At 41.7% G+C, this 922,125-nt stretch overlaps 33 protein-coding genes, 5 long non-coding RNA genes and 1 other non-coding gene across 89 annotated transcripts; 24 read left to right on the forward strand and 15 right to left on the reverse strand.

The window, feature by feature from the left end:
* The first annotated feature begins 910 nt into the window (after positions 1–910).
* Positions 911–27,736, forward strand: LOC143352493 (uncharacterized). The gene is made up of 2 exons (XM_076785019.1): positions 911–1,779; positions 21,053–27,736. Exons 1-2 carry the CDS (start codon positions 1,351–1,353, stop codon positions 21,377–21,379), a joined length of 756 nt encoding a protein of 251 aa, XP_076641134.1. The 5' UTR covers positions 911–1,350; the 3' UTR covers positions 21,380–27,736.
* A 1,295-nt stretch (positions 27,737–29,031) lies between these two features.
* Sel (canopy family protein seele) lies at positions 29,032–30,618 on the reverse strand. 2 transcript variants are annotated; one of them, XM_076785021.1, is made up of 5 exons: positions 30,255–30,618; positions 30,069–30,159; positions 29,873–29,981; positions 29,582–29,788; positions 29,032–29,506 (listed from the first exon to the last, which is right to left on the reverse strand). In XM_076785021.1, the coding sequence occupies exons 2-5, from the start codon at positions 30,074–30,076 to the stop codon at positions 29,324–29,326; spliced, it is 507 nt and encodes a 168-aa protein (XP_076641136.1). In that variant the 5' UTR covers positions 30,077–30,159; positions 30,255–30,618; the 3' UTR covers positions 29,032–29,323. The 2 variants fall into 2 exon arrangements, with proteins under 2 accessions (XP_076641136.1, XP_076641135.1); XM_076785020.1 differs by having other exon boundaries at positions 29,873–29,988; positions 30,255–30,614.
* Positions 30,619–32,758: 2,140 nt separating this feature from the next.
* On the forward strand, positions 32,759–36,748 carry LOC143352492 (uncharacterized). The gene is made up of 9 exons (XM_076785018.1): positions 32,759–32,940; positions 33,962–34,081; positions 34,201–34,318; positions 34,478–34,724; positions 35,649–35,747; positions 35,889–35,979; positions 36,078–36,223; positions 36,303–36,435; positions 36,515–36,748. Exons 1-9 carry the CDS (start codon positions 32,800–32,802, stop codon positions 36,563–36,565), a joined length of 1,146 nt encoding a protein of 381 aa, XP_076641133.1. The 5' UTR covers positions 32,759–32,799; the 3' UTR covers positions 36,566–36,748.
* Positions 36,749–49,981: 13,233 nt separating this feature from the next.
* On the forward strand, positions 49,982–55,802 carry Strip (striatin interacting protein). The gene is made up of 11 exons (XM_076785022.1): positions 49,982–50,340; positions 50,426–50,545; positions 51,037–51,320; positions 51,398–51,887; positions 52,246–52,405; positions 52,469–52,623; positions 52,701–52,945; positions 53,291–53,518; positions 53,596–53,767; positions 53,844–54,048; positions 54,352–55,802. Exons 1-11 carry the CDS (start codon positions 50,338–50,340, stop codon positions 54,615–54,617), a joined length of 2,328 nt encoding a protein of 775 aa, XP_076641137.1. The 5' UTR covers positions 49,982–50,337; the 3' UTR covers positions 54,618–55,802.
* On the reverse strand, positions 54,888–66,770 carry Zw (glucose-6-phosphate 1-dehydrogenase Zw). Of its 2 annotated transcripts, none has more exons than XM_076785023.1 (7): positions 66,609–66,770; positions 59,650–59,774; positions 58,693–59,060; positions 57,538–58,136; positions 56,755–56,960; positions 56,393–56,553; positions 54,888–56,305 (listed from the first exon to the last, which is right to left on the reverse strand). In XM_076785023.1, exons 1-7 carry the CDS (start codon positions 66,622–66,624, stop codon positions 56,212–56,214), a joined length of 1,569 nt encoding a protein of 522 aa, XP_076641138.1. In that variant the 5' UTR covers positions 66,625–66,770; the 3' UTR covers positions 54,888–56,211. The 2 variants fall into 2 exon arrangements, with proteins under 2 accessions (XP_076641138.1, XP_076641139.1); XM_076785024.1 differs by lacking the exon at positions 66,609–66,770 and adding an exon at positions 61,668–62,106.
* Positions 66,771–67,036: 266 nt separating this feature from the next.
* LOC143352499 (small ribosomal subunit protein mS37) lies at positions 67,037–68,084 on the forward strand. 2 transcript variants are annotated; one of them, XM_076785026.1, is made up of 3 exons: positions 67,037–67,386; positions 67,461–67,596; positions 67,796–68,084. In XM_076785026.1, exons 2-3 carry the CDS (start codon positions 67,464–67,466, stop codon positions 68,026–68,028), a joined length of 366 nt encoding a protein of 121 aa, XP_076641141.1. In that variant the 5' UTR covers positions 67,037–67,386; positions 67,461–67,463; the 3' UTR covers positions 68,029–68,084. The 2 variants fall into 2 exon arrangements, with proteins under 2 accessions (XP_076641141.1, XP_076641142.1); XM_076785027.1 differs by having other exon boundaries at positions 67,037–67,316.
* On the reverse strand, positions 68,079–70,648 carry LOC143352498 (uncharacterized). The gene is made up of 7 exons (XM_076785025.1): positions 69,860–70,648; positions 69,601–69,787; positions 69,412–69,540; positions 68,958–69,143; positions 68,613–68,880; positions 68,355–68,544; positions 68,079–68,278 (listed from the first exon to the last, which is right to left on the reverse strand). Exons 1-7 carry the CDS (start codon positions 69,957–69,959, stop codon positions 68,205–68,207), a joined length of 1,134 nt encoding a protein of 377 aa, XP_076641140.1. The 5' UTR covers positions 69,960–70,648; the 3' UTR covers positions 68,079–68,204.
* Positions 70,649–73,032: 2,384 nt separating this feature from the next.
* LOC143352500 (uncharacterized) lies at positions 73,033–75,930 on the reverse strand. Its single transcript, XM_076785028.1, has 2 exons — positions 75,184–75,930; positions 73,033–73,185 (listed from the first exon to the last, which is right to left on the reverse strand). The coding sequence occupies exons 1-2, from the start codon at positions 75,482–75,484 to the stop codon at positions 73,085–73,087; spliced, it is 402 nt and encodes a 133-aa protein (XP_076641143.1). The 5' UTR covers positions 75,485–75,930; the 3' UTR covers positions 73,033–73,084.
* A 17,963-nt stretch (positions 75,931–93,893) lies between these two features.
* LOC143352501 (dual specificity tyrosine-phosphorylation-regulated kinase 2) lies at positions 93,894–144,951 on the reverse strand. The gene is made up of 2 exons (XM_076785029.1): positions 143,731–144,951; positions 93,894–95,123 (listed from the first exon to the last, which is right to left on the reverse strand). The coding sequence occupies exons 1-2, from the start codon at positions 144,940–144,942 to the stop codon at positions 94,029–94,031; spliced, it is 2,307 nt and encodes a 768-aa protein (XP_076641144.1). The 5' UTR covers positions 144,943–144,951; the 3' UTR covers positions 93,894–94,028.
* Positions 144,952–149,916: 4,965 nt separating this feature from the next.
* Positions 149,917–152,897, forward strand: LOC143352505 (microtubule-associated protein 1 light chain 3 alpha). The gene is made up of 4 exons (XM_076785034.1): positions 149,917–150,083; positions 150,438–150,600; positions 150,709–150,896; positions 151,238–152,897. Exons 1-3 carry the CDS (start codon positions 150,041–150,043, stop codon positions 150,869–150,871), a joined length of 369 nt encoding a protein of 122 aa, XP_076641149.1. The 5' UTR covers positions 149,917–150,040; the 3' UTR covers positions 150,872–150,896; positions 151,238–152,897.
* On the reverse strand, positions 152,071–154,877 carry LOC143352506 (uncharacterized). 4 transcript variants are annotated; one of them, XR_013081946.1, is made up of 3 exons: positions 154,238–154,877; positions 153,940–154,123; positions 152,071–153,011 (listed from the first exon to the last, which is right to left on the reverse strand). It is a non-coding gene; the product is annotated as an uncharacterized LOC143352506 (long non-coding RNA). The 4 variants fall into 4 exon arrangements; XR_013081944.1 differs by having other exon boundaries at positions 152,071–153,667; XR_013081942.1 differs by adding an exon at positions 153,419–153,667 and having other exon boundaries at positions 153,940–154,877.
* Positions 154,878–156,118: 1,241 nt separating this feature from the next.
* Positions 156,119–162,525, forward strand: LOC143352502 (orphan steroid hormone receptor 2-like). Its single transcript, XM_076785030.1, is given in 10 exon segments — positions 156,119–156,985; positions 156,987–157,013; positions 157,715–157,855; positions 157,959–158,066; positions 158,159–158,314; positions 158,387–158,651; positions 158,742–158,989; positions 159,061–159,257; positions 159,339–159,616; positions 160,330–162,525. Coding segments are annotated over 10 exon segments (1,872 nt in total). The 5' UTR covers positions 156,119–156,793; the 3' UTR covers positions 160,590–162,525.
* Positions 162,526–163,876: 1,351 nt separating this feature from the next.
* LOC143352504 (MAP kinase-activated protein kinase 2-like) lies at positions 163,877–179,500 on the forward strand. Of its 2 annotated transcripts, XM_076785032.1 has the most exons (10): positions 163,877–164,471; positions 165,005–165,264; positions 167,142–167,436; positions 175,175–175,314; positions 175,394–175,458; positions 175,730–175,837; positions 175,912–176,010; positions 176,251–176,326; positions 176,406–176,616; positions 176,927–179,500. In XM_076785032.1, the coding sequence occupies exons 2-10, from the start codon at positions 165,230–165,232 to the stop codon at positions 177,164–177,166; spliced, it is 1,269 nt and encodes a 422-aa protein (XP_076641147.1). In that variant the 5' UTR covers positions 163,877–164,471; positions 165,005–165,229; the 3' UTR covers positions 177,167–179,500. The 2 variants fall into 2 exon arrangements, with proteins under 2 accessions (XP_076641147.1, XP_076641148.1); XM_076785033.1 differs by lacking the exons at positions 163,877–164,471; positions 165,005–165,264 and adding an exon at positions 166,737–167,025.
* A 724-nt stretch (positions 179,501–180,224) lies between these two features.
* Positions 180,225–183,138, reverse strand: Edc3 (enhancer of mRNA-decapping protein 3). Its single transcript, XM_076785031.1, has 6 exons — positions 182,744–183,138; positions 182,384–182,550; positions 182,022–182,278; positions 181,755–181,903; positions 181,208–181,468; positions 180,225–181,126 (listed from the first exon to the last, which is right to left on the reverse strand). The coding sequence occupies exons 2-6, from the start codon at positions 182,539–182,541 to the stop codon at positions 180,530–180,532; spliced, it is 1,422 nt and encodes a 473-aa protein (XP_076641146.1). The 5' UTR covers positions 182,542–182,550; positions 182,744–183,138; the 3' UTR covers positions 180,225–180,529.
* Positions 183,139–184,555: 1,417 nt separating this feature from the next.
* On the reverse strand, positions 184,556–305,548 carry LOC143352507 (neurotrimin). Of its 2 annotated transcripts, none has more exons than XM_076785036.1 (10): positions 305,292–305,548; positions 192,451–192,648; positions 191,742–192,085; positions 190,820–190,964; positions 190,431–190,706; positions 188,474–188,580; positions 188,164–188,353; positions 187,138–187,164; positions 186,933–187,050; positions 184,556–186,536 (listed from the first exon to the last, which is right to left on the reverse strand). In XM_076785036.1, the coding sequence occupies exons 1-9, from the start codon at positions 305,341–305,343 to the stop codon at positions 186,959–186,961; spliced, it is 1,431 nt and encodes a 476-aa protein (XP_076641151.1). In that variant the 5' UTR covers positions 305,344–305,548; the 3' UTR covers positions 184,556–186,536; positions 186,933–186,958. The 2 variants fall into 2 exon arrangements, with proteins under 2 accessions (XP_076641151.1, XP_076641150.1); XM_076785035.1 differs by having other exon boundaries at positions 186,933–187,053.
* A 4,011-nt stretch (positions 305,549–309,559) lies between these two features.
* Positions 309,560–311,290, forward strand: LOC143352243 (uncharacterized). Its single transcript, XM_076784573.1, has 4 exons — positions 309,560–309,808; positions 310,460–310,629; positions 310,693–310,830; positions 310,908–311,290. The coding sequence occupies exons 1-4, from the start codon at positions 309,721–309,723 to the stop codon at positions 311,169–311,171; spliced, it is 660 nt and encodes a 219-aa protein (XP_076640688.1). The 5' UTR covers positions 309,560–309,720; the 3' UTR covers positions 311,172–311,290.
* A 910-nt stretch (positions 311,291–312,200) lies between these two features.
* Znt49b (solute carrier family 30 member 9) lies at positions 312,201–316,047 on the forward strand. Of its 3 annotated transcripts, none has more exons than XM_076785038.1 (11): positions 312,201–312,623; positions 312,796–313,302; positions 313,401–313,587; positions 313,654–313,736; positions 313,960–314,086; positions 314,158–314,296; positions 314,456–314,779; positions 315,010–315,222; positions 315,294–315,428; positions 315,648–315,761; positions 315,826–316,047. In XM_076785038.1, exons 2-11 carry the CDS (start codon positions 312,852–312,854, stop codon positions 315,868–315,870), a joined length of 1,818 nt encoding a protein of 605 aa, XP_076641153.1. In that variant the 5' UTR covers positions 312,201–312,623; positions 312,796–312,851; the 3' UTR covers positions 315,871–316,047. The 3 variants fall into 3 exon arrangements, with proteins under 3 accessions (XP_076641153.1, XP_076641152.1, XP_076641154.1); XM_076785037.1 differs by having other exon boundaries at positions 312,202–312,742; XM_076785039.1 differs by having other exon boundaries at positions 312,203–312,742; positions 312,796–313,275.
* A 122-nt stretch (positions 316,048–316,169) lies between these two features.
* LOC143352509 (uncharacterized) lies at positions 316,170–319,456 on the forward strand. Its single transcript, XM_076785040.1, has 5 exons — positions 316,170–316,946; positions 317,739–318,055; positions 318,120–318,238; positions 318,466–318,646; positions 318,703–319,456. The coding sequence occupies exons 1-5, from the start codon at positions 316,493–316,495 to the stop codon at positions 318,883–318,885; spliced, it is 1,254 nt and encodes a 417-aa protein (XP_076641155.1). The 5' UTR covers positions 316,170–316,492; the 3' UTR covers positions 318,886–319,456.
* A 295-nt stretch (positions 319,457–319,751) lies between these two features.
* LOC143352510 (CD151 antigen) lies at positions 319,752–510,774 on the reverse strand. 3 transcript variants are annotated; one of them, XM_076785043.1, is made up of 7 exons: positions 510,371–510,774; positions 451,228–451,320; positions 392,674–392,854; positions 350,520–350,711; positions 327,175–327,348; positions 323,615–323,776; positions 319,752–322,649 (listed from the first exon to the last, which is right to left on the reverse strand). In XM_076785043.1, the coding sequence occupies exons 3-7, from the start codon at positions 392,791–392,793 to the stop codon at positions 322,503–322,505; spliced, it is 795 nt and encodes a 264-aa protein (XP_076641158.1). In that variant the 5' UTR covers positions 392,794–392,854; positions 451,228–451,320; positions 510,371–510,774; the 3' UTR covers positions 319,752–322,502. The 3 variants fall into 3 exon arrangements, with proteins under 3 accessions (XP_076641158.1, XP_076641157.1, XP_076641156.1); XM_076785042.1 differs by lacking the exons at positions 451,228–451,320; positions 510,371–510,774 and adding an exon at positions 409,998–410,016; XM_076785041.1 differs by lacking the exons at positions 451,228–451,320; positions 510,371–510,774 and adding an exon at positions 408,241–408,400.
* A 2,847-nt stretch (positions 510,775–513,621) lies between these two features.
* Positions 513,622–566,762, reverse strand: Wupa (troponin wings up A). 18 transcript variants are annotated; one of them, XM_076785047.1, is made up of 14 exons: positions 566,617–566,760; positions 561,670–561,706; positions 553,590–553,607; positions 552,747–552,875; positions 551,468–551,591; positions 545,568–545,668; positions 532,931–532,974; positions 531,656–531,797; positions 527,502–527,519; positions 526,155–526,193; positions 520,985–521,171; positions 517,080–517,223; positions 516,065–516,151; positions 513,626–514,603 (listed from the first exon to the last, which is right to left on the reverse strand). In XM_076785047.1, the coding sequence occupies exons 2-14, from the start codon at positions 561,682–561,684 to the stop codon at positions 514,590–514,592; spliced, it is 1,062 nt and encodes a 353-aa protein (XP_076641162.1). In that variant the 5' UTR covers positions 561,685–561,706; positions 566,617–566,760; the 3' UTR covers positions 513,626–514,589. The 18 variants fall into 18 exon arrangements, with proteins under 18 accessions (XP_076641168.1, XP_076641167.1, XP_076641162.1 ...); XM_076785046.1 differs by lacking the exon at positions 545,568–545,668 and adding an exon at positions 541,978–542,078 and having other exon boundaries at positions 513,628–514,603; positions 566,617–566,759; XM_076785045.1 differs by lacking the exon at positions 545,568–545,668 and adding an exon at positions 542,874–542,974 and having other exon boundaries at positions 513,628–514,603; positions 566,617–566,759.
* LOC143353008 (uncharacterized) lies at positions 518,105–518,666 on the reverse strand. Its single transcript, XM_076786102.1, has 2 exons — positions 518,615–518,666; positions 518,105–518,562 (listed from the first exon to the last, which is right to left on the reverse strand). The coding sequence occupies exons 1-2, from the start codon at positions 518,664–518,666 to the stop codon at positions 518,219–518,221; spliced, it is 396 nt and encodes a 131-aa protein (XP_076642217.1). The 3' UTR covers positions 518,105–518,218.
* On the forward strand, positions 532,981–541,509 carry LOC143352512 (uncharacterized). The gene is made up of 2 exons (XR_013081952.1): positions 532,981–539,002; positions 539,043–541,509. It is a non-coding gene; the product is annotated as an uncharacterized LOC143352512 (long non-coding RNA).
* A 35,019-nt stretch (positions 566,763–601,781) lies between the features above and the next one.
* LOC143352514 (soma ferritin-like) lies at positions 601,782–605,611 on the forward strand. 2 transcript variants are annotated; one of them, XM_076785064.1, is made up of 3 exons: positions 601,782–602,038; positions 602,842–603,066; positions 604,328–605,611. In XM_076785064.1, exons 1-3 carry the CDS (start codon positions 601,940–601,942, stop codon positions 604,511–604,513), a joined length of 510 nt encoding a protein of 169 aa, XP_076641179.1. In that variant the 5' UTR covers positions 601,782–601,939; the 3' UTR covers positions 604,514–605,611. The 2 variants fall into 2 exon arrangements, with proteins under 2 accessions (XP_076641179.1, XP_076641180.1); XM_076785065.1 differs by lacking the exon at positions 601,782–602,038 and adding an exon at positions 602,129–602,468.
* Positions 604,138–604,209, forward strand: Trnaa-cgc (transfer RNA alanine (anticodon CGC)). Its single transcript has one exon. It is a non-coding gene; the product is annotated as a tRNA-Ala (tRNA).
* A 98-nt stretch (positions 605,612–605,709) lies between the features above and the next one.
* LOC143352513 (soma ferritin-like) lies at positions 605,710–607,288 on the forward strand. Its single transcript, XM_076785063.1, has 3 exons — positions 605,710–606,300; positions 606,523–606,714; positions 606,883–607,288. The coding sequence occupies exons 1-3, from the start codon at positions 606,187–606,189 to the stop codon at positions 607,153–607,155; spliced, it is 579 nt and encodes a 192-aa protein (XP_076641178.1). The 5' UTR covers positions 605,710–606,186; the 3' UTR covers positions 607,156–607,288.
* An 852-nt stretch (positions 607,289–608,140) lies between these two features.
* Positions 608,141–609,042, forward strand: LOC143352517 (uncharacterized). The gene is made up of 2 exons (XM_076785070.1): positions 608,141–608,674; positions 608,744–609,042. The coding sequence occupies exons 1-2, from the start codon at positions 608,445–608,447 to the stop codon at positions 608,976–608,978; spliced, it is 465 nt and encodes a 154-aa protein (XP_076641185.1). The 5' UTR covers positions 608,141–608,444; the 3' UTR covers positions 608,979–609,042.
* On the reverse strand, positions 609,034–618,352 carry LOC143352515 (uncharacterized). Of its 4 annotated transcripts, none has more exons than XM_076785067.1 (7): positions 617,728–618,351; positions 613,334–616,881; positions 611,724–612,793; positions 610,674–610,952; positions 609,957–610,589; positions 609,691–609,828; positions 609,034–609,512 (listed from the first exon to the last, which is right to left on the reverse strand). In XM_076785067.1, the coding sequence occupies exons 1-6, from the start codon at positions 617,954–617,956 to the stop codon at positions 609,726–609,728; spliced, it is 5,862 nt and encodes a 1,953-aa protein (XP_076641182.1). In that variant the 5' UTR covers positions 617,957–618,351; the 3' UTR covers positions 609,034–609,512; positions 609,691–609,725. The 4 variants fall into 4 exon arrangements, with proteins under 4 accessions (XP_076641182.1, XP_076641183.1, XP_076641184.1 ...); XM_076785068.1 differs by having other exon boundaries at positions 609,686–609,828; XM_076785069.1 differs by having other exon boundaries at positions 609,034–609,828; positions 613,334–616,860; positions 617,728–618,352.
* A 495-nt stretch (positions 618,353–618,847) lies between these two features.
* On the forward strand, positions 618,848–624,979 carry LOC143352534 (protein YIPF1). Its single transcript, XM_076785118.1, has 4 exons — positions 618,848–619,167; positions 619,302–619,684; positions 619,756–619,936; positions 620,313–624,979. The coding sequence occupies exons 1-4, from the start codon at positions 618,966–618,968 to the stop codon at positions 620,456–620,458; spliced, it is 912 nt and encodes a 303-aa protein (XP_076641233.1). The 5' UTR covers positions 618,848–618,965; the 3' UTR covers positions 620,459–624,979.
* A 2,242-nt stretch (positions 624,980–627,221) lies between these two features.
* Positions 627,222–704,178, reverse strand: Hipk (Homeodomain interacting protein kinase). Of its 13 annotated transcripts, none has more exons than XR_013081955.1 (19): positions 704,039–704,178; positions 662,166–662,519; positions 655,356–655,706; positions 654,461–654,553; positions 653,574–653,792; positions 653,097–653,469; positions 652,565–652,782; positions 651,604–651,927; positions 650,778–650,957; positions 650,539–650,685; positions 649,520–649,684; positions 649,025–649,443; positions 648,572–648,661; positions 647,844–648,140; positions 647,128–647,293; positions 646,261–646,484; positions 644,384–644,704; positions 636,530–642,393; positions 627,222–635,384 (listed from the first exon to the last, which is right to left on the reverse strand). XR_013081955.1 is itself a non-coding variant. In XM_076785092.1 (19 exons), exons 3-19 carry the CDS (start codon positions 662,514–662,516, stop codon positions 642,195–642,197), a joined length of 4,137 nt encoding a protein of 1,378 aa, XP_076641207.1. In that variant the 5' UTR covers positions 662,517–662,519; positions 662,946–663,331; positions 704,039–704,175; the 3' UTR covers positions 627,222–642,194. The 13 variants fall into 13 exon arrangements, 11 of the variants coding, with proteins under 11 accessions (XP_076641207.1, XP_076641215.1, XP_076641208.1 ...); XM_076785092.1 differs by adding an exon at positions 662,946–663,331 and having other exon boundaries at positions 627,222–642,393; positions 704,039–704,175; XR_013081956.1 differs by lacking the exon at positions 627,222–635,384 and adding an exon at positions 644,248–644,352 and having other exon boundaries at positions 642,248–642,363; positions 644,417–644,704.
* An 835-nt stretch (positions 704,179–705,013) lies between these two features.
* On the forward strand, positions 705,014–710,027 carry LOC143352550 (uncharacterized). Its single transcript, XR_013081959.1, has 3 exons — positions 705,014–705,131; positions 708,749–709,248; positions 709,499–710,027. It is a non-coding gene; the product is annotated as an uncharacterized LOC143352550 (long non-coding RNA).
* A 24,237-nt stretch (positions 710,028–734,264) lies between these two features.
* LOC143352244 (uncharacterized) lies at positions 734,265–743,229 on the forward strand. Its single transcript, XM_076784574.1, has 14 exons — positions 734,265–734,672; positions 734,743–734,888; positions 736,155–736,353; positions 736,431–736,604; positions 737,116–737,237; positions 737,847–738,069; positions 738,484–738,657; positions 739,336–739,475; positions 739,546–739,774; positions 740,756–740,944; positions 741,157–741,398; positions 741,481–741,673; positions 742,243–742,416; positions 742,932–743,229. The coding sequence occupies exons 1-14, from the start codon at positions 734,624–734,626 to the stop codon at positions 743,045–743,047; spliced, it is 2,370 nt and encodes a 789-aa protein (XP_076640689.1). The 5' UTR covers positions 734,265–734,623; the 3' UTR covers positions 743,048–743,229.
* A 675-nt stretch (positions 743,230–743,904) lies between these two features.
* Positions 743,905–752,220, forward strand: LOC143353010 (uncharacterized). Its single transcript, XM_076786103.1, has 14 exons — positions 743,905–743,987; positions 744,152–744,339; positions 745,709–745,928; positions 746,288–746,467; positions 746,808–746,938; positions 747,064–747,298; positions 747,369–747,542; positions 747,629–747,774; positions 748,668–748,872; positions 749,094–749,285; positions 749,591–749,757; positions 750,358–750,598; positions 751,159–751,329; positions 751,426–752,220. The coding sequence occupies exons 1-14, from the start codon at positions 743,927–743,929 to the stop codon at positions 751,563–751,565; spliced, it is 2,451 nt and encodes an 816-aa protein (XP_076642218.1). The 5' UTR covers positions 743,905–743,926; the 3' UTR covers positions 751,566–752,220.
* Positions 752,221–772,799: 20,579 nt separating this feature from the next.
* LOC143352245 (uncharacterized) lies at positions 772,800–779,316 on the forward strand. Its single transcript, XM_076784575.1, has 2 exons — positions 772,800–773,408; positions 778,523–779,316. Exons 1-2 carry the CDS (start codon positions 773,126–773,128, stop codon positions 778,660–778,662), a joined length of 423 nt encoding a protein of 140 aa, XP_076640690.1. The 5' UTR covers positions 772,800–773,125; the 3' UTR covers positions 778,663–779,316.
* A 9,974-nt stretch (positions 779,317–789,290) lies between these two features.
* LOC143352544 (uncharacterized) lies at positions 789,291–806,362 on the forward strand. Of its 4 annotated transcripts, none has more exons than XM_076785141.1 (3): positions 789,291–789,348; positions 804,666–804,849; positions 805,701–806,362. In XM_076785141.1, exons 1-3 carry the CDS (start codon positions 789,329–789,331, stop codon positions 805,926–805,928), a joined length of 432 nt encoding a protein of 143 aa, XP_076641256.1. In that variant the 5' UTR covers positions 789,291–789,328; the 3' UTR covers positions 805,929–806,362. The 4 variants fall into 4 exon arrangements, with proteins under 4 accessions (XP_076641256.1, XP_076641253.1, XP_076641257.1 ...); XM_076785138.1 differs by lacking the exon at positions 789,291–789,348 and adding an exon at positions 800,822–801,069; XM_076785142.1 differs by lacking the exon at positions 789,291–789,348 and adding an exon at positions 801,087–801,391.
* Positions 806,363–810,258: 3,896 nt separating this feature from the next.
* Positions 810,259–823,855, forward strand: Dap (cyclin-dependent kinase inhibitor dacapo). Its single transcript, XM_076785071.1, has 2 exons — positions 810,259–812,220; positions 819,382–823,855. Exons 1-2 carry the CDS (start codon positions 811,656–811,658, stop codon positions 819,480–819,482), a joined length of 666 nt encoding a protein of 221 aa, XP_076641186.1. The 5' UTR covers positions 810,259–811,655; the 3' UTR covers positions 819,483–823,855.
* A 42,602-nt stretch (positions 823,856–866,457) lies between these two features.
* LOC143352528 (uncharacterized) lies at positions 866,458–873,762 on the forward strand. Its single transcript, XM_076785106.1, has 4 exons — positions 866,458–866,718; positions 870,393–870,637; positions 871,351–871,781; positions 872,898–873,762. Exons 2-4 carry the CDS (start codon positions 870,396–870,398, stop codon positions 873,443–873,445), a joined length of 1,221 nt encoding a protein of 406 aa, XP_076641221.1. The 5' UTR covers positions 866,458–866,718; positions 870,393–870,395; the 3' UTR covers positions 873,446–873,762.
* On the forward strand, positions 866,871–867,509 carry LOC143352546 (uncharacterized). Its single transcript, XR_013081958.1, has 2 exons — positions 866,871–867,106; positions 867,297–867,509. It is a non-coding gene; the product is annotated as an uncharacterized LOC143352546 (long non-coding RNA).
* Positions 867,700–881,517, reverse strand: Pvf1 (PDGF- and VEGF-related factor 1). 3 transcript variants are annotated; one of them, XM_076785117.1, is made up of 6 exons: positions 880,992–881,517; positions 874,157–874,256; positions 869,794–870,011; positions 869,603–869,713; positions 868,760–868,944; positions 867,700–868,049 (listed from the first exon to the last, which is right to left on the reverse strand). In XM_076785117.1, the coding sequence occupies exons 1-6, from the start codon at positions 881,121–881,123 to the stop codon at positions 867,890–867,892; spliced, it is 906 nt and encodes a 301-aa protein (XP_076641232.1). In that variant the 5' UTR covers positions 881,124–881,517; the 3' UTR covers positions 867,700–867,889. The 3 variants fall into 3 exon arrangements, with proteins under 3 accessions (XP_076641232.1, XP_076641231.1, XP_076641230.1); XM_076785116.1 differs by having other exon boundaries at positions 869,794–870,020; XM_076785115.1 differs by having other exon boundaries at positions 869,794–870,032.
* Positions 881,518–885,154: 3,637 nt separating this feature from the next.
* Positions 885,155–886,562, reverse strand: LOC143352519 (uncharacterized). The gene is made up of 2 exons (XR_013081953.1): positions 886,146–886,562; positions 885,155–885,412 (listed from the first exon to the last, which is right to left on the reverse strand). It is a non-coding gene; the product is annotated as an uncharacterized LOC143352519 (long non-coding RNA).
* Positions 886,563–922,125: the final 35,563 nt, after the last annotated feature.

A 922,125-nucleotide genomic window follows, 5' to 3' on the forward strand; every position in this document is an offset into this window, starting at 1 on the left:
TGTGACGCATTTCGTCTCTCTCGTGTATACTCCGGTGCTGTCAGAGAGGGGATAACTTTTCCCCTCAATTCGTGCTCCCTCCCCTCATCTGACGGACACTGCTCCTTCGTTTAGCTTCCCGGTTTCCTCGATAACGAAAGTTGGAAGGGGATAAATGATCCTGTAATAAAAACAGTCTTCCCAATTTCAATACAATTGCAGCTCGTAAAAGTTCGGACTTTTCGCATTTTATTTTCAAGGGCCTAAAATAATATTTAATCATTTCAGGGCGAATGTTGTTACATCGACCTCACGTATATAGCTGTAAACAAATAATTTAACTATGTTTAACCTTGTTGATGTTTATGTCGATTCGTCATGAAAAGACGTTAACTTTTTGTTCAATGATTCATATACTCGTTGAAAAATAATCGAGCACGCAGACGCGCGCCTCCGAAATTAACTACGACTTTCCAAACATTAATTGGGTGCACTTTGATCCAAGGTTACGAACGTCCCATCCAAATTCTAGTTTTTCAGCAGGCCTGTTTATATTGAGTCTAAAAAGGAGATTAATGTCGATCTCAAAGAAGAATATTATTCGACTGGTTATCAAAGAAGAATAGGATCGAAAAGTATGATCAAGAAAATTGGTATGTAAATCGTCAGAAGGGTTCGTTGTGCAAGGGTTATACGACAAAATCATTCTCGGAGTAAGATATAGAATAATTTTTAAATATATGATACACTTTGACACGCGGTCCAGGTGATCGGTCCAGGGACGTATCGCTGTCGAGATCGGCAGTCGCACCTGTGCACCAGCATTGTTCCGTGCGGTCATTCAACAGGCGGCGTTCCCTGTCCTTCGATTGGTGCACGTGACTCGATCGCTGTTGCACGCGTGAACCAGCCTTTACGTTTTATCCGATTCCCCCCGTAGTGTGGCAACGATTGCCGACGCTGCGTGCCGCCAGTCGGTTCGAATAATCGCCTCGTGGCAGGTGTAGACGAGAATCGGCGAGCAGGAGAGTCGTCTAGTCAGAGCCAGGCCGTCGCACGAGGACTGACGAGCCGCGTCAGGTCGCGTTTAGTTCATCAGTCACTAAACAAAAATAGAAAACAGTGCCGCGATAGGACAAGGCAACAGGACGCGAGACAACGTGCGTGCCACAGCTTTCTGGCCACAGTGTGTTATATCTCGTTCGTTCCCTCGCTTTTTTTTCCCCGCCGCTGAATTCTATCGCGTGTCAGGCCCGAGACTATCTCGTCTGCTTCGGTCACAGGTTTCCGTTCGGTTTCGTTCCGTCGGTTTCGATACGGGGCGGCTTGACAATCGGCCACGAGGGTCCGACGCGAACACGCACCGCAGGCATGTCCTCCCTGAAGGGTGACAAGGCGCCTTGCGCACGTCTCTGCCATATCTTGAAATGGGAGGACTTCGACGGTTACGGGTTCAATCTGCACGCGGAGAAAGGGAAGAACGGTCAGTTCATCGGCAAGGTGGACGACGGCTCACCGAGCCAGGCCGCTGGCCTGCGACAGGGCGACCGGATCGTCGAGGTTAATGAGATCAACATCGCGAACGAGACCCACAAACAGGTGGTCGAGCGCGTCAGGGCGTTCCCCACCGAGACCAAGCTCCTAGTCGTCGACCAGGAGGCCGACGAATATTTCAGGGCCAACAACATCGTTATCAAGGGCACCATGGCGAACGTCAAGGTGATCAAGACCCCCGAGAAGAATCCCAACAGTGTCGAGCAGGAGGATGAACTCAACGGCAGCAGCGCTTCCACCGACGAGGTATGCATACGCGCGACATCGTCGATCAAAATAATTGAAAGCGATTACGGTAGTTCGGATCCTTTGAATGGTCGACAGCCGTGGCCCGCCTGTTCCTTTGATTCGCGATTCCAGTCGACGACCGATCGCCGAGACCGGTCGATCGCGACTGCAGCCACTGCTATTGCTTAGGCTTCGTTCAGATCAACTATTTGATTATGTTGGAGAAATTTATTTTTATATGTTGAAGGCACTGTGTCATATTATAAGATCAAAATCTCACAGATACGTAATCGTTGAGATAATTTATTAGTCTAGTTATCTGCATGCTAGTTGAATAAGGATTTTTTTCTTTGCGTTGTTTGGATTTCAATCGATCGAGTCGAAGCTTCGATCTGTAAATAATCGAGAGCGTGGTCCACCTGTTGATTCGAGTCGATTGATCGCCGAGAGCGACCGATCGCGATTACTGTCATTGCTTAGGATTGATTCCCATGAACTAGGGTAAGGGACCCAATTACTGTGCCTATATTAATTATACTTCTTTTTAAAAGAATGAATATTAAAAAGAGTTATATAACATATATATTAACCGATTTTCATAAAAATAATTTAATATATTCTCTTTGTAAATAATCGAGAACGTGGTCTACCTGTTGATTCGAGTCGATTGATCGCCGAGAGCGATCGATCGCGATTACTGTCATTGCTTAGGATTGATTCCCATGAACTAGGGTAAGGGACCCAATGACTGTGCCTATATTAATTATACTTCTTTTTAAAAGAATGAATATTAAAAAAGAGATATATAACATATATATTAACCGATTTTCATGAAAATAATTTAATATATTCTCTTTGTAAATACTCATTATGCTTTAAAAAGAAGTGTAATTACTATAGGCACAGTAATTGGTATCCCCCATAGTAATTGGGTCTCTTATCTTATTCGATAAATAATTAGCGAGATAATGTATTGGTTTAATTAGCTAGATGTTAGTTGAGTAGAATGATGATTTTTCTTTTGATTGGTTGGAGTGTAATCGATCGAGTTGGAGCTTCGATCTGTGAATGATCGAGCGCGCGGTCCACCTGTTGGCTCGCTGATCGATTCACCTCGAGAGCGATGAATCGCAGCTAGAGCTCTTGCTATTCATGGGATCTACATATGAGTATCTTGAGTACACGAGTATTCGGAGATTCGTTCAATTTAAATCTGAACATCTGTATCTGAGTATCTACTCGATCAAGTTAACACTAGAGCTAGTAAATGAGTCAGAAATTCTGAATGATTCATTTCTTAATCTCATCTGATGTCGTGTCGAACCAGACTCTACATTGGTTTTTGCACCAATGATTTACAACTTGTATTATTCATTTTAATTATTCATATTCATCTATAATGCCACAATTACACGTGGGAACGATCTTAGTATTTCTCAACTATTCTAAATAGGTTAGCAAGGTTACCTGTGTGAACATAGTTGAATTTCATTCTGCAAATAAAAGTGGTATTGGTTACCGGGGTATCCTATGCAGTCTAGACGCACGATTTCAGTGCAATATTTAGGAATTAATTTCAACAAAACCGTCGAGCCACTTGCATCGAAATTTTGCACGTATATTTATACATGTGTCAAGCATCAGCAAACATTTTTACAAGAAATTTTATTCAACCGTGTAGGAGTTATTAATAAATTAATTAACCATATCACGAACAAGCTATCCAATCGTTTAATCCGTTTTGAACGTACCTATCATCGGACGTGCCAAATCGCAACACAGCTAATTTGTTTAAATGGCAGAAATTGAAAGGCCAGTTTCCGGAAATTGCGTTCATTTTTTAATGATGTTGAATAAACATGAATTAACCACGATAAAATAGCCCGGTAGTGGTCTTGATTGACGTACGTGCTACCGGGATTAAATATTTACTAAACATCTGGCTCCGATAGCCTCTTCTCCTTTAAACATAGTAACGTTATCAACATACACAGCGTGGGCCATATATTATATATTATATTTGAACTTTAATGCTTCGTGTATTTTTTGAAACACCTGTAATGACTGCGTATATGTTATTTCTAAGAAATAGATACCCTGATGTATACGCATACCAGGATTACGGTTTTTATTTATTCCAAGAAATGCTACTGTTTATAAATATTTTGTTTCAACCTATGGTTTTTTTGTCGCACATCTACTTACGTACACTGTAATTATATGCAGCAAAGTCGAAATGCTTGCGACGTAAACAATATCTTTCCAGTATCTCGTGAACTCTGTGAATAGTTAGACGTCGTACAATATTACAGTAATGAGCAAGGGAAAAAATATCACGCCGGAACAACGGCAATTAGTGCAGCAGTTGTTAGAAATAAAGGCTTATGTAGTAAATATTAAAATTTCATAACTGTAAATATCAAAAAGCTGTAAAAATACAATTATGTTACTATGTACATAAATACGTGACCGTGGATAACTAGACCTCCGAACAAAAAATCTGTATAACTATTTATTTATACGACATAAGCCAATAGCATTTTCTGCTTTAGTTACATATACCTTATACATTATAAATAATGTAATTCATTTTTATATAAGTGTACAATGTTCAAGTGCAGATGTAATAAAGTTTCATGTTGTTCAGTGTACTTAAGTATATGTCCGCCACTGTAAGCACACCGACCATTCTAATTATTTCCGACCACGGTGTAGCACGTATTCGAGTAGCTTCAATCCATAACTCGTTTTTACTACGATATAAAACTAAGAACCTGTACAGACGTGTATTGTTTTCTCTTACTCGGTATCTTTAGATCGTGAGTCAGACCGCTGAGAGCCGATTACTTCGACACGTTGAGATTTCTTTTTAATTAACGAGTTATTACCTTGGATTTGTGGTGTGTATGCTTGTATTATGCATCAAAGGAGTATTTGCATTGCCAGTTTTTTTGGATATAACTCCCAGTAAAGGAGTAACACATTGATGTAACTAAAAACAAGTTTTAACGCGTCATTGTGTACAGAAACGGAAAAACATTGAAATTTCATTTACTGGAGGCCTATTAACCATCGGACTTCTGCGAGTTCTGGGCCTATGCCGGGGCCATTTCTGACCCACGCCGATATTTCACTAGTTTTCTTTCGATATAAGGCGACGGCTCGGGGCGGGATAAAGAAGAAGAAGAAGAGGGGATAGCGATTTTCTTATTACGATTTTCTTATTATTAATATTGGTATAATTACGGGTCACGAATGACAGCATATTGAATCGTTGTTCTAAAAGGAAGCTTAAAAATCATATTTTATAGAATAATCCTAAGAAAAACTATTAGATTACATTACTGGGGGAGAGTTGTAGGTTCACCATTGAAATTACTATTATCGTTGAAGGAATTATAAAAAAATCCCTAGACTTTCAAAAATTAGGGAATAATCGCCGGTACATAGCCTGTTGCTGGTTTGTATGGTATTTGCATAATACATGTGACTTTTGGGTTTATACAAATAGTTTTTTAACCGAAATAATCGTCGGTAGATAATGTGTTAAAATTTGCATGTTGCTAATTTGTATAGCAATTGCGCACACGTGACTTTTGGGTCTATACTTTTCTAACCCGGTTTACGTATGAACGCATGTACGTTTAAAAATATAGAGTGTCGTTTCGTCGACTATTACGCAACAATAAACAACTTAACGCGCTTCGAACTGCATGATATTAATGCAACAAAGCAAATCAGAGTACTTTTCCGTGTAGAGTGCGAATAACCATTACCACGAGCTCATCAATAAGCTGTAAACCAGCATAAAACTCGGCGCGTGCACGATCCGTAATAAGAAAGCAATTGTTGATGCGTATTGTGCCCGGAGCGTAACAAGGTGTACTCGGATTGCGTAAACGCATTTCGCGCGTAATCTTCGCGAGCATGATTCGCCGTATCCTTGTAACGTCGTAAACGATCGCCGGGGAAAAGTAGCCTCACACACCGGTGTTTTTACGTATTTAGCGATAAGCGTGTAAAGCGTTCGCAACCGACCCTGCGGTTTTGTCTTCGAACATCTGTGTTTACGCGGGTTGCCAGCCCAACAACGAAGCGAGCTGGTGGATTTAAAAAAAGAAAAAAAGAAACGAGGTTGAAACACCATACGGCAAGAAGAATGTCTCTTCGCGTACACCATTGTCCCCCGTTTTCAATTAACCGCGCGTGAATTTATGGTTCGCCGGCCGAGTTTAAAGCTATTCGGGTCGGGCCGCCATTTCCATAAAAAGCTGCACTGTGATAGAAATGGAAAGGAATCATTTGTTGACTAAAATGGTGCCGCGCCTTTTTCATGCACTTAAATGGCGGCTTTGGGGAACCAGGAAAAATTTGAAATCACATTTGCCGTGCTGAATGTGTTTGTATTTTAATCGTCGCGCGTGTTTCAGGATGGAATCTAAATTTTGGATATTTAATTTTATGCAAAATTCTTAACAAAATTTAATTTTCGAATTTTGTTCCTTCTCTATTCGTGTTGTAAGCGTTGGACTATGGAAAATGTAGTTGTACAGACCCAAGTACGTTACATTAAAAAATAAATGGACTGGGATTTTTATGCAAAATAAAAATTGTCTGCATTAAATGCAAGATACAGGAGCTACATGGACATTTATTGCTCCTTTAAAAATAATTTTAGTGTGTATTAATTCCAAGGTGCAGAGGTGTAGAGTTGAAAACAATCCAACAGTATTTTTAATTTCTTTAAACACCGTCCTGCGTTGAGTCTATTCATTTTTGTCATGAAGGCATAAAATTCGCGCTCTGCAAATTATACAAGCAAAGGGTGAAGTTAGTCTTGTTCCTATCTGACCCAGTATAAACTGTAGACTTGTAAATAAAATAGAATTTGTTCATATAAAATGTAGAGCATTATCCCAGAATATTTTGTGCAACTATTTACTTCCTACTGTGCAACTATTTACTTAGTGTAAAATGCTAATAAACCAATTAAAATTGTTAAAAATTTAAGTGCAACCATACTTTCATTCTCACTTTCTCTTGCTCGTACAATATGTTCAAATATATCGGGTAATTGTTAAAAATTCAAGTGCAGCACGAGGAAGTGGACTTGATTTCACTTCCTGTTGCTCGTTCACTATGGATATGATGGAAATTTGTAAGTTCTGCAGTCGAAGCAGCTTCGCAGAAGCAAGAAGCTAAAAGAATTCGAAAGTTGGTCAATCAGCATAGTTCGCAAAAAGATCGTCCGAGGCAAATCGAATCGGCAAAAGGGGTTAGCCGTACAAACATGTAGAAACGAAGAGTTTAGAGGGTTTTTTTTTCTGGTTCGTTCCGGCGAGAAGGCTCCGTGGAATTGCGTGACACGCGGCGTTCGAGTAGCGCCGCAAAAACGAGGAGAAAAATGTTCGTTAGCCCCCCTCGAGAAAGCTCATTTGTCGAGCGACGGTTCTTGTTCGATGACTCGCGCGAAACACGAACCGCCGACAGCCGTGAGAATGCTATCTCGAACCGGAGGATCCTGTTCGGTCCGAAGCCGAGCGAATTCTGTCGGAAACGAATTCGCATAAGCACGCGTCAACTTGCAGAAACAACGACCATTTTACGAGCGATCGCAATCGGTCTCCGACTAAACGCCAATCAATGTCGTTTTACTGGTCTCAAAATAGCGACTAGGCTCTTTACAACTTCCTGCACTTCTTCTTTCGTGAAAAAATAGTCTTTTTCTTTCAAAGAGCAGGCTCGCTATTAAAATACGAAGTAGAATGGATCTAAAAGTTACTTGCGCTTTATGTGGTTGGACCTCGTTTCAATCAATTTTCAAAAATGTTAAAAATTTTAAAAGTCAATTTTTAACGTCAAATCTATATGATGGATTGATGTAAATATTTTTTCAATGGTTTTTAGAGACGTTTCAATCGCATTTTCACGGGGGAATAAATGTCTTCAGTGTTTCGCTCGCTATATCATGCATAAATATTTTAGGGAAAAGGGAACGACGTATGTATCGCGTGAAAGTAGAAGGTCCTAGCTTAAAAATGAGATTATTATTGCACGAATCGAATGGTTACAAATTGCGTTCAGCTTCGCAGAAAAATGCAGAAACTTTTGGAACAGAGAGTGGAACTTTTTGCTACATAAAAACTGCAACGATAATTATATCTGCTGCCTCATTCCGGCGAGTCACCGATAACTCGCGCCGACTGATATCATTATCGCAGCTTCCCTGATTGCTCGAGCAGCGAGGAACTTTCATCTTTTCTCCGATTGTTAGAAGAACAACGATCACGATAAATTCGGCATCGTACGAGCCCGTGCATACAGCGGGTTTCGAAACAACCGGCGAAGAAATCGGCCGCGAGAAAATAGCATTTTCGATTGGGAGAAGATACCAGCAATCAGGCGCCATTAAGTTTCCCTTATGTTCGGTACATTTACTCTTAGAAACTGTTGCTTTCTTAACTTTTGAATATGCACACTCCACTAATTATTGGGTGCGCTAACAAGTAGACTGCGGATTTTATGCATTTCTGAAATGAACAGTCTTAAAACAGTGTTTAAGATCCAAAGAAGTTTCGAACGCAGATGCATTGTTCCCAAGCTGTGAAAATTATCAAGTAGTTTCTACGAAGAAGTTTCTCGGCGACTGCTGTTGCTTTCGATTAATGGAGAAAATTGTTATTTTGCACGAAGATCCGCAGAAACGTCCGAAGCTTCCAAGTCGTGAAAATTATTAACCCTTGTGCCAACAACTAAAATTTTTTTTTTAAATATTCGATGCCGTTGCACTTTGTGATTTCAATGCATTCACCTCAAATATAAATTGATCTGTGATCATCCAAAAACATAAAAATCTATAATAATTTTGTTATTTGTCAACCAAAATATTAAAGAAGTTTTTCAGCAAAACTGGAAACGTGGGTAATGCAACAACAGTTTTATTTTGCATAAAGAACCGCGAAAACGCCCAAGGCTTCCAAGTTATGGAAATTATTAAGTAGTTACATATTTTTAAGTAGTTCCTACGATACGAGTTTCCCCGTGACTCCTATTGCTTTCGATTAATGCAGGAAGTTTTTATTTTGCATAACGATCCGCGGAAACGATGGACGAGACCGACTAATAACGCATATTGTTAAGATACCGCGAGCACTTATATCGTTTAAAAAGAAGGACGGTGAGTTACGTTTGTATATATGTGCAAACGATTATGATGTGTAAAACGTGATCGCGTTTATTGCGATATTTTTGCTGCATTCTTACTATAAGGTCTGCGTACAACGTCGCAGATTGAAATTCGATCTCTTATCGAGCGTTCGCATGTTATACGTTCGGCCGCGTCACGGATCAAGGGGAATCACGGTTCTGGTGACCTCGAACGTTGCCATGAGAGCTGTTAGGCTCCTGTACATGATATTTGCAATATCATTTTATCCTACTGAAATTTTACGGATTTCCAAGCATTCGGACTCCGCTAAACTTCTGTCCACAAAATCTTGTGAAACAATTACAGTTAGAATTATTAACCCTCGGACTCCTGCGCGTTCTAGGCCTATGCCGGAGTCATTTCTGACCCACTCCGATATTTCACTACAGTTTTCTTCCGATATAAGACGATGCCACGGCACCGACTTTCGTCGTATTTCGGACGAAGAAGAGGAAGTGATTTTCTTATTTCGAAATAAAAAGCGTCGTCTTATATCGGAATAAAATTGTATATATGGACGCATTAACCCTGCATTACTCACATATGAGAAATCTGATCCCAGTAAACTAATTCCTAGTAATCTGATTACTCTTGCTACTTGGAAATTAATTGCTTAACCTTTTGCACTCGAGTGGTGACTCTGAAGCACCACTAGAAATTGTTGTGGCATTATTTGAAAAAAATTACAAAAAATATTACAAAATATTTGTTACATTACAAAATTTGTATTTAATGGATTACTAAACATTTAAATATTATATGCGGAAATCGGATCAGTTTCGTACGAATAAAATGAAAATATTCCAAGACGGAAGAAAAATTTAGTTTTAGAATGAAAATAGCGCCGAGTGCAAAGGGTTAATCCATACATAGTCCAGAATGTCCCACAAAAATTTCCAGGGTTTGAAAAATTAATTTTTGAAGTTACTCAACACTAGGTTTACGGTTTACCCAAAAGTGACTATTTTACATTACTGTATAAGCATAACGAGAACGTGTCTAGCCAAATTTTTAGCCATTTTTTAAACATTAAGCCTAGTAAACAAAGCGCTTATGTTACCTTATGGAAATGACAAGGCTGTATTTATTTCGATTTTGTGCAATCTTGGGCAAAGATATTTGTTGATTTGAAGCGTCTACATAATTTTGATAATTGTAAAATAGACAATATGAAACCGGCTATTTAACCATCGGTGGTAGGTTTAGTGTTAATAATACATACCGAAAGAAACAAATTTGTTGAATAATTCCTCGTGGAGGCATCTTTGCAATCCCAATAATCGTGAATTAAAAATATTAGAACGCGTCCCGTAAACCTAGTGTTAATCCGGACGATGGTTAGATAGGCAAATGTTTTTTTTTATCTCTACCAGAATATTGCTCGGATGTTCTCGGAACGATATGCCCAAGGTTATTAGAGTAATTAGAAAAGTCATTTTCCTGTGTCGGTGTTGCGGTGAGATTAGCGTAGCTCGAACGATGACTCACTTCGCCTCGAACGGTAAAATACGTACAGACAAAGGTGACGCGACAGGTCGTTTTCGGTCTTTCTGCGAAATTCAGCCTGAGGAAATCGCGAATCTTGGGACATTTTGTAAGCACGTCGGCGCGGCTTATGCGAAAAGAAAGCATTAAACGCTTAACGGTGCCATAAATTGGACGCTGGTCGCGACTGTTTAACGACGGCGACACACGGGGGATCGTTTATTCATTAATTATAATGAGGTATTTATCGCGCATCAAGTATTCGAACGAACGTGCTGCGAAAGATGGGGGGAAGGAGCGTAAAATTGATGCAAGATAAAAACCACTGGATACATTGACACGCGAATTAACTCGTCGTTCGATCAAATTTTATGTGACGTGAATTTCAAGCACTGTCTGCATTAAACGTAACTTGCAGCCTCTAAGCAACTGGTGCCACTCATGAAACTGCAAATTTTTTTCTGTAACGTAGCTGAATTAAGCCAGGAGCAACATTCATAAACTATTAACATGGTTAATAACACTAGAAGAATTTTTCTTTTCTACGATACGAGTAGATACATATGGTGGTTTCGTCTTAGGTGATTTCTAAAATTAGACTACTCTCCTATAGATATGCTCCTAATTGCTTAAATGCAGCGAAAAGATTCTGCAAACATTCTGCAACCATTCTGCAAACATTCTGCAAACCTTGTGCTACCGTTCTGCAAAAAAATATATTTGAACATCTACGGAAGAGTATTCGATAGTCCCTCAAGATTGCAAGATTTCGAAATAAATTTGATTACTGAAACTGCAATTCTAGCCGTGAATCAATAAATAGCCTTCGGCAATACAATCGTATAGTTTCTTTCATGATTGTTATTTGAAAGGAGACTTTTCAGATGCGTCTGATGCGAGGATCGTGAAGGCTCAGGGCCGATCCCATTCGTTGAAGCATCGCCAGATAAAGAAAATGTTTTGCGATCGGTTATCAGGTGAAACTGCGTTCTCGTTCGCCTGTGTATCACCGAGAAGCGTTCTTGGATGTAACAATTACAGCGTTAATCACCGGAAGTTCCTCCTTTGTAGAACGGCGCGTCACTGGCCTTAATTCAAAGGATTGTAGGGAATTACACGACTAGGTGAAATAACGACTGCGACTAACTCTTCACCGGTGCGCATTTCTTACAGGTGTTTGCTGAATTTAACGTGCGAGGCGTCATTGTGCTTTTATCTTATCGGTTGCTCTAGTTCCTATACTTGGCAAGATCGATTTCTTTCTCAACCATCCACGGTTTAGAAACCACTCACAACGGAAATCTACAGCGAGTCGACAATAGTTCCAAACACCCCTTATAAACAAAATAGAATTTCTCAAATTCGGTCAAACATCTCTGACAAAATTGGTGCATTCATGATATTATTAACACTAAACCTACCGACACTTCTTGCACACCTATTCCTACCGTGCGTGGTCAAAATGGCCGGTCCTTAAAAAAAGTAATTGTTAATATAATTAAACGTGGATAATAGTGAATTTGTTGCTGAATGAATTAGTATATATTATCTCGTGCGGTCAAATTGACCGGCCGCGGTCGGTTAGACAAGATACATATATTTCTTGGAAAAAAATGAAACGAGAAATAAATACTGAAAAATACGTTGTATACAAACTTTAAGAAAAGTGATAATGTCGTATGTACAAAATTGTACGCGCAAAAGTTTGAAAAGGTCAATTTGACCGGCCGCGGTAGGAATAGTGTTAAAAAAATTACTGTTATATTCAGAAGAGCCTACAGAATAATCCCGCATAAAAATCATTCATCTATCTATTCTAATTAGACCAGAAAAAATTCTTAAAGTCAAAGATTCCGCTGTATTCAGTCTTTTAAAGGCGTCTTGCTCTCTTTGAACATTGTTTAAAAACTTGTCAATGTTCATAATGTTCACAAAAACTACACTGTCGTATTCAGCAGAATCTACAGAATCGTCCTAGATAAAAATCATTCACACATCTACCACAGTTAGGTCAGAAAAAATTCATAAACTCAAAAATGTCGCTTTCCGTTTAAGGGCGTTTCGCTCTTCTTGAAACACTGTTTAAACACCTACAAACTTTCGTAACGTTATACAAAAAAAAAAAAAAAAGAAAAAAATACTGTCGCATGCAGAAGAGTCTACAGAACAATCCCACGTAAAAATCATTCCCACATCCATTATGCTCGACTCGGCAAAAATTCTGAAAGTCAGGACTTCAACCACTCCTTTGGGAATAAAGGAGCAAAACGACATCCGCGTTCGCGAATTCAACGAGTTGAAAAATCCGAAATTATCGACTCGCAAAATCGCTGTTAGAGGATGCCGAATCGGTTCCCACGAGGGTCGAACGATCGATCGACAATCCAGAGCTCTGCCCATCACGTTATCTCGAGTTTATCGAAAGACGCGGCGTCAGGCGGCGGCCTCCGTCCGATCCGATTCGCCGGATTTCCGGTGATTTGAACCCGCGTAAAGTTACGTAAATTTTCGCGTTGTTCCGCGCTACGTGATCGAAGACGCCTCGCGAGCTTTTGCACGGCAATCGCGTCGCAGTTACGTGCATTCGCACGTGTGTATATATGTGTGTACGTATGTGTATCGTAGATTGCGTGTGCATTGGGGTGGAAACGCACACACGATCTCCTATCGAGGAATCGCGAACGCTCTTTTTCGTTCCTCGTTACGTGCTCGCACTTATCACAATCGGACTTCTTTTCTTTTTGTTTTTTTCTTCTTCTTCTTTTTTTCCAGGATACGTTTGTTTTTCTCTTTAACTCTAGCTCGCCTGTTCCGTGTTCACGTTCTCGCAACAAACTGTTCATTTACGTTCGCAATTCACATAGCTCGCGCACCTCCGTATTATACCAACTTGCGTTTCTCGCTCATCGTATTTCGATTTAACGGCTGGTAATTCATTCGGCAAACGTATCTTAATGCCTCATCTCGATGCTTTCGTTACGTGATTATGGCTAGGGAAGAATAGCTTCTCTATGTGAAATCTAGATGCTGGTCGTTGGTGTATATTAACAAATGAATTGTTGTTCGTGGCTGATGATCGATTTTCATTGGATTATTGCGGACAGAGTGCGGGGTTCTGTGCAGTAGAAGGTTTGGAAGGAAACATTACTGCAAGCTGTAAAATATCTATACTTTTGAATAATGTGTTTGTTTAAAGAGAAGTGCATCTATTCTTTGAAGAAAAAATTCCCAGAGATCACGGTCATGTTCAGCATTGCTTAAGTCAGTGTGTTCGATAGAAGTAGCTGTTACTCAGGAATTCTTGAACATTTTACGACGAAACAAATGACTACAAACTGTACAATATATATACTTTTAAATAACGTACTTCCTTAAAAAGAAGTCCATCATTTTTTAAGGAAAAAATTTCTAAAGATCACGTCTTTATTCATCATTGCGTTCGAAGGAAGTACGCTGTTACTCGGCAATTCTTTAACATTTTACAACCGAAAGATTACTACAAGCTGTACGATATATGTAGTTTCAAACAATGTGCTTGGTTTAAAACGATGTACATCGATTTTTCAGTCAAGAATGTCTAAAGATCACGCGTATTCATTCATCATTGCGTTCGAAAGAGATTGCAATCACTCAGGAGTTCTTTAACATTTTACAACCGAAAAGTGACTGCAAACATTATAATATATGTACTTTTAAATGACGTGTTTGTTGCAAAAAAAGAGTCCATCCATTTTGTCAGGAAATATTCCTAAAGATTTTATTCATCATTGCTTAAGTCACTGTGTTCCAAAGAATTGGCTGTCAGTTAGGAATTCTGTAACATTTTACAACAACAAAATTATTACTAGTCGCACAATGTGTTTACTTTTAAACAACGTACTTGTTTAAAAAAAAAGTCCACCAATATTTTCAGTGAAAAATATTACGTTCCTAAAGGATCGTCCTGTTATGTTTACCAAACTGTAATGAGCGATTGCTTAACATTTCACAAGAACAAAAATTACTGCAAGGTGTGGAATATACGTGCTCTTAAATAACCTACTTGTTTTCCAGAAATATCCATTGATCGCTTCAGGAAAAAATTCCCAAGGATCACGTTTTTTATTCATCACTACTAAGAATCATTTACAAACTTCTTCCTCGTGTACCTAATGAAAGACATTAATTTTCTCTTTAATAGTTTCATAATGTACGATCACTTTTACCGGGCATACTTTATCAGGACGGTGGATCCGTCGATCGAGAGCGCGGCAGAATGAACGCATCAGGTCGATCGATTGCCCAATCGTTGATTAAGCAAATTGATACGAGAGGCCGGGTCGGTCGGAAAGAGAGGAAAAAAAAATTGTGCATATCCGTGGCGTGCAGTCGATCGCGCGTACGGCAAAATAATTAATCGGTTCTCCACAACAGGATAGTCAATTTCCTGCCACCGTTTTCCATTGCGCAATCTATCAACTGCGCGCGCTCGCGCACGCGCACGCGGTGCGCGTTGCATGCGCTCGACACCCGCAAGAAAACGAGAGGGAAAACCAGAACGGACAAACGATCCTTCGAGATTCTTTCTCCCCCCGAGATCGTTCAGAAGTTGAGTAATGTCGTTTTTCAATAAGCCTAATCGCGTCTCGAGAATGCAGGTGGTAAACTACGTCATCCGCGACTTTTATCCTTACTGCTTGCGGTCCATTATCGTTTGGTCGATTAATAGCTGGCCATAATCTTTCTGCCTTCTGTGTTTCAACTCGAATACGGAAGCTGGAGTCATGGGAAAAATGTTTGCTCGACGAACTGTTGCCTTTTTGGAGTTGATAGTGAGCGATCCAGTATGACTCTGGTTCGAACTGTTTCATAGAAGTGAATGGTTTAGAATGGTATCGGCATTGATGTTCGTTTACGGTGGAATTGGTCTGTTTGTATGGTTGATTGCTCTGTTTGTACATTCTTTGTACACTTATGGTATGAGCAGATGTTAGGAGCATAAGGAATATTGATACAGATGGTAAATTATATTATTAAACAATAATCGGCCACTTTGGAAACTAGAGAATTCGCTATTAATTCCGTCGATCTTGAACATCGTTTTATCAATCTTTTCAGAACGTTTTAAAACCACCAAGCTCGAGTTAATTGTGCCAATCCACTGACGGAAAAGGAGCTATTAAATCTGCTTTATATGGAACCCATTAAAAACGCTCCATAATTTATTCGATCCTTGATTTCTATACCCAACTTTGTGTTTGCCATGTAACAATTTTTTAAAAATTGCAATTTCTTGGGATTGTAAAAAAGATAGTAACATAGTAAAGGAATCCAATTGCTGTGGGCGGTACCAATTACTGTACCAATTAATTAATTATACTTATTTTTAAAGCGTAATAAATATTAAAAAAGAGTTATTAAATTTTTTTCATTAAAATCAGTCAATATATATGTTACATGTCTCTTTTTTAATATTCATTATGCTTTAAAAATAAGTATAATTAATATAGGCACAGTAACTGGTAACCCCACAGTAATTGTTACATTTGTGCTTACATTGAAAATTTTATCTGAGCCCATAATATTAAAAATCTGAAGCACCCGACGACGTCATGCACCTGTCGTATTCGTCTGACGTGGAACGATTGCATACCTTTTGAAAATTGCAGAGCTCGAAAGCGTTATTTAAATAGATAAACTTTATCATTGATGGTTAATTACGTGTTACAATTTTTCAATGCCTGTGACGTAGGACGCTCGTGTTTTCATTCAATATAACAGAGAAACTGTTATTATAAACTAAATGTAATCTAATTTAATTTTTTTTTTACATTATTAATTGTAATTTAGTAATATCGCTTACATTATTAAATATTTAATAAATTGCCAAACATTTCAGTATTGCGTGAGTAAATTGCGTCAATTTCATGCACACAAAATGAAGGAATCATGTAGAATGGAAATGTTTGGTTTTCGAGTTAACATCGTGTCCGAGGGCAAAGTGTTAATATAACGTGAGGCCGTTCTTTGAAGAACTTGTGCGGCCGACATCTTGAATGGCGCCTACCAAAAAGCGCCATAACTTGTTCTGTCGCGGAAAACGTCTAACGTCGGCTTCGTTTCAGCGTCAACCCGTGTCGCGTTCGACTTATCGGTAGGTTAAACGATGCCACACGGCGAATCCGGTAAAATTCCGCACCGGGCAACCTCGAAAATCCGTTATCCGCTCTTATTCCGATTTCCGTGACTCGGGCCGCCGTGCCGAAGCGATTTTTCGAAGAAAGCGTGCCAAAAAAAAAAAAAAAGAAACGAGCCGCGTCCGCGTCTGAATACGTACACGGATAACGGGGATTCCGCTCTCGGGAAAAAGAATCGGTGCATCCCGGTCCCCCGGAATAATTAACCCGTTAACCGACTGATTTTACGAGCATAAACAATCGAGGAGGCGAAACTCGAGACCTATAAAATTAACGTAATCGGGACTCGTACCGAGTGCGACACAATCCATGCCAATAAATGCCATATGCGAATGTCGTCGAAATTCGCAACAGTATTACAACGCAAATCCTTTGTTCGAGGTCTCCACTATATTCGATTTGTTCAAAGTTGATAGTACTGCGCTAAACTGCTAGCAGCGTGTGCAAGATTTTGAATTCAGCTATTACTTTTCCGAGTTGCCGCTGCAATTTTATCTCTTCCGAGATTAGGATGCACCGGCACGCGTTCGCTCGCGGTGAAACGCGTACGTGCAGCCGGTGCATCGCTTGGAAAATAATCAAATCGCAGGGTACTGCCAGTCGGACGGTGCTGCAACGCTGTGACACAGATTCTGGAAATTTTATAGAGAGGCCGTGGATCGTCCCGATGCGTAAACACCGTCTTCTTTGCGTACAACTATCGTTCCTCGCGACGATACGGCGTTATTACACGCGGGACAAATTTCTCGGAACGCGGAGAGGAAAGTCGGATAGCTGATTCCACTGGTATTTGAGCAACACCGTAGTTGTATGGTCGTCGAATGCGTCCTAAGTTGCTCAAGAAAAATTAAACAACACATTCTGTAAAAAAGACATCTCCGATAACCGTTTATTCAAAATCAATATTAAATGTGCAAATAAAACGTTCGGTAAACCGTGCGCAGTATTATGCTTAAATTATCATAATTTCATAAAAAAAAAAGATCGAACAGCAATAAACTCAGGCTCATTTCGCTGCCCCACCATTCATCTTCTCCTTGTCCGCATGATCTAATCAGTGCGAGACCAAAAGCATCGCGCATGCCACATTTCTCTCAGAAATGCTGTGAATTCAATCGTCTCTGAAGTGTTTAAAAAATTTTCTTCGGGACTGAATTCGCCACAGACTTGATGATCGAAGCTTCCTCCTCGCAACGAGACCTTAAAACTTGAGGTACGATTTTTTTCGGCCGTTTTATGGAACAAAACTGGGGGACAAGTTCTGAGCACGCTGCGGCTTGCATTACCGCGAAGACGGTGGTACAGTTTCCATTCAAAGTTGAATAACTCGACCAGAAAAAATCGCACCTCAAGTTTTAAAATATCGTTGTAAAGGGGAAACTTCAATCTTCAAATCTGTGAAGGATTCAGTTTTCAAAAAAATTTTTCAAAGATTTCACAGACGATTCAATCTCGAGGTTTTCACGAGGTTTGAAACGCGAGTGCGAACCACGTCCTCGTGTTCGTTTTCAAAATTACGTCAACGCGAATGTTTCTGTCAGTTACTCTTTGTTCCCGGTAAACGAGACTCGTACATTCTGATTGATTTGTTTGGAAATAAGGAATCGGTTTTTCCAATTCCGGAGGCGATATCGGTACGAGAAGGACAGAACCCCCCCCCCCTCGACTAACATTATTTTCGAAGAGATTTAAACGGTCTGCCGGCACGAAACCGGTTTTACCTCTGTAGCTCGGCTTTATTCGTTGGAATTCTTTTAAGTAGGTACCGTTCGGAATATTGCATCAGGGCCCAAGGTCGTTTATGAGTTTCTTCGACGGATTCGTGTTTAACTATTCATCCGTGAGCTACGTTCGCGTTTATTTCTGTGTCGTGGGCATTTAAATTGCGTCTCTCCTGTTTCACCTGCTAATGCGGTTCTCGCGCCTTTTCCCTTTTCTTCGGATCGAATATTCAACGTTTTTCCCTCGAGAGACTTTGCGTTCCGATTAATCGACTGTAAAGTTAACGGTTCCACGGGAATCGTTCGAACACGTTCTGTACAAGAAAAAGAACAAGTTATTTCAGACCAATTTTAATGCAAACGCGCAGCTTAAACCCATTTGTTTCAAACTCGAACGATATTGAAACCGAAATGTCTGTTGAATTAATAATTGTTAGTTCGTGAGAGGTTTTGCTCTTTTCTGTAGAGGCAATTCGCAATTTAATTTGGAAACCCATGAAAAGTTCATTCACTGGAACTCTTACTGAAACAAGAAGAAAAAGAACACAGTTCCAATTCTTATCTTGCACAAAGGTCTAATAACGATGGTTAAACTTCACCATGGCAACCCAGAAATTTTTAACGTTTTTTTATATAATCCTACAGATCTCGACGAGGGAATGCCAAAAATCGAAGTTTTAATGCGAGGAATTCGCTGGTTCAAAAGTGACGCGTGTTTATTTGATCCTTGATCATGTTACTCCAGCGACGGTACGCTCTCGTGTCACGCTCTTCAAAACTACTCCACTCGAGGTAGACCTTAACAGGAAAAATGCAATCGAGAAAAACAAGTTAAATTCGACCGTGAACCACTTGGTCGATATCTCGCCAATTCGATTGCGCTTATCAGAAGCATAACAGCCGAGGAACAACGCGACACGTACCGTCCGCTAACTGCCTCGCTTTTACTTTCTATCTGCACCGGCATTAAGGCGAAATGTTCAGCGTTGCGCAACGAGAAATTTGTTTCGCTGGTCAAATAACGCGAGGTCGATCGATCAGCGTTACCGGGAATGTCGGAGGATAATCGCGTTTCGCGGTACCGAGTTGTCAGTGATAAGCGCGTGCAACGTTGTCGTAGCGACAACGTGGTAGGTACCAGGCTCAGCCTAGGAATCGTCTAAGAATTCTTATTTTCCTTCAACAGGATCGATTCTATCGGCTGAAGCGCATGTTTGGAGAAAAAAAAAAGTAGCGCGCAGCAACGCGATCAACCTTGATACGTGACGCGGGTTTCTTATAGGTCACTCGCGTCGTGTCCCTTTCTAGAGAGACAACTGTCTTCGTTCGGCAATTGCGTTAGGTGTCGGCGAAACTGGAATTCCTGCAATCTTCCAGTCGTCATCGTTTAGAACATGTCCAGTCGTCATTAAAAATGACGGATTTCAACAAATTTCCTATTTTAACTTCTCTGTTCAAGTACAGTGTCTACTCGATATATGCCCAAATCATGGGTCCGGCCAAGGACGCGTATCGGCTGGCTGATACTATTCTTTGATACACTGCCGAACGTAGAAAAGTGTAAACATAATACGAGTCGGGTGTATCGGTGTGAGACCACTACTAATCCAATAACAAAACTTCTTCATTTTTCATTGTTTTTTGAGTTTGATCAACATATCCTTCGCATTTTTCGAATGAAAATGATACCAAGTATAATTCCGATGATATTTTGGAATTGTGAATATCCTTGTTTGCTTCTCGGGTTGTAAAGAAAATTCGTGTACGTTTGATATCGCGACATAAATCCCGCGGATCAAGAGCATCGGGCGGTATGTTTGAAGTGATCAAACTGTTCATAGTAATCTATTTTTACAACGTTTGATACCGGGGTGTCCCTTATCCTTCATCGTTTTGACCGAGCTTGATCGAATCAAGATACGGGCTAAAATTTTCTAATTATCACAGTCGACAACTCACAGTTAACAACGCCCATAATAAACGTTCTGAAATAACTTATAAACATGTCGTTCTAATGAAAACTACAGAGTTGAAGCTTATTATCGGTGTTCGCTTCACTGTTTCATATTCAAGCTCACCATGGTCTAATAAAGCTCCATTGGCACAAAGATTGGAATAACAGAAGTTTATGTCGACTTCCAATTAAAAGGGAGTCGTTTGTGTGGGGTGATCGCTTCTGGAGCTTTCTTAGATACATACTGTACAACAGAGCTGTTCAGCGTCTGCCCGTACGGGCGGCATACAAAACGACGGGCACGAAGCCACGCCCCTGTGGGCGAGGCTTCGTGTATATGTCACACGCATTGCCACAGCTACGTGAGCAGCTGCGGCTGTGCTACCGCCCAATCCCCACTACGCTAAATCACTTGCCCGTGACTTGCCCAAGACTTGTTTCCCTGCTCTAATTTCCCCTTCTACCGCGCTATTCCCAAAGTTTCCGACGCGTTTTGTCACTGTCGCGCATACTCCGATACTGGCAGTGGGAGGGTAACTTTTTCCCCTTAATCCGTGCTCCCTCCCCTCATCTGGCGACACTGAGCTGTGCCAGTGTGCCCACGGGCATCGGCGGGCGCCCTTGCTCGCTAATAGGCATGTTGGAAAGCTGTGCTGTACAAGCCCCAGTAAACACGAGGGTTCGAACAGCGGGGTCACATTAGTTTAAAGATGAAAATAGTAAATGTTTATGTTGGCTTGTGTTTCAGAGCGTGCAGAACGTGCAGAAGTCGAACGACACGTCGCAGCACAGCGAGAGCAGCACGGTGTCAGCAGGTGCGACGAGAACGACGAGCGAGACCGAGAACGAGCCGTCAAGAGAAAATGGAAACGGGATCAGGAACGATTCGACGACAATGGGTCACGTGCACGGGACCGGGAACGGTAGCGTCGGTGGCAACGAGCCACGGCAGGGTCTCAATCTCAAGATGAGCGCCAAGGAACTCAGAGCTCAACTCGCGGCACGCAAGAAGTACGACCCGAAGAAGGAATCGATCGGGTTTAAGGACAAGTTCGACATTGTCCAAAAGTTATAACGGATCGCGCGTTATCCTTTACGGCAATCCTGTCGGCTATGGTTCCCGGTGCTCTGTGGGATCGCTCGATACCGGTAGCAGAAACTGTTCCATGTCTTTGAAGTATCTATGAGGAGCAAGCTGGTCTTGAGCTGCTTCCGGAAACGGTTCTTCGCGAAACAGAATTTTGTACGATGGAATCGTCATCCTAGGCTCTATGCTCTAGGTGCTAGGCTGTAGGCTCCAAGTTTCGAAAGTTACTAGACCCTGAGCATTTTTGCGAGATCACCGTTTGCGACACCCTATGTCCTAGACTTGGGCTTCAAAAACTTGAATCTAGGTTTCTTTATGAAACTTTCAACGCTCTCAAAATTCCACGATCCAAGCTCTAGCCTCTATGTCCTAGGTTCTAAGGTGCTAGCTTCTACGTCCCAGGTGCTAGAGACACCTGACGTTCCAACAACTCTAGATCCTAGGTCCTAGACTCTAACTTGAAAATTCTATGCCCTCGGTCCTAGTCTCTATATTCTGCGTCCTGGACCCTAAACATCTTCGCGAGACCTCCAGCGTTTGTGACACCTTACGTTCTAGGTTTCAATCTCAAAATTTGAAATCGTTAAGAAACTTCCAGCGTTCCGGGAATTCTACGATCCAGGTACTAGACTGCTGACGTTCCAGCAAATCTAGATCCTACGTTCTGGACTGTAACTTGACCGAGACCCTGTGTCCTACATCCTAGAGCCTAACTGAGGCCTCATGTCCTACATCCTAGCCAGCAAGTCTTAAATCCTAGCGTCTAAATCTTCATCGTAAACCTTCTAACAGGACATTGTAGATCCTCAATCCTAAACACTTAGTTTTAGGTCCAAGACTTAAGTCCTAATATCTCTGTTCAGAGGTTCTAGTAAATTCCAAATCCTCGATCCTAGCGTGTCATTTCTAGGTGGTAGACCGCAGGACTAGTATTTGCGTTTCTTTGCGAAACTCTGAGCGTTCCAGAAATTCCCCAGCTCTACGATGTGTCCCTCGATCCATACGGATCGCAGGCGAATTCTTTCGCGCGAACTATGCGCGACAGGCTGCAAGTTCTCGAACACGTTTCACAGTTGATCGAACGCTGGAAGTTTCTCGTTCCACTGGGTCTCGCAGCCTACGAGAACGGAGGTGTGCAAGACAGCCAAGGACGATCGCGACGAGCGACGCGGGAGAAAGTGTAACGTTGCCATACGACGCGACGCGACGCGCAAAGCGTCATCGCTAATTTCTGTTATCTCTTATCGAATTCAGGACGCGCGCCGACAGTTAATGCCCGAATGTGGTCGCACCCAAATTGTGAACGACCGAGCGAAATCCTTGTGCTGAAATACTATGATCGGGAACAGCAAGGTAGCATTGGGGGCTGAGAAGGTGACATTCAACTGTGACCATTTGCGACTCTGTGGGACAAGATTTTGGAGATGTACAGAATTGGAGTACAGTCAATCTTTTGTGTATTATGAATTCTATATATTCTTCTTTTGGCTACATTTCGTCTCTCAATTGTCATTTGACCGTGGATTTGTTTGACAAATTTTCTGCATCGATTGCAACCGACTGGAACGAAATAAAAATTTATTTCTGCTTTTTTTTTAATCATTTTAGTAAGCCGATGATAATATGTAATACTTGCACTGTTTAACCATGTGCATTCGAAGCCGTTTTAACTCCAAAACTAAAACAGCTTTTGACCTGGAATATTTATATTGAAAATGATTTACTTTCTTTCACGCATATGTAGTTTATTGCTAGACTGCGGGTCTTTATGCGGAATCAAAATTTTGTGAACCGGTTGTAAGTAACACGAGCCGAGTAAACAAGTTCTTTCCTTCTTCAATAAATTTTAAATTGCGTCTAGTCATTTTTTTGTCACAAATGCAAAAGATCTGCAGTCTAGTTACAACATTAAACGCATTGTATTCTCTTAAAAAGAAAGGAATATTGTTACAATTTTAAATAACTGTACATTTAAATATCGTTACAATTTGAAGTAACCGTGCAGAATATATTTGATGTTCTTCGCGCGAAATGTAAAATCGTGATCGTCACACTTGCCTAAGTTCAATAGCGAACGTGTTGATAAATCTGAAAAATTCTCATTCAGCACGAACGTTTCCAACACGCTGTTTTTGGCGTTCTCGCTGAACAAACATGTCTATATTTTTTTTAGAAAGGCCTACTGAAAAAGAATAAAATGATATCGAAAAGTGAATGTCACACATCTAGAAACATTAAATTTGTTTCTTCTAAACTGAAAGGGGTTAATACGATAAAAATTGGCCACGTTACAGAAGGGTTGACAGTACCATTCACTTCCTTATCTTGTCTATAGCTTCGAAAGCGTGGAAGATGGTGGAGCGAACCGATTTCTTCCGGTCCCCCCGTAACGTCTCGCTCAACTTCTCCGCTCCCAATGGGAGAGACCGGTGGTGGTTCTGGCAGTATGCGAGTTTACCAAGATCCAAACGAATTATGTAATTGAAGGAATGTAAGAGAGCACAGCGTGGCAGGAACTCGGCGACACAATACTGGGAAGAGCAGCGCGAGGTTTCCACGTTAAGTCTCCTAGCCGCGCGGAGTCAGTCGCAGGACTCGCAGAAAACGTTCGGGTACTGTCTCAACGCTGCTGCGGCATTGCTAAATATTACGACAACCTGTTGTGCAACGTTCAATTATCGTCGTCGTGATCCTTTTGCGTCGTGTGTTTCGCGGCTCGCGCGAATACCTGACGACCGGTCGCGTTACGTTTCCGTCCCTCTTCTTTTTGCTTCTTTTCTTTTTCGGGAAAGAAACGCGTTCACTCTGGCCCAGCGCATTCCATCTCGCGATAATTTCTTCCTCGGTTATGGTTGTCTTGGGGGAAAATCGTAGCGAGCAAGTTTAGAGTCTCGGTCACTGGTTAAGAAGATTATACTGTTGAGAATAAAACAAGTATCGCGACAGAAGATTGAGGATTTTATTCATTTTATTAAAAATTGGTGGATAAAATTAGTAGAACAAATATCTACGAAATTACAGATTAATAGACCGTGGATATGTCTTAAAATTCTAAATTTCATGGCTTATTTTATAATAACCAAGACGAGGCACGAGTTCAATATGTCAACTAGAACATTTCTTACGATAAGCGTCGGGTATAGATGTCATTAATGCTTGTTACTATACATAACTCCTTGTATTTTAAAAATGTATGCATCCACAATTTTTAGTTACAATAGATTGCTCGCTTCTTCGTGATAGATACTTGTAAACAGCATGAACAATCAATATTGTCCTTTTGTTTCACCCTTTGCACTCGGGTGGTGACTCTGAAGCGCCACTAAAAATTGTTATGGCATTATTAAAAAATATTACAAAATCTTACAAAATTTGTATTTAAAAAATTGCTACACATTTAAATATTGTGTATGGAAATCGGATCAGTTTCGTATGAATAAATTGAAAATATTCTGAGATGGAAGAAAAATTTGGTTTTAGAATTACAACAGCGCCGAGTGCAAAGGGTTAATTGTTGAGAGTGAAAATTAATTTCTTCTCAGTTCTGGCTTCCGGATTTACCATTTTTGCTGTATTAATTGTTGAAAGTAACTCCGGTGCTTCTGAGTAATTGACGCAGTTTTTATTTTTCAAGGAGGTTTGCAGTCTAGACATCGCACAGAGACGCAGCTGACTAATCGGCTCTAATTAATGAATATTAACCTGGTAGTCAGCTGGATAGTCGGCTACATCTCGACATAAACCTGTTCGCTGTGGTTTTAACCTAACGAGGCGAATGTCCTAACGCCGCGCTAACTAATTAACACCCTTCGACCATTGTATCAGTACCTAGGTACCTATTTTCAATTTGTCTTTAAAATTTGCTATACGTTTCTTTCGACGAATAACAAAATTGTTACCATAATTATAATTCAGTCGATAAGCTCCGGCATGAAATTATGCGCTGAACGATTATTTAGAATTAACAAAAATACTGGCACGACGAATATCAAAGTTCCAAGTTGCGCGACGCTAAGGAGGGTTGACGATTTTTCGACGTATCGCTGTATTCCGAGAGTCGAACACAGACTTTTCACATTTTCGGGTAAGTAATAGTTATTTACAAGGTACAATTAACGACTGTCGACGTCTGCAATACGTCGAAGGCTCGTCACAAATCGTCGACGACGCTCTGCAAACCGTAGAACGTATCGAACACACGCGGAAACGCATCACGATGTCGCTGGTTCGTCATTACTATCATAACACGTTCCGTCGGAGACGAGTGACTCGTCGATCTTTCCAGCGGTATTTCGAGATTAGTATTGCGTCACCGATCGCTGGTGTTCGCGAATCTATTCCGGTCACGTGTTTGATGCATTGGTCGCGTGCGCCAGATACATATTCGATTGAAAGGGGGCGACTCTTGCGCCATGCTGAAAACAAGGCTGTACTTCTTTTTTTTTTTTTTATAGAAATCGACCGCCGTATTTTTTCGAAACTTTTTTGCTATATTACCACACGTCTCAGGAAGCGAAGAGACTTTTTATTTCTACAAAAATGTAGCATTCGTAGAAATGCGTAGAAGTAAGTCGTAGTCGTGCGCCATGCTGAAAACACGGCTACCTTTAAGAATTTTATTCAGATCAACGAACCGCCGTATAATTTTATAACTTTTTGGCTATATCGCTACACGCCTTACGAAACAGAGAGTATTTTTTATTTCTAAGAAACGCGGAGTTTGTAGAAATCTGCACTAATTTTTCAGCACGATGCACTCGCGCGCTGTGCGAAGAATACGGCCGTCTTTAGGAATTTTTTTTCAGAAGAACCAACCGCCGTATTTCCTTTTTCTTTTAACTTTCTGAGCATATTACTACATACTTGGGAAGCAGGGAGTATTTTTTATTTCTCAAAAATGTTGGTATTCGTGAAAGTGTGTGGAAATTTTTCAGCACGGTGCACTCGCGTGACGCGCACCAATCAAACCGATTGTACCTCTGTTGATGCTTTAAAATTTCTCATTGCGGGAGGCATGTTCCCGCTATCAACGATTTATCTTTAGAAGTTTGAATTTTTCCTCGCCGGCACACGAGCCGCCCTTCTCGACGCGATCGATGAGTCTCGCTCGCGCGGCGTTTTTCCCGCGAACGAGTACGTAACGCGAATATCGATATGCGATTCCTGGAAACTTCGGCATAGTTACGTACCCGGAGCCATCCCACGGTTAAAACACGATTTCTTCGTATCGCCGGAGCCGCGTTTTATATACGGCTCGTCTATTGTCCGGGATAATTAGGATCGATACGATCGTCAGCCTCTTTCGTAACTCGAACACACGCTGTTTTCCATTTCAAATACGACAAAGATGGTTGTTTTGCGCGAACCGGCTGTTCCGTCCAAATTCTGACGTAACCGAAATTCTATAGGCCGCCCGGATGATTTTTTTTCTGCGAGGCTTTCGCGACCGTAAATCATCAGGAAATCATGCTCGCGTGGCGACGTTATCTGCCGGCGGCCAAATTGTAAACAACAGAGCCGCAGATAAAGCGAGTTTTGTTTTCTTTTTTTTTTTTTTAGTAGAGCTACCAGTATCGAGAGACGATCACGAGTGTCGAGCGAAAACGATCGAGCGCGAACGAAACTCTGCTCCCAAACCGATCTGTAAATTCTTTGATATTCCTTTTCCTTCTTTGTTCTCATCGAAATAGTTGTTGCGAGGAGGTTTGCTGCATAAAACGGTACCCGCTTCTGTAAATATTAGATCCTCGTGCGTCAAGGTCGGTGTTGCGATCGGAAGAGACGATCGAAACTGTGCAAAAATCTACGTACATCTGCCACGTTGATCGAATTGTTAGTTAAAATTTGGCAGATTCCGGAAAACCAACATTACCTTTTGTATTGATTTACCGAAAAATGTGAAGAAATGAAAAACACAAATCATGAAATTGATCGTAATGTCCAGAGAAGGCATATTAAAATTTCCGTAATTATTTATTTTCCGAATTTTATATGTTTTAAGACATCCAAGGCATCTGTCTTATTTTTAATATTCGAAATTTAGCAGATGTACGTGTGCTTGTCAATTACAATACAAGCTCTAGGAAAAAAGGGTCTCGAAAGTTTGAAGTTTCTCGCAAAAAGTTGTGCACCGGTTCCTTGAAATGTATATAAACATCCTGCGTGAGAGATCCAAGTTACACACGTTGTTACGATTATCGCACACATGTCGAATGTTAACTTGTAAGCGTTTAACTTTAAGCATTACGTTTGAAGACGGCGCGCTGCGTTGTTCATCAAATTACGTTTAATCGCGTACATCTGTGTATAAATATCGTTGTACGTAAACACGTCTTTTTGTCCTTATTTTTTGTTGCTTCTACTTCTACTTCTTCTTCTTCGTCCATAATAATCGATCCTCCATCCTGTTTGATTGATCAACACGAGTCCCGTAGCTCGTGTTTCTGCAGCTTACATTTATTTCCTCGTACGTAGGTAGTTATTTGTACCTATTTAATACATGCTTGCTGAAAGATCAAAGTAAGTACATAGCGAGATCGATAACAATGTTATGTTAAATTCAGATTCGTTCATTTTGAAGAACAGATAGGGCGAGGGACCCTAATATTTTGAAAAATAGTGATAGGTATTCCTCCAGAAATTTGAGATACGTCATGCTATTAGTGAAAAAATGATCAAACTGGTATTCGAACTGTACCGACAGAGAAGTCAATTTTTCAATTTTTGTACATGATTTCCAATTTTTCTGTGATCCTAAATAGATCTATCAAAAAAGTGTAAACCTCTAGCTTCAATTTAAGCTCTCAGGAGTTAATAAACATCCCCGAGAAAGCATTTCAAAATCGATTCAAAGTAACCATAAATCTAGACACGTAGAACCACGCCGACGTATGGGATTTTGTGTCATCTAAAATACTGACTTTGCCACAACACGATGACATTGTTGTTAATATTACTTAAAGATTGGGAACCAATTACAGCATCATTTTCTCGTGGACCACAGATATATGAAAATACACGGATATAAGATTGTTTCCATTCTATTCCTAGATCACCTCCTTTCATTCCAAGAACCCCTAACATTTAAAATCGTGCAACATGAAATTCCATACAGCAATTATTCTACTCCTAATCATCTTCCTTATGTAGATATGTGTACTTTATGGGCGATGATGGCGCCGCTTTGGTGAATGTTCAAAGCTCCACAAGGACCTCGGGGGTTCGTACAGCGTCAAACCATCTCTGTATGGGGTTCAGAGTCGTTATCTTCATCATTTATCATAGGTGTATGGTCTAACGTTCGCGTGGATCTAGTTGCAAGATTTATCGTTCGTCAGAGTAGAGGGCGTAAGAAATCTAGTTATTGTTAACAATGTCGGTATTTCAGATCGTGAGACACCTAATCCCTAATTGGGTGATTGGTCTTCTATACTTTGTGACGAGGCTAAAGTTGATGTACGATATGGTCCAGACTAAAGACGAACGAATATATTTCCTCTCTGACATTAATAATAAATTGATTTTCACTTATTATTAATAATGACAATAATATGTATGTATTTAAGATTCATATTATAACAACATGGTGTTAAGGTACGGTATGGTGAAAAAGGTACAATTCGCAATAAGGAAAACTCACCTAAGCAAAAATTTACGGATTTTTATTGATTCAAACTGGAATTGACAACGATTCAAAATCTAGATTACGAAATAATTAAATTAATTTAGACTGTAGAAAACGTAGAACAGATCCAAGTTAAAACGAATGTACAGTATTATATATTATATGTGGTATTATGTAAACATAATTTCATGCTTTTGCAATTACTTCCCCTTAAAATAAATTAAAACAGTAAAAAAAAAAAACAAAAATTCATTGCCTTTTGAATATCAAAAATATATTGACACAAGTGTGTCTATTGTTCATGTCTCTTATAATTCATCATGTTCTTGATCCAAATCATTCTCCTCAGATTCTTCATCACCTTCATGAGCAAAGTCTGCTGGATCACACAACTTTGCAATGTTTGTGCACAGTTGATATTTGGTATCGTCTGCCTTGTGAACGAACAGTGAGATAATAGCATCTTCAAACTCTTCAACTATACTTTCACACTGCAAATGCGAAAATTAAGTTTATTGTTATATTCGCAAGGATAGTAAAAATTGTGATAGGATGGGAATATTTACATTATACTTCAGGCTTTTGTTTAAATCACCGTCCTGTATGATATCAACTTTTGCCACCTCAGGATTCATACCACCAGCTGGGCCCATGAGATTCAAAATTGTCAACTCCCCATTCGACTTATAAGTCGCTCTCACATAGTCTGACATCTTCTCACAAATATTATCAAGCACATCATGTATTTGTATTTCGGATTGAGCAAGAAATACCTTTAAACATAACAGCAAAATGTATCAAAAGATTCAATTCAAACGTTGTCTATAAACTGGAAAATTAAAGGTATTAATTGCTACCTTCTTAGTAACAATATTTCCATCTGCATCTAGCCTGTAATTACCTACATCAATTTCTATGGTAGGATCAATTTTTGCTAATTCTGCTTCAATTTCTTTTATGGTAGATCTGCAAACTGCACATTATTAATATTAATTTATTACATTCATTAATCTATGTGCAAATTAATTTTACATTTGCACAAAGCGATTTTACCTAAACATTTTAAATATTTATTATCGATGTCTGTACTGATAACAACAGTAAACCCAAATATAATTGAGCATAGCACAATTAATCCGTTCATCTATAACGAAAATATATGTTAACGCAGAACATTGAAAGATGTAATGAATTACGAAGATAAAAATAAACAGTTCAATAGAATAAATGCATACTTACATTGTATTCTGTGAAGAAGGATGAGGAATATTTATTTGATTCACAAAGTATCGGTATTCTTATCAAATGTCTATAGAAATTGTCTTACAACCGGACACGTGTATGATGCGCATACGCGATGCATACATATATATATACGTCACGAAGATGCCAATTACAAATAAATTGCTTATCAGATATAAGATATAAATACTAGAGTACCAACATAAAGATATATAAAAACTTCTGTGTATAAATGTATTACCAGAGAGGATAGGAGAGTGCTCACGCCCGGGTTTTCGGCGTTCCCGATATAGTGCTGACATCTGCTCAGCCTTAGCATGGCACAGAACCGGTCAGTCTTTCCTGGAACAGAACCGGTCAGTCTTTTAGCATGACACAGAACCGTGTCGTCTTTCTTGGAACAGAACCGGTCCGTCTTTTAGCATAGAACTGAACGCACATTATTTTTTTAACCAGGATTAGAACGTACAGCTTAATTGTTTTATATGAAATATGTAACTAACATGTAAATCTTGTGTACAAAATCTCTAATTAATATAAATTAAGAATAATATTAATTGTAATGATACGTATTTTATTTTTTTCCAAGTTTGTAGTTGCAAACTCTAGTTGTAAAAAATGGAAAATCCGGAAAAATTCGAACAAATACAGATCTCATATCGAAGTTTAAAAGCGACCAACCTGAATATTAATTTAATAATGAGCTGTTGTCATCAACACTATCTTAAATTTTTTCATATATTTAGCTACTGTTATTATTAATTAAAAAAATTTTTCTTTCATGAATAAATATTTTTTCCACCTCAACACCATAGGATTTTGACTAGATGACTTTAAAAACATATTAGTTTACTCTTTATTTCACCGTTCTATTAATTTTTTATGGGCTGCATTGCAGCTCTGTTTAACACTCTTTTACAACTCAATACCATAGTACTATCCATATTTAAAGGAGAACAATTTTTTGCGACGATCATTGAAAAAACAATATATGTTACGTCGACCAGGCGGTGTGTCAGTGTGCCGCCACGCCAGTTCCCATAGCCTCCCTGACAAACGAAAGGCTGCCGAATATTGCTAACCATTTCTCGATCATGCAAAAAGTAGGACTTTTGAGGAACATAGCACCCTAGATTTAACTTTTATCTAGCGCTTTTGACTACGGAAAAGTCCCATTTCTGTATTATTGGGAAGTGGTTTGCGGAATCCCGGACCCTTGCGATATATTCTGATGAAACACTCAATGATCCACTTTTTCGGGGGCTGGGGGGCGCTCTCATTTGTTTGATACGTAAGCATACAACGTGATCGGCGTGGCATCGAGATTCTATATGTTCCCGCTAGGGTGCTATTCCCCTACGAACTCCATACGAGCTCTAAATTTCTCGATATTTACAATAATGTGTCACTCGACAGGCAGCATGCTGCTGAATATTGCAAATTATGGCTAAAAAACGCAAAAGTAGGACTTCTGAGGGACATTGCACCTTAGATTTAACTTTTATCTAGCCATTTTGACTACAGAACAGTCCTATCTTTGCATTATTAACAAATGAGAGCTGGCCACCCGTGCTCTTGCAAATCTCGTGTACGTGTGCGGAACTAGGGAGGGAGAGGACCCACACAATCTCTGAGCCGTACCGCCCCCCTAGTTCCTATTTTATAAACCACGCCTCCTTTTGTACGTTTAAGGAAATTCTTGTTCTGTTTTCTTGGTTTGTTTGTTGGTTTTGTAAATGTTATTTTTTTTGGCTGAATAAACGCCTTGTTACAAAAAAAAGAGTGGTCAGTATCCCCGCCTGTCACGCGGGAGACCGGGGCTCGATTCCCCGTCGGGGAGAAATTATTTTTTATTTCTTTTTTTATTATACTTTATATCATTAACATTAATTTCATTCATATGCCCAACCACTTCTGAAATTTTTCTTTCATATCAATATGATTTTTAATGAAGTATTATATAGCAGAACAATAAAGGAATGCGCAAAAGCAATAACAATAATTTTACTTTTTCACTTTGTATTTACCAATTTGTGCAATCAATGCTTATAGCAAATTGAATTTGTGCCTGCAATAATTACTTCAAAGCGACAGTAAGTGTCTTCTTCGAGACAATTTGCAAGAAAAGGAAATAGATTTCCTCAAGATAATTCACAAGAGAAGGAAATAGGCAATTGTGCGATGTACAGTTTGAAATAAATTATGTACACAAAAATAATACTCACATACTCATGGTCAGTTCTCACGAAAGGATGTCACAGCTGAAAGGATCTGCACACTTAAAAGTAAAAGTGAAGAAGTCAGTTTTGCTGGTTGTTTTTTAATAGGAAAGAAAAAGAGACAGGAAGCCCTTAATGAAGAATTCCATTAATTTTTGATGCTACCTCAATAGGGGTACTGATATCAATCGATACTGGTCGGAAGTACGTAATTTGCACTACTTTGTAGCAAAAGTGGGACCGCGTGAAAGATTTATGCGACCGAGGTGTAGTCGCATGTTATCACAAACTTTCCGTGCAGACATTTTTCAACATTCAACGAGATGGAGGAGTTTCGGAAGAATTTCAGTCTTTACTCTTCTCTGTTGTGCTTTACTGCGCTCTGGCCTTACGACGAATCTCGGCTAGGAAAGATTCAAAGAGTCACGCTTTCTGTGCTTTATCTCTGCCTTTTAGCGATACAGGTAATCAAGATTTGATTATTATTAGATTTGTGCCGTGTTTAGGCTCGTTTTAACCAACAAATAATTTTTAATCCAATGGAGATATTCCCACAAATTAATTATGAAGTATAGGAATTTATGTCGAATGCGACACGAAAATGACAATACCTCGTCTGTGTTACTACAGTTTTCTAGTATCATACAAAAAAAAAAACAATTAAAAAATGCTATCGGAAACCAACTTTATAGAATACTTGACCTCTCACTCTTACCGATAAGTCACGTTTTGTCGGTTTTTTTTTTTAAGATTTCCGTATTCCTTCTTCAACCTGAGCGCCGTTAAAATGTTAAAACGTTAAAATGTTCAAAAATTCCTGCGGGAACACATTCCATAATAAATTCACAGTATTACGTTAAATCTTTGGATTTTTTACCTTTCTTTATTTCAATATGATTCGTTCCTTGGTCTTTGAAATAAATAATTCCTGAAGTTGTAAAAATACAAAATCAATATACGTTTCTTCTCGTTTTTAAGAATTTGCTATGTTTTTGGAATAAAATATTTTTCATAATGTGAAAGAGTAAATTCCACAGCCATTAGCTCGATACGGTTGTTGATTTACAATGTTTTGTAAAGCGATCGGTGTTATTTTATATGAATAAAATATTTTAAATTGAGATTGGTTTCAACAATGTTATAAACAAGCCCCAAAATTAATCAGTTATCGGTAACGAGGGAATCTACCTAAATGAAACAATCTCACCTTAAATTGAAGGGTTTCTAAAATACCAGCGTTGCTAAAAAACAGTAGTTTTCTAGCGCCAACTGTCCAAATAAAGCGGCCAGTTAGCGAACTTTTTAAGACTGCAACATAGAAAGTAAGTTACCAGCTGGATTTTACAGTGTTGTCGGTCTTACCGATACAATGTTGCCATTTTCAGCTTTCCTATGTTAGATAGCACCGTCTCCCTCCGTTTCATGTAAAATTAGTGTCTACTAATATCCTGGTTATTTGTTTAAAACAAATGAAATATTGTTTAGATATCGACGATAAAATGGGTAGAAAAATCACTGTACAATGTGCTAATGATGTTATCGTTCACTTGCCCACTGTTACTGTATTTTCTACGGTACGTTGGTTTTGCGGCCAACCGTTCAGTAGTAAGTTAGAAAATATGTTACTATGGTTTCGTAATGTCAATGCAATTATTATATCCGTTAAACGAACACAACTTGTGTTATCTTAACGTCTCCTTATATGTCTTCCTATATGTCTCTAGACGAGAACTGCATTCGATAAATTTTCAAACGATTATAGCGCGACGACAGATCCTGTCGAATTGGATATATACACAAGGCAAATAACAGTGGCGAGACGCGTGATTTTAGCATTTGTAGGTAATGATACTCAACATATTTTTATAAACTTTGATATGTTTGACAATGACTATTCTTGCTTTGTTCTCAAGAATACGTCTATCGCAGAGACCAATTGATGAAACCGTGTTCGAAATTTTTGCGAGAACTATGCCAAAACGACACCGTTCTGAATTCCAGGCCTGTCATTTGTACTAATAGCGTACACATTCCTGGTACTATTGGTTCCCACAATAATACGCTCTAATACTCAACTGCAATATCTACACATATTCGGATTCTTCTACCCTGAGAAGAGCCGGCAAACTGATTGTGTTTGCATATTTTTCCTATCGGTTAACATGATGGGTCTCCTATCGTTAGCAAGTACGGAATCGGCAGTCGCTGTGCATTCTGCCTATCTGTGTGGACTGCTTGAAATAGCCAGGTATCTTAGAACTGTTTCTCCAAACTTATGTTTATTATCTTATTTTCGCTTGTACTATACGGACCTCATAGGAATAATTAATTTGCTTAAGCGTGTATGTGTCATTTATGAATTTGTATGCGTACACAACTCTGCAAACCATGATAACCATGATAAGCTTCTTATAGCCTTCTTATAAGCTTCTAAGAACCTTAAAATTTTAAGGATTTTAAAGGTGGATTTTATCCAGACACATATAAGGGTCCCCCCAAGCCTTGAGGTTTAATATGAAGAGGAACTGTTCGTTTATCTGGGCTTTGGTATCGGTGATTTCTCACTGGATAGCCCCATCAAGGACGTTTTTTGCTTCGGGGTATGAATATTGTCATACCTTGCTGTTATGTGATCGCAGAACCCCATCTTCTTCATGTTGGGAGGCGCAATCACAGCTGGAAGCTCAAGAGAAATAACCCCCGACCGAATCATAACTGCCTAGACTGATGGACATACTTGAACTAATATGCTCCCTTGGGGAAAAGGAAGGCACATTTAGAGGGAAAGTCCATAGAGGTCTTTCTAGGTCCTAGGTGGTCAAATAAAGTGGTTGGTGGGTGGTCAATAAAGGTACCTCTAGAGCTGGGTGGGGTAGAGCTGAGTGGTGGATAGGTGGTCCATAGGTGCCCCTCTAGGTTCTAGGGCGGGTCTACAGAGGTCGACCTGGGTCATGTAAGTCCTCCAGGTCCTAAGGAAGTCTATGAAGTTCTGTTTAGGTCTTCGGATAGTTTCTTTCTATGCCCCCATAGCTATAGCCATAGTTGCAGCGTTCCTTTCTTTCTTAGTGGCTGATGGAGCACAGACTTTGTTGCCAAACACCGAGTTATACCAAGATCATGTGGTCCGTGTACCGTGTTGTATGAGGGTTGAGTGTATTTTAATTATTTTCAGTTACCGAATGGGGATAGCAATCGACAATATGGTACAGTCAACTACATCACAGCTAATACAAGTAGGATCAGTTGTGGAACTACACGAACGAGCTTTTACGTTGGTATCTTTGTTCAGATATTGCGACAACATTGCTGTTTATTTCATTGTATTTTCTGTTACAACTTTTATGTCTTTTCCATCTTGCAATTATCGATGGTCGGTGCTAACAACTGATACGTTGCAAATTCGTTAATATAGCACGCTCAGATATATCCTGGACAACACGGTAAAATCGTATTTAATAGCGATTCTCGCAGTTGTTATTTCGTTCGCTGTGAACTTGTACCGTGTAAGCATCACAGAAAGCGTTCGTGAATTAATTGGTTATAAAGCACTTTTGTTAAACAAAACGTAATGAAACAATTTCTATTTGTATATTATGCGAAGCTTCTTCTGGCATTCAAGAACATGGAAGACTTCTCGAATCTTTTCTTCACTGTCAACCACGTAATATTACACTTTGTGATCATGTATTTGAACAATTTAAATGGGCAGAGAGTGATAGACACTAGCAACTACATTTTCAATACAATGTGAGTCTGAACGATTAAACGATATTTCATTTTTAATATGGGAAAAAAGTAATGAAAAATCACTGTTCTATAAAAACAGATGCAATTCGTCATGGTACTGTATTCCGTTACGATCACAGAAAATATTATTATTCATGTTAATGAGAAGCGTGAAAGAAATACGCTGTGATATGGGTGGTTTGTACGATTTGGGTTACGAGGGTTTCTCGATGGTAATTAACAGCATCCAGTTAACAGAATAACAATATTCAGATCAGGTCAGAAACAAATCTATGACCTTTCTTTTTGCAGATGATGAGCACATCTTTCTCATATTTTACTGTTATGTCGTCGATGCAGTGAAAACGAAACGTTGATCAACAGTAGTGGCTTTACTCGAGCAAGATTTTATGTTACCGACTTGTAGTTGATCAAACTTTTGCAAAAATCAATTCCGCTGCAGGACTATGAAAATGATCTTTGATCACTAGATTGCAAATTTTTATGCAAATTAAAAATTATCTGCCTCTGTTGCGAGGAACAGGAGTCACTTTGTATTATTATTTTAAAAGGTCATATATGTATCCCCACTTTTTAATTCTTTTAATCTTTGCACTGTTTAAAGCTTTAGCTACTCAGTTTTGTTATAATTGCATAAAATACGCAGTCTCCTGATGCAAAATGCATTTCTCACATTTATTGCATGCACCGCTGTCACATTTCGCTAAGAGGATGGAAAGTCTATCCGTATATACGCATGTTAAACGACACCAAACGTCTACTTGGTTGTACTCGTTTAACGCTAAACACTTAGTGGCTTGCCTCGCGGTTAGTTAAAATACTTCGAATTGTTTCTGCTTTCGCGCGTACCGCCGCTTTATTTGCATAGATTGTATGGACGTAAATAATGTGGTTATAGACACGCCGATTTTATCTCGATTTCGTGGGAGAACTCGCACCCGAAATCTCTGGTCAACTCGGAAAATAGTCGACGACTATTAATCTTCCATTAATTAAACACCTGTTTGAAACCTGGTTGCACAAGCCGAGACAATGATCGCTGGCTAACAGATGCTCGAGGATAGTGTCTCTTGAAGTGAAGCGAGATCGTGGGAGATCAATTGCAAAATTAGTTCTATCGTTCTGGAGAATTTCCAAACCTTCTCAAATCTTTGCTCGTCTGACAATTACATTTGTACCCTCTCTCCTTCTGATTTTAGACTCTGAAACAAATTTCTGGGCAAGATTTCAACAGACACTGTCAGTCTCATCTTACAACGTTCGTTTACCTGAACGGTTTACCTTTTTCGATCGAATAGGAGATCGAAGCGACACTCTGCAGTGTTTCTACGAGAAAAGTCAAAATTATGTTTAATAATTAAGAGGATTCATCAAGGTACAATTTCCTCGGGATCGTGCTAGCCTCTGCAACAAATAGCTTTACCGTGTCTATACTCGACAGAAATAAGAATCTGCAGAACCAGTGTAGCACGAGTGCCAAGAATGGACCCCTTGCGAGGCAGGTATACTCTCATGGAACGAGACACAACGAATCCGTGCAATTAGCATGTCCAGAGGAGCAGCACTTATGCCAATTTTTTCAACTAGAACTTGTGCCTAGATGTGCTCAGGTCCGAGATCTTTATTAAATTTCAAAACCACAAATTGCAAAATACAGCGATTCAAAATCAAATTTGATTCGACACGCTTCCTGATAAACCGTTACCTCTTCATCTTCTCCAAGTTTGCACATGTTCGGGTCATTGATGAGGAGACTGCGGATTTTTATGCGAAATCAAAATTTGTCTGCATCTTTGCAAAATCCAGGCGCCACATAGACGTATATTTTTCTATTCTTAATCAGTTTAATCAATTGAAAATAATGTATGAGTATTTTCGAATTCTTTAATCCTTTGCACTCGAAGCTACTTTAACTCCAAAACGAAACATTTCTTCCGACCTAGGATATTTCCCTTCTGTATTTCTTTTTTTCATGTTATACATACGAAAATGGCGCAATTTACTCGTACAATACTGAAGTATTTAGTAATTTATTAAATAGAAACAAATTTAATAGCATAACAAATATTTTGAATAATTATACAGCAATTTTTAGTGGCGCCTCACAGTCGCCATTCGAGTGCTAAGGGTTAAGATGATTTATTTCCTTATATGCATACGACGTTCAGCAGTGTCACTGAACGTTTTTACTGTTTTGGATTCGATCGACTCGCCCTAAACGCATAAAGATCCGCAGTCTACTAACAAGTCCTCGCGATCATGATTTTTTTAGACATCTTTCTTTCTCTCTCCCTCTGTTTTCTTCGCCGTTACGCCCCCAAAGGTGGTAGCAGAGGTGGGACACGTGAATCACGTGGGAACACCCAGGCTGCTTCTCTGCAAAGAAAACGAGGAGACTCTTAGGGCGATTGTATTACCTTTGAGGAGGTGTCTATGTCGGGAATGATGGACGGGTACTAAAGTGTATACTGTTCGAAGTTCGAATAGTCTTTATTTCGAAGAGGGATGCTACAACCCGCGTGGTCTTCGTGTCCGCTCTCCACGAATTCTCTTACAGAACTAACTTACAAACTAACCGTTCGCTCGCTGATGCATTCTCGCGAAAATCTCTCTTTCTTCATTCTCACGGCCCGCTTTCACTCTTAACTAAACTAAAGACACTCACCCTACGCGACACTCGACCCAGTCATCTACACTACTTTGTCTTAAAAAACAGTTAATCATTGCATAATGAGGAAATAACAAATAGTTCTACAAAACACAATAATACCGAAATTACATTGGAATTATTTTATTTAATGATGATTGCACCCGTGGTTATGAGTAAAAATTCCAACCCAATCGATTGTTTTGTTTATTATATTTTATTAATAAAGTCGTTCTTACTAATAAATTCGTAATGAAGTGAAAAGATACAGATTATACAGGGTCTCCCATTCAACTGGAACAGAGGAAAATGTTAAAAAATTGAATGGCATCAGACGGTGCATAATACGCAACTAATTTTATGCACTTTTGTGAATCGGTGCATCAGAAAAATGCAACTGCACCTTTTTTTTTTAATGGAAACCTACATTTTTGACTGCACCAATCGATGCAGTTTGTTGTGCTCTACATAAATGTACGAACATACTTATGCCCTAAACTTACTCGTTAAGAAGTTATCGAAGCTAAAAGTTCACTGAATTATTTCGGTCTCGGCGAGTGTTCCGGAGTACCAATATCGGTACGTTATCCTAACGTTAACGTGAGGCGCATTAGCATCTTGCGCCGATGACCCGTGCCGTGACATTGACACTGGAGAGTGTCATAAATTAGCCCTCCCACGACACTGTTCCGCCGAAGACGAAAGAACTTTCCTGCAACCTCGGTGCAAAACACAGTCATTCTCTAATATCTAGGCATGTGCGGGCAGCCCGATGTTCGGGTTCGAATCGATAATATCACTAAAATATCCTTCCGAAGTTACATACGCCTAGAAGGTATGAGTATAAGGTAAATTATGACAATTTTTTGAGGAGGGCTGTAACTTCCTGAGGATATTTTAGTGATAGTGTAAAGCAAATATAATTCAAATTATAGCATGTTTGGTGTCATTTATAGCGGGAGAATGCCACCAATGCGTTGAAGGAACTTTCATGAAAACATTGCATCAGGATTGTCTCACCGATATACCTGACCCCGCACAATGTCACACCCTTCAGCGGTCTAGCTTCTGGGCCTTTCGACAGGTAGACACTTGAGGGTGTCATAAACTAGCCCTCTCAATATAACACCGCATAAAAGAGTTAAGGGGCACAGAATATCTGTAGGATTAGGATATTTGTTACGTTGATCGAGAACGGACGAGCTGCAACCCGTTCTCTTGGCCTACTGTTACGACGTCGCTGCAGGGGAAGGTAAGGGTAGTTTCAGGAGAGGGAGAGAGAGAGAGAGAGAGAGAGACCACAACGATTTTTTTATTTTCACTGTTGCATTTATTCACATGCAGAAACTAGTACAATGGCAAATGTATTTAATGTGGGAAAAGCGTGCTTTTATTACAATGTGTGTGTGTTTGTTTGTTTGTTGCGTGTGTGTATATGACGCAATATACCTAATCAACTTGGTAATAACGGTACTTCATTCATAACTTATAACGTAACTCTTAATATACTTGGATTTTTTTTATAATTACAGTAGGCATATTTGGCAAACATGTGCATAATCTTTATTTGTATTAAATTAAATTAAATTAAATTAAATATTTCTGAAATTCGAAGTTTCTTACAAATCCTTACGAAATTACATACGCCTAGAAGGTATGAAAATAAGATAAATTTTAACAATTTTTTGAGAAGTATTATAACTTCGTAAGGATATTTTACGTTGATCGAGAACAGGGAAGGTGAAGGAAAGTAAACTGGACACGTTGCAAAGATTCAATTTTCATATATATATAAATTTTATTTTTTAGTACATTCTTCTAATAAATACAGGTAACTCTCCCACAACACTTTATCTTATAACACGGTTTTGCTACCTGTACGTAACCCCCCTTTTTTGTACTGGCTCTACCGTGTTATAGGAGGGTGACCTGTATATTTTAAAAATTTTTATTACTTTATTTTCGCCGCCTCCTCGCCTGTTGCCACCCTGCCTGTTGCCTCCCCGCCAGTTACCATGCGACCGACTGTAAAACTTGTTTCTCTGCTGCCGCAACAGTTTCTTCTGTAACATATGAGAAGTGAATGAATAAAATAGAGCCTACAAATGATAGACATTTAGTGATTTAGTAAAATCATATTCGGAAACTCACCATCTCATGTTCTGTATATAGTCTTCCGTCGGGCCTCATTCCTTCGCTCCGGTCGGGGCTTGTTTCTGGAGGCTATATTTGGTATAATAGGAATAATAGATTTTAGTAGGAATGATTAAAAATGTACTAATGTACCGGGATCATCCCATGCGAAATCAAACACTTTTTGGAGGAATGTTCCGAATGTTGTTCAAATTTGAATATGTTGTAGTCTAACAATTTTTAAGATGTCAAGAAATCCTTTGAGATTCCTTCGTAAGTCACTGAAGACTACAATATATTCAAATTTGAACAAAATCCGAAACATTCTTTCAAAAAGTGTCCGATTGCGATGGAATGAACCGAAATGTCAAGTTGAATGTATCTGGAATGTTTACTCACCGGTCCCAGGCGCTGCCAGATTTCACGTTTTTGTGGCGTCATTTCCATCCTGGCTGCCTCCAACGCCGCTTTGGCTTTTGCCAAAGCCTCTCGGGCTTCGATGACGGCCGCCTTCGCCGCCTTCGCCGCCGTCGCTGCCGCCTCGCGCTGTACATCGACCGATTTTTCCATTTCGTTTAAAATCTGTACAAAACAATACATAGTTATCATTTTACAAAACAATCTCGCCTAATGTACTATTTTTGTATATATACATTAATACTTACGTTCACTGGGTTTTCTCGTCTTGGACTGTCGAGCAGCGTTGTAAGAGTCGTACTATGGAAATCGTACCCGAATACCGACGCTTATATAGGAAATGCAAAGGTAGGGGTGGAGAGGGTTCATAAGCGGGCGCGGGCAGGTACTGCTGGTGACCTGGTGCTGTAGAGTGCTAGACAAAATGATAGGGCGTTTCATATATTTGTTTATTTCATGCAACATAATAGGGTATGTATACATTTTATTTACCCTACATATTTCATGTCCTACAAAATATGTATATAAAATTGCAAGTTTGTATCTTGTACATGAAAGAAATTAGAGAAAATAATATAGGCATGTATAGGTTTTAGCCGGACAAAATTATAGAACATTATCAAACACATAAAATAAAAGAACAAGATTCGGTCGATTTCGGTTTTACCTAAGTTTTTTCTTAACCCATTCATGAAACAAATGTTTTAGCTGAATGCAAAAATTTACACGTGTACTTCTAGTCACTGCTGATACACTACTATCAGAGCACATAATAATCGAAAATATTACACGAGTCCTATCATTTTGGCCGAGTAAGGTCAGCCTATGTTTTAACATCTCTTTCTTCAGCTTCTTTTTGTGTACAAGATGCAAACTTTCAATTCTATATGGACACTGGTGGATGTATCTAATATATAGGGTGTGTAAAATGTACATACATGTTATTGTGTTATTTGAAATGTACAAATACATCGATCGTCCTATCATTGTTTAACACTGTATGCTTTATCGGTTTACTCGAAGGCTAGGCCCTTGAAGATGCACGAGCTTGCCAACTGCGTGCAAATCATAATGCACTTTTCGGGGTTCACATTGAACACGAGATGTAGTCTTATCACTACAACATATTAGTAAATACAATATTACGAAATGTTAAATCTGTTTCTTTTATTTCTGCCCTTCTATGATCCTGAAGACAATAGTATACTAAATGGCAGAACTTGTCTCAATGTCCGTTTTCATATGACGTAAACAAATATGTTTATTTCTAGAAAAATATTAAAAATACAAAAAATTGAAGTACGCTATCATATTGCTAGTAAAATATACTACAACTATCTCTTCTTCAGTTTCTTTCTAACGTTTCAAGTGTCAAGATTCTAATGTGTCAAGATCAAAGAACTTTTGATAGAAATGAGATAGAGCGATGATTTTTCTTTTAAATTAAAGTTGTAATATTGCAGAATAAAAAATTTGTCAGTATTTTTGGAAGCAAGTCCGTAAAGAGGACACTTAGGGCTGTGTCCTCATTTTTTTTTCAAATACCTAAAAAGGTCCTTGCTATGAAAACATTGCATTTGTGTGGAACAATTGTAAAATAAATGGTAAAAAACGTTTTGTCCAAATGACAACATTTGTAGGAGGTACTGTTATGTTCTCACTATAAGCATCTACAAAGTCATTTTCATCGGTTTGTTAGTTCGAGTCTTATAATGTGATATAAAAAGGGTGAAACGTTTTTTGGACTTCTGCAAAATCAACAATTTTTAAGATATCGAAAAATCTTTGTAGATTCGTTCGTGCTAAAGACTACATGTTCAAATTTGAACAAAATCCGAAACATTACTACAAGAAGTGTCCGATATCGCATGGAATGGCTTGATGTTCGCCCGCACGGCCGTCTATTTGGCCAAACAGACGTCAAAGTAGCAGGAGGTAACACCTAAAATTTATATACTTGTTTGAATAAATATCTAAACATTCAGTTAAAAAAGAAATCACGCCAGGCATATGCAGACATTATTTTAAAACGTTTCTCAATGCTTACGCCCTTCAGCTTTTGAATAGTTTTTTCGGGTTTTTCCCGTTTCGTTGCAAAGGTCATATTGCCTTCAGAGGATTAGGAAGAAGAAAGTAACGACGAGAAGGCCATTATTGGCTCGTCCAATTCAGAATTTCAGACAAAACATGGTCCGTTCTTTAGAATTTTTAGTTTTCGGCGATAATAGCAAATGATGGTATACATCATAAACCCCGAATTCCCGAAGGGCTCCGCGCAGCGAGGCCAGCGCGACGCACAGCTGGTGCATGGCCAGTTCAGCCGCTCAAGACTGTTACAACGTTATAAAATAGTGTCAAGGACATAGTATTATATATCGTTGAAACCAGCTGCAACATTATAATATCAAAAATATAATTTAATATTGAAAAAATGAAAGTAACCTTGATTTAAAAAAAAACGAGTTTTTTTTCCAAATTTTATGGAAGTTGGTACATGCGTGAGTACTGTTGAACTTTTGTTTGAAATATTTGTACATTACATTAACGGAAACATTAACATCGTTACATTAACGGAAATTGCTATTGCAAGGGCCATTCAGTGGAGCTTGTGACAATATTCGAAGAACCACTAGCAACCGATGCTAAATCATGATACCATTCTTCCGATAACGTAAACTAAATATTCCAGCAATACCAACATTCATTCTCCTTCCATCACTTAGAAGTACCCACATCATTCACAACTCAGTTATTTTGTGATCACATCAGTCATATGATATACGGTCGAGTCGTTATTGGTGAATAACAAATAAATCGACTTTATTCATTAATGTTTATTCGTATTTAGTATTATTCGTCATTCCTCGGGCCTCAATTGCTTGTACTACGTGGCAACCCCCACACCTGCAAGCCATTTGCAGGTCTATCGGCACTGGGACTGAGCAGTTCCGTCGCCCATGTGCTGTACATAAAGGTTTACAACAGACCGTTGCCATTGAGTTGGAAGTCGGGACATCGCATACTTTTCAAATTTGCAGTGATAAAGTAATTCTTGCCCATGAGTTTCTCGATTCGACAAAACGTTAATCCGAGAGATCTAAAAAAGAGCACGTTCCAGTCCCGGAACATTAGCAGTTCATTACTTTATTGCAAACATTATACAGGGTGTTCGCGATAATTTGTACCAGCGACTTTCTCGTAAAAGGTTAACATTAGAAAAAAACTGAAGAGGAGATAATTGTAGTATATTTTACTAGCAATATGATAGCGTACTTCAATTTTTTGTATTTTTAATATTTTTCTAGAAATAAAAGGGAGGGGCAACATGTTTGTTCACGTCATATGAAAACGGACATTGAGACAAGTTCTGCCATTTAGTATACTATTGTCTTCAGGATCATACAAGGGCAGAAATAAAAGAAACAGATTTAACATTTCGTAATATTGTATTCACTAATATGTTGTAGTGATAAGACTACATCTCGTGTTCAATGTGAACCCCGAAAAGTGCATTACGGTTTGCACGCAGTTGGCAAGCTCGTGCATCTTCAAGGGCCTAGCCTTCGAGTAAACTGATAACGCATACAGTGTTAAAAAATGATAGGACGATCGATGTATTGGTACATTTTAAATAACACAATAACATGTATGTACATTTTACACACCCTATATATTAGATACATCCACCAAAGTGTCCATATAGAATTGAAAGTTTGCATCTTCTACACAAAAAGAAGCTGAAGAAAGAAATGTTAAAACATAGGCTGACCTTACTCGGACAAAATGATAGGACTCGTGTAATATTTTCGATTATTATGTGCTCTGGTAGTAGTGTATCAGCAGTGACTAGAAGTACACGTGTAAATTTTTGCATTCAGCTAAAACATTTGTTTCATGAATGGGTTAAGAAAAAACTTAGGTAAAACCGAAATCGACCGAATCTTGTTCTTTTATTTTATGTTTGATAATGTTCTATAATTTTGTCCGGCTAAAACCTATACATGCCTATATTATTTTCTCTAATTTCTTTCATGTACAAGATACAAACTTGCAATTTTATATACATATTTTGTAGGACATAAAATATGTAGGGTAAATAAAATGTATACATACCCTATTATGTTGCATGAAATAAACAAATATATGAAACGCCCTATCATTTTGTCTAGCACTCTACACCACCAGGTCACCAGCAGTACCTGCTCGCGCCCGTTTATGAACCCTCTCCACCCCTACCTTTGCATTTCCTATATAAGCGTCGGTATTCGGGTACGATTTCCATAGTACGACTCTTACAACGCTGCTCGACAGTCCAAGACGAGAAAACCCAGTGAACGTAAGTATTAATGTATATATACAAAAATACTACATTAGGCGAGATTGTTTTGTAAAATGATAACTATGTATTGTTTTGTATAGATTTTAAACGAAATGGAACAATCGGTCGATGTACAGCGCGAGGCGGCAGCAATGGCAGCGACGGCGGCGAAGGCGGACGTCATCGAGGCCCGAGAGGCTTTGGCAAAACCCAAAGCGGCGTTGGAGGCAGCCGGGATGGAAATGACGCCACAAACACGTGAAAGCTGTCAGGGCCTGGGACCGGTGAGTAAACATTCCAGATGCATTCAACTTGACATTTCGGTTCATTCCATCGCAGTCGGACACTTTTTGAAAGAATGTTTCGGATTTTGTTCAAATTTTAATATATTGTAGTCTTCAGTGACCTACGAAGGAATCTCAAAGGATTTTTTGATATCTTAAAAATTGTTAGACTACAACATATTCAAATTTGAACAACATCCGGAACATTCCTCCAAAAAGTGTTTGATTTCGCGTGGGATGATCCCGGTACATTAGTACATTTTTAATCATTCTTACTAAAATCTATTATTCCCATTATACCAAATATAGCATCCAGAAAGAAGCCCCGACCGGAGCGAAGGAATGAGGCCCGACGGAAGACTATATACAGAACATGAGATGGTGAGTTTCCGAATATGATTTTACTAAATCACTAAATGTCTATCATTTGTGGGCTCTATTTTATTAATTCACTTCTCATATGTTACAGAAGAAACTGTTGCGGCAGCAGAAAAACAAATTTTACAGTCGGTCGCAAGGTTACAGGCGGGGTGGCAACTGGCGGGGAGGCAACAGGTGGGGAGGCAACAGGCGGGGTGGCTACTGGCGAGGAGACGGCGAAAATAAAATAATAAAAATTTATAAAATGTATTTATCAGAAGAATGCACTAAAAAATAAAATTTATATATATATGAAAATTGAATCTTTGCAATGTGTCCATTTTACTTTCCTTCACCTTTCCCTGTTCTCGATCAACGTAAAATATCCTTACGAAGTTATAATACTTCTCAAAAAATTGTTAAAATTTATCTTATTTTCATACCTTCTAGGCGTATGTAATTTCGTAAGGATTTGTAAGAAACTTCGAATTTCAGAAATATTTAATTTAATTTAATTTAATTTAATACAAATAAAGATTATGCACATGTTTGCCAAATATGCCTACTGTAATTATAAAAAAAAATCCAAGTATATTAAGAGTTACGTTATAAGTTATGAATGAAGTACCGTTAATACCAAGTTGGTTAGATATATTGCGTCACATACACACAACAAACAAACACGCACACAATGTAAAAGAAACACGCTTTTCCCACATTAAATATATTTGCCATTGTACTAGTTTCTGCATGTGAATAAATGCAATAGTGAAAATCAAAAAATCGTTGTGGTCTCTCTCTCTCTCTCTCTCTCTCTCTCTCTCTCTTCTGAAACTACCCTTACCTTTCCCTGCAGCGACGTCGTAACAGTAGGCCAAGGGAACGGGTTGCCGCTCGTCCGTTCTCGATCAACGTAACAAATATCCTAATCCTACAGACATTCTATGCCCCTTAACTCTTTTATGCGGTGTTATATTGAGAGGGCTAGTTTATGACACCCTCAAGTGTCTACCTGTCGAAAGGCCCAGAAGCTAGACCGCTGAAGGGTGTGACATTGTGCGGGGTCAGGTATATCGGTGAGACAATCCTGATGCAATGTTTTCATGAAACATTCCCGCTATAAATGACACCAAACATGCTATAATTTAAATTATATTTACTTTACAATATCACTAAAATATTCTCACGAAGTTGCAGCACTCCTAAAAAAATTGTCATAATTTACCTTATTCTCATACCTTCTAGGCGTATGTAACTTCGTAAGGATATTTTAATGATATTATCGATACATATGCAAATTCATTCGGAACAAATGCGTCAGAATTCCAGAAATATTTAATTTAATTTAATTTAATACAAAATTTAATACAAATAAAGATTATGCACATGTTTGCCAAATATACCTACCGTAATTATAAAAAAAAAACCAAGTATATCAAAAATTACGTTATAAGTTATGAATGAAGTACCGTTGTTACCATTATGTATTTCATGAAAACGCAGAAACTCTCGGGCCGCCCGATGTGTCATCAAGTATCGCGCACCCGAATCGAGCCCGCCCGACTTTCTGCGAGCCGATCGGGCTGCCCGCACATGCCTAGATATTAGAGAATGACTGTGTTTTGCACCGAGGTTGCAGGAAAGTTCTTTCGTCTTCGGCGGGACAGTGTCGTGGGAGGGCTAATTTATGACACTCTCCAGTGTCAATGTCACGGCGCGGGCCATCGGCGCAAGTTGCTAATTCGTAACAGGTTGCTTTCGAACCATTAAAGATATTGAAATCAAATTTTTACTGAAAATATTTAGAATATATTCATTTTTATGTAAAGGTGAAAATTAGAGTAAAATCAATTAATAAATATAGTTTGTCAAACTATTTGTTACATTTCGTAAACAATAATTTTTAGCGATTTTTGAGGGATTCAGCATGTTAGGTTGATCTTTTTATCTAGTGCGAACCATTACTGAAAATTCACATCGCTGTATTATGGAGAAATGGGTTGCGGAATTCTAGACCCTTCCAACCCTCGTCGGTACACGTACACGCCGACCAGGCAGTGGGTAGTGTGCCGCCATGTCAGTTCCCATAGCCTCCCTGACAAGCATGCTGCCGAATATTGCTAACCATTTCTTGATAACGCCAAAGTAGGACTTCTGAGGAACATAGCACCCTAGATTTAACTTTTATCTAGCTCTTTTGACTATGGAAAAGTCCTGTCTCTTCATTATTGGGAAATGATTTGCGAGATCCGGGACCCTTGCGAAATGGTATTACCTACAAATGTGTAGCTGACTGATGAATACGAGATGAAGCTATCGTCGTATTCTATTATGAATCAGAAAGGGAATTCGATTGACGTTGCAACACAAGAGGTGTGTGACGAGAAACCTAGATTTTACCGTGTTGTCAGCTTTTAAAAGGGCAATGTTGCCGCATAATATTCATACAAACACCGTCGATGCTCGCATGCAAAGCGTTTGTAATGGTTCGAGCGGTTTCTTTTCTTCCTTGCGGATCTGTCGAAATTTGGAGGCTTATTGCTTCTTAATTTAAAATATGGAATTTTCAATTTTAAATAATTTTATTAAACGATCATTTGAATATTCGTTGATTTGTTTAAAAATCTTCTTAATTTTTTAAACTTTCTATACGAATATAACAGAAATATACAGGGTGAATTCGATAAAGCAGGATACCTAAATATCTCCGTTACTTTTCGTTGTACAAAAAAACTTCGTAGGACAAAGTTACACTGTTTGAAGGGCCACATATAACGGTGTAAGGGAAAAAAATTTCAAGAAGAAGAATCGAGCACGAATGAAAGTTTAAACTTTTAGATTTTTCAATACACTGTTCTGTTCTGTTCCATGCTAGATAGAAGCTGCTCGGTTCTGTTCTCTGCTAGAAGCTGCCACCGACGAGATATATATATCTCGTCGGTGAAGCTGCTCGGTTCTGTTTCATGCTAGAAGCTGCTCGGTTCTGTGCCATGCTAAAAACGGCGATGTCACGAAAGTGGGAATGCCGAAACCCCGAGCGTGAGCACTCTCCTATCCTCTCTGATGTTACTTGACAACGCCGGTGAAGTTTGACTGGTCGAACCGCGTCACACTGGATCTAGTTCTCGAATTCACCGTTCTCAAAGCGTAGAGGACGCCAATATCACTGGCATTTTACGGTGACGGTACTACAGATTCCTATAGACACCAAGTTCCATAAGGTATCAGGTCTATTCCTACACCTCGTTTGTGGTACTACCTCTTATCATATCCCCACCAGAGAGGAAATGAGACGGAAAAACGACTATAATAAAAGCCGATCGATCCACGAGCGACATTTTAATGATTGAATCTGTTTGATAGGGTGTCGATTGATAAATTACGCTAGGGCAGAATCGCCAGATCAAGACTTGTCTCCCATTCTACTCAATTCTACTCTTCCCCTTCTACGACGCTATTTCCCTACGCTTCCGCCACGGCCCGGTCACGTGACGCATTTCGTCTCTGTCATGCATGGTCACAATATCACGTGACTAATCCGGTACTGGCATAGAGATGGTAACTTTTTCCCCTCAATTCGAGTCAATTCCCCTGATCTGGCGACTCTGCGCTAGGGATCATAGGGATGCAGTGTGCAAAACGTTTCTGATCATTTTTAGAAAATGTTATGTTACGTTAACGATGGGTATGGGAAGCACGATCTTCCCCTATTAGTTATGTATTCTTGTGTTTATACCAGTGATGCGAATAAATGTTCTGCGAAGTAAGCGAAGAGTATCTGGCAGACGTAAGGAGCGACAATTATAGCGAACATCAAACCGTCTCTAACCTGTTTTAGCAGCTGCACGTATCAACGTTTACTGCTTGAATTGTTAGAATTTATTTATCACAGAGTATAATTGTCGACTACGACTCGTATCCTTTCTTATGCAACGTTCAATTTGACATTTGCAAAATGGTGTGTATTTTATTTGTATTTATTTGTACACTGCTTTTGTATTGTATAAAGTTAACGTTAAATCATTGTACATTTTGTTATTTAGGAAACACCGAAATCAAATGAAGATTTGGACTTTGTTTACGATGATGCTGATACGCATGCTAACGAAATTGCTGAGCTGTACAGCTACACGGAACAATATGATTTACCTGTTAATCTTACGGTAAGTATAAAACAAGTACTAGGTACACACGATTGATACAATAGCATAATTTTGTAGTCGAAATTTAATAAATTCACCTATTATCAATTTGACGGGATGCCGTGTCACCCGTTGTTAAGATGTTAACACATTCAGTACGTTGCTCTGTTCGCCCAACGTGTTGAAAAAACTTAGTACACAATGCATACTCTTGCACTTTGAAATGCGATTCTTTTGTCATAAGATACTACAAGGCTTCGTTACTTTGGCAACGTAATAAACAGACCAAATTATTTTTAATTCATCAAGTCTTGTAACCCAGCCTTAATGTTCTTTTTGCTATATACGAGACATCTCATGACCCATACGCAATTTGTTAATTGTATTCTCATACAGCCAATAGCCAAAAGCCTTATTAGTGAGAATTATATAATTCTGGGCCGTGAAAACCTCAAATCTCTATTAATTGTGTGTTCCCGAAATCTATTAAGCACAAGCATGTTTGTCTTCAGGCTTTCGAAGAGCAAATGGAGTTTTATAAATTACGTCCATGGTGGCAGAAACTGACAGAAATGGAACAGAAATCAGTGATTTCGAAATTATTAAATCAGCTGGAGGTCTCCAATAAAGACTTGAGAATGAAAGCTGCGAGGTGTATCTTATATTTAGCTCAAGGTTGCTGGGCTGAGGTTCAGTCCGATAAAGAGCAGCAAGACTGGACTAGAACGAATGTAATGTTGTTATACGAAGCTGGAGTTTTTCCAGCATTTGTTGAGCTTCTTAATATTGAAATTGAGTAAGTTTCTCTATTCATGCAGTCAATTTCTAATTAAACTGAACAACATTTCTATACACACATTTTTTGGGATTTAGGAACAGTACAACAGTTACTTCAGCAATGAGAAAGATAACTGTTAGTCTTGACGATTCTATCAATTTAAGGGTGATCTTATCTGTTTTATACATTATAACCGAAGTGATGAGAGAGGAAATGAAGAACTTAGAACACAGTATTTATAAAAATCATGTTGAGTCTTTTAAAGAAGATCTAATAAACCCGTATGGCGAAGAACTACTTGTAGTTAAGCTTCTTGGTATGGTAACATGCTTTTGCAGTGGATCAGCGCCACATTTTGCAATGAAAAAGATACTTCTACTCTTGTGGAAGTTAATCTTAGTGTCTCTTGGTGGTATCGATACATTGAGGAAATTGAAGAAACAATATCGCGAGGAAGCTGGTCTCGATACACACCAAGAAGACACTATAGAAGTTGCTAAGACCATGAGAGCCAGCTCGCCTCCAATTAATGCTGGAGATTTGATTGAGACACAAAATCAGAAGACGCAAACTAAATACCGACGAGTATGTTCTTCTACGTATTTAAGTATTAGAGGTGCGCAAGAATCCGAGAATGGTACTCGATGGTCGGGACGGGTCGAGACGAGACGGGTTCTTGAAAAGTTGGGGATTCCTAAGAATATTTGAGAGCCCTAATATGTTCAGGAATCAATAAGGAATCAATTGTCGAGTACCCGAATATGCTCGCGAATTCAGAATATCCTCGAGAATCCCAAAAATTCTCGGGAATCTTGATATACTTAAGAACCCGTTCCGATCCCGAATAAAATTCCCGACTCAACATTTTCGGGTTTTCACGCGCCTCTACTAATTATGCATAGGAATCGTACAAATATTAAAATAATTCTGTAACTTATTTTAGCAATGTTTGATAAAACAAAGGTCACTAGATGAACCATTGTCAGGAATGGTGTTCGAATTTTCAGAAATGAGAAATCCTGGATGGAATGAGCCTTACTTCGAAGATCAAAATAATCAACCGGAAGTAAGGCCTAGCACACCACCAGTTGCTAAAGGGAAAGGTAAAACCTATACATTATAATTGAATGTTAACATATATCAATTTGCATAATTCATTCTCGTAGGTTTACCTTGGACACCAAAAGTCAGACAAAAGGATATCGACCAATTCCTTGAAGTATCTAGAGTAAAATTTGTTGGTTACAAAGTACAAGGAGACAGAGAAAGTTTAGCTGGTCTGCCACAACCCATACACGAAGGTATTAACACGCTAAAACGAGTAAGTTGAACAACCATGGGTTTTGTATTTACGATTAAAGGGTTGGTTGGGTGCAACATAAGTTACTATACTTTTAGCATATGTATACATCTTTAGCCGAAGTCCAGATTAAAAAAGAAGAAGAAATAGCTAGGAATCCAATGAGCACGCCAGAGCCTCCGATTCGTCAAACGCCAGCAGAAATGTTATATCAAGCTATATTGCCGAATCTTCCACAGTATATGATCGCGTTGTTGAAAATTTTACTCGCGGCTGCGCCCACCAGTAAAGCTAAGACGGATAGTACAAATATCATGGCTGATGTTTTGCCAGGACAAATGCCGTAAGAATACAAATTTCAATCGGTAGTTACTAGAGGTCTGCGAAAACCCGAAAGTATCGGATACACGATAGTCGAGACGGGTCGGGTTCTCCAAAATTTCAGGACGCTCGAATATATCGGGATTCCCGAGAACATTCAAATAATCTCGAATATTATTCCCGAGGATAATACCGAATGATAGGGAATATTGTCGGGAATTTCTATATATTCGAGAATCCGTCCTTATCATACAAAAAATTCTTGGCCCGTTCCGACCCGACACTTCGGGTTTTTGCACACCTCTAGTAGTTAACAAACTTGTTTCCATCGTGAACATCTTAATTTTTATACGGTTGATTGTTTCAGTATGACGGTTATTCAATCAATGTCACTTGGCATCGACGTGAACAGGCACAAGGAAATCATTGTTAAAGCAGTCTCTGCAATTCTGTTACTCCTATTAAAACATTTCAAACTGAACCACATATACCAGTTCGAATTTATGTCGCAGCACTTAGTGTTTGCTAACTGCATACCGCTTGTTTTGAAGTTTTTAAATCAGAACATTGTAGCTTACATCGAAGCTAAGAACGTGTACGTGTTCGTCTATGACTTGAAGCGTTTCGTTTAATTAATTGGAATTATTTTTACAAATTTTTGTTCGTCTACAGTATTCCAATTTTGGACTTCCCCATGTGCGTCATTGGCGACCAACCAGAGTTAACTATAGAGAGCCTCGAGATCGAGAACAGTCAGACGTATTCTTGGCGAAATGTTTTCTCCAGTATTAATTTATTACGTATTCTTAACAAATTAACAAAATGGAAGCATAGTAGAATTATGGTAAACACTGCGCTCGCTTCGAATACTTGTCTTGCTTGTCCACAGATTTCTTAACTTTTATTTTTTTTTTTATTAGATGCTGGTCGTCTTCAAATCTGCTCCTATATTAAAGCGTACATTGAAAGTGAAGCATGCAATAATGCAGTTGTATGTGTTAAAATTATTGAAAATGCAAACGAAATACTTGGGACGCCAGTGGCGGAAAACAAACATGAAAACGATCAGTGTAATTTATGCGAAAGTGAGACATCGCTTGAACGACGATTGGGCTTACGGCAATGGTAAGATATTAGTAGATTGCGGATCTTTATGCAAAATAAAAATTGCTTGCGTCAACTGCAAGGCACAAGAACCAAATAGGACTTTCTTTTTCTCTTTAATAGTTTTAATAAGAAGTATGCAATGTATGAATAGTCTTAAATTCTTTTAATTTTGAACCTGTTTGAAACGTCTCCCTCACATTTTTGTCATAAATGCATAAAATCCGCAGTCTGAATATTATTTTGAAAGTTGTATAAAATTTCGACGCGTAAGTAAACATTACATCCATGTATAATCTGTCGAAAATTTCTATTACATTTTAGATTTAGAAGCACGACCTTGGGACTTCCAAGGAGAAGAGTGTGAACTGCGTACATGCGTTGATCAGTTCAACAATCGGCGGTACTCTAACGCTCCCAAGAACAAAGACATGGAACCCGTTGACACGTCCGTCATGTCGGTACTCGGTGCGAAAGTTGAACTGAGCGAGGAGTTCAAGCAACATTGTGAATTATGGTTACAGAAGGAAGTATTCGAGAAGAACATTGATTGGGACCAATTACTGGATCCCGAATCGTGTGAACTTTAAATTTTTAATAAGTGTAACACATTGAAAAAAAAATCGTATTGTCATTGAAAAAACAGGTCTGGATGCTGTTTCGAAGTTTTTACAAATTACGCGCTACATTGTGAAGTGTTGAGAAAATGAAACGAACATTGCCATATCGATACAACAGAAACTGAATTTACATTTGGTTCGTGTACATTTGAACTTGTGAATGGTCCTAATCGAACGGAGTTCAATAATAAAAAAAAAAAAGAAAAAGAAACAAATTAGTGAACACGAAAGAAACGACTATTTTTTTATTTAATTTTATTTATTACGTTTTTTTACGTTTGTTCTGTGTGTAATTTAATTTTGTGCAATGGTCATTGCTGGTAGCAATACTTTACGATTACATAGTTATAAGTGAACATATATAATCGTCTCTTATGTATTTATAATGAACTAGAATAAATTTGTTCAGATATACACTCATATATAAATGTACCATTCACACTAATCACACTTTTATCGACTAAGTTTCTGTAAATTAATTTTTAATAATGTAACAAAGTATTCCGCGAATTGTGTATCGATCCATACTTCCTGTATTTTGTATGATTTTTATATATACTCGATTTTTCCATTGTTATAGGATTCTTATAGGATTATATATATATATATTTATAAATAAATATATATATACGTATATACGTAAATATATATGTATATATATACGATTATAAACTTTACAATATTTACAAAAGAACAAGAAAGGGTATGAATTTTAACGCATACAGTATATTAATCCAATTGGGGCTGCGTTTTTTAAAGAAAGACTTTGTTAACTTTATATATCAAAGATTTTGTTGGTCCATCGTTAAATGTGGCAATAACATGTGCCTGACGTATATCTTTGTGTTTAGTTAGTCTCTTAATGCGGGGAAAAGAGAAAGAAAGAGAGAGCTGAATCAAAGGAGCAGTCTTTGGCAAATTTATAAATTCGAAGATCCAAGAAGAACAAGAAATTATATCAACCGTGTAAAATAATAGAACGTATAACTTGTAGACTGAACAATTCAACTTTCTCTTATTAATTTATTGTAGTGTAGTGTTAAATGGTTTCGGCGAGATGTACTAATTACAATTGTAATATCGTATAATATTTTCTATGAGATTGGCATCGTATTTAAATTGTCGTCAAAATTCAATAAAATTATGGTTTACGTATGAGTTGTAATCCCTTAAATTGTTCATTAGATTGTCATAAGTTACATTCTTCGTATAAAAGTGTATAAAAGATTTTATAACAATTAGTATAAACTACTTCACGATTATACAAAGTTACAAATCGAACGATCATATTTTATTTGAAGGCACTTACATTTCTCATCTGTTGTTTGAAATGCATACTTTTCCCATTTTACGCTTAAAAGCTGTTTCGACAGGTAAAATGATTCGATCCATGAATAAATTAGTTCTATAAATTAATTATATATATGAATATAAAATTCCGGGTAAGTACCGCGTATCTATTGGTATAAAAATATTGAATGCTATGATCACAGATAATGAATTGAAGTACAGATTTCTGAGGTTTGTGATATTGATAATATTCGATATATTAAATGTTTTCCAATCATTCTGGTTTTACCCATTTGTAGGAACCATAGTAAGCGAAGTTATTCTGTTTCGCGATTTCATCGGCTTCCTTGGGCCCACGGGAACCATATCTGAAATAAAAATTATACAGTATAAACCAACATCCGAATCCACTCTAAATTTCAATGGACACGATCCCGAAGTCTATCAAAGCTTACTTGTAAGGTATGGGTTTAATGTGCTCCTTTTCTATTTGATGAAGCAGCGGCGTGAAAATTCTCCACGCTTCCGAGAGCTCATCGCTGCGCACAAAGTGCATTTGCGATCCACAAAATACGTCTAATATTAATCGTTCGTATGCGTCAGGAAGCTTCAAATTCTAAAGACAAAATATATTACCACATTTTAAATTGAATATAAGCCAATTTTCTTCTCAATTATATAAGGTCAAAGCAAAAGTTCCTGCTCGATTTCGTATTAAAATACAACAAGGTATCGGACACGAACTTTTGTACTGACCTGATATTACAATAACAAATATTTTCTAATAATTTTACTAAGAATGACCACATGAACGCACCTTGTACCTATTACCATAAGTGAGGTCTAACTCGGTTTCCTCCATATCGAACGTAATACCGGGAGATTTAGTCATCATCTTAATGTACAAAGCCTCGCCAGGTTGTACTCTTATCACTAATTCATTCCTTTTCGCCTTTCCATCGAATATATCGCCGGGTACGTCATGGTACTGTATTCTAACTTCCGCCTTCCGTTCATTTAGCGCTGGTGAATAATAAATAATCTACTGAATTATTAAGTACATCGCAAGACACTGTGGAACACCAGTGAAGAAATTCAATCTTGTGTCCATCAACTTAACACTAGGTTTTCAGGACTAATTATTACATTCTAATATTTGTAATTTACGATTATCGAGATTGTAAAGATGCATCCATGAGGAATTATTTAACGAATTTATTTCTTTGAGTATATATTACTAAAAAAACGGCTAATAATTTGGATAGACACAGTCTCGCTAGTTCTATAACATAATAAAAAAATACTAATTTTTAATGCTCTGTATACCTAGTGTTAAACATTTACCCAAAATAATAATGTCATTCATACTGAACAAGTGAAGGTATAGGTGTTAGAATTACGATTGTAAGCCATAACTAATCTTGGAAATAACTAGTTACAGTCAGAAAGTATGACTTGCATGTTTTTCAATGTCGAGTTCGTTCACATAAACAGATTTTTAAAAACCTCATTTGCTTAAAGTGTTAGACACAATATTGGAAGTTGTTTTATACAAAGTGCGCTTTGTACAAACGTGCAATATTTGAATGATGCTATTTACCTTTCCCACATCTGAGGATGAAAGGCACACCGTCCCACCGTTCGTTATTAATTTTCAATATAGCAGTAGCAAACGTAGGTGTGTTAGAACCAGGTGGTACAGTGGGATCGTCCAAGTATCCTAACTGCGCTTCAGAATCTTCCGACTCAGGATCTCCGATATATTGACCTAACACTACGTTCTCCAGTTCTAAAGGTTTCATAGACTTCAAAACTTTAACCTTCTCATTTCGAATATCATCCGGATGACAAGACGCAGGCTTCTCCATCGCAACTAACGACAAGATTTGCAACAAATGGTTCTGCATCACGTCTCTGATGATCCCGAACTCGTCGAAGTAGCCACCCCTGCCTTGGGTACCGAACGGCTCTTTGAACGTGATTTGTATTGAAGCTACGTTATCTCTGTTCCAGGTGGGGCTGAATATTCTGTTGCCGAACCTGATGGTCATCAAGTTCTGCACCATCTCCTTGCCCAGGTAATGATCGATACGATAGATCTGTTCCTCCTTGAACAAGGAGGCCAGGTGATCGGATAGGCGCTGAGACGTGATCGCATCTCTGCCAAATGGTTTCTCTATGATCACCCTGGTCCAGCCCCTGCAATGCGAAAGATGTCAACGTTAGCATTACAGTTCACTCGCTCAGTTGTAATAATTATACTGCGGATTTTATGCATTTACGACGAAAACGACTTGGTGCAATTTAGAACATTTTCCGAATTTTTTCCAAATTGTTTACTGCAACATCGATTTTTAAAAACTCCCAGAAACTTAACATTGATTATTAATGTGTATTCTGTTTCAGATTTTTCAGATTAGGCAGACATGTTTAAGAAAATTGAAGCTCTTCAAATATTCGAAGAAATGCATATAAAATGCACATCAGAAAGTTGTAAAAAACAATTTTTAGTATTTTCTCCGTAAAACCTTTTCTTTTACGCCATATAGTAAACTAATTGTTCTAACAATTCAAATCCAAGTATGGTGCAATAATAAAAAAAAATTATCGTCTTTTGCTAGTTGTTATTAAGTTTTGACCTTTCTCTATTTCTTTGGACAGTAAAGGTCATCAAGGCCTGGTTTAATCATCATCGAGAAGAAAGCTGTACTCTTTGCTTCGTTCATGAACATCTAAATACCAATAGTGCACTCACTTGTCGCCCATGCAGACATTCTTGATGTGCACAGTGACGCTCTCGAATACACTAGGTGGCAGGGCCAGATAGAACAATCGGTGAGCATTCTGGTAGCCCTGCTCGTGTTTCTTCAGCTCGTTATTCAACACTTCGAACGGTTCCTGCGAGTCGTATGCGCCGCAGACATAGTGATTCAATCTCCAAAACTCGTCGTACTTCTCCTTCTCCTCTGGCTTCACCTTCATGAAGGGATGGCACTTCAAACGTAACTGAGTGACGGTCATGTTGGTTCTCGCGTAGCCTAAGAACGTTGTTGTCTTCGGTAGAAGATTGTCCCTGAACAACCACCATAGTGTTGGGTAGATCTTCTTCCTGGCCAGGTCACCCTGCAATCATGATACAAGCTGTTAATCAAATGTATTTATTTGGAGGACGCGGTGAACTATGGGGAAAAAATTGTCAAATGTTTTAAATTATGCTTGCATTATGCGAATCCTTGAGTTCTCGTTATTTTTATAAAGTAATGTGAAATAGTCGCTTTCAATGCTCCGTAAACCTAGTGTTAACAGACATCTTAATGAATCTACTTCAAGAGAAGTTGCTGGATTAGGTTGCTCAAGATAAAAACAATTTATTAATCCATTTGTGCCATTAGTGTGGGTTAAAAAACACAACTGGACCTTTAAAAGACTGTTAGGCAACTGGCAGCAGGTAGAGTATTAATACGAAGACATAATAGTTATCAATATGCTTGACGAAGTCGAAGGTCATTTCAAAGACAGAATGTTATAAATCATTCACATTGTCGCATTGACTACAAATCTATAAAAATAGGAATATACAACGTTCCTCGTTATTCAGACAGTGTAGAGACAATCTTTTTTTAACAATGTTTTTATCATATTTTTTATCTTATCACAACCTATCGCGAAAAACGTATCATCAGGACGAGCGATTACGCAAATGAATACTTACAGAAGCACCAAGCGTAACGAAAACATGAGGATACAGTCCATCGAAGTGGATACCCTCGAGGTGATCCATTTCGTCCGATTTCAGGGACTGCCTGATGAATCGCAGGCTTTCCTCCGTTGATGTTTCTGTAACAAAACATTTTTTTTTTTAATGAAAATTATGTTAATTGTAATCGCATTCAAGAAGAAGCCTACTGATCATATCGTGTGGATAATATATTTTGGAGTAATCCTTCTTCCATGCACGTTAACGTTAACTTTAATTTTAGAGAAATTTCAAGCTTAAATTAATATTAAAAGAATTATCTATTTTAAAAAGTTCCTCCAGTAAAGAAATTAATGTAAATTAAAATTAACTATGTTAATGCGACTGAAGCCATGACGCAAACAGGAAACGTGTAATCATTTATGCAAAAACACCGAAACACATTATTTTCTGACCAAATCGCATCTGTGCATTGCTGGCCGTTTCTACTTATGGCAGTAATAATCGCCAGACTACTGGTGGTGGAAAGTTTCACCAAGTTTTTCTTGTATTAAGAACCTAATGGAATTCTCTATTCAATAAATAATATTTTTGTTCGTTTCTCTAGTCTAGTAATCATTATACGCAGGCGTTTCGTAACGAAGTTCAAAGTTCTCGTAGGTGAGAATAATTAAGAGTTCGATGGCAATAAAAGAAAGTTGTCTCCGAGTTGTCTGAAAGGTCGTTCCAAGGTCATTTTTTCCCGACATTTTAAGCTCTGTTTGTCACAACGTCTGGTTGTAGCTGGTATCAAGACGAGGTCAAGGACCTGTGACACAATGACTTTAAAATGACTTTGACCATTAAAATATCTCACAATCTTTAAATCCAACGTAAACATTAGCATACGAAACTCTGATTTAGTCTTCGAGCTGCAAACGAGAATATTTTATCATTTAGAAAAAATGTGGGAGACACAAATTGTATTTCCACGGTCTCTCCGCTGAAAAAAGGAACTTCAGAAAAATAATTTAAACAATCGTTTGTGCGTTCAAAAAAATTACACCTGCATAAATTATAGATCAATTTTCATACATTAGACTGAAACGAAAATAAAATGCTAACGAGTATGACTTGTACTTTTTGAAAACTAAGTATTCATTACGGAATACATGGAACCATTTTAGAAATGAATTTCGAACTGCAAATTGTTGCAAGTAATAGATTGTTTTACGTATTTCGCATTGTTCTCCGACGAAAGCAGCAAAAAAAAGTGATCGACCCGTTTCGACGGTCATACAACTCGGTCGAAGGTAATTAACTACTCGAATAGCCTTGATACAGTGAGAATTAATGTATACAAGATCGCGCGAGCGCGTGTACGTGCATTTCGCGGATCACGTGTAGGTAACGCACGTGGTGCTTCGTATTCGAACCAACAATTACTTCCATAAATCTTACGTAACTGATCACATCATGCCAACGACACTCTTCACACGACACTGTACAAACACAAGAATCTGCCTCCGGAAAAAAATATGTTAAAAACGTGCCACGCTAAGAACGGTCGTCCAAAAAATACATCACAGAAAATTTCGACATAAATCTCTAGCAGAACGGCTACCAAATAAACAAATTCTATATACACAGGACACACTTGGAGAAACACGGGCCGTTACGGTCGCACTATCCAGTCAATTTTTTATTGAACAACAAAAGAAAAACGTTTTTTCGTTAAAAAAAATCTAAACGGTGATAAATTAACGATAAAATTGCTGAGCTTTAGAAATCGAACGATCAATTTTTAACACCCACGACACGGACCTTAAGTAATTAGTTGATCTAGTCTGGTGATTTCTGGCATAAAAGATTTTCGAGATTTCAAAGATTGCGAGTTGCAGTGTTTGAAGACACTTTTTGAAAAAAAAAGAAGAAGCGTTTCCTACGGCCGCGGGTGTGATCTGTAGCGCAAGTTTCCAGGGGATTTATTAGCAGTGATAAGGATTAATCTCTATCTGAAAAACGATAGTTATCGGGAACACCGGACAACTTACTCAACATGATTACGAGGGGGGCACCGTCGTGGCCTGGATCGAAAGTGAATCTCGAGAACCGTCAGCGTTTTCCGGAAACGAGTTCGCGCCGTAAGTCCACTCGATGTCCGAGAACCGATCGCTCCAACTATTCGACACGGACTGATCGTCGCATTCACTGGCAAGTCGGTGTTGACCATCTTCAGAAAGACATACGAGTTCCGTAGTACATGAGCGCTGAAACGCTCAGGTGTACGTACACTGTGAGCCGAGGAACGTAAACGCGGCTCTAGATATAATCCGTAATCGCTCCTTGCTCATCTTCTGTGTACAGGACACGATAATGACGCCTACTTCTATTTCTAGCACTGGAAGATTGATTTTTTACTTCACTGTTAATGTGTTGGTAGATTCGTGACGATGTTCGATTATTTGTTTTTGAGACACTGCGATTTGTAATCATTTCTTGCTTATTTTCTGTATACAAGGCATCACAATTATGCTTGTCCTTTGTTTCCATCGCTGAAAGATTGATTTTTTTATTTTACTATTAATGTGTGTGTGTGTGTGTGTGTTTAGATTCTTGATGATGTCTGATGATTTATTTTTGAGACACCGCGATTTGTAATAGTCCCTTGTCTGTACACAGGATAATGATAACAATAATTATTAGACCGCGGGCTTTTATATTGTCCCATAAAAAAAAAGAAAAAAAAAATTCCATTTCAATTGCAAGAGATGGAAGCTAAATGAGAATGTATTTCTCCCTTCAATCATTTTAACAAGTCGTAAATAATGTAACAACATTTTGAAATTCTTGAAATGCATTCACAGTTTTGTTTATCATCCATTTTTGCCATAAATGCATAAAATCCGCGGTCTAATGGTTATCCATTTCTAGCACTAAAAAATTGATTCTTTACTCGATTGTGATCGTGTTACTGGATTCTTAACGATATTTGGTTATTTATTTCCGAAATTACGATTCCCGCATAGTTTAATACTAGGTTTACGGGACCCGACAAAATGACGGGTTCTAATATTTTTAATTTACAGTTATTGAGATGGTGAAGATCCATCTACGTGGAATTACTCAACAAATTTATTTCTTTGGGTATATATTATTTTAAAAATGGCTAAAAACTTGAATAGACACATTCTTTTTATTTTTATAAAGTAATGTAAAATACTCACTTTTAGTGCTCCGTAAACCCAGTGTTAATGTACCTACTAAATAGGTTGCTCTAGCTAGCACTGAATTCAAGAACTTGTTAACTACTATTTATGTAGTACAAATGGCGAGGTCATATTAGAATAAATAATTGTCGACTTGTTATCGTTGTAACGTACAATAGCTTTGTCTTTCTTTCATGGTAAATTTGGAGTACCGTGCAGATAAACATTATCGTGCCGAAGTTAAAATTCTTTGACATTCAAAACTGCTCGTGTACAAAGTTGCTCGTTGTTCATTGTTGTACAAGTGTTGCATGAACGGCAAGTTAATTTTGTCGTCTCCATTGCGGAAGACGTTGATAGTGTTTCCGATTAAACGCAAACACGATAAATACAACGAGGGGCAACGATATTCGAACATTCCACCTTATACATAAACGATGAGAAGCGAAATCAAGGTTCGTTGCTGTATATTTCTTCCGTATATAATGATATGCTTCATTAAGTTTAATGAGGTTTTTGTTCCCGTTTTATACTAATACAGAGTTTTATACTTATAAAGTCGCAATATCGCAAACATATTCTTGTTTATCTGTTACTACATAAATTGCCAACAAACCTGTGAATGGACTGTGAATTTTATTCATCTGTAACAAAACACTTTTATGCTATGTTTGACTCGTTAAAATTATAAATCTTATTTTGAATCCATATGAAAATTGTTAAGCTTAAATAAAATGTATACGCAATTCTTGTTTATTTAATTCTATACAAATTGATAATTTATCAAATTGAAAGTTATAGACAATTTTTATTTTGTATACAAATCCGCAATTTATTTTTAGAAAGAAACTGTTAAGCGTAAATAGAATTTATGCGCTATTCTCAGCCTAATCGAACACCTCTTGATTGTGTACAGTTGCGGAAAATGGCGTAAAATGATGTAACAATAAAGGGACGGGTCACTCGATGATTTTTAATTAAGTAAACGAAGTCTTACTTTTTACAATAACTGTGCAGCAGGAAATATGCAGATATTCATTTTAGATCCCGGCGCGCTGCGTCCGCATAATTTCAACCTGTGTTTTGAATCGCTATGACGTCCTTTGGTTACGAGGACGAGAACTTGTCCCGAACTGAATCGTTATTAGCCTAGCGTGCGTAATTTTTATGTCATACGGCCATTTAGCACTGCAGAGTAGCAGGCGCATGGTAGGAGCACAAATGTATCGTAATCTCGATAGTCAAGGACATCCTGATGCGAAAAATAATTGGCAAAAACCGACCTTAACGAACCTCCATTAGCTAGCTCGCCAATATTTTCTTGAAACTCATTCTGTGTCTCACAATGATGACAATTGTGGCAAGATGCAGGCTGATAGTTTATGATAAATAAGAAAAAAGTCCTGATAATATTCAATCTTTGGAAATAACATGACCACATTATTATTCCTCTGATATTTTCACTGACTTGTATTTGATCTACTAATTTTTGGTATAAAATAATATAAGTACCCAATTAGTATAGGGATACAAATTATTGTGCCTATATTAATTATACTTATTTTTAAAGCATAATGTATTATCTCTTTTTTAATATTCATTACTAAATAAAATTAATTAATAAATTAATTAATATAGGCACAGCAATTGGTACCCCTCACAGTAACTGGGCCCCTCACCCTATTTCGTTGCGTTAATAAACAAAACGTTTTGTTCACTACGTTCCGATACATTGTGAATTGTTGAAAAATGCTGACGATGCCAAAAGGAATGTATTCTGTATGCAACTTCCGCATATCTATTATTTTTCTAAATCCTAAATATATATTACAACAGTAATGACATAATATCATAAATCGAATGACTTGTAGAAATCTCGGTCTATTATTTAGCAATAATGTAACATTAATCTACTGATAGTGAGCGTAAACTGATCCTAAGTACCATTAAACGATTAAATACGTCTGAAAAATTATGTTAACTTTCCGATAACGCTTTCGAAACACGATGTTATCGATAACTGTTTGCATTTAATTGAGCAATATCGATGTATACTATTGTATACCGTAATGAATTCAGAAAAAAACGTGGACGGAGTTCTATTCAGAAAGAAACGTCATTTAAATGCATGCACTTGACCTTTAGCGCCACTGTTAAATGCATACAATCAACCGCGAAAATATTTAATCAAGCCGCAGGAAAGATAAACGTTATTCCTTTTTAAATCGCGTAGTTGTCTCATTTTAGGGAGCGTGTGTTTCCTTCGAAACACGAGACCTAAATGTACAACGTGACCGAAAATCCGCTAGACCATAGCTGTTCAGCGTCTGCCCGCACGGGCAGCGATTTTCTTGCCCTGGGCATGCACAGAACCGCGGGCACGAAGCTCGTCCCAGCGGGTAAGACTGCATGTATTTGTCACACGCATTGTAACAGCTATGGCTGTGCTACGGCTTACCCCCACTCCCCTAAGTCACTTGTCCCTAGTTTTGCCCGCAGCTGTGCCCACGGGCATCAGCGGGAGCCCTTGCCCAATAATAGGCATGTTGAGCAGTTCTGCACTAGATTATTTCAAAGTGGAATAATCCTTTCATTTTTTTAAAATTCCCATTTACTTTTTCATAAACAAATTCAAATTTCAAAGACCATTCAAAATGGTTTAGCGTGACTTGGGCCACCCTGTAAATTAAATATAATTTTTTTGGTATTCACTTCTTCAACGCTAGAACGTTTTTATAATTTCAGTAATTGCGACAGAAAAATTAGCCAGTCGTTTCGATTGGTTTGGTAGTTCTAACATAAAATTGTGTCTATTAGCGAAACGAGCACGATAAAATTATAGGCGCTACTATATTTAATCAATTGTTAGTGGAATATTTTTGTGACAGCGATAACATTTGGCTCGCAGTGTGTGCGTGATGTGTACGAATTTTGAGAACCGTACGATTACAAGTATTGCGTTGACTGATAATACTTTTTCTCGCTGACTTATCAACAGCATCACGCGATACATCCGAGTCACGTTATTCGTTCGTAAAGTCGAGCTTCTGCATGGTTGTGAGTACTATACGCACAATCATTGCTCCTCCCTATCTGAAGTTACAGACTGTTTATCTGTAACTCGAAGACTGCTTCTTTCTTAACGACGATTTTTATTTATAAATAAATAACGTCGCGAACTCGATAAATCGCGATTCTTTCACTTTAAAAAAAAATGCTCGGCTTTTTATCAGCAAACTTGTAAAAAGCGAATGTTTACAGGTTGCTCATTGTGTGCAAGAAACTTTCAGGACCGTGTTATGGCTGGGGCCTACTTTTCAAAGTGACTTGCAGCACTTGTATAATCGCTCGTGGCGTTCATAGCATTGAGTAACAAAAAGTGCATAAATGAAAGGAATGCAAAAGTTTCACAGAAAAATCGGTCAACTATTTTTGTCACGAAAGTAGACCGAAATCTTGAACAGAAAACAATACACTGTTCTGTGAGAATGTATATGTAATTTGGAAATCTGAGATGACAAGATTATCTGATATGTCACACGATAAAAAAGTCTCGAGACAAGTATCGATGTTATCTGTTGGCATTTTTTATCGAACGGAAGAAAAATTCATCGTACGATTTTATCATTTAAATATCAACTGCGTGACAAGTTCACTAGTAATCACTGTAGAAAATATTATAAACACTGTAGAACAAAAGAATCTGGAATGTTACGTCACAGAATCATTTGAAGTCCGTTAAGATTGTAGTTTCGAATGTAATTGTTAAGAAAATGTTATACTTACTCCTAACTCTGTCCATCGTGGATTTATTCGAACAGGAGAGATATATAGAACTTTCAATTGGCGGTGTCGTAGACTCGTCTTGGTAACAACTAAATAGGTGTCTGTGGAGGTCACAAGCTGGACGTAACAGTTATGTAGTCTTTTAAACTACCGTCAAACAAAAATATTATAGATCGCTTCCTCTTATATGAATTGAGGTTAAGCATAAAAAACCATAGTGGTGCCATACGCGTGACACCGATCGACTGGCATTTTGAAAACCAAAGCAAAAAAGCCGATTCATTTCTTCGAGGTCTTCACGTCCCCTCCATTTTAATCAATCGTTCCCTTCTCATTCGGACTTTTACTTGTTCCACGAATTACATCTACGAATCTGCAATATGCATCGCAATTTATTTTCATTAATCATCATATATTTTAAAAGATTCAAATAAAAAATTTTGCAACGTGTACATATGTAAACTATAAATTTAAATATACAATAACATTGATACTACGATGAAATAATATTTTTAATTTCTCTGAAATAATATAAATAATATTCTATGAATATTCCGTACATATTGTCGTTTATAGGCAGAAATGATACCGACAAAATACGCTAACTACATACGTATACGCTAACTACGATGAACTAATAGTAGCGCGTAGCGCCACCTATCGTGGAACATTTCATAGCATAAACATTGGAAATAGTTTAAAACAAGCGTAAGAGTATATAATTTGTTTACACTAGCTTATATATTTCACGGTGCATTGTACCATCATTTTAATAATTGTATGTACTTTATTTTCAAACTTTTATGTTGTTTAACCTCAAATATCGATTTCTTGACTGTGCTTTTTTCGTAGAAAATGAGACCAACGATTCCAGCATTTGGTAAAAAGCACGCAAGAGCAGCACAAAATGAGAAGAAAGTGCCATTCAAACAATTGCTTCCTCTTTCGTTGAACAATCACGTTAGGGGAACAGCAAAATCATCGAAAGGTATACTCACCAAGTATTTTATGGATTTCTGTATATAGATTATTTTCAGTTCATTAAGATCATTAAAGAAACCAAGAAATTTTAAACTGTCTTCTGCTTCTTGCAATTGATCCAAACAGTTTTTTTGCATAAAGATCCGCAGTCTATTCACCCATGTATAGTATTTAAAACATAATCTAACATTGTCTACACGTTTCAGAGAACAACTGTATGTACGAACTGTCTTTGCTATTTGCTTGTATGGGTGAAACTAGTTTCGATAATACAGCATGCAAAAAAGAGTTCAATGAATTTAATACATGCATAAAAAAGTTCGAGGCACACAGGAAACATCAAAAGGAGCTGCAACAGATAGGGATTCCTACGCCCGACACTGTGACGTTCACAGACTCACAGCTGACTTATCTTTTGCATAAATACCCAACTAAATAAGTCATTGTGAAGATTGTGTTATAAAAATACATGTAAATATATTTAATATAATAGTATTACAGTCGTTGTTTTTTAATTATACTCCTGCATTTTTATCTCTTAGTTGTATATGTTAATAAATTAAGTACATTTAAGTATATTGTAAAGCACAATATAAAACAATAGGAAGTACCTTATCAAGAACCTTCCACTTTACTCTGCTTATTTGTTTGAGATTGCATACGTTTTATGGCCAATCGAGTGGAGTACCCTGCACACACAAATGAATAAAATTAGTTTGAACTTATTTCTTGAGCCACAAACTGATTGGAATTGAATGTACATACGAATCGAATGATTAGTTTTACAAATTGATGTAACTTCTTGAATAGTACTCAATTGATGCTCAATACGTTTTAATGCTTTATAGTTCTCTATTTGCTCATCCTTGTAATGGTAGTATGTACAAAATAATGTAATTGTACATAAAGCGAGAGCCATCTTTCTGTACATCCATGTTGTACTCACCAAACTCTCCTGGATTAAACAATTACAATTTTACTTGTTCTCTGAGCACAAATTAATAACTAACATATTTATATTACCTTGCTGTCTTCATCAGAAAACATAGTGTTACCATAATACTGAACTAACATGCGTTCTATTATAACATTCACACTTAAAATTGTGAAGAGTGTTACTCTAGCATCCACTGTCCTCTTAGAAGAACTGAACAGTGCACATAGGATGCAGCTAACTGTGTAATACATAATAGACTGAAACCATGAAACTTCACCAATGATCCAATTTTGAAAAGTGCGTAAGTATGAGAATATTTCAAACAATAATTCCTTCTGATCTTTTGCTGTTTCCCTGTAATTGAGAGACAGTAAATCTAACATAAGAATCTCTGTAGAAACAAAATTTATTAGAGCTCACATCTTACGTACTTAAAATCTTTTACCATATTGTTAACACTTTCAGATGAAGATTTCAATACAGTACCGAGCTCTTTCCCATGGTCTAAAAGTCTATTTTGCATTTTTAAACTTTCCTTTTGACTTTCAAGCATAGCTCCTTGCACTTCCGAGGCTTCTAATAATTGATCCTTCATTCGCGTAGAAACTTGGTACAACCTGTACAGTTACATCCGATACAAATTATTTGAAAATACAGCTTTAGTCATTCATAAGTAGACAGAGGATATTTATGCAAACTAAAAGTTTTCACCTGATTTACAACAAACTGGAGTGTAGTAGAATTGCATGTTCTTTCTTAATAGGTTTAGTAAATTGAAAATAATATAACAGTGTTTTTAAATTCTTCTCTTTTTATTGTTTCAAATTACAGCTACTTATTCTTGTTATAAATGCATAAAATTCACTGTTTATTCATAAAACTTACTGTTTAATGGTATTATCGGTCTCAGCCTGCCAAGCTTCATAGTTTAAGTAAAAGCACATATGAGTGGTATGTATATAAAATTCATTATATGCATTGAATGCTCTGTCTGACATATCATTGATGCAATTCCTGTAAAATAAATAGTGCAATTAATATATTTGAACATAACAATTATTAATATATGTTTACCGTCTTTCAGCTTCTAAATTACTAAGATCACAACTATATGTTGTATGTCCTGAATCTTCCAAAAAACAGTTCATCAATTTCAAAGCAAGAATAGAGTGCTCTTCATCATTCAAGTTATTACAATTATTTTTCATTGCTGTGACAGCATTATGCCAGCATGTTCCATGTTTTGACATCGAAGATTTTGCTGAAAGAAATTTAATATATCAGTACACAGTAAAAATGTTAAAAATACTAACGCATTTCGATGAGTACTTACTTTGTATTATCTGGTATTGTTTTTCTCCGAGCTGTTTTAATACTCCACTTCCATCGAATGCGAGCGAATAAAATATCGGGAGAAATATTAGACGGTTCATTATACATTCAACAATGACTATAAGTTCGAAATGAACACATCTTTTGATCGTTTTACACTGTTAGTTTGAAATCGGTCGTTACAGTGTTCGTTTGGTAACTAAAATTGTTCAGGTGCTTGTTTGGTGAGATTTGCAAAGAATAAATAAATATGTGGCGTCATCACGCTCCACCCACGAACTCGTGCTTCTAAAAATATTAAAATAACTTATTGTCTTCCTTGGTATATTCAAATTTAAATTTGTAATTTACAAGCGAAGGACAAATGAATTCGATGCGCGCGTCGATTCATTATCGAGAAAGATGCCTTATGGCGGATTCTCAATCGCGTTCGTGGAAACTTTGTAATTTTATGGAGAAGAATGTTCATAATAACGTTCATAAAATGTAAAAATCGTCATATGTCAATGTATAAATGTTAAACAAGTGATTCCTGAATGATTCGTTCGACTAAAAATGTTTTTTCGATGCACAAATAAAATCTTCTCGTTTGAGCATAGACTACACAGTAGAATCGAATTGGTTCAGCTTCGCGCGCGCCATCTGGCGGGCCATTTAAAAATGACTTTCAACGAAGAAATAGATATCATTGTTGAACGGCGTTGTTAATTGTTTCAAAAAATTGAATTACAATACTATTGAAGTGTGACATTGTTGTACACTCTTTAAGAGCATATTTCACAGATTTTGGCATTACCTAACTCGACCATTGAAAATGTTTTTCCAAGAGAAAATATAAAATAATATACTGAAATAAAATAATTGTAATAAAATTGAGAATTAATTCGCAACTGGTATATTATTTGGAAATTACGGAACATTTTATTTTATTAATTTTTCTCGAATAAAGATATGTAATGGTGGGCTCAGAGACATTAAACAATAAGTGAATGTTTAAACCGGAAGTCGACGTGGACCAAGCCGGTCCCGAAGAAATAACAGAAACCAGCTGGGATAATTTTAGCGGGCAGTTTATAATGGCTGTTTATTTGATCAGAACGATGATTCCCCAGAAATGAACAACGCCGGCCGGTATTTTGTACGTGGCTCCCGCGGGGGTTGTAAAAAGACAACGTGTGCTGCTGGAGAGTCACTGGCAATCGGCCAGCCACTTTTGCCATTGAATTCGGACGGAGCGAAAATAAGTGGCTGAGGCAAGGAACAGTGACACAGGTTCGATCTCCTCGTTCCCGTCTTGAAGACCGGTTTATCCTTCGACGAACATCGAAACAGTTCACGGGATCATTGTTCGAACTCCCAGAGAAAAAAGTCTGCAGCGTTAACACGGGTTCCTCATGATCAGCCTCCGAGACAACTCTATCTTCCCTAGATTCACGTTATCAAACTGATAATCGAACTCAGATAGACATCAATCCTTCAGGGACGAGGATTTTTTAAAATATTCGAAACATTCTCCCCAGAAGGTTAAATCCTACATCAAAGTCGGTTCTAGGAACAAATAAAAATGTACACTGATCAATAGTTACCCTATAGTTACTATAATAGTTAACCCTCCACGGCGCACATATATTTGCATCTTGCGTAGGCATATCGGATCGTTTATGCCTAGGGCTAATTTTTTCTACTGTTTTCGGCTTTCAAAAAATCTGAAAAAATTTCCTACCGTAATACTGTTATCAATAAAAAAATAAAATTTTACGGATTAAATTCGGAAAAATGAGGGTCTTCTCTCTGTTCCCTTTGAAAGCATTCAAAAGTGAAATTTTCGCATAAACATAAGCGACCAAGTGTGCCTACCGGGAGTTGAATGATTTATTTGCAATTTTTAAGATTAACTACGCGGACGAAATGTTGACAATATGATAATATTCGTTCTGAAAGAGTTAATCAGGAAAATTTTTGAATTCCCAATCGAGGGGATGCGCTAGCTAAGTAAACTTTCTCGGGGATCTTCCCTGCAATCATCTGGTGCCATAGTCCTCGGTAGCTCCACGCCATCGATACGTCTTTTTTCTCATTAAGAGACCCCCTGGAGATCCTTATTCAAGGATCACTTGACCCAAATACTCTTAGTGCTCGGCGCTAGTAGCATCGACACTTTTATCTCCTTATCCCCGTGGTATTTGGTTTTATAGTCTTTATCAGCCCTATCGGGTCGTCTGGGTCGCTGGAAGGTGTGCGATGATGATGTATCTTTGCTAGACCAATGTACCATAGTCCTTTTATAATCAAAACTATAGGAAATTGCCTGGAGATCTTTAACCGAGGATCATTTAATTCGAATTCACGTGTGGAATTCGTGTGTGTTCTAAATCTCTTAGGCGTACAGTAGATATACGCGAAGAAGTTCTAATCACTGCGACCGTGAAAGAAATCTTAGGGGTTAAGCTACGTCCACACGGAAGCAACAACGAGCAACTTCCGCAACTTTTTGCAACCAGAGGCAACAGAATATCGCTCGATGTTGTTTCGGTGTGGTCGAAGCTTTAGCCGTTCGCGGCGAGCCAGCCACTCGGATCAATTGCCTATTACACGGCACGGAATTCGGGAACAACATCCTCGGACACCCTGTACTATTCACGTGGGGCGCATATACGGTGTATCGGAACAGAGGGGGTGATGATCAATCGATCACCGGCACACTGGCGATTTGCCGAAGTGCACGGGAGCGAATCATCCACGCCTAGGCAGCTTGACGTCAGCCTCGCAAACCGCCGCGGCGGGATTAAAAATAAATGCGACCCGGAAAACCAGTGAATGCCGGATAATTGCAATCCGATCTATTCCAGAGTTTCCCGTTCCCACTCGAGGCCGCGCGGGCCTGGGGAGATCGGCATTGTCGCGGCCGCAAAATTGAAACGCTCTGCTATCCGACTCTGCACCCCATCCTCGTGACCAACGCTATTTTCGATAGAACTTTCACAGCCCCCTATTTTGCTTTGTTAGATCACTAGGCAGTGGACCAGGAAAATTTGGTTCGTTTTTAGCTGGATTCCAATTAATACACGTTGCGAGCTTAAAGAATCAATCTGAGCTTTGAAACAATTAAACTTTACCAGTTAGACGCTGCCGCATCAACACCTCAGATCGCAAAGTGAAGAAGAGAATGGTTCTAAAAGAGCCAGATCGTCGTATGCTAGGTTCTGCATGATCTCTAAGCCACTTTTTAGTTAACTTTCAATGCATCGTTCATTCTGAGACTTAGTATAACCGACCTGTGACCGTTACGCCCTTGCTGATCAGCCGCTACTTCCGCTTGCTTAGGTCCTAAGGAGAAGAAGAAAAACTTAAATTGTATATGCTGGCAACTTACCACATTTGATCATTGAACTCGCGAAATGGTGTTTATTACGAAATTGTGTGGCTGCTATTTGAAACAGTAAGAAGATTACAAATGTTTTGGAACGTCAATATATATTAGGACCTTGAATAAGTTCTCGCTGTTTCTTCAAAAATGACAGTAGCAGTACCCCGTTCGTGGAATTTCGAATGGTAACACACATGCAAGGCAGTAGTGTATCTAACCTTAAATTTCAGTGTATGGTAGTTCACTTTAGTGTAAACAAAGTAATTTTTTCTTAGTTCTGAAAATATCTACTTTTGTGCCAAATAAAGTGTATTTGCGGGGAATTTTATTGCACTACTTTATTCAAAAGAAATCTGCAGCTGAAGCACATAGAATTCTTGTTGAGACTTATGGGGACAATGCTTTGTCGGATACGACATGCAGAGACTGGTTTCGACGCTTCAAAAATAATGCTTTTGAACTTTAGGATAAAGAACGTTCTGGCGCACCGAAAAAATTTGAAGACGAAAAGTTGGAGGAATTACTCGATCAAGACCGATGTCAGACGCTAGCAGAACTTGGAAAAACATTACAAGTAGATGAGTCAACTGTTTCATAGCGTTTAAAAGTTTTAGGAATGATCCAGAAGCAAGGACATTGGGTAAAAGCTTTTATTTTGTAAAAGAAACAGCGAGAACTTATTCAAGGTCCTAATATAATTTTCGGTCTCTCGCAGTTAGTAAAGAAAGGTTCTATTTTCACAGTGACGAGGTTGGAGCACCATTGAAAATTCGCAACATTGTCGTCGCAGGGATGAAGACACGGGGGGCGATAAGTTGCGACACACTTGTCGCGCGCACGAGAATCGATGTCGTGCCATTTCGGGTGTCAATGATTAACAACTCGTTTACCAACGAACTGCGTTGTTGTCGGCGCGAAGAGTAACCGGAGACGGACGCCGTTACCATGATTAATTAACCCTCGAATCTCGAGCGCTCTCGCGAAGAATCGGATCGCGCCGGCAACCCGATAGCCACGCTGGGTCATTAAATTACATTGGGTGCTCATCGATGACGAAGGTCGGGAATGATGAATCAACTACCGGGGGGCTTGCTATCTGCGGGCTTTCAATACGGCACACCATGAGCGTTCTCGCGAGCATAAATTCTGCCGAGCGGGCTCGGAACTGAGACACACCTGGCTGAGATATACACGGCTTATAGCTGCGCTAATGAGATATGCAAATTGTTCCGCCGAAGATAGACAACCGCGCGCAATAATTAAAACTCCTTTACACGAGATTCTTTCTCGTCCGGCGCCGTAAAATTATTTAACATTTAACGAGGCTTCGAGCGAATACGCGAACGTTTATGCTGACGATTATTTTCTGACCCGGGTGATCGTTCACATCGGGGCGCACGATTCTTTTATTTTTTTGCGAACACTGTGAAACGATCACCTTCGAAGATGTATTTCGCTTTTTCAGTGCTATAATGAATCATTGTTGTTTGAACGATGCGTAATTTGTTGGTTTAAAGCGCGAAACAAAAGTAGGTGTAGTCTTGTGCTACAATCTTTTACAAAACAGGAAAATGTGGATCTAGACGAAACGATAGTGATTATAATTAGACTGCGGATTTTATGCATTTATATGATAGCAAGAATGGACGAGTGAGAAGCAAAACTGTAAACACATTAAATGAATTAAAGGATGTTGTTACGTTATTTTGAAAAAATGTTATTTTGCATAAAAATCCGCAGTCCAGTTATAATGGCTAGAGTAAAAATATTCTTTTATATATCAACCTGGATTGATTCCACGGTGCATAATTAAAGTACCATTTGGTGCAGTTAAATTAATTTGGAAACAGCTAAACTGATTCAGAGAATTATCAGAGAGTCGATCAATATTTCTGCGGTGCAGCCACCACCGGAAGGTGAAATAACGAACTTAACCAATCGATAGATAACAAATGTACCTGGTTTCTCGATTGGATGATGCGTGTCTGCGTGGAGCGGCCCGCGTTCATTATTGTCCGATACGATAATCATTATCCAATCGTTTGCATTCGCAGGGGAGCAAACTGGATAGTAAAGCTCATTCATTCGTCTTGGCTTCGCCAGACATCTTGTCGGGAAGGAACCGGAAGTGGGTGGGAACCTGAACATTGATGAATTGCGGGATGATGCTCGGCTCCGTTGGATCCTTCGTTGATTTACACCTCGATCAATCCGACGGAAGACGTTTCGAACGCATAATCCATTGACGAACAAGATCATTGTTCGTCTCTGTGACAGCGGACCATTGTCTCGCTTCCGTTTCCGCGCGGACCATTCTGCTGAATTTTTGGCGGAAGAATCGTCGCGGATCGATGGACGATTTCCGCGATATGTAGTTGCGTTAGCTGGTACAGATTTTGAAATGGAAATTCCTGTTTCGCGAACGACGTACGGAGTCGATTTAATGTTTTGGCAAGAAGCCCGCGTTCTCTCTCTCTCTCTCTCTCTCTCTCTCTCTCTCGCCAGATGTCACGGTACACTTCTTTTTTTTATTCGTTCAAGAGCACTTCATAAAACCCCTCCAATTCATTCCCGTCGATCCTCTTTCACCAGGAATAAACGAGACGATAAATTCGCAGCGGGGCGCGCGGAAAGAGACCGCTTTTTTTCTCGTAAGACTCGAGAACGACATGCTCGCCTTTTTTTCGTGGGGAGCGATCGAATTATTAGAGAAAGGAATTTTTTAACCGTTTGGTGGATCATGTTGTTCTCATAGTGTTGCTAAAATGTGTAATTTGCAGGCAGCTGCGACAACTCGTACAAAAATCGTGAGAGTTCAGTGTAGCTAGACACTGCATTTGAAGATCGATCGTTTCAATAGGAATTGCTCAATGTGGCTAGACTAGAAAAATTGGTTCGCCTATTGGAATATGTAGGATGCCGGAAAATTACGAAAACTCAGCCAGTTCGCTTTTTCAAAACGTTCCCCCGAGTCCCGGGGGATCAATTCATTTTTTTTTGTTTTGTTCCTTTTAATATATATATATATATATATACAAATTGAGGTACACAATCGAATACAGACGCTCATAAGTATATACGTGTATAGTCCGAGGAATTGTAATACAATTTATGCGTGTGAATGGATGATAGGATAAAATATCGTGACGCATGAAAGACAATTATTCTCTCCCCTTCTCTCCCACGAATATCGCGGTGCGCAACACGCGTAAACGCATCTACGCGAACAAACATTCACTCACGCACACAAACGCACACACACGCGCGCGCTCGCGCACACACACACACACGCGCGCTTTATTACAGTGGTGTAGGTCGAACAAAGACGACTCGCGAGGATTTACGATTCGCGGGACCTTCTTGCAAGATTCGCGGAAAACCCGCCAGGGAAAAAGATGAAAAAAAAAAGAGCACCGTAGTCGCCGATTCTTAATCGCATACACGTGACTTTGGTACTTCTATCTCGAACTGAACAGTAACGATCTGACTATGAAACGAAGTGTAGTCTCCTCTTATTGCACCTCTTTCCGGAGCGTGAACCCTCGGGTGACCGTGTTCCAGGCTTTCAAAAGTTCGTCGAGAGAGAAGGAAACGAACTGCAACGTCCGGAAAAACTTGATTTCTTCCTATCCGGCCATGGAAAGAAACCTGCTCGCCTACAATTTCAACCCTCGCGCCGGATTATGCTCGCGAAACAATCATGACCGCGCGGCCCTTTTACTTTGCTCTTGGTTCGGCTCTGAAATGTTTCAAGTCCGTGAGCACGTACAAAATAACCGACTTGCCTCGGTAATTTTGTGCAGTTTAAAAGTACTTTTGTTTTTTATTTCTTTTCATTTGAAAACAAAGTCCCATTGCGCGAAGAAAGAGCTGCTGTACAGCGTGACGCTGGAACTCGTATTGCTTCGATATAATTAAATGTTGTACCGTATTGTATTTTTATCTTGTGTACTTTTGTTTTGGAAACAGAATGTTGTAAGATAATGATCTTTTAGCCTCCTAGACTGGAACGCTCCCTTAAGGGGGAAGTCTAGCTTATCGACTTCAGAAATTGCAAATTATTATCTTATTGTAAAGAATATATGATATATAAGAACACACATATTTTAGCGCAGAGAAAATGTTTTAAAATAATTTTCTAACCTCCCAGACTTAGCGCTCCTTTAAGGGGGGAATTGACCAACTTCCAAAAATTACTAATTTCTATCCTATTGTAAAGAATATATGATATATAAGAATACACATACTTCAGCGCAAAGAAAATGTTTTTAAAAATAATTTTCTAACCTTCCAGACTTTAGCGCTCCTTTAAGGGGGGAATTGACCAACTTCCAAAAATTGCTAATTTCTATCCTATTGTAAAGAATATATGATATATAAGAATACACATATTTTAGCGCAAAGAAAATGTTTTAAAATAATTTTCTAACCTTCCAGACTTTAGCGCTCCTTTAAGGGGGGAATTCACCAACTTCCAAAAAGTGCAAATTTCTATCTTATTGTAAAGAGTACACATATTTTATTGCAAAGAAGATGTTTTAAAATAATTTTCCGGTCTCCTAGACTGGAGCGTTCCCTTAAGGGAGGAAATGCAATTCACCGACTGCAGAAAAGTGGTTTTTCTTGATTGAATTCTCATATGGTCTTCGGAAGTACAAGAATGAAGTTTCTCGACGGTGACCAGTAAATTAAATTTTTAGATCGATGATCGGAGAAGCAGAGGAGAGAGAAAACGAGAGAGAGAGAGAGAGAGAGAGAGAGAGAGAGAGAGAGAGAGAGAGAGAGAGAAGAATCGATTCATCGGAATGGCGAGATCGGTAGGGGGGAAGGTCACGGAACGGGGCGGCCGTGTTCAACGAACTTGGAGCCACCGCGCCACGCCGATCTGTTCAATAAATCTTCGTCCCTGGAGATTAATTGCGAACTCTTTAATTACCGTACAAACGGTTGAGAGTCACACACCTATCATGGGAACCTATACAGTTGGTCGCAAAACTCTACGTGCCACCGTCCGACTTTTGAAATTGACTTATAGACTCGCAATTTCAAGAGGGTACAGCAATATTCAGATTTTTATGTGCACTTTTCATATGAACAATAATTTATTGTTGTTTCGAACAAAATCTAAAGCTGGAGCAACCACCGTTTTAAATTTTAAAGAGATCTGTTTCGAAACTATAAGACATTTTGAATGAACGTTCAAATTGCTTCAAATTTTATTCGAAGATGTAGAATGCCATTGTTTCTCGGCAGAAATATGAAAATAAAATTGTTTTGCATGCGACTTACACAATTTCCGTCTACATTCTCGAAGCTTTGAATACGCAGGTTACTCACCGCAACGCATTTTCATTTTAAACAAATTGCGTTTCCTGAAACTACGCACACCGTCTGCAACATCTACCGTTATTGCTCCATAACTTCAACAATTTCCGACATTTTGCCACGTACTTATTTTTTTCTTTTGTTAAATTACTCGCGAATGTACACACAATTAACTGTAAAAGCTATTAGTATGTCCACCAAACCGTATCGAAGTAATTCGACTCGGAACGAACCACTTTAGCTACCCAATACCGCCGTACCCGCACGAGTGCTAATTTACAAGAAGGTAAATTAGAGAAGATTTTAATACCAGTATCAAATAGGTTCGCGAGCATGTTCGTTAATGCTAGTTTTAGCCAGCAAGAGGCTTGCATTACCGAAACCATGCAGATGGCTAAGATTACCATAATAGGTAAAGAGATCGAGTTTGCGGAAGACGTCCATTGGTGTCCTTTGAGCCAAATTGAAGCGAAATCGAAGTCTGGCATCAGAGAATCCTGATAGAAGATAGACCACGCACGCAGAGTGGCTCTAAGTAACTGTTTACGGAGGCTGTGAGGTCATTGTAACGTTGTCAGATTTCCATTGCTTCACAACCTTCGTTGGCAATGATTAAACTCGTAGGATTCGTAGTTCCACTGAATTGCAATCGCTACAGATTGACCCGCGGCAAATCAACGCCCATTGAAGCCTCCATAACCAATGTGGCTGTCCAGAATCATTTATCGATTGGGCTTCTTTGATACAGGTGTGAAGTGGAAATGCTGGAAATTTAGATCTCGATCGATTGGCAACGCGAGTTGTCCTCGAGATGGAGAATGTCTTGCATTTTAACTTGGTACACATGGTTCTCTTTTTATAAATCAAACAAGGAACTTTTTACGAAAACGTCTTAACCGAAAATAAACGGAAAGTGCTTTAAAAACTGCATAAAAGTCGGTAAAAATTATTCGTGTAAAAGGAGAACCAAATGTACATGTTTATTGAATCAGACTGTGGATCTTTTATCGGTTCTTTGTGTTTTTGTTAAGTTTCTCTCACTCTGTCTTTCTCTTTCTTTCTCCCTTCTTTCTTTTATCTCGTTCTGACTCTTGAATTTCAGCAAATACCAAAGAGTCAATTCGTACGAGGATATTACTGAATAAATTTTTACGATTGTAAACATTTTGTTCCTTTATGCACAATCCTGAGTATGCTAAAATGAAATGAGGTGAGAACGAATGCTGACATAGTTCAGTGGTAATAAAAGTATCCGCACATCATAACCGCTTAACTAGATCAGACACATTAAGAACGAGTCTTAGAAATCATTTTACAAATCGTTTATTAACTTACTTCATACTTAAACGATAGGTGTTCGTCCGCCCAAACCGCAGCTCCATGCACACGCAACGGTTACTTTCATATTTTTCATGGTGGTACTCTGTACAAATGTACACACGGTGGTGTTCCTACATTAATAATCCACATTGTTATTGTAAACTTATAGCGTAACCTAGTCCTAATTTATCAATTTATTTTTCCGAGATTTTCATCGATCGCGCGCGACACGGAGCGAATCGATTAAACGAAGTTCAAGGGGAGTATCAAGTATAGAAATTAATTTATATCGAGAAGAAAAATTACGAACGCAATTCGAACGTAAAGCGTATTCGCGAATTATGTTAATAATTATCCGAGACATCTGTTCGATGATTACGTTGATTAAAAAACCACGAGATTTGCGGGCATGGTCGATACTTTTGTGACCTACTGCGAATGTTTGCGAACCGGGGATAAAGTCGGTCGGGAATTAATATTAACATCTGGAATTGCTGGCGGTATTAGACCTCCCGGTTTTCCCGGGAAACTTTTCCGCGAATATACACGCCGCGCCGGGAAGCCCGGAGCAATTAACGAATGGAAACAAAATGGCGGAGGCCTCTTGAACCGCGGCAACTTCCAACAGCATCGATATACATACAAACCCGAAGAGAGAGCACCTCTCCAGTTGGGAAACTTTCGAAATGTAACTGAATTCAAGGATCGAGAAACACACAGGCTGTGAAAACGTGATCAATTTCCAGTGGTTCTTTTTTCAATGGTCTAAAAATTTATTATTTACCACAAGGAACAATGGCGTCGTGTCTCCGACCGCGTATTCGAAGCTGAAGTAAAATTAAAGTCTACAAAGACGCGTCTCTCTCTCTCTCTCTCTCTCTCTCTCTCTCGTTCACATACGATATGCGGTATTAAAACTTGTATGTTTGTGTGTGTGATGCAATGCACGCCGCATATACATTATATTTTTCTGTATGTACACAATGATGCGCTCGACACTAAAAAAGAAAACGTTTATATATGCATGTATATATAAACGTACCGCGACGCAAAACGTAATATATATATATATATATATATTTTTTATATATATATACCGGGATCGGGTTTCTATCAGTCGCTATTCACCGAGCGAGAAATTTCTCAAATAAAATCAAGGATGCTCAACAAAGAAGGAGAAAAGAATCAAAAGCGGGACTAGATGTACGAGATTACAAGTCCATAAGCTGCCGGACACTTTAAGTTTAATGAACGTAGAAAGTAGTCTTGGTACCCGTCGATTACTTCCGTTCCGAATTCTCCTCGAAAGAAGCTTACGGTCTTTTTCGTTATATCTCAGTGGATCAACGCTTTGGGGACGGATCGTTCGTTTTGAGACGGTATGCATCAACGGATTTGATAGATCGAGAATGGTAATAATAATGTCAAATATGATCACATATTGCGGTCAGACGATTAAAAGCAACACCGCGTGGTCGATCAACGTTGATTTGTAACCCTTTCATTGTGAAAAACGTACATATGCATTTTAGTTTTGTTACTTTTATTGATTCGTACAAGAGACGTGCGAGTACGTTTAAAAAATTGCAATCGGTGCATTACATTTCCAGTTCTGTTCAATTCGAATAACTTAAGTTTGTTGTTGGTCTTCATCCATTCCTCGTTTCAAACAATTTTTACGTATTACTGAATATAAGTAGTAATGTGACTTTTTTTCATATTCTTCGAAGATGCAGTACAAGACTGCATAATCACTAGTGTTCTATGTACTTTTTTCCCCTTCATTTTCTACACGAAGAATATGGATTGTATAGAAAACTCTAATCAAATGCTATCGGAGATAGCAATTTGTAGAAAATTTTGGCTATCGACGTAAATATTAAGCAGTAAAAGTAAGGAACAGGTGAGATGACTAACGCAATTTTTAACTTCATTGCAGCCATAATTTTGTTATTTCGCTCAGGACGCTCGGGGCACTGAAAGGGTCAAAGTCCAATTTGAAATTGAAATGAAAATTAGAAATTTCTTTATTCCCAGCCACAATTCGAGCCTTCAAAAAGCCGTCCCCAAAATGTTAAAGAAATCGTCGGCGCGGAAAGCAAGGGAAAACGAACTGTTTCGCGAGCGTAAGAGCAGACGGTTGAGCATGAACATCATCATCATCATCATCATCATCGTCATCGTCATCATCCTCGGAGCAGCGAAGTGTCTAGTAACTTATGAACGGCAGTGTTAATTTCGACTAACCCTGTGTGGAAGCGATCTCTGTCCGTTTTCCGATCGATCGTTCGCACGAAAAGTCACGATCACGGTTTCGCGATCACGTGAACGACGCTTCCTCTATCCGTTTCGTTGCGAGTCGAGCGTCGTTTCCGGTGTCTTGTCGTTCTCCTACGCAGTTGCCATCGCCGGAGACAATCTGAACACGACAAAACACCGAACATCCGTGGATACATTGTTAGAAACTTTTATCGCGATTGAACGAGCCTCTCTCCCCCCCCCCTCTCTCTCTTTCTCATCTTCTCCATCTCTCCTTCAGTGTGAGAATTATTTAGGTACATTACTTGGCGATTCCTTACGACTTCGCTGATTCTGGCGAGCTTGAAACGAGTGATTTTGTTACCTTGATCAACTGTACAGAATAAATAATAGAGAAAATTCTAAGCTGCTCTTGATTTACTTTGTTTAGTGTCGCCAATTATCAAGGAAATTAATTTTAAACGGGGAAAGTTAAACATCAACCAAGTGTTGCGGTAATAGAATGCAGATGAATATTAGATGAAGGATTTTTTGATGAAGGAACTTTAATTAGTTTTCTAGTCGCCATTTTGGACTTGTTGCCCAACATCGACTCCGACTACGCATCTCAAAAGAGTACAAGACAAATTCAGGTCAAATTAAAAATTAAAATGTAAATGATCATTTTCGAGGAAAGAACCCATAAATCAAATACGATGCATAGTTGATGGAACGAACAGCACGTTTATCAACATTCAGGTCCGAAATCTAACATCTGACATTGCACTTTAAATGTGCTTTTCTGCACAACTAATGACTTTCTTTGATCGAAATTGATCGATGCTGCCTACGGTTTCAAGCTGATGAATAGACTGCCGATCTTTATGAAAAATAAAAATGTTCCAAGTCAATCGTAAGAAACAGAAGATAATATATTTGCTCTTTTAATCATTTTAGTAAGCGGCGAATAATATTACAGCATCACTCGATTCTTGTAATGTCTTTGCAGTTTTATATTTGAACAACCTACTTTTCACATAAATGCAAAAAAATCAGCCTAAAAATCAATCTACTGATCACAATCTATCCGATGTCGATCTAACGCGGAAAATCGATTTGATGGATTACCGGGGCGTTATTAAACTAGTCCCGATTTTCGTCGCCATAACAGCGTCCTAGATTCTATCACAGAACATGTCGTATATGCATTTTCGTGGAGTGTGTCGTCGGGAATCGGTGGCGACACACGTTTATTTTTAATAGGAGGCTATGATGTTAGCCGAAGTCCTTTTAGAAAATTTAATGGGTCCGAGAACGCCTATAAATATGTGCAAAGCCATCGAACCAGTCTCGATCGCGAGGGTAAAACGTGTTTCGACGTGTGCCCTGCTAAAGGGGGTAGAAGAAACGGTAAATACGGTGATCGAGTATGCTTACGACGGCCAACGGAAACCGAAAATACGACACTTCCTCCCTACGAGCTCGCCCTGCTCCGGAGGAAAACGAACGGGTCACCGAAATCTGGCTTCGGACTTCATAATTGTCCAGACGCCATAGTTGTTTAGACTTTGTACTTGTTCAGACTTCGTAGTTGCTCAGACTTCAGTGCTTGCTTTAGAAAGATTTTTAACGGGCCTAAAATGTCGGTATTATGGAAAATGTATACGAACTATTTCAAGTTGAGAAGTCAAGGGGATCTTTATGCGGAATAAAAATGTTCTACCTGAATTGCAACAAATTCGAGTGTAATAGAAATACATTTTCTTGCTTAATACGTTTAGTAGGTTGAAAATAATATAACAGTATTTTTAAATTCCCCTAATGTTTTTATTGTGTTCAATTACACCTATTCATTTTAATCATAAATGCATAAAATCTGCTGCCTACCCGTTACAACGATTTAAAGCGAAATTTCTTAAGTATCACAAAGGCACTGTTTTCTTTTAAGATGAAATAAAACTTTGTCCCTTTACTATCGATATTTAAACGAAGAAGTTCTGAGGTAAAAATGTCCAAATTTCCCGAACAATGTAGGTTTGCAGACAAATAATGACGAGGTATGTGCCCCCGAAAAAATTCCGCGAACGAGTGTTTTGTTTAACGAAGGATGTCCTGTACGAGTCTGTGGTTCTTTACAAGCTCGCGAGCAGTCCCAGCTAATGTCGTATATGTCGGAAGAAGACAAAAGAGCGAAAGTGAAACGGACCAAGCAAGAGCGAAGAAGAGAGCGAAGAGCGCGAAGACGAAGAGGAGAGAAGGAAAAGCGTGGCGCGTACTTTCCTTTGTGTTTTTTTTTTTTTTAATTTTTATTTTCTCGCACCGGAAGAAAGAGGAATCTTTCGGGCAACGGATTCCAGACAATCGGAACACACACACCCTCGTTCGCCTTAAGTTTATAGCCTCGAACCTTGAGAACCGTCCGCGCTTACAATATTCTGCTTGGTGTGTTACGCATTTATAAAGTCTAAAGCTATCGCTTAAACATTAGGTTTTTTTTTCATTTTGTTGTTGTCGTCGGGACGCGTTGCGTGAGTGCGATAACAAGCACTGGTTAGATTGAAAAGAAAGAGGAAGAAGAAGTAGTCGTAATTAAATCGTGTAAGGATAATAATCGTAATAAAAGGGGAGTAAGGGACAATAATGGTGATGATAATAATAATAATTAATTGTAATAATAAGTAATCGTAATAGTCGTAATAGTAAAAAGGAAAAACAAACAAAAAAAAAAGAGGAGAATATTCGTAGATCGCTTAGTCACGTAATTAAGGGATCGTAATTCGGAGAACGAACGATCCTGTATTAATTAATTTCTTTTTGCGCAATCTTCTTCGAGATCAGTCGACGATATACACACACAAAGTGGAGTTTTGAGCCGAAGTTGCACGAACAACGAACGTGTCGTTTGTACATACACGTTGATCACAGTAATAAAGCGGTGTGTGTGTGTGTGTATGTGTGTGTGTGTTTGTTTGTTTGTTTGTGTGTGTCATGAGTGCGGACTCGTTTGTGCTCGTATGTGTGAATGTATGTTCATGTATACGAATGTGTGTTGTATGTGTGTCGGTGTGAGTGATCGATAAATTAAGCGAACGAAAGTAAACTAGAGCGATATTTGTTAATAATAATACCGGAGAGCTGCGTGAACAACGTTCGCGCGCGTTGCGTGCGATTTTAGCGGGGATCCTTTTTGCAGTTGCGAAACTGAACTTTCGATTAGTGTGACACGAGGCGCAGGATGTTGAAGAAAGGGACCAAACCTTGCCGTCGTACTCGGTTTTGATGTTTCTGAACGCAAATGCTCTTTGTTTTTCTAAATTCTTTAGATATTTCCTGAATCTGCAGAATTCCTTTTCGGGAATTGTTGCAGAAGAGATTCTACGAATCTATAATCTACTTCATCTATTTTATAGTTTAACAATGTATTAAAAATATTGTTTCATTCATGATTCCATGTCTTTTGCGCTTCGTCGACATCAGACTCATCTATCTACCGGTTGCAACTCAAAAATTGATTAGAAAAGACTATTAAAAGTCGAAGAAGAGAAATGCAAATTTTTACAGTATTTGTATAGAAGAAATAGACGAACTTCCATTCCATAAACATTTTTTTCGTAATCTCCGATTAATAAATAAATGACTTGAATAGAGGACGAATGAGCTTCCTCTTCATGATCTAAAAAACCTTATTAAAAAGCTGTCAACTTTTATACTATAATTTTACAAAATAGACGTACATTCATTCCATACATTGAAAACTAGATTCGCATGCTCCCAATTCTTACTCTCTGGTTTTTAAAAGACTATCAAAGCCGATAAAATAAAAATCAGAAATTCTACAGCATCCGTATATAAAAAAAAACGGATGAATTTCTACTCGAGGAGCACACAAGCGAACGAATCGACCGTACTAAAAATCATTCCTATTTACACCAAAAATTTCGTGATCGGCAAGCAGAGTAGAATGCCTTTATAAGATCTGGTCCCTTATTTTGGAAGAATCTCGTGTCGGCACCGCACGATTGTTGAAATTTCGCCGGGGGGACTAGGTTCGTAAATAATACATGCTTGGTCGCCCGGCACCGTCTAGAAAATGAGAGCCGAAACATCTCGATACATCTCGATGTATCTTTGATCGTAAAAATCTAGAGGAGAGGGATCCGCGAGAGATCTCGTTTTTTTTTTTTTTTTTTAGATCGAAACGGCAAAAATGTGGAAACCGATTCATTTTCTGGAGACGCACGGGCGGCCGGGAGCGATCACAAAGTCAAAATAAAAAGAGACAAAACGGACGAATAAAAGAAGAGAAGAAGGGGAGGTGGGGAACAGAAGAAGGAATCGTGAAAGACGGTCGTGCATGTGTCGTGCAACGTTTCACGAGACCGTTGTTCTTTTTCTCCTCGTTTCCTATAAACGCATCTCTCATCTGGCTTTATCTCTCTTCGCCACGCGGTTACAATCTCCCGGCTCCATCGCTTTCTTTCATTTCTTCGAAGTTTTCACCGTTTACATCGTGATATAATTATTATACGCACTTCATATTTATAATATATATTTATATATTCATCTATACCCGTCGGCGCCGGAGCCCCGACGTACGCCTAAGTTCCATATCACAAGATATTTCTGTTCAGTATCACGATTTTTTCATATTTGTGTGTTTTTTTTGTGTTTTGTTCACATTGTTTCATAACAAATCCCGCTTGTTTCCCCTCTCCTTTTTTTCCGGTTTCTCTTCCTTGGACCGTGCCTGTCGTGGTTAGAACCTCGTTAAGCGGTTTTAATCAGTCTCTCGTTAGGATAGACGCGCGATCAATTCAGTCGTGAAATTATTTCGCGTTCAGCGGCTACTACTTGCCTTTACGTTCGATAAAGTTGCAAGGAGCGGGCTGCGGCGTTTCCGACCGTCGAATCGGAGAAGCCGCGGTGGCACTCTCGCGAAGACACGCCCCCGGACCGCTGCGATTGCTCGAGCGTCGTCCCCCACTACTTTCCGCGACCAGTCTACTGGTTGGCTGCCCCGCTACGAGCTCGGTCGCATGGTCCAGTGGTTCCCAACGTTGCTGGTCAAGGTAAGACATTATAATTTGAAAAGTGGCGCAGTTATGGGACTGGTGCTCATTGTACTCAAATTTTTAGGGCGTTACTTTCGATCCTTTCTGTACGAAGAGCGCACTGTCCGTGTCTCAACGGAGAACACATGTACGTTCTTGCAGATTTACAGAGTCGCTTAACTGTTCCACGTATATTTGTAAACGAGTCATTTAAAAATTGTTTGGTATCAAGCTGGACGTACAATGTAATAGAGTACTTTGATGATTTCTTTATTTTATTGAGACATGGAGGTGACTGAGATTCATGTTTTGCGTGTAACCAAGTAGGCAAGCACTGTACAAATATGTCCGAGTACAAAAGATCCCTCTATTGTCAGTAACAAGCGCGAAGCTTCCTTTGTTGAAGAGTATCTTTACAATCCCTCGTTTTCGACTCCGTGTAGCTCAATAACTTTTTCCTCAGCGTTCAGAACGCCATCATCTCGCGAATTGAATTGAAATTAGATCACATCAATTGCTCGACTGTCGAGGTCCTTGACAGTCTGGGAACCACTGACGACGACGGTACAAATATTACGTAGACGACCCCTGCGAGGCAAAATTCTACGACTTCGTTTTGTCCTGCTCAACAAGTACCGCAAAGTGAATATTCATGAAGCTTCGTGTACAAACCGCGAGACCTTAGCGAGAGTGCCACCGCGATTCGTTCTCCAGCTTTTCGACCTATCGTCGCTGTGCATAAACATGCTTTCTGTAGGCAATGTCTAGACGCCAACGAAATCGCGGTTTCAAGTCCTAAATAGTGGACGTAAAAATTCTGTCAGCAGCGTGTGTCGAATCCTTTTGTTCGGCGTAACAACTTTTAACTGAGTCGAGCCTCGAACAATGTGTAAGCGATTAACGGACAGGCAACGATTCCAGAAAGCAGAAACGCGATCCTCCCCCGTTACAAGCTCGCCGGCGGTCCCGATTGAGGAGCGTGTAACCAGGGAGAAGAAGGATCAAGCCGATCATTCGCATCATTCAACACGGTTTTCGTTCCAACTCTCATCTCGGTCGTTGTTCACACCCACATGACTCGTTCTCGACGCGAAAACGCACTCTCTCTCTTTCTCTCTCTCGTTCTCTCACTTTGCACGCCGCTCATTCGCTCGGTTCTAACTAAAATTAGCGTGAATTCGTTTGTGCCAGGGTCGCCCGCGACAATTTGCCTCGAATCGCACACGCTGATACTCGCTCGCTCGCGGTTTCGTTTTTTTCTTTTTTTTTTTTCGAAAATCATCCTTGTCGGACACACTCGCGCGTGTCTCGAGCCGCGAAGCGAATTTTCTCATTGTCAGTCGTTCTCGGCGGGACGCGTTCCGGCTAAATGCGATCTACCCTAAAGGGAACACAAAATGCTGAGTAAATGTCATCTTCGAGCTCGTTCGTCGCGAAAAACTTCCTCCTCCCTATCGCCAGGCCGATTCTTCACCAAAGAGTCCATTATATTGCGGGATGGGGCAGTTAAATCGATTTTAGAAGCGTTCCCTCCTTAACGTCTCGCTGGGGGGTCCAATCCAATTGTAACACGACCAAAAGTGTTTCAGTCACGAGACTACGTTGGCCAATAGGAAATAGCGTCTATTACTCCGTAGCGTCTCGATGCGCGACGCTAACGAGGGAATGCTGTGCCTTTGTACACGAGTGTACAAAAAATTAAGTTCACACTATAAATCTCGTAGGATGGGCAGTCAAATTGATTATTCGGATAAAGCGCTCCCCCCTTAACGTCTCGCTGGATTCCATCACCACTGTAACATGACCGATAGCATTTCCGTCACGAGACACGTTGGCCAATCGGAAATAGCGTCTATTTCTCCATAGCGTTTCGACGCGCGACGCTAACGAGGAAATGCTGTATCTTCGTACACGAGTGCACGAAAAATTAATTTCATACCGTGGACCTCGCAAGGTACGCAGTTTAATCGATTCTTCGGATAAAACATTTCCTCCTTAACGTCTTGCTGAGAGATTCTCTCGTTTCGCTGAACCTCATCGTCAACGCAATGCGATCAATAGTGTTTCTCGAGTGACGAGCCACCAGACAATAAGACACAGTTTTGCCTCCGCGACACTAAGGGAGGAACGCCTTACGATCGTGTAAATTACATTATTTTTATTGGGCGAACTAAAGGCGTAATACTAACGTTCAATTAATGCTGCGAAATGCTGCGTGAATCTGCACAACGATGTAACGTTGTTCGAAACCTGTCCAGATTAAATTATGCTCTAATTATGCTTCGATGCTTGTGCATCATTTTTGTTCACCCTTAGCTAGCACAGCTGAGCCGTCTCTTTGAGACGAAGGCTTCTAGCGACAATGTCAAACGAGTCCTTCACAGGCCAGATTAATTAACCACTTTTCTATCTGCCTTGATTAACACGTTGATTGTCGGATCAGAAAATCGAAACGCAGCGAATTTCGGATTTATGTCAACGACACGGGCCTTGCCAGCTCGAATGTATTCGCGACAGAAATGGGTTTATAAAGTTTAATAAAAGCATATTGTCATCCATGTGGCATTCAACGTGTTACTTTAAAAATAAATTTTTATTTTACAAATTAATGTGCACCGTTTCTTTAATTTTCTGTATTCTTTCTTTCGCGGAGATAATCGATTTGGCAAATGGGGGACTCGAACGACTCTGCCATTGTAAAATTTTATCGACGGCAAATGTAGCGATGTTATTAATTACTCCGCAAGTTCCACGGGGTCACGGAGTCCCCGTGCCACGAACCGAGGGTTAAGCGAACACAGAATAAAGAGTGTAACCTATTTTTTTATCTGTGAGCACCCTTTAGAGATCCAGGTGCTCGGATGTAAAAGTGTAACTATAAAGCCCCCGGGTGTCGGGGATTTGTAACAAGTTTTTTTTTTTTTATTAACCTGCAAAGCACAGCCGACAGTATTGTTGAAAGGTAAAAGTGTTCGTTCAGTGTTCCTATTCAGCCATTTGTGAGAACGCTCTAAGAAAGTCCTAGGAAGCGAATGCGTCAGCGATTGCATCGGATCTATAAAATAGAATGCACCGGTACGCGTCATCGATTTTGAATCGATCACGGTGGGTGCCGGTGACCTCGAGAGCGCCTCCTTAGGACAATGAACAGGCCGAAGGTATGCTAATAGAAAAAGACTGCGGATTTGATGAGTTTATGATCGAAATGACTACCTGGAATACTGAACTATAAAGACGTTACAAAAAAATTGGGGACATACTTACAAACTGTGCCGATTTATTAAAATTTTCAAAAGGAGAAGTCTCTTACAGTTTGCGTAGATTTTATTTTGCACAAGGATCCGCAGATTTTTAATCGATTTCGAATCAGCCAGCTGTTTGTACGTTTCTTTTTTTTTTTTTTTTTTTTGGTGTAAATGTAAAGTGTGTAAAAGGTTTCCGCGCCTCGAAAGCTTGATAAATTGGTAAAACTGTGGTTTATCAAACGGTAAACGAGCTCCTCGTCAATTCCAACTTCTGTAAATTGGTCCATAAAAATCTGTGTTCGCACAAAATTTTCGGGATTATACTGAAATCATCATAAACGTGGATCTGTTCAACAGTGGCCAACCAGACTGTGGATTCAATGCGTTTATGATAAAATTGAAAGCAGTAGAGAAAGCTTAAAAGAATTTAAAAATATCACCGCATCGTCTTTACACGTGCTAAAATTATTAAGAGAAAAAGACAAATTTTTACATTGCATAAAAATCCGTAGTCCATGACCAAACTACTGGCTAAAAAAGACCATTTCCACTAACAGAAAAAGAGCATTGTTAGTTGTTCCTTTTCGCCAGCATTTTATTTCGAAGCAGATTCAACTGATCTCAAACACAGTGGTAAAAACGACTTTTCTACCGATTAGAAAGTCAATGAAAAATGCAATACGACAGGAAACTTATTCGTTCCGCTTTCTTTAAAATCCATCGTCGAAGAAAATGCAGAAGGACGTTTTCAAAAATATTGTTACGCTTCGAAAGAACGAAGCACTCGTCAGGAATATTGCAAGACCAAGGACAGGTTGCATATTCAATAAAATATGCGCAGTCTCGAGGAAGGCGATCATCGAAAATTATTTCACATGCGAGCGCGCCTAATATACATATATATTATCTGAACTATACCTTTCCCAAGCGAGTAGGTTAATTAAAGTGTAGCTTGATCGAGTATTTGAGAGAGTATTCGCTGTAAATGTTCAGAGTCATACTGATAAAATAAAAATACTAATATCGAACACACGAGATCTCCGATCTCTCGATCATATCGTTTAAAATCGCGATTCTTCTCGCGATTGAATATCATTGCGAAATGCGAATCGTTCTAACTGCCCCATCGTCGAATCGAACCGGCCGAACGCAACGTGGAGAGATCGAGAATACTAATTAAAAAAAAAAAAGAGGAAAGAAAAAAAAACGGGAGGCAAAACGAAACATAAAGAAAAAGAAAACAGAAGGCAGTGATAAAAATGCAGGAGAGTCGTCGAGTATTTACAGTGAGTCGATCGTCTCGTCGATCGGAACTTAATGCTATGTTTAAAAATCAAAAGGACGAGAGAGAAGGCAGTCGAAAGTTAAACGGAAAGGATAGAAGATTTCACTCCAGGGAAGAAGGACAATTATAATTACGGTCAGAAAAAAAAGGGAACTGGGTTTCAGAGGGTCGGGGGCGGGGTTAAGTATCTGAGCGTGTCTTTATCGATCCTAAGAGTCCAGACGCGTATAATCTGTCCGTATAAATTACTAATTACGCATAGCGTATACCACTTAACTAGATACGAGTTCAATTCGTTCGAAATTCCTGTACAATTGCGGGCGGACCCGATTCGCAAGTCTGTTCACAATTCCTGAAGGCCCACCGAGTGGAGCACGTCATCCTCGTACGACGATTAGGGTGTGTTCACGGTGAAGCTGCGACAGAAGCTGCAAGAACAGCGACGGAGGTCGTTGACCGGTTATTCCGTCGTCAGCGTTGATCTTGCAAATATAAAATCGTAGAATGTGTTTCTATAGTTCGTTCTGATTGCAGCTCCAGCGTGAACGTAGCCTAACAAAATTAAAAACGGAGATAAAAACAGCAAGAGTCCGACTGATTAGACTCGAATCATAATCTCGCTGGTTCGAGGGCTCGTGACACGCGTCTCCGCGAGATTTCTAGTTCGCAGGCTTCTTCGTCGGCTCGAAACGGAGAAGAAGGTGTTTTCCTCTGAACCCTCCCGGTGCTGTACACTAACGAGAACGACCGCGGTAGAGTGACTGCAGTCTGTCTGACGATCTGCGGAAGACTCTACCGATCACGCGCTGAACATTTTAGCGCCGATCAGTTTTGCGCTAGCAGTAAACGCGTTACTACGGTAGTGCTCGGTTAAATATACAATAGTCAAGCCGATTCCCACAATTCGCTTGCCAGTGAGGCAAAGCTACCTCAGTCGTGGCGAATGAATACAGTGCAAAAAGTGGAGCCAGAATAGATGTCCGTTTCGTGAGAATAGAACCGCTGGCTCCCCCCGAAACTGATGCGAATTTAACCGGACACTACTGTACAATTTCGTGAACGCGTTACAATTCACGGTAAACTATGCGTGCAATCATAGTGCGCACCTGTAACAATCATCGTACGTGTAAACTCGTCGCCCAGCACCGGAAGCGTTAAGACGACCGAAAGCGAAGATAGCCGGTCCCTCGATTCGCAGCGAAGTTGATGTTGTTTGATCGGTAGCTAACGATGGCCTGCGAAGGCCTAAGATCCAGCGGCATGGTTCGATTACGTAGAAGACTCCTGGAAGCGACGCTGAGCTTCTCGTGTACTCAGGTGCGATTGCAAAAGGAGGATCGGTCCATCGACATCGCGCGAATCTTTGGTTCCCGGCTACTTCCGGTACGATCACCTTCTGATTACCAGCACTATCCCCAAAATCGCGAGTCCCGGCTGATGGACAGACGCTGACGGACTCGGTACACCTTGCCAAATCTTGGAGCAACTTCCTTCTTGGTTCTTTGCTTCTCGTGGCTCTGGTTGTACTGTACTCGATCCGACGAGGCGAGTCAATGTAGCACCAGCGCGACTGCTTTGCTAGCTGCTTGTAACCTCAACACTGTCGCATCCGAGTGGCTGGCGCATTTATTTACCTTCGCTGACTCGACTAGTTGGATAAAGTATAGGTACAAATGACAGATAGCCCTTCTTGGCTCTGTTCGAACCTAGGCACACATGATAGCCCATCGGCTGTATCACAGGCGGAGTCTAGAACTCTGGAGGACTGAGCGAAATCGAGTGTAGAGTTCACAGTGGACAAGTCTATAGACTGTGTGCACGCATGTGTCTCCAACATTGGGAAGATAATTCCACTCGGACAAATCTATAAACTGTAATCAGAGTGTCTGGAACCTCCCAATGAAGCTAGCCGCAACGTTTGCGCAACATTTTGAAAATAATTCCACCAGAACACGGCTGTTAAGCCTGAGAACCGTTAGTCTATAGACTTCATTGAGTTAGCATCTAGCGCATTTTGTCATCCAATCGGCGACTTCGCTGGGCCTCTGACGAGAACGTGGATTAAGCTAGCGTCTGTCCTAAATCAGCCGGAACTTTCAAAGTTGGGAACGGTGGGTTCAGTTCGAACGATGACGAGCATCGAGGGCGAGGTGTCGCGGCTAAGTGGCGCAGCGCAGGTCGGCCTTCTCGGGCGTTGGCGAGGCGACTCGGAACCTGGGGAAGCGTACCGGGGAGCTAGATGCGACGCAGCGTCGGCTAGCTGGCGAGACAGAGGGCCGTCTTTGCCTGGAACGACTGGTCAGTTCGTTCAGCAGCCGTTTAGCGACGCATCGCGTCGATCACAGTACTATCCTCGAGCCATGACTATCGTGGGAGGACCCGTGGGATCCGTGGGATCCATGGGATCCATGGGACCCGTGAGATCCACGGGATCCGTTATTGTGCTGTTGCCCCTGCAACTGATGACCGTGCGGCGTCGGTTGCTGTTGCTGCTGCTGCTGTTGCTGTTGCTCACCACTAGTACTACTGCTGCTACCGTCACCAGCACCGCCACTACTACCACCAGTACAAAGAACACCACCGCTGATACTGCCGCCAGCCACGGAGATCAGCATCGGGTGGCTGCTGCTGCTAGGCTGGAGATTCCTGACGACAATAGGCTCCTGCGGCTGAGCGCAGTACTTACGCTGCAGCGCCGAGTAGATGGTGTTCACCGTCTGGAACATGTCGTTCAGCTGCTTCATCTTGTTCGTGTTCTCGATGTTGTTGCTCTGCAGCGTGTTCGTCTTGCTGGAGGATCGGCTGCCGGATGCAGAGATCCTCAAACCGGTGGTTGAAGGTGGTGGTGCAGCTGCCGCTGGAACGGCTGGTAACGCGTTGTCGTTGCTGCTCGCTGTCTTCTCGGGTAGCTTTGGCAGTCTGCGACGAAGCCAGCCGTGCTTCAACGCCTTGCTAGGTGTCATACGTTGCTCGGGGTCCCATTCTAAACATCGATGAATGAAGTCCAGGAAGTATGGATCATCGCAGTCAAGGATTCGACGCAGATCCCTCGATCCCGGAGGCCCGCGACGTTTACCCTTGCGAGAGTACCCACCGCCTAACACGAATGTACCATCCAGCATCATCGTGCCCGTGCAGTAGCGTGGGTAGCCTTTTGAACTGATGAACTGTCGGGAACGTTTTGCGGATTCCAGTAGTCGCGGCGGAGGCATGCCCAGGAGTTCGATTATGCAGGCCAGTTGATCCGCTTCGTCCTCGCCTGGTAGTAAAGGGAATCCCGTGACCAGTTCAGCGATTATGCAGCCGAGACTCCACATGTCGATTGGCATGCCATACTTCGCGCCTAGGATCACCTCCGGAGCTCGGTAGAAGCGGCTTTGGATGTACGTGTACACGCGCTGATTCTCGTAGCAGCTGGACCCGAAGTCTATCACCTGGAACAGAAGAAACAGAACATCATTACACATATTCCGAGAACTATTCAATTGAATGAGTTACGAATAATATAATCGAGCTCGTAAGTTCTTCCGATGTTTGTACTGCGTCGTGTTCCACTACAGGTGGGAGAAAATTTATAGGGTGGCTCCCCGAGACAATACAAGACGAAAATGAAGAATAAAAAAATTGCCATTTCGCCTTTATTTTTTAATTATTGCTAATTAAAAATCCGCATAAAATGCGACAACCCGATCAACAGAAGTGTACGTTCATAATTTCTGACGGTATGTGTAGTTGCGGTCAATTACAAAAGCTCAAACTTTTCGAATCTTGTGTTGTATTTCAAAGATTGTAAATTATCTATTTAAACCATAATTACACCTTGTAATATTGTAATACGAACTTGTAAAATTGTAATACCACATTGTAATGTGAAATAGACCCATTTAAGGGTCTAAAGAGCTTCAATAAAAAAGAAAGTACTTCATAGAGGAGCGCAACAGTCACGTATCAAGTGACAGATACTCCGTGTGTCTCACAAGAAGTCACCTGGCAGGAATTCGGGTGCAAACCGTCCGATTGGTTCATTCCACACGCATTTTCGGTTCTAGCCGAATTATTGGCTAACGCATGTGACGTCAAAGCCTAACCGTTGGGTGCATGCGAGAACCCCTTTTGATACGTGACTGGCACGCGCCTTTATGACGTAAGCAATGTACGCCCCTGTTGGTCGGGTTGCCGCATTTTAGGCGGATTTTTAATTGATAATAACTAACAAATGAAGCCGAAATCGCAAATTTATTATTCCTCATTTTCGTCTTATATTGTTTTGGAGAACCACCCCTTAAATTTTCTTCCATCTGTGGTCGAACACGAAAATGCACGTGGATATGTTTTCTCTGGGAAAGGTTCACTCTTATTTTATTAATAGGAACTTGCAGCTGAGAGACGGCATAGTTTCAACAGTTCCCCCGGGATTCTAAGTGATCGGTGATATTGACGGTATATTATTTGCTCCGGTTGGATACGCGAAATCTCGGATACACAACCGTCCGAAGTGTATCATGACTAACGTACGTGGTCTGCATGAAACGAGACCGGTGTATCCTTTACGGCGCATTTGGCAACGGAACGTGACAAAATAATACACTTTCCCAGAAAACCCGCTGCCGATAAACGGTCCCAGATGTGACGCAGGGATCGATCAGGTAGTCGCCAAATTCTTGGAAACTTCTATCGAATTGTTATCGTTGACACGTCCATACGAGTCAAAACAAAACTGTGGAAACAATCGCGTGTGTCTGCCTTGTACAGAACAGGAAACATGTTCATTGTAATAACTCATCCGTTTAGCTCGAACACGAACTCAAAGTATATTATCACCAGACTGCGGATTTTTATGCAAAATAAAAATCGTCTGCATTAGTTGCAAGGCACAGAACCTTCGGCGACATTTATTTCTTTTCTTAATGATTTCGGACAGTTAAAAATAGTACAAGACTATTTTTAAGTCCTTTGAAATGTCTTTACTGTTTTGCAAGCTCCTCTACTCATTTAATTATCGTACTCGATTATCATTTGGTTAAGATTCTTGAACTGTGATACAGTCTTTTAGTGGTTTATAGAGAACTGCAATGAGAAGGAATAAACTTTTGTTTCTGAAACGTAGAACATAAATTAGTTTTATTCTACTTTTTAGAATTTATTCACTGTAGTTGATTGAACAAAAAGCTCGTGAAAAGCATGTAACATGTGATGCTTTAGCGCTGCTTCAAATGACAAGATTGAGTTTACTGAGGTTCTCAGCAATTTTTGTAAGCTAGAATCATGAGATTCGTTCGTTTGAACAATTTTAAGATAAAAATCCGAAGCCTGTCATTTAGGTGTTAGGCTAGTTCGCTATTAAAACCGAGTGAGCCTTCCATCGTAATTCATCGTCCGAAGAAAACCGTCACCGAGCTCGTCGAACAACGACCAGATGAAAAGCTTGTAATGAAAATTAGCTGCAAGCCTCGATCATTTCCCTCGAGAGACACGTAAGTTATTAACACGCTGACACAAGAGCTGAGACAGAGGATCGGCTAAGCCGCGGATAATTTTGTGCGATCGTCTCCACATTTTCTACCGGCCTACTTTAATATTTCTGGTAACATCGAGTGGCTCACGTGTGGCCAACAGAAACGCCACCTTGGAATTTATCCAGGATTATAGTGGTTCGCCTAGTTATTGGCAAACGGGCGTCTAGACGGAGTTCAATAAGCTATAATATTATCAGGGATCCACTAGCTTCTAGCAACCTCTACTTCATTTATCATGTATCATTCATTAAATTACATTTTGCGAGAATTCTCACATGCTTATTCGATATTCATCACGTTAGAGCGACTCACTTTCAATTTCTTATGAAAATGACACGAGTCCGTTATACTCGATTACGATGAATTTATTTAATAATTCTCCGCAAGAATATCCCCACAATTTCAGCATATGTAGAATAAAATATCTAAAATGAGTTGTCTTGACCTGGTTAGTCTTACTAGCATTAATGGTAATAAAAAGATAAAAAAAACTATGTCTTCTTTTCCTTAATTTCGTTAAAAAATTGCAAGAGTACATCGACGGTACCCAATGCGACTTTTATTGCAACACGTACACTACTGAATGAATATATTCAACAATTTTCCACAAGTATATCCTCGCAATTTCAGTAGCAATGGAATAAAAGATCTGAAACGGGTCGTTCTGAGCCCTTTGATCTTTCCGGAGTTAATCGTGACGGAAGGGGTTAATTATTGCAACACGCGCGCAAGTGGATGAATGTATTTAATAACGTTCCGCGAGAGTGTCATCACAATTTCAGTAGATACTGGTGAAACGAAGAATTTGAAATGACTGGTTTCGACCTGTTCGGTCTTTCCGGGGTTAATGATGATAGAAAGCGGCGTTGAAGTCGGTTAATTACGGTTGCCTTCATCAAGAGAGACAAGGGGTGGCAGCACGGGCGTTGACAGAGGTTTTTGCGAGCCACCCGATGGAAGGCAAACACGCGATGGATCGATTCTGAGGGGCGTCGCAGCGGAAGTCATCCGAAGGGCGGATTTTTCGACGGAAGTAGCCCAGCGTGGGGCGCGTCCTGGTTCTCCAGGCTAGGAAATACCGGCGCGGCGGTCTCGTCGAATCTGGGTCTGCTGTCTCGTTCAATGATCGTACGTCGGAGAGCTCTTACCGTGAAATTGCTTTATGTAACAATGTAAACATGCCCGGAGCATCCGGCTCCATACGACCCGGCACCCGAGCCAACTATATTCCTAATTTGTCGAACCGTGGCGCTATGAATTACCGGCCGGATGGAGTTATTTCTTTAATAAATCGGCTGCCCTGGCCACGCTATCTCCCCGCATTCATGCTAAATCCAACTAACACTAAAAATCCCCGTTTCGTATTAATTTATACATTTCATTCGAAATACACGAATCTCGTATTTATTCAGACTTTACTTCAGAGAAATGACACAAATATGTCTGAAATAAAATCTGAACAAATACACTCTTGTCTCACTTTTGTTCAGTAAAATCTTTTTTGTAATTGAAAGATTTCGTTGACATTAACTCTTTAAGTATTTATTTCCGGAGGTACGTTCCGTTCCAGCCAGCAGAGTTTTGTAAGGACAGTTTCTCATACCAGTAAATAAAATTTGTTGGAAATTAAACTGGTATTAATTGCAAGCCACGGGAGCTACATAGACATTTATTCCTCTTCTGAATCTGAGTTGAAAACAATTCTGCGTTATTCCAAAAATTCTTTAAATGTTTTGACCATTTTGATCTACAGTGATTTCCCTATATACGTCGCCAAGGTCTGGATTAATCTTCGCTACCGAAATTAGGGTCGGACGCCAAGGGCTGTAAACATAACACGGCTTCGGTAAGTCTCCTGGACGATGCACGACGCTGGCAACACCCGTGTTGTTGTGACATACAGTGACTCCCACTAATATTCGGACGCTCTTAAAAATCGCATAACCTTATCAATAGTGGACTACACTACCTGAATTTTTTTCGAGAAGTTAGAACAATTGATTCGCTACATAACGTGGAAAAATGTTTGATTAAAATTGCAAATGGTTGAAATTGCAGAGAAAGTACTAAAAGTTGTATTTTGCAACTTTTCAATGCGGGCTTGTATAAAAAATTTAAAAAGTACGTCTTGTACATCTGTATCAACTATACATATTCCGAATGTTTCATCTAAATCAGTCATCGTTGCAATGAGCTACAAACGCTTAACGATGATAGCTTAAGGGTGAAAATCGCAGAATTTTGGTCTTGTCAGGGAATATCGCCCTTAAGTCTTCATTTTGAAACATCTGTAGCTCATTGCAACGTTGACCGATTTTGATGAAATTCTCAGAATATGTATAATTCATACAAATCTACAAATCGTACTTTCTAAATTTTCAATATACGTCCACATCGATAAGTTGCAAAATACAACTTTTAGTATTTTCTCTGCAATTTCGACCAATTGTAATTTTCGTAAAAACTTTCTTTCACTTTACGTAGCAAACCACTTGTGCTAACTTCTTTTAAAAAATCCAAGTCGTATGATCCAATAATAACAAAGTTATACGATTTTCAAAAGCGTCCGAATATTAGTGGGAGTCACTGTATATCAAAGATTCACTGTATTCAGTTTGAAAAAAGCTGCACTGATTTTAACAGTAAATTTCAATAAAAGATCGACATATTTAGCTAAGTAAGATCACAGGTAATATTACTGCGTTTCGTTGCGAACATTTTCAGATGAAAAACGTGTCGATATTACGCTTTGAATTTTTGACACTTTCCCGTTGGACGAAACATTTTGCCACTGTGCGCCGGGTCCGTAGAAATTCGCGAATAATTGCGAGAGCACGCGAGGCACGGCGTTTCGTTTCACGCGAAAGGGGTCAGGAACCATCCGAGGCTTGCTTTATCACGCCACGGTGCGAAATAAGACACGAGGGCATGGGGCAGAGGTGTACAGAAGAGGAGAAAAAATGTTTATCCGCGGTTTCGCTTTCGTTCCGGAACGGCGGCGTTGGAGCGCCGCGATAAAAAGAAGCTCATTCCCTTAATTGGAACGGCTGTTTAGCTTCCGAGGTAACAGGTGGTGCCTGTGCGCGCTACTTATTCACCGAGACCCCGAGAAGATCAGTCTCGTTCGAGACTTTTCCCGAGGCTGTTTCCCTCGTTGCTCCCGGCGACAATGCGACGACAAGCCTGGAATCGCGATGAAACGGCCCGAGGCTCTTTTCGACGGATAGCAAGTTTCCGCCGGGTTCGATGGACCATTTGCGACGGCTCCTTTTGTGCCGAGTTGCCTAATGCCGGACCCGTTTCCACGAAAAATCATAACTCTCGAATGAGACCGCTTTTATCGGAGTTCGATGCTCCGTTCCAATGCAAGATATGTGTTTCGAAAGTGAATGAACCACTTACAGATTTTTAGATATACAGGGTGTAGCCGCACTAGGGTGGACCTTAGTTGCTCTTGTGCAAAATTTTTTTTTAATTCATTTGATGCGACCCTTGCAATCTGTTCTACTCGGTAAAAAACTAATTCCCTCCAAATTTCAAGTCGATCGGACAAAGGGAAGACGTGTCGCAACGAGTTTGTTTATGCAAAAAATTTTAATTTTGCGAAAAATGAAAAAGTACACATTTTTTCAATCCCACTGGTCATTAAACACTATTTTAATGTAATATTCTTATTATATCAAAGCAAAAATTAAATTGTTTAATGAATTTGTTTAAGCAAAATTTTTAATATTTATTTTTTAAATATAAAATTTGATCTCACATTAATATAAGGAAAAGTGGAAAAAGACAGTTAAATACTTATAATTGATTATTTTGTTTATAGGCCTAATTATAATAAGAGTATAAATAATTTTTAAAAATCTGTACTTAATGTTGTTTTATCAATTTTTGGGTATTTTTCCCTATAATCGGTTACAATTTGTAATATGAATTGTTTTTCTTCTTCGTTTTTGCATAACGTTAAATTATAATCTTTCATTAATTTTACTGCTCTTTCTGCAACGTCATTCACAACTTCTAATTTTGTTATAATACCTATCGCTTCGATATAATTATTATTAGTTTCCCATAGTGCTGGATCAATTAAAAGAAAATCTGAATTTATATTGAACCGTTTGAAAAAATTATTTGATTCAGATGATACGAAATGTTGTATTTCCAAATTCGCAAGATTTTTAATTTCTATAGTCGTTGTCATGTATCTCTTATAATTATTATTATTGTTTACATTTTGTAGTGCTTGCACCATCGATCTTTTTGTTTCTACTGAAACTTTTTTATCAAAAAACGATAGCGCCGCATTCTCCGGTGACAAGTACCATAAATGGTTCACAATTTTTTTTAATGCCACATCGCTTATTTCTTCGTTAACATTTTTGTAATGAATTATATTTTTGATGAATTCTAGATCTACACGTGGCGCCATAGCAGCTATTGGGGTCAAAATCCACGGCTCAATATAAATGTTAATTAGAAATACACATGTATCTCTAATGCTACTATACTCTTCCTGGTTGAGAGGAAATTCGTTTCGAAAAATAAATATTTTTAAAGTGTATATTATTTTAGCCATCCACCTCGCATGGTGAAATGCGCCAGGCATTTTGAATGAAATGCCACCCAAAGGAGTCCCCCCAAGAAAAATTATTGCTAATTCTAAAAGTTCTTTGTAGTCATCTCTTGGGTGACTCATTTTTGTGTAATTTTTAAAAATTTCGATTTTTTTTTGTATATCATTAATATGTTTCAGAACGTAATCGTCGTGCGTTCCCGGGATGTAATTATTTTTATTAATTTCAGGCCAACTATTTTGAAATTTTTTAAAAAGTTGAATATTCGGGCCTGTTGGCGACCGTTTGGCGCGCTCATAGCTCTACTCCGTAATGTAATAAACCAAAATATTGACAATATTGTTGAAACTTTCAAGCAAAATTTCTTATTATACAACCAAAAGATGATATTTTTATGTTATAACAGTAACTCTTATCATTAAAACATAAAATTTGAGTTGCATGTAAAATTAAAGGGAAATTACTGAAATTTTCAAACTTCAAACCGATTGCGACACCCTTTCCTGTAGTCCAATTGAGTTCTTCTTCTGCAGAACTTATTTTTTTTGGATCTGGAACAGATCTAGGGGGTCGCATAAAAAAAATCAGATGGTCGAAAAATAAGGTCCACCCTAAGCCGCACGAATGCCTCCACCTTGATAAACAATGCAAAATTGTCCTCTACAATTTATTTCCGTCTGCAATACTAACAGGGTTATAACTACTCTTCGGATCTTTACACAAGATAAAAATGTTAATATATTCAAAAGTTTGAAAATAATATAAAAGTATGTTTGACCCTCTGTAGGCAACCAAGATCGTTTATGTCCGGAGCGAAATTTCACTTTTGAATTTATTTTTTCCTATTAATGTTCTGGACATTTTTTTACATTTTATGACAGCCTAAAATAGTAAAAGAAAATTGGTCTTGAACATAAACTATCCAGTGTGCGGTGTCGACAAAAATAAGGTTGCAGGCGGAGGGTTAAACGCTTCTAATATTTTTACCGTTTTATATTACATCAACTCATTGTTTTCATAAACGCATAAAATCCGCAGAGTTTAGTTACAACCCAACAACCCTTTATAACTAGACATTTGTACTGCAATCACCTCGCATACGAAACAACGAAATGCATGTCGATTCCTCTTTCGCGTTGTAATTCAAGATTCGCCACACTAAATCTACATGAAAAAACGAGTCAGGAACATACGATGAACTTTTTCCGTGGAACGCTTCGTTTGCGAGATAATCGAATTGAAAAAACGTTCGTGCTCCGAGTGCCACGTTCTCTCCTAACTCAGCGTTAGCCACCTTCAGGATCGTTTATCTCGAAAACGACGTGGCCCAGGAAAAACTTTCATTCTATATTTTCGACTCAGTTTTTCATGTAGAATCCATTTCCGGTCGTCCCACCGACGCCTCGCGTACAAATCTACGTTAAACGGCCGTTTCTATTCGAGCACCGTCGCGTCGACGACGCGGAATTATACGTTTCTCATCGATTCCTCACTGTTCTCCAATGGCGGAATGATTCGGTCGAACGACCGGCGGATTATCCGTCGGATATCGAGCCCGGCAACAGAATTGTTTTCAATATTTTATCGGAGAAAAACAAACGAAGAGCGCGACCGTGTGTCTCTATCGTTCCGGCGGATTGTTTGAACTGCCGTTCGAGAACTCGGATACTTTTTAACGGTGCGAAAAAAACGAGGAAAAGGAGAATCGTTGATGAAACACGCCGCACCCCGATTTAATTTTGCGAACGTTCGAGTGAGAGAGAGAGAGAGAGAGAGAGAGAGAGAGAGAGAGAGAGAGAGAGAGAGAGAGACCTGTGATGACAAACCGGAACACTCGAACGTTCATCGCGGGAATTTGATCGTTCTCTTTGTGCATGTCTTATCAAAGAGACGGCTGCACGGATTTGTGGTTTCTCTTTGGTCGATTTGAGTTTACCTGTTGACACGATAGCTCGACGAAAAAACAAACCTCTCTATGTACGGGATAGTTTCATATTGTTTTTAACACTAAACCTACCGACACTTCTTGTATACCTGTTCCTACCGTGCGATTACGATTCGCTACAGAAAACAGCAAAGCTTTTTTTATAATGATTTAAACAAACCCCCTCGAAATATTCATAAATTACTAAATTTAAATAATTTTGATTTATACTATTCCTTTACCTTATAATTTCCGCTGTTATTAAATTTTCCTCCATTCAAATTTTTATAATTTAATTGAACCCTCTAAATTTTCATAGACTACTAAATTCCTTTTTAATAATTTTCCTGCACATTTATAACTTTTACAATTATAATTGTGGGTTTGTCCTACAACAACGAGTGAGACGCGTGGTAAGAAATTTGTGTCAAAAACAATAAGCACGAGTCTGACCCGTGGTACATACCTCGTACGGACCAAACGGAAACAACACGACCGTGACTCGTGGTACTTCATTCGGGACTAAACGTAAATAACATGAGTCAGACCCGTGGTTCAGTTCTTGTTGATATTTTCTTCTTACTTTCAATATGTACAATTTTATTGCGATGTAAGACGACGCTTTTTATTTCGAAATAAGAAAATCGCTATCCCCTCTTCTTATTCTTCTTCATTCGAGATACGACGAAAGCCGGTCCCGAGCCATCGCCTTATATCGAAAGAAAATTGTAGTGAAGTATCGGCGTGGGTCAGAAATGACTCCGGTATAGGCTTAGAACTCGCAGGAGTCCGTGAGTTAATATCTTCAATTTTGTGAGAGAATCGTCGAATCATTTGAACAATTGTGCCCATAATTGTGAAAGTGGTCTAAGTCAAAATTAAAAAAAAAATGAGGTTATCAGTTATTTCACACCACATTATTTTAAATTAAATTTATTCAATGTAATTTTTACGATATCGTCAAAAATTAACCGTTAGATAGTGGTTGTAATTTCAACATTATATGGAATTCATTTAGTGTTAATTATGAAAGTGGTCTAAGTCAAAAATTTAAAGAAATTATACAAGCATAACTTGAAAATGGCGCGTGACCCTCTGTGACGCGTTTCTGAACTACATAATAAGCCGATAAATGACAATCAAATAACAACAGAAACGACAATTCATTCCGGTTTATCTGACGATATAATTCAGTTGGGCTCTTCGGAACTAATTATTATGTCAAAATAATTATGTCAACAGATATGTTCAGGCCAAAATCGTAATATTAAAGTAGCATTGACATGGATGAAAATTGCTCAGTCATCAAATAATAATATTGAACCGGTAGACCACAAATTTTTGGTATCGGGTCATTCCTTTCTACCGAATGACCGTGATTTTGGGTTGATAGAAATGAAAATAAAAAAAGCAAATTACTTATACAACCCTGAGCATTATTATGAGTTGATAGAAAAGTGTAGAAGAAGAAATACATTTTCGATAAAACGAATGTCGCAGCCGGATTTTATTTCAACGAAATCACTAGAAGAGTCAATAACAAGAAGAGTAAAAAATACCGCGAGCGAATCTGTCTCTTGGCTGCAAATTCAATGGATGAGATTCTTGAAAAATGAACCTTATAAAATGTTCTATAAAACTTCTTTAGATGATTCTAAATTCCACGTTTTGGATCTTTCACCTAAAAGAGGAAGACCAAAAATATACGGAAATATTAAATTACTTCCATTATACACCACCACTAGACCAGTAACGGAAGAAAAACATAAAGATATTATGTGTTTACTACCATACATCCCTCCAGTTTTTCAGGAACATTTTAAGAATCTTAAAAACTCTAAATGATAAAAATGATTTCTTTTTAAAAATAATTAATAAATGTTCATGAATTATTTCATTAAAGTTGTTGTTTCAAATAAAACTCATAGTTCTTTATTGCTTTAAGTCATTTATGGGACATTCAGTTAATTTTGAAAACGGTCCAAGTCAGTTCAAACTCTACAAACAACATTTTCGTATGAAATTCACACAAAATTTCCATCAATCAAGACTGATAAAATTATAAATTAAAATGTCGAATAATGTAAAAATATTTTTTAATTTATTCAAATGCAATTCATTGAATATCTCGAAACAAGAAATAGATGACTCAGACCACTTTCATAATTATGGGCACAATTGATTTTCTGGTCGACAACGTAACCGTTCGCAGCGTTCCCGCATTCGAGTGTTTTAGGAAGAAACGAAGTGGTTGTAGTTCACAAGAGGGATTTATGGCGATTTTCTGTGAATGCCGACGATCGAGTTGCAATTTCCCCGATGCTCGGTTTCAGGTCGCACACATTGTGCACAAGCGTTCAAAGTGCGCCGAGGCACGGCTGCCTTTGACATATCCGTAATCACCGGCGTGCACGGTAACGCGACCACGTCGTCGTCTGGCGAACGATTTTTTATTCGATCGATCGAATTAGAGGCCTCCGACGAACCTTGACCTTTGTCGAAAATCTATTTTATTGCGAACACCGTCGTAACAACGGACTTTGATTGCCGCGCGCCCTACATCTAGCACACGACCTCCTATCGGTAACTGTGTACCACTTTGGTAACTACTAACAAGTTCACAGTTTGCAAATGTTTGTTTGCGGCCCGCGAGTCCCTCTGTTCTTGATCGATCTGCTAAGCGAATGCATAGAATGCGAATACAATGAAGTTCGTTCCATTCGAAACGGGAATTTCCATCGCTTTGCATTGCAAACATTTTCCGAGTTTGTCCATCACACTGTTTGCAGCGGTTTCCAAAATTTTTGGTGGTTCTCCCAGCTTTTCTTACTTCCAGCAAAATTATTTTAAAACCGGAACCTCATTCAGTATCAACTTCTTTACATTGTAAACGCAAGTTGTTTGGAGCATTTTCAAGTGAATCTCTTTTCATTGGTCCTTTCATTTCACCATTGCCTCAAGATTAGTTTAATCACTGAAACTTGAGAATATGTTTCAGCTTTTACGAAAAATTTTAATTTCAATTGCAAGTGGTAGCACCAAGTGTCATTTCTTCGCGACTAGTATGTAGGCTAATCGTTGACAGACTTTGCAGACAGAACTGAAAGAAAATTGACGACGGAGTCAATGAACGAGGCGAGGAATAAATAATGAAAATTTAAAATGTACGAGTAAGTTAATTTTGCAAAACTTTTGTTTTACTGGCAAATTACTGATGAACAGTGCTTCGTTATTCACGCAACAACTTCGAATGTTTCGCATTCAGAAACTGTACATAGTCAAGCTAATATCAACTGTTGACAGCGCGACCTAATTGGAATGCACAACGATGATAACACGAGAAATCAATTTACCACGACACGCACCACCGAAGAGTATCTTTCAAGCAAATTATGTGTCGCGCTATGTCACTCCGGTGAGCGATTCCGTCAAAATCAAAATTGATCGGAGTACATTACTGGAATAATTAATGAACATCGATTATATTCGAGTTACTATGCCGCGGAATATTTTATCGGGACCGTGTTCTATCCACCGTTGGAAGATCGATTTCAGTTAGAGGAATTATTACAGTTCCTGGTACAGAAAACTCAACGACCATGGACCTAAATAGGAGCGTCGATAGTGCCCTAAAAATAGACAAATCGGGACAAACAGATCATAATACAGATTCATGAATGAGCTGTGCGCACGTGGGAGACGTGTGGGCGATTTTGCGCACGTGGGTATACAGAAATCATGCTCGATCGAAAAGCGATCGAAAGGAAAATGATTTCTGAGAGTTTTTTCTCGAAAGTTGCAAAACTTGATTCAGAAAATGCTTCCCTATTCGGAATGAAGTAGAAGTTTTGCACAGTCAATTTTACAAAATCGTGCTCAGTCACGCAGCATAAAGAAATTATTTTTGACATTTTTCTTCTCGAAAGTTGCAAAACTACATTCAGAAAACGCTTCCGTATTCGGAATGGAGTAGAAGTTTTGCACAGTCAATTTTACAAAATCGTGCTCAGTCACGCAGCATAAAGAAATTATTTTTGACATTTTTCTTCTCGAAAGTTGCAAAACTTGATTCAGAAAACGCTTCCGTATTCGGAATGGAGTAGAAATTTTGTACAGTCAATGTTACAAAATCATGCTCACTCGCAAGGCACAGAAAGAATTATTTTTGGGGAACTTTTCCGTCGAAAATTGCGAGACTTAATTTAAGAAAACTATTTCAGCATTCAGGACAGAGTAGGCGATTTTGAGAAACGTGGGTTGTAAGGATACATGCTGGGTCAGGAGGCTGAATAAAAATGTTCGTTGGCAATTTCTTTCTCGAAAATTCTAAGGGCTGATTCAAAAAACGTATTCGCATTCAGAATGGAGTATTTTAGAGCATGACCTCTTAATACCTATCATCCCTGAGCGTTAGGGAAGACTCAAGACATCTAGGTCGCGACATACTTTGTCTGTGAGTATTAAGGGAGTGAAGCGGTATAGAAACTTCAAAAATAAATTTTTTTTATCATTCATTCCGAAAGTCTCGTTCTTTGTGAAGATTTTGGAACAAGTTTTATGCAGATATTCGCATAGTTACGGAAATTGCAAGGATAAACGTAACTGAGTGCACTTAGGGTGCATTTATTTAACATTGATTATATTAAGTGCTTGATATACAAATGCCTACATTTAATATATAAGGATTTTTTCAAGATTTTCATACGATAGGAAAAATTGCTTTAGCGGTCTGCCATTTTGTTATCTTCAGAGATATTAATTTTATCTTCAGTTATTATACTAGCCAAAGGCTCCTGGTATTTTTAAATGTTTTTGTTTTTTTTTTTCCTGATTAGACGCATGATTCATTGTCAAAGCAAGATCGTCACTTTTACAATAGCACACACTTTGACAAGAAATATACCGGAAACGAATGGCTAGGTTTGGCTGAAAAATTTTGTCAACACTCTCCAATATCTGCATATTAACCCCAATTAACAATGAATCGAATACTGGCTTGGTTCTTCTGAAAAAAATTCCCAAAGAGATCCAGTTTTCCGTTCGTCACTGTGACTTAGAACGCTGTAACAAAGATAGTTCGCGTTCGTACAACCTAAAATACCGTTTTCGAGGCATAAGCCTCTTAGTACGCCGGTGTCAGTTCACGTTAGACAAAGGCAAAATCCCGCGAGTCAACGGATGGAGACAGGAACTTGCGAGAGAATTGGATTTGGGGAAACCCTTGGCAAACCGACCTCGGTGCGTGTGCGTCATTAGTTTCGCGGCGTTTGTTTCGGTCTAGCAACTAAGCCCGGTGATATTATAATAGTGTATCACCGGGAACGAGGAACGCCGACTATGTAGCGGAGCCCGACGATCCAGTTTATTGTTGAATCCCGCGTCCCCAGGGGACCATAACCGCAGGGAACGGAGAATGAGTCACCGGCGGGGACTGCAGGAAAAGCCGAAGTGCCGGCTACCTCGCGTTGCGTTTCTACTCTCTGCTGCTTTTGAGTTATTGATCGATTAGCAACCCCTGTGTGTGTCTGCTGGCTGCCTGTCGGCCTGAATGTGCCTTTTTTATCTCGCTTGCCACCTTGACTGTCTAACGCGGCCGATCGCTGTTGCTGACCGCACGGGCCTTCATTAAGCAAACAGCGGCGAGGTAAACAATTTGTTCTGTTACGACGTCGACTTCTTCTCCGATGTCATAGAACCTTCGTCATAGGATTTTCTTCGCAGCTGTGACGGGTCAAATTCCTTTATCGTTGACAGTAAACCTACCACCATCAGTCAAACGACCAGTTCCAAATTTCTCATTTTATTACCACTTTGGTTAGCACTTTGACTGCCATGTCACCCATACAGTGACTCCCATAAATATTCGGACACTAGGTATAACTAACTTTATGATTTAATAATTCGTTTGTTGATAAAGCAATCGCCCTGGAAATTGTTTCTAGCAATGAAACATTTATTAAGGATGATAAACATATATACTTTATTTGAAAAATATACATACGTTTCATAATATATATTATTAAACGAAATAATGGACCATTTGTGGCTCGCAAAAATATTCGGACACGTATTATATTTCTCTGGTAATCGCCTTCCGGGGACGCGATATCCCAAGAACGGGAAAACGTTTGTTTATAAACAGAATCTCGTGGACCATTAGATGTCCATGCCAGCCCACTACTGTCAGTAGTAAACGTGAATTCGTTCAAAATGGGTCGCAAAGGAAAGAATACGAGTTTGAGAATACGACAGCTTGTAATTTTTCATCGAGAAAAAGGAAAAACCTATCGCGAAATTAGTGCAATGCTTCGCATAAATAAGAGTACTGCTGCAGATATCTGTCGACGATTTTATATTGAGAATCGCATTGATTCTATTCCGCAAACTGGAATACCAAGTCTCTTATGTACGAGGGAGAAAAGCAAAATTATTCGGAAAGTGAAAAAAAATTCGCGCTTAAGTGCTCCAAAACTAGTTAGTGAGCTATTAGGAGAAAGCTCAAAAATTTTTCAGCCGAAACAGTTCGGAGAGTGCCGAGGCAAGCTGGTTACAATGGAAGAGTAGCTAGAAAGAAACCATTTATCAACGAAAAGAATAGGAATAAACGAAAAACCTTTGCAAGAGAGCTAATTTCTAAGGATGAGACATGGTGGAAGGATGTCATATTTGCTGATGAAAGCAAATTCAATCTGTACAATTCCGACGGAAGAACTATGGTGTGGCCGAAAGCGAATAAAGAGTTTAATTTTGAAAATACAAGAGGTACAGTGAAACACGGCGGAGGCAGCGTAATGGTCTGGGGTTGCATTTCGTCATATGGAGTCGGTAACCTAGTGTTTATTGACGGTATCATGGACAAAAATCATTATTTTAATATACTCAAAAATAATTTAATTCAAAGTGCTGAAAAAATGGGGCTTAATAATACTTTTAAGTTTTACCAAGGACAACGACCCCAAGCACAAGTCACGTATTGTGCAAGAATTTTGATTATACCGCTGCCCCAAAATTCTTCATTCGCCGCCCCAATCACTGGACCTTAATCCTATCGAGAATTTATGGGATGAATTGGATAGAAAAATTCGAAAAACCCCAATTACGTCGATAGCTGAATTAAAACAAAGACTTGCAACTGAGTGGTCGAATATAACTGTTGAATATTTTTAAAAAATTACAAACAATATGCCAAACAGGTTAAGACATGTTCTTAAACAAAATGGTTATGCCACGAAGTATTAAACAAATTTTGTAATGCTAAATTACATTATCTAAATTGAAAAATTAATATTGTCCGAATATTTTTGTGAGCCAAAAATGGTACATTATTTCTTTTACTAATTTTTATTATGGAATTTATGTATATTTTTCAAATAAATTATTTATGTTTATCAACATTAATAGATCTTTTATTGCTAGAAACAATTCCCGGGACGTTTGCTTTATTAACAAAGGAATTATCAAGTCGTAAAGTTAGTTATAGCTAGTGTCCGAATATTTTTGGGAGTCACTGTATATGGGTGACGGAATTATCTGTCCCGGTTTTAAAATGAATTTTTACGTTAATATATTCATCATACCAAATTTGATTAGGATCTGTAAAATGCAATAACGCTGGAAGACTACTCGATAGCATACATTGAATTTTTTTCAATTTTTATATCATTAAATAACTTACTTTGATTATATGGAATTTTTGAGGTTTCTAGTTTGGCAGTCAAAGTGTTAAATAAATATATTTCCTAGTGCACATATAATATGTAATTCAATCTTCTCATTTTTATAAGACAACATATAGAGCAAAGGACCCAATTACTGTGGCGGTACCAATTACTGTGCCTGTATTAATTTTACTAATTTTTAAAGCATACTCTTTTTTAATATTCATGATACTTTAAAAGTAAGTAGAATTAATATAGGCACAGTAATTGGCACCCCCACAGTAATCGGGTCCCGCGAACTATCAATTACTTATCAGGCTCGGTAGATTTGGCGTTAATAACAATGTTTTTCTATCGGATTTCGTTTAAACAGAAATTTAAAAAATTGCATTCTTCATTTATTCTTGATTTCGTCTTCAGTTGTGCTAGGTCTCTGGGTGTTGAATTGATCTAACCGCTGGCTTCCTGTACATATCCCCGCGTGTACAGAATTAACATGGAAGGTAAAATACGTTCTTTTTTCGTTTGTTTGTCTCGCCGGAAGAGATCGCGACCCACGATTAATTGCCCCGCAATTCAAATACCTCGTCGGTAAACCGAGCGCGCATTGTTGAAGCAAACGAGTATGTATAGGCCGGCAGGTTGGTCACAGGCGACGGCAGCAAGTTATACATTGTCAAGGTCGGGCATTACATCGGACCGGAAATACTTGGGCTGCCTGGCGGTCGGTTCATCTTCGGGAGACAATTGAACGCAACTTATATGGTACACCGAATCGAGCATCGGAGCACAGCGTGGAATTTTAAATTTTCCCGGCTCATTATATTCATATTAGACGCTGAAGGATTATGGGATGCGATTCTGCCGCGTGGAACGGTATAATCGTCAGTGGCAGAAAATACGGTAACACTGTACAAAATAGATCAATACATAGAAAACACTCTACAGAATAAATCAATACACGGAACACTGTATAAAATAAATCAATACATGAAACACTGTGTAAAATGAAATTCAACGACAGTTTTGACTAGAAGATTGGTAGACTGCGGATTTTTATGCAAAATAAAAATTGTCCACAGGAGCCGAACAGAAATTTCATACCAACACAGACATTTTGGATTTCAAACGAACATAGACATTTTTAAATTCTCTTCATCCGTCCTCCGCGCTTGCTCATTAAATGCATAAAATTCGCGGCCGATTCATTAACTTAATTTGACCCGGGTCGCGTCTTATAAGAATTTCGAATCGGAAAAAACCCGCCCAATTAAGTCGAATAAAATTGCCCTCGTTCCGCCGAAAGCAAATATATGAAAAATCATAATTGCCCAGATTTATGGTCGGTTCGAATAGGATTCCGCATGCGTAAACCCGTTTCCGGCTGTGTATTGTGTTTAAAAATTCCCCGGATCCTGTTACGGGTAAGCGCGATCCCCGACACAATGGAACTGTTTGATATTCCATTGAAGTTTTTACGGTATAATTGTTTCGGAGATTTTCATATTTCCGCGGTCCGCTCAATGCACATATGCAACGTGCAACGTGCACGTGCGTATCGAGAAATCAATTGCGACGAGGGGAGGGGAATTGTGTAGAACATTGTGAATCGGACGTGTTCACTAGAGAGGGGAGAGATAGAGAGGGAGAGAGAAGAGCCGGAGGAAAAATAGTGTGTAAACTTTCGACGGAAACAATCTGTGTATCGCACAATATCCGGCCGACCAGCGTCAACAGTAACTCTGTTACGGCTCGTTAAATATTGATGCCTCAATTTTACGTTCGCACCGCGTACGCGTAGCTTCTCTCGTTTCAAGTCGGAGAAGATACATTTCGAAAACAGGAGCAGGTTGAGGCCGATTCCGCGTTTACTTTCTGTGTCCTCCTTCGCTTCCGCAGTCTTCCGACTAAATCCGTGGAGAGGATCTTTCGTTGAATCCATCTCTATTTTTAATACTAAACGCACCGACCGCTGGGAGTACATATGTCACCTTCTATAAGTGACAAGATTAATACAGCTGTCGGTTTCAATTAGGCTGTGCGTTCGTAATATTGCTGAAAGGAGGGGCACAGCTAGGTTAACAAATTCATCGAAACGGGGCCGTTTGGCCGGGTTAAATGTTACAGAATTGACGTGACTTCACCGGAATAAAAATACGAGTGGAACACGGCGGGATTTAATTTATCTAGATTTTCATAGAATAATTATGTGATCAAACTTAAGCCGAAAATATAAGAGAATAGGAAAGGGTGCAGTAAATATGGTAATAATAGAGTATGACAAAGGAGAAATGAGAGGGGAGGGGGATGAATGAACCGAGCGTGTGAATAAAATAGTTTTGTAAACATAGGAAATTGTAAACACGTGCAAAATGCTGCAAGGCTGAATGAAGCAATATACCATACTACAGTAATTTCTCTATATATTGGAATTATCCCCACTACATCGAGAATTCACTGTATATCATTAAATATTTTCTTCCAATTCTGAAGCCTCTACTTTTTGTCTACCACTTTCGAACCTGATTTAAAAAATTTTCGAAACAAATGCATCCGACGCAATTCACCCGCGTCAAGCTGACAATGAATTTAGTTAATTAAATTTCAGCAGCGATTCAACGCAATTCAAGGAACCGTGAACATAAAAGTATCGACTGCTTAGACGACAGACGTTAATTAATGACAATAAGCTCGATGGAAGAGGAACAATTTTTTTTTTGCTCGTCGCATAGACAGCAAATAAATGGAGAAACCTGAATCATCCCCATAGTTGCGGTCGGCAGAGTACGCTCGAACAATGATCCACTCAAAAACACGAGTATACGGGAGGGGTGAGAGAGGGTGAGAGAGGGTGAGAAAGAGAGAAAGAGAGAGAGAGAGAGAAGAGGGCAACCGCGAACGAGAGAGAAACGAACCGAGCCGATTGAAAAGCGTCTGCGTTGCGGGTTACAAACAAGCCTCGAGTATCAATTATGTTCGGTGCCTTCTACGGTTAAGCAGTTAACGTTATTTACGAGCCGTCCAATGATCAGGATAATTAACGGCTCGCCGAGCATTAGAACACGCTCCGAGTGGAATTATTAAATCGCGGAAATGTAAATCCGATGACACCGCTGCGTAAATAACGGTTGACTCGGATAAATGCATGGCTTACCGGGCCGTGATCGCATGTTAAATGTTTTAAACAAATGGTTCGACGTTTCATTAATTATCGTAACATCGCGGAGAGGAGCTTGTACACTGGAACCTCTGCCATAGGAACTAACAGGAAAATACGGCCGTTCAGGTGAATAGCGGGATCTTCGTGCAAAATAAAAAATGTCTACCTCAACATTGTAACAAGCTAGGGTAGAACATAAATTCGTTTCCTTTCTTAACAGAATACAGTAGAGAATAAGAATACAAGAGAATAAAAATATCTAGAGAAAGTCAAGATACCGTTGTGTTGTTTTCGACTCGTTAAAATTCTTTAAAAAAGAAATAACAATTTTTATTTTGCATACACATCCGCAGTCTGATGATATTCAATAAAAATGTTCTCTTTTCCATTCATCTACGAGTCCTACATTTGTCCTGTGTGTCACATACAATTTTTTATTTTTTATTTCTAGACACTGTAAAATATTCCATCTTGTTCACAATCAAGTAAAATATTGATTAAATTAGCAAGAAATATTACCAGTGATGTGTCCATTATCATCCCAGAAACATAGGATAAGGTACCCAATGACTGCGGGGGTGCCAATTACTGTACCTGTATTAATTATATTTATTTGTAAAGCATAATGACTATTAAAAAAGAGATACTAATTTTTTTTCATTAAAATCAGTTACATATTTTATATATCTCTTTTTTAATATTCATTGTGCTTTAAGAATAACTATAATTAGTATAGACACAGTAATTGGCATCACAACGGTCATTGGGTCCCTTACGTTCTGAATTTATACAAAAATTAATTTAAAATTTTATTCAAACGATACGTTAAATTATTTCAATAAAAAGCAATTTTTAATATACCACGTTTTTAAGACGGATTAAAAGGAAAAATAATTCCCCTCTTGGGTCAGATTATACTAGGCTGGTCAGACGCTCAGGGTCTATAAACGCTAGATACAAAAACAGGGTAACCGAATTCTGCCGAGTGGTTGGGTGCACAAATTATGCCGACAGAATTTGTTTACCCTGTTTTTGTATCTAGCGTTTATACTAGTACACCCGTCCCTCAAATATCCGTTCGACGTGGATTTGATGTACGCGAATAAAAATCGTGTAAATTGAATCTGTCCGTATAAAAGGAAAAATATTGGAAATACAAGCTAGTAAAAGTTTCAGAAATACATGTGTACATATTTATATTCAAGTCCCTCGAGACGGCACAGCCGAATTCCTGTCACAGAACTTCTTGTGAGGCACGCAGAGTATGTATACACACATCTGACCGCGTAAAATAAGATCACGTAAAACAAATACTCGCATAAAAAAGTGCCCCGTAAATTGAGGGACCCTAGAGAGGAATTATTTTTTACTTTTTAGTCCCTCTTAAAAACGTGGTATATTAAAAATTTCTTTTTATTTAAATAATTACTTTCTGCTTTTCAGTCTTGTGTGTGTTGTCATCCAGTTCTGAGCAATGTTTGAAGTTTCAAGTCACTAGCTCGTCGGGAAGTTCACTTTAAAAACAATTGCAAAATTTGTACCGAACCGAGAAACAGACTCCTCCAGACTCCAGATTTCAGATACTCTTAGAATACGTTTCCTGATAGGACAAGAATTACAAAACAAAAGCCTCAAGCCTACAATCTCTGTACCTCAAAATGCAACAACCAGAGTGCATCCAGAGTGATGCGATACAGAAAATGAAACAGGAAACACTGTGAACAGGTTCAAAACACGTTCCCCGCTACGGGATCGTCAAACCTGGTCCAAACAAGAGTCGCTTTCGCCCCTATTTTTCAAACAAGCGATAACAGGGACAATACAACAGTTGCATTACGACATGCAACAGTATACAGTACCGATAACGGAGCCTTCAACTTAGCTACTCCGATTTCAGTCTTTCCGCGAGAAGATAAAAACATTTTCTCTCTCCCCGTCTCTTCAGCATATCCATGCCCACGATAAACGTGCACCTAACCACTTATCTATGTGAACCAGTATACACAATATCGTTCGCGAGTTACGCAATGATTCCGGTGACCCGTTGGATAGACAAGAAGCCAAGGGAAAGAAGAGAAGAGATGGGGGGGGGGGAGAAAGCCCTCTCTCCTCTGTGTGAGGCAGACTTACGGTGGGGTCATTCCACGACAAATCGATCACTCGCTACGGTCGACGACCTGAGATCTCATTGAGATCGAACCTGTGTCTCGAGCGAAATTAGGGGTGCTTTTAACTCTGAACAACTAGACGATTTACTACAGTTGTTCCCGTTAACGCGTCCGCCGTCCGGATTTGTCTCGTTGCTCTCCTTCATTGTTCAAATGCAATGTGTCTCTTCTTTATGAATAAGAATCTTTATGCACAAAATAAAAATTGTTTCTGTCGATTTGCAATTCTCAGGAACCAATCAGGAACTTAATACTCTCTCCAATAGTCCTAACATGTTGCGAGTTGTGTCTCCATGTTCACAAATTCCTTTAATCTTTATAATGGTTGAAGGTACACCCATTTTTGTCATGAATGCATGCCTTATATCGCGAGAAAACTCTGACGAAATATCGGCGTGGGTCAGTAATGACTCGCAGGAGGCCGAGGGTTAAATAAATAAGCTACTTGGTTTAAAGCAATAATAAATAATTAAATGTTGAGACAGTGGACGTTGCGTATCCGTGACGGTAGTGATGGAATTTTTATTTCACTATTATTGCAATTATACAGCTGCATTCATAAGAAATGATTTCCTCGCTCGAGCTCGTATTGTAGTAAAAAATATGCAATGTTTAAATAGACAATCTTATCAATTTTATAGGACAACGCATACCAGCCACTGTGAATGCTCGGTAGGTGTAGTATTAAAAGAGAATAACTTTTTTGAAATTTGACCGAACGATTCGAGTTTTTGTGAGAAGTTAGGTTAGTTTTCTAAACGATGCACAGAAGTTCGAAATCGCCAAAACGGCGAAAATAGGAAGGAGTATTCCAATTCAGTTCAAAATTGATTCTCTGAGGTTTTTCGTGTCGCTGATTATGAATCTGATGTAAAAATTACAAAAAACAAAACGGCGGATGGATATGTGAAAAAATTATTTGATTTCCATAATTATTTGGTAATAGAATGTTTTCGGTAACACTGATTACGAATCTGAACTTAACATTTCAAAAAACAAAACGATTTCAATTTTGAATGAATTCTCTTCAAATGTTCAAGTTAAAATTTTGTTAATAAAATGATTCACCGAAATTTGATTAAATGTTTCGTAAAGTTAACGTTTTGTAGTCTACATGCAATAGCGGTTATACATGGAAATTCTTTCGTTAAATTAAAACTAAGGGATGCTATTATAATTAACAAAATGAATATTAAAATAATGAATAAAAAGTTATATCAAATGAAAGACGAGGAATAGAAACATATGTTGAAACTAATAATGAGCTTATTAATAGTTGCAGAATGAAATTAGCTGAGCGTCGGTTGCGTAAGACGAGGACCTCGGAGAACAACGAAACAAGGATAAAATCAAGCTTGAATAGTATAAATCGAGTACGCGTAACAATTTGAATGACAGAAGTGTTACGGCTCGTTCTTACATCGAGATCCTCGGACTCCAAACGAGACAAGGGTGCTCGTTCGATGTACGGCTTTCTGAATGAGCACGATGTAATGACAAAGAGAATCTAGTTGCCAGGAGTTAGTATCAATGGCTTCGAACACTTTAACGCGGTATCAGCCCCGTGAGTCACAAGACACGAGACATGTAGGACACACGGGGCGTTCTGTCGCGCACGTGTAAGAACCCGATGCCGACGACTACGAGTGCATAAGATACGATACAACCTCCCGTGAACCACCAACGATGTACCCAGACCCAGAGGAGAGAACAAGGAAACAGATCACTCTCCGGACACATAGAATATGTTATAGCATGTCCCAGATCCGTGAGATGCCGATAGAAACGGTCGCAGATAGATAGAGCACGATACAGGCTGTCGCGAAACCATAGGATATCGACGCGAATCACACTAAACCCACAGAATACGATAAGTAGACTCCGGATTTTCATGCAGTACAAAAATTGGCTGCGCCGATCGTAAGATCACGAGCCAAATAAAATTTTCACTCCTCCTTTAATCATTTCGGCGGGATCAAACTAAATGCATAGACATTCTTTCAATCCTTTTCCGACTTAAAATTTTATACATTTATCACAAAAATGAGTGGATATGGTAAAAATACCAGTATATTATTTTCAACCTATTAAACGTATTAAGAAAGAGGATTTTCTATTTCACTCCAGTTTGTTGCAGCGACGGAAAAATTTTATTTTGCACAAAGATCCGCCCCCTGCTTATAATAAATGCGGAAAACGCGCAGTGTAACAATAAAGAAATTTTAGCCACCATGGTTCCGAAGAAAACCCTATGGTGAAGGTTCAAGACATCAGAAGATACATTTTTATTAACTTCCAATTTGTTCGTTGCATAAAATAAAATGGCTGCAGTCTGTACAACCACAAGAAACCAAGCTTCGTGGACAACAAGAGATATTTGAACGATAAGCTAAGCATTATGGAACGTCACCAAACCGTCCAGCCTCTCTGTACTCCGACAAGAAACCGATCTCCTTGGACAACCATATGTTTTTAAGGAAGCACTCAGCTTCCCGGGAATTTAAATAAACGAACCTCGCTGGGAAAGTTTGTTTTTATCCCGACGCTTGTATATCGTACACCGAGAGACTCAATACTAGACCAGGGTCGTTAACACCGACGCGCACACATACACGTTTCCGGAATAAAGTCGCGGAAACATCAGTGGACAAATACTTGTGAGCCGTAGTGTACCTCGTGCACGAGCCGAACGAAGCCTTCTTCAGTTGAAAGTGCTCCACTCGACGATGATATAGAACCTGATCGTGCGTCGAGTGGTAAACTCGCGTGACTACCGGATATACGTGCCTATAGAGGGGTGGATGGTGGGGGAGGGGGGGGGGGGTTGAATTACTCCGGGAGTGTAATTGAAAATTAATTGGGGCTGTGTTCTCCGCGAGACAGAAAATAAGAAATACTAGACGAAGGGGCTTGGGCGAGTCTCGCCGGAGGACGAGCACCACGACAATGAGGACAATTCCATCGACCGGGGGCTAATTCCACCCCCTTGTTCACCACCGGATCGTAAATTGTACAGGGTGGTTTGTACTGGGCCACGGAATCGCTGAAAGCTGGGCTAAATTCATACCTGCATCGATTATAAATGTTGTTAATGCGTTGACTACCGAATAATCGTCCCCGCGAAATCGAACAAATTCAATGGAATTCGGTCTTATCGCTAGACTGTGGATCTTTGTGCAAATTGAAAATTGTCCGAGTCAATTGTAGGGAACAGAAAATAAGTTAAAATTTATTCGGTCTTTCGATCACTCTGATAAACCAAAAATAACGTGATAACTAGACTACGAATATTTTATGCAACATAAAAAGTTTCCGAGACGATTGTAGGGAACAGAATACAAATCAAAATGTATTTCTTCCTTTGATCGTTTGAATTCGTCGAAAATAACGCGATAACTGGGTTGCGGGTTTTTGTGCAAAATAAAAATTGCACGAATTTCAGAAGCTTGCAGAAGCTACGTAGACATAAATTTCTTTCGCTAGTGATTGTAATAAGCTTGAAATAATGCAACAGTATTTTTAAATTCAGCTTCGCGTTTGTACAACTCATTTATGTTACGAACACATCGAATCCGCAGTCTATCACAGTGATTACATGTGCATACTTCCCGAGCTATTTCATTAGACGATTGCAAAAGTTCGTGCTCGATTTGAAAATAGAGCTTACCATCGTTTTCTACAATTCAACGTTTTACAAGCTAGTGGATTGCTTTTTCGCAAAAACGACATGATTTTGTGGGAATGGCCCATTGTGCGAAGTTCGGAACGGTCCCGAGCTTGTCCCCGTTCGGTCATGGAAACGCGGATTGGATTCGCAGCTTCCGGTGATGAATTTTTAAATTAATCGCGACTTCTCCGAATCGAGTTAAAGAAGTAGGCCGTGCCCCCGGGACCAGCAATTTTGCGCCGCGGAGCTTCCGTAATTCCGCAAATATGAGATACCATCTCCAAGGACGAGCAACTGGTTTGGAAAAACCATGAACGAAATACACGTGAACTTTGTAGGAAGCGCAAAAAATTCGCGCGGCAGTCCCCGTGTTAAGAAGGATGGTCGAAAAATAAATCGATCGGTCAGCAATACGGAAATCGACTAGATTACAGTGCAAGGTGAAAGCTTCCTCATCGAGTAGCCAACAATTGTCATTAACAACTTGAAGCGAGGAGGGATCGCAGAAAATTCGCACGGTATTCGCGCGGTGATAAAGCTTGAAATTTCATTTTTCTCTGCAAATGTTCTTGGTTGGGAGCGTTGCGAGACAATCGGATTCGCAGGTTCCATGCTCCGGTGATCTCGGAACACGAAGTTAGCGGAACACGGTCGATCGCTGAATGAATCCGAGCCTGTTCATTGTTTCGATACGTTAATCGAGCATACGACGTTCGGACTCTGGGACGTTACCGCAGACCAGCCCGTGGCACTTCCGCGACACGGAGACCGGACCGGTTTTCCATGCTGGATACGAATTGCTCGATCGTCTTTTTGCTGGTTCTCCGTGCACCATAGCGCAGCAACTGAAGCCTATATACATACAGTGGCTCACGAAAGTTTTCGAACGCTTACGTTTACAAATTTTAACGAATAAAATAAGATGTACTAAACTAATCTGTGTAGAACAATTTGGTATCTGTAGTAAGGGGGAAGTCTCAGGATTATGTCAGTAAAATTTGAAAAGGATTCAACAACGTAGGCAGAAGTTATGATACATTTATTAGAAACACGCATATTAAGTGACTCATAAAAGTATTCGAACGCTACATATGTTATTACATTATTTAATGTTAATATTTTGTTGGACCACCGTTAGCAGTAACGATGTGTCTCAATCGACGTTCCATACTATAAACCAATGATTTTGTAAAAGTACACTCAATGGAATTCCATACTTCTATGATTTTTTGTTTCGATACCTCCTTTGAAGTTATTTGATGTTTATTTAATCTTTTTCCGATTTCAGCTCATAAATTTTCAATTGGATTTATGTCTGGACTTTGCGGTGGAGTAGCTAACATGTGTGGTGTGTTATATATGATCCATTCTTTCACAATTCCTGCAGTATGCTTGGGATTGTTATCTTGTTGGAAGTGGAAGTCTTCCAATAATCCTAATTTACGGGCACAGTGAAATTGTACGCAGAAATTTGCAAAGGTCAATTCGACCGGCCGTGGTACGTTTAATGTTAAACAGCACGGGAAAAAATTCGCTTTCCGGACCATGAAATGTCACGGTCGCTTTTCGTGTATTGAGTCTCTGCTGCTTCTCGTTCGCAGACCTCATTTTTTCCGCTGCAATTTTGTTATCTGTTCGCGGTTCTCTTCGTTCAAAAGTTTCGCGTTTGAGATGGCAAAGGGATCATTTTCCGCGACTGTGCTTCGTTGCCCGTCCAATTTTGACTTGAAAAGTGTGTAGTCGGTCTCAAATAGTCCCATTTTCGGTAAAAATCGACGCGAAAAAGCATCCTAGAACCTCGCGTAGAATGCATACAGAACCGAAAAATGATGACGATATAGTCGACGAGGTAGCAGAATAAATCGAATTCGAAATTTCGGTTCTCTGCAACAGTTGCTCGCAACAATGATTCCTCAAGAGCCAAAATCGCTGTTATAACAGCTACCAATCCGTCCTTACACTCCCGTAACGACCGCAGTTGTAAAAATGACCGTAAAACCCGATATACCACGTGCGACGCGTTTACGTGACTACTTTATGTTCTGATTTAAGTGCCGCGGAAGTGTTATCGTTCGTGTAACAGCACTTCAAGTGGGCGCAGCTCAATTAGTCTCGGAACAATGAAGAGAGTAGAGGGTTCATTCAACGTTTCAGACGCTAAATAACAATACAGAGAAAGAGAATAAGGAACGGAACGAGACCGTGCAGATGCGCGGCGTTGCTCGTTCGTCGAATCCCGCGAGTCACACATCTCATTTCCGGAACGTCTCGAAGGCTTTCGAATTGTGTTCCAGCGCAGGACAATTATCCGATAGGGCTCCTTTTGGAGCCGCGAGCCGGCGAATCAATTTTTAGTGGAGATAAAAGGGGTTCCGTGTGCGCGATAATGCGGTTTGGGGGATTTTTTCTTTATTAAATGCACCGGCTGAGTCACGGCTACGGTGCAACCAGTGTCTCTCGTTGCTTTCCGTCGGATAAAGAGAACGACGCCGAAGGAAAACCGGTGAATCGATCGCCTGACGCATACGCTCTGCTATCGTGCATCCACACTTATCGAGCAAAGCTTAGAAGCGAAAGTTTGTTGTTCGAGTTTCCACTGTGTACACATCGCTGCTCAACTGTTTTGCGCACTCTGATTTTGATTTCCTTTCCCAGGAAATCGAGACACTACACTTGCCACTTTAACAGGCTATTGATTATTTCGTCGTTTTCGAAAGTCGGTGGTCCATGGTCAATTTCAATCGTCAATTCGATATTATTATATTTCAACAGAAAATAAATGCGTTGAAATTGTTGCCATAGATTCTGAATTACGGTCAAGCGCATACTCCTTCGCTGCTAGAACACGGTACGGAATATTGTTAATAAAGTTCATACTAGATTGCTTCACTTGTGCCACTACAATGTTTAATTTACATTCACATACTGTTCCGTTTCTATGACGTATCGAAAACAGAACGTGCAACTTTTTTAGAAAATTCTTTATCTGCCGCAAGAACTTTCACGACGACCATAGTTATTTCCAGGCAGCTGAAGAACTGTTTTTCTTTTGTTTTGTTAACTATGAAAATAGCAAAACATGCTGCAGCATCGTTCTACTCGAAACGGTAGCTTAATTGAAGAGATAGCGCGTCCTCCGATAACAGCGGACGCGTTCAAAGAGGTCCGACATTGCGGGAGCATCGTTCTTCCATAATTACAGTGATTTGCTCGCTATGTAAATAAGTAAAAGCAGGAAGCGGAGCTAGTTAAACCACTCAGCTGTTTCTTCCTATCCGTAATCAAACTCGAAGAGTGATTCAACCCGGGTAATCCACGGAAAGCGGGAGAACAAAAGAATCGTAAAACGCTGAAGGGAATAACATTTTCGAAACGGATTAAAGCCGCGAGACAAACGGACAGAACAAACTGTCTGTCTGTTGAACGGACAATGGAGATGCGCATCGCAAACACGGATATTCCGAAATCGTACCTGAATCCCCGTTATCTAAGACAAAAGGACGAGGAACACGCGAAATCCTAAAAACACAGATCCTGGGCGGAGGAAGCGGTCGCACATTTGTTTAGGTATAGATTCATAAAGAAAAACCGTACAAAAGCTTGGGCTTGTTTTGAAGCGTGAAGCCCCTACTTTCGCATGCCGTCACTCATTTTTTCCTGAAAAATGTTTCCGCGACGAAGCGAATGGAAAACTGTCGAATTCGCTTCGAGAAACCGATGAGAAATTTTGTCTCGAAAATGGTGCACCTTTGAACGTCTCTAGAAAAATAGCAAAATTTTTCCCGCAATCAAAACCACCACAGATTTGAAGATTGAAGCTTCCTCTTTGAAATGATATATTGAAAATTGTCGTACGATTTTTTCCAGCCGTTTTATAGGAAGAAAATCAAGGGATAAGCCCGGTGAAGCACTCTACTTACTTAGCTGCTTTAAATTATGGCAAGGTTAGCACATTTTCCATTTGAAGCTTAATGAAGTTACCGAGGAAAGAATCGCGGAATTGGCTAAGGAATCGGTAGTTCAAATTAGAATTAAGTGGTCCGTACAGGAGCGGAGTTAGTCGGGCACAAGCGGATTCACTAATTACTCGGAGCGAGCCGCTAAATTATTTTCTCCTGTTTCCAGCGGGACAGCTTGCGCTCGGAACCGGGCTCGATAATCGGAAAGTTTTAATCGTCCACTATGCGAAGAGAACTGTGGGCGGATTTCTAAGAGAAGGTGGAACGACCACGAGCCAGTTACATGCCGCGATACTGCGTTCACGCTTTCGCCCATTTTTCCATTAACGACGTGAGTAAATATCGAGGTTGCTTCCGCAGCGGTTCGTCACTCGAACAGAACCGTACCGACGAGGTTCCTATGAATTACTATAGGTCGCTGACCATCGAAACTGTCGACCTTTGTGCTCTTATGTAGAAATCGTTGGAGTTTACGACAGCGTGCATATTAAATCAATTTATTAGGCGGTACAACTAATACCGGCGAAACCAAATTGAGTAACGAAAATACTGTACTACATAACAAGTAACTATGTAACAAAAATATAACGAAAACCACCGTGTATGTTAAGGAAGACCTGTAGTGTTACTAATGATATAACTTGTAGAAAAGAAATATGTACAGTGTCGCTGATGATACTAATTGACCATAAATTGTTAGACGCAATCTGTCTATCCAAGCTTGGCTACCCCTTTCGAAACCGTTATCAAAAAATGCGTCAGACAAAAGCCGAACGGTTTGTAGAAGCAGATAATTTCATGGAATTTATCTTTATCGTTGCTAAAATAGAATGATGCAATTAATGTTCATTGCGGAGGCGGTGAGAAGCCGCTGATTCACGAAACGGGCAATAAAGCTCGGAAAAATGGACTGGTTCGGGCGTCGTTATCGAAAGAATCCGATGAACGTAATTGATAGTGGCCGAGTGTGGTAATTAGAATGGCACCCAGCGAAGACGTTGTTGCGAGCCATTCTATTAACTTTCTTCCGCTATTTTTACCTGTCGGAGTCCACTGACCTGTACACACAACCGTGGTTTTCCCGCGTGTATGCGTGCGTGTGCGTGTGCGTATATAAGACTGCATACTGTAACAAACCGTAAAACCAGGTACCGGTTATCGTCATTACGGTACTCATTAAGCGTTCAATAGGAGAACCTATGGAACGGACGAAACATTAAAATTCATTCTCCGCGAATTAAAATGATAATACGCTGTTCGCGTGGTCTGGCGATACATTTATTTTTTCTTTCTTTCTTTCTACGCTTGTTCAATCCCGACGGTTGCTGTTAATTATAGTTCGCGATCCGAACGATGATTTTTCCTCGTCGATGAGAGACCAAAAGATGCGCTTGGGCGTGGGGGGGGGGGGGGGGGGGGTATATATATGCAAAGCCCGATCATGATGTAACGATTGAATTCTAAAACGACCGTAATAATGCTTGTATTGTTATGAAAGCGAGTCCTCGGATAGTACAGGGTTTTAAATTGTTCTCTGACAAATTATTGTCTTGCAGGTTTTTTTATCTGTTGAAATCAAGTGCTCTCGATTTGCAATATGTTTACAGGAATTGCCCCAGTTGCTCGTATACTATGAATTCTGCAAGGAACTACATCATTTAGAACAATGAAAATTTCTTCACTGGATGTAGTTTGAAGATTTCATAGTTGCTCTAAACCTGCACTCTGTACAAATATTCTAACATAAAACCACGAGTTTTGTAAAAATCTGTAGCTTCATAGTTGAGAACAAAGGAAACGTTTCTTATATTGTGCTTTAAATATTGAATGCCAACATACCACCATCAAATTATCATATAAATCATCGAAACGTACCCGACATCACAAATGTGGCAACAATCTGTAATACTCTAATTGAGAATAAAGAAAATACATCTCCCATTGTACTTTAAATACTGAAACCCTCTATAAACCTAGCAAATCATCATTCCATGTGCAAAAATACCTCAGATAGAAATCTGATGCTATAAATTTTGAAGCATCCTGTAACTTTCTACCTTGGAATAAAGAAAATACATCTCCCATTGTACTTCAAATATTGAAATCCTCCATAAACCTAGCGAATCATCATTCCATGTGCAAAAATACCTCAGATAGAAATGTGATGCTATAAATTTTGAAGCACCCTGTAACTTTCTACCTTGGAATAAAGAAAATACTTCTCCCATTGTACTTCAAATATTGAAACCCTCTATAAACCTAGCAAATCATCATTCCATTTGCAAAAATACCTCAGATAGAAATCTGATGCTATAAATTTTGAAGCATCCTGTAACTTTCTACCGTGGAATAAAGAAAATACATCTCCCATTGTACTTTAAATACTGAAACCCTCTATAAACCTAGCAAATCATCATTCCATGTGCAAAAATACCTCAGATAGAAATCTGATGCTATAAATTTTGAAGCATCCTGTAGCTTTCTACCATGGAATAAAGAAAATACTTCTGCCATTGTATTTTAAATATTGAAACCCTCTATAAACCTAGCAAATCATCACTCCATTTGCAAAAATACCTCAGATAGAAATCTGATGCTATAAATTTTGAAGCATCCTGTAACTTTCTACCGTGGAATAAAGAAAATACATCTCCCATTGTACTTTAAATATTGAAACCCTCTATAAACCTACCAAATCATCATTCCATTTACAAGAATATCTCAGACAGAAACCTAGTGCCACAAATTTTGAAGCGCCCTGTAGCTTTCTGCCTTGGAATAAAGAAAATACATCTCCCATTGTACTTTAACTATTGAAACCCTCTATAAACCTAGCAAATCATCATTCCATTTGCAAAAATACCTCAAATAGAAATCAGATGCCATAAATTTTGAAGCACCCTGTAACTTTCTACCGTGGAATAAAGAAAATACATCTCCCATTGTACTTTAAATACTGAAACCCTCTATAAACCTAGCAAATCATCATTCCATGTGCAAAAATACCTCAGATAGAAATCTGATGCTATAAATTTTGAAGCATCCTGTAACTTTCTACCTTGGAATAAAGAAAATACATCTCCCATTGTACTTCCAATATTGAAACCCTCTATAAACCTAGCAAATCATCATTCCATTTGCAAGAATATCTCGGACAGAAACCTGGTGCCACAAATTTTGAAGCGCCCTGTAGCTTTCTGCCTTGGAACAAAGAAAATATTTCTCCCACAGCACTTTGAATATTGAAACCCACGATCCTACCACCAAATAATTGATTAACAAAAATACCCTGCCGTGCCCAACAGCACATATTTTGCAACAACCCGTAGCACCATAACACCGAATAAGGTGCGCGCAGGAGCGAAGAATAGAATTGCAACTGGTACTCGGACGCGGTTGCAACGGCGGAGTCTGGTGACGTGAATTTCCGATAAACTAGAAATCGCGGATTAAAGTGTTGGGTATCGACGCACTGCCCTATTAATAGCCTAACAGAGACGAACCTCTTCGTTCACTATTTTTACGACCAAGCTCTGCCTCTCTAGTCTCTCTAGCGTCTCTCTCCCTCCTCTCTCTCTCTCTTTCTCTCTTCACTCGGCTATTCCCTCGTTCCCCGCGCCACCTCGCCAATTACATTTAGGCCGTGTCTCGTTTAAGTATATTTATCCTGTTTTCCGCATAATTACCGACGCGTCGACTATTTAGAACGCATCCGAGTAAAATGTCCCCGTGAACGTAGCCGCACGGAAATAAATAGAGCCGTTAGCAGATTTTCTACTGCTGTTTCTACTTCTCCTCTTTCTTTTTCTTCTTCCTATTCTTCTTCTTTTTCTCCTCCTTCGAGCCGGAGCAACTCCTCCTTGCATGCTTGCAATTGCACACCGATCGAACCGCTCGCTTCCAATACGTTTTATCTGCGGTTACGTAAGACCAAACTGAAATTCCACGTGTACAGGGTGATCCGTTCTCAGCCTTTCCACTTATCCACACCCTGTAGATTCTGCAGGATTTCATAGTTCGCAGGATATTTTGCTGATTCGTACCATTAACGCTATGTTTACGGGACGCGGCAAAATGGCGCGTCCTAATATTTTTAATTGACGATCATCGAGATTGGGAAGATGCACTCCTGAGAATTAACCAACAAATTTATTACTTTTGGTATATGTTATTTAAAAAATGGCTAAAAATTTGGAACATTCGCGATATTTTTATTATGTAAAATAGTCGCCTTTAGTGCTCCGCAAACCTAGTATTCAGAACACTGCAAGTGTTTTTCTTTCTCAAAATACTCGGTGGTTCAATCTGCATGCTGGTTCAACCACATCGTACTGGTATGTCTCATTTGGTTTAGTAAATTCAGTGTAATAGCTACAATACATCAGATCCCAAGCAAAATACATAATTTTCGTGAATTTATTACGGAGAAGCTGAATGATATACAGCTAAGCGTTGGCCAAAAATCGATATCCCATTAAAATCGTACTTAATCGCATGAATAATCTTGCACGCTTTCAAAATTTCTCACTAAATCAATTGTCTTTATGTAGGATAAGCACAGCATGCAAACAAAAATGTGTCTGCAATACTGAATCGTTTCGGGAAAAATAACAAAAAGTTATGTGGCTTTACGTCATTTAGTGTTCCTGTATTAAATTCATAAATATTATGTATCTTTTGTATGACTCGATAAGAGGAAGAAACAATTCTTCAAACAAAGGCCAACACAATTAACTCCCAATTTCTCAGTTTCCACCGCTATCTCAATTGGAAGGATAGAAACATCGGGAAAAATTGGTATTTTCCGGAACAAAATAAACTGCCGAACTTTCCGAAACTTGGCGAGGTTACTTTCGAATCACCCAGTACAAGGAACGCCTACCCCCATCGTTTCTCTTTGTTCGTTGCTCACGGTCGGTCCTCGTTCCTTTCTTATTTCGTTTCGAAAGTTTTCCTTTGCCCGGGGATTTACCCATTCAGCGGGCAAGTTTGCCATGACAGACAATGCCCAGTGAAATAAAGGGTCGAGGAAGAGGCTGTTTTAAGAGTCCGCAGGTAGGCACTCGAGAAGAAGCGATTTTCGAACTTTCGGAAACACGAACGCGGACCGTATACCCGGACAATACCCGAAGAAGGTATACACCCTCTGACTTATTTCCTCGACCGAGGAATCCTGCCCGGACGGTTATTGCCACTTAATTTGTGTGACGAGGACAACCCAGGAAACCCGCAAGCTTCGAACTTCTTCTTCGGTTTGCTCTCGAGTGGACAATAAGCCCGCAAGTTTTTAGATTAGAGTCATTTCAAGGAATATTCTCTCTCTCTCTCTTTCTCTCCGCATAATATTTCATTTGCCTTCCTTTTAATTTCGAACCGAACGAGAGAAACTGATATCCGGAAACTAATTTCTGACTTTAGCCTGCAGTCTCTCGCAGCCTTAATGAAGAAAATTATTTTCATGGAATTTCTGTGGAGTTATTGATAGCGTTGAGTGAGAATTTTTTAGGAAAAAATGTGAAACTTTAGTATGAGATTCTCGGTGCAACGCCTGGAAAACGTTGCAGAAATTTACGAGCTTTATCCAGAATTAAAAAGTAAATCAGTTTTTTAATTATCATAGACCTACGGCAGCAATGGTTGCCTCCACGAAGGCAAATCGCAGGATCACAGAATTTGCATAAATTCTACTGAACAATGAGAGAATTTGGACTGGAAAAAAAATTCATTTTGTACTTCAAGATTTGCTCTTTAAATCCCCAAAAGATTCAGCATCGTATTGTTAATAGTCGGTCGCTTCTCGAGAGCCGGGAATGGTTAAATGTTTTTGACCTCCGTGATCAAAAATGACTGGTTTCGTAGAAGGGGTGTTTACCGGAACTGTCCGACTATTTTCGAATATAGAATAAACCAGGGGGGAACGGTGACACTGGTTTAGAATAGACCGATATATCGGAAGAAGGGAAAGCCCGTCGTAGAAACGAAATCGAAAATAGACGTTGGGGAGCGAACGGTTAGCTTATATTTAGGCTGGGAAGCGAAGATGTACAATGTGGGTGTAATAGTTAAAGAGAGGTGAGCCTTTAAAAGACGGGGCTGAGGAAGAAAACTCGTGCCTGGAGCAAATTAAAATATTCTTGAGAAATAAACGCAAGCAATCCTAGAATTATAAAAAAATTGCAGCAACCCTCAGGTAACACAGTTCTTCAATTTTAAAATTTTTAAAATTCCCTTTTCAACGATTCTAACAAGAAAATTTCTATTCCTTCGTGGAATACAATGATCAAATTTTTATGAATTTACGTGAACCCGTGAGGCTAATTTAACGTCATTTCCGACAAACACCGATATTTCGCTACTATAGTTTTATTCCGATATAAGACGACGGCTCGGGACCGGCTTTCAACGTATTTCGGATGAGGGTACCTACGCGGTTTGACCGCGACGGGTCACGAATGACTCCGGCATAGCATACGGAGTGTTGAGGAGATCTAATTTAAATAATCTCGGGAAATAATTAGCCATTCGAGGATTGTCTGCATTTAAGATAGAAGCGTGGACAAATCGTATACATTTTGGCGGAATTTATAAACCACTTTGCGACCCCCGGAGAAACGAAAAAAGGAAAGAAAGTTGTAACGACGGGTGCACGAAAAGTTTTGTTTCTGATATACAGCCACTTGGAGTTATCACAAATTACTGTTGGTGGCCTAGAAGTTTGCATAGATAGCGAACCTCCACTTTGGGAACTGTTCATACATTTTCGACCGAAAAGAAAGTTGGAAAATTCTAGAAATGGAAACCCTGTTCCCCTTTTATCCTTTCCTTTACTGTAGATTTTCATGAAATGGGTGACATTTGTAAGCACAGTTTATGCTCGCGTTGAACTAATTTCTAAGTGAATTTTATTGGCCTTTCCGGTTTTTGTTTTTTTTTTAACACGATTTTCCTCATAGATTTCCCTTTTTGATAGCAACGAAACGCGACCACGGCGTCGTCCTCACTTTATTTTTACCAGCGACGCATCCGACGATTACAGGCAGTATATTATTGAACTACAGATAAGTAGGCGCTCAAGGAATGATCGCTTTGACCTCATTACGAGTTATCGTTCCGCGGGTGCCTGCATCCGTTAACACGCGAAAGAAGTCCGCTCGCGACGAGGTAACTCTGATAATTTCTCTAACCAAACACAGCTCGAACTAACTAATCATTTTGATCAGTTCTATCAACTTATTAAAATTATTAACCCTTAGCACTCGAATGGCGACTGTAAGGCACCACTAAAAATTGCTGTGTCATTATTCAAAATATTGTTTACATTATTAAATTTGTTTGTATTCATTAAATTACTAAACATTTCAGTATTGTACAAGTACATTGCACCATTTTCGTATGTATAACATGAAAAAAAAAATATGTAGGAGGAAAATATTCTAGGTCGGAAGAAATGTTTCGTTTTGGAGTCAAAATAGCTTCGAGTGCAAAGGGTTAGAAGAAGAAATAAATTTTTATTTGGCCCCAACAACTTCTAAATGATGCAGAAAGTTTTCATTTTGCATTAAGATTCGCTGTCTAATCATAACAATAATTTTTGTAACCCTTGTCCTATCCGCTAACTCCCGATTGCTCGGGCCACAATACACAAGGTCGGTAGGTCACGCACGAGTCATTTACCTGTTTAGCCGTGTGCTCGAATTTGCGCAAAATGTATGCGTTTTATGACATGAATATTTCAGCGCAATAAAGGAAGTAAATATCGAGAACAATTGAACCACAGGTCTGACTCCTGTTGTTAACGACACGAATGAAATACCACGATGCAGGCTCGTGTTGCTTACGGTTGGTCCGAACGAGGTACCACGGCTCACGCTCGTGCTTACTGTTTTTGGATTTATTTCTTACCACGAGTCTCACTCATTGTTGTAGGACCAGGGGTTAATAAAATTTGCGGTAATTATTTAGAAAGTACCACTCATCTCCGATTTTGATGAAGTTCACATATGTTATAGATTTTGTCATTTCGAACAACTTTTCTCTTTTCCAATATAGGAGGGTCGCTTTCAGTCTTTCAGTATTGCATAACATATTTAAATTTCACCTAAAATCGGAGATGAGTGGTACTTTCTAAATAATTACCAAAATTTGCTTTACGTAATAGATTGAAGCGAAAATTGATTTTCAAGATTAGTGAAAAAGAAGGTCGGTGATGTGTGACCGACGTGGCACTCAATGTGTTAACGCAAATAAATTCAATATATTTGCAACTTTTTTTCACCGGTTTGTTTTGCATAGTAATTTCTGAACACCGTCGAGTGATTTCCGGTTTATGTTAGACCGCGGCTCGTTATTCGCCGCCGCGAAAAATTGAGTCATCGGGACGTGTGCACGCAACCCCATCGTCGTGGCACTTCTTCGAGAGGTTGGTGCATTCAGGAATCGATTCGTGAGATAGTGTGCACGCACACGGACACGTTGCAGGCGCGCATCAATCTCGCGGTATCCGTCGAGCGACTACGAGTAATAGGTACTTACGCCTCGTATCGAATTCATAAACTCTCGGGAGTCGATTTAATAATGTTACGATTAATTGGCCGTCTCTCCCTTCGTCTATCGTTCTCCCTTTCTCTCTTCTCCAGGCACAAATTCCCTCGGCTTTTAATCTAATCGCGAGTACCGTTTCAATTATCCGGGGAGCACGACGATGCTTCCGATTACGCTTCTTTCGATTCTGTTTTATAGAACGACAAACAAACCCGGTCTTTTCTTTGCCAAACCACCGTGCGAGTTATACAGGACGATTCGAAAATAGTGCTTGTGCGTCTAAGTCCCTAATTTAGATAGTGGTAATTTGGTTGATAGCCTAACGCTGTAACTATTTATTATCACTGGACTGCGGATTTGAAAGAGACAGTTTAAAAAAATTTAAGAGCTTGAGCGCACTAATCCGTGCTTATTGAAACTAGGATGAGGTTTGTAAAATTTTAATGTGGAGGAGAGGCAGACAATTAAATTTGTTCCTTTGGCCTCGATTTTTGACAGCGAATATCCGTGGCAAGATGCGACGAGATTAAAAGAAAATGAAGAAACAAGATTAGACATGTTCGCTATCACCATTTGTTTCGCTGTCTACCTTCGTTGTGAAAATGTTTTATAAAATGCGACGTATCCTCATTACGAAATATTAAAACAATTTAACTGGTGAGAGTCGTGGACATAAGCACGTTCCGTACCAGCGTCACGTATGCATGGAGACCACGATTTTGTATTTTGCACAAAGAAAATGAAATTAATTTTACACACGTTTTTATTTAAAATTTCAACGCATGGAGAACTTAATTTGCCCTTGACAATTTTTATTTTTATATTTTACAAGAGGATACGTTAATGGATGGAAAAACTGTGAAAGGCTACTGTCGAAACAAAGCTTGGTAGCATGTTAAATAGCAAATTGTATAAAACCAATTCGAATTCTATTCTTTCTTCTATTGTTTTTATATTTAAATAAATTTCGAGCTTGTGAATGTTACTTGCGTCTACCGGCAGTAGCGAACGTGTTATAAATTGTAGCGTGCAAATAATTCGCAAGCGTCGACGCCGGTATACACTCTCGAGCCTTCGCGAGTGCAAGTATCGAGGTCCCTACTGTAATTTACGATCCCGTTTACAATGAGCACGAGATTTGAAGGAAAGTCGAGGAGCAGAGCTGTTTTTCGTGCATTGAATCCGGAACGGATCCGCGTAGCAACAAGAGTCAGACGTGAAATATTTATTTCTCAATGGATATAACGGTAGTCGGAGTGACGCCAGAGCAGAGATCCATCTGGGTGATTACCGAACCAGTAATAATGGATACCCTGTGCCCCCCCCCCCCCCCATCGATCGGTAAGAGATGGCAGTAGCAGAGGAGGCTGTTCTCTCTCGCCACCTTCTCGGAAAACCTTAGGATGGAACGAACTGAACTCACCTCGCCCAGCAACGGCAACTTCCTGCGCTTTTATCGAATCGAAACGAACCGCGCGGAAAGCTCCGAGCTCGATCTTGTTATACCGTGCCGAGTTATGCGAACTGGAAACCTGCATCGCTGCTGTACCGGCCGATCCACCTTCGGTGGGCTCTTTACTTTCCCCTTCCGTCCCTAGTTCGTTTTACTATATCTCGGTTTAAGTTTCTTCGATGCAGAAATGAATCATTTGTACTATCTCCTATTTGGCTACATGCTGTTTGAAATAATCGTACGTTAGTTTATTCGAACAGCGAAATAATTTCGCTAAAAATTGTTTCATTATTTGAATTTCAAATTCCCCAGCCGGCATCAAATTGACGTAACGGTTAAATGTCCAAAACGTTAGGCGTTCCGTTTGACAGTGCGAGTATCGCAGGCTGTTTATGCGAATATTCATCGATACCTCTGCGGAAGGAGTATCGCACGGAGGACGCAGACCACTTTTCACGTAATTGCGTTCACCGTTTGTATTCCATTGTTGTCGACCGCGCGGTGACTTATTGCCTCGTTTCTCTTTTCGCGCGAACGGGTCCGAAACCCCGGCGAAGAACGAAGGAAGAGAGCGAGAGAAAGAGAGATTTAGAGAGAGAGAGAGAGAGAGAGAGAGAGAGAGAGAGAGAGAGAGAGAGAGAGAAGTGAGGGGGTTCTTCTCTCGCCCTTTTCATGGAGTTTCCCCGGGCGATCGACCGCGGGACGGGACGCGTTGCACCACTCGTAAATTACAAGATACGAACGCACGGAGGAAACATATCTAACGAGGAAATACTGCGTCGACGCACGGCTCGTCTCGCAGGAAGCACGAGTTTACGGCGATTTGCTCGAAGAGGTTGCCTGCGCGACCTACTCGCGGTGAAACATGCGTGTTCTTTCGCTCGGAAGGTGTTCCCAGAGGCTTCTCGTTCGGCTCGTAACTCAAAATAAAGTCGGTCCGTAAATATCGTTTCTCGTCCTGCTTGAGATAAATAAAAATACGGTTTATCGATGGAGGGAAACGACTAGACGATCGCCTGGCGCGTGACGATACACGGATTAAGTTTTCAGAGAACGTTCCGAAGATCGTCGGGATCTGAATCGCGGATATTAAAATTTTTGGAAAACCGTGCATCTTTTTTCGAGTCGTTTCATTCGAAATAAATAAAGAAACAATTTCTTGACGGTGAAAAATTTCGATACGAAAGATAGAAAGTTTTGAGTTGAAAACAAGAGGGTATATTGCCACGAGGAAGGCTATTGCTGAGATATTGGATTATAACATAAATCAATTATTAGGAGGGAAAACAATTTTTTTTTGCATTAAGAACCGCAGTCTAGTCATGACATTTTGTGTGGATGTTGGCTTGATCGTATACAGAACATCCAAAAGTTGCTGAAAATTGGGTGTCCTTTTTTCAGTGGACTCAAAAATTTGGAATTCCTTTGTTAGAGTCCGGAATTTATTTTCTTCTGCCGCTAAACTCTTGACATTAAATTCTTGAAGGCTATCTGCAATTTCTAATTGTAACTGTTTTTCCAGTGGTAGTTCCTCATTCTGAGAATCTGAAAGTTTTTCACTATTTTTATAAGAATAATTGTTACATTTTCCAAAAAGTCTGCTTAGAATTTGTTTTTGCCATTTTATACATATCTGCCTTGGATGTTAAATACAAAAAAATGTATCTTCTGAATCTTTTTGCAGAGATTCTAGATTATGCAGATATTTTATAAGGGATACAACAATCTTGTCCCTTCTTTTAGATATTTCTTCTTTAATAAGAAGAAACTCATTACTCAAGTCAGTATTCAGTTTTTCTAAAGTTTTAAATAAGAATTTAAGAGAATTTAAGAATTTATATGTTATAAAATAAATGAGATTCATAAGGATTTTCCTAGATTTAAATTTCTCGAGAAATACTGAAATTTCTCGAGAAATGAGAAATAATCAATTATAAAATTTCTCGAGAAATTCTCGAGAAGGAACCCCTCAAGCTCTTCCCGTACTTTAACGAGTCCGACTCGTGGCGAAGATTTTGGCCGAAACGTAAACATCACGAGTCTGACTCGTGGAATGATTTACAAATTACTATATCGCAGGTATTTATATTTCGGCTAGTATTGCAACTGTTTTCGAGCATCATTCTGGTCTGTTTACCGCGCGTTGACCCCAACTGCTTGGGCCCGGATTTCCTCGAGCTAAATGGCACGGGAAGAGGTTACAACTCCCAGTCAATTTTACTATAATTTTAACTCTATACCTACCAACAATTCTTGTATACCTATTCCTACCGTGCGTGGTCAAAATGACCGGTCCTTAAAAAGAGTAATTGTTAATATAATTAAACGTAGATATTAGTCAATTTGTTGTTGAATGAATTAGTAGAGGAACAACTTCCATAAAATGACGATAACAAATACAAAATACAAATTTATTCGATACAAATTTATTTTTATACAATTGCAATTATATAAAAAATACTGCGATGCTCTCTCCCCGATTTACAAAATTGTACTGTCATCTACCTTTGCGATTTGGATGTATTTGCCATGAAACATTATTATCAACCAGGCACGTGCGTAATTTGATAGCGTCTCATTCGATAAGGAGGCTCATTTATTTTGAGTTGGCCATGCCACATTGAGAATAGCCTTTCGTTTATACTGATTGTTTAGGTTTAGAAGAGTAAATACCATATTATGTCGTGCGGTCAAATTGACCGGCCGCAATAGGTAGGACAAGATACATATATTTCTTGGAAAAAAAATTAAACGAGAAATAAATACTCAAAAACACATTGTATGCATACTTTAACACGTTCACGGACGTGAATGTTATAGCATTAATTTTCATAGTGATGCAAAATGACATGAATGCTGTAGCATTCAAATTTTAAAGCCAATTTTTATTCATTTAATTTTATACAACCTTAAGTTTTTGTAACTAATATACATTTCAAAGTAATGACCAACTGTCGGTACTAATGACAGTTAACTTATTATTATTGTTTATATCCAATCAGATTTCGGGTAGTACAACTAGTTTCAAGAAAAATTGCCTGTCTATTTTTGCGGCTCACTGAAATTTTTACTGTTCTTGAACGTGTTAAGAAAAGTCGTAAAGATAAATAGCGATGTGATTATGTTGTATGTACGAATTTGTACGCAATAGTTTGAAAAGGTCAATTTGACCGGCGGTGGTAGGTTTAGGGTTAATCCTGCATAAAATTGATGAAATTTCTTTCAGGTTCGAGATACGAAAATAAAAATATGAATTGCTAAATAAGGAAACGTAATTTCTGCGCGAAATCCCAGGAAACGCGATGGCGAATTCAACGGTGTTCGTTTCTTGAAAGACGTCGATTCGAATTGCTCGGGTGAAATGAAATTTCTTTTTTCCTCGTCGCCCGGAGGAAACGTATTGAACGGTGCCAACACGGTTTTCTCCCGACGAATATTCCGCGCCTCGCGGAAATTTAAACTTATTTTTGCGCGCGCGATTCACGCATCGTTGATTTCGATATGCCGTGCTCGATCGCCTCGCAATTCGCAATACCATCCATCCACGACCTTATTCGAAGTATCCGATAATGCCTGAAGCCCGATCCGCACACGGTCCAAGAAGTATCCGTGCGATTGATGAATATTATTACCGGCACGTAATGAACCTCGACTCGATCCGGAAAGCGTGATTTTCGCTATAGTGCTGCTCTGCGAGCATGGTGCTCTTCCCTCCCACGATTATTTCGCCAATTTGATCTCGATAATAATGCCAGGGCGAAACTCGAAACAAAAGTAACCGGGAAGCAAAAATTGATTTGATGATTTCGTCAACTCGCTCGAAGGGAACTAATTGCAAAGTGATGCGATATTTAATTTGCGAATCGAGAAGTTCGCGTTCAGAGAGCTTGCTGATTTCAAACTGTTAAATTTGGATGTTTAGTATAATCAAAAAGTGAGTTGAAATGTAATACTAAATGTAAGCAACCGTGGAAATTTAAATTCAGAGACTCTTCCGATTTCAAACGGTTAAATTTAGATTTTTCGTATAATGAAAAGTTGATTCGTGAATTTGTTGACGCGTTGAAGGGAATTAATTGAAAATTGGTTTTCAATGAAATTAACGAATCGGGGAAGTTCAAGTTTAACCAATTTGCTGATTGTAAACTGATAAATTCCGGTTTTATGGTATATCAAAAAATTAATTTGAATTCGTTGATGCATCAAAAAGAAGTTAATTGAAAAGTGGTATGTACTGATTGCAATTTGCGAATCGTGGAGATTGAAGTTCAGAGAGTTCGCAGAATTTCAAACTATTAAGTTAGGTTTCATCGTGCAACGAAAAATTGATACGTGGAATCGTTATTGAATTTATTGAAACATCAAAAAAGAGTTAATTAAAAAACGATAGGTTGAGTGTGGGTAACTGCGAATTTTCTGCGAGCCTACGGTTTAATTTCAGAAAATTTGCGGATTTTAATCTGTTGAATTTATTCGTGGAATCGTCGATTATTGCAGCATCAAGAATAGATTAAAATGTTTGGGAAATATTTTTCTGTACTTTGTCCGATTCTTTCCTACAAATTCAATTTTAAGCGTGCATGTTCGGTTCATTCTCGGCTACCATACGTATTCAAAAGAAAAATGGGCGTTCTAATTTATATGCATTGCAATTTTCACGCGACCCCGTATTTCCTCTTCCACGAGAGTAAAGTTTCATTTCATTTATAAAGATCGATCGTGGTGTTACGTTAATCTGTCACTAATTCTGAAATCTGTATGTGTCAACGTTGTAACCTGAATAATGAAATTAATGCTGTTTTAATCCACATTTTCCATAAAGGGTAGTTTATCCCTGCCAGTGACACTGTTCGTTAATCCTCTGCGCTGCTTGAAATGCGACTAACAGCCGTAAAATTTAATTCATCGAACGAATATAAATTCTGCGATTCAACAAAACTTGATAAATTCAAAGATGTGTGTGTGTGTGTAAAATTAACCCTTTGTGAACGAGAATTATTTTATATGTTCATATTTTCCATGAATGGAACGTATCTATTTTCTGTACGAAACAGAAATACTGTGCTAAATGTAAGAATTGAATGAGGAAAAGAATTTAATGAAAATTTGTTTGGTATTCTAATAACTAGACTGCGGATCTTTATGTAAAATAGAAACCGTACGCATCAATTGCAAGACATAGGAACCAAATAGGAATTTACAATACAGTTCTACAAAATAACCTCTTAATTGTTGGAAATTACGCACACCCATTTCTGAATAAATGCATAAAATTCACGCTCTATTGTTCACCCACTGTACGTTTCGCGACTTAAATTCGATCACGTTTGACATTAAATTTTGCAAAAAAGCCTAACCGTTGCCTCGCGTGCGACAGTCAACGGTCATACTAATTTCCATATTTCAGCAAGAAAAATTCCATGAAAAATAAAAAGTCTGTTCTCAGGACAAACTGACCTCGAGTGCATAAGGGTTGGTTGCTCGGGCGGATCTTTCCGAAACAAACGGCTAGACGCAATCCCTGCACGTCTGAGTAGACCGCGTCCATCGGCTCGTTAATAATTCGGTCCAATTATAGCGGACATTAGGGCTACCGGCCGGTGCAGTCTATAATGCGCTCGGCTCTGGCAAGGTCGCGCTGAAAAGCGGCTTTTGCTCGAAAGTTCGCGATATTGCGTGCGAATCCTATAGGCCGGTCGAAGAGATAATGCAGCTCTGGCTGGACAGCGCATCGTCCGCGCCGAGTTTATAGCAGAGGACAAGGACACTTGGTCAGCGCGATTGCATTTGTCAATACGCTAATCTCCGCGCATTGTTGTGGTTCCGCGGCTATGCGCCGCGCGCACGCTCCTGTGCACCATAAACATACTGGGTGCAGCGAAAATTGCGCAGCGAGATACACGTGCTCAATACTGCGTAAAAAGAGGTCCGAGTTTAAGTCAACATTTTCTTAGAAATTTATCTTTTGTGCTAGCAACATATAAACCCCTTGTTCTAGGATCTTTTTTCGTGGCTAGGATGATTAGAACCTCTTTATTTTAAGAATTTAATAATTTAATAATTAAATACGATGGAGTGCGGTGTATCTCTATGAAAATTAAACATTGTTTGCATCAATTACAAGACTTCTTGTAGGTAAAGCGTTGCAAAAACATCATGTTTCAGTGTTTCACAAATATACGCGCAATTAGCAGATGAAATTACCAGAATACAAAACGTACTTTTCGAACGTATTTGTTTCGATAAAAAAAAACAATCTCTAGTAACAAACATTAGCATTTTCTTCACAATTGTGCCCAAACTGCAATTTCTTCGAAATGTTTTTCAATTGTCATCTAATGCGTTAATCCTTCTGATTTGTAAGTAAATAAAAAACCCTTCTAATTTCTCGATACCGTACGATAATAATACCATACTTATGCGATTTGCTCCGATATTAAAACCGTTATTCTGTTTCAAACCATGTCCAAACATTAACACGAATCACCGTGTCCACTCGCGTTCGCAAAATCCCATTTCGCAGCATATAATTTGCATTCAACGGAGAGCTCGATGCCGAAATAGCAATGATCGCAGCAAAACTGCTGGTCCGCGAAGCGAGTATAATCCACAAGTGTTTAACAATCGTCCGTCACGCGACAATCATACTCTTTATCCCAGGAGCATGGTGCATCCGCGTCTCGCAAGTTTGTTTTTTCTTTTTCGCATACGACGAAATTCGTGCGACACAACCGGCGTGCAAATCAAGACGCTACGTTTGTAATTATAAAAAAAAAAAAAACGCGAGCAAGAAATGAGTGGAGGACTGGTTCGACACCGTGTATAAGCGAACTCGAGACGTGTCCCGCATACAGATATATGCCTGTGCGCCGTGTTATGTATTAAAGCGTATCGCGAGCACGCGAGCCAGCTTGTCGCGCTTATTCTGTTTATGGTTTGCGATATTCGGGCTAACGACGAGTTTGTTGTCCGCCACCAAGTTCCCAGTTAATCACCGCTAAAATCCCGCTAAAAAAAAAACCGCCAAACGTATTGGATATTGCCACGAGACGCTCGTTTCAGGCGCTAATTCGGCCCCGAAAATATGACCCTTTATGGGACTTGCGAATGCGAGACCTGCACGGTAGTTCCGGAGAAGGACGTCGCACCATGGACATGATAGAAGTGCAGCAAGATTGATTTATTCGGAGGATTAGTATCTATGCGTTTATGAAAAAAATTATTAGATCAAATGCAAAATAGTAAAGCCTTTTAAAGAATTTCAATATACTGCTGCATCGCTTTCAACAATATAAAATCGTTGAGAAAAGAAATAAATGCCTACATAGCTCTCGTGTGTTGCAATTAATAAAGATGATTTTCATCCTGTATAAAAATACGCAGAATTATGGACGTATGAGTATTCAAATAAATGTAGATGAACAATGAACACGAATTTTTAAAATCTTTCAAAATCAACGATAAAAGAGTGATTCTTTTGGGAACGTTTCAATGCTGTGCTACTGTAGACCGTCGAGATTTCAGTTTCAGTTTTGGTCCATCGCAAACAATAGAAGTTCGTCGCAGCGAGAGCCCTAGTCTGTCGAAACGGGGTAGACGTTCTAGGGGGTGAAACAGTAGAATAGGGCAGGTATAGCGTTCCCTCTCTCTCTATTGACCGTTTCCACTGTTACCCCACCCAGTCTCTCACGCTGTCCCACCCTGAAACCATCTACTTTGCTTTGTTAGATAATACTTTCTCCCCTCGTGGGAGAGATCTACCGATTTTCCGCCCCTGGTTCCTCTCTTCTTCGCAGTCTATAGCAACGTCTGCCTCGGCCATCGACTGAGCTCATACGGTATCTTGTTTGGTATCGTGTCTCGTGTCACGGGACAGCTACTTCACAGACCCAGAAAAAGCAACTCCCTTGCGGGGAACATCGAACTTTGATATGGGGTTACTGACAGGGGCCCTAATTTCTCTTATGTAGTACGAAACCCCAATTTCGGTTTTAACCAGCTTTGGTATAGCGATAGTGCAAGGGTTCGTGTGGAATGTTAGCCGTGGTTTCTCGGTAGTTTGCAAGATGTAACCACAACTAAACAATTCACACGTAATCGACCTGTATGCTATCCACCATGCGAGATCTCATCGAACTCCAAGTGACTGTGTCAGAAAATCAAGTACAGTGATCCCAAATCAATCGAGACCAGAGAAGGTCAAAAACATGTAACAAAGCGATTTTCGAGATACGTTCTCTGCGACGCACTCAAGGGTCGATCGAGTGTCTGTCGAGTGAAAATCGATGATGTAAAATATACATAGTCCCAAGGACTTATCACTGTACACTAGTAACTTTGAGCGACCTTGCGCGATTCAACCGGTGAAAGAAAATGCGACATTCTTTCGGAGAAAAAGAAGAATAATTCATAAGAGTCTTTGTAAAGAAATAGTTTTCCCCAGTCTGACGTCTTCCGAACTATTTCTAACGACGGATTACTCATGGAAACTAGGAAGTGTATCGCAACCAGCTACGCGTAATCTTTGCAGATTGTTCGAGACGAATATTTTTTTGTCCACGGCGCACGTGCAGGAACGTCGCGATTATTTTTCACCCGAAGAAGATACTTTCGATGAATCTCGCAGATTAGATAGACAATTCGTGTCTCCGAGATAGCGCGCGTTAATCATTGATCGACGGTGCACTTTTCTGTTCTGCGCGATACTATTATCTCTTCAGAAAATATTTGCTCTCTTTCGGGAATGCGGAATTTTTTTTAAAAGAGATTTTAAAGATTTTTTAAAGATTCTGATCTTAAGTAATGTTAGCAATAATTGTTTGAGGACCATGATTTAATTTGTTCACCTAAAATAGTGCACCGGGCTAAATAAAAATTGTTGAATAAAATGTAGAATGGATACCAGTGGCGTATTTATACTTTCGCCGCCTAGGGGCTACCTCTACACCTTAGCTCTCCTCAAAGGGCCAACTCCCTTCTCGCTCGCTCCCTTTTACACTTTCTCCCCATAGGTTTATCAATAGCACAAAGCACAAAATCATTAGTACTACCCTAATTTTGTTCAACCTATTTTTCAGATATGGGGGAGTTAGGTACTTGCATTCTGCACTCCCCCAACCTCGTAGGGTTTAAATGATTTCTTGTAATTTCATACAACGTCCTCCAAGCACGTTATTTTTATTTTTAAATTGGTCAACCATTTTCATTTATTTGTTTTTATTGTTGTGACTTTGGTATTTTCCCAAACATTTTCCGCCCCCTTAAATCAGCCACTGAAGGATACTCAGATACCGAGTGACCAATTAAAGACGTACAAAGTATCATTAATTCGTTCGTAACGAAAGCCAAGAACACGTTTGCGCTCGAGCCACAAGCTCGCGGTGCAACCTCAAAAAATGATTTTCCAAGAAAAGCGACTCACCTTGATGCCGCTACGTCCTTGCTGCTTCAACAGCACGTTCTCGGGCTTCATGTCGCAGTGTATAATCTTATTCTTGTAGAGAGCATCAAGACACTGCAGCAACGAGTGCGCGAACCTCCTGACGAGCTGCATGCTGAACCCCTGGAACTTGTTCTTCTTGATCAGCTCGTACAAGTTAATGCTGAGCAGCTCGAAGGTGATGCACATGTGCGAGCGGAAGGTGAACGAATCGAACATGTGTATAACATTCATGGTATCGTCCTTGTCCTGTTCCCTTAGCTTTCTCAGTATCCTGATCTCCTCTTGCGCCTGTCGATGGAACCTTTTCTCGTTCCTGACCATCTTGAGGGCGACGTGCTCGTGCATCTTATGATCGTAGGCTTTGACCACTTGTCCGAAGGATCCTCTACCGATGCCTCTGAGCACCTCGTACCTGTATGCCACGTGATCGTGAGCCACGTGGATGTAGGAACCTTGATCGTTATCATAGTCGCAATTATTCGGCCAGCCCATGATGCCTGGCCTCTTCTTAGCGTTGGCACCGATGAAGTAGATCTCCGGGTACTTGTAAATCTCCTGGTACTCGTACTCGGTGAGTTTGTCTTTGTAAATCTTCATGACCAGGTCCGGGGTGACGGTGATCGTCTTGGGCTTGAACGGAACCCCGTCGAGCGAGCTCGCGTCCGCTCTGCCATTCTTCACCATGGCAGTGCTGGACTGTCCGTTCGGTTGCTGGTGAGAATTGTGGCTGGAGTTGTGGCTCGAGTTGTGACTGGAATTGTGACTCGAGTTGTGACTGGAGTTGTGGCTCGCGTGGGAGCTCAGGCTCAGGTTCAGGCTGTCCGAGTTGTTCCCGGTCAGGCTGAGCAGGCTGTTGTTCGCGCTGGAGCTCAGGCTCGGCAGGTGGGTGCCGACCATGTGAGCCGCGCGGGCCAGCTGACTCGGCGACGACTCGCAAGCCGGCTGCTGCTTCAGGGACAACGTGCTCGCCTTCAACGGCGGCAGATGATTATTCTCGCTCGACGATATGTACGTCTGCGTCGAGATCGCGCTCGCCGGCACGAACGGGTTCGGCCTTGACAGCGGCATCTCGCTACCGCTTACCGATACCACCGACAACACGTCCACCGACACCAGCGCCGATGGCGAACGACGCTCCGATGTTCGGTCAGGCTGAGCCAGAACTAGAACGATCATACTACACAACCACATGTGCCTACGTGATCACGCCGCTGGTGCATCGCTGACGATGACGGTACACCACTCGACCAACTGCACATCCGAACACCTGACCGCCAAGACCAACAAGCTCACGCTGTTCCAAGGACGATCCGGGCGAGCACCGTGCCGGCGAACACCTGAGCCTCCACATTGGTCTCCCTCCGACAGCCGATTCGAATGTCCACCAGGCTAAGGATTATCCTCGAGACTTCCTCTTGATGTTCGCCCCCGTGTCTAGGACCGGGCTGCGCTCATGGTAGTCGCTCGATGACTGGTTAGATAGATCCCCAGTTAGGCAAAATGTTACTCGAAGTTTATCTTCGATTTGCGACACCTCCCAAGGACCGACAATCTTCAAGACCACCTCTAGATATTCGCCACTGTATCTAGGATCTGGCTGCGCTCATAGTAGCCACTCAATGACTCCCCAAAAGATCCCCCGGTTAGATCAGTCCGAATGTTACCCTTTAAGTTTATCTTCGATTTGAACCGCGCGCGATATCTCCCGAGCTAAAGACTGACAATCCTCAAGACCACCTCTAGATTTCCGTGTCTAGGATCTTATCCTAATCACTCGATGGCTGGCTAGATAGATCCTTCAGTCAGAGATCGGTCCGAATGATATATTCTTCGAACGTGTTTGAACCCGCAGCGTTGTTTTCTTAATACCCTACAGTGTATTGTCGATTCGTTAAAAAAAAAAAACAAAAAAGAAACATCAGTTTGTTGACGTTAGTCGTTCTTGCGTGCCCAGCTTGTCGTCTGGAATAAATGAATGAATACGTTCAGTCTCGTATCCCGTCCGCGAAGAAATGTAAAAAAGCTGTCGAAATAGTGTTTCGAGGTTGGCCGGAAACCGCTTCGATCGGTGCGCGGCGGTGTCGACACGCGCCCGCGGTTCGAAAGATGATGATCGATCGTCTAAAAATATGTTTCCCGGCGAGAATAAACGAAAGAGAGGGCGGCGAGCCGCCTCTTTTGCTCCGGGTTGTAAATGCAAAAGCGGACTAGAGAGAAGCTGCAACCCAACGACGCGATTCTCCGAGAAGTAAAGCACTATAGAGGCGCAGGGCAGAGACCCGTTTTCCGGCTGTGGGCTTTTTTTCGATATGCTTTCGTGTCGTCGCACGAGAAGCAACTCCCCTCCAAGTAGCTCTGCTGCCGCACACACACACACACACACACACACATACACACAGCCTAGGGTAGAGAAAAACAAAAGGAACTATGAACCCTTCGGTCTCTCTCTCTATTTTTCTCTTGCTGTGACGTCACTTCCCGACTACGACGCTCAGCTGTCTCTGAACGTGTGCCTGATCTCGGGTGGAATTATTTATCCGACTCGCATCAATCCCCTTCGCCGTTGCTTGACCCTTTGTCCCTCGTTACCATCGGCCAGTGTCTCCACCTTCTTTACCGCATGGAAACGACGAGCTGCTCCTTTTACCTTTGTGCGAGCCTTCGAACGTCTAATTCTGTAATCTATCGCGCACGAGGGCAAACGCATCGTGCGTGCGTGAAAACCGTCCGCCTCTCCTGAACCGGGAGGTTATTGGCACCGGGCCGGCCGAGTTTCGACACCTCGCTCCTCCATCCGGACACCCTCAAGACATGTACATATATCACGATCGTCGGGACGACTCTTTCAATCTCTGGCCGCTCTGTCACCGGATCGCGAAACTCGAATCACGTCCGGTCTCCTACCCTCGGTCGTCATCCGATATCGTTGGGGCTCCTAGACGAATAATTAGCGAAGCTTACTCTCGCCGAAATGGGTGTTTACAGGCTGCGTTTGCTCGTCCGGTTGAAACACTGCCGCCCTGAATGGTACGCGAACTTGTCTCGAATTGAATCACCCTCGTACAAAATCGAGCCACCGTGTCGCTGGATCAGGTCGTGGACCCCGCACCCATGAAAATCGAAGCAAACACGAAGAACGTGGCCGCACCTTGATAACTGTTTACAAGCGAACGACTATTCGTTTAATCGAGCTACGGTCGCCGAGTGCTTCCGGTGGTTCTTGTTCTCGAGCGCGGATAAATGCAAAAATGGGTGGACGATTCAGGAACGAGACGGGTTTGCTCGTTTTTTTTTTTATCATAGAAACAAAGCGCGAGACGAAGTTCCTCGCTTCTGGCACACTGACTGGTTGGCTGGCTAGCTGGCTGACTTCTTTCTCCCTTCTCACTCTCTCTCTTTCTCTCTCTCTCTCTCTCTCTCGCTCGCTCGCTCGCTCGTTCGCTCGATCTCCCTCCTTCGTCGGATCCGCTGTGCCTCTCCCTCTGTCGCGGTAGTCCGAGTCTTCTATCTCTCTCGCGACGCCATTATGTTTATTCTTTTTGTACCCCCGTTAAACGTTTGGTCAGGACGGTTTAGAAGGGGTAGACGACCAGGCGAACGGATGAACGGCCAGACTGGCAGGCCGATGCACGGTATTGCTCTTCTCCTCTTATGTTTCGCGTTTGCGAAAACCGACGCGGCACTGGCGAAATCCTCGACACGGATATCTTCGCGGTTAGGCAACGTACCACGACGCTTCCGGTGGTGAGGAGCCCTCCGCAATTTCTCCGGACCCCGTCGAACGACTCGTTCCGTTGCTACACGGTTTTGCCTTCTATGATTATAGATTTCGCGTACAGGTGTTTTTGTTGCTACCTCCCCCTTCTTCCTGGCGGTGTGCGTGCGCGCGTATGTGTGTGTGTATGTCTTAGCGTGCGTGCATCTAACCGAGCTGCACACGTTCGAACCCGATTAGCGGCGGGTACGCTTCTCTCGCGATTCCGTTCGACAACATCGATCTCGATCCTGATTTCCCGGCGCACGTTTCCCACACTCAGAAATATTATTCACCACTCACCGACTCATCGAACCACTCAAGGCACGAGCACTACTTCTCTATTCATCAAGAAAACGCCTGCTGCGACACCCACGCGTGCACTCTCACGTACACGGACGGTTGTGCTTGCCGCACGCACAGATGTCCGCACGTATTCCTGTCTCGATGCAAAGGGGAGGTCATAGATTGTGACTTTGCCTAGATCGTTGCGTCATCGTTACGTTTTAGTTCTCCGATCTCCCGTTAAACAGAACTCTCGTTCTCTAATCTGGCTTTAACCCTTTATAAAGCAAGCGATAATGTTATTCAATTGTTTCTACCGAAGCTACTTTCTCCGTGAACTGTAGAATCGAAAGCATATTCTGACAGTAACAGCAGGTTGAGTCCTGTTCATCTTCTTCGTCTGATTCCTCTCTGTGTATTGTATGGTCCAGGGCAAAGCCTCGCTGTCAAAGAGACAATGAAAGAAGCACTGACCATAGAGCAATCACCATACGGGGTTCCGTATCACTGAAATACCGACCTCGCGAAAATTTTGCAGCTTCCTTGCGCCCTCTATCTAAATAAAATAGTCAACTAGTGGACTGCCATCTTAGACCATATATACTTATAAACCCGGCACAGATAATTTTCCTTGAACAAAAGATAAAGGAATACGTGACGTCACAGGTTCTAAAGATGTATATATAAGCAGGTATAAGCTATGATCATTAACCCACGGACCATAAGGACAGGTCAACGCTTGCCTTGGGCGGGGGGGGGGGGTCAGCGGGGGCGTCCTGTACACAGTACACGGAAAGAATGCAGGATAATTTGAAAGAATTTTACATTTTATTTGATTCTGAAGATTAACAACTTTGCATGTAAACCGATCACATTTACAACATTTTAAGGTAGTTTAAGGTAATTTACATATGCCTCGCTTCTGGTTAGTTATTATATATACAATCGTAACTAGAAGAGAATATAAATTTCAGCGAACTAGCGTAGCGTCGGCGTCAGTCTGCCATGTCAGCCATTTTGGAATTATCTTGTGACATCATATAGTCCCGTTATCTTTTCTTCACTGGCTTCACAGTTTTCCTATACACGTACTATACCTATGCCAGGTCTATAAGTATATATGGTCTAAGAGTGTATGAGACAAAGCACATCTACATATAATTAAGATAATAAATTACAATTATTCTAGCATACGGTTGTATCATATAGCTAATAAAAAAGCAAGCCATAATAGGATAAAAACTAAACTATGTCACAAAAACTATTTTATTCTATAACCAGCAATTAATAGGAATAAGTATTTATTTTATTATATGTATTATTACCCGTAAATGAATATTATTATTTTTTTATATTGTATGTATTACATTATATAAAATATATGTATTATATTCTACATATATATATATGTAGTATATATACTGTTCTTACTATTCTTTTTTTTTTTTAAATAAAATGAGTTGTGAGAAAATGTATACAGATTTCATATTATGAACATCTACATTAAAATTTAACTTTTTCCAAATTATAATTGACAAAATGAGCTAGCACTATTTGAAATAATAAGAGTAAAGTAAAAATGAACGAGTGATAAAATATTTATACAGAATGAGATACGGCGACAACTTCCTTTTCACCTCTTTAGCTTGGCAGTACTGTGACTTCTCAACAGACTATAGCACTTTGCCAAAACAGTCATCTGGTAAATGATATAATTTTGAGACAGGGCATGTTATCTGAAACCGAGTTTATAAGTATATATGTTCTAAGCTACCATAACACTGCAGCATAGAAAGTTTTTTCCTAAAAAGAATAAAAGGATCGTACATAAATTTGACGTTTGTAGCTACACAGGCACAGTGTTGCCAAGCTATTAGACTCATCTCCTCGAATCTCGGATGCAAACTCCATCTTTCAAGCGTCAAAATGAACATCAAAACAATGGAATGAATGAAACATGTAAATAAAAATAGTAAATTATACGTAGACACTGGAAGAAATTAACAGAACAGAAATGAAAACAAAATTTATGTCCTTTCATTCGCATGCATTATTTTTTCCCGTATAGCGTTCGAATGCAACAGCTGCAGCTCCAAGAGGGCAGCACCTAGCGTAAGCCTAACCTATGTTTGAAACAGTCAGAGACTGGGACTGGCGTTATTTTGACCCTTCAGTCCGTCAGGAATACTTTCGTAAACGTACAGCTGATATCGTGAGTAATACGACGTAGTAACCAATAGTGAAACCAAGATGAGTTTAACACAGAAATCGTTTAAAGAGAAACGTTCTTTTGGTAAGAAAATTTATTTCATTAAACGTATTTATTTCGCGAAATTCGATAAAAGCTAGACGAAGTGTAAACGAAGCATTTCTTGGTGACGTTTTCACTGCACAGTATACTTTTGATTTATTGACATGTCGATTGATATGATTTGATAATGCGTTCAGAAAAACACTATTTCGTACGAGTTAATAATTTTCATTAGCACGAATAAGTTATATAATAAGTTTAAGTATATTACTTTCATTATTGTTATTATGAACGATCAGCTGTTTACATTTTTTGATGGTTTGTATATACATATTTGTGTATATATATATGTACATGTTCGTACATATTAATGTGTGTAACTGTTTTATACTTTAGCACAACGGGTGGCCGATTTAAAATTGATTAGAGAACGACATATGAATAAGGTACCTATTATTGTTGAACGATATAAGGGAGAAAAACTATTGCCTGTGCTGGACAAGTATAAATTCTTGGTGCCAGATTATTTGACAGTAGCTGAACTTATTAAAATTATTAGGTATGCTTTAATATAAATTCTGTTAAAACATAGAACAATAAACTGCTATTGAACAAGGAACTGCTATTGATTAATTGTATTTGTTTGTTTGCTGATTGCAATTAATAGACTTAGGCTACAGCTTCATCCAACACAAGCATTTTTTCTATTAGTAAACCAAAGAAGCATGGCCAGTGGTAGTATGACGTTGGCTCAACTGTATCAAAAAGAGAAAGATGAGGATGGCTTTCTTTATATAATCTTTGCCAGTCAAGACGTGTTTGGGCAATAAAATTCACTGGTATAGTGCAACAACTGTAAGTCTCCAAGCAATGGAACTTTATCGTTTCTAGGTAAAACCTAGAGGCATGCGAGAACGCTAAAATGGCGGATCGGGACTTGCCAAGAGTTTTATTTGGGAAATAGATGGGTTTTCGAAAATTTTGGGATTCTCGAGAATATTAGGGACTCCTGAGCATACTTGAGTTTTCGAATGTATCGGGATTTACGAGAATATTGGGGATTACAGAACATATTCAAGAATCCCAAAAATTCTTAGAAATCTCGAAATTTTCGAGAACCCAACTGGTCTCAACTATCGGATACCCGACATTGGATTTTCTCACACCTCTAGTGAAAACGAATCTTTTTTTTTCAGGATATACACTGCGTGCTAAATATTTTTAAGAGACCTTTAGAAAGGATTTTAGATCTTCTATTACTTATATCCGCCTTCAACCGAATACGCAGAATCTTTGTGATCAACCCGCAGTACCTGCTGAAATAATTGGCAAAACAATCACAATCAATGCTTTTGTGTGAAATTGTCAAGGTGTTTTGGGCTTTCGGCATACGCGTCATTCATATTTTATATGTTACACTGTAAGGTTAATTTAATTTCTTATCGATGGCAACAATTATTATTTTTTTAAAATGACAAACTTGAACACAATGTTCAACATATCTAGCAAAACTGTGTTTAATGGGTAAAAAACCGTTTATTTGTTCATTGCAATACAAGTGTTATCAATGTGATCAATTTTACACATTGCAAATGCGATTTTAAAAATATTATTATATAAGTAGTAGTCAGTTATACTCAGCAAATTATACATTATTCCTACAAGGCAGTGGGAAGTCCAATAATTTCCATATCTTCACTACAGGTATATGATTTATGCGAAAGAAATTGCAATAGGTTTACTTGCTACTAATTAATGGAGTAAATAGTTAAAAGTTTTTAACGGATACGATGGAATTTACGACGACGAGAGAGAACATTTTTTCCGTTATTCAGAGCGATATCGGCGGACGTAAAAGAACTTTTACAATGAAGTCTGTTATTGCCCCTAGACACCGAAGCATTAAAGAAAGTGTTCAATGTGTATTACTACACAATATGTAACATGTATTGGTATGTGATAATGTTATTAGATTTCAAACGATTTTATTAATTATACTTATCGGTACCATGAATTTTCCGTTCATCCATACTTATTTTTAAATAGGATGAACAATTATGCACTTAATATTACTAGTAGCATCTTCTGCTATTTGATACTTATTGCTAGAAAATTTATGAAAACTGTTATTTTTCACTTTCATCCTGAATTTGGACATGTTACAAGCGCACTTGTCTCTCATTTTCATAGAAGTAAATTAAGAAAACAAAAGTACCTGGCATTATGATTAATAATGGATACAATTTACGATTATACCAGTAAGACAATTCTACAAGACTTGAAATCCAATAGTAGAAAGTAACTCGGAGCTTGACTAATTTTCGTTAATCACATTTATTGTTTTTCATTATAAATAAATTATAGCATTTCTGCTACGTGAATGGTAATGAACAAACATTAAAAAATTATATCAACCATAGTAGTGTTATGTTTAGCTACCACTCGAATCTAATGGTACTTGAACATTTTGGAGGAATGTTGGCATATTTTTTCAGTTTAAATGGTACACTACCATTCATCTCAACTTATGACATTATTTAAGACTTCGTTCAAGCACACGAAAATTTATAGATAAATGACAACAAAAAGAAACAGGGCTTTCTGCGAACATTACTACATACCTGTAAAGATACAATAGTGATATAATAATAACAATAAGTAAATGTATATTTGAATAGTGACACAAAATACGATACTAGTATATTATATATATACCTACCATATTAGTTATATAAAAATATTAGTTACATATAAATATTGGCAATATAATATGCTTTCTTAATTCTTGTACAATGAATTAGTGTATTCCATGCATTACACAAGAAATTATTTGCAATAAAGACTCTTTTGCAATACATACTTACATTGCTTTCCCACTTAATTTCTTGCAATTGCTGTCATATCACAATAAAATGGTCGAAAAAGAAGCGCTGTTGAGCAGCGAATTCAAAACTGCTATTTTGAAACATGCTAAAAAAGAAGTTTGTGTTTTTAAAAATAAATCGTTCATTTTCAAAAGATAAATCCTTCTTCGTTTTATTTGAATTTGATCTTACTATAAAATCGACGAAACACGAATTAAAGTGCGTTTTTATTTAAATGAAGTATTTATATTTGTAGTATTTGTATTTGTTAATGCTCTTATAGTCATATACAGTGGGAGTAAAAAGTATTCCTACCATTTGGAAACAAGTAACTTGTTTTTTGAATTGGATCAAACGTGTTGAGTTTTTTTGAGATGTTAGAAGGATTAGTTTGCTAACGTTTAAATAATTTTTTTAGAAAATTGCTATTGCCCCGAACAGTCGGGCTAGAATTTTTCTTCCACGCGTTCGCGAAGGGTTGAACAAGACCTGACCCCAGAGTTACAGGTTTACGATCCTACCGATGCTTTTATCTTGAAAACTATCAAGAAACCGGGGCTGAAATTTCGCACGCATCATCACGAACTTGTGTGCTATCAGTGTACCAACGCATGTACTCTAATCATGCAGTCTAATCATAAACTTGCGATTCGAACGAGATTTAAAATAAAGTGATGGCCGCACAACTTCCGCTTCCATCATGGCAGCACTTCCGGCAGTCAGTTCTCAAGTTTGCCGAGAACCTGGCGCGACGTACAAATTCTGAAGTAGAAATTCGAAATCGTCAATCTTTATGCAGCTGCAAATCGATGCCAGTGGATGCAATGTCGGGTGGGTATAAAGGTGAGCGGTAGGGTTAGATACGGGGGGAAAGAGGCAGAGAAAAGGTAAAGGTTAGAAGAGGTTATGAACTCTAACCCACGGATAGTTGACGAAGCCTAGTTGTTTGGTACGAACTGTCCAAATGACGTGTAGTCGGGCCAGACGTCGTTATTAATTGTAAAGGTAAGTTTGCCTAACCATTACTTGTTTACCTTTGTTTAGTTCTCTCGTAACCCTTCCACCGATAACGATACACCAAGTCTCGGACGATGGCTCGCCCACGTCGTACCAATTTATATATATACATCTTACTATGTTACAATACACTAATTGCTCGTGCATTCCACGTTTCCGAATCATCGGTAAATGAACGATCCGATTTTATTAATTGCGTTTCTGCGATCATGTTATTTTGACATTACCATTGTGCAACATTGCTTTCCGTCGATAATCAAGTCACTTTGTTGCAGACTTTTATTTCGTTTCTTTACAGGTAAATCTTCTATTTACCTCGGGTGTTTTGTTTGATATAATTAGAATTTATTATTGAATGTTTTCGGGAGTATTCTGGTCTTATGGTCGCGCAAAACATGGAATATTTTGTAATGTACGAAAGAATCGCTATTCCTTATCTTTGCAAACAAAAGCGGTGACGTCATTGCAACTTCTTGAAAACTAAGACGTATAAAATATAAAATGAAGTAAGTACAATCAGCGCAGAAAAATAAAAGAAAGAACGATGCACAATTAGTAATGCAGTTTAACGCGGCGAGTAGGATTACAACGTTAAATCTGTGTCGATGCGGTGATCGAGTAGGTAGGAGGTAACCTTCGGACCCACAAGCGACCTTTACCTGCGAAGTCCGGTCGTATAGAAATAATTACTCTCAAGTGACTATTCTTCTTCGCTGAAGCCGTTCCAAGAAGTCTCTAGGTGACTCGGAATGACCACTCAAAAGGTTATACGGCTATGTAGTATTTTTAAAAGCCAGTCATTTTAGCCGACGAAAATAAGCAATTATCTCCGACATAAATGTTAAAAAGAAACGAAGCCCCAGTCGCTTAAAATTAACAAATATTCTGAAAATCGTCGTTCAATTTTTACAAACAATTTCCAATTGTATAAAAGATTTTACACTTACATTTTACATTTAACGAAATTAAATTCTGTTCTTCTGTTAACAATATCGATATATTCAAGCACAGTAGAATCCCACATAACGCGATGAAAAAATATTGTTTAAAAAGTCTGTATACTTATGTTGTGTGGCAATAAATGTACAGTCTTTCCCAACACTTTTTTGTATATTTGTTGTGCATGTATTGTCACACAAAATACAGACATGCAGTCATTTTAAATAGTTCTTGAATTACGTTGTACGGGAGACTATCGTAGATACAAATTTTAATTTTTTTTCGTAAGAAGTTATTAGAGAAGTTCTAATAACAAAGTTCTAATTATTAAAGAAAATTGTCCGGGATAATTTAATTTTAACGAGCAGCCTTGGCGACCGATTCTGAAACGCTCAGTTCCAAGTTCTAGCAGTATAAATTTTCTTTTTTTCCCTGAAACGTTATTAGAGACAAAGAAATTCGAATCGTGGAAGAAAATTGTCCGGGTTCATTTAATTTGAACAAGCAGCATTAGCGACCGATGCCACGGGTAGCGTTCCGAGGAGTTTTACCTGTTGCTAGAACCGCTAACAAGCGCGTCGAGGCAAAAGGATTTGAGCGAGCGTGACGTCGCTGTGCGAGGTGCGCCTAAAAGCGCGTATCTACATTTTTGCAATGAACAGTTCGTGTTTGACCTATTCTCGATCGACGCGGCGACCTCGAGGCTCAACCGATAAGTCATCAGGCGGGCGTGTATTACGTGACATAACCTGTAACGCTCGTCGAGAGGCCACACTATGCGGTCTTCCACGGCGAATGCTCCCGCTCAGGTAGAAAAGCAGGCAAGCGGGGCGAGAATGCACCTGGCTAGTGTGTCTTGGCGGTACACAAGAGAGTGACCTGCCAACCTGCCAGTACTGCGAACGGTCTGGCTGCGTTCACCTGCGCAAGGTTGCCTTTAAACTTCGACGTGGTGTTTTCGTGTACGACCGCGCTTCGGGACGGCCCCAGTCGAAAGAGATATCTCGTACGGTCGTAAAACCGTCCTATACACCTCCAGAAATTACGCCCGTTAGTTTTTGACTCGGGGAAGAAAAAATTAGAATACATTCGTTTCCTTGTGATCGCGAATAGATAGATTTCCCCGCGTATTACCGCGTGGCTGGCTACGTTATATTTTCAGAACTGTGCGTGACCTGTGAGAGCGCCACCGCCGACACACGCAAATGCGGTGATACAGGTCGACCCAACAGGTAGTGTATTGTGCGTACCCGTCCTCGAACTTTAACGTAAGGAGACTCGGTCGCGTGTTTTTGCTAAGGTCGATAAAAACAAAACCGTTTGTTCGAATATGTTTAACGACGCGAGGATCGGCTGGCCGACGAATTCGTCGGAAAATCCCGAACTTGACGCGACGGACTCGGGTTGACCTTTCTCGTTAACGTAACCGTATTTTGAATTTTCTCGTTCAGGAATTCCTCTTACGGCCGCACGAAATTCCACGCGAATGATCCCCAGCGCGACGAGACACGGTAATATTTAACGGTGACACGTGTCTAAACGGGTCAATGGCTCGAGTTTGAAAAAAAAAGAGGACCGTGGAAAGAACAGGTGTTAAGTTACTGTCGTGAGATTCTTGCGAGCGAGCGAAAAAAAAAATGACGTTGAATCTCAAGCGTGACACTTCCGCGTGGATCAGATACGTCTGGCCAGTATCGATCATGCTACGAATATAGAAGATAAAGCCGGGAATATTCATACTGAACGTTTCGTGAACATAGAAGCGAAGTCGGAAGTCGAATAAGAAGAAATTCGTGTGTACCGATATAATATGTACCGCTCTGTCTGTTCGAAAGCGGACATGCTTCCCGAGTTGAAAGTTTATCGTCGTGATTAGAAAGGGTGAAAGAGAACGTTCCCTGTAATACGATGTAACGAGCGCGAGGTCTAAGAATGCGAACTATTTCAGTACAACGGTACAGGCACCGTTTTCTCGTGTTACTGCACTGCGACAGTGCGGTGACGAAGTCGGATCACGAGTGTATGGAAATGGACCATTCGCTCTATGACAGCCACCACAGAGTAGCGTGGCCGTGGTATCGGCATGCGCCTAACCACGTAGCAACCTACGAATCGAACGTCTCGGGGTCCATCTCTTTCACTTCTTAAAATGGTAGGGGGGAAAAGGGTTACGACGGGTAGGGGCGCCCGGCAAATGCTCCAGTTTTCATTTTTACACCGGCCCCCGATGCTTAGGCCTAAACGATACACTCTGTTTGCCTAGACGCCGACTGTACGCGATCACGACTTAACCGATTACAACGCGATGCCCCGCTATCCGAATGTTAGGTAACCCCTCGGTAAAAATCCTTCACCACGACCGACCCAAGAGAATTGTTTAACCTCTTTGTCCCCTAAACAGCAGAATGGTTTCCGACTCATTGTATGTCTACATTTACATTAACGTATAGGATAGAATTTGATTTTAATTTAAAAGAAACGAATAGCGTTCGTGTTTAATAGATTCCGGTTTGAACGTTCGTCATCAGACTGACTCGGCGTTAGGGGTTAATAAATATTTAGTGGATTGCGCTTGCAAGATAATTTCCGATAGTAACGTATACGTAGAGGAATGTTTTAGAGATAAATTTTTCCTCGTTGAATTTTCTTCTAATGTTACTTACGGAGTTTTATCGGCACACTTGTCCGCGTCTTTGCGTCATTAGCCGACAGGAGGACACTGATTGTTTAGGTAGAGTACGTAACTCGTGGAACCGTGGCGTCAGCGTAGAAATATTTTTTTTTTTTCGAGGTGTGGGTAATTTCAAGAGTCTTAAGAAATGGCAATGGCATGGCAATTGGTTTGTTTTTCAGAGAGACATGGACAGGGATCGTAGGGAACAGCGCGATCACGATAATTTAAATGAGAACGAGACAGACCGAAAAGTAGGAATGGATTTTCGTAACTTGCCCCATCACCGTGGCGTGGATCATGCGGCTGACGCTGATGCGGAGGTGTTTTCCAGCTTCAATATCTTTTATTTAGAAAAATACAGAAATGATTGTTCTTTTATATAAAAGATTGAATGGAATATTTTAACTTTTTATTTTATTGCAGCGGGAGATGGACGTTGATCAAAACGATCGCGTTGAGAATCTTCACGATGATAAGATAGACCAAAATATTGGGAGGAATTTTCATAATTTAGCCCACCATCCCGCCATGGTACGTTTTAAATATTTTGTTTAATTAGGAATAGAATTTTACAATTTTTTTTAACGATTAGTAGTTTCTAAATTATCTATTGTATTTTTTAGAGGGATGTGGAGAGGGATCAGAACAATCACGTGGACAACGTGCACGACGAGAAGGTGGATCACAAAATTGGGAGAGATTTTCGTAATTTAGGACCTCATGCAGGAATGGTTCATCTGCACTCTGGAATTGAGCATTTAAATAATGTTGACGTAGAGGTAAGACCTTTACTTATCCATTCTCATTTACTTTTCTTGCATTTCTTAACCTTTCGCTTCCTACTTTTTCAGGTAAAACTAGCAAGAGATGTCCGTGGCTCGTTAGGCCTGGGATTGTCACTAGAATTATGTGTAGTTTGTGGCGATAGAGCTAGTGGAAGACATTACGGAGCAATAAGTTGCGAAGGTTGCAAGGGTTTCTTTAAGCGTAGTATTCGAAAGCAGCTGGGTTATCAATGCAGAGGTAGCAAGAGTTGCGAAGTTACCAAGCACCATAGAAATCGGTGTCAGTATTGTAGACTGCAGAAATGCCTCGCCATGGGCATGAGAAGTGACTGTGAGTCTTTCATGTTTCTCAGGAATTTCCGTCAGTAATCGATAAAATAAAGAGAAGAGAAAATGAATTTTTAAGATAAATTCTTTACAGCCGTTCAACACGAGAGGAAGCCAGTATTGGGGGAGTCCGCGGGAACAAAAGTAGGAAATCGGAGTCCCAGAGTTAAACCAGAGCCACAACAACCGGTATCCGAAGCACCTCCAACCTGGGAACAACCGGAAAGTCCTAGTATGGAAGACCAAAGTAGCGATAGCGATCTTAGCGATGCTTTAACGTTAGCGAGAGAACGTTTACTTATCTCGCATGCTTTGGATAGCATGGCGAAACTCATCGGAGACGTGAGTTTCATTCTTTTACGTAAACCGCATTGATATTTTACACGTTGTTGCACGAATGTATGATTTTTCAGAGTGTTAATGGTTCGAGTGAACCCGAAGAGGAATGGACAGGACAATTAATATCCGAAAGGCATACGCTTTTCGAGTTAAGAGCACCTAGTCCAGCGCCTGCATATTTATCAATACATTATATTTGCGAGAGTGCGGCGAGATTACTTTTCTTGTCTGTTCATTGGGCAAGAGGAATTCCTGCATTTCAAGCATTACCGTGAGTAATCGGACAATGCGCGTGTCCCAAGCGAAACCACTAGATTTGAATGTTAAACTCAACGATAATGTACATTTGTAGATCTGAAGTTCAAACAACGTTGGTACGCAGTTCCTGGGGGCAGCTCTTCACGTTAGGCCTTGCACAATGCGCGTACACTCTTTCACTTCCTAGTATTCTAACATCAATAATCAATCATTTACAAGCTAGCATCACGCAGGAAAAAATCACCGCTAGCAAAGTGAAGTCCGTTACCGAACATATATGCAGACTGCAAGAATGTGTTAGCTCGCTTCATAAATTACAAGTGGATTCTGTTGAATATGCATACCTTAAGGCGTTAACTCTATTTAGTGCTGGTAAGTGAAAGAAAGACGATGGTTGACTGATTCAGGAGAATACCCTGTAACCCAAAAATGTACTTCCTTGAAAGGGAATTGTGATCAGAGATGGGATCAAGTTCAATATGTATTCATGCATGCAAATCAATTTCAATAATCAAGTTTCGTTTCACGGACTCCGATTGCTACTCAAAAACAAAAAAGTTTCAATGAGCATACTTACTATGTAGTCATTTTATACAAGCTGGTTTTGAACTATAGAATGAGTACCTGCAGGTTCGAATCTAATTGGCTAGAGTTGAGCATACCTGAAAGTACCGCTTACGTTTCTGAAAATATGTACAAAATCTCGTCTGGGTTTGAGTCTACTTGAAGTATTGTTTTCCTTCTTTGAAGTACAGTGATTTCTCTATATATGTCGACAATGCCTGTAGGCTTGTCGCCTCGCGGGGTATACCCCGTGAGGGGCCGCGAAGCTCGAGAGGTCTCGGACGCTGAGGAGTGTAAACATAACACGATCGGGTATGCATATAGTGTTGTTGACATGTATCGAGAATTCACTGTACTGATACTGAAACATTCGAAACTGTCCAGCTAGATTCCCACCTGCTTGTAATATTGTAGTTGATCCCATCTCTAATTGTGATTCCTGAGGTCAATTGAAGTAACTTTTTGGGGTACCCTGTAGACAGGGTAATACTATATGAAGAAATAACTGTTTACTTTTCCAGATAATATCTTAGCCGGCGTTTGGCGCAAGAAGGTCGAAGTTTTACAAGAAGCTGCCTGGACGGAATTGCAACAACGCGTGGGATCTGACCGGTTACCTCGCCTTCTTCTAAGGCTTGCGCCACTGCGCTCGATAAACCCTAGGGTTTTGGAGGACTTGTTTTTCGCCGGTCTAATCGGTAGAGTAAGCGTAGCTAGTGTAGTGCCTTATATTCTTACGATGCACGATTACAAAACTGAACCGGAGAGTCACATGGGGTGACAATTACTATCTGTGCAATGTAAGTCGTGACCTAACAAAGTGATATATACGTTAGTGCTGAATGCCTTAAATATTTTTATACGCTGAGGAACAGAGAAAGAGAAACTGGACACGAAGCGACGTTGACATTTATTTTTTTTTTCGTGAAAAGAACTGCACGCCTCATTTCAGAGAAAGGTGTCGAAACTCAGGGTAGTATTTTAACTTGTTAATCAGATATAACGTCTAGTTTACGATATTCTGATGTTTGAACATTTTCTTTTCTTTTTTTTTATTTATTGTAAATTCACTGCCTGATGTACAAAACTTTCCACGCTGCACAAAGACCTTTTATCGGCGAAAACATGTTGCTATTGATAAGGTAAATATTTGTTATTGAAAGCGACTTAATATCATTGCCCCTGCTATATATTTATACTCCATTTAAATTGTAGCAGTATTATAAATAATAGGAGTAAAGTAACGATTAAGTTTAGCACGGTAATATGAAAACAAAACATTATTTTGTTTGAAATGTCGTGAGAAAATACACTTATCTCGGGAAAGTTTTGTATTGGCATATAGTTGAAAACGAATAGATGGGGCAATATGACTGTACTTGTAATTTATTAAAAAAGTGTAAAAGAGTTGCCTTTAACTGAATTAGTAACTTTGGTCTAATTAAAGTTTCTTATGCGAAACGTATAATTATTTTTTTTTTTAAATTATTAAAAAGATTGAGTCTTTTTCTTTGCCGATTTCCGAGATTATCAAACAAATTAAACAGTAAAAAAGAAATCAAATTGTTTGTAGATTGGAATTTTTCGAAAGAATCAAAACGTTAGTAATATGATTTCTTTGTGAATACTGAACGCTACATTTCCGTCCGCCAAGAGAAATAACAAAATATACTTTATTTTTTATTACATTATGTAAAAATTAGAATCGTTATTTCGAGGAAAGAGAAAAAGATAACAAGTATATAAGTATTAGTACAAAAGAATCGCATATTTCTTCAATTTTGTTAAAAGTGAAGTGAAATATGCACGTGTTTTACTTATTTTTCTTAGAACATGATCATAACGCTGAATATGTTTCTAGACTGTGTTTTCGTTATGTATTAAGGGAGAATGACATGCATTGTTATGCGTTTCGTTTAAAAAAAATAAATAAAATGTGCAATAATAAAACAAAATTCGTGCAAAATTGAATGCAGAAAATAGCCTTATTTTAATAAAAGAAAAACGATTATGGTCCAACGCTATCAACTGAATCGTGATACAACACGGATTATATTTATTACGCAATCAAGTATTATTTACTTCCTCCTAAAAGGACAATAAAGGTATATTTTTATGGAACCAGGAATACTTATCGAGTTATGAAACAAACAAATAATTATTGTATATGCGTTTACTTCAATCAATGTACATTTTATATCGTATTGTTAACAACAATTGTATACATTTAATTATTATTCAATGAAGATAGCTAGAGATGAAGAAGTAGTGAAGGATAGGATTAGTATTTGTAGGATAAGAAACAATAATCTTATGTATTTAATATTATTAATAATGTTTAGAGCATTGATATTTTTGCAAGATACGTTGAGCAGAGTCGTTAAATATTGTTAAACTATTCAGAATTGTTAATGTTCATAGAAACTGTTCAGCTGGTTATCATCCATATCTTGATAATTCATAAGCTTGTACTATACTTCTAGCAATGTTCTATATCTAGTTAAATTTAAGCATCCTTTTTAATTCGATAATCCAAAGATTAAACAACAATACACTTTTTTTACAGATACCCATTGTAAATTATACTTATTAACTAAATTCTGATTTAATTCATAGGGAATACAACTAGCACGTAACAATTGTATTTTCAGTTATGAGTAAGAGACAATTGTTTTCTTAAAAAAAAAAAAACAGCACCGCGGTGCACGATAATTTTCTTGCATCTTCATACGTGATATTTACTTTACTACATTTGTACTTCACAACAAAGAGACCTTTATTAAACATTACGGTATACAATGTTCCACACAACAAATGAAGAAAATTACCTATGCGAAAGTTGGTAAATTGAATGTGATACAATAATTTTTGTGTGTGAAATACTTAACGGACAATACAATTAGGACAGATTCGACCTGTTTAGGAAAGAGAACTGTATGTAAATATAAGACCTGTGCCTGTATGAAAAACAGAGAGAGAGAGAGGGAGAGAGGAATATTTATATGAAATATATAGTAGTTTTGTAATTATGTAAGTTGAACAAAATGCAAGAGACCTGAAGTTTGTTGCACCTTCGGTTTTATTATATCATCGAGTTCTGTATATACGTACATGTTAATTGTGCTATAACTTGAAATAACGCATAAATTGAAACTAAGAAAAAAAAATCAATAAATAACGATTAGTTCGTAAAATCGTTTCCGATTTTCTCCGATGATCATTGGATTATGAGGAATTAACTAAAAGTTTTATGAAACGCAATTATATAGGAGGACGTTACACGAGCCATGCTAAAATTATATTGCAATCATTTTATTTAATGACGATTCAACCCCAAATGACAAATACTGACATAGAGCAAATGTGCCTTATTTCTGCCCCTATCTACTTGTCAGCCTTTCTGAAAATAAATTGCATAAAAATAAGAGATATCTACTAACAAACACCTACACGTTTGAATGAGAACAATGGTTAGCCTATTTAGAAAAAGTCTATTAATAATAACAATGCTTAAGGTGGCTGACTGCTGGCCTTTACAATAAACCTACCAAGTACTAAAAGTAACTCACATATATCGTTACATAAAAATGATAAAATTAAATTTATTTAGAGCTTCACAATTTTAACCATCTGTCTGCAACCTTATTTTTATCGACGCTGTCTCCATACTGGGTCGTTTATGTTCACGATTAATTTTTTTACTTTTCTGAGTTTGAAAAAAAAAAATGTAAACAAGCTCTGGAATACGTATTGAAGTCCGTATTTTACAATCGCTGGAACGTACAATATTTGAAGCATTAAATAGGAAAAAATAAATATTGAAAAGAAAGAAATTTAAGAGTGAAATTTCGCTCCGGACATAAATGACCCAGGTTGCAGACGGACGATTAATTGTAAAATGAAGTATGTAAAATGGATGATTCGACCAGTAATGGTAGGTCTACTGGGACAATAACCCTGCACTACTTTAGCATCGAGCGTTTCAAATCGACGCGGAAAGTGGAATAGAGGGGGTTACGAAGGAACCCAAAAGCTGGCTGGATAGAGTCGTCCCTGTGCAGTGAGTCACATCCTAAGATTGCTTGTAGAGGCGCTTTGCCGCCATAGCCGTTTTGCCCACTAGTGTTTGTGAATTGGTTTTTCGTATGAAAGTCCGAGTCGATGAGTGGACTCGAGTTTCAGTTGTGGTCGGTCGAATGCACGGAAAGTATGGGCATGGGAAAGATCGCGACACGTTGAATTACGCTAACGTTCTGCTCCTTTCGGCGAGAAAATTTATTTCTCCCGACACAGCGCCACCGAATATTTTAATACTTGTGTAAAACCGGCTATTCCACGGACAGGTAGACAGGTATTCTTGTTCGGCCGTTTCCAAGTTGAGTGACACACCTCACGGGAGCCTTATCTACCTTTATTCTCTTTCGAGCAGCACAAATAAAAACCGAATTACCCGACGAACGTCTCTTGGACATTAATTCTAACACCTTCGCACACACCTACGTATTGTGAGCCAGTGTTACATCGTGATAGTCGTAGGAAAAGAATTATTCAGTGTCCCCGTGATAGTGTGAAGCGTAATGTTGTAACAGTGGTGTTCACATACAAATTATGCGTTATCATTTCGTGGCGGGAAATCGGTTTTGAAGAAGCGAAACGTCGCCAGGTATGTTGAACCACCACCGAAAACCACAGCTCACACTTGATCATGCTAGAACTTATTATTCCATTTTTTCTTCCTTTCTTGGGCAATTTCAGTGTGCATGCGTGAGTGTGTCTGGTATACTATTTTATTCGCATAGGTATCATGTGCAATCGCTATTTTTAATGAAATCGTCGAAGCCAGTCGTTCAAATCCACGGTACAGTATAGATGGCGAATTTGGCGGTGCGTGCGAGTCTGTGCGAATTAGATCACCCGACAGAAATCCCTTTGTGTTTTGTTTCCTACATTTTTGCATTTATGTTGGCGATTGTAGCGTCTGTAGCAGTGTACAAGCTTGCGTAACAACAATGCGATTCATCTCATGGGATGCGTTGGGAGATATGTTCATCCGTAAAACCCGCTTCACATTTTATTCAAAGAAACTCGCTTTTTCGTTGCACGCTTCTTTTTTTTTTGTTTTTTCGTCGAACACAAAAATCCATCTTTTCATTGCAAAAAAAAAAACGAATGAGTTAGTTTGTGTTTTATCTTCAGTTTTCAGCTGGCCTTCCTCCGTGATTATACCTCCGGATTTTCAGTTCTGATTAGGAAAAAAAACGTTTTCTTAATTTATTCGAGGACGCGGAGCTGGCTGTGTTCTGCCGCCTCCGAGAATTCTTTGGAGTCTCTCGGCATTACTCGGAAGGCGATGCTTTTTCTCCTCCCGACAACGGGATCCGATTAGAGACACACTTTCGCAAACCTTAAAAAGCTACGCAAATGCCGAAATCGGCGCGCAAGTGGACATTCTGGAGGTCTCTGTCACATTTATTTTTATTTTTCTCGCATCCATCTCCCGCGGCGTTGATACGATAACGATAAAAGAAAAAAAACCCCGCTAATTAGGGATTCGAGTTGTATTTCGAGACCGCGCGTAACGATAAGCCCCCTTCAGCACTTGTACCGATCATAACAGACGCACCTACTCAATATGTACGAATACAATTCGCGACGGAATGATAACAATTAATTTCTCGCATCTTCTAATTTTCTTTTTCTTTTTAATTTTCCGATCGATCGTATCTAACGCCTTTTCAAATCATTTTTACACACCCACTGGCGAGCTGCCGCGATTGGCAAATCCTATTGACAATTTCAAAATGCGCCAATCGCGTGCGTCGAACTATGTTGCTACGGGTTCACTGCAATCGATTGCGAGTGGTTGTGTAACGTACAGCAACATGGCCATACATGTATGTACAGGATTTCCCAAAAATGTTGTGCTTCCTTGAAAGGGGAGATTCCAGGGATCATTTGAGGTAACTTTTTCCTTTGCAAAAATGTTTTCCGTGGCTTTGTTAAGGAGTTAGCAACGAAATACACAGACCAATCAAAGCGCGGCTACAGCGGACGGTTTTCGGCTTACAATTAGTCAATGCCATTGTCACGTTCAGCGGGATTAATCACCGTCCGCCATAGCCGCGTTCTGATTGGTCCGTGTTTTTCGTTGATACTCCATAACAAAGCCACGGAGAACATTTTCGCAAAGGGAAAAGTTACTTCAAACGACTTCAGGAATCACCCCTTTCGAGGAAGTATATACAACACTACTTTATATCGTCAAACTGAAGCATTTTATAAATATGAAAAATTTATAATCAGAATTTCCGATAAATTGTCGGAACAGAAAAATTAAGATTAGGGTCAGTAGTCAGCCTTTCTGAAAATAAATTGCTTAAAAATAAATATCTACTAACAAATTATTATACTTTCGAATGAGCATAATGGTCAGCCTATTCCTCACTTCTAATGTACAGCTTTTTAAAAACATAGAAAATAGTGTATTAATAATAACAACGCTTAACACTAGGTTTACGGGACCTGTCAGAATGGGAGAATTGTAATATTTTTAATTTACGATTATTTAGATTGTAAAGAAGCAAAGTAATGTAAAATAGCCACTTTTGGTGCTCTGTAAACTTGGTGTTGAGTTAGGCGGCTGACTACCGGAACGGTAACCCTACGACGACGTTTACACAGACTAACGTTACACAATCGTTATCAGTTTTGTACATTTAAAAAATTGTGTACACAACAACAAGTTTACCTTCGTTCAGGCTTATTCATTGAATTTCCAATGACGTCAGATTCGATTGGAAAGCAGAGGATCGTTTCGATAACAACATCGATGACAAATTTATTATTACACCGGAGAAAGATTATATAAAAAAAAAAAAAAAAAACTAGACGTACAACGCGTCGATGTCCGGTATAATATTATGAAAGGAGATTCGCGTAAACGCGCGAGTAACGCTCGGGTTCCAGTAACTGCAAAGATAAAGTTGAACGTCGTTGTTCTCGCGTACACGAGCGATAATTTCGTTCGCCGATGATTTCGTTTTTACCTGTATATGTGTTCCGTGTGTCACTTGTGTACCGTGTTCAGAACTGTCGACACGGTTTATACTATCGTTCTAAGGTTCCTCCTTATCTACTGACGCCAGTCGAGTCTCCGTCGTGTGTAACGTTTCCGAGTTATCCATGAAGTGGCTCAGTTTGCTCGATATATTTCTGCTGTTCGTACCTACCACACGAAAACAAAAATTTCATTTCCGGGTGATCGACGAGAACGAAACGACGGGGGGGACCCGGGGATCGGCGAGGATGATTAACGGTCGAATTACCATTTTAGAAAGTGCAAGAGGTCGGCCGGCGAGGGGACCGAGGTGAACAAAAAGGGAAAGCGGAAACGGACAGCGGAAACCGAGATCCAGCCACCGGCGGCGAACAAACCGAAGGAGCCACCGGTCCTCGAGATCAAACGAAAAACCATGGAACACACGCTGACAAAATGCGACGCCAGGGTACCGAAAGTCACGCCGATCACCGACGACTACGAGATCAGCAATCACGTGCTCGGGCTCGGGATCAACGGGAAAGTCGTTCAATGTTATGACAAGAACACCAGGGAAAAGTATGCGCTCAAGGTGAGACATATAATCACTCGAAATCGAAAAAGCGCCTTTTGTTTCTGCGTGCCTGGTAATTAGACGAGATCCCTCGGGCGGGAAAGTGTATAATGAGTTTACCAGTCCGCCGCCAATGCCAATTTCTTGAAAATGCGGAAAAGTCTATCGCACGCTTGTGTTTGTACTAGCTTGGAAATGAACAATACAGTAGTTAGGAGAGTAATGAGTGAGCCTGTATAGAGACAGGGTAAGAGGAAGAGATAGGGTAATTCTAGACAGCTTGACAGGTACTGTCGTGCACTTGTGTTTGTACTGATTTAAGTAGTTCGGAAATACCTTGGAACAAAGCAGTAGTTAAGAGAACAATACGTGAGGCCATGGCTAGTCTATACATAGTCCAGTATAATTCTAAACAGATTAGAGACAAGGAAACTTGGGTGCTAGCTCTACCTAATCTCCTCTAAGGAGGTTCATCCGCTAAATTCAGAACACAATCGTCTACGAGATTGTTTACAGTAATACATTAATACAGTGCTGGATATATAATCACACAGGGTGTCCCAATAATGTTGTACTTCCTTGAAAGGGGTGATTCCTCAGATCATTTGGCATGACTTTTTCGTTAATAACTCACCAACTAATAAAGGAAAACGTTACTTCAAATGACCTCAGGAATTATCCCTTTCAAGGTAGTACAACATTTTTGGGACACCCCGTGTAATACATACAGGTTGTTAGCCCTACCTAACCTCCTCCGGGCAGCTTCGTCTACTAGATTGTAATAGTACAATCGTTTTTAATAGTACAGTTTATATAGTTGTCTACGATATTATCCATATTAATACATTAATATAGTTTGTGGCTCGGTAAAAGTTTCTGTACGGTACAGAACCGTTTATGAATTTTACCGAATCTGCACTTGTTTTCAACTGCAGACTGCCAAAGCGGTCTGTAAACATTGACGCACTTCGTGCCTGGGATTACCATTCTGTTTTTTTTATCGTGTTGCAACCTCGTGAAGGTTAATTAAAATTTCACGCACGATCAACGAAGCAGTGTTCGAACCCGCACGGCTACAAAGAGCCGAGCACGAAACGCGTGTTCCGGAAATCGTCGGACATTTTTATTGTCGGAAGCGCGTTTCTGGCCTCCGATAAACGGAACGGCGCAATTTTACGAGGGCGCTTTTTTCTCTAAAGCTCTTATCGAGACACCGAAAAGAAATGTATTCGTGCGAGCTCTTTTGTGTAACATGACACGCTCGACCTTGGCTATTTTTGGATACTCGAGGTAGTATCATCTCGGGGTCTGATATCCGGGCGTGTGAAGCCATGCATTTGCGATTCACGTTTTCGGGGATCAGTGATCCCTCATAGTGCGTGGATCGATAGCGAAGTACGATCATCGACTAACGATGTCCAAGCGAGACCAGACCGCGAGTCATCCTCTATTTATACTCGATGATTTCCCGTTCGACGATTCCGACCATGCGGTGTATCGGCTCAGCGAGCTCTCGCGCCTTTTTATTTTTACTGCATCTTCTTGGAAAAATCGCGGGGCCCGTGGATTTGCGGTTTCTCGCGAGTGATTTGTTTCTCTTGGCCGTGGTAGGTTTGCGCGCGAAATTTCAAATTGGACAGAACCGCTGTCAATGCTAACCATCCACTCCGAGGTCAATGTTAGGTCACTATACGACTCGAAGTAGCGAAAGTATCTGCTGGACATTGTTTATGCTTTGACTGCCAGTCAACCTCAGAAATTTCGTGAAATCAAAATAATTGAGAAATAAAAATGGTAAAGTCAAAGCTCTTCCTACCGGAAGCGTAATAGGCTTTTTAATGACTAGACTGCGAACCTTACGCATTGGTGGGAAGATTACATGAATTGGTGTCAATACATTATTTTCAATTTATTAACATTATTGAAGAAAGAGTTTTTGTTTTTGTTAAGCATTTGAAGTGTCATACAAGGCTTATTTCTGCCATACTTATTTCTACTATAGAAATTTTAACATGACTTCTGCTTCTTGCAATTGATGCAGTACAGTAAAATGATAATTTTATCGCTTGCTCGACGCGCTCGTGTGTTCTTCAGCAAATTAAAATTAGGCCATTTATGAACACATGCGCGTACACACAGCTCGCGATTTTTGTACAGGTTACAGGTACAAGACGGTTGCTATAGTTCAGAGCTGCTCAATATACCTATTAGCGGGAAAGGGCGCCCGCCGATGCCCGTGGGCACAGTTACGGGCAAAGCTATGGACACGTGACTTAGCGGAGTGGGGGTAGGTCGTAGCAGACGTAGCTGGCCACGTGGCTGTGACGATGCGTGTGACAAATACGTGCAGCGTTGCCCGCAGGGGCGTGGCTTCGTGCTCGCTGTTCTGTGTACGCCCAAGGCAAGAAAATCGCTGCCCGTACGGGCAGACGCTGAACAGCTCTGTTATAGCCAGTCGTTTACCCCACGCGAATCACCTTATGTTCGCAGCATTTGACCGATGACTGATTACCGAATCGTCCAGCAAACACTATGCCTGCCAAGAAAGCATTTACAAATCATTTTCCATTCGAACAAAACCGATTTGCCTCTGTCGTTGTCGCCAGCAAAAAACATATGTGACCGGAAATTTCGTTTGTTTACGTAACCCCTCGAAAGCACAACGACGCAGATAAACTATAACCGTTCATGACACGCGCGAACCGAAAGATACACAGTTGTGTAACCCTGTATATGCAGTTGCGTGGACAATATTTTGCGACGTGTCACGGTTTGCTCGGCTGAATTTCGCCAATGTAACATTCTGGACTGGCATGATCGATCGGTTCGGTGCATAATCTGCGAAGCTCGTGCAACTTGTCAATCCAATAACGTTTTATGTCTCTCTCGTGCTCGGGGAAGTAATTTAAATACATGCGTGCTCCGTAGCGGTGACGCGCGGTTGTATCTGACTGAGTGTACGAGAATAACTGATAAACTTCAACGAAAATATGTCGTTATTTATATAGAAATGATGATCTCATGTTTGCCGACGTTGACACCGTTGATACATTCGACGGTATCGATTTATTCCATAACCAATAGAAATATCGTTCTGGTTGCGTCTACGGTCAGCCGTCGAAGCAATTAATATTAAAACTATCGCGAACTTTATCACTCATTTTTGTTTTCCACGCGATGTTAACACGTTCCTCAAATACGGCTCCGAAGGTGCAGATTACTGTAGATTATTCAGGTAGCATTATATCAGCTTTAGATATCGGAAGACAAACGATTCAATCGCGTGAAGTTAACGCTAACCGGTTTCACATTTTTTATTTTATAATCATTGAAATTGCAAAGTTGGTTACGTTAGAAATTATTCAATAAATTGCTTCAGTCAAGCACCTACTGTTACAAAAATCTGAATAAATCCAATCGTGTGGTTTTGATAAAATACCCCACAGGGTAAGGGACCCAAATACTGTGGGGTACCAATTACTGTGCCCTATATTAATTGTATTTATCTTCAAAGCATCATGAATATTCAAAAAGCCACACTGATTTTCAGCTTAAACTGATTTTAATTATGCTTTGAAAATAGGTATAATTAATATAGGCCGAGTAATTGGTACCCACGCAGTAATTGGGTCCCTTACCGTATCAGCCACACGTGCTCGGTACAGTCAGCGTTTTGATTCTTCGCGATCGTTTATTGCTTACCAGTGAATTGTACTTATATGTGAAATACTCATTGCGTGACGTCATAATTAATCACTAGAGTCTCTTATCTAGGTTAGATAACGAGCGAAATAAGGTTACGTAATCAAATTTCGTACGAGAAATATTATTTCTTTATTCTTTATTTCTTTATTCTTTATTCCTTTATTCTTTGTTCCTTTGTTATTATACAAAGGGGTTCGCGTGTTACGAAAGCGGGAGCCTTATGGGATAAACGCGTTTGTTTTAGACGAACGTGGGATTGTTAGACGATAATACTAGGGTTACGTAAATTAAACTTTTAAGGGTAATCCGTTCGACCAAACGGATCGAATTATTGGATTCGAGCCCACGTCGGTTTACGAAACGATTTCAATTCTCTCGCTCGACCGTGAAGAGATCCGACAGAGCAAGGACAATAAATCTGTTGTATGGACGAGATAATTGGAAACTTTTTCGCTCCGACCTTGCCAGGCTACGTAGTACGTGGCAGCGATTCGCTGCCTTCTTAATGCGATTTATCCCTTTTTATAATCAGTTTTTGTTTAATACTCGTCACAGAGACGAAAAAATTCGTCCTTGGTATTTAAAAGTGTAAAAAGGTGAATCGAGAAACATATTCGTAGTTGTAACGCATTTATAATGAAGTAAACAACAGTAAACACGTGACAAGAAATAAATGTATCATCCTGTTCATGAAAAACAAATTCAATTTTTAATCATTCATTGCCAAAAATGGCAATTATTTAGTATGGAGATATGTTTAATTTCGATTATTTCTCTTGTTTACGAACTAATCGAACCTTAAATTCTGTAAATAATATTAATGAATCTTTAAACAATAAAAATATAAATTTAAAAAATGGAGAACAGATAAAACGATTGTGTTAGATAGAAACATTTTCTTGTAATTTATCTCAATTTCACAGCTAGTGCATTTCGTCTGCTTTTATCAGTTATACTCATCACTTGAAAATAATTAAGCACACAATTGCTCGATTTTAAAGTTAAATAAAACCGTCAGATGGTTAAAGAAAATTAAGTTGATGCATTTGGCGTACATGAACTAAATCTGTTCAATTCTATTGCACCTTCGAGTGTTATAACAACGAGATGCTAGACAAATAGTACGACGGCCTCGCTGATTCAAGCAGAATGGCCCTAAGCATAGTCCAAGAGAAAGTTATTGAATCATATTCCCGTGCACCTAACATAGTCAGAAAAAAATCAATATCTGCAGACGTCATGGTACACTTATGCAGCCTGGTTTCACCATTATGAATTCATGATTGATTACTAACAGTCTGCCAGATGAACCGGTGTGTCACTTTGCGCTGTTTTACGGCTCTCTGTTTCTCTTGGCAGTCACGTTCTCGGAATTGCTTCAGTTTTTTACTCTGGGCACTTTTTAGAAACAATCCTCGCGGTTGCAGCGAGAAATGAAATATTAGAGTATTTAACAAAGAACAAAAAATACGTCTACGTAGGGTAAGGGACTCAATAACTGTGGGGGTAGCAATTAATGTGCCTATACTAATTGTACTTATTTTTAAAGCATAATCAATATTAAAAAAGAGATATTCATTATGCTTTAAAAATAAGTATACTTAATATAGGTACAACAATTGATACCCCTATGGTAATTGGGTCCCTTACCCTATTTGTAATATTTATAATATTTATGAAAAAAATAAAAGTTTTCGCCATTCGCTAAAATCCATAAAATGTCAACTGTTCAAAAAATCCAAACTGCAACAATCAATAAAAGATGATAGATTACAGTATCTACGATATTTCCACAGATTTACAACAATTACTATTCACATCTATACAAATGACAAATGCTAAACGAAGAAAAACTGAAAAAGTGCAAATTTACCATTCGCCATAATTCGTAAAACGGCGAGTTTTCAAAGAATCCGACAGAGCTCCTGGAAATAGGAAATTGAGACTGGAATCTTCCACTTGAAACGAGCAGAGCAGCTATACATTCACGGCAGCGACGAGGAAAGGAAATACTAAATAATGTAACATGCATTTTTGCATGCATTTACGTCATATTCGGATCGTACGTGACGCGCGCACAGAATTTTCCCGATAGATTTCGACAGCGTCAAACGAGAAATGTATTAATTTAATCGCAGATCCTGTCGATCGTGATTCCACGTGCACGTTTGTCTGATTGTTCTAGTAGCGGGTATATGTCAATCGGCGGAACGCTAATCTCATTATCACGGAATAATACGAGACCAGTGCTCACAGCGCGTGACTAATGTATTTTCATTTGAGAGCAAAGGCGGCAGACCATTGTTGGAAATTACGCACATTCAAGATCGTTAACGATTAGGGACTATCGAGGACTATTAAGAGATATTGAATTGCTAAAAAACCGTCTATCAAGCGATTTTCCCGCGTATTTGAAACGCAATTGATAATAATTACGTAGAGATTAAATTTTTCAGTTCGGGTATTCCGTGAAACGAATTCGAAGCAGAACTGGTTTCTACTTTCTTTTCCGTTGGTTTCCAGGCTTTAATTGTATTTGAATATTTTTAGAAGGCGTGTATACCTGGTGCTCTAAAAATATGAACTGCGAGGCACATATTTCTTTTCTCCTCGACAGTACCGTATTATCGGAAGAATTTCTTACTTTACAAATGCAAGATAAGAATGCAACTATTTTCTCAATGCGGTAACTTGAAGAGATTTACTGCGTGGCAATAGTAGTTTTGAGATGTTAGATAATGTCTGCACGCTTTGCCAATTCCTTAAGCTCAATGTAATACATGGAAAATATATACTTGTAAATTTAGTCTATATCGTTGTGATATATACCACAAATAGGGAGAAGAATATCTTTTGTTGTTAGACACAATTTTGGCTAGCCACACTAGCACTCAGCCAAGTTCAACATTAAATCAATTTAATATGAAATCATACGTTTAAAATAACAAACGGATAATATATTTTAATTCTGTCCGAGTCTAATAAATTGCATCTCTAATTCTAAACGTTCATGCGTCGATGCCTTTGTTTAACCTTTCGATAGAGGTGCCCGAGTCTATTTTGACCCAGAGTATCAGAATCGTCGGAATTTATTATTATTATTTTACTATTATTCATTAATTATTTAGGACCGTTATTTAATGAATAACTAAATGAATAATGAAATTAAATGAATAACTGTTACATTAAGTACAACAGAAGTACTAATGTGTCTACCTTCAAAAATACGTTTAACTTTGATAAACAAAGTTGTGGATGGTCTTAGGCACGGTCAATTGTATATTTGTAAAATAGGTCCGTCATCCAAGGGTTAATCTTAATCAGATCAGTATTACTGTCTACGACTCGGTATCGTGAACAGGTCGAACATATCGATCGTATATCCTATTACCTTCACCGAAGAATATCAAGTGGCGAGGTAATATAATGCAATAAGCCCCATCGATTTGACAGCATCGATACGTCAGCTGTTTTTTTTTGTCATTCACCAGCAATTTTACAAGCGATGTAGAAATTCACTTGCGCTGTTCGAGCAATTTTTCTCAATAATTGATACAGAACATTCTTTTTTTTCAATGAATCTACAAATTATGCAACGTCGTGACATTTGCAAGTCATACAATCATCGCTACTCATGTTTATTCTACATAACTTCGTTTGTTCAAGGATCGACGTTCCGTAAAAATAGTTGTATAAATGATAGCGCTAATGCATGACGCGGAAAATCTGCAGTGGGAATATTTGCACGAATTTAGTGGATGTTGGACAAAAAATAAAAATTGTATTCTCATCGCATACTTTGCTTTGTACTTCTACAACGACTAAAATTTGAACACTTCTTTCTAACTCTGTATTGAAATCAACAATTATACATGTGCCATAGTTCCTCTTAGAATATCATATTATAAAAGATCAAGTACAGCATGTAACTTTGTATTTAAATCTGTAAAGATACATATGTATAAGTTCCTTTTGGAACATGATAGTTAAAAAATTAAATACACCATGTTTTGCGTTGCATTTATTTCACTAATGAAATTTTTATTTGCAGGTGTTGTACGATTGTTTAAAAGCAAGGAGAGAAGTTGAACTGCATTGGAGAGCATCGAATTGCAGACACATAGTCCAAGTGAAAGATGTATATGAAAACACGTACAGTGGAAATAAATGTTTATTAGTTGTTATGGAATGGTAAGTTTCCAGTTACGTAAACATGTCTTAAAATTTTACTAGGATATTAATATTGACTAATTCTAAATAAAATCATCAGCATGGAAGGAGGAGAGTTGTTTGAGAGGATACAAGACAGGCAAGATGGTGCATTCACAGAAAGAGGTAAGAGAAATAAATTATACAGTATTTTAATATTTGAAGAGCTCAGGGCAACAAACGGTTAGCTCGATTTAGACATGACTGCCCACTTTAGAGTTTTTAATCGTTTGGGGCAACAAACAGTTACAATCGTCTCATGATATGACCGTTTGTTGCACCAAACTGTCGAAAAAATTTGTTCTTTTATAGTCACGTCGAAATCGAGCTGACCGTTTGTTGCTCTGAGCTCCTCATTTATACACCTCTTGAATTATTTTGTGTAATTAATTTGCAGAAGCTGCGCAAATAATGTATGAAATCTGTGTTGCTGTGAAGCACCTGCATGACATGAACATTGCTCATAGGGATCTTAAACCAGAAAATCTTCTGTATTCCAGGCCAGGTATGTTACTTCTGCAAAAATCTTTAACCATATTGTCATGAATTTATTTACACAAAATGTACTTCATTTCTCAGATAATACCGGTACGTTGAAACTCACAGACTTTGGGTTTGCGAAGGAAACACATTCGAAAGATACCTTGCAAACTCCGTGTTATACACCATATTATGTAGGTAAGTAACAATAAAAGTTTCATATTTATTATCGCAAAGCATTCTTATCATTAGACTGTGGTTCTTTATGCAGAATAAAAATTTCTTACCTGAATTTCAACAAACTGGATCGTAATAGAAATTTATTTTCTTTCTTATCGAAGGTTAAAAATAATATAACAGTGTGTTTAAATTCTTCTAATGGTTTTACTGTTTTAAATTACACCTACTCGTTTTAAACATGATTTTTTCTGTTTTAAGCTCCTGAGGTTCTGGGACCAGAAAAGTATGATAAAAGCTGTGATATTTGGTCACTTGGTGTTATTATGTACATATTGTAAGTAACTCTATCATTAAACAGTCGACAAACTTACAGAAAATAATTTTCAACAAATCATTATTCTTTCCTGTTTCAGATTGTGTGGATTCCCACCCTTTTATAGTAATCACGGTTTAGCAATTTCGCCAGGAATGAAAAAGAGAATTCGGTTAGGCCAATACGACTTCCCAGCTCCTGAATGGTCTCACGTGAGCACGGAAGCACAGGACCTTATTAAGGGAATGTTGTGCACAGATCCTGCAAGAAGACTGCAGATCGGTGAAGTTATGCGAAACAAATGGATCTCTGTAAGAATTTTATCCTATTTATACAGGACACTCTGTGTTGCGCCCTGAAACACAGGGTGTCCTTGGAAAATGGAACTTTTGACTGAAACTACACCCTGAAACAATACTAACGCACACTGTGTCATAGACGCTCAGCTATAGGCAAAATTCACTGTACCGATAGTTTTTCCGCGAATATCTCGGAAACTAAACGAGACCGTCGCTAATGTGCAAAAGGAAAAACTTGTTCAAAATATCGATTTCCGGAGGGTGGATAGTTCTTTGAGTTCACAGGTCTAAGTAATGTTAATACAATGCGTTTCTTTTGCAGAAACACACAGAGGTGCCACCCACTCCTCTGCACACTGGCAGAGTACTCAGAGAAGGCGAGGAACTCTGGCCAGAGGTTCAAGAGGAGATGACACGGTCCTTAGCGACGATGCGCGTGGACTACGACACAGCTAATTTAAAACAATTGGATCACACAAACAATGCGTTATTGAATAAGCGTAGGAGAGCAAAACAGTCGAACGCCGTACCACCGACTGCCAATCCTACGCCCGCTTCCTAGGGTGACGCTGTGAGAGCTAGGAGATGCTGGCGTATTTTTTTACGTAGATGTTTAAGATATAGTCTAATTACAGAGAGAATTGTTTTTTGACAATTATGTTGCACGAAAGACGAGAGACTACGGAACTGGACTCTATTCAAATAACAGATATACGCGTACAGGTAAAACTGCATTCAAACTTGAACGCCTAGGAAAAAGAGCCTCGAAGATGATGGTGAACTATGATTTTGAATTTTAATTACGCTAATTATTGGGTCAATTCGCGGATCACTTAAGTAGAAGATGATATAGAACAACGGAGCAGATGAGAGATTAATAGTAATTTTATAACTGTGGTACGAAGATTGTTTAAACATTGACTCAATAAATTTGAATTCTAAAGTCACTATTTGTCATGATGTTCGCATGTAGAAAATAGTGATGGGTTCATAGATGTAAAGAGTACTTCACAACGTTTTAGTTATGGTGCATTTTTTACGTTTTCAGTAAAAATATTTCTTTAATGGAATGGAGCAGCTAGTAACAAATTAATCGATATAACCTAATTATGAAAAATGTTTGTTAAAATCCATGCCTACTAGAAATATACCGACAATAAAAGATATATTGTCCGACATACGTGAGATATACTGATGTACGAAATAAAATGCAAAAGGTTACAGTTCTATGGCCTATACAAGTTAGACTTCGTGATGAAAGTCTATTACCTGAAATGAATGAACACCTAACTTAGCAGCTATAATAAATTCATTGCTACGTGTTTACTTAAAACGTTTCCTAACAATATGTCTGTTTAGTATTTTTAAATTATTGTAACTCTTTTATTTATCGTAATTATATCGTAATCGAATCACAGAAATGCAGTTTAATTGCAACATAATACGAATGTCGTTGTAAATTATGTTTTGACTGAGGCTGACTGTTCAATTTAAGTATCCTTAAAATTGTGAAACCATTCTGCTTACGGATATATATTGCTCTAATTAGTTTCGGAACATTAAAAGAATACAACAATGCGTTAAACAACTTTTTAGAATAAATGGTAACTTATAATTAAATTTAAATATATAGGCATGTAAAGTTTATCAAATAAATGTAGCTATTATATTTTTTTAGGTATATCATTAAATAGAGATGAAATTATTTTACGTCGGTAAAATTAATACGAGGCCTTAACAAATCTGAGGTCAATTTTTAGATTAGCCTAATTTCAACTATAATAATTAAGGTACTCTTAATATATATATGCAAATTTTAGATCAGTCAAGGGGTGATCAAATCTCATGGACGTGTTAGTGTTCTTTTTTTTTTAGATACGACTGATGCTTTGAAAATTGTAAATATCATACGATTTAATAATTTTTAATAGTATTACTATTTACTAGTATTACTACTTTAATAATATTACTAGCAGTCCTATAAATTTGATAAGTATTCATCAAAATGTTTCATGATTGAAAATGGATTTGGCGCGCTGACAAACGGCAAGAGAATAAATACGACTGATTCTTGAATTGTTTCCATAGTTTTATGTTAATTAATTAAGGTCTCCTTGTAGCTATGAATTTCTGTAATACTTTATTAATACGGTTCTCGCGAATTAAATAGAATAACATACAAGTGTGGAAACAATTTTTCCCAAGCAAGGTATCATGCGATGATTGTTCAGCTCTCATACTTTACTAAAATCAAAACAACTATTAACTATTAAGTATATATAAAAAAATTATAGCAAATGAAAACAACCATGAAGCACATTTTCGCATCAAAATAATATATATATATATATATATATATATATATATATATGTATGTAGTTTTCTCGTATAGTATAAAAGATCGTTACATTGTCTTCATTATATTGAGATTGTTGTCATTATATATACTTGATGATATTGTGATAGTACAATTTTCATAGATTGAACTGATTGTATATTAGATGAAAATTATATTTAACGTCAATTCGAGCTGAACTAGAGAGTGCTAAAATATTTTTGTAATGAATTTAAGTCTGTTGGTCTGCATTGCATTTATGAAACTTGACAATAAATATACATGGTGACGTTAATTAACAAAGACATATCAGTTTATTATTTTAATGCAAATTCGTAATGTTACTTGATTAAAATAGTATCATTTCAGGGTCAGAAAATCATAACAGGAATTTTGTATGTATGGTTATGTAAAAACAATAAACATATAACATCGTTAGCATTACAATATTTCAGTTACATTTTTTCTATATATTTTCTTCTTACATTAGGATCATAAAAATTTAAATAATTATCATTTCAATCGATCTACCCACGCTTCTTTGTGTACGTAATTAAAATATAGCTATTCTTCTTTAAACATGATCTGTTGCTAGTTCATTCAATTGTTAAGAACTTTTGAAAAATTACGTTACGGTTATGTGTAAAATCTATCACTATGTGTCAAAATTACTTTCTCAAGAATATAAATATGTATTTACACATAAATTATAAATAACTTACTTAGGCTAGCTACAATTAAAATAAATGCTGTACAAATGTTTTTTTTTCATAACCATCTGTTTTAGTTCCATCATCATAGTCAAAACAATATTTCTTGAAAGTGTAATACACAATTGGGCACAAAATATAATAAAACATAACTAACTTTAAAGTCATTTTGAATACTAGTAAAAGCAGTTCTCCGAACGTAATTTCCAATCACAAACAAGAGGATAAAACACAATAAACAACCACGTTCTATTTTGTGCCCCGAATAATTCCATGGATTTTCATTTCATGCGGTTTCTGATGGTAATCAATCAAATTAACAGAGAATTTAAATCCTAGATCACTTTAGCTAATTTAAAACTAAGTATTTGACAAACTTTGTTATGTCAGTATCACATGATAAGTTCAGAAAATATAACATATTTCTTTAAGATAGGTTCTTAAAATCTAAAGTAACTTAATGTTTGTTTCCATTGTTAATGGTTGATGTCTTTCATTCAGCTACATTCAGCAAAAAAATATATGCGTATTGTAATGGCAAACAACACTCATACCTATTCAGATGGATCAAATCGCTGAATTTATTGCGTCTATTAAATCCTTTTCTTCTTGTAAATTCATTGTTTGTCTGCTCTGTTTACCGTATGCTTACACCATTAAAAATTATATATGACTTTACACATTAAGTTACAACGGTCTATACACAAACTATATTTCAACTTCATAACATTAAATGCGACGTTATCATTTCTCGTTATATAAATAAATTTGGACAATTCGCTTGCAAAAGTAAATATTATTTGATATCTGCAAGGCTTAAAATTAAAGTTACAGTAAATTAAAATATTGTATTAGAGGAATTGTCTTTAATATAAATTTGCTAAGAAGAATTATTCGAATGCAACGGAATGACAAATTTCGGTCCAAAAGGCGACTTGTACGTTATACCGACATCCGCGTATACTTTGTTCGGTAGCGCGAGATTACATAAGTATAATCTGCCATTATCAACACTATGAGACAACGGTAATCCACCGAGCAAACTGAATTTACTGAGGATGCCCGGTGTACCTGTGGCCGGTGGTTCAATGGCTAAAATAGGTGCTCTGTTGCCGTTCGCCCATTTCGCTATGGGTGTGATCGTCTTTGGGGAATTTTCATCGCAAAGCGACACGAGTATCAGGTCTACTACCCACGGTAAATACTTAACTTTAGATTCCACCTTATTTCCAGTCAGTTTGTATAAAGATAATTCTTGCAAAAGGGAGAAATCTTCGGAATTCTCTACGAATACTATTGTTTTAACACCGTGACTAGATAACTGTCTAGCACAATTGACACCGACAGCACCGGAACGATGAGGTCCGCATAGAGCGACGACTGTTGGCCATTGATGTGCGTTGTATGGATTAAGTCGATGGCTACCTCCCAGCAATTGCAAAATAATTTCTGCACCGGCACGGCCAAGAAGCTCCACCTGATCGACAACAATTCATTGATACCCAATAAACCAAATATTCCTTATCATCGTAATTATTAAATACTCTCTGATGCATACTCTACGTTCCCAACTGATTCCAAAACGATCTGCCGCCCCCATTAATTGGCGATGAAGATTCAGCGTTATGCTGGGAATTATCAAGCCATTATCGGTTACATATTCTTTCTCATCAGGACTCGGTACCGTTATTTGTCTGAAAACTATCGGTTCAGAAACAATAACGTTTTCGTCGTGTCTATATCTCCCAGAGGTACCACGATTATTTTCGGATTGCCTGACAATATCAGGTTTCAAGGAATTTATTTCTTGCCACACAGCCTGTTAAGAAAAGGTAAAACTTTTTACATTGCTTTGATAAAATCTCATGTGATTCCTATACAGGGTGTCCCACTAACTCACAAGATGATATCCCCGTTATTTTTTATGCTACGGGAAATGTCGAAAGCACAAATTATTTGATTTAAGTGGACTCATATTATAGTGGGAACCATTTTTTCGAAATTTCATGGTCAGAAATGTTTTTTGTATGTAACTATATTGTTGGAGATGTCACCTTGTAACAGAAAATGGAAAAATCCTGCATTTTGTATGTCTATGAACAAACCTCTTTATTAAATAGTGCTAAATTCTTCTCAAAATCAAAATCTTGACTCAATGATTGGTCTATTGGTGTACCAAATGTATGTTCATCTCGTTCTAATGCTCTTTGTCTATGACTCAGTCTTTTCTGTATTGGTTTACTAGCAGAATCGGCTAAAAAAAAATATAAACCCACCTCATTGAGTGTTGTTTCTACACATTCTTGTATTTAGGAAAGAAGAACAATACTATCATTTGCCAATGATTCTGCGCTTGTTACTATTTTATTTACCTAATGAAACCTTTCCGTTTGTAGTTCCAGCTTGCTCTGTGGAGCAATGAGCATTGGTGTCAGGTTTTTTAAAATTGGATTGTGTTTGAGATGATGTAGACTGAGTACATGACGGCACGCTTTCGGAAACTGATCTTCCAGCTCTCTTAGCAATAGGTCTCTTCACTGTCACCTTATTCTGTGCTTGATTATTATCGTTCGAACTAGATCCTGTCTCATTGATAGATATAATTTCTACGTTTAAAATATCCTTTGTACTGAAAAAATTAAATCAATGAGCATCCTTATTCTCTAAATTAGTTGAATTGCAAATGCTGTTCCAAATAATATTTCCATTCAAAATCGCAGGGTAAATATGTTACCTTAAAACAACTACAGATGAAGAATGGGGCACTCCATTACGAAAAGCTTTTGAAAGTGTGACATAGTCTTTATTCAAATCGACTATCTGTCCTTGGTACGTTCCAATTTCCTCAGTACATTTCACAGAGACTGTGCAGCCCACAAATTGTTCTGACATCTTGATTGCCTATTTGTAAATGCGAAATTCATCAATAAAAAGTGTTCATTTATCGTCAACGTTTACTTACGATAGAATTGTTATTGCATATGGGAGATATTTATATCAACGATCTTTTGGTTTTATCAGTAAATCCGTCGGAAATTTTAAACTATCCGTTACAGAAAATCGGTGCTTATTGGAAAATGGGAAACATACGTACCTAGTGCGAGTAATACGTAAACACAGCGAATTTTTAAAAACGATTGTTCTTCTCGGTGTTATTACAACGGATTTGAAGCGTCGTTGTTATTTCGAAGTCAGAATGCAAAAATAAGTGTAACAATACATTCGTTAATGTGTAATAATGGGCATAAAATTTTCATGCATTTTCATCCCTACTCTAACCATGCACGGTGTATAAAGGACTACACAACACGCCAAACGGAAAACTGGTATAACTTCATACCATTGGCGAATTGGTACAATCGATTTCTCCCTAACAAAAAATACTAAAGCTGTTTGAATGTCCATTACAAAATCGTTAATACATTCCAAGGAATCGCATATATCATACTAAATAAATATCTAATTTGCATACAAATTTAAATTTTCCATTTCTTTGTCAATTTCTTGTCCAGTACCTTTGATGTATCTTTCAGCTACCAAAAATTTAATTGTTAAGGGAATCTTAAATAGTTTGTACAACTTACTAATAACACATTTTAACGATTTTGATATGGTTATTTATAAATTGTAAGACTTATGGTATAGATAACCCGCACACTTGAATCAACATTTGAATAGAGTAATTTCGTCCTGAATGTTGGAATTAATATATATATTCTGCATTTCATATATGATGTTCTGTGTGAAATTAGAACTTGAAATTTGCGAGTAGCAATTTCTAAGCCTACTAAAATTTTCAATAATACAATATAAACTACAAAGAATGATTACTGAACAATACATCGATAAAGTATGCACGAGTTCTTATGTCCTGAAATAAAATAGTCTAGAAAAATGTGTGAGCTAATCAAAATGTTGAAAGAACTGTAATAATTGTACAATTAATTTGCTCGTTTCTCTTTCAGAGTAAGGGGTCACTTACACGACCCCTTCTCTAGGAATAAACATAGTGGGGACAGAGAGGAAATGAGAGTGCTCATGCCCAGGATTTTAGTGCCCCGGTATAGTGCTGCCCCCTAGTCTAATTTTTTGCCTGGACCAGAACCTGCATATACAAGATACTCGATTCTCACTAATATTCCCGATTCATGAGTTATGTCACCGACGAGATATCTCGTCGGTGGTTATGTTCTGTGTGCTGTGATCTACCTTACCAGTTGCGCCGACGAGGTATCTCGTCGGTGGCTCGGTTCTGTTCCCTGCTATAAGCTGCTCGGTTCTGTTCCCTGCTAGAAGCTGCTTGGTTCTGTTTGCTAAAAACGGCGATGTCATGAAAATGGAAACGCTGAAACCCCGTGCGTGAGCACTTCATGTCTTCTCTGCTTGCGTAGAAATGTCTTATAGTCAGGAGCTGACAACAAATCCTAAAAGCATTCACCTTTTTATTTAAATACAAAATTCATATATTTTTAAATCAGGTAATTTTTCAAAACGTATACTGTATTTGTATGGAATAGTCAGACAAATATTGGAAAAATGGAAGCAGTATCTATTTCAAAACGAAGGGTTCAACTTGAACATTTCGTTGATCAAAAGTAAACGTTGTTATTTTATCGAATTTTTATTCGAAATTTAATTTTTGATATTTACTATCAACTATCTACAATCTACTGTTTCTGATGTCTTCTACTGCCTTTAATTTTATTCTTGACAAGACATATATACATATGAAACAAGACATATATACATATAAGGAGAACAATAAATATAAACAACAATTTCTTGCTGAAACGTTTATTTTATATCGAATCAAATGAAACGCTTAACAAACGTTGATTTCTTAAATTAACAAGCTGTAATTAAAAAACATGAAGTCACGGGGTTGATTTAGTAAGATCGCAAACGATTGTGTTAAATATATTTATTTCAACGATTTATAACTTTTACGATTAATATACGCTTCGTTAGCATCGTATGCACTTTACATTAGATTGCATTATTATACGCGGCCATATACATCTTCTTCCTATAGATCTGCAAGGATTCAAGATTCCTGTACACATTACCAGTTTATTTTTTAAACTCTCTGACGGCATTTCGACGTTTGAGCGACTATCGTTCTCCCTCGACGTGTAATTTGCAATCCGGTGCAAAGTAAATACTTCGTTTAATATACACATCAATGAAAACTTCTCTTCTTTGCAATTCTTTCGGAGCCTGCCGGTCAGCGACAATGGCGTTTTCCAAACGGGGGAAAATGGTGGGAAGAGTTACGCAACCGATCTAGTCTCAAATGAATAAATGCAACGAGCGCACTATACAAAACAAATGGTATTGCGTGCGTGTTGTGTGTGTGTCGGACACCGAAGTAAGCGTGACTGAAAATTTCTATAAATAACGTTCACGCAACTCGCATTGTTTCGCGTCGAACGAATTGTTTATCTTTTTGTACAACTGATGGTATAATTCTATTGCCTATAACGATCATCATAACTCATTAGAACGACGTGTATCAGTACTAAAGCTAGCAAGCTATTTTGGAAAACGATACATCACACCCTCTCACACACTCGCGACAGACATTCACATATCCGTGCACCGCATCTTCGCTAAACACAAATGAAAGTATGACGAGATGTTTAAATTGAAAGCACATACCAGAGGAAGAAGACAGAGGTAGCCAACGTCCACTGTCAATAAAATAGTCTATTCAAGAACGCTTAATCGAATTTCGAATATTTTTAAAATAAGGAATCTTATTTTTAGGAAACAGATGAACTGTTGAAAAAATAAAACAGTGTAACAGGATTCCTCAGTGATTTTGGCCAGCTGATTTCCTCCTCGCTATCGTTAATATTTGTTGCAGCAGCTTATGTACATATGTGCTTTCAATTTAACTCGCAACAGTGTACTTTAGTATCATAATTTCTTTGCTATTACACATTAGGTACCTACGTGTTCACTCGATCATACTGGACAATATACATTCAGTGCCGTTTCCTTTCTTTCCACGTTTCGTACAGGTCCCGTACAAAATGGAGAGAATAAAACCAACGAGCATGGCACTAAGCAACAGCATAGAACACGGATTTAGTAATCTTAAGCATACAAAAATAAATTATAATAATAATCGTGTATCTCTGAACTTATACATGTACAGTGAATACTATATTATTTATACGTATGTATATATATATATATATATATATATATATATATATATATATACACATACATATACATATATATATATATATATATATATATATACACATACATATACATATATATATATATATGTATATATATAAATATATATATAGATATATAAATATATATTTTAAAGTACACTATCCCTTATAGTTACTCCCGGTTTAGGGCACAATTCAAATGCTCTTCGTCGCTTTTCTTTCGTTTCTTTTTTGTTTTTTTTTAATACATAATAGAACACCTAGGAGAGTTTATCTCGTACGCTCTGCGTTCGCATTTTCACCCTAAGAAAAAAGAAAAGAATGCCCGCCAACTGCGTTCAAAATTCCGAGATATGTTGTGTTATTTTACGTCTGTCGTTAGACCTTTTTGTTAGAGATATGTGATATGGTATTAAAGTGGAGAGAGACGGTACTCGTGTTTGTTGTTCGAGGAACACGTGATACCGCGAGTTCTACTGTTTTGTACCATTTGTTAGACCAACGAACAACAGGCAAGAATACTGACTTTTTTCATTTTACGAATCTATTGACTGTTACTCGTTTAAGACGCGCCTAACTAATCGATCGTTTAAAAAATATAATACACTAGTGACATTCGGATCTCCTAGACATTCTTCCTTCTCTAAAAACCCACCATTGCATCTGCTGGTGTTCGCTTTGGCTGCAGCAAATTACCTGGGAACCAAAAGTTAACGTATGAGATCTATTGTTGCAGATTAAACGAGGTATATTATGTGGTAGTTCTTGTAGTCGTACTAATCGCGCCATAAATTCATGAAAATCAACAAGTCCATCTGTCAGGATTGAATATATAATTACTAGACAGCGGATCTTTATGTAAAATAAAATTTTTCTACATTATTTACAAGGAACCGAATAAAAATTTATTTCTTCCTTGAATAATTTTAATAACTCAATGATAATATATCGATACTCTTAAATTCCCCTTATCTTTCTACTGTTTCTTGTGTCATCTACTAATTTCTGTCATAAATACATAAAATCCATAGTCTAATAGTTACTGAACTGCCACAATAGGATATTTAAGATGTATGAAATCAAGATACTTACCTACATAGTTTAAGAAATTCAGTAAATTACAGACTTGAAAAGGCACAGGACGAGACGACTAGGAATAATGTTGCCAAGGCTAACGTGGGTTGAGATGCAGCACTATTTGGGCTTTCAACTGCTAATAGAATCAATCAATTTATCATTGATTTTATCATCTTACTGGTTCACTTAATAAATTGGTTACTTCGTGTTCGATACTTACCATTTTCTGCTTCCTCGATTACGTACTCTGTAAAGCAACAGAAAAAAACACGTAATTAATCAAACAGTCCTATTCAATGTATTATACTATTTTGTGTAATGTGTTAACACATCATCTACCCGTGATTATTTCGTAATTTTTGGAAGGCTAAGGATTTTTTAATAGATCCTTCGACAGCAATAGCAATTCCAATCGTAAAACAAGAACTCACCTTCAATATCGTAATCTAATAATTTCGTTTTGGATTATTATACTGGGTGTTCGACTACAGGTGGGAGAAAATTTGAAGGGTGGTTCTGCATGAGAATATAAGACGAAAATGGAGAATGAAAAAATTGTAATTTCGGCTCCATTTTTGAACTGTTATCAATCAAGAACCCGCCTAAAATGCGGCAACCTGACCAACAGAGGTGTACGTTGCTTACATCATAAAGGCGCGCGACAGTCGCGTATCATATCGAGGTTCTCGCTCGCAACCAGTGGTTAGGTTTTGACGTCACACACTTTAGCCAATAATTCGGCTAATACCGAAAATGCGTGCGAATCGGACGGTTTACACGCCGAATTCATGCCAGGTAACTTCTTGCGTGGCACACGGAATATCAGTCACTGATACGTGACTGTTGCGCGCCTCTATAACGTGCGCAACACACACCTCTGTCGGCCGGGTTGCCGCATTTTAGGCGGATTTTTAATTGTTAGTAACTAAAAAATGAAGCCGAAATCACAATTTTTTTACTCTTCAATTTCGTCTCACATTCTCATGGAGAACCACCTCTTAAATTTTCTCCCACCTGTAGTCGAACACCCTGTATAAGAGATCATTTTTAAGCTCCCTTTTAGTAGAACACGATTATTGAAAATCCTATTAATAGGTTCCCGATAGATAAACTGTTAATATCACAAGATCTTCTCTATCTAGATGTACGCTTATCTATATTTTTTGGTTCTATAAAAAGATAACGGTACATCTAGAATCAACGGTACACTAAATGGTACACTAACTATCTAGGATGTAACTTTTACCTCCCGTAAACGTGTACGGCTTCGAGGGTTGTGACCATCCGAACTCATTTCTAGCTACGAGAATCGCTTCGTACGATTCCGGCTGAAGTCCTTCGATCTCGTGTTTGACTGTGAACTGTGTGCCTTGGCCGTTCGTCACCGTCGGTTTCACAACAATCCATTCGTGTGTCCCTTTGCGACGGTACTCCAACTGCAAACAAAATTCGCCGTTCGTTACCACCAAAAAATATTTGATTTCCTTAAAAGCTCTATTTCACGATAGAATGCATTTTGATATCTCGTTTTGCACAATAAGAACTTCTTTGTTTACCTTATATTCGGTGATGGGCGAGTAGCTCTGCACCTTCCATTTCAGGATCAAACCTTTGTCAGTCCTGGTCACCTCACCGCCAAATATTGAAGCTTGTGATGGAGCACCTGAAGAGCAACAGTCTCAAGTTGAGGAAGATTATTAACAGAAGAAAAACTAGTTCGAAAGAACTAGTTTCGGACGCCATGCAATTTCTGTTTGGACACATTTTTCCATGTAACAAACAATTGACTAGCAACTCAAGGTGGTAGAGATAGGACACTCGTCTTGTACGCCTTCCTTCAGCGTTTGGATTCGATTTAATTTACAACACTGGACCAAGTTTCGAATGATTGCGGATTTTGTGCATTTACAATAAGACTGAGTAGACGAAATTTAAAACGGTGAAAGAATTGAAAGAATGTAAGAATGTCGATGTGTTATTTTTAGCTTGTTAAAATGACCAAAGCAAGAATGACAATTTTATTTGGCTCCCGTTTCTTACAAATGATGCAGGCAACTTTTACTATGCACAAAGATCCGCGAGTTATCCAAGATTAATAATGTACAATCAACACAAATACGAACTTCCAACTTTTTACTGAATCCACTGGATCCTGGCCCACACTTGTGTGCTAGTTTAACTTAGGCCTCACTTTTCCACCACGAGAATCCCTACCAGACATCCTCAAAAATACTAACAAGGAGACCGCAAACCCTTCTCGTCACAGATTTAGTTGAGATTTTGCAGAGTTATAGATTTAGTTCTCCTGGTTACGGAAATACCCCATTATAGGGGCAGACACTCAATAGTTTTCGAGATATTTGTAATTAAAGTTTCGACATGATCGTAAAAATACCAATTTAGTTCACAAAGTTACCAAGCAGCGGTGTGGCGTAGGTCGCCTTGACCCAGATTCGAATCCCTTCGTTGGTAACTTTATTTTTTTTTAATATTTCACACGTAAAAATGCATTTTGGATGCTAAATACATTTTAAATTATTTTTATTGACTAAAGGGCTAATTGAAAGTAACACTCATTATTTTACAGAAGAACTACTAGATCTATCACTATATACATAACAGACAATTATAAATTCTAAATAACAAGAAAAAAGAAAATATAAAAAATCATATTAAAACAATATACAAAAACCAATAAATAGTAATCAAAACCGTCGATGTAGCTTTCCATCTCGCTTCCTGGAGTTTGTATAATATCAATCGTACCTGAAAGCAAAGGAAGTATGATATAAAAATCTACGTTGCACAGAATAAATATACAAATCAAATACAATACTTACAATTTTTGTTATGTGCAACAATGGTACCTATCGTAAAAGCATGGAAAACATAATGTACGAAAACATTTTGCACATTGAATCAATGCGCTTTCATTGCATTAACATATTACTTTCACGTATTTCTGTTGCAAAGCAAAGTTGGTTTACATTTTCGAAAACTTCTCGTTCCGTAGATAATCCTGCAGCGAACCATGCATATCGTAGCGTAGGTTTAAAAATTGGTGCACATAGTTGAAAGTGTGTTAGGGAATGTAATTTTATAGCGTCTTCTCTGCTTGCGATTGCTTTTCCTTTTTCCAGCAAATAACTACAATTTTGTATCCTATTCTAAATTTAGAAGTGTATGACAAATTGTTATTTAGCATCCAAAATACATTTTTACGTGTAAAATATTAAAAAAAAAAAATATGTTACCAACGAAGGAAGTCGAACCTGGACCTACGGCGTACAAAGTTCAGCTCGCTACCGCTACACCACACCTTGGCAATGTTGTGAACTAAATTGGCATTTTCACAGTTATATATCGAAACTTTAATTACAAATATCTCGAAAACTATTGAGCGTCTACTAATCTATAACTCTGCAAAATCTCAATTAAATCCGTGACGACAAGGGTTTGCGGTCTCCTTATAAGACATACACAATAGATATCCGTTAGCTAAAAGATACTTACCGGTAAGGACAAAGATCTTCTCGGTTTTTCCAAGTTCATTCACCGCGACACACGTATATTTCCCAAGGTCCTCCTGTTCAGTGTGCAGAATTTTCAGAATATGATGATTCTTCTCCGTCTTCATCTCGATCTTCCCAGCCTGCGGTCGGACCTCCTTCTGATCCTTGTACCAATGCACCCTGGGCGCCGGATGCGCGTGGATCACACACGTTAGTTCTGACTCGACCTCGAGTCCAGTGTGCACCGTCTCCTTTTTCGCCTCTATTTCAGGAGCGTCTACGAAAACAAATATCAGCCATCAGGTCCGATTCCGCGCCGTTTGCGGTACGGTTTAAATATAGAGACGGTGGACCACCGCAATTCTGGAGCAAGTTTTTCGGTATGCTTACAATTCACGATGACCGTGATCAGTCCCACTGGCGGGTGCGCAGAGCCGTCCTCTGCCAAACAATGATAGACGCCGTTGCTATGCTTGCTAACGTTCCTCAGGGTCAGTTGGTTGCTGGGGTAACCATCGTTCGGGATCCTAATCGACTGTAACGAGCCAGTAAATTCAATTACCATTTTCAGGATTTTCGTAGGCAAGATGTATCTCAATCTACCTCTACAATGACTAGACCACGGATCTTTATGCGAATGAAAAGTGTTCAACCTCAGTTGCAACGGACTGGAATAAAATAAAAATTGATTTCTCTGCTTAATGGGACTCGTAGGTCGAAACTAATGTAAGAGTATTGAAATATTCGTCGAACATTTTTCCTGTTTTATGTATCTTCTAAATGCATAAAATCCGCAGTCCAGTAACTTAACCCTTAGCACTCGAATGGCGACCGTAAGGCGCCACTAAAAATTGCTGTATCATTATTCAAAATATTTTTTACATTATTAAATTTGTATGCATCTAATAAATTACTCAACATTTCAGTACTGTACGAATAAATTGCACCGTTTTCGTATGTGTAGCATGAAAAAATATATATAGAAGGGAAATATTCTAGGTCGGAAGAAATGTCTGCATTAAACGCAAGACACAGAAGCTAGATACAGATTTAATTATTTTGTCAATAATTTAAAAGAGCATGGAAGTATTCCGGCAAGATTTGTAGATTCTTCAAGTGTTTTTACAGTTTTGTATTGAATCTGACAATTTTTGTCATAAAATCCGCAGTCTAGAATACCATTAATTCTTCCTTAATCCTTCTAGTGCTCGGCTGGTTCGTTGAAGTTGAATCGTTTTTCCTCGTCGAATTCTAAAAGCAACTTTTGCAACGGTAGAGGAGTGTATCGTAACTGGAGGGAACTTACTCTTACCTTGTGGTACCATTTGATTTCAGGAGAAGGTTGTATAGAAGTGTCGCAGCCAAGGGTGATGGTCTCGCCGGCGTTCGCGCGAACAGTCTTCGCAGGGTAGACGCGGACCTTGTTGTTGTCAACCACAACCTTGTTGTCGTCAACCACAACCTTGTGCTTGATGGTGATGGGCGGTTCTTGGAGAATAGTGCACTCGTAATCATCGGACGCGTCGTTCACCGTAACGTTGTGGATCACCAGCGTGTTGTTCGGCAGCCGAACAATTCTCATGCTGTCCTTTGTCATCGGCGTCGAGTCGTAGTACAGGTTCTCGTCGTTTCGTTTCCACGTTACTGCCACGTTCTCTGCAAAAATTGCGTTCGTTCCCACGTTTAGAATCCTGCCAGCCTGTCTATGGGCCCAAAAATGTCTCTAACAGACCGTCAATTTTACTCGGAGACTCGTCGTCCATCTTCTCAGGAGAAATTACTTCAAGTATTTACATAGGAAATGAAAATGGTTACAAGAATCTTCAACGTGAAATCAACAGGTAAGTACCTGTTCCGGTAGGTAAAGTAAAAAAGAGTGTGGAATAAAAATTAAAAAAAGTAATAATAAGAAATGAAGAAATAACACCGTAAAGGTACGAATGCAGAGGCGCATTTTCGAAATTGCAAGATACGGTGCCGGAGAAGAAGATGCGAGTCGAATTGTCAGTGGTATGACTCACCTGTGTTTTTGACGGTACAAGGCAGCCAAATCGTGCTCCCATTGGTCGTGTGTATCACCTTTGCTGTGGAGACGATTTGAGGCGGTTCCTCGCTGGTTCCAGAATCGTCGTTGTCGTCAACGGTGTCATCGTATTCGGATGGTGGATCGTCATCGGGGTAGTCCTCGCCCTCGGCGCTCTTCGCCGGTTTGCACAGAGCTGGAACAAAAGAACAGTCGGGTTTAATTAGCGACCGTTCTCGCAAGGAAACACAGAGACAGCCGCTGCCGCCGCCGCCTTGGCGGTCGCGTTCCATTACACCGTTGTAACGTTCACTTTTAGCGAAACTCTGCGAATTCACGGCCCCTCGTTGCGGAACTGTGACTCTCGACTTATTTGCATAGGACACCGCGACACTCGAAGAATTTCAAAGGAAATTCGATTAATCGCGAGCTCTAACCCGCTTACAGTCCACCGTCCCCGGTACCAAGCTTTTGTTCTCCCTCTTTGTACCACGCGCAGTATCGAAGTCGATCTTCTTGCTATGCCCTTTAACATTAAAAGTGACCAGCGTTGCTTTAGAAAAATGACTAGGCTTAACTCACTCGACAAGTTCGCTGCCACCGTCACAGACACGGCAGTGTCTCCGTAATAATTGTCGCGTCGTCGCGACAGTTCTAGTAGAGGTGCTACATTCTTTGTCGTGTGCCGAACGCCGAGAAGGACAACGATTGAAAAAGAAACAGGGACCGAGGTTCGACGCTTCGACTTTCTGCTTCTCTTTAATCGCTTATTACACAAGTAATTATGATCGCAACTATATCGTGTTCGGTGTAATTTTAACACGTTCACTGCCGTGTCACCCATATGTGGGTGACGGAATTATTTGTCCGGGTTTCAAAATGAATTTTTGCGTTAATATATTCATTGTACCAAAGTTAACCCTTAGCACTCGAATGGCGACCGTAAGGCGGCACTAAAAATTGCTGTATCATTATTCAAAATATTTTTTACATTATTAAATTTGTTTGTATTTAAAAAATTACTAAACATTTGAGTACTGTACGAATAAATTGCACCATTTTCGTATGTATAGCATGAAAAAATATATATAGAAGGGAAATATTCTAGGTCGGAAGAAATGTTTCGTTTTCGAGTTAAAATGGCTTCGAGTGCAAAGGGTCAATTAGGATCTGTAAAATGCAAGAAAGTTGGGGAACTACTCAATATGATACGTTTAATTTTTTTTTCAATTTTTATGTCATTAAATAACTTACTTTGATTTTATGGAATTTTTGAGGTTTCTAGTCAAAGTGTTAAACGAGACGAATACGATGGTGAAATGGTTGCCGTTTGACTGGTTTCGTCGGTGACCCCCGAGTGGTGGGGATAAAATTTTGACGGAGATAATACTGTATGTGACCGTCACAATGTCGCAGTTCACTTGAAAATGGTCGAATCCGCTATACACGCTTTGTCGTTTAACAAGAGAAATAAACAAGAAGGTCGGTGTCACGCATCGAGCCATTTACCTGTTCAGTATACATACTCCCGATATCGCGAGCCACGAGCGTGACTCGTGTTGTTTACGTTTGGTCCGAAGGAGGTACCTCGGGTCTTGCTCGTGCTTGTTCTTTTTGGTCGAAATTTCTTACCACGAGTCTCACTCGTTGTTGTAGGACAAGGGGTTAAAGTTGTTTAAAGGTTAGCATTGCAATGCGTGTTTGAATGAAAAGATTTATTTAATTATTTCCCACGGAAAGATCCGAGTAAATTCAAGAATTGTAATCTGTACGATTTAATCATTTTGATTCGTTACAGTCTGGCATAGTATTAACTGGGAACAGTTTTGCTACTTCCGTTACTCAGAATCGCAAGTGTCCTTTATGTAACAACTGTGATACAGGTTGAGATTATTGTTCTTTAAATAGCTTTTAATAGCGACGGAGTGACCATTGTTGCGGTATCTAGATAAAAAAAGTATTGGGTAACGGGCGAATGCTGGGTAACTATTTTTCGTCGCACTTGAGAATTCTAATTATAAAATGCTATATCTTCGTCAAGTATGAACGCTGTTGCTCAAGGATATCAGAATGCTTCCCGATCTCGTGAGAATAAGTATTATTCATAATTAGATCGTTCGCTGGTTTCTAATGTATACGATTGTAATTAATATTGACGGTTTTATAATTAAATTCAGTTTACACAGTACTGGGAATATTGATTTCATCGCTCGAATATTATCAGTTGCATCTCTGCTGCTGCGAGTGTTAGGGGAATAGAGAATGAATTGGCATCATCGTGTATCAAATGTTCGGTGCATATTAATTGCAGACCCAACAAAATTTCGTTATTATATGTAACCAGTAATATTGAAATTATCCACGCGAAATCGAGTGATGCGATAAATGTGAACTAGTTGTTAAAATTATTGTACATAAGAAAATTTAAAAAAAATTGAAAACTCTAGAATTGATTAACCCTCATTATATGGTGCCCATTGTATCGAGTCTTTTCATCTAAGCACAAAGCATTAAAACATAGCAAACGTTTACATACGGACTGCTAAAGCTTTACTATATTTTTTTTATTTTACAATATCAAATACTTCACGATATGGAACCTCGCAGTAAACATTTTGTAAAGCAGCCTTCCACCATTTTACACGTCATCTTCGTCTCCTATGAATATATTAATGTTCCCCTCGAACAATGTAAACGCAAATCGCCTGTTTACTCCGATTAAATTGGACCAAACACAATTAACAATATACTTAAACTAGCCTCGCCCGGTTGGCAACCAGCTTGTATCTCCGAGCATCCTTCGACGTTCAATCCAGAATGTAATCTCATCGCTCGGCAAACGTTATCGACCTGAGACAAAGGATTGCGGGGGCGTGGTGTGGCTCAAAGCAAGGAGTAATTTAGTCCGCCTTCAAATTCGCCGGGACCTTATCAAAAGACCATTTTGAATCTGAAAATCCTTTCGGTATTGAATCGGGGACAGCGTCGCATTGCAGTAATTGTATTCATACGAATTGTAGACATTTTAATATCTCTTTACAATATTTATTCATATAGGATGCCAGGTAAACCGTAGGAGAGACGCCGAATCGCTTCAATTGTGTTTTATTTTCATGTTCCTTGGGTGCCTATGAAATCAAAATACGCACACACTGCAAAAAATCGCGTGTAATTTTTTCGTCCGTTATAGACTAATATTATCTACGACCGTGAAAGAAACACAATAAAGCGAGCATCAAATTTTATCAATGGCAATTCGCGTTGAATAGACGTTCATTCGAAGTGGCATAATCTACTGAATTTACTCTGATAAATATGCGTTCCGTCGCACATTCATAATAGAAACAACAACAACTATACGGTGATGGATCCAATTACCGTGCCTATATTAATTATACTTATTCTTGAAGCACAATGAATATTAAAAAAGAGACGTATAACATATACAGAATGTCCCAAAAGTATTTTACTTCCTTGAAAGGGGTGACTCCCGAGGTCATTCGAACTAACTTTTTCCTTTGCGAAAATATTCTCAGCTATTCACATCTTTGATTATATTTCAGTGGTTCCATGTCTACCAATCTCGAAGCATTCTAAGACAAGTACAAATATTTATTTGCCATTGCAGCCACAGTCTATATTCGTTGGTCTTGTAAAGATTCGAGAAGGGTCGAACCTGCTCCGCGCAAAATACTAGAATTTAGCAACCAACCGTTTCGGGAGTCCCGCATAAAAATTCGCATGCTCCGGAAGGTGTGCGAGGGGCCGTTCTTCTACTGGCGGGTTCGAAGTGGGTCAGATCGCGTGCTTTTGGCCGGCGAGGGCGTCCATAACGAAATCAGAAAAGTCGGGAATAAGGGAGGTTGTCCGGGGCCCGGCCGGTGACAAGTGGTTTGCCCGATCCATATTTTTCGCTAATAAGGGCGCGGTTTCTAGTTAAAGTCGAACGAACGAGAAGCCGTTGGACACACGAGAGTAAGAGAGAGAAAGAGAGAGAGAGACAGAGAGAGACAGAGAGAGGTCGACGTGCCTGAAAATGGGGTAAACTGGGTGTAGACACGCAGCCGAGGGTGTGGACCTCTTATTTCGTTCGTTCTACCGTTTCGTTACCCCACCCCGTGTCGTGTTCATTGTTCGGCGAACGGTACACCTTCTAGCACCGGACAGGCTCGAACGCACGTTGGAGAAGCATTGTTGGAAACGCGGCTATGGCGGTATTATTAGAAAACGATGTGCTTGCGCACGTTGCTGTGCTGCCCTGAAATTAAGCGCATGCCGTGCACTAGAAATCTAATTCCGACCGTCCAATGGCCCCTCCCCCGTCGTCGTCGTCGCTAGTAAATTGTGGATTTAGAAGGAAGGAATTCTAGCCGATGGTGCTCGTCGACGAAGAGATACGCGGTCATTCACGGGGTTTGAATCTCCTATGGAGAATCCAATCCGAGAAGAGGGAGGATGATCGAGAATTAGCAAGTAATCGCTAACAGATTGCGAATTTTATGGGAAAAATAGGTAGGAGCATTTTTGGAGGTGTAGAAAGGATTTCAAAGCAGCGATGTAATTATATTTTTAGCTTTTTGAAATGATTAATAGATCTCTCAAGAAAATCAAAATTGTGTCTACCTCGATTGCAACGAATTGAGGTAAAATTGAAATTTCTTTCCTTTTTTTGGTGGTTCCGCACGTGGCTAGATTTTGTCGAAATATCGTGCACATCGTTTTCACACGTATCGAGACGTAGGGTCATCGGCCCTCGGACGAGGGTCTTCGACGAATCTCGGACCCTCCGTTCATGAAGCGTACTACACATCCGCGATTATGGCAGCCGCGAGCAGAGTCACGTAAGGATAACGTGGCAGGTATGACGTGTACCATTCGTGACAGAATCGCGAGCGTGAATCGGGTCCTTTTTTTGGCGATGCCGGGGAGTCAGCGAGATGACATCACCGCCCGTAACGCGCGTGTGCCTAATGCAAAACGGTTTTGCGGTTTTTCAGGCACGTCCGTTATTCTTTCGTGTGTAGGCTAGCGGCACCGGCTGAATCCCAATGCAATGGTGGCCTAGCCTTCTCCGCTTGTAAAGGACGGACGATCCTCTCTTTCCTCTTTTCCTTCCTCCTCCCATTTCGCAAGACCTCCCTGATGAAGCTGCGGCCAGTTCTTGCGTCGTACCTTTATTGCATTTACTCGGATACCTGGTTTATGATGCATCGCGCATTGCCGAGCGTCTTCCCATTCACCTTGGACGCCTGTGCCGAGGATGTATAGATCGGATGTACGCGGCTTTCAGACGTCCCACCTTTTGTCCGGCGAAATGGGACTGCGGCCCCGCGAAAAATCCGCGGATTTAATGCGCTCGTAACTTCAGAAGCCCTCTTCTCGGAAGCAGGGGTCGCTTGGAAAATTCAGTCAAAGCCGCGAATACTTCGCTGACTAGGTGATTCGTTTTCTTTTTAAACTCTTTAGACTCTTTCCTCCCTTCCCGTGCCATTTAGCTCGACGAAATCCGGGCTCGAACGGTAGGGCTGAACGTGCGGTAAACGGACCAGAGTGATGCTCGAAAACAGTTGCAATACTAGCCGAAATGTAAATACCTGTGACATAGTGTCATTTGTAAATCATTCCGGAAGTCTGACTCGTGATGTTTACGTTTGGGCCAAAATCTTCATCACAAGACTCGTTGAAGTACGGGAAGGGGTTAAACGAGTTCATTTTGTTTTACAATTTTGGAGTTACAATGCTACAGAGAAGGAAAAGGAACAGACTTTTCGGAAATTTTGCACTCGAAGCTATTTTAACTCGAAAACGAAACATTTCTTCCGACCTGGAATATTTCCGTTCTATATATTTTTGTCATGTTATACATACGAAAATGGTGCCATTTACTCGTGCAAGACTGAAATGTTTAGTAATTTATTAAATGCAAACGAATTTAATAATGTAAAAAATATATTGAATTTTTAGTGGTGCCTCACACTCACCATTCGAGTGCTAAGGGTTAAGTTTGAAAAAAGAATGGATATAAACACAGGTCTTAACGTTAGGCTCCACTATAAACATATCAACGTTTAGGGGTAGATTGTGATCCATTTTACGCAGAGATTTCATAAAGAGTCTTTGCTCAACACGATTTAAAATTTCGATGATGATGTATTTTTGCGGACGTTTCCTTCACCCTATCGCTCTAATAATGTTGGTGCCGATGTGACCCATCATCGGGATTGCCAATACCGTTGAGTGGAATTTGTGTGTGTTAGGATTTGATATTTTTCCTGTGTGATTCGTATAAACAAAATTCAATCTAAAATTCCAATTAAACAGGTCTTGGCACCAGACGTTCACCTAACCAGATCAGCTGGTAACGAATGTGTTAATTTCACTTGGAAGCAGGTCTCCTAATTGTTACTGCAATTGTGAATACTTTTGGGTGATCACGCGTCTTTCTTCTTAACCTCTACGAAAAATGTACAATCAATGAAATTCTGAAAACTATTAAAAACTAATAAAATTCTCTTCATTTTTAATAACTCATTAAACTCATTACGCGTTCATAAGAACTCGTTAAACATGTTTTCCTCAACAAGTTGTGGAACGATTGCACCGAGATATTGAACATCTTCGAGTTCGTGTCGATGTCAGATACAATACTACGTTGGACATGTTATGAATTGTCGTTCCAGAAAAGTGAATATGACCTTCGATTTTTTCTCGAAAAAATTATATTTTCAAAGTGTATTCGTGAATCCATCAAATTGAAACACAATTATCGGGACATTAGAGACCTCGTAGGCGAAGGAGTGGCTCGCACCGCCGTCGATTCGCCTAATTAAAATCGATATTCGAAATCAATTTAAAGCCGCGGCGATAACAGCGGTAATCCCGGGAGGCATTACGTTCAATTTCCGCGGTGAACGTCGGGAAACCGGCGTCCCAGGGAAACTTAATTTCAATTGGACACGCGAGCCCGCGACAGAAGAAGGACGCCGAGCGTGTCCATGGGGTGAGAGTAAATTGAACAATGGGACATCGTGGCGTCTTTTCTAGGTCGTCGCCAGGGGAGTCCACCGCCGACACCCTTGGACAGGGGTTGCAAGCTAAGTAGAAACAGAACTACCGACACGTGGTGGCCAGCCATTAACCCAGATTCATAGGTCATTCTCGGTTTAATCGTACCTCCTAGTTCGACACGCTGCTAAATGCGCTTTCGAGCTAAAATACTTTCGCTCCTATTGAATGCCTCAACAATATTCTGATCACAGCGATGCTGCGAGAAGTGTAACCATTATTTTTTCTATACAACTCCTTTGTGGTTAATTATTTCTTTGCGCAATAAAACTGGGGAAATGCAAATTTTCTAAGTTGAGCGAGGTTTAATTTGTAAAAATTTGGGGGCGTATCAGAGTCACTGGATCAGTTCATAAAATTGGGGTTATACAAATTTTCTAAGCTCAGTGAGGGTTAACTTGTACAAATTTGGAGGTGTATCAGTGGATCAGTTCATAAAATTGGGATAACAAAAATTTTCTGAGCAGAGTCAGGGTTGATTTATAAAAATTTAGGGGTGTGTAGGAGTCAGTGGATCAATTCGTAAAAGTGGGATAACAAAAATTTTCTGAGCAGAGTGAGGGTTAATTTGTTCAAATTTGGGAGTGTATCAGAGTCAGTGGATCAGTTCATAAAGTTGGGATAACAAAAATTTTCTGAGCAGAGTGAGGGTTGATTTATAAAAATTTAAGGGTGTGTAGGAGTCAGTGGATCAGTTCATAAAAGTGGGATAACAAAAATTTTCTGAGCAGAGTGAGGGTTAATTTGTTCAAATTTGGGGGTGTATCAGAGTCACTGGATCAGTTCATAAAATTGGGATAACAAAAGTTTTCTGAGCAGAGTCAGGGTTGATTTATAAAAATTTAGGGGTGTGTAGGAGTCAGTGGATCAGTTCACAAAAGTGGGATAACAAACATTTTCTGAGCAGAGTGAGGGTTAATTTGTTCAAATTTGGGGGTGTATCAGACTCGCTGGATCAGTTCATAAAATTGGGATAACAAAAGTTTTCTGAGCAGAGTCAGGGTTGATTTATACAAATTTAGGGGTGTGTAGGAGTCAGTGGATCAGTTCACAAAACTGGGATAACAAACATTTTCTGAGCAGAGTGAGGGTTAATTTGTTCAAATTTGGGGGTGTATCAGAGTCACTGGATCAGTTCATAAAATTGGGGTTATACAAATTTTCTAAGCTCAGTGAGGGTTAACTTGTAAAAATTTGGAGGTGTATCAGTGGATCAGTTCATCAAATTGGGATAACAAAAATTTTCTGAGCAGAGTCAGGGTTGATTTATAAAAATTTAGGGGTGTGTAGGAGTCAGTGGATCAGTTCGTAAAAGTGGGATAACAAAAATTTTCTGAGCAGAGTGAGGGTTAATTTGTTCAAATTTGGGAGTGTATCAGAGTCAGTGGATCAGTTCATAAAGTTGGGATAACAAAAATTTTCTGAGCAGAGTGAGGGTTGATTTATAAAAATTTAGGGGTGTGTAGGAGTCAGTGGATCAGTTTACAAAAGTGGGATAACAAACATTTTCTGAGCAGAGTGAGGGTTAATTTGTTCAAATTTGGGGGTGTATCAGAGTCACTGGATCAGTTCATAAAATTGGGATAACAAAAATTTTCTGAGCAGAGTCAGGGTTGATTTATAAAAATTTAGGGGTGTGTAGGAGTCAGTGGATCAGTTCATAAAAGTGGGATAACAAACATTTTCTGAGCAGAGTGAGGGTTAATTTGTTCAAATTTTGGGGTGTATCAGAGTCACTGGATCAGTTCATAAAATTGGGATAACAAAAATTTTCTGAGCAGAGTCAGGGTTGATTTATAAAAATTTAGGGGTGTGTAGGAGTCAGTGGATCAGTTCACAAAACTGGGATAACAAACATTTTCTGAGCAGAGTGAGGGTTAATTTGTTCAAATTTGGGTGTATCAGAGTCACTGGATCAGTTCATAAAATTGGGGTAATACAAATTTTCTAAGCTCAGTGAGGGTTAACTTGTAAAAATTTGGAAGCGTATGGGAGTCATAATCAGTTCATAAAATTAGAGTGTAATCATTTTCTGAGCAGAGTAAGGATTAATTTTTAAAAATTTGTGGGTGGGTATCCGAGTCGATCAGTTCATAAAATTGGGGTAATAAAAATTAACTGAGCAGAGTGAGGGTTAATTTGTAAAAATTTAGGGGTGTATAGGAGTCAGTGGGTCAGTCAGCAGGACTTAGCACGCCACGCTATAAAGGGATCACGACATCCCAGCACTGTATGCTTACGTGACCGGCCGTGGTTATGATGAAGACGAGTATTTACCCGGGAGTACGGTTTCGCGGCCGGTTATACTGCGCAACCCCTATACATCAAACAGGGAGATTGTAAATTAGCCGGGAGATCAGGTGGAGGCGATCTATGTGTATGCGGCTATATGAAATGTCAGGGTGCCTCTAAAGGGTGCAATTACCTTGGGGATGCAGACAGCGGAGCGATTTATACTGCGGGCAAATACGATTTTATTCTCCCGTCATCAGCTTCAAGGAGCAATTTATGCGTCCTTTACAAGCGAACTGCGGATGTTCATGAATTTACATTAATTACGGACGGGAACGGCTCAATAGAATCTGAAGCGCTGTTTGATTCAATGTCGTCTTCGCCTCTGTGTCCGCAGGCATCAATTATTTGTTTCGGGCAAGAAGTATTTTATTTTGTGTAGGTATCTTTGGTCCAGTCATGAGGGATTATTCTAAAGATTATGTTTATGAATTTACACTAATCAGAAACAACAAAGGTTTAATAGAACGTAAAGATTTCAGTGTTGACATTTTTCTCTTGTACCGATCACGTTTACGAATGAAATAAACCAAAAAACTATTTAAATAAAAAGAAATTTTTAATATACCATGTTTCTAAGACGGACTAAAAAGTAAAAAATAATTTCCCTCTAGGGTCAGATTATACTAGGCAGGTAAGACGCTGAGGGTCTATAAACGCTAGATGCAAAAACAGTCTGTCGACAGAATTTGTTTACCCTGTTTTTGTATCTAGTATCTAGTATTTTTTACTTTGTTCCGAACAGACAAACAGACAGACAAGAAAGCGAGCTAATAAAAACGTGGTAAGAAAAAGATGATGATTTCATTCAAATCTCAGTCAAAGCACACTTCATCCTCCAAGATTGTTAAACACGCAAAGATTAAGCATTATTACCGAGGAACACGAGGTACAGAGATAAAAGCCTAACAATAGAAGATACATGCTTCATCCAGTTACGCATCAATCGGAAGATAACTCGAGATAAGAGTAAATTTGTCTCTTGTTCGCAATTCGCGCGTAATTAATGTAGCGGAACAAAATGATCGAACGCTGCAGCAAACGCAAGATGATCGACACGATCTAACAAGATATCGTTGGAACTCACAGTGCAATGTAACCTTTCGTTCCAAGATCGCAATCGATACCGCATATCGATGAGGAACAAGCAATTAAGATTTATCGACGCAACCAACATTCCCGGCGTTTTATAAAGTGTCGAGTTACAAGAGAGAACCGATGGTATAGCCGTTGCGATTTCTCTCGGGGACTTGGTGAGCATAGTTACTGCTCGGGTTCTAAGAATTTTCATTGGGACCGGCCACAGGCTACCACCGTTTACCTACGATGCTATCTTCTGGGTAATCCCATAGTGGTATGAATCATTGACGGAAAAAAATGCCAGGTGCACCTGAACATGGACCTTTCTGACGACTTCATGGCAGTTGTGGATGTAATCATTTATATTTGTACCTATCAATATTTATTTTACGCACAGTGCTCCTCCCGGACGAGCGGGAAAAACGAAGGGAAAACGATTTGCTGAAGTTTGACAATGTTTGAGCTGTTATAACCTCGTAAAAAAGAATCGTACAAAAATGAATCTGGACTCATTTTAAAGATTGAAGCATCTACTTTCGCAATGCGTTATTCATTTTCTCGTAAGATATTTGTACATGATGATGGAAAACTGAAGAGACGTTTCTAATAATAAATGTTGCAAATTAAAACGTCTCTAAAAATGTTGCACGTTCTTTTTATAAGTTAGATGAATTCTGTGACCAGATTTGTACATATGTTACCAAAACAAGTTCAAGCACACACAACAACGAACAAAATGAAACATTAAGAACAGGTCAACTTCGATAAATATGTTCAAGATCCATACCGACTCGTCAATCTTTCTCCCTAATTTTCTCTTATTCCACATCATCTCAGCTTCAATTTGAGTCTCATTGCTGTATCTGAATTCCACCAAAAGATCTACGATCTAGTCACAAAAAATGTTTCCATCGCGCGTAAATTCCTCTTCGTCGGAAGCAACGCGTTTAACGGCGAGCACCGCCTCCATTTTGCGAACAGTTTCCACGAAATCGTCCGAACGATCCGTTTGTAAATTAAAACGGCGACGAACGTGTCACGAGGAAACCGAAGCGCGGACGTCGAAGAAGCTCTGTCATCGTAGCTTTCGTCAATAACACGGAGATCTTATTTAAATGTAAATTTCGATTCGTGGTATTCGAATTTGCTAGGATTTACGGCCGCGGATCGTTCGACGCCACGCATGATTCAATTAACCCTCCGAGACCCTCACGGGACGACCGTCTCGTAAAATGCGCCGGGAAGACTCACTCGTTAGCCGGGGACATGTGCTTCACAGCACTTGAGATCTGATGGATGTGTCGCGGAATTATTCCCACTGTTATTGGCTGTTTCGCTATTGTCGCATCCGCGAGGTTCAACAGTCGAAGAACGTGGACCGTGTTTCTTCCATGGTTCCTTCGGTAAACGGTTAGGTTCGAGTTAACTTCACAAAGGATTTCTTTTCAAAAATGTCTCCTAGCGACGTACTAATCAAATATTTCTGCACAAATTCGAAAATTCGTCTGCACTACAAAAATACGGAGTGGTCTATTCAAATCAAGACTCCGTAGATTCGCGATAAGGTAGAGTGACCACGTTACCGACAAAAATAGGGGAAAAATGGTTTCACGTGCCTCGAACTTTCGTCCTTATATGAGAATATTTTTCGCTGGGAAAGGGCTCGTTCGAAAGAGGAAGGTTCAATCTAGCGCGCGCTGGTCATGAGCCGACGAGATCATGCAGATATTTGGTAACATAAGCGTTAGAAGTAGGCCAAAAATTGACGATGTGCATGCCGTGGCATCCAAGCATTTTTATGCCATTGGATGAGTTTTCTGGATGAAATCGAGAGTAGCGGTTGCTAGAAAATATGTCCAGCTACAAATTGAGCTATATTTTATCTCTGCGAAATAAAACCAAAAACGTGAATGCCCTGGCGCCTCTTCTCTATTTGTTTTCAGAAATTATTCTGGATAATTTTCAATTGACTTACTCGTTGGGAATAAAAATATGCGTTGGAACTGCGAAACGATCGAATTATCGAAGCGTCGTTTAGCTTCTTAAGCGAAACAAGATTTGTTGATCTGATTTCCGGAGTATTTCTCCGTGAGGCTCGCAGACATCGAATCACTTTAGTCCGAGAGACAGAAAATGTCCACGGAAACGAGTAGGAAGAGGCAGCTTAACGATCTCGGACTATCGATCGTGTCTTCCTCCCCCATGGACAAAGTTTGTTTGCCCTGACAAACATTCCCCTCCGCGAGGATGTCGTCGCACTGTGGGAGAAAGTCGACGTGTTATTGATGCATTAGGCGCATTAACAGAAACCGATCGTTGTTCTTCATCGATGTGATTATATTGGGCTGCCGATCTTTATGGAAAATAGAAATTGTCTACATAAATTGTACAGCACACGAGCCAGATAGAAACGTGATTCTTCTTTTAATGATATTCCTTAATGAATACATTGATATTTTTAAATTCTTTTAATCCACAGATTTAGATTGCGCTCACTCGGTGTTGTAACAAATGCATAAAATCCGCAGTCAAGTGACTGTATCTCTTGTCATCTACGGGTAGAGAGACTGACATGCTGCATCCTACACTTTAGTTATCAAACGTCAATCGAAACCGTATATGGTTGAACGGTAAAAGCTACGCTTTCTACGTAAAACAAGGACACGAGAAGGAGCTCGCAGGTGAACCGCAGGTCAGAAAATGCTGACGAAAATGTTAATAAATCCAGCTCGATGAAACTGAACAAGCAAAAATCGAGCACAAGCACCATTTCGAGCAACCGAGCAACCATCCTCCGGAAGATCGTCCACAACTTTACGTCCGACAAAGGTTTTCCAACAAAAAAATTACAAAGTACTCTCTAAAACGTGCCTTTTCAAACCCAACAACATTTTTGTCATGAAGTCTTACAGTTTCCGAGAAAAAAATTCCGAAAAGAAACGGCCTAGCGCGCTGCTAACACCAGAACTACCGAGCCCGACAAAATGGCGGATTTCAGATGTTCTCTTTTACAATTCGTGAAGTTACAGAAATATTTTCTTGGGCAATTTTTTAGTGTACTCGTTGGTTCAAGTACACGTTATCGCAAAAATCCTATGAAATCTGAATGAATTAAATCCTGTTATTATTATAGAGGGACATACGTCAGTCTCATTTAGAGCTCGATAGTGTCGATGGACGATCTTATCAGCGCGTTAATCGTCGTTTTACAGAAACAGGGCGTGTTCTCGAGGAAAGTAACCAAGAGAGTCGGAAAGTCCCCTCGGATATTAACATTCAGAATTTATCCTTCGAAGGCTGAGGTTGACAGCGCGTTCGATGGATCACGAATGTTGAATGGGTGACGTCAGCCCTCGCATTCCCTCACGCCTTAATGGTTATTATTGCTAAGGGGCACGCACTCTTATTCCGAGAGGCAGGCCCTCTCGTTTTCACGTACACGTTCCGCGTCGCTTATGTGCGGGTCGGGTTTTGCATCGATGTTCGTGCGCGTCGGTAAACATCTCTTGGTCGGTGCCCGCTTGTAAAATACCACGAAAAGAGGTGGGAGCCGGGTCCGATCGTGGCCCGTGGAATGTGCAACACGGCGTGCACCGTTCCGTGAGCCGTTTTATGCATGTATGCACGCGTGTTCCTACAGGGATAATAAAACGGGGAGTGCCATTGGCCGAAATGACCCCCGGCGATGCAACATACCGGCAACACACCACGACCCCCTAAAACTTAAAACGTAACCGGTGTCCGCTCTCCGAGGAATCGTGAGGTCACCGGTGCAGCACGTCCGACACGGTTTCACCAAATGCTAAATATCGGGGACAATGGTTTTTTAAACGGTGTTTCGTCACGATCGCGAAATTCTGTCGGCTCTCGTCGCCATATATGGCTCGCGCGCTTTTCAAACTTTCGATCTCTCCAGCTGCCTGGCAAGTCGTTTGTCATTTTTTAGAAGAAACCGAAAACTTATATTGTATATATTCTCCGACGGTTACATATCGATAACAGAGAAATCGAATTTTATTTCAGTTTAGCAGAAATGAATGCATGTTTGGAAGATTCTACACCACGATTCTGACTCGATATTACAGGGCAAGAGGTCAACAAACATCTTCAAGAATCGCTCATTTCACGCGGCCTCCGCACATCGAACCTAACAAATTGATCGTCACCGACGAACATTCTAATTGCATAATCATACCAATCGTGCCAATTCTTGAAGAACATAGCTTGTGGCTACGGTCGTTTTTCATGTGCCACGAAGACGCTTTATAGCTCGCTCTAAAAACTTTATGGCGACCATTAGAATTCGCCCAGGTTCTATTCTCGCGCATTTACTTTCCACCAAGGAATTTTCCCTAGTCGTTACTTATAACTGACTCTAATCCTGTTCTCTGATGTTACAAATGTATATTAAATATGTTCGGTGTTCGAATAGAGTGTCCCATTCTGTGATCTCCGCTTTATTCCCGCTCTGTCCCCCGAATTCGAAAATATCCGCGAGGATTCTCCGGCACAGCTGCTGACACACTTTTCGCTTGTTAGCGGGTTGCTCCTAGGCTCGAGTCAGCGAGGAATTTCTTGTTACTCGATATAATCTCTCTTTACCTGGATGCATCGTTCGATGCAAATCGTTTGGAAATGATCGACGAGTAGTCAAAGCTTCAGGCGTAAACGAATTGCTCTTAGAAATTAATTTACAGGTACATTGTACCATGTTTCTTTACTATTTTTGCTCGTTGCTGAACCGGTGAACGCATCATGACTTCTGTGCTTATGATCATAATGAATAGATAAACTCACTGAAATTATTACTACGAATGTGGCGCATTTGTGACAAAAATGGTTGGGTGTTGTGGTGTTATTTGAATGCAAAAATTAAAAGAATCTGAGAGTGTCAACGCATTCTTTATAACTAGACTGCGGATTTTACGCGTTTATGCATAAAATAATAATTGAGTGTGTGTGTGCTATTTGAACGAGTGAAAAGATTAAATGAATTTAAGAACAATTATTTAAAAAAATTATTTCCAATTTTTTAAGATGATTAAGAGAAGAAATAAATTTCTATTTTGCTCCTGTCTCTTGCAACTGACGTAGAAAAATTTTATTTTGCATAAAGATCCGCAGTCTGCTTATAACTTAGTAAACCTACAAAAGGAAGAAACGAACTCCTATACGGTTCTTCTATCTTGCAATTATGATGCAAAAATTTTCATTTCGCATCCGCGGTCTAATCATTGCAGAAAGAAACGTACGCAGCAGCTCCTGTCCGTTGCAATTGATGAAGACAGACTCGCTAAAATTCTAACCAAAAGAAGGAACATTCCTAACACTGTGTATTTGTGCTGCATTTTTCCAGCGCGTTGAATCATTTCCTTCGAAACGAAGGCAGAGCTAGTCAGACAATTAATATAATTCGTCTTAACGACAACGCCTAAGCCGAAGGGCTTCGTCTCGATGACTGATGGTCCAGTTCTCACGGCGTCGTATTTCAATCGTTGCGACACGTTCCTCGAGCGTAGACGAGGAGTCTTTCCCTTTTTCCCCGGAGCTAATGAATTGCGTCAGTGTTTTTCGTGGCCGAAATCGAATGGGGAGACTCCGACGTGTATTCCCGAGGACAGCGGGAACTGTACAAATCGTTTGAATTGCGCAACAATGCGAACGAATCGAAATAATCGCGCGCAATCGCAGGCTGCACGGTGCGAGAACTATACCGTGAAAATAACCAACTGCAAAGGATACATAGAACGAAATAGCGAAAGGGACGGGGTTAGGCCATTGGCAGCGTGCCAAACGGGAAGATAACGTGGGATCACAGATGGTCTCGATGCTGAAGCTGAAGACGAGGCTGAAGGGAACCACGGAGCAGCCTCGCCTTGCCGGCCAGGATTTTTATGAAGTCCAAAGCGGCCTGATTTAGACGCAGCTCGTGGCGGCTGCAACCTCCATTCGTTTCTCTCTTTCTCTTTCTCTTTCGGTGTCTTCCTCCTTCCGTTTCTATTCCGCTTTCGTTCCGACTCCAGGAACAGCTAGACGCCGTTTGCTCTAGCGATGGGATCAAGTTCAATATGTACCCTATCGTTCGTTTAACTTCGGATTAGTTGAATGTGACTCTCGAGATCTGAGTAAACCGCGGCGGACCGTGACCCTTCCAAGGACTTGGATACGTATCGAGGTGTGTGCGAAACCTTGCTGGATCGGCAGGATTCGTGAACGGTGGGGAGACGCTTTGTTGGTGTGCCGCGTGGAAACGTGCCTTTGATTTGTTGTGTTGCGTTGTGATAGACGTGAGCGTTCTCTATCTCGACTAGTGTATGCAAACAGGGACTCTTCGGACACTGGGTCAATAAAGGAGATTGCCAAAGGCATACACTTGACCAGACAAAATTGTTCGTAGCATAGAAATAAGAATATTTTGTGTAGCGTGTAATGAATCGAATCTTTATGCACAATAAAACTTTGTTGCAATGATTCCAAGACAATAGAAATAGAAATTTATTCCCCTCTTTAGTGGTCTTGTTCAGTTGTAACAATATTCTTAAATTCTTTCAATCTTTCTACTGTTTGAAATTTTTTTATTAAGCTATAGATCCCCACATGGGCTCATTTTATCATTCTGGGCCTAAACCTTGGTTTGCTCTCCTCAGGCTCTCTACTGTTTGAAATTACACCCACCCATTTTATGCATTAATGACAGTAGGTGGGTACACTAAAAACATAGTAAGGTAATAAAAGATTACCTAAATCTTCAAACAGTCGCATTAATATACACTGCAAAATTATTATACTCTACAACCACTGGTTAAAATGATTGTGTCCTATACCACGAAAAATATAAAGACAATTGTATGTGTTTAAACAACTCTGCAAATTAATTCTATTATTAAAACTTCACCACAGTACACTATAGGCACATTTGAAGAGTCAACAAAATGGCAGTGAAGAAACTTGCAATACAATCTATAAGAAGCATTGAGCTAGTTCAAAATTAATTGTAGACATCGCTGTTGCTAGCGATGACGACATTCTTTTTATCTTGTTTCGACGAATTATACTCGCGATCTGCTCGGTCCCATCACTACCCAGCTCCGATTTCACAGCATCTACACTGTGTACGCTAGCCCGGTTGCATAGGCCCGGGAAATAATTCACCGTCCAAAGATAAATTCCACGTGGAATGTTAACAAACAACCACCCTGGTACTTTTCTCTAGAATTGATCACACGCGGTCGGAGCATAATGAAACCATGCCACGAGGGTTGCACGACGTTGTCGGTTTTGACAAACAGCGAAACTCTTTATGTGCGTGTGTGTGTGTACGTTTGCTCCCTACCTTGTGTGTGATTCTGGGAATAATGGTAATCGGAACGGATCGTTTTCTTTTTAAGCTAAACGGGGGACGGTTCGAGATTAGAATGTGTTTTGATTAGACGCAGGCTTTCGATACGGTGCGTACTACACTTACTTAGCAAAGAGTCAGATTACTTCCTTACGCGGAAGCAGAGATTTGTTAACGGGCCCTCATAGTTAATAGATCTTTGCGCAAAATAACAATGTGTTGTAAGAGTTACAGACAGCAGGAGTCAAATCAAGAAATAAAACAGCGATTTATATATATATTCAACTTCCTTCTAAACATTTGCTGAACTAATGGGTTCCACGGTGCAATATTTAACCATTTGAAGTCATATTGGCGATAGAACCATGTATTTATTTATAGGATTCAGCTTCCTCAAGAAGATATTCCCAACATTTTTAGGTGTAAAAACATTAATGGATCTTCGTAAGTTAATAGATCCGCTTAGCTATCATTATGAAGCTCCGAATTAATTATGAAATAATTATAACAGGGAGGTATGGCGATAGTAAAAGCGACCATTGTCTATCCTGTTTCCTTGGCAAGGATCGAGAAATTTTTATTCAAATCTGTTCCAGAGGCGCATGATTCTTTTTTTTTCCGCAGTAAGGAAGAGAGCCGCGAGCAAAGCGGAGTATTAAGAGCAAAAGGGAGTTATGGTGAGTAGCAAAAAGGGACAGTTTCGCGCGCGGAGAAGACCGCTGTGCGTAAAAACTTTCTTAATAGGTTGAAACGACCGCGGGTTCTCAAGGCTCTCGGTTTATGCCGGCGAGCAGGATGTGGTAATTATTTGCTGGCCGCGTACTCATCTTGCGCTAGTAGGCGAATGTCAACAGTTTATCACTCTTTGTGTAAACGGTGACTACCGTGACCGTGCGCGAGACGAATATGGGAACAGATGACTCGGTCTATCAAGAATTCACGGCCGGCGACGATTTATTTGACGAACGTTTACCGGGTCAAGTGCCGTTCCTTCTTCCTCGAGACTGAACATCGTTGTTCAATTTTAAACATCTCTCATATATCCTACACCCTTTGTTGACGATCTCAGTGTGAGACGAAGAATAAATTTACCGTTTACCATTTTTGCTCAGTTCTATTGTACCGCATCTCTCGACAATTTCAATCTAATAAGATGTAGAAGGATAAATGGCACTGCAGTTGTAGCATTTTAAAATGATCGAGCTTACCATTCTTGCTCAGCTGTATTCTATGGTGTCTCTTGATAATTTCAATTCAAGAAGAAGCAGAAGAGTAAATGGCACTGGAGTTTTAGCATTTTAAAATGATCGAGCTTACCATTTTTGCTCAGCTGTATTATATGGTGTCTCTTGATAATTTCAATTCAAGAAGAAGCAGAAGAGTAAATGGCACTGGAGTTTTAGCATTTTAAAATGATCGAGCTTACCATTTTTGCTCAACTGTATTATATGGTGTCTCTTGATAATTTCAATTCAAGAAGAAGCAGAAGAGTAAATGGCACTGGAGTTTTAGCATTTTAAAATGATCGAGCTTACCATTTTGGCTCAGCTGTATTATATGGTGTCTCTTGATAATTTCAATTTGAGAAGAAGCAGAAGAGTAAATGGCACTGGAGTTTTAGCATTTTAAAATGAACGAGCTTACCATTTTTGCTCAGCTGTATTATATGGTGTCTCTTGATAATTTCAATTTGAGAAGAAGCAGAAGAGTAAATGGCACTGCTGTGGTAGCATTCTTTTCAAGTTTACCATTTTCGGTCAACTACGCATGGTTCACAAAAGTTCGCCGAAGACGTTGAAGACCGAGAAAGAAATATTCAAATATTTTACGGTCTACAGCTTCGCGTAGGTAGCCTTTCACCGTGAATGAAGAGAGAACAACGCGACACGAGAGTACACCCTTATAGTTCAGGGCATAGTTCACCCTTCCCAGCGCCATTCAGAGAGATGTACAACGAGATTTGATAATACGACACCGAAAAACACGAGAGGGAAACCAATCAAGGGTTTCTACAGCGTGTAGATCCTCGCCCTCTCGGTGAACAACGAACTTGACCCATGGGGAATCGATCGTGTAATCCGGTCACGTGGACATTTAACCCTACGCACGTCCCCCCGCATCTAATACTTTCCCTTGTTTGGAAACGACGTTTCTGGGAATCGTGTCCCGTACAAACCAAACCCACGCACGTATCTCAATCTCTCGTAACCGTCGCGTCGCGTCGCGTCGCGTCGACCTGATCATATGCGCCTCTCTGAACCCATAAAACTTTCTATATCTACGAATTATACGGAAATTTTACCGGTGGTCCCGCTCCGAGATTTATAACGCCTACTCGTGGCACGCGCGGATAGATTGCCTCCCGCGTGTCCTCAGCCTGAAAATTGATCTACACCACTGGATCAAACGAGAACACTTGTGCGCCGTCTTCAACCCTTTGCACCCAAAGCAACTTTAAAATGAATTCCAATTTTTAAATTAATTCCAAAATCAACACGTTTCTTTCAACCTAGAACATTTTCGTTCCATGCAATCTTTTTGAATTCATGCGTGCGAAATTGAACCTGTTTTCTCAAAGAATACTAGAATTTTTAGCAATTTGTAGAATACAGACGAATTTAATAATATAAAAATGTTTACTGGCGCCTCAGAGTCAGCATTCGAGTGCAAAGGATCCATTTCTCGAAGGGTTTATAGAATATCTGAATGAAACAGACACTGTCGTAATTGTTACGGCGCAGTAAGTAGGTTTAAATTAATTCCAAAATGAACACGTTTCTTTCAACTTAGAACATTTTCGTTCCATGCAATCTTTTTTAATTCATGCGTGCGAAATTGAACCTGTTTTCTCAAAGAACACTAGAATTTTTAGCAATTTGTAGAACACAGACGAATTTAATAATATAAAAATGCTTACTGGCGCCTCAGAGTCAGCATTCGAGTGCAAAGGATTCATTTCTCGAAGGGTTTATAGAATTTCTGAATGAAACAGACACTGTCGTAATTGTTACGGCGCAGTAAGTAGGTTTAAATTAATTCCAAAATCAACACGTTTCTTTCAACCTAGAACATTTTCGTTCCATGCAATCTTTTTTAATTCATGCGTGCGAAATTGAACCTGTTTTCTCAAAGGACACTAGAATTTTTAGCAATTTGTAGAACACAGACGAATTTAATAATATAAAAATGCTTACTGGCGCCTCAGAGTCAGCATTCGAGTGCAAAGGATCCATTTCTCGAAGGGTTTATAGAATTTCTGAATGAAACAGACACTGTCATAATTGTTACGACGCAGTAAGTAGGTTTAAATTAATTCCAAAATCAACACGTTTCTTTCAACCTAGAACATTTTCGTTCCATGCAATCTTTTTTAATTCATGCGTGCGAAATTGAACCTGTTTTCTCAAAGGACACTAGAATTTTTAGCAATTTGTAGAACACAGACGAATTTAATAATATAAAAATGCTTACTGGCGCCTCAGAGTCAGCATTCGAGTGCAAAGGATTCATTTCTCGAAGGGTTTATAGAATTTCTGAATGAAACAGACACTGTCATAATTGTTACGGCGCAGTAAGTAGGATCGGAAGGTAAACGGTGGTCCAGCGACGTTCAAAGAAGTCGAAGACACCTGAAGCACCGGCTAAGTGTCATTGAATGATGATCCAAAGTGTCGCCAAGCGACGGGAGAGGCAGTCAAAGGTCTTGTAGGGAGATCCAGGGGTATAAAGGATCTCGAGGGGCCTCTCCAAGGGAAACTAAGGGCCTTATGCTTGCTCTATAGAAGCTTAAGAATGCACAAAGGCATTCGAGGTCCCGACTGAAGGTCCCACCAAATGATCTCGCAAGACGTGCTATGAAGCGATGTTCATCTTGTAATTTCTTTATTTAGTATTTCACCCACTCGTGAGCGGACTCCCTTCTCGCAACCGGTTAAACTAATGCTTTAATCATGTTCTGCACGAATTTCCAACTTCCAATCAAGCGAGTGTTAACTCCGGGACCATAAAATTCGTTTCGAAGCGTAATCCGCCCACGCGCTTCGATTGTCCCTTGAGCACAGACCTTAAAGCCCTATGGGTGTCCTATAAAACCGAGGTATCAACGATTTAGAGAGCTGATCTTCAAGGCAGGGCCCGCTCGCGCAGCCCTCCGGGGTGTCACTTTCCAATCCTCGCCATTGATCAAGGAGCAAAGGAGCGTGTGCACGGGCCGGGAGATCTTCATGGTGGCGATTAAACAGTCGTTAAACGGTGAGTCAGAGAGCTCGAGGCGATCGTGTCGCGAGAAGAATACAAAACGAGCCGGGCTATACAGCGGATGGTATCCACACGGTCGGTCGACTGACCAGGGCGTAGCCATGAATGCGATTGATCGACCGCAAGGTATACGTGTGTCCCTTAGACATTTTTGTATAGCTACCGCGCCGCAAAGGAGCGCGTCCGCTGACACGTCCGACGCCCCGTGTAATGGCATTATCTTCTTCATTACCATCGGTACAAAAGGCCAGCGAGGCATGACCAGGGCCCACGGGGCATTACGAATCGTATCTCTCGCTCCTTTCCACCCACGGCGTTGGATTACACCGAACGAAATTCGATACGCCGCTTTGCGAGTAGTCTCAACGAATCCCGATTCGACCGCGTCGCAGAATACGCGGATGTTTCACTTATGGCCCCTGCGACGTGCCAAGCAAGCTGGGACATACTAGGAAATTTCTAGACAATGCTTCTGCGAACTATTCGTGGTTCATGGAATTTTCGTTACCTCGATTCATTCGTAAAACAGCGAATTTTGCGCTGGCTTCTTGAAACTTGGGTGGTGGGCATATATTCGAGGATTTGATTCATTTTTGTTATCGGAAACGTGGAATCGAGAGAGTAGATCAATTTTGTGCTATCAGTAATCCTCTATGGTCATTGGTTCAGTGGCTAGAGGGTTTTGATTCGGGAGACCTTAGGCCTACGACACTGGGAGAACCTGTTACCTTATTGCTGGGCGATTTGTGTGCGTTGAATTGTCTCCTTGGCGAGTGTACGTTCGACAATATGACAGATTTCGTAGTCACACACCTGAGCTAAATAGACTAGATCAATCCTGTGGTATGAACATTCTTCTATCCTCATTGGTTGACTCGCTAGAGACTTCTAACCAATTAGACCTCGAGCCTAGCATGTGAAGGGCATCTAGCTTCACTACCGTCCTCTTTTCGATACATTCGTCCACTGTGAGTCTCGGAGAGCACGATCAACTTGTTTTTGAACTTTCAATTTGAGGCGTACCCAAAGGCTAATAAATTGGTCATTGCCAATACAACAGTAAATTCCACTCTGTTCGTGGCTTATCACCTCGCCACTCTCCATTTCATTCAGAGAACACCGAATAGCTGTCGCTTGGGGTCCGACATCGTGAGTTAACAGGCTTCTTTGCTCTATCCATTAGACCCCATAGCAGCCGTTAATAGCAGCGGCGCGGCGCGTCGTGTTTTCTCGCCGCGCAATATTGACAAGCCGATACTTCAGCTTCGGCTCGCTGAATCTCGACCACGTGCCGCTGGTGCCGCACGATGATGTCATCTCGTGAAATCATGTCTCCTCCTCCTCCTCCTCCTCCTCCTCCTTCGTCATCCTCGATTACAACGAACTCGTAATTACCGTCGCAATTAAAGCAACAGGCGCACAGCAGTCTACGCTCTTCGTAGTCGTGTCTCTCCGAGAGGCGTACATTCGCCCTGTTGTTCTCTTTCCATCTGACAACCCATTTTTCATTCACAATTCGTGTTCGTCGAGTTAATTGTGGCAAATTTTCTGAAAGCGGCGATTAATCACCCCGATAAACACAGGCGTCAACGGACCAGCGGGAGAAACGATGACTACCAGACACAACAATGCGTATCGGCGTTGCTAATTACGGAACGGGTTTATAAACGAGTCGGAAGAAAGAAATGCTAAGTTTGTGCTGTCGGCTCGTGGCAAGAGATAGCGCGGATGTGTGGACGTAGCTGGCGGTGACCGGGTCTGGTTTGACCCGAGGCGTCAAAATCGTTGTTTCATTATTAGACTGAGGATTTTATGGATTTGTGACGAAAATGGGTAGGTAACGTTACAAAGTTTAGTGACATTGCAAAAGAAATCCTAGAAATAATGACTTAAAATTGAAACTGCCAGCTAAGAAATCATAATCCGAACGAAACATTGGTCAAAACGGATCCGCCTAACGTGATCCGAAGGTTAATGATTTATAAGGCCGCGAAGCTCGGCGTTCCCGTGCAGACACAATGCGAATCGAACGAGTTTCGCGAGCTGCTGGCCAAGAGCTCCTTGTTCAGAAACTGGTAATCGGGACTGGTCAATTAATACGGTTCCACCACGGGCGCACGAGCGGTTCAGCAAGAATGGAGTCGACCGATTCGCCAGTGTCAAGGGACCGACTGCTTATCTAAACGAGTCACGGCTCGTCGGCTTCATTGAGGATTCACGGAAATCCACCGCGGCGGCGCGGCGGCTGCTCATGATTTACCGAAGACACTCGCAAGTGGGTCAACCGTGACTAAATCGTGGGCTTATCGAGTCGCCACGGCCGGTTCTCTTTTTCCCCCCTTTATCTACACCGCCGCTCTTTACTCTCACAATTTACATCTCGTCAATGTCGTCGGCGAACCAGTTTGGAGACGCTCCGATCGATACCCGGGATCGATAAGCGTCGATAACGTTGCCTAAACATCGCTAAATCCGATTTAAATCGTGTTACGTTCATACGATTACCCAAAATGTATGTCATCGATTTAATTGGGCTTTAGATAAATGCATTTAATGTCTACTTCATTTCTACGCCTTGCGATTAATGTAAACAATTTTTATTTTGCATCAAGTTCCGCGGTCTGGTGATCGGATTATCGGAGAATCACAGTACGAAAAATATTTCTGTGTTCATCATGCTTCAATAATAGGTATAATTTATGTATTTCCTCTGGAGAAAGGAAAAGAGAGGAGTGGGAGATGAGCGAACGGAAGGGGAGGTCCAAAGGGTAGGGGGGTAAATATAAGATTAGCAATATAAGGTCTTTTGTATATACAATTCTCTCTCTGTCTCTCTACATAGCATTATATAGGTCATAAGCATAGATAAGTTATGTATAAGCTAGGTTAAGATATAAATATAAGGTCTATTGTAAATAAACTCTCTTTTCTAGCTATATAGTATATAAGTATAGTTTATGCTAAGTATAAGTATAAATTAGGTTAAGTTAGATTAAGATAGATAAGGTATAAGTTAGGGTAAGCGAAGATGGAAGGGCGGCGATAGAAGGAGATGGTGTAAGGGAAAAGGAATTGTAACCCTTAGGGGAGGCAAAATAAAAGTATATATATATATATTATGTATTTCCTCTTTTAATTCTGTTAAGGAGTTCAAAATATTAGCATAGTCTTTCGTTAAATTCTCGAAATACTTCCACTTGCATTTGATCTACACATTTCTGCCATAAATGCATGAAATCCTCCCTCTAGTGATGTCATATTTTAAAGGAGACGCATTTTAAAACATAAAAATATGTCAAGCATTTTACACTATCCAGAACCAGAAGAAGACGAATGAATGTTTACCTCGAGGAACGTGCGAGGATTTAAAACGTTTTTTCAACAGAACATTCGATAGATTTACGTAGACTGTCGTGACTGATTGCACAATGTATGGGTAATCGATGACAGCATCAGTCACCTTCGTAGAAAATCGCTCGGAGTTAGGGGTCAAAGAGCGTTTCCTGTTTTTCTGAAAAACAAAACGAGCTCTCCTCGCTTCGACGAGCGGAACATTGCATTAATCGTGTCGAAGCCATTCGATTTTCTCGGCCCCCCCCGCCGGTTTTGTTTTGTTTTTTTCTTTTTTTTTACTGTTTCACTACGTTACAGCGTTTTCTGCGAATCCAACGACTTCCAACCGGAAATCGTAATTTATATGCAGACTGGCTCGCGACGTTGTGCAACCAGGGGGAGCTCCTCTGGTGCGAAAATAAATTGGTCACTTCGGGTAAAGATCCGTTCGAGTGAAACTTTCGTGAGAACGGCGAACTGGAAACGATCGAAATTAGTCGATCTAAATGGAGATTACCCTATTAGTGGAGTGAAGATGTTGGCAACAAGTCGTTCGTATCTAATTCGAGCCAATATGTTCCCTTTATAGATCTTCTTTTCAAGCTGGAATTCTCGCCAACAATAAATTTAGCATGATTAACTGATTGCAAGAGTGACGGTCTGGATGAAGATCAAATCTAACGCGTGCTACGTTGTTTGAAATAAAGCGTGTAATCAGTAGTGCAACTGGATTTAATCAGTGCGGATCTTTATGCGAATTCTAATTTTTATGGATTATTGTATAAAAATCAGAATGAGGAACAAGTTGAATTTATTAACTAGGAAATTTCTTACGGAAACCATAGAATAGAGATGTCATTAATGTTTGTTGCTACACATGATGTCTTCATTTTTTTAAAAAATATGCAAATACTATAAATGCATAAAGATTCGCTGACTTCGTTAAGAGGTTCCAAAAACGAATTTCCCTGATTCTTTCATAAGAATACAATGATTGAAAGATTAAAACCAAGATGTCAAGGTCTATTATGTTAATCTCTTCTTCAGTGTTCTTGGCACAGGTCTGCAAGAATGATTGTCATGAAATCTACAGTGTTGCTCCAAAAATGTTGTACTTCTTTGAAAGGGGTGAGATCATTTAAAGTAACTTTTCCCTTTGCAAAAATGTTCTCCGCGGCTTTGTTACGGAGCTATTAACGCAAAGCACGGGCCAATCAGAGCGCAGCTACAGAAGACGGTTTCCGGGTCGGCCAATGCCAACGCCACGCTCATCATGACATGAAAATGAGCGTACTGTCCATTTTTCTTTTATTATTTACGTAATCACTTATCGTAAATAAACATCTCTTACGTTTTTGTTAACTACACACTGCATAGTAACATACGTGAAACCTCTTTTTGTTCTTATTGCATAAATTTCTGAAGTACGGACTATAATCGTCAAAACTATAGTGGTGTCCGAATATTTTCGTGACCGACCGTAGGTATCATTCACTTGGAATCAATGAGAACCGTGCAGAATTGACACCGTGGGAAGGTCAGGGGTTAAATTCTTCGGAAAGCATCAAGTTTGCCGGTAAACTAAAAAAAAAAAAAAAATAAGCAAAATACAGCGAGCAGCCATTAGCATCTCGTTTCGTCGAACAAGGGAGCGCCGATCGATCGTCGTCCCGATCGGAATGGTTTCGGGCGTTGTTATACGCGAACATGAATTATAGTCGTTTCGAACGGCGCGGCGGACTCTCTCTCGTACGTAGCGTTCTGCACGCTAAGGTCAATGGAACTCTTTACGATCCCAGGCCACGATCGGTATCGGGACATCTCTTTATCCTTTCCACTGCCGGGAGCAGGCTCTGCCCGGGACTTTCCAATAAGGCTTGCCTCGCCATATACGAAACTCGACAAACTGGTCGATTGAGTCTTTGTGGAAGTGTTCGTGTAACAGTCCGGCCCTGGCTACCTGAATTAAGGAAAAAAAATCTGTCACGCCGCCGCGGCTCTCGATAAGAATCCGAAACGAGATTTATGGGAACAGCTGAAGCCCGGTGCACACATACGCTCGATTCAGGGGCCTGCCTCTCCGCGACGATGGACTTGTTTATTTACTTTACGGGATTCGTTTTCCTCCGGTGTTTACGCTTATCGGACACAGATTATTATTATTGGCCGGGCCGATCGATCCCCATCTCGCGACGGACGAATTAATTTCTGATTCGTCAACAGCGAGCGATCGACGCTACGGCAAATATTTATTGTCTTACCGTTTTTGAATCGAGCGGCGACTGAATTTGGATTAAAACGAGGCTTCTGTTCTAGAAATCATTCGATTGGATGATGATCGATCGCGTTTGTTTTAACCCTGGTCATGGCTAATTTTAATTTTCTACTAACTAGTTTAAATCGTTGTTTGTACATCGCGTCCAATATGAAGATCAACTCGAACAAATAAATTCGAAACTTCAAAACTAAACGAAAATCTCCAAAAACATACGCTTCACCAAGATTGAAGAAATATTATAATGGCGTCACTTGTTTGGTTATAAGCAGACAGCGAATCTTTATGCAAAATAAAGATTTTCTACTTGAAAATTATTTCCTTTTTTAATATGTTCAATAGGTTGAACATACTATAGAAGTATTCGAAGATTCTTCGAATGTTTTTACTGTTTTGAATTACACCCGCTGATTGTTGCCATAAATGCATAAAATTCGTTGTCCAGTTGTAATTGAAAACCATGGTGCAGAAACTGAGGGTACATTCAGACTTTCAGCTCTAATCGCACGTTTATGTTCGGTAATATTTTGAGCACAGCTAGTATGTGCTCCGTGTACGTACGATGGGTTGAAGATCGAGATTTAATGATAGAAAGAACCGTTTCGGTATTTCCTGAATCGATTCCGCTTTCGACTTTCCGCGAGGACAAAGATAGGATTGGATGGCGATGAGAGTTCGCGTTATCTCCCGCAAAGTGGATGGCACGGCTCGATCCTGCGAGGGTTTCCTATTATCGAGCCGAAGGATAACGCTTGGTTCTTATTGTTCTGTTGCGCCTGTTCTCCTACCGATATGGACCAGGCGTTGATTGAGAGCATGAACTGCGAGTGCAATCCGCGAGGAGAGGGCAAAGAAACAGCAGCAACGTTTCTCTATCTCTCTATCCATCTCTCTTTTCCACTCTGTCCCTCCGGTTCTCTCGATTTACGATCAGACCGCTAGCATTGACCTTTGCGAATTCCTTCCACAGTCTGCTCGTCGAATCAAGACCGTTTCATCGATCTGTCTCGGCGCATAACAGCTCGCGGCTCTAAATGGTTTCGTTAACGACCTATCGTAACGTTGCGAACGTTCAGCCTGTCGGCGTGTATCTACGATTTTATACAGTCTGCCAGGTCATTCGCGGGCACACTCGAGCGAGTTTAGGATCGTAGAATGAAGACAAATCCGGTAAACCTGATGGCCGAAGTGCGAGCTTAAGGGAATCTCGCTGGGTTTTGTTGAGCGTTAATGGAGCCCGTGGAATAATTGAAATTGATGCTGTGAGACTTACAGTGTAAGTCCGTGATTTAGGGTCAACACACATTCTGTTTACAACAGTAGAAAAAGGATCCTTCGCCGCTTCAACACTAGAACCACCGAGCCCTGAACGTGACTTAGACTTATCCCTTTATAATAACAGCAAGATTGAATTTGCTCAGGTTTCATACGATTTTTATGGTAACTTCTTCAAAAAAGAGATATGTTAAAAAATTTCTCGTGAGAACGTTTTCATACTTTCACTGATCGTGAAAGAAAAAATCATCCACCAGTCATTTTGACTGGTTCGGCAGTTCTGGTGTTAATAAACGCGTTACAGCAATCTCTCGATATTAGCATCGCGCGGCTATAGACATGGTAAAAAAAAAAAGTGTGAGGACTTTACGTATCATATCAGTACGATTACGTGTAAAATCGTTATCGATATCCTGACACACCAATCTGTCCAGCTGCCAAAGGGTACGATTTTTTATTACAGTATTAATGTTTGGAGCCCCTGGCGCGAACACCGTGTAAGTCCAGCTTTGAAAAATTGTGTAATTCTTGCAATGAAATCTTATCTCTCGAATTTTTGATCGACCTGTGCATAGACGATTGCGCTAAATTATGAAGGAATATACGTTTGATGAAAAAATGTATATCATGCACATAAGGAAATATCTAAGAATCTGTGAAACTTTTGTAAGTGGAATTCTACAGCGAGTAGAATCAGGAATATATAAAAATATATACTAAAATTTTGGAAACACTAGAAGATTGCCCAGTTTTTGAGCCCAGTTTTTATGGAATGTTTGAGGCTATCCCTTTAGTATCCAGGGTACATGCTCGATTAATGGATAAGTCGACCATAATTTAAGGCACACTTCTCATCTGTCCTGAACACGTTCATCCCTGATAGGATATTAACAAAGTAATGAATTCGATGCTCCAGTTCGCTTTACCGCATCGACATGTAGGTCGGACGGAAAAATGCCCGCAATTCTCACGAATTATTCGACCAAAAACGCTTTTCCGTGCGATAAAAACAATATACGACCATTGCCGTCGTCTTCACTGCTCGCGATAACGCGCCAATTTAAATAGTTACGGTGTGCTTAACTATTCCGATAACGCTGTCGCGTATCTTTTCAAGGTAAAAAGACGAAAAAAAAACGGAGCGAGATATGGTAATGCCGGGGAGAAGGAACGTGGATTCATAAGAAGGCAGCTAAAGTGGAAAGATGCGTTATTTTCGACGAAATGTAATAGCAAAAATTCACCCGATCGTTGAAACACTATCATAGAGAAAATACGCTTCGACCACTATGAAATCAAACTGAAAAAGAAATTCCCACTAATTCTTTGTATGTAATTGCTTCTTCTACTTTTAACTGCAGTCATAAAATGTAACGATAAATGGACTGTGGATTTTTATGCAAATTCCTACATTCGCAGATTATTTTCTCATGGGATATATATCTTCTCTTGGTTAAACAATTTCTCCCAGCAAAAATTAGATGAAGACAGTATTAATATTTGTTAATACACACTCCCTCGAGTGGTTTACAACTTTGCAAATGTTGTAAACGCATAAAGATGCGCAGTACGCATACGATAAGATATCCATTTCGCTCACATTGTAGTCTCGTTGTAAAAGCGGGGCGATTCAAAAAACGATATTTTTATCACTGTGAAAATGTTGCAGAAAGACTCGACCAATTATGAAAAATTATTATTAACCCAATTATTATCCCATTCATTTACCTTCACAATGTAATCAGCAGGTGTGAGTCCTGAAGAATAGAAAATTCATTTTTACCAGCCTCATGTAATAATTCGAATGCGGATCATTATGTAAAACCAAAATTGTCCGCGTCAATTGCAAGGAACAGTAGCCACATAATACTTTCAATATTCAATAATCTTAATAAATTGAAGATAATAAAATTCTCTGTCTATTGTTTTAAAATGCATCAGCTTGTTTTCTCATAAATGCATCAAATCCGCAGTCCAGTAATAATGAATCAACAAGTGCAGTACATTGCACAGTTATGCAACGTTGTCCCCGAAGGGTTAAATTCGTTAAATTGAAATTCATTAATAATAAAAAATTCGCTCGTCTCCCGTAAGAGCCGCTCTACAATCAGGATACACAACAATCAAACCAAAAAAAAAAACAAATCAGGGACCGGTTTATTCGATAGGCAAGAATATCTGTATTAATTTCTCGAAAAATGATTTCCTCGGCAGAAAAGAAAGAAGCCAGGCGCCATGCCGGTGTTTGCTATGGCTACCACGGCTACCCTATAATTCAAGGACACGGTTGCGTAAATCTTGGACATATTAGGAGTCGCGTAATCCGTGAACGCTGTTCGTTTATGTCGCCGTGAATGAGCCCTGGAAACTGTGGGGCGGAATTCTCGAGATGTAAATGCGAGAACGACGGCACAATGGATCTATCTCTCTCTCTGTTGGGGCCGCGTAAGCGTAAGCGCAACTGGTTGCATAAGCGGAAGCGCATTCGGCTGCGGCCGCATAATATATGCACCGGAGTACGGGCCGAGGGTGATTTATAGCGGGAACAAAAGGGGAGACACGCTGGCCTTTTCGTTTGCCGAAGGTGCGCACCGAAAAACTGAACAAGCCCGCGGAGATTGAGATTTAAACGAGAAGCGGAAACCATGAAGAGGCCCGCTCTTCTCTGCGCTTCGGGAGGATGAATAGCGTCCCACGAACCGCCACCAACAAGAAAGAACGCTGTCATTTTTAACTCTTTGGCTAACTCGTTAACCAATCTGCATTGTAAGGAAAAATGAGACATGGTCCCCTTATCGCCAATTTTTACTAAGTTGTCCTACAAGTTCATTTCGTTTTCGGTTAATGCACATCGTGCACTTTCAAAATTAGTTTTCAAAGAAATCAGACTGCGTGGCTATGTAAAAGAAAGCAATAAAATATTAACGAACAGATAACCACGTCGTTTGTACATGCTCGTGTTATGTAACAATATTAAACATACACATTTCGGAATCATTATCCGTGCAAAGTATTTAATGTAAAGCAGTAGAAGATTCCTCTCCGATACAATCATTTTCCAAAACCATTTTATGATGGAAAACAACCTGTTCGCAACGATACATTATTTTCACATTCCACTGCAGTCCGACTTAATGCTATCAATAAAACTCAATGGCCTACCGACAAGCCGGAATCAACTTTGTTGTCAAGCCGGTATTACTGTAAAAAGTTGTTCGATTGAAATTCAAGAAATGCATTTTTAACTTGCCAAGGACGAAGGAAATCATGCAAAATCAATTTCCATTAATTCCAAGCGAATGTTGCTATCGGTGCTGATTGAAATTCTAACAAATATTTATTGCCACTATCCTGCTCGAGAGATCGTGCGCGACACTTTTCACGCAACCAATATGGCGTCGCGTTTCGTGCCGGAAGATTCTGTACATCAATCAAACATTTCCGTCGTTCGAAAGATTTTTAGTTGCCCTCGACTCGTTGAACAGTAACAGGAGACGATTGAACGGAAACAAATGGAATCGTTACCATTGTTCTGTCTGAGGAATCGCGCGAGATGCAAAATGGCGGGGTCTTTCTTTGCCACAGGTTAAGGATCTTACGAGGAATCAAATATTTATGCGGCGTTGCTCGATGAATTCCTATCCATTTATCGAAGAGAAGAACGAAAAGCTTAAATGGAATCGTCACTATTGTCCTGTCGGAGAAATCGCTGAACAGTCACGTGCATTCAAGATGGCTGCTCCTTTCTTCCTCCGAGAAGAACTTACTATTTACACTGCATTCGTCGACGAACTTTTACTGGCTCGTTTATGCATAAAGGAGATGACAGAGAAACTTAAATTGTTGCCATTGTCCCGTCTGCGTCTCTCGTTTGCACCGAATCGTAAGAATGTCCAAAACAATTTCATTTGTGTCGCCAGATTCTTCAAATTTTACATTGCCAATTAGTCAGTTTCCTTTTTATCAGATGTACAAATTACAAATTCAGTAAATTCCTGCTACATCGTGATCGGACTGCGAATTTTTATGCAAAATTATACTAACGCGTACCAAAATTGGATGTGAAAATGAATCGCTTTGATTTCATGAAATCTTTGAGGTTCCTGGATTGAGATACAAGATCCAGGATGTTAGAGCTATTACGCTTGATTCACGAGTTTCCCTCATTTGGTACAGCGACGCCTTTATTAGTCCTGTTCCGGTCTCCCCAGCATCCAGTAAATTACGTCTCGAAGGTCTCGAGACATTTCAGGAAACGATTTCATCCGGCTCGCCTTCGCTCGTTGAATTTAACTACGTTAATATTCGCCTCCCACGTATACCCTTTCGAAACTACTCTCGGCGCGGTGGCCCGAGCCCCGCCATTAAAACCGGGCAAATATTTGCCAGCCGCTTTTGGCTGCTCTTCATCATCCTATCTCGCAGCGTGTCCCGAGCTCCAGGTAGAGCAACGGTAAATAAGAAATGATTTCAGAATTCCGTCGAGCGAGTCACCAAATCAAACACACAGTTCCCCGACAACCGGTGTCCCCGGTGTCACGTTGTTATTCATCGTTCGACGGGGATACGCGAGACCCATAGATCGGGATCGAGGGGATCCATAGTCGCCGCGGGAGTCACGATGTCCCGAGCACACCGCCGCGCCGTTGTCATTCGATTTTCGTGTTCCGGGGGGAGAGGGGGAGGGGGGTCGTTTGTAAACGTCCGATCGGACATGATTTCTGGCATTCGACTTGAAACTTGTTCCCAGAGTGGATGATCTATAGACTTGTTATCGGTCAGTGAGACTGTGCCGGAGTCGGTGGTGAATAAAAATGTTGTCGCTAGACTACGCAAAATTTAGTCAAACTTGGTGACAACTACCGAGCCTCGAACGAGACTGATTCTTTTATGACAATAACAGGATCGAATCTGTTTGGATTTCGTTGGATTTTTTATGGTAACATGTGAACACTTTAATTGTGACATCCACATGGACAAAAGTCATTTTGATGACCAGAATGGAATCATTCATTCACGATTTTCCCAGATCGTGGTCGTGATTCTTTAACACAACAATTCGACTGAATCTTGACGAAAACGTAAATAATTGTCGAAATAAATATTGCAAAAAGTGCAATACCTGCAACGCTACAAGTTAGAAACTACAATCATATAAAAATTGAAACGATGTCCGTCGACTTCGATCAAGTTCGACTTTGATGAATTAAAATACGGAATTAGGACGACGGAGGATCAGAAATCGGATGATGATGGACGATCAGGATGATGGACGTTCCGTTCGGATCAGAAATCGTCCAAGGGACCCGTTTTTGCATTCCGAGCTCGCGTATATGTCTCGCCGGTCTCGGTGGTTGGCAACGATGACGCAATTGTTTCGATCCGAGAGGCGAGTAGAACGACGCGACGCGACGCGTCGGTTTGCGAAGCTGCGAGAAACGTGGACGCCATGCCCGGTGTTCACGGCGTCCCATGCATGTATCGGCTGGAAAGCATTGCTACGGTATCCATAAACCACAGAGGGGAAAGAGATATGTATGCGCTCTCGGAATAGGGGGTCGCGTCATCCTGATATCCGATACCGCAAAAAAGACATCCGCTCGCGCCTCTGTTACGCCGAGTCAGACTCGGATTAATTGGTCCAACGCGAGTCGATAATCAAAGGCTGCCTCTCATAGTTAAGATCGACCGTAAAAACCGTCGGTATCGGCGAGGTAGTTATACTGCGCGTTGATCATGATCGGTTATCAAACGGAGGCTCGATCTTCGAGGCTGAATCTTCCGGTGGTTGCAGAACCCCGATACATGTTGCGTTTACTATGAAAAATGTGATTTACGAGAGATGGATCGACAAGTGCAAGAATGGGAGTGGTCGCTTAAGATTAAAAATAGTAGAAATAAGCGTCTATTGACGTTAATAGACAGTTTTTATTTCACATGAATTTTATTTCACCTATTAAAATGAGGTTTGATAATGTTCCACTACGAGACAAGCGATATACATGAAAGATAATATTTCATTGCATTTTCTTTTTCACAAACTGCCATATAAAGTTGCAAGTTTGGACCATACTTCCTTCACGATTAATATCACCCACAATAGAATGAACATTTTCAATTATATTTCAATATTCATCCACCGAGACGAATTTCCAAACAGAATGATCCCAACAGTTTCGTTGCAGTATCTTTAACAAACGTTTCTCATTTACCCATAAACATTGCTACGTAGCAAGAACAAGATCCTAAGGTAGCTGAAACCAACGATAGCAAACTACTCGGCGCTATAACAATAACATCAGGTCTCGTTTATAAAGGCCGTCGCGTCGATTACTCTTATCCTATTACGCAGGCTGCTCAACGCCGAGCTATAACAATAACGTCAAGTCCTGTTTATAAAGAACGACATGATGATTGCTCTTATCGATTCGCGCCAGCAACAGTTCACAAGACCGGTACAAACGACCGTTTAGACGTTGTCAACGGTCCGACGAGCTCCCTCGACGACGTATATTTACGTCATTCCATTCGGACACGTGACGATAAGTTACTGTTCGTATCGTTGTATCGAATGGTGTACACTTTCTACGCGTATATTTTTAACACACTATTTAGGATGCTGTCTCAATTATCCTTGTATTGTATAATCATTAGACTGCGGATCTTTATGCAAAATAAAAATATTTATGCTGTATAAAAATTTCGGACATTTGTTTCTACTCTTAACAATTTTAAGAAATTACAGACAATACAGTTCTATTCTTAAAATCACTTAATTATTTTCACTGTCTCGTTTCTCACCTACTCATTTTTGCCATGAACGCGTAAAATCCTCGGTCTAATTATCATACGCTTTCTACATTATGTGTCTTCCACCTCTGGACCACACAGCAATGGTATACTACGACTAACAACTCTTTTTCTTGTACTATTCATATTAGTGTCCCCGTCGCATAAAGCAACATAGCAATCTGGTTTAAATATTTCAACCACATCCATATATGAATCTGCTGACATTACATACGCTTTCTACATGAAATGTAACAAAAAGGTTAACGTTGAAACTTGCCGATTCAAGACATTAGGTGTTGGTATTGAATCCGTCAAGAAAATCAACTGTGATTTTAAAGAAGCATATACAAGGTTCGAAAAGACGTGAAAAATGCTGTAGTTAAAACCTTTGGCCATTCAAATAAAGTCGATCAGGAAAATCAGCATTGAATTCGAAGAAGTAGCGACAAAAATAAGTAAAACATAAATCAGAGCCGAAGAATTAGAGTAAGACCGACCGCAGCCTCCAAGGGATCCTGAAAAGCATTTCCTCGGAAGGGTTAATCGTCGCGAAGAGCGTGCGACGAATTTACGAGAAAAGTGCTTAAGAAAATAGTCTCGGTCGCCAATTAAACCTGTCAACGCTCCGGAGTAGTTTCTCGGTAGTCTGTTCGAGTGTCTCACTGTCACTGTCGACCACGTGCGTTCTCGCGGCGTTTCAAATAGAGCGAACCATGCTACACCACGGTAGCACAACGTTCGCGTGTCGAATCGACTTTCTAGCCCTAGCTTGTCCTTCCGCGGCGACAAATGGTACCGGCGCGCGGGGGAATCGTTTCTACGGGACAAAAAGGACTCGCATAATAACGCTAGGCTATATTTGGGACTGTACAAGGGGGCTGCACGTTATTTTCGATGGCGGGGTTCGTTGTTCCGCGGGCCGATGACCCGCGAAAACCGAGAAACCGAGAAACCGTCGCGACCAGCGCGCGAAACCTTGCGCGACGTTACGGAGGATTGTGCGTTATTAAATTCCCTGCGTAGTTTTGCCACTCGCAGCGTTGCGAAAAATCGTATCGCGTCGCTGGAACGCTTCTCTGCAGTATTATTAGTTTTTCAGCTTACCTCTTCCTGGCTGTCTCTTCAGTAATACTGCTCGCGTTGATTGTAAGACACTCACCGAGAAACAATACGGTAAGATTCTTCGATTCTTTAACCCTTAGCACTCCAATGGCGACTGTAAGGCGCCACTATTTAATAAATCACTAAACACTTCAGTATTGTACGAGAAAGTTGCACTATTTTCGTATGTATAGCATGAAAAAGTATATATAGAAGGGAAATATTCTAGGTCGGAAGAAATGTTTCGTTTTAGTGTTAAAATGGCTTCGAGTGCAAAGGGTTAACACTAGGTTTACGGGATCCGTCGCAATGACGGGTTGTAATATTTTTACGATCATTGAAATTGTAAAGATGCGTGGATGAAAACACATTCTTGTTATTTTTATAAAGTAACATAGAATAGTCGCTTTTAGTACTCCGTGAATCTAGTGTTACGCGTTTCCACAGTTTTGTATTTCGTCTGGTGATTTTTGTTACGAGTGCATAAAATCGGGCAGTCGACCAATAAGCTCAGTTTTCGAAGACAAGCGAACGTCGCGTCGGTGGTACCGAGGAAAATGATCGGGGCAATTGCTGTAGGAGATAGCGGCGAACGGGGGAATAGGAGCGAAACGATCTACTAATTAATGAGTCATTGTGCTACCCGAAACGGAAAGTCGGGTACTATCGGGCTGATTAGTTTCACGAAACCGAGGAACGGTGGTGCACAATGGAACACGTTGGCCTTAATTGATCGCTGCGCGGGGGAGGAACGAAGGGGAATGGAAAAACGGTTTGAACACGGTCGTGCACACGGGCATTCGAAACGATTCGGCGCAACAATCGGATATGGGACGATTCGAACAAGAGGGCCTTTCATCGTCGATTTCCTTGTTTTCACGTGGCGGCTGTTCCACCCACGAGAGCGAGCGCGCCGAAAAGCCCGCGGTGCGTGACGCCCCACGCACTCTTCTCTCTCCTCTCTTCTCTCTTCTCTCTCTCTCTCTCTCTCTCTCTCTCTCTCTCGCTTATTTTCTCTCTTTCGAAGCTCTTCAGTGTATCGTGCAGGCCCCGATGCATTTTTAACACCCGCCACGCGTGTAAGCCCGTGGAAATACGCCCTATTAATAGAACCCACCGAATTCAACAACAAAGGAAGCGGAGGAACCCTTTTCTACAGATGCTATGCCGGACAAATTTTCTATCGAAAAAAATGAACGTGAGACGATTCGCCGGGATCTGGGAAAGCGATCGTAAATAGATCTTTGAGAGGATTATGCTGACGCCGGGGAAGAGGAACGGTCTTTGAAGTATGCGCCAGAAAGAGGATCCGCGATACCTGGGGGCTTTGAGTCGCTTTTTTTTCAGAGTTTGCGGATTTCAGGTTTTTAGGGAGTATTGTTACTTTTGTGGTTTTTAAGACTGAGAGAACGTGCCTTGTGGTGTTCGATTGTTGCATTGTCCTGCGGACAGTTGAATGTACAGTGTGTTCTGTCCTTTAACCCTTTGCTGTCAACATTTTTCCCGACCAGAATATTTCCGATCATTTCCATTTCGCGCGCGTGAGACTGGTCCAATTAGCTCTTGCGATAATTGAATGTTCAGTAATTTGCAAATTTAGTAATGCAAAAAATAATTATGTTGAATATAACAATTTTTAGTGGCGCCCCAGAGTGCAACGGGTTAATAATTATGACGAGACGAGAATATTGTAATAGCTAATACTCAACCGAACGTCTTCTCTTGGACAGATAAATTCCCCTTGCTACGTTAGAAACGAGGACACCTAAAGATAGCTTCAATAGAAAAGAAAATAACCTGTCTTTCCGAAAAACATAAAGAAAGAGTATATGTATATTCTCTCTGACCTAGTATCCCTGTTGCATTCCAAGCATACGTCAGGACGATAGATAGAAAATTATTTCACAAAGCTTACGAAAGTAAAAAGCTTCGAAGTGAATGATTACGTGAGTGAGTCATGCAATTATTACAGCCACAGTAAGAAAAATATTTGTTTTAACCACGGGACTGATTAACTCATTAACTCTTTGCAGCACAGGATTTCAAATAAAACATAGACCCATGCTGCACAGGAATTTTATCGGGTTTTAAATGAAACAAAATTGGTATATTTGTATTAATAAAGGTATAATGTAAAATGTAAAAACATAACAAAATAGTAATAGTTAATTAAATTTATTGTTATTGGGCTTTACGCAAATAAGACGAAATATAAACCTATGCACATGCAGTTATTGCAAGATGCATCTTAAAAGAGGACACTTTTAATCCCACCGTGCCCCAAAGAGTTAATAAAAAGAGGACGTTTATCTTAAGTCTCTCAAATACGATCGAAGAATTTCATTGCAAACAGGATATTTTGCACTGTTTTCCGTAGATAGCGAGTTCCACCCTCGAGAAGCGATCGAGCCAACAGGAAAGAGGAAGCAGCGATCGCATAAATACCAATCACCAGAGATTACTTAACCGTCGTGGACTTCAGTCACGCGACACAATGGACAGGCGACAAAAATTTCTCGCGACAGCTCCGTTGAATTCCAGCCGAGCGTGTTGCTTGTACATACAGTTACTCCCGGAACCGACAATGCGAAATCCGCGCGAGACGACCGTTCAATCGGCAAAAATCGCGTTTCGTTCCACCGAAAATTATTTCCAAAAAAAACATCCTAATTTGAACCATTTTAGACGGTGACGAACAACCATGCATCATACCGGGTATGTATTCGTACTCATGCATAATTAGTAGCCTGCGTATTTTATGCGTTTGTGGCAAAAGTGAGTAGATGAAATACAAAACTGAAAAGACATTAAAAGAATTTAAGGGTACTTTTCTTGGAACGAGAAATAATGACAAAATATCAGCAAAGTTTAATAAGCAACGACGATATAAGTATCATCAACGCAAATTCGTCAGCTCCCTTCTTTATATGTAAATATATTAATATACACGTTGCTTAAATATTTGGCGCAAGAATTGAACACTTCGGAACCAGAACTGATTTTTGCATGGTCCCCAATTAGATTCAATTCGCCTGCAATCAACCTCGAAGATCTATTCGCGAACGGCGATCGATCAGCGGGCGATCGTTAATTAGCATCGCTCTCCCCTGTTATTTTGCTTCCAATGAAATTCTCCGTCGGGAAAGAAAAGTTCTTTCGCCTCTCCCTTTTCCCTTTTTCTCTCTAACACATCTCCTCTGGTGCCCTCTGTCGCGTTTGCTGCCCTCGGAGAGCCCGATCGGAATTCGAGATTGACAAGCCGCGCGAGATCGTTAATTAGCTCGCCGGGGCCACGATATCTCGTTAATTGTGGGAGACCCTCGCGCGACGCCCGTTTCGAAGAGAAGGAAAACTTTTACGTATATAACGAAAGGAATTGCCGCGCGCGCGCGCGCGCTTCGATGTAAATTATGCGCGCACTTAGACCTCTGGCGATAATGCAAATGGGGCCACGATTGCCTTGCCAATGCCGGAATTCGCCAGACGTGTAATAGTTCTGCGTATCATCGGCGCATCCTTCGGGCTGACTTTCAATGTTCACAGTCAAACAGGAGAGCGAGAGAGAGAGAAAGAGAGAGAGAGAGAGAAATAGATAAGGAGAGAGGGAGAGAGAGAGAGGGCGTGTTACAATTTCCCGCAAATTGTTATTGCCTGCCGTGCCCATCGCTTGTAGAACCGATATAGAACTGCTTTTCCATGGATTATTATCGGCTGGAATTGATAGCTCGGTTCTGCATAGTGTTTTGCGTAAATGGTTGCAACTGCACACGTTTTGATTTAATCCTGTATCCAGTATCGCAGCCCACGAGCAACGATCGAAGACATAATTGAAGATCGAAGAATCAGTTGCCTGGAAGCAATATTTTAGCTAGGTTATTAGAGCAGTAGAGTATAAAAAATGGGACCTGAAATCGAACACCTTGGGGCGACAGAGAATTTCGAAAATTCCTATGCTATATCTTTCATTAACATTCGTTTCACATTTCTTCGGATGCTTCAGTTCTTTCATATGTAGAAAAGTCTCGTGCACTTTTGTTCCAATATAATATACGAATCTTAACACGCGAATTGTCCATTTTCGTTTAACATTGATCGTGAACGTTTATTCGTTTGCGTTTAATACGAATGTAGGAGGTACGAGGAAATTAAACGCTTAATCGCCTTTGATCCCACGTTAACAGGTTAGGTTACTGAAACAGGAAGGGACCTCCCACTCAACTCCAGAGAAAATTGATTTTGCGTAAAGACCCGCGGACTAATTTTTCTAAACGGCGATTATTAATAGCAGCCGCGAGCCGAGTATCAAGATAACGTTCCCTCAGCGCTTTTGCATAAATTAATACCAGTAGTATAGTTCCTGCGAGCGAAAGGCTGAGTAGAACGTGACCCATGGCTGTGACTTTAGAAAGGGCCTAGCCGAATAAGATGGTCAAAACTGCCCTTAGACGTTTTTCAATAATTAATGAACCATTCGAAAGCTGACCAAGAAAAACCCCTCTGAGCCAAATTTCAACCCCCTATCTTGCTCGTGAGGGTAGTTACAGGGTAAATTAGATTTTGAGCTTTTCCGTGCATTTTCCGCACTCTGATGATTCCCAAAATTCTGAAAAAAATGTGACATATTTTGGACCCTAAAGCGGATTTTTGAGAATTTTTTCAGATTTTTTGGATGCAAACTGTGGTCGTAAAAAATGAAAAACCTCAAAAAAATCGGAAAAATGCAGGTTTCTCAAAAATATGAAAACATGCTATTGAGCTGTTTAGTGCCCCAATAAAGTACCATAACAGGCAGTGTCCTCAATTTTTTTTAGATTTTTTCTTGTGGGCACTTTTTGTCCAGACAAGAAAAACCGAATTTTTTCGACGTTTCTGCTATTAGGAGGAAAGTTACACTTGTTGATTTTATCGCAAGTATATATTAAGGCATTTTTAACGTTATTACATTGAAACAAGTAAGTGTTTGACCTCAGAAATATGTTTTAAGAGAAAAATAAATTCTATTTCGTGCGATATATACCAGAATGTTCGCAACGTTTACAACATCGCCGGTTGGCCGAGCAGTCAAGGTGTCGGACTACGGAGCGTAAACGCTGGGTTCGAATCCCGTCGAGGGTAAAGTTTTTTTTTCCATACATCATCTTTATATTTTCAATTTTTTATTACATGGTTTATTCATGTGATTTTTAAAATATTTTTTTAATGTTTTAAAAATATTTAAGAAACATTTTTGAATAAAATATATGTAAATATAGTTTTAGAGTATCTATCACTTCCTCGATTCTCTAATTGTATATGATCTTCATTACGGTCCTCTCTAACATTCTTAATATTAAAATTCATTAATCTGGTTTCTAAGCCTTGCGTCTTCATAAATTAGGGAGGAAATGAGAAGAATTCTAAATAAATAACACGCAGCAAAGTATTGGTTTTTGTCCAATTGAAAGAAAAGGGCTACATACTACCACTATTTTTAAAGTGAGGTATCAGGTACAAATAAGCCTTAGCCATTCCTCTTTATTGTAACGTACATGAGGATGTATTTCCGTTTATAGTTACTTGATTGAAAACCATCATGAAGAGGGGAGACTTTTGTATTGTCGACAGAGGTTTTCGAGATGTTACATCTCATTTAACAGGTCTTGGATTCAGAGTTCTCATGCCTGCTTTAAAAGGTAATCGTTCTCAACTTTCGACGAAAGTGTCGAATTATTCCCGAAAAGTCACGAAAATTCATTGGGTTGTAGAGGCAATGTATAGTATACGAGGTCAAAAGTACCAGCTTCTACACAAACAAGTAGACAACGAAACCTTTCCAAAAATTGGACATAATTGGAACTGCAAAACGACTCCTTTTCAAACAGTATCCTCGGTAGATACTCTGGATTTTCCGGAAATGACAGAAGTAGATTTAAAAATTCTTTTCACGGAATCTTACCAATTTTCGCAAGCAATTTCTATATCTGGCGGAAATCGTGGACGAACACAATAATATAAATATTAATTTATTGCCTAATCCAAGAAAATAATATCATTAAATTCGAAGTCAAATCGGAGTAATATAAATAAAAGTTAGTTAAAAATGTTACCTCAATATTTTTTAAAAACATTTAAAAAATATTGTTAAAATCACATGAATAAACTATATAAGAAATTGAAAAAATAAAGATGATGTATGGAAAAAAAAACTTTACCCTCGACGGGATTCGAACCCAGCGTTTACGCTCCGTAGTCCGACACCTTGACTGCTCGGCCAACCGGCGACGTTGTAAACGTTGCGAACATTCTGGTATATATCGCACGAAATAGAATTTATTTTTCTCTTAAAACATATTTCTGAGGTCAAACACTTACTTGCTTCAATGTAATAACGTTAAAAATGACTTAATATATACTTGCGATAAAATCAACAAGTGTAACTTTCCTCCTAATAGCAGAAACGTCGAAAAAATTCGGTTTTTCTTGTCTGGACAAAAAGTGCCCACAAGAAAAAATCTAAAAAAAATTGAGGACACTGCCTGTTATGGTACTTTATTGGGGCACTAAACAGCTCAATAGCATGTTTTCATATTTTTGAGAAACCTGCATTTTTCCGATTTTTTTGAGGTTTTTCATTTTTTACGACCACAGTTTGCATCCAAAAAATCTGAAAAAATTCTCAAAAATCCGCCTTAGGGTCCAAAATATGTCACATTTTTTTCAGAATTTTGGGAATCATCAGAGTGCGGAAAATGCACGGAAAAGCTCAAAATCTAATTTACCCTGTAACTACCCTCACGAGCAAGATAGGGGGTTGAAATTTGGCTCAGAGGGGTTTTTCTTGGTCAGCTTTCGAATGGTTCATTAATTATTGAAAAACGTCTAAGGGCAGTTTTGACCATCTTATTCGGCTAGGCCCTTTCTGCACGAAACGACTAACGTCCCTCTGCGAAGCATGGGAAACAATTAATCCCGTCTCTGTAATAATAATTATTACTCTCTGAAACGTCATTTCTAATATAGGCAAGAAGCACACACACGTCCCGATTTTCCGGGATTTATCTCGATTTCTAATTCAATGTCCTGCGGATACATTTCTGGGGCCATTTTATGTCACAATGTTCAAGCGTGCACGATTTATGGCCAATTTAACTATTTTGTACGATTGTTACACGTTGTTTACAGCAAAAATGTGAGTGTAATAAAAAATAAATAATCGTCATTCTAGCTATTTATCCATAAGTATTTGATCTTTCATGTGCAATTTAAAAAAAATGTTGGGAAGAGAGTTATTGTAATCTCACAACTTAAAACAAAGTCCTCCAATGACTATTCATCTATAAAATACGATTTTTCCTGTGCACTTTAAAAATCGTAAAGTATGTAATGTGATCTTCGAATTTTTACAAATGTCATTCAACGAATATTCCTTTACAAAATATAATACTTTCATTCATATTGCAAATGACTTAATTTTGTACAGCAAGAAGAACCTAACTACTTCCCAATTGTCTTTTTTAATACTAAACCTACCACGGTCAAAATGACCGGTTTTCTATGTCACAATTATTGAAATTATAAAAACCTTTTCATAGAAAATTACTGAAATGACTTCTTCATTTACGGACATATTATATTAAAAATCATACAAAGTTTAACTAAGTTCAATCTTCTCCCTTCCATAAGACGTTTCACTTTTATATGTTTTGTGCTTGGTAGGTTTAGCGTTAATATGAACTTCATTCTTTTATAAAGCAAATTCTTCCTCGACGATAGTCATCGCAGAATAGTATGAATGTACCCACCGTTTGGGGAATGGCACAGGTACAGGTGGCATTTTCGCGTTTCGGCTAACGACTCGGCGCAGATAAGATTAAGTTTGATGGCGTACGAGAAAAAAGGAGCGTTGCGCAACGGTCCCGAAACCGACATTGGAATCAATTAAGCCCGGAATAGTAATGAATTCCCAGCAATTACGTCATCGCGACCGGCATGGTTCCGCGTGCGGGCGTACGCGTGGTTTAACCGCCAGAAAAATGGCCCCTGTAAACGAGAAATGCGGCGTGGAAGTGATCGGGCAGGTGCCCGGAACAACACAGGAACCTCTGTCTGCTCATAAAGTCCGTTCATAAAGATCGCCCTTATCCAGCTGTGGCCTAATTCGTATATGGACGATGTATGTATGTATGTATACTTTGGAGCGGCCCAGGCCGACGCCATTAGTGAGCCTGATGGCATGAGTTCGGCATAGTTCGGTCACCTTTTTGGGAAAAGCCCCTGACATCCTTACTTTTCATATTTTCATTTCCATTTTGCCTAAGCAATTTAGAATTGTTCATAAAGTGTGGTGTTCATTAAGGAATTTGCATGAATGGTACTTAGCGAGAAATTGGAATATTTATGTAAGTCTTTTAATATTTCCGTTATAACCAGCAGTGCCCACATTGTGGTGTTTGTTGATGAATTTACGTAAATGGTACTTTGCGAGAGATGTTTGTGTAACCTTTGTGCAACACAGCTCAAAAAAACTGTGATAAATAAAAGGACGAAATTAACTGGCGTAAACGTAAACCGCAAACATATGTTTACAGCATCCATCCCGAAGCAATGGTTTACAAGGTGTACATCAATTAAATGATACAAATTCATTTTACAATTTTGAACAGATTTCAACGCATTTTTTGAGGAGCCCATCACTTTACGTTGATATTTGCGATCAATTTGTACCCTATCGCTTTATTTAATGACTCGTGGTCGTCTTTTGTTGATCTAACTTAAAAATAGGGTCGCAGCACGCGATCGCTAATGTCTGTCGAAGCTCGCGACCATAAACGGCCACGCCGAACGCACAGGAACGCGTTATCATCGTACCGTGATAAATTCGATCGGTACACCCACTGCTATTCAGATTTCCCGGCGATAATTCAGTCTAATTTTTCCATCAGAGAGGCTAATTCGATTGGATTCCCGGCGACCACGCTAATCTCCGGGTTCCGTGGCCAGCGATTAATTGAAATTGAATAACGGCCACGGCGTGTTTCGCGTAATTACACCGAGATCGATGTTCTACACGCGATAATTACTAGCAATTAGGGTGACAGAGATTCATTTCGCGTGATCGGGGAAAATCGAATTCGTTGAAGCGACGCAAATTTCACCGTTCCTGTGGACCTTGATGTTCGCGTGGGTCAATTCTGACCCTGCTCTCTTGGAGTGACCATTACACTGTGGACCTCTATTACAGTGGTTATACATTTTCGAAATCCAGGGAAACGTGTATAGTAACAAACGTTAATAACGCCTCTTCTCTATTTGTAAGGAATTTTCTAGTGGATAAGTTTCTACATTTTTGAACTACCAAGAGAACATGTGTTCGTGACAAACATTAATCTCCGGACTGTGGATCTTAATGCAAAATAAAAATGGTTTGCATCGATTGCAAGAAATAGGGGCCAAATGGAAATTTCTTTCGTGCTATATTGATTTTAATAAACCGATGCTAATAAATTGCTTTAAATTGCACTTATTCATGTTTGTGATAATAGTGTAAAATCCGCATCCTACTTATCAGCGTGCACAGGTCGAATTTTTGATGAGCCTAACCGACAAAATGGCAGCAAGCATCCACTATTTCCCATAACTCGTCAAGGTAATCATCCCAGCTAGACACTTCAGTCGGGTATTCCCGGGGCCGAGTGCCAAAAGTTGCACGCATCTCCAACTATTTCCCAGTATCACGTGACTCGCTAGAAGCACGTGCGTGCGTGCGTGCGTGCGTGCATGTGTTCACGAAGAAGCAGTCCTCGTCTGCTGCTCTGTATTCGTCCGGTGATCCATCGTCTCTACGCCTAAAAATTCATCTATGCGTACTCGAGGACGGTGGGGAGTGGGCGAACGCGAAGCAGAAGAAGAAGAAGCAGAAGAAGAAGAAGAAGAAGAAGAAGAAGAGAGACCAGGACGGAATGCCGCGAGTAGGTTCAACGGCCTGACACCGTCTTCTCTTCGTCTTCTCGTGATCCCGATGCAACGCGTTGCATCCTCCTGCTGCAGCCTCTCGGAAATAATGCTCGGCGCTGTCGCCAAACCACCATAACCGACGAGAGACACGGAAAAGCAACGAGTAGGTGAACAACGATGTCAAGTGCGAGACCGTTCGTTCATGATTTACGAGCGCAACAGGGACTGAACGCCGTCCGGACGTCTCGAGCTCGATGGCTACGGTACCGGGAACATTTGTAACGCGATAGCGACTTTCGATTAAATGATCATCTTCTCCGTATCTCCCGTTTAGGTTCTGCTTTCCCGGAAGATTTCTATTTTCTCGCACAATGGGCTTTTTTGTTCATTTTCGAGCCGTACTTACGTTTGCTAATTGAACCTCAAACGGTGGACCATTTTTGGATATTAACCCTTTGCACTCGAAGCCATTTTAACTCTAAAACGAAACATTTCTTCCGACCTAGAATATTTCCTTTCTACATATATTTTTTTCTTGCTATACATACGAAAATGGCGCAATTTACTCCTAGAGTACTGAAAAGTTTAATAATTTATTAAATACAAACAAAGGGCCTAGCCGAATAAGATGGTCAAAACTGCCCTTAGACGTTTTTCAATAATTAATGAACCATTCGAAAGCTGACCAAGAAAAACCCCTCTGAGCCAAATTTCAACCCCCTATCTTGCTCGTGAGGGTAGTTACAGGGTAAATTAGATTTTGAGCTTTTCCGTGCATTTTCCGCACTCTGATGCTTCCCAAAATTCTGAAAAAAATGTGACATATTTTGGACCCTACGGCGGATTTTTGAGAATTTTTTCAGATTTTTTGGATGCAAACTGTGGTCGTAAAAAATGAAAAACCTCAAAAGAATCGGAAAAATGCAGGTTTCTCAAAAATATGAAAACATGCTATTGAGCTGTTTAGTGCCCCAATAAAGTACCATAACAGGCAGTGTCCTCAATTTTTTTTTAGATTTTTTTGTTGTGGGAAGTCTTTGTCAAAAACAAGAAAAACCGAATTTTTTCGACGTTTCTGTAACTACCCTCACGAGCAAGATAGGGGGTTGAAATTTGGCTCAGAGGGGTTTTTCTTGGTCAGCTTTCGAATGGTTCATTAATTATTGAAAAACGTCTAAGGGCAGTTTTGACCATCTTATTCGGCTAGGCCCTTTAATAATGTAAAAAATATTTTGAATAATGATACAGGAATTTTTATTGGCGCCTTACAGTCGCCATTCGAGTGCTAAGGGTAAGAATGTTTAGAACCGTTCGCTGCTTTATTTATCCATTTTTTGAGAGACATTTTTGAAGATATTTCTTGTGGACACGTTAATCGGTTCATTGTTCGTAGTGCAGGGACTGTTCTAGAAACTCGGTAATTGATTGACGGTTTGAATACTCTGGGTCGAAATAGACCCCGACTCCGCCGAAAGAGAAAGGCTTTTCTAAAAGCGACAACAAGAAGTATTCTCTTAAAAAGATTACATTGCGTCAATCTATAAATTTTCGTGAAGTTCATTTTATTTCCAGAACTTGTCCTTTTCAAACCTGTACGTCACGTAGCGTTAATCGCACTATTAACGATTAACAATAAGAATTTAATCGTCAATCATTGACCAAATTTTCGTCTAACCAGCACTGCTGTCTCATTTCGTGTGTCCGAGCATCGTGCAAATAAGCGAAGAAGCTAGTGTCCAAACGTTTGTCGAGGAACTTTCCTTCTTAGACCCTCGTTTGTTCAATAAATGCGTTTCCTGTGTACGTTTCTGCTTTGCAAAATTCAACGAAAGTCGAGACTCTGTTTTCTAAACACTCTCAGAATTTCCCAGAAAGTCCCTGGTCGATTTAAAATATCTGTCGAATGGTTCGCCCGTTTCCATCGCATGCTGCACAGTGAATGGTGGTTAACTGTTTTCCTTTCGTTACTAAAATCGGTGAAAAAAATGAGAGCCCTTTGACAGTTTCACTTGATAAATCACACAAACATTCGATATCTGTGACCAAGGGGATTTCTGGACTTCACGTGTCCACGTTTCATCTCCCCCCCCCTTTTTCGTTCTTTATCAAGAGTATCAGTTTATTTTCCCCGGTCGGTCACGCTCATTGATTTCTTTTTATCGGCCCGACACCGCGTTATCGCGCGAACGGATTAGCGTGCATCTCTTCTCGAAAGGGAAAAAGGTGGAGACACCATTTCGGAGCGTAATTAACATTAAACCTACCACGCGCGGTCAAATGACCGTTTTTGAAATTTCGTTTAGAATTTCTTGTACACAACGTTACCGTATCGCCATGTAACTTATTGACTTTTCCTATAATACGCATACAACCCATTTTTCAATATTCACAACTTTCTTTATTGTTTTCTTTCCGAAAAAATTTCATAGCACGTCTTTCTATATTAAGATACATATTTCTTTTTTGAAGCGGTCATTTGACCGCTCATGGTAGGAATAGGTATACACGAAATGTCGGTAGGTTTAGTGTTAAACATTTGAAGCATGCCTCGGGAATACTTGGAAAACGGTGGTTGCGTAGAGGCACGCAAAAGGGTCGACGCGCCGCGTCGGCACATTGAATATTTTAGCCGTTTCTGGGTCAGGGAAAATTATGTCGTCGTTGAATTAAAGCCGCTTTCGTTGTCGAGCCACTCGCTCGCGTCGAAGAGAGAAATAGTAAACACGCGAGTCCCGACGACGGAGCCGAGTCCCGGCTCTCCGTAACGAGAGGAACGACAGACACGATTACGCTTAAGACCCTCGGATCATGCTCGAGTTACCTAACTCGTAAACGGGGTCGTTTTTACAACGCGCGAATTCCCCGGCCGAGCTCTATCCTCTGCCAAAAATTCTCGCAACGGAACTACTTCGAACATTTCGCAACCGAGAGACATGGTTCTCCGACTTTAACCCTAACCTTTCGCAAAAGAGGCAATCAGAGCATGTGCGCGTCTTGTGGTAGAATCATCCGCGGGATTGTGGAGACTTATACAAAATAAAAATTGGTTGCTTCGGTTAGAACAAACCACTTGCCGTTTTCTTTCTTTCTTTAATCGTTCTAGTAGGTGAAAAGTGATGAATCAACACTCTCCAATTTATTCAGTCTTTCTTCTGTTTAAAATTTCGTCTACTGATTTTTATTATAAATGCATTCGCGGTATAGTAAGTTGCGGTGTAGACTGCGATTCTTCAGGCCTGGTCAGGCTCGTGCTTATCGTTTTTAGCCCAAATTTCTTACCACGAGTCTCACTGGTTGTTGTAGGACAAGGGGTTAATGGACTGCGGATCGATGCATTCATGACAAAAATGAGCAGGTGCAATTTAAAGTACTAAACAGATAAACCTCTTAACTTGAAAGTCCGAGAATACTCGGGTATTATACACATTTTTACAAAATTACTGTTAAGGTAAGGGGTTAATAGAATTTAAAAACATCGATATATTAGTTGGAGTTCATTAAAATCATTTAAGCAAGAAAGAATCTTCTGGCTTCTGGATCTCGCAATTGACAAACAATTTTTATTTAAAGATCCGCAGCACATTAATAATGAATGAATGTTGTAACTGGAAAATTTGAATAATAAAAACGATATTGTTTAGATATTAAATCATTTTAGCGAGTCGCGTGTCCCCATTCAGCGATTAGCAATTCCAATGAGTGAGTCACTGTAGATAAATATAAATGACCAATTAACACGTCCTCCTCAATGAGTAAGAACCATGTTGTTGTCCGCTGGAACGGCGATGTGCAAATCAATGCGAAATCGAAGATGCGTAGAAAGTTGCAGTTGAACATAAGCAGCGAATCAACTTGCCTTCTCTAATGGACAGTGTCATCGCTTATTAAACTATTAAGAAACTGAATCAACAAGGAACCGAATAACATTAGAAAGTTACAGTTGAGTACACGCGCAAATATGACCAAAGGCGAACGATTCACCAACAAATCCAAGAATAACAGAAAGTCGCAATCTCAAACACGACCAACAAACTACCACTTTCCAACAAACAAACACTATTTCTCCAACAAACATTGGCCAACAACCGAACCGATAGAAAGTGTCGTTAACCAGATAGCTGTGTATGACGAGTAGACTCGCCACGGAATAAAATTCATCTATTGTTACATTTACGTTAAAATTCTTGTGAAAATTAAAATACATTCGTAACATTTCGAATCGAAGTACGAGGAAAACCGATCCCGAGACATCGCCTTATTTCGAAAGGAAACTGCAGCTAAATATCGGCGTGGGTCAGAAATGACTCCGGCATAGGCCTAGAACTCGCAGGAGTCCGAGAGTTGAAGAAGGAGACAAAGTGTTCGATCGTTATTTAGCAAAATAGCAATAAGAGATCGAAGGAGATTGCGAAGATTGCGGTTAAATATAAACGATCGTCCTCGTTGAACAGACAAGAAGTAGATTCGCGATAAGGTAGAGTGACCACGTTACCGACAAAAATGGGCGAAAAATGGTTTTACGTGTCTCAACTTCTCGCCCCTACATGAGAATATTTTGCGCTCGGAAAGGGCTCTCATTCGAAAGAGGGAGGTTCAATTTAGCGCGCGCTGGTCGTAGGCTGACGAGATTATGCAGATATTTGGCAATATAAGCGTTAGAAGTATGCATGCTGTGGAATCCAAGCATTTTTATGCCATTGGATGAGTTTTCGGGATGAAATCGAGAGTAGCACGCGCTAGAAAATATCTCCAGCTACAAATTGAGCTATATTTTATCTCTGCGAAATAAATCCAAAAACTTGAAGCACGTTTCTGGCGTCGGAATTCACGATATCGACAATACAGAACAAAAAACGTGACAAGTTTAGTCATCAGACTTAAGACCCGTCGGATCACAAAGACCAAGACGGATCTTACGTCAGTGGCTGAAGGCTGTGAACGGAAATTATATAGCAGTTACCGACTTGCTGGCTCTGCAAAAGTCACGTGACTACCCTTGGCTCTAGCGAGGAGTTGAATGGCTAATAGACACGATGCTTGTTCTCAAAAAGGCGATGGCGAACGAAGAAGTCACTCGTCAGAAGAAGAAGAAGAAGAAGCGAATGAGCCTTTTCAGAGCCGATGGCGCCTGTTGCGACGCGATTCGTGTCGAAGTTTAATGAATGGAGCGCGGTTATGGCAATTCGTAGGCCCGTTACGGGGACCGCGTACATCATAATAATTGTCAGAGGGGCCCGAAGATGAAGCGGGGTGGAAGAAGGTACGACAAAGAGAGGAAGAGGGGAGAACAAAGGAAGAAGCATAGAATGGCCGGTCACGTATGCAAAACTGTGAAATATAACGGGGTCGTCGCGGTGGGCGAGATCGCGAATACTGATGTTACATTTGAATAATTATCGGCCGAGATTCGGACGAGCAGCCGCCCCTTACATAATAAAACCGAGCCGCGAGGATATATGGCGTGCTAATTTCAATAGCGAGCCGAAGACGGATTTACAATTCAAAGTCCCCCCTCCCCGCGCGCGCGTCTACGGCGCGAAATTCGAATCACGGAGACACGGTTCGTGGAACCGTACGGAAATTCGCTTCTTTCCATTCTGGATCCTTGATTACACAGAGTAGCTCGTTACGAGATCCTATCAACGATTTCAATGAACCCGCGAGCTATCCAGATCGTCGATGTTAATTCGATTTACGATAGTCATAATATTTGACCCTGGTGATTTTCTTATTAAGGTCAGGTTCAGTTTCTCTTGCGGTAAAATCGTGATAACTAGGATTACATGCATTCGTAACAAAAATGGTTGGGTGTAGTTTTAAACAGTAGAAAGAATTTGAAAATATCAATAAATTCGTTGCGATTTAATGAAACCACTAAACAAAGAAATAAACTTCTATTATGCATAAAGATCCGCGCAGTCTAGTGACAAGAAGAATCATGGTGGTTTCATGCGAGTCGCACGAAATTCGTTCGGTTGCAAATGTCTATTCCAATTTTGATTTAGTCGTGACTCACTGCAAACGTAGGATCGATTCGAGAAAAGACAAAAATGCAGCCACACAAAAAGACAATAAATCATGTCGAATACATACAAGATAGCGTAAAGAGCAACAACAGAAGATTACAGGCATGCTGACAATGCACGCTATCGGGCGGCTTCTATGGCCACCATAAACGATCATTCTCTGCACCCTCTGTTTGCCTCGCCTTGTCATTTCTGGAACACTTTCGGTACAGGCCACTTTCACTTTGGTCCCGGTTATCGGATGCTCGGGTTATCCGTCCGGGGGACCTTGAGGCATCACGAACAGTCCAAGGACAGCGGCTATCAGCATCGACATTAGTCAGAAAACCCGCTTCCTGTCGCTCCCTCGATCATAGTTACATTTCCAGCCGCTGCGTCATAGTTCGCCAGCATTCCCACCCTTTTATCTTTATGACGGTGCCGCGAGTTGTACGGGGGTTTGTTAAAAACCGGCTGTGTTTCGGGTGCGGAACGTCCGGTGTGAAAAGCTCGATCCACCCCAGCGAGGGATTGTGTTTGTAGACTTTTCACGGCGTTCTTTAGCTATGCTTCCTGTACTACTATAGCGTCCCCGTATAATCGTTAAAACAGACCGGCGACCTCCGGCGTCCGCTGACAACCAGTCCTCTTCCTCCGTTTACTCACGTGCTGCAGGATTTATTATCGGTTGTCGCTCCGGGACCGAGCCAAGACTAATTATCTTCCGTGGGGATGAACGTCGAAGGCCGTTTCCCCACGCCGTGGAATCTCTTTGTAGCCGCCACGATGGCTACTTTCGCGGCAAATGTACGCATATATTCGACGTGTCGCGGTAGTCGCGAAGCTATTAAACGACCATTGTTATTTAACCTCCTGACCCCGGTATACTTGTACGCGTCGCTCGCGGAAATATATTCGCGGTGATCGAACCAACCAGATGTCGGAAAAAGGAACAACGTTCGTTGCCGGCCTGCAAAACCGTTTGTACGGTCTAAATCGGCAACGTTTAAATTGTTACAATTCTGTAAATAAAAGTCGTACAATCATGAATCTGGAGTCTCTACTTTTACCGGCCATCTTTCAATTATTTTTAACATACACCATGTTAGCGGGTGGAAAACCGGAGACGTGATTTTTTCTTCGAAATATCAAAAATTTGGCGAATAAAACACGTCTGTGATAACGTTAGAACATTTATCTAGTGGCTGAATCGACTATAGGCTTCAAGATTGGAGCTTCCTCGAAACTTGACGTACGATTTTTTTTCATTCGTTTTATGAGCAAAACATGGAGAACAAGTTCGGCCCTGAAAATCCCTCACGGTGTACGTTATATTAGTGCAAAAATTTCCTTTTGGAGTAAAGACTAAAAAAACTTTACATCAAGTTTCAAGGTGTCATTCCAAAGAGGAAGCTTCAACCTTCAAATCCGCGTTAGATTAAATCAGGAAACAAAAATTTCCAATGATTTCATAGATAATTTTATAACAACGATGAACGTTTCAAAATCGGAGTATCCTGATCATATAGTTTAGAAAATTTTCCTCGCAATCCGTGATCAATACCCTTCACTTAAGCAGCTAATAAACAACTATTAGTTTTTGTTGCCGATATACTTCATAACAGTTCTTATTTTTCGATTTAACGCATTGAAAGCATGGTTTTGTCCTCACGGTGTAGCGTATGGTGTGCAATTACCGGCACACCCGTTAGCCACGAAGGATCACGAACAGCCGGATCGAGAGCTCGTGACTCAGAGCCGATCGTTCCCGATCGGTAATAACGTTATTACTTAATAATCTACGGTCGTTCCGGGGTTCTGATACGCGTCCGAGAGCGAACGGTGGCAAAGTGGGAGCAAGTAGCTTTAATCGAAGAAACGTGTAGACAAGATTTATGCCGTCTCGACAGCCGGATCCGTGTGTCGTAGAATACCAGAAGCGTTGGAAGTGTTGCGATCGGTGAACAGCAATTAATTAGTCCGAGAGGACGAGGGTGGTGGCAGAGAAGAGACGAGGAGAGGAGAGGAGAGGAGAGGAGAGGAGAGGTAGGTGGGTAACGGGCCCCGCAGGTTTCCTGGGACCTGATGTAGGTTCAGGTTCACGTTTAACCCGGCTTTACCTGGAACACCTGCCCCGAAGAATGTGAGCGCGAGCCTCTTTCGGCTTGGATTTTTCAGCACCTGGTTTATGCTGTCCCGATCCTCGTTGCTTTACACTTTCACTGGCCATTCGATCATTCATTCATCCTCTTTTGTGGCTCTCAGCCTCTACGTACAATTCTTCGAGGTTCCTTTCTTGGAGATCGTTGAAGGATAAAATTCGTGGACAACTCATTTTCTCGGTGGAGCGAGAAATTTTTGAAAGTCTGGCTCCTAATTGATTCCGTGAAAATCAAAGACTTTAATCGCGCAGAATTTGAGTGGGATGATGAAGAGGAGAGCGATGTAATAAAATTCGGACACCTTCGGAAATCTTCGTTGCCTCAGCGGGCTTTGAATAGTTGATTGTAAAACGATCCGTTTGCAACACTGTTTATTTTACACATCAACGAAGACTGATACCTACGTAACCGAGCAACTGTTCCATTATTCGAACACTGGTGGTTCTCTGTTTGGGTCGAACAATCGAGGTTCTACTGTATATTTGCAGGAAACTGCAAGTAGATCGAAAGAGATCCAAGCACGATTTTCTATAAAATCGAGTTACAATTTCCCGGAACAGTGTCATATCTGTAATCTGCGGTGGTCCATGTGCAAATGCTAGAGCAGCACGGTTGACAAATCGATCCGCAAACGGGATAAGCGATCGGCGCAAACTCTCCCTCTCTCTCCAACGTCTGGAAACGTTTCACTTGCGGGTCCCGTGTACCAGATAAGATCGGACGCGCATTCCGTCCATCTATTGTGGCGGCGCGTCATTTGTTAAACGTTACAATGCGACGGACGAAACAGCGAAACAGCGAACAACGCGAAAGAACGGGCCATGTCGAGCATAAGGCGGCGTCACGGCGCGATAACGATACTTCCAGAACGATTGTTACCGGTCCACGGGTGAAAGTATTCCCTCCGGACGCTGGGAGAACGCGAAGGGCGCCTTTTAAATTCACCAACGACGATCGAGGGAATGCGGTTCCCTTGTACCGAGGCCCTTCTTGTCGCGAATATTCCGATTTCCTAGAAAACGTACGATTAGGGGGCATTCTGGGGGCCGCTTTTGCGTAAACTATTAGGAATTCTTTTGCGGAAAAACTAACGATCCTTCTGCATTGGGATTTCGCATACGTATTCATTGGTATTTGAAGGCCACGTGTGATTTTTTTCCCAGTCAAAATAATCGAAATGGTTCATATACTTTCTTTTTAACCCTTTGCACTCGAAGGTATTTTAACTCCAAAATGAAACATTTCTTCCGACCTAGAATATTGCCCTTCTATATATATTTTTTTATGTTATACATACGAAAATGGTGCAACTCACTCGTACAATACCGAAATGTTTAGTAATTTATTAAATACAAACAAATTTAATAATGTCAAAAATATTTTGAATAATGATAGAGCAATTTCTAGTGGTGCTTTACAGGGGCACCATTCGAGTGCTAAGGGTTAATAGAATATCTTCTGAAATACATGGACGATTCGAAACGAAGAAAATGAATTTGTTTATTAATCTGTATGAACGCAGTTAGGGTTTGAACCAAAGGAAAATCTTGATTAATTACAAAATGGCAGCATTTTGGATTACCGATTTCTTGAATATTTCTCGGTCTTCGGTACGATAAAGAAATCGGATAATTTTTATTTTCTATAAAGGTCGACGGTCAGTTATGCGTTAAACGCATTACCATCAGGACACAACAGAGAACAAAGAAAGAGCACTTTCGTCGGCGATTAGGATCGAGAAATCAGCCGGTCGATAGGTTAATCGCGAGAGGCTCGAGTCGCGGACGCGCTTTTGTCTCCGTTTCGCATATTCATGATCGTCAGTGATCCAATAGGATTGGAACCGGCGCGGCGGGGGGATCGGCTGCATATTCATCGAGAGAGCTCGATCCTCGAGAGCACGTGGCGGTAAAAGCACTTCAGCCCTGGTAATGCACCGATCTTCAAGGTGTGTATCGCGAAGCGGACGCGAACACCGAACGCTGTCGGGAACAAGGAGAAAAACCTCCGATAGAAGATATTCCGGACGAACACCCCCGGAGGCGTCATTTGTCTGGCACCTCCCCGATGATTACACCGAACCATTTACCCTTTTTTATCTTGCTCGAGGAACACGCCGGTCTTTTTTTTTCTTCCCCCCCCCCTCCGGATACGTTTCAGGCACTGCTAACCCCTTTTTTCGGAGCGATAATGGAGCTCTTGACGAGGGTTGCAAATGGCTACCGAAAGACACGATTCCGGAGGTCTTCAGCGTCTTCGGGAAAATACGTCTCGGGCGATACACAGTCATTGTCTTTTAACACTAAACCTACCGACACTTCTTGTATACCTGTTCCTACCGTGCGTGGTCAAAATGACCGGTTCTTAAAAAAAGTTATTCTTAATATACATTAAACGTAGATAACAGTCAATTTGTTGCCGAATGAATTAGTAGATGAACAACTTCCATAAAATGACGATACAAATGCTCTCTCCTCGATTTACAAAATTGTACTGTGTCGTTCACCGTTGCGTTTGGTGCGTAACTTGATAACGTCTCATTCGCTAAGGCGGCTCATTTATTTTGAGTTGGCCATGCCACATTGAGAATAGTCTTTCTTTTATACTAATTGTTTAGGTTTAGAAGAGTAAATACCATATTATCTCGTGCGGTCAAATTAACCGGCTGCGGTAGGTAGGAAAAATACATGAAACTGAAAAATACATTGTATACATACTTTAAGAAAAGTCGTACAGATACGTAGCGACGCAATAGTGTCGTATGTACGAAATTGTACGCAGAAGTTCGAAAAGGTCAATTTGACGTGGTAGGTTTAGTATTAAAATCGCATAACTTATTCCAGCGTAAAGGAAATTAAATAATATACATATTTATTGGGCTCGATGTATAGTGTAAGAGATTAACCTGTTGACCTACGATTCAAGTTCGAACAGCGTGTGCCAGAAACAAAAACAAGAGCGCTGAGGCGTCGAGCCATTGGTTGGGCAAATTCGAGCCTGGCCCGTGCTGTTTACGTTGGGCGTATAAACAAAACACGAGCGTGGAACGTGTTGTTTACATTGAGCCCGACCGATGCACCACGGGTCTGGCTCGCGATACTCATTTTTGACCCGATTACCTCCCCACGAGTCTCACGCGTGGTTGTAGGGCAAAGCGTTAATATCGTTACGGTGCGAAAGATTTTAGCGTGACTCTTGTCAAAATTATTAAAATTGTTAGTAACACGTTAAGTGCCAAACATCGTTCCCAGAGATTCTTACAAAATCAGAGTAATTGAATTAACAATAGAACTACCGGACCAGTCAAAATGACTGGTTCCTAATTTTTTCTTTTACAATTACTGAAATTGTGAAAATGTTTTCATCGGAAATTTTTTAATGAACCTCTTCATTGAAGCACATATCACAATAAAAGTTGTATGAAGTCTGAATAATTCTGGTAAAGTAATTCTAAAGTAATTCTAGTGTTAATGAAAGCGAAACAAGAAATTTTAAATGTATTATAGGGGATGCTGTTTTCGCCCTATCGAATTCTAAAGATCTTAATAAAATTCGATTTATCTGGATACGTCACAATAAGAATGAATGTCTAAACCTAGTCAAAAATCACTGTCAGTCATATGTGACTGACGTGGCAGTTAACGTGTTAATGCATGAAAACAGACGAACAAACATAATACTGTGTGTCGGGGATGTTCTAGATGAACGTTAATAACCCTATCCAGAGACACCTCTTTTTTTTTCAAGACGAAAAAGCTAACCAACTAATCAACGGCCACTTAGGCGAGTCGGCGGAAAATTCGATCCGAGCTAACATTCTTTGATCGTCCCGGGTTCTTCTCGGCCGTTAGGGTAGTCGTTCCCGAACAGGCTAATGTATCGATCGCTCGCGCAATTTCCCGCGCGAGCATCCGGCCGGCAAGAACTCGAAGCTCGGCCGTGTAATCATAGTAATTTTCTGGTGTCGACTGGTCGGCCCTGTCGCGTTCTGGCTTTTTAACAGCACACCGACCGAGGAATCTTCGGATCGCTGCGCATGCAACTGACGTCGTTGCCTCGGCAGCCGCGGCCTATCGAAGGCAAGAGAGAGGAGAGAGGAGAGAAGAGAGAAGAAGAAAAAAAAAGAAAAAAGAAGAAGCAGAAACACGGAGAGGAGAAAGCCGAGTGGTTACAGAGAGGGAACTCTTCGGGAACGAAAGAACCAGGCGCTCGGTTGCCGAGTCATGTTTACAAACGCTTTGCCGAACGGCCCTCGGTTAAATGCCGATTTGAACCCCGGTGAAATCGACTCCCCCCTCCCCTGCAATTGCTCAAGCCTAAGCGACCAATGCGTTTTATCGTGACTCCGCATGCACCGCGATTCGCGCTTTTAATCTGATACCGCGAGACGTCGTTACACCGGGGGCCACACGGTTCCACGAAGAAAGCCGTTTGAGGACCACGACCGAAGGAATTAATGCCTTGCTGACACTCTGAACCCTGGCTGGAACACGTGCAATTGATCTACTCGATTGCTGGTTAAATCACCGATTTCGTGTTCTTTGTGTTGCAATGGCAAGCTTCGAATTTTTATATTAGAACGCATCTCTCTGGTCGAGCACACATTCTTGTAGAAATTGTAGACAATTTTGATGCATTCGGTATTGTTAGTTTTGTAAGGCTAGATGTACTTTAACCCATTTGCATCATAAGGAAATGTGAAAAGAAGGCCTTTATCGCTAAACTTTTTTCTTTATTATATTTAAGTACAAAAATAAACAAGTAAAAGAACTCCATATTTCAGCATTATAAGAAAAAATAAATTGAGCGTATATATACGCTCCGGTGATACAGGAAAATTGAGCGTATACAGGGTGGGTCGCCACATTTTGCCATCTAGATTTACGTCATTATTATTACGCATAGCAAACAATGTTTCAGATGAAGTTGAATGGTTTTGAGAGGGGCACAATCTGATGGTACATTTTTTTTGTAGGTGGACGTGTAAAGGACATATGAAGGTCATTAATGTTTTTTTAAATGGAATCGTATATTTTTTATTGTATCAGCTGATGCTCCTTCATATTCTTTACAAAAAAGTATTAATCTATTTGTGTAAAAAAATCATTAGTTTAGGAGATATTTCAATTGTAATGTCTCTTTACAGAAAAGGTTCAATGTGGCGACCATTTGCATCAGAACACTTTCTGAATCGAGAAGTTAATGACTCACTAACATTGCGTAGTGTATCTGATGTTATTTTGTTACACTCGTTGATGATACGATCCCTCATATCGGCCATTGTGCCCTATCCAACGATTTGATAACATTCGATTTAATGTATCCCTTGCTATTGTTGAATAATGAGCAGGGCAACCATCCTGTTGAATCCACATTATTTGTCGTGTATGCAATGGTAAATCATCTAAAAATGTCCATAGAGTATTTGATTAAAAATGTGTATATTTTGGTCCGGTTAGTGATCCTTCGATAAAGTATGGACCAATAAGTCTAAATTTCACAATAAGTAGGAGAACAAGAATTATCAACACAGAAAATGTAAATATTTACATTGATAATTCTTGCTCTCCTACTACATTATCACATTGAATTTATAACATTGACCAGAAAGTCGAGATTTCCTAACAAATTAGAATTAAAATATCTCCTAAACTAATGATTTTTTTACACAAATAGATTAATACTTTTTTGTAAAGAATATGAAGGAGCATCAGCTGATGCAATAAAAAATATATATTTAAAAAAACATTAATGACCTTCATATGTCCTTTACACGTCCACATATAAAAAAATGTACCATCAGAATGTGCCCCTCTCAAAACCATTCAACTTCATCTGAAACATTAATTGCTATGCGTAATAATAATGACGTAAATCTAGGTGGCAAAATGTGGCCATCCACCCTGTATATACGCTAATGATGCAAATGGGTTAATGCTTTGGAGAAGCAATAGGATTCTGAAATATGGACTTTGGAAACGTGCAAACGTTCCTTCGTTGATCCTGCTTTTTATGTTTCTGGCGTCAGAATGGCGACTAAAAATTGCTGTGTCATTATTGCAAATATTGTTCACATTGTTCAATCTGTTTGTACTTAATAGATTATTAAACATTTGAGTAATATGTCCATAGAAACGAAGAAAACGAATGGAAATATTCTAGGTCGGAAACAAAATGTTCGATTTTGGAGTTCAACTAGCTCCGAGAGCAGAGGGTTGATTTCGAGAAATGGAGGAAAATAGAGCTAGATGCTATAGTCAAAAAGATAAACTAAACTACTGGAAAGACTGGCATTCTCCAGGCTCCGGTTGCGAAGCTCTGAATATTTAGTCGAACCGCGTTTATAAATACTAATCCGCCGAGATCAATAGAAACTTATTTCATTAAGCTCGGCGGCAATATCCCGGGCACCGCAACTTCTATCCCGCGATTAAAACTTTTCACCCCGGTCGAAAAATCGCGAAGTCTGCAGCCTCGTTCTCCGAAAAATATACTCCGAAAGTTTGAAATATACACACGGAGTGCTTGTCGGGACAAAAGTCAATTAACCCGTCGTAACCCCGGTAAGAATAATCGCCTAGTCATCGATTACACGCGCGTCGATGATGTTACATCTGGCGCACACGTTACACGAAGATTCAATAGAGGGTCTTTCGAGGAAGGTGTCATCCTTATGCAACCGAGTGAAACGACGATGACCACTTATGCAGTCGTCCTCCCATCGGTATTCGTGTCACAGAGACACCTCCTCAAGACTCTCGAGATCGCATTCCTCGGAGAATAAGCTATCTCTCCTGTTTTCGAGCCGGTCGATACACCTGCGAACTTTCGAAACGATTTGCCTGTGGTCGAATAATCGATTGGTCGAAAGCCAGCACTGTAAAGAAAATGATCTCCGAAGATGTCTTCGCGACTCCAGGTATTGGATGAAATGATGTCATCACAAAATCGAGTAACGCGATCAGTCTAAAATCAAGTAATTTATTATAATTATTGTCGTAATCAGACTGCGGATTTTATGCATTTATGATGAAAACGAGTAGATCACGGAACTGTGTCCACCTTTAGTGTACTTTCGAGCAACAGTGTGCAACGGTATTTCGGGATCGCGTGATTCACGTTCCGGAATCTGCAAAATCTCGAATACCACGGCGGTTCCGCAATTAGGCAATCTACCCTAACCGTGTTCATTGGTTTCTACGGTCACGCCAGGTTTCGCTGAACTTTTGCCGGGTGCAATAAACGGTTGCAAGCGTCGAGGATCGTTGATCGAGGTGTCCGCGGTAACGAGTATGCAACTCGAGAGCACGCGTCGCACGATCGATGCGATCGCGAATTTCAATCACGTGTTCTCCCCTCGTGCACAGATTATCGGGAAAACGAATCTTATGACTTCATTTCCGAAGACCGATTCGGACAATAATCCCGGGCTGCTCGATACTCTGTCGTAATGCTGGTTGCATGATACTGATTATCGATTCCGTGTCTGTTCGCTCGTGTGAAAGGCCGAGTCAATTATAGAAATGATACCTCGTGGCGGGTTTCCATGTGTGATTCTCCGAGAGAGATTGGCGGGTTCGTGAGAAACTGTCAGTGAGGCTGATGATGAATCAATCGAAACTGTTACTTACACGTTTCTCGAATGTTTCTCGAATACTTAAACGGTCCCCATCGTTGGATGTTTCCATCTTTTAAAATCTTAGAAATTGTAATTCTCCTTTGCACTGCTAATTGATTCAATCTTAAGGTCGTACCTATGAAATTGTCGCTGTAACTTCTGAGTACCCCACTCCATCCAACGAAGACTACCCCGAGCAGCGCTATCTTCAAAAATTCTAGTACCGCCATTTTGTACAGCAGGAAAACAAAAGAATATTGGCATACTCCTTAGAGGTCACATGATCAAGCCCCAAAGACAAATTGCCGATTCGCCATCTCGTCGAAAAAAATAAATTGCTAACAAATGCGCCATTTACAAAGAGAACCGACCGTCGCTATCTTGAAAAAAAGTCCTAGCGTCGCCATTTTGAACAGCAAAAAAATAAAAAAAATATCGCCATACTCCTCGAAGATCGCATAATCCAGCCCCAAAGAAGAATGTCCGATTCAACCAACCGTCCCGTTAAAAAAATTTCTAATAAAGATACCATTTTACCATTTTCAGGGAATAAGAAATCGCTTCCAGCCATTCGCCCGCTAATCAGAAATCGGCAAAGTGCTCAGGCTCCTCCCAGGTACACCTGGAACTGCGACTTTCGATTCCCACGAACTATGATTCGTAGCGCAATTACCACTACCATTCCCAGGCGAGGCCATTCGCCCTGTGTGCCGCGGCACGAGCGCAACGTACACAAATCCATTAGCTTAATAAAGTTATTAAACCGGGCCCCATCACGGGCAATCATCAAGCAATAAAGAATTAACGAATCCCTCGGAAACAGCTATCCGAGAAACGCATCTCTTTCTAGGTTTCCTCGACGAATAGCTGAGCCGTGATTCGCTCGTGAAAGGATGATCGTCACGACCTTCGGTCCACAGACAGCTTCCTCCTCGTGTCTGCGACAAATAGCTGCGATTAATCACCGGCCAGGTAAATTTCAGGGACCGTTGCGAACGTGCCTTCAGGCGAAGGTTGACGGAAAACGTACACGGAGCCGGAAAATCAACAGGTTCTTCGTGTAGGTCATAGTTAACAGTCTGACAGAAATGTGTCGTGTAAAGTGATTTTTCTCAATTTCTTCTGGAAAAATAAAATGGAACTTTTTTGGAAACGAGCATTTCATCTGAAATCTTCAAAAATTACCGAGCCTGTTCCCCAGACATTGTTTCCAGAACGATACTTTTCGAGAACAAAAATTCTGGAGAAGATGCTGCCACTCAATTTTTAAGATTGTGTCAGTAACAAAATTACCACATACAGTAGTAAGGCTCGGCTGATTTTCTCGGAAAAAATTTTCAGAGATCGCACCTCCTCCAGACTGTTAACTAAACACGCGTTACGGGGTTCGTTTCGCGGAATCTTCTTCTTCTCCCCGCAATTAATCTCTCGGCAACGGCGTGTATAAAACTCCCTGCGCCGTGTGTAATCTCCTTCCGTTCCTTCGGATGCTACGTTATCTCTCCGCCAAGCCGGGCCTCGTGTAAACACGTTATACCTGAAATTTCCTGGTCCCACGATAATCACGGTAAACACCGTCGCGACGGAAAGCAGACCTTTGATATCTCGGGTGACCCTTCTTTCTCGCCTTTTCTTTTTAGCCCGAGATACAACGTCTCCCCTGCACCGAGCGCATTCTCGCTGGTGCACCGTTGATTTGAATGTGCGTTGCACTTTTTACGAGACCGCAATTGCCGGGGAAAAGCCACGCCCACAGATGCAGACCGTGGATTTTCATTCGTTGCAATGGGGAAAGCGGAATGCGTGGCCGAGTTGGAATTGGTTTGAGAAATCTCTGAAAAATGTAGAATTGTTTGCTGTGTGTCTCCGCACTTCGTTTACTTTTCTAACATTTTGATTGCAGAAACAATATTGTGAAAAGGCTCACAAGTGATTCGTTCAACACTTTAATTCGTTAATTTCAAGTTAGTCATTTATGGGTGTCATACATTTTTTATGAAACAAAAGGTCTTCGAGGAATAAGGTTGCATGACGCTTGATTTATTTAATTCAGAGTAAAATGATTGAAAAACAGGTTTCCTGTGCATTCTACTTTAGCAGATATTAAAATATAGATTTTTAATTGCAGCTTGGTACCATATAGTCAATATAAATGAAGAATCGATAAAAGAGTACATGTCAACAATTTCTTTGGATAACTATCTTCCACGTTTTCGTCAACATTGGCGTGTCCAGATCGAACGTGCATCCTTGCGAGTGTCGAGTGAGACATAGAACAACATTGAGTCAATTCTAAGAAGCGTCAGCAAACTAATAATTCAACCGGGGATGCAAACAGGTCACGCCAATGGCAAATAAGTAAATAGTAAAATTATTGTGAAAAATCTCCCCTGCTTTATGTAAATATTTTAATGTTAACATACGTGGGCATGCAGGGTGTTTTCAATAGGTTCCCATTGCTTAGAGGAGGCAGAAAAATGATCAGTTAATCTTTTCCGGACCTATGTTTATATAACTTTTGTTTTCTTCTTCAAGCATTAGGAATCGATTCCTAAAGTTTTGCCCGCCGTTTACGAAACACTCTGTATAGAACTTCAATAAGCAATTCGATATAGTGTATTTCACACTTCAATTCTCGGAACAGTTTCAGTATAAAACGTCCATTATCCTGTATCCTTGTGAAGTATTCTGCGCGGTAATATTAAGCGGCCTCGAGGTTCCTCGACAGTACAGTCGAACTCCACAATTTGAATTTCAAAGCGTGCCTCGATCGGTTCGCATTAAGATACGCGAACCGCGAATTAGCGTAGTTGGCACGCTTGACGTCTGCCCACCTCTAACCGGACAATTTGACGCTATTTGCCTGTTAACTTTTTATGAACTAACTGCGAGGTCCTTGACAGTAAGTCCCATTTACACGTTTCGCGGTCCTTGTTCCCAATACGCGGCTTAATTTTCCTTGCATTTCAAATGTGCGAATCGCGCTGACAGTCCAATGGAGAAACTGAATAATGTTCTCTTGGTTCGAGCCTCAATTTTTCACTTAACACGCTAATGATTATGATTACGCTGCGGATCTTTACGCAAAATAAAAATTAGTTTCATCAATTGCAAGAAAGAGAAAAGCTAAGCAAAAATTTCTTTTTTCTTTTAATGATTTTGATAAGTTGACCGTATTTTTAATCTGTCTACTGCTCTAAATCGCAACTACACGGTCTACTAATGAGACATTGTTGATTGCATTCTGGTTCAAAAAGGAATATCATTTGTCAGAGGAGGGATAAAATGCATAATTTTAGAACATACAGTTAACTGCACGACTGCATCAATTTTAGAATACAGATTTAACTGCACGCATTTAGAACAAACAATTTTCGAACATGCCACCAATTTAGAGGATCTACGTGATTCGAATCCAAAATTTCTCAATATCACTGACATCGACGTTTAAGGTAAGAAACACGGAATCATTGCATAATTCAAACACGGCAATTTCCAGTCAACACAAGAATTTCTCTTTTTGAAAGTGCTCGGTAGAATCTACGCAATAGTACTCATAACAGCACTGGTCACAAGGTGAACATCTGGCATTTTAAAAATGAAATCCACGACAGGAAAAAATGAGTAAACTAATCATTCTATTCCTATCTGCATACATTAAACAACGTCGACGATGCCCGAGGTAAATCACCAAAAATTTGAACCTTTGATCTCACTTTATATGCATCAAACAGTACACCTAAAAAGAACTTTCATCGGGCACACCTAATATCAATTAAAACGCTATACTGTTCCCCAAATTACTATCCTCCTAGAATCCTGAGAGTCAATAAAAGATCAAGACGCTACTTAAAGCACAATTTAATGCATTACCACGGCAACAGCAATAAATCATACTCACGGACTCGGGCTCTTTTGTTGAGACAACGTTGCCACACGGCCTCCCATTAGAATATTACGAAACGCTTTGGAAACACTGTTAGGCTGCGTGAAAGTCATTGACTAGAGGGACTTTGTTGTCAAATAGAATAGCTGGAATGGGTGGAACTCGCGAGAGGAACTTTCACCCTGATTTTCTCTGAATCCACCCTCATCGGGGCCAGTTGGGACTCTTAAGGCCCGGATTATGGTTGGAGAAGTACTATGGGCCACCCACGAGCAAATCTATCAAACCCTGATTCCTCAGAATTCAATCTAGGCAGTCCTAAATTTCTTCTTCATAATAATACCGTGCTCCACGTCAATACATTCTTAATACCAACGAATGAACAAAATCGCTTGGGAAAATCGTTCCGCATCCTCTCCGCGACCCGTATACGAGAAAAGAAACCGCAAGTCTGGTGTTCCACAACAGAGAAGAAAGCGAAATTCATCGCAGAGACGGTCGCTTTGTGCGGGGATTCGCGCGATAGCGGCTCTTTTCCCGAGTCCGCGGCCACAAGAAGCAATTTATACTTAATTAGCGCGAGTGGCAATAAGGGCCCACTGTGGCCAGGCCGCCTTCAAGAAGCTCGTGGGTCTCGGCGAGCGTCCGTGGACCACGATGTGCGTCAAATCACATGCCAAGGGACACACGTCTGATCAACTGCCAGCCGTGGAACACTCGAGCCGGCTCGTGAACCAAACCACGGACCCTCTGTCGAGGTGTTGGAAGACAGGAACCACGGGAAACGAGAACATCTGCGCCATGAACGCGTTCTCTACCGATGCTATTAACCGTACTGGCTCTAATAACCGCAGCCGATGCAACGACGCAAAGCCGCGCGGCTCGCGACCTATGCGCTCGCCGTTGCAGTCATTATCAACGGCAACTCGACCGTAGTTCGTAGACTGACCTGTCCTGCTGGACACTGTCTAGGACGCTTATGGTAAACGACCGATTCCTTCGCATGATTTTTAACCCTCTGATTGTGAAAGGAGTCCACGTGGATTCAAGAGATTAACGTTCAATGATTACAAGACGAACGCTTAAAATCGGTCATCTTCGAACATGCATCACTTTTGAACCAGTGAGTTCCTCGCATCGAAACTTATATTTTTGGCATTTTCTCGACAAGATCTACGGGATTATACTTTAAAAAAGTGCAAAATTTTTGGATCCAGGAAGTGAAGTTCGGCTCAAAACTACGGATTTTTAAGCAAAATCAAACGTCTCTGCATTAACTGCAAGAGACATTTCGTTCCTTCTTTAATCATTGTAACAAGTTGAAAGTAGTGTGTCGATGTTCTTCGATTATTTTAACTTTTCTTTCGTTTCAAATGGCGCCTACTCGTTTTTGACCTACTCAAAGAAGAGAATCCTTGACTGTTTCGAATAAGAACTTTCTTTCTAGTTTTAGCAGAAGAATGAGGACGGTGTACGATGCGAAAACTGCTAATTACCGGACTGAGGATTTTATGCATTTATGGCAAAAATTGGATGAATAACAAACGAAACTGTAAAGACATTAGAGGAATTTGAGACGAATAAGTTAGAAAATTATTATTTTGATCCGCAGTCTACTATGTGCTCATCAATTGCTATAACGAATGGCAATACAATAAAACATGATAGTGTATCGTGATACTACATCGGTGTTAAAGTAGCCTTGATCGCCTCCGGGCATCGAAGAAGAAACTCCTCCGCTGCATCCAATAAAAAGACGATTATGTTTTATCTACAGACCAAAGAACGTTTGAATATGTTTCTGCAATGAAAATCGTCGATGATCTAATTCCTCCGATAATGATGTCGAGGATGTAGGCTCGTGGATCCAGAGTGAGACGAAACAGAGGTACAGATCATGCTCGGATCAATAGAGCGGATCAATAGAGAAGATCGTAGACCGTCGCGGAAAAGAGTAGTCCGAACGATTCCATTCAGCAGCATTGCGCACGTGACCCCTTGGCCTTATTGTCTCTGATCGATTGACGTCCCGATAGCCCTGTGGTGAATCATCCTCCTATGGCGTAATACTATGAACGCAACACGAGCATCGTCGATAAGCCAAGAACAATGGGGAAGAACGAAAAACCGACGTCGAGCGCGATGATAGTTCCGACAAGCAACGCGAGACAGTCTCGTAAAGAGAGAATTTGTTATCGGCCTCGGGTTCGCGATCATGTTCCATTCATAAGTCTTGTGGAAACACGTAATGATTCACGGGAAGCTAAGACTATAGCAATAAGAGCACGACAAGATCCACACCTCTATTGATTATACACTATTAATAGACCGCGGATCTTTAAAATAAAAATTGTCTGCATCGGTTCCAAGAGCCACATAGGTATTTCCAGTTTTCTTTAACAATTTAAAACAGTTGAAAATTACACACCGATACCCCCTTTCACCTACTCATTTCTCTTATAAACGCATGAAACCCGCAGTCTAATTATTAATTACAGAAGAGTGTTTTTGGGACCCTGGAATCTGATCCTGAAGTTACATATTTTTGAAAATGAGAAACCACCCTTACAGGTCTGATTTTTAGATTGTTTCGTGACACAGAATGTTCGGACAGATTCCAGCCGTTTGATAGGAACAAGACCAACAAACGGTCAAACGCATTGTCATCTTGATCGTCTTGATCGCAGGATCTAGCTCCCAGCTCCCAGGTCCGATGAAATGTCTCGTGACGGAGTTTCGACACCGTAATCATTCTTTGGGGCCCGCTAAGTCTTCCGTGTCCTCTCTACGTGCTGCCCCGAGGAATGCACACCATCATCATCTTCTTCATCATCATCATCATCATCATCATCATCATCTTCCCAACCAGCCGAGCGAGTTAAACCTCCCTAATCAAAGCTGGCTTGGCTGGTACACAACCACGAATTCCATGGGAGTCTTCTGCCCCGCCGGCTTTCTTCGCGTTACCCATCCAACCCTCGTTAACGAAAAAGCCTACGGTGAACCTCCCATGGTGAACGGGCACACCATAGCCGTGAACTCGGCTGTAAAAAATCTAGATACGGGTCTAGTGGCAATTAGGCCAACTATGAAACAGATTGAATTCCAAGATTCTTTGTTCTTTCGACTTTTAAGAGAGTAGCGAGTGTGTTTAGAGTTTTGTACAATTATTGTGATCGTAAAAAAATAGTGTGATCGTTTGAAAATGATTGTTTGGGTGTATACGAAGCATGCAGGTGTCGTGCGCGCGTTCAGCAAAAGATACATCGATACATAAATGCGCAAACACGATTCAACGTCCGCCACAGGGCCAATTAACGTCTATGGTCGCAATTTCGCGAAATTATTCGCGTCCAAGCTGGAAACGCTAGAAAATGGCGGTCCCAGACGAATTTCGCCGGGTATACGAACCGACCATCGTATTTATAGACAGACAGAAAATGGCGAGTCTCCCGTTCCCCGTGCTCCGCGAATTAATATCTGTCAACGCGCTCGGCACCAGATGAAAGTGGAACTATCATCTCGTACGATGACTCCTGTGTCGCATGGACTTGTCAAGGACGAAACAGATATACCGGAAGTCCGGCGTGGGCGATGGGTTACCCATTTTGAGATTACTTCACTCTAGTTGTTTTCCCTGGCCGCCATCGCCGACGTGGCCGCCGACTTCGCGAACTGGAGCCACCGAAAATAATCTTTCTTTGTGGGTTGACGACATGGCCTCTGTCACGTCCTCGTGGTTAAGCGAATTTGCTCCCTTGGGTCTACTGCGTTTCTTCTACGTCAGCTTCACAGCCTGATAATTTTAACTGGTGGATCTCTAACCCCGGTTCTTTCGCTGGTCTACGAGAAAACTTGTTTTCAGGATTTACTACAAACTTCAACTGTTCTTGTCAAAAGAAGTAAGAAAGAAATAATTTCAACGTCTACGCATATCAGCTTTTTCTGTTCCTCATAGCGATCCTAGTACGATATTTTGAGACAATGATTTCAATTTATGTGCTTCCAACATTTTCGTTTCGTACGACTAGAACATCTATCGAGTGCTATAATTTTCTCGGAGCTCAAACTGTGTACGTGTCTAATCTATCATGAAATAGCACGGATGTTAAAACGTAGATTACCGAAACAACGTTAAGTGCTTCTATTTAAATACCACTTAAACGTTGACGTAACGCCGTACGTCACGAAACAATCACCTTATCAGTCTTCGAGACATTTTAATTGCAAAAATTCCACAACTCGCACCGCGGTAAGAATGCTACGGCCAGACAAGATATTCTCGAAACAACTGAAGACAATTTTGAAAAAATTGTTTGCCATTTCAAGCCTCACTCTTGTCTTCTATTCTATTATAAAAATAACGTTGTAAGTTCGAGTCGGACTCCGGTCCAATAAAAACGATAAATAGCGGAATAAAATCTTCTCCAACGTAAGGACAAGGTACAGGGGAATGCAGTTAGCAACGAAACCAAGATAAAACGCCGCCGGTGCGGCGCGCCAATGGAACCTTTCTTCCGAAAGATCGTAGCAAGGGCTGGACCCGAAAGGAAAGCGTTCTGGCAAGGGAAAACGCATCTGGAAACTCGAGAAGTTCGACGCAAGTTCCGGAATCATTGAAAAGCTGTTCGCGTCGTCGGGGAGCCCTTATCATTTTTCTTTCGGCGCGGCGGGATGAGAAATGCCCTGCGACGGTTAAGGAAAGAGCACCTGGGCTTCCGATAAGACCACTGAGACCGTCCCCGAGCTGGCTTGTTCCCCAGAAAAATCTGACTTGCTGCGGTCTGAACGCCGCAAAAAAGTTTTACCAAAGCGTGCCGACAAGAACGAATTTTAGACAAAATTTTTCGAAAGCTTACGGACAAAATTAAAACTTCATATAGACTGTGAAGTCAATGTTTGGACGATAATATACTACTGTTGTTGTCCACATTCGTTGATATACTCCATTGCTACACGTAATGTTAAAATTAATAAATTTCCTCTGTTACTAGAGAGTACAGTATCTAAGTAGCATCTAAGCAGATAAGAACAGAGAAATATAAATGTCACAGTTTCATTCAAATCTGAGCGTCACATCACTTGACATTATTATAACATTAAAGAATTAGACCTTATCATAAATATGATAGTAATCTCTTCATGTCCTGTTAACACTTTGAACCCCAAAAATTCCATGAAATCAAAGTAAGTTATTTAATGAAATAAAAATTGCGAAAAATTAAATGTATGATACTGAGTAATCCTCCAACATTCTTGCATGTTACAATTAATATATCAAGGTAAAAATTCATTTTAAAACCTGCACAAATAATTCCGTCACCCTCTTAAAACCAATAAAGTACCAACAAAGTTAAGAAAATCAAGAAACGTCACCATAAATGTCTAACCTCACTGACTCTGCGCCAGTCGCACACCGAGGGCGTCCGAACACAGTTCATGGTTTTTTCTTCAGGTTCACGGGTAAGGACGCACCATGCGCGGGTGCTATGGAGTGGTCCAGACCTTGATGGGGCTTGCCTGGCAACTATGGCGACCATGGCGCATCGTGCAGCGTTGCCACGAGGAGTGAAACACACGCGAATGCAAAAGAGCAAACCGAACGTTCCGTTCGGGGCTGATTGGTCCTCGGACTAGCCGCGAACGAATGGACTCACGGATGACGACTATGATACGACCGTGACGAGGAGAGGAGAATGATCAAGATGCCATGGACCAAGAGGAGGAGAAGACCACCGTAAACGTCGTGTCCCGATGCTGATAAGAATGCCGAGTCCTGCGGGCCAGCGGCCTTGAACTTGACAGCCTTGACCCCCGTCGAGATCCAAGACAGAACCCGTCCTGCGCCCGCGGGGAACTCGATGATGACGAGGGTCCGTAAAATCTACCAAGCCTGGGATCCTTTAATTATTTTCTACCGATCGGCCCGTGCACCGATCACCCAAAATTTTAGAATCGCTTCATGAATATTTATGCAGTAGACTCGCGTGCACGCGATCAGAAAAATTGTTTACAGCGACTACGTCGATGCACCCTTTCAGACAGCAAGTGTACAGACTTTTTGAACGATTTTTAATATTTTTTAATAAGTCATTTGTCACTAGGTTTCAAAATTATCGTTCACATTGTGTCGTAGTCGAGAGAAGGATGCATCTTCAATCTGTTATTGAAGACATTAGAAAAACTGAATGATGTTGGCATAAAGATCTGCAGTCTCGTTATTGGAATGTCAATTTGGAAATACTATCAGTCCAAAATAAAATGAAGGAGGATTTTATTAAAATTTAAAACAGAAGCATTGAAGGCAGCTGATTTTTAAAATCCTACGGACAGGAATTTCGGAAATGTTACGGAATAAATCAACGATTTTGTTTGTAATACAAGAGTCCCCGATATGGTAGGAAATCCATGCATATTTCTGAATCTCGTTATCCTCGGAATTTCGCGGAATCGATTCGACGGACTCGATCCACATCGATTCGAGATATCCGATGACTTACGGACAAGAATGCATATTGCGAGCGTGCAACGCGATCTCCGCGAAATTTCTCGGTTACAGGGGAACACTGTTACGATCGGTAGACGCGTAACAATTGTCATAAAATCCAATGTCGAGCCGCGGTGAACGCAGAACCGGCTGAAAGGAAATACAATGGTCGCTCCGGCTCGAGGGTTAAGGTAAGAGGTAAAAAAAAAACATTCCGTTCTTGTACCTCACGACGTCCCAACAACGCAAAACTTTCGACATCGTTAAGAAAAACACAAATAATAATAACCAACCGAGTGAATAGTTTCTGCCCAGTACATGCAGTCATAATAGTCTCTGCAGTCATGATTGACGCGATTTATACATCATTTAAATATTTTTAATCTCTGTAATATTGTCCAAAAGATCGAACAAGGTCAAACTTCATTTACAGAACGGAAACTTTAAAATTGAATGTTAATCCTTAGGCACTCAAAAGCACCACCAGAAATTGTGGCATTATTTCAAAGAAATTACAGAAAATATTACAAAATATTTGTTACATTACAATATTTGTATTCAATAGATTACCAAACATTCAAATACTATATGTAGAAATCGGATCAGTTTCGTTCGAATAAATTGAAAATATTGTAAGACGGAAGAAAAATTTAATTTTACGTTGAAAATAGTGCCGAGTGCAAAGGGTTAAACTCGATTGCTAAAATTGAATATTAAAACTAGTTCTCAGTCTAACCACTGGTATCTAAAAAAGGTCTAATCAGTGTGAAACGAACGAGATAAATCGTAATAGAAAGAGTTGATTTGTGCTGTCTTAAGAACGATTTAGACGAATTAGAATGGTATTTGAACAAGTCGAGTGATCATCGAAAATCGGACGTAGCATGAGCGTCGCGGCCCTTATTATTGTCATCGGTCGATTTATCGGACTGTGTCGAACTCGATTTGCTTGCGACACCGTTTTGGCACGACGTCTGCGACCGGCGATGAGAACATTGTCCAATTTAAGGCCGTGCCAGACGATACCTCGATATCCGGTTCGACCGTCACACCCAACAGATCTCGAAAAGTAACGCGTTCGACTCGCCGACAGCTTGATCGACGGTGCTGGATATTACTTTCGATTTTGCTTTCGGTCGACGGTGACGTGAAACGGACGTTTCGCCTCGTAAAATACCGGGGAAATGGCGAAAGCGCCATTTTTCTTCCCACCATCGTTCGTGCACCGAATTACACCACTCTTGCTGCTACATCACTCTTCTTTACCGATTCATTCTGTATAAGTATAATTCAAGTCTTCGCTTCACACTCTGCATATTTAAAGACTACTCTTTCAAATCTGATTGGATTTATTCAAATTCTTTAGACGAGAAATCAACTTCTATTTCATTTTTATTGGATTTGTCAAAATTCTTCAGACGACGAATCAACTTTTGATCAATTTTGAAATTTTAAAATAACTCCTTTCAGCTCACACAGTGCAATTACCGACTTAATTGATTAGAAAATTGATGTACATTACCAACAGAAGAACAACAAACCGTCGTCAAATTCGAGGCTTACCTGCAACACGAAAAACAACACACAAAATTACTTCCCGTTCCACAGCGAAGATTAAAATTAAACAAACGAACCCGTCAGCGTCAAACTCGGCTTAATCACGACGCGATGAGTAACAGTTCCGAGACAATCGTTTAAAATTCCGAGTGCAGTGCAATTACTGCACCAAGTGATGCAATTATGTCTCCGGTCGCCGGCTATTATTATCATTATGAATTTCTCTTAAGCTGGAAACGACACAGTTCAGTTGGTCGTGCAGCCACGTAATCACTTAGCGTCCGGCGAAAAAGTGCATCTTTTTGTGAACGCGTTGTTCCCCGTCGCAGTTGCGGGAGGAGCGTGTACAAATGGAGGAAAAAAAACCGACCTAAAAACTTGCCTCTAATAATGTATGACTCACAGTGGCGATTCACTTATCTATCTAACCCAGGGGTTTCCAGGCTGCGACCCACAGAAGATATATGTATCTAAGCAGTTGGTTCCACCCTCGTTTGATACACTTCTGCGAGCGAACAGACTGTAATCGAGTCCACCGATCTACATAAATGTAATTCGATTCAACATGTCGTTTTCCCGTTTTTGCCGTAACGCTATTATCATAACGACGTATCCGGTGTCTGCTAACGCGGAGGTACAAAAACTCGATTAAACGGTTAACCCCCTCGGCGTGTTTTCGTCATCAAAGCTACAACGATTAGAAATGTTAAATGCTTAATGACTGGCTAAGAGAAAATTAGTATACACTGCGTGCCATTTATCTGATACGATCCTTGAAGATTCAAAGGAAATTATTCACCTTTTAACGAGGGATAACGAGTTAATTCGTCGGTAGAGTCCGATTCTATCTTCCAGAAATTTTTCATTTTTGTTAATTCAACGTGCAACTTAAATGAAGAGGGGGTGATTATAGGGAACATTAACCTATTAAATGATTAGTATTTTTAAAAGTTAAATTCTTAAATTGAAACAATATCCCCATTTGGGGATTACGGTACGTAATGGGTTGAGCAGAATCTTAACTATGTTTTCATATTTTTGTTAAATTCAAAATGTAGGGCTGTGTAAATAATCAGACACGAAAGATAATCAGAGTTCGATGTAACTTTCTTTGGTTCTACTTTTCGGTTCAAATTTGTTGGCATATTTCCCGTGCGCTGTCGATGCGATTACTTTCTAAGCGGCGAATAGCGTGCTACGATGTTACGTGATAGTGATCTTTATAATCTTCTTATGCAAACTTCGTGGCACGTTAATCCTCCGGAGATGGAGAACTGATCCGTTTCCACAGTCTTGCCACGGAACGGTGCACTTCGAGGACACATTTTTAAAATGATTAATGCTTTCAGTGACAATCTAGCTGCCTCGGGAATGACGTGAGATCAATGTAACCGCATAATGGATAATCTCGCTAACCGAACGGCGTGGTTTAATTACGAAATTCCTCGATCGGATCCAATTATGCAATCCTACCGGAGCCACGTGGATCCCTTATTACACGCACGGACTCGCCAGAAGATTTCGCCAGTCCAATTCGTTCGATTCGTGTAAAAAGAGAAAGAAAAAAGAGGAACAGAGAGAGAGAGAGAGAGAGAGAGAAAGAGAGAGAGAGAGAGAGAGAGAGAGAGAGAGAGAGAGAGAGAGAGAGAGAGAGAGAGAGCGAACGATTTAATTCGCAGGGAACGATAATTTGACGAAGCGAGTGGAAATAGAAGCGTAACGCAATATATCGCGGGGACGATAACGGCTGGATGGGATGCAAAACGTGCACTCATGCACTACGCCGGGCCGTTACGTATCAATTAAACCGCGGACTACGGTTTACGGGGCATTGAACGGTTGACTGCTCTTGTCTCCGCGGATAACGCCTGTGTTTATAACGATATTGATTCGTTAGCTGCAATGGGTTACCGTTTGACCGATCGCCAACACCAACAGATAACCGACGAGATGTCTCTCGTAACGTTCGGTGCATTCGTCTCCGTGCGTGTCTTCGCGATTGCATCATCGTGCAGCGGTTAAAACGGTTCGATCACCCAGGCGTCAAATTAGTGGTTGATTGAAATTTTAATGCAGACTGAGCACCCCAGAGCCTGCCTACATTGTAAACCAAAGAACGGAAAGGGGAAAACAAGTTTTACAGGCCTACATCATTTTTTTCTGAGCATACATCATTTTCATGTCACTGAAATTATTATTAACCCATTTGCATCATAAGGAAATATGAAAAGAGGGCCTTTATCACCAAACTTTTTTCTTTGATTATATTCAAGTACAAAAATGACTACAAGTAAAAGATATATTTCAGCATTATAAGAAAAAATATATTGAGCGTATATATACGCTCCGGTGATAATGACCAGGAAAATTGAGCGTACATATACGCTAATGATGCAAATGCGTTAAAGAAGGAAGGCCTTTTTTATCTGGCTTCTGTTTGTGGTAAATTAATAAATCAAATTTTACTCCAATAAAATATCTACCAATTATATATTATTCCCACTTAATGCCACAGCTGAGTTAACCCTCGGACGGCGGTGGCTGGGTCTGTTTTGACCCAGTGTGTAAAAATCGTCATTTACTTTAGTTTCAAGCAATTAAGTCAGATTGTTGAATTAGAACCGAAGCAGTAAATAATCCTAAACCTTATCAACTATACAGTTGTAAGAACGGTCCGCCGACCGAGGGTTAATGTCACTCAACGTCGTTTTGTTCGTCGCAGCATCAGGTGCTACCTTGTTCCTTCTTTGCTCAACGGATTAACCTGGGTAATCCGAAAAACAAGCTGCAGAACGCTTATCCTCGCGTATCTAGGATCGAATTTTCCTTTCACGTGGCGCGCGCGACGGTGATCTATTTAACCACGGAATGAGTAAATCCGTGCTCGCCGCGAGGCAGGTGTAAGGGTACCTCGACGCCGCACCGCGAGAGATTACGTGGTTTCTCAGGAATGGATCCAATTACCGTGTTGCGGTGCACCGGTATGAATGGAGTTGTACATGCGCTTTTTTTTCCAACCCGAACCCCTTGTATGGTCGGTTGGTTTTTCACCGAGAATTAATAGGCGATCGAGAATGCCTCGCGCCGCGAGTTTAATCGTCGCCGGATCTCTTTACAGCGAATGTTGCGGGCAGCGTTCGTCGTTATCTTAATTTTGCTTCATTAAATTCTCTGATCTGAACACTCCAGCTTCCCCGTTGATCGTACACGAGTACCAAAAAATTCAAACAATTTTTATTTCGCCGAAAGATCTGCCGATCGATCGATTATCATTCAGAAAAGAGAAAGCTAGTGAGAGAAACGAACTATCGTCGAACCCACTCCTGATGGTCCTCCGAGCTTCGTGACATCACTGACGCTCCAAAATCGATGATGATGTCACGCCTGCGACCAGAATCTCGGCGATGTACACACCGGTGTCGAGTTACACGTTCGATTACTAGAAGACAGATCTATTTTCGCCGTCCGTTCTCGATCATCGATCGAACAGCGCGCTCTCAAACCCTTCGCGGACGATGATGTCACTGATGCGATCCGCGTTGTGTACACAGGACCGTCGACAGCCGAGCAATAATGAGCGTCGTCGGGATGATGATGTCACGGAGCACGGACGATGCCCTAAAATTACGAGGCTCGACGCGGTTCACTGCCGCTCGGAGAAGCTAATTTTAAAGATCGTGTCCTTGGTTAATTAGACTGCGAGCCGGGTATTGAATGAGTTATCGCGTTACGTAAGTGAAAGTCTGCGCCCGATGAATTATCGGGGAATTCATTTCTGCGCACCGGTGGTATATGTATTGCGATTGCGAGAAAAAGAAAAACCGGTCGCGAAATATTCGTCCGAAGCTTGGAACTCGCGATCGAAATTGCACAGGATCGAAGTTCGCGTTGCCGTCGAATTGGAGATGATTGCGCGGGCCAAATAAGGCGATCGTTGAGCCGAGATTATTTTATGACGTGTGCCCAAAGAAATAAACTTGTTGAGTAATTCCTCATGGATGACATCTTTGCGATCTCAATAATCGTAAACTGGAAATATTAGGACGCATCGTTTTGACGAATAGTGTTAATTAAATGTCGAACACCTACATCCACTGAAAATTCATAAATATCAGAAAAGCGGTAAAACACGAAGTCCCACAAAAAACAAAAAAAAAAAAAAATAACGGTACATCATCTTTGACTCGCTAAGCCTAGAAATAGAAAATAAACTTTCTCCAAGTATTTCAGCGCAGATATAAATTTTCTGCAGCGTCCACGCTGCACTCTGCGCGCGGTGTATAAACAATAGCGGCCGCTGTCGCGGTGAAAAACACCATAAGCAAGACGAATCGCGAGGTCAGAACGAATCGGTGGCGGACCGATGCAACTTGCAACCCGTTCCAACGCAGTGGCATCGCAGTGCGCCGCAGCGTTTGGAGGCCATGCGCAGGACACATTTCGCAGTTTACGATTTCCAGTCGGTCCTGCGAAACACGGAGAACCGCGACGGTTAACATAAAACAGTGACGTCGCGTCGAGTATACTTGACCCAGTTGGTTGGGCCGAACATCGGATTGCGAATGAGGATGTTCACGCTTAGCACCGGAATGAGGATGTTCACGCTTAGCATCCGACCGAGGATGTTCACACTTAGGCGGCCCCGTTCGATCTGATAATCCGCGGAACGGGCCCATGTGGGACAATGGGACGATTCTAATTTTAGAAGAATAATCATCGTCCCGTAATTACCACGGCGTTCCGTTTAATCGTCGATTTTATCGCGACTTGTTGCACACGATGGTTTCCGACGTCCTCTTTCATGTTCACGAGCTTGTATCTAGTTAGATTCGTGATGCTGATTTTTCCCAATGTATCAAATATAGTATTAGATGTACGCATTAACTCGTGGGTCTTTCTTCGGCGAATTTATAGAAATACGTTCTACCCTATAAATCGACCTCCACCACTGTCTGTTTGCAAGTACAATTACGGTCAATTAACAATATACGGCACGGGCTGGTACACGGACAAAACATTGAAACATGCGTTTTAAATGGAACCGTTCACACTTGTACTGCACGGACAGGCACGTACCGTACAGTGTAAATTGACCTTTACTATAATGGTTGAGCGATTCGAATTCAGAATAAAGTTACAATTACTGTGAGAGTCACGAATTAATTTGTACACCTAATAGGTGTAGACATTTTATTTTCTATTTTAAGTAAATCGATAAACGATTACTAGACTGCGAATTTTATTATTATTATGTCCGAAGAACCCTACGGACACCCTTAATGACACTTCATCTAAACTTTGGAGAACTTTATACCGATCCTAACTTGGTAAGTCCAAGTTTGGGAGCAAGTGCGTCTTGTCAACGGTGCACACCGTGCCACGGTGGAACGGAAGTGAAGCCGAGCGTCTCGTATTAGTAATTTACGACAATACAATCGACCTACATCGTGGTGTGGTCAGAGGGTGGCCAAGCATGGTGGTGGTGACGGTGATGGTGGCGGTTTCGGCGGAAACTGTAAATTTTCGTCGAGCAATTCCGATCGGAGCCTGGCACCGAGCGAGCAACGCAGCCAACGGCTCGAAACGGGTGGAAACAACATTCCCTCGTCAAAACGGCTGGGCTCGTCAAGTTTATAGGGTGACGTCACCTTTGCCAGCCATCTGTGGGCCACTGTGCTTCACACGACTTGCGCTTCTTTTTGCCCGAAATCCTCCCGCGGTGTCCTCCTATCTAAATACCACACTGCCGTGCACGCCAACCCTTTGCATTTTCTGCGATCCTCTCCATCTTCTCGTCGCCAGTTGCACTTTCCTGATCGTGAATTTTTTGTCGATCCTGAGATACACCAAAACATGTCCATACAGGTTTTCCTTATTATTTTTTGGGAAACTATTTGATGCTGAAAAGGAGGGCGGTTTTGATTTTTGTCATCGAAACTTTGCATTCGAGTTTTTGCAGTTGCAGTAATCCAAAACGAAAATGCACAGGACAATTAATCCTCCGGGGACGACGATTGTCAGTGTGCTTCTGTATGGTGAACGTTGTATGGTGTCGCAAATCTTGCAATGATCGATGACTTGGACACGTTGAATCTAATAACCCGACCCCGTGTAATCAATTTTGAAATATTCCTCAGAGTCGGCGTGCCGGTGCCGAGTACGAAGGGTTGAAGAGAGTTACGAGTTGAATGTGGGTTAAATATTTTTACTGTGGAACATGGCAGATGATGACGCTTTCGTAGTAGTGCATCAACCACTTTTACGATCGGATTCACACGAAGAAGACAAGCGCCTCGTGTTTTATTCGAGGGAACGTGAAAACGGATTAGCGCGGGTTGTAAAATCAATTTCGTTCGTTGCGAGTCGTGAGAACCCGAGCAGACGAGCCTCGTTATTTCGGAACGTTGCGAGGGACAAGCATGCTTGACCCCCTACCCGACCTTCCGTAATTACCAATTGATAATCCAACTTGTAATTCCCCTACTTTCGATGGCATTTTAGAACTGTTCGAGAGGGCGCAACACTGTCACTCTGAGCGTGGTTAAAATTGGTTGAAGTTTTGTTCATGTGGGTACTTGTTTTATTGACACCCCTTGTGATTTGTTCACAAATTGATACACAGACGAAAAATGATGTTTTGCAGTAACTGTGCTCGTAGTTCTTAGACTGCGGATCTTTATGTAAAATAAAAATCGTTCGCATTAATTGCAAGATGCAGGAGCTACATAAACATTTATTTCTTTTTTTAATAATTTTGATAAGTCGTAATAACAGAATTTTTAAAATCTACATATATTTTCACTCATTTTGTGTCACAAATGCATACAAATCCGCGGTCCAGTAATGATCAAAGAAACAATTAGAAAATCGTCGTATTAAAAACAGAATGCTCTAATAATTTGATCAGTGAATAATCAGTTTACAGTCACTCATTCCATGGCACGGATATCCCGCTGTTCCTCGTCATTAAATTTTAATTTCCACGCAGATTTCGAAGGCAATCTGTTTAACCGGTCGGCTAATTGCAACAAGCGATCAACGCAGATTCATCACCGTCACCCGAAATCCCCGGGGATCCCTGTGTCCCAGTTCACCTAATCCATCGACAAGTTCCCCGAGCGTCGAAAATTAATCAACATCGACGTCGCCTTCGCAAAGAAAAAGCTAAACAATGTGCTTTAACACGTGAACGGAACAATCGTCGCGGATCTAGAAAGGCGATCGACCTTCATGCGAAAAGGGGGCGTTTTCGAGAGCTCACGATCCCATATCGCGGTGTCCCCGTGCCTTCAAGTTCGATTTGTTAGCCGTCAGTGTGACTGTGAGAGAGGGAAGAGGGGGGATCGACGGGACTGACTCTCTCCGCGACCCAACGAGCAAGAAAACCGTCTCATCGTCTCGCCTAATAACGGTTCTAGCGTCAAAGCAGCTCTCTCGCTGCCTCGTGATTTCAAAGGCTGCGGAGAGACCAAGAGAGAGAGAGAGAGAGACTGAGAGAGACTGAGAGAGACTACCAACTGAGGGACCCTCGTTGCCGAGAAAGTCTGTCGGGAGAACCAGAGAGAGAAGCAGAGAGGAGACGGCAAGATGAAAGGGTGCTATACGTCAGCAATTGCGCGCACGTTTCCACCAGTTGACCTATTCAACCCTCGATTACATGCAACGCCGAATTGTAGCCGGGCCACTCTCGCACCGCCATTTTGCTGCACTCCGTTCCTCCATCTTCCTTCGGGAAATTGATCAAGAAGGTGGACCATGAATATATTGAACTGCTTACTGAATTCAGCATACTTCGTCAAGATTCACCCTTGACCCCCATGTCAATACCAAAATGCATCCCAACCATCATATTTTTATTTTGTTAAATTTAACCCTTTGCACTCGAAGCTATTTTAACTCCAAAACGAAACATTTCTTTCGACCTAGAATATTTCCACTCTATAGATCTTTTTCATGTTATACATACGAAAATGTTGCGATTTACTCGTACAATACCGAAGTGTTTAGTAATTTATTCAGTACAAACTAATTTAATAATGTAAAAAATATTTTGAATAATGATACAGCGAATTTTTAGTGGCGCCTTACAGTCGCCATTCGAGTGCAAAGGGTTAATACCTCAACGTATTATATTATATTGCTTATACAATATTAATATAATCTAATAGACAAAATTTTAGAGGAAAGGTATTTTCCACATTTATCAGTAAACAGCCAGTTCTCTTACAATAAGGTTATTGGCCTGTTGCATGCAAGCGACAGAAGAATATATTGGAACAATGGAGTAGTTGTAAGAAGGTTTGAATGGGACAAAGAAATACGATTTTCTTGTTGTACCACGTAGACCCAAATGCAGCCTGGTAATCCTAACAATAGGGGATATGCCGGAAATGCCTCGCTGCTCGCGATCATCTCGATACCTTTATAAAACAAATATACAGTGGAACTCCATTTGACCGAACTAATTCTGGCACAGCCCCCGGTCCACCGAACATGGCGCTGGGCTTTTATTATCTGAACTCGAGCCACGTGCTAGAGGTATTCTACGCGTGACGTGAACTCGCTGAAATGTATTCCGCGAAGAGCGTTTTCGAACTGACTGCAAATGGTTAGCCCACTTGCACCGTAACACTGAATGAAAAATGTGCGAGCCCCTCACCAATTTCTCTTCATCATTCGACTGCGGGTCTTTATGCAAAATAAGAATTGTCTACATCCATTGCCGGAAAGCGGGAGATAAATGAGCATTTATTTGTCGCATTAATTATTTTCACATGCTACAAATAATGTGTACCGTTTTAAGTTTCACCTCCTCATTTTTTTCATAAATGCATAATATTAAAAATATGAACTTCATATTTCAGTATTTTGTACATTTTCCTTGTGGATATTGTTATCGACGCGCACATTGACGTATTGCTTCCATAAATAACTGTTCGCGGCAACTAACAATGCCATCAAAGAGGGCAATGCGTTTCAATAATAGCGACAAGAAAAATTGCGCTGTCAAGACTATCAGGTTATTATATAACAGCGTGGAGGTAAGAAAACAAAATTGCGGCAATAAACGAAAGATAGTATTTCTTGTCGGCGGTCTGCACGAGTCAATTTTTCGCTTGCGAAACTACGTTGAAAAATTGCATATACCGTAACCGGTGCACGGTGCAATCAATAGTTTTCCGAGATGTTACCTAACGGTCGAGAAGCACGTTTCAGCTAACGAATGCCACGACTCTTTATTGCAAAGTAGGATCGGTACTGCACCGCTCGTTGATATTCAAACGATTTTAAGCGTTGAAAGTCTGGAATGTGAAAAAATGTTTTTTGTATTCTTCGAACGATTCTTGTTGTTCGTCGACTGTCCAATTTCTGTAATGTTTGATCTTAAAAATGATTTTTAAGCATGTCCTTTTTCAATTTTTCACTGCACGCTGCTGAATAATCAGAAGTATAGTATACTAACTCCACTAGTAAGTAGACTTTACTAACAACAAATAACATTCAGAATGAACGCAATTAGATCCCCAGCACGACGAAAACCATGTTAACTGTTTCATTGAGGAGTCATTTCCGTTAACAATGACGCGAGACAGTTATGTTTAATTAATATCGAATAATTACGTATGTATATTTCCATGGGACCGTCCCGTCGTACCAAGAGCTAAGGTAAAGTCGAAAGAAATCGCGAGCGACCAACGAAAACGCGTGAACGCTTGAACAGCCTTCGAGCGTGTTTAATCGAGGACGTAGGCAGACATTGTCATCGAAGGGGAAAAAAAAGTGGAACGTTTTATGTAAACGAAGCCAAGGCTCGCGACGCCCGGAACACATATTATGCGAGATAACGGGAGAAACGGTAATAGACGGTAAGTGCCGCGTGTGCTTTAACCTAAAAACAAATTGAACGGTGCGAGCGCCATTTTCTCGCGAGCGGACCCCGGCGACGTTCAGCGTTACAACAAAGGAATTCAAGACTATCACCACCTCAAATACCATCACTAGACTATCACTAGATTTTCTCGAATTTATTACTTGACTATGTCGAATTCTATCACTAGACTATCACTAGATGTTTTCGAATTTATTACTTGACTATCTCAAATGCTACCACTAGACTATCTCAAATACTATCAGTAGACTATCTGAAATACTATCAGTAGACTATCTGAAATACTATCACTAATCTATGTCAAATACTATCACTAGACCATGTGAAATACTATCACTAGATTACCTGAAATAGTATCACTAGACTATCTGAAATACTATCACTAGATTATCTCAAATACTATTACTAGACTATGTTAAATACTATCACTAGACTGTCTCTAATACTATCACTACATTATGTTAAATACTATCACTAGACTATCTCAAATACTACCACTAGATTGTCTCAAATAATATTACTAGACTATGTTAAATACTATCACTAGATTATGTTAAATTCTATCACTAGACTGTCTCAAATACTATCACTACATTATGTTAAATACTATCACTAGATTATGTTAAATTCTATCACTAGACTGTCTCAAATACTATTACTACATTATGTTAAATACTATCACTAAAATACCTGAAATGGTATCATTAGACTATCTGAAATACTATAACTAGATTATCTCAATTACTATTACTAGACTATCTCAAATATTATCAGTAGATTATGTAAAATACTATCACTACACTATGTTAAATACTATCACTAGACTGTCTCAAATACTATCACGAGACTGTCTCAAATACTATCACTACACTATTTTAAATACTATCAATAGACTAGCTGAAATACTATCACTAGACTATCTCAAATACTACCACTAGATTATCTCAAATAATATTACTAGACTATGTTAAATACTATCACTAGATTATGTTAAATTCTATCACTAGACTGTCTCAAATACTATCACTACATTATGTTAAATACTATCACTAGACTACCTGAAATGGTATCATTAGACTATTTGAAATACTATAACTAGATTATCTCAAATACTATTACTAGACTATCTCAAATATTATCACTAGATTATGTAAAATACTATCACTACACTATGTTAAATACTATCACTAGACTGTCTCAAATACTATCACTAGACTGTCTCAAATACTATCACTACACTATTTTAAATACTATCAATAGACTAGCTGAAATACTATCACTAGACTATCTCAAATACTACCACTAGATTATCTCAAATAATATTACTAGACTATGTTAAATACTATCACTAGATTATGTTAAATTCTATCACTAGACTGTCTCAAATACTATCACTACATTATGTTAAATACTATCACTAGACTACCTGAAATGGTATAATTAGACTATTTGAAATACTATAACTAGATTATCTCAAATACTATTACTAGACTATCTCAAATATTATCACTAGATTATGTAAAATACTATCACTACACTATGTTAAATACTATCACTAGACTGTCTCAAATACTATCACTACACTATGTTAAATACTATCAATAGACTAGCTGAAATACTATCACTAGACTATCTCAAATACTACCACTAGATTATCTCAAATAATATTACTAGACTATGTTAAATACTATCACTAGATTATGTTAAATTCTATCACTAGACTGTCTCAAATACTATCACTAGATGATGTTAAATTCTATCACTAGACTGTCTCAAATACTATCACTACATTATGTTAAATACTATCACTAGACTACCTAAGATAGTATCACTAGTCTATCTCAAATACTATCACTAGATTATGTTAAATACTATCACTAGACTGTCTCAAATACTATCACTATATTATGTCAAATACTATCACTAGACCATGTGAAATACTATTACTAGACTATGTTAAATACTATCACTATATTATGTCAAATACTATCACTAGACTATCACAAATACTATTACCAGACTATGAAAAATTTGTAAATGCATCGCTAGAACTTCTAAAAAGAATACTCTGGATAGTGCTTCGGGTTGCCCCTTGGGGCAGAATCCACGATCGCTGCCAAGGCACAATGACCCAGTAACATACGGGATCAGCCAACGAGCGTTATGCATTCCGACCAATGTACGCGAAGCCTCCGGACCGCTCCGGTCACCGGCAGTGTGTCGAGGAAAACGTTTTTACGGAGAGAGACACACGCGATCCGTCTACTAATCCGAGTTAATTAAGACCAGCCGTCTTTATGAACCGCATCGCGTCTATTCAACGTCCCGAGCATGACTTTTTAATTTCCGCGGTGGGACGTCGAACCCCGTGCGTAACTCGTGCGCCTACAGGAAATGCGTTTTTTTTCCAAACGATTCGGCACTTTCATCTCTGGACATAATCTCCGAACTGCAGCACGAATAAAATAAGAACTTTACCCATTGTATTAACTAGTCAGACTTGTAATGAAGATTTCGAACAGAGTCTATTAAACATGTATGTCATCCATCTCCTTGAAACTCGAATAAAATTCTATTCTGTTGACGTCGATAAACTTCGTCCTTTTTCTAAGAAATTATGAACGTCAAAGAAGTTCTAATTAGTGCAAGCTGTTAATAATAGCACAGTGCTACAGCAGATTTCTTACACGGTCCAGACGTATAACATCTTTTAAAGGAAAGATATTTCGAAGGCAACCTTGGACGCCAAAATGATAAACAATATGAATACTATCGGACTATCCGAGGTAATAGTTGATCGTTGTTAAATGTTGGTCGAATCAATCGCCAGAAATCTCGAATCTTGTTCTCGAGTGCCGGTCCACCTCGACTCGCCTCTTTAATATGAATGCGAATCTTTATACGGGGGTCATTAACGCGTGAATAAGGCCACTTCAGCGTTACGTTAATGTCAAGGACGCGGAAGGTTGTCTCGTGTTTGCACGAGTACACACTACTTTATAGTTAGTTTGATGGCGGACGATGCCTCTGGCCCTCTCGCTCCGATCGAGTACTTGTTCAAGTGGCGCGAGCACGTGTGCCCGGGGTCTAAAATTGTTTCAATTAATCTGCTGCCTCTGGAAGAAGCCGCTCCGCTGCTTCGGGTACGCGCGTGCAAGCATAAACGTACGCTCTTTGTGTATACACACTTTACATTCGAAAATATATTCACCGATGGCGTTCTCGATTTATCGAACACGAAAAAACGAAAGAGCTGACCAATCTATTAAATCTCGCGAGCATAAAATTTACCGAATTGATCGAACAGTGCAGTCAAATTAAAAGAGTATTGAGTGTCATACTGTAGCGTGTTTGTGCATGCTTTGACAGGTACTCACCAAAATTTCAGCCATTTCGGACGCTCAGTTATTGTTTAACAGTCGTTTGAGCAAGTTGCTGTGAGTGTTTTTGTGAAAATGGAAAAACTCGAGTATCGAGCTGTGATGAAATATTTATTTTTGAAAGGCAATACGCCTACGCAAATCAAAGAAGAGTTAGACGCTGTATACGGGAACTCTGCACCATCATTTACCACCGTGAAATTTTGGGCAGCTGAATTTATACGTGGCCGTACCAGCTTGGGTGACGATGAACGTTCGGGACGGCCAAAAACTGCAACCAGTTACGATAACATCGCTAAAATTCACCAAATGGTGCTAGACAACCGTCGAATTAAAGTTAGAGAGATAGAAGAGGCCATGAATATATCCAAAGAACCTGTTTGTCACATATTGAATGAAGATTTAGGCATGAGAAAGTTGTCTGCGCGTTGGGTGCCGCGTTTGCTCACGTTGGATCAGAAACGTGTTCGAATCAACATTTCGATCGCTCTTTTCGCGCAATTTAGGCGCAATAAATCAGAGTTTTGGCGCCGGCTAATTACTGTTGATGAAACTTGGATACACCGTTACACTCCCGAATCAAAAATGCAGTCAAAACAGTGGACTGCTTATGAGGAATCGGCGCCATAAAAAGGCAAAGGCTGTTCCTTCGGCTGGGAAAGTGATGGCGACTGTTTTCTGGGACAGTCGTGGAGTTATCTTTATTGATTATCTTCAAAAAGGGAAAACCATTACAGGAGCATACTATGCATCATTACTTGCAGGCTGAAGGCAGAAATTGCGGAAAAACGGCCGCATTTGCAGAAAAAAAAAATCTTGTTCCACCAAGACAATGCGTCGTCTTACACCTCAACGATTGCCATGGGAAAAATCCACGAATTACGGTTTGAACTGCTCGATCACCCACCTTACTCACCAGATCTAGCTCCAAGCGACTTCTTTTTGTTCCCCAAGTTAAAAGTTGCACTCGGAGGACAGAGATTTTCATCAAATGAGGAAGCCATCACTTTTGTAAATAGCTATTTTGCAGAGAAAGACGGCAAGTACTATTTGGACGGGCTGGAGAGATGGGAGCATCGCTGGGAGAAGTGTATAGACTTACAAGGAGACTATGTAGAGAAATAAAAATAATTTTGAGGAAAAAATGCCTTATATCTTTGTTAGGTCGGAAACTTTTCAGACCACCCTCCTATATCTTAACATGTTATGTTCCGACGACTATTTCATGATTTTTTAGTCTAGTTTTTCATAAATCCGTCAACAGCAATAGCCACTTTAATCGGGAACCAATGATTCACGCCCCGTAACATAATCTAATAATTTTGCTTAGGATTACTAATATAAAAGAAAATTTTTAAGCTTCATTTCGGTGTAGATCTACTATTTTTTTGTGACCTCACAGACGGCGCCGAACGTGGAAAAGGATAGTGCGTGTAAACACGGACCGCGCGGCTGGAGAGGCGCACTACGTACCGTCAATTAAACCACTAAACAATACAGGTCAAATTATATCGTGTTTCACGTCATTTTAATCAGAAAAATTCCACAAATACGTTGGCGAATGTCTCTTGCAAGACTGAATCTCTCAACAATGTCAACCATTCGATTCTACCGCGTTCCAACATCCTGAGCTAGTATTTAATATTTGAACGATCGATCCTTAGCGTAACTTCGTATCGAGCCTGTCGGTTCCTAGATGCACCAAGTTGCATTCTACGACTTCTAATCTAACTGTCTCGGATAATATTAAGTCCAGGGTGTGTCCAATCAGCATGCACGACTTCCAAGTTGTCGATATGAAGCGAATCAGATCGTATCGTACAACTATTCAATTGCAATGCGAGGCTTTTTGTTCCTGTCCGTGGTTGAAATTCATGTCGAGTGACGCTTAGATCGTTCGCACCCCTTTCATTCGATTGCGAGGAGATTCTGAGGCTGCGATGCACTTTCTATACTTCCCTGTTGCATTACTACAATTCCCTGTTGCATTTCTACACTTCCTTCGTAAAACCCCCCCACGAAACAGGGTAAATTTTACAAGAAACATTTCTTGAAACGTGCTGTAATTTGAACAAAATATTCTGTATTTTTGTAATCTCGATGGAGATTAACCCTTTGCACTCGACGCTATTTTCATTCTAAAACTAAATTTTTCTTCCGTCTTGGAATATTTTCATTTTATTGATACGAAACTGATCCGATTTCCACATATAATATCTAAATGTTTAGTAATCTGTTGAATACAAATTTTGTAATGTAACAAATACATTGTAATATTTTTTGTAATTTCTTTGAAATAATGCCACAACAATTTCTAGTGGTGCTTCAGAGTCACCACTCGAGTGCAAAGGGTTAAACTTGCTTAAATAAAAAACATTTGTGCAACAATTCCGTAAACTTGAAACGGGAAATCTTGTTAGTATTAAAATTGTTTCAGTGCTAGCAGCGAAACGAAGGAATCCGTCTGAACACTTAAAGGGTTAACAGGACCAACCCTTAGAATGCAGACGCATTTTCTCACCGGCCCACGTAGGAACAATAAATTTCACGCGAGTCCGTTCCCGGTCTCTGTTTTACCCCTTGTCCGGATAAGATCTCATTAAGCACCGATTCATCGTGCGAGCAATTATCGGTACTCCGTAAATCCTGTTAACGATCGATCTTATCGCGGCTCGGCGATACGTGAAAACTTCACGGTTAATAACCATCGGGATCAAGAATTCGATTGCACAATGTATATTCGTGACACGAGCTCGCGTGCCCCGAAAGAGAGCTATTTACACTTCATCGGGACCGGAGCCGGCCGCTTTCCACTTTCCCGCGCATTATGCTCCATTCGTGCTTGAAATCTATTTACATCAGAGGACCCCGCCCCTCTCTCGATCGCTATATCAAACGGACGCTGACAAATTCATTCTTCCGCGGCACAAAGGCCCTTCCAATAACTCAGGACGATCTGTCCCGCGTGCGCGCGGCACGACGGGAGAATGAGCTCACCCATAGGAATTATGCGAGGCGACCGGAAGAGAGGAGCCTGCAGACACTGTACTCTGTCTTTTCCTTGGTCTTGTGATCCGAATAATGCAAACGTTTCGACATTTTCTACGACTTTGTTCCGGAGAAGAAAGAATAAAATGACGAATCAGCATTCAGCGCAGGTGTCACACTATTCTCGTTCACCGATTGTTAGCTACCTAATCACTATACTGCGGATCTTTACGCAAAATCAAATGTTTGTGCGTCAATTACAGAAGCTGAGTAAACATTTATTTCCCTCGCTAATATAACTTTAATATGTTGACATTCTTGAATTCTTTGAATCTGTTCGCTAGTTGAAATTGCATTTACCCATTTTTGCCACGAATGCATAAAATTCGCAGTCTACATGCAAGAATGCTCGCGCGTTTTATCTTTTCTTGATTAACACTTCTACATAGGCCAGCAGGGTTGGTAAATTTTCCTGTCTACGCGATTCGATTATTATTATCCAATTTAATCATTTGTAAATCAGCTCGCCAGAAGTGCATCGGTTGCGTTCAAAGGTGCTCGAATCACGGTCGCGGTCGATCGCGGATAGAAAAAGAGAGAAAGAGAGGAGAGAGAGAGAGAGAGAGAGAGAGGAAGAAAGAGGGTGAGGTCGACGTTGGCCGCTAACACGCTCCTTGTAATTAGAATGAGAACACGGCATTTGAATTCTGGACGGAGAAGAAAGGGGACGGAAATAGAGAAGGAAGATGGAGAGACGGATCATTAGTAGTCCGACGAGTGCACCAGTGACTGACATTCCTTTCCCTCGCGGTGAAAATCGTACCGATGCGGTACATCGGTGTGTCTCTATGCGTTTCGTCATTGTTCTCTCTCTCTCTCTCTCGACGTTTTTGATTTTCCGTCTTTTCTTCGAAACGTAACAGAACGCTCTTTGGCACGATAATGGTCGGAATGCAATACTGTTGCATTCACTGGGCGCTATGCAGTACGCGTCGAACGACAGTGTTAACAATTTCCTCCTTCAAGCGTTTCAAACGAAACGTGTTCCCGCGGTTCTTCGCGCAAATTCTCATTTTTACACACAATTTCACGAAGAATGAAATAAGAGAATAATTTCTTAATGGGAGATTTGTTGCGGTAAAAATGAAAATGTAATTCATTTTGCTTGAATACCGTTGTCGATAAAAAATAAAAATTTTACGGATTCAATTCGGAAGAATGACGACCCAGCGTGCCCACGGAGGGTTAACAAATATCATTTTGCACCCTAAATCTTGATGCTGAAAATTTGTTGCGAGTTCGACGATCTTCTCGGCCTCGAATCGAGGTTTATTAGCATCGAATAATCGCCATGCCACTCGAACAATTGAAAGTAAAACGACTTCCTCGTCGACCAGAAGTCGCAATCGCGAAACTGTCGCGACCAGTGTTCCACTGTCTGCCAACGATAAACAGTGGACGTTGGTGAAGATATAGTGATTAATACCGCCAGGCGTTCTTCGACACCGCGACAGCTGATAGACAGGGTGAGTCCTGGCGAAGGAGAAAAATGACGACGAAAGAACCGGCGGAGAAGATACGATTCCCGATCGCTCATGTTTCCTGACATCGTTGAACGAGCATGATCGTCGTCGGCGTTATCGGTCGGGATGAGGAGATCGATCGAGGAAACACAATGACAATTAATCGGAGTGTGTGTCTTCGACGATCCCCCAACTATTTCGTCGTGGCGTTCTCCTCCCCTTCACCCCACCCCCACCCTTCTCTCGTGACGCCCGATGAAAACAAATGAACCGGACTAATAGGGTTAACAGATAAAATTATCTGTGAGTAGCGTGATCGGCCTTATCGTGCCCTAAACTACACGGTTTCGAAGTGACACCTAATGTGTTTCAATCGCTCGGGTTTTCAATAGAACGCGGGTCAGATCATTATTCGAACTCACCTAATGGCTGTTGCTAATGGAACGGGAAGAGTGTTCGATGTTTAATTAATTTAGTACCGCGGATGTTTTCTGGATACAGCTCGGTAATGTTAGGATAATTGAATGTTCAAACTTCCGTTCCATTGAATTAAACTTGTGCACTCGAACGGCGACTCCGAGGTGTCACAAAAAATTGCTATATTATTATTAAAAATATTTTTTACATCACCACGTGTGTGTGTACTTTATGAATCATTAAACACTTAAGTATGAATAAATTGGGTCAACTGCATAAAAGAAAGAAAATCACGAAAATATTTTGAGCCTGAAGAAATTTTTGATTTTGAGTTAAAGTAGCTTCGAGTGTAAAGAGTTAATACATAACAGACGTTAGTACGAAACAGAGTGTGCATTCTTTGTATTAGATTATAAATATTGCTCTTTCTTTTTTTTTGGTTGTTGGTGCTTTGGTAATGATTTAATGGTTTCTCACAAACGAGGGACTAGCGATCGAGGGTTTCTTAATTAATTTTTCAATGGCGACACACAGCAATTTCACGCGTTCGTACTTTGCACGGCTCGTTAATTCCGCGTTCTAGATTAAACAAGAGAATAGATACACACTGAATAGAAACGTAAATTCCGATATCGCAATCAATCGATTTAACCTTTGTTTCACCTTGAATGTCAAACAATTTTCTAGGACCAATTGCTGTTCTCGGACATGTATCATCCCCCACTCGTCTTCTAAGTAAACAAATTTAATCTAGTGTTTCAAATGGTTCGTAAAAATCGTTCGAGGACGAATGCTTCGTCAACGATCGCAGTCTTTCGAGTTTTATTGCGGTATGTCCAATACATAGTAAACAATTACATAAGCCTGTTTGTTATCTAGTGCAGTTTCTAACGCGCATATAGCCTCAACGATTGCAACAATTACTTACTGAGAATTATTCAATGAGGAATATTACATTTAACATAAATACATGTTCTCTAGAAAATGGTAAAAGTGATAAAATAATAAAATTGTATTTTCTACTTTGACACAGAAATGTTGAATAAAAGAAACATACTCGTATGCGAGTAGGTTAAATGGAAAGTATGATAGTATAACGATTGAAGAAATATTTTAAATGAGCAAGAAACCGAAGAAGATTAAAGCAAATATTAACTATATTATCTTCAGCTTACTAAAATTATTAAAGAGAGAAAGATATTTCAATTTCGCTCTTGTCTCTTGCAATTCACGCTGACAACATTTACTTTGAATAAAGATATGCTGTCTGTTCATCAAGCTTCTTTCACCCAGAGGGTGAAAAGGGAAAATCTGCATCGAATGACCGATTGTACCAGTCATCTATCGAGTCATCCGTTTAAAAGTTTCGCTTTTCCTTTACAACGTTTCGAGGCACTGTTCACACAGCTGCCACACAACAAACTTGCAAGCCAAGAAGCGTGGGCGGCGAGCTCATTACAAGACACCGCGTGCTATCTCCATTGAATCTGTGAAGCCAAGATGAATTTCGTGCTACAAATCATCCTTTTGGTTCGCGTTGCCGACCCCGATGACTCATTACAAACGATCGCGAGCCGCGCCGGCATAAATCAACCTAGAAAAATATTTGGACAACTTTCGCTCGCTGCAACGACGAACCTGTACGCGCGAAAACCAGTTCTTTCGCGAAACGCGAATCAAACGCGCGAGTGTTTCCGCACACCTCTGTCGATCGAACGATAATTCGTAGAAAAACTCCAATAACGATAGATGCGGAAACGCACCTACATGATTTCGTACACCTGATATTGTATTTTATCGCCAGTTTCGAACGACGTTCGTTGTAAATTGGACATTTCCTGCCCTGTAATTGCAATTTCGTGTAAAGGAGGTTAATCGAAAATACTCTCGTACATTACTTAATATCGAAGACATGCTCGTTGAATCGAGATTAGAGTAGAACTCGATATACAGGGTGTCCGAAAAATTTACTTCCTTCGAAGGGGCAATCCCAGAGTTCGTTTAACCCTTAGCACTCGAACGTCGACTGCAAGGCGCCACTAAAAATTGCTGTATCGTTATCCAAAATATTTTTTACATTTTTAAATTTGTTTGTATCCAATAAATTACTAAACGCTTCAGTATTGTACAAGTAAATTGCACTATTTTCGCATGTATAACACAAAAAAAATATATATATATAGAAAGGAAATATTCTAGGTGGAAAGAATTGTTTCGTTTTGGAATTAAAATGGCTTCGAGTGCAAAGGGTTAACACTTTGATCGCTAAACTAGAAACCCCAAAAATTCCATAAAATCAAAGTAAGTTGTTTAATGAAATAAAAATTGAAAAGAATTAAATGTATGATACTGAGTAGCGCATGATGCATGATACGACTATGTATGATACTTTCTTGTATGTTACAGATCCTAATAAAATTTGGTACAATGAATATATCAACGTAAAAATTCATTGTAAAACCTGCACAAATAATTCCGTCACCCACATATGAGTGACGTGGCAGTCAACGTGTTAGAGCAACTTTTTCCTTCGCGAAAATATTGTCCGCGTCTTTGTTTTCGACAAAGACGATCAAATTTCGACCCGACGAGAAGTCCCGCTGAGCGTGGCGTTGACATTGGCCGAGCCCGGATCTGCCCGCTGTAGCCGTGCTCTGATTGGTCCGTGGTTTTCGCGAATAACTCCTTAACGAAGCCGCGGAGAACATTTTCGCAAAGGAAAAAGTTACTTGAAACGACCTCAGGAATCGCCCTTTTCAAGGAAGCATAACATTTGTGGGACGCTCTGTACACACCGCTTGAAACTCCTTGTATTTCTGAACTTCTGATATTCTGATGAATTATCCCGAAAGCAAGTTTTGAAATGAAAGAGACAAAAACACTTCTTGTGACAGTCTTGGGAATCTTTTGGGACTGTCTAATAGAAAAATCCATCTCCTCTTCCATTCATATGCCTCCTCTGCCACCGAATCAAACGTTACAAAATCCGCTCCCAATTCGGGCCGCCATTAAAGCGGTCGAGATCGCCTCGAAATAGTTGTTGAATGGGCCGTCCAGACGAGCCCGGAGGAAGAAGGACGAGGAAGACTGTTCACCGAGCAAGAAGTCGACCGTAAATGCAACGCGACGGCGAGAGAGAAGAACGCCCACGATAATTTTGATTTCTAGTAATCCGACTCCATTAATAAACCGCCCACCAGACACCGTCGCGGGTTCGGGGGTTTCGGAAGTTATCTGCCGGTCGGTTTCGGGTATTTTTAGTCGGCCCGGTCCATGGCGGTGCCCGTCGAAAAACCATCGACGTCTGCTTCTCTCTCTCTCTCTCTCTCTCTCTCTCTCTCTCTCTCTCTCTCTCTCTCTCACTCTCTCACTCTCTGTACTTTAACGCGTGCTGCGCATATGTGAAACCCGCGTACGCCCCCGCCTAGAACCCGGCCTATAGCGTACACATGTGTACTCGAGCGGACATAATACCTTATAAATAGGGATTAGCTAATGGCATGCGAAAGAGTGATGCAGGTTTTATTTTGGTTTTCCGGTCGCAGCGCCGGGACGACCGGCTTCCTCCTTGTCCGCTTCGCTCTGCTCCAGCGAGATATCGAACACGATGATCGGACGTGAAAGTTACATCGATCGACGCATAGGCTGACCTGTGTACAGTGAAAAATCTGTCGGTAGACACTGGAAAATTTATACGCTCAAACATCATCGCCAATTATCTGCCGGCGATTACTTTCGTCGTTTTTAAAAGTCCATGATCCATGGCTGAAGACTTTTCAATGGATCTTTCAACAGCAATTTCAATTGTGAACCAACCAACCATTTCGCTTCAGATTGTTAGACTGCGGATCTTTGTGCAAAATAAAAATTGTTTGGGTCGATTGCAAGATGCAGAGGACACGTTGGAATTTCCTTTTTTCTTTAATAATCTGAATACATTGAAAATAATATATCGATGTCTCTAGATTCTTTTAAACCGCATCAACTCGTTTTTTTTTTTATAAATGCACAAAATCTGCAGTCTACCGGTTATAATGTGAAAGAAAATTGCTACGCCTCCTTTTGGCGCAGTACAACTACTGAAAATCCTATTAGTAGGATTCCGGTAGGTGAAATATTAGAAATGGAGTTTTTTCAATTTTTTTAAGCACAACGTGGAAAACCTTTCTGCTTTCAAGTTGAACAACTGTGGTTACTTTTGACTGATGCGAGTATGTCTCTCACAGCAGTCTCTTATAGGGCGACCTGTCCAGTGAATCCAAACCACCTGGACCGGGCGGTCCTGGTGGTGGTCCTGTTCGTCCATTGAAACGAAAAAATAACATTTACGACGCCCTCTTCACGTTGAAACTTATACAGTGCTGAACTGCAACTCTGGCTCCTCGAGAAAGATAAAGAAGTTTGTCAGATGTTCCATCGTGCATCGGCACCAGGACCAAACAGCTGATTAAGTGATCGAACAAATGTCTGACCCTCGAAGACGATTGCGTCTAAGAATAGTCTTGATCGCAGCTTTCTGAAGCAAGTCGTCACGAATCTACCGAAGCACGCATCGAAAAGCCAAAAAAAACTATCCCAACAATTTATCAATCGACCTCGCAGAATCTCATTCAATTCCTACCGAGTGTAACCAAAAATCTATTCGATTCTAAGGTTTATCTATGATCTAAAACACAGAGCTGTTCAGCGTCTGCCAGCACGAGCAACGATTTTCTTGCCCTGGGCATATACAGAACGGCGACCACCCCCTGCGGGCAGGGTTGCATTTGTCACACGCATTGTCACAGTTACGTGTCGCCAGATCAAGACTTGTTCCCCCACTCTAATTTCCCTTTCTACCGCGCTATTCCCCACGCTTCTGCCGCGGCCGGGTCACGTGACGCGTTACGTCTCTGTCCTGCATACTCTGGTACTGGCAGAGAAAGAGCACCCCCTCCCCTCATCTTCCCCTCCACTCCTCTAAATCACTTGCCCGTAGCTTTGCCCGTTTCTGTGCCCACGGACATCGGCGGGCGCCCTTGCCCGCCAATAGGCATGTTTAGCCAGAGCTCGGATCGAAAATCTATCGCCAAGATCGTAAAAGTTCTCCAACGAAAATGTTTGCACGAAGGCAGTTTCTTGCAGAATTTTCCCAGGCAACGTTAGCAGAACGTTCGCGCCACAGTTTATTTTCACGATCCAGATTCCCGTTTATCATCTTTCCGATGATGCCGAGCGAGACCTGCGCGGCCTTGTTGCGCCAAACTTTAACAAAATAAACCACCCGTAAATCTGTAAGGACGAAAAGAGAAAAAGAAGAGCGATCTTTTCAGCGGATCCAGCCTATCAACATTCCAGGACAACAGCTGGCTAGGACGTTAATGGGCCTTGGTCTCGTCTCCCTTTACAGTTTGGTCGAATCTACTTCGGAATGATAATAAATACACCTGTTTGTGATTCTGGCGGCGGCGATCTGCTTCGTAGCGGGTCGAACCCTCTTATCGATTACGGCTTCGATCCTCGGACCACCATTGAAGCGCATTTGTCTGCGAGGTTGCGCTGGCTTCACTGCTTCTTTATCATTCTCCTGGCGAGACACTGTGATCCCAGGTAAAAAGAGATGCAGCACGGGTGGAACTTAGGCGTCCGAACCGTTCCGTGCGGATAATAAAATAAGTCAGGCTTTGTCGAGTGTGGAAATACAAAAATTTTTAGTCGAACGATAGAAACTCACGGTATACCCGCAGCAAAAGCAGTGAAAATGGCGTACACGAGAACGTATTTGTACGTACCGGTATGAAAGTGGTCCGATTCGATCGGAATGAACAATTTCTCACGTGGAACAGGGTGACGCCTGGATCATCGGGAACGATGAGAGATGGAAACGTTATCTGGGATCGTCGAATGCACCAGCTGTTCAAATTTCGAGGCGGCGAACGCGAGTGCGGGCGAGCGAGGGGCAAAAGGCGAGAGGCATTCGCCGATAAATAAAAGGAAAGGAGGATCGAGTGGGGGCCCCTCTTCTTCTGGATCTCCGACGGATCGAGCGGAAGAGTTACGAGCCACGGATCCACTGCTCGGCCTAAATACGAATCGGGAACGCCGAAATCGTGTCTCGGCCCTACGGTTCTCTGCGGTTCTGCTCGGAATAAACGCGGGATCATCGACATCCGTGGCTCGTTTGAATAACCGCGTTTCTTCGGAACGCGCACGTGATTCATCGTTCGCCGGTCTACGGTCGGAATTACCCAATGATTGAGTCGTTCCCCGTAATTGTGTTTGCAATGGTCTTTCGCGATACGAGAAACCTCAAATAGAATGGAAACAAGAAAATTTTAGAGGATCGAGTATGTTAAAATACTCGTTGGTGATATAGAAATATTTCAGAATTTTTCCACTTGACCTAATATCGACGAATCCTTTTCACAATTGTGCGATTGGCGGTTGCTTAGAAACATTCACAGATTTGTTTATCGATTTTTTTTTATATCTCTGAAAGTACTTTTCGTACACCTATCCATGTCTTTCTGTCGTTACGAATGTTGTAGGTATTCGTTTAATGTCGTCGTTGAAACACCAGTATCTGGATGAAGATTTTGATACACTGAGTCAGCTGTGCTTAGAATGAACAGAGTTTTCTTGCAATGTAAAATTCATTCTTGGAAATTGATCGTAGTCGATCGGGCACTCTGAATCGGTTCTTAGACTTGCCACGCAGAGTGATTTCGATGCACGTTACAAAACTAGCCTTGAAATTCCCCATCGTCTTCCAAGAATCAAAGATAAGCTTCCACGTTAAAAGGGCAACGGACGATTGAAACTCTGCTGCGACCACAGAGACTGTCTCTGAACTGCTAGTATAATCTAAGGAAGCTTGAACCTATTTGGAAGAATAGAATCCTTTATTCTACGCTTTTCCTACTTAGAAAAATGCAATCTCTTTCGTCCAGAGTATTGCTCTACATTTCCAACTAACACATTTACATGTTCCTAGAAGAGTTCCGTGTGTACCCCTGGGAGCAATATTTGAAAGCAAATAGCATTCCGATCGAAGCCGAGCACTAGAAGTGGGCGTAGCCGTTTGAGCAGGAGTGGCTCCTTTGCTCTTCACCTTACTAGCAATTCTGACCGAGAGAAGAAAAATGCAGCTGTTACCGAGCAACATTTTGAGTAATCTACGTTCCAGCAAAACCGAGCGCTAGAAGTGGGCGTGAGCCATAGAGGGGGCGTGGCTCCACTGCTCTTGACCTCTTCAGAGCTACAGCATGCCGTACAGAACAATCTCAGGCCACAATCGCTACAAAGAACCGTAAAATGTAGGGTTTACAGAACAATATTTAGACCAGTCGAGGTTCAAGCAAAAACCGAGCGCTAGAAGTGGGCGTGAGTCATAGAGGGGGCGTGGCTCCACTGCCCTTGACCTCTTCAGAGCTACAGCATGCCGTACAGAACAATCTCAGGCCACAATCGCTACAAAGAACCGTAAAATGTAGGGTTTACAGAACAATATTTAGACCAGTCGAGGTTCAAGCAAAAACCGAGCGCTAGAAGTGGGCGTGAGTCATAGAGGGGGCGTGGCTCCACTGCCCTTGACCTCTTCAGAGCTACAGCATGCCGTACAGAACAATCTCAGGCCACAATCGCTACAAAGAACCGTAAAATGTAGGTGTTACTGAACAATATTTAGACCAGTCGAGGTTCAAGCAAAAACCGAGCGCTAGAAGTGGGCGTGAGTCATAGAGGGGGCGTGGCTCCACTGCCCTTGACCTCTTCAGAGCTACAGCATGCCGTACAGAACAATCTCAGGCCACAATCGCTACAAAGAACCGTAAAATGTAGGTGTTACTGAACAATATTTAGACCAGTCGAGGTTCAAGCAAAAACCTAGCACTAGTGGTAGGCGTAGCCGTTTAAGTGGACGTGATCCCAGCGCTCTCGATCTCTCCAGAGCCACAGCATGCCCCACAGAGCAATCACAGCCAACAAATAGAAAGAAGAAAAATTCAGTTGCTACTAAACCAAAAGGTTCACATAACCGGGTTCACTAACCGGGCCGCGTTGACTAAGCACATTTCGCCGGCATCAGTGGTCGCCACGCACGCCCCTGGCGCCCAAAAGCCCTTTGTATTCGTAACACGAGTTATTTACTCATTAAGAATGTGCGTGCCAGCCGCGGCACGCATAGTAGAAGCGTTCGTTGCACAATGTAACGGGCATTTCATAAGACGCACTATCGAATATCGTTTCGGAGCAGCGAGTCAAGGGCGATCTTGTTCGGAACAAGATCGCCCCGTTATCTATCAACGACACATGACCAGGCCCTTTTCACAGTGTATATCTGGCATGTCAATGTAATCGGTAACGAACTCTTTGAAGTTCGATCGTTCGCTAATTTCCTTACACTAACGTCTCAACGGCTGAAAACAGATAAGATTGTTATGTAAATATCTGGCACAAGAACGACGCTATCGGCGTTTCCATTCACGGACTGGAAAAAATAAATATGGCGACCGGTCAACATGGACGACGACCCTAACCGTCGAGATCGCGTTTTACGCAACCGGAGGGGAGGATCGATCTAATTTTAGCGGGAAACAACGACACCGATGCACCAGCTCCAACGCTAGAAAACGAAAATACTTCGATTCATACGGTTGCATCATCGAGGAAACGATCTATAGAATGGGGGACTACCGGGAAACCGACAGAGTTATTTCTCTCGTCGATTGTAATTTTCTGTCTCGCGAGATAGCAAAGAAAAAGAGATTGTAACGAGACTGTGATGGTGAAAAAATACTCTTGTGAAAGGATACTGCAATTTGTTGGCTGCTAGGTTTGTTCTGCGTGTGCTGTTTTTATTACACTGGGAGAACTTGAGTAGAGAAAATTTGAAACAGCCGGAAAAATTGTTACAGAACTTTCTTTCTGTTTGGCTCTTATCTCTTGCAATTGGTGCACACAATTTTCGCTTTGCATAAAGACCCGCAGTCGAATTATCACATTGAAGCTGTCAAACGTAGAAGAAACTTTCTGTTTGGTTTCCACTTGTTGCGATCGCTGCAGAGAATGTTTATTCTGCACAAAGATCCTCAATCTAGCGATATCGTGTCTTGAAGGCTATGTGTCTACGACCTCGTAAAACGAGAATTTTATTCTGCACGAACACCTCTAAAGGATACTAGTTTCACTCTTTTACCGATTTTCAAACAAACACGTTCGACCGGAAGGGAGCACCGCTGAAACTGTTGTTTGTTTGAAACGTCGAGTAAATTGCATCGTAAAAAGCGAGTGCTTGTCTACAGTCGAATAAATTGGTACATTTCACGGGAAAACCCAGGAAGTAACTCGCTCCTCCAGCAAACAGACGCATAACATTCGAAGAAGTTCAGTATTAAACGAAATCGAACAACGCTTTTGCTGTTCACCGCTGCGAGCGTGAAAGTTTACAGTCTTCCTCTGAACTCGATGCAGAGTTCTCATTCACCGAATTGCATCTGAATCGGTTAGTCATAAGACTCGCGGGCGTAATCTATTCGAATCAGAGTTGTGTAAAGATTAATTCCCAAGCCTGGGAGTTCTTTGAGTAAAACGGAACTCCAGCAAGGACGATCTCATAATTTATACTTCGCCGTTTCGTTGTGTGGACGATTTCCTCTTTCAACGACACTGCTCCCGAAGGTCTTTCTTTAATTATTATTGGTTCGAAAGCATAGGGGAAAGATAAGTTATATGTGGGTCAGCGTAATGGGATAAAAGTGACGTAAGCCTCGACTTGTCTCGACTATCGAAATGGTAAAACACAAAGAATTCACAGATCCCAAATATAATCGCGGGCACTGTGCACGTTCGAAGAACATAGCCTCAATGTTATCGACAATTCGATTATCCCGACGACGTTTACGACCTGTCATTATTGCTATTTTCTTCCTTTCTTAACTATCTGAATATCGCATCCTCTTCGTTCTATATCTTTCTTTTTCAGTAAGTTTGCTAGGTTCTCCAATTTTTATATGTATAATGCTGTAATTCTTCTTGTTTGTGGCAGAGGTCACGAGGAATTTTTATGTGGAGTCAGAAAGAAGCATTTTTTAAATTAATGGAAGGCTAAAACGTTCGTGCGAAAAGTAACTTTGTGTAAACTGTGAAAATGTTGATCTACTCGATTGACTGCTGTTCAACACGTTGAACGCCACGTCAGCCATATGTGGCTGAAGGAATTATTTGTGCAGGTTTTAAAATGAATTTTTACCTTGATATATTCATTGTACTAAACTTAATTAGGATCTGTAACATGCAAGAAAGTTGGAGGATTACTCAGTATCGTACATTTAATTTTTTGCAATTTTGATTTCATCAAATAACTTACTTTGATTTTATGGAATTTTTGGGGTTTCTAGTTTGGCGTTCAACGTGTTAACACTAGAACTACCGAGCCCTAAACGTGACTTAGACTTATCCCTTTATAATGACAGCAAGATTGTTAACAGCAAGATTTTCATGGTAACTTGTACTCCAAAAAGAAGAGATATATTAAAAAAATTTCTCGTGAAAACGTTTTCATAGTTTCGGTAATCGTGAAAGAAGAAATCACCCACCAGTCATTCTGACTGGTTCGGTAGTTCCAGTGTTAAATCTCGAAGGCTAATCACGAGGCTTAAGGGATCATCGAAAATTACCGAGGCCAGCGGCGATCGTGTGAGCAGTACGCTTATCAAAGGTTACGTCACGTGTATCCCGGTTTATCCGAGTAATTAACTAATTGAGCTTCGTTGACCGACGACGGGAAAGGGAGAGCCTAGGTGGCGCATGGTAGGCCAACCCGCATGAGAAAAATACTCTCTTTCAGGACACCACGAAACGGCACGTTTTCACGAGAAGAGATCCTTCGAGTTTCTACGAATTTCCCGAGGAGGGCAACACTACGGTGGGGAACACGTCGATGTATTAATCGGTATACCTGCATCGCCCACTCACGCGCAGGCGAGAGAAACGCGATACCTTCGACGCCAGATTGTCGTACCTTTTCTTCCCTTTTTTTTCTTTCCATGGGAAAAGGTATTCGTGATTTCAGCCGGATGAGATAGGCGCTAGCACGTCTATGGGCGCCGGATTCTACCAAAGGAGAACCGCGATCCCATGGTTTCATGGGGTTTGTGGGCTGGAACGCGAGATTTTAGACGTGCGGGAATTTTCTTGTCTTGGAACTCCTGTGCACGCCTCGATCCATCCTCAAAGAAAATTCGGAGATTTTTGGGGTGAAGCAAAAATTGGAGCTACGTGTACCTGAATGTGTCCTTGGGAGAAGTGTCTGAAAGTTATTTCAGAGAATTTCAATGCGAAGCAGTGAAAACATTCAAAGAATTCAGAGATACTGTTGTGATATTTTTAAAAATTATTAGACAATGAAAATGTTTACTTCACATACAAATCCGCAGTACAATTATAATCTGTACTCAACACAGAAACAGTTGGCATTTCTTCTCTGTTCATCTTTGTGTTCATTCTTATACTTCCAGAAGATAATTACTTTTTCAAATTCCTGGTCTGCGATGCTCTCCGATCGAAATTGTTTCGAGCTTTCAAGTCCGTGGACGATTGTCATAAATGTAACATTACGGAATGTGCAACCTTCGAAACTGGCACGTGTCAGATTTTCCAGACTCGATTGCAGCAACTTGGACGTAGACAAAGCATGCGAAGCAATTAGAGATGAACTGGGCGTGTGTGAACATATTAAGAGATGCAATTACTTAGTCTGGTATTATTGATCTTCCGCGGAGAGGTCAAGCCTTTCTGCCTTCCTTTTCGATCACCTAACCTCGCAGGAACGACAATAAATTACGGTCGTGTCGGTTCTCATTTCTAGATGTTAGTCGAATGTCGTGGCAAAGAGAATTACCGTTCTGGCAAAGAATATTTATGAAATTGTCGAGTTTCCTGGTAATTTGTGCCTCCCACAGGATTGCCATAATCAGTCATATTATTCTCGTTGATACCGTGTTCTTAGCTATACTGCAAATCTTTATGCGAAATAAAAATGGTCTGCAGCAATCGCAAGAAATAGAAACCAACGCTCGTTCGTTCGGTATGATTTTATACATTTATGGCAAAAGCGAGTTGGTGCAATTTAAAACAGTCTAAGGACGTCGGAATATAATTTTTGATTTATTAAGATCGTTAAAGGAAAGAAGAAATTTTAATACGACTTCTGCTTCTTGCAATTCTTTCAAACGATTTTGCATAAAAGCCGCAGTGAAGTTATAAATTTGAATAAATTGAGAAGAGTAAATCGGTTGTCCTTTAAATTTTGCTCACTCATTCCTAACATAAATGCAAAAACCCGCAGTTTTCAGTTATCAAGACGAATACGTAATGAGAAGAACAACCGGCCAACTGAAATGGATTGTACGAGCAACGCAAAACTATTTTCGAGTCCAGTATCGGCGCACGGGTGTAGAAAAATTAGTCATCGCAGCTCGTAATTATGCGCGACAGCGCCCAGAGGTAATGTGCCGATTCCGATGCAGTTGTTCCACATATTTACCATTCGTATCTGCTCTGACATTCAAAGTGCGCAAACTTAATACCATATCTCCTATTTTTTACTCCTAGCCGACTGGCGTGAAAGGAAAACTTTTGCGACTGGCCGTTTCCGTCGCGATATCGAACGTGTTGCAAATATTTAACAAGCTAGACCGCCATAATTTTCCTCTCCACAGCGAAAAAAGTCCGTATTTTGTCTCTCTTCAGATAAAAAAAAGTCACGCTTATTTTACGCATATCGTAATTTAATTCATTCTGTAATGTTCACAAAGTTTCTTATTTTCCTATCACAATATATTATTTATGTTTTAAAAGAGGCAACGTTCTGCTTGATAGAATATTGAACGGCGAGCATTTATGAGTTCTGTGAATTTGTAAAATGCAAGTCACGATAATTGTGTGCATACCGTTATTTAAAATTATAATGCACTGCATAATGTTCAGAGAATTTTTTATTTTCCTGTTACAGAGTAATTGTTTACAGTTTAAAAGGGGCAACGTTCTGCTCGATGGAATATTTCAACTGCATTGCAAATTTTCATGTATATTTGCGAGTTTGTACAATACAAGAAGGGGTAACTATGTGTATATTAATCCTTGTATAGCAAGATTTGGGTCCACTTTGATCCAGGAGTCAATTTCTTCGCAATTTTAATTGTCAGCTGGTTACATTAGATTCATCAAAAAAGTAGGTTTAGAAATACATAAAACAAAATTGATACGCAAGAATTTTAATGGATCTGTGCGAAAAAATCGTCGAAAGGATCCTGCTTGCAAAAGTTGAGAAAAATCGATGCAATTTTTGTTTCCCAATCAACGAAACAAATTTTTCCAATCATTTTGTTGCAATTTCTTTTTTTTTATCCTTAAAAAAAGAGGATAAAAGACTCACGGTCTTATGAACGTCATCATTAGAACGTAATCAGCGACAAATACGACTAAATTATTGCCGTCTTAAGAAATTTAACGTAAAATCTCCACGTCGACAGTTAATTGTCCTTGAATTGTTTCCCTCCGCTTGAAAACAAAATGTAAATTTTCTAATTGACGTGTGTTATGGCAATTTGATGAAGTCCCCGTTCGTCGTCTTCCTGATTGTACGCGACACGTTTTGTAATTCTCGAATTCCTTCGAGCATGCTTATGCGTATATACGTATGTGTACACACCTGCACGCGTATACGCACACGTTGAATCATTCGACAAGCACAATTTCATAATCCAGAAGGTATCCTGCCGAGTTCAATTTTGCCCGACCGGCAACTGAAATAGCTTTATCTGTTAGGCAATCGCTTCTCCTTTACGATCTTCGTTATATCGATTGCAATTAGCAATAAAGAATCGTTTCGCTTTCAATGGAACGTTAAACGGCTGATTCTAACCAGGTTTCGAAAGAAAACTCTCTAGAATTTACTGGGCGGATAGCGCACGCCCAATGGTGCAAGAAATTACTTGAATGACTACTAAACGTAGATCCTGGCCAGTCATTTGAATTACCGAAATTATGTGTGTTTTACGATATTGGTGGTTTCCAACCGGCGTTTAATAAATACACGACTTTTATTAGGCGTTTCCACTTATATTTTCAGTTTTCAACGCCTTATCGCGTGAAGCAATTGCTTTTGTTTTACTGGTTCATTCCATTTATTATAATTGTCAATTAGACAAATGTAAATGATATGTTTGCACAGTGTATGTTCATTTTCCACACCCCCCGCCCCAAAGTATATTTAGACATATATTCTAATCAAAATCAAACAATCAGTATAAAAGAAAGGCTATTCCCAATGTGGCATGACCAACTCAAAATAAATGAACCGCCTCATTGAATGAGACGCTATCAAGTTACGCACTTGCCTGGTTGATAATACTGTTTCACGGTAAATGCATCCAAACCGCAAAGTTGGACGTCACAGTACAATTTTGTAAATCGAGGAGAGAGCATCGCAGTATTTTTTATATAATTGAAATTGTATGAAAATATATTTGTATCGTCATTTCATCGTTAATTCATTCAGCAACAAATTCACTATTATCTACGTTTAATGTATTAAGAATAGCTTTTTTTAAGGACCGATCATTTTGATATACGAGAAATGTCGGTAGGTTTAGTGTTAACGAACAGCGTACCCAACAAGATCCAAAGACTATTCATAAGACAATCTCCAAACCAGTATCATCTTGATTTCCAAAAACTCTACAAATGGTAACACTCAACTACCAAAACTGCGTTACCAGGTAGCGTCCGCTATCAAGCCGCACTGTTATCGTCAGTTATCTCAAGCACCATTGACATTATCAAAGAATCGTCTAAGCTGGTTAGACGTGGACTCCACGTTCGTGGAACGAAAAATCCAAGAAAGATGGTCCAATGGGAGCAAAAGAAGACAACGTTCTCGTTACAGTAATACCGTTTTTCTATCCGGGATTCGTGGGATCGCGTAGAGTTGTACAGACAGAGAGAAAGAGAGAGAGAGAGAGGGGCAGGATGCCTACGGGGTTTCTGCTTCGGATCTCCGTCACGTACGAAGAAAACGAGTTGTAGCCGGTGTCCGGGGCATTAGAGATGAGAAGAAGCCGCTCCTATTATTACGGGAAAAATGGAACATCCTCGAATGGGAGCCCGAGAGGGGGGCCAGACGGTCCGGTCGGCCGGCCAGTTACCAAAAATCTGTGAATGCCATGCTGGACACGGGGCACCATCAGCCGCCGTTTCATCCTCATCCCACAAAACCATCTGCACCCGGTCATCCTACCTGAAAACCTCTCTCTGTTCACCTGGCGTCCCTGCCATCTACCCCCACCTGGGTCTCCAGGTTGCTTTCGTTTATCTTATTTTCGGGCCATTCAGCAGTCTCCGCCAACTACTGCCACCGGTTCTTTGTGAACCAGCTTGCTTCGCGATACGAGACCTCTTCTCTCCCCACTCCTCTCCTCTCCGCTCCCGTCTTCTCTACTCTTCTCTCCCGCATCTCCCTCCTTGCCTCCCCTCGCCCTGTGCGTGCCCTCTTCTCAATGGAATTTGCCAACAGCTGGACCAGCCGAGCAAGAAATGGATCTCTCGCCGAGGATCCAGATCCTCCAGACTTATGCTAAACAATACGTAATTACTACGCTGCGGATAGGCATCTACAAATTCGTGAAACATAAGAAAGCATTAGAGCCCTCCGACTGCGACTCTTCACTCTTGCATCTCTTTCTTCGCAATATTTATCCGTTAGCATTGACGCTTTAACCCTCCGTATGCTATGCCGGAATCATTCCTGTCCCGTCGCGATACCGGTGTGAATAAGCTCGAGCGACCGTCAATATGCACAATTTTATTCCGATATAAGACGACGCTTTTTATTTCGAAATAAGAAAATCGATATCCCCTCTTCTTCTTCTTCATTCGACATACGACGGAAGCCGGTCCCGAGCCATCGCCTTGTATCGAAAGGAAACTGTAGTGTAATATCGGCGTGGGTCAAAAATGTCCCCGAGGGTTAAACATTTGGTGTTGCAACGATTGTAAAATAGGGACTTCACAATACGTATTCCAGAATTCTTTTTAGATTTCTTTAAAACTCAGAATAGTCAACGAACCAGTCGTACAGCTACAACGTGTTCCATAATTTTTGCATTCAATTTGTCTTTGTAGATTTGCATGGACGGGTTCGCACCGAAGCGTCAACATCGTCGCTACGGTTGTTCTCTCATCCCGCTCGTCCCTGAATGATCGTTCCGTTCCATGCACCGCGCCGGGCGCGCTGTTTAATTGTTTCATTAACATTCCCAGTAAACTACATTCCGGTGCATACTTAACCGTGCGCGTTTAACGCTCGATCGGCATGCGTTCTACGCGGCGAACGCGCGAGAAATCGAGTTTATGCGCGGGCCGCATAGTTTACGTTGCTCCCGCGAACGATGCAGTGGAGTGTGCCAAACGTCGCAGACACACACCGGACAGATCCTGGTTTAACCCGGTCTAACAATAGTTTCGCTTCTAGTTCATTACTAGACATGATTAGCTTCACCGTGGGTGGGGAGGAACATATTTCTTAGCAACGAGATCCTCACGTTCACGATTAATTTAGTTCACTGTTTATGTTCACGATTCATTTAGTTTACTGTTCCGGGTTTTCTAAAAAAATTCTGGAATGCGTATTCAAGCCCCTATTTTATAATCGTTGTAACGTCGAATGTTTAAAGCGTCAATAGGTAAAAAATATTAAAATGAGAGAAATTGATGAGTGAAATTTCACCCCGCACATAAACGAGTTGCAGACGGAGGGTTAATAGGATCTTCAATAATTCTGCTGTATCAAAAGAAAGTTTAAAAACCGTTCCAATAATCCCAAACGACATTATTAGATTATGTAACCGAGACTTATTGATTCACGGTTGAAATTGCTGTTGCTGTTGATATATATATTTAAAGCATCCATAGTTATGTGCAGACTGTGTATTTTATGCATTTGGAAACGAGTAGGTGCAATTTAAAGTGAATTATAAGAATTTAAGAGCTTCAATGTATTAATCCTAGCTTATCAGAATCACCAAAAGAAGGAAGAACTTCCTGTTTGACTCCTGTACATTGTAATTTTTATTTTACATAAAATCTGCAGTCCAGTGATGTATTCTAACAGAGAAAGATGAACAGGAAGTATTCTTTCAATTTTACAGTCTAGAATAACGATTTTATAGTATGTTTCACGAGGAACATTCTTGGAGATAAATAACAGAAGTGGCAACGTGATGTATCGTTGCGAACTATTCTTTTCGATAGCCGAGGTGGAAATGGATCAAGCTCCGATTTCCTATCGATCAAGAGGTTCAAAACACGCCACGCGCTATCTGCCTGGAATTCGTTATTTATCTACGTAATATCAGTAATAATCAAGGATGTTCGAACGCGCGTGTGTGAGACACGGTTAGTATTAGAACAAATGTCTTATTAGAGGTGGAATGTAGGCGCTACCAATTGTTCCTTCCTCTCGTTGCACCGAGAAAGCGACTTCAATGCTATGCGGCTGCATAAACGATGAACTAAATTGGACCGCGTGGTGAGTAACCAATAAGCGAAATTGAAGTACAAAGAATCAACGAGCCCGTGTGGTCGGCAGAAAAAATTGCTTGAATGAACGTCTTCCCTTTTCACGGTCGCTCTTCAATCAACCAATCAAGAATTACAATTAACAATTATTGTGAACATCCATCGATCAAATGCATCCGAATGAATACATTCTCGCTTATAATAATATCAAATAGTACATATTTTAGAAAATTTGTCCCATTAACGTTGCGTTCAATTACGCTGTAACAAACGCTTCTATTGTCGTTGTACATCTCGCATCATAAATCAATGAGAATAATACATGATGTATGAATCATGGGCGTTAACAAGCTTCGTGTTACAACGCATGCTGCACCATAAATATAAATATTGCACATTATTGCGTTAACCCAATGGCCTATAATGTCTAGTCAGTCTCCGGCCAAAGATCTAATAATATAATACATCAATACTTGCATCGAATTTCATATTTTATGTATATTGAAGAAACGAATCTGTTGATTCGTCAGTTTGTCCGTCAACTGTTTGGTGTCCGTGTCACTGCTGCACGCATGTGACCATACATTTTTTCAGTTGTATTAAGGTAAAACTTCACCTTGGCAACCCAGAAATTTTTAACTTTTAATTATATAATCCTGTACATCTTGACGCGAGAATGCCAAATATCGAAGTTTTCAGGCGAGGAATTCACTGGCTCAAAAGTTATGCGTGTTTAAAGTTGAGCGACTACACTTTATTCTGGTACAAGCTATCATCGAACAATAATTAAAATATTTTAATATAAAAAAACCTTATAGGACAACTTTAAACACGCATAACTTTTGATCCAGTGAATTCCTCGCCTTAAAATTTCGATTTTTGGCATTTTCTCGTCAAGATGTACAGGATTATATAGAAAAAGGTTAACAATTTCCGGGTTGCCAAGGTGAAGTTATGCCGATAATCGGGACGAACGTGCCGGTTAATCAAGAGCCGGATAATCGGAACTCTACTGTACTAATGTCCGTCGGAAAAAGACATTTCTCGAACTGGAGAAATGTTCAACGCGAAGAACTCGAGTTCTGTGGCAGCAATTAGAGTCGGCCGCAATTGCAACTTTATCGAGACGGTTCGCGTCGGTTCACCGTACGAGGAAGAGTAATTAAGCGTTTTTAAGACCGAGTAATTGTTCCTTCCGCAACAACGATTACCAGTTCTGCTTGACGATGCAACTGCCCACAATGGTAACTATTGTTGCAGTCGCTTATACGGAGCGGACGGTGAGGTAACTGTTAGTTATCCGTGATGCATGCGAAATTATCGTTCGCAACTCGATTCGAGAGATCCTTGCGGCTTTAAACTTTCTCAGCACGATCGTCGATCCATTGAGCGCGTTCGATTTAATATATCTTTTGCTAATTAGATCCCCTAATAACCATCCGTACCAGCCACTACGGTTAATGGACTGGGCTAAGGGAACCAATTACTGTGCCTATATTAATTATACTTATTTTTAAAGCAAAATGAGTATTGAAAAAGAGATATTAAATTTTTTCATTAAAATCAGTTAATATGCGTATTTACAAGGTGCACCGTAAATGGTGGGCAAAACTTTAAGAATAGATTCGTAATGCTTAGAGAAGAAAAAAAATTTATGTAAACATAGGTCCGGAAATGGTTAGTTTCCGAATTATTCAAGTTTTTGTGCCACAATTCTCGTCACATCTTGCCCTACGTTAATTCAATTTTAAAAAAGCGATATTCTTTGCGATCGATAGAAAATCGTTCCGAGTTCGATTAATCGAAACATTCGATATCTCGATTGTTTTAGTTGCACCGTTTCGAAGTAGACGTAAACTTTTCAGACTTTTAAGTAAATATAGGGACCCAATTACTGTGCCTACATTAATTATACTTATTTTTAAACCATATATATATATATATATATATACATCTTTTTTAATATTCATGATGCTTTAAAAATAAGTATAATTAATATAGGCACAGTAGTTGTGTCCCTTACCCTATAGTTCTTTTTGTTTCTATTATGAAAGTGCGACGGAACGCATATTTATCAGAGTAAATTCAGTAGATTATGCCACTTCGAATGAACGTCTATTCGACGCGAATTACCATTGATAAAATTTAATGACCGGTCTCACTCGAGCTCAATTAATCGAAATGGTTGCAATATCAGAAAATCCATCAATTAAATCGGCCAACACAGTTTCAACGAGTACACATGCGATAAACTGTGTCACTCGGATTGAAAAACTTTCTAATCGTCTTTATAATCGATACGATTCAACAAGTTGTTAATATCTGGAATTCAATCGAATGATATTAAACGATGTCACTGTTGCATAGGTTAGGTAATCAAACAAAACGAGCACCGCGAACAATTCACCCCCAACACTATAGCAATAAAATTCAAAAACAACTCCTAACCCTTAAATCGCTGACAAAACTCACGTCTGTCAAGAAGTCTGTCAGAGAAAGAGAGGGCTGTCAATAATCAAGACTGTCGATCGACGGAACGCAACAAGTCTCCGTCGAAGTTAATCGAAACAAAAGCCATTCAACAAGTCGCTTACGTTTAAGTGATCTTTTGTATTCAAATGAAACGTACCTTGTGCGGCGAGGAGCACTACCAGCAGGGCAACAAATCGCATCGACAACATACTGTTTTGTCGTTGAAAACCACTGTCAAAACAAATCGCACAGAATTGGCACTAGCGACGCCTTGATTAACTCGATTAATTCGACCAGGGGAACGCGTGTGCGGCGCACGAAGGACGGTTTTTTCACGGCGATGGTCGTCGAACTGAATAAAGAACCGAACGTATCCACCGATACGAGGTGGATACCGAATACAAACTGAGAGAAGGAACGCGCGCGGTATCCGAACAGCGGAATCGCGCCCCCGGCTTTTTACGGGGACCTGCGCCAACCGGCTGCGCAATGCGCGCCGAACATGACACGCGCCCGCACTTCTATACCGATTCTATGTCACAGGACACTCGCACCAGGACCAAACTTTCAAAATTACGACAATTTTCCTTCCCAATGAGATCACTGTAAAATCACGGAAAGTAGATCATTCCCTCCTACCATAAATACTGATTCGTACCGTTAAAAGTCGACTGCGCCAGGTCCAAGCTTTTAACACAAACTAATCTTCAAAATATAGAACCAGACACAAATGAAAATTGAGTTTAAACTTTGAGCTTAGAGGCGCCTTTTTTGATAACTTGAAGGACGTTATCTATTGGCTAAATTAGTAAACGCTAATGTACTTTATAAGAAATATGTATATACTATATAGACTGCGGATTTTATGCATTTATGACAAGAAATGATTTAAGAGTAACGATGTATTATTTTCAAATTCTTGAAATGATTATACAGACAATTTTCTTTGCTTATGCTAGAGAAGCATGAAATATTGGGACCACTAGAGGAGCTCGTGTAATCCTTTAAGAATTAGCTTTTTCTCTCTAAACAACAGAACGAAGTACAAGATTTGTTGAGTCTTGTTAAGAATCAGGAGAATTTAATAAATAATTATAAAACAACTAAATAAAAAGGGATTATTAATATTTAGGGTAAGGGACCCAATTACTGTGCCTATATTAATTATACTTATTGTTAAAGCATAATGAACATTAAAAAATGTGATATATAACATATATATTAATTGATTTTAATGAAAAAATTTAATATCTCTGTTTTAATATTCATGGTGCTTTAAAAATGAGTATAATTAATGTAGGCAGAGTAATTGGTGCCCTCACAGTAATTGGGTCCCTTACATTATTGATATACACTTCTTACAGGTGTTGTCGACAAATTGCGACAGTATTCTACGTTGTCTTACATACGACCAATATAAACAAATTTACCAAAACTCGATTAATCAGAAAAGATCTGAACGAGGCACAATGGGTTTCGTTAGTATCCCATGCCAGGAAGAAATTGTCTCTTTAATGTTTCTTATCCTGATAGCGTAAAAAGTCCTCCCCTGTCGATTCAGGGATAGCCCAGTCCGTGCGTATATCCGCAATCAGCATTCCAGCGAGTAGGAATCATGCTCAATGTCAACGCGTAGGATTTGCTTAATAACTTATCGTCCTTCGAAGAACGCGAGGCAAGCAACAACTCCGAAGACTTCCGATTACACGTGGATTTATGTGACCGGCCGGACAAAACCATGACCGTGTAACAAATGACGAATTTACATGGGCGCGCAGAATTCTAAGCGAATGAAGTATGAGCCTGGGGACGACGCGTGCAAGCGCGAGAACCAAGCATTCACAAGCCGCTTTCGTTGAACTCCCCTTTCGATTCGCCCATTCACTTCGTCATTGTGTCCAAGACGAATGGAGAAGAGTGCATTCGCTTCTTTGCATACCTTTTCCGCCATGCCGATTCAAAAGAAAACGATCGGGTATCAATCGTCGGCTCTGATTAACTCCAGACCGCGGCAGGTTTGCGTTAGGTCCGGGTTTCAACTCGGTTAGGTGAAAAAAGAACAAGCCATTTGTGACCCAACTTTATACATCAGTATCACTAGATGTAAGCTAGACTCGTAACGATTCCGAAAATCACTGTTTACGTAACAATTTAACAGTAATTTAATTATAAAGAATTTCGAGTGACTGTTCTGGAAAACTGAAAACAAGCAAGGTAAGGGACTTAATATCTGTGGGGGTACCAATTACTGTGCCTATATTAATTATATTTATTTTTAAAGCATAATGAATATTAAAAAAGATTCTAACATATGTATTAACTGATTTGAATGCAAAAATTTTAATATCTCTTTTGTAATACTCATTATGCTGTAGAAATAAGTAGCATTAATACACAGCAATTGGTACCCCCACAGTAATTGGGTCCCTTACCCTACCTTTTCAAGAATTTTTTTCAAATTAGCATTGCACATGAATTTAATTATTTTTTACTGTAATTAATGTGTAGGTACTTACTAGAGAATGCACACAAAAATTTTCAGCTAAAATTCATCCATTTCCTGAACATCCCTTACCAAAATGTATGCTACGTTGATGTATTGTTAGTCACTGACTATGATCTAATTGCAACCGAATATACTTGGAAACTGGAAACCTATATCTACCACAGCACAAGAAAAAAGTTCCTGTGCACTCTAGATTACCATATTGTGATTTCAGCGTTTATCACACGGATAGTCGCTTTCGCAAGAGTTTACACAATCCGGAGAAAGATCTGTCATTTATAAATTTAGGAGATCTCTCATACAACATGATTAATTTACTCGGAAAAACGCTTTACGCGAAAATAGAAAGCATCAAACGTAAAAATAGTTGGCGGTTAAATTGCATGAGTTATCAACCGCATGAGTCACATTAGTACAAAAAATTCCGGTGATGTCACTAGTATTCCATATTTATGAAAATATATATCCTTGTGAACAGAATGAGATACCTGGAATTATCGTTTTGACCTGTTTACCTGGTCTTATCTTTTACAAAATGTAGGATATGGGGCCCATTTACTGTGGGGGTACCAATTACTGTGCCTACATTAATTATAGTTATTTTTGAACCACAATGAATATTAAAAATCGTTACTTTACTATACTTCAAAAATAAGTATAATTAATATAGGCACAGTAATTGGGCCCTTTACCCTAGGTCGGATAAAAGTTTTAGGTAGCCTATGAATGGAAATCAATGAAAATGATTGTAAACGAAGGTGACCATTACTTATCCTATCTAGGATAGGTAATTGTATTATCGATTTTGATGTTGTTGCATTATTATTTTGAATATCACGATATGCAATAGAAATGGAATATTCAGAATTACGTTACAAGTACGATTCTGTTTGAAAGCATGATTATTTTACAGATAAAATGTCGTGCTTACTGAATTTCTAAAAAATTTATTCAGACTGTTAAAGTCATTTTCAAATTTCACTTGCAGTAAAGAATTAAGTGTACAATGTATGAAGGAAGTATGTACATCGTAGGCTTTTGATAACCCATATCAAACAACATTTAAATTTTATATCCGCCAGGTGAACGGGGTCCTTCATTTCCCTTCCTTCCCGTCTGATAATAAACAAAGCCCTTACTTTATATCCCACAGTTATCTCTTAGCCCCTGTGAAACATCACATAATGTACACTTGCAATGAAGTAACTCATTCAGGAGCATAATTCGTGGACAAAGTCGTATCTCCTCTTTACAATGTTGCAATTTGTGACAGATAGAACTCTGCGTGCGTAGCGCGGATCTCTGAAATTTAATTTGTTCACTAAACCGTGAATGAAAATGATTTTATACGGAAAATCTGAGCATTCAATTTTTATTTTAGTCCGCCAAATTCGGTACTTCATTTTTTAAAATTGAAAATCTGTACAAATTGACAAAGTCTTAATTGATTTTTAACATAACCAGACTCTTATTATACAAATTTATATTTCACTAAACAATTTAAATTTCCCTAAACAAAATTAACTAAATGATCTGCTTATTTTTGTTACCATTGAAATCAAGAATATATTGTACAGTTCCGTACCGTCTTCAAAATGGCGATAACCGCGCCATCTCTGGGCAAACTCGCGAACCCTCTAGGCGGCAAATTTACCTGATCACCTAAAATACGGAAGACTAAGTGCCCAGAAAAAGAAACTTTACAGCTCATTATCAATAAATATTGTTGCGATAATACTTATCGCATTAACTGACACAGAAAAATAGAAATAAGAAGAAGCCTAAGCATTTTCCGGTGTAACTCGAGTAACGGACTTTCAGTGGCGTATCCTGGCCGGTGATTGGTCAATTTTGAAACGGCGACGGGTCTCGTGAGGAAATCCGGATGCGTTAGCGAACGCGAAGGGACAAAGGACGCTGTCGTACGCAGGCAGATAGACGCCATGTTCATTTGTCAACGGACGTCAAGGTGTGATCATCGGAGGGAACGAGGTTGCTTCGATCAAGTATAACGATCAATCCAGTGCTCGTTCGAAACGCTTCTCGCGGTTCGCGTGTATTCGGGGCAGGTTCAACGATTATGGCGTCGACGGAATCGAGGAAACGCAAACGGGAAGAATACGAAATGCAGCTGTTTGGCTTTCATTCAAGAGCCGTGTTCGCAACCAGTAAGGCCGCCGCCGATTTTTCATTTTCCGTTCGAGAGAATGCTTTTCAGATTGTACGGCATTTCCGATCGGTCCAAACAATAGATTCCGGTCGTTGGACGGGTGCACTCTGGTATCATGTGGATTCGATCATGACTAGAGTCACACTCGTCCATTGCTTGGAATACTTTCACCGGCCCATCGCGTACAAAGTTAATCACAAAGGCTAACGCTTCTTCTTCTCTGTCTCTCTTTCTCTCTCTCTTTCTCTTTCTCTCTCTCTCTCTCTCTCTCTCTCTCTCTCTCTCTCTCTCTCTCTCTCTCTCTCTCTCTCTCTCTCCCTTTTATTTTTCTTCTTTTTTCTCTTCTCCTCTCACGCTACAAATTGAAGCAAATAAAAGTTGACCTTGTATCGAAATGTATACACGTCGAGTGAGTTTCGTTTGCATCTTTCGTTTCCTTTTGTAGTCGATTTATCCAAATATTCGAACGTTCATAACATAAGCAATGTATTCTGGCGACACCGTTAAACCGTTTTTGTTGTACGCTCCTTTGTACGATTTTTGTTTGTATCTATATTGAATTATTTGAATAAAGCTGTTCACCAACGTTGTATTGTAGTTTTGTTATATTTTCGGTTTGTGAAAATGGACTATTCTTTCTGTTTTGTAGTGCAAGATATTATCGCAAAAAGGATCTGCAGCACCACTGCGAAACTGTGCAAATCTATAGAGGAAACTTATAAACTAGATAACGAGAATATAAAGATACTTAAAAAGAATAAGAAGCAGTTAGAGAGAGCTTATTGTAAGGAGGCTTTGTTGCATTTGAAAAATATCGAGGTAATTAGTTCGGTCAAAGTAAGAAACTCCTGTACATTTCCTCATATTCCTCGTAATGTTTAGAATATCGCAAATAAATTCGTTGCTGTACCAAGCAATGTTTTGCTAGAAGAGGACAAATGTCAGAGGAGACAGTACACAGACACAGAATTTAAAAACATAAAGGACGAGCTAGAGGATTTGCAGCAAAGGGCAAAAAGAGTATGTATTTATATAAACAAGAAAATTTGTCTAAAATCTAACTACCTGCTAAATTTAATATTATGCGCGCGTTTCAGGCCACCATTTTAAATGCAACACTGAAGGAAGAATTAGAAATTTTGGAGAACTATCCAATTTCTGAAGACAGCGTAAACGAAATGCAGAAAACTGTTGAGGCTGGACTTCAATGTGTAGACATAAGCAATCAAGTTTATAAACTGATGGACGATTACAAGCAGTTTTCCACAAGTCTGTATGGTGTAATAACGATCGCAGAAAAATCAAAATATAATACGATAGACAATCTGAAGTGCAAAGAGATAGACTTAAATAGCCTGTAAAATAAGATAAGCTAAGTGAAGAGTATTCCGTGTTCAAAGCAATAATGATGTAAAAAAAAACGTCAATTACACGAATGGACCAATTTGTGATAGTATACATACACATTTATAACAGCTGATGTCTATTTGTACATGCACATTTTTCCCGTATTTTTTATATATTTAGAAAGGCAAAGGTAAAATGTATGGTGAAAGACCGGTTTTATTGACTTCTGAAAAAGAAAAATGTTTCAGGTGATAAAAAGGAGACAAATGTATATTAATTTACAAAACTCTGTAATTTTATTTTGTAATGTATCATTGCACTAATGTTTCCCTATATATAGTCGAGTACAATCCCTCTCCAATACAATCTATTGGAAAGTGTTTTCATTACCACAAAATTGATCAAAGATAAAACTTTGATTAGTACCTTTTGATATTTGTGTCCTTGAATCGAATGACCTCGGTATCCTATATACATACAGTGTTACGGTTCCTTCATAGCGGAAAAACGAAAGTCTGCAAGCAAAAAATGTAAATGCTAGAAAACGTGGCAAAATTTGAAATGTAACGTGATAGAGAATGATATTTAGCCACGGACGAGGAATAAGAGTAGACCAATCACCACAACGTATTTTTCTCTGTCTCACGTCCGCGGGGCTCTAGCCATGGGCCCTTCCCATTTTTGTGTCACATTCTACCGTATCGGTCTGGCAGTCTTTCTAAATATCTCGTTGGTGCCAGTGGCGATACATTTCCTTTCTGGCGATAAGATCTTAATCTGTGGTCTGAGTTGCTCTGTCGATAACATTTGGCTATCAGTTTGAGCATTTTAACGCTGCATCGAATGGCGCTATTTTCAGATTTTCTGAAGCAGATAATTCATGGCGGAATTTACATTGAATTTTATGACTAACTCGGCAAAAATCATTTGCGCCGCTATACAAAATTGACTGCACCTAATAGAATTATTTTTTTAATTACTCTGCAGTATTTAAACAAATTCCTACGAAATTATAGTTTATACAGCTGTCATAATCAAGCTAAAAATACAATATTATTTCTCACTGCGAAATTTAACAAATTCCGTAGACTAACTTCTAAACCAATTTAACGGGCTCGTTGGAATGCTAATGAATTATGTGATAAGTTATTCTAATTGGGGTAATGACATTGACATAAATAATACACGATTGTAGTCTACGTGTCGTCACGCTTTCCTTTTATATAAAAGCGATGTACGGTGTTCCTGAACATACAACATGCAACAATGTTTTTACCGACGGCTATTGATGCTTCAGTAATCTCTCCGCTCTCAGGCAGGAGTAGATCGGCATTTTTGACAGTTCAAACAAGGCCTACCGGACTACTTATTTCCAGTGGAATTGTATACGAAGCTTGCGTTTCTTATCGAACAATTGTTCACGATGCGTTCGACCTTATGAATCCTCAATTGAACTCGTGAACGAGGTAAAGAATTCCTACGAAACGGTTTCCCGTTCGACCTGCGTGTTATTCACGAAATGAAGCAACGTTCGATGACTTCGTGTTCACATACGGACAAAACGAATTAGATCGAAAGTTAATCTGTAAGTAGAAACATTCTTCGCGTTGCGGCAAAGTAACCGTTATTTACTTTTAGATAGGTTAGGTAGTTCTCGGAAAGGTGTGCCTGGCCAGGGCTCGAGCTTTGGAACAATGTTGCGACGGTCTTCGAAGATACTGAGGCTCATCCACAACATTGGTCGCTACAATAACGACTGTCTGTACATTTTTCAAGTAGGATACGTGAAAAGATGCGCTAGCACCTCGATAACATGCAATCACAGCACAAGATGCATACAGATTGTAACCAACTCTCTTGGTTCAAGAAAAGGGGGACAGGCGAATGACCAGAGATGGATTCTCATTCCAATGTCCAGGTCGATTTCCGTTTTCACAAAAACACAGAAAGACGAATCCGGCACCACGGTTCAAAAACCAGAGCAGCCGGCGCAGAGGATAATTGAGCTAAAAGAGGAAAATTTAGGTCAATTAAAGGAGAGAAAACTAAGCGTGGAACCTGTTTCCACGAGCGATGATCAAATTAAGAAGGAGAAGCCGCAGGATGTCACGGCGGAAGGTACAGAAATAGCTGCAGCAAAGAAAGGTTTTATTTTTTATTTTTGTCATGGGTTTCTCACAAGTCTGTTAATTTATTTCTTTAAGCTGTTGCATTCTTTGCGCTGAAGTATCTCTAATTTTTAGCCAAGAAGAAAAAAGTGGAAAGAGGTACATCGTCCCTAGAACGTAATTTTATTACACCAGTAAGAGCTATGTCTGATTTTTTATTAAAGCCGTCCGACCTAGAAAATCTGCCAAAGACCAAGAGAAGATCACCTTACGAATTTGAACCACCGATCACTGTGTATTGGAGAAAAGATGTCGAAGCCAAGTAAGTTAAAGGATCACTTGAAATCTACAATCTCCTCCGATAATGTTCAGCGAGTTTTACTTTCAGAGCTTTGGAAGTTTGGGGATCGAGAGAGGCCTTGATAAAGGAGCTTCTTAAGAAAGAGCTTGAACAGAAAGCCTATCAGCAAAGTAAGGTTTATTGTCTTTTCGTCTGTTATGCCAAATTAAAAGTAACATTTCATAATGTCTCTTGTTGGAATCTGTAAAAAACAATTTGACATAGAATAATCTTTGTTGTTGTAAGATGTCTCTCCATCTTGCAGGGTTTATTGTCCCGCGTTTGTTAATACGGTATAAATGTCTGCTTGATATATTCTTTGGTATAAACATTGCTGCCTGCTTTTCGTCCTAGATGTATTTACTGTGAAACGGAGACTGAGAGATTACAGGCGAGAAATGGGTAGCAAGACTGAGTTTATCCAAGAACAGGAAGGACTTTTCGGGAGATCGGGCAAAGTAGTTCTAACTGCGATCGTGATGTAAGCCTCGCCTTTTCGATCGATCCTGATGTCACCTGCCTGCTTGAATAATCGAATCCTTTCTTCCCCAGCAACGCGTGCAATTTTATATGTAAACTATGCGCTTGGGTATTTACTGGTTCGCACAGCATGTTCGCGGAGTGCGTGCACTCCGCCGCGGATACTTGCAACCAATTAATATTAGCTTATGGTATTCACAAATCGGTACAGGTGAGTCTCCACAATATTCCTTAACTTCGTGCAATCTAAACCTTTATTATATACAATTTTTAAGAACCTGATAGATTGGAGTTACTGTACATTAAAATAACGTTCTCCATATTTGCGTTGCATCATTGCACATTCATTGCATCATTAAAAATGTTTCAGACTCCTAATCCGGACCATCCATATGGCTACACAAATATGAAGTACGTTTCCTCTCTGATATCCGGCGTTGGTATTTTCTGTGTGGGTGCTGGTCTTTCCTTTTACCATGGGATCCATGGTCTTTTCAATCCTATGCCGGTGGAGCCGTTTTATTGGGCCTACTGTGTGCTAGCCGGTTCTTTAGTATCCGAAGGAGCAACATTGTTGGTTGCTATCCAATCGATAAAAAAAGGAGCGGAAGAGAAACAACGAACATTCAAAGAATATGTATTGGCGGGGCAAGATCCTTCCGTGAATGTTGTTCTTCTGGAGGACTTTGCATCCGTAAATATTTAATAATTATGCAAAGTAATCGTCAATAATAATCTTCAAACGGTATTTCTCGGAACCCTCGAGCCTCCCGAGTCAAAGTCAAAATTTGAAAGAATTGTTGAAGATAAAACTTGAAGAGCTAAAAATTGAAAATGGTTAATTTGTCTCAAGGTTTCTGTGAATCAACAAAGTTTGAGGATCACCCCTACAGCATTTAGATTATTTTAATGATTTCTCAACAGGTCGTCGGTATTACCACTGCAGCAATTTGTATGAGTCTGACTTCCTACACCGGAAATCCCATGTACGACGCTACTGGGTCCATCTTGGGCGGTTTCCTGCTTGGTGGTGTGGCAGCTTTTATAATTAACACGAACACTGCAGCCCTAATCGGCAGGAGCATATCCCACGACGATCTCGACAAGATTAATACCGAATTGGAGTCGGACATCATGGTAATGTTCCCCTATTTATGTTACTGTCACCTCGGACAATGATGTTCCTCTATTAATTGAGCGTATATTAGGTCCGAGCTATTTATGATGTTAAAGGTATCGACATGGGCAATAACTTAGTTCGATACAAGGCAGAAATCGATTTCGACGGAAGGGAATTGACCAGATCGTATCTGGACAAAAACGACTTGGCTGCGATGCTGAAGGTAGGCGAAATGCTTACAGAAAGTTGCTTTCCTTACGTCGCGTCGCGGTTTTGGGCAGAGCCTATAATAATCTTCTGTCTATCTCCACCATTTTACTCTAGCTCAGTTAACAAAGACCGAGATTAAATTGCTTCGGAGCGTCTTTTGAGTCGCGCGACGTTACGGAGGGAAAGCTGTAATAATTTAAAGAATCTAGGTTCCTGACTTTTGCACTTTCAGGAAGTGAAAGCCATGAAGAACATCGACGAATTGGAAACGTTCATGTTGAAGAACGGTGAGGGAATTGTCGACATGGTTGGCGGCGAGATAGACAGAATGGAGCTCAAACTGAAGGTATTAATAAATTATTTTATCAGCTCATTCTTCAGCAATTACAATTTTAATTCTACAATTATAGAAGAAGCATCCGGAGATACGACACTGCGATCTGGAGATCTTGTAAACCCGCCTTCGTACGGGTATACGGAGGAGGTACGAGTACTGCTGTAAATACTGTGTAATAATAATCACGGCGTGCGACGCGTTTCTGTATAATTTTATTTATATGAAAACAGGGAATGTGTTTAGACAGGTTGAGGAAAAAAATAAAGCGAGTAGGTGCGAGTCACGTGTCTTGTAATACCAGTGTCAACTCGTTTCTGCGTTCCATTTAAATAATAACATCTTTAGTCACATTCTAAAATCAATTTATATACCGAACCCTTTGAGCTTTCAAAGAAATCGCAAGATAAACGGTATCGCTCGATTAGCGAGCATCGAGGTGTCAGGTCGTCCATTAATCCATAAGAGGCTTTGCAAGACGAGTGCCTTTGCAGCAACGGTATCGGCCAACAAAGCGGCTGTGAAACCCAAGAGGCATCGATTTACGAGTCCGTCAGGTTGCCTAGGATTATCGATTCTTTCCCATCGCGAACAACAAACGGTTGCCATGGTCGGTTTCCGGCTATTTACGAGGGTAGCAGCGTCAGAGCCTCGCGTTCCTCGAGTAGGGTGTCAGATATGAGCTGGCCTAATCGCGGTGTGGATAGAATCGAACGATTTTTCGCGATCGGGGAAACTGTTAGATGAGTCGATTGTCAGAAAGAGATTCGCGACGATGGAGCACCGTTTCGCGTGCAAGAAAAACCAGTTCAGGATCCTCGACGCCTATCGAAGAACCTACGTACGTGAAGAACACAAGCACACCTTTGAGGAACAGGTGGTCGGACTCGGAGGAGATCAACAGGTCCTTGCGAATTCAGCGAGACGTCGGCGAAGAGACGCAAGAGGAGTCTGATGAGGAATCGGGAAAATCTAGAGGACGCAAAGGCTCCCTGGTGCGAGCTAAGGGGACGTTGGGGCGTCAGGATGATCGGGAGAGGGTTCCTCAGAGGCGCAAGGGAAGACACGAGTCGAGGAAGAGACAGAAAAGAGACAGGAGCCCGGAACCCTCTCCTGAAGAGGGGCAGAAAGTGTCGACTTCCTCCAGTAAACGCTATGCTGAAGACGATGGGGATCGCTTGAAGAGGAAGCATGAAGGTAAATGATGGCATATAGGGTTACTGAATAGATCTGCTTTTTATTATTATGTCCTGGATTGAGGGAAGTCTGAGGATGATTTATAGAAGCTTTGTATAGGGCTCCTGTTGGAATTAACTTTTTGTGAGGTGTAGTAGACTGTAATAGACTATCACTTGTAAAATATGATAATTGTAAAATGTACAGACAGGATTAGTACATGTCTAGCATTAGCCTGCACAGTCCTGATTTTATAATTATGGCCTGGATTGAAGGTAGCCCAAGATTAACTTGTAGAAGCAAAGAAAAGGTACAAACAGTTTTTGTTGACGTTGCAATGAATTTTTTAAACATTTCAAATTGTCTTTCCTAATATTCTAGCCCTGTAATTGTATACTACTTTACAACCGTCGCCAAGTCGCCATATTGGTGACATCAGGACTATGTATCTCATTCCCAACTGTGCAAACGAATGATGTAATTAATTGCCTAATAAAAGTACACACTGTTCTTCCCCCTCAATATTTAAGACTTTGATACAAAAGCGATTTCGTATTAAAACCCAACGAAGAATCGGACACGAACTTTTGCACTGACATAATATACTTTCCCGAGCAAAACACATTTTCAGTATCCTAACAGAGTCTTCGTCTACCAAAGCAAGCTAGTAAAAGCGGACAAAAGTTCTTGGCAACATAATCAATTCTGTACGAATTATCCCAGGTTGTTGTTCATAAAATACAATGGCTGTAGATTAGAGAGAATTGCTTAACGCAATAAATCGAGGTACACAACACGGATTTTGTCGCTCAGGGGAGGACGAGTTGCCAATTACCGAGATCTTGAAGAGGAGCCAAGAGAACGCGCGCACGAAATACGAGCACCAGCTGCCGCTTCCGGAACTGACCACGGATAAGATCTACGTTCAGCACCGGGGCGGTTTCAGCGCCCTGAAAATTAGGTCGAGAGACTCTCGGTCAGGGCAGAAGCTCGAACCAGCTGGGGACAATGAAGAGAAACGAGATTCGCCGCCGATTAGCGTTGCTATCGCGGTTCAACAGCTTTGGAAGAGCGCGGGCCACGTGTTTCAAGGTCTCCTGGGTGGCATGGCACTCATGCACTTTATAATGGCAAGTCTACGACACGGAAAGCCCCTCAAACAACATTCACAATCAATTAGATTCAATTTTTCAGCTGCAAGTGTGCTTCGACGCGACCATGGAGTTCGTTGAGGAGCATTCGAGGATCTGCGAGATTTATACTAACATCTTCTCCTTTCTGATAATCCTCTGCATCGTCTCGACTCTCGATAAGTACGATCTACGATGTCACGAATACTACGAATACTATTTCCTCTCTACAAGCGCGTGGATCCTGTAATTCCGTCGAAATCCCAAAATTAATATGCTTATGGTCGATAGCAAGATGAAAGCACCGAGCCATTGTAATCCCCAATTTAGGCCCATCAGTCATGCGACTGTAGGGAGGCAATATCGCGTCTCTTAAGATGAGATTATCCAAGTTTCGGTACTTCTGCCAGATTCGATTTGGCACGGCTCGACGTCGATCACCTGCGAGAGATCTACGTAGACTACAGCAAAACCGTGATCGCCGTGCCATTGTACCTGGTCGTCTTCTGTCTTCATCAAGTTTGCTCCAGGACCGACAATCTGCTAGCCTCGGCTCACTATTACACTTCGAACTTCAGTATTTGGGATAACGTGAGTGTCTCGAACACTTCCGACACCTGCAACGAGTTTATTGATTTTTCTCGTAGGTGACGGATGTTCAGAGTGTTTTGGATAATTTGAACAGCTGGCAGAGGATGTCGATGTCGAAAGACATTCTCGCGGTGCTCGCATGGTTGTTCGTTTCTTTGGGCACCAAGGATGACGCGTTTCTGATTCATCTGCAGTCCATGGAGAAGTATGCTGGCAACGTGGACCAGTCTAGAGAATAAATCAATTGTTTATCACGTTCGTCGCTGATACATTTATCTTGTAATTCATTTTGTATCTTTTATTATTGCGAGAAGAAGATAGTTTGCGCATAACGATGGGTAGAAAACGTTTTCGACACGTTGATTGCAGAACCTTGAAAAATCCTACAAAATCAATGTGATTTTATTAGCCTGACTGCAAAGTGATTATTTTTTACTATCAAAAGTTGATTATTTTTTCAGTGTCAAATTACAACATAATTGTAGAGAACGTTTGGGAATTAACGCTATTCTAGGAATATTGATGGAATTTAATTTGAACAATCGCGTCACGATAAAAGTAAATTTTTAGAGGATATATTGTATATTCCGTGTATGGCCGTAGTGGCAATCAACGTGACAATGATATATCATTAAAATCGTTGGTCAGGCGAGGAGGAGGCTTGTGACGTGCGGTTTTAATTTTTATTCGTAACAGAATAGGGAGTACAATATTTATAAAGTTCTTCTATACTCTAACAGATAATACACGTACATGTAATACCAATGAAGACAATAACATTAAGAATAAAATATAACATATGGCGCGATCGTACGATAGTAAAATATGCTCTTAGACTTCGTCCCGAGCGGGGTGCTGGGTTGAGTCGACGATTGCGACTGGATATTCTCGATCTACTTTGTCCTTGAGACGTGTAAAATATTTCTTCGCGTTCACAACATGATCATGCAAAGTATTGACTATTCTATCGCTCTTGAACGTTGTGTTCATTCTTGCGCCACTATCCTAAGCCGTTCGTTCGCCGTATCGCGTGCCAAAGATTCGCAGAATTTAATTCGGGCGGAATACGGCGAAAATTAATGGTATTTCTGTTTTCTTTTTTCGCGTGTCTGAAACGTTCAGGAACGTGGCGTTTTCGAATTTGCAAATTCGAGTTTCACCGTGCCGGTGATCGGGGTCGCCGACGCAATCGTCGACGGAACGGGCCCGTCGCTCTCGTTGCACGACAAACTCGTCATAAATAATGTGCAAAGGCTCGTATTAACCTGCGAAGCAACAGATAAATATATAAATACTGTACGTACATTTACAACGCGAAACGCTTCTTCTCCCCGCGAATATACATAACCGACGGTTTAAAATATCTCTGGACCTTAACAACGCTATTAATTTCATCAAGGCACTGTTTACAGTTCTCGATCGATTCGGAGTCGTTTACTCCGCTTCCCGTCCGCGTGGATCGACGATCCTCGTTTCGTCGGCCAAACGATCCGTAAGATTGGTTCCGGTGGTCCGTTCGAACAAACGCAGGCGGGAAAATGGGAGACGGCAAAGAAAAAGGAAAAAAAAAAGGGAACGAAACGTTTGGAAAGACGAGAATCGCCGAACGCGGACGGGCGCAGATTATTTCTCGTCTGTTCGCTCGATCGATCGGATTTCTCTCTTTGTGTGTGTGTGTGTGTGTGTGTGTTTTTCTCTTCGTCTTTCTATTTTTCATGAAAAAATCCGGGACGATTCGGTGGTCCGTTTTCCGGCAAATGGGGATCAGTCCCTGGGGAACAGACTCGCGGCTACATCGCGATCTACAGTCGTGATAGTCGAGGATTCTTTTGGGCGAGGCGTGATCAAGGTAAGTTAATGGTTTATCTGCATAATTTGTCGTGCAAAGAACCGTTGTCGATACTGTGCTGTAAACGTTTCTGCCAGTCTGAACAACCTCGAGTAATTTAATCTGTTTCATAAGCAGAATTCTCTTTGTTCATAAATGTTCCTTTCATTCTAAACATGCGCGAGTACTTGAATTTGTCTCACGAGCTTCATTTTCTCTTCTCACAAATGTTCCGAACTAACGACATAATAACAAAACAATTCTTCGCTTCTACTGGAACACGTATAGTGTTCGCTTGCGCGTCGCTTTCATTGCGAGTGTGCGATATATTTTAATACTGCGTTGACAGGCTAGGATAAATCAGTAATTCGAAAATGACTTACATTAATGCCCGGCTATTTTTATCAAGTATTAGATCAATTGATGGTAAAAGTGATAAATAAGTTTGTAACATCGTCTATATAAAATTTAGCAACACCCGACAGCGAACAGAAAACGATCGCGCGATGCCACGACGATTTTTCAGCGATTGACGTCAAGGTGGCGTCATCGGTCGTTATGGTGTTAAATTGTTGGAGCTGTCGCGAACTGAGACTGCAGTGGCAAAGATCTAGGGAATTTATACTGCACCGCAACGTCTCCTTGGCCATGGCATAATCGTAACACGGTGATCATGCAAAAGTAAAGAATTTCTGAAGCAGTGCTGCATTTTTTAAAACGGATATTCGGATATTCGATTGGCGTGTCTGATCATTGCTTTCTGGTTCTACTGACAATTTTGTGAAGCAGAACACTCATCTTCGAGGTGTTAAAAAAGTAGAAATAGTAGAAGAATTTAAAAATACAGTGATACCTTTAAAGAAATAATTTTTGAAGTTCCTTTACAGATTGCATGATTAATAAGCCTCGCTGGTAAAAAAGTTACGGTACCCTCGATTCCCTAAAAATCCTGAACACTGAACGTTTAATTCCGGGCCACCATGCGATAAAAAAAAAAGATCTCACTGTATAAATGAACAATCCTGCTTGTTCTCGACGTCGAGAAAACCGCCGCTCTTCCTCCCACGCAGTTTATTGCTGTGCGTCCCGTTAGAGAACGCCTCGCCCATATCTCGGCCACGGCCTGCTCCCCTAATCTACAGTTTTAGAAACGTTTGTGCGCGGACTCGTGACGGCAGTATACAAAGAGACATCTTAATTTGTACAGGCGATCCGTGGTCGCTAGTAAAACCGAGTGCGGTTCACTCGTCGCGAATACATTCCTCCAAAAGAGACCGGGTCCTGGAGAAAAATCTCGGATGTTTCTCCGCAGGGTCTCGGCTCGACGGTCCCCCCGAAATTTCGTGTGAGCGCGTCGATAGGGGAACCTTGAGAACCTTTTCATCTAAACTCGTCGTGGGCGTGGATCCCACGATCGAGACATTATATCGTCTTCGAGAACTGGGAGCCTAGATTCGCTGGATTCGAGCGGGGGAGTGGAGGGCCTCCTTTTTTCCCCGTGAAATTGGCCCTCTTCCTCGACGCGAAAGCAGACAAAGACTTCCGGGAACGCAGTGGAGGGTGATACGGAAACTCGCGCGAATTCCCCATTGATCCCCAGGGACTCAGATCATCGAGTCCTTCTACTTGTCCCTGGGGTTCCCGCGAAATATCGCGGCACAGGTTGAGGGAGGATACTCTTTGAAGTGTTCCGCGGCTGCACGCACACACTCTCTCTCACTCTCTCGCTCTCTGACTCCCTTCGCAGCCCGGTTCTCCCCCGTCGAACACCTTTGTGCGCCGCTACGGAGTAGGACGGGAAAGAATCGGGCCGGCAGTCTTGCAGTCTAGCTCTTTGTGACGCGGAGGAAGAGTCAGGAACGGAGGATATCCTGCGCACTGGGCCAGAGAGCATGATTCTCCGTTGCACCTGGATGACGTCCCCTCCTCTCCCTTCCGCGGCGACGATCAAACGGCTCCCGCGTCGTTCTGCATGTATCTGCACCACGAGCGGCTGTTGTTGTTGCTCTCGCGGACTTGAAGTAAACCTCAGTCGTCGAAGTCGTGCCTCAGTTTTATGTAGAGGCACGAGCCGAGAACGATCCCGAACAGCTCCAGCACCGACAGACCAAGACCCACGGCGCCCAGGATGATCAGGTGGTCCTTCGTCGTCTCCAGGAACTTGTAGATGCAACCCTGAGGAACAAAAAGTCATCAATAGACCCGGCGAAGATCAGCTGATTCGCGGGTAGCTTTACTTTCGGGCTGTGCAACCTTCTGGAAGCTGAACGATTCAAACGGTATCGTGTTTGGTCTCGTTTCCAGCAGAAAAGTGTTGCGAACATGTCTCAGGATTGATTCTCCTAACGCGACAACTTCGATCGTAAATTATTCATATTGGACGAAAGTGTTCAATCAAATGCTGTGATCGTTGGCAAAAGTTTCACAAGGAAATGATTAAAAACAGAACAGTTTAACAACATTTCGACCCCGAACTTGCCACGCATACCAAGGACATTACAACACCAGCGCCCTGAGAACATTCGGCGCATTTTCCGGAACAAAGCGCGACACTTTCCGAGGAACACAAACAATTACTAGCGAAGAGACGCCCGGCAAATGGATACGCGAGAGCCAGGTAGCCCGCGCTAGGGTTGAAAGCAGCCCATTAACGGGTCCGTGGCCGGCAAAGCGTTAACTTCTGGCGGAACATCAACGAGCGTAACAGCCCGAAAATTGATTTTCCTTTTCTCGTGGAAAAGGAGGTGGGGGGCGGGGGCGGTTGGGGGAAAGATGAGAGCTTTCCTCCCGAGGATCTATCGAAACTCGCGACAAACGGCGGCCGGGTCTAATGGAACCCGGTGTGTCTCGAGTACCCGCTTTCCCATTAGTCGGGCTGCGCATCGATCCCCGGTAGCAGGCTCTCGCGCGCAATGAAATCAAGAGGCTTCGATAACGAGGCTCCTTTTTCTCGAGGCTCGTTCCTCGTGTTTACGGGCGCCATTGAATCGCGAGCGGCGTCGTTATCCGGCGGCCCTCGACGAATTAAACTGGAACAAATAAACGGCTCCTCGAAGCTGAACTGAACAGAACTGAACGACGACGAAGATCCGGGGCCGCGACAGGAGGTGAAAACGGGCTACGGGGGAATCGATAAATACCGTGTAATGGATGTTCGACGGGTGATCCCTCCTCCCGCAGAGGTACGACGGGGTCTTGCAACAGCTATCCGGGACGACACTGGAGTCCTTAAGGACGTTCTCGTCCTTGTGCCACTCGCTCACCTTCCAGTCCTCGAATCTCAGGGCTCCGCAGCATTTGAACTGAAAATTTAACGAGGGACACAACGGTCGTCAGTCTGGTCTGTTCCTCGCGGTCGATGGGGAACCGGCGGCGAACTCGTAACGGAAACCATCCGAGGTTGCAGAGCTTGAGAACCGAGTCGGTAATACCCCCTACGACACGTCTACGACGCACATGCTCATTTACAATTCAATTAACGTTCAAAATTAACAATCTACAAAATTGTCCATTGCACAATATTTGTAATGGATTTACGTGACCCACAATCGTTCTTGTCGGCGAAAACACGCATGTCCTCGATGCACACCGTCGTCTAAAATAGCTGTGACGATCATAATCGACAACCTATAGAATTGTACATTTCACAACATTTCTATTACGCATACATCGGTCAAAAATCGTTCTTGTTGGCGGAAGACAGCCACAGTGATTTCTCTATACAGGGTGTTAACGATAACTTGTACCAGCATTTTTTTAGTGAAAGGTAAACATTAGAGAAAAACCGAAGGGGAGGTAGTTGTAGTATATTTTACTAGCAATATGATAGCGTATCTCAATTTTCTGTATTTTTAATATTTTGATAGAAATGAAGGTGACCTTCAGTTTGTTAAATGGAGTGCTACATATTTGTTTACGTCATATGAAAATGGACATTGAGACGAGTTCAACCATGTAGTATACTATGGTCCTCTTTTGACGTAAACAAATATGTAGCATTCCATTAAAAAAAAATGAAGGTCACCTTTGTTTCTAGAAAAATACTAAAAATACAAAAAATTGAGACACGCTATGATATTGCTAGTAAAATATACTACCTCCTGTTCGGTTTCTTTCTAATGATTACCCTTCACGAAAAAAACGCTGGTACAAATTATCGCAAACACCCTGTATATGTCGCTAAGGCCTGTATGATAAACATCGCGGAATTATCCCCACCGCCGCGGGGTATATCCCGTGAGGGGCCGCAAAGTTCGAGAGGCCTCGGACGCCGAGGAGTGTAACTGTTACAGTGAAACACCGAAATCTGGAGAATGTCGACTTTCACCGGTGAATGTCAACATTCACATAGTCGCTTGGTGTATGTCCGAAATATTTGCTAAATACCCTTATTTCTGACTTACACCGGTAAATGTTGACATTCACCATGCACTAATGGTGAATGTTGAACATGTTGGAGATTTATATTTTCTTCTCCGTAATTCAGTCGCTACAAAACGTCACGCCAATTCGTGATTAATTTCGGGTTATGTGCGTTACGTTACATTTCCTCATAAAAAAGGTTTAGGGTTAGGGTTAGGGTTAGGATTAGTGCATGGTGAATGTCAACATTTACCGGTTTAAGTCAGAAATAAGGGTATTTAGCAAATATTTCGGACATACACCAAGCGACTATGTGAATGTTGACATTCACCGGTGAAAGTCGACATTCTCCAATTTCGGTCATTCACGGTAACATAACCATAACACGCCTTGCGGGTATGTCTCCTGGACGATACACGACGCTGGCAAGACCCGTGTTGTTGACATATATCGAGAATTCACTGTGTCTACTGATCCCAATGCGCATTCCCGCACCAAATTACCGTGCTCTCGTGCGCTTAACAAGCCATGAATCCAGCATCCATCGAAAGCCGTCCGACCAAGGGAACAAAATAGCACAACATTCTCAGTTTACGATCCCGATCCTCCAATCGACTTGCGAATTGGGACAGCTCTGCGTCGCGGCCTAGCACTTGCAACAGCCATAGGTCGTAAAGATGCTCGGGTATCGCGAGTGTTGGTCCGTTCGCGAGTCACGTACACTTTCGTCCGGAGCCTCTTCAAGGCTTTATCGTCCTCTCTTGCAAACTTGATCGATCCTTTCGCGTGCTGCCGCCTCGGACCGGGACAGCAGCCCGAGCGAAACAGTTTAAGAAGACATCTGTTCGCAATTCGTGCTTATCGGTCCCGGTGCTCCCCACCTCCCCGCGCGGCTCGTTCTCTTTATTTCTCACGGTATCTTCGAACGGCGGGGGAGGTTCTCGTCGTTAAATTCCGCTCGGCGCGGAATAGCTGCGGGCTGGCTAGCACAGTTCGCCTAGCGTTCGCGATATCGCCTTGCCATTTTTCTTTATGCCGGGGCGCGTTGCGAGTAGTCCGCGGGAGCAAATCATCGTTATCGCGGGCGGAAAATGCTCCCGGCCCGGCCCGGCCCGTGTAAATCGATTAACGCCGAGGCTCCTTCATCGATCCGTTTCCTTTTCGAAGAGCACAAGGGAAACGCGACTTCCAGATACCGTATCCTCAGCTGTAACGACCGAGGGGATTCCCTTTTCGGCTATCTAATACACTGTATTTCTCCGATCTTCGTCTCGCACGCCCTCCGTCCCTCGGAAAAGTAAATCGAACGTTTAACCTGTTAACCGGGAGAAACGATTCTCTCTTCCCCTTTGTACCATTAAACGATTGATAAAATACGACAGTTTTTGATAGTAAAGTACGAGGACGCGACGCTGGTAAAACCGTGGCGTCTTATCTGTGGGTAATGTGTTCGAACTTTTAGGAGTCTCTGGAATTATGCGTCGCTATTTTGACGGGCTCGTGGAAATCCTTCGCGGAGACCCAAGATGGCGGCTGCCGTGGAGAACAGATTTCTAGTGACTTACAATGTTTCTCGAGGAAACGGCAAAACATTGAATTTATTTGTTACTTTGTTTGTCACGCGAGTAGCTTTAGAAGTGTAGGTTACAACGATTTTGAGTGAGCGTGTAGATCAAGGACGTTTATAGCCTGTTAATGATCAGCGTTACAGCTATTTTAAATAAGGATGTATACCGAGGACATGCAGCTAGGGGTTCCGCCAACAAAAATGATTTCTAGTCTCGCAGATAACGGGGTTGCAATCCTGTTTCGAGGATGCTAATTGGCTCTAGCTCCGTCCAACGATTTATAAAATCTCTGCTCAACTTCGAAATATGTAGACAACGTCCTCAGCCCTCGAAGTAGGGCTTTCGCCCACAAAACCCATTTCACACCCGAAACGAAGACAATTAAACCCCGTTTCTGAGGTATCTACTCGAGTGCCCCTCTTCCAGATGATTCGTAGAACCTCTCTCTCCGCCATCCAAGGTCGTAGACAGCATCTCGAGCCCTCCAAGTAGAACTTCCGCCAGCAAACGCTGGTTGCGAGGCTCGCAGACGAAACCAAGATGGTTAAAGTCTTGTTTCGCAAGAGCCAGCTGTTAGAGTGGCCTCTTGATGGCGCACGGAAGCATCCGTGGGGTCCAGACGAAAGCCCCGGCTCTCCGTTTAACGACTTCAGACTCGATTTGCTGAAATAATGACGGCGTCCCGTGCGCGCGTGCGAAGTACAATTCCTCTTTCGGGCCGCGCGTAACCATTTCCTACGGGCCGGGCTGGTCGCGGTTGTTGTACTCACCTCCATCTGCATTTGATCGATCGCCGTTGTTTCCCTGATCCACACGGAGTAGTTCTCGATGAAGGTGCGATTTAGATTCATCTTGAGCTCGGGGCCGACCTGTTCCTCGTAGATCCGCGCCAGCGCGCCGACTCCCGCCTCCAGGACGAAGACCAGCATCACCACGAACACGTACTGCGCAGAAAATGGATGCGGGATTAGCGGAAATCGGGGAAACGGATCGAGTCCTCGGGCCCGGACGACGGAGCGAATCGATCCTCTCCGCGTTCCTCCCGAAAAGCGAGCCCGGATTCGCAAGATTACCCTCCCCTTTCTTGACGAAACCCGACGAAGCCCTGCATTTGATTGCAAATCTTCTGAGCCCGATTCGGATGCTTGAACTCCGTAGATTCGCGATAAGGTAGAGTGACCACGTTACCGACAAAATAGCAAAATAAATACCGAGAATATTTTTCGCTGGGAAAGGGCTCATTCGAAAGAGGAAGGATCAATGTAGCGCGCGCCGGTCATGAGCTGACGAGATTATGCAGATATTTGGTAATATAAGCGCTAGAAGTATGCCAAAAATTGGCGATGTGCATGCCGTGGAATCCAAGCATTTTTATGCCATTGGATGAGTTTTCTCGATGAAATCTACTCTATGAGAGTAGCGCGCGCTAGAAAATATCTCCAGCTACAAATTGAGCTATATTTTGTCTTGATTCTCTGCGAAAGAAAGCTAAAAACTTAAAGCACGTTTCTGGCGTCAAAATGGCGGACAAGTTTAGTCATAGACTAAGACCAAGACGGATCTTAAGTCAGTGGCTGAAGGCTGTGAATGGTAATTATACAGCAGTTGCCGACCTGCTAGGTCTGCAAAAGTCACGTGACTACCTTTGGCGCGGTTGCGTGCTCAGTGGTGAAGATCGTTATTAGGGGCTGGATTTTCATGAGAAATGAACACCAACATTTTATTTGAATACTGAGCTCCTACATGCTTCCACGAGAAATTAAGACTTTACCGACCGGTAGCGGTTGAACATCCTACACACTTCTTACCGAACACTCGACCTCAAATACTTCCCTGACACTGGCTCTGTTTCGTTTGCAATGGATTATACTAGGCAGGTCAGACGCTGAAGGTATACAAACGCTAGATACGAAAACAGGGTAACCACATTCTGGCGGCAGATTTAATACACTAATAAACTAGTAGGCTACCGGTCGGTAAGCGTCGGACACAAAAAGCCGATTAACACTTTACCGACCGGTAGCTTATTAATCGGCTTTTTATCCCCGGCGCTTACCGACCGGTAGTCTACTAGTTCATTAGTTTATTAGTTTATCAGTTTGTTAGTCTATTAAATCTGCTGGCAGAATGTGGTCACCCTGCTTTTGTATCTAGCGTTTATACACCTTCAGCGTCTGACCTGCCTAATATAATCTGATCCTTAATCGGTTGGCACGGCAACCGAAACAGAGCCGGTATCAGGGAAATATTTGTGGTTGAATGATCGGTAAGAAGTGTGTAGGACATCCAACCGGTACCGGTCGGTAAAGTGTTGATGAGTACATTTATTTAACCGTGCGCATGTTCCAACAGAAATTTCATAGAATCGAAATAAATTCAATTTTGCTATTTCTGACGACAAGGGCAAAGTAGAAGAGACATTAACATTGGCCTTTTGAGAATGAACATTTTTTTATAAAACAGTTTTCGATATGTCTTATAGTCTTATGAAACAAGATTGTGAACTGAAAAGCTGAATATAAGAGATATATATCTATATAGGAATATTGATCATTTATATTGGTTTCATGAAAGTTTGTTTCACATTGTTTGAAAATAATGGGTTAATGCATACACGTTCTTTCGCTTTCTTGTGCGTCTGGTGGTCTGCGGTGTAGAGATAATATGCGCATATTTTTGTAACAGATGCTTACTTTGTTCAACGAAATATTTGTATCTCTTTGACAAGAACCCTCAGAGCATTCTTCGAGCATTTTTCCAATTTCCTCGGACTTTGTCTACAGTTTCTTTGATCACAGCGACTGCAGTTTTTGCTCCTGTAAACGGAGAGCGATTTCCAACGAAAATAATCCATCAGGAAGTTAATTACTAGCCTAAGGAGCTGAAACGAAATAAAAATGTCCAGGTACGATTGTGGAGAGCTGTACCTCCTCCTTTCAATTCCTTTAATGCCTTCGCAAATTAGCATTTCAGCTACTCATTTTTGCCGCAAATACACGAAATCCACGGTCTGCTAATGGCTCATCGTCGGAACCATTTCTAAGGAATATTTTTCCAAGAATTTTTAACAAGAAATTTCCGTTCGATTCACAGTACAAAGTGAAAATCCACCTCTTCTTTTAAATTCCTCTAACGACTGCACGGTACAGTAGTTCAACCATTCATTTCTGCCCCAAATCCATGAAAACCACAGTCTGCTAATTGCTCACCGTTCAAAGCACTATTTTTCAAAGAAGTCTCCAAAAATGATTTCGCAGAAGATTCGTAGGGGAAAATGTGCTTGTCCCTTTAAATTCCTCTAGTGTGTCCACAATTTCGTGTTCCAATTATTCATTTGAGGGAGGATGATCGATTTAGGGACTAATTGCATGCAGCTTCAAGTTTCGCGGGTAATAGAATTTACAAGCCGCGGGCTAACGAGAGGTCTGGTAACAAGTTGCAAAGCGGATGCAACAAAATCTCGGCCGCATGATCGGGGGAGGGGGTGGAGGGGAGCGAGGGGCTGTGGCGGGGGAGCGGCGTAACGTCGATGATCCGCGCGGCGCAAAATGCGGGCGCAAAGTGCGCCGGAATAATTAGGAAGTTGCTCTCTCGCGAGGAGCCCGGCCCGGTCCGGCTTGGGCGCGCTTTAAACCTGCAAAACGCCGCGCAAAGCGTTTTAGAATTTTCATGAATATAAATCCGGAACGCGTCGGCAAGCTTGCCGCATGAATATTCAAACGCGCCGGAGCCTCGGAGAGAGGTCCGATCGCTCGGACGAGGAACTTCCACGGGGATGGGGGCCGCGAGAGACCGGGATTTTGGAAGAAACCGAATCAATTCTTCACGAGCACCGAGCGGTGCTTAAACTTTGCCCCCTCTGGCTGCTCGCTGGGAGAAATTACCGCGAGGAGAATCGTCGTCGTAGAAAAAGCAAAAGCGAATTGCTCTCGGTCGAGCAATTCTATTTCGAAATCCTGGGGCTTTATAATCGTTAAGCTTTGACGAGACTGTTGGTAGTTGTTGGTATACGCTAAAATCGCTTACTAAGTTGTTATTCTCTCTTACAGTCGTAAATTAAAAGAGTATTGCCTAAAATTGATTACTCTCAATAGGAATACCCTCTTAAGAGACAAGGGTAGTCGCGTGACTTTTGCAGAGTCTGACGATCAGTAACTGCTTTATAATTTCCGTTCGCAGCCTTTAGCCACTGACTTAAGATCCGTCTTGGTCTTAACCCGTTAGCGCCCATTGTACTCGCTTGAGTACAGGATAACAAGATTATATTTGTTTGCTTCTAGCGCCATCTAAGATTGACTAGATGTTTTGTCCATCGTTTGCAAGTACTCACTAAACATGTAGAAAACTGTATTACTAATGGTTATCTCTTTTTTGCCGACCATAAATGAGATATTTACACATATTTTGATTCTGCAGTCCGGTATACTGCGAGTCCCTGCACGCTCTGTTGATATCCGTTCAGTACAGTGTAGAAACGATAGTCATGTGAGGGTGAGATGGGCATGCATTAAGTGTAAGGTAACATTGTGTAGTGAAAGAGACTGTTTCATCCAATACCATTCATAAGCCCATTAGACTCGATTGAGCATATATATATCGCTTCCTGTTATTTTTTTTTCTATTACTGTCATATGTGGATTTACTTCTAATAAATATCTAAGTACAGTTATGTGTGTTTTATTCATTTTATTTAAAAAAAATTCTTGGGCGTTAATCCGACGGGTCTTAAGTCTGTGACTAAACTTGTCACATTTTTTTTGCTTCAAGTTTTTGGCTTTATTTCGCAGAGAATCAAGATAAAATATAGCTCAATTTGTAGTCGGAGATATTTTCGTCAATTTTCGGCATACTTTTAACACTTATATTACCAAATATCTGCATAATCTCGTCAGCCCATGACTTTCCCAGCGAAAAATATTCTCATATAAGGACGAAAAGTTGATGCACGTAAAACCATTTTTCGCCTATTTTTGTCGGTAACGTGGTCACTCTACCGTATCGCGGATCTACGGAGTCTTGGCTGTTAAATCATTTCCCTATTACATTACATTTATTTATTATATTTCATCGTCTGTTATGTACATTCACTGCCAAGTAAGTCTGTCAAAACTATGTTTCGCTCTCGTTGTGGTCTCTTGTACGAAGTACCATTTTTCTATGCTTCATGAAAATCAGAACAAGGAGTAATTTATCGAGATTTTTTCGACTTGCGGGGGTTCGGTAATAGGCCGAAGATATTTGTTAAATGTGCAGGGTGCAATGCGAAGATTACCCGCCGATTGTCATGTAATAAAGGAGAACGGTTCGCGACACCAATTCGGCAGATCCCAGACGATTCTAGCGGAAAATCGATTTATTTGCATTGTCCGGGGATATCGGCTGTGATTCCGGCGACCGCAGTCAGTGTCCATGATCGACCGTCTATTCGCTGTCAGCGGTCCCGTCCAATTCTAAACTGTCAATTGTCGTTCCCGGCAGGATGCTGCGGCCGGTGTAATGTACGTACCGCGCTTGTTCTGCGTCCGATTTAAATTGGGCAACGCGTGTCTCGTAATTTAACCGCGGTATGACTCGACGACCCGTCGCGAGGGTCATCCTGCACTCGTTACTTCTCCAATCGATCTCGCAATTCTACCAATCCGAAAAAAATTTCAGCGCGGTCATTCGATCGCGAATTTTTATGCGTTCTTGGCATCCTAGAATACGAAAGTCAGCTAAATCTGAGGATCGTCAGCTACATTTTCAACGAATTTTTACCGTAAACATCCCTTCCATTTGCGAGACGAATTCAACGATATTACCGTGCAAATTATTTTAAAAATATTTTTGTTATTATGCATTTTAGTAATATGCAGAGAAATGAGAAAATAAGCTGTTTGGTGTATGAAAAACGACACGAATTAATATTAAAAAATTCACCGGAGAGACCCCGGAGTTTCGAATTACAGTACTGGACAAAATAAAGTACGCACCTCGAATATTTTTACAATTACGTTTATAACTTCGTAGTTTTGACAGGTATAATAATTATGTATTTGCACAAAAAGAAGGTTTCTTAGTCTACTTTTAGGTTTTAACAAAAATAATTTCAAAAACATTTAACATTTTTCAATAGACAGGTCCGTTACATTTATAAGGATATTTTCTTTGGACAAAATACAGTACGCATGTGATAATAACAGTCAAAATTAAGTTCTACTTGAGAACTAGTATTTTGTATGGCCGCCCTTTGCTCGTATGACCTCTTGCAAACGCCGAGGAATGCTCTCGACGAGATTCCGGATGTGCTGTTCGTCGATGTTTCCCCACGCCTTTTCCAAAGCTTCGAATAACTTTAATTTATTGGTTGCGTCACTGTGGTCAACTTTCTGGTCCAAAATGGACCACAGATTTTCGATTGGATTTAAATCCGGCGATTGTGCTGGCCAATCTAGCACTTTGATCCTCGAAGCACGAAAGAAAGCAGCAGTTTTATGCGCGGTATGTTTAGGATCGTTATCTTGTTGGAAGATAAAGTCATCTTCCAGACCAATCTTTAGCAGAGATTCCTCTAAATTCTCGTTGAGGATGTCAATGTATTTGTCTGCTGTCATAATACCATCGATTTTGACGAGATTTCCCACACCCGACCACGCAAAACACCCCCACACCATAATACTGCCTCCTCCATGCTTGACAGTTGTTTGGATATTTTTATCCAGAAGCTTCTCGCCGGGCTTCAGCCAAACCCGTGTTCGTTGTTTATGACCAAACAAGTCATACTTACTCTCATCACTCCAAATAATCTTTTTCCAGAAGTCCACTGGCTTATCGACGTATTTTTTTTGCAAATTGGAGACGTTTCAATTTATTAACTTTTCGAATTAAAGGGCGACGCTGTGCAAAACTGCTCCGCAGCCCAGCTTCCCGAAGTCTCCTGGGCACGGTTCGTTCAGAAATGTTGAGTTGCACATTTTCCCTGATTACACGACTAGTAACAGTCGGATTTTTCTTCGTTTCCCGGATAATTCTACGATCCTCGACTGAATTTGTCTTCCTCTTCCGTCCGCGACCGATCTTATCGGCTACTGTGCCAAGCTCTACAAATTTTTTGTAGATCTTTCTGACCGCTGCTTCACTAACATTGTACTTTTCACCGATTTTCCTATTCGAGAGACCCTTTTTCCGGTCGTTAACTATTAATTTTCGAATTTGTACGGAAATTTGTTTCATTTCTATGTTATTCGCAATTGAATGATACAATCTTGCCTCTAAGAGCACTGATGGGTAACTGAAACTGTATTAATACGTTTATTTGTAAACATTCTTGTATCTCCAACGGCAAGAAAAGGTATCCTACATGCCATTATTGCTGAAAGTAAATAAACACTCCAGTGCGTACTTTATTTTGTCCGAGGAAAATATGACAACAGACGTAACGGGCTTGAATAATGTACGATGTTTCATGTTTTTCGAATTATTTCTCATTGAGTTTAAAAGTAGACTAAGAAACCTTCTTTTTGTGCAAATACATAATTATTATATCTGTAAAAACTACGAAGTTATAAACGTAATTGTAAAAATATTCGAGGTGCGTACTTTATTTTGTCCAGTACTGTAGATACGTTAGGTCACTTTGATCAATTTCGCTGATTATGGCTAGGTCCCGTCGCGATTTCTCCCGGTGGCCAGGCGTTCCCTTAAAGAACCGCGCGGCGTGTTCATTATCGGGATTTACCTACCCGCCGCCGTGGGCAAAAATTTTAATTGACCGCCGTATACGGGCTCGGCTAATGAGACGATTCGCTCGTGCCATCGTGTGCAGGTGGTGAAAGGGAGCAAAAGACTTATGGGAACGGAGAGGCAAAGGTTGCCCGAAAGAACCGGCGGGAACCTTTTGCGGCGGAGATCGCCGATAGTCTCGCGATCGAGGCTGGCCAATCTCGCCGATCGAAGCCTCCAGGTTTCTTTTATTAAGTCGTTCCGCGAGCCTTGTCACCGTTCCTTCGCTTATTTTTCTGCCGACACCGTTGTGCAACGGTCACTCCGATGAAACACAACGACGCGCTTCTACGGGCCCGTTGGAACGATTACTCTAGTCGAATTTGAAATCCGCCGAACTCACACAGTGTCCATGTACACAGATGTCATTGATTCGGTTTTACTTCATTAACTAATTCAATATTAATATTTATGCAACAGAATTCGACGACCAAGAACTTCACGGGGTTGTTAGATTGTTGATAGAGAAAGAATGAAAGAATTCTACTGTGTGAAGCTCTTTTGTGAGTCACTGTAGAGAGCAATCATACTTCTCTGAAACTACAGTTAGTCTGTAGACTGGTATAATAAATTCAAGAAGCTCTAAGTACTCGTTGAATAATTATCTCAACATTGTGAAAAAAAAATCTTGCAACAATCGGAGCTAGTTCCGGGCGAGTCAGCAAGAATACTTTTTCTTCTCGAACTGTTGTGAAATTGAAACGCGACGTGAAAAATTTCTTCTCGAGATTAAAATACCCATGGATTTGAAGATCGAAGTCTCCCGTTTAAAATGACCCCCGAAAACTTGATCTACGATTTTTTGTTATCGTTCCATCGAATTTGGAAAAGAAAGGTCTGCCACGAAAATGTTCGAAGGGAGAAGGTATCTTTGTTTTTCCACCATTCCGTGTAACGCAGGAACGTATCAAAAGAAACTAATTCAGGGTTCTGAAAGTGGAGGCTTCACGCTTTCAAACGACCGCCTGGAATGACTGGCCTGCGATTTTTGATCAGGAAGTTATATTACTGCAGGGAAACCTATTCGAAAATTCTATTCATCCCACGAGAAAAGTCGCATATTGCAATTTTCCCGGGCAACTACAGCTTCGTTCTCGGTCGGCAGCCGGAAAGCGCGAGTAGTCGGAATATAAATTATCCTAATCAGAAAGTATGTATCCTGGAATAGGGAATAACCAGTCGGCAGAGCGCGCATAATAAAGAAACAGGAAGCAGCATGGTAATTACTGGCCGTTCGATCTCGCGCAACGCTCGGAGTCAAAGATACGGGCCGGCAGTTGATAAAAGTTCGAGTATCCCGTTCCGTCTGAACCGTAATGAATTTTTCTGCTTATCGAAGCCTCCCGGACCGGGAAATATCGACTCCCTTTTCCACCGATACGATCCTCGTCTCGCGATTATCCGACCGTGTTTCATTTTATCTTCAGTGTCCTCGATGTTTCTGGATCAGCGGAAAGAGTTACCTCTGCCACGTGGACCGAAATCGGATTATTGACTCGATCGGGGGAATCTTGATTTCCCGTCTCCGGGATCTCGAAAAGTTCTACTCTGGCCGCCAATTATGGGAGCAGTCGCGAGACACCGTTCCCTTGTTGCAGATTCGAGCATCATCTGTTGCTTGTGTCGGAGGAAATCGATGGAAATTCGTTTTACTGGTGCGCACGATTCTGCTGAGTCCGCTGTGACGATCCTTAAACATCTCGCATTTTTATGTATAGCTTAATCTGTCGACAGATAACGAGCCGATTTGATGTCTACAACACAGTACTTCAGAAGCCACGAAACTGTAACTTATCAATTAGATTCGACTCGATTCAAACATCGAGGATTTAGAAGCCACTCTCGAGGTTAGCACCCACTCTTCAGCACCACTCCTAGCTTGACCACTCCCAGTTCCCCTCTCCAGAGCAGGGGAACTAGGTCCCGAGGGCTGCATGCTATTTCTTTCATGGGATACCAGTCGAATGGAGGGGGGACGCTGGTAGCCACTGAGAACAGGGGAAAGGAGAACAGTGTGCGGCCCACGGGCCACCAGTAGCTCGCCTCTGATTTAAAACATACTGTAGGTTTTCTAATAAGCTGGGGCTTCCATCAAGGGACCCGGTAATAAAAAAGAACGATACATTCTTGCAAGAGCCACTTTTTTTTACCATAGTGTACTTATGGAAGTTACAAATTTATTACTATTTCCCTCAATCCTTTAACAAAACCACTTCTAATTCAGAAAAGAAAAATATTACAACAGCTTTCTCCAAAGAGGATAGGGCTTTCGTAGGAAGCAGACTAAAAATAATCCAATATCGAACTCTAGAACCCCCGAAATATCAACTACAATAAATGATTCAAAAATTGAAGATTCACAGTACACCGCAACCTCTCTACCAACCTAGGGCTTCCACAAGGGGCCTCGGCAATGAACATAGAACGATACAGTACACATTCTCGCAAGAGCCATTTTTTGACCATAGTATACTTATCAGAGTTACAAATTTATTACTATTTCCCTCAATCTTGCAACAAAACCACATGCAATTCAGGAAAGAAAAACAGTAGAACATCTTTCCAAAGAGGTTAGGGCTTTTGCAAGGAGCACTCTAAAAATCATCCAATATCGAACCTGATTCAAAGATCAAAGATTCACAGTACAAAGCAACCCCTCTATCAACCTAGGGTCTCTATCAATCTAGGGCTTCCACAAGGGGCCTCGGCAATAAAAACAGAACGATATAGTACACATCCTCGCAAGAGCCATTTTCTGACCATAGTATACTTATCAGAGTTACAAATTTATTACTATTTCCCCCAATCCTGCAACAAAACCACATGTAATTCATAAAAGAAAAACAGTAGAACATCTTTCCAAAGAGGTTAGGGCTTTTGCAAGGAGCACTCTAAAAATCATCCAATATCGAACCTGATTCAAAGATCAAAGATTCACAGTACAAAGCAACCCCTCTATCAACCTAGGGTCTCTATCGATCTAGGGCTTCCACAAGGGGCCTCGGCAATAAAAACAGAACGATATAGTACACATCCTCGCAAGAGCCATTTTCTGACCATAGTATACTTATCAGAGTTACAAATTTATTACTATTTCCCCCAATCCTGCAACAAAACCACATGTAATTCATAAAAGAAAAACAGTAGAACATCTTTCCAAAGAGGTTAGGGCTTTTGCAAGAAGCACTCTAAAAATCATCCAATATCGAACCTGATTCAAAAATCAAAGATTCACAGTACAAAGCAACCCCTCTATCAACCTAGGGTCTCTATCGATCTAGGGCTTCCACAAGGGGCCTCGGCAATAAAAACAGAACGATATAGTACACATCCTCGCAAGAGCCATTTTCTGACCCTAGTATACTTATCAGAGTTACAAATTTATTAGTGTTTCCCTCAATCCTGTAACAAAACCACATGCAATTCATAAAAGAAAAACAGTAGAACATCTTTCCAAAGAGGTTAGGGCTTTTGCAAGGAGCACTCTAAAAATCATCCAATATCGAACCTGATTCAAAAATCAAAGATTCACAGTACAAAGCAACCCCTCTATCAACCTAGGGTCTCTATCGATCTAGGGCTTCCACAAGGGGCCTCGGCAATAAAAACAGAACGATATAGTACACATTCTCGCAACAGCCATTTTCTGACCATAGTATACTTATCAGAGTTACAAATTTATTAGTGTTTCCCTCAATCCTGTAACAAAACCACATGCAATTCAGAAAAGAAAAACAGTAGAACATCTTTCCAAAGAGGTTAGGGCTTTTGCAAGAAGCACTCTAAAAATCATCCAATATCGAACCTGATTCAAAGATCAAAGATTCACAGTACAAAGCAACCCCTCTATCAACCTAGGGTCTCTATCGATCTAGGGCTTCCACAAGGGGCCTCGGCAATAAAAACAGAACGATATAGTACACATTCTCGCAAGAGCCATTTTCTGACCATAGTATACTTATCAGAGTTACAAATTTATCAGTCTTTCCCTCGATCCTTTAATAAGAATATTAAAAACATTCGAACATCTTTCCAAATAGGATAGCGCTTTCGCAGGAGGGCTACCACATTAAAAATCCCCGCCACACCAACTCGAAAAACCGATAAAAAAATCAAAGATTCGCACAGCAGACAGCAAGCTCTCCGCGAGCCTAGGCCCTCCGAAACGTCGTCCGTCAATCGCTTGGAACTCCTGGAAAAGTTACAAATTCGCAGAAATCGAGCACAGGGCTTCATTCATGTCCCCCTCACGGCCCCCAGCACCATCGGCGCAACTTTCCGCAGATTTCCCAGTCGGTTGCGAATTCCCGGGACCTCAGACACGCCGTCAACCTTCGAAAAAAGCTGACATCCGCGAGGAGGAAGTTCGGCGGCGGAAGTTGCGCTCGAAGAAGTGGAACTTTCGAACTGAGATTGGCAATTTCCCTTGTTCGGTAGACGCGTATCTCGGGGGCCGTTTACCATTATCGGCTCGGGCGGAAAGATTTTGCGCGATCTTTCGCCGTGGTAACGAGGCCGCCGATCCTCGGAAAGGATATGCCTGCGGGTCTTTGTTCTTGTTCTCGCGTGTGTGTCTCTGGTCGCGAAGTGGGTTAGCCTCGTTGGCCAGCGGCATTTATCTTGGCCCCGCAGCAGCAGCAGCAGCAGCCGCAGCGTATTTCATGTAAATAAATATAAAAGGGCGGGATAAGCGGGTCCGCATATACATTTCCAGGCCATATACGGCCGTTAGCCGTGATCGGAGGAATATCGGCCCTTGTCTAGAAGGTAAATGGAGCGACGAATGACGCCGAGATTCGCTATCGAGCCCGGCTCGTTACTCCTCGGACGTGGACACGTTTTAACAAGGAGATATCGCCCCGATGATCCTCCGGAGAGGCCGAGGATCTCCTTTTACGTCCCAGGGCAACTTTAACGAGTCGCCGCGGCGCCGATACTGCCAGCGAGAAAGCCCCCCTTTCTCTCTCGCCGTTTGTATCGTCGACTTCGTTCCAATTTGAATATTGATTAGAAAGACAGAGCGAGGATCCCGGCAGCAGGAAGCATAGTAAATTACAGGAACCGATTGGCACTAACGGAGCCTCGTCCCCGGGAAATTAAAGCGAGGAAATCGTTGAAAATACTGCTTTGGCGGTTGCGTAGAGCGGACCCTGACAAACCTGCACCCCGGAAAAATTTTAATCGAGTTTATGGATGTAAAGTAGAAAAGTCCGTGTCCACGGGTTTGTCGCCTAGGGCAGTCCGGGTAAGGAATTTTCTTCTTGACAAATTGAACTTGTTCCACTTCCTGGTCTCGGAATTTGCATAAAGATTCGCAGTTCGATATCGTTCCCTTTGGTCGACGAAAGTGATATCAGCCCCGTTATCGGATAGCTCGAGGCCCCTGGTGGAAGCCCTAGATCATAGGAAAGGATTACAGTCTACTGTGAATCTTCGATTTTCGAATTACTCGTTGTGGATCAAGTTTTCATGTTTTCTATTGCCTGATTTTTAATACGGGGTTCTTCCTGCGAAAGCCCTACCTTGTCCAGGAAGCTGTTTTAATTCCCCTAAATTACAATTGGGTTCATTGAAGGACTGAAGATGTCACTAATAATTTTATAACTCTGATGAATGTACTATGGTCGGAAATTTAAGGTTCTTACAAGAACAGTCGGGGCCCCTGGTGGAAGCCCTAGATTATAGGAAAGGATTACAGTCTACTGTAAATTTTTGATTTTCGAATTACTCGTTGTGGATCAAGTTTTGATGTTTTCTATTGCCTGATTTTTAATACGGGGTTCTTCCTGCGAAAGCCCTACCTTGTCCACGAAGCTGTTTTAATTCCCCTAAATTGCAATTGGGTTCATTGAAGGACTGAAGACGTCACTAACAATTTTATAACTCTGATGAATGTACTATGGTCGGAAAAAGGTTCTTACAAGAACAGTCGAGGCCCTTCGTGGAAGCCCTAGATCATAGGAAAGGATTACAGTCTACTGTAAATCTTTGATTTTCGAGAAATGCCCATCTTTGCCCTAGCTTATGGTAACGGTTATGTGTACCGTAAATTTGATTTTTTAACCGATTGTTAAACGGAGGCTTGTACGGCTCAATATTGTCTAATTTTTAACATGGAGGTCTTCCTGCGAAAGCCCTACCCTGTTCAAGAAGCTGTGTTCAAGCTTCTCCTCAATTGCAATTGGGTTTGCTAAAGGATTCAAGAAGTCATTAATAAATTAAAGTTTCTTATAGGAATATGTGCCATACCATTTTTTATCGAGGCCCCAGGTGGGAGCCTTAACTAAAACTTGAACTTTCCCAATTTTGTGCAACGAGGTACAATATTAACGTTTCTACTACTCTAATGAACAGTGCAAGCTGTATAATCTGCTGTTTACTTAAATCTCTGCAGTACCAACGTCCACAAACTCCAATCACCAGAGTGCAGTGACCATAGTCGTAAAAATACGATCGGGCACCGATCACTATCGTTTTCTTTGCCGAAAGTGACACGAGGTCAAACCGTTATCAGATAACTCGGCTGCGACGGCGACGGCGATGCAATGAATAATGAGGTCGACAAGGTGTGATTATATATACAGATTACGTGTATACAGAGCAACAGAAACAGAGGGAGGGAGAGAGAGATGGAGAGAGAGAGAGAGGGAGAACAAGATACAACGAAATGTAACGCGGGTTCATCCATTGTTCGTGGATTATCAGCGTCATGCTAATCCGAAAATCATTGCGGCACGCGTAATGCATATTTCAGGGCTCTCTCTCCCTACCCCTCTCCCTCCCTCTCTCCCCCCTCTCTCTCACTTTATCTCACTCGCTGCAATAATTACGTATGCAATATTGACGACGACGTCGGCGCGCCACGGTCCAATTAGCGTTTATAAGCGGAACGCCCGTTCCGGAGTTTTTCGCGCGTTGAATGACGTATCGCGGGGCGGGAATCGGCCGACAGGTTTCGACGCCTCGGACTGGCTCCGAACCAGTTTCCGCTTCGGTCCGAATGTGCTCCGGGCGAGACCGCATTACTCCCTAAGTATCCGACGGGCCGATCGCCGGCACTCGCGCCGCCAATTTATACCCTGGAAAGCCGAACGAGCTGCAAGATTTGATAAGAAAAACCCGGAGAACTGTACTGGAAACTCGATCAACGATTTCGAAACACCCCTGCAACCGCAACCCCTTGCGCCACGATCTATTGCGATTAGAACCGTTTCTAGAAACGGAATGCTACGGTTAGACCGCGGATCTTTACTCAAAATAAAAATTGTCCGCATCAATTGCAAGAAACTGCATCCGTATAGAAGCTTCTCTTCTTCTTTAATAATCTTAGTAAGAAATCATGTATTTTCAAATGCTTCTAATGAAAATGCTTGACTATCTTCAATTGTACCTATTCGTTCTTGTTATAAAGTCCTTTCTTTTACAGATTTTAACAAGTTGAAGCTAATCTATCGGTACTCTTAAATTCTTTTAATTTCCGCATTGCGTTTGCATTCACATTTCGCTTTCCGTAACTGCACAAAATCCGCAGACGTTTCTTATGAATGCGAACGAGTAAATATTGATGACAGAGAAGTAGAATTTTATTTCGATTCAGAGGAATAACGTTCGAGTTTGATAGATCCTGCTTGAATAGTTCATTAAGTTTTTCTCGACAGGGTCGGGGAATAATTGAACAGAGAGACGCGGTTGCGAGTTTCGAAATAAGGGGAATAGGCGCGATGTGGTCAGACAGGAGCACGGTGGGCCACAACTGGTTGATTTGCCAGTCTCCACTGTATCAGAAAGAAGAAAACTGTATAACTATGATGTTCTGCATGTATTTTGCCCCCATACTATTTCAAATTCACTGTATAATTAAATGGCGATTGATTGCGGATCTTCATGCAAAAATAAAAATATTCAGGAGACAGAAATCACCGATGCGTCTACGGAAAGTACCTTGAAAAATATATTTAAAAAAAATTGTTAAATAACGCTTCGAATGATCTTAAGAACACAAAACTCCAATGTCAGAAGCGTCTAAAAGCGCGAATAAAAATTCTCGACTCGCAAAGTGCGGTTCGCCATACTTCGGTCCGCGTAAATCGTTATGTCTCTTCGATAAACCCAAGCATCGTGCCCTCTCATCTTCTCGCCTGACGTCGATGATTTCGCGAGCGGAGGATCGAGCACTTTGGATTTAATGTCTTCATAATTGCACGGGCCACTAGTCGCTCCAGCTTTTCTTGCTCTCTCACTTCGGCGGAACGCGAATTATCTTTCAGCTTGTCCGAAGACTTTGCTTCCTGTCACGGACCGCTGGCCAACCACAAGGATCCACGGCGATCCACGGTGATCTTCTTGTTACGATCCATTCGCGGGAGGACGGTGTTTTTAGGCGGACCGGGAATTTGCGTTTAATTAAAGGTGAGGCCGACCGCGCTCGGTTCTTCTTTTCTTCGTTCACGGATCGGCCTCATTGCTTATGGAAATAAACGCGAGATAAACTTAGCCTGGACCTGCCGGCAAAAAGCGGTCCAGAGAATTGTGTTTGAGCCGGGTACCTGGTCGTTAGATGCCAGGTGCAAACGAGCGAGGAATAAAAGATTCGACGGAGTCGCTTCTTCCCGCTGAGGAATCGATCGGGACGCTTTTTTTTTTTGTTCGGTTCCGTGAGCTGCTGAACAGCCTCGTGCGACTGTGAATTATTTTATTGGCCACAAGTTTGAAGAAGTATTTTGCTTCCCTGGTTGCAATTCTATTGTTCGTGAAGAACTTGTACCTGCAGGGAATTGCCTTCACTCTATTCTAATGAACCGTGCATTCCGGAATAGCTTTCGGAAAAAGATATTCTTCGTACTGCTGGAAGTGTGACCTTTATGCAAAATAAAAATTGTCCAGATCAATGGTAAGAAACTGTGTTTCCTCTTTTAAGAATTTTAATAAGTCAAATGCAACATATGACAACGTAAAGTCTCGATCTAAGCCGAACGGAGCTATACCATCTTAGTCAGTTTGCCTATCTCCTCCACTGGGACGCGGTCATAAGGAAATAGTAGTCCTACACGATCTATGTCACAGCACGGACCCGAGAATTGGGCTTAGATCAAGACTTTACTGTACTATCTTTACAGTTTCGTATTTGATCAATCCGTTTTTGTCATAAATGCATAAAATCCGCAGCCCAGCTATAATAGTCCTCGGACAAATCTGCAGTTATTTTTTTTTGCCGCACGAATTTTTCCGCTACGATTCATTAACGTAACTAGCCTTGAAACACCCGAACATTTTCTGCATGTATTAGTCGCAGTGACAGCTAATATAATGCGCCACAAAAAAAAAAAGAAAAAACAAGCAGCATAAAATATGTTGGCCTTCCATTTCCAGAGGGAAATTCGCTTGAATTGCGGTCTCATCGATCGGCTAGCGTTCTTCGTAAATGAAATCTTCTCGTAATGTTATTTAGCCACACGTAAGGAGGAAAGTTGGATGGACAGGCGAAGACAAAGTTTTTTAATATTATCAGAGCCGATGATATCGCGTTAAAGCCCGAACTTTATTAATTGTATTAAACTCGTCGAAGTTGCGAACTTCTCGGGCTTTAATGATTCTACTTTAACTCTTTTAAAAGTTCCGGCTCGAATTCGCGACGCGACGTACGCAGAAATTCCTAACCCAGGTCCGAATTAACTATTCCCGAACTTGGTAACGAAACGTCGTGATCTGTTCTATTATATTAGTTCCTCTAATAACTGAACAATTTTATACTGTTTTAACAATTTTATACGGATTGAAACGACTCTTGAAGTATACATTTTTGGAATGACACACGGGCGCGGGAATAAAACAGAAATAAGAATAAAATAGAAATAAGCACCGATAAAAAAATCGATCGTTTTTTTATACGATCTTGTGGTTCAACTCTTTAGAAATGTCTCGGTAAAATTTGACGTTAGAATTCGTAATAACTTCCGAGTTATTCACCATTAAACCGCATGTGTCTCGGTGTTTCGAATTGCAGCTTGTTTCGTTTCTGTGCCTGATTGACATACTTAAAAATGAAAAGTATCGGACCAATCGACTTGAGATTTTAATTGTACCCGAAGGAAGAGTCCTATCACCGTTTAGCCATCAATGAGAACGATAGGTTGAGTAGATTTATTGTAGTGTAAAAACTGCGGACACTCTTCCCACTAAAATTCGCGAACAGATAACGATTTTTCATCGTAAGAGGGAAATTCCTGCTTGATAGACAGCTCGATTAGGTACGTTTCACCTTCCTCTCATCGCGAATAAACGGCGGAATTGTTCAATTTGATGGAACGAATCGAATGAAACGCTCGCGAGCCGATCTGGCTTCCACTTCCGGTGATTTACAAGCCCCCGCACGCGCGATCGAACTGTGATTCCAGGACCATCCAGGATCCTAAATTAAGAAGGATCTGCCAGGGCAAAGACTCGGCGGTTTGCTGCGGTTGTTACCGGAATTTAACTATCATTTAGGTGGAATTAAATGTAAGCCAGTCCGGCAACGGCCCGGGTCTGAATGGAAGGCGCGAGGCACCAGACACGGCGCCGCGCTAATTCCCGATTAAGTCCGATTTATAGTTGAACGCCGGTGGTTCGTATCGAGGAAGAGATCCACCGGAAGGCTGTCCTGGCTCTTCTGAAACCACCTCCGCATTTACTAAGTCCTTCGCGCCGGATTCTATTTAGCACCGAAAATCTTTCGCGTTCTTTTCCTAGGAGCCCGACGTCTCACGGAAGAGGATATTGTAAATTTTCATGGCGCGGATGAGGATAAAGTGGAATGTCTTCCTCTCGCCTGATGCCCGCAGCTTCAGTTAATATCCACCCTGCTGGGCTACGTACCATTCCCACTGAATTATGGCTGCCGGCAAATACGCCCGCGAGCCGCTCTGAAAGCGACCCGAGGAAAATGCTTTCGCACCGATACTTTCGCTTTCACACCGTAATACTCGGATGGGATAACGAAACTGGAGGCTCTGCGAATGATAATGTCTGCTGGAATTGCTCCGAGTTGATACTGCAAAGGGACGATGCAGAGAAAATTGTTCAAAAGTCGCCCTTTTCATTTTGCTTGTGGATTAATTGTGAAGAAAGGCATATTTAAAGTGAAATATGAAATCATAAATAGTGTACGGATTTTATGCGTTTACGGTGAAAACGATTAGGTGCAATTTACGAGATGGATTAAAAGAATTTAACAGCTTCGTTGCATCAGTCTCAGCCTATCAAAATTATCAAAAGAAGAGAGAAGTTTCTGTTCGGCTCCTGTTCATTTTAACCCTTTGCACTCGAAGCCATTTTAACTTTAAAACGAAACATTTCTTCCGATCTAGAATATTTCCCTCCTATATATATTTTTTCATGCTATACATACGAAAATGGTGCAATTTACTCGCACAGTACTGAAATGTTTAGTAGTTTATTAAATACAAACAAATCTAATAATGTAAAATATATTTTGAATAATGATACAGGAATTTTTAGTGGCGCCTTACAGTCGCCATTAGAGTGCTAAGGGTTAGTCGATGCAAACAATTTTTATTTTCCACAAAAATCCCCAGTCTTGTCATAAAGCATACATCAAATTCGACTTAGCAGAAAAATTCTCTCTACGTGAAAATTATGATTTATAGTATATTGGTAAAAATTTGAAGGTGAATATTTGAAAAGAAATTAACAATGTTCAAGTTTAATAGTCAATGTATAGGATTGATTAGAGATAAATTAGCTCGCCACCTCGAGACTTTTCTTCGTTGACAGAAGAAACGGAGCTCAGCTTCGACATACTAAACTTCGGCTTATCTAAAAGCCAACAACCTAGGCGCGGTCTTATTGACAACGGCTAACTGTGTCATCGCGAGGGCTAATTCCGTTCTTAGGAAGATCGATATATTTTTAGCGTTGGACACCTCTTCACCTGATTTAGCCACCAAGCTGAAAAACTGCTATTCGGTGGCAAGCCACGGGAAAAATAAGGGGATGAACTTTGTCGACGAGCTCGGGCGATCATGGCGGTGGCTATCGATCATGCGTTCAAGGTAAAATCGGCCCTTCCATGCGAATATTCCTCGCGAAAATCGTTCGGTGTACGAAACTATATTTTCTAGTTTCGGGCAACAATTTTTACATTCGCTCCCCTGGCTTCTACTTTAATATTTCATACTGTTACATCAATTTTATACTTGAATTTAGATCATCGTCGCGTTTTCACACAAAGAAATCACTAGACAGCGGGTTTTTATGTATTCACGACACAAATGAGGTGTAATTTAAAACGGTAAAAACATTAGAAGAATTTACAAATATTGTTATATTACTTTCAGTTTATTAAATATATTGAGAGAGAAAATAAATTTCTATATCTCTCCAGCTTGTTGCAATTCAGGCAGAGAATGTTTATTTTGCATAAAGATCCGCTGTCTAGTTATAAGTACCTGTGTAACATAGTGTAAAACATCAACAAGTGCGACTTTAAATAAAGAAATTAAAAAACAAATGTTGTTTCTCCTTAAGAGATCGTTCCTGTTTTTAAAATAAGAGCCGGAGGAAGAATTGTTAAGGAATGTATTATAATTACATCGAAGAACGTGTAACATGTATCGATGAAATGAATAAATAAGGATGTACTGATTAGTTTAAAGAATGATCGAAATTGGTAACAATTTAATCTAATTTCCACTACAGATGTTCAAGATCAGCTCCAACAGATTTTCGTCGCAGACGTGCTTAATATTTTCTGCGATCATTGCCACAAAAGTCTTCAATTTTTCAAGATCACTTTGACCGATAAATTCCGCCCCACTACGGTTTCGTTCCGTCGGAAGAGATTTTGATCGCGGAAAAATTTGCCGAAATATTAGCCGAGCAGGAGCAGGAGGCTCTCCGGTCGACATTTAAACGCGAAGGACACTCTTTCACAGGGCCCGGTCCTTCGTTTTGAAGCAACTATAACGACGAACAAAGTCCCCGACGAGCCCCGGGGCGATGAATGTCGACCAAGTCAAAGGGAAAACTCGGCAAGCCCTCACCTCGGCGCGCCGGCTGCGAGAAAGAAACGAGCTCGTTGATTCACACTGAAACTGTCCCGGGAACGGAACTTCGAGAAACCATTTCTATATTTTTTTTTCTCAATTTTTTTACGCGGAGTGCCGGTGAATTTTTTCAACAGCAATTTACCATTTTAATTATCCCGTGGAGAGAGAAAGAGAGAGAGAGAAAGACCGTCGTCTCGTGATCCTCTCGAACTCCATCGGTTGAATCGCGCGAGAAATCTGCTCTGGAAACATTTGCTAATTACCGGAATCGTAAATGAAAAAATGCCCGGAAGCTGCGGAGACAGCGAGGAACTTCTTTCGTCGCGTAATTTCGGAGTTTTCTTGCAACTTTCTGTGCTAATTTATTCATTGCGGCGGTGCCCGTCGCTAATTGTTCTGTTTTATTATGTCTCTTTTTGATTTCGGTAGGTATTATGCACTCAATGTTTCTTTTTATGACGGAAATGTATGACGAAAATTGACAGGAGGAAAGGAAAATGGCGCAACATATAAGATGAATTCAATAATTGTATTATATGTCCACTTTGATACCTCACGCGGCAGTGGGAATAGTTCTGGGACTTTTATCGGCTAGACATTTGGGACATATATCGAGTAAAGACTCGCCTCTGCTTCTCAATACAAATTCAAAGCCTAATAATGAGATTGTAGATCTTCATGCAAAATACAAACTGTCTGCATAGATTGTAAGAGACAGGAACCACATAAAGTTCGTTCTTGCATTTTTTAACATTTTCAAGAAATTGAAAATGGTTCGTCGTCTTCTTTGTCTCATTTTAAATCGTATCTGCTCATTTTTCTTGTAAATCCATAAAATCCACAGTCTAATCATTCCCACTACCTGAAGCGTCTTTCGCTTAGCAATACCCTAGGCGAATAAATTTAATCTACAACGAACACCATTAAAAACAGGATCTAAAAAGATTCATCTACAATAGAAAGTAAAAAATTCGCAAACGTAACCTTCTTCTTTCAAAAGAAAATTTCTTATTCTATTCATACAATCAATAACAGTTTAAAGACTCACAATGAAAATCAATATACAATAAAACGAACAAAATCGAAAACGATTAAACCACCATTGAATACACCAAACCAGCAACCGTAGAAAAATATTCTGCACTCTTTTTTTCTTTTCGGATCTCAACACATATTTGTAGTTGACACGATTTGTACAAAAGAAAATCGAGCGCGACGTTTTCGTGTCGCGAAAGAATAATTTCACGAGTATAAATCGGGAGGATCGATAGTCGATTAGTAAGTAAAACAGTCGGCTCTCGAACTAAATTTACGAAAGTTCTGAGAACAATTCGGGGAGCGCATCTGGCATAGAAGCTACAGGCAATTCCAAAAGCGATCGCTGGAGTTAACCGAGTGGCTCGTTACTCTCCCCTCCCTCTCCGGCCCTCTCTCTCTCTCTCTCTCTCTCTCTCTCTCTCTCTCTCCTCTTCATCCCTCTTCATCCCCAGGTTTACCCGAATCTCCGTCTCCGTTCCGTAGAAACGGGCGAATTAATTAATCAGATAATAGCCGGGCTCTGATAAACGAGCGGCACCGGAAGTGCATGATCGATAAGACACGTCGCGACCGCGCCGTCAACGGTGTTGCGCGTTTTCTCGACAATGCGAGACGGATGGCTCACGCATTCTGTTTGATCGACTCGTCTCGGATTATTGGTACCCAAGAGAGAGAGAGAGAGAGAGAGAGAGAGAGAGAGAGAGAGAGAGAGAGAGAGAGAGAGAGAGAGAGAGAGAGAGAGAGAGAGAGAGAGAGAGAGAGAGAGAGAGAGAGAGAGAGAGAGAGAGAGAGAGAGAGGGGGAGAGTGAATTTCGGTAAATGTTTTACCATTAGACTAATGCACGCTGAGCGGTGCGTTGCATGATGCAACGGTGCAGCCGGCCGAGTCAATTTTTGATCGAATCGAATGGGATCGGAGAGACTGATCCCCATAAATGCATTTCACTCTGTCGAATCGAAAGAAGAAACATAAAATAGCGAAGTTAATTTTTCTGCGTTGATCTGATTCAACACTAAACCTACCACGGCCGGTCAAATTGATCTTTTCAAACTTCTGCGTACAAATTCGTACATACAACATTATCACATCGCTATTTATCTTTACGCTTTTTCTTAAAGTATTATTTTTTTCCAAGAAATATACGTATCTTGTCGTACCTACCGCGGCCGGCCAATTTGACCGCACGAGGTAATATGGTATTTACTCTTCTAAACCTAAACAATCAGTATAAATGAAAGGCTATTCTCAATATGGCACGGCCAACTCAAAATAGATGAGACGCTGTCAAGTTATGTTCGTGCCTTGTTGATAATAGTGTTTCATGGTAAATGGTGGACGACACAGTACAATTTTGTAAATCGAGGAGAGAGTATTTTTTATATAACTGCAATTATATAAAAATAAATTTGTACCGTCATTTTATGGAAGTTGTTCATCTATTAATTCATTCAGCCACAAATTGACTATTACCTACGTTTAATGTATTAACAATAACTTTCTTTAAGGATCGGTCATTTTGTAGGAACACGGTAGGAACAGGTATACAAGAAGTGTCGGTAGGTTTAGTGTTAATTAGACTCGCTACTCTTCCTGAAATTATTTACAGTTGGAGGAACGTCTAAGAAAACAAGCGGAAGGAAAAATGTGTTCCGAAGTTTAGACGAGTGACAGACTGGTGTTACAATGTTGTTTATTTGTCCAGGTTTTAAAATTAATTTTTACGTTGATGTATTCACTGTACCAAATTTGATTAGGATCTGTAAAATCCAAGAAAGTTGGAGGACCACTCAATATCATACATTCAATTTTTTTCAATTTTTACTTCATTAAAAAACTTCCTTTGATATTATGGAATTTTTGAGGTTTCTAGCTTGGCAGTCAAAGTGTTAAAGTACTATGTTGTAATTGTCTTGTGAACCTTTAGATTCTTTACATCCACGTAAATCACGATCAATTTTTAACATTCACATTACGCCAAAACTTGAGAAGCAATATTTGTCCTAGTCGTTACTAGACCGCAAGAAGAAGAATTATTGCAATTAATCCAACAGCAATGGCTGTCTTAGATCGAACAGTAAATCCCCGGGAACACAATGAAATTATTTTGTAAAAGAAGATTTGTATGTTCCTTTTTTCTATATAGAACAGTGATTGGGGATCATACTAACCAGCAAGTAATGTGTTAAACTTGTTTAGTATGGGAATGATCGAATGAACGACCGACCTTGTCGGTCAAGAAACATGATGTACAGATCGGTCGGTTACTCACCATGAGGAGAACGCATCTATTTTCAGAAGTTACTCCGCCGCATCCGAGCCAGCTACCGACCACAGCCAGGGCACCTGCGACGATCAAAGCGTAGGCCAGAATCGGGTACGTGGAGGTCGCCATCAGGGATATGTAGCTGTGCTTCGAAATCACGGTCCAGATACCGATCCCGCCTACGACCAGTCCGGACAGCTGCAACAGAAATAAACGAGCCCCGATCAGACTCTGCACTACGTTATCCCCATAATTACCCGCTTCATCCGCTTCGATAAAAAAATCATCTGATTAATCCGCGTCTGTTCATCATCCTCGAACGGTACTGTTCCAATCTTCCTTGGGCTGGATTGTCACCTGGACTGTACACGCGGATTGATTCTAACTCTAAACCTACCAAGCATTAAAAGTATTTGGTAAACGTCACCTTGTAAATATGGCAATACTATTGTGAATGTCCGTAATTTACAATATAAACAGATGCTTGGACAAAACTCCATTAATTTCCATAAATGAATTTTTACAATTTCAATAATTGCGAAATATAAAACCGGTCATTTGACCGTGGTAGGTTCAGCGTTAAATGTATCCGTATTTTCAATTGTGAGTGCATTTTGATCGGGACCATTTCTGTTTAGATCCCGTTGCGTACTTTAACACGTTAGGGTCGGGATTATACTGAGCTGGTCAGACGCCGAGGATGTATAAACGCTAGATACAAAAACAGGGTAAACAAATTCTGTTTTTGTATCCAGCGTTTATTCGCCCTCGGCGTCTGACCTGCCTAGTGTAACCTGACCATTAGCGCCGAACTTGTAATCTATGGACTTTCCGTTCACGCTGCGAGTAACCGCAAGTTTGTATATAAACAGAGGTCACCTCACCGAGTTGACCGACGCGTCGCCTAAACGAAAAGCATAGTGTCGGTCCTCGTGGACTGTTGCCACCTGAACGGAAAATTTCATGCCGATCCCCTGGGACCGACGTAGCGCTTAACGTGTCGAATGGGAACCATTTTCGCTTAGATCCTAATGGTATTGCATATCTATCTGAATAGAAATCATTTTTGTTCGGATGGTATTACGTATGTATTAAAAGAGGAACCATTTTTACTCAAACGTTATCGCGCACTTTAAGGGAAGAGCATTTTTGCTTAAATGCTAGCACGTAAAAAGGTACCATTTTTTACGAAGACAAGTATTCTTTTTTACAAAGAAACAAGTTTTATCCAGATACCATGTACGCTACAAGCAACCATTATTCATCCAAATATTCGAATCTACTAAAAAAGTTACCATTTCCAAAATGCGCGCGACATCTTTCCACTAGCTTCGCCATTTACAAAATGGCGTTTTTTTATCGCCGGAATACGCGAATAATTACACGGGACGTTCGATCGCACAATTTTTTTTCCATGGGGTAGTAGATAAATCACGGGGTTGGGTGGGGTTTGCAGCAGATAGCGAAGGACGTTTGATGGTGGTGCGCGAGTTATCGACGACTTTCGTAACGGCAGTTGTCCTCCGTGGGCGGAAACGGTATCTAGCCGGTTCGTCGTGGAATTCATCGGGCTCGATATCCGTGGCTGAATAAAATGCTGTTATGCTTGTATTAGCTTGCAGCATACGAAATGTCCGATATCTGACAGTAACATTGAACAAAACATAACTGTTTCCTAAATAAATCTTGTTCGCCGAAGCAAGCACCATTCTAGCCGATATACAGGGTGGCCCACATAACTCTGAACAGCTCAATATCTCGAAAACTATGCCATCGATTTTAAAGTTCTTAGTCTTAAATTGCATGGAACTGAAGGGCCTTTCTGACTACATAAACGTGAAGTGGCCTCCCTTCCCCTTTAACGGGGGAGAGGAGGTAGCTTTGTAATTTTAAATGGAACCCCCTATAAAATGTTACATATTTAGATTCTACCGGAAAAAACAAGTCAATTTTGTCTGAAACATTGTTTTGTCAGATACTTCCATGATGAGATATAACAGTTTGAAGTTTCGAGTTGTAGGTACTTGAAGCGCTCGGAAATAGCGTTATGGAATTATACGCGCTTGAGTCCTTTGCTTATTCGTGAAAAAATAAAATGTACTTTAAATGAAATGTTCAAAATGTCCACCACGGGCTTGTAAACATTTATTTACTCGAAACATCAAAGTTGTTCTAACATTTTTTAACATTTCAGGAGTCACTGAAGCGCAAGCGTCACGTATTCTTTGTTGTTTCATATCCTCTTTTGTCGTCGGTGGTTCAAACATAACTTTGTCCTTTACATATCCCCATAAGAAAAAATCTAACGGTGTTAGATCGGGGGATCGAGGAGGCCATTGACGAGGTCCCCCACGACCTATCCATTTGTTCCCAAATTTTTCGTTCAAAAATTGCCTGGTGATGATTGCAAAATGTGGAGGAGCGCCGTCTTGTTGGAACCACATTTCTCTTCTAACTTGCAGTGGCACATCTTCCAAAAGCGCAGGCAAATGATTTTTTAAGAAATCACAATAACTTGCAGATGTTACAGTTTCTTGAAAAAAATAAGGTCCAATCACAAAATCTCCTATTAGGCCACACCAAACATTTAAAGACCATCGATGTTGAAAGGGAACACATCGCATCCAATTTGGGTTTTCCACGGCCCAATAATGCAGATTATGTCTATTTACATGCCCTGAATTCATAAAAGTGGCCTCATCGGAAAAAAGTACTTTGCACAAAAAGTCATTTTCCACAACTCCCTGCAGCCACTCACAAAATCTTACGCGGTGATTGTAATCTGCTATCGAAAGCTCTTGTGATAAAACCATGTGATATGGATGATACTTTTGCCGTTTCAAAATTCGTTGAATTGATGAACGACTAATATGTGATGTTTGTGCAAGTGTACGTTGACTAATATGAGGATTTAATGTACTTGCAGCAAGAATACTGGCACTGTTATTTTCATTAGTGACAGCTTTAGGTTTATTGCGAGTTTTTTTACACAATTCACCGTGCTCGTGAAGCCGCTTTCCTAAATTATGAAATGTTGCATGACATTTTTTGATCCCATAACTTTCAAAAAACATCACTGCTGCACGCCGATAATTTTTTTGGCATTCACCTAACGTTAATAACATATTCACTTCTTGTCAAAAGTAGCCATAATCACAATGTTACTGCTTGAATAACAGCTCTAAACTGAAAACGTTTTCATAGATAAGTGAGTCAAACTCAAGAATTGTAAATATTATTGTTTGTGTTTCTTCATGAATAAGCAAAGGACTCAAGCGCGTATAATTCCATAACGCTATTTCCGAGCGCTTCAAGTACCTACAACTCGAAAGTTCAAACTGTTATATCTCATCATGGAAGTATCTGACAAAAAAATGTTTCAGACAAAATTGACTTGTTTTTTCCGGTAGAATCTAAATATGTAACATTTTATAGGGGGTTCCATTTAAAATTACAAAGGTACCTCCCCTCCCCCGTTAAAGGGGAAGGGAGGCCACTTCACGTTTGTGTAGTCAGAAAGGCCCTTCAGTTCCATGCAATTTAAGACTAAGAACTTTAAAATCGATGGCATAGTTTTCGAGATATTGAGCTGTTCAGAGTTATGTGGGCCACCCTGTATTTTGTCAACGAGCTACTAGCTTGTTCATTGCATTACGATACAAGTTGAATTTTTTGGTCGTTCACCTTCTTCATTTACAAGACTGTCATCTCAATTTTTCAGTTTTTTTCGACCATCGATGAATACCATATTTTGATGAAACATCGCATCATGCTCTCTTTCCGCTCACATCACAATCATAATGATTGATATTGAAATAATCTGTGTCTAAAAGTAAAATTAGATACCTGAATAAAAACTGAAGATACGACCTTAAAGATCAGCTTCGTATCTTGAAAATGGTGTACAATAAATAGTTTACGGATGTAAAAGAAAAATCGTTTCCATTAATCCGAAGAGACATACGAACCAAATACAGTGTATTCACGACATATGTCAACAACACGGGCCTTGCCATCGTCGTGTATCGTTCAGGAGACATACCCGAGCCGTGTTATGTTTACACTCCTCGGCGTTCGAGGCCTCTCGAGTTTCGCGGCCCCTCACGGGGTATACCCCGCGGTAGTGGGGATAATTCCGCGAAGTTTATCATCCAGGCCTTGGCGACATACAGTGTATCCCACGACCTTTGTCCACTTGAATATCTTGGTTATTTCAAACAATACGAGAAAATGTTACGTACAGAAGTTGTAGGCTTTCAGAAACTACATAACAAGGTATAAATGATATTCTTGCAAATGGAGGCGTAGAGAAGATACAGAGGTCACCTTTGTTTTTTTAAATGGAATGTCCAATTTTTTATGCTCGATTTCGATAGATTTGCGTATTCCGAGTATAAAAGTACTAAAGTGTATTTGTCCTAAAACTTACAAAGTATACAGTTTCTGTATAGAGAAATCACTGTAGTAATTGATTCCTCTCTTTAATGGTGCCATTAAGCTGTCAGAAATGTATTGATACTCTTGAATTCTTGTAATCTTCTTATTATACGAAACTACACATTCGTGGGAATCACATTTATGCCGCGAACGCATAAAATCCGCAGGCTAAGGTTCATTGAATAATTGCATTCTGAAATCGGACGTTTCGTATGCAACAACCTAGCAAGCTGTGTTGACGATCGTATCGAAGACGCGTCGCGTCGCGTCGCGGAGTCTTGCGAACCGGATCACAGCGCGTCTCGTTATTCAGCGCGTGCTGGGCCTATCCAGGGACACGTGTTTCGAATCCGGATGGATTAATTGGAACGGAACCATATTGTCGGGCTTTTTATACGCAGGAATACGTGATCACTCGGCCCGGGGATTAACATGGTCGTTGTTGATGTCTGGCACTCGGCTCGGCTCGGATATCGGAACTGCTTATCGCCTCTGTCCCGTTGATCCGGTAAAACGCCGCAGAATATATGTACTGTAACGAACACCATGATGCGAACGAATACCTCTCCTATGTTGGTCCGTCGGTAGGCACCCTGATAATTAAATTCCCATTCTTCCGCGCACTTTTGCACCGTGCAGCCATCGCGATTATTCCCTTTTGTGCCGCTCGCTCATCAGAGAATTATTTCGTTCATGCCGCAGTGGATTATCTGAAATTATTTTCGTTTGTGTTGCGAAAAGAATTAATTAAGAACTTCCTCTCTTCTGTACCTGTTTGACTGAATTCTATAAAAATACGTGGACTAATAAAAACGAATAAAAGATTCATTAAGATACATTAATCATGTTATTCGATCGAGTTATATAGACGTGGATGAAAATGTCCACATCTGCACTGTTTCATTGGGAAATGCAATTAGTCTCTCTAGAATCGCGAATACGGTGGTTTCTCGATATATGTCCACAACGCGAGTCTACCCAGGGACATATATCGGCTAGAAGATACTATTCTTTGATACACTGCCGAAGGTAGCAAAGGACAGCGAAGCTCGAGTGACCTCGGTCGCCGAGGAGTTTATGCATTTATGGGAAAAATGGACAAGTGAAAAATGAAATTATAAATATATTAGGAGAATTTGAGAAGTTGGTTACGCTATTCCCGCCTTGTTAAAGGCGGATTGACAGAGAAAATTTTTATTTTGCATAAAAATCCGCAGTGGTAATGGATTGTATACCTATTATGTTTCGCACTTGTCTCTCGTGTCGAGCACGAGCTCAAACAAATTTTTCCAAAAATGCCAGCCCCAACTTTGATCAAACACCGTCCTCCAAGGATCGCAATAGCTCAAGGGGTGGTATTCCTTCCCATCCCGGATCCATTCCCAATTTTTCCGTCTTTTTTCATCGACATTCCGGTGGAGTGATGTCGGATGTCTCCCTCGGGAGCATCGGGCAAAGGTATCGTGAGATATACGAGCATGGATATCGGTGGACGGCGCGCGATATTTACGGTATCGAGGTATGCCAGCTACGTGGGCAGCGTGAACCATGCGAACCACGCGAACCATGCTTGCCAGGTGTACAATAGCCAAGTTTTGAGACGGTGTGGAGAGAGAGAGAGAGAGAGGAGAGAGTCGAGGGCACGGTGCGTGCTGTGAAACAGACTTGTTCTCCTCGTTCTGTCACGCGTCTACAATACAAGGGGAATCCTCTAAACGGATTGCTTTGCTGCTCGGAGCAGTCATCCAACGGCCATAAAATTCTCGATCCTAATCCCCCAGGCCACTAAACCGTTAAACCGTAATCCTTTTCTCGCTACACGCGTAATCGTGTTAGACTGCGCCGCGGAAAACACCGTTTCACGAAAAATATATAAAATTCTACCTACTCGTTTCAATTCAATATTTTATAATTTCACAATATTGTTTAAATATTGCTTCGGCAATTTCGACCCGTGGATTCGAGCACAATCTTTCATGAAAAATATATAAAATTTTACTTATTCGTTTAAACTCAATATTTCATAATTGCTCAATTTTATTTTAATACTGCTTCGGGAATTACGGGCCGTGGATTCGAACACAATGTTTCACGGAAAATATATAAAATTCTACCTACTTGTTTCAATTCAATATTTTATAATTTCAGAATATTGTTTAAATGCTGCTTCGGCAATTTCGAGCCGTGGATTCGAGCATAATGTTTCATGAAAAATATATAAAATTTTACTTATTCGTTTCAACTCAATATTTTATAATTTCACAGTATTGTTTAAATACTGCTTCGACAATTTCGAGCCGTGGATTGGAGCACAATGTTTCACGAAAAATATATAAAATTCTACCTACTCGTTTCAATTCAATATTTCATAATTTCACAATATTGTTTAAATAGTGCTTTGGCAATTTCGAGCCGTGGATTGGAGCACATTGTTTCGCGAAAAATATATAAAATTCTACCTACTCGTTTCAATTCAATATTTTATAATTTCAGAATATTGTTTAAATACTGCTTCGGCAATTTCGACCCGTGGATTGGAGCATAATGTTTCATGAAAAATATATAAAATTTTTCTTATTCGTTTCAACTCAATATTTTATAATTTCACAGTATTGTTTAAATACTGCTTCGACAATTTCGAGCCGTGGATTGGAGCACAATGTTTCACGAAAAATATATAAAATTCTACCTACTCGTTTCAATTCAATATTTTATAATTTCAGAATATTGTTTAAATACTGCTTCGGCAATTTCGAGCCGTGGATTCGAACACAATGTTTCACGGAAAATATATAAAATTCTACCTACTCGTTTCAATTCAATATTTCATAACTTCACAATATTATTATTATTATTGTTATTATATATCGTTTATTTTAAAGTGGTCGCATTAACAGCTAGGTCATTAGCGACCACATCGATTACAATTGAATATAAAAGAGAAGGTTACGTTTAAATACTGCTTCGGGAATTTCGACCCGTGGATTGGAGCATAATGTTTCATGAAAAATATATAAAATTCTACCTACTTGTTTCAATTCAATATTTTATAATTTCACAATATTGTTTAAATGCTGCTTCGGCAATTTCGAGCCGTGGTTTGAGCACAATGTTTCATGAAAACTATATAAAATTCCACCTACTTATACTTACTTTATAATTTCACAATTTCATTTAATTTGACTTCATTGCATTCAAATGATTCTAAGTGTTCCAGGCTGCCTGATATATCGACTGCAATGTTCAAGTACCAATCTCAAATCGACCAATTTATTTCATTTGATGTCACTTCACAAAAATGATCGTAAATGTCCCGAACCGACGGAAATATCGAGTGGAACGTTCAAGTACCTATTTCGATCTAACCAATTTATTCAATTCGATTTCACTGCATAAAAACGATCGTAAATGTCCCAAACTTTTCAAAATATCGATTACACTTTCTTCAAGTACCCATCTCAATTCCACCAATTTATTCCGTTTGATTACATCGTAGAAAAATGATCACGAATGTCACAAACAACCTAGCATATTTACAATACAGCGCGAAACAAATAGAAAAATTGAACAACGTACTTGAAAATAGAACTACACACACTCCCCAACCGATCAAGTCATGTCGAAACTTCACGCAACGCGGATCGGCTTAAAAGCGGGCTGCACAACTGGCAGACTAAAAGATTAACAAAAATTGCGCTGGTAAATAAAACTACAAACCCTGTGACCAATAAATTATGTACAAGCTTTCCCCACACAACGCGGATACATTTAAAAATCGAGCTCCACGAGCAGGAAGCTTCATCGAAAAACTTGTTCGCCGGAAACGCTTCTCGACGAGATTTATGTTAAACATTCGAACGACCCGCAGGATCTCAAGGATCATAAGGACCGTCGCGACCCGCAGATTGATCCGCAACAAGGACGCAAGATACCGTCGGGTACGCGATTTACGTGGCCGCCATCGGGACGATGATAAAATAATAAATTGCGGGGCTGATCCGGTTGTGCTCGGCAGCTACCCCGCGGGGATTTGGATATCTGGATGTCTGGATATCGGGACATCCTCGTTCTTGTCGTACACGAGCCGAGTTCTGCGGTCTGGTAGACCACGCAGCTCCTATCGACTACTCGAACTCGATATCGCATTCCTGGCTCCGGGTTCCTGCACCGCGAGAGACGGTCGAACGCGTAGCTGCGGTTTCGTTGCCGCCCTCTCGAGAGAAAGAATTGATGAAAATGCGCCGATCAACGACCCCGAAAACGGAATATCGAGCTGCCGGGGGTGGAGATCCCATCTAGAATCCCGCTGCGTCCGAAATTTACCGGCCCGAATCAAAGGAAACCCGAAAGTTTCTCGATTATCGCTGTTTATAACACCGCCAATTTTCGCGAAGGAGAATCTTCAAATTCCTATCAGGATATTACGCTTATGGAAATAATGAGAATTTGTTTACCGAGATTTGTATCGATTTTCATCACGAATTCCCCATACAGTGGGTTCTCGACATATGTCAACAACACGGGTCTTGCGAGCCGTGTTATGTTTACGCTCTTCGGCGTTTAGACTCCTCACGCGGTATACGCCGCGGTAGTGGGGATAATTCCGCGACGTTTATCATCCAGGCCTTGGCGACATATATACGGAAATCACTGTATATCTTGGCAATCTCAATTTTGCCTGAAAATGACTAATTCGTGTCGCTTCGTAGAAAGAAGGAGAGGCTACGTTTGTTCTGTGAAATAATTTTTTATTTCGTACACTGAATTTCACCGAACAGATATTGTTCCAAGAGGAATTTTAGTCTGCTGTACTTCAGCACGAGGTTAGCACAAGTTTGGAAAACCCGAATGCAAAATGAATTCAGAACGACTCGGTTAAGGGTAGTTTAGACCCTTTGACCGAACGAAGTAATCGTAATTGTTGTGCTCGTAGTAGAAACGCTCTCAGGCATTGTTAGCACACGATATTATACTGAGTTTCGTCGAAAGCTTAAATAGGTTGTCAGTAGTCAAAGGATTAATTACAATACTGCGGTCAACGTTGCCGCAAAAATATAACGCGTACATCAGCTCCGAAGTTGTTGTTCATTAATCATAAATTAGTATCTGGTTTCATGAACTTGCTAACAGGGCCTTTTGTAAATGTCCGAAACAACCTAATATACCGACTACAACGTTGGAGCGTGCATTTTAACTCGGCCAATTTATTTAATTTAATGCTACCCTACGAAAATTACCATAAATACCTCGAACAACCTCGATATATGGATTACAATTTCCCAGTGTTACTTAGTGCGATTGTATTGCGCTCAGATTGCAATAAATGTCGTAAACAACGTGATGCATCGGCGACAGAGTGCATGTACTATAATTCAGCCAATTTTTATTCAGTATTTGCCGATAAAAATAACTATAAAATATTTCGAACGGTGCTTTGTAATTTGAAAAGAGGCGCTGTTTCGACAGAAACATACAATAGCGAATGTTAACAAAATCATTCTCGTATCTGAAAATCGATACGGCCATCCGAATTACATTTCAGCTCCATATACGATTCAAAAGCAGTTCAATGCAATTCAAACGGAAATAATGCATGGAAAAATATTAACAAAATAATCTGGACGCTCATGAAATCATTTCGAAAAGTCCATGGACCAACCGAACTTCCTGCACGGTTCAAAAGCAGTTAAATGCAATTCAGAGAGAGGAACACATAAAAAATGTCAACAAAATAAACTGGGCTCTTCTAAAATCATTTCTAAAAATCGATGTGACCATTTTAATAACATTTGAGCTCTCGGTGTACGGTTCAAAAGCAGTACAATTCAAACCATGTTGTTGACATATATCGAGAATTGACTGTACTTCATCGTTTTCGAAATAATGTATACCCAAAGAAATAAATTTGTTGAATAATTTCTCATGAACGCGTGATTACGATCTCAACAATCGTAAATTAAGAATAGTAGAATCCGCCATTTTGACGGGTCCTGTAAACCTAGTGTTAACACTAAATCTACCGACACTTTTTGTATACCTGTTTCTACCGTGCCTGGTCAAAATGACTGGTCCTTGAAAAGGTTATTGTTAATACATTAAACGTAGATAATAGTCAATTTGCTGCTGAATGAATTAGTAGATGAACAACTTCCATAAAATGACGATACAAATTTATTTTCATATAATTTCAATTATACAAAAAACACTGCGATGCTCTCCCCTCGATTTACAAAATTGTACTGTGTCCTCCACCTTTGAACGTATTTGCCATGAAACAGTATTATCAAACAGGCACATCAATCAATAGGCACGTCTCATTCAATAAGGCTCATTTATTTTGAGTTGACCATGTCACATTGAGAACAGCCTGTCTTTTATACCGATTGTTTAGGTTTAGAAGAGTAAATACCATATTACCTCGTGCGGTCAAATTGACAAGACACATATATTTCTTGGAAGAAAAAAAAATAAAACGAGAAATAAGTACTGAAAAATACATTATATACATATTTTAACACTAGGTTTACGGGACCCGTCAAAATGACGGGTTCTAATATTTTTAATTTACGATTATTGAGATTGTAAAGATTTAGGTGTATATTATTTTAAAAATGGCTGAAAACTTGGATAGACACATTCTCCTCATTTTTATAAAGTAATGTAAAATACTCACTTTTAATGCTCCGCAAACCTAGTGTTAAGAACATTCGTAAAGATAAATAGCGATGTGATAATCTTGTATGTACGAAATTCTCCGCAGAAGTTTGAAAAGGTCAATTTGACCGGCCGTGGTAGGTGTTAAAAACCGAATAAAATAATCTGGACGCTCACGAAATCATTTCTAGAAATTGATGTGACCGAGCAAACAACATTCGAGCTCCGTACACGACAGCGTAATCATCGTGTCACGATCCCAGCGAGGATTCATCCGACGGCGATCATCATTGATTTGATAAACTACGCAAAAAGAGGAGGACGTCCAGCGAGCAACTTGCAGCACAAAGCCGCGATACATGGTGCCTCGTAAGTGTAAACAATTCCAAGTGGCCTGGCTCGTGCGCAAAAACCGCTCGCTATCGCACGCGTTACGAATGCCCGTGGAAGACACGAGTCGGCCATAAATTTCCCGTCGTCCTCTTTGAAACGTCACGGAGGAAACGCGTAAGAAACGTCGAAGACGCGAGAGGACGAGAAGATCCTTCGCAGGGTAATTCGACGTCCGCTTTCGTTTCATTCCGTGCACCAATTGCAGCTGCGGCGTCCTCGCGGAACAAGAAACGCCGGAAAGAAAACAAGCCGGAAGAATTCGCTTATTAAATCATCGATTTGTTTCGGTCGTCGCAAACCCGCAAAAACCCTGTGTAAGCAGACCCTTCGCTGGAACGTTTCACCCTTCATATTTGTCCTTTCAGAGATGTTTACTTCGTTATGTAACAGTGTCTCTGGAAAATGATCGATTTACATCGTAACTGTAAGATTATTGTTTCTAAGCGACAGGAGGTTGGTTTTAAAAAGTGTCTAATGGAATGGATTGGACTTTTTGAAATTTTACACATTGTGGTGTTAAAAAATAATTGTTGATTCTTAACTTTAAAAACCCCAAGCAACCTGGTGTACATATTCACACCAGTGCGCAAGTATTTATTACACTATTAGCGTAATTATTTTATTTATTTTTATAAATTTCCCGAATAGTCGAATATGTATTGGCTTCAATATCCTGATTTTATTTCATTTAATCTCAGCCTGTAAAAATGACTATAAACGTTCCGAGCAATATTACAGACGAGATCGTCGAGATGTGTCAATTGAACTCCCTCATTTAATTTGATACTACTTCAAACAAAATTACAACGAATATTTCAAGCAACCTGATGTTTTAACAACAACATTCAAGTGTCTATTTCAATTTATTTAATTGAATTCGACGGCACGGTTTTTGAAAATCGCAAGCAACCTGCTGCATTGACATCGGTACTCGAGTGCCAGCGTGACTGTAAGATTATTGTTTCTAAGCGACAGGAGGTTGGTTTTAAAAAGTGTCAAATGGAATGGATTGGACTTTTTGAAATTTTACACATTGTGGTGTTAAAAAATAATTGTTGATTCTTAACTTTAAAAACCCCAAGCAACCTGGTGTACATATTCACACCAGTGCGCAAGTATTTATTACACTATTAGCGTAATTATTTTATTTATTTTTATAAATTTCCCGAATAGTCGAATATGTATTGGCTTCAATATCCTGATTTTATTTCATTTAATCTCAGCCTGTAAAAATGACTATAAACGTTCCGAGCAATATTACAGACGAGATCGTCGAGATGTGTCAATTGAACTCCCTCATTTAATTTGATACTACTTCAAACAAAATTACAACGAATATTTCAAGCAACCTGATGTTTTAACAACAACATTCAAGTGTCTATTTCAATTTATTTAATTGAATTCGACGGCACGGTTTTTGAAAATCGCAAGCAACCTGCTGCATTGACATCGGTACTCGAGTGCCAGCGTGACTGTAAGATTATTGTTTCTAAGCGACAGGAGGTTGGTTTTAAAAAGTGTCAAATGGAATGGATTGGACTTTTTGAAATTTTACACATTGTGGTGTTAAAAAATAATTGTTGATTCTTAACTTTAAAAACCCCAAGCAACCTGGTGTACATATTGACACCAGTGCGCAAGTATTTATTACACTATTAGCGTAATTATTTTATTTATTTTTATAAATTTCCCGAATAGTCGAATATGTATTGGCTTCAATATCCTGATTTTATTTCATTTAATCTCAGCCTGTAAAAATGACTATAAACGTTCCGAGCAATATTACAGACGAGATCGTCGAGATGTGTCAATTGAACACCCTCATTTAATTTGATACTACTTCAAACAGAATTACAACGAATATTTCAAGCAACCTGATGTTTTAACAACAACATTCAAGTGTCTATTTCAATTTATTTAATTGAATTCGACGGCACGGTTTTTGAAAATCGCAAGCAACCTGCTGCATTGACATCGGTACTCGAGTGCCAGCGTGACTGTAAGATTATTGTTTCTAAGCGACAGGAGGTTGGTTTTAAAAAGTGTCAAATGGAATGGATTGGACTTTTTGAAATTTTACACATTGTGGTGTTAAAAAATAATTGTTGATTCTTAACTTTAAAAACCCCAAGCAACCTGGTGTACATATTGACACCAGTGCGCAAGTATTTATTACACTATTAGCGTAATTATTTTATTTATTTTTATAAATTTCCCGAATAGTCGAATATGTATTGGCTTCAATATCCTGATTTTATTTCATTTAATCTCAGCCTGTAAAAATGACTATAAACGTTCCGAGCAATATTACAGACGAGATCGTCGAGATGTGTCAATTGAACACCCTCATTTAATTTGATACTACTTCAAACAGAATTACAACGAATATTTCAAGCAACCTGATGTTTTAACAACAACATTCAAGTGTCTATTTCAATTTATTTAATTGAATTCGACGGCACGGTTTTTGAAAATCGCAAGCAACCTGCTGCATTGACATCGGTACTCGAGTGCCAGCGTGACTGTAAGATTATTGTTTCTAAGCGACAGGAGGTTGGTTTTAAAAAGTGTCAAATGGAATGGATTGGACTTTTTGAAATTTTACACATTGTGGTGTTAAAAAATAATTGTTGATTCTTAACTTTAAAAACCCCAAGCAACCTGGTGTATATATTGACACCAGTACGCAAGTACTTAGTACACTATTAGCGTAATTATTTTATTTATTTTTATAAATTTCCCGAATAATCGAATATGTATTGGCTTCAATATCCTGATTTTATTTCATTTAATCTCAGCCTGTAAAAATGACTATAAACGTTCCGAGCAATATTACAGACGAGATCGTCGAGATGTGTCAATTGAACTCCCTCATTTAATTTGATACTACTTCAAACAGAATTACAACGAATATTTCAAGCAACCTGATGTTTTAACAACAACATTCAAGTGTCTATTTCAATTTATTTAATTGAATTCGACGGTACGGTTTTTGAAAATCGCAAGCAACCTGCTGCATTGACATCGGTACTCGAGTGCCAGCGTGACTGTAAGATTATTGTTTCTAAGCGACAGGAGGTTGGTCTTAGAAAGTGTCAAATGGAATGGATTGGACTTTTTGAAATTTTACACATTGTGGTGATAAAAAACAATTGTTGATTCTTAACTTTAAAAACCCCAAGCAACCTGGTGTACATATTGACACCAGTACGCAAGTACTTAGTACACTATTAGCGTAATTATTTTATTTATTTTTATAAATTTCCCGAATAATCGAATATGTATTGGCTTCAATATCCTGATTTTATTTCATTTAATCACAGCCTGTAAAAATGACTATAAACGTTCCGAGCAATATTACAGACGAGATCGTCGAGATGTGTCAATTGAACTCCCTCATTTAATTTGATACTACTTCAAACAGAATTACAACGAATATTTCAAGCAACCTGATGTTTTAACAACAACATTCGACGGTACGGTTTTTGAAAATCGCAAGCAACCTGCTGCATTGACATCGGTACTCGAGTGCCAGCTTCACAGTAGCGTCCGCGTTTAATTTATCACGGTCCTACGGAAACAGCTGAAAACGTGGCAAACAGGCTGTCAGGTCGTTGCACAGTCAGCCTATCATCGGATTGGCAGCGTAATAAAGCTGGAACGACCGGCACACACGTTCATCGACGTTGTCCCATCGACTCGCGAAAGAAATGAATTTTCTGGCCCATCGACCGTCAGGTGGTGTGTAAAACGCGACAGAAGCATGGGCTCTAACATCCCGTTAGACACTCTCGACTCTTTATTTGCTCTCTGAATTCATAACGTCGAGATAAGCGAACGACGACGAATTCAAAACGCGACGGTTTGCGGGGGCGGGAACGTTCCTCCCGGAATTCCAGAGAAACCAGTCCCGAAGGAAACCTTTTAGCCGCCTCGAGACGGATGTCTTACCTGGGACCGTGGGCCTAATTGAGGGAGTAGATAAACGAGATGTCCCCGTCTCGCTTTTAGTTTCGGCACGACTGAAGTCGTCCAATCCGATTTATTCGGCTTCGCGGCCGTAACTTGTCGCCGGGGACCACCGGTTGTCAATGGGGCGCGTTTTGGGATCATAAAGTCGCTTCGCTCACTGTCATTCGAAGTATTTGCCCCGCAATTTATGAGACAAGTCCGGAAATTATAGTCTTTTTCGACGGTGTTCGTAATTCGATGCTGGTTCTGCATGATTTTCTTTTTCACTTCACTCTACGTGTTTTCTCTATTTTTAACGCTAAACCTAGCGAGCCTTAGAAGTAACTGATACATGTTGTCTTATAAAAATGACGAAATTGAATTTATTTGGATTTTGTGCGGTTCGTATTATAATACATTACTAAATATATGTATTCTTTTCTGTAGTTGTAAAATAAAAAATCTGGAACCGGCCATTTCGACCGGCGGTGGTAGGTTTACTGTTAAATATCATTTTCCTATACTAATTTTATAAAATTTCGATCATTGTTAACACGTTCGCTACTTGCACGTTGCTGTAGCGGTTTAGAGGAATAGCGTACACTATGGAGTCAGTCAGAAAATTATTTCTCCAACGTTTTAATTTTTAACGGATCGAATGAAATAAATTCGATGAACGATAACAATGTTCTGTAAAAATTTTCGCTGTGGTGCAATGTTCAACATTTAAAAGATAAAATGATTGCACAAAAACTGAAAGTTTCATTGGCAATCCGGGAAGCTTAAACGAATAAAAACACCGTGGAAGGTAAACTTGTACATTCGTTAACACATCCTCTGACGCAACGTTAAATCCTTGACGTTTTCGTTTCTAATTAGTACTCCCCACAAATTCGACACTGTCTCCATTCGAACGACCCGGAAAAAGAATTTGTTCCTCATTCAAAAAGTCCACAGTCGCCTACGCGACATCTTGAAACAAGTTTTACAACTTCATTCTCGTTTCAACACCGGAATATACGGTTTTTAGAAAACCGAAAAAGAGAAGACAGCTGCGAGAACACGTCAAAAAAAAAATGTGTTGCGCGGCTCCGGAAATTTTTATGAACACTCTGCCGCCTATGTGTTAATATCGTATATCATGGGAAGAGACTGTGCGTTCGCTCGTATTTTTCCATTTTTATTTCTGGCGAGCAACAAAATGTCGACGCGCTGCAAAGGGAATCAAAATTCCAGGTGAATTTTTTGTTCGTTAAAAAACCAACAGTGGATCTTTGAATGGAGCGTTCGAAAAACTGTTTAAAACGATTTTTCATGTGGCAGTAAATATATAAAGAATGAATCAATTCTTTTTTTAAACAAAAAGACTGTACACTCGCTTCAAAACTTCTTCATTTTATAACTTCGATAAGCTAGAAATAATCCAGAGATATTCTTAAATTGTTTTAATTTTACTGCTCTTTTAAATTGCGTCCTTTCATTTTTGTCCCAAAAATGCATACAATTCGCAGTCTAGTAATGAATGAACGTAATTCGTATTAAACGAAAGAATAACATTTTATGACGCTTTCTTCACGATGAAATTTGGACGGGTCAGCCTACAAAGTCTTTCCTGAACAATTTTTGATTACGTTATGCTGGGGCCTATTATAATTGAACGCGAAGCATTCCCTTGGATTGACAATCTTTTTCAATAGATTAGGAGTGTTTTTTGGAAATCTTCGGATCGACACAGTGGAATTGTTCGATCTGAACGCGATCGTCGCCAAGAATGGCGCCCGCAGGAACTTTTAAATCAGTCGGAGTGCAGCCTCGAAACTGTCCGACGTCTCGCAGAAATCTTTTCGTCCGCGGACCGTAAAATATTGCACCGCTAATTCCATAAATCGTGGCATAGCCTCTCTTGAATTTTTGCCAAGATTTATGGGAACGGTAACGAGGCTCGAGTCGTATAACTCGCGAGATACGATTACGGGACCGTCGAGCTATTGCACTGTGCTTCTCCCTTTTTTTTTCTCTCCACGGTGCACCGTCGAGATGCAAAATGAAATGTCTCGTGTGGCTGCTGCTTTGATCGAGCAACCCGACCGACTTTGTTTTACGGGCCTCGTAACCGTATTACAACACCTGCTCAATTTTTCGCCATGTCGTTCTAAAAAAGGACTCCGCGTGACCGGTGAATATCAACGCCTTTGCGACGATCGATTTCGATCAAAATCAAGTATGATATAATGCGGGTGAAATTAGGGGGGGTTTAAATCATCGCTTTGACGATGCTCGATTTGTTCGTAAAACATACCGCGTTGAAATATGCAATTTTTCTGAAAGTGGAAACAAGTACTTATTATGCGTAATCATTGAATATTAATAAGTTTGCCACCAACAATATTCGATCAAAATAAAGTATGATGTAATACGCGTGAAATTAGGGGGGGGGGGTTAAGTCATCGCTTCGCCGATGCCATTCCATTTGTTTGTAAAATATACAGCGTTGAAATATGCAATTTTTCTGAAAATGGAAGCAAAGACTTGTTACGCGTAATCATTGAATATTAATAAGTTTGCTACCAGCGATTTCGATCAAAATAAAATATGATATAGTGCGCGTGAAATTAGGGGGGGGGGGGTTTAAATCATGATTTTGCTGGTGTCAAATTGGTTTATGAAATATAGATCGTTGAAAATTGCAATTTTTCTGATAGTCTAAAAGGGGATTGTCTCTACGTGATCGTTGAATATTTATAAGTTTGTAGTTAGCAATTTCGATCAAAATGAAGTATGATGTAATTCATGTACAATTAGGGGAGTTTACGTCATCATTTTGTTGGTTTCGAATTTGTTTAAGAAATACAGAGATCTGAAATGTAAAATTTTTGCAAATCTTATCCTGAACACAGTTTTGTTTACGAATTTTTATCCCGAGAACTGCGTACTCGATTCGGATGATTCTCTTTTTGTTTTAATCCGATTTCATTTAAACTCTTAATAGAGTTGGATTATTATATAGATATTCTCGTCAGACTCGACAAAATTGTGGAGATTTAATAGGATTTAATGCAGTGCCACTTTACTCGTTTGTTTACTGAAATCGTCCTGAAAAACACAAAAGAATTTCTTTACCTGTGATTGCTTCGAACCTCTTCATAAAAGCTGAAATTAACATGGACCTCCACGATATTAATATTATTTTACTAAATGCAGCGTACCTCTTACATAAAATATATAAAATTATTGAGAATAACATAACAGCGGAAATTTTCCCTGAAAATTCACGAATACCGCGTCGTTCCGATTTAAAATAACAATGTTCATATGAAATTAATTTGATTTTCACCATGTAAAATGCGAGTAGATGTAACGCCGGTAACAATCGTATTAAATAATAATTCCAGAGCGCCAATGATAATAACTCAACGTTAATAAGTAACACGAGTTGAATAATGAACGATTGAATAAATGATTGCGTTAAAAGAAGGCAGTAAATCGATAATAAAGCGACAGAATCTCTTCCTGCGGAATCAAATTCTAATTTCCACAATTAAACTGTGTTATGAATAGACTCAGTTAGGGTAAATGGAATTAAATAAGGCTCAATATTTTTGATATATTAGGGCTTAAATTGCAGCTGTAAGATCGTACTTTACGATAGATCCATTTACACAAGAAAATTCGAATACATGTCCAGAAATTGAGAAATCCAGATCGACAGATCAGAGAAAAATGGGTGGTTTTTTTCGAAGTTATAGTAAATCGATTTTTGGAATGTATTCCTGTCGGAATTTTTGGACTTTTGAAAGCTTAAATCGAAGCTGGAAGATCGCACTTTATGATAAGATCATTTCTGTTCGAAACAAATGTCGAAATCATATCGAAAAATTGAGAAATCCCCATGGTTGAGGCTTAGAAAACTTGCTTCGGTTTTAAGGGGTAAGTTTGAATCGATTTTGGAATGTAGTCCCGTGGGAATTTTTGGACTTTTGAAAGCTTAAATCGAAGCTGGAAGATCGCTCTTTATGATAAGGTAATTTCTGTTTGAAACAAATGTCGAAATCATATCCAAAAATTGAGAAATCCCCATGGTTGAGTCTTAGAAAACTTCCTTCGGTTTTAAGGGTTAAGTTCGAATCCATTTTGGAATGTGTTCCCGTGGGAATTTTTGGACTTTTGAAAGCTTAAATCGAAGCTGAAAGATCGCACTTTATGATAAGGTAATTTCTGTTCGAAACAAGTGTCGAAATCATATCGAAAAATTGAGAAATCCCCATGGTTGAGTCTTAGAAAACTTCCTTCGGTTTTAAGGGTTAAGTTTGAATCGATTTTGGAATGTAGTCCCGTGGGAATTTTTGGACTTTTGAAAGCTTAAATCGAAGCTGGAAGATCGCACTTTACGATAAGGTAATTTCTGTTCGAAACAAGTGTCGAAATCATATCGAAAAATTGAGAAATCCCCATGGTTGAGTCTTAGAAAACTTCCTTCGGTTTTAAGGGTTAAGTTTGAATCGATTTTGGAATGTAGTCCCGTGGGAATTTTTGGACTTTTGAAAGCCTAAATCGAAGCTGGAAGATCGCACTTTACGATAAGGTAATTTCTGTTCGAAACAAATGTCGAAATCATATCGAAAAATTGAGAAATCCCCATGGTTGAGTCTTAGAAAACTTCCTTCGGTTTTAAGGGTTAAGTTCGAATCCATTTTGGAATGTGTTCCCGTGGGAATGTTTGCACGTTCGAGGGCTTAAATTGAAGCTAGAAGGACCCGCTTCGACCACGAATTAACTTCACTCCTCTTGCGGGCCGCTGTTGACGAAGCTTACTGCGCGAAGAGGTGGTCGGTGATGCGGCAAACAGATTTTCTGCATTCGTACGATTGTCCGATCGTGCGAAACGACACTTGACCGTGCATGCGAGATAAGGAGGCTGTTTCGAAAGTGTTCGGGATCGATAGGGAACGCAAGAAACTGAATGCTAGAGTATTTCTAGCGCTAAGACCCGAGCTCGACCGTTCGGAATGCCGAGCTTCTCTGCCCACAGTTTGACCGACATTCGATTCATTCTTGTTTGAAATAGAGAAGCCCATACGGAATGGTACACGTTGCAGTAGGTCCGGGAACGTAGAAATGCGCGAAAGAAATGGAAAATTACGAAATCGTATGCACGAGAGCGTTTATACGTATGCTTCTATTTACGAGCGCAATATTCTCTAGCTATTCCCCTGGTCTAAGAATATACCTGCCTTGTCGTGCTACGTGGAATATTGAATAGTTCTATAAATAGAACAGTAGAATTTCCATGAAACAGTACAACACCCAACGTCTTAGATACGCTTTTGACCGTTAATTATCGCGAATAAACTAATAATTTTTTAGGTAGTCTGGCCGGCTTGAGACACAAAGGATGGTTCGGAAGCGTAATTGGTTTCGGAAGATAACAGGGAATATTGGATGGGAACTAGGGGACCCAGAGGCGCAATCTTAATTTTATAGACTAATTATGGCCATTAATAATTTCGCTCAGGGAATATTCAAACTAATTCGCAGAGGATAGAAATTTCAGTCGATGAATCTGCAGAATATTAAAAGAGCAGAAACGAGAACGCTCTGCATTGACGAACGCGCGCCAATTTTTCGGTTTTTAATTGAATTTTATTCAATAGTTTGCACTTTAATTCTCGGAAACACCGAAGGTCGTAAAAAGGATAATCAGAAGCGACGAAACGTTCGTTTATCGTTCAGAGGTCCGCCGAGCTCGGAGCCTCGAAGAAAAGTGAAGATTTTCCGCGTCCGCTTTTTCCGATAGCAATCTGCTCTTGGTGATTCCCCCACTCAACTTGGCGGGAAATGGTCCAACACTTTCCGAAGCCTGTTTTACAATTTAAAATTCAGTGCTTTCGACGAACCGTGCACAATTTTTATCTTTCCAAACTGTGCACAGAAAAAGGTTTCAAAAAAGCGTTGAATAGTTCCTTTAATAAATCACGATTCCTCTATGTCCTTAACACTAAACCTCAAAATGAGCGGTCCTTAACAGAAGTTATTGTTAATATAATTAAACGTGGATAATAGTCGATTTATTGCTGAATGAATTAGTAGACGAACAACTTCCATAAAATGACGATACAAATGTATTTTCATATAATTGCAATACATACTTTAAGAAAAGTCGTAAAGATAAATACCGACGTGATAATGTTGTACGTACGAAATTGTACGCAGAAGTTTGAAAAGGTCAATTAGACCGGCCGTGGTAGGAATAGTGTTAATAATTGGTACATGTCCTCCCAAAAATATTCAAAAACGCTGTGGATGTTCATTCGTTGGGCACTAGAGGAATTTTGTTCGAAGAAAAATTTAATTTTAAAATGAAAATAGCGCCGGGTAGCAAAGGGTTAACATTGCTCGCGAATGCCAAACGAACGCCAACGAAACCGATCACACACGCAGAGATTCTAAATAACGCACGACCAAGAGTTAATTTCATTTTTGCATTTGATAGGGAGTCGGTTTCGTTTGAAGCGGGTTAAACAGCGCCTCGATAGATAAACCTCGGGGCTCGAGAGTTTCGCGGATCTTCCGGTAAATATTATCTTTCCTGCTGGTCGTGGGAGCTCCGTTCCCTTTCTTGGAGCGTTCATTCATCTCCGGCGTGTCCATTCCAATTCATTCGGAGCACGTTCCGCGAACGGCAAAGCCCCGGCAGGATTAAGAACGACGCGTAGCCCGTACAGATCATATTCCACTCCTGCACTTATTTACGTTGTTCTCGTCCGCGAGATCGTTGGACAAGCTTGCGCGCAGGATTTAAAATTAGAAGCATCCCCGGCATAGTTCGGACCTGGCACGTACGTGTAATCCCGCGGCGGGGAAACGCTCATTACATAACCGCGCAAAATTCCGGTGCAATTAAAATCTGCTGAACGCGCCGGAATAAATCCCTGCGCTCGCCGATCCGCGTAAACGCGTGGGAGGTGTGCAAAACAAAAAATAGAAAGTCCGTAGCTCGTTGCAGAATTTGCTTGGCTCCGGTTTTATTCCCGGTGCAATTTTAGCCGCGGCATGTTTTCCCTGTTAGAGAATGCCGAAATTTTGTTAACTCCGAATGAATTATTCCGCCGCGAGACTAAATGGAAAAACCGAGGGAACCGCGACCGCGTTTTATTCCCCTCGGCTTATCAGATCGTTAGGATTTTTTTGATAGAGGGTTGTAGCGAAACAACCAGCCCCCTCTCGACGATTTTCAAATTACGCGGAACTTTTTACCGGGCACATAATTCCGCGAACGAGAACCTGTGAACGTTCCTGGTTAATTATATGTTAGCTCAAGCTGTCGAATATTCTTTCGAACTTAAATCGTTCGATCGTAAAGCGTGACCTTCCAGCTTCAATTTAAGCTCTGAAAAGTCCAGAAATTCCCACGGGAATACATTCTAAAATCGATTCAAAGTGAACCCTCGAAATCGAAGCATTTTTTCTACTCAACGATGGGGATTTCTCAATTTTTCGTTATGAATTCGACATTTCGCTGGAACCTAAATGGTCCTGTCATAAAGTGCGGTCCTCCAGCTTCAATTTACGCCCTCGAAAGTTGAAGAATTCTCACGGGAACACGTTCTAAAATCAATTCGAAGCAGCCCCTCAGGATCGCACCGTCGACCTCGGACTTGGCAAAGACCTCGTTTAAAATCACCACAGGCTCGCCGCTGTCAGAAAATCCCTGTTCCCAGTGTTGAAAATAAAACTGCCAAGTGTTCCGACCTACTCGAAAACTGCCCGCATCCTCCGGCAAACCAACCGACGCCAACGACTTTCAAACTAAACTCGCTTTCTCCCGGAAACAGCATCGAAATCCGAAGTCCCGGTCTAGATTGAGCTGTTGCATGTCGCGCAGGGCAGTTCGAGTATCCGGCCAGCTCCATTGTGTTCAACACGAGGGATTTCCCGAGGCGTGCGATTATCATAAAGCTGCGCACCGCAAACGATTCCATTAAATTAGCGGCGCGAGTCTAAGCCGCGTTCCGCGGTCGAGTCTCGGTTCCCTTGCTTCGCCGTCGAAAATGTTTATCATTAATGGTATTACGCGGGCAAGCAGCGGCGCCGTTGGCCTTAAAACAGTCGCTGTAAATCATGCGGGCCGGCCCAAGTTCCTATGCAGCACGCGCGAGTATTATGCCAAGAGAGTGGAACAAACATGCGGTGTGTGTGTGTGTGTGTGCTTTCGATGATATCTCGCGGCGGTTTTGCATCCCCCCCCCCCCACCTGGGAAAATATCAGCGGCGACCAGAGCGTGCACCGCGAGAATCACCGAACCGCCGGACATCAATCAGAGAATCGGCGAATCCGTAATTTAAATAAAACGTTCCCCGGCCGATGAATAAAAGATGAGCACCCGACCCTCCGCGATATACCGATTCCACTCGGGCCCGCGTATTATTGCGATAAAACCGCGCCTATCTCCGTCATCGGTCACCGTCGCGTCGCGTCGCGTCGTCTCCTTCCATACCTCTGCGAAACAGCCGCCCTTCCCCGATGCACCGTAATTAAAATGTGCATCGACCGTCCCGCGATCTTTAAACCTCTTTCCGCCCGCTACATTTCGCATTCTTTCAGCCTGCTCTCCGGTCCCTCGACGTTGCTCAGATTTTCTTTTATATTGCAAAAGCTGGCCAGGTTTTTACAGATTTTTTTTCGGGGAGAAGTTCCGTTTTTACCGCGCCGAATTGTTCTCGCGTTTCAGAACGAATGTTTATACCGCGCGGTTTGCACGTTTTCGCGTAATTGCAATTTTCGGCGTCCTTGCTCTGGAATTTTAGAAAGAGATTGTTTCTGGTTAATTATATCATAGTTTTGGCAAGTTTCCTCATGGAAAAGTAGGGATGAGTGAGTTAGAGAGAGAAAGAGAGGGAGAGAGAGAGAGAGAGAGAGAGGGAGAGAGAGAGAGAGAGAATGCGTGGATAAGATTGTTTTATTTTGTTGTAAGTATAGGATATTGTAAACCGAGCCCAATTCTTGGCTGTAAGGCTGAATAAAGCAATATTATTATTATTATTATTATTATTATTATAAAACTAAGTCGAAAAAAGGAATAACATTTTTTCGTTTGACGCCTGGTTTTCGAGAAAATCGGTTTCGCGTGCCTTAGTGTATGCAGGAAGTAGAATTGGTTGGCCATGGTCAGACGCATCAGACGATTCCTAGCTAATAACATACGTATTTGCTGTATTTTCAAAATCGGTTTCCCCAAAAACGAGGCGTCGAACGAAATATTGTTATTCGTTTTTTCCGACTTATTTTTACATGATAGAATCATCTCCTGCCCGGTTGTACCACCGGTCCGGCCACACCGTGTATATGTCGCCGAGGCCTGAATGATAAACGTCGCGGAATTATCCCCTCTACCACGGCGTATACTCCGTGACGGCCACGTCGAAGACCGTAAACATAACGCGCTGACAAGACCAGTTCGTGTCTTTCGAGCTTCGGAGCCCCTCACGGGGTATGCCCCGCGGTAGTGGGGATAATTCCGCGACGTTTATCGTCCGGGCCTTGGCGACATATATAAAGAGAACACTGTATTCCCATAGGAATTTTCAAACTTCCGAGGGCTCAAACGAAAGCTGAAAGAACGCGCTTTGTGAAAGGGCAACTGGATTTTACGATCACAATCGGACATCAGAACGTTTCCAGCCGGAGGAAAGATCGAGCGGTCCGCAGCATCATGTTTGATCGGCAGGCAGAGTAAACCCGCGAGTGGAATGATTATCCTTGACACGCTGTAAATAAGGGACCAGCTATCTTCTCGGGAGAATCTTCTCGGTTCTTATGCTAATGGATGCCCACCTTCGGTTCACGGATCGCTCGAATAGAGGCTCGCTTTCTCGTTTAACGCGCTCCGAACCGATTAAATGCCAACGAGAAGGAGAGAGAGAGAGATAGATAGATCCTACACACGCGACGGTTCCACGTAGTTTCTCGATCGGGCCCGGCAGCGATCTATGGATCCCCGATAGACGCCGACGGAATGTCCCCCTCCCCTTCCCGTTGGTACTTCCTCGCCTTCGTTCCTGAATCGACATTCCTCGCGTGGATCGCTTGCTCGCGGAAGCAGATTAAGCCACGCCGGCGAAAAAGAATCGGTTAAACGATTTAATATCCGGACTGGAATTTGAATACTTTCGGCACGGGACCCCACGGACTAATTGAATCGTCGGGCTTGCTGACAAATTCCACGCTCGTTCGGGCGGAAAAAGATACGACGGCGAACATGTTCACCAACTCACTGAGAATTCCGCCCCGGCGACTGTTTGCGGATAGGAAGCTTCCCGCGACCTCCGGAACACAGCTCGCAAACCGCTTCTGCTACGCAGTCCCCTTTACTACGTTTTTTTCTGCAAGGCTGTGTGGATAAACAGTCCAGGAATTTTTAACAGCCATTGTGTTATTGGATCAATACCTCATACGTTCCCCAGGCTGAAAATTCACTGACTTGTTTCACATACTGTGAAATTATTGATTTATTTCTGTCTGTGTTGTGAGATGCATTTTTAAATCATTACTAGGCTGTAAAATAATACTAGAATGCGAAATAAAAATTGTTTGCATCGATTGCAAGAAACAGTCACCAAACAGAAGTTTCTTTCATCCTTTAATGATTTTCATAAGCTGATACAGCGATTTCTCTATATATGTCGCCAAGGCCTGGATGATAAACGTCGCGGAATTATCCCCACTACCGCGGAGCATACCCCGTCGCCTGGGACGCCGAGGAGTGTCGTCTGGACAATACACGACGCTGGCAAGACCCGTGTTGTTGACATAAATCGAGAATTCACTGTACCAATACATCCAACGATTCAAATTGCTCCCACTCATTTTGCCACCGATGAATAAAATCCATTAATTAATACGGTATAATAACTTGTTTCGAAGTGGAAGAAATTGCAGATTGACCCCAGCATAGAAAAATGTCACAGTAAAAATGAAATTAAAGCATTTGGTCCCTATAGCTTAAATTTAAGCCCTGAAAATTTCGAAAAATCCTACGGGAATACATTCTGAAATTCAATCGAAGCGACCCCTTAAAATCGAAACACCTCCCACCGAGCCAGCGACCGGGATTTCTCAATTTCAGGATATGGGTTCGAATTTTCTCCGGACCAAAATGATCCTATCATAATGTGCGGCTCTTCAACTTTAATTTAAGCCTGTAAACGTCCGACAATCCCTACACCAATACAATCTCAAATTGATTTCAAGTAAGTGTTGCGAAGCATTTTTCCCGGAAATATGGATTGGGAATTTTTCAAATTTTTTTATATTAATTAATTCTTTTGAATCTAAATGGTACTATTATAAACTGCGTATCTATAGCTTTAATTTAAATATTTAAAAATGCGACAATTCCTACCGAAATACGTTCTAAAAATTGCAGCACCTTCGGCAACCGTGATTTCTAAATAATTGTGATTTCAGAATAAAAGTCCGAATTTTCTTTCGAACCTAAATGACCCTATCATAGAGCGTGTCCCTCTACCTTCAATTTAAGCCCTTGAAAGTTCAAAAATTCCAACTGGAACAGATTCGAAAATTGATTTCGTACGATCGCAGCCAGACGATGAACGATTTTCGACTAAATTCGCCGAAATAAATGCGAACCATAAAAATACAAGAAAAGAGACGCGATTTGAACGAAAGAGGAGCTTCGAATGTCCAGTGAATTGCAGGCCCGCAAAGCCTACCGCGCCGCAGATATATTTAGCGAATGAAAGGGCGCTGCGTTGCGCAGGAATCGCAGGGAACAGCGCGTTAGAGGGTTACGGTACGATAAAGCCATTCAGGCGAGTTTTAGAGGACGATAAAGGGGTTTCACAGTTGCGAACCGGGATTCCGCGGCGGGCCGTTGCTTCGGTTCCCGTTCGCGGCGCATAAAGATTATTATTCCGCGATTGCGAGCGTGAAACTGGCCCCGGAGTTGCTCCCGGAATATACTGAGATCCAATCTCTGCGCGGCACGTAAATCCTGCTCGCATCCGAGCCGCGGGGAATCGCGGGAGATCGCGAGGATGCTGCAGGGAACCGCTGCGTCCTGCGGCGAAATTAGAATAATTACGTCTTACGTCCTGTCCGGACTGTTAAGAGAAGCTCCGGGAGCCCTCTTCTCTGCTTCGAAGTCCTCTAAGCAAGATTGACGCGGTCTCTCTGCCACTCTCTTCTTTGTTCTTGCAGGTTGTCCACGTTTTTTCTTTCCGGAGACGTTCGAGGAAACGTCTAGCTTCTAGAATTCGCTCTTCTCTCTTTTCCTGCGGACGAGTTGCTCGGGACGCGACTGCTGTAAATTGCGTTTGACACGCGACGCGTGAACGCCGCGCCGATTCGCTGCGACTCGGCGGCGACTTCTCCGAGGAGCTGCATTGCAAAATAAATAGCGAACTCTACGGGATTCTATGGAGTTCGCGGAGCGAGAGTTCATGATTGACTGTGATTGCGGTGCTCACTTTGCGGGACCTATGAACGGTTTGCTCGCGGATTTTTTATTGAGGGGATGGCGAGGGGATGAAGCTACCCTCTGAGCGAGTTCGGAGTAACAAGGGAGATCGACCTCGGTGGAAACATATTTTTAGTTGGATTTTCTAAGTCATTTTCTTTCAGACAGTTTTAGGAAAGTTTATGTCTTGTTTGGTCAGTTGGTCAATTTTATGTTTGAACATTTCTTTGAAATGTGTTTGAAACTTCTTTGTTTGGTTGGTCGATCTTATGTTTCAAAATTTTCTGGATTCTTAGTCGTAAGGGAGTGTCTTGTACATTCGGGTCATTCCATAGAGAATGTTGACTTTAAGATTGCTAATATCGTCTGATTAATATACTGTGGATTTTAAGCATTTATGGAAAAACCGAACCGGTGAAATACAGAACCGCGAAAACATTCGAATTCTTATTAAAATGATTGAAACGAAAAAGTATATTTTCATTCAATTTCTGTTTGCTCCAATTGACTTAGAACATTTTTATTTCGCATAAAAATCCACAGTCCATTAGATTGTTGTCAAGACAGACAGTCTTAAATTCATCTTTCGATGTATCATATTCCACCGCACATTCCATTTTTAAATTCATGGGATCCATTCTAGCGACGAGATACAATTTTGACAAGAGATCTAGTTGTTGAGACTGCAAAGATTTTAACGAAGAGTTTAAATCGAGACGCGCCAGTGCAGTGAAGAAGTGGCCCGAGGATCGCACGGTGCATCAGGGTCTAATTAAACATCTTATCGGGATTGATGCAAGGCACGATCCGCGCGGCGCGTGAAAGGGATTTCCGTGGATCGTCGGGAGGACAGCGTATTGTGCATCGGCGGTCGTCGTCGTGCATCCCGATGTTACACGATCGACAAACGCGTCAAGTGCGATCTGTCGGCGGAGGATGCACCGAGTCGCGACGAGACGGCATGCACGCCACGCCGCGAACGTGCCGCACACCGACTACGTGCGCGTTCCATGCGCACTCTGCACCCGATGCACCCGATGCACCCGACCGACTGCAATGCCAGCGCCCCTGGGAATGCGCAAGGTGTCCCGTCCTACGGACGACCATTATCCGCTGCGAAACAAGCCGGATGGCGATCATTTCGCTCGTTTAAGGACTTGTTTTGATTATAGATTGAATCATGCAATTCCCTCTGCCATTCCTTCGACAATCACAGACCGTTAAACAGGAAATGATAAACTTTTGTATCCGGTCTGTGACACTTGTTGAGCGATATGCACTTGAAACTTTTCCGTGGACTGTTCTCTCTTCGGCAAGCTCAAAAATCCCCCAACAATCAAACTCATTTATTTAGTGAAATCAAAATTGAAAAGTGAACATGTTTGACCCTGCGTAATCCTTCAACCTCCTTGCATTTTCCAGGAAGAAATTTTCATATTTTGTATCTGCACAACCTATAATTTTGATAGCCAAGTGGTTTCTTTTGAATCGTGTTAACCAGTTATAGAAACAGATTTAACGTTTGAAGTTACAATTCGATACACGGATTTAGTTCGCCAAAAAGGGCAATTTCTTTTGTGTTTGCGTTTAATTATCAGCCGGACAAATGAGGAATTTACTGCCTCTGCAACGACGATACGTTGGAATCGAAGAATCGCGGCATTGCTAATTACCGATCGATTTTTTGTTCCGTCCGTTATTATCATCGGGAAGCCTCGCAATTTTCTGTTCATTTATCCGAGCACGTTGCCTTTTCGTTCACTTTGGCGATCGATTGGTAAACAACGGATGGCGAGCACAGTTTTTCGAGTATCCTCTGACGTTTGGAACGGTCGATCCAATAATTGTTTCGATTAAGATCCTATGACAAAGAGAATCTCGTAATTCTTCTGCTTCGCTGAAACTGAACGCTATTTCGAAGGGAATGCGACGCGACGTTGACTGTAAAATTTGCGTCTGATGCTGTCTGCCATCGAAACGAGAACAATGCTTTTGGAGAGCGATTTAATCGAATATTCGAACGAAGTAATTTATATTCTTTTTAATCGTGAAAGCAACGAAGACCAAAAAATGTTTTTCGGTCTGTTGATAGAAAATGTGAAGAACGCCTCAATAAAAATATTATTACGAACAGAACGTTGCAGGTAAATATGTATTCTAACAAATTGCTTAGCCTCTTGGAATAGTTATCTAACTTTCTATCGTTCAAAAATATGTGAACACTTGTAATATATTTTATAATAAATTAATTAGTTTCTTCACGCGAATACCCGAATAAAAATATTATTTCCGACCAAAAGAACGTTGCAAATAAATATGTGCTCCGAGAAATTGCTTAGCCTCTTGGACTAATTATCAAATTTTCTATCCTCAAAAGTAGGTGGACACTTGTAATATGTTCTCTGATAAATTAATTAGCTTCTTCACGCGAATACCTCAATAAAAATATTATCTCCGACAAAAAGAACGTTGCAAATAAACATGTGCTCCGACAAATTGTTTAGCCTCTTGGACTAATTATCAAATTTTCTATCCTCAAAAGTAGGTGGACACTTGTAATATGTTCTCTGATAAATTAATTAGCTTCTTCACGCGAATACCTCAATAAAAATATTATTTCTGACAAAAAGAACGTTGCAAATAAACATGTGCTCCGACAAATTGCTTAGCCTCTTGGACTAATTTTCTATCGTTCGAAAATAAGTGGACACACGTGATATTATGTTCCCCAACAAATTAGCCTCTTCGCATGATCTTCTAAGTTTCTGCCAGTGAAAAGTAAATGGACACCTGTAACGCGTTTGTAAGAGCAAAGTTGCCACAGAAAAATCTATGCAGCAATCTTGTTAATTCAATAAGGAATCTCAAGTTTCGTTACGCTAATGAAATTTGATCGCGCGATAAAAACGGACGAAACAGCTTTGAAGCTCGTTTCAACAATTCCCATAGGGGAATGCGAGGCAGGGTGAGCTCGCTATCAAACTTTTTCCTGTTAGGGGCGTTGAGTATCGCGGAGCGGGGACTGCTAACTTCCGGTTAGGCGTAAATACACCTGTCGTCCGAGTTTCTGCGAAGCTCGTTCATTTGAATCGCCCGGAGCGCGCGCTCTCGCACCTGCTTCGGCGACGCTAATACTCGTAAATAATTGATTAACGTGGCGCCGCTAACGCGGATAACGTTCCCGACGGATAAACTCGCGACGTCGACTTCGCCGAACGACTCTACACCGTTTCGCCTTAAACCGGCGAGGATATTACACGACGCTAATCGATAATTCAATACGACACGTGGCGGAAGCACCACGGAGAACGCGAACCTTTTAGAACTTTTGCTGGAACGAAGACACCGCGACGAAATTCTTTTTGAATCAAAGCCGACACACTGCAGAATCGGGCGAAGATAAGAAGAAAAAGTTACGGATCACGTTTGACCCCGATAAAACCGATTAACACTAAACCTACCACGGCTGGTCAAATTGATCTTTTCAAAATAAATCAGCCGCCTCATTGAATGAGACGCTATCAAGCTACGCACGTGCCTGGTTGATAATACTGTTTCATGGCAAATACATCCAAACCGCAAAGGTGGACGACACAATACAATTTTGTAAATCGGGGAGAGAGCATCGCAGTATTTTTTGTATAATTGCAATTATAAGAAAATAAATTTGTATCGTCATTTTATGGATGTTGTTCGTCTACTAATTCATTCAGCAACGGATTGACTATTATCCACGTTCAATTTGACCACGCGCGGTAGAAACAGGTATGCAAGAAGTGTCGTAGGTTTAGTATTAAAGTTAACATTTTTTAAAGACGTTTCCAAGTTTGTCCATTACAACGTGTCGCTAAATTTCGATCAATTATACGTAATTCCTCAGATTTGTTTGGTCACAGACTTTGTCAAGATCTTAAAAGTTTTGTCAAGATCGATTAGAGTCGTGGATTCACTGATTTGCATCGTACAAAAATATTGATTGACCTTTCTTGAAAACGTTCCAGTTCGTTCACTGCGACGTGACTTTAAACATTTTTTTCTCTACCTATCGTACGCAATATCCAAGAGATTTTGGTCACAGACTTTGTCGAACTCTTTAAGATATTGACAAACTTACTGACACTCGTCTATTGTTTGATCTACATCCTTTCGTAACAGTTTAATGGACAGAAACTTGAAATGAGACCGTTTCGAAGAAGGTCCACTTCAACAAATATTTCCGGGGTTAAATCTTATAGGTCGGAATTTTCTTTATTTTCGCCAAATTCTGCAACGTTCAATTTTTGATGTTGAAAAGGTTTCGTCGCTCTAAGCTAGCAAAAATCGTGTCAGAAAAATGACCAAATATTCCTAGGCGTGGCGAAAGAGGCTAAGCGCGAGAATTCTAACTATAATGAGACCTGGTTGGTAATGCGATTGGACCACGCGGCGAGAGATAATCGTATTTTATTACGGGAACCACCACCGGCGCAACGTTCGCATGGAGGAAGTGGCTTGATATTCGTTATTAGCGATCGTTAAAATTAATCCGGCTTAAGGGACTGCTAAGAGGATCGGCCCTGGCAATTTTCTTCGACAGCGCGTTACCGGCGCCCTGTTATTCTTTCTTCAAACGGGCGAACTTCCCTAGTCTTGCACGAACAAAGCGGACAGATTGGAATCGGGATTGAAATTTATGGGGGAACGTTTTTACGGTGTTCTCGCTCTCTTCCCGTCTCGGTTATCTTGATGCTCTTGCTAGACTTCTCTTTGATGTTACTCGTCACCCGATTCTGTTCAGTAGACTGCGGATCTTTATGCAAAATAAAACTATTCTACACCAATTGCACAGAAACGGAGGCCAAGTAAAAATTACACTGTCCAACAAAATTAAACTTTTTTCGAGTTTTGCAATACCTGTTGGGTGATTCTTATACACTTTGTCATCCTAAAACCGAATCTGAAAGTAGAATTGCTCCATCACGCAACGTTTTCGAAAAATTTTGGTTTTTGTAAAAATGCCCGATTTTGATACGAAACGACGTGTTACGCAAAAACTAAACACGCGAGAAAGTTCAAATTTGAGTCAAGAGATAGAGGGGACTCTCCTCTACATATTCATATAGTCAATTATATTTTTATGTACTTCCTAATAGTTGTAAATGGTTGTTAAAGTTTGAAAATGTGCCGACGCGGGTACTTTGTACGCTCTATTTTTGTATTTATGTGAAAAATCCTTTATCTAGCAGGAATTTACTATACAGGAATGCATTCTACAGACATTTCTGGTAAAGAAACCATTCACGAAAAGTATTTGGTTCCCTTAATGTACGAGAAGGATCAGAAAATGTTAATTGACAGCGTGTGCGCGACGCGTTCGCGCCAGACGGCCATTGCAGCCTTTTCGCGACTAGCCAGGGCCGTCGCTGTGCGTAGTCGACGTTGGTACCACTCAAGTATGTCTTTGCTTACTATGCTTAATTAAATACATTTTTTTTGTCTTTTTGGGTGCCAATCATTACAAAAGATTATAAAAATACGAGTTATATTCACATTTCATTGTGGAAATGCTTAATAATGAAAATTGACCGCAACAATGCCGTGACTGGAAAATTTTATTTTCAGTAATTGTTGTCTTATCTTTATAATTGTAATACCAATGGACATTCAGGATTCTTCCGATTAAAATAAGTCCAAACACTATGTAAATGGGACTATTTTTATCGATTTTATTGATCGAAGTACATAATTAAGACATAGATCGCTCTATATTAAATCGATAAAATCTCGCGGAAGTGTATAAATCAGCTGGACTGTTTTTGTTATATTCATGACGAAATTATTTTAAAATCAAAACAAGGAATACAATTCCAGCATTAATCTTTCATCAAGATATTTCAACAATGGAAAAACGTTACAAAGGAAAAGACTTATGTGCGGATGCTTGCTGATTACTGCTGGACACTTATTATTGAAAATCGGGATACCAGGAACAAACGTCAAGCAAGGCGGAAACATTTTTTATTTGTTTACATCAGAAATAGGTAAGTTTTTGTATTCAATTTTCATTATTAAGCATTTCCACAATGAAATGTGAATATAACTCGTATTTTTATAATCTTTTGTAATGATTGGCACCCAAAAAGACAAAAAAAATGTATTTAATTAAGCATAGTAAGCAAAGACATACTTGAGTGGTACCAACGTCGACTACGCACAGCGACGGCCCTGGCTAGTCGCGAAAAGGCTGCAATGGCCGTCTGGCGCGAACGCGTCGCGCACACGCTGTCAATTAACATTTTCTGATCCTTCTCGTACATTAAGGGAACCAAATACTTTTCGTGAATGGTTTCTTTACCAGAAATGTCTGTAGAATGCATTCCTGTATAGTAAATTCCTGCTAGATAAAGGATTTTTCACATAAATACAAAAATAGAGCGTACAAAGTACCCGCGTCGGCACATTTTCAAACTTTAACAACCATTTACAACTATTAGGAAGTACATAAAAATATAATTGACTATATGAAAATGTAGAGGAGAGTCCCCTCTATCTCTTGACTCAAATTTGAACTTTCTCGCGTGTTTAGTTTTTGCGTAACACGTCGTTTCGTATCAAAATCGGGCATTTTTACAAAAACCAAAATTTTTCGAAAACGTTGCGTGATGGAGCAATTCTACTTTCAGATTCGGTTTTAGGATGACAAAGTGTATAAGAATCACCCAACAGGTATTGCAAAATTTTTTTGGTGTTGGACAGTGTTACCATTCAAAGTATTGTCTTGTCATTACATTTTGTTAAACGTTTAAGCATTGCATCGCTTTTCTATGCATACAATGAAAGAATCACATGAAAATATTCTAGATCGGAAATGTTCGGTTTTCAATTTAAAATAGCTCCGAGCGCGAAGAACATTTGTTATCTTTTAATTATTGGGACAATATCGCGCTGAAGTTCTGAAATATTAGGTTTCCCCAAAAAGGTTTCGTTTCCAACCAATTTTCACGATTTGAATTCAAAACAGCTTTTTAAGCAAGCAAACGGTACCGTTGCTTTCGCGGCAATTAATTGAATGATTTCTTCGTTGAAGTATTATAGACGATCCAGTTTCGCCATTCGAGTGCAATGATGCCCGTGCTCGCAATTACGCGACGTAGCCAGGTAAAAAGTAGCCGGCCTCAAACGGACGTTTCTCTTTTTCTTGTCAGCCCGACATTAATCCTGGCGCGGTGAGGAACATCGCAAAAAGTTCGCGACATAGCGCCACGCGAGTATCGTCCTCGGCGTATAAACTTGCCGCCGCGCAGTGTACAGTGTTGAGAAAAAGTCCTGCGACTACACTGTTGACTTTGGAACGCTGCTGTCCGGCGATTGCAACTTCGTTTTCGCGCGGGACGAGTCCGTGAAAATGGACCACGGTCAGTCAATAAGGACGTTACCACCATTCCACATATAGCTTTTATTATTCGCGGGAGTATTTTGCGTAAAAACACTCCTGGTCTATTAGTGATTGTATTTATGTTCGAAATCTTCATCTTGAATCTGACTCAATGTTATAGGAAGAAGAAAAAAATAAACCGACCACCGTGCTGGTCAAACGTCCGGTTTCACCTTCTGGGACCAAAAATGTCCAACTTTTTAAAGTATAATCCTGAAGATCTTGACAAGAAAATGTGAAAAATCGAAGTTTTAGTGCGAGGAATTCACTGGTTCCAAAGTTATGCGCGATTTTAAGCGTTTTTAACAATTCAGGGCGCTGACCGTTAGAAGTCAGCAAACTCGAAAAATTGTAGACATTGCCGCATGCTTGTTCTGCCATCTAGCGGATCCGCTCTACGGATGGCGCCCCTATCTGTCAAAAACATTTAAAGTCGCTCATTTTTAAGCACATATAACTTTTGAACAAGTGAATTCCTCGCATTACACTTCGATTTTTGGCATTTTGTCGCCAAGATCTACAGGATTATATAATAAAAAGTTAAAATTTTTGGTCCCAGAAAGTGAAGTTCAGCCGATTTCTTTATTCCAGCATGTACTACAAATCTAAATAAATTCAGTCTTGTTATCTTTATAAGACAGTACATGCTTCTCTCGAATGTTTCAAATTTGGATCATTCAATGGCTGTTTGGTCACTTACAGCATTATAATATTTCGACAGTTCTTTGTGAATTACTCAGTTAGAACAACATTTAGAATACTCTTTCGCCAGCAAAAATTGTGTGACAGTACGAACTTCCAACTTGCATGTGTTCGTTGTACAACGCTTTATGATTATTATGCTTTAATTAGTGTGCAATTCACTGACGCAATCAAGTTGAGACTGACTACACCTTAACACGTTCCGTGCCACGTGTAACATCGGTGATTCACGTTAAACTTGATCTTCAGGCCACATGTACCACCGATGGTACACGCAGACATATTTATTTAATGCGCCGAAAACATATATTTCATGACAATTTTAATTCTGTAAAACATATTTCCACCAAAAGAATGAGGCATTATAAAAAATTTAGTATAGACCAAAGCACATAAGTTTGTTTAATTCTTATATATACAATAATCAATCTTGTTATACATAAATCTTTAGTCAAAACATCAAATGGCCTGAACGACAAGTCAAGCAAGAACGGCTCGGCACGGAACGTGTTAACTTTAATGCTACGTCTTTATAGCCAATAACCTGATAAAGATATGAACCGTTTGTTTTTTAATAATAATGGTTTCTAACATCGTGGAATGCGGTCCTCTTAAAAATTGAAAGAGCTACTATCGAAATAACTTTTCAAAGTAAATGCATTTGACGAACGAGCAGCAATATATCAGTGTGGACAGCTCAAAAATGAAAATTAGAGACAGCGATGTGCAACATACTGATTGACCGATCCTTGTGCTTTCCTGTCAAAAACCGCTCTCCTAGAGATACAACGCACTTTTTCGTGGCACTGTACGCGAGCGCAGCACGCGTCACAATGGAAAACGGAACGAGAAAACCTTTCCAACCCATTTTTCATGCCCGGCGAGGTTTAAATCGTGTATTATTACGCGCCGGATCCGAATAGGAGGAAAACACTCGGCCGGCACGGACTCGAAAGCCGGCGTTAATAATGTGTTACGCGAAATTTCTGAATAACAGGCGCCTCTGGACAATGCGAATCATCGTGCTGCTTACGTGCATCGCGCGTTCCTCACATCCCCGACCATTGTTGATCGCTAATTAGTCGTTGATACCCGGACTGAGTTGTATATAATTAACCCGTCCACTCGCTTCCTTCGTGTCTTCAAAATCCTCCTATTTAGATGCGGTACGACGAGAATCTTACTGTAAAGTATATTGTTGTTTGCAGTTGTTCGAATGAATTGCAGTTGTTTGTTTATGGACGTATCAGTAAAATGGCTGTTTAGATTTTAACTCCTACACTACAATTCTCAAGTGTGGTATTTGTGTTTGTTTCGCTCCACCTATTTATATCATCAAAATCGAAGAAGCAGCTTTGAATCCCCTAGATTCTAAAAAGCTCATAGCGAAAATCATTTGCACAAATATTACTAAAAATTCATATTTTCAAAACACGCTATACAACTTCTCTAGAATTACCATTTCAGGTTCGCTGGCGAATAAATGATGCTTCTCTATCAAAGAAGATATAGCGTCTAGAGGGGGCTATAATTTCAGCCATAACTCATTAGACGAACACTGTGTTTCCACTCCCATACCCATCCCATCATCAATCTTTAGCTTGACTATACGGCAGTAAAATCATCCGATAAATCCCGGCGGAACAATCATCGAATCATCCGGCAGGCTTCCATCATACGATCCCGAATTCACAGAATTTCGCGATGATGATTGTCGAGGGACGCTCGAAGAGAGAAGCAGAGAGAGAGAGAGAGAGAGAGAGAGAGAGAGAGAGGGAGAGGGATCGACAAGATCGGTGGTTCGATCACAGCGTGTGCCAGAGGACGTCAGTCGATCTGAATGGCGGAAGACTTTAAACTCGTCCGGTAATAAGGCTCGATAATGCGGGGATAATGCAACAATAACCTGGGCCGGGAACAATGGCCGCGCAACAATGCCGGACCGGTGAACGCGTACGTTTACCGGCGCTGATTGCGTTCGCAAGTGCAGTCACCCAGGCCTCCAGGTCGATGTCGGAGGTTTCAATGCTGCTGCGCTCGCGGTTGCACGGCTAACGTCGTGCCGCATCGTCCCGTGGGCATGTAATTACAGGATTCCTTGGCCTGGAGTCTTTCTTGCTGGTAGAAGTTCCCTGAAGGCGCTTAGGCTGTTAGGTTTGCTGGATCGGTGCAGGACACCTTGGTCTAGGTGGAGAAAGGATGTAAGGAAGCTTCGGACAGTTTGAGGCTGTGGATTATTCTTAGGGGACGTTGGAAGCTGACGTTTGTAACGATTATGTTGACAAGATGTCTGACAAGACGCGTTTTTAATTGTTGATGGAGTGAAGAGACTGTCGTAGTTAGAACCTCTAGGTGACAGGACTATAGTCTGACTGAAGACATGATGTGGAGCAGGCCTGTCCAACTGCTTCAGCGTCGCGGGCCACACCATCAAGGTGTCCGTTCCCCCCACAGGCTTCTTCTTATGTTATAATATACGCTAGGAATAGGTCCGCCATAGAAACAAATTCAAATAGTGGGGGAACGTGAATTTCCACCTTAGCGGAATGAAGAAGTGGGAGAACGGGCCAACTTTAGCCCGCGGGCCGCGAGTTGGACAGGCCTGATGTAGTCATCTTGGATTTTTTTTTTTTGGTGCGGTTAGGTTCAACAGAAAAGACAATGGAAGCTGTTGTTTCTAGAATAATCCTAGTAAGTTATGACGAAAAAGCTAGTAGCCTGTTGAACTTAGGGTCCTTAGCTACAAGTATGATGGTCTACCCAAATAAATGATGTAACGATACTTTGTTCAGTTTAAGACAGTCAAGTTCATAATGGAAAACGCTTGAACCTTTTCAGTTGACAATAGACGAGCTAGGGAACTAGGTTATCTAGATGCTCAGTCCTTAATCTGACTAAACAGATGATTTAATGGCACTTTGGACACTTTGGAACAGTCAGGTTTACGATAAGGGTCACTAGAACCAGCTGTTTTTGAGGTAACTCTAACAAGCACTGCTTTTAGTTGTCGATGGAGGAGTTAGGAGACTATTGGAGTTAGGGTTGCTAGTTAGGAGGACTTTGCTACGATTGAAGAGATGTTGTAACGGCACTTTGGACATTCTGACATAAAGAGGTTTGTCATAGGAAGTTCGTCACTGGAACCTGCCATTTGTAAAACAATCTTTAAAGCGTCTAATAAATGTTTACAAAATTATTCGAACAGATGGAAACTCAAAGAACGAATCTAAAAGTGACAATTATCGCCAGAAGGAGCTACAATTAAGTAGGCAGTAGAAATAACAACTTATAATTTTAATAAAAATAATTAACAGAAAGCTTGTTGCTCACAGCACACGCCCGACCATTAACAACTTCTCTCGGTTATACCATCGTCAAGTTTTATTTAATTATATGGTTCTAAAAAGTTATTTCAAAATGCACACTTCAGATTAGCGGGCCGCGCGGCTCACTAACTCGGAATTCGCTAATAGTTCGGAACTTTAATTAACACTCTCACGGTGTTGGTGAACGAGCCGGCATCATTTTCGTAGAACACTATGGCCACCCAGGTATTAAGAGAAACTAATCAAACGGTATCTCGTTAATGCAGAAGTTCGATATCTCGGTCAAAGTTTGAGGCGATGGAGAAGAGATTGCGAAATGAAAATTAAGTAATTAGTCGTTTCTCTACGGCAGTGACGAGAGTTCGATTTGTTAACAATCGGCAGTCGCTCAAGCACAAAAAGCAGGTTTGTCCGTCGTACTTTGGCTCGTGCCGATACTCTGCATCGGTTAACTAATTGTTTCGTCGATGATTTAATTACTTCGGGAGAGCTCGCGGTTCGAGGCACGGTCAAACGTGTACAAAATCAATGTTCCACCTCCGTTGTACTCTCTCTAATTTTCGATTGTACTGGACAAACTGGCTCGTTGCGATTGGATCTCAATAGTCAATGTAATCTACAAGTTGTAGATCCTATAGAAAAAATCCTGATGCATGATATATGCACTCGAAAATATTACGGCAACTTCAGAAACACAAACGAACAATTTAGACCTAGAAAAATCGTATATAGTGACTTCTCGATATATGTCAACAACACGGGACTTGCCAGGATTATGTTTAAACTCCTCGGCGTCCGAGGCCTCTCGAGTCTCACGGGGTATACCCTGCGGTAGTGGGGATAATTCCGCGACGCTTATCATCCAGGACTTGGCGACATATACAGAGAAATCACTGTATTTGCATTAAACGTTTGCCTGTTTATACAAGGTTTTCTTTTGGAAGACTTGTGTCAAAAGAATCTTCATGAATTATTTAGGAAAGGTAAAATTTGTAGTATATAGACACAAAAACAGTCTTTCCTCGCCAATTAATCCTTTGCACTCGAAAATTCCTACACTATTAAATTTGTACTCAACAAATTACTACACATTTAAGTATTGCATGTGCAAATTGCATCAGATTTATATGAATAGAATTAAAGAATCGTGTAAAATGGAAATATTCTAGGTCGAAAGAAAAAGTTTGGTTTTAGAATTGAAATAGCACCGAGTGCAGAGGGTGAACTTGAAAACCTGAAGCGTCCTAGGGTTAAATCTTTGTAAATCCTCGAAAACAGCCATCTAAAAATTCAACACGATCACGTACACCACGAGCTGGATAGTGCGCACGTTCAAAGACGATCAAATACTTGGTACCCCGCATCAGACGGTGAACATATTTTCTGCAGCATGCGTCTAGGGACTTTTAAGCCCGAAGTAACAGGCATTCGCTTTTCGCGGGCGTTGTAAGCATCGTGACCCTCGCGATGATACATCCCATAAAATGCTAATGACGCCTCGGACCTAACCGAGACCCTTGGTCGCAAGGTGCAGCCGCGTTACGGCCGCCACGAGCAATACAACCGAGAAATCGAAAGAGGAAGAGAAAGAAAGAGGGCGAAGAATCGATCGGTAGCCCTTCTTGCCATGGCGCATCTGCAATTTAATGCGTAAAACGTCGACGCCTCCGCGAGATTAAAAATAATCAGGTGGGACTTGTTCGAGCCTTGTACCCTGTTATCGGCGGCCCTCTTTCCGCGAACACTCATTCTTCATAATTTCGACTGGCCTGTTCCGCCATTGCTCGTCGCCGACGGCGAGGCGAGCCTTTAATAACGACTCGAGGGTCATAGAAACCTTCTCGAGACTCGAAATCCTCCTTAGGCTCGCTGTCTTGATCCTTTTCACCTGCACTACTCTCAGGATCCTTTAAAAAGCATTGCGCTTTGAGCGGTATTTTGTGGGAAACTTTAGAAACAATAGGTCTGATGTTTGCTGGGATTTTACTGGGAAGGCTTACGCGCCTGTAGAATATTTTGTAAAACATTTAAATTGCGTTGGAAGTATTGTTCCAGTATGTACGATTTCACTAGATTTTCGTGATATTCCGGAACGCTCACTTTGATTTTCCGTATTCGATGCGACGACGAAAAAATGCTTGAAAGTTTATAAAGCACTATAACGCACCTATACAATGCCATCTCTACAGGAAAAACGAAATTAATCCCGAACGACCCAACACTAAAAACCACCTGTACAGTTCAGAGGGTCTGAACTATTGGGACCGTTTTACAATTCCTCGACAATGTTTACATCGACACTACTTCAACCTATATGTTTTTACCGACATTCTATTCTCATTGACATGGTGATTTCACAGACATCGGTTCTCACTGACATTTTGACGTCAGCGACATTAGTTTTCATGGACATAAGTCTTCATCGATTTTGACTCACTGCCAAAATAACATCGCAGTTTACAAAATTAAACAGAATGTCCGCCAGTCGTTTACGAAAGAAACGCGAATCGAATCGGCGACAACAAAGTGTCGATGCAGACTTACTCACAAAGCGAAGTTTTCTTGCCGACAAAGTGTCGGTGAAAATAAATGTCCACGAAAACTAATGTCGGTGACATCAGAACGTCAATGAAAACAGAATGTCAGTGAATACATATGGCGGTGAAGTATCGTCGATGTAAACATTGCCCGAGGAAATGATTGTCGGTTAAGTGGGACGGACCCGAACTATCAGAGTGCCAAGAATTTCTGGTCTGGCTGTACGCGTGGAGGGCTCTCGAAGGTACAGTAAACTGGCGGCTACTTACGAACAATACAACGTTGTAGATGTGAAGGACATATTTGAGGAAGTTGACGGAGCAGCAACCGTCGTCCCTGGTCCTGAGCCTGGTGGTGGTACCGGGCAGCCTCTCGGCGCTTTTTGCCATGATCGGTTGATTCGTGTCTTGGTGTGTCTCCGTGATCGTGGTCGTCACGTCGTCACCGATTCTGCAAGCACAAAGAAAATTCGCAGGGTTAGAGGATTCGGTATATTGCGAAGAAGGGGATGGCTGGAGGGAAGAGAACTGCTACTGGTCCCGTCGATGGGACCGAAGGATTGAATCGCTCGACGACTCCGGAATTCGATCCGGTCTTCGTCGTCGTCTTCGTCGTCGTCGCTGCACCAGCGAAATTGCGTTTCGCCATCGCGCTATGCCATCTCCGGCCGATTCTCCCCGTCTCGAATTCCTGCCGAGTGTCTTTCGCTCGAATTGTGAGTAAATCTATCTTCGAGCGGGTCGTTTCGACCCGCTGGCGAACGGCCAACGGACAACGCCGCCACGATGCACTTCCGACACCCGCTCCCGGGCACAGGTAAGAAGCTACAATTTTTAAACTAGCCAGCTTTTAGTTTTTCTAATTGTCCGTAATCATTTTCACTATTTTAACGCGGTTTGCACTCTTTAAGTGACAGCAGACTGATGTGTAGGGAGTTTTATCGTTTTCGAACAGGTCTATTATGAATTCAGAGGAATTTACACTGCCATCACAACCGGGGCCAATTTTTACCCTTGCAAGCTTTTAGTTTTTCTAATTGTTCGTAATCCTTTTTAAGATTTTAACGCGATTCGCACTCTTTAAGTGACAGCAGACTGATGTGTAGGGAGTTTTATCGTTTTCGAACCGGTCTATTATGAATTCAGAGGAATTTACACTGCCATCACAACCGGGGCCAATTTTTACCCTTGCAAGCTTTTAGTTTTTCTAATTGTTCGTAATCCTTTTTAAGATTTTAACGCGATTCGCACTCTTTAAGTGACAGCAGACTGATGTGTAGGGAGTTTTATCGTTTTCGAACCGGTCTATTATGAATTCAGAGGAATTTACACTGCCATCACAACCGGGGCCAATTTTTACCCTTGCAAGCTTTTAGCTTTTCTAATTGTTCGTAATCCTTTTTAAGATTTTAACGCGATTCGCACTCTTTAAGTGACAGCAGAGTGATGTGTAAGGAAATTTATCCTTCTCGAACAGGACTATTGTGAATTCAGAGGAGTTTACACTGCCATCACAACCGGGACCAATTTTTAACCTTGCAAGTTTTTAGCTTTTTTAATTGTCCGTAATCATTTTCACTATTTTAACGCGGTTTGCACTCTTTAAGTGACAGCAGACTGATGTGTAGGGAGTTTTATCGTTTTCGAACCGGTCTATTGTGAATTCAGAGGAGTTTACACTGCCATCACAACCGGGACCAATTTTTAACCTTGCAAGTTTTTAGCTTTTTTAATTGTCCGTAATCATTTTCACTATTTTAACGCGGTTTGCACTCTTTAAGTGACAGCAGACTGATGTGTAGGGAGTTTTATCGTTTTCGAACCGGTCTATTGTGAATTCAGAGGAATTTACACTGCCATCACAACCGGGGCCAATTTTTAACCTTGCAAGCTTTTAGCTTTTCTAATTGTTCGTAATCCTTTTTAAGATTTTAACGCGATTCGCACTCTTTAAGTGACAGCAGACTGATGTGTAGGGAGTTTTATCGTTTTCGAACCGGTCTATTATGAATTCAGAGGAATTTACACTGCCATCACAACCGGGGCCAATTTTTACCCTTGCAAGCTTTTAGCTTTTCTAATTGTTCGTAATCCTTTTTAAGATTTTAACGCGATTCGCACTCTTTAAGTGACAGCAGAGTGATGTGTAAGGAAATTTATCCTTCTCGAACAGGACTATTGTGAATTCAGAGGAGTTTACACTGCCATCACAACCGGGACCAATTTTTAACCTTGCAAGTTTTTAGCTTTTTTAATTGTCCGTAATCATTTTCACTATTTTAACGCGGTTTGCACTCTTTAAGTGACAGCAGACTGATGTGTAGGGAGTTTTATCGTTTTCGAACCGGTCTATTGTGAATTCAGAGGAATTTACACTGCCATCACAACCGGGGCCAATTTTTACCCTTGCAAGCTTTTAGCTTTTCTAATTGCTCGTAATCCTTTTTAAGATTTTAACGCGATCCGCACTCTTTAAGTGACAGCAGACTGATGTGTAGGGAGTTTTATCGTTTTCGAACCGGTCTATTATGAATTCAGAGGAATTTACACTGCCATCACAACTGGGGCCAATTTTTACCCTTGCAAGCTTTTAGCTTTTCTAATTGTTCGTAATCCTTTTTAAGATTTTAACGCGATTCGCACTCTTTAAGTGACAGCAGAGTGATGTGTAAGGAAATTTATCCTTCTCGAACAGGACTATTGTGAATTCAGAGGAGTTTACACTGCCATCACAACCGGGACCAATTTTTAACCTTGCAAGTTTTTAGCTTTTTTAATTGTCCGTAATCATTTTCACTATTTTAATGCGGTTTGCACTGTTTAAGTGACAGCAGAGTGGTGTGTAGAGAAATTTATCGTTTTCGAACAGGACTATTGTGAATTCACAACCATCACAACCGGGACCAATTTTTAACCTTGTAAGTTTTTAGCTTTTTTAATTGTCCGTAATCATTTTCACTATTTTAATGCGGTTTGCACTGTTTAAGTGACAGCAGAGTGGTGTATAGAGAAATTTATCGTTTTCGAACAGGACTATTGTGAATTCACAACCATCACAACCGGGACCAATTTTTAACCTTGCAAGTTTTTAGCTTTTTCACAATTTTGTTACAGCTCGCATCGATTAAGAAACGTCTGTATGGTCTACAGGGTGTTTTATTGTTTGTGAATTCTTCTCGTTGAATTGTCTTTAGACAATTGTAATAGAGTTCGTACCGACTAAGAAACGGCTGTATGGTGTACAGGGCGATTCACAGTCTGAGAACTGGTTTATTGTAAATTCAGATTGGTTCTCATTTGTTCTTGAGATCCATGACAAATTTTTTAACTAACGATTTTTGTTGTTTCCAGCCCACAGTCCTCCCCTGCATCAGCTTCACACAGATTTCCAATTTGTAGTTTCGTAAAATTCATCATCTATGGCAGACCTGGGCAACTTCTTCCCCGCCGTCGCTCCACGACTCCCACTACCAGTGTACAGGCTCCCCCACCACTAGCCAGTTCAGCTAACCCTACCGTGTTTTTCCCAGCCACCCCCGCCCTTTCTTCCACTCCCCGTAGGAGCATAATGGGGGGTCTTAGGAGTGGGAAGAGGACTCGCGAGCCACCAGTTGCCCAGGCCTGATCTATGGCAATTTATTGATTTTTCGAGATGAACTCGCGATTACTTTTACATCGAAATATTCCTGTCACAAAGTACGACTCTCTACAGCACTAATTTAAGCCCTCGAACATTAAAAAATTCCTATAGGGAGTACATTCTAAAATACTCGAAGAATCCTCTCAAAATCAGAAGCGGAAGAATAAGTGTATCCTTTTTTTTTTTAAAAAAAAGATGCCTAACAAAAACATAATAAGAAAGTCCATTTTCTAATATACCTGCCTTTTTCCTATACATACGCAAAGGTGTACAAAACCCGTCTGCTCCGCGCAAAACATTTCCGAAAACTTGAATAATGCAATAGCACAAATTATGTAAATTCGAAGCGAAAGAAAAAGAATAATACGTCCGATCGAATCAAGATCAAACAGTAGTCAACTGATCCCACTAGCTAACCAAGAGATCAAAGTAGAAGTTTCCTCGTTTCTCGCAAGAAGAAGTGTAAGAAAGCGTTTGTGAAGATCTCGAAGAGAGGGAGGGGGGGGGGGGGGAAGGTAGAAAATCTTCTGGAAGCTCGAAGGAACCGTTTTCCCGAGTCTTTGCACGCAACCATCGTGGCAGGGGTTAGTGAAAAGGGTTAGTACCGCGGTGCTGTAGACAGCAAGAAGAAGAAGAAGAAGAAGAAGAAGAAGAAGAAGAAGAGGAAGAAGAGAAAGGTAAAAGGGACGGTGGGAAAAGAAGCGGTCGATCGGGTACGACGCGGCGGCAGCCGGCGTGTTCGACCCGAGGAAGCCCGACATTCCTTGGCAACGTAAAACGATGTTAGCGATGGGCTCGTGCCAACGCGTGTCGCTTATCCTTTGAACTGCGACGAAGTTACTTCCGGTTCCTTGATCGTCGGCTCCTTTCCCATCCCCCTTTCCTGCGGCGTTACCATCCGATTTCATTCGATTTCGTGGCTCCGTATAACTGCCATAAAACAGGGGCTGTCTCCCTGTCACTTGGCCCTCGATTCTTCTCTCACTAATTAATACATTGCGCATCTTTATGCATTTATTGTCTTTTAAAATCGGACACAGTATTCAACCCTCTCAAACATTTACATATGGTATTTACTATTTTTTGAAACTGCACACGATATTTAACCCTTCCAAACAGTTACGCATTGCATTTATGATCTTTTAAAACTAGATACAATATTTAATCCTCCCATACATTTATACATATGGCATTTCTGATATTTTAAAACTGTACACAATTTTTACTCCTCCCATAGACCATTTACGATGTTTAAAACTGGGCATAGGGTAACATTCCACTCTCCCAAACTTTTATATATGACATTCATGATTTTCTAAAAGTAGAATAATATTCAACCCACTCACTACTAAGCCACATTTTATACATTTATGGTTATACATACGTTCATTGAGAAACAGCGTCATTCACATGGCAAAAATACAAGATGTTAAATGTAGGTCTGAGGTAATATCGTTGAGCGTATTATATTAGACAATAATTATTTCAGAAATTTGTCCGAACTGATTTAGCGAGAACAATGTATAAAATTATAACATAGTGAGTACACCCTCATCCGTCCCTCGACAGAATGGTGAAAGATCGATGTGATGGGAAAATGAATAATTAACGTTGTAAATCCCTTCGTTATTGTTCTCAATTTATTACAATTCTTAATCAAAGAAAAACTGCACGTTCATTTTCTTCCTTTTCTTCGGAGTTTATGTAGAAAATTTCTATTTTGCAAAAGGGCCCATGTAAGTCCGTTCATTAATAACGTTACAATTACATAACACGTGGGAACAATTATTATAAGCGTTTCTCAACTGCTCAAAATAAATGTGCACGAAACAAATACATTAATCTAAATACAGTGAATATGAATTTACACGTACAAATAGATTAATACAAATACACAGTGTTGTGGAAAACCCCAAACAAACTAAAACAAACTTTAAACCGCAAAGGTACGAATCCGCACAACTAATTGTCACTTCTGTGAGAAGCATCGCTCAGAATCTCAACTGATCCACGTCCTAGATCCTCTCCGAAAGACAATAGATCGGGAATCTCGATCGCTCGCTAACGAAGAACCGCCGCTTCCGGCTAGATTTCGGCGGTATATTCAAATCGCTCGACAAGACCCCGGTTGCCAATTCCGTGGTGTGGTTCGTTACACGGAATCGGGGTGGCGGGGCGAGGGGAGGGAGGGGTGAAAATTTCTCGCGGGACAGTGGGGGGTAGGATTCGTTTACTCGGGATAACGACGAGCTGCGAATTAATTAGGAGTCGGCGCGCGCGGCGGTAGCAGTGGCGAGAGGGTGCTCGCGCGCGCGCGCTTATTTACGCCCGTTAATTGTGTGTCCGCAATTAGAGCGTGCGCGATCGAGAATCCACGAACCGGCGAATAAAGACTTAATTGTGTGCCGTGGGGTCTTCGTTGCGGGCCGGATTTTTGGTCAACCGCGATTCAAAAGGATAAATGCCGGGCTAATGAGAACGGGGGGCGGTTCTCTCTTTCGACAGGGAGAGAGAGAGAAAGAGAGAAAGAGAGAGAGGAAAAAGAAGACGGAGGTGATTGCAACGGTGCCCGAGAAACCTGAGCAGGGAAGATGAAAGAAGAGAAACCGCGAAATTAAATGGGTGTGACCCGTCCGTCTCTTTCGTGTGGGCGAAGTAGTTTCGACCGCCAGCCCCGAGAGCAGAAAGGAAATTTCTCTCTGAATCTCTTTGTCTCGCTTCTTTTTTCTTTTCTCTTTAGAAGAAGAGAGATAGAGAGAGAGAGAGAGAGAGAGAGACTGGAACGTTTAATAAACGGTAGGTAGGCTGGGTAACGTTCCGCGGTTATTGGCCCCCGCATGGTTATTGGTTATCTCCTCGGAACACACGGCCGGAACAGTTTTCGACGCCCGGTGCATCGCGATGCAACCAAGATCGACCGTGTTTCCCTATGCTCGCATGTTTACTCGCGTCCGCCAACGTCTCTGCGTTAATCACGCGGTGTTTGGCAACTTTCTTTGCTTTGGTGCCCCCGCGAAGTCGTTGGTATTTGGTGAACCCCCGTGGTGACTCTACGATAACATTTTTGCGAGTTTGTTTGCCGGTGAACGCAGTTCTGTAGAATCTCCGCGATAGAGTTTTAATTTTTTTGATATACTCGAAGCGTTTGATGTTATTATCTGGACTGCGGATTTCACGCTTTCGTAAAACGCCTCTGATTTTCTAAATGTTATTCATAACTAGACAGCGGATTTAAACAGTAAAAATATTAGAAGAATTCAATAATATTGTTATATTATTTTCAACCTGTTAAACATATTCGCCTGCAACCTTATTTTTATCGCCACCGTCTGCATACTGGGTCGTTTATGTTCACGGCTAATTTTTTTACTCTTCCGGGCGTTAAAAAAGTTTATAAAAATCCTGGAACTCGTATTGAAGTTCCTATTTTCATACGTAATCGTGGGAACGTCAAATGTTTTAAGCATTCGTGGGAAAATATTTCCTGGTTGCCCGCACAAATTTTTATTTTACTCCAGTTTGTTGCAAATCAGGTAGAAAATGTTTATTAATAACTATTAATAACGAATTATATTGATGAATTAATAAAGAATATCGGAGCCAACGTATGACAGAAATATGATGACTAGACGGCGGATTTAAGAAACATAAAACAGTAGAAAAAAGAATGTGGCTCTCGCTTGTTACAATAATCGATGCACATTTTTATTTTGCATACAGATCCGCAATCTAACGATGACTGATAATTAGATTGCGGATCTTTATGCGAAATAAAAATTTTCTGCATCGATCACAAGCTACTGAAACGAAATAAAAAATTGTTTCTTCTATTAATAATTTTAATTGATGATTGCATATCGATTCCTTTTATCTTTCTGCTGCTTCATGTTTCGCCTACCCAATTCAGTCAAAAATGCGTAAAATCTACAGACTACTGATAATAAAAACATGTAGAAATCGATGGATTCTTGTTGGTTAAGACGAAACTGTTTAAATAATGTAAAAATAGGGTTTGCAGGCCGTATAATTCATCAACCCCCGAGTTCATGTTTTGAAACAGTAAATTTCCAAGAAATTCACTTACTGTTTCCTGCCATACTTTTTCTTCCACAATTGTTTTCTCCCAGCAAACGATAGTGGCCAAGCTAAATAATAAAATATTATTTACAACCCCCAGTTGGTGGACGTGCAGAAGTGTTTCCACCTCTGAAAGTGGAAAATGACAGCTAGAAAAATCAGCGGATATTTTTCGAGGTAAAACTGTTTGTTACTTCCTTTCTCTTAATTAAGGAACACAACGGCTCATAATAACCTAATCAAGGTGTGGCAGCAAGGAGAGCATTAATATCGTTAAATTATAAAGCAGGGATCAAAGGGAGGAAGCAAACCCCAGTAGCAGTTTCTCCTTTACATTCTCCGGTCCAATTACGAGCGTTCCCTGTTTCCCATTCTTTGCGTCACATTTTCTACGATTATCATTATTGTTGTTACTATTTCAATGTTGCTTCTCCTCTTTGCGAACCAGTAGAAATGAATCACAGAGGTTCTACTCGGTTTCGAAATTTTTCAAAGAGATCGATGGACCGGCGAAGTTCGTGCCAACTTTCCTGATCGTCGATCGTTGCTAAGTAATAAACGACCGACTCGACGATGTTATAAAGCGGACTTTACCACGGTTTATCATCCCAGCATTCGTTGTCTTCCGCCAAATATTCTTATGGGGCGATAAAACTTCATTCTCGCGGTGTAGAGACAGCCAGCTTTGAATATGAGCCGCCATGATTCGCGAACAGCGTTATTTTATGGTCGAAAACTGCGCGTAAAACTGCGGCTATTGCAGCTAGGAGTGTGCAGAAAGCTTAGAACAGACGGCACGACACCGCGTTCGCTTTGAAATATTGCCTGGGGACCACGCGGAACCATAAACGCCGAGGAATCACCGAAAAATCGAATCAACAGTTCTTAGAAGCTGCCTCTGTCGATACGAAAGCTGCCGAATCCTTTAAACAATAACGCGACAAATCCGAGCCATACCGAGACTAGACTGGAGTCTAAGTTCAAGTTGCATTATTTTTCCTAACGAAGTTATCACAGTTCTTCGAGAATTGGGAATTATTAAAACTCAATATTTCGCGATAAAGATGCACAATCCGCTAATCAGCTCCCGATGAATTGTGCAAACGGGGAAATTGTTGATGCGGAATTTAGTCGACGTTGCTTTTGAAGGCGGAGGGGTCTCGGATAAACGCGGTTCGACGTTGTTTGCGACAAGGAAGACAACAAACAGGTCCAGGAAGGTGGAAATTCCTCGGGAACGGTTCTCGCGCGGTTACACCGGGCGGGCATGCTAGGAACACTTTCGCAAGAAAGAGGGTGGTCTACCGGCAAAGTTACCCGCAAGTACCGTCCATTACGCGGGTGTCCCGGCCGGAGAATGCAGATATGGATCACGGAACGGCGCGGTAAACAACGCGTCCGACGAAAAACTCGAATAGATCAAGGGGATGGCAAGACGTCCAGGAGGGAAATCTCCAGCTAGGGAAACTTACTGCTTCCGGTTCGCGTCAAGATACGCCGGGGACCGTGTATCTCTGCTCGAGCAGCTAGCTTCTGCAGATATTAAAATCTATGGCACTTCGCTGCTGCAAAAATTCGGGAACTTTCCCGCCGATAAATACTCGTTTATTTGCTTCCAACTGGCTACGTGTTCTGCAATGTGTTTCCCGTGAACGCTTATATGAGTAGACTGCGGATTTCGTGCTTTTATCAGAAGAATGACTGGGTGGAATTTAAAGAAGGAGACGGATTACAATAACGTTAGAGCTTCAATGTATTAATCCCAACTGGTTGAAGTTATTACGGGAACAATGAATTTTCTGGTTAGCTCCTGTCCGTTATAATTAGATCTCATGCATTTATGACAAAGATGGATGGACGTAATTCCAAACAGTAGCAATATGAAGGGAATGTAGAAGAACCGATTTACCCTTTATAATTTCATAAATGCATCAAAGAGAGAAATAGATTCCTATTTGGTTCCCAGTAATCAATGCAAACAATCTTTCTTTCACGCAGAAATCCACAGAGCGCACACGAGTAGATCATTTATATGTACAGATTAATGAAATACAAAGAAACGTCCGTACTAACGAAAATGAATACCATTTTATTTACGAACAATTAGATATTCTCCATACGCTTTCATCATCTCGATGAATTATAGGAGCCACGAATTAGTTTGTACATCTTGTTTTAATTGAAAGAAATTCTCAATGGCCATGATGATTGTTTACTTTCTCCTGGGTTTCGTAAGACATGGGTTTCGTAAAAATAGAAATGTGCCGAAAGATTCCACTTTGAATGAATCGTTTCTATTTTCTTTTTGGGCCCGTGGAATTTTTATTCGAATCAGCAGGTCGATGTGGACACGGTGAGTGGATTAATTGATTTGTCTGATTAAATGGTGCAGGATGGCGATTACGACCGTAAATTATTGTTTCTTTGTGTACGTTTGCGATTGGACGACAGGCCCGAGGATAATCCACGTATTTCTCCCGTGCCGTCTGTAAAAAGAGATTCGAGATGCATATCGATGCGTCATCGTGAACGTGGGTCTCGCGTGGGCGTTCGATGTACCTTAAGTTCGTGGCACGTGGGCCGTCGGAAGAGCCGTATTGGGCGAGCGGCGCGTGGCCGATGAATTTTTCCGCTGTCACCGGCGTTGATTATTTTCACGTCCGTTACCGTACACCGGTACGGACACGTGTAGACGTGTTAGGAAATCCATTTTGACGGCTCTGTCGAAACCTTCGACTCGCGCTGAAAGCTGACGCGAGCCACGAATCAATCGTTTCAAAACCGAAACTGCTTCTCTGTCACCGTAAACGAACATTGTTTCCCCGATTTCTGTTTCGCGATTTTCGAACAAATTCCCCGAAAAAACGACGCGAATTCCGACTGCTCCGCCGAGGGTCAAGAACAAATATTTTCAGTTCGACGTGAGTTCTATCGTAAAGAAATGTTCTTGCTGTCGAGAGACATTATTTGTCCGTTCATAATTTTCCGTGTTGACAAGCATCATTAGCGAGCTCAGAGTGCATTCTGCTATCTGTGCTCTCAAGAAAATTTCTAAGTGTGTCAAACTGTCTCGAGCAATATTTTATTTAAAATATTCTGACTTCTCGCGGCCGAGGAAACGTGGAACTTGCCGCAGCTACTGCGAAACTAACAGCGCTTCTACCTAACTATAGAACCATAACAGAACAATATTTGGCTTTGGAGCTTGAGCAGAGTCTTCGATGTATGTAGAATTTTGCTATTTCCTATTTACTTCTAATATTAACTTTCCCCTAATTCGCACGTTCAGCGTCACAGCAGTGCCCGTACAAGTCGTGCAAAATAATTTTTTGCAACTTTCTCGCACTTAATGTTCGGTTAAAAAATCGTGTCGGTCACGTATGACCGACGTGGCACTCAAAGCGTAAAATCGCATTGTATACTTGATTCTGCGGTTAGATTTCATTTTTTTCCGACAGTCATGGGATTGATTTCTGCCGGTTTGATAGAAGAACGAGAAAGGGGAGGACCCCGGATGTGGAGGTTCACGTATTTTTTGGCAAGCGCAGCCATAACTTGGGAAGGTTCGCGTTAATCGCGAGCCCTGACACGCGCACGATGGACCTCCTATCGAAAACCATGTCTCATAATATATCAGCGTCGACATCGGGGCTGTCGTTCGATCCCTCCCATCAATTTGCAGCGGTGCCATGTTCCCAGCATAGACATATCCTCATTTATCCCAATGTCCTACACGTCCACAGCCAATTTGCTAATCGAGCCAATCATCCAATCGCATTAACCTTGCCGGCCACTCAGAGTACCCCGGTCTCCTTTTATTGGACGGTTCCTGCGACAGGTTGCGGATTCGCGAAACACTGTTTCAAGGTGCCAAACACCCTACTCGCCAACCTTGCGAACCCCAACTCCCCGCAAACGTTTTCCGAAAGCCAAAGAACCATAAAGCCAAAACCGGAAAACCGGAACGTTCGTTCAATTAATTTTCATTTGGTAGAATCAAGGGAAAATTGAACGTACATATGGAAGCAGAAATATACTGTAGAATATTCAAAATTAACAATTGTAGAATTATACGAGGACAGAAAAAATGATGGCCGCTGTGTCTGCCCACGACTTGCTAATTCCATTTGTTGCGATCGGTAGACTGTGGATTTTTATGCAAAATAAAAATCTTCGAAATGGTAGCCAGTTGAGAACATATTTCTTCCTTCGATAATTTTAGTAAGTCGAAAATAATCTAGAATATTCTTACATTTTGGAGTTTCGTTTTTCAATCACACATTTTTGTTTCATTTTGTTCAGTGATGAGAATTACGCTACCATGAGATTTTTCTTAAAAGCGAAAAATTGGAGAAAGCTAAATTTTCATTTCCGTTGCAAGAAAATTGAACTGGAAAATATCCGTCGAATGTGGCTTTGTTATTAAACATTGATTTATCGAATTGAACGAGCACCATCGAGGCGGAAACATACAATAGAATAGATAGTGAAGGATGAACCAATCAGACAACAGTAGAAACAGCGAAATTAATGTACAATTGGAGAAGATAAATTGTTAAAATGATAGTAGTTATACCAGTTTGTCCGTGACTAGCTAATTCTACTTGTTATGAACATTCGCAGTGATAAGCTAGTAATTTATAATCAAATTATTGCGAAACTCCACTGCTATCGTGTATGAATATAGATAGCAGTAGAAACAGCTAGTAATGGCCAAACACGTGTGCTAATTTGCGTCGATGAAACGCACGCACGCATCATGCAGTTAGATCAATTCTAAACAGATAAATTTTTCAAGCGAATTTTTACTTTAAAAAATTTTTTTAATTTATTTAATATCAAAAATACCGAAATTATTCAATCCTTGAATGCATTTGAAAATTTTAATTACTAACAGAAAGGGATGAACGCTTGCAGTAGACTTCAAGGAATTTGTCTGTTCATTACTCACCCTTTCCACTTGCAACTCATTCACCACGTACACTTTCAAAGTCGATACTCTTGAAAACGAAGCTTTACATGAAAACAAATTCTTCTAAACCGTGAATTTTACAAATTTCACATTTTATATACACATTCAGAGACACTACAACGCCCATAAACGTGTTTCTTATCGTTTAATATTTTATTATCAGCAGGGCAAAAGGTTTCCATATTTTTCTCAGTTGTTAATAAATTCTTCGCTTTAGTAAAGGCACACTACAAACGTATAGGCATAATTGCCCCCTAATGCAACGGGATAAGAGGTTAAATTTCATAGGAGAGTAACTGTCATTTTGATGGTTTAAAATTTACAATACCATTTCTTGTCCATTTACTGGGCATTTTACAGTGATGGATCTTCAGATTATCGAAATGTTCCGAAATTGTTCAGAGGATGTAATTTAGGGGACGATGGTTTCTCATTGAATCTATAAAAAAAAAAGTATTTCTATCGAATCAACATATTTTATTTTTCACTAAATTCTATAAACGAATTCATTTTTATGGTCCAACATTTGCAATAGTAGCACATGTTCGTTCAGTAGCGGGCATTTTGCAGTGTACAGTTTATATAACAAACGAAGCATGTTGATTCGACAGAAATTATATTTTTTCATAGATTCAATCAGAAACCGTCTCCTAAATTAGCTTAACCCTCAATCTGTCGATCCGGAACAATTTAATCTCCAAATATCCGTCACCGTCGCTTCGTCACTGAGTTTCCGTCCTTTCCAACGAGCCACCACATTTCTCCGGATCTCATTGCACGAAACGGTTGCGTTACACTCTGTCGCCCATATGGATCAGCCAGAAGGGCGTTGGAATTCCTATACCCCAGATGTGCCCGTCACGTTGATGGAACTTTTATTTTAAAGGGGCGAATTTTCAATGGTCTCCGGAAAAGGTGGACGACTACACCGGACGACACGTGCGCGTCGCAGATCATACGGGTTGCTGTCACGTATCGACGGGAGCATAAAGGCGGCCGTTTCTCGCTCGGTCGATTTAAGACGGAACCGTAATCCGAACGATCGACCACCCCTGGCAACTCGCGTAAAATTCGCCCGATAAAGGCGGAATGGTGGGAAGATTGGCTGATTTTACGCGATCGCTCGTTAAATCGCTGATCGAAAATCCTTTCGGCTAGAACGCCCGAAAAACGGAGCCGAACGGTTGTAAATAATGGCTCTCGTTTGCCGTTCAACACTGTGCTACAGCGCTATAGTCCTTCCTTATACTCCCGATACCACCTTTATTGTCCACATTTTTCATTTAATCTGTGTTTCCTTGAAGAATATTTTCTGCGTTGGCTTACGTGCAAGGACAAACGAAGTGTAAGTAGAATTATTTTTGTTAGAAAGCTGGATTACTCATCGAAGTTCAGGGCACTCTGAGAGAAGAAAAATGTTCATTGAATTTTCCATTGTTCAATTCCTATCCGTCCCTTGTATTAGTCGTGAACGACGCTAAAGAATTTATTTTGTAGAAGACAATGAGACTACGCAGAAGAAGTTTACGCAATTTTGACCAAACTTGAAAATCTGTCGAGTGAACCAAATTTTATTATTCTCCACAAGTTGAGAATGTTACAAAAATTATTGTTATGATAAACGTTGTGTTTTCTGATCTCGTGTTATCGAATAGGTTGTTTTAATTTTGTGCGATTTTCACGGGCGTTCGGAAGTCGCTCCATAAAATTTGGAGGTAGACCACAGCACGGTTGGAATATTTTCGTATTGTTACAGTTTAGACAAACATTGATTCCACGGTTGTTTCGTCGCGCACGTTCTCGTGTTTCGCGTTGAAATGTAAATCGTACGCGATGAAAACGTAACCGTTAATTCGATCGCGAGTAGCCATCTGCGATTGCGAATTTGCATCGGCGCGGACTGTAATCGTCTGAATGACAATACCAGGTCAATAACAATTAACGCTCCCGCGGAAAGTAACTCGTAATCGAATCAACATATTACGTTTGAATCGCCATCGGGCAGAGGTATCGCGTAACCGGATTACATTTTCGATGGACTCCGCGCGCTCTCGTACGTTACATACGTTAATAACCATAAGCCGGCAATTACCGAGAGTGTCAGCGAACATGTGAATAAACACGGGGACGTGTGACGCGATAACCATAAGTGCACGCCTCGCGACGGAAACTATCGCGCGCGAAAATTCACGGTCCCCTCAGCTATAATACAACGGAATGAAAAGAAACCCGAGGGAGAGTGGGAGTCGCGGCGGCTACAGTAATTCATAAACTTGTTTGCGGAAGATTGTAGGATTCTTTGGATGAAGAACACGGAGACAATCTTCCGGAGAATCTCAACTTTAATCCTGGATGATTCATTTATTTGTTGGTAAAGTTATTGGTAGACTTTATGGATTCGTAATAACAACAAGTAGATGAAGTTCAAAGGAAAATATTTAAAGAATTTAATTTAAGTGTACCATGCACTTGTTTGAGAATAACAATGCATCAAGTACTTACAAAGATCAACGAAAGGATCCCTAATCCAATCGTAAGAATCTATCTTCGAAACCATAGAGATAAAAAAATTATTATTCGAAAATTTGTTATCGTCGACAGACTTCGAACGCTAAGAGCCAAAGAATAAGCAGTTGTTTCTCAGGTTGTTGTTTAACAATTGCACTAACTATACCTCGACTGTACAGATTAACGGACCCAACTCTTGTACAACCATAATATCGCATATATTTAAACTCGCAGACATTAAGAATACACTATCCAAAAATTCACCATTACCGACCAATTTCAGCATAGAACATCGAAAGAAGAAAAGGAGAAACACTTCTTCGAAAACTGCATTAATTACACATCGATTACAAAAAACATTCGGTCCTATGCCACAGTAATCACAAGATCGTATATTCAATACCACAAACATTAAAAATCACCGTCCAGAAATTCACCATTGTCGGCCAACTTCAGCATAAGGGAAAAAAAAAGTATAAAATAAACACTCGTTTGAAAACCGCATCAACTGTACAACAATTGCGGAAAACAATGAATCCTATTTTCGCAATAATCACAAAGCATTGAAAACCACAGCATTGAGAAACGCACCATTAACTAACTGATCTGAATATATGTATAAAAAGAATGAAAAACGCACTTGTAAGGAAACTGCATCGCAAACGCATCGATACGACCCTCCTCCATATCGTCCGGCGATTCAACTCGAATCGAACTGCGAAAAGAACTGCGCGAATCTGGAATAGCGAATGCTCGGTTAGCTCTCGCACATCATTATGCCCGTCGGTATCGGAACGTCGGAGATCGGCACGGTGCCGGTATCATCGCCGGTTCCGCGAGCGCGGCGATCGGTCGGCACGACTGCAGCGTGCAGGTTGCAACTTGCGGCGTGCACCAGCTGCAGAGCCGAGAACGGGAACGTGCGGCGGGGAAAACTGCAACAAGGGGACTTGGGCGACGCGACGCGACGCGACACGACGCGACGAGACGCGCGCTGCATCGGCCCACGCCATCCGCCTCTGCGAATCGCGATTGCACCGCGCGCACCGTGCGAAATTGGATAATGCGACCGCGGATCAACTCGGCGAGCTTGGATCCAGCACCTACGGATCATTCGCCTTCATCCTCCCTTCGATCGCGGCTGTTTCGAGGAAGTTTTGTGGACAAATTTTACTGTGAATTTTTTGGCACCGCTGCACCGTGCGAATTTGGATAATGTGATCGCGAATCGACCGCATCCAGTGGAATTAATTGCAACCAGCGCCCATGGTCCATTTCTATCGATCGTTCCTTCAATCAAGGTTATTTTGTCAATTTTTATTGCCATTTTCTTTTCACGTCTTTCGGACAACTATCGCAGACTTGGACCCACCAGCTATGGATCATTCGCCTTCGTCCTCCTCTCGATCGCTGCTGTTTTAATACAGTCTTTGTGCACAATTTTTCTGAGTCATGGAAAATTGGACAAAATGACAGAGAATCAATTAGGCCAGCTGGGTCCAGCACGAAAAAGATCTATTTTACCTAATTACCTCCTCGGCCAGGGTTGTTTTTGCGAATTTTTTGGCCGTGAATTTTTCGTGCGAATTTTTCTGGCCCGCGCGAAATTGAATAATGCGCTCGCAAATCGACTGCACCGAGCGGATTAATTGCATCCAGCACCCGTGGCCCATTTGTATCGATCGTTCCTTTGATCAGGCTTGTTTCTGCCAATATTTTTATCGTCGATTTTCCGCGTGCGACGACTATTTACTGCATCGTGCGAAATCAGACAATGCGTTCAGTGAATCGACTGCATACAGCGGATTTATTGAATTCGGCCTCCATGGATCGCGACGGTCTCAACAAATTTTTTGATCATCAATTTTTAAAGCGAATCCTTTGACCGCGTGCTAAACTGAACAATACACTCGCAGATCAGCTGGATATAGCTGATTAATCGCATTCACCAGCCACGGATCTATCGGTATGGATCGTTCCCTTGTTTGGGGTTGTTCTGCCGAATGTTTTGAACATCAATTTTCACAATGAATTTTTTAGCCGGCAATTTTTCGAAATTTCCCCGACCAAAGAACGATCAACAGGCTCCGCGCGATCCTCGATCCGCGCTACGATGCGGGAGATGATGAATGTCCACGGAAACAGCAACAAAGAGCCCTTTAACAAACGCGGGAGTGATTTAAAGCGATTTCTCGCGCGAGACGCTGGAATGCACCGTCGTTCCCGATGTGTTTGTTACCAAGGTTTTGTTTCCCGCTGCCCGTTGCGGATTCCGATGGATTTGCGAGACGTAACGCCGGCTTTTTCTTTTTTAGATTGCGCTTTACGGTTGTGGATTGACGGCGGTACAGAGAAACTCGGTTTGACGCGTGGCTGAAGATGATTTGTGACACTTACTGTTCGCGATTTCACTTTTGAATTGAGATACGGTACGGTGTAGTTCATTCTTCTGGGTTTCAGTGGAGACTGATCTGAGGATTAGTGTCGTACCCGCGTCCCCCTCAATATAGATCCCTTCTAAATGGTATATATATATATATATTTTACCCCCACTGTTTCGAATCTGAATCAATTATTTTCCTGCGCCTTTTATCGGTGGTTCACGATATTAATCCGAATCCCAGGGGACCGACGTCAAACGAGGACCGACACTAGGCTTTTAGTTTAGGCGACGCGTCGTCCGACTCGGAGAGGTGACCTCTGTTTATATACAAACTTCTATACAAAGTCCATGGATACAAGCTCCGCGCTTAACGTGTTAACCCTTTGCACTCGAAGCCATTTTACGAAAATGGTGCAATTTACTCGTACAGCACTGAAATGTTTAGTAATTTATTAAATACAGACAAACTGAATACTGTAAAAAATATTTTGAATAATGATACAGGAATTTTTAGTGGCGCCAAACAGTCGCCAGCCGAGTGCTAAGGGTTAATAAATTTGAGTCGATATCAAGGTACTCGATAGATAGAAAAATGTATGTATACACATTTAAATTAAAATATCTACTAATCTTTTTTCGACATACATGAGTCAATACGTTTTTTTTTTCGTAGAGAATAAAAGGTTGCATCGAGTGGTGCATAAAAAATATACGGTTCCATTTAGAAAATTAAAGTAGACCTTCGTAAGTCCTCGACGCGTCCACCTATAGATAAAACTAATGAAACAAAGTATGTGCATGTCTTGTAACGATTTAATCTCCGTCATAACGTGTCTCGCTGCGAATAATAACAAATGAATTAAATCAAGATAGTAATATTGGATTTTATGCATTTATGACAGAAATGGATTGGTCAAATACAAAACTGAAAGGACATCACGTTGACAAATTATTCTGGACTTTTCAAATTATTAGAAGGGAACATACACTATTATTTACATTATGCTTCCGACAATTTTTATTTTGCATAAAGATCCGCAGTCTAATAATCACCGACAAACAAATTAACCTTCGCACAGAATCGAAACGAAGAATTCGGTTCAGTTTGCTGTCTTTTCGTTTACGCTTTCCAAGATTACTCTGAACGGCCTGTTGAAAGGCTATTCAGATTTGCAGATCCTCCATTGAAAACTCGACGGGAACAAAATCGCGCAAGCCGATTAGCGAAGGATTTCGCGTAGGTGGCGATCGGCGAACGAGTTTTACGATCGGGCAGCATGCGCGTAAGAACTCGTGGCTCCGGTAATCCCGGTATTTCGGGGCGGAGGTGACGTAAAGACGAAACGAGTGTCCTTTACGATCACCGGTAACGGCCCCGGTCGCTCTGTCCAGGTGGCGAGAGCGATATCCGGCCGTAATAACGCGATGAATAACGGCCGGTATAACTTCCGCGTAGCGGAGAACGGAACCCGCGCGGATTCGGCCGGACCACTTTATTCCGCGTCGCGCCGGTTTATAAACGGTTAATTACGCTTCCCTCCCCCTTGGCGGAAAGGAAACAGCGTTACCGAAGAGGGGTTTCCTGTGCGATCCCTCGGGACCCCGTGACGAGTGGAAAGGGTCGCCTGTTATCGTAAAAACGAATTTTTACGCCGGTGAGAAACGGTGCCTTTAACCCGGCCATGATTAAACCCCCCCCCCCACTCCCCCTAGCCCGCCGTCGCAGACGCAGACGGCGCACGCTTTTGCATTTAAGAGCACTCCGCGTCCGAGGATAACTCGCCAACCTGATCCCCCACCGCGACCATAAATCGGCGAAATTATAGACCGACATCTGCCGCGACGCTATCTCGCGCTAACTGTCGCCGTTTATGCCTTTTAAAGCTCCCGCCGCGCCGGGAGTAAATCGGACCAGCCGCGCGCCGAATGGACTACTGCCTCGGTAATTGTCGCCATTCCGACCGACCGTGGAACTATTAACGAGGCGGATCTTTTTCCAAGTCATTTTCCTGGGAAACGGCTCCGCTTGTCCCGTTGGTTTGGCAAAATAATCGTACATCAGGATTTAGAGAGTTGTTGTGGAGGGGGAATGTAAATTTTTAGATTTGTGGGGGACTGACGGGTCTGATTGTGGAATTATTAACGAGGTAGGTCTTTTTCCTAGTCATTCTGTTGGGAAACAACTTTGCTTTTCCCGTTGGTTTGGCAAAATAATCGTACATCGGGTTTTAGAGAGTTGTTGTGGAGGGGGAACTTCAATTTTTAGATTTCTGGGAGACTGACGGGTCTGATTGTGGAATTATTAACGAGGCAGGTCTTTTTCCTAGTCATTCTGTTGGGAAACAACTTTGCTTTTGCCGTTGGTTTGGCAAAATAATCGTACATCGGTTTTAGAGAGTTGTTGTGAAGTAGGAGCTTCAATTTTTAGATTTATGGGAAACACGGTTACAGACGGGTTTGATTGCGGAACTATTAACGAGGCAGGTCTTTTTCCTAGTCATTCTGTTGGGAAACAACTTTGCTTTTCCCGTTGGTTTGGCAAAATAATCGTACATCGGTTTCAGAGAGTTGTTGTGGAGGAGGAGCTTCAATTTTTAGATTTATGGGAAACACGGTTACAGACGGGTTTGATTGCGGAACTATTAACGAGGCAGGTCTTTTTCCTAGTCATTCTGTTGGGAAACAACTTTGCTTTTCCCGTTGGTTTGACAAAATAATCGTACATCGGTTTTAGAGAGTTGTTGTGGAGGGGGAACCTCAATTTTTAGACTTCTGGGAGACTGACGGGTCTGATTGTGGAATTATTAACGAGGCAGGTCTTTTTCCTGGTCATTCTGTTGGGAAACAACTTTGCTTTTGCCGTTGGTTTGGCAAAATAATCGTACATCGGTTTTAGAGAGTTGTTGTGGAGGGGGAGTGTCAATTTTTAGATTTGTAGTGTCATTCTGTTCGGAAACAATGAATTCAGGTGCATTGTTGTATGATAATTGTTTACGCAAATGTGGAGACTATCATAATAAAACTGTTTCGCTTGTGTTTTATTTTCAAATCGGACACAAACTTCCGCAATCACCTAATAGAGAGTACATCCGAGCACACCCGGCCAGTTACGGGTTAACACTCCGCTCAAACAAAGATAATTACTCCGTCCCATTTTCCCGGTTATTGCGGCACCGCACACGATACACCCGAAAAGCAATTAATTCCCGGCAACAGACATTTAATTTTCCCGACGGCGCACTTGTTTGATAAGAACCGAGCCGCAACTATCAACGGAGGAAAGACGGGCGGAGGCATCTCGCACACGAATTCCATAAAGCGCGTGTTTACACTGCCGACACCCCCGGGTATAATAACGAAAACAGCATAGAGATAGAGACAGAGTGGATCGATGGTTTTCGAGGCGGGCCCGGTTTCCTCGATGACGATCGTTATCGATCGGTCGAACGACGCGGCCGGGCCGCGTGACGAACCCGATAAAACTCTCCGAGCCATCTGGCCTCTCTGTTACGTATCTCTTTTATCGCGCCGTAAAATTATACATCGAGCATCCGCGGCGAACAGTGAAAAAGCTCGCGGGAAAAGATTCGCGTGTGAACCTCGCGAGCACGAATACTCATTGTCAACCGAGCATGTATTTGCTTATCTAACTCTTTTTAAATCGCTGCCCAAACGTCGTGGAAGACGAGAAAAATATGGAGACGGAGCAACAAACGAGATTTGAACTCGAATATATTTATTGAAGTGGACCGGTGGTTAAGTGTCAATTTATCGTTTCCTACCGGGGTCGAATTCGATGTGACAAAATTTCTAGGAAATTAACACTTGCGAGCAAATAATGCTGAAATGCAATTCGCTGTTCGATCAGTGATCAATAGACTGTGGATCTTTGTGCGTTTATCGCTTCTGAAAATCTTAAAAAGATGCTGTAACATAAAACTCCACAGAATTTAGTACGATTTTTATTTATTTCAGATCTACAAAGGTCCCACTTTCCTAAAGTTCGCCGACAAAAATTGAAAATTACATAAACGTCCACAAGCCTAGTCATTAATAAGCTTGTAGAAAATTCGAACAATATATAACGTAGCACGAAAAGCAAATTTTATGAAGAGAGTCGTTCAGTGCTGCAAACTTTACGAAACAGTCGTCTGCATAAAATATGCAATTCACACTTCTGACAAGCAAACATGCAAGACTGAGAACAAATAATTGTGTACATAAAAAAAGATGATCGTGCAACAGGATAAAAGTCCCGAAAGCTTACAATTCAGTTCCAGATCGGTGTGGGCCAGTGGAAAGGCTCGAAAACGAGTGAAACAATAAAAATTCTTCCACGAGGTTTTCATAGGGCCGTGAACACCGACCGACCGATACCAAGCCGGTCAGAAATTTATTTCCACGGACTCTGCGAGCTGACCCGGTCCCGATGAAATATTCGGACCCGTGATCGGATTAAGTTAATAGAGCCGTGGACCGGCCGACAAATTGATAGGCGTTCAGCCTTCGTCGAGGGAACAGCTGTTGCGTGATTTTTTCCCGTCGAGCCGAACGATCGGCGAACAAATCGCGCGGCACGCAGCCAGCAGCGTCCGGTCTTTCCGCGCTGCTTTTTTTCTCGCTTTTTCTTTTTTCCTCTCTTTCTTTTTTTTTTATTCAACGCCCATGGATCTCACCCCTCGGCCTTTTTCCATCGACGAGCATTGTGGACCAGCCTGCAATTCGATTCCCAAAATAGATTGAATTTATTTCGACGCGATAATGGGAACGCGCTTCGATTCTGTCTTCCGTGAGACGAGTCTGTGAGTGTAGAAATAGTATTTGTAGATTTTGCGAGGTCGGTTCCGAGGTTGAGATACTCTCCTGGCTTGCTGTCGATTATTGTTGTTCGCGAAGTGCGTTTCATGGGAGACTGTGTGGGAAAAGGAAGAATTGTTTTTGGTCGGTCTTTGGGTGCAAAGAGTGTGTACATTATTGTTTCATTCGTGTAGAATGTATTTTATAGCCACGTCAGTTTAGATCGAATTTTAGATCCACAAGTTCGGAGCTTTTTCGAAACATAACAATAAAGATCGCAGTGTGACTGATAAATTTAAAATGAATTCCAGAACAAAACGTTTGAAAACTTTAGTTTGTTCTGTATTTTATCCTCCTAGCAAAAAGGACGGAATAAATAGTAATTGCAGCGTAAGGAATAAATTTAGAATGAAATTCAGAACCGCATCAAAAAGATCAGTGTTTTGATCGCAGTGGGACTGATACATTTAAAATGAATTCCAGAACAAAACGTTTGAAAACTTTAGTTTGTTCTGTATTTTATCCTCCTAGCAAAAAGGACGGAATAAATAGTAATTGCAACGTAAGGAATAAATTTAGAATGAAATTCAGAAAAAGATCAGTGTTATTAAAGTTTCTTTACAGCAGTGATGGGCACGGTAGGGGCCCCTCAAACGCCTGCTCCCCCCACCAACATCTCTTTTATGCAGCGCGCACGAGCAACGTGTCACATATTACTCTGGTCATCAAAGAGGGGGTATATTGTATTCCCCTCGATTTTCTCGACCTGGCGACACTGGTTCGCTGGTATCTCGCGTGTCTTGTCCCAATTGAGACAAAAATCTCTGCTTTACAGCTTTATCTTCTTTTTCCAGAAATGTGGACCGATTAAAGGAGTAACCATGATTCAACGAATAAATGTAGATTAAATAATACCCACGCCAGGGAATAAAGAATTTTTAAAGTTGTCTTCAGAATTTTATCTTATCTTTTTTTTTTAGGAAAGCGTGACTACAAATTCGAGGCTCGGGACAAAGATCTAACGGAAGAATTAATAAAAATCCGTCACGGAAGGAAGATTACAGGGACGATCCAGTGGTTTGAAATGGTCTGCTCGTTGCCATCGCTACCGTCCGCGTGTACGTACACACACACGATTACGTGGGCGTGGAAGAAAAATCCCGATGACACGGGAAAGACTCGCCCTCGGCAGGAATATCTTGATTACACGGAAACCGGATCAGGAACGAGAGTCAACCGACCTTTCTCTCTGTCTTGGCCGTGTTTCATTTTAATGGATCGATTAAGACATACTTTTCCCTAATTAAAAACGATGGATCACGGTGGCGCGTGTTCATCGATCATCCCAGGCCGCCGAAGTGACTTCACGCTGGATACCCTTCGTCTCGTTAAGTCTTTCAGGACGCTGACAAACGAATCGGCAGCGAATTGGACTTGTCAATTACTTCGTGGATTATTCTTAAAAATTACTTTTGGCGAAGTTCGTACAATGTTGAACAGCGCAGAACGATTGACAGCAGCTGAACTGAATTAGTTCATTGATTATTTCTAAGAATTATTTTTACGGAGCTTGTACCGGAGTGAACAACATTGACGAATTTATTAGACTGAGGATTTTCGTGTATTTACAACGAGTATGTAGAAGTAGAATATTAATTTTCAGAATAAAGGAAAGTGTGCGTACTAATAAGAATGAATACTGATATTGTTACATTATTCTTTGTACAACGAATCTTTTGAACAAAGACAGGCATTTTTCCTCCGTTTTAGTCTTGATACGATGAAGTATGGAAATGGGAATTTGCATAAAGGTCTACAAGTCCGGGACTTACAGTGAGATGCAAAATAAAGTAAACGAAATATTTCTTTCGTTCCTCGGGAAACTCTTTGAGACCGAAATATTTCACCTATTTCAGAAATAAGCATGTACGATAAATTTACAAATTAATTATCACATACACAAACGTCGTAGAATGAATGCTTTTTAAGTTCAGTCCTTTTGAATCAAAGTCTGAAATTAATAAGCCGTAGGAGAATATATTTGCGCGGGCTTCATGTGCCGTGTATAGTGTAATTAATCATACAAAGATATTTAAATAAAATCAGGTTAACCAGACTCGTTCAAATGGTCCGCTGGATCCTGGATGAAAGAGCGCACGCTCTAAATTGCTGCGAGCGCAATAATTATTTTGCGAGTATTTGCCTCTGATGCGAATAAAATATAAATGATATTTATAAGAAAGGCGCGGTATAGCCTGGCAGCCGGTTAAGCGAGGTAAAATTATGATTACATAATGCTGAGGCCGGTACCTACAGGTAATTAATGCCGTAATGCTCGGGGTTCATCGACCTGGCAGACATTAGCACGCTCACCGAAAACTGACATCATTAACGCATCGGAACAAAAATCCGAAATTCATATAAAATTACATCGAACCCCTAACAACTATTCGGGAATTACTCAAAGAGGACAGACAGTTCGAAACGATCTCCAAGTGTAGTTCGAGGAATTAAGGACGAGGGGGGTGGCAATTAGGCGAAATTGGAGCAGAAATCGACGGCTCGCTAGGCGGATCGATTAACTATAGCCATCGAGGAAATTCTGAGTTTGATAATATCGTGGCACGGTCGATTTCATGCCGCAGGCCTTCTCTATGAGGGACGCGGTGACTACTAATTTAATTAAAACGTCCTGCGTGCTGCTAATACCTGTTAAATAACTACCGGGCCGTAATTACGAGGACGGACAACAGCCGTTTATACCTCGGTCGCGGAGAGAAACTTGTATGCCAGTTTTTAATGTGGCGCCGTTTGCCCGCGAGGACCGGTTCAATTAGAAAAATGCACTGCGTGTCGCGTGGCTGCAACGCGTCCTGCGCTCGATTAATTTCAATAATCGACTCCGCTCTGCTTTCCCGTCTGCGAGCGTCACCGTTGCCCGAATCATTTCTGATCGTGACGTCAACTTTCATTTTAAGTTCCACTTCCCAGCTTTCTTTCAACAGATTACGTTTCGTTCATAGTTTCTTTGTAATTTATTTTTGCATCGCGGATTTTGTACAGTTATCGCAAAAATGAGCACGTACAATTTTAAAAAATTCAAGAACATCAACGTGTTAGTTTCAGCTTGATCGAATAATGCACAGAAGAACGAAAGTTTCATTTAGTCTATTCCTATTCAACTCCTATTTGTTTCAATCAGTGCAGACCATTTTTATTCTGCATGAAAATCCTCAACCTATCGAGAACTACCCCTAGCAACGCTACCCCTTAAACATCTTCTTAACACATCTCATTGTTAGATATTCATGAAGTGTCTTTTAGTTGAGACGATACATTGGTAATTCGGCTGACTGCCGAATTATTAATTCTAACCCCTAATATTAGGGGTACCCAGAAGTAATCAATTATTTGCAAAGAATTTGTTTTGCCTTTAGTTCTCTACCGATCATTGAAAAGGAAACACGTATTCTTTTACAGTTTTCGGTAAAGCAGCCTGTGTTCAAAATATATAATACTAAAAAGTATAATTTTTGTTTACAACCCTGTAATAAAATGGCGGCCGTACCTTCCGGGGATCATATTCGTCCTTGCATACTTTTTCATTTTCATGAGGGGTTTAATGCAACGGTAACAACAAAGAAAATTTGCAATGTTTATGGAGATTTATTGAAGTTCAACAAGTGTCAACGTTGGTTCAGAAGGTTTGCTGCTGGTGATTATGATCTCTCTGACAGGCCTCGAACTGGACGACCAGTTGAATTTGATAATGACATCCTACAATCTCTAGTGGAAGCTGATCCAAAATTAAGTATACAAGAATTATCGAGAAGCCTTGGGTCCACATGGTCAACTATACAAAGGCACCTACACGAAATGGGAAAGGCATATAGGCAAGGAATATGGGTATCGCATCAATTATCTGAGACCAACAAGAATATTCGTCGATCAATTTGCACTTCATTACTATCCAGATTTCGTAGAGATCCATTTCTTAGCAGAATCGTTACCGGAGATGAAAAATGCATTCTTTATGATAACATAAAGCGTCCCAAGCAATGGCTTTCTGCAAATCAAGCCGCAATATCAACCCCTAAACCTAGCTTATCACTTAGAAAGGTGTTACTGTGCATTTGGTGGGACTGTCGTGGCATAATTCACTTTGAGTTGTTGAAACCTGGAGGAACAGTTATTGCTGAGTTGTATTGTCAGCAATTGCAACGGCTGTATTGAGAACTATTGAAAAATAGGGCATCTTTAGTCCACAGAAAAGGTTTAGTACTGCAAATTGACAATGCCCAATACAGCGAAACTCACTCAGGGAAAAATCAAATAATTGCAATGGGAAGTTTTACCGCACCCCCGTACTCACCGGATATTGCTCCCTCTGATCTTTCCAGATCTCTGGAGAATTATTTAAGAAGTAAAACATTCTGTAGAAGATGTAAGGAGGCACCTTGAGTCATATTTTGCTTGACGAACCTTGGATTTCTATAAGAGGGGGATTGAAAATTTGCAGGAAAGATGGCAAACTGACCGTGATAATAATGGAGATTATATAATAAATTAGAAAATAAAAACTTGAATTTACTATAAAGTTTGTTTTACATTTCAATATAATTGATTACTTATGGGTCCCCCTAATATTACATGAAAACCGTACAGAGTTTAACCTCTGTACGCTACTACAGTGGCGTCCGTGGAAAGGATCAGTTTGCACGGTAACGCCACTATAGCGGCTTTTGTGCCATCCGCGGCCAGGCGCGCCGTACCTGGGAGACAGAGTTGCGGACGAGCGCGCCGTGCTTAAGAGAATAAGTAAATTTAGTCTTCTAACTTCTGTAAAGCGTTTCGCGTCTACATGTTTCGTGCTCGGTAGGTTTAGCTTTAACCGAAGAGGAAGACTGCAGTCTGGTCCGCAGATGGAGAATTAATTTAACTGTTTTTACGCGTTCGTTACACCCTTGGTGCTGCGTTTGCAGGCTGCTTTCGAACAAAAGGCTACTGTCACCTAAAAATGCCCCAACCTTCGGCACCGCGAAATCCCGAAAGAACTAACCTATCCTGAAATTTGCAGAACCGCAACCACAGTACCGAGCAAAGCATTTCAGCCGCGATTAACCATTTTAGCAACAGCCTCTATCCACCGGAGGGCCGTTAAAGGCAGTGTCGCGCCACTTTCGCCGCAGACTATGCGCGGTTTCCGTCGCGTTCCCGTCGCTCGGTGAAAGGGTGTAGGACGCGGAAAAATCGCGTACGACGCGTAACATCTGCGCGGGGAAAAAGGGACGGGGCGAGAGGAGAGGAAGTCGGATGTCGGTGAAGTATCTCCGGCGTGACGGGGTTAAAAGTTGAAGCGACTTGCAATCTCGTGGCGCACCGGGTAGAATCGCGGGCCAACGAGAGCAATCTCTGCTTCGGGAATGGAGTTCCCGTCCCGGCCCTCCTCTGCACGATTCTCCCTCAAGTTAAAACGGGGAAAGTTCCGGGAAGAGATTATGGCGAACGGACACGAAACGTTGCGTCGGGTCGCGGCGGCTGTGCAGATGCTGCTCGACAACCTGCTCCCCTAACGAGCCCCGGCGACAGAGGGTACCAGGCGTCCACGGAAATTGTTCGCGAACGGACGTTTAGCGACCCTCCACTCTACCCGAGGTTCGCTGCACGAGGCTGCGATCCACGCTGATATATTCGCGGGTCCGTTCCTCGCCGAATTTCCATAAGCGGCAACGCGTGGATCCCGAATTTTCAACCGGAAGAAAGAAACGAATCAGACATCATCCTTCTGGGAGGACGGAATTGAATTTCTTTCGAGGATTTACTGGCCGGTGACCTTGGTTTTATTAATTCGATCAGTTGCGGCGAACCTTTTGTCACTTTTCATGTAAATTTTGTAAGATTTTATAAAGCGGTTCGCTTATAGCAGAATTTTTACTGTAGCAGGTTTCTTCGAAGCTCGCCGAAGTGGACTCCGTGTAAAATCGATCGTTCTCGGACGTTCCTGTGAAGGATCAGGTTGTGAATTATATATGATGTTATTCATGCGATTTTAGCGGGAGTTTAAGTCATCATTTCTGTCGCCTTGAATTTGTTTGTGAAATATGAACGTCCGAAGTTTGGCAATTTATTTTACCGATTCTGATTTTTCTGTGATCAGTAAACTTCAGGAATTTTTATCTCGGCAACTGTATATCGGATTCGGACGATTCTTCTTTCATTGCGAGCGTGAACGTGCAAGCTACCTTCGAAATATTTTACCGAACCAAAGACTTAATCGTGCAATGTTCAAAAAATATAAACAATCCAACGCCCATTCGCTAATATACAGAAGTAGCTGCAGAGAATAATCGATTTGCCGATTACAGTAACCTAACGTGGCTCGCCCATCGCCAGAGCAAAGATGTACATGATCCGACAAGTAGGTAGTAAAAATTTGATGTTTCGCGCGATCCAGGATTTTATTTAGCGCCAGAAACTTCTCGCGCCGCGCGTCCCGTTCCCGCCGATATGGATTTCGCTGGAATTGCGCAAGACTAACGGGGTTTCCTATGGTAAATAAACGACGCGGAATTGTTTTCCCCTTCCCCGGAGCGAGCACAGAACGCGGGTAAACGCGGACAAATTGGATTTTCCTGTTTTGTTTCGGCACTCGGTGGCTTTACGGTCTCCCGGACACGGTTTTTCCAGCGTCGCGTCGTTCTAAAAAAAAAAAAAATGCATAAACCGTGGAACACGCGAACCCGCGACCACCAAAGCTGGGTGTACCCCGGTCGTTAAGCTACCCGGGCCGATGGCAGTTCTCCCGGTTTTTTACCGATTGTGCTCGGTGTCGAAATACCCGCGACTTTTCGATCACTCGATTAGAGCAGGTGTATTAACTCCGAAAATAGATCGGTTTGAGAACGCCTCGAAAAGGACAGAGGTCAATAAGCCGGTGACAAGTTGCGCAAATATTGAAAACGAACGAGGAGCCCGAGGTACTCGCCGTACCGGGCCGTCCGGGCTGAATCGATCTCAGCGATCAAGAACTTGCGCCGATCGATCAAATGTACACGAGACACGAAGCGGAATACGTTGATGGACGGCGATTTGACTGTACCATAGACACTTGACAATGGGTTTCGGACGGTTTAGAACCGCTTCGAAGCTGCTGCCGTGTACGTTTGTTCAGCGACGGGCCGCAGAAAAGCGCACAGCCAGCGTGTTTAGGCTATTGAACTGTTGGTTCAATACTTTTTCGTTTTGATCAATTAATTTTGTTTTTACTGTAAGAAGTTGCTCGATCGCTTTGCCAGTGGGAACGATTCTGTAGACTCTCCCGAGTAAAATGGTATACATTTTAGTAACACTATATGAAATTTTTGTCTCATTTTTGGTGTTCCAACATCATCCTTAACACTAGAACTACCGAAGCGGTCGAAATGACTTTCTTTCACAATTACTGAAATTATAAAAATGTTTTTATTAGAATTTTTTGAACGAACTTTTTCATTGTAGCACATGTGAGAATAAAAATGGTATTAGGTTTGAATAGATGTAGCCTTGTCACGATTACAAAGCAATATTCATCAGGTGTATTTATTACTCGATAGTTCTAGTGTTAACACTAAACCTACCAAGCACAAAACCTATAACAGTGAAACATCTTATAGGAGGGAGAAGATTGAGTTCGCTTAAACTTTGAACGATTTTCATTACAATATGTGCTTAAATAAAGAAGTCAATCCAGTAATTTCCTATGCAAACTTATAATTTCAATAATTATGAAATAGAAAACCGGTCATTTCGAACGTGGTAGGCTTAGTGTTAATCCCAATTTCATTATAAAAATGTGAAGATTGAATTTATTTAGACTTCGTGCGGTGCTCACTGTAATATATGTTGTCGTTATAATATTAATAACCGTAAAATGGCAAATCTGGGACCGGCCATTTCTACCGGCGGGTTTAGCGTTAGAAATGATTCGTAAAATGCAGTTTCAGATACTTTTTCTGATCCTGCAGAGCAGTCTCCTTGTTTCATCGTTAATTCCAGCTTGGTCTCGCGATCGGAGCTGAAAGAATCTCGATCTCACTGTTCGGTTAATGGAAGTCAAAGGGCCGTTGTCGACAAGATTGCGTCTCGTGCATCGCGTCGAAGGAGGTTACAATATATTTCCGCGAGCAGCAGCAATTACTTAGCCGGAAATCGGGCGCGCAGGAGACGTCTCTACGGTTTTTGCCTGACGATGGAAAGAAAAGTACGACGCGAGAGCAAACAGAATGGCATCGAGAGAGAAAGAGAGAGAGAGAGAGAGAGAGAGAGAGAGAGAGAGAGAAAGGCCGGGAGCTCCTTGAAAGCAGCCTTCGAGTTCGCCGAATCCATTAAGGCCCGTAGTTTGAATACACTATACACATAGCTATAGTATCCTCCGGCGCGGCGTAGTGCACACGGATCCTCGAATAGTTCCTTCCGGTAGCAGGCCGGGTTTACTACTGTCCGTCCCGAAAACGCTTCGAATTTGAACGTTGTGTCTGTTTGCACAGGACGTCGCGGGCCCGGATCGAACGGATCCGAATGTATATGGAAACCTTCGCGGGAATTAATAATAATAATTAGACCCGTCGAACTTCGGACAAACACCGAACTTTATGGATTAATTCGCGGACGCTCGAAACAAACAATCGTCTGTTTACCGTGCTCCGGATACGTATCGGTTCGCGGAACGCTGCAATTGGTTGCAAGCAAGTTTACGGCACAGTAGAATTACGATTATCCCGGGCCTCTCGCGTCAGGATGTTTGATTGTCCGAATAGTTTCCGCAAAGAAGTAGTTCAGAACTACACGATTTATCGAACAAGGATTCGGTTCAGCACTGAAACTAAGTTATTGTCGTACTATTATCCGAACAATCATGTTCGGATAACATACGCTGCCGCTCAAAAGTATCCGGACACTCCGCGGTGGATACGTCGATGAATATCGTATTTAATTTTAGTGTAGTATTGGTAAGTTCCACATACGTAATTTTTCATTTAACACTAGAACTACCGAGCAATAAACGCGACTGACATATATCGCTTTGTAACAGTGACAAGACTGTGCTCATTCAGACTTCATACAACTTTTATTGTAATATGTGCTTCAATGAAGAGGTTCATTAAAAAATTTCCGATGAAAACATTTTTACGATTGCAGTAATTGTAAAAGAAAAAATTAAGAACCAGTCATTTTGACTGGTCCGGTAGTTCTAGTGTTAAAACGTTAGATATTTCATAAGAAACTAATACAATTCGAGAATAACTTTTATGCAATGCTAATACATATTTCGCAAGTGTTCGGATACTTTTCAGCGGTAGTGTATATTTCCTTTAACAATTTTTTATATTTTCCTAGAAGCAAAATCACTCTGGTATTCTTAACATTTTTAACGATTTTCAGTAGTTGTACCATATCAAAAGGAAGCTTAGAAATGTTCTTTTACATAATAATCTGAAACGAAATTTTGAAATTGAAATTGCTGTTGAAGGAACCATTAAAAAGTCGTACGAATAACTTTTATGCAATGCTAATACATATTTCGCAAGTGTCCGGATACTTTCGAGCGGTAGTGTACATACATTCCAAGCGCCGGCATCCCCAGCTGGGAATATTTATTCTCGTGATCGTAATTAATTTTTCAAAATTCGATCAAACTTTCAGGATCCTCTTAAAAATAAAAATTTGGGGGTTGAAGAGGTGGCGAGATTGAATCTGAATGTTCATCGATCATTCCCGAAGAGAGAAACGTGCTCGATCGTTTTGTTCAACAGTACGATAAATCTGTCGCGAATTTTGTTTTCTACTTTAACCATCCGCACAGCCCGAAAGGAGACTTGTGCACAGCTAAAAGTTTGGACCCACTTGTCGCGGAAGTGTCGCGAACGCAGCATTTTCGAAGCGATACTTCACCAATATCGCGAACGCGTTCCACCACGGTTCTGCCGTCGGTGCAAAGGGAGCAGCGAAAGGACAGCAAAGGGCCGGAGGAAAATGTAGAGCGCGAGGTAGACGCGCGATCCAATCCGACTAAAACGAGCATCTTCTCGCGCACGACGCGACGAAAAACACACTTTCGCAGTCCCGCGTCTCCCGTAAGACGATTTCCCCGTTCCAAAATAAAAATCCCCGATTTCCATCCGCCTCTATTCTCGATTTGTTTCCGTTTTTCCTCGATAGCGCGCTTCCGGACGTTCCGTTCCATCATCGTACATGTAGATCACTATATTCATTTTCATTCCACGAGGGAGAGACGCGCGCGCGCGCGAGACGTACCGGATTCGCTCGGCTGGACAAAATCTGCGGTAGATGCGTTAATTTCAATGGGACGGACATATTTTATTATGGCAACACAATGAGTTCTCGTACAATTTCAAGCAGTTGACACTTGTTAAATAGATTCGGGAACATCGGTGTATTATTTTCAGCTTAATAAGAAAGAAGCTTCTATTCTGTGTCTCGCAATCATATTTTTTATTTTGCCACTAATCGCTACACTTTCATCGAAAAGGTGTCCTGTTCCGGCGTCAACGGCTGCGCTATGGCAATCAGCATTATCGCAGCAACGGCGGAGGAATTACTCGCCTTACCGCTCTGAAATTCATACATCAACCATATGATTCTCTAATTATGGAAGCGGAACAGTTTCACGGGATAATAGATTGGATTAAATGACCGTAGAATAACGCGCGGAGCGGCGGGTCGAGGGCGGAATGGAATTCTCGGGGGTTTAGACCGCGTTTGCGGCGATCGGGGGTTGGCGAGGGCGAGGGAAAAGGGCAAAGGGGTTGGGCTAAGTAGGGAGGAGCCGGCCCGGTAATCCTCGATTACATTGCCAATCGGATTTTCGTTCTTTTGGCCCGTGTAATCCGACGTTCGGAGTCGGGATTCTCCGCGAGGAAAGTCGATAGTTAACAAGTTTCCAGCTAGCGTCCCAGGGCCCGACTAATTATGTGGCCATTGATTCGCAATTGAAGTTTCCTCTCGTTAAAGGGGGCCGGTGTCAATGAACACCGCGGCGGTAGCGCTTTATTCGATAGCATTCGTTCCCTCGAGCCGTTCTATCGCGCGATTATCGGATTTTCGGTAAAGGTTTTGTCAGCGACAGGCGTATGGACCGGTTTTCGCGAATTTTCAGGATGGGATTTGAACCATCTTGGTGCAAATTATTGGTCTGGATTAGCCGGATTAATTGCAGCGACGTCTTCGAATAGATTTATTGGGATTACCGGGTTTATTACAGGTCCTTAGATGCAATTCTTAACTTCGGGAATTTATTGCGCCTCGAGTGCAAATGCTACGGAAATGTTTTTCACCGGGAACGGTTCTGTGGACGGATTTTGTGCGTTTATGACAAAAAAGAGTAGGAGCAATTTAAAACAATAAAATGATTAAGAGAATTCAATAATGTCGGTATATTATTTTCGACATGTTAAAATGTCTTACAACCGTTGTATGAAAATTTTATTTTGCATAGAGATCCGCAGTATAAGAATGATATATAGTTTCGTCACTTGTATACCGAACAACAAAATTTTATATTATTTTAATTTTATTTTATTTTGTCCTCTAACGTCACCCTCAATTTTTCTGAAACTTAATATAAATAAATTCCGAGAAGAACCTCGAACGTTCAACTATAAAAATTGATCGATTCTGCAGACCCTCACAAACAAGACGACACGTATTGTACATGTACTGGTACCTCCAAGTACGTTTAAAAAATATTTAAAGTAAACAAGACACCTGTCAAGCCCGAATTTTTCGAAAACACGATATTCAACGTTCATTGTCGGCAACAGGGGTGGGTGGACTTTGCTCGGATCGACGTAACGAGGATATAAACCATGAGTGTTTCAAGAAGGATTACCTTTTTCCGCTCCCGCGAAATTAGCAATTTTCCCGAACAATTTCGAAGTTTCCGAGATTTAATTCAGTCTTTCGCGCCCTTAATTCGGCAAGTTTCGAGATAATTCGTTCTATCGAGTTTCGTCTTCGCACCCGGGTGGGGTAGGAGGGGGGTGGGGGTAGTGAGACGGACTGAGGGGGTGGCCACCCTCGGCCTGTAGGGAAGTTTGCATGCAAAACCGGAAATCGGGCACAGGCCGGAACTTGGAGCGCGACGAAACGAGACTGATCCTCTTATCAACCATGGAGACGCGATCGTCAAGATCTTAATTCCTCTTTGCCGAGAACTTATTGCTGGTGGGAGGGTGGACAGCTTGCAAAAATGGCGGACGCACCCGTATCCGCCACAGACAATTTCATCGTCGTCCGAAACCGGTGAAATTTTGTAATAACCTGTCACAAGAAAATATTACCTTTATCGGCACATTTATCACGTCGTAAATGTTCATCGCTTAGGAGCATTTCTATTTGGATTTCAATTATAATACAATATTGTATTCACTTCCCTGGGAAACAAATAAATTACAGGTAGAACTGGATATTCCTGTAAAGAGAATATACTCTCTTTAAATTTAGCGCGCTTAGTAGGCTTCGCGCGCTTCTATGACCCCGCTAGGTGTCTCGTCGAGTATTAAATTAATCGACATCGATGAAAGTAATCGACAGCTAGGTAGAGAGAGAGATAGAGAGAGACATATAGATAGAAGAATTATGAGAGAGAGGAGCACGTGCTAGGATAAAAGTTACATAAAGATAATTAATTGGGATAAACAATATAGGCAACTAAAGCAGAGCTGTGAAGGAGAGACGAATAATTGACCTTAATTGTCGTTTCTTTAAATTTTACAGGTAGGGTGTGTGTAAATACTGTATATAGCAATTAGCGTTGACTGAAAATAAAAACTTTAAATTTCACAGAGAAACTAATTTGGTTTAATTATTCTGACAATCCCAACGTCTGATATAAATTGATATTATATTCATTATTAAAAGTATCATACAGCCGGAACAAATTCAATTTCTCCAGAACGCATGAACACAAAATGGAAGAATATTCGTGTCTGTATTTTCGTCTAGCAGCGTCGCAAGGACAATTTGCATCGGCGAAACACTCGCAGTTTTCGGCTATCAAACCGTCAACACAGATCTTTTACTGCAGCATAAGAAGACACGGCGACGAAAGGAAAACAAATCCGGAGGTATGGTGCCCCGAGGTCCCCTCCACGAAATCCGCTCATCACCAGGAACAATAAACGATCCCGTTGTATTTACGAGTGAAACACTCTGGGACCACCCTTGTGTACACGGTCCGTTGCTAATTTTACGCGTCGCGCGGGGGCTATGAACGAGTGTTTGATCGGCAGCCGCGACGGTCACGGTCGCTTCGAATCACAACACCGTGATTCTCCCGAGTCATCCCGCGGGAGAGGTTTCGGTCGGTCCCGGCTATTAGGACGCAAAATAAATAACCGGTCCGGGGCTGTATTCAAATGGTGATATTTCCATCGGAGCCCGACGGCCGGCACCGTGCACAATGGCCGCAATAAAACGCGCACCGACCGACAGACTATGTATCTGTACACTCGCGTCCATAAGTATCCGGGTGCCTAACAAATCTATACAAATCGGACAGTCTAATTGGTAACAGTGTCGCAAGTTTTTGTTTTCAAAGTAAAATGGAGCACGAAAACTTTCTCGAATTGAAGGTATCCGGTTTCAAAGAGGAAATTTTCGGATGTACAGTAAAGTCTTGATCCAAGCCGAACGGAGCTACACGATCTTAGTCAGTTCGTCTGTCCCCTCCGTTGAGGGGCATACCCCGCGAAGGGCCAAGCTGCCTCTGTCTTTTTTTTCATCGGACCTTCGCCAACTTATTTGTGGCATTTTTCTGACTGAAATGACACTAAACACGATATAATTTGAACTGTATTTAGTGGTTTAATTGACGGTATGGAGTGCGCTTTGGGTCCGTGTTTATAGGCGTTGTTCTTTTCTACGTTCGAAGCCATACACGATCTATGTCGCAACACAGACCCGAGGATTGAGCTTAGATCATGACTTTACTGTACTGTCTTTACAGTTTTGTATTTGATCAATCCATTTTTCCTATGAATGTATAAAATCCGCAGTCTGGTTATCATAGTCCTCAGACAAATCTGCAGTTGAATAACGTTTTCTTGTCCAATGATCGAGTACCCAATTTCAATTTATTTTTTTTTTCGCATTTTCCTTAATATCTTTGCTGGCAAATAGCAAATTTATTGCAGATCACGGATTAATTTACATTCGGAGCGTAAAAATACGAAACTACGAAGTGCATCGTCGAGCATCGTCGAAAATTTCGGTCATTGGCATAACGGTTGAGAATGTAGGATAAGGGATCCAATTACTGTGGTAGTACCAATTACTGTGTATACTTATTCTTAAAGTACAATCAATATTAAAAGAGAGATAAATAACATATATATTAACCGATTTTAGTGAAAAAAATTCAGTATCTCTTTTTAAATATTTATTATGCTTCGAAAGTAAGTATAATTAATATAGGTACAGTAATTGTGTCCCTTACCCTGCACATGTTTGTTCCCACATCGTGAATGGTTCTCAAAATTCGTAGAAAATCGCTTGTTTTGGAGCTGTTGCGCAAAAATCCCCTAAGCTGTTTCAGGCGCTGGTGGACAGTGTCGTTCAGCGACCAGGCGAATAGAATTGAGACGAGAAGGAAAACGAGACGCAAAGGGGGGAACGGCCAGGAACCGTGTTCCCAGTCGAATGAATGAATGTATATCCACGTGCAGCGTGGTGATCCTCTTCCGCGGCGAGGCTGATGAATGCCGAGGTGTAAGGGCTCCGAAGCAGGAAGGAGACCGGCAGGGCATTCCGTTCGGAATCGAGGGGATTATTTTCTTACCGTTTATTCCGGCTCGTCCGGGGAGAGACCCGAGACCTTTATCCCTTTGGCTCCCGAGTGGGTCAAACTCCCTACCGGCTCCTTTTCAAGCCTCCCCCGTTCATGGTCGTCACGATACAGGCGGCTCTTTCGATAGTTTCACAAGTGGAATTTCAATCCTGTATTCTGGTCGGGATCTGTGCTGCAGATTCTACGCTTTCAGTTCCACAGAATCTGATAAGTACCTCGGTTGTAGTTGAATGGGCGATTACATGGCGTAGATAAATAATGTCGAGATTCATGGAGCTGAATGTGTCTGGGACATTTTGACGGGGAAAATCTTTTTGTTGGGATGAAGAGGGTGAATTAATGCGATGTCCGGAGCAATAAGGGGGCTTGAAGAGTGTGTCGGTAAAGTTCGAAATTAATTCGATGACGTGATTTACAGTGATTTCTCTATATATGTCGCCAAGACCTGGATGATAAACGTCGCGAAAGTATCCTCGCTACCGCGGGGTATGTCCTATGAGAGGCCTCGGACGCCGAGGAGTGTAAACATAACACTACTCGAGCATGTCTCCTGGACGATATACGACGCCGGCAACACTCGTGTTATTGACATATATCGAGAATTCACTGTACCGTCGATTGGACATAGAAATCTTTCAAAAATAGTTGAGATGAAGGGGATGAAATAATCCGATGTCCGTGCTAATTGAACAGCGTGGAGATTGTACCAGTATAGTTAACAATTTATACAGAATCATTTATACATTAAGCCCTTGTACTACAACATCGAGTCAGACTCGCGACGAAGACTTCGAGCAGAATTTTCTAGATATGTATAGTATTAATTCCCTTTAAATTGAAATGAAATTCTATTTGATCGCAGTCAATATTTGGCCATTGCAGAACACGTGGTTATACAATAAATATAAATTTTCTATTTTTCCTAGTAGATTATTGGCATCGAGGAAGTCCTAACCATTGTAATCATAAAATAAATTGTAGTGCGTTAATAGATATACGTCTGTCGAAGAGCACCCATTTTGAAGTCATGAGAAACAATTCGCGATTAGTATTTTCTTTGAAACCCGATCGAATACAGCATCGCGGAGAGTTGCATCGAGCGCAGGCTCGACGTTTAACGAGGAACACGATTGCCCCGGAGTCTTTTGTTTCCTTTGAAACCCTAATCTTCCAGGCTGTTTGTCGACAATGTCGTCGAAATTGGAAATAAACGGAACGAACCACTCCAACGGACGTGTACGTGTCTACACGATGTTCCCTACGATCGTCTATCTGGCTTTGTTTTTCCACCGTGAAAGTATAATTTCCTCGTTGTCGATCAAGGGAAACTGTTTCCACGACGAGCATCAGTCAACGGTGGACTTCTTATTTCTGGCCGATCGACGACGTTCCCTTTGATGCCTCGCCTCGTCACCTGCGGCAGAACAGCCTGTAGCTACCTCGCCCCGCTTTATTGCTTTTCATTAGATCCCGTCCAACGAGCGTTTCGATATTGAAACGAAAATCCCGGCGATTTTGATCCTTTTGAGCTCGAAACTGCACTCGAAAGCACCTCGCTCGCTGCGAATGACACTCGAGATCCGGTGACAGCGCTGCAACGTTTATTTCGCTTGTTTCATCGACGATCCTCCGATCTTTCGCTGACAACACTATTTTCAGTTTGTTATTATACAGAGCTTTTTATTGGAATCGATACCATTTTCTACTACGCTTCTGCTACGCTTTCTTTTTATTACGATTCTGAGTTTAGGGCCTTTTTCTTGGGCCTCCTGCTGCCATAGCTCTAATCGAAGCATCTTCTCTTCAACCGTTCAAAATTGCTTGATAAATGGTTCGCAAAATGGTAGAATTGAGTTGAGCAGTAATAATGTTTTCCGTAACACCACAACCCCTGTTCGATAACACTTAAATATCGCATAATTTTTTAAAAATTGAGCCAAATGAGTAGAGATTTTTTTGTCGTGTTAGGAGAATTTGTTTACCACGTAACGATAAAATTTTTACCGTGTATATAGTTCGCATAGACCTATAAAACAGTGCTGGGCAAAATAGTATTTGAAATAGAAAATAGTAAATAGTTTAATCATTTTTAAAGCATACCTATAATCATGCAAATGAATTATTTTATTTATAAGAAATACTATTTAAAAGCAGTATTTTATATGGAAAATATTGAAAATAGCAAGAGTTATTTTGTAGGACTGTGTAAAATAGCATTTCAAATAGTTGATAGTAACTTATACTTTTCTGATATTTTGTTGCGTGTAATGTTATTACGACATTGTCGTCTGTTTATCAACATGTTACATGCAAATATTAAGCTACAAATAATACTTTGTTAACTATTATAGTTTCTTATGTTAAAAATTATAATTTGCTCAACTTTTTTTCATTGTAAGGAAATATTAGAAATACATATTTGAAATACAACAGTAAAATATTTTATTTTATGTATCTGGTTATCAAAATAAAAATATTTTATTTGCCGAAATTTTTCGCCCTTTTAAAAATTATACTATTTAAAATAGTATTGTAAATATTTTTCCTCGAAATTTTGCCTAGGTCCGCTACAAAACGTATTGATTAAAGTTTCATTAGAGGCCCAAATAAAAAAGTGGAAAAAATCGACTTTTCCTATTTTCTTTATAATTCCGACAAATATTAATTTTTCCAAAATCTCCTTTACCCGTAATTTACTAAACTCGATTGTTCTAAAGTGTCGAAAAGTCTCCACGCATTTGTTTCGATTGTAAGAAAACGTTTTTTAACACTAAACCTACCGACACTTCACAATACAAAATTGTACTGTGTCGTCCACCTTTGCGGTTTGGATGCATTTGCCATGAAACAGTATTATCAACCAGGCACGTGCGTAACTTAACACTAGAACGACCGAGCAATAAATGCGACTGACGTATATTGCTTTGTAACAGTGACAAGACTGTGCCCATTCAGACTTCATACAACTTTTATTGTAATATGTGCTGCAATGAAGAGGTTCATTAAAAAATTTCCGATGAAAACATTTTTACAATTTCAGTAATTGTAGAAGAAAAAATTAGGAAGCAGTCATTTTGACTGCTCCGGTCGTTCTAGTGTTAATAGCGTCTCATTCAATAAGGCGGCTCATTTATCTTGAGTTGGCCATGCCACAAATGAGAATAACCTTTCTTTTATACTGATTGTTTAGGTTTAGAAGAGTAAATAGCACATTATGTATTTCGTGCGGTCAAATTGGCCGGCCGCCGTAGGTAGGACAAGGTACATATATTTTTTGGAAAAAAAAAACAGTAAAACGAGAAATAAATACTGAAAAATACATTGTGTATACATACTTCAAGAAAAGTCGTAAAGATAAATAGGTTTAGTGTTAAATGTGGTCAAATATTAGAGGTACCCATAAGTAACCAATTATTTGCAAAGCATTTGTTTTGCCTTTAGTTCTGTACCGATCGTTGAAGAGGAAACACGTATTCTTTTACAGTTTTCGGTAAAGCAGCCTGTGCTCAAAATATACTAAAAAGTATAATCTTTTTTACAACCCTGTAATAAAATGGCGGCGTCCAGAAGAAGCGCAGCAACGGAGAAGGAACCTCTTTTGCGGCAGAAGCAGAGAGGACCAACTGCTTGTGGTAGAACGGTGACTTGACGACACAAGTCGTCTGGATACTTCTGCAGGGTGGGGGAAAGGGGTGGCGTGGTTTCATCGAAGGAACCTCTTTGGCAAAAGAATCGAAGGAGCGATAGCTCACCCGAGAATGGACATTCGCACGAAATCCGTAGACGCGCGAGGCATCTGGACACTTCTGCGCGGGGGTGTACCTTTATCGAAGAGGCGTGGAATAACGGGTGCGGCGTAAACAGAGAGAAGAGGGATCTTGCATGGTGACTTTCGACGCGCAACAACAGGGGGTGGAGAGTGCTGCCACCCACCCCTCCGCGGGCCATTACTCACCGGCCGTGTCCCGGCTGTCAGGTACAATTTGTTCGACTCGCGGCAGCGAGAAGAAACGACAAACCTCGCGTACGCCCCGTGACAGATGAGCCCCGAGGATCGCCACGCCGCCGGCAAAAAGAGCAAATGCTCGATGCCGGTGGCGAGAGGCGAGGAGAGGAGAGGAGAGGAGACGCGGCCAGCGAAGAGGAGAGCAGCTTCTTTCAGCCGCGAGCCATCGACCGTCGTCATCCTTGTAATAGTTTCCAGTTACGTTGACACCCCCGCTCGGACCGCCGCCTTCGAATTGACTTGGAGATCCGTGGCGGATGACGGGATTCCTCGGAGACAAGAAAAATGGCCACCGGAATTTCTCTGCGGTTTCGTGTTTCTTCCACGGCTGTTTCATTGGGGTCGCATCTGCGATTAGAAAACCTTCCGATACGTCCACACGGAAGTATTTATTTATAACGGATTCATTCTCGATGCTGATGCCATTTTCGAGGATGCGGTATATACTCCTCTAATTTTCGATTGAATTTTACGAAGCTGTGTTGACCTGGTTTCTTGAGACGTTCTTTTTCCATTTGGTATTCGTCGAATGGATTCAAACAATTTTTAAGCACGTCTGGATAGAAACGTCTTTCTGTAGCTGTGGGTGAATCAGATTTTATTCGTTCCTACCCCATTATGCGAGTGGCAACGCGTAGCCTTGTTTAGAATTTATCATTTTTACCGAATTAAATTACCAAGTGACGGGTCAGTGGACCAGGTTGTCAGATTTGCAATTTCGGACAGTTTGCTCGTCTTTCTGGCCTTTTGAGCCTGAGTCCGACAGGGTGCATCGTCGTTGAAAAAGAAGCTTTCAGCTTCGAGAAAAATGCCGGCACTCTTGCTTCGGCTCGCGGTAAACATCCTCGACTCGCTTTGACGCGGTTCGACGCGGTTTCCGCGCAGACGAGGACATTGCAAAACCCGCCGGCGACGCTTTTGCACGCTCGCGGCCGCAACGGTTATTGAATTCGCGGCCCGGCGACGGCTTATTACGCGGCCGACGGGATAATGCGCCATTCACCGTGTTCAGAACAGCTTCACGAGCCGTCTACCGCACGGTTTCGTCGCGAAGGAAGCCCTCGAGATCGCATAAGTCTCCGGGAAACCGGAAACCGCGAGCTAGGGTCGCGGGAATCGCGCAACGGGACGATTCGCGACTTAGCAGGCAACGTGGGTGTTCTTTAGTTTACTTATTTAAACTCTTCCGCATTGCTCCATATGCTTGTCACATTTTTGGACAATTCTTAGATGTGACTTTAGAAGTGGTTTGTTCGCAAATAGTGTTCCGAAAGAATTCAGGGAGAGGCATGTTGCGAGTATAAATATATATATGATTTCTCTATATATGTCGCCAAGGCCTCGATGATAAACGTCGCGGAATTATCCCCACTACCACGGGGTACAGCCCATGAGGGGCCGCGGACGTCGAGGAGTGTAAACATAACACGACTCAGTGTTATGTTGTCAGGTATCGAGAATTCGCTGTATTTAACTGTGACTAATGTACCCATGCAAAATAAAATTTTTCTACTCGATTTACAACGAACTGTGGAGAGATAGAAAACTTTCTTTTTTTTTTTATATGTTTAGTAGGTTGTAAATAATATATTACAGTATTTTTACATACTTTTAATGTTTTTACCGTTTGAAATTACACCTACTCGTTTTCGGCACTAAATCCACAGTCTTGCGATGTGGTATAACCGTTTCTTATTAGTTTTTGCAACAATGACCGTTCAGTTCGATTCCTGTCGACATTGACGGCCAACGGAGGACGCTCGTGGCACCTCGTCGGACACTTAGGCGAGATCTAGAGCAACCATCTTGTCGGTCCTGTTTACCCAGCGAGCGCAGCCTGAAAGACTGGTGGCAGCTGCTTAATTACTCGGAGAATTCCTCTCTGGACTCTCAGAAAACTGTTGCCGCAGGACGCCGCAGAGGGAAGAAGGTCTAGCTCGGACCACGACGACGGAACTAGAACTCTCGCATTCTCTCACTCTCCCACTCTGGTCATTCCATTTGTTTACTTCCAATTAGGAAGTTCGCGGCGCGAATCGGTTTCCCAGCTATCGCCGTTGTCGTTCACCGTTTAAAGTTTCTCCTCGGCTTACCAACTTTTTAATTGGCCGTCGCCAACTTTTCTCTCTCTCTCTCTCTCTCTCTCTCTCTCTCTCTCTCTATCTATCTATCTCAGAGAGCCACAGTGCCAGTATCATTCTCACCGAGTTCTGGAGGGAAGCCATGACACAGATGCGAAAGAATATCGCAGAATTTCCCAGGTAATACCGCTCCACGATCATTTATCGCGTTCCTTTGGAGACGATCCGAACTCTCATCGTCTTCAATAAACCCGCGGCCAATCCTCCTCTTTGTCTCTTTCCCCTTCTCTCTCTCTCTCTCTCTCTCTCTCTCTCTCTCTCTCTCTCGGGCTCAAGCTCGCGGTAAACATCTTCCGCGAGCTTTGACACCGCTCGCACCGGTCGGCTTTCCACTGCAGGCGATGCACCGACGATGCACCGGTGCAAGCCCCAAAGACTTCCCAGACGCGACGAAAGTTATTGAATCCGCGCCATGCTCCCGGTTTATAACGCTCCCGAGCGATTTTTCACGACTGCCACGACGATCAAAGATAGACGATTCTTTCTGGAAACATCGATACTTTCATTTTCATAAATTACAGTGACTCCCACTGATATTCGGACGCTTTTAAAAGTTGTATAACTTTGTTAACCCTTTGCACTCGAAGCTATTTTAACTCCAAAACGAGACATTTCTTCCGACCTAGAATATTTTCCTTCTATATATATATCTTTTCATGGTATACATACCAAAATGGTGCAATTTACTCGTACAATACCGAAATGTTTAGTAATTTATTAAATACAAATAAATATAATAATGTAAAAAATATTTTAAATAATGATTTTTAGTGGCACCTTACGGTCGCCATTCGAGTGCTAAGGGTTAACACAACTCAAGACAGTGTTATTCAATTTTTGTTTTGTGCTATTGACACTACAAATTCGTAGAAAGAAAAGTATGAACTTGTTTCACTCGAGGTCACAAAATATATATATTTTTTCATATTATACGTATGGAAATGGTGAAATTTACTCGTACAATACTGAAGTGTTTAGTAATTTATTAAATACAAATAAATATAATAATGTAAGAAATATTTTAAATAATGATACAGCAATTTTTAGTGGCGCCTGACAGTCGCCATTCGAGTGCTAAGGGTTAATATTGGACCATACGTTTTGGATGTTTTTTAAACAAGTTAGCACAATTGGTTTGCTACGTGAAGTGAAAAAAATTTTTACAAAAATTGCAATCGGTCGAAATTGCAGAGAAAATACTAAAAGTTGTATTTTGCAACTTTTTTATGTGGACTCATATTGAAAATTTAGAAAGTACGATTTGTAGATCTGTATGAATTATACGTATTCTGAGAATTTCATCAAAATCGGTCAACGTTGCAATGAGCTACAGATGTTTCAAAATGATCACATAAGGGCGAAATTCTCAGACAAGGCCAAAATTCTGCGACTTTCACCCTTAAGCTTTCGTTGTTAAACGTTTGTAGATTATTGCAACGTTGGCCGATTTAGATGCAAAACGTACTTTTTAAATTTTTAATATAAGCTCGCACAAAGAAGTTGCAAAATACAACTTTTAGTACTTTTTCTGCAATTTCGACAAATTGAAATTTTAATCAAACTTTTTTTGTCACGTTATGTAGCGAACCAATTGTTCTAACTTGTGAAAGAAACTCTAGTAGTATAGTTCAATATTGACAATGTTATGCGATTTTTAAGAGCGTCCGAATATTAGTGGGAGTCACTGTATATAGATTTGTAGAAATGTTTGTGCATTGCGAGATGTTTTTCTTAAGCTGCGACTAAACAAAAATTATTAACCGTAATTTTGGTATATGTTCTGCACGCTACAGCTCACATGTTACACATACATTTGATCTTAGTCGCCATATGTACACATAGGTAACCGAGTTTTTTGCTGTATTTCTCGTGTCTTTCTTGACCCATTTACATCTTTATTTCTTCATCACCGTCGTAATCAAATATTGGCGTTTTCACCTCGTCCAGTCCACGTTTCATTGAAGACAATCTTCTATTTCAGAAACATTTATGAATATTGTTGATAATTCTTTCCCGTTCGTTTAATATACAGGTTGTTCATTTGAAAACTTTCCAGCCGAATATCTCGAAAAGTATGAAAGATATTAAAAATGTGTAAAACACGTGTCCAAGGATTTCGGGGGGGGGGGAAGAGGGGGGGGGGCAGTATCAGTTTTTTATTTGGCGTTCTCAAGGTCATTTGGAGGTCAACTTTGTTTTTCCAAATGCAAACTTATATTTTTTATTATGGGATCTTATTGTACGTGAAAAGACCAGCAATTTTCGTAGGATACTTTTTTTCTATCCGCGCACTAGTTTCTCCATTAAATAATTAAGAAATGTCGTGCTGGTACTTGTCACAATTAACAGGCACATGAGCATCCTGCATCAATGAAAAGCGAAGTTCCGCTGATGCTCGAACGGCGGCTTATTTAACGGAGAACTTGCCTAACAACTATCAACTCGAACTATCGCCTGATTCACAGCTTCCCCGGAACCATTTACACAATCGCAAACTGGAAAATCGACGGGCCGAGTCGGAGCGCTCGTGTTCCCGAAACGAAAACTTCGCGCGGAGAAGGACTAGAAAAGTTCGCCGTGCTTTCTTGACGCTTCTCTTGGCTCCACCCCCTCTATTATTCCCTCCTTTTATTTGCTTTTCCCCTTTGTTTTCCTTGTTCTTGTTCGACGACGAACCGAAGCCAACGGGGGAGCAGCGGGCGACGGTGGGAGGGGAAAGTTTCGAGCTTTTGTCTTCACCGCGAGTCAGGGCTTTTGTTTAGCGGGCGTAAAACACCGTGGTTGTCCGTGCAAACTTTAAACGGCGTTTCATCGTTCAGCCTTTTCTTAAAGGGGGATGAATCTCGATTAGATCTGAGAGAGGTCTGCGCACGTTCAGCTGCTGTTGGCTCGTTCCAAGAGAAATGGAAAACCGGCCTCTCGTCACGGGGAAGTTTCCGATAGCGATTCCGGAAAGCTTCGATGGAGTCTGATCGATTCTGTTCGAGACTCGAATCGGAACAGCTGGTTCCAGTCGAAATCGAGGCGTGTTTGGAAACCTGAGAGGCTTTCCGGCCTCTCTCTCTCTCCTTTGCTCGATCGGAACGTTGCTCGTAACGTTGGATCGTAAAGTTTATTTGGTTTTCCGTTTGATGATTTCACGAGGTCCAATTCGACTCAGAACTTAACCCTCGAACTCCTGCGAGTTCTATGCCGGAGTCATTTCTGACCCACACCACAGTTTTCACTACAGTTTTCGTTCGATATAAGGCGATCGCTCGGGACCGGCTTTCGTCGTATTTCGGATGAACAAGAAGGAGAGGGGATAGCGATTTTCTTATGTCGGAATAAAATTGTACATGTTGACGGTCGCTCGAGCTTATCCCCAACGGGTCAGGAATGACCCCGGCACAGCGTGCGGAGGGTTAACGCAAGAATGTAGAACGAAACGTGTATGGTCTGGATTCGATTGTCTTGAAATTGTTGTTAGTCCAATTTGTAATAGTACAGTGTCTGTACAAATTAATTCGTTGCCTTTTCTGTACGAAGAATATAATACTTGCATTTTATTTGACTTAACACTAGAACTACAACTTTTATTGTAATATGTGCTTCAATGAAGAGGTTCATTAAAAAATTTCCGATGAAAACATTTTTACAATTTCGGTAATTGTAAAAGAAAAAATTAGGAACCAGTCATTTTGAGTTCTAGTGTTAATAAAATGATAGACAGAAGAAACATATATTCATTCTATTGCTATGCCTCGCAATTGTTTTAGAACATTTTTATTTTGCATGAAGATCCACGGTGTAATAATGAAATTTTTAAATTGCAATGTTTTTAGATTGATCTCTTGAAATTTGTTGCCAACGTTTATAATTTACACGATGACAGGGGATGAATTAAGAGTAGCAATTACTTAAGACTGTTCCTTACTTAGGAATTTAAGACCGTTTCTGCTGGTTCTTTTTTCTGTCATGTTCTGTGCATTTGTGTTTATACTGCGCTCGTTTCCGGCCGATTTGTATAAAGGTTACGGGTAGGATAATCTGCGGAGGTATATGAAATAGAATTTCCTTATTAGGACGTCTGTCTGCAACATCCCCCGCTACAACCTTTGTCTGCAGCATCCCCGTTACAACATCCGTCTGTAACATCCCTGACACAATGAATGTCCCTATGCACCTTGTTAACTCGTACTTCCTTTGACCGATCTTGAGCAAATTCTACATTGTTACTGGGACGCTGCACAAATATTGTTTACCATGGAAACCGGTTATACCCTCTCCACCGACTTTCTTTGATACTTCACGACAATTAGATCGCGAATTTCTCGTATTTACAACATTAACGTTCCATATTTCCGCACGGTAAAATGTTAGAAATGTTCCTATAAGATCTCAATCTCCTTTAACACTGGGTTTACGGAGCACTAAAAATGACTATTTTACATTTCCTTATAATAACATGAATATATCTATCAAAATCTGTAGCCATTTTTTGAATAATATATACCTAGAGAAATCAATTTGTTAAATAATTCCTCATGGATCCATGTTTGCAATCTCAATATTCGTGAATTAAAAATACTAGAATCCGTCATTTTGACGGGTCCCGTAAATCTAGTGTTAAGAATATAACGGAACTGTCGGTCCAATAAACAACTTTCTTTTCGCTTCTACTTTCTGTTAATTATCCTCCGAATTTCAGTAAAACGTTCCGAGTAGACTGAAGAATTTTATTTTTGCTTCCTCATTCTTTAAACTAATTGATCCTTCAAGTTTCTCGGAAAAAGTATTTGGACATTAAATTTCTCATTCTCAATAGTTTGTAAAAAAAAATACTACAACAATGGACCTAGTACTCATTTTAAAACTTCGTTCAAAATAGACGTTCTCGTCTAGGGTGTTTTTGCATGGTGTAGCGGGTGGAACCATGGAGCTTGAAAATCGAGTCGAAATTTATTATTTTACTATTGTTTTTTAACGAAATTATCGAGAATTTTTCGAGAATCGGCGTGTTCAAATACTGCTTCGACTTTGATGATTTTGCCGAATGTTGACACTCATTTCACGGAATTTGAGTAACCTAATTTCGCATAAATGTGATAGAGATTGCACGAGAGAGAGAGAGAGAGAGAGAGAGAGAGAGAGAGATTTCGGTATGAAGGGAGTATGGGAGTCCGGCGGATCCAGAGAACGAGACGCATCGCGTCGCATTGATCTCGACGCCGGATACATCGATTCAGGCACGTTTGTCAACCGTGTTGGCCTAAACCGAGATTGAGCCGCGTGTCAAAGCACTGTTGACGTGCTGTGATTGTCGATCGGCTTTCAGACGGCAGGATCGTGCACGAGGGATCGGGGCATCCGATCGCTTTCGAAACGTGCGTGGCCAGGTGAACCGGTCAACGAAACACGACGCTCCGGCACGTTAATCAGATTTTCGGCCAGGGATAACGTTTAGCCGTGGAAATAGAGTAATAACCAACGATCGATCCCCAGTCAAAATCGAACCTCGCCTACGAAACGAAACGTAATTAGCACACGGCGAATGAGAACACGATCACGCTCCTGAAAGGAAAGGTAATTTCACCCTCGCTGAGCTGCAACGTCTTCCAATTAATTTTTATTTTATCATCCGGCCATCGGAGGATTATCTGGGCTGAATAGAATTTAATTTTTCCATTATTTGTTTCGACGAGAATTCGATCGGTTAACAGGGAATACCGACTATTTTGTTTATTGTGTCGTGTTTTCATTTTTATTTTGATATTTAGGTGGAGAAAAGTTATTTGAACCGTGGCTTCTGGAATAGCTTTCGGAAAAAATATTCTTGGTACTGCTGGAAATGTTGTCACGAGAAGTGTGATCTTTATGCAAAATAAAAATTGTCCAGATCAATGGTAAGAAACAGAAGTGACGTGAATATGTGTTTCCTCTTTTAAGAATTTTAATAAGTCAAATGCAACGCATGATAACGTTATCTAATTCTTCTACAGTTAAGTCTCGATCTATGCCACAGCGCGAACCCGAGGATTGGGAAGATACGACTTTACTACAGTATTGTTTTAATTAATAGATATTGTTTCAGGACGAATTTGAATGAAAAATTGTAATTTACAATCAATATTAGTGGGGGTTAGGATTTATTAAACGAAATTTTAAGGTTTAAAATTGGTTATAAAGATAATTTTATAGTAAAATTTATAGGGTATGAATTATATGTTGTTTTAACTAATAAATATTGTGTCAGTGTGTTTGAATGAAAAATTGAAATTTCTAATAAATTTTAATGGTGGTTAGGATTTATTGAAAGAAATTTTAAGGTTTAAAATTGGTTATAAAGATCATTTTATAGTAAAATTAATAAGGTATGAATTATATGTTGTTTTAACTAATAAATATTGTTTCAGGGTGAGTTTGAATGAAAAATTGAAATTTTTAAGACTTTAAGAGAATTGGGAAATCAAGACTTTACTGTATATCGGATTCTCGTTAAATTCTTAAGAAGTTCCGATATTCGCAAGTTGTAAATATACATTCAGCAATACTGTAGCCAACATTGTCTGTCATATTAAAAATAAATTCCGTGGCTCGAGTAATGTCATTACCGCAATTCTCAGTACGTTGTAATGCATAAAAATTGCACAGATCATTGTCTGTAGCCGTGCAACGCGAGGAGCGCGAATAAACTCGGAAATTCGTTGCATGGAACGCGAAGTTGAAGACGAATATTGGACCCCACTGCGAAGACGAGTCTCGAAACAGTATATTCAGCGAACACCTAATCGGATTGAAGGCGTAACGGATTGAATCGTAATACTCCGAGTGTTTTGCAATTAGTGTAACCGTTAGATCGAATTTAATTCCACCGGTACATACGAAAAACAACTTAACTAATCTTCAAGAATTTGTAAAAGTGATCGTACTGCACACTTGTACTCGAGTACCATTTGATAACCAATACATATTGTTCATTGCCGGCCCTCTTTACAGCGCGAACATCAATCAATAACGACAAAAATATGTCACGAGTATAACATAATGCAAATTAATTACCAGAAAGCCATTTGATAGGGAACAGGCAGTCCGCAGTGATTTATATCCATTACAAGTAGAAACAGCGAGTGATAGACAGACAGATTATTCGAAGCGCGTCCGGCCGGAGGGCAAATTGACAAATTTGATTTTCCTGATAACGAAGCGTCACGCGCGCGGATTTTATTCCGTTTGCTCTGCTTTCCGATCGCCATTTTAACCGAGAGTTAGTTGTTATCGGTTTTTGAAGGACACAGGAGCCAATCAGGAGCGTACCTGAGTTAAAATTTCTCAATTTATTCGAAACGTACCGCTTTCATTTGTTAAGTTGTATTATTGAAAAAATACAATTCTTCTCATATAGATCATTTTTCTGAAAATTTCTTTTCTGATACTTCTTAAGGTTTAACGAACAACGCACTTGAACAATAAAATTGTGAACGGTTCGAAATCTGACATTGTAAATTACACGTCCTAATAATATTTTAATTCGTTCGTGTGTTATATGCAGGTTGTTGAAAAAACCATTCAATATTTATTTATAGCATAGAACAAACTGTGTTGAGGAAAAAGCCTTGGTAAACATAGGTCGAAAGGTCAACCGTTTCTGAGATACACAAATTATTGTTGAGTAACGTCATGATTCATTTACTACCGGCCTTTTGATATTTACAGAAGATTTTCCACGTGTCTAAGGCTTTTGTTATATTTGCTAAGGCTTTTTTACTCGGCACAGTGTGTTCTATATACCATATAAATATTGAACGGATTTTTTTTAACACCCTGTATAAAAATGCAAGATCTTGCGTCTCTAAGAATATTTAAAAAAGAACGAGCAAGAAAACATAAAAAATGAGGAAAAATTAAAACTAATTAGTAGACTACTTGTATCTTCATGCGAGATAACAATTGTGTGCACCAATTACAAGGCACTGGAATGAAATGAAAGGTTGCTTTTCCCTGTAATAATTTTAATCAGTTGATGGTAATGTATTGATACTCTTAAATTCCTTTTTATTTTTCTACTGTTTAATGCCCCCCCCCAACCGCAGCCTAGCAATAAATGAGGTTCAATACAATCTGAAGGAGCAACGAAAGCTCGAATGTATTTTATTGAATGCATTCTAACATGGTATACGAAATCACAAAAATTGCTTCCAATGTTAACAACAGCACCTTGTCAGGTCCTTATAAAAGAAGAAAGATTCCGAACTAACAACCATCTAGAAATCTCTTTTCGAATATTACAATTTTGCAATGCATAGGTCGCCAGAACCGAGCTACAATTCCGCTCGAGCAGGAACAATCAGTTCGAGCATCCCATCGCCATTGCAAACAATTAAGAATCGTGAATTATGCTCGAAGCGCGAGTTCACGCGAAAACAAAAGGAGTAATCGCAGTGTGCAACGAACGAACAAACGAACGCATCCGCCAGTTTCGCGTCAGGATGCGTTCGTTTCGCGCGATCGTAAAACGCTCGTGTCGGGCCGCCCCCGCGTCCGGAAGACAGCCAACGGAATTTCGCAGGTGAAAATTTCACGGGAGAATGCGTTATTCACGATGAACAGCGGATGCGAAGGGACGCGAGGTGAAAAAACCGAAAAGAGCGAGGAAAAAAAAGAGAAACTGCGACGGAGAATTGATGTCCGAATTACGCGCGACGGGGAGGGGGAGGGTAGGGGATGCGTTCGCACGCGCACGCGAAAACGCGCAGTTTTGCACCGCCTCGTTGCCGGTAAATGGAATTTTAGAACAGGGCAAAAAAAAAAAAGAATCACTGGGAAATTGAAAAAATTCCTCCGACACACTGCGCATGTCCGCTTCCGGGAAATTGCCGAGGCTTTTCCGCCTCATCTTGCTCCCGCGAATTTAATTTGCTGCGTGACGAACGCGAAGGAGAATTTATGGGCACGCCGATTCAAGAGAGGTTACAGAGAAAAAAGAGAGAGAGAGAGAAAATGTGGGAAAAACAGCAGAAACGAGGCGAAATTTGTTTACTTGCTCACGAGGCGATTTGCCTTTTGTATATAAACGGAAAATATGAAAAAGGACAAATTGCGAGGGGGGGGGGGGGATGTAAAAATGCGAGAGAGATTTTATCTGTACGGGACGTAAGAATTTATTTATTTGCACCGGAGAGGATTTGCCTTTTGCAAACACGGGAAATTCAGGTAAAACGTAGAAATGTAAAACGTACGGAGAAAATGCTAGTGGGAGGATGTAGAAATGTGAGAAAGGCAGAAAGTGTTTTCCAGTTTTTAATTCTGAGTTGATGTACAGATCTTTTTTTCTGTGACACTTTTTTTTATGTTTGTAGCTCGGGATTATGTGCTTTGCAGACTTTTCTCTTGTAGAAATTGTGTTGCGGAAAGTAAACTTTTCCGCGGGGTGTTCGTAAAGTGAATTTTTTCCCCGAGCGTAGAGAAATGAAAATTTAAGAATGAAGGAACACAACAGACGAAATATGAAAATAAATATAGTTGGAGGGAGAACATGAAAGCGGAAGAACAAGAATCCTAGAGAAGATTTCAGAAAGGAGAATGGTAATCTAAAGAAGGAAAATATTGAGGGAGAAGAAAAACACGAATCAAAGAGAGAGAGAGAGAGAGACAGTCTACAAGATATGCAGAAAAGAGCCAGAATAAGAGATGGATAGAGAATTCTAGGGAGAAAGATCGAGGAAAAGGGGGAAGGAAACACTTGAGAAATAATAAGAATCTTGGGAGCGATTAAAGCAGCAAGAAGAAGAACATCTCGTCGAATTAAAGATAAAAAGAATACAGTCTTCAAAGCAACATGAAAGAATAAGAACTTCACAAGAAATGTAATTATAATATTTAAAAGAGATCGCGACAGAAAGAACATGCTAAGTAGTAAAATTTAAGTGAAAAAGCTCGATAAAAAGAATTCATTAAAAATGTTTAAAAAGGATCAGGATAGAGAGGATAATGGGAAGAAAGTTCAGCAGAGAGAAGATTAACAAAAAGAAGAAACAAGAGAGGAGATTCAAGAGATAGAGAAAATATTGAAAAAAGAGGAAATAAGTATACTGAAGGAGATCGAGGGAGCAATATAAGGAGAAAAATTGTAGGAGGAATGGAGGAGAATAAAGTCCAGAAGCTAAACAGGAAGGGGAGGGAAGAAAATTCCGGAGAAAAGAGCAACAGAGTTGCAGAAAGATCCGACACAACAGAGTGCAAGCGACTCGAAACTACATCTGAAACATTGAAAAGAGGAAGAAATGAGCAACAGAGCTTCTTCAGGCCTTGATGAAACAATAGAAAGGAAGAAAATACTCGAAGTTCAAACTTGAAAATACAGTTCGCAAGCTAAAGAGCAAGGAAAGGAAGGAAAGAAAATTTTGCAGCGAAACGGAGGGGACAAAAGTCAACAAAGCGGCATAAACAAAAGTTAAAAACATAAGAAGCTACGAGATAACGAGCGAACTTGAGGGATCGATCAGCAAGAGAAAATTCGACGCGAAGCTAGAGGAAGGTGAAGATCGCGCGCGAAACGTTCGAGAGAAAGGAAAAGTTGCGCGCAGATAGGAAGGGCGCGAGAGAAGTTAAAAACGCGGAAGAGCGAGGAAGAATGAAGAAGAGCAAGGCCGAGGTGCGAGAAAGGAAGAAAGCGGAAGAGAAGGTGGTCGTTTTATTACGTTCTGAGGTCGCAACGAAGGCGGCGGTTTTTCAAGAGGGACAGTTCCTGGCGAACAAAGGGCCCCGGGACACTTGTGCTCTGATGAATTCTTCTCGCGTAACGTCGCCCTTTGCTGGTCGCGCGTATTTTTCCCGTCCGGGTTGGAAACAATAAACCCATCCGCGGTGTATTTCCCGGCTGTTCGGCCCGTTTAAATTCTGAAACGAGCGCGGCAGACCGGCCATGGTGGACAGAAACGCGTCCATGGTTTCCGAGTCGCGTCGCGCGATTCATCCCCCGAGCCACAAGGAAACGAACTTTTGTTTTTCTAATTCCGCGGGCTTAATTACGTGGGATTCCTCTTCCGATGACCTGTCGCGGTTGCTGCCTCCGTTGTGCACACACGAAGCTCTCGGGCCATTTCATTAGTTTTCCGCTCGGCTCGCGCGCCAATTTGCACGATGAATTTTTTAGCTGGGAACACGCACCGCGCCGCACGCTGTTTAATTATTTATCAGGCTCCGCGCGGTCCCGAAGCTCCCGGCAAAAAGGAAACGCGTGCCGCCGACGAGGATTTTTCATTTAACGCTGGTCCTCGCGTCACAAGTTTTTTTTTTCGCTGTTTTTCGGCGTTTCCCGGGTCCTGCGACGACCGTTACCGAATAATCTCGCTTGGAAAATTGCTGGCTGATTGTGCCGGGTGCATCTGATAGATTGCTGCGTGTGAAATGATCGATTTTGAATGGTAACGTTGAATAAACATTAGTACATGACGCTCGCTTCAATTGATTCTCGCGCAGCCAATTTTAAAGTGTCCGAAATATTTGAAAGCTGTAAAGTAAACACTTGGCACACCCGTTTTTATCAAATATTTCGATATTCTCCTGCAAATGATCCGTGAATCTCAGGACAAATGATGAACAAAATTCCTTTTTGAGCCGAAGTAATCAATCGAAAGCAACTGTCTTCCTCGGTAAAATTATTCATGTAACATTTAACATTTCCACATTTCCACTTGGATGTGCTTGAAAATTGCACAAATTTCGTTTTCAACTGCCTGTATCATTTTCATTACATTTTGAAGCGGAAAGTTTGCCGACTGGATTCAGAGCTCAGCGATCTCTCCGCGAGAGTTTATCATTGATCATCACTAGCGGATTTTATGCATTTATGGCAAATTACCGGTTTCAGATTTTTTATTTCAGAATTATTCAAATTATAAAGATGCCCTCGTGAGAATTGGTTCTCAATAATCATTGAGTTTACAGTTACCCAAGTTTTTCGCCCGTGCGTTTTTTAACGTTGAATCAGTTTTCCGGTACATATTGACGCGCAATATTGCAACGACGTTTTGATGTATGTCGGTGCATGATATTTGCATACAGAAATTTTTTCATTCGAAAAAATATCAATACCTGCTGTCAAATATCGATGAACTTTGAATCGGATATCTCGAAATAGAAGGGCGTGGCTGTAAAAGCGATTTGTCTTATGAACTCAGAAGCTTAGAGCAGTCACTATACTTCATTGTATTTTATTCTGAAACGTTTCTGAAATATACAGAAAGCAAACGAACATATTGCTTTTTTGACACTAAACCTACCACCACCGGTGAAATTTACGGGTACCAAATTTAAAAATTTACAATTATTGAAGTTACAAAGATGCTTTCATAGGAAACAATTGAATAAATATATTTCGTAGAGCACTAATTATAATAAGAACCGAGACTTCTCATTTTTATAAGGTCACTTTTAAGGCTCGGTGGGTTTGGTGTAAAAGAAACATACTGGGCTGCAAATCTTCATGGCAGGATCCGCATTTTCCGGCTCAATTGCAAACAACAATTATACGGTCCCTCGATAAGACCGGCAACAAACTGAATTAAATTATGTGCATCCCGGGATCGGCGATTACAATAATTCACGCAGCAAATCGAATCGCGAAACACGAAAAAAGAATTTACAGCGCAATCTACATAAAAGCTGCGAAGAAAAATGAAATCGAATAATTTCTGCACGATACATCCGGTGCGAAATGAATGCGGAAGTATGATAACGACTGCAAAAAAATTCGCTCGTAGTGTTTTCGTAGCTGTTCCGTAGATAACGATGCGCTCTCCGATGCGGACCGCGCGTGCATATGCGCGCGTTCGACGTTCATTGTTCCATGTTTTCTTGGTGTTGCGAATTTTTACGCGCAACAATGTACACTCTCCCCTGCGAATGCTCCACATTCAACCGCGAAATCCACTGGAACTCGGCCCGCAATGCCCCGGAAGTTCAATCTGCGCGGTTCAAAGCACGTGGCCCGTTCTGTTTTCGCGAAAAACGGTTCCCCAGAAAGAATGATTCGCAATACGCGATCGCGGACCGTTATACCAAGTGAATCTGTTAACGGGGATAAAACTTCTCTGTCCATTGCAGATGGGAAAAAAATTTGCACAATTTCCGCGTTGTTTATGAACCTCTGTCGTCGGCAGTTGCGGCTGTGGCCGCACCGGTGCGGTCGCAGGGTGCATTCGCTTTCTTTCTATTGAGAATACTGTGATTCTGTTGTAAGTTGCAGAAGTCTCGCTAAAAAGATCTTCTTTCTATAACTTATTCGGTGTTAGATGAATTTATTTAGCAATTTGTATTTTGGTCCAACGGTCCTATAAACTTGTTTGTACAGTTACTATATTTTATGCATTCATGAGAAAAATGAGTAGGTGTAATTTAAAAATGCAATTGTATTGTTTTCAGCCTGTTAACCCTTTGCACTCGAAGCTATTTTAACTCCAAAACGAAACATTTCTTCCGACCTATTGTAGAACATTCCCCTGCTATATATTTCTTTTCATGTTGTACAATACGAAAATGGTGCAGTTCACTCGTACAAGACTGAAGTGTTTAGTAATTTATTAAATACAAACAAATTTAATAATGGAGAAAATACTTTGAATAATGATACAGCAATTTTTAGTGGCGCCTTACGGTCGCCATTCGAGTGCTAAAGGTTAAACATATTAAGAACCAAGACTTCGAAGATTCGCGATAAGGTAGAGTGACCACGTTACCGACAAAAATAGGCGAAAAATGGTTTGACCTTATGAGAGAATATTTTTCGCTGGGAAAGGGCTCATTCGAAAGAGGGAGGTTCAATCTAGGTCGCGCTGGTCATGAGCTGACGAGATCATGCAGATATTTGGTAATATAAGCGTTAGAAGTGGGCCAAAAATTGACGATGTGCGTGCCGTGGCATTTTTATGCCATTGGATGAGTTTTCTGGATGAAATCGAGAGTAGCGCGCGCTAGAAAATATCTCCAGCTACAAATTGAGCTATATTTTGTGTTGATCCTCTGCGAAATAAAGCCGAAAACTTGAAACACGTTTCTGGCGTCAGAATTCATAATGTCGATAATGACAACCCTTGTCGTGACTACCCTTGGCTCTTAAAAAGGAAAATAACTTTCTGTGTCACTCGAGTTTGTCGCGATTCAGAGAAAAAAATAGAAATTTTTTATTTTGCATAAAGACCCGCTGTAATTATCATTTACTGGGTTACCTCTGTTTATTCATTAAAAGTACGCGCCTCAAATGTTCATTTGCTGGACAGAACGAGGTACCGTTTCATTAGTTCGCTGTTTTAATCGATCGTTGCGTTACTGCAAATTCCAACCGAATACGGGAAATTCCAAAAATTATGAAACTTTCGTTACATGTACTGCATATATAGGTATATATTACACGATTTTTTTGCTGCCCGAATTCACTTTAAGGGGGTGAAATCAACCACTGAAAATTCGACTGTTTTCCGAATTTTCGTTATAACTCGGAAACTATAAGGTAGAGGAAAATAGGTTCCCGACAAAACTTGCTTCCTTAAATGAGAATTATCATGTGGTAAAGCAAATATTAATTGTTAATGCAATTGGAAATAAAAGAAAACGCAAAATAGCCGAATTTTCAAGAGTCGATTTTCCACCCCCTTAAAGTGAAACTGGGTAGAAAAGTTTCATAATTTTTGGAATTCCCGGGTTCGACATCGTTCCATGGCGGTTGAACGAAGGAGGCTCGCGCGCATGATCTATCCGATCGCGGGACCATAAACGGCGAGGCGGAACCGCGGGATACACGTCGGAGGGCCCACAATGGTTAATCTCTCCCCGGGTTAGGTTCTCCGTTGGTTTCGTTAACCCGTTCCCATTTACGAACGCCCCCGGCGAGCAAACGGTCCGTTCATCGAGATGGCGCAATTAAAATTTACAATGACACTCGAGCGGCGGGTCGCGGAAGCAATTAACGGTACAATAATCGGCGGGCTCGCGTGGGAGGGGACGGTGAAAAATTAATTGGGCCATTTTTCATGTTCCGCTCGACGCGCGGCCCGCGTACCAAGCAGGAAGCAACGAGAAACCAAGAGAGTGAGAGAGAGAGAGAGACAGAGAGAGACAGAGAATGTGTGTGTGTGTGAGAGAGAGAGAGGGAGAGAGAGAGAGTAAACGTGAGAAAGAGGAAGAGAGAGAGAGAGAGAGAGAGAGAGAGAGAGAGTGTGTGTGTGCCAGAGGTTTGTTACCATCGCGAGAGGTATCGGGCAATCAAGTTAATGAGGAAAGAGGAGCGGAGCCGATGGGGAGGGTGAAAAAGAGACGCGGCGACCGCGGGGCCTTTCACCTAATGGTTTGAGAAACGTGCTCGTTTGGCCCGCCGCAAGCCATTTATGGTAACGCTCGCGTGCCCGACGATTTTCGTCCCCGATGCTTCGTCGCCTCGGTGTTTCCTCTTTTTGCCGGTACGTGACCTGGACACTTACCCTGCGTCATCGGTGTCCACCTTCTGGTCGAGCCGCGGCACGCATGTCCACTTTAGAATTTTCGAAAACACTCGGATGCTGGTTCTCGGCCCCCTAAAACCAAAAACGCGACGGTCAATTGCGAATCTCAAGCTTAAAATTCCATTCGACCCATCGGGGGAGGAGGGGGCCCGGACGAATGTCTACATTAGAGCAGTAAAAAAATGATTAATCTCAAATAAAATCAATAAAATGTTTGCTCAACACAGCCCCTCTTCCTTACTTCAAGTCAGTCACGCAATTGACGGCACACACTTTAACCCGTTAAGAACCAAATTTTTATTTTTAAATGTTATTGGTATTATTTTTAAAAATTAATTTTTGTTACCATCAATTGAAGAAACATTCCCGTTTGGGGATGGCAGGGCTTCAAATGTTTTTAGTTCTTTTCGGAATAACTTTTTTACCAACGGATCCGACGACTTCGGCTTTTCCGCCACCCTAGACGGATCAGTTCACTACATGACATGCAATAAAAATTTGGAAAAATTGCGTTTAGTCGGAAACGAAAAAAAAAAAAAAAAAAAAAATAGTAAAAGTTGCTCTCCGCAACTTTTTTATTTCTCGGCTTGTAACGAAAATTTGAAACACGCGTTTTGTAGATTCATACATGAGTTAGATACATGCTGAAAATTGCACGGCCAGTTGGAAGCTGTACTGGAACATAGTTCGAGCAATAAAGGTTCACGAGTGTTCGTGTAATTAAACAAAAAACTTGCTCTTATGAACAGCTTCGTGCGGACAAACGAAGTTCCACGGTACTTGCACTTAGTTTCCCGAACGTGAAAATTTGTAATGACCGATGAGGAGAAAGCGGGGCTCATTTGGGAGGAACTTCGCAGAGTATGGCGCATTCGCAGTACAGTTCGGCCGAAGTTCGCGCGATAGCAAGGTGTCGGGACCCACTCATAATTCACGCGTTGAGATTGATGAACGATCCGTTCGCTCTCGGACGGTATCCCGAGTGGTTTATCGCTATTGCAGTTCCGCGGCGTGTCGGCCGCGTTTGTCTTCCCCTCGGCGAGCATTGTTTGCCTTTAACTACTTTTCAACTAAGTTAGCCGTCTCCGCAGCGAGGAGCGCTATCCGTTTTCACGGAAATTGGCCGGCGCGCGTCGTCGTTGTCGTCGTTCAATTTAACGCGAGTCGAAGGTGCTCGCTGTTAGGCGAACCCCGGGCGTTCTGTTAGGCGAACGAACGGTGGTGAGACCTTTGCATGGGAACGGCTCTAGAAAGCGTGTTCGATCACGCGCGGAGGATGGACGCGCTGATGAGTGCCACGAATCAGCTGCCTCGGAAACGAGATCTCTCGGTCGCTCGGCGAAGGAAAACGAAAACGCACGCACACGGGGTTAATGTGGCGAGCATAAATCTCGACTCGTGGATTTCGTTCTCGCCGCGGCAGGCCGGCGACTTGATATGTTAATTAACCTTCGTGCCGCCGCGCCGTCGTCCACGGTCATTTACATATCAATTTAGCTCTCGAACCGAGCCTCCGAGGTCGGAATCTTGCGTTATTTTGCGCCAGGAAATTTTACTTTCGTCGTTTTATCGCGCGTTTTTACGACTCGTTTCTTATAGTTGCGGACCTATGCTGGGTGTCCTCTCTGCCACCTCTATGTTATTTACACAGATACAAAAATATTTGGGGAGCAAAATTATCATATTCTAAGGGCGACGTAAGTCTCTGTGTGGGAGAAGGTCATCTCAAGGACATATTTTCCGAGATCTCACGTACAGTAATGTTTGTTTTTTTTAATGGAACGATATGTTTCTTTATCCATATTTTCATAGAATGTTTCGAGACGAATACAATGACCTATTATGAAGGTCATGCAAGGTCGCTCAAGGCCAGTTGCAATGGAAAATTCGAATACTCCGAAGTCAACTTCGCGGGTACAGTCAAAGACTAACTGAATTACATTGATTTCGTGAAGATTCTTATTAGTGGTCAAAAGGGTAATTCAAAATGAAGAACTCTTTCCTTACGGAATGGATTCTAAGAAGAGTAATGTCACGATCGATCTTGGTTAAGATATCTCGCGTCCTCGAATTAACGTGCGGAAGTTTCCAACAAGGGCCGGGAAGGGTTGGTGATAGTACTTCGAACCTAACCGCGATTCCTCGCGAGCATGAACGGCGAGCGACGACACGCTACAAACGACTCGGCCAGAAACAGCGTAAACTCTCTCTCGGAGCGCGGCGTGCAAACGCGATCAGATTTACGGGCGCGGCATTTATCCGCGATAAGCCACGGCCCGCTAATGCGAACCGTCTGCGGGGATTGGGCGTTAAGCACGCCACGTTCTCCAAACTTTTCTATGGGCATTCAGACGCCATGCTAGCGGCATTTTCAACGGCCACAGGCGCCGCGAGCCGACCAACGAAATTCTAAACGACTACCCGGAGACTTAAACCGCCGTTCGATTATCGTAAAACGTGCCGGTAATAATGTCTCGGAATTTCGCACGGTGATACGCGAGTCTGTCAGAAACTGTTTCACTTCCTCCCAGTCGGACTCGTAACTGCTCGAGCTGAAAAGTGAGAGAGTGCCACTTACGTTTTACCATTCCGCCGAGAAGAGAACAATGAAACAGTAACAACTTCTAAATTTGGCGAGAGTGCGGAACAGCTATCCTCCAATTTCGATAAACGTATCCGGAAATCTTTCACCGTAATGTTGAGAGCCAATACTCGGTAGAATCGCGATAAGGTAGAGTGACCACGTTACCGACAAAAATAGGCTAAAAACGGTTTTTCGTGCCTCAACTTTTCGTCCTTATATGAGGAAGGTTCCTAGTTTTTTATTAGATTTTACAATTTTAAATACGTTTAAAATTAATGTTTGTGCTAGATTTGTTACACATTCCGCATATTTAATCACATTTTTTCGTACTGAATCATTGCGCGAATAGGGTTCACACTGTTCGCAAAATAAAACGTTCGACTAACAGGTGCTTATGCTATGCCGGAGTCATTCGCGACCCGTAGCGGTGGGGATAAGCTCGAGCGACCGTACAATTTTATTCTGATATAAGACGATGCTTTTTATTTCGGAATAAGAAAACCGCTATTTCATACGACGAAAGCTGGTCCCGAGCCATCGTCTTATATTGAAAGAAAACGAGAATTATAGTGAAATATCGGCGTGGGTCTGATATGACTCCGGCATAGGCCTAGGACTCGCAGGAGTCCGAGGGTTAAATAACAGAATGCTCACACATAGCATAGGCTTGTCTGTGCTTCGTATATCACTATTGTAAAAGAAACAGAAACTTGGATATTAACGTGAATTCAGAGTAAATAATTTGCAGATCGATGCGAACAGATTGGTCAGTAGAATCCTTAACGCTAAGTGTTTCGCAACGGACATCAGCAGATGATGAATTAAGAACGCTACTTAAATGTATAGTCAGTCTCATAATCCGTGGCGCACACTTTAAATCAGACCGACCTATTTATAAACCTACCAAATCTTCAGTTTTTCTGTCGAGCTAGATAGACTGGTTTACTAGTAGAACATAATGAAAATTTTGGAAAAATTGCGAAAAAAGAATAGTAAAAGTTACTTTTCGCTACTCTTCTATTCGTGACCGTAACGAAAATTTAAAAAATGTGTTTTGTAGATCCATGTAATTTGTATAGATGCTGAATATTTCATCGAAATTGGTTTATTAGTTATGCATGACTAAAAATGGTGAAAATCACCGAACAGAATAAAAAGGCAAAAATGGGCTGAAAATCGTGAAAAATTGTAATTTATACCATATTGGTAAACTGATAGGTCTAGCCTGGCAGAAAAAGTGAAATTTGGTTCGTTTATAAAATAATTATTCTGATTTGAAGTATGCGCCGTCAATTATAAGACTGACTGTAACTGAATTGAGTCGTTGCATTCGTAAAGTACATTTCGAAGGCCCTCTTAAGGGTTAATAATCGTCGTTTCTAGTTTCCTTAAGTCTAAGGAGTTTCGAGAAAGTTTCTCACGGCGGATAGAAACGGAAGCGAGTGTAAGTCGAGTACTCGGCGACGAAGCGGCGAGATCAAAGGAAATTGTACAGGCATCTGTAAATATTTCTCTTTTGGACATATTTTTCGCCCGAGTGAAGACGCTTCTCTGGTCGTTTGCGAAGTGTCGTAATTCGTAATGCCCGTTTCGTGTATGGTATGTACAAGTATAAGTATGCCTTATATAAGATGAATTCTGTCGTTGACTCGCCCGGAGACGTTTATTTTTCCGGAACCGTGTAGTCGCCGCTCGTCCGGTTCAAAGTCCATAACGAAATGAAAATATTCTCCTCGGGGAAAGCTATTTTCCGAAAGACTGGTGGCTCGTTCGCGTACTTTGCCCAAATATACATAATTAACAACAAGAATTCGACGCTCTTCCAGGCAGAAGAGACATAGTAGATTCGCTAGTTCGAAAAGCGCATCGCTGCGGTGCATCGGGTTTAATGGCGTTTGCGGCGAGTTTGAATAACGGCTCTATAAAAAAAGCACACTGGGATCGTAAAATGTTACTCGCACTCTGAATTCGATATACTGAATTTGTGCAATCGAAGGATGCACCCAGACCGCAGTTTGAAGATCGAAGAAATTCATTTCGACGAAATATAAGTTTCGCAAATTTCGATAGACTCGAATTTTTTCGCGCTCTTCAGCAACTGTGTGTTCAACACTTCACTTACGGGCAATTTTCTGATAGTCTTCAGGTTCACCAAATTTCCAAATAGTCAAGATCAACAGTTCAGAATTGCTCAATAAATTACTATTACAATAAATATAATTCTACGAATTTTTAGAATTGATATAACGTGACAAGTTCTTCCGAATTTCGAAAGAATATCAAGCTTTTGTTAAATACAGGTAGAACGAAAATTTCATTTTCGTTCAAATAGATGAATGCAATTTTAACGAAATTTTAATTTCCGAAATCTTTACAAACAAGTAAAGTTTCAAGTGAATAATTGATTACTTCTTTGTAATCACTCCGGTGGTAAGGCGATTCCTTTTTTCATAATAGGAGCGGCTTTATTATTGACCGATAATGTATCAAAGGCCAGTGCAACAGTTAACACGCTTCGAGGACTCGCGAGTCTGCAATTCCGCGTGTCTCGCGATGCAAAAGCGATGCGAAACAGAGTACGGCTCTCGCGAGCGAGTTCTGCTCGTGTTACGTGCCTGCAGTCTCGTTTTGCAATATTAAGCACGTTCCACAGCTATCCGAAAAGCGCCGCGAGACGTCGCAATAAAATCGAAACCCGTTGGGCGCCGATGAACACCGCCGTGAAATTTTTATATCATCGATAATGGAATTTCTACTCTCATCGCAGTGTCGGCTGCTTCGATAAGTGTCCCGACACGATGATGCAAATTTAGGCGAACGGCGCGCTAATATCGCAACTGGAATTTGAGATGTAAGTAACGATTTGACTGCGGGTCTTTATGCAAAATAATTTCTGCATCATTACAAGAAAGGGGAGTTACATTGATTTCTTCTCTTCATAATTTGAGTAGGTTAAACATAATGCACCATGAACACTAAATTCGTTCGATGTTGCTTCTATTTTGTGTTTCATAAATTGCCAATATAATTGCATAAAATCCGCGGTCTACTAATTCTTGAGCAGTGTCTGAGAGACTTAGTACGAATGTAGTAGGACGATACTGACCTTCACAGAACGATCATTTTTCTCAGTAAAATTAATTTCTGACTGAATTGTTCTGTCACCTGTCTCTAACTGTTCCTGTAACCGTTTCAAACAATTTTCAACGCTCGTTTATAACTCGTCTATTAGATTGATCGCACAATGAACGAGGAACTGCAATGCTGTAATGCTACGCTTAGGAATTTGAATGACTCACAATCGGACTCTTTCAGATGCGTACCTACATTGTATGACTAATTTAAATCACAAGCAATCGTATCAAGTGCTGGAACGGAACGAACAAGAGGTAAACCTGTAGACGTTGTCGCATGACCCGTTTAATATTTCGAACTGTCAGAATGCAAGGCTTGGTTACTGAAAAATAAAATTTAGCTGAAACGTTAGCCTTTGCTTGGTCAAAGTGATCTCAGTTACAATTATTAACAGACTGCGGATTTTATGCGTTTATGACAAAAACGAGCTGGTGCAATTTAAAGTCGTAGAAAGATTAAAAGAATTTAAGAATGTTAATACATTATTTTTAGACTGTTAGGGGACGAAAGAATCTTCTAGTTGCAATTGATACAGGCAGTTTCTAGTTTGCACCAAGATCCGCAGTCTAGACATTAGGTGTGCGCAGTGTCGCCAGATCAAGACTTGTTCCCCCACTCTAATTTCCCCCTCTACCGCGCTTCCGCCGCGGCCGGGTCACGTGACACGTTTCGTCTCTGTGGTGCATACTCCGGTACTGGCAGACAGAGAGGGTAACTTTTTCCCCTCAATTCGTGCTCCCTCCCCTCATCTGGCGACACTGGGTGTACGCGTTACGTCTAATAAGATTATCAACGTTGATCCCAAGGAAGCAGGCTTACGAATATGTAAAGAGAATTGAACGCGTAAGGATTGGAAGGATCTAGCGAGGGTTAGCCTACGATGATTTAATAAGAGGAATAAGTCTGCAGGCTATGTATTTTGATGACGTCTGCATCCCGATTTTCCATGAAATAAATATCTCGGGTCTCGGGCCGACGCGTTTTAAAGCCAAGAGGAAAACAGCATCGAAGGAAAGATAAAAGGAAGCAGCTCGGTGATTGAAGCTTTTCTCTTGAGAAATGCTGAAGCTCGCCAAGCAGACTTTCATCCCTCACTCGTCAACAATATCCAAGGGCTTGTATCAAAGACTGCCGAGGCGGAAGAAGCAACGGGGAGAATGGAATACGACTCTCCTGGGTCAGTTCCGGTCACGTTACAACGCCTCCCGTCTCGTTTTGCAATATTAAGCACGTTCCATTCGTCTCCGAAAAAAGCGTCGCAAAAAGACTCCGGTAATACCGACACCCGTCAGAATCCAATAAAACCGAGCTTGAAATTTTTCTCTTGTTGAGAAAAGAATTTTCAACTTAGTCCACGATGCGCGTCGCCTTTGGTTAAGCAAAATTTAATTCCGGAGATCAAGCGGGATTTATTAATCTGATCGAATGGGATCGACGAGGCATCTTATTTGTATGTTTCGGACCATTCGGGAGGTCTTATCAATTATTTTTGCCTCTCGTTGCTCGTATTTAGTTGTCTAGACGGGTTTGTTAATAGAAAGTGAATTTTGGGGCATATTTAAATTATTTAATCCTCGTATGCTCCTCGGAAAGATTCTAGTATGATAATGCACCCATTTTTCCTCTGCACTGTTTCTGCTCGAAGCAAAGTAAGGCGAAAATGGAAAACATTTTGAGGTTAGAAAGAAAATGGCTCCAGCGCCATCTTGTTAACCTCTAACCAATTATATTCCAGAGTAGAATATCTAAAGAATACAAAGAAATCCTAACAATAAAATAAACGCAACAAACCGAGAATAATTAAACGAGTGCCTACTAGAACTAGACGAAACCTAAATCGAGAAGTGACTCGAATAGAACGGAAAAATCAAACGTTTTGAGGTTAGAAATAAAATGGCTTTGTCGCCATTTCCCAAACCTTTTTACCAACTACGAGTTGGAATATCTAAGTACTCAAAATGAGTTCCAATACTAGACTAAACGTAAGAGAATAAGAATCGAGTCTATCTGTTCGTTTCGGTGGCCTTGAGATGGCGGCGTCAGGAAGAAAAATGGCGCTCGGGCAGCAACGATGTTTGCCGAGAGATATTCCGGGATAATGGAGAGGCACCGTAAACACCGGCATTGTTGTGGTTTTTGGTTCTGCCGCTCGCTCGGAGCACTTGCTTTTATCATTTTCGCTGTTCAATTGTCAATAAAACGTAACGGGGGTTGCGGCTTACACGTTCTCCAGTGGGACGCGGTCGGGGAAAGATAAAAGAAAAACCGAATCGTTTTCTGTAGCAATCTTTCGAAGCTCGGCCAAGCCAACTCTCAGATCCTCCTCCAGTCGCGAAGAATATCCCGAGCTTTCAATCAGAGACTTCGCGAAGCTCGCAGGCTATTTACCCGAACTTCCAGAAAGCTTCCGCGTTTCGACGGACCCGATGATCGCACCTTTTTTCCTCCTTCGTTCATTCGCGAATCATTTACCAACGTTTTTTCTTTTCACCCCCCCCCCCCTGATAGACGGCGTTCAATGGGAATTTGAATTTATGCGGGTCTTCGAGAGACTCTCCATTTAAAGTCAATAAGTCGCCCGGTCATTAGCGAGCCGGCTGCATAATTTACCACGCTCGTCCTGGATTTTAGAATCGTTCTGAAATTGTACTAGCGGACGGATCTCATCGCGAAACTCTTTTGAATCCCAAATGCTTGACAAATCGAGGAAATGGCTCCTGACCGTTCCTCTATAGCGTGGATAGAGGGATAATTAAATTCGAGCTGTTTCTTCCGTTGGTAGAACGGAACGAGGGAACTGGATCAATGTTTTCCGAGGAAAGTGGCCTCTGATATCCTGAAAAAATAATTCGTCCATGATAGTGTTCCTGCAGAACGACAATTGTGCCTAGTGTTTTAATAGAATCGATTAAAACAAGGCTTTTGGTGTCCTCAGTTCTTAATAGTCGAATTTTAATTCAAAACGTAGACTAACAACTATGGATGTCGACTAACAAGTAGTTGCACCTCTATAGACCAGCAGAGAATGTCTCATTAAAAACTTTGTAAAATTCAATTAAATGGCCGAGAAATTGAAGAAGAAGCTTATTCAGATAGTACTAATTATTTGCTTACACGAACCGATCTATCTACAGATATATCTACAAGATGTAATTGGTTAGTCAACAAAGAACGTAGTCCTATAATTTTTATAGAGCATTAGAAGCCAGGCCCTTTTATAATTTGATAAGATTAGAATTTTATTCATAAGAAATAAAAAAGTGAAATTTAAAACAGCAGGGAAGTAAAAAAAATTTAGACATATCGATATATTATTTGGCTTCTATTTTCTGCAATTGATGCAGGCGATTTTTACTTTGCATAAAAATCTGCAGAAGATTAATCGCTGAAAGAAGTCGTACAAAAGATTGTAATTTTACAATTCAAGGCATGCATACGAATCTCTGGCCAATTTCTATCATAAATTTTAGATTATTTTATCTGAATGCAATTTATGCACTCGTACACAACAAAAATACCAAATACAAATATATATAGCGATGATGATAAATACTGTCCAGTTAATAGAATTAAACATTCAAAAACTGTTCTATTTCGCCCATCGTTACGCAGCCACGGACTCGCAACAATCGTTTTGAACGACTGTAAAATTGTTAGCACAGTTCGCATTCATAAAATTGTTTGCGCCGTAAGTGCATTAAGTTTGAATGATTTTGCGCAGGCGCGCTCGGCTCGAATTATTAAGTATTAATTTTCGTTCGAACGTTAGTTAATATTTTATTTACGAGGGAGTATTCGGTTACAATGAATATTTATAAATTCAAATCCTGCATCGCTCGCGGCACGGACACGATAAATCCGCCCCGGCATCCCGTTAATTGATCAAACGCCGATCAATTTCTCCGCGAAACAACCAATTAAACGATGTTCCATCGGGATTTGCCGAGAGACAAGTACTAACAAGACAACTAAATAACACACCCCATAGTCCCGTCCACAAATCTACAGAATTCTATTAAAAATGGCAAAAGTACCTTTAGGACATTGACAATTAAGATAACTACCCTTACAGCTATAACACCCTCCAATTCTAACCATAAATCGTCAAAGAATTTATTGCAATTTCTTTTCAATTTTTCAAAGAAGCAAGACATGTTTAAAAAACGGCAGGTCATAAAATATAGAAATGGAGGTGACAATAACATTTCTCAATCCAATCGTCAAAAATCCACTGCTTGTAATTTGTTTGTAATTTTTTCAAGTATACGCTCTCTCAATCTATCTGCCACGCAATTCGTTTTGAAGCTCTACGTTTTATTAAAAAAGGTTCTCTAAAGTACATCCAGGACACAGAGGTTTAAGACAACTATCCTTACGACACGGCAAGCCATAAACGATCCTAGCCATAAATCGTCAAATATGCACTTCCCATAGTAAGCTTAAAATTCTCTAAATAAAATTGTTCCCTCACTGTATCAGAGGCGCAATCCACTTTTAAACTCCCAGGGAAAAAAATTATTCGACGTCGGACATTTTCTACGTACCCCAGGACCGTAGCTCTGAGGCAGCGAAATTTATTATGAAACGGCCGAAACACGGTTAACGGTGTCGTTTCTTCGTAGATCACGGCCGAAAGAAAAGGAAATTAAACCGTGCCGGCCCCATATATCCCGAAGAAGAACGCGTTGTTCACCGGCGACGTCGTTAATTCGAAAAGCAACTATCCTATCGCGAGCGGGGCGCGACCGTAAAATTTCCTGAAAATTAGTTGGGCGATTCCGGACCCATAAACCGGCAATGAAAGATAGTTACAACACGGCGCTGTGTCCGGAAATAATTGAAGACAGTGCGGCCAATCGATACCGAAACTGTTCGCTCCACTACCGCGCTGTTTAACAAGAGCAATATTGTTCCGCATGAACTCGTTAAAACTTAGGATTGGACCCGCGGACGTTTATGCGGATACAGATTTCCACCGATCTCCAAGCCACGGAATCAAAGGCACAGTCTGCTATCGACGTCGATCGAACGAACTCGAAGATTCGACGCGATTTCTGAAATTTGCGCACCGAATCTCGAGTCATTACGAACGCGTCGATATAAAATTGAACATGGAACCGCTCGGTCGTGCGTCGCTAAAATTCTGTGCAGAAATTCGAAATTTCGTGCGCGTTGTTGTGCAATGTACGTGCGTTGTTCGGATAATTTCGATATTTATGTTTCAGAATTAAAATGTGCCGTATGCAACCCCTATTTTCCGATGGCGTGTGCCATAAACAAGTCCCAGCTGCTTTTACTTCAGTTTGTGGATTATTTACGAACAATTATTAAAATACATTCTACTGTCTGAAATAATGCCTAACATTTTCAATGCGCTTACCCGATCTTGCGAGAAATTAATGAATTTCGAGTGCGGTGGTTGCGAGATTTGAATTGAAAATGTGCTCTACAAAAAATCTATAATTCACGTAATTTTGATTATTTTTATTTTGAAAAAATCACACATCTGTTTCAGATACTAGTAAATACGTATGCAAAATCCCAACGCAACAGGTCCGATAGTTTCTCCGAAAAAATTTCTAAAACTTCGTGCTTCGAAAATGAGAATGACCCCCTCTTAAAGAGACGAGGGATTGTCATCGTCATCGAGGGAGTGTTACCGTTTCCGGGGGCCGTTTCCCATCGAAGCGTCAATAGTTGTCGCCCGCGAAACCAGTTTGCAATTTGATTAATGGAATTCGGTGCCGACGCACTCGCTTTCTCGCTGGCGAGCGTTAATTGCGCCTCGCGAAAAATAATTAGACCCTTTCGCGTACCGCGGACGAGGAGAAAGGTATACAATTAGCGGCGGCGATCCTTGTTGGGAATTAATTAGGCTCGCTGCTGTCTGAGGCCGGGACGGGTTCGCCGATCGCGCGAAAATTGCGCGCCACTCCATCCATCGATGCATCGATGACATCCTCTTGCAGATGTTATTCGCTCTTCAAACAGAATGCGCTTAATACGAATGTTACGCGTCGCTTCTGAATGTATGACAAATGAGTAGACCCCGTTGGATCTTTGTGCATGGCCGAGCTTTTGAAAAACCGCGAGTTCGAATTCTCTTTGAAATCGAAATGGATCCATCGTAAAGTGCTCTCGCGTACATTCTAAAATCGGCTGAGGAAATCCTCTCAAAAACCAGTCACTTTTCTGCAAAGTACCTGTTTGCGTTGCTCGACTTTTCCATATGGTGATTCTTTTTCAACCGCGAAGTTCCAGAATTCCTGCGGGGAAACACAGGTACCTTCTAAAACAATCTAAAAAAATTCGGACCACTTTTCAGTATTTATTTATAGAAACTATTCAGCCAATAAAGCCATTAGCTATCGGCAGCCTAGATAACCGAACCTCTGCTATCGTCAAATAAAAATCCCTATGGAATCACGGGCCCGAATTACAGAGCAGTAACAATAACCCGAAATCTGTAACACTTTCCCTTAGCAAGCGGAAATCCTTGGGCGACAGGTGCGAGGAAGGTCCTCCTTGGATTCACCAGGAGGAAGTCGATCGTCAATAAATTGGAGAGGTTAGGTATATCGGGACGTCCTACAGTGGGTTATTTCGTTATTTACCCGATCTAACCGGTACAAATTATTTCTGTTATTCTTTTTGCGCTTAATCGCACTCTTTTATCGATTTATTTATGGTATTGTCTGAGAAGTACAAAGACAAAACAAAACATTTTTTAAATTAGCAAGTTTTTCAAGAACTATGCTAATTATTTTTCTGTTTTATAAGAGGCATCGCGTATCAAACACGGCATCAGTTCCTACGGTTCATATTGAGAGTTTGGATACATTGTTTACCCGATACATGTCCAAAACACGGGTCTAGCCCCGGACATATATCGGCCAGGAGATATACTTTGATCTCGGCTATGAGCCTCGGTTCATGGCCCCTCACGGGGTGGGGCCACTACATAGTTCCGGGACTTTTATCGGCTAGGCATTTGGGACATATACAGGGTGTTAAAAAAACCATTCAATATTTATATGGTGTATAGGATACATTGTACCGAGTAAAAAGCTTTAGTAAACATAGGTCGAAAGGTCAACCGTTTCTGAGATATAAACATTTTTGCTTGCTAACTTCACGATTCATTTACTACTGGCCTTTTGATATTTACAGAAGATTCTCCACGTGTCTTCCTTCCTTCGACAAATAACTGACTGATTCCGGACGAAATCTACTGTCGGCACTTGAATAAGAACATTCAGAACGCGGTTTGTAAACGCTGAAGTAAACATCGCATGCGATGGAAGCAAGCAAGTCAATCATGATACTAGCAAACAAAAATGTTTATATCTCAGAAACGGTTGACCTTTCGACCTATGTTTACCAAAGCTTTTTTACTCAGTACAGTGTATCCTATATACCATATAAATATTGAGTGGTTCTTTTTTAACACCCTGTATGGAGTAAACACTGTTCTTGTAATAAAATACACTCAGTAAAATAAGTCTCCGTACACCTAACTCATACTATTTAAATGGTTAATAATTTTATTTTACGTGGTAGTAAATGAGTAATTCTTCTGCAATTATTTTTTTAATTGTCTTTTTTATTCACGTGGCAAATGCTATTGTCATACGATTATTATTTAACAAGAAAATTAAACATATATGCAAACATAACCAATTCAGAACAAAAAAAGTCTCCGTACAGGAACATAAAAAGACAGAAATATAGAATAATAGAATTTTTTCTTTTTTTTTCGCAACATTAATAAGTAGTTGGACCGCCTTTAGCTTTATGTATGGCAAACATTCGTTTTTGCATACTATTAATTAATTTTTCTGTCACATCACTCGTAATACTATTCCATTCTAGTAATATCGCATTTTTCAGTTCTGTTTTGTTTTTAATATTATGTTTTTGTAAACGCCTTTTTATTTCGTCCCATAGGTGTTCTATTGGATTAATATCCGGCGATTGAGGTGGTGTGTGCAACTGTTTTGGCGTATTATACAGAAGCCATTCCTTAACTCGTCGTGCGGTATGCTTTGGATCATTATCCTGCTGAAAGATAAATCTCCGATCCAGTCCCAATTTTCTTGCACTATAGTCCAAATTATCCTTTAAAATATTCAAATACACATCTTGGTCCATAATACCGTCGATGAATACCAAGTTTCCTGTACCTGCAGCATTCATACAACCCCATACCATTATGCTCCCTCCGCCGTGTTTTACGGTTGCACGCAGATTTTTGCATTCCATTTCTGTATTTTTCATCCTCCAAATTTTTACACGTCCATCAGACCCAAACAGGTTAAATTTGCATTCGTCACTAAATATTACTGAATTCCAAAACTCCCTTGGCCTATACATGTGGGCTTTAGCAAAATCCATACGCTTCTGCTTATTTATTTTGCTGATAAAGGGCTTTCTTCTTGCTGTACGACCATTATACCCCGACTTTTTTAACACATTGCGTATAGTTTGAGGAACAACCTTAACACCATAATCATTGTGAATCATATTCGCAAGTTTGCGAGCACTTGTTTTCAGTTCACTGCGTATAACTTTCAAAATTGCACGCTCATGATGGTGTTCTAATTTTGTTGGACGACCGGTACGTTTGCGATTTTCAAGAGAATTTGTTTGCTGATATTTATTAATAATGTATTGCACCGTAGAACGAGATTTATTCACTATTCCTGCAATTACTCTTAAGGATTTTCCATCTTTTCGTAGTTTTATAATTAGTTCGCGAATTGGAACCGGTATCTCCATTTTTGTACGTTATTATGAATTTGATCCGTACTTTCTGCTTGATCATAGGAAACTGAAGGAAGGTATGACCTCCAGGAATCATATGACTCGAGTTTCTCAATATGTTTATTGACAACACGAACTTTTATGATAGTGTACGGAAACTTATTTGACGCTATATCCGTTCACTTTGTATTCAACATTTGAGTATAGCAAAACTAATTATAGGATTTACATAAGTGCATGTATATGAGTTAATGGAAGAACGCACTTTTAAATAATACATTAAAAATTTTGATATCAAGTATACTTTTTTAGTTATACATAGTTGAAGTTCAAATATGGTACTGTACGGAGACTTTTTTGACTGAGTGTACGTTTCGGACATGAAATGTCAAATATCTCGCGACGTATTGACGTTTCGATGACGTTGGGTTAGTACTTTTATACGTAGGATAATAAATGGGATCGATTGGTTTAATAAAAACAATTGGGTTGTATTAAAGTATACAGTGCAATTGCACCTGGCGAGTGCACCGGTGCATCAAAAATAATACGTATTATTCGTGTAGAGATTGTATAGATTTTCAGGTCCCCTAAAGATTAAAATCGACATTTGGCCGGCTAGATCGGGCAAATAACCCTCGCGTGTCTAGAAGCGAACGATTCCGGGACTCTTTGGTCGAATATCCTCGACGGTGGGGTAGTCGGGGGTTGATAAGATGGTCTGGGCGTAGCTTAATAGAATCTCCCCCCTCCCTCAGCGAGGGTTCGGCTGACGGCGGCAGGTATTAGCTATGTAAGTGGATTGCACCCTGGAGACAGCTCGCGCACCACCCTGCTGAAATTCTGGCAGGCCTGCGGGCCTGGCTCGCCGAGAACACCTGGAAACCCTCGTGTAATATAGTTATCTAGCCGTGGGCCGGCCGAATTGCGCTCTCCAGTATCCTCGGTATTGTTAGACGCACACAGGCAATTTTGAAAATTGACTTAGTTTGCTCTAGTGGCGTTCGCGGCCGCGGGTCTTGTCGCGGTCCGGAGAAAGCGGTCTTGTTAGCTGATCGAGATCGATGCATCCGACTTGTGCTCGATACACTTCGCTCGATCCTCGGGACGGCACGAATCTATTCTGCATCCTCTCACACAACTTGCAAATCCATCCAAACACCCGTCGGGCAACAACGCTCCTTTTTTCTTTTTGGTAAGACATTGATCTAGAATTTTTTATAAATGGACAAACTCAATCGATTAATCCTTTGCACTCGAATGGCGACTGTAAGGCGCCACTAAAATTGCTGTATCATCATTCAAAATATTTTTTACATTATTAAATTTCTTTGTATTTAATAGATCACTAAACATTTCAGTATTGTTCGAGTAAATTGCATCATTTTCGTTTGTATAACATGCAGAAACATGTACAGAAAGGAAATTTTCCGGTTCCAGACTTCGTAGATTCGCGATAAGGTAGAGTGACCATGTTACCGACAGAAATAAGCGAAAAATGGTTTCACATGCGTCAACTTTTCGTCCTTGTGTGAGAATATTTTTCGATGGGAAAGGGCTCGTTCGAAAGAGGAAGGTTCAATCTAGCGCGCGCTGGTCATAGGCTGACGAGATTATGACGGTTAGTTGGCAATATAAGCGTGAACGGAAATTATACAGCGGTTACCGAAACTGCTGGCTCTGCAAAAGTCACGTGACTACGCTTGGCTCTTAACAACCTGACTTTGGCCACGGAGTCCCCCGACGCTCCGCAACAACAATGACAATTACAATTGAACCCGTGACTACGTTGGTCTCGGATCCCAGAAAAGAAAAAGCCCAACGAATCCGATTCGAGCAAAAATATCGCAGTCAAAGGTTGAACTTACGTTGCGCAGGTTTCCCCGGGTTTCTTTGTTAAACTAAACAGTGGCGCCAGCGACTCTGTTCGACAACGTAGTTCGGTGCTTAATGGCTTGGCCAATTTTCTCCGCGGCTGTGCGCTCTGAAAAGCCCGAGGTACAAGGGTCGACAGAGCGATTCTTAAAAATTTTTACATGTCTCCGGGGAACTTTCGTGGACCACTTCCAATTTCCCGAGAACGGAACGCGCCGGTTATTCGCGAGGCTTTTAACCGATGGCTTTCTTTGCATCTCCATGGAACGAGAAAGAGAGAGAGAGAGAGAGAGAGTGTGTGTGTGTGTGTGTGTGTGTAGGTGTATCGACCAATGCTTTTCGTCACTCCTCGAGACTTCTCTCGATCGATACACACACCGTCGGATCACAGAACGTGTACGAAGCCCTAAGAACTTTGCGGGAATGTCAGTGTCGCGCCCCTTATGAATGAATGACGGGGTTCGTTCTCGGGAACCGCGCGAACAAAACCCGACAGCTTTGACTTCCGCCGTATCGCAAAGCTCCTTGAAAATTTCAGTATCACCACGGTGAATACATCACCGGCTCTCCCCCGCTAATACTTTGGAACTCGTTTACAACCACCGCTCAGAACTGTGATCCTAAACCCCCTCCCCCTTCCCCCACCACCGAGAGTTTCAAACATTTTGCATTATGAAGCTCGAAGAAGATTAGAACCTTTTCCGGTGTATAATGTAACGGTCTGGAAATTAGGGGCTCGCTGAGCCCAAAGAACACTATGAACTATGAACGTTCACATTCCACCACCATTTCGCCCGTTATCCATTATGCTAAGCCTCTGGAGTACTGTGACGTTTGAAAAATCTGAGAAAATTATATTTCAACAGGCACAACGAGATGCTAAGACTGTAAAAATATAAACTCAGTATCTCATAACTTCTACAAGAAATCGGCGTTTCAGAATTTACTTAATTTTTCAAAATTCGGTTTCGTAGCTAAAAATTCTGAAAAAATTCATAGATATGCATTCTAATAGATAAAATATGCTTGATTTTTTTCAGAATTTTCAATTGAAGAGGGTAAGAGAAATTACGGGAAAACTTGATTTTATTTGTCACCCCTTTACTACCCCTCATGCCGACACGTGGGGTTGAAAATTGGCACAAGGTATTTTCTTTGGATAAGCTATCGAATGGCCTATTGCAAATTTAATTTGCTTCGGGGTCACCTTTGACCTTCGTGTCCGGCTACACCCTTTGGTCTGCGATTTTTCAAAATCGTTTTAATGAGCTTTCAGTTAGCTTCGAAAAAATCGTACATCAAACTTTGAGATGCGATTGTAAAAAAGCCGCTTCGATCATCGAGTATGCGGTGATTTTGATTTGGAAAAAACTTTTTTGAGTTTCATATACTCATTTGAACCAATAGCATTATTATAGTATTCCAATAGCATTATCACCATAACGTGCGCAAAGATGAAATTTTAAGATGTAAAGATGCAAAATTTTTTAATGTTACCATAGACGTTTCAATTTACACCGTTTTCGAGACAAAAGGAGTCATCAATTTCACTATAATAGTGCATGCATTGCATTGTGCAAAAACATCGTGGAAGATAATGAACGACGTACTACGAAAGTAGAGGCTCTACAATCTTTAAAAACGAGTCCACGTTTATCGGTCCTACGACTCTTTTTCACGAAACGATAATACTTTTCATAGCCGCTGCTCTGTACTTCAACTTCCAGTATCTCCCATCGGGAAAACGAGCGTAATCGCCAAAAGTGCGCAAACATCTGCGGCGACGACACCATAGACGAGCAAGAACAGCCGATTAGAAGGACGCGGGGATAACGTTACCGCGCAAAACGCCATAATTATATTATCCCCGGGCAAAAACCGGGCCGGGGTAAACGAATTTCGTCGAGCGTTCGGTAAACTAGTAAAACCCTCAGATTTGCATAATCGTGCGCAGTTTAATACCGATTAAAATTGTGAAGGGGGTCGTTTCCGAGACTCCGGCACTCGTCTTCGCCCTGAGAGACGAGGGTTGGCCTCGTAACTCTTTCACCTGGTCTCGCGTTAGAGTACTCTGTTTCTATTGTTCGCGGCTGTCTAGAATTCTTAACGAACTGCGATTCCCCCCTCCCTCCCTCCGAGCTTTCCTTGTGCGCCATTTTATGCCAATTCCGACGGTGAGTTGACCGTGCGATTTTTTCACGGCTTTCTCTGGCATTGTACTAATGTATAATAGCATCATCTCAATTGTAAAATTGTAAAAATCTGAATGGTAGTCAAGTTAATTTTATACACTTCGTTGACTGAAACCATGGCACCGGTCAACACGCGTTCTTCGAAAAAGTGTATAATACAAAAAAAATATATAACTCCTGTAACTTTGATTATTTTGACTTGAGAAAAAAATTGTTTATACACTGCAGGTATCCACGAATATGTGCGCAAAATCCTAACGCAATAAGTTCAACAGTTCTGCTGAAAAAAATTCCTAAAAATCATAGTACCCTCTTAACAATGAGAATTGTGTTTCCAGCCTATTGTTCGCCATTTTTCGCGAATTTGTACGGTGAAAGGAGAGTTGACAGAGAACAGAGAAAAAGTAGAGAGAGAGAGAGAGAGAGAGAGAGAGAGAGGAGGGAAAGAGAGAAAGAGAAGAGAGAGAGAAAATCAACGAACGGGCCAATTACCGCAGATTGCATGACGGATTCGCGAGCGAGACACGACGGTTAACGGCGCTTCAATTGGCCTAATCGCAGTCACTTTGCCGGGCCGAGTCCCTGCCGGGCACCGACGTTCACGACCCGTTTATTAAATAAGAGCAAAGGCCACGAACCATTTGCGAAGTGGGACGAATGGATTAGATTTCCTGTTGCCATTCTATGCGCGCATCGCATCGGTGCACAAGCATGCACGCCCGATGAATGCACCACCGATGGAAATCGTTTCACTGTCCATCGCGGGAGCACCGGCTACCCATGGCTGGCCTTATTGGGCCTGTGACATCGAGCGATGTCGTACCGACCGGGAGAGAAGAAAGAATTGTTAACGATGATGGAACGAACGGGCTCGATCTACTCCCACGCTGCACGCTTGATCTTTCAATAAGGAATTGTGAACTGTTCGGTTCAACGAGGGAATCGGTCGTTAGAACTTCATTCATTAGCCCCTTCAGTTTATTTAGCCGATGGTTCAGGGAACTCTTGTCTGTGATCCTGTGTTTGTTAATTTGCTTTGAGATAAGAGGCTGAGCCCCGACGCTTTGATTACTGGAAAGCTATTAATGAATTTCATGCATTTACGATAAATAGACTGCGGATCTTTATGCGAATTGAAAATGTTATTGCTTCGATTGTGGTGTCATTGATTATGAATGCGGTGTAAGTTATAATTGATCTTCTTGATTATTATGTAATGCGTTGATTAATTTTACTAGTAATTATGTGTAATGAAGTGAAAAATTATATATATATTACATATTACGTATTATGTGTTGTCATATTTATTTTTGTTGGCCCCTGTTTGTTGCAATTGATGCAAACAATTTTTATTGTACTCGAAGTTCCGCATACTTACGGTTACATTTAACGAAGTCTAATATTATTAAAATGTATGATACTCATTGTCAGTAGGTGCTCTTTCGCATTATACAGATCGCACGCCAAATTTGATACACTGAATATACTATAATGTATTAGCGGCAAAATTCATTGTATAAATTGTGCATTGAATAAATAATTCCGTCGACCATATATCAATGACATGCTAGTCGAACTGTTAAATATGCTTTTAACCAACGTAGTGTTAGATACATATACATCGTCCATTTTTGGCCTACTTCTAACGTTTATATTACCAAATATCTGCATAATCTCGTCAGCTCATGACCAGCGCGCGCTAGATTGAACCTTCCTCTTTCGAATGAGCCCTTTCCCAACGAAATATATTCTCATATAAGGACGAAAAGTTGAGGCAAGTGAAACCATTTTTCACCTACTTTTGTCGGTAACGTGGTCACTCTACCTTATCGCGAATCTACGGAGTCTTGGCTCTTGACAATACATTTTTACTAAAAGCGGTGTTTAAATATATTCACGAGGTTTTTAGTTTCTTCCAGGTGTGTTAAAGATTTTTGCAAAAATATTCTACCTGTGACATAATAATTAGATACATCCACGACGAAGATTAATAGAATTCATATTATCTTTTCGAGACTGGTTTCTAGAAGTTCTTCGTGTTAGGCAGCAGATAGCCTCACACAGTAGGCGTGTGATAAGTATAATTATCGCACAAATCTGTCATTCGATAGTCGGAATGGTCGCAGCACGCACTAAAAAAGGTCGATTACCGTCATCAAAACATCTACTCATACATAAATTGAAATTGATGTCTAAAATTTAACTCCGTTTGCGGCCAATCAACCGTGGCCGTATACGTCGCAGGAACGAGCGTTAAAGGATTAATGCCCTCATCGTCAATAGCGTTGATCACGTCTGGTTCAATTATCCTTTCATACTTCCAATTCGCATTCTACCCGGTCACAATCGGCCTCTTCTATTGCCCTCGCAAGCACACCGCCAAATTACATGCTTCATTCTCCAATGTCTCCACCCACTATCCATGGACCCCTCCCTCAAACCTAATCTGTGTTACCAATAACATTCGCCGGCTTCAAAGGCTCAATCTTATGGCTTCCTATCTTTCAGGCCTTGGGAAAAATTGGAAAAAATAGAGCATAAAATTAGACATCATTCCAGCTGACCATTTGTAAATCAACCCTCAACTTTGACGATTGATTATAAATATATTTTCCACTTTCTACAAAACGTGTTACATGTATTTCCGAGGTTCCTACTTTCTACAAAATTTGTTAAATACTTTTCCATAGAAACGACATTTCTTTTCAACCCTTAACTTTAATAACGGATTTTTCTGCTTCTGCTGTGACTAATACAATTTTTAACTGTATTTCCAAAGCATCTGCTCTCTTCCAAACGGGTTTAATATTTCTATAAAATCCTCCATGTTTTACAAAAACCGCACTAGAGGCATTTCATCGAACAGGTCTCCAACCTCGAATTTTTCCAAAAGTCTCCATGCAAACAGTGACCTAAAGAACGATCTCGAAAATACTTCCACAGACCTCTGAAACTGTGAAATACTATTCCAAGCGTCCAACATTCTCCAAAAGCGTTACGGAGCCAACGGACATGATCCCAGCATTCCAGATCGTCGTTCGAAGCAAATAGGCTCGAACAAATTCGCAGCGCCTCTCGGGAGAGCTGTTGAACAACTGTTCGAACGAAAAGATCTTGTATCTGCGCGGGTAGAACGAGGTAGAACGAGGTCCCTCCGTACAAGCGTCGGCGTCCAATTGGAAGCGGTTTTCTGCTCGTCCTGAAAGTCACGAGAACGAACGGTGACTAATAATACGTCGTGAGTCACGACGTGAACCGTGACATAACCTCGAATATCCTAGTCCTGAGCTTCGAGAGATTCTTCTCTGCTCTTGGTCCCGGTTCTTCATCCTTTTCTCCCTTTCTCCTTTTCTCTCTCTCTCTCTCTCTCTCTCTCTCTCTTATTCTCTCTTTTGTTCTCCCTCTAGAGCAGGCTAGGGCACCCACGTCCTCCTCGGCGGCTCCGCTCGTAAAATATTAGAGCCGACAACAAATAATCAGTCGCCGTGTTCTCTCTCCTCTATGGACGCGTAGGCGGAAGCGACATTATCTTCCTCTCGGATCGAAGGGATCGAACGTCGATCGTCGATCGTCGATCGTCGGTTCCCATAAACGCCCGTGCAAAAACCCCCGTGGACCGTCTCTCGTTGTTTTTGCTGGCGATCTATGAGCCGGCGGACCGATAAAATTGTTTTCGAGGAAGCCGAGCACGCTCGGGGATCGAGCAGATCGCTGGGCACGCCACGATGATCATTCTCGGGCAAACGTTTCTCGAGACTGAACAATTGTTTATTTTTCGACTGCGCGTTAAGTCTCTCAGAGCAGATTCGGCCAATAAGTAGGAATTTCTATACGGTTGTCTAATCGCTGGTAGATTCAGGATTTTCGTGAACAATGTTTCGTTTCGAACAGAGTAGATCGAACGCTAAATAACAAAAACTTTGAGCGAACTTAAAAATAATAACTCGAAATTACGAGCCTCGTAAAATTTAATGAAAATAGTATAGATTCTAATTTAACACTTTCCAGACAGATATCTAGCGTCCGATTTTTTCACAAAATAATAATACATTCTGATTGGCGCGGCGATCGGCCGATCAAATGAAATTGTTTAAAAATTATTGGAATGCGGTGAACGGACGAGCATTGGACGGTTTTTCAAAGCGGCAAAGAGGCAGTAAAAGCTGCGGCAAATAATTAACATCACCAGAGGGGTCGAAATGACCCATTTCAGATTTCTCGTTCCATTGTTAAAGATACAAAAGTGTTTCCGCGAAAATTGGATCGGTAGATTGATTCATTTATAAATACGCGCGCGATGCGATGCGAGTCAATCGAAATTTCGCTAAAATGCATTTTCAAAGTAAATTGAAACGTGGTAGTTAATGATTCTTTCTGCAATATTGACAGTTGATGTTAATAGTTGCTTATATTTCTCTCGTCGTAATTGTTCTTTAATAAACACGCCTCGCTGTTTCATTGTATTTTAACATTTTCACGGAAATTCTCTGTTTCATCATCGTGATAAATTATCCGTACCAAAAGGGATTCATCCTCATTGAATAGCACCGCGCGAAAAATGCGGTTCATGAAAGTCGGGGTTTTAAAAAAAAGATTAATCGGACAATTAGCAGGATGTAAAAAGGAAACACGGGAACTTTGCGGCAGGAACATGAGAGAACGAGAAAGGTGGAGATTATCGCGCTCTAGCAAAAAGTACAGAGAACTTCGGTAATCGTTCTTTTGCCTTTAATATCTCCCGGATACAATAATGGGCCGGCAAATTGTACAGAATAAGTCGAACGCGATTTGCGCGACCGCAGGAGTAATAACATTTATGAATAAAATTACGATGCTTACGCGAAACGCAATTATGTAAAAAGTTTACCTTGTGATTAACGTATTAACAATTTGTGAACGGTCCGCGGTAAAAAGTACACGTACAAACCTGCCGATTTTACGCGGCTGTGCCATGTTTTCTAACATTCTATTTAGCAGTTTGACGCTAAGTTCGAATTAACTTTTTATTTTCCATTAGTGATTCGACGCGACGTTCACTTTGAAGTAACTAAACAGGAGTTCACGAGATTGTTGTAGCTTACAAACTGCTTTGAAATCCAATTCTTCAAAATTACAAAACAATTTCATGGAACTATTTTATTCTCTAGAGCGAAATTTTTAACACGAGAACCGAAGCACTAGTCAAAATGGCTAGCCCTTCAGATTCTTTGCTTCACGATTATTAAAATCATGCTTTGAAAATATTGTCTTGTTCGTTCCTCAAAGTGAAAATTCACGTATTTTCTGTTTTCAGATACTATAAGCAGTTCAATGTCCTTCTGTCTACGTCACAAGATGGACTTCTTTAAATTAAAAAATTATAAATGTACCACAATTTGTCTCATTCAAGAGTCAAGGGAAAATAAATGAATATATTGACTTATACATTCCTCAGAGTAAAAGTTTACCTATTTTCTGTAACTAGATCATACGAATTATCGAATTCCTCCTCATGTAGCACAAAACAAATTTTCTTTAAATCATCAAATTATAAACGAACCACAATTTGTCTCCTTAAATTGTCAAGCAAAACCATACAAAAGTATCGATCTATAAATTCCTCAGAGTAAAAGTTCAGCCAATTCTGTCGTAAGTATACAGCAGATTCTATGCATTTATAATAAAAATCGGCTGGTCAAATGCAAAATACTTGAAACAAAATTCAAGAATTTAAAAACTCTGTTCTATCATCTGTAGCCCAATGAAATGATTAAAAAGAAATAATTGTCTATGTAGCTCCTGTATCTTGCAATTAATACAGATATTTGTTGCACAGAAATTCGTAGTCTACCTCATAATACAAATTTCTTCAGATCATAAAATTATAAATGGACCACAATTTGTTAATCGAAATAATAAAGCAAACACCCCCCCCCCCCTCCCCAGGAGGATTTATTAAATAAAACCGGCAGCCGCGTGCTCTCGTAAAAATCAGGGAAATCAATTTTTCAAGCAAACTCGACGAGCCGAGGTTCGAGAGCTAATCCTCGTGGGACGGGATTTTCCGTGAACGGAAAAGCGAAGGCGCCGGGGGCTCTGGAAAAATGTTCTCCGTTGCGCGCGAGGAGGCGAGCTCTGCGAAATATAAGTCACCGATTAAATTAATTCCTCAAGATCGGCGGCGTTTTAATGCGGCGCGGTAACAGCTATCATTCCGGCAGGCGCGTAGAGATTCTTGTCGGCGCGGTTTAGCCGACGGTTTTAACCTGGTATGCTGGCTCGTTACACTAATTAGAGACCGGAAAGCCTGTCGAGGTGAGTATCGGGCGCGATGCATCGGGGACGAGCCACGGAAAATGTATCGCCGATCGAGTTCTGCAGAACCGAGCGATTTCTAGAACGGAAACACGCTCTTCGAGAGAACAGCTCTCGCAGAGAAAGGAAAAACAGCGAGCTAAAATCCAGAAACAAACTACCCCGGAGCTCGCAACAAGATGCAAAGCCACCTATCCGCGCTCCAAGAAGAACACCAGGCAGGCTCGGACGTTATTAAACCGATTTCCTCTGAATTCGAGTCGAATTTACAGAATTTTTACGCGTAACTTTTGAACCAGCTAATTCCTCGCCTCGAAACTACGATTTTTCGCATTTTCTCGTCAAGATGTACAGGATTGTATCTCAAAAAGTAAAAAATTTCTGGGTTGCCAAGGTGAAGGTTAAGCCTTTTCGAACATTTTATACCCTGAAACAGCACGCCTGGAAGTATTTTTCTAATTTTCTGCAGAATTTACGCAGGATTAAATACCCCGGCGTGACACGCGGTAATCTAAAGGAGCTGTTTTGAATGCAACGTAGACTGCACATAAAAATAATGCGACCGTGTAGCTTTCATGTTTAGTAGACTACAGGATAAAAAATATTTAAGGTTTTCATCGTACTCATCCCGCTAGGTAATCCAAGGGAATGAAGCGAGAGAAAGAGAGGGGGGGGAGAGAGAATGAAGAAAAGGGAGAGATCTTAATCGCTGACGGACCACGACGAACGAGGCTAATTAGGATTTAACGTATGCAACGCGAGCTAATGAAGCCAACGACCGTCTATAAACGGGAACTGGCAGAACCGAGTTTTCTCTCCGAAGGATGTGGAACAGTTTTCTGCTAAGAACGCACGGGAAGAGTCCTGGCGATATTGTGTTTGATAAAAAATTATAACTACGAAGGCTGCTATCGAGATTAACCTGATAGCGGATGTGTAAATATTCCCCGACAGATGTTGCAATGATAAATAGTAGCTGGAAACAAAAATACTGACTCTTAGTACTCGACGGTCACAGAATTAATATAAACACAGAAAATTACCATTTTCCCAATAAAAATCCTTTTGCTAAAAATTGTTAAACATTTCTGTAGAGGACTACCAACTCCATGAAACCATCGCTTCGAAATCTACAGGATGTTCTTTTGAAAACTTTCCAGCCGGATATCTTGAAAAGTATGATAGATATTAAAAAAGTGTAAAACACATGAACGAACGAGTAATACCAACAATTTCGCATACTTTCGTGTCGTTCAGCACCAGTAGAAAAAGAAGCGAAGTCTGTCATTGCAAATAAGCAATGAAACATTTAGTGCTCGATGATCCTACAATTATTAGCGTAAATACAGAAGACTATTCCCACGCGGATAACAATTATCGTTTCAATAAAAATCACTCAACACCTCCGCATACAAATTACGAAATCCATAAAACGACCGCTTCGAAACCTCAGAACCACCGAATACGCTAAAAACTTCCCACACAAAAAGGAACGAAGTCCGTCGGATGAAATCGAGTCCCGCTGACTACCGAAACAGGTGTCGAATTCGCCTAACGAATCATTTTACGACTGCAATAAAAAGACGGTGTCGCGTTTCCCGTTCGTCGAAAAATCGTGAGATCGAAGGATAGCAGAGAGGGGCGGGGAGGGACGGTGCTCGTTCGTGGCGTGAATATCGGTATTATTTATGGCGAATTACAAAGCACCGGGGAAAGCGATACTTTCGGTCGGGGATTCTTCGGGGATCGTAGGATTCGTAGGAGACGGTGCAATTCCATCGCAGGAACCGCGCCGGGCATTTGTACCTGCCCTGGAAATAAAACCTGCCGAGATTTCTTGGGAAGGACAGAGAATTACGTGCTCGAGCTGCAGGATCCTACGCAGGGTCCTCCCATAATCTGCAGGTACGGGAAAAAGAAGGTACACCCAAGTGGAATAACCGTGGGAGCTGGGATTCCTCGGCTCGGCGTCCTGGGCTCGGAAAAATTCGCATAAACGCGGACTCGGTCAAGCCCGCAGCGACACATTTACAATGTATTTCCTCGTCTCGGAGAGTCGACACTGTCGCCATCACCTGCTTTCAATTTTCGAGAAAATTAATCCTTAGCACTCGAATGGTGACTGTAAGACACCACTGAAAATTGCTATATCATTATTCAAAATATTTTAATTACATTGTTATTGATCTTTCACTTTGTCGTTTCGCTGATTACTTGATAGACAAATATTTAATTTAATTATAATCAAATATAATGATATATAGCTGTGAAAGTGACTGTTTCTGAGTTTCAAGTACACTGTTTACTCGATACATGCCCAAAACACGGGTCTAGCAGTATTTAATTCTATTCCAGTTTTCAGTTCCCTGAATATTTTTGTGACCTCGAGTGAAACAAGTTCATACTTTTCTTTCCAAGAATTTGTAGTGTCAATGGCACAAAACAAAAATTGAATGACACTGTCTTGAGTTGTGTTAACCCTTAGCACTCGAATGACACTAAAAATTGCTGTATCATTATACAAAATAATTTTTAACATTATTAAATTTGTTTGTATTTAATAAATTATGTATGTATAACATGAAAACATATATATATATATATATATATATATATATATATATATATATATATATATATATATATATATATATATATATATAGGAGGGCAATATTCTAGGTGGGAAGAAATGTTTCGTTTTGGAGTTAAAATAGCTTCGAGTGCAAAGGGTTAATTAGCCCCTCGCTTTACGATTCTTTTGTGGACACAGTGAGCGCAACGGCGTGCACAAAGGAAAGTAACAATTCTGACTAGTTGATTTCTGTAGTGAATTCAGTTTGTTAATGAAAATGTTTCTTAATTCGTTCGATTAACGCTGGAATAACCAAACTAATCATAAAAACATTTAAGAACATACGCACGTGATTATTGCACACATGTATCGAGAACATATTATTGCGCATTTGCATTCGATCGAATATCGCCTCAAATTGCAGTGGAATCAAATTTCTATTTATGTAAATATCGCCGGAAATTTACATTCGCCTCCGCAGGGAATTCGCGGATCATGTTTCAGAATTCATTGCAAAAATTATATGAAAATCACCCGGCAACTGTGTAAACACGCTTCGGTGCAATTTATTGGATACAAGCGGCGTTATCGATTCTCGTAAACTTGTTAAATAGCGTTTTCAAGACGAGCAATTAAAGCAGAATATTTCAAAATAAATTACGAGTCTAATCATTTCTGTCGTCCTTCCAACAGACTGAAACTTGTCAAAAACATATGTTCATCGAGTCAAGTGTTCATCGAGATTCATTCATGTAACAAACTCCCACAAATTCGTTTTTCACGATTACAGAAATCGAACGACTGGACCCAAACGGAAATGAAAACACAAATAAAATGCTGTTAAATATCATTGACAGAAATATTGCCTTTGATGTCAGCACTTGTTACGTGCCATCTAAATGCACAATTAGACTCCGTCTATTCCAAAATAAAAAATCCGTGTTTTTGAAAAATTCCGCTCCTGAAAAACTCCGCAATTTATACATACACGCCACCGAAAATTCTATATCGAGTTCCCTGGCTTGCCGGACCTGTCGCAGAATCAAAAGCAGATATTTTTCCGCAACCGGATGCGATGAACGCTTCCCCGCGTGAATTTTCGCTCGCGGCGAGGCGTCGTCCGCGCGATCCGCGCCAAGAAAGAATTACCTGTTACGCTTTACAAGTCCCGGGGGAAATTCCCTTTCGCAGGAGGCGAGACCTTCCGGCAGCAGTTGCTCTCCTCGGAACGTTGCTCTCGCCGGGACAGACTGATTTCCAAAGTTGCAGATTAAATACGGCAACGTTTGCCGAGCTGGGAGGCTCCCGCGCGCGTGTTCCGCATCCGTGCGCGCGGACGTCTGCGTCGGGTCAAAGTTCCTCGCGGGGAAACAATTTTAATCTAGCAAATTAGGGGGAATTTCTACTGCAGACGCCACCGTCGCGCCGGTAAAGCTGCACCTTTGATCCGCGTACAGGAGTCTAGAGACGGCAACTCGTTTACGGGGGAAACAGGTCGTCATCGCGGAAGCGCGCGAATAGTCGCGCGTCTCACGGACTGATCCAGTTACACAATGATCCGTTTCTCTTGGGAACAGCCCGTGAAAGCAGCTCGTTAAACGGCCAAATCACGTGCCGGTCGAGCTGATTCCTTCTTTTTTTTTTTTTTTTGCCGAACTCGTCGCCATCCTGAGGACCCGTAAAAACGAGCACCGAACTCGACCTATCGCGGCTCCGGAAATCCAATGGAAATCACCGAAGTTGGAAGAAAATTCACACTAAACCTACCAAGCATTAACCCCTTAACTTGTACGCTCGAGTTAATTCGAGCGCGCCAAACTGTGCACACTCGAGATAATTCGAGCGGCGTTGTATTTTATGCTGCTATAATTTTTCACACTCGAATATAATCGAGAATTGAAAATAACAATGTGAAAGCAAAGAAGAAAAATCGTTTTATCGATATTTATCATTTACATGGGATTGTAAGCTATAACACTTATTTATTCAAGAATAAAATATAGCCTTTTTCCATGGATCAAAAGCGCAGTATATCAAAAATTGATTTTTTTTCAAAATAACGTTAAGGGGTTAAGAGCCAGGACTCCGTAGATTCGCGATAAGGTAGAGTGACCACGTTACCGACAAAAGTAGGCGAAAAATGGTTTTACGTGCCTCAACTTTCCGTCCTTATGTGAGAATGTTTCTCGCTGGGAAAGGGCTCATTCGAAAGAGGAAGGATCAATCTAGTGCGCGCTGGTCATGAGCTAACGAGATTATGCAGATATTTGGTTGATATAAGCGTTAGAAGTAGGCCAAAAATTGACGATGAAAAGCGTTGAAAGAATATGTGCTTAACCTACCCTTGCACTACGGGTTATTTTACGGGTTCAGTGATTAGAACTTTTTTGTAATTCGTAACTTCCTAAAAAATAGAGAAAATTTATATATATATTGTATGCCTCTGTATTCTTCAACAGCTGTACATTGACAACGCCAAAATAGAATTTTATTTCGATTTAATGGAAACTAATAACATACATATTTATTAGACTCTGTTCGGAATCTTCATCACGAGTATGACTGAATATTGTAGGGAAAGGGATTAACAGTATCTGGTGAATATTGGCTTATAAAAATGGCATACATTTATTCGACTATTTTCCATAAATGAATTTTTGTAGTTTCAATAATTGTGAAATGTAAAAACGGTCATTTTTAGCGTGGTGGTTCGATCTGTTGGTTTCGATCTGTCGCTAGCGTGCTTGAAAGCCATTTGAAAATGAAATTATTTTTCAGAATTAATCGGAAGGCTTGTTCTTTTCAACAGAACAAAAATCTTTGAAAAACATTGAACGATCTTTCTTTTATAGTAATTTTAAAAAGAAGCTAAAACATGGACCACCCTATATCAGGTTGTTTGAAAAGATTCTTTCGCAACGTGTACGTCTAATATTTAGCCTGCGCATTTCTATGCAAAATAAAACATGTTTGCATCGATCGCAGTACATGGGAGCCAAACGAAAGTTTCTTTCTTCTTTCAACTGTCTTATTAATAAACGGAAACTTATTAGTGCGGATCTTTATGCAGTTATAGCATGCGAAAATTTCTAAAACGCTAGAAAACGTGTGCACGAATTAAAATTAATAATGCTTTCACTCCATTTTATCACGTTGACTGCCATGTCACCCATATATGGGCGACGGAAATATTTGTCCTGGTTTTAAAATGAATTTTTACGTTAACATATTCATCGTACCAAATTCAATTAGGATCTGTAAAATGCAAGAAAGCTGTTGGACTACTCAATATCATACATTTAATTTTTTTCAATTTTTATTTCATTAAATAACTTGCTTTGATTTTATGGAATTTTCGAGGTTTCTAGTTTGGCAGTCAAAGTGTTAAAGACTCTATTAGTCGACGAAAGAAATTCCTATATTTCAGTTTTCATAAAATCGTACACGAAAACGGGGATTTGCATAAGCATCCGTCGTCTGGAGATTAGATTTAGTATATGGTACCCCCCGCCCAAAAAAAAAAAAAAAATAAATACAATCATCCACACGTTTTCGCATGCGCATAAAAGCGTATCCGAGCGTTTTGATCGGAACAGGCGTCCAAGGATAATCTCGCGCGAGATGTCGCGAGCGGCTAACAAGCCTACTACAATAATAGAAGCAATTACTCCGGAAATTGCGACGCGCTTTGAATGGACAGTCTGAAACCTCGGTTCGCCGCCGCTAGTTTTCAAACGTGCGACGGTGTTTTAATCCGCTGACGATTCGTTGCAATCTGCAACGGGCCATGGTCGCGTCCTGTTTCCGAGTGTGCTCTATGCACCGAGCAAAAGAGAGATTGCGTTTCGTCGCGATACGGGGGGAATCCGCAGGAAAACGGGAACGCGGAGCCCCGCTCGTTAAATAATTATTTTTAGAGGAACGATAAGCGGTCGGCCGGTTACGAGAAACAGAGAATGAGAAAGAGAGAGAGAGAGAGAGAGAAGAGTTGGCTTGCTCCGGATCGCAGCTCGTCGATGTCACATCTATCAAGCGAATCAATTACAACGGCGTTCGTTGTCTCGTCGCGAATGAGAGCGTGGCCTCTGCTTTCGTTTAGCGCACCCACGCATGCCTCTGAATTATTCAAGGCGATTGTTTATGGGGTATTTCGGTCCCGGACTCGCGGGGGAAAGGATTCGGTCATGGAAATCGCTCTTGCGGATACGACTCGGTCCCCAGAGTTCGGCAAAGAGTGATCCGATTGATCGTTACTCCACGGATGCCACAGCTAGACTGCGCACCTTTGTGCAACATAAACATTGTTTGGATCAATTGCAAGAAGCAGAAAACATATTGATATTGCTTTCTTTCCTGCATGATCTTAATAAATTCAACAGAATATTTCGGCGTCCTCGGATTCTTTTCATTTCTTTGCTGCTTCAAACTGCACCAACTCGGGTTTTGCCATATTTCCATAAAACTCGGAGTCCAACCATAACATTGTCCACAGTATGGCAAAATGAACTTTGAGGCGCCACTAAAAATTGCAGTGTCACTGTTCAAAATATTTTTTACATTGTTAAATTTGATTATTTAATAAGTTAGTAATAGACTGCGAATCAAAGTGTTTTCTTCGTCTTTCGAAAATTGTGTGCAATTGAAAATAATATATCAACGTCCTGAAACTTGTTGTGATCTCTTCACTGTGTCGAATTTTACCGATGCGTTCTTTCCATCAATGCATAAAATCCGCAGTCTAATTTATTAATCACTTAAGTGTGGTACGAATGAATTGTCATCATCAGTTTCATATGCATAAAATGAAAAAATATTACATAACACGGAAATATTCTAGGTCGGCAGAAATGTTTGGCTTTCGAGTCACAATAGTTCTGAGTGCAGAGGGTTGAGGATTTAGATCAACGAAAAGTATTGTGCACGGAGACACTTTGAGAGTTTAGTGCAAAACTGGGGGAACATTTCCTCAGGACGGTTTTACCGAATTTTCAGAAAAAATATGGTCCGACAGAAAGGCACCTGTTAAACTAATATCTCGGCATAATGGTCGACATTTGCGTATGTTACACGACTGAAGGACGCGTCAGCTGTCCAGGATCGGTTCGAAACTAGTCCCATCGTCGATCCACCGTCTCCAGGGACATCTCCATGCTCGTTTTTGCGAAATCCCCGGAAATTGTGCCGCGCCATCTTTCTCCGGTTCCGTGGGCTCGAGTTTCAATTAACCCGAGCTCGAAATCGCCATCATTGGCCATTCGATAAATTCTCACGATCCGGGGAACAGGGGATTTCGTTCTGCCCTCAGGATCCCTTTTTCCGTCGAACACGATTTTTTCATTTTTCTACTTTATCTATTTTTTTTTTTTTTTTTTTATAACGATCGCTTGTTATTTCCGGTTGCTATCTGCGGATCACGCGCAATAAACCGCGCTCGAATATGGACCTCCAAGGAATACACGATAACGCAAAAATGAACAAAGCGCGGCCATCGCCGCCGCCGTCGTCGTCGACTCGTTCGCGCGCGGTTTTCGCGATCGATAATTCATAATTGCGGTCCCCCGCCCCGTGGAAATTTAATATCGCAGTTTTTCGCCGCGATGGGACAGGTGGCGGATTCGATGTTTTGGTCTCGGAACGTCTAATTAAGGGCCGGGATATTTCGGGGACCGTGAACGTTAATTAAACACCTCTGTCCTTCCCATTGTGCCAGTCTCGAATAATTATTAAAACGAACATGTCCAGGGAAGGAGGTCAAGCTTTCCTTCCAATTTTACTCACGCTTCTTCGACGAGTTTTACTTTGGTATACTGGGCGCGCTTCATCTCCTCGAATATCTCGCTTAATTTTAATAACACGAGAAAGTGTCGAAGGAAAAATTGTTTGGTCAGAAAGGGCAGATATTATGATTGGACTGCGGATCTTAATGCAAAATAACAATTTTCACCTGCAAGAAACACGACCTACATAGAAATATATTTCTTGTCTTAATAGTTTTAACAAATAGACCAATGCAAGAATATTGTTCAATTCTTTTGATGCTTTCACTGTTCTGTATTTCACTTGTGCAGTTTTGCCGCAAGTGCATAAAACCCGCAGTCTAATTACGATGAACAGACAATTTTTCTCGAGGTCATATTTTTGCGACCTCAAGGTCATCGATGTAGTTTTAAACGGCAGTGCATATTTGTGACGTCATAGCCGAGGTCAAGATCTATCCTATAACACCGCGACCTTCGCGTGTGCCTCGAGCACAAAGAATTTAGAAATGAAAAATGTAGAGGTCATTTCGTTTACCCTGTAAAAGTCCGAGCATCGTTTATCCCTTATCCCCGGTGAAAAGCGCATCCGATCCTGGACGTGTCTCGGCACAAGGGATCGAAAAATGGCTGTCAGGCACGCACGTGCGTGGGCGCGTGCCCGCGCACCTTTCAAGGTGTTCATAGAAGCCTGACCCGATATCCATTCGGAAACGCGCAGCGTTCAAAAACCTAAGGTTGCTTCACACGGTCGGGGTCTTACGCAACCTCCTGGGAATTTCTTTTGGAACGGAGAATCTGATGCCTGGGGCGAGGGTGGAGGATTTATCACGTTCCTGGGAAAGTTCCGTAGCAGCCGATTTTTCTTTAACGATTTTTATTTATCATCCGATCCGTCGAGAGTTAACGAACGGGGCAGCTACAGATCGAACTGTGAATGAATCATCCTGGAATCGGGACTCCCGGTAGAAACACTTGCGTGAATAGATTTGATTGTTCCCGTGAGTTATGTCCTTCTTTTTGTTACCTTTGTTAACTTCATTTCAGTCGAATCTTTTATGCGATTGAAACGGACGGGGATAAATGTCGGAAATAAATACAGGAATTAATATGGGATAAAATATGGGGGAAGCTGATTGCGATTGTGTCGAGGAGGGAGGTGTGTTTGTGTTCGAGTTATTTCTTGGTTTATGTTTGCTTTGACTGGATATTCTTAGTGCAAGGTGGTTCGTCTTCTATTTTGTTTTGTGCTTTGCTCTTGCCTGAAGCGTGTTTCATGCTGATAAACTATTGAGACTTTTTTTTTTTTTAATTGGAGGATGTTGGATAGCGACATAGGGGGTGTTTAAGTCGTTATTTTGATGAATTGAAAAATTTACAGGAGATATATGCGTTTGAGGCAGCCCCAAACTGGAATTGATTCTTTCGAACTTGCTGGGCAGATATATTTTATATTTATATATATATTTTTTTTATAATCTATAGACAAGAATAATTGTGAAGATATTGAGGAAAGTAGCGTCTATCTGTTACCACAATGTCTCAGTAATATTTTTACTGTGTTTTTTCTTCTCGGTTCCTTGTTTATAGGGCAACGTTACTTCAATATTATTTTATTTGTACTTTATTCTTGTCTCAAGGGTGTTCCACGCTAATAAACTACAGTAAAACCTCAACAATCTACATTCTCCATAGAACAGCTCAATAACGTCTCACTAATAAAACTTCAATAAAATCTCCATAAAATTGCCCAACAGTACAAAGATAATAGTAGTATATGTCTCTCATTACAAAACCAGAAAATCACACACACACACACACACACACACACATCCATCCGACTTCCACCGGTACAAACACCGCGCGCAACAGGGCGCAAAATATTCGTGATATCCTCCCCACCCGACCGAATTCCGCGGAAACTTTTCTCGTAAATTTCCCCCGAAAAGATCAAACAATTCACCAATTACCCACCCTCCCTCCTCGAAACAATTAATTTCCTCGGTGGAAGGTCAACTCCGTAGAAAACTTTCCAAGCTTCCAGCGTAAAAACGGGGCTCGATCGGCGCAAGTTCACCAAACTCACGAAACTTATTCTTCCGCGGGGGTTGGGGGATGGTGCTTACGGTTGGCGAGAAGGTTGGGAAAGTGCAATGCAAGTCGTCTATCCAACATCCGAGAATCCCGGTTCGAGCGAACACGAACCAACCACGCTGCACGATCAAAAAATCCTTTATCAGAATCCGGAAACTCCTCGACTAAAGGGTTACGCTGATTTTAATCAGACTTTTCGTCCAATTTTCACACAGTTTTCAGAACAGCCACCTGCACACAGTTTTTCGCGAATATCTCGGAAATCAAGCGAGAAGTCCGCTCTAACGCCCAAAGGAAAAAAATTTTTTAAATGTTGGAATATATAATATGTGCGAAAAATTAATCGCAGGGTAGGTATAGGTGTGTTGCAAGTTCACCCGTGTTTATTCCGCGTATTTCGCATCAAACGGCCCTTTCGGGGAACAGTCGGGTTAAAAAGGCCACATTCTGTCGGGCGTATCTCCCTCCCCTCCCCACGTAGTTCTTCTTTTTGTCTCTATCTCTTTCGTTCGAGAGATCGTTTGAGAGAGGCCGTTTCTCTCGGTTTTGTTTCGCGGAACGTAGTTCTCTGCGTTTTCTGCGTGCGCGCACCGAATCCCTGGGATACACTCCCGGTTTGCCCGGCTTGAAAAGGAGCGTTTTAATTGGCGGCATAGGCAGAGAAGGCGAACTGGTCCGCTTCGTTCGTGCGGCAAATTTGCATTCAGGGAAAAGGCGAGACCGACCGACGCCGGCAAGACGGGGGCGGGCGAACGCCTTTTTAAGGGAACGCGAGAGACGCGCGCCGAACAGTCGGGGTTTAAGGCAAAACCGTCCCGCGGCTACAACTGATTTGCGTAATTAACGGCACGGACACCACCCGGCACTCTCTCTCTCTCTCCCTCTCTCTTTCTCGATACCGCCCCGCAAGAAAATGACGGGTTTAATGGTGCATGAACGCGCCCGTAATTGAATTAATTGATACCGGCCGCGTGGGAGGACCGCGTGACAATTGCCTGCCGGTGCCCACCCCGTCGCTCCTTACATGGAACCGCCGCCATTATGTCTCTCGGGCGCAATTTTTTTGCCCGAGGATTGCATCCCGGTTTTCGTTTGATCTCTTCCGTCGATATTAGGGTGTCCCAAATGTTTCTTTCTCGACGCGCACTCTTGACAGCCAACAAGGGGTAGTCACGTGACTTTTACAGAGTCAGCAGGTCGATAACTGGTGCATAACTTCCGTTCACTGCCTTCAGCCACTGACTTAAGATCCGTCTTGGTCTTGATCCGACGGGTCCTAAGTCTGTGACTAAACTTGTCACATTTTTTGCTCTGTATTATCGACATTATGAATTCTGACGCCACACAGTGGGCAATTCGGACGAAATCGGATTCAAAATCAAAGAACTTTCGATAGAAATGAGGTAGAGCGATGAAATTTTTTTTTAAACGAAAGCTGTAACTTTGTAGAATGTGGGAAAAATAGAGAGATTGTGGTACGAACGTTTGTTAACCTCGAGAAAATTCGTTGAACGCGCACAAATTCAAGAAAATTTTAGTTTTTCCAATACCACGCGCGCAAAAAATTTTTTTTTAACATGCTATACATCATTTCCCATAGATTTTTTCACGGTGATTTCAAATCTGGTCTCAAAATGTGTCTACGACCTCAGGATTTTGCAAAAAATAGATTTTTGTGACAAAAACTAATGAAGTCATTTTTTCGTTGAAATGATTGGATGGTAATAATCTCTCTATTTTTCCCATATTCTACAAACTTTCAGCTTAACTTTCATAAACGTACTTCGAGTTTTTGGCTTTATTTCGCAGAGGATCAACACAAAATCTACAGTACTGGACAAAATAAAGTACGCACCTCGAATATTTTTACAATTACGTTTATAACTTCGTAGTTTTTACAGATATAATAATTATGTATTTGCACAAAAAGAAGGTTTCTTAGTCTACTTTTAAACTCAATGAGAAATAATTCGAAAAACATGAAACATCGTACATTATTCAAGCCCGTTACGTCTGTTGTCATATTTTCCTCGGACAAAATAAAGTACGCACTGGAGTGTTTATTTACTTTCAGCAATAATGGCATGTAGGATACCTTTTCTTGCCGTTGGAGATACAAGAATGTTTACAAATAAACGTATTAATACAGTTTCAGTTACCCATCAGTGCTCTTAGAGGCAAGATTGTATCATTCAATTGCGAATAACATAGAAATGAAACAAATTTCCGTACAAATTCGAAAATTAATAGTTAACGACCGGAAAAAGGGTCTCTCGAATAGGAAAATCGGTGAAAAGTACAATGTTAGTGAAGCAGCGGTCAGAAAGATCTACAAAAAATTTGTAGAGCTTGGCACAGTAGCCGATAAGATCGGTCGCGGACGGAAGAGGAAGACAAATTCAGTCGAGGATCGTAGAATTATCCGGGAAACGAAGAAAAATCCGACTGTTACTAGTCGTGTAATCAGGGAAAATGTGCAACTCAACATTTCTGAACGAACCGTGCCCAGGAGACTTCGGGAAGCTGGGCTGCGGAACAGTTTTGCACAGCGTCGCCCTTTAATTCGAAAAGTTAATAAATTGAAACGTCTCCAATTTGCAAAAAAAATACGTCGATAAGCCAGTGGACTTCTGGAAAAAGATTATTTGGAGTGATGAGAGTAAGTATGACTTGTTTGGTCATAAACAACGAACACGGGTTTGGCTGAAGCCCGGCGAGAAGCTTCTGGATAAAAATATCCAAACAACTGTCAAGCATGGAGGAGGCAGTATTATGGTGTGGGGGTGTTTTGCGTGGTCGGGTGTGGGAAATCTCGTCAAAATCGATGGTATTATGACAGCAGACAAATACATTGACATCCTCAACGAGAATTTAGAGGAATCTCTGCTAAAGATTGGTCTGGAAGATGACTTTATCTTCCAACAAGATAACGATCCTAAACATACCGCGCATAAAACTGCTGCTTTCTTTCGTGCTTCGAGGATCAAAGTGCTAGATTGGCCAGCACAATCGCCGGATTTAAATCCAATCGAAAATCTGTGGTCCATTTTGGACCAGAAAGTTGACCACAGTGACGCAACCAATAAATTAAAGTTATTCGAAGCTTTGGAAAAGGCGTGGGGAAACATCGACGAACAGCACATCCGGAATCTCGTCGAGAGCATTCCTCGGCGTTTGCAAGAGGTCATACGAGCAAAGGGCGGCCATACAAAATACTAGTTCTCAAGTAGAACTTAATTTTGACTGTTATTATCACATGCGTACTGTATTTTGTCCAAAGAAAATATCCTTATAAATGTAACGGACCTGTCTATTGAAAAATGTTAAATGTTTTTGAAATTATTTTTGTTAAAACCTAAAAGTAGACTAAGAAACCTTCTTTTTGTGCAAATAATTGTAATTGTAAAAATATTCGAGGTGCGTACTTTATTTTGTCCAGTACTGTAGCTCAATTTGTAGCTGGAGATATTTTCTAGCAAGCGCTACTCTCGATTTCATCCAGAAAACTCATCCAATGGCATAAAAATGCCACGGCACGTACATCGTCAATTTTTGGCCTACTTCTAACGCTTATATTACCAAATATCTGCATAATCTCGTTAGCTCATGACCAGCGCGAGCTAGATTGAACCTTCCTCTTTCGAATGAGCCCTTTCCCAGCGAGAAATATTCTCATATAAGGACGAAAAGTTGAGGCACGTAAAACCATTTTTCGCCTATTTTTGTCGGTAACGTGGTCACTCTACCTTATCGCGAATCTACAGAGTCTTGGCTCTTGCCCTACAATATCAAGTCATACTCGTGACGAAGATTCTGAACAGAGTCTAATAAATATGTATGTTATTAATTTCCATTAAACCGAAATAAAAATTCTATTTTGGCATCGCTAATGTACAGCTATTGAAGAACATATACACTATCGCTCAAAAGTATCCGGACACTTGCGAAATATGTATTACCATTGCATAAAAGTTATTTCAGTGCCTAAAATAGTGACTAAAATCTATTTTTATCAGTTTCTTATGAAATATCTAACGTTTTAAATTAAAAATTACGTATGTGGAACTTATCAATACTACACTAGAATTAAATACGAGATTCGTTGACGTATCCACCGCGGACTGTCCGAATACCTTTGAGCGGTAGTGTAGGCATACAACGGATATAAATTTTCTCCATTTTTCAGGGAATTACGAATTACAAAAAAGCGCTAATCACTGAAACCGTACCCGTAGTGCAAGGGTAGGTTAATATTGTTGGACAACACAAGCACATATTCTTTCAACGCGATCATCTACACTGAATCACAGTAATAATATTCGGATGCTTTTAAAAGGACGATAACTTGTTTAATATTCGACCATACGACTTCGATTTTGTTTTCGGGAAGTTAAAAGAATTAGTTTACTGTATGTCGTGACAAAAAATGTTTGGAAAAATTGCAACTGGTCGGGATTGCAGGGAAAATACTAAAAGTTGTCGTTTTCGACTCTTTTACGTAGGCTTGTATAGAAAATTTAAAGAATACATTTTGTAGACCTGTGTCAATTATATTCTGAAAATTTCATCACAATGTCTGAAACAATTTGTCGGTGACATTGAAGCTCGCCTTACAGAACCCAGGTTCGACGTCTTCAAATTTTTCTGCAATTTTCAATTTCATCTACTCAATTTTCCTATAAATGCATAAAATCCTAGTAATCAATTTTCGAATATTCTTTAGAATCAGCACAGTGCATGCATGTCGTCCCTAAAGGATGTCAGCCGTGGGAATTAAATAACGTATGAAAATCCAGAGTCTGGCAATGTGAAATAGACACTGTTACTGTTAGGGGATCGAATGGAACAAAATAGATTAAAAAAAAAAAGGCGCAATCTGTTTTGCTCTGTTCTGCTCTGCTCTGCTATGGTTCGCAGAACGGACACGAAAGTGAAACGTCCATCTGGCGACGGTTTCACCTCCGCGCCGGTAAATCATTCGCGGATCGCGGACAATCGAATGCGCCGTGCGTCGAAGCGCGAAAACGCGTGGCTTCGCGCGTGCACGTGCTCCGAAGCCGATTCCGAGCCGAGCCCACGCTCAAACTCGTTTCAAACCCCGCGAGTGCACCGCGCGAACGCGTTCGTTGCACGCGATCATTTTTCATCGCCTCTCTCGCGTGACTGCAACGGCCTTGCCGCCGAGAAACGCAACGCGCAGATTAGCGCGCTCGATCGCTCACTTTTTCGCGAAATTTTCGACCGTCTCCTCCTCGAATTAGAATTAAAATTAGGATTCGGGTCAAAAGTGCATCGCTCAGTCTTCAGTCCCTGTCCAAATGTTTCTTCCATTAAAAGCAACGCAACGTGCATCGTTCATCCTGAATATCTGTTTAAATATTTTCTGCTATTAACACTAGGTTTACGGGACCCGTCAAAATGACGGGTTCGAATATTTATAATTGAAAATAATTAACATCCTAAGGACGCATACGTGACAAATTATTTAGCAAATTTATTTCTTCGGGTATATATTATTTTAAAAATATTGCTAAAAATGTGGGTAGCTCGTTCGGGTTAGTTTTACAAACTAATACAAAATAGCCACTTTTAGTGCTCCGTAAACCTAGTATTAAAAATAACAGAAACTATCTTGCGACTGATAGATTTTACTTTGCATAAAAATTCGCAGTTAACTTATGACAATTGTCTTTAATGAAAGCATCAATGCAAAAGTTGTGCTCGGTGTTGGGGGAAAATGGTTTTTTTTTTGCAACTGCCCTTGAAAATGTATATAGCAGCGGCGGTTCGTTCGAGGAGGATGATCAAGACGACTTTCTTCAAGGGTCCACGAGGCAAAGGAAGCTAATAGATCATGTCACACCGGGATAAAGAGCGACACGCGTCCGTGCAAAGAGGAAAAAGAACGTGGCAAAGTCCGCCGTGGGTTTATAAATAGTCGCGCGCGTCTGGTTTTCCACGGCGAACCGCGACCAATCGAAGATTACATCACCGGCTCTCGGCGTTAAATATGCATCGCCGTCGAGTGACTTCCTCTCTAAGCCATGCTGGTTGACAGACTCGTCGATATTATACATTATGCGTTCCCCCAACGACAGGGTTAATATTAAACGCACCGGGCACTGAAAGTCGCTGGCACGCGTAGTATCATAAAAATTACGTTAAATATCGCTACATCTTCTTTTACAAAAATCACATTAAAATGCTACGCTGATATATTAATGCCAGCAAATTACAAATGTGCACTCAGCATCACCGTAGGCAACATTACACATTGTTCCATATTATTCTTCGTATTGCGCGTCCAATAAATTGATACATTTTCGAAACACAGATGAAACGAAACGTGTACATTGAATTCTCGATATATGTCAACAACACGGATCTTGCCAGCGTCATGTATCGTACAGGAGACATAATGATGTTTACACTCCTCGGCGTCCGAGGCCTCTCGAGCCTCGGGGTATACCCCGCGGTTGTGGGGATAATTCCGCGACGTTTATCATCCAGGCCTTGGCGACATATATACAGAAATCATTGTATACACCCGTTCAGTCATTTTTATTGTCAGCGTGGAAAAAGTGGTACATCTATCGTTGGTCAGGTAAGTTCCATACAAAATCAGTATGCAGCGCAAGGTTCCTGTGAAGAAACGCGAGCTTGTTAGCACCCTAGAAAATTTTAACAATTGTAAGATAAATTGGTGATAGTGTCGGTGACGCGTTTAGTGTTACCAAACCGTGAAATCGTCGAATTAGACAGTGAATAAAGGGAGTTCGGACGGAAAATTCTGGGAGACAGAGGCCTTGCAATCCCGCTGTGCAAACAGGGCCGCGACCGACCGAAATTGGAACACCGGGGGCGGCTGTTTTTAATTTTAATGCTTTCATTAAGAATCATCCCCCCCGGCGGACCATCGCCCTTCATCCCCTTTTGTTCCCTTTCTTCCGCGCTATCCCCGCGAGACGATCTCTCCGCAAACTTTGCCTCTGGAGTCTCTAATAACACCCTGCCACCCCCGCGCCAGACGTCCATTTTGAACATCGAATGATAAGCGACAACAGAAACGGGTAAATTGTCCGAGCGAACGCTTTGTCTATACCGATACGGAATAACCATAACGCTAGAAGACCCGATCTTGAATGGATCAGCTAATATCATTCGGTACAGGACAGTTTTGGTACCGACATAATGTGTTGACACTGGTAAACGAACTATATGTGACCAATTGATTAAAAAACTCATTAACGCTAAACCTACCGGCCATTAAAATTGGCTAGTGTGTATTGTCTTATAAAAATAACAAGATTGAATTTACTTAGATTTTGTGCGATTGTTATTACATAGTGTGTGCTTGATTAAAGAAATCTATTGAATAAACGTATCATAAACGTATCTTTATCACGATTCAGTGTTACGTTTACCACTTCTGTTCAGTGTTAACCTCGATTAAGAAAAATTTCAGTAAAAGTCTACACATTAATCTGAGTAAGATACGTACATTTTTATGATTTCAATAGACAATAGAACGGCAAAAAAGGTTTCGTTTCTTTTGTGCATTTATAACAACAATGGATGGATCAAGTTTCAATAGAAAAATTAAAAGAATTTAAATGTTTGGATGCATCAGACACGACTTATGAAAATTATGGAAGAGAAAAATGAATTCCTGCTTCTTTCTTTCAGTTTTTATTTAGCATAAAAATCTGCTGTTTATTTACAACCAATAGATTGCGGATTTTATGTATTTGTTTCAAGAATGAGTAGATTTCGAAACAGCAGAAAGATTAAAAGAATTTCAAAGTGTTAATACACTATTTTCAATTTTATATTGCACTTTCAATTTTTATACTGCACAAAGATACGGAGTCTAGTAATTAGACTTCCCAGTCTCGCAACAGGTAAAACCCATATCACGGTTCCAGGTGATCAACGGCGCGAACCTCCGCGAGCCACGGGGTCGACGTGTTTATTGACCCCTGAATTTTCAAGCAGAATTGACCACGAGACCCTGTACGCCTCGTCATCTTCAAGACGTGAACAATATGGCCGTTAGTCACGCGTTCAGCGGCTAACAAGTTGCAGGGCTCCGAGAAGTCAATTAAACCGTGCCTCCTTAATTTCGTAATACTGTTTTTGCCTTCAGCCACTTGCCGGAAAAAAATATTAATGCCATAAAATAAATTGCCACACTAAGCACAGATGACTCACGAGCATAGATAGACTGCAGATTTCGTGTATTTGTGAAACAACCGATTAGATAATATACAGGGTGTTTATTTGAAAACTTTCCAGCTGAATATCTCGAAAAGTATGAAATTGTTTTAGAAAACAACGGAGAACATTTTGAAAATTTGTTATAGTTAAAAAGAAATTGCAAACTTTCTCGCAGTCCAAGTATGCCTCGTTCTATTTCTCTTCAAATATCTCCGAAACTAGTGCGCGGATAAAAAAAAGTATCCTACGAAAATTACTGGTCTTTTTACGTAAAATAAGATCCCATAATAAAAAATATAGGTTTCCATTTGAAAAAACAAAGTTGACCTTCAAATGACCTTGAAAACGCAACCCAAATAAAAAACTGATACTTCCCCCCTCTTTCCCCTTCGAAATCCATGGACACGTGTTTTACACTTTTCTAATATCTTTCATATTTTTCGAGATATTCGGCTGGAAAGTTTTCAAATGAACACCCTGTATATGACTTTCATCGTTGCACATGGCTTTTTATTTATAAATCATTTTATGCGAATCAACTCTCCCAAACGTCGTTCCATCCATAATAAAAATATAATGAAAACGTTATTGACGTCCATTAATTCCTGTACACATATCTCCTTACGTATTCCACTTGTCCATTAATGTATTCAACAACAATGCGATCAAAGACAATTTGCGGTCTCGTGACGTTTTGAAGCCACAGAAATGAAATGAAGTTTCTTTGCCGCAGGGTCTATAATCTTTTAACCCTCGTTTGCTTAACTTGCAAATAGAGCGCAGAATTGGCCGTGACGTTCAAAGAAACACAATTAGCTGCCGCAGCCTTTATGGTCGCCGGTTTTTCAGAGCCTTGAACGAAGTAATGCGTTTCCGCGCGCGCAGGAGGACAGAAGGGAAACAAAGGGCGATGTTCGCAAACAACGTTGGTCACTGCTTTCGCCTGGCAGGCACGGTTGGTCACGGTGCTCCAATAATACGTGTTTGCCGACCGTGATCGTGGTTACACGACTCTGCGTCACGAAACATTAATTAGTCATATACTGATCGCGAACTATGCGACACCCGCGTTCTGTGTTCCGTGGCGACGAAATGTCCCATGCTACATCATATTGTGGGTACCCAGCGATTAGTGCAATTCGCGAGCGCATTTTTAAACCTTTACGCCCGAGGATTTTTAAAACTTTGATACTTAATCTAATTTTCCAAGGAAACTATTTTTAAAAGTTTTAAAAGTCTCTCTGATGCTTAATCTAATTTTCCAAGGAAACTATTTTTAGGAGTCCTAAATGATAGGGAAAATGAAGAATGTGTATGCACATTTTAGGATGTGCATAATTAAATTGTATGCTGCAACTTCAGAAGTTACATGCGAACTCATGATGTTCATTAACAACATACTTGTTGACATTCGCCCCCGAAGAGTTAATTGCTGTGTGAATGTGACGAGCAATTTGGTCGGTGAAATCTAGTCTTCAGGGTTGCATTTAGTTGCAGTTCGCTTGGAATAAATAGTTAATGAAATGTATACGCCAAGCGTCCAGCTGAAATAATTTTTCTAGCATTTAATTTAATAATTTTCTAACATTCACCCTAATAATTCGTAAATTAATTGTGAGGTTTTAGAGTTTATGAGATTGAATTGACTTTTGGAAAAATGCATGCTCTGATCAAAGTGGTACTCCGCGAACTGTGTGCCTTTAGATCACGAAGAGTTGGCCAAGTTACGACCATAACTCGTTCAGTTCTATTCAGAGCCGCTCACGAAAGCATTTCGCTGACACGCAACGATTAAGGAAGATTATTTTGAGGTACAGACCTAGATTTTCACATGCACTTCAATTGCAGTTTATCGCCAGTTATAGTAGCCCATAAATCGTTTAATGGGGCTGGATTTATCGGGGAGAGAGAGAGAGACTCTTTTATGCTGCCATAACATTCTTCAGCGCCATTGACACCTATAACGATTGACTATTATCGAAACCAATTTTCGATCGATTGCCACCACTTTTTAGGAAACGATTTAAAACACAAATTCCTAAAACGTAAAACGACAAAATGATTTGCTTCGATCCTTTCTCCAAAAGCTAGTGTCATTGCTATTCTATTAGCCACATAAAGGATTTTTGCTGGTTAATTTATTGGATTTCTGTAAAAAAATTTAGTAGCTACGAATCTCTAAAATATAATGTGACACAAAAATTTGCTTCAATCCTATCCTCAAAAACTTCATTCTTTAACGACATTGATATTGTATTACTGAAATCAATTTTTAATTGATTCTTATTAGGTAGTTCTGTAAAAATAATTCAGTGGTTACGAATTTGCAAGATGCAGCGAGGTGGTGGAAAAAAATGCTTCGATCCTTTCTGCAATTACCATATATGTAAAAAGACTCCGTGACTATGAATCTATGAAATTTAAAACGCTGACTGTGTTTACTGTGTCACCCGTATCTGTATGAATTATATGTCCGGATATAAAACTGTGGTTTCGCGCTAATATATTCAGTGTGTTTATATATATATGACACATCTTAAACTTTTAATTTGATGGTCACTATAATTTTATGTAAACCACTGTCAAGTGCCTGCTTGCCTGTTTTACATCTGCTTCTAAAAATAAGAAAAATGTGTAAGTTGTTCAGATTTGTATCGATTTTTATCATAGTATACGTCCCAAAAAATGGAATAAATTTCAGACTACTAAAGAAGGTAGTAGAGTAGAGCTGCTCAGCATGCCTATTAGCGGGCAAGGGCGCCCGTCGATGCCCGTGGGCACAGCCAGTGTCGCCAGATGAGGGGAGGGAGCACGAATTAGGGGAAAAAGTTACCCTCTCTCTGCCAGTACCGGAGTATGCACCACAGAGACCAAACGCGTCACGTGACTAGGCCGTACCGGAAGGTACGGACGCCGCCATTTTATTATAGGGTTGCAAAAAAAATTATACTTTTTAGAATATTTTGAACACAGGCTGCTGTATCGAAAACTGTAAAAGAATATATGATTTTCTTCTTCAACGATCGGTACAGGACTAAAGGCAAAACAAATTCTTTACAAATAATTGATTACTTATGGGTACCCCTAATACATGCAGCCTTGCCCACAGGGGCGTGGCTTCGTGCTCGTCGTTCTGTCTATGCCCGGGGCAAGGAAAACGCTGCCCGTACGGGCAGAGGCTGAACAGCTCTGTAGTAGAGTATTGAATGAACTATTTTGATTTTATGGAATATTGAAGATTGCTATTTTAGCAGTGGAACTTTTAAAAAAATAGAAGCAGCGAGTCATCAGTTGTTCCACAGCAAGTTTAAACTGTACATAAATACCAATTTCATCGAGCGAATTTCCCCATCATCGCCACAATAAAATTTCATTTCCCTCGCCGAACGTTCCGCAAAATGAAAAACGATCTAAGCCGCCATTAAATTCTATCGAGCGCTATGTTTCATCGTTCGCCTAAGTGGCGCTAGCGCGCAAAGATTCGCGCAGTCCGGTCACAGCTCGGCATTTACACGACAGAAACGGACTGTTATACATTTCCCATCACGTTCTTCCCCCACCATGACGTTTACCTCTCGTTTTTCTCCTTTTTTTTTTTAAACCGAACCAGTATAAGCGCTCTATCCGTACCACAGAGGCTACTATTGCCATGCTCGTTATACTGTTACAAGTAAATATTGCGATGGTTCCAGTTTGGATTCCACGCGTGCGTACCGTTCTAACTCATGCGATCCACCTGCAACGACCACTTCCGAATGCAGAATAGAGGCAACTCTAACGCGCAGGTATGGCCCCGGCCGCGGTATAGTGAGCGATAACGGTGATAACGCAACACTCGACGCCCAGAATGGGAACATTCGTGCGTGTGCTCGCAGAAATCGTTAACCTATATACATACGTAACGTCGTATCTCCTCTACCGCCTCGTGTTTGCTCGCGGAATCGTCCTACCGAAATTTTATATCTTGTGCCACTTTGGTTCCATTCGCTATACATGTTGTTGCGGGACTTCAAACATCTGTCCCAAGAGAAAATACGCAAAACCTTGGTGAAATCCCTGATCAGGTTAATAAAAACATTTCCTCCTCGCGAAGACCTTTCCTGAAATTTTTTACATTGCACAGTAATGGGATTAAATAAACTTTTCTGTGCCAAGATTCAGTCTTTGCGCCCGTATAAGCGTCTACAGGTCAGTCAAAAATGGTACTTTACAGTTGTTGATTCATCAAATACATTTTTATGTTTCTAAACTTACTGTGTTTCTAGTTTTCCGTTTCTGTTTCATCAATCGCAGTGACTTTTTATAGTACGTCCTCGGGAAGTCTTGTATTAAACTTTTTCTTTTATTTCTTCTCGTATTAAACAGATTGTGCATCTTCGTGCCAGTTTCCTTCTTATACACTATTTTAAAAAATTGATTATAGTAAAGATAGAGTACGATCAACCAGAAAACAATCTTTTTCAGTGTGAAAAGGAACTATCGTAAAGGTAAAATTCCTTCCTTCACTAAAAATGTGTACAATGAAGCAAAAATATATTTCAGAGTCTAAAACAGCTCAATATGCCTATTAGCGGGCAAGGGCGCCCGCCGATGCCCGTGGGCACAGCCACAGTCGCCAGATCAACACTTGTTCTCCCACTCTAATTTCCCCTACTACCGCGCTATTCTTCCACGCTTCCGCCACGGCCCAATCACGTGACGCTCCCTCCCCTCATCTGGCGACACAGGGGCGTGGCTTCGTCCCCCCACCCCGTCCGTGTACGTCCAGGGAAAGAAATTCGCTGCCCGTACGGGCAGACGCTGAGCATCTCTGGTCTAAAAGATTGTTTCCGATGAAAATAAAGTAGAAGCACCAATAATGTTATTCGGTGCAGACGCCTTATCGAACATTACAAATCTTCTGACGCTACGAAAAAGTAAAAATATTTAAAATCAAATTCCTGTGTTCACCAGAAGGTCCTCAAAAACGTGTACAATAAGGAAACGATATACTTCATAGTCTAAAAGATTGTTCCCGGTGAAAATAATGTACAGATACCAATAATCTTTCTTAACATACACGTTTTCGAAAAATTCGAATATTGTAGGGGTCGAATGATTCAACAGTATTCCTAGACCCCCGACCAATAGTAGTCAATAGTGTATTCCCAGGTTGAAGGTCCTAACGAGTATTCATGGTGCGCATTACTAAAAGCCGAGAAGCTCGTCGGTTAGTTGCGTAAATTCCAATTAACATCGAGCCGAAGATGAAATGGCCGTCTTTGATTGTATGTATATTCATCGAGCCCATTCTTGCAGCCGGTTATTGGTACACGTGGTATACATATTCAGCGTGGGAGGATGTCCTCGCGACCGTGGTTCGAATAATTGGAGAACCATCGAGGGCTCTGCGAGCGGGCAACATCGGAACGGTTCCTCTGCTACGACGTGTGTGCTCTTAATCCTAAATTGAAAACACTAAGCGGGAACGTGACGTCGCGGCCGGCTCCTAATTTCGTAGGTACGATCGTGAATTGCGTGGGCGGAGCACGATTATGGTCGTTCCGAACGCAACTACCATGGAAATCGTGCCTCGCCGCTTGTAAGAAGACCTATCCCTTCTTAGACGTTGCAGGCAATACTGAAACATGTCCGATTTGCATAAAAGTTATTATATTTTGCATATCAAGTTTCAAATGTCACGTATGGAATTGAGAAAATTCTGATAGGTGGTCTGCGGATCTTATGGCATCTTCGCAAAGTGGAAGAAGCAATGTGTATCAACAGAATTAATAGCATTTTTCTTGAATTTTCATCGGAAGACTTCTACCAGAAGATTTTTCTAAGATGGCTTGCGAAAATGGGAATTTGCATAAATCGTCACAGTCTAATGGTAGGTAATGATTTGTAGGTTCAATTGCTAGTTTCGAGCGTATGAGATGAAATGTGGGAGTAAGTGCATAATGTCACGACGTTGTGCCTACACCGTGTTCTTCAGGGTCATCATTCATGCTCGAGGGATGAAAGTAGCATGAGATTGCTAACCACTAATATTGTAGGAAGAATTTTAGACTGCCATACGAACATTTTATGTAGGGTTCGTCCGTGCGAATTTCTTCGTTGAAAAGCTACATTAAAAAGTATATCAGTGTAGAAACGTTATTATCATGTTAAGAACATCAACTATGGTGGCCAATAAAGTCGTAAATACAGCAAATTTTATTAATATTAGAAATTATCAAGTACTTTCTATACAAAATGAGGATGTTTTAAGACTGTCTACATTATTCTCTAGCTCCTGACGACTTATTCCAATTAATATAGCCGTTGCTTTAAGATGAACTAAAAGATTTGAGTCAGCGACCTACTAGAACGTGTTGTGTTATACGCACGCCTACTTTCCGTTTCGCTGAACGAGAACTCAAGTTACGACAAATATTTGTACAACAACGATAAAACAGTTTGCCCGTTCCCATTGCCCGCGACACGGTAGTATCAGGTGAAGTATTGATTCAGCATTACATAATTAACACTATCGGCAAACTATTCCTTATCGCGCTCGACCGATAATAAGACCTCTGGTACGCGTTACTGAAAAACACAATACAGTGAATCATTCACAAAGAAACCATCAAAGCCTTCTTCCACATCATCGCCTGCCAAAGTGCCAAATATCTCGCAAATTGGCCACTTCCAGAAGCTGCTAGGACCCTATCAGACCCAACGATCGCTATGTAACACAGTCATTCTGAAGCAGCTTGACGGCAAGATAAACAGGTACAAATTGCCGGAACCTCGAGAAGACCCTAATTCGAAAACAAAGTTACAGCTATGCGAGCCGAGGGCTTTTATGACGGTTCTATTCTTTCGTGGCTCGTTTGTCTTCTTTTCGGAAGACGCGCTGACAACTGTTAGTCAGCAGGTCAAACAGATCGCATGTTTGCGCAATCTTCCTCCGAAAATCGTTCGCATAATACTCGGTATCTGTGGAAGCACGTAATCTCTCTGTTAGGCCAATGTCTTTGCCGCCTCGAATGATTATTGTTCCTAGCCTTGTTGCGTGATCTTTGCGCACGATTATGGTCTCCGATCGGATTCATTCGCGTTTCTTCTGATGACCGGTTAGGTCATCGCTATATGGGATCGTTTTAACATGGTTGTTTAAATGCAACAATTGTTATTACTATTGGCTAAAAAATTCATCTGAATTTTTCAACGTCCTTTTAGATCCCATCTAATTTAGGCTTATCCAATTGGATCTTGATGAAAAGGTCGACAATTATCTCACGGCAATAGTGGAACCTCGCCGCAATAGTTGCCTTGTTGAGCGACGCGCGACGATCACTACATACCAACATGGCGGCGCCCTTACCTGTCAAAAACGCGGAAAATGGCCTCTTTATACACGTGTAACTTTTGAACTAGTAATCTCCTAAGATCGAAACTTCGATTTTCAGAATTTTCTCGCCAAAATCTACGGGATTAAATTTAAAAACGTTAAAAATTTCTGGTTTCCTGAGGTGAAGTTAAGTCCGATATAACGTTATAGCACGCATGTTACTTTGAATTTCAATCGTTATGATAGGCTTCGTCGTACAATGGCAAGTAATATTTCTGTTTACTTACAGTACTGTTGGAATACCGTAGAAATAATAAAGTGTTAAAATAATAGACTGTCTACTGTAACAGAGGTTCTACTGTATTAACCGCATTCCTCTCTCGATTCTTGCTGTTGTCGTGTAGATCCTTGGGTCTGAATCGACCCAGCATTTCTCAAGCAATGTTCAACTATCGATGCTCAATGTTTTGCCAGATGAAGACCGTCGATTTTCACGCGCTGCCGAGCAACATTTCCAAGAGGATTACGCAAGATCGCGCGAGTATCGTGCGCGCTCGCGGACCGCGGGGCAAATCAAAGCGGAAATATGCATGCCGGCCGGTTCCCCGGAGTCCGCTTGAATACGAAAGAAGCGAAAGAGCACTCGCGTTAAATCTTTCGACGGCTGATGGTTCGCCGGTGCTTTCAGTAACGAGAAAACTACTCCAACCTTGGCAGCGCGATTCACTTAACCCCGCGTCGCGAGACCGCAACAATCCGTCTGGAATTCAAACTACCTTGGACGCTACGGAAGACGCATAACCGAGAAAACGTTCCAGGCCCGTGGTTTCTTAACCTTTCTTAGCACTCGCGAATCTCCCTTTCCGTTTTGTACTTAACACGTTGCTTGCCCGGAGACTGTTTAATGGATTTCAAACCTGCGATACACGCCTGAGGTGCCCTTAAACATTATTTGACAATGGCCATTTTTGGTTGTGAAAGAACAAGCCAAAAGAACATGAATCGTACAGTAAAACAAGTTTTCCCGTGGGTTTCATTTTTAACAACAGATTTTTAAGCTTTCTTTGGCAATGGCCATTTTTGGTTGTGCAATAACAAGCCAGAAGAACGTGTTGCACAATCATACAGTAAAACAATTCTTACGGTTACGGTGAAATCGGTTTTTAATCTTTCCCACCCATTCTTACTATAGAGTAGGGGGCCCAATTAGTGCGAGGGTACCAATTACTGTGCCTATATTAATTATACTTATTTTTAAAGTATAGTAAAGTAACGATTTTTAATATTCATTATGGTTTAAAAATAGGTATAATTAATGTAGGCACAGTAATTGGACCCCATACCCTAAATACATAAAATCGGCATTCTAATAATCACGATAACATGAACTGTTCGATGCAGAAATATACACCACTGACGAAACGGAATACGAATTCTTAAAATCGAATAAAAATCAGAAAGTCTAATAAAAATCGCAGAGACAAAAATACCAAAATCTATAATAATAAACTCTGACCATTCACATCGTTATTTCTGCCATAAACGAGGGGATCGGGATAAATTGCTATAGTCTCGTACACTCTTCGACGTCTCTATTAACGGATCGATGAAAGAATCGGCAACTAGAAAAGTCGGCATTACAGAATCCGGTCCTCCGTCGGGCGTGTACATGCAAACAGGAGAACCGATTTCGGAACGAGCTTTTAAACCGATGCGATCGAACGCAGTTCTCTCGCTTTGTATCGCGAGTTGATTTGCGTAGTTCGTGGCACGGGTATTAAAACTCCGGATAACAGCTCGAAATGACATTTTGGTCCTTTGATAACGTTGTTTGGGGCTGATCGAAAATATTCGCTGGCGGGCCGGGGTAAAGTAGCGCCGATTTCAAATATTGAGATTACTTTATCCGCGCGTGATTACCCGACGGGAAAATATCGTTCGGGTTTTCACCGCTGGTTCCGAACACCACGCACCGGGGCTATTAAAAACGAGCAATTCGTCACGTTTGCACGAAATCTAATTTCCTGCGAGGCGGTCCCGCGGTCTCCGAATTGAATATTCACCGCGGGAGCGTTAAACAAAATGAATTCGGCTCACGTGTGCACTCCCTCTCTCTCTCTCTCGTCTGGCTTTCAGCAGAGCTGAACAAAAAATTGGAATTTTTTGACAAACGACCGGTCACACGATTGTCCCGTTATCAACGCCAGAATTTTCAACCTCGGCACGTTTCGGGGAGATTGGTCAGCTGTCGACGCGTTAACTTCCGCAACCCGCTAAGAAAGAGCAATGAAAATTGCATGTTCAGTTGAATTGCTCACGTCTTTGACGGATACGTTGCCTGCTACTATTAGGGATACCCATAAGTAATCAATTATTTTCAAAGAATTTCTTTTGCCTTTATTTGTAGACCGGTCGTTGAAGAGGAAACACGTATTATTTTACAGTTTTCGGTAAAGCAGCCTGTGTTCAAAATATTCTAAAAAGTATAATTTTTTTTTTTGCAACCCTGTAAGAAAATGGCGACGTCCGCACCTTCCGAGGATCATATTCGTCATTGCATACTTTTTCATTTTCGTGCGGGATTTAATGCAACGGTAACAACAAAGAAAATTTGCGATATTTATGGAGATGTATTGAAGGTCAACAAGTGTCAACGTTGGTTCAGAAGGTTTGCTGCCGGTGATTATGATCTCTCTGACAGGTCTCGAAGTGGACGACCAGTTGAATTTGATAATGACACCCTACAATCTCTAGTGGAAGCTGATCCAAAATTAAGTATACAAGAATTATCGAGAAGCCTTGGGTCCACATGGTCAACTATACAAAGGCACCTGCACGAAATGGGAAAGGCATACAGGCAAGGAATATGGGTACCGCATCAATTATCTGAGACCAACAAGAATATTCGTCGATCAATTTGCACTTCATTGCTATCCAGATTTCGTAGAGATCCATTTCTTAGCAGAATCGTTACCGGAGATGAAAAATGGATTCTTTATGATAACATAAAGCGTTCCAAGCAATGGCTTTCTGCAAATCAAACCGCAATATCAACCCCAAACCTAGCTTATCACTTAGAAAGGTGTTACTGTGCATTTGGTGGGACTGTCGTGGCATAATTCACTTTGAGTTGTTGAAACCTGGAGAAACAGTTACTGCTGAGTTGTATTGTCAGCAATTACAACGGCTTTATTCAGAACTATTGAAAAAGAGGGCATCTTTAGTCCACAGAAAAGGTGTAATACTGAAAATTGACAATGCCCGGCCCCATGCAGCGAAACTCACTCAGGAAAAAATCAAAGAATTGCAATGGGAAGTTTTACCACACCCCCCGTACTCACCGGATATTGCTCCCTCTGACTATCATCTTTTCAGATCTCTGGAGCAATATTTAAGAAATAAAACATTCATTTCTGTAGAAGATGTAAGGAGGCACCTTGAGTCATATTTTGCTTGACGAACCCTGGATTTCTATAAGAGGGGGATTGCAAATTTGCAGGAAAGATGGCAAACTGTCCTTGATAATGATGGAGATTATATAATAAATTAAGAAATAAAAACTTGAATTTACTACACAGTTTGTTTTAGATTTAAAAATAATTGATTACTTATGGATCCCCCTAATATAATTAACTGCACCAGTTAACACTGAACCTACTCCCAGCACAAAACATATAAAAGTGGAATGTCTTCTAGAAGGGAGAAGATTGAATTCACTTAAACTTTGAACAATCTTCATTATAATATATGCTTAAATAAAAAAGTCAATTCAGTAATACGAAAACGTTCTTGTAGTTTCAATAATTGTGAAATTGAGAGCAGGTCATTTTGACCGTGGTAGGTTTAGCGTTAATTCGCAGTTTCTCCACCGTTCGTAGTTTCACGGGTCCGCAGTTCTCGTTCAATTTTGATGCTAAGTTTTCGAATATTCTTTTAAATAACTATTCATTCGACAGTTTGTGTACGTGGAAACATGTTTCACTGATGCACGCCTAAATTGCAGAAGTTTTCGTGATATTCGATGACACAGGTCCATAAGGCTTCGTTAATTGTCCCATCTTAGAGGAGTCGCTAAAAAACACCAAAAAGTCAGCACCAAAAGACCGACAAGTTTCGTTGCAATCAACAATTTCGAATCCAACGATGTCCATTGCATGTTAATACTTCAGTAACGATTCTCGGTTTCTTTCTGTATGACTGGCAGAGTTGTCTAGTGTTGCGGATGTTATCATAATACATAGGCCGATTAAACTTGTTCGTATTCTTCGTATCTATCCTCATCTGGAAGAAAGCATGTGGTAATGGATGAAAGTGTATCGTACATAGTACACCGGTCTCGTATAATAAACTTTAGGACGCTCATTGTAGCCAGTTAAGTGTCCAAACGTAGCCGAAGTTTACTCGTGTCATAGAAGCATTTTCACAAAAATTCTCAGGAACAGCTTTTGTCCACGAGATTTTACAAAAATGCCGCCCGATTGATCGCAGCTCAATGGTCCAGCAGATATTCCGTTGATGCCAGAAAACCCGGGTCGATCTCGCGAGAATCGTCGGGTCCGTTTAATAGAAAGCTCTATCGGAAAACTTTTAACACACAAGTGGCTAACGAAAGAGAGGAGAGCGATGTGCGATTGGATGCTGGTTCGAGGCAAAGTGTTGAGGAAATTCCGTTACGAAGCCGGAGAACCCGCGCGGCTCGATCGACAACCGGGCAAAAAACCGAGTAGAATTAACGTGAAATTGTGTCGGCACGGTAGCCGATATAGCACGCGTTGCATCTCCAGGGGGACGACGGGAACTCGAGGCACGGTGTCGCACACGTCGGATTTCTTGTCGAGCGACCCGAACACCCCCTCGGCCCCCCTATCCCATAGAACCATCTCTGTTCCACCTAAACGTTTCTCGCTCGCTAACTCCGCGTTGTCCTACGCCTCCTCCAATAGGCCGTAGACGATGGGAACCGGTATGACCGGAAAAGAACCGGCGGAATTCTTTCTATGACTGTCAAAACAAGTCCGCGTGCCCGAGCGATTTAACGAACTCGTTACTCTCGCAGACCGTAATCGATCACCGGCGATTTATCTGCATTTCGTCGGGCGCGAGAGCCCCGGACCCTACGCAACAAGTATTCGCCGACGATCGAGCTGCACCGTGCACACTGCCACCGCCTGCACGTGCGCCATGCATAATTGTTACGGAGGTTTTGCTACGGCTCGTGAAAGCCACTAAAAGCACTAAATTTCAGAGCTTGACCCCCATACATTCTTCAGAAACACAGGCGAAGTCTTAATTAAGAGCCAAGACTCCGTAGATTCGCGATAAGGTAGAGTGACCAAGTTACCGACTAAAATAGGCGAAAAATGGTTTTACCTGTCTCAACTTTTCGTCCTTGTATCAGAATATTTTCATATGTTCAACTCGTACGAATGACTGAGGTTCTTAGAATTTTTAGAAAGAGAAGCATTAGAAACCGTGCAATTAGATACTGTGTTATTAGGGGCTCGCCTGTAATTGCACAAAGTAGCCTAGCATATTTTTCATCCATTATCGTTCCACACCTTGGAACAACTCATACGACTATGGTACTGTGATGAGGCTCTCAGAATTGTTAAGAAGTAAGTGTTTCGGAAACCGTGCGATTGAAGTACTGTATTATTAGAGTCTTACTTGTGGTTGAATAACATAGCCTGGCATATTTTGCTATCCATTATCGTTCCACACACTAAACCAACCAATCGTTTCCTATACATATTTTAATATATTTATCGGGAGAGGCTGATATTTTTAACGATTCCAGAGAACTTACTCGAAAACACAATAAAATTGATGAATATTATAATCGCAACTCTTATATCCTAACACAAAATAATCTCACCGCCATCGACACCTCGTATCGCTCATTTTATTCGATTTTCATATATGTCGCACAAAAATATTGTTCACTTTGTCCCCGGTAGAAATTTATGAAAAAAGGGCTACGATACATAAAGTTCGATTCATTCTGATAATTTTCAGCTAATTTTCCCAAGCCGGTTGTCGACGATCGCTATAATAATCAAAGCGTTAGAGTACGCTGTTCGATACGCTCAAGCAGATGATTCGTGCCGTTGATTGTACGGGCGAGACGGCTACCAGCGGCACGATTCATTCGAGCGTGCCACTAGAGCGCAAACTTTGCCAACTGTTCGCATTCTTCGGAACTATTCCGAGGCGTTTCTCGACCGCGTTTCAAGTTTTTGCGGAATGTGTTATACGAACGACCGGATCGCGGACTTTCAATTATTTTGTTGCGAGGCTTTTGCGTCGGATTGCATGCTTCACCGGCGTTAATTTCTAAACATTAACGGACGCGCTCTGCAAGGTCGCCGACGCCCACGCATTCGTCAAAACAATCTCTTTGGAACGTTGCTTGGGATTGTTGCACGCGAGAGTTACTTCAGAGCTCGCCTCTGTCGGTGCAGAGCTCGAGGCTTCTAAATGTTTAAATAGAAACCTGAGTACTCAAACGAAGTTTGCAAATTGAAATTAACTTCGAGGCCTCTTTGAAAATTGTGAAACAATTTAAGACATGACTAATCGTTATTGCTTCTAAAAAGCCCCTGCCTTTCTCGGCATTTAAGCTTGGATGCGTGGACAGCGAATGTATTAATTATGCTCAAGGTTCTTTTGCAAAGAAATCGATCGAAAAACTAACTATAAAGTATATGGTAGTTGAAAGTTTCGAGAGTGTGTTGCACCACGTCTTTACGTTATTTTGAATGTCAAATGTGATATTGTTTGGAGCAACAGACTTCACAAAGCCATAACGATATGACAGGTAGATGGCTCGATACAACACAAATTTGTATTAATACAACGTGAATAATTCTATCCGAGTAAAATTTCGAACAGGAAAGTCGACCAACTATTCATTTTAATTAAACCCACGCGGGCTTGATCATAACGTTACACGATTCGCAATTAAATTTCAAAATTTAATTAGCATTAACATAAACTCCCTATTTAGGTGCACGGCCACGGTATAGCCGGCGTTCGTGCATACGTGATCCTTTATTGAAAGTAATTTTTAAAAATGGTTTAGTGTCTCCAAGATGCGGAGCGATCCACTTTTATGCATCGTGCAAGATAAATCAACATAAAGCCTGATGATGCAGTGTGCTTAATCAAATTTAGGGATCAGCATCTGCACGTTTATGCGATCATGTCGGGGCCTGTTGAAACAAATGACTCCATTTTTCACGGCCCCCGCGCGTTCATGGTATCAGATCGTGCCTCGTGGTCCTATCAATCTGATTTTTCTTGTATACTGAATACGTCTTCATGGTTGTATATCTTTCAAAAAAATTCTAATAGAGTACAGATACTAATACAGGCACAGTTTGGTTATCTAATCTTTAATACTAACAAGAATATTCCATCTCGCTCCAGTTCCTTCACGACCGACATTATAATGATCGCTACATATCTTCACATCGACTCAATTAATTGTCTCAAAAATCGACGAGTAGTTCCAAGTACGCGTGTGAATATCGGCCGATAGCATAATCAAACCGAAATAATTTTTTGACGAGCCAGAAACGGCAGGCAAATCAAAAAAAAATTGAAAAATTCATGCTGAGAAATAGATTTTTCAAAATGTTGTCGTTACACATTTTTTCTGCGGTGGCAGCTGTAGTTACATTAAAATCAAATTTAATTTGTCATGCGAACCAAACGTTACGACCATAGCTGCCGTTTAAATTCGTGTATATTGCGTCGAACGAAAAGTTCGTTCTGGAGATAAAAAAAATTCAGAAGAATAATTCTTTTACAGATTTTTGTACCGTGCGCTGTACTGTTCTACAATTTACTATACGAAATTGATTAAAACGAACACAATTATAATGGCTCATTAGGTTACTGTTATAGGGGTTAGAATTGCTTATAGGGAGTCCAATTTTAATTTTTTCTTTCCAGTTCTCTTCCAATCACCGAAGCACAAGGACATCTTAAAAGTTCTAATTAACATTGTACGCTTCAACATATTCATCTACCTAACAAGAATCACCAAAAAGGAAACAATTATCTTCATTCCAGGTTCATAATCATAATTCCCAAAAAATCAAACTCATAACATCAAAAGGATGAAATCAGACGTCACGTGATAAGTTGTCTAACCCAGTCGAGCCGGTAAGGGTAAAAAATGAGCGCACACGGTACCCGCTCGGATTCAAGAAAATCGTCCAATTTTTAGTTCACAAAGGAAGCACGTTGATTTGTTTATCTGACTCGTCTCCTCGGACTACAGATAGAAAGATACAACGGAACAACTCGTTACTTACCGAGCAGTCCCCACGGCGACCGCGTGACGTGTCGTGCAGAATGAGAAACGAGAACCAGAAGAGGCTGGACAACGGTGTTGTGTGCACCGCAAGTGCACCGCGTTTCCCGCGTGCAGTTGCGTAACGCGGCGGCGGCGGCGACGGCTGCAACTTGTTCGCGCGCACAATGTGCTCGGTAGATCCTCTGGATAGATCCACGGCAGGATCGACTCTTCTTTTCCGAAGGGCACAGAAGAGGGAAGAGGTCGCAGAACACTTGATAAGCTAGCACGAAACGTCACAGGACACGAGGGGATGACAACAACGATCGGTGTGGTTTCCGATGGCTCGCGTGCCGACGCGGATAGAGCCGAGCGCGACAAGAGGTCCTTCCTCCGTGGCGGCTGGAGCGCGACTGACTCGAGCCGAGCCGAGCCGAGCCGGCCCGTCGCGCTGCGGCCTCGGGGTTTCGAATTACGCGCGGCTTAACGACACTGCATTCTGCATCTGTCAGTCTTGCTGCACCCGGAGACGAATACAAGGATATTACACAGAGATATCTAGACACGCTTCGCCTGCACTCGGCGCATTATTGATGCGGAAGCAACAGGATGATTGTGAAGGATTTCTTGAAGAGGCGCTGTTCTGGATTTTGAGTCTTTGTCATTTATTGGTCTGTAGGTGTTAACCCTTTGCACTCGAAGCTATTTTAACTCCGAAACTCGCATTCCTTCCGACCTAGAATATTTCCCTTTTATATATTTCTTGTTCATGTTATACATAAAAAAATGGTGCCATTTTCTCGTACAGTACTGAAGTGTTTAGTAATTTATTAAATACAAACAAATTTAATAATATAAAAAATATTTGGAATAATGGTACAGCAATTTTTAGTGGCGCCTCACAGTCGCCATTCGAGTGCTAAGGGTTAAGTATTTTAGAGGTCGAACGAGAATTTTATAAGCAGCCGTCAAGAAAAACTGTATCTTTCTAATGAGGATTCGAAGGTGTTCTTGTTTTTGGCGTTGTAGGAATTCTTTCGGGAATTTCATTATCGTTGGCAATTTTTAACCAGTTAGCTGTTGCGACCTCTTTGGAAAATGTGTACCTAAGTTGCGTCGCAAAAATTAACCGCTGTTTGAATTATAGCTGTTTTGACGAGTATACTCGTCATGACACAAAATATTGCCATTTCTTCATGACGAGTATACTCGTCAAACACAGTCAACTGGTTAAAAACTGTCGTTTCTATTGTAGGGCGAACATGCCTTATTCGAGCCCCTATCCCACAGTCAAGATCTCTGAAAACAAATTGCTTAAAAATAAATATTTATTAACCAATTGTTATACATTTGAATGAGCACAAATGCCTATTCCAATGTGTAGTCTCATCCTATTTATTTTAAAGTATGTGTACAACTTTGAAAATAAAATATTTTACTTGATGCAATAAGTTTTTAAAATAGTATTTCAAAATAGAATTTTATTTGAAGGATATTAAAAATATTTTCATTTCATCTCGAAACATTTTATTGCTTTTATTTTAAACATTCTTGCTGCAAATAATGGTTCGTATTCAATATAAGTATTTTATTTTATGCCAGATTATTGAAATAAAATATTATATTTTGTGTTTCTGAGTGTTAACTGGAAATATTTTACTTTATGATTCAGATTTTTGAAACACAAATATTTTATTTCATGGTTTAGATTGTCAAAATAAAAATATTTTACTAAAATATTTTACTGTAAAATATTAAACAGTATTTGAAATATTTATTTCGCCAAATATTGCCCACCTCTGAAAATAGCTTATTAATAATAACAATATTTAAGATGGTTGACTGCTAGCCTTACATGGCTGACTATTCGAACACTTACGGTATAGGTTGGCCCAAAAGATACAGAATCATTTTAAAATTGAACGGGCCTTTCATTTTTCGGAAATTCACATTTATATTTTTATAGACAAATTCGAATGATGAATGGCCTAGCGCCTTTTGAGCCACCCTGTATGTTTTTGTCTGCTAATGCAATTTGGAATATTTTGAGAGAATTTCGTACTGTTAATTGCTATTCGTCTCTCTGTAAAATATAGTCGTATATCTAGGCGTAAAGATTGCGATTCCTGTTATCCGTAGATTTTTGTCTCGTTACAGCAAGTCTTAATAGGGAAACGCGTTGAATGGCAGTAATTTAGTTTGATAGCTCGGAGATCGATTGCAGGGGTCGCAACGGGATATTGGTATGGGGGAGTAGACTGCTCACAATAAGACTGGCCCACGTAAATTCCATTACGCAGGATCGTCTATTGTTCCCGCGTCGGCTGTGTAACGAAACAAAGCGACAAAGGGATTAGCAAAACACGTGGCACGACAGTGAGCAACATAAACAAATGAGCGCCGTCAATCCTGTGCCACGAGTGCCTGGGGGTAGGCTGACAATGAGCGTTACCCAAATAAAGGCAACCCCACGGGAAAATCAAAGCCCTCGTGCCATTGAACATTAACACTAAACCGAGCACTAAAAGTGACTAGAATGAGCTGACTCATAATATCGACAACAATGCATTTAATTCGGTTTTACGTAATATTAATTGCAAGTGGCGGCTTAAGAAGCATCATTAGAATTTCAAAAAATTTCATATTCAAATTTTTAAGGCACTTGCGAATTTAATTGGCTATTTTTCACCCTACAGATTTCCTGTCATTTTGTCCATTTGATGCCACTCGACAATATTGAATGAGGAAAATAAGGGTTGAATATTCAACGACGTTATTGAGTCCACCTTGATACCTTTCAAGGACTTCCAAACATAATTACAGTAAAGTCTTTTATCTAAGCCGAACAGAGCTACACGATCTTAGTCAGTTCGTCTTCGGCATTTAGCGAGTAGCGTTTACACGCACTGTCCTTCTCTACGTTCGGCGCGGTCGACGCGGTCACAAGGAAATAGTAGCCCTACACGATCTATGTCACAGCACGGACCCGAAGATTGGGCTTAGATCAAGACTTTACTGTACATTCAGTTTTACATTACATACTTCATCGCCTCTTGTGTTAAAAAGAAATTAAAAAATGACCGACGATCTCTCGTCCACTTCGAACACGTTTAAACGCTCACAATGTCATAAAAAAATACACCATCGCATTTCAGAAAGTCCTGTAAACAATTTACGTACGGTTGATCAACAACAAAATCCCTAGCAAAAGAAAAACTCCTTAAGAACGGGGATTGAATAAGAACGCAGTCGATTCTTGGCAGTCGCAGAAATATTTTTATTACGAAACCCAATTCTATGGTGCAATCACATAGTTACTCAATAGTAATTCATAGTTACTCATTACAATTACTCACAGTATAACTCGGTGATGATTAATGATCGGTAGAACGCGTCGTAGATTATTTACATGTAAATTTCCGCGTTCGTTCGATGTATTCCGTCGATTTCTTAAGATTAACAGGGCACACTGTGCATGATCGCGGGATCGTCCAACGAATATAAACCTAATCACACCTCGTGCGATCAGCCGAAACCACGAAGAAAGCCTGTCGGACGATCCCGCGACGATTTTCGATCAGCAAATGATCCGGAGGAACCAGGTGAAACGTGTCAATGACGAATGACGATGCGTGTCGTTTTGTATTTTCTCAGAGACTGCATCGAATTTTAGCATACTCTCATTTTCTTCCGTTCCAATTGAATAGACAGAAGCCAGTTGTAATAACAATATTAAACGAGCTGCTGTACTTCGCGAAAATAATGTAACGAGGCTGATTAATCTGCGAAAAAAGTGAACAGTCTAAAAGATTGAGGAATTAGACAATCTTTCAAAATGTTAGTAATGGAAGAATGTTGTTGAAGATTTGTTTACAAGCAATTCGATCAACAAATGATCCGGAGGTACCAGGGGAAACGTGTCAACAAAGAATTTTGCGTGTCATGTTACTTTTTTCTTTTCTTTTTACCGTTTTTGTTTCTCGCGATCCCCGGGGACCGCGAGAGGAATGACACGCCCGTGGAAGAACAGTGATTACGATGACGATGACGAGGACGGTGGCGACGGCGATGACGACGACGATGAGGATGACGATGACAAACCGACGCGACGCGACGCGGACGATGCTCGCGCTCGCTATGCTTATCCGTGTGTACGTTTCATGCAAAATTCTGACGTCAACGAGTGGAAATTAGATGGCGGAGCTGTGGCCCCTTCGTCCCTTCCAACTTCGACGAAGTTACGATGAGGGCGCTGCAAATAAAAAGAAGAAGAAGGGTTCCTTTAGTCTCCGCGAAACCCGACGTCCTTTCTATTTTTTTTTGTCTTCTCCTCGGCACGCTGTTAGTGTCTCCCCCGAGATCGGAGGCAATTGAATTTTTTAGATTAATGGGCTATTTTTTCTTTCTCTTTTTTTTTTAGTACTTTTAGTCCTTCAGCCCTCCGCGGAGATGCTCCACGGTCTCAACCCCTCGGACCTTTGTCTCGAGGACACCCTCGGTATTAATTGTTAAAACTATTGTACAAGGTCGTGCCGTGGGTTGGTTCGTTTCTTGACGCCCTTGGTGTATATTCATGACCGTAGCTCGTTTCAGACATATTTTTCGAGAATTTGTGGAATACTCTAGTGTTTTATATTGTCCCTCGAAAATAGTTGTCTAAAGGTTATCTCACGATTTTCAGCCATTATTGTACTACACTTCAATTTAGCAAAGCGTCTCACGTTCATAATTTCATATTTCGAACTAAACGAACAATCTTACGGTACTTTCAATTGAAAAGTTGGCGAACTTTTAATCAAAGAACGTACAAAAGTTGAGAAGCATTTTTTCATTGATTTACAACTTGTATTCGAAGCATTTAGATACGGGACTTCAGTTCACGGGTCTCGACAAAATGGCGAGCTCTAATATTTTTAATTTACGAATATCGATTCAACTATATTGTTAAAAAAATGTCTAAAAATTTGAACAGACATATTTTCGTTATTTTTATAAATTAACGCCAAACAAAAAGCTTCGAAGCAAAAAGCTGTTTGTTAAATAGAAAGCAGTTCTTGAAGGAGTACATGTCATCGTTGACTGATTAGATAAAAAGCAATTCTTGAAAACAATCAGAATGATCAAATTGAGAAATCAGTGTTAGATCGATACCTCAATATATTGATAAATTCAAAGTACAGTGAATTCTCGACATATGTCAACAACATAGGTCTTGCCAACGTCGTTTATCGCCCAGGGGACATACCCGAGTCGTGTTATGTTTATATACTCCTCTCGAGCTTCGTGGTCCCCCGCGGGGTATAGCTCACTTTAGTGGGGATAGTTCCACGACCTTTATCATCCAGGCCTCGGCGACATATGTAGAGAAATCGCTGCAGATATAAGTATTAATACTTCACACATAACGTGAACGTCAAGAAACGACTCGCGGAATGACCTAATAATTAATAACTCTATTTCTAAATGGACGATAGAAACAGGTATTTTGTTCCTGCTCCCATGACGTAAAGGTGACGTCATGTTGTGAACTAACAAGTGTCTGTAACTTGTAAGGAGGAATCGTTGAAGTTCTCCGTTGATGATCTTCGTCATGCCATCACCGACACCGTACGATCGATGACGCGATTAGTCGTCTATATTCCCCGAACCGCTACCGGTTCACTATACTTTTAGTCCTCTACCATCTAGATCGTGAACCTTCAAGACAACATACCGTACGTAACGAATTTTGATGGGGGTAACAGCAGTCGGCGACCGGGACTGACCACCATCGTCACTCTCAAAACCATAGCAACTTTTCCTAGAGATTCAAAGTTAAAAGAAAAACAGACGGGATTATTAAGAGAAGATCGACGGCGATGGCGAAGCGATGAAGTGCGATGGTTGATCGATGCGAGGAATGAGTTGCCTGCGCGATTCGGTGAAGCGGTGGTGAAAGAGAAATCGATTAAGTGGTGCGAAACGACGAGCGGAAAGATGAGTACTCTGAAGATGCGACAAATAATTTTTCCGAAGAGAAAATAGTTCGTTGTCCCCCTAAAAATTCAAATTAAATGTCCCCAACAGCGGACATTAGACCAATGTCGATAATAATCATTAGAACAAATAATTAGAATTAGAATAAATACACTTGTTTGTATACTGCATTCGTCGACTGTTACTTTTCACTGAAACTAGAGATTCCTAGTCTTTTCAATTAGTAAGAATAAAGTAACGAAGCTGATTAATGTAATAAAAACTGTGATCAGCCCAACAGATTGATGTGCAAGACAATTTTTGAAAACATTAGTGATGGAACGATGACATTGAAGATTTTTTTGTATGTTCTTCAGTATTAGAATCGTCCTACAAAAAAATAGTAACTAACGTGAAACACAAGACGAGCAGCCTGAAAAATGGACCAGTTAGATTAGGAATTACGATTTTTAGAAAATGTTAGCCTGTGAAGAAACATTGACTATTGTAGCGAAAGATCAGCAGCTGAAACGAGTGACAAATTAGACAACCATTAGAAAGACAGTAGGTACTAGATTATGAGGAAAAGATAGACGACGATGAAGCAATGAATTGGAATGGACGATCAGCGTGAAGAATGAGTTGCCAGCGCGATTCGATGAAGCTTCATGGAAAGAGAAATCGATTAAATGGTGGAAAGTGGCGAGCAGAGATGATGAATCCTGCAACGCAGCGATAAATAATGTTTCGAAAGAGGGAGAGAATATAGTTACCTCCTTCAGCTGGCGCTGGTGCAGCCTCTGCAGGGGCTGCTTCGGCTGGTGGTGCAGCAGGTGCTCCTTCTGCAGGGGGAGCGGCTGCACCCTCGGCTGGTGGTGCAGCAGGGGCTCCCTCCGCTGGTGGTGCTGCAGGTGCACCTTCGGATGTACAGTTATCTTCTTAGTAAAGCCTCATGGAAATGCCACTGGCACGGGGGATGGGGTGAAATGATAAATGGGGATGTTAAGCCGAGTTAGCGGTCAAAGGCCTGCGTTCATTTGTAAAGGGCTTGTAGTATCATGCAAATTTTTCTGCCGAGTCCTTAAAAGATGTATGCGCTAGTCATTACATGCGTGTTGCGAGTGTAAATTCTCCTCGCTGGGAACTTCAAATTTACCATACTTTTATTGCCATTTCATATTTTTGACTTCTAAGCCATTTTTATTCGCAATACATTACTATACGACCTCTAACAAAAATCGTATAGCGAGTTTTAGGAGTTCGCTGTATAGAGGAAGCTTCGAGCGTTCAATGAATGGTAGATTCAGCCCTGAAAATGTTGTTCGCCGCTTTTACAGACGTTTCAATTCGTATACGGACCTTTCATGTCCAGATTTATTGCTCCGCGATTTTTTCTAGCGAAATTACACCCGATTGAACGTAAACAGTGTTTGAACGATCGAAAACTCCAAAGCGGAGCCACTGTATGTTTCTCCTTCAAAGAATGCGTTATGAAAACATTAAAAAATGATGGACGTGTTAACGAATTTGACCACAACGGTCGGTGGAGTTTCATTCAATGTGTTAGCGAAAGAAGATTGTTGCAGTATGCGAGTGCATCAATGCAGGAGAAAATTGGATGAACAAAACAAGTTAGGATGAACCGAATCATTCACGATCACCTTCTGCGACTGGTGCAACTTTCAAAAAAATGCTTTATAGAAACACGAAAAATGCAGAGAATTTTAACAAGGTTGATTTCAATGTGTTAACTTGTTTCGAATGCAACAGTGCAAGGTAAAACTCTGTGTACAAAACAGGTTGAGTCAAGAAATGCATATGTTAGTGAGGGAAGATTGTCGCAGTGTTCGGATGCACCGGTGCAGGACAATTTCGGAAATTCTGTGCAGAAAACAGGTTGGGATGAATGACGTCAGTGAAGATCACCTTCTGCGGGTGGTGCAGCAGGCGCGCCCTCTGCAGGCGGTGCACCCTCCGCGGGTGCAGGTGCAGGCGCTGCGCCCTCCGCCGGTGGTGCACCTTCCGCGGGTGCAGCGGCGGGTGCAGCTCCTTCCGCAGGCGGTGCACCTTCGGCCGGAGGTGCTCCTTCAGCAGGAGGTGCACCTTCGGCGGGAGGTGCACCCTCGGCAGGAGGTGCAGCTGGCGCGCCTTCCGCTGGAGGCGGCGCTGATCCATCCGCGGGTGCAGCTGCAGGTGCTGCTTCACCTTCCGCTGGCGGCGCCGCGCCTTCTGCAGGTGCAGCCGGTGGCGCGCCCTCTGGACAAGCACAAGGTGGACGTGCACCTTACAATTCTACTTCTACTTCTACCTATCCACAACAAGCCTCTGCCTCTTCCCTCCCGACAGCTTGACAAACGCATCCTCCCGATGCGTCGACTAGATTTTCTCGCGAATTGCAGTAATGAAACGCAATGGAGGAATGCGAAAGTGCACTGCTGTGCGAGGAAAATTCCAACAGAGAGAATGCAACTGATTAGGTGTATGCAGAAGTTGTTTAGACAAACAAGAGATCACCGTATGGCACTTTCTCGATCTCAAGGTGGTTTGAAAATGAACGTTATATTCGCAAAGGTGTTACTCGAATTTAATAAATTCTCTTGGCTCGTACGATGAGTTGAACAATAACACTGTCCAACAAAATTAAACTTTTTTCGAGTTTTGCAATACCTGTTGGGTAATTCTTATACACTTTGTCATCCTAAAACCGAATCTGAAAGTAGAATTGCTCCATCACGCAACGTTTTCGAAAAATTTTGGTTTTTGTAAAAATGCCCGATTTTGATACGAAACGACGTGTTACGCAAAAACTAAATACACGAGAAAGTTCAAATTTGAGTCAAGGGATAGAGGGGACTCTCCTCTACATATTCATATAGTCAATTATATTTTTATGTACTTCCTAATAGTTGTAAATGGTTGTTAAAGTTTGAAAATGTGCCGACGCGGGTACTTTGTACGCTCTATTTTTGTATTTATGTGAAAAATCCTTTATCTAGCTGGAATTTACTATACAGGAATGCATTCTACAGACATTTCTGGTAAAGAAACCATTCACGAAAAGTATTTGGTTCCCTTAATGTACGAGAAGGATCAGAAAATGTTAATTGACAGCGTGTGCGCGACGCGTTCGCGCCAGACGGCCATTGCAGCCTTTTCGCGACTCGCCAGGGCCGTCGCTGTGCGTAGTCGACGTTGGTACCACTCAAGTATGTGTTTGCTTACTATTTACATACATTTTTTTTTGCCTTTTTGGGTACCAATCATTACAAAAGATTATAAAAATACGAGTTATATTCACATTTCATTGTGGAAATGCTTAATAAAGAAAATTGAATAAAAAAACTTACCTATTTCTGATGTAAACAAATTAAAAACGTTTCCGCCTTGCTTGACGTTTGTTCCTGGTATCCCGATTTTCAATAATAAGTGTCCAGCAGTAATCAGCAAGTATCCGCACATAAGTCTTTTCCTTTGTAACGTTTTTCCATTGTTGAAATATCTTGATGAAAGATTAATGCTGGAATTGTATTCCTTGTTCTGATTTTAAAATAATTTCGTCATGAATATAACAAAAACAGTCCGGCTGATTTATACACCTCCGCGAGATTTTATCGATTTAATATAGAGCGATCTATGTCTTAATTATGTACTTCGATCAATAAAATCGCTAAAAATAGTCCCATTTACATAGTGTTTGGACTTATTTTAATCGGAAGAATCTTGAATGTCCATTGGTATTACAATTATAAAGATAAGACAACAATTACTGAAAATAAAATTTTCCAGTCACCGCATTGCTGCGGTCAATTTTCTTTATTAAGCATTTCCACAATGAAATGTGAATATAACTCGTATTTTTATAATCTTTTGTAATGATTGGTACCCAAAAAGGCAAAAAAAAATGTATGTAAATAGTAAGCAAACACATACTTGAGTGGTACCAACGTCGACTACGCACAGCGACGGCCCTGGCGAGTCGCGAAAAGGCTGCAATGGCCGTCTGGCGCGAACGCGTCGCGCACACGCTGTCAATTAACATTTTCTGATCCTTCTCGTACATTAAGGGAACCAAATACTTTTCGTGAATGGTTTCTTTACCAGAAATGTCTGTAGAATGCATTCCTGTATAGTAAATTCCAGCTAGATAAAGGATTTTTCACATAAATACAAAAATAGAGCGTACAAAGTACCCGCGTCGGCACATTTTCAAACTTTAACAACCATTTACAACTATTAGGAAGTACATAAAAATATAATTGACTATATGAATATGTAGAGGAGAGTCCCCTCTATCCCTTGACTCAAATTTGAACTTTCTCGTGTATTTAGTTTTTGCGTAACACGTCGTTTCGTATCAAAATCGGGCATTTTTAGAAAAACCAAAATTTTTCGAAAACGTTGCGTGATGGAGCAATTCTACTTTCAGATTCGGTTTTAGGATGACAAAGTGTATAAGAATCACCCAACAGGTATTGCAAAATTTTTTTGGTGTTGGACAGTGTAATCGTACAAACAGAGCTCGGATTCATTTTTTATGATTTCTCTCGATGTTGAAATTTTCTTCGACAGCATAATATTGTTCTGTTATAGCAGTATGTAACCGAAATCTACAATGTAAATACAGCACGATGATTAATGAATACAATCTGACGGACTGTTTTAGGTGTGGTATACTAACCAGCCGGTGGTGCACCTTCCGCAGGAGGCGCGGGTTCTGGTGTCGGTGTCGGCGAAGGTGCTGGTGGTGGAGCTGGCGATTCCGCAGGTGCAGGAGCTGGTTCAGGTGCTGGTGGTGGAGCTGGTTCAGGTGTCGGCGTCGGAGAAGGTGCAGCAGCTTCTGGTGGCGGTTCCGGGGCGGGTTCCTGCTACAAATTAACGCATACAGTTTTGCATGGATCGTCAACAGATAAATATTCTCGTGCAACTAACAAGTTCGTTCATCGCGTCTACAGTGTCGTAAAGAAATTGCTAGCCACCGATCATCGTACAACAGTCTTAATTCCACAGCCCCACTCACTAGAATTCAACTAGTACAATAACGGTAACGCTCCGCTCGTAGTTATGGCAATAAAAATGAATTCACTCAGCCTGTTGCAAATTGCATGAACTGCATCTTTCGACGTTTTAGACTTCTTAAACGTGTTGCTGTTGTAATTGTAATAGCATAAAAATGATTTTTTGGGACATAGAAAAGTCGGAGGTTTACCCTCCACAATTCCATGAAAAAGAGGGAGAAAATAAAAATGAATTTACACCACCCCTGTCCCATCAAAAATATCCAAATCGCGAGCTAACGTCACGAGTGGACATCTCGTGCTTCCTAACCCTTTTGCAAAAAATTATTACCATCACAACCGCAAATAGTTCCTCGCAGAGACACAATATCCAATACGATAAAAACAATATTTCCATCCCCTGAATCTCTAAACGAGCGCTCGCAATGCCTTCAAAGGTCGACTCACCCTTAAACAACCCATCCAGCCCTCAGAGTAGAAATTCATAAGGACCAGAACACCGTGGGGGCAACTTGTTAACGACAGTGTAAACGCGAATACGATTTTCGTACGACGCCGAAAAAAGCCTCGTATCGTTTACGTTTCGACGTGACTCGGGGTCGGAGGGGGCCCTGGGAAGGGCATGAAAAATGCAACGACACTCGGGTTTTTTTCTACCAGGGAACGTGACATCGCTTGCTTTCCACCCCCCCCTCCCCTGCACCGTGTTTAATTCAACGAAACACGGCGCGACGCGGCCGCTAGAAAATTTCGTTCGCAGCTGCGTGGCGTGTCGACGGCACGCGCGTTAAATCGCGTGATTTACGAACACGGGACGGGGACCGAGCGAAATCTCGCGAATTTACGATTAAGCTCCGGCGCTTATAGATACATCATTTGCTCGCCACCGAATGATAATAACGTTCCGCGTAACGTACAAGGGACAGGGTCGCGTTTGTCGACGATCGACCGCCGCGCAATCGACAACGTGAATTACGGGAAGAGAGAATATCGCCGGAATAATTAAACGACCGACGGTCCCGAAGGCAAACAACCGACCGGCTTCCTAATTTCGACTGCCGACCGAAATCGTTCGCGCGGTGGTCCATTCGTAGCATACGATTTACTCGTGTGGTTCAAACTCTTTTTGCGTTTGAGAAATCTGGTCTTGAAGATGGGAGCGGAACTTTTCGATTTTTTGCGTTCAATCTGGAAAGGTTTCGTGGTTTATAGCATAGAACGGTTCTACGGACTCTCCCGGATATAACGATGCACGGGTGTTTTAATATGTAGAAATCATTTTCGAAATTGCCGAGACGCTTCTGAAATCAAGAATTGTTTGTGTTCGAACTGGAAAGGCTGTGCGAGTGTTTCTAGCATAGAATGAGTCCACATTTATAACTATTTTATAACATCACAGCTCTTTAAACACATTAATTTCTCTATATATGTCGCCAAGGTCTGGAAGATAAACGTCGCGGGATTATCCCCACTACCGCGGGGTATACTCCGTGAGGGGCCGCGAAGCTCGGGAGGCCTCGGACGCCGAGGAGTGTAAACATAACATGACTCGGGTATGTCTCCTGGACGATACACAATGCTAAGACCCGTGTTGTTGACAATTATCGAGAATTCACTGTAAGTAGAATTTTTTAAAGCGAATAAGACAATCGCGCGAATATTTCTGATTTTATGTAAGAGGATCCGTAAAATTGTTTTGTCTACCAGATTTCTCAAACTTTAAGAGTGGCGAATCGTGTACCGATTATTGGAATGGAAAGCTGAAATTTGTCAGACAGCATTGTCGATATCCCGGTCTCAGAGCGAGGTAAACAATAGTCGAGAGAGCACGATAACCTGAACTGAATAATTTTCCGCGAATGTTCAGGTGCGCCCGGGCTACGTCGAACGGCAAACAATACGAGAATCGGGAAAAAGCTCAGCGATAAAGGCGGCACGCCATAGCGAATCGTGATCAAGCAAAAGTTAATCAACGAAGCACCTACCGTGCTTGTTGTTTGCTGGTAAAAATAAAATCGTCGCGATCAATGGGCCGTAAAATGCAATAAATTTCGTCGAGCTCGTCAAACGCCACGTCCTCTGTTCGCTGATACATCAGACACTGCATCGAATGTTTGCATTCTCTCATTTCTTTCCTGCTCTCTACTTCCCCTACATATTCACATTAATTAAATGTCTCTAATTGGAAACGTTGAACAGGTGCCACTCACGATAATAATCTTAAATCGGCTGTTTCATTTAATGAAGACAGCGCAACGAATCTGACTGATGTAAAAGAAAACGACATTTCGAACGATAACAATGAATTAAATAATTTCTTAACACGAACATCTTCTTCTATATAATTCAATATTTACTACTGTAGCAATAAATCAACAGCTTCAAAAGATTGACAAATTCGACAATTTTTAAAAGCATAGTACTGGAACGATGTTATCGAAATTTGTCTTTCATGTAACTCAGTATTAGAATTGTCACGTGAAAATATCGATTAATGTTGCAAAAGTAAACAACATCCCAAAAAATGGACGAATTTGACAATTTTCAAAAACACAAGAACGATGTCGAAATTTGTTTTCATACAACTCAGTATTACAACAATCTCACAATAAAATACTACAAACAAGAACGAAAAATTCTGAAAGGTCTGTTCCGATTTGAGAATATTTGAATGTACATAAAGAATCCATTTTGGTGAATACAGTTGAAGAACGTAGACTCAAATAGAATGTTCCATTCGATACAAATAATATTTGCGCTAAAAACAATCAAACATTATGTCCCATTCAATTAAACATCGCCCGATTTACGTTGCTCTTCAAACAATTCAAATAAATTAAAAATAAAAAGTTAAAGTAAAAGGACACTAATTTTGATCCGTTCCATTACATTGGACAACACTAAAAAATAAACAAAAATGCCATGACATATCCTAATTTTCCCATTAAAAATCCTAATAGTCATCATCATCCTGTCTTTCCTCTCCAGTTTAATCTGAACTAAAAAAGCATAAAAATGCAGTCAGCAATGCAGTCTTCTATCTCTAGGAACCTCGTGAGGCTAATAGCGAGCATACGGAGGTAATAGCGACCTATTCCAACACTCCGGGTCAAAAGCAACCCATCCACCGCTAGGTTATGACGAATAGAAAAATTTGGTTGGCTCAGCGATGTTCGCAGGACGTGGCGTAAAATTTCTCGTCGGATTGTACACGATCGACCGTGCGTTCTGGCATTTAGTACGGCTCATTGAATGTTCGACGGGCTCTCCCGCGGAGGGAGGGGGACAGATAGGGCCGAAAGAGGGGGTAAAAGTTCCCCTTCTTGGCCGTGTGCCTGGTAATCGCGTTGTAATTGAGCCGTTCGCGGAATTAACAGCGCATTAAGACGCTTCGGCTGTTTACGCCGGCACGGACACGACAGGGCTGTTATTACCGGCTCGCGAAGCACATCGGATCGTGTCCCGAAGACGACGTGAAATATATCGAACGGGTCGATCCATCGACGATAACGTCGTCGAGAATTCCGCGGGCAGATCCGTGGTTCCGTGGACCCGTCGTCGATCGTTTACAGTGAAAGGTAAACGATCGTCGGGGATCTCTGTAACCTTTTGCGGCGGTTTCCACGGGAATTACACGGTTTGACGATGTTTGCCGTCGTCTTCGGCGTGCACAACGTCACGACCGATGGGAGAAAGTAGGGAGATCTACGCGGCCATTCGTGGACACAACGCAGAAATACTTGGCGTTGATTGAAAAATTCTAGAGCTCTGTGAAGATGCGTTTCATCGCGTGATAAATTTAACAACGCAACTTCACGCTGCAATTAATGTTAACACATACCGCAGCTGTTTCGCAATAGTTTTGTAATTCTCAGGCTAAATCATTCGAAACAACGTGACTCAATAGTTTCTCTTACGATCATCGTTTGAAGAAAAATTGTTCAATCTGCTGTTTTATAAGTAGCTAAAGTGTTAACATTGTATTTGGGACAGACACGGTCACCGAACAACTCGGGGAGTTTTTGGAGAACAGACGGGCTACATCGTGTACACGAACAAGTGTATTAATGTGTAAATGAATGTATTAATCATGGAACAATTGATCACGTTAACGAACATAGTATCCGATGAAAATACAAGCCTCGTTCCAGATCCGGGCGTCCCGCGTGGCTAAAGAGGACGAAGCACAATATAACAAGAAGAAGGACAAGATGGGCGACGAGGAGGATTCATTTTAATCGACACACATAGGTACACGGTTAAACAATTTTCCTTTACAATAGGTAAGCCTTAAGTAACGGCGGTGTAATTGTACATTCAGGGGTCGACGAGTAGAAAAACGAATGAGAAATTAGTTCGGGCGGGCGGTAGATCCTCTTCACTCGTTTCATCCGCGTTCCCGCAATTCTCTATGTACATGGTCCTCTCGATAAGTATGGTTGCGTATTGGCCAGTGACAGGACTCCCTTTGTGTAGCAGTCGGGAGACGAATGCGCATTCTCAGACAAAAGAGAACGAGTAAACATACAGGGAGTGTCGTCGTGGACAAGACAAAGACAACGATGTCTGCGTGCAATTCGGGAGCAGTTTTGGAACGTTCGATTAATTGGCGATCTTCTTTCCTTTTTTTTCTTCTTCAAAAAAAGAAACGAACGGAAACGGATAACGGACAAAGTAGTAACGAGGACGTTTCTTTCGGCTTTTTTGTGGCTTTTTGGTCGGTTTTGTTTTTGTTTTTTCGAGTCTCTTGCGTCGAGATGTTATCGGGTAGACGGATGGACGAGCCCTTCTCGAACGCCGAGTCTCTCATGCCTCCACCTCTTCTTCCTTTACCTTCTTTTCCTCGCCCTTCTTCGACCAGTCCGGTTTCTTCTGCAAAATTCAGAGAACATGTATGAGAAGACGGTAACGATTTTCGTGAGGCGCAACGCGGCTCAAATTCGCACACGCTGGATTAGATAAGGTCAGGGGAACACCTTCGCAAAGCGTACTAACGCACAGTGGATTTCGGTTGGATGGAGGGCAGCGGCTCCCTTTCGTCGTTTTCGAACCCTTTCTACCATCGTATCGGCCCTTTTCTTCCCATTGGGATTCATAGTTTTGCAAACGTTAGACCATTTTTGCGTCAATTGGCGACAATTCCCTACGGTGCCGATTAGATCGAAGTTTCGTCATTTTGAAGAATTGTTGAATTTTTATCAGGAAAACAATGCGCGTCACGTGCATGATATTTTACGTTCGTGTTCTTACATGTCTGAAACAGTGTCCGGAATTTTTGCAAGTATTTTTATCAACAAATTTTCAAGTTATAGCAGATCAACGGCTTCTTTGAACTAAACTGGTCTTAACTGTTTCGGAACGAAACCTTGACAGGAAAGAATGGTTCGCATGCAATAAATGTAAACAACTGCAAGACACAAACGATATGTATACACAACCAAGTGTATGCATAATGCGTGTACCAAAGTGCAATTTGCTCCGTCCATTCTTTCCGAAAATAAACTTTGATGCTACAGTCGTAAATTGAATCGACGCAAGCGCATTTCAGCGAAACCATAAGATTCCATGGGGAGCTGGTAGGGGGCCGCTGCCAATGGGGGTCGCGCTAAAATTCGGACATAGTCCACCATGAAGAATCAGTAATCCCGACTAAAAATCTCCCGTTTCTGTATCTTCAAAAATTCATCTCTCCTAAAAAATCCTCAATCTTCCGAGAGTCTCTTGTCGAGTAATTTAAAACCGACTCTCCTTTGGATCAGTCGATCTGAATCGATCTTCTCTCACGATCGTCATCCAGAAAGCCGTGCAAATGGTTAGTGGAAAAAAATGTCGGCGAGAGAAGAATGCGCAAAAGTCTGAGAAGTCGCGGAAAAACTTGGCAAAACTGAAGAGAAAGAGAGAGAGAGAGAGAGAGAAAAGAATCGCGTGAAATACGGTGCGTACATCGAAAAAGAGAGAGAAAGAGATAGAGAGAAAGCAAAAAAAAATGAAATGGGAAAAAATTGTCAGATAGGTGAAGTCGACGCGTCGTTAAGGGCAGCAAGCGTTTTCTATCTATCCTATCCGCATCGTTGCATCGTTCTTTCACACCATCCTGGCGATCTATGTGTTTTTCTAGCACACGCACACTCTCCCCTAAAGAAGCATGCCGATCTACGAGTTGATCGTTTAAAGCTTTACCTTATCTTTTGACGCGTTCTGCGAACATAATGCAAGAGCAACATCATTAGTCAACAGATCAGACGTGGACAATTATTAGAGCGTACGTACTAATCAATAAACTTAACGATTAACAATCGTTAGTCGTTCGTGATCCATGCTCGATCCCCACCGGGCATGAGTCACGATCGACCGCGTACGGTCGAACTGCGCATCGATCATTTGCGTTCTTTCGTTTGCGACGCGATGGAACACTGGCCCAGTTATTAATCATTATCGCGAGATTGGCAATATCATGGTTTTTAATCTGCGTCTCGTTTGCTGGGTTCGTTCGTGACCCGGTGTCAAATTGACTCATTGTCAATCTCGATGAGAAACAATTTGCTGTGATGAAAATGCGAATAATTGATCGATTGCGTTTTTTGGGTAATCGTACTGCGGACTTTTGTGCAAATTTCAATTTTTCCGGATGATTAAACATAGAAATGAAGCCAAAAGTTCTCTTGCCGATGCTAAATCGTGGTTGTAATAGAAAAGGAATGGCAATGACGTTTGTTAATATACGTGTTTCGTTGTATTTTATTAATTTGCAGGTACTGTAAATGCATAAAAATCCGCAGTCTACTTGTGATTCACGATAAAACGACGTACGAAACGTGCTATCGATTCAAGATTGGAGAAAAGTGAATCAAATCGACACGAACGTTAGATCTGGAAGCTGAGTAAAATTCTTTCAGCAACGTCATGCTTTTCAAACGTTGCTTATCTTAATTTTCAAGAAAACGAAGAATTTATTTTCATTTATTAAGCTTTCACTCTTCGACAGTGGGCCCCGAATGAAAATCGTTACTCGATTATACTAAATTTTTGGCGATTCAATTAAATGCACGTCTATTGAATTTAGAAAAACCGAGAAAACTAATGTGACTACAAGAAGCGCCTTCAAAAATACGTGTTAAAAAATTGATTTATAATCCATCGCCAATTATCATAATTGTAAAAGAAGCTTCGCTGTCGAAGGGTTGAAATACCCCGTTGACAGACTTGAAAAAATTGATAAACGAAGCAGCGAACAATCCTAACCATCGTTAACCCTCAGCACTCGAATGGCGACTGTAGGGTGCCACTAAAAATGACTGTATCATTATTCAAAATATTTGTTACATTACTAAATTTGTTTGTACTTAATAAATTGCTAAACGTGTCAGTATTGTACGAATAAATTGCACCATTTTCGTATGTATAACATGAAAGAAAATTATATAGAAGGGAAGTATTCTAGATCGGAGGAAATGATTTGTTTTGGAGTTGAAATAGCTTCGAGTGCAAAGGGTTAACTGTATAATCGTATAAAGAGTCCACTGTTGTCGAACTGAAAGTCTAATTAGGCACGACTGGTCTAATCACGAAACCGTTGTAAATCTTCGCAGCTTCGAAATGTTTGAACCGCGTGAAATGTTTGCAACTGGATTTTTCCGTCCAGCTGGAACGACGCAATTTGACAGCGACAACGAGCGCGCGTTGTCAGCGCAGCCTCGACAGGTTCAACTGCGAGCAGTTCACGAGGGATGATGATCGATGCGCGATTGCGAGCGCCGCAAGAAAACTCCGGACGGGACAACAATCCTACACATGTACAGCCTGGAAGCATGGCAGCCGAACGAATGGCGGCAAAAGGCAAGCTGCGAGTGAGCTTATCGCGAGCGTGTCTCGGAAAAAGGGCGTCTGTTCGACGAAAGTGTGGTTCCGCGGCCGTCTCGTTTTTATTGTGTCCGCGGAGGCTTTTCATCTTTTTTAATTGCGCGACCGAGTGAGTCCGTCCTCTTTTCCTTCTATCCCTTGCGCGAAGATAGAGAGAGAGAGAGAGAGAGAGAGAGAGAGAGCCTGACGCGATCATTGACAATACAGAGCTAGCAAGAAGAGTGAACGAAATGAGTGCAGACACGAATCGAAGAGAAAATTAGAGACAGTGGCAGAAAGAGATAGATGAAAGAAAGAAAAGAAAATAAAGTAAAGACAGATAGAGAAAGAGAGAGAGAGAGAGAGAGAGAGAGAGAGAGAGAGAGAGAAGAGAGAGAAGATAGTGTGAAAAATGAAAGGCACTTGTGAGTAAAGCGCTTCTGCTATTACGTACGAGATGAGGAAGAAAGTCTGTGAGTCTTAAATATACTTTGTAAGCCATGCTCACCTTGTCATCGCTTCTTTTTATATTATCTTATATTTCTTTCTTTTTTTTTTTTTGTATTATTTAATCGTTAATCTTTTTTTCTTAGACATTTCCCGGTTTCTCTTTGTCAGTTCGAGCCGAGCATTGCCTGTCTATCGACGTTAATGCGAAGAGACACGGGGGATGGACCACGGTGCCATCCCCCTGGCAGACGTCACCGCGAAAAAAATTTGGTGTAAAAACAAAATGGAGATCGCTGGGGAAAAAATTAGTGGAGCGGACGGAACCATTCGCGATAACAGTCGACGCGAGTAATCGTCGGTGCCCCCTGTTCTCGCCAGCCAAGATTCATAACGAGTCCCATATTCGATGAAGAAAAAAACTAAATAAGATAAATTTAATTTTTTGAACAAAATCTGCGGGAAATTTTTATGTCCAAAGAAAGCCCATAAAAACTGAACAACTTTTGTTGGAACAGTTTCTCGAAATGTTGTGTGTAACGAAATTTATCGACGCTTCGAGCTAAAGTGCTACTCCATTGCATCGCTCGCAATGGCGTAGGCACTGAACGTTCAAACCGCTGCAGCTTCTAGGACGATCGAAATTTTGAAAAACTTTTCGAACAAAAGTGACTCGGTTTTCCACGAACTTATTAACTATGTAAAACTTGAACCCCGCGAAAACAGCAAGTAGGGCAGAAAAATTTGTTTGCACATAATCTTCAAATGTAACATGGTTGGGCCACAGTGCTGTCTCACAGTCGATCTACTCGAGTATGGTTCCGCGTGAAAAAATCCAGAGAGAGAGAGAGAGAGACGAGAAAAAAAACCACGTGTGCGATCGAGGCCAGAGGAAAATGGCTGTGGGGATGAGAAACGAGATGTGTGTGCTCGAGGGAAAAAACATCTGCCTCCATTTAACATGCACTTCCTTCGATCGTTTATTGACACAGATCTTCGCCATCGATCCGAGAGGAAACTGAAATTCCTTTTGGCTTACAACCTATAGCAACGATCGTCCGTACAAATCATAGTAAAACCGAAAATGTTTTATCTCGTAGAAGCCTCTGACGGGTCAAACGATAGACAACTATATCAAACAACGTGTAGCGATCGCGAAACCAAAAAAGGAAAAATAAAATAACGAAACAAGTGTCCCCGACGATCGCGTTCCACTATTATGAATACAACATCGAAAACGTCGGTGTGCTCTGTTCGGTCTGTTTTACATTGCGTTCGTGTGTCCGTTTTTCTGTTTTTTTTTCCGGCATGTGAAGTCGGTAATATGAGCTCTCTTATCGTTTCATGTTTTTTTTTGTGTGTGATTTTCTCGCATTTTTCGTTTTTGTCCGATCTTTTCGCTTTTATTGTAATCTTTTCTTTTTTTTTTTTTTTGAATCGTAAATCTACTTCTTCGTCTGCCACTCTGCCTTCTCGGACTTCTTGGGCTGTGGAGAACAACACAATTGCCTAGTCAACTATCGCTACTACGGGGGGCGGGGGCGGGGGTTGTACGTATACCAAAAAAAGAGGCTCAAAAATTACGGTCCCAATGTCTACTGGTATGTACAGAGAGGGGGGGGGGGGTAGGAAAAAACCTGCCGTTCGGGTTTTGGTATACGGAGAAACAAAACCAGAGCCACAAAAAACATAGTCTTTCTCAATGGCTGGAAAAAAAAACACTTGAGTACAGGCCCGCCCGTCGCACAGCAGGAAAATTCAAAATTTCCTGAAAATTTCTGAAACTATCGTCCCCGATTTATCAACCCCGTCGGAAACGCAAGAGTTTCGTTCGTCCCCCGTTACAGAGAAAGAATATGTTGAAAGATTGCTATAATTTCTCGAAAGTCTTGCGTTCTGGAGGCTTGTCAAAAACAACAAAGAATTTGGCCTATAAAAATTGTTAAAAACCGAGCCAGCCATCGACGGGTGGGGGCAATAAAAATCGATCTACTTGAAAAATTGAAGAGCTTTCGACTCTCGATTTTATCGAAAACGATCGTCCTTACCTCCTTGTCCTCCTCCTCGAGGGTGAACTCCTTCTTCTTCACCTGTTTCAGCTGGTTACGGAAGTTGAACTCGGCTGCCTTCTTCTGCAGCTTGGCGAACTTGTTCTCGTACTTGGAGACTTTCTTCAGCGTTGGCTTCATGCTGCAACAATTCGTCGAATCAGTGTGCTATCTACCGATAAGCAAGGCACAGTAAAACCTCGATGGTTGCACCAAGTTCCTAGACTTTTCGTTTCTCTTCTTTGCTTTCGATTTTCTCGACTTAGTTGATCGTAAGTTTGTTCGTTGCGGACGAGGTCCCACTATCGGGGTTATACTGTATACTGAAGTTGGTGTTTTAGATAACAGACTGAGAATTATTTGGAAAATTGTGGGGCACAAAGTTCTATAGTAATTCAACTCAATTTGGAGTCGAGCTGCCTGTGCAACTATCGGGGTTATACTGTATATTGAAATTGGTGCTTTAGATAACAGACTGAGAATTATTTGGAAAATTGTGGGGCACAAAGTTCTATAGTAATTCAACTCGATTTGGAGTCGAGCTGCCTGTTCAACTATCGGGGTTATACTGTATATTGAAATTGGTGCTTTAGATAACAGACTGAAAATTATTTGGAAAATTGTGGGGCACAAAGTTCTATGCTAATTCAACTCGAGTTTGAGTCGAGCTGCGTGTGCAACTATCGGGGTTATACTGTACATCGATACTGAAGCTACAATGTATCCTCCCGCAGTTTGAGAAGCAAGTGTTGAACTTTGAATTGTTGATTTTAGACTTGTCGGTATAAAATGACTGTTCTTGTTAATTCTTACTTATTTCCTCAAAGACAAATTGTGCTGTTTTGAACGTTTATAAAACTTGTCTGTGGTTTTGCCCCTGAAGATCTTCATGAAACGTAAGTGTAGAAGAAAAGCAAACTACGATTAGCATTACTGACAATCTTGTCCAACTTTCTATAGATTTCTGAGTATTATTTAGCCATTTTTGCTTTAGACTTGAATTCAACAAGTTTGTTGCAACCTACCACTTCATATTTCAAACCACCCGTTACCGTAATTAGACATTTTCTAGCAAAAGACTGCTAAAAAGACCTCGCTTCGTCATACAATTCAGAGTTCAAACCGTTTCAAACAATCTCAAACAACAAGTCCAAATCCAAACACCGGAATTGGAATTCCGGATTGGAGCTCTGAAGAATCGATTCTGCCCCCGAGTCGAGCCGATCCGACGTTAAAAAAAAAAAAAAGAATAATCGAATCGAAAGGTTTACTTACAATTTACCTCGAAGGTCGTTCACCTGGCTGTTCAAGTCCGAGATCTGCAGCGATCGAAATATCCATTAGTGTCACGCCTCGATCAGTCTCTATAGGCGATTTTAATCATGCTTGAACTTTCCAGCGGATTTTCATCGCGGAAAGACGAGGATCTTGGCGGGGGTTTTGACGGTGTCGGGGTAGTTCCGGGGTGCGGGGAAAGGGTGGTGGTAGACGGTCGAAACTCCGTCCGTTGGAAACTCTTGACAGTTATCTACAGCGAGAGCGCTTTTAAATTGGATTAATCCGATCGGTGTGCCGGTTCTGTCGACTTAATCGAGGTTTCCAACGGCGCCGGAAGTTTCGCCGGCGATCTCTCGAAACCGGAGAGAACGTCCGTTCTCGTCGGAAGGGAAGGTGTGTGTGCTCTTCCTCGGAGACGTCTTTCCGTTTCTTTTTTTTTTTTGGTCCGCAAACGCATGCAAAACAAGCGTCGACGATAATCACGATGGAAAAACCACACGCACGATGCGGCACACGGCAAACACCGGAATGAGACGAAATACAAAAAAAAAAGAAAAAGAACGATATACAGGAAGATACGAAGAACAGAAACTATGGGGTGTTAACGAGAACAACGCGTGTCGCAGCACAAACGCACGCATACAAACACACGCGGTCGAAAACGATCGAGCAGCAATCAATTAGCGGACGAAAGAACGATAAAAGAGACGGATAAAGAGAGACAGACAGATATACAGATACAGAGAGAGAGAGAGAGAGAGAGAGAGAGAGAGAGAGAGAGAGAGATAGAGATAGACAGAGAGATAGAGAGTATGTGTGTGTGAGAGAGAGAGAGAGAGATAGAGAGTGAGCACGATGCACGGGCAAAGATTAGCATGCTACCTGCGTGCGGAAAGCAGGAGAGGGGCAACGGTGGTGCACACGGATTCGCAGCGAATACAGAGATGTTCGGTTAGCAAGCCACTCGACGGGTCGAGATTGACAGTAAATTGGCTTGCTGATTAACTGCAATGCCAGGTAACGGCGATCGGATCGGGAACGGACGGGAAAAATGATCGCGACCGGCGACGAGGGGGTGGGGGACGGGGGTTGGTCGCGACGGAAAATGGAGACAAAGTGGATGCGCTAGGTTCAGACAGATAGATAGTTGAGAAAGTCGAGATGATTGGCGGAAGGGATCACCAGTTAGGGCAATTTTATACGTTGCTGCACGACGTCCCACCCGCGGATACGCGATGGAACAACGAGAAGCTAGATACTTTATGATACTTGCTGTTTACGCGTTTTGAGAACGTCATCGATCCGGATCAAGGATTATGGGTGTGAATAGAACGAGATTTTTCGAATTTTTCTTCATCGAAGCTCTGGCAGCCTTGCTACTGGCTTCTCTTGATCGATTAACTTCGTTCGACTGCGACTGACTGGCTGATCGATGACTTGAAACGGTTGGATGCTTCGATAACCAATTGGCTGTTCTCACAATTAAAGATTTTCATACGCTGCAGTTGTTTTCAGGAAAGCTGTTCTCTCCATCTTTGTATGTTTTTGAGACAATATATCAAAATAGTCAAGTTTTTAGGTTTAAGAAGTTTCACTGATTTTATTGTCGAAACTGTAGGGACGATTTTTACATAGAACGATTCTATAGACTCTCCCGAATACAATGATACTTCAATCTTCACTTGTGCGTGAAGATATCAGCCTCAGAGTTTCTTCGAACCATGATAAACACAACCGTGAAAAAGTCGACAGAACAATCTATAAACAAATTTCACTCTTCCCGTAGAATTACTCCCGTTGTACCATAATTTCCGAACAAACAGTGTACACCAGTATAGAGCATGTTCAAACCATGACAAACGCAGTCGCACTACTGCCAAACCATCGACAGAAAAATATCCAAAAAATCTCAACGTCCTCACTTCCATAAGCCCGACTCAACTTCAATCCGAGTCGCGAAAATCTTGAATAATTTTTGTTCCAATGGAGAACAACGTCGTGTCTCCTCTTTCATTACATTTTTCCCTTCGACTCGAAAAGACGACTCTTCAACCCGTTCCACCCAACATCCAGCCTTGAACATCCGTCTTTAATAAACACTTTCAGCAAAGAAGTATCAGCCCATCAAGAACCAAAGCAGTTTTTCAAATAATTTTTCACTTTAATCGCACATTCGAACGTTGTCCGGAGCAAAATTTCAACCGAGAACGCAACGCGGTCTTGGCTTTCAGGGGCGTGAACGGGTCAAAGTGCAAAATATCGTTCGCGCGATCAATCTGCAGGGATCTGACGGTATCGGTGTGCATCGATCGCAAGAAACCGAGGCCCGGTGCCCGGCGAGCATCGCTGTCATCGTTTAACGTCGACAGGCGTGTCCGAGCCAGCGAAACGGAATAACGTGAATTAATGCTCGACGATACGTCAGCCCTGGGGACCACGGTTGCCCCCGGGGGCCAGGGATCATGGCCGCCCGAGGGCTCTGCCCCCCTTTCTACAAGAGTCTCTCGAACGGATTGATTTCCCAGTGTCTGAGGGATAGCTTCCTCAAAGGCGAAACTTCCTTCGGCAAGCCACTTGTCGGATTCTCTCCCTCGATGCGAGAACCTCGGAACCCTCCCCCCGATCTATACCCCAACCCCTCGATCGTAGATGGATCGGGGATGATGGGGGATGATGGGGGAGAACCCGAGGGTCGGCCGCGAGAGCGAAAATTGAGAGACGTACGCGTTTTATAGTGAAACTAACGTTGGACGCAGGGATCGAAAAGAACCTTTTATTCCTTCGGTTTTCTTTCTTTTCTTTTTTTTTTCGAAAAAATTTTCTTCGAGCTTTCACCGAATTGCATTTATATTTTTACACTATTTAGCTCTTAGCGAATGAGTATCCTTTGCGAAGGCGAATACATCTGTATTTTCTGTGTAAAATGAGATTGTACACTGAAAAGCTGAACACGAGCGTCGAATCGCGTTGTTCTATATTTTGTCTTTTCTATTTTTATTTTTAATTTCTTTGTTTGCAATTACGGAAGTGCTTGAAAAAAGTTCTTTAAAGTTCGTCAAAAGACTTTCCATTTTTCATTACCAAAGAGAGTCGCGACTAAGCTTTGCGATCAATAATATCACAAATAGACAACACTCAGAACACCAATTGAACAATTATTTGATGATGTTCAAATGCTTTCAGAAGTCCCACCGTTAGGTTAGTACGAGAAGGTAGATATAATAGTTCTTTCGATCCCTGGTTGGAGAACGAGAGGGATACAGAGAGGATCAGCATTGACGGGACACGAATCTCATTCTGGCCAATCAGGGGGTGGGCTGGTCACGATCAGCTCTTTGTCCACAGAGGGTGAAGAGAAAGAAAAAAAGAAAATAGTAAAACGTCCACTACATTCTCGTTCCTGTACCGACGGCAGTCTGTTCCCACCAAGGACGAGTCCGCCGCCATCGTTCACCAATTTCGAACGGTGCTCGCAAAAAAAAAAAACCCCCCGACAGACGACCATCTTCGCAAAGAATAGTCATGGGACGATAATCCTTCTTTCCTGGATAGAAATGTGTGACCGAGCACTATATCGAACGGAGAATCGATTGACAACGCCTGTCTCGTTAAAGGAACAGACTGCCGCCAGAAAGGATCCGCTATTTACAGGCCCAATTGAACACCATGACAAGAGAGAGGACACTGACAGTCGGTGGTGCGTGCGAATCGGTGCAAAATCAATTTCGCTCGTTCCCATTTCGACACCGTAGACGCGTGTACGTGTTCGCTTTCACGTCTCTTCCACGGGGACAGAAGGAGGGTTTTGCAACTGTGGTATATCCATGGGGTTTTCATGGGGGGGGGGAGTGGTGGTGCACGGAGGGGGTTGAAGAACGAAGAAGACGTCTTTCCTGTCCGCGTCACTGTGGTGTATCGGTTTCTCGGTGCGGTGGAGTAATGTACAGGGGTCGGACGAACGAGAGACGAAACAAAACAGAAAACAAATAGACAGAGACAGACAGATAGAGACAGACAGACAGACAGAGAGAGAGAGAGAGAAAGAGAAAGAAAGAGATAGATAGAAAGAAAACAGAAAGAAAACAGATAGTAACATGGGCAGAAAAAACTGGGGGTTTAACGGGGGTGTGGCTCGGAGAATTTCACAGCATGGCACTTCGGTCTCGTGATCTCGTTTCGATCCGGGTCTCCAGGCAGTCCACCTTCGTGAGAGTTAACAGTGGAACAGAAGAGATAGAAAAGCGTGGAGAAAAAGGGGGCTGGGGGGGGGGTGACAGTTTCTATATAGAATTTTCTGTACTGTTTTCAAACACATCGATCAAAAGATACTGCCGTGTCGAGGCCCTGTCGAATCTGCAAAAAAAAAACAACGGGCTGGGGGGGGGGGCAACTCCAAAAGGCGGGTCTACGTGCCTACTGTATGTATATATTTTTTCTTTTATTCCTTTTTCTTGTTTTCCTGCTTCTTTTTCTAGCGAGACTCGACTTCTTTTTAGCGAGAACCGTCCACGCTTTTGCTGCGTACTCACGTGGAAAGTTTTTCAGCGCCTCCCCACACCGGTTGGCCCCCGCTTTGAATATATATTTTCTCTCTCGGTGCGTGACGATTCTCGGATTCGTCGAACGCGCAACAACCTGTTCCTTTTTTCTGCTTTTCCTTTTTCTTTTCCTGCTTTTTTTACCCCCTTTCGCTTATTCTTCCCCCTTTCTTTTCGCCGGCCTTCCGTGGAGTCGGAATAAAAGAACGCGTCGAGAGACTACCACACCACCAGCGTTCGCACGTTAGCTTTCCGCTGTTTTCCCTTCCCTCGCGGGGAATATGAAGTGCCATACTCTTCCGTCGCGCGGGCGCGACCCGATCGATCGAACTTCCTGATCTCGACTCGACTCGCGATCGGCCCGAGACGAAGTCAATAGAGACAGAGAGAGAAAGAGAGAGAGAGAGAGAGACACTGCGAGATAGCTTCGCTGTAGCGTGAACAATCGTTCCATGCTGTTAATCTCGACGTCAGCTGCGAAAGCAAAGAGAGAATTTCTTCGCGAAATTGTTAATTCGATCCGAACGCGACGCTGCTTTGAATCGATCCGGCTTGCAACGCGATCGAAAGTGTTTTAAAACCAAATTTTACCTCCGTATCGAGAACGATGCTTGCGAAATGTCCGAAAAATTCTCTGCGAGGAAGCGATAAACTCTAAAATTATAACGATCCGTATGATTCGTCCGCAAACATGGTAAAACAATGAACTCCAATGTGTTTGTGCGAGACTTTAATTCGCCAACCATTTTTGTAGCCCGATTAAAAAATTGTTTCCAACAGAACGATGAATTAGGAAAGGCTCGATCAAAAAATTGATTGCGACGGAACGATGAACTTACATAACAATTTTTACAAGCTCGTCGGAAAAATCGTTCATAATAGAACGGAGAGGGTCAATTGAAGAGTATCGAATGTGTAATCGAAGCTTTGACATTGTAACGATTTTTGTAACTCGTCTTAGGAAATATCGTCTGTGAGATAATTTTCCAAATGAACGTTCAAAAATTGACAATGTTAGAATGACGAATTTCAAAATAGTTGATCAAAATTTTCGACCGATTTATTTTGCCGGAAGAACGTTTCATAATTAAAGAGAACCGATAAGAAACCGATCAAAAACCGAACCTTGGAGGGTCTTAAAGCAAACTTTAATGTATAACTTGTCCCAAAAGATGTTTTAGAAATGAAAATGAACCTTTGAATCTTTACAGTTGGTCGGAAAATAAATTCTTGCGATTGAAATGAAAACCTTCGATGGTTCCCGTAGCATTTGATGTTTCCCGTAAGGTCCCTCGACGTCCGACGAAAGAAAGTAGAACAGAACTCGTTTACGCAAATTCTACGGGTTCTACGGATTCTACGGTAAGAATCTCTTTGTGTTAGTAGGTGTCGCAAGCCGTACATGCGTGGTTAGGCGCAAGAAGCAGCGGATTTATCAATCTATCGTTGCAATCAAGCTGGCAAGCCGCAACGGGGTGGGCGGGTAGTAAAGATAGATAGATGCAGAGTGCAGATACAGAGGTAGAGAAATGTACAGAGAGAGAGAGAGAGAGAGAGAGAGAGAGAGAGAGAGAGAGAGAGAGAGAGAGATAGAGAGAGAGACAGAGACAGAGAGAGAGAGAGAGAGAAATATATAGAGACAGAGAAATAGATAAAAGAGAGACGTGAAAGGTTCACAGAAGGGCGACAGAGAGATAAACAAAGAGAGAGAGAGAGAGAGAGAGAAAGATAGGCGGTGAAACGAGCAGAGAAAAACACGAAGAAGACGTGAAATGTACAGTAGTAGCCGGTGGCGATCGATTCGATGCGACTGTTCGTCGGCTTCCTTTTTTCCTCGGTCTTTTATTTTTCGGTCCACCTCTATCCCGAGACAATCTGTTTCGTTATTTCTCGTATCATTTTTATTTTTTTTTTGTTTGCTTTTATTTTTCGTCTTTTTTTTTTATTTTTCAGTTCCCCGTTCGTCGTCCGATTTTGCACCGCACACCCACGCACGCACACGCGAACACACACGCGCGGCAATCTCACGCGCACGTATTTTTCATCAATTTTTCTATTTTTTCTTTTTTGTTTTGTTTTTGTTTTTTCTTGCTTTACACTTGATGACACGCGTGAGATAAAGGAGGGGGCCGTGTGTGTCTCCCGGACCCCTCCCCCTCGGTGTGTACATTGGTTCTGCTCCCATGACTGTTCGTTTGTCACTTGCTTTTTCGTAGTTCTCGTTTTTTTTTTCTTGTCTTTTCTCGTACACAAAAAATTGTAAAGACGAGAGAAAAAATGGGGCGGTGGTGATGAGTGTGGTCCATGACGGTAATGGTGGTTGATGGTGGCAATGAAGAAGATGAAGATGACGACGGTGGCAATGAATGAATGGTGTGAATGAGAGGCGGTAAAGGCGAATTTAGACTTTTCGAATTGGACGTGCATCCCGGAAACAAATTCGTCCACGATGACACGCGTACAGATTGTTCTGATCCAAAGTGATCGTTGAACGAAACAAGATCGATTGTCCTTGAATCGGCTGGATGATTCAGCGGAAAACAGTGACAAGTCTAAGTGCAAAAAGTTCGGCTTCATTTTGAGAAATGAATTTAAGTTCAATCATCGGACAGAAGCAGAAATACCGCTTCATCTATTCAGCGTGGACGTTTGATCCGCGGACGCACGTTCCAAAGCGAACGAATGTAAGTTCGCCTGGGGTGTATCGGTGGTGAGAGAAAAAAAAACAAAATGGAAAAAAAGAAAATCGCAAAATCATACGAGTCCAGGTGATGTTTGATATAGTGTAGAAATCTCTGTATCGTCTGGGGGGTGGGGTGTGGTGGGACAATCGCACCCTTCTCATTTCACGATTCGTTTTCTCCGTCGAGAACGCGTTATGCGGTCCGCAAAATAAAACGCACGCTCTTCCCTTTGAATACACATCTTTGTACACCGATTGCAATCGGTCGCGTTCCCGAAAACGATCTCGCCGAAAAAGTAACGAAGAGAGAGAGAAAGAAAGAAAGAAAGAAATAGAGACAGAGAGAGAGATAGAGAGAGAGAAAGAGAAACTAGTCGAGAAGACGGAAAATGAAAGAGTTAAAGAAAGTAGACGGACACGGGTGACGATCCAGCGACCCACAGACGGATCGGTTGGATCGACTCGGACCTTACGAACGTCTGCTCCATAAGCTTGCCCAGCCCTGGCATTCGAAACTGAAGCGTCTAAACGATACTGCTCGTCCGGCGAGTTAGTAGAAAGCTCGGAAAGCCCGGAAACTCGGCGTTATACTGTTAGAGACAGTGGAAGAAAAGAGACAGAGAGAAAAGATATTGTGAGAGAAAGAGAGAAAAGATATTATGAGAGATAGAGGTAGATATTTGTAGAGATAGATTGTGGTGTTTGCGTTTTGGGAGACTGACGTACATCTATAACAGCGCGAGAAGAAAGTGAGAAAGAGAGAGAGAGAGAGAGAGAGAGAGAGAGAGAGAGAGAGAGACAGCAGAAAATAGAAAGAAAGACAGAGAAGGCGGGCGGTCGACGAAAGATCGTCGTGAAAAAAATAGAAAAAAATTCAGTCGAAAAGAGGAGAGCGATGTGGCAAGAAAGATAGAGAGACAGCAAAAGAGAGAAAGAGCGACGGGCAAGAAAAGTGTTTGTATTGCGGCACTTCATATCCACGCGAAAAAAGTCTATATATATATATGGATCCTCTCGAAGAGATCCGCGCGAAACACGTATCGGTTCTGTACCCTCGGGGAATGGAGATTCTCGAAAGAAACAAACAAAAAAAAAGAAAGAAAAGTATTAGCTGGAAGAATAGAAAATGGCGGCGGGTCACCGAATCACAGGACTGACCAAGATTATACAGTAGAAACAGGAACGAGCCTGAGCGTCGGTTCCGTGGGAACAGAAGGAAAAACGAAAGAGAAACAAAACGCCGCGACGGTTGTTCCCTTTGCCGCGTGTGGTCCTTTTGTGTTTTTCTGTGCTCCCGAAAGAGCAAAACAAAAGAAAGACAAAGAGAGAGAGAGAGAGAGAGAGAGAGAGATAGAGAGAAAGAAAGAGAAATAAAGAGAGAGAGAGAGAGAGAGAAAGAGAGATAGTCTGTGTGAGTGAGACAGAGGAAGACGCCGCGGCGCGCGCGGCTTCATTTCTTCCTTCTTTTTTTGCATTTCCATTTCTCTTGTTCGATTTTTGGTCTTGCTGAAAAGCCACTCAACGTGTTCTCCAAGAGAAACATCGTGAAAGAGAGAAAAGAACTTAAAGAGATACTATGTATTATGTACAGAAAGAGAGGGGGGTTGTCGGTGGATCGCGGGAAGGGCGACACGAGGATAGCGAAATAATTGCGAGGAAAAAATCATTTCGCAAATTTCTCGTTACCCTTCTCTCGCGTCGCTCGCCCGTTTCTCACCGACGTTTGTTCTTTTCGGTTGTTTTTTTTTTCAAGGGGGCGGGTGGTGGGGTAGGGCTTCGCTCTTTTTTTGGGGGGGGGGGTGGTTTCTTATTGTCTCCTGTACCTCGTAGTCCCTTTTCCGAACTTCACGCTCCAAATCCCACTTCTGACCCTCACAAAGGTAGACGCGGTCGTAATACATTTGGCAAATCTCCTTCAAATCGTCTACAAAGAACATGGAGTGTCTCTCAGATTTCTTCCATCCACGGCACGTTGTCTTCACTAAATAGCCAGGAGGCGAGGGAACGGGAGAGAGAGAGAGAGAGAGAAAGAGAAAGAAAGAGAGAGGGAGAGAGAGTTCTCGAAACGAAAAAAGAAAATCCTCGGTGCGAAAAACAAAAATCGTGAACGTTGGAGAAAATTGTGAAAAATTGTTCACAGAACACTGAGGATGTTCCGAAGCTGATCTTGAGGTCTTTTTGTGTAATTTTCTTGACGTTATTGGTTCGAGATCCCCCTCTCCTTCTCTAAGCCCTCTCTCCCGGTCCGCTGGTAAAATACGCGGGAAATTCGAACCGACGCGAACGTGACCTGCTCTGAAATCTCTCCTTTCCGGTCAAATGGAAATTGTCCTATCGGCCTCCATCTGTGTCGGGCACGATACAGTCCCCGCCCGTCGCTCCCTCGAGACTTCGATCCCCTAGGATCCCGTGGATCCTCCGGAAAAATTCTGGATCGCTCTTAAAAATCGTCGAAATATGTGCGTTCGATCTTGCAGAAAAGTTTCGAGAGAGCGTCGGAACGGAAGAAACATCATCGGCCAACAATCGCAACGCACACGGTCGACGACAATGCGGCGGTTAGAAACGAGCTCCAAAAAACGTCAAAAAAAGAAAAGAAAAGAAGTAAGATAAACGAATCCACGCGGGAGAACCGGTTGTATAAATAGGAGAGAGACACGGTTAGGCTTTTTCATTTTTTTTTTTTTGGTTTCTCGTCAGGCGAGCCGCTCGTATTTACCTCGAATTCTTTCATTTTAATTTGCCTCTCGAGGTCATACTTATCGCCCTCGAGCGCGTGTAGTCTGTTCCAATATGCCGAACAGATCGTCTGGAGCTCGGCTAGAAGAACAAAAGTTTCTCACAGAAGAGAGAGCAGGTTGGGGGCGGAGGATTTACAAGGCGGAGGACGGTGGTCGCTGTCCTTTCACCGGTTACCATACATCTTACTCGGTTTTCCTATCGTTCGCTATAGTTTCTTTCGACGAATCAGTTGTTTTCTCGTGTGAACGTATGTTGGAGGTACCAGTTTATCATACGGCGAATCACCTCGCCGTTTAGCGAGACTCTCATCGGTGTTCTTATTGAATTTCGTTCCCTTTTAGGTTAGCGCTGACTGCTTGGCCTGGCGCGATCATGCTGACTCGAATGAATCGGGTTACATCGGTCGAATTTAGGGAGATTTCTCTTTGGAATCGATAATATGTGCCTTAAGAATTCACACTTTTTAGTTTATGAATTTTATTTGCAGATATTTGTCGATATTACTCATTTTTTGCCTCTATTTTGTTTATATAGTTTGGCCATTGAATTGCGGAACTTGTGTTCTATCACTGTCAAAATCACTGTTTTCGATGACTACTATGATCATTCGTTAATGTCGTTCGTTTCATTCACTTCGTTCACAACTATTACGCAAGGCCGAGAATAGAATCAAGCTCATTAATAATGTCTGTCGATAACGAAATAAATTTTTAGTCGCTTATGACCGTTGTCCGTAACGAAACCGTTTAAAATCGAAATTATTGAAGAATTTAAAAATTCGATTGCACGATCAGCAACTTTTATTAAAATTATTAAAATTCTTAAGAGAAGAAATAAATGTCGCGCAATTTGTATTTTGCATAAAAATCAAGAGTCTAGCGTTTCTATCGCTGGTTTCTTTCACAAAAATTTCTGCAGGCAATTATTACTTTTACTTCACGTTAAAAATCGATACTATTCTTTCCAAATGAGACTGAATTCTCCAAGAAACGGAGAAAATCGGCGAGCAATCAGCGCGTTAGCGCTCCAGCGACCGAGCGATAAATTCCAGGAAGATGATCCAGATTGAATTTGCAACGTTTTCGCCGTAAATCGCAGAAATTTCGAGCCGGCGTGGCGTTGTAAAATTCGAAATAAAGATCCTCAAATGACGCGTGAACAGCAATAAATCCTGTTCACGGTTCTAAAAACGAGATAGCATGACTCTGCAGTCGGTTGCTGGAGCGTGAAGATTATTCTGTATCGAAAGGTTGATCGCGGATAGAGGAAGAATCAAGGAATAAAGAGAAAGAAAAAGAGAGAGAGAGTGAGAGAGAGAGAGAGAGTGAGAGAGATTCTCGTGTTTGGAAGCAAGAAGCACGAAGCTGACAACTGCGTGAACGTTAACCTGACACGAAGAAGGATAAATAGTAGGCGTGTGCGAGCTCTGGAAGTTTCGGGTCGAGTCGGGCTGGAGGTCTGAATCCCGAAAGTTTATAAAGTTCGGATACATGAAATTATAGGTGATTCCGGTCGAGATCCCAAAAGTTCGCAACGTTAGGATAACCGAAAAATGAAAATGCAAACATTAGATTAGAAGGCCGTGATCACTCGTGTGATTACAAAGTTTTGGAATCCTCAAACTTGACTGCAGCTTCGGGTACCGCGTACGTTGCAAACTTTTCGTATCTCGACCCGGCCCGATTACAATTTCGAGTACTCGAACTTTCTAAATTTTTAGCAAATTTTCCGGCCCGACCCGAACCCGAAATTTCGGAAATCCGCACACCCCTAATAAACAGTGGATGTGGACGTGTTCACGTTCGTGGACTATTTGCCTACGCGCACAGAAATGGAAGAGAATAGAGAGAAGAGGTTTGGAGGGAATGAAAGACTGTTGTTCTACCACAAACCGCTCACGGAAAAGGATCTAGGTAACAGCGTTATGTATTATGGTACTGTATTATTTCGTTATCTACTTTGGCTGCGTTTCTACGATTCGCGGGCGTGCCTGCTTGTTTTTTTCAAATTTAATCTATACACGTTGTGTGTGTTTGTCGCTCTTCGTTGGCGCGTGTGTTTTTTTTTTTCTTTCTTTATCATTTTTGATTTTGGTTCATTTCTGTTCTCGCTAAGAAACTGTACGCACGCTCTACGAAAAAAAAAAGATGTATCTATGCTACGCAGTCAGACACGATAGTGGCCATACGCTACGTTAGAGTATCAGTTTGCGTAAAGTATTAAATGTGTGATTCAGCCTCGATGCCTAAGTTCAACGTACGTTAACATTAAACAGCCGAAACCTCTCAAAATCTCTGGTCACAAACGGTACAAAAGTAAACAAAAATTTATGATAGGAGTCAGATAAGAAAATCATTGTTACTCAGCGCTGCGCTCTAGCAACAAAATCTTCTTGCGCAACTAATGAGAAAAAAATACGCGCACAGTTCCCGGAGGAACGTGTGTGCTGGAAAAATCAACAAAAATGGTCTAACAGAGAGAAAGAGAGATAGAAAAAGATAGATAGAGATAGAAATAGAGATAGAGATAGAGAGAGAGAGAGAGAAAGTGAGAGAGAAAGTGAGAAAGAGAAAAAACAGGAGAAAAAAAAATATGGTATTCTGCTCTGTTTTCTCTTTTTATAAATGTTAATTGCAACGTCGTCGTTTTGTGCATCGAAAAACATGTCGACCTCGAAATCCTTCTTGGCGACTTCGTACTCAAGGTCGTACTTCTGCCCCTCGAGAACGATGATCCTCTTATGATACTGGGTCAGAACGGACTTCACGTTAGCTGTCAAAATTCGAAGTCACCTTTGAAAAAAATTCGTTCGTTTCGCGGCACGCCTAGCTCTCTACTTTGTTCATTTTGTTCATTTTCGTATTTGTTTTGTTCCCCTCCCAGTAGCGCGCGGACTATTCTGTTAAACAATTCGTTGAGAACGGGGGTAGAACGGTGTAGAAAAACGGATCTCGTTGAAATCGATTTGAAATGATCGATACCTTGCTCTCGTCGATCAGAATTCACCGGCATTGATTGACTGATGACGACTTTGATATTATTCTGCGATAGTGTAAGTTCTACGATATGACATATAACTGTGAATGTAATATACATGTATTAACATTGGATACAAGGTTTTCTCTCATATTTTGCAACCGCAAATTTATGATCCGAACGAGCAGGGTAATTTTTTGTCTTGCGTTGCACAAGTCGTACAAAATTTGATAACGAATTCAACATAAGCAAGCACTCGGCGTTCTTCTCTACAAACTATTTAACTGAACGACTGCTATTATACAATTTCAATATAATAGGTGCTTGATTTCATTGAATTTATTGAATTCACTTCAAAGGCTATAGAATAACTTTAACAGTGAAACAATAAAATTAACATGAGTCACAAAATGTAGAAAATTAAAGCGGTACACTAAAATGTACTTGTAGAATAGTAGTGTAATTGTAACAGCATTTATCGCAATTTTTACATTCCTTTATGTTCGTGTCATGCTTATGGATAGGCATGAAGATTATACAATGTAATATTTTGACACACACGTTACAGTCGAGCTTCCTCGAAAAATTCTAATTTGCACCCGCGTAAAATGGCAATGAATAATTTGTATGAATAGAAATATGCTTTCCAAAGGAACTTAGCAATTTGTACGTTAAAGATGCGTTCAATGTGAGCATGTATGCGATTTAGAAAGTGCGTTTGTCAACCATCATTGTCGATAAATGTTGGTGAACGCTTGTCGGCGGGAACAGCGTCGTTTTCAGCGAGATCCGCGGCAACAGGGTTCGCAAAGTGGAATAAGTGCAAGCTGAATCGAAAGAGTAACGCCGGATCCAGCTGGATCCTGGATCCAGGGGCGCGCGCTTCGAACGCGCGGGATTCACATTGCGCAGGAACATAGAAAGCAAACGAGATCGCTGCGAAAACTGCGGACGCGTCCGCCGTGAGACCAACTTAGATCGCCAACCAGGAAATCCAAAAGTTAAAAAGAAAACAAAAGAAAATAAAAGAAGTAGAGCGCTAGAAAAGTCGGAGGGGGGGAAATTGCTCCGTTATATCGGAATGAACAGCGTATGGTGACAACTTGGTGAGAACACAGTAAGTTAATTAATTGTTACAAGTACGCTGAAAAGAATCGACGGCTTTGCTTGTACTGCGAGAAATCACCAGCGACAAAGATAGTGAGATAGTGGGTGGTAATTGACGACGAGATATAGCATTAAACGAAGAGAGCAAATCACGTAGATCGCGCGCAACAAGAAAAACGAGCGAACAGAAATATGTGCGAAGAAAATTAAAAAATATAGAGACAAACAGAGATAGATAGAGAGTGAGAGGTAGAGAGAGAGAGAGAGAGATAGAGAAAGAGACAGAGAGAAAGACAGAGTAGCCGTGTTATGTCAGATAGTGAGTGAACCAAAAAAAAATAAAATAAAATAAATAATAGTATGTTTGTCAATAATTAAAACGGAGAGACGAAATGCGAAGCTCGCGACACTTGCCCGGGTTGCGCAGACGCCACGTAGAATGAAAATCATCGTATAGAATCATCATCGTTTTTGGCGAGGACCGCGAATTTTCGTCCGTGACGAAGATGACACTTTGATTAAACGAACTCGCTACGCCATTGCTCGGAGATATTTGAACGTTCGCAACGCTCGCCGGCCAAACAAGAAATTAAAGCAGGCTTCTGGTTCGCTCGAGTTAACTCGTGCCGTTGTTAATTAAATCATATTTCACACATGCGATCTTTTCTGGCAGAGAAGAATTCATTGTTGGTTACGAACAATAGATGTAATATTTCCGAGCGGTGGCGCAGCTACCGGTAATTGTGTTTTAAACGGTGTGCTGCGAGTAGCCTGCGGATGTTTGCACGAATTTCATCTTCTATCGACTGTACTATTGTTTACAGTGGTGGCAAAAAATATTTTTCATTACGTTATGACATCCTCTCAGTGTCTGAGGCAAATAAAAATCAAGTTCGGCCTCGATTGTATCGCCGATTAAAAGTATAAATGAAAAGTAAGCGGATTCTGCCGCAGAACTTTATAAGCGCCAAAGAACTGTACGTAACGCGTCAAGAAATTGAATATCGAATTTCATTGAAAATTCTGCCATGGTGGAAATACTATAGGTCGGTAAATAAAATGTTTATTAATCCTTGGAGGATCTGGTTCAACGTGAGCGCACGAAATCCGCAGTTTACTGGCAGTAATGAAAACAAAAAAATAAACAGTGTACGTGTGTGGCTCGGAAACGTGGACACCTCTGGTAGCGAGGGTACCGATAAAAAAAGAAACGCGTCGTCACCGTGGCAACATAAATACGCTACCGTCGTTTATAAATAATGGCAATGTTACGGTTGCGTAACGGCGAGGGTCGCACATCCGTTTGCCAAAACGCATCCGAGGATGCACGTCGGCCTCTCTGTTCGTCAATCGAACGTGAATTCGCAACCGACCGGGCAAGCGCGTTCCATTGCTCAAGTGCAACAACATTGAGCATCGGTGTTGTGTTAAAACTGGTAATGTGTGCGTGTATCTGTGTATATGTATCGGTATATGTGTGGCATGTGTCCGTGTACGAATGCATCTGTTTGTATATGTGTGCATGTGTCGGTGTACGTGTTCGTGCGTGTAAGTGTGCGGCATGTCGTTGTGGAAGTGTGTACGTGTTCGTGAATGCCTCGTTATTCGCACGTCTCGTTACGTTTCTCGCAACCGTTCGTTCTCAAGTACCTCGAAGTCCTTCTTCTTAACAATATATTCGAAGTCGAATTTTTGATCCTCCAATGCTGTGATCCTATTGTGGTACTCGCGCAGCACGCGCTTCACGGTCTCTGTGTGGATCAAGGTGAAAAAGATCGGACAGAATTCATCATTTCTCATTCAAGCACGATGGGGGAACGATACCGTTCTCTTTGTTCGGCCTCGGTGCGCGTCCTCTAACGCCGCTGACACGGCTAACCCTCTGTCTACAGGATGACCAATAACATGTGCGACACCGGAAACGGATGTTCTCACGCTCGGAAAAAGCAGAGCGAAATTCTTTACGTCGACGTCCCGCTGTTCGCAAAGTTAGACGCGAGATACTTCCACTTAATTTTATCTTCTAAAATTTAACATTTTGCAAGGTATGATTCCACACAGGTAATTATATTGTGCTGTTGTTTTCGTTTAAAAGGATTTTTCATCCTATGTCCGAATAATGCTAGATGCTTCCACTTGCTCGTAGCTTCTCAATGTCAGTAGACTGCAATAAATTAATACAAATATTGCGGTACATCGCAGACAACCTGTGAAAGTATTTCTAATTCTGCTTTGTGTCTGACTATTGCTCGACACTTCTACTTGCTGTTACAATTGGTTTTACTGTCTTAAAACGATTCAAGACTATGAAACTGATTTACTGCATCGCTAAAAGTATTTCTAATTCTAACATGTGTCACAGACCATCAGTTGTCACTTCTACTTGGCCTCAAAGGTAACATTACGATTTTGAAATCGGCACTCTCTCTTAAATCATTCTACGAAACCTATTATATTACACTGTTACTTGATTTTTAAAGTGTCCCGGGACGACCATTTCTACCTGTTGCAAAACATTAAATTCGTAAAGTCGTATGCATATAGATACTCGGACTCAATTTTGTGGAAACAATCTTTCGCATCTCAACAATTTTACTCTGCATTTTCGTTTCGTCTGTGAACGTGGAAACTCCTCTTTCCCGATCGTACCGTGTATTATTGAACACCCTATATATCATGCCTTTGGAATTACATTTAAGAGGAACTATTCGAGATATTTATTTTTAATTTTATATGGATTTGTAGTTATTCTTTAGTGGCTCAAACACGTTCAAATTTAAAGGATAGAAATTGAAATTTTTGACATTAAAATGGTACAAATTTAAAGGATAGAAATTGAAATTTTTGACATTAAAATGGTAAAAATTTAAAGGATAGAAATTGAAACTTTTGACATTAAAATGGTAAAAATTTAAAGGATAGAAATTGAAACTTTTGACATTAAAATGGTAAAAATTTAAAGGATAGAAATTGAAATTTTTGACATTAAAATGATAAAAATTAACTAGAAAAAATACAGAAATAATAAAAAGTTCATCTACTCACATATCATACAAAAAAGGATAATATCATACCAATCAAACTATATATATCCTACACCAAATATTTCAATTAAACGCCTTTAGATTGAATATAGTCTAATGCTTTCAAAATCTACAGTGAATAAAACAAGTACTCCCAGCACGACTGCACATTGTAGCACTTGTGTAGCATCCTGTAGCAAGCACAGGTGGCCACGTCGAGATCGATATCTCATCGAGTTCGCTCTCAAATAAAATTCCGAGGCATCTGTATCGTCCGCCGTGTCCACGCCATCCTTCTCTTAAAGCTACCGTCGAGTCCGTGTAGTCTTCTTTGAAGGTAATGTGTGCTGGCACACCGTACGGACCATTGTCGTGTTCACGGGACGTATGTTAACGAGCGAGTTTAAGCGATCGAACCTGGGGGTCCGACGGTGTGTGTGCCATCGTCGAGTTTTCTCCGAGAGGAGACACTGTGCGTCCTCAACGATGATGGATCGAAACCACCGGGGATACACGATTGATTATACCACGGACGCTAACCACGAACGGACAGAGATCCCACGGCATGATTCGCTTCTCACATGTCTCTCGGGAAAAAAGCCCGGGAAAATATTCGCCCGGAAAAAATATGATCCTGATTCGAGCGAAAGCCTGCGGCGAGTCAACTTCGGCCCTGACGTACTCGAACGTCGATTGGACGAGCACGGTGGCCGTTCGATTAGCGCCAGCCCTTTAACTATACACTGAAAACTGTACACGTTACTTCGTTCACCCTCTACAACTGTGTGTAACTTCGCAGGTGCATATTTTCACTTTTCACGTCTTGGTTCGTTTTTCAGATTTTTTAGCTGTCGACACATTATGTATTTTTCAGTCCCTTTTCGTTTCGTGTACATCTAGCTCAGACTTGAAAAAACATCCTGTGGTAGAGGGTTCGAAGTGTACGCTGGTGTTTGAAAATTGATCGATGCTGTCGAAATCATTTTTAAACTTCAGAGACTGATAATGTCAATTTTCCAATTGAAATATGGCCAGATTTTTCTATGTTCGCATAGTTCTGACAAAACCGAGTAACTTTTGTTTGACCCATTTTCCAATATCTCTCCTAGTTCCGAAGTTACAGCTGTTCAAAGTCCACACGCTACGCGCGGCATTGGCGTAGGCGCGCGAGCGCTACTATACCGAGCGTGTACACTTCAAACCACTATAACTCCCAACCTACACAACATTTTTAAAAACTGTCGGAACAAAAGTTGCTCAGTTTTAAACGAACTACAGGCTTACATAAAAATATGCCAACATTTATGACTAAAAAAGCAAGATTATCCAAGAAAGAACGGATCTTCAGTGAACAAAAATTTTCTGACGAGTAGAGTGAGCACTTCTCGAGTCGGCCAGCGTGCTCGTGGCCCATAGGGAACGCGGTTTACGGTGCTCGCGGGTATGTTGAATACAGTGTAAGTACCTTCGCTCGCGTTGTCGGTGTCCTTGGGCTTTCCGCAGCGTTCTTCGATGATGCGCCTCCTTTCCGCGGCTTTTCTCTCCTGCTCCTTCTTCAATTCCTCGGCGGCTTTCTTGCGCAGCAACAACTGCGAGCAGAGAAGAAAGGCGGGGCGCCATTGTCAGAGGCTGTCGGTCGCATAAAAGGCGGAATCCTAGCGTGGCGCGAGAGGACCTTCAGGAAATCGCGGGGATTCGGGCAGGGCCGTAAACCGCCCGGTAAATTCTCTCCTGCGGACTCGGCTAAGCCCCGGGAACGCTTTCTTCCTTTTCGGAATATCATGCAAAAGGCGGCGGGGGGACGGAAGCTTGTCCCGAGAACTCGACGCGGACCAGGATACCCGCGGCGAAAACGCTTCCAAAACCGGCGGAAGTCCCGCGCGTTGAAGTGTGACAAGGTAATAGAGAAATACGGGGCTTTGAACGGTGTTGCGCAGCGAAATGAAGATCTAAGGCGGCGATAAAACGCGCCCGGTAAGGACCGGACCGGGAAACTTCCTACCAAGAAGTTGGAACAATGGCGCCGAGTGGAAATTCCCGAGGAAAATGCTCGCGAGGAATCTTGTCTGCTTCGGGAATGACCTTGATCCAAATTGAAAGATAAGGGAGAGGAATGATTCGTCGCCAAGTTCCGACCCCTTGGCTTCCTTTTTGTTCCGTTTTAACTTTCTAATCACATGCAAAAGATCTGGAAAACTTTTTATGGGTTAAAAATATGACTATTCTTTGGATATAAATTTTTAAACTGTTAACGAAAATCTAGTAAAGGATTCTCAGACGATGGACGTGTTGCAGTACTGCTCGTTTAAAGGAATATTTTTAATTCTATGCGTGACTACTACTAGACACATCCACTTGATTTTAACATCTTCAAATTGACACTTTCCAACAAATTGTAATGTAAAAAGAAAAATAATAAAATTGTTGGTTGCTTTAAAACTTTTATTGGATTCCATCTCCATAGTCTGACTAATGCTGGTTACTTCTACTTCTCCGAATGGAAAGTGTAGTCACGAGGAAAAATCGAATTTTAAAAAATATTTTACAAGATCCTGCTATCGAAATACATCGTCTGCAATGTTTCACAATTGTTTCGTTAAAAAGTCTGCTCATGAAAAATTGCAAACTAGCATTTAGTTGGCTAGAGATGTCTCGGAGATTTCTAAGGGGATTGTGCGATGATAAACGCAACGGAACGCTTGTAACGCGACGAGGAATTAGTGAAGAATGTGGTGTAAACTCACCCTAAGCTTCTTCTTCCTGTCAGGGGTCATGAAACCCTTCTTCGCCTTCTTGGCTTTGGAAGCCTCTTCGAGGCGGGCGCGGACCTCCGCCCTCTTTCTGTCGGTCTCCGCCTGTTTCCTCTTCTTTTCCTACATTTTCCGTGCGAAACTCCCTTAAAACATCTTATCTGACAACGACATGGAACGCAACGTTCCACGAAACGGTAGAATAGTTCGCGACGGCGCGAAATTTAAATTCTCAAAGCGGCCGTGAAATTCATGTGAAAAGTTCTAGGAAGTAGAATCGTTAATTCCATTTAGAAATTCACGGACAACGGAATCTAGTCCTTTGCACTCCTGCGATGGTGTACAGTCACTCACGAAACTCTACACACGTGGCAAATATCAAACATTTTACACAAAAACCGCAAGAAATATGAATATTTACAAAATATTTAAATTTGAGAGAGAATTTTCCATCAATTTTTGGAGTCTGTCTAATCCTAATCAATATTTCAAGATTAGATAGACCGATCAACATTTGACAGGTATATGAAAATTTGTGTGATCGACTGCGAAGTGTGTTTACCGGAAATAGAAAACATTTTCGATGGTGGCGTTCAAAATGCATTTAAAAATATTTCGTTTTGTTAATTGTTCGAGTTGGAGGCTCCTTTGAATGCAAAGGACTAAATGGTGCCGGAAGCATCGTATGCGGGCCCGTGACGGGATCTTTTCACGGAGAACCGACGCGGATAACCGTTTCGATTAGCATGGCTCGACAAGTTATTGAAAAAGTTTCGCGAGTGATCGTCCTGTTCTGCTTGACTTTAAGGTTCACCGATAGTTTCCCCTCTTACGTACATCCTCGAGACGTTTCCTCTGTAAAGAAAAAGAGACGGGGATCGTGAGTAAAACTTCTTCTTGCGGACGAAACGCGGAACAACCTTCGGACCGGAAATAGGCACGATTCCCGAAAAACTTCACTATAACATTTGGTACAGTACCTCGCTGACATACTGTGCACTACTTTATACACATTTTAATATATTTTTGCATTATCATATTGTGCGGTCTAAATAGAAACAATAATTTCGACGTTAAGATTTTCAACTAGAAATTAAAAAGAAAAAAATAAAACGAACATGTTCGAACAAAACAATTGTCTGATGTCACCGAGACATAAACGAAACCATTAATTTTATTCCTAACTTCAAATTTCTCAAAAGTTCACGCAATGAGGAACGTTCAATTAATTTTAACTCTATTATTCGTTGCTCGCAATGAATTTTAAATAATGAAACGCCCACGTCCGTTCCCAGGAATGAATCGCGTGCCAATGAAAGTGTTCCGGGTTCCGTCTAGAAAATTGCGTAAAGCGTTTTATAAAGCAGTGTGTGTGTGTGTCGCGTGATTTGCGGCGGAGTGCAATTCTCAATCGCGATGAACGGTGTGCAAATTGCGAATAGATTGCGAATGTTTGACAGCATGCAACAATTGGCTGGTACTTCTTCGTGCTGTAAACCGGAAAGAATCCGGACGAATCCCACGTGCTAATTAAAACGTCGCCAAAGCGTGAGGAGCATGCTGCGGACATGGCACAACACAAAGGACGCTTCACGCCGCAAAGGACACAGAAATATTTCGTCTTTCATGCGACTGTAGTGTCTACGTTACCCCAGGTTTCTCTGGTTATCTAGGTTGCTCGTGCTTGGAGCTCTATTTTAGTGCTACGCTGGCTAACTATGAGTCAGTCGAATTTGGGTACAGGGGAGGACACTGTTTGTTTGTCAGTGTCGGACGGACCGCCATAAGTCATGCAATTCGTTCGCTGAACCAAGATTCGCATAAATTTCCGTTTCTCTTAAATAATGGTCCACTATTCAGAGAACAATTCAGCACACTCATTACTTTTATTTGAAGATATTGTTTTCTTGAACCACTGCTGATTTTTTTCTACCCCCAGTAAAAGAGCTAAAATTTTCAACAAAATATTGTGAAAATAAAGCAGTGTGTATGCACCGTTTGCTTTTTAATTCGTTCGAACAGCTTGAATAGTAATTGAGATAATCGTCTCTAAAGTGAAGGGCTCTCACCCCCTATATTTTCACCATGTTACTCTTGACCCTTCGCTTTGCTAATGCTTTGAAGCAAAATTGTGATTTATATTGAAACAATTAATGAGGACAATTAAAGTGTGCGCCGGTGAATAGATTTGTCGCATTGAATGTCAACAATGAAAACATTATTGCGCGACTATGGACACAGTGCACGTCTAAATAGTTCCATCAGGCAGTCTGATAATTCAATCGTCGATTGCTGTCCGTAGTTGTTAATTAGTGGCGAGCGTACTTCAGTCACCATTGTAGGTCAGCAACAATTAACGACTGCGGAACACATCTCGTAATCGATTACATTTTAATCGTCATCGGTAGTGCGTAATCGGATTACGTTCTACCGGGGCCTGCTTTAAAGCGGCGTTTCCGCTGAAACACTGTGCCGAAATTATGCCTCGATTGTCGTTGTAATTGAATTTAGAGTCACTTCGGATGAAGATCAAATTACACGGTAATTTTATTTAAATATACCGTACGCGAACAGGCTGAATATATCTAAACAAAGGCAGCAGCAAGAGATAATATCAATTTAACTACATCGATCAGATAAATTTCACCCGAATGCAAACTTCTGATTTTGATTGCAATTTTTCCTTCCTGAAATATATAAATTGATAGTGATACCAATTTGATTTACAGAATATGAATGTCCTGGTTTCCTGAACAGTGGACAAGAGTTAAAGTAATGTCAGTTTCCGCGTTATAGAATTCTAACTTTTTTTTTCTATTCTGACGGTACGGAACAAATGTTCGCTGTATAATTTTTCATTGAAACTTGGCTCACGACGAAAACGAAAATTTCTCGAAGACGTGACTTATGTCGTTCCGGGGGAACGTTCCCGCGAAACAGAGGGAACGTTACGGGAAATACGTTCTCCCCCGCGAAGTATAAAAACTTTCTCGCATGAAATGAACTTCCGGCGGGAGACGCGCGAAAGGAAGTCTGATGGGATTCTAATATTTTCGTACGCCGGGAGCAATATCTTCTCCGGCGACTCGAACACATGGAAACCGGATGTTAAACTGGGAGTGTGGAGCATGTCGGGTTCATATTAACCCTCGCCATACGGTGCCGGGTCCCTTCAGACCCAACCATAACGTTACACGAAGGTACAAGTCTGTCTAATGCAATTTTATCGATGTTTTAACAATTACATTGAATCTACAATAATTTAGCTATCGATTCCATCAATTATCTACGAAATACATTGACTTTCTTTAATTAACACGTTTTGTCAGGTACAAGCGTGATGAAGAAAATGTTACTGAAAAGACAATTCAATTGAACATATTAAATTTGAATGTACGAACTACGATTTATGGTTATAGTGAATAGAACGTTGTTGTTCATACTTGCCAAGCACAAAAAGAAGAAAATTTATATCTATTGTGCGTCTATGTATCATTCAATGACCACATGATTTTACATAGAGGAACAAGTCGAGAAAAAGGAATAACATCTTTTGTGTTCGACGCATCGTAAGTAGAATCAGCAGGTCATGATCAGACATAGCGTGCGCAAAAACATCATAATCTGATCAATTTAACTGTATTACTCCTTAAATAATAATATCGATTTGTAATCTTGATGCTAGACACTATAGAATGATTGTATAGAATGCAACGGGTCCTCAATGACCCAGCCATGGCACAACAAAAATCAGAGTCTGTCCAATTTAATTGTCTTACACGCAATAAAAAATTTTAGTCTTGATGCTAGACATTTTGGAATGATTACATAGTGTGCAACGGGTCCTTAATGACCCAGCCATAGCGCACGAATAGAAATTAAAGTCTGTTCAATTTAATTGTCTTACTCCATCATTAATAAAAATTTGCGATATTGATGCTGCACATTTTGAAATGATTACACAGTGTGCAACGGGTCCTTAATGACCCAGCCATAGCGCACAAATAGAAATTAAAGTCTGTTCAATTTAATTGTCTTACTCCATCATTAATAAAAATTTGCGATATTGATGCTGCACATTTTGAAATGATTACACAGTGTGCAACGGGTCCTTAACGACCCAGCCATAGCGCACAAATAGAAATTAAAGTCTGATCAATTTAATTGTCTTACTCCATCATTAATAAAAATTTGCGATATTGATGCTGCACATTTTGAAATGATTACACAGTGTGCAACGGGTCCTTAATGACCCAGCCATAGCGCATAAATAGAAATTAAAGTCTGTTCAATTTAATTGTCTTACTCCCTCAATAATAAAAATTTGCGATATTGAAGCTAGGCATTTTGGAATGATCGCACAGTGTGCAACGGGTCCTTAATGACCCAACCATAGCGTATAAATAGAAATTAAAGTCTGTTCAATTTAATTGTCTTACTCCTTCAATAATAAAAATTTGCGATAATGATGCTGCACATTTTGAAATGATTACACAGTGTGCAACGGGTCCTTAACGACCCAGCCATAGCGCATAAATAGAAATTAAAGTCTGTTCAATTTAATTGTCTTACTCCCACAATAATAAAAATTTGCGATATTGAAGCTAGGCATTTTGGAATGATCGCACAGTGTGCAACGGGTCCTTAATGACCCAACCATAGCGCATAAATAGAAATTAAAGTCTGTTCAATTTAATTGTCTTACTCCCTCAATAATAAAAATTTGCGATATTGAAGCTAGGCATTTTGGAATGATCGCACAGTGTGCAACGGGTCCTTAATGACCCAACCATAGCGCATAAATAGAAATTAATGTCTGTTCAATTTAATTGTCTTACTCCTTCAATAATAAAAATTTGCGATAATGATGCTGCACATTTTGAAATGATTACACAGTGTGCAATGGGTCCTTAACGACCCAGCCATAGCGCATAAATAGAAATTAAAGTCTGTTCAATTTAATTGTCTTACTCCCTCAATAATAAAAATTTGCGATATTGAAGCTAGGCATTTTGGAATGATCGCACAGGGTGCAACGGGTCCGTGAGGACCCAGCCTACTGTCCTGAACGTACCGCGAGGGTTAACGAGGCGCTTTTACAGCAATGTGACTAAAAAGGAGCCGGGAAAGTTTGAAAAGAGAAAGGAACCGGGCAGATAGAGTGTACGGCTATCCCAGGGCGGTAAATAATGTTGAAATAAGAACGCGAGTGGCCCGATAAATCAAGGGCAAAGTCCACCCCGCGGAGGCAACCGACGTGTCGGTCGTAATACTTCCGGGTCTATCTCTTACTCTGCCCTGCTGCCTCGTACGAAATTTTACGTTTATGCCCGTGGTGGAAAAATATACGCCGGATTCCCATGAAACCGAAACATGTTATCGGCTATCGGTACGCTCGATAACTCTCCCTCCCCTCTGCTCCCCCACCCTTTTTTCCGGCGCGAAATTGTTTCCAGCAAATTACGAGCGCGACGATTTTGCACGCCGAATATCGAATGTCACCAGCGATTCCGATAGAAAAGCGGAGGAGCAATCAAATTGAGAATGATATTTAAATTGTTTAATAAAATCCCGCAGATAGAAGCGTCCGACAACGATATTACGAAACATTGTTGCTGGACTATTTTCCGCTCCCTTTGGATTCAATTGGCAGCGCACCATCGTTCTCGCTAATGTTCGGAACTAGTCCGACGCTTTTAATTCTTCTCACGATTGGAATATTTTTGCAGTAATTTAGGATTTAATAAAACGGCCATTGTGAGGCGGTTTTTAATAAAACGTTCGCTCTGCGTCGGTTTTTATAAGGAATTATATTAAAGTTTTAGCCGAGTGTCTTTTAATCCGAGAAAAACTGAGTGCGACAGAGTGAGCTGAATAATGTTTGCCTTTAAATTTCATTACTTAAGAATAGGATTTTTATCGTCGTCAAGATACAAATGAATAAGGCTTACACTCTGCGTACTTCTTTGTACTAACTTCTATTGCAATGGAAAAATTGCTAATACGTAAAATGAAAGCGTGTTTGAACATGATTTAAATGTGTATAAATATTCATAATGTTTTAAAAGGATATACCCTCGTATTTGGAAAAGTCTGGAGAATCGACCTACATGGAAATCATTTATTTAGCTGTCAGATTTGAAGCTGTGAAAATATGTACGTTGAAAACGTTGATTTTTCTGCGAAACGAAATTCTATAAAACGAAATCGAGTTTTACAAATAGTACGATAGATGTTTACCAAGCGTCGAAATGATCCTGAACGTTAGCGCACGAAGGCAACGTTGCCATTTTCTTTCGATAAAACCGTCCCACGTGAAATTAGCGTTGGCAAATACGAATCGGCCGGATACCAGGCATTGATTCTTCGAAACCGGAAGTGACGGGCGTCGCGCGTCCCCGGAGATAAGATTATTATTCCAGGGAAACATCTAAGTAGCCGAATGGAGAACGATATCGGTGGATTCTCGGTGGTTCCTCCGCCGGGACGGAGCCGTATCACGGGTAATCCGGTATTCCATAAGAAATGAACAGATAAGGATGATAGTACGGGGGCGTACGGGGAAAATCGGGAGCCGGGGATTTCGCGCGGTGGTTCCCCGTGGAAAAAGGAAATATCGCGGGGGATCACTGCCACGAGGATAAACTTCTACGGTCTCCTCATTATTCGGGGCACAGAAAAAAGTACATCAAATGAAAAAGACCGAAAGGAATAAAAAAAAAATAGGGAAAAACTACTGGCACACTGCGCGCGGTTCATCGTGGACTGGCAGCTTTTCGCGCTGTCGCGTCGAGTTTCCACTTTGAACGCTACGAAAAACAATAAAAAACAGGGCGCTCTCGGTCGATTCAGAGGCACCGACACGATCGTTGTCGGTGTTTGTCGCAGAACCGGAAGTCCTGGTTCCGTCTAAGCGTCGACCGTCCGGCAAAAAAAGTACGAAATCCGGGAGGAAAAATTCAAAAATCTCCCGGTAAAAATTCGCCGACCGAAAAACGCCGATCGTGCGCGAGGATTTCAACGCTAAACTTGCCATCGTCAAGTCGTCGCACTTTTTACGATTATACAAATTTGTTCGGGGAAAATGACGGACTAAATTGTCTCGTCCAAGCATCTATTATAATTAGACTGCGAATTTTTATGCGTTCATAGGACCTGTGAATTTATAAAACACAAAAAACATGCATATGAACGGAAAGGTCTGTTTCTTTCATTTTGATCACAAGAAATGCTTCATTTATTTTTATTCTCATAAAATGAACCCTTTGCATTCGACTGCCTCTTCTGAGACATCGCTAAAAATTATTCGACTACAATTCAAAACGATTCTTGTGTTATTAACTGTCTTTATGTTTCTTAAATTCCTAAACGTTCAAGCGTGGTACGAGTAAGAATGAAGATCCTCGTGAAAGGGCAGGGCATATCCTGATTTTTGAATATGTAAAAATATGTAATAACTTCGACAAGTAGAATTTCACTAAAAAATGAACTTGCTAGCTTTTGCGCCAAGATGGAAAAATGGAAAAATGGTCATATGTAACGAAAATATTCTAGATTAGATGAAAAGTCCAAATTCTGGAATCGAAATAGCCACTGATGCAAAGGGTTAAGTACAAACATTGAATTACATATCAAATTTCACAGTCTGATTATAGTAAACATTTTAGAAGATTCAAATAAATTTATCATCGCCATTTTTATAAGGCGTCATCTATGGATTACTTTTGATCGGTAAATTTAGCGTTGATTATCCTTTTGTTTGAGTCTAGGTTCAACAGGGGGTAGTTCTAAGTGTGATCTCGAGGGGGCGGGTTTTCACAAGCATAAAGCACAAACGATGCGTACCTTTCGTTATAATTAATTACACTGCAGAGTCCAAACGATCCATTGTTCGCCATTCCAACGTCAAGTCAAGATCCAAGATGTGGCCGATGATACGACGAGACATAAAAGGGTGGAGAGGGAAAGAGAAAAAATAACAAATTAAACCGCGCCCTGTCGAACGAGAATTTTATCGAATCGATCCGGTGATTCGTCCGTCAGAAATTTTGGGAATTAATTTACATCGAGGAATCGGTGAAACTTTTAAAATCCGGAACGCAGAACAAAACGTAATTGTTACAGAGAATATTCGTCCAATTAAAACAAACATCCTGCATGAAGCTGGGCGGAATAAAATTTTAATAGCTAATGAATTTTAAAAATAAGAGTACCTCGTTCGCGGGCGAATAATACAATGGCTTTTGTCGAATTTTAAATGTTTCGCAGCGGAATGAGAAATTAATTTGACTCGGGCCGCGAGAACTCGGGGAAAATTAAAACGATATCTTTTTGCCTCGTTGAATTATGAGTTTTTGATGCTTTGGGAAATTGTTTTACGTTCTTAAAGCCCTTCGGGATTTTCTCTCAAATGAACAATTGTTCTTCATAGCAAAATGTAAAATTAACGAAATTTCAGACTGGAACATCTATCATTTTAAAGAACAATTCCACCTTTGTAAAACCATCGGAGCTGCTTTTCTCTTACAATGTGAAAATTAGTTTCCACAGCAAAATGTCAAATAAATGAAATTTGATGCAGGGCTCAAGAAAATTGAAAGTGTAACTTCGTCAATATTGAATCGTAAGCTTCTATTACTACGAAGACTAGTTTTGCATCTGTAGAGGATCCAAGAGCGTTACTAAAAGTTTCTTTTGTCGATCCCTTTGCTTTTTCTCGGGACGATTGTTCCTGCTTCGCGGATCTCCACGTTTAAATGAAGACCGCGGTCTATTTATAATATTTAGCGAAGCTTTACCTCATTTCCAGCGTAAAACCCATCCCGAAGGAAAACGTGGGTTCACGCGAACGTTCGCGGGAAAATAATGAACTAAGTCGTGTTCCCATTAAAAGAGATGTTTCCAGTACCCACCTAACCTCATCGTCCGCCATCTTGTCTGCTAAGCTCGTCTACCTAAAAATAAAGCAGAGAAAACGGGATGTTTCGTGTACGAAATAACAATAATCAAGCGTTGCATCACCGAACACAGATACCGATTTGTCTTCTCGACACAAATAACGTGTGAACGCTGTCTTTAGACGATGATGCCTGGGTCCGTTCCGACCCAAATTTTAAGATGATGTTAACTGAATCCTCAACTTCATACGACACTTCAGATATACAATAAGTGTCAGTAGTTTTAGTGTTAAATGAATAATGTAAGAATTTTCTACACCCTCACAATATGAAAACAACTTCTTATAATTTCTATATTTATATAAATTTCAATTTGTAGCGCCATTTTTTAACCGACTTCGGCAAGGTAGAGGTTACTCAATTCAATATTGTAATAATGATTACTAAAACTTTTATTATTCAACTATGTGTCCAACGCCGGAAAGCAAAGGTGATTTCTACTATACAATTAACCAGTTCAATAAAAATTAATATTAAGCATATTCAATGACTTGATGCAATTCGGTAGTTCATTCTGAGCAAAGCTTCCACAGCTAATCAACGCAAAAAACAAGAAACAAATGTTTGAATAGAACCAGGCATCCTCAGTGTCTATCTCCTAAAGATTAACCCTTTGAAATCAAACAGCCGAAAAATTAAAACTATTGATTCATTTTATTGTTCATTCCACAGCCTGTCTGTGAGCTAAATGAAAAGAAATTTCTTCTAATCCCAGTGCATAAAACTTCAATACAAGATCTAACTCTCTACAGAGGATGATTTAAATATTGAAAAAAATGCTCGTTCTCAAAGGGTGAATCGTAATCGCTCAAGGGGGTTGTGTCATCGGGGAAGGGTTGCGTCATTCGTGGAAATTTTTCGGTCAGTGACAGGCGTCACTGCTGCGATAAATCGCGGGTGCGGCGCGTAAATTCTCGGCGCTTACTCGCTCACGCCGACGCCGACGCCGACGACGGTATAGAATATCCGGTGCTCGAAAATAGCCAGGCGTCGGCCCCCGCGTCCCCCCCACCTTCGGAAATTTGGTCGACGACGACGTCGATGCGCGTCGGCCGATCCAAATTTGGATGCAACGACCCGATAGACGCACGCGACCCGACGTCGGAACCCGAGGGGCGGGTCGGAACCTGGAGAGAACGAGACGATAAGGGAGCCGGAAGCGCCCCGGATAACCTGGAGCCGTTCCCTTATCCGTGGAACGATATCTCGAAATAAATTCGATGGCTGGAGAGGCGCACGCGACCCGAGAACTTCGAACGGAATGCCTGGAACCTCGGCTGGAGAACAATTTTCAGAAACCATGAAAGAAATCGGAGCTTTCGAAATCATTATAAAAATTCTTCTACCGATGGTGGAAATCTTGAAATCGTTGTTTATAGACGCAACGAGTGCGGCAATTTCGAATCTGTCCGGTTGAATCTGATCGATATTTTAATAAATACGTGTAACTCGATCATCGATTTCTCGCCGAAGACTGTTTCAAGCTTAGCACATATTGCAATAATTAATGTTACTAAAAATTCTGAAGATTATCGAAAGATCGCCAGAGATTATTCGGAACAGAAAAATGTATAATTTTCACACAAGAAAGACGTCTTCAAAAGACGAACCCAAAGTGTCTGTCTTCGATTCAATTGTATTACTTCTCCAAAATACAGTCTTGAAACCAGAAAGTATGACGTAATTGAACATCCTTCAACAGGTCCTATAGTGCAAGAATATAGTGCAACTCTGCTAAATTTAATCTCATTTTTGTTAGAGTAACAAACATATTGTCTTGGCCATTGATCTTCCTCGACCAAGAATTTCCATCGGACTCAACGACATTATAAAATTGTTAGAACACCAGAACATTTTCGAACAATTTCGAGATGAATGGCCAGAGAATTGTTCGGGTACGGGTTTTCGCGAGGCCATGAAAGGAAAAGGTGGAACGCCGGCGGTGGAAATAACTGTTTAAATATAGAAAGTGGGATACGAATGTTTTTCGAAGCAGTAACAACAATCGCGGGCAGCGAGGTTAATTAGAGTGTGCGGATTCCGACGTTAGTCCAGAGAGAGAGAGAGAGAGAGAGAGAGAGAGAGAGAGAGAGAGAGAGAGAGAGAGAGGGAGAGAGAGAGAGAGCGAGGGAAAGAGCCCCGTTAGCGAAACGAACTTATGAATTATTGAAGAAACGCTCCTCGGTGGATCGGGTTACATTTAGAGCTCGCGAGAGGCTGTTCCTTTGGCTGGACCACGGGTAGTGAGTCAGCTACAATGTTTCAAAATAGCTTGCAAATTTATTGCATTTGCCGATTGTGTAACTGGCCCGTATGCAATCGGAAAAGACACCTGAAGAACTTCCATTGAAATCCTTCTTGTAATCTGGACGATTTTCGTTGTGCACACTGTCAGAGATTCGACAAATTTTTGTGAACGATCATGGAGGCGTGAATTTAGATCCTTGATGGAGCTCTAACAACGGTGACAATAGACACGATGTAGACGATTTCTATGAGGAAATTTCAAACAGTTATGACCATTTTATTGATTTGTCAAAACGGATGTAGGGTGAAATTAAGCAAAAGTGTAATTTTTTAACTGGAGTATTACCGATGGATTTTTAAGTGATATTGACGTGGAATCATTTTATCGGAGTGACTTAAAATCCTCTGATATGACCGATTAGGGTTGAAACAAGCTCGTTTACATAAACGAAGGCACCTGAGATCCCAAATTCAGATCAGAGTGCCTTCTAACCGTTGACGAGGCTAGAAATGTTTCCAATATATTGAAATGAAAATTCCCTTGTACCTAAATCGATTACCGATTGCACCTCCGCAACTTCATCCATTATCACTAAGCAACAATTACGATTTAGACAAGCTGTGTAACCAGCAATTCAGAAAGATAGAATAATTCCCAAGCAAATTGACAGTTCGAATGATCATGCGACTAGGTTACACGTAGGTCATCCGTGCCGAGTGTAGAATCGTCTGGTCGCTAGAAAATGGGGAAACATCGAGTCGAGGGAATTTCATCGGATCACAGTCGAGCGTCGCCTTTTATATTCGTAATGGACGATCGCCTTCGCTAAGTATAGCCTCCCTCTCGCTCGAGCCATTCCAAGACACGACTCCGGGACGTGTGTCCCGTCTCCGATGTCAAAGAAGATCCCGACACCGTAAAAATAGAAAACACGTCTCACGAGTCTCTCTGCCGCCCTGTACGATCTTGCTGGCGAACGATCGTCGTCGAGGATCAGAGTCGCTCGACGATCTACGTGCCCGATCGCCTAGAAACCGTGAAGAAGAGCAAGAGAAGCTTGCCAGGTGATCCTCCCCGAATTTCGACGAAGAATCGTAGTCGAGGATCGAAGACGGACATACGATGCACCTTAAAAAAAGATAGACGTCGATTCAGACGCGTCTGAACGGGCTATAATTGTCGGCGAGGTAGCGGCAGAGGCGGCGAATACTGGCACAAGGCTGTTCGCGTGTATCCGCGTGCTCTATTGAACGAATCATGATCGCCAAATTTTCCTCATTGCGAAAAGTAGCGAGCTAGACGTCACTGAAAACGGATTATTCGCACTTCCAGGCGGTGAACAATGTTTTCAATTGGACACAGAAGCCTGGAAAGGGCCAGAGCATGCAGGGAGCACCGTTTGCCCTGTCGGGCACCGCTTGGCCCCGACGAATGGGAGACGAAATCTACGATCTGCAATCTCATTGATATCAATTTTTTCCAGAAACAGTTTTCTACAAGCATAGACGCGAAATAAAGAATAAGTGCTCCTGGAGCACTGTCTGGCCCTATGGGGCACTATCTGGCCCAATGGAAGGGGTAACGAATTTAGAACACGCCCATTTGAAGGATTTTATACAAAAAGAGAACAATATACATAATCTTCGACCACTTGGAAGTATTTCTTTTTTCCGATGCGTTTATCTGGAACAGGTTTAGGGACAGATTGCCCTAGGGAGCACTACCTGGCCCCATGGGGCCCTGTTTGGACCCTACGAAAGAGCGAGCAAATCGACTCTCAATTTACAGTATCCGATCTCACCGAAATTCGTTTTCATTAAAGCATGCAGCCAAATAGCCTCGTGGAGCACTGTCTGGCCCTATGGGGCACTGTCTGGCCAAATGGAAGGGGTAACGAATTTAGAACACGCCCATTTGAAGAATTTTATACAAAAAGAGAACAATATACATAATCTTCGACCACTTGGAAGTATTTCTTTTTTCCGATGCGTTTATCTGGAACAGGCTTAGGCACAGATTGTCCTAGGGAGCACAGCCTGGCTCCGTTGAAAAAGCAACGAATGCAGAACACGCCTATTTGAAACATTCTACAGAGAGAGAGAGAGAGAGAGAGAGAGAGAGAGAGAGAGAGAGAGAGAGAGAGAGAGAGAACTAGATATACAATTTTCGATCAGCAAGCACGGAGTGAAATGGCTCCGAGGGGCACAGTTTGGCCCCCGTCGAAGAAGCAACGAATTTTAGGCACGCCTATGTACAGCACTCTACACAAAGAGTCGCGCAAGATGAAGAGTTTAGAGTTTCATTTCCCGACGTCGTTGGCTCCGGAACCCTTTTGTCACTGGGGAAAACGGCTCCCAGAGGCAAAGATCGCTCCAGGAGACAAATCACGAGGTTCCAGTCACTCTGAAGGGCCGACGACACGCGGGAATCGCGCACGAACGTCTCGAAGGGTCACAAAATCCGCGCGGAGGAGGTTTACGAAGGTTCTTTCGGAACACTGATGACCTTGAGCCGGGTCCCTAAGTTCGTGAAGCACAGCTATCTCACTGGTATGCACTCGAGACGACGAAACGGGAGGTTGCGTTGGAGGTGTCCGGGTCCTCTTCGGAGGCTTTTCGCGATGACGAAGACGATCGTTCCAGCCGCGAATTGAGCTTACCTTGTGAAAGAACTGTGCTGGCTTCGACTAGCCTAACCGCCGATACAATGATGACTGATATTGGATCTTGGACAGCTGCTTCGACGTCGTGCACCTCCACCGTCGGCTGTTCACGTGGTGTCGGCCGACCAATGGCGGGAGGCCGTCGGTCGTAAGCATTTTTAGGCGAGAGCTTTGCCCGCTCCGCCTGCTGCCAAAAATAATCGGAAACTGAAAACGGAGCCGGGCCCGCTTCGCTCGCTCGCCTGTTGCCCTCCAACATGCTCGATTAACCCGAGATTACTATGCTACAGTGCCTGGAAATTCTGATGAAAATTAAAAACCCGAATTGGATCGCAGCCTTTCGAATTAACGACAAAAATGCTGTGTCTTATGAAGAAACCGGATATTTATAAAGAAACTGAATCTGTTAATTGGAACATTTAGAGGATCATCTGGTGTTAAGCCTTGAACATTTTTGCAGCTATGCAATCGACCGGGACCGTTCTCGAACTTATTTATCAATTTTTTAAATATATTTCCAATGGCATCTGGATTCTTCGCAATATTAACAATTAGGACCATTATGACTTATTCATCAATTTTTTTGAACATATTTTTGATAGCGCGCTTGGTAGATCCATTAATCTTCCTGTTGTTCTTAACGTAACACGTATTCATTTAATTTCATTTAATTCGATAGATGTTAAGTAATTATTTAAAGATATTGATATTCTCGGTTAAACGAGAATGGTCAATAGAACAGGATGACGTTTCTATTCGGTCCCAGGTTTTCAAGAGAAGATACTTGAATATAATTGAAATATGTTAAACAAGTTCTGAAGTAAAAGAGAGAAATATCTCGGACCTTAAAGGGTTAATTTCCATTTTTAACGCAGCATCGTTCCTCCTGTAATCAAAAGGCCATGATGACAGGTGTTGATTCGTTGGTAAGGGATAAGGTGGCCCGTTTTCGAAGCTGATTCTATTAGTCAGCGATCTAGAAGTGACAGAAGTCGAGGCAGAGCGAGAATGTTATTAGCGGATCGTTCTGGATTTCGCGATGCAGCTGTTTGGCACAGAACGCGGCAACGCTGACGGAAACTTTACAGGCCGAAAACGAAACGTTCCCGATTATGGCCGATGTAATATCTTCGCCGATTTCCCAGCGTTATCTCTGACCCGCAGCGGTGGCTGATACCGTGAAAAAGGGCGTCGTAAATTTTTCTATTTGTTCGTTCTAGCATGCCGATAGAAAGTAAATTATTCTTGTATACGTGGAGCCGCTCGCCTGGACATGTATATTTTTAAATTCCAGTGAAACGCGAGGCTCCGAACGTGTTGGAAGTGGTAAAAGGTGAGGATTGAGTTTCAAGGATCGAGAAAATTATTTCGTGTTCTATAAAAAGTGTCGAATCTATTTGAAGACACGGTTTCGCCTGTGAATCGTGTACCGTCGCAACGGTGCGTGGTTTTAGAGGTTCTTCGGGGTTGGAGGTCAGTAAAGTAGGGAACGGTGGGTTAAGTAGAATCACCAACTATAGATCCGTTACCAATTTCCTGTCGCGTTCGGCGTTGCCGATAATTTAGAAACCTGGACATATTAGAGAGAATCGAGTATCTTGTATACTCCATTTCTACTACGAATATTTAACGAAAATCAATTTTCTGAAAATTTTCTTGAAATTGATATTTTTGCTGTGCCCCAATCGACTCAAAAATTTCTATCTAATATCTTTTTCTGAGACTAAGTGCCTCTATGACAAAATTGCCAGCATTGTGCATGCCGTGTGCATTTATCATCTCTAAATCATATTAAGTGTTCGTAGTAGAAATGAAGTATACGAGATACTCGATTCTCGCTAGGTGGCGTGACAAAAAATACATACTGCTGTGGTAGAATAGTCGACCATTGGTCGGACGAGCAGATTGCTTCGATAAATAATATCAGATGCTGGATAGAAGAATAGACAAAACTAGACCGCGGATTTTATGGATTTGTAACAAAACTGAATCGGTAAAATACAAACCTTTGAAAACATTAGAAAAATTTAAGAGCGCTGTTGCACTATCCTCAGCTTAATAAAATTATTAAGAGAAACAGTATATTTTTACATAACACCTCTTTCTTACAACTGACTTTCAAAAATTTTTATTTTGCATAAAATCCACAGAATAGGCATACCACCTTATGAGCTCTTGTATCCCGAGTAAGACTATCTTATCCTCTGCTCATGGATAATTGAGAGATTGAAGCAGTATTGCAAAGGAAAGGTAATGGTGCCTTGAGAGTTCAGAAATTTTGCTGGAAATATTTTTTTACATCTAATTTCCTCTAAGTTGCGAATCGGGGTTTATAAAGTATTTGATATAATTTCGGGTTTCTTTTTAAATCCAAGCGCCTCTATCGTAAAGTGTCATCCTCCATCACAAATTGGAGACCTCGGAATTTCGAAAATTCTACACGATATTTCTGGAAATATGTTAAAAAGCTTTCGCGCTAGTATTACCAAAGGAGCTACATTCAGCTGCGTTCGATTCGCCAGAGATGGCACTATCTACCAGTACCGAAATTGTTGACGTCAAGACAAGCATCAAACACGAATTATTAAACATCGACGTAACCATTATAAAATAAATACTTCAACCACAATAACATGATTTTTTCAATGGCATTCAAAAGGTTACACCGGTTTACTTCGCGAAACGAAATCGCTTTACTTCGGAGAACAGTCGAATGATAACAGTTTATACTGCAAGATTGCAGTAGAGATGCGAAACCGAGTGAAAACGGGGGTAGTTCACGCATCGGTGCTTCATCAGCTAAACTTATAATCAAGTTAGGTGAACTGCTGCAAGACTGCTTACAGACTAGATTAAAACGATGAACGCCGATGAGATGGCATTGATTATACAAAGAATTTTTACTCAGGATCCTCGAGTCCATTCGCTGGACATGCAATGATAACCATCCGTGAAACCGCCTGTACAATGACGGTACAATAAAGTATAGGAAAGTCTCTTCTTAATCAATGCTGATTACTACGTAGTACCTCGTCTGATGAACACCTGTCCCAGACAAACATAAGCTTGAATGTCCATCAGGATCTCGTGTCCTTAGTACAGGTAATGCAAGAGGGTTCATTCGAAAACGATACGTCAAACAAAAAATGTTTCTCCTTTCGTTTCAATTATTTTTGCACATAGAACGTTGTGCCAGAATTTCAGAAATACTTTGTATAAGCTGACGATGCATGTCTCTATCGAATACAAAAAATGAAAAACATTTACATTCATTAGAACCTATTCCTCACTTTCAATGTATAGCTTCTCTCGTCCCCGTATTACAAAACATTTAGAAAATTCGATATTAAAAATAACAACTGCTAGGATGGTTGACTACCGGTCTTATATGACTGATTGGTAAAACAATTGTCGTATTTACGAATCGTTACAATTATCAACACAAGCAGTAGTCTTGCACGCAGCTCGTGTAATTTAAAAATAATGACGGAAAATTTTTATTTTGTAGAAAAATCCGCAGTCCAATGCCAAGCCATCGAAACTGACTCAGAGGAGGGCTTAATCGAGATTTTTCCATGAACGAAAAAAAAGAAGCCACCCCTACGGCCGAGGGTTAAATCTTCCGGCAGCCGGTTCCGGCGTTAATGTGAAGGTTATTAAAAATAACTTGCACGATACAGGTATGTGTCCCGAGGGGTGGGCTGACTGGTCTTTGGGGGTGGAATAGGTGCGAGAAGGGATTAGCGGGGTAGCTCCGAACCAAGGGTGATTAACCCGGCGTCCCTGTTGCCACGACGACGATCCCGTGACGTCACGGGACAAACCGGGGTTTATGGGTGACCCACATTCCAAAAATAGCCATCACCGACCTACCGCCCCCCTCCTCCCGTGTCGCTTTTACCACCCCCTCCTCCGAACCACTGTCGCCCGCTGAACCACCGACCCCGTCGACGTGCTCCACCAACCCCCCTCAAAACCACCCCCTAAACCACCCCGCTCAGACTATATCACTCCTGGTCGGCTCGCCCTTTTTCTCCTTTCTTCGTTCCTGTCCATATCCTGCACTCCTTCATGTTTTTTCTTCTCCTACCTACTGCGAACGATACAGTTCACCGATGTCGTGTCCATCTACAGGCTAATATCTCAAAAACAACCCCTTGTTACACTTTCCATTGGTCATATTAATCCTTTGCTGTGAAAATATTTTTCAATTTGGTAGGCTGAACAACCCCCTGTCGTTTTAACCCCCATAGCTCCAAACTTCGAAGTCGCATTGGAACAAATCAATATTTTTGAACCTGATTCTATGTTTCTACGACTATCCGCTGCTCCATATTAACCCTTTGCTCTGCAGATATTTTTCAATTTCGTAGGCTCGACAACCCCATATCGTGTTTTAACCCCCTATCGCTCCAAACTTCGAAGTCGCATAATAAGTCAACACTTTTCGGTCTACTTTTATCTGCATACTCCCCATCGATCATATTGACCCTTTCACTTTCAACCCTTTTTAACCCTTTTACCTAACGCTTAGATTTGGCGAGATATTTCCGGCGATTGATACAAAATACATTGCAGAGATCCTGCAGAGAAGACGCATGATCGCCTCTATCGCAGCATTTCTATATTGTTAAACGAATTGAAAGAATGCATCCGTCTCCCGGTGCATCTCGATGCGTCCAGGATAAACCGTGACGAAGACGTATGGACAGAAGAGCGGAGGCTTCGTATGAAACTGGATCAGATGTATATACAATTTCCAAGAGCCGCAATAAGGATAATGCGATATTCCTTCCGTCCTAAACGACGCCCCGTCATTTTTTCCTAGGCACGTCCAACCGGGAAAACCTGTTAACGGGTTTTTCAGGAACGACGGAATTTCCGGGATCGGTCCGGTGTGTATAGACGCGACCCGGTTTCGCTAACGTGACGAGATTTTGTCGTACCTGCACCTACATGGCGCACGTTTGTTCGTCAAAATTTATTAGCCAACCGCATTGCGACCCAGTCGTCGGTCTAAAGTCGTTTCAAGCTCACCTACCCCCCTCCAGCAGGCGAGTATAGTTCACCGGAAATGTTCAAGTTCTGTGTAAACTATGCCGCAACCACCTCGAGTCGGTTCCCGTTGGAAAAAAGGGGGGCTTTCGATTTAATCCGTCTCCCCAACAAGAATCGGTTCCTTCCGATCCTTCTTTCAGTGACGAAATTTCCGTGCTCGGAGCGTAAAGCATGTTCGATGGATTCTTTAGACGCAGTCTCGGTATAGATGAAATTAATCTTCCGACATCCCTCCGATTTATTCGATTGATTCAGTAATTTGAATTGCATACAGGCTTGAGCATCTAACAACAGTATAGAGTTGATCAAACACAGCTTCAAACATTTGGGGACTCTTTTATCCTTTTGTTGGCATACGCTCTAAATTCTAGGGACTTTAGTTTCTTGGACTAATCGTTGATTTCAACTCTGTTCGATTGATTCGTTAATCTTGACGTGCAGTGTCAATTCACGATTGATCAAACGGTTAGAATGGCAGTAGTTGGGCGAAAAGAGTGCATAAAAAATGAATTATTTACGAAAAGAAATGTGAAACGGTGTGGAGATTGCTGACGAGAGCAAAAGCGAAGAATCGCTGCTAGAAGACGTTTGTTCATTTGACCGATGCATAAAAGAATAGAATAAGTAGTAAAATTAATTGTTCGATACACAAGGTGCACATTAGGTTGCTGGAATGATGTATGGTTAATGGTTAAAATGATGAGTCGCTGGAGGGATATGCTAGACATGCAAACCGTGCTTCCGGAAATAATTCCAGAACGATCTAAGAGGACGAGCGATTTTCTTTACTTCCCCATCATTGTGTATACTAAGCGCCGGCTATCTTTGCGATTGTTCGCCGGACATAGTGGAGTACGTTACGTCTTTCCCGGTAGTCATGGCGACCGGTCAATGCACCGTATGATTTCATATCGCGAAAAGCGCGGTAGATAATACTGCGAAGGGAGCGCGCGCCCTTATTTCTCCGTTCTCTAGCCACCGGTCAATTCGCGCGTCAATTTCTTATGAGTCTCGTTCGACTGACAACAATCGTCGTTGACGGTCTGTGCACTGTCACCTGGCGCTATGCGTTCTATGTGTGCAGCGGCGCATAGAAGACCATACGCACACTTCGACACTTGCGGTTGCAATCCTCATTTGTTTGAAATTTCCTTCGTTGACGTCAAACACGATTGGCAGTTTGTCAAAAACAAATTTTTCTAAAGCCCGCTCAGCAGCATCTGTAAGGAAGCAACGAAGACAGGCTGTCACTTAGTCATTTTTAAAGATTTCGCAATAAAAAATGATTACAAGTACAATATACGCAGTTTCAAACAAGATACTCGTTTAAAAAAATGGTTTGTCGATTTTTCTAGAAAAATATTCCTAAATAAGCATACACCTCCAAATTATCAACTATACTCAACCCTTGTCAACATCTTCTTCGAAAATAAAAGATTTTTGTATAAAAAAATTACTGCATGTTGCACAATACATGTACACAAGGTACTCCTTTAAAAAATAAGTCCACTAATTTTTCCAGAGAAAATTCCGGTAGCTCGCATGGCTTGAGATTGTCAGCTAAGCACAACCCTTATAAACAACATCTTCGAAGACAGGCTGCTACTCAGACACTTTCGAAGATTTCACAACAAAAAATTTCAAACAAAACTCCACCAGTTTCTCTGAGAAGAATTCCTAAATAATCACATGTTTCCGGATCGTCAACTAAGCGCAACCCCTCGAGAAGTCTTGAGTTAAGAATCGTAAAACGTTCGAAAACAATTAACCCTTTGCACTCGAAGCTACTTTAATTCCAAAACCAAACATTTCTTCCGACCTAGAATATTTCCCCTCTATATATATATATTTTTCATGTTATACATACAAAAATGGTGCAATTTATTCGTACAATGCCGAAATGTTTAGTAATTTATTAAATACAAATAAATTATATACTGCAAAAAAATATTTTGAATAATGATACAGCAATTTTTAGTGGCGCCTTACAGTCGCCATTCGAGTGCTAAGGGTTAAACAGCCAGCAGAAGAAATATGATCATCAGAAGAACTAAACCAGTTATAATCGCGGATCAATCCCAGTGGCAAAAGGACCACCGAAATGGCGAGAAGAAGAGGGTGATTAAACACGGGTGCAGGGGGTGGTGAACGAGCCGGTGGGGGTGTTCAGCCCTCGGCGGGGATAACAATATTAAATCCCACTCCTTTTTTTTCAATGAATCGAGCCATCAAGCAAGGGGGCAAGTATCCACGGGAAACCGACGGGGTGCTTTGACCTCGCGACCCAGTTTCCGCTCCTGTGACGTCATACACGACGTCATTGCCCGGGCGAAACTAGGTCGCGCGGACCCAGCCGGGCCGCTTGAAGACGCTTTCGAAAGTTTATTGAGAAATTCCCTGGTCGGGCTCGAACCTATTCACGCTGCCAACCCCCTCCCAACCCCTTTGCCCCCTCACATGCTTTCGGACTTTCCCGTCGAGATAACGGGATACGATCCCGACGATCCGAGCCGATAAGATCGGGATAGAGTCTCCTAGATTACACCGTAGTCGCGAACGCCCGTCATTGACCTACCCGAAGGATCCCGAAATTCGCACCCTGAGGTTGGACAATCTTTCCCGATCGTCCTTGCCACCCTTATCTTCCGATTCCGAAGTCAATGTCGTGCACCTTCCGGTTCAGACGAATTTTTATCTTATTTCGTCCGTTGTTCACGTTCCATTTGTCAACACTATTTCCGCCAGAAGACACCTTGTAAAATTTGAAATAAAAATTGATCGAGACTGCACAGATGCATTAAAGAGAATTATTCGACAAATCTGATTCTTTGAATGTACAGGACGATTGACAAAAAGTACTGAAACAGTGCATTCGGTGCATCCGGTTCTCGAATAACCGTCGATATTGAAACCGTGATAATTTTAAAGCTTGACACCCCTACTTTCGCAAAGCTCATTTCTCTATAAAATATTAACAAGTGGCAAACTGAAGACCTATTTCTCCTAAAACATGCTGTAAATACAGGAAACAACGACTTTTCAAAAATTGATGCACGATTTTTTTCACTGTTTTATGAAACAAGGTACAAGTTCGGTCATACAAACCCCTCATGGTGTAATCGATAGTACTGTAAAGTTGCCTGCACACCTCTCATTCAAGCTTCGATAAAACAACTGAAAACAATCGTACATAAATTGGTAAGGTGTCGTTGTAAAGAGGAAGCTTCAATCTTTAAATTTCTGATAGTTTCAATCACGAAAAAAATGTTTAAAGTAGGTTAAAATTCCCACAAAAAAAAAAAAATACTTGATCAATCATCATCAACGCACCCTCAGGGGGCTGCACGCAGCAACATGGCCGATAGTCTTCCTGCCGCGCGAGGTCCTCGGAATCCGTGAACGCTGCATAAATCCATTCAGTTTTCCAGCAATTTTAATATTCACCGTTCCGCGGGGACGATAAATTTCCATCGTTCGGAAGCGGAAGCTCGAAGAAGGAACGCTCGCGAATGAATGATTAACAAGTCCAAGGTGGGAAGGGGTGGCGAGAGCATAAGTGTCGAGGCGCATTCGCTTAGCCTGGAAAACACAGCCGTAGAATTCGCCGTCGGCCCGACAATTAAACGAGACATCGGGGCCTGGCGTGGTTCGTCGATGACGAGGACGAGGTTTTCGAAAAACTCAAGAAATGCGTCGGGAACATGAAAGCCGAACGAACGGTTGGCAAATCTCATGAATGGCCGCGTAATGTGAATGAAGCTCCAGTGACCCAGTTTCGTTGACCGCCCCCTGCATCCCTCCGGCTGTTTCTCCACCCTTCGGCCAACCCTCTTCTTCCTCGTCCTCCTGCACCCCCTCGATTCCCCACCACTGCATCCGCGTGGGCGTTACGTCAGGGACAGGTTATCGACTGCACCGCCGAGAATATTAATTCGCAGCATCGATTGAAAATTCGAGCGATAACGCGAACGCTGCTGGGACCGGGCCGACATCGTCACCGGGGACCTGGAGGACGTGCTGCAACCCCTTTGGCCATGTTTTTGGGGATCCGGGGACGTTCGTCAGCCTCCCGGGTCCATTCAGGTACCTGGCTGCTAATTGCCTCGTTCGCGGCGTTGAAAAGGCAACTTTGTTTTTTATGAATTTTTTGGTGAGCTTCCAGTGGGTGGTGTCAATAGCACAAAATTATTTATGTCGTCGTTTCGATATTTCTGATCACCCGAATCCATTCTGGAGTCTTCTAGGTCCATGCCGATCCCTGTTAGATAATTATTTTTTCTTGTTCATACATTGTTACATAGTACAAAATCAGTTTTGGTCAAAAGTTTCATCAGTGTTCTTTTTTTTTTTAGTGTTTCATGAATACCAATTGCAATGTTTCCTGTATTAACACTAAACCTACCAAGGCCGGTCAAAGTGACCTTTTCAAACTTCTGCGTACAATTTCGAACATACAACATTATCACATCGCTATTTGTCTTTACGACTTTTCTTAAAGTATGTATACAATGTATTTTTCAGTTTTTTTTCTCGTTTTATTTTTTTTTCCGAAGTTGTTCATCTACTAATTTTATGTCATTAAAATTAGTCATTTTATGGAAGTTTTACATATATTAATTTATTCAGCAACAAATTGACTATTATCTACGTTTAATTTGTTAACAGTAACTTTTGTAAAGACCGGTTATTTTGACCACGCACGGTAGGAACAGGTATACAAGAAGTGTCGGTAGGTTTAGTGTTAAGAAGGCTACCGGACTGCAAATTCTATACATCTATGACACAAATTATGCTTTTTCAATGAAGCATACTTATGGAAGATCCTCCAGTACAGAGTACAGAAGAAATGTTTGATGTCTGGGTCGAAATAGACCCGACATTGCAAACCTTGAACTGTCAGGTGTGATCGATATTATTCGAAATTTGAGTAGGTTTGAGGATTTGGAAATTTGAAAGTGGATCATGACGTGCGCATTATAAAATTCGAATGAACGTCGATAGGGTACAGTGCTCGCGAGCATAGTTGGAGAAAAAACTTTCGCGAATCATAATCTACATATCATTGGTAGGTGACAAGTGGACACGCACTGCAGAGAATGTAAAGCTGTCGTACGATAGTTGGCGTGATAGTGTATCGGTAGAAAGGATCGTTGTGTACATTATCTGTTACGATCCTGATCGTAATCAATGGAAACGCACCGATAATTCATCTGTACTTCAAACATTGGTGTTGTCTTGCTATTGTGTGGATCCTGACACATGCGATTCGCGTGTAACGCACATTTCGAATATTTATTGGCTTGATACTTGATCGAGTTGAAGTCGAAAGAAGAGGAAACGAAATCCTGAATATGTCAGATTTTTTAAAAATAATTAATGTGATTTCGATGCCTTGTTTTCTAACACAGTGAACACATAGTTACTTTTTTCAAATTGCGATTGAATTTTTGGCTTTTCACTTTTTCAAACAAGTAGAGACCTTTGAGAGTTTACTTTAAAGACGCGTTATACGAATTTTCGGTCGCGTTCTACGAATTTTCGTGTAATTCAAGTACCGTGTTATTCAAGGGTTGCCTGTATTTAACCGTCGTGCACTGTTCGGATCAATTTGACCCAAAAGCAAGCCTCCGCTTTCAATTATGTTTCTTGTTACAGACGCATATAAATTACTGTAGTACCAGTTCGTACACAGAATTACAGTTACATTGTAAAAATCACCTAAATGGTGCACCACGGTTAACCCCGTACCTTATAATATCTTCTAGTCAGACTCTTAAGACAAATTATAAATAAAATCTTCTAGATACGTATTATACATAATTTCTGCTAAAACCAAACAAAATTCACTGTCTCTGTTATCGGTATTTAACAACTAAACCGCCGATTCTTATGCAAATTAAGAATTGAGACGCTTACAGAATCAATGTTGTTTGCACTGTTTCGCATTTGGTTTGCTAATTTATCTCATTAACGCATAAAATCTGCAGTCTATCAACAACCATCAGCGACAACGCGAGAAGTCCAAATAATTCTGCATATAAAGAAACTCGCAGCACAATGAACAGAAACAAAAAATCAAAGCTCACATTCGCACGCATAGTGATTCATCAAAATCGTCGATTCCCGATCACTCTCGCGATGCCTCATCTCGCGAAAGCAAAGACAGAAGGTTGGCGAAGAGAGGGGAAAATGGCTGAAGAGAAAGATCGAGCGATCGATGCGCGATCGAAAGCGTGAACAAAATTCGGCGTCATGGTAGAGAAAACAAAACAGGCGAGCTCAGGGTGATACGATCTGCCTAATGAAAGTGAGGGGCTCGAGCCGAGACACGGGACCAATTAAAAATCACGTCGGCCGGCCTGGCTCCGATCCGCGACCTAAAATCTAACCTAAAAAAAAACGAGCCCCGGAGGCCGCGAGCTTGCGAGAAGGATGAGAGCCGCAGAGAGAGAGAGAGAGAGAGAGAGAGAGAGAGAGAGCCGGAGGATCCAGTTTTGCGAAGGACGAAAACTTGGAGCTCTCGGCATTTCATCGGGCACCGGTGAAGCTGATGGCGTCGGTTTGGGAGAGGGGACGGACGGGGTCAGGCGCTCGAATGACGTCAGGGGACGACGCAAGGGCGTCGAACCCTCGTTGGCAAGCGAGCGAAGGGGTGCATCGACCTGAAACCCCCAGTAGCCTGCTGCCTGGATAGATCTCTCTGTCCTGCTCGCTCTCGGGAGCACGCCTCCCAGCATCCCCAGAACCAGGAAGGGGAACAGGGTTGCTGAGACGCAGGACATCCGACGACTTCGTCAATCGGCGATGACGCGATCCGCTCGCTAATTATTTAGAACATTTCCGAAATTTCGGAAGGTCCCTGTAGATTCTTCCGGAGGTCTCTAGAGGTCCCTGTAAATACCTTGGAGGTCTATAGAGGTCCCTGGAGGCCCCTGAATGTTCCTGAAAATCCCTAGACGCTCCGGAAGATTCTTTGAAAGTCCCTAGAGGTCCTTCGAGGTCCCTGAAAGTCCCCGAAAATCTCTGAAGGCTCCTCTAGATCCTTTGGAGGTTCCTGGAGCTCCCTGAAGATCCATAGAGGTTCTTCGAGGTCCCTGAAGATCCTTGGAGTCCGGTCCTAGGCTTCAGGCCCCATCTCTTTGGTTTGGCTGGGGGCTGTTGATTTTTAATCTCATTGTGAGCGAAAGTTACCCATGTTTTATTTAAAAAATGATTACGTTTCTCATATGAAACTTGTGTGGTACAGTTGAAAAATACTGCAATAATTTTGATATCCTATGTATAATAATTGATTATATCCGTACATTACAATAGTTGATTATGTTTAATATGGCATCACCAGACTGCGAATTTTATGCACTTATATCATAAATGAGTAGTTCAAATGCAAAATAGTAAAGACACTAGAAGAATTTAAATAGCGTGTTGTACTATTCTCGTCTCATTAACATTAATAAGAAAGAAAATAAATGTCTATACGACTATCTTGCAATTAATGCAGACAATTTTTATATTGCATAAAAGTCTGCAGTCTAGACGTCATTAATGAGTATAATGTAATATATTAGTGAAATACGGAATTATTGATGAACATGTTAACGTTTAGTACACACGAAGCTATTTATTTGATTGAGAAAAATTGATAAAACGGTATACACCAATTTTTAAAACACCTTTCCATTTTATATTCAGCAAAACTCGAATGTTGGTCAATAGTTTTAGACCGTCGGCCGGCTGATTTCATTAGAGCCACAAGCATTTTCATATTTTGATTAGAAATTTCCTTTTGTGTCTAGAAAAACAGTTCTTTTGTTGGAGCAGAATTGAAAGGAGAAAGATTTGATTTCAGAGGCTTCCTCCCACAGGCCTCTGAGCTAGCTCCGAGGCATTCCAGCTTGAAATTTTGATGAGTAGCATTGTCCTCAGGTGTGAGGAACGTTGTTCCAAAGATTGGTCACCGAAAAGAAACGTTGGTTTATCCCACCAATTTCAGTTCTCGGTCTGCGAAGCCCGTTCAATTCCGGATCTAAAAAATTGTTCAATTCTTTCGGTGAACAACCAACGATATAAAAAAACGTAGAAAACCTTCAACCGAAAGACGAAACATCACGATTTATCCAAGCCTGGGTCTTCAATTATACAAAAATTCCAAGGACCTATTGGTATTCTTTGAAAGAGGAACGAAGGATCTCTCAATCAAATATTCTCCATAATATACAAACATAGTATATGTAACCATACAATTCAAGTATATGAAAGAATCTGTACAAGGTCTTTAATTTGGTTCGTTGATTCATTCAGTTTCAAGTAGTTTTAATTTATTTCTAGAAGCATATTTCACCTGAAGACTCCTACTATGAGGAGGAACCAATCTGAACAACATTAAAGATAGAAAAGTTAGAACAAAGAATCCTCGAACAATTTGACCACAGTTAACATTCGATAAGAGTCCCGTATTTTGTTGACTAGTTGTCAGTCACTTCGAAAAGATAGGTTAAACTTTCGCAGGGCATGTCCATGTGGCTGTCGAAGACTGGAAGAAACGACTCCAGAAGTGTATAGTACCTGAAGAAGGCTACTTTGAAGTAGTTACAAACAAGGGATCCTCCGAGCACAGCTTGAACACAGCTAGCATTTGACTGTACCTGCTGTTTTGCTGGATGGTCGCGAATGATCCGGGGACAGCTACGTCGAAGAGATACGTCAGACTCTCTCTCTCTCTCTCTCGCAGCAGGAAGGGTCACCGCACAGAGTGCAGCAGGGGAGAAAACTGGGTGAATGAGGTTGCTAGAGACGAGCATCAGCTCGGCGGGGATGCGTGGTGGGTAGGGGGGTGGATGGCTGGTGGTGGTGCTGGTTCTGTCGCCGCCGCCACCGTGGCTGCTTCTCCGGCGAGTTATTTTTGGAATGGTCGAATTAGGCATTCAGGACAAGCATCGGGCGGCTAGGTGTGTGTACGCTCCGCGAGGTACTGCTCCGCTCTCTGGCCACGGGACCGGGGCGGGTTGTTCTCTCGCGTAAGGAACGTCCGATTGAATCACGATACCCGATCGATACGACCTTAATCTTTATTCGGTGACGAGGAGTTAAAAGCGGATGACTACAAGGTAACCGGTTATCGATTGGAAAATATTTAGGAAGGTCGCCGGCGTCACTGACCTTCATCCCCCGAAGGGGAATCCTCCGTACGAAAATGAACGGCCACGATAACGGTCAGCTCTATGTATTTTCTCCGTGCCGTTCATTTCGAGCCGCGCTAATTTATCCCGATCCAGATAGGGGACGACCTACCGGAACCGACGACGCGATCTCTACGTGCACGAGCACCGTCGTTCAGACAACCTCTTCAGCATCGAATCATCTCACGAGCGCCGGCCAAGCAGCCCTAATCCCTTCGGTCGAAAAAAAAGGGAGGGAAACTGGCACGGACCGATCCCGCACGCCTAAATGGGCGTTGAGATAAACAGAGTTGTCTTCGGGTCTTAAAGTAATTCTGCTCCAACTTATAGGCTTTGTTTAGACAAATACAGCAGAGCCTCTCGTAACCTTCTAATTTTTCACGGTTAGATCCGTTCGAATCTTCTTCGTGGACTCGATATATAGAGCTAATAATTTCAGTTTGGACGGAGCGTATATAACTCCCAGAGAATTTTTATTTTGCATACAGATCCGCAGTGCAGTCATAGCAAACACCAGACTAGACTGCGAATTTTTATGCGAAATAAACATTGCTGCATTATTCCGTTTCTTGACGGTTCAAACGAGCTCAAATTCTAGCTATTTATCATAAATGCTTTAAATCCTCAGACTACGGAAGGGTTAACAACACTACAAACATTTTTCTTTCTCAAAATCCATAATGGTCCATAATGGTTGGATAATGATCCAAATTATACTTCTCTTCCCAACAGTCGACACAAAATCGTCCTTTATCAGGACTCTCCGTTAAACAATACTCTTTGCCGCGTTTAGGCTGTTTCAACACAAAGTTTTCCACGTTGTACCGATTCGGGATTCAAGAATCCCGTGCATACTCTTGGCTACCTTCTTCCCAGCAGTTTCCCAGCTAGAAAGAGCGAGAAAGAGAGAGAGAGAGAGGGAGAATCTGAAAAAGGGGTTCGGGGATGCGAGAGGCAGCGACACGGGGGCAAGAAGGGGTTGCGCGAGAGGGATGTTCGATGGGCCACGTGGTGCGGCGTGCGCGGGACAATCAATGCAGTGACGTCACTGTTCGACCGACCAATCCCGGAGCAGCTCCATTCAAACCTGGCAGCCTCGGCCTCCGTGTGGAAACTCGTCGCCGAGTTCCATCGGACTTTAGCCCGACTGCAGTTCGGCCTCGATCACTGAGACGCGCGAATTCGAGGCTGGACCCGCTCCCCAGTACTTCTTCCTCTTTGCGACGGTTTCGTCGATTCCTCGCTGAAAACGTCCGTGTTTCTCACGGGCCGGATCACAGACACCTTATCAATCGCCTCCGGGACGCAGTCGAGCTAAAGCGCCGCGCAGAATTCTTTCTCAAGTCAATCTGTCGTTCGAAAGATTTCCCGCGATATAGAGGCGCATCGGTGAAACGCAAGAACGAAGCATCAGAGGTCCATCGAAAGGATTGAACGGGACGAAGTGCTGTTCCAAAAGCCTGTTCAGAGTGGAAGTAACGAGACCCAGCAAGACGCTGCGACGCTTCATCCCCTGTAAGTAGCTAGCATTACCGTCCCGAGGGTAGTTCTTTCATTCCCGACAAGTAAATAGCCGTAGATGGTACTTGTTTAAGAAATAAGTGGATTTTGTCACAGCATTTGGTTCTTCGGTCTTTCTACCATCTTTCGGCGTCCTTTAATATTCTTCGGGGTTCAGGCGATACATCAGATTCCACTAACTGTAATTTTTAAGCATTCAAGTTTTGTCTATTGAATCCTTCCTAGCTTTACGGACCAGTGGTTGACGTGTAGACACCTTTGGTTCCTCTCAGACACTTCGTTCTCATCAAATTGACTCTTCAATCATTTCTAATCGCTGCTGCCTGTTGTTACCTTGCTGGCATATGATCTGTGACATACTGAGCCACACTAGGCATTTCAGTAGATAGGGACTGAAACGATCTACCCGCACAGACAGGTAGAAATAAGTTATCCTCATTTCCCTTGTTAACTAAATATTGGCCGAGTCTCTTGACTGTTTTGTAACACAATTAAGGAACACCAACGAAACTTCGTTGCGGGGGCCTGACAATTTGGGACGTAGCTTCTACATTTTTGTACTACCTCTCCACCCTGACTCCTGTACTCACAAGTTATTATTACCAGGGATTAAAACGATCTATATGAACAGACAGGTAGAACACTCTCATTTCCCTTGGTGCACGATACACATTGGCATAGAGCATTAAACATTGACTAAGATTAAGACACCGAAGGAACGTCAATGGAGTGTTGAGGGGTGACAATTCGAGGAATGGGGCTCCCACATTTTTGTACCACCTCTGTTCTAAATTACGAGCTCCCAACGCTAGATACTCGCTAATACCAGATCAGGGAAAGTAGTCCTGTCACAAGAAAAGGTCATCAAGATGTCAGATCCTGCGGCACGCAGCGAACGAGCACGTGGTGCGGACGAACCCAAACACACGCCCACGCAAAATTCCCGATAGACAGGCTGTCGGCTAGAGAAAATCGCGCGCGGTTTTCACTTTCATCGAAGCCACGTAACGACTTTTTCCCTCCGTTCTGTTCTCGCGGAGGAACAGAAGTATAATATAATATGTATTCATACATATATCAGTTAGTCCTCTCACATTATTTTTTTAACGAACCCAAAGGAAAACCTATAGGTCATTTTCACCGGTAAACACGTTCTCTCCCCCCCCCCGCCTGGAACTTTTCCACAAGGAGGATCGGCCGCCGCCTGAAATGTTTTCAGTTTCGTCGGTCGATTAACCAGTTAACTTTGAATGCCCCGTGAAAAATTCAACGAGCCCGCAAGCGTGACGCGTCTCTCTGCCAGCCACACCGTCATTGTCCCAGTTTTCTCTCCGGCGCATTCGATTCAGCGAACCTCTCACCGCTCGACGTTTTCATACCGCGAACGTAAACTAACCCGAGATTTCCATAGGCGACGGTAACCGAACGACCTTACATCCCCGTCGAATTAGCAATTAATGGGGAAAGGTCCCCAGGTCCTGGCGAGGTATTTGGCTCGCCTTTCCACTTGTCTATCGGTGCTTCACTTTGGTCTGTGTTTCAGCATTCTTCTCGAAACAATACGTTCGATTTCAATCGTTCAACTGGTTGCATTAAAGAAACTTCTCTCAGATCACGCAGCGACTGGGAGTAATTATTTAAATGCCGCTTGGTGTGCAATTTTATTCGCACTGGTTTTACAAGACGAAAATTTTAGACATTGTAGGCAGACCTTTTTCAGATCACCTAGCATCAGGGAATAATTTTTTAAATGGCACTTGGTGTGCAACTTTATCGGCACAGATTTTATGGATCAAAAATTTTCGATTTTGTAGGGTCGACCTTTGTAGGGTCTACTTAAATGGCACTTGGTGCAAAATTTGATTAACACTGAACAGAAATTTGTAGATCTTGTAAGAAGACCTCTTTCAGATCACCTAGCAGCATTATAATTATTCTATTTGAATAGCACTCGGTGCAGAGTTTTATCGACACAGATTCTTTGAAACAAAAATTTCCGATTTCTGTAAGTGCCACAATTGTTGTATCGGAATTGTGCAATCTATCATAGAGTATAAGACCCGTATAAGGGTCAACTAACTATAATAGTTAGTTAAAATAAGGGACTAACACCTTCGTCAACAATAAAGGTAACCATACCATCGTCTAGAGTAGAGTCAACAACGACAGTTATAATTTCTACGATCAAGTACCAAGTACCATTTCACAACCCAAAGGTAAAATCCCATAAATACGAACACAACTCCTGTTTGCCATTAATGCAACCCTCTAAAAAAACATAGGGGTGCTAGAGTGAACCCAAACAACCAATCAATCGTTATCTTTCCTTGGCAAAGACCTCATTCAAAGCAGAGCTCTAAATAAATTCAGAGAATGCTAGAACCATCCCAAACGACTGATCAAATGTTAACCTTCTTCAAGTCCTCGCTTCGTCATCAACGTTTCCAAACAGTGCAAAAAGTAGCACAGCTAAACCCGATGAAGGGAAAGACTCATCCCCAGGTGTGGATAGGCTAAAACCGAGGGCGACCAGGGTCCAGGTCCTCGGTGACGCTGGTTCCAGGTCCTCCCCGTCCAGGGTTGGCAGGCAATTTTCACAGCGGCCGTTTAGCCTCGTTTATTCGATCAAAATATGGCGCGCTACTTATCCTCGTCATCCTGCGCCTTCCAACAACCCCCTTTCTCCCTCGACAATCCTGTGCCCCGACCCTCCTGTACCCCTCTTTTCCTTGGAATGCACGTCACCTCGGGGGAGGTGATGACGTCGGTCGGATGCGGCGCCAGGATTGGCCGTTGGCTCGCTGACGTCATAGGGGCTGACTCTCCACATGCGCTCGCACCCCCTCTACCCCCGGGCTCTCTTCTCGCGCTGGCTGCAATAGGCATCGAGAAATGGTGCATGACAGTTCAAAGCCCCAGTTTCCCAAGGCTGCGCGAGCCGAGAGGTCGCCGTACGTTTCACCTTCTTCCCGTTGCTTCTTCTGCCTCCCTCTCTCTCTCTCTCTCTCTCTCTCTCTCTCTCTCTCTCTTCTTCGTCAAACCCTCTTTCTCTCACCTTTTCTCCCCAATCTCACCTCCCCGGACATATCTCAGCACTCTGGTACCGATTGTCCCAGGCGAAAAGAGTGTATTAATCGCTCTCCGAACGACCTCGAATTCCATTGGACTAATTACACAGTTTAGCCTGCCTCCAGTTCTTTGGAACCGTTCCCATCTACCATCGATCTCCCCACTTAATCCTCATTCATGCTGGACGCTTTTCCCCCAGAAATTCAGGACTCCGTCGAATCGCGACGGAGTCCCAGGGATCTACAGATCCACAGAGTGAGCAATCGCGAGTGCGCGTTGAAGATCGCAGGATCAGGTGTGCTAGGTCGCCTAGAGCGGGAAGATCTCGGCCGTGCGACGTCTAGTTTTTTGGAACCGTTCCCATCCCGCATCAATCTCCCGACTTAATCCACACTCATCCTAAACGATCCCCCCACCCCAAGTATTCTTGCACAATTTGCTCCAAATCCGACAGGTCTCTACGTATCCATAGAGTGAGCAATTGCGTGTGCGCGTGCAACATTCAACCTGGCATCAGGTGCTAAGTCCTCTAGAGAGCGGGTAGATCTTTCGATATCCGATTCTTTGGAATCCCCCATCGATCTCTCGAATTCAGGACGTCGAATCGCGACAAAGTTCCAGAGATCCACAGATCCCCAGAGTAAGCAATCGCGAGTGCACGACTAAGATCCATCCCGACGTCAGGTGCTAAGTCCCCTAGAGAGGGTAGATCCTCCTACATCCCGTTCTCTTGAACCGTTCCCATCCTGACCGATCCACCGTCGATCTCCCGAGTTAATCCTCATTCATGCTAGACGATCTGCTACCAGTATTCGTGCACGCTTTGCTACCAGAATTCACGAACGGTTTGCGTCAAGTCTCATCGATACACAGATCCACAAGCAATCGCGAGTGCGCGTCGAAGATCCTGGGACCAGGTGCTAGCCCCTGGATCAGGCAGCGAGAGTGGGGTAGATCCTCGGCCGTGTGACATCCAGTTTCATAAATAAAGCCCCATTGAAGAGGAGCTCACAGGGGATCGAGTAGCATGACCCGGTGACCCAGATTTCCCATGACTTGCGTCATTCACAATCTCTCCCCACCAGACGCCACGGCAACGACACGCATCTGAAATAGAGAGGGAAAGAGAGACAGAGAGAGCGCGCGCGCGAGAAAGACACACACAGAGAGAGAGAGAGAGAGAGAGAGCGAGTGGAGAACGAGTGAAAAAGGGACGCGGGACTCAGACGACGATTGCTAGCGAGCGGGAGGACTCCGATCCATCCGGTAACCACTTTCGGTCTTCTTTCAAGGACGCTGCGTGCGATCGGACTCATTGATAAACATCGCCAGTGCGTACATCCGTTGGTGTCCCAGTGTCGTTCGCTGTCTCAACGAAGAACAGCTTCCGTAGACCTGATGTAGAACCTCCGTTGATCGTCGACAGAATTGACAACGTTGACTTCCAAGAGCTGAGACCAGGGCCGACACCTATCTACTTCGGGGATCGAAGTCGTTGTACTTCTGCCAAAACGTCTAAGCACCATGGTGTGGTGTGCTGTTGCCTGGCAACCATCTTGGGTCAATGGAACATACGCGTTCATGGGAGAAACTGGGTCACCCAACGAGATCTTCTCTCGGTGTCTCCTTAAGTTCTCGGAAAAGATACCGGTGCTCTACTCGCGTCGCGTGTCGACAAGCTTGGCGTTTTCGTCGTCGAACAATGGCTCCTCAGGTTCACAGAGATCCTGGGAAACCCCCCCGCGGATCTTGCCCGTTTAACTCGTTGATCCTGGTCGAAGGTAAGTCAATTTCGCTCTGTTTTTAGGAATTCTGGGAGTCAGGGAGTCCGGAGGTTCTAGACCCCCGAACGACCGCCCCCAAGTTCAAGAGCCCCCTCTGCGAGACTCTCTTTCTACAGTCGTTGGTACCGCGCGTCGTCGAGAATCCTGAGCAGCCCGCCCTTGGCTTGCCTTCTGACCCGAATACCTATATATCAGGTGGCAGGCTATTTATAGAACCACCCCCGATGAACGACCCCGGCGAACGCGACGCGAACGACTCCTTCCCCCGAAAAGAATCGTTGCTTCTCGCGTTCTTCATGATCGTTGGAAGACGATTTTAATAGTAGTAATACCGATCGTGATCGATTCGAGCCCCCAGTTCAACTTTAACGGTGTAACGTGATTTTTAAACACATTGGGTGACGGGTAATTTTCACCTGTCCCACAAAATTAAAAGGAATCGCTGCTCTTCGAGGTCTTCTTGATCACTTGAGAATGATTTTAATCGTAAAGACACTGATCGCGATTAATTTTGAGCTTCCAGTTCGATTTTAATCCCTTAGCTCTGAAGCTAGATTTTTAAACAGACACTATGCGCGGGTAGTTTTGACGTAGGCATTTAAAATTTTCTTAAACATTCGAAATGAGCTATTTACCTCAGACAACGAAATCCTACAACAGTCTTCAGTTCTGGGAAGAAATAAAAATGTATACTGAGCTTTTGTCAGTGGAGTAATTACATTGTTCATTTGTAATTCTAAGAGTTCAATGCGTGGATTTAATGTCGTCAATATGATAATAGTTATACACGCGGATAATAGTTGTCCAACAGAATTTAATTTTGGGAGAGGGTCGTTTTCACCCCTTCAATTGTAACATCATAAAAATGAATTGTGCAAGTATAAAAATATCGCTTCCCCCACAATCCATCGTTCAATTTCATTTAATATATTTTTGCATGATATGTAATGTGATTTTCCTCCAAATACTAATATTCTAAGACTAATAGACTAATATAGACAAAACGGTGTGAAGTGAAACGTCTCTGAAACCTAAAAAAATTGTTTCCCGACTGAGTTTATTATATTATTTTACTTCTAAAAAATAAACCATTAGGATAAAAAAGATTCTAGATCAAAAACTAATTTTGTCTATTTTAAAAAAATGTTTAGCATTCTCGTTTCGCAGCCTCACAGTAGCTTCATCTTCCACGTTACCGGTCTTAAACCGAAAAGTCCGTCGGTGAAAAGCAGTGACACCGCGGCACAGGACACGGAGGATTAAAGCGGCGCGTTGCATCCGTCTGTTCCGCTGCGTTAAATGACCTTTAGAATCCAGCTGCACGCCTCGGCTATCCGTATCGACTCGGAAATTTCACATTTGAGCGTGCCGCGTTGCTATTAATAATTCCCGGCGTCGAAAGGGCGATACTGAAGGAACGGCCGGTTCTGTTTGTGCCCGATTTCCCGCGAGCCAATAACGCGCCATAAATTTTTACGATTAAAGCGGGAAGATTGCTTTCCGAGGCTCGCGAGCGCGCGTTTCCCTCGGCCCAGTTTTCTCCGGACCCCTGTCAGCCTCCCTCGTCTCCTTGAAACAAGTTCACCGGCCTGCTGCAGTTTACCTTTTTCCCACCCTTGACGTCACCGAACGTCGACGCAATCGACGCGTCATCGAACGGTTCGAAATAACAGACCGCGATTTTTTTAGAAGCTGCATCGATCTCTCCGGTGACTTTGCGTCGATTCTTTCCTGAGCCCTCAACGATGCCTCAGAACCGGATGAACGAGTTCTCGTTCATCCCCTAACTTTCTCAAAATTCGTCTTTATTTTTGCGACAGACCTCTGGTTTCATCGACCACTGTACTTGTAAATGTTAATCTTTTTCAACGAAACTTTACGAACACATACTCTAAGATACGTAGGATGAAGTAGATATAAAGATATTTCGTGATAAGTTCATCAGAAACAAAATTATTGTTTTAGGACTGAAATCATGCGTTCGATCGTTTAACCTAAAAGCATCCTGAGAACTGTTTAATTTTCTTGGTTTCCCGTTCGAAGGAAAAATTCGTTCGGCTTCGGGGGAATGGTTTTGGAAAAGCGTTGAAGTATTTGGAGCATCGTGGGTTGGAAATTCGTAAGGGTAGTGAGATTGCAGAGTGCAGCAGAGGGTTGAAAGTCCATGAAAGTAAGCAGAGAAACTGCAGTACCGAGCCTGGTCGATAAAACCGCGTGATGCAACGGTAACTGTTTCGCGAGGTTTGACGAGGTGGTTTTGATGGCTATCGGTAAAGCTGAGAACCTCAGGGAAGATAGCAAACTGTCGCGTTACTCGCTGAGCAAAGTGTTGTTCGATCTGCCGAGAGACTTGTCTGACCGAGCGCAGAACTATTCTACTGCGGACCGGTGCACTGACTCGAGTATGTGCAGTTGCGAATATTCTTATGAATACATTATAGATATTATGATAATTTTAACACAGTATTTAGGAGATCCAGAAGCACTATTTTACACAAAAAATATAATTAATAATTTTGTCTTAGTCATTTATTTATATAAAATCTAAATCTTTTGGAAGATGTACACGATTTATGTTTAATCTAACGTTGTAAATATTATTAACTTGCAATAATATTTCTGTATCATTTACATTATTGTGAAAAATACAAATCATATATCAAGGCTATGAGGAGTATATGATTTGTATTTAGCCTAAAATCACGAATACTATGAAATTGTGATGTAAAATATCATTCTTGTCAAACTAATATATTCCTAATAGAGAAGAGTAAAGAATTCTAGTAAAAAATGGTCCCTCTCCTAATTGTAACAAAACTGTATTTATTAATAACCACTGATAGATGACAAGACTGCAGATCTTTATGAAAAATAAAAATGGTTAGAAGCAAGAAGCCCGATAGAAATTTAATTTCTTCATTAAGAGTTTCAGTAAAATGAAACTAACGCAGTTGTAAATTCTTCTAATCTCTTCTACTCGTTCAAATTTCACTGAATCATTTTTGCCACAAATGCATAATATCCGCAGTTTATAGATGACTATTTTTATGCTACGAACGCGAAGAACATCGTCAAACGTCTGAACCCCTTGCGAAGCATAAAAAATGAAAAGTTATCGATGCGAGTCAGTAAAACAGATCATTCCTAACACTGTAAATTTTGACTTGGCATTTTGAAAGCGCAAAATTTTCAGAAATCGGACTATACCATTAGTGTCCCTGTTGCGTACCAGATGGCAGGTCAAACTTTGAGAAACTGGCGAGTTGTTTTGGCAGACGTTTGTGCAGTGCCAGTGTTCCAAGAACGTTTGTTTAAGATTTCAAGAGGGAACTGTTCGGCAATTAATTATTATCGGTGTTCAACGAAATCGAAGAAGATCCTACGAAAACGTGTTACACATCGAGGGCCGTCGGACAATGTCGCGACGCCGCCACCATCGAAGATCGACGGTGATTTTTGTACACAAACGATGTTTTGAAAAATCGGTTCCGGTACGTAGCTCACCACTCAGATTAATTCTCTAAAGCAATTCTATCTACTAACAGATTCACTTTATTTATCTATACGATTAAACGTAGACGTATTTGAATAACTACTGCAGACTGAATAGTCACTAATTGTATTTAAACATTCCTGTCTTTGATCGATGTTTCTCGAAGAACATCAAAAATGAAAGTAATTTCGCTTTTGGGACAGTAAAGATTAATTCTTGCTTTAACGTCTGACCAAACACTGTCCTATACTACTAACAGCACTCCAATTTTCGGTAAACATGTATCGTTCCAGTTTCTAGTCAATCAATATGTTTCTACGGAAAAATTACTACAAAATGTTACTACTACTTCATTGATATCGCAAAAGAAACGTCCGAGTGCATGCTCTTTTTTCCAAAAAATCGAGCTTTACGCTTCAGCCTAAAACTAATTTCACAACGTAGCTACAGCTAAGTAAGAGAACCATTTTTGCAATAATTTCGTCCCACCGATCAAGTTAGTTAAGATGCTGTATTGTATAATTCGGACACGGCGAAAACCGTGTCCCAGTATTTCGAAAAGCTCGAAGTCGTAAGAACGAAGAGGTGAATCTCGTTAGAGCCCAAAAAAATCTTTGCTCGCTGAAGAACTCACATTTTTCTACGCCAATGAGATTGGCATGGCTTCGCGTGGGGTGGATGAGATTAATCCCGTTTACCTCAAGCAGATTTAAGGCTTCTTATGCAACTTCACGCGCGTACATACGTGTCCGAGTGTCTGTACCTTTCTATGCGGAGCGGCCTCTCTCCACCGAAAAAATATGTTTCCTTTAAATCTCATCAGTGGGAATCGTTGCAACTAACGTGGTTAAATATTGCCACGATAATTAGAACATCGGGATCAACCGTGGCTTCCCTTGTAACTGCACGACGTCGTTAAACGCTTGTCTGTTAACCTCCATTTTGTGCAAATCCCGAAACAAAATTGCCTTTAGCTAGAAGAAAAACAATATTACTTGCACTGAATCCTTACGTATCAATTTTCATCAGTAACACTTTAAATGTCATGTGAATCAAACTCGAAAATCAATTATTAGTAAATCAGTTGCGTAAAGATTGTTGCTGAAATTAGACTGTGGATTTTATGCATCCCTGACCAAACATAAGCAGATGAAATATACAATCGTGAAAAGATTATATTTATTAATATTATATATTATTATCTTAACCCCTGATTTGTTCACTACAAACATCATAGTGAAATTAATTCGACTGTTCCAGTCATTAAAAATGTAAAAATAAAAGTATGATAGAAGAAACAATATGTAACACTAAAATGAATATTCAAAACAAACTTAAAACTGCAACAATTTGTTTAAAAATCAACGTTGCTTAGTAAAAGAAAAATTAAAGAATCGTCTGAATATGTAAATAGTTATATCCACATAGATTAAATAGCTAATTTAAAAAGCTAATTGAAATAGCTAATTAAGATCAAACTAAAATTAGAAGTTAATTAAAGAATGGATTTGAAGCAGCGTACTTGATTCTTGAACAAAAATAAAAGTCGCGTGGTACAATATAATTAAGTATAACAATCTTAGGAAGCACAAGAAGAAAAAAATATCACAGATTGGTAATATCAGAGTGGAGCAAGATTGGAAAATGTCTCCTGTCCAGTCAGCAGAGAAAGATAGTTGTAATGTAGTTGAACAAATTTGTTATAAACGAGCCTTCCTTCAAGGGCCTCGGTTTGAAATCCTAACTTGTGTCCACCCTTCTGACATGTAACACCAATCTGACACTGCGGCGGTCGGTTGCCCGCTGGCACTGTATCGCATAACAAATTCTTTGCACAATGGCGTCAGTAGCATTATTTTCCCATAGATGCGATGGTCTACAGTTCGTAACTGTTCGTTATTGTTCTACGATCACGAAGAAACTTCGGACTTCATCGTTCGCAGACAGGAAGAGACGTTCTCTGAGGGACACGGATGTAACATAGGAAAGCCGTCTTATGTTTCTGTCTTATTTCATTATAAATTTGCGATATGAAATATGACATAAACTTAAGGTGGGTACCTATATGATCAACGAGTTTGTCTGCGGAGGAATGAAGATCGTCGAAGAGGATCGAAGAGAAATCACCTTGACGAGAAGAAGAGGAAGAGGAGGCTCGAGAACCTGAGGAACGATTTTTGTGAGTTTTGAAATGGACAGCTTCTTTAATCAGCATGATGCGATTTACGTTTACTTTGGTTGATTGAATTGCATGGAAAGTATTGTTTACACGTTGTTTGAGCATGGCGTTTTGGCAGATGTTAAATGCAGCATACGACAATTCTGAATTTCATTTTGTTCGAAAAGAAGAGATAGTTCTTAAAAAAGCATTCGACACAAATGTTGTTTCATCGACCATCATACTCGTTGAAGGGTTGAAATCATACGAGTTGATTTGTCCCTCGGTGTTGTTGTATGAAATCATTATGATAAGAAGATAAATAATTTATAAATCCATTCTTCAAGAACAAAAATGCAACAAAGGACGTATTCGATCTGCATAGAACGATTTGAATATAGATTATAAATATAAATTATATAAATCGACTTTAATGAAATTCAAGTGAGAGATGGTTCTTAAAACAGACATTCGACACCTACATTTTCTTGTCGTCCACGATCCACACTGAAGGAGTGAAAACATAAGAGCTAACTTCTCCCGTAATGTCGCAGTGTAAAATCACATGGCAAAAAGATAAGTAACTCCTAAATCTTATTTCTTAAAAACCAAAATATAAATGGGCCAATTCAAGGGAACATATTCAAACTACCCAAGCTGATTCTAATGACAGGTAGAAGGAGAGGGTATTCACAACCGAGAGGTAGTTCCTAGAAAAATATTCTATACCCGTATTTTTTCATCATCCCCATTGAAGGGATAAAGGCAAAAGGGTTCAACGAGACAGGGAAAAATTGCGAAAGACTGATGGGAAGAAGTGATTCTCGTCGGGGTCGTCGCAAAACGGGACAGTCACAGTGGAGGAGTTGCAGGTTGGGCCAGGCAAGACAGACGTGAAGCCTGAGGATCCGGTGGGTGCTAAGCCCTGAATCCTGAAAAGTGTTCAGAGCTTACTCGGCTAGTGTTACCCCCCGCCGTCGCCGTCCTCTTTCTCGTATCGCAGCGTTACCTCCTCGAGGCAGCGGAAACACAGTCGGCAGGGGCGTAAAAGTTGGCTCGATGGCTCCTCATCTTCATCCGCTTCTCGCATTCCACCCTTATTACGCGAGAGCTGAGCTCCTTCGACGGCGGAACTGCCCCCTTCGAAGTTTCAAATTCTAACATAGGGTCGATGCCCGGGAATGCCGCCAATCGATTCTTAATCGGCAAACGATGATTCCTTCGGCCTGAACATTCTCCTCTTTACTGATCGCACTGACTCATTCCTGAACTTTAAATTCGCGTCCGAAACCAAAATTAAGGATTGAGAATCTTTCTAAAAATTGGGAGAGACAACACGTAAATCGATGTTTCATTCTTTCTACAATAATTTCAGTAGGACGGAAATAATACGTTGATTGTATACAACAATTTTAATAGGATCGAAATAATACGCCGATAATCCTAGTTTCTCGACTGCAGATTTTTCTGCAACATAAAAATTGCGAGGAACACGAGTTAAATAGAAATTTGAATTTTTAACTTTAACAATTTTAACAAGATACAAATAATACACTGGTAGTCTTGATTGCTATATTTCAGATCTCTACGCGAAATAAAAATTGTCTACATTGATTGTGAGAGACAAGAATTGTATAAATATTCAATGATATGTTGATAGCCTGCAATTAGACTCTAGATTTTGTATATGAAATAAGAATTGTCTACATCAGTTGCAATAGCTAAGAGTTCAATAAAAAATCCATTCTTTCTTCATGAATTTTACATCTGCAATCTACTATAACTTTGCTTATTAGCATAATTTCCAACGAGTGTGCTACATCAAAAGGGAACTTAAAAATCGTATGTTAAAAAGCAACCCCGACTGATTTATTTACCAAGCAATATTCGCGAAGCAAAATAAACCTGGTACCCATCGATTGCAAAAAGTTGATTTTTGTAGCAAGATTCCCCAAAGTCTTTTTCCACCTTGATTTTTAATCAGTTTGTGCAAACATATTCATCTAGATTGTACATAAAAAGAATTTATTTTTTTGCAAGATGCACTGTACAAAGACTTAAAGATTTGTTCACACGGAGCCATTGAACAAATAAAATATCAAGCCTAATATGAAGTGGTTACGAAAGAATGTTACGGTCAACAATATTCAAGATAAATTATTTGGCAAGCATGCGAACAGAGTGATTCACAATATCTCGTGTCCTTTATCACGTGACCTCTTTCGTGGGAAGCCGCAAAAGTTGCCGACAGTCTGCGCTGATAATATCCCCGTTAATTTTACTCCACATCCATGACCACGTCAATTCCGATCGATCATCCTAGCCCCCGGGGCGATCGTCGCGATCGATTCCCGATTTTTCGTCGCACGGAATGCCCCGGAGTATTTTCGAAAGCGCGAACGAGCAGGGGATCCGAATTTGGGATCATTGGGGCGAGGTTTGTTGGGAATTAAGGCTCCAGTGTTTGGCGTGATAACACGGAAGAATGAAAATTAGGTCGTCCTAATGCCGGATCCGACTATTTAACGAACGGGGCACCCGCATCGCGTCGGTATGTATGTTGGATACGTTTTAAGGATTCACCTCTTCACAATATCATTAAACACCACCACTAACAACGCAACGGTGCCGCTGGCAGGCGGCAATAGCCAGGTCACAGGGTGAAGTCAAGTTATATAATGAAACGGCCTTTACGTAATCCTGGAGATGACGATGCGCGAATTCGACATTGTTATCACTAGACTCCGGATTTTATGCATTTATGACGAAAACGAGTCCAATTGGAAACAGTGAAAAGTTTGAAGTACTTTAAGAGCATTGATATGTTATTTTTACCGGATCAAAATTATCAGTGGAAAATATAAATATATATTCAGCCCCTGCGTCTTGCAATTCGTGCACAAACCTTTTATTTTGCATAAAGATCCGGAGTCCAGTTAACGCTATACTGCAGACTATATTGCGAGGCGCTATAGCCGACCTTTCTTTTCTTCTGTGTCGAAATGGACTGAAAACGAAATATTAAAAATTAAATATTTTTTTCTTTTAATGTTTCTGCTGTTTTAAATTGCATCAACTCGTGCTTGTTATGAGCGCATAAAATCCACAGCAGGTCTTTATGCAAAATAAAAATTATCCAAGTCGATCGAAAGAAATGGAAGTCAGATGGACATACTAACAGGCTTCCGGTAAGTGATGCGTCAAGTTGCATTTTCAAGTTCTTCTCTAATGATGATTCATTGTTTCTCGTTAGAAAAATGGTCCTGTACGTTTTAATTCTCGCCATCTATTCTTTGGACAGTCTCCTCTCGCCGCCACTAGACCGAGATGCATTATGCATTAATACATTTTTTGCAGCTACTAGACTGTGAAACATTAGACATTTATAGCGCTTAAAGTGCTTCGAGACACTATAAAACGAAAACTTTATTGGCAGTTGATGTGGGCTCCTTTTATTTTCGACTTACTGAGACCGGACCCGATGGACATTTTATTAAATGTGTTGGAAAGTGTTTGGCATGCTTCGTTTTAAGTGGACAGACTTGAAGCTAAGAAGGTAAATAAAAAATAGTTACTACAGCATTCCATCTTTTTTCCATCGGATAGACATTGTAGAAAAACGTAAGGTAAGGTACAAAAGTGAGTACAAAATGATTATTGTAGTATTCCAGAAGAAGACAATTTTTTAAATTCATTATGCAATCATGCATTTACGTACAATTCAGTAACTAATATCCAAAAAACATGTTTGTACATCTTATGAGTTACAAAATATTACAATTGATTCTCTTGAACAAGTACTATTTATAAAACTGTCTTAGAACGTGTATATTGATCAGAATAATCGTTCAATTTTATTTTTACAAGAAATCCGTTAGTTGACGATGGAAATGCATCTCTTATTTTAATGTTCATAAAATCAGGCACGAAAAGGGTAATTCACTTAAAGACCCGCAGTCAAACAACTGTCAATCAACTATTTGCCTAACAACAAATTAACACTTTAAGTGCCACGTTGGTCACATATGACCGACATAATTTTTCCACTAAACTTGAAAATCACTTTTAACTACAATCTATTGAGTAAACCCAAATTAATTAAGATCTACGAGGTGTGAGAATGTGACAAAAATTATTGTTATCATGAACATTGTCTTTTTATTCTTGTACTATTAAATACCTAGTTTTGAATTTGTCTGACTTTCACGGGCATTGACGTGGCACTCAACGTGTGCCAACAAGTTCAAAATTTACTTGAAAAACATTACGTAAACAATAGGGAAAACAGCTTGCCTAGCAATAAATTGTTCAAACTAGTCGGTCAAATCAGTCGCAAAAATGCTAAAGGAGTCCAGAGACAATTCTACAAAACACGTAATACGAAATCGAGGCCAACAATGGCCAGAAATAAAAATGGCCCCCGCAAGAAGCTCCCGAAGACTGACGAATCCGATTGAGTGCGCTGATTCTCCGACTATCATCATGGACACCGTCGGCCTAGAAGAACTGCCTATGCAAGCAAAGCGTACAGAGAGAGCCAGCTATTCGATCGTCCAACTTCGGTAACGCAAATACGATTTCGTTCGTAATGCCTGTGCCCTTATTTCCCAAGAAACACGTGTCTTGTGGCCTTAAAGGTAACCCGTTATTGGTCGGCCGTCGCTAAAGCCACCCCCTCATTGGCCGATGGATTAGATGACCACGTGGTGTCCTGGTATATAACCAAGGGTGAACTAAGAAGGTATCGGCAGTTGTGCACGGAACACGAGCAGAAGTGCGATCATTTTTTATTAACCTGCGGCTACCTTCGATCGCGTAGTGACACGGACCGGGGCTGTTCGATGGCTGGCATCGATCAAGTGCGATTACCACGGGGATTCGGAGAGTCTGACGTTTACCCCGAAACCGGGCAAAAACCGTCTCAGTGACCAGAGGAATCGACTCGAATTCCCGTACTTTCTGTGATCGAGAAGATCGAGAACGAGTGAGTGGAAAAACGCGCGCCCACCCGTGGATCGCAGACTTGTCGCCGCTCGTAGAGGTTGAGGAAGAATTCGAGAACCGTCCTGCAATACTGAAGAAGGTTCACCGAGAACCCAAAGCGTTCCTGCTTCTTGCGAAAAACCGCCGGAAATCATCGAGTTCCATCAACTTCCGCGAGCGCCTCCAAGAGCCGAACGACTCCGCCGAACTCGAGGCTCTTCGAACGGAAGAAGATCGAAAATATCGCGTCGGGAATCGGTCGTTCTTGCTTGCAACCGATCGTTTTCTAGCAAGATCAATCGTTCATCATCCCGAGAATAGCGGAGGGAGGAGTTAGGCCTCGGCGAGAGCCACAAACCCGCGGTAAGCCTGTCGTAGAAATGCACGGTAGGGAGATCGAAGACAATGAATTTTGTATTCGAGTCGAACTATCCTACCAACCTATAGAACCAGCAGATGTGCGATCCCCACAAATTATCCTGGTACGAACGTACTGTCCGTACGTTCGTATGAATCCAACTGACGCGGCATCGTATCTTCCTTGTCGCCGATAAATGTTTCAAGACAAAAATTCCGAACGGGAAACTTTGAGAACATAGGCGATCCTAGACGACCCGGTAGCAATTGTTTGGCAGCCAGGAACGACGTTATTATTTACCGGCGAAGACTCGGGGCTAGATACGGCTTCTCGGGAGGTTCGATTGATTTTTTTTTTCAAGTATTTAGCACAGTGCTATACTCTTTCGTTCGCGACACCTATTCATACTTGACTACTTGGTAGCCCACTTTCGAAACTGCGCTGAAAGCTGCGACAGGTGTGGAATGGAATTACGGCTTCATTTATTCACTGGGGCTTTTGCAATTATTCATTGTCGCTGTTGTTTTCATTCCTTCGCGTAAAAATCCTTATATTCAAGTTTCATGATAAGCAAACTTTATATTACCATCTCAACGCGTTACAATACTATTTTCAAACAGAGCAGAAATATACGCAACTACGCGCCTGGGGGAACGGGGGTCACATAACAATTTCTAACGCAACAAATTTCTTTTAGATTCTGCAGAATTCCGGGGAAAAAATATACGTAAATACACGCGTCGAGAAACACAAAAATTTCGAACGCTTCAATTTTTATTGATATTGTGTACAAACTAGTGTGCGACATCACTACGCATCGGCGTAAGTCGCAAAGAGTGAAAGTTCCTATAGCACCAATTTTCGTTTTTTATTTTATTTTATAGCGTTCTTGGTTGTGGTAGTTGGTCATAGTTTTTTGGATGATGTTCTACTGCGTGTTCTAATTGATCTGGTGAGATTTAGGGGACAGGGAGGAGGCTGATCGAGAGGAAAAAGACACTGGACCCCAGTGCAGCTGCTGGCCACTGCACAAGATTAGACATAAGACTCTTGTGCGTGTGACAGCGGCTATGATGGGGCTTCCACGGAACACCGAGGAAATGATGAAACCCGTGACCCGGTCGAGCGTGACCACTGAATCATTGAAACCGACGCATCGGTGTTACGTGTTACGAGGACTTTATCGACAAGGCTCGCCCCCCTTTTCTGCATCGGCCCTTTCGACGAAGAAGAGGAGAATCTCGCATTTCGGAGGAACGAGACAGGTTTGTGTTGCGGGTCTGAACTATTAATGAGACGCGTGGCACGGAAAAATTGTTGTATATTAGTTTATAAATTGGGCCCTTCTGTTTACTGAATAAGAATTTTATTTTCAACCTTCTGGTTCATGGAAGAGGGTCGAAAACAATGGACTATGGGACCCGAAAATGCTAATAATTAGTTTTTAATTTAATATTTATTATTGTACTGTATGTACATTAACGCCAGAACTTCAAAATTCTTTATTAGGACCTATGTAGATCATAATAATATTTACAATGATGTGGTTTTGTAGTATTGATCGAACGAATCAATTAATTCGTATTAATTTAAAAAAAAAATTGGCTGAGATCTCATTTTTCGAGACCTTGTAATATTTGTAGCGTTTTAGAAACCCTATTCTTAGTGCCCGGTAGTTCTAGTATTAATTGTTAAATATTGTGTGATTGAAGATCATTTTTTGAACACCATTCAGAAAATGATTGAGTATTTAGTATAGGGAAAGAAATCTATTTGTGTATGGAATTACCTAATATGTACGATTTCTATAGTCTTTGCGAATAAACTACAGTTGAATTCGCACTTGCAGTCTTTACCGCAGCTAATGCATTATTCTGTTAGGTAATCCTTCAGCTCAGTATGTAGCAATCATGTACATAGGAATTACGTACAAGGTGGTTCACAAACTTTTAATGTATCAATTATCCCGAATAAAATTTTTAACGGATTTCGAGAGTTATGAACTGCTCCGCAATTATGTACTGTAAATATGTTGTTTATAATTGTAAATAAAAATATTTTCCATTTCTTGGTCCACAGAAAGATAGAAGAAAATTCAATATTTAAACGTACTTTCATTATACCGTCCTTTTCAAGTAAGTATTAACATTTCGATTGCATTAATGTTATACAAACATTATTATATTCTCTTTTGATCTCAACGTACAGCAAAAACGCTAAAAAATTATATAATCGACTTACGTAACATACATTACTACATTATAGAATGCGAATAAAAATGTATTTAAGAATTTATATAACATACCACCTCGCATTAATTATGTTCACTTCTTTGGAAATACTAAAGTAACAATTACGAATCGATTAACGACCAATGGATTTGCCAATTGACAAATAAAATAAAGTTTTATGTATTCAAAACGCAATACCGCTTCGTGTTGATAAACATGAAAAAACAAATCTACCTCCTCGTTCGCCATGATGCATCGTGTTCAAAGTGCATTTCCGGCGTTGCATTCGCGTTCTGAAACGCGCTCGATCTGCACCGCCGTGCGATTCTCTTCTCATTGGTCGAAGGAAATAAAGATCGCGTATTGCAGCGCCATTTCTGAAAGATTTGCGAACACACGGTACTAGGTTGCGCAATTGAAATGTACGAAAGATGCACGCACAATAAATACAATTACAAACAATTCTTGATTATTACACGCATCACTACTCCAAAATTGCGTAGTAAAAATAAATAGAGCAGTCGTTTATCGATTATTACATCCAGCTTTGAGTAGTTAAAGTATAAATACAAATACCGACGATTCTTACCAATTACATTCACAACTATTAAAAAGTTATGTTAAATTAAACAGAGAATTGGAAGTGCATAGAGAATTTCTTTATCAATAGATTATTGATATTATGCATTTATGCCAATGTGAAATACAAAACAGCAAAAGCATTAGAATAATTTAAGAATGTTGCATTAAATGAGATAATATTTTATTCGGCTCCTTTTTGTAAGTGGTCTCTTTTCAAACGTGAATTTTCCAACAATAATCCAAGAATAATTGCAATTGCAGACACTTCTACATCTTGGAGTTATTATACTCCATCTATTTCAAGATCACGTAACAGAAGAGTAAAGAGAAGTCTATTATCAGTTATTATAAAAGACAAGCCTTACAGTGAACACAGTAATCCAAGAATAAATACCGACAATTCTCGACAGTCACTCCGACTTCTATTCCAATATTAGAAAATATAAATAGATAGAGCATTCCTGTATGAATTATTTAAAAAATCGAGCCTCGACCTCCAGATAACAGTCAAAGACAGAAAAATGACCTGACAAGCCTAAAACAACTATAAGAATTCCGTCAAAAACAAAGCCGAATAACAAACGCCTTAGAAACGTCAAAATTAATCATTTCGCGCTCGCATAACGTCGAGCTTATCTACGGCGTAGCTCTAGTATTCAAGGTCACGTCCGTAGGCCTTTTGCTTGAGAATTGCGTAGAAGTGCGCTTGCGTGGATCGCAGCCCAGTGCCGTCCTGTATATAATCGATGCAGTCTGTTTTGAAAGCGCAAGTCAAACCCGATGACGGTCTCACATGCGTTCTAAAACGACACCACGAGACCAGTACGACTCGTGACACCAGTGCATCCTCCGGCTCGCATAATTCCCGCAGATTTCGCGCCCGAAAACAAACGACAGACACGACATGAGCCTGGTCAGACAGAACTTCCACGAGGAATGCGAGCAGGCGCTGAATAAGCAAATCAATTTGGAATTGTATGCGAGTTACGCCTACCTCTCCATGGTTAATCCAATACAATATTGATTAAGTGGCTATTTTTACCGTGACATTCGCGTTATTCTACAACGGAACCTTCCCTTCGTGTTCAACTATGTCTCGATTGAACATCGCAACAACAAAATCATTTTTATTCAAACGGTTAACACGTTCGTTACCGTCGACGCACGCGACGTTCATTGTCAATTTATGTCGAGATAGTCAAATTCATTTCGTATACTTTTGATGTTCCAAGTTCTAGTACACATTCAATGAGTTCATGACTTTGTTCTGCTAAATTGTCTCGATACTTCACAAAAGGTGGCACAAAGGTGGTACGGCGCAATTAATAAAACATTTTAAAACCGGCGATAAGCAACTTAAAAAATTGCAGGTAGTGAACGTGTTAAAGAGCAGAATGAAAAATAAAAAAAGCACATGGTATACGTTCGATCCGGTAACTTTGGATTTATGGCAATGATTTTGTATGACAGTCAATCGGGATACAGTTTTAACCTTTTAACTGAAAATGACGAGTTAACTCGTCGATCGGAAAGTTTCTCATTGTCTTCTTCGTTCGACGAATAATGCTTTCAGTTTATAGTGTCGTAATATCCATATTAGTGTGAACTATTTACTTTGATTACGGCAACAATTTTGTTACGGCAATTTTATTTGTTTTACGTCTCCTTGAATTTTCATAATTATAAAGTCACTCGGTTGAAAGGTTGCTAATGTAGTTGACACGTATCCTTTGTCGTCTTTCGTTTGCTATGTTACTTGACTGCGAAGGTGAACTGTCGTCGGCTAATGACCGGTATGTTTTTCAGGCGTACTATTTCGACAGAAGTGACGTCGCTTTGCAAGGACTTCACTCGTACTTCAAGAAGTGCTCCGACGAGGAGAGGGAGCATGCCATGAAGTTCATGACCTACCAAAACAAGAGAGGCGGGAGCATTCATCTGACGAACATCGAGAGTCCGTCACTGGACAACTGGGTTAGCGCGAAGTGCGCGATGATGGAGGCGCTGCAACTAGAGAAAAGAGTAAACCAAGTATGAAATTCGCCCTAACCTTCGTTGAGATTGAAAGCAACTTTTTCCCAAGTCTCAAAAAGTCCCAAGATTCGAAATAGAAAAAATGAAAGCAGTTGTCACGAAGGAGTGGTACCAGAGTCTCCAGATCAAGACTTGTTCCCCCACTCCCATTTCCCCTTCTACCGCGCTATTCCCCACACTTCATACTGGCAGAGAGAGAGAGAGAGAGAGAGAGAGAGGGAGAGAGAGAGGGAGAGAGAGAGACAGAGAATACTTTTCCCCTCAATTCGTGCTCCCTCCCCTCATCTGGCGACACTGGGTGGTACCACCCCAAGCAGAAAATATTCAATCAAAATGCAAATTCCCCGTGGAAAGAATTATTGAAATGCACATTACAAATGGACGGAACTACGATACACGGTAACTCACAAACTTTTTCACAGAAAGTTGCTTTTATTTGTCCAAATAAATCGATAAAACGTCGTATTTCGTTATAAGATCAATGCAAACGCGTCAGCAAAAATGTTAAAACAACAAACGACATAAATGTGACCATTAATTTTTTATTTGGGTTATATGTGAACAACGGTGCGACTCACTGTATACAGAGTGAGTCACCTAGCACTTAAACCTCCTGTATCTATATTGTTATTACGATATAAAATGTCTAAGGAAAAAAATATAATATAATATAATATAGTATAATATTTCTTAAAGTTTCAAGGTTATTGGTTCTTTTTTATTAATATTATCATTGGAAATGCAGGAATTACGTAGCTAAAAATTATCATTGCGTAATGCTTTATGTTTAACACGTGTGAACGTAAGTTTTTAGTTAGCGTATTCTACAAAAAAACAATTGCTCGCAAATATAAAATCGAAATTTTTTAACATCAGATTCCATCTATATTTCTTCTTGCAAAGAATCAACCTTTCCCCGTTTGCTCCGTAAATATTGAGACACTTTGTATATCTGCGACGTCCACTTAATTAACATTCGACTTGTAAATTTCATTAGCACGGAGATAATAATTTCGATACGCCGTGGAACGCTCCATAAGTACGAATTTAATACAGTTACTTTCAATCGGGGGTGTAACTCAGTGGTAGAGTGTCCGCTTCGCATGCGGAAAGTCCTGGGTTCAAATCCCAGCTCCTCCAACTTTCTTTTTTCCATTTTTTTTCGCTTCAATCCTGAACAATAACAACAGTCTATGATTGTACCATAATATTTCGATGTAAATACATTTTTTAAACAATTTTTTTCCACGATTTTCAGTGCCTGTTAGAGTTGCACGCGCTGGCGTCGACACACAACGATCCGAACTTGATGGATTTCCTCGAAACGGAGTTCTTGCAAGAACAAGTGGACGCGATTAAAGAACTTGCTAACCACGTGACGAATTTGGAAAGAGTTGCCGAAGGTCTGGGTGTATATATCTTCGACAAGAAGCTGGGACATTAAGCCAATTGTCGGAACGCACGAGAGTTTCGGAGAAGCAAGTGTACATTGTATCATTTACAGGATACAATTAACCCAGTCAAACTGTTTCAACCCGTAAGATGTGTCAATCGTAGGGAAACGATAATTGCTGTCGATGAAACAGATAGTATTACCAAATTCAATATATTCTTTAACGCTACGACTACCGTACGGATCAAAGTGTCGTGTTTCTGATCTTTTCTTCTACATTTTTATCGATATTACGAAATGTTTTTGGGCGAAAAGTTCTTTATTGGAGCACATATTGTAATAAAAATCGTGCTAAACTTGAATAAACCCAATTCTGTCATTATTATAAATCAATATACATTTATAGCGTTCAATTGTTTGCGTTATTAAGCGTTCGCTCTTTTGCACACTTAAGTGTCCGCCGCTATCCCACTTGGCAGTTTCCACTTTATTGTCAGAAAAGAGGTTATCGAAACAAAAACGACATTAAGTGTGCACTGCTGTAACACTTACTTTTAGTAATCGCGTCACTCACCCATCTTGTTATTGTTCAAGTTTGAAATATATGTCTTGTTAAATTACTTCGCGTACAGTAGTGTCCTCCATTTGACATCATTCGATGCCTTCTACAAGATAGAAAAACCCTCAGGAGGATTTACGACCCCTGCTCGTCTGTAACAAAAAATAATTAATTTCTTTTGTGTAACTTATTATTTTTATTGAAATTCAAATCAATTGTCGAATATGTTGAAGGAAGTAGTAAATGAACGATTAAAGAATAAAATAACGCACAATGATTTCAGAATAACGTTTAGCTAAATGATGGGATATATTATTGAAATAATTATTTCCCGAATGTATATTATTTGAATAGGGCCCAAGCCTGATCTGTAAACCGGTGGCGCTTTGAACTACGACCTCCATCTTGATAAAGAACGGAATAGTTAGATAATAGATACAGTACACACTACGTTGTAAAATGAATTCCTTGATGTACTTTAGGAATTGTAACAGAATGTCAATTTTGAAAACAATTTGTAGCCCCTAACATGCTGCATAGCGCTATGCAGACTTTACTCATTACAAATAAAATTGGTGACGTCGACCTCAGGACACTGTTAGTCTTTAATTACGAGAACCTTAACAACCCGTTCTGTTTGTAATATTTATCAAACATACCCGCCCCAAGGTAGATCCACCTGAATAATATTTTCTACGCAATTTGAAAGGTGTCGATGGACGAATGCACTGCACAGAACAATTTCGTGCTAAGATCATTTTCCTCTTTCATTGCCAAGAATTGGCGAACATTGAAATAGACCACCTAGTATAATAGTACCGAAAAATCTGCGAATCTTTCCCCTGACACACGTATCGAACTGACAGTTCTTTCGAAACGAATTTGTTGTAAATTATAAGTGACTCAATGCAAACATGTTGAAGCCCTTTTGGTGCAGAAAAATCCTTAGTGATGCTTTGACTCCTCAAGCCTGGGGATTATCCAGTAAAAAGTAAATTTCAGTGCAATTCAACAACGAACTCCCAAGCAAATGCTTCCACCTAAGCGAATTAATTAACGTTCTTCAAGGACGTTCAAATTACAGTTATGGAACTACAATGAATTCCCTACGAGATCGTACAGTTCTTGTTCCGGTGACAAAGGCAAGCAATGCATCGATAAACCAATGAAATGGCCGAGTGGAAAACCTGCTAAGTTTAAGTTCCACGAGGAGACCGAGGCTATACTAAACGCGCAAATAAACGCAGAGCTAAAAGCATTTTATTACTACCTATCCATGGTAAGATCTAATGAAAAATCATTCCTCCTACTATCTTTACGAGCGACGTCATACTGGCGCACATAAAAATTGCATTAGTCGAGGAACTTGAACTATTCAGTAGATACATTATTCCTCTACTCATCAACATGACTGTAGATATTTATGCACATTCGCACTAAAAGAAAGCATTAGTTTCACGATATAAATATGCTCGTCGCGTCGCCATTTCCATTTTTTCAGGCTGCATACTTCGGACGCGGCGATGTTGCATTGCCTGGTTGTGAGTCGTTCTTCATGCAAATGCATCACGAGGAGCATGAACATGCTCTGAGGTTCGTGAATTATGTTAAAATGCGTGGTGGTTTCGTTAATTTGTGCAACGTGGAGCAGCCTACTGACCAAGATTGGAAATGTCCGCTGCATGCCTTCAAAGTAAAGCATATTTATTATAGTGAAAATACAATATTTTTAGTGGCCAACATAGCTAACATCTTATTGGAGTACGCTAAACATTTCTTTTGTTGCTAGTAGAAAATTTCTTGGGAAAGAGATGAATTGCGGAAAAAATATAAATAATATTGTTTAATAAAATCTGTTTAGACGGCCCTAGACCTGGAGATCGAGGTAAGTGACAAGCTCGTAGCAGTGAACAAGGTGGCCGAAAAACATGGCGACTTGAATGCCAGTGATTTTATCATTACTGGCTTCATGGAGAACCAAATGAAGAGTGTCGAAGAGATGGGAAGATTCGTCGCTATCTTATCTGGAATCGGTGACCATGCATTGGCCCGTTTCATGTTCGACAAAGACATGCTCGACAATCACGTCCTATCAAAATTCAACGTGCTTCGAACAAAATCGAATCCGAACTGACGTGATAAACTGTAGTTCCAGTTTTGGACATGTCGATAAATTATTTCCTGCAAGTATTTTGCCTAACGTGTTTTGTACCGTCCTATTTTATTCAACTTCGAGCAGATGGAATATAAAGTTAAAGACCTAATAACCTGCAGTCTATTAATCTAATCATCTGCGACCTATTTGTAAGAATTTCTAGTATCTTACAAATAGAGAATAATACCGAGCTTAATAGCCGATCATTTAAAATTTGTAATAACATTGTAAAATAGAATTTAAGACTTGCTAATTATAAAAACTTGTGTATTTAATTGAATTGTATATGAATTTACTTTAAGCTAGCTCGGGATGGGTCAGGGTCCTTCAATGCTTTCCTTGTTTACCCTTGGCCCATCTTCACCTCCAAGGCAGCTCTCTTTCAATTATTAATCGAAACACACAGTTTTTGTTTCAGAATACCTTTTCATTCAATGAAAAAGGATTAGCTCGGCCCTGTTGAGCGAGTGTTAGGTTAGTGTTAGGTTTGCTCTCATCAGCAGGTTAGATTTACACCTGTTTACACCCGTGTGCGAGAACGGTAGGCCGTACTCGTGTATTGGGTTCAGAGTCGTATCTTCATCATTTATCATAGGTATATGGGCTAAAGTTCTCGTGGATCTAGTTACAAGATTTATCGTTCGTCAGAGTAGAGGGCGTAAGAAATCTAGTTGTTGTTAACGATGTCGGTATTTCAGATCGTGAGACACGAAACCCCATATGGTGATTGGTCTACTCCTATACCTCGTCTGTGACTGCAGTGACTATATATAGCTATTTTTAATTTGAATTCCTACCACTAACGACGCTGTCAGCAGATTTTAGTTCCAGTTGGTAATACAGGATGTGACACGAAAATGGTAATGGGGTTACGTGACCCCACAAAAGTGGGCCACGAAAATACATTGGATGATAGGTCTATCCTATACCTCGTCTGTGGTTAGACGCTGAATTCAAATTTTACAAAACGAATGATCAGTAGCGATTCGTTCATAATCAATGTTTTAATTACGATTTTTCCATGATTTCAGTAAGAGTTACTCGAATCGATTTATAACATTACAGTCGACACGAAAAATAGTAACCAACGCGACAATATTCTATTTAGAGAAACCAAATTATCGAAATTCTCGATAAGATTGTCTTTTATTAATATTCAAATTTTATATCGACCTTTTTATTAGACAGTTTTATCCACAAGGTACATTTTCTTGTGTGTAAAATGATCGAACTACAAAATAGTCCCTGAAGTATGATTTCGATAAACGATGCCATTTAACAAAAGCGACGACCGTGCTCCGGAGCTAACGAGGTACGAATATCCAGAAAATGTTAGCGATGCTACAATCGAGACAAGCTCAACCACAAAACCGGTGGAAGGTGAACAAAAACCGAAAAAGAAAAAGATAACTATCGAAGTAGACGAGGACGATCCGTGCCTTCAAGATAAAGAAAAAGAGGAAGGCAAAAAGGCCACCGTTCCGGGATTAGATCCAAGGTGACGTTTTCCCGAGCCTTTCTGTTCAATTTACTTTTCTAGGTAACATTAAACGTTGGTGTCGTTTAGATTTCAGCAACAAAACCAGACGTTACGCTGCTGGGTTATGTACACCGATTTCTATCGTTGCGAAAATATTTTAGGAGCAGGATCGGACGCGTGTACCTGGTTCAAACAAGTTTTCACGTCTATATGCCCAAGTGATTGGGTTCGTCATTGGGACCAACTTCGAACCGAAGGAAAATTTCCTTGGCATAAGTATAAGAAGCAAGGAGATTTTCCTGGCGATAAATATGGAGTTTAAGGCGGCCCGTTAACGTTTTTCTAGAGCTAAGAGACATAAAGAAATAAAGACACGATTAAAAAAAAATATCAATCTTTTATTATACAGGTACAAGATATTTTTGAGGTAACTTATATAGAAGTTTGAAAGTAATATTTTGTTGCAATGCCCGACGTTGGCCAGTTGCACAGCTGTCTTCAACAATCGGTCAATCATGTTCTTCTTTTATTCGTTCCCTTACATTAAACCACACTAACTACTTGAAGTTTATACGACACTTTTTACATATGTAAAAAATAAACACTTGCAGCGAATCTTCCTTTAAACTTTTTTTTTCTCGATAGAATAGAAGCTTGAAACAGCACGGTGTTAAAAATTTTGTTTTGCTTAAAATGTAAGATCCTTACAGAATAGAATGGCTATTTTTTTTTTTAATTTGTGCACAAACTCCTGCCATGGATGAAGACAACTTACCATCTTCGGGCGTGTGACATCTTCGGTTGTTGGCAGGATTATGTCATCCGTATAGAATATTGCTTCGTCAGAAACAGTACCCTGTAATTAGAAGAGTAACGGTCCTTAGAGTCGGCAATGTCTCGCCAACACCGTCGTTCAGACATTTCGAATTTTTTTTTTTTCGAAAGCCGTGACTGCTTTCGGTTAAAAGGCTTGATGGGATTCTTATATCATAAAGCCCTCTGAATGTTATGATTAAAGATTAAAACCACCTTACGTATAACTTAACAATGCCACTTTAGTAGCTATATGCTACTTGGCTTCATTCTCCCTTTGATGAACATATTGACATTCGCCGTCGTTGCACGTCCCCATCAGCTCGTACGGGCAAAGAACGCCATTGGGATTCGTATTCCTGGTTAAGAATGACAAAAAACACAAGAAAAATGCTTAAAAATTTTTGTAGCGTACGGACAAGGATTTCGCGTCGCTAGAAACCAGAGGAAAAAACAATCGACCCAATGTTTAGAGAGCAAAACCCACCTTGGCACTTTGAAGTGTAACAATATCGACTCGTAAGGTACGATTGCCTTCCTGGTCAGACGGTCCACGTCCGGTTTTGGAGAAGTTCTGTCATGGCTGCACGATTCGCTGGCAGGCTCGAGTTTAACCGTTGGTTCTTTCGGTGAATCATTAGGTGAATCTTTCTGGCTCGGTTCTTCGGATTCTTTTGAAACAGGAATATCAGTAACAGGAACACTAATCGAATCTGGTTGATCAACAAACGTCTTTTGGTCTTCTTCTATTTCTTCGGTGTTACTTTGTTGAGGTACACTTTCTACGTTATTACTAATGGTCGAGTCGGTTATGATTATTTTCTGTTCTTCTTGATCATCGACTTCTCTTACATCTGTTGCAGGCGTTTCTTCCGGTACATTATCTCGAGTTTCAATCTCTTTCATTTCATCAGTGTTATCAACGTTATCAAGATTATCTACACCGCATTGTACCGACAACAAGTCTTCAGTCTGCGACACGTCCGAGTGCACAGACGACACAGAATCGTACGCTTCAGGAAGACTGATCGACGGCACTTTCTTCCGGGAAAGTTGCCGCGTATGATTCGCCACTTCTTTTAATTTATTTTCTACAAGTTGTGCTGCAGCTTCAGGTACCCTGGAACACATCAACGGCAATAATTTATTTTTAAGGGATATGGTTTCTCCCGTAGAATACCGTTAGAATCCACTTATACTGTACTTGTATTCTTTTCCTATAATTCTACTTCCCAAACTCGAGCAAATCGTTGCTAGTTTGAAGCATTCTTGCCGGCCGACGTTGACCTTTCCGTGCGCCGTCACTACTTTCGGACCTATGCTGTTTATTCGGTTGCGCTGCATCTGCAACCTCTCCTCTGCAACCTTCAGCTGCTCCCGAAGCATCTTCACCTCTGCGACCAGGTTCGTCTGGAGGTCCCGTTCCATGTTCCACTGCCGAAGGTTGCCCGACATCTCCGCCAAGTCTTCCAGAATCGTATACCTATCCCAGAATACAAGTTAGTGCAACTGAAATTCTCACATCACTGTTAAAGAATTATGGAAACCCTCACTATATCGTAATATTTTTTAAAGAAGCACAAAATCTCACAAAAATGTGGCAGATATTCAAGATACAAAAACTTTAACGATAAAATGCATTGCACAAGATTGCAAAACGTAATTACCATGTTATACAGAAATTACTAGTAAGTATTACTATCTAACTTGGGCGCTTTAAATATCTCGCTTATAATTGATAATAGAAAATAATATGAGAGATTAGATATAACTAGATTTAACACTAGGTTTACGGGACTCGTTAAAATGAAGGGTTTTAATATTTTGAATTTACAATTATTGAGACAGTAAAGATGCATCCACCAGGAATTATTCAACAAATTTATTTTTTTGGTTGTATATTATTAAAGAAAATAGCTAAAAATTTCGATAGACGCATCCCCGTTATCTTTATAATCAGCTAAAGGGCAGCCTTAAAGGGCTAAAAATTGTCGTCAATATAAAATTGATATCATATCCTTGTATCCTTATACCATATCCTAGCATGAATCTCAAGAGACCTTGAAAGATCATGCTATTATATCTAGTTGAATTGAAATTTTGAAAAATGCAACCGTGAATAATTCTCTTTGTTCACAACAGTGTTTGCCCTTTCAAACCAGGTCGTGTTTTCCTCTGATATTTCTTTTCTAATATAAATAATAAGTGAGATACACTCTGTACATTAAAGAACAACTGTTCATATTGATAATACCGTTTCAAAACCAATTTCTGTTCAGTATCCAGCAAATGCTGCTCCTGCTCCTCCCGTGGAAGAGCGATGAGAGCGTTCAGCTCCGTCTTCGCGTCCCTCTTAATCGTATCCCAGTTTTCCTCTATACTCCTCTTATCGTTCGACAACACATTGCTCCTGAATAACGGTGAACCGTCGTCTTTGGATTTCGCGGGTGAAGTCGACAATCGACTGGTCTCCTCTAATTGAGAAAGTCGAAGCGTCGATTCACATAGATCCACACTGTCTCTCGTCACGTTTCGACCGTTCAAAACGACAGTAGACACATCTGACTCCACGTCGTTGTTCTCAGATATATCATTATTCGCAACTGTTTCCTTCTCTACCGATTGTACCACCTGCTTCGGGACTCGATTATGGTCAACCTCTTTGCTTCCAGAGACGTTCTCATTTAGTTTGATCATCGTTTCAGTATTGTTTACGGTCACTCTGTCGCCAATTGTTACCAGCCTCTCTTTCATATCGCACTGCACGCTAACTTGCACAAACTTCTTGTTCACCTCGTCCGTGGACAATATTTTCAAGCCTGGCGACAGCCTTTGTTTCACTGAGATTTCGTTTTGCGTTTCGAACACTTTGCGTGGCGCGGTGACTGACTGCGAGGGACTTCCAACTTTGCTACTAATATTGTTCGAACCATTTTCGTTGGTTATACATATATTAAGATTCGTCATCGTGTTCGATACTGTTTTCGTTCGATTCGGACTTGCAGTCTCTTGCCTGTCCGCGCCAGGCGCCTTATTATTATTCGCATTTTTAACGGAGTCTAAATTTTTCGAGCCATCCTCCTTATTCGGCTGTTGCGTGCTCAAGTCTGGACTCTTCGCAGACAAGATCTGATTAATCTTCGTAATTGGTTCTTTGCCGGGGCTGTTGGATGGTACCGGTTTCGATATCGCTTCCACGGTCTTGTTCTTCAGGGAATTGATGGTCTCCGCGGTTCTGTGCAGCTTCAGCTTCTCCCGTTCTAGAATCTCTTGCTTCAATCGTCGATATTCCTCTTGTCGGGACGCAGGTAAATGACGCACAGCCTGCAAAACACTCGGACAATTAAATGACTCCTTAACCCCTTCGCACCGTTATGACGGGTCTGATCCATTATCACGCGTAGGTACTAAATTGAAGACCTTGTTGCACGAATCCGGTAAGTCCAAATTTTCTACGACCTTGAATTATAAAAATTTTTAAAAAATATAAGAACTATTCTTTTTCACATCCCTTGTTAAATACAAAATACTCGTGTGATTGTTTAGACAACTTGCAAAATCTGAACTCGACCGGTTTTTTCACCGAGGTCTTCAATTCGTTTATGAGGTCGGACTCGTCATGCGATTTTTGATGCTATTTATACTGTTTATCCTGACACGAATTTTTTATGAAACTATATTTTGCTTTATGTTTCGCTATGTCTCAAGTAAAGAAGGATACATATGTGTCGGTCCAAAAGAGAAGTAATTTGTGCTCCTATCTTTTCGAAAATCGTGCCAAATTCGCTTGGCTACTCGGGCCCAGCAATTAGAAGTTCCGAGTAGAGGCGAAGGGGTTACACATCCACGGAGTACAATTCTTACCAAAGGTGTATGAAGATTGGACGCGTTCTCCAGTTTGGTCGTCAACGCTGCGTCTTTCTTAGGTGCCTGCGACAGTGGAGTTGGTCTTGCAGCCGCCATGGACTCTTGTTTCTTTCGCACAGTTCGCAGAAATTGATCCAAGTTCTTCTCGAATTCGGCCATGTGGTTCACGGCCAGTTGCTTCTCCGCCAACGCGATTTTCTTCATCCGACGCTCGGACTCGGAGTCGCTTTCCGTATCGGATTCTAGATTGATCACTATCCTCTGCGTGTCGGACACGGTTTTCGCGATCTTTGGCCATTTGGTGTCGTTCGTCTGCGCTTTGGCAGCGACCTTGCTCTCCGTGACCTTCTGTTTGCTGTATTGCATCACAGCCTTTTGTACGTTCAGTTTCTTCTGGATCATCGCGTTTTGGTACTTCTTCGCGTTCTTCACGACCTTCGTGCTTGCGGGGATAGGGATTCTCTTCGTATGTTTAGTTGGTGGACCCTTCGTCATAGGAACTAGTCGTTTCCTCCCAGAGTTCGCCATAGGTGGCACCTTAACATTCTCTACAGGTAGACCTACTTGCGCAGCGACCTCGTTCTCTTTCTCACTCGAATTCGGTTGATTCCTATCATTCTCGGAACCGTAAGAACTTGCAGGTGATGGTGACGTTGTACTATTCGCCGCAGATACTGCATTCGCTGGTGCAATCTGAGTCGCAACTGTCTGCCCGGTGGAATCCGACGCGGCAGACGCGTTCGTTATCGAATTCGAGTGGCTCCGATTATTACTCGCTTTCGCTCTTTTAGGCAACGAGGCCAACAAAATCGCCCTCAACGCCTCCTCGTCCTCGTCTAAGCTCTGTCTTCTGTCTACGTCCTTCGCCTGGTCCGCCGTGTCGCTAGACAACGCGTCTTTACCCTTAGCTTCACTTTCATTCGTTTCCAAAGAAATTCGACTTTCTAGAACGCTATCCTTCGGCGCCTCTAAATTAGATTGATCTGTATTATTCTCTATATCTTTACGCTTCTCAAGCTCGCTCGCATCGCTTAATCGTTTATCCAAAATATCTATATTGTCATTATTTGTACCCGCTTTGGACTGTAAAGCTCCTGCACTTTTCCTCTTCGCGCCCCGCCTCCTCTTCTTCTGACTTTTAATATCACAGGTTTTGTCCGGAGATTCTGCAGTGACGTTACTTTGTACCGATATTGCGTTGTTATTGTTGTTCCCCAGCGACGACGAGCCGTCCTCGTTCGCTGGCTGCTCTTCGGCCGGGTCCTCTTGCAAGGAATCATGGAACACGGTGGGTATCGCTAAGACAGCGGACGACTTCTGTGGGATAGGCATCAGTTTCATCGGCTTGAACGATGTGTTCGCCTTGATGTCTTCAGGTAAGGTCACCGGCTGCATCTCGGCGCTCTTGAACGTCGGCTCTTGCGGCGCCGCGGTTTTCTTTGTCTGCAACGGCTGCTGCAGTTGCTTGTTCGTCTTCAGGATGGACGCTGGAACCAGCGTCCTGTTGATCAGCGTCGGGATCTTGTTCGCGTCCTTGGTGACATCGGGTATCCCCTTCATGTAAAGCGGCTCCTTCACGCCGTCCGTTGCACCGGCTGGAATGTCCTCCTCGCATTTAATAGACTTCGCAAAGCCGGCCATGTGACTCGCGTCGACGTCAGCCTCGGGAAGATCGTCGATCGTGATCATACTGGCGGGCGATACTGATCCTTGCTGCGAGGTCGCAGCAGAACCGACGTTCGGATGGATGGAAAGCGTTCCTATCTTGACCAAGTGTTCTTCTACCGTCGGGCCGTGACTACTACTGCACGGCTCGTTGTTCTCGTGCGATTTCAAGATGTACGAAGACCCCAGAGAAGGTAAGGAAGAGGCTGACGTATTAATTGGCACGAGAGTCTGTGGAAGTGTTTGAGACAAATCAGGATCGTAAATTGGAGCGTCGGTCGGAGAATAAGGTCTCTCCAGATTCAGGTTGGTTTCCAAGATGGAAGTACTGTTGTTTCTATTGAGGATATTCGTTCGAGGATCGTGCACCGGTGAATATTGCATGCTCGAGCTCGGGGACGCGTAAAATGCATTCTGAGGTGGATTGTAGAACGTAACGTTTGGTAAGTAACTTCGGTTCTGTATGATCTTCTCCTGATAGGACTTCTGGCCCTCCTGACTAGACGGCAAGGCCGTGTTAAAGCTTGGACTGTTGGTCGTTTCGTTCAGATTGATGAACGATACATCGGATGGCTGGATACCTAACAACTCCGTGTCTATCGGTATGTTGGCAGTTATCTTATCTGTTGGGGAGTATGGTAGTTTTTCTTTCTCCCTTTCCACGTCCGTGTCTAGGTCCATGTCTTCCGTATGGTCGTTCTCCATCATAGGGAGGGGAGTCAGCGGTGGCGACGCGATGCTTAACAGTTCCTCGCCGGGTATGGGAATACTGTCCAGGAAGCTCTGGGTGAACGGACTTTCGCTCCGGGACGCGTTGGATTTCTTATATCTCCCCGACTTCATGCCCTTCTGGAGCCTGTTCTGATGTTTCTTCAACACCGCCGAACGAAGCGCGATCATCCTCAGCTCCAAGTCCTCTTCGTCCTGATCATCGTCTATACTTATCTTTTTTACAGTTTCAGTCTTTATTTTCTCGATCTGCTTGCTTGACTTCTTCTGCTTCGTTTCGAGCGCCTTCTGCCTCAGCAACGCTAGATCCTCTTCGTCGTCCGCGTCGTTTAGCTCTGGCATGCTTATCTGAGTGCTGGACGCGCTCGTCATATCACTGTTATTGTCGCAAACTCTTTTCATCATGTGCGATAGCTTCTTCTTCAAAGAGGACGCGTTTTCTCTGTTCTTGTACAACGTTTCTTCCAGCGAGTCGGATCCTATAGATTCTAGATGTCGGACTTTCTTTAACAACTTATGCGTGTCGGCGTAATTGTGAGAGGATGACATTGGATCGAGATGCGATGTTTTTCTCAGTAATGTCTTCCCCGGCGGGGATTTGTACGGTGATCGCTTAGGGGATTTCAGTCTTCTCGGAGACCTTACGATCGTTGCCGATCTTGCGTGCACAACAGGCGATTTCGATCTCCTAAATGGAGAATGCGGCTGTGTAATTGGCCTATGTCTTCTGGGAGGTGACCTTGAAGTCACTCTGGACCTATTGGTTCTATGAACAGGACTCATTTCTCTACGGTATGATCTCGAAGGACTGGTTTTTATATCATGTTTTAATGTGCTGACACACTCTGGCAAAGCTACGTCGTCAGTAGATAAAGAGACCAAATCGTCCATAGTCAACATAGACATGTGACCTCTTTTTTTCTTCTTCTTCTTCTTCCCTCTACTCTTCGTGGAAGAACGTATTACAATCTGCTTAGAATTATCCGCAAGACCAACAATCTCCATATCACTGTCGCTCGAAATAGGTACAAGATCATCGTTCTTTTCCTGAAGCGTAGAAACCGTATGTTTGCTTCCGATAGATCCTGAGTCTTTAATCTGATGACGGTTTTCTTTCCCTTGGACTGCATCTTGTAGAATAAGGTCAACTTCTACTTGATTAGAACACGACATGTAGAAGATGATAATACATTAAATTGAAGGTTTTGTAATTCTAATTAATAAATCAGAAAAAGTTTAGACAACACATTCAGATATAACTGTTTAATTGAATGGAACTCAAAATATGTTATCAAAGCAAGTGAAATTATGCATAAAATTCAGTTTGAACCTCTGTAGCTAGAATCTCAAAGCTAACATCTTTGTACGATGGAATGAAGAAAATTGCTGTCTCATAGAGTTTCAAGTTACAGAGATTAGACTATACAGAGTGTCTTTTTAACTCTGAAGTCCAGTATCCAGTTTACTTAGATAATGGTTTTACTTCAGTGAATCACATGTTTAGACCAGTTATCTAATGATGTGTTTACCAATGAGTCTTTCTCCTTTGTGAGTCATTCAACAGACTATTGTGCTTATATCTCTCATTGTCCTGCTGGTACAAACATGTGAATATAGCAAGGACCTGTTGGAACAAAACTTTCAGAATACATGGACAGCAAATGGTTAATTCTAACAAAGCAATACCTTTGACTTCGTATTAGCGCTATATGGGAATGCCTCAGGAAAAAATTGTTTAGCTCCAAGAGGTACATATTACAATGCAAATCATTTTTCTCTTGAGCTGATATTTTTCAAGATATAAATATTTTTATTAAATAATAGTAAAGATATCGCTTTGTAACAGAGTTAACAAGACATTCCATATACAAATCAGTAAACGAAAGAAAATACAAAAATATATTAAATTAAATGTGTTATATAAAAGGTTTCACGAGAACTGCAAGTTCAGTTGCCAGTGAGTTAAGCAATGTTTACTATAGAATCCTTTTATTTACCTCTTCTGTTGGAGCTTCTGGAGTGGTACAGCTTGGCCGGTGCAGTGCACCACGCTGCATTGTGTTGCGTCGACAAGCAGTTGGTGCATTGCGCGGCTCTGGACCCATATCCATAATTCAAGTGTCCTTCCTCGGAAGAGCTGACATCTTCCAAGGATATTTCGCCCTCTTCTTTCTCGTCCAGCACTTCGATGGCCTCGGTGCAACCGCTCGACAAATCGCTAGCCATTCTTAAACTTACCCTCAAACCGTACCAAACTAATCCCGTCCATTCGTGAGTAAATTAGAAACTAGAATATACCATTCTTTGACATCCTTAAAGATTAGGGTTAATCACGCGATACAAGTAATATTTATTGTTTCCTTTCTCACTTGATCGCTAAAACTGGCAAACACGCACACACCACCTCTCGCAAACGAATCTACACTTTCACGATTCTCTCTCTGTGATTAGAAGAATAGACGCGAAATAACAAAATTTTATGAAGCCTTGAATATAACGTTCCCAATACAAAAAATAAACTTATCCGCCTCGAAATTCGCCTTTATCCGAGCTGTTTCTTCTCACATCTAAATGCACGCAATGACTCCGCCATACTGTCGTTCTCAACACATGACGTGTAGCGGCTAGTATTCATTGATACGACAGCGTTCGTAAAGTAGAGATCGCGATTTTGTTGGAAACAGGTGAGATGATCGCAGACCATATGTGTGTGACTTTCTGAACGCGAAGTGATTGTCTGCTTAGTTAGACCAGAGAGGAAATGAGAGAGCTCGCGCCCGGGATTTTAGTGTCCCCGGTATAGTGCTGCCTCCTAGTCTAATTTTCAGCCTGGATCAGAATCTGCATCATCTTTTTAGCCTAGACCAGAACCTGCATCATCTTATTAGCCTGGACCAGAACCTGCATCATCTTTTTAGCTTGGACCAGAACCTACATCATCTTTTTAGCCTGTATTAGAATCGGCAATATCTTTTTAGCCTAGACACCGACGAGATATATCGTCGGTGGAGACACGAAACTCCATATGGTGATTGGTCTACTCCTAATAGGAGTCTCCTATACCTCGTCTGTGGTGAAAGTGCTCGCTCGTGATCATAGATGTCACAGCATGCAAATGACTTCTTGTCAGCGACCCAACCAGCGTGGTTGAATTCTGCAATTCGTAATTCATAAATACACGTCTACATAGTACTTGTCAAATAGACAGGGAAACGTTCGAAAAGAATAAACAACAATGGACAGAAGTCAGACGCAGCCGAGTGATTCACAGTTCATCTCCTTCCAAGATTTCCCCTCGATAAACCACGGAGTGACCGGCGATCAGGCGCAATTACATGTCCACACTTCTAGTCATCAAGGTTTCAATAACCTATCAAATGACACATCTGGTATGGGCATTATCGAGGACCTCCAGGGAATGCCGGATAAAACCGAAGGTTCTTATCTCTCTGATGTTATTTTCAACATTAAGCAACCGTCTCGTTCTCATCGTCACAATGTCTCTAAGTATCAGTTGTTTCTATCAATATTTGTACAAATCTTCAGCCATGTTTTCTTTTATTGTTTTTAGCCACATCACACAGCTTCTGGACAATAGAGTACTATCAAAAGTTCTTCAATGTCAGCACAAACGATGTTGTGGAGAGAATCAAACGGTCCATGGTACCGCATGGCAGTGAAAACTACTTGATATCTCATATAAGGCCCAATCCAGATCTGTACGGTCCCTTCTGGGTCTGTGTCACACTAGTATTTTCCATAGCTGTTAGCGGGAACATAGCTGACTACTTGCAGACTGCGAATTCCAGCAAATACCACTGGAAATACGATTTCCACATTGTGTCCCATGCTGCTACTTGTATATTTTTGTACGCGTGGTTGCTACCACTTGCGTTGTGGGGAGCATTAAAATGGACCACCAGTGCTAGGGACACCGACGAGGAATTAATTGAGGTTGGACATAGTTTTTTGTGATTTGGGATCTGTTTGCCTAATGATAGAACTAAAGTAAAAATTATTTTTAGGCATATGCAACCCCTGGGCTCCTGGAGATGCTCTGTTTGTACGGATATTCCCTGGCCATCTACATTCCTGTAGCTTTTCTATGGACAATACAGATTCAATGGTTACAGTGGAGTTTAGTCATTGTAGCGACCTTCCTTTCTGGCGGAGTCTTGCTCAGATCCCTGTTACCTGTTATTGCAGGTAAAACACAGAAATATTTATTTGCACTGTTTTGCGTGGAAACTGTGTCCTGGGCGAATTATTTTCCCAACATTTCACAAGCATTACAGTTAGGTTCATCAGGGGATTTGAAGACACTCTGATACTGATGAAGCTAGCTACAATGCTTGCAAAACGGGAAAATAGTTCCTCCAGAGCATAGCTTACACTCAAAAGCCTTAACAGTGAGAACTGTATAATGCCTGACCGTGAAAGCCTCAAATCTCTGAACAGAAATATTTATTCACACTGTACAGTAAACTAGAACCCTTTGCAAACAAGGATTCTTTAAAAAATTTTGTTCATTCTCCAAGAGTTAAAAGCTTTACCGGTTGACGGACTATCTACTGACTTTCAGGAAGGTATAGAGTGATCTACGTAGGTGTGATCCTAGGACTGCACATTTTGATAGCAGTGGGATTCAGATTGTACTTCTTCCACATGCCATCAAACAAGATTACTCCTCCAATAGAAATGGCCCCTGTAAGGAACATAACTAAATAAACATAAACAGAACTAAATATATCTTTGGAACAAGAAATAAACAAGGATAACTAATATTTTATGGAATTCGAGGCGTTGGTGTTTATTTGAAAAAAAAAACATCGTCTGCAGGACCCATTTATATGTACATATACCAGGATGTCTTAGTTAAATGGATCAACTAAGTATTTCATACATTTATTATTGTACAAAGAAACTTTTTTAGTCATTTGATAGTGTTTTGTATCAATAATCATCTTCTAAAGAAAAAGCCAGAAAGAAATAATTAGACTGTGTTATTTAATATAGCTTATTGCGTGTTAATCTTTAATTGTTAAGAGACTATTCAGCCACAGCTGGTAGTTGAAATATTAATATAAAAATCATGTACCTATGATAGATCCCGTATGTAACAAGAAATACAGGAAACCAGGAAAGTGCATGGTTGATTTATTTCCACAGCCCCCGCGTTTAGCGTAGGGACGCGTTTACACATCAACGCGACACACATATCAATTTACAATCGTACGAACCTCCATGTATACAGCGATCGTTAATTAGTATTCATAATACAATGGATAGTAATTGTTATTTAGTCGTCGTTAATTACAATCGTACGTACAGTTCATCAATATACTTTTTTGTTTTATTCCTCGTTACGATTAACCAATATGACAAAAGGCAACATTCACTTTGTAGTAGTATCATTACATTATTATCATCAATCTATCAATATATTATATTTATATATACCATGACAGTAGTAATTTTCTCGCCGTTCAACATTATATTATATCATATACGTGTATATATATATACGTATAAATATATATATATATATATTTACAAAGAATACGACATTATACAATATAACGTCTTGGCGAATGTAAACGTTGAGTTGATTAATCCAAGATCTGAGTAGGCGCCGGTACCCGAGAGTAAACGAGTGCTTTACAAGGTGTGTAATATTACATCTGCTAAGAAAGGATCAATTGTGTCACGGCCTCGCCGTCCGGAACTAATTGCAAATTGCTTTCTTTTCGTATCGAAAAGTGAAGAAAGCGACTCGCGAGAGGTAACATCGGTAAAAGTTAGCAAACACTTTGTCTACGAAGTCTTCCGGATGTTTCGAGCCTTGTCGACGTGAGCTTCGCGGTTACAAAGTTCGAGAGGGTCGAAGAAAACTCGATTTTACCTCTTACAGCTTGCATCGTTCCCAATTGAACAGTTTACATAATTACCAAATTCAATTTTAACTGTGGACAAAATTTTTCTGGACTAAGAAATCCAATGTGAACAAAATGGCGAAGGTCTGGTGGTCACTGATTTATCAATAAAAATTTTATTTCATAGTAAAGATAGTCAACAGATACTCAGAACATCTACCCATAACTGTACCTATTAAGCACAGATTGCTATTGTTCCGTGGACAGTAGAATTGCTTGATTAGTTTGCGTTCAATTGTCAATGATAATTGATGCAAGCTGTGGAGCAGTGTCGAGAGATTCGAACATGGTCCGGCGAGCGTTTCGACAATGAACGAAATCGGCCGGAAGCGCCACTAATTTTTTTAATTAATTGGCCTAGCGCTCACAACGACTTGGTCCAACTTGTGTACACAAGATATTTATACAGTCACGAGATTGCGAATAGGCAGGAGCAATAACGAGTGACGTAAATCTACGACAGTCTACGGCGTTTACTTTTTGCTCATCTTTATCTGTTTTTCTTGGCTTTCTTTCTTTTGTTTGCATCGGTAGTCTTGATTCTCTCAGCATGTACACGCGAGCCAGCTATACGGAACAATTGTTGACAGAGTTGGGTCGGTGGAGTGATAATTGAATTGTTGATTAGGCTCGAAACCGTTCTGTACATATCGCTCATAATCTGTGGTGTTGTCTACAGTTCAAAAACGTCTGGTTACTCGTTAGTTTCATAATTTAGAAAATGGGCGAAAGACATCAAATTATAGTCTTCGTAGTCTGATTCAATGCAGTATATCTATTTTAATTTTTATCGTTTCCGCTTGAAACAAACCGAAATCATCGTTCATCGAACTGTAGACTGAGTTAATGATTCGAAGCGAAGCTTTACGATTTATCAATATTATATAAATATTAACTCAAATTGTAAGTAAATATATTCAAATATTAGCTGAAGCTTCGCCAAATTTTGCCAGTTTTTCTTTGTATATTAATTATAATTGGCACCGTTTTAACTAAACAAACCTGAATCATTGTCCCTCGAATATTCAGACAAGTAACACAAGTATTAACAGTACAGTATTAACTCAAGTTCTAAGTAAAAATATTTTGAAATTGTGAAAGGACAAGAACACTATAGAATTTTTAACATTCTTTCGAACGGTAGTGCATCTTCGGTCGCTATATACATGCAATTAGTCACGAATATCATACAATTATCGTCTCTAGATTTTTGAAAAGTCAGTCAACGGTCGAAAAAGTGTCTCGTTACACACCTAAATCTCTAGAACAGCTGAATCCGAGAATGAAGTGTTTTACAAACACGCACCACCTTTCGGCCTAATAAAATCGATTGCTCATATTAATTTGGGGTTGTTCTTTTGAAACCGTTTCATCCTCCACCGATCCAACAGTTTCTATGGACATTATGTACAATAAAACGTGTCGCCGGGCATAGCTATCGTCGCTATCATCGCATGATGATACATCCTCCTCTTCCACTCTCACGTCGAGTGTGAACACACCGTTTACACAGAGACGCACGAATGGAAAATAATGTAACGTGCGTGGCTATTGCATGTCACACGTAGGATAATTAGTTAGTGTTTACCCTGGTTTTTATCGATCGTTACAAGTGTACATACATTTATACATACATATGTTTGTCTCGAGTAACAATGCTCGTTAACGTTATACCTCTTTATACAATCGTTGACTATCGTGTTCTACCGTGGTACGCGATATTACAATAATTCTTTGATTATTCAGTCGCATGCTTAGACAGTAGGTGACCTCTACGCCGATCACCGATGACGATCGATCGTTTCGCCGTCGACCATAGTTTCCCAACGCGGGGAACCAGGGGCCATTAAAACTTCCAATTACTTTTCATCTTCAATCCGATTTTGTGGAATTTTTTAAATTCGGCAATTTTTATTGTTATTTATGATGAAAAAATGGTTGGGAAACTATGATCGGATGAAATTATCGGAGAAATTCAAGCGGACAAGGATCTGCCTCTCGTTCGGTTCTGTTCGATTCACTATCGTTTTATTAATTATTGTTTCCCGGAAGCTTCGCGCGCTTCCACAAGTATTTAAATTTGAAACACTAGTTTCACTGGATAAAAAAAAGAAAACAATTCGATAGGATGTCTGCTTGAACTATCGCGGAATCGTCTCTATTTTTTTTTTTTTTTCGAATCGGCTATACCTGTGCTTCGCTATCCTAATTAATGAAATCCGCGTCCGTTAACACGTCGGCGAGGAACTACTCATTGTTGTACTATCTAGGTGAACGGTACTCCTCCGAGAAACGACGAACGTCTATATGGAAATGCAAGATTCTCATTCCGATGCTCTGATTCCTGTGGTTCTCCGCGAGTCCCTCTAGCAAGCTTTCATAGTAATCGTGATATGTCATACTACTGTCCGGAGGAACCGTGAAATACAACCGAGTTACAGTCAACGAGTTTGCTACTGTCAAGTTTTAGAAAGTATCGTATTTGTTTTCCGCTAGTGATATTCTTCATTAGGCGATAACACCTTCGACAGCTATTTTGAGCATAAATTAATCCGACAACGATACTGTACCAAACGACGACACACCGACTACTTTATTTATTACTACGGTAACCGAATCGGCTGCTTGGAAATGTTTCAAGGAGCATTGTAGATGCTCAAGCTCACTAATTTTAGGGTCACCTTCGAAGTAGTCGCGATTAACGCATTCGGAAGGACAACTGCATTAGAAAGATTACCCTGCAACGTCTATCTTATTGTATTCCATTCTTTGTTATTGAAAATATTGCAAGCAATTTTTACCAGAAATATGCGATAGTAACGTTCTCATAGACTCAACTAAATACAACAGACTTTGATCAAGCTTAAAATTTTCATTAGATTCCACTTTAAACTACTAGAAGCATTAACCAAAGTCTCCAATGACTTTCTAAATTCCATTTACTTTATTCCACTTCAACCTACTAGAAGTATTAATCGAACTATCCAGTGGCTTTTTTATATCCTATTTTCAACCTGTCCATAACAAAAAAAAAGAAAGGAAAATTTGCATTCCGAATGCGTCGAAAGATTGAAGCAAACGCGTTTCCGATTTTTCGAAATGAAAATCAGCCTGCCTCGAGTCTCAAAAATCGTCTCGACAATGGAAAAACTACTGAGAACTATGGTTCACCGTACAAGTCAGCGTTTCCTGCGATCTGTTTCAGTTACAACGACGCTAACAGATCTACATTATGGATTATGGTCGCAAAGGGCTCTCGGAACGCATCGTTTCAACCACACCGCGCTAAAAGCATGCCGGAGAAGAGTATTCGCACGGGGACTTGTTAAAAATGGCGCTCGAGGGTCTGTAAAAAGGGGACGTGATTTTCCGCTCCGTCTCGAACGCGTTTTTTTTTTTATTTGTTTGATTGCGTGGCTTAATTGATAACAGGTACGATAAATCACGCGCAGTTCCATTCTTCTCCAAAAGCTTTCACTTCCGGTCCTGCGCGCTTCGAACTCTCTCGAAACGAACCTGTTTCTCAGACGATACCGATCGTTCTTTGCTTGCGACACAGCGATTAATTGCGACAGAAATTAAAGAATGCGGTATGCGGCGCGTGATTATTAGACTGCGGATTTTATGCGTTCACAATAGAAATGGGTCGGTGCGGTTTAACACTAGAGAAAAATTTCAACGATTCGAGAATAAGGATATATGTACTATTTTCGACGTGTTAAAATTAGCCGAGGCAGAATTAAACGTGCATCTGGCAATCGATGCAGACAATTTTTATTTTGCACAAAGATCCGCAGTCCAGTGATTATCCCAGAGATCGATCACTGCATTATGTTTTTGAAAGAGATGAATATGTTGTCTTCTTAGACGACCCTACAAATTTTGGAGGTGATTTACAGTTTCCTTTTTGCAGAAAGATGTGTTTAGAAGAAAGATGTTGTATTCTTGGTTGGAACTGATAAAGTCTGGAGGTGATTCGAAGTTCTCTTTTTGTAGAAAGTTAGGGTGAAAAAATTTTGGAAATAAAGAGGATTTACGTTTTCTATGTATAGTCAAACTTGTTTTTGCGCGGTAGGTAGGGACCGCATAAAAGAAACCACACGAAAAAAATATTCAGACATTTCATAAATAGCTAGAACAAATAATTTTTTACAATATATTAAAGAAAATTTTTTTATGCGGTGGAGAGGGACCTCATAAGAAGAAGTCTCACTTAGAAAATATGTCAAAGATTTACGAAATAGCGAGAAAATGCTTTCCAAACAAAATAAATAATTAACTTACACGTGGAAACATTTAAAAAAAATTTAATTTCTCATTTTAAACATGGAGACATTTTCAAAATGCACGTAATTCAATACTACTCGTCGTTACAAGGGTGTTCTAATGCCAACACCGTTGGCATTCATATACCGCATAAAAAGGGACCGCACAAAAACAGGTTTGACTGTATATTGTCAGTTTTGGTTCGAGTTTGAGACAGTAGTAGTGAACTTGAGATCTTGTTCACTACCAGTGTCTGTTCTAGCTAGATTAATATAGAAATAGGTCGTTTTCCGTATTGTTGGTGTAGGAATATTTTTGTATGTTTGCAAGTAAGAGTGGAATTGATCATATTGCATAAACCTCCAAGTGCAATTTGGATTCAATTTTTGAGAGTCGTGGTTAATCAACTCTCTTTTTCGTTACAATTTGTGACCAAAATATAGCAAGGTTAGAAAAATGTCTTTCTGAAAATTAAACGAGGATCAGCAGCGCATCAGAAATTTTGGAAATGAAGTCCATAATATTTGAATTCGAGTTGGGACACTTGTTACAGCCCTGGACAATCCCAATGCCAAGTGGGTAATATTTTTGAATTTTCTGAGACGCTGAAAATGTTATAATACACAATTTTTTGTTGGGGTTTATGATTCTGTTGATAGTTTTAAGCATGCGTACGGTAGGAGAAAGACTCGTGGAGCGAGAAGTATCCCGAGGTATAGTGATTATAGTGAATGATGCGACAGGCGTTGACCGGATGTACAGTGGATCGCAAAAGCTTCCGACCAGATAGTTCTTCACTTTGTATTTCCGAAAGGATGTGCAATGTTCATCGAGGGCACACAAGATAGCAACAATACTCGTTGCATTTAACTCACAGTATCGAAGTAGCAATTATACTATCTATTTAGTATTAGTTATAGTATTAAAATTTACTGGTTTGTACAGCCTCATAATGCAGGACTGCATTTATGCAGATTGCAAGGCGATTTCTAGTAAAACATGTGCCCCCAGAAATAAAATTCAATAACTACCCCGAAGGAATCGTTATAATTTCAATAATTCTACGGTTAAAAATTATTCGAGCCACTAATTTCGAGTAGCGTCGCGTTTCTAACGTTAAAATTTGATTAGAATTAACAGCAGAAAATAATCGTGACAAACTTACGTAATCCGGAGCTTTTGCGTTCCACTATGTAATGGAAATGGGACGCGCGTGGTGTTTGTTTGCTCGAGAAGCAGCGCAAATGAAGGAGAAACGCAATGATAAAGAATGGATCCGTAACACAGCGAACTCAGTTCAAAAAGTGTCCGAGCGAGTAACACGGACATCTGCATTTATTAACCATTTAAAACACAGTGAGACGCCTGTATCGCTGCGTGTACCTCTCTCTCCCTCACACTTTCTCTCTCTCACTCACTCTCCCTCTCGCTCGCTTTCTCTCTCTCTCTCTCGCGCGCGCTCTTTCTCTCTCTCCCTCTCTCTCTCTCTCTCTCTCTCTCTCTCTCTCTCTCTCTCTCTCTCTCTCTCTCTCTCTCTGTCGCTCCGTAGCAAAATGTTTTTATTTTCGCATTCGTACTTTTCATATCGGTATTTTTTTCTGTTTTTTCTCTCTCTCTTTATTTCTTCTTTTTTCCCCTCGTACTCGATCTTTCAGGTTTTTCTTTTGCATATAGTAATATCTCAAATACACTTATACGCGGCTTCGAAGAGGCGTCGAGGCTCTCCGACGATCACCTTAAGCATTAGTCTTTAGTGTTTGATTATTATACTACAGTAATATACAGAAAATCGTGGTTCTTAACGCCGGCGGTCCCGCTCGTCCATCGAGAACCGGCCTCGGTGCGATTTCTATCTCATTTTCGATTATAATTATCGTTCGCCGATCCTCGACTTCCGGTGGCCGAGGCCGCCACGCTGGACGAGCGGAGTCCGGGGCTATCAGTTAATATTCAATAATTACAATACACTAAATATAATCGGCCCGTGTATATTAAAATATAAATATCAAATAGACTTCTTGCCCCCAAGGATATATGCACCATCTAAATGCGGGTGCGCGACTTAAAAATTCAGAGACGTTTCGTTTAAGTAAGTCGTCACCGATTAGTTGTAAGACCCCTGTTGTCGGAAGAACGCACAGCTCGGTGCTACCGAAACGATGCGCGAACATTTCGTCGATTTTTCCTGATTTTTCATCTCGTGTTGTTTTGTCCCTTTTTATTGTTTGTAAAAGAGGAGAGGATCGTCTGCGGTAGCCGCGAGCTGCGCCGCGATGAGATTAGAATTTTTTGGTTACCTAGACGATTACGTGTTCCGTGTGTTTTCTAGTTGACGAGGATCCTTTCGCTTGGGACACTCGGTAGATTGTTATTCTGTTGGGTCAAAGACAGTTGGTTGCTCGGGGGGACACTTAATTTACTGATACAATTTCAAGATTTTTTCATTTTGAGTACAGTAGTTGAGTACAGTTTTCCTACAGTAGTGAGTGACTGAAAATTATATTTTTAATTAGTTGTTTAGAATATCCTCGTCTATTATCTTGTTTTCAATGACGAATTCGAGTGTAATTTTGTTCTAGTATACAAGAAAATGGTTATTCGCGCTTCAAGTCATTGTTTTAAGTGTACAGATAAACTAGAGGATTTTTTAATCAATTTTGAATTGCTCTTGGTAAGATAAAATTATGTTAGGCATGGTTTGTATCGGAGTGGTCTCGAGGAAACAACTGAATTTGATTGAGCTATGCTGCAAGTGTATATGCTACTGGTTCGTCTGACATTTGTTTATAGGAACAATTTTTAGTATATTGTGTTTGTTGGATTGTTAAATCCTGTATACACTTTGAAAAAAACATTTTCAATCTGTACCGCCTCTGAACAGAACATTCGAAAGCTCAGGCAAACCTTAAAAACTAAAAATACAATAAAGGATAAAGATCCTCTTCAAAGGATGAGAATCCAATTTACTCCAAAATTAGAACTAAAGAAAGATCTCGAGATAAAATCTTCTAAACATTAAATTTGTCATACTCGGCAGATTGACTGCCAGATCGATAGTCATAAAAAGTCCACAAAACTAAAGCAATATATATCATGGAACTCTAATTCATAATACAATTTCCTAAAACCCCAAGAACCCTAACCAAAATTGCATTAGTCAACGTTTCCCCAAAAACATTAATTTTTAACTCTAAACGAAAATATTATCTTACGTTTACTATTAATGCTGCAATCTTAAACTAATCTTAACTGTCCAAAAAATTGAAGTAACTCTCAGCTATCCCACTATGTTTCTAATACCGCAAAGCACTATTAATCGCTATTGAACAATTTCATAAGAATCAACATTAAAAATTAATCTAAATAAAACAAGCTTCCAAACAAGCTTGTCCACTAATCCTGCATCTAAGTGTATATAACTTTCAACAATACTAATTTCGAACTCTGAATAAAAAGATCACCACGTAAATAAATTGATCCACAAAAGATTAATCTAAATAGTCTAAGCTTGCAAAGTTTGTTCATTCGTCAATCATGTTGCATCAAAGTGTACACAGACATCAACAACACAGAATCTCAACACGTTGACCGTCGTTCAGTGAGAAACTAATTTCGAAGCTAACACTGTTCTCTTGGTTTAATACGAGCCAAGTTATGTACAACAAGGGTTGATAGTAATCCCATCAAAGTGACTAATATAATATTGTTGCCTTATAAAAATTACAAAATGAAATTCATTTCAATCTTGCGCAATTTTTAATATAGCAGGGCCTTCAACGAAGAAACGTAATCTAATCACCCTTGAAAACATCTGCACAATTTCAACAATCGCAAACTAAATAATCAGACGTCAGTTGCTTCTTGACCAATGATTCACTGTCAATAAACATGTAGCTGCGTAGAAGCGTCCACAGTAGTCAACGTGTCGAAACTCTTACAAATCTATCGGGTGTCCAAAGTGAAAGGGCTCCGAGGGCTGTTGCGTGGACCGAGATGCGAGCCATGGTGCATCGATTGTATTTCATCGCGTGGACCAATAAGTGCTGGATTGATTAGGGTGACGCGTGGTCGGTCGCGATACGATTTAAGCCTAAGTACTTTTGATTTGTCTCTGGTTAATTGATTCGCGGCGAGGATCTCGCGACACGCATCTCGTCGACGGCTGCGCCCGCCCCCGCACCGCATTCCGTTCCGTTTTATTGTCGGATACAAAAGAAGCCAAACACACACGACGGGGCCCGAGGCATCGGTCGACGCAACGCCGGAAACGCCGACGACTTCCGGTCTCTCCAATTTTCATTCCCCTTTTTTTCCACGCTTTTCCCCCCATCGGTCTCTCTCAGTGTACATCTCTCGTTTTCTCCTGTTCCCCCTTCCCCCAACAATTTTTCTGTTTTGAAACGCCGGTGCCGAAAAATCGTGTCCAAAAATCGGTTCTTTAAACCGTGACGTTCGACGACGACATCCCCGGACGTTGCGTGCGCGAACTATTTCCGGGACCAAACTAAACCTACGCTTTGTACTCTGGTCGGCCCCTGAAATAATTCGTCGCACGCGCCTCAGCAATCCGGTACTCTTCCGTTTCTTCTCCTTCTCTCGTTAATTACATAATGTTCCGTATATGTATATATATATATATATATATATTCATATTTATAGATATAGATATATTCATATTTATATCCATATACATGTATACGAGATGGTGTTCAAGGAGACCGTCGGCGATCAAGGCAAGAAAAATTGATAGGCTGCGGATGTCCACGCGTAATCGTGATCTCATGCATCAGTCATGAACAATAGTAGTTAGTTACACACCAATTTATCGGATGTACACATAAATAATCATATAATTTAAACGAAATTAAGGCAACATTTTTTACTGAAATATTTGCCGTTGCTTTCTACGACTCCAAATCACCTTTTCCAGGTGGGAAATGAGTTTTATCTAAGCAAGTTAGGTAAAATTCATTTTTGTGTTTCTTACAAAAATCTGAGTTATTTATCTGTACGTGTGGTATATAAGTTTATTGTTAACCCTCGTGCACTGTCCAGAAAATTGGGACATTTATATTGTGAGAATTGAGATGTTGATATCAACCCTTTGTGTTCCAATGTGGAAAAAAGACTCGACATTAACGTTTGCCCCAATAGTTAATTATCTGACTAATTTGCAGTACGTTCACCAATAATGCCAAAGTTACATGGTACAACAGTTGTATTATTTTTCTGAGTAGGCTGTTTTGAATGGGTGAACAGAGTTACTTATGAAATACAATGTTCTGGCATATTCTAAAACAGAAGACCGTTGAGAAGGGTTGAATCAATTGACGCATCTCAGCGAGAACGATCAGAATGAAAAGCAACGATGGGCTTGTGAACAGTGCTGCAGGATCAATTATTTAAATAAATTCAAAATGTAGCATCCTTAAATTCTTAAATTCTTTTGATGGTTCTACTATTTCGCATTGAGTTTCTGTTGTGTTTAAATTGTTTCGCGATTTTTGCAATAAGCGCACAGAATCCGCAGCCTAGGAACGACTATTGGAACGCCGGAAACGAGTCCGTCCGATCGAAACAAGTCCAGAACCGATCCCGGATGGATCGTCGGTATAAGGCACGCTCTACTAGTAAACAAATCGATCGACTAGTACGATTTAATCGCAGGCCGTTTACGAGAATTTTGGAAATCAACTGTAAAAGAATCGCGCGAGGTGAAAGATCGTATACAAACGAAATTTGTTCAGCAACGACGTCGCTCGTGATTCGGATGTCATTGAACACCATCATCGACCCCGCGACTGTGCGCCTCGCGTGCATAACATGATTGCACGACCGGCGAAGGACAATCGGCGCAGCCTGAGAGCCTTTAATACTTTGTGAGACAGACTTCTTCTGCGAAAGCTTAAAAAACATTTTTTCGTTTTTCCATTCACCTCCCGTGTTTTTACTTTTGCTTATTTTTTTTTTTTTTTGTTCTTTTTGTTCTTGTCCTCTGCAGCTTCTTACTCAGTTTTCTATACACTAAATACCGCCCTTTTTTTTAGAAACTTCACTTTACTCGCGTCGTTCGCCATAATGGCGGACGATCGGGGTTAACTATAGTGTTCGCTAGATGCGTGGTCGTACGAAGTTGGCCGCTCTTTTTCGAGCTCGACGAGCCCCCGGACCTTCAGAATTGACTTTTTCACAGAAAAAATACGTCGAACAGTCGACTCTGCTTTCTGACGCGTTGCTGGATCGATGGCGGTTGAGCCGAGACTCCGAAATTTAAAGCTTTAGTCCGAGGAAATTGGAAAATGAGTGGTTTCTAATTAGCTAGGATTCACTGCTGCCCAATAATTCTGAAGTTTGTGTTTTCATCAATTTTCTTTTGACTCGAACTTGATATTTTTACAACGAGCCAGCTGAGTTTTCAATTTTGATCTACAAATTATTAGTTAAGGAAAAATGCTTCTATTTCCATTCGTTCACAGTGTACGTTGAATTGAATGTTTCCAATTTCCTTCCGTATTCTATTGTTTCAATTTTCGTAATTATGTACCATTTAAAATCGCAGTGACGTTCACATCTTTTTCATTTTACAGGAATCGTAAAAGATTCTCGGTTTAATCATTTTTCACTGCTCCAATGAAACTTTAAGGAAATTTTGTTTCTTTCTTACGGGAAAACGAATTTCCGCGCAGAAATCGTCAGCCGAGTTATTGGAGAATAAGGGATGATACTGAGAAACGTAAATAATTCTGTTTATAATTGTCGGACCAATTAAAATCGGAGTCTCTCAAGCATCGTGTACAGTTCGTTAGGCTTCGATTCGACAAAGAAGCACCGAAGCGCCGTCGAACTCGAATCAGAGCGGCGTTTATAATTTATACATTTATACAGCTGTGTCCGTACGTATAACTGGATAAAGAAGTTTGGCAAACAGTATATTTAATCGACGGCACGAACGACTTATCCACTCGACGTGTGTCATGTGTATTGTGGTCTGTGTGTTGGTGTGTATGGGCATGTATGACACATGTCTCTCTGTGTGTGTGTACGCGTGTAATTATTATACATATCGATAGTAATATATACCGGTAAGGCAATGCTACGAAAATTCTTCGCAGAAAGACATTCGGGAACCGAGTAAAATAAAAGAGAAACCGAATTTTCCGAAATTCAACCCTTACGAATTTCATCTCAAGTTTTTCGAGCTTTTCAGAGGTCAGAAACGAATGTCTTCGAAGAAGAATAACACGAATCACTGTCGTCGTGGAGGATCGAATGATTTCCGAATCGTAGCGAAAGAGAATCGGTAAAAGAATCGAAAATCGAAAGGATTTGTTTGAACCACCCCCGCACGACGTCGACGCGAAACAATAAGGATTTCCTCGGCCGCAACGTTTGTTAGAACGGTTATTAGTAATAATAGTATAAATGGCGCTACTACTATCATAGTATAATGAAAATACACAAAAGACGAACATTCATTAATATCGTACAAATATATAGTATAGCCGTACAGCGAGTAGTTTACCAGTTACAGCAAGTTCGGCTTATCGGTAGAATCGTACAAACTTCTAAATTACGAGGAGTTTCTTTTTTGTTTCTTGTTGGATAGACCTGCGAGTTAACTTCGTATTATTATATCTCTATCTTACAGTTTCCACCAGGCTGTCTAGAGTCTCTGTTCTCGATTGACAGTGTTCGAAGAGAAGCGCGCGTAGCCTAGCGACAAAATTCGACGTTTATTTTGGTTCGCGTTTTCACGCCGTAAAAAAAAAAGATTTTCCCTACGAAATCCCCACGAACTCGAACTCGAACTCGTACTCGAACTCGAACGAACGAACGAACGAACGGCGAAGAAGGAACATATTCTTTAGAAAAATTCTCTCTGTCCGATCGAAAGCGATTGGTATCCGTTCTCGACGATAGGCGTGTCAAAAGCAAAGAGAAGATGAAAAACAACGTCTGGCAAGCGTCGCGAAGTAGAACAAGAAAGCAATAAGAGGAAGGAAGAGAACGGAAAAACACCGATAACCGTGGTCGGAAGAGAAACCGTTGAACGTTGAAAAACACCAAATTTCAATTCTACGATCCTTCCTTCAACGAGGAGAAACTAATTCTACAACGCCGAGGCTGGTTCTCTAATTACCGATCTAAAAAATCCGTCACCCATAAAGATGAAAAATCGATTAACGATCAACAACGTCTAAGCGGTGGATGCGCGTGTTACGTAAAACGATGGAGCCTTATCGTGTGTCTGTATGTCTCCCTCTGTGTGTGTGTGTGTGTGTGTGTGTGTGTGTGTGTGTGTGCCTGTGTGTCTGTGTACGATTGTTACACAACTTTTTTTGTCTTCGTTTTTCTAGTTTACAATGAGTTCACCCCCGTCCCCCGTTATTCGTTAACTCCTAAAATCGTTTAATAAATCGCTTAACCATTAGAGCATTATGCACAAGTCGACCGAGAACGTATGTATAATACAAGTACCACCGTATTTTAATATTAAACCTGCGACATTACCGTTAAGTGTAATAGTGAACATTAAGAACATCGAAGAACAGTCAGATAGGTGTGAATCGTCGATTCTAGCCTAAAGTTTCTCATTTCTTTTTACCCGCGCGATCTATCGTTCACGAGCTTGCTTCCCCTAATCGGACTTCATTTACGGTCTCCTCTCCTTCGTTTCTTTTCGTTTTCGATATTCCGTGTGTGTTGTTTTATTTTATCGTATTCTTTTTTTTTTGTCTTCTCTATGTACACACAACCGAGGAAGAAAATCGCGATCGACGATCTCGCGCGATCCACGGATCGACGGATCGCTCTCGCGGCCGCGAGAATCTTCGGAGAAACGGAAAAACAAACGGAAGAGACGAAAAATGGCGGCAGGTAAAACGCGAACTCTGAATTAATCCTACGTGAGCAAAGTTCTACACGATTAAATACAATTCTTTCTCTCCCTCTCTCACTCTCTCTCTCTCTCTCTCTCTCTCTCTCTCTCTTTCTCTCTTTCTCTCTCTCCTTTTCGGATCGCGCTCAGGATCTCGATCCCCGATCTCTGGATCCGACTCGTTCTTATTCCTGTTTATTTATTTTTTCGTTTCTGTTCTCACGCGGGCTATTTTCTAGTAAATGTGGTCCGATCGTGATGAGCAATTCCGACGATTTGAAAGGACGAAGAGAACGCAAGAAGACAGACAGTGTTGTTACCATACGTTTTTTCCTCAAAAAACTCACAGAGCACGATACAATATCAATTCTCTAGTAGTAACTCCAAAAATATGTTATTCTCTCCCTATTATATTTATAACTAAATTATCTAATCCTCGCAAAAATGTGTCAGTTACTTTGTTTACAGTTGATAATAGAGTGGTTCCGCACGAACTACCCCCGAACGATCATAATCCTACGATCCAACCGAGAAACACGATCCCCGTGGATGTCCCTTTGATTCGTTTTATTTTTTCCTTTTTCTCTCTCACGTCTATCTCTTTCTCTCTTTATTTCTTTCTTTCTCTCTTGTTTTTCGTTTCTGGCCATTCGGACGCGAGCAGACGCGCCTGAAAACTTTAAACAACCGTTCGTCGAACGTTTTTCGTTTCGTGACTCGGGGTACGCGCGCCAGAGAAATTCGCGTCAGCCTTTTTCTGGTTCCTTTCATACCCTCTGAGACATTCTGCGCATGATCTTCCATCGATATTCGTGTTCGAACCCCCGGTCAAATCGAAGTATGTATACGTAGCGTGTATCTTCTCGCGCGCGCGCACCCTGACTAATCGTTAGAGATTCCACGCTAAATAAATTCGCTATTGGACACAATCTCATTATAACATTTTAGGCACTACACCTAGACTAATAAATCACTCCGCTGAAAAACCCCCCTCCCTCGCCCTGATGCGATAAGAAAACGTATGTACAAATTTAAAAACGATTAAAATAATTCTATCCCTAGAGCTCTCAGTGTGTACGTGTGCCTGTGTGTCTGTACGCGTGCACGAATGTTCGCGCGGATCGCTCGCGATTTTCCCACGTGTGAAAAATATATCACTCGTTCGATCAATCGTCGATCATCGATATTCGTTATTTTAATTGCACGCGAAGCCAGGACCTATCGCAAACAGTCTCTAATCTACACACGAGTTTGCAAAATGGATAATTAGGTGGACATTAAGATTATCTCGACACTAAATTCGACATTAAGATTCTCCCGATAGAAGAATCAAAGTATTGATCGTATAGATCGATCGGTTGAATCGACGAGTAATATTGTTCATTAGCAGGCGACGTGTTGCGCTAATTATGCGAACGGATCCGCGAAACGTACACGCTCGGTCATCTTGAAAAGCCTGACCAAAAACAACGCCGCGCAGATATTGACACTATACAATAATTAATAAAATATCACAACTAGAACCATCGATACAGTATACGGTATACTTGCGTTTCATATTTTTGTTTTTACATAATTTCTTCTCCCGTACGTATATATATGTATATATACATATATATATCTATATAGTTGTATAGCTTCTACGGTTTCTTTAATTACATACTCTCTCTCTCTCTCTTTCTACCATACATACACTCACTCTTCTCTCTTTCTCTCTCACACTTTCTCTCTCTCTCTCTCTCTCTCTCTCTCTCTCTCTCTCTCTCTCTCGTTCAGCAACGCGCTTACTCCTACGATCCCGTACAGAGGACGATGCGTGTTAAAAAGTAACAAATGACTGCGCCGTGCGTGACTGACGAGCTTGTACTGACTGACGAACTATACCTAAGGGAACCTAACACACTGTCATAGGACCTGCTAACACCGGAACCACCGGCTATTGACAACAATTAACTTTTATCACCTCGTAGAGGCAACAGGACTTTATTTTTCTCAGTTTCACTCTGTACTCCCAATATTTTTGCTTATACTATACCTACTGGCAATTTGATAGTCATCAGAATGAAAGATGAAGGGTTTCTCAATTTTTCTCAATTCCCATCAACTAGAGATGACGAATTAATCCATTGAGTGTCATTCACTGCAGATTCAATCATCGAATGCAATAAAATGTGATACTTGATACTAGACTTATGGGGCACTAAAAGTGAATATTTTACTGTATTTCATAAACAGAGCAAGAATGTGTCTATCCAAATTTTTAATCGCTTTTTAAGGAAATAAATTTGTTGAATAATTGGATGCATCTTTACAATCTCAATAATCGTAAATTAAAAATATTAGAATTCAGTTCTATCGTCACTGGACTCCGGATTTTATGCTTCTTTGACAAAAACGTGTAGATGCAGTTTGAAAAAACAGGAAGATTAAAAAAACTTTTAAATATGGACGTATTATTTCGAAGTTGCTGAAGTGATTAGAGAAAAAAGGAAATTTCTTTTACAACGTCCACGATCTCATTAATTACAGCAAGATAGTAAAATTATGTATACGTTGTTATTTAAAATCTTAGTACACGATCATCAAAGAGTCCCGAACTTTATGGAACAGTTCCAATCCGTTACAAATGAGGTACGTTTGATAAAACATTTTAACAATGAAGACTCTTCGAAACAAAACGGTGGTAGCAAACCCGTCAAGAAGTTCCAGGTAAAGTGTTGCTCTCAGCATTGAAAGAAATCACTATCCCCGGTGGTTCCAGCATCGAATAGTATTGACACGCATCTAGTGCTAGCTGGAAGTTGCTGTCCAGTGAAACGAGAACTAAAGTGTAGAAGACATCTACAGGACCTATCCTCATCGAATACTTTGCGACACGAGGGCGTCACACCCCCATTAGATAACATGTATATCGTACAACAAACGTAAAAAGTAATCTACTCGACCGCTAGTCTTAGGGTAAACCGTGTTCGCAGAGTCCTCCCGCCGCGTCGTCAGTCAAAACTTGCTCTTTGGATGAGAACGAGAAAACCTGACTGAGAAATGGGGTTCGCCTACGTCTACCTACTGACACGTGTGACGCCTGTACAACACATCTTCGTGTAGCACAGGCCTTCTCGAATAGATGAATCGAGTGTTAGAGAAATGACTATGTGTACGACTGTGATGCGTCTACACCGTGTAAGAATGCTCTCTCGTGTGTATGTCTCTCTGTGAAAACGTGTTCTCCGTTTGTGCATGCATCGCGATTCGGAACGAAAAAAAAAAAAAAAACAAAAACGAACTCTGTACATACACCCGCGCGTATATATACATATATATTATATCACTATTCGCTATCTATTAACAACGGTTACCGTTTACGGTAGTAGAATGTGTGAAATCTAAGGATATGACTTTTTCCCGCCCGACGGGCGAGAACAGAAGGTAGCTTCTCCTACGCGAGTACAACCCCTACGATCCTATATGGAAGCATACATACATATATATACACATGTAGGCGCGCTACGCGCTCGTGTCCGTGTCGATTGCACACTGTTCTCCTCAGAAACTCACTTGGAGTATCATCCGGTCACGAAGTAGCTGCTAATTCCACTTGCAACGCAGATTTTACCCCAATTTACCCCGATTCGGGGGTAGCAAAAGTATTGCACTCTCGATTGAGTTTGCAAATAACTCACCAACAGCTGCAGAAACTAACTATAGCGATTTGCGAGCTATTTGCGAGTAACAGAAGTATTGCACACCCAGTTTAGCTTACAAATAGCTCTCCAACAGCTGCAGGAACTAGCTACAGTTACTTTCGAGCTATTTGCAAGTAGTAGAAGTATTGCATTCCCGATTTGAGAGTAGCAGAAGCGTTGCACCCCCTACTTGGGGTAGCAGAAGAATTGCACCTCCAATGTTGCCTGAAAATATCTAATCAAAAGCTTACGGAAGCTAGCTAGAGCCATTTTTGAGCTCTTGGTGAAGAGTAGAAGTATTTTACCCTCACTGTAGCTCGCAAATAGCTCTTCAACAGCTGTAGAATAGGCTATGTTATTGTGTTCACAGTAACCTGCCCATAATCAGCTGAAGCGACCAATTGCTTTGTATTTTTAATATAAAAGTGGAGTGGACAGCTACGGTGACCCTGAGGACACCTCCAAGGTGTCTTTCGGCGGAGAACAAGCTGCAATCTTGTCCCGCGCACCCTGTAGTCGATCAAACGCGCAACACTCACGCTGATTGTAACTATTCCTCAACTTTTCCCCATCTCCCTTACAACTCCCGGACACGAGATGCCAGAGCCTCTCACCGCCCTTCGCCCACCCCCGCTTTTTTTTTGCAGTAAATATTAAACGTTAAGTATGATTACTCGTTAAACAGGCACATCGACTTGGTTACATGTACAGTAATTTGAAATCCGCGTTTGGACGCGCTGCGTGAATTTGTTCGTGACCCTAATCGTTTCTTTTTTTTCCTTTCCATGAACATCTACCGAAAGTTAGCGAATAATAGCAGCGACTTGGTGTAATGCTAAGTTATAAACGTTGAAAATTCTGCTCCGTTTCCTTTTTGTGATATTGGTAACGTGTTTAAAAATTTCACTCCATCATCCACTATCTTCTTGCTCTCATACTTTCTATCTATCTTTCTTTCTTTTTTTCCATTCGCTCACGCTCTCGCACTACGTGTAAAATACTTCTAGTTAAACTCTGGACATGGATCACTCTAATCAACATACCGCAGCTAACTACCCCGTTTACGTTTATCATACAGCTATGTATATAAAATAATTAGCAAAACAATGCCTAAGCGTCATTCCATTAAAAACCACGACATACGCGTCAGCGGCACGCGGAGAAAAAGAAAAATCATCCCCCTCTCTCCCGTTAAGCTTTCCGCGACGCTCTTCTTCTCCCTCTCTCTCTCTCTCTCTCCCTCTCTCTCTCTCTCTCTCTCTTCTCTCTTCTGGATCCTCGTATCTTTGTTAGAAAACGCCGAGGAATGGTGCGTGCACGTCCACCCTTTGTTCTCTCTTCGAACGAACACACCGAAACGCAAGGAAGAGAGCCTATTCGTGGATATTCAACTATGTACAAAAATCGACGGTGCTTACGCGAGCGTCGTTCCTCTCCTTTTCGTTTCTTTGCGTGGAAAAGTGTGAGAAGGAAGAACATGATTCTCTACGAGGCGGGGGGAACGAAGGAAAAACAACAGAAGAAAAAACCGGCTGGGGTGAAAAATAGAAGAGAAGAGAAGTCGAATGTACACGCCGAGAGGAAAATTTGTGGTACCCGGTTTCTATCGGTGTGCGGTTCCCCCGTCGACGGAACCGACCAGTGCGACGATGACCGGGTCGGTCCGGATCCTGATCACGTTCATATTTGTGTTACACGTTTTGTGCAATGTACCGGACACGCGTACATTCTTCTGCAAGCAAACGAAACGAGAAAGGAAACGGAGGACGAAAAAACCTAGAAGAAGAAGAAGAAGAAAAAGATCAAACCCCCCTCCCCCCAAGGGTGAAACGCAACGTGGTACAAGGAAAAACAAAGGAGGACGATCAACTCATTCCCGAACGAGCCTAAACGAGCAGCCGGGAACGGGACACCCGCGTCCTCCCGCCCCCCGTTTCTCTATTATTAAGGACAGCCTAGGTCGCGATAAGAATTAATAATAATAATCATAGTAGCGGTAAATGATAGTCGTAATAGCAAGTGGTCGTCGATACGATCAGGCGACGAAGGCTGATTACGCGATTAAAATAAATAGTGAGGCTGCTGCGAGGAGGCACAGCGTTTGTCAAATACAAGTAACCGTGCGCGATTAACATCACCGTCGACTCCGAAAGAACGGACATCGAATCCCCACCCCTCCCCGAAATCAAAAAACATCGTGCGAGCAACCCCTGATCAAAGGCTACCCGATCGTTACAACAAATCGGTATTTAACACAGCTCCTTATGAATAAACCTAACGAGACATGAAACATCGAGTCACGTTTCAACGTGTCCTCGATGATACTGTCTCCCTCCCTCGCTCTGTGTCTTTGTGTTGTGTACCGTGTGTCTGCGGACCACCGACTTCCGGCGACTCGGGAGAACGTCCTGTATCGTCACCGGAAGTGGAGGAACGCTTAAAAAAATCATTCAAGCGTGTCGTCACGCTCGCGAACGAAGCTCTTTCAATCAAGATCATCGAGATCGCCGATCTAAAAGCGTTCGCCGGCGAGCATTAAAACCGATGAAGTGCATGATACGCGTCAGACATATCATAAAAGGAAATGCAAACTTATATCCTCCCCGTCACAACGTCGCAGGTCGATAAAAAAATAAAGGGAAACCAATCGAACGAACAAAGATACGCCCGCTGTTTCGTGCTAAAATAGAGCTCCGCTTTCGTCATGCTTAAACCGCGCATAGGACCCTCTCAAACCATATTCTCTTTGGCGCGGTGACATTCTCACTCTCTCTCATCGAACATTCGCGGAGTATGCAACACATTATGCTCTAGTTTACAAGTATGCGCCGTCTAAGCCGAACAAAATTGTACGTCGACACTACCGAAATAATACAAACGATACAAATGGTTCACTGAGGAAACAGCGTAGCGCCTCCGCGCTCATGCTCCCTTTCTTTCTTTCTCTCTCTCTTTCTCTCTCTCTCTCTCTCTCTAGCTCGCTTTCTCTCGATTTTATTCTCTTCTGACTCTCGTCCAACGCACAAGATCGAACGAAACGAGAAAGGCAGCCAGGAAACCGCAACTTGCGCGACAGAACATCGACGACAGCGTCGGAGCACGTTGTTGCCAGGCGATTCCCATTTTGTTTTTGACTCTTTCACTCCATCTTCGACGCCGTCGAAACTGTGTTGCAATCGCGATTCCACACGGGCAGTTCCGAAGGGGGCAATCGCTGCTTAGGACGGATTGTCAGAAAGTGAAATGTTGAAGAACGACCGTGTATCGCGCCGAGAGTTCAGTCAATCTTTTCTCCTCAGTTTACTTTTCTTCTTCTGTTTCTTTCTATTTTTTTTTTTTTTGTTTGTTACTTTCGGTTTTTCCCTTTGTCAAAGCCCTAACGGGTCAGCGAGTGTGCGAGTGCGTCATTGCGGTTTTCGTAGTCGACAGCAGCATCGTGAGAGGCCCCCTTCGTTCGTAGTAAAAAGATCGCGGGGATTCGAACGCGTAGGATCTATGGTGTGCTTTCTCTTTCCCGTTTCGTTCGATCCTCTTCTCGTTCTTCTTTAGCAACCCCTTGGAAATTCGAGCGAGGTCTCCTTCTTCTATCTTTTGCTTTTTCTCTTGATAGCTTTCTCTCTTTTCCTCTTTCGCTCTCTGTTTCTTTGCTTTTTCTCTCTTTCTTTCTCTCGTTTTCTAGCCTTGAGTTGCAACAGAGACAGAATTTACTCGGTGAACCACAAACCGGAAGGTTGATATTGATGTTTGGCCGGCGATAGCGGAGCCAATCCGTATACGGCCGTTGGCTGCATATGTGCAGGCAGTGGATGCGCTGCATGACTCGCGAGCAACGGTCTGGCCGAGCTGTGATGAGCTGGTGGTGGCAACGCTCGACTAGAATCATACAACGTTAATGGAGACGAGCTGGAAAAAACGGGATAATCAACGTTAGAAACTCTCCGTAAAGCTCTATAAAAAAAGGGAAATGAAACATTGTATAATTTGTTCTTTTTTTTTTTTTTGAGCTCGCTCTTCAACTCTCGAGTCAGAGGGTTCACTGGTCGCTCGTCGGTTCGAGAACAGACTCGCGGAAACGAGCAAAATTCGAAAATCGTTACAAAAATCTTGTCTCTTTAACACTTTCCCCTTAACCGCGTCATAGATGCAAAGACACAGCTGCTTTCAGTACGTTTTTTAAAAAATTTATTCTATTCATTTCGCATTAGAGAATGCCTCATATCGAAAACATGAATTTTATGGATTGCAAGCAATAAAAAATCTGGCACAGGTCAAAAAAGTGACCCAGCATAGGTTCCAAATATTTTGATTTTTGCATATACTCTTATTTTCAAAATATAAATCGACAAAATATTCAATTTTCAAAATATAATAGTGACCAAAGAAAGAGAATTCGGAGCATTTTTGTGACGATTCCAAAAAAGAAAACACACTGCTAAAAAAATATGCTACCTGGGTAACCAGGTACTTGGTTGCTCAAAAAAATATTTTTGCTCGTCCCTGCCACAGTCTGCAGCGTTAAAAAAAGGCGCACCCAAGTATATTTTCTAGTTGGAACATTCAAAATAACGTTGAGAATAAGACAGTGCAATTGCAAAGTTTGTGGGACTTTGAAATCTCTGCGCTGATTTTAGTAAGACATTTTTGAAATTGACTCTTCAGATGCGCCCTGTTGAACGCTGAACGCGAAAATCGGGTAATCGATAGGCTTTTCCTGCCGACGTCATAGATCTATTATGCCTACGACTCGTTACTGCAATTGTCTAGACTAATTGTATCTTCTCTGTACCGGGTCGTTGTATAAGTATTTTTGTCTCGCGTGTTTAATCCAATTTCGAGTCGTTATTGCAATTATACTTAAACCGTGGTTTGTTACGGTCGGTTAAAGGAATCGTCTTCGAAACTCGTCAATGCGCAATATCAATTGAAAACATAATCCAATACAAATTGAAAACGGCAGCAATACTGATCCCCGATTAAATGGAAATTGAAGTGCACGGTAGAATATAATGAGAATATGATACACTGAACTTTACAAATTTACTGTACAAAAGAGTGTGAAACACAATAAAACAGAAGCTTGTCTACCGAAATCAGTAATTTACCTTTCTATTTAAATAATACCGACAGAGACAATTTCCGCCAGGAATCTCTCCGCTTTGCAGAATATCAGCGATCTAGCTAACAGATACGAATATTGCATCAAAACCGTAAAGCCACTTGCTCAACGACCCGATGCAACGTGTCACGCGACGATCGTATCGCTGGCTGACATAATTCGTGCTCGTGTAATGTAACGTTGCGACTTATGAATTATCCGACTCATTTACAAATCCAAAGAATCGCGTGGTGCAGAAGAAGGGTATCGATTATCCGATCGAGCGGTTCTCTGTGTGCATGCGATAGAGAAAACGAGATAATAACAAGATACAGTGTGCGCGTAACGGGTCACATGGCTCTAGATCGTTGCCAAAAAACATGTCTACTCGTACGATCACAATAAAGGTGAACAAACAACATTACTGGGTAGAGATAACGGAACAACTACAGTCTTGCCTCGATAACTGTCGCGAGAGCATATACTCCTTCAATTTTTTCTCCGAAAAATTCGCAGATGTTTCAAACAAAATTACATCTTTTTAGGGGGTCGGTGAAAACGTGAGTAGATAACGTTGGAGGGCGGGGACGATGATGATACAGGATCCTGGCTGAGCAGAGAAGGATTCAAGGATCCAGCAGGGTCTCTATACACTTTCTTACTTCAATCATATTTTCTTAGTCACTTTTCTTGATGCATAGACGCGTTGAATGGGGGCACAGTTGATGATAACGGGACGCGACAGTTATCGAAGCAGCATCGTGTAGCTAAAACGAAAATATAATAAATGGTACACACATGCATGCATCAACTAGGTGTCTAGGTACCCACCCGGGTGTGAATCCCTGATAGGTGGGCACTTGTTGCTGCTGGATAGCAGTGGGAGCCTGAGAAGGCGCGGCGGTTACGTACACCGGGGGTGGCACGGCATGGGCTCTTGAACGCACATGGGCGTACTCCTGGTACAGGGGTTGTCCCAGATGCTGGGCACTTCCTATTACAGGCCCCCCTGCAGGACTTCTGCCCCCGCCACCGCCCCCAGGACTCAGGTGGGCCGGATGCCCATGATGACTGTGGGTATGACCCGGATGGGCTGCCGAACCCACCACCTGGCTCTGCCTACAAAACCCAAAACAAAATCCAACCCTTCGTTATGCAATTCCCATGCGGCATTTACTTACTGTACGGTAACAGAAGTCTCTCTGTAACAGAGGACCCAGAGACCAAACCGACACCGTGCGACGAACTTTTCCTTGCAGCTTTCTCTCTGTCTCTCTCTCTCTTTTCTCGCAAGGAAAGATCATCAACCGGGAAATGCAGGAAATTTTTTACGAGCGAAGCTTGGACTATGCTCTAGGCAGTGCTGCGTGACAGTGTAAGATTGTGGAAAATGGTACTGAACCATCTACCATGTAAGCGAGATGGACTTAGGTAAATAATATTTATGAGACCCTTAGGTAATGATTGATTCAACGTCACCCGTTGAACTAGGAAGAAATAAGTATGGCTAACGGAAGACATATGTCCTCAACTGAACTAACTGCAAAGGTTCCGATACTTTAGAGGTACGCAGAGCATGCAATTTATTTATGTATAGTATTTAACCCTTGGCACTCGAAATGGCGACTGTAAGGCGCCACTAAAAATTGCTGTATCGTTAATCAAAATATTTTTTACATGATTAAATTTGTTTGTATTTAATAAATTACTAAACACTTCAGTATTGTACGAGTAAATTGCACCGTTTTCGTATGTATAACATGAAAAAAATATATAAAAGGGAAATATTCTAGGTCGGAAGAAATGTTTCGTTTTGGAGTTAAAATAGCTTCGAGTGAAAAGGGTTAATACGTGAAAAAATTGTGGTATTTTTGTACTGAAAATAGTACAAAACGTTCTATAAGTATTCGTAGAAATAGCGTCTCGAAAAGATTGAAGATTGCATAGCATTATTTCATTGAATTCAAAATAATCCTTTCTATTTCAGATGACTTTTCAGAATCAGATGTCTCTTCACCGGTTTAAAAAAAGCACCCTAGTTGGCAATCACCGTAGTCTATGTTTGTTTGGATGTTCAAACTAAAATGGACGAATCTAACCAAAAGAAGCTTGCCCTAAAACATTTTCAAAGGTCAATTTGTAGAAAGTAATCGATGATGTAGTAAATGCTCTAGGTGCTGTACATATGTCCAAAGTCTCGCGGTTTCCGTGATTTCCAGGATGAAGATCTCCCCTCGGTTTTCTGATCGTTTTTTTTTCTTTCTTTTTATCGTGGAGTTCGTGTTCATTTGATTTCTCTGTGATTGGATGTTAACAAAGAGAAGATCATGCTGTCTACTTGCCCTGATAACTGTGTACTTAGTCCGTCTCGACAGCGTGCGACAGCGAGCTGCCAGGTGATCATCGGTTTGGTCGTTTTGTCAATTTGAAAAAAGAAAACCTACATGCAATCTCGATATCTACGTGCACACGAATTCTCACTCGTAAGCTAATCTAACTTCTCTGTCTCTAGGGTCTTTCTAGGTCTGTGGTCAGGTGTACGGTGCATGCTTCGATTCGTAGGTGTGTCTCTGATTAGAATATGTGTGTGAGTGCATGTGATATCTTTGTCTCTGTGTGCATGTTTATGTGGTTTTGTTATACAAATCTGGACACATGCTGTGGACGATCCTCACCTGTACTGATGCACAGTGTTCGCCACCGCCCATTTCTGGTGCTCTCGCGAATGAGCAGCAGGAGGTTGAACGTACTCGTGCTTGTACTCAGCCCTCTTGCCAGGCCACGATACCCGCTTGTCCGTGCCGGTCGTATACACGATATGCTGCTCTTGGAGGTGAGGATGCGCGCTACTCGTGGTCACATACTGCAAGAAGTAGTCATGCATGTCATAGGCATCATCCTAGAAAACAATTTCCAAAAAGAAAGATTACTAAAACAGGGGAGAAGGCGTCCGTGCCAATTTGTGCTAGTCTGGACCCTGTTGCCGGCGTCTCTCTTCAAAGAACTCTTAGAGGAATAGCTCACCGACAGATAGAAATAAATGTTGAAAAAAAAAAGATCAGAAATAATAGTGGAAGAAATTATTCAAAAGAAAAATCAAAATAGATTGTTGGATTTAACATGTTATCTACGCGAGGTCTTATTAATAGGACTCTCAATTATACTATACCGAAAGAAAATTTTAAAATATTTTTCTCACGTAACAATCTCAAACGAAATTATTAGATTACTGCTAGATTACTAACCATGAACTTAAAAAAATTATAATGTGTTGAGTAGCATTGAACCTAGTGGGTGAGACGCTGATATGGGGTTGAACGCGAAGTGTGTCAGGTCTTTGTGTAGCATTTCTAGCCGTAAATAATTACAATTGTATTAAATTTTAACATAATTTAATAGCTACTAGCTAACATAGCACTCGGTGCATTGTTGAACAGCTTCCGTTCAACCCCTTTTGCCGAGGGCAACATGACCGTTGTTTCAATCTTCTGAACAACGAGAAAGAATAAAGATACTGAAGAGAAGTTAGAGCAAATTTTAACCTGATAGGTCGGTGGCTCTTTGCAGGCTGGCGCGTGACACGGATGTGGGGCAAGGTACTCGACACCGGGCTCCGGTTTCGTCGCGACATTCACCATGTTACACTCGGACTGTACTTTAGCCAATAACCGTTTCTTCTGCGACTGCGAGGAGTATCCAGAGCTACTGCTGCAAGGATCAAACGATTAGAAAACTGTACATTTACATGTACAATTAACAATTAACACGTCAACTGCCGTGATGGTCACCAGTGACCGCCAGCTATTGACTTGCATAAAAATAATTGTCATAATTAGACTGCGGATCTTTATGCGAAATAAAATTTGTCTGTAACAATTGCAAGAAATGCGAGCCAGAGACGCATTCAATTCTTTCTTTAATAGTTTCAATACGTTGAAAATAGTATATTATCCTTATTCTTCAATCATTTCAATTTTTAAACCGTTTTAAATTGCGCCAACCCACTTTTACTATAAATTCATAAAATCCGCAGTTTAGTCATAATACTAGTATTACTGAATATCAATGTATTCGTTCTGAGACGAATTAATTTACGGTGTAATGTGGATACTTCATTAGCAAGTAAATAATAATAATTATTAATAGCCCCGACCGCTTATACGAATGAAATAAGCAAGACTCGCATAAAACACTCGAAACATGCGCGGCGGTCATCGTGTTAATTAGAGCAGTCCATTTGGTCCATCTAGATAGCTACCTGCTGACATGATGTTGCTGTTGAGGCTCGTGTTTAATTAACTGCGTGGTCTGTTGATGTTGGGGATGCTGAGGTAAGTGTTGGTACAGGTGAGTGTGCGCTCGGCCAGGACTAGCTTCGCCGTCGCTGTCGCCGACGGTGACGCAGCTGATGATGTTCTTCCTCTGCGTCCTCTGCGACGTGCTATGCGACGTGCTATGCGACGTGCTATGCGCCGTCACGTGTCCGTTCGTGTGGGACTGGGTGGTCGAGTGTGTTTGCTGCATCGGTTGCACCACCCTGGGCGTCGACTGCGTGCTGTAAATGGAGAACACCTCTGATTAATAAACGACAACATGATCGAGCTGGTGATGAAACCCGGCTAGATCTCATGTGGCAGGTTACAACGTGTAGGAAAAATGGTACTGAACGCTGCAGGTCAATAGTGTTAGTCTGCGATCGGAACGATGTCGATTCTTCAAGCTCCGCAACCGTGTTTTTTTTTTTGCATCAAAAACCACCCACACATTATAGGCATCGACAGTATGCAATCGTTTGCTCTACACAGGACTGCGTCGCGACGCAAAGCGCGTTAATGCTCTTAATCCCACAAGTACAAGGACATAGGTCTCTATCTACAAAGCGTTACATAGGCCGCGGTTTCTCAGCGATTGTTTAACCAACCGGGTGATGTATTGATGAGGTCGTGTGATTTTGCGGTGTGCTTATTACGTTACAGTATAATGTACCTTCGAATGACTTCCTCGCGGACTGGACGTCCATCGCCAGACAGGCGAGTTGCCAAATTTTGACAGGCTCCGCACTGGCGATCTCCACAGCTGTCAATGATATTCATGCATGATTCCACTACTTTCTAGTCTACCGGTAGGAGAATACGCTAAAGTAAAATATACAATATCCACGGTACTCTAAACACGCACGAAACTCCAAGATACAAATATGTACTGCGAGACGAGAGTGAACTCGTACACGAGATACATGTTCGCAAAAAGCGCTGTACGAAATTTCGAAGCAAAAATAATAGCGAGACTAACTCGGCCTGGAGAGAGGACACCGTGTACACTCGTTCGAAGAGGAACAAGAGACTGTCGTCCTCCGGTCGGTTTTTAATCACAACGAGCTTCTAGCTATAGATCTAAACGCTCTACCCTGACGTCGAAATCGTCGGGGTGATCACTCACCATTTGCCAGGTGTTTCGTCCTCGCTATCACTGATCGTGATAACGGAGACCGCCGGCGACGGTGTATCGTGGATAGTGATGGTTTGCTGCCGACCGGACGTGATCTGATGGTGTTCTATGTTGTGACTACTGCTGTGTTTGCTGCTATGGTGGTGTTGCTGGATAGGCTGCTGCTGCCAATGGCCGCCGCTCGGCGAATGCCGTCTCATGTTGCTCGGCGGTGTGCTTTCCTTCACCCTCTTCTTCACAGGACTCAGCTGTTGCGTCTCCTTCTTGTGCTCGTGCCTGTGCTGCGACTGTTGTGGCACCGTCACGTGATGTTGATGGTGTTTCGCGTTACGTTTCGCCCAGCTCTGAGGATGCTCGACGAGGGCACTGGTGTTGTATACCTCGGTGACAGGAAACACTGGCCGCTGATCCTTCCCCAAAACAAGGGAGCTTAGTTAAAACACCGTTCGGTAGATCGCGTGGCGGCGTCTATCTTGACAGGCTTACCTGCAGGATGGCGGAACTGTCCACGATCAGAGGTCTTCCCCAATCTCCAGCGTCGCTCAACAGTGGTTGCTGGATCGCTGTATGCTGCGGTGGCAACTGCTGCCACGATGGCACGATGGCAGCCATCTGACGACTCCCTCCGGGCCAGGACGTCTGCACAGCGTTCTGTGGTTAACAGGTGGTGTTACGTTTCGGCCGGGTGCAAGCGCTACTTCTAGATTGCGGATTTTACGCATTCAAGCTTCCTTTGACTAGGGACTCCCTCAAGTGACAGCTTCAGGTCTTTATGAAACTTTGCGAGGACGTAGTTCTTGCAAAAATGTTAGACACTTATTTTTAAGGTAGCCAGGGTTCATATTGAGGAGCGAAAACAACTCTCAATGTTGAGAGTGAGGAGAGTCATTGATGTTCACACTCAACTTCAAAGAGTGTCTTCACCATTTCAGTATGCACCATGACTGTCCACAGAAATATGTGTGAAATATTCTTCCGAAAACTACCTTCTCCCAAAGTTTCGTAAAAAACGGAGAGATTATCGCTTCAGTGTGTCCTCTTGTAAGTGAAGTTTATGTAGAGCTGTGCATACTTTGCTTAACACGTTCGTGGACCAGTATTTATGTCAGCAATAGTTGTCCTAGTGACAATATTCTATTAAATGTAACGTATCTTCTTGTAAAATATGAGAGAAGATATTGTCATAGGAAAGTTAAAAGTGTCCTGAATATCATGCTATGTGTGTAAATTATAAATATTAACATGCATGAAATTTATTTGATTTTCTTCATGTGATGTACAAAATCGTGATCGTCACACGTACGTATGCGTCGCTGGTTACGAACGTGTTCATTTATAGTATATTATAATAGCTGCAGAAGAATTTAAAATTGCTATTATAACCACCCCAGTTTATTCAAATTGATAGAAGAAGAAATAAATGTCTACCAGACTTCAAATAATTTTTTGACCGAATATCCGCATTCTAGTCACACCGGTGGCATAACAGAGTGTTAGTGAATTACCGTTAGCAACATTTGGCGGCCAGTTTCCACCATGGACACGGGAACAGCCGCATATTGTTGTTGGGCGGCTGCAGCCGCTGCTGCAACGGCCTGCTGCGATATGATGGATGGCTGGATCTGCAGCGGGCCTTGTTGCGCTTGCGGAGGCTGTGGATAGACCCACGGTATGATTGAACGATCACGAACGAACGGTTAAATACGCGACGAGTCGGAATGATAGTCAGTAATATCGCATTTACTTGTGCAACAACTACGTGTTTTGCAGGACTTGGCATCGTCTGATAACTGGGTGGATGACAAAGTAGACCGGGCACCAACTGATGCGGAAAGTCGTGCACCCCGCTTCGTCCACTATTTGATCCGCTAGACGAGCTACTGTACTGAGTCGCACGACGACTACTGTTACTGTATATTTGATACTAAAAGAAAGAATAACAGCATGACACACCAACTAAACCTTGTGTCGGTGAGATGCTGGGCTGGTGCATAATTCGTGTCGGTTTCTGTTAGCATCCTTCGTTTGATGTGTTTGTCTTACTTTACTTGGCAATGAAATCATTCTGCCATTCAGTTCCGATTTACGACAGTTGGAGATGACTTCAATGAATGAATAGTCAAAGTGCATTCAAAATCAGCATGTATCGCTTCGAAATAACTTGACCTTTTTGCCAAGCAAATCAACAGTAGTAGTGTTCACGTAGTTCTTGAAGAAACAAAGTTACTGTAGCAGATAGTGATTGCTAGATTGCGGATCTAAATGCAAAATAAAAATTTTCTTCGTCAATTGTAATTCACAGAAGCGAAATACAAACTCCTTGTTTTCTTAAAAAATTGTATAAAGTCGAAAATAGTACATACTAATATCCGTAGTCTATTGATCACGTTTCATTTTCTAATAGATTTAGGTTGAACGCGAACCAACATTGATTATGCGCCAGCACACCAGATGTATCGGGGAACAGAAATTATGTCAATGATGAGATAAATCAAAAGTATGAATCGAACTGAATTATTCTGTTTGACTGCATGAATAGGAGGTAGTCTTCGTCGTCGTCGTTTACGAACCAGATTGTCGTATCCCGTTTGAGCGGTGCGATGCTCCCTGACCAATCGTTGGACTTGATTGGTCAGCTGGTTGTTGAAGGTGAAGGTGACAGCGCTGCCGTTCGTCGTCGGCACGAAATTCGCAACCAACGACGTCGGCGGGGGTGGCTGAGGCGCTGGGGGTGCTTGGTGATGCGCAGGGCTTGCCGTGAAGTCGCCCGCCCGCCGGCAAACCTCCATCATCTGGACGGAAGCCTTGACGTTGTTACAGTGTGCATAATCGACTAAATGCGCCAGGGTGACAAACGCGTGGTTCAGAGCCTCCCCGGGTGTTATTCGGCGCTCCTGCAAACCAAAAACGCTCCGTAAAGAATACAGTCGTGCCACAAAACATGCGTACAAAATATGTACGATTTTTATGAAAATATATCCGCATTATCATGAGGTATGTCTCTTGAGGGAACAGTGATTTCTCTATATATATCGCCAAGGCCTGGATGATAAACATTACGGAATTATCCACACTACCGCGGGGTATACATCGTGGAATGTAAACATGACACGGCTCGGGTATGTCTCCTGGACGATACACGACGCTGGCAAGACTCGTGTTGTTGACATACCCCGAGAATTCACTGTATACCTCTTAATCATTTCTTTATGAATTTTTTACTAACCTATTGGTAACCTTCTCAGATTAGAATGGTACCAAATAGGATATAATTATGCTTTGTACGTCCGGTTTGAGTCCCCAAATTACATAACTGTAGTTCTTTCTTTTAAGTAGAATGCGGATTTAATATAATCTTGATGATAAAAGGAATTCAAGAGTATCGATATAGCACCGCCAACTTATTAGAACTATTAAAAGAAGAAACAAATTTTTATTTGGTTTCAGTACCTTGTAATTGGTGCAGAACATTTTTATTTAGCATATTAATCCGCAATCTACTTATAAGAGACAACATGAACTAGATATTACTACCTGGTCCATCGTGAGCATCCTCTTTAAGAGGTCAATGAACTCTCTTCTATCCGCTTTCTCAGCCAGCAGCTGACCACCCTCCAGATCAGTGGGGACGTTCACCTGACCGATATCGTCGAGACAGTTAAAAATATATTTTCTCGCCTCCTTCGACTTGATACCAGTCTCGGCCTCGTGTTCTTCAGGTGTTTTCAGTCGCCAAAACGGATATGTGCCTGGAAAATTCATGTGAACGTGTACTATACAATCCTGAAAGTAAAGCATAAGGGTGTTCGACTACATATGTTGAATATTTTGACACTTTATCTACTGGAAGCCTATTAATAGGATTTTCACTAACTGTGCTGTACCAAAAGAAAGCTTAAAAACCATATTTTATATAACAATCTTAAGCAAAATTATCAGATCACTATAGTGGGGGTGAGTTGCTGTTGTAGGAGCTATTAAAAAATCTTTAGCTAGCTTTAGTTAATATGTACATAGTGTAGTTGAACACCCTGTAGGATATGGTTTGTATTGGTACACTTACTGTCCATGTCCCTATAAAAGAATTTGGTGGTTTTGCTGGCGTTGTTCAACATGTGCTCCGTCGGTAGGCCTTGCGTCTGACTAATGTATCGGATCTGATCGTATTCCGAGCTGCCGGGGTACAGAGGCCATCCTAAAAACAACTCCGCAACCACACAGCCGAGCGACCACATATCTATCGCTTCACAATACGGAAGTCCAAGTATAATTTCAGGCGCACGGTAGTATCGCGATTGCAGGTACGTGTTGCAGACAGCTTTCGACACGTGGGAGGCTGACCCAAAGTCGATTACTTTCACGCGGTATGGCTGACGTACCGGATCCACCAACATGATGTTCTCTGGCTTAAGGTCCGCGTGAATCAACCCCAGTTGCTGCAACCAGGATCAATAAATTAGTCATTCCATAAACGTCTCTGTCTCTCTTTCTCTCTTTCTACATAAATAAAATTTTTATGACTGCGAAGACGACGTCTTACCTTGAGCTTCAGTAGAGCGGTGAGTACTTGCTGGAGAATCGGTCGGATGTATTTCAACGGCAGGGGTGAGAATTTGTTTTGCTTCAAAAAATCATACAGATTCTGCTCGAGCATCTCGAACACCAGGCAGGTGTGGGACTTGTGCTGGAAGCACTCGTAGGCGCGCACAAAGTTGAACTCATCCGCGTTTTCCTGACTGAGCCGAGACAGGATGGAGACCTGTTTCGGACCGAAGATATACTTAAGACCCCCGTTCTGCGTAATCGCTGCCGGATGTGACCAGTTCCACATTTTTTAAGTTCATTGATCATCTCGCTCGTTTTTTGACGATAGGACAGAATAAAGGGAGAAAAACACTGCTTGGTTCACGAGGATAAACGTCCTGGTAACCAAACAGTTCTTCAATATCATCTTCTTCGAGATTTCAAGGTCATCGATGCTTTTTTTACACGGAAAGGCATATTTTTACGATATAAAACCAATCCAATGAACTACCATACCATGTATCATGTAATATATCATAATACCATGACCTTTACATGTCCTTGAGAACCATCGATGATCTTGGAATCTCAAACACGAAGACCAAGAAAAAATTGTCTTGCTTGCCATAGTGTTGGCCTTTTCCTTCTAACATGTTTTTCTACCATTAATAATAAATATTCAAAGTGATCAATGAACTGAAAATTTGTGCGTTTGCAGTCAAATCCAAAAAAAAATGTGATCTTCAAGGAAGTTTTAATAGATTTTGGATCCCATTCATGACGAATTAAAGTTCTCAATGATGAATATAAGATGCTAATCGACTTTCATTGTTGAAAAATAGGCTGACTTGAAACTGATTCGTCCGATTGGTCTCTCCGGGACGATTTCACGGATCTGCTTACCTCAATCTGACCTTGGCGCGCGTACGATGGATGGTTCTTCAGAATTTTGATGGCCACAATCTCGTTGGTTCCTTTCTTCCAGCATTTCACGACCTGCGACAAATTGAAAGCTTGTTTATATCTCCGGAAACGCGACCGGTCTCCCTTCTTCGTGCGTGAACACGCATCGGGGGGATCCGCGAAAGAATTTTCATATAAATTCCCCGCCACAGCCCGTTTGTACACACATTTATTCCGACTATAAACTAGTTTTCCCGATTCATTTCTGAGGACTGGAAGGCAATTTACGCGCGTTTCGTTGCCATGCGCGACGGCATTTTCTTTTGTGAATGGAATTAAAGAGAGGGAGAGAGACTCTACAGAATCGGTACAGATACAGCCTCGGCGTGAGCGTTGTTAACACTGGAGACAAACTTTATTAAAAATTCCATGTGCTGAATACTCTTCGAGCTTACGGAAATTACTTTTCAATCTTTTCTTTGACGCGTGCCGTAGATGTGCTACGTTTAAAGAGTCTCGCTACTTTGAAAAATGTATATTGTAAAGACCACTAAGTAAGCCATTGTAACTTTTAATAAAACCACTGTTTTCGTATGAAATAAATTTTGCTTTACTCGTTGAAGATTGCTGAATATGTCTACGAAATTTGAAGTTTGTCTGTTCACTGGTGTCGATTGGAAAAATTCGCAAAGCAGGAAGGAGGCCTTGAGAACCGATGTAATAACGATTTTGGTTCTCGAAGATCGAACAATCTTCATTCCGAACAATTGCTAGAAAGAACTGCAGTTTTCAGCAATTATCTGGCGCAATCAAAACGATTGTACAACAGCTTCAACAAGTTGTTTTCAAGCGCAGGTAGGAAGGAATTGATCGAATGTTGGTAAAAGCATCGCACCTGTCCGAAAGTGCCTCTGCCCAGGAACTCGAGGACCTCGTACTGATTGGTCATCGAGTACAAAACCTCGTGCTGTACCAACTGGTAATCTCCATCCCCCTGGGGGTTGCTGCCACCACCGCCCCCGTTGGCAGCGTTGGTCACCTGCTTGCTGTGCGCCGTCATGCCTGTCTGCTTGTGTTGCTGCTGCTGCTGTTGTTGTTGTTGCTGCTGCTGCTGCTGTTGTTGTTGCAGCTGTTGTTGCTGTTGGGTATGGTGTTGCGACACTACAGTACTACCCACTGCGTTCGTCGCGTTGGCGGAGTGGACTGCCAGGCCGTCAGCATTACCTTCCCTCGACCAAGTCTTTCTCTGTAGGAGGAATACACCTTATACAAAAATTTTTAAATGTTAAGAAAGATCGTACGTAGTTTCCGCAACTTTAGTTAGTAAGGGACGACACCTAGACGTCTCTCCGTGCGAGAGAAGCACACCCTGGACACATACGTTAGCGAATACGCTTGCGTTAGTGGGAGACGATACGCCCTATTGCGAGGGCGTTACACCTTGTGCGCAAACTTTTTGCAAGCCTGCAGAAGATCGCGGGCAGGTTCTGTAGCTTCGTTAGCGAGGGATGATGATCAGTTTTTAGCTGCTGAAGAGGAATGCACAGATTTTGATGTTATTTCGCACGTTAGGGATGATTTTGGCTAGTGGAGGACGATCGATCGAGTCTTTCTGAGAGGATTGTGTCTTGTGTAAAATTTTTTCAAATACTGAAAAGGTTGTACATAGTTTTTGTAGCTTATGTTAACAGGAGTACACATTGTACAGTAACGTTGTAGGCATTACAAGAAGATTAGCGAAAGGATGATTGACTGACATTTTGCGCAAAGATTACGCTTTGCACGAAAGTTTTGGAAGACTGATAATATTGTGGGAGGTTCTGCTGCTTCGTTAGTACGGGATGACACGTAGGTTCTGCTTGCTGAAGAGAAATATGCTTTGGACAACAACGTTTTCAATGTTAAGGGATGACTTCAGCTAGTTGAGAACGATTAATTGACTCTTTGTGAGAAGATTACATCTTGTAAAAAAAGTTTGTATGACCAAGAAGATTGGAGATAACTCCTTTAGACGGTCAGTGGGAGGGAGACTCGTTGTGTACGCTTGTTGAAAAGGAATACACCTCGGACAACCACGTTACAAGGAGCACACCTTTGTTTCAGACGTAAAGGAAGACAGCGCCGAGTGAAAGACGACGGATTGACTCTCTGTAGGAGGATTATGCCTCGTGCGCAAATTTTTAAGCGTTATGAGAATCGTAGGCAGAGCTTCGATAGCTATAGTTGGCAAGGGACGATCGACGACGCGTGCACGTAGGAGCAAACCAGGCCTCGGAACGCCCAGCAACGCTGTACTCGATATTACCTCAAAACGCCAGATAATAGCTCGTTGCGTTTGAAAGTCGAGGACGTTTCATGTTGAAAATAATAGAAAAACGTCGAGTCCCCATCCGCGAAATATTTAACAGCTAACGCGCATTCGAATCAACAGATTAAAATATTTAATTTCCTGTTTCGGACGACTGAAACGAGAAGCCGTCCGCAGAAATTTCGCGTTTCATTTCGAATATCATTTTGCCCGATCTGTACGGCATTTAATATTGCAAACGATACTTGAATCGTTTATCTCGCGAATTTCAGCTCTGATGGGAGCGAGAGAGAGAGAGAGAGAATAGCGGTATGATCAAACAAAGTCCATCGATCACGGGATTCTCACCTGGTCCGGAACAAATGTACAACGAGAAACGTTTTCGCGTTGATCGAGCACACCGAGGGTCACGTGGCATTGATAAGATGAAAATCGTGTCGGTGTTTGTGTGTGCGCGTGTATGTATCGATCATTCTCAGGGAAAATCTTTGGCATTAAGACACGAGGCGTTCACCGGAACGGAAGTGTACATCGCGATGACCGACATGAAATATGAAATGGTAGAGCCTTGGAGGCTCTTGGAATCGATACGTGTAACTACGCCACACGGAAAAGTTGCACCGGCGAGAAAGACCGTTTTACCCTGTGCGCACCAGGCCTCTATTCTCTCTGATCGACGACCGGAGCCGAAACGATTGCCCTCCAGGTTCGTAATTACTCCCCGAGGATGCCGGGTCGTTAAAGGTAAGCGAGCATCGACAAAGGACGGAGGTGCTTTACGACTTTGCCAGAACAAAGCTACGTGAAAGTTGCGCTAACTACGAGCGTGGCGCCCGGGCTACCGGATGCCACTGATTATCCCGGTACAGATTGCTGCGAGAGGATCGTCTGGATCGCTTCGACGCGCTAGATCTATATCCAGTCGGAAGGTCCAGTCTTGCTGGGAATGGTTCTAGTTTTCAAATTGGGGTACGTTCGGTCGTTGAGCAGACTTCAAGGCAACTTCGGGGTACGTAGGAGCATCGAGAGGTGATATGCTTTAGCTAGAAAAATGGCCTGATACTTTAACAAAGGTTCGAGCTAATTCAGGTCAAACTCAGAACCCGTCCCCGTAGCTTCGCGGCCGCGGACTGTGAAAGAACCTGTTCCCCAGAAGCATGATATTGCTGTCAAGTGCGGATCTTCAGCTTCGCAGAGGGAAAGGGAAGCTGAAAATGACAAAAGTGGAAATACGCCGGGATATTTTTAGCAATAGGAAGGAAGTTTAACGAGCCACAGAGAGGCGGTATCGGAGGCGAGCACAAGAGCAGACGCACATGCTGCAAAAGGCGAGGTTCGTTATCGCACAAAAGCGGCGGACGAGCCTCGCAATAAAATGCACGCAGCCGTCGAATCGACTGCACTCGCCGTCGTTAGTCTATTGCACGACTCGGTGCAACAGCGGGTATCGATGAAACACCGAGGCACATGATTACAGAGGGATAAGTTACACCTGGATAGAATGGTCCTCAGGACGCGTGGAGATGAACGTATCCCGACGAGACTACCGATACTCTTCTGCAGTTTTTAGTACGGAAGAATCTGGAGAAAAGTCATCCGCCGCCCGATGAACCTGATCGACTGCGGATGTTCATGCGATTTTTCAAGAATTTTCAAACAGTGCCATATTATTTTCAACCCATCGGAGCTCTTAATCCTTTGCACTCGAAGCTGTTATAACTCTAAAACCAAGACATCTTTTGACCCAGAATATTTATATTGTCCACGATTTGCTTCCTTTTATGCATCTGAACTTTATTACTGTAACTCGTATACAGGGTGTTTCACCTAACTCGAGCATCTAAAATATCTTGCTTGTTTTTCATGATAGAAGAAAATTTCAGACGAAAACATTAGTTGGTTCAGAGGAGCAAATATTATGATAGGCAAAAAAATGTGTTCAAGGTTATATTCTTTGAGGTGTCAAGGTCATCGAAGTTTTTTTAAATGGAATGATATATTTTTATTATCGCTATATGATAGCCGAGGTCAAGACGAATCCAACGATTTGTTCTCACCAACTGGTGTACAAATTGTCGAAGCCATTTCGGGTTTTCACTGCACCAATAATGCATATTATGTGTATTCAGTTGTCCATGGTCAGAAAAAGTTAGTTTGTCAATGAAGAGAACGTCATAAAAGAAATATTGATTTCTTTGTATTTCCTGCAATGCTCATGTACAAAAAGTAACACGATTCTCATAGTCGTTGCCATGAAGCTCCTGATGTAAGGAAATATGGTATGGATGAAATTTATGACGTGTTTCAGTGATTTAATACTCCTTGTTTTACAAAACAATTGAACTATGCGATCAAAACTTTGTCGAGAAGGATGATTTCTATCAGGGTATCTTTCTGCGTACAGTTGAGATGCTTGTACTGACAATGAATTACTAGCCTCACCATAAACTAAAATCATTTCTATCTTTTCTGCATCACTGTACACCATCGTTTCGGAAAAGTAACGTTATCTTTCACAATCGAAGAAATCTCGATGAATTTCTTAAACGTACTGATTAGAATCATCGAAAGGAGAATAATTTATTGTAAGCGTGTTTACAGTCATTAGTCAAGGTTCAAGAACATTTCTTGAAACCCTAGGGGGATCATGTCATCGTTATTTCACCATGTATTTACATCAAGTGTCCTACTTTTATGAATTTTTCATACTCAAGGTCACGTGAAGGTCATATTACAGGTCGTTAGATTCGTCTTGACATCGGCTATCATATAGCGATAACAAAAATATCACAAGTCATAAAAAATTCCCATCTATCATAAAAAAACAAGCCAGATATTATAGATGTTCGAGTGAAACACCCTGTATACAACACCTCAATTTTTAGCAATTTCTTAGATAGAAGAATTTTCCCATAGTAGTGGGAATTGTTCGAAATAATAGTATGTCAATTTTTAGTGGCGCCTCAGAGTCGCCGTTCGAGTGCTTAGGGTTTAAGAAAGGTGACACATTTTTCTTTCACTCCAATTTGTTGCAATTAAGGTAGACAATTTTTCCTCCACATGAAGATTCCCAGTAAATAAATAAATTGGGGTACGTTTATAGTAAATATTTTTCACTTTAGCCAACATCAAATTTGGTGTTTCTTTTTACGACACAAAATTGTATTTTTGAAAGATTTCAAGGGAAGGTACAACGAACGCTCTTATCCCCGGAACGCATATTTTTTTTCTGGTGGAAGTATACTCTTATCGAGAAACTTTACTATCTTTTTAATCGATCGTTCATGGAGTTTCTTTTTTACGGCATGTACATTAAAATTTTACGGCTCGGTAAAAAAATCTCGTAAATCTCGAAGCACTTGATAATCAGTTACTTCGGAAGTTTGTACTTTTATGGCTACCCTTAATCCGGAGGAGCGAGATAAATATTTTTATAAAACATGATATTATACATGTATTGTCAGGATCGTCTTCTATATGAAAAACATTAGACGGACATAAAAATTTCACTGTACTCTGAAGGGACATAAAAAAAACAGTCTCTCTCTCTTAAATTATTAGTCAGAATAAACGTGCCCTCGCTAGAATTCTGTCTTGTACAATTTATTTTAAATACCGTAAAAAAGTTCTTGTGGCGTTTTTAGAAAGACTACTATAATACATTGACTTCCATATCAAAATTCCGCAAATTTTCCATGGAATTAAAATAACTCAATTAATAAAAAAGCGGAACTGAAAAAAATGTATTATTCGGGGTTACTCCTTCAACCCTCCTCGAACAACGAGAAAGTATAATTAAAAACAAAGGCAGCTATGAAATTTATTGAATCGTTATTTGGTTCAGCGTCAATTACCATTCCGAAATAGCAAATCGTCATAAACGTCCAGGGTCTAACAACAAATCTCCTTTTCCAAGGCCTCATTTTCTCCGTTCCGAGCTAACGAATGTAAAGCCTACTTCGTTTAGCCGATTACAGCTCTAGCCTCCACCAGAAAATTAAATTTTCTATATTAAGGAATGATGATAATTTATCAAACTGCAGAAGTGTTCAGCGTGCAAACAGTCTCAGATTTATGTCCTATTAGCACGGTGACCATAAGTCCTTTATTTCACTGCACTGTCCTTTAGATTTATTGTTCTCTAAAATGGCCATTTTGTTCTTCATTTTGCGAATTAAAATAAAATCGAACATCGGCACACAGCACGCGGCCCATAATATACGAATCTATGTGCGGAAATCGGTAAAAGCATTTTGTTCATTTCCGGTCACTGGAACTTAAACATAAATGACGGCGAACTATTTGACGAAGTTAATTAAAAGTTATGTTACCGGAGAAAAGATAGAAGGATATTTAGGTTGAAATTTTTAAACACTCCGTGTGCAAAAACGTACCTTTTAAAAACATTGAAAAAATTGTTCAATTTTGCTTATCAAAACAAGTATCTCCATTAGTGAACAATACGTGGATCAGTGAAAAACCCCATCTAATCTAGCATATTTTCGTTACACATGTCACACGATCTTTTTCATGTTGTCCCTATGAAATCGAACGTATACAGTCTTCACTCGATATATGTCCTAAATATCTAGCCGATAATAGTCCCAGAACTCCTCGGCGGCCGAGGCCACCCAAATTTGGCTTTCCTTTTCTATATTCGGCAGTGTACCAAGAAATAGTATCTTCCAGCCGATATACGTCCCAGGCCGGACCCGTGTTTTGGACATATATCGAGTAGACACTGTATACAATTTATTAAACATAAAACCAGTCAGTAACGCAGGAATTGTATTGGAAATTAGTACAGTGATTTCCCGTGGTGCCTCAGAAGGTACAGTCGAGTGCAAAGAGTTAAACGCGAAACAATTCCTGATTTGTCCTTTATTCTCTCCACGAAAATATGGTCACCGTACCTGTTCGGGACACGAGATACGTGGTATAAGGAACACGGACCTGTTCGAGATCGAACCGTGCAAAAGAGAGAAAGATTATAGCGAGTCTCCTTGGTGGAAGGAGAACGGGGCTTCGGCGTTAACGCTTATTTATAGCCGTTTCGAGCGGTCCCATCGAGCGTGTATCGATAACAGCCGTGAATATGCATTCTGTCCCGCGATTATATGCTTCAAATCGCAACCGCGACCAACAAATCGTCGACGTCCATCTCGGCGAGATAGGCCGAGAAGCGTTAACGTCGGGCTGGCCCGCGTAGGGTCGCAACCATAATCGAGGCTCTCCTCGCGATCGCAACTACGGTCGCTTTTGTCCCGAGACTAGAGTTCATCGTTTCTACGTTTTCGGTCAATTTTTGTACTGTTTTGTTTCGAGATATTTTTTCTTTCTGTATTTTTTTTTGTTTTCTTTTATCGACGCGATGAGATCGCAGGAATCGGCACCAACCTTCTGGCTACAGCGTTGGTACGTGTCTAAGAGCTTGATCGTCGAGGCTCGTACCAGGGTCTGTTGGTTCGGGCTACTCTTCTGCAGCGCATTATTATTGTTGTGCAGCGAGCTAAACGCGGTATTAGCACCGTTCACGGAGTACCGTTGCTGCAGCCCGGTATTGTCTAATTGGTAGTCGCCGGTCGATTGGACCAATGCGTGCTGGATCACCGGCTGGCTCACGTTGTACTCCAACTTCCGTTTCTTGCTGTGGTGGTGAACGGTGTTGTTACTGCTGCTGCTGCTGCCGCTGCTGCTGCTGCCGTTGACGCTACTCGTCTGCTGTGTTTGGATGAACATGTCACACATTCCCTGCAATCAAAATTATAGCATCCTCCGTTAGTCAAAGTACTCTAGCTGCTCGATCATGCCTTCTGCCAGGTCTAGAAATTCGTGCGGTGCTTCGTTCATTCCTCGTTTGTCCAATTAACCCTCAGTACTCGAATAAAAAAAATTTTGTACAGTATTAAATAAATTCCAACAGGCTTAAACAACGTAACCAAAAATGCAAGTAGCTTTGACTGTTTTATCACAAAAAGCCAGAGCAAATGTTTTCCAAGTTAAGTTCATTCATTGTCTAAAAAATGAATCAGTTTCGACCAAAAATTATGTTACATTTGTATCAACAAATTTTATGAATCGAAGGATGGTTTTCACTTGAATGGTAAATTGACTTTACCGAGGCACCGAACGAATGTCTACACCCACCAAACGGCTTGCGATAAATAATTTACAAACGTTTTGTCGCTGTCAGTATAGTATAAGATTGGGTAGCAGCTCGACCACTACCCAGATTAGTAGTACAGGTCCTAGCAAGGATGGGCAAACAGGAAAAACTCGACCATCGTGCGCAATTAGCATCGATCGATTAAGGTACTGATTCCTGGTTGACAATTCCGGTCGCGAGGAATATTTCTCTTGGACATTTCTTAGCTCAAATGCGTCATCTGACTCGAGATTACTTTATGTCATTCCTCCGATACCGATAGCTTAACTTTCATAGTTGAGATTCAGATTCTGCGATGGAATGTCGTATGTCCTGTCGGCTGTCGGACTGGCAATTTGACAATCTGTCCCATGGTATTACGACAGCTAATGTTTTAACCTCTTCAAGGATGAATTTTCTAAGAACAGACAAAGACGATTTTTATATTTCGTGGTTAGACATACTTCATACAATTAGAAATCGGGGGATATCGAACAAAATAGGAACGGGAATAGCATGATCGTGTTGGGAGAAGTGGGTTCTTGCGCGTGCGGTTGTATCCTTGAAGAGGTTAGAACCTTTTCCGAAATTCATAAACGCAACAGAAAATCTTTTTCTACTGAAAAAGAATTGTTTACAATTCGTGCTCGATTAGGGAGTATAGATTTATAGATTTATAGTCGAATCTGTGTATTCTCAGTGACAACTTCTGCCATCTTTCGAGTAATTAATCACTCGCAACATTCATTCAGAAGAATCTTAGCCGAAAAGAAATGAAAAGATTTTTTGACTCGAGAATGAACTCTTCTGTGGGCAACTGGATACATATTTATTATATTTTCTTCCGAAAATTATGTTCCTCTAAGACGGTGGATCTTAATCTGAGGTGCGAGAGAAGTTTCGATTTTTTGGATGGAAAATTTATTTTACAATAAATAAATGGTCTTGGAATAGATATAATTTTCTAAATAAACAAATAGAAACACATTTTTCAAGGGGGTGTCGATCGATCACCGAAAAGGTTAAGGACCACTGTTCTAATAGCATGATCATTCTTTGGACACTATCGCATCGATCTCTAGTTTCTAGTTTACAACTTAAACATTATCTACACATTCTAGTTGCCTGCAGAAAATCTTGGAAAGCTTATGAATTCAATAAAACTTGTAAAGGTTTTATGCAAATCGATCAAATTTCTCGCAATTAACCGACAGAGATCAATCAAGATGGAGACACTTCGTTCGATTTTCCACGAAGATCAAGCAAAAACTGAACAGTGCGCAAAGCTTCTAATAATATCGTTCGCCCAACAGCGGAGCAAAGTATAGCAGTCTTTCAGAATCAACAGAGGCTCGAACGAAGCAGAACCAAATCCTCCGTAACCGAAGAATCAACGCATTCGGACTGAATCCCGTATTAACGGAAAATCGAAACGCAGCTCGAGCCCTCGAGACAAGAGGCCCGAAGCCTATCTATTTATCAAACATCCGGCAAACCGAGTCGGTGAAACGATCATTGAGACGACCTCCTTCAACGTTCGAGATCTATCATCGCCCACACGCGGGCACACGAAGCTTGAATTTCGACTTTCTGGCGGAGAATTGGAGCGAGCGTGGTAAACAGCGGAAAAACATTCGCCGGACCAAAAATAAGCCGGAGAAACGGGAATGATACGTGACTTCTGTGCGAATATGTATCCACGGTTCAATATAAACCAATGATTTTTCGAGTGATTCTTCTGGGAGAGGGGCGGGCGGCTGGGAGGAAGAATTAAGGTCACTGATTTAGGCTGCGACTGACGGTGAATGCATTTTCTGACGAATATACACGAGATCCTGATTGAACAAACGTAATAAGCGATGGTCACAGTGAACAAGACTTTCGAGCAACTAAATATAAAAAGACTGTGATCGTAAGTTTGCCATAATTAGACTGCGGATTTTATGTATTTACGACGAAAATAAATCGACGAAGTCTAAAAGAGTCAGCAACATTCAAGAACACAATTTTATTCGATCATTCAGAGCAGAAATGAATTTCTGTTCAACTCTTGCTCCACACAATCGACGCAAATGCGTATCAGTGAAAGCACATATGCATACGATTGTTTTATTCTGAGCATGCCAAGGTGATCAAGAGCAAAAATGATTTTGTGTTCGACTCTTGCCTCGTGCAATTGATGTAAAGAATTTTTACGTTTACACAGTCTAGTAATAACATACAGCATGAACAGATTTCTTTGAAATTCTTAAGAGCAAGAGAGAAATATAAAACAAGATTCGAGCATACAGTGTTCGAGCAACCCAATAAATTCGACGAGCACTTCAGAATGTTAATCCAAACATTCGGTTATACATTGACTGGGATTAAAGTATCTCTAGACAGACAACAATTTCAACTGCGTCTGCAACTACGTTTTGTAGAAGAAAGACTTGTAATCTTCGCAATCTTTTCGATTCGTATGATCGATCACACGATCAATGTTGCTTCGACGAATTCATACGTCAATAGCAATCGTCTGGAGTCGAATAAAAATGGATTTCCAGTCTTAACACTTTCATTCACAAATTCCATAAAATCGAACAATGAAATGAAACATTTACAAGCTGAGACAACACATAGTGAATTTTTATCATCAAATCCGCATAAAAATCGGTTTATTTAATTCACGGGACAACCGTTAGGTTCCTTAGAATCTCCAGCCCGCCCCGTATCCTCGCGAGACATAAAAAAATTGTACGCGTCTTTCTCCTGGTACGTCGACGACTATGAATATTTTCGAGTCTCCTCGTGCCGGTGGCTTTGTATGGTTCCTCGGGTGATTCGGGCCAGCGGTTCTCAAAAGCATAGTATAGCCCCCGGTCGGCGAATCATCGTCAAACGCAGCCACGAAATTTGCGCCGGGCTCGACGGGCTCCGAGTACTCGATTATGCTCGCATACTACTGGGGACTAGGAGAGCGAACGGCGGAATATATCGGAGTACTCGGCTCGTTGGAATATTCGGAGAGAGAGAGAGAGAGAGAGAGAGAGAGAGAGAGAGAGAGAGAGAGAGAACACAGTGTACTCGAAAGCCATCCGGCGAATATCAGGTTTCCGCGCGCGCGTTGACGGTCGAAATAGCTGCAACACGGGAAAACGTTCTCGGGCCGCGCTCTGTTGACCCGACCCGTGATTTTTCGGGCACTGACACCAGTCACTGTCTCGTCACTTGCTGCGTAACTCGAGACCAACTGTCGGGAACTTGCCCGTTGACGGAGGCCGCGATTGGTCCCAAAAAGTAACTAATCCGGTCCCCGTGACAATTTTATTGACGTTTTTTCACGAGCCAATTAAAGAGCTGTGCGCTTCGCACGTTGTTCAATTAGTTGTGAACGACGAGAGCGATCTCTTTCCGATATTGCGAATCCATTGTGCCGTAATTTTCAATTTTTAAACGAGGAGCTGATTCTCCAATTTTCTATCACGTTGATTTTTCTTGTTATCGAAAGATAAATTAAGTTAGAAAAATGTGGGAAAGATGAGAGATTAATCTTTGTAGTGGATTTGCATGGATAATGGAAATAGAACTGTTATAAAATTTTGTTAGAAAACGTTGGAGGATTTTGACTGTGCTCTTTGACTGCACCCTCACATTATGTTTTTTCTTGAATAAGATTTTTTACCGTACCATACAACTCCGTTATGTCCCAAGAATAGTATAGTATCATAGTTATATAGTATTTTTTAACAGGGTAGTTGTCACATAGATTCTAGTTTTCCGGTTTCAATTTCAACTGGGCAAAATTACTTTGATTCCAACGGAATATTTTTTGGGCAGTGTACGTATTAATTCGTCCTGCTGTAATTTCTTTAGAGCCATCCATTATGTATAGCGTTTTCTGTGTGTTCTTTGATGGTCCCTGCCGTGCTTTCAACTTTTACATTACTTATATTTCCTACTCCTCCCGTGTGCTTTCCGCGTGTAACGTTTTCAAATTCGTCCATTATTTATATTTTCCTCTCTTTCAATGTTCCTCAGGTTGTTCCTCTTTCATCGTGTCTTGCCATATTCTTCTCGGTTCTTCCTCCACTATTTATATTTCCTCACTCTTCGCAGTCTACATTTCTCATGGGTCTCTTTTATTTCCCTACTGTAGTCTCTTCGATTCACTACATTATTTATACTCTCTCTCTCTCTCTTTTCAGTCAACTTTTCTCATACGTCCCTTTTCCTTCAGCTACTCTAATCTCTCCAGGTTTCTACATTATTTACATTCTCCTTGCAGAGTCTGCTTTCCTCACGCCCCCCTTTCATTTTATCTGCTGTAATCTCTTCCACCCCGTCCATTGTTTTCATTCTTCTACTACAATGAATTTTTTCATACCAAAATTACCTAATGTTTTAACACTAAAATTAATCGTTTGAAGGTACAACTTTAAAATTGTCGTTTACACATTCAGACTGCCCACACTACAAAGATTAACCCTTTTATCCATAAAGACACCTCAGAAACACCACGTGTGCTTTCTAGCTATTGTGCACGTTCAAATAAAATCTTGTTTAATGTTAACAACAACTATTACCAACATGCTTAGTATCGTGCGAGGAACGTATCTGTTTTAAATTTATACGAAAACTCATTGTTAAGCTCACACAAATGGCAAGTTAAAACATAAAATGGCACCCTTGGTCGCAAACAACTTAATTTGATTCGACAACTCGAACAACTCGGGCCAATTTCACAGAGATCGATAAAAATGAAGAAGCTCCATTCAATTTTCCTCACACATAATTTGAAGGACTCCTGGTGAAATCGTCGAAGCAAAAGGATGCAAAAACGGAGCGGTTTCTACGCCGACAATTATTTAAGCCCCGCGATTAGAATTCTCGTCGAAAAGACTATTGTGTCGGCGCACACCGAAGACTTTCTAAGCAGTATAATCAGGCGATAAATTTGCCGATCGGCCGATCCCACAACGGCGGATCGTAAACCAAGAAGGAGACGCCGCGTCGGGTGGTTTCGAAAGCTGGCGAACACAGGATACGAGGAGACCTAATCTCCGGTTTACCGGGGCGATACCGCGTTCACGAAATTAAGCCGACGATAAGATAGCGGGATGTGTGTATGTGCGCGTCTTCTCCCTTATCGATCGCGAAAAAAGGCTGCGCACGTGCGCGCGAAAATCGCGTGGGCTCACCGCCGTTCCCACAAGAAGTATGTTCACCTACAGTATTTGCTGTATCTTCGGTCGCATTTGTTACCGCATCTCGTTTCGTTACTGCGACACGTCGCCCAATCATAAATCTAGACGATGGTACAACATACGCAATGACAATCGTTCCACGATCTTCTCCGAAACCTAAGACTAGTCCTGCGAACACTAGGCCTATGCCGGAGTCATTTCTGACCCACGCCGATATTTCACTCATACATATTGACAATCGCTCATCCTCACCGCTGCCTAATGTCGCCAGATTAAGACTTGTCTCCCCACTCTATCTTCCCCCTCTACGACGCTATTCCCCCACCCTTCCGCCGCGGCTCGGTCACGTGACGCGTTTCGTTTCTGTCGTGCATGTGTCGCAATGTCACGTGACCAATCCGGTTTGACAGAGAGAGGGTAACTGTATTCCCCTCAATCTCCCCGGTTTGGCAATACTACCTCTAGCGCGACGGGTCACGAATGACTCTGGCATAGCACACGGAGGGTTAAACTTTCATACATTTTGGAAACGTTTGATCCGATGGGATTAAACTAAACAGAGTGGTAATAAACAGATTAAACCTCAAGTGAACTATTGGGGTCGATGCGGCCCCACTTAAATTTATGTTAATAATTATCTAATTTGTAACCACTGCCCCCCTTAAGTTTTCAATTTAATTTTTATTTCAATTCCAAAATCGAAGTTCTCGTCTTGCACTATGATCCGGTTAATTTCGGCAGTAATAAATTGATGTTCAATACGATGTTCATTCATAAGCAATACAATGGTGCCGGTCACTGGTGGCCACCACATGGCGTTCAACGTATTAACACTCTGATCGTCAAACTAGAAACACCAAAAATTCCATAAATACAAAGTAAGTTATTTACTGAAATAAAAATTGAATAAAAATAAATGTATGATACCGAGTAGTCCTCCAATTTTCTTGCATGTTACAGATCCTAATCAAATTTGGTACAATGGGTGGCGTGGCATTCAACGTGTTAATGGATGTGTCGTTCTAGTGCAAAAATCTAATAACATAAATATTTGCGGATTCAGAAGAAATTTTCGCTACGTTTCTGTTTACGTACCATTTCGATAGATATGAAAATTGGTTATACATATATTTTAACAGAATCATTGCATTTTTTAAGTGTGTTTCGAAGGTCTGAGGGTTAAATTAAATTGAAAACGGGTCCGGAAATAGATCCTAGTTCCCTCCTTAATGAAATCACGAGTAAAGAGGCGCGTTGATAGATGTGGGCACGTTATAAAACAGAGTGCCACAGGAACGCGACGCAAGGGCGGTAATCGAATGTTTTGGAAACTTTCGATGGCTCCGATTCAGTTCCACCCCCGGCGTCCTCCCCCGCATTCGTTCTCTAGCGTCTGTCTAACCAGGTCCCCGTTCATCCGCGTGCACGACGTGCTCTAATTATAGCGCTGCTTGTCAGAAATAGTGTTGCGAGGTATTATGAACGATCTACGGTACCGCGAAGTACAGTTACGTTTACGCTGCTTGTCGATGGCCGGGAGGGAGAGTACTGCTAAACTGGTACACGACGACCCGCGACAGATAACACGCCGATAGTGGCCTAATGGATTCGAAATTATACCGCCGAGGGACGGCAGGATTAGGCGAGGTACTTATTGTTTCATGTTTGCGGGACGCTTAGACTCCCCATTTTCGTTAATTGATAAGAATACCAAATGGAGATCGTTGAAACTATTCCGTTGGACAGAGCTTTTACTGCGCGTCTGATGATCTGAGTGTATATTTTATCATTTTTGGATTTTGTTATAATCATAGACAACCAGGTCAGGCGTAACACCTGTCCTGAAGTGCATATACTCGAGAAGTCTAAAAGTAATCGGAAGCCTCTTCATCAATTTTGTAGGTTGTCCAAGCGATTTTGTCTTGGTAGATCGAACGATTTCTTGTATTCGTTCGGCGATCAAAGTGCTTTTACATTTTGCATATTTGATAGCTCTAGCCAACGTGGTCAAGCATCCATCCCCTGATGGTTACACTTTTTATTTTGTGATATAGTTGCAGTTTTCTCGCGAAGTTCACAATCTGTCAGCAATATATTTTAATAAATTAAACGAATTTTCCAATTCTCCTAGGATTTAGTTCAGAGAAGGGGTGGTGATCCCCCAAGAGATGCTATCTTATAATTGTCAGATCATTTCTGTGAGGTCACCGGTTACCTAATTGGCTGAGTAGCGATTTTTCCCAGTAATTCAATATAGCTACTTGTTTATTTCTCGTTCGACAATCGAGATTTAGATCTTCAGGTCCGATATACTTGGATCATCGACGACTGTTCCGAGTATTCTCGATTGGAGTGACTCTAATTTCGTTATGCGGCCCACAAACTTGCACCCGAACGAATTCGTCCCGTCACTGTCGCCTCGTCCCTGTGCCAAAGTGTCTCTGGTATAGACCCCTACGATGGTCACGGGATTCTCGAGGCCTGATTCGATACATTTCTAACTACTGCGGTAACAATAGAGAGACCTGGGCGCTTTTTCACCTTTGTTGCCGCTAAAGTCTATTTTTCAGATGGAAGATGCTCCGTCGAGCATAACAGCTCTCCCTACTCTGGAAACTGCGAGCCGACAATATAAAAGTGGAGTGTGGGTGGACAGGCATTGCGGCTCACGGCAAACTTCAACTATAGTGATTTTAGAAAAAAATAAATTAACCTAAACCTGCCTCGGAATGTAACAAAGGATAGTGTAAGTCTCAATTGTGTAAGTTCAAGAAGACGTCATAGCAACACGAATAAATATATCGAGAAGAATCTTGCGTGGTTAAAATTATCCTTGAGATGAAATAAAATCTTTGAAGTTTCAGTGCTAAAAGCTTGTTGTTTACGTAATAAGCAATTTACATTTCGTAAAGTACAATTTTGTTCGAGGAGAGAGCATCGCAGTATTTTTTGTATTGTATCGTCATTTTATAGAAGTTGTTCACCTACTAATTCATTCTATGCTAATGTATTAACAATAACGTTTTTTAAGGACCGGTCATTTTGACCACGCACGGTAGGAACAGGTATACAAGTGTCGGTAGGTTTAGTGTTAAGAAACCGACCAATTGCTAATGACGATGATCACCGTCACTGGAAATCCTTATACTGTGCGCAATAAGAATTATTTGGATCGATTTCAAGAAGCAGAAGACAGATTTAAAATTTCTTTTTTTCTTTACTGGTCTTAATAAAATGAAAATAATGCATCGACGTTCTCAGACGGTTTTAAATTGCACCAGCTCGTTTTTTATTCGTAAATGCATAAAATCCACCATCTAGTAATAAGTTGATTTTGTAGATACACAGCAGCGTCCTGAAATTCTTCTGATAGTCTGACTATTCTCGTTTTCCTCTAATCACTTTTCTACAAACCCGCAAAACCCACAATCTACCTGCAAATACAGCATTATTCTGCACGGTTCTCGCGCTCGAAAACATTAAAAAAAGTATTAATTCTATCACATCGATCAATCAACGTAGTTCACAGTCTCCAAACACGTCGTCCACATCAACGTCCTATAAATCAAACTACATTAATCACACCGGTCACGTCCGTCCAGCAGATAACACTCCCGGCATCAAACTTTTCCGCTCCAGTCCTGTTTAATTCAGCCGAACTTTGTTAATATTTGAACACCATCGGCAACTTTAATCCTCCGCGAAAGTCGCGCCTAATAAAACTTCCGTCAAAGAACAGAGAGATTACTGGCTAGAGAGAAGTGTTCTCGCAGAGGATACATAGTGCGAGGGTTCTACAACCCTTTCCGAGTCGCGGCGCTTTCGTCTCCCGATGTAAACGCCGACGCATTTTGCGAATGGAAAAGTCGATTGACGCGCGGGACCGTCACAAAAGAATCATCTTTACGTAATATGCAACGCGCAGACGGAGAGAAGGAGAGTCTCCGAGATCGCTCGAAGCTGGTCGACCTTTATTATCGCATCGCGTGGATCGCGCAACCGTCGCGGATTCAAAACCCCGGAGGAAAAAATCCACGAATCGACGAGAAAACTTTGCGACGCTAAGGCAGATCGCGAATTATCACCTTATACAACCTCGCGTAAGCCTACTCGCTGTCACGTGGAAACTGTACTCAATTTTATCGGATTCTTCAGGGCCTTCTGGAAATTGTCTTCGCTAGCAAAAATCACTTTTCTGAAGGCACTCTTGCGAAAACGCCTTATTTCTATTGCTCGACTAAAATTCGTCGAAAATCAGAGAAAATTGCAGTAATTTTTTCACGGTAACAAAAATTAGTCCACTATGCTAAGTAGGTGCAATTTTAGAGACTGCGAAGATTAGCATATTTTGAGAACGTGGATGTTCTAGTTGCCCCTGTTTCTTACAATCAAGCAACTTTTCTCTCGCATAAATATCCGTTGTCTGGTCATCACGATTCCCAATTTCACGACGATTCTTTCCCCCGCGGACCCGGTGTCGCTATTTCGATCATGTTCGCCCGTGCGCGGGATCTCCGGCTGCGTTTCCTTTGATCGTTCAGCCGCGGACACGAGCTCGGTCGCGATCCTCGCTTATTTTGCCGAAAACTACTCCAAGTTTCCTCGCACGGTTGTCAGTTAATTCTCGTGTTAGACCATGCGTGCATAATGGGGGGACGGGGGACGGTATCGCTCGACGACGACGATTCGGCCTCCACGATCGTCCGCTCGTTAGAAACTTGGCTGCTCAAAGCGGGGAAAAATGAAACAGTTTGCTCGCGAGCTGCGCCGGGCAGGTCGATAACTTTGTCTGCGACTGTCGGAACATCAGTTCCGACAGTCTTCCTCTTGTGCTCGGTTTTCGGTACTTTTCGACTCGGTGCAGAGCAGACTCTTCGGAAGACTCGGGGCTGCGAAGTGGCCGACTCTGGTATTTTGAGAAGACTCGGTTTTATAAAGGATCCAATGCTGACGTTTTACGAAGTCGCAGTTCTATACGGATTTCGATATTTCGTAGCTGGTGATCGTTTTCGTAAATGGAATATCAGCCCCTCTCGAAGCTGATCAATCGACGACGCTGTCGAACGATGAAACATCGATCGAAGAGAACGAAATACTTCGAACATCTCTGATTGTTCAAATGAAAATGTGTCCGGAGACACAGAACTCGACGGGAATTTTTCTTCCCGCATAATCTGAATAATTGAATTAGATCAATACCAGAAGAAACGAATTACTTCCTGCACATTGTCGGCAGTCAATGCTGACATTTTACGAAGTCGCAGTTCTATGCGGATTTCGATATTTCGTAGCTGGTGATCGTTTTCGTAAATGGAATATCAGCCCCTCTCGAAGCTGATCAATCGACGACGCTGTCGAACGATGAAACATCGATCGAAGAGAACGAAATACTTCGAACATCTCTGATTGTTCAAATGAAAATGTGTCCGGAGACACAGAACTCGACGGGAATTTTTCTTCCCGCATAATCTGAATAATTGAATTAGATCAATACCAGAAGAAACGAATTACTTCCTGCACATTGTCGGCAGTCAATGCTGACATTTTACGAAGTCGCAGTTCTATGCGGATTTCGATATTTCGTAGCTGGTGATCGTTTTCGTAAATGGAATATCAGCCCCTCTCGAAGCTGATCAATCGACGACGCTGTCGAACGATGAAACATCGATCGAAGAGAACGAAATACTTCGAACATCTCTGATTGTTCAAACGAAAATGTGTCCGGAGACACAGAACTCGACGGGAATTTTTCTTCCCGCATAATCTGAATAATTGAATTAGATCAATACCAGAAGAAACGAATTACTTCCTGCACATTGTCGGCAGTCAATGCTGACATTTTACGAAGTCGCAGTTCTATACGGATTTCGATATTTCGTAGCTGGTGATCGTTTTCGTAAATGGAATATCAGCCCCTCTCGAAGCTGATCAATCGACGACGCTGTCGAACGATGAAACATCGATCGAAGAGAACGAAATACTTCGAACATCTCTGATTGTTCAAACGAAAATGTGTCCGGAGACACAGAACTCGACGGGAATTTTTCTTCCCGCATAATCTGAATAATTGAATTAGATCAATACCAGAAGAAACGAATTACTTCCTGCACATTGTCGGCAGTCAATGCTGACATTTTACGAAGTCGCAGTTCTATGCGGATTTCGATATTTCGTAGCTGATGATCGTTTTCGTAAATGGAATATCAGCCCCTCTCGAAGCTGATCAATCGACGACGCTGTCGAACGATGAAACATCGATCGAAGAGAACGAAATACTTCGAACATCTCTGATTGTTCAAATGAAAATGTGTCCGGAGACACAGAACTCGACGGGAATTTTTCTTCCCGCATAATCTGAATAATTGAATTAGATCAATACCAGAAGAAACGAATTACTTCCTGCACATTGTCGGCAGTCAATGCTGACATTTTACGAAGTCGCAGTTCTATACGGATTTCGATATTTCGTAGCTGGTGATCGTTTTCGTAAATGTAATATCAGCCCCTCTCGAAGCTGATCAATCGACGACGCTGTCGAACGATGAAACATCGATCGAAGAGAACGAAATACTTCGAACATCTCTGATTGTTCAAATGAAAATGTGTCCGGAGACACAGAACTCGACGGGAATTTTTCTTCCCGCATAATCTGAATAATTGAATTAGATCAATACCAGAAGAAACGAATTACTTCCTGCACATTGTCGGCAGTCGAAGCTTCCCACCAAATCGTAGCATATTCTAGTCACGTTACAGTCCTCCGTACGACTCGGTACAGTCGCGATGCTTATGCGCGTCGCGTGTCGCGCGCTATACCGCTAAACACCGCTCCATAATACAGTAGTGGATAGTCGATAGCGCAGCGTATATAGCCTTGTGCATCTGCATAGAGCGAGTATCCATGACCCGGCTGGTTTCTCGATCCCATACGGGCCCCGGACCTAACCGCAAAGGGTTGAGTTACCGCAAGTATAGTCAGCGATTTTTCAGTCGGAGCTAGTTCCCCGGCAGCAATAATAAGCGACGTGCCTCGCCCATCGAGCATTCTCTCTCTCTCTCTCTCTCTCTTCAGTCTCTCTACTCCTTCTCTCCCTCTCTGCTGTCTCTTTCTATCTTTCCCTCTCGATTCGTAGCGTCGCTTCTTCTGCTGATTATCCGGCCGCGGCTTTTTACGGCGCGGTTGTTCGCGAGATCCGCCGCCGTGACTTTCTAAACACGGCCCCGGCAATTGTTTCCATTGCGATAGGAGAGCCTCGTTCGTCGGTTGCCTCGCGTCGCGATGACTCAGACGCCCGGCCGAGGTTGCACGAACCCAAGGAACTTCTCCCGGAGCGCTTGTGAACGATGAGATTCGGGACGGGGGTGAAACCGTTCTCCGAAAATAACTATTATTAACCGTTACACGAAGGCCCCGACTGTTGCAAACAACCGGGACGATGCGATAAGAGTGTCGCAGGGAGCATTCGGTTCGCGGGGAGATGGGCTTCCGAGCCGGTCCGGTTAGGGGATGGTTTTGGTGGAGCGAAGATACAGGGTGAAGTTTTGTGCATTCATATTTCATTAGTTCGTCCCAACGTTTTCTTTTCGATTACAGTGATTTCTCTGTATATGTCGCCAAGGCTTCGATGATAAACGTCAAGGAATTATCCCCACTACGCCGAGACGACTCGGACGCCGAGAAGTGTAAACATAACACGGCTCCGGTTTTGTTAACATATATCGAGAATTCACTGTAATTCACACAATGCAAATTCAACCTAGCTTTTTTTATGAAAGCAGACTGTGCGACTACGTAAAAGAAAGCTTGGGAAGTAATAAAATCTCAATTTATGTATGTAACTTTAAATGTATTTAACAATATTAAACATACCACACTGCAAAAGAAACCTTTGGGACAACCTAATGGATTGTAATAATTTTGTCTTCGGTGTTGACGAGATGACCACAAAAATTGCTGTTATTGTTAACCGTCGCCTAAAGGTTCTAACGGTTACGAAGAGATCACGTGTAAAAGTGGAGAAGCGTCTGGCTTGTAGAATGCCGGACTACTGTAGTCCTCGTTTTACATCTCGCGACCCATTATCTTTCCAACGAAATCGTTTCTTTATTCGTTCAAAGTAATTTATGTAAAATCATTTCCAAAGAAAGCTCTTTTCTGTCGCCTTCTTCGCAGCGGCGGTTGCAGTAGCACGCCCAGAAAATTAACAAGATGTAATCACACTTTCACCCTAACCTATTGATTCGCTGCCCCCGCGGTACACAAAGTAGGGGTAAAAGTATCTTTCCTAGAAAAGATGCGATCTACAGTCTTATTTACCTCCGGGTATTATAACATCGTCTCGGTGGAAAATTAACAAAGTATAATAATACTTTTACGCTGTTCTATTGATTTTCTACAGCCACAGTGAATACATTTTTCCCGACCCCTGAAGAACGCAAAAGTAGGTTTCATAGAAACGATATGCGATCTAGTATCTCTTCCACCCTCTGGAATTATATATAATATCGTGTCAGAATGTAATAATATTTTTACGTTGACCTATTGATTTCCAATCCCCACGGTCCACGAATTCTTACATTCACAATAGAGGGTAAAACTCTTTCCTAGAAACATCTCGAACTAGAATCCCCCCCCCCCCCCGAAATTATAACTAGTCTGTGTAATCATTAAGCAAATTAAAAATTGTATACGTCTATTGCAAGAAGTAGGAGCCACTTAAGAATGACTTTTTGTTTTTAATAATCTTGGTGGGTCCGAAGTAAGATATTCTTGAACTCCTTTAATCTTTTCACTGTTCTACATTGCAGCTTCTCATTATTATCATGAATGCATAAAATTCGCGGTCTAATTATAACATCTTTGCGCAGAAAAATTGACAAGTGTATAACAATACTTTCACTCTGTCCTATTGATTTGCTACCCACACAAAAATTCTCGCACCTTCAGTGGAAAAGGTCAAAGTATTTTTCGTAGAAACGGTGAGAACTAGAATCTCCTTCACCCCAAACATAATAAGATCGTTTAGCAGGAAAATTAGCAGTGCAATAGCACTAACGCTTAGCCTTATTGATTAGCTCCGCCCATAAATTCTCGCACCCATAACACAAAGTCTATCTTTCGCAGAAACTGGTACAAGGTGCAATCTCCTTCACCTTCAGGTGTTACAACACCGTTTCGTTATAACAGTTCCAAGAACCGGGAGCTGCTATCGTAGCTTTCAACCCCTATGACGCGTCCGATCGGCTGATAAACGGGAAAGCCCCCGAAGCGAGCGTGGCGGGCCAAGGTTTCCGTGGAAATCCGCGCCGCGGCAACCGTGACGACTAGGGACAATGCGCGCCGATGATGAATCACGGTGAAATTCGCGAGCCAGACCTAAACACACAGACCGTCCATAGGCGAGCACGGGGATTTACTTCGCATTTAACACTAAACCTACCACCGGCCGATCAAATTGACCTATTCGAACTTTTGCGTACAATTTCGTACATACAACATTATCACACGGCTATTTGTCTTTACGACTTTTCTTAACCCCTTAGCTTACAATGACGCCTCAGAGACGTCGTTAGTCTATCGGGCCAAACATGAACATTACTAAATTTTTGTATTAAAATAAAAATGTTATTATTAATGTATTATTCAATTTGCAACAATAAATCTTTTTTTTTTGTTTAATAATCAACTAATCATAGGAAGTTTCGAACGCTCAGTCAAGCTGTGTATGTCCCTGCGCGCGACCGACCTTGGTGTCGCTTTTGGCCCGCACAGTTGGAAATTAAATCCTAAGGCAAGGGGTTAAAGTATGTATACAATGTATTTTACGATATTTATTTCTCGTTTTGTCTTTTATTTTCCAAGAAATATATGTATCTTGTCCTACCTACCGCTATTTTCAATGTGACCTGGCCAACTCAAAATAGATGAGCCGCCCTATTGAATGAGACGCTATCAAGTTACGTATGTGCCTGGTTGATAATACTGTTTCCAATCCAAACCGCAAAGGTGGACGACACAGTACAATTTTGTAAATCGGGGAGGGAGCATCGCAGTATTTTTTGTATAATTGAAATTATATGAAAATATATTTGTATCGTCATTTTATGGAAGTTGTTCATCTACCGATTCGTTCAGCAACAAATTTATTATTCACGTTTAATTATATTAACAGTAACTTTTTTTAAGGACCGGCCATTTTGACCACGCGTTTAGTGTTAAAACGCACGGACGAAATGCGGACCGTTCGTCGCCAGAATTTTAGAATATTTCGGAACACGCCTAGGAAATGATCGAGCTGTGATCAAGATGGATCGAGATTTTACACGTACAAAACACGCAGAGTCAAACTTTTCAGCTGGCTTATTTTTCGAATGATAAACAAGATATTTTTCGGTTGAATTGTGTGCCGTTTCTTTTACTAATTGCGAGAAGAACATTCAAGTCGGATCGTTAACAGGCTGAGCATTTTATGCGTTTATGGTACAAATGTATACCAGCATTTATGTCAGCGACTGCCTGCATACAATACTTTATTAAACGCAACGTATCCTCTTGTAAAACGTGTGAAAAGGTACTTTCCTGAAAAAGTTATAAATTCGTACCCAACCGTATTAGGCATTACAATTTTAAATAACGAACCATTTTCATTAAAAAAAAAAAGTTCTTAAACAAAGAACGGAGTATGGCTACTGTATCTTGTAATCGAGACAATTTTTATTTTGCATAAAGATCCGCAGTCGATTCATTATGCAAATTAGTACGGATTTTTGTTTCCAAAAAAAAGTATACCGTAAGGACCGAAAATTTCTATACCAACTTCGAAATACTATTCTGTCTACTATCAACAATGTATCAAACCTCATCGGGCGACGTTCCGATAAAGATTTATGCACTTCTGTGTCTCGGATCGTCCAGAAAAATTTCTCAGAACCATCGACATCGTTCTCAAAAGCAAAATTTGAATTGTAAAGACTCCGGAGCTCGCATGAATAACTATAGTCGGTGGTGACCGGCTCCGAAAGCCGTAAATCCCGCGAAATAAAACCTCGCGTGTGCACGGAGAGTCTGCTCACGAGTAGAGACGGATTCGAGAAGATGCAACAAGGTTGTATGTATCGAGTTCCGCGAGCCGATGCGCACGATGCGCACGATGCACACAGGATGCGCACGGGATGCACCGTGTGCACCGCGTCAGTCCCCGATGAAAGAGGCATTACGAGGGGTCCGTGCGCCTCTGTCGTCGTAAATTAACCGTCTAGTATCGCGATCATAAACGTCTGCTGTTACGTCCCGTATTTATAAGCCGCAATCGCGCTTACAAAAGTTCGCCGACAAATTGGATGATCGCGCGTTAGCGTTCGTTTGCGCGCGGTGCCAACATCGCGCGGAACGGGTTCCACTAACAATCCAAGGAGCAGGATAATCGTGCCCATGGTTGATAACTAATCTTTCCGGCGGTGCACGATTGTAAACACTGTTATCCGATCCATGGATCAGACGAGGCCTGACGACAGATTCGCCGAGACGCATTTCGGGAAAAAACGAAAACCGATTCCCGACGATTTTCGTGGAAAAATTATGGTCCTGTCAACTCCACTGCATAATCACATACTGTTAGGCCTGTGTAACATTTCTGGACCAATTCACGGTTTCACACTTTCAAAGGTGATTTTATATGTTTATGGAATGCCGAAAATTATTAATATACACGTCCCGCTTTCGATAGAATTGTTTTAACAAGTTCAGGCAGTCCGGCCGAGGGTTGCAGCAGTGTTTAATAATTTTTTAAATATTTCGCGAGGGGCGACATATTTTTTTTTTTTATATTTTTGTACTCGATGAACTGGAAGAACCTTCCGCTGAAGGGTCGCGAGCGATTTGGATGAAAACTGCGAGGCTTATGAAACAGCTAAAAATAATAGCACGTATTTTTTTAGCTGTGGAGACTGGAGCTTAAGGGGTGAACCACCCTCTAAAGTACAACCCCCACAGTGCCAACAGAGAAACGATCGGCAACTAGGAACGATTGGTAAAATATTTTAGCGATGGCTGAACGATTTTAGATGGACTTTTTGCGTCCACTTTTAAGGAAACACGAAAAGTGTATTACAGACCGTTCGATTTTTGTTAAAATATGTTTCTTGTGTTGCCAGCCCAGGTTGGCACTTTGAGAAATGGATCTTTGCCGGTTCCACCCCTTAAACATAAATCGAACACCATAGGTGTACAATTGGGTAGGTTCAGATTTCGAAAATTGTATGATTCATACTTAAAAACAATCGACACAATATGTAAATTGCATAGAACTGCAACCAGTGAAATTTTATTTAACACTAAACCTACCGAGCATTAAAATTAAAGGACACGTATTGCGTTATTAAAATAACACGACTAATTCTATATAGACTTTTTGCTATTTTAATAATAGAACGATTTAAGAACTTTACTCAATCATTTCCTATAAAAGAGTCTTTATAATTCCAACCATCCAAATTTGAACATTGCTGGTAGGTTCAGGGTTAACAAATAGACTCGGTCAGTTTTTGCAGAAAAGTCTTAAATGCCCGTGGCCAAAAGAATAGTTCTCGAGCTTTTCTCGACGGAGTAGGAAGGTTTAAGCCTAGTCCTCATCGTCTTGCTTGCAAAAGAACTTCAAGAGCTTCTCGGAGGAGCTGCACAGCCCGAAAATCTGCTAGCATGAGGTGCATCGCTGCCCCTTATCCATATGGCTCTGCCATATGGCGAAGCCAAGACAGTGTGGAGATTGGGCTTTACAATCATTTCCAAGACTATAGGCACGAAAAATGATTCGCGGATGCTTGGCCTCCTAAAAGTATCGACGACGCTCTTTGTTCTACGAACACATACAGTCAATCATGAAAGAACGCGCTTGGTGGATTTTGAAAGAATCGATGCTGGCTTGTTCTACCTCGAACAATGGAAAGACGCACGGGGAAAATTAGGTCGTTGATCATACGTTAGGAACAATTGGAGTGAATGCGTGCAGTTCACCAGAGATTTGTAGAATCACCGATTTTTTAGATAGTCGGTCACCTTACCCGGAATGGATTGGGTAATTTGTAAGAAGATTAGGATTCCCGAGAAGAATCAGTGTTAATCTATTTTATGCAGAACGACATCTCATTGGCGTATCACTCAACGGACCAAGCAGGCATTTATCTCTTACTATAATATTTCTAAATTATGAATTGCTGTACTTCTGCCTTACTGTATTGCGTTTATTTGTTTCTGTCGTGAATGCATAAAATCCGTGGTCTAATAAAAAAATTTAATTTATTGTCACACGCTATAACCCTCTGTAGACAAATCCCACCGATGAGGTTACAAAAGAACGATTATTCAGGAAATTATACAGGAAACTCTCCGGCTCAAAATCCTGTTCCACAGCAAAAACAGACACGTCCAACCCTGAAGAAAAATAAACAATAAAAATTTCCCGTCCGAAAAGGGTTAAATAATTCTCACCGACATTGTAGAAGCTCGCCACCGAAGTCTACTGAAACGTGAAACAATCTCTTTGGAAGAAGCCGGCCATTCTACCGTCGCTGATGCACGAAGAATAGGTAGATCCCTCGATCCCCATCCCCGGCGACATCACTCTGCATCAACGTGCAAATTCAAAGTAGAACGAAGTGCAAAGTCTCGCCATAGATCGTTTATTTCTGAAGAGCCCGGTGTAGCCGGGCCGTTCTAGTGGGAACGATGCGTGAAAAATGGCTGACGGGAGCCTCGAATAGATCGATGCATGTCCATTCTGCCGCAGAGTTCGGCCATTTGTACCGGGGCGCGCGGGACGATCCTATAACATCCGTCGTCGTCGCGACGTCGCTGTCTAATAAAACCGTCGGCGGTAATAATAATCCTGGTGGAATTGATGCGGGCAACGTTCCGCGTGGCGATCGTCGGCGATCCATTACACGCGACGGTCGGTTCTCCTTTCACGTTCGATTCGAAAGTCCCCGGGATCGGCAAACGACGAGACTTTCGGTACCCTCGATCCCGAGGCGACCTGCTCGACGTATTTTCCATTGCACCTTCGCTAGGCGTGCGCTGCGAAACCGCCCGCAACTACAATTTTGGACAAAACAATCCCTACATTTTATTTGAATTATTTCTCCGGTGGTTTTGGACATTTCTGCCAGTTCTACTATTTTTTGAAAAATCTAGAACCGTCTATAAAATTAATAGTGCGCTCTGGTAGCTAAATTAAAAAAAAAACAAGCCCCATATTTTATTTGAATTATTTATCCGGTGGTTTTGGACATTTCTGCCAGTACTACTATTTTCCGTAAAATCTAAAACCGTCTATAAAATTAATAGTGCGCTCTGGTAACTAAACGTTTAAATGAAACAAGCCCTATATGTTATTTGAATTATTTCTCCGGTGGTTTTGGACATTCCTGCCAGTTCTACTATTTTTTGCAAAATCTAGAACCGTCTATAAAATTAATAGTGCGCTCTGGTAGCTAAATTAAAAAAAAAAATAAGCCCCATATTTTATTTGAATTATTTATCCGGTGGTTTTGGACATTTCTGCCAGTTCTACTATTTTTTGAAAAATCTAGAACCGTCTATAAAATTAATAGTGCGCTCTGGTAGCTAAATTAAAAAAAAAAACAAGCCCCATATTTTATTTGAATTATTTATCCGGTGGTTTTGGACATTTCTGCCAGTACTACTATTTTCCGTAAAATCTAAAACCGTCTATAAAATTAATAGTGCGCTCTGGTAACTAAACGTTTAAATGAAACAAGCCCTATATGTTATTTGAATTATTTCTCCGGTGGTTTTGGACATTCCTGCCAGTTCTACTATTTTTTGCAAAATCTAGAACCGTCTATAAAATTAATAGTGCGCTCTGGTAGCTAAATTAAAAAAAAAAATAAGCCCCATATTTTATTTGAATTATTTATCCGGTGGTTTTGGACATTTCTGCCAGTTCTACTATTTTTTGAGAAATCTAGAACCGTCTATAAAATTAATAGTGCGCTATGGTAGCTAAATTTAAAAAAAAAAACAAGCCCCATATTTTATTTGAATTATTTATCCGGTGGTTTTGAACATTTCTGCCAGTACTACTATTTTCCGTAAAAACTAAAACCGTCTATAAAATTAATAGTGCGCTCTGGTAACTAAACGTTTAAATGAAACAAGCCCTATATTTTATTTGAATTATTTCTCCGGTGGTCTTGAACGTACCCGGAATTTTTTTCCATTTTTCATACACTGTAGAACCGTCCGCATGATTAATAGTCCCGAGATCGCGAATTTAATTTAGGAATTGTTTCAACAATTTGTAGCAAAATTGATTTATTCAAACATTTCGCAATAGAAACGACTGCGGATTTTATGCATTCGTGAAAACGTATTGTAGATGAAATTTGAAACAGTAATGATATTAGAAAAATTTTAGAGATGTCGGTATATCATTTCAAACTCTAGAAAATTTTTAGGCGATATTTTTATTTGGTCTTTATCTCCTGTGTCTTGCGATCAATGCTGATCAATCGTAATCAAAGCTTCCATCGTAACAATATTTATTTTACTAGTCTACTGATCACGTTAGGTTGAGCTACGTCCAAAACACTTTGGGATACCACGGACATCGTAGTTTCGGATAATGGAGGTCCTACTGTACTGCGAAGAAAATCCGCTGCGTCCCGTTGCTCGCTGCATTTTCCATCGCACGCTCAGTGAATTCGCATTGCACTCGCGTCCGATGATCGAGGCCCGCCCCATTCCGTCTAATTAGAATTTTCGCGTATAAACCGCGTGCGATCGCGTGTCGTTTCCCAACATTGCGTAACCGCCCTCCAGGTTTCAGCAACCAGCAAGCTTTTTCCACGGAATCGCTGGAACACCGTTGCCGATCGATCGGCGAGATTGCCACGCAATAAATACGTCGCGAGTTTCTTCGACGCCGCGTGTCAACTTCCACGCATTCCGCCGCTAACATTCGTTGCTAACGCGCGACGACAGATAACGCTACAACACCGACACGGAATTTTCCAATTAACCCCCTGTTGAACGGTTCTTTTCGACGTGGAATAGTATCGTTGTAATGGGGGTAATAATATGCTTGATGGCGAATGAGCAGGTTTATCGTTGGTTACGTTATCTAGTAGGAATTAGGCTGGAGATTCTGTGCGTTCAATCATTGATTTGGCAATTTTCTTTTCAATAACACTAAAACTACCGAACCAGTCAAAATGACTGGTGGATGATTTCTTCTTTCACGATTACTGAAACTATCGAAACGTTTTCACAAGAAATTTTTTAATATATCTCTTCTTTGGAGTACATGTTACCATAAAAATCGTGTGAAACCTGGGCAAATTCAATCTTGCTGTTCTTATAAAGGGATAAGTCTAAGTCACGTTTAGGGCTCGGTAGTTCTAGTGATAATTCTGTATCTGATTCTGTGCCTGTACCTGGTTCATAATTGAGCCGTTCAGTGCACAAATCGATTAACTCCGTGAAACAAAAAGTTGAGAAATGTGATGAAATAATGTACATTGTTTTTTAAAATTCCCTTTATAATATAAATTCAAATAAATATTGTAGAATGCATAAATACAGATGTAGCTTTCATCTAATGGTATATAAACTTAATAAGAAAGAATAGCTAAAAAACAATCGTCAGTAATGTTACAATTTTTATGTGACTGGTGGAGTTAATTGATTTGGCAAGTGAAAAAAGTAATAAAGTTAAATTCAGTGTTTAAATTTTTATGTTTTTTATTACAGAAAAAGTTAATTATTATATATTTTTATTACAGATTTTCCATAAAAATGAATATTAACAGTTCTGTTATAATATATTATTTGTGATTAATTCATCAGCAACATACATAATGTCTTCTTCATCAGCTGTATGTGAGGACTCGTCATTTCGACTTTTTGTCAAGTTTTTATAGTAATCATGTTTAACAGGAGGAATGAATTTTAGCAGGTCCATCATGTCTCTCCTTTTTTCCCTTGTCACAGTTCTACTTTTAGGATATAATAAAGACGATCTACGTTTTTCAAACTTTGTGGTCTACCTGCAGTAGATTTCATTATATTAATGGCATTAAATTCTGAATCTTCATTATAGTCATATTTGAATTGTATGAGGTGGGGTTTGGACCTTTCTAACTATTCAGCGCTTGCTAGTGCTTGCTAGTTTTGAGTTGCATTATAGCAACGATTTACATTAGAGTACGGAGTTAATCAAAATGGCCTCTGAAATAAATTATTTATTATTCAATGGCCAAAACAATTTTGTCGTTTAATGGTGTTAATCTTTATTATTCAGGAAAGTTATTACAAATACAAAAAGTTATGATTACACCAAGTGCTTTGACACTTAAATTTAAGATTTTTCAAAAAGTGGAGTTAATCGATTTGTGCAGTGAACGGCTCAATTGGAACTGGCTGCTGGATGCAATATTTGTAAATTGCACCATTCGCCGGCTAACAAGTGGATTTTATGCATTCATATACTGTACTGGTTGTTTTTCGATCATTGGACTGTTTCTTTTTTTTTGTGCGCTTACTGCATTCTTGGTTCTGTAAGACTCCATACAGTGAGACACTGAATACAAAGAACAATTAGAATTCCAATAGAATCTCATTGCAATCAAATAAAGCTCCACTATTTTCAGTCTTCTTGAAACGAAATACACAGTGAATTCTCGATATATGTCAACAACACGAGTCTTGCCAGCGTCGTGTATCGTATAGGAGACATACCCAAGCCGTGTTATTATGGTTACACTCTTCACGGGGTACACCCCGCGATAGTGGCGATAATTCTCGGAGTACCGGAGGCACCGCGTTTCGTGGAGCCGAGGACCGTCCTTGAAGAACGCAGACAACGGAAGTTGGAAAGTTGATCGCTGCGTTGCAGACACGCGAGAGAAATTGCTGCTCGAAGACCTGCGCGCGGGGCTAAATTTCGCCGAGTACGAAGGGGCTGATTTTCTCCCGACGGTTTCGTTCCCAGGGAACGGAAGTCGAGGAGGTTATGCTACGGGCGCAATAGGGTGTGTTCCGCGAATCATGCTGCACACTGCCGCGGCTCGTGTTAATCCTCCGCTAATCCGGCAGACGTACCAGTTTTTATTTCGATCGATTTCTCCGCGAGTCTCGCGTGCGAGAGGGTCGCACGAAAGTATCGCGTTATTTCGGGAGTTTACGTATTTTCGTGGGAACTCGATCGCGATGGAAAACGCGGACGTCGTTATCGAGGCGAGCTTCCTGTTTTCCGGTCTCTTGCAGCATTCGTTATTGCTCGTCTGCGTTCAACTTTTCCGCGAATTTTGTTTCACCGACCAGGCTTCCAAGGATTTTCTCAATCTATTCAAAATACAGGAGCTTGAGTGTTGAAAAGTGTAATACGATGAGATATTAGATATGTCAGTGAGACTACGAAATTAGTAACAAAACTTTTTTTTTATGAAACCTTTACCGTCATATTTGTGACATTTTTCTGGGTAAAATGAGTCCAGACACGATACAATTTACATCTTATTCACCTGTTCAATTCACGATTTATGCTACTCCGCCGACTAGTTCGGATGATCGAGGTTCGACTGTATCGTGGATTGAACAAGTTAAACATTATCCAAATTATATCGTGTTCGGTCTCATTTTAATCAGAAAACTATCACGAACACATCGATGATAGTTTCATGAGGAAAATCTTAAAAAGAGAACGCTGGTGTCGACATTTCCCTCTGGGAATACTAGGAATACTAGGAACTCTAGGAATAGGACAGACGAGACCGATATCGTCCAAGTGCTAGTTTTATCGCTCGAAATTCTACTTGCACAGCTCCCCGAAAGCTCGAGTAGAATTATTGTTGGCCGGAAGCCTCGTTCTCGATGGCAGATGCGTTGTTATTATATTCTTAGAACAAAATAAGTCGGAGAATGTTGTCAAGAAAATTATAAGCCCGAGAATACTTATTTAAAGCGAGTGGGAGGCTCTATCACGCCTCTTTTTTTATAGGAGACGTCGCTGCTGTGGCGTTCATAATTTATGGCTTATGAATGACACACCCCCTCCCTGTCACTGAGCCCTCGCACACGTCGCGCTTAAAAATAAAGGGAAATAGACCGGTTTGAAATAAACTCGTGCCTGTCCCGATGTATTCCACGAAAGAGACCAAGTATAACTAGAGTCGAGCCGCGAAAAATGAAACAATCAGTGACGATATCCTATGAGCACTATTATTACGTTTTCCAACACGATCGTCCCTCATAAATCGGTCAGTTCTGCTTGATTTTTAAGTACAGAGTTGATCTATTACGATTGAGAATTACAATCGCAAATGCTGCGTGCAAAATTAACTTGGAAACTTGTTTGACACTACTAGAACTGCTTGTTCTACGCTCGGATGCAATACACTATACCAACTACTGAAATTAATTTATAAATTGCAATATTCGCAACTAAAAATTACAATCGAAAGAGAAGGTCTGTTTTTCAACGCTTGGATGTCTCATGAATAGCAAATCCCTTGATTAAAATTGTCCATCAATTGTAGAGTCCAAATAGGGGATGAAGCACTTCGGGTCTCGAAGTCCGCAATGAAAAACATCCAGAGATAAATGTGGATCGCGAACTCGATGAAAAACTCGTCCTTGTCGACTCGTGGATCACGGCCCAGTCCCTCGAACCCGTCCAGGCCCACATGTGGGTCACGTAACAGTGAACGCGTTAATAATCGCCGAAGAGTATACCAGCCGCGGCTTTCTTGCGGCCGTTTCTCGCGACAAGCAAGCTAACAAGAGGTCCTACAATAATCCTATCCCACGGATAACGTCTGCCTGATTTTAGGATCGCGTTTCCTCCGCGTGCGGAAACGAACCCGTGTTCGTGTGTATGTGTGTACAAGTGTGCCCGCGGAATCAAACAGAGCTGATTTCACTGGGACGAGAGCACGGCTCGAACGAATACGTTCTCGCAAGAAGAACGATCTCCCGGGGTGGAGGATGGATCGACCAGTAATTGGATCAGCAGAAGACGAACCGTGCCGGAGCTTTCTCCCGGAAACGAAACTATCGGGATCGTTCGGAAAGTTCGTGCTGATTTTTGAGATCGGCGCCTCTGTATATTTAATTGAGACTGCTGCGCAAAGTTCCTCGACGATTCCGCCATTTTTCGTGCACTGTAAAACCGTCTGTTAGTGGTACTTGGGTAAAAGAAGCCTTACACTTCTTTTTTAATCATTTCCGCATGTTTTTGGACGCTTTCAGTATTTTTACGGTTCCTCGTACACTGTAGTAGTGACTAGGTTAATGGTGCGCTTTGGTACCTAAATTTTTAGGTAAAACAAGCACTATATTCTATTTTTATTATTTCTCCATGATATTGGACAATAGCATTTCGATTTTTTTTTCTTTTTTTTTTTTTTGTATAGCCTAGAACTTTAGTTAAAGTTAATAGCGCGCTCTGATGGCTAAATTTTAGGTAAAACAAGCCCTATATTATATTGGGATTATTTCTCCGTGATTTTGGACACGAGCATTTCTACTATTTGTTTCTTTTTTGTGTATAGTCTAGAATTTTAGTTACAGTTAATAATGCGCTCTGGTGGCTAAATTTTAGGTAAAACAAGCCCTATATTTTATTTCAATTATTTCTCCGTGATTTTGGACACGAGCATTTCTACTATTTGTTTCTTTTTTGTGTATAGTCTAGAATTTTAGTTACAGTTAATAATGCGCTCTGATGGCTAAATTTTAGGTAAAACAAGCCCTATATTATATTGGGATTATTTCTCCGTGATTTTGGACACGAGCATTTCTACTATTTGTTTCTTTTTTGTGTATAGTCTAGAATTTTAGTTACAGTTAATAATGCGCTCTGGTGGCTAAATTTTAGGTAAAACAAGCCCTATATTTTATTTCAATTATTTCTCCGTGATTTTGGACACGAGCATTTCTACTATTTGTTTCTTTTTTGTGTATAGTCTAGAATTTTAGTTACAGTTAATAATGCGCTCTGATGGCTAAATTTTAGGTAAAACAAGCCCTATATTATATTGGGATTATTTCTCCGTGATTTTGGACACGAGCATTTCTACTATTTGTTTCTTTTTTGTGTATAGTCTAGAATTTTAGTTACAGTTAATAATGCGCTCTGGTGGCTAAATTTTAGGTAAAACAAGCCCTATATTTTATTTCAATTATTTCTCCGTGATTTTGGACACGAGCATTTCTACTATTTGTTTCTTTTTTGTGTATAGTCTAGAATTTTAGTTACAGTTAATAATGCGCTCTGATGGCTAAATTTTTAGGTAAAACAAGCCCTATATTCTATTTGAACCGTTTCTCCATGTTTTTGGACGCTTTCATTATTTTTATTATTTTTAGTAGACTATACAAGGGGTTAATAGTGTGCTCTACATTTAGTTCGGAAGAAAGTCCAAACCACAATGATCACAGAAATGCCACTACATAACAAGTCGATTAAAATTGTTGTACAAATTTTCGAGCTTGCATGAACAAAAATTCATGCAATTGTTATCTTCTGGTTTCCATAAGAAGTCTAACAAAATTGTCATCGATCCACACTCTTGAGAAGCATCTTACTCAAGTATGAAAAAATTGCAGAAAAATTCGCAGTTGGAAGTAACGACTGGTTTCCCCAAAAAAGCAGGAAAACAGGGGGGACATTCAGAGCGAGAAACATTGTTCCCGGACAATTCATTCGGGCCAATTCGAAAGTTGCCGGTGAGAAATGGTCGCGAACTTTCCGTGCAGCCCAGTATATTCCGTGGCGGAGAGCTTATTGGCGAAGCGGGAGGCCGCGGAGCGTGGAAAGTTCCAGCGGGCGAAACATTTTTGCGGACCGTTCGTTTCCGTCGGGCAACGAACGAATCGCCGTTGCCCGACGAACTGGAACAGGCAAGCCTAGACACACGACCTCCCCCCTTTTCCGGGTCCCTTTTTCGACCCTCGAAAACCACGCTGCTCTCGTCGGCCATCTTTATTTTTTTCGAATCCCGGGGATTAGAAGAAGGAAAAGTCCACGGGAGAGGTCCGGATCTCTCAATTGGTGGATCCTCTCGGTGGGTCTCCAGTTCTCGGACGACGATTGGATCCGGCTTGATCCTTTCTTCTCCCTCGCGAACAGCTTTCAGTAAGGGGATACGCCGTTCTTTTATGACTCGACATGTTCAGACTACCCGCCAGCACGATCCTGAGGCCCCACGACCATGAATCTGTTTCTTTATGCGCCCGGCCGTACTAACCGAAAATGCGTCTTAAATTATCGGATCGCTCAGGTAGAACTCGCAACATTCCAAGAGCGATTTCTATGGGGGAAATCGAACGCGGCCTACGTGTAATTTAAGCAAGTTTCGGAAACCAACGCACGCCGTTTTGTGCAAGCAGATGCACGAAACTAAATGAAACGGGACCTTCGAGCGATCCTGTTTCGGCTCTTCCGACCGCATGTGATTTCTTCTATGGCACGGTGGAAGTTCGAGTGTTTGATTGTTAGTTTGCTCCTTCGACACGTCAAATGACAAATATTCATCTCAAAAGACAGAAATTAGAAAGTTAAAATTTATCACAGAGGACGCTGCTTTAATCCTTCCTCATGCTAAAAATCCTAATAAAATTCGGTGTACAATGGTTACCCTATACATGTCCGAAATGCCTAGCCGCTAGAAGTCCCAGAACTATCCCCACTGCGGGGTACATATACCCCGTGCATCGAGAAATCGCGTGGATCAAAGAATAATATCTCCTGGCCGATACATGTCCGTGGCTAGACCCGTGCTTTGGACACATATCGAGTAAACCCTGTATTCGAATGTATCATGACGAACATGAATCTCCAAAGCTGGTAAAACACAATTAGCGTCACCCACGTGTGACCGACGTGGTAATTAACGTATCAGTCCCAATAATCTTCCACCGAATCGGGATTAAAACTAGAAAATTATAATTTACACTAGGAAAATATTACTTGATTTCCATAGCAGCCAATGTAAGTCCTAGTGAAAATTGATTTACTCAAACGAAGAATTTGAATAAGAGAAACGAAGCCTAAACAAAAAATTGTTGTGAAAGAGTTTGTGAACAATTACAGATTAAACAGTCCCAAGATCGATCTCGAGCACAAGAAAATAGTCCGTGGTAACCGGCGGTGCTTTGTTTTTCAATCATTCTCCGATTCGTCCCGCGGAAACTTGCTGCTTCGATTATTTCGAGTGAGAGGAGAAAGGAATTGCTCGCTGCAAATACAGTGCTCCAGCGATTCTAGCCGCACAATGGGTCGCCGGCATTGTTTACGACTTTCTGTAGCGTTTTTATGAAATCTGCGGCGATATCTTGGAGCCTGAACTTTGAAAGCGAGATCGAATACCTCTCTATTTATCAAAATCGTGCCGAACGAAATGCAGTTTCTTTCGCTCGTTCGTCTTTCGGGGACCCGGGAACTGTTATAAACCCTGAATACATATACGGTGAAGAAAGTTATACATTTTAATGGGTTAAGATTGGACAACCGGACGGAAATCTATTTCCTTGGAGAAGATCGTAATAGATTCACGGTGAACTGAGTTTTCTATTAATGTTGCTGTACTCTTCGTCTATACAATTGCAACATTTAGAAAAAAAGAGATGCAAGTAAAAAGTATTCACCAGGAGGCAAAATTATTATAAACAAGTGAAGGTTACTGTGATTTTAAGAATCGAAGGCTGACCTTCTAGCCTCTACGACAAAATTTTTTATCGATTAAAACAACGAGTCGAGTCTCCGTAATGAATGGAAAAATTAATTGGTAACCTGTGGGACCTCGAATTTACGACGCATATAAATCTTTACATTCCAACAAAAAAAAACTGCATCTTTTATCAGTGTCGATTCTACCACAGAGAGGTCCAAAAATCGTTAAACCACTTCAAACTAGAATTTTCAAAAAAAAAATAACGAGATTATACCGTTTCAAAATAGTCCGAGGAATTTGGGTTACCTTGTACAGTTACAAGGAATATAAACGAGTAAATGTGAATTCTTACAAAATACACGAGTTGGAGACTATTTTAAAGTAGTCAAGTGACTTTTGGACCACCCTGTACATTAATCAGGAATAATTTCCGCAGCACGAAAAATTCCACTCGCATTCAACATCCTCTGAAACATATGCAAATTTTTTCTGAAGATCCTCTCCGACTCCGACAAAATCCGTCGCGAGCAGCTGGTAAGCAGAAAATCAGGTTACAGCGTTTCCCGTGGAAAAACACGAAGCGCCGAGGATATCAAAAATATACAGCAGTGTATTAATACGCGGACGTGTTAAAATAAAGACGGAGAGAACGGGAGAGCGAGAGAGAAGTCGCTTAAAAATGCGGCAACGGATCCGAGCGACGTGTCCTTCTGAAAAAGTCCGCGCGTGTCGAGTCATGAAGCAAGGTTTAGAGACAAGAAAGGCCACTTGGAAGGCCAAACGGATTCGGAATAGGGACTCACCTAAAAAAAAATCGATCTCGAATCGATTCTCTTAAAAAATCTCTCTCGCGCGACTATTCGCTGCTGCATTTATAAATTTTTTAAAACATACTTTCGACGGTAAATACCTCTTGCAGACACCTTACTCTCTTTTTATTATCCCTAACGCAGCAGCTGTTCGTTTAGCATGTTGATTACTGTCGAAACTGAGCAATCGTATAACGATTTCGAAACTCTGGGTCCAACCAGACCCGGACCCCGTCGTCGCGTCGGAGGGTTAACCAAGAGAATCGATTGTCCGAAGAGTCGAGTCGTCATCGAACATGCCTAATTCTTCTGCGAGATTCAAGAAGAGCCGGAGATAAAAGCGGGCTGCCCGAACGCTTCCGATTATTCTCCGCGGTGCACGCGGACCGCCAGACGCCGGCCAGTAATTAGAAAACGATAATCAGTCGCGAAAATATAGAACGGCGATCGATAGAAGGCGAACACGCGCGCGCACGACGTGGCTTCGGGGATTCCGATCAAGCCAATTGGATTTTGAATCGCAGTTCCGCGGGAAAACGATTCGATTCCCGGGCTATCCCTTTTTTTCCCCGCCCACGACTCGAAATTGCTTTCGCGATGCGTCCGCGAGAAATGTTTTCCGGTTTCCTGCGAGCTCGAGGCATTTGATGACACCTACGACTTATTTCAGCGCTACGATGACCGAAGACTCGACTAATTTCCTGTGAGAAAATTTATAGAGCAGCGGGTAATTCGAACACGTTCTTTACTGTCGTTTCTCTTCTTAAATTGAAAGACACTGGTGTGACCTGAAAGAAAATTTGTAGAGCAGATAGGTCGTAGCCCCATGTATTTTCAGAAAGGACATTTTTCTTTCGGTGTTTCCAAAAAAAAAAATTTACAAAGCTATAGCAGCCAGATCGAATCACCATGCATCCAGTAGCACCAGTTGAGGGGAGGGGGCCACGAATTGAGGGGAAAAAGTTACCCTCTCTCCCCCAGGGAGAGGGAATAGCGCGGCAGATGGTGAAATTCCCCTATTGGGGAATAGCGCGGTAGAAGGGGAAATTAGGGTGGGGCAACAAGTCTCGATCTGGCGGCACTGCCTGAATGAAAATTTATAGAACAGTAGCATTCTACTTGGACCATACGACTTGAGAATGTAATGAGAGTTTAATACCTAAAGTGTTTTAGTACGTTCAATAAAATTATTGACGGCAGAAGTGTCTATGTGGCTCCAGTGTCTTGAAAATAACGCAGACAACCTTCATTTTACGAAAACCTGAAGTCTATAACGTTGACCAACATTTTCTGCGCAGTTCAGTGTTAATTACCGTCATTAGACTTCGGGATTTCGCGGTATACATTTGCATGCCTCGAATATAAATCAATCGATAATTATCCAGGAAAGTAGAAATCTAGAGTAATTTACTATTTGTCAAATAATACGTAATTTTATAAATAAATTGAATTATCCAAAAAAGTAGAACTTTAGAACAATTTTGCTACATGTCAGGGAGGACATATACGACTTAAAATAGGCGTTTAATGTAGTTACACTCATTTAAGTTGAATATGATTGATGATATAATTATGACTATATATCTCAAAGAAGAAATATACGTGCCGTTATTAGTCATACTAATTCACTGCGAGATGTAAATCAGGTACAACCTACTCTCTCTCTCTCATTTATCGTTCCCTCCATATGTATTTGCTCTAATGATTGAATAATGATAACGTTAAAAAGCAATTTTTATTTAATCCATTAACGCAACCAATTGCGTCATTTGTTATTTATCCCCGTCAGCCAAAGATGCAGCGTCTGCGTCTACGGCATGTACTGAATTATTGGTCAATTCTAAGATTGCAACAAAGAAAATCATTTTGATAGTGAGTTCAAGTGTAAAATCGGATCTCTGCACCGACATACATACAATCATTGGCTTCTCGAGCTTCGTGGGCCCTCACGGGGTATACCCCGCGGTAGTGGGGATAATTCCGCGTCGTTTATCATCCAGGCCTTGGCGACATATATAGAGAAATCACTGTATCTCATTTTTTAATATTCATTACGCTTTAAAAATAAGTGTAATTAATATAGGCACAGTAATTGGTAAACTCACAGTAATTAGGTAGTTGTTTTCACTGCAACTACAAACTTTCGAATGCATTAATTAACACTAAACCTACCACAGCCGGTCAAATTGACGTTTTCAAACTTCTGCGTACAATTTCGTACATACATTATCACATCGCTATTTATCATTACGACTTTTCTTAAAGTATGTATACAAAGTATTTGTCAGTATTTATTTCTCGTTTTATTTTTTCTTTCCAAGAAATATATGTATCTTGTCCTACCTCCCGCGGTCGGACAAACAATCAGTATAAAAGAAAGGCTATTCTCAATGTGACCTGGACAACTCAAAATAGATGAGCCGCCTTATCGAATGAGACGCTATCAAATTGCGCATGTGCCTGGTTGATAATACTGTTTCATGGCAAATGCATCCAAACCGCAAAGGTGGACGACACAGTACAAGTCGAGGAGGGAGCATCGCAGTATTTTTTGTATAATTGAAATTATATGAAAATAAATTTGTATCGTCATTTTATGGAAGTTGTTCATCTACTAATTCATTCAGCAACAAATTGACTATTATCCACGTTTAATGTATTAACAATAACTTGTTTTAAGGACCGGTCATTTCGACCACGCACGGTAGGAACAGGTATACAAGAAGTGTCGGTGGGTTTAGTGTTAAAAGGAACGAGTAATATTTATATTTAGGGTACCATACAAATTACTTCGGATCAAAAATCTGATCGAACAGGATGAAAAGTGATTGTTAGTATCTTAATCCTGCGATTTTCGGGCCATAAACGCGCTGTTCAAAATGGTAGGAGAGGTGAAGCGAAGATTCAGCAGTAAACAGAACGAAGTTTACGGCGGGCGCAGATACCGTGATAGCTGAGAATAGAAGTTACAGATAAAAGTGATAAGAGAATGAAAGTCACCCAGATCAAGTGGAGTACTCGTCGACGAATTAACTCGTCTTCGCCCGATTAATGGAATAAACAGCAATTCGACTATGCCTCTCTATAATTTCAAATACTTGAAGGATCAGCGTTGTTTTTGGAGTGAGAGGCGAACCAGTTTCTGTTGCGAGGGCCCTCGGCCACGCAGTCGCGTGCGGATCGCTGTTTTATTGTGTTTAAATGGAGCGAGACTTTCACAGAACTTCGGCTAAGCTCGTCAAAGCAGAGAAACGTGCCGTAGAACGAGCCAGAGATGCGCATAAATTCCGCTCGCAACAAATACGGGTGAACAAGACAAAATTTCTCCCGTGGTTTTTTCGTTTTCTGCATCCGTAAACCGAAGACGCGCATAGAAAGTTGAATTAGAAACATTTCCACTCGCTGTTTGAATTTCTGTATCTATGAAGCAACAAATTCGTAATCTGAAGAGACGCAGTAGAAAGTTGAATTACAAATAGACGGCGGATCTTTATGCAAAATGAAAATTATCTGCATTGATTGCAAGAGACAGGAGCCAAAGAGAAGTATTAAAGGCAGTGTAGGTATAAGTATTCTTAAAACCTTTTAATATTTTTCTATATCTTAAATTTTGTCATAAATGCCTAAAGATTCACAGTGTAATTACTAGACTGCGGATCTTTATGCAAAATACAAATTGTCTTTATCCATTTTAGGAAACAAGTGCCAAATAAAAATATCTTCCTTCCTTCAAAAATTTTCTATAGTTAAACACAATATACCGTATCTTCAATTTTTTGTAATCACTGTTTCAAATCTCACGTACTCATTTTTTTCATAAATGCATAAAATCCGCAGTCTAGTAATTATACATATTTCCACCGTATTTCCCAGTTTAAATTTCTATGTCTACGGTTTGAGGCAACAAATATTCAATCCAATAAGCTGAATTATAAATATTTCAACCGCAGCTTGCTGTTCGAATGTCTCTATCTACGGTTCGAAGCAACAAAAGGAAAGTTGAACAATCGTTCGAAAATATTTTTTTGCAAGGCTCCGTCGATTGTTTTCTAATGAATCCCAGCGATGTCGACGGTCTCGGAATTTCTAACGACCATCGATCGAGCGTCGATTAATTAGCGATTATATTGTCGCGGCGATTACGTACGAATGAAATTTAATCAAGCAACCATTTCGCATGATCGCCGACCCGAGCAACAACCCGACTCGTTAAGAAGCATTGTTGATACAATCACTTTAATAGGAGAAAGTTCTCTCGCGACGCGAACGATTGGATTCCTTGAAAAATGATTCCCGCTCTTGTTACTCGAAGCCTCTCGTTTTTCTACGGTAACCGAGCAACCTTGTTGCTCAGTCGCGAGAACTCGACTAGCGCGGCAAAATATGTACAATTCCCAGTTCCCGTTCTCCTCGCGACTGATGCATTCGAAAAAGTCGCTACGATATCCACGTTGGCCCCGGACGAGGAGGTCCTCTATCTGTCTGCAAACACCGCCGCGTCGGGTCGTTTCCTTATCGAGCCAATTTGTTTCGGGGATCGACGAAGTTTCCACGTTTCCGCTTAAGAAGATTGTCCGAGACGTTTCGTGACCGTTTCTCGGCCCCAAAGTCCCAGTGCAAATTTGTGCTACGGCCTAAAGACGGATTAACCAATGGAAACTTCGATAGAAATTTACCCTGCTAAGTTCTCTATTTACTGGAAAATTTTTCAAGCTTTCGAAATTTTAGCGAGCTTCGGGTTAAGCAGATTTTACCAAAGCAATTCGTCCCCATTCGTTTTTTCCTAGCAATTTGTCCTGATGAGTTGCGTATTTACTCGAAAATTTTTCAATCTTACTAAATTGCGCCGAGTGTAGCTTAACTGAATTCTACTAGAAATTGGTCTCGTTAAATTCTGCATTTACTACAACATTTTACAAGCTTAGCCAGATCTTACTAGAAATTTATTCTAGTCAGGTCCTCATTTATTTATTAGGAACAGTTTCAATTTTAGCTTAACTAAGATTTTATTAGAAATTTATTCTGTTGAATCCTCAGTGTATTTTAACCGAATTTTGTCACAAATTTATTCTATTGAATTCTCGTTTTATTTACTAGGAAATAATGTTCACTCTTGCTAAATTTTATCACGTTTATGTTATCCAGCTATTATTAGACAATCGTCATGAAATCGCCATAATAAAAAAAAATCGTCATAAATGTAGTTATCTACTACAAGATTGACTAAATCCCTAAATCCCCTAAATCCCGATCAAACTAAATCACCAAGAAAACCACGTTGACTTCTGACGTATTTCCCAGAAATTATTTCAATCGAATGCAGCCATAACACTTCCAAAGGCACAAAGTAGATCGTACATACTGTGTACAATGGATTAATTAATCTCGCATTCGACGGCCAAGAGATTGAGATTAGAATGAACATTGATCGGCTCGATCGGCTGGAAAATTGTTAAAATTGCTACTTGCGAACGATCGTCGTCCAGACGGCAGATAACAATGAAAAATTGCGCTGCTTGAATATTCGCAACGTATTTCGAGTCTATTATGACGCACCGATGGTCACCAGTCAGATGAACACATTGTGGGTTCCAGTACGTATAGTCAGTTTTAACCGCGTTATGCAATATTTTACTACTATATGCCAGTGATCAATACGTTCTACTTTGATGTACAAATCGGCAAAGCAAACAAAATTCGTTTTATAGCCGACGCGTTAACATTATTGTGTTCTGTGGTAGACGCGGCTACTTAATTAACTAATTGGCTCGGCTCGCGCAATAATTAAATCGTCGGAAGTCTCGGCAATCTACCTATAATACTTTCCACGATCCCTTTCATCGCTGCTCGAAATAATTCAAGAATGGACGCGTTAAACGGTCCGTACAGATTGCGTAAATTGCATATTCGACGTCATGCTTTATTGTCAAAAGATAGCGGACAAAAATTTGCAGATAATATGTTCACTTACTAGATTGATTTTATGCAAGCTACGTCCATTATACTCGGCACAAGCGTTAGATTCGGACGCAATATTAATTCACCCGACGTTAGGGGTGTCAACCCCTGTCCTTATAAAATCTTTCGCAACTCTGCTTGTTTATATTACTTTATCGTTAAAAAACATGCTACGAAAAGTGGAATTCCATGTTAGCTGTATACCCACATTTATTCCGAAGGTTAAGTGTCTACGATCATTATCAAACTGCGGATTTTAAGTGTCCGTAACGACAAACGAAACCGTAAAATATAAAGCAACAAACACAATAGAAGAATTTAAAAATATTGTTACATTCCGGTGAACCTGTTATGGTTCATCGAAGAAGAAATGAATTTCGACTCCAGAAGACATTGATCCTGAACAATGATCCGCAAGCTGCTGATTATAAAACAAATCCCGTCCCATTTCGATCCAGAGCAAGTAAATTGTGCACATGTTTGCGATATAATGCAGATTCTCGGCCAGAGCATCACAGGAAGGGGTTTTGTTTCGTTATCGAATGAGGGGCGCGATTAAGTTTCAATGTATCTAGTTTCGCGTATTTTGCAGGACACGGCTCGCGAGCAATAAACACGCAAACAATCGCAGTGTAATTATCGTAGTATGGGCGACGATATTTGGTGCAAATCGAATCCAGGACCATTCCCCGCAAGGTCTAAGCGAATCCCCGTTCCTAGTTCTGTGATCGAAGCGTAATTCGAGGACGACCGAGTTGCGCGAAACGCTCTCTCGGCAGCCCTAACAGTCGATCAAGTGCAATTGCAATTTCAGGTGCGAGTCCCGGCCAGTGCTTACCGGGTCTTTTTTATTCCTGGTGCACACCGATACACACAATTTCCCAACGAGTGCCAGGGGCACTACCAACGAAAAATATCATTCGTAACGGTGACAATACCTTTTACCGAAGAAAAATGGACACTGTCGGAGTATCGGTGGATGGTAATGCGGCTGGACTAACGAAACACCGAAACCAACCCCCGAGTACCCACCCCGAACCACCCGGCCAGGGGTTGAAGTGACATTTTGACGAAGCACTTCAAGGTTTTACTTTTTAACGAATTTTTTTTGCATTATTTGCTCGAAAACGCTACCGAGCTGCATTGTACTCGTCCCTTGACGGACAGAATCCTCTAAAAAATCCGAAGTTATTCTTCGAAAACTATCAATTCGTTCTTGAAGAGAATATTTAATCTGCTATAACCTGAGCCACTATTATTAATTTTTACAACTGTGTTTATTCATTCCCTGTGGCTTCAAAATGTTTTTAATTGAATATATGCACGACGTACACGTGAATACGCTCTGGAGTACTCTAAAATAAATTGAATGTAAATATATGTGCGGAAGAGAATATTTTAAAGTGCCTTTTTCTGAATAAGAAATTGTTTTGCAAAGTTCCTACGCCGCAGAAGAAGTTGAAGATGAATAATCATCCAAAACCAGTTGATAATAAAAGTCGCGCATATTAATAATGTTTAGCCAGAAGAATCTTTAGATACACTACCAAACACTGAAAAATGATTACAGAATGCATCCGCACAGTACAAATTAAATTCTCCTGCCCACTGAACAGAACAAAAATAAACTTTTGCAACTACGTCGGCGACTACACATTACTATGTTTAAGTAAAGAGTAGCAGGGAGCCTATAGTAATTATAATGAAACATTAAAAGCCCTTGAACGTTCCCGAAGCTATAGAAAGCGGCACTGAACAACAGTCGCTTTCTAACGAAGTTCTCTTATGCGACTGGTCCAAAATTTATCGCTAGTATTTTTAGCGATTACGTTCACCGGTTTCGGTTGCAAACGACCTAGAAATTATCCACTTTTAATGTAGTACCGTTTCAACTGAACGTCGCTCGAAGACGCCAGACGCGTGTACCTGGATATGTCATTCAAAAAGAAAAAAAAAAAGAAAACATATCATACATCGAAAACTTCTCCGAACACTGTCGTAAATATGTTTCCTTACCCTCAGGAGATCATTTATCTTTCAGATACGAACGCGATCGCCGATAAAGCAAAAATGAAAAAACAACCGAGTCGAATATTACTTCAGACTGTTTCCTACGGTGTTTTCTCTCTCTATCTTGCCACTCCGAAACCCGCGATATTTTCCCGGAATCCTGTTATTAGCAGCCGCGAAAGTAATTTACGACGACATCATGCGATTGTACCGAAGTTTTTACGTTGGCGAGCGATCAGGTGCGGAAATAATTCGTGCCGTTCGAAACGCACCCGTTTATGGACCGAGCGGCACGAATCATTTGTGCGGCGCTCGGTGCGAAAAGTTGGCCAAAATACAATTTTCTAAGAATCAAACAGCTTTTTTCTAGTGTAGAAAATTTGTTGTTTATCTATGCAACAAATGTAGTAAAGTTTCTTAAATATAGTAATTGCTGGCCGATATACAGTTAACGTCTGTGTCTTACGAATTGGGCACGTTTAAAGCGTCGAGGAAAGTTTATCTTAAACCAATTCATACGTGGAGCATTTTACTATCCAAGTAAGTGCTGTGATCGTACATTTTCCATAGAAGTATATGTAGTGTAACATCTCTGAATTTATCCTTGCAATTTATTTTTCAAATATGTTATATATCTTGGTCACGAATTAATAAAATGGAAGGAAAACAAAAATGTTATTCGTCGAAATTCATGCTGTGGCAGGGTCGTTGACATGAAGTTATGTGCCCTGTGGGATTTTATGTGTAAAATTATTATTAAACGTCGCAGATTTCCTTAAAATCGGTAGAAATCAATCGACGTCCTAATACCGCAATTTAATCAACTTCCGCAAAAACCGGGGTTAAAAACGAAGATTATGCCAATGATATTAGATCCTCCAGCGCAGTTGTAATACCAATTTTGGGGAGGATCGTTTGCAATTCTGAATGACGAGCAGCTTTTCGAGAAATGGCACCGCGTCGTTCGAACGAGCGCGCGCCGAGCTGGATGGAAAGTTTCCAGGCGAGCTTGTGCGCACATTAATCGCCGACGAAGCCGACGGAACGGAGAGCCGTCTCTTCGCGTTATAACACAGCAGCAGCGCGTCGTGTCCACGATCCGAGCTACAGAGTCCGACGGGGAGAAACGGAAATATCGCGATCGAGAAACGTTTTGTAATGCGACGGCCAGCTCCAACTGGCGTCGACGTGGTTCACAGACAGATGTTCCTCGTCACGCGCAACGTCTTTAATTTCCCGCAAACGTTTTCCATCGGATCTCGGGAAAAATTCTCGTAGGTTCCGTCGGCAGAAGGAGATTCGAACAGGCCGCGACAGGAATTAGAAAAGCCGAGCAGCAGTTCGCGATGAAAGTTGTTTATTAGGTTCGAACGCGTAGTCACGACAGTCCAAGACTTCTGCTTTCACGATATCACGTTTCCGGTGCGAGCTGTGTCTTTTGGAAAAACAAAACTTGATTTATCTGTCGAAACGACGAAGTAGTAGAAAACAAACATTTCTGGTCTCCCGTTTGGCACAATAGATCGCTAAGTTCCGAGTAAATTCGCGTTTCCTCGAAACTCTGGGTCGGAGTTTTATTTTTATTGCAAATAGGTTTGTTACGTTTTACTGGAGTCGCTTCGAACGTGTTTCTCGCTTGTGTTAAATTAGAGACTGCGATAAGTAGACTGAGGATTTTATGCATTTACGAATCGAATGAGTGCGTGAAATATGCACTAGTCGGAATTTCAGGAGAACTTGAATGTTGTATCCTACCTAATTTATTAAAGTTTAGAAAAAGCAGATTCCTGTTTAATATTCATTTCTGGCAATTGAGGCAGGCAATGTTTACTTTGCATAAAGATCTGCAGTCTTCGAGGAGTATTTTAGAATTTTTCAGACTTTTTAGAAGCCGAAAACAATAAGCCATGGAGATGAAGAAATTCAATTATTCAAAGAGTAAATCCTTTTCAGACCTATTTATGGGGGTGAAACACACAAACGTGTTCCAGAAATTCATTAAATGAATCAATTAATGTACCAACATATATGAAATAATGAAGTTATACCTAAACTAAAACCGACAACTGTATCTCTCATGTAACTTTGAAGTAACACCTGTAATCTTCATATGTAATCCAACAAGTAACATTATATCATGTCCACATCCTTATTAACATTTGTAACCAGTTTTCTGAAACAAGAAACCTGACACACCGATTGTCAGAATAACTGTCCACATCTCTCCTATGTTGCAAGCCTAAAGTAGTAGGAGTGAGGTGGACACCTATTATGACACACAGTGTATTTCCCATGCCTTCTTTCAAAGAAAGAAATTACAATGTACATTTACTATAAAATCAGAGAAAACGTGAATTAAAGATAGTAGCAATCTTTCAAAAAGATATATACAAGTAAATATATAACTATTAGGGGTCCAAATGTAGCTATGAAATTGGACCTGTTAGAGAAGCATCTTGAAAACTCACCCTCTGTTCAGCAATTGAATATACAAGGTGTTCAGAGAAATAATTTGCAATTATAAATAGGCACAAAATCAGAGAAGTACAATCATCAAGAATGATTCTGTACCTATTTCTAATCACAAAAGTTATTCGCAGATACCTGATATATTCAATTTGTAAACAGAGTGTGTGATAACCAACTTTCCCTTTACAATTTTACACGAACGTGGATAATATTCATAGACAGATCGCAAGAAGTATTTTAATTTTTAACGCCAACTTTTTTAAAAATCCCTTTTCACATATAAACAACTAGATTGCTAAATCCCAACATGCCTGTTTCGTCGGTGAGTGGACGGATCGACGGGAGACGAACGTACTGGTACGCGCGAGCGACAGTTTTGAGGTTAGGTTCGCCGCGTCGAGCCTTTCGGCAACAGATGTTCCCGTTTCGTGTCTTCGATTCGACGGGCCCCGTGCACGGTTTTCGGAACGTCGCTTTGGGAGCAGCTCGGGAGCAAAACCGTGAACTGTCACTTCGTGAACGTCGTTAAATCGCGAGTAAACGAACGTCGACGGCACGGCGCGACGACGCGCACGACGATCGTGTCTCTGTACGAGGGGACGGTTTCTACGTGGAAACACGCGACGATCGTGTGCGACGTCCTAGAAAAAGGTTCCCTTGTATTCACTGTTCCTGTTTACACGATCTACGTTCAGAAAATACATTACAACACGATCGGTGCGCGGTGGACGGTAGAGTCCACCGTCTCCGATGTGCTCGAGGGTGTCGCGCGAACAGGACCGAACGTTCGGCGAGCTGTCAACCGTGGAATTTTGCCGAAAGTTTCGCGAAGGCGTCGTCTTTCGGTGTACGAGAGAGCGATGGTTTACAGGGGGGCCAGAGCGAAGAACGAGAGAACAGAGAGCGAGAGAACCGAAACAAAGCGAAGCGCTCCGACGGACAACGGAGGGATGTGATGGTGTTTTTTTGGAGTTAACGGGACAAAGTAAAACGCAAACTTACCTCTCGCTTCTTGGCCAGTGTCTCTCTCTTCAGGGACGGGCCCGACGTTCACGTAGCAGCATGTTCCGTTTATCCCCGGGTTGTCTTTTCCCCGTCTGGTTTGTCGGCCTCTCGTTAGCGACACACAGCCATCTTGCGTAGTGGCTGGCCTGGCTCGGTCGGTTTCGGTACGATGGCCTCCGTGCGACCGACAGAGAGGTGGATAGTCGCGGTGAATAGAGGGGCGCGAGAGGGAGGGAGACGGCCAGAGACCGAGGGCAACGGGAAGGAGAGAGAGACCAAGAAACCACGGCCCCGGCGAAGTGCGTGTCCCACCGATACACGCTCGCGTATCACACCGACGGAGCACCAGCAATGCCACACTGACGCCGCCACCGCCACCACCACCACCACGACCACCACACACCAGCAGCACCACTACTACCAACACCACCGCCGCCACTGCCACCGACGTGGAGGCACTGCTGCACCTCTCTCACAGTTTTCGCCACTTTTTCGCACGGCCCTCGCCCACCTCCGCGGCGTACATATTCCGTGGAATAGCCAGCGTTCGCATCCGGAACAACAACAACCTCGTCTTCCTCCTTCTCCTTCTCTTCTTCTTCTTCGTCCTCGCCCCACCTCGTCTCGAGCTCCTCCGGTTATTCAGCAACGACGACGGCCCCGTTATTTACCCGTGCGACGATGCCCACCGTCGACGACGTACGCTCGGTCATACCTCTCTCTTTCTCTCTCTCTCTCTCTTGATCGTTTCTCTTAAGTCTTCTTCGCACGCACGCACGCCTAGCTCGATCTTTTTTCCCCGTTTCTCGCGTGCGCTAACGATACACAACCGTCGCCGTCGACACAGATACTGCTGCTCTTGTTGATGCTGCTCCCGTTGCTGCTAATCCACTACTGACTCCAACTGCCCGTACCTGCCGCTCCAGCACGCACGACCGCGATCGGGGGATCGCTCGGGCTCGACTGTCGCACGGCCGACTCCCTTCGGCCATCTTCGCCAACGCTCGACCCTCGACGCTCACTTTCCGCGCAGGGACGTGCCACACGGCACTGCCTCAGGCGCCCTGTCCCTGATTACCCCCACCACTCGGTCAGACGCAGTGCTGTATAAAATACACAAATATTTTCAGACGTTATTTCGGAAGTGTAAAGTAATTAGAACTAGTAGAAATTCGGAGAAAGGAGTGAATGGAAACGGGTGAATGTGTAGAAGGCCTAGATTAAATTAATCTATTGTAAAACCAAGTCCGTTTCCTAGTCGTGAGGCTGAATAAATATTATTATTTCTTAAGTAAAATCAGTATCTATTTTCCGTGAAATCGCGAAATCTGGCCACTGTTTCCTAATGTTATTGAACGTCGTAGAGAATTTTGGGTATCGTTATGAATACAGATTTTTATGTGAAATAAAAATGGTTTGCATTCATTTGAAGCTACAGGTGCTACGATAGTTCCTTATCTCAAGCATTTCTATGAATTGGAAATAATATTTTGTTTAAATTTCTTAAATGTTTTCACTACTTTTCCATTTCGTCTACTCGGTTTTCCCACAAATGCATAAAATCTACAGTTCAGATCATAAAGATCAGGAGATATGAGATTATGAGTGAAACACGATGGAATGAAGTGTGTGAGCGAAGTAAAATGAAAGCGGGTGAAAACCATGAATTGATCTTTTCCACTACTTTTTCCCGATGTGTAAGGGTTGCAATAGGAATTGGAATATTTTTGCAATTTACCCAGCACTGGCTGCCACAGTGACTCATGCGTGCCAGACACTGACATATGCACACACTTGCCCCGGTGTCCTTTAAGAAACCATTTATCGCGCGGATCCCCGGCGCATCTCGCAGACTCGGACACGCGAAAAATATGCACTCCTTGTATCGATGCACTCTCCTTTCCGACGAAACAATGTCCAACGCTTAGCCACGGCACGTCCCGCTGAACGATTTCGCCAGAAATTTTCCCTGAAATTACATAAGCGGACATTTCAATTTATTTATAAAGCGGGCTCGATCGAGGCTGACGTAATAAAGCGAGACTTGGGCTTCAACAATGCCGAAAAACGTTGTTTGGGCCTCGTCTTGCGGTACTGGGTCTGCGCGGACCCGGGCTCAGTAATTAACTACTCTGTGAACACATTTGAGTCATTCTAATTTCTATATTTAAAATATTACAATTCCTTTTGACCTAGTCGAGGCCTCATTTTGTTTGAAAAATCTAAGGAAGTTGTTAATCTCTTTGTTACATTTGTCTGAACAATATTTCAAATGTGGAGCTCAAATTCACATTCTGAGTCATTGTTAGACTTCTTAATTACTGTTCTATTTAGCCATTCTCATTACTATTGTCTGTTCATCTATTCATACTCATTCAATAATTTTTCCACGCCTGAAGCGGAAATAATTACTAGCCCGATCTGATATCAAGAAGATTAATATCTAGACACCAACATCTTTGTTCTATGTTAAGTATGGTTTAACAAGTATGGGTCAGTAAGAACCCAGCAGGATTTTCTACAGGACTTTCACAACTGCGAGGGTTGCTGCTAGTTCAAATTCAAACGACTCGACGAGTTAACTCGACTTTCCTGATTAACATAGAAGCAAGGGACGTGCTGAGGAATGTTTCGATTTTAATTTTGAAGCGTTCGAAATTTCGGGTGTCAGTTTTCGAAGTCGAACCGAGCAGCTCGGTTATAAACGGACCCGTGGCCCGATTTCAGGAGCGCGCGCGGCTCTCGGCGTTTCTCCGCTCGCTCGCTCGTTCGAGGCGGAATCTCGCTGACGTCGACGAATGACGCCAGCCACTAATACTCTTTCGGTATTAAACGAGCGATCCGCGAGAATTTGTTTGTCATTTGCAGGGATCTAGACCGCGGGTCGACGGGGCGAGAGTCGCAGGTCGCACGCGCTAAACTCGCTCGGACGCCTCGTCGCTCATTAATTTTGCAACGTAAGCCCCGAGAACGGTCCGCGCGATTGGTTTCACCGTCGATTTCTCGTACTGCCGATACGACAACGACGCGACGTTGGAAAAACGAAATTCCGAACGATCGACGCGCACTTTCACGGCTGCCGATCGACTGAAAGTGGAAACAATCCGCGAACGATTCATTTTCATCCAAACGTTTAGAAGACATCGTCTAAATTGTCCGTTTCTGACAATTAACTTAATTGCGTTCGATAGCGAGACAAAAACAACGCGTCTCTCTTAGAACATTCGACGGCAGCGTCTTCGCAAGAATGATCGACGTACCGGCTCACAAGCCAGTAGTGCAATAAACCAGAACCAGCGTCACTAAAATACGGCTAACCGAGAGCGCGTTTAAAAAGTTTCTGGTCTTCCCGGAGACATCAATTCACCAATTAATCTTTAAGCTAATCGTCCGGCAAAAAGGTCGAAAGTCTTCGCCTCGCGTGACGAGCGGATCGTTTATCGTTACGAGAGTACAGTTCGGAGCCGCTTGGTCGATGTCGAGGACGAGATTACCTTGCCAGAATCCATTGCGAGTTCGATCGAGAGAACGCGTCGAGGATCGAGGATACGTTCGATATCTCTGCGACTACTTCGTCGGACTGACGGAGTATTAATAACGGAGGTCCGCGGTCTTTTTGCGCACTGTAAAAATAGCGACGCCTTGTGCGTTGCACGCGTATCCGGGATCCGCGCGCGATCTTCAACGCATTGATCTTCCACGCGTTGATCTTGGACACGTTGATCTTCAACGCATTGACCTCGCGCAGGTTAGTCTTCCACGCGCTGATCTTCAACGGAGTGATTTTCAACGCGTTGATCTTCAACACATCGATTTGGTAACCCAACGATTTTCAAAGCATTGATCTTTCATGCGCTGATCTTCAACGCAGAGATTTTCAAAGCATTGATCTTCCATGCGCTGATCTTCAACGCAGTGATTTCCAGCGTGTTGATCTTCCATGCGCTGATCTTCAACGCATTGATCTTGGACACGTTGATCTTCAACGCATTGACCTCGCGCAAGTTAGTCTTCCACGCGCTGATCTTCAACGGAGTGATTTTCAACGCGTTGATCTTCAACACATCGATTTGGTAACCCAACGATTTTCAAAGCATTGATCTTTCATGCGCTGATCTTCAACGCAGAGATTTTTAACGCGTTGATCTTCCGTGCGCTGGTCTGCGACGCATTGATCTTCAACGCGTTGATTTTCGCATTGATCTTCAACGCGTCGACGGATCGAAGGATGACACGAAGTGTTTGCGAAAGCGTATGATAACGCCGCGAGAAATTTTGGACCCGTAGATTCGCAGAGACAATCTACTTGGCCATCGAGCCAAGTGAAACCGGATCTACTTGCGTCGCAGATCAGCTGAATATACGGCCTGGCTTTTTTCTGCCGTTAATACGAAATCCGAGGCGATCGACCTGATGCAAGCTCGCCAGGTTAATTACCGTATCGCTGCACGGGCTTCTCAAATCTGATTACGATTGAGGTTCCGTGAAATGTTTTCTGTAATCGTCGACTTCCAGCTAATGCGTCGAACGTTGCCTCGAGTTACCTCACAGGAAATACTCCGTAAAACTAGTTTACTAATCCACATTAGATTCATTAACAATGCGCAATTACGCGATATGTTACAACAACTGTAGAATTTATCGACTGTTCGAAATAGGTTAGCAAACGTGCATATGCGAATATAATTGAATTATATGATGTTGCAGCGAAGCGAGGGACAGAGAGAAGATGATTGGAGGACTAAAAGAGCACCGTTGTTGGTCGGTCGTTTTCCGTTTCACAATTGCGAATCGGAGGATGCCCGTGGACAATGCGTCGACGATGGCACGTTGGGCACCGGGTTGGCGAGGTTTCGAAGCGAATTGGGCCCACGTCGACGACCCAGAGGAGGGTGCAATAAAGAGAGCCAGACCGTCGGTGGGTACGCCCCACCCGGAGCCCGAACTGCGTGCACCCTACTTAAAAGTCCCTCGACGGTTTCACGGGAAGTGCCTTCGAAAATGGACAAAAAGATGAGGAGAGAGAGAGGCGAACCGGTGGTGGCGGGCAATGGCGGTGGAGCAGGGGGAAAGGGGGTCCAGAAACCCGGGGGCAGCCGTTTTCGCCTGAAAATTCACGCAGCGGCGCAGGGCATGGCCTGGAAACGCAATAAATGCCGCGCCGGGGCAACGTCGGCCCCGTTATTATTGCTTGTATTTATCAACGGGTACGCGTCCCTTTGTCCATTAACTCCGGGGCTACCTATGTTAATTGTCCCGTTCCACCTCGCTCGGGAATTATCCATTATCCCTGGATATCCGTTTTTGTTCCGATACGCGCCTTTGTACCCTCTCTCCTCTACGAACTCTCTCTCTCTCTCTCTCTCTCTCTCTCTCTCTCTCTCTCTCTCTCTCTCTCTCTCTCTCTCTCGCTCTCCTCTCGGTTCGCAAACGTTACACGAGTTTACTCTTTTGTAGCCCTCGGACACGTAAGCCGGCCTCGTCGAGAATGGTACTTTCCAGCTCGCAGGAATACACGCCAACTCCCCGGGACCAAGCTCAAAGGTGATTTTAATTACCAGCGGACAAAGGCTGCCGGCGAGTTTTCTGGTTCGTAACGAGCGAGAGAAGACTCGCGGAGTTTCACGGTCCATCAGACGAGTCCTCGAACAGGATTTGCTCCCGACGATGTTTGTGAAACTTCCGCCGATCCGATCCGGCGTCCGATTTCTTATGTAGGCGGTCGAGCTCTCTTTGGGTCACCTGGATCGCTCACGGTTCAAGCAGAAGCGGAGTAGAAACGAACACGTGACTACCACTGCGAGATTCTGAAGCGATTCTTCACGAGGGGCCTTCATGCTCAAATCATCCAACTGAAACTCATCGAACATAGGAGGCCTACTCTGAGAAATGCCTGATGCAACTTGCAGCATTACTACAGTCTATTCTCGATATATGAGCTGAATATCTAGCTAATAAAAGGCCTAGAACTATCGCCTCTACCGCGGGGTATCAAAGTATCAAAGAATAGTATCTTCTAGCCGATATATGTCCCTGGGTAGACCCGCGTTGTGGACATATATCGACGAAACACTGTACTGTCTACTACTGTTATTCTAGAAGCTCTTCTAGTACGCGTTCATCTCTCTTTCTCCCTTTCTTTTTATAGTAATAAATGTACAGCGAGGGTCGCAGCAAAGACGAAAGCAAGATTCTTCAAAGACTTCAGCAAAACAAAACGAGGATTCATGATTGTAAAAATGGTGTGGTCGATTGTTAGGTCAGTTTTCGTGTGCATTTCCGTTAATCCACAGTCTCTCTGTCTCAGTCTCGTCCCAGCGACCCGTTATTCCCGTTTCCCGAGTCGGCGTCATCTTCTTCGAGCTTTCCAAGAAAACCTGAGCGCCGCGCGCCGCGCCGGTCGTCACGCTGCTCGATCGCGCGGACAAAATCGTCCCCGTCTCGTGGATTGGAAAAACGCTCGGACACCGACCGGTTGTTTTACCATTTCTCTTTATCGGGTCACTTCGCCGTTTCTCGCGACGACGCTTGTCCTCTTTCGAGTGTATCGGGATCGTGCGAGAAGCCACGGAACACGGATTCGAAAGTCGAACGCAACCGAATCTGAGAGTTGGCGCGAGCGGGCAGGTGCGTTTGAAATTAAAATTGCCCGCTGTCTGTTACACCCATACCGAATCTGGCACGTGAAACACTACCATGCGATTCGTTTTCAAATTCTGTTGGGCCTACCGTCCATAAAAATTCCTATAGAACGTCACAGAACAAGAACTTGATTACAGTCTCCCTTACATGCAATTTTAACGTGTCGACTGCTGTATCGGTCACGTAACAATTAACTTTAGTCGTATTATAATTGGGTAAACTGAATTTTATTAGCTTTCGTAGAATCTAAAACGGTTGAGCAAGTAATCATTCTGATAAACTTTGACTTTGCAATCTCAACTTCATTAAATTAATTAGATTCAGGAAAGGAAAGAAACACAGTTTTTCGTCTCTAGCATCTGTCCACGTGAAAATAGCATCCGCCACCGCGCAGCGTCTCTCGTCCCTCGAATCGTGTCAACAAAGGAAACCTAACTCCAAAATAATTCTCCCGATAAAGGTCTCAAACTCAAAGGCCTCCACAGCCCCCCACCAGTCTCAAAGGCCGTAAATTCAAAGGTTCAGGACTCCCGGCAAGATAAATCACCCAGCATAAACCGACAATGTCCTCTCGAACTGGTCGCTAGACCCTAGACTAGTGCCACGAACGAGGAAAACCGAGTTTCCTGCACGCTTTCCCCAAGCTCGAAAATGCACAGGATGCAATCGCGATGCGGTGGGCCGGGCTGACGAGTTTGCGATAAGGCGTCTCGGTGGCCAGTGTGCCTAAGCGATCGCGCGTGCCTGTTCGTCGATCTCGATCGTCGATATTACCTCGAGAAAAAGAGTCGACGTCGGCGTACCCGCGCGACTCTCTCGACCCGCCCGCGTCGGATACGAATCTCCTCGGGGCAGGCGCGCCGCGGACGAGATTTTCCACGTGTCACTGGGTCACTGCACTTGCCGTACTACCCGAGAACGTGAATACAGATCGCTCTCTAAATATCAGAGTACCGCGGCTCCGTATTCACCGGGCGAGTCTCGTTCGGGAACGCCCGACGAAAATTCGTCGACGATCCGCTTCGAGAAATGAACGTCGACGAGCTTGCTTCGTCTCGTTGTGAAACGAACGCGGAATCGGTCGGCACGGCGAAAATTCGTCAATGACGATCCACAACAAGCGACGAACGTCGAACTTGTTCCGTGCCGTCACGAAGCGACGACTAATCGGAAACCGGTCCCACAGTAGGCCAAACACGATCTTAGCTTATAAAATCATCTTAACAATTGTCAGAATATTGAACGCAATGTCTTGCAAAAATTGGTGTGCTGATGTATCAAGCATGTATGAATACACATAAAAATTTTCCACTTTACAAGGTTTAACAATTTTCTTGAAATTAATTCCGAAATATTAGGAGCGCATTGCGCAGCAGGCCAAACACGATCTTAGCTAATAAAGTCATCTTAACAAGTGTCAGAATATTGACCGCAATGCCTTGCAGAAATTGGTGTGCTGATGTATCAAGCATGTATGAATACACATAAAAACTTTCCACTTTACAAGGTTTAATAATCTTCTTGAAATTAATTCCGAAATATTAGGAGCACATTGCGCAGTAGATCAAACACGATCTTAGCTAATAAAATCATCTTAACAATTATCAGAATATTGAACGCTATGCCTTGCAAAAATTTGTGTGCTGATGTATCAAGCATGTATGAATACACATAAAAACTTTCCACTTTACAAGGTTTAACAATTTTCTTGAAATTAATTCCGAAATGTTAGGAGCACATTGCGCAGTAGATCAAACACGATCTTAGCTAATAAAATCATCTTAACAATTGTCAGAATATTGAACGCTATGTCTTGCAAAAATTTGTGTGCTAATATATGAAGCATGTATGAATACACATAAAAACTTTCCACTTTACAAGGTTTAATAATCTTCTTGAAATTAATTCCGAAATGTTAGGAGCACATTGCGCAGTAGATCAAACACGATCTTAGCTAATAAAATCATCTTAACAATTGTCAGAATATTGAACGCTATGCCTTGCAAAAATTTGTGTGCTAATATATGAAGCACGTACGAATACACATAAAAACTTTCCTCTCTACAAGGTTTAACAATTTTCTTGAAATTAATTCCGAAATGTTAGGAGCGCATTGCGCAGCAGGCCAAACACGATCTTAGCTAATAAAGTCATCTTAACAATTGTCAGAATATTGAATGCAATGTCTTGCAAAAATTTGTGTGCTAATATATGAAGCACGTACGAATACACATAAAAACTTTCCACTCTACAAGGAAATATTAGGAGCGCATTGCATAGTAGACCAAACGGGATCTAAGCTAACAGAATCGTCTTAATAACTCCCACGATATTTAACACAGTGTCTTACAAAAGACCGTACTAGTATATCAAACGTATATAGATACACACGGAAAGGTTCAACTTACTAGGATTAATTTTCTTGAAATTAGTTCCGAAATATTAAGAGCGTCGCACGCACAGCGGGACCGGCGAAAATTCAACGATGATCCACAGCGAAAGATCAACGCCGACGAGCTTGTTTAGTTTCGTCACGTAACGAATCGAGCGGCCCGGCGAAAATTCGTCAACGACGATCCACTGCGAGTAGACCACCGTCGACGATCGGTTCTGTCACGAAACGAGCGGCGAATCGGCGGGCTATGATTTTCGCGAGCCCCCGCGAGCCGGGTGCACCGTTGCGAAAAATCGCTCCCGTCGAAGGCGGTTCTCCTACTCTCTCTTTCTCTCTCTCTCTCTCTCTCTCTCTCTCTCTCTCTCTCTCTCTCTCTCTCTCTCTCTGCGCGTTAACAGCGTTCTCTCTTCCCTCGACGTCCGCCTACCGTTCCTTTTCCTCCTCGCAATACGAAACGAGTTTCCAACGATTCAATGCCTCGGTCTTGCAAATGTGAAAGTACATTACTGCGGGCTCTGAAAGTCGTTTTGCTCGAAGGTTCGCCTCTCGAGCGGTGGCCCTGGACCGTTCACCGAGAAAAGAATCTCGAGTGAGGACGAGAAGCGCGAGAGCGACCGGGAGAAAAATCGCCGGGGAATACCGAAACCCGTCGAATCTTGCGTCGGACAAACCGCGACAGCCGTGGAAAATCTTTCGTGTTTACGGCTTTCTAGTGAAACCGCGCGGCGTGGCGCTTCGAGTGTACTTGCCTGGACGAGGAGAGGTTAACCGTTCCTCTCCTCTCTCTCTCTCTCTCTCTCTCTCTCTCTCTCTCTCTCTCTCTCTCTCTCTCTCTCTCTCTCTCTCTCTCTCTCTCTCTCTCTCTCTCTCTCTCTCTCTCTCTCTCTCTCTCTCTGATTCTCTTGCCCCCAGCTCGCCGAGGCTATCAATAGGTTAATCCCTTCGTGACCGTAAGTTTCGATTTCCTTTTCGCCGCAGGTAAAACCCCTCTGCCCCACGATGCCAACTCTTTATTGCACCAGAATTTCCGAAACGATCGGGGATACTTTCGTTATTTTATCTCTCTATTCGTTTATCGTGTTGCCTTTTATTGCCACGAGTATTGTCCGATTTTTTTCTCATTCGGAGAAACTATTTTGCATCATTGTTCGCTATGTTGCCGTTCGACGTTCGTTACCTCGAGCGGTTTGCCGTGATCTTGAAGAACACGCTGGTAGTCGGAATGGGGGACTATCGATCGACCGCTTCGACAACGGTCTAGTTGCCCCTGAAATGGGGGACCATCGATTTTACCAGTCGGAGGACGCTTTGTTTCACTCGGAAACGTGTGGCAGCTCGTTCTCCGATTCAGGCATGGGCGACGAGCTCTCTTTGCTCTGGGAGCACTCTCAGGCTGCCCCCGGGGCCAACGCTTTTCAGCTAAGGACGTCTGAGGGAGGAGAGATCCTCGATCTTTCGTATTCTGTAGAGCTGAGCATAGGCGGCTGGCTACTTTGTTCTCCTTCTCCGTGGAGAGGAGCTTGAGTGGGCGTGGCTTCGTTGCTCACGATTTAAAAGAGCCGGGATAGTGTCCCATAAGGCAATCTCTGTGTTTAATTGTCTTGGAGTATGTCGTGGTCACTGGTGTTTCTGTATTTCACGATAGAATAGTGTCTATTGTGATTCTTCTATGTGTAGAGTGACTCGAGTGGGCGTGGCTTAGTTAGTTACTTTCACTTTAGAAAGAGCGAGGACAGTGTTCTACTTGACGATCTCTGCCTTTGACTGCCTTAGATCATTTCGTGAGCTCTTACGTTTCTGTATTTGACAACAGAAAATAGTCTGCTTTCATTCTTCTCTGGGTAGCGTCCTAAACGGGCGTGGCTTAGTTTGTCTTGCCTTGTAGAGTGCCATTATATATAGAATGACCGTGTACCTCAATGGAATCTGAGTGGCACCCTGACTGTCTTCAGATATTGCATGATTGCTCACGTTTCTATGTTTCATAGAAGGCTATCTACTTTGGTTGTTTCCTATGTAGAGTGTCTCGAGTGGGCGTGGCTCAGTTGCTCGCACTCCGAACAGAGCCAGAGCAGTGTTCTACGAAACAGTCTCTTTCCATGCTTGTCGTGAAGCATCTTATGATTTCTATCCCTCGCAGTGGTAAAGTATGTTCGTCTATCTATTTACGTAGAGTGTTAGAGTGGGCGTGGCTGTATTGCTCTCAATTTGAACGGAGTAATCCAGACCCATGCCTGCTTCACGATCTTTCAATCTCTATATCTTACAGTAGTAGGCTTACTATTTTGCTTCCTGTTTGTGTAGAATACCATGCGAGTGGGCGTGGTCACATTACTCCTGCTTTTACCGGAATCAGATTCGTATCCGTCTCACAGTTCCGTAATCTTGACATTTTACAGTAATAGAGTGTCTATTTTGAACTCTATTTATGTAGAATGTCCCGAGTGGGCGTGGCCTCGTTGCTCCCGCTTGTAGCAGATTCAAACGACTGCCCACAGAACCATCTTTGCCCATTTCCTTTTCAACGGGATCAAACGCGACCGAAAATATTCAGAACCATCGGAAATCGAAGCTCCGTTAAATTACGAGGACGGTCTCGACAGCGCCGGTAATTTCGTCCAACGTTGGCGGGCGGTATAGTCCAAGCAGCGATCTAATTTCGATTAGCCACCCGTCTGTCTCGATGAGCCTCTAGGACGTGAGATCCGTGGCTTCCGGCCTTGCGGAAAAGTACTGGAAACGTCGAAAATTCGAAGGGGAAGGTTCTCGTCGTCGTCGTCGTCGTCGTCGTCGTTGTCGCCTCGGCCCAGAGAGTATCGTGTGTGGCTTAAAGCTGCGGCGACACTGGGGAGGAAAAATATATAGGAGGTTCTCCGCTACGTAAATAGAAGTTTCGTTCGTATCGAGATTAACGTCGGTCCCTCAGGAGAATGAGGCGAGACACGAAATCCGATTGAGCCGAACGACGAGACGAGACGCGACGCGACGTTTCGAGACGTCGGACGTCGCGGTGCCACCGTTCCGCGATGTTTTCCTGCTGATCGCGATAGATCCGATTAGAATCGACTCTCGATCGTCCCTCGAGGCGGAAATCGTCGGCCTGTTAAAGTAGTCTGCCGTTGACACTGCGTTTAACAATACAATTACATACAATTGTGAAGAATTTCCTACGTGAACATCTTTACAGTTTTAGTAATTGCATGACACACGATCTGGGAAAATAAGTGCGACACACAACCAGTCACAGTTTTAATAATGCAGGACCAACCACAAAAGACAATAAATAATAAAACATCTTACAGGAATTAACGTATATATTGATATAACTAGACTAGGGATTTTATGGAATTGTGAAAAAAAACGAGTGCAATTTAAATGTTAATGTACCACTTCCAACTTGTTAAAACTATTAAAAGAAGAAAGACATTCGTATTTAACGCTTATTTCGTGCAATTGATGCAGGAAATTTTGATTTTGCATAAAAATCCGCAGTCTAGATGTGACTCAACTAGATCCAAGATCGTCGCCAATGATTTAAATATAAGAGTGCCGTTAGTATTCTATTTGACTGCAGAAATGTATCAAACACCATCGGAAGACATTTTTACGACTTCTTATAACTGACACAGAGCTTCCAGTGCGATTCTTCATGGAACAATTTGCGGTTCCAGCTTGCCTCTCTTTAACACTAGGTTCACGGGACTCGTCATTTTGACAGGCTTTAATATTTTTAATTTACGATCACTGAGATTGTAAAGATGCATCTGTAAGGAATTACTCAAGAAATTGATTTCTTTGCGTATATATTATGAAAGAAAAGGCTGAAAATTTGTACAGCCACATTGTCGTTATTTTCATAAAGTAATGCAAAATAGCCACTTTCAGTGCACCGTAAAACTAGTGTTAAAGGAGCTTCAAGAAGTCGGATAGGTTGAGTGATAGCGAAGCATGAGACCAACGACAAATTATTGCATCAATTGATAACAATTTGTTTCCCTGCATCCTCTATAGGCAACGAAGAGGTCACTGAACCGGTCACAATGACGTGGGACCAATGACTAAGCGACGTGTTTTTTTCGACGCGAGATAGAAAGAAAAAGGTCCAGTCGTGGATCCGGCGATCGACCCATTTCTCTCATGTGTCTCCAGGCCGAAGACACGAGAGGCTCCGGACACTCTTGACGCACACTCTTGATGGACACTCTCCCGGCCAGATCGATACCGGGTTAATCGCGTTACCGGGCGCAGCATATAATTTTATTACGGATAAAACCGATGCGATTCCGCCGCGCCGGATTCTTCCGTCGGATTTGCGTCGCCTGGCAATCTACCGGGCCGCCGACTTCGAACGGAAACGGACCTTATCAATTTCCTCGAGAAAGAGAGAGAGAGAGAGAGAGAGATTGATACATACTGCGCGACTTTTATTACTGGATATGCAAACAGGGCTGGACTGCGGTTGCGAAACCTCGAAACCAAGGGGAACGTGACATTTTTGACCGTACGGTTTTAGCTGCGAATTATTTTGTCCGTCATCTTTGTGTTTGCGAAGCTCAAATCCCCATGAAATTGTTGTAACATCTGTAACGTTATACATATATACGGAGTGTTCGCGATAATTTGTACCAGCGTATTTTTCATAAAAGGTAAACATTAGAAAGAAACCGAAAAAGAGGTAGTTCTAGTATATTTTACTAGCAATATGACAGCGTATCTCAATGTTTTGTATTTTTAATATTTTTCTAGAAACAGAGGTGACGTTCATTTTTTTAAATGATACATATTTACGTGAAATGAAAACGGACATTGAGATGGGTATACAGTATAAATGCAAGGCGAGAGAAGCAGATTTCGAAGCATCGTTGTGTATAAATAAAATTTGTATCGATCACCGTCGTGCTTAACGCTCTAAGGCCCACCTCGATCACACGTGATCGACCCAATCCTTTTCCCAAACTTGAAACTCAATTTTGATCTCCATTCTTGTATTATTAAATGAGTTGTTTTGATCTTGTGCGACATTTACGGGAGTTGACGTGGCACTGGACCTGTTCACGGAAAGACAGACCGCAGGATCAATCAATGGGATAGATCTACGAGGGAAACGGTTCTAAAAATTGCGAGGTTTTCGCAGAAAGGTTCGTCGCAACAGCAGGTAACTCCGCGGTTTCTGGGAAAATGCGGCAAAGGAGCGATATGGGCGTAGCAGGTGTCTATCTCGCGCACCGCGCACGTCTCGAGCCCGCATGCAGCCGTCGCATGGTTAACAATTTCGCGATTTCCGTCGATCGACCGTTGATTCCGAGCAGTCGAGGCCGAAGAACGGGGGTGATTGCGAATAACAATCGACCCCATGTTGCGCGCGCGCGCGCGCGTGTTCCGTAGAGAAGAGAGACGTGTGCTCGTCCACGTGCACGGATGTCGGACATCATCGGTGAGCGGCGTCGACGCACACCTTCGCACGTAGAACAGACGCGGAAGCGGTGACCCTGCCTGACCGAGACTAACGCGATCACGAAGTCGGTCGCGTACTATTTATCTGTCGTTTTACAACCGGCGACGATAAGCAACGTTGTTGGAGAGGGAGTTGTGGCGAGGGGGAAGGGTTGAAGGGTCGAGCGGACCGGTGGTTTCCGGTGCAACGCCATTGCATTTCGGGGTTGCGCCATCGCTCGAGGTTTATGAACTCCTCGAGTAGACGGACGAAAACTGTTGCCGTGGAACGCGACGGGATTTCGACGCAATATTGCGTCACCTAATGCGAGGCTGTCGTAACCACCGGGTTCCCGGAGCCGGTGGACAAAACTATGGTTTTGTGTCCTTCGTTTCCGTGCCGGCGACGGGGGAATTGGTATGTTTTTGTTCAAAGTAGTCCATGTTTGCTAGACCATTGCAGATACAAGACTTTCCTGAATAATTTTAAAAGATCAGTATTTTTGATCATTTGTAATCGTCGGCAAGCGTAACGAGACGAACATAAAATGTATATATGCTCATGTATGCATTCACGATAGTAATGAGTAGTTGAAACTGAAAATTGAAAAACAGCAGAAGAATTTAAAAATACTGTCATACTCGTTTCAACCTGTTAATCCTAATAAAAAAGAAAATCAATGTCTACTTAACTCCCATTTGTTGCAAACAATGCAGACAATTTTAACTTTGCAGAAGGATCCGCAGTCTATTCGTAGAACTCGATCGATTGTTACCCAATGATACTGTTCCTTGACAATACAGTTCTCACTGATTGATATTGTTCGTTGTTGATATTGTTATAGAAGTGCATTGCTTCTCTCGCACAAGGATACACAGTCTGCATAAATTCTTTCGAAACGATCTTCAACAAAAAGATTGAATGCGTGAAAAGGTATTTCCGATAGAGTACTTCATACGAGGAAGTATTATTAGCTCTTTCATCTAGCAATTTCGATTTTGGGTTTCGTCCAGCTATCACGCAGTGCTCGCACAGCTGGAACACGTGGCTTGTTCCTAAACGGGCTAATTAATATCGCTTAGGACTCCCGCGATGGATCATCCGCGCCAGTACTCGTTGAATCATGCCGTTCTTCGCCAACAACGATCGCATTACTCATCCGAGCGCGAAAACATATTATTCATCGCTTCTCTATTGAACCCTTACTCACCAACCCCCGCGTTTGCCATAAGCCCGTGCAAGTTGCGCATTCGTTCTTGAGAAGTTGGTTCGAGTTCGATGTAGTTAGGATTATTCTGTAAAGCACACCGAAGCCTTTCTATGGACCCATCCGCTATCGCATTGAATAATTGATATTATGATAGCGACTCGTGTACAAGGAGACTGCGAAGTATAGTCGTCCTAGCGCCCCGGAACTTTAAAAAATGGCGTCTGGTATAGAGAGAGAGAGGAGCTTTTACGTGATTGGTACGTGAAAACAAGTTCGTGTACCAGTTTTCTGCGGGTCTTCCACGAGAATATGTGGAACTTGCCAACGACGGTGACCGGGAAGTGATTTTCTCCGCACCAACAACGAATTAAATATTGATAACTGGATTTGGATTTTTATGGAAACTAAAAATTATGCTCATCAATTGCAAGAAACAAATGTTGCTTAGGAATTTCTTTCTTCCTTCAGTAATCTTAGAAGGTTGGAAGTGTTACATTGACAGAAATTCCATTCTTTCAATCTTTTTACTGTTTCTAATTATAGCCACAGATTTTCGCCATGAATGCATTCATTTCTCGAGCAGAATTTCATTATAAGACTCGGAAGAACTGCATAACAATCCTACGCAGCGTATTCTGTTTGTTCATAGCCAGTCTGACTGAAATATTGTGCGCCACGGGGACGTCTCTTTGTAAGTTCCTTCTTCGAGAACGAAAACCTAAAGTGAGACGAGACAAGCTTAAAAATGTGTGGTAAACATGTTCCCCAAAAATGATGTTGCATTGATACGAGGGAAGGACGAGGAATAATCAACGAGTGCAGCTTCTGGAAAGGGTTCTTATTCCGAACGATGATGCAAGAACATCTTCGAGGCCTCTGCCCGACTCGATGACGCCAGAAGATCGCTGTACTCGGACGTCCTATCTGCTCCGTTGTTCCTTCGTTCCGAAACGAGACAGGCTAAATCCTGTTAATTGTCCAGGGGAAAGATAACAATTGGGTGTTTACATTCTGGAAGGGGACAGGTCCGTAGAATAGGCTCTCCAAGGAGGCATTAACGAGGGTGAGCGCGGTTTCGGGAATCCCGGGCCTGCTCCAGTAATCTCGGTGTTCGTGACGCGTCGCTTTAGCCCCGCTAATCCCGGCTAAAAAGAGCGCAAGGGAAATTTTCGGTTTAGTCCGGCGAGACAGCGTCAGGGCAAACGAGTTTTGTTGCCAGGCCGACGAAGGCGGAAAGCTTCGAAGACTATGCCGGAGGGACGTCGAGAGGGAAAGCGGAGGTCGAAGGGCAAGGGGATGTTCCGTGAGGTCGAGGAGCGAGCGCGAGGCGAATGATAACTCGGGATGACGACACCTGGCGGCACCGTGACGGGAACCGGTGTGTCCTCAGAAGAAAAAAGGAGAGAGGGAGAGAGAAAGAAAGAGAGAGAGTGAGAGAGAGAGAGAGAGCAGGCTGACCGTTTCGTTCAATTATATTTTCGAACAACGCTGCCTCGAAACCCCGTCGTTTTATTTAACTGTTGCACGCTCCTCGGAAATGTGCACTGGAAGTGCACTTGAAGTACTGCGATGACGCTGCACCGAATTGTACTTTGTACTTTTGAATCTGAAGATTGTATTTCATTTGTAGTTGTAAAGTTCGAAGTCATTTCCACGATTGCACTTAATTCTACCCTTACTTCGGCCTTGTTTTTACTCAAATTGATTAACCCTCGTAATACTGACAATCCTGCAAAGTATAATACCAAGCTTACAAGCACTCAGACTCGTTTCACCTTTGCTGCCTCTGTAATAATTGCAAGCAAAGTTTCTACCACTCTGATTATTAATTTTTCAATTCCAAGTAGTCCTATATACATTGTCTTTGTACTAACGCTTTACATTTAGATCAGAACAGACCCAGCACCCTACAACAAGGGTTAAATCAACAAACAGCGAAAATAAGGTCTCTTTCCATCGGACAAAAAATTTACAAGTTTTAAGGTGTAATAAGTATCTAAAAATCATGACTTTGTTCGTGTCCTAAGCTCAGGATAATGGTTGAGCCTAAATAAGTGCGTGCCACGAGTAGCTCGTCTAATCGGGGCTCGGGCGGCGTTTAACGTTCGCTGGAAGAATCAATTAACATTCGCGATTGCATATTGAACTTGATCCCGCTAATGGATTCGCGAGGCACAGCCAGTCGTTCGCATAGCGTTCGCTTATGTGTGCGCGCCGCGCCGGTGGCGGCCGAGAGGTGCGCCCATGGCATCGATTATCGATTCGGATGTAAATAGACGGGAATGATAAATTTATCGGCGCAAGGGACCGGCGAGCGGACCTGCTCTCCGGGTTCTCCTAATTTCCCCGAGCCTGCCCACGCATGGCAACTCTCTGTCCGGGGATTTGGCCGGTACAGGAGCCAGCAGCCAGGAGCCAGGATCAGTGAACAGGACATCCGGTTAGCGTAAACAGCCTGGACGAGACACTCGACGCCGACGGTATCGATCAAACGCGGAAACGACGCGTGTCCACGTCGTCGTTTTCCTTGGCGAGACATCGCCACGCAGCCGAACATTATTGCCTGTTTCGTGCGATTGTTTCTTGAACGGCGCTCCTTGAATCTTTTTATAAAGCAATCGATAATAGCGTATCGCCGACCGAACCGCGGTCCTTGAAACGGAACGCGATTGTGCACTGTGCACGACGTTCCAGCTGTAGCTCCTTATCTTTGCCAAAGGATCTACGATTCATTCGAGTTTTCTTTCTGTCAGATTCATAGACGTTCTACGGCTCAACTTGATCTACGGAAAATGTTTCGAAGGCTGCACGGTTCAAGAAGGTTCAATTTCGATAATTCTTCGCGGTCTCTTTCGATCAGGAAAATCGAATGTTCGCGCCATCTCCCTGCAAGAACGCCAACCCTCTGAAAGACTCTATATCCATTGAGAATTTTTTTCTTTTTTTATTTTTATTGTACTGGCTTTAGGCAAATATCTCGTCGTTGTACTTGCTTAGGCAGTACATATACTAAAATTGGAACGATACAGAGAAGGCAAATATCTCGTCGGTGATTGGGGCCATTACCGACCGCTCCCAGTACCCACCTGGGACCCACTTTGAGGCTCGCAGTTTAACACGGGGGCTGGCAGTCTTTCTAAACATCTCGTCGGTGCTTTAGGCTAATTTTTTGGTCCATAAGCAGAGATATGATACAAAAATATATAAAATATTTGACGATTTCATTGCACCATTGAGCTTCCAAAGAATAACAGCGTAGACTTAGTGGTAATAGGTAATGTATCGACGCAAGGTAAAGAAGAAACCTGTTCTAACCATTGTCGTTAACTCGTTATTACCTGGCATCGATATATGAATTTATCTTTTAAAAAATAGCGCCTTCAGCCAATTTAAACGATATTTTCACTGTTTTCGCGATATTGCTAAATTCCACGGATAGTATCAACAATGATAGTATAAACAAAAGTTTAGTCAGCCTTCTAGTGCAAAATAAAATTTAGTCAGTACCCTATGAATTGTTAAAAAGGGGGATTATAATGTTGCGGGTCTCCAGTGGCGTATAAACAATCGATTTTGTCGCAGTTGCATGATGGAGACGTGACACGAACTGTCCACGGGAAAAAGTCCGAAATCGAAAGGACCCATCAGTCAATTTGCGTTTCGCAACGGGTGTCAGGCTGAACACGCATTTGCGCGATGTTTACTGGACACGGTTGCACGTGTGAGAGTACAGGAAAGCACAGGTGAAGCATGTACACGGGGGAGTTCTTCCGCTTTTAGCAATCGTAAAGCGCAGGTGCAGCTCGTTGCACAATGAACAATGCACGGAACGCCTCGCACGATTGCCGTTCTCGTAACGGTCGGATTCGACAAATTTCATGCGACTAAAACGAGCAGGAAAAAAAGTAAAAGTGAAGCAGAGAGCCGGAAAGAGACACGCAGCCCTGCTAAAGCACTTGGGACGCATTTGCGCCGTGTGAAACAAACTTTCTTCCAACGTCCAGACGATTTGCACTTGCGGTTGCAGCTTTCGATTCATTAGCTTCATTAATTATTCACACTAAATCTACGACAGTCAAATGACCGGTGTCTTACGTTACAATTACCGAAATTATAGAAATGCCCTTATGGCAAATTGTTGAAGACATTTCCTTGCTCCGAACATATCTCCGAAACTAGTGCGCAGATAAAAAAAAGCATCCTACGAAAATTGTTGGTCTTTTTACGTACAATAAGATCCCATAATAAAAAATATAGGTTTCCATTTGATAAACAAAATAGACCATCAAATGACCTTGAAAACGCCAGCCAAATAAAAAATTGATACTGCCCCCCTCTTTCCCCCGAAATCCTCTTCCTCGAAATCCTTGGACACGTGTTTTACACTTTTTTAATATCTTTTAATACTTAGTAGGCTTAGCGTTAAGACAATTACCGGCGTATTGATATTTGTTGCATTACGAATCCTAACGAAATTCGGTTTCTCAGCTGTGACAAAAATGAAGATCCAAAGATGGCGGAAGAATGGTGTCATCCGCGGACAACCGACAAACCAGGGAAAGCGTTAGAGCAGGAAGGAGACGAGGTACATTTAGCAAAATAATGACAAAATCGCGGCTTCCCTTCCGCGGCGAATGAAAACATTTTTGCCGGACTCGTATTTGTTGTGACCCCTCGCGCGCATAAATATTCAACGCCACGGGTTGGTGAACCCCCAGCTAATTGCAATGCGTTGACGGCTAGGACACGGCGTATATTAAATCGCGCGAGACAATCACGAGGCATTTGAATACTAATCGCGCGGTCCGATCGACCGCGGGAACTCGAAATCGTCGTTGAATTCGGAATCCTGGGAGGCTCGAACGTTTTTCGCCGAGGGGAGGCGAAAAGGAACGGAAGAAGAAGAATAGAGAGAGAGAGAGAGAGAGAGAGAGAGAGAGAGAGAGAGAGAGAGAGAGAGAGAGAGAGAGAAAGAGAGAAGAGGGCGGACGAGACAGGGACACGCAGGACGAACGTTATTTCCCATGAAGCCATCGAAGCGCGGACGGGGAACCGATCGCGCGTGCAAAGTTTAAATTTCGTGAACTCGATAGCTTGATCGGGCATCGGGAACGCGTGCATCGCCGGCCACGTGGACCATATGGTTCGCGTGCCCCCAGCATGGAAGTAATGGGTCACCATTACACGAAAGAAGACCCTGATGAACCGTGGACACCGTTTCCACTTAGCCGCGACGATGCGCTTTCGATTTTGCAGCGAAAGTTGGCTGGGTTTTCGATTTTCGTCGAGCGGAAGCTGCGGTTTCTAATCGATGGAACTGTTTCAAGATCTGAAATCAATACGCCGAAACAATTTTCAAATCTACGCTAAAGAGTTCTCTTCTCAATCATGACGAATTGAAATTGTCCAAGCGAATCGGAGATCGGTGAACGAAGGATCGTCGATCACAGAGCTTCGCGACCTTCACGGAAGGAATGACTTAGATAACACCTGCGAGATAAAAGCAATAAATGGAAATATGATGAAAACGTTTATTGCGTCACTGGAATATTAAAGTGCTCGATGTAATCTCGCGTTACGAGTCAAACTGCGGTGCGTGCGTATTTACATTTTTATGGATTTCTTTGCATGCATCATAACTGGGGAAATTTCTTTTATCATCCCGCAGATTTCCTGTCAGAGAAGGGGATCAGATTATTAGACGCGATAGATTTTGTCGCTTCTGGCTGATATTATAGAATACGAAGATGACTAAATCTTTGCGCTCGAAACTATACTAACTCCGGAATCAGAACGTTGCATCTGATCTAGAATATTTTCGGTAGATATTCTTCATTTTGCCCATGTGAAGTCGAGTGTATTTGCTTGAACGCTCAGCGATTTATTAACAGTAAACCTACAACGGTCAAGCGACCGGATTTATATTTTACAATTATTGAAATTATAAAAATTCATTTACAGAAAATAATGGAATAAATTTCCTTGTCCAAGCATCTATTGTCTTGAAAATTACGGACAATCTCAATAGATTTAAAGATGCCATTTTTATAAGGCATCATTTGCGAGAAATTGTTTTGAATTATATTATAGTAATTTTTAGCGGTGTCTCAGAGTCGGGTGCAAAGGGTTAATCGTTCAATATGAAAATGTTTACATCTACAACTTCGACTGTTTACATCTACGAAATTGACTGTCGGACATGATCTTTGAAGGCTTAGTCTCAAATTCGTGAGTGTTTTATTTTGCACGAATATGACTCTCGAAAGTACCCTAAAATGGACATGCACCCCTAAACTCGACAGGTATAACTAGACTGCGGATTTTATGCACTTATGACAAAAATGAGCAGGTGTAATTCAAAATAGTAAAAAGATTAAAGGAGTTCAACGATATCGATATACCATTTTTATAAAAATTATTAATGAGCAAAATAAATTTTTATTCAGCTCCTGTAGATAGCGATTGATGTATAAAAATTTTATTTTGCATAAAGATCCGCAGTCTAGCTATAACGTTTCTAGTGTCCCAACGAAGAATTTGCTCCCGCCTCTTTCTCTTTTTTTATTTTCACCAAGCAAAAAGTGAGCATCCGAAACCTTGTCGTTGACAGCGAGGAGACACGTGCCTGTCGATCGTGTGTTAATCCGGAAGAGAGGTCCGGAGGAAACGTCTTCAAAGGATTCCCCCAACACTGTTTCCCGCCTCGGAACCGTTTCAACGCTTCGCGAATCGCTCGTTGACAACGCTCTCCAACAGTCGAAGCAGAGAATGAGCTAAACGACGATAGCTGGTCGTTTTCGCACGGTTGCCGAGGGGAAAAGTTGTTCGAGGGCGGTTCATTATGTTCACGGAACATAAAGTCGACGCGTGAAACCCTCTCGAAGGTGGCACGCAGGTTACTCGTTCGTCTTCGCAGGTGTCTCCTTTGCGAACGAGCGAATTGCGGTTTCGCGCAATTTCCTCGCCCCGTGGCTGGCCACGATCTTATGTTAATCCACCGCGCTGCCAGCGGGGGTGAAATTTAGTTAACGCCGTAGTTAACGTTCGCGTAATTGCCAACGACCCGAGAAAAACGTTAACTGCTCGCTCAGAGTTATAGTTGGGGAATTCTTAAACGTTGGGCACATTGTAGCGTTCCATTTCGGAGATTCCCAGGCCGGTGGAATTTTGTTAAGATAATTGTTAACCTCATTAGTCTGTTCACAATATAAATGTCATCTCTGTCCGAAATTTTCACGTGTATCGAGGCATTACCGTAATCATGGAACAGAAGGGAGCGATCTCACCGTAGCGGCGAGATAGAAACATTGTTCGTTAGAATGTAATGGCGTTATCTGATGCGGCTTTCGTTCCGGTAAATTTCAGTCGGTCGCCCCGCCGCTGGTAGTACGCGGGCGTAAAGCGTTATTACGGATTAGCATATTCCAGATACTGCTTCCCTTCTGCGCGAAACTGCGCGAAAGTTAATTCAACTTCCTCTCGCGTCCCCGCGCGCGTACGTGCGCGCGCGTTCCGGCGCCGCTCCGCGCCGCGCCGTTCCTCTCGCGGCTGCGAGCGGTGAACGCGTATCGTTGCGATTAAACGATATGTACCTTCCTTGATCCGGCTAAATGGGAAGCCGTGCACGTGCTACTCATTGTTTCCGTTTGCTTCGCCGATTCCCGTGAATCGCCGCGACACGCTGCCATCCCGGTTCGATAGACGAGGATTTACGACGCAACCGATTAAAACCGGTCGACGAGACGCGTCGCGTCGCGTTGCTGATAGCACTGTTGTCGGAAAACATCCATCAGTCTTTGATCCTATAATTCCATACCGATATAAGCCTCACTGTTTTTCACTCGATTCAAACGTCCCGAAATTTTCGAGAAACCTCTGACTTACTCATCTACAAGCTTTGTTTCATCGTCGACATTTGTTCTCGATGGATCGAATGCAAAACAGTAAAAACATGTAAAGATTTTTAAAATGCTGTTGTGTTCTTTTCAACTCTATAAAATGATTCAGAAGACGAATAAATGTCTTTCTTTCCGGAACGAAATTTCACTTTTGAATTTCTTTCTTTTCGATATATATATTTTTCCATTAACGCTTCCAACATTTGACGTCCGCACGATTGTATACGAAAATAAGAACTTCAATACGTATCCCAGAATCTTTTTAGATTTTTTGAAAGCGTAGTACAGTAAGAAAACTAGTCGCGAAAATAAGGTTGCAGTCGGAGGATTGATACAGATTAGTTTTATTCTGCATAAAAAGTCTGCCGGTCGCTCTTGTTTAGAATCTATAAACATATATACCGTTGTCCGAATTTCGTACACGTACAAGTATCTCAGAACCACCGTCTATTCCACTGGGAAACGTTGCCAATGTGTTTTCAACACTCCTTTCGTCGAGTCGAAAAGGGATGGCTCGAATATCATGCTCATTGGCCGAATAAACAAGCTACCTGGTTCGTGTTGTGCACGCTCGTAAGCGGCAATAAATTTGCAAGATTGCACTCGTATCGTTCTGATCGGAGTGAACGTTTCGAATGGGTTTGATCGTATCGATAATAAGAGCGATGAATGCGGACGATAGGACCTCGCAATCTCGTTCGAGGATATCGTATGACCGGCATGATTATTGATATGTGCTTAAATATTATTGTCAATTGTTTGCGAGACTTTATGTAATGGACTGTGTTAATTTCAGAGTAAAACTGTCGCGAGTTACTGTCGCTAGTCGAATTCGTCAGTTTTTTATTTTGCGCGAAAGGAATAGCACTCTCCGGTAGCATTTGAGAGTGCTATCGGAGAGTGCTATTCCTTTCGTGCAGAATTTTATGAGCGGTAGATCCGATCTTTTATGGATGGAATTCTTGCGAGTTGTCTAGAGTTGCCAGAGTGGACAATACTGCCACCTGGAGGTAGCTGAAATGATCTAAGTTGTTAATAGTAATTTTTCGGTCCAATTGGGGATCTGAGGGCGTGGTTTTCTTGCTCCTGGTCTCGAAAGAGCCAGGGCAATGCTCCAGAGGGCAATCTCAATACTTGCTCCAGATGTAGCAATCAGCATTGTCGATGACAGAATATCTTATCTTTTCCTGTGTAATAAATTCGAAGAAGTCGTGGCCTCGTTACTCCTGCTCTTAAGGGAGTTAGCTGAGTGCCCCGAAGGGCAATCCATGCTCTAGACCTTCAAACTAAAGGCGATCAAGATACAAATTCGATTAAGAATTTTAGTCATTGCACGATGACATTGACATTGGACGTTTGCGAAACGCTTCGCAACAGTAAGATTCCAATCGATAATATTCGACTTAGGATCGTAACAGAAAATCAGTTATCGTCATTTGGCGTAAAAAAATCGTTAAAAATGAAGTGATAAGTCAACGGTTAACGCGTGAGTCAACGCTGATAAGAGACTCCGTAGATTCGCGATAAGGTAGGGTGACCACGTTACCGACCAAAATTGGCGAAAAATGGTTTTACGCGCCACAACTTTTCGTCCTTATATGAGAATATTTTTCGCTGGGAAAGGGCTCATTCGAGAGAGGAAGGTTCAATGTAGCGCGCGCTGGTCATGAGCTGACCAGATCATGCAGATATTTGGTAATATAAGCGTTGGAAGTAGACCAAAGATTGACGATGTGCATGCCGTGGAATCCAAGCATTTTTATGCCATTGGACGAGTTTTCTGGATGAAATCGAGAGTAGCGCGCGCTAGAAAATATCTCCAGCTACAAATTGAGCTATATTTTGTCTTGATTCTCTGCGAAATAAAGCCAGAGCAAAAAATGTGACAAGTTTAGTCACAGACTTAAGACCGTCGGGTCAAGACCAAAACAAATCTTAAGTCAGTGGCTGAAGGCTGTGAACGGAAATTATACAGCAGTTACCGACATGCTGACTCTGTAAAAGTCACGTGACTAACCTTGGCTCTTAAATCCTCCCTTCTCGGGAAAAACAGAAAATTTGCAGCTGTACGACTTTTGGTTATTAGAATTCAAGTTCCAATTCGACGAAGAGGCTAGTATAAGCACAGAACGGAAGCCAGCGACTAGAGTTAATTTATTCAGTGGCTCCGATGGGACGCCATCGATTCACGAAACGTCGCGTCACGCGGCGAACAATCGACGTATCCGTTTATATTCATCCCCTTTGGATCATGCACCTTTCGCAGCTCATTGTGGGCAACCGCTGGCCCGTGAAAATCCGCCGGTGGTCCGCGAAGGGGTTGCCACAGCCTAGAACACAGTGTCCTTGGCAGATGGCCGAAAGATCGGGCGACATCGATCGTTGAGATCGACGCGTTCGATCTGTTGGGATCTCGCGGCTCCACGGGAGCAAATGATTGCGATCGTCGGAAACGTCGCCAGATGACGATCGACGGGTGAACGGCGAAGGGGTGGCTATCGAGCAGCTGCGTCCATGTTGTTCTCCATTTTGGCCCGTGCGTTCGGTATTCTTTTAGCGTATTCTTTACCGATTCTTCTATTTCGTCCTTTATTCGGTCGCGTGCCGATCTGCGGGTCTCGTGCAAACAAGAAACTATCGATTGACGTCGATTGCACCACGATCTCGATAAGGTCCCTAGCTGCCTGCGCGTGCTCATTGTTAACGCATACGTATGGGTCAATCGGTTTATTAAAAATCGCTAACGGATATTTAATACGAGACCGTTAAGCAAGCGACCTCGTGAGATAGTCAAAATAATTTATTTGATCACATAAATATAAGAATTTATGATTTATCATATTCATTACTAGATTTCCTGCCTGAACAGTAGAACTGTTGAATAATAAATGGGGTAATGCAAATTTCATACAATCTTTCTTTGTAGTATGTGCTTTATTAAAGAAGTTTTTTGGAAGTTTCTGATGAAAACATTTTTCTAATTTCAGACAAAATTAGGAATCAGTCATTCTGACTGATCCGGTAGATCTAGTGTCGCTCTCTCCCTCTCTGCCAGTACCGGAATATGCACGACTCCATATTAAAGTGGGGCAACAAGTCTTGTTCTGGCAACTCTAGGTAGATATAGTGTTAACATGTTCGTTACCGCCGTTTGTTGCGTCGAATTTATTCTATATTAGAATATTTTAAAAACTGCGATAGTCCTCTTCAGACTAACATAATGTTCTGAGATTTTTCTAACATTTGCACCGTTTTGTGTATCTCCTACCCGATTTCATCGAAAGACCATCGCATCTGCAGTCACATCGTCACAATACCGGTGAAAGGATCGTTTGCTCGAAACGTCCAAAGGCAAACGATGTCAGGCATTTGCAGTCGCCACTAATGGGTCCAGACTGTCACCTTTAAGTTAGCTATTTGGCAATAATTAGAGGTAACAGGACCTAGGGGTCCCGCTGCAGCTTGCACATGCACCCAGATTGCAGGCCGACAGACGCCTAGTAACGAGCACCCCTGCGAAGCGGCGGTTTCTCGGTGGATTTACGAAATCGTCGGCGTCGGAACGAAAATTACGGTCGGGACACAATGCGGAGGATCATGCTACCGATCGGCAATAATACCGTCCCGTTCACCAGCCGTCCCTGCCATTATGGAGGAAAAGTGAAGCAACCGATTTATTGCCGGCCAAATAACGCCGCGTCGGTGAATAGACGCGCGACTTTGACTGTTTGTGGATAAAGAAGAAATTATAGTTAGGACTGCGAAAGGCCAGGTCGTCTCGATGAAACGCGTACAATTCGTCGGCTCAAGTTAGTCGTCATCATTGTTTTCGAATGAAAAGGTGAACACCGAGTTTAGAAGTGACATCACTCGACCATGCGAGTCACGAATTTCTTGAATGAGATGTCGGGACGCGATTATCGATCTTGCTAGATTGTACCGTATTTGTGAAAAATCTGTCCCCGATACCGAAGGCTGTATCCCGCGAGAAGCCCCGAAGCTTGATCGCTGAGACGACAATACTAAATCCAGTGATGAAACTTGTTTGTTCTTTCTTTTGTGGAATTTCGACCTATTCGTGACATTTTTCTGATTAAAATAAGACCAAACATGACATAGTACGCACCACAGTTGCTCGTTCAATCGACGATTTAATACAATCTCGCTTATCCGAACTAATGACGTCTGAATTCTCCATTATCCAGATATGTATAGAATCTAAAATGATCGGTGTACAACACGATTCGACTGCATCTAGATAACTGTTCTATTATCCAAAACATGTTCCCCATTGACTAGTTCGGATAACGGAGTCGCTATACAGTGTGATCCCTCTAAGTAAGCCCACCTAAATATCTCTTCAGGTTATTATGCAATGTCCATGGTGTCAATGGACCAAATATTTGGCAAAAATATTTTTTTCGAAAGTTATTAAGGTCATCGGTGTTTTTTGATACATAACTACATTTTTTGTTATTGCATCGTGTAACTGATCAAAAAATACATTGCACGAAGATCAAGGTCATTTCAAGGTCATGTTATTATACATATCTCAATATGTTTTTCCATTTTTTCGATGCAATAAAAAAAAAATGTAGTTTACATTACATAACAGATATTTTTTGCATCACAATAACCTGAAGAGATATTTAGGTGGCCTTACTGAAAAGTGCCACTCTGTATTGTCGATTACACAAGCAAATATCAACCGAATGGGATCGTGTTTGGTATCGAAAAAGTGCCGCGAATACCGCGATAAAAATTTCATTAATAAAACGATTAAAAACAACATTGTTTTACAACATTGGTTTAGCATTCTCTGCAGTCAATCTACGGGTAAGAATAATGCTGGTCAACGTTGGTCAGGCAGAGTCAGTAACGTCGTCGCAGGAGGAGGAAGAAAATCCGGCGAAACCGTGCATTAGGCAGCTGCGAGGAACAATGGGGGCGAGCGCGGGAGGGAAGGGTTGCACTCGTTTGATCCGCGGCCGATGCCGATTTTCGTGGGCGCGTGTAACCACATCCTGTGCAACTTTTGTCACGTTCGCCACGCTCTTTCTCCCTTCCAGCTCCTCTTGTGGCTATTAATCGGAATCGCAACCACCCACGAGTCACGAAAATCAGGGGGTTGCAGGCATCGATGCATTATGCGTTGCCCGGTGGCCGAGGCATAACCGCCTAACCTTTGTTAACGAAAACCGCGTCGTGATTCAGCAGAAATGAAAAAGTACGGTGGCGAGGGACGGAGCTGTGCAGATTACCAGCGCCGGTGATTGCGATCGATAAAACAAACGAATACGGTGCTGTCAGGAGATTTGTTAATATTAGCAACTATTTCCGATCAGAGTTGATCACACGCCGAGCTATTTTGTTCAATTTTGTTTCACGCAAAATTGGTGTAAGTCGATATTTGTCTGTTTGGTTTAACATCGTATCTCGAGATTTCGATCGTGAGCAAGAACGAAGAATAATGCTGTCAACGTCAATTTTTTGAACGATTTCAACAGCAAAAAGATATTTCATTATGTTTTAGTAATTTATAAATATTTGTTATACACACTGTTAAGTACGAAATTCCGATATACAGGGTGTTAAAAAAACTATTCAATAATTATATGGTATATAGGATACACTGTACTGAGTAAAAAAGCTTTAGTAAGCATAGGTCGAAAGGTCAACCGTTTCTGAGATATAAACATTTTTGTTTGCACGATTGACTTGCTTGCTTCCATCGCATGCGATGTTTACTTTAGTGTTTACAAACCGCGTTCTGAATGTTCTTATCCAAGTGCCGACAGTAGATTTCATCCGGAATCAGTCAGCTATTTATCGAAGGAAGGAAGACACGTGGAAAATCTTCTGTAAATATCAAAAGGCCAGTAGTAAATGAATCGTGAAGTTAGCAAGCAAAAATGTTTATATCTCAGAAACCGTTGACCTTTCGACCTATGGTTACTGAAGCTTTCTTACTGAGTTACTTACTAGTGGCCAGGAAAATAGCGCGTGTACATGCGCTAATGTTGCAAATGGGCCGTTACATAAAATAATTGTAATATTAGTGTAATATTGTAATAGTATTTTTCTTATTGAAATGTCGCCAAACACGATACAGTTTGCATTAAAACAAATAAGTAAAAATTCAAATGAGTAAAAATTTAATGTAGCCCTAACTAGCTAGCTGTTCTATTATCCTGATCGCCATGTTCCACGGAATAGTTCGGATATTCGAGGTTCTAATGTATCGTGAATTAAATCAGCAAACACGATCGAAACCGTGTCGTGTTTGGTATCATTTCAGTCAGAGAAATATTCAAAATATGTTGACTAAAGTTTCATCAAAGTGCAATTGAAAAAAAAATTTTCCACTGTAAGAAATCAGAGAATAGCAGCGTCTGCACACGACACTGGCGATATTTCGGTCCTGTTCTCGTATATACCGAGGCAACACTGTAACAAAGAAAACTACGAACATTATCACGTGGCTTTAGATCAATTGGTGTTCCAAATTGCTTATCCCCTTATCACAAAGGACGCTGAGAAACAAAAGATAAGGCTCGCGGCGCGGCGGTTTCGATCGGTGAACATCGAACGCCGCGATAAGTAGTTTCGAGTGTCTGATTAATACGACAAGGTGCGAACCGTCGTGAATCGTTCCAGGAAGCAAACTCCCACGATCTAATTAGCAATAGCCCTCGATCCGTAGCAGATCCGTGGAAAAGGACCGCTGAAATTGTGCTGGAAATTAGAGAAACGTTGGGGGGGGGAGGGGTGGCAGTGTAGAAACAGAAAAGTCAATGAACGTGCGAGTTTAGCTATTTTATCTTTTTCGAAAACGACTGATAAGGTGTCAAGGGAGTGGGGACACGCCATCCTATGTTATTACATCGACTACGGGCTACAGTGGTCACTACCCCCTCATTATCGAGACTCTTCGAAGCCGCGACAGATCTGTGAGAAATTCGCAAGTGTGGAGTTTAACTCCTAGACGATATTAGGAGTGACCATGGAACGAAGAATAATGTTCCTGGTTCTGGCGGCTTTCGTAGCTGCAGGTGAGTTCCATGGTGTACCGGGGCGTATGCCAAAGGTCGGTGTTTATTAAAGTGTACCCTGAATCCTCAGTGTCGTGCAACTACGCCGCAGTCAAGCCGGAGGAACCATTGACGTATCCGTACAAGGTCAAGGTGGAAAATGAGACCGATATATATTGCACCCTGGCTAAGATGGACATCAACGTCACAGTGGAGTACAAAACGAAGGATCCTAAGGTAAGCGCTGTAAGAGCTAACCTTCTAACTGGACCAAGCAGAGATCGATAGGAACTGCGTACTGTGTCTAAAACGGTTCGAACTTCTATGCTTTGTTTAATTCTTTAACCGCCATACCCGTGTTCACAAAAGTCACACAACATCGAAGCAGTTCATTTGATAATACAGCGGGACTTTGAGCTTTCCACTTACACCGGGAAAACGATCTATAAATGCAGGATGTTCCTTCTAAATCAAATTTTCAAATTATTTCCGTGCAGACTATAGTCACTTATACATACACATAGCTAAGGCTATTTCATCTCTAAATTCTTCCAATTTCAATTCATTTTTTCATCGTCAAGGTATTTTCAAGGTCGTAGTTTCAAAGTTCTTGCATCTCGATGCCGACAACAACTTCGTATCATAAAAAAAGCAAATATGCAAAATTGCGGATGGCCTTGAAAAGACCGTCCACATGACCTTGGGAGAAGTTTTTCTTATCTCCATCAGATACGCGTCTTGGAACTATTTAAATTCTGAGTGTGTCTATGCTGAGCCACGAGTAATGATTGTTACATTAACACTAGAACGACCGAGCAATAAATGCGAGTGACGTATATTGCTTTGTAACAGTGACAAGACTGTGCCCATTCAGACTTCATACAACTTTTATTGTAATATGTGCTTCAATGAAGAGGTTCATTAAAAAATTTCCGATGGAAACATTTTTACAATTTCAGTAATTGTAAAAGAAAAAATTAGGAAGCAGTCATTTTGACTGCTCCGGTCGTTCTAGTGTTAAGAACGATACAAGACTAATGTATTTACGAGAAGCACCTCTCAAAATATGTGTTTCAAAAAATTTACTATAAAGCCGAGAATGGTCTTATGCACCGTCAATCGTAAAAGTGCGAGGAGGGTCCTTCGTCCCGAGGGTTAATAGATCACGGAAATAATTTCGAGGTTCGATTTAAAAGAAACACCTTGTACACACAGGGAGACAACATTTCGGACATGAAAGGGAGAATGGTTAACGTGGAGGAAAGTAGGATAGGATCTCTTGTTGAGTGACGTAGAAGAAGTTGGAAGGTTTCAATGGTCGGTTTGATTTGACGATTAATTTGTTTTGTGTGACTAATCGCAATGCGTCGGAGTTTACTGAGATTACTTAGATCTGACATCTAGCAATGCGACATTAGGGGCCCGTTAGGCACGGAGATGTCCGTACAATTTACAATTCTCTCGTCCTCCTCGAGACGCAACTAAAATCCTTCCGATTTTCAGGTACCTTCAAAAACGATGAACGTTTCGGTTCCAAAGAATGCAAATTCGACTGGCACCTGTTTGCCGGTGGTCTCTGAACTGGTGTTGAGTTGGGTCGAGAAGGACAAGGAGAACAAAGTGAAGTTCCTGTTGCTCAACGACAACACCATGTTCTCGATCGTCTCTGTCACCCTTGACCTCTATTCGGCCGATGCTGATGGTACGTTCTCTGCCTTGCAATTTAGTTTCCTCGGCATGGATCTCCTTCTTCTGCTCACTAGAAAATTTGTCGCACAGGGGACCGGGTGAAGATGGTGAAAAACATGGACACAGGAATACTCGCCGGAAACGTGGTGAATGGTTTAGCTAAATGCGACAAGAAGACGGTGATCGATAAGTCGTTAAATATAACGATGGCCAACGTTGCTTTGATTGCTTTCAACAAAGATAAAAATCCCACCAAGCAAGGAAGTAATGCACACCATTTATATTCGAAACACACGGATGATAAAGAAAGTTCATATGTCGAGAGTACTTCAAGTACCGCATAAGAAACTTGTACCCAGACTGCGGATCTTCGTGTAAAATAAAAATTGTCCAGGTCAATTGTAGGGAACAAAAGGGCATTTCAACTGTCAATGATTTTAAAACGCTCCGTTTGCAACCTGGGTCGTTCATGTCCGAAGCTAAATTTCACTTTTGAATTTCTTTCTTTCCCATTAACGCTTTGAACGTTTGACGTTCCAACAATTATACAATATTACAACCCTGATATGCAGACGGCGTTGATAAAAATAAGGTTGCAGGCGGAGAGTTAACATGCCAACGCCATTCGATTCTTCTAATGTCTTTACAGTTTTGAGTTTGATCAATCCTTTGTTGCCACGATTGCATAAAATCCGCAGTCTACTTGTACCATTAAAAGAAAATATCTTCTTCTCGTGGTAACACCAATCATCTTAACGAGAGCTTTGATTTTCAGCTGAAACATGCAAGGATATACCGATTTTCCCTTATACTATTCCGACAAACAACAATACGATTGCAACTTTGGCGAAGATGAAAATTACCTTTGAAATACCGTACAAGTCCACCGACGGCAGTGTGAGTTTCACTATACAAAGAGTTTCCCGAACGAGTAATTAGCCTTAAAAAATTAGCGGTTGTAAGTCAGTCCTACTCGCTTGATTAATGATTACACTAATGCATCGATACGTGTGAAAGAGATGTGCATGATATTTGTGAAAAAATCTCCACAGCTTGAACCCAGAGAAATGTAACACATGTCGATGAGACCATACTAATTCAGTGACGAAACTTCTCTGTTTTTAATTATTTCTTTATGAAACTGTTACTGACGCATCTGTGACATTTTTCTGCTTCAAATGAGACCAAACACGATACAATTTGGATCGCATTTATTTGTTTAATCCGCGATGTAGTGGAACCTCGATTATCCGAATCGATAACATCCGAATCCTCAAATATTAGTTTAAACTAAAGCGATCCGTATACAACACGATACAGCTCGGTAAATATTTAATCTGACACCGTAGCTAATTAAATGTTTTATCCGAACAGCGTCGTGTTTGGTTTTATTTGAACCAGACAAAGGTCACAAATAATACATTAGTAAAAGTTTCAAAAATAGAACACGGCGCAGTTGGTCCTGCCGATTACTATCGTTGAAAAAGCACACTCCTTTTGACGCAGGTTCTGAAACACATACCGAATTTAGGGAATGGTCAAGTGAAGAACCACACGTATAGTAACGAGGGAAACAAACAGAGTCACTGGGCGGACCTGCAATGGGAGAATAACCAAGACAAGTACAAATTGTTGTTGGCAATACGCGAACACGATAATGGCACTGCCTACATCGACGCAGTGGCCGTGGACATTTCTATCGACAAAAAGAACCTTCAGAATGCTGCAGGTGCGTTCACCGATTATTCATTGAATTTTCTAATCACTGGACTGCGGATTTTATGTCTCTTATTTTATGAATAAATAAAATAGAATACTGTGAAGACATTAGAAGAATCTAAGAGTGTTATTACACCGTTTTCAACTCGTTCAAATGGATAAAACACAAAATTCAATTTTGTCGAATTTCCGTCTCTGACAATGAGCTTAGAAAATGTTTATTTTCCGTAAAGATCCGCAGTCTACTGATCACTGTAGCTGGAAAATAATTGATACGACATGTGTGTGTATTCAGATTTGGAAGGTCTTTCGATGCAACGTCGATGAAATTTTGCTTATTCCGGAAGCTGCGGTCCATTCCGATCGTATAGAACGTTTTATAATTCCTTATATCCTTTAAACTAATGATTCATTGTAATCGCAGATGACATAAACCGCAAGGGAAACATAGACTTACGTTTGTTCCCTGTGGCTCTCGGGGACGGACTTTACAGCTGCAAAACTGGGAACATACTACGCTTCGGCGACATCAAGATAACACTCGAGGACGTCCTCTTCGCGCCGTTCAACAGTGAGAAACGCTGGGATGAAAGAAAAGGTCCGAAAATTTTTCATTCTTCTTACAACGTGTATGTACAGTGCCATAAGAAACGCATGACGTATCCGAAACGTCTTTGCGCGTCAAGGGGTTAACTCATCGTTTATTATAAACGCCATAGAAAGATGAAAGGTGACAAATTGAAAAAGTAGCGAAACAATACAGAATGCGTAGAGGCGTTAACGGTACAGATAGCTACATTACTATCGCGTCGCGTGAAAACAAGTGTGAACATAATAATTAGAGCAGTGTAGCTCAGCATACCTTGTGGCGGGCATAGGCGAGGGCCAAATTACGGGCAAATCACGTCATTTGAATTAAAGCGGAGTGGGGAGAAAATTGTCATTTGTCTCATGCCAATCGGCCGATGTTCAACGAAAAATACGGTCCAATGAGAGCGCGGATGCGCTCAGCGGGACCTGTCGCTGAACCGGAAACCGTCTACTGTGGCCGTGCTCTGATTGGTCCGTGTTTGTCGTTGATAATTCCTTATCTAAGCCGCGGAGGACATTTTCGCACAAAAGAAAGTTACTTTCAATGACCTCAGGAATCACTTCTCTCAAGGAAGTACAACATTTTTGGGTCACCCGGTATATGCATTACTATTTCCCCCGTGTGTAGCAAGGATAGTTGACTCGACAACTTGACAAAGAACAGCCACCGTTTTGCAATTTTCAGTGACTGTCTGCGACCCGAAACCCCCACCTGGAGAGAAGTTCAATTACGTCGTGAATGATCCGAATTTGGGCGTGCCTTGCATCCTAGGGAACATGACGATAGAGATGGACGTGGCTTACAAGAAGAAAGACAATAATACGGTAAGTCTTCCCGCACACGGAAGCTCGCGGTAAACATTGCAAATATTGTCAATGGTGTTCTCAATTGCAGGCGAATGCCGTAATAAAGGTCCCATCGAATGCGACAGCAACCGGCCATTGCGACGAATACATGCCTTACATGGACTTGACGTGGCCAGGATCCCAGGAAGCCCACAAGAAAGACAGCATGAACAAACTTCGTCTGAGTTTGTATAAGAACGCGAAGGCAGGGTTGTACTACGCGTATTTTGTCAAGGCAGACATCTACTTGAACGGAGTCGAATTTCCGAATGCTACCGGTACGTTATACAGTGAATTCTCGATATATGTCAGCAACACGGGTCTTGTCAGCGTCGTGTATCCTCCAGGAGACATACCTGAGCCGTCCGGCGTCCGAGGTCTCTCGAGCTTCTTGGCCCCTCACGGGGTACACCCCCCGCTGTAGTGGGGATAATTTCGCGACATTTATCATCCAGGCCTTGGCGACATATATAGAGAAATCACTGAACTGGTTTTCAGTTTAGTCGGTGCACATGATATGTTCAACGAAGTTTGACATTTTCTTGCCAACTGCCGAAAGAAAGATATTAGATTATTGCACATGGAATGTCCGATCTTAAGAATGCAAATATTACGTATTATAAATATTATATATTAGCACCGTTTGTTACCTTCAAATTTTATTTAGATATTCAATTTTACTCTTTTTTTTTATATGAGTGGAAACATAACGTATTGACGATAGCGTTATGTGATGTTTAGTCAACACGCATCGATTAATTAACACGCTATTCGTCGATGATAAAGGAGACTACAAAATAGAGATAACTATCTAGTAAATGAAGAACCTGAGCGACGAAAAAATTCAATTTCATTGACAAAATATGTTGATTAGAATGACGATTGCTTTATATAAAACAATAATCCATAAGTTTATAAAAAACAAGATTACGCTTGTTTAACAGTAAACCTGGCAAGCACAGAACATACAAAAGTGAAACGCCTTATAGGAGTGAGAAGTTAGAGTTTACTTGAACTTTGCACAGTTTCCATTGTAATATGTGCCCGAATGAAGAAGTCAATTCGATGGTTTCCTACAAAAAGGTTTTTATAATTTCAATACTTGTGAAATGAAAAACCGATCATTTGACCGTGGTAGGTTTAGTGTTAGCGTGACTGTGAAAAATCGGGCATTTCGTGTGCAACCACTTGATAACAGCTGACGCGAGTCGCGTACGAATAGAAGGCTTGAAATAATTCGGTTTTATGCGACGTTGTAGATCTTGATCAGTATCGGCGCTCCGATTCCAATATGACACTCAGGCTGTTCCCTAACAACATGACAAACGGATATTATAAATGTCCGAACGCTACCGAGGCAACGATAGACGAAACGATGAAAATAAAAATAACCGACATTCTGCTAATGGCGTTCAACGACCAGGAAGACGTTAGTATAAAAGTGAAGGGTAAGTTAACAGTCTCGGCATCTAAAAGGCTGCTGCCTCGTACACAATAACATCTTTCTGAAACTGTTAGGTTTCTTCTTAATTCAATGAACAGCTCTTTCATTTAACCACTTCTCGTATAATAACGAGTCAGACTTGTGCCGAAGATTTCGAACAGGATCAGAAGTATCGGTGTGTTACAACTATTGTTATCGTTGTTGCTATTATTTCAGAGTCGGGTTGCTATAAAGATGGTAAAGACGATGGCAATAATGATGGCAATAATGATGGCAATAATGATGGCAATAATGATGGCAATAATGATGGCAATAATAATGGCAATAATGATGATAAGAACAAGCCAAAAGGAAATACAACTTTCCACTATTACGTGCACAATACCAAGACCAATGTCCCTTGTACTCTAGCGAACATGACTATTTCTCTGAAGCTAAACTATCAGAAACAAGATGGAGTAAGTAAAGTCCGAGTCCATCGGCACAGTGTTTATTCATCAAGTAGTATAAACAAACTTGTGGTTGTTGCTCTAACTTCAGACGAAGGAGGTCACCGTCAACGTGCCCAAAAACGCGACATTCGATGGAACTTGTGCCGACGACAACTCCGAGTTGCTGATCATGTGGCCGGAAAAAACGAAGACTGATTTCAAGAATTTGCTGAAACTGACGTTCGGCCTAGGGAGCTCGAGGTTCTTCCTCAAAGCGATCGAAACGACCATCACCTCGGAAGGTGGGAGGATAGGGATCAAACATTAACCCGTTATTCCTTTGCTTGATAGTTTCCGAGCCGTGAAAACATTCTAGATACATTGAATTCTCCATATATGCCAACAACACGGCTCTTGTAGCTGGAGATATTTTCTAGCGCGCGCTACTCTCGATTTTATCCCGAAAACTCATCCAATTGCATTCCACGGCATGCACATCGTCAATTTTTGGCCTACTTCTAACGCTTATATCACCAAATATCTGCATAATCTCGTCAGCTCATGACCAGCGCCCGCTAGATTGAACCTTCCTCTTTCGAATGAGCCCTTTCCCAGCGAAAAATATTCTTATATAAGGACGAAAAGTTGAGGCACGTAGAACCATTTTTCACCTATTTTTGTCTCTAATTTGGTCACTGTACCTTATCGCGAATCTACAGTGTCTTGGCTCAGCACGGAACCACGTTTGGAGATGGTCTAGCAATTAGGTAGTGAAGGAGAACAATTTTTAGGGGATTTTGAAAGCGAAAACTGGGCGGAAGCTATAGTTTAATTACCTAGTTGGAATTTTCAAGTGATTATTTTTGTACAGAGGGGAATTTCAAGGGAAGCCAAGACAATCTGATGTACTTCGCCGCTGATGCCACGAGTGGTGTCTACAAATGCGAATCGAAAGTCGAAGTGGCATCCAGCAACTTCACCGCAATCTTCGCCGATGTCGTTTTGATCGCCTTCAACGAGAACGCGGACTACTTGAAGAGATCAGGTAAGCTTGTCTCATTCGATACTGTCGCGCCGCGTCGATTTTTACGTTTCTTTACTCCAACTATTTCACGTTGACGTTAAACCAAACAAACGAATACTCGTTCGGCTCCCACTCTAAAAAAATTGAACTCCAAACATGCATTGTCTATGTTCGTTAAAGTATTCGGTGAACACTTGGAATGCTCGAAGAATGTTTACTCGACTGCAATGAAATTAATCATGAAACTTGCAGCCGCAATTACGATTTCTTTGTCAGACATTTTTATTGTCATGTGGCCGAGTAAGGTCTGGTGTGTGAACAACATTTATTTATTTATTTTATTTATCTTTCAAACACTCGCTCGCGTTCGACGTTTAAACGAGCACGAATTTGATTAAGGGGGAGGACAGATTGCATTTGTTTTGACTTTGTACAATTTCTATTATACATACTATCAACTCGTGATGACCTCTCTGATTTCTTCGTGTACTCTCGAGTTAAGATTACGCGTGCTAACAGATTGTTCGATGTTCCAGAGGAAAATTGCAGTTCAGAAAACGTTGGTGCAATCGTGGGTGGTATCATAGGAGGTCTCGTGATCATCGGCATCATTGGGTTCGTGATCTACACTTGTAGGAGGAATAGATACTAATCGAACAGACGAAACAGCGGTACTGTGACGCAGAAATGCAAGGAATCTATGAATTTGCGGTCATTTTAATATTATTGTACCAGAAAATAACATGCGATATGCATGCACTCCGGTGCAAGAAGGTCTCGTGAACGCTACCTCAGCCATAATGATTTGTAAATGTTTTGAAAATAAATTATTTCTAAATATCCCCGTTTGTCGTTGTATCGTTCCTATTAGACTTACAGTCGAGTTTGAATAGAATATAATATAGAAACATATGATCTTGACTCCTGAAGCAAAGGTCGAATCGATTCTTTCGAATCGTTTGAAGGTCATTCTTCTTCAACATATGTTTGTCTATCATAGTTCGTTTCTTTGTGCCTGGTATAATTAGTCAACAACCGAAGATGCAGTGTCATGACTTTTCGATCATTATGAATCGTGTGCCTTTCACAAGGAAATTTTCCCACGTCCTCCGATTCTCAAAATATTCGACAATATCTAGTTTACACCGGAAACTTCGAGATTAGCTGCGCGATAATATTTCTGCGAAAATTGAAGTACATTTGTAACAAATAAAGTCGTGATTAACGATAAGCGGAGCAATATTACGCAACCATAATGGCATTAAAGCAACGAATATACGACTATGAAAACAATTACCTGGAACTTCTGGTAGCGCGGCGCTTGAGGGCATTTCGGACAAATAAAATTTGCTTCTTTATCGCTTCCCGCACTCGAGCTCTATCTCTAATCAAAAATATCCAATAAATCGATGACGCGTAGCTCGGAGTGGGGGTGGAACTATTTGCGGCCGTATTTATACTGTGCATCGCACATTTTCAACCAGTTCCAACGTTCCCATTAATCACGAAGACAAGTTAACGAACGGAGACAATGGGATCATCGCATATAAGGCAAATCCAGTTTCTAATTCTATCGACCCTGATATCTGCAGGTGAGTCACAATGTTCTGACAAGTGTAGAAAAACTTTTTCAAACGGCGAAAGTTGTTCTATACAGACGAAATACTTTTAGAATTACTTTCACCGAAGATAGATCGCAAATAAATCGCGAAGAGTTAAATAACTTTGACGAGTGATAACGCTACAAAATTTCCAGCACTCTGTTATACCAGTCACGGATCGATTGCCAGCGAAAGTGTGCTGAAATCGTTTCCGGATGATGGCGGAGGCACGCCGGCTTTGAAATTTGTCTACACGATCGAAGATCCAGAAACGAAAATTCCGTGCACGTTGGCCAACATGTCTATCAGCGTTGTTGTTGATTACGCTACGAAACAGAAGGCGGTACAGCATGCTTTACTATTTTGTCACTGATACAGTGAAACAATTCATCGAGGCTTTCGTGCAGTTTTCAATTGATGATCAATTAATCTTTGTGCAAACACGTTCCAAAACGGTGTAAGGAGTTTTATACAGGTCTAAGAGTTAAGGGTAGTCACGTGACTTTTGCAGAGTCAGCAGGTCGGTAACGTGGTCACTCTACCTTATCACGAATCTACGGAGTCTTGGCTCCGGGGGGCGGTCACCGTAGATTCGCGATAAGGTAGAGTGACTACATTACCGTCAAAAAATGGTTTTACGTGCTTCAAGTTTTTGTCCTTAAATAACAATATATTGTCGCTGGTAAAGGGCTCATTCGAAAGAGGAAGGTTCAATCTAGTACGCGCTGGTCAGGAGCTGCCGAGATTATGCAGATATTTGGTAATATAAGCGTTCGATGTAGGCCAAAAATTGACAATGTGCATGCGGTGGAATCCAAGCATTTTTATGCCATTGGATGAGTTTTGTGGATGATGTCGAGACCAGCGCGCCCATAGAAAATATCACCAGCTACAAATTGAGCTATATTTTGCCTTGATTCTCTGCGAGATAAAGCCAAAAACTTGAAGCACGTTTCTGGCGCCAGAATTCATGATATCGATAATACAGAGCAAAAAATGTGACGAGTTTAGTCACAGACTTAAGACCAAGGCGGATCTTAAGTCTGTGTCTGAAGGCTGTGAATGGAAATTAGTAATTAAAAAGTCACGTGACTACCCCGGGCCCTTAATACATTTGTCGTCGACTTCAAAAAATTAGATACAATCGCAGCAAACGATTTAGACACTCCATGCAGCTGCGGTAATCAGAACTCCTGTGTTTTCAATGAGATGAAGATTCTTTTACACCCGGAAGCCTCGAGTAACGATAGCAAAAATGATCCAGCTTTGTGTTCCTTTTTCTCAAAATCTACTATAGCTATCAACTTCACATTTCTGGAGCATGTTGTTGCAGATCTGTTGTATAGTCTAGGGGAATCTTGAAATACCGAACAGATCAAATTATACAACTCTATTCCTAAAGGTCCCTATGTCGACCTTTTGGCAGTGTTATATTCAACATAGATGATGCTGCCAATTCTGCTCTGGTCGAAATTTAAATAAATCTGTGGTTAAAATATGTGTTAATATTACTCTGGTAAAATCACGCAAAATTTCAACTCGATCGGTCGATTGATCACTGAGAAAAAGAAACACGTAAGTGTTCCACTCTCCTTAACACTAAACCTCCGCAGTGCACCGGCAGCCAAATCTCTGGCTTCAGATTTTTTATTTTACAATTATTACACTTCCACTGGGAATTATACACACTAGTGCGTTATTCTCGATGACAGGTAGTAAGCAACGAAGTAAAGATTCCAAGCAACGCCGTGGTAAAGGGCGCTTGTGGGTCAATGGTGTCCGAAATGTCGTTGATTTGGGAGACGCAGGAGCACGACAAATTTCAGCAGAACGTGGTTAAATTTTTGTTATTTAACGACCGCACCAATTTCTCGGTCTTCTCCATCGATGTCGACCTCTTCTTGGATTCGGCCAACTTCCCGGACGCCGCAGGTACAGACAGTGTCCCCGGAATTTCATTTAACCCTTCTACGCTCCAAATTTATTTGCAATTCTATTCCGAACTACACCCTGTTCGAAAATAATTTGCTTCCACGTTATTCAGAAGTAGTAGTCCTGTGATTTATTACTTCTGATATTTTCAAATATATTTCCGGTCTCTTTTTAGACCTAACATCGGTAGCTATAAATTGAAGTTGACCGCCAACATTTCGGAAAATAAACGAAATTTTCGAGGGGAAGGGTTAAATCCGAGCTTGGTTAATCTTTTTGAAGCAACTATTCTTGTGTGTCTCATTTCGAATCCGTTCGATAAATATCGAATACCCTGTGCTAACAAATGAATAACACAGATGAACGGCGAACCACGAGGTCCAATATTGACCTCGGCCTGTTCGATGCACCTGTGGAGGATGGCCTGCACAAATGTCCTCAGGATAGGAGGATCAAGGTCGATAACGACACGGCCCTAATCGTATCGGACGTTTCCTTCATCGCGTTCAACACCAAGAAAGACTATGGTCAGCGGAAAGGTAATAGATAACTTCATTACTTTCTTCACTAAATGTGATTATTAGACAGCGGATTTTCTGCGATAACGACGACAATGAGTAGTTTATTCGTTTGTTGCAATTCCGATAGAAAATTTATATTTTGCATCCGCTGTCTAGTGATTACAGTCATCGAACGATAAGCGATCATGCTCGCTGTACGCGAGTACCTGTTTCTCATTACTGTTATCAGTTCGCACGCATCCAATAATTTATCAGTGGCTGCGGCGGAAGTTATTCGTGAATCAACCACTAATCTGTATGATAAAAGCCGAGTAGTACAAACATTAACGAATTCTTCCTGACGGAATCGAACTTTCAGAAACGATATGCGAGGACGCAACGAACACGAAAGTGTTTCCTATTCATTACAAGGACACAAGGTATGGCGTCGGATTCTTAGCGAGAATGTCGTTCGTCCTGGAAATTCCGTACCTGACTATAAACGACACGGTGAGTGTTACACTGGAACATACCTCGCTCGACACACATTTCCATAGAGTAGCTGTGTTCGTTCAGTTCTGTGCAATGGACACTGTCGTCGATTGAATTCTCGACAATGGCTGCATTTGTTTCAGACCGCAAAGCACACTGTGCAGCTTCCAACACCAAACACTATATTCGTATACGTTAGTAAATCCGATACTGATGATACACTTAGCGGACACTTGTCAATGTACTTCATGTCACCCGATGTATTATCATTCTATGACATACGCATATACTTCAATCAATATACCGACGGTGTTGCTTACATCAGCGGCGTCAATTTGGATATCAGCATTCCCAAGAAAGATCTTCCAGACGCTAAACGTACAGTGATTATTTAGCTACTTTGTTGCATCCAGCTCTAGTTTATCTTACGTCTAGTCTATTTTTACAGATGGGGTTGATAAGATAGTAAGGAAACAGTTTGTTCTATTTCCCGCGCCATCCGATTCCGGGATTTTCAGTTGCTCGCGAGGAATCACGCTGAACATGGAAGACATACGATTACAGATGACGGACGTTCTTCTCGTCATGTTCGAGGAGACGGGAGATTTCTCATCGAAACAAGGCGAGACACATTTAAAGTGAACACTTTGACGAACCAGATGCATTAGAATTTGCTTGATTTATCTAAAATTATCTTTAATCTCTCAGTAATCGACTGCAACACGCAGCCAAGACTAACGGCGAAGGATTTCAATTACGTCGTGAGAGAGAAACATGGGGATGTGCCGTGTATTCTAGCAAACATGTCGATCTCCATAAGAATACCATACAATAGCATTGGTATCGTGGGCACTGTGAGTTTCCGAAGAAATCGATAATTACTCTCTTAAGCACGAGGCGCTTGTCCGCAACTCTACCTCCCAGGTACGGCGCGCTCGTCCGCAACACTACCTCCCAGGGACGGCGCGCCTGGCCGCGAATGGCGCAAAAGCCGCTATAGTGGCGTTACCGTTCAAACAGATACTTTCCACGGAAGCCACTATAGTGGCGTACAGTGCTGAAGAGGTTAATCGTAAAGCCGAGTTTACATTGGGCCGCTTTTGGTTGGACGATTGAGTCGATCAACCTCAGGTCGTTCAATTCAAAAGTTTCACAATGTTCTCAAGCCTTGCCCTGGCCACCGTAAGAACTATTCTGATCCTCTAAAGCAGAGACAGTGTCGCCAGATGAGGGGAGGGAGCACGAATTGAGGGGAAATAGTTACCCTCTCTCTCTCTCTCTCTCTCTCTGCCGGTACCGGAGTATGCATGACAGAGACAGTAGAAAAGGAAATTAGAATGGGGGAATAGGCGTTGATCTGGCGACACTGACACTGAGCAGAGTTGTTCAGCGTTTGTCGGTACGGGCAGCAATGGGCATACGTACACAGAACGGCGGGCACGAAGCCACGCCCCTCCGGGCAATTTTGCATGTATTTGTCACAGCTACGTGGCAAATTATCACTGGCTACGGCCAACCCCCACTCCGCTAACTCACTTGTGCCCAGCGGCATCGGCGGGCGCCCTTGCCCGCTAATAGGCATGTTGAGCAGCTCTGCCTAAAGAGTCAAAACAATAATAGACAACATTCTGAGCAGCCTTGTACCCTGACGTGTACCGTTCAATTTTCATCTTGTGTAGAATAAACAGAAATCCCACTTTGATACACCACTGTTCGAAGACGCTCGTTGCATAGTTCTCGTTCGCAGGTATACACCAACATAACAGTTCCAACGAACGCTACAGCACATGGTGTCTGCGGTCCTTCGCTGTCGAAAATGGAACTAACGTGGCCAGCAAAGGGCAATCAATTGAACAGTGTGGCGTTCTATCTGTCTGGTGATTCAGACTTTAGCATGTTCCACCTGGAAACGAAGATTTACGCTGACAACACAAGTTTCCCGAATAATTTTGGTAACTATAGAGTTGAAATTAGTAGACTGCGAATTTTACGCATTTATGAAAAAATGACTGGATACAGTTTTAAAGAGTAAAAAGGTTTAAAAAGGAAATTTTGACTTGGTTCTTGTTTCTTGCGATTGACGCAGACAATTTTCATTTTGCACAAAGATCCGCAGTTTAATAATTAGTAATTGGTGGTACGTACAAGTAACGTTATTTAACGTCACAATCAGATTGGGACCTGGACCGATGGTATCTTCACCAATCGAATGTGTCGCTCGGTATGTTTGTCGGTCCAAAGAATAATGGATGGTACAACTGTCCGGAACGTCAAGAGATCATATCGGCTGGTTGGTCGAGGATAATCATAAGCAACGTTAGCCTAATAGCATTTAACGACCAAGAGGACCTCATTACTAAAAATGGTAAGACTCTTCAAATACTTTTCAACCTTCAGCATAATACGAAAACAAGAAAAATTGATGAATTTTTAAATTTTTGGTTTGCGCGATAACATATGTCCCTTTGCACATATACTCTACAATATTTATACTTAAAGAAAATGAAAAAAGTAAAAGAATCGACTTTTGAAAATGAGAGATCAGAAATATCCTTTGAGCATTGTCACTTATTCTATAATTCTGTTATGAATGTTCAAGTATTCATTGAAAATAGTAGAATGAAACGCAACTATGCATACGCTGTTAACGAATTAATATTAATGGTGCAGCATACGCTTGTCCGGGCGATGAAGACGAGAATGGTAACACTGTTCATCCTCATCCCTCCGAGGCTGCCTTCAAGTACGTAATGAGGGAGAAAGGCGAGAGCATTGCTTGCATTTTAGCAAACATGACTATTTCCGTGAAGGTTACATATAAAACGAAGTCGAGATCGGTAAGTGAAGGACTGTAATTGCAATTGAAACTATCATCATCCGGCCTGGGCAACTGGTGGCTGGCGAGCCACACGCGAGTCCCCTTCCCACTCCTGAGACCCCCCACCATGCTCCTATGGAGTTTGGGGGAGGGGGCGGTAGGCTGGGAACCTATATAGAAGGTTGTCTCCAGGAGACATAAAATCACGGTAGGGTAATATGAAGTGACCAGTGGTGGGGGAACCTGTACACTGGTGGTAGGGATCGTGAAGTGATGGCGGGGAAGAAGTTGCCCAGGTCTATCATAAGGAACGCAAACACTTTTGTATCGCACGATGAAAAACGTTGAAAGGAAGTTCACATTGCTCGTCGCTGGCCTAATGAATACTCCGCGGATCAAACAGTATCAAACGATATGCAAAACAGTTTATCATGGTTGATGAACACTTTGATGTGTAACAGAACTCTTAATAGAAGGAACAGATTATTTTTCGACTGCAATTCTTGTCGATTGGCTTTACAAAAGTTTATACTTGCAGAATGATTCGCAGTTTAATAATGAAGCAATAAAAGACAGTGATCGCGATGCCCAATGATCGTTCCATTATTGTGAATTGCAGAACAGGGAAACGACATTCTTAGTGCCAAAAGATGGAGTAAACGTGACAGGGCACTGCGATTGCAGAAATCCTGAAATGACGTTGTCATGGCTGCCAGAAGGAGTTGTCAGCGACCCTGAGCACCCCGATAAAACTAGGAATTCGATCAAGTTGACATTCGGCGGGGACACCTTGTCTTATCACGTAAACATGATCACGGTGGGCTTTTACCTGGACGAGAAAAAGTTCCCAGATGCGTCAGGTGAGTGACGCGGATGATAACGAATAGACTGCGGATTTTATGCATTTATGAGAAAAAAAAAACTGTGCAATTTAAAACAGGGAAAAAATCGCGAGAATTCACGAATGTCGATGTACTATTCTCAACATGTTAGAATGATTAATGAAGCAAATCAGTTAGTACAATCTACTTACCTACTGTCATCTACAACTGATGCTTTAAAATCTTATTTTGCGTGAAGATCTGCAGTCTAATATCATGAAACTATGCTGAACAAGATCTTCGTAGCGTTATGAATGATAATGATAGTTACGCGAATAACTCATAGATTAAGTGAATCAATACGTTGATCGCCCATGCTTGACTGCAATTATCTTTCGCTCTGATAAATCCTGTGCACCAGTGATCCGCGAAGTGCAACAAGATCGAGAGAGCAATTAACTACGATCGTCTTAATAAAATCGTGTTTGATCTTATGTTTGTGGTCGTGGAGTCGGCGGTCAACGCGTTGAGAGGAACTTTGCATTGAACGGAAACAGCGAAAGTTAAACGTTAAAATATATTTTTACAAAACAATAAAGAAAGCAGATACGAGATAACTGAGAGAAAACTGGATTTGTTCTCCTCGTACATGAGAAGTATATACAAGTGCGATCTTGAGACTGTTGTGGAATTGCGGAATGTCCAATTGACGTTCAACGACATCGCTCTAACCGCGTTCAACAAATATCGGAATGTTACCAATTTGACGGGTAAGTTGACGCATCATACTGAATTTTAGTGTTGCATACTATTACGAGATGTGTGGTACAGTATGATTCATGGTAACAACGTACTCAATGTTTCAGTGGACAAGTGTATTGTACCAGCAGGCGTCAGCATTCATATAATCGTGGCTTCCATTGGCGGAGGTCTTGTAATAGGTTGTGTAATAGCTATTATAATTCGTGCTTGCGTGAGGTATTATAAAAAACATCAGAGACTGTGAAATGAATGATAACTCCTCATTCTACTCTTTGTACAAGTTGGCGAATTTTGATTCAGCTGCAATAAATGATTCTAGAAATGTTCAATTGGAGCGTATACTCAAACGAATTTGAAATGAATTGAGGCTCTTAACCTTTTATCTACCGGAAATCTGTAAATAGTATTTTCAATAACAGTGCTGTACCAAAAGGAAGTTGAAAAATCATATTTTATATAATAATCCTAAGCAGAACCATTGGTTTACATCACCGGGGGTGAATTGTAGGTTTACGATTGAAATTGATATTGGTGTGGACGGAGCTATTGAAAAATCCTTAGCGGTGGACTATAAAAAATATAATATGTTAAAATTGCCAAAACGTAATTTAAACAGATAGTAATATTAAAATGATTGTTAGATCATCGGTGCAATCGCAACCTCTTCTCTTAACTTGTTAAACGCCTCCACTTATTACAAAATGATTTCCTAAAACGAATAATTGTCTCGCAATAATTGTTAACAATAATTGTCTGTCAAGCTGCTCCTGTGTGCATAATCTCAACAGCAGTGTCTACTGAATACTATACAAATTTTCATGCTAGTCCGCATAAGAAATATTTAATATTTTTGTACGTCATAGTGTAATTACCATTTTTAATGAGAGATAGAAATACATGAATTTTTGAGAAAAAGATTACGTACCCTTACTACAAAAATCCATCGTTAATTGGCGAGAAAATATTCGCTTAGGGACGAAACGTGACGTTAGGAAACATCGAGAAGTTACTGTAATTGAAAGCTTGTTCGAGTCTCCTACGACTCGTCGATAACATTACATATGGCGGTGGGAAAGTATGCTAGCTGATTATCATCCCGCTTTAGGAAACAATTCGATGGTTCGGCCACCCTGCGCGTTCCGTCACGGTTACGCCCACCCCAATTATCTCGTTACTCAACGAACTCCGATACGCGTTACGTGTCACGTGCAGCCCGTGTGAACCGGAAATCGATTTGAATGCGAAATCGTGCCTCGCTAAATTATCATAATTAGCCTGCGGAACGATCTGCATCCATAACGTGCACAAAAAACCTCGGAAAATTGCAAAATGAAAGCTCTGCCTCGAGCAAACCATTCCTCCTACAATTTTCTTAATATACAGTGATTTCTCTATATATGTCGCCAAGGCCTAGATGCTAAACGTCGCGGAATTGTCCCCACTACCGCGGATATACTCCGTGAGGGTCTCCGATGCTCGAGAGGCCTCGGACGCCAAAGAGTGTAAACATAACACTCGACGTTGCCAAGATCCGTATTGTTGACATATATCGAGAATTCACTGTACTCGATTGCTGCGAAATTTTGCATTTAACCCCTTCTATATAAGCGATAGATATTGTTGAAGAGCAATGAGTTTAATAGTAATCTTGCACAAGTAATTGCATAGTAAGACACGTTCGATTGCTCTACATTTTTGCTGAGCCCTCCTATTTATGCGACATATATTGTTAAAGAACAAAGCGTTTAATAATAATCTTGCACAAGTAATTGCATGTGTAAGATATACTCGATTGCAGTAAATTTTTGCTCAGCCATCCTATTTATGCGACAGATATTGTTGAAGAACAAAGATTATTTAATAATAATCTTGCACAAGTGATTGCATGTGTAAGATATACTCGATTGCAGTAAATTTTTGCTCAGCCATCCTATTTATGCGACAGATATCGTTGAAGAACAAAGCGTGTAATAATAATCTTGCACAAGTTATTGCGTGTGCAAGATATACTCGATTGCAGTAAACTTTCTGCGAAAATGAATGCACTTCTCGTTTACTCGAAGAAGTCGAAAACAAGGGGATCGAACGGTGGAGATAATTAGTCAGAATTCAGAAGAAGTGCCCGATAAACTGCAGAATCCAGATCCTAATCTAAACATACACGACGAACCCGTTTCCCACTGCATTGCCGGAAAATGATCGTATTTCATGGCAAGTATCAAACGCCAGACACACCCCCCATTTAGCACCTGGATATCATATCGCGGACGGCAGATGCCGCAATATAATCCTCGATTATCAGCGTTAATTGCTGCACAGGAATGAATGCGATCGTTGGTCGGAATTCCGCGTTTAATAGAATTCCCGCTTTCCGTGGGAACTGGTCGACTATTAGAAAAAAAAAGAAAAAATCTAATTCATCGGTAACACAGCTGTTCGGGCACCCTCGCATATCGACGCCGATTTTCCCACGTTTAGCAATTAGTGTAGGATCATTGGTCAGATAAGGACTGCGGCTGCGAACTATTCTTGTTTATGTTCGTGCGGTGTTTCAGTATAATAATTTTTTCTAAATTTCTTCGGCATGTCCAATGATTTTCTTACAAAGAGAATCCGAATGTTAACGAGAGCCACAATTCAATAACAAATAAGAGAGTGTAATATTTGATGTGTACATTGTAGAAATATCGATGAAATTATTATCTATCCTTTGTAAGAATAAATCCATCCACTTGCCTTTTTCCATTAATTTTGCTCCAGCGTCGCTTAGGAATACGTTCGAAACGAAATAAAATATAGTGTCGTTAGAGAAAGCAATTTGCGAGCATATGAAAATTTCGATATCAACCACATCGCTGCTAATCAATCAGTCGTCCGATGAGTTAACGCTTTATTCTCGAAGCGATTTTCACTTGAGAAATTGGACATTGTACCCGCTCTAGAATATTCTTCTTATCTTTTACATTTCATCGATATGAAGTCGAGTGTATTTACTCGCACCATTTTCGAACGCTTAGCATTTCATTAAATGCAAAGACGTTTAGCAATGTAAGAAGGCGGTGCTTCGGAGGGGACAATCGAGCGCAAAGGGTTGATGAGACGAAATTACTATACCTAGAAAGAGAAAGCGAGTGAATTTTCCGAAACAGTCCTGTTCGAGGAACGAACGGTTCAAGAAAGGCCCAGCGTATTTGACAGAGGGTTTAAATACCCAGGCTAGAATACCGAGTAGAGTAACAAAGGTCGGGGACTCGGCCTGTGCAATATAATTGAAATGGCCGACGTGATCGATTATCTGGAATCTGAAAATCCCGCGACCAGCTTAAACTATAACAGAATAGTGAGCTTTCCTCCCCGGTGTTTCCAGGGTACGATCGATCGGTAGTTTTTCGATCTGGAAGAATCTCGATTAGCCTGGCCATAAATTTTTGGCGAAGAGTTTCGCGAGTCGTTGCTGCTTCGGAGTTTTCCCGCCATTTTCCCGTCCCACGCGGCGGACAATCGTTCACCACCCTGGAAATCTTTGTCGAAGGTGTTCAGAATTTATCAGGATACCTGGGGCCCACCTTAGAACGCGTCAGCTGTTCGAGGGGACGTCTCTTTAAAGTTTAAAGGTCCTGGAAACCCTATTATGCACCTCGTCCTACCCTCGCCGGGTGCTCTTTTACGATGTCCTGGCGGATCAGTAAGCTGCGGAAAATACCTAGGCCCTGGCACCTTTCTCTCGGAGACGGCAAGTTCATGAGAAAAAGGGAGGGTCGATTTTTCGAAGGTCTTTCGACGTCGACGGCAAGCAAGTGTTCCTTTCAGTGCATTGTGGCCGGCCTGCTGCACCGTGCAAGCCCAAGACGCTCGGTGCACGCTTCAATTGCTATCGCCCGAAACTTTATGTAAATATTCCTATCCTCACCGTGAGAAATATCGGTTGAAACGTTTTCTGGTTCGTAGTTTACGGTTCACGCATTATCTATAAGCGATTTTTCTATAATTTTTGGGAGTCTATGATTGAAATTATATATTCAACAGCAACGGAAACTTCAATCATAAACAAATAAGTAGGTATTTTCCCTGTACATCCTGATCTTTTTACTTTACTCTTTTGCACCTAGTTAATGCACTCGGTGTACTGGATCAAGAAGGACGTATAAGAAGAACAAGACAGAAACGTAATTTCCTTTATAATAAACAGACTGCGGATCTTTATGCAATTGTAGTACGTGCGCATTTTTGAAGCACAAGAAAGCATGTACAGTAAACATTAATGACATCTCTACTGTATGCTTACCATACGGAATTTTCCACTAGATAAATTAAAACTTAAAATGTGCATAAAGATCCGCAGTCTAATAACAAATGAAGAACCGTAAGATTTCCTTTTATGTCAGAATAGTGTTGTACTTGATCTCCTTCGATGCCTGGGTCGGCTTTGACCCAGCTCTTAAAGTGCCCATCTAACATTCCGATATTTGCTAGCTAAGTTAGTCTACCAGTAGCTTTTGTTTCGGTTGGATGCAATAAAATAATTGAAGAAGTCCACAGAAAATAATTGGATAACGCATATAGAAAAATTGGTATATTGGGATCGGAATGGATCTAAGTACAATTTCTTTATGAAATGGTAAAAAATGACTGAAAACCCTCTATCTTAACGAGCCTGTTTTGTAACCAGCTTGCTTTGCAACTATCTCGCTTTTCGGAGCGGCTAGGCTCGCCGCTAACAAGAGATCCCGAAAAAGCTAGGACGATAATGGTCTAATTTGGATTCGTATCCTGTTACGTTCGTGGACGGCGGGCAGCATCCCAATATCAATAAATCTTGGAGGCCCGAAGGACCAGGCACGCGTGCCAGAAGGATCAGCCACGTGGCTGCATCCTCCTTCCAAGAAACGATTTGTGTTTTAACCTAAACTCCTCCTCGGCTACGGTTTCGCCTGACGACGTGGAGCGTGTTCCTCGTTTCTAGGCGAGTGTCTGGCTTTTGTGCACTGTCACATCCCGCGCCAACGAACAATTCTCGACCTTCCTTTCCTGAACGATGGATTAAAAATCTCCGGAGGTTCAGACATTTGTTGTTGTTTCGCTCCCTCGAGGAGCTTCACGCTCCTAAGCTGTCCTCTATTATTGCTGGACACTGAAACGACGCAACAAAGTGCATAAAAAATCGACTACTTCTAGGAATACAGTTTCAAACTACAAGATCTAAATGTCGGAGAGAAATTAACGGAAACGTCCATATTTGCAACTATCTTGGAACGCAATGAGGAAAATCAAGGAACAGAAAACGTTCTCGCGTTCGTGAAAGAAGGGCGTCCAAGAAGGATAGGGTTGAAATAATCTAACCGTCATGAATGGACCTTTAAACGGTCCAAAAGATTACCAACAAAATAATTGTCAAAATGATCCGCTGTCGTGCATTTCACTTACAGACAGAGGAAACTCAGTGAATGATAATTAACGCGGGTTTTTCTGCAAAATAAAAAATTTCTATGTTTTTCTCTGAATCGCGACAAACTGGAGTGAAATAGAAAGTTATTTTCCTTCTTATGAGCCAAGGGTATTCACGTGACTTTTGCAAAGTCAGCGGGTCGGTAACTGCTGTATAATTTCTATTCGCAGCCTTCAGCCACTGACTTGATATCCGTCTTGGTCCTGATCCAACGGATCCTAAGTCTATGACTAAACTTGTTCCATTTTTGCTCCGTATTATCGATGTTATGAATTCTGACGCCAGAAACGTGCTTCAAGTTTTTGTCGTTTTTTTTTTCGCAGAGAGTCAAGACAAAATATAGCTCAATTTGTAGCTGGAGATATTTCCTAGCGCGCGCTACTCATCCAAAAATCATCCAATTTGATAAAAATGCTTGGATTCCACGGCATGCACATCGTCAATTTTTGGCCTACTTCTAACGCTTATATTACCAAATATCTGCATAATCTCGTCAGTTCGTGACCAGCGCGCGCTAGATTGAACCTTCCTCTTTCGAACGAGCCCTTTCCCTGCGAAAAATATTCTCCTATAAGGACGAAAAGATGAGGCACGTAAAACCTATTTTTGTCGGTAACGTGGTCACTCTACCTTATCGCGAATCTACGAAGTCTTGGCTCGGCACAGTGTCGAAAGTGTCGAGAAGAAACCGTTCGTGAAATTTCTTGAATTTCACGATCGATTTGGTTGATTCGCTCGGCGTTACGTATGCGAAATATGTTCGCGACGTCCGGTTCGATGATAGAAAGGGACGGAGCGCGTCAACGGACGGTTTTGGAGCTTCCAGGCTTCCTGCTTGTCCTTCTCTTCCCTCGTGCCGGCCGCAAGACGTTTTGGAAGTATGAGGGCGCAGATGGGATTGTGTTTAATGAAGTTTGGCCCGAGTTGCACCTGCCGCTTTCGAGGCATCTCTCGGACCGACGCGACGGCCGTTACACTGCCTCGAGCACACTTTCAGAAATTGGCGGGAACCTTGTTCCCAAGCCTGCTCGTGATTCGAGACGCTCCTGGATTCGTTTCCCTGACGCGATGACTGGAATTTTCGCACTTCCCCCTCACCATCAACACCTTGCGCGATTCCATTCAACCACCTATCGGTGACACGAGTGCGAATCCTGTTTGCAAACACCGGGAAGTTCATTTCTGTAATCATGCATTTGCAGGAGGAAGTTCTAAGACGATCTACGAAGTGCGAGAAGTAAAGTCTGTGGCGAATCTTGACTTTCTTCACTGTCAATTTTATTTGATTATTAATTTTTGTGTACGAACAGTCTGTATTTTTAGAATTTTCTCAAGTATTTTACTGCATCCTACTTCGGTGTACTGTCCATTTAAAGAGTCCATTTAACCCTCCGTAAACAAGCATGTGTTTTGCACCTTTAGCGGGCAACCTGAGTTGTCTATCTTCAAGACTAATTTGATTACTTTTCTAGGCTTTAAGGAAATCTATAAATTTGAATTATGTATTGAAATCCTCCTATTGAAGAACCCAGGTGGCCCATGGAAATCTTTTAAAGCATAAAATGAGTGCATATATAATTATAAAATTATCTTATGAAAAAATACCTGTCTTCAAAAATACGTCCAGAAAATTCAAGAACGGAAAATCTGAATGAACCAGCAAGTTGGTAACTATACGTTCGTAACAAAGGGGTAACGTTTGGATAAAACAAACTGAAGTGTGTCTGACAAAATGATTCGTCCGACTATTTTCGAGAGTTAAAGGTGAACGACTGATAGGAAAATTCCGGAAAATTCAAGCATCTCGTGAGAGAGTAACGAACGTCCGTCAGTCGGTCCAGGATCGAGTTTCTCCGCTTTGTAATATTTTCGAGTGCCCTCCGATGTGTCAGTTTTTCTTCCATGGAACGGAAGTGTCCTTCCTGCTCGATGTTGGACCAAAGTAACACGAGAACCTGGCCTAATGTCAGATCGAACGGAAGTGCGGTCAGCGATTTAATTGCCATCGACATCTGGCTGTGACGCGAGCAGTCTAACAGTTGTCGTAGAAAAAAGTGCCACCGAATGGCGCCAAAGAAAGGGCCCTTAAAAAAGAAAATAGAAACAATAATAAAGAAACCACCGCTGAAATAACCGACGCCAAGGATCCGTTTGCAAATGCGTGCCAAGAATCGAGAACAAACCGTTCTATAAATAAACTGTCGAATAAACTGAATAAACTGTTCGAGTAAATTTGATCTGAAAGCCGAGCTTCACTTACCATTGCAGTCTCTCTCACTCCAGTACATAAACCGATTGAACAGTACTGTGGTTCGGTTGAACCATTCGCCTGCAAACTTATTCTTATCGACACCGTCTGCATACTGGGTTGTTTATGTTTTACTGCTTCAGGCGTTCATTCAAAATAAAAAAAAAATGTGGCAAAACTAATATCAAAAAGAAAGAGATTCAAGAGTGAAATTTCGCTCGGGACGTGAGCGACCCTGGTTGCCCACGGAGGGTTAAGCATCAAGATCGAAATGTCCCACTTTCCCGAGCACTGCGCAAGGGTTAAAGAGCCCAGAAGAGGCCCAACGTCTGCCTAACGGACTTCGATATCCGTTCCTCTTCTCGTCCGGCGCAGGATCTGGTTTTGGAAGATGGTAGCAGCCCCGAGGGCCGCCATCCGTCAAGCAACGTGAAAGCTTCTGCTCCTGTTTGCGGCCATTTAATTACCCACGGCATCTGGCGATCCTACGTTTCCTGGGCCAGCATCCCTTTTTTTTCTCTCTGTTCTCCTCCCCCCCCCCCCAACCACCCACGCGCTTTCTTTTCAAACCGCACGCTTCACGAAACTAGATTTCGTGACTTTTGCCGGAGGTATCCTAATAAATGGCGACTCACGTAGGCACGGGGAGGCCGACTTTAATCGAAAACGGAGCGACGCTGTTCAACATCTGGCTTTTCCGATATAATTGAACGAATTCGATTTGCACGTGGAGCTTGTTCGCCAGGACAAAGGTGCTGCCGCACAGACAGCCTCTTGCGAATTGAGGGGATTTAATCAAACAGGAACGCACGTGCTGTTTGGAAACTTAACATAGCTTAACAGTATAGGCTGTTAGAAGACTTCAGAGAGCGCGAAGAAGAGACTCGCAAAATTTGCTAATTTTCAATTCGAACCAAAATGCCGCTGACAATAGCTGCTTCTCTTAAAAATCGAAGGAACGTATTCGCTGCTTGAAAATTTAACTGTAGCGAGAACACAGACTATTAAAAGTTCCCAGAGAATGAAAAAGAAGAAGTTGAGAAAGTACCTGACAGTCTGCTGATTTAAATAGAAACGAGAATGTTGTTGATAAAAATCGAGCGAAGTCGGTTGAACAGAATCAAATTTGCAACGGTAACTTGGTGTAGCAAGAATACAAACTGTTAGAAGGTCCCAGGGAACGGAGTGTATCGGGTACTCCGGTGATTTGAATCGAAACCGAAGTGTCGCAGCCAACCAGCTGGTTTTTAAAAAATCGAGGGGCTTCGTTTAAATGGGTCTGGCCGAAGACTCGGCGTAGCGAGTGGTGGGGCTATGAGAGATCGCAAAGAGTATAGTAAAAGTATCTCGGACCGTTCGGACACGAAGGCTCTGTTTCTAAGCGGCGAACAGCTGTTCCACCCCCTCCGGGGCGTCTTCTTCGGGAGATCCGCCGGTATTCAGTCTATCTGAACGAACTATCGTGCGGAGGAGGTTTTCGAGAGGGCAACGGCGAAGGTAGGTATACACGGGCAGCTGGATCTACCTCGAAAAACACTCCGTCACGCCTTACTCCCGGCATTGTTCGTATCTAATGCTGCTCCCTTTTGGCCCGGGAAAGGTCTCCTTCTCTTTCTCTTACTCTTTCTCATTCTGGTCTCGAGCGTTTCACTTCACCGAGGACCTATTATCTTTCTTAATTTCACTCGGACGCGGCAATTTCTCCGATCCGAGGCTTCCTCGTGGACAAGTCCCTACGACAGGTTCGGATAATCTATTTAGTTAGGGGCCCGGAATCCTGACGGTCGACATCACTGACAGTCCCGTGTGAATTGCACGGTGAAATTGTAATGGCGAGTTTGTAAGCATACAGAGGATTGAAATAAAATGTGAGTGGGGCCGAAGATATCTTTGGCAGACAGAAAAATTGCCAACTCATCAGTCAGTATTCTCGGTTTGTATTTTTCTAAGCTGAGCTGTCCCTGGAAGTATCGTTGACACGTTAAGTGCCAAATATCAACTCCAGAGATTCTTACAAAATCAGAGTAATTTAAACTAGAAATTTAAAATGTAGTACAGGGGATGCTGTATTAATCCTTTTGAATTGGAAAGACTCCAATAAAATTCGGTTTATCTGGGTATCCTATGATAAACACGAGTTTCTAAACCCAGTCAAAAATCACTGTCAGTCATACGAATCAAGTAAAAATGTGTTTCTTCGTTTAGTGTCCAGTGAAAAAATCCTCGTAAAGTCTAAATTTCCTTATACATATTTCTTCGATTTGTCGAGGTTTCTCGGGACGTTGGCTCTTTGACGCTTCGACGCGTAAAAAATATTCACCCAAGCGCCTGGCAATCCGAACCGGCTATAATAATTTTCCATAAACGCTTTATGTTTGCGCTAAACGTGGAACGATTCGTTTCAGCTCGTATGGCGTCTCCGGTGCTAAGAAAAAAAAAAACCGCCCCGGAGAAAAATGTCGTGCGCCCGAGAAGGGTCGAGAGCGAACGTCCGAATATTTTAGCAGAATGGATTGATTAAAAGGTGACGGTGTAATTTCTTCGCCGGAGATGTAAGCTAATCGGCCGAGCACTCCACGAGTGGCTGACCACTTTAAATCGCATTAAACATGACCGGTGGACGCATCAGCTTCAAAAATTGCCAGAAGCGAAATTCTTGAAGATGAGAGGAGTCGAGCGAGTTTTCAAGTACCTTGGCTGAGTGAAGCGATTAATAAAGCGACGGTGCAATTTGTTCCATTGAAGACGCGGACCCTGACCCATCCGAGACACTTCTTAAATAACTACACTCCTCGAAACAGCACCGATTTATGGTTTCAGATTTAGCTGATGCGCACGTACTCCTGGACGATTCCGGCAAATTGGAAACTCAATTTTACCCTTCTTTATGCAAGTTTTCACATAAATTTTATGATCATTTGTACGTTCAACTTCGTTCGTTTTTTGTGCAGCATAGCCTTTCAATGAAATTTTGTGATCACTCAATTTTATATTTCACTTTCTTTTTTTTTGTACAATATGTGAACTTCCAAATGAATTTTATGGTAATGTTCTTGTTGAAAACGACCTGAAAATTGGAGACATCGTTGTCATAAATGAAGTGTCTTCTTATTCGGTTAGACGAATTATTATACTGGTTTAAACGTATGTAGGTACGCGTTGAAATTATACACTTCGGTGCAAGACAAGAAATTTGGTCCATTTTTTGGGTAAAATTGTACTTGTTGAAGGTGTTGTATATTTCCATACACAGATGAGTCCTTAATGCAAGAATTGAACAATTTACAAAATCTTGACTCGCTTTGCATCAGAGCCTGCAATTGTATTTTTATTTACAATCAGTCAATTATTCAATCTTTTATTCTGATTCGCGTGTTGTTTCATTCTTCATTTGGATCACAGAGTTTCGATCTCTTTGTACGGTGAATACGCTTGAACCAAATCGTCAACTTATTTTTATACGTTATTACAAAATAACTGTAGATAAGCACCAATCATCTTTTCACTTTGGACACTGTTTCGAGGGAGCTAACTGCAGCAATTACGCGGTCAGAATGCGACGGCCAGATTCAGTATGGCTCTTTCTCTCTCTCTCACTGGAATCCTTTGTTAAGCTAACATCTTCGGCATACATTGTACCCGAATGAAGACGATTTGCTCGTGCACCTAATTGGAAGACGTTTGAATCCGTCGTCCAAGCGAACCATTTAGATCGCACGAAATTAATAGAGCATGCGTGATGGACGGCGCAACACGTCGAACAGCGAAAACGTTCGCGTGGAACAGGGACGCGACTGTGCGTCGGGGCTTCTTCTTCTTCTTTACACGTTCGTTCCTTTTTAGTTTATTACACGGACGGCTGAAGCCGGGAAATGAACGAAACCCGACGTTGCACGCACGGCTACAAAGTGGAGAGCAACATCCTGTGTTAAACGTTCTACCCGTGTCTCCCCCTCCCACACCCCTCCCGTTCGGTTGCATACACGATTTTTCTGGCTGCTACTAGTTCAATTACTCGATGTAGTGCTTAAACGCTCGTTTAATTGTTCCAATTCGATGCGATTCTCTTGCTGCATTCTGACAGAATATTCTTTTCTATGTGACGAACATAAAGATTACAGCATCTTTCTCATGCAGTAAGACTCTTGTGATTGTATAAAGCAACTAGAAGAGAGGGAAAGAATGTGAAATGCGTCTAGCATTCAGTAGCTATAGTATTAACCCTAGATAACTAAACTATCATGCGTGGAAATTCCACCAAGTTAAAGTACAAATATTAGGGGTACCCATAAGTAATCAATTATTTGCAAAGAATTTGTTTTGCCTTCAGTTCTGTACCGATCGTTGAAGAGGAAACACGGATTCTTTTACAGTTTTCGGTAAAGCAGCCTGTGTTCAAAATATTCTAAAAAGTATCATTTTTTTACAACCCTGTAATAAAATGGCGGCGTCCGTACCTTCCGAGGATCATATTCGTCATTGCATACCTTTTCATTTTCATGCGGGATTTAATGCAACGGTAAGAACAAAGAAAATTTTCGATGTTTATGGAGATGTATTGAAGGTCAACAAGTGTCAACGTTGGTTCAGAAGGTTTGCTGCTGATGATTATGATCTCTCTGACAGGGCTCGAAGTGGACGACCAATTGAATTTGGTAAAGACACCCTAAGATCTCTAGTGGAAGCCGATCCAAAATTAATTATGCAAGAATTATCGAGAAGCCTTGGGTCCACATGGTCAACTATACAAAGGCACATACACGAAATGGGAAAGGCATATAGGCAAGGAATATGGGTACCGCATCAATTATCTGAGACCAACAAGAATATTCGTCGATCAATTTGCATTTCATTGCTATCCAGATTTCGTAGAGATCCATTTCTTAGCAGAATCGTTACCGGAGATGAAAAATGGATTCTTTATGATAACATAAAGCGTTCCACGCAATGGCTTTCTGCAAATCAAACCGCAATATCAACCCCTAAACCTAGCTTATCGCTTAGGAAGGTGTTACTGTGCATTTGGTGGGACTGGCGTGACATAATTCACTTTGAGTTGTTGTAACCTGGAGAAACAGTTACTGCTGAATTGTATTGTCAGCAATTACAACGGCTGTATTCAGAACTATTGAAAAAGAGGGCATCTTTAGTCCACAGAAAAGGTGTAATACTGCAAATTCACAATGCCCAGCCCCATACAGCGAAACTCACTCGGGAAAAAATCAAAGTATTGCAATGGGAAGTTTTACCGCACCCCCGTACTCACCAGATATTGCTCCCTCTGACTATCATCTTTTCAGATCTCTGGAGCAATATTTAAGAAATAAAACATTCACTTCTGTAGAAGATATAAGGAGGCTCCTTGAGTCATATTTTGCTTCACGAACCCTGGATTTCTATAAGAGGGGGATTGGAAATTTGCAGGAAAGATGGCAAACTGTCCTTGATAATGATGGAGATTATATAATGAATTAAGAAATAAAAACTTGAATTGACTACAAAGTTGGTTTTAGATTTCAAAATAATTGATTACTTATGGCTCCCCCTAATATAATTGAACTCTTCCCATTCGATAATAAAAATATTTTACCTTTTAAAGAAGTTATATTCGATACGCAGGATTTAAATATTTCGATCGTCATTTTTACGAAAGTTTAGTTACCCAGGGTTAACAACTCCTGCTGCACTCATCTACTCGCTCCCAGAGCTGCAGCATCTATCGAGGGATCACTCGTCGCAGCCAGAGCTATTGAACAGCACCCCACCCCCGCTTCGAGCATCTCATCTTCAGTCTGTTTAACATGCTTTTTTTTCTCCGCCCGGCGTGTGCCGTCGAAAATCTACAATTTCCCGGGCGCATCTGCATCTGCGAGCAGCTGGTTTTCCACCCCCTTCGTCGATCCTCGTGATGCATAAACGAGGAAATTTCCATCTGGCGAGGGAAAATGGCTGCAGCCTCTTTAAAGAGCCACGAGCGTGGGTGGAGTGGGCGACGCGACGCGGCGTTTCCGGTGAAGGGAAAAAGGGTTGGTTGACGAGCATAGCCGAAAATCCGGAAAGATCAGGCGGTTCGCTTTGATGCGGGGATTCGGGAGGGTGTGGACCACGCGCCTCATAGCACCAGGATCATCCTACTTTTCGACCAGGATCGTGTTTCCTCGCCGGGGCCACGCAATGGATTCTGTTTGTTTGGCAGCGGTGGACGTGCACGTGGAAAGCCAGCTTTGTTTTCTTGCGCGCGCCGCGAGGATACCTGAGCGCACAGGTGATGAAGAACACGTTCCCCTTTGTTTGGAGCCGAACCTCTCGACCACGCCACCCACGCTTCCTCCAGCGATTTATCTAGGATTCCCCGGGGTTCCGATTACATGCTTCCGACCCACTTCCGGGGATGCGAACCGGAAGGAAACGAACCACTCTGATAACTAAACTGCGGATCATTGTGCAAAATAAAAACTGCCTGCGTTGGAGGACTGTTCTAACTCCCGTTAAGAGCTTTGGGCAACGATGCCACGCCCACTCGGAACTTTCTTCATAACGAGAGTAAAATAAGCAACCCTCTCTGTGGATGTTGAACTCACAAGACCTACACCACACATAGACACTGATCGTCCTCTGGATCACTGGCTTAGTTCCGTCGATAATTGAGAGCAACGAAGCCACGCCCATTCAGCACTTTCTTCATAAACTAAAGACTAAAATAAATAACCCTGCCTATGGTTGATGACCTCGCAAGATCCATATCGCATACAGACTGCAGACACTGATTTTTCTCTGCAGCACTTCCCTATAACTCAATAAAAAATCAAGTGCATCGAGGCCACGCCCACTCAGGACTTTCTTCATAACGAGAGCAAAATAAACAACCCTATGTCGCTGTGAATATTGAACTTACAAGATCTATAGCACATACAGGTACCGGCAGCTCGATCAAAAATTAAGAGCAACGAGGCCACGCCCACCGAGAGTTCCCCACAGAGAAAACAAAATAAACAATTTCTTCTTTTCCTCTTGAATCATTTACCTGCATCTGCCCCCAGGAGCAGCTCGGAGGTCCCGAAGAGCAACAATTCTGTCCATCACAGAAGAATCACAGTGCATCATCAACGCAGTGTACAAAATGTCACGTGGAGACGCCTAACGGTCAACGGAGGTCAGAGAACACAGGATGAAAGAAGTAGAATGATCGCGGATGGAAATGGGCAAGAATGGAATTTGAAAATTTCAGAGGCTGAACCCTTTGGCCGGCAGACCGAGCAGCTGGCAGCATATGCTCCGGACGAGCGAAAGAAAGAAACGGCGCATCGGTTGGCCCCGGAGAATACGCCATCGTGGCCTGTGGTTGTTGGTCTTTTCTTTTTCTCGTCGCGAACGTTTCCTGGTCAAGAGACGAGCGCCGCTCGACATCGTCGTTGGTAACGTACACCGATCGGCATCTTTTCGACTTCAAAGCGGCGGCGTCGGTTAATGTGCAACCACCGATAACAATCCGATTATTACTGACCGGGATCCTCCGGCTGCAGGATCAATGACGTCCTGGAGGCACGGCTCCGGGATGCTTCGGCCTGCAAATTTTAGGTTTCTTCACACCCGCCACGATTTCACGGAAACGTCCCTCCACGAGCATGTTACTCAAAGTTGCCAAGAGATACCTCTAGGAAAAGTCTGTGGACATAAACAGTAAATTCGACATCTACGACCACAAAAGATTTCTTATCTTGTCTTTTATTATGAAGAAAATTCTGAATGGGCGTGGCTTCTTTGCTCCCAACTTTTGACAGAACTAGGATGCGCTCCAAAGGGCAAACAGTGAGTATACGTGCGTTAGATCCTACAAGTTCAACATCCTCGATGACCAAAGACTGTTTATCTTGTCATCATTACGAATAGTCCTCGTTGTGCACTAAGTAGACTTCGTTGCTCTAAAATTTTTACACAGCCAAGGAACTGCTTGAAAGATTATTTGATGCTTCTATCCAGTTTAGACTCTATGTCCCTTAAAAAACTAATTCAACAATAAAGAGAACCATCGGGAGCAAACAATTCATCTCGCTCTCCTTGCGCACGATCTCCTAAGTGGGCGTGGCTTTGCAGCTCCAACGGAACCAGAGCATTGCCCTACGGGGCAATCAGTGCTCCAGTCTCTCGAAAAACGGCCAAACTCCCACGGATGGTATTAAACGGTTCGTAAATTTCGTTCGTTAGTCAATTAACAAGACGACTGGTAGAGTACTATCTGTTACGGGGCATAGAAGCGTGGAAAATGATCGAGCCGGTAATCGTCTTCGGGCTTTACGAGTTCGAGTCGCGGGTATTAACTACATCCTGACACCGAACCCCTGCGGATCGGTTTCTCTCTAATTTTCGACGATGCGTTGACGTCACCGAGTTCCCCGCGCCTGTTCCGGTCTGGGTGCTCGGGACCGGAAACAACGAACTCGTTGGGGAGCGCGGGGCCTTCGAACTGAAAATCCCCCACGGATGTATCGATGTTGCCGCATTTAAACGGGGACCTGAGGAGGAAGTCGATGTATTCCCTCGAGGAGCCAACGGCTGCCCTTTGCGGCGGGGGTGGAGCCAAATCTGAAAGGCCTGTGATGTCTATAATTCAACACCTTCCTAACCGACCAACTCTCAGACTCAACTTCTGCAAAGAATATTCTCTCCGAAAATCCAAACGCGTGGCAACAGATGCTCGATGAGATTTGCATCACAAGGAAGAGTGAAACATAATGATCTCGTCGTCAATTTTCTTTTCGTTGCACACATTTAACCCTTTGCATTCCGAATATTGTACAAATTCTTTAAATTACTCTGATAGACAGTTCCTTTATTAGTACATACGCAATATTTATATGATACATTCTTAAATTTTCAATTTAGAAATATCGAGTCACACTGGACATATAGGAATGCAAAGGGCTAAGTAGAAGAATTTTGAAAGAATGAGGGAGACTTTATGTTTCAATAAATTGTACTCATTCGTTATACATACTATAACCTCACATGCATAATCGTCGTGTAATCGATAATATCAACAGCAATATAGACCGTACCGCCTCAGCATGTCTTTTAACCCTCAAACGATCCGAAAGGGCCGTCGGACCCACTATGTAATAAAGCGAAATATGGAACATGATTTGATTCTTCTATGCTGAGAGCATTAAAAAAGAATCGATGGTATGTAAAAAATGTATAAAATGTATTGATAAATTAGTTTTCTACGTTGCTTTTGTGTGCTCGTTCGAGGATTAAGAATGCAACGCGTACGTTAACGATGCTAATGGGACAACAATTTTTGCGTCGTTTACATTGAATTTTTCTGCGTTTTGTCGCGGCAAGTGGCTTCATCGGTAACGATGGGGGCAGTTAAAGGATCAGAGCGTCCACTAAAAATCTGTAAAAACAATCACAAACCTCGGCAATAATCGTTACGCCGACTGACCATCGTGGTCACGATGTTCACCTGTCCATGGTCCCAACACGGACCAGGTAACCGTGCACGTGTACAAGACGCACGCACACGGACACACCTTCGCCTGCCCGCATGATCCACACTGCACGGTGTTTTTCAGCTCGCTTTCTGTAACGGTCGAATTTACCCCCATCGCTCTAGAACCGAGATACAACCAGCCAGCTCCGAGTCCTTGGGTCGAGATCGATCTTCGAAATTGTGCGCCCTTTTTCTCGTTAGGCTGTTCGAAATTACAACGCTGCAGCACCTCGATTACTGTCGCGATAATAGCAAATTCGCTTCGCAACGAACAGCTCAACGCATAGTCGGAAGTTTCACCGAAACAATTTCAAGGTTCACACTTGCAGGACATACACATGGAGAACAGAAATTTATGCGGACTCTCGTCAGGTCGGGGAGTATCGTAAGACATGTGTTTTGAGTTAGGGAGATTTAAAGATCCCTATCGAATCGCAGTTTCGAAGGATTCGAACATTATTACCTAGATTGGGAGACAATCTTTTTCTCAAGGATGACAATGAAATTGGATTCTGTCGGTTTCAGTTTAGCTTCGAGTCCTGGTACTTCAGAACTCGTATATTAACTGAAAGAAATTTCATATTTTTAATTTATATCTTTACCTCGAGGAATTTTCTAGTCGATGAAAGAAACTCGAAACTTCACGATACTCTACGAAATTGGAGGTTTCCATAGTGATCCACGGGTTCGTGGCTTGAATCGCGATGGCATCAAGCTGCAATTAAGAAAATGTGCATCAAATTAACCGGTATGGAATTGTGGTACGGAGCACGAGAACGGGGGCATAAATAATGATTATGCACGCCTCAAATTAGATTGCGATTGGTCACAGTTTAAAGGGCATTTGCGACAGTTTGTACAGCATGTGCTCGAACGAGATCGCGACCCTGATCGATTTTCCCGACACTGACAAAGCGTAGAACCGGAGCCCCTATCGCGCGATGTAAGCTCTCCTCGGACATTACGAGCGCAAGAACACGATTCGCGCGCTAAAAACGAAAATTGCGCGCGGCTCGTTCGGAGAACCGCACAGTGGCGTCTCGCCGGAACAAAGCAATCTTGCGATCATTGTTGCAAAAATACCGGTAGCTGTCGAGACCGAGGGAAAAAAGAGGAAGAATCGCAATGACGCGATGGTCAATTTTCAGCGCGAAACTCGTTCCTACGTCGACTACCCACCCCTCCCTCTTTTTCTGTCTGGTCCACCTGCTCCTGGACGATCGTTTCTTCTTTTTTCTTTCTCTCTCTCTCTCTCTCTCTCTCTCTCTCTCTCTCATTCTCTCGTCCTCTTTCTCTTCACTATGGCCGCTGCTGAGCGCCGAACGTCCCGCGAAAACACGTACCAGCCGCGTATCCACGACAATCGAATCAACCCCTCGGCCCTCCGAAGTCAGTAATTCTCAATGATTGGGACGCTTTAGCATCTGTAACCTGACGCTCTTTCTTTTCAAACTCCACCTTTTTTTTTGACTCTTTCGCACCCTGTCGGAGAACTGCGACAGGAGACTCGTGCACACGACGAAACGTAAACAATTCGTAGTTGAACTGTAATGACGCTTCGCCGTGTTGTTACTGGATTATGCATATGTTTGTTTCATGTCTGTCTTTATTTTTGCTTGTTTATAGTTTACCTGCAGAGGCTGGGGATATTGTGAATTTGTGGTGAAAGTTAGTAGGCGAGGTACGAGACAGTGAAGACGTTAGACGAATCAACGAACACTTGATATTTTCTGGTTATTTTCAAGTCATTGTAATTATTAGGAGAAGAGGTACTGTTTTATATTTGACCTTTGGTTGAATCTTTTTATTTAAATTCTGTGGGGCACCATTTTTATTTTGCTTGAAGACACGAAGTCTGTGAATGTTGTATAAATAATTTTCGTTGCAGTACAGTCATCGATTTAAATAAGATTCTGGCTTGCTTAACTTGTTTTATTCGGAACAGGATACAGCACACATTTTTGGGATAAACATCGATTCTACGCAATTTTAACACTAGGTTTACTTAGAGTGACCGTTTTACATCACTTTATAAATATAACAACAATGTGTCTATACAAATTATTAGTCGTTTTTTAAGTAATATATACTCGAAGAAATAAATTTGTTGAATAATTCCTCATGGATGTATCATTACAATCTCAATAATCGTAAATTAAAACTATAGTGGAATCCGTCATTTTGACGGGTCCCGTAAATGATGCAATAAACATCGCCAATACTGCATACGTACTTCTCTTTTAATGTACGTTCCTTTGTAAGCCTCGATTAACTCCGTCTCAATATTAAAACGAACAAATCCCACATTAAATACGTAAAACCAAAAGACACAAATACGAGGCTCGCTTAGCTCACGAACAAAATGAAAGGAGAGAATCAAAACACTATCGCAAGGGCGAGATTTGGCAAGTAACTACCACTAAAGCCTAATTCAGGTTCCCAGACCCCCATCACTTGCCACCGCGGCAGACTGCAATCAATCTCCCGAAAAAAAGTGCAGAACACACGTTCAACAAAGTCAAACGTTAGAGGAACATACAGGACGCTTCAAAAGAACCGTTCGTTTCTCTAAGAGCCTATCGAACGAAATTTTTCCCCTCCGGAAAGACGAAAACCTACCACTCCATTTTCTTTTGTTGTTATACCATAGACAAATGTTTGACGCAAGAACCAATATGAATATGTCCCGCGAAAGTAATATTGTCTTTTGTTTCATGGTCGCCTCTCTGGCGTCACGCGGTTTCCCTAACGACACAGTCATTAGGGAATGAAAGAAACTTTCGAAGAGGGGCTGGAACGCCAGGGGAACCTGATTCATTGTGTAGGAAATTATTCCATTAACCCTGCTGCTGCATACGCATTCGAAATGCATTTGAAATGCGTTTGAACTAAACGTTCGAGGCAGACGTTTAGAAGCGGTAGGCAATTAAGATAGTTACTTCTCAGGAGATACAAATAACAGCCTCTACCCTCAAATGTGAAATAATTGCTGTTTTAGCCAACAAAATAAATTTCACTATTTTACGCTACTTTATGAAAATAAAAGAATGCGTTCATTCGGATTTTTAACGTAAAATTTCCAGGCAGACAAAAATAACACTACCTTGCCATCCATTACATATAAACTAAAATAACGGCTATTGGCTACAGAGGATAAAATTGACTATATTACTTCTAGAATTCTATTATATGGTTTCTATTACAACTAGACTGCAGGTTTTTATGCAACATAAAAATTATTCGCATCGATTATAATGAACAGGGGTCACACAGCAATTTCTTTATGCTTTTAATAGTTTTAATAAGCTGGATCCGATTCATTGAAGCTTTTAAATTCTTTTAATCCGTCCCTTGCCTTAAATTGCACCTACTCACTTTCACCATAAATGCATAAAATCTGCAATCTAATTATACGCTTGCGAACCCACAAGGATATTGGCAATACAGTTACAAAACTAGATTTAAAATTAGTTGCACAGCAGCATAAAGTGTAGACAGATACCAAGTTAATTTCTTCGTAATAACATCATACTGTGAATTTATCAGCACTAGATGAAAGGAACAGGTTCATTGAGCAATTCCCCGTGCACCTTTGCCGCCTGAACAACCACAAAAAAAATTTGGGACCCATCGTTTCGAAGGTCCCCAGAGTTGAATCATCAAAAAGCGTCACCCGGGGTCAAAGAAACTGCTGGGGCCCGAAAACCTGAGTCACCGGGCTCCGAAATTTCAGATTTCCGGCGGCCGTTCTGCGCCGGCCTGTAGAATCGAGAGCGATTACGAGAACGATCGGTTTTCGTTGCGGCCGTACAAAGTAAGGGCGGTATAGCCGAGGCTGATAGTATGGAGTGAAGCGAAAAGGAGAAGGTCCGCGAGAGGAAGGGCCCAGGGAGCACGTCCTCGCGTCGAGGAAGAGGAGCGCGATCGTGATCGCTCTATACGCGGGGCTACTTAGAAAAAAATAAAAGGTAGGCTTTATGGCGCGAGCCTCTTCTTCCCTACCCTGACCAAAATCGCTTAGCATAATCCGTTGGACTGGGTTTCGTCCAAGAGGGAGCAGGACGGACAGACCACGGGACGAAGAGGGCATCGTGACCGCCAAGTTGGAAAAGGACGGGGAGCATTGGAGGAAGCGAGACAGGGAGACGAGAGAGTTGCGCGCCATTTTCACTGCGCATTCATGGCGGCGCACCAATCAGATTTGAATTCGTCAAGCCGGTGGAAGGGTCGCGGCGGACCTCGTGGCTTCGTGCTCCACGGAAACCGAAGCCAGACGGGAGAAGCTAGAAGGAGTCTGGCCGTCGAGCGGTGAAGACCAGAGAGTCTCCGGTTTTGTCCGAGTGAGGTTCTACGTGACTACGTGACCGATTCCCGTGGAATCTTGACAGAAAACTTGCCGGCAGCCGACGGAAATATCCGCAGGATAATTCGTGGCAGTTCGACGAACCGTAACGAACAAAGAAATCGGGGCCGCTTCGTTTGGACTCGAAGGTACAATCGTTCGAAGAGAGAAGCTCCCTGAAGAGAGCTCGCTGACGCGCCGCGCGTCTGTCCATTGTTCCACGTTACACGAGGATCGTCGATATATACACACATCAAACAACCCATCGCGTCGAGATGCTGGCTGCTTCGATCTGCCGCGAGGTTCACTTCACGGTCCTGTCCAGCACGACCATGGCCACGCGCGTTCCACGCTGCCTCTTCGGCAAACCCAACTCCCGGGAGACCGTGGAAATGCTCCAGGAGGCCCTGGACACCGAACGCAGCAGGTTCGCCAAGCGATGGGGCGTCGATCCCTGTTCCGAGGACAAGGAGAACAACTACCAGAGGAAACACTCCGAGAAACAACCCTCGCCGAAACGACGCTGCAATCCGTACTCGAAACAGACGAACATACACGGTGAGTACCGCACGCGCGATCACTTTACCGTTTTCAATTAATACCGCGCACGCGGGACATTCGAGCCATTCCGACGTGAAACCCCATAGGAGCGCGCGGTCTCTTTTCTTCATTAGAATCTTCCGAATTTTACTGGTCTCTTCGTGGCTTCGTGAGAGTCGTAAATTGTTTTATCAAAGGTTTATCTTGCTTTATCGCCGTTTTCCGAAGACTTGTTATGTAAGAGTCGAGAAAACGGTTCAGAAATTGTAACTCGAAACGATTTTATCGAGGGCGGGAGGGGAGAGGTTGTGAATAGCGGGCAGAGAGGATTTTGAAAGATTGTGTACCTGCAGTGAAGAGGTTTTTGGGCGGGAACGCGTGCAGAAGTAGGTCTGATAAGCGCGGCGTGGAGGGGAGGGAGCATCGTAGGATTTTGGCGGGAAACGAGACGGAAAGGCCTCGAGGAAAGGGAAGGTACGAGGCGCAGGCGCAGCGCAGGCCGGTCGCGTGGCTCCGACCTGTTTTCATAGTCTAGCCTCGCTCCTCCGCGCCTCTTCCGCCTTCCCCTCTTCTCCCTCCTTTCCGTCCTTTCGTTCGCTCTGCTCGGCCAGGGCTGCCGGTCTTACGCGACCGTTCGGAGACTTTCGGACCGATCCTCCCGAAACGGCTTCAACCGGCCGCTATCGCTTTCCAAAATTACAATCCCAATACAGTAGTTGGCCCCCGCGCAACTCCGACGCTTCTATCCGCTTCTCTCCTCTTCGTTTCTCGCTTGCCTCCTCCTTCGATTCGTTTGCCACGTGATTCGATTATTGATCGACGCTTCATGGCCAATTTAGGCGTTTCCCGCTAAGGCTTTTGTTCTCTCGAGCTTTTCAGCCTTTCTCTTGAGCTGAGACGCTCCAGTCGAATTGTTGGTGTACTCTTGCGAACAGATCGGGCGAGGGAGACTGTTTTTTGAATCACTGCAAAAGCGATTTTTGGTAGACTTGCGTCGGGCATTGTACTCTGGAGCGACGATACAGAGGGAGATCCTGAATCGAAAATACATCGAGGAGGTTCGTTTCGACTAACGCTGCGGTTACGAATCGGGCAGGAATGCGTCTAAACGGGGTCTACTGTAAATACCGGCGGCGAATATGCAACGGAAAGGCTTGGGAAGTATCCTCCGTGGATGAATCACGACGGATGAGTCACGCGTGTTCGGACGAAGTACCTGAAGGGTCCCCTGAGTCATCGAAGGGCCCACTTTTCAAGGAGTATGACGAACTTGCGATCGCATTCCTTGAATTCCGGTTCGACTCGTTTGCGCACCCGCGTCGCGACCCGAACCCGACCCTGCACGGCCAGGCCCGGCCCGGCCCGACCCGACCTGCCCCGACGGTCTCATACCGCACAATGGATATCATAGACTGTCGACCAAGGTGCTTGTGTGTGCGACCGTTCGCGATTTTCATACTCTAAAGCTGCAATCTTTGTATAGGCATTAAGTAGATTTTGTAAAACGAGAAGATTTCAACAAGTCGGTTTCGATCACTAATTACTACGATTGTAAGTCGGAGCTTAATTCTGGAGATAAATGATCAATTATAGGACAAGGACAAAGCTTCGATAACGATAAATTATTGAGAAAGTGACGAATCTATTCTATTCGAGAACTTTCCATCATCTTGCAGTGTCTTTATTTCGTTTTCTCATTTACAAATAATACCATTGATATACTATAAAGAAAACCATGAAGTGTAGCCTCTATCGTAGCTTCACCATAACGATGCCCTAATCGGAGGAACAATTCCCACGCTACAGATTTTCCAGCACAAAAAGCAACACCCTAAACAATTACGGTTCTCTTCGTACATTCGTCGAATATCTCAGCCCGCGCGATTCCACCGTAAAATTCTTTCGCGATGAAAAACGAGCACTTTGCACGGTTTGCGCTCGAACGATCCTCGGCATAGACTGTTAACCGAAGTGCAGCCGCAAAAAGGAGCGAGTCGTTTACACAAATATTCTCGCACCGCCGCGATTCGCTTTGATAACGTGCCAGCCGATGATTCTCGGGCCCGCGTGGGCAAAGAGGCCCGTGAAGAGCCAACGGAGCGAGACATCGCAACAAGCCCTTCGCCACGGACACCTGTTCACCCCCGCCAGTGTGCCGCCACGACTTTTGAACTGTCTTTTTCCCACGATTAAATCGGACTCGCGGAGACACGATACCGTCAACGGGACCTTCCGAAGGCCGTCGGCCACCTGTCGCGATAGCCTGGCTTCTTGCGGACGCATTTGCATTTACACCTAGCCTCGCGACACCTTCTAGCCCTATTGTGCCGGTGCTTCTTCCCGATTGAACGCATGTCGCCAACTAGAAGCTCGACCAGTCGTTCGAGCGTACCTGTTCGTGAGTCTCTTAGCTGGCAGCCCGCATGACTCCCCTGAAGAAGCGTTGTATCGGATAATTACACGAGCGATGGTTTAACCTGATGCCAGATTACATCCGTGGTTGCTTTGCAGAAGTTTAATGCTCGTGTGTTCATTTTTTTATGGTGAATATGTTGGACATTGCTTTCTTTGAATTCTTTTTGCTAGTGGCTTCTTCTAGAAATCTTGAGGTTGATGGTAGTCCCAGAAGTCTGTTATCGTTGTCAGTAAGTTCTGACCGTGTGATACACGTTATCTGGTCGGCCACAAGTTCTTTGCGATTTGGTGATAGGGGTCCTGTTTCCTTCTACGTTTCATCGAACCTTGCACTGATCGGTTAGGCACTATTATCGTGTTGCATGTCGTACGGACATTTGTAAGCTGATAACAGTGGTCCGAGGACATGTTAGGCACTTGGAATCGTTATTAACATATTTTGAGATCGTAGAGGTTTTTTCAAGCAATGACTCCTTTCATTCTGAAGGTTCTGTCGAAGGAAGAAGTTAAGAATTTGTTCAAAGACGCGAATGAGTCGTAGATATAATGATCAATTCGTCCGTAAATTGTGACTCTTCGTACAAGTTTCCATTAGCAATGAAAGCAAGGGAAATATTTATTTTACGAAGTTAAAGAATTTCTTCCGATAAAACAGTACAAAGAATTCCATTAACTTTTGTTTACACGTTTTGCGGATATTCCTTTGTACTTTTCAATTTTGCTCACGCCATAGAAAATCCGCAGCCTGCTCCCACTAAAAATACAATTAAATGACGCACTAATTGGCTATTGAATTAGCCAGTAGCCGAAAATGGCTAGTCACTAGATCGCGTCGACACTCCCTAATTTAAACGAAACCATCGAGTCATCTCGTCTCCGTCTCTTCATCATCTCGTCTCGCTGCACTCGCAAAAGGGGCCTAGAACTCGAAAAATCCGGTAGTTTCGAACCGCTCGAGGAACCTCGAAGAATCCTGCGTGTATCCTCCTTGGGAAGCTCGAAATAGAACAGAGAGAAAAGGGGACTCAGGTTTTTGGTTCAGGTTCTTCGCGTGCTCGGAAAGAATCGAAAAGAAACTGACCTCCTTTCAGCGGGGCTTGTTGGGTGAAAATCCCAGGTTTGATTGAAAAACGTAAAGATAGAACCGAGAAAGAGAGTGGGAGAGGAAGAAAGAGAGGGGGAGGGTGGGTCTACGGGATTCACGATGCTGTCCGGACAATGGTGATCTCGATCTTTGTGTCTGGATCTCGAGGTGGGAGCATATGGACAGGTAGGACCGTCTACCACTTGACGGTGAAGCGTGAAGGTTCTATGCGATGTCTAGGATAGGTATTTTGTGGTTCCCGGTCTAGGCGCGGGATAACAGATGTTGTTGACAGACATCTTGGAATCCTTAGCGGGAACCTGCGCTGCGCTGCGCGCGGAGAGAAACCAGAGGACTCGGTTTCGCGCGCCATATGGCGAACCAGCGCGAAAAAGATCCTGGAAGAGGGATCGACTTGTCCTCGACATATGGCCGCTGCTTCTTCACCGTCCCTCGGATTTGTTTAAAGCCCTGCACTTGTTCTGGATCATGGGATTTCGCTCCACTGACCCACAGTTGCCCAGTTCTGACCTGTGCAACGGAACTTTTAATACTTTAAGTCGCAAGCTGTCTCACACTCTGGCTCATACAACAGAACTTTTAATAGTACAAGTTTCACATTTTTTCGACATGATCTATCGCCTGGAACGCTAGATTCGATACCAATGATTCAACACTGGGAAACTTTTAGTCTAGATTTGGAGACTCCAAGACTGGAAATGTCATAATTTTTACTAGGCTGGCAAGCAGCTTTGTTTCTTGTTACATTATGAAATAGGAACAAGATTTGACCCTTTACCGGGGGTTGTAACTGCTCCCTGACGAGATCAATAATAAAATCTCGAGATTGATGTTGCAGCTGTAATAGCATCATTTCTCAGTGTACGCATAAATTCTTCCAAGATCAAATATTATCGAAATAGTGTTTAAAATACAGAGAGCAACTGGACGAAGAGTGAAGAATGTTTTCCATTGCTCGAATGTACGTATGCATTCATGATGCACAGTCTAATAACGTCACCAAGCAATCAAAAACATTGTCCACTGCTCCGTATCGTCTCGCAGCATCCCGAAACGTCCCCGATAGGAAAATCACGATTTCCGAATCTCCGTCGATCGCGACTCTCGATCTCTCCGCAAGGATCCCGAACAATGTAAACACGAAGCAGTCAGCGTGATGCCACTAACACGGATTCGCACCTGCCCGCCGGGGCAGATCGAGTAAAAAGGAAAGCAGCAAGGGCGCTCAGGTGGCTACCTGATCGAAAATAGGGGTGTCCACAAGACGTTTTGTTCGTCGGACTCTTTGTTGTGGAAATTTCGTGTTTCGTTAAAACGCGGCGGCAATCAGCCGAGCGGAGTTCTCCCCATGGAAACCGTACGACTCTCGAACAATGATCTCGCAACGGTTTTCCTTCGAATCGGCCCTTTTATTTCACGGTTTTCTTGTTCTACCAATTCCCACAACGAAAAACGAGAACGTCCCACGATGCCAAAACGCGGAACGCGCGCGCGCGAGTATTCAGCTTTCGAATTCGCGATTCGAGGAAGGCGCGGCCCCGTCGCGATTTCAATTCTAATTGACTCGCGAATGTGCATACTAATCTGAAACCTGGCCCGTTTCTCGTTGCAGATTACTGGCGAGCCCGTAAGGTGTGCGAGGTGAATAAGAAGCCGCTTGCATCATCGCTGGACGCGGCGAAGCAGCAGAACGAGGCGTCGAAAACGGCGAAGACTATCGCCAAGTCATCGAAAAAATCGACGCAGAACTGAAGAACGGAGCCAATTGAAGAAAGCCAACGAAGAACGGAGAGAGAGAGACGCGAAGAAGAGAGAGATAGAGTATATGTCCTCCTCTCTCTCTCTCTCTCTCCCCCCTCTCTCTCGTTGACTATCGACTTCTGTATATTTATTTCGTCGCCGTTCTTCCGTGATAGTTGTCGCCGTGCCGGCGGCCAACGAACGTCCTCGTTAGCGTTTAATTGTTCACTGTATTATTACTGTAAATACTTGCGTCACGCGATTTATTACGGAGGTTTGGACGGGCTCGCTGATCGCCGACCGAACACCGCCTCGGTGTTCTTTGAACGCGGAACGAGGACCGCGGCGTCGTCTTCGACGAGACGGATAATCGTTTCGTCTCGCGCTCGAAACTTGAAGAACGAGGCGACGAGTTTGATCGGCGCGAAGGTCCTCCGGACACGGCGAGCCTGTGTCGAAAGCCTGAATTCGGTTGGTTCCTCCAACAATGCAGCGCCTCCAAAGAGTAATCGAATACGACGACGAAAGTCCGAGATGTCTCCTTGGTCTCCGCGCCCCGAGACGCTGGAGAAAGTCCTATGCAAATCTGGCGAACCTAGGATTACGGAAAATCTCTAGTCATCTTAGTTGTTTAAGCGAAATAAACGTCGTGCTTTCATACGCAAATGTTGTTGTCTTTTCATCGGCATCCCTCCTTCGTTTGTGCTACCCTTATGGTGTTATTTCTGGTCAGGTTGAAATTCAGACGCGTTCATTATGGAAATATGGATGCACTTGTTGCGAGCTACAAATAAAATACAGCTGATTGAAATTTTGATCGTCGATGTGGTTTTCTTCTTTCGGAAGACAGACTGTAGTAAACTAGAAGATGGTGGGCAAATTAGAAGGGTTGCAATTTAACGTTAAAAGTGACTTGCTGGTAGTTAGAATGTCTGAAATCATAAATATGTAGATTTGTGGAAAATGATCACATGAATTTAATTACTCTAGTACATAGGGTAAAGAACCCATTACTGTGGGGGTACCAATTACTGTGCCTATATTAGTTATACATCTAAAGTATAATGAATATTAAAAAAGAGATATTATTAAAATCAGTAGATATATATCTCTTTTTTAATATTCATTATGCCTTAAAATATGTATAATTAATATAGGCACAGTAACTGGTACCCCCACAGTAATTGGGGGTACCAAAAAACCGCGTCAAATCTCGGTGAGCTCGCTCTGGAAATTTTTATGTAACATTATTTACAAGTCAGTTGGTTTGATTGCTTGTTGCTTGTACTACTTGTGTACTCATACTTTGGAGAATGTAGAATATAGCATCTATGTATAGTAACTACGCTTTGTTTGTTTTTTTTTTTTTTTTTATTAAGGGGCGACAACTGTGACATACCAATAGCGACAGTAGCTGTTCGTCCTACTGTTGTAAGCCATATGTTAGGAATATAAAGTGGACAGAATAGACAGAACATAAAACAGAAGTAAGAGATAGCTATTGCCGCCAGTATGTCTGTCAATGAACTCTAAGTACCTTCTCAAAGAACATATCGTACTGCTATAAAAAAAATCTGACAAATCACACAAGAATTGAGTCAATCGGATAAAAATTTGAGTCAAGAGTAGATCAGGTTATTTTTTAATTAGACACGAACTGCAATTTATTTCGAAAGGTGGGGTTTGAAGAGCGATGATCTTCTGATAGAGGATTCGAAGTAAATTAGATAGGATGAGGTAGATCGTGAGAAAGATATAGATAACGGTTTAGCTAGTAGGCAGTTGACCCTACTAATTCTATAGAAGAGTCAAAATCTGTCGGTCGTTCAGGAAGGCTTGACGAGAATTAGCCAGCTGAAGAGAATATGGACGCTATTTTGTAACGAACATTTTGTAATATCCACCTGGACGGAGCCATGGTGGTCTGAGGCACACGTGTGGGGTAAACTATAGGGTGAGCTGGAAGAACCATGACCACAATGGCCGTTACATTCTCAATTTACGACTTCCTCTATCGATGTTAGAAAAATTCCCACCATCTCTTTCCAACTCAAAATTGTTTCAACAACGATCTCTTTTATATTTCTCGTCAATCTTGAAAACAATCAACAAGTACAGGATTGATCCACCCCTTATTATCCTACCTTAATTTGTGCATCAATATGAAACTTAAAAAAATTAATATTCAAGTTTACAAAATCTAGTATTAAAACTTAAAGAATAAATACAGACATAACAGTTGCTCTATGCTTATTTATATTCGTTACAATATGCAATGAGCATAAGAGAAACGTGCGGGAACCGACATTACGGGCAAACGAAGGTCATAAATGTGTCGGTGACTATGAAAGTGAAGTAAAGTCATGTTTCGTTTCTTCGAGACATTTAGACTTTTGCGTCTGATTTGATGAAAAAATATTTTACCATGATAATATTTACTATGTAATATATAATGTGTAATTTCTCAATTCACTACCTAATTATTAGTAAAATTAATCGACATAACACATAACAAGCAAGGAGATTTTGTTTGCAATTTTCACTTACACCATTTTCATATTTAAAAAAATGTTAGAACCCTAACAGTTAGATTTAGGAAAACAGTTAATGATTCGCAGTGTTTAAACCGTTCTACTTTTTGAATAAACGACTGATTCTTGCGAATAGCGTTGAAAGGTCAGATTGACCGAATAGATTTTTACAAGCACACCCTGTACAGACGCGTGTCTGAGCATTTACTTATCAGCGACGCGGTGCGAGCATGGGGGTGGCAGAGCACGGTACATATACGGTTAATTGTAATGCGTGATGCACCACAGGGTCTTCAGCCATGGGGGAGCCGTCCGAAGGGAAGCAGCTGGTTCATGGTTTTAATGGCTGTCATCCTAGCTGGTCATTTCGATAATGGTAACCAATACCACCACCCCACGGAACCTCTTCCGACCACATTAAATCGAATATCTGAACCGAACAGCCCATAGTAGCGATTCCATAACCGGTGCTGCAGAAAATTCAATAAAACCGTTGCATATTTTCCGTAATTCCACCAATCGAACGCTCCGACCATGCGTTAAGGAAGGGGCAACAAATTAAAATAATTTTTTTTTGTGAATGGTAGCTTGGCGAAGCATCCTGTAACTTTCAAACTTTTTAACTCCAAGACTATCGAACCTGCAATTTTTTAATTGTACTAAACATTTTTCTGGATGTTCAATAGTATCTCCTTCATAAATTATTCAACCCTTATATTAATAACCGGGTGCCCACTTTCAATTTCTATTTAAAACTTCTTTAATATTCTCGCTGTTAGACAACAAAATTTGTGTAGATTTTTATGTTCTTATGCTCCCAACTAATCATTCATGCGCTCAACTTGAAGCAATTAAACTAAATTAACAGCTGTTGTGCTAGGAATAACACAAAGGCTAATGTGTCTACAAAGTGTACCCTTAAAAAATACATGTTAGGAAATTAATTAGTCCGCCGTTGCGCGGTTAATTGAAATTTGAGGTATAAAAATATGCGTTGAAACTATAAAGTACATCATTGAATATCGTAGAAAATTTCGGTAAAAGATCGGTAATATTTAGAATTTAAATCTTTGACACATGATCTAGATTTCTAGGGGAAAAATTGTTAAAATTCCCAAAATTTCTTCGCAAAGGGTTAAACACATTTCCACCTCCAAGATGGCGTCCGCGATCGATATCGAGGAGGAACCGCGCGTCGGAGCAGTATAATTGGAAACCTAAAACAGGACGTGACCTCACCGCGCGTTATTGTATCCAGGATCGTTAAGGACCTCGTCGTTACGATATCCAATTACTCGGGAGGAGCGAAACAAAAGGAGAGCGAGCGGGAGAGGCGTTGTTCCTAGATCGTGACAGCTCCAGACACACACAGAACACGATCGCTGGATCGCTGGATCGCTGGATCGAAAACCAGGTGCAAGAACCGAGCGGCGCTTAATGAGCGTTTATCAGCGGAACACGTGTAGTACAAGCCCCGGCGCAGGCCTAATTGATTGAATTAGCCGTGAAACCAGAGTGCGTTCGACGGCCTACACCTGACCCCAACGAACTTCCGACCGGATCGATATTGATGGATCGGCGATCCCCGCTCGATCGATCAAACTTCCTTGTTCTTCGGCCGAAGCCGAGCCCCGATCGATCAACTTTTTTATCCGATCGGCAACGGTTTCATTAGCGATCATTTGAGGCGGATCGTTTTTTACCTGACATTTTCATGCGCAGCAGATCTGGTTTTTGCAATTGGATCATCGGTTCCGCCTTACGGTTCTCCGATTTCTCGCCGTTTCCTCGTTTTTTAAAACGGCCATGAATATCGTCAATTTCGGGTTCACTCGCGCGGTTTTTTTACCTGGAAATTGATCTTTATTTATCCGATACTTCGTTTTCGCTGTTTGATGCATAGGGTGTTGAATTGGAACGGGAAAGTATCTTCTTGGGGCAACATATCCTTCGAAGGACATAGTACAATTCATAGCTGGAGGTATAGGTTCATAGGTTCATAGGTTAAATATAAGTTGCTTGTGTGTGCTCGTAAACAGACTGTAGATCTTCGTGTATATACTCGCTGTCATGGCCAATTTGATTACTGCAGATCCTGATGCAGTTATCCTCCTGCAATGACGTAATTCGCATATTTAATCTCGATTTCTACGAAGAACAACTGGACAAAAAAATTAGTAATGGAGACAGCTTATTGTTTTCGTACTAACAATAAGTATACTGATGATTGCTGATTGAAAACATTACATTTAGCAGTACTGTCGGAAACGTTACATGTCGCGTATACAAGAAGTATATTTTTGGACTGTAGCTCTAATGACATCTCTAATTTGAATTGAATTTCATTGTTTTGATCATCCATCTTCATTTCTTTGCAAAGCACCACATCAGACGTCATCTTTTACCCTCGAAGAAATCTTGCTGTTTTCTCAAGACAGTTGTGTGGCATTCATTACAAATTCACCGAGTATCATCTGCTGTACTGACCCTCGTTCTTCCAGTACTATGTGTACTGTCTTTAATCTGAATGTGAAAGGAATCGCAAGAACTCAAGAACGATCTCGAGACCCTTATCAAGAAGAAGAAGCTTAATTTTGAAAGAAACGCAACGTACAGTCCCCGAAAAAAATCCAGTCGCCTCACGGCGGCAACATTTGAAAAAATTCGACGACCTGCCAGGTGAAAATTCAATGGTCGACCGCGTCTTAACCGGACGAGGAGAAAAAGCAACGTAACCGGAGCAGCGATAAATTACGATCTCTCCAGCGGATCGAAGAATGGTAAATGAGGGGGGTAATGTCCGATCGGGTCGCTCCAAATGATGTCCACAATGGGCTAACGAACTCACCGAGTGGCATTTCGATTTCCAACGGTAGCCACGCGCCTGTTCCACGGTCCGTTTCGTCCGGTATTAGCTAATACCCTGTAAACAGCGAGGGGGGCCATAACCGACTGCTGTAATTAAAGGACATTCATATCGGGTGGCCTGTTCCGTTCGACCCTTTCGCACGGACCCGCGAAAAACTGGTCTTGATGACCCTTTTGACACTAAGGACGCCATTTGTCATCTTTTTTATGCATTGCCATTTTCTCGGTAGCCCGCTGTGATGTACGAAAATTCGGACAAAATTTGTTTCTCCTACGTGTACGTGGCAAAAGAAAATATAATATTAGAGACTAAATTAAACATTGGTAATTGATGTTAGAGTTCTTTGAGACCTTAGATCTTGCAGCAATGATCTATACTATTTATTTTTGCACGCACGTGTACAGAAGAAAATGTAGCATTGAGGTCTAGAATAAATCTTGACAATTAAAGCCATAATTTTTTGAGGTGTTAGATCCTGCAGCAATGAACTAAACTTTTCACTCTTGGTGTCGATAGTATTCTTTAGTGTCAGCAGCATGGGGGAAGACAAAATAATTAATTGCAAATTATTGAACATATTTGTGTACCGTCGCTGCTTTCAATGTTTTGAAACAGCTATCTAGTTCTACGTAAAATGTGTGTATTAGCAGACTCGGGCCATTTATTTTGCTGAATATATGAATCAGTGTATGGTTGTGTAAACCTCGCGGTTTGGGATAGTTTCAATGGCGGTCGGTAGCCAGGAAACGATCGGAAAGGGGTTAAAAATCGCCATTCTTCGGACTCGTGTAAAGAGCAACGGAACCGTTTGTGGCGTCTCAGTGGGATCATGCGAGAACGTCCTCCATCTCTTCCGTTCACGAATCCGTGCAACCCTCGTGTCGCAGGCGAACCTAAAATTAGCTCTTTTTAAGGGACACGAACAGCCGATCGACTGGGCCGGATACGGACGCGGGAAGGTGCACGTGTCGTAGCTCGAGGGGAAGTCGAAATTGCGCCCGGGAAAAAGGCGAAGAAGAACTCGCTTGACGAAAAGATCGTCGAATGCGTGTCGAAGACACGTCGATACCGTAAATCTGCGCCAGATGCTGCAGCCACGGTGCATCACATTGCGAGAAGATCTAACCCCATCAGCCTACCTTGTGTCAATTTCATACATCCTTCTGAGAAAATACTATGTTGGTTTGTTGGGATAGTTGAGCTGCACGCGTCCAAATTCTACGCATGTACATCCCACGCATCCAAATCATATGCAGCCACATTCCACGCATCCAAATCCCACGCGTCCAAATTCCACGCATCCAAGTCCCACGGTCCAAATTCTACGCATCCAAATCCCACGCGTGCAAATTCTACGCGTCTAAATCCAACGCGCCCAAATTGCAAGCATCCAAATTCTACGCATCCAAATCCCACGTGTCCAAATTCCACGCATCCAAATCCCACGCGTCCAGATTCTACGGATCCAAATTCCACGCGTCTAAATTCTATGGATCCAAGTTGCACGCATCCAAATTTCACGTATCCAAATCCCACGCGTCCAAATTCTACGGATCCAAGTTGCACGCATCCAAATTTCACGCGTCCAAATCCAATGCGCCCAAATTGTAAGCGTCCAAATTCCACGCATCCAAATCCCACGCGTCCAAATTCTACGGATCCAAGTTGCACGCATTAAAATCCCACGCGTCCAAATTCCATGCATCCAAATCCCACGCGTCCACATTCTACGGATCCAAATCCCACGCGTCCAAATTCTACGGATCCAAGTTGCACGCGTCCAAATTCCACGCATCCAAATCCCACGCGTCCAAATTCTACGGATCCAAGTTGCACGCGTCCAAATTCCACGCATCCAAATCCCACGCGTCCAAATTCTACGGATCCAAGTTGCACGCGTCCAAATTCCACGCATTCAAATCCCACGCGTCCAAACTGCACGCGTCCAAATTCCACGCATCCAAATCCCACGCGTCCAAACTGCACGCGTCCAAATTCCACGCATCCAAATCCCACGCGTCCAAACTGCACGCGTCTAAATTCCACGCATCCAAATCCCACGCGTGCAAATTCTACGCGTCTAAATCCCACGCGTCCAAACTGCACGCGTCCAAATTCCACGCATCCAAATCCCACGCGTCCACATTCTACGGATCCAAATTCTACGGATCCAAGTTGCACGCGTCCAATTTCTATGCATCTAGATCCCAGCCGTTCAAGTTGCTCGCTTTCAAATTTCACGCATCCAAATATCACGCGTGCAAATTCAGCGCGCCGAAATTGCACGCGTCGAAATAGCCAGCCTTGAAAAACAGACTTGAAAGTCCTATAATAAAGTGTTAAATTTTTTGAAAGGTCCTCTACTTCATCACCACATACATATTGACCTCTGGAGGCCGCGAGCACCGAAGACCTCGCTGTTGAGAGGGAAGATAGGCCGCAGGCGCCCGGCAACCGCTTCCAAGGCAGCTCCCGGAGGCGGTGGAACGGAACGAGCGAAACACAAACGGACACTCGGTTTTTCGCTCTTTATATTCAGACTGGAAGTGATTTCACGGTTCGCAGGACCTCTCTCCGGCCTCCAGACAGGATCTAGGCGAGGCATCCTGCCAGCGATCCTCCCCCCACGCGACTGGTTGCCTCCTGGCGAGGCGTCAACCACGGTAACATGTCTATTCCTTTTCGAACAAGGTTGCTCCCTTGTTTCGCCGTCTTTCCCCGGCCTATTTGCACGGCCGGTGAACAGGATACGGTTGTAACCGTGTTCTCTCAGGATCGGTTCCATGAGAACCGGGGACCGATTCCGAAGTTTCTGCGGTCACCGATCGAATTCGGTCAGCAGATTCTCACAGCAGAGACCTGGCTCTGCGTGAGAGACCCCGAAGAGACTCACGATGGCTCGTCGACGGTGAACATAACCCCGTCGAGTTCAATACTACCGGTCAGTTTTTGCGGTAAGGTCTTGGTCCACCGGCCAGGGGAATCGGAGGAGAACAGTCTTTCCAAGCCCGTGGGACATCTGCTCCCCAACGAATCCCCGTCGCACACTCCGCAAGCCTACTCGCGTTTACTATAACTTACCACCGTCGAATCGAAGCTACGTGGGCGGGGGAAAAGCGGCTCGGTTGAAATTTCATCGCGACGAGCGCCGTTACGCCCTCTCGCCGTTTCACCCTTCTTCCTCTTCTTCATCGTCTTGCGTCATCGGTCTTCTATCATTCTGCTTTTTTCTCTTCATCGACGGCTGTGTTTACTCTCGAACGATGCGCACGTTTTTGAAATTGTTCAATATTGGCCGAGCCTCCCAGAGACCGTCTAGACAAAGTTCAATATGTACTCGCGAGAGTCAATAACTGTGACTAGACCGTTCATGCCAATTAAAAATTTTTGATGTGACGCAGGAACGAGTTTGGCTCCGGTGTCTCTCTTTACAGTTATCGGGCAGCATTTTGAGTCTCGCGCGTCACCCGGAAATGGGTAGGTAGGTTGCGTCTATTTTTATTTTGAGTATTGTCTTGATTGTATTTGTCTCATAACTTGAGGGAGTAGGTCATAGTGGTACCACGATCAGAGAGAACTTGAACGTTTTACAATGCGTGGAAACTAGGTGAAGATTGGTGAAGTTAGCAGAAATCGTGATCGAGATCCGAGCACAGATAGATACTCGACAGAACATATTCGTATCGGAAACGAATGTTTCCAGTATCAGAATCGTATCGCAACAGTCCCGGTACACGTTCGAACAGGTACAGCACGGTTCCACGGAATTTTATAACGGGCGCCTAGAAAGTACCAGAACGATTAGCACTTAAGATTCCCGGGGTCTACCCACGACGAGGGAGTCCATTAACCACGCGGAAACTGTGCATCTCTCTCTCTCTCTCTTTCTCTTTCCTCTCGGTCATCTTTCGATTGCTCGAACGAAAGTGCATCCACTCTCAGATAAGTGGCAGCGGAATGACCCGATCGCCACCGAGATCCGGTCGTTTTAAATTTATCGCGAAACGGTGAGCTCTCCTTGTACGGGGTCCTGCTAATGTACTTTGCGAGCTCTTAGCACGCGATACGCGTTATGAGCTCGATCCGGTAAACGGTTCGGGTCTGTACTTCGCAAAATTTCAATTAAAAGATACACACCGAGTCGTTGTTTCCGATTTATCGTGGCGAGCCGAGCGAGCGAAGCCTTTTTCTGAAAAAGGTGTTGCCGGATCGAATTATTAAATGTTTTTAATTTAAATTTTTAGTTTAGAATTTTCAATTTATGTTCTGATCTTTTGCCACGTACTTTAAGACTTGTAACGAACTGTGTTTTCTATTGGATTTATAAGAACGTTACGAGATTGGTTCATCGAGTGAGAGCCCCGAATTAGTTTGTACACCTAATAGCTAGCATGACAAAGTTAAGAGTACGTGATAGTTGATCTTACGTCTAGACCGCGGATATGCGAAATCAGAATTGTCTGCTTCGCTTGTACGACACAGTAGACATACCGAAGCTCCTTTCAATTATCATAATAAGTTGAATATAACATATTTCTATTATTAAACGCGTTCAGCTTTTCTTCTGACTTAAATCGTACTTATGGCGTTTTCTTCGACGAAGTTATTTTCGCGCCATCACTCGTCTCCTTATCGCTAGACTGCAGAATTTAGTGCAAAATAAAAATGATCTCTGTTAATTACACGACGCCAGGAGCTAACATTTGTTTCTTCTTTTAGCAATGTTATCGAGTTGAAAACAATACTACCGTATTTTCCAATTCTTTAAATGTTTTTACCGATTGGAAACGATTCATTTGCAGTCGACTTATCACTTCTATCGCATTCCTACAAAAAATTAGGAGGTTGCTTCGCTTCGAAACAAACGCATCGTGACTGGCCGCAGTTGCATCGTCTTCCGCCGCATCCTCCGTTCTAAATCCAGTCGCATCGACGTGCCCCCTTTTTTCCGGAAATAGACTTCCTCCGAGTCGAGTGCGTGTAGATGGACAGCACATGTGTAAATCGGCGGAGCACGCGCGATCGCACGTTTCAGTGGCATAGCCCGGCGCTTGGAGGAGTACAGAGCCATACACGCAAGCTCCTTCATTTATAAATAGACGCACGTGGATGATTAAGCGAACGGAATGCAGTTCGATGCACAAGAGCCTCGAAAACCGTGGAAGCGCCGTCGGCGGCGTCGGCAGCGTTTCGCGAAAGCTTCAGTTTGCGTGGCAGAGTCGCGCGGATCGGTGCTAGACGTTCTAATCAGAATACACGTACACACAGGGCTGTCGACATGCTGGCTGCGAGGCACAGGTGAGACGATAACGGTAACGCGACGATGCTTGATACTCTTCCCGCGAAACGAGCCTAAGTAGGACGGGGCCCCGTTGCTCGAGACTTCTTATCGGAGCTTTTAGCCACCATATATCGGCGGCGAAAGCTGACTCGCTTATCAATTCGAGAGTTTCTCCTTAGAAGGATCCCGTCGATTCGCACCTCTTCTGGGTCGCCATTGTCCTTGCAATTCTGCGCGAATGTATCTCCTAATCTTCTTGGAACAACTTGACCCATCACTCTCAACTGTCCCTCACGATCTTAGCACCTTTTGCCATTTTCTTCCAGCTGGTCCACATTTATTTCATCATCTGCAAACATCAACAAACGTATCTTGAAGAAGCAAAATATTTTCAATTTTTATTAGTAGATTTAATTGACTATGCGTTGAGCATCAGATTCGACTTTAGCCTCGGTTTAAACTTCAGCTAAGCTACTTTATTAATTTAACGCTATTGGCTATCAGAGGTTGAAGGTTTTCATGGCCCGACATGACTGAAGAGAACACTACTCGAGGGCTTCTACCCGGAAGCTTCCACAGTGAAAATTGTTGGTTAACATTTTTACAAAGTATATGTACTGGGGTGTCTTAAAATGTTATTATAAAAAGATTATCCTAGAACGAATGTGCAAAAGACAATTTTACAAATCCTACAGTCAAGAGTCCTACTGCAGTCTCGCTTTCAAAGACTCCGTAGATTCGCGATAAGGTAGAGTGACCACGTTACCGACAAAAATAGGCGAAACATGGTTTTACGTGCCTCAACTTTTCGTCCTTATATGAGAATATTTTTCGCCGGGAAAGGGCTCATTCGAAAGAGGAAGCTTCAATCTAGCGCGCGCTGGTCATGAGCTGACGAGATTATGCAGATGTTTGGTGATATAAGCGCTAGAAGTAGGCCAAAAATTGACGATGTGCATGCCGTGGAATCCAAGCATTTTTCTGCCATTGGATGAGTTTTCTGGTCGAAATCGAGATCAAAAACTCATAAAGAATTCATAATATCGATAATACAGAGCAAAAAATGTGACAAGTTTAGTCACAGATTTAAGCTTGTGAACGGAAATTATACAGCAGTTACTCTCCTGCTAGCTCTGCAAAAGTCACGTGACTACCCTTGGCTCTTAAACATCCTAAAATGTCCTTCTACAAAGAAGAACGACTCTACAAAAGACAATTTTATAAATCGCACGGGCAGAAGTCTTCCCTTCATCGACGATCCCAACGCATCAGGAACATCTTCTTGTTGCTCCAGCTAGCTCGCTCACAAGCAACACTAATTTTCAGCGAACCCAACGCATACCTAATCCAATGAGAAACTGTCACGTCGTTCCGAGAGATTCAAGGTACCCGCCTTGAATTCCCAGCAGAGCAGAGTCTCCGGCCTAGAACAATTACCGAGTTTCTTCGAATCGTTAACTCTTGAACCCTCGGGTACAAACGTTCCTCGAAGCAGTCTTTTTCCCGAGCAAGGTCTCGGGAGATCTCGAAAGTCTCGCGGCTGAATCGATGATGTTAATTGGACGCGGCCTAGTATGTGTGCGCGCACGCACCCTTCGAAACCAGGCCAGAATAACGCGTCTGTTTCTCGTTCGCGACAAAACGCATCATCCCCCGGTGCATCCATGGGGTCCCGTGGTGTTTGCGGTCGTTCCTGCATCCGGTAACTCACCGTCGCGGTCGATCCCCGAAGAGAGAAAGAGAGAGAGAGAGAAAGAGCAAGTATACCGGGACTAGCGTTACATACGGGATTTAACAGTGTAACGTTACATCTTTCGGTCTGGCCTTTCCTGCGCTCCTCGGGTTCACCGGGCCTCGGGTCTTGGATTTCTCCGCACTCTGTACGAAACAGGAGGTTATTGTGCGAGGGTTTTAAATTCCGGGCAGGTTGAATGCACCCACAGCCGACCGAAGACACCTCTTTCCCTTTATTCCACCGTGAACGACGAAAACAGTATCCAACGGGCTTTGTCACTGTTCCTGGAACAATAGGAACGAGGACTCGGCGAACTTCCGTATCGAGTTTCCGCGACGATGACACGATCCCGCTTCCCGCAACGAACTTGCCCCGAACCCCAACCATGGAAATCCACGGTGGTTCGTGCTGAATGATAGTCTGGTAGGTCAGAAACTATTTTCAGAATGCCTTCATCCTTCCCTTTTACGCTAATGAACCAGATTCTTCTGTATAGGCTTGACGAGCTCCGAATCGCAACGCAAAACTGTGCAGTGTAGTCGGGAATTGGTTGCGGAAGGACAAAGCACGGTAGAACCTCGATAGTTGACACTGTGTCCTTAGTCCCTCGTTAAACTGTGTTCCTTTAACGCTTGTTACGGACAAGACTGGATGAGAATGGACAAAATAGAAAATTAGTGGATGGAGAACTCGAAAGTGCAGTAAAACCTCGCTACTTGTTCATGCACCTTATCAACAATTTTTACAGCAAATCACAGGAGTAATTTATGTAACATGAAAAAAGTAAGGAGTACGCTACAAAATCTGATCTCATGCTCACAGGTTGATTGGTTACCTCGATAATCACACGATCTTAGATGGTCACATACAGTGTCTGTTCTCAGTATTATTCTTGTGCATCTGTCGAGGCTTTACTGTAATTCTAGTCCCATTATATCAACAACGAGTGATGTTTCCAATAATTTCTCACAATCTTTTCCATTATCCTATCAATTATATGAACTTTGGTGCTTGCTCATCCTTTTAAACCAATTCCCGTACAACTATCGAGGTTCTACCGTAACCTTAGCTCCATTAAGACCATAACGATGTATGTTTCTAACAATTTCTAACGAATCTTCATTATTATTCTGTCAATTAGACAAACATCGAAGCTAATACACTGTTTGAGCTCGATTTGGTGCAACCATCGAGGTTCCACCGTACTTCTAGCTCCATTTTCGACAATATCCCTGTACAAGGATGATCTTTGTTAGGATTGTGGTTTGGAGGAGCGGTTTGGTCGGCCGGAGAGTAAAAAGTAACGACGGAAGACGTGGTCGTCGGCTGACAGGCAGCTCGGGAATAAATATTTGCGAATCCGAGGGCGTCGAGGGAAAAAGTGTCAAGAGCCATTCGCGAGTCCCCGTAGCGTGGTCGTAAAATCCATCGAGACCACGCGACCAGTCGACTCTCGGGAGTATTGGTATTTTTCAGACGATGGAAACTCGACGGAGAGTTGTCGTTCGTGGCTGATACGTGGGCAGAGAGGCAACGTCACTGACCTGCCGCAAACGGAGGAACGGTGCGCGTAGAACACGAAATAAATGCTAGATGGAAATCCGCAGCTGTGTCCACGACCTACGTGAATCTATTCTCGGAATCGACGGGAAAACCGTCGAGATTCGCCACAAGTTGTGGGTGGTTTAACCTAGTTCAAGAAGAGACTCCAGCCGACCGATTGAGTCAGAAAAAGCTGAGAGAATTTTTCCCTGTCTATCTTCTTTCCCCTTCTCTTCTCGATATACTCGTTTAACCTTGTTGCGGATCGAATCAAGAAAATACGAATCGAAAGGAAAATTGCCTCCTTCATCTTCTCGTCTGTCCGAACGACTTTGGTTTGACCCTGTTCTGGTCCTCAGTTAAATATTACTTCCTAAAAAGTAGGAAAGTTATCCAAAAATTTTCTTACATTTTTATAAAATATAGAACCGTATTTAACACTCTGACTACATAAGTCAGAGAGAGAGAGAGAGAGAGAGAGAGAGAGAGAGATGTGATGCAGTTTCTGTAACTCCTTCAATCTTCTTGTATTTTGAAAAACTGAATCAAATATGGTACACTGAATGTATCAGAGAAAACTTCATTATTGAATGAAAGACATCGTACTCAAAGTGTCAATAAAATGAAGATCTTACTTAGATCGAAAGCTGTTACACAATTATGGTCGAAGAAATGGCAATTTCTGCTGAACAGAGCAGGGTAAAATTCACTAATACTAGAATGATAATAATTACAGCCGACAACATATCTTCCAAGTAATAATTAAAGATTGTGTATATAATGAGACACCTACTTGCTTATCTCTACCAGCCATTGTTTGAACGTTGTGTTTATTTCCGAAAGATTTCACTGATACCAACAGCCTGTCGTTCCAGCGTAGTGGAAATGATACACATTGATTCGAGTGGGGCATTAATTGGCCAGCAAGATCGTTCTGGAAAAGGGCAAATCGCTTTCCTCGCACCTGTTACGCTATGCGATTCAGCAGCTCGAATGGTAATCGGGTTGGAGACGTGGGCGCGAGCGTTATCAAATAATAGCCGGTGCAATTAAGTTGGTGGCAAGCTCGTTATTTTTGCAAATGACCGGCCTCGGGTCTATCGGATGGCTCCGATCGACGCGGCTAATTATTAACCTCGTTAGCGGAAGAGTTTTCGCAGACGCGCGAGCGTTGGAAACTCCATGGGAAAAATCGGCCGCGGCGTGTTCCGTAAACAAGAATTGTTAGGGGGGTTCGTTAACCGGCCTGCTCTACCCTGCATTCCGAGTGTAATAACAACGAGAAATCATTACAGTGGATCGCGCACACGTGAGTAAAGCCGCAGCAGGATTCCTGCGTGGCCGAGGCGGCGTCAACGATCGTAATCGACTTAATTAATTTTGAATTCCACGAGTAACGAGTAGAACCGATGCGTACCTGCGTATCGCACGCGTTTCTCCGCCTGCGGAACGCGGGAGATAATTGCGGCTGTTCCAGGGATTTTGAAAACCCCTGCTTTCGGAAACTGACCGCGAGGATTTTCATTTCGCTACTGGACTGCGGATCTTTGCGCGAAAGGATCATTTTCAGGGTTAATTAGAAGAAACAAAACTTAAGTGAAAATGTATTTTATCATTTAATGTGTTCAGAATCTGAGCAACTTATTTTGTCATACAACGATGCAAAAATCGAGATTTATGGTAGCTATTATTTTTAAATAAATTCTGGTTTACTTAGAAAATCTTAACCGTTGATCTTCTACAGACACAATCATTATTCAAGAAAGACGGCAATTTCTGTCCTAAATCTTGTTTCTTGGAAATCGTCCAGAAAATTTCTATTTCTTGTATAAAGATACGATCAAATAAAACTACGATTTTTCATAAAAAAAAAAATTAAAAGGAAACGTGCCAGGTCACAGCAGGAATACTCACAGCAGGAATATTTCTGCAAGGGAACCTAACCAAAAAAGAAAAGTTGTAGAATCAGAGTAAGACTTCACGAGACTGAAATGAATTTCTGGAGGCCGCCCAACAAATCTCAGCCGCCAAAAATTCCAGAGGGTCCGTACCCACTTCGATTCGCTTTTTTTCTTCTGTTCTGAGCGTGCTGTTTGAGCCTTTTTTGCCCGGAGTGTTTGCGGCAAGGTTTCTATAAATGTCTCCGTGGGCGTCGCGACGCGGAGACAGATCGGCCGCACGTGAGACGCCGTCGGCTTTCCACATATGAGCTTTTTTCCAAGGCTGGAAACACATTCGTCGGGTGGAAACGTCCGACAGGAAACATTCCCGAGTGCGTCTCGAATCGGCCGAGGCCTGGGTAACGATCGCAGAACGTTTCGGGGCACACGTCTGCCGAAGGGAGTGAGATTTCAAGGGTGTGCCCTGGCAGTCTCGGCCCTAATGGATGGGGTTCGTCGCATTTATTTCCTTTCTGAACTGAGAACAGGGTACGTTGGGGCCATTTAAGGTCCCCGGGATATTTATACGTTGCCACGAGTGCGAGTAAATGAACGGGAAAACGAGCAAACGTGTTTCGATCGATTACGAGCACGATCCCCGCGCGCGATCGTTGAAATTAGCGTCTTCTTGTTGCAATATACCGGAGAGAACTTGCTTGTTGGTTTACCGATGTTGACGTTACCGTGGAGAACGTTAGCGAGGACGTCGAAGGGAACGTTGAAGAAATCGAGTCCCCTCTCGGCCACAAACAAATCGGGATCTGGTTCCCTATGTGCATATGTATAATTCAGGAACCACTTTCTTCGGCGCGCTTCCTCGTCGCGCGGACCGTGACCGTAGGTGATTCCTTCTCGCGGGAATATATTTCAAGGTCCGTGGATTCATGCAGGAAACGACAGTTGGCTCGAAGAAAGATTTTAGCATATGTCGGAATCCGCGACGGAGAACACATGTATACGCGACGATACCGTGAATGAATATGCATTCCATTCATAGGGACCGCGGGCCGGTCGACGCAGGCCAATCGCGAACAGCGATCCCGGAAAACGGAAACTTCTACGCCCCGACAAATTTCTTTTCGACCCTCTCATACTTCCCTTAGTTTCATACGAACGGTAGACCCGTTACAAATCTTTTATTTCAGAAAATCTACCGTGGATACATTTCAATGGATCTTTAACTGGACGATATAAATTTTCCGCATCGATTGCAAGCGGCAGGAGCTAGGGTAAGGGACCCAATTACTGCGGGGGTACCAATTACTGTGCGTACATTAATTATACTTCTTTTTAAAGCATAATGAATATTAAAAAAGAATAGTATTAGTTATTAAACAATATTCATTATGCTTTAATTGTAATTAATATAGGTACAGTAATGGGTACCTTACCCTATATGAAAATTAATTGTTTCCCTTGATAATTTTTGTAGATTCTTAACAATATAATAGGATTGTTAAATCGACTTGTAGCTCTTGAATTGTACCATTAATTTTGGACATGATCACTAGACTGCGGATTTTTCTCGAAGAATTTAAAATAAAAAGATTATTAGAATTTAAGAATGTTCATGTACCATTTTCAATTCTCTAAGATTGTTGAAGAAGGAAATGAACTTCTAAATAACTACTGTGTTTTGCAGTTCATGCAGACAATTGTTCTTCTGCATGAAGATCCGCGGTCTATTGAACACAAATACAAAGAATAGTCTAGCTATCGTTGTTTTATTAAAAGCAGTGCTGTTCAAATGCATCGAGTTACATTCATATATATTATTCTTTTCAATTTCGTTTCTAATCGTCCTCCTAGTAACGAGTTAGAAACGCAGCCGACTTTATTACCGCTACCATAAACACGTTCCCGTAGGAAGTTGTTAAACAGACTCATTTATTCAGTACTAAATGTACTCCCGTAATTTACGCGCGAAATATAATTTTTAATTTGCCTGTCTGCTCGACATCGTGCCCGTGTTAATCAATTCTTCCGACAGGCTACACACGAATGGTTCGACGCGTTCGCTCGTAAATCACCTGTAATCTGTATTTAATCATTTTAATCGAAGCAACCTTTAACCACTGGGCAAAATAATTCCGAGCAAATTTGTCGTGCCCGTTCGATTATCGATAAGCGGTTAATTTTCGAGCCGCTAGTTGTTTAATCAAGTGTCTCCGAGCGTCAGAAACGGTTCGAACCGACGCGTCGTCGTATCAATTCGAATGGTTGCAACAATACTCGAATATCGTACGCGTTCCGATCGGATCGACGATAGACCGCGATTACGGCTCGGAACGGTGCTAGGAGAGCTATGCAAGTTTCATGACTGCGATAACGAACCGAGGCAAGGACGTGTTCAAGGTAAAAGCGACTGCTCGATATCGGGCTGCCCCGTTGGCTTTCCCGTCCGCTGCGGAATCCAGTTTCGAAACGGCGAATGCTGAGGCTGATACAGTGGTAACTATGCGCACCGGAACATCCGACGAAAGGAAATCGAACGATCCTCTGCTCCGCTTGGCATCGATTCGAACGGGAGCCTCCGTGGAAAAGTAACATAGTGATTCCTTTTGGTCGGTAACGGTAGCGATCGGTCTAGCGTTAATATTAATCAGCCGAGCTCCGTCCATATTCATATGCTGGTCACACGCGCTCTAAACGTTCCACCGAGAGTACCAACTCGGTTTCTCGTCTGCGAACTTCAATCTGGACGCTTTCCAAACACTGTTCTCGTATCCGGTGTTCGCGAGGTTTTCCATCTCGATTGACCTCCGTCGAGAAAAACGTCTGCGAGCTAGGATTCGTGGAAGCGAAAATCCTGGAAAGAGAAATGCAAATGGTGGGATCTAGGAACGTTAATTTCGTACCTCCAGGAGAAATTCCTCTCGGTCGTTAAACACCTTGTTGGACGAGCGAACGAATAATTGCCAGGTGCCAACGAGAATTCTCATTATCCTGTTTTAGAACCGCTTTGGCGAAGCGTAGGTTAGACACTCGAGTGTCTAACTCCATGAAGATCCCACAGTTCTATATCGAGATTTATTGTGGAGCATTCTCAGAAAGAGAATAATTCTATGTAAAATGAAATTTTTCTTTCATCAAAGTTTTCTAAAACGTTCAATGATATTATTGTTATTAGACTTCACAATTTCAGCCTCAAATGTACATTAGTCTATTAATTATAAAACAGCGGATCTTTATGCAAAATAAAAACTTTCCAAGTCAATTGTGGAGAACAGAAATACCATAAAAATGTATTCCTTCTATAGGTCATTTTAATAAGTCAGTACTTTTGTATCTCGCCTATTCAGTTTCGTCGTATAAATACGTAAAATCCGCAGTCTAATAATTGTCGAAGAAAGTAGAACGCTATAAGGATTTTAAGTATCGATCAATTGTACCTGAGTATAGACATAAGGGTTCGGATTAAACTAGGCACAAATGTCAATCACAAGTGTCCGCAGCATAGTGATTAATTAGTGTATTAGCATTCTCGAACTTCAAGCCTATCTTCATTCTAAAGACCTCCGGTCTGCTCGACGCATTAGCATATTCATTTTGAAGTCCGTGCAAGAAACTATGCCAGCCAAATACGCCTGGCAGACGGGTAACCGACCGTGCTCAAAAATTCATGAAGAGAATCATGAGTTCGATCGACGGGGACCGTATAAATCCCGGAAACGCAGAAAAAGCAGCAGAGCATACGCGTCTACCCTTTCGATCTTTTTTTCCTCGTCGAAGAACGTTGAAGAACGTCGAAACCGGAGGAGAGTCGGGGTCGACCGACAAATTTCGAATATCAGCTGTCGTCGAGGAAACCCGAGGTGATCGATGCGATAGGCAGCGAGCTGATCGCTCGAGATCCCTCGAAGATCAGCTGCGTCGGATATCTCTGAAGGAAGAATGACCGGGCGATGGTGTTGTAACGACTCGAAAATGAGAGGGAGGAGACGAAATTATGCGCGATTTCGTCGGTTTCGTTTCCGCGGAAGTTACGTTGCGGAACGGCGGGACGGTTGTAATGAAGTCGTTAAAAAGGTCGTAGACGGATGTGGATGAGGAGTGCCCTGCGGGGTATTGATCTCGCTACCAAGAAATCAGGAGCGACAGAGCCAGAATTTTTTTAACCCCCGTATCAATACCCAGAATTTTCCGCGATATTCAATGGTATCAATGATATTGCACTTTGTAATGCGTATTCTTATGACTCCAATATGAATTGGACTTCGACTCAATTCGAATTCGACTTTGCTAGTTGTTGTCAAAAATATTAAAGAAGCTGTGAAAGAAATTGAAAGTGGCTACTCTTTACTAAAATTAGCGATAGGGAGCCTATTAGCGTTAATAATGACGACCTTGCAAGGTTTAACATAGTCATGAGTTCAGAATCCTCTAAGCAGAAAGTACAAGATTGGATTCACATAATCTAGAGCAACTTCGGATAAAGACTGGAGAAATGTCTTGGTCCCGTGGAAGTCAAGAGCAACAAAGCCACGCCCCTTCAGAGCCCCCTCCACTAGAAATGTAAGATAAATATTCTTCTATCGCCGACAACATCGAACTTGCAAGGTCTAGAGGGATCTAGAAATGTGAACTCAAGATTTTATCTTCTAATCTTAGAGAATGATTGCCCTATGGAGCAGTTCCTTGGCTTCGTAGAAATCAAGAGCAACGAGGCCACGTCGCTTAAGAGCCTCGTGCACAAATGAAAACAGGACAGATATTTGCCTATCGCCGGTAATGCTTATCTTTGCATTGTGCTTGCAATGTCTACAGCAACTGTAAACAAAAGTTGCTCTATGAAGTAGTGTCCTCACCCCGTAGAAATCAAGAGCGACGAAACCACGCCCCCTCAGAATATTCTGCACAGAAAGAGAAAGAGCAAGGTACCTCTGTCTCTAATCTGGAAAGATGGATCTTTCCTGAAAGAAAGGAAGATGCGAGAAGGAAAAGAGGAACTAGGATCTCGTTCCCAGCTGCCGGTTTTTTTTTTACAAGCCTGGAAGAATCCTCCGGAGAGTACGCGTATCCGTATGTGAGAATTCCCTGCCGTTCTATTTCCCGTCATTATATCGGTCACGCTCTCACGGAAACGTTGCAGTTTTTCTCCCCGGCGACGCCGCGGAGGAACGACGTTTCCTCGATATACTACACGGGAAGATCCATTCCGATCGATCCGTTCTACGCAGCAAATATTGATCGATCGGTTTATCGTTCGAGAAAGACGATCCGATACGCTGTCGTGGCGACACCGATACACACTTTTCAATCGAACTGTCCAGTTCGATTCCAATGAAATCGTCCTCTGCCCCTTCGTTCGTCAGAAGAAGACGCCCTGAGGACAGATTCAGTAGAAATGTTATCTCGATGAGAATCAACCTGCATCTAGATGAGAGTGGTACAACCACAAATGTACTATAAGATACATAGCAACTGTATTTGCAGTTGGTTTTCTGAAGTGTAATGGACTACATACAGTGAATTCTCGATATATGTCAACAACATGGGTCTTGCCAGGCGTCGTGTATCGTCCAGGCGACATACCCGAGTTATGGTTACACTCCTCGGCATCCGAGGCTTCTCGAGCTTTGGCGGTCCCTCACGGGGTAGACCCCGCGGTAGTGGGGATAATTCCGCGACGTTTATCATCCAGGCCTTGGCGACATATATACAGACATCACTGTGCTGCTCTATTATCTAAATAACAGATACAGCTTGTTAAACGTGGTTTTTCCTTCGCCCTAGATTCTAGGATGCTTTACTAGGGACTAGACCTGGAGGAGAGGTCTTGAGAATTTCACTCTGGAACATCGAAATTCATGAGAATTCATGAAAATTCCACAGAATAATAGTCTTGAAACAATCGACCATAAGAAGCCTTCGGTCTAAGTTAATCAGGTCAAAGACATAGCCTGACGAAGGGAACCCGTGTTGCGCGTTTCCGAAAATACTAATCGAATTCTTGCAGTACCGCGATTATTACAAGGATGCGCCAAGATGAGAAACAGAAGATAATTGGTGCCACCAAAGCGAAAACCGTAGCCGCAATGGGTGGCCCTGCAGAAATAGTTCGTCGAACTCGGCCGATTGTCGGACGAAGACGAGACGCTTCCTCCAGCGATTGACAATGAGTATCGTTAACAATGATAACCGCGGGTTCCGGGATGCGCGTCGCAAGAATGAACCACTCGAATGATCATTAGCCGCGCATGCGTTCTACACTGCCCGCGACCTAGTGTGCAAAGAGAATCTAGGCTAGTGTACTGCACCTGGGATGCAAGTCACTATCACGCCTTTCATGCCAGTCGCAGTTTAGGCTTTGCACCGTCAGCACCGTCCGCAGATTCCTCGATTCGCGAATTCGCGTCCGTTGGTGGTCGGCTTCTTACTTTTTCTTTTTTTCGTTTCGAGTGGACAGCGGTATCAGTTGTCGCATCGTTTCAAGGCCGACGGTGCGCGACGGCGAATTCGATCTAATATTAGATTATGCTCGAGAACCGCCGGAACGGTGAGGATCATCGTGAATCGAGGTTAGTGTACGCGTTACGTAAGGACATTTTGAATTTGATTCCCTGACCTAGGCGTGCGTGCAATCGCGCTGGCGCTGTTATCGCGAACGATGCACGTGGTTCGTCGCGATTTTCGGTCGATTCTTTCGGTTTCGCTCGGCAGAGATAATTTTCTCTCGAGTCGATTGCAAACAACTTTCAGGGTATCGATCGCGTTGACCTAATCTGTCGCGGGGCTGATACCAGCAAGCAATTTAACTCTCGGGAAACGAGGATGAAACGGGCAGTTACAGTGATAGCCGCGTTACTATCGAGTGCTTCTTTCTGGCACGGTTACGAGGGGGTAAGAGACCTTGTTCTTCGCCTGTTTTTCGACTCCGTTTTCCTAATCGCCTCTTCCTATCTTCCTTCAATTTTATCTGGATCTTGATTTATTATTCTGTACGCATTTTTCGACCGTTTTTGTTTGCTGCTGTTCCCGATCATGAATACAAACTTGCTGTTCTGTGGGGTAACGTGAAATAGTCACTTTTAACATTTCGTAAGCCTGGTGTTAATATGAAATCATCGACTTAAGCAAGCGATTCTAACATTTTAATATTGAATAAAAATTTTCTTCATCAATTGCAAGGTACTGGAACCGAATACAAATTTGTTCCTCCCTTTAATACGATTTTCGTCACAAGTGCATGAAATCCGCAGTAACTCGTCACTCTCCACAGTAGAAAATCATATCTTTTCTTAAGAATTGTAATAAATCCTTGACGACATAACGACATTCTGAGATCCTTCTAACGATTCTACTAAGCCCCGTCCACCCACTCTTGTCGTAAACGCATAAAATCCGCAGTCCAGTCTTTGTTTTCTAATTATTCGCACGTTGCACGACAAACATACATTTAAATAGCAAACACTATAGCTGAAGAACACACGGCACACTGTATCCTAAGCAAAGTGTTTCCGCTGCATCTGAATTGATCGCGAGTCAAGAAAAATTTGCGAACTCCAAACCGTGAGGAAATAAAGTGTTGGACGTAAAACATCTTTGGAAAGGGTTCAACATCTCTGGAACGTGAAGAGAGCAGATCGAATGGCGGCAGTCCCCGTGACAGCCAGGAAGAAATTACGAGGCGGGCACGTCGAGCTCGCGAAATATCGATATCCGTGCGAATGCGCAATGAAAGAGCATCTCTCTCGTTGCAATGTGCGCGCGCACTGAAATCGCCCCTCGTGGCTTAGTGGCAGTCCACACCCCCAACGAAAACGATGGGATTATCGATCGCGTTGCTATTCGAGCCGACAACTTTTCGTCGACCGACAGCAAACTGACACGGCTCTGAAGCGAGACGACAACACCGTTGCACCGTTATGAAACAACAGTGATCAGTGTGTTGCAACCAGGTGTCCGTGATAAGAGCGGTTCCAGTTATCAGCGATCCAGGCAACCGGCCGGAAAAATGAAGGTCACGCCCAACATGTGAGTCAACCTTGATCAGTCTTGAAATCAGTCTCGACTTTGCAGTGGACAAAATGAATCAGTGCCTGTTCGAAGATTGTGGTCAGTGTTTAAGCGAAACGTTTGTGCGGAAAGGTTCGCCGCTCCGTTGTGCTCGGTTTGCTCGTAACGAATTTCGAGAGGAAATGTTTAGCGCAGTCGTAGCTGCCCTGACGTTGTTATTGCCGGGGCAGCAGATTGGAAAAACGATGACACGATATCAGAAGGGAGTGTAACCGTAAACGGCGGATGTGGGGCTCGAGCAGGTGCACGCTCCTCACGGATTCTTTGTTTCGCAAGGTGGCTTGCACATCCTGATTGGGATTGGTTTTCGGATACGCCCGCAACCCCGGTTTCACGGCCGAACGCGTCGAACGTCGTCGAAAATCGGAGATTCCGCAAATTCATTGTACCCTCACGATCCGGAGAACCCTCGGGAGTCCCTGGGACTCGTCGGGAGACTCAATCGGCCAGCACTAAGCGGAGCGATAATTAGTTTTTGCATGTACCGTATCGCAATCGCGTCATGACGGTGGAGCAACGTTAGGTCTGTGTCCTAGAAGCGAAAGTTCAGTTACAAAACCAGTTTCCGATCGGGTAAAGGAGCAACATAGCCGGGCAACCTAGAGTCGCCTGCTTTCGCACGGTGAAAACACTAACTGGCCTTGTGGCAGAGAGATCTTCAGGATTTTTCGTAGACCTTGATGTTTACCGAATAAGAATTCTGTATCAGCGAGAAGTAATTAACATTGCTCGCATTCTTCGATGATTAGACAGCGATAACCCGTTGCACTCGACTGTTCCCTCTGAGTCACCAATAAATATTGCTCTGCTATAATTAGAAACAGTTCCTGCATTACTAAATGTCTTTGTGTTGAATAAATTGCTGAACGTTCAACTGTGATACAAGCAAATACATTCGATCTCATGTTGACATAACGAAAAAGGTCGTATATAGACTGTGGATTTTATACATTTACAAAGAAATGGGCTGGTCGAATGTAAAACTATAAAGACATTAGAAGAATTGAAGGACGTTGTTACATTATTCTCGACTTGCTAAAATTATTAATGGAGGAAACGCATAGTTATTGAACTTCTGTTTTTCACAATTGAGTTGGATTATTTTTATTTTGCATAAAGATCCACAGTCCAGTCATATGGAACAAAAATATTCTAGATCAGACGAAATGTCCGAATTCTGTAGTGGAATTAGCTTCGAGTGCAAAGAGTTAAGGATTGGTGAAAGCCGAGGAATCCAGCTTAGGAATTTCCGTTCGAACTTGAAGAGCTTTTGAATCGTTAAACGAGAACTCGTGAAAGTTCATTTCGCCTTTATGTAGAATAATAACTATTATCCGGTATGCGGCGGTACGTTCACACAGGAAGTGAAATGCATTCCAATACATCCGTTGAACGGCACATTGGTCGAGAGAGCTACGGGTTTCTCTACTCCTCTCTTTCTCTCTCATTGTGCTATCGGTTCTTCTCTTTCCGCCGCTCTGGCTCGCTCTTCTGCCAATACACGTGCATAGACTCGCGCGATGCATCGCTAGATACATGTCGCATTTTTTACGAACCACGACCGATCACTGTGTTATTAAATCGTGCACGACTTGTACTATTTTACATTTTCGGGAACAAATTCTAAAAAAACGCAGGCAGATTCTTTTGTAGACAGATTTGGAAAAAGGCCATTCAAATGGACAAATTGGACAAATTTTGAAATAGCGCACCCAAATACAATCTTTGTGTTGTATTACAAATTTGTAGACAAAGAAGAATGTACCATAAAATAGAATCTTTTTAGAAGCCTTCTATAGTCAGGTTTTAAAGAAGTGTATTCGAATAAATTATTTTTAAAGAAATTTCTTACAATTGGAACCAAATGCTATTTTAGTATCAGAGGGAATAACTTTTGAGTATTAAATTCAAGCAACGATCGTAGAAAGTTCTATTGAATTTGGTACGTTATGATTTTTTTAGCCATTTTTATGAGGCATAAATGCACGAACATCCGGAGTCCAGCCCACCCCGTGCAATTTCAAGAGAGCACACGCAACAAAACAATTTTGTTGCCACAGTAATTAAGTTGGAAATGACAACGAATTGAATTAATTAGGGCCCGACTCACCATGGAGTATCCCAACGTGGACGTGCAAGGGGGTCGCAGACTCCATAGCGTTCGCAGGAGACTTTTCCAGGACGAGGAGGAGGATCACGATGGGGAATCGAGCCGAAACTCTGGGGTCGAGGACAATCTTGCGAATTGCTTCTTCGAGGAGGCACGGAAGAACCGGGAGAACGTGAGTGATTAACACTTTCACTATCGATAGTTTGCTCGCTTTAAAAATAAGTGTCCAGTGTCAAAAGGATAGATCCACCTCGATTATAAAATTCTCAAACATAGAATTGTAACATTAAAGTATGGAACTTGTAATATCCCAAATTGAAAAGAATCTTATTGTGTCATAAAGTGATGCAATTGTACAGCAATCAGATGTTGTGCTTACGTCATCGGGCGTGCGTTAACGCAACCTGCCTTGAGTAAGGGAACGTTCGGTATAGCGTTCTCTTTTTTCTTTGAACGTTATCACGTTGCCAGCTATGCGAGTCACATGTGGATGACACAATAATTTCTTTAGATCAAGGACTCGTTTTTTTAGCGACTTATCAAATGATTCAAACTTTGTAAAGTTCAATATGATCCAGAAAGCATGAAAGATTCATTTTCACTTTTGTTCCTTGTTTTCATTGAAAAAACAATCACAACAATCACTGTGTTTGATATGTGAGCCATATACAGATGACACAATTATTTTTCTAATCCAAGAAATTAATTATTACGACAATGTGCTAATCTCAAGATCTACGAACTGCAGAAAATTAATTTTTCTAGCGATGCAAGTGGTCCTTTGATTAGGCTCACAGTGGAAAAAGCTGAAAGCTAACGGAATTATTTTCCTAAGTTAAGAAATTAATTTTTACGAGAAACATTGTAAGGATCCAAATTTTATTAGGATCCAGAAGGAGCAGAAAAATTGTAAGAGCAATTCCTGTATTTTTTGTTTTATGGCATTGAATAAATTGCTCCAATTGTGTGGGATTTTCAGGGCCGTTATGTGGGTATATAACGCGTTATTTGCATTATGTGTAGGCCAAGGAAAGATGGAACTTCGACTTCGAGAAGGAAGAACCGCTACCCGGAAGGTACGCGTGGGTGAAGCTCGATGAACACGGAAACGAGATCGGCAATCCGTTGGAGACGCGGAATCGGGTAGAAAATTTGCAGATCGTGCAGGACGAGGACGCGCAGGACGACGACTTCGCGATGCAGGATCAACCGGAAGACAAAGACGACGAGAAAATGACGGACAGCACATGAAAGGAATAACGGAGCGGGTTGTTCTGCGATTCGAATAGTTCCTCGAGCCACGAGGACAAGATCGATGTTGCGAAGTTAGGCGAAATAATCGGAAATATCAAGTGAAACGAGAAGTCGTTGACCGAATAGTATGTTTACCACCTAGTCAGAACGGGCTCGTGCCCGGCGATCCAACGAGAACCAAAGTTTTACTTTTAAATTTAATTTAAAGAATTCGACTTGTCGCGGAGGGATTCGAAGTTGTTAATCGTGATATTTGTTACTGTATTATTTATATACGCGTTTTCTAGTAATCCTATTTAATACAGTATTTATTGGAGCAGTGTGCAATACACGTGATCGAATGATATTACACGAGGCGGATAGATTATACACACACGGCTTTGTACTTTTTTATAGCGAAACGATAGAATAATATATTTCTGTAAAAATTGTCAAGGCTATCATGTTTTTTTAAAAGTCCCTTTCCCTGGTTCCGTGGTGACACGAAGTAGCTGTAACACGACACCGACGTGGAAGGATTGTTCGCGGGGCATATGGCGTCTCGTTGAGTTATGCACGACCTAATTTTCTAGAGAGCAGCGCGAGATGACACATCTGTTTAATGCATCCTCCAAGGAGACGCAAATATTTTCCTTCTTGGAAGATGGCTCGCGCCAGTGACTAACGCTAACCACGCTAATTGAGCAATTGCCGACTCGCGGTCTCGGGATCATGCAAATTTCGCCGCGACGAGAAACGAGATAACCGAGCTTCGTACGAAATCGTCGCGATTTTAGCCGCTTGTCTTGCGTGGCACAAGTGCGGCCACCGGAGTGCATTCACACCGAAGAAAGGGGGCCGGGATTCCACGAGTATCAGGATTTCTTAAAAATTAATCTGGACGTCTCGTGAGAAGGTAAAAACCGGTGCACCTGGCATCGGCTCTTAAGAATCAGTTTTTTCTTCGCGCCGTGGAAGAAGCTGGCCGCCACGACGACGACGACCATGGTGGTGGTGGTGGTGGTGGTGGTGGTGGTGTACCCATTGCCAGAAATTGCACTTCCGTTCCGCGAATTCCCACGGAAGTGGGCACAATCCCTGTCGACGACAAAAGATGTGTTCGCGTAGAACGCGCGCGCCACCTTCATTGTTCTGGCCCGTCGGCGAACAATAGCCAGGAATTTCACGAACCACGGATCGTTAATCAACGAACCCGTGGCGAACGCAATTACAACGGCTCATCGATGCTATCTGGTCTCATCGGGACGCTAGGTGGTCCCTAATCCCGGATTTTGAAGCTCAAAATACGAGCAACACCTTTGATGTTTCAAATATCATTCAGGATATAAAAGATTCGACGAGAAAAATTGTTAATAAAACGGTAAATTGAGATATCGAAAAAATGGTATGGAATATTTTTAAACACTATATGTAGAATATTTGTGCCAAATTTTAACAAAATGTCCCGTATAATGTAGCCCTAGACCGTATAAGGTAGTAACTCCCTTAACCCTAGATAGGGTAATTGATCCAGTGGCCAGTAGCCAAAATTATTAACAAAACTTGAAATAATTGAGATCAATGAAATTTGAGGTAATTGAAATCGCCCGTGTAATGTGGGTGGTCTCCCCCCCCCCCCACATAACTTTAGATAGGGTCATTGTTCCAAAGACCTGTAAGCAAAATTAGTAATAAAACATGAAATAATAGAGATATTGACAAAATGGTATGCAATATTCTAGAATACTTTATGCAGAACATTTATACTAAATTTGAACGAAATCGCCCGTGTAATATGGGTGGTCTACGGTTTTAACCCTAGATAGGATAGTTGTGCCAGTAATCAGCGATCAGCGTTGGTATTACTAAATTCAATTTCAAAGTGTTTCAAACTAAATAGTCAGACTAGAACCTGCTCACAATTCATTTTACCCTATTTCCACCTTCGACGTCTCACAGATGAGACCTGATCAAGGAGAAACAAAAGCGTTATCTGTATCCTCCCGGTCCCCGGATCCACCATCTTGGTCTCGATAAAGATGATTTATCGCGTTCCTCTATGGCGTTGTGCACGCGACGAGATAACGAGAAACGACGGTAAACCCAGGACTTGATAGCGAAATTCTCCTACCGATGGAACAGGTGTCTCCGTGGCTGGCAAACAGACGATGCAGATGCTGCCACGCGACTTCCGGCGGTGGTCGTCGTGGTCTATTCGGGGACGTATAAACATGGGCATCCTCGAGAAATAATCTAGGACGGGAGAGATACACGCGGTAGGAGAGACGCTTCTCTCTCTCTCTCTCTCTCTCTCTCTCTCTCTCTCTCTCTCTCTCTCGCCGATAGAAAGGGGGACAGGAACGGTGTTTATTTTCCATCCTTCGTCCACGACGTCGGAGCCATGAGAGAACACCTGTGCAACGAAATACCTTGCTAAACGGGTACCCCACCTAACCGCAGATGAAAGAGAGACGGCAGTCTCAGCGAAACGCAAAAAGGATTGTTTTACGCGACTCATTCGCTCCGTTCCCCCCTCATTGAGATGCATCCGGTGCCACCCTCACCACTTCCTGGATGTTGCGTGGGATTTTCACTCCCGACGACACGGTTTGCAAGTCCTCTCATGAGAATTTGACCCTACGATGATCATCTTTTACACTCCATTCATTTGCATCTCTATTTTGTACCTTTCCCTTTTCACCGTCTGCACAATAGAAGAAGAGTTTCCTAAAGAAGCAAACACGGTGCAAAAAATAAATATGATGCTTAGAAAGCAGTTAGTTGGATGATTAAGAAGAGATTAGACTGTTTCTGGATGTTGCAATAACTTGAGTTTGGAGTATTTTGTGTACGAGCGTCTAGTTTGAAATTGCCGGATTTGAACGTTTGAACTTTTCCCGCTCGAGCGCGGCGGCGCTGTTTAGTCGGCCATGCTGCGTCGAGCGGACACGCACCAACACAACGTGGCTGTCACGAGCACTGATTGGCTGCCGCGATCGTGCCCGTACAGTCTGCTCGTCGGGAGTTACACCTACGCGACGCAAACACCGTTTCCCCGTTGCCCACCGCACAAGATACAAACGATCCAGGCCACGAGAACAGCGGCGAAGTAAATTGACAATTATCAATGAAAAGTGTCGATTCGCCTCGTTGATCCCGTGTCTTTCCTAGCCCCGTCTCAACGGACATCTGCTTGCTTAACAAGCCCCGTTCGAACTCAACGAACCGGGCTTTATGCGTTCGCAGAATATCCACGAAAATTGTAACTGTACACGCGTAGACCTTACGTCGCGATACATGTATCGCCGGGGGATTATGTAAATTCGTATCTGTGTCGTAGTCCAGATAGCAACAACGAAAACCTCTGCCAAATAAACGATGCCGCGATAGGAAACCGGTCGATTTGTACTACGAGTTTTTCAGGTGCAACGAGCACTATTTATTAGGTAGAAACAAACGTAACAATTTGTATATTGCTTCTCAAATTTTCAATTACAATTTTTTATTTCAAAATTGCAAACAATGCTTGGTAAAATTTTAAGTGTGACATGAGTGAATGTACTCAAAGAGCAAAAGGTTAAATATTGAAGACATTGTATGATAAAAAATGGGATTTTGTTCTCACTGGTAATCGGCATCATTGGGGTGAGATTTCGCGGAAAAATGCCTCGTTTATCGACACCATAACGCCCTAATTCTCACCGTAGTGTTCTAACTATCGCGGCTTCTATCGGTCTGAATAAAATGTCGACGATAATCTGAACAGTATGCAAATAAATGCACGGTGCGTAACGTATTGCCATGCAAACATGGAAATCCGCCGAATAAACGTACGTACGAGTGTCCATGATAAGATTACAACCGTTGTTTTGAAAGCTGGACTTGTTTATTTTTCGCCCCTCTGTCAACACACCGTACGTTTTCGTTTTTCGATCGAATTACGTGCGGCATTAAACGGCGTTTGAACATATACTATCGATAAACCGATCGATTGTTCGGAACATTATTAAAAATTCGAAATAATAGAATAGACTACATTCGAGCTACATCCTCGAACGTAATCAGATCTATTAAGTCTATAATTGTCCGTAATATCGGAAGAGTGGGAGTGTGACAGAAAAATAAAGTTGGATAGTATTTACTAGGGAGCTTGGGATACCGGGACACGTCCAATGGCTACAATCAGCATTCTGCTCGTTTATGTTGTTGCGGAGAAGGGGCCAATAACTGTACAAGCTTCGTCGTGCGTATTTTCAAAGAGGCGAATCGCTGCGCTCAGGACGAAGGGACTATACTCGGCGAATGGCGGTTATTTCGTTTCTTCGACGGTCGGCGGCGGGGTGCCGGGGAGGGGAGGATGGCGATACCGAATTAGCCGAGGACGGCCGACGACAGGCGAGAACGGCCGAGTTGTTCGGAGGCTTGGTACTCTGCAACGAGAGGCGCTCGCTTCAGTCGCTAGAGAGCGCTTTTCACGTGTGGGACGTGCCTTCGCGCAACTCTTCAAGTTACACAGCACGCACGCACCTCGCCGAGCGTCAACATAACTGCGCAATCGTGTTCGACCTTCCGCCGAACTTGGAACCACGCGCGTGTCTTGACAGTCGTGTATTTGGCGGGAACGGTGGTACTCGGTCATCATTGGATTTTACGTGGCGTACGCGTCGAACCTGTGGTGCCGCGGCGTGCCATCGTGCAGCATATTGGTGGTTACGGGCCGTGTGCAATATTAACGTTTTCCGTGGGATTTTCTTGTGACTTCGAACGAAGACCGAGCGTGTTATCGTCGTTGTGCTTTATCTCGGCCGGTCGGGACAATTACGGTGTCGATACGTCGGGTTACGTGATCGATTTCAAATTTGAATAACACCGTCGTAATCTTCGCGGGAACACGTCGAAACACGCTCCTCCTCGTCGCTGGGAGGCTCACGCGCAAGTGCGCGCGCGACGTTGCCGGTTCGAGTTCTACCCGCGGGCTATACGGCCAATTTCTGAGAGAAACCAGTCAAAAAGTTTGAACCTGACTTCACGATCAACCACCGGATGCTGTTTCGAGTTTATCCGACGTCGAGCAGTAAGAGGAACTCCGTGGAAATATGAGATAGCCGCGGTTGCAGTTTTGATATCGTCATTGGTACATACGCAATATACAGTGCTTACCGTGTTGCCAAACTTTCTGGTTGCTAGTGCACATTCGCCGACGGCACAGCTCTGAATCGTTTGAAAACCGATCGCGGGTGCGTGGCTGTCAACGGTTGCCGTCGCGTAGTGCGTTGAGAGACGAGTAGTCAACGATCAGCGTAGTCGCGAGGCGACGCTTGTGCACGGCCATTATTCGAAATTCGGTGGATCGCGCCACGGGCAGCGTTGCCACGTCTCGTCGGGTGCCGCGAGTACACGGACGGTGTCCCGTGCCGCACGGTTCCTGGAAGAATCATCTCCGTAAATGGGACACGTGTGAACGCGTCGAAATCGATGCACATACTATGGTCAGCCGTTGGTAACCTTGTGCGCGGAGACCGGTGGTAATAATAGTGGTGTGCGAGACGCGCGCCCGCGCGCGAGTGAAGGAGGGCCGCGTTCCGAAAACATCGAGGCACGAACAACACGCGTCGGATAGAGAGGCGTCGCTAAGGCGAAAAAGGAGAGAGACAGAGAGGAAGGAAGAGAGGAGGTTCGTGTGTGTGTGTGTGTAACTGCGTAAAGGGAACGGGCGGCGTTGCCGGCACGAAAGACTGACGAAATATGAGCGCACGAGTGTTGAATCCGGCGATGATGACGGAAATGAGTCGGAATCTGGGTGGAGGACGAACGGCGCCGAGCAGAGCAGCCCTCGCCCGTGTTCGAAGGGATCTGTTCGGACCCGTCGATCACGCAGCGGCAAGAGCACTCGCCGAGCGGGAACTTCGCGCTCAATCCATGCTCGACGCCGAGAGATGGGGATTCGACTTTCACTTGGAGATACCGCGGGCGAATTCGAGGTACGAGTGGGAGCTGGTCACACCGCAGGACGTGGTCCCGGAGCCCTACGCCCTGCGAGGCATGCCCTACTTAAGGAAACATGCACCCGGCACGCCGAGAAAGGCTCACGACTCCTCGCCCACCGTCAAACTTCATCGTAAAGAGTCTCCGGCGACCACACCGATCCTTCAAAAGGCGGAAAGAACGCCGCCGCAAGAGCCGAGGGTACCGCAAATCGGCGAGGTCACCATGAACGAAATATTCGACCTAGACGCCGAGAAGAAGGTGTACATCGTCGAACCCACTACCCCCATTCTATCCGCGACGAGGAAACAGTCCTCCATAACCGGTAAGCGATAAACTCTCTGTACTCTTCTCTCTATCTCTTTTCCTCGCTGTTTATCGCGTAATTGCCATTGTACGTTGGAAATGGAACTGGTCGCGCCGACACGCGCGCATCGTCCGATTCCGCATATTCAAATGCTTGAACCGCTTAACACTTAAGTCCGCATTTACAATGGACTAAAGAAATGCGACTTAGTTGCCGAATATGTTTAGTATTTATCTTTAGCGCATTCATACGAATATATTAGGTGATGTACAGAGGTAGTCAAAGTTAATGTAAACCCTCAAATGGTTACGTCAATCACGTTAAGCAATGATCAACATAAATTTGAATAATGGCTGAGGGTTGAGCACACTGCTCAATAAACTTTAACGTACGAACAGAGAAGCCTGGGTCCATGTTGACCCTCGTTTTCATAGATTTTTTTTACCTTGGAACGAATTTAGCGATCAATGCCTCGTAGGGAAGCATATTCAAACTCTTAGGAACAGTAGTGCTTGGGTCCCTTTTGATTCAACTTTTTGGAGACTTGTTTAGGTTGGGACCGAGGATTTTCGTTTCCCGGTATCCAAGAAGTCATTTTACCATCACCCTCGTGTTTTAACACTTTTTCGGCAAGCTATTTTCGCTAAGAGTTTATGCGAAAATGAAAGTCATGCATACCTGACATCCGCCAATAGTCGCCGGTCGCTGAAAGAGTGTCAAGAACAAATCAAGATTAAAAACCAATGTTTCATACATTACACATAGAACATAATATAAATTTCAACATATTTACTCACAGTTAGGGAATGCTGACTAAACATTCGGCGAAAATGAAATTGCACAAGAGACGAACACTTGTTTACCATGATGAGGGTATCAACCTCCAGACTAAACTCTGTGTTTAAGCATCATGAACTAACATTCGAAAACGATTGCACAATAGTGTCCGATAGGAGTAATAGAATAATTAGACGCTAGATAAAGTTTGAACTTTGAATTATTCTGACCACGTCTGCAACCTTGAGTAGGTCCAATCACCAAAGGCGTTAGTTTGCGAAAAATGGAACCGACAGTTTCTTCATTGAATGAACCGCTTGTTTTGATTGGCCGGTTGGCCCCGGGGTTGATAAGCTTAATTATTTATTAACGCGAGTTAACCGTGCGCTGCACCCGGGACTGTTTTTGATGATATTTTGCGGCGGGGTGTTCCCCGCGGCGGTTTCGAAATAAAACGATGTCGACTGTTGATGACAGTAAGCCGAGTCGGCTATCCAACTGAGAACCGCTGCTCCGAAGCGAAAACAGTCAACGTCGTTGCATCGATTTAAGCGCGAAATTCAAAAGTGACACGCATTGATGCATCGGCGCGGACTGTGTTTAATTAATATTTACACTGGGAATTGGACGATCTTTTGCTCGATGGCGTATCTCGCGTAAATATCGAGAAAAAGCATGAAATAGAAGCGTTAATAAGCCGCGGCGAATTAAAGAGCTTCAGCTTCCCACGCTTCGTTTCCTTCGCTTTTGTTTCTCAAGTTTGCCGCCCCGGCGAGATAATCGTCTATTGCACGCGAACTGCATGTTATTCGCGCATCCATTGTCGTTGATATTTTTCTTAAGAAAGGAGGAAAAAAAAACAGGCAGACGATATCGAATTATCAGTCTCTCGAGATAATCGTAATGTTTGTTTCGATGTATCGCGATGTTTTTTCACAGAATGTTTTTTGCCGAGCTCAACGCGCGTTGTTTTTTTTTTTTGTTCGCATTGAGTACGGCAGAAACACGCTTTTAATCTGTCCCGGTCGGCGTTACAACAGAAAACGGTTACATAATTACCTGGCGAGAAAGAGAAAGAGAGATGTCCTGAATTATACCGTTCGATTAAACGAGCATTATCGGAGTTAATTGACTGACTGGCATTATTTATACAGGAAGCGCGTATACAACCTAGGTCAATCTAATTCGACGACCGGCAGGCAAGGTCTACGGCGATTTACGTAATTACGTAAACACCTGATAAAAAACATACTGCATAGGCGTTCGCGATCATCGTGACCCGGGTCTCTCTCTCGATCATCCATCAGTTCTTTTGGCGAAGTGAACAGATCGCGTCGGGCGAATGTCCTCGTGACAATAAAAGGAACATTTCCGCGAGCGCAAACATAGATAAAAACTATCTCGGCAAGTTCATAGACGCCGATAAGCTTGAAAATAACGTCCGGGGAACGTATTTTTAGCACGGATAAGTATCGCAGCTGCGTATCGGATCGGTGATAATTGGACACCATGCGTAAACACGCGTGACATAACGATAAACATTATTATGCACAATTCGACTATCGATGATCTTCAGCTGGTCGCGCGATTCTTGAGGATCCTATCAGGAGTCTGTTCTGCAGTGACGAAATCTTTAAAAGCCATATTTGCAAGCCTACTTGTGGTCTGGTCAATGGGTTGAGTCAGCGGTAAACAAGTGTAGATCAGGATGGCGTGAAAGGTGTCACAGCTTTTAAATAGTTAACACTTTACCTACCGACTGAATCAAAGAGAATTTTTCCAGTAAATTGTCCGGTGGCGATGGCAGTTGTAAATTACACATCAATGAGCTATCTCGAGTAACCATCTCTTTTGTGATCTCAACATAAAGAAAATTATTAACCTCAATAGATAGGGATAGGGTCTTCAGGCTACACAGGGGCTACTTCTTTCCATGGATCTACGCACAAAGACCCATTGTGTCCGACGTATCTTTCCGCGGTTAAAAGTCTTTCAAAAAATCTGAAAAGAATTTAGGGACATGTTCAAAACTTGTGAATTGAGAGTAGAACGATAAATAGTTCGCTACCTGCTCGTTTGCGAGAGACCTGCGCTCCTCGAATTCGGTCGGACACGAACGACCCCGATTTGCAGAGTAATTAACATTTGGAGCCAATCACAGATTGAGTCGCTGTCCAGAGGAGGATACTGAACCATTTTAAAGACCAGCTCGCGACCCAAGGGTGGTACGCCACCGCTAGCCAAAGTGTTAAAAAAGAAGCACGCTGGCTTTGTTTATCTGCACTGACTCGTCCCTTTTGAGTTCGAGTATATTTAGTCCTGTGCAAGAGGTCTTCCGTACAACCGCCATTTTGTTCGGCTGGTACCTCACCGTCTACTTCCCCTTTTTTCGCCTATTTATTAGTCGGGCCGTGCACACCACCCACGCGACGCCACTATTTCTGGCCGTGACTCGTCATGTGTCCCGCACGCCGTGCATCTACGAACACCGTAAACATATTTTGCGTCGCAGAAGCACGCGACGCTCTTTTGTTTACCCGTAACATTGTATCATCCGCTGGCTGGCGACACGCTCCTGGATGGATCCGTCAGGATCTTGTATATTTTCAGTACCAGATCCCCGGCGCTCGTTCGTGATGCACGCGCGTAGCATGGGGCGCAATTGATTTTCTACCCCTGGGCGAAATTTCAAAGGACTCGTTAGGCTAGATGGACAGGGGATGGGCGGCAACAGTGGAGAGGTTGATGAACCCGAATCGACATATGGGGTTCGCTATAAATTATAATTCTGATTTGGTTATTCAGCTAATGGAAGGTCAGCTGACGACGATTGGGGTTGTTTTTTTTATGGTTTTTGATATAAGGAGGGAACAATTTAAATTAGTCCCTAGAAGATGAGAACTTGGGTGAAGCTTCTTGACAGACTTCTAGATACAAATGAATCTTTTTGTTAGTTTTAAACTATGTCTCTTGGTCCTAGATCTACTGAGCGACTACTTGTTAGTATATCGAAATGTATTTTCAAACATGCACCTCTTTAGTAGAAACAATTAACAATTTGACTTAGCCCCCGAAATGTAAGAAGTCAGATGAAGCTATCAAAATGCTTGCAGATCTAAAAGTTAGGTACGATTGATTCTTAAGTACCTGACAATCATTTTGACCCTTAAATGAACTTCTGGAACGCATTGTAGAAATGTAACAACACAATTAACACGTTGAGTACCGCGCCAATGCCCATAAACGTCGCACAAAATCAAAACAACATATAATGCAGGAATAGAACAGACAAAGTTTATCATAACAATAATTTTTGTAACAATCACACGCTTTGTAGATCTTAATAAAACTTGGTTTATTTAATAGATTATAGGAAAAATTGATTTTCAAGTTTAGTAAAAAAATTGTGTCGCTCATAAATGACCGACGTGGCACTAAAAATGATATATGTGATATTCGTTCTTGCCGAACTGGTAGTAGTCTTACTAAATAGAAGTCAAAATTTTGCTTTGCAGCATGTGAAACGTATTCTGCGAAACTTCAACCAAGCCCTCAAATAGCCACATCAGATTAAAAGATTCTGTCCATTAGCTACCTAGCCAAAAATGCTACAAGCAGGGAGGTTCTATCGTTCCTCGCTAATTAGGCTCACCTTCCCCATCGTTTCCACAGTTCAATTTTGAGTCGCGTGCGCATATGACAGAAACCGTTATTATTTCGTGATAGTATCGCGTCGATACGCTCGCGGATCGATCTCTCGATGCACCCCTGGCTTCGCACCCTTTGGTTCGTTGGCTACGAGTATACGGGACGAAAAGAGAACTCGTAACGTACCTTTTCGGCGAGTGCTATGGGGGCGAGTGATTTTCGTAACGTACGTTATTAATGAGCCACGCGGTCAGCTGTGCCTGTCCATATGGGGTTGGGCTGCACCCCCGTACCTTCCGATTCCCCATCGGCTTTTGTTCACTCGTGCGACCTCGCCATGAGACTGTACGCCTCCTGCTCGCATGGGGGTATCAGCTGTGCTCACAGAGAGTCCTACATCCCCCGAAACATGCACGTATATACATACAAGGGGTGCGGATGGGCCCCTGGGGTAGTTCGATTGGTATTTAAAATCCGGATTGCTCACCGGTACCCTGACCCGCATGTGCGTATAACATCCAGGTATTTAAATTTGCACGCAACGATTCCGCGAACGAGTTCGATACCTTGTCCGTTGATCGATGAAAGGGTACCATAAGGGGGGGGGGCTAAAGGGGAAGGCTGCACAGTCATCGGTAAATCATCCCGGTTGATCCGAGAGGTAGATAAATCGAATACTTCTGATGTACTGTATTCTCTAATTGGATGCCGTGGTTCTGAAGAATTTTATAATTGGGGCGGCCATCTTTGATTCGGCCTCTGCTGTAAAACGTATGCTGAAACACTGAGAATAATTTCAATTGGCCCAGAAGTTTGAGCTTTCTGATTTGAAAATTGTGTATATGTAGAATTCTACTGTACATAAATTGCACTGTGTTCCTTAATTGCATGCAAGGCTCTGCTGAAGAATTTTACAATTGTGTCAGCCATATTTGATTCACCCCTTGCTGTAGGGAACTCCTACTAAAGTACCTAGAATCATTTTAGCTTACCCAGGAGTGGGAGCCTTCAGGTTTCCGAATTAAATTAGATATCAGTGCGTCTGGGTGCCAGCAATTCCCATTTTCTTTTTCATTTCGTTTGATTAACGACGCGAGGAGATTAGAGCAGGGGTCACGACCGTTCACGCGCAGCTGTCCCAGCAATCTCTATAATTCGTGTCGCGTGCCATGGCGATCGAGAGCTTAGAAACATCGGAGGAGGGCTAGGTCGGGAAATCGAGAGACAGATGCGTCGGGGAAAATATACTTTTCCCCGTGGAAAATTTGCCAAATGTTCGCTCGATAATCGAGGGGGGAGTATAGAGGGGGTCCTGCAACGATACTGAATCGAACGGGACGCGACGTGACTCATGATCCACGAGTATCAGCCGGCGCAGGCCGTGTTTTTGTGCAAGCTTCCTCTATCGTGACTCATTAAAGGTCCGCAAACAACGTCTCGCGTATTAAACCGGAGAAAATTATAGTGAGCCTCCGAGGCACGTTTCAATTATCCATCAGCTTGACGAGGTTCCCAGTTGTGTGTATCGGCTACTGGTACAGTTCGCAATCAGTTCTTCGGGTTATCGGCGAAGATGCACGAGGTCGAGCTTTATATTGCACGCGATTACGCGAACCCGATTCCCCAGCGACCTTGGGTCTTCTTTGTACATTTCGCGAATCTTTTTCTCCCCTTGGATAAATCATCAAGCAAAGACTTGTCTCGAGATGTGCTTCTTCAGATAATTGGGCCCAAGAACTTGGACTGCGGTATTTTATGCACTAATGACATCCTCAATTTGGAAAAAAATGCTGCCCGGCTACTGTACTCAATAAAATTTAATGCGATGTTTATCTGATCGAGGATTTAATGGAATATGCAATCGATTCAACTGATTGCTGTCTGGTTCCAGTTCCCATAAATTAAACCATGTGGATATTTGCCCAGTTAAAATCAGCAACTTCATTTAAATTCTTACCATTAGTATTATTAGGCACTGCTATTAGGTTCCCACTATAATTATAAAATATTGCTTGCAAATCACTTGCTCATCAACCTTTATGTTTGAATGCATTCAGACGATTTTTAGTCAATTTTTTAAACGTGTTTTGGTAAGCACTTTGCAAAATCCAGACGCATCGATCTTCTTATTGTACTTCTAATTTAAAGTAGCGACTAGAAATCGATTAACTAGACAATGAAATTACTGAAATTCACGGTCAAAATAGGTCTATTTGTTCATGGTGTACATTAATAATTTATAATCGGAGAAACGAGCTGATTAAAGGCAGTACCACTGAAAGTAGAGTATAGAAAGGACCTTTAATAATTTAAAAAGATTGTTAGTTCATTTTTCAGACTAGTTTCCCATGGTCTTCCATATGACGTTACTCAACTGATTAAAATCAAAGAGACCAGATGATGGAGAGCATCCCTGTTGAAAGTAAAATAGAAAAGGTTTTTGATTAAAATAAAAAGACTATAAACTCACATTTAGGACTCGTGTCTCACGGTCCTTATCTTAGAAGTTCCCCGACCCGATTTACACAGTGTTCCCTAAGAATTTATAATTGAAGACACAAGCCTAAGTACTAACCGTAGGAGCAGAACAAAGAACAATTCATTTTAATTAGAAAATATAGTTAGCCCATTTTTGGACTTCCTCGGTGTAAGGACTGTAGTCCTTATCTATGAGCGACCAGTTACCGCGTAGCATGTTTAATGAATTCGATCGTAAACCCTGGCTAACGCGTTTGGTTTTTTGTGTGCTTTCAGACTTCATGAAGAGTCGTAAACGTAACCTAAACGGTAGCGCGAAGAGCATGATAGAGCCGCCGGAGAAAATGGCCCGCAACGCGGGTCAGATACGCAGCTAAGGAGTCTTCCGAGCTTCCTCCTTCAGCCTCGCTGTCCTCCTTCCATCAATTCTGCGGATCGAGAGAGGCCGCGGGAACCACCGGAGCGAGCTGTGAGAAGCCTAAGCGAGCGACCATGCGAGCGAGGCGAGATCACTGCCAATGGAGGAACGAGAGAAAGGCAGAGGCAAGCTCTGGCAGGAGGCGCGAGGTCCGTTGGCTGTGCCATTCACATAGATTTATCCGCCATGAATAAAACGTGGACGGAAAACGGTGGCCAGTGAAAAAAGAGTCGCTCCGTTTTTCGTCGTAACACGTACACACCCACACACATCCCCGTACACACATATGCACAGACGCATACACTAACATATTAACAGGTACACAGATTATATTTTTCGTAGCCATGCCACGGAAATGAAAAAGTAGTAATAACGGAGTAACACGAATGGGTGCTGAACTCTCGTTGTTGCTATTTTCTTTTTCCTTTTCTCTACTTTTTTTATTTTATATATGTACATGTAATTCATCGTGTCGTTATCTTTTTTGCAGTAGGTTTAGCCACAGAGTAACGATTAGCATTATACATATATATATATATGTAAAGATATATATGTTGCCTTGGAAGAAAAAACGAGAGAGAGTGTGCGAGAGAGAAAAAGAGAGAGAGAGAGAGAGAAAGAGTGAGTGTAAGTAACGATTTAATGAAATTAATGTAATATATTTGTTCGTTCGAGTCTAAAAAATGAAGTAAGGGTGGGATGAGTGACGATGATGATGACATAGAATATACACGTACACTTTAGGCGAGAGAAAGAGTGTAAGCAGAGAACAAATTATATAAATAATTTTAGGATACACACGTAGATTTTAAGTCACCTAGCCGATAAGTGGAAAGTGCATTTCAAAGCATAGACACGGAGAAGGTCGGTTCGAGGCTGATCCACGGGCCCCTGGGAACTGAGAGGTCCTAAATGAGACTCGTGGGTCCTCAGCGACGAATTCTCCTTGCTGGGGACCCACGGACACCATAAAAGAAGCCATGGCGGGTTTCACGGTGGTTTCGATTGACCGAGTCCTCGAAGCGATCGTGAAATCACACAAGACAAATAGTTTCTTTCAAAAAGAAGATAACAAAAAGGGACAATCTTAGCTAGTAAATTTTACATATTTCAGACTTAGAGACCTCGTTCCCGAGGCCCACAGGTGTAACCTTGGATCAGGCTCGAAAGATCGACGGGGAGAGAGATATGATTTAGATACGTAGCTGGTTACCCATGTTTAAGCATTGATCTCCTGTACGACTTTAAGAAAGTACAGCCGATGCCAAATCACCCCGCGATTTAATTAATTTTCTTACTTCTTTTTGCGCTCCGCCGCAGGGGAAAACTTCGTATTCGGCTCCTTCTCTTTTCTGACGCCCCTAACTCATCATGCTACCCCTGTAAATAGTGCGTTGATGCTCCGCGAAGATCGCGACACTTCGTTTCCTAAATTAACCTTCATCCGTCGCTCAGGTTTACAGCTTAAATTTTGAATTTTATGCGATTCGCATAAGTTTCACCGATTTCAACAATTGTTAGTGACTCGATCATGAAACTCTCAGCTTACTCTACATATAATCTAGTTAATTTCTAGATTCATAATTTGATATTTAGTGGTATCAATTTTATGATAATCATTTTTAAATTGTTCCATAGCGTCGGTCACCGTTGATCACCATGGCGTTCAACGCGTTAATCTGTCAAGTTGACACAATGGTGAAGAATTAATACGATGAATAAATAAAATGTAAGGCGAGAGATATTTAAAATCTGATTATAATTCTCATCGTATGTTCAGTATCCGTGAAAATTGTGACAAATTGACACCAGGCATGGATGAGGGTTAAACAGAAAAATTGTAAACAATCAGGACATTTCTAATTTCAGTAGGTCGCGATCTTCGCGTCACTCTTCCGTCGACTCTCCTTTTAGCGTTTTACGATCAGGTGGTAAACTGTGAACCGTTCGAAGCTCTCCGAAACGTCCTCACCCCCTTCGCGAAAGTATTAATTCGGGGGGTGGACTCACAAAATAGGTAAGAACGTTGCAAGCACCATTTTAGCGTACCTCTTGCAAGTACAAATCGTGGGAGACCTTTGAACGGTCTCGTGAAAAAGAAAAATTTCAAGAGAGGGAGAGAGAGAGAGAGAGCGCGCGCGAGAAAGAAAGAAAGAGTAAGAACATCTCTGTATCCGAATCTTTGTCTTTTGCGTTCACAAAAGATAAGGCTCAGAGTTACACAGAGGAAACTATTTTTTTTTCGGAACGAACCAAAATTATCTCTCTTAGCCACTCTCTACCGGTGGCCCGATTAATGTAAATGTAATTGTATATCTCTTTAAATGGTATATCGATTTTATAATGGTAGCTGTTTATTACAAGGTCTTGTCTAAAATGATTTGGTTACAGCCCTTAGACCTCCCACCCTCTCTATCTCGCACCCTGCTCCTCGGTACAGACATTTTTCTACCCCCCGTTTTGAGATTATCATTCGAAAATACGACTGGTGGTTACAAAGCTATTTTTTGGCCCGCAATGGGGCCCCATGGAGGCGTCGTTGCCGGTCCAAGTGGAACATATTCGTTTAGAGGAATTCCGAATGGTCGTTGCTTTTTCTTTTGTATCCTTTGGTATCTGAAAACAAAATGGCGCTGTTCGTCGACGTTCGCGATTTCGGGTGGCGGAGTTGATTGGAACTTGCAGAGTTGTCCGTTTATATTTCGATCATGTCGCCAAACCATGCGTGCTCGTCGCTTTTCAACAATTGACTAAACGTTCGGCACGCGCTGGATCGCGCTGTGCATTAATTGGCCTGCAGTCGGCGCATAAACACGCCGCAACATGCTCGCACAACGGCGCCACTTTTAATTCGAACCGGAGCTTCGCGGATAAACTGGACTGCTGGTCTTTGTATTAGATAAAAATTTGTTGCGTCGGTTTAAAAAAGCAGGAGTCAAATAGATATTTGTTTATTCTATTCACTAGGATTCCCGAAAAAGTCGGAATTGCCGAAAATTCCGAAAACCCAATAACCGCTTATACTCGTTTCAATGAATATATTCATGGTCTCGGAGTGTCATATAAACAAACATGTGACTGTGCATTTACATATTTTGTACGCCACTATACAGTTCTCGAGTCTCGACTTTTTCGGGAAACCCGACTCGAGCCGACCCGACTTGTCCCGACCATCGGGTTCTCGCGCACCCCTACTGTTAACACATTTTCTATCTATTAACACGAAACTTAAAAGTATTTTTTCGAATGGTAACCCTGGAAGAAATGAATAGAGTATGTTACCGAAACTAATTTGTCAAACTGAAGCTCTAAATTATGGACTTTTGAAAAATGTTAGACATGTACCGGTAGCTAATGTGTTGATAGGTAACTTTAATTAGTTGACACTGTTGCCGACAAGTGTGAATGTTTTCGGTACTTTATTTTTATATATATTTTTTTACAAACAAAAAAATCCGCAGTCCAGACAATCAATCGATGGAAATCAAAATTTATCGAGCGCGATAAACAGACACGGACATACACACACGGACGAACGTATACAGGTTTTTTCGTTTCGACTTCGGCCTTTTAATCAGTCGACGATGCACGAATTTTGTCTGAGGGAATCGACGATCAATGGCAGACTGCTCGAATTTCTATATTTTTCTACCTGTTGGAAGAAAGCGGAGGGAGAGACGAAAGGCCAGAAAGAAAGCGTCGAATGAATCTCGTCGGATCTGCATAGGTCGCACATGATGCACACAACGCACACATTCACACACACGCATTCAGACATATACACGTACACTCAAACATATGCACACACGCGTCCATACAATTCGAGTAAGCAAGGAGTCTGCCGTCGGGAACGAAACGAAATATAACAAATAAAACAAAACAAAAAAATAGTGAAAAGAGAATAAAAAATCGTATGTCTATGTAACCCTGTGATGTATTAGTATGATCTCAGTAAACATAACTTAGCGTGTACTTCTTATTTTGTAATAAGTAGATGTATATGTGCGTTCCGAAACGTGACGTAAGGATCCCAGTTGTAAAAGAGTGTGTGAAAGGAGAGGCTGCTGCATTGCATACTGCCTGGGCGTGCACGCGAGTGTGTTCGTGTGGCTTGTGACTCGTATGTTTGTGCGAGTGAATGTTGTCGAGCAAGAGGAATCGTTTAAAAAACGGGAGAACAGAAGTACCCAGTGTCTCACTTCCAGTTGGTATTCGCATAAGAATTCTATGTGTAACGACAATATATTATTATATAAACCATAATCGTAAGAGAGTCTAAAAGAACTAACCTACATAAGTGAATGCCTATGTTTATTAAAAAAAAAAAAAGAATTATCTATAAGACACCTGTGTCTGTTCTTTAGCCCTGGGCCACCTGACGGGTACACCTTTGATAACGCAGTGATTTGATTAATCAACTTGACTAAAAAAATCTTAGCTGTAACTAGTAATTTGTTAATTGAACCAAGAAGTAATCCACTGTTTTTGTTAACAAAGTTGTAGTCCAAGGCTTCTTTCAGCCATCTTTTATTTTCAAAATGATGGACGTTGCAGAAACCAAAGATGAAAATAATGAAAATAGTAGATGTTTGTAATGTTCCACTACAATCAGACCTGAAAGATTGTAAAAAATTAATGATCTGATATTTGACAAAGTTAATAACAGTTCCTTGATTTCTTGTCTCCAAAATGGCGGAAAACGTCGGAGACCAAGAACGGAAATGAACGAAAACAATAAAAGTCTCCAATTTTGGACTAAACTTAATATTTATAGATTATAAAAAGAATACCAGACTAGTAATTGATACGCTTACCTAACAACATTTTGCGTTATCCAAGGTTTACCTGCGCCTCCCCATGTCCATCTTTCTTCGCTTATGTAGTATTCACAGCACTGTATGTAATATTCACACTACCACAGCCTATTAACTCAAAAGACAAATAGCCAAAAAAATTGTGCATCGTCCTCGTCCAATTAACATTCAGCTATTACGTCCTTCAATGATCCTACACCGTCGCTACAATGTGATTTCCTTGTTGCAGCAGAATACAGTCCTAGAAACGCTCCCTCGCAGAATGAATCCTAGCAAATAATCCCTCCCCGTTGACTAAGAGCAGTGTACAGAGAATTCCCTGGAAATGACCCAGACAGGTGCAGGTGCAGAAGCTGTGCACACCGTGAGAGTACCTCGGTACCAGGTCCAAGAAAGCAGGTGTTCCTGAGACGAGTATTTACCTTCGGTAAGTTACATTTCGATTTTACATCGCCCGCTCCCCTTTCTTTCTTCGCAGTCGTTGCGGTCGGGATTCTTTCCCTCGAGGATGAAAACGGCCGAACGTGTTCAAAAGAGGAGATTTCAATGCGCCAGGAGGGGAGGGGGAAGCGGGGGATCAATTTGGTAAATTTGTGTCGATGTTTTGAGGCGTTCGATCGATGCGAGCGACGCGACGCGGACTCCACGATACGCACACGAAACGCTGGGTCGTCGCTCGGCGACCACGAATTTGCAAGTAGCCTTGCGACGTGAATACAAAGTGCGTGCAGGTACCGCCTGCATTTTTTAATTGGACAGTTAATTCGCGACAAAAATCTCCTCGGCCGTATTTCACTCTCTTATTCTCACGCAGTTGTTCTGCACACCGTGTTAATTATTTCAGCAGCTTGTTTGCCACGGAATTATCACATAAAATATATGAAATAGTGCTCGATCATTTTTAGAAGTCCTTACAATTTTTATTGTGCAGTAGCATCATCAAGCCTGGTTATTACGGAAATTTATTTTAAGTGAACAATGGAGATCCTTGGCACCATTAAAAGAGCTTTGGTAGTAGAATGCAGGAGAAATTAAAAGGTGGTTAATTATTTTGGCTTCTGTACAATGAGAACTACTTTAGTCTATTTTTATCTTGTCTCATCCTGGAGCTTTTTAGAAATTCAACTATTCTTCTTTTCCTTACATCAATCTTTTCTCATTGTAGATTTCACGGCTTAGTTGTAAATCACATTGTGATTCTAAGAGGCGAATTAAAATGAGAAAATGAAGGAACAAGCAACATTTGCCGAGTGAGGAGTTGTCCTGAGAATAAGAACAGGGAGTGTGTTCACAATTTTTTAATATGCAAACAGTCACGCTCGCGAGATTGCGATCAACGGAAAGAACACAAGGCCGCATTCAGTTTCATTTCGACTGATCGGTTCCTCGCGATGAGAAATCGAGGTCAGAGAATTATGCAAGAATTGCAGTCGGTAAATTGCACTGATTAAGCAGCAGTAATCGGGGAATCGTCCTGTTTCTTTTTCTGGTGCATATGGCTCGGCCTCGGATAACGATCGCGTTAGAGATACGGCTCTCTCGCACGCGGCGGCTTCATGAAAATGGTAATAAAAAAAAAGGAATCTCGTTTCCATTCAGGAAGCCACGTGGCCCCTGCTCTCTCGAGGAACCTCTCGTCCGCAGTGCGGTGCACGTGTCTCCCTGCAATATGGGCCCTTTTCAGCGTTTATCGGTGTACACGGTCGACCTCTGCCTCGAGAGAAACGCGGATAAAACCTCTTCTGTATTCCGTGGCCGCGGCCTGCTTTTGTGCAATGCCGAGGATAAATTTTCTTTACGACCGCAAAAATGTTAATAACGTCCGCGGTCGTGGCGCGGACCGAAAAACTCGAAACGAAAGTACCATTTTATTTTGTCGGCGAGGACCTCTCGTTCGTACAACCGCCGAACAATACAGATTCAGATTTGGTAAACAGTAAACATCTAAGCTGTATAAGTCTTTTCTCACACTATATATTGTAAGTACCGAATATGTTATTTCATTTTTATGAACGACAAAAATCAAACTCATAATTCAATCACACGATGCAGTGCGAAATGCTTGAATTTCCATTATTTAGACTGTAAAATTATTTCTATGTTCGTACTTCTTTTACAAGGACGACGACAAAGATACATTACAGTTCATAATAATAGAAAAAATGTCATCAGTACACTTGGGCCGGGAAGAATCCATAAATTATTTTGAGAAAATCGCTACAAAAAATGTGAGAATATTTTAATCAATATTAGCATCGTACAACATCGAGTATCGGCAAAGCAATTTGCCATTTTATGTGCAACAACTGCACAGTCTCCTAAAGCAAGATTTTGAAAATGAATGAAAAGAATTTGCGTTTAGTAGTCATTTATTTATCTTCTCCTTTGTGTATCATACTGCAACTTTAACCAGTGCATTAAAGTCGGGTAAAAATGTATATATTGTTTAAAAAAAAATTGCTGGAGAAATTTGATTATGTTTACATCAATATTAGTGCAGAGACCTCACACTCTCGGAAGGCATCCGTTTTCGAAAATGAAAATAGAGGTTCGCTGGAAGGTTTAATAAAATTTAACGAGGTGTTTATTGCATTTTTCGAGCGATAATCCCCCTCGAGAGTAAATAAATGTTTTGTTCGATTCCAGTTCGTCAGTCCATTAAAGTCTGCACCCGCCCAAACACTCCCGGCCCGTAAACACCGGACGGTAACGAAATCGCAAAAAAGGCTTTATTAACAATATTACTCATGCAGTTTACCGACTCGATTTCAATATGACGCAGGTTAGGCGCGTTTCAGCGAGGGATTTCATAAACATCGAGCTCGACTCGAGGAGAATTAATTAAGAATAAGAGAAAGAGAGGAAGAGGAAGAGGAAGAAAAAAGAGAAGAAAAGAGACTTGATTGTTGAGGTCTCCAGCGGTCGTTTTGAAACGTGCTGGCAGCTCGTTCGGCCAGGCTCCTTTTTTCCGTAACTCGTGTCCTCGTTGTGCCTCGGCGTATAAACACGCACGTTCACTATAGTTATGCTTCTATGCAATCTCTGTTGCTAGGCGCACCTCGGCCCACCGACAGTATTTTTAGACTATACGCTCACATTTCGACGCTCATTCTTGAATGAGAGTGCCCTGCCCCGCAGACTCGGCCAATACGATCACAGGAATTCCACGCGTGCCTAGATAGGTTTTTATCGAAAAAAACGAGGAAGAATCGTACGGCGGAATATTAATGAGGCAACCATAAAAATCGAACAAACGCGACAAACCCTCCTTGACGATCCGCAATCTCGGAGCACGAACACATTTTTCTTTAATCCTGTACCCACTGAAATCATTTCAAAACAAATGAGACATCAAATCATCTCCTCCAATTATTAATGTATTAGTAGGCTGTCCATCTTTCTGCAGAATACAAATTTCGTAGATTAACTGATAAATCATTTCACTATTTTGTTATGTTAAACTGTACCTACTTATATATTTCTAAAAGTCTAGTACTATATTGCGGATCTTCATATGTGATTATTGTATATGCAAAATTTTGTAATTTTAGAAGTAAGCAGTACAAGTCAACGAAAATGAATTGCACAATTGTCTGATTGGTATGGGACACTTCTTCTTTATTGTGATTTTTTTTTTGTAAAATAATTTAGAACAAATTGTAAATTGTAACAGAAGTGGTGCTAAATATTTTTCCGGGCAATAATTACCTGTATTCGAGAACGTCACGAAAACCGGAAGTGACCTCGATCCTGTAACCGGATTATTGCCGTGAGAACCTCGTACTTGAAAAAGAAAGACATCAAGTTGTTGAAACTGTTTTTTATGCTCCTCCGATGCATTTTTTGTAAAAAGAAAATACAAATGATTTTTAATCCTACTTCTTTGATGCATTTTCTATGAAAAGAAAATACCAGTGGTTGTTTAAATGTGAAGTACAATCGTTGGTGGTTCGAAGAACGATTTCCGATCTCAAAAATAGCACGAGTGCCCAATGGAAGGGAAATTTATGTTCAGAGGAAGATCAAGATCGACAGAGCTGCTTTTCGATGTGTAGTTTGAAAAACTGGAGGTGGTTCGTGTTAGGTGGTAACGTTTCTTGAGAATTTTGCGACGGTAGCGACAGTTAGTGGTCGAGGTTGGAACTGAGAATGTCGGTAACTAGGCCCATTGGTAGATACATCGATCCACAACAAACCCTAGATTTGGATTACCATAGAATTACGCAAACCAGCATAGATTTATTTTCAGGTACGGTGTCGAAATCGCCCATTGAATTCTATTTCTAGCCTGTAAAAGGTTACCGTGCACGTCGATACGGTGTGATATTTCAAAATCGATTCCACTCCTCTTTTTTCAGTTCCAAAAAAATCCCACGAAACATCAATGCTTTTTCAATGGTTCAACAAAACGATCTTTTTCAATCGGTGAAGCCTTGTTCGATTGCTCCGTTTTTGTAAAATAACCTTGAATCCCATTGCAAGACAATCGTAATTATTGCGTGGTTAACGGTAAATATTACGGCACCAGGAGAAAGAAACACGACCGATCGGATCTCGGAGCTCGGTTGCCACCGTAAACCGGAAGTCGACGGCGCTGTGCCATCCAGATACCATTCACGTCCGATTAGAACCGATAGCTCACTTCCTCGTTATAGAATAATAAAACTGCGCGCAGAAAACGGGGAAACATTTGCATCCTTCAATGAAACTATCCGCAGCAACAACTACTGCTTATCAACATATTTTTAAATCAATTTCTTCCAAACTCGATCTTGGTTCCATTCCAAATTTCAAAGTGATCAAGGCTTTCTGCAAACTAACAGTTCCTCATTCACAACGACAACCAACAATTAGAACTTCAATGTCCTCGTTTCCAACTTTGGTTCTTCTAAACTTCATCAACTTCAGTTCCAATGATCAAGAAGATCTAAGGTTCATTCCTAACCCGATCGATTTTTTTTTTAAGAAACTCACGACACTGACATTGCCAAAAAAACATGCTGTGTTTCAAATTTCAAGAACATCGAAGGTTCTCAGAACCCAGTTCTCTTTCCCAATGTTTGCCAAAAGCCGAGTTTTCCCCGCAATTTGCCAATCCACGATAAAACCGTGTGGTAGGGGAGTTGGCCGTTACCCGAAGTGGTGTTTCGCATTATTTTCGGCCGACAGCTTCCTGAAGAAGAAGAAGAAGAAGTCTTCTTCGGGCTCGCCTCTTACAAATTGCGCCACGGGTGCAACGTACCTGTTGTTTACCACATAGCGGGTTCAAAGCCCGGTCAGTGCAACGGTCCTCCACCTTCCCTGCCTTCCTCTACCCTGCTCATCTTTCCTGCCCCACCATCGGCGAAGATCATCCCATCCCCTACCGTCGGCCTCTTCAAGTAAGGACAAAGCGGTAGTTGGCCACGGCTCCGAGTCTTCGAGGATGCGCAAGACTGGGAGCCCGGTTGTGTCTCTTCGTAAAATACACACGGCGCCCGTGCTGCTGAGCCTGCTCTCAGCAGAGGCTGGGGCCTAACCTGTCGAGCAAACTTTCTCAGTCTCCCCGGAGAACCTCATCATCCTAACCTATCTGTCCAGTTCGGAGGATAACGAATGAGTTATCGACAGTCTTTCCCGAAAGCTGTGACCCCTCCAGAGAAAAAAAAGCGTGTTCTACAAGAGGAAGTTCAGACCAGATGTTCCGATTAGGGAAGAAGTATGGTTTCCATGTTCTCGGGCCACGGGCCACGAAGAACATAAACAAGGAACAGTGTAATGAATTTTTTGTTGCTTTCGAGAATCTGGTCCAGTTGTAGAGGCAAAGAGTATACAGGAAGGTCATTAACAAGTCTGATATCACCCCATAGATTAAGGTGCTGCTAGCTCGGGCAGTCTGTTTGTAAACATTTGCAACGACGGTTGAAGAGAGTGGACTGTTCCAGTGTTGCTCAGCCAGCCAAACGCCTCTCCGTCGATGCGAAACACAACCAGGGTCGAAGATTCGGGTGGAAAGGGTTGTTGTCGACGCGATACGAAACAGAGGGTGACGGGGAGAGCAAGCAGGGTTGATAGTGTGGTAAACCAAGAAGAGTGGACCAACCAATCCGAGGAGAGGCCGTACTACGGCGTAGTACTCCAGTGGGATCAGGGTTCAAAGCCCGGTCAACACCATGTACGTACCTCTTTCTCTCCTGTTCTGGTCGTCTCCCTCTTTCTCGACGCGATTCTCCCCCTCTTCGGTCCCCGGTGCCCTCCTCGGGGGCCCCTTCTAGCCTCTCGCTCGTTGTGTACCTCGGTTATTTCATGACCACCGCACACACACAGGGGACTAAGCATCACCGTGGAGCTCTTCGCCTCTCCTCTTCGGCCTCTCTGCGCCTCTTCTGCATCTGCCTTTGCCCTCCTTTCAACTTCTTTCTTCCACTCATTTGCTTATAGGTTTACTCGCTCTCACTCAATGGAGTCTCGCTTGCTTCCATCCACTTGCTCTTACAATTTCTTCATCTTTATCTCACTTACGTAGTTGGTTGTTCGATCTCACTTCCACTCGTCCAATTCTCAGTCGCTTCTACTCACTCACTCTTGAACCGTCTTCATCTTCTTCCCACTCTACTTACGCACTCACTCGCTTGCTGCCATCTTCCGACTCGCTCATTCCCACTCATTCACTCTTGGCTAGCTCGCGTTCACTCACTTTCCCACTTCTTCATCTTTCTCCCACTCGTTCGCTCGCTCGCTCGCTGCCACTTTGTGACCAGCTCACTCCCACTCTCTCGCTATTTGCTCGCTCCTGCTCGCTCGCTCCTCGCTACCTCCGGACTCACTCCTCGCTGCCGTCGACTCGCTCACTCCCTCCTCGCTCACACTCGCTAACTTCAACTTATTGGATCACTCGCTCGCACTCATGTGATCCTCGCTCGCTCCCCCCGGCCCCCTCCCCACTGGCAGCATCGTGTTGGCCACGGTGATTCACCATCGCTCGGAGATAAGAGGCCAGCGAAGGGAAACCGAAGAGGGCAGCACCAGGGATTAAACGGGCGTATGCATACGCGCGTACGTGAGTATATTGTTCCGTGTGTACGTGCTCCACTTGCCGAAGGAAAGCTCCCGATGCACCGGGCCGAACGAGGACGAAAAATCACGAATGGGTCCCCACGGGACTTCTGTTTATCCCGTTCCCCGGTAGTTGGTGGCGATCTTATCCGCGATCGAACCCGGGGAAAATAATATTCTGGTCGAGCCCGCGTGTCCCGGCAACAGCTCCGTGACGGAGGAAAATTACCGTGAGTCCACGCAACCGTTGCGCGTTTATGGTTCACGGATCTATCGTGTCCGGGGAGCAGATCGAATCGTATGGGGAAGTGGCGGATAGTTTCTCCGTGGCCCCCCCCCCCCCATCAAGATCTAGCAGTTCAGAATCAATATAACTTTCTTGAACGTTTAGAAGACACGTCATTAGGGATGGCTAAATTTTTGTTACTTTAACACGCTGACTGCCGAGTTACATCTTTCAAAAATCCCGCAAAACCAGAGAAAGTTAGCTGGACACTAATGTTGAAATTAATAAGTTCAAATTGATCACAGTGGTTGCTTCTTTAATTATTCCGCATGCTACAAATCGTAACAAAATTTAGCTTACTCAACTGCATCATGATAAAAATGACTTTTTAAGTGTGATTTCAGAATACATCGTGTGTACCGTACAAGATGTCCCAAAAATGTTGTACTTCCTTGAAAGGGACGATTCCTAAGGTCATTCGAAGTAACTTTTTCCTTTGCGAAAATGTTCTCCGCGGCTTTGTTAAGGAATTATTAATGAAAGACACGGACCAATCAGAGCGCGGCTACAGCGGACGAATTCGGATCTGTCGGCGAGCCGGAATCTGTCCGCTGTAGCAGCGCTCTGATTGGTCTTTGTTTTTCGTTAATAACTCCTTAACAAAGCCGCGGAGAATATTTATTCAAAGGAAAAAATTACACCAAATTACCTCAGGAATCGCCCTTTTCAAGGAAGTACAACATTTTTGGGACACCTCGTATATGACCAACGTGGCAGTCAACATGTTAATTATATTTATGTGAAAAATCCAAAAAGTGAGGAGAAACTTTATATTTCAGTGATTTGTACGTATTTGTTATATATTCAGTAAGTTATGCACATAATTGAAAATAAGAAGCATATAACATGCTTATTTCGTCCAATTTTAGCATGTATTTACTCAGTAAAAAATTATTGCATCTAATTCGACAACATTGTGACTGTTAGTCTGTCAACTCTGTCGTATTTTCATTGATTGCAGTATATTTTATGCGAGATTATTATTGAAAATATATGGTGCCGTCGACATTTTAAATCTCGGTACAGTAAATTATTGAACAAGGACTAGCAAGACTCTCTCAGGGATGTAATAAAATCCGTAAGCAGATTCATAAAACATTTTCTCAATTACAATTTCGCTGAATCAACCCATAAAAATTTATATCCGCATAAATATCCGGAGCTTAACCATCATTTACTTTAGACTAGTTTCATGCGAGCTTTTATGCCGAAAAAATTATCCGATTGACTTCCTCTATCCACTCGAATGAACGCGAATCCGGTTTTGCGATATGTATTAACCGCTCGCCGTATGACTTTCCACGTGGTTACAATAATTGCAATTCTTTGTCTTGTATAATTCCCTAATAATAGAAACAGAGAATTAACATTTATCCTACATGTATAGTTCAATGCTTAAATATTGATTATGGAAGACTAGAATTTTGTTATGACATAAGAGAAATAGATGGTATACATTTAAAAAAAAAAAAACTATGTTCGAAATCTTCATCTCAAGTCTGACTCGTTATGCAGGAAGGATTATAAAATATAAAATAAATAAGAAATCTGAAAGAATTGGTATCCTTCATCACGAGAGTTTGACTCGTTATTACACATCAACGGATTGAGAAGTGAAAAATGAATAAAAATGAGGAAGATTTGGGATCCTTTATCAGGAAATCCGCTCGTTATGCAGCAACGAATTTCAAAATTAAAATAAACAAGAAACGAGACGGAATCGGCATTCGGGTGGTCGCGTGGGGGTTAACAGGTTAATTAGAGGGGTTGTAATCGAGCGTATCGATAAAAAATCGAGCACGTGTTGGACGCTGCTCGTACCTGTTGAGTCGATAGTCGCGGATTATCTTTTCGTGCGCGGTGTTTATTATTAATGTTCAGCCAGACTGACGAATACCGCGCGTCCAGCGGGGTCCGGTGTTGAACAATTTTTAAAAATATCTTTTTCTCTCTCTCGGGCCGGTCCAGCGGGAAATGATGATGCCGAACCGGGTCGGATGTTCGCGTACGAACGTGGAGGGGGGAGGGGGGAACCGGTTACGCAAACGTTCATTAAGAGATCACGGTTCCTCGTTCGGAAATTGCGCGGCTATTGACAAACCCGGTATTATTTTCCTGCCACGGAGGATGTTTAATAACGCCACACCTACCTCCTCCGGGTTTCGCGAGGTCCGAGGACCGTGTGCAGGGAAGTCGCACGCTGTCATTTCGCTACAAAGAAACCACGGAGCGAAGGTGCCGATGCAATTTACCGGTTCCCAGAACATCGCCGAAAAAACCGCTCGCCTTGATCGTATTTTGCGAAAACTGCGGACGAACAGCGTCCCCGGAAATTGGCCGAGTTCTCTCCCTCCCGCTCGTTACTCCGGAGCAAACAACAAGACTCTATATGGTGTAAACAAAGTTGACCGTGATCGCTTTGCTACGAGTTCTTCCTCAACATTATGTTCATCGGCGTAATCTGCATGCTTTCTGCGTCGAAACGTGTCAAAAAATTCTTAAACATTCACACATGTTTCTTCAATTGTTTTTACCCACGTTACTTTCACTTTTGTGACAGTTTTGTTTGATACAATTTTGAAGACTCCTCCATGTTAAGTTGAATTTCATTCAATCTTTTTTGTTGCTATAGTTCAGCTTATTTTCTTTTCTTTTGAGCAAAGTAAAGTTTCTTACGTTTTGTAGAAGATCGTTCAATTATTTTTATTGTCAGATGTTACAATGGTAAATTGTTTTTTTTTTTTTTTGTTATAGTTTCAGGGATAAAATGAGCATCTTTTATGCGCGTCTCAAATTTTTTTTTGGACCAACGCGGATCATTTTGAACCCGTGTTTAAACGCGCCATTGGTCGAACATAATGTGGGCAGATTTCTGTGTTATGTGCATAAAATGATTAGTATTGGTATAAACTCTTTCGGGTAGGGGATCGAGTTCTAACTCTTTTGTGGTGGCGGAACCATAAAAACAATCACAGACACTGATCCAGTGTAGAGGGTTAATTACCCACAGCCGAATAAACGCGGTTGTGGTGTTGGTCTAATTGATACGTGTTAACTATCTTTCACCTAGACACAATCTTGGAGGTTGCCCCACAATTTCCGGAGGATTGTTGGATAATGGAGTTAATGACTGTCATTAGCATTCCCCGCGTCGAGAAGCTTATCATATCTTTGTTCATCGCGCGTGGGCCGTCCAAATACTGAGTCAGTTTACTAGGTCGTTATCTGATTATGTCTAGATTCTGCGAGTTCATGAAAATATCAACCCTTCAAGACCTCATAACACGATTGTTCCGAACGTAGTAATAAAGCGGTGTAAATGGACCAATTTATATGAAGGAGAACAATACAAGAATAATGTAAAGAGTATATCTGGCGCTTTCTAAAACACTACTCGTACATTTTTAAAGTTTTTATTGTTTCATTTTATCACACACTTTTGTATGATTAGAAACAACAGTTAGACGATGGTGTACTCGAGGTACGCTATGGGCAATATACCCAATGTAGTGTACCCATTATTTATTTATGAGGTCGTAACCTATTGGTATTGCGAAATAAAAATCATTGTATGTTATAAAAATTCAAATACACTTTTTTTGTGCTTTCTATATTATCTTTGCGTTAAAAGTTGTGCTGAACTCATGCCTTTGGTCAAAATTAAAAACGTTCCTTATTTCAGTGGTGGTATTATTCCTTTTTACACTTGAAAATTAATCGTAAGGCTGATAGGTTAAGTGCATCAGATTTACTTACGTTTTACGAAGCGCAAGAGGATGGAACAAACAACTTAATACTATGATTATTTACTAAACAAATTGTGTGAATTTTGTCCATTTTTGTGGTTGCTGAGTTGACAGTCGATATGTTACAATAATTTAATATGGATTTTTACTTCAGCTTACGTTCTATGAGTTTGAAATTCTGCAATCAAACCCCCATACGTAATGTCTCTGAATACTAGTCATACAAAAAATGCAACGTGTTCCCAGGTTGCAGTGTTAAAGTCGAAATTTTGTGTGCTTTCGCAGTCCAATTGAAAAACAAAAATAGTACCGTTTGAACAGTTAGAAAATCGCGAGGATTTTCGTTCGGATGGTCGCGCAGGCGATAGTATCCTGAAGAACTTTAATGGATAATTACATAGCGAGTGCAGCGAGTACCATGACAACGTCCTTGAGCGTAAGCGATCTGTTTACGAAAGGTACGTCGACCCCTCCGGTGCCTCGCATCCATTATGGAGCTGCTAGAGGAGGGAAGAGGAACTGAAACGATAGCGCGTGTTTATCTCTACTTCCCTTTGGGTTCCCCCGTGAAGGGAAGCACAAAGAATTTCCTATGTTCGCTCGATTTATCATCGACCCCGCTGCGTGTATCTTCGCGATCGCGTAGACGAAACGGATCGCGTCTCGAGAACCGAGGAAACTGCAAGTCAGCCGGCAGGAAGTGTAAAACACCGGTGCCAGAAGGTTTTGCTTTCGCCGAAGCGTTTACCTGCACTTTTATTAATGTCGAACACACCGAGCATCTCGGCTCGTTGCAGCGCGGTCAACGGCAATTGTTGTTTCTTTCGCGAGCCGAGGATTGCATTCCCAGAAGCAATTGCACTTCGCTGTAGCCCCCGAGTTTCCCCGACTCGGTTTCGCCCGTTTTTACCGTTTCTTCTCGTTCGCCATTTTATTTTTTCCAGGAAAAAAGCCGTTGCTCAATTACGTTGGCTCTGTGGATAATTAAGCTATCATGCGTGGAAATAACGATGCTAATTAATGCTCTGCGGATCTTTAGGTAAAAGACAAATCTTCATCTGTTGTGAAACGCTAGAGCCATCGAGGATTTTTGTATTTCTTCGATCATTTTACTAGGTCGAAAATTGTGATACTGTTCAATTTTTTTTTCTGTTGTTTCTGTCTACACGATTCTGTTATAAATATATAGAATCTATAGTCCAGTGATTCTTTATCTTTCCATCGTATTGATCTTTTGTCATTGTGTCAAATTGACACCAAGGGACAAATTAAGACAGGAAACCAAGGGACACATGAGGGTTCACAACAAGAATAGTATATATTACCTTATAAAGACACAATATGTATATTAGGTTGTCCCATAAGTTTGTGCCTTGGATATGTTTGTATTATTCACCATTGAAAAGTATTTTAATGAAAAACCGCAGAAATTTTATAGTGACAGTATGATGTCTTTGCCAAAAAGGTCAGAGGAAGTCATGGAATGAAAGGGTGATTACATATTTTATTTTTAGAATTTAAATGGTACAAGAGTAAACGGCACGAACTTATGGGACGACCCAATAAATTATACAGAATTAATATAAAAAAATATTTTACGCGAACATCATATTTGGTACTAAATGTATCAATTGAAACATTTGACTGGACGTCTACCAGCATTTTTACGGAAAGTTAATTGTCTGAGGTTAAGCGCACCTACATCTGGCCATTATTTTTTGAAAAATGACTTCTATTTGGTATCTGTTTTAATTGCTCGAGCCACTGATTTGAATATGGAAACTGTCAGACCCGCACATGGCCTCCTAACCGTGAGTAATTCGGGACAACCTCAAAAGGGAAAGGTCCCCCGTGTTCTACAATGTTGTTCGAACTCGTCCTTCTCCGTTTTTACCCGATCAAGAGTCGGCCAGGCACGGTTTCGACCCGAAAACCGGATTGGTCGGGTAGCAATACGGAAATTCTTCGGTGTAAGAATTTCCAGCGAGCCATTGCTTCGGAGGATCGTATATCTATACCGTCTCGGCCACTAAAACCTTTCCCGCATTATTTCTAGATTGTTGCTCTCCCCTGGTGGCTCGTGGCCCCTCGCATAGTTCACAGACCCTCGGTCTTAAACCTAATACTCGCCACAAAGTAGACGCTAGACGACTCTACTTGGAGAAATAATTGTCGCGGAGAACCATGTTCCAGCTTCCAATTTATATATTTTGAGTTCCAATTTCATTCCACTTACACGGTAGTGAGTTTATTCTTTCATTTATTAAATTCTAACAGGGAAGTTGTCAAAGAGATACATCAAATACTTCGAGCATAGCTGTTTTATCCATGTAAACCATTATGGTTTCCGTGATAAAATTGTCAAAGTTTATGCACACGCAAACACACTTTTCTATGGGCAAGTTTAATTATTACTAAATTAGATTAAATCAAATGTTCCAGTCTACAATTTACGATCCGAGGAAATGATCGACGGGTAAGGGTTGAAAAATATTGTTGCAACGGATCGATGTTCTTTGTCTCGATCCCCAGATCGGATTCTGTAGCTGATTAAACAGCAGGCTCGGTTAAATAGACGGATTTTGGAGTCGGTAGCGCAGTCAGGGGGTCGAGTTCAAAAGCGGGGCTCGAATTTTCGACTGCGTGTGAGACACTCATCCCACCAATAATGGTGATCTTTGTTCGAAGCTGCGAAAGGTTAAGTAAAAGCGAGGCTCTAGAATTCCGTCTAGTGTTTCACGGCTCTTTTAAACGCGTGCTAGGGGACTGACAACACGCTCGGGCTGCTGGGTAACATATCCACTTTGTGGGCCGTTCTTCTACCGAGTGCGGAGAAAAGGTTTTTGTTCCACGCAACCCTGTGTGCGGCTGTTCAAGTTCAACGACCGAGAAATGACCTGCATCGTTGTTAGCCGATGCTACACAGCTTACCCTGCCCGTTGTAACAATCTCACAACTTTCGACGATAAAACCGAGAGAGAGAGAGAGAGAGAGAGAGAGAGAGAGAGAGAGAGAGAGAGAGAGCACGGGCACAAATAAAACCGTGGACACCGAAACCCGTCCGTATTCCGTGCAAAAACAAAGACCGTCCGCGGGTAATCAGGTGTTTTTCCGTCGGATAACAGGAGGTCGTAAAGAGAGGACGGTTTCGCGGAGGAAAAATACAATCTCGTAAAGTTTCACTCGCCGCCGCGCCACTGAAGATATTAAATAAAGCTCGTAAACCCGTCAGCCAGTAATAAAGGAAAACGCCCGTGAATGAGCTTCCGCGGGCAGAGACTCCTACGGCGGTTCGCATAGGTGCTGTACTACGCCGTGGAACGGAAGGGAGCGAGAGCATGAGAGCCGCTAGGATCTTCTGGCCAGAGGCCTTCGAGAGGAAGAGCCCCGTAATTACCAGGCAGTGACTTTCGTTGCAGAAATTGCTCCTCCACGCCGTGGAAACTTAGCTGTGAGAATAAGGCCGCGGTGCAGCGTTCGCTTCGGGGAGGTGGAAGAATTGCACGAGGGGCCGCGCGAACCCTCTACAAGAAACCCTGGAACTGACCCTCCAATTGGCTCCGTGGAATATCCCGCGGCCTGATTTGTCGAACCCGTGGTCCGTTCTACGAACAGATTTTCAACAATGTTGCGTGGAACGAAGCTTTAGGGTAAATAACATTACAGAAACAGATATAAGATTGTCTGTCTTGCTTGGTATGTGTCAAATGCTCCGAGGGGCGTGGCTTCGCCGTCCTCGCTGTATAAAGTAACCCGATGGGCGTCGTTTTGTTGATTTTTCTATGGAGAATGCTTTAGGGGACGTGGTTTTTTGTGTGAACCACACCAAGGAGCGTGGTATGGTACTTTGTCGGTGTAAAGTGCCCTAAAGAATGTGGTTCCGCTGTTTTCTTTCTGTAAAGTATACTCCTAGGTACAGTTTAGTTATTCTCTGTATGTAGAGTACCATCTTGGGCGTGGTTTCCTTGCTCTCCCTATGGACAGTGCCTTATGGGGCGTGGTTTTATAACCCCCGCTGTATAAACATCTCTGGGAGGTGTGGTTCCATCGCAATCTTCGCGAAAAGTCTCTTGAGGGCAGCGAATAAAGTGTCTTAAAATAACATTGATTTGTTGACAGCTCAATATATGTCGAATACCTTGTGAGCGTGCTTTCGTTGCCATGTTTAAGTAGGCCGTCTTGACATGTATGGTTTCTTTGCCTACTTTCTTCGGAGCGTCCTGAGAGACATATTTTTATTGCTTTCATCGTTTCCTTGCTATCTCTGTGTCGAGTGTCTCACGAAGCGTGGTTTAATTGCTATCTTTCTCTAAGTAGACCTAAGGCAGCGTGTGTCTTTGTATCTCAATTTATAGAGTGCCTTGAGGGTTGGAACTTCACCGCTCCGAGAGGCGTGTTTCATTGCTCCTTTTTGCATGTGGTACTCCGAAGGGGCGTGGCTTCGCTGCTCTTTCCGCAAAGCATCCTAACTTAGCGCGCAATTTCGTTGCTCTTTGTGCACAAAATGTCTCAGGGAGATTCGTTTCGCTGCGAACAGTGTACGGAATGTTCCAAGGGGGCGTGGTTTCGTTGCCCTCCATCTCGAGCGTGCCGGAGGAGTGCCCCACAGGGCAATCCGCGCTCATGCGTGCCGTAGAGCCCGAACCGTGGATCATCTCGATGATCTCCGGCAGCGATTGCAGACTCCTGAGGAAAGCGAGGACAATCGGGGATCGTGAAACAGGGGGAGCACACAGTATGTATATCGCAATAAAGCAATATCCTCGTCGGAATCGTCTAGTTTATTAGAGCAATTGTGAGCCGGTGTCGTTTATGGCCTCTCTACTGATTGTAAATTATGAGAGTTGTCGTCGGCGCGGTCGTAATGTTGGATGTAATCAAGGAAACGCGTAGAGTTGCCCGGCGTTCTGTTGGGTTCGTTACGACGGGTCGCCGAGTCCATGACGGCGATTAAAATGTAGAATACTTATCGAGACGTTCCTCGTGGATCTGGCGGCGTGATTCAGCGGCGCGATTAAAGTCCATTTTCCTAATTTAGCGACTGGCCAAGCCGCGAACTAGTAGCCGACCCGGGCAGCAGGGAAAAACGTACAAGGCCCTGTATCGGATGATGGCTCTGGGTGTCGTAAAGGCATCCGTAATTTCGAAAAGAAACTGCACGGCGAGCGCTGTTGCCGGAGCCCGTTAAACCGGAGCCGGAGAAATAAAGGAAACGAAAGGAAAGAAAAAAGAAAGCGGAAACGGTCCGACCTTCGCGAGGAACGAACGTGCCTCGAGAGTACGTAGTTACGTACCTACATACGTATGTAGGTACGATCCTCGCACCGGCACTTGTTATTTCAACGGGAGGTGAAAAATGTTTTTCAGGCCGAAGTTAATAACGCGCTGCGCACCTGTGTGCTGCGTTTGCGTGCAGCCTCCGTTGCACCGCCGCGCCGCGCATTAAACGCGCGTACATCAGCCGCGGGCGCGGTACCCTCGATCAACTCTGCAGCCCCACCACCAAAAAATTGCGCGAATCGCGATCAACGTGACCCTGCCGAACGAAAACCCTGTGTAAACAGGCTGCACACCATCCTAAAACAACGTCAGCCTCCATTAACCCCCTGCTCTGCCATTTTCTTTACATCCACAGCGAGAAAGTTCATACACCAACAACCGGAAATTACAATTTTACTTCCGTTTAAAAGACACGAACCATAATGGAACCTTATCCGTATTCTGTGTCAGCCTTCGGACCAAGTAAATTTATCTCCAGCGCTTTTTCAATTTTAAAATAAGGATCTTCACCAATTTTAGCCTTATATTTTTATTTTATACGTTCTGAACAAGTGTGCCAAGCTAGTCATGCAGTCAGAAGGCATGCATTTTCAGAGGATCATATAAAATATTGTTTTTAATGTCCTGCACAAGACGGCAAATTTTAATACTCTAAGTGACGTTTATGTATGTATCTCCGACAACATGTCACCCGTTCCAGTTGTACAGCATTTTAAAGAAACGCATCAAACCAACAACAGAATCAGAAACGGACGAAGCACCAGAAGAACGTATAGAAAGAGTACAAGAAGAGTATAACTATTTTTAAGATTCTGTAGAAGAAGAGCAATTTACACATTTTTCACTCAGGATTCAATTTGTTCGAAGGTTGCACAAAACCATTGCGAAACCACAGAATCGCAGGAAATCGAGTTTGAATTTTTCCCAACGGGGCAATCGCAACTCGATATAATGCCTGTGAGCACGTTGCGAGGATATATCTATAGAGCGCACTGTTCGCCGTTCGGTCGGACTTATCTGGATGACCGTGAAAACGAGTGCAACCGATCATCCCGCGGCTTTCGATCTCGATCCGCCCTCGGCGGAAGGCTCTCGATCTGCATCGCCATTTTTAGTCACGATCTGGGGATCTCTCTGCCCCGTCCCCTCGATAAGCGAACGCATCTTCTCTGGCCAAGGTCACTTTAATAGCGGAGACATTTATCATCAGCCGGCTTTGCCGAGTTTTATGCAAATTTACGCTTTTGTTGCGACGGTTCGCGAGCCTTGAGACTGAATTTTTGTGGTAATTGTTTCAATTGCTTAAGAATGGCGCAGAAAGAAACGGAATCTTCTGCAGTAATTTTTTTCGCAGCTTCGGAACGGTACTGACAGAATTAGGATTAGTTAGAATTTATAGTGGTGACTGTTTCAACAGCTGAGAAATGACAGACAAAGAATAAAAAGTTAAGCATAGTACAGAACAGAATATAATGCAGTATGTAAATTTCTCTGTACGTATATCGTGCCCAAAAATCCATACTTAAAAGCGAATCGTGTTTCATTTCCATCGAACGCGGTATCATAGTCATCAAAAATAAACTCATGAACAGTATACCAGCTGTACAAGCCCTTCCGTGTACCCGACTCCGGAAAAAAGCCGATAAGAACAAGAAGCAAGCACTTACTGTACAAGGTATCGCTTGCTGTTTGTCGGAGAGGAGTGCATTGATTAAGCTCATGAGAAAAACGTAATCGGACTCCCCTAGCAACAACTGTCGCCGACGGTAAGCCTAGAAGTCGGTGCTTAGTGCGCCGAGGGTGTCGAATGGCGAGACGAGGCGATAACGATCTCCGTGTGGACGATCTAGCCTCGTCACGATGCGAATCAATGCGCCGTTGTCTCGATCCTCGTGTCATCTTCTTGCAATTTCAACCTCCGTGCAAAAAATTCTCCGACATTTCCTTCCTGTTCGCCGTTCAAAAATCTTACACCTTTCCATGCTCTGTCTCTTCGGACTTCAGCGGATCTGGAGATTTTGCACAAGATTTTTCCCAATCGCGAACAAATTTTCTAGGGGATCTGCTACTATAGACAATGCTCAGTGAACGCCTAGTCTTCAGTCTCATTGCAGTTTCAAGCTGCATGTAAAAGTCCTCCTAACGTTTTCCTTTTTTCTTTGAATTTCCACGAGCTTTCCGGCTGACGAAAAAATCTCCTCGGGCGGGTATTACCGTGGGTAACAGCCAGTGTCATTAGACGATTGCCATCTCGTCGTGGTATGTTGCGAAAGGAAACGACACGACTGGTCGTACAGGAAGATCTACGATTAAACTCTTGCGCGCGAGAAGGAAGTGCGTGTTTTTGCGGCGATCAAGTGGCACCGTGCAGAAAAGAACGGCTCCTGCGCGGTGCATGATGGACGAGTACCACGCTTAACCGCGTTCCTCGGAAACGCTGGCTCGATCGTTCACAGGAAAAGCTTTCTAGGAGTCGCGACCTCCTCCAGAAAATCGACTCTCCTCCGATTTTCTTCGAGCAAAACCACGTTTCTCTCGGCACAATCGTTCTCTGTCTCCTCGGACGGTCCTCTTGACATAGAACAAAGTGGGCGGAGATAAGGTGGACATCCACCATGAAACCTTCCATCTTGGATTTTTACGTCGTTTTAGCATTCTTAAAAAAATCCTCAGTGTAAAGCAGGGGGCACCGATTAAGTTCAACTATCGCAGATTAAGCGATATATAGAATACCGATTAAGTTAACTAAAAAGTTATTTGATTTTTTTTCATATTTCATTGAAAGCTATTTTCTGTGATTGTTAATCGCTAGACTGCGGATTTTATGCATTTACGACAAGTCAGTCTAACCAGCTCGCAACAGTGCTTCAATAAAAACGAATCATTACAGAAAGTATCTCACAATCGAATCAACCGTTACACTTCCGCTACACTTACAACAAAGGATGTAGAAAAACGATTTTCTCGTCTAAAAAGATTCACTTAGCGTTCGTGTTCACCAGCAGTTAATTAAGTCCCTCGTTCGTTTCAAATCTGAATATTTTTTTTTTTTTTGCTTACAAGACAACTTCCCGCGTCGCGTGTCTTGCGGTCCCATTATCTCCGAGTTATCGATCTTTAAAAGAGTACACTATCTTTCGAGCGAAAGGAAACGCACTAGTAGAGAAGCGATTGTTGAATACAGCGGACGTTGTAGAAGTAAACGTACCTATCATTTGCATAGTTTTTGCGAAGACGTTTATGCAAGGGGAAGCCTGGCCGTGTACTTCAAGATCGCTCGTCATCTTTCCCGGCTCTCTTTCGCCTTTCCGTTCGGGACTGAAAAACGATTGCATCCTGCCAGCCTTGAACATCCTGTCTAACATTTCTTCGGACATGGTGCCCATAAACAATGTAAACATGACGCTTGTGCTGTTCATGAGCCAACGAGTCCACAGCAATTCCAGAAAATCGCGTAAAGAGTAAATAACGCTTCCTCGCTCAACATTAAACTTCAATTACGCATTAGTTTACTGCTGTGTGCTGCCATCTTCGCGTTTATCTGTTCTTACAATAAGCGAAACGGTCGATAGTAGAGTTCTAGCGCAAATTGAATACTGGACAATTTGAAGACCTTCCAGACTTTTTATTTCACAAATGTTTTTTATTTTTCAATGATAAAACAAGATCCCCTCCGATTTATACTATTAGATTTCTGAAGATGTTTTCATGGGAAATCATCTACAGGTGATGATTAAATTATTTATTCAAGCCTTCCGAATTTTTGCTATTTTTATCAAGCATTTTATGGAGCATTACACTGGAAATATACATTATCCATCGGGTAATAAATATATTTTTTCCACTGTAACATTAATAATTTAATCACCCACTGTATTTATTCTGATACCGAATTACAATCAAATCCCCGCAATCTGAATAAATACAGCCTTTCCAGTTTTATGAAGCAAATGAAATGAATCTTGCTGATTGTTTCGTAGTTTCAGCGGTGAATTTCGAAAATCACAACACGCGAGTACAAAACCGCCACAATTTCTCTCCGTGCGCCCACAGTCCAACAAAGGATCGTATCATCGATCCGATAAATTCTATCGCAACTCTCGGGCGCGTTATCGGCCTTGGTAACAACACGATTCATCGGCAGATAAGGTGGCATTTATTCCGGCGACTGTCCGCGTGTATAGTCGGCGAGATTACCGAAACAGTGGCGCAGCTATCGTTCCGGCGAATGTAGCGTAAATACAGTGAAACGGCCCCGGATCGGATTGGATCAGGCGCAAAAAGGCGTAATCGATGGCGGTACCGTTTCCTGTCGCTCCGATTCGATTCCGGAATACATACAAGTCCGGAGAGATGGACATGCGTAACACAGGGCGCGCAGAATGGATCTCGGCGGCGATGGCGTGTGGATCGAATCGATTTCCCGTTCTCCGTCGGAAACATTCAGTTCGGGCCGCCGTTTCGCCCGAAATTGCACCTCGGTAAAGGCCGAGAAAAAGCGAACACGGCCCGACACCGGTCTCCGGCTTGAAAAACTCGGAACGGCATAACAGCGTTACGGAACGAACGGACCAAGAATAATTTGCTCGAATATTCGCGTCTCGTTGATATATCGACGCGGTTTTTGCTGTCCGTTCGTCCTCTTCGCGTGTCTGAAAACTTCCTCTTCGTCTCTGGACTCTTCCTGAAACCCCCAACGGTTAGGAGAGCATCCCTAACAATTTTTCTAATTCAAAAAATCCATGAACTCATTCATTTAAGAGTCAAGGGTATTCGCGCGACTTTTGCAGAGTCAGCAGGCCAGAAGGTTCACAGACTTCAGCCACTGACTTAAGATCCGTCTTGATCTTGATCCAACGGGTCCTAAGTCTGTGACTAATCTTGTTACATTTTTTGCTCTGTATTATCAATTCTGACGCCAGAAACGTGTTTCAAGTTTTTGGCTTTATTTCGCAGAGAATCAAGACAAAATATAGCTTAATTTGTAGCTGGAGATATTTTCTAGCCCGCGCTACTCTCGATTTCATCGAGAAGACTCATCCAATGGCATGAAAATGCTTGGATTCTACCATGCACATCGTCAATTGTTGGCCTACTTCTAACGCTTATATTACCAAATATCTGCATGATCTCGTCCGCTAGATTGAACCTTCCTCTTTCGAATGAGCCCTTTCCCAGCGAAAAATATTCTGAAATATGGTCAAAAAGTTGAGGCACGTAAAACCATTTTTCGCCTATTTTTGTCGGTAACGTGGTCACTCTACCTTATCGCGAATCTACGGAGTCTTGGAAAATTTAGTTGAACTCTTTTTAATTGACGACAGAGGTATTTTACCTCGTAAAGAAGCAGAATATATGATATATAAATTTTATATTTGGTACAGAATTTGTTAAGTAAAACATTTGACTGACCATCTGACATCACAATATTCAAGTGTTCCGACCTTCGTCTTTACAAAAAATTAGACTATGTTTTATTTTAATATTGTAGTGATTAGAATTTTGTCGTTCGTCATTTCTTACAAGAAGAAGGAAATTTATAAAGCTTCCAATAATTATACATACCGACAACAACAAAATAGAAAATTTTCTTTCGGTTGAAAGGAAATTACAGTAGATTCAGTTCGAAGTCTTCGTCACGAGTCGAACATTACTATATATTAGGTACATAATAATATAAATTCATTTTTACCACTTTTCTCCTCCTTAATTGTGAAGCATCTAAAATCCGATCGGTCTGAATATAAAATCTAGTTGTTCTGTAGCTGTCATCTACTACAAATTTTATCGTCGGTTTTGTCTCCCGTAAAACCGAATTGGTTCGAATGTTTACGTTCGACGAAAATGTCGAAAGTCTGCCATCAAAAAGGAAAACATTCGGCAGCGTCGTAAACCCGGTTAAAGACGGAGTTGTGCAGATTTACAATTGAATTACTCCATGAATTATAATTACAAAGTAATTGAATTACATTGTAATTAAATCATATTGTAATTTATAATTCAAATCTTCATTCAATTAAATGACAATGTAATTCGTAATTGCAATGTAGTACAATTATAAAATCCTTTGCAATTAAACTACATCAATTACGAATTACGAAGTAATTAAATTAAAATTAAAAATTAAAGAATAATAAAGTAATAGGTGATAAGACGTTGAAAAATCACGAAGGTTCACAAAAAATGTGAAGGTTTCAAACAGAAGGAATTTATTATTTATAAATTTATAATATCTGAACAGAAATAACTTCTGCGTTACATTTTTAAATTTCAGACAAATATAAAAAGCAGAAAAAGGAAACATGTCTCTACTTTACCTAGGTTACTAATTATGTAAGTTAAATATGTAAGTAAAATGAAATACATTGTCTAATAACAAAGAACTGAAAAAAAGGAACGTTTCTAGCTTACCGCAAGGACGAGGAAATTCTTCAAAGTTCTGGGCTATACATAATTTGGAGAGCAGTATTTTAATTATATTGTATTTCAATTACTTGAAAGGTTTGAATTGTGTAATTCAGTTAGGACGTAGTTGAATGACTATATAAGTGAAGTACAATGTAATTCAATTGTGCAATTGAATTAGTACAACTCTGGCTGTATTTAAATTATATTGTATTTCAATTACACATCTGATTAAAATAATTAGTAATTGAATTAATTGAAAGGTTTGAATCGTGTAATTCAGTTACGATGTAGTTGAATTACTATATAATTGAAATACATTATAATTCAATTGTGCAATTGAATTACCACGTAACTGAATTAGCACAACTCTGGTTAAAGATCAGTTAGCATATCTCTCTCACCCCCCCCCCGCCCGTCGTGTGCATAGTAAGTAAACCGTTAAGCACTGCGCGGAAAAAGAAAGCTGCGGCCCGGTAAGACTGTCTGTACCCGGTCTGCTCTGCCACCGTTGCGATTACAGCTTGCGGTTGGTGCAATTCTTTGAAGCCGTGGACCAGATCAAAGTACCTCTCTGTAGCGAGACATCTGTTCCCGAGCGTCACTCCGCGCAGCGTGCTTGTCGCCCGAGAAATTTATTTTTTTCGCGAGCGTTGAATCGCTGCCAACAGCATTAATGAATCTTAACTGCCTGTCAGCTGTCGGCGGGATTACCGGACGACGATAAAACCGCTCGAATCTCCACGGGAATAGACGTGCTCCCGATCCCTTTGAGGTCAGAAGATCTATGACAGCGACATGGGATGTACGGTTGACGGACGGTTCAGATTTGCCCCTGGAAGCGGTTCTTTCGGGGCAAATGGTGACTGAGAAGGGGATAGGCGACGAAGTGATGGAATATAGATACGTATCTTGTTCTATTTTTGCGGGGTATGGCCTAAGTGGGCGTGGTATCGCTGCTTTTGATTTTTGAGAAGTTACAGAAATGTTTCCGAATGGTAAAGTTTGGTTTTCAATTTTTAGAGTCTAGTTACCTCGCTCTTTCTTTATACGAGGCCCACGGTAAGCGTGGCTTCGTTGCTCCTAGTTTTTAAGGTCTACTGGAGTGGTTCTCTTGATTTTGTTCATTTCATCACGTTGGGGATATGAGACTAATCATCTTGTTCTGTCTGTATAGAAGATTCTGAGTGGGCGTGGCTTCAATGCTCTCGATTTTTAAGGAGAATCCTGAGAACGCTCCAAATCTTGTAAGTTTGATTTCTTTGGAAACAGAAGACTATTTACTTTACTCCTTCTGTGTAGGAGGCCCTAAATGGGCGTGGTCTACTTCCTTCCAATTTTTAAGGAGCCATAGCAGTTCCTCACAGGGCAACCTCTGTTCCTGGAATGTTCTAGATCTTGTAAAATTAATTTTATTGGAGATAGAAGATTGTTCTCTTCGTGTAGAAGGCCTTGAATGGGCGTGGATTGCTCTTAATTTCTAAAGAGCCAAACCCGTTCCCTGGAGAGCAAATTGTCCACATACCTGCTTCAAATCTTGCAAGTTTAATTTTATTGGAAATAGATCTAGCCAATTATCTTTTGTACAACGTTCCGAGCGGGCGTGGCTGAATTGCTCTCAATTTCAGCGAGTCCAAAGCAGAGCTCTATGTAGCAATCTGTACCAATATTTAATTCACAAGCTTCCCAATCGATCTTAAATTCGCTACTGCCAGGTTTCTCGTCACCGTTCAGAACTCCGTTCGTCGAAAGCTACCGTGCAACCCTCGCACCGAGAAGAAAGAGAAAAATACGCACTGCCCAGAAGAGAGGGGATAATGATGACGAAGGCGGGGAGTAATATTCTTTTCCAGCGGCTTAACACCCAACGCCGCATCGCTTATTTAAAATGCAAATCCCCCGCGCCAATAAATCTCTCGCTCGCGATTTGAGCCGTTTGATAGGCTGCCTCTTCGCCTTTGTTTTTGCACGATTCACCCTCGAAACGTTTATTATTTACCTGGGAGCGGTGAAGCTTCACGCACAACGAGTCTCGGTCTCGAGGTAATTTTCTGGACGAACTTTAGGAAAGTCGAATCCGGAACAATTTCCGTCGATCCGTCATCGACTAAAACAAAGGATCATGTACGAAATAGTCTACTCTTCAAGGACGACTGTCACATTGTTCGTGTACGACGTTACAGACGTTCCTACAATCTGTTCGTAATTTTTCGAAATTTCTCATACAATTTCACCCCTGTTTCGACTAATTGTTCTTGTTTGAGTGAAAAGCGAGTTCAAAATCGCACGAACGAAAATCAGTCCCTTGCACAGTCGAACAAAAGAAAGGTCCCGTCCGCGAATGCGTTCGTCCTCGGCGACCTTTCCGCAAGGGCATACACCGGTGACGTCACCGAGGTTGTACACTACTCGTGCAGAAAACGCAAACAGGTCGTGAGAGGGGGACGGGGGGAGAAAAAGGCAAGCGTGTGTCGCGGCGATATTTTGCGCTCTGTGCAGAATCGGTCGCGCGAAGTCTGGCCACGAGAGTGGTGGCGGTACAACGGGGACAGACAAGTTGCGAGTTGCTTGTAGCCTTTACGACGTGTAAATCACAAATGTGAGACGCAAAGGATCCCCCCATCGCGGCCGAGCTATTAAAGTGTCCCCGAAGGTTTTACGACGGCCGGGGAATTCTCTCGGGACCTCGGTACATTGAATCGAACGAGCCACGGCTCTTTAATTTTCGGAGCCAGTTTACGCCCGCGAATTTCCACCTTCCAGACCGAAATCTCTCCCGGAATCGCATACAGACGCGACAACACTGTCCTGAGACAGTGACATCCTGAGGAAGTGTCGGGCAATCTACTGTGCGCATTAAAACATGTTTGCTTCTTTCCGAGGAATGTTTCAAAAATTTATTAAAGGAAGTGCGAGTATTAGGTGTTCTCATGCACCGTTGTTCGCTTTCTAAAATTCAAGATAGCTGGTGAAAATATCGAAGGATCTGAATCATCGAGGGATCATTGTACCATCTGTAGTATCGTGTAACGTCGATCATACAAAATCAAACTGGCAATCGATTGGCACCTATGAAGGGTTAAAAGCAACTTTCTGTGGTTGTTAATCACTCGGTCTATTGCAAGAGACAAGAGCCAGCTAGACATTTCGTTCTTTCTCTAACAACTTTAAGAGTTTGATTAAAATACACCGTTATTCGTAAATCATTTTAACCTTCCTCCCGTTTTAAATTGCACCTACTTATTTTTGCTATAAACGCATAAAATCCGCAGTCCATTAATCGCAATTCACTCTAATCGCTTGGCGACGCGATAAAAATGAATCATTACAGAAGGTGTCCTACAGTCGCGTCAACAATTTCATTTTACCCAACTTTCGAGGAATTCCTTCGTGCATCGAATCGTACGAGCCAAGGACGCTTCCTACCTTCGAGTCGGAAATCTTTTCAGGAATCGCATCGAGGCGATAGCGGCCCCAGGAGACAGTGATAATACTTGGTATAGGAACGTTCAACGATCGGAATCCCGGCGAAAGTGTCGGATAAATCGCCGATAAACAAAGGCCGATTGGATATCGAGACATCTAAATGCAGCGGGCGTAAAAAGCGATAAGAAAGGTAATACCCGAAGAGTTTACAACGCGGATCTCTTGCAACATCCTTGCTCTTTGATCTCTAACGTACTGGTCTAGAAAAAAAAAAACCGGTGGATTAATCCGGCGATTTAAACCAACGACGAAAAACTTTATAATTCGAGATTGATGCTGAAGCTTAGAGATTGAGATTCGCTTAGCTTGCTGACGGTTGTAAATGCTAATGCTGGGGGCCCGTTTAAAAATTGTGTCCCTGAGGTTGGGGAAAACGATTTCGACGGTGTTGGGAGAAAAAGAAGGATCCAGCAGGAGACGGGGAAATTTCGAGTCGGATTGACCAGTCAACTGGACTCAGCCCAACTGGGTTCAACCGAATTCAACGGAACTGAACTGAACTCGCATCAACCGAACTCGCTACAATTAATTTTTTAATCTGTTCTTTATTGTCTGACGACCGATCTAGAAAAACCCAGTGGGTTCACGGCGAAAAAGTTTATAAGTCGAGAACGATACCAATTTCTTCAGGCATTGATAACGGTTATAAATGCTAATACCCAGGACTAGTTTAAAAGCTGTGTCTCTGAGGTTGGGAAAAATGATTTCGACGGTGTTAAGAGAAAAAGTGGACCCCGCAGGGGGACGGGGAAAGTGCGAGTCGGATTGGCCCGAACGGTCGCTGCAATTTCGATGGGCGAGGCTGTAGATGGAGGAAGATTCGACGATTTTAATCTGTTCTGATGTATACCTCTTGTAAGCCCCCGGTCCTCTTGATGCGTTCACCTTTTCTTCTTTCTTTTCTTTTTTTTTTCTCTCTTTCCCTTTCTTTTCTCTCCCTTTTTTCTCCGTCGCTCTCGATTCGTTTCTCTACCTTGTTCTTCCTGTTTCTCTTTCGTCTCGTTTCGCCGTGCTCGTTTTGCTCGTGCCTTCCTTCCGAATGCTATTACGTGCAACGGCTACCGCGGGGAACACAACTACCGATCGGGCTCCACCCAGGAGACGACGAATGGGGAGGAACTTACAATTAGGCAATTTAAATCAACCCGTTCCCGATCGGGCCAGGCCACTGGAGATCACCCTATCCCCCTACCCACCCCCACTCCTCCCTTCTCCCCGGGCCGCCGTATTAATTTCGCGAAACGCGTAAGGAAAAAATCGCCGACGCGTCGCGAAATTGATTTATCTCGTGAAATTGGCTCCGTCCGGGCTCTAGGAACTCCGAGGACTCGTTCAGCGAGGCTCCAATAACCGTTCGGCAACGGTCTGTACTTCGGATTGAAAGTGGTCTGTATAAAGTTCCAGGAAAGAGGATATTGTGTTCAAGGATTGCAGAAAGTTTGTACTCTGAATCGGGGGAGAGTCTGTAGCCAAGGAAGGGGATACTGTGTTCAAGGATATTGTAGGGATTAGTGCAATAGTTGTTTGAGGGGAAAAATTTAGTATTTTAAGTTGGAATGTAATGGACAGAAGTTTTAGAAGGGCAAAAATTCACCTTCGAATTTTCCTCCCGACACTAATGGACTCGCAACATGCTAAGGACCTTCGTATGACCACAAAGACCTATAAGGAGAGGTCCTTTAAGTGACCTTATAAGCTCATCGAATTATCTTGCTGCATCCTTGGAGGGACTTCGAAAATGCACCCCTGGGAGACCATTGGAAGGAAAACTCTGATCTTGGGCAGGACCAATCAAATTTTTGCGGTGACTTACAAAATCCTTGGAAGGATCCGTATTGGGATCCTCGGGAAGTTCAGAATGGTCCTTCATATCCTGGAAGGATACGCCGAAGGATCCTTGAATTTCTAGTAAAGATTCTCCAGTGGACCGTTAGAATCTTTAGAAGGAGTCCTTTATGGATCGCTGGGACCTTCAGAAGGATTTGGAAAGATCCTTCATGAAATTAAAGAGAATCCTGGAAGGATACTCCGGAGGACTTCTAAAGTTCTTGCAAAAATGTCTCAATGGACCCTGAAGGATCACTTATGGAATCACACAGGATCTCTCAGGGATAGTCAATCATTGTGATCGTATGAAATGTTTGATCATACTACATCCTCCTAGTAGGTAATTATCGATAATGAACCAAAAAAATTTCGGGTATGCACAAAATGTCATCGACTCGAGATTGCAATGTATTATTTTTAGTGAAACATTTTTCGGTAGGCACCTCAATTTTACTTCCAAAATCATCAATTTGAAGTCTTGTGTTAACCCTTTGCGGTCCGAACTGTTTCCTCTCTTTTAGAACTCGCTTCAGCATCATATAATTCAATTATATTCCTGTAAGCACCTTTGCTATCTTACGTAGAATAGTTAAAAAATACTGCAACTGTTGTTGCGTATCATAAAATTGTGGCATTGTTGACGAGCGCACTGTAAAGACTGCCATATTTTTTGATACTTCATAGCTTTTCTTTTTTTTTTTTTTTGGTTCTCTTTCGACAGGGCTCTCGGCTTGGAGCAACCAACGGACACGGGATCGCGTTTGATGCATTAGAGCAAATTACAGTGTCGAAACTACAAAGCGGGACGACCCTGTCACCACCGTGTCGGTCGAAAAGATAATTTTTGTTCGAATCGGAGCCCGGGACGGTGTTCCTCGGCCACAAAAGCAGCGCGGACGGTGCAGGACCTTGACATCCGCCGATTGGCAAGTTGTCTCGGCGCTGCTCAGTGTCCGAACCTTAGAGGATGACGCTGAAGAGGTACACAGGCAGGTACACAGGCCCGCTGAAAAAGAACCGGTGCGCATTATGCTCCCCGACACACGTGCACACGTGCACGCTGAAAAGTCGAATGCGCTCGGCGTATGGTACTATGTCTTGGCTCCTCTGCACGTTACTACACTCTATACGGTATAGTAGGAGGCCAGCTAACCAAAGGGACCAGAAAAAGACGGGGGGAAAAGGAGAGCGAGAAAGGAAGAAGAAAAGAGAAAAAGGGAGAGAGGGAGAGAGGGAGAGAGAGTGCCGGAGAGTGCGCGCGTGGTTTTGCCCCTTTTGCCAGTTCTGCCTTTTTTTCCTGCTCTCTTCTTCCCTCTTCAAGCTCTTTTATCTCTTCTGCCACGGTCCAGGGACGTAGCGACCGAATATCGGCTCCGGGAGAGACGTTTCGATTGTTGCGGTTCATCGACTCCTGTCTTTCGCGTTCCGCAACAATGCGTCCACGCTCCTCCAACTGCGATGCTTTTTGCTTGTTCCCTCAGGAGCGAGCTAATTTTTCTCGGATCTCGTATCAACGACTCTCTGACACTGGGTTAATTGGTCAACGCTTTTCTTGTTGACGTCATCGATGTCCGGGCACGGAAAGCTATTCGTGGAGGCTCTCTCAGCTGATCGATCGAGTTACTCGGAAGTCGCAGCGACCACTGCGGTCGAGGAAACAAAAAGATACACGCGGTCGATCTGCTCAGTGTATATAGAGCACGAACCTCTTCTGCAATACTCTTCCAGCTCTGTCGCGGTGCTTGATGCTTGACGATTTACCTACCAGAAGCCTATCGATCGTACACTCGGTAGAACGGTCCCAGAATAATTCTAGATCAGAGAGTTTCCTAGATCAGTTTAACCCTTTGAAGAGGAATGTTGACATATTGACGTCGTTGGGCCAACACATTTAATTCCCGAAGTTACAGACATCTAATTGTGTACGTTTCCAGATCGATTCTAGAAAGGATTATATTTCAAGAAACTCATAAGAACCGATACTGTCATGTAAAACGATATTGAACGACATTCAGGAATGAATTAGCCGTGTTGTTATACTGCAGCACCAAATTAGATCAAGCATTTCATTCGAAAGGATTACTTTCCCCCGACACCGTAGACGTGAATATCTCTAGCCTCGGAGATGTAGGACGAGGAATTAGGGGACGACTAAATTCCCGGTTCCCCCGCGAACGATCGATCTAATCCTGGGCAGCAGCGTGTATGAGGCACGAAAGTCTCCACCTTACATCCCTGAGGTCCCCTCTTCGTTTGGCCGGTCTCCTCTTCGTGGTGCCCCCCTCGGCTCCCCTCTCGGGATCGGCTTTTTCGTCTTTTTCCAGCGGAGCTGTTCGGGTCGGTTTGCTCGCTTTGCGCGGCGTCACGGCTACTTTTGTTGCGCCTCTCTTCCCTCCTTCTTTTCCCCTCGTTCGCTCCTTCCCTGTTTCACCTTCCATCCCTCTATCTTCGGCCGTTCTCGTCCTCTTCTCTCCCATCGAACTTGATGCCGCTCAACGATGCCCCTCCATCACGGTTGGATGGAAAGAAGAAGTGAGAAAGAGAAGAAAGAAAGAAGAGGAGTCACAGAAAGAGAGGGGAAGAGAGAGAGAGAGAGAGTGAGGATAGGGTGGAGAAATAGAGAAGGAGAACCGAGAGGGTCTCTGGAGAAGAGAGGAAGAAAGAAGAACTGCAGAAAGACGAGGAGGATAGAGGAATAAAGAAGGAGGGCCCCTGAAGAAGAGAGAAAACGAAGAAGAGTTGAAGAGCGAAAGAGAGTTTATGTAGAAGAGAGAGAGAGAGCTTGGGATAAAGAAAGAGAACCGAGAGTGCCTCCCTGTAGAAGAGAGAACGAGCGAATATAAAGAAGAAGAGAGAAACCGAAGAAGAGTTGAAGAGAGAAAGAGCGAGAGTCGATGGAAAGGAGAGTGTGGAGGAACAAAGAAAGAGAACCGGGGCCCCCTTCCCTTCTCCAGAGACCCTGTTCTCTTTCTTTTTTTCCTCCACCCTCTCCTCTCCCTCAACTCTCGCTCCTTCTCTTTCTCTCTGTCTTTAACCCTTCTTCTTCTTCTTCTTCTTCTTCTTCCTCTTCTTTTTCTTCTTCTCTCTCTCTGCCCTGCCCACACCAGTTGCTCCTTTTGTTTCCACCGAGTAAGTGAGTCAGTGAGCAAGCGAGAGGAACCAGACAACAATCATCGCGTTGAACGAGGATCGAGAGACGAGAAGAGCGACGATGATCGCGGACAGAGGGAAAGAGAGGCGAAGAGATGCTCGCCGAGAGAGGAGAGACAGCGGAGCGTGTCTCGACACGCGAGATGCAGGATCGAATTCGACCCTCGGATCCGGATCCACAAAACTCTCGATCTCTTGGATCACTCGCGGACCCCATGCCCCCCCCCCCCCAATTCTCCCTTCCCCCTTTTTTTGTAGAGAAATTTGACGTCCGGCCGCAGATTTTTGAGGTCTCTTCAGTGGAGTCGACTTATTTGCGAGGACATGGTAACGTTGAAATCGAAAAACTTGTTTCGATCAAGGAACTGGGTAGCTGAACAGTTTTTCGAGCGCGGAGCAAGCATCCCTTTGTAAAGGTTTCTCTACGATTCTTCAAATGTTCGTCGTTATTTTTTACGGCACTGTTCTGTCTTCCCGAAGAACGGTGTGCAGTCTTTCGAAAAGGAGTGGTGGTTTCGATGGAATTCAATTGTCGATGAGTGTTGGGCCAAAACTTTGAGGTTTTTCTTTACGATGGACGGTAATCTGATGGGACATGGTCCAGGGATGAGCTACAAAATTGAGAACCTGTCTCTATTCGAACAGCAAATGACACCAAAATGGCTTTTCTAATCTTGCTAGAATTTGTCTAATCAAATCGCGAAGAGAACGCAATCTGTGATGCCTGTTGGATTGCATCGAGCACGCTAATGTCTCCCGAGGTTGCGTCATTTGTTTCGTCACGATATACATACCTTGTGATTGCCTTGCGGAATTACGCATTTTCGACAAAACGGAGTAGGTAAAATTTGAAATCGAAGATTCAATTAAGATTATTAAAGAAAAAAAAAGCTCTCGGTTTGGTTTCCATTTCTTGTGATTGACGGAGAAGATTTTTATTTTCCGCATCGGGTGACATCAGCCCCGTGCACCTAATAGGGATTAGGTCCACTCTCAAAATTTAGAATTTCCAAGTGAGTCCTCTCGAAACGCAGAACACCGCAGTTCAAGAGCGTTCAAGGGCAATTTACAACTCTTGTCAGAGTGTCTGCGCTCGCGGTACCGTATAAATATTTAATGGAGCGATTTCAATGTCTATCAACGTTGTACAAGATAGAGGATCATTTACGTGGAGCGAATGCGTTCGCGTCCGGTCCACAAGGTTGCGCTATTTGAGCATGGTGTTCTCGCGAACTGCTTCTTCGTGGACACCATAAAGAAATCGAGATGAATCGTGATCGTTTCGCAAAGTTTCACGGGATATCAGTAGGATTATAGAACAGAGATTGCAGAACGGAGGTGAGAGTGAATTTCACAAGGAAGTCCTGTTCGCTATAGTGGTCCCATAACACCAGATTCCTGCGGCCGCTGTCTTTTCCCGCGTTATCGGCGCGAGGCGTCGTGTAAAGCGGTCCGATATGAGGAAGAACTTAATCGGCTCGCTCGATGTGCTGGCCATTACTGTGCAAATAACTAACCGACATTCTAGAATCTCTTGGACACTTAACTCATTACCTACCTGCGATTATTTCAAGGTTTACAACCCTCCGGTGGATGCAACTTAATCCACGCCTTTTAACATGTAGCCCTAATGTTATAATAATTCAGCCTGCTTGTCGAATAGTTACACACCACTCGTTTGGACGTTTAAAATGAATGCTGTTGTTGACAGAAGGATATATTCACATTTGATACAGTAGATTCGAAAGAAGTATCTACTTTGCTTTTACGCTGCGTGGAATAGTGAGAGTGACAATTTTTCTCATCCTTTGGTAATCTTTATTTCTTAGCGAAAATCTGACGAACAGTAAATTTTTAATACCGTGTTCTCATTAAATACGGTCTTGAGATTTGTTGACATTTACCTTACAATCTACATCATTGTTAAACTACAGATCTTTACGCAGAATAGAAAATGGTGACATCCTGAAATTGTAACCACATACACACCTAACCTTTCTTCTTCAACAGCCTTAATAAGTTCAGGACAGTGCATTCCAGAATTCTGTTAATATCTCTACTGTTCGAGATCGCATCGATTCGTTTTCGTCACGAACGAATAAAATCCGCAGTTTAATCATGGTAAACATAATCGAGAATTCACCCAGTCGAGAAGAGTATCTCGTCCTCGCGATTGAACCGGAACATTGAAAACAATCACCGGACTGTCGATAGAAAATAATTACGACACGGAACATCGAACCAACAAGCGTCCAATGAAAAGCAAAGTATGGCTCGTGCAGAGCGTATTCGATGAAGCCGTAAAAGCGTCGGATAGTCACGTAGATACGGTCGCGGATGCGAGAAGGAAAAGGGAGAGAAAGAAAGAACGAAAGGAGGAGAATCCGATGGGGGAAAGGAGGAACAGCCCGGAGGAAGGTCGCTTATCGAACGCGTTGCTAACGCCGCGGTTTCCACAAGCAAACACAATTCTTGCAAGACAGATGCAACGTGCGCAGGGAACGCAATGCGCTCGCGATGCACTCGTAATTCTGCGGTGACCATTAATGTCGCCGGCGCCGGCCGTGAATGCGGTTCCTCTGCATACGCGCGCGTCTTTTCCGCGATTTTTACGCGACCCGGAGGACCGTTTGTCTCGTCCCCCCCTTACCGCCCGCCGAGGCCTTCGAGGGGTTCTCGGGAGGATAATGCCGCGAGCGGGACGCGAAACACAATCTGTATCGATAAAATTAAATATTAAGTGGCACCGTCCGCTCGTCCAGGGACACGCGTTCCTCCGTCCGTCGCGTGTGGGCATCGTTGCGGCTTTTATCCGTTACACGGCTGAAATGAGAGATAAGTGGCTCGATACGCGAATAATTTTCTGCCACCTTAGGGCGCGGTTCTGCTACGTGCAATTTTCATTCGCACCAGACGCGTACTGGTCGTCCCATTCGCTGCCATGCTATTTTTAATGCGACCGAAACGCCTTCGCGACGACGCATTCTTCTAGACGCACGGCACGAACGTCCGTAGACACGGAATTCCAAAAAATCATTGTCTCATGATAATGAAACACACCATCCAAATATTTTCTCCTTCTGCGGTAATAGTAATAATATTTTCTGTACAATTTAAATGGTTGCCAGGGACGATTCAGAGAGCAGAGCATTTTTTTATGAACGTACGAAGTATCGGCTGTAGCGAGACTGCAAAATTCTAGCAATCCTAGCAATTCTTCTGCCAATTCTATTCTTCTAATTCTGCTGTAATTCTTTTTTATGAAAAATTCAAGATACAGGACCTGCATAAAGAAGAGGCTAAAATGTAGCCATAAAAATGATAAGATCGAATCCGTCTAAAATTTTATGCGACTTTTTTAAAATCATGCCAGAACCATGTAGAAGCATTTTCGTTCTTGCGAGCTCGAATCGCGTACGATAGCGGTTGCAATTTTTCACCCAACGAATCGGCCCCGATATGCTCGCAACAGTGTCGACTGTCTTTTTCCGGTTCTTCTCGGATCGGCAAGGTTCAAGCAGGGACTCGCACGTACTCGGAACGGGAAAGATTCGAGTAATAATCGCAAATACAGGCTTGATCAAGCCTTCAGTTTGTGCTCGTCGTTTTTCGCCACTCGGCTCTCGATTCCACGTAAGTGGGCACGTATCGCGTGTAGATCAAAACCGCTCAGTACCCTCGCAACGTAAATTGCGTTGCCAATTTCGCTGTCAATTTATGCCCCGCCAGCCAGCAGTTTGTAACCGGCACTGATTGGCTGCGTAAATAACGGCACAGGTGCAACGAGATTAATGACGTTTCTCCGATGAAAGTCGTCGGTATGTCGCGAAACGCAGTAGTGCACGGTTTGATTTAACTAGAATCCGCACGGTTAAATTCACACGAATCGGCCACAGTCTTCAGCGTCTTTCATTCAGTCTTATCAATCAGTTTCACGATTCAGTGTCTTGGTGTAGCCGTCTCAGTGGACAAGGATGGAGAATGGATACAATTAAACGACCATAGAATGACCTGTCCAGTGAATAAACACAATTCGTTTTCAACGAAAAACAATATTTATGACCTCTTCGTGGTGAAGTTTACCAGCTCTATTATAAGTTCACAGATGTCCTGTAGGAATTGATTAACCCTTTGCACTCGAATGGCGAATCTGGGACATCACTAGAAATTACTACATGACAATCCGACAGAATGTTTACGTCACCGAATTTATTTATACTTAACACATCTTGCGCGGGCACTTTGCCGCCAAAGTCTTACCGTGTTGCATTCATTCTTGCAACGCACGTTTTGTATTTTTGCAACGCATGTCTATCCGATTTTATCGTAAAAACATCACGAAAACCCATCGATAACAATAATCCATCAATAATCCGTGAAAAACGACTTTATTCGCTTCCCGCTCAAGATGTGAAATCCGCACAAAACGACTTTAGTCGCTTCCCGCGCAAGATGTATTAATAACTTGCTGAAAATCTCTGTGCTCTCCGAGATTGTCTGAATTTTAATAGTAGAAATAACGTCGAGGGCAACCGAAGCCGACCGATTTGAGCCGTGCACTATCGGGATTTCTCGGCTGGCTGTACCAAAGGAAATTGCATCGCCTAGTTCCGCGGCTATCACGCGTGGTCATCTTCGCACGCACAGTCTCGCTACACGCCCCACTAAAAACACGAGCCTGTACTGAGAAGCGGTTATCTGTCGTCAGCATTGTGCGGATGGCAACGATCTATCCTGCCACGACCTATGCTACGCTCGCACCGTTCCGAACGCAGCCGCACAACGACCGCAGATTTCTCTTTCTTGCGCCCTGTTTGTTGCTAACTGGATTTTAAACTCGTCCGAGAGAGCTGCACGCCGCTCCGCGGAACATTGGGACTTAATCATCGACCGCAATTAGCTGAATTACTGGTCGATGCTCCGGCTACCAGAATCCTGGTGCGTGATCTGGCAACTGGCGACCTTAAAACCACCAAACTGAGCCTGTTCCTCTGCTGACACAGAAATCAAGAGGTCAGGATTTATTTCTGTGGTCGCCTCGATGCCCTTGCAACCTCTCAGATTTTTATGAACTTCCGTGGATCCTATTTGTTCATAGAAACATTTATTTTTCAGGCTTGGTGGAAGATTGCGTTATTCGTGTACGAGTAACCTAGTAGTTAAAGCGTTTAATTTGCTCGTATAGAAAGTAAATGGCGAAAAATGTATTATTGTAGTTGTTCTTCCATCTTTCTTATATCTTGTGAATTTTTACAAAATTTTCCATCCCAATTTATTACTACAAACATTAATTTTCGAGGCCAGGTGAATACTGAACGAGCGTTGCCTCTCTACGACTAATGCAGTAACCTTCGTAAATAGTCAAGACTTATTACCATAATTATACTTTCATCCTTGTTGCATCTTATTGTTAGAAATTTTCATACAAAATCCTCAACTCAATTTCTCATTACAAAAATTAATTTCTAAGACTAGATGAACAACTGTGTTACTCGTGTACGACTAACATGACGACCAAGATGTTACAACGACTATAGAATGTGGATCTTTAAATAAAAGTGTTCTGCATCAATTGCATCGTTAACAGAAGTTAAACAGAAATGTGATTCTTCTCCTAATCATTTCAATATGTTAGAAACAATTCAGCAATATTTCAAAATTGTTTTGATGCATTTCCTCACTTTTGTATTTCACTTCCCGACGTCTGTCTAATTACAACCCTGCCTCAAAGACGGGGTAGCAATTATTTTCCTCGCACAGCAATCCCAACAGAAGGCCTCGCCGGACGTTCCGCGTGGAAATTGCAACCCGAAAATTGAATTGCCCGTTTCCAAGAAGCGATTAATCTTGAAAAATTGAAACTCGAAGATGATCTGACATTTTCGTGCGGCTCGGTATCCAGCCATTACTCCCGAGCTCCCAGGTGTGTGTTCCCCTGACAAAATTATCGCAGTGACTCGTCAACATTGTGGCTAGCCGAGGAAGTATTAAGTGCACCATGCTCCGTGAGTCGAGTACCCACCAATTGGCGAGGTTGATTGGCCGGCTCATAATGCAGAGCGCAGCAATGTTGACTGCGCGTTCGGATAATTTCTCCAAAGGGACGTGTCTCGCATCCGAAAATCTCTTGTATACCAACAATCGTCGATCTGCACGGATTAAAAATCGCAGGACACCCCGAGGTCGCAAAGATACGTTGACCTGCAGCGAGTTGAAAACTCGATGGACATTCGAGACCGAATAGTTTCCAGCAAAAGGAGAAATCTCGCGGAACAAATTAGTCGTCGCGCGCCGGGGGAACCCGACGATGCAGATGCAGATCCACTGCAGGTCGGTTTTTGCCGTTTGTTGCGTATCGTTTCGGACAAACTGCAGCATGCGAGCGTGACGCAGCGGGGTCAACACTCAATCGGTACAACGGGAGCCGAGCGTGCACGAGGAACGATCAGCGAGAGAGAGAGAGAGAGAGAGAGAGAGAGAGAGAGAAAAAGAGCGAGAGAGGAGAAAGAAGAGGAGAGGAGATACAAGAGTGCTACTGGTACTCCGTGGGTGCCGGAGGGAGAGGAACGCGAGAAGATGGAGAAGGACGAAGGCAAAGTGGGCTGGAGTATTTCTACGGCGCAAGGGGAAAATTGATGGCACGGTCGCGGACGGTTCTGTTGCTTTTATGAGGCAAAAGCTACCCCGACGGCCCTCCGGATACTTTCTCTCTCTCTCTCTCTCTCCTCTCTCAACTTTTTAATTTTTTTTATGAAACAACGATGAAAGTTACGATCGCAATTTTTGAAGAGGGAACCCGCTCGTTCGCGTATCTCCGGAAACAGGCGGACGCTTGTGCCGAATCGCGTGAGCGGTCACGAATCACGGGCGAAGTGTTACAATGCGACGTGCAATTTGTAACTGGGCTCGGAGCAGGGCCACAAAGAGTCGTTAATGTGATAGCGAGGATCGCATTCACCGCGTCACGATCCACGGATCCAGAGTCCTGGACGGAACTGATCACAATGGCCAGCCGATCGGACGCTGCCGCGATCTATGGACGCCTAGGCCCTCGATCCGCCCGGTGAAAGCGATTAAATCGTGATCCGTGTATCGTTACAAGGTCTCAAACCACTGGGGAATAGATTTGGAATCGCTAAGTTACGATTTATTGACGATACAACGATGTATCTTGCGCGTGCCACGAATTTCGAAGAAAGTTTTAGACAATTTTGGGGATTGTGGAGCTTGGATCAGGCAGATCGTTCTTAAACTGCTCCGGAACAGATCCAGAATCGATCCACGGCGATTTGATAGATGCAATACTGCATTGTTCAATAGTTGTTATGAATTTTGAGGACATTTCTAGATGACTTTTGTGGCTGTATTATAAATATAAACAGAATATAAATAGATTTATCGACGATCCATTGCCATTTAAAGATATATGGTTCATCCCCTCGCCGCTACCAATTTGGAGGAAATTTTTGGTCAGCTTTTGGATGACTTTCGTGGTCCGAGGTTCGGTTTGGGGCACCGGTCATTTCGCGTCCTCTCTCGCGCGCTCCGTTGAGCTTCGGCGATGTCTTATCAGGTCGTATCTTGTATAAACACGTTCCACCTGGTCTCAGACCGTCACGACCCACGCCATTTTCTACTGTCGCTGCCCACGTTGTTTCGTAACTTTCCACGAGACCACTTTATCATGTGCTTCTCAGCCCCCCTCCCCCTCTCACTCTTTACCTTACGTTGTTCCCGGGCATCGATAGCCGTAGAATCGCGTGATTGATTGTTCGCGCGTCCCTCCGAGCGGAATATACCGGCCTAATGGCGTTAATGATTTACTGATCGATGCACCGCGCGCCCAACAAGGAAAACTTGAGTCACGATTAATCAGCCGGGTCGATTCTGAGCGTCTGTCTTGCGAAACTGGAATTTTTACTCGCGATTATACCTTGCGGGTACAAAGGTCGAATGAATTTTTTATGGGTAAAAGAACGGAAAGAAAATCAACGGGGGAGTTATGGCGGATGGCGATGAGCGGGGCCTTTGAGGATGATTTCTTGCGTTCATCTTGCGCGGGGAACTCTTCTTGGAGATCGCACCCCAGCGAAGATGATTAAAAGAAGGAGTAGTCCTTTAGATGGTCACCGAGAACTTTAAGTACTATTTCCTGTGCTTATCCTGCGCAGAGAATTTTTTTCAGCAGCTATACCCAGCAAACACCAAAACCCGATCTCACGTTTTATGCGAGAACAAGAATGCTCCGTGGGAAATACGTGCCAAAGAAAAGCTCCGCCAGCCAAAGCGCAGGACATTTGAAGACGACTCCTGGCTCGTCTCCTGCATAACAAAATTTTTCCCATCCGTTACATCTATCGATCATTACAATCTTGTCCGTTTGGTATATGGAGAAGCGAATGAGAAAGCGAACGGTCCCTGGGTCGAAAGAAAAGCTCCTCTCGCTGATTTGTAAAACATTCAAGGACGATTCTTTGCGTCCCTCCTGCGCAAGAACATTTTTCTTACTCCATTCACCTAACAATTAGAAATCCTAGGGAACAAGAAAGCGAATGGCGTCTGGACCCCAAGGAGAGTTAGTCCAGTTGATCCATTGGATTTGCATGAACGATTTCTTGAAATCGTCGTTGTGCAAAAAATTTTTGCGAGCGACTATACCTAGCGGACACAAGGACCGGACGAATTTAGCGCGAGAAAAAAAACGACGGAATAAAAGGGCGAGAGGGAGTAATCGGTGCCCGGAGCTAGAGAAGAGGTCCCCCAGGTGATTAGCAGGACCTTTAAGGACGATCGAATTACTTGGAGCGCGGAATTCCCCGTACGGGACGATTTGTAGCAGTAATCCGGGCTTACGGTTCCCGGTGCCTGGATGCGCTTTAATATGATTTAAACCTACCACCGTGTTGGCTACCGTGTTACGATCGCGGAGCCTCTTACCGGCTCTACACGGACCTTCGCGGAGAGGCGAAGTGAAGTCCTTGAGAAGGAGAGGCTCGAGAAAGAGGAGGAGGAGGACGAAGAAGAAGCAAGGCAGAGAGAAGAGCGAGGAGGAGGTTCACCGGGCGATGAAGCGAGACAGCTATACACGCGTGCGTACACGCAAGAAAGTGGCGTAAAATACGTAGGCGAGGTACCGGTTCTTTCCGGGGGCCCACTACTGTTCTCCGCTTTGAATTTTAAATCTGCCCCGGCTACCGAATGCAATTAAGCCGCATTCACCCGAGGAACCGGCAAAAAAATCTGCGCGCGACGCGATTACGTTGCATCGGCGGAGCCCGTGGGTGCCTTCAACACCTAGCTGTATAATTATCCGTCGATCACCGGTCCAGGAAATGATGAATTTCGAACCACCCGGTAGAAGCGCCGCGATATCCGAGAGACGCGAGTCGACGAAATTGCGCAGAATTTTCGTGTAGCCCTTGATCCACTTTGCCGTGTCGAAAGCGCGGAGTGGAAAACGCGCGCGTTTATCTCCGCACGTGTTTGCGAAGCGCAAATCCAGCCGCTCACGTGCCACAAAGACGAATCTAGTGCCACGGTGTACCTCGCGCACCGGCTCGGAAGTCCACCGATCCCTTTGTTTCCCTCTGTTCTTTCATCTCGCGCCGCGCCTTCTTCTGCTTCGCCTTCCTTCTTCGACTCCGCTCTCGTCCACGGGACGACAAGCACGAACGCTTTGAGGAAGCCGACGATTGAATGTGCACGGGGCGACGCGACGACGAGATACTTCACTGCGGCAAAAGTGACAAGGCCCCGGCAATTATAACGGGTGGCACAAAAAAAAAAGAAGACGGCGACGCCGATGACTCTTTGGGCGACGCGAGCCGAACGCAGGCTTCAAGCGCGCCGCTTAATTGAATTTAAATTTGTTCGAACACTGACGCATTGTTTCTATTGTTTCACGCTCGTGTGTACAGAATTTGTATGAAATGTTTTTGTGGATTTGCCTTCAAAACGGTACTAAAGTGTATCGATTGTTTCGTTGACTAGACTCTGAATTCTATGCATTTTTGAGAAAAATTAATATATGATTCGAATACGGACTTATGGTTTCATTTATGTGACACTCGTTCGTAAATTTGTATGAAATGTTACTACGGATTGTTGTCCAAAATGGTCCGTTCCCAAAGTATATTAAGTGTTATTTCGTCTAGACTGTGAACTTTATGAATTTATATATATCATATCTATGTTCAGTAACAATACAATAATTCAGTCTTAACTTGGCCAACAGTATGCATAATTACAAATGTTTGTATCCGAACTATAATGGCTCGGGTATTTGAATTTTTGTACCCGCGCCGCCTTCGCCAGATTATCCTGATGAAGCATAATCCAAGGCGATTTCGTCAATTGAATATACTCATCCTGGATTAAGTCTCTTGGGGAATGATTGTTTATTGGGATTTTCGTAAGCGAATTGGTCGCATGTGTACAGCTAATGGGACGTTTTTTGAATGTCCCGCTGCGTGTTCGAATGGCGAGCGCGTATCAATTGCACGCGGTAAAAATAGACGAAACCCGAGCCTGCAATTTATCCTTGGTGCACGGTGGTACGACCTTTAATTATGAAATTACAGTACGTCCGATGAGATTGATATGAATTTTTAGAGTTCGGGGAAACTCGAACAGGTTTCGAGCGAATTCAATGGATTGTTGATAGAGGGCTTAATTATGGGTGGGTTGAGGCTCGGGAATGATTCCTCTGACGCTGAAATTGCTTCAGATGTGTGTGAGGACAGAATAAATTAGTTTAAAGTTAATAAGATATATATTAAATATTTAACTGTACTGTTATTTATTATAAACATGATATCTAGAAAATTATAGGACCTCGTGATCATTATTGATCCATTGATCATCTAGATTGCGACATCTGCCGAATGAAGGAGGAAATGATAGCGTTTCATGGTTGACCATCAGATGGCAGTGAAACAACGGACACAGTTCGGTCGTTGGTAAAGTTTTTTGCGTAAACAGACCGGTGTCGATGCTTTGTCTTTGTATAAACAGTTAAAAAAGGTGTAAATCAAGGTGAAACAGGTGAAATATGAAATTATATGTACAGTGTGTTACTCTGACCTTTGAAGTTCGAAGTGACGCTCTCTTTTACGTGTTCTTTCTTTCGATTTTCTACTGCGGGTCACATCAACAGCAGTTGAACAGGTAATTCTCTTATTTATTGAAAAGTATTCTTTAATATAGTCTTTCAATATTTAAAACTGCACCGCTTGTGCACTAAACTGCATTCAATTTAAAATACATTGTTTTTCTGCGAGAGTTGCTAATTGTAAGTTGTTTCGAAACTAATTTTGTCGGTGCGTACTTCTTCGAAATTGTAACCGACTGATCTGATGGTTTTCGCGCCACGTGGCGCTGTAGGCGACTATTTAAACAATTGTTCACATTCTATTTATTTGAAGGAATTTTTAATATTAATTTGGTCAAGGAATTAATCGACCAGTCATGAATGATGACGGTTTGGACGAGACGATTTGTAAACGCGTCAAACTTACGAAAGAATCGGCTATCGAGGACATTGCGTGTACTATTAGTAAGCGATTATTGTTTATAAATGAAGTCAAGTGGTTTACAGTTGTATATTGATGTATTATGTATTAATTTATGATATGTGTCTAGAAGGATTGAATTAATTTACAGAGATTTAACTGAATTACGATCGAAGTTGTGTTGAGGTTATGTATTGCAGTCAGTAAGTTGATATAAATTACCTTGATTTTTAGGTAACATAGCAGACACGGTAGAATCCATAAGCAACAGTTACAGGAGTTTGTTAAAAGTTAACAAGGCTGTAGTTATGTATTGTCTGGAAGCTCAAAAACGTGCAAAGAAATCAAGTATGGAAGAAATAGAGTCTAGCTTACAGCAGACTATGTTGGAGAGACCTAAATGATTCGTATTATAACAGAGGAATAAAAAGACATTTCATAACAGCACATATATTTTTCAGTCATAAATAATACTATTTACAACTTATCCATATATACTCATTTTATGCTAAGAAGGATAGTTTAATAAAAATATTGCCATCAAGATAGTCACTGAAAATAACTTAGGTAATCTTACAATAAGCGATGCAGACAATGTATTTTAGATAATTGTATTTCTTTATATCACAAAAAAGTCTTTTGATATGTAAAAATATAATGACTTATATCCTGCAATATCGAATTAATACTACCTCACGAATACTATAATTATTTATTTAGTGTTGTAATAAAATGGCACGGTCGTGGAAGTTTGAGCTAGAAGCGTGTTCCATTGCATAGCTATCTCGCGAGTCTTGTGATGTAGTGTACAACTCCTCCGACTCCTCTTAGTATTCTGGATCGTCTTTTGGCTTTCTCCTAGGATCTGCAGCGTCTAGTGGCACTATAACCGGTGGTACTGTGTCTGGTTTTTGCGTCCTACTAAATTTATAGTCTGTACCCTTTGTTGGTTGGAACCATGATCTGGATAGTGGAAATTGCTTACACCTGAAACGTATTGTTTAGTCTCGAGGATGCATGTCAGTCCCAAAACCTAAAAAATTGTATCTATACATGCAGAATGCACAGTATGCTTCTAATGAACGTTTTAATAAACATTGACCATACGCAGTTAAAGAAATGCATGCTTCAGTTGTTATTTATTTAATGCAGTAACAAAAAGAAAGTGTGGCTTCAGTGCATTCTTGCAAATAGAATGGTTATCATAAATTAAGTCGGAATACTCAGTAACACAGTGAGTGCTGTGAGTTAATGTTTAATTCATTTTGTACACCAAAAGATTTGAAGAAAACTGTTTTTCCATCAAACAGATAACAATCTGACATACTGTTGCCACCATGATTTATTCATGATATCATTCTCATATCATAACAAAATAAAAAGCATTTTATTTTATATCACATATTTCGATCTATTTGTTTTTCTTGTTAATAATTATTGTTGCTCATACCACAATAAATGTTAGTTGTAACAAGCGTTAGTACAGCTGAATGAAAGATCATGCGACTATGCAACACTCAGCGTGTTAGTTCCGCGAATGAAGGGAAAAAGATAAAAAAAAAAGTTTAGAGTAAAAAATCAAAGAAATGGTCTGGTGCATCGCGTGCAGCTTACAAGATGTGCGAGAGAGCAGCGTGCAGTGTGATAAGACAGTTGCCCAATTCCCGTAGTGCCACTCCTATTGTTTCCGCTCACACCTGCACGTGTTCTGATCAAAGTAGAACCCGGTAGAACATTCTTGCTCGTCCCTGCACATACAGACACAAAGATCTGGGTTCCAGATTTTGGTTTCGTTCTTCCCGCGACACTTTTCCTCCTCGTCAACGTTGTCGCACCTGCATCTGCATTCTGGCTGCACGTACGACTGTTTTTCGTTGCAGTGCTGAAAAGATGCGAAACGAATTTCAGTTCCTCAATGATTACAAACCATCACCTATCCTAAACGCCAATTCATACTTTAACCGATTTTTAACCTTTCAATGTATTATTTTTCACTAGATTGTACATCTCTATGGAAAATTGACGTTGCTTGATGCAATTCAAAGAAGCAGGAATTAGATGGAAGTTCATTATTGTTCTTAAGTATTTTAGACACATTTGTCTTTTTCATAAATGCGTGAAATTCGCAGTCTACTTTTCACAGTAATCTACCTTGACCCGGTTGGATGTCTTTGCACACCTGTGCAAATTATCTTCAATTTCTATGAACGACATTCGTGAAAAATACAAGACTTTGTTACAAGGTTTAACTATCTGATGAAAATAATTTCAATATTTTTAAAAATTATCCTCTGCAGTAACAGTGTAATTTACTTAACAGATGGTATTGCTGATGATATGGCTTCAATGCTCGGACAGTGAACATGTTAATTATGGACTAATGGACAGAAAATAGAGGCCCAACTATGTTGGAGAGAACAGAAAATGTTAAACTCTGTAGAACAAGAGTATAGCTCGCGAGGCTGGCGCGATAGCGTTCGCGAACCGAGTTGCACTGGTTTAAGGAGGAAGATGCCAATTATCGGCTGTCCTCAAATTACCTCCTGCTTGATTCTGCAGTCACACTTGCATTTCGTGTGCTCCTCCAGCGGCACGATGCGTTTCTCCTTGTACGTCATTTCGTTGGTAGCGCCTACGGAGACGACCATCACCTGAAAGCATTTACACCGTCGATTCACTTTACTCAATCCATCCAGTCAATGATCCTTCATGACGATCCTCATGATCTTACCTCGAAGTTTCGAAAATTAGATGCAACCGGTTGACACGAGAGCCCCGCATGGGTGCAGCATCCTCCGCATCTCTTGATCCGCGTGCACGAGGGGAAGTATAGGGTGGATGGATCTTCTTCGATCTTTAGGGAGACTGGCTGCAACTCGGGACTGCACCTTGCAGGGATTGGTCGATCGGCTTGCGATCGTTCTTGGCCATCACCGCTCCCCATTCTACCTGCAAGACCTAAACCTGCTTCTGAAAATTGAAGAGTCTGCGTATTTATTGTAGGGAGTGTGTGTAACTAATCATTGTGAAATTGTAGAGATATTTTAATACATCATCGAAGTAACTAACAGAATTTCTGTTGGTTAAAACGAGTTATAAATAGTGTTGCTATGGCGACTTATGTCTAGCCCGTTCTATTTAGTCATACTGTCAATTTTTTGGACCCGATACACCAAGCTCCTCTTTAAAGTGAAAGAATGCAGTTAGACGATTTCTCGTCGGCCCAGATTCCTTTGGAATCCCTTTTACGTCAGTAGAGTAGTTTCTGTGGTTTGGTGTCGGTGACGGCCTGCTAAGGTTCCCGTCGTAAAACCTACATTGCTCTTTTAGAGGATGGACGAGTGCACGCAAGCGATCTCTTTCGCGAATTGCTACTTCTCGCTGGCCGATGGCCTCGCTTCCGGTTTCGAGGACCACCTGGCCGAGGACGTGATCCTGGATTGGTTTGGTAAAACAATCAGGGGCAAGAAGAACGTGGTTGCCTTCATGGAGGCGTACAAGGTGAACAGCAGGCACATGTTTAGAACCATAGTGCCTACCTCTGACATCGGTTACAAAAAAACGTCGACGAAACGGTGAGGGAAACAAGTAGAGCAATGTTTCGATATGTGTGTGAGACACGTATGCTGTATTTGTGAAAAATGTATCTTCACTATTGTGGGATGTGCACCTTGATGAAGTTCAGAAGCTCGTTCGTCGACAAAACTCTGAATTTTCTCACATATATGTAAAAAACTCAAAATTTTGTCCACATACTTGTGACATTTTTCGGATTAAAATGAGTCCAAACACGACAGGATTCATAGCATATTTGCTCGTTTAATATTGGATTCAGTAGAATCTCGATTATCCGAACCAATGATACCTGATTTCTCACATTCTCACAGTCTGAAATGTAAACTGTTCAATCCCCACCTAGACGATTCGACAAATCATCTTCAAATCATCTTCCACTGATTAGTTCGGATAATCGAGGCTCTACTGTATCGTGGATTAAACGAGTAAATATAGTTCGAATTGTGTCTTGTTTGGAGTCATTTGAATCAGATAATTGTCACAAATCTGCCAGTACAAATCTCGTGTGAAAAATAATTACAAACAAAGAAGTTTATACCACGTATGGTGCTAGCTGCAAGAGATCAAGGAATAGCGTCTGCCCACGATATAAGCAAGATCTTGGTCCCGAAATTTCCACACATATCGAGTCATTGCTGCACCCAGCAACGCAGAAGTTTGCCTCAGGCTATGAGACCTGTTTAGGGGAATCCTAACCGCAACGATTCTACAGGAAAAAGAACTTTGATAAGAATGACCAGTCCCCGGATATACCTACGAACGAAGAAGCGAGCTGCGTGAATAAAGAATCATTCCCGGAAGCAGACACGTCTGTGGACATCGACGTCATCACGGATCACAATCAGAACGAGATCGATCCGAAGAAAATCACCGCGGCGATAGAGGACGACTGCGACATGTCTTACTATTTGAACGAGGGTGATCTCAGCAATCTTTTCAAGCTGGAGATTTCGTCGACCAACGTAGAGGAGATCGAGCAGAGCATTAATAGGATAAAATTGGAAGAGGAAATGCCGACAACCATCAAAGTTATCAAGAGACAGTGCGGCCAAGAAGATGGGTCTGTTATCGTCGAGTCTGGCACTGTGAAGTACGTCGAAGCTGACGGCGAGATTCAGTTCTCGAGGAAAGCTTGGAAACGAGGCAAGGGTTGAAGGAATTTATTAGAAACAGTAGCTACGCTCAATTCCGGTTCAATTTGGTTTCATGCAAAAGCAGTAGACAAATACAAATACAAATACAAATTACCGATCACTAGACAACGGATCTTCATGCAAAACAAAAACTCGAGCGAAATGGAAATTTATTTTCTTTCTTAATATGTTTTAAAGGTTGTAATATGTTCACTGTTTTAGATTATATTTACTAATTTTTGCAATAAATGCATATAATCCGTTGTTTACTGATCACCAGACTGTGGATTTTTATGCAAGATGAAAGCAGGAGCCAGATAAAAATTTCTTTACTTCGTCAATAATTTTAATAAATCGGGGGTAAAGTATTAAATTTTCTAAGGTTCTTTTAATGCCTCTACTCTTTCAAATTGCAGCCAATTTGCAAGCATTAAAGCGCATGAAACCTGCAGTCTACTGTTTACTGAGATGAAAATGCTTCTCAACTGCGAGAGAGCTTACAGTAATTAGGCAAGCTAGCAAGGTGAAGATCTTGATGCTAATACGTCTGAAAAAGATACTAGGATTTTTAATATTCACTGCACGAAGAATTATATTTTAGAAGAAGACTTTGGTCCGAGTTACGTTTACGATTATAATAGCTGTCCATCCCACTCTAGAGTCATTCCACGTGGATTACAAGAGTGAAATGGACAGCTATAATGACTATAATGTCTTTCAGACTTCCTCTTCATAAAATCAAACCACAATCCAAGCCGTTTCTGAACGACTTTTTAAATTAGAATTGACTGAAGGAAGTCTTTAGAACTGTAGACGATTAACAAGTAATTTAGAATTCTAGAGCTGATCTTTTCTAGCTGGTTCTCCAACTAGATAGACTAAAGAAGGGATTTTCCAACTGTACCAGCAGAAAATATTAAAAATAAATGATGTGTTCAAGATTGATGTTGTAGAATCATTTTCATCTAGGCAGACACTGAAATGAACGTTTATGTCCTACATAATTTGCTCTTTAGATTAAGGTTAAAAAAAGACTAAAAGTTCAATTCAATCTCTAAACGACTATATACTAGAAAGACAAAATTTCTCCAGTCCGTTAACAACAATGAAATTTTCTTCAACTCAGATTGTTGGACCAGCTACTCCCCAGCCATAAACAGGGTTCACAAATGGAGACGATCATGTAAACTGCAAATCGCATACTCCACGCTAACAGAAAGACCAGCGTTAGAGCAACCGCGGAAAAATTCTGCGACGTATTTCAGCCAACCGAAAGCCAGATTGCTCAGTCTAGAAGAGATCAATGAAATCAGTAACAGATTGGTGCCGAACAAGAACGATTTCAATGGTTTCCTGAAGGAGTTCGACTTCTTCAAGGACCGCAAGGGTTTTCTGGATAGTCTGGAGACAGAGTTGACGACTAAAGATTCTCTAACTCCCTCTGTCGTTCCTGAGTATGTGAAGAACAAGCTTGTGTTCAACAAACGTAACGACGTGGACGACGATCGGGACAAGAGGAAGTTCGTCTTCAATTATCAAATTCATCTTATTATTTACGAGGGCGTTAACAAGACCAAAGCAAACCTTCAGGAGGTCGAAGATAAAAAATCGAGAAAGTCGGCGGAGAAAGAAATTTTAGAAACTGTGGATGAACAGGGGGAGACACCGATCTAATCAGAAGACTGATTAAAAATCGCCTTTTGTTTACTCGCGCAGGAAATTAGATTTTCTGAGACATTACAGCAGAATGTGAAGACCATCTCGTTTTCGATATTTTAGTTTTATAGATTGTTATAGTATTGTTATGGTTAACAGGAGCAGAGTGGAGCGGAGTTTTTTTCCTAAAAAATTCGATAGATAACATAACCAGTGAAAGAGGAAACTTTATAAACCAAGGCCAAATAAACTCCTTTCTAATTTAATTCGAGGACTGATTAAAATTCGTCTTCTGTTTACTTTCACTGGCAATTACACTTCCCTACACAGTTTTGCGCAATTCTGTCTAGATATTTTCTTTTTATGGATCGTTTCACTGGAGAACGATCGCTTTCTACGATCGTATTCTTTTACGCTTTAGTTTCAAGACTATGTGTATCGGATGATCTCATGTTCTGATAGCCAGTGTTTGAGCAATGCAATCGTTAAACGCCGCGCCGCTCGCTTTAACACTGCCGCGGTTGTTGATTTATTTGTTGCGGTTTGTTCGTTAAACAATGAAGAGCTGATGCGGGCTGGCTTTGCATCGTCTACCGCTAAATTCCGTTCCGAATAGAATTGAATAAAGTATTTTTCCTCGATCGAGTTTCGTGTATCCTTCGTCACGATCTAACTGTGTTGCCTCGGAAAATATTAATTAATGAAGCGTTCCAGTCAATTTGCACTTACTGGCGACAAACGGGGGTCGTTCGGGTACACCTTTCACATGTTTCAGGAAGTCGTCCACCGACTCCATATCATTGATCTTCTGCGCCAGTTCCAGCTCTTTCTGAAAAGAAAAAACGAGCAATGAATCGCTTAAACAATAAGCTGTGAAGAAAAAGCTCTACCGCCAGTAAAGGCTGCGCGTTATCTCGACTGCACGGTAATCTAATCGTAAACGGTAACGTTGATAACGGCTCTGGATCGCCGATAAAATCGATCGTGGAAAAAAAGATTCGCGGCCGATTGTCTGAAAGGAAAGATAAAAACGCAGTTACTCGACCGTGAGTACTGTATTTTTATTTCTCTTCGAACGCAACATTTTTCCCGGGAAGAACGTGTTAATCAGGCAATTTAAAGTTTAGCTTCGGAATTCCAAAGATTTTGCGTACAGATCGCTGCAAACAAATTTTGTTGCTCGCATGCCTACACTAAGAGATCTTCCGTAAGAGAAACACCAACAATCTTCGAGCTCTGAATCATTCATGTAAATTAACTGTGGTATATTAATTAATATCGTTGCAGTACTATTCAAGAAATAGTATTCCGTATTTGTTGCAACGGTCGAAAACTATTCGAGGGAACAACAAAATGTGTTCCCGTTGTAGGAATATTTTAATATTCCATGGGTCTATGAACAAGTGGGTCCATTGAATAATAAATAACCCATAACATTATAAATTTGCAAACCAGACAGAAAGGTATGCACAGCTGCGAGCAATCTACTGGCTCATCCGTCAGAAATCTGATTCTAGTGAGCAGAACATGGCACCCGGGAAAACAGGATCGACCGGTGATAATGAAAGCATTTTCAAGCGGTGTAGCAATAATCGGGGTATTCCCGGTAATTACCAGCTTTGCGAATCACCGGCTAAGATCGTGGACACACGATCTGTTTGAGGATTACCGGACGATCGGCAGGTCAATCATCCGGGAAACCTTAAAAAGTATCCACTTTCGTCCCTGCTATATTTGGAACTGCTTCTCACTATCTCGACGGTGGGCATAGTCGCTACTTCGGACCTGGCAACCTTCATCTGGAACAGGTTTCCAGTTTGTCGACGTCCAGGAGCGATCGAACGCTGCACCGCGATTCTAAGAACCAGCTATGCGGCGATAATGTCCCCTTATGATTCATACGATCGAACTTTTTCTTCCTCGAACGTCTACAAACCGGGTCTTCGACGATCCACAGATTGTCCAACTTTTGGGAGTCGTTTAGGATCGAAGCTGGAGAAAATACTCCTCGAACGTTCGAGTTTAGTTCGAATTTGGGAAAATGTATTATTAGCAGACAGCTGATTTGTATGCAAAATAAAATGTTCCCGCATCAATTGCAAGAAACGGGAGCCACATAGAATTTTCCTTCGATCATTCGAAAACGCGGGAAATAATACGTCAATATACAAATTCTTTTATCTGTCCCACCGTTTTAAATTCCACTATTTTTGTTATAAACGCATCAAATGCGCGGTCTGATTATTCGATTGTCACATAAATGTGTTCTAACTTTAGCGATGTGGTTGTGACTCATTGCAAATACATGTAACTGAAACATTAAATAGAAGCTATTTGTAAGGAAAAATGTTATAATTGATTGTAATTCTGCACTTTGTTAACCACCTTGCTTCACAATCTAATCCCAAGGTTTCAGATTAAAACGCGCTTACTGTAACATTGATTCTGACGCTTTAAGTGCGGGTTCGATGGAAAATAAAATAAATTTTACTGTCTCAAAACCAATATACAACTGTTAGATTGCTGTTACGTGCGTCAGTTTCTAATGGGAGACTAAAAATAGTCAAGTTGGACGCAGGAAACTCGTGACATTTCTTAGACCTCTTTTTAATACATTATCTATCGGCGATTATTGTATAATTTTTGAAAATTTTGTTTTAAATTGATTATTAGCGATTTCAACCGCGAGCCATCAAGTCAGCCTTAGTAACGTAATCTAATTATTTCGTGTGGGATTAGGAAGATTTTTAAACTTCCTTTTAGTACAGGACAATTACTGAAAAGCCTATTAACATTAAATCTATCAAACACAAAACATATAAAAGTGAAACGCCTTATAGAAGCGAGAAGATTGAATTTACGTACACTTCGATTACGGTTTTTATTATATGTGCTTAAATAAAGAAGTAAATTTTGAAATAGAAGACCGATTATTCGGTCGAGGTAGGTATACTGTTAAGGCAAGGGTGTTAAATGAAAAACAGACATAATCGAACGTATTTACGTTACAACTCGAAGGTATAGAGGTCTGAGTTAAGTAGTTAATGAGAGAGAGAGTGATAAGGAAGAAAGAGAAAGGACAATCAGAAATAATTGAAGTAAGTAAAAATATCATGAAAAACATAATAAGGTGTAACCCGAAGAATAACTTGATGAACAAGTGGATGGATGAATGATTCATACACGAATCAGTGAGAGTGTAAGATAGTTTTTAACGGCCAGGAGACTGGAGATCAAACTGTCTATTTGTCTGTCTGTCTTTTCCTAGAGAAACAACAAATGATTCTGCAAAGACTCGATGCAGAGAGGAACGTTTTGCCAAACCGATTGCGTATGCAGGCGGTTTGCATCACCGTGAAATATGCTGTCGAGAGACATTGCACTTTCGAAGAACTGTCGTTCCCCTCCTAGTTGCCGCAGGACGTCAGTGTTTCCAACGATCGGTTGTAATGCCAGGCGCCAATAGTGATAGAATAGCGTTATGGCATTGGAGCACACACCGCCGATCGACACACGGTACATAATTGCATTACGATCGAACCAACGGAAACTATGCGAAAAAGTGTCGGCCTTGCCGGAAGAGCGGGCTTCACCTTGCAACACCTGCGCCGTGTGTTTTGCTAATCGTAACCTCAATTACCTCGCTTTCGGATTAGTCAGCGGTACGGTATCCTAATTTGCTTATGCACTGACCTCTCCATCGAGCTGACACACCGTTCCCTTATTAAATGTTTAATTTGTCACATTCTTTGCATTTCGATTCTTCTCACTTTGATCATGTAAGTCGACGTAGCAGTGGTCATAGAATGAAAATGGCGTTGTAATATTTATAAGATAAAGTCGATGCTGAATCTAGGAATGAGAAAATTCAATTTCTATTAAAAAATCATTTTTCAATATTGTAAAAGTCTGAAATCTCTTTACGATTCTGTTGCATTTGTATGCATTCGTGAAAAGTATCGATTTAACTCAAGATTAGAGTAAAGTAGAATTGATTGAAGTAAAACCTGAAGTGAAAATTGGTGAAATATCTTTACAAGATCTTTTTCAGTACTATTCTCGAGTATGTGAGGATCGATACAAGACGTGCAAACACTTTATCGCTGTATATTTCAAGATGAAGGTTAAGGATGATTCATTTATTACTAATTTGCCTAGATAGCTCATTATAGAGACATTATTGAGACTCAAGTGGCATTTCTAACGGAGTAAAATCACTATTAAGTACATTTGAAAATATAAATATAAATCTTTTATCGACTAAAATTATGAAATAAAATATTTTATAATTTTATAAAATTATCCGTATCCGCATAACCCTACGTGCTCTACAACATTTCCCGACAACTCCCAATTACCGAGTCATCGGTTTAAATCGTTTAGCACCTGTCGTTGAACTAACCCGTACATTCAGCTCGATGTTCCGCGAGCACAATTTGCACAACTGAAATTGCAACACGACCCGTGTGACGCAAACAGAGGATTTACAAGCCGCACAAGCGTCATAACATCGTCATCCATTGAAAACCTGCAACCAGAAGATACCGGTCTACTAGGTAGATATCACCGTTAGGGTGTTTAGGAACTTTAAGGTTTGATCGACGTCTTCCGTGATCCATGAATCATCCGGTAAAAGAGTCGCCGGACGTAAGATTTACGCGATTGCGATGTAATCGACGAGGTATTTGTCGAGCGGCGTGTAATCAGTCACCTGTACATCGTATCACGGACACCGTGCCGAGCATTTGAAGCGTGTCGTGCACCATCGAGGTTTCTATACTTCGATCTCTCACACATCCTTGACATTAGTGTTGCCCGGCCTTCGACGTCATGCACAGGTCTTTGCGGGAAAAACGAGCGTGCTCTCGTTGACAAGGATGTCGTAACATCAATGTCTGCCGACGTGAACAGGAATTGGCTCCTCCCATTCTATCGCAACTTTTAAGAGCCAAGACTCCGTAGATTCGCGATAAGGTAGAGTGACCACGTTACCGACAATAGTAGGCGAAAAATGGTTTTACGTGCCCCAACTTTTCGTTCCTTATATGAGAATATTTTTCGCTTGGAAAGGGCTCATTCGAAAGAGGAAGGTTCAATCTAGCGCGCGCTGGTCATGAGCTGCCGAGATTATGCAGATATTTGGTAATATAAGCGTTAGAAGTAGGCCAAAAATTGACGATGCGCGTGTCGTGGAATCCAAGCATTTTTATGCCATTGGATGAGTTTTCTAGATGAAATCGAGAGCTACAAATTTAGCTATATTTTGTCTTGATTCTCTGCGAGATAAAACCGAAAACTTGAAGCACGTTTCTGGCGTCAGAATTCCTAATAACCATAATACAGAGCAAAAAATGTGACAAGTTTAGTCACAGATTTAGGACTCGTCGGATCAAAACCAAGACGGATCTTAAGTCAGTGACTGAAGGCTGTGACTGCCCTTGGCTCTTAATGCTCTAATCGATGACAACGATCGGTATGACCAAAGTGTCTCAGGTAATGAAACCTTATCTCGTGGACCTACGTTTTCACCGTGTGCAAGAAACTAAACTAAAATTTATTTTATTTTATTTGAAGGAACAGGCACTGGCCCCTCCCATTCTATCGTTACTTATCGCACTACTCGATGACAACGAACCCAGATACTGGAACCTCATCTTTTCGACCTAAGTTCTGACTTCTTTTTCGATGCAAAATTCAGCTCCTCCTGTTCTATAGCAATTTAGAACTCAACGACAACGATCCCAGTATGACCAAGAGACTCTTAATCCTTTAAACAGAAACCTACTTCCTTCGTTTACTATTATTTTAATTAGACAATCAATTTTACCATTCAGAAAGATGAAATTCTATTTTCTGCTGAAAAACGTTCGGAGAAGGCAACTCAGCGAAACAGCAGTTTTACGTTCTTTCACTTTGAATAAATAATTTTATTATTGAGAAACCTTGTCTTTCGGAACAATATTTTGATTCTGATGCAAAATACTTCGAGACAAGAAACAACAGATTTTATCAGTGATTTTTCTTGGGCTTCCAATTGTATTATTGAGACACCTTATCTCTATGACGAATGTTTTGACTCTCTTCTGATGCAAGACACATTGAATTAAGAAACTATGACTTTGAGTTTTTCTTACTCCAACTAGAATAACCAATCTTATTATTTCAAATTGTACTTCTCGATGCGAGAAGCTTGAAAAAGAAGCAGCAGCGATTGCATTTCATTCTACACCGAGCTACCAATCTTGTTATTAAGACTCCTTATCATTGACATCAAGAATTGACTCTCTTCCGGTGCAAGACACATTGAACCAACAAATTGCGACTCCATTTTTTCTCACTTTGAGTAGAACAACCAATTTTATTATTTAAAATTGTTCTTTCGTCTTGAAGACGCCAGAAGGAAGAAGCAACGGCGATTATATTTTACTCTGTGCTAAACTAGCAATTTTATAATTCGAACACCTTATCTCTGGGCCCAACTGTTGCCTCGCTTCCGGTGCAAAAGGACTCGGAAAACAGAAAACAATATTTTCCCGTTCACCTGACCACTTTTCTATCAATTTTATTATTTAAAATTGTTCTTTCGTCTTGGAGACGCCAGAAGGAAGAAGCAACGGCGATTATATTTTACTCTGTGCTAAACTAGCAATTTTATAATTCGAACACCTTATCTCTGGGCCCAACTGTTGCCTCACTTCCGGTGCAAAAGCACTCGGAAAACAGAAAACAATATTTCCCCGTTCACCTGACCACTTTCCTACCAATTTTATTATTTAAAATTGTTCTTTCGTCTTGGAGACGCCAGAAGGAAGAAGCAACGGCGATTATATTTTACTCTGTGCTAAACTAGCAATTTTATAATTCGATCACCTTATCTCTGGGCCCAACTGTTGCCTCGCTTCCGGTGCAAAAGCACTCGGAAAACAGGAAACAATATTTCCTCGTTCAATTGACCAATTTCCCATCGAAGATACGAAAGATAAGGAGCGAGTCTATGTTCTCCCACTCCGTTCGTCTAATTTTGCTATTCACTGTTCATGCAAATCGTCGCGCGAGATGAACAACAAAAAAAGCCGCGAACAAACGCCTCTGCCAGTATATACACATGTACACTTATCCACAGAATCAACCAGAACATGATCGCCGCGAATTTCGCGTCGATGATCGACAGTCGTTTCGACGTCCGCGATAAAAGCACGGACAGTGACTCGACAGAGAATTTTTCACGTCCGCAATCGAGTAGATTGGTTTCCGAGTTGTTCAGGCCCATTGTGTGCACGCTCTTTACAACCGCCTCACGCCGGACAACATAATTGCGCTATTTACCGTACAGAAAACGTGGGAGTGTCGCGAGCCTTGTGCCTTGTGGGAACGTACACGGTCCAGAAGTTTATCAAGGAGTTTGTCAAGCTCTAAGAATCGTTGCTAAAGCCAGGAGAGTCTATTCGAGAGTGAAATTCTCAAGTAAAAGTATTTCGCACGAGTTTTCACTCTGAAAAGGAAACCTGAAAGGAAAGTGAGAAAGAGAGAGAGAGAGACAGAGAGACTACGAATAAATCTTTACCGATAGGACGGAGCGTTCGTCGATTTCATCGGGGAACAGGAATCTGTCGTCGATTTGCGCCAGTGTCAATCCGATCGCTGCAATCAACAACAGGAAGCCGACCAGGAACGCGCTCGGTTTCCACAGCGACATTTTCGTGCACGAAAATCGCTGCCGCTGCTGTTGCTGTGACTCCTCCTCCTCCTCGTTCGGCACTGGAATATATTACTCTGGATAAGTGAGAAATATTTCCTTCGAGTTGCGAGAAACGGTCCACGGAAAAAGCGACGAGCACACGGGGACACCACGTTGTTTCGGTACTTGTGATTTCCAGGGGACCTGCGTGCGGGATCGTCGCGCGTTCTTCTTCGTCGTGCACGTGTTGCTTACGAGACACGGATTGCCGAGACACAACAACTCCTAGTCACGGGAGCACGGTTCTTCGCATCGCACGCGTCCCGTTGCACCGTGGAGAACGCGCACACCTGACGTACACGAGGACAAAACACACCTGAGCAGGTTCCTCTGCTCGCGCCGCGATCGACTGCCGAAGCGAATACGTCCCGGCGCGTATTTCTGGCCACACACACGCGCCACCAGCTCACGCACGAATCGCAATAGACGGCACACCGCTAATCGGCTGTCGTGTGCCGGTTCTCGCTCGCGGATATTGGACTTTCCAATTTTTGTGCCGCCGCGACGGCTTCCTTTCCGATGATTAATCCCCCGGCTTATCTTAAGAATCGAGCGGGACCACCGTTATCTGGGACGATAAGGATGTTTCGGGGCGATTTTTGCGATCCCGGGAACGCGCGTCGTCTCGGATGATTGGGGAGAATCACAGCTGGGTGAAATAGTATTTTACATAGTAAATAGTAAATAATCCTATTCATTTTAACACGTTCACTGCCATGTCACCCATACGTGAGTGAAGGAATTATTTGTCCTGGTTTTAAAATGAATTTTTACGTTAATATATTCATTGTACCAAATTCAATTAGGATCTGTAAAATGCAAGAAAGCTGGAGGACTACTCAATATCATACATTTAATTTTTTGCAATTTTTATTTCATTAAATAACTTGCTGTGATTTTATGGAATTTTTGAGGTTTCTAGTTGGGCAGTCAAAGTGTTAAAGTATGCGTACAACTTTGGAAATAAAATATTTTATTTGATGCAATAAGTTTTTAAAGCAGTGTTTCAAAATAATATTTTATTTGAAGAATATTTTAAATATTTTGATTTCATCTCGAAATATTTTATTCCCTTTATTTTAAATATTCTAAATATTTTATTATAAGTATTATAAGTACTTTATTTTATGCCAGATTATTGAAATAAAATGTTTTATTTTGTGTTTCAGATTGTTAACTGAAAATATTTTATTTTATGATTCAGATTTTTGAAATACAAGTATATTATTTCATGGTTTAGATTGTCAAAATAAACATATTTTACTGTAAAATATTAAATGGTACTTGAAATATTCATTTCACCAAATATTGCCCACCTCTGGGGAGGATTCAGGTGCTTGAGGATCGTTGTGCGGAAATCGCGACACTTGAAGAGGATGCATTTTTGCGGTGGTGGAAAGTCTTTGTTTTGTTTTGTTTTGTTGCCGCAGATTGTGTAGAATCGTCAAGAATTTAGGGTAGAATAAATTAGCATCAAGTATAGTGGTGGGCTTCTTTATTTTTATGCAGCCGTACATCCATGAGAAGTAGTAACTGCGCAAAACTGCAGAACGCCAATTCATAGATAAAATTAATAGAATTGGACAGACATAGACTTGTGTTAAACTTACTCGATAGAGTAAGATAGTGTGGCTACCATGCTTGCAAATGTATCTGATGTTGTTGACTCTGCATTTTTTTAGCACTGGTGCCTTATCTTTGGTCTCCGCCCGTTAAGATTTTTTATAACTACAGGTGAATCGATTTTTATCCTCGATTAGGATTTTTCGTGTCGTTCGTAGGGAATGATGCAGTTCATGCTAATTGCGTTGTTTTGAGTGGTGGCTACAGAAATTGTAACATTCTGAAATCGTTAATGTTTTTAGTCTAATTCTCACGATTGAAGCTTGTGTTGTTGATATATCATTGATTTTAATCCTGTAGAAGTTTAAGCTAGAAAAAAATTCACAGGACCTGCTACGCTTGCAATGTATGAAAACATCGAGGATATTTTATTTTTAAGCAATAGTGTTGTTTTGTTTGTGTGCACTTTTTTGTATGGTTACAGGAAATTGTGCATTCAAAATGATGACAGGGTTTTAAAGGTGTTCAAGCTAGCACAAAGATGAGCAAATAATTTGATTTTTTAGTTTCCTTTCGGGTGACTGTTCCATTCTTATCAAAACGGAAATTGATGCATGTAACGTTATCTGTGTGGATTGCGATTTCCGTTCCTATACGTCGGAAATGTTGCATCGCATATTGTATTAGGTCATTTGACGTACATTCGTGTGGTTTGTTGTCGTTCTAGCTGATAACTACGTACTACGATTGTGACTGAATAATTATTAAATCCAACATGCAATAAATACGCAGCAGACATCCTTTTTTGAACGATATTTTATCTACAATATCAGTAAGTTGCTTCAATCCTTTTATCTCTGGGATGATTAATTTAGTATTTCTTGTGTCTGTTTCTGCTCGAACGTGACGCTATAGCCAGATTAGGCTTTCCCTGTATTAAAAAATTCTTCTTCACAGAAAGGATAAAAAATGATTTCTACAATCTTCTTGAAATAACCACTTTTTGATTGGAACATTTCACCACAATTTTGTAATATTTTTAGCAAAAAGGGAATATTAATATATACTAATATATAATATTCCTTTTTTTAATATTTTTTTTTTTTATATTTTTGTAATGTTTTTTTAGCTCTACTTGTTCACCTTCATATAAATTCAAGAAGACAGGTTTATCGGTTAGCATTCTCTGCTATTCCCTTATCGAAATTTCCTAATTAAGAATAGGATTCAAAGAAGCCATCTATGTACAAATTTTTCCGAGTAATCATTCAATATGGAGATTTCGTCGCTAGACCCACGAAGCTTGGTAACCTTGCGTCACGAATTTACTTTACATTAATTAGCGGTTTTTGTCCATATTAATGATTTTTTTGTTGTGTAATTCGATTGAGAAGATAAGCGAAGTTTGAGCGTCTGAAACGTTGACAGTCGAGTTGGTTGCTCGACGAGAGGATTTTAATGATTACGGGGTCGACCAAGGGCGTGGGTGTATTAATTTACATGCGAGATTAAACTATTCTAGGATTGCTCTGTATAATGCAATGCCTCAAGGTAGCGGTTTGTTAAAAAATTCGGTACGCTGTTCTCATGCACGAGTTGGTACGCAGTGCTCGTGTAATAATCATGATTGAAGTATCCAGGATGCAAGTGACGAACAACATTGTAACATAAGTTGGTTTATTATTAATCGTGATTTAATCATGTCAGAATTATCGATCGCCGGAGATACTATCGTACTGATTGCAACGCGTAATCGATATCTCCATTCGCGAATGCTATTTTTTCTGCATTGAAAAGTGTATTCATAGATTAAAAATTCTTTTTTAATTGCTCAGTTTATAGATACAAGCCTGCCTTTATCATATTTAATAATCGATTTGTCTTTGAGGAAGACAACAAATGAGAAGCGGGAATCGAAGGTGGAAGGATTAATGTTGGCATGATCATTAGCACTAGATTTACGGGACCCGTCAAAACGACGGATTCTAATATTTTTAAATTTCGAATATTGAGATTGTAAAAATGCATCCATGAGCAATTATTTAACAAATTCATTTCTTTGGATATATATTATTAAAAAATGGCTACAAACTTTGATCGATACATTCATGTTATTTTTATAAAGTAATGTAAAATAGTCATTTTTAGTGCTCCGTGAACCTAGTATTAAGAAGATCGCCGAATATCCTTCCTAATTTCAACTAAATTGCTCGCCTAGCATATTGCTCTTATTTTACTCTTAAGCTTATGAAGCTCTGTGAATCATAGGTCCACGAATGCTAGGCATTCCAAACATTATAGTGATCTTCTCGTGTCTGTTGTAAATTCTGGATGCAGCCATTTTGTTTACAACAACGACCGATAAATAGGCAGTTTATTGGGATCTAGGAATCCATTACCCATACATCATACTATAAAATTTGCAATTGACCATACAATTCTTTTTTAATTCTTAGTCAGTGCTTACAAAAGAGACAAAAAGTAAGACATAATTCGATAAACCGTGGTTTATCTTATATACATCTTATATACAGCTTTACGATTACAAAAAAATTAATCCACAAAATAATTGTACTTTCGAAAGGCAGGTATCAAATGAAAATATAAACGATGAGTCCTTTATACATTGAGGTAAAGCGGTTGTCTTTTGTGTGGCTGTGCCGAGGCTTCGTGTTTGAGGTTCACTGAAACGAAACATAAAAACAATGATCACGGTTGAATTTATAAAAAATCGCAAAGCGACTCCGATACGTAACTTTAGAATTTGTAGGATTTCCGGATTGCAAAATTTTTCTAATCTTTACACTGAACGCATTTCAATCCATACTTGTAGCTCAAAAAAATTGATAGAAAATGTTTTATAGAACTTAATAATTACTGATTTACTTACTAATACTGTATAGGAATTAAGTTCTATTTTATTACATAAAGATAAAGCTTCGAGTAATAAAATTAATTTTGAATTAGTATATCACTTTCTAATTCTAAGCTCTGACATTACGTTTAAAATTGGAAAAGCTCAGAGTTGCACTTCAAGATATTTCATTGAACTCGGTATTATAAAAAAAGAAAGATTCATTATGAATTCAGTGTAATACGATTTAAACCGATTCAATATAATTCTTGAATCAGTGTATTGTCACTATGTGAAATGTTGCGATTTTTATTCGAGTCAAGATGTAGGGTAAGATACCCAATTACCGTGGGGGTGCCAATTACTGTGCCTATATTAATTATACGTATTCTTAAAGCATAATGAATATTAATAAAAGAGATATTAAATATTTTTTCATTAAAATCAGTTAATAAATATATGTTATACACCTAGTTTTTAATATTCATTATGCTTTAACAATAAGTATAATTAATATAGGTACAGTAATTGGATCCTTTACCCTATTTTATGAAATAATTTACCGTGAATGTTATGACTTTTCTGCAGCCAACGTTGCGGACCATTCTATACCCTGGTGGACATCGTTTTCTCTTCGGGAACGTCAACGGTTTGGATTGTCCACCGACGATCAAAGCCATCAGGAGAATTGCGAGTAGTACGAAACGTAGCGGTGACATTTTAACTTCTGGTCCTTGACTGCTCGTTAAACTATTTCGCGATTTCGCAGGGCTGATCTACTATGTCTACGTTGAAATTGCCGACTGACACAGAGCCCAATGAAAACACCATGGATATACCCTCGTTCACATGCGATTTCCCTCCCCCCGTTTCCGTTTATTCGCACTAATTTGCGGTTACACTTCATATCCTCGTCACGCACATTGTGGTTTCTATTTGGTAATTGCGTCAAATGTTTTCTGAGATACGATAAAACCGGAAATTTCGATTGCGGTTTAAATGCTTTTGTAGTTGTTGCTGACGTCTGTAGGATTTTGTTTTTATCAGCCTGAGGATTATGTGTCGTCTAATCTTGCGCGTTCTTAATTATTCACGCAGTTACAACATTTCTAAATTTGGTAAAAATTGATCCTTGTCGGTTTTCTCATAAGGGACCGTGCAAACAGAGAGGAAATAAGAGTGCTCACGCTCGGGGTTTTCGTGTCCCCACTTTTCTGCATCATCTTTTTAGCCTGGAACAGAACCTGCATCAACTTTTTAGCCTGGACCAGAACCTGCATCATCTTTTTAGCCTGTATTAGAACCTGCATCATCTTTTAGGCTAGATCAAAGCCACAGACGAGGTACAGGAGTAGACCAATCATCCAATGTATTTTTTTGTCTCACGTCCGCGGGGCTCTAGAGCCCCCTTACCATTTTTGTGTCATATCCTACCATATCGGTCGGAACTATTATTGTGGAACCAATATCACAGACGACACGTAGGTGTACACCAGCACCGACGAGATATAGATAAAGACTGCCAGCCCCCGTGTTAAACTGCGAGTCTCAAAGTGGGTCCCAGGTGGGTACTGGGAGCGGTCGGTAACGGCTCCAATGTCGAGATACTCTCGTCGGTTACTGCTCGGTTCTGTGCAATGCTAAAAACGACGATGTCACGAAAGTGGGAACGCCGAACCCCGGGCGTGAGCACTCTCATTTCCTCTTTTCCTATACCTCGTCTGTGCTTTTAGCATGGAACAGAAGGCACATCATCTTTTTAAAGCATGTCAAAGTAACTTTTATGCATGATTATTGGGAGTATACAAGATACTCGATTCTCACTAATATTTCCGATTCTTGAGTTATGTTCTGTGTGCTGTGATGTAGCTCACCAGTTGGTTATTCTATTTGGGAAGAGTCGGTATTTCCAGATATCCTCTCTGGTATTTCATATCGTGCGACACAAAACAGCATAAGATGACATTAGTTCCACATTATTAGTTCCGACTGATGTGGTAGGATGTGACACAGAAATAGTAAGGGGGCTCTAGAGCCCCGCGGACGTGAGACAAAAAAATACATTGGGTGATTGGTCTACTCCTGTACCTCGTCTGTGGTGATTCCTCTCTGATAGTATCTCGACGGCGTCAGAAACTTGTACAAAATTCAATGTTGATGTTTGATACTAAATGGCGCTGTAGTCTTAATCTATGCGGAAAATTCTCTGTCGGTAAATTTGGTGAGTAGTTTCAGCATTTTTCCACTAGGTGGAATGGCGGTGATTAGAGATTTTCAGGAACAGATGATTTTTGTCGGAATTTGTATTGGATCTTATGGCCAGAACGGCAAGATTCATGTGTCACTGTCTTTACACATATTTTTAATATCATTAATAATAATTAAGGACGAGTAGCTTCAAAGGAACCCTATGCTTTAAAAATGGCAATATAATTCCTAAACCCCACAAAAGTACATAAAAAATTTCGAGCTACGTGAATACATTAATGTTTTTATTACTTTATAAATCCTTACTTGTTATTGTTACTTTTATATTTATAACCGAGGGAAGCACAAAATATACAGTGAATATTACTTGTCTTTGTATACTTCTTAAAAACAATTCGGTTCTTTTATTGTAGATACGTTACGAACAAGCAGTAAAGAAGCTCTCTTGAATCGATTATATCAAGTTGTTCATCAGTGACTGGGAAATATATTTTCTATAAATATTTGTACACTTTACTATCCACAATCATGAATTACACTATTACACTATTTCCTCTGACACGTAGGATTAACCTGTACAATTGTTTCGCCGATTTCATTCAGTGTAATTTAAAAAATGTGGTAATTCGTTGCCAAGAACGACTTCAGAAACGGTCTGCAGAGAATCCGTTGTCGGTGTTTACCGCAGCTGCTTCCGATAAAAACAAGACTATGGCAATACTTGGCTAAAAGCTATACACCTGAAACAATAATCAAAACTTATATTAAACAAAGTCACAAACCACATTACTAAAAAAATACTTCACACTCTTATCCATTCACAAAACTCCACAAAAATCATAATCAACAGTGTCTCTAAAACAAATCAGCTACACCCACTCATTATTACCTCTTTCTGAATCGTCAAAAGGAAGCTTAAAAATCACATTTTATACAATAATTCTAATTAAAATTATTGGATTATGTTACTGGGGATAAGTTGCAGGTACATGATTAAAATTTCTGTGCAAGGGGTTATTAAAAAATCCTTCGCTATGGGCCACAGATTTTGAAAAATTAGGAAATAATCGCCGGTAGACAATGCGTTCAAATACCGATCACTTACTCAAAAAATCGCTCTGCACCGGTTCCCGATCCTCACTCTATCCGGTGGACAATTGATAGGAACATTGATAAAGGATCCTGTCTCGACCTTCTCCGTTTGGAACCTGATGAACGTCTTCTGTTGTCCGATTGTCGAAACTTCAACAGCCTCGGTCGAAGACAGGAACAAAACCAGTACCACTGTCAATGCAACAGCACACTGAAGTCCCATGTTGAATGTAGAGGATCGTCTTCCTTTTCGATCGGCTGTTGCACTGACAAACTTCTTTGTTCGAGGCAGAGCTCGAGCGAAATCATGCGCACCGTTTCGGTATCGTTTCCGGTATGTCGTTATCAAACAGCGACCTTTCTGCTTGTCGGAACGTGTCTTATCACCTGAGAGTTTTCACGAAATAACTCGCATACCGATTTCCACCGATTGTCGGAAAAGCACGTCGCATTGCTCGACGGGAGCAGCGTGCTCTCAGAGGCTCGAGCCGCGATCACGGTTGGCCTTGTCCCGCGTGAAGATTGTCTTATCCGCTGCGCAGCTATCGATGCCAGTAAAAATTGTTATCGCGAGATAACTCTTGTCAGCTTGGAAGATTGGTATCGCGGGAAATTCCCGTCCGGGAACAGACTTTCTTTTTCCAGAGAACGATTACCAACGTTTGCAATGAGTCTCATCGTTTCGGATTCCGGGAAAGTCTGATCAAACGCGAGTAATTACGAGCTCACCAAACCCTCCTGCATCTGCCACGTCGGTCAACTTGATGCCCAGGTTCGCAGACTGACTGTCTGTTTCGAGGAGCCATTATTATCGAGGTTTCCATCACTTTGCTCACCGGAGAGTTTCCTTGTGCATTTTGTGCGGTGGTTGAGGAGATTGCACCTTCGTTCACGCTTTCGATGGACCTGCTTGCGATCAAGGTTACGAACAGTGATATCAGAGTGATCACGGTGCAATAAAGTTTCATTGTTGATGATTGGAAGCTGGTTTATTCGGGGCTTTCGCGGGTTTGCGAGAGATTCAAGTTAATGTAACTTCACCACAACGAGACTGTCATCCTACGCCGACGAATCTCCGCTGAATACTAAAAGGTCAAACCAGAGATTCGCAGTTTGCCGGTCCCATCTCTTCGCGATAACCTTCGTTAACGGTCTCTGGTGGACGGTGACACCAAGCAGTTTTTATCTTCTTCTTTTTCCTCTTTTTGAAATTGTTCGCAGAAGAACTTTGGTGACTGTTTATAATAGATTGTCATAAAAGTTGTTTTCGTAATTGAGCGTGTGTTAGGTCATTTTAAAAATCGTGTTGTCGTTCGACGCCAGATTCAGTGTATGTGATATTTCTATATATTTGTAATCGTTTATGTATTCACCATCGTTCCCAATAACGTCCTCCTATTTGTCAATTTTTTCACTCTATTTTTCTTTTAATATCTTTGGGGCTTTTAATTCAAGAACTGGTGGCTTCATTGGAGCTTGAAATCTTTCGACGTCTAACGTTTTTGCCAATCCGAGCGATTGTTATTGTAAAAGAGTGATTATTATTGTAAGTTCATTGGCGATCTTCTGCGATCGGTTAACCCCCGTTTGTTATATAATGTTCTGATCTCGGACGAAAACATCGAAGAAAAAATGCGCATATATACTTCGGACCAGAAGAAATTTGCGTTTGTTCATGGCGATAACCTTCGGTGACTAGTGTAGCAAATGTTGTTTATCTGCGTGACGTTGTTTCTTCACGGCTTTGTCCATTTGACGTTATTACATGCTATATATAGTTACAATTGTCTCAATTGTAAAAGTAGATCTCTACATAGAATTTCGACAGATTTTGTTTACATATTCATTCAGACAGTTCCATGGTTTATTGCAATGAATTTTGAATACTTTGCATCACGGAGTCACTGCTTCACCGAGCCTTCAACTTCAACGATATTCGACCCTAAGTCATTCGAAATTAGACCCAATAATTACAATAACATAATTTTTACCTTCTCACGAACTTCTTTGCTTCGTTTCTCAATTAGTTTCATAGTTCGGTGTCCGGGACCATTTTGATCGTTTCAAAGCTCATTCAGCTCCTGGTGATTAATTTAAATTGACACTGTTTCATTAAGTACAGTAGCAAAAAACTTAACGACTTCATATTCCAATACTAACTTGTACTGGCTCCGGACAACAAATGTCTCGGTGAAGTTTGTTAATTAGAGGATGAGCATTGGTAAACGGGATTCCTCAGGATTTCCGTAGAAGGAAGCGGGCGTTTCGAGGTTCGTGGCGCCATCCCGCGATCATCGAGCGACCGATAAAATGGTCGCGGCGGCGGCGGCGGCGGCGTCGTGTCACGCGATAACCGTGCAGCTTAGACCGTGACAAATGATTCGCCGTCGAGAGGCTGCTGTGTCGCGGTACACATTTTTCACGTTATCGCGGCTCGAGCACCGTCGTCCTACATGGAGAGAGGGCATTTTTCCCTCGGAGTTCTCGCTCCTTACTGTCGCGCCGCGATTAATTAACCCGGCCGATTCCTCAGAGCAGCGGACACGCCGATCTCGCGATTACAGCAATCCTTATTATCGAAATCTCGCGGAATCGTTCCGTGCAAGTTCCCGCGAGTCATGTCGCAGAAATTACTATAATTACCGTTCGATGTTTTTACTCGGAATGTTCACCCTCCAGGGACGTTGAATCCGAGCGGAATCCGATCGCTGTCGCGTTCTTTCTGTCCGCAAGAAGTTGCCGCTTCCCGACAGTCACTCAAGAATGGATTCAAGAGGAAATACAGTCTGCTCCTCGCGTCAATATATTAATATTTTATTGCCAGTTGCAGGTTGGCGACTCTTTTGCCAACCATAGCAGCAGGGTCTTCGATACTCTAAAGTCCGCATGAATTTATCATATTCAATCAAATGACCGTGTATACACATCTGTTGTGGTAGTGAGGGTCTTTTTAACGCTAAACCTACCGAGCCTTAAAAGTAACTGGCGGTATGTTGCCTTATCAAAATGACGAGACTGAATTTATTTAGACTTTGTGCGACTCTTATTGTAATATGTGTTCTATTAAGGATATTTGAAAGCATCTTGATAACTTCAAGAATTGTGACATAAAATATCTGGAACCGGTCGTTTTGACCAGTGGCGGTAAGTTTAGAGTTAAACAAGTTTTCGCACTTCAATTGGATGCACTCCAATCTGCATGAACGAGTAGTGTGAAACGCGGAACGAAAGGTGACAAGTTCAGCCGACCAGGTTATCACCACCCTTTCGTTCATTCGATTTAAAATTCATAAACCTTAGAAATCTGTCTGTCGCGAGTGTTCTGTGCTCGAGTCACACGTCGATCTATTGTTTTTTGTAAAAACTGGCAAAAAAGTATGGCCGCGCGCAAACTACAATTTCCGTCACGCTATACTCCGCGCGCAAAAAGAATCGCCGCGTTTCCACCGAGAAATTCCACTGTGTCTATTGCGTTTAGTATGCTTCTGGCGGATGATCGAAAGCTAAACAATTCTGTGAAGGAATTACTAATTCCCCAGAATTCACAAGCGTGTATATAAAGTTCTTAATCCAATTTTATTTTAATTTTATCTTTTATCAGAATTGTGCTTGGATAAAGCAAAAGTCCAAATTTTTAACGATAATGAGTACGCGAAAAACGCTCGAAAAAATGGCTAAATTCCCTCCCTTCTCGCGCAGGGAAAGTCAACAGCAAATCAAATTTGTTTAAAGGCACGATTGTACTTGGGAGAAGTTTCTGGGGATAATGAGCGACGAGAAACGATTGTAAAAGAATTGTTAAATCACTTAGCCTGCTCTCGCGTGGGAAATCAGGTCGCACCGGCGCGGCGCGATCGAAGAAAAAAAAAAACACAAGAACTCTCATTATCGAGAAGCGAGATCTGGAACGTTTGTTACGCTTATCCCCTATTCAGTCAAGGGTTGAGTTCTCCCCGGGGTATGGATGTGCCGCACCGGTTTACGTGCGGATCGTGTAGGGCCAATTTCTCATACGTACACGTCGCCGCGCGGTCCGATTTTATCCGCGATTCGCTTTGCATGAGCGGAATTTCTGGGCCGGCCGATGATCGATTTACTAGACGTCGAATCGCGTTTAAACTGCCGGGAACGATCCCTCAAACAACGCGCGCACCGTAAGCACCCGCGGCACAGAATTTTGAAACCTTCAGAACCGCCAGCCCTTTTATTAATAGTCGTCGACATTGAAGAATTCATCCTACCTTCGAACACTTTGCGGCCCCTCGTTCGATTGCTGTTAGTACCTCACTGCAATTAATTTGCATTCTAAGTGTCTTCAAGTTGGAAATACAGAACAGTGGTTCGATTTCGGTTTCGTGGATTGCGATATTGCTTCTGGAAATTGTGCGAGTGGTTGAACGCTTGCGAAATGGTTGCAGGGGTTTGTAGGCGTAGATTTGATTCCGGAGAACGTGATATTTATCTTTAGAAATCGTGCAAACAGTTGAACCTTGCGAAACGGAAGTCCAAAAGCGCAGCGGAAGAATTTTCCGAAGAAAATCAGAAAGTTGTGCATCAGAAAAATGTTGGGCGCATTCTTCTCCTTTAGAAGAGCTTCGAAGACTTTCAACTACCAACCCGTTTCGAATTAATTATTACTGGAGTCTTCGTGGCCTGCACCTCTGCACCTGTCAGTTGTCGGAATAACATGCTCTCTCGCGACCACAACGGGGGTTGGCGTTTGCAGTTGATTTCATTGAAAGCTTGTGCGTTTTCCACGAGGCGTATCATCTTCCCTGAAGAGACAGTATGTTCCCACGAGGCCGGCACGCTCGGTCTAGAAAGCCAATAGCAAGAGACGATTAAGATATAGTCATTTTGCTTGTCGCTTCCCTCTTCCTGGACAAGAGAGCCCCAACGCTTGTCGTGCACGAATGCAAACGCAACCGGCGTCGAACGTACAATTATTCGTCATTGGTACCTTCGATTCAGACGAGATCGTTCTGTGTCCGTTCTTCCTTCTCTCGAGCGCGGAGCGGTCTCTCGAATAAAACCTGCAAGTTGAGCTCGCCTTCTTTCGCTCGCCGGTTTCCTCTGGAAAATCGCGTGGAACGTTTCGCCGATTAGCGCAAGAGCGGCCGAGCGACATGCGAGCGACTCGTTTCTCGCATTAGAAATCGGATCCGAGCGATTTCTACGAAACATCCTGGGCTCCGGCTCGCGAAGAGGACACCGCGGATGAACGTCCGCCGGTGCTTCCGTCATCGTGGATCTTCGTGATCGTGATCCTCGCTGCGAGCCATCGATCGCCGCGGTGAGAATTTTTGCGCGATCTCCTGGAAAGGTAAAACTCGGAAAGAAGAAAACCCAGAAGCATAACGGAAACATTCAGAAGCACGAGAGAAAACTGCATGAGAGAAATATTCAGCACCATTCGACAAATCTTTGTGAAAAACAAACATTTCCTAGTTGACTTGCAACGAACCGGAGTGAAATAGAAGTTTAGTTTCTTTCTTGTTATGTTTAGTTGGTCGAAAATAATGTAACAGTATTTTTTAAAGTCTTCGAATGTTTTTACTGTTTGAAATTACGCCTACTCATTTTTGTCGTAAACGCATCAGCCTCCGTGCTACACAAGATTCGCAGACCAATAATGACGGTACACTTTTTAATGTCAAACAAACCGATTCGACGGATGTCTGACTCCATGTGCCTCGGACGTTGCAAAAGACATATATACGTTACTTCTGTGTACTTTTTGTTGGCTCTAACGGATGTAATCGAATGAATACATGTTACAGTTCACCCTCCTTCTTGGCTCTTTAATTACCTGCATGTGGTCATTGTATTTTTATACCTTCCTACATATGCGTGGGGATGAACGGAAAGTCTGTTCCGCTTCGTGATCCAGTTGCAAGGTGTAAAAAACAAACGGATAATCTCTTCATTTTTTGCAGTATCAGCTGCGAAACGATTGGGCTGACGGGAGTCGCGTGAAAACTACAAAATACCTAGCTGATAAAAGTCACAAAACTATCCCCACTACCGCGGGGTATACCCCGTGAGGATCAGCGTGGATCGAAGAATAGTATCTGCTGGACGGTATATGTCGCTGGCAAGACCCGTATTGTTGACACTGTACATGCATCCGACGTAATAATCTTCTGCAGGTTTACGGTTAATTATCATTGAGAAGCAACCGTGTGAGGTGTCTCCGGAGTTCTAGAGGGGTCCGGCGCCTCGATCATGTTCGGACCGCGCGATTTTCGGGTCCGTTTGTCGTCCTGCTGAAGAAACGAGGATGCTTATCGGCGGATCTGTTCGAACGTTTGGGAAATTCCGCGTGGCACGAAGCGGTGTGTGCTCGAACACGCGTGCACGAGTCAGCACGGCAGTTCGTCAGGCAGCTAGCTAGCCAGGTAGAGGTAGGTAGGAAGGTTCGATTTAAAAAGTAAATGACTGACGGACTGAGGTCGCCTACCAGGCAATTCCAGTAGCGGGCAATTGCGTGCAAGAAATTACTTGCCAATGCTGACTGGCACGCAAGCTCGAAGCGAATGCGAACGCTGAAGGCTGATGGGGCGAGCACGCCGACCGCGAGACGAGACGCGGAGAGACGAGAGGAGAAGACGACTTCGTCGTTCGCCTGCCTGCCTTTGCCTGCCTTTGCCTGCCTTTGCCTGCCTTTGCCTGCCTTTGCCTGCCTTTGCCTGCTTTGCCTGCCGAGAGCTGCTTGCCTTTGCCTGCTTGCCTGCCTGCCTCCTGCCAGGGTGGCTTGCCTTCTCTTCTCCTTTCAAGCCTCGACGATCCCGTCATCGTGCATGCGAGCATCCGTGCCGCGAATCATCCGAACGATTCATCTCCAAAGCGGATCGAACTTTCCTTTGGAACCGATCGCGCAGATCGGCCCCCTGAATTCCCGCAAATCCAGCAAAATGGCGACCGGTCGCGCACCTAACGCCCCCTTCGGCAGACTTGGGTCTTCTTGGAACGAACAGAGCGAGATCGATCAGGAACCAGGGGATCGAGAGAACGTGTTTATGCTGAAATAGCTTGTCCCTCGGGATTCTTGTCAGTTGTAATCTCGTTTCGATTGTGTAGCGAGATATGTGGGAGACTTTAACTTGGACAAGCAGTGAATTTTGCTCGATACTTTACCGTTTGATAGTTTTCAGTCGCCTTTCGAGAATCGCTGATTGGTAATCTAGGATTTCTGAAATTTTCTAATGCTGTCCTACGGCATTTCGGTCTTTTCTCCTTCAAATGATGATTATTATCGGACTCAAAAATGGAAGGAGGCGACGATTAAGATAGCCGTCGGAAGCTGAGAAGTTGAATGTAATCGTCGCGGGGATCATAGAACCATAATGTACCCGGGAATCTTAGGATTATTGGTTCTTTCCATAGCAATTTCAATCGCTGACGAGCACCTAAGTCCTCTCGACTGTTTTTGAACTCGCTATTTGGACCGCAGAGCCGAAACAGCCCCAGAAATCCCAGAGTTCATTAATCTTACAATAAAGATTGCAACACGAATACCAAAGTGCACCTGGCTGCGTTGGATTTATTATTTATCTCTTTGAGGCACACGCTTTTAAAGAAAATAAAAACCTTAGTTGCACAGAATTTTGCAAATTCACTGCGTCACACAATGCATTTCCAACTGAATGAAAAACTTTAAATAAAACATTAAACTGTATGACCATGAGTAACTTCAACTTGTCGAGGTGGGTTAAAATGGTTATCCCACCATGCGTAAAAAGCTAAGCAAAAGGTGGGATAGTTTTTAACCCACCTAGCCCCAAAGAGTTATGCGAAAATTATAGAATTTCTTCGCGACACGGTCATTGGGAAACCCACGAATCGCCGCTTCCGGTGTTTAAACCCGCAAGCTCGTGCAGCGAATGCAAAAAATGAAAGAACACCCGATCGACCGATCGTTTGATTTAACGTTTCGAAATACCGCGAAAATTACATCGATATTATTTCAATCGACGTTCGACCGATCCTTTTATTCAGAGCCAGAAAAGTATTTGCGTAAGACGGCAGCAATCTTCGGGTCTCCCTTCCCCTCCTCCCTCCGTCGCAATTCGTTTCAGTACGAAACAGAAAATTATGGTTCATGCAAATGATTCACGGTGACTCATGCTTCAAGGAATCTCTTCCTCTCTTAACGTACACTTTTGTGATTATATCCCGATGTTCCACGTTGTTCGTTAACGCTCGCCTGTCCTTCGCTTTACCAATTTAGGCCGTGTTGCGCTGTCAAATTGATGGAAGGGAACAAGCTAACGAAAAATATTTGTCTGCGTTTCTTTTAACGATCTTCAGCTTTTGTGAGTGCAAGACGACGACGAGTTATGTATCGATCATGTACAACATTGTACATACATAGTGCATTGATATTGACAGCACATGATTTCCGAAGCAGAAGTTTTCGTTTTCACATTTCGAGCTACTGAGTTCGTGTTAGAACATTCGTCTTATCGTTTATACGTCTTTTCAATCTTCCGGGGCAACGGTGGACAGTGTCCCTCGAATATTTCAACTTCAATATTATACACTATACATGTGCAGAATACGCCACACAGCCTGAATCTCTGTAAGGTCCTGCTCGCCAGAAAAGAAACGGACAAGTCAAAGGACCCGCAAATATCGAGCGCTTACAATTCTTACTGATGCGCAGAATCCATCACGTTCAACATTCATCGAACCTTACACCGTGAACGAGAACAGACACGCGAAGCATCCTCAGGGACGCATCACCTCGAATCTCCAAATTCTCATTCTCTACAAAAAAGGACCAAGAGGTCCTGGCCCGCAAGCCAGCGCGATTTTTCAGGAAAGATTCGCGCGCCCTTTCTTGTCGTTCGCTCTTCCGAGTCGAAGGGTTAACACACGTACACGAGACGGAACGGAACGGACCAGAGAACGAAACGAAACGGTCCTCGTGCGTCGGAGTCGAAAGGGGGAGGGGGACGTTTACTCGAAATCAGAGGGGGGGCTCTAGATGAGAAGAGATAGAAGTTAGATCGTACTGGGATAAGGGAGGGGGTGGGGGGTGGGGGGGACACAATGAGCCCCCTCGAGTTCTCGTCCGGATCCGGAGCAGAAGCGTCGTGTCGTATCTTGTGCACCGGATGGCGGCTACGCCTCTTGTCGGCATTATACGGAATGCGCACACCGATTATCAAAACTGTCGCTTCCTTCGTTACCTTTTCACGGGCATCTGCACGTCTCTCTCTCGTTCCGCGCGGCCCGATGGACCCGTCGGTCGCGTTCACGCCGTAGTAACCGTGAAATATGATTCGTTTTCTGGCAGGCGACTTCTATGACGAGCCCCACCAGAGCTGCCGGATTCTTCCCGGCAACTCGATCGTATTTAAATGTCATTCCGTTCACTTCAACGCGGGGGCCCGCCGCTGCCTGTATTTAAGGTCGCCGAACGGGGCCCGATCAACTTCGGATACCCCACGATCGGACCCGGGAGATAGAGGAACACGACCAGGATAAACCTCGACTCGACTCGACTCGAATCGTCTCGTCTTACTCCAGGCCATCGACAGCCGAAAAATCAAAAGAGACCGGCGACACTCGCGCGTATACCTGACGTGACGGTTTTACGGTTATCACGGTTTTGAGGAGGACTTTCAGCGCTGAAACCGACTCGTTTGCTGTCGATCTTGTCGAAAGATTACAATTTCCGGACGAATGCGAAGTGTCTCTCGGATGAATTATCAACGAAACCGGACGTGTTCAAAAGTCCCTTTCGCCGTCGCAAAACAACGAACCAAGCAGCACGGTTAAGTGTCTCTGTAACGAACTGGCATCGAACCGTACGTGTTTATAGATCGAAGACAACGTCCCTCGTGCATTCAGCCCGGAGGACAGTTTTCGCGTTTCCGAGTGGAAGGCTCGGTGATGGAAGAGGGTGTGCAGAGTGTATCGGCAAGCGAGCACGTAGGGTGCGCGCAATAACTACACTGCGAGCGTGTCACGTTCGTTTCTCTTGATCGCACGGGCCTTCAACGCGCTGCTGCTCGAGGAAAATGATCGGCGCGGACGAAGAAGCGGCCTGGAAATTCAGACACGAAACGCGCGAGGCGAGGCAGGACGACGGGGCAAAATACGAAGCGTTTACAAGCGGAGGGCGCGCGTGTTGGTGATCTCGGGGGCTAAGGAGGCGTTAAGAGGGGCAGCGTCGTAAAATAAGGCGGCGACGTGCTAGATACGGGCTCAACGGCGCATCGTAAAATCAGTCGGTGTCGGTGCACCGGCATAATTCTTCGGGCTCTACCCGGCCCGGCCCGGCCCGGCCCAGGCTGTGAATTTCGCGAGCGTTTAAGTGCACAGAGAACCCTCCGAAGAGAGAAGAGGAGAGAGAGAGAGAGAACCGGGCAACGTTACGTGGACGTGTAATTGTTGCGAGCAGATGTTGCCATTGACCAAGTCGTTTTGCTGCGGCTCGACTTCAGGCGCCGGACAAAAGAGCGCACGGTTGCGCAATCGCGCAAACCGCGCTGTCTTCCAAAGGCCGAGCTACTTTTCAATTTCGACAACCTTCGGCCCCCCCCCCCCCTTCTCACAGAATTTTTTCGTTTTTCGAGCTCACAAAGCCGATCGCAAACGAACCTGAGAAGGCTCTCGTACGATGCTCGGCATCGTGATCACGAGAACAACACCCGTGCGCGCGAGAACGTTGCCCGAGCTCGGATAAAAGGCACGCAAAACCCTCTATGATGCCCGCGACAAGGAGAAAGCGTTAAAAGGGACAGCCTCGTAAAATTAGGAGCCAGACCCGCGATCGAGACAACATGCTCCACGCTCTCGCGCGCACGACGCGACGCCTCGTAAAATTAAGTGGTATCGGCCGCGACAGATAATTGACTCGCTTACGACGAATTTTATGCAGACCTATCGGTGACCGCCGGTTACACGTCGCACCCTGGACGCCATCTGTGCCGAACTACAACCCCGGTTATAACGCCAAACACTAATTATACACATGGTGTCAGTGGACCAAACATCTGGCAAGAATATTTTCTTCCGAAGGTCATTTTATTCGGAGTTAACAAGGTCATCGGTGTTCTTTGATACACAACTACATTTTTTTTATTGCATCGCGTAACCGATCGAAAAATATATTCAGATATGAATAATAACGTGACCTTGAAATGACCTTGATCTTCGAAAATTAAAGTTTTACCTAGAACTGACGTCTATCGAGATCGTAGGCTTTGTCCAAGACTCTACAATCAAGAGCGTGAATGTAAATAAACATGTTTACTGTCGCAATATTGATGATACCCGATGATACCCTTTGCTACCCTAGACTCTGAAAGCGACGGAGGAGAGCGAAGTTGTTAGGTCATTGCGCGAGGAATGCGCTTTTTCCCTTTTCCAAATCTTGCACAAGAGAACTTCACGAAACAGCACACCCATTACTGATAATTAATCGGTGGACTGCGGATCTTTATGCAAAATAAAAATTTTTTACCTGAATTGCAACGAACTGCAGTGAAATAGACATTTATTTTCTTTCGTATCATGTTTAGCAAATAATAGAATAGTATGTTTAAACTTCTCTAATATTTTTGCTACGTAAAATTACACCTACTGATTTTTTGGTCATAAATGCATAAAATTCGCAGTCTACTGAAAAGTTATCAGTAGTAACTTTAACCAGATAATGGAAGTGTACCCGATTACGTTACTCTTCAAGATTCTACCCTTAATGCTCGAAACGAAAGAGGGTACTCAAGTTTTTAAAATATTCTAAGAGAAAAGGTACGTATCAGAATTCTTAAAATATATGATTGGCTAACAGGTATTCCTGGATAATGTTATTCGATAATGTTTTAATGGGACTCGCTGAAACACGAACGACCGTGGTGCTTCTTGACTGAAGCGCATCGCCGCAGCCATTTCGCTGCGCTTGCATCGGAAATGATGCGCCGATTCACGAGCATTTGACGTACGGCGAAGTAAACGGAAGCGGCCCCGTTTATTTCGATGATCGGGAATCACGACGATAAAAAACCGAGCCGTGCGTGAGACGATAATAAGGTTCACCCGGAAGAATCATCAGGATGATATTATCGTGGCTGTTCTTTTGTGCTCGAATGTCTCGCATGCTTGTCCAGATTCCGACGTTCAATTATCCTTGATCTTTTCTTTCCTCTGGCAAAAAGCTATCCGATCGACGGAATCAGTCTGCCGTAATAGTTATTGGACGTCGGAGATATTTTCATTAACGATCATTGTAAAGACGACCAATGATCGTCTTTTGTAAATGAAGCATCGATTCAAATGATTTACCATGATTAGACCGTTCAGACTCGAGATTTCAGGCAGACTCACACACACACACACACGCGACAAACCATGATACTCTCACCTATAACCGCCTACACATTATTAAAAGAGTAACTCTGAAATCAATCTTCCTGAATTCTATGAACATTAGATTTTACTGGAATCGGGGAGCTTCGAGGATCGTCTACAAAATAGGAAGAACAAGTTTTATGTACCAGACTGTACGTACTGTCAGCATAGACTTCACGAATTTAACACTAAACGGCCGGTCAAATGATTTTCAGATTTTCAGATTTTTGATTCTACAATTATTGAAATGATAAAGATGCCTTCGTAGGAATTTATTCAACAGATTTCTTTATCGAAGCATGTATAAGTAAATTACGTCTTATTCGTTTTATAAGACAATACATACTAGCCAATTTTAATGGTCGGTAGCTTCAGTGTTAAATAAAAATTGATTGAAACTACAAAGCTGCATTAAAGGGAAATAATTCAGTGTTCTATTACTTTGAATATACAGGATGATCGGTGACGGGTGGTATAACCGAACAGAGGCTGGTTCGATTAGGTCAGTGCAAAAGTTCGCGCCCGCTTCCTTGTTGTATTTTAATACGAGATCGGGCCACGAACTTTTGCACTGACCCAATACATAAAAAAATAAGTCGAAATAGGTATGCATAAAACCGCGGTAGAAATACAAGGCGATTTCTCTATACATGTCGCCAAAGTCTGGATGATAAACGTCGCGGAATTATCCCCACTACCGCAGGGCATACCCCGTGAGAGGCCGCGAAGTTCGAGAGGCTTCGGTAAACATAACACCGCTCGGGTATGTCTCCTGGACGATACACGACGCTGGCAAGACCCGTGTTGTTGACATACATCGAGAATTCACTGTAGCGATTAATCTCTGACACGAAACTTGATTGACTATTTCACTCACTATCTCTGAAACACAAGCTGTACACCGCGGAGAATCATTTTCTCGAAACATCATCATCCCTTTTCCTCTACTTGTCCAAAAATCAACTCCCCCTTTTTCCTACGCGTGTAAATAACTTCTCCAGAGATCGGACTTAGTATTCCGATCGTCGACTCACTATTAGGGGTAGAATTATCACGATTGGGGCATTATTGTCGCCTCGTTGAGCTACAGCTCCGAGAAACGGTGTGTTCGCTGGGTCGAGGATGTTCTCGTGACCGCGAATAAGTGATCCCCGGCATTAAACGAACGGGTGAAAACGGGTGTTCCTCGGGGAACGGGGCCCCGGGTGTGTAAGAGAAGAAGACGGGCCCTGCGGAGGGGCCCGGGAGAGCGGTGGGGGGAGGGGAGAAACGTGGGCCCGAGGTGCAATGGCCCGGCTCGAAGAACAATGATCGACTACCCTGCCGAATTTTACGACGTGGCCCTTTTCTTCGCGCCGCACGGGCCCCCTGCGTGCTAACCATCTTGACGGATGAACACACCATGCATAACGAATGTTACGGGTATCCCGGCGTTGCGGTAAATATCCTCCATGCCTGAACGTTGCCCATACACCATCCCGCCGTGTTACAAGCCGTAGCAAATCGCACGGAAAATTGTGGAAAATTCGGTTGGTTTCCGTCGGTCTCGTAAGAAAAGATAATCGGCATCGATTCCGATCGCGTAGCGGGTTAACCGGTCGATTAATCGTTGAATGGGGTTTTTCACGCGACGCTTCGGGCGTTCGACGGGGGGCCCCGGTAGTCCCCGAGGACAGGCCCGAAAGGATACAATATCATGGGCAGCGTTCAAAGAGCAGGCCTAGTCACCGCTCGCTACCGTACGCGTCTACAGGCTCCGGTATCGTTGATCTGGAATCGACCCCTGTCGTCCCCCCTCCCTCCCACCCCCTTCGGGGCCCCGGGGAAAAGTAATTAAAGAATTAATTAAACGGAGGCTTACTCAGCTAAGTTCAGCCATCGATCAAGGCTAACCATGGCAGGCTCTTGTTTGCCGCTGACAAAAAACACCGCTACCGAAATCATAGGGAGGCCCATTGTGGGCCCGTTTCGATGCTCTCGGGGCCCCCGGGACGGCATAGCCGATGGACGGACAGGCGGAATAGTAGGCAGAGGTTGTTCTCGAATCGATGCTCCCGATCCGGAGAGGCGAGAGAAGAAGAAGAAAGGAAGAGAAAGAGAGACAGAGAGAGAAAGGGAAGGAAGGCTGAGACGAGTCGAGTAGCGAACACAGGCGGACGAAGATCGAGAGAGTAGGAATGCAGCTCGCGTGCTCCGTTCCTGTCGTTACAAATTAGAGTAAAAATCATGAAGGAGAATCGTGGCAAATAACTTGCGCAGCGGGAGGGTTCCACCGGGGCCCAACCGGCGAACAATGCCTCCCCCTCCTCCTCGCGGGGCCTCACCCCCCCCCCCCCTTCCTCCACTCTCTCTCTCTTCTTTTTTTCACCGTCCTTTCTCTTTCGGTTTTTCGCCTTTCTACTCGCCGTTGCTCTCCGTTCCTCGGTCGTCCCCCCTTGCCCCCTTGTACAGCCACCGTGTTCACCGTGCTCGTTCTTTTCTTCGCGTTGCCCGGTCTTGTCCATGTTCTACCGACTAATAATAACGATCAACCAGGCTTGAAGAGAGTTCGACGCGTCCAGCTACTATCGCTGGCCCCCTTATACTCGCTCACTCCTTCGTCGTGTATCCCTTTCTCTCTGGTGCTGCTCCACGCTACCGTTTCTCTACCCCCTCGCTTTTTCTCTTTCGCTCGCCACGAATCGCCGCTCGTGTCGACACGTATCGGCCTGTCGATAACTCCGTGTCCAAGATTCCGGCTGGCGTAACAGAAAAGTTTAAAGACCAGGCTTACCGGTAGCCGCTGACAGAGCTATGCCACGCCGTTGTTCGATTGTTTCCACCGAGTGGAAGGGCCGGTTTCAAAAGCACGCGATTAATCCTCGTCGAAACTCGCGGGCCCCTTCCCCCAACCCTCTCTCTCTCTCTCTCTCTCTCTCTCTCTCTCTCTTCTTTGTCAATTTCCCTATCTATCTCCGCTCGACTCGAGGCGAAATAGAATCCCCCTCCTGCCCTCTATTTCTCTCTCGCTCCCTCCTCCGTCTACTCTCTCCCGTGTCGATGTCTCCTCCATCTTTCTCCGATCAGCTCGAGCCGAGATAGCCGGCGCAACTACATCGAGGCATGTTCCGTGGCGTCGCGAGAGAGCCGAGCCACGCCACGCGTACGAATTGTTCGCCTCGATTCCGACGCGATCGATCTCGCGACGCTTTTATTTAAATACTTACCGCGTTAGGTAGCCTTACGGCGAAACCACAACCACGCCGACGGTGGTGTCGCCGGCGACCGGCCCGAGACCGACACTCCTTTCCTCTTTCTTCTCGATCGATCGCACCCGGCATTCGCTCGCTCTGCTCCGCTATGCGGCCGTAGAGAAATCTTTTTACTTACACGGCCAGCCGGACCCGGCAATTCCACCAGCTTCTGATCACGGACAAATCGATCGAGAGCGGTCACTCGACTCGATCGTGATTCCTGACGATGTGAAGTCTAATCTCCGCTGCGCTGCCCCTCGGATATTCGACATTCTTCATTGTCTGTCTGATTGCTCGGCACGTTGAGTGCCACGCGAATTTTATGCGTTCCACGCGAGTTTCGCTTATTTCATTCATAGACGCGACCAGCGTTATTAATAACAATTGTCAGCTACTTGATAATGAAGTTGTAATATATAGATTAAATATAATGCATTATTTGTAATAATAATAATGATGATGATAACGTCTCAAAGTGCGTTACTTAATAAAAATCGGAACGAGAATATAATTTTCTCTACTAAAAAGTTCTCCATTACACAAGTAAAATAAAAGTGATATATTAATTAAAAAATATATTAAATATATAACAATTCCTCACGCTATAACCTAGCTAATTTTACATTATTTTACGACATTCATTTTTCAGTAATTGCATAGCGTCGGTCACCGATAACTCCCACAGCGTTCAACGTGTTGACCCTTCGCACTCGAAGCCATTGTAACTCCAAAACGAAACATTTCTTCCGACTTAGAATATTTCCCGTCTATATATTTGTTTTCGTGTTATACATACGAAAATGATGGAATTTACTCGTACAATACCGAAATGTTTAGTGATTTATTAAATACAAACAAATTTAATAATGTAAAACGTATTTTGCAAATGCATTATTTATAATAATAATGATAATAATGTCTCAAAGTGCGTTACTTAATCAAAATCGGAACGAGAAAACAATTTTCTCTACTAAAAAGTTCCCCATTAAACAAATAAAATAAAAACGCGGTTAGTTCCTGTTAAAGCACACGTTTCCTAGTATTTTACGGATCTGCACGTGCCATAAACACGTAAAGATCCACTGATGAACGAACAATTTCTCTTTCTTTTTCTTCTTGAAATAAACCCACAGAAAGGAGTGGTCCAACTGGAACTAGCACCTAAGATACGTATCACGAAAAAGAAAAATCATCCTTCTGCCATCATCACCGGGACTAATGCCTGCGAACTTTGCTTTGGACCCGATTCAGCTGTGCATCTAGAAAAAAAAGGAAACATTTTGCAGTTTCACTAGGTCTAGTCTGGTGTCCAGTGGAACCTCGACAGTTCTTTCCCTATATTGTCGTGTGATTATCATCTTCATGTGCGAAAGATTATGCTCAGGACTAGCATTAACCCAAGATATCGAGTCCCCACGAAACACCTCCTTATCGCCAATCCACCACAGCATTCGAATAAAGTACCGAGCTCCAATCCGCGAGGAGTCACAGTCAAGGGACAGCAGAAAAATGTATTACTGGTTCGGTATCAATCGGAGCAACAAGTGTGCCTCGCAGATACGCGCTCGCAGATTGCCGTGGCAGTCGAAGTGTTAAGACCTCGCTAATGCGAATCCCACTGGCTCGTATTTACCGTAGGGAGGCTCGTGAAAGGAACGATAGGCGAGAAAAGCGTGGCGAGGAGAGGGGCCCCGTTGATACCCGGTGTAAAATCAAAGGGGGCCCCCTTTTTGTTTTGCGGCGATGGCCGCGGTAGTCGGGATCGCGACGTCGGATCTGCTCCCGCATCTTTACTCTCTCTCTCTCCCCCCCCCCCTCTTTCTCTCTCTCTCTCTGTCTCTCTACACTGAAGCAGGAGAGTTGTGTAGTCACCGTGGAGCCATTATCTCACCGGCAAGTGGGTTTATTAGGAACGCAGCGGGGGTGGCCTCCGGGTAAGATCGACACCAGCAACCAGCAACCAGCAACAACAACGGCCCTTGTGAATCGGTCAGCCTCGTTACCGGCGTTCCCTTCTTGTTTTTTCCATCCAACCTACCCTGTCGAAGATCCCCCAGGTCTCCCCCCCTATGGTCGGCATTATTACGAACAATTATTAATGGCCGACGGGCTTTCGCCTCGCCTCGTCAGCCCGACGAAAACGATCGAGCCTCGAAGTGAGAAGCTGTCGGCTGCTACCGGTCTGCCTAGACGCCTCGGCCAATTTGTGCTCGACAGGCTACTCTTTCTCTAGAGAGAAGGAGAGAGAGAGAGAGAGACCACTATCTACCTTTTGACTTTCGCGATTCACGGACGGATACGTCTATGCTCGCCATTAGCGACTGCCTTTCGTATTTCGTGGTAATCATAATTTTCTGGGATCCTAGAGCCTTTTCATATTTCGTTTGGTCTTCGACGTTCGAAATTGTGAACGCGGATTGTTCACCGGCTTGTTTTACATTTTGCTGTGGTTCTTCGCATTCGTAAATCTTTTTAACCTATCTATTGCTTTCAATCTCGTGTTTACGTCGTTTTCCCGTGTACCTAGCGATCAGATATCTTATGCTTTTATGACAAAAATGAATAGGTAAGATACAAAATTGTGAAGGCATCAGAAGCATTTAAGGATAAAAGAAGGATAAAATAAGCATAATAGAAGAGCTATATCTCCACGCGCGTAGTTCGCAGTCCTTACGATTGATCTAGACAATTTTCATCGTGAACGACGGTCCACAGTCTAATAACAATTCTATGAACAGATGACTTATTCACCTGGAACTTTATAAAATTCTACTGGAGCGAAGCTTATAAAACGTCGAAGGTCTACGGAATCATCTCCAATCGTGTAGTGACCCGTCCATGTAATTCCTCACAGAGCCGAGCGATTTCTTCTGGATCAGTATCGATTTTTAGAAGAATGTGAATCGTTGATCGCCTCCTGTCGACAGCCGGCCGATCCGATTTCAGTTCCCAATCAAAGAGCGATCTCCGCTGAGCGAGCGAGAGAGACCGGCACGGCTGATCCAATTTAGATGACTCGACGTATTCGTAAATCGACCGACGCGCGTCTCAATCCCTAATAGCCACTTTACTTCGTGGCCCGCTATAATTGGGTCTTTGCCACTCGAAAGCTTTAATCTCCTAGGCCCGGGCTCCTTGTGTTTCTCGCGCCTCGTATCGCCTCACCTTGCCTCGCATCGTCTTACGTTTTGCCTCGGCTCGTCTCGTTTTGCCTCGACCGAGATGCGAGTCGAGAGAGAGAGAGAAAGAGAGAGAGAGAGAGAGAGAGAGAGAGAAGGAGAGAGAGAGAGAGAGAGGCTAACGGTAGTCCTGGATCGTCGATAGGCTCGCACGCCCGATACCGATCTTCGACAACGATTGCGTGATGAACCCGAGCACGGTGGAAGAAGCTGAAGAGGGACGACACCGATTTGCCCGGGCGTCAAACGCACGAACCGGAGCGACGCGATTCTGGCAGCTATAGCGTGCTGTAATTGACGGCCGGTCCCTCGATCATTCCCTTCCCGAGCACCTTCACGCGACTCTTCAGGGAATCGGGTAAGCTTCGAGGCCTTTCGAATTGTTATTGTTATTTGGGGACGCTGGTGCACTGGCACCGAATCTCAATAGCTGAATTCAAAGAAACTGGACGAGGAAGACATTCTATGGGATCTCGGGACTTACCACTAAACCTACCGACATTTCTTACAAAAAGTTATTGCTAATATAATTAAACGTAGATAATAGCCAATTTGTTGTTGAATGAACTAGTGGATGAACAACTTTGATAAAATGACGATTCAAATTTATTTTCATATAATTACGATTATATAAAAAATACTGCAATGCCCTCTCCTCGATTTACAAAATTGTACTGTGTCGTCTACCTTTGGATGTATTTGCCATGAAACAGTATTATCAACCAGGCACGTGCGTAACTTGATAGCGTCTCGTTCGATAAGGCGGCTCATTTATTTTGAGTTGGCCATGCTACGTTGAGAGTAGCCTTTCTTTTATACTGATTGTTTAGGCTCTGAAGAGCTATTTAAATACCATATTATCTCGTGCGGACAAAGTGACCGGCCGCGGTAGGCAGGACAGGCTACAAATATTTCTTGTAAAAAAAGATGAAACGAGAAATAAATACTGAAAAATACGTTATATACATACTTTAAGAAAAGTCGTGAAGATAAATAGCGATGCGATCATGTTGTATGCACGAAATTGCACGCAGAAGTTTGAAAAGGTCAATTTGACCGGCCGTGGTAGGTTCAGTGTTAAATTCGTTTAGGTGTTTTTAATATCCTTGGCATCTTGTAAAATCGTTGACTGCAAGTAGTCCAGTAAATCAACAACCTTAATACATTCTGTAATCGTTGACTACAAGTAGCTGTCATTTTGTACACAGTTATCTGCATTTGCAATGAGTCGCAACAAAGTTGTTAGAATTCGGAGATATTTATATTTGCAACCGAACGGATTTATGTTACAACTCAATATTTCCCTCATGATGGGTTACAGCAAACGGAACATGAAGTGAAGCTACGTTATTATTATTAGTTAACTGTGGAACATTGTGTACCAAGTCACGTGTTCATGAATTCTAGAAACTAGATTCTAGAAACTTCGCTACCACCGTCACACATATGCGACGTTTAGAACCTCGCAATTTACTTAAAGACAATCAACTTAATTTTATACACTTTGTTATTTGAAGACGTCGCGAATAGTACAATATTCCGGAACTTTATAAGTGCCGTCAACTTACGTACAAAGCTTATTAGGCGAACAAAGACTTAAGGTAAGACAGGTTGAATGTTCTCGTGTAACATACGATCAACCGTGACTAAGAAGTCACCAAAAATTTGGAAGATCGATTCGCGAGGTTGCGTTCTTTTGCCAGTCCTTTTTGCCTCGAGACTTCGCCGACTTTTCGACGCGGAGAACTCGTTCCTGGGGTTTTCGATTTCGCGTCACGAACGCGATCGCGGCATAATCCATCGACCACGCGTACATATGACAGCAATCAATCAGGTCGGCGAGGGTGTGCGGTAGATCGCATCGGCGTGCAATCGCGACACCCCGTGTGAGGGATCGCCACGATTTGCATCGGCCGTGCGCCGAATAATGCATAGAAGCAGCTCGAATCCGTTTTGCGATCGAAGCGGCCGACGGTGTCGCACTAATTGCGGAGACTCTTGCCGATCGATCCTGTATTCCACGATTTTCCGCCATTAACCCTTGGAAGGCGGACCATTCTTCCAACTGTACAGCTGGCGATGCTTAACACTGGAACTACCAAGCAGTAAATGCAACTGGCATACATAGCCTTATGGTAACAACAAAATTGCATTCGTTTCGATTTCGTACCAGTTTTGTTTAAATATCTACATATTTACAATTTCATTATTTCTAAAAGAAAAACATTAGGAGCAAGTCATTTTCACTGATCCGGTGGTTCTAGTGTTAATACCGACGTATGGATTTATTTAGCAAGTTTTGAAGTATATCTTTGGAAGTACACCTTGTCGCCTCTCTGTTGTTTCTAACGTAACAGCTATGTATTTAATCTCTAGAAATGAAGTACAGTGATTTCTTTATATATGTCGGCGAGGCCTGGATGATAAACGTCGCGGAATTATCCCCACTGCCGCGAGGTATATCCCGTGAGGGGCCGCGAAGCTCGAGAGGCCTCGGACGCCTCGGGCTGTAAACATAACACGGCTCGGGTATGTCTCCCGGACTATACACGACATTATACACGATATAATTCACTGTAATTGTATAACGAGCTTGATACTATATGGGTTAAAATAGACTCGGGCACCGATATCGGAGGGTGAAGAATACCACATGGACATCCATAATATTTTAATAGCGAACATGTGATATTCTTAGAAATGTGCGTCGCGTTTACCGTGTCAATTCTGCCACTAGAACAGACCGTCGAGTTGCGAATGCAACTATGTTATAGGAGAAGGTCAGGCAAAGTTGCAAGTTTATTTCAAATTGCAAGAACTAGCTTTAGGCTAGTAATACGCGAATCAAAGTGAATCACTCACGATTGGATCGCTTACGTAGTAAAATTCTTTCCGGGAAATTGTCAACTTTTGCCGGAGAATTCCAATTGTATTCTTGTCAGTCTTATTGCACATTGTAACCTATAGCCCACAGCGTAGTTTACAATTTCAGTAGCTAACTTGACGTAATTCAACGAAGATCGATAACAAAGAAGTTTCTCCTTTTATGTATGTGTTATTTCAAAGATATAATATTTATAATAAGTCAATCGTATAACATTCGCAAACAAGCGTACAGGTTTCTGCAAGTTGCTGTTGCAAAAAATGTTGCAAGTTACCCGCTAGCGTATTCGCACTTCAAACCATCAAGTGGTTGTTGTAAAACTGACAACCCGTCGTTGTCCCTGAAGGGTTGAACCAAGGTTAAAGCCTCAATCTACAAGAAGAACCACGGTGCAGTTAGAAAAAGAAAAAAAAAGATCGAATCCACTTCAAAAATCCACGTCTTCACAGGTTCCACCAGCATCGAAAGCCCAAACATCAGATAATCAAATAATCGTTAAAACGTTATGCGTCCAACGACTGCCCGGAAGATAGGAAAAGGACGCCGAGATCGAAAGACGGTGAAGGGACGATCAAAGAACATTTCTGGCGCACGAACGAATAATTACCAGCTCGGAGTCGTAGATTTCCAAGGGAAACGCTTCGATGCAGTCGGAGATAGTGTCGGTTGCCTAATGACAGCGATACGATCGCCTCGGTGAGACGATTCCCGATAGGATTCCTACCTGGTACCCGCGGAACCAGCAGTCGTCGCCTCGTGTTAACCATTCCCGGTGGACTCGGGAGATAAGTTGGCGTTAATGAATTTGTCCGGGAACTCGAAATACCCCGCTCTGTGGTCGAAATCGATGCGCAGATACCTCGTTTCTGGTTTCGATCATCGGAACGACGATCGGCCGATTCCCAGTAACCGGGCCCAGGTCCCTGGTACAGTTGGAGATTATTCGAGGAAATTTTTATTCGAATAATCAACGAAAAATTTTATTGTTCGTTCCTTCGTCCATTACACTGTAGTCTACCGATTAATTATTAATCACATCGGTACACGGATTCTGACGAATATTTAAAATCTGCTTACACGCGATCAAATTATTAGACATTTATGACAATAATGGAAAAGATTAAGAGAATTTAGAAACATTCATGTATTATTTTCAACTTATTAAAATGATTAAAGACAGAACGAACGTTTTGCTTGACTCCTGTCGCGTACAATTCATACCAAATCCGCTGTCTAATAATAATATACTTATTATCTATTGTAATGTTGCGTCTACTTTTTGCAAAATTTCAATTTCTTAAGTTACACCGATTTTTGGGTATTTTCGGAAGAAAAATGAAGTGCCATGTCCGAACCGGAAATGCGAAAAAGTTGACACCAAGGTAGAACTATAGGGGGGAAGTACGACGAGCACGATGGTGTGCGGAATCGTCAATTGTTATGAATTTTATTCGGAATAACTTTCGCCCAACTCAGGGTCCACGGAGATCGTTTGCGTCGTGACGGAACAATTCTTCCGCGATGAACCATGACTTTCGGAGGCGCCGCTCTCCCGACAAAAGAGGAAAAATGCATTGTGCCGCAGGTTAATTGCCGCGCCTTTTCACGCCCCGGGGGCTGAATAAAAAATTAGCCCGACGTTTTCTGAAACAGAAAGCAGTTTTCTCTGCCTCCGCGCCGGAGAATGGCCGCGTTTAATGAGCTTCGCCTTGCATAATGGACCCGGGTGTGCACAATGTTTCCGAAACGATCCCCGGCTACTTAACCGGCCTGTTGCCGAGAGTGCGGTGATCTTTTGTTTCCTCTCGTCATTGTTTTTTCAAATTGAGGGGCCCGGCCGCGCTGCATGAGTCGCGCGAGCCGCATCGACGTTTCCTTCGACGAGAGACGGTGCAGTTTTGTGAAACTTGAGGTGGGAAGGAACACAATTGGTTCGTGGGTTTTCTTTGTAGATTCGTCTAGGGCTGAGTTATTATAGCTCGTTTTAGGTGCTAGATTCATTCTGCGAGATGATAATTTGAAGTTTTTGATAAAATGTTAAATAAGAAGTTTCTTTAACACTTGGGTCACGGGACGTGTTCTAATATTTTTAATTACTGAGATTGTATATTTATGAGAAATTCTACAACAAATTTGTTTCTTTGGGTATATATTATACACAAATGGCCAAAAATGTCGATACACACGCTCTCGTTATTTTTATAAAGTAATGTAAACTCCTACAACACGGCATCTTATAACACGGTTTCGCTACCTGTACGTAACCGCCCTTTTTGTACTGGCTCTGGGTCTCATACAACACGGCATTTTTTTAGGAACCTATCTACCGTGTTATAGTAGGGTTACCTGTAGTCACTTTTAGTGCTCCGCAAATCTAGCTAAAGTTAGTTAGTTAGCTTTAGTTAAGAGCTAAAGTTAGTCATGTAACTTTTTCAGAGTCAGCGGATCAGTAACTGCTTTATAATTTCCGTTCGCAGCCTTCAGCCACTGACTTAACATCCGTCTTGGTCTTGACCCGACGGTCTTAAGTCTGTGACTAAACTTGTCACATTTTTTCATATATTATATATTATATTATATCATATATTATACATTTTCACATATTATGAATTCTGACGCCAGAAACGTGCTTCAAGTTTTTGGCTTTATTTCGCAGAGAATCAAGACAAAATATAGCTCCATTTGTAGCTGAAGATATTTTCTAGCGCATGCTACTCTCGATTTCATCCAGAAAACTCATCCAATGGCATGAAAATGCTTGGATTCCACGGCATGCACGTCGTCAATTTTTGGCCTACTTCTAACGCTTATATTACCAAATATCCGCATAATCTCGTGAGCTCATGACCAGCGCGCGTTAGATTGAACCTTCCTCTTTCGAATGAGCCCTTTCCCTGCGAAAAATATTCTCATATAAGGACGAAAAGATGAGGCACGTAAAACCTATTTTTGTCGGTAACGTGGTCACTCTACCTTATCGAGAATCTACGGAGTCTTGGCTCTTAAGTGAGCACGAAGTAAATTTTCAAAGAGACCATACTCGAGCACAAAGTCGATTTGAAAAGGAAGTAGTTTCACGAGTCACACACGATTAATTTGCCAGCCTAACTCGACAAAATGCAATCTCCTTGGGAGCAGGATCAGCTGCGCATCTGCTGGCACGCGATAGAGTGCAATCCCCTCTCGGCGAACCATAAAATAAAATCGCGGCTAATCGAGTTACAGGAACGAACATCCCGCCACTGCCTCGTTCCATGCGTCGGATCAAACTCGGGCCTAACACTTTCTAATCTAAAGGGGATCCCAGCTGACGGTCCCGTGGCAATGGCTCGCGAGAGGAATCGCAGCCGTTGGCTATAGTGAATCTCGCGTAACTCTTTCGGAGGAGCGTGGTCCCGAGAGCGCGGTCCAGGTGATAACGCAATCATTTGTATGCCGGCCGGTGAAATCGAGGCGATAGCGATCGCGGCGATTCTAACCGGATGAGAAACGGATCGAGGGAGCGAGGCGGATTCCAGGGCTAGGCGTACCCGCAGAGGTGTTCCGACGTTCGACACGGGACACCGTCTAATTGATCACAAATACAAAAGAATCGGCCTCCGGGACCCAGGACCGGGCCCCGGACCCCGGACCCCGGACTCGGGCCCCGAGGTCCGGCCTGGTGCGTGTCGACCGGTCGCTTCTATAAACATGCTAATGGCGTTTCGCGATAATAAGTTAGTGGCACCCGATAGGCAGCGGCTCTGCGCGCGACTCTCTGCCACCTATACATATCTCCGTATACCTACGTAAACGAGATGCGGAGAGACAGACTGAAAGAGAGAGAGAGGGAGAGAGAGAGAAAGAGTATAAAGAATATAAAGAAAATTTTTAATGAGACACTTTACTTAAGTCAACGTACTGTAATGCTTGAAAAAAGGACACTTCACTTAGGTGTACGGGTTTACAAATTTGAAATGGTCAAGTTTATTTAAGTGAACATACATTTGAGTGAACATACAAGACAGTTTTTAATAAGAGGCCACACCTCAATGAACTTTTTTGAATTAAGAGACTTTACTGAAACGAACGCGCGAGAAAGATTTTTAGTGAGGGGCTTTATTTAGGCGAACATAGAGCAATGTTTGAAAGAAGACTCGCGTGTACATGTTGACTTTGTAATGAAACGTGAACACACAGGAAAGCTTTCGAAGAAGTCCTGTAAACCCATCCTACGAACGCATCCGTCCAATTTCACTGATCGTGAAGCAAGAAATTTGAAAGCTGTCATTTGACTGACAATGGTATCGTTGTTCGGTGGATTGTTCATTGGAACAGTGTTGATCGTTAAGCGAGCGTTCAGAAAAGTTTCAAACAAAAGTGTTTGCTTCGGTGAACACGAAGGAGCGTACAAAATCGGAAGCTTCGCTAAAGCGATAATAACGTGAATTTTAAAGGACGAGTTGACACAGCAGAGGGAGCGGAGGGGGTGTTCGCAGATCGGGCGAAAAGTGTCTGGCAGCGGAGCGAGGGAAAAGAAGGGATCGCGAGAGATAGGGAAGAGAGGGTTCAAGAGAGTCGAAGAATGGTGCGTGGACGTGGAAGACGAAGAAAGCTGGAGTGGTTGCGAGTAAAGGGCGAGGAGTGTGAGATCGAGGGGGGCCAGAAGGAGGCCCTGGTCTGACCACGAGAGAGCGTGCCTTACACGCTGATGCGTTCGAACACGTCCGAGCGGAGAGGAAAAGAATCAGAAGAAGAAGAAGAAGGAAAGGAAAGCGCCGCGGAAGAAGGAGAGGAGGAGGAAGAATCAGAAGAAGCAGGAGCAAAAGCAGAAGAAGAAGAAGAAGGAGAAGAAGGAGGAGGAGGAGCACGAAGGGGAGAAGAGGGGTTCGGCGAGTAAGGTGGTGGTCGAAGGAGAACCTGAACTCGAAGAGGGCGAGAGGTGGGGGAGGGAGTGGGGGCAGCAAGGGAGGAGGGTTAGTAGCTCTTGTAACGCTATCAACCCTGTCGCTGTACATCACGTCGACACCATCCTAGTCGACTCATTTCAGCCCGCAAGAGTAGTAGGAGTCGGCTTCTGCGCCATTACTTCGCTCGGCGGGCCTACGTGCACACGCAAACACCGCAAAACGCCGCGCGCCGCGCGCCGCGCAGCCGACCGGCCGAGCTCTGCGAGCGAGCCACGTACACGCAGGTTGCACGCGAGCCTCCGACACCGTGGGAGGGGGAGGGTGAGGGGGGTCATCGTCGGGAACCCAGCGGATTGTGTGTGTTATGTCCTGGGAGAGCATATCCCAACGAAGGACCAACTGATTACGTAAAATAAAATCGTACACGCCGGTAATGCCGGCAGAATTTATGCCGCGAACGGTGCTTTACAGCCGGGTAATTGCGCTCGGTTTCCGCGCGGATTTGCCTGGAGAATATTAGGAGCGAATCTGGGATCGGGTTGGAATTGCTTTTATTTTCGACTGACTAGCGAGCTTGAATGAGGAAGATTCATCCATTATTCAAGTTTGAAGATAGTTCTACGAAAATTTCTATTTCCTGTTTGGTTCCGATTCATATTTTATCACCTAAGAAAATGTTCTCTAATGGAGCGGGATGAATTATGCGGAAGCCATTCCCTTGTTGAACCTTCACGATGGTTTCAAGGGCCTAGACTCCGTAGATTCGCGATAAGGTAGAGTGACCACGTTACCGACAAAAAAGGCGAAAAATGGTTTTACGTGCCTTAACTTTTCGTCTTTATTTGAGAATCTTTTCGCTGGGAATGGACTCGTTCGAAAGAGGAAGGTTCAATCTAGCGCGCGCTGGTCATGAGCTGACGAGATTATGCGGATATTTGGTAATATAAGCGTTAGAAGTAGGCCAAAAATTGACGACGTGCATGCCGTGGAATCCAAGGATTTTCATGCCATTGGATGAGTTTTCCGGATGAAATCGAGAGTAGCGTGGGCTAGAAAATATCTCCAGTTACAAATTGAGCTATATTTTGTCTTGATTCTCTGCGAAATAAAGCCGAAAACTGGAAGCACGTTTCTGGCGTCAGAATTTATAATATCGATAATACAGAGGAAAAAATGTGACAAGTTTAGTCACAGACCCGTCGGATTAAGACCAAGACGGATCTTAACTCCGTGGCTGAAGGCTTTGAACGGAAATTATTGACTTTATTATATATAATTATTATTGACTTTGCAAAAGTTACGTGACTACCCTTGGCTCTTAAGAAAGGTTCTATTTTCTGTTTGGTTTTCATTGCTATCTTGTAAAAGGAGAAGGAAATGTTTTCTAATGGGGATTGAGTACGATGGATTATATGGAACATCCCCCGGCCTCCTTGATGAAAGGAGGAAAGAGCTTTTTACAAATACATGTTTGCTCGAGCTTTGTACAATTTCTAGACAAGATGATGTTTTTATATGAAAGAGGGTTTGTCAGAAGTTAATGAATTCATGGCTGGAGAGAATTATCGCGACGCTTGTACGAGACTCGCCCCTTTATTGGAGGTTAAGACTACTAAGAGGACTACTATAAGGAGGTAAGTCCTACAAATAAATATATGTCTGTTTCTTTTTATACTAATGTTCAAGTAAAGATTTATTTGTTTATTTTAAAATAGTAGAAAGTTCTTGGAAGGGTGAAAAATTATCTCGATTTGATAAACTCACCCCTTCACCGACCACCAAAAGCGTTTCTTCAAAATGTCTCCCTCTACAACTTCGACGCGATTTTACGAATGAAAGGAAATTGTCAAGAAAAAGAGAAACTAACTTCCACGATCGGAGAAGGATTCGTCGCTAGAAATTCGTTCGTAGACCTCGGACAAAATCCTAGATCCTTCCAGCACCGCAGGAAACCCACCCCTCGCAGCTCTTAAGATCTTCATTTCGAAATTCGTCGGTCGTCCAGTATAAATTCAACTGTTATCCCAAAGTGATTTTCGTGCATAAAAGAGTGGTCCGTGGGGACAGTGTATAGTTGCAGGAAAGAAATCGTGGTCCCTCGCGTAGCGTTGTCAGGCGAGCTGTTTCGCGCGGCTGTAACCGGCGAGAGCAGCTCGGGACGTGCGAGAACGTCTGTTTCTCGTGGGATATCTCCCGGCCATTTCCGTTTAATTGATCGTCCTGAAACGTTGGCACGTATATGTGCTCCGTGGATCGAAGACGATACCAAAGACGGCGGTTTCAATGGTCAGTGGACGAGCCAATTAGCTCCGTCCCAATGCTCAGGTACACTCTTCTCCCTCGGTCTTCTCCCCCGTCGACACCCTCGACTCTTTCTCTCTCCCTCTCACTCTTCGTCCCGTTTCCTCTTTCGGACACACGTGTCTATCTTCTTCCCGCCCCCGGGCACGGATTCCCGGCCTATATGCGACCTGGAAGGCTTCCGGGCTGAAGCGGGACATTACGGGCTCCCTCTCGCATCCTCCCTGCTCCCTTTGCCCTACCCTTCACCCTCCTCCCTTCGCCCTCTGTTTCTACCGTGGACGGAACACAGAAAACCGAGGTCCTATCTTATCCGCGAAGAAGTTTATAGCCCGGTCGACTCTAATTGGGCGAGAAATCATCGGGCACTCCTTTCCCCCGTCCGCTCTCAATCTCTCTCTCTCTCTCTCTCTTCCCTCCCAGTCTTCTTCTGTCTTTCTGAAAAAGACGCTCACTAATTCACGATTTCTCGCGTATTATTGCTGTGGTCCGTGCCACTCTTTTTCTTCCCAGCCTCGGCCGGCTCGCCTGATTTGTTTCTCCATCGGATCGATGAGATCCCCCCTCCTCGTATTTCGCGTTCACTTGTTCGAGATAACGGATTTTCCGGTGGAACCCTGCGGAATCTATGGATCGATATCCGCGAGAGATGTCTTCGTTATCTACACCCCTTGTGGTTGGGGGAACGATAACGTACGTACGTGCGGAATACCGATTGCTAATCGCTCGCGACGCTGATGAATAAGCCTGGTTGTTCGGTGGTGTTTGCGAGGACTTAACGAGCTCGGTAAATGAATAACGAACAACGTTGTCAGGGAGATTCAACACTTCGGAGGGTGAGACATTTTAGTCGAAGGTAATTGCTGTGGTTGTTCCCTCGTTGATGTATTTTGATTTTCAATCGTTAATCGATGTCTTTAATGTGGGAGTCGATTCACGGTCATAGATTATTCCATGCTGCGTCCACAAAATGGACATAAATCGAACACAAGACTAGAGTGAAAATCGGTTGAACAGGACGAGAATGAAAATCGATTGGACAAGACAAAAATGAAAATCAATTGATCAAGATCGAACTGGACATCGATCGAACGAGAGACTATTGCTATAAGTAAAATTAAATGTAGATATTAGCCCTGTTAACCCTGAAGACGTCGACAAGCGCCTCTGGTACTCAAAGTGTCAATGCAACCGCTCTATTCGCCTCATCAGCCAGGACCAAAGAATCCGTGACCCGAACTGTAAAGTGAGCGGGTCAGATCGTACCCAGGCACCGCGAGGAATCTGCGAATGTAGCAAAATCGCGACAAATGGTGACGGAGTGGATCGCAATGTCCTCGGCGCCGACGCTCTGTCGCGTTATCCTCGAGGGGAGCAGAATCTCGGTGGAATTTAAGCCGCGTAGCGAAGAAGGCTTAAAAAGGAGTAAAAGATCGCGTTGGAAATCGCGCGCGATTTACCGCGCACGGCGCGAAAAGGAACGGAACGGAACGGAACGGAACGGTGCGCCACGCTCGGCAGGCAATATCTCATTGAGTAAAGGAGGAGGTGACTTTAACGTTGGCCCCACGCTCTTCCCATGAGCAATCGCGGCTGAGACGGGCCTGGACGTGCCCGGTACGAGTAAGATCGTTAATCTTACCGCACCGATCGGTCTCAGATAGTAATTGTTACGTTCTCGTTTCTCGTGGCTGACTGCCTGAATGTGTCCGACGATCCCACCTCTCTCCTGTTCTTCTCTCTCCCCTCTTGGCTCTTTCTCTGTTTCTCTCACCTTTTTTCCTGCTCGCCTCCTTCTTCCTACGGCTACTCGCCTCGCCGGGCCCGTTTCCCGCTCGCGCGTTCACCGCGCCGCTCGTTCGAACCCCTTGTTCTTTCTTTTACGGTGGGAGTGCCGAACGATCCTCACCCACCACCGGTGTTAATGCCTTTGGCAAGTTTGTCCGCATTACAATAACCTCCGTCTTTCCCTCTTCATCCTCCCGTCTCGTGTACAGCCCTATCGGCTGCCCTTTTGTACGCCTCTGACGATCACGGCTTCCTTTTCTCGTCTCAGCTCGCCTCGATTTGCCTCGGCTTGCCTCGGCTTGCCTCGGCTCTTCTGAGCACCCCGTTGTTCTGCTATCGCGGTGACATTCCGCGTGGTAATCCCACCAACAGTGTTTACTCGATATATGTCCAAAACACGGGTCTAGCTACGGACATATATCAGCCAGGAGATACTATGTTTTGATCCACGCGACCTCACACTCAACGCCCGAGGTCTCTCGAGCTTCTCGATTAATTCGTCACCAAATTCGAAAACCAAATTTTTGCTCCCGACCTAGAATATTTTCGTTTCATACTATTTTCTTTCCTTTTGTTCATACGAAACTAATCCAATTCACACATACCGTACTTAAATGTTTACCCAGGCGCCACTCAAGCGCAATGGGTAATACAGTAGATTTGATTCTTTGCGCGATGAGCATGGAGAATGATAGGAGCCTTCTGTATGGTTCCCACAGTTTCTGTTAATTCAGTATTAACGTGTTCATAGTGTTCACAGTCTGGATATTTAAGCTCGACTGTGAGGGAAGACAATTTTTGAATGTCTAGGAAGCCAAGCATTTTTACGTCTCGCGCGGTTCTCAAGCTTTTTCGTGGCCACTATACTAACTAGTCTGATCCTCTAAACGGTAAAAACAGCAATAGGCAGCATTCCGATCGGCCATGTCCCGCGTGTTCGGATAAACGAGGTCCTACTGTATTGTTTAACGTACGTTCGCTGTACGTGCATATGCTCTTTCATTTAAATATTGATTACTGGACTATGGATTTGATGCGTTTATAAGAACAATGAATAGGCGAGATAAAAAACTGCGAAGACATTAAACGAATTTGAGAGCGTTATTACTACACTGTGGATTTTCGTGCAAAATAAAAATTTGATCCATTGATTGTAAGGAACACAAGCTACCCGACAATGCATGTCTTCTTATACTAATAATGTTAAAACTAAGTAAAACTAGATATTTTAAAACTAAGTCGAAAATACTAGTATAACAGCATTCCTGAAATCATGTCACTTCTGCATAGTTTTGCGTTGCATGCAGACATTTTTGTGATAAGTGCGTAAATTCCGCAGTCTAGTTATTATCTTCTACTTGTGACATACTGAAAACAGAAGATCTTCAGCACCATCTGTAGAAGATGATTAATTGTGCCAGCCGTTCAAACAGGAAATAAGAAATTCTCAGGTTTCGTTTGCTTCGGAGTAGAACCTGGCTCAAAGCGCCACGCACCGATCGAGTTCAGATCCTTTTGATAGTGCAACTTACCAATAGCCAGCTACAACTGGACGTTTCCCGGGCTATCAGGTCCGAAATACCGTGGGAGCAGAAGCCTAGAGAGGTGACAAGAATTACCGTCGAGTGTCGGACAAGTTTGTTTCAATTACAACGCGGTCCTGGTCGTTTCTCGCCTCACCGGTCCTCGTTCTCGCCTGTTCTTCTCTCCTCCCCGTGTTCCCTACCGTGTGCGCACAACACATCGGGCCTTGGGTCCCGGGTCCCGGGCCCGGGCCCGGGCCCGGGCGTGGTTATAAATTTGGTAGCCGCGTTAACCGGTGACGGGGACCACGATATCCGAAATGTCGGTGGATCCGGTGTTTTCGTGCTCTCCGCCAACGACCGATTCCAACCGTGTCCCGAAAGACTGTCGTCCGAGAGCGAAACCAGTTTCGCAGTCGCGCGGATTCCTTATTTGCGGGCCCGACGAAACCGTAGATTCGAGTTAATCGTCGATGAGCCTTCTCCCTCGCCCCCACTGCGCCCCCCCCCCTGGACACCGTCTTGCTGTTAAGCGGGAATTGCCCGTCGAAAATCAACTGACAAGGGAACATATTCAGATGCGAAAATCCGATTTTGATGAAACTTATGGGAGCTTCTAGTTCTTTGAAAAATATTTGACACGTATTTTTTTTTATCGGCAGACATCCACTTTGAAGGGGTGATAACAGCCCTCAAAGTTGGGGTTCAAAACCACATTTTTTGAGATATCTCGGAAACCAGAGATCGAAAAAATTTGAATTTTTTTTTTAAATTGTGTGTTTTTCAATGGGAAATGTAGTCGCGCAAGAAAATTTTAACAAAAGTTTTTTGTTTAAACAATATATTAAAATTTTGATTTTTTTTTGCAGTTTCTTTTATTTATTGTTAGTTCATTTTAATGTAAACTTGGGTGTGTGATCTTTGATCCAAAATAGGGGATACATGTTTCAGGATTTTCTTTTTTTTTTGCCATTTAACAATAATTATGCATAATGGAAGATAGTCTTGCACCTGGCGTGCGTAGGAAGGAATTCTGGCTTGTTTCATCGAAATATAAGCATTTAGTATAAACGTGTATAGTAT

The sequence above is a fragment of the Halictus rubicundus genome, chromosome 3 (genome assembly GCF_050948215.1).
Source record: "Halictus rubicundus isolate RS-2024b chromosome 3, iyHalRubi1_principal, whole genome shotgun sequence".
NCBI lineage: Eukaryota > Metazoa > Arthropoda > Insecta > Hymenoptera > Halictidae > Halictus > Halictus rubicundus.

Coding starts and splice junctions, on each gene's coding strand:
- LOC143352493 (XM_076785019.1), top strand. CDS start 1,351: ATGTCCTCCCTGAAGGGTGACAAGGCGCCTTGCGCACGTCTCTGCCAT. Junction 1,780..21,052: donor GCAGCGCTTCCACCGACGAG/GTATGCATACGC, acceptor CTTGTGTTTCAG/AGCGTGCAGAACGTGCAGAA.
- Sel (XM_076785020.1), bottom strand. CDS start 30,159: ATGAACGGATTAATTGTGCTATGCTCAATTATATTTGGGTTTACTGTT. Junction 29,989..30,068: donor TAAATATTTAAAATGTTTAG/GTAAAATCGCTT, acceptor AATAATGTGCAG/TTTGCAGATCTACCATAAAA. Junction 29,789..29,872: donor GAAATATTGTTACTAAGAAG/GTAGCAATTAAT, acceptor TTATGTTTAAAG/GTATTTCTTGCTCAATCCGA.
- LOC143352492 (XM_076785018.1), top strand. CDS start 32,800: ATGGAGGAGTTTCGGAAGAATTTCAGTCTTTACTCTTCTCTGTTGTGC. Junction 36,224..36,302: donor AACTACATTTTCAATACAAT/GTGAGTCTGAAC, acceptor CTATAAAAACAG/ATGCAATTCGTCATGGTACT. Junction 36,436..36,514: donor GTTACGAGGGTTTCTCGATG/GTAATTAACAGC, acceptor TTCTTTTTGCAG/ATGATGAGCACATCTTTCTC.
- Strip (XM_076785022.1), top strand. Junction 51,321..51,397: donor CTTCTTAATATTGAAATTGA/GTAAGTTTCTCT, acceptor TTTGGGATTTAG/GAACAGTACAACAGTTACTT. Junction 54,049..54,351: donor CGATTGGGCTTACGGCAATG/GTAAGATATTAG, acceptor ATTACATTTTAG/ATTTAGAAGCACGACCTTGG.
- Zw (XM_076785023.1), bottom strand. Junction 56,961..57,537: donor CATCCTCAGATGTGGGAAAG/GTAAATAGCATC, acceptor ATTATTCACCAG/CGCTAAATGAACGGAAGGCG. Junction 56,306..56,392: donor ATTAAACCCATACCTTACAA/GTAAGCTTTGAT, acceptor TTTTTATTTCAG/ATATGGTTCCCGTGGGCCCA.
- LOC143352499 (XM_076785026.1), top strand. CDS start 67,464: ATGAGACCAACGATTCCAGCATTTGGTAAAAAGCACGCAAGAGCAGCA. Junction 67,597..67,795: donor AACAGCAAAATCATCGAAAG/GTATACTCACCA, acceptor TACACGTTTCAG/AGAACAACTGTATGTACGAA.
- LOC143352498 (XM_076785025.1), bottom strand. CDS start 69,959: ATGAACCGTCTAATATTTCTCCCGATATTTTATTCGCTCGCATTCGAT. Junction 69,788..69,859: donor ACAATACCAGATAATACAAA/GTAAGTACTCAT, acceptor AATTTCTTTCAG/CAAAATCTTCGATGTCAAAA. Junction 69,144..69,411: donor ACCGATAATACCATTAAACA/GTAAGTTTTATG, acceptor GTAACTGTACAG/GTTGTACCAAGTTTCTACGC.
- LOC143352500 (XM_076785028.1), bottom strand. CDS start 75,484: ATGATCTTGTTCGTCAATGGATTATGCGTTCGAAACGTCTTCCGTCGG. Junction 73,186..75,183: donor TCATCCAATCGAGAAACCAG/GTACATTTGTTA, acceptor TCTTCTCCTTAG/GACCTAAGCAAGCGGAAGTA.
- LOC143352501 (XM_076785029.1), bottom strand. CDS start 144,942: ATGTGGTTGTGTAGTATGATCGTTCTAGTTCTGGCTCAGCCTGACCGA. Junction 95,124..143,730: donor AAGGACGTAGCGGCATCAAG/GTGAGTCGCTTT, acceptor CTTCTGTTCCAG/GTGATAGACTTCGGGTCCAG.
- LOC143352505 (XM_076785034.1), top strand. CDS start 150,041: ATGAGTTTAACACAGAAATCGTTTAAAGAGAAACGTTCTTTTG. Junction 150,084..150,437: donor TAAAGAGAAACGTTCTTTTG/GTAAGAAAATTT, acceptor TTTATACTTTAG/CACAACGGGTGGCCGATTTA. Junction 150,601..150,708: donor GAACTTATTAAAATTATTAG/GTATGCTTTAAT, acceptor TGCAATTAATAG/ACTTAGGCTACAGCTTCATC.
- LOC143352504 (XM_076785032.1), top strand. CDS start 165,230: ATGCCGAAATCGGCGCGCAAGTGGACATTCTGGAG. Junction 165,265..167,141: donor CGCAAGTGGACATTCTGGAG/GTCTCTGTCACA, acceptor TTACCATTTTAG/AAAGTGCAAGAGGTCGGCCG. Junction 175,838..175,911: donor TCTTCTGTATTCCAGGCCAG/GTATGTTACTTC, acceptor TTCATTTCTCAG/ATAATACCGGTACGTTGAAA.
- Edc3 (XM_076785031.1), bottom strand. CDS start 182,541: ATGTCAGAACAATTTGTGGGCTGCACAGTCTCTGTGAAATGTACTGAG. Junction 182,279..182,383: donor TCATCTGTAGTTGTTTTAAG/GTAACATATTTA, acceptor TAATTTTTTCAG/TACAAAGGATATTTTAAACG. Junction 181,469..181,754: donor TAGCACTATTTAATAAAGAG/GTTTGTTCATAG, acceptor TTTTCTTAACAG/GCTGTGTGGCAAGAAATAAA.
- LOC143352507 (XM_076785035.1), bottom strand. CDS start 305,343: ATGTTGTCGATGCGATTTGTTGCCCTGCTGGTAGTGCTCCTCGCCGCA. Junction 190,965..191,741: donor AAATCAAATGGTACCACAAG/GTAAGAGTAAGT, acceptor GGCTCGTTACAG/TCGATTAGGATCCCGAACGA. Junction 190,707..190,819: donor GATCACGGTCATCGTGAATT/GTAAGCATACCG, acceptor TTGTTTTCGTAG/ACGCTCCTGAAATAGAGGCG.
- LOC143352243 (XM_076784573.1), top strand. CDS start 309,721: ATGGCGTCGACGGAATCGAGGAAACGCAAACGGGAAGAATACGAAATG. Junction 310,630..310,692: donor TGCATTTGAAAAATATCGAG/GTAATTAGTTCG, acceptor CGTAATGTTTAG/AATATCGCAAATAAATTCGT. Junction 310,831..310,907: donor TGCAGCAAAGGGCAAAAAGA/GTATGTATTTAT, acceptor CGCGCGTTTCAG/GCCACCATTTTAAATGCAAC.
- Znt49b (XM_076785038.1), top strand. CDS start 312,852: ATGTTGCGACGGTCTTCGAAGATACTGAGGCTCATCCACAACATTGGT. Junction 313,303..313,400: donor AATAGCTGCAGCAAAGAAAG/GTTTTATTTTTT, acceptor TCTAATTTTTAG/CCAAGAAGAAAAAAGTGGAA. Junction 314,297..314,455: donor GTATTCACAAATCGGTACAG/GTGAGTCTCCAC, acceptor AAAATGTTTCAG/ACTCCTAATCCGGACCATCC.
- LOC143352509 (XM_076785040.1), top strand. CDS start 316,493: ATGAGTCGATTGTCAGAAAGAGATTCGCGACGATGGAGCACCGTTTCG. Junction 318,056..318,119: donor CACTCATGCACTTTATAATG/GCAAGTCTACGA, acceptor TCAATTTTTCAG/CTGCAAGTGTGCTTCGACGC. Junction 318,239..318,465: donor ATCGTCTCGACTCTCGATAA/GTACGATCTACG, acceptor TACTTCTGCCAG/ATTCGATTTGGCACGGCTCG.
- LOC143352510 (XM_076785041.1), bottom strand. CDS start 408,287: ATGGAGGAGGGTCGTATCGATGCGTTTGCGATGCAGTTTCCTTACAA. Junction 350,712..392,673: donor TCTACAACGTTGTATTGTTC/GTAAGTAGCCGC, acceptor TTTCTGTTGCAG/CTGTCCGGACTGGTCGTAGG. Junction 327,349..350,519: donor ATAGATGCGTTCTCCTCATG/GTGAGTAACCGA, acceptor TTTTCTGCGCAG/TACGTGTTCGTGGTGATGCT.
- LOC143353008 (XM_076786102.1), bottom strand. CDS start 518,666: ATGCGTTTGTCAAGCTGTCGGGAGGGAAGAGGCAGAGGCTTGTTGTGG. Junction 518,563..518,614: donor CAGAGGCTTGTTGTGGATAG/GTAGAAGTAGAA, acceptor GTGCTTGTCCAG/AGGGCGCGCCACCGGCTGCA.
- Wupa (XM_076785047.1), bottom strand. Junction 545,669..551,467: donor CACCGACAACGCGAGCGAAG/GTACTTACACTG, acceptor GAATTTTGACAG/CTAACGTGAAGTCCGTTCTG. Junction 521,172..526,154: donor AGAAGGGCGAGGAAAAGAAG/GTAAAGGAAGAA, acceptor GTTAATTTGTAG/CAGGAACCCGCCCCGGAACC.
- LOC143352514 (XM_076785064.1), top strand. CDS start 601,940: ATGAGCCTGGTCAGACAGAACTTCCACGAGGAATGCGAGCAGGCGCTG. Junction 602,039..602,841: donor GTTACGCCTACCTCTCCATG/GTTAATCCAATA, acceptor TATGTTTTTCAG/GCGTACTATTTCGACAGAAG. Junction 603,067..604,327: donor TAGAGAAAAGAGTAAACCAA/GTATGAAATTCG, acceptor CACGATTTTCAG/TGCCTGTTAGAGTTGCACGC.
- LOC143352513 (XM_076785063.1), top strand. CDS start 606,187: ATGAAATGGCCGAGTGGAAAACCTGCTAAGTTTAAGTTCCACGAGGAG. Junction 606,301..606,522: donor TTTATTACTACCTATCCATG/GTAAGATCTAAT, acceptor CCATTTTTTCAG/GCTGCATACTTCGGACGCGG. Junction 606,715..606,882: donor GTCCGCTGCATGCCTTCAAA/GTAAAGCATATT, acceptor AAATCTGTTTAG/ACGGCCCTAGACCTGGAGAT.
- LOC143352517 (XM_076785070.1), top strand. CDS start 608,445: ATGCCATTTAACAAAAGCGACGACCGTGCTCCGGAGCTAACGAGGTAC. Junction 608,675..608,743: donor GTTCCGGGATTAGATCCAAG/GTGACGTTTTCC, acceptor GGTGTCGTTTAG/ATTTCAGCAACAAAACCAGA.
- LOC143352515 (XM_076785067.1), bottom strand. CDS start 617,956: ATGGCTAGCGATTTGTCGAGCGGTTGCACCGAGGCCATCGAAGTGCTG. Junction 616,882..617,727: donor CAGAAGCTCCAACAGAAGAG/GTAAATAAAAGG, acceptor CTAATCAAGTAG/AAGTTGACCTTATTCTACAA. Junction 609,829..609,956: donor TTACACTTCAAAGTGCCAAG/GTGGGTTTTGCT, acceptor ATTCTTAACCAG/GAATACGAATCCCAATGGCG.
- LOC143352534 (XM_076785118.1), top strand. CDS start 618,966: ATGGACAGAAGTCAGACGCAGCCGAGTGATTCACAGTTCATCTCCTTC. Junction 619,685..619,755: donor CCGACGAGGAATTAATTGAG/GTTGGACATAGT, acceptor AATTATTTTTAG/GCATATGCAACCCCTGGGCT. Junction 619,937..620,312: donor CCTGTTACCTGTTATTGCAG/GTAAAACACAGA, acceptor ACTGACTTTCAG/GAAGGTATAGAGTGATCTAC.
- Hipk (XM_076785091.1), bottom strand. CDS start 662,516: ATGTGTGACATGTTCATCCAAACACAGCAGACGAGTAGCGTCAACGGC. Junction 649,685..650,538: donor GCCGCCAAATGTTGCTAACG/GTAATTCACTAA, acceptor TGTTAACCACAG/AACGCTGTGCAGACGTCCTG. Junction 646,485..647,127: donor AAGAGCCACCGACCTATCAG/GTTAAAATTTGC, acceptor ATTGTTTTCTAG/GATGATGCCTATGACATGCA.
- LOC143352244 (XM_076784574.1), top strand. CDS start 734,624: ATGGAACGAAGAATAATGTTCCTGGTTCTGGCGGCTTTCGTAGCTGCA. Junction 740,945..741,156: donor CGTTAGTATAAAAGTGAAGG/GTAAGTTAACAG, acceptor CTATTATTTCAG/AGTCGGGTTGCTATAAAGAT. Junction 741,399..741,480: donor ACTATCAGAAACAAGATGGA/GTAAGTAAAGTC, acceptor CTCTAACTTCAG/ACGAAGGAGGTCACCGTCAA.
- LOC143353010 (XM_076786103.1), top strand. CDS start 743,927: ATGGGATCATCGCATATAAGGCAAATCCAGTTTCTAATTCTATCGACC. Junction 747,299..747,368: donor AGATCTTCCAGACGCTAAAC/GTACAGTGATTA, acceptor CTATTTTTACAG/ATGGGGTTGATAAGATAGTA. Junction 749,758..750,357: donor ATAAAACGAAGTCGAGATCG/GTAAGTGAAGGA, acceptor TGTGAATTGCAG/AACAGGGAAACGACATTCTT.
- LOC143352245 (XM_076784575.1), top strand. CDS start 773,126: ATGCTGGCTGCTTCGATCTGCCGCGAGGTTCACTTCACGGTCCTGTCC. Junction 773,409..778,522: donor GAAACAGACGAACATACACG/GTGAGTACCGCA, acceptor TTCTCGTTGCAG/ATTACTGGCGAGCCCGTAAG.
- LOC143352544 (XM_076785138.1), top strand. CDS start 801,026: ATGCTCGAGAACCGCCGGAACGGTGAGGATCATCGTGAATCGAG. Junction 801,070..804,665: donor GAGGATCATCGTGAATCGAG/GTTAGTGTACGC, acceptor TGAATTAATTAG/GGCCCGACTCACCATGGAGT. Junction 804,850..805,700: donor CACGGAAGAACCGGGAGAAC/GTGAGTGATTAA, acceptor CATTATGTGTAG/GCCAAGGAAAGATGGAACTT.
- Dap (XM_076785071.1), top strand. CDS start 811,656: ATGAGCGCACGAGTGTTGAATCCGGCGATGATGACGGAAATGAGTCGG. Junction 812,221..819,381: donor GAAACAGTCCTCCATAACCG/GTAAGCGATAAA, acceptor GTGTGCTTTCAG/ACTTCATGAAGAGTCGTAAA.
- LOC143352528 (XM_076785106.1), top strand. CDS start 870,396: ATGGACGAGTGCACGCAAGCGATCTCTTTCGCGAATTGCTACTTCTCG. Junction 870,638..871,350: donor AAAAAAACGTCGACGAAACG/GTGAGGGAAACA, acceptor ACGATTCTACAG/GAAAAAGAACTTTGATAAGA. Junction 871,782..872,897: donor GAGGAAAGCTTGGAAACGAG/GCAAGGGTTGAA, acceptor TCTTCAACTCAG/ATTGTTGGACCAGCTACTCC.
- Pvf1 (XM_076785115.1), bottom strand. CDS start 881,123: ATGTCGCTGTGGAAACCGAGCGCGTTCCTGGTCGGCTTCCTGTTGTTG. Junction 870,033..874,156: donor ACGACCCCCGTTTGTCGCCA/GTAAGTGCAAAT, acceptor TTCAATTTTCAG/AAGCAGGTTTAGGTCTTGCA. Junction 869,714..869,793: donor CTAATTTTCGAAACTTCGAG/GTAAGATCATGA, acceptor AAATGCTTTCAG/GTGATGGTCGTCTCCGTAGG.